This window comes from Stegodyphus dumicola, chromosome 6 (genome assembly GCF_044657685.1).
Source record: "Stegodyphus dumicola isolate Sdum_Otavi_A_Nest chromosome 6, ASM4465768v1".
Lineage (NCBI taxonomy): Eukaryota > Metazoa > Arthropoda > Arachnida > Araneae > Eresidae > Stegodyphus > Stegodyphus dumicola.
In genome coordinates, this window is record NC_140773.1 from 133,353,972 (window position 1) to 134,507,404 (window position 1,153,433).

The following is a 1,153,433-nucleotide window of genomic DNA, read 5'->3' on the forward strand; positions in this document are numbered from 1 at the left end:
TTCAATAAAATCCACTAATTCGATTGATGCTGTAAAAATTACAATTTAATACTTTAGCCAATTATTCTGATTATAGTGATTTAAATTCGATTTTAGGCAACATATGCATTCTTTCAGAAAACGCGATATATTAAGCACCACTGTTACAAGTAAATACTGTACATTCAACCGTTTCATAATATGTAAATGTAGCATAACTTCTTTTCGAGTGCTTGCACTGAGAGTCTCCTTCAAGTAAACTTTAATGGAACTTTATTTCATGAAAATTTAGAAGTATTATAAAAGCCTCAGAATTATTTCCATTGCAAACATTTATGAATTATGCAGAAAAATATATAAGAAAAACATCAATGAGAAACTATTATCGAATATACATTTCATGACAGTAGTAAAACATTTTTTAGTACCGACGGTATTAAAAAGCTCAATATTGTGATAAGCTAAATAAAATAAAACGGCATTAAAAGTTTAATATTGTGATAAGTAAAAGTATACTAATCTATAACACTCATTTGATACTTTTGCCATTAGAACTATAATGTAATTCTAACCGTTAAAGTAACATTGTATTTGTATTAACTAAAATTATAATTGTAATTTCAATTAAATTTATCAGTACTTGTTGTTTACTGCACCTTGAGGGAGACGCATTATTATTATTTTTTTTTTCTATTATACAAAATACCGTCCTCAGAAAAAAATGTCTCTAGACAATATTCTGCTCCAAAATTAATAGATGAGGTGAACAGAAATAATCTTGGAACAGCCTTTGGGCAAGTGCGGCGAGTATGCGAAATGTAAGACTGTAATTAAACTTCGACCATCCTGGAGACTACACTTTCTTAGAATATTGCCATTCGACAAATTATAAGACCTTCCATTTATCTTTAAAGTTTAAGCTATCTGTTATTGACTGAGAAAAGCTAGTAATTCATTGTAGTTAAAACTACAACTAATGCAGTTATAATTGTAATTGTGCCGCCCAGATGGTATAGTGGTTAGGGAAGCCTGACTGCGATACCGAAGGGCCTGGATTCGAATCCCGGAGAAGGCATGGCTTTAACTGTTCGTCCTTTCGTAGGAGGCGATGGTGGCCCACATATTAGATGCCTCCATAATAAAGTGACTGCAACTTCTGGCCTTGTATAGACTAATGGACTGTGTTGCACTGTAACTGTTCACAATCTGCCATTGGGGAAAAAATAATAATAATAATTGTAATACAATGATTGTTCGAATTACAATATAACTTCAAAAGCAATTAGATTTTTCGCTCAGCAGAGTAATAAGTCGTCTTTTGAATACTACTAGTTCAAATCGGATGCCCATTTTGGCAAACAATCTAAGTGTTTAGATAGCTCCGTGGATTTCCTTATGTGTAACATGAATACAAATCATTTTATTTTAGAAAGTTCTCTATGAGTACATCATTCTTCTTAAACGTTTCGTTGCATTCAATTAAGTAAAGATCTTTTTCTGCTTTTATTAACGGGTGATGTGAACATGAGCCAGTTTCCCTTAGAAAGTCCTCCACAGAAGCATCTTTGCAGTCTTTACCGTAATCCAAATAATATGACAATCACAGGTGCATAAGAAAATTGTACTTTTATTTGTTCTTACGTGAAACAATGATGGAAAATAGTTCATGCAAGTACTTTCACTTGTAATAATGCATTTTAACTATTTATGGAAAATGTGTGTTATGTTGAATAAAAGACCAATTCGTAAATTTTTTTTTCCAATGGCAGGTAGTAGCCGTTTATAGACATTGATCACTACTAAGGTCGGTCATGTTATTAAGGAGGGAACTAATACGTGGACCACCATTGCCACCTATGAAGAGGACAAAGAAATTACATTCATGCCCTATCCGGGATTCGAACCCAGGCTCTTCGGTACGGCAACCAGAGTCACGAACCGCTTTACTGTCTGGGCGGTAATTCATAATAAATGGATTTAGTAAAATGTCTAATACACACAGCAATTAAGCATACTGATTGCTGATCAGAATCCTTTTTTACCAGCTAAAGCAATAGGTTGGATAAAATTATGAGGCTTAGTTTAGTCCTTGATGATCTCCTTTCTGAAAAGAGGCCCACCAGCGGCCGAGCGGTAAAGTCGCTGAACACTGGTAGTTCGGTCCGAGGTTCGAATCTCGCGAACGGGCTGGCTGCATGGGTGTTTTCGTGGTTTTCCCCATGTGTAACGTGTATACGAGCCAGTTTCCCTTAGAAAGTCCTCCACGAAGGCATCCCTCCTCATAGGCAGATAGCCCTAATGTGCTTTGCCATAATTAAATAAACCAAACCAAACCTTTCTGAAAAGAAAAGGATAAATGTAATTTTTATGATTTATTTCTTGTGTAATGTAAACAAGACAAGCGTCCCGTAACAAATCCTTTGTAAAAACATCCCTTTGCACTGGCATAAACTCTTTGTTTGCTTTCCCTTAATCTTGTAATTTAAGTTCACATGTATATCGAAGATCATAAACATACATATTTGCTTACTAACGTTATGTGCATTTCGGTCTATATAAAATATTCCCTTTAAATAAACTCCTATTTATGCTGGTACCACAAACTACATTATATGTAAGATGATTCAGAAGACATGACAGAAAATATTAATATTTTTCTCATAGGTGATTATCCCGTTGTATTATTTAAAAACTCATTATTCAAAATGCAGAAACATTTCGAATATAATATTATTGACTGTAATTTTAAAAAATTATCACGATTTCCTTAGCCTATGTCACTGAAATTATAAGGGGCAGTTGTTTTTCTGATTAAATAGTTACAATCATCTGCTGCGCAATTTTAATTAAGAGGTCATTAGAATTGCATTGTAATTTTTATTAGATTATATAATTACAGTTATACTGTTTATTCAATTAGATTTCACAATTAAAATGCAATTATAATTAAAATGCATATGAGTAAATTGTATATGTAATTAAAAATTGTTACATTGTAATTACAAGATAATTGCATAATATTATTCCAATTACTATGTGCTTTCAGTTGCATTCTGCAATTACATTTGCAATTAAGATCATGATTTTCCTGGGCTACGTAACTGCTTTTATCAGAAACAATTGCTATCCTAATTACATTATTATAATTACTTACTGGAGTTACAATGACAGTCTAATTGTAATTAGATTATATGATTGCAGTTGCATTGAATATGAAATTGGATTTCACAAATATAGAGTAATTGTAATTTAAATGAAATTACGTAAATTGTAATTGTAATTAAAAAAACAGCTACTTTTTAACTATAACTACTTAGTAATTGCATAATTTTATTACAATTGCATATTACACTTAAAATTACAATTATGATTATAATTTCACTATGTTAAGTAATTCTAATTATCAGAGACAATTACTTTCCTAATTACGTAGTTATAATTACCAACTGCAATTGCAGTTAAAATTACGTTGTAATTAGCTAATATTACCGTAGTTGTGATTAGATGCAATAAAATTTTTAATTGTAATTAGATTATATAATTATAATGTTTGTGATTATCATTGCATTGTAATTGTAAGACTTAAGAATTAAAATGCAATTGCATACATTATTGTTGCATTTAAAAAGTACTTACTTTCTAATTGTAATTGCGAAGCTAATTACAATTGCAATATAATTGAAATCACATATTTCAAAATATTGTTGCAGTTTCTTGCAATTTTAATTTTAATTCCAATTACATTTTGCCAAACTGCATCTAAAATTTGGAGAATAATTAGGCTGGAAAAGGAAAATTCTCTTTACATTTATATATAAACATTTAAGTTTACTATAGCTAGTATAAGCACAGAACAGCTGGAACAGCTAGAAGTTTTGAACGAGCTATTTATTTCGAACTGTTATTCAAAACCTAACGATAAAACCCATTTGCCCCTAGCGAATAGATAGTTTCCTCTCCTCAATTACCTCCCGCAGAGAAAAATTATCACCTGTCAGTTTACATTAAGAGCAGTGAGGGGAGGGCATTCTGAGACAGGCCGTATATATGCTGCTTTGCCGTTTCGTGCCAAAATTTAGGTTTACGTATATATGCTGCCTTGCCGCCATGAGGACCAAAATATTTGGACGCTTATATGCTGCCTTGCCGCTATGAGAGCCATTATTTTCGAACGCATATATACGGCCTTGCCGCCTGGAGGGTTAAAGCTCATAACTAAAATACAATTAAAGTTAGGAAAACGAAAGTTATGTCAAATTAAAGAGCTAATTTTTCTGCAACTAATGATATTAAATACTAAGAAATCAAATTAATTTTTAACATGAAAAACTGAGTTTATTACAAGAAAAATTCACCTATATCCATTGTCTGAGTGTACAAGTTTGAAAACGCAGTTCGCGTAAACTCGAATAGCGAAATAGATTACACTAGAATTAATAAGCCAAATAAAAGAATATAACCAACTTGTTGTGTAGCTCAAATTTTGAATAATTACAGATTAAAATTTTGATTTTTATGAATCACTTAATTAAATAAAATTCGCTACAGAACATTCCTCCTATGATCGGGGAAATTTTTTTTGGCTAAGCCAAAAATATTTTAGGACCCACAGACAATGGAAAAGGTTTACATAAGGAACTAAATACGAAGAGGAAAAAAACTCATATTAAGTGATGGTACCACATGTTAATCACAAAAAGGTATACATGTACCTATTTACAATTAATCCTACCATGAGTTATGGTTAGCAAATATAAATCCTACCAAAATCAATGGTTAGCAAATCCAAAGTCCTACCATAATAATTGGTTAGCAAATCAAATCCTACCATAAATGTATGGTTAGCAAAAATCAATTAGTGAACCGAGCAAGAGGGTCAAGAAGTGTCCCTGCCACACAACTAAGCATACATCAAAACAAAATAAAAGTGTTGTCAAACAACACGTGACACGCCCTAAAATAAAATGTGTAAAGTAAAATGTAAAAATCACGATACCCCCAAAGGAAAATCAAGTGAAAAGTGTGTAAACAAACAAAATATATGTAAATAAACAAACACCACTGAGTACACGAGTGTTCAAAGCAAAACAATTCAAGGGCTACTGGCGCTTGACACACAAAAAAAATGTAAACAAACTAAGTTCTTGCAATCACCAATTGAAGTGACAATACCGACACAAAAGTACGTTTAAGGAAATGTCTACTGTAAAATCATAATTTTCCCTAAAACACATAATTTCACTTCCCTAAGAACAGACACCTCACCAATACGAGAGGGCATACGAGTAAACACCGCGACTGTACAGCGCAAACTAAACTACTAATAAATCCTTGGCAAAAGAAATTTAAGTGAGTTGCACTAATATGAACAGAAGACAATCACTACGAAGTGTTGGCAAGAAAACTATCTAGTCAAAATTCTAACCGAAACAAATCCCGACTACCATGGCTAAGGGATTTCAAGAGAGAAAAAAAATATTTTTGAACTTAAGGAAGTGGAGAAAAAGCGGGGGTTTAGCCCAGCAAAACCTCCTCAAAAAAAAAAAAAAAAAAAAAAAAAAAAAACAGGCTATTGAGACTAGAAAGTTTCCAACCAAGACAACTTGATCACAACCTCACATGCCAAAACATGTAAAATCCAAATGCAACACTCGACCAAGGATAAGCCAAGAAGACTACACAACTATACTAATTGATTACAAAATTTAGCTACATAGAATACAATTACCAGAAACAAATAATTATTTAACCAAAATTGTATAAAAAACACATTATATATTCCAAAATAATTCAATTCACTTTGTAGACACAAAACCATGTGTATCTCTAGGCCTTAGATGGTAAGGTGAATCGTGTGACGAGTTCTGTACATTATCTGTGAAAATTGAGTCATCCTTTTGAAGTGTGGGAAAAGTAATTCTCTCTGGTACCTTCGTGAGTCTGTCCACGTGTATCGTCTGAATCCGATCAGGATTTGTAATTGAAGAAATTTTATAATTCACTTTAGTCACTTGCTCAATAACCCTGAATGGTCCTTAATTCAATTTCGAGAGTTTTCTAGCCATACCTGGCTGAACTACTGGACCAAAATATAAATACACCAAATCTCCCACTTTTTAGTCCTTATCATGAGAATTCTTTACACGTGAATTTTCTTGCTTATCAGCAGCCTCCGTTAAATTCTGATTGACTAATTTAAAAGCCTTTTGTAATCTCAAAACCAAATCTTTAGAATAGTTGTCTGTGTCATCATGAGTTCTAAAATTGGTTTGCAATAATAAATCAATTGGTAAACACAAATCCCTCCCATATAAAAGCTGGACATTCCTGAAGTGCACTATGACGACCAGTTCTGTGTGTCAATAAGGCAAAAGGAAGATGTCTATCCCAATCCTCCTGAGTTTGAGAAACTAAGTGGCTAAGTGAATTAATTAAAGTGGCATTTAATCTTTCAACTACACCATCAGACTGTGGAAGATAACTCGTAGTAGTATGTTTAGTAACCCCCAATTTCTTATAAACTTCCATTATAACTTGAGAAATAAAATTAGTACCTTTATCTGTAACAACGTGCTGAGGTATACCATGAGTTGAAATAAATTGTTCTAATTTCTCAATTATGGATATGGATGTGGTGTCCTGCTAAGCCTCAGGCCATCGTGAAAAATAGTCAGTTACGACCAAAGTAACTGGAAGGGGACCCACTATATCCATCGCAATTCGCTCAATGGGACGGGTAGCCATAGGCATTCTCATAAGGGGAGCCTTATCAGCAGGTCTATGACCCCTCCTCTGGATACAGGAGTGACAGGACTTAATGTAATTGTGTACCTGTTTATGCATACCCTTCCAGAAAAAAGACTTTTGAACCCTATGAAGTGTTCTGTGATAGCCTGAGTGTGCAGCAGTAGGAGAATCATGATGTTCCTGCAAAATTCTTAATACTAGTGTTTTAGGAACAACTAGCCTACCTTGTTTCTGCCAACGTGATTTGGGTTTCTTGTATTTGCAATATAAAACATCTTCCTTTACAAAAAATATCTGAGAATTAGGTGTAAGAGACTTATTATTCTTAAGATCATTTACAATCTGCTGGCAAGAAGGATCAGAAGCTTGTTCTTTTTTGAATAATTCTAACAATTCAGGAGTAATGGAAGTTTGAATTAACTGTGTAACATTTACTGCTCTAGATAAATAGTCTGCTGTTAAATTTAATCTACCAGGTTTGTGAACAATCTTATAATCAAACTGGGATAAACCCATAATCCAACGTGCAATTCTAGAAGTGGGATCTTTAAGTTTTAAAACATGAGATAATGAAGCTTGATCAGAATATACTGTAAATGGTTTACCAAGAAGATATTGTCTAAAATGTGCAGTGGCCCAAACAACTGCCAAAATTTCCCTCTCTACAGTACTATAACGCGTTTCAGGACCTTTTAATTTTCTACTAGCATAACAGATTGGATGTTGGAAACCGTTAGAATCTTCCTGACACAAGACAGCACCCAGTGCATAATTAGGAGCATCAGTACACAAGGAAAAAGGTTTAAGAAAATTAGGTAAAGCCAAAATGGGTTCATTCAGAAGTTCAGCTTTTAGAATATCAAAGGCCTGCTCAGCTTCATGTGACCAATAAAATGGAACTTTATCTTTAGTTAGCTGAGTTAAAGGAAGTGCCTTTTGAGCAAAATTTGGAATGAACCTTCTGTAAAAGCCAATAAGGCCTAAAAATCGCCTAACTTCCTTCCTATTTTTAGGTGCAATAAAACTCAGAATGGTCTTTAAATTTTTATCGTCAGGCTGTATTGGTAACTTTATATCCCAAATACGTAATTTGTCCTTTCAGAAAATGACATTTAGAAGTTTTAAGTTTTAAATTATGCTGTTTTAGTCTATCAAAAACTAACTTCAATTTTTCCAAATTTCCTCAAAAGTTTTATAAGCAATGACAATATCATCAATGTAAATTCCTATTTTTAATGGTGAAAGATTGGCCAAAACTATAGACATCAACCTTTGAAAGGAACTAGGAGCATTTCGCATGCCAAAAGGTGTTCGTAACCACTCATAGTGCCCAGAAGTCGAGAAACCACTTTAGAATCCCAACGGAAATTCTAAGTCGCCAAGCCGCCGCCAAATAACCCCGCCTAGTGAAGGGAGAAAACTTGGAATTTCAACAACCCTGTAAGCAGTCCCAACGAGGGAACGCTGAAACTCGAAAAAACGACTATTTTACCGGAAAAGGGCACTTCTTCTCCCCAAAGGAGAAATCACAATGAAAACGGAAAAAACTATTAATTAAAGCTCATAACTAAAATGCAATTAAAGATGGGAAAACGAATGTTATGTCAAATTAAAGAGCTAATTCTTCTGCAACTAATGATATTAAATACTAAGAAATCAAATTAATTTTTGACATGGAAAACTGAGTTTATTACATGAAAAGTTCACCTATATCCATTGTCTGAGTGTACAAGTTTGAAGACGCAGTTCGCGTAAACTCGAATAGCCGAAATAGATTGCACTAGAATTAATAAGCCAAATAAAAGAATATAACCAACTTGTTGTGTAGCTCAAATTTTGAATAATTACAAATTAAAATTTAGATTTTTATGAATCACTTAATTAAATTATATTCGCTACATTGTAGCGAATTTAATTTAATTAAGTGATTGTAGCGAATTTAATTTAATTAAGTGATTCATAAAAATCAAAATTTTAATTTGTAATTATTCAAAATTTGAGCTACACAACAAATGAATGCATAAACGTTTAAAGCCTTAGTATAATGGTGATCTGAAAGTTAATTGATTGCTAAAATTAAGGAGAGGCCTGCTATAGAGAGATAATGCCTCCCCGGTAGAGAGGTGCTTTTTATCTTTTACACATTATTTCAAACTTGATAATTTTATTTGCCGTAACCATCTGAGACAAATCATAGCAAATATGGTGTAGATTATATTTAAAATCACATGATGTTTCACTGCCAGAACACGAATTAAAACAAGGAGAATATTTTCAATCATTGGTCTAAGAATTGAAAAATAGATATAAAATAATTGCGGAATTTTTATTTCTCATAAAATAGTACTTAAAATCCAACCAGTGATAAGCCCGGTGATTGCTTGTTAGAAACGGATTAGCAAAGTGCTTGCCTGAAAAGCGAAAAAAAAATTATAATATTAAATTTTGTATTTTTAATGCCAAAATTTGAGTTCCGATTGTACCGAAAAACATTTTCCACGATACTATATTTGACTGGTAAAACTTAAATTTATTTGTATAGCTTCTGTTTGAAAACATATATTCAAATGGTCAGTTTAACCTGCTATGAGTAGAACCATCATATGTTATTCAGAATGGAAATGAACAATTAACACGGTGAAAGATGTACATTTAAATATACAACAAGGTTTTTATATGAAAATTAATTTCTTTAAAATAATTAAATCAGAAATAGGAGCACATTCTACGAAAAATTAATAAAAAATGCTAAGAATGTGATAGATCAGACACCGATAGGCATATGACTTACCAAAAGTCTAATACTTCAGGTTCAATATGAATTATTTGTTAAACAAATGCATTTTTTTACGTTGCGACTACATACATTTATTTAGAAGAATTTTTTGTATGCAAAGCAAACAAAGCAATTTTGTTTATCTTTATATATATAAGCGGCTAAAGTGTGTGTCGCCGATAGTTTATTGTTGCCACTCGGGAAAATGAGCGCGGAAATTAGCGTTTCCGCAGTTTTTAATTAATATCTCAGCCGATTCGAAAGTCGTACGAAGATGAGAACGGTATCGATGGATTCGGGGAATTTTTTTGGGATCCGAGGATACGCGTCTCGAATTTCAATTCGTCGCCGTTCCGTAGATATTCGAGAAAAAAGAATTTGGCACGTAGCGAAATCCCTCTAATATGGAAAACTCAAGAAAGAAAGTGGAAAATGTAGGGTAAACGTAGGAAAAAATTAGTTTTTAATTGATATCTCGGCTAATTAAAGTCCCACGAAGACATGAATGGTCAAAATGGCGTGCCACGTACTTCCGGAATGGAACGGTGTGCTTCGCTAAGCCCGGGAGTCAGCCTTTTCAGAGGAGAGGATGTTACTTCACCCCATATATATATATATATATATATATATATGCGGCTTAAGTGTCTGTTTGTCGCGATAGTTTATTGGTAGCTTGCGTAACTGTACTAGCCAATGGGATGAAGTTGCCTTAGCACAGGATTGCCGTTTAAATTGAGACGTAGACCTGTAAAACTTGCTTTTGCTATGACCATCAATAAGTCTCAGGGCCAAACGCTTAGGCGTGTTGGCATTTTTTACCTGAGCCTGCATTTAGATACGGTAAACTTTCTGTTGCCTGTTGAAGAGTTCGTGAAAGAACGGACGTAAAATTAAAAATAATTGATGGTCCTCTGCAAGGCGAGCTTAAAAGTAATGGAAAGATCTACACAAGAAATGTTGTGTACAAAGAGGTCTTTGACATATGAGCTAACATTTTATTATTTATATTACCTTTATTTATTGAGTTAGCGGTGGTTCTTAAGAAATGTACCGCCAATGGTTTCTTTCATTGCACTTTAAGCAATTAAGCAAGTAGAAGGCAGTAAGCAAAGCGGCGTCCGCGCCGCCTGTCCTGGGTAATTCAGTTTAAATTAGCAGACACCTTTGCACAAACCATTTTAATTACAATTTATAATATCTAGAAAAGCGGTCATTTCGTATGACCACCGGACGTTCTAGTTATATATATATATATATATATATATATATGAATATGAATATATATTCATATTCATATATATATATATATATATATATATATATGAATATGAATATATATTCATATTCATATATAAATGCATGCTAATGCTAAATTTTAATTTCAATAACTGAGCAATTTGTTGCAATTTCTCACACAGTGTTTAGACTTTATAATTGACCGAGCTATTGCGAAGAGCAATGTTGCCCGTTCCAGAATTAAAGACCAAGGGCACTTGACATAAAGAAATCCGGATGTGGAGAAAATCTCAGATGAGTAAAAAATGTGTTTTTCTGTTAACGTTTACTTTTATGCTTCAAAATCTTTATATATATAAGCGGCTAAAGTGTGTGTCGCTGATAGTTTATTGTTGCCACTCGAAAAAATGAGCGCAGAAATTAACGTTTCCGCAGTTTTTAATTAATATCTCAGCCGATTAAAGTCGTACGAAGATGAGAACGGTATCGATGGATTCGGGGAATTTTTTTGGGATCCGAGGATACGCGTCTCGAATTTCAATTCGTCGCCGTTCCGTAGATATTCGAGAAAAAAGAATTTGGCACGTAGCGAAATCCCTCTAATATGGAAAACTCAAGAAAGAAAGTGGAAAATGTAGGGTAAACAGAGGAAAAAATTAGTTTTTAATTGATATCTCGGCTAATTAAAGTCTCACGAAGATATGAATGGTCAAAATGTCATGCCACGTACTTGCGGAATCGAGCGGTGTGCTTCGCTAAGCCTGGGAGCCAGCCTTTTCGGAGGAGAGTATGTTACTTCACCTCTTATATATATATATATATATAGGGGGTGAAGTAACATACTCTCTATATAAAGTCGTTGATTTAAGTCGTAGAAAGATGAGAACGGTATCGATGGATTCGGAGAATTTTTTGGAATCCGAGAATACGCGTCTCGAATTTTAACTCGGCGCCGTTCCGTAGATATTCGAGAAAAAAGAATTTGGCACGTAACCAAATCCCTGTAATAGGGAAAACACAAGAGAAAGAAAATGAAAAATGTAGGTAAAACGTAGGGCAAAATTATTTTTTAATTAATATCTCGGCTAATTATAAAGATTAAAGTCCCACGAAGACGCGAATGATTAAAATGGCGTGCCACGGACGTGCGGAATCCAACGGTGTGCTTCGCTTAGCCCGGAAGCCAGCCGTTTTGGAGGGGATGATGTTACTTCACCCCATATATATATATATGCGGCTTAAATGTCTGTTTGTCACCGAATGGTTATTGGTTGCTTGCATAACTGTACTACCAAATGGGGTGAAATTGCCATGGCACAAGTTTGCCGTTTCAATTCAGACGTAGACAATTTCCTGTAAAACTTGCCTTTGCTATGACCATCAATAAGTCTCAGGGCCAAACGCTTAAGCGTGTTGGCATATTTTTACCTGAGCCTGCATTTGGACACGGTCAACTTTATATTGCCTGTTCAAGAGTTCGTGAAAGAACGGACGTAAAATTAAAAATAATGGATGGTCGTCTGCAAGGAGAGCTTAACCCAGTGGAGCAGTAAGAAAAGGGGCGTTCTCGCCGCCTGTCCTGGGTAATTCAGTTTGAATTATCAGACACCTTTGAACAAATCATTGTAATTACAATTTATAATATCTAGAAGAGCGGTCATTTCGTATGATCGCCTGGCTTTCTAGTTAAGTATAAGTTACTCATAAGAAACCAGGTGTACATATCCATACACCATATAACCGTTGTATACACAAAACGCGAATTTAAAGGTGTGACAAATGTAACTCAGGATTTAAATTTACAAAATGAATCTTTATTTATGCATTAATTGGCAAATTTATGATATATTCGTAAAAGGTAAACACTCATAAAATATTAAAATTGTTCTCCGGCAAAGGTTCTTCATGTCTCACATAGCACTCGCGCAAAAAATTTGCAATTACATTTTCGCATATTTGTGGCTCACTTTCTGGGTTTAACACTTCGGATATATTCTTAAGATCAGAAATAGTTGATATGCGTTTGCTGTGATATAATCATCCAAACGAAAATGCTTAACGTCTCTGAAGATGATTTACTTAGCAAAACCATCATCTACTTGCGGATTCTACAGGAACCAATCGAGTAATGCCCGAAGCTTTCCGTGATCGTTCGGCTTAAGCTGCTGAGTCATTTGAACCTTGTATTTGGATGCGTACGTAGATCTGTCGACATAATCTACTGCATGGTGCTCTTTGAAATGTCTAACTGACGAGACGTGTAGCAAGTCGTTCGTTTGTACAATTTCTGCCCAAACATGATACAATAATATGTTAAATGCTTTCTGTGCAACACTCTACCCATTTGCAATGTGCTTTTCCCACTGCTATGCTTCACTCTGCCGTATATTTCTCCATCAACACCAATTCACAACTAACTGAAATGTGATTAATGCAACAGACAGCATAGAAATCTCAAAGGAAAAAAAATCTGATTACACCAAATGACTTCCTTGCAAATGTAAACAAATTGCAGCTTTGGAAGGCTTACCAAAATTTAAACAACTTTTGAATTACCGATAATTCTACAAATGTTGCACGAAAATTAACTAAAACCGTAAATGCGCTAACTGGAACACAAAAACAGCATAATTCAATCATCTTTAAAGCAAACGATGCACAATTAACCAAAATATAAGAAAGCAAAAACAGAGCTCACGAAACCGAGTAACAGGTATATATATATGTATATATATATATATATATATATATAATTTTGGTGCAGGCGATTGGCAACCAAAAAGAGAGGTGCACAACTACATGTTATAGCAATCCTATATACAAAATTTCAACTTTCTGAAACGACTCATTTTTGAGTTATGCGAAATAAATACGTAAGTTTGTAGAGACGACAGGAAAATATCTAAAAATATCTATCACGGGTAAGAAGATAGGGGGCCCATATGTACACTGCGGAAAAAAAAAATAAGAGGGAGGGACAGTTCTATATCTTTCGTCAACTGGGCCGATTGACAAAATTCAAATTTCCATTCTACTACTCAAATTATGCCAAAATATAAAATTTGGCAAAATTTGGTGCGAAATTTACGGAGAAAAAAAATTTATCTTGGCGAAATGTTCTCAGTTTGGCCAAGAATACTTCACTTGGAGAACTTCTTAATATATGGGAACCAATTTTCCTTTCCCTTCCAATTATGCCGGAGCGGAAAAAAAGGCATCTCGTTCCTACCTTTCTACATTGTGCATGAGCGGGAAAAATGTCACCTAGTTTCTACTTCCGAATAATTTTAGCAAGGTGTTTAAACCACATCTGATATTTTATCACTTTCAACAAATATGCCAATTTTCAAAACACGTCAATATATGAATTCCCGTATATCTTCGGAAATTTTGAATAAAAAATTGTAATTTTTTGCATGTATGCTTAGAAATACGTCTACTTTAAGATGATGGTCAAAATATCATAGCTTATAATTAAATTTTTTGAAACATTTATAAAAATTATATAAAAATACAAATATTAAAAATAAATCATAAAATTGGGTGAATGTTTTTTGGAATGAACCTGAATTTCGAAATGTGAGAGGAAAAATCAAATAAGCTTAATAAAAAAGAGAGATTAATCAATATATACCAAACTCAATTAACATTGGAGAGGTAAAATTTTGAGAGCTAAATTTTTTAAAAACTACTCGTGCGATTTTTACAAAAATTGGTAGTTTGGCGTAATTTGAGCCGTAGAATAGAAATATGGAAAAGAATTGGTATGTTTATTTCAGAAAATGTCCGAATTTGTGTCAAAATAGCTGTATTCGAACAAATCTAATATATAAATATAAGCAAATCTATATATAGAACAAACATAGAACAAATCTGTATATAAATCTCCTACATATCCTAAGTCGCTGTATCGAGAGATGAAAAACCCAAGTTGAATATTGTCAATCGGTCCAGTAGAACCATCCCTTATAGTTACTACGCTCGAGTGCAATAAAGAAAATTAATATGAAATACAACATTTCAACGTTCTTTCGTTATCATATGAAGCGCCATCTGTTGCAGTTTTAAGCACTTTTTTTGGCTTTCAATAACGCACCATGTCATTTCAAGCATATGTGTCAGTTTTTACCACTCTGCCTACATTATTCAATGAATAATTAAATTTTTTAATATTAACGGACTTTTGGGTAATCTTATATATATACATATATATACATTTCCATCGATTGGTTTTTTATATGTTTTTACTTTTCACTTATCACATCGATTGGTTTTTTATATGTTTTTACTTTTCACTTATCACATCGATATGTATTTTACTGTATTTTTTGCCATTACTAGTTTCCAGCGATTAGTATTTTACTGTGTTTAATATATTTTACATTTTATTTCGCGTGTAGCCTAATTTTTCACCCTTCAATGACATTGTTTTTTTAAAAAAATGTGTTGAACTTTTTCTTGGAGCCACAGCTCCTGGTAACTTTTTAGCGAGCTCTCTACAATTTCTCAGTTCCTTAATTTTGCAGCATATTGCGCAAAAAAATTTTTAGACCAAATTGGTCTTTCAGTATTGTGTAATTACTACCTATCTTGTTAATTTTATTTCTTTTTCGCAGCTATAAGCCCAATAAGTTTCAGTAAGTTTTAGATGGTTCTTAGTTTTTTTAAAGTTTTTTAAGCTTTAGCTAATGAGTTACCGGATACTGTTTACAGTTCCACTTTTACGATAGGTTAGTCTTCCTTCCAAAAAACACTGTAAAGCAGACTAGCTTCCTCTTTACTTTCAATTACTGGCTCAGATCAATAACATAGAAATAATTAAATGAAGCAACATGCTTTGAAAAACCTGTAAGGCTAATGCTACTCCTACTCCTTCTACATCTAGAAAACACAATCACTATGAAAGACTTACAATTGTATCTACCAAATAACCTGTAAAGAATGTTCCCCCATGTATATAGGTCAAACAAAAAACCCTCTCAACCTCAGAATCAGAATTAATAACCATAGATCTCATATCAAAAAATTTAAAATAACAACAATAATCACGCAAAAGATAGTCAGCATACTGCAATTCTTGAGCATTATCATTTACATAATTTTGATAACATAGAAATTAATGTGCTTGATATTATACCAAACACCAAACTTAGACTGTTTAAGGAATCAATTTACATACTTCAAAAAAAAAAGTCACTGTATCCTTACGGACTAAATGCCTATTTAAGTAATACCACCAATAGACAGTCAGAAGTCTCTATATATGGACAATTCAGATTTCTTAGCAATATTACTACCAGAGGATCGAGAGGAGGTGATTCCAAAAACAATTTATTTTTCAACACAGGATCTGAAATTAATTATTAAAAATCTTAATTCCTACCTTGAACATAATGAATTCGCTAAAAATGCCATTAAACTTCTTCATACCTTTAAGAATACTAAATTATGGAATCTGATTAAAATGATAGATCAACTTTCTCAATGTTTCAAAATAGTCAAAGATCTGATTATTAACTTTTGCAATTTTAAACTAAAGAATAGTAATTTTTTTCACAAAAAACTTTTTTGTGCTATACAGTTCAAGCACCCTTCTTACAATCAGCTTAAAATACCAAACATATTTAAAAAATATCAACACTTGCTTCCTCACCAACAACTTCAAATTAAGCCCTTTTTTAAATTTGAAAAGACCTTAGGTCAACTTGTTGTCAACCACCACGTTATACAAGAAAATAGCATATGCAATTGTATACTGCCTGGTTACAATAAATATGTCGATCATTTCCACCAACATGTTATTACTGGAGATCTCAATATCATTGAAGGCTTAGAATTGCGAGCCCTTATGCGACTCAGCACCAAATTTCATCCTACTTTCAGTATTAAAAAGCACTTTTGCCTCAAACAATTCAATAATGATCTTGATAAATTTATTATATTAGCTAGTAATAGATCCAATTTACCTACTACAACTTTTCTTGAATAGAAAGCTGCACTAATTAAAGAATTTCAACATTTGCTTTTCAAGTCACACAATTTCAAATCTTTGCACAGTAAAAAGCAACTAGAAAATCTTATTCAAAAACTGCAAGATAGCTTTATCATCACGAAGATTGACAAAGCCAGCAACAATTTTAGTGTTATTTGAAAAAAGTTTTACTTCAACCTTCTGCATAATGAATTAAATAACACCTGCACTTACAAAAAAATTACTACCAGCACTAAGATTCTTCTCAATAAATTTTACGCACTACATAAAATAATTCCGGGGATTAAAATATAATCCCCGGAATAATATACATCCCTGGAAATATAATAACAGGTTTTTCAATCTCTATGCACTACCAAAATTTCATAAGTCTCCGATAAAATTCAGGTTCATAGCTAATAGTACCAGAAGTTATCTTAAAGAAATAGATTATCTTTTTGCACAAAAACTTCGCCTAATACGTGACCTAATTAATAACTATGATTTTAAGGATCTGCACTGCAACTGGATGATTTCAAGTTACGAACTAGTTCTGAAAACTGTAATTTCACTTAAAATAGACCATATCCAATGCTACGAGTTTGAACACCTCTATACTAGTTTACCACTTAAAGAAATATTTACAAGCTCACCTGCTCTTCCAGATTTATTTCCACAAATTTCTACAATAATAAGCAACGAAAAATGGCAACTTTTTCTCTCAAGCGTGCTTTTCAATAATTTTATTCAATTTAACAATAGCATCTTTAAACAAATACAGGGAATTCCAATAAGAGGTAATTTTTCAAGTTCTGTCTGTGAATTATTCCTTTTTACAAACGAATTGACCTTTGTCCGTTCACTCAGTAAAGAAGAACATAAATTTTATAAACACATCTATCGATATATTGATGACGTCATTGCATTTAACAACTACAACAAAATAGAAGTTGCTAATATCTACCCTACATGCTTAAAACTAAATAATGCAAATACAGTGCAACATAATGTAGTCTACCTTGATTTACATATTATTGATTACAATTTTATAAAAGTTTACGACAAAAGAAGAGAATTTAATTTTTAAACACTAAAATTAACCAACTGGAATTCAAATATTTCCAAAAGAGTCATCCTTAACACAATTTATTCACAGCTACTCAGAAAAAAAAGAATGTGCAATACAACAAAACACCTTCAAGAAGAAATACAGTACTATTCGTAACTATTTTGAAAAATTACCTAATTCTTCAAAAAATAATTAAAAATACATTAAAAAAAGCTGGCATTAGCCTTACCAATTTTTAGATTTTTTGAGTTAGATAGTGATATTTTATGCTTAAAGCCCAATGGGACCGTATAAAGTGGATGGCTGATTCTGAGAATCTAATGTAAAAATGTACAGATAATTCTTGTCACTACATTTTCTTTCCTCTAAAATTTTGGCACAATACTTTTAATACTATTGTTTAAATAGTTTTAAATTACTTTGATGGCCAATTTTACTACTTTTATTAACAAATCAGGCCTTTTCTTTTTCCATTGTAGCTTGATCGCCCTCTAGCTTGAAGAATTACGACTTTTATTAACAAATGACTGTTTTTTCCATTTTACTCTTACTTTTGTGGCCATGTTAAGTAATTTTAGCTGAATTAGCCATTTTCACTTTTAGGAAATGTTTTATTCTTTAAACAACTTGACTGACGCCATTTTGAAATCTTTCCACGTCTTTCCGTGTCTTCCGACCCCCTTTGAATACTAGGGACGAGTTTCCGCCAACGGACAGTCTAATCACATTGGTTGTTGCCCAGTGACATTGTTCTCTCCTACTTACGTCTCACGACGAGTGGAAGAGCGTTGAAGGACACAGAGGGGAATTACAACGTCTTTTCAGCTATGTTTCATGATGGAGAAGACTGCATAGTCACAGGTCTGCTTTTTATGTTTCTTTTATAAAAAATATTTTCTTGGTCTTAGCAAGACCCAATGTGTTTGTTTTCATTTAAACTTAATTTTCGATTTCTAAAATTTATCAAGGTTTAATTATGTAAGCTTGCACGTCCAGCCCGTAAATTATTGCATATTTTGTTTAATAGCAGACCGCTATTTATTTTTATCTTAATTATTGCTGTACATCATAATTGCATTTACATCTTTTAACACCTTAATGTGTCATTTTGTGTGGACGCGTCGGGAAATCGAACAGAGAATTGGGACTAAAAAATTTTTAAGACAATTCATCTAATTAAATAAAACTTTTGTAACGCAAAAGTTTCAATTGTCTGTTTCGGCGAAACGCGTAATGGAGTTAGCTTGGTTCGACGTTTAACTAGAAATTTCCGTTGAAAAGCCAGGTTGGACTTCGAATTGAGCTAATTTACCATTTTCCGCTTTATATTTTTATATATTTTTGTTAGTTTTATTTGTTTTAACTTGTTCCAGCGATTGGTTTTTTTATATGTTTTTACTTTTCACTTATCACATCGATAGGTATTTTACTGTATTTTTTGCCATTACTAGTTTCCAACGATTAGTATTTTACTGTGTTTAATATATTTTACATTCTATATCGCGTGTAGCCTAATTTTTCACCGTTCAATGACATTGTTTTTTTTTAAAAAATATGTTGAACTTTTTCTTGGAGTCACAGCTCTTGGTAACTTTTTAGCGAGCTCTCTACAATTGCTCATTTCCTTAATTTTGCAGCATATTGCGCAAAAAAATTTTTAGACCAAATTGGTCTTTCAGTATTGTAATTACTACCTAGCTTGTTAATTAAATATATATACATATATATATATATATATATATATATATACATATATATATATATATATATATATATATATATATACATATATATATATATATATATATACATATATATATATATATATATATACATATATTTTATATATACATATATATATATATATATATATACATATATTTTATATATACATATATATATATATATATATATTGGTGCAGTCGATTGCAACCAAAAGGAGAGGTGCACAATTACATGTTATAGCAGTCCCTTATATAAAATTTCAGCTTTCTGAGCACATTCCTATTTGAGTTATGCGAGATACATACATAGCTACGTACCTACTTACATACGTCACGAAAAAAATCTATTCTGAATTCATTATAAATCCATTTTATAATCTGTTTTGGGAAAAAAAAGTCCTTTATTCTGTCCGTACCTACAGATGTGACGCAAAAGCCTCGTTAAATTGGATTCAAGAGCTGTCAAATTGGATACTTCGGTTTTCCGAAATTTTTTGAGATTACGATACTTCCATTACTTCGTACAAGGAAGTAAAAATGGTCGGGAATTTAAAACTTTTTCATACATTTTAATGTACTTTTACATACAAATTAACAAAAATAATTTCGAATAGTTGTAATCACACTGATATATAATTTTACAGTTTTACACCTTTGTTCAGCAATTATTTTAGTAATTTTTTTTAAATGGGTTTCTCTTTTTATAAATATTCGAAACTGTAAACAGGAAAACAATAAATATTTCGTTTTTTCCATATTTCTTTTCACTATGCTAATTTTGGTAATTTAAACCTTTCTTTGTTTTTGTACACAGTCTTTTAAAGTGATGAAATTTTACGTTATTCAGCTTTCGCATTTTATCACTTCTTTTAGCTGCGTTTTATATAAACACAGGAACAGAACCGAGTACTTTTACTTGTCATTTTTCATCATCTTCTTCTTAGACATTTCCAAGAACTACCGTCATAAATTATGCATCAGGCTTCTTGCCTCATTTCTGTTTTCTTTAACTCCTAGTTTACATTTTGAAATATGTACAAAAGAATATTTATAAAATATTTACAGAATATATAAAAGGTATAGAAATAATAAAGAAGACTCATATTTGCGAGAAAGAATGAATTTATAAACATCAGTGCTATAAATTAACAACAGCACATGTGAAAATACAGATCATATAATTTAAAAAAAAAAGTTTATTGATAGGTAAGACTTACTGCAATCGATCGTAATACTCGTAAAACATCGTATTAATGCAAATCCATTTTTTTAAATTCAAGCTTCAAGTCCCGCAAACGGCCGCATGATTAAGACCGTTGAATCCTTGGAGTTGGAAATCAGTCGAACGGGTTAGTTTCGTAGGTATTTCTCGTTTTTTCCATGTGTAACATGAACACAACCAGTTTCCTTTAGAAAGTTCTCAACGAAAGTATTCCTATCCTAAAGGAGATAGCCCACTTGAACTTTGCTCTATGCTTATAGCTTAAACTAACCAATTAAGTATGACTACTCCACAGATAACTAAACCAAAGGACTTATATTAAATATTATTCTCGCATACAAAAAACTTACAGATGTATATTTTCTCTGATTATATTTGAAAGTGCATTCTACTGGTAATGCATTGAAGGCTTAATTATTTTCGCTTTGTTTTTAATACTGACTATATAGCTTATTTTCCATTTTAAAAAGCAGAAGTTTTCTGATAGCACGTTTTGAATCACTGGTGATGAGAATGCACTTATTCTCAATCAGAAAAGTGTTAATTCTTACTTCACTAATTAAGGTTGTAGAGACATTAGGATTTTTTGGAAGCAAGAAAGATGAAAAATTAGCAACCGCCTTCGCCGGGAATCGAGCCGCGGACCTCTCAATTACGCGCTGAGTGTGCTGGCCACTGCACCACGAAAGCTCGCTAAGAAGGCGGGAGAAATACCTTATATACTCCCTCTTTTAAAGGGCAACTGGGGTTTTTAAGGGACCCAAACGCCAAATCCTGCCTGAGGAGAATCATCATCCAACACCCTTTTAGATTGGGCTTCACTGTAGATACATTAGGATTTTTTGGAAGCAAGACAGATGAAAAATTAGCAACCGCCTTTGCCGGGAATTGAAACGCGGACCTCTCAATTACGCACTGAGTGTGCTGGCCACTGCACCACGAAAGCTCGCTAAGAAGGCGGGAGAAATACCTTATAAGGTACTGGGTAAAGGGCAAAAAGATCTGCTCATTCTATAATATAAAATTCCTTACTGCATTCAACAGATTAAAAGTTTTTACTAATTTATCACTCCTTACTCTTCTAAGCTGAACGAAATTCTATGCTATGATATAAGGTCATGTATCTCTTAACTCTTCGAATATTAATGTTACTTAAATACGTATCTATACATTTCCCGAAATTTTAGATCGTTTTTGAACTACCTGTAAGTAATTAGTCATTTTATCCACAAAATGGCTCTAAATACACTCATTTCTGTACTAATTAGTATTTTAATTTAATCATCCATTGGTTCACTTATGAATTATATCAAAACGAGATTCATAGCTTGACAGTTTTTATTACCAAATATTGAATAGCCAGAATATTAATAAACTTGAAACAAGAAAAGATGAAAAACAGTAAAACTGCGTACACTGTTCTAAGCTCAGACGTTTTAATTTTCTACCCAATTTCAAAATTTTAATATGCAAAAACTGCCGCTATTATCCTCAGCCAGCAGTCTCAAACATTTTCCTAATTAAACACGACTTGCTGCAGGAGCTGAATGCAAATACGAATATGCCCTAGAGTAAACATTGTCTTGTATAGAGAGATGCAGGAACTTAGTGGAAACACACATATATTATTCACAATCCGAGGAAAACTGCAGAGCTGAGATTTCTCTGGACTGGGAGGACGGAGAAAGCCTACACGATTGAAACTTGATTGATTATTGATAAACAATTCTATCTTTCCTATCCCCACTTCCCCTGACGTTATGTCGGCTTCGATTGCCCCTCTCCTAACCTCCTGAAAGGAAGGATGAGGAAGATTTTCTAAGCAGCGGAGAGGGACTTCTCGATAGCAGCTCCCTTTGCGTCTTAATGAAAGATTTCTAATACTGAAACGTGGTTTAGGGGCGGTACATTAAATGCAGGGCTTTAAAAACCTTATTTCGTTCCGCGTCTTCTGCCTATAAAATCCAAAAGTGTATTGACCATCTAACGGTGACGGTTTTGATGAAAGAGCAACGCAATGAAATAGTGGCTTTCTAAAATATATTCCACTAAATTTATTTCTGATTTATTAAATTTTTAAGTTCAACTGTCCGGACTTCACTGTTTAGACCTCAGGAATTTTTGTCTCGTCATTTGGTAAAAATATGAAATTCTTATGATTGTAAAAAATTCTTTACTCAGAATATATTAGACATAGTTGACATAATGACATATATTATACACGATTGTCAACGCAAACTGTAACATCTGCGAACCCTATTGTAAACATCTACTAACTCTACTTTAGAAAGCAAAAATGAGACATTTAGGTAGATACAGTTCATGAATATGTTGAAAGTCATATATTTTGTAATTCCTAGGTTTTATCGTATACGTAACTCAAAGCGTTGTGAAGTTATGGTTCAACAGAGTAGTGTCTCTTTTGCTCTCATTAATTCCGGGGTTTGGGCTTCGAAGAAGTCAGCACAAAATGTGTCTGCTTTTTTATTTGCGTTACTTTTCCTTATAGAGAACTGACATATTTGTTTTTCAGTTTCATCTTTCCTATACAGAGCTTTTTTTTTTTTTTTTTTTTTTTTTTTTATTCCTTATTTGTTTGAAAAAAATCGCTAGTGGACACCACGTAACTTCCTCGCACAACTTATTAAAATATACACATTTCTTCCTGCTATTCGTTTAAACTTATTTCTTCGAATTTCATTTGACATATATTTCTCATTTGATCAATTCAGTCCTTATTTCCTGGCAAGGAAAACATACATAAATCTCAAAAAGATTTTCATTAAAAATTGTAAAATGTAAGAAAACCGAAAACACTAACTGCAGTTAAATTACAGTTATATTTATAGGTTGTACTAGAAACAAGCGATTTGGAATTCAGCCAATGGGGAGAAATGAAAACTTTTCGGGGCCCAAAAATTTAAACTTAACTTCTTTCCCGGTGAGCAAAAAGACAGCGAAGGTGGTACACTAATTGATTTAATTCACCATACTAATAAGAATTTTGCCTCCCAACCGGTATAGTGGTCGGTGCGGCATGGCGGCCAGATTTATGTAATTCCGACCACAGATCGCAAGATAACGTTTTAAAACAATAATGATTCAAAAAGTGTGAATATGTGCATTACAATGATATAAAAGCATTTCTTGCAGTTTCAGACTCTGAAAATACTAAAAATAATATAATTTGATTATAGAGTTTTCGTATAAAAGCCTAAAATCAGTTTTATTTGATGAAACGATTTTCTTGCAGAGTAAGTAATCTATGTTACTTATAAATATGTGTTAAACATAAAAAATTGTGGGGATGATTTCCCACACGTATCTGTTGTTATGTAGGTATATATATGATTCGAAATTTACATATTGAGACTAAATTTGTGAAACTAAAATATACACAATGAGACTATATTTATGAAACTAAAATGGCCCACCAGCGGCCGAGCGGTAAAGACGCTGAACACTGGTAGTTCTGTCCGAGGTTCGAATCCCGCGAAAGGGCTGGCTGCATGGGCGTTTTCGTGGTTTTACCCATGTGTAACGTGTATACGAGGCAGTTTCCCTTAGAAAGTCCTCCACGAAGGCATCCCTCTCTTTAGGCAGATAGCCCTCGTGTGCTTTGCCATAATTAAATAATCCAATTCAATCCTATGAAACTAAAATATACACAATGAGACTAAATTTATGAAACTAAAATATACATAATGAGACTAAATTTATGGAACTAAAATTACTAAAAACAAGGATAGCAACTTGCGCTTACAAACTCCTATGACTTTTTTCCTTTTCAAAAATATTGGGGCAAAATAAATAATAACAATAAATACTAATACATCTAAGGACTGAACAGAGAAAAAAAAGTATCCACCTAACGTAATGCACTTGTTTTCAAGCTACGTTATTACCAAAAGTAAATGTTACTTTGTATTTATAGGTTGGTTGCCGTTTCCTAAAGTAAAGTGTTACTCAAAGGTATTAATTAAAAGCATTTCAGAATAAGAAAAAAGGAGACAAAATACAGTTCCAAGAATTGGTCTCATATGAAGCAATCTAGAAGCTCTATCAACATGTTAAGAGATATACATTATAGAATCATCGGCATTTTATTCATGGTTATTCATAGAAATTCAATTAATAGAACTTTTAATGTTTTAATCAACTGACACTATTAAAAAGTGTGTGAAACTCATATGTGGTCCCACTTGGAAAACGAAATTCGTGCTGCCATGCTACCCTCTCGAAATATGCGGGAATTGCAGGACCATTTGGTGAGCGCTTGGTATCACATACCTTAGACTACCTATGAGCACCTTTATGGAGTCAATGTCACACATGCGCTGGCAGTTTTGAGGAGTAAAGGTGGTCTTGCATATTATTAACAGAGTCTTCATAATGTAATGGCCCTTCGGTGTACATCGTAAAATCATTAGGATTTCATTCGTGAGGATTCATAAAAATTCAAATACTAGAACTTTTAATGTTGCAATCAAATGGTATCATTGAAAATGTGCCTAAAAAGATTTAATGTAAAAATGTAATATCGTATAGATATTACACTAAATAATTTGCCTTAGATATTGGTATTATTTTGAATACATCTTTTATTCTATTAATAAAATTAGTTTTTCCAATCTTAAAGAACCTATTTCTCATTTTAATTCCTGGGTAATTTATAGCATATCTTCTATATATCTAATTTATATATCTAATTTATAGCATATGAGTGGATTATCTTTATATAGCACATAGCATATCTTCATATTAGCCAAATTAAATGAACTTTAAAATTTCGCGTCAAATATTACTAACCTTACTTTTGAAAAGAATAAATAAACAAATATTAGACAGTTAATCATTCTTGGACACTTAAACAAAATTTCGATTCTGGATCTGCGAAAATTTTCCCTAAATTTTTGGAGTCTTTCTTCTTGCTTTCCATAAAATTCGTTGAATTTCCTTCAAGTTTTTCACTTCATTCTTTGAATTTCATTGAAGCTTTTCGCATTCACAAAAAATGTATCATCGGTAGTTCCAGTTTTGTTGTTCCTAACGCTATTCAAAATTTTAATATTTTAATTTTTCAAGTTTATTCATAATTTAATTTACATATGGCACTTTCGCTTTTCTCCACCTTCTGTCCGTCTCTCCCTCTCCTTGTCTTTTTCTTTTTTCAAACATTTTAAATATAAAATGTTTGTTACCCCTCTCATCCTTCCAAGCGGTCCAAACTCAAAAGTCTACATCAATGAACTCCAGGAAAGGCAACTCTGTGAAACAACTGAATGCCTCAAACTTTTTAAGAAACAATTTCTTGCTCAACCACCAGCTCATACCTTGATAACACATTCTTTTGGACGATAAACTGACTTTTCCAGAATACTTGAGAAAAGTTATCAATAGATTCAAGTTTACTATGAGCGACATGAGTCCACTGCTTGGAAGGAAAAGATTTTAATCCTTCGTAAACAAGTACTTCAGCCTTCAATACTCTGCAGATCTGTAATTTGTGGTCATGCGGTCAAAAGAGATTTACATAAAATGCAAGTAGGCTGAATTAAAACATTACGAGAAATTTTAAATGGTCCTTTGGTACAGCAGAAATGGTGTTATCCATACAGATCGTGAATTTAATGCATAAGGAACTTCATCAAAAATAATGCCTTAAGTTGTGTCTGTCTGTAAAATTTCATCAAAACTCCATTATTTCAGTTCCAAGATATTCACTTTCTCCTATTGAAAATATTTCATATCCGGTAAACACAACAATCATTTAATCTTTTCTCCACCTGAAAGAGTATAACTTCTTTTATAATTCGATTTTTTTTCATAGTGTTTGAAATTTGAATTTACATCCCTCCCGGATTTTATCTTTCATCAGTCTCAGTTGCTCATATTATTACATTCATTTTTGCATTTAAATTATTATTTCCAAAATTAAACTTCTAACTTAGTTTCTTCTAGGTTATTAGATATTTTGATACAGACGTGAAAAGGTGCAGGGCGCTTGCCGGGATTCGAACTTCATACCGTTCGCGTTGAATGTGTTTCCAGTTATACCATAAAGGTATGCGGAAGGGAAGGAGAAAGTCTCTTATAATGCTAGGCATCATTCCGTTCGGTTTTGCCTTAGGTCGGAAGCCTGGTCAGTGGCGCATAACCATAACCTTGTAATAATCCCTGTTTTAAAGGGTGAATAGGGATGACCGATCCAGTCGCTAAATCCTTTTGGTGAATTATCGTCTACTAATTTTTTTTTTTAGTTTTCCCGTAACATGTAGAGTCAGTAGCATTTGGATGCAGGAGACGTGAAAAATGCACAATGCCCTCGCCTAGATTTGAAGTTCGGATCTCCCGACTAACGCTTTAAGTTTGCTTCCAGTTGCGTCACTAGGTCATGCGGAAAAGAGGGAGAAAGTATCTTATAATTTTATACGGAGCAAAAGGCGCTTTACCCTTGTGCCTCCAAATATCGTACCGTCAAATGAGGTCAAGTCATCCTTCCAATCCATTTTCACACTCATTTTACGTGCATAATTTTCCTATGTCTGGAAACGACATTAACTCCTTTCTTGCATGCTGACGGGACGACATCGCGACATCGTGAAGTCCATAAACTCCAAACAACCAATTCTAAAACTAAAACAGAAAATTCCTGATGTAATTTTCTGAGTCTGACAGTAGCGCATAAACATTAATGCTGCCAAATCACAAATGCTTCTTATACAACGAAATAAATTTCAGAAGCTAATGAAAAGCAACATCAAGCTTTTTAGTAACATCATCTCGAATAGTAAAAACTGTTATTTATTTACGATTCACTTATAAGGTATTTCTCCCACTTCCCTAGCGTGCCTTCGTGGTGTAACGGTAGCACGCTGGGTCGGTATTCCAGAGGTCCGCGGTTCGATTCCCGGCAAAGGCGTTGTTAATTTTTCATCTTGCCTCTTTCTAAAAAATACCTAATGTCTCTACACACTGTGAATCGTAATGTTACCTGGACTGATCAAGTGACTCAGGGAAAGAACTGGTATACAGTTTTCTACCGACGCTTAGGAAAGTATTCAAACCTGAATCTAATATGTAATAAGAGACACACATTTATACGTATTTCAGCTATGAAGCGAGCAATAATCTACGCAATAATTTTTCTGCATGAGTAGCATCCACGCCATGCAACATCAAAGCAGTGAACACTGTAGAGAATCGGGTATTGAGAATTATTACAAACACTTGCCACGCGTTTAGCACCAGTATCTTGCAAAATGACCTCAAAATCTCGAGTGTAAGAACCCCGCTCAAAACTCACGTCTGTCTCTTTAACCAAAATTTTTTTCAGAAAGCAGTGAATTGCCACTTAGTAAACTACTACTCTATTTTTCAGCACGAAAATAGTGGAAACGATAAATTTCTGAGACCCTTTGCAACTGATAGCTTTGTAACTTTATCATATAACTAGTGATATTTCTGAATAACATGAGAACTTTGCAGTTCTGCGAATTCATCTGTATATATTGTAAATAAGTTTATTTCTTATTCATCTTATGCATTAGTGTAATTTCAATTTTATAATGGAATTTGATGCCAAAACTTTTATTGTTAGATGAGACTAACGCCTATCAGCGGCCGACCGATAAAGTCGCTGAACATTGGTAGTTTCGTCCGAGATTCGAAATCCGCAAACGGGCTGGCTGCAGAGGTTTTCTCGCATGTGTAACGTGTATACGAGACAGAACGTCATCCACGAAGGCAGTTCTCCCATTGGGTAGATAGACCTCATCTGATTTACCGTAATCAAATAAACCAAAGCAAAGCAAATCAGATTAGGTTATCTTATTAGTCAATTCAGACCATGTACCAACAGTTCCTATCCGGACCACGAGATTTTGAACAGCATAACTGTCTTACGTAACACACGTCTTCAACAGACCAAGAAAGAGCCAATGAATAAGATTCTAGCAGGAAACTTTCATAATTTCCGCCAGCCCTATAACATGATGCCTGCAACTCTTCCTTTGCCATTTCTCTGTCTTGGCGAAAACTGGAATAAAAAAGGCTTAGATCTTTTAAGCTCGAACCCAAAATGGTTTGTCACCTGTTTCGCAATCTTTTAAAAACAAACCCCCAAAGCTCAATGGCCCCTTGGGCAACAACTTCACATTGATGCAGCTATTAAAACTTTTACCAGTGTAATTAGGCATGTAGTACATAATGAGGTTACAACTGTAGTCGAATCCAGTATTTCGCAAAATCTCGAGAGATATTAGAGATTTCATGGAAATTAGGAATCGACTCAGAAAGCAATATCACGTCATGTGGAACCGGAGCGAAAATGTAACATAATAGAATCAGCAAAGATGTTAAGCGCCAAAGCACGGAACACAAAAAAGAGACGTGGGTATAAAAATCCATAAGTCTAAGTTTTCAAGACGGGTAGCTATAGAAATACGCTAAAAATCTTAAAAGGATTCCGATTTGTAACAAGCTTCTTCACTTTGAAAATCATACGAGATGCACTTACGAAGAAAAAGGAAAATTTTTTGCGAAGCACTTGGAGATACAATTTTTTCTCAATTCAAAATCTGTTGATCCGGACTTTATCAAGCACATCATCATGTATGTTGATGACAGGCTCATTTCGCCTGTAGATAACAACGTCATCGTGTTAACGGCTCCGGGAGAAATCCAAGAGGATCAGAAAGATTTGTGCAAGGAAAGCACAACTCGAGGAGGAAATTGCAAGCAATATGCATGCTTTAGAACTTGCCAAGGTAACCATAGACTTCTGTCAGGAATCAGGAAGTGATTTGAAACACAGTCCCTGCGTCATCTCAAGCGTTATCTAGATTTACCCGCAGACGAGTAGTTTTGGTTTAGAAAAGAATTAAGTACCATGAAGCAGTTAGGGTGGATTGTTAAATTCTTAGGTACGAGAATACATAGCAAAACATGCACTGCTCTCTCTCCTTATGCTGGACATGACAAAAGCATTTTATCGCGTGTGGCAAAATAGACTAATTTACAAACTTCTGTCTCTGGATTTGAGCAGATAAATAAGTCTAATTCTTACTCAGAAAATCTCGAAAGCGCCTCGTTCCTAAAATAAATAGCCTTGTCGCTATCTAATCAAGCATTTGGAATAATAAGACTCTGACTAAAATTTTGGAGTATTTTCTTTTTTTTTAAGCCTTAAAAGTATATTATTCTTGAAACCTGATTTTGCGTCGAATATAACTGCGTGGCTTCACTTTTCATTCGAGTCTGTTGCCATTTGGCAAAATGTGAGACATTTTTCTTCAGACTGAATCTGTCTGTTGTGGATTAAAAAACTAAGCTATCGGATAGGAATAGATGCAGTTTTTAAGAATATTTGTTTCTTATATTTGAATCGGGTTGTGTTAATAAAAATACATTTAATTCATGATCTACTTAAATAACAATATTCAGGAATTCCATAAAACGATGTTATATTTTGTTATTATTTATTTTACATTTTGTAAACTTTTAATAAATTTCTGTTTAACAAACTCAACGATTTGAAGGCGACTTGTAACAACACTGTACGGAATAAAATAATTTTATATTCCAGCGCGCAATACAGTCAATCGCAATTTCTTAGATATGTTGTTTCTTAAATAATTTATGGGACTTGAAAGGAATTTTATGTGCTGTTGAATTTAATTTTATGTGGTATTAGTCCGAGGACTGTGATATTTAATAAATAAATTTAACTTACAAAATGTTAATAACACAAATACAAAAATAAAGGCTTTATAAGCTGTCGTACTAAGAAAATTGATATTAATATGGTGATATGAGAAAAGACTGAAAAGAATAGAAAAATGTATAACTTAACACTGCAAACTTGCATCAGGAATTCTAAACATATACTGTTCTGCTGCTTTTAAAATTTCTGTGATTTTGCTGTTGTATGTACGAAGAAATCTATTCTTAATAATGCTTTAAAAAAAAAAAAAAGAAAGAAAAAAAAAAAAAAAAAAAAAAAAAAGAAAGCAAGAAAAAAGAAGAAGAAAATGTTAGTAGGAGTGAGTGTAACGCCAAAATGGTAAACTGCGTGTTGCGAGATCAGCTAGAGAACGTAAAACACCTTAACAAATGCTTTTCCACAACCATTAAAATCTGCAATCTTTCACTTTTTTTTTTTCTTTGCTGTCCTAGTATGTAGCATGAATACTGGCCAGTTGAAAGAGTTTTAATTAACTGATGTATTTCGATCAATAATAATTGGTATCTCAGATTCCACTGATCAAAATTCAAAACTCTAAGATTTATATAATAAGACTTGAGATTTACAAATTCTTCCTGTTTGTGGCCTATTAATTATACAATAAAAAAGAATTTATGTTTTCATTTTTATGGTTTATTCAACTAATTATACACATACACTTCATTTTTATAAAAAAAAAAAAAATATTAATTCATAAACGTGAATAAAACTAAAGTACAGTGCCAGTGTTAAATACAGCAGAAGTATTAAAATTAAAGGAAAGAAATAATCACGACACACGTTAATTGAGCTAGCTCAAAGCGAATAATAAATGATAATATATGAATTAAATTTTATTTAAAACATTTTTCTCTTTGATAAGGATTCAGGAAGCACATATATCAGATTTCCAGCGTAAACAACAAAAGAATTTATAACGTAATTCACTAACACCTTTTAAAGTCAACTCATTTATCAGATTTCCAGCGTAAACAACAAAAGAATTTATAACGTAATTCACTAACACCTTTTAAAGTCAACTCATTTTACACATTAAATAAAAAGTGGTAAAGTATTAAATAAATGCATTAATTAGTTTTAAAGTAACTTAATTATAAAATAAATATATTATTCAAAGAAAGCATATTTCATTTTAATTTTAGTCAAGCTGTGTTCAAAATCTGTCGAAAAGTTATCTCTCAATTTGACTTTTACTTGTTAACTTTGTTCACTAGATGGCTGCACTAGTCTGGATAAGTTTGCGGTTCAATTTTATAACTGTTGATCGCGTACTAAATACACATATTTTTGCAAACAAAAAATATGTGACATTAGTCAGTCAATTAAATAAAAAAATTAAAAGAAAAATAAAGTTAATCTTAGTGTATGTTTTACCTGCAATTTTCTTCTTTGTAGGATTTTTATTAAAGACTCAACAACCCTTTTAAAGAAAAATTAAGATTCCTACCTTGCAAAGAACAGTGCAGTGCATAATTAAATTTAAAAAAATGTACATTAGTTAATTTCTTTTAGTTTTAAGACACTTCTTGGAATTTACTTTTCGGACAATAAAATTATTAAATAGTCCGGTGAACTAATTAAAATTATTTTAAATGTATCGGTAAGTAAAATTATTGAATAGATCTTTGTTAAATTAATTAGAATTAAAAGGCACCTTAAATTTCTAGGATTAAAAATCTACAATTTCAAACTATAGCAAAGAACATTTCGAAACAATTAATTATTTTTTAAACTGAATAACAGTTTATTTCTCTTTTATTTTAATAAAATTATTTGAATTTACTTTTTGAACAGTAAAATTATTACACAGATTGATGCATTTAATTAGGTACTTTAAAATGCTACGATTTTTTATCACTAGAACAGGGTCGGAGAATGCGGGCCTGCATAGGCTGCACAGCATGCGTGCTCCCTCCAGAGTTGTAATAGCTGATTCCTTGACAGTAATCAGTGATGATCAATATTTATATATTTATAAAAAGATATCTGGCAAAGAACTAATCTAGAAAAGTACACGGAATTATATGTACACGGAAATCAAAATTCTTGCGCTTAGGTATGCAACTGAAATTCTGAACTTTATATGCAAAGATTCATTGCACTGAATTGGCAAATTTTGGTTTACTAATTCAGAAAAATCACGAAACGTCGCTCAATCCTATCATGCAATAGAATGTTAAAAGAATAACAGCCATGTATGAAATTCACTCTGGTCCAAATACTAATATTTTTACCGGAAGGTTAAGGGTGGTTAAATCTCTAAGAACAAAAATGATTGTACTAAAAGAGTTGCAAAACTCTTAACTGTGCCATCTGCATCATTTATTTTTTTTTTCTTCGTAAAATTAGAAACCACTGTTAAATCAACTAAGCGTCTTCTTTCAACTCATGTAAAAAAAATCTAATGTGGACACAACATGACATCCTTGCAAGCCCTATTAAAATATGCACATTTTTTGCTGCAATTCATTTAAACTTATTTCCTCGTATTTCATTAGAAATATATTTCTCATTTAACCAATTCAGTCCTCACTTCTCGGCAAGTCAAAAATATCTCAAAACATTCCTATTAAAAATTTCAAAATACAGAAAAATATAGAACACCAGATATAGTTAAAAACAGTTAAAAAATACAATTAAAATTAGAGTTTCTACGCAAAATCAAAGAATTCGGCCAGCTAGTAAGAAGGAACAAAAGTGCATAAAACGGAAAGTTTACTTTTGGTCTCATTTGGTCAAAAGACACTGAAGCTAGTGCACGCTTATATCACTATTTACTAAGTGTTTCAGATGTAAACAATGGCGGCTTCCTTATGTTAAATAGTACTTTAACAGCTTTTAAATTGTTGCTAACTCTACAACTATTGCATGCAGATAACTAAAGACAACATAATTCAATCATTTTTAAAGTAAAAATGCATAATTTACCAGCATATAAGAATAAAAACTGAGCTCACTATGTATATAAATACAGGGTGTTCCAACCAATCCGTTACGAACTTCAGGAGAGATAGAGCACACCGAGACAATAGAAAAACACATAGCAACGCAAACACTTTTCTGGCAGGCCTTACATCTCTGGCGCATAGGAGCTGCCTGATGCGCGGTTCCTCCATCACAATTCGGGATCGTAATTTCGAACACCTTGTTTGATGACGATCATCTGTGTTTGTTCTTATTTCTTGGTTTCCGTTGCACTAAGCATAATAAATATTATTGTCTCCCTGTTCGCGTCCTTCCTTTTTTGTGTTTTGTGTCTAGCGCACTAGGAAAGCGTTTCGACTGTGCATTGCTATGTGTATTTCCATCGGCTAAGTGTACTCTGTCTCTCCTGAAAATTTGTAACCCCGATTTGCTAAAACACCTTGTATATATATATATATATATATATATATATATATATATATATATACTTTTATTGCGGCCGATTGCAACCAGAAAGGGAGGTGCATAACCACATGTTATAGCAGTCCCATATATTAAATGTCAATTTTCTTAGGCCAAATTTTTGAGTTATACGTACGTATAGATATCACGGGAAAAATGTCTTCTGAATCCAAGCTGAATCCATGTGTCTGCACATACAGATGTCATGAAGAAACATCATTCAAATGGATTCGATAGCCGTCAAAATGGATGTTTTTGTTGAAATATAATACCCGAAATTTTTCGCGATTATAATAGTTCAATTATTTCGTACAATAACGCAGAAAGGTCTCTAATATCATTGTAAGATTTCATGGCCTCTAATTTCATGACTCATCCTCTATGGCAAACCTTTTTGGAAAGAGTGCCAATATCTGGGAAAAAAAAAAAAAAAAAAAAAAAAAAAAAAAGATGCATGCCACTTTTAACTTTTCTAACATATTAAAAAACTACAAAAAATTTAAAAATTTTGTAAAATGTTATTATGGGATTTTTAAGCATATAGCACAATTTTTTTATGAAAGCCTCTGTGGTGGACATTTAAAAAATAATTTAATAATTAATACAAAAGTATAAACTAGGATTTTATTGTTAATAAAAATTTTTTAAGGTTAAATCAGTTAGGCTATGTATAAAATCAAAATTAATAATTTAAAACATTCAGTTCTAAATAACTGTTAAACAGTTAGTACTTGGTAAATGTTGCTTTTTTCATTAAGTCATCTTTATTAGGATTAGTCATCTTTATTAGTTCTTGAAAATGCCAACAAAATTAGGTGTTTTATGTGCATATCTGTTAATCTTATATATTTTGATTTCATTATGGTAATAATAGAAAACTTTTCTTCACAAACATATGTTGATCCAAACCTACAACTATTTCTGACAGCCAAGTCGTGTAAATTTAGAAAATTGCTGTCGGTACAAATTTCCAAACTTCAGTATAATTTGTATCACTTGCAGTTGAAATAAATTTCTTATATTTGTTTTTCAGTGTAGTATGCTGCTGTAGGTCCCTAATTTGGATTTGAGTTTCAGTTGAATAACAACTTACGTCTTGCAGAGAAACTGAATTGTATTATATTTATTTCATTGTGTGATCTATCGACGGAGCAGATGCAGACGGTATTATTTATTTTTTCAAATATTTTAATTTTTTTATATGTCTTCACGCGCCGCTCTTAAATGTTTATTTCCTTCACAAATTTCACAAAACTAGCGTTTTATTTCGCCCTGCTATTTGAAGTTTAAGAAAATTTTACTCATGCCTTTAACAAGGTGCTGAATAGCTAGCTTTTTCTTATCAAAATTCATAACAAATTATTTTTAAGATCTTTAATTATTTTAACATAAATAAAGTTCTGAGATTCTTTTAAGTTAATGATTTTGGTTTCGAACGGTTTGGTTAATATTATCAATACACTAGACTGTTGTAAAAGAGTTATTTATACACATTATCATGTACTTCATCTTTAAAATTTAGTATAAAACAAATTAATAAAATTTAAAGAAAAAAGTTATCCTGCCCCTCAAAATATCAAATGTAAAGCAGCATACGAAGTTGCCACTAGAAAGTAATCAGATCCGCTTAATAAGTTTCTCAAGGGACCTAACGTCATCCGATTTGAGTTCCAATTTAATTAGAAAATTCGACAAGGACGATTGTTTAAGATGAGGTGCCTGAGTCATGCTCGTCTAGGAAATTAAATAACAGAGTTAGTATCGATCACATTCATTCAAATTAACCAATTATTCAGATTTTGAAGAACTGTTAGATGATTCGGATTCAATAGTGATTGCAGATTTAGACGGCAAAATTATGAATACTTTTAGAAACATTAAAAATGTTGTAAAACTATTCATAATTAGATTAGAAACATTAGATTACCTTGATACTAGAAAGGGACCTGTTTAAAAGAAAAAAAATACAATATTACTCCTATAATAAGAAGTTGCAACTCCCAAACTTCTACAGAAGCACTTACAGGTGCTCGCTCATATTCGGGTGAAGGGCTACATTATTCAAAATTTGACGACTCTAGGTACCCTTTTTTTTTTTTTCATAATGCGAGAACATACAAAGTTTCATGCAAATTCTTTATTATTTAATTTTTTTAAATGCAATACAGGACATTGATATTTGGTGACAACAATTTGAAAAATGATTCAGACTTATATTTCAAAGAGAAATCTCGTATTCAAACTAAGAGCTCTTCTTGATTAACGCCATTTGTGCTAATAAAATTTAAAAAATAATTGAGTTAGTAAAAAAAAAAAATAAATAAATTAAAAAAAAAAAAAAAAAACTTTAACTGTGTTTTTCTAAATTTTTAAATAATCATTTATTATTAAAATATAATTTAATTATTTTAAATGGGCTTTTGCTATTTTATTTCTTCTTTTAAATTCTCATCTCCGATTGCAAGGAAATGATAATAAAAAAAAAGAAAAAAAAAAAAAAACTCATATCGAATTGTTCATTTTTTAAGTCTTCAGGCGGATGCCGCGCATCCTAGCGTCGGCCTTGAATAAAACTATCTGTCAGAAACGCCTCACTGGTTCTATAACAGACGGAAATATTTACAAAGAGTTTTAATTAGTCATTTAATTTTAGTTAATTAGTTATTCGACAGAGCTCCTAAAATCCGACTGGTTGGAGACAAAAGAGTTTATTAGAAAATCCGGATTATAACTGCCCTTTCCTTTTGAGTATGGGAATACCTGAGCTGTGTCTAGACAAATTTTTCTATCTGAGTCAAAGCAAGCACGCGCCAATATATACCATAAAAATTAACTATACTTACACACTTTTTATATTGGATAAAGTTGTCTTAATCATAACATAGTAATTTTATGGTATCGTTTTCGAGCTATTATGGTTTGCTTTTTATTGATTAATTTAATTTCATTTAATTTTTCTAGATTGAAACGAACCGAAGTTCTCAGATTATGGTGAAAGAGCTATGTTCTAAATATTCTTGACAGGGGAAATATTTTGTTGACTTTCAATTATTTTTAAGTTTGCTGAAATGTCCCTTCCCCTTAGCAGTAGTAACTGTTAATGTTAAAAGTATTCTTAACTCAATTTTTAAATTTCAATATTGCATTCATGAATTGTGTTCTTAAAAATATAATCTAATTTTTTATGTACAAAATTCCTCAAGCTGCTTATTTCTGGAGCATTTAATTGTTTGAATATTTAAATTCTAAAAGTTTTTAGCGGAAAGGGGCGTTAGCGCAGAAAGGCTGTTAGACCTGAAACGGCATCTTACGTCGGTTGACTATAAATGTCCGTTTCACTTTTCAAATTGTTGTCACCAAATATTTCCGCCCTGTATTATATTTAAAGAAATTAATAGTGAAGAATCTGCATGAATATATGTATGTTCCTCGCATTGTGAAAAACAGCAGTACCTAGAGCCAATTAGTTCTCCACACGAACATGGAGACGCTGAAGCTCAAAATTGGAAATTGGAATTTGTTTTATTGTTTATTTTGTATTTTGTAAAACTTTAATGAATTTTTGATTAACAAACTCAAGGATTTCAAAGCGAACCACTGCACGGAAAGAAAAAAAAAATTATCTCCAGCGTGCGAGACTGTCTATCAGAAATTCTAATGATACGTTGTTTTTAATTTTTTTTAGTCGGAAGTGACATTAGTCCAAATGCTATCGAAACGCATATGTGTGTAAACGTGTGTAAATGAAAAAGACACACCTTTGGGCGTAATATAAAAACTGAAAGTTTTCAGACTTTTCCCCTCCTAAGCTTTTAATTTTTAAAAAAATTTTTTAGATACCTAAATTTAGTAACCGATCAGTACAACCGCTGTATAGTGGTAGATTCGATATGGATTTAAATATCAACGAACGCATTGGTGGCATAATTTTGTGGTTTTACTCGTTTACTCGTAAATATAAACAAGTTTACCATAAAAGACCCTTCACGAATATTGGTTTGGTTTAGTTTATTTGATTACGGCAAAGCCTAGACGGCTTTCTGCCTAAATAGAAGGATGCTTTCGTGGAGGACCTTCTAAGGGAAACTGGCTCTTATACACATTACACATAAGAAAGCCATGAAAATGCCCATGCAGCCAGCCCTTCGCGGGGTTCGTGTCTCGGACGGTTTTCCGTCCGAGACAGTACCGCTCAGCCGCTGATGTACCGCTCAGCCGCTGAACCAGTGTTCAGCGACTTTACCGCTCAGCCGCTGATGGGCCTCCTTTATGAAGCATTATTGCCCTTATGCAAATGAGCCAATCGTACATTTCCATGAGCTAAATAATCCAATCCAATAATGTGAATGCTTTATCAACTAGAAATCAGATATCTAGATATATCTTGTTTAATTTTTCATATGTCATGAACACATCTATAGTTTCTTTAATTTCAGCTATGAAAAACAATTTTTCAGGAAAATCAGTTATTTCACCATTATTCATTTATTTATTTTCTTTCGGATCTCAAGTTAGTCTGATCATCCTTACAGCTGAATTTTCTCATTTTTCGAGAACATTTTTCCTCCTCATCTGTTAAAAAAATTAGCTTTATATTTCTTTTGTTTTAATTCACTCAGATAATGCATACAAAAGTTATCTGCCTAATGATGGGTATGCATTTGAGGTCACCCTAAAAAGGCAACTGTTTTGTATTTATGTTACATATGGAGAAAGTATCCACCAGCGGCCATGCGGTACAGTCGCCGAACACTGGTACTTCGGTCCAAAGTTCGAATTCCGCGAACGGATTGGCTGCATTAGCGTTTGCGTTGTCTTTCTCATATGAAAAGTGTACGCAAGCCAGTTTCCCTTAGAAAATGCTCCGCGAAGGCATGCCTCCTCTTAGACAGATAACCTTCAATTGCTTTGCCATACTCAAATAAACCAAACTAAACGTATGGGAAAACGATAAAAGTTTCGAAGGCACCAAACCATTTGCCGGTATTTGAATCTAGCTTAATATGTTTAAGCACACAACATTATGCACAATAACCGTTTATCTATAATTTTCAACCAAATGAAACAAGGTGAGGTTTTGACTGCCGTAAGTATACATATCGGACTATGAAATATGTGTACCCAGCAACTGATTGGAATATGCATAGCTAGCTAGTATATGAATAATAACTCATTTATATTCGATATTTTTAAGTTAAATGCAAAATGTTTTTTATTTCCTTCAACTGTTTTCAGCTTCTGCCAAATTTTATGAGTTAAAATGAACTTCCGTGTGCTGCATTTAATGTTACTTCTTATTCCTGTTCCTCGTCTGAGTTTGGCATTTATTATTTATTTATGTTGATTTGTATTCTAAAAAGCAAATATTGCTTATGTACTGATACAGTAATAATATTGTGCATCTGACATAATGACAAATGTTCCTTGTAGCAAATGTGCAGTCCCATATATAACATATCGCTGGCTACATGGCATACGGAGAGCGAGCTGGCTGCATGGGCGTTTTCATAGTTTTCACATATGTAAAGTATATGCGAGTCAGTTTTCTCTAGAAAGTCCTCCACGAAGGCATCCTTCCCCTTACTCAGATAGCCCACGAATGCGGTTCCATAATTTAATAAAACAAACCAAACTCAACCAGAAATAGTGTGCTTTTTTTATAAGATATACTTTTATATGGATATATATTCAAGTATACTTAACAGTACTTCTAATGATATCGCTTATTCATATTTAAGGAAATCATCTGCTGGGAGCGAATAGTATAAACACAGTTGTCATTTGTAATACGTTTTGGGAAACCAAAAAGGCTTTTCTTTCTTTAAGTACTATTGCCTTAAATAATAGAATCGATTTATGCTTGTTCCTATAGACTTTTTTTGAATTTTAATGCAACATTTTTCCCATTTTTAATACATAACTAAAATTCAAAATACATCTTTCTAAATGTATTCACATCTAATTAGAAAAAATAAAATTATAATTAAAATCGATGAATATAAATTAAATGCGAATTCTTGTTCTCATTAGAGGTAACTTCATTTGGGAAGTCTAATTTTAGATTTATACCTATTAACAAATTCAGATTGACTTAGCTGTTGCGTGCATGTACATATCAGCGTATGTCTGCGTATACAGAGGTATGCATCAAAATGTACGGAATTGTATTCAGCTTTACAGAACGTACGTATATGTATTCGGTTACACAGTAATTTTGAACGCTGATAATTCTAGATATTGCAAAAATTCAGAAATAATTTGTGTTTATTTATTTTTTCATTTTTGCAGGTTATTTATTTTTCATTTTTGCAGATATAATTTTATTTATATCCATACAAGACATAGAAGTTGTATCGCATTTTATTTTGCTCAAGGTTATGCAGTATGCATCGGCTTCAAAAATCTATGCACGAAATATTAATCAGTAGTTTTCGAAAATAATAGCTGAGTGGCTGAAAATCACTACGAATGCAGATTGTAGTTTGCAGTTATCATATGTTACAATCATATTGACTGTACAACAAATATATATTTCCGATCATATGCTAATTAGACAGAAACCAACATTCTAAAGAGTTCGAAGAAGTCCATTTAAATGCTGATGCGAAGTGTTTATAACTTTTAGAGTATAGTTTTAATAATATTCTTGTTTCTATGGCTCAAAGATGACGAGTGGCAGAAAAGCACTAGGAAGCCGTCGGGCGAATTGAAGTAGGACTGTCAATCAAAGATGTCACTCTTTTCTTTGGGGTTGAACAAACAGTAATTTCTGGGATGTGGAAACAACTCTAAACAAGTCAAACAGTTGTCCAGAGACCTGTGTTCAGTCGATCAGGTGTTATGACTATTATGAAGATCGGTATATTGCTATACTAGCCTAGTGAAATCAATGAACTACCTTCTCAAAAATGTTATACCTTTGTTGCAATGCTTTTGTTAATGCACAATCTGCCAGTATCGTGTGCCGAAAACTTAATGAAACTTTTATGCCCAAGTATGTCTCACTAACCATTCGCGAGGCAAGATTAGTAGTATCACCAACATCTCATCAGAATGAACGCAAATTGGTACACATTGTATTTTAAGGACGCCCAGATTTACTCTTGAATCAGATGATTAGCGTGTAAGGTTGGGAAAAGTGTACATGAAATAAGGCCCGAAACATCATCGAACATCACACATTGAAAGGTGACAGCACCCCAGCGGGGATTGGAATTTCAATGAGATATCATACCCAGCTGATCATCTTTAAAGACGGCTACGTGACGTCTGGTCGGTGTCCCAATAAAGTGCTGCACCGGCTTCTGAAACTATACTGCAGTGTTTGTGTTGAATTTCTTCTTTTAAATAGAAATGCCTTTTCTTCATCGAGCCGACAGACATCAATCATTAAGGAGTATCTGGAGAATGATGGCGTTTCTCATATGAAGTGACCCTATTTCCCCGATCTAAGTGAAAACTGAGATGCCCTCAGAATCTCCTCCTCTGTTAGAGTTGCGAACTATCTCAGTGGTTCACCTTTGTACTTAATGATTCCATCCTAATGATTCATCTGTTTTCATCTTTGTACATAATACTTGTTTGTTTCATGCATAAGCATATTTATTGCCTTGAAATGCAATTTGGTATTAATCAAAGCTTTATTTTCCCATTTGTGTTGATTTTATTTCTGCTTGGAAGCCAGAATACATAAAATGGAAAAAAAAAAAAAAAAAAAACTGTGTAAAAATAAAATCTCCCATGCAAACTTAAAAAAATTTCCAACCCCAGACATGAGAGAAAGGGTTTAAAATTCACTTTAAATTCAGTAAAATCTGTATCATAAAATATATATATATAATTTATCTAAATTAGTTGCTATTTGATAGTACGTTTTTAATGTAATTCCCGGATACTTGCTGTTTTATGTTATTCCCAAAACCAGCCGAACGTCCACAATTTTTAAGATAATTTTGGTCACTTATTTGTCTCATAACCAAAAATGTTTGCGTGGATACACTATAAGGGTTGGACACGATCTTACACTTGCAAGAAAAGCGGACAGACAGTCGCATATCCATGCATTTTTTTTTTCGAACCCAGGCCCAGCATTTTGGCGTCATGTTGAATACGGTGGCTGTTGGTAGTATTCCTTGCTTTAGTACATGAAATTCAACCCAATGATGGTGAAACCTACTGAATATGTTCTTCGGTGTCGCCGTTTCTAGAGAAGGACCGAAACAATGACGCAGTTAAAGTAGACTATTAGCGGCAGTGCTAATACATAGCAATAATCGTTATGAGGGCAACAAACAATAAGATTTAAATCGCAATGTCTATGAAGAATGGCGCGATAGTGAAAGCTGTCATAAAAACACCCACTTCATAATTTAGAATTCAAAACTACTTCATAACGTCCGAATATGTAGGGTTAAGAAGCACCAGTGCAAGAAAACTTACAATATTTGGACTCCATAATTTAGTAATTAACTAACGTTCATCCCATGCTGTTAAATCTTGGGCAGCCGACGGCAAGCCTACTTATCTTGCTTAAACGAAGCTTGCAATACACTCTATTCGATGTAACGTATTCAAGCATGAATTAGAGTTTTTGTTTCCCTAAAATGATCCGAATTTTCACGTATCTGTGAGATAATAACAGATACTGTAATAAGGGGTTCTCTTTTCATGAGCCTTTGCGGAATTTGAGTGGTCCGATGATATCTCGATAACAACCTGCAACCTGCTGTGCCAACGGAATTAAATCTTGCTGAGATCATCTTCTAGCGTGCCTATCGGTAAAATATTGCCGACAAATGGAAAATGTGCTATCTTACACGTACCAGTCGTGTTGCATCTTACCACTATTATCAGTTTATGAAAATAATGTGATAAAAAAGTGTGTTATTAAGAGCAGTGGATCTCCCTGAAAAAGATCAGAATTAAAGATATGTAGGATTTTAATAAAATGGCAAGAACTAACTATACGTACATAGTTCAATCATGCTGACTCTTATGACTGCTGTCAATTTATGCATACGATATGCTAAAACAAATGCCTACTTTCCTAACACAAGCACTACTTTCTAAATAACGCTTAATGAAATAAGACGGAGTCACAGCAGCGGTGTGCCGTTAGAAGATTAAAAGAACTAAACTGATCACCTAATAGTATTTTGTGCTCTAGTAAGTTACTTAACATTCATTGTAAGGATCCTAAGTTTTACTAACGTTTATTTTATTTTAAAACTGTACTATCACTTCTTATTTTCTACTTCCGGCCAGAATTAAATGCTTTAACTTGTTTATGCAAATTGTCTTGCTAACGCCCAAGTATTTAAGTTGTGGCTTTTCGCCAAGAGGGAGAGAGAAGGAGATTTAGGAAGCAAGCCGCTTGTCACCGCAGTTTTACGAGTTTTCACTCAGTTGCTGGTTGCCTTTAAGGCCAGAGGTTTAGCCCTCTTGATATTTGTAAACGTATTGTAGTTTCAGCAGCTCGGCGTACTACATACGGACCCTTTTAAATAAAGACCAGTCTTAGTGCTAGGCATTTGTATACTAATTCAAACTTATCTTTTAGATGAAGTTTTAGTTAGTAGTTTTATATTCTTACGTTCAGACCACAAGTGGTTGGTCTTTGTATCCCTAAGTTCAGGAGTACTTGCAAAAGTGTAGAAAATAAAGGGTTTCGTATACCCTTCGTGCTTGTGTCGTCTGTTACACACAATTGAACATAGCTTGAGTAAGCTCCCTTCAGTAAGCTTCCTATTCAGGACACATCATGTTTCCAAAGCAAATCAAGAGAAACACAAGTCCTGACATCATAAGCATTAAAAGGAACATCGTTTTATTTCTTTTGAAACAGCGCGCCATTCGACTGTAGTCAGGTTCTCTCGGAAATGGAAGGAGCTTGAGTCTCACCAGTTTTTCTATACAAGGAAACACTAGCTGGCTTTCACCTCTTCCTTTCCACCTTAGAAATGCAGTTAACTACTAGTGGTAGTTAACTGAATTTCTAAAATTGAATTTTAATTTCCCCCTCATTCTTATAAGAAATTATAATGAAATTTTAATGTTCTCCTCATTCTTATAAGTACATTTAATTTAACGTTTAGTGCCGTATTTTATTTCTTCTTCATGAAAGAGTTCTTACAGTATGTGAAATAATGCGAAGTAAAGCATATTGATGCAGTAATTTCAAGTTTAAACGTTGAGGCGCATGCGCAACGATCCTCTTAAGGTAACATTTTATGACAACGCCCTCATCAGCTGTCATTGTCACAAGTCTATGGTCTTGAGCGTTTGCCCACCATTATTATTTTTTAAAGTAATAATCATAGTGCGAAAAGTTAGATTTATTTCACAATTTTTCACTTGTACAATACTCATTGTTAAAAAGTGGCATACTATATAATTTAAAACATAATAAGTTATATGCAAAATAAATATAATTTGAGTTCCTGACATTGTGCATTTCAATGAAAACACCGAAGCATTACGAAAACTAGAATTAGCAGTTCAAAATGAAAAAAAACTAAAATGGCATATCAAGAAACGAAGAATGCATGACTGAAACCGGCCACATGGAGTAGGAAAAAGGCGAGAAGGCAACAAACTGCGTGCTGAATTCCTTGCTGTGCCGGTTCCCGAGGTTGTGATGGAGGTTACCCTTCTACAGTAATCGACGGAGCACAAATTTCTGGTTCTTCGTCCATTTTTCCCTGTCTCTGTAACCAAATCTTGAAATCAATGACTTTCCACCTAAAGGTTCAGATCCATTGATGGTTAATAGTAAGAAATACAGCAAATGGTTGACACGTTCATTGCCAGGGAAGAGAATCGCAACCGGTCTCTAAACGTTTCAATCAACTCTTATACTTGGACACTGAGTTGCTGTACCGCCTGTTATATGAATATCAGTATTTGTACTCAGTTTTTGGAGCATTCTATTATCGCTAGGCCTAACCAAAAATCTCTCTAGAATATTAAAATTTGCAGCGGAATTTATAAAGTTACTTCATAAGATGGGTATTTGTGACCAGTGGTTATTAAAGAGACCCTGTCAAGACTGTGCTAAAGGAGTATTTTTAGCAATGGTTTATGCATTAAGATTCTGAGTTTATAGAGAATGTTTGCTTTAGAAGTCAGTGGTAACTTGGATATAAGAAGCTATTCTGATGAATTATTCTGCACAATATCAACTGAGTATATTAACGTATATCAAATGTACTGTTCACATATTTGCAGAGTTTCTATGTAATATTTGATTGTCACTTTCAGTTCCCTTACTATTCGCTTATGTATAATCTGCCTGTTAACTGAAGGTGACGCTAAGTAATATAAATCAGTGTGTAGAGTTGGAAATTAATTTATGTGTTCATTGAAAACCATGTGAGGTTCACTTAACACAGAGCACCATTTTATACCTGCTTGGCATTTTTTACGGGTTACTGGTACAGAACACTTGAAGATGGGACTAAAAAATACCAAGTTCATTATACCATCAGTCAGCCGCTACATCAGTGTTGCGAGCGTTTTGTTTTTCCCCTGACTGTCTATGGGAGTTTTAGTACTAGCTTATTCTTTTGGAGTTTTTTCAGCCATACCTGGGCATTTTCAACTGAACACAGTCGGAAATATAGATCTTTCATGATTTCTCACTTGAACATGTTGTGATCAATGGTACCTGTTGTAATAATATATGGGTGTGCCAAATATGATACCGCAATAACCCAAAATGTGGAGGATGAACTGTGTGATCTAAAAAAATTATGGAATTAAAGTAACTTACCCCCAAAGGATGACACTTCAAATAATGTGAGTTACGAGAAATTTATTATATCTTGACATCGTGAAATTTTAATTAATACTAGTATAAATCAAGTAAACATAGCCAGACAGAAGACAATTAACGGCAAACTGTAGCAGTAAGAATCAGTCCTACCATTTTGAGTCCTAGCCTTTCTGGCACAAAATGCGTAAAGTTCCAATCTAAAAAATCTCAGTTCATCTTCGCTACACAAAGTTGCATGATAACAAAATTCAATTTTTATAGCGAAGGACTTTGACTTGAAATATTATTTCAACATATTTTTGTGGTAAAAACAAGGCTAATTAGCATCGAGCCGCTACACGTACACTTCTCAAGTCGTAAAACATCATTCATTTACCGCAGAAGTCAGCATCTAGGTCAATTTTAGTTGAATTTTTATCCACACACTATTATTTTTTGACAAAATGCATTCTCTTGAAACTATATGGAGATGGTCGTCAGAAAGGCACGAAAAAGAACAAAATTGCAGATACGCATCATCGGCGGTGAGGACGGACAGAAAACGTGTTACACCTTCGTAATCTAGCCGGAGAAGACACCGAAAACCGGTTGTCGCGGTCAATCTCGCTCTGTCATTGAGCGGTTACAGTGAACAGACTTGATATTGAATAAATGTGGAGGCTTGCCTGCACACCTGTTGAGCCGCATATGCATGGATCTGTGTGATGGAATCAGAAGCGAAACAAATCGGCTGCAAAAGGGCCATGCGCCGTCATGAACTATGTCATTGCTCTGCATTTAGTAGTTAATTCCCCTGAGCACACCGAAAGGAAGTTAAATGTACTCTTGCCTGTTAGCTCTTGTGTCCAGTTAGTTTTCCGCAGGGGCATGCGATCCTGTTCCAGTCTTGATTTAAGAAGTGATAATGAAATTGGCAGAGAGATGTCTGGGGAAAGTTGTCTGTCTGCACTATCTCTTCATTGCGTACTGTGCCAGATGGGCACGTGTCAAGTGAAGCTTGGGACGTGTATTCTCTGGGAAATAGGACGGTAAGTGTTGAATTTCCCTTACTAGTGGCGAGCAGTTCAGTCCGATTACTGCCTGTAGACTTGAGGCACTGTGGGAAATTATAACTTTTTTTAATGTTGTTTCCTGGTAAATTTCACAGCTTCTCCGATGGCTAACAGTTCAGCTTGGAATACTGGATTTATGCTGTTAAGCTTTGCCTGCCATGATTTAAAAGAGAAAATTAAATCTGTAGGCACAGAAGACACTTCTGACACCCCTTTTAGTTGTTAATCCGTCCGCATAGATTCGGATTGGGAAATGGTATATGGGAGAATTCACTATTTGGTTTTCTGTGTGCATCTAAATTGTGCTTATGGTCTTTGCGTCTTGTTCTATTGTAATGGTGATCGGTGGAATCCTGCTATGATATTTTAAGCGCTTATGGTAGCCGCTGGATATGTCTTTGTGTTTAAGCCATGAACTTCTGATAGTTGTAGAGAATTATGAGTTTGTCTCATATATATTATGTGTTGATGCCGGGAGAGTATGTTATTTATTATGACGCCCAGGTAAGAGATATTATTTTCCATTTTGATTTTCTCATTAGATATCCATATTATTGGGTATCTAGGATTTCTGAGTGATTTCCATTTATGTATCGATATTTTAAGCTGAAATTTGTTCGCCCATTTTTTGAACTAATATAAGTGAATTATTTGATTTTTCCTCTACTTCCCTGCCGGCTTGTGCTATAGTGATCTTGTACATTTGGATGCCAGTGTTGGAGGTGTACTGCAGAGGTCTGTTACTTAGGTAATCTCTTAATAAATTCAGAATTCCATCTGAACAGTTTATCGTTGATAAAATTTTCAATGCATCCTTCCAACATATTGAGTCGAAGGCTACTTATGTGTCCAGCGAAGTAACTAGAGGATGTAGATTTTGAATTTTATTCTTTTGTAGTATTTGCTGCAGATTCTGGAATGCATGATCAATGAATTTATTAGCCATGAAGACGAATTGATTTTGGTGACTATAAAGAACAAGCGACCCAAATATTTGGACATGAGTGTAAGTGAATAAAAGTGAAAATAAAATAAAGATGTTTGAAATTTACTTCCAAGGAAAATATTTTAATAAAGAATTAAATAAAAAAAAAGATAAAAACTACACTATTTCAAAAAAGTTTCAATTTCATAAAATTATTGAAAAATGTGTACTTAGCTGTAGGATTGATTAAGAAGATAGTACAAGCGTTTAAAGAACAAGTCTGTTATAGAGGTAATTTCTTTTATAAAAAATATTTACTGATAAATAGAAGACGTCAATATGTTTAAAAATGTAATTTGCTTTAATCACGAAATTTCCTTTGAGTGATATAGGTGAAACAATATGTAAAAGCGCTAGAATATATAAAAGAATTATTTGAATTATATGAAAAATGTAAATATTTTGAGCTTATAAAATTAATTTATAGTTTTTTCATGAATTAAACAAATTAATAAATTCTGTAAAAATTGATGAAATTTGCGAAAAATGTTTAAAATTTCTAAACGAACTGTAACTTTCAGGAGAAAACTGATTTTTGAAAAAAATATTTATAATTTTACGAATTTTATACATAGGTAAACGATTTTCATGTATATGTGAAATTAGTCTACTTTTCCGTGTAATGCAACATAAAAAATCTAGAGAGAAAAGTTATGCTAAAGGAGTAAGAAAACAGGGGCAATTGCATTTAACATTCAGTAAATGAGTATTTAGATAATAAATTCTGTCGCCAAAAGTCACCAAACTTGGCGACATTTTGGTCCCATCTCTGTATCACTGTAATTGATCACTATATTAGATGTAACCGTATTCCAACTTTGATATTTTCTTCCAGTAATTTCGAAAAGCAAAAAGTGGTAGAAATATCTCGGCGGGCCGGTGAAACGTATATAAGGCCGGAGAGAACATCTGCTCTCAGTCTGCTAACATCCATAGATGACTGTTAACTGTTAGCTCGCTCACCTTGAGTTCGGAGTACAATCTCCGGTTTAGATTCGCTCTTTAGAAGCGCTTTGCATTGTTTAGGTTTAACGGTCTTAGTAGCATGAAGTTTCACTATTGATGGTATTCTGTGATACTGTTAAGATTTACAGAAGTATGTATGGGAACATTTCCAGAACTCTGAAATAGTCTTTTGATAAAAGAAACTTTATCAAAGCCTATCCTTGGAACTGTGTGCATTCAATATATAAGGAACCTGTATGCGCGCAACAATAAAAATATTTCTAAATAAAGGAGAATTCCCTGAATCTTTTACAAAATATATAATAGCTTTTCATTTTTTGTTTGCTTTAGAAATGTAAAGAAATGTTTAAAAATCACTCTTTTTTATAAATATTTTAATCTTTTTTTTTTTTTTTTTTTTTTTTGAATCTCATTTAATTTTTATCTTTTATCTCAAGAACTTGAAATTTTTCTGTTTCAAGTGCTTGAGTTCTTATGTTTCTTTCTGTCATTTTAAATAATCTGCCATATCTAAAAATATCTGAGAGCATGCGTATTTTGTTATAAAAGCTTGGTATGTGTTAGAAATTTGTACGTTTTGAGGATAGTAGCCCATTTTGATCTATTAACGCTAACATATTTCTTATATTTCCAGTTCCTCGCAAAATAAAAGGAAAACATACAATTTTTTAACAAAATGTTTTTATTATAACATAATATCCTTAACAGGACTATTTACACACAAGGATGATCCAATTTAAAATTATTTCCTTCTATCATATTTGCATTTGAAATTAATTTCTTTTACGTTTGCGAAACTCTGAATGCAATCGTTAGCAATTCACAGCAGAACAGAGAGGGTTGATGTAATGTTATTATCCAATTTGATCATATATTTAACAAGCTATTTCTAAGCAAGAAAAAATACAATATTCATACACAATATAGAAGAAATTACATGAAATATATTTCATAATTTCTTTTTTAAGTGAAAATTTAAGTAAATATTTGTATTAATCGACAAATGGCTTTCTTTCATAACTGCAGATTTGAATGACTTTGAGAAAGAATTATCATCCTAGGAAGTCAATTTATCATTGGTTGGGAAGTATAACTATATTAATGAGTTGGAGAACTTAGTTATCTTGAAAGCTCAAGAGTTCTCATAACTGACATTATAAACCCGTGATTGTTTCCTTAAGACAAGCACGTGAGGTCCAAGTATAAATTTTTAAATTCCTTAAAAATAAATTTTATTTACCTTTGGTTTTAGCTTAATATTTTTAGCTTTTAGAAAATTTGATTTGCTGAAAACGATTCTAAGCAGTAAGCGAATTCATGAAAGTTGAATTAATTTTTATTTGGCAGATGAATATCTAAACATTTTAACGCATAGCAGAGTAGCTGCGAATCGTTCATACTGAAGAATTTCATGACAAAACTTAATACATAATATTAAGGTCAAAATGTCTATTTGCATGAGTAATGGTAACAATTTAATGGTATTTAAAAATAAATGCCATATATTGTCTAAGTACAGTGTAAAACGGAGCAAACCAGGGTTGATTCTAACATATTTGGGTCATGTACATTTAGATGAATAATATTATGCTCTTTGGGAACAAAACTTAAATTTATAAAAGTTCTAAGGTTACGAGACTCCTGCAAAAGTAATGGTCAGTCGAAACGTTTTCTGTTTTGAGCACGTAAGAAAATTTATGATAATAGTTTTGGATATGCTATGATAATAGTTTTGGATATGCATATGCTTGAATTAATATTTGCATTTTCGATTAAATATACTATTCATTTGAGTACTGATATAATTTTAATGCACGGTTTTCTTTTCAAATTTTTCTTTATTTTCAAAATTTTATTAGCACAGACTTTTAGTATTTATTTTTCAAGAAGCGTTGCAGAATTATAGATCTGGAATTGACAAATTAACTATTGAAATAGATCTATTACGGGATACCTATCTAAAGGATCTAACGTTTGGAATCTCGTACAAAATCCTCAAGATTATTGCATGATCTAGACATTTCCCATTTCAAATTAAAAAAGGGTTGGTTAAGCCATATCATTAATACAGGAATCTGAGTTTGAGTCAGTTCAGTAATTTAGTGTCAAAATTAGAATTTACGGCCAAAGCATTGGTTGAAGACCAACAGATTCCGGCTTCGATCTCTTTACAAAGTTATTTAAATCTAATGAAATACATTTGGGTATTTAAATGTCATTTCTTTGTTATCCTTAAAATAAGACAGTTGGCAATGCGAACCACGTTGGTAATTTTAAGTCTTAATTTGGTGTGTTTCTCTTCTGTCAATAAAAACAGTAAAGCTTTAACTTAAAAATTTCCGAACTGAAGAATAGAAGGAAATCATACATGAGCTGCATTATTACTTTTCTTACTCTGCCTGAACAATTAGCTTTAAAAGACTAATGAATGAAATAGCAATGCAATAATAAAATTATACCCTCTACTTCCTTCAGGCACCAACCTTCATCAAGTCCCACATCTCCTACTGTTATAGAGAATCCAATTTCAGAAAATTAGCTCTGCCAGCTCCGTTGAGAAATGCAATGAGTTACATTAGAACGCGTTTTTATCAGTAGTCTAGCATACCGGTGATACTAATGCATCCAATATCAAACCAATGGAATTAAATAATTTCTATAATTGACAAAATTAACCAAATAAATTATACCAGTTCATATTGTAAATTTGTAATAAAAGAGCGATTCTAAATACAGTTAATTGTTAAAAAATATGATCATGCTGTCTAGTTTGAAATAAAGGAATTACAATTTTTTAAAATTACATTATTCCTTATTATTTATGTTTATTAATGAACAATTGACTTTGCTATATTTGTCCATGTTAAATTTGTGATTTTTATCTACAACACATTTATGAAAAACATGTCTTGCAAACTACAATCCCCTGTAGGTTAACATTATACGATTTTAATGTTTTAAAAGTCTCCTTACTATGACATTTTACTTTAAAAAACGCATTTTTATTAAAATTGTCTTAAAATGAAATATCCCTTTAATTCTGAATATTCACAAGAGAATAATATTAATGAGACTGCAATTTTATCATTCCTTTTTCTGTGTCTCATCTGTCTAAACTATTTTTAAATAAATCGTTGATTTATTATTTTACAGTTGTCATAACTTCATGTGTTGCAGTAAATCATGCATTACTATGTAAATAAAAATATATGTTTGAACTATAATTCTTTTATGTCACATTTTACTCAACGAACTATATTTTCATTTTTACACAATTGGCAGAATATTTCCGTGCGGTCGTACTCTTTGATGTTTTCAAGATATATTATCTTACGGATTCTAATATATGAATGTTCAACACAAATTGTTAAAATCCGAAATTAGTGTGAAGCGTAATTAGTGAAATTTGGAACATCATTACAGCTATCGCACATATCTTTTAACATTCAGAGTTCTCACATATCAGTTTATGAATCATCTACTGGAAATCACACATGCGATGTAGTTTTTCTTTTATTTGGCTACATCTCATAGCCATTCAAAATCAGTTTCCTCTGAAAAGGGTGGTACAACTACACAAAATGTTACATAGGGTTGTTGAGCCATAGATGCATCGGATCAAATAAAGAAAGCGGTAAGACGAATTGTATAACCATGAAATAAATTTATAAGTTGAAATTGGCAAGGATAAGGCGTAATGTTTCTTTTACATTTACCAAGTATCAATTCAAACCTTTTCTTCCAGAATTCCCCTCGAACCTGCGTTTTCTTCTAAAAAATGTTTAAGGAGGTAAGGATTACAATAGTGGCCTCAAACTCCATTTATGTGCGCGCTGAATGCATGAAATGAAAGCACCTAACTTGCCCAATTTTTTGAAAAAAAAAATGCTTTTTAATATAAAGTAAACAATTTTACCTAAGTTTTAAATTTTATTTCTTGACTATTTATCAAAACATACGAAAATAGTAATGACAATGACTCAAAAGAAACAATTCCAATTTATATATATATTCTGCTCTGAAATCTAAAGGTTGGTCTAAGTTCTGCAAGACATTTCTGACAGCTACATTCTGTAAATCAAACTTATTTCAAAGCTAAATATTAAATGTTCGATACTGACATTTATTTAAAATAATTTAATAATAAATTAATTAAATAAATGCTGTAATTGAAAAATCAATCAAACAAATAATCCCAGCTCACACTACAAATACTACTATAATAAAAGAACTATACTATAATAAAAGAACTACTATAATAAAAGAACAATTCTAAATGTAGTTAATTATTAAAAAATACGATCTTTTTGAATGTACTAAATAACGTACTTTTTCAACTAAATAAAGTTAGTAAAAATTACTAAATTACTTCATTACTACATTACTAAATTACTTTTAGCTTCAAATAAAAGTAAACAAATTGCGAAACTTTTCCAGGTGAAACAAAACGTGGAATAACTTGGAATGTTTTCTTTTTAAAGAAAACGTATTTTCTTTCTTTTATTTACTAAGTACTCTCTTCTTTTATTTACTAAGTATTTCTTTATCGCATACAAAATAATACATATATTTATATGCAAATAGTAATAGGCTTCTGCACTTCTTATTACAAGTTTCAGCTACAACTGCTCATACCGTTTGATAAATTTTATAACTTTGTAGGAAAATTACTAGAGAATACCTTCATTAAGAATTTTAGATGTTCATCGGTGAATCTGGTTTTATTCTTAAGGCTTATTATTTTTCAACTGCGGGGGGGGGGGAAGTATTCGCAAAAAATTTTGTTTTTGAAAAAACTATTGGCAATATTGCAAAAATTCGTAACTCAAGGTATTTATCATTAAGCAGACGCGAAAAACATATTAATCAATTTCCATCTTCAAATCTCTGAAAAAAAAATTATTTCACAGTGTAACTTAATTAGCACTGTGTACAGAATTTTAGACGCGATACTCACGTTTAGTTTTAATGGTCATTAAAGTAATGCAAAATTGCACTCAAAATCATTAAAATCTTAAACCTTTTCCTTAAACTCTTATTATAATAATGCTAGTTAACTTACATGCGATGTATTTGTAGGTTGCCAGTTTGAAACCGCTAAACGGATTAAACTGAAAGCTGCCAAAAATGATGTGCAGCTCAAGAAAGAGAAATAAAGTTTTGATTGAATAAGAGGAATTCACATTTCTTTTTTCAGAAAGTTACCGAAGAGTAAGCACATGAAATTGATAACTGCTAACAAGCTCCTACGTTTTTAGGAAATTAGATGATTTCTTTGCAGTAACTTTGGATTAAAGTAAAGCAACTTTTTACTAAAAGGTCGAAACTTATTCTTCATTCTCTTATAAACATTTGCTTGCACATGGATGAACGCACACATATTTTCTATCATATAACTACAAATCATATAATGAATGGCGTGTCTTAATTAGTTTTACTTAAAGCTGTAATTGTAAATTTTAGAAATGCACTATGGTCAAAAGTTAATAAAATGATTTTATTAAGTGTATGAATGTTTTTTCAAAGAATTCGATCTGTATTTTTATTTCTTTAATTTCTCATCTGCATATCTAAGTATTATTAAGATAAAGTAAATTTAAAGTATTATTAAGATAAAGTAAAAGTAAAGTATTATTGAGATAAAGTACTTTTAAACATAAATATTTTTAAAATCGTTTATCAAATATATGTCAATAAGAAATCAGATTACATTGCCAAGTTACTAAAAGTTTTGTTTTCAATTATGTCTTCTTAGATATTAAAGTTATTTTACGTTAAGTCAACACTTAAAAAATAATTAGTTCTATACTCAAGATTTAATAATAATTTTTTTATGGCAGGAATGATAGATCCATTTAAGTACAAATGGAGTTTGATAAATTCATTATAATTTTTAAAAATCGAAAATAAAAATTAGTATTTTCTCCTTAAAATGAGACCCCATTTTGTTCTTTATTTTAAAGCTAATTCTGAAACGGTTACTACAAAAGGGCTTTATTTAATTTTATGAGTATTTTTTGGTCGTATTTATTTGTTTTTTGCCTTATAAAAGGAGAACTTGAATAGATTTTAAACTCAGCTGATAAATGTTTAATAAATAACATTATGTTTTCTGGCGGAATTATTGATTAAAATAAAATGTATGAAATAATATAATAAACAAAATGAAAAAGCAAGATAGAATGACTGCTAATAAATTAATGATTTACTTAGATGTAATCAACGAAATAAGAAATTAAAATTATTAACTCTCGAACACATCCCTTTATTTCTGTTTACTTTCAATAAACTGTGACGGATTTCTGGTTAGACACATAAATATTTTTTTTTAACCCTAGGTAATATTATTTCTAACTGAGTTCATTTATTCAATGTTTGTTGGGGAATAAGGCGAACTTTGTTCTTCTGAAGCGGCAAAAAAATCTGCATCGACGCGTGAAGCAATTTAATGTTTTGCTGATATTCCGCAACAGTCTGTAGTTTCTAGTATTGACCAATTAATTACTTTTGCAACATTTCTAGAATATGCTTTGCTAACAAGTATTTCACGGCAGCATGGGAAGATTCAGCACTGAGCTGCTGCTTATTAAAATGAACTGTTTGAGTTTCCTGAGCCATAGAATGGGAACAAAAGCCTTTTTACGACTTAGTAGGGTGGCTGAGGGTAAAATTGATGAGCGGAAAGTAAATCCTGTGATACATCCCACCTAATGTTAGATACACATGTGATACATCACACGTTTAGCTATATTCATTTCTTAGCAATGGAAAACAATGCATTATAAAGTTATCTCAAGCTACCGCGGGGTTCTTCTCTATCCAAAATGATAATGTTACTTCCAAACTCAAAGATTTTGTTTCATATATTGAGGATTGGTGCAGAAAATGGAGAATAAGTGTTAAAGTCTGAGCGTCTGTTGTAAATGAGGCGCCAGATTTTAAAAACTATATTGAACATCCTTCGCTTATTCAGAAAATTTGTGAACCGTGTAAATGATATAAATTATATAGGGATTATTATTGATCAAAGCTCAGATGGACTTGTCATATTAAGCACATCATAGAACAAAAAATCTCTGGTATCGTCAACCAACTTTCTCTACGCCCAGAAAGTTATTATGGACTGTCTCTCAACAAAACGACACAGGTATATCTATGCATTATAAGGCTAATTCTATGTTACGCATCTGCAGCTTGGGCGTGAGCCTCAAAGGCAGACTTCTACAAACTTCAGGTATTACAGAATAATATTAGAATTGTAAATGCTTATTACCTGATTAGAAACAAACTGATCTATCACTGCTTGAGCATCGACGCTATAGGGGACCATATTATTAAACTTAAAAGATGTTCCTTTAGATCTAGACTTAGCTGTGAGGCTTTACATTTTTCAAAAGTTCTTTGCTACCAAATCATTCCAGAAGATAATTTGATAAAAACATGCGCTAGTCAAATGCTTAGAGATGATTACTTCTTAACCTAGCTTTGACTGCAAAAAATTTACTTGTTTTCTTGCTCAGCGTGACTTTTGTCGCCCTTTGCTTTTCATTAGACAGGCGCACATGCAGAACAGGATGACAATGTTCTCTCCACTTTTACCTCGCTTACTTGATCGCTCTTGCAGTTTCATCTGCTAGCTCGTAAAAGTCATGTGCTCCCAGAAGCTTAACTTTTTTACCTAGCTTATAAAGGTCCTTCTGGGGCCACATAAGCAACTTCATAATCCGTATCCATATCGTATGGTTGTTCGTATAAAAAGCTGCAGGGCAATATGGTGTTTAACACAAACTTTCGTTTTTGCTACTTTTGCTTTGTTACATTATTAATAGTCTTGATTAAGCTTTTGTATAGTGTATTGTGTGGAAAGCGGTGGAAAACATCATAATTTGTGAAGATGATATGTAACATAAGTCATAATTTATATTAAATGGTAAGGTCGCTTCATGATGTTTAAGAAACAGCCTTAAAAATTACAACTTAGCCAGTACCATCCGTGTTTTTATTTGAAAGTTTTAGTTTTGAAAGCTTAACTTTTACACAAGGAAAATAAAAAGTACTTCTTTCAAAAGCTGCAAAATATTTCTATTTGCAAATTATATTACGGCAGTAAAATAATTCAGTAACTGTCATTTTAAGGAAATATAAACTGCTTTCTCATTAACAATACTTCACCTTTTAGCAATTTTGTTACTTTAATAACTATGAGCATGAATATGAAAAATAAATCCTCCATTTTAATCAATGGAACGGTTAGTAATTCAAGATATTTTAAATTAGCAGATTACTCTGATGAGCCTAAACGTCTGTTTTAGGCTTTTATAGCATTACATATTTATATTCCTTACATTTTTTATTTACTTACATTACGGAATATTTTTGCACCCTGTCATAATAAAACAGGGCAAAATTTTAACTTTCTCCAAAAATGGTTATTATTTTATATTTTGAAATAATGTATACATGGAGTACATTAGATGACGGATGAGATTTGCATCACCGCTTTTCCAGATTTGATCCAATGCAGCCTTTATTTAGTACATCTACGAAAATGACATAAGGAACAGATTCGCTTCGAGTTTATGCGACGTCCACCCTTTCGCATGGATTTTGTCTTATCATATGCTTCTTGTAATGGAGGAATCACGATATGTAAAGTACAAAAATGTGATGGAAGTAGATCACCAACAGGCAAAACAGACTGGACAGACACTGGGCTGGAGATCTCGTGGTGTCTCCTGTTAAGCTACTTTCTCCTGTAACGAGAAACAAAATGAAAGATGATAAATAGGAAATCGTTATTTTATTAATTTATTCATATAAACTCTCTATTATATAGATGTAGTCGTTTGGTTGTTAAACATCTATCTGTGTATGTATATCATTATTCATTTTCCAAAAGAACTAACACTATAACTGTCTCATTTTGTTCTGATTCTTATTGATTTAGGATAAAGCTACCAGTGCAAACAAAAATAACTATTTGGCTAAAATGTTAAAATGATAATATTAACAAAATGCTCAGTACCATGAACAAAGTTTGAAAACAAAGAAAAAGGGTTTCGAGTCTTTTCTCTATTAAGTGAAAAAAAGGATCAGAGCTTTTGATTGTCTCGCTGTGTTATGTATGCTATAAGTTCTTAAATCAGGATGCACAATACGTTGCATTTGCATTCTTGCAATTTAAAAAGCGATTAGTATCACTCAAATCTTAAGAAATATCTAGCCGGAATATTTTTCATAATGCTTCACATCAGAAGCAAACTGACAAAAAATACAATGAATATTTCAATAAAAGTGGAATTAATTGATATTGTATCTCTCATAAAGGATTTATACGCAACGGATATTTATAATTTCATATTCAGGTCCCATTTACTATTTCATACTAAAACGATTGGAAGGGAAAATTGGCAGAGGAGTATTCTGATAGGTTAATAAACAGGTAATCTTAAAATTTTCCAAAATTTTACCTGCGAAACAGACTTAAATATCATACACAATAATATATATTTTCCATGTTCTGAATACTAAAATTGCAGTAAATGTTTGAATATAATAATCGGTAATAAAAAATCACATTTAAACTTTTTATTTATAACTAATTCCAGACAAATTTGTTCTAGTAAGATTTCAACGGTGAATTTTTGTCAAAAATTTGTTAAGTGAGCATAATATTTTTTACTCCAAACTTCATAGACCAAAGGAAAGCAATATATTTTATATTAAAAATAGTAAATTTAACGAATATAAAACTTTCTGCGTATAAACACAATTTTAATAGAACTTGCTTATTCTAATAATTTCGTTTCTTTTTGTTAAACTCATTGGAACGGTTTTCAAAACAGAAAATTGTGTTAAAGTTGATATCATTAAAACGTCTAAAATTTCCAAAATTTCTATGTATTTAGTACGTGTGGGTTATTTATATAATATATATTATATATAATTAACACACACACACATGTGTATATATATATATATACAATTAATATAATACAACTAATGTTTTGCCATTCTAATAATTTTATGATATAAAATGTATATCGTATTTGCATTTACGCTTAACAAGCAATTACATATCCTCTAAAAGTATTGTTTTTTGGGGTTTATACGTCTAGAAATTATTTATAAACTAGTTGAATATTTATAAAAGTAGCAAAGAATTAACCTTGTTTGGTGTAAATTTTAATCAAAATTCTATCGATTTTGAGGGCGAATAGGTACAAGTCTTCCTTCGCCAGGAGCAAAGAAATCTGCTACAAAGGGAAAGCCACGGGCTGCATTTGCATCCAAAATGAGTAAAGCGAACGAGAAGCTGGCGATATCTAATGGTAGAAATAGAAACGAATTAAGTTAATAAAACTTTCTAAGCATTAGGAAGGAGATTGGATTACAATTAAACTAAACAAGATAAATCTCTGGGAATATCAAAAGCTTCAAGAAAGTCCAAGTAATCATCGGAAGAAGCTTTACGCTTTTAAAATTCTGTTAACTTAATTTTTCAACTTTCTTTACTATTTCTGCCAACAGATGAAGGTCTTTCGCTTTACTCGTTTTTGGTGTAAAACAGCCTCCTCATTGTAGATTTCTTTGTTCCTGATGAAGCGGGACGTGCACCTGTTTACCTTTAAAATCAGTAGAGTCTTGTTTAAAAACTACACCAAACACAAGTTGTTGCTTTGCTAACTTTATATTTTCTATTAGCGGGCTTATTTTCTGTCTTAATTGAATACTCATTTAAATTAATTAACTTACATCTATTAAAGTAATAAAATGTATAATATATTCAGAAAGTGATTATTACACTGAACATGAAGGATGTAATGTAGAAAATGAAAGCTTTAAAAAGTTAGGGTGTAACTATGCAACATTAAGAGTAACATATAAGAGAGAGAAGTAATGAATTTATGTACGCATAAATTTTCTAAAAGTGCCGGTGACAGTCCAAAATTTATTATTGTTTGAAGTTTTTGAATGTAGCAGTTAAATACATTAATTTTAGTTTTCATCGTTTATCTAACTAATTTTCCTACTTTTTAAGCAAACAAATGGACATTAGATTTCAACAGAAATTAGTTTTTATAAAATTTTTGTTATTTATGTTTTCAAGACTTTGCTCTTGAAAACATAGTAAAGTTTGTATGACATGCTACACAAAATCTGAGTAAGAATATTCATTTCTCAGTTGAAAATATTCCGAAGAGCGTTAAAAATAAGTCGATTTCAAAATCTTATACATAATGCATTAACATCATATAAGTAAAGCTGTATGAAAGACTAATGATTTTCAGCAATATTTACAAATGTGAAGTGATATGGCATATATTCGTATGTACGTTATACATTTAATATTAAATAACAAAAGCAAATAATAATATGTTTAACAGTTTTACAATACTGATAGTATCATTCATTAAACTTAAAACACAGTGCCTGAAATTTCCAATTAAAAAAATCAGGTTTAAAAATATTGGTAGTTTAAATTACTCTTTTAATTTTCGGAATTATTTTTTAATTTTCAAAAATCATTATAAGGGAATGAAAAAAATAAAGTATTTTCTAGACATGGATATTTCCTTACTGAATTTCAGAAAGTAAATAAATCTTTTTAAATAAAGCAAAAATATGATGATTAAAAATTTCAGAGAAACGAAACGGCATGATTTCTTTGGATAAGAATACAATATCAAATAATCTTCGATATTATATTTTATTTTTCGCAGAAATAAAACTAAATTAAAGCGTTCTCTTTTATGGTTATCAAAAGATTGATTTGTAAGGTAAACATTAAGGAGTTATATTTAGATCGGTAAACATTTTTCGTAATTAAATTGGGAAAGAAATAAGAGATAGGTATATTATATCAAAACATGTAAATCGACTCTAAAATGTTAATTTAGTTATCAGCTTAATATAGTTATTAATAAATAATTTTGTATTTTTTCAGAAAAACGTGTTTGTATTTATTATATATGAGACTTCAGTTTTTTTTTTTTTTTTTTTATTTATAATTTTTTATTTGCTTGCTTATAGACAAGTGATGTTTCTTTAATAATATACAATAGAATTATTGAACATTTAGCAATATTATACTGCATAAATCGTGAATAAATGTTTGTACTATGGAAAATTTTAAATAACAACCAAATATGATAATCTACAACTTTCAGCGTTAAATTTCTGAATTCTTATCCGCAAATAACTACACATTTAGAAAAAAAAGTTTCTCAATAGATTCAGTAAAAGAGCATACCTTTGGTTTTTAATATCTGAGAAAACTCTTCTTTGGGTTCAAAATTTGGATTTTCTGCTGAATCTTGAGGAGAATAATCTTTCAAAAAATTAACACAATTAATTACATTTTATAAAACAAATATTTAATTAGGTTAATTCAATGCATAATGTTATATAATTTTAATTATATATTTAATGCCCTGCGCTAATGAATAAATAAATGATACATCAGCGCATCTGGATTTATGGAAAGATTAATTAGCTAAATTTTCTACCTCAGTTAGTTAGAATAGAAATGGCAACACAACTGAGTTTATGCAAATATTTGTTCGAAACGCGTAATGGAGTTAGCTTGGTTCGATGTTCACTCAGAAAATTTCCCTTGAAAAGCCAGAGTGGACCTCGATTTAAGCTAATTTACCACTTTCCGCTTTTTAATTTTTAATATATTTTTTACTTGTTCCATCGATTGGTTTTTTACTCAGTTTTATTTTTTGCCTTTAACTTGTTCCATCGATTAGTATTTTACTGTGTTTTATAATTTACATTTTATTTCGCCTGTAGCCTAATATGTCATTTCATTCAACTTAATTAGTTTTTTAAAACTGTGTTAAAATTACCGAAAATATTTCACATATAGTTTTATATTCGAACTTGTAAAAACTACTGAATAAGCATATGTTGGATTTTTCTTGGAACCACAGCTTTTGGTAACTTTTAGGCGAGCTATCTACAATTTCTCTTCCCATTTCCTTAATTTTGCAGCACATTAATCACAAAAAATTTTGACCAAAATTGGTCTTTTTTGTATTGTTCTTACAACTTTGCTTATAATAATATATATATATATATATATATATATATATATATAAATTTTAATCAAATAAAATGTATTTTACGTAAACATACGTATAGTTTCATATGGCTGTTCCTGAAAGCCGGTTGATAAACTATGTCATTGAGCACAGACGGTGCAAGACATTTTATATCTAATCTAAATATCAGCGCATCTGGATTTATGGAAAGATTAATTAGCTAAATTTTCGACCTCAGTTAGTTAGAATAGAACTGGAAACACAACTGTTTACAGAAATATTAGTTAATTTTAGTCCTTAACTCAATTAGTTTAGAATAGAAATGATCCAGTTTTCTTTATGAAATAGTTTTAAAAACTTTTCCATTCGGAGGGAAATGGATTCATAATGTCTTTTTTAAGGTAATAGAATTGTATTTGGAAAGATAATTTCATTTGAAATACTAACCTAGAAATACGGAAAAAGTTAATATAAATCAGCTAAGAGTTAATTAAATTATTTGTATATATTAGTACAAAGAGTATTTAATTATTACACATTTTTCCTAAATGAAATTATCTATAAAAAAGAAACTACGCATTATGTACGCTGACCTAAATATTTTTTATAAGTGTAATTCAGTTAAACATTATAACATGTTTAAAAGACATAGAGCATTTGCGATCTTATTACGCTTATCTAACATTTGAACTGTTTTTTTAAGTGAACAACATATTAATACTAATATCCGTTACAGTTCAATTGGCCTACTTAATGACACTCTGTTAAACGTATATTAATATAACAGACTATTTTACGTCAAAATAAATTCGGGGTTTACATGTTCTTCATTATTTTTATTAGTCCAAAGGGGCAATTTGCCCTGAAGGACTATTATTTTCGTCTTGGCATTTTGCGTCGGTCCACTATAAATGTCGGATTCACTTTTCAAATTGTTGCCACCAAATATTATCGCCTTGTCTTATATTCAAAAAAAAAAAAAAATTAAACAATGAAGAATCTGCATGAATGAATATATATTTCTCGCACTGTGATAAAACAACGGTACCTAGAGTCATCCAATTTTGAATAACGTACATTTCCACCCGAATACGGGCATCTGGAAGCCACAATTTGGAAATTGTTTTATTGTCTATTTAATATTTTGTAAAACTTTAATGAATTTTTGAGTAGCAAACTCAACAATTTAAAAGTGAACAATAGCAACACTGTACGGAGGGGAAAAAAACCTCTTTATCTCCAGCGCGGAACTGTGTATCGGAAATCCTGAAGATATGCTCATTTTAAAATTATTTTGCGACATTGCTATTGAACTGAATTTTATGGTTTAAGTGCAAAGAACGTGATATTTAATAAATAAAGGTAACACACAAAACGTTAAAAAAACGCCCCTTTGGACGTAATTTAAAATCTGAAACCTTTCACATTTTTTATTATTATTTTTTAAGTTCTTTTTACATTTTTCAGATAATAAGCCCCTTAAAATGGAAGTAATATTAATTAACTGTTCATTTTAAAATGGTAAGCCAAAAAACACCCATAACAATAGCTAAGCAGATAATGTCCAGCAAATAACATTTCGCCGCTAAACCGGGATAGCGGTTAGCAACGCTGACTGCCGTAACGAAGTGCTCGGGTTCGAATCCCAGAAGAGGCATGGATGTTGTACAGTGTTTCTGCTGCATGGGGACACTCTGAATATGCGGCAAGTTGAAATTCCTCTCGAGAGGCTGATGGTAGGGGAAGAGGGGTGAGAGTTCTCCATCAAATTTGGGGGCAGAACTGAAAGTCCTACTCTCACTTGTATGGTGTTCAAGGCTCTTGCAAACGACATGCGCAATTTTGCACTCCTTGCCACGATGAATTTCGTGGGCTTGTTCTGATGTTTCTTTCAAACAAGTGAAATAAGTCACAACAACAAAGAACATTTTAGTCATTTACCTTTCTTAATTAAATATGCTTGATTTTTACATATTTACAATATGTGTCTTTGTTACTAAACTGAATAATTGGCAATACGTTACTGCTATTTTAGTATATTATTCAAGGCGATATCTGGCCCACCACCGGCTGAGCGGTAAAGTCGCTGAACACTAGTAGTTCGGTCCGAGGTTCGAATCCCGCGAACGGGCTGGCTGCGTGGGTGTTTTCGTGGTTTTCCCCATGTGTAACGTGTATGCGAGCCAGTATCCCTTAGAAAGTCGAAGACATCCCTCCCCTTAGGCAGATAGCCCTAGTGTGCTTTGCCATAATTAAGTACACACACACACATACACATCAAGGCGATATCTCTCAAGTTAAATTATGCTTCCATATGTTATTCATGAATTTTAAGATATCAGAATTTAAAATCACACGTACTTGTTCCGTAAATTATTAGATAAGTCTCATCGGATTTTCCTTATGATATTGAACTAAATTAAGCCCGCGTGCCCTAAAAATGTAATAATGATGCACCTTTCACCTGAAGTGTTACATTATTCGCTACTTAGAATTATATAATTATATTAAATACGATAATTCTGCATTAACATTCAACATTAAAATATACATCTACTGTAACTGTACCTGTATGCCATCACTGTAAAATTTCTAAGAACATGAATGTTTACTATATACTTTGCAAAGTGGTAAACAACATTTTGTAAGCAACTGTTATAAAAACAATAAATCGGTGTCTACCTTTTAATCTGCAGATACATATGAAAACATATAGACTGCATATGAAATACATATTAGCATTTAATGAACGGTTTGTTCGTTTCTATGTCTTTCTCCGTTTCCAGACATTTAATTAAGAGAATTAAACAAGCATGTGTGTATGTTTTTAAAATATTGCATTTTTATAAAATCCGCACTATTTTTGATAAAATTTTACAAGGTTATGTATTTACATGTCTAGTAATTTTTATGAGGGTGATAGTGTGTAAAACATTCACCCTTGTAAAGTGGAGCCTGAGAGAATTAAAATATTTGACTTGTTTCATTTACAGTTTTCTGATTCATTATTAGTTCTTACATCGGTTAACTTAACTGTATGAACTTCCTCACAGATTTCCGCATCTCGCACAGTAAACTCTTTCGTGCATAACATTTTAACGGTTGTAAAATACTAAGAAATGCTACCTAAAAAACAAACCTGCGCAGTAGGATCACCCGACAAATAATACTACAACTAATGGGAACAAGAAATAAAAGGACGCATAAAAATAACCCCCCCGAGTGGTCAGGAGGTAAAATTGCTGAATACTGGTAGTTCCGGCCTGTGCTCGATTCCAGTCGGACTGTGTGCGTGGATGGTTTCGTGGTTTTAACATATATAACGTGTATACGAAACATTCTCCCTTAGAAACTGCTGCACAAAGGCATCCTTCTCTTTAGGCGCAAATATAGGACATAATCAACCGAGCTCTACTCAGTTGATTATGGCCTATATTATGACTCAACTGAACTAGAACAATTAAAAATTAAAAACTAACGCAGCATAATAAAAATTCCAAAAACATGTTTCTACGTGGCCCTTCCTACAAAGTTAGAATGGGAAAACGTAATTTTACCTGATCCGTCCGTTAAGTGTTAAAATATTAGGTTACAAGGAATTTTCTCCCTTCTTTCCCCATGCCTCCGTGGGTTTATTGGAAGCAAACTCGACGCGTATTCGAGATGTTCAAGGTTCGAGTTCCGGGGAGGGTATTGCACGTTTTTCACGTCCCCTCCTTGAATAAAAAAACGAATGACTCTACAAAGTTCTGTAAAAAAGAAGTGCAAATTTAATGCAAAAAGGGAAATATTATCTCATGCAATATGCACTGATCGTAAAAGATCACAAATCGTATGACACATAGTAAAATTCGCTTAGGTTTCATGTATCATTTATAAACTGGTTCATCAAAGCAACAATGCACAACTGTATCACATAATAAACCTGTGATATTAAGGGAGAAATTAAATTGCTTTAGACGTGCCGATCACTGAAGCAGCTGTCAAGGATGCCAGCATTCGCCTCGAAATGCATTGTTTGATGACTTTCGAGTTAATTTAACTACATTACGTTTTGTCCAATCCAACTAATACGCAAAGAGAATTAGTAGGAACTTGCTCTAATTACTGATCTAGAACTGGTCTTTAGTCATCTCGTTCTCGAAGCAACTCTGGAGAATAAATTCTGTTTAAATCTAACTAAGAAATTTATTCATTTTTATGTGATAAACTTATGAAGCGTATTGTTTAAAATACCATACAGAATTCGTAGTGGTATCATTATGTGTTGATTAGTAAAATGTGATACTATAAAAGATTATGGCAATTTGCCTACTTATTCTGCACTAATTTAAAGTTATTAACTGTCTATACTGTATAGAGGTTTCCACAAGGATTATTCTTTTTTCTCTGCTCTAAGTTTAATTTAGGAATTCTGATTTTAATTTAGAGTTACTATTGACTATATTAAGGAAAGTCTTTTAACATTAATATTATATTTCATTTCATATACAGAAAGGCAAGGGTATATGTATTAATTCACATAACCCAAGCTAATACTTTAAAATTAGAGAAATTTACTAATTTCATTATTTTTATTTATTTATTTTTTGTTACTTTTAGCATAAATTAAGAAATCTTTTTCAATTACGCAACATTTATTTTCTTGCTTTGAAAGCCGTAATGTTCATTCTTCTGATTTCAGCTCAGGTTAAAAAATATATATGTACATATAATCTAAACTAAAGGAACAAAAAAAAAAAAAAAAAAAAAAAAAAAAATTAAAAAGAATAAAAATATGAACATTTCAGATTTTAACTGTCGCCCAAAAGGGTTTGTTAAGGTTTTTTACGCTCTCGCTGAACTCGCAGTCTACAGGAAGCAGTTACACTCTTTCCACTTAACTATTTTTTTTTCTTTCCAGCTTTATTATAAAGCATGATTTTCTTCTTACGCCATATACAATTCCAAAGAACAACTACAAAAACTTTGAAACAGCGTAGCAGTATACGCTTAAAATTCCCGAAGCAGCGTTAAGTGTTGGCATACATATTTCTGTTTTTCAGTTTTAATATTCAGTTTTATTGAGATGGCTTTACAAAAATTTTGTTTGGGTTTTATTATTGTTTTTTGGGGGGCTTACGTCATTTATTGAATGTCACGTTCTTTACGCTATACCTCATAAAATTCGATTCAACGGCAAAATCACAAAATATTTAAACACAGCACATCTTTAGAATTTCCAATAGACAATCTCCCACGAGGGAGATAAAAATATTTTTTCCAAACAGTGGTGCCACTGCTCTCTTTGAAATCGTGTATTTTGTTTAACAAAATGTCGCTAAAGTTTCGCAAAATATGAAATACACAATACAACAAATTAGAAATTCAAAATTCATGCTCCCATGTGCCCATGTTCTGGTGGAAGACTATGTTATTCGAAATGACATGGCTCTAGGTGTAGAGTCATTAGATATTTTTTTAAAGCAGACAAGGTAAAAAATAACAACCGCCTTCATCGGGAATCGAACCACGGACATCTGGAATACCGGCCCAGCGTGCTACCGTTACACCACGAAGGCAAGCTAGGGAAGTGAGAGAAATACCTTACATACTCCCTTTTTTAAAGGATGACTAGGGATTTAGGGGACCTAGTCGCCAAATCCTGGGTACGGAGAATCATCATCCACAACCCTTTTAGTTCGGGCGCCACTTGTAGAGTCTTTAGGTTAATTGGAAGCAGAAAAGATGAAAAATATGCAACCGCCTTCGCCGGGAATCGAACCACGGACCTCTGGAATACAAGCCCAGCGTGCTACCGTTACATCACAAAGGCACGCTAGGGAAGTGGGAGAAATACCTTGTATAGGTACCGTTGTTTTTTCACAATGAGAGAAGCATGCATACATTCATGCAGATTCGTCATTAGTAATTTCTTTAAAAATAACATTAGTATTTTTCAGGCTACTAAAAGTCATCATATAAACGTCATTTACACACCTTCTTAATCAATTTTTAATGCTGTACGCTGCAAGATTTTATTTTCATAAAACTATGCAATTAAATTTATATTCATTTTTATTCTAAAATTATTTTATCTTTTGATGTTGGGGATATCTTGTGGAAAAACAAATTAAAAGTTATGTATTATCGCTTCTGAAATGCACTAGCATCCCACTAGACGGTATTTGAGAAAGGAAATCCGCGTGAAGTTTAAGCACCATTAATTCTGGGAAATACTCACTCATTTTAAAATCAAAGAACTTGCTTCCAATGTCTCTAAAAAGCTGCTTTGTTAATCATAAAATAAAGGCATTTTGTCGCTCTCAGCTCTACTCCGGACAAAGCGATTTACAGACAGTGTCTGACGGGGACTAGAAAAGGGTACCCAGCAAACCAAGATATCTTTGTTTTAACTACACTGGCCGAAATATTTGATAAGCACGCTTTATTCAAGCACTACACAACTGAAAGATAAATGAACTACAAACAGATTTATCATCTAGGAACAATTTTTCTAGATCTGAAGGATAATTTGTTTTTCCGGTTTGAGTTTTATAAGCGGCGAAGATGGGTTTAATAAACGGCGGGTTTCTATTTATAAGTATGCATTTGTTTTGATTCCTGGAAATTTAAAAGTAATAACTGGGCAATTTTATTGACCAATAAGTTTAATAAGCAGTGGTTACTGCAGTAGCAAACAGTAATCATCAGTTTGCATTACAGTTGCCAGCCGCCTGTACAGATGGCTGCCGATAAAGGAGAGCTCGATACCAGCAGTGCCCGGTGTGCAATGAGCAGTCACTTCATAGTCCATTTCTGGGTTAATAAACTTGATCCCAATCATTGAGTATTTTGGACAGAACTTACAGCCTTGAAAAATGAAGCTTTATTTCATTCTTAATGATGGCAAGTAAAAAGTAATGTAATAGGGGGACCGGAAAGGAATGTCGTTTCTGCGCATGTCGACAACAACATGCTAAGGGCAGAAGTGGAAGCAAATTCATGTCAAACACTCTTAACCAACCTTGGTCGACCATCCAAGAACATTTAAAGCAGAATGGAGAAATAAGCAAAGCAGGTGTTTGAGTCCCCCATAATCTATCCGAAAAGAACAAAGCCAACCTATCCGTCACATGCAACGTATTGCTTCAACGGCGCCATACAGAACCGCTTTTTGATCGTTTGATTAGTGGAGACAAAAAATAAGTCCTATATGATAATCCAAAACTCAAAAGGCAGTTTTAATAGGGGTTACAAAGGGTTTACATCCCGAAAAGGCGCTTCTGGGTGTTTGATGTAGTATTCGCGTAATTTTTTATTTTGAATTGCTGAAACCTGGAAAAATTGTTCATGCAGACCTTTATTGTGAACAATTGGATGGAGTAAACCAATTTTTAATCGAAAAATATCAATTGCCAAGAGAAAAATCGTCATTCTGCAACACAACAATATAAGACCGCACTGTGCAAGACGAACACTGAAAAAAATTAATGAACTGGGGTGGGAGGTATTGCTTACTCACCCACCATACTCGGCCGATATCGCAGCATTGGATTTCCATTTATTCGGATCCCTACAACATTTTCTTAGTGGCAAAAAATTTGAAAATTTGGATGATGTCCAAAATGTCCTCTCAAGATATTTTGCTCAAAAACCAATTGATTTTTATAGATCCGGGATTGCAAATCTGCACATTAGATGGCAATAGGTTGTTGATAACGAGGGTGATTATATTATTGACTAGAAATAAAAACTTGTTAAAAATACATTCGTTTGAATTTAATGTAAGAAAGCAACATTACTTTCCAGTCCCCCTATTATACAGATCCAGTGCCAAACTTGCAGGTTATTCAAAGGTACCACAGTAGACATCACAAAGTTAAGACTTACAGACGCGATTTATGTTGATTCCTTCTAAGTCTGAGGCCCAAGCTTTAATGGGTACCAGTCACATAGTTGTATTACTGCAAACAAAGCAACAGACGTGAACTGCGAGAAGCGCAGCTAAAGAATCTCAAATGAATAGAATCAATGAGCCTCTTGAAGAATATCTAAAACCCACACTCAGAAGTGAAGTAAATAAAGAATGTCATAATCACTTCGAGTTCAACACCACGTAGAAATAGAGGTTCCTCGCAACTTAAATAATAAAGGTAAATAATACTCGCAATAAATAAAGTTAAATACTATTGTACCATATGGCTTATATTTTTTCTAAAATTGTGCACATCATAAAGATTAAGAATTGCATAGGAACTCACGCCCAGAAATATCACTGTAAGCCGCCAGGGGGGTGTTTTACAGGAGAATGCTAGTGGAAAGTGAGGATTGAATCATTCGAGCGGTAGCCACCATACGAATAGCATGGAACGCTATACGAACGGCGAGCTTGCAAACATGTACTTAGTGTATGGAACAGCTGAAGGTAATGTACGAGCCGCTGCACTCATTTATTGAAAACGCTTTACCGACAGACATCAACCACACCACTGTTTGTTTGCACGTCTGCACCAAAATTTGTGCGACTACGGGTCATTAAAGAAGTGGACTCATTTTGAACTGGATTTTCGTAGCCATTTGAACAGCTCATTCCCGCATGGTAGACCAGTTCCCTACCTCCCCTCACACTCACTGGATTTATCGAGCCTAGATTTTTTTTGTGATAAGTCATCAAAAGTGTCGTCTATCATGATCCTGTTGTGTCTGAAATGGATCTACTGGCAAGACTCGTCTGCGCAGCTGCTACAATCAAAGAAACCCACGGTGTGTTTCAATATATTCGGCAATCAATGGGCCGTCGGTGTCAGGAATGTTTGGCGTCTGATAATGCAAACTCCGAGCATCTGTTGTAACATTCAAGTTGTCGAAACACCATTTGTATTCATGTCCAATAAATGTTTAAAATTAATTCATCTCTTGTTTCCTTTTCCATCTTTTACCTCTGCTACCACTTACCCCTGACATTTCTGGCTATAGGTTCCTATGTAATTCTTAATCATTATGAGATGCCCTACCTCCTCTAGAAATTTGTCGCAACATTTACTATGCACCCTGTATATGCCTTATTATTAAACTCTGTATAATAAATATATTCAAACATGTATCAATTGTACTAGTGTAAGTTTAGTAAATCAATCTGTACTTAATTTTACTTTAGTCCATCCATCATATTATTTTAGTATTTAATGCATCGCATTGCGTTTATTCGTCCATGGTAATATTATAATGTATGTACTAGACATCGCTGTGTATTATGCTTCAATAAGATTATTGTTATTTTGTTGTATACTAATATTGTTCATAGAAAAATAGTTCTGTATTTAAGTATGTATTAATATCATCTTGCAGTTTTTAGCAAGTCTTGTATATGCCCTAACCGTGTTTCAATACATAACAACGTACTATTCTCTTTTTATGTATGTTTTAAACCCTGGTTACAGACCATGGTAATCCAGACATTCCAATTTAATTAAAATACTTGTATATAATAGATATGTATATCAAACTTGTATGAACATTAATTTTATGGCATTATGATTTCCCTCCTTATTTTTTTCATAGTATGATCTTCAGCTATTGTACTTTGCTTTGCAAATAAATTAGCATAATTTCCACAAATACCTCCCCTTACCAAAACGTGTTTTAGGAAAATAATTCTTCAACAATTTTCCTTGTATGGCTGAAAATATTCGAGACCATAATGTTTTAAATTTCAGTTACCCGTATGAAGGCAGGAAAAGATTATTTACAAAACTTTAAGAGATATAACACATGCGAGACAACAGAAAATCTTGCCTGATAAGTAGTTTCAAATAAGAGGCCCAATCAACAGGAATTTATAACTTAAGCACATTTTTGTCAATGTCTGACAAATAAGTAAGATTGAATACCACACATGAGCAAATTTTTTAATTATAAAATAGCGTGAGAGTTTTAAAGTGATTATTTGTGAGAATTGTTTTGCATTTCATGTGTAGCTCGGTAAACATGTGAGTGTATTCTTAACAAAAATGCATTCATCTCCAACTCGAATTTATTGTTGAAACTGAAACAAAAAGTGATTAGTTTAGGAACTGAATAGCTACTTACATGAGATACAGACATTTTACACTGTGCATAGATGAGGATCCCGAGAAATAACAACGATACAGTTTCAAATCAGTTATACAAACAAATGAATGAAATAAAAAACAGTGCAGAATCATACTATCCCAGGCTGCTTGCTGCCTGAAGTCAACAAATGGAACAAGCATGTTGTTGTATCAAACAGAATTCTCCTATATAAATATTTTGTGCATATACATCCCCCAACTAAAATCAAATGTCAGAGAAGAGCAGATTGAAAAATAAATATTTAATTAGAGTCTTCTAGAAGGGGAAAAACGAAAATGCTTACGTCACAATCCGTGCCATAAATATTAAATAGATTCACTGATTAAAAGAAGAAACGGAAGCAATTTCTTTGTATTTCTTCTGAAGAAGCCGCTGTTGAAAAAAAGCAAAAGAATGAAACAAGGAGGGAAAAAAACAGGGCAAATTATTGCATTGTTTCAACTTACTACACTCATATCGTCAACGAAATGATTAATTTTAATTTCATACTGTGATTTCTCACGAAAAAATTTAAACGAATAAAAATAAGCAAATTAAGAATAAAGCTTGTGCGACATGACTTTTGGACTGCGCAGCCAAGCTCTTTGAATAATGAAATATTTTAATTCGTGTTTTTATAAATACAATTTTACGAGTAGAAATAACATTCAAAAGTTCTTTTTTTTTTGCTCTAGGCTTTTAGTAAAGCGCTTTAATTAATTTTTCTTCCCTTTTAGAAACACGACATACGAGATGGTTTTATTCTTTCAATTATTAAAATAACTTCTGAAGTATTTCTTGTTACTTTGTTCCAGATAAAATAGTTTAAATGTGAATGCGTTGTTTGCAAAAGAATATTTATTTGTTTTATTTTGTTGCAACGCACAACAAAATGATCTATTGCATTAAAGAGAAGTAATAGCACAGTAGTAATGTAATTAATAGAGATGTTACTTTATTAATTTTTTTAATAATAAAATATAAGTCTCTAAAGTTGGTTAATAATACACGTGCCCATACATACATATATGCATGTATATATATTAGATATATATATACACATGTTTTGCATTATATATATATATATATATATATATACATGTATCATGAAAAATAAAATTAAAAATTCATTCGTTACGTTCATTCAAGTAATACATTACTCGTTCTTTCATTCAAGTAATACCTTAAAAATTCATTCATTCGTACATTAAAAATTCAGTTCGGAAAAAAAATGTATGAAAAAAAAAAAAAAAAAAAAAGAAAGAAACACAAATAATGTGCAAGGAACAAAATACCAGAACTGCAGTGGCAAACTGCAAGAAAAGGTGGCAAAACAAGCCGAGACCACAAAGGAAACAAGGAATTTACACCTTTTGCTTCATATGTATATACAAGGTGATTCTAAATTGCTTTTCCAAATTAGAGGGGTGATAGCATCCATCCAGATGCGCAATCATTACCATAGAACATAGGGTAGAATTACCCTCTGAGAGGTAGTAAAGAGGAAAGTAGAGACGAATGGAGGAAGGACAAGGAGACTATTTATCTCCTAAGACTATCAACAATCAACCGTATGCAAATTTGCATTGAGAAGAAGCAACAATTTACTCTTAATTGGTACCGGAGAAAGCCAAACAGTGCAAACGATGTCCTTGAAAAAGCCATATCATCGCTTTCTAGATGAGTACCTGTCAGTCCCTTACATCATGCCAGATCGTTTGACCGGCGCAACATACCGTATCTTCTTCCCCGCACTATTAATCGGACGTAGCGGGCTTGCGACTTGGCCTCCTAGCTCACTGGTCCTCAACCCACTGGACTTTTTCTTCTGGGGTCAGATGAAATCTTTAGTGTACGAGACGCCTGTGGACTCAGCTGAAGTTTTTATGGCGAGAATCGTTGTTGCCGCGGACAAAATTAACACAACGTCGGAAATCTTCGAGAGGGTGCGCCGTGGAATGCAACCCTATGTTCTATGGTAATTATTGCTCGTCTGGATGTGTACTATCCCCCCCTCTAAATTTGTAAAAGCAATTTAGAATCACCCTGTATATATTTGTGTCCGTAAGTACAAAATATGTTTGATACGCTAACATAGCAATAATAATTGGCAAGCTCTAAATTAACTATTATATGCTCCCTACAGAGACCATTCTAACGTCATATATGACTCTTGCATAACGCTGGATGCAAATGCAACTGTAACCCCAAAACAACCAATAGCAAATTAGCTTTATATATGAATGCGACCGGTATTTATACAGAGCACATTCATCGCGCGTGCCGCCATTACTAGACATTGCATCGCATTAGCTTTCCTTGCTTTCTTCGGATAATCTGTGCCACTCTGTTCGCATTTATCTTCCTTTGTTCATCGCATAGTATTGCGCAGGTAACTTTTATAATGTGTGTAACTCTCGGAAGGGCTGTATATTCTAAATTACATTAACCAGTTATGTGCCGAAATAAAGCGTTTAGTCACAAGTCTTAATTATATGTTCTCAATTGAATCAATTTTTTAGAACATATAAAATGATCAAGTCTTAGATGTACTTCTTGAATATATAAAATTGTAACTAGGTAAAAAATTGAATTATGGTGTAGTATTATATTTAGTTATGTCATCGGTGTTTGAAATGGTAATCAGCAGTTATTTTTAAAATGTGACGTGAATGTGAAAATTCAGAAATAAAAGAGCTTTGACGAATTTAATAAACGTGGTTCAATGTCGGTCTTGAGAACGTTTATTCACTATGAATTAAATAGTTTAAGATATAGATAGACATGTTTCTCTCAATAGGTTAATCATTCAGTCGTAGGACAATTAAACTTTAAATATATATGCATATAGTATACTAGAAGGCCAGGCATTTATACGAAATTACCGCTGTTCTAAGTATTATGAATTGTAATTAAAATGATTTGTGCAAAGGTGCCTGCTAATTTAAACTAAATTACCCAGGGCAGGCGGCGAGGACGCCCCTTTGCTTACTGCCCCACGGGGTTTCCCCCTTCTACTTGCTTAATTACTTAAAGTAGAGTGCAATGAAGGAAACCACCGTCGGTACATTTCTTAAGAGTCCAGCGCTAGCCCAATCAATAAAGGTGATTTAAATAATGAAATGTTAATTCACATGTCAAAGATCTCTTTGTACACAACATTTTTTGTCTAGATCTTTCCATCATTTTTAAGCTCGCCTTGCAGAGGACCATCCAATATTTTTAATTTTACGTCCGTTCTTACACGAACTCTTGAACAGGCAACATAAAGTTGATCGTGTCCAAATGCAGGCTCATGTAAAAAAATGCCAACGCGCTTAAGCGTTTGGCCCTGAGACTTATTGATGGTCATAGCAAAGGCAAGTTTTACGGGAAATTGTCTACGTCTCAATTGAAACGGCAACCCTGTGTCGTGGCAACTTCACCCCATTGGCTAGTACAGTTGCAAGCAACCAATAAACTATCGGCGACAAACATACACTTAAGCCGCATATATATATGGGGTGAAGTAACATTATCTCCACCAAAACGGCTGGCTCCCGGGTTTAGTGAAGCACACCGTTGGATTCCGCAGGTCCGTGGCACGCTATTTTGACCATTCGCGACTTCTTGGGACTTAGCCGAGATATTGATTAAAAACTAATTTTTCCCTTACGTTTTCCCTACATTTTCCATTTTCTTTCTCTTGTGTTTTCCCTATTATAGGGATTTGGCTACGTACCAGATTCTTTTTTCTCGAATATCCACGGAATGGCGCCGAGTTAAAATTCGAGACGCGTATCCTCGGATTCAAAAAAATTCTCCAAATCAATCGATATCATTCTCATCTTCATACGACTTTAATCGGTTGAGATATTAACTAAAAACTGCGGTAACGTTAATTTCTGCTCTAATTTTTCCGAGTGGCAACAATAAACTATCAACGACACACACTTTAGCCGCTTATATATATAGAAGAAGATGTAATGAATAATGATATTATATTGATTAATGTAAATAACTGATATGTATATTAACATAGTGAATGCTTACTTTTATGAAGTTCTAAGCATTACTTCAAATGTCATTCATAATTTCGTTATGGAAAGAAAACTCTAAAAGCATTTACATTTCTAGAAATATATCAAAGTTCCTTTTCTTGAAAACAGCAGGTGTATCGTAATTTTTATTTCTATTTCATTAAAAGCTGAACTTGTAAAATAAAAATTTTCTATAAGTGTATGGTCAAATAAATCAAGAGAAATCCGTATTATGAATGAAATCCATGTCTTACATCGGATTAAAAAGAAATATTCTGAATTTAAATGATTATGCCTATTTTGCACAAAATGTGTTTATTTGCCTTGTAGGGTTTATATTTATTTTAACTAACATTTATTTTAAGTTTAAACTATCTTTCCTGTCAAGCCTTACTTTCCCCTGGAATTGCCAATGCCAGAGTATGTAAATTTTAGTAGAACGCTCAAGGATTCAAATTGTCAGCGGAAGTAATCTGAGTTAAATAGAAGGGAAACGAGTTCGAAAGGGTGCTTTCTTGCTTCACGAGCGTGGAGATGGCTAATTAGAAATTGAAGAACCACGCGTTTCGGCCTGTGTGCTTGCCTCGGCAGATTGTTAATCTTTCAACGTAATATTCAGAAGTTTGCTGAATTATCAGCGGTATCTTAGAACGCGGTGAGGTTAGTTACGTTTAGAGAGCCTCCTAATTAGTCACTTGTTACTATTCTTTTTTTTAGTTTCTTATTTTTATTTTACCGCCGGGTCGGCGTAGTTTGTGAGCATCAAGAGCACGCATTTGTAATTTCTAAAGTTGAATAAAAAGGGATTTAAACCCTTCTCAAGACTTTGTCTACTTTCTAGTTCTTAGCAGTCACCACTATTGTTGCGTGCAGGTTGGAAGAGCGCAACATTACAGCCTTATAAATTTACCTAAAACCATTCTTATAACAGTACGTCGCCTTTAAAGTGAGTAAAAATGTCAAGTGTATTTTCTGATGGTATTGATATACTTTCGAAAGAAGTTCTAAAAACCTGAAATGTGGAAAGATTTTTACAGTTGAGCAGCCAATATGTGATAAGAGTCTTCCGTATGTTATCTCTACATCAGTTATAGGTTAAGGGGTATTTTGAATAGAAGAAGGTAATTCAGAAGACAAACAACAAAAATCAGTGTTATATTTACAACATTTCCACAGGACTAGTTTCGATGCTTTTACCGAACCACCATCCTCAGCTGCAAAACCGCAAATGAACAAGATAGGAAAAAATGATTAGATAAGATAAGAAAGCCTGGACAAGAATAAGCAAGTGGCGCCATCTGTTGGTGAAACCAGAACTAAAACATAATTTCTTTAAAGGCCGAAGAAAAATTTGGATTGGAATTAGGATCGTTAACTAGAACAGAAAGATTTTTATGGATGTGAAATTCCTCTAGAAAATCCAGTTCTCCAATGGAAGATGTTTTTTGAATAATTTTGGCAGCAGAAAAATTGAAAGTGCGATTTTTGGACCAACAATGTTGCGCAACAGAAGTTTCTAACATATGCCTCATGTTCCTTGACGCGAAATTTTAAGGCTCTCTTAGTTTGGCCAATGTAAATTAAACCACACTGGCAAGGAATCCTATAAATACCATAGAAATTCATATCCGCAATGGGGTCCTTAAGTATGGAACTCGGCATTTTATTGATGGGAGAATAAACAACCCGAACGTTAAATTTCTGCAAAATATGTGCAACTTTATAGCTAATTGATGGAAAGAAGGGAATGACAACAGAATTTTTATAATCTCCTAAAACAAGAGTGTGCCTTTTAGTGTGTTGAGATGAGAATTTTTTAACTGCTTGATTAATAATGTCGGGTAAAAAGCCCCTGTCAATAGCTATTGCTTTTAAATAATTCAGTTCTTCATCAAGGGCTAGTTTGGAGGAGCAAACTTGAAGAGCACGGAAAACATAGGAATAAAATGAAGCTAACTTTTGTTTAGTCGGATGACATGATTTAAAGAGTGGTGAAAGGCAAACCGATGAAGGTTTACGGTAAACTGTAGTACTGAAGTTGGATGTGTTACGTGTGACCAGAATGTCGAGGAACGGAAGAAAATTGCAAGTCTCAAGTTCAAAAGTGAACTGAATAGCAGGATCAGTAGAATTCGTTGTTGAAAGAACTTTATTTAAATGAGCTTTATTTACCTTCAAACAGGGTAAAAGTATCGTCTACGTAGCGGAACCATGCCGGGAAGTTTAAAGTTTCAAACAATTTTGATTCATAATAATGCATGTAGATATCAGCCAGGATGGGACTGAGGGGGCTTCCCATGGCTAATCCCTCAGTTTGCATGTAATATTTAGTTTGGAAAACAAAATGTGTTTGTTTCAAACAGAGTTGAGTGAGAGAAATTAGCTCATCAATTTCGATGCAAGAGAAATGAAATTCGCGAAGTCTGGTTTGTAGGACCATATAATCCGATCCCTAAAGATCCTTCACCTTCCGACTTGTCAAAAATAAAAACTGCGATCAAATTTTCGCAAATCATTTCAAGCAACTTAAAACATTCGCTTATCCGATCTGTTGCGAATTGTGCCAGATTATATGCTCTTCCAAAAATTCATAAAAGTGGTATTCTTTTCCCCCCTATTGTATCAAATTTAGGTACTGCCTCGTATCCATTAGCTAAATATTTGGTTTCTAGATTTTCCACTTTCTTAGACAATAACATTTACACCATAAAAAATTCAATAGAGTTTGTAAAAAAGGTTAAAAACATTTCTCCTAGTAATTTACTCATGGTTTCTTTTGATGTAAAATCATTATTCACCAATGTCCCGGTGGAGGGTGCATTAAGATGTCTAGAAACCAGACTTCGCGAATTTCATTTCTCTTGCATCGAAATTGATGAGCTAATTTCTCACACTCAACTCTGTTTGAAACACACACACTAAATATTACAAGCAAACTGGAGGGATTAGCCATAGGAAGCCCCCTCAGTCCCATCCTGGCTGATATCTACATGCATTATTATGAATCAAAATTGTTTGAAACTTTAAACTTCCCGGGATGGTTCCGCTACGTAGACGATACATTTACCCTGTTTGAAGGTAATAAAGATGATTTAAATAAAGTTCTTTCAACAATGAATTCTACTGATCCTGCTATTCAGTTCACTTTTGAACTTGAGAATTGCAATTCTCTTCCGTTTCTCGACATTCTGGTCACACGTAACACATCCAACTTCAGTACTACAGTTTACCGTAAACCTTCATCGGTTTGCTTTCCACCACACTTTAAATCATGTCATCCGACTAAACAAAAGTTAGCTTCATTTTATTCCTATGTTTTCCGTGCTCTTCAAGTTTGCTCCTCCAAACTAGCCCTTGATGAAGAACTAAATTATTTAAAAGCAATAGCTATTGACATGGGTTTTTCACCCAACATTATTAATCAAGCAGTTAAAAAATTCTCATCTCAACATACTAAAAGGCACACTCTTGTTTTAGGAGATTATAAAAATTCTGTTGTCATTCCCTTCTTTCCATCAATTAGCTATAATGTTGCACATATTTTGCAGAAATTTAACTTTCGGGTTGTTTATTCTCCCATCAATAAAATTCCGAGTTCCATACTTAAGGACCCCATTCCGGATATGAGTTCCTGGGGTATTTATAGGATTCCTTGCCAGTGTGGTTTAATTTACATTGGCCAAACTAAGAGAGCCTTAAAATTTCGCGTCAAGGAACATGAGGCATATGTTAGAAAAAAGGAAACACAGAAGTCTTCTGTTGCGCAACATTGTTGGTCCGAAAATCACACTTTCAATTTTTCTGCTGCCAAAATTATTCAAAAAACATCTTTCATTGGAGAACTGGATTTTCTAGAGGCATTTTACATTCATAAAAATCTTTCTGTTCTAGTTAACGATCCTAATTAAAATCCAAATTTGCCTTCGGCCTTTAAAGAAAGAAATTATGTTTTAGTTCTGGTTTCACCAACAGATGGCGCCACTTGCTTATTCTTGTCCAGGCTTTCTTATCTTATCTAATCATTTTTTCCTATCTTGATCATTTGCGGTTTTGCAGCTGAGGATGGTGGTTCGGTAAAACCATCGAAACTAGTCCTGTGGAAATTTTGTAAATATAACGCTGATTTTTGTTGTTTTTCTTCTGAATTAGTATTTATTCGGCGTGTTATTGTGTCTTAAATAGAAGAAGGTAATGTTTATGAAAAATATACTAGTTCTATTTTAAAATGAGAAATAATTCGCTTTTGTCAATTAAGGAAACTTGTAATATTATCAAATAGAATATCAGTGAAAGACATTGGGGTTGCATAGTGAATTAAAGAAGGTACTGTATGGAATTTTAACAAACAAGGTAAGGTTTTATGGTAGTATTAAAATTAAAAGCTTCTCAAAAGACGTATGTTAGAATTAAAAGTAAGATGTTAAAAATTAAAAAAGATGCAACAGAGTAAAACAAAAGAACACTGGTAATTCACATTTGGAAAATACGGGCGTATTCGGAAACTAAGTACCGTTTTGAGAAAAAAAAAAAAAAAAAAAAAAGTAAAAAATTTTTTCGAATTTAATTTTATTTTTAGATGAAAATACATGTCTTAAAAACTATTTTTCAGCATAGTTTCCGCCAATGATCAAACACTTGTCATACCGGATGACCTGTTTTTGTATACCATCGTCAAAGAAACTCCCCGCCAGTTTCGATAACAACGACTCCACAGCATTTTTCGTGTCATCGTCAGATCCAAAGCGCTTGCCACCAAGCTCGCGCTTCATGTGCAGGAACAAGTGATAGTCGGACGGCGCCAAGTCCGTGCTGTACGGCGGGTGATCGAACTGCTCCCAATGAAACTGTCGAATTAACGATTGAGTGACACCAGCAGTATGGGGCCGAGCATTGTCATGGAGCAACACAATTCCTTTACTGAGCATTCCTCTTCGTTTGTTTTGAATGGCCCGCCTTAGTTTTGTTAAAGTCACACAATATCGTGGCGCATTAATGGTTTCACCTCTGGGAAGAAATTCAGTATGCAAAACGCCTCTCCTATGCCAGAGGACTGTGCACATGATTTTTTGTGATGACATTGTCACTTTGAACTTTTGTTTTTTCGGAGAATGAGTGTGTCTCCACTCCATCGATTGTTGTTTCGATTCTGGTGTGAAATGACACACCCAAGTTTCCTCACCTGTCACAGTTTGGTTTAAAATGTTTTCTCCCTCATCACTGTACCGCGTGAGAAATGTCAGGGCACTACCAAGTCGCTTTGTTTTGTGAACAACAGTGAGCATTTTTGGAACCCATCGGGAACACAGTTTGCGATAATTCAAGCGGTCAGACACAATTTCGAACAAAACAGTACGTGAAATTTGTGGAAATGCCTCTGAAAGAGTTGTCATTGTGAAGCGTCTGTTCTCATGAATTGCTTCATCAACTTTCCTTACCAAATCATCGGTGACAACAGAAGGCCAACCACTCCGAGCCTCGGCGTGGACATTTATTCGACCTGCATTAAACATTCGTACCCACTTTCTCACCATTCCATCACTTATCGCGTATTCACCGTAAACTTCTGTCACTTGACAAATAAGAATCTTGATATTTCGTGTTCTCCAGTTCACCGATCTGAAAATACAAATAATTGGATTGTAGAAATTTCTTCAGATTCTAGTGACTGTTTTACTTCGTCAAGAGTCTTCATTGGATTCAACTCGTGTTCCTTCCGTCCCTACATTTCACTTCCCCGTTGCGTTCATTGCCAGGGTCTTGGATGTCAAAATCCTCCCTGCTGTTCCATCTGCGCAAAACAACATTCCCATAGAGAGTGTACCTCAAACGTAAAACTCTGTGTAAATTGTGTGCGAAGTAACCAAGAAACTGGTTCTTCGTTACCAACTGATCACGGTGCTCATGAAAGAACATGCCAGACGTACAGGAGTCAGCTCAACAAATTATTGTACCCGGACAAAGCCACAACCTCACATGTTGCCATCATCCATAACTAATAATTCTTCAGTTGATATTAACATGCAAGAGCGCAATTTAAAGAATAACGCTTCAACTCAAGATTATAACGTGGACAGTGATGTACAAAATAATCTACCCCCAACCTTGCTAAAAAACTCGATTCCATTTTCTTCAATTCGTTTTCTCCAAATCAACTTACAAAGAGCAAAAACGGCTTCTGATCATCTAGCAGAATTCTTAACTCATAACCATAAAGACTTTGTTTTAATCCAAGAACCCTATTGTATCGAAGGGAAAGTAAGTAGCATTCCAACGTCTTGGAATGTCTTTCAATATTCTCCTCAGTCGCCCAATCAACATCCCAGAGCAGCTATCATCAGTTTTAATCATAGCTGGCACCCAATTCTAATTACAGCCAAAAGAGACCTAGTTACAATCAGTCTTAATAGTTCCAACTCTCAACTTCTTATTTCAAGTATTTATGCATCTCCCTCCGAGGATATTTCTCCTTTGCTTCATGATTTAGAATCCATCTTGTTTTCCTTCCGAAGTCCACACATAATTTGTGGAGATTTCAATTCACACAACCAGCTTTGGGGCTACAATTCCACAAGTCCAAGAGGAAGGTCCCTTGAGGAATTCTTCAATTCGCATAATCTTGTCATTCATAACCAAGCCTCGGATTTACCTTCTTTCGAAACAATGTATGGGAGAGGGTGGCCAGATCTCGTAGTTACTTCCCATCACCTAATTAATTCGATTTCAAATCGCAAAATTGAAGAAGACAACTCTCACTCAGATCATAAATATATTACTTTTGAAATCAAAGAGAACTCAGAATCAGTTTTAATGAAACGTTTTAAAATTACTAAAAAGAAAGAAAAGAACTTTATTAAGCAAATTCAATAATCCGCATTTCCAATGACTTCTTCCTTCCAACTAAGTGCAACAAAAGAAGATCTAAATAAAGCTACAGAAGATTTTATAAAAAAATCCAAGAAATATGTGAAAATACCTTTCCAATACGATCTGCAAAACCTTACTTTCATATAAATTGGTGGACTAAAGAGTTACGCGCTCAAAAGCATAAGGCGAGAGCATTGAAACGGAAAATGAAATCGATTACTGACGATGAATTAAGACACCAAGCCTGGCTCAAATTCAAAAAAGAAAATGCAAACTACAAAAAGATGATTCTCGAATCTAAATTAAAAAGCTGGCACAAATATTGTTCAAACAATAAAGAAATTTATGGCACCTTATACAAGATCGCCAGTAGTAAAATATTTAAACCGTCACAAATCCAACTCCCCTCAAATTTGCTTTCAAGTTCTGCTGAAATTCAGGATGCCACTCTCTCAACCCTAAATGAAATTCTTGACTCTGTCTTTCTAAAAGATGATCCAGCTGAAGATTCGCCTACTCAAACCAGAATCCGTAACTGCGATGACATTCCACAAACAGACAACGATATTCCGTTCTCAAAACAAGAAATAAAGCAAATAATTAAAAACCTAACTTTAAAAAATGCACCAGGCCCAGATGGCATCGATAACCACATTATAAAATTAATCCATCAAGCCCATCCTGACATAATCTGTAGTTTTTGAAATCGATGTATAGAACTCTCTACCTTTCCCGATTGCCTGAAAATTGGTAATATAATACTCTTCAATAAGAAGAATAAAAGCTCCGATGAACCTAAATCTTATCGTCCGATAAATCTTCTCCCAGCCCTGGGAAAAGTTTTGGAAAGATGTCTTATTGGTCGTCTAAAATTTCATGTTTACAGCAAAAACTTAATAAGCAATAACCAGTTTGGATTTCGAAGCCTACTCTCAACAAGTCATGCAATTAATGCAGTTCTTGAACAAGTCAGAAACAATAAAATCAACCAACTTCATTCTGCAATAATATGTCTCGACTTAAAATCAGCTTTTGATTCTTTATGGTGGCCAGCAGTTTTACAAGCGCTGCGTTCCTTTAAGTGAAAAGTATGATTCTTTACAACAACACTGAAATTCTGCGTAATCAAGTCCGAGGATGTCCTCAGGGGTCTTGCATGAGTGCAGATCTCTGGAATATCAGCTTCAACAACATCATTGCCTATCCATGGCCAGATCACTCAAAAATTGTAGCTTTTGCAGATGATGTAGCTTTTATTACAAGTGGCCGTACCAGAGACATTTTACAGAATAATTGCAACGAAACACTCCAGTTATTTAACTAACTTTGCAAAATTCAAAAACTACAAATTTCACATAGTAAGTCCCAAGTCTTAGTGATCCATAAACCAGGACAAAATATAACTAAAGATTTAGCTCTAAAAATTGACAATCAAAAGATCAAATCTGTGAACACAATCAAGTACCTCGGTTTAACAATCGACAAGAAATTCTCCTGGATTCCTCCTCATCTACAAAATATTAAACTTCGTACAACATCAATAGCTAACTGCCTACGACGTATGCATGGATATAACTGGGGCTTAAATCCGCATATAACACGTATTCTTCTAAAAACAGTCATCTCAAAAATGGTAAATTACGGAGCCGGAATTTGGGCACAACCAATGACAATAAGAAAGATTAAATGTTTAAATTCAATTCAAAGGCCTTTTACTCTTTGCATTACTCGAGCGTATCGCACAACTTCAAATATAGCACTTGATACTCTAGCTGGTACTCTTCCGTTATCAATCAGTGCAGAAATGGAATGCACCTATACGAAAGTTCTCCAACTTAACCAAGCCGCAGAATTCAACAACCAAACCTTTTGGCCATCCAACTATGAAAAGAAAATTAACCCCAATCTTATCCATCCAGCGCTTCGCTTCAGCAAAATAATATTCACCACGTCTGAAGAAAATTCAAGTTCATCTCCAATTGCTTATACTGATGGATCAAAAATTGAAGGAAAAGTTGGTTCCGCAGTCTTTTTTCAAATTACCCCCTCAAATATCATCAAATGGAAAGGCCATCTCCATAATAATAATAGTGTTTTCCAAGCGGAATTGTTAGCTATAAAAGCAGCGATTGAAATAGCCATTCTCAAAAATCTCAACAAATTTAGCATAAAATCTGACTCCCAAGCAGCTATTCTAGCTATTAAAAATCCCTTACCTTCCTCTCCATTGATATCCGACATAAATTCTCTTCTTGGAAAAATCCCAAACTACAAAATTCAAATCTCATGGATCAAAGGACATAGTGGCCATTTTGGTAATGATCAGGCAGATGAATTAGCCAAAGAAGCAGCTATTAATCAAGATGGTACTGAAATCATCATTCCGTGGCCTCGCTCGAATTTCAAGTACCAACTAAAACAACTTGCTTCAAAATCTTGGCAAGATTTGTGGAACAATGCTCCACAGGGAAGACGCACATATAACTTGATGCCCAATGTAAGCTTAGCATCTCTGAACTCGAATCCTTCCCTAAATTACTTTATAACAGGACATGGACCCTTCGCCACATATTTCTACGCAAGAAATTTGGCAAACTCTGACATCTGCATATGTGGGGAACAGGGAACTCCTGATCACTACGTTTTCTCATGCCCCTTAACTGAGGATATTCACATAAAATTCCCAAGAACTGACCTCCTGGCATTCCAAAGAATTTTAATTAAAGATAAACATCAATATCCAAAGTTTCAGAAAATTATGCAACGACTCTCTTCCTACGGCGTAGATCTCTGTCAAGTGTAAATCCACATACAGTTTAAACTTAGTGAACTTTTACATGCTGTAATTATGGACAAAATGGATCCGCTCGTGAACTGAACTTTATAAACTGCAATAAACCAATATATCTGAAATAACCCATGGACACCTACCTCTTTAGCATTATTATAACAATTCATTTAACATTGTGTTGCCAGTACTAATTATAATTATCTCATTATGTTTATTTGTTTATTAATTATGTTTATCTCCTATTTTTGTTGCACCAAATCAGATGTTCAATTTATCTTGTGAATCTCAAATTGTATTCCTACTATTTTGTAATCTACTTATGCCCTACACCATTATTTTTAATAAATACTGGATGCGGGGCGTACTGTGGAATTGCACGATGTACCATAATAGGCAAACTTTAGACCTTTTGAAAAGCTTCAGTTTATGCAAATTCTTATAAAACTTGCAATTACCCCCCCTTTTTTTTTCCAAAGAGTTAGTATGGGAAGGCATTACCAGTTGACCTATGGTACATCGCTGGTGTCCCCCATACTTTTACCTTTACCTTTACCTGTCACTTGACGATAAATTTCGGCCGGTTTAACATTCCTCGCGTTCAAAAATTTAATCACGGCCCAAATCTCACAGTCAGCGGGAGAACTAATTATCTTAAACATTTTGAATGTGCACAGCAAACTGAAAACACAACATAGAGCAAACAAAATGGCGACAATTGAAAGTCAGTGAACAAGAAAGACTAGTGCGCATGCGCGGGACGCCTACCACAGCGCTGCGACAGCGTTAGAATGAAACGGTACTTAGTTTCCGAATACGCTACGTAGTAATTTGATACGATACTGAAAAAGTTTGTTTCAAAAATTTCTTTATGCATGTGATGTAAAAAATTGTTAGTTTTCCATAAAGGTTTTCTATGAGTGTGGATATAGATGCAATTAGTGCAGGAAAGCGTAAAATTAGTATAGTCAATGTCTCTAAAACATGAAAAAATAATGGTATGAGCAGTGTAAATTCATTTGAAGTACTGAAATATGATGTAGACTAAATATCAGAAGATGAAAGAAATATTTTGGCATTTGTGGATGAAACACTGAATATGGTCATAAAATTAGAAATGAAAATTATGAATACTTTTAAAGGTAATCGGGATTTAAAACTAAACATGATGTTAGAAACATTAAAGACCTTAAAACTATATGAGAAAGAAATACATTTAGATATATATGGTAGGAAATTTCTGAGTAAAACCTGTGGATGATCAATTATGATTGGGGAATGTAACAAGTATTTTAAAAATTATAAGGAAATGTCTGAATATGCAGTAAATGAAAACAATTTATATTGTTAAAAAGTGTGTTAATGACTAAAATGGAATAAAATGGTGGAATTACGAATGATGAGACAGAAATAAAATCAGTTCAATAAATGCGTTAAACTAGAATTATGAAACACAAACTAAGAAGGAAAATCATGAACGTAAGAAAAGTAATTAACAGTCATATACTTAAATAAACAAAAAAAAAAAAAATTTGTACAGTGTAGGGAAGATATTGTTAAAAATGTGAAAGAAATTAGAAATTCTGTAAAAAAATTACGTAAAAGAACTAAGATTACGAAAAATAAACGTTTCTTTTTAAACATAATTTAAAGCAAGATAGTTAAAATGAAAGTGTGTATAGAAAACTAGAAAGGATAAAAAAATAGACAAAAAAAAAAAAATTATAAAAAATTATATTTTAAAATTAAATGCTACAATAAACTGTAGTTGTGTAAATGACGTTAAAATTCAGAATATATTGAACATTATAGCATTAAAAAAGTGCGAAATTGCATTTAAAATAAGTAATTTAACAAATAAACAGTATGTACTGGAAAAATTACGTTTGTGAAATCTAACGTATAAATTAAAATTCAGGGTATGTTAAAAATTATGAAAGGTATGAAAAATAATATATGGAAATTAAATAAAATATTATAAATTGGAAACGTTAAGCATTGAAAATATAATAGTAAACAAATATGTTATTATGAACAGAAAACCTAAGAAATAAGTTAAAGTTTCATGGAAAACTAGAAAGGATAAAAGTATCAGAATAAAAACTGAGTAATAAAAAAATTATGTTGTAGTTTCATTTTCATGACATGATGAACTATCATTAAAGGAAAGCCTTTTTTTTAATATTTTTTCTCTTATATTGTTTTCATTGTCGCAAGTTAAATAGTTTTAACATCAAACTTAAAAATATATTTCTAAAACGTATAATTCAGTTTTTCATCAACAGAGGGCAGCATCGCAATATCATCAAAATTAAGATGCAAAAAATATTCCCCGTTGCCAATTTTAAAAAACTAAATTTAAATGAAAAGTAGGAGTTCTATAACTCAACTAGCAGTCAACACAACTCGTAACAACGACCCCGGTGTGATGTCATCAATGACGTTGCATGTTGCACCTGAAATGTCGTTGGCCACGCCCCTGACCGTCTGATACAGAACACCCATTTTATGCTACTACTGTTTCACTGCTGTTAATACAAGTATTACGGTATTTTAGGTTTCCTTCTAACTGGCACACGGTTATTTTGAGCAGAACTTAGTTAATTGAAAAAAATTGAGAAAGATTCCTTTTTCGTTTAATATGTTATATTTTAGTTTATTAAATGTTTCTTTGTTACTGGGTGTCAAAAGTATTTTACGGAATTGCCTGGCTATAATTTATCTTCTGCACTGTAAAAGATTAATGTTAATTTTATATACTACACAAAATGTTTCAATCCAAGTAGCCGTAAATAAAATATTGCACCTTATTTCTTTAAATAAAATACGAGTAAATAGAATATTTAAATTACTTAAAGTATTTGTCTTTGCAATCTACACAAATGATTAATCAAATAATTCTTCCTACGCAAGGCCGACACAGATGTTTATTGCTTGCACAAACATTTACAATTTTATTTTTTATATGGGTTAATTTGCCTTCTTTTATACTTATTTGAAGAAGAAACATTTTCAGCTTTTCATGGGGTAAGAAGGTTCTTTTTTGAGTCAAAGTAATTTTCTCTTAGCTGTTTGGCCACATCTAAAATAAAATCACGATGTCTAATATTTGCAGTGCTAGTAGTCAAAATATAGATGATCCAGGAATGATTAAACAAGGATACTAACGACTACATGTACCGAGCAGTGTCATGTTGAAGGCTTGACGCAATATTTTCCGGCCATTTCATCCAAACCATCTTTTTTTTAGTATTTAGTTGCACTGTAAAACTAATAACGTTGATTGTTTTCTTCTCATTTCATGTATCTGCAAGATTTTTGTTAAACGAAAACTATATTTTTCCCTGTGATATGACAGTGGATTGTATTATCATGCTTGAAAACCGTAATAGAATATAATTCACCTTTCGTATTTTTGAATGAAAGACATATATTCTTTTTGTACGCTTGATTATCTAACATAGCTAATTTCTTTACTCCTCAGTTTTTGACTAAATTCAAAGAAGAAATTGCCCGCAATAATTTTCGTTCTAGTTTTATAAAAGGGCTCAATCAGCATGCTTACCAAGAGTTTTCTCAACGGATTTCCTTTCCTCGTTTAAAGATTAAGGATATCCATTTACGTTAATTTTGCATCAGCTAAAAGCCAGTATTTTATGCAAAATTCATCGGGTATTTGCGGAATATGCTGAAAAAAGAAGCATCTTGCCTTTTCCTTTTTAATGAGCAATTGTTCATCAACTGGAATATTTTACCTGGTTTGTAACACATTAAATAATTCTCAATAAAACTACTAAATGGATCATTTTGTAATGTCTGACATCTAGTTGACTGCACGTTAAAGCGTACATAATTCTTTATTTCTTTGGCGTTCTGTTCCTCGGCGTTGTTTCGCTGAAGAATTTTATGCCTCAAGATTCGGACCAGAAGCAAAGGTTCTGGCTCATTAAGTCAAGTTCCAATTTCCCGACTTTTCAAATGCTTTGATTTCTGTGCATTGGTGATAATCAATAAAATTCTGTCATGATTGGTATATTTTTTCATTCATAAAGTGTCTCTTGCGCTTCTTGTTTTTTTCATCAATTACTTTTCTCTTAGCAATAGTAGCTAGCCACATGTCGCTCGAAAAACATGTTGAAAAGAAATCTTCCACATAAATTTGCTAAAATAATTTGCTTTTTGTACACAGTATCATAATTTGCTATTCTGTCCACAGTATCATAATTTTCATATCATAATTTGATTGATTATTTTTTATTTTTCAAAACACCTAATTTATCTCGATTTTCTGGCAGACTGTAGCTTGTTTCAAGCTTTTATCGTCTTTTTGACCCACGAATCACTTCCTCGTCCTAGACTAAATTCTCGTGAAAGGCTACGTCCTTGACATCTGAAACTTTCTGTTGTCAAAATTTTAGTTTCGGAATTCAATCAATATGTAAATAAGGAAATATCTTGTTCTTCCGGAAACCAGATGGTGATATGGTTTTGGGCATTTTTTGTCCAAAGGAATATTACATATTACAACTGTCATCTGATGAACTGGATTTACTAATTGTAATTAGAATAATGTAATTTTCATCAGATAAATTATAATAAATTTCTCTGTTCGTTTCTCTATGAGAACTAATTTTCGAAACAGAATTGACATCGGATAGTTCTTGTAAAAATTTTATCATTTCTTCTTCTAATAGATATTTCCATCCAATGGCCGTATGAGAGATGGTTAATAGGGAAAAATTTAAAGATAAGAAAAATTGGTCGGAAACATCGAGCAACTGCAAGTGAGAAGAATGCTGTGGAACACAGAACAAGGCAAAGCACTTAAAGCACATAAAAGCAGTTTGGAACCTTAACACTTTAGGAAACCGAAGCCTTACTTAGGTATCTGTCAGCTTTTGAATAACATCTGGCATGAAATTAAAAAGTAAACTGAAGCAGATGTCGTCTAAGTCGCATTAAGCTTCTATTAAGCAAAAAAGAATAGTTAAAATTACCCTTCGCCGTAACTCTAGGTATATACTGCTATATATGAAACACTAATCATTCAAAACAGGCCAAATAAATTATTTTTTCATTTTGGTATATATTTAGGAAAATCAAAACATTTAAAAAGAAAATTTTAATAATACAAACAATTTAATCTCATTTGAATTCAAAATGACTGCTTTCGTAATTTTAGTGTTAAGCAGAAATTGCACAAATACCGCCTAAAGCAGAAAGATGATGAGGCCTTTTATCATTTCTAAATAAGCTAATGTTAGTTCAATTATAAATTAAAATGGTTTTATTTCTCGCGCAGTGCAGCGCGTGACGAATATTAAAAGAAAGCTAAGCCGTAAAATTGAAAATACAAGAGCGCGTGCATTAAATAAATAAATATCTCTTTTTGATTTCGAGAAAGTACTGGAAAATTCTAGCGCGTGATTTTAAAATCTTATAAAAGGAGGAAAACATCTCAGTTTGTAGTAGTTGCTTAGTTTGTTGTTGTTTAGAAAACTGCTCTTGTTGATTGTAGCGAATTCGCGGATTAGCGTTCTTTAGCTGTTTTGAATTACGTTCTATTGGATATTTGAGTAGTTAAAATATAACTACTGTGAGATATTGTAATACTGCACGATAATTTGAGAAAATTTAAGCATTTTTGTTGTGATAATAATAAATTTTTGTTCATTTTTCATCGGAATTGTGCATTCATTTCATAACGAACCCGTACGCACGCAACAATATTTTAGGAGGTTTATCAGTATATTTATTGGAAAACAGTAAGAAATTATATCTCCTTGAATTATAAGTTTCAAGTGAAAATCTAGATAAGAAAGATCGAAAATTGCAATTACTCAATAAATATGTTTGATAGTACTTATTCCTTTTAACAAATAAGTTCTTTCTGAAAAAACTGAATTCGGGAAAAGAAGAAAATTCACATTTGTGTACTAAATCTTAAACAATTAAATCAAAGCTGCTGGATCTTAAACAAGGAAATAAAAGCTAGTATATAAGCCAACCAATTAACAGAATGAAAATGTATTAGCTTGGTTTCTTTCATACAATTATTTGAGTACAAAATTTATTTTTTATAATACGTCAACTAATTAATTAACTAATTAATAGAACGGAAATAATGCACAAGCTTGTTATCATTCAACGAATTACTAGAATTTAAAATACTTTAGCTTATTCTATTCTCTCTGTTTATTTTAACTGTTTTTTAACTGATGATAGGAAACCTGCATTTTCAAAATCTGTGCGCGTCTCTCTCTCTTTGTTTATTTATGGCATCATCTCCTCCGGAGCGGCGGGGAGTTGAGTTTCGAGAGAGGTTCATCCATATTCCTAAAATTCATGGGAAGCCATTTCGACCATTCTCATATTTGTACGACTTTAATCAGATGATATATTAATTAAAAACTCTAAAAACGCTAATTTTCGCATCTATTTTTCTGAATGGCAATTGCCTCGCACGCTGTAGATGGAAATATGCTTTATATCGAAAAGTGTTGCCACTCCTCGCTTTCGAATCGTAGAGTTTGTTAATAAAAACTTTGTTAAGTTTTACAAAATATGAAATAAAAATAGCATTGCCAAACATTAAATATATTATTATTGTACAAGGTCAGATTCTGACGTTGAAGAAAGCACGCGATTGCATGTAACTTCATTGTATGACGAAAGTTTTTCCTTAATGTCAGCATTATAAACTGCTGCTATTGGCAACTTTTCTGTTTCAGGTTAGAATACTTGACACGGCATGTTATTGCCAGGTTAATTCTTTTATTGATATAGAGAAAATCTTATATTTCATTCAATTTAATTCATGACGTCGTACGTATTAACCTGAGGTGCCAAAAGTTTTTGTTTCCTGGTTTGGCAGAAAAAAAAAACAAAACAAAAAAAAAAAAAAAAAAAAAAAAAAAAATATTACGAACTGGTTCTTGCTTGGAAATAATGAACCGATTTCATTCGCGTTGAGATTGTTAAATGCATTTTCTTTTTCAGGTGCGCATAGAACTTATAAATTTTGCTTTTTTCGCAGCCCACTCATCACTCATCTGGCGAGCTTACTCGCTGGTTTTATTATTTAATTTTCTGTAATGAGTTATAAAAATTTACAACGGTTTACATTTCATTGGTTAATATAGCTTTAAAAGTACAATTTCTTCATGAATTTGTGCTAGATTACACTCGTTATTTGATTCATCTATGAAAATTATACTTTTTTTTTTATATTTATATTTATATTGTGATTAAAAATATTGATGTTACTCATATCCTATTCTTTTTCATCAACTAAATTAAGTAAATACAAAATAAAATTCATCAGATTTTTCAAACATATTACTTTTGTTTCAATGTAATAGATTCTGCAGCCTATACAGGCGTGTTTCACATATCCTCCTGAATTTTCTGAATCTTAATATTTTTTTTTTTTTTTTTAATTTCAAATCTATCGAACATCTTTTATAATAAGAACGAAAAGAGAAAAATATATTGCACTTATAATTTGCATTTAATACAAATTGAATTTAAGACAGCAGTTTTTGTTAATACTCTGATATTTATTAAGAAGCTGCAAATGAAATTTAATTGAAGTATGCAATATGTGTTGAAATTTTAGATTTATTTTCTAGATATAATTCAACAAAATACATTTGAATTACAGCTCAATTTTTTAATATTTGGCTTTAAACATTTTAAATCAATTGAAATGAAGAGTAGGAAGTATTAAGAAGATGAAATTGAACTTTAGTACAAGTACCTGATAGTCCTGAATCTTGAGGTTAATTTTTTCAATGAAATTAAGCACAATACATTTGAGTATCAATTTAAAGATTTGTATTTAAACATTTTAAATCAAACCAAATGTACAGTAAATATAATTTTTAGAGCTCTTACATTTGAATGCGAAATACAGAGCTCTTAGTTCTCCCTAAAAACTAAGAATTTGTGATTCATGATTGATGTTCTAAGTAAACTGAAACTGCAGCAATGGATTTAACGAATGCTCCTATAATAAATAAGATTAATGTTTCAGAAACGTTCATTTAAAATGTTTAATGATTTTTTTAGGTGTAAATACGAATAATGGAAAAAGCTTGAAGTTTCGTGCTTTCTAATTTGGAATTTTTTTAAATATTCTTAGAATCTGATGCTTGGAAAATACCTTTCCTAATTCTCTAGATTCGCAATTTAGTGCTTCAGGTATTTTAACTCAAAATTTTAATTTTAATTTAGGAAGCATTCTTTCAGCAGTAAGATTTAGCATTCTTTAATCTTATTGCTGATTTTTGCCTTACTTGGATTGTAATTCAAGCTTTTAATTCCTGGGTATATGTTGATTGATACCTTTATAAGCTTTTGCACTGATTTAATTTCTTAAAACATTATTTACAACAATGCACGGATACAATTAAAAAAGAGGAGACAAGAAGATGTCAAATTTAAATTACTTATGATTACCTTTATATTGTCTACTTCTATTCATTATTTTACGCTTTAAAGAGCCTAACGTTAATGTCTTGGAATCCTCTAAATTATTGTCATTTTGAGTATTTTATAAGTATAGTTTTAGTATAAAGTCTAAGTATAATAATAATATTTAAGTATAATAATCTAGCTAAATTGAAAGTCCTTGGCAGCTAAAATACTTAGGAACGGTGTAGCAAATTCTAACTGAGTTCAAGTGAAAAAAAAAGTCCATAGAAGTGTTAAATTATTCTATTATTCAACTCATTAATAAGTCACAGATGTCCCCTCTTTGGGCTTAAAGGAAGTCTCCACTTGGACTTTAGATAGACACTTAAGATAGAAAATAACTAACTAATCTAATGCTAACTAAACTAAAAACTAGTCCAAGCTGTATAGAAATAACTAACAGAGTTAGCTAATTCAAGCTCACCGGAGAATACTAAAAGGCACCTAACAATACGCCGAACGTAATAAGATTTGGTTTAAAGCTATGACATAGCCAAAGTCAGAGTACGCTCTACTATGAACTTCTAAGCTCTTCTACTGAAGTGATGAACAGTTCAAATTAAATACTAGTTCTACCTAATTTACATAAAACGCGATCTTGGAAACTCATTCTGGCAGTGAATTTTAGGTGGGAAAACGAGAAATTAAAAGAAAGCGTATTTAAAAATAAAAATAACTATTAGGAAACTAAAATAAGCTTATATATAGCAGTGAAAATCCTTCTTAGCAGGTTTTGATATACAAGTGTAATTATCCAATGAGAAATATTTTATGTTAAAAGCTGCATGGAGTCTGTTACTGTGCTACGAAATGCGAGAATCCTAAAAATGTTTATAGAGATTTGAACAAATAGTTACATATTTACATAATCTGCAAAAGTATTATATATAAAATTATAAACTGTATCAGCATTTCATTCGATAGTACATTTTTAGCAACAGTTCTATGTAAATATGTTGATAACAGTTTAAAACTAATAGGCTAAGGCTTTATGTAAGCACAAATTTGTATCTAATGTATACTATTATGACGGTTACTTAAGCGTCTCACTTTTCGGTCCAATGCAGACTTGAATAATGTGAATTAGTTTTTCTACTGAAGTGATGAACAGTTCAAATTAAATACTAGTTCTACCTAATTTACATAAAACGCGATCTTGGAAACTCATTCTGGCAGTGAATTTTAGGTGGGAAAATGAGAAATTAAAAGAAAGCGTATTCAAAAATAAAAATAACTATTAGGAAACTAAAATAAGCTTATATATAGCAGTGAAAATAGTTACATATTTACATAATCTGCCATTTGTGCAAGCTGCCATTTGTGCAAGTACGCAATGAGTAAACAATAATATATTACCCAATTTTAACAATTTAGGTTTCCTGTAAAGCTTCTATTATGTTTGCGAAAGACAAAATAAATTGAAAAATGTTTTATCTGCTTAATAGTTTTAAACTGAGCATACGAAATTTTTAATACTTTTTATATATATTTTTTGAAGTAATACGTTTCATTGAGATTAGTTAAAACCAAACATTTGCGTTTTTATAACACAAAAATGTAAATAACGTCGTCAAATGCTAGTACAACTGGCATATTTGAACGAAATACTGCTTAGCTTTATATATATGACCGTTAAATAGAAAAGTCCACTGTTTCAGTTCTAACATTTTCGAATAGACATTTTAGTAGCCCCAACAAAAATGGAAACTAAAATTAAACAGGTTTTCATTATTAACCATGTGTTTATATCTTCACAAGGAATCATTAATTCCCAAGCTGCAAAAGTATAAAAAATATCAATCACTTCAGAAAATAATAAACATTTAAATTTTTGAAGGAATAACTAATCATCACATATGTGATTTGAAAATAAAATATCACTTTCTGCATTAATTTAATTCTAAAAGTGTCAATGATAATTATACTTACATTTAAATTGCAATTTATATTTTTCGCATATATATTTATTAAATTAGGAAGAAAAACTACATCGATTAATAACAAGAAAGCTATCTGCTTGGTGCTCTAGATTAATACAAGAACCATAAAACCTACAGAAGCTGATAAAATCGTGTTTTCATTTAGTCGTTCCAAAAAGTTCCATAAATGAAATATCAAAGGCTTAATCGAAAACATAAAGCCAAGGCAGAGTGTGTTATCAATAAATATATTTCATATTCTTATTCTTTGGATACTCGTAATTGCATTCAAGCATTAATTTCAGCAGAATTTCTGATTAAAAGAAGGAAACAATGTCTCTTTAGCAAAATATCAAATCCCAACGTATTTTCGAATTTGTAATAGGCTTTAGAAATGTTCAAAGTAACTGAAAAAAAAAAAATAAATAAATAAAATAAAATAAAAAAAAAAAAACATTATTTTTTTAATCAAATATAAATGTGACATCTGCGTCCGCAGAAAAAACGGCTGTCAGTAAACTATTTACACTTATCTCAATTAAACTAGTACAGTGTTGTAAAGATTGCTACAATCCCCCCCCCCCGAAAAAAAAGGAGAGGGAGAAAACTTTCTTTTCTATGATTTACTTACCTTTCTCTTCATGTTTCTTGTAAGAATTCTGTTGGTGACCGTTCCGCAATTTTTCCGACTTCGAGTGATATATGTCGACGCCTTGCGAATTCACGATTGACGATGGCGGAGGAATTTCTAAAAAGGGGGGAATAAAGAAGACATTATAATAAAAGTAAAAGAACATGATAACATAAAGAGACCTATGTAAAATAAAACTTTCTTTGGGATGAGAGTTTTCTACCGCAGATACCGCTTTCTGCTACCGAGAACATGTAAGGGTTTTGAATATCTTTTAAGTATATGCATTAATCATGAAAGACTGGAGAGAGAGAGTTTGGAAACCGAGCCTAGTGATCGTAAGCGATGGAAAAGCAGAGATCTGCAATCAGAAAAAGAAGAGAAGGGCATTATGTTGTAGTCGGATGGGAGAGTAAGGGAACATAAATAAAAATAAAGAGTTATGTCAAGATGTACAGCCCAGATTCGTGATAAAATCTCATTTTGTAACATTTCGTTTGGTTTCTTTCCTTTCCTTTTATTCTTTCATAGCACTTTTCTTCTAATATGAAAAGTAAAATCAGTTTTGAACTTTTGGCTTTTAAATTTGCAAGTTACTTTTAGTAATGCATAACTTTGCACACTGCTAAAGCTACCTTTATAGGGTGCTCATGTCTTTAATTGAAAACATAAAAGTGAAATGAGGTATTCTTTACTAGGTTATTTGACGATTTGCTATTAGTTCGTATGTACATGTGTTCTGTATTAGCCTGTACGCATATGAGCTTTATATTATTCTCTATGTACATGAGCTCTGTATTAGTCAGTATGTGTATGAGCTCTGTCTTTATAAGCATATGAGTTATGTATTAGTCTGTATGCACATGGGTTCTGTATTATTCTGTATACATGTGAGCTCTATATTATTCTGTATGTACATGAGCTCTGTATTAGTGGGTATGCATATGAGCTCTGATTAGTCTGCATGTATATATGAGATCTATATTATTTTATATATACATTAGCTCTGTATTAGTCTGTATATATACGAGCTCTGTACTAGTCTGTATGTATATGAGCTACGCATTAGTTTATATGTACATGAGCTCATGCTATGAGCAGCTATACTTTAATTCATTCTTAGATATATGTTAATTCGATAGACGATCTCTTTGTATTTTGAGAGCATCCAAATATATTTTCTCTTCCTTTATCTAAAAAAAAAAAAAAAAAAAAAAACGTATTCTACACTATCCTGTTAAGGCAAAATTGCAGTATGGTTGGGCAAAAAACTATAAGATAAAAGCAGGAAAAATTTAGACACTGTAATTAAATCATCAATGAAAGCTGATAGATTTCCATGCGGAAACACTTCAAAGAAAAACAACTCAGAACATTTTTTGCATCATTTTATAGCTAAGAGCACATTTAAAGTAAAGGAAAATACCTTTTTTTGTTGCTTTAAATGTACTCTTAGCAATTTTAGAAATTTAGAAACTTTAAAATGAATTTCAGAAAGTTAGAAACTTTAAATGAAATTTTAGAAACTGTAAAATGTTCTAAAACAATTTTAGGTATATTAATTTCCACATTTTTAATAGGTGATTAGTATACAAACTCTCTCAACCTGACCGGTCTTGAAATGCTGAAGTCTTTTTGACACATTTGCAGCAGAAATCACAAAGAACACAGTATTCTGATAAATCGTTGGAAATTAAATTTCAGACGCACAGAATTTTTCAAATCTGTTCTCCTGCAAAATGTATATGAATGTATGTATATATGAAACTACATGGAAATAAAACTCACTCTTATAATAATTACATATTCAGATTGGAATATTACACTTCAGGTAAGACTGAACAGCAAATTTCTTGCTGCTTCGTAATTTTCAAATTGAATAATTTTGACTCAGTCCTAATTATTGTTAATTGATCAGAAATTTGTTTATTTCCCTTTAAAGGTCACATAATTTCCTATAAATGCCGATAATTACTTAATGATTTAGCTGCATTTTTCTCTTTTATTTACTCTATTTTAATATTTAATTTTAAATATGCTTTCCAAAGGATATAATATGTTCAATAATCTACTAGAAAATAAATTATTATTTTATTACTTTGAAGCTTTATCACAGGTATTAGGTAATTTATTACTAATAATTACTTTATATATATAATTTTACATAAGTTTTATTTAATTTTAGCATTTTAATAGCCTTAGTAATGACCAATAGTAAAACCTAAAAATACGTAGCAAAAGTTATTTTATCTTACGGCAGTAAGATATGATAGATAGATAGATTCACAGAAGAGATAGATTCACTGGAAACATGGAAAGATACAGTTGACCATTTGCTTGAATGGTTTCGCGGAGGATTCTCAAAACAAAATAGTTTGTAATCACACTACACACGATAAAAATAAAGAGCATTTTTATTAATATGTCAGTAATAGATTTCTGGATAAATTACCAGGCTTTTGTAGCCGATGGTTGTCTAAAAATATCTGGAAACTTTTCTATGAAATATCAGATGTAGTTTCTCGGAAGTATTTAATGGATTAATGTATTCTCATAGAAACTTTTAGAAACATTTCTTAAACTTTATGTTTAGCATTCTTGGCTAACATACCCTGCTAGATCTACGTTAAAATTTGGGTATTGACTTATCGCTCAAACTATAAGGTGAATGCACAGAAGAAGGGTGTAAAATCTCTTCTAATGAACTCAATAATTTACAGTTGGCATGGACTTACGTGCTTACACTTACACCAGCCACTTGTGGTGAGGAACGTAATGATAACAACTAAACAAAAAGGAAACCTAGTAGTTCAGGACTACAAAAATTAATTTAAACTAGCAGGATGACTCAGAAACCTACAATGACCTGATACTAACTTCGGTGCCAAGAATGCGAAGCCGAGATTCAAAATTCAACCAGATGGTGGAAATAACAACGTGAGCACTCAACAGCGAAAACACGCTCTGACTAGACTTTTCGTTACTTCAGTATAAACACACACTGCCGTTCACCCTAGCTCATTTATATCCTGGCGAGGAAAAGCGACGGATATCAGAAAGGACTCTAAAGGCTAACAGATTAAAATAACTATTAATAAAAATAATATACCTCACAAAACAAATTCAAATTATTACTATCATTATATTCTATTTTCGGCCAACATTTTTAAGTCAACTTTACGTTCCTTGTATTTGTGTTTATTAAGCAAAAACAACACTTCTAATTTCTGAAAGCTAACACAGATTGAACTTTGTGTTTCAGTTAACTTAGAAAATCATTTTTTATCTCAGATTCAATATTCTGCTTCTAGCACGATTTCAAACTAAATGACACCTCGTAAGTGTTTACAAACGTAACGAGTGTCCTCGACAAATCAATGAATTAGCGAAATTTGTGGTAGCAAACCAAATTTTGAAGCAGAAATAAAAATAATTATTAATGGAACATTGATTAACCCGTACTTGGTTAAAGATCTTTATAATGTCTTTAATAAATTAGATCAAACATTTAATACATTCGATTAAATTAAAAAATATATATAGCCATTAAACTAATATTAATACAATTCAATATATTACATGAAACAAATAAAGCATTTCTCAGGATATTAAACAATTCCAAATCATTCACTCGCAGATTTTGCACAATATGCTAATATTCATCGGTGTTCGCATTTATGTAACTTAGCTTTTCTCGCGCCATTTCCAAAATTCATTTGCATTCTCTGCAGCTTATCATTTTCATTGGCTTATCCAAATCCAGACCAAATGGAAATACATATTAATGTATAGATAATAGCTGGAATTCAGGAATATATAGAAGTAATAATAATTAGAGATGAGTCAAACATCTGCATTACAATTTCAATAATAGATTTCTGTACACGACGTCTATTACCGTAACTAAACACCTGGAGAATATTACTCGTCGAAGAACTGAAATGCAGTGTAGTAAGGTACATAAATTTCATTAAAAGAGTGAAATCAGAGTTGATGATGCAAATGGCCATGAGATATTACGTTTCCAAATGGCGTAGAACACAAGTTATATTTATTTGATGAATAGAAGATAGGGGAAACTATGAGACTTCCTCGAATACTTGTTTCAGAATACTTGTTTCTACACTTTTGATTTTGTTGTTTTCTGCACATGAAGTACTTTTTGTTGTGTATTATAGACTGACTAAATTCACTATTTTGCATTTAATCTTTAAAGAAAGTAGACATTAATCCTGCTTCCAACGTAAGAAATCTATTAGGTGCTTGAAATCCGCATTGCAGCTATTTTTAGGTTTTTTAATTACCATTTTGCTGAAATAAGAAATCAATATTTTAAATTAAAATAATAGTAATCGTGTGTTTTTACAAAAATACTGAGAATTTATTTGAAGCGTAAGCAAACAGATGTGAAATTAAGGTGTGGTGTGGTGGTGTGGTGTATTTAATTATGGCCAAGCACACGAGGGCTATCTGCCTAAGGGGAGGGATGCTTTCGTGGAGGAGTTTCTAAGGGAAACTGGCTCGTATATACGTTACGCATGGGGAAAACCACGAAAACGCCCATCCAGCCAGCCCGTTCGCGGGACTCGAACCTCGGACCGAACTACCAGTGTTCAGCGACTTTACCGCTTGGCCGCTGGTGTGAAATTCAGAACAGATGCTATATACTCGTATTTACAAGTATAATTTTGTATAATTGTGTATGCTTTTGAAAGAAGAAATCAAATATCAGTTAGCTTGTATTAAAAAAGCTACGTTTTTGATGTGAGAATCTAGCGGCATTTTTTTTTTTTTTTGCCATTTAATTTCTGAAAATCTGAACTTAGTTTAAGTTAGTTCTGAGATAGTTAGCTTAGTTCTGAGATAATTCTGCAAAAATGAATACCTAGTACTAATAGTAATGTGTACTGTTTTATTATTTAATCCCATTTAAAAGTATTTATGTGAAAGAATACGTTTAACTTTAAAACATTTGCATTCGACGAATACGTTGACATAATGCATTGGGTTTCAAATGCATAATGCAGTGGGTTGATATAATGCATTGGGTTTTTTTCGGTACTTTTTTGTTATCGGAAGCGGATTTAGAGATGTATACGTGTGTATACACATGTACACATATACACACATTCATACATGTATACACACATGTATACATACATATTTCTGAATTCGATTCTGATAACAGAAAAGTACCCATTTCTAATATGTAAAGAAAATTTCGTTTCGCAATTCAAATAAAAGCTTAGCAATAATATTGAATCACCTAATGCCAAGATATTTTTCCCACTATTTTGAAGTTATTGAAATAACATTTATAACGTTTCTTTAAACGAAATTACCGTTTCTATAACCTTAATATAATTTTAATTAAAATTTTGTAACTTCAAATTATCAGCGATTTACAAATTTCCGTAAAAAAAGATTAATTAATCGATCTGTTACCGCTAGTAAAATGACATCAAAGCTGAAAGTTTTGAAATTAAATATCCCGGTCATTTTTTGTCGTATGGCAACTTCTAATTTTAATTTTTCATAATGTATATAACTTTCCCAAATTTAAGTATGGAAACCATGAGACGTCCGTAAGAGCTAAATGTCGTTATTTGTAAAAAATGATTTTTTTTAAAAAATGTAACATTGAAAAAACATGAATATTTTCGTCATTTAAAACACTTGTATAATTGGAGGTGCAGTACGACTAATGATTGCTAAATTAAAGGACGGTTAAGAACTTTTAGACCAGGTAAAATAATGAGTTCGTATACATATATACTATATGACTGGTTCTGCCGATTACCAAAAACACAACTAGGTGTTATAATAGAAGCCACATGCAAAATTTCAAAGTTCTGTAGCTAGGCTTTTTTTGAGTTATGCGAGATACATTCATACATGCGTGCAGACGTCCCGAAAAATGACTTTTGAATCCATTTTAAAACAATTTTGCAATCCGTTTTAAAAATAGAGTCCTTTATTCCGCCCGTACATACTGGCGTCACACAGAAAAACCGTCCAAATAAATTCCGGGACGGCCAAAATGAATATTTTTGTTGAACCCGAAATTGATCCCCGAAATGTTTTACCATAGCAATACTTCCTGTACTTCATTCAAGGAAGTAAGAGTGGTTTTCTCACATTGATCTAACCTCACGTTAAATAAGGATGCGCACTGTATTATATTCTTCAAGAAAAATTCTGCAGTAAGAACGCATTTTTCAATTCGCAGTCTTTTTTTTTTTTTTGTTGTTGTTTCTTTTTGTAGCATAATAGCTAATTTCTAGCTGTGAAGTAGAATGGTTTTAAGGAATACTTGAAAGATCAACATTTTATAAAATATAAGCATTTGAAATTATATAGTTTATAACGTTGCGCGCCTCCAACTTGCACGCAACCAAGGGGTGACTGTGAAAACAGTATAACACACAGAGTCTTGTAAAGGGTTTAAGTCCCTTTTTATTCAACGTAATAAATTACAATTGCGTGCTCTTGACGCTTACAGACGGTGCCAACTCGGCAGTCAAATAAAAATAATAACCTGAAAAGAAACTAAAGACAAGATTCTAACTACGAGGCTCTCTAAAATAACTAACTCACCGCGTTTTACAATACCGCTGCTAATTCAGCAGACTTGAAGCTCACTGGAACGATTAACACTACTTCCCGCCAAGCACATAGGCCGAAACGCGGGGTTCTTCAATTCTCGCTAACTACCTCCGCGCTCGTGCAGTAAGAATATCACACACCGAACTTGTTTCCTCTCTATTTAAATCATACTACTTCCGCTGATAATTTGAATCCTTGCGCGTTCTACTAAAATTTACATATTCTGGCATTGGCAGTTCCAGGGGAAAGTAAGGCTTGACAGGAAAGATAGTTTAAACTTAAAATAAATGTTAGTTAAAATAAATATAAACCCTACATTTGCCGCTGCCAGAATTTGAAAAACTTGGAAGCAGGTCCTACAAACGACCTGTTGTAAGTTTCTCTAATTCTGAACTAATTGGCGAAAACCTCGTTTAAACAAAAAAAAAAAAAAAAAAAAATATCTTATGTAACCATTTGTATACTAAAATTCTGTTGATCGTTACAAAGCTCTCTTCTTACAGCAACTTTTCCTGGACTTCATCAATCAATCTTGGTCTTTCCTTCCAGCATCTAGAAGGAATAAGTATCAGTATCTTTCTACATACATTATAATTTACACTTTCTTGACACAATAATTTTTTTTTAAACGATTCGTTTTTCTTAGTTATTGCTTACTTCACATTCATTCAATTTTTCAAGCATTAATTTAACTTTACCCTGGCTCTCCACCGTGTGTGGTGTCAAACGGGAATATTCGTGTTTTAGTCTTAAAACACTTCCCCTAACCACCATGATTTGTTAGAATTCAACAACCAAATAGACACACCTTACTCGACATTCTACAACTCAATGAGCTACTTTAATATTCTTAAAAATTCAAATGTAGGTGGAGAACCCTACAAAACACATTCATTCTAACTTCCCCCTCATTCATCTTTAAACATGCAGGCTTTCGCTCTAAAGCATGACTTTATCTACAATTTACTACTTAAATTTTGACTTCATTGCTTTTAAGCATTCACTTTTAGCATCTACAATTTTATGCTTCTAGACTAAATTCTACTTTTACATAACATTCAAGTATTTACATACATTTACAAAAGTTTAATACATATGCTTTTTACAATTTACCATAAAATGAATAAGAGAAAATAAATTTTTACTTTACTCATTCTTCGCCAAGCTGGCGGCACTGAAAGTAAAATTCTTATTAATACAAGAATACGAAGTTATTTTTATCTTCGGCCAAATTTTGGCTTTAACATAACAGAATTAGTCTTTCGACCAACAGAAAATGCTTGTTTTTAGCTTTTACACTTAAAGAAAATAATACTTTTGCCTTAGCTAAATAAAGTAAAACAAAACTAAGTCTCAACCGAGACATATTGACTTCGTCAAAACATAGAACTTCGTACTTATGCATAACATTTCGGAACAAAAGAGAAAAAAAAAAAAATTATAGAAGGTTTTAACTTATCTTTGAGTTTTCGATGCTTGAAACTCCGTCATTCGTTTTTGGCAGAATTGGTCCCAAGTTAGAGGTTTCATGGATGTTAATCTTCTCCTTACTGTCCTCCGAGTGTCCTCCACCTGACTTTTTCTTTTGCGTCCTCTACATGCTGGCCTCTTGGCGGAGTAATCGTCTGGTTGTTTGCATTTCCGTTTCTCCCTGGGACGGCTGGTCTTGACGTCCTCCGGTCTGGAGTCCTTCTTGAATTTCTTCTGTTCCTCGTATTTTTGTGCCTCCTGTTGGCGTTTCAGTTTCCGGAACGGCGGCCTTGCTGGCACCTGACTCTGTGGCCGTGTGCGCGTTCTCCTTGATGTGTAATTTCTCCTGCTATCCTTTGTAGGTGGTGTTTTTCTCTTTACCACGGTTTCTTTACCCGGTGCATCTGTATTTTTGTTTTTCTTAAACGCTGGAGTTTGAAAATTATTTTTTTCTTTTTGATACCGACGTCCGGGTTGTAGAAGTGCTAGGTCTCTCTTCAGTTCTCTGTTTCTTGGGTGGTGGAATAGTTGTTGTAGTCTCTGGACCTTCTATTTCGTTTAGACTTGAGTCCTGCAAGAAACTTTTAAGGATTTCAAAATCATTTGGATTATAGTATTTTTTCACCTGGTCGGGACTTGCTTTACAGATTTCCCCTCTCTCGTTCTTAAGATATAAGACTACTCCTTTGATTTCCTGAATTACATAGGGGCCTTCAAACTTTGGAGCTAGCTTTGCCATAAAATTGTCTGGGGCACTTGATAAAGAAAATTTCCGCTTCAATACTTTATCCCCAACTTTAAAATCTGCTTCACAGCGTTTTCTATCGTAATATAGTTTCTGCCTATTTCTTGCCGTATCCGAGGTTTTAAGTGCCTGATCAATTAGCTTTTGCACATCTTTTTGTTTAAACTCCTGCTCTCTTTGTTGCACAAAGAATAATTTATCTAAAGGCGTAATTAATTTTCGGCCTAAGAATAATTCTGCTGGAGTTTTTCCCGTAGTATCATGATGTGCCGTTCTTAAAGCATAAGCTAATTCATTTATGTAGCCATCCCAGCGCTTGTGATGTGTGCTAACGTAACTGCGAATTATTTTTACAATGTTTTTATTAACTCTTTCTGCTATGTTAGCCTGTGGTCTATACGGAACCATTTTGATATGACGTATGCCAAGTCCATTGCATGTGTTTTCAAATATTTGACTAATGAATTGTTTTCCGTTATCGCTAATGACTTTTATCGGTGCACCGTATTTTAAAATGTATCTGTGTAAGAATGCATCTGCGACTGTTTTTGCTGACGCGCGTTTAAGAGGAACAATTTCTATCCATTTTGAAAAATGATCTACTATTACTAAAAGAAAACGATTTTTATTTAACTCGCTCTGGGGGAAGGGACCAAGGAGATCTATGCCTAAAATTTCATTCGGAAATGTAGCGCGAATGCTATTTAAGTACCCGGCCGGGTTGTAATTAATATCATTTATTAACTGACATTGATTGCAGGACCTGACATACGCCATTACTATTTTGTATAATTGCGGGAAATATACCGCCTCGCGTACCCTTTTTAAAGTCTTTCTGACCCCTAGGTGGCCCGCTGTTTTTTTTTCGTGCAACTCCTTCAAAATGCTTAATCGAAGCGAGGCTGGGATGACTGGCTTATACTCAAGATTTTCGTTTGTTGTTTTCGTATAAAATAATAAATTATCTATTATTTCATAGTTTTTTGCTCTATTTCTTATCGCATCGATATCTGTATGCTCAAAGCTTTCGGGGTCTTTCAAATAAGCATAGATATTTCCAAATTCAGGATCAGCTTTCAGTTCAGTAATAACCGTATCTCTAGAATCTAAAATTTTTGAAGTCAACACAGCGCATTTAAGTTCATTTCCTTCATCGTCCAGTTTTATACGAGAAAGTGCGTCAGCTACATTGTTTTCCTTACGCGGTTTAGATTTTATTGTGATATTATATTCTTGGAGTTTTAAAGCCCATCTTATTAAACTGGGCGTTAGGTTTTTCCCCGAGTAAAGTCTACCAACAGCCGCATGATCTGAAAAGACTGTTACTGGCGATTTGCCGAAATAAACTCGAAATTTGTGTACAGCCATTAATACGGCTAATGTTTCTCTTTCTGTAGCTGTATAATTCCTTTGTGTCTGATTCAACGTTTTACTAAAAAATGCCAGCGGATGGTTATTTTGCATAAGAACCGCACCCACCGCATAGTCTGACGCATCTGCCGCAATTTCCAGGTTCTCGTCCCCCTCAGGGAATTTTAAAAAAGGGGCATTAATAAGCGCTTCTTTTAATCTTTCAAAAGCTGTGTTAGCTTCCGCTGTCCACGTAAACTTAGCCCTTTTTCTTTTGATTACTAAGAGTGGTTCAACAATATTAGCGAAATCTTTTATGAAAGATCGATAGTAAGAACATAATCCAAGGAAAGATGAAAGTTTCTTGGCGGTGTTGGGCGGTGGGAAATTCTTAATAGCTTTTATTTTTGAATCTTGCGTTTCTATACCCTTTTGCGAAATTTTATAACCGAGATATTTATGTTCTTTAGTTGCGAACTTGCATTTTGAGGCGTTAATTGTAAGACCGGCCTCTTTTAATAATTTAAAAACTTGTTCGAGGTCATTAATGTGTTGTTCCAACGTACTACTCGTTATAATTATATCATCTAGATAAATTAAAGTTGATTTTCCTAGGACAGGCTTTAGAACAATGTCCATAGCTCTCTGGAATGTTGATGGGGCCCCACACAACCCAAAGGGCATGCGTAAAAATGCACAAGTGCCCGATTTTGTTATAAACGCGGTTTTGTGTATATCTTCGGGTCTCATAGCTATTTGATAGTAGCCAGACGTTAAGTCCAAAGTAGACATATATCTTGTCGATTTGATCTGTCTAATGATCTCGTCTATAACCGGCAAAGGGTAAACTGGAAATTTGGTAATACTATTTAGTTTTCTGTAATCAATAGCAAACCTCCAAGCCCTTTTATCCGAAGGAGGAAACTCGTTCTTTTTCCTACATAGTACGACTGGACTCGCGTACTCACTATTTATGGGCGTTATTATTTTATTCTTTAACATCTCCTGAATATGTTCTTCGATGATTAGGTCTTTTTGTTTATCATAACGATACGGTTTAGTCCTACAAGGTTTTTCGGCATTTAATTGAATCTTGTGTGTTACTATCTGGCAGTTTCGTGGTTTTTCTGAAAACAAATGAGAAAAATTACTCACCACTTGCTGTATTGCTTTACTTTCATGGTCATTCAGATGGCTAAGGTCCACTTGAGGTGTCTCCACAGGTTCCACCACCCTCTGGTCCATCTCCAACACCACGGAACTATCTTGAAAATTTAATTTGGCCCTCGCGGCCCTTAAAAAGTCCATACCTAAAATAAGAGAGTGTTGTAGATCTTTCACCACAAAAATTAATACTTTGAGACTTTCCTCTTTTACCTGTAAGTTTAATGATACTTTCCCGATGCAGTGACATGTTTTTCCTTGCGCCGCTATAATTTCCGTATTTTTGGTTTTAAACAATCGTATCCTATAAAAATTCTTTTTAAAGAAATTTTCACTCATAAAATTTCCTTCTGCTCCTGTATCGATGAGGGCTTCTACTGGTACATCGCCAACCAGGACTTGTATAATTGGTAGCTGTGAGTTTTTTACGATGACCGTGTTTAAATGTCTATTTGAGGGTTTTTTTAAAACTTCCGGGGTCTGGACCCTCCCTTTCACAGGCCCCTCTACTCGTTTAAAGCTTTCCTTTCAATCTGTGTCTTCTGGGTACGCGGATGTTTATTTTCAAATTTTCTTTTTGGGCCTTGACCTTCGAGTTTCGATGCGTTAGCTTGATAATTCTTTCCCCCATAAGAGCGATTTCCATTTCTGGTTTCCTCCTTCCTTCGGGTACTTTGAGAATATTGTTTCCACTTTCGCTTTTTCCGCTATTCTGCGATTTTGAAACTTCACCGCCAATTCGAAAAGTTCCTGCAATGTGGTTGGGTTTCTAATTTCAAAGTAGTCTTGAACAGCGGGTAACAATCTTGGTAATATTATTTCAATGATCTCCGCATCGGGTTTCTTTCCATACAGCATATCCGTTAGCTTGATTTTTCGTAAAATAAAGTCCGTCAATTGTGCTGTATCCCGTTGATAGAAACTATATAGTTCGGCTTCCAGCCGTGCGCGGTCTTTCACTATGGGGAAGGCCTTTACTAACGATTTTTTGAAATTTTCAAATATATATGCCGGGCTTCCAAATTCCCCTAATAAAAATTTGCCTATGTTTTTCCACCATAGCGCGGCCTGTCCTCTTAGTGCTGATGTGGCGATGGCAACTTTTTGTCTTTCAGGCACAGGGTAGAGCTGAAAGTGGTTTTCTAGACCTTCGAGAAATACCGCCACCGAATTTTGTCCGTCGAAATAGAAGTTTGGCTTGATTGATGCTCTCAAAGTCTGGACCAGGTATCCAAATCCTTCTAACTGAGTTGTCATTTCTTGGTGTTGTCCAGCGGCTTCCATCCAGTTTTCGGCCATTTCAGTTCGATAAGTGTTCGCGTGCCAATATAACGTTGCGCGCCTCCAACTTGCACGCAATCAAGGGGTGACTGTGAAAACAGTATAACACACAGAGTCTTGTAAAGGGTTTAAGTCCCTTTTTATTCAACGTAATAAATTACAATTGCGTGCTCTTGACGCTTACAGACGGTGCCAACTCGGCAGTCAAATAAAAATAATAACCTGAAAAGAAACTAAAGACAAGATTCTAACTACGAGGCTCTCTAAAATAACTAACTCACCGCGTTTTACAATACCGCTGCTAATTCAGCAGACTTGAAGCTCACTGGAACGATTAACACTACTTCCCGCCAAGCACATAGGCCGAAACGCGGGGTTCTTCAATTCTCGCTAACTACCTCCGCGCTTGTGCAGTAAGAATATCACACACCGAACTTGTTTCCTCTCTATTTAAATCATACTACTTCCGCTGATAATTTGAATCCTTGCGCGTTCTACTAAAATTTACATAATCTGGCATTGGCAGTTCCAGGGGAAAGTAAGGCTTGACAGGAAAGATAGTTTAAACTTAAAATAAATGTTAGTTAAAATAAATACAAGTTTAAGAAAATTTGTTTATAGGGGGGCTAAGATTAGATTACATAAGATTCATAAGTTCAAAATTAGTAAATCCCATAAAAAGAAAATGAACACTGCAATAAAATAATCACTAAATTCAGAAGATGTTTTATATGGTACGAGAACAAGTCCTAAAGTTTCATTTCAAATAAAAGACGATGGCAACTAATTGCATGAAAATTATACATTTGGATCTAACCTGCTTTTAGCCCTTTATACAGCAACGTTCGCAATTGAAAACATTAAAAAAAGTATTTATATTGTTTTTTTTTTCATATTTTAAGAAATAACTCATTAAATTCATTGCTAACTGACTGAAACTCATTTCTAAAACTATTTGCTTCAACGAAAAATAAAATATATTTATTTTTTATTTGTTATACACAGATATTTTATGAAGTTCATATTGAATTTTATTTACGCTTGAAAATAAAATCTGCAGCTTCTCTTTGATGGCACATTACGTTTATTGTTTCGTTATATAATGCATAGCAGATACACGATTAAAAAAGATATCATGCAAATCTATGCATTCAGGAGAAGACGTAAGCTGTGCTACAGAAGTATATTGAAGTTCTAAATGTCTTACAAAATGTGATACTTTGAGCTATAATTTTTAATTTAAAAAGCACATTTATATTTTGTAATTCACTCTGGAGAAGTTAATAGCATAAATATTTATTACCAGTTTCCCATCAAAAGTGTGGATCATTTGCCTTGGAGATATTTAACAATATCAGGCGATAAAACCAATAAATCAATTTTCGTTGAAATGTTATTGCTTTAGCACAATGTCTTAACATTACTGCATCGCCAATTAAATATTCTCTTTTGTTCAATTTCTTTCTGGCTATAGCTCCAAGCCATGTTATGCACGCTAGGAGAGAACTCGGATATCAAGAGCCACTTTAATCATCCCTTTCACTTTTCATGGAAGCAGGAGGGGACCGAGAAATCACCACGGGCATCAAATCTTAATTAAAACTTTACCCATAATTAAAGGTTATGGATTTTAAACGGTAACTGTTATACAGTTGTCTGGGTAAACTCTTCAGATAGAGAACATGGAGTTAAAATGGAGACGCCTGGTTTAATGTGGCAGACTTTATTCTGGAGAATGTTTGAACACGGCTATGATCTTTTTTCTTTCTTTCTTTTGTGGATGAAATACTAACTAAAACAACTTGCACCAGATAAGACAGTCTTCCCACAGATGTTAAGTATATAAATTGCTCGAGGTAACTAGGCGTGAACGAGTTGTAGTAAGTTCGCCTTTCGGATATGCTGTTTGGTAAATGCAGCATATTAAGGTTCCAGAGAAAACCGTTGCAGCTGATTAAACTGTCTGAAATGAATTGTCTAAAATAGGAGACATAAATGTAAGTTGACTATGAGGATTAGAGACTTAGGTCAATGTAGGAATTCATTTAATTTATTTATGTCGACACGGTTTTAACGTCAGATTTAGTTGTGCTAAAATTCCAAAAATGTGGTGTCAGTAGCTAGTTCAAGCAAAACAATGTTCAAGCTGCCATGATAGCATCTAGTTTTCAATAAATCGGCTGTTATATTTAACACCTGAGTTATCATCAATATCTAAATCACGGCATACATAAGCACATCATTTTAATATTATACACGTTAGAAACTTAAAAATAAAGTATCATAAAGGAAAATATATTTGACCAAAAATATTAAATAGAGTATTTTAAGAATCTTATGCATATTAGATTTTGTGAGGTTTAGATATGTTGAATGGGATTTTATTTAATTTGATAGACATTTATTTATAAAGTCTGAGAAAATATACGATATATTAAAACTTTAAATAAAACTTGTATCTGAAAGAACTATATCCTATTAAGAAAAGTTGTAAAATATTCGACATTAAACTTTGTTGACTTTAAGGTATTATTACCGCCAAGAAGCTTTTATTCATTTTATACTTTCTTCATGTGCTAGTTTTAATATTCCACATAAAAACCTCAGTTTCATAAATATCCAATATTATGGGCAAGTCATGCAAATGAGGAATTACTGAACCTCGGAAAAAGTTGTGACTTAAAAAAGAAGCTTTTCCTTCTTTCGGAGTGAATATAATCCGTTCGTGATGAACTTAAATAGCTTAATACGAAATTTATGATCCCGTAAAAAATGTTTCATCGTTCATTAAAATTTCTCCGGCATAGGAATTCTCGGATAATGAATTCAGGGACGTCAGGAAGTTGTTAAATAATTGTACAAATATTTTTCTTTCAGTACACAGTTCCATTAATAATTTTAGCCATTTTCCATGTCTTCCATTAAAATAGTTATATTTTGGGGAGTAAAAATAATTATATTTTATAGTGTATTATAGAATATATATATATATATATATATATATATATGAGATTTTATTCAATTGCTGTTAAATTTTACTTCCTTCTAGGAAGTAATGAGAGCGAAAATTTCTGGGTATCATATTTCAACGAAAATATCTATTTGGACCGCTCTCGCGTCTATTTAAATGATGTTTTTGAGTGACATCAATACGTACGGACAGAATAAAGAACTCTTTTTCCCTATATGGATTGTGTAATGGATTTAAAAATTTATTCAGAAGAGATTTGTTTTCGTGATGTCTGTGCGTATATACACGGCTAAAAAAAAAAAAAAAAAAAAAAAAAAAGGACAGTTTTATATCTCTCTTCAAATTGCTTTCTTCATGTCTCAAAAGCGCGACTTAGGATATATATTAGATTTATATATAGCACTATTCTAACATAGGTATTTTGACACAAAATCGGACTTTTTCTGAAATAACATACCAATATTTTTACATATTTCGATTCTACAACTCAAATTACGCCTAAATATGTAATTTTGTAAAATTTAAAGCGAAATTTACGGAGAAATTCACAAATTTATGTTGGCAGTTTTTTCAGTTTGCGCCAAGAATAGTTCACTTGGCGAACTTCTTAATATATGGCAACCTAGTTTCCTTTCCCGTGAGAGGGAAAAAAGTCACCATCGTTCCTTTTTTAAAAATAATATTCTTTATATTATATTTTTAATTATAACTGTTATTATTTTAAATAATTTTTTCTTTTTCGAATTTCATTTTAATTGCTTAAGTTGCATGGTTATTTCGAATAAATGTTTTAAAAATTCCTATTTGCCTATTCGAACTGCGTAAATAAAGGAGCAGCGTTTATTTTATTTTTTTTCAAATAGTTTTCTTTATATATATATATATATTTGTCATAGTTATTATTTTAGGTAATTTTAAAATTTCTATACTTTTCTTTTAGTTGTTTGTGTTGCATTGTCTCTTCAGATAATTGTTTTAAAATTTTCCATTTATTCCTTCGAACTGAGCAATTTTAAATATATTTATTAATATAAATTTTCCAGAATTTTATTTTATTTATTTTAATTGCGTTTCTTTCGGAAGAATACTTTGCAACCCAGACTACGATGCGTTTGAAAACTGCATATATTAAAAGAGAAAATACAGTAAAGCACAGTTAACACGCCTTTCAATGTTCCGTTCAGAAAAGATATATCTAAGTAAGTGTGTGTGTATTTAATTATGGCAAAGCACACGAGGGCTATCTGCCTAAGGGGAGGGATGCCTTTCGTGGAGGACTTTCTAAGGGAAACTGGCTCGTATACACGTTACACATGGGGAAAACCACGAAAACACCCATGCAGCCAGCCCGTTCGCGGGATTCGAACCTCGGACCGAACTACCAGAGTTCAGCGACTTTACCGCTCGGCCGCTGGTGGGCCCTATATCTAAGTAAGAGAGATGTATAACCAACATTTTAACTTAGGATGACTTGCATACACTGCTTTAAACAGATTTATCATTGTGCTCATTGCTTTACACAGTTTTATCCTACATTTGGTTTCTTAAAATGTTATTCATATTTTAGTCAAATATTTTATTTTTGAAATCCCAAGAATCAAATATCATAAGATTAAAATTTTTTTAATTTAAAAAAAAAATACAAATACTAAATTTTACACAAAAATTTATTTTTTCTTCTCTTTTTCTTCAGGCATTCTACTTTATTCTTGCTCTTTTTCTTTAGGCATTCTGCAAGTATATTAAAAAGTATCCAACTTTTCGAAATAATCTTGGTATTTCTGACAATCATTTTAAATAAAGTTATCGCCTTCCATTTCATAATGGCCCACAAACGGGCGAGGGGTAAAGTCGCTGAACACTGGTAGTTCACTCCGGGGTTCGAATCCCAGTAAACGGGCTGGTTGCATGGGCATTTTCGTAGATTTTCTCATGTGTACCGTGTATGCCAGCTGGTTTCCCTTAGAAAGTTCTTCACGAAGTATTTGGTCAGAGCCTTTATCATTCTTTAGAGGCTAAACATTTTGAAGGTATGAGATGAAAGGAAAGACTGGTTTCCTCAAGAGGTTTTGGTTTATTTAATTATGGCAAAGCACACTAGGGCTATCTGCGTAAGGGGAGGGATGCCTTCGTGGAGGACTTTCTAAGGGAAATGGCTCGCATACAAGTTACACATGGGGAAAAACCAGGAAAGCGCCCATGCAGCCAGCCCGTTCGCGGGATTCGAACCTCGGACCGAACTACCAGTGTTCAGCGACTTTACCGCTCGGCCGCTGTTTCATCAGTAGGAAAAAAAAAAAAAAAAAAAAAAAAAAAAAAAAAACATCTTTAGGTGACATCCACACACTGGATAAACTTCTGATTGAAACTACATCACTGGATAAACTTCTGAATTGACGTTTATCAAATTTAACGCCTTTAAATGGTAATTTGCTTGCTTCAAAGTTTCTTCTTATACAATCACTGTATGTTAATCAGAGTAATCAGAGTGTAATAAAAATAGATTATAGAATTTACGCTGATGCAACATTTTGTCTGACTGCACAACATGTAATGGAAGAGAAGGCTTGTAGAGATCTGTTTTTGACATTCCTCTAAAAGTAGGTGTCATACTCCTTTTGTCTCTTCAATGTTAAAAAACTTTCTTTTGAGAGGCAACTTTAGTTTTTGGGAAAGAAAAAAAAATCACAAGAAGACAAATTTGAAGAACATGCAGGACGATTGAATACACATACTTATTTTCGGAACACAAGCGGTTCTCCGACTAGTTATTGAATAATGAAAACATGCATTGTCATGCAATAGAAAACATTTGGAATACGTTTTCTGACTGAAAACGTAAGATTAAAAGTCATCTGCTTAATTCACAGCCATTTACAAGTCAACAGCTCGGGCAATTGCAGAATCGTTTTGATCCTGAGCTTGTAAGACAAACCTTATATCACTGGATTTAAACACTTCTTTAATCTTCCGAGAACATTCCTTCTTTATCTCATATTCCAAGAATATTAAGTTAATACAATTATTGCAAAAGAAATTGAATATTCATTTGCACTACGGCTTGGTAGTTTACTAGCGAGTTACCAAAACTTAAATTCTGCTTTTTGCTTAAATTAGTTGATATTTTATGTTTTAAAACTTCTTAAATTCATTTAATAAACATCGTATCCTCGTTGTTAATTGAATCCAGAATGTTGGGTGTCGTTTATATAATTATTCTTACTTGTCCACAGAGCCTGCTGACTTACCCAGCCATTAAGTAGCTGCAGATCATTTCTACATAACCATTGAACTTCCATTAATTCAGTCTCTAGAGGGTTGTATGTTTATATCATAATTTGACTTTTATAAAAATGATTATTCTAAATTTTATGTTTATATAAAAATATACAGTGCTTTAAAAATATGGATTGTAGTATTAGCCGCTCTTTCAGCCACTTCATAAGCAACAGTTTCTTTAGAAATAAATTATGCAGTTAATGTCATAAAATATTTTCATAAAATTCAAATAAACATCAAACGAAAATTCTCAGTTTTAGACAATTCAATTTAAACCAAGTTAATGTAAAGTAGCAGACGATAAAAACCCGAAGGTAAAAATTTACTCTTACAAAAATTTACTCTTATTAAAAAAAAAAAAAAAAAAAAAAAAAAAAGGAAGAAAGAGAGAAAAAAAATAGTTAAAAATTTGAATATCTGTAATTTAAAAAAATAGCTCTTCATATAGTATTAATAAATATTTATTACGCATCATTGCGGGAAAATATTTTATATAATTAATTCTCCGTAAAATTTTACTTGAAATTTAAGGTTAAAAATAGCTGTGGCAATTCACTGTAACAGAAATCCATAAACCACATTTGGCGTTATTATCGCTCAAAAAAAAAAAAAAAAAAAAAAAAAGATGCCAAATTTCAAAACGTGAAAATATGTAAATTTGTGTATATCTTACAAAATTTTGAATAAAAAAGTCTAATTTTTTGCAGATATGCTTAAAAATACACCTACTTTAAGATGATGGTAAAACTTTTATAGGTTATAATTCAAAATGTTTTTCGAAAAATTTATAAAAATTATTTAAAAATAGAAATTTAAAAAATAAAACACAGAAAATGGGTAAATTTTATTTGGAATGAACCTAAATTTCGAAATGTGAAAGGAAAAATAATAAAAGTTTAATAAAAAAAGAGATATTAATAAATATTTATCAAATTCAATTAACATTGAGGAGCTAAAATTTTGAGAGCTAATATTTTAAAAACTACTCGTACGATTTTTACAAAACTTGGTATCCTGGCATAATTTGAGTCGTAGAATCGAAATATGGAAAAATATTGATATGTTATTTCAGGAAAAGTCCGATTTTGTATCAAAATACCTATGTTAGGTTAGTGCTATATATAAATCTAATATATATCCTAAGTCGCGCTTTCGAGACATGAAAAACGCATTTGAATTTGCGGCCTAGTAGAACGGGAGATATAGCACTGTCGCATTTTTTTTTTTTTTTTTTTTATAGTGTACATACGTATTTATCTCGCATACCTCAAAAACGAGTATCCTCAAGATCGTTGAAATTTTGTATGTGGAAAACTGCTAGAATATGTAACTGCGCAGCTCCTTCTCTTGGTTGCCATCCTTTGGTTGCAGAAGAATGGTATATACCAAAGTACAAACAGCATGAATACGAGCAATTAAATCACTGTCTGTAATCATAAAGTCTCGATTTACCAATTCTTTCAGTTGGTGCCACAGGAAGAAATCCAAAAGTGTCAGATCTGAGGATTGCGGCGAATATAAAACTGGACTCTCAAGTCCAATCCAGTGCTTGGGTATTCTGTATCTAGCCAATGACGTACAGAATACATTTTTATAATGCCAGATTTACCAGTTGGTTCTAGATGCGGGCTTTTAAATACGATTAAAAGGAGTGCTTGATGTCATTCAACGGGGCGGCCATGCATGCCGCGATATGCATGGTGGACATTTTTAACATCTTGCTATGTACATATCCACAAATACCGATGTTTCATGTTTCCAATATATTTTTCTTTCTTGCACCGAATAACACGTCATACTTTTCTTTCCCATTTATAAAAATAAGTGCCTAAATAAGTGTGCTGGTATGCCGCACACTTATTTAGGCACTTTTTTATGTATTCCAAGTAAGCAATCAGTCTGTGCAGAATTTGTGATGTCTTGATGGGATACCCTGTATAAATAATCCCTGTATTTCGAGAAAATATGACACGCTGCTGCTTCTTAAAACATAAAATTCTGCACTATTTTGTTGCACATACTTAAAGAGGCTTAACAAAATTAAATTTAAAAAAATAAGTAAAAAAAGGAAGTTTACACTTATGACGATACTTACTCATAAAAAGCAGAAAATTTTGTGGTTAAAAAATTACGTATTAAGGCATTTAAGTACCTTTCGAGGAAAATCAATGTTTGAATTTATTTATTTTATAGATCTGGATCAATGTGAAAAGCTTCAAGAAAATATAAGTCAATAACTCGGAAATGTCGGATGGTTTTAGTGAATTAAGGTAGCCGACCTCGTTCAAAAGGCCGATTTCGATTGAAAATCTCATTTTTGATTTAATATTTTTAAAACCATAACTATCTTATATATTCTTATATATTACTATATTCTTAGCTATCGAAAACTGCTTTTCTCTTCTTGATATGTTTATTAGAAGTGGAGATATATCGGTTTTTCTGAGATACAAGAAATCGGAAGTAACTGTCTGCCACATCGGAAGTTAAAGTTTAAAGGAAATAAATTAAAAGGAATAGTTTAAAGGAAGTAAATTAAAGGTGCAGTTTCCACTTTTTTCCTGTGTTATTTATAAATTAAATAATTTTAAGCATTTCGATATCTTTGGAGAATCTGGTAAAGTATTTTCTCTTTCACGTTTGGCAATAACGTTTCAAACTTATTGTTTTGGTGACACCTAGGTTTCGGTATTTTGGTTTTGTGTAAAAATTTTCTGCGCTAATTTAACAGCTAAAGATTCATTTTTTGCACTTTTTTTATTCTGTTTAATAATCGAAAATTCGAGAATGCCAAAATATATAGGTAGTCATTCAAAACAGAGAAAATTTTACTGCAACCGATACACTAAATATATGACTGATGATTCTGGTAATCACAATGAACTCAAACACCTGTTTGTGCTAGTGAGGCCTGGGGAACTAGTGTAGAATTGGGTAACCCTTCGATTAGCGACAATTATTATTATTATTATTATTTTAGCGATGAAATCTCATTTTTGGTTACCATGATAGTTTTAACTTTGTTTTAGCTTCTTGATTTTTTTTTTAATGAAAATAGATTGATGTGTACATGGACAGATTTAACGCAGTGCGCAATGCCTAGTTTGTGCAATTCTGGGATTTTTTTTTTTTTTTTTTTTTTTTAAAGTGAAAACAGATCGATGTGTACATGGACACACAGATTTTGCAATTCTTTGACTTCTTATTTTGGTTTTGTGTAGCAGCCACCTTGAAATTGTGCCTTCCCGACACCGATCTTGGCGTCAAAAAAGAATCGCCAAAAAACAAGAGATAGCTAGTAATATCCTTATAGTAAGTAATGTATGTACAATGTATGTAATAGCCTTATAATAGATAGCGCGTACTTATAATATTAATAGTAGTAATAATGAAAGCAATAGTGTAAAAGCAAAATCAGGGTCAAGCAGGTTATTGAAAAACGAAAGGCGTGATTGGTCTGACATAAAAGGTATTGTATTTTTAGATTAATATCTTTTTTTTTATGAAAAGAAAGCTTATCGTATAGGGCATTACTTCAGGAGCATTTCTGGTATTTATAAAATCGCAAGGAAGTAATTAAAAAGTATTTCAATAGTTGAAGAACGTAACCGTATAAGAACGTAACCGTAAATTCTAAAAATGCGTCAAAAATTTACAGTACTTGCGGAAATGTTAGCAAAAGTCTATTTTTTTTTTTTTTTTTTTTTTTTTTTTTTTTTTTTTTTACTGTTTAGAGATCACACTCTGTCTTATGCTAGTAATTTACATGCTAGTAATAATAGATAACAGTTGCTTCTCCTTATTTACGTGGATTTTTATTTTCTACTTAAATTTAGAGATGACTGCAATTATTACCTATATTTACTTGCAGTAAATTTACAGATAGGCTTCTCAAAAATATTAATCTTCCTAAATTATTTCATCTCCACTATACCGTATGTTCTAATGTTAAAATATTATATACACTTAAAACGTATTTCAGACTAAAAGATATACAGCAAATATGAATCTTCTAAGCTTAATGCTTATCTCTGTACAAAATGCTTTATACAATTTTATGATAATGTATACATAACATAGTTAACAGTCAGTTTTTAATAGGACATATCTGAACGTTTATGAATCTATTTCTAAATTGTTTTGCTTGTTTTTTATATGAGATTTATATTTATACACCTATCAGTTATTCATAACGTGTCTTATAATTTAAAATAAAATAATTCAATATTTAAAAGAAGAAACGTATGTACATCATAATTCAGGCAGAAAACCGGAAACATTTTAAAATAACATTTAGTGTTAAAAACAAAGATGTAGTTGAATTAAAAATTAATCTTTTTGAGTAATCATTAAAGCATGAGTAATCATTAACTACTAAAGCATAAACTGTCTCGGTAATTAAAATTTGCTCCTTATTTAAGCTTTCTTTAATTTTCCAACCACTGATTTAGTGGGATTATTTCATGCATTAATGAATATTTATGCTTTAATGATTGCTCAGGGTGTTATTCTTTGAAACAGCTATTGCTCGACTTTAAATATTGTTTAAGGTGTGTCAAAAAGAAGGAAAACATATTTTATTTATTTTCAAAATTTTCATATTTTGCAATGGCAAAACTTTTTCATACACATTATCCTATAGGGGAAAGATAAAATTATTTATTAAACGAAATGTTTTGTATGTGTAACTTCTTAGCAGGTGATATGTACCAATGAGTTACCTTTAATTCTGGGTGTTCATTCAATCTGTTGTTACCTCCAGTTCTATGTGTTCACTTAAATACGTACGTTAGAAGAAAAATGCAGTAGACCAATGCACATTTTTGCAGTAATTTTATTGCGAATGAGGTAATTTAAATTGAATTTTTACATAATAACAAGTTCAAATTATCTTATATAATAAATAAAATATAACTATCAGGTAAACTTGTCACAACGGCAAAAAACGAAATTATGCAAATTTCCAAGAAAAAAGGATTGAACAATCAATGGAAAAGGTTGAAACTTGACTTCGAATACTAAAAGCTAAACAGAAGTGCAATATTTTCTAGAACCTTTCTATTAGACGTATTAGTTTCAATTCCCTTTTTATTACATATTTATTATTTTGAAATGTGTGGAAAGTAGAATGAGTTGACTTTAGCAATGTACGATAGAATTGTAAATTTAAGAAACAATTGCTCTACTTATCGTGAAATAACAAAAATTTTAAGATTAAATTTATCAACTATCCCTTATGCGATGAGTAAATATAAATCAACTGGAAGTATCGAAGTAAAAAGAGGACAGGGCGACCGTAATTTCTACAGAAAAAAAAAAATCTTTTATTTGTAGTGTAGAAATATCTAATGACTTCGCATCTTACTTAGGTGTTTGTGTTACACCTCGAACAGTAAGAAATTTCTACATAAATCCAGATATAAAGCCAGGAGTGTATAAGAAAAACCGTATACCATATGAAAGTATGAAACTAATAAAGAAAAGGCTTCATTTTGTAGGCCCACCAGCGGCCGAGCGGTAAAGTCGTTGAACACTGGTAGTTCGGTCAGAGGTTCTTCCAATCCCGCGAACGGGCTGGCTGCATGGGCATTTTCGTGGTTTTCCCCATGTGTAACGTGTATACGAGCCAGTTTCCCTTAGAAAGTCCTCCACGAAGGCATCCCTCCCCTTAGGCAGATAGCCCTCGAGGCTTTGCCATAATCACACACACACACACACGCTTCATTTTGTAAAACAATATATAAATAAGCCTTTAAAATTTTGAAAAAATGACTATTTGCACTGTTTAAATTTTCCTTGTTTGGATCCGATGATAGCAAAATTGTTTGTAGAAAAAGTAAAATGGCTCTACATCTTAAAAACTGTAAAGCATGGTGTTGGGAGCGTTATGATAAAGGTAGTATGAGCTGGCATGAAACTGGTAATTTGACTAGAAATGAGAAAATTTTAAATGCGAGAATATACGATAATTTGATAATGCGAGATAATTATTTCAAAGCGTACCACAATTGGATATTAAAGAAGACTTTACCTCTCTTCGGGGTAAGCTCTGGTAACCATTGTTCCATGTAATATCGACAAGACAACAACAAAGAAGACTTTTGGATCCAACAAGACAATGACCCTAAACATAAAGCTAGGGGGTTACAAAAATATTATTCTTATGTAAACTTTCCCAAAGACTGAAAACTCCATCCCAATCACCTGATATCAATCAGATTAAGAATTTGTCGTACTTGTTTGGATCAAGAAGCTAAAAAATAATTTTTCAAATAAAAATTAATTCAAAAATATTCTTTTGAAAACATGGGAAAATATATCGTCAGATCTTACCAGAACGTTAGAGAAGACTACAGGGTGTTACAAACAATAGACATTTCCCCCCAAAATATAAAACTTTATTCTTAGTATTCGTTTCATTGAATTTCAAGTTAAAATTGTTCAATTCAAATACTTTTCCACTTGAATATTTGCATATCTTGACACTTGTATGTTTTGGGGGACAACAAACACTCTTTTTTATTTATAAGTGAACCAGTTATTATATAAGAATTTATTAATTAATTGACACCATTTGCAATAAAAATTATTGCATGAAATTGTATTGTTCAAATATTTTTTCCCACCATTGTATGTGTCGAAACTGTTTGCACCGTTACTCATTCTCGAAGAGCAACAGAAACGAAATACATTGCTGTCACAGATCACTACCAAAGCATTTGTAATGAATTAACTAAGAGCACCTATTTGAAGGATCAGCATTAACCAGTAGTCGAGCGGCTAGAGCCATAGAACATTGAAGACAGTGGGGGGATTACAAAATGATTAAGTATCAGGAGTGTGGGTATAACACAAAATTCATCGCCAGAATCTGGCGGTGAAACACAGGCACGTTGAGGTAAGAAAATTGAACGTAACTGAATATGAAAACATAATCTTTCTGCATTCGCTATTAGCGGAGCGGATGCGCACCGCACTTGTATGTTTTAGAAAATAAATATTTTTTTTTTCTAACAAAAGTGCTTAACAATGAATTTAACGAAAAACACAATTATTATTTAGATAACTCTTTGACAAATAGGTGTTTTATTAAGCAGGAAAGTAAAATACCTGCATTGTGCAAAAATAAAGCAAATCTATTCAATTCAATCACAATGACTGTGAAAATTAAATTATCATACAAAACAGGCATATGGTCTTCTCTAAATTTGTGTTCCTTAAGAAATGAGAAAATAACTGAGATATATAACTGCTACACTCTCCAAACATCATAAAATAAAATTCCGTAATATTTTGAGATACACTTGTTTCCTATTTAAATTTAAATGTACAAAATATCTAAGATACACATCTAACAAAAACTACTATTACAACTGGTATATTTTGTTACTTAACAATCAAAATGAAGGATATCTTTCGTTAATATTAAGAAATATATAAAATTTTCCACTTGCCATACAGTCTAATGGTACCCTCTGTTTCTCCTAATGAATTCTTAGCAACACATGTATAGGATCCGAAGTCTTCCGGTTGCAGATTCCTGATGTACAGCTTTAGTTGCACCTTATACAACACTGTGGGTTGAACTTCAATTTTATACTTGATGTTCGTAAGAACCATAATTCCACCTTCTTTCATCCAGTACGTTACAGACCGGGGATGAGATTCTAGATTGCACTGTAGTAGGACGTCTGTTGTTACAGGTGCTCCAACCAATTGATTCGGTATCCATATCATCGGAGTGACTAGAAAAAAACGTACAAATAATTATTTCGTTGTAAAGCATCTATTTTATTTTTTAATAATAGGCCTTTCTTTAAAATGTGTTAGTTTATCTTGATTAGTTCAATTACAGGGTTACGCCTCATCTGTTTATGCTACTTAAGTCTTATAACCCTAACTGTTGCGAAGCGAGTTATCACTATGTCTGAGACAGAATAATAAAATCTTCAGAAGGTTATAAAAATAACCTTCTGATTTATACAGAAATTTGAGCATAAATACATGACTTTGTGCTAAAATAATCACAGCTTGAGGAAATTCAAATTAAAATAAGAGCAGTCAATAAATTTAGACACTGAACGGTAGTCTAAGGTTACAAAATTAAAATGCTAAGTTAGAAGTTGGCTCAATATTTTTCGGTGTGGTTAGATTTTAAATATCGGCGGCAAGACATGCCAAAGCAAAATAATTACAAGTGCTAGGGCTGGCAGGAATTAACCACGTCGCGCAAATGTCTAAAATACTGTGTCTATCAGATCGAAATATTTCAGCCTAACTACATACAGCTACTTCGCATTCTGGTGAAAAATGCAAAAAGGGAGAAGTCATACTAAAGGTCGCAATCATAATAAATGATTGATTAACATAAAATATTCTACGCATTCACTGAATCTTCACAATTTTAACTTTTCGCTAATTTTTAATGCCACCTGAAATTATATTCCTTAATTTTTAGCCCAAAGGGGCGTTAGCCGAGGAGGGCTGTTAGTCTCCAAACTGTATTTTGCTCACAACAAATGTCAGTTTCACTTTTCAAATTGTTGCTACCAAATATTATCGCTCTGTATTATATTTAAAGAAATTAAATAATAAAGAATCTCCATATATGCCTGTAGGTTTCCCGCACTATGAAAAGAAGGTACCTAGACCCATTGGAAGTTGGAATAAGGTAGTTCTCCATCCGGAAACATGGGTGCCTGGATCCCCGAATTTGGAATTTGTTTTATTGTCTACTTCATATTTTGTAGAATTTTAACGAATTTTTGATAAAATATTTCAAAGCAATGGCAACAATGTACGAAATAAAAAATTTTTAATTCCAGCGCGAAGACTGCCTATCGGAAATTCTAAAGATATGCAATTTTTAAACATTTTGCAATTTGTTGTTGAATCGAATTTTATGTAGCGTAAGCGACAAGAACGTGATATTTCATAAATAAAATAAACACACAATCTTTAATAATAAAAGAACAAAAGCGTTTTGTAAAGTCATCTTATGAAGAAAACTGAATATTGATATGATGAAGTAACAAAAGATTGAAAACAAAAAGAAAAATGTATGGCAACGCAAAATGCTGCATCGGGAATTCTAAATGTATACTGTTATGCTGCTTTTAAATTTCTGTAATTTTGCTTTAGAATTACATATGGCATAAGCGCAAAGCAAATTATGCTTAATAAAGCTAAAAATTCTAAAAAAGTTAGTAGGAGTGTAACAGCAGGCTGATAGACTGCGAGTTTAGCTGGAGTGTAAAAATACCTTAACAAAACTTTCGGTGACCCTTAAAAATCTGCAACCTTTCAGATTTCTTTTTATTCCACTTCCCTCTTTTTTTTTTTTTTTCTATTTATCATCAAATTTTTATTGTGTTCTTTATTAGTTCAAAGGGGCACTTTGCCTAAAATACTATTAATTTAATTTTCGCATTTTGCATTGAAAACTATAAGCGGTGAATCACTTTTCAAATTGTTCCCACCAAATACTAGATTCCTGTATTATATTAAATATATTAAGTAATGAAGAATCTGCTTGAATGTAGGTATATTTCTCTCATTGTGATAAAACAACGGTACATACAGCCATCAAAATTTGAATAACGTAATCTTTCATAGAATATGATCATCTGGAAGCTTTAATTTGAATTTGAAATTTGTTTTATTATCGATTTTATATTTTGTAACACTTCAACGAATTCTTGATTTAAAAAACTAAACGATTTCAAAGCGAGCAATGGCAATACTGTACAAAAAAACAATTATCTCCAGCGCTCGAGACTCTGTATCGGAAATTATAAAGATATACTCATTTTAAAGTCATTTTGCGATATTGTTGCTGTACGGAATTTTATGGTTTAATTACGTAGAACATGATATTTAATAAATAAAGGTAACACACAAAATGTTAAAAAACGCTCCTTTGGACGTTATTTAAAATCTGAAAAACTTTCAGATTTTTTAAATTAATTTTTTTATATTATATTGTTTATTATTAATTTTTTTTTCTAAAATCCCTTTAATATTATTATTCCGTCTTTTCCGAAATGTTATTTCGCACGTAGTGATTTTTAGATAATTATGTACTTCAGGTTGCGTCTCAAGTATTCATTGGAATACGAAAAGTAGAAGGGTAGGTTTACGTCGAGGATATACATTAATTATTCGAAAAATTTCCTCATTCGACTTAGAGAAAGAAATGTTTATGCATTTTGGACTGCTGACTAGACATTGTAAATTTGACACATTTGAAGTTCTATGGAAAAAAAAAAAAAAAAAAAAAAAAAAAAAGATTCTCCAATTTACTAAATACATCTGAAACCTACCCGTAAAAATCTGATAATTAAATGAATGATAAGCTGTTAAAATGATATTCCTTTCTATTTAAATGGCACTGCATCGAAGTCAGTGAGAAGAATGATTTAATTATTTTATGGAGAGATTTTTAATTATTTTTTCGCAAGAAATAAATTTATGCGTTTCGAAAACGAATGTTTGAAAGCGAAATGTTTAACTTATTCAAAATAAAGTTTTATATGACATTATAGGTAAAAGGTAGAGAGATTCTACTCTATACATATTTCTAAAGTAAAATATGATTTGTAAGGGAGAAACAATAAATAGCAACAGAATGTTGATGAAGGACTGCAAATGATATTTCTATTATCAGCACACAGAAAATAATTGCTTACTAACACTGCAGAGCCGTTAAGTTCATTACGTAGCAAGAAACTGGAAAATGTGCGATATCCTCGCCGGGATTCGAAATCATCACCTTCCATTCCGGAAGGGCTTCCAATTTCACAACGAGGTTATAGATTTGAACACGAAATGGACAAAGTCCAAACTCATTTGTGGCAATTCTTCAAGCAACGCCGCCGTAGTGGCGATTCTAGGACGTAATTTGGATATTTTGCTGTCGCGCTTCCCCCACAAAAAACTGCTTTACAGCAGCATCAGCCACATCCTCATGCAGCGACGCCAAACCAATCAATTGTAACAAAGAAGCGCCGATTAAAATCTCACCCTGATATCAGCAACCTAACAGCGGCCCACTTGCCAATAGAGAGTGGTCTCAAAATGGGCTCTATCGCCCCTCTGTGCGGGACTGGTTATTGCCTAGATGTGTTTAATGATCAAGATACGTGCCCTATGTTTATGATTATCCCCTACGCGTCATCCAAAATCAGCTACGTTCACAGGTATCCCCTTTCGGCAAAAATCGCTCTTAATATATCTAGTAGAGTAGACGAGGACCAATGATGATGCCACAGAACCAGTAGGGTCTAAAACAACTTGCAGCGCAAAATTATTACATATTTTGCGCAAGATGTATTAGAAAGCTACAACATTTTTAACTAGATTTTCTACCAACTTTACATTATGCAGTTTTAAATTACGCATTTTTTGCTAAATCGTGAAGTATTTTTACATAACTATATTAAAACTAAAAATGTCTCATTTAGATCAGATTCTGTATTTTGCAACGCTGATTAATCATTAATCATAAATTCAAATAATACTTTAATAATTGTTAATTTCAAAAATGCTTAAAAATAATTTTAGTCTATGGTTTTCAATATGGAATTTATGCCTACATTAAAATTTCTGCTGCGTAAATAAAAGAGGCATATCATGCAGTGGTGTAGCTAGGGTAGGGCAAGGAAGAATATTTATCCTCGGGCGCAGCATCCCCGGGGGTCCATACTGATGTTACGAAATTTTAGAATGAAATGTTTTCCATTCTTGGCACACAGAAAGGGACGCAAACTCGTCAGCGAATTGAAAACTCTGGTTACGGCTCTGATATTATGTGTCTCTTGTTACATCTCAGTATATGTACGTATTCCTAGATTGTTCAAAACTTCATTTTAAACTTGTTCCTTTAAGATATACATATATCTAAAAGACGCAATTTTTGCGTACAAATAATTTGTTATCTTTTAAGAAAGCTTCAATATTAAAATAAGCCGCCCAGACGGTATAGTAGTTAGGGGAGCCGACTGCGATACCATAGGGTCCGGGTTCGAATCCCTGAGAAGGCATAGTTGTAACTTTCCGTCCCTTCATAGAGGCAAAGGTGGCCCACCTATTAGGTGCCTGCTTAATAGAGTAATCACCACTTTTGGCCTTAGTAATGGACAAACCAAAATCGGCTGAAGGCCCGCCATTGGTAGAAAAAAAAAAAAAAAAAAAAAAAAAAAAAAAAAAATAAAATACCTATTATAAAAGAAGTAAGGAAACGTCAGAAATTTAATTTTGGAAATAATTGCTACTAATATGGACTTTTAATTAAAAATATGATGCTGGAGCTAAAGAAAAAAATCTCAGTAAAATGGGAATTTTGTTTAAAACATAAACGAACTGAATTCTTTTTTCGTTTATTTGGCACCTTAGGAGATACTTTTAAATTACAGAACTATTAAAGAAAAAAATGCAACGAATTCATCCATTAATTGGTGCGTGTCTTCATGGTATAAATTGAACCCCTTCTGGCTAATAATAATGGATGTACCGGATTTCGAATCCTGGCAACGGCACTGATGTGATTTTTCTTGCTTCTCGCTTCAAAAATCCTAATAAATTTTCCAAGTACTATTATTTATAGCGACGTTACGAGGCCTAGCGTATACACCCCGACACAGTTTTATGGGGGACGGTTATTCTGCTTTCTGTCTGTGCCATTTGAAACCAGGACACGTGATATCTCTTAGCCAATGACTCGATGAGTGTATTTACGACAGAAAATTATTTTATAGAGTCTCTTGATCATATATAACACAGTTGCCAGATTCTTAATCTCGATTTTTTCCCTCATAGCCTGCATTTAGATTTATTTTTAACAATTTAATTATTAAAACTATATTATTAATAATTATATTATTTATTATAAATTTATTTTTAACATTTAGACTTTCAAAATTCCTGTAGTTTGATATTATGTATTAAATGAGTACATGTTAAGAGATATATTATTGTATAAGAGTATAAAAATACTATATATAAATATAAACTGAAATTTTATAGAAACATTAGGTATTTTTTGGAAGCAGGCAAGATGAAAACTTAGCAACGCCTTCGTCGGGAATCGAACAGCGGACCTGTGGAATACCGGCCCAGCGTGCAGATCACTACACCACGAAGGCACGCTAGGAAGGCGGGAGAAATACCTTATAATCTTATGCAGTATTTTGCAAAATGATTTAGTAAAGAAGAGAAATTATTATTTGCATATTCGCTTTGAATATCCTTAGAGACTTTACAATTACTTACGGACAGTGTTATGCTTTTCGAAGAGTGAAACATGAAAAATTAACTTTGGTGCGGTCGCTGGCACCTTACTAGCCAGACGTGCTGCCAGCGGTGCAACGAAGGCTCGCAATAAGACAGGATAATTCCTTGCATTATTCCAGCCAGGCTAATAATAATGTTTTAATGCAAGATTTAAAATTTTTAAAAGATTGATAATATTATACGATCTCAAGATAATAACACTTCTCAAGAAAAGAAAAACCAAGGTAAAAGAAATATTATAGAACTCCTAGATGTTTGAAAATATGAAAGTGTAATGAGAAATAAGTAATTTACAAAACGGAAATATAACAGCTAAAGATCAGAAAAGGAAATGAAAATGGAAAATACGGGATGTAATTTTATATAGCAATCATATAAGGCAATTTAAATAACATTAAATATTTTACAAAACTTAAAAATCGTTAAAAATATACAGAGAAAGGATTGAATATTTCATGCTTTTTTCCCACTAAAAGCTTTATGAATTCTTTCATCCATAACCAGTAATTAACATTCTGCAAATTTGCGGTAGTGTTATAAGAATAAATATAAGTTTCTTTTAAACAAACAGCCAATATAAAATACTTTCTTTTCAAAGTAGACATTTAAATAAATTTCATCTGTACCTATACAGTGAAAAGAAACTCAAATACTGATAAGCACTAAATTTAATTAAATTCTGTTAAACTTTATTATCTTTAGTTAATCAAAGAAACACATAATAGGAAATACTTAAAAATTTCTTGAAATACCTAAACATTTAGATGAATTTAAATGTTAAATGATCACGAGACATATATGGAAAAATAATGAAATTGGCGATATGAGCTATAATATTTTAATATATCATTCAATGGCGTTTAAAAAAACTGACACTACTTTAAAAATTTTAAACTGATATTTTTAATTTACATTCTTGAATTAATTATGCATTCTTTTGCCACAAAGCTCTTGATCAGAATTAGCAGAAACTATTATATTATTCAAAACTTAAAATTAGGATATTGATATGAGAAGCAAAGGTGTTTCTTTTTCGCGTATTCTCAGACCAGTAAGCAGACACAATTGTCTGAAATCCAGACGTACAAAACTAGTCTAGACATTCTGCTAAATGACATTCCTAAGTTCTTCACGATAAAATAAAATTGCAGAATAAATAAGAAAATTTCAAAATTTGAGTTATGAATTTTCTAAAGTAATGAACAGCACTGCGTCAAAAGCACTGATATTATTGCGAGATATTTTCCGCTTGATCCAAACTATGTTTCTTGTCTCGTAAAGTCGCCCTTTTTCAAAATTAAATGTGAAAAATTTTAATTTTTTTAAATGTTAGAAAATATTCCTCGAACAAAATTTAATTGAAATCCTACATTTACTGCACTTTATACGAGACTACTGTAGCTGAGATCATCGCAGCAAATCAGTACTAATACAAGACAATTATGCATCTTATATTTTGGCTATCAACTACAATCAGATCGATAATCCTAAAAGTGAAAGGACTGAACATTGATTACCATTGACCAATCTATTTTAGGATTACAGATACGGCAGTACTTACATATTATTGCCGTTACCTTAGCAAAAATCGCCAAAGTTTCCGAACACGCCAAACTCCGGTAAACACGCGCATAACAATTACTCAGACAAATATGCGCAAAATGACAAGTATTTATTTTCAACCTCGCCGTTTTGGTAAGCATTATGTTTGCTGTATTCCAAGCTCCAATTGCTTTTCTAGAAAACATGCGATTATTTTTTGTCTTTAACTTGGTTTTAAAAATTTGTCGTTGTGGGATTTTTCTATGATATGAAATGACAAAGGTGAAATGTTTGCAAGAACACAGCATCCCCCTCGCCCCAAACCGCTAAAGGAACAATGCTTCAAATCTTTTCTTAAAGCGACAGCTACAAAATTTCCACCAAAAAAAAAGAAAAAAAAAATTGTTTGTTACTAGGTTTTACGGATTATTTTTTGAAACAAATATATAATTATAAAGTAAAATATGTATGTATGTATATAGATTTTTTTACAATAAAAGAAACTTTTCTTTTTCTTACGTAAATTCGCAAAACTGCGCCAAGTTGAGTGCGATAATGCGTAAGCATCATGGAGGTAGGAAAGGAAGGGGAGGCCAACCGGCACTAGAAGTGAAGCACTGCTTTGAAGCTTGGGTCACCAGATGGGGTGTTCTTTGTTTACATTCAGAAGCTCGCTTGACACGGTTCTGATAGTATTTCGACACACGACTGTTCCATACAAATCGAAAAAAGGACACTTTCCCATGAAAGAAACATTCATAGTGTGATGGATAATAGCAATTTGTATAGTTTACTGACATTTACGCAAAAATCGGTTGTAGAAAAAAATGTCACCCGGAAAAAAGGGAAACGGAAAGAATGCCCCCGGAAAATAAGGAACGGAAAAAATGTCCCCCTTCGTTTGCAATGGGAAATATAAGGCATGTTTAGAAAGATCGCCAAGCTGGGTGATAAAAGTTTTATCTCAACAACCGTAACTACGGATGACCGGAAACATGGGCGAGTAGAAGCAAGAAGATGTGTTGGCTGCTTGTTTCTTCCATGGAGCCTACCTCCATGGTTTCTTCGTTAAGGTTAAAAATAGAGGGTTGTTTAAGAGCGGAAAGCTTTCGCGATGGAAGCCAGGGGGGAAGGCGGGTTGTCCAGCGTCGGTCATTGTCAGGTCTTTAGTAATTACTCTCCTGGCACTGCATGTAGTTATAGCCTTAAGCTGCGGTTTAGTGAAACATTTATTGACGCACAACAGAAAACGAATTCATCCTGAGCTCTGGTATAAGAAACAGTTGTAGATGCAATTTCAAGTTACGGTTTGCGATAAGAATAGTACTAAATTTTTTAGCTAATTAATTTTCGCATAATTTTTTTTCTCATTTGATTTTAATTAAAAGTAACGTATCTGCACAGGAAACAATTGTTTAATTTTGCACTTAAGTTTGAAAACAAGAATACCACAGTTATTAAAATTAAGAGGTTTATTTCAAAATTATTAGTCCCTGAGGGACTATTGTTTTCATTTTTCGATTTTGCGTCGAATCACTCTGAATGTCCGTTTCACTTTTCAAACTGTTGCCACCAAATATTGTGATAAAACAACGGTACCTAGATCCATCGAGTTTCGAATGACGTAATCCTCCTGCGAATATGGGCAACAGGAAGCCTAAATTTGGAATTTGTTTTATTATCGATTTTATATTTTGTAACGAATTTTTGATTAACAAACTCAGAAATTTCAAAGCGAGCCATGGCAACGTTGTACAGAAAAAACATTTTTATCTCCTGCGCATGAGGCTGTGAATCGGAAATTCTAAAAATGTGCTCAATTTAAAATTACTTTGCGATACTGCTCTTGAAATGAATTTTATGGTTTGCGAAGAATATGATATTTAATAAATAAAGGTAACACACAAAATGTTAAAAAAAAAGGCCTCTTTTCACGTAATTTAAAATCTGAAACCTTTCGGATTTTTTATTTTACTAAAATATTAAAATGGATCCTATAACCACGCGATATATGGAAACTTTTCTTATTAGAAATAATTACGAATTTTTAATTGCATTAATATAATATTGTGTGTGATTCTGTTGAAGTTATAAAAAGTAAAGGAATTTTAATAACGAATATAGTGTTTTAATAAACAAACCCGAAAATTTTCGCGATTACACTTTCTACAACGGCCCATTAGCGGCTGAGCGGTAAAGTCACTGAACACTGGTAGTTCCGTTCAGGGTTTTAAATTGAATATATGTTCCTTGGAGATGGTATATGGAAACTTTTCTTATTATAAATAATTATGAATTATTAATTGCATTAATATATACATTGATACAATTTTGTGTGTGATTATATTGAAGTTTATAAAAAATATAGGAATTTTAATAACGAATCTACTGTTTGAATAATAAATGCGAAAATTTTCGCGATTACACTTTTTACAACGGCACATTAGCGGCTGAGCGGTAAAGTCATGGAACACTGGTAGTTCTGTCAAACTTTCGATTCCCGGCGAACGGTCTGGCTGTATGGGTGTTTTCGTTATTTTCTGTCTGTGTAACGCGTATGCAGTATCTTCTGCGTGCATACGTGAATAAAGCGGCCGCAAAACCGCTGAACACTGGTAGTTCGGTCCAACTTTCGAATCCCGGCGAGCGGGCTGGCTGCATGAGTGTTTTCCTGATTTTCCACATGTGCATAATGTATGCAGTATCTTCTGGATGCATACCTGAATATAGCGGGCGCAAAACCGCTGAACACTGGTAGTTGGGTCCAACTTTCGAAGCCCCTGCGAGCGGGCTGAATGCATGGGTGTTTTCGTGATTTTCTGCATGTGTATCGTGTATGCAGTGACTTCTGGATGCATATGTGAATAAAGCGGTCGCAGCTCGCGCAAAACCGATGAACACTGGTAGTTCAGTCCAACTTTCGATCCCGGCGAACGGGCTGACTACATGGGTGTTTTCTTCATTTTACGCATGTGTATCGTTTATGCACTATCTTCTGCATGCATACGTGAATAAAGCGGGCACAGTACGCGCAAAACCGCTGAAAAATGGTAGTTCGGTCCAACTTTCGAATCCCGGACGGCTGGCTGGCTGGAGGGGTGTATTCTTGATTTTACGCATGTCTAACGTGTATGCAGTATCTTATGCCTGCATACCAAAATAAAGCGGGATCAGTTCAGGTAAAATCGATGTAAACCGGTAGTTCGGTCCAACTTTCAAATCCCGGTGAACGGCCTGGCTGCATGGATGTTTTGGTGATTTTCCGCATGTGTATAAGTGCATGCAGTATTTTCTGGATTCATAGGTGAATAAAGCGGGCGCAGCCCGCTGAATACTGGTAGTTAGGTCTAACTTTCGTATACCCGCGAATGGGCTGGCTGCATGGGTGGTTTCGTAATTTTAGGCATATGTATCGCATATGCAGTATATTCTGGTCGCATACGTGAATAAAGCGGGCGAAGCCCACCCAAATCCGCTGAACACTGGTAGTTCGGTCCAACTTTCGAATCCCGGTGAGCGGGATGATTGCATGGGTGTTTTCGTGATTTTCCGCATGTGTATCGTGTATGCAGCGTCTTCAGGATGCATGTGTGAATAAAGCGGGCGCAGCGCGCGCAAAACCGCAGAACACTGGTAGTTCGATCCCGGCGATCTACTCTTGGAATAATAAACCAGAAAATATTCGTGATTTTATTTCGTACAATGGCCCATTAGCGGCTGAGTCGCTGAACACTGGTAGTTCGGTCCAACTTTCGAATCCAGGCCCATGGACTGCCTGCATGGGTGTTTTCGTGCTTTTCGACACGTGTATCGTGTATGCAGGATATTGGGGAGGCATACGTTTATAAAGCGGGCGCAGCCAGCGCAAAAGCACCGAACACTGGTAGTTCGGACCAACTTTCGAATCCCGGCGAGCGGGCTGGCAGCATGGGTGTTTTCGTGATTTTACGCAAGTGTATCGTGTATGGAGTATCTTCTGGATGAATATGTGAATATAGCGGGCGCAGCCCGCGCAAAATGCTGAAAACTGGTAGTTCGGTCCAACTTTCGAATAACGGCGAACGGGCTGACTACATGTGTGTTTTCGAGATTTTCTGCATTTCTAACGTTTATGAAGTATCCTGTGGATGCATACGTGAATAAGCCGGCGCTGAACACTGGTAGTTCGGTCCAACTTTCGAATACCGGCGAAATTACAATGGGAACTCATGAACATTGAACAATGAAAAGCGGGCTTGCTCGCTAGTAGAAATTAACACTTGTACCGAGCAATATCTCTTTAAGATGACCACTTCCACCAAAGACGCCCACCAGCGGCCGAGCAGTAAAGTCGCTGCACACTGGTAGTTCGGTCCGAGGTTCGAATCCCGCGAACGGGCTGGCTGCATGGGCGTTTTTGTGGTTTTCCCCATGTGTAACGTGTATACGAGCCAGTTTCCCTTAGAAAGTCCTCCACGAAAGTAATCCTTCCCCTTAGGCAGATAGCCCTAGTGTGCTTTGCCATAATTAAATACACACACACACACTTCCACCAAAGACCAAAATAATTAGAAACGTGGATGATCGTATTAGAGAGGATTTAATGCATTTTACAATGCACCAATGCGTAACCTATTCAGAGCCGGACCATCTAGTAGCCCATAAACGATTATTATGACCATCTCCTTAAGACGATCACTTCCAAAAGTGACAGGCATTTCTATAGGTATAAACAAACACTTGCACTGAATATCATCTTTCTAGGGTGGTAATCTTCACAGAATACCAAAAATCAACTAGAAACGTGGATGGATTAGGATTATTCAATTATGGCAAAGCGCACGAGGGCTATCTAGCTAAAGGGAGGGGTGCCTTCGTGGAGAACTTTCTAAGGGAAACTGGCTCGTATACATATTACACATGGGGAAAACCACGAGAGTGCCCATGCAGCCAGCCCATTCGCGGTATTGGAATCTCGAACCAAACTAGCAGTGTTCAGCGTCTTTACCGCTCGGCCACTGATAGGCTGAAATATGATGGATGGCTGATGGATATCTTAGAAAGGATTTTTACTTATAGTAGTTATATTAATTACAATTACGTGTAAAGCTTATGGAAACTTAAAAGCGGCCGAGCGGTTAAGTTGCTGAATACCCTGGTTGTTAGATCTGGGTTCGATTCCTAAGAAAGCAGCTTTTCGTGGTTTTTCCGCTATATAACGTGGTTACGAGCTAGTTTTCCTTAGGAAGCCCTCCACGAAGGCAACCATTCTCTTAGGCAGATACCTTTCGTGCGCTTTGTTATAGTCAAGTAAACCAAACCAAATTAAAGAAGCTTATTCATTCTACTCTCCAAATTGAGTTCCAAATAAGTCATACGTGGGAGCTTTTCGTATTCATAACGTAAAACGTATCAAAACGGAAAATTAAATAAATTTAATTATTTAACTTGGTTATCTAGAATTCCAGTTTTTAATTTATCTCTTGTTTCCAAAAATCTGAGCATGAATAATTGTGTAATAAAGCATAGACAGATAACTTTGAAATTCAGAGAATAACTTAAATGACCTTTGACCACTAGCAGCCGAGAGGTAAAAATCGTTGAATATTGGTAGTTCGACTGGCGCTCAAACCATGGCGGATGTGCTGCTTAACAGGAAATTTTCGTGTTTTTCTCCATGTGTAACATAAATACGAGTCTGTTTGTATCAGACGTATGAAATAATTTTTGTCAACTACTCGCTATAAACAGTCTTCCATGAAGGCATCCATATTCACTTCGGCAGATAATCTTATGGTACTTTGCCATAACCTAAATAATCTGATTTGATGATCATGTTAATTTTTTCTCATACTGAAGCCTGTGATGCTTTAATTAATGTTTTATTTATCATAAATTGTGTTAACTGCTTTAAATTAACCAAATCAGGATTTTTTTTCTGTTAGATTTCCTTTTTGAAATTTTTGACATCATTTTAGAAGCCTAAATATGTCAGATCGTTTTAGTAAGACGTATTATTTGTAACTGTTTTACATATAAGTACAGAGAATCTCATGACGGCGAACTCTAAAAGTGTTTCCTACAACATAAATAAACAGGGTTTTATACATTTGCCTCTCTAATGCAACCATCTATATAAGTGGCCTAAAAATCGCTTGAAGCCGCCGTTAGTGGTCGCATTAGAAAAGTCTCATTATATTTGCATTTTTTTGGCATTTAATAATTTCAGTTACATGTCTGCCTTATAAATTATAATATTGATTTTTCAAGGTCGTGTAACAACTTTCAATGTAAATTAGAATAGTAATAATCTTTTACATTCCATTCGGATTATTGTATTCGTATGAAAGCCTTGAATCAATTGTTGATCATTATTTTGTACGTATGCTATTGCAAAAATTTAAAAATTCTTAATTATGATATTTTCCAATATTCGGGCTTTAAATGCCCAAGTTATTTAATTTTATGCCAAGATTTAAACTTTGTGCATTTACAATAAGAAGATCTTAATTCTGGAACTTTTTAACATCTGAGGCTGGTTAAAACTGGTTGAAATGTGTTGCAGTCGCAGTTCGTATGCAAAACCATTCTCGCACTGATTTGTTTTATGCTTAATTTATAGCAATTTCCCTAAGTAACCAAATTTTAGATTTATATCATTTTTTTAAAATTGTGAAAATAAACAAAACGTTTTTATGTTAAACTCTAAAATAGTTATTAGAAGAATTATTAGAAGCATTTGATGTAATTAATGATCTACATCGCCCATAGATTCGCAAATTTAGAATTTTCAATATTGTTGCAAGCACTTGAGCAGAAAATTTGTCTTTTCTAGCAAATTTCAAATTTTAAAATTCAAAAAATTAAACTCCATCAATCCAATTTTCAGACTCAATTAAAGGCACTGAAGTTATTTAACATTTAAGAACTCTCGGTGATTTAGAACTTCCCGGAATTTGTACTCAAATGATTTCAAAAATGCTCTTCTACATCTATTAATAATTGTTCTATCCCTTGAATAGCTAGTACCTACTGCATTTTCTCCTCATTTCTTCTTTGGTGGTTATTTGAATCATGGCAAAGCACGGGAACTGTCTGTCTAAAAGAAGGCATGCCTTCGTGGAGGAGTTAACGAAGTATGAGAAAGGGAAACTTGATTGTATTTACCTTACACATGAAGAAATAACTAAATTATCTTGCAACCAGCTTGTTTGCTGGGATTTGAGCCCCTGTCGAACTATCAGTGTTAAGCGACCGCCAGAGTCGTAGCTAGGGTTTTCAGCGCCCAGGGACAACTGAAGATTTCGCGCCCCTTACTACTTGCCAAGGATGGAAAACATTTAATTCTACAATGTTGTAACATCAGTTTGGCGCCCCTTGGATTCTGCGCCCGGGGACAGATGCCCCCCTTGCCCCCTTCTAGCTACGGCCCTGGCGACCGCTGGAGCGCTGATGAGCTGCATTATGTATTCTGCTTAAGAATATAGAACACAAATTACTGTCAATTTTATTATATCATCAGTGTTTGGTAACTTTCCCTATGAAAATAAAATTGTTAGAAATATGAGTGAAAAGACATGTAAATATTTTGAATTTGAATTCAATTTAATCCCCTTCATGTAACATATAATGCTGTAATTTACGTAATAGCATTTAAAATTTTTGAATATATTCACACAAAAGGATACGGCAATGCTGTAACGGCATTCGACAAAATATGTCTCGTTTACATACCAATCTCTGCAGAAGGAAGAAAATTATAGCCAATGCAGAAAATTTCTAAATTCAATTTCGCCAAATAAATTTTACATAAAATGAAAAAACAATTTTCAGTACACATAAATAATTAATTGAATGAATGTAAATTTTTACTGCAGAATACATAAACTTATTTTCAGCTCAATGTAAAACTTTTCCCACGCAAAATTTATATTATAAGAAAAAGTTAAATGTCTGTTATGTCGAATATTTCTTCACTTAGATTGCAGAGACATTCGATATTTTATGGAAGCGGGAGACTTGAAAAATGAGCAACCCCCTCTCCGGGAATCGAACCGCGGATCTCTGGAATACGCGCCCTGCGTGCAGACCACTACACCACGAAAGCACGTCAAGAAGGCTCAAGTCTAAAATTTATGCAAATTTAGTATTAATTCTATATTTTGCATATTAACATTTAAAAAAATACCTGACTAAATTACTCCTGGACGGTTGTGTACGGTTCACCAAATGACATAAGGTGAACAACAAAATGCCACTGATGAAAAGAAGTATGAAATTCTAATCCAGTTCCTCAAAATGACGATTTAATAATAATAAGCAGCATTTATGCGATGGCTCTGTCAAGTAAATTTTGTTGTAGAAAACATTTTCAGAATAACTTGAAATTTGATTGATTTTTCAGAAATCATTGTGTTCTACTTATAATTTCTGAGAAGCGACATTGTATAACATTACTTTTGGTTCATGGGTTCTCACTTAGTTATAAATTTTACCTTATTTACCTTATTTGCCTAATGAAACACTTTCGTATTTGTATTCAAATACAAAAGCGGGCAATGCTACGAAATCTGCTTATTATGATTTATTTCATTCATAATTAATAACTGCCAAGAATACATTATAATTGAAAATATTCCACCATAAATGTCTAAAATTTTAAACCATGAAAATAGATAGGACTAGGATATTTTCAACTAAGTTTCGCATCATGAATCTTGTCTTACGAGTGGACGTTATTAATGATGCAACTTTACAAATATATGTTACCCTTAAAGCGTATAATTCAGTTGTTTTATTGAAAAACTTGATTTTTAATGAAATAACTAGCCAATCGGTTAAAGTATGTAATTGATAAATAATTTCACACTTTAATTAGTTATACTATAACTAACAAATGATAGACCGGTAAAGTGAAAAATAAACAATTTGAGATTAAAATAAGTTCGTTATTTGATAAATTAACTAATGGTAAGCGGAAAATTCTCTCCAAAAATATATTTCATATTACGAATAGAATAATTTATAAATAATAAAGAAAAACAGAACATATAATATTATTGCTATATTAGTTAGCGGCTTTCCCGTGCCATCTTTATTAAAAATTCGTCATTTACTAACGCTTTAACACCATCTTTACTTACGATTAGGCATTTACTAACAATTTGACGAAGGGTCTTTTCTAATTCTTTAACGATTAGGAAATCGTTATTCTATAAAATTACTAGTTAAAGTGTAGAATCCAATAACTTTATGTACTCTATATTATGTACTTTATATTACAACAGTTACTCTATATTTCTTTGAAATGCATACAATTTTACTACTAAACTCAGACCTTTCTCGTTTAAGTTTTGCCTGTTTTTAAAGTAGCATTTTTCTTACAAAATTCATCACACGCTGAGATTTAGAGCCAGTCAGGCTTACCATAAAAAATCCATAAAACTCTGTCTATTACAGAAAGAAATAAAATATAAGGCTTTTGAAATGCAAAGGAATTCACGTAGAAAAAATATAATGCAATGGAATTAGATTTCATTTAAGAAAGAAAGACACAATAAATTATTTAATTATATTAACAATGCAGTGCAGATGCAACAACAGACTACGAAAAAGCAATTAATTTCAGTACAGTAACATTATAATTAACTTAAGCATTGATGGTAACAAAAGTTTAAATTAATTACAGTACAATGTGTAATAACAAAATAAGTTAACGTGTTCAATCAACGAGCACCAATTCTATTTAAGTGTACAAAATAATTCATTTATACTTTTAAAATTATCACTGCAGGAAAAGAACAAGTTTTATACTGTTTTAAGTTAAGCAATACTCGCTCTTAGCGGAATTATACAAATCGACTATTTTAGTAAGTTCTGATTTACTAAGTTTCTAAGCTGATTTACTAAGACTTGGAATGATGCTCAAGGCCTGCGCTAGACATTTTGCCGCACGGTGCCTGCTTTAGAACTTCAAAATTCTGCCGCCCAGCTCTTTCCAAAGTTCTGAAAATTTTGCGTTCTCTCAATTCTTCCGCCCGGTGCGGCGGCGCCGATTGCATATGCTCTGGCACCGGCACTGATGATACTAGGAATGACTAGGAAACGATAATTCATTGCCATTTCCTCATAAACATGATGCTTATTAAAAATTACAGATATTTTAATTAATAACAACCTTAAAAACTGGTTAGTAGCTTTAATTTTGACTCCATACACTTCAACAATTAAAAAAGCCAAAAGATAGGAAGTTTCCTTGTCAGCTCTTTTTGAGTCCTTTTCTAATACTGCTAAAATTCTGCATGATATTTGTTTTAGAACTGCTAAGAAACTGCTAACAAAATTTTAAATACAAAAGTTATGCTGCAATTTTAAGTCTGAAAAGTAATTAATTCAGACTTGAAAGCTCTTGAAACATAGAACTTGAGCTCAAAACAATAATAATAGAATTTTGCATTCATTTTTTTAATTATACGATTGTTGCTTCATTGATAACAATGTTATAAATAGTTCATTTAGAATTACACTACAATTGCTGCCTTAGAATCCATATTTCTTACTAATTATTTAAACATGAAAAATGAGAACTATAATATTTATATGTACTTTTTAATCTCCAAAGTCATAATAAAGTTTTCTCATAAATAGGAAATTGACTGTTTTCAACAATTTTCACCTCTTCGTCAAGAAACATTTCTTTTACGGTCCTAATTAAAAATTACAGAACAGCAGAACATAATCTATCTCACAAAATTTGCTAATACAAATTTCTTTCGCATTAATTTTGAATTTTATTTAACTCAAATTCATTCAATACTTCGAGTTCTGGATAATCAAATTAGCGGTATCATTCTAAAGCTGCAAAATGTAATTAAGAAGCTCAGCTTCGTTTTTAATGATTCATTTTACCACGCCACTGGGGAAAAAAAAAAAAAAAAAAAAAATATGAGTTTTCAGATTTTCAATTATGTCCAAAGGGCGTTTTTTTTAATGTTTTGTGTGTTACCTTTATTTATTAAATATCATTAAATATCTTTATTTATTAAATTTATCTTTATTTATTAAATATCATGTTCTTTGCACTTAAATCATAAAATTCAATTCAATAGCAATGCCGCAGCATATCTTTAGAATTTCCGATACACAGATCCGCGCGCTGGAGACAAAAAGGTTTTTCCCACCCGTAGAGTGTTGCCATTGCTCCCTTTTAAATCGCTGAGTTTGTTACTCAAAAATTCGTTAAAGTTTTGCAAAATATAAAATCGATAATAAATCAAATTCCAAATTTCAAATTTGGTCTTCCACATGCCCATATTCGTAGGAGGATTACGTCATTCAAAATTCGATGGCTATCTATCTACCGTTGTTTTATCACAATGCGAGAAATATACATACATTTATGCAGATTTTTCATTATTTAAAGGAAAATCTGAAAGCTTTCATATTTCATATTGCGCCCAAAAGGATTTTTTTTAACGTTTTGTGTGGTACCTTTACTTATTAAATATAATGTTCTTCGCACTTTACCATAAAATTCAATTCCACAGCAATATCACAAAATATTTTAAAAGCGCAAAATTTAAGAATTTCCGATACACAGTTTCGGGCGCTGGGGATACATTTCTTTTTTCGTACAGTGTTCCCGTTGCACGCTTTTAAATCGATGAGTTTGTTAATTAAAAAATTCGTTAAAATTTTACAGAATTGGGAAGAGCTAATAAAACAAATTCCAAATTTGGAATTTCAAGTGCTCATGTTTGGTTGGAGTACTACGTTATTCAAAATTGGATGGCTCTAGGTACTGTTGTTTTTTGAAAATGCGGAAACATTCATGCATTTATGCAGAATCTTCATTATTTAGTTTTTTTAAATATAATGCATGGCAATAATATTTTGTAGTAACAGTTTGAAAAATGAATCAACGCAGAAAGTGAAACCACGCAAAATCTCGTTTTGAGACTAATAGCCCTTTGGGACTAACGCCCCTTTGGGGTAAAAAAAAATGTTAAATTAGCAAGTTAAAAATCGGAAATAGCAACATTTAACCGATAGAACTCCTTACTACCTCGGTCGAAAAATGCAATTTTGAATAAAATGAAAATTTTGCTTCTTTTATTAAATTATTCTTATAACAGGGCTTGCATGAATGGATTATATTCTACTACAAGAAATTTTTTCATACCAATAAATTGCCACAGTTAGAGACAGAAAGTACAGTAAACCCTTTCTAAGATGACCACAGGTTCATAAGATTTTGGACTTTTGCGAATTAGAGAAATAGCTTTCAGCACAAGTCTCAGAAATACTGATCATCATAGGAAGGCCCACCAGCGGCCGAGCGGTAAAGTCGCTGAACACTGGTAGTTCGGTCCGAGGTTCGAATCCCGCGAACGGGCTGGCTGCATGGGCGTTTTCGTGGTTTTCCCCATGTGTAACGTGTATACGAGCCAGTTTCCCTTAGAAAGTCGTCCACGAAAGGCATCCCTCCCCTTAGGCAGATAGCCCTAGTGTGCTTTGCCATAATTAAATACACACACACACACATCATAGGAAGATAATCACGAGAAGAAAGTTCACTGTTCACATTCTGAAGTGCATTATTCTATAAATGAAAGTACATTAAGCCGATTCGATTGCGTGTATGCCCGTATTTATTTATATACAGGAAAAATTTTAATATAAAATAAATATAGTGCAAAATATATGTTACCGTTAAAGCGTATAATTAAGTTATTTCCTCAAATAAATAAGTATTTGGCGGGGGGGGGAACTAGCCAAGCCGGTTTAGCTAATTATTTTAAAATAACTATATTAATTAGTATAGAATATAATATTCTATAAACTAACCAATGATAAATGCCGCTCAGACGGTGTAGTGGTTAGGGGAGCCAACTTCGATACCTAACGGCTTGGGTTCGAATCCAGGGGAATGCATAGTTCTAATGGTCCGTCTCTTCATAGGAGGCAAATGTGGCCCACCTATTAGGTGACTGCATAATAAAGTGACAACTGCTTCTGGTCAAGTCGAAGTCGGCTGAGGGACCATCATTCATATTTAAAAAAAAAAAAAAAAAAAAAAAAAAAATTAATAACAAACAAAAAAAAATCTCAAAGGTTTCAGCTTTTAAACTACGTCCAAAGAGGGCGTTTTTTTTTTTTACGTTTTGTGTGCTACCTTTATTTATTAAATATCATATTCTTTGCACTTAAACCATAAAATTCATTTAAATAGCAATGTCGCAAAAGAATTTTAAAAAAGCATATCTTTAGAAGAATTTCCGATACACAGTTCCGCGCGCTGGAGATAATTTTTTTTTTTTCGTATAGTGTTGCCATTCCTCGCTTTTAAATCGTTGAGTTTGTTAATCAAAAATTCGTTAAAGTTTTACAAAATATGAAATAGATTATAAAACAAATTTCAAATTTGGGCTTCCAGATGCCCATATTCGCAGGAGGATTACGTCATTCAAAATTCGATGGCTCTATGTACCGTTGTTTTATCACAATGCGAGAATATGAATATATTTATGCAGAGTTTTCATTATTTAATTTCTTCGAATATAATGCAGGACTCTAACATTTGTTGGCAACAGTTTGAAAAGTGATTCGCCGTTTATAGCGATTCAACGCAAAATAGCAAAACGACCTCCAGGATCAAAGTCTCTTTGGACTAAAAAAAAAAAAAAAAAAAAAAAAAAAAAAAAACTAATGATAAACCGTTAAAGTGGAAAAAAAATGACACTATACACCTGTCGTTTTATAAATTAACTGATGATAAACCGTTAATGTTTAGAAAATTATATTTCATATTACGGATAGATTAAATAATAACGGAATGCATAATATAATATTATTGCTAGATTCGTTAAACCGTAATAAAAAATAACAGACTATACTACGCCAATAGTTCTGTTTAAATTTTTACAGCTTATCAAATTATTAAGCTATTTAGTCCTGCAGCTTTCGCGTGCAGTCTTTACTGACAAGTCGTCATATATCAACACTTTAATGTGAACAAGCTGTTAGCTTCCAGTTAGGAATGGATGAAATTGCCAATGCCAATGATTTGCAATTTTCGGAGTGCCTATGGTTCAAAAAGAATGAAATTTAGTTTAAAGACCGGCAATCATTGGTATCAACAGAGGAAAAACATTTGCTTCCCATGAATTCTTTCCTTCCGGGTGACGTGGACCGGTTTCTTAAATGAAGCGGGTGAAGCAAACTCGGGGAAGAACATAGGATTTTCCCGCAGGCAGTTGGAAAAACCTGCTATCGATATGACCTTGCTCGGCTGCAGCCAACTCAACGCTTACTCTTAACAACTCCCTCAAGAGAGCCCGCTATAACCCTGCCGGTTAAATTAGAATTTGGCAGTTTTTCCCAACTCCGTTTGGCGACATTATTTGGCGAGATTTTAGAGTTCCTTTTTTTCCGTTCCTTATTTTCCTAGTGACATTTTTTCCGTTCCTTATTTTCCGGGGACATTCTTTCCGTTTCCTTTTTTTCCGGGTGACATTTTTTCCGCTCACCCAAAAATCACATCTTGGTTATTTTTCGATAACTAACAACAGCGATTTTGATTATGAATTTGTTTTATAAAATTCTAAGCTGTTGAACTACAAAAATATAGATTTTAAGAAAAATGCTATGCTTAAAGAACGAAAAATACCTTACGGTACATTTAAAATTGTATACGTCTTTCATCCTTGATAGAGTGAGTATTCGCTAATTTTATTTTATTTTCCAAACGCCAATATGTTTCAAATAAAACAAATTTTTTTCACATCTATATATTATTGTAACATGTACCTTTTAAAATTTTTTAGAGGAGAGGCTTTACTGCTGCTCATTTTAAACTCATCGTTTTAATTTTATATATCTGAAAAATAATCACTTTGGGCTTACACGTTTTACTTATTTGGGTTAATTAAAAATAGAATTACTATCAAATGCTGCAGTCCTCGTCAAAATTAATAAATATGCACACAGATATGCCAATAAGTTAGCTTTCCCTTGATTTGGAACCACACATTTGTGTAAAATTATGTACAGTTTTACACAAATGTGTGGAACAGAAGAGGGATACATTTGCGAATTTGGCGGAAGTACCATGTGCGGTCAAGATGATGTGACCATCTGAACGTGCTACATCATCAAGACAGCTTATTAAGAATTTGAAAATAGGTTAATCGACGGAGGTGAAAACATTTCTATATCCTGCCAAAGGAGGTCCGATCATGAATGGTCCTCTTATTGATTCCAGATTGTTAAATGTTTCCCACGCAAGTCTTTTTTCCCTCGGAAATTCGAGTTTTATGCTGGCTTCTTAACGTACGCAGGTCTCATTCATAGACAAGGAATTGGATAGTTATTATTTATTATATTATCAAAGAATTATTAAACTGTGTAAAATTGCTAAAAGAGATACTGAGTGCTCTGCCAAAATTTATTTTCTAGAAGATTTGAAAAGTTTGAAACTTGATGGCTAAATGTAAATATAAAATTATGTATGTTAAAATATTTGTAATTAGGCACATAGGTCAGATTAAGTTTTTATTAAATAGAGTAACGAATGCAAGGGCTATCTGCCTAAAGAGAGAGATGCCATCGTGGAGAAATTTTGAAGAAAAACTGACCTTTGAGTGGGTTATAAAAATGCATATGATTGTCGTTCCAATTATATTCATATATATTTTTTATGTAAAACTTTCGGGTGAATGTTAAATTAGTGTAATTTGTTTTACACGAAAAATACAGTGAATGCACAGAAATTAAAGCTTTGCACATGCCGGAAATGAAAAATAGGAAATATGTATGGGTATTTATGCATGTGCTTGCAAAAAGCATGTATCTGCCTTTGACAAAATACATAAATATTCATTAAATTATTCATAAATGTATTTGAAATGAAGAATTTATTCACTTATAAACAACTGTGAAAGTACTGTGAAGAAATCTAATTATTAAAAATATCTAATTTATAACGATTATAAATGTTATTTAAATATATAATAACCTTAATATTGAATTGTAAACATAAATTAAAATCCTGTTGACAAATATGTTATAAAACTACTTAAGCAAGAATTGTTCGTATTGAAAACAATCTGTTAAAAAATATTGTAAAGCAAGTGTTATGAGATGCGCACTTAAGAACGTAATAAAGAGTTTTGGAATACGTATTGTTGAAATGAAGGGTAAAAAAATTCTCATAAGTCTAATTAAAAGAATTATTCCCCTTACATTTCATAATAACTTAGTTACAAGTTTTAAATAATACTTAAAAAAAAACTTATTTTATTCCCTTTCAGAAATGTTCAGAGAAAGTCAAGTACTATTTAAAGTATTTCGCTAATTCCTGATAATTGTCTAATTTAAAATGAACCGAATAGAGCATTAATTATAAATTTACTTACATTTTTCGATTTAAAAGATGCCTCAGAAGCCAAAAAATCATGTCATATTTAAGAAAGTATTTTAGGAAGAAGCTCTATAAATTTAAAGTTTCCACTATTACAACCAATGTATGCGTAACACCGACGGGCCTTGGATTGGCCGACAGGATCAATAACACCTGAATTTGCTTGGATATCCTTAGCAGCGTCGACAGTTATTGCAACTAGATCTATTCCAGATTCCAAGGGCGTTTCATACACAACAGCGTTTAGTTCCCACCACAAAAAATAAAATAAAATAAAATAAATAAAGTCTCCTCAAATCCGTAGAGCGTGGGGTCAATGCAACCGGTCCAATATGCCCAATCTATCTTTCACCAAACGATTTTCGCAGATGTCTCCGAACATATCTTTCATTATGGGAAGGCTTTCCATTATGCTGAAACCATATATTGAGTCTCACATTTTGTTGCACAACTGAGCTTGGTAGACTGAGCTTGATAGAACTGAGCTTGGTAGGACATGTTTCAAAAGGGTGAGATAATTTGCTAACCTCAAAACTGACGGCAATAGGTAAGGCACGAGTAAGCATTTGCTGATGAGACCAATTCAAACATTGAGAACAGCTCTCTACTTAACAGCATCACATAGCAGAGTACGACGATGTTTTGTTCATGCATTGCTGAGATTATAAAAATATTTTTTTAATGTGCCCTATCTGCTGTTAAAGCCTGTGCCAATATTTAGGAGACACGAGTACAACATTTCAAATATCTTCGTTGCTGATTTTTTTTTATTGCTTTACAGACAAACACTGCTATTCGTTGCTCAGTTTTCGAGTTCATTTCATGACAGCAGATGTTTAACAAATCAAAGCGAACGATTAATGGCATGGAAAGTTTTGTCCTTACATGTAAAACATAAGTAAGCAAGTTGAAATAGCCTTGTAAAAGTTATTGTTTGGCAGGTTTGATAGAACTTTTTCCGGAGATTATTAGTAAAGCTTCGCAGCCTCACTGCACACACACGCATATATATCTATATGTTCGATGTGCCATGACATAGAGTAATCAACAAATATTAAAAATATGTTTGAATTATCAAGTCATTTTTGTAATTCTTCAAAAGTTCTCTGCATCTTTTTCTATTGCAGAATAACTGTTGTTGTTGCAGGTAAATTGATATACATTACCTGTAACAAACTAAATTATCATCTCATACATTAATTATTGCACATGATCACAACAAATTTCAAGATTTTATGACTAATTTTCATTGTATTTAACATAATTTGAAATAGGTTTTACTGACATTATTATTACTATTGTTATTCTTATTATTACGATATATCTAAATAATTATTTTTGCATAAAACTAGAGGGCATAATAGCTTTCTCTAAACTCTATCTATTTTATAGGCAAATCCGCATCAGTTACCAAGGGGTGCTATGGCAGCTACTTTTAAAAAGCCCCTGTTCCTTGTTCAAAGGCAATTGGCCTTTTATTTCCGTCCAGAAAAATAAGTTACAAGGTAGGAAAAAATTTTGAGGTAAGAAGAAGGAGAGCCTTGAAAGTTTATATTCTCTTTATTCTTAAAATAATCAGAAAATTCTCATAATTCAAATTTTTATCTTATTACTCAAATAATAAAAAAAATTAAAAATATTAATTCAAAAGTATTTAAATAATAAGGCAAAAATATATTAATCATGTTAATAACCTTCTCTAAATAAAGTCTTAAAGTTCTTTAACTTATTAACCAAATTAGCAAACTTCGAATTTCTAATACCACATAATTTTAAGACTCATTCTTTATAAAACAATGCTATGTATTTGATCCAGTATAAAATGAAACAGCATTACCTGTCCAGCTTTCAAAATAGTATCATTTACTAGCATTTTTCGATAATACGAAATATTTATACCTGCACTGATTAACGTTATTCTTAAAAACACTTAGGTGAAATTACATTATTTATAGCACTATTTGAATTTCGTTTCATTGAAAAATGAATCTGATGCTAAGATAATGGTTTTCAGTTTTCGTTTGATGAACTATGCGGTTATGAAAGCGGAAGTGAAAATAAATTTCTGGCGTGCACATACTTGAAGCATGTAGTTTGAGCTACCTAACAACATTGGAATCGCTGTAATGCTGAAATAATTTAGAATGTTGATACACTATCTTTGAAAACACTCATCAAATCACTTTTAATACAAACACTTACCTGGATAAATTTTCGAAGCAATGCGGATGATAGGAAGTTTTTTTTTTACATTTCTGGGTATTGACTAGATCAACAATGATATTTTATGATAATGTAGTTCGTTGATATTAGAACGATTCTTTTAGATACCAATAATTCTGGTGTCGCGAGCGGATTGAAGTTAGAAGACCACTGAAATATAGATCGCGTAGTAGAAGATGCCGGGAACTTTTGAAGAATTACAAAATCACTTGATAATCCAAACATATATTTATTTTTTGTTGATTACTCTATGGCATGGTAGATCATAATGGGGACAAATTGCATGCCACAATTTTGACTACGTCGCATTACATTTTTAACAATGAATAGAAGCAGCCTAGCATGAGACGTCTTTTCGCTAGAAAGCATAAGCAGCAAAAGAGGATGCGTACCTAGATGAAATACTATTCATAAGCTTGGAAATTCTTTGTTTTAGTTCTGGATAGCGTTTGGATAAAGGTTTATAGGAATGCGGATATTTCACTGAAATCGCAGATGCCTTGAAGGGGTTCAACTTTGACGGAAAGTTGGTAATTTAAAGGTCTATTGCAAATTGGTTCCAATTAAGTTTAATACATAAAACATATGTGTATGTACTGTATATCAGACGTATATTATATTAAAAAAATAGGTTTGATGAAATCAAGTGACCATCCACAAAACGACTTACTGAGCTACTGATCAGCTTTTAAATAATACGAAGACATGAACAATCCTAATAATAACAAATATTGGTAAACATTTTGCATGCCATGGTTGCCTATAGTGTCCTATTAATTTTAATTATATTTTAAACATATAAATATTTTACTGAAAATACCAGTTTGAATATTATTTTACATATTTTTTGGTATTATTTAATGCACAGTGTTTACAGAGATAATTTGAAATTAATACTACACTTACCATCTGGAAAAATAATTTGTATTTTTTATTCACTTTGCATTTCTAAAAACTAAGTTAAACAAAATGCATTGTATATTCTCTAGCATGAAAAATAATTGATACTTGAAACTTAATTCATTTAGTTCCACCTACCTTTCAACCTCAAATCTTTTCTTCACCCACTTTTCACCTTAAAACAAAACGCATTTAATATTCAAATAGAGAAATTCATAAGTTTGAAGAGAATTGTTGTCTTCACGAAAACAACGTTCTCTTTTGGGGAAAAAATATAAGATTGCAGTTAAGTATAGGGATTACGTTTTAACTATCATACAAAGTCATATGGTTATTTTCTGATTTTACAGCTAAGCTTCAGGATACTAATATTTCATTAAAATCAGATATCTACTTGAAACTAATTACTTAAATAATGGCTTCAGAAAGAAGGCAGTTAAAGAATCCATTTCTAGCCTTTCGAATTTCAAATCGATCGAGTTTCTTCACAAATGTCTATCCTAACAGCATTTAAAGAATCTCAAAACTTCTAGGAATTATTCGGAGTTAAAATTGGTCTTTGAATAAGTATGCATAAGTATTCGCTCCGAATAATCGTGTTATACGTAGCTTTTCCCATTAATTTCTTAAGTTAAACATTTATTTTATTTATTTTTTTTTTTTTTCCGTCTGAGAAAGATTTCTAGGCCTTATCTTTCTGAACTATCTTTCGATTCAGATTACCACTTACCCCCTTTCATATTTTTTTTTCCTGCAGTTACTTTTGCGAAACCTAATCCTTACGCTCAGGATTTACTTTTGGAGGAGTCACTCCTAAGGAATTAGGACTAAATGGCTATCTCTCAGGAACCTAAATCTAAAGGGCACTAACAACTGCGCACTTAAAGAGCGCCTGGAAAAGTGCTTTCCAGCAGTTAAGAGAGGGCGAAAAAAAATAATACCTAAGTTTCTTTTCTTTTGCCATTACGGTGCGGGCTACATAAAGTACCGCCATATTATTTTAAGTTGCTAGTAATTAGGTTGCATACATATCCAGATATGTATGCATGCTTTTACATTATTTGAACTATTTTTGAGAATATTTACATGTTATAATTTGTTAGAGATGTACTTGATACGATTTTCTAAGGTCTTGAATAGCCTGTGTTGCAAGTGTTTTAAGAAAGAATAGCGCACAGACAACAGGACATATAAAAGAAGCATGTTGTCCAGAAAAAAATGGGAAATAGAGAATATAAAGAACAAAATAAACAAAATAGGCTATTACTGGGGTTAGGAGTGGTATGTATAATTAAATCTAAAATATCTTAATATTATGTTTAAGTAAAAAACTAACTCAGTTGTGAAATTATTTCAGTGTAAATATTTCTGAGAATTGACTGCTTATTTATGAACCATAAATGTCATTTGAATCGGTAGTTGTAAATAGGGGCTATGTCAGAAATCAACAAGAAAAATTATGAGAGCGATATAACTAGGATCCATGCAATTTAGCCATTTTAGAATGCTTTCTGGTATTCTTATGAAGAATGGAATAAATTTTTTTTGCTCCTGTAAAATTTGACTTTTGTCGCTAGCAACGTTTTACATTTTCCGATTCATTTTAGCAAAACTTATTTCAAGGTTAGCACAAATAAAGATGAAAAAAAGTCACTGACTGCAATTTCACTGAAATTAATCCAACATTCAAAATGTTGTTTGTTGGAATAAACATAGTAGACATTATTGTGCTATGTAAGGCTCAGAATAAATTTTTCACGCACCTGGATAGTAGCCAGATGGAAGCTATGCTCTTAACTAGATTGTTATGCAAAAAAATTTCTGGAGCTTCTAGGAATTTCAATTGTACAATAATTTCAGCTTCCAGAAATCGAAAATCTCGGTTTACTATCACAGCAATGGGAACTTACTTTACTTACTTATCACAGCAATTGGAATTGCTGTGATACTTTAAATTTTATTTCATTTTGCTTCACATACCTGATGTTTTCTTTCACCTTGAAGTTTTACGTGAATTTCTTAAACTTGAATTTTAAAGATATGAAGAATTGTTCTATATATGCAAGGTCGCACTCATGAATATCCGATATTTCGATATAGTATATAAATATATAATACATATTTATATTTTTATAATATATCGAAATAAATAACATTTGTAAAAATGTTAACATGATTTTGTTGATTGGCCTTAAGGAAGCACCTAATGTCTGAAGCACCTGGAAATGAGGGGGCTAAGTTTAGAAATCAATGGCAGACAAATGGATGAAATTAGTTCGAAAACTTCATGTTGTAAGAGACAAGCAATCTGAAAATTTCTTGAATGTGATTCAATGATGATAAAATAACCTACAAAAGAACATCCACCTAAAAGAGCAATATTTTCTGGAATGTTGAGCTCTTCCCTCCGGGAGTCTTTAGGCAGAACGCCTGGGTTTGTCCTGGCGTTCTGCTTAAGACTTGTACTTAGATAGACACAGCTCCTAGTGAATTTAATCAGACTTCACAATGACTAGAATCATCGACAGTTCGGTGGTCCGTTCAAGCGCCGCAAATATGGTAACAGTACTATCAAGTCTGTCTCAGGCTGTGTGGTAGCCACATGGTAGATAATGTAAAGTTGTCCTTGAGGATTCGCCTCCATAAGTCAGGTAAGGGGGACTGACGTTCTCAAGCCTTGTCTTTGTTTTTCGGAGAACAGTGTTACCTGCCCGCCCCTTCTTGAGTACATAAAAACCTGACCTTGTTCTTTGTCACTCAGGGTCGTCACCTTAACGGTACTCAATAGCCCAGGTCAGAGAGTCTCTTCTCTCTAGTGTTCTGGGATGTTGTGTTATTCTACTGTAGCAATAAGAGAGAAGCAGAAATGAACAGTACTAGGAACAAAGGTGTACGATATATCAATGACATTTTTGTTCTGTAGAACAAACTTACTGGTGATTTGAATTTTCTTTCTACAGTGAATTTTAAATCCTGCAGTGGTGATAATATACAATTTACACATAAAGCTGAAACTAATAATTCCCTTCCTCTCTTAAATGTTCTAGTTACGAAATCTGAAAATGAATTCCACGCGGTAACCTTTCGTAAAACGAAGAGATGCTGTGTCATAGTTTCAACGAAACTACTATCAATTGCCTAAAGTTAACTTCCTCGAGTATATATGATATTTGTGAGTTCAGTCGTATCAAAATTCAACCCGTTTCTCCTTAAATGCATAGAAACCTCATTAGTGCTTTCTTCAACTTTTTATTTTATTTACCACTACTATTAATTAGACGTTTTACCCTGTAATTAATGGAAAGAAAAGAATATTTTAGCTAAATATATTATTTTGTCTCCTAATTCAGTCGAAGATTACAACTATCGCACTACTTCTGGAAATTGAATTGCAGTTTTTACCGTGTTTGTTTTCGCATCAATTTTTTTTTTCATTTTATTGAATTTCATAGTAGAATACTGACACAGGATTATTTTACATTTTTCAACGCGCAGCACAAGATATTTGAAAACGTCATTCGTTTACCAAATGGTGAATGCTTCGATCATGTATACTTAACTAAGTTACATGTATACTAATATGTACAAGAATTAATTCGCAATTAGTATAACTATTTTAGACAGATATAAGCACTAATAAAATGCAGCATTATCCTAAAACAGTAAAAGTATAGCAGAAGTTCGCATTATTATCATTCAAATTAATTTCGTTCAACTTGCCAGTGCATACAGCAAAATTCTCCATTCAGTTTCTAGAGTGGTTATAATAGGAATGAATCTAAAGTGAACGAAGAGATGCTGTGTCATAGGCTATCTAAGGAAAAAGAACTTCTAATAATTCATAATTACATATGGCAGAGAGATTACAAAGCTGCAATCAGATTATGTTGTAGAATTATTAGGTTTCTTGTGAAGCAGTAGACGTGAAAAAAGCGCAGTACTGAATATGCACAGAGTATACTTCCAATTACACCCCGAAGGTATGCGTAAACGAAGCAGAAAACGCCTTTTAAGTTTTAGTTTATTGTTTATAAACACCTGCAAGTAAAAATCTAGAATTCTGAAATTTTATTCTTGGCCTTTCATAAAAATAAGCTCTTTTGTATATGATAACAAAAATATTTATATCTATATCACTGAAAATGCAACATTTCTTTTGTTCAGTGCATAAATATTATTTTAATAAACATTTGAATCCAAAAGTATTGTTACAAACACAAAACATGTGATATCTTGGAAATAATTTTTTTTTCTATAATAAATTAATAAACTGTTGGTAATTGGTTTACTGTAAGTTTGAACACTGAAGATGAATACTATTAGGCAGACAACAATAACATACACAAAAAAATATGTGGGAAATATTTTGCGATCTGTAAATGAAACTAGATATTGTCAATACATGACACTACAGAATTTTAAGAATGATCAAGCTAATAAAGAGTTTGGCCCACTATCCAGCTTTATATGCCTTATGACAGGTGCCCGAACGTTAAATAGGGCCCCTGATCTTAGCTTATGACAGAAAATTTCATTTTTCTAAAAGGGAGGATTTTAATGTCTGTTGGGTCTTGGGGTCGTGCAATGATGGTGTTTCTTTGAGCATTCAACAGCAGTTTATCTATTTCTAAATCTGACAACTTAACTGGTCATAACGTATAAGGAACACTTTCTTATTGTCATAAATAAATCGTCTAACAGTTGACTTCTTTACGCCATTAAACGCTTTACCATTCTTAAAAATTTAGTCTACTCAAACAACTTCCTGGAAAAGCCTTAGGTAAGACTCAAGAACGTCATCTGTGTGGTTACAGGTCACAGTGTATATATGCATAGCAGTGTGTGGCCCTTCAGCATCATGTCTCCTTACCCATGAATTCCATATCCACGACAGTTGTCACCGTTTTCTTTGATGAAGGAATGATAACGCGTCGCAAGCTCTCGACAAACGAAAACTGGTCAGGGATCATTTCTGTGTACTGAATCTCAACTCATTACTGAAGAAGACACAGTCCCAGTTCTACTGCGTCTAAAATTCCTGTGCTTGGGTCGACAAAAGAGAGGCGATTCTGCGATTTGTTGAGTGGAACAAATACAGCTGGTCGCCAGGCGTAAATACATTTATCTTTTAGATATCTGTACACTATTTGTCTGAAAACCGTTGTTCCAGACGCATCACCGAGATCCTGAGATAGTTGTCTACACATCACCTCTTTATGTTGTTGCGTATTTAATGTCAAATATCGATCCTCCTCACGCATTATAATTCTTGTTCGGTCATGGCCGGGCTTTCGTGTGTTAATACTCGTAGTTTGGTGCTGGTAACGATAACTTGTATACCACCACTTGAGACTGGTGTAAACAGCGATCGACCTTGCCTGATGTTGGCCAACCTCAAGCTCATCTACGGCTCTCCATTTCAAACCCTCATATAAATGATAATAAGAACTCAGTTTAGCTAAAATGAATAGGTTTTGTGACTTTTCTTGCAAAAAACACAGAATCGGACACAGAACAGACATATGGACGCTATCTTACAAATCTTTGAATTAATGTCTCACAAAAAAGTTTTGAACTTTAATTTTGGACACGAGTGTTATACCTCTCTTAAACAATACAAATGTTCCGTGTGTTCTTATTGTGTTCTTATTTGTTGCTCAGTTATGAGAAAAAATGTTCTTGTAGCATTTTAAAATGTTAGTTATTCGTAGTGTTAGCAGTCCTCCAATCAGTTTGCTGACACTTGCAAGCATTTTGCTACCTTATCAGGTTCAATGTTCCGTCTTACTTTCTTCGAGAACATGCAAGGACCTGACTCGGAACAGAAAGCTTACTAAAGCTATGTTCAATAACTGTGGGAAGTAGACAGGATACACAAGAAGGGTATACAAAACCCTTTATTTTTCTCTATTTACAATAACTTCCGTACTTCGGAATACAAAGACGCACTACTTGTGGTCTAAACGTAAAAATATAAAAATAAAACTAAACTTTGAAATAATAAACGTGGAAGATTGGCCTTATATTAACAGGAAGCCGTATGTAGTACAGAGAACTGTGAACACTACAATACGTTTAAAGTTATCAAGAGGATTAAACCTCTGGCCTGGAAGGCAACCAGCAACTGAGTAAAACTTCTAAGGTAAGCGGCCTGCTTCGACTAACTGCCTCCTCTCTCTCGCTTGGCAAAAAGCCACAACTTAAATACTTGGCGTTCGCCAGACAAACTTTGCATAAATACATTAACGCTTATAATTCTGGCCGGAAGTAGAAAATAAGAAGTGATAGTAAAGATTTAAAATAAAATAAACGTTAGTAAAACTCAAGATCCTTACATACTTCCCGCCAGAGTTAATTAGTTTGAAACTGAGGTCTAAAACGACCTTGTTGAAAACTTTTAGCTCTAGAATCTAACGCGAGGCCAATCTTTTACAAACATTTTTCGCTAGAAACTAGAAATTTAAAAGAAAGACATTTGTTTTTACAATAGCAGCTCCCAGGAGACGCAATTTTTTCATCTGTACTGCATCTAAACAGGAGCTTTTATTCAAATCTGGTTCCTTCCAGAGATCTGGAAGGAAAACTAGTTTAATGAAATGTTACACAATGAAATGGCAAGTAACATGTATAATTATATTTCTCTTAACATTCTTATTTCATTCATGACTATTTTAATTATCTCTCCCCGTGCTCTCTGACATGTGTTGTAAAAGAACACCAAACACGAATGTGTTTATGTCTATGTGTTCAACACTTCCTCCTACAATCAAAGCACTAACGTGTTAAAAATTCAACATACCAAGACCTCGTAACACACCCTAACTTCAACTCTAAACCCTGAGGTACTATTCTGAAAGTGGCTAACTCTGAAGTGTAGCGTCAGAGAGCCTAACTACATTTATTCCACCTTTAACACATATTCACCATGATTTAGTCTTTTTACAGTCACACGAATAAAAAAAAAATTAACATTACTTTCACTTTTACCATATCACGGTATTTCTTAACATTTGAAATAACAGTTCACATTGTATATAAGAACATATTAACATGCCGTTAATTTTACGCATTTGACAACATACATTAGTAGTACATTGTTAACTTCTATTCTTTTCAAAGCAAGTGCCAATTCTTTCTACATTGAAGTACTACATTTCAAAAAGTCTTTCAGACTAAAACTTCTTTCTTGCCAGAAAGTTTTAAATAAAATTTATACAATAACTTTTACCATATTTAAGCCTTTACACATCGCTATTATACATCAACTTTAGTTTTACACGCGAGTAATTGAAAAACATAATACCAAAATCGGTAACAACTCATTTCGCGCCCTTTTGGCGATAAAGGTAGACCTCGTATGAGGTAACACTTCTTGAAATCTGCCACTTGCAGTAAGAATGAAAGATTAACTTAAGTTTGCAAAGTAACATAAAATTTTACTTATCTTTGTGATATTCGGACATTCTTTTCTGAGCCCAGTCCTGGAAAGTAGCGTAGATTGTTGTTTGATTTATCCTCCTTCGTGTGCGGGCTCGCCCTTCAGGGCCTTCCTCTAGTAGCTTTCTTTTTTTTTCCAGTTCCCTCATCCTTGAATGCCTTCTTTTTCGCCTCTGCCTGTGGTCTTGGCCGTTTGATGGCAGCTGGTCTTGGCGGAACCGGGAAACTTCTTTCGTGTTCCTGCTTGGACCTCGTTGCTGGCCGTTCAAATTTTCCTTGTAACTTTTCCTCCGCCGCTGATGGCCCTTCCGCAGTTCGGCGACATTTGCTGCGGAGTGTCCTGTCGGATGAGTAGATCTTCCGTTTTAGAGCCGGGTTATAGTTGCCGTCATTTCTCCTGGTTCTCTTCACATACGTCGTCCTTCTCCCTTCTTCATTCTGGGGGTGTTCGTGAACTCTCTTTTCTGGACGGTGGAACGGCTTCTTTTTCTTGCTACCTTCAATTTTTCCGCAGGGAAATTTTCTTTTCACTTGCTCCTGCCTCTTAATGGCTTGCCCTTGTACTTGTCGTTGTTCCACCTCTGGAGCTTGTGCCTGCCGTGTCTGCCGTGCCGGATCCTGCAAAAGATCTTTGAAAATTTGCATTTTATTACGATCATAGTAGGGTTTGATTTGATCAATGTTTGCGGAGCAGGTTTCACCATTTTTGGCTTTTAACACTACTACAGCGTGAGTTATTTTTTCTATGACATATGGTCCCTCAAATCGTGGAAATAATTTGGCAGTTTTATCTTCTGGTGCTGAAGAAAGTGAATGCTTAATTTTTAATACTTCATCCCCTACTTTATAAGTTACTCCCCGTCGTTTCAAGTCATAATACAGTTTTCGTTTTCTCTGTGCTACTTCCGTATTCTTTTTTGCTTCTTTAATTAGTTTTTCTATATCACCCATTTTAAATTCTGGGGCTCTTTGTTGCACATAAAATAATTTATCTAACGGCGTTATAATCTTTCTGCCTAAAAATAACTCAGCAGGAGTTTTGCCCGTTGTTTTTGTTTTGCGGTCCTAAGGGCGAAAGCAAATTCATTGACATAGTTATCCCAGCTTTTATGAAAATTTTTAACATAACTACGGATAATTTGCACTATATTTCTAATGACCCGTTCCGCTATATTTGATTGCGGCCGATACGGGACCATTTTTAAATGACGTATGCCCAGTTTTTGGCACATGTCTTCAAATACATTACTTACAAATTGAGGACCATTATCCGATATAACTTTTAGGGGCGCCCCGTATTTTAAAATATATTTATTTAAAATAGAATCAGTAACTAATTTCGCGGAGGCTCGTTTTAAGGGAACAATTTCGGTCCACTTACTAAAATGATCAACCATAAGAAGGAGATAGCGACTTTTATTTAACTGACTTTTTGGGAAAGGGCCCAATAAATCGATGCCAATTATTTCATTTGGAAATTCGGATTTAATACTATTTAGAAACCCGGCCGGGCGGAAATTAATATAATTAACTGCTTGACATGTTGGGCAGGACTGGACATACGCCCTTGTTAACTTTTGCAGTTCAGGAAAATAGAATGCCTCGCGTACGCGTTGGATAGTTTTTCGAATACCAGCATGAGAAGCTAAAGGGCTGTCATGGAGCTCCTGCAGGATATTTAATCTAAGACTAGCTGGGATAACAGGTCGAAATTCGTTGTTGGAATTCGTAGTTTTTGTATAAAATAATAGACCATCTATTAGTTCGTAATGGGCCGCCCTATTTCTTATCGCCACAATATCTTGGTGGCTAAAATTTTCAGGATCCTTTAAATACTCATAAATGTTTTTAAATTCAGGATCCTTACCCAGTTCGGTTATTACAGTTTCTCGGGAATGTATCGTACATGCTGTGAGCATTGCCACCTTTACGGTATTACCTTCTTCATCTATTTTAATTCTGGATAGGGCATCTGCTACGATATTTTCCTTTCCGGGGGTATGCTTGATTACCAGATTATATTCTTGTGGCTTGAGTGCCCATCTTATGAACCTTGGGGATAAGTTTTTCCCTGAGTACAATCTAGTTACCGCCGCATGATCAGAGTACACTGTTATTGGCGCCTTTCCAAAATAGACTCGGAACTTTTGCACTGCTAACAGAACTGCAAGTGCCTCTCTCTCGGTCGCGGAATAGTTTCTTTGTGTTTGATTTAAAGTTCGGCTAAAAAATGCCACGTGCTGCTTATTTTGCGAAAGTACCGCTCCTACCGCATAATCCGAAGCATCCGCTGAAATTTCTAAGTTCTCATCCTTTTCAGGAAATTTCAACACAGGGGCTTGCGTTAATGCTTGTTTTAATTTTTCGAAAGCACTATTGGCTTCGGCCGTCCACGAGAATCTTGCCTTTTTCCTTTTTAATTTTAACAATGGTTCAGCAATAGCTGCAAAAGTTTTTATAAAGGACCTATAATATGAACAAAGTCCTAGAAAAGAAGAGAGCTTCTTCGCCGTGTTTGGAGTCGGATACTTTTGTACAGCGATTATTTTTGATTCGTCTGTCTCAATTCTTTCTGAGATATTTTGTAACCTAAATATTTTAATTCAGGGGCTGCAAATTTGCACTTTTCGACATTAACTTTTAGACCGGCCTCATTTAATAAAGAAAACACCTGTCTTAAATCCTGTACATGTTGGTCGAGATTATCACTAGTAATAATGATATCGTCTAAATAGATAAATGTAGACTTTCCAAGAACAGGTCTTAACACAATGTCCATACATCGCTGAAATGTTGCCGGCGCCCCTGAAAGGCCAAACGGCATACGCAAAAATGCATAAGTGCCAGACTTGGTTATAAAAGCAGTCTTAGGCACGTCCTCAGGCCTAACCCCCATTTGAAAATAACCAGTCGTTAAGTCTAAAGTCGTCATATATTTGGTGGATGTTATGTTCCTTAGAATTTCTTCAATAATAGGTAACGGATATACCGGATATTTAGTTATGGAGTTTAATTTACGGTAGTCAATTGCGAATCTCCACCTTTTAGGATGTGTCAAAGGATAGTCATTATTTTTCTTACATAAAACCACCGGGCTAGCATAACTACTTGAGATGGGCGTTATGATCTTTTTACGTAGCATATCGGTGATATGCCATTCTATAATTTTTTCCTTATTGTTATCATACCGGTGTGCTTTGTGGCGAACTGGCATTGAATCTCCGGTGTCAATACTATGGTTAGTAACCTGAGTAAATCCTGGAATATCACTAAATAACGAAGCAAATTCACTTACCAGTTGTCGGATTCTTCGCTGTTCTTCATTAAGCAGGTGGTCAAGAATTAACATCGGCGGTTCAGCCTTTTCTCCACGAACTGGTTTCATTGTCAGCTTAAGGGACGCTTCATTAAAATCCAGCGTTGCTTGTGCCTCTGAAAGAAAATCTATTCCTAAAATAATATGTGCTTGCAGATTCTTTACTATGAAAAACATCACCTTTACTTGTTCGTCCTTGATACGGACATACAGCGGTAATTTACCTATACACTTACATTTTTCTCCTTGCGCCGCTAACACTGTCATATTATCCGAATTATGTATGCGGTATTTCCGAAAATACTTCCTAAAAAAATCTTCTGCCACACAGGAACACTGCGCGCCTGTATCCAGGAGTGCAGTGGCTGGGATGTTATTCACCTACACTTCAATCTTCGGAAGAGTCTGCCGTGCCGGATCCTATTATGGATATGCCGTGCTATTGAACTGTCGACGTTCGCCGGCTGTTTTTGAATGCTGGGGTTTCCTTGCCCACTGATTCGCTTTGCTTCCGTAGCCGTGTGCTTGAGTTTGCTGTAGTCTTGGCGCACCAAATTCGTTTCGCTCTTGATATTGGCGTCTTCTTTCAATGTCCGCCGTTCTTCTACTTTCAAACTGGATTGCTAGCTCGAATAACTTTTCCAGTGTAGTCAGATTTCTTAATTCAATAAAGTCTTGCACTTGGGGTAGTAACCTCGGCAAAATCACTTGAATTATCTCAGGATCCGGACGGTTTCCATACAAGAGTTTGAAGACGTGAATTTTTCTTAAAATAAAGCTTGAGAGATTTTCGATCCTTTGCTGATATATACTAAAAAGTTCCGTTTCTAATTTCGCACGATCCCTTACAACAGGGAAGGCTTTTAGTAGGGCAGTCTTGAAATTTTCGTAAGTATAGGTGGGACTTCCTGCTTGACCCAAGAGACTTCTGCCTATACATTTGAACCAGTTAAGCGCTTGGCCCCTCAAAGCGCTGGGAGCTAAGGTAACTTTTTGAAATTCGTGCACGGGGTAGAGCATGAAGTGGTCATCCAATTTTTCAAAAAAACCGGTTACCGGTGAGTTTCCATTAAATGTTGCTTCTGGTTTCATCGAAGCGCGCATGGTCTGGACTATGTAACCAAATCCTTCCAGGGCGGCAGCTGGCATTTCTGGATTCTGAGCCTCTTCTGCAGGCACCACAGGTTCTTCTTGAAACTCGGCCATGGTTATTCTTCTTCGTTGGGCGCCAGTATCAGGTTCAATGTTCCGTCTTACTTTCTTCGAGAACATGCAAGGACCTGACTCGGAACAGAGAGCTTACTAAAGCTATGTTCAATAACTGTGGGAAGTAGACAGGATACACAAGAAGGGTATACAAAACCCTTTATTTTTCTCTATTTACAATAACTTCCGTACTTCGCAATACAAAGACCCACTACTTGTGGTCTAAACGTAAAAATATAAAAATAAAACTAAACTCTTAACTTTGAAATAATAAACGTGGAAGATTGGCCTTATATTAACAGGAAGCCGTATGTAGTACAGAGAACTGTGAACACTACAATACGTTTAAAGTTATCAAGAGGATTAAACCTCTGGCCTGGAATGCAACCAGCAACTGAGTAAAACTTCTAAGGTAAGCGGCCTGCTTCGACTAACTGCCTCCTCTCTTTCGCTTGGCAAAAAGCCACAACTTAAGTACTTGGCGTTCGCCAGAGAAACTTTGCATAAATACGTTAACGCTTATAATTCTGGCCGGAAGTAGAAAATAAGAAGTGATAGTAAAGATTTAAAATAAAATAAACGTTAGTAAAACTTAAGATCCTTACAACCTGAAGATCAAATTTTGCGGCAAAGTTAAATTTTCAAAATAGATGTTGTATAAATTGATTTTTAATTAACTGGGAATTGTAATTTATCTTTCAATTTCTTTGTCAACATAATCTTAGGTACAGCAAATTCCGTAAAGAAATATAATTAGCATCAAAGATAAAGTGAGTAATTTATTGCTAAACTGACCGGATGTCAGCTGTGTAGCTTCAAAAAATGGTACAAATGTCTTATTATTCTGACTGGATACATTTTGACAACTTTCATACAAAATTCATTATCTAATCTTATATTGTAGTTCTGAACCTATATTTAAATGTGCATAAATAATTATAATGATTCTTTACCCTCCATATGTGACATCGTTAGCTATTTATCTGATGAAACGCAATTCTGTTGAAAAACAAAAATTCAGTGTTTAACACTTAATTACAAAGTGAGAATAAAACACTTTACTTTATCCCATGAAACGTAATATATATTAATAATAACATCACATAAATTATCCATTTTTCAAATCCCAACAGAATTCGCGAACTCGAATAGATCATAAAAAAGAAGGTAAATAGGAATACCTAATTATAAATACACGCAACTAAAATTTACATATCTGTATTCACTGATTATGACACACTGGAAAATAAACGAAATAATAGATAAATTTGCGATAAAGAGGGAAACATATCAGATTGAAGAATTTTCAAAACAATACCAGACGAAAAAAGTAGTAGGTGTTCTAGTATCGTTCTGCTATAGATCTGTAAAAATACGTTTCAAGTTAAACATGTTTATCTACTATGGAAAACGTCTCAGCAATTCAAGGAGATCTCCTTCAATGCGGGCATCAAGTAAGAAATTTCTCTATTTGAGAAAAGATTCAAAAAATACCTCCATTCACGGTTAAAGGTAAACTACACAAGAAATGTATTTAAACAGTCCATTTGCTATGTGTAGGCTTTATCTCTAAATTCAGAATTCTCCTTCTGGACTTACGAAAGCGTTGAAAGAATTCGTTTCTTAGCATCGAAAGCTACAGGAAACAAATTTCAATAAAACTAAGCTAGTCGAAGTCATGATTTCAAGCAACAGAAGTCAACTATTTTAGAGCATGAAATTTCTTTAAAGAAAATCGATATCTTCACAAATCCTTTCAAGCAACTTAAAACATTCGTTTATCCCATCTGTTGCGAATTGTGCCAGATTATATGCTATTTCCAAAATTCATAAAATTGGTATTCCTTTCCGCCCTATTGTATCAAATTTATGTACTGCCTCGTATCCTTTAGCTAAATATTTAGTTTCTAGATTTTCAACTCTATTAGACAATAACATTTACACCATAAAAAATTCAATAGAGTTTGTAAAAAAGGTTAAAAACATTTCTCCTAGAAATTTACTAATGGTTTCTTTCTGTGTAAAATCATTATTCATCAATGTTCCAGTGGAGGGTGCATTAAGATGTCTAGAAACCAGACTACGCGAATTTAATTTCTCTTGCTTCGAAATTGATGAGCTAATTTCTTTCACTCAACTCTGTTTCAAACAAAAGCATTTTGTTTTCCAAAATAAATATTACAGTCCCATCCTGGCTGATATCTACGTGCCCCCTCAGTCCCATCCCGGCTGATATCTACGTGCATTATTATGAATCAAAATTGTTTGAAACTTTAAACTTCCCAGCATGGTTCTGCTACGTAGACGATACTTTTACCCTGTTTGAAGGTAATAAAGATGATTTAAATAAAGTTCTTTCAACAATGAATTCCATTGATCTTGCTATTCAGTTCACTTTTGAACTTGAGACTTGCAATTCTCTTCCCTGTTTCGACATTCTGGTCACACGTAACACATCAAATTTCAGTACTACGGTTTACCATAAACCTTCATCGGTTTGCCTTCCACCACACTTTAAATCATGTCATCCGACTGAACAAAAGTTAGCTTCATGTTATTCCTATGTTTTCCGTGCTCTTCAAGTTAGCTCCTCCAAACTATTCCTTGAAGAAGAACTAAATTATTTAAAAACAATAGCTATTGACAAGAGTTTTCACTCAACATTATTAATCAAGCAGTTAAAAAATTCTCATCTCAACACACCAAAGAGCACAGTCTTCTTTTAAGAGATTATAAAAATTCTATTGTCATTCCCTTCTTTCCATCAATTAGCTATAAAGTTGCATGTATTTTGCAGAAATTTAACTTTCGGGTCGTTTATTCTCCCATCAATAAAATTCCGATTTCCATAATCAAAGACCCCATTCCGGATATGAATTCCTGGGGTATTTATAGGATTCCTTCAGAGTGTGGTTTAATTCACATTGGCCAAACTAAGAGAGCCTTAAAATTTCGGGTCAAGGAACATGAGGCATATGTTAGGAAAAAGGAAACACAGCAGTCTTCTGTTGCCCAACAGTGTTGGTCGGAAAATCCCACTTTCAATTTTATGCTGCCAAAGTTATTAAAAAAAACATGTTCCATTGGCGAAATGGATTTTCTACAGACATTTCACATTCAAAAATCCTTCAGCCTTTAAAGAAATTATGTTTTAGTTCTGGTTTCATCAACAGATGGCTCCAGTAGCTTTTCTCCTATCTAGGCTTTCTTATCTCATCTTATCTAATCATTATATCCAATCTCGCTCATTTTTGCTTTTGCAGTTAATGATGAAGATGATGTTTCGGTAAAAACATCGAAACTATTCCTGTGAAAATTTGAAAATATAACGCTGATTTTTATTGTTTAACTTCTAAATTAATATTTGTTCGGCGTGTTATTGTATCTTATCTATCCAACATTTGTTTGTATTTATTTCAAATTCTTTCAACCAGGTAGTGAAATCTTCACAATTTCTTACATTTTATCTAATTTCGCAATGAAAAGTTTCAAAAGAAATCGACAATGCTTTAATTATTTTGTACAGATAAAATTACGTGGCAGAATATTCTCAACCATCTTGCTTAAATCTTAAATCACGCGAAAGGTTATGTAACATGACAGAAATATTACTGGATGACCATTGGTCCATTTTAGAAACCATTCCTTCGGTGGCTACATAGATGTGCGTTTGTGAAATATGCATACGGGACATACGGGACAGTTTTACTTCACTTATTCCAACCTTCTTGCTTTATTCCGTACAGTATTGCCACTTTCATTTCATTAGCTCTGCTTCCTTTCAATTCATTAAATCTGTAATTTATGTTTTAGAAAATATGAAGTATAAAATTAAAAATTCAAAGGCTCCCAGGTCCACATGTTCAGGTGAAGGTCTACGTTATTCATAATTTGGTTGCCCTAGGTACCGTTGTATTTTACAGTGTCACGAACATCTATACAACCATGCAGATTTTTCTTTATTTAATTTCTTTAAATATAATACAGGGTGCTAATATTCGGTGGCAAAAATTTGAAAATTGATACAAGCATTTATAGCGGACTACGCAAAATTCCGTTTTGAGACTAGTATCCCATTTGGGATAATACTCTTTTGACATTCTGAGTATCCAGGTTATGTATTGAATTCTCTACTTTTCTGGCTTTGCACCTAATGCTTAAATTTGTTTCGGTTATGTTATTTAATCAATATAACTTCATTAATAATACTTTTAAGAGATATTTACTGTCTTCGCTTAACAAGCACTTAATTTTAACAAGAATTTGGTTAGAAAGCATTAGATATTTTTCCATCAAACCAGTATTGCTTCTTTTTGTATGTTAAATTGTAATCGCGGAAAGTTTCAGGCAGCATATTTCAACGAAAATATCCATTTTGACCCCTATCGAATGCAATTTAACGATGTTTTTGCGTTATATCTGTACGTAAGGACAGAATAGAAGACTCGTTTCCTTCAAAAAAAATTTTAAAACTGCTTTAAAATTAATTCTGAAGATAATTTTTCGTGGCGTCTGTACGAACGTATGTACGTACGTGCGTACGTACGTACGTACTTATCTCGCATAACTCAAAAACGAGTAGCCTCAGAACGTTGAAATTTTGTATATAGGACTGCTATAACATGTAGATGTGCACCTCGTATTTTGTTGCAATCGGCCGCACCAAACGTATATAAATATATTTATATATATATCCACTCTGTTACCCGGCTCAGTGATCTCAGTTTCTTTACTCTTATATGTTTGTAAATTGTACATTTTTTGCTTTAAAAATGATTGAATTATGTTGATTTTATCTTCCGGTTAAGGGTTTTATGCCTTTAGTAAATCTGTATGCAATATTTTTAGAATTATCAAGAATTTTAAAGTTGTTTAAGCGCTGCTAAGCCTTTCTTTTTATTGGCGGTCATTGATTTTTTACATTTGGAAAAGCAGACTAGTGGATTTGTTGCCAATCTAGATAAACTTAGCTTCGCAACAACAAAGATAACGCCTTCATTTATTATTGCCAATTAAGACATGCTTAAACCTTTCTGGAATTTTTTCGAGGAAATAAGTGTTTAAAATTTACTTCGTAATTTTTAATATAAATATTTTGAGTTTTTTATGTAATTTTGCCTCTCGCGAAGTGAGAACTGAATTAATTGAATGAGAAATACTCAATCGTCTATGAAAAACTGTTTCTTTTTTGTTTTGTTTGCTTAATTTCTTTTATATATCATTCTAGCTTTATTATAGTATTTGAATAGAACATGTGGCAACGATTAGATAATTCTATTCTTTAAATGATATAAATTTTGTGAATTATGAGTTATAATATGGACGAAATATAATACTGTTAATGAGTCTAGCGCCAGAGTGTCTCTATGGTGAACAAATATTAGAGTGAATTTTAAAGAATGCATTTATTCTATTGTGGCTTATGCGCTGTCGACGAAGTAGATTTAATTCAATCCAATAAGTTTAAATGAAATGCAAGAAAAAATGCGTATAATTTAATATTCCGTACAAGGAAGTCATGTGGTGTACACATCAGATTTTTTATTTTAAGGGGCAGCTTTCACAGATATGAGAACTACAAAAACAAGCTTGCTTTAATATTTATCTAATGACTCAATTGAAAGCAGAAAATAAATAGAAATAATAACAACTCTATTGATACTCCACTGCATATTCTATTAAAATGTTTCACCGATGAAGAAAATAAAATAACTTTGGAGTAATTTAGAAATTCTTTAAAGCATACTTTAATTGAAACTTGTCGAAAATTCATGAATTAGCTGGAAGCAGATTCACTTTAAGCGTAAGAGTTTTCTTTTTCATTAAAATTTAACTTTATTCTAAAGTGCATTTCAGAAAGCCTTTGAGTAAAAGTAAACGCAAATGAATAAAAACTTAATGAATTAATCTTGCGTAATTTTATTTAAAACAATTTCTTATTTAATGTTTTGTTATTAATTATATATCTCCCAATTGAATACGTGCAGAAAGTATTCTACTTATGGAAATGCATCAATAAGGAATTTATCTAGGGAACTCTGTTGAACTTGATAAGCGATCAATATAACTAATAAAAGTTGCTTTGAAATCTTTTCCGTATTAGCGCATGGCTAGGAAGTACAGTAGGCTGCCCATTAATCAAGATAATGTCGGGGATAACGAGTAATACCAATAAATAAAAGTAATTTTAACTCTACAGTAATCAAACCAACATAAGAAAGCGGAATATCCCCATTTTATAATTTTGAAAAATATATTATTAGCCAAAACGTCGTTAGTCTCGAATGTTATATTAGTCTCCAAACGGCATTCCGCGTTGAATCACTATAAACAGTGTATCACGTTTCGAATTGTTGCCACCAATTATTATTGTCCTGCATTATATATTCAGAAATTAAATAATGAAGAATCTGCCTAACTGTATATATGTTACTTGCATTGTGAAAAAATCGAAAGTACCTAAAGCCATAAAATTTTGAATAACGCACGTCTAGACCCGAATATGGGCATCTGGAAGCCCGAATTTGGAATTTGAAATTTGTTTTATTATCCATTATTACTAAGCAATTGGCTCCACTGACGAAGCACAAAGTTTCACCTTTTCCCTCTGTTATCTCAAATGCGCTGATGTAGCTACCCACCGACTGAAATGCTTATAACTGTCTTTTACAACCTTCACTATCTCACTACTTTCACACTGTAAGTAAATTATGGCTATCAATGATGAAAAAATAAACATCACTTGAATGGGGATACGACCTCCAGCCAGGGCACCCTGAGAAAAGAACTGGTTCTTCAAAATACAATATAATACTAAGCCAGTACATATGAGGGCAGAAGTTGGCACTTTCAGAGAGGGTTATCACGAGAATTTTTACTGCGTTATTCGTTGCATACTTTTATCTATTTTTTCTTCCATTGTGGTCTGGCATAAATAAAGTTGCCCCCAAGAATATTTGCAATAATATTTAAATTTAGCGCAACTTCTTTCTTACCTGAGAAAAATATAACTAAACTAGATATAAAGGAAAACTTTATAAATATATCTTAAAATTCAATCATTATAAAAACATAGTATTGGAAATCAAAAGTCCTCTTTGGGTACTGGTTATTTCAATGTAACACTTAAAAATTCTAAAATTCCTCATTTTTAAGTAAAAGAAAAAAAAAAAAAACTATGCAGCAAATTAAATAAAAAAATTATTCAGCAAATAAAGAAAAATGTACAGAACAAGTAACAAAAACCAATAGGTATTTACGTTGTTGATGAATATTATCTAAATTAATGTACCACTAAAATACCTAGTAATGGAGAAAAAGGAAAAACTGCATATTTGGTAAATATTGCTTATTATTAAATATGCTTTTGATTATTAAAATTTGGTTAATATTGAGAACAGAATATTGAAAACATTCGTAAGAAAATTTAAAATTTGACATCAATCAGAGTGTAGTCTTTTAATAATCTTTAAATTGATTATTTTTGCGTTTAGCTGTATTAGTCTTTTCTTAATAATTTCGAATCTAAAACTTTGACTTCACTATTAAAATTTTTTGCAAATAATGTATAGTATGTTTGTGCAACATTATTTATTTAAATAAGTTGATATACAAAAAATAATAACTTTCATATTACTACCGCGGGATCTTTAACCCCAGGTGTATTATACAGATAACAATTGAACACATACACGTTTTAATATGTGATAAATACTTAACAATAATGAGTAACTGTTGTGTCCAAAGGAGCAGCATATTGAGGTAATGAGTCATATCATGTCGCTGGGTTTAAATAAATGTCACTATATTAAATTATATTGATACTAATTTAAATGAGACAGCTGCTTTCTGACAACAAAACAAAACACTTGCTTATAAACTCATAGAACTTAGATTATTAAATCAGAAATTCACAAAAGACAATTTTAGCTTTTCTATTGGCTTAAGCTAATTCTTAGTTTATGAGATGTATTAGCTGCATGTACTAGACGATAGCTCAAAACCTAGCTAAAATGAATGCATTCTGATAAGTTTAAAACGTATTTAAACTTACTATAATAGAAGAAAGCTTAAAATACTTAAGAAATGTATCTTATATGTTAAATAAGATGAACAACATATAAGATGAATTTCCTGTACTCATTTTGGTAAATATTTCTACTATGTTTTAAACTTGATAGTTTGGCATCATTCTGAAATGGAAATAATAATTTGTTTTGAGCAAAACAAGATGCGGGTTCCCGTTTTTAGAAACAAATCATTGAGGTAAAATAATTTGCTCCTAGTAAATGAAGACTATGTCTTTTGTCATATAAAATATTTAAAATAAATATTTGTAACGTTTCTGTTTGACGTTCAAGAAAAACAAAAATGGTTATCTCACCATTTATCGTTAAAAATCTTAAACTAATTGAACATTTGTAAAAAAAGGTTAAAAAACTACGGCTGTTATCTACACGTTTACCATAATACGTAAAATGTGTAATTTACTCAAATATAATATTTAACTTTTATTCTGTGATAGTAAAGTTAAAAGAAATTGGAATTTTGTTCACTTTTTTATTTCCCTCGTAAAATTTGTACATAGTCTTAAGCTTATTTGGTAAATCGTTCTTTCTCTCAATGGATTGTAAACATCGTCCTTTGATAACACCTGATGAAAATTTCCTACCTACAAAATGGACTTTCAACGAAAATATTTCATTCACAACGGAAGTTTAACCCTGTGTCTTCAAAATATGTATTAGCGAAGTGGATTTAAACTTGCTACATGATCCGTTTACCTTAGGCGAGGGGAAAATATTAATGCAATTTTATTCACTTCATGCACTGTAAATTTGCTGTTATTAAAATGATGATTTGCATAGCAGTACACTAAATTCAGAGCCTTTAAGCTATTAAATATATTTCTCAAAATTATATAAACGCCAATGTTGTTTAGGAATTTAATCCTAAAAATATCTCACGTAAGCTGAGTGAGATTACAAAGTCTTCCTTTCAAATTTTATGAATTAAATGATTACATTTCCTGAGTTTAAGAGACTTCGGCAAGATAATGTTTTCAGTAAACATCTCTTCGCTAAAATTAGAGTAGTGAAATTTATAAAATATAACAATTAAATAGATTAAGCTTATTTATGGTATAAATAAACAGAAATTTACAGGAAGAAAGAATCATTATTTCATTTAATTTATAGCGTTTAATTGCAATTTACCTAACAAGTTTGATATGATACCTTTTGCATAAAATTAGCATATGCATGAAATCATTATAAGATTCCAGGGATATATGCAATTGCATTTAATGTAATATTTTCATCAATACGATCCAAATTTAGACTTAGTCAAAGCCATAACATATTTAGTTAGAAAATCTACAGTTTGGAATTAAGCATAATATAGAGTCTATGAAGTTTGTAAGATATATCCAGAAAAACGAAATTCAATTCAGTATGAAGTGATTCTAATACTTGTCTTCTACACGGCTTTGGCGAGATAAAATGCCATTAGCCCATTTTGGCCTTAAGAAAAGTGTGGTTTTCTTCCATATGTTACAAGCATGCATGAAAACAAAACTATACTTCATTCAGTATGTATACAACGTAAAATATATAGACATAGAAGGAATTTAATATAAATGTGCGTTTATTATAGTATTTTATGTAATTTTGCCAAAAATTTAAATTCTTCAGAACTTATTTAATATGTATTATTAATATTAATTAATTAATTTAATAATATCAATTATAGCATTTAATGCAATTATATTATAAGCAATTTATTTAAAACAATAACTTAAGTAAACTTGCCTAAAAATTCTCTAAATTATTCAAAATAACACAAAATTCTATTTTTTCCTTTTTTAATACAATTTTGTTACCATTTTACGAAAAACAACAATATATATGAATTTATATAAAATTTATTTTTGAGGTCTCTTTCTGGTTTCCACAGTTTAGCATTATTAATGCTTCAAACATCAAGTACAGTTTTTTTTCCATTGACTAAAGTTCCTAAATAACACAATAGTCCTAGTGAGTATTTTACAATGAAAAACCGCTATGTTGTTACAATGTGGTGTGGTGTATTTCATTAAGGCAAAGCACACTAGGGCTATCTGCCTAAGGGGAGGGATGCCTTCGTGGAGGACTTTCTAAGGGTAACTGGCTCGTATACACGTTACACATGGGGAAAATCACGAAAACACCCATGCAGCCAGGCCGTTCGCGGGATTCGAACCTGGGACCGAACTACCAGTGTTCAGCGACTTTACCGCTCGGCCGCTGGTGGGCTGTTGTTACAATGCAATTACAAAAACCAATTAGGTCGTTGACTGTTTTTTTCTAACATATGTGCAAATTGGTAACTATTTGTTTTTCTCTAATGGTGAAACGCGCTAATTCCCAGTATTCTCGCAAAAGCCGTTATAAAAAAGAAGTACCGTGATTTTGCTGCCTCGCTGAATAGACATGATGTATTTACCCCCAGATTCGGAGCATATTTTTAGTGCAATCTTTGAAGTAGTTGGTGTATGGATAAAAAAAGGCTAGCTAACCACTTAATCGATTGAAAGCGTAGCGTTTCGAGCTCTGATTAGCTTAGTTGGTTTATTTAATTAGGGTGAAGTACACGAGAGCTATCTGCCTCAGAGAAGGGATGCCTTCAGAGCAAACATTTTAAGGAAACCTGGCTGGTATACAGGATCTGGACTTACATATTATCGCAATCACATTTGTAGAAGACGCCCAATTTTTAGGGAATGTATCCAAATATGGTAACCATGCGCATAATGATTCTTCAGGCAACCAAGTTCATATCAATCCTTCCGTAAAGCAACGTCGCCATTTTCGATCGTATTCTTTTCGAAATATTCCAAAAGTTTTTATATACCAATAGTGATATTTTTTGCCTTAGTTTTAAAATGTGTACTTGCTGAATTTGCCAGCGATGAATGAAACTAAGGTCAAATTTCTTCAGGAACACAGAATTTTGATGCAAAATCTTTAAATAGAACAACGAGAAGATGCAATTGGTAGATAGCTGATGCTGCCGAGGTTTGAACAAAGTCACCTTTCTGCAGTCCTCTGATAATTTTTAAGCAAAACAATTACTCGAGGAGAAGAACAGCTCAAAAGAAAAATTACAGAAATATTTGAAGATGAACGTAAGTGTTTTATTTTCTAAATATATCATGTAATCTTTAATTAAAAATTTAAATTTTTATTTTAAATTTCTCAAATATGCTGACTTTTTATAAGTTGATAATGTTTGCCGATTTGCAGTAATTATGTATACTTTAGGAATCTTTTTGGAAAAACTTGCGAAGATAACTAATTTACATTTGATAAATAACTTTACTTTCTCATCTGCAAAATATCGCTAAATTGCGCCAAGATGGTTGCTTAAGTAAGTTAAGTGCCGAAGGATCTTTCACAGCGCCAGTGGTTCACTGATGGCCAAGTGAACATTGGCACAGCGATCTGGTAAATGGTTTGCTTGCGTAAACGGTTTTATGCTTTCTCTCTGAGTAATGAGAGTCAGTTTTTATTAATGTTTTTCCACGAAGATGTAATTCTTATGACAAATATTCTTCGTGTGCATTGTCTGAATTACATCAGCCAACCGTTTTATCAAGCAATAAGTCTTGTTTGATTGTTTGTTTGTGGGCAGCAGCCTATCAAGTTAGGCTGTCACAGGCACAAACACATGATACCCACTGAAGTAGCATCCCCACCGATTACAGATTACTATTGATGCAATTTTTAACATTTCTTGATAGAATTCTTGTCTTGTCAAAATTTCATAAAATACATTCCACATTAAATGTTCCATTTGTGATAAAATCTTTTCTGATACAGAGGCTGCTCCACATTTTTAGACGACTTTGTTTTGCTGTAAAAAAGATCTTCTGTTTGGAATTTTTTAACTTCAGCTGTATTTTTTAAAATGTAAATTATCGTCTGATACTTGACTGTTTTGGTTTCATGCAAAATGTAGCTTTTAAAGAAGGAATAGATTGAAGGCTATGTTCGTGCCCTTTCCGAAGAAAATTTGTTTTTACCTTCAAGTAGAAAACATGTTCCAAATATTTACGATAGAAAAGACGGGATGTTTCGAATGTGGCAAGCGTAACATCTTTAAAGGAAAATCCAAACAATCAAAGGAACAGTTACAAAATCATTAAAAAAATCAGTTTCAACTGTAAACAAAATGATAAATGCTAATTTGAATCTTAAAAAGGGGTAAAAACATAATATTCATCACTTTTCTCCAATCCATATCGCCGAACGCAGAACACGCTGCAGAATTCTTTATGAGAAACAATTACCCGGACAAAAATGGAAAAAATGCTATTACAATAGACGAATCCTGGCAGCAATAAACGAGATCCTTTTATTTTCATCAAAGAGGAGAAAAGATCTTAAAACATGCTTCAAGGAATCTTAAGAAATTTTTTAAGAGATTTGTCATTGTTGTTTGTTTTTCATATAACGTCAAATTAAAAATAAAGAGAGCGGACGAAAACGTTAAGATCAACTCCAAATGTTATCAGAAACATATCTTATACTCAATTTTCAAATATGAGACACCTTCTCTTTATACACAGTGGGATCATTCAGTAAAACTGCATGAAGACAAAGCAAGCAATGACACTTTAAAATATACTCTACATTTCGTGGACAAAATGTATCAAGGCCGCACCCTCCAATGACTGTGTATAAAGATAGTGAAAAATTAGGCTTAGCAACGGAACATTTAAAACGTAAATATTTTAGGTAAAATATATCTGAAATTACAATGAAAATCGTCCAAATAATACGCTAACAGCCACTGTATCTTTTAAAAGCAATACGTCTTGTGCGTTTTCGTTTTCCCGAATTCAATTAAAAATCAAATAATGTAACTGTGCATTTAAAAACTTAACAGTAAATAACTTAACACTACATTACATTAAAATACGCATTTGGATTCCTTTAATGAAGTGAGCCATATAATCTAATTGCATAGTGAATTCCCATAATTAACCATATAATTGCGTTAACTGATTTTGGCAAAGAGCTCAGAGACTATGCAAGCGAAAGACGCCCTTGTAGACCATGTGCTTTGACCTTGTTTAACTTGGAATGAGTTTTATGAAATTTTGATATCGTAATTTTGACTTTCGTGACGTAAATAATATATTTTCTTCTTGATCAAAAGTATTACATGCATGCAATCAGTCATTATCAATTTTCAGATCAAGCATTTTACAGTATACAGCTTGAAAGCAAAACTGCATTATTTTATCGATCGAAAGAAAATACTACTTGATTAAAATACTACTAAGCAGAACAATTAAATAAATGATATGAATGAATGATTGAAATTAAATTGCATCGATGTATTACCTATTTAATTAGTGAACTATTAAATAAATTACTTAAGAGCTGAACATCTAAGCAGATGGTATAATCAAATATTTAAACAGTACCTAAACTTTAACAGTAAATGAACTATATATTGGTCTGAAAAATTAAGCAGATAATATGAATGATCGAAGAGAACTAAACTGTGTTAGTGTTTTAGACACATGAACGATTAAATAAGCATTTCAAATGAATTATTTCGACGGTGATATGCATAGTTCAGACAATCTCAAACAATCAATTTCCAGATGCCTTTGAATGTAAGGGATATCTTTCACATGGGTAAACGGTTAAATGGTTACATGACTGTAGCGAGATAGATCTCTCGAAGAGGTATAAAATTATAAGCTTATATTAGGATGAAATAACTTATCTACCAATTTTAGCCTGTATGAACGATTCTCACATTTAATTTTAAGATGTGATATGAAAATGTTTTTATACTAATAAAAATAAAATCTCAGAGGCCTTTCAGATTTAGAGAGAAGGGGGGGAAATGTTTATTGGAATAACAAAGTTTCAACGTGCCCAATTGCGCAGAAGATGACGTATTACATGCGGGAGATTGTTGACAACAATGACAAATAAAACTTCGCAAAAGGAATCTGTATAACTTCACATTTTATGGCGCATCTTTGAATTCTGATAAATCTCGGGGATTTGATTTGTACGTCTTAGATTTTAAGTGGCCCTAGAACTAGAAGTCCATCGGCGTAAGGTCGGGTGTGAATCGCGTTGGCAACGAAATTTAAACCTTGCCAGAGATAACTCTGTAGAGTCATTAGAACCTTTGAAGCAAGAGACATGAAAAATGAGAACGCTCTTGTCGGGTCTCGAAACTGGACTTCTCGAATATGGGCCGAGTGTGCTACCGTACACCACAAAGACATGCAGAAAGGAGGGAGGAAGCACCTCCTTATAACCCTATCTTGAAAGGTTGTATACTTGAAAATTTGTAATTCCAATAAATGTATATAAATGTATATTGTAATTTCAATTTGATTATAATCTTGTAATTCCATTGTTTTCTTCCTTTCCTCTGCTGCATTGTCATCGGTGTTTTATAATGTTATTCTTTGCAAATATTTTATGCCGGCGATTTTTATCACACGTGTATTGTTCCAATCTTTTTTATGGTTTTTCAATACGCCGATTAATTTGCGCAGGAAAAAACAGGATGTTGCCATTTGAAAATGCCGAATTATTTACACAAGCTAGCCGCGCAAACTCTGTTGTTTTAGATCATCCCAATCTTGGGCGCATACCTTAAAATAACAATATCTGAATTTCATTTCGATTGGTTAAGCGGGAATGGCATTTTGGGATTCATGTATTGGTGAAGGTTTTATCATCACCCTGTATATCTCTATATATACCAATATAAGGAATTTAAGTATTAATAAATATTTTAAGTATAATTTACTGCTTTAAATAATATGTTAAAGTTTTAAAATTAAGATGTAAAAAGTATAAACCTATCTTTCGCAGAAACATATACTTTGATTTCAATGACAGAATTTTTCACATTATTTTATGACCTTCAAAGTAACGAAGACTGTAAAAGTTTAAGGAAGGTATTTATATTTAAGTCTATATTTATTTCAGAGTTACCTTAGTATTTGGTAAAAGACGGTACTTAGTATTGGTATACGTAAATATTAAGTGATAAATGTCTCAGTTACTTTTCTATTCCACATAATTTTATCCAACATATTTTACACATAAATGTAATTTTCATAACCAATGCAGGACTAGTGTTTTCTATAGTACTAGAGGCGCTTTTCAATATTACTACTAGGGTATATGCTTTCTATGCCTAGTTCTGTTTCATAACATATTTGTTAACTTTTATTTCTAAACAATTTTTAAAACCATTTCTTTGCGAATGTTTCATAAACTTTAAATGTGGCAATACTACACTGAATGACATTTTAGTAATAGTTATCCGTTTATTACAGCTAAAAGAAAACTTAGTAAAAAGCTTTTTTTAATCCAAATTCTATAAGAGTCTTTTACCAAATATATTTTAGAATTAATTGGTAAATTTCGAATACCCGTAGTACCAATATATTATTGACCACTACATCAAGATACTTTATCTGCGTAATATTCTTTGATATATGGTCCATGCCGTATAACTACATTTCGAGACATTCAGTGCGTGAAAAATGACACGAAAAGAAGGCATCCATCTGAAATAGATTATTGTTCATACTGAGACCGATCATTTAAATTTCATAATTTTCTGCAATTTTTCGAAAAGAAAAAATATTATCAGTGCTTATATTATTTCTTTCTATACTATAAAAGTGTCTTTAAGTTTCATGGCATTTCCAAATGCCTTTCCTTTCTAGAAGCTGCCTGTCTTTCCAATACTAAATACAATTTTCGAAAAATTTTCCACTGTCCTTTATAAATATTAGATGCATTTTCACTGAGATGCATAGTGAAATAAATTCGGATACACGTCTTATAGAGCTCACGGAAAGAGTTCGGTCATATTCTATGCTAAAGAAATTCTGAATTTTGCATATTACTAATACGTCGCAATTTATCAGAAGAATCTTTCATCATTTATGCACATTCTCCTTCGTTGTTATGAAAGCTATTTACGATTAATAAATTAGTTTTATGGACTCGTTCAGTGGTGAAGTTGATTGCTACCACTCGTCTAGATATAGATATCTCTGTGCTCAAACATAAAACCTATATCTTTTTAAAAAATTTATATGTTGCGTTTTTTTCCCGAAAAAAAAGTCAAGAAATGGCATATTCAAAAAGCGCTGAAAGATATAAATACACAAAGCTGTGAAATTCACTCCACAACCGCTGTTCTAGTGCTAATAGTTTTTCATCTTCGTTGGGAAATTTTCATTCTCCCTTTACGGATGCGCTGAGCAGAAAAAGATCGAGTGTATAATTCTGAAGTAGAAAGCAAGCAATGGTGAAGACTGTGTGGCCTCACACTATGCGTTATCCACGTGGCCAACAGCCGTGAAGCATTCATGCGTGGTGTAATGATTTTAAGGCATAGAAATCTGCAGTGGAATATAGCTACGTAAAACTAGATTGTACCAGAAACCAAGCGCAGTATCCTGTGTAAGTTACTACGTCACCAAGTACCTGCCTGACTAAATGAACTGTCAAGTAGATTCAACTTGTGTTGTACCAGTCAAGTACATTTACCTATTATTCATCATATGATTTTACTAACTTGCTTTAGTCTGACATGATATGTTCATCTCTTTTGTTAAACTCGAGGAAAGCACCCATTAAATCTTATGTTTTCAACTTACAGCCAGTGTACTCCTTTGGTGGGGAACCACGTTTTACGTGACTGCTTATCACTCTCAAGAACTTTCAAAAATTCAAAAGAAAATTCTTCTTTCAAATTTCATGTTTTGTTAAAACTTGTATTTTTGTGCACTTTAGAGGAAATCTGTGGTTCCCCTACTACTGTAAATTATTTTATCTGTAACTGAAAATTGTCAAGAGGGAAAACAATAAATTTTAGACAAGATTAACGATGGTAAGAAAAGTTGAATCTTAGTAAGCTGATCTTGTCGTGACTAGAAGAGAAACACGCTAATGTGACAATCAAAATCGTAAAAACAACCTTGTATTTAGCGTAAAGATATTGAAACATTCAATCGATTTCGAGGGCAGCTAAAGGTCCCTCCTCATCAGGAGAAAGAAATACCTAGAAAGCAGAAAACTAAAGGGGAAGGAGTCTTAGAAACACGTGGTCCTTATCAGCACTGCACGTGGTTGTAACCGGATTTTTAATCAGAGTTGCACTGGCCGCCTACTTTTACTGAGCCAGGCTATCTGATCAAACATGTAACACAAAGAACAGGAAAAATGGCGAAGTTAAAAATAGGGAGCGAGGGGACATGTTTGATCAGATAGCCTGGCTCAGTAAAAGTAGGCGGCCAGTGCAACTCTGATTAAAAATCCGGTTACAATCACGTGCAGTGCTGATAAGGACCACGTGTTTCTAAGACTCCTTCCCTTTTATTTTTCTGCTTTCTAGGTATTTCTTTCTCCTGATGAGGAGGGACCTTTAGCAGCCCTCGAAATCGATTGAGTGTTTCAATATCCTTACGCTAAATACAAGGTTGTTTTTACGATTTTGATTGATCTTGTCGCATTATGACTTTAAATAAAAGAAGTGATGAAGGAAAAAGGGGTAATGATATTATTGTACAATCAACAATTTCCCATAATGTACGTAAGGTTTTCGAATAGATAAAAATGTCGACTAGAAAAAAGGTTATGAAGTTTGTAAAGTTTATTTTAATTTGCATAATCAGTTATTTAATGGCTGTAAATCTGTACTATCCTTTCTTCCTTTCCGTTTTCCCGATAGAATTTAAATTTAGTTCGCGCATTCAAGTGAGGGTCTGAGATTGATTAGAAGGAGCGTGTTCTGCCTGGCGAAGGCCACATTACTAATTTGTAACTATAAGGTAAGAGATCCTGTCTTTGTCGTTGCTCTATTGTTGCCTATAATGCTTTTCATGCCGTGTAAGTTTAAGAGCCAAATTTCGGAGTTAATTTACTTTGCGTAGTCTTTGGCTATTTGATACTTAGCTTTAGTTTTATATTTAAAATTGTATTTGGTTCTCGCCATAAACGCTCGCATATTCGTAAGCATCAGGTGTGCCTTTTATTCATCTTACTTAGTTTTTAATTAAAAGGGTCTTATGCACACTTCCTAAGTCTCTGTATCACTTGTCAAGACATAGCGATAAGTCGCTCGCAGTCTTAATTAGGTCCAGTCTCAAGTTACTTTTAGTTAAAGGCTAAAATTTTATAAGTTCATCAACTGATGCGAAAACAAAATTAAGCAGAAACAAATTTCTGATAAACCTGCTCTGAAAATGCTAAAAAACGAATCCTGAATGTGTAACTAAATACTTGCGGATGTTAAGTGTAGAACTGAAAAAAAATGCATTGCTCCTTTTTATCGCTCAAAAAATGGTAAGGAAAATATAAGCTAAAATTTTTTATTGACATTCTGAAACATGAAATATTTCATATTCATTCATTTCAGTATGTCATTTTACTCAAAATCAGTAAAATTAATCTATATTAGTTAAAGGTAATTATTATTATTCCGTAATTAATGTCTACAAAGTGTGGTAGGCAATTTGAATAATTCTTTAAAATATTTCTTGTAGTTTTCTCCCATTTTTTTTAAGAATTGATATCATCTACTACCGAAATTAATTACACATAATAATTAACGCTTGAAGGAACATATTTTCGTAACTATTAAAACTTTATATTTGAAATTGAAATTAGAACTAAGACATGCATAGTTATGAAAAATTAAATAATTTTATTAATTATAATTAACTGTAATTCTTGGAAGGAATTATTTAAATACTTCTTTAAATATTTATGTTTATAAAACATTGAAAATTAGACACTATATTTAATTTAGAACAGTACAGTTTTACAAATAATATAGTTTTAACTCAATTCGCGAATCAATAGAACTTAATTTAGTAAAAATATTTATAGAAATCACTTATTATAGCCGGGAAGGGAAACGAAAGGAGGTTTTGTAACTTATTTTTTATCTACATCGCAAATTATCTCAAAATAGGATTTAATTCTGAGGACAGTAATTGCCTCTTTATGAATAATGAAAAGTCGAAACGAAACAATGATTAATAAATACTTTCGAATTCAATCTACAGTATTTAATTAGAAGTTTGACCAAAATCTTGTTCCAATATATTTGAGGCTAAGCTATCATTTACGCAATTTAATGGCATTTACAAACAGCGAAACTTTAACCCAAATTCCCCTGCACTTTAAAAGGGGATTTTAATGGCACCAACTAATTAGGCGAGAAGCAGTTGAACCTCAGTCCGGATATCTAACGACTAAATAATAACGTGCGCGGTAATTAAGCCTATATTTCATGCACCTGACTGCCTGCTACGCTGAAGTTCACTAGTGAAACTCAGTTATGGGGCAGTAACGAATCCAGCCAGCTGCTGTGTAACTAGAATATTGCAAAATTATTCTGCAGCATGTAAAGAGGTTTGTAAAAGTGTAAGAGGGAATTCAGACGTGAGGGTTAATAGAGTGTGCAAACTATTGAACTTTATGACCGGTTCAGAAAGGAAGTATAATCACTGAAGGAAGGGTAAACACTGTTCTTTGTTCTCTATGTACTTGCATCAAAGAGAAAAATAAACACGCTTTCTAAAAAATAACCAAAATTTTACCTCAGTGAGTTGATTACTGCGATAGGAAACATATATATTATTATTATTATTAAGGGGACAGCCCCGATCCTCCCAGCCGGCACAAGCCGGCCGTATGATCAAAAAGTGGGACTGCGAGAAAAAAACAAATATAAGGGGGAAAAAAACTTATGTAAAGTTCAAAATCTGAGTCTCAGTGCCGAATTCCAACTCTATCTTTCTTCGTATTTATAATCTTTATTATTGCCTTTGTAAAATCTTTCAAATTTGAATAGTTCCTTTTAAAATCTTCCTTATATTTATCATATTATATATATATATCATATCCTTTGTAAGAGATATTTTGAAGAGTTCCTGACATCGAAAGTTTTTATATTCTTCGAACAATAAGAATGCTTTTAATTTAAAAAGAACTGAAAGTTTCAGATTTTAACTAGTACCCAAAAGAGTTTGTTAAGGTTTTGCACGCTATCTCAGAGCTCGCAGTCTACCAGTCTGCTGTTACACTCGCCCATACTAAACCATTTTTTTTTTTTTTTTGTCTTTTTAACTTTATTATTAAGCATAATTTTCTTCACACTCAACAGCAAAATTACAAATATAAAGAAATAAATAAAATTAGCATAGCAGGATACATTTAGCATCCCGATGTAACGTTAAGAGTTGGCATAAAAAATTCTCTGTTCTTTACAGTCTTTGTTTTTAGTTTATTATGGCAATGTTCAATTTTCTTGCTAAGATGACATTACAAAGCTTTTTTTTTTTTGTATTAAAGTTTCGTGTGTTTACTTTATTTATTAAATATCACATTCTTGGTGCTTACGCTACATAAAATTCAATTAATTACGCCACATAAAATTCGATTCAACAGCAAAACTCAAATATTTTAAAACAGCATACCTTTAGAATTTCCAAGAGACTGTCTTCTGCCACTGTTCGCTTTGAAATAGTTGAGTTCGTTAATTAAAAGTACGTTAAAGTTTTACAGAATATGAAACAGATAATAAAGCAAATTCGAAATTCAAAACTCGGGGTTCCAGGTGTTCATGTTCCGGTGAAGAATTACGTTATTTAAAATTTAATGGCTCTAAGTATCGTTGGTTTTTCATAATGCTATGAACATATATACATACATCTAGATTCTTCACTGTTTAATTCTTTTAAATATAATAAAAGAAGACAATATTTTGTGGCAACTATTTAAAAAGTGATCTGACGTTTATAGAGAATGACGCAAAATCTTGTTTCGAGACTAATAAACGACTTGGTCTAACGCCATTTTGAGATCATAAATTTTGAAAATTCAGTCTTTTTTATTATGGTTTTTATCTAGCACTTATGTAAACGGGATTGCCGATAAATTTAAATTCTGAAAATAAATTAATTTTATTTGTATTCAGTTTTTTTTTTTTATTATTAACCCAAGATGCACAATTTGAAGGTAGCAAAGAAGAGGAGATATTTTACACACAAATTTAATTTGAACACATTGCCACTGATTTTTAATTAAAAATAATAATATCTTTTTTTTATATCCAAATATTTTCATCACTCGAAATATGTTAGTAAGAGGTACATTTCATACAGTTATCATCTAATCACATGATTTAACATTAGACTGTTAGAGATAAAAATATTTGTGTATTTTTATATTTTAGGATATTATGTAACTTTTTGTTTGAATTAAGTGGTATTTAGTTTATATGGGTACATATAACCCTCTGTCAAACAAGCAACCCCCATTCCAAACGATTTTCGACTTCCATGGATTCAGTCATCTTGGAGAAGTAACGATCAATACTAATGTTTGTTTATATTTTTAGAAATACTGGTTACTTTGAAACTCACTCAACTTAAAAAATTGTACCCATGATATGTTTCATTGCACATGTATATGTTAGCATAAACAAAACTTCCAGTGTTTAATTTTACATTCCATATGCTGCGCTTTTCTAGCTATCTTTATATTTCGGAGGTATTACAACAGTGCAAAATTGTAGACATTTTCTCAAATTTGTTTCCTCTTTTTATTCGGGAGCACGAGGCCTCTACATAGACGTAGAGGTAAAAGTAAGGAGAACGCCAGCCCATTAAAATAAATCTCGAGGTTTATTACTTACTAGCCTTCTTTCCGATTTTAAGCTATGTTCTTTTACGACAACAGCTCTTTATCTTCAGTAGCCCATCATGTGCATTTCAAGCAATGAGATCTTAATAATTGGTACACTGGTTGAAGTTATAGTATTATAGTATAACTCATTATAGTACGATAACAGTAATCGGCTGAACTAATTGGGTTTTATACAGGGTTTCTGAACTTTCCATTCGTTAATGACGCTTCATTAACCAGTACTATTTACTGTTAGGATATACTGAAATATGTGTATATTATACAAAGAATATTAATTATATATATATATATGTTCATAATATTATTTATTTTAATAATAATTATTAATAATTTTACAGATTTACTGCCATGCGCTTTTGAATTGGATGCCTTTACTTGGATGAAGAGGAAAGTTTTCTTACTTTACCCTTAGTTACAATCGTGCAGTTCTTCCTTTAGGTTTAGTATTATTTATATTATTATATATTTTTACTGATTTCTAATTCTTTGAAGAATAGTTTTCATTACTTTTTGAATTGGTTTCTACTTTGAATTGATCTTTGAATTTGAATTTACCTTTGAATTTCTTCGAATTGGTCTTTGAATTTGAATGTTCTCTGAATTGGGCTCAGTATTCCTTAAACAGGTTAACTGCTTTTACTTGACTTATAGGAAATGTTCCTTACATTACCTTTATTTACAAATGTGCAGATACTTGTTTAATTTTATGGATTTATTTACACTGTTATACATTTTTTTTTAATTTCTAATTCCTCGCAATCGTTTTGCTTATTCTTCGAATTGGCGTTTTCTTTGAATTTGAATTTACCTTTGAATATCTCTGACTGGCCATTGAACTTGAATGTTCTTTGATTTGGGGTAAGTACTCTTTAAGTTGGTTAACTGACTGCCATTACTTGAGTGAAGAGGAAATGTGTCTTACTTTAGCCATAGTTACAAGTGTGTAAATTCTTTGTTTAGTTTTATGGTGTTATTTACATTGTTATGCATTTTTACTGATTTCTAATTCCTTCCAGAATCGTTTTCTTAATATGCGTTTACCACTTAACATAAATATTAACGTGACCGTTTCAAAACAAAATCTAAATACACACATTTGTTAATATAAAAAAATACAAATGAATTATTTCTCATACTTTGACGATGATTATAGTTGTGATGAACATACTGATCCATAGATCTTAATGTAAAAACCATCCGGTAATATGTTTCTCAGTTTTTTACTCTCTCAGAGCCACGGCGAAGAAAAATTTATTTTTCAAAAACAAGTCTTTCTTAAGGGTGCATTTCTTTCTTTTTTTTAGCATCACACATGCTATAAGACTTGATCCTGATTTTTATTTTTCATGAAACACTTTTGTGTCTGTATCACTTTTCAAATAATAGGAAGTTGCCACCAAAGTTATCGCCACATAATAATTTTAAAGAAATAACAAGAAAAAGAATGTGAAGAAAGAAGTATATGATAACACTTACCAATCTATCGGAAATTCTAAAGGCATGTTACTTTTAAATACTTACAGATTTTGCTATTTAATTTTATGTGACATAAGTGTGAAGAAAGTGTTGTTTAATAAATAAAGTTGACAGACAAAAGTTTAGTACTGAAAAGACAAAAACGTTGTGCAAGTCATTTTACTAAGAAATTTAAACATTGATATGATAAACTGAGAAAAGACTCTAAGAAAATATATTTGGCAAATATTAACTCTGTATCCGGAATTATAAAAATATACTGTTGTTTTTAAACATTTTATGATTTTACTGAATTTTATGTGCCTAAGGGCGAAGAAAGAGTGTTTAATAATGAAGTTAAAAGACCAAAATAAAAAAGAGTTACAGGCGTGATTCTAAGATCAGATTGGTAAACTGCGAACTCAAACTCTCTAGTGTGACAATCAAATTTGGTTCATTCTAGAATTTTTAGCTCAGAAAAGCTTTTTATTTCTTTTTGTTTTACATTAGCAATAACTTTTTTCTAAATTTTAACTCTGAAGTGGAGGAACTAATAGGATAATTTTTACAGCCCTAAGAAAATTTCTTATCCTTTTACAACCATTGTAGTTACCTGACATGTACTCAGCTTTCTGTCAATTTACATTCTGCCAATTTTTAGACATAGAAAAGCTAGAAACAACAACAAAAACAAAACAAAACAAAACAAACAAACAAACAAAAAAAAAAAAAAAAAAAAAACACTAAATATTGTTTAAGAGCTAAACGAGTATTAAAAACTCTGGCTGAAAAGTAGTGCTGTAGAAGGTAGTTATTTTGAACATAGATATTATTTACCATTTTAACGCTAAATGCTTAGAATTGAAGTACTCAGTTCTCAATTTTGCCCTACAATATTCCTCCCCTTTCCTAAGAGGGTCCGCGCATATTCTTGTACCCTCGTCCAAACTAATCTCTTTAGTCAAAAGCAAAAGAGATCTAACACAAAAAAATTGCAGTTCCCCATTGTAATGTTTATGGAGAAATGATTATATTTTACGGTAAATATCATTGAAACGTACGAGAAGCTGCAAAATAAAATTCAATGGAATTTCCTAATAATCATCACCCGACGCATAAAGCTATCGTACATAAGCTAAAACATCTCTAAGAAACGGCTAGCCTAAAAGATCGCCCTCAATTAGCAAGACCTAAGAGTTATAATACATGAGTAAGCAGAATAGCTCTTAAGTATGCTCCTCCGCATTTCCACTTTAGTATCAGCGAAGCGTTTGGAAAATCGAAGCCCACAGCGCATACATGAAAATGAGGCACATCTGCATCAATCAAGAATTTATGCTTGGAGAAGAAATTCACCGATTTGATTTTTTAATTTTATTTAGGTGAAGTTAAATCATAATTTGTCATCTATAAAAGAAAATGAATGCCATTTTAAGAGAGAAAATGTGACGCACTCACAAAGAAATCTTAGAGAAAAATATATTGTCCCTAATTAGTTAGTTTGCATTACAATGCACTGTGACTGGCTAATTAATGATTTCCTAAAATTATAATTTCCTGAAGGCTTATGTAAGCTATCTGTGTCAGAGCTTTGGGCAAGAGATACATGATAGCTATTAATTTTGAAATAATGCAGTTTATAGAGGGTTATTATAAGCAGTTGCTAATTTTTGAACAGAAAGGGGAAATACAGAAATCAAAATGAAGAATTAAGGTACTATTGCAAATTAAACTTTGATTTACATATTTTTATCGTACATATATGTATGTATAATTTAGTTACAATGTGTTGTTATGTTGCAACTTATCTCACTTGCCTGACAGTAACATCAGAACAAGATCAACGAAATTTATCGTGGAAAGAGCAGCAAGACTGAGTTTGTTGTTGGCTAGAGCCTTGAGCAACATGCAGGTTACAGTATGATTTCGCTCAGTTCCGCCCCCCAATTTTGAAACAAAGCACCCGGGGAAGGGTCCAAGAGCCTTCCACTCTTCTTTCCCTACCTCGCAACCTCTCGAGAGGACTTTCAGCTTGCCGTTAGGCATGGGAGAACACCCAATATTGGAAGTTCTCTCCTGCCGCAGTCACTACACATTTACAAGCATCCATGCCTTCTCCGTGATTCAATCCCTGGCCCTTCGGTGTGGCAATAGGCTCCACTAACCACTATACCGTGTGGGCAGCTTATTACAATGATTTTATAATTAATTTAAGAAATTTAATAATTTTATATTTTGTTATTATTCATGATTTCAATCCTACGCTATCAATTTCATAATATTTTAGCATTTCGCTTAATTTTTCAATATAGTAGTTGCTCCGAGAGCGTTTTTTTGTACATATCAAAGCTTGCTTTATCCAGGAAAGAGATCCCAGCCCCTGTTGCATTTTTCTAAATAATAACTTTTTTCTCATATTTTTCTTAAAATAACTTTGATGTATTCTTTTAAGTTTTTTAATCAATAATTTATTCTTTTTTTAATTGCTTTATACTAAATTTAGAAATTTTCAGAATTATCATTTTCTGTTGTCTGTCTGTTTCATTTTACATAATTTATGATCTTACCAACAGAAAATTTATTTTATTGCATTGCATTATTTTTTATGTATTTATATAATGCAATGCATATACAGGGTGTCCAGCAAAGGAGTTCCTTATTTTAAAATTAAAAATAATCTTGAACACAAAAATCGGTAGAGGAATAAGTCAAGCAGTATATTTATTGTGAAAGCTGTAAGACTGTTGTATAGAAGTTTCCGAATAATAGTTACAAAAGCTGCCAAAAAATGGCGCTGTACGCTGGCACCTGTTGACTTTGAATTTTGAATAGAAGCATGTTAAGCAGTTTCTCAGTATTTTCTGTGTGCTGGAACTCTTCAGATTAGTCTCCGCTGAAAATCTTTTGACAGATTTCCTTGAATTTGGCTGAATAATTCTGTAAACAATTACGACAATGTCAGAAGTAACTATAGTTTGGCCTGCGACCAAAACACCCTACCAGATCATTGGCCACGCTGCGTGTCCATTGGACATTTAGCGAAGAGTTTGTGAATGCTTTTCACATCGGGTCCTTTGGGGACATTCATTCGTTTTTGAAAACTACGCCTTGTTGCCATAGGACTGTGATCTAACTTCTGGTAGTCCCCTACCAGGAACATACGTTGTTCAATGTAATACGTTATTTCAACCTCTTCCTTCCATCCGCTAACCTCCTTTCACTTTTCAAAGGCGAAAGTGATCGCTCTCACTCGAATAATGCATATTGTGAACGAGCTACCGCACCTAAGTGTGAGTTTGCCGCTGAGGCGTAATAGCCCGTTTCTTTTCATGCGTTCTTGACCGTGGATATATCACTAAAGAAGAAAACGGTGGTTAAGGGGTGGTCAGAAGACAGCCGGGAAGATTAGGACTTAGGAGAGATTATTTTACCCTGACGGTAGAGAGAAGCAATCTGAAGTGTTGAATAGTCACGTACAAGCTGCACAGAATGTGACTGGACTAGCAAGAATGCAAGGGTACTGAGGTCGCTGTTACGTCTTTGGGAGAACTATTAATACGCACTACGTATTTTGATTGCAGAGCCATCTACTGGCTGCTTTCGTAACTATTATTTGGGGCTTCTATAGTATAGAAATCTTACAGCTGTCACAATAAACTAACTGCTTGTTGTATACCTCTATCGATCTTTGCTTTTCAGATTTTAATTTTGAAATCAGGGACTCCTTTGCTGGACTCCCTGTATATTTGTGGTATGTGTGTGTGTATACATATATATGAAATAAGCCCATATTGTAGTATGAAAACGCAGGTGTTAGGTAAATTTAGAAAGACATGTTATTACATTCAAAATGATCTAAAATAAGGTGATTAATGCATTGTTGCATATAATTATTTAACTTAAGCATGGATAAATGGTCAGCACTTCAAAAAAGAGAAGGCGGAAAGAAGGGAAAAAAGTGTCTGGACGAAGTTTGAACTAACGTAGTTCTACCCCGACTCTGAAGTCTTTTAAAAAGCTATTGGTAAAGATCTCTGTCTGTTGAGCTTTGTTTTATCCATAACCGACTAAAGACGCGCCCAGATATTTTGTTTTGATATTAACAAAATCATTCCTCTATAGGCATTAATGCAATTGAGTTGTTCCTTTTTAAAATGCCAATACACCAGGAGTACAAATGCTGTTTCTACAACCCACATTCAAAAGTGTTGATATTCAAAATCTATCCGCCAAGAATAAGTTAATTAAATGTGAATTCATACAATAAAATATTGCTTGATATAATTAAGACAGTAAAATATGAAATGTAAAATATACGGTAATAGATTTTAAGAGACATGACTTTCATGAAATTCATAACACATTCATAACTAAATTTTAAGAAAAATAAAAATATATCAAAAATAACGAATAAGGTTAGAATTTGAAATTGCGATTCGAGTTTCATCACTCCAAGTGTTTTTATTTCTTTTATAATTTTTTACTGTTATTTTCTTTTTTTCACATTTTTATTAATTTTTTTAAATACGGCATTTTAAATAATTTTATAATTTAATATTTTCTCTTTCAAATATTTTCAACCAGTTAAAATAAATTATTAACTGAATTTCTTTTAATTTCTGCTCCCTTGCGCAAATGCCCGTTAATTACCTTCTTCTACGCTTTTTCCCCCTAATCTGATGAAGCATTCTGACAATATAAAAATTAATAAATAGTGCAATGCTAGCTTTGTGTGTATCACATGATTCTCAGGATTCAAAATATCTTTTAAAGGGACATTAATTTATTTATGTTATCTAAACTCATAACATTTCATCACCTCTTCCTAACAGTCTCTACGTATTAATTTCCGCTGCAGCTTAGAATGTCTAGATCGTTAAGCAACAAGCCTTTCTATTAACAGTGTCAATAGCGCCCCCTCTCGGTAGAAGTGGATAATCGATTTTTCTGTGCTAATGGTAAAAGGAGAAAAAAAGAAGATAAAACGGGAATAAAATAAAGGTTTTCGTTCTCCGAGTCTGTTAGAGAAAATTTCTTCTTTCTTTTGGAACTAAGACCTTTTCCAGGCGGCTTCCATCCTTTTCGACTTTTCTTTTTACTAAAAAGGGTTGTTATAGAAAGCCGTTAGGTTTAGAAAAATGATTACAATTCATTTTTTCTCATATACACTTAGCCTGCGAATTCATTTATAACAATACATGTTTCCAGATTCAAAGATTTAGCTTATTAAGCGACACGGTTCTTTGTTTACAAACTGCTAGTTTCAAATCACAGTTTCATTATTAATTTTCAAAGACAATAAAGTTGAGAAATAATTAAAGTATGCAAAATTTTTGTAACATTTTAAAAGAATGATTAAGTTTACTGAATTTAAAATTTCCAGTTCTTTTAACGTCAATTACAATGCATCTATTGATACAAAACTTTCTTTATAATTTAAATTGGTACGAGACATAGAAGAGTAAAAGAGGTGTTTTGTTAAGCTAATTATCGAAAGGGAATTATTTTCAAAATTGAATGGGAAAATATGAATTTTATCAAAGTTCGGTGAATAAAAAATATGCAGTCAAAAATAAAATAAGCAGCAGGATAGTGCAATGCATTAGATATTTTACATATATATGCTTTTATAAATATAATATTTTGCAAAGTAAAACAGTCAAAAATAGTGGTGATCATTTAGGATTGGGGGAAAAACGTTTTCGCAACTCGTAATTTGATTCTGAAGTTTTTCTGACTAGTATTTTAGGAGAGTACAATTTGTGTAATTCAGGCGATAGACGATTGTCAATCTAATTTTTTTTTAGATACACATAGGTTATTAAAACTAGACTTAATGAAATTTTAGGTGTGTTCAAAGTAGTCTTTTCTGTAGTACACTTCTGTAGACGAATTTTTCAAACATTAAATACTTCAAGCCATTCATTTATTGGAATCGATAAAAAAATTGCATTTGTAACCTCATCAATCTCATTTGCGGAATGAATACGATGGCCACAAAGTTCGTTTTTAGATTCAAAAATGGCCAAAAGTCACACATAACTAGATCGTGTGCAGAGGGTTTATGTTCTATCACTTTAATTATTTTTTTTTTCAAATAACTCAACTGTCAATCTCGCTGAATACGAAGATGCACTGTCGTATACTAGCAGAAGATGGACTTTCACATCCAAATACTAATTGTAGACGTTGAAGGCATTCCTGATTTAATCCCACTTTAAAATCATTAAAAGTCATAGCGCGATATTATTCTCGCGTCAACTCCATTTTTCCTTCTACCTAAAACTTATTCTACATTAAACTACTTGCAGTTAGCCAATAAAAAATCAGTTAGCCAATAAATGAACTATTTTAGGTTAAAATAGTTCATATTTTAAAATTTAACCTTTATTCTTTTTTCTGCTACTTATCTGCGCGTGTTTCAAAAATTTCAGAACGACCTTTGTAAACATGAAAGCATGCCATCTTAAAACGTCGTACACAACTTAAACAGCGAAATATTTATATTTGTAACTAAAGATGAAGTATCAGTTTAGGAAAACGTTTTAGATGCTAATAGATAAGCTGATAATCACTGATATAGAGTTTTATTAAACATTTTGATTAATATACTTCAAGAGATTAGCATTACCACATAGCCTTTATACACATGAATTAAAAATGGAAATATTTCAAATATAATGAAAATTTATATGATTACTTGGTTATGATCCTAAAGTAAAAACTACATGCAAACGTTATTATCATATATTTCTTCCGGAAGGGTAACAATATAAAACTTTACATATTGTAATTTCTACATAACAGAATACGATAAAAGATGCATCATTTCAAACTTTTCTTGTCACTGAAATAACATGTCTACAATCAAAAGTTATAGAAATCAAGGCAGCATAAAGCCTTTGAAGAGCACGTATCTAGATTTAACTTTGCTTTTCAGATTTGTTTCTGTTTGCTTTATATTTATTAGAGTATTAAATAAAAGGAGTATATCCAGAAGGAGTTGACATTTGATAAAAATGTGAACACACGAGAATGATAGCCGTAATAATATGTAAGAATATAGAAAAAGTAATATACACGTCATATTTGAATAAATTATAAGAATACTGTAGATCTGTGAATACATTCAAATGACCAGTGTAGCAGTAAACAAAAAAAAAAAAAAAAGTTCACATATTTTTTTTTTCTTCTTAATTAAAAATTGCGAAGACAGAAACTGAGTGAAAACGTATGAAATTAAAATAAAAAAATATTAACCGACAATGAAATTTTACATATGTCTCATCAAGGGGCGGGGTCCGACAGCGGGCAAAACGTAAAATCTCTGAACACTGGCAGTTCCAGTATAAGTTCAATACCAGACGAATGGTCTGGCTGCATGGGCGTTTCCGTGGTTTTACCCATGTGTAATATGTATTTGAGCCAGTTTGCTATAGAAAGTCCTCTACGAAAGCTTCCCTACCCTTAATTATAATCAACTAAACCAAAACAAACCATTAAGGGCAGGGTATGTAAAATTCCATTTGCGCCTTTGTAATTTCAACAATGCATTCATAAAAATAATCTACAGAACTTTTATTAAGTTTAAAAATTGCTAATGCAACAAATATAAATAACATAAAAAGACAGAATTAAAAATATAAAAAGAATTACATGCTAGTTAGCTAAAATCTACAGAAATCTAGGCATTAAATTATAACCAAATATAGTATAAAAATTTTGAAAATATTTTGGAAAGGAAAGCATAGGATAAAAATGTTGAAAATATTTTGGAAAGCATATTATAAAAATGTTGAAAATATTTTGGAAGCAAAGTGCTTCCTTTCAGTAAATAGTATAAAACAATATTAAATAAATACTGCTGAAAGTTGTCTCCTATGTAAATGGCTCCATGTATGAGCTTTCAGAGGGGATCAAGTAACAAGCTGTTTTTATGAATGACGATTCAGATGATCAGCTAGAATGTCTTTAGATTTTTTTAATTTGAAGTCTTCTCAGTATACATACATACACGGTGTCTCAAAGAGTCGTTGCCAAAATAAACATGCTGGTCTGTCACACCATGACAAACAAGATTTACATAGGTAATTGTGTCCGGAAATGTGAATTGCTACAGCTAGAGGGCAATGTTCACAGACTTATAGGAGACTGGAATGTGTTTTTAGCATGAAAGAACGTCTGTACATTTTAACAGCATTCTGCGGAAATGCCTCGATAGGACATATCCTGATCGCTGGATTCGCAGATGGCCACTGCAATCTCCCGACCTGATTCATCTAAATTTCTACTTGTGGGGATGCATGAAGTCCATGGTGTACGAAACAACGGGAACATCGGACATGGATCTGGTCACCAGGATCGTAAGTACCGCGGTACCTATCTGTGGCACACCTGCTCATTTTGAACGGGTTCGTGAGTCTATGCGTGGACGATGTGAAGGATGCATTGTGGCGAATGGAAGGAATTTTGAACATCTTTTGTGATTCAGCCATTTTCTTTAATAAAAGTAATATTAACACCTCTTCTCACATCCTTTCTTTTTAACCCACTCTGTGCTTGAAATTAATGCTACCTAGCGGCCGCCATTCGCATTTTCGGACACAAGTTTATGTGTAAATCTTGTTTGACATGGTAGAAAGACCAGCATGCTAAATTTGGCAACGACCTTTTACGACTACCTGCAGAAATCACTCAACATGATGGGGAGTTTTAAAATATCTTATTAATGACATCTATCAAATACTCCAAATAAAAAGCTATTTTGATATCAATACTTCTAAAGTTTGATAGATACATACATACGTACTTACAAACATAACAAAAATATCCCTTTTGAATCCATTTCAAATCCATTTTACAATCTGCTTTAGAAAAGAAAAAAAAAAAAAAATGTCCCTTATTCTATGCGTAGCTACAGAAATCACGGGAAGAAATCTTCCAGATCGATTGGGGAACAGTCAAAATGAATGTTTCCGTTAAAATATGATAACCGAAACTTTTCGCAATAACAATAATTTCTTTGCTTCATACAAGGAAGAAAACCTGCAAGCGTATTACTTGTAAATTACACTGAGTTGTGTCTAAGACAAACAACCGCGATTGTAGTTGCGCTTGACCTTCTGTGAAGGTATTCGTTTTAGAGAGAGGGCCCACAAGCGGCCGAGCGGTAAAGTCGCTGAACACTGGTAATTCGGTCCGAGGTTCGAATCCCGCGAACGGGTTGGCTGCATGGGTGTTTTCGTGGTTTTCCCCATGTGTAACGTGTATACGAGCCAGTTTCCCTTAGAAAGTCCTCCACGAAGGCATCCATCCCCTTAGGCAGATAGCCCTAGTGTGCTTTGCCATAATTAAATACACCAACACCGTCTTAGAGAGATGATGCTCAATACAAATGTTTGCTTATGCTCAGAAATGTTGGTTACTTTCAGAAGTGGTCAATTTAAGAAAATGCTTGTTATAAGAAGGTTCATTATATATCAAGCGCTGAAAGTCTAAATGACATGGTTATAGGATCTATAGAATAATAATTTTAATTTTAGAATAATTCTGAAATAAAATTCTTAATTTTTATCAGTTGTAATTCTTTTGTTATTGTATTCAGAGCTCAGTAGTAATAAATTAAGCAATGGTTTTCTGTACGAAAAATGTTGCTTTTAATTCAAATCAAACGAAAAACACTATGCGATACTTCATTGCGTGAAAAATTAGTAATATTCTTATCACATGTATGGCTCTAAATTGCAAACTATAACTACTAAAAAGGAAATATTTATAAAAAATTGGAGAGTACTTTTTGTTTAATACTACCTCCTTACCAATAAACCCTAATCAGAGGACAATCAATGACCATAGCTTAAGGGTTACTACATGAGATGTAAGGGAGCCTATACTGATTGCCCGGCAATATCCATTTGACATCTCTCTGCTTCTACTATCAGGCAGGGTAGTAGCTCAATAGCTTCTTTGATTTAACGCCACGAAGGATGTAACAATCCAAAGTTATGGTTGTCACACGGAGAGTTTTCTATCCCAGTTTAGAGACATACTTATATGAATATTATTTCCCTTTTTCACAACTGGCATTGTTAGAGCAGTAGCTCGATATCTCTTTGCAGTCAATGCCACGAACGATGTAATAGTCCGAAGTTATAGTTGTCATACGGAAATTTTCTATCCCAATTTAGAAACATTCATAAAGATGTCTTATTTTCCGTTTTCATTTTCCACAGTTGGCATTATTTCCGTTTCCTTTTTTCCCCGATGCGTTTCTCCATACAACTGGCCTGCACGGTTGTTTTCATATGTAGTATAAGTATTAGTAAGCAGATACTTCATTTTGTGAAAAATTAGTAATATTCTTATCAGATGTATGGCTCTAAATTGCAAGCTATAACTACTAAGAAGGAAATATTAATAAAAAAATGGAGAGTACTTTTTGTTTAATACTACCTCTTTACAAATATACCCTAATCAGAGGACAATCAATGACCTAGCCCTTACGCAGTAGTTCCTTTAGGAAGATCTTCCTTGTATTGCAGTTATCACAATCAGCAAAATGAAGAGACATACATTTCAGAATTGAGAATAAAATATCGTATACAGTTATTTACTATACGAATTAGCTAGATTTCATCAGCATGATTACTTTTTAAATCCTTTGTAAACTTTTGAAAAATGATACTTTTATCTTATATAAACTAAACTGAACTCAGTGGCGTAACAGCCCTAATGGGCCAAGTCCTGCAGTGCCCGAAATCTGCTTTCTTGACCGTGGGCATATGCCCTGAACAAGTGGTCAGCTTGTCGCAAGATCCCCAGTGTTTAGTCCCCAAGAAAACTTGGTACTCATTTTATCGACCCAAGTGATGGAAATCAAGGGATGAAAGTCTGAGTCGACCTTGCCCAGCCCGGGAATCGAACCACGGACCTGTGGTGCTGCTACCCGATGCGATAGCCACTGCGCCACTGGGCCTATTTATCTTATATAGCATTACAAATTAAAGATATAAGATTTAAAAATAAAGAAGACGTTATATAAGAAGATATAAGTTATTTATAAGAATTAAATTCAACTATTTTAATTCAACTATGAAATTATTCACGTATATTAAATTCTTGCGAAATTCTAGCCCATTGCCCTTGCACTTTTGAGCTCATTATCCTTGAATTTTGTAGACAATTATGTTTGAATTTTTCAAGCCATCACTTTCCAAGTGACAGATTAGTTATTATTTAAGATGCAACAAAATTGAAGGCAGAATATTTTTTTCAGTCAAATACTAGCCTTTGAACACACGCAATCATTATTTAAAATTCCACTACATTTAGCAGATTTTTTTCATGTGTCTTTAATTTGTGTTAAAAATCAATACTATATTAACCGATTTAGTGTTAAATACCAAATTCCAAATTCATCTTTAAAATTCAGTGTTACTCCGCTTTAATTTTAGTGAAAGTTAAGATGAGTACATGTACACTGACTACCAATAAGTATTTGGACACCTGTGATAGAAAAGAAAAACTAACTTTATTCAAAATCAATATTTGGTAGAGCCTCCATGAGAGGTAATTACATCGTGGACCCTCCGGGGCATACTTTCCACAAGTCTTTGTATGACAGCTAGTGGTATTTTCTTCCACTCGGCTTGGAGAAGACATAGAAGTTCATTCACCGATTTTGCACGGGTAGTGCACCCCTGAATTCGGGGATGCAACTCGTCCTAGAGGTTCTCGATAGGGTTCAGGTCTAGACTCTGGGCAGGCCAGTCCATTCGATGAACTCCATTGGCACCATACCAAGCCTTGGTTAACGTCCAAACATGACAACTGGCATTGTCGTCCTGAAAGTAACAGGGGTCCAACCCGTAAAACCGCCACAACGTAGGAAGCACATTGTCATCCAAAATAGTGCAGTAGGCATCGGAGTTGAGCTTACCATGAATGGGGACCAAGGGTCCCAGCCTATACCAGGAGAAACACCACCAGACCCTAATTCCATCTCCGCCGAACTTGACTGTTGGCACAATGCATTCTGGCAGGAGACGTTCTCCAGATAGACGCTAGACCCAGACCCTGCCATCAGAACGGTAAAGGGTGAACCTTGATTCGTCACTCCAAAGAACCCGTTTCCACTGATCGACGGTCCAATTTAGATGTGCTTTACACCACATTAACTGAGCAGCTCGGTTGGACTTTGTGATCAAACGCTTATGGGCAGCAGCACGACCATGAAAACCATCAGATGTGCTTCCTTACGGATGGTATTCATTGAAACAATAGTCTCGGATGCCTGTTGAAATTGCTCGCGGATGAGGGCCATCGGCTGGTGCGGTTCTTCCGAATTTCTCTGGGCAGCACTCGTCGGTCTCTATCTCCCAATTTCGTTGGTCTGCCGACTGGGGGCGCATTCCGACAATCACCTCTCACCTTCCAATTCTTAATCACGTAGGCCACTGTCGATTTTTGGTACTTCAGATCGCTAGATATGTCCCTTAAGGATCGGCCACATTTGTGATACCCGATAATTATACCTTTCTCGAAATCAGAGAGCTCCGAACTGCGAGGCATCTTGCATGCGACTAAAGCCGATGCTGTTTCCTACACGAGATATACCGGCGGAGTCGGTGACATACCTTAGGACCGCAGATATTGTCATTTGCATAGGTGTCCAAATACTTATTGGTAGTAAGTGTATAGCTTTATTTTTCTGCATGTAGAGCCATTGCTACTAATAATTTAACAAATTAAATTATGTTTATTAGTGTACGGAATCATCACGATATTTGAAATACATTTCTTCCTTCCTTACTCCAAATGCTTATATCTATTAATATATGAAATCAAATACAATTTCAGGTTTATAAGCTTCATGTTTCAGGAGCACTAACTGAAATTTTACAATACAAACAGTTGAGACTTATCTGCCTTACAGCTAACTCCGAGCAATATTCTTTTGCTTAGAGATGGTGGAACTCCATTGGAAGATATGCACAGGTAAGCTCCCATATGAAGTCTGCTCACTTTTGTGATATTCAGGAAGTTTCCTCGTACGGTTGTCACTGCCACAAAAAGAAATTTAAAATTATAATTTCAGTATTAAATAAAAAAATAAACTAGAAACATATAACTATAACATACATTTGAAATAAAAGAAGTTTTAAAAATAGCAATTTCAAATTGAAAACATTTTAAACATTTCAAAAGTGCGGTATTTTATACTGCTACAAATCATATCGATTTCCAAAATATGTTAAGCACCATGTGTCAATTATGGTCATAAATTTCTGGAAAGTTGCAACTTTAAAAGGCTGTTTCATTTGATGCGTAGAAACTAAATTTTGTAAGATACAATACGATATTTAGTGTTAATAAAGGACTTGTGTAAATCCAAAGTAAAACCCTTAAAATCCATCATTTTTTAATTAACAAATACATAATATGTGTTAACTATATCATACATTAAAGTCTAAAACCATCAATTTTCATTTTAGAATTCCGTATTGTACTTCCAAAATGGCAGTTTTAAATCCAGCAATCGAAGCAAAGCTGCCAGAACTGAACTATCTTCGAGATGGTGTCTTCCATCATGATAATGCTCGGTTTCTAAAGACTTATCTCGGTTTCTAGAGGCTTATGGCTGAGATTCTTAGTGTTACCTCCCATATTCACCAGACATAGCCCCTTCGGTGTATCATCTCTACACATCACTTCAAATTTTCTATATGGCCTGAAGTTAATTTTTTGGGAGATTGTCGAACAAACCTTTGTAACTTCTTTATGAATAAAGCTATATGATTATTCACTTCTTTTAAAAAAGTTATTTTTTTATATGCCGGTGAGATGGCAAAAACTCATAGATCAAAATCGTGCTTTTGCGATTCAATGAAAGTTTCTTATGTTTTACACTGCTTCATTTGCAATAATCATCGAAACACCGCAGAACGTGGATAACCTAATAAATTATCCATACATAGTCAAGAAGCATAATAAACAAACAAAAAATGCCATCAACGTCTTTTCTTGTGAATCGCTACAATACATTTTACGTACTTCAGAAAAAAAAATGTTTTAAACTAGTTAACCTTCATGGCAACAGTCGCATAATATATATGCACATAATAAACTTCTTTTATCATATGTGGGCATTTGAAGAATCATATTATTTCCTGTATGCAGCATTCTTGAAAATAAGCATTTAAATCTTGTAATATATCGTCAGAATTTGTCTCATTAAATTGAAATTTGTTACCCATTATTTTGTACTATAATGTTGGAAAAGATAAACAATGTCGACTCTCCTTCAAAAAGTCTAATGAGAATTTTCTTATGAAATCTCATTTAAAAGTAACTAAAATTTTTATTACCAGTACATGATTTTATATTATTGTTAATCTATCTTTTGAGTCGAATAATATACCTGATGTAACTAAATAATCCGTATTAAACCGTATTTAATCAAAGTTTTGATGTTGCGTCTTCCATTAAAGACTCTCGAATGAAACATGCATTAAGTATTAACGAGTAAAGAAGCCTATTTTGAAAACCTAAAGTCATGTGTTTCGTTTTTTTTCCTTTTGCACTTGAACGCAAGGCTGTGCTTCTAAGAAACATGTTTTTATGTTTATTCTTTTTTATTTTTGTATATATTTGCTAACTTTTTCTGAAGTTTATGGCCCACCAGCCGCCGAGCAATAAAATCGCTGCACACTGATAATTCTGAACAGGGTTCTAATCCAGGCAAACGGGCTGGCTGCATGGGTGTTTTCGCGGTTTTCCCCCCTGTGTAACGTTTATATGTGTATAACAATTTCCCTTAGAAAGTCCTCCACGAAGGGATTGCCAGAGAGCCCTAGTGTGCTTTGCCACAATAAATGAAACAAACATTTTATGAAATTTAGAAGAATATCATTACTCTATTTAACTTAAATCTCTTTATATAAAGTAGTCCCAGAATTTATTAAAATTTCTTATGCTAGAATTGCTTAGTATTTTCATAAAAGCAAAAGAGAACATTTTTAATGAAGCAAACACATTACAATAAAAAACCCGTATAAAAGAGTGGTCGTAATTCAATAAATATAGAGACTTAATAAAATCTGATGCGAATTTTAATTTAAGTATTTACTCTATCTCTGTGTTTAAGTAATTTGCTCCGTTTAAAAACCATTCTTCATAATTGGGTTTAGTTTAGCACTTTCTACTATAGGCAGTTTCCGCGCTTATCAGTACGCTTGGCTGTGAAACTCGTTACTCGCTCCTGGGACATCCATATCTGCTGCAAAACACGTAACTATCGGCATTAAGAAAGACATTAAGTAATGAGAGCACAGCACGTTTAATGGCAGTTCAAAAGTGTAGAGCATTCTTTTCTAGCTGCAAACCGTGTCATGCGGTGGAATATCATTTCACTTTAACGAGCTATTGCGGATTTTAGTTTTGAAGCGGCAATTAAGGTGATATTTTATTAACCTTAACAATGATTAAAATTAGCTTAATGAGGGACAGCAATTCAGGAAAGGAGAATGCCGAAATTACCTCATGTGAGCCCAGAAGGAGGGGCAGGAAATATTTCGTACCGAGGATGTCGAATTTTAAAAATATTATTTCGAGAGAAAGACTGTATAATTAATGCATGGTGGGTAGATAAAAAATCGTTGATTTCTAGTATGATAATGGAGGCATAGAAAAATGATAAAATAATCGCATGCATAAATATATTGCATTTATTTAATAGTAGAATTATCTTAAACGTTACAGAGGTTAACATTTGCAAGTTGAAGGAAATTTCTGAACTTTTCTTAAAGTATAAAAGAGGTTTTCTCTTATAAAAGAAGTTATAAGAAATAGGAAAAATAGAATGTTACATAAAAATAATAAAAAAGTAAATAAATAAAAAGGAATACATGTTGTAGAATGATTAGGGTTTTTGCAAGCAAGAAAGTCAAAAACATCCGCAGTGTACTCGCCGAGATTCGAATGCCGGACCACCCGATGACGTGCTATTCATTTATAGCACGAAGGCACGCGTTAAGGAGGGAAAAAATACTTTATAATATAGATGTATGTATGTATGGCTTAGATGACGAATGGTGCGCAATTCACAAATCCTTTGATAGTTAAAACCTCATTTTTATTTTTCACAGGAACAATTATTCAGAAATACACTTCTGGTTAAAAATAATTCAAAACTAGAGGTGCTAACCACGACCCACAATTTCGATATACGTAATATACATTTTAGACAAGGAAGAAGAAGGCAAAGCTAGAGATTTCTTTTATGCAATCAACAGGAAGCGAGAGAAAGCAATGCGTGCTAACTTTGGTCCTGTTTAGATCCAGAAAGTCATTGTGTTAATCCTGAGGAGCGACTGGGCTAAAAGTGATGCAGTGCAAAGAGATTACAAGGAATGAGTGACGTAACATGCGGCAGCGTGACTAGCAAACCGTATTCTTTGGAGCTGAATGCGTTTAAATAAAATTTATGATTGTGAAAATCTGTTGTCATTTGATTCAAGTAAAGTTTAATATTTTAGTTTCATATTTATATTTTACTTTATAAGGTATTTTCTTCCTCCTTCCAGCATGCCTTCGTGATGTTATTGGAAACATACTCGACGCGTGTTCGAAAGGTTCAGACGACGGCACTACATATTTATCATGTGCCTGCTTGGAAATAACCTAATGAATCTACAGTGGCGTCCGACATGTATTCCTTCTTCTTCAAGAAAAAAGGAAACCTAATGACTCAACCACATATTTATTTTATGTATTGTACATATACATATATACATAAATTAACAAATGGCAAAAGATAGAAAGATGCTGAATAGAACTTATTGGATAGAAACACTGAACTGAACAAGGGAAAAAGTATTTTAATTATTTTGCAAGTGAACTTAAAATGTGACTATTACACTTAAAGAACGTCCATACTATATTTTCTCCTAGAAAATGTTTCATGTCGTCTGAAAAGTAGGATTTTAAATATGTTTTCAAAACTGCATTCAGAATTAAGGGTTGGAATTCTCTGTCTGCATTTAAAATTTTCAAAATATGTACATGCTGAAAATATTTTATACGATTCATTTGTTACGCATTTCTTTTGAAATGTTATTTATATAATGCCAGTATTATTCATCACAAAAAGCAATTTACATATTCGGGGAAAAACCAAAAAGGAAAGTTTGATTAATTATTTATTTCTAAGAGGAAATTCAACCAAATCTAAAATCAGTGTTATGTAATGAAGACTCTTAATGTAAAATATACTATCAAAATAAATGCACACACAAGATACAACATGAATGCAAGCGTAAGAATGTAATATTTCATAAATAATTCATATTTTGGGAGAAGTATTAGTCTCAACAGGGTGAACTGAATATGTATAATATGAATATTTCTAAAAGATAAATCTACTGAATTCTTTTATGTAATATCTTGTTTTTTTCTTAAGCTCTAAGAATTAAGAATCAGTATTATATTCAAGAGACGTAGTAAAAATTAACTAAGGGATATTTAGAATTTAGCTGGACATTTATCGAATGATTTTTTTTTTTTTTTTTTTTGGTATTTTTAAATTACACTAAGATTTTTGTCCTCCTTAAAATGATTTTATTGTCTCTAATAGTTCAGTCATAAGAAATATTCATTCAACAATAGTATCACATCACAGGGACTCCTCCAGTCATTTTGAACTCCATATATTTAGATCCTAGAAACAATAGGTTTTTTATTAGAGTGTTGTACAGTAAATTCCCTTTAACACGAACTCGCTTAAGGCGAGCACTCAGTTAACATGAAAACAATTTCAAGACGCCCAATCAGGATAGTGGTTAGCGAAGCTGACAGTTGAACCGAAGGCCCCAGGTTCAAATCTCAGAGAGAGCATGGATATTTGTATATGCATAGTATATGTGCGGCATGAGGGCAGTCTAAATATGAGGCTACCGAAAGTCCTCTTGAGAGGTTGGTAGTAAGGAAAGAGGGATGGGAGACCCACGGACCCGTCTCCCGGGGTGCCTTTCATCAAAATTGGGGGCGGAACTGGGCAGAGTCGTACTATCACCCGTATGGGGCCAACGACAGGCGCAATCTTGCACTCCTTGCCACGATGAATTTCGTGGACTTGTGCTTATATTACTGTCAGACAAATGAGATAACTTACGATCTTATATGAAGTTTTATCGGTTAATGCGAATTGCGGTTAGCACGAATTATGAACTGTTTTTTAGTCCATCGTGTCGTTAGACTTAATCATGAACTTAATCATGAATCCTTAATCATGAACTTTTCAAGAATCAAAAATTTTCATATTTTTTCGTGTTGTTTCTGTGCCAAGTATGCGATCAAAACCTTTTCGTCCAGTTTAACTGAAAACCTTAGAAAATACATAGTATTCTTTAAATAGCCAGCATGTGTAATATCAGTCAGTTGATAGTCGCTATCATTCCGTCAACAATGAGTTTTGAGGTATTTGTTAGTGCAGGTAACGACGTTGTCGTATGTGTTCCAGTGGAAACTTATATACAAGCAGTTGTAGAAATGCAACACGCATTATCAGAAGAAGGTGAGAAGGACAATATCATTCCCCCCAACCGACAGGAAATGTTACACGCCTGGAATGTTGTAGTAGATTTTGGTGCAACATCCAAGTTCAACGGTAGTTTTACCGATGCCATGAATACTGTTAGCCATGATGATGATGATCAATGAGTACATATTTTCAAGTTACAGTACAGTAATTAACATAGTTACATTCACATTACTGTAATGTTTTCTATGATGGCATAGACAATATATTGTGGTATTTCATAAATAGATTCTGTAAGTGGTTAATATGTGGAAAAATTATTTCAGAAATAACAACAATTGAATCTCCAGTTAACATGAATTTTTTAACACGAAATTTTGATTTTTCGGTTTCTGGAGATTCGGGTTAAAGAGGGTTTACTATATATATATATATACAGGGTTATCCAAATTAAACTTCCCCAACTCAGAGGCCTGTGCAGAGTGTTGTATGGGTCATAATGTGATGAAATTTTAAAAACAGACACTTCAGATCATGCGCTCGAGATTTATTGCACAAAAAATTAGTACAAGAAGTTGTCGATAGGTGGCGCCTTTGCAAGGCCTGTGTTCCACTTTTGTAGGACTCGTCTTTTGGATACGTTGCGCAGAAGCGTTATTTCTGCAAATCACGTTGCTGCAATATGCACATTATTAGTATTACAGCGCCACCTATCGACAACTTCTTGTACTAATTTTTTGTGCAATAAATCTCGAGCGCATGATCTGAAGTGTCTGTTTTTAAAATTTCATCACATTATGACCCATACAACACTCTGCACAGGCCTCTGAGTTGGGGAAGTTTAATTTGGATAACCCTGTATATATATATATATATATACCTGCAGACTGAATGAAGGTACAGGGCTTGAGATTAAACCCAGTTCAGCACACGATAAAAACATATAAACACATAAATTATATTTTATTTTCAGGAATTGTCAGATGTTATGATGCATTACGAATTTATATGGCTAACTACAAGACCTCATATCTTCAGTCAATAATTCTTTACCTTTACGTCGAAATTAAATTTACTTAAAAGATTTTTTTTTTTTTTTTTTTTTGCAGTAACATATATTAAAATTATTTTACTTTCTTGATGTTTTCTTCTAATTTAAAAAATAATAACGACAGGCAGGGGAAAGGAAAAAACTGGAATTTTTAAATATATTGCCTACCTTTGCTTTTCCCGATGGAAATTTCCTGGCCGTCCTCTCTGCGCCATGTGACTTCCGGTTCCGGCGACCCTTTGGCAACACACCTCAAACTGACGTCTGTGCCTTCTCGAACATCCGTGTCGGAACTGGTAAGCTCTTCGTCCAAATAGGGAGGAACTAAGGAGAGTAACAAACAGTACAAAATTAAACTTTTCCCCTCCAAGACGAGTAGACTTATATTAGGAGCTAAGGTAAACACAAAGCAGCTTTTTATATTACTCAAGGCATTCACTTTTATAAAATAATCGATTACTTTTATGTCTTATCATGTACAAAAAGAAAATAGTTATTGTTAAAAATAGAACTCGATTCTTTAAATTCAATACACATTTATTGCATTTTTGTACGATTTAAAGTAGCAACTAGAAAATGACATCAATCACTGAACAAGAAGTTATACATATCTTTTACCTTTACTTTTACAGAATATGTAAAGAATGTATTTTAAAACATAATAAAGCACCATATTAGAATGCATTTATCGAGCTATCTAAGAATATTCACTAATATTTCAAGTGTCTAATTCATAAAAAAATGTCTGGTATTGCTCCCAAAGTGTGGGTTAAATACGGTTCAAACTTTAGAATCATATTTAGATAATAAAGTGAGGGGATTAGATAACCTCTCATCTGATGAGCGTTCAAGAATGTTTCGGTTATTTAATATTTTTCAGTAGTGAACTAACTGCAATATTAGCTGTTAGCTTGATATAAATGCTTTGATTAATTAATTACTTTTCAGTGAACATTATCATGAGTTATTAGATACGGATTGCTACAGCTTGACAGTCCACTGATAAAGGATGAGAAGTTATAATTTCATTCTTCTTATTATTGTTAAAAATCTGGAACCTGAAATTTCATGCTATTTAATTTTATAGGTATTAAAAAACTTATCTTTTCAAATTAAACATGTAGACACTTTGGACAAATAGTCTTTTCGTGCTTAATAATTGAAACTTCTTAAAAAACTGCGAAAGAAATTGCATGGTATTCGGTATTAGTTTAACGTGGGATATCTAGAAGAGGGATGTAACAATATTCTGAAGGAGAAATCATAAAAGAGTTTAAACCTAAGATGTGAAAATATAAAAGACTATAAAGAAAAGTATGAAACATTTATGAAATAGTTCTTCATCAACAAATAAGTTGATGTTTCATTAGATCAACATATCGGATATAAGTTTATTAGATATCGTAAGTTTATCTTTATCAGATAAGTTTATTAGATCCCATAAGTTTATAATTATCAGATAAGTTTATTAAATATCATAAGTTTAACCTTTCATAGGTTGAGTGCGTATAAAATGCCATCCGCCACAAGAATTTAATCTCATACAGAGAAGGACACTACTAAAAACTTCACTCTGCGTTTTCTTTGCATGTGATTTTGAAATTTTGGGCAATTCATACACAGGATTAGGCTTCGGCTCCCCCTATTTCACAGTCAAAACAATGGTTTAAGTAGTGTATGTCACTATACACAGGACCAGACTGCAAAGTCCTGGAACCTGAATTTAGTGACGCATTCAAATTAGTTTTCAACTTTGAGACATGTTAAACAAAGCATGAACTTTAAAACCAAATTTCATTTAATAAGTTCAAGCTGGTAAAGAATTTCGAGTTACTAATCATACAGCAACTGTGTGTTTCTCCTTCGAATGCACTAAACGATTCGATAAAACTAGAATCAGTTTGTAGGAAAAATACCTCTACTTTTCCTTATTTTCTATATTAATTTAGATAATAATCAATCAATGAACCATGAAAAGGTACAAAATGAAAAGAAAATTGGAAATTATTTAGTTTTTCAGAACATACTGTAGAGACATTAGTTTAATTGGAAGCAGAAGCGATGAAAAATGAGCAATACCTTCGTCAGGAATCGAACCACGGAACTCTGGAATACGCGTTAAGTGTGCAGAAGACACGCTAATAAGGCGGGAGAAATGCCTAATAAACTCTCCCTTTTAAAAGACGACTGGGGTTTTTTAGGGGACCCAGTATCCAAATCTGGGCGGGGAGAATCATCATCCCCCGCCATTTTAGTTCGGGCGCCAGTGTAGAGACATTAGGTATTTTAGAAGCAGGACATATGAAAAATGAGCAACGCCTTCGCCGGGAATCGAACCACGGACCTCTGGAATACGCGCTCAGCGTGCTGACCACACCACGAAGGTGCGCTTCGCGGTAGAGGTAAGGTACGCGGGAGAAATACCTTATAATACATGCTTAATTACTTTTAATTCGTTTATTCGTTATCTAAGTAAGAATTTAGATGGTGACGATCATCTGTGATGGTGACGATCATTCTGAGAGAGAATCAGAATGAAAGAGAACACCGTATTGTGTCATGCATCACCTCTGATTGTTTTTATGAGACCTGCTGCAAATATGCACAACGATTGTTTCATGTTAATAACGTTCTTTGCAAGCACTTCTCTCAGATGCTGCTGGTAAAGTAGCATTTGCATTTACACTGCAAAAAAAAAAAAAAAAAAAAAATGGGACAGTTCTAAATCTCCCATTTTACTGGGCAGATTGACAAAATTCAGTTTGCGTTTTGTATATCTCGAAAACGCGACTTAGGATATATATTAGATTTACATATAGCATTGTTCTAACATAGATATTTTAACACAAAGCCGGACTTTTTCTAAAATGACATGTCATTTTTTTCCATATTTCAATTCTACGACTCAAATTACGCCAAGTTTTAAATTATACAATGTTTTGTAAGACTCGCACGAATAGTTTTTAGAAAATTAGCTCTCAAAATTCTAGCTCCTCAATGTTAATTGAGTTTGGTATATATTTATAAATATCTCTTTCTTATTAAACTTATTTGATTCTTCCTTTCAAATTTCGGAATTTAGGTTCATTCCAAATAAAATTCGCCCATTTTTTATGATTTATTTTTAAAATTTGTATTTTTAAATAATATTTATAAATTTTTCGTAAAAACGTTTGAATTATAGCTTATACAATTTTTACCATCATCTTAAAGTATATGTGTTTTTAAGCATACCTGCAAAAAATTACACTTTTCTTATTCAAAATTTCCGAAGATATATGTGAATTTATATATTGGCGCGTTTTGAAATTTGGAATTTGGTTTTGAAATATGTATTAGATTTATATATAGCATTTTTCCAATATAGGTATTTTGATACAAAATTGCACTTTTTCTGAAATGAAATGCCAATTGTCTTCCATATTTCGATTCTACGACTCAAATTATGACGAACTGCCAAGTTTTGTAAAAATCGCACTAGTAGGTTTTAAAAAAAAAATTAGCTTTCAAAATTTTAGGCCATCAATGTTAATTGAATTTGATATATATTTATGAATATCTCTTTTTACTTCCTTGTACGAAATAAAAAGGACGTATTGTAATCGCGAAAATTTTCAGGCAGCATATTTCAACGAAATATCCGTTTTGACCGCTTTCGAATGCAATTTAACTATGTTTTTGCTTGATATCTGTACGTAAGGACAGAATAAAAGACTCTTTTCCTTCAAAAAAATTATAAAACTGCTTTAAAATTAATTCTGAAGAGAATGTTTCGTGGCGTCTGTACGAACGTATGTACGTACGTGCGTACGTACGTATCTCGCATAACTCAAAAACGAGTAGCCTCAGAACGTTGAAATTTTGTATATAGGACTGCTATAACATGTAGATGTGCACCTCGTATTTTGGTTGCAATCGGCCGCACCAAACGTATATAAATATATTTGTATATATATTCACTCTTTTACCCGGCTCAGTGATCTCAGTTTCTTTACTCTTATATGTTTGTAAATTGTACATTTTTTGGTATTAAAAATGATTGAATTATGTTGTTTTTATCTTCCGGTTAAGGATTTTATGCCTTTAGTAAATCTGTGTGCAATATTTTTAGAATTATCAGCAATTTTAAAGTTGTTTAATTGCCGCTAAGCCTTTTTTTAATGGCGGCCATTGATGTTTACATTTGAAACAGGAGACTAGTGGATTTGTTGCCAATCTAGAGAAACTTAGCTTCGCAACAACAAAGATAACGCATTCATTTATTATTGCCAATTATGCTTATTCTTTCTGGAATTTTTTCGAGGAAATAAGTGTTTGAGATTTTCTTCGTAATTTTTAATATAGATATTTTGAATTTTTATGTATTTTTGCCTTCTCACGAAGTGAGAACTGAATTAATTAAATGAGAAATACTCAATCGTCTGTGAAAAACTGTTTCTTTTTTGTTTTGTTTTCTTAATTTCTTTTATACATCATTCTAGCTTTATTATAGTATTTGAATAGAACATGTGGCAACGATTAGATAATTCTATTCTTTAAATGATATAAATTTTGTGCATTATGAGTTATAATATGAACGAAATATATAAGTTAACTTTTATATAATTATTGGATTATATAACAGTTAACTTAGTTTCCGTTATATAATTATAAGTTAACTGTTATATAATTATTAATACTGTTAAGTGAATCTAGCACCAGAGTATCGCTATGGTAAACAAATACTAGAGTGAATTTTAAAGAATACATTTATTCTATTGTGGTTTATGCGCTGTCGGCGAAGTAGATTTAATTCCATCCACTAAGTTTAAATGAAATGCAAGAAAAAATGCGTATAATTTAATATTCCAATTTAATATTCCAATACAAGGAAGTCATGTGGTGTACACATTAGATTTTTTACTAAGCTTACTTGATTCCTTCTTCCAGAATGCGAAATTTAGGCTTAATTCAAATATAATTCGCAACTCTTTTATGATTTTTTTTAAAAGCTGTATTTTTAAATATTTACAAATTTTCCGAAATTATATTTGTATTATGACCTATAAAAGTTTTAACATCTTCTTAAAATAGATGTATTTCTAATCACGCCTGCAAAAAATTGGCGTGAGATAAACAGGAATTTACCTGCTGGAGCGTTTTGAAATTTGGTATCTTTTTCTGAGCTATAATAACGCCAAATGTGGATTACGCACTTTGTTAAACTATTAAAAAGTATGAACGATGTTTTTTTCGCTCGTTTACAATAAAAACAAGTTAAAAATGATAATAAAATAATAGTCCCTCTGGGAAAATTCCCCTTTAGACTAAAAAGAAAAAAAAAAATTGAAAGTTTTAGATTTTAAATTACATCCAAATCAGCGTTTTTTAAACATTCTGTGTGTTACATTTATTTATTAAATACCATGTTCTTCGCACTTAAACCATAAAATTCAATTTAAAAGTCATTTTAAAATCGTCATTTTAAACTCATTTTAAAATCGCAAACTGATTTTAAAATGAGCAAATCTTTAGAATTTCTTATATATAGTCTCAGCGCTCGAGATAAAGTTGTTTTTCCTGTACAACGTTGTCATTGCTCGCTTTGAAATTCTTGAGTTTGTTAATCAAAAATTTGTTAAAGTTTTACAAAATATAAAATCGATAATAAAACAAATTCCAAATTTCAAATTTTGGCTTCCATATGCCCATATTCGCAGGAGGATTACGTTACTCAAAATGTGTGGCTCTAGATACCGTTGTTTTATCAGAATGCGAGAAACGTACATACATTTATGCAGATCCTTCATTATTTAATTTATTTAAATATAATACAGGGTGATAATATTTGGTAGCAACAATTTTAAAAGTGAAACATCGCTTGTAGTGAATCAACGTAAAATGCCAGTACGAAATTAATAGTCCTCCTGAGCTTCCTTTAGAGTAAAAAGAAAAGAAAAATAGGTTGTCATATATTAAGCAGTTCGCAAGTGAATTATTTTGGGCACAAATTGAAAAAATACGCGAAGATAAATTTTTGAATTTCGCTGTAAATTTCGCACCAAAGTTTACAAAACTTCATATTTAGGCATAATTTGAGTCTTAGAATCGAAATATGGTAAAAAAATGGCATGTCATTTCAGAAAAAGTCCGATTTTATGTTAAACTGCTTAAGTTGGAACAATTATAAATCTAATATATATCCTAAGTCGCTCTTTCGAAACATAAAAAGCACAGTTTGAATTTTGTCAATAGTGCGGGAGATATAGAACTGTCTTTTTTTCCCTTTTTTCTTTTTCGCAGTGCACATAATGAACTCTTATCACTTCGAAAGAAGAGATTACGGACAGCGTCTGGAACTCTAAAGCCATAGATGCTGGAAAAAATATTGTATCTTCAAGCGTTTTAAAGACCACCTTTTCTTCTATAATCACAGATAAATGACGTTATTAACCACAATTTTCAAAATTAACTGAAAAGTAACGTTTTTCTAGAAACATTACTTGAAAATTGTAATATCGCATATTTTCACACTCGTATTAATTCCCTGTGGAGAGAAATGAGCAGAAATATGAACGCTCGTTTAACTTGAGCCTTTGAATGTGATAAATTATTACGTATAAAAACAATTTAAAAAATAAGAAAAATAAGCATTTGAAATGTTTTTCTGAAATAAGTTCGTAGGCAATTAAACTTCGAAATAAAATTGCATAATAATTTTTCAGCCATTGATTATATTTCTACTTTCCTTGAACACAATTTATTGAAATACATGTAATACAATTAGCTCCATTAAGATATTTGTTTCAAAAACTAAAATCGTAAAGTTTCGAAGCATTAAAACAGCAAAAATAAACAGTGAAAAGTCCTAACAACATAAGATCACTACTTTTCGAAATCAGCTTTCTCTAAATGTGATAAAAATGTGAGAAAAATTACTTAGGGGAAATAAAAAAAAAGGAATTATCGATACAAGCTAGGGGATTAAGGCGAGCTATTTTTGCCCTAACGGTGTTTCTCCCCTCTGATTTGTTATATTTTTCTTTTGATAGCTTTAGCTGTCTTATGAAGCCATTTCCGATAGAGCAAGTTTTTTTCCCCTCTTCCTTCTTTCACGCAGTGTTCAGAATACCCAATAATTGGATTGGCTTTGTGTGCAGTTACTCTTCTATAAACCTTACAGAAATTCTATAGTTTATTTTTTAATCATCTTTCTTTTTTATCGCTCCTTAACGCTCCTGAGTGCTTGGAAGTAAATGAAAGGGTGTTTGATGATGAAAAGGTACAATTTTTATTGGGTATAAGAGAACGATAAGCTAAATTAAATGGCATGGGACTTCATGAAAAATTTCGGCTTTCGGAACTTATACACTCGGTATTTCCTTTCTGGTGTAATACTATATAGCCCTAGCGTGCTTTTCCATAATTAAATACACCATCACACCACCACCAAATTTGTTTTCTAATTTTAAAACACTTAAAGTAGATGTAATATCTTCTGCTTAAGAAAAAAAAATCAATTTTTCAAAATATCTCAGATTCCATCACATTTCTACACAATAATATTTTCCTTCTTGGTATTCTAAGGCTGTCAGCAATTCTGACTAGACTGGAGTTTTATAAAAGCAAAATCTTTAATATTAAAGCGAATTCAATCTGTTCAAAAAATAATTAATACATTTTTCTCAATGAGTATCCTCGATTTCCTGTGCAACCTCTAACTGAAGGCTTAAAACTTAGGTTGAAATAGACTATCATTTATTTCAAATATATAAATGTTCGTGACAATATGAAGAAGATATTTCAGCAACTCCATGAGACGAAAGAGATTGATTTTGAAATAGGAAATTAACCATCATCTCGCTTCACAGCCGTTACACGAGAGCAAATATTTCAACTACCTATCTCTGACATCATACAGCATCCATTGGCGAATTAAATTCCTCTTAAGTACACTCTTTTCAATTCCACTCCTCGTATCTAATTCCTGAACTTAGATAGAAATTTATTTAGAGTAATTGCACTTGAGATGATCTGATTTCTGGTATGCTTAGCGATAGAACCTTTCGATAATCCGTCTTTTTGATGAAAGCAAATATAAATAACTTTAAAATATCGTAAATTCGTTTCGACGAAGTTAAGTTTGTGCTCTCTTGGGAAAGAGTCAAGTTGGTTAAGATCTGTGGCTTATTCAGATTATGAGACATGTTTAATAGTTTTCTGTTACTGATATGTACACTGCTAAAAAAAAAAAAAAAAAAAAAAAAAAAAAATGGGACAGTGCTATATCTCCCGTTCTACTGGGCCGATTCACAAAATTCAAACTGCGTTTTTCATGTCTCGAAAGCGCGACTTAGGATATATATTAGATTTATATATAGCACTATTCTAACATAGGTATTTTGACACAAAATCAGACTTTTTCTGAAATAGCATACCGATTTTTTCCATATTTCGATTCTACGGCTCAAATTATGCCAGAATACCAAGTTTTGTAAAAATCGTACGAGTAGTTTTTAAAATATTAGCTCTCAAAATTTTAGCTCCTCAATGTTAATTGAATTCGGCAAATATTTATTAATATCTCTTTTTTTACTAAACTTTTTTTATTTTTTCTCTCACATTTCGAAATTTAGGTTCATTCCAAATAAAATTTACCCATTTTTTGTGTTTTATTTTTTAAATTTCTATTTTTAAATAATTTTTATAAATTTTTCGAAAAACATTTTGAATTATAACCTATAAAATTTTTACCATCATCATAAAGTAGGTGTATTTTTAAGCATATCTGCAAAAAATTAGACTTTTTTATTCAAAATTTTCTAAGATATACACGAATTTACATATTTTCGCGTTTTGAAATTTGGCATCTTTTTTTTGAGCGATATTAACGCCAAATGTGGTCTATGGATTTTTGTTACACTGAATTGCCACAGCTATTTTTAACCTTAAATTTCAAGTAAAATTTTACGGAGAATTAATTATATGAAATTTTTCCCACTATAAGACGTAATAAGTATTTATTAATACTATATGAAAATCTATTTTTTAAATTATAGATGATATTATTCAAATTTTTAACATTTTTTTTTAAATTTCTCTCTTTCATCCTTTTTTTTTAAAAAAATAAGAGTACGTTTTTCTAAGAGTAAATTTTTACCGTCGGCGTTTTATCGTCTGCTACTTTACTTCGTTTAAATCGAATTGTCTGAAACTGAGAATTTTCGTTTAATCTGTATTTGAATTTAATGAAAATATTTTATGACATTAACTGCATAATTTATTTCTAAACAAACTGTTGCTTTTGAAGTGGCTGAAAGAGCGGCAGATACTATCATCCATATTTTTAAAGCATAGTATATTTTTATAGAAATATAAGATTTTGAATAATCATTTTTATAAAAGTCAAATTATGATATAAACATACAACCCTGTAGAGACAGAATTAATGTAAGTTCAATGGTTATGTAGAAATGATCTGCAGCTACTTAATGGCTGGATAAGTCAGCAGATTCTGTGGACAAGCAAGAATAATTATATAAACGACACCCAACATTCTGTATTTTTGTATTTAATGTCAATTTAATCTGTAAAAATGTATTTTTGTGCGTAGCTTATTTTCATTATATCCTTAAAATTCTAATTTAGAATGTAATTGTCAAGAACTGAATCCTAATCATCAGTAATATAATAAGTAATTATAACGGTTATTAATAAATCCTTCTTATAAAGTAATTGCAAATATTTCAAAAAACTTTCTGTCTGAATGCAAATATTTTTCTATGCAAAACTTTTAATTTATATTAATCAAGATTGCACACGATATTATTTATTTGCACTTCAATTTTTACCGTCAGCTCTAGTAGAAGTTACAAATCAATTATATTTAATTAAGGATTGGATTGGATTATTTAATTATGGCAAAGCACACGAGGGCTATCTGCCTAAAGGGAGGGATGCCTTCGTGGAGGACTTTCTAAGGTAAACTGGCTCGTATACACGTTACACATGGGGAAAACCATGAAAACGCCCATGCAGCCAGCCCGTTCACGGGATTCGAACTTCCGACCGAACTACCAGTGCTCAGCGTCTTTACCGCTCGGCCGCTAGTGGGCTATTTAATTAAGGAATGACTATCTAAATTTAGAAACAGCATACCGTAACAGCAATTCAATTATTGGCGCCGTATCTTTCATGTTACTCCTGATTGGCAAGCTACATGATTTTTAATGAGTATTCGGGTTTTGCTAGTAACTTCATTTGGAAATCGCGCTTAAACTAGGTTAGTTGGTTATTTGAACATAGAAAGAATGTGGGAGCTATTTGGTTAAGATGCTTTCATAGAGAACCTTTGTAAAGAGAACCTAGAAAACTACGAAAACCAACCATGCAAAACCCTGGGTTAGACTTCGCAACAAACAGTTAGTATTTAACAATCTTCAAATGCTAGGCAACTGGTGAGGCTCCAATTAAATCCCCAATTTAATATTTTATTTGTAAATATTTAAAATATTGTTGTATACTTAGACATAAAAAGCAGAACTACCAAGCCGTAGTGCAAATGAATATTCATTTTCTTTTGCAATAATTGTATTCACTTAATATTCTTGGAATATGAGCTAAAGATGGAACGTTCTCGGAAGATTAAAGAAGTGTTTAAATCCAGTGATATAAGGTTTGTCTTAGAAGCTCAGGATCAAAATGATTCTGAAATTGCCCCATTAGTTGACTTGTAAATGGTTGTGAATTAAGCAGATGACTTTTAATCTTACGTTTTCAGTCAGACAACGTATTCCAAATGTTTTGTATTGCATGATAATGCATCTTTTCATTATTCAATAACCAGTCGGAGAACCGCTTGTGTTCCGAAAATAAGTATGTGTACTCAATCGTCCTGCATGTTTTTCAAATTTGTCTTCTTGTGATTTTTTTTTCTTTCCCAAAAACTAAAGTTGCCTCTCAAAGGAAAGTTTTTTGATACTGAAGAGACAAAAGGAGTATGACATCTACTTTTAGAGGCATATCAAAAACAGATCTCTACAAGCCTTCTCTTCCATTACATGTTGTGCAGTCAGACAAAAAGATAATGGCGAAAATTCTATAATCTATTTTTATTACACTCTGATTACTTTACTAACATACAGTGAATATATACTAAATCTTTTACATCAGCTTAAGTAATTCGGAATTTTTGACGGAATTGTTGTCGGAACTAGGACTTAGAAGATAGGTCATATTGAATATTTCGATAATCCAATAAATTGAAGGTCGAAGTTTCAATATTTTATTTTCGGAGGGAGGGGAATTTTTTTCAGTTTTGTTCCATTATCCTAAGTATATTTGCTTCGATTCTTTATTTTTTTTCTATAAAAGCGGAAATCTTACGCATGGTATACATATAACGCATAGCTTCAATTAAAATTTAATAATATACAGGGTGTTTATAATTAAAGTTCCACATTGAAACGGTCATAAAACAAAAACTACTGGATCAAATGTTATCAAACCTGGTAATCGTGTAAAAGAGATCATAGGAATTTATTTTCCGCGAAAAAAGGGAAGTTCCAAACCTCACCACCAGGGGGAAAATGGCGCTGTATGCAATATTTTTAAACGAAATATGGGTCGGAATCTAACTTAACCTTTTGTTACACGGGTTTAATATGTTGCATACCCTTAAGAAATTTTAAAGTAAGAAAATTACCATTTAAAGGCGTTAAATTCGATAAACGTCGAGTGCGACATCCGTGTAAGTGAGAAATTCGTCCGTGAAAACCACGAATTAGCGACTAGAAAATGTGAGATCGCAAATCACTCGCACAAGTGCGTACAATCTGGAAATCGTTTTCTTACAGATCGCTAATTTTTAATTTTTGAAGCCTGAATTCGGCCCTAAAACATGAAGATACTGATTCAAAACGCTTTTAATCGATTTGGGCCAAAAAAATCCCTCATATTATCTATCTAGTTCCATTGCATTCTCCTACTGCATTCGATTGCATAGCAGTCATTCCACACCGTTTGGTGTGGAATGACAGCTAGTTTTATAACTGAACCATTTTTCTCTGAAGAACAGTCGACAGCTGGACTACTGTGATTGCAGCTAATTTAGAGTCATGTTAAAATGTTTCGTGATACATGAACTGCAGTAACGTGGCATTTTAGATACTACGATTTTTATGCACGGCTGGACCCCACCTCACGTGTGTCGCACAGTTACTTAGGCAACATTTCACGAATGAACGTCTTATACGCCAACACTTCCCCTCTTCCCACCAGACCTCAACCTCTGTGACTTTTAGCTATGGGGTTTTCTCAAAAGCACTGTTTATGGTGATAATCTAAACAATTTGGCAGAAATGAAAAATGTTAAACACTGACATGTCCGTAACATTCCTCCCGATATGCTAAGAGCTGCTGTTGAGAATGCAGTAACAGGATTTAACTTGCTTTCGGAAAATGCTAGACGCTACATTGAACATGCTTTGTAACACGTTTCGGAAAATATTAAACACATTTTAAACAGATGTTTTCGTGTCTTATTTCATTTAAGAATCTTGTATACAGCGTCATTTTCCCCCTGGTGATGAGTTTTTTTAACTATTTTTTCCTCGCTGAAAATAAATTCTCATAACCTCCTTTACACGATTCCCAAGTTTGATAACATTTGGTACGGTAGTTTTCCTTTTATGACCATTTCAAATTGGAACTTTAATTATAACCACTATGTAAATTAAACTTTAAAAATTTGACAGTTTGGTTCAAGTCCCAGCTTTAAAAATATATATATAAATATAATCTTTTATATTAATCCTCTTAGAAAGAATGTTTTAAAAAGCTACTTTTTCTCTCGTGTTATAGATTGTATAAAAAACATGATCTTTAATATGATTTAGATTGTTTCAGCCGATATAAGAATCGGGTTACTCGGTGGTATAGAATTAACCCTGCTGGACTTTTTTATTTCTTTGTCATTTAGCAAAAATCTTTTAATTAAAATATTTATCCTTTGGACTTCGCTTTTTTTTATTTACAGTTAAAATGACTAGAAAATGAAAAGCTGTCTTCAGCTGAAACGCAATTCATGTAATTGATATTTTAAAAAATTGACAAGAAAGCAAAATATATGGAAGTCTAGCAATCGAAAAATCTTAATTTTCTTGTGTGTGCACTGAAAATAACTGTAGAAGGAAAGAAGAAAATTAGGGAGAAAAGTAAGCAAAAATTTGCAGAGAAATTTGGCTCTCAGATATACCAAGATGTTTCAAAAAGATGGACGCTTTTGAAGATACTTTCAGGATACTTCAATGAATTTAGGTGTTCAAAGAAAAAACACTTGGACGTGTACACCAGCAAATACCATTAATTGAGCTTGTGGTTAACAGAAAAGACAATATGGTTTAGACTATATGCTTGTATAAATTTAAATTCGTTATAGAACATCATATCGTATCATAAATGGAGAATCCCATGATTTTCTCATTCGAATTATTTGAAGATTCAGGAGTTTATCCAGTGATGTATGTGGATGTCACCTAAAGATGTTTTTTTTTTCCTCCTGATGAAACAGCGGCCGAGCGATAAAGTCACTGAACGCTGGTAGTTCTGTCCGAGGTCCGAATCCCGCGAACGGGCTGGCTGCTTGGGCATTTTCGTGGTTTTTCCCATGTGCAACGTGTATGCCAGCCAGTTCCCCTTAGAAAGTCCTCCACGAAGGCATCCCTCCCCTTAGGCAGATAGCCCTAGTGTGCTTTGTCATAATTAAATAAACCAAAACCTCTTGATGAAACCAGTCTTTCCTTTCATCTCATACCTTCAAAATGTTTAGCCTCTAAAGACTGATAAAAGCTCTGACCAAATATTGATGAAATGGATTGAATTGAATTATTAAGTTACGTCAAAGCAGGGCTATCTGCCTAAAAGGAAGGATGCCTCTGTGAAGAACTTTCTAAGGGAAATCAGCTGGCATACACGGTACACATGAGAAAATCCACGAAACCGCCCATGCAACCAGCCTGTTTACCGGGATTCGAACCCCGGAGTGAACTATCAGTGTTCAGCGACTTTACCGCTCGGCCGTTTGTGGGCCTTTATGAAATGGAAGGCGATAACTTTATTTAAAATGATTGTCAGAAATATCAAGATATTTCGAAAATTGGATATTTTTTAATATACTTGCGGAATGCCTAAAGAAAAAGAGCAAGAATAAAGTAGAATGCCTGAAGAAAAAGAGAAGAAAAAATACATTTTACGGTAAAATTTAGTATTTGTATTTTTTTTTTAATTTAAAACTTTTTAATCTTATGATATTTGATTTTTACGATTTCAAAAATAAAATATTTGACTAAAATATGAATAACATTTAAGAAGCCAAATGTAGGATAAAATTGGGTAAAGCAATGGGCACAATGATAAAACTGTTTAAAGCAGTGTATGCAAGTCATCCTAAGTTAAAATGTCGCAATCCTAAGTTAAATGTCTCTCTTAGTATTTATATATATCTTTTCTGAACGGAACATTGAAAGGCGTGTTAACTGTGCTTTACTGTATTTTCTCTTTTAATATATGCAGTTTTCAAACGCATCGTAGTCTGGGTTACAAAGTATTCCTCCGAAAGAAACGCAATTCAAATAAATAAAATCAAATTCTGGAAAATTTATATTAATAAATATATTTAAAATGCTCAATTCGAAGGAATAAATAGAAAATTTTAAAACAATTATCTGAAGAGACAATGCAACACAAACAATTAAAATAAAAGTTAAGAATTTAAAAATTACCTAAAATAATAACTATGACAAAAAATATATATAAAGAAAACTATTTGAAAAAAAATAAATGCTGCACCTTTATTTACGCAGTTCGAATAGGTAAGTAGAAATTTTTAAAATAGTTATTCGAAAAAAAAAAAAAAAACCATGCAACTTAAACAATTAAAATGAAATTCGAAAAAGAAAAAAATTACTTAAAATAATAAGTTATAATTAAAAATATAATATAAAAAATATTATTTGGAAAAAAGAAACGATGGTGACTTTTTTCCGCTCACAGGAAAGGAAACTAGGTTGCCATATATTAAGAAGTTCGCCAAGTGAACTATTCTTGGCGCAAACTGACAAAAAATTGCCAACATAAATTTGTGAATTTCTCCGTAAATTTCGCTCCAAATTTTACAAAATTTCATATTTAGGCGTAATTTGAGCCGTAGAATCGAAATATGGAAAAAAATTGGTATGATATTTCAGAAAAAGTCCGATTTTGTGTAAAAATACCTATGTTATAATAGTGCTATATATAAAACTAATATATATCCTAAGTCGCGCTTTCGAGACATGAAGAACGCAATTTGAATTTTGTCAATCGGCCCAGTAGATCGGGAGATATAGGACTGTCCTTTTTTTTTTTTTTTTTTTTTTTTTTGAGCAGTGTACATACATACAGTGTTACTGAAAGCAACTATAGACGTTATTTCCTTACCTAGTTATCCTAAAATTATACACAAACATCTGTACTTCTAACTTAAATGTTTCTAAACATAATGTGGATAATTAAATGATCTCAGCACTAGCAAGAGAAGACGTATCGGTTTTGAAACAGTAATACAATTAGCTCCATAAAATATTTGTTTCAAAAACTAAAATCGTAAAGTTTCGAAGCATTAAAACAGCAAAAATAACCAGCGAAAAGTCCTAACAACATAAGTTTGAATTTCCCTATCATTTCCATGGCACGAAAAGCTAAATTAGAAAACGTTTCATTAAATTTTACTAAGTTGGATATAAACATCTTTGCATCTTTACTTGCAAATTTCAGTTACGTATGAACAATTAATATCTTCTTGAAGTCAAATTGAACTTTAAGCGAAGATTTACGGAACACAGTTTTATTAATTGCTATATGCTTAGTGTTTACTCACTTTTGTAAAAAAATATTTATGGGAAACTTTAGAGAATATTTAATTTCGGTCGTAAATATAAACTAGAAAAATGTATAAGTCAGAAAACATTTTTTGGAACAACTTCGCTCGCTTTGCACTTAAAAATACGAAACGTTTTGTCATTTGAAGTTCCTAAAAGCTTGGTAAGAAAATTTTTTTCTTATTGGAAAAGAAACATGCAAATGTAGAGTTCAAAATAAGGTAAAAAACAACTTTAGATTGCCTCGTATTTTGTCCCAAGGTCCGTAATATAGGAACAACACCATACCTTTAGTTAAATAATTGGTTTCTATGTTTTCTTTGTTACCTTCTTATAATAATTATAAAGCAAAAGCTGGCGACTGACTCCCAACGTATAATCACGGTTCTGTCTGATATTAAAGCACGCTTTTTCAATTGAAAAAATTCAAATATCTTGAACTCAGACTTCGATAATTTTCTTTAATACATATTTAGGCTGTGAAAACTGTTTCTCTCACTGAAATTTATCTGAATCAGCTTTATTTCGTTTTCCGAGATAATTACTTTTGCGAAATGGAGGATTAGCTATGGCTAATATACTATACTCAGTATTTGCTGTCTTTTAAATACATTATTCTGAAGTAAGATTAATTGAAACTGTCTCTTTTTTGTTTTGGATTCACTGCCTTGATGATATTTTGCTCTTTCTGACAGCAATCAATGGGATTGAACAAGACTGTATTCGTTGTTCATACCACAAATCAGCCTATCTGCCTTCACAGCTTTTCTGCTTATCGGAAACTGAATGAGACATTGCCTTTCCCTTCCTTCATATTATAATTATACGCAATTAATTTGATTTCTTTATCACTATTTATCCTGAACCTTTTTCTATTTTCTTGCCTTCCCATGACAAGCGTTATCACTGGCCTTATCAGCATACTTTATTGCAAAGCTCTGCGCTTCAGAATAATTTCTTTCAGAGGAACTCAATTTTGTTAACTAGGTTGCCATTGTCTAAATCTTTTCCTCACGGTTATTTATAAAACGTCTGAAAACCTTCTCTTTGCCATCATAAATGTAATTCCTTTATGACAGGGTTTCTTAAGCTGTGGATCACGGGACCTGCAGCATGGGGTGGCAAAAATTTTAGGAGTTTCGAATATTTCTTTAACTTATTATAATAATTTTAAAATTACCAAATATTTTTACACAATATATCTAAAAATATATAAAGATAAGACAATACAGACAAACAAAAACAAAACAAAAGATAACGTTTCGATGTGTTCTTTTTATAATATAAACGTTCATTTTCTTTGCATGTGATACTGTCATTTCGTCTGTCATTGTTCTACATCTTATAATTAGAAATTAAAGTTAATGACCTAAAACTTCAATAGTATATTATAGTACAAGTGAAGAATTTGACAGTTTCATTCAAGCGTGTGTCGTATTTGCGCAATACTTATGGGGGTCCACAAAATTTTTGTAAATATTATGGGGTTCTGGGGGCTGCGAAAAAATCTCAGTGACAAAAAGGGGTAGCGAACGAAAAAAGTTTAAGAAACTCTGCTTTATGAGAAATAACCACAATAGTCTTGGTATCATACTTTTTTATACTTCTTCATTTAAAAAACTGAAAAGATTTTCCTCAAGTTAAAATTCCATGTTATTTTCTCAGTTATTAGTAGAATTCATGATTTGATTCATAAAGATCTCATTTGAATTCTCGGGGACTATATACGTACCTTATCTGTCTGGTTTGACATACATCCAACAAACAGTAAAACACTTCGGTAGCTAATCACATCTAGCCACTTGACAAAAATTTTCATTTCATGTCTGAAAATATTATCCATTATAATTCTGCTGGTGACATGAAATTTTCTTGAAGGAGGTTTTTTTTTTTCTTCACAGAATTACTGACAATACTTTCAGTCCAGTTTTTTGCAATGCTTTCAAAGTTCTAATATTTTATCCTTTTCACTTTCGTTACTTTTATTTTCAATAGACAGCGCTTCGATCATGTTTCTTTGCTTCGTCTATTAATTTCATAGTACATGATTATCATTTATTCATCATCGCAAAATATTTGTGTTCCTATCGATTTTCGTACTTTTGAAAAAAACCTTACGCCTGCCACTGAAAGAATTACATGCTTATGAACTGGAATTACATCCTTATGAAACCCAAATTCAAGAAATTATAACTTATAATCAGAGCTTATAAACACCTTGTTAATATTACTAAGCTAAAATTTCTAATTTCCTTCCATATAAGTTCTGTATAAAATCTTATATACTCCTAAATAATCTGTTGCTTCTATAGAAAATTTTATATAAAATACAAGAACTTCTTTTAACAGAAATTTCATATTTCTAGGATGTCTTCTCAAACAACGATCTGATTATTGATCTATGTAGTTTGATCAGCTATCTGAATTTTTTTATGCTTATGATAAAGGTCGGGTAATCCTACAATATCTTCTAAATTACGACAGTCAAATAATGTGTCGAATTCCGAATTATGATGCATAGAAGATGAAATATTACTTAACCTTTAATTATTTTAAAAATGATTCGTTGCTGTTGTAAGAAACTTATCTCGGATAATGACCGAAAATGGCCTTTCAGTCAGAAAACATTTTTACGACTCAAGGCCTGTCAAATGCAAAATTCTTATGTTTTTAATTTTTATCTGTAATATCAAAGCAACATTAAACATTATATTTTCTGGTATACTATACTTCTTTATTAAAGATTTTTAATTGTTTTTATCTTGAATTTTCTAAGCAGTTGCAAGAGTTGTTTATTAATTCGACCGTATTATAGGTAGATTGATTACTAGCAGAACGGTATAAATAAAATCCCTCTTAAACAGAATAAAATGAAAAAAATATTATATTAAAAATTAAGGTTTAATTTTTAATTTTGCAAAATTTGTCTAAAATTAGCGAACGCTATTTCTTATTAATTACGAAATACCGGTTAACCTTTCAGCACGCGAGCTATGCACAAAGTTTACGACAAATTTGGTTTTTAATGCACACTTTTCGAATAGCGCAGCTAAGACATCTGAATGTCATTTCTATTCCTCCTATCAAACTTTCCCCACATCATGGAATGTGCCAACAGGAAGTCATATGACTTTTTTTATTTTTTACTAGGCTTTTGCGCTACGTGGCAGCTTCGTCGTAAAAGTTACGACACGCGCGTGGTCGCGGGTGAAAATTCGGAAAATATTTTTTTGTTAAATATTTGTAATTTTGTGTTATTAATTGACGTGTATTATTTTAATTTACATAAATTTGGCTCTATAATTTTTATATCGGTTTTCATGGCAAACAATTATGTGCAAACGGCTGATTTTGCTCGCATTTTTCGATAATTATCTGATGAAGAAAAAGAAGACAAGGAAACCTTTGGACGTGAGAATAACAGCAATCTGAATGAGGAAAATATAGAGATAAATAATATCAGCACTGAATCTGAACAATAAATTTCAGACGATGATAGTAATAATGATATAGAAAAAAGGAATGATGATGATATATTCTATGTTAATAAGGACAAATCTTTTAAGTGACAAAAACAGACGTATGCAAACTGCTGAAAGACGAATAAGTTGAATATCATGAAAGTTACCTGGCCTAAAACACCATGCCAAGGATATAAAGGTGTGATGAGCTGCAAGAGATTTGTAGTTCTGACAATTTGTCTTCGATTCGAAGATAAATCAACAGGACAGGCGAGATGAATATTAAAACTAGCTTAGATTTTAAAATATAGTTATTAAATAATAAATTTTCAAATTTCTATAATAAAATACATCATTGCTTTTCCACGTGACTAATACAAAAATTTAAAAATAATTTCCTATCATTTGAATGTGATATCATTTTTATTTTGCAATAATAAGGTTAATAATTAATGTTTTGACAAATTTATTATCAATATTCACTCTTTTCTGTCATTTTTCGTGCCAAAAACGGTAAAATAACAGATATTGTAAAAAAAAAAACGACGCGCGCGTGCTCATGTAATACTGCTCAGCGCCCGTGCTGGAAGGTTAAAAAGAAAACAGGTTACTGCATGAAACGTTTTCTGTAATATAGTGGTTTAATCTTAGTACGAAATCAGGTTAAAACTATTATTAAAATACCTAAGTTAGAATTTACCTAAAAACTTAGTTTTGAAATATATTAACATATTGCGCATGATTTTGTGTATACAGAAAAAGATTTTTATTCATGTATTGTTTACCTTTTACGAACACACATGATGGCTCCCATCGTAATTGGAAAATAAGACACAATCTGACATTTTATAACAAATTCTCAAAAGGACCAATGGATTTTCAGCTCGCGTAGACATTTAATTTCATTCATTTAATTACTTTGCGGATAATATCGGATAATCGTGGCCGGCACTAGCCGTGAGGGGCGTTGGCCACTGTTAAGGGCGGAAGAGATGGTCACTTTATTATAGAGGCATCTAATAGGCGGGCAAGCGTTGTCTGCTGTGAAGGGACAGAAAATTTACAACCATGGCTTCCTCCGGGATGCAAACCCAGGGTCTTTGCCAGGGCAGCCAGAATCACTAACCATCTTCCGTCTGGGCGGCGAACTAGCAATAATATATAAGCATTAAAATTGTAATTCAGGGAAAAAGTAAAATTAGATGAGAAAGCTTAAATGATATTCAGTTTTTCTAACATCTAATTTTGGAATTTGAAACAGTAATAAAAATTTAGATTTATAATAATAAACCACTTCTAAAATCTTAAGATGCTACTTATATTACAGAATTAATTGCTTGCACAGAAGATGAAAAAATATTTGTAATTGGGCAATTGCGCCTACATAATTAACACTGACAGGCATTAACTGTAAAATTAAGTCAAAGAATTATTTCTTGGATGATTGATAAGATGGCCGAAACCACAATGGATTTCTTTGCTAACCATCCATCATCTTTAGCAATAGAAAGATGTCATAACAAAACTGGGGAAACTCCATTCTAATCTGAATTAACTGTCATGGCATCTCGAAACAAAGACGCAGGGAAAAGAAACAATATAATGTGAAGGCTAGTGAAATATTTTTCTTGCATAAACAACACTTCATTCTTTGTTGAATTAGAAATGATTGTTAGAAATGCAACTCTAAGAGTGGAAAAGTAAAGTAATCCGAGAACACTGTCAGAAAGATACTCGTCGCAGAGCAGTTATCAATTAAGGAGCCGAAATACTACCTCAGGAGAAATGCGTGAATTATCGGATTAGGAAATATTGAATAACTAAAACATGTTGCAAGATGTAGGTACAAAAGTGTGAATGTTAACTCAAGAAAATTGCATTGCGGTACGTTATGAAGAAAATATCAGTTTGAAAAACTTGCATTTTAATCTCTAGAAAATTAAGGAAATCTATCGGAATTAAGGAAAGCTATTTATTAAGGAATTACATTACCTAACTTATTTAGCTATCGAATTACCTTACCTTACTTAACTGTTTCCTTACCTAACTTATTGAATTGCGCATGTGAACAAAAAATAAATCAGCTATGGAAGTGAAAATCTAAAATTGATTAGGCAAAAAATGGTATTTTGAAACTTAAAGTCCTCTAAAAGAAATCTTATGCCTTTAAATGAAAATTAATTTGCTAGGTGAATAGTAATTTGAAGTATTTAATATACAGGAAAGAAATCCTCTCTGATAATTCAATTATTCGAAACTTTACAATAGCTTTTTTTTTTTAATTTCTTGTCGATTATAAAACGTTTAATTAGTCAGCCAATTTTATAATGCGCATATATATATGTGTGTGTGTGTGCGTGTGTGATGTACCATCTTTTGTCCGGAATAAATAGAATGGTGAAGAGTCATAAATGTAGTCGTAGCTTAAATTATCAATCGATAAGTTTAAAACAGGATGCATTTATTATTGGTCAGGAGAAATAGCAGTTACAAAATCATATTTCCAGAGTAAATAAAAAAGAATTAATAACTTTTCGTATGAAGTTTACTGCATCGTTATATTTAAGAAAAAGCCCCGATATTCTTTTGCGAGTTCTTTTATAGCCTCTGGAAAGGCGGAGCTTCCAAGAAATGACGTCAGCCTCGTCAGCCAATCCAGTTTACTTTAAATATTTCCAGAACATTCTATAACTGTACGTGTAGAAAAGGCGGGAAAAACAACTTGACTACGGGGCTGTGGATTTAATTCCACGTGCATTCAAATAACAGAACGTCGCCATTAAAAATGAAAAGAACATACAGTTAGAATTTTAAGTGTATGCTTGACTATGGAATTTTATTATTACATATATATATTTAAAAACTAAATTTAAGAAAAAGAGATTGATTGACTAGATTGGTCATTTGGTTTTTAAAATGATTTTTTACTTTTTTTTTTTTTTTTTTTGCATTTATATATATGTATAATAATGAATAATTAGACGCGTAAGGGGAGACGTTTTGCATGAGGTCATAAAAGAATCCTTTATACTGTAATAATAATTTATTAATAGGTTTAAGTTACACACGGACATCATATATAACTTGAAGAATATTAATTAATATAACTTTAAGAATATTATTATATGTAACTTTAAGAAAATTAATATATGTAACTTTCATAATATTACGGAGCAAGAGTCTGATACAACCTGACAGGTTGGCCTAACATTCGGCCTTTACTGAGGTCTTTCTCTGCGAAGTCCCCAGAGGGCATCCTCGTTGCTAGAGTAAATCCAACATAATTTATGTTTACAGCAGAGTTTATATTAAAGGATTTGTTACAAACACCCCCTCTTGCTCCGCGGACTTCCCGACAAGGAGAGAGAACTGGAGAATTTGGGAGCTCTTGTAATGTTGTCTCTAATCTCAGGTTTTGCGGTTACCTGAGCAAGCCGATCTCTCTTTGAAGCATTGTCCGGAACCTCAATTTATTGTTTAGTTCAGGAACGGAAAGTAACTTTTGGTGGTCGACCTCTGTTCCTGAGTGGAACAATGGAAGGAATGCACGTGTCTTTGGAAGGTTTTAGTACGGACGTATGATACTTCCCTGACGGTTCTGATGGTTTATGAGGGCTTGAAATAACATAGGAAGTAGGCGATTTTCTATGCCATTTCCAAAAACGGTACGTCACGCTTTGGTATGAAATCTGAAGTTTTTTTTTTTTTTTTTTTTTTCATTACTAACGTGATGTTGTGTTGACCCACACTTTATCACCTGGTGAATAAAACATTCGTCGTCTTCTTTTGTCGTATTGCTTTTTGCGCTGATTTTTATTCATTTCGATACATTCTCGTATGTTCTTTGTAATAGTTGCGAATCGTTTATGATAATGCTGGTGATAGCCTGTCGCAGAGGGCTATAGCGCAGTCACGGGATGTAGCTTGAGCAAGAGGAAAGAATTATAATCCGTCGCGTAGCACAGTCTTCGGCAAAAAAGATCCGTTGTTCTCCGGTATCCGTTTGTGGCAACAGTCCAAACAAGTCTACAGAAATTATCTCAAAATTTTGAGAATCGACAGGAGATAGCACCATGATAGCTCCAGCTGGCTTTTGGTTGGTAACCTTATAGCAGTTGCATTCAGGACAGCTTTTCAGATAGTCGGATATGTACTTTTTCCTATCAGTCGAATAATAGCTTCTGGCAATTCTTGGGAATGTTCTTTCGTCTCCATAATGCCCACCATCGGGTCATCAACGTGCTTTCGCATGTTTTACTCAACGCTCGGCAGTTGGAATGACTAACTGGATCTCATTCACGCATGTCTTTTGGACTTCTTGAGGGCACGTCCACAACAGATATATTTGAAATCTTGCAAGGCGAAACTTTATGCTCGGAGCTTGGGCGGGACCATTTCAGCAATGACATTTATCTTTTGAAGGGCGTGCTGTATTTTCAGGTTGAAAAACTCAATTTGAAATGCCACTCTAGCAAGTCGTCCGGTTCGAGACTTGACGTTCAAAAGCCATTTTTAAGGTTGATTATCAAATTCTACAGTTACTTCTGATACTTCGATGTAACCACGGAATTTGTTTCAGGATTTAATTGAGGAAAGTAAACTGGTATCAAGTTTTGATTGGCATTTAATCTGCAGCAAACTTGTTCAAAGACGGCAGCGATAAACTGAGTTCCGTTATCACCGATGATTCTTCGTGATACACCATGCCGCATGAATACTTCTTCAATGAGGGTTATAGCGCAGTTGCGTGCTGTAGCGTGATCAAAAGGAAATAATTCAACCCATCGCGTAGCACAGTTTTTGGCAATGAAGATCAATTATTCTCCAGTGCCCGTTTGAGCCAGTAGTCAAAAGACGTCCAGTGAAACTATCTCAAAATGTTGAGAATTGAAACGATTCTTAGCAATCCAGCTGGCTTTTGGTTGGTAGCCTTCTAGTAGTTGTATTCAGGATAGCTTTTCAGATAGTCGTATGCGTACACTTTCATACCAGTTCAATAGTAAAGTCTGGCAATTCTTTGGAATGTTCCTTCTTCTCAGTAATGTGCAGCCATGAGTTCATCATGGTGCTTTCGCATGATACATTCACGCTGGGCAGTTTAAATGATTAATTAGGCTTCTTTTGAATTAGAGTCAGGGACGTATCGATAGAGAACACCTTGAATCATTAAGAATCATCATTCAGTACAGGTGGCACATTCTTCAGTTTTGAGTGGATTCGAAACTTTCTGTAATTAATTTTAGATTTTCGTCTTTAAGTTGAAATTCGCGCATGTCTTTGCGACTTCTTGTAATCATGTCCACTATAGATACATTTTAAATCTCTCAAGGTGAAACTTCATGTTCGGAGCTTAGGCTGGATAGCATGTCAGGGATGGCGTTTGCCTTTCCACAAGTGTATTGTACTCTTAGGTTGAAAGACTGAATTTCAAGTGCTCTAGCAAGTCGTCCGGTTGGAGACTTCAGGTTCAAAAGCCATTTTAGAGGTTGATGATCAGATGCTACACTTACTTCTGATGCCTTCGAGGTAAGCGGCCCACCAGCAGCCGAGCGGTAAAGTCGCTGAACACTGGTAGTTCGGTCCGGGGTTCGAATCCCGCTAACGGGCTGGCTGCATGGGCGTTTTCGTGGTTTTTCCCATGTGTAACGTATATACGACCAAGTTTGCCTTAGAAAGACCTCCACGAAGACATCCCTCCCAGCTGCTTGTATTTTGAAATTTTCAAGCTCGTGCTTGCGTTCTTCTATCTATATTAACAGCAATGTTTATATCAAAGGATTGCTTACACAAAGTAATATATATATATATATATATGTAAGTTTAAAAATATGTAAATCATAATTATACTTTAAACTAGAATATAGCCTCTTAATTCTCCGATCTATCCTGTTGTTACGACTTATCTTATTTGTCTGACAGTAACATCAGAACTAGCCCAAGGAATTCATCGTGGCAAGGAGTACAAAATTGCACCTGTCGTTTGCCAGAGCCTTGAGCACCAAACAAGTGACAGTGAAACTTCGCCGACAATTTTGATGAAGATTATCCCGGAGGGATGGGTCTGAAGGTCTCCCATCCCCTCTTCCCCTAGTACCAACCTTTCGTGGAGACTTTCGGCTCCCCGCATATAACAAAACTAACAATAATGATAATACTACCGCTTGGTTCTAAGAATAAATAAACAATTATCACACAGGGTGATTATAATTAAAGTTGCGATTTCAAAACTTTAAAACTACCGCTTGTAGCTAACTGTAATTATATATATATAGTTAGATTTTATAATTTGTTGAAGAATTTTTTTTTTTTAAATTTGATAGATACAAACATGAATTGTTTTTGTCATTTAAAACAACTCTGTAATTGGAAGTACTTGACTACGACCAACGATTGCGAAAATAAAAACCGGATAAGGGGTAGGTATTTTATATATAAACAAGTAAACAATTTAATCGTAATAAATTGCCTAAATTATTGTTGATTGATCATAAGTTGGTTAGTTCTCCTTGAAAAGTCAACTAATTCCCGGTCAATGACGATAATTACTTGTTTTATTGATTACATTTTGAATTTTAATTTTACCTTTTTAAAAGTTTCCGTTTTCAATTTATTCAAGATTCGTTTTTGATGTTTCCATTTAAAAGATATTTCTTCAAGATTCAATTTCTAAATATGCTTATAAGTTACTTCATTTCAATAGAATTCTAGCTACCTTTTATCAAAGGAAATAATATACTAAATAATCCATTAATAAAATATATATACATATATATATATATATTAATAATTTATTTCCTAAACAGTATTGATTAATTGATTATATTATCTCCTAAGTTTAATTAAAGTAGAATTATTTTAAAAGTGTGCATCCATACTGGTAAGTTATATTTTGAAAGATGTTTTGAAGTAATTTGAAAGCAAAATGTTAATAATGTTTTAACGGGGACTGGAGTTAAATCATCACGAAGAATAATATTACAATTGTAAAAGGAAAAATTAAAACATGTAATTATTGTCATTGTTCGGAAATTAGTTGACTTTTCAAGGGGAACAAACCAACTCCCGTTCAATGAACAATAATTGATAAAAATACGTAAATATGAAAGTGTTTCGTCTTTACTCGAGTTATAAGTTAAAGCCAAACCGGCAATTCTAGTCAGGCCAAATATTTCCGCGAATAGTTGCTACTCAAAGAACTTATTCTCATGAAGCATTTTAGTCAATTCAATTTGGAGTAAAAATCAATTACTGTAGAGAAATCCTGTAAAACTCGAGTAACTGTCCCCGACACTATCATCTTTATGTATTTGAGTACTATATTATTTGTAGAAATTAAACATTGGAAATTGTCATTATGAAATCGAAATCAAAGTAAAGTTGAAATAAACATAGAAGATTATAAAAAAGATAAATAATGCAAACTTTGTAAAAACAAATCAAAGAAAACATAAAAATAATATAAAAATAATATAGAAAATAATATAAATAAGATCAGTGAATGTACATGAAGATATAAAGGCCAGAAAGGTATTAAGTAACTTACATTCTTTCTAGTGGGGGAGTTGGCAAAGTGTTCTCTTCGTGTCTGACTCAGATGTGTAGGGTGTCCGAAAATTCTTAGCGGCAGTAGGGGCTTTGAATAATATCAGTCGGTAAGACTTGGGTGAAGTAATTTATGGTAGTGGGTGGGACTTGGAATTCTTGAGGGATGTATTTTGTGGAGTTCTTATCTGAGAGAGACCGTCTGTTAAGATTTTTTCGAAAATACTAGTGAATGGAAATTAATTAATTTCTGGCTAATTGTCGTGTCGCAATGATTAAGAATTTAAGAAAGGAAAAAGGCATTTTCGCTGTCCAAGAGCTAGTAGACAGTCTAAAGGTAGGAAATAGGCCCATTTTTTTAGTAACAGTATATGTCTGAAGACAATTAGCTTTTTACAATATATACAATTGAGTAATTACACTATATACAAATCTTTCAACTGACAGTCATCCAACTTATACCGCCTTCTCAGGTTTAGGAATAAATTATCATATCCCTATCAGTTAAATGATTTAGAGTGAGTATTTAACGCCTGCTCTTTTAAGGCAATGGTTGATAAATTGAAAGGGAATTAGATTATTTTTGAGAATTTTGATAAGGATCAAAATTTCGCGTTGTAAATCTATTGTATCTGTGCATATAGTTTTAATTCGTTGTATTTGATTAATTATAGTATTGTTAATTACTTTTTTGGATATGTTGGAGTTCCAATTTATTAATTTGTTAGTATTGAAATTGAAGTTTCTTGTTTTGTCAAAAAGTAAAATTTTTTTGTAGTTAATGATTTGAAGATCTAGAAAGTCTATGCTATTTTGTGAATTATTAGTTTTATTAAGTTTAAGACAATACGGATAAATGTCGGAGTTTTCAATTTTACCAAAATTATTAATTGTAATAAGGTCATCAATATATCTGTAGGTGTGTTTGTAGTAATTTAACTCTTGTGGTTGTAGATTTTTTTGGAAGTTAAATTCTTTGACAAATAAAAAGATATTACAGATCGAGGTGCTGGAATGTAAGCCCATTGGCAATCCTCTGACTTGTTTAAAAAGTTGATTTTGAAACTTGATGTAGTTATGAAAAAGTGTGCATTTTAGGTAGGTTTTCCATTTGTCAAGAGTCATGATATTGAGTATATTAGGGAAAAGTTTTGGTAGATCAAGTAGACTGGTATAGATTTCTTCTAGAGGAAGTGAGGTATAAAAGTTTTCAAAATCATAGCAGTTAATGTTTTGGATGTTAATGGTATGAATGGTATTAATGACAGGAGTGTTATTATGAATGATCCAGCAATAGTTATGATTAGTGTTACAATCATTGAAAATAAATTTACAGATTTTATTAAGTTGAATTGAAAAATAATAGTCTATATTTTTCTTGTAATTATTAGTTCCATTAGCTATAAATCTAAATTTTAATGGTGTTTTATGGAATTTGGGAATCGCATAAAGATTAGTAAATCTGTTGTAGTTTGCATTGAAAGTAATATTGAGTTTCTTATGAAAAGTTTTAATCCTGTTTATTATAGATGTTTCTGTAAGGTTGGCTGATTGGTAAGTAGTTGCGTTGAGAAGTTCTTTATGAATAATCTCAGTGTAGAATTGTTTTCATATAATGCTAAAGTTATTAGTTGCTTTATCTATTTTTGTAATAGTAAAAAGCTGTTTTAATTTACTAATATCTGATGTAAGTTGCGACCAGTTCAGTGCACTTTTAAATTTGAGGTGACTGATTTCTGTGGATATGCGTTGAAGAATTTTAGCTTTCCATTTTAAGAAGGTATCTATGGAAAAATTCAGTTGATAGCTTGCTTTAACTATAAATTCGTTGATGTTGTTTTCGAAAGTCTTGTAACAGTAATTTGTAGTCATGTTTCTCACTGGTCTAAATTTTGTACCATAACTCATTAGTGTTTTTAGTTGATGGTTTTGTATGATATTCAGGTTGCCAGTAATTATGTGCTGGTGATGAGAATCTACGTAATTGCTGTAAATTGGTGTCTTACAATGTCATTCTGCAGTTTCATCTATTTCATGGTGGTTAGTAAGCAAGTTGCTTAAGGTCCTTTGATATTTAAATGTAATCATTGGTATAGTGTCAACTGCGGGGAAGTAATCTTTACAATCTCTGATGATTCTTGAGAAATGAATATTGTCAAACTGCGGATGCAGAAAATTGACTTTAAAATAAATTTTGCGTTGAGTGAGACTATTAGAGAGTCTGAAAAGACTAAAATCAAGAATCATGTCTTTAATGATTTGTATATCGTCGTAGCTTTCTTGAATGAATTTTTTTAGTTTGATAAGGAATTTATTCGTACAGGAGTGTAACCAGTTGAGAAGTTTCTTGGGAAAGCAGTCTGAGTCAAAAAAACATTTCAATTGTTTTTTCAATGCAAGGGTATTCAAAGTGGATAAAAATCTCGCATTATTTTTTACTTTGCTTCCTCTTTTTCCTCTCTGCGTTTTGATGCTGTAGAGTTTAAATTGGCTGAAAATAGACTTCTTAGAAGTATCTCTATGACTATGTATATAAGTGTTAAGTCCATATGGATAATATATATATATATATATATATATATATAATATATATATATATAATATATATATATATATATTTAAACAAATTTAAATTCAAACATGTATATACGTACAAAAGCAAAGTTAAAATAATTAAAAATGTGCAAACATAAAAGATTTAATTTTCGAACTAATCTACAATATCATTTAAATTCAGATAGCATAAGCAAATCAAGTGCAAAACCAAACCATGAAAATAAATTCACCAATTTAGCAAATTAAAATTAATCTACATTTTTTTTTAAAAATGCATAAGTGAATGGCTGTTGAGCAGGCTAGTATTAAATTAAACTTTTAAAAAATTAAATTTTTTAAAAATTAATCTTTCAGAAAAATTAATTTCGAAACCAATGCATTTTAGAAACCCTTGTCTAGAGAAACCTCCCCACACGAATATGCATATCAATAAAAAGAAACTAAAAAGGAACTAGACATAATTTATATAAACCAATAAGAAACAAAAAGAACTAATTCATAATTTATAAAAAGCAAATATATACTTAAAAATATAATTTCGTATCTAGAAAATACTTAAATACTACATAAAAAATATTAAAAAATACTTAAAGCAAGTAAATAGTGAATTTTAATTTTAACTTACCTACTATATTAGCTTTGGGGTCTGCAAAAGTATTTCCAAAGTGTTGAAAGTGTGTTCTGCAAATTATATAGATGGCGCTTATGTAAGTAAAGTTGAGTGCCAAGCTGCTATCTTTGTTTTATTAAAAAAATTTTGTAAACTTTAATATTAAAATATTTAAATAATATAAATCTAAAAAAAATTAAATATCCTAAAAGTATGTAATTCAAGTTTTAATCTTAACTGATCAACTATTATGGTAGGGAGTTTAGTAGCTGAGCCAATCAAGAGATGTAAATTTGCTTGGCAAAAATCATAAAAAGAGTACTAATTGAAGTAAAGTAGAGTTAAGTGGTTATTGTGAATTAATGTAAACTTTCTAGTAATGTGAAATGTGTGTTATGTTGCAAAGTTGGGTAAATATTGCAAATAATTAAAAAATAATTAAGTAAAACTTAAAATTAAAAAAAAAATAAAAAGTTTTAAAGTAAAATTTAAAATTTAAAAAAGTCTTAAAATGTCTTAAAAATTCTTAAAAAAATTACCCAAATTTTTTAAGTAAAAATTTTTTGAAATGAATTCCTTAAAAATTTTTTTTTAAAAAATTCCCAGAAATTTCCTAGAAATCTCCCGTCTGCATCAGAGTCCGACGTAGTTATGTCGAACATCTTTGGTGAAAATCATTGCCCATTTTCGTTCTCATTTCTTGATTTCCGCTATACTAAACATAATAAACATGGTTCCTGATTATGTTCATGTTTATTCATTCATGTTTATGTTCTTCTTTTCTTGTGCTTTGTGTTGCCACTACCGCGCCAGGAAAGCCTTTTCGACGTTGCATTGTATGTCGTCTAGGTATACTCTCGATCGTCTAGGTATACTCTGTATCTTCTAAAAGTTTGCATTCAATTTGCTGAAACACCCACGCTCTCTCTCTTATATATATATATATATATTGGTACACACATGTTTGATACTGCCGATTGTAATAAAACGGAGAAATGCGCAACTAGATGTTACAGCATATACAAAAATTTCAACGTTCTATGCCTAATCATTTTTAGTTTTGCGATATGTATAGAGTAATTTTATAAGTATCCGTAAATAAGTACGTACAAACGAAAAAATCAAACGAAAACGTACAAACGAAAACGTCACGAAAAAATCTCTTTTGAATTTAATTTGAATCTATTTTGGAAAAAAAGTCTTTTATTCTGTCTGTATGTAAAACGAAATCATGCAAATGGATTCGGGAATGGTCAAAATGGATATTTTCCAGTGGAACATGATACCCGATATTTTTCGCGATTACAATACTTTCCTTATTTCGGGCAAGGCAGTAAAAATAATCGTGTTCATAAACAAGCCGACCTAGTTCTAGGTGCATAAAATATCGTTTTAAAACTGAATGTCTATTTTGCCTTTGCAGGAACACACTTCTTTTCTTTTTAATTTTGATTCTATCAAAACTTAAGCAGCAATTTTTTCAATGAATTCTTCTAATGGACAGCATTTTATTTTTAAAGTTTTGTAAAAATTTAAAAAATTGTATAAATGTTCTTGTTATATTTCATTAGTTTGAGAATTTATTTCATAATTGCGATGAATGTGACGCGGTTTAGCTTGCATGCTTATATTCTGTTTCTACTTTGGTTTCAACTTCCCATTAAGGTATCACAACAATTATTCCTTAATCATTACACGAAAAATCATTACGAATATAACACTCATTCAGCAAACCCATGCAATGTTGCAGTGAAAAGATTCCTCTTTTGAACTTTAATTATCTGCGCTTTATTGGGCCGTTATTCAAGCTACAGATTCTAATGTTGAAGATTAAGGAAACTTTGAAGTTTGTCATTAGTAGGAATTTTACTTGGGCTTGCAATTATTCTGCTTTCATGATCTTCGAATATCGCGAAATATGAATTTAATACCTGGGGTAACATTTTATTCGTAAGGTACACATTAATGATAAATTTAATTACGTTTGTAAACAGATTGTTGGTTAAAATAAAACTGAAAATTTGAAGGTGCAAATAATATTTTAAGACAGATCAACGTCCTGTCTAAAATCACAGTTTCCATAAACATTCTAATAACATTTTTCAAAAGAAATAATCAAAGCATGAAACTGGTATTTTCGAAGAATGTGCCATGCAGACTGGACGCTTCGTAAGAGGTATCCTTACTCCAAAGTTGTAGCGTTTCAGATTTTACTCTTCCACTGCGAAACAGAAAAAGGACTGAGACTGCACGCTGTTATATCATTTGAAAGTAAATGGAATTCCCTATGAAACATTTTGATTAAATTACAACATTCGGGTTGTTTTTATTGTCGCATTTAAATATAGGATCTGCGAAGCTACTGGCTAGGATCTGTACCCATGCAGTCTCGGCCACGGAAATATAAAATTTATAAACTTGGTGGTTCTGAAGGACCTAGGAAAGGTCACTTATTAACCGGCCTTGGGGTCTGGCACGTCTCTAGTAGCCGGCGTGGGTAGAGCCCCCCCCCCCCGAGTAGCCCTGTCGCTGGGCAGCCCGAGCGACTGGCAGGTAGCAAATCAAACGACCGGTGCTGCCTGGGGAATCCCTGGTCATGTGCCGCTCTCCTGGAGGGGCAATAGCGGCGGTTGAACCTCTGCTACTTGTCCTAAATGGGATGTGGACCTGTAATGTGGTTAAGTCTCACGAGGTAGGGAAGCCAATATTGTTGTTGTTTACTGAAACATCCAGAATTTACGGCTTAAATCAAAAGCAACGAACATAAATAGGTAAAGAATAGTTTCAGTTATAGAAACCAAATTCATTCCTTGACTTAAGTTAGCCCAACGGCTACACAGACAGGATAACGTGCAAGTTAACTCAGTCCTAATACTAGCTTGACAAGCCTAATGCAACGCCGCCGATATACTGCTATCAAGCGAATTAGTTAGCAAATGTGGCCTTCAGCAGGATGAAACACGCTCATTTTACCCTTTAACTCTTAGAAAATCGAAGCCTTCGATAACATCTATGCTTAATATACAGAAACGTCCCATCCATTTCCTCCTCTTCTGATCCATTAACGCAAAAGGAGGTGTAAAATTCCAAATGACATTATTTCGACTCCCTAAGAAAGACGTTTCTATTAGCCTTTTATGACAAGCTGTCTGTAGTAAACGGATGCAATGTATTTGGGGAAATTGCACCTTCTACTGCATACCTTAGGGGAAGGAAAAACAACAGCATCGCAATCTCTGCCGTTTGGGGAGGTTGTGGTCGTTTGAATGAAAGGACGTCTCGGTCGTTTTGGCCTTCGGAGGGTTAGAATCTTCCTTTAAATAGTACCTCTCTTTTTCTAACTCATTTAAGTAATGCGAGCTAAAAATTTACATTCTGGCAAGAAAATAGAAAGCAAGAAAGACAGCAAGGGTAATTAACACAAAATAAATTGTTAGTAAAACTTAAAGAGTATGACGATTGAAAAAAAAAAAAAAAAAAAAAAAAAAAACACGCAGAACAACAATATTTGAAGAAGAAAAAGGAAAAAGAATTAGCGCAGGACTGGTTTCGAAGGATTGAATTGTCGCATGCAATGCTTCTCTCTTGACGACAGTTTGCAATAAGGTTTATCTGAGCTAACGGAGACATCTGGAACAGCCGACGTTGCTCCCCGGTGTTGAAAAAAATTAGTTTTCCTTCAGTTGGAAAATCTGAACTTGACGCATAGCGGACCTAGTCGACGCATAGAAGCGATTCCGTTAGCTCAGGTAAATTCCGGCGTGAACGTCCCTTGATAGGTTTTGGATTTTCTGTCTAAAGTAGAATTTCATGGTTTGCCCCAGGCAGGATACACATCTTGCTTCATTATCATGTGACATCCTCAAGCTTCCTGAACCCGCATTTTGATTTCTCAAGCGTCTGTTTCCGAATGCTTAGAAGACAAGAAATGGAGCTCTAACGAAATTACATAAAGTACATCTAAAAATATGAGTTCCAGAAGAGCTTCGAAGGTATATATAAACAATTAAAGATTTATTCTAATGTCAGAAAATCTTAGTTTGAAGACACTTGTTTAAATGCCATAATTCTAAAAACACATATTAAAAACTTATGCATGGCTATCTATTTCTCTATCTATATATGTATTTATATTTTTATACCTAACTAGCTTAAATATGCACACTATTTGAGACACATCTTCCAGTATTACACAAACGTAATCATTTTCCTAAGCTGTGATATTAAGAAGGAATTCACGCTGTTAACATTTATTTCTTATAACAGGGTTTTAATAACGGGGTTTTCTCTTTCTACATTTTAGTAACTGGATCAAATTACTAGCATGCAACATATAACATTTATTTTTCGCTTGCAGTCATGTCCAAACATGAGGAAACAGGATTACTTATACACATATTCTTCAGCTATTGTTTCAGAATTCAGACAACGTTGATCCGAAACTCGACCGTATTTCATAGTATAGTAAAAGCGGATACAGTAAAATATGAAAGGGCTTCAATGAAGAGATTGAAGCTTTCTTGAAATGAACCGGTATTTTGTTTAGTTATTGTTTTATATTTTAAATCGTTTTTTGTCTCGAAGAAGGGAATAGAAAAAATATTGTTTGGAGCTCTTGTCTTCATGTTATATCCAGATGTTAGAATAAATCCTTTCTCATTTTTTAATATCTTCTAGGGACCTTAGTAATGTCAAGCAGTATTTGAGAAACACTAACGTAAGTCCCTAATACAAACTTAGATTTACAATATCAACTTCAAAACGCAGCTGTTTTATTAAATCTTTGCTCTCGTAGCATTATATTTGCTTCCTATGTCTTACAAGTTCAAAAGCTTTATGTCTTCACATTGCCTACATCAATCCTATTTATTTCTTAATTCCTTATGAATTTAGAAAGGCTTCCTTAATTAAAATATCTTTCAGTGATTTAAAAATTCCCTGTATTTTATATTTCCCATAATTATATGCACATTTTAATAAAATTTGCCACAGAATGAAATTATATGTCAATATATGAAATGATAATTCTGAAAATTAAATATATAATATATATAAAATGTATATTAAATGTCGTAGTGACTTAAATAAATAGTTAGAAACATGTATCAATCAAAGCTTGATTAAACGAACAGTCTTCAATTTTTACAACAGTATTTTCTGCACATAGGTGCATTTAAAAAAATCGTATGTATACATCACATAACTTTCTTACACGGCCTGTTTAATTCATTTTTAATCCTCCACGTCGTTTAAGCGTATATCCTCGAATTATTCTAAATTAATTAATCAATCTCTGAAGGCAATTTGAAAATGACAGACACAGACGCAACATTTGAGTTTAATTAACTTTGTGGTTTTAAGTGCAAGTACACTTGACTCATATTCGGGAGGTCCAGAGTTCGAATCCCGGCGAAGGCATTCCTCATTCTTTGCATCTCCAGAATCAAAGCTCCTGATGCAGCGATTCGTAACCGGTGGTATGCAAAGAAACAAAGTATTTTTAACCATGAAATTCAAAAATTAAACACTCCAACGTCCTGTTCGAGTTTTTTTCCCTCGCATTCGTAAATTTATGCGATCTGAGCTTTGTTCCAGGTCAATAGCCACTCGTAGACATTAGCAACATAATGGCTTTTTATTTTCACAAATATTGTTTTAGCCATAGACATAATAAAATTTGTCATAAATAGTGTTTTAAAAGAGAGTAATAGAAAAGTATGTTGTGTTTAATAGGAAATGAAAATAAGTTCCTATGAAAAGATAATAGTATCTCATTAATTCTTATAAGAGTTGATCGATTTATTAGTATCTCTACTGTGGTGTAGTGGCCGAAACCGCTACACAAACACCGGGTTCTGATGCAGGGTTGAAATGAACTTCAAGCTCAAGGTCTAACAATAACATGAATTTAATGAAATAAAAACATTAACAGTTGCGATTCTTGACAGTATAGGAATTGGATTAGTCCCGTAATTGCAGAATTTTTGTTACAGGAAAAATGCTCTATCGCACTATACATGAGGAACGATCGTTCTTAGCAGGCCAACATGCCCATGCTCTAAACAGGAAAGTTTTTTGTCTCTTCTCGGGAAACCACCTTATATATCTTCCTGTGTTTACTTGCGCTGAACTCCCGAGGGAGAATGATTCTTTCACTCATACATAACAAAGCGTCCTTCTCCTGACCCTACTGAAAAGACTTCTTTTACCTCTTTGTCCACGGGAGTGACCCTCGAGGCATTAACAACCGAGGCTGCAACCGGACTCATTAACAAAGGCACAGGAATTCACCACTGAAACAGATACTACTGCAATCTGAAGTCATTCATCGTAGACAAAGTACCTTTATGCGACCTTATCACACTTACTCTTTATGCCGCCACTATTTCCGGGCTCATATTGCTCTATTTTCAATTCGAATAATATTTTACGTCGATTTGCTGTCTCTAACAGCAGGTATTTTGTCTTCTTATTGCTTTGTATTCCTTACTTGTCTATGCGATTTTAGAATGTCATCGTTTATTTCTGAAGAACTCGTAATATATTGTGCATTTAAATATTTGTGAAAAAATAATAAAACAAACCTAGATTTTCAAAATGGAGTAATGGAAGCACAAAAGTGAGGAATCACATGTGATGGATCCAGGACAAACTACTATCGCTAAGAATATTAGAAAGAAAAAAAAAAATTATAGAAAATATAAAGAAAGTTATTTATCATTTAGTTTTACTTGGAATAGATATGAAATGGACCCTCAACCTCAATGTGTTATTTGCGGTGAACAATTATCGAATCAAAATATGAAACAAATCGGGTCTTAAAAGGCATCTTAAATCTAAGCGTGCTAGTTTAAAGGATAAAGCTGAAGAATAGTTCAAGTGGAAGTTATCAGAGTTCAAAAAGAGTAAATAAGTAATTAAAAATTTTGTTACTTCAAGTGAAAAAGCTTTGGAAGGTAGTTACTTAGTAATTGCCAAGACTGGGTCGGCTCGCGCTGGAGAAGACCTTATATTACCAGCAGCTCAAGATATCGTTGTAACATTATTCAACGGAGAAGCGGCTGATGAACTTTATAATATTCCGTTATCAAATGACACAGAAAATCGACGAATTCATGAATTGGCAGATTCCAAAAAAGTGACGCTTATTCAAAAAGTAAAACACAGTGAATATTTTGCATTTCAGTTGGATGAATGTACCGATACAGCGAACTTTGTTCAATTATTAGTTTAAGAACATTTCGAAGAAGATAAATGAATTGCCGAAGAGTATTATTTTGTGAATCTCTTCATGATAGAGCAACTGGAAATGAAATTTTCAAAGTAACTGACAATTGTAGGTTTCAAAATGTAGTCCTTGGAATAAATGCATTGCCGTATGCAGTGACACAGCTCGAATTTTAACCCTTTCAGTCCCAATTTATTTGTTTATTCCAGATCAGAAATATTTTCTGGAATATCCATCCGTTCTTTATCGGACAACGATTCATTACTGAAACAAAAAATTACGTATTACTTCTAGTAATACCAATAGGACAAATTTATCCCACCACTGATCCCACTGGGACATATATAACCCGTCAACAAATTTTATAAAAAATATTCAATATATGTCATCTTTACATGAACAAAATATATTCTATAAGTAGTAATCGAATGTCAAAAAACTAATCTAATTCAGAAGTCAAACAGCAAAAATCAGCGTTAATTTTCACTCTGAAAATTTTGAAAATTAACGCTGATTTTTGTTGTTTGATTTCTGAATTAGTACTTATTCGGCGTGTTATTGTGTCTTAAACTAATCTAGACACATTTTTACAAATATTTTAGGTAATACCTGAAATTAAACAGGTCTAAAGACGTAGCACATGTTCGCCTTATAATAAACAAATTCACTAAGAATCTAGTATATGAAGATGTGCCCAAAAGTTTTGTAGTGGGGATGTTAGAAAAGATGCCTACTACCAGTGAGACATCACGTAGTAAACTGATGCGTGTCTCTAGGCTTCTTTAAACATCTGATGGGACTTATATAAGCATGGGGACTAAAACGGTTAACAGAAAAAAAAAAAAAAAAAAACTCCCCCCATTTCGGCGTTATCTTTTAAATAAAGAAAGTCCGCACCTGTAACTAAACTTACTGCTTCATTCTTTATTAAGCTTTAGTAGCCAAAACAATCCTTGAAACCCTGAAAATCGTTTTTGAATCATGTTGTAAGAACTGTTAATTTATTTAAAAGCCGAGCTTTAAATTCAAGAATTTTTACGATTTTATGCCAAGAGATGCGCATATGAAAAGCTTTTATTATATTCCGAAGTAAGCTGGATAACCAGAGGCAAAGTTCTAAATCGTCATTTTGAACTTCAATCAGGAATTCAAAATTTGAATTGTAAAAATGTTTATTTAGTGAATTATGGTTGGCGCGTTTAGCATATTTAGCTGATATTTTTGTAATATTAAATAAATTAAGTATAGAATTATAAGGACAAAGTGTTCTTTTATTTACCATTAGAGATAAAATAAATGAAAAAAAAATATAAAAAAATCTCGAGCTAATAAGCAAAGAATTGGATAATGATACTTTATTTTAAGCTTTTTACCAATTTTAGAGTGTTTTCTAATCGAAAATAATTTAAAAATAAAAGAAGAATTAGCATCCGACAATAGAAATCATTCCTTTTCACATACAAATAATTTCAACATGTATTTTCTAGAGGACTATGAAAAAGAAAACTGGATTAGAAATGCATTTCGTTTAAATGTACCTGAAATTTTGTCTCGTGAAGAAAAAGAATAATTGATAGAAATTTCTTGCCGTCGAACTCTAACTGAAGATTTTAAACACAACGCACTTATTAACTTTTGGTTAAACTAGAAAAAATATTTTAAAGGCATTTCAAATAAAGCTATTAAGATTTTATTGCCTTTTTCCACAACCTTTTTGTGTGAATAAGGATTTTCTCCCATATTCTGTTTGAAAGCTAACTACAGAACAAAATTAAAAATGGATCTTTATTTACGTTTAAAACTACACCGCTGGCCACCCAAATTCCAACACCAAAAAAGACAAGAGATATCAGAACAAAATTTATTTAGTAGATAACATGTTGACCAAATATCAAATGATTAAATTGATAGACTTCTGTGAAGTGTAGTTCCTTTCAGAGTCAGTAGCCAAAGTAGACGCCATTGTAGGAGATCACCGCTGCCACATGCCTCGGCATTGATTCAAAGAGACTTTGGATATGTTCTTGGGGTAAAGCAGACCAAGCAGCTTCCACACGTTGCCAAAGTTGATTTGGTGTGGCAGCTTGGGATGTAATCTGGGTCAATCGTTCAGCAACCATGGACCACACGCTTTCTATCGGCGAAAGATCCGGAGAGCGAGTCGGCCAGGGAAAAAATTCAATCTGGTTATTGACGAAGAACCCTCGGACAATGCGTGCCACGTGTGGTCTCGCATTATCCTGTTGAAATATGGCTAAGGCAAACCCTGAAGATAAGAAAGGAGAACTGGCTTTAACACCTCAGAGATGTAGCGCTGCCTGTTTAAAGTACCGGCAAAGCGTATCAGAGGAGTGCGAGAGGGATATCCAATACCGCCCCATACCATAATACCCGGTGCATTACCAGTGTGACGGTGCATAACGCAGCTGTTCAGCATTCTCTCTCCACGGTGTCTCCAGACTCGAATCCGACCATCGTGGTGTTGCAGACAGAAGCGTGATTCCTCAGCAAAGATAATTTCAGTCCATTCTGCCTTCCACATCCTTCTTTCATCGCACCATTGGCGGCGGAGACTCTGTGGTTCTGCGTCAAGGGTTGACGAAGCAATGGACGTCTTGCGAACACACCACTCTGCTGTAAACGACGTCGAATGGTACGCGCAGACTCTGGATGATGCGTTACAGACTAAATGTTCTGTGCTATGGTTCGTGATGTGACTGAACGATCCGTCACTGCCATGCTCACAACGTTCCTGTCATCACGTGAAGTGGTGCATTGAGGTGAATGCGATCGAACACGTCGGTCCGTCGAACCCTCCTGCATCCAAAGGGCACATATCCGCATTACAGTTGTTTGGTTTCATCGAACGCGACTAGCGATTTCTCTGAATGATAATCCACACTCTCGGTAGGCCACTATCCTTCCTCTGTCGAACTCGGATACTTGATCAAACGATGATCGCTGTTTACTACAAGGCATATTGATCATCATTTTTTTTTGGGGGGAAAAAAAAAAAAAAAAAAAAAAACAAGTGCCGAACTTGAAATCGTTGAAAATTCCAAGCTAAATAGCGCTTTGAAGTGGCGCCACAGGCGCGCGTGATGTGCGTCTCCACTGAAATTCTAACCATTTGCATATCTCACCTCCTCTAATGCATGTTGTAAATTTCACGTTATTTGCATGCTTCCTTTAGTGTGTTGCATTTACGGTGGTCAGCAGTGTAAGTGATAAGGCCTCACATAAAGAAAATTATCTCTCCCAAACATGCCCAAGTTTCGCCTTAAATTTTAGAATTAAAGTATTATAACTTAAATTTTCATGATTAAAAAAGGGTAACAAGTTTTTAATCAGTGCTTATTTGGTACAAATAGCCAAAAGGTTGTGCAAATGGGAAAATATATATTTTTTTTAATATTACTATTAAGAAACTGAAAAATAATCCTTCTAAAATGTAATAGCCATACTACAGTTTTTTAGTTTTTGTTTAGGTAGTACGCATTAGCGAAACGGTTAGGAATCGCTGGCCTAGTGAATCTACAAGTGGCATCCGATTTGAAAATTGGTGAACGATAATTCGTCACCACCCGGATTTAGACAGTGGGTCCCCTCATTTCCAATCGCCCTATAAAAGAGGAGTATATAATTTATTCATCTCTCCTTTTGTATGCCTTGTGGTGTAAGCACGTATTCAGGAGATCCGGAGTTCGAATTCCGGCGAGGTCATTGATAATTCTAGTTACTCTACAATTTTCCAGAAAGTGTAACCTGGGATAATTTTAATGCGTCTGCCAGTCAGTGTGACACAAGAATTTTCACTTATCTTCTAAAATGTGTTAAACTATTAAAATAAAATAGATATTCGTCATTTCTTTTAACATTTAAAAACAGCATAGTTTGAACATTCCTGATACAATGTTACGTAATGTTCCATTTTCTCTATTTTTTTCAACCTTATCTTAATTTATATCATTATTCAGATTTCTTAACAAGATAACCCATATAACGTTGTCTTTGTAGCCTTATTTTAACACACTGCTTTCTTCATACTTACACCAAATGACATTTAACAGAAAAATCACGAAATATTTAGAAACAGCATGTCTTTAGAATTTCCGATATTGTGTTAAGAGCTGCCATATACTATTTTTATATTCGCCATATTATTTTATTAAAAATAATGTATGACGGAAACTTTTGGTGACATTATCATTTTATCCGAAAAGCAAAAGGGATAAAAAAAAGTATCTAGGCTAATAGCACCTCTGGTGGGACGTAAATGTATGGGACTTAAATGCGAATGGCAATTAAACTTTTTAGTTGAATATGTGGTATCATAAAATTTATACACGCATAACCTAATTGCTATGAGAAAAGAAGTCACATACTGGACCGGGGAGTATAGAAAAAACAAGTAATCGAGCTTACGTGACAATAATTGCGAAGGCAAAGGCTCATTCACTGATGTCTGAGATGGGAGGCTTTAGATTGATCGTAGAAATTAAAGTGTTAGATACAGGTGAACGTTAAAGCAAGAGATAAAATGCACGATAAGGAAATGTTTCGTAAAGGAAAGGAAGTGTATGAAACCCGAAAAAGCAGGGATCGATTGAGCTTCGAGTTAACTCTGTCGCGTACATCAGCCAGGCAAAATCTCTCCGGCGGTAAGCCAGTTTATTTTCAATTGACTCTGTAACGTACTGGTGTGCTTGCGCAATTCACATTTGAATTCTGAGCGATCATTACATTTCATTTAGCTGATTTCTATAATTGTAAGCATTCGATATTTTAATTAAATTTATGTAAATATTACAACGTATCAAATACTTTTACATTTTTCATAAATACTTTTTGTTACAAGTAATGCATAATTTTACAATAAAAAATCTCGTTTTCGTATCGGTGATGATAAAGCTTCTGTTAAAATTAATAGAAGTAAAGATGATGCAGAAGTGGTGAAAACTGGAAAATCAACTAGAAATTTTAATTACTTGCACGACAAAGTATTCCTAAAATTCAGATTTATTTGCACCTGAAATGCGGACTTCTCTGTGCGTTCTATGCGAAAAGAAACTGTTATGTATTAATCGTTATATATATCTTTTTTAAGCTTAAGTTGTTTTGCTTATTTCAGTTTTGATTTGTAATTGAAGTTCTAATTTTTTTTTTTTTTTTTTTCTGTTTAAAGTTGGTTGTAAGTTTAAATTGTAACATTTGTAAACTTAATTTTTGGTTTTGTATTTAGTTGTTTTGACCCTTAAGGTTGTTTAACTTTAATTTTGATTTTAAAACTTTGCTGTTGCACTTTTGTGTGTTATTTTTTTTCCTTAACTTTGAGTAATTTAATTTGTATCCCTCTTTCTCTTAACGTTAAACGAATACATACTTTCTGACTGGCGGTAGAAGAAAAATAATTTGATTCTATTTGTATTTCTTTTGGATAAATTGTGTTTAGTCTCAATTGGTGGCTGAGGAAACAATTATTACAGTACTGACATTTTTATTATGAATTATAATGTTGTGTAATTAGTAGCTTCATTTTTTTTTTAATTTCCCAAAGTCATTTTGTATTAACTTAGTTCAGAGATTTTTTCACCTTGCCCTCTTTCCTTCAGCGGAAATTCTTATCAGCAGTTGTACTGCACCCCAAAATTCCTTTCTGCTAAGCGTTCCACCATGTGTGGGGGGCGAAGTGCTTGATAGTTTTACCATGTGGTTTTCACGAAAAGAGGACCCTGTTTTGCTGGACCAGGCTAGCAGGGTGATGTTATACAGCATACATATGGTGGGGGAAAATATACGTTGAGACAGAAGATCTGCATTATCGACTGGGACCCTGGAGCAGGCTAGATTCTTCTCCCCTGTTTCCGCCTGCAGTTGTGATGACACATTGGTGTGGGCTTGGAAGTTGAACGATGGATTGGCGAAAAACGGCTCCTTTTGATAGTCGGCAAACCCCATCCCGTGAAGATCCAGAGTGTGGGTTGCCTTTTTTGGGCTTCCTGCTAGTCAACATCTAGGCCAAGTTTTCAAAAAACGCGCCAGCTACTAAAACGGCTGCTCAGTATTTTTTCTTGAGACGGGGACAGTGACGGAGATGACAGAAGAGAGACGGAAAAAAGAAATTTCAGGATAACATAAAAGATGTCAACTTGGGCGAGCAGCTCGGAGGTGAGCCTAATTGTAAACGTAGCAACGTAAATTAACCAGCACCGAAGAGAGGCTGCAACATCTATATTTTCATCCTAAAATTTACGCTGTCTTGATGGCCTGTGGAGGGAAGACCTGTGTCCTGCTGGTTGGAAGCAGTAATAGGAGGGAAGCCTGGCCTCCGAAACAATAGCTTTGTTGAGTCTCGTCAATCTAACTCTTTTTTTTTTCTTTTTTGTTTTCTAATTTCAGATACTATCCCAAGTTTTCCTTGAGAAATAATGTTCGCTAACAAAACTAAAATGTATTATGGATCCCAAATATGTTAAAGAAGGGTATGTCATCCTTTTCTGTTGTTTTCAAATTAGTTCTTTAATTGATACAGCCACCACGTTTAATTGTAATGTTTAGTGAGGTCATGACTCTCGTTTTATGTTTTGTAATCATAATATTTTCCTACCTTAACTAAACGTAAGTTGATTTTATTCTCCTGTTTTGTATTTATTGTAATTATCTTTTACACTGGACCTTAAACATAGAATGGGTTTTGTTTAACACAGCGCAACTTGCTGGAATTTAGAATTGTTTACATATTTTGTATTTATGTTTCACTGTGACTGCTCACTATAGTTAGTATGTTATTGTTACAATATTGATTGATATGTACAGTTAAGTGACTTACACGCACAGTTACCTACCTCATAACTCAGAATGAACTTTTGCTCTAGTTGTTTCACAGATATGGTGCACATTTGTAATTATTAAGTATTGAGTTTATGTTGTTTTATATAACATAATAATGGTGCAGTGCTTTTAGTTGGTCCAGTGTACTTAAAAATTTCTGTGCTAGTAGTGGTGGCAGTAAATTTAATTAAATGCTTAATTAGTTAAGTTTTGATTTTCATAATTGCTTTTGTTTACCGTTTTGATTACTGTTATGCTTTGTGATGAAAATTGTGTTTAATTAAGGTTACACATATTATTTTGCTGTTACACTTTTACATGGTTTATCAGTTTAACTTTCACAATGCCTGTAATTCATAAATTAGTAAGGAAGAATACCAGATCACCTACCAGAATAGCGGTAAATAACAATTGTACTGGGAATCAGACTACACAGCCTACTACTAGTAGAATATCAGTTTTTGGGGCTGATCACCTTGTGTCTATTCCCACTTTTAGTGGAGGTGAAGGTTCTACACAGCTTAATGATTTTATTGACAGAGTTAATTTAGTTGCAGCACATGTTGGCTGGACTGATTCTGATAAGTTGACTGCCATTAAAGTAAAATTGGAGGATGAGACGGCTGCTTTTATTCGCAGTAATCCTCGTCTCAAGAATGAGAGCAACTTGGTGTCTGTAGTGGATGCCTTAAAGGACAGATTCTCGACAGTGCACAATTTGCATGCTCATATTAAAGCATTAATTCAGGCTTTTCAGAAGCCTAGAGAGACAGTTAGGCAGTTTGCTGCTAGAATAGAGGCACTTTCATGTAAAACTGTGCCATTGGATAAAATGGAAGATCCAACTGTGGAGAGTCAGAGACTCGATTTACTTTTGTCAGTTTTTCTGGAAGGTCTCCATTTACATTTGAGGCGATTGTTGGTACCTCAGAACCACAAAACTTATGCAGCAGCTAAAAGACATGCTATAGCTGAAGAAGAGGTTTGGGTTAAGACTCATGCAGATGAGCTTAACAATGTGCACACTGTTGAAGTTAATGCACTTTCCACTCCTCGTGTCACAGTTAAGGCTGCACAGGTTAATAGTTCAAAAGACGAACTAACTGCAGCTATCAAGGCACAGCAAGAGAACATTGTTACTTTGACTAACATGTCAGGAAATTTGCAAACACAAGTACAGTCATTGATGTCTAAGTCTATAGTTAATAGTAGACAAGTAGGTCCTCGTTGTTACAGATGTAATAGGTTAGGTCACATAGCTAGAAATTGTATGGTGAATTTATCTCAGGTTACTAACAACAATGTCAGAGCGAGACAGTTTTCACGTAACATTGCTAGCCAGCAAGGTAATGCTAGAGTGACACCTAACACACAATAGGTTCCAGGTCAGGCTAATACATGCAACATGACTCAGTTAAATCCTCAGGCTCCTGTTTTTAGCCAGAATTTAAACTAGTTAGGGGTAGGGAGAGCAAAACCTTCAGTTCATCCCAGGAAACCCTTTTGAAGGTACCTTCAGTGTATTCAGTTTCTTTAGGTGAAGCACCTCTTCCAATAGTGAATATCTCCATTTTGGGAAATAAACTTAAATTTCTTTTGGATTCAGGAGCTACTGTTAACTTGTTAAATGCTAAATACTGTCAGTATTTTGGAAAGAAACTAAAAGTTCAACCTTGTGAAGTTTATTTAAAAGGGATTTCAAGCAACAAGGTGTTAGTTAACAAGAAGGCCACTTTGCCTGTTAAATTTCAAGATCAGATCTTTGAAACTGAATTTCTCATTTTTGATAGTTTGTCTGATCAGTATGCTGCACTGTTAGGAACTACATTTTTAAGTTTAAACAAACTGTGTATTGATTTTAATACATCTAATTTGCTAGGTCAACACATTTTAGTGCCTTTGCACCTTCACAAGTCTACGTCAAATGCTGATGTTTCTAATAATTGTGCTTCATCTCCTATTAACCCTCCTAATGATATCTTTTGCTACTCTGTGACAAAACATAAACTTGATCAGGCTTCACTCCTTTTTCTCTTTCTCTGAGAATATTCTCAAAGTCTCATCTTCTCTTTTACCCTTTTCTCAGTCTTCTGTTCTTATTGAACCTCTCACTCACCATCAGCACTCTAAATTTTGTGTATCACGTTCAGTAAATAGTAAACATAATAGTAATGAATTTTTCATTAAGGTTGCAAATTTTTCTCCTGACTTCATACACATCAACAAAGGTATGAAATTAGCCACTTTGGCTCCTGTTAATGCCAGTACACCTGATATTCAGCCAGTATTTTCAACGAGTCTTGAGACTGGTGATCCGTTTGAACCCTGGGGAGGTCAGTTTGACTTAAGTCATTTACCTGAACAACAGAAACATGATCTTATGAGTCTCATAGACAAGTATGAGCATATTTTTGCTTCTTCAGTTACTGAACTTACTGGTTGTGATACTATTTTGCATAATATCAATTTAAAGGAAAATATTCCTTTCAGACAGAAACCTTACAGAGTTCCTTATCATTTAAGACAAGAGTTAGATAAACAAATTGCTGAGTTGTTAGAAGCTAAAATTATAGAGGAAAGTGATAGGTCTTATTCTGCACCTGTTATTTTGTTTAGGAAGCAAGATGGTAGTTATCGTTTAATTACAGATTTTAGAAAATTGAATGAAAAGACTGTTGAAGATTCGTTTCCTCTGCCAAACATGTTTGAACTTATTGAGGGTTTAGGGAATGCTACTTATTTTTCTACGTTGGATTTAACCTCAGGGTTCTTCCAAATGAAAATACACCCTGAAGACACCTATAAAAGTGGTTTCACTACACCTTCTGGTCATTATCATTGGACACGTGTTCCTTTTGGTTTGAGAAACGCTCCTAGTTCCTTTCAGAGACTTATGTCAATTGTGTTGGCAAATCTTTCGCCTTTACAGATAGGTATTTATATTGATGACATAGGTATAGCTTCTAATACATTTGAAGAACACTTAAATTAAAAATTGTATTTGATAGACTTGATGCACATAATCTCAAATTGAAACCCTCTAAATGCAATTTTCTGAGAAATGAGATTACTTATTTAGGCTTTAAAGTTTCTGAAGGTAAAGTTAAGTTTGGGCTGATGATAAAAACCTTAAGGTTATTAATAGCTTTCAAGTGCCTAACAATAGGAAGGAAGTGAGAAAATTTTTAGGTCTTGTAGGATTTTATCGTAGATTTATTCAAAATTTTGCACACAAAGCATTACCACTAACTGAATTAACTAAAGATAAAGTAACTTTTAGTTAGACTGATGAAACTCAACAAGCTTTTGATACTTTAAAGACCGAACTTTTAACACAGCCTATTTTGGCTTTACCTGACTTCAAGAAACCTTTTGCTTTGTGTACAGATGCCTCGAATTTTGCTCTGGGAGCCATTTTAGGTCAAGAGGATGAGAATGGATTTTTACACCCTATTTACTTTGCTAGCAGAAAGCTGAAGGGTCCTGAAATTAATTATAGCACAGTTGAGAAAGAGACATTAGCTGTAGTTTGGGCGACTGCCCATTTTAGACAATATCTCTTAGGTAAAAGTTTTACTGTTCATTGTGATCAGGCTTCACTTTCCCATGTGTTAAAACTAAAAGATCCAACATCTAGGATGGCCAGGTGGATAATGGGGTTGTCTCAGTATGACTATAAAATTATTCATAAACCAGGAAAATTGAATTCGATTGCTGATTATTTATCCAGATCTGTCAATGTAACTGAACAAATACAAACTTCTGTTACACCTGATCTTATACACACCATTAAAGAACAACAGGCTCTAGATCCTTATTGTAAACAAATAAAAGAAAAATTACTAAACAATAAAACTCCAAAACCTCTTTCACAAATTTTTTCAATTGAAAATGATATCTTGTATTGTAAATTTAAAAATCCTAAAGCTCGTTGGCAAAAACAAAATAGAATTGTTGTACCACAAACATTAGTTCCTAAAATTTTGCAACAGAATCATGATTCACCTGTAGCTGCTCATTCTGGTTTTCATAGAACAGTTCATAGAATTCAGAAAGCTTTCTTTTGGAAGAACATGCATAAGCAAATTCTAAATTACATAAAGTCTTGTCATTCATGTTTACAGAAGCGTGGTTTTAAACCTTCGTTAATGAGAGTTGCAATAGCTAATAGGCCAATTGAACGTATTGCCATGGATATTGTAGGCCCTTTGCCTTTGACAGTTTCTGGACATAAATATATTTTGGTCATTACTGATTATTTCACTAGATGGCCTGAGGCTTATGCTTTACAAAATTGCTCGTCTGAAACAATAATTGAAAAACTGGAAATGTTTATTGTTTCTCATGGTGTGCCACAGCATATAATTACAGACAGAGGTACAAATTTCATTTCACAAGCTATTACTGATGTTTATAAAAAACTTGGAATTTGTAAACACACCACTACAAGTTATCACCCACAATCAGATGGGGTTGTGGAAAGGTTAAATGGTACACTCATCAATTCTTTAAGTCATTTGGTGTCTGAAACACAGGAAGATTGGGACAGGCATTTACCATTTGCTTTGTTAGCACATAGAACTGGGAAGCATCAGGCTTTGGATGATTGTCCGGCTTTTCTTTTGTATGGACGAGATTTAACGTTACCTGTTGACATTTTGACACAGTCAAAATTTAGGACGTATGATGATACTAAGACGTATTCAAAGGATTTGCTCATAAGACTGCAAAAATCATTTCAAATAGTAAAGACAAATTTAACTACTGCAGCTGAGAAACAAAAAAATACGAGAGAGTCTAAAGCTGATCACAAGAACGTAGAGTTTGATACAGTGTATTTATATACTTCTGTGGTACAGCCAGGAACGGCTAAGAAGTTATGTAAATTTAACAAGGGACCTTATCGAGTAGTAGAGAAGTTATCAAAGGTTAACTTCAGGATAGAGTTGGTTTCTAAACCACATACACGTCAGGTAGTACATGTTGATCGTTTAACCAAGGTGCCAGACAGAATTATATTTCCTACTTTAGAGATCTCTGATCAAGATCGTTGTTCTGCTGGTCAACTTAGTGACACTACTACACAAGTGCCTTACAATTTAAGGTCTAGGGACACTCATGGTTTTGTAAAGAACTAATTGAGCTTTACAATTTTTGTACTTATTGGTAGGGTTAGGAAGTTATTTTCTTCTTCACCACAAGTTTTGTTTGTGTACGATTACTGGATCTAGTGTTTTTGTTATTGTGTGTGCTGCATGATTGGTTAGTTGTTTGGGGTGGTTCCAGCTCACGTTTTGTCAGGGTTGTCAACCTTCTTGTCTCAATATTTTTTTTTTTTTTTTTGAAATCTTGGTGGCTGGACCACTTGGTTTCTCCTTCAAGTTAAGGTTATAATTTTTTTTTTCTTTCTAAGTGGCGACTTAGGACTTTTAGGCTTAGTATTGACTTGTTGGTTGTCGTTTCTTATTTTACGTGTTGCTCAGTTTTGGGTTATTTCACTTTTGCCTTCTTTTGTATCTATTTGGGTAGGTTAGTTGAACAACTTTTGAGCAATTTTGTGTTTTACTTTGTAGTTTATTGTTTTATTTTGCAAGACGATTATATTTCGTTTTGGTAGTGGATTCAGTGTTCTTTGTGGTTTCGTCGGGTTCACCGTATGGGTTTGGTGAGGTTAGTGGTGTACTAAAATATACAAGTTGAATTCTTGTGTTTTTTTTTTTTTTTTTTTTTTTTTTTTTTTTTTTTTTTTTTTTTGCTCGGCTTGCTTGATTATTACTTTGAGTATTTACTATGAGTGGTTTGTTTTGCTGTGAGTGTTGGGTGTTTCTGATTCTCATTAGAATTGGTAGGTTAGTTAATTGTGTTTTCACTTAAGTGTTTTGCTAATGTTTTGTAATTTCTGCCCAGTTTAAGAGCTGGCTTAGGTTTCCATTTAATTCTTAATTTCTGTCACTGTCACCACTACTTAGCTTGTATCTTGCATAATGAGTGTTTGTAAAGTCAGAGACTATTGATTCTTTCGAAAAATTTTGGTACCAAAATTTTTCTTTTCGGAACGGGGGAGGATTTTTTATGTATTAATCGTTATATATATATTTTTTTTAAGCTTAAGTTGTTTTGCTTATTTCAGTTTTGATTTGTAATTGAAGTTCCTTTTTTTTTTTTTTTTTTTTTTTTCTGTTTGAAGTTGGTTGTAAGTTTAAATTGTAACATTTGTAAACTTAATTTTTAGTTTTGTATTTAGCTGTTTTGACCCTTAAGGTTGTTCAACTTTTAACTTTAATTTTGATTTTAAAACTTTGCTGTTGCACTTTTGTGTGTTATTTTTTTTCCTTAACTTTGAGTAATTTAATTTGTATCCCTCTTTCTCTTAACGTTAAACGAATACATACTTTCTTGAGTAATTTAATTTGTATCCCTCTTTCTCTTAACGTTAAACGAATACATACTTTCTGACTGGCGGTAGAAGAAAAATAATTTGATTTTATTTGTATTTCTTTTGGATAAATTGTGTTTAGTCTCAATTGGTGGCTGAGGAAACAATTATTACAGTACTGACATTTTTATTATGAATTATAATGTTGTGTAATTAGTAGCTTCATTTTTTTTTAATTTCCCAAAGTCATTTTGTATTAACTTAGTTCAGAGATTTTTTCACCTTGCCCTCTTTCCTTCAGCGGAAATTCTTATCAGCAGTTGTACTGCACCCCAAAATTCCTTTCTGCTAAGCGTTCCACCATGTGTGGGGGGCGAAGTGCTTGATAGTTTTACCATGTGGTTTTCACGAAAAGAGGACCCTGTTTTGCTGGACCAGGCTAGCAGGGTGATGTTATACAGCATACATATGGTGGGGGAAAATATACGTTGAGACAGAAGATCTGCATTATCGACTGGGACCCTGGAGCAGGCTAGATTCTTCTCCCCTGTTTCCGCCTGCAGTTGTGATGACACATTGGTGTGGGCTTGGAAGTTGAACGATGGATTGGCGAAAAACGGCTCCTTTTGATAGTCGGCAAACCCCATCCCGTGAAGATCCAGAGTGTGGGTTGCCTTTTTTGGGCTTCCTGCTAGTCAACATCTAGGCCAAGTTTTCAAAAAACGCGCCAGCTACTAAAACGGCTGCTCAGTATTTTTTCTTGAGACGGGGACAGTGACGGAGATGACAGAAGAGAGACGGAAAAAAGAAATTTCAGGATAACATAAAAGATGTCAACTTGGGCGAGCAGCTCGGAGGTGAGCCTAATTGTAAACGTAGCAACGTAAATTAACCAGCACCGAAGAGAGGCTGCAACATCTATATTTTCATCCTAAAATTTACGCTGTCTTGATGGCCTGTGGAGGGAAGACCTGTGTCCTGCTGGTTGGAAGCAGTAATAGGAGGGAAGCCTGGCCTCCGAAACAATAGCTTTGTTGAGTCTCGTCAATCTAACTCTTTTTTTTTTTCTTTTTTGTTTTCTAATTTCAGATACTATCCCAAGTTTTCCTTGAGAAATAATGTTCGCTAACAAAACTAAAATGTATGATGGATCCCAAATATGTTAAAGAAGGGTATGTCATCCTTTTCTGTTGTTTTCAAATTAGTTCTTTAATTGATCCAGCCACCACGTTTAATTGTAATGTTTAGTGAGGTCATGACTCTCGTTTTATGTTTTGTAATCATATTATTTTCCTACCTTAAATAAACGTAAGTTGATTTTATTCTCCTGTTTTGTATTTATTGTAATTATCTTTTACACTGGACCTTAAACATAGAATGGGTTTTGTTTAACACTGAGCAACTTGCTGGAATTTAGAATTGTTTACATATTTTTTTTTTATGTTTCTCTATGACTGCTCACAATACTTAGTATGTTATTGTTACAATATTGATTGATATGTACAGTTAAGTGACTTACACGCACAGTTACTTACCTCATAATCCAGAATGAACTTTTGCTCTAGTTGTTTCACAGATATTGTGCACATTTGTAATTATTAAGTATTGAGTTTATGTCGTTTTATACAACAAAACTTTCCTAGAGCGCAATGATGTTCTCTAAATTGAAGAACTATTTTTCATCTGAACATAAAAATCTTTCATCAGTACATAAAGAACACTTGAAAAAAGCTCTCGGAGACGTAAAATAAACACAGAAGATATTTTGACAAAATCTTATATGGACATCACATGTGCTTACTTCTTTGTGGAAGGTGCTGGAAATTAAACTCTACAACAATAAATATGATAAATATTTTACTTTTGCTCCAACGTACAAACTGTAAACTCAAATATTACATCTTTAGAACGCAAAAAATCGCGTGTCGCCACATCTCTGAAACAAAAACACAGAAAACTTCATTCCTTTTAAAAGTAGAAATAATTTATGTTTAGCTTTTTACCAATCACATGAGCGCTCTCTTTTGGCGAGCAGTATGTCACAACCACATGACTTCCTTGTACCACCTACTAAATTATGCACTTTTCTTGCTACACTTCACTTAACAATTTTCCCTCAAGTTATTCTAATTTAATTAACCTATCCCTTACGACAAGTTGAAAATGATATAAAAAGCTGCAAAATTTGAAATAAATATCCCGGTCAATTTTTGTCGTACAGGTGTCAAACTTATTAAAATTTTATTTTGTCATAACAAGTATAAGCCTTCTCAAATATAAGTATGTGAACCGGGAGAACGCATTAAAAGTTAGATTTCGTTTATTGCCCAAAATTAATTTTTTCCTAAATTTAATATTCTCTAAACATGATATTGTTTCATTTAAATCACTTCTGTAACTGGAAGTATATAATTACGACCAGAGACTGTTAACATAAAGGACATTTAATCCAGGTAAAGGACATTTAATCCGGTTAAGGGGTGACACATTCGGCCCGTATTCCAGAGATCCTGTTTCGAGTCCATGCGAAGGCATTCCACATTTTCACGTGTCTTCCATTAAACACCGTAATGACTGTAGAAATGGTGTCCGAACTAAAAGGTAGTTGACAGTAATTCACCAACAGATGGCGCCACTTGCTTATTCTTGTCTAGGCTTTCTTATCTTATCTAATCATTATTTCCTATCTTATTCATTTGCGGTTTTGCAGCTGAGGATGGTGGTTCGGTAAAACCATCGCAACTAGTCCTGCGAAAATTTTGTAAATATAACACTAGTTTTTGTTGTTTGACTTCTGAATTAGTATTTATTCGGCGTGTTATTGTGTCTTAACTACGTCTTACAGTCCAAAAACCTCAGTTTAAACATGTTGAATATTGAAAATGCCGTGGTTCGAAAAACAAATATTTATTACAAAGCAATACCCAGAGATATAAGCAGAGAGTTACATGCAGAGATACACATTTACAGAGGTCTTATATATAACTTTACAACAGGTCATGTTTTAACAAATCATAAACAAGATACAATAAATAGCCTATTAAAAATAACATAAAGAATGGGATTAAGTTTCAGAATAATTCGGACCTGACCGAATGCTAATGCATTGGACGTGACAGAAAGCTGTACTTACTTTTAACCAATAAGAATGCGATTAAAAATATCTCAACAAAACACAATAATTAGCATTGTGGTGAGGAAGCGGAAAAGAGGAGTTATAGTAAAGGCTTGAAATTAAAAATACCTGATTAATTTAAATAACAAACATTATACACTGCTTAGTGCAATTCAGGTATACCATTGGTTTGTTGTCTTGTTTAGCTGACAATGAACCTGAAATTCTTGAACAGAAAATTTAGCTCAACTATTGTTTCTTTTTTTTATTGCTGATATTTTTGAGCATTTAAATTATTATTTTACATGCACTTTTGTTATTTCTTATGTTTACCAAGCATAAGAAATAACAAAATTCATTATGTTATTTCTATTAGCTGCTATTTTTTATTGATTAATTTAAAAAAAATTAATTTCACATAGTTTGGAGTATTTATCGGTTAGTATATGAGTTTTTTCTAACAATTTCGTTTGTAATTTAAAATTTAGTTGCATCTATAACTGCAATTTCCATAAAAAACTGCGTTAACTATGTTTCTTTAAAATTTTTTGCTATAATTTTTAAAGCTTTTATATTTGGTCACCATGTACTTCATTTTCTTGTCGCTATCCCAGGCATATTATTGTTTCATCATGTTCAAGCAATTTCAGTTCTAGTGTGATTTTTGAGGAAAATTTGCATTATCAACTTAATTTCTTCTTTCATATTTTAAACGTTAAAGGTTTGGTGTGATTTGGTTTACATAATTACAGTAAAGCCTCTAGAGCTATTTGCCTGAGGGAATAAATACCTTCGTGGAGAGCTTTCTAAGGGAAATTGGCTCACATATACGTTACACATAGAAAAAAACCACAGAAACACCCATACTGCCAGCTCTTTTGCGAGATTCGAACCTCAGACCGAACTGCCAGTGTTCAGCAGCTTTACCATTGTTGGTCTTAATTGTTGAAGGAAATTCATCCAGTGCAGGAATCAGATATACGGTTTTGATTTTTGATTGTTTTTGCGGCTGTGTCTAGAAGTCGACAAAAATATCAAATACTTTTTTAATAAATTAATTTCCATTCTTTATTCCAGTTACCAAGAGTTCTTTATAATCTGTTAACAATGAACTCATTTTACTTAACAGGTTTTTCTCAATGAGCAGGGATTTGGTTCAAATTTCTTTCGTTTATTGTAGCAGCAACAGACGCGTTTTTAATGATTTTTTTTAATTTAATTTTTTTTTTTAATTTTCCATTTTTGAATGATTTTGAATTAAATAAATATACGAAGCCTCTAAGTAAAATAATAAGATATTTTCTGGGAACACCTTTATATAAATTCAAATCCACTCGAGAAAACGTATTTTAGGCGCGTCGTCTCGAAAGGGTTAAGGGCGAGGGAATATAGTCTCAGGGAAGAAAACGGGATGCTTTTTGAAGCGAATAAATACCGTAAGGATAAATGCAGTGTAAAAGGTGCATTATTATTATGAAGCATCTAAATTTCTTTGAGCAGTTGTCTTGTAAGGTTTCAGTTTAGATTTTCTGCAATTTATCACGCAGTCAGTCAAAGTTCTGAGTACACAAGATCCTTGATTGTCCACCTTTAAACAAATTCCTTCTTTCAGTTGATTCTCTTCTGTAAAGTCTGCTAAAATTTTGCAGAAGTTATAGTCGTGATGCGCTGCAGTTTCAAATGGCGGCGCATCGTAATGAAATCTCAAATCGCTCAACTTCGTGGAAAACGCAGTGATGCTCATTTCATACATGATTAAAAATTTAATGAAAAAGAAAATGATACAGCCAAGTAAATTCTGTAAAATTCTTGTTAGAACTAAAGTTAGGTAAGAATAATAATCTTATAATGGGCAACCACCCTCGCTCTCCGTGTAAAGTGCTGCGTGACCAACTTCATTACTTTATTTAAAGACATATATATAATAAAAATTACTAAAAATATGCGAAAATTCCTAAATAGACGCATATACAGAAGATTATATTCATATTTTGATTGATTTGATGTGAATCCTGGCCATTTCTCTCAAAACGTCCTCCACAAAAATATTCTATTTCTGAGCAGATGCTTTTGAGATAGATTGAGTGCTTTTCTAGAATTAAACAATTTAGCTCTGAATGTTTTAAAATAAATTTCGTTAATTAAAATCATCTTCGAAATAATTAAATGATGTTAAGACATTGTAAAATTTTAAAATGGTAGTGATATATATATAAATTAACATATGTGGATGATTACTAGATAGTTTCAACACTGTGAAACCATATAATCTCAACAGTAAATATATGTTTATATAATATGTTTCATTCAGTTTCTGACAAATATATGTATATATACAATTTTAGAAGCTAAAAGAAAAAAAAATTGCTCCGAAAGTAAACAGTTTGTGATAATTACTGCTATCTAAAAAGCCTTGCATTTGGAATTTCTTACATTTCAAAATTATTGATGGACCCGTGATCCGTGTCTTATGGCATTGCTTTAGTCACATGTTTAGAATAATAAATCAAACATTCAACTTACTAAGGAAATATGCAATTATTTCGATTTGAAGCCCACAACAAAATAAACATAATCCCCAAGATATCATCTGGGGTAAAAAGTTAATTAATTACATAAATAAACATATACGACGAAACACATTTCTGGAGCTTTTATGATTAATGGTTTGGTGTGTGATAAATGGAATTTTTTGCATTTAGCTGATACAGTAGCTTTTCGTCGTTATCTAAGATTTCAATCTTGTTTCACTCTTTGCCTTTAATAAATAGCCTTTTTTCCTCGAGTTTGCCGTCGTATAATCAATTCAAATTTCATTTCGAATATTGTATTCTTTTACAGTCTATGGTGGTCTGCGAACAGTAGCGAATTGTAATTCTAAGGATATTTTACCAGCATATTTAATGCACTGCAATCGTGCCATTTTATCTTTCCTGACAAAAATTAAAGTATGAAAAATATTTGATGGATTTTCTTCTCCCTCTGGAGATTTCTTTCAAAACCGGTCAGATCTTTCCAGGCAATATTTATGCAAAGTAATTCGGGATTCTAAAAAGAAAACGCCGACACACAATGATTCCGCATTTAATCCGTGATTGCTTTATAATGGATTTTGTATTAAAATCTGCTGCTGTGTTCTTTTCTATGCTTAAGCCTACATATTTTAGGCTAAATCGCCCGTAAAATGGTCTAAGACCGAGCAAATAAAATTTGCATGACGCAGCAAAATCGAACAAGGATTATCTGGAGATTTTCAGTAGTCGTATCTTAATGCGAACTTAAAGGATGCGGGGAGAAGAACGTAATTGTTTGCTAAACATATAACTTTTACCAAAAGTGCTTTCTGCTAAAATTTCTATTATTTGACAATACATCTAAGTTGATTTCAGTAACAATAAAATCGCTAGGCAGTACAAATAATATATTTTAATTTAATTGAATAAACATTATTACTTTCGCTTCTTTCTTATGAATTATATCTCATTTATAACTGTACACTGCGCAAAATAAATAAATACATAAATAAAATGGGACAGTTCTATATATCCCTTTCTACTGGGCCGATGGACGAAATTCAACTAGCGTTTTTTATGTCTCGAAAGAGCGACTTAGAATATGCATTAGATTTATATATAGTAGGTATTTTGACACAAAATCGGACTTTTTCTGAAATAACCTACCAATGGTTTTTCCATATATTCATTTTACGACTCAAATTACGCCAAACTACTAAGTTTTGTAAACGTCGCATGAATTATTTATAAAAAATTAGTTCTCAAAATTTTAGCTCCTCAATGTTGAGTTTGGTATATATTTATTAATCTCTCTTTTTTATTAAACTTATTGATTCTTCCTTTCACATTTCGAAATTCAAGTTCATTCCAAATAAAATTCACTCATATTTTATGATTTATTTTCAAAATTCGTATTTTTAAATAATTTTCATACATTTTTCAAAAACATTTTTGAATTATAATCTATAAAATTTTTACTATCATCTTAGAGTAGACGTATTTCTAAGCATACCTGCTAAAAATTACAATTTTTCATTCAAAATTTCCGAAGATATATGTGAATTTATGCATTGACGGGTTTTGAAATTTGGCTTATCGACTGAAAGCGATGAAACATCAAATGTGGTTTAGACACTTTGCTAAAATTATTTGAAAGTAGGAACGATGTGACATTTTCCGCTCATGCACAATGTAAAAAGGCAGGAAGTGCCTTTTTTTAACGCTCCGGCATAATGGAAGGGAAAGGAAAGTTGGTTGCCATATATTAATAAGTTTGCCAAGTAAAGTATTCTTGGAGCAAACTGAACAAATTGCGTCAAGATAAATTTTTGAATTTCTCCGTGAATTTCGCACTAAATATTACAAAATTTAATATATTGGCATAATTTGAGAAGTAGAATCGAAATATGGAAAAAAATTGATATGCTAGTTAAAAAAAAGCCGATTTTGTGTCAAAATATCTATGTTAGAACTATGCTATATATAAATCTGATATATATCCTATGTCACGCTCATGAAAACGCAATATAATTTTTTGTCAATCAGCCCAGTAGAACGGGAGATATAGAATTGTCACTTCCCCCCCCGCAATGTACAATAACCATAAAGACGTATCTGTAGTCAGTTTATTCGCAACTCCTCATCATAACTACAAAATACAGCATAATTAAGTAATCTCTATATTTTTGTTATTTAATTATTGTGATTAGCTGTGTTTTCATTACTTATCTTCGTTAATCATATTTAATTAATTTTACCGTATTTTTGCTTTATTTTTTTCGATTTTTAAGTCAAATAATATGGATATGGTATATCTGAGAGGTTGGACACTACCCTGATTTTGGATATTTTTATTTGTACTGTAAAGCCATTAGTTTGTTTTCGGGGAGGGGTAATGGGAGAAGCAGGAGACACGAAAAATGTGAAATGCCTTTCGCCGTGCTTCGAAGTTTGGACCTTCCGATTACACATCGAACATGCTTACATTTACATGAGGAAGGCACGCGGAAAGGAGAGAGAAAATACTATAGTACTTTGGAATATTATAGTACTTTGGAATTTTGTTTATGTACATATTTATATATATAATAAACTAAGTATTTATGATGCATATAAGTAAGCAAAATGATTAATATATATATCTATATAATATCTATCTGAGTTACAATAATTAACTGAATTTTATCTTAAACTGTTCAACTTACCTCCAACTAGAAGCTAAGGATGTAAGTTTAACACAAAATAACACTTAAATTTTGCTTTTGGTTAATGTTAGGAAATAAGTAACCTGATATAAGTAATAAAATGATATAAGTAATAAAACTCTATAAAAAAGGTCGATGCACGAAGGAGTCGTCTGTTGGAGACAGAAATTGGTGTATAGGAAGATTATATACAGAATAAAAAATGATTAAAATTTCAGGACAATTGAATGAGTTATTTCGGAGTTGCCTAGTTACAAAGTAACGAGCTCAATAAGGTATTGACTCACCTCTAGTCTGGTTGCAAGCTGCCACACTACGTGGCATGAAACGTGACTGATAAAGCTCCCGGATTCATTCCCTGGTAAATGTAGTCGCCTTCCCATCATATCCTACACATGCTGGATGAGAGAGAGATTTGGCGATCTGGCTAGCCAAGGAGTATTTCACAAGCTGTAAGACAGTTCATACCAACACATGCCGTATGTGGCCTGGCATTACCTTGCTGAAAAATAAAGCCAGGATATTGTAAATGGAACGGTAGCAAAACAGGTCTCAGAATGTTGTCGACGTACCGCTGTGCTGTAATTGCGCCTCTAATGATGACCACAGGGGTCCGGCTATCAAGGGAAATGCCAGCCCAGACCATAACTTCTGGTAGAGGGCCTGTGTGGCGTACAATAGTGAAAGCAGGATCGGCATGCTGCTCTGGACGTCTCCAGACAAGTATTCGATGATCGTTACGACACAGTTGGAATCGGAATTTGTCGCTAAAGACTATATATGTCTGCAGTCAGCCTTATTCCAACCTGATCGAGCCAAGCACCACTATAATCTGGCTCTACAGTGTGCAGGCGTGAGTGGCAGGTGGCGTAACGGTCGGCACGAGGGTAGAATTTGCTCTGTCAGCTGTCTATGAATGGCACGTCTGATGGTTGATAGCGATGAATCAGGCGCTGTAGCAGCTGATCTGACAATCAATTCCAATCGTCTTTCCAATCAAATATGTCTTTCCAATCGGTTGTGGCCCTAAGTCGACCGCTACCGTCCATGACGCTGAAATCTGCCATTGTCCACCTGTTCTTGCTAGTATCTTCTTATCGCCTATCGCTTCGATCCGTATGATTAACGATTCTCCGATTTTCCCGACCAACCTCTTTCAATCCAATGACACGACCTCTTTCAAACTATTGACAGTTGCCGCAATGAGCTCGAATCCTGCGGCGAGGCTTTTGTTCAGTCGTTAAAAGCTATATCGCAATGTAACAGAAATGTTTAGTAGCAATAGTTAAGGAACATCTCTTTATATACATCTGTTGGATGCGCAGTTCCGATGCGCTGCAGATCGCACTATTCACAGGACACCAAATTTTAAAGTCCGTTAAAAGCTATATCGCAATGTAACAGAAATGTTTAGTAGCAATAGTTAAGGAACATCTCTTTATATACATCTGTTGGATGCGCAGTTCCGATGCGCTGCAGATCGCACTATTCACAGGACACCAAATTTTAAAGTCCGTTAAAAGCTATATCGCAATGTAACAGAAATGTTTAGTAGCAATAGTTAAGGAACATCTCTTTATATACATCTGTTGGATGCGCAGTTCCGATGCGCTGCAGATCGCACTATTCACAGGACACCAAATTTTAAAGTCCGTTAAAAGCTATATCGCAATGTAACAGAAATGTTTAGTAGCAATAGTTAAGGAACATCTCTTTATATACATCTGTTGGATGCGCAGTTCCGATGCGCTGCAGATCGCACTACTCACAGGACACCAAATTTTAAAGTCCGTTAAAAGCTATATCGCAATGTAACAGAAATGTTTAGTAGCAATAGTTAAGGAACATCTCTTTATATACATCTGTTGGATGCGCAGTTCCGATGCGCTGCAGATCGCACTATTCACAGGACACCAAATTTTAAAGTCCGTTAAAAGCTATATCGCAATGTAACAGAAATGTTTAGTAGCAATAGTTAAGGAACATCTCTTTATATACATCTGTTGGATGCGCAGTTCCGATGCGCTGCAGATCGCACTATTCACAGGACACCAAATTTTAATCATTTGTATATTTGGTCAAAATATTTATGCATACGAAATTTCAAAGCAATCGGATGATTTCTTCTTGGTCAATCGATTTTTTATTTGTTATAGAGTGTAGTTTGTTGAGTCAGTCAAATTAGTTAGCTAAAGTTAAAATATGTTTTGTGCATTTTGTGAATGGGTTCTAATTTACACAGAATTATGGTCAGAGGAAGATAATTAAAAAAGCTAATACGTTATCTTCCAGTTTTAAAGGTATACACGATGATAAACTTCATTTAGCACATTCTGTAAGGAATTAAAGATTTCATCGTATGGGTTGGTGTACAAGGATCAGTACGATAACCCGAAGACTTTGGCTTCGAGTCCGGGCAACCGTATTATCTATTTTCTTACAAAACCTCACTTCAGAAAATCTTTCTTTTCTGAAATTCTGTTGAGTCTAATTGGTCATCCTGGTTTACATACGTGATTATAATTTCTGAAATGCTAGAGATAATGAAACCAGAAACAATTTTCATAGTGAAATCTTTTTCTGACTCAAGAATTTAACCCTCTAAACATATGTCAGGTCATAGCAATACTGTTTATGAAATGAAAGAGCAATACTGTATTTCTGTCTGCGAGATATATCTCCGTTGGCTTGATCTAGGAAAACGATGCAATGATAAATTTACTTAAAAAGACAACGCTTCATGAAGCTCTTTCCTTGCTTATAATGTAATTAAAGAAATAGTCTTATTACAAGGTATGCTTCCTATTTGGCTTAAAAATACAAATATTTTGAAGGTTAACAATCCATGTGAACACCAAAAACCATCATCGGGTTATAACCACTAGTAGTGTTTGACTGATTTTCCACCCATATATATTATCTCTGTACAATACGTATTTCATAGATTTGATCTATCTACGCATTCACAACCGAATCAGACGATACCATTTCTTCATCCGATTTACAGCATATAAATTCTAACATTACAAACAGTATTTAATAGCAAATTTGGGGCAGTTATGATGGTTAAAAAATTAAAATTACAGTATTAGTAAGAGAATGCGATATATAATAAATCTAATTACTTCCATTTCTTTCCGTTAAGCAGGCTTTATTGAACTGTCTTCTGAACCTAATTTAACACATGAATAATGTGAGGAAAGTATATACATAAATTATTTCGGTTAGATAGGTTATTTTTTACGACAAAGAACTCTATGGCAATCTGTTTGGGAAGAAGAGTTCATCGTAAAATATTATAGTGGGAAAGTGGATTGTATTCTCAACAGTAAAACTAAGCAAACTCCCACGCCGACAAGAAAATGAACCTTATTTTCAACAAAAGATATATATTCCGTAATATTGTTTCTTGATTTAGTAACAGTCTCATATTTGAATAAGATATTAATAACTATTTCATACGCTAAACTGAAATAAGATAGCTTTGTCGATATAAGAAATACAAAAAAAAATATTTGTGAAAAGAATTTTTTAATTAAAAAATTACTAAGCGAAAAATCTTAAACTGAATCTTTTTTAAGTAAAGTTGTTTTTAATCATGAAAGTATTAATGCAAAAGAAAATGTGAAGAAGACACCTTGTTCAAAGTTTTTTGAAAAAAGTTGCAACATGAGCTACAATTCCGCTACTTTTTTTTTTTTTTTTTTTTTCCATTAGGAGTTCGATGTAATTATCAAAACGCTTGAAGAACTTAACATAAAGAAAGAACATATTTTCGATTTAATAATTAAAAAAATTGAAATTATCAGGAGCGGTGTTATGCTTCCACGTTGTGTATTATATTTGATTTTTCATAGAAGCTAGAAAAATAATGTTATCTTATTTCTGAAATAATGCTAAAACTATTAATTTTGTTAAAAAATTAAAGTGAAGTTAATGCAGTCTATATAGCAGTTCCCAGACGTATCCTGTATAGATCAGCTTGTACATATCTTCAGTATTAAGTATCATGAATATGGTATTCAGTGTTGCGCATTATATTTTAAGCACTGCGTCATCCTGCATATATTTACCGTATCCTGTATAGATCAGCTTGTACATATCTTCAGTATTAAGTATCATGAATATGGTATTCAGTGTTGCGCATTATATTTTAAGCACTGTATATATTTCCTGTATCCTGTATTTATCATCTTGTATATATCTTAAGTATCTTCTCTACATATAATAAAACAAAGAGTCTGTCTGTGTGTGTGTGTCTTTCGTTCGCGCTGCGCGTAAGCTAATAGACCCACGGCTACGAAATTTGGTACATAGATGCATCTAGACAAGAGCCAGTGCACCTCGAAGCGATTTTTTCGAAATTGAATTCGAATTTTTTTTATTTTATGTTTTGTGACAAAATCGCGTCATTTTCGGAAAGCGAGATTTTACTCTACGCACTCCAATTTCACGTCGTCATGAAACGTAGGCACTTAGCTATTTTACGAACTTAAAATAAATTTCGTGTTTCAAAAAATCGATTAAATACGAATTTATTTAACAAAGTGAGCTTAACACCTTTTCAGCGGGATTTTTTTTTTAAATGTTTATGTTTAAAAATGTACAGTTTATTTTTCTTTGATTTTTGAACACGTAAACTTTCATCCTTGCGACTGCTTTTACAAAAAGAATTTTGAAAAATGACAATATTTTGTATTTTTAAGAAATTTTTTAAATGAAGCTTCCGAGTACACTTTTCACATCTCACATCTTTAAAAATGTGATTTTGGCAATAATTTTCCTTATTGTTGTTGATAGATTTTTGATGAAATCGCATTATTTTGAATAGTTTCATTCTTTTAGAAATATGGGTTTGGCAAACGGTCGCACGGATTTTGCCGATTCTTCGTTTGGCGAGTAATGCGACTTATGGTAAACCCATTGCTGGATAAGTTATTTATGGTAACCGATACTTTTTTGTCATTTTATTTAAAAAATAATGCGTTTTATTATGCATAAATTCAGTGTTTTAAATATTATTTATGGCTTCTAAATATTAAAAATCAATTTAATTTTGCCTTTATTTTAAAAATGATTTTATTATGAATGATTATTTAAATAATTTTAATTCTATGCGGGATGTAATCAGCTCCCTGATTGGTTACTGAATATTTGTGCATTACCGCGCCATTTTAAAATTTTATTATTCATCTCTTCGAATTCCTCAGATTTCAAATGGAATAGATATGTCCGTTTCGAAGATGAATGTTGTTATTGGTAATTACCAAGAATTAGTTGTATCGGAATAAAAAAAATTGACCTTTGAGACCTTATATTGGCCAACCTGACTTTTCTAATCAAAGATTTATTTATAAATTCTTAATAGCGTCAGAGGAAATGTATTTTAAATTTTTGGAGAAAACCTCGCTAATTGCTTCTTCGATGAAGTGCGAGAGATGTGGATCACAGATGAAGATCGTTAGAAGACTTTTTTTTGTTTTGTTTTTGTGGTACTTATCAATATACGACAGGTAAAATACTTTAAAAAAATGTAAGTGCATAATTTTCTTTCACTTTGTAATTGTATACTTCAGCTTTTATTAAAAAAATTAATACAATGTTTTCAAAAATTCCTGAGATATTTATTGCCACATATGTTTTAATGTTAAATAATTAATTCCTATAAAACTTATTTTAAAGTATTTAACTAATATTTTAATTCTTTTAAACGTTGGTATGATGTTTTTAATTCGATATTCAATTTAAAAATATTTTAATCCAATTAAATGTTGGCGCAATGTGTTTATAGCGGTGTTTTATTCTATTATATGAGAGTAATAATTTAACTTTACTTTAGCATTTTATACTCTTAGTAAATGTATTTATTTACATTTGCCAGCCATCTTAAAAAACAAAGTTTTCAACAAAAAATTAATCCATTATTTTTAACGATATTTATTTATTTATTTATTTTTTTTAAGTTTCAAATACTTCACTATATGCGTAAAATACGTAAAAACAGCATTTTTCAAGATGGCTGATGACTGTAAAAACCGCGCCAACAATTGCGCCAAAGTAAATCGCCAAACATCCGTGCAACCGTCTACCAAAGTAGCACCTAATTTTTTTCTCTTGAAAATATAACATAAAATGTCATTAATTATACTTTGCTTTTCAGGATTTTTTGTTTTTTGTATTCTTTTATACTATTTATTGCTCATTTCACTGTTTTTAAGATATTGAAAAGTTTTGAGTGATTTTTTTTTAGGAAACAAAGTTCTTAACCTCCTTTATAGCATTTTAGTTCTTAAGATTTTGCAAAGGAAAGTTGGTTAATTTATTTATTAGGATAATTAATATTTGTATTAAGGGATATTGCTTATTTCATTGCAATTTTGTTATACGTAATAACTTTTTTTTGTGAAGTTTTTCTGCAGAGTAAAATTCTATGCAGTTTTTAAATTTAACGTTTGGCGTTCCCTTCAGCCATTTTTCCGGTACATTTAAAAGCGAGACGAAGGCTGGCAGCGAAGCTGCTAGTTAAGCATAAAGTATCATGATTTAAGTATCAAGTGTCGCGCATAATATTTTAAGCACTGTGTCACTCAGTATATATTTCCTGTATCTTGTATGTACCATAGTGTATATATATTCAGTATTAAATATTATGACTTAGGTATTGAGCGTTGCGCATTATATTTTAAGCACTGTGTCATCCCGTACATATCTCCTGTATCATGTATATATAATCCTGTAAATACCTACCGAATTAAGCATTCAGTATTATGACTTAAGTATTAAGTACAGCGCATTATATTTTAAGTACTGTGTCATCCTGTACATACTTCCGTACAAGGTACCGTGTACTATGTTCTGCATAATAATGTCTTAAGTATTGCATACTGTATCAAGTATAGTATTACGTATTGTGTCATCATATTGTACTAAATTTATAGTTGTACTAATATATTATATCTTAAGTAATGTGTTTTGTAGTAAATACTGTGTAGTGTAATGTGCCATCATAATGTACTAAGTATATAGCTGTACTTATCTTATGTAATAAGCATTGTAGTGAGTAATGTGTATTGCAGTAAGTAATGCACTAAACATCTATGTACTATGCATTAAGTTCCGCGTTATGTACCTAAACCAACTTTAATTATTTATCCCTGCGATATGTGCAACGTCCTGGAGTAATTTTTAGGCGTTCAATCCTTCTTTTATATTATATGTCTTTATGTGTTTATGTTTTTATTTTATGTGTTATGTGTGTGTATATGGGCTGTGTTCAGTATGTGTTTACTTGGTTGCGTTCGTGTAAGTATTTGTTTTCTATTTTCTGTTTTTATGTGTTATTCACTATGTAAGTACACTATGTGTGTACTAGAATGTCACTTCAACCACATATGTAATCCACCAACTTATGGCAAACAATTGCCCTAGTATGGCCTTGTAAACCTTTCTTAAATCTTAAATAAACTCTCGGTGCGGCCTCGTGCGGCTCCAGGAAGTTGTTGCTTCTGGATAGTGGAGGACGCGGGACATATGCCTCTCTTAAACACCAGGCGTCCCCGTCCTCCGTCACCTGTCACCTGCATACCAAAAGATTGAAAATATATTGCTTATTGTGATCAAAATCTTTGTTACTGTTATAAAATTATTATGGAAGGAAATTTTTAAACTGAAATAAAGTCACCAAATAAAAGATAAAATCGCCAAATAAGGCCGAAATATTGCATATAAATTTCCAAATGACAGATAAATGTCTTCAAGTAAGGAATAAGATAGCCAAGTAACTTGATTAAGGATTTAAGACAACCGTTGTCTAATGGAACCGGCTTTCCAAGTTTAAGAAAAATCAACTAGACTAATATAACGAAGAAGAAATTATTTTGCCTAATGGAACCACCAAATCAGCTAAAATCAGCTAGACTAAATAGAATAAGGAAGATTAAATTAATATTTTCTTTATTCACGCTAAAAATTATCTTCACTTGTTTTGAGCATTACAAATTTACAGATATTCTCTTTACGGAATTCTCATTATTTTATTCTGTTTAACCATTTTTATCATCGCGTGTGCATCGGAATCTCAGGGATAAAAGGCATTTGGTAAACCACTTTCAGAATGGACTCAAGAACATGCTACTCATTTCTTGTTATTATTGCAAAAAGTTTCTTGCAAATGAAAGCAACAAACATATGCATAGTTTGAAAGATCGCAGACCTGAGAAAGCAGTGAAAATTTGGTTACAAACATCCCTGAGAAAGATGTGGCAGTTAACCATCCATTGATAGGGCAAAAAGCTGAAAAATTAGCCATAAAAATTGAGAGAGATGATTTTGTAGAAACTGATGGCTAGTTTAGCTGTTAGGGGGAAACACTATTCACAAACGTATTCAATGTGTAGAAAATGATGCTGACATACCTGCCGCAAGAACATGTTTGTTAAATGAAATGTCCTAATATTGTCTACAATGTGCTGCTCTAAACATACATATATAATGAATACTACTGAAAGAGATCTTTACTAGGCGTTAGCAAACGTTTTTTTGCTTCAGATCAAAATCAACCAAAATATGTTGACCAATTTTAGGAAGATGTTTTAAGTCAGTGATACTTCCATTTTGTAACACACATTCTTGATGGATAATGAGATAAATTTTATTGATATTTTATTAATACAATAAATTTTATTTTGACAGATTACAATCTAATCTTTAAAGGTAAAAATTATAATTCAAATTATTTAAAAAACAAATATAGCTGCATTTTTCTCTTATCAATAGCGCTCCTGATGTTCAACTTGTGAAGTCAATATAGTCAAGTCCAGCTTATAGTTAGTCTTCTGAAGACGAGTACAAGCATCTGGATTTTCGATAGTAAAGCTGCTTTTGTTCTTACTTAAAATAAATTTCACGCATAAAAATGATTGCTCGCATTTATAAGTTCAACCACAATGCTGAAAATGCTAAAGTTTGTTGTTTGAAATTCCAACATTTGGAATTATGGATGGGGGTTGCCAGACTTACCAGTTTCTCCTTGAAATTATGTTACAATTTTTATTTAAAAAAATAAAAATGCATGTTCACTACTGCAACTTTGTAGTCAAACAAAAATGTTATTGTTATTATTTATTTTCGTTTCACTACTTATGTATCTTTAAAGTGCTCGTTCCATATTTATTTTTATATATTATCCTTTAATTCTGGTACTCAAGTAGTCACAAAATTATGAAATGAGTCACTCGGTGATCCGCGGGTCATAGGTTGCCGACATCTGCTTTCTCTACACTATCTTGCTTTGACTTAGCATACAAACACTCTTTTGCAAAAAACCCGAAGCACCACGAAGGAAGTGGTTGTTTCTCATGAAATTCAATATGTGTATAGCTCATACACAGATAATAAAATGATTAAAAAATCAAGGTCATAGTACCTGCTCAGGGTTCACAATCACCCATTGAGCGTTCAAATTAGTAGATGGTTGAACTACCCCTGGCGGCAATGCATGCTTGAATTCGTCGAGGAAAGGAGTGGTAGAGGTTCCTAATGTCATCCTGCGACACATTCTGCTAGGCATCCATCAGTTGTCGGTCTAAATCTGCGATATTATATGTTGCCCGAATCTGACGGCCTACAATGTCCCAGACATGCTCGATTGGTGAAAGGTATGGTGATCTTGCTGACCAAGGAAAAGTATCAACCGCACGGAGACAGTCCAGAGATATGCGAGCGGTATGTGGCCTGGCATTATCTCGTTGGAAAATGGCCCAGATGACGTTCCATGAAGGGTAATGCAACCGGCCGCAGGATCGTATCAAGAATCTTTGAGCTATTAAAGATGTAAGGAGGATAACTAAAGATGAGCTGCTGTCATAAGAAATAGCGCCCCGCACCATCACGCCAGGGGTTATGGCTGTATACCTTTGTAAAATAAAGGCTGATTGGGATTGCTGGCCCCGTCCTCTCCAAACACGAACACGGTGGTCATCTGCTTAAAGAGTGAAGCGGGATTCATCGCTTAACACTATACGATGCCAGTCTTATGGCTGCCATGATGATCGGCTGCGACACCACTCCAGACGACTCCGCCGATATCGTAGGGTCAAAGGCAAACGTCTTAAAGGCCTCTGTGAGCGTAATCCCGACTCAGACAAGCGCCGTGAGATTGTGGACGTTACCACGGGAGCTATAGATGTGGCTGTAGTGCGTTAAATTGTCAACAATGATACCGTTGAGGCGGTTCGGACCTGGCGAGAAATCATCCTATTTTGCCTCGCATTTGTGCTCCTTGGTCTTCCAGAGACTTCATTTGGTCGGCAACTTCCTTGTAGCAACCATTGCTGCCAACATCTTTGCACTGCAGTTGCTGTACGCTGCAGGAGGCGGCCTATTGCTCGGTATGACCTACCAGGTTCACGCAACCCTACAATGTGACCACGTGCGAAGTCGTTTAGTTGTCAGTAAGGTCTTTGATATAATACTGGTTTTATACTTTGGGAATTGCGCACAGAAATGCACGCTATGATCGCAATTCCTCTTCATTTGCCTTGAAACTTTAATCATTTGCATGTTCGATCAAGATGTTTTTGCATACCAAATTTCATCACGATCGCAAACGTCCTTCTTGGTGCTTCGATTTTTTTGCAAATGAGTGTATTTGAACTGAACGTTCAGTGGGATGGAAAATACAGAAAAAATGGTTTGACCGTATTATGCTGTGATGATAAGTGTAGTAAAAAAACGGGAACAATAAATAGCTGGGTAAAGAAAAAAATTGCTGATTCTTTAAAAGAGTACAAAGATTACAAGTGAACTATAATTGTAATTAAAAGTTGTAGATGTCGTCAGTAATTCTTAATGAATGGCTTTTGAAATGGGGTAAAATATGAAGAATGATATTTTTCTTACTGACATTTACACAGCGTATATTATAAATGTCTCTCTTAAACATATTGAAACTGTGTATTTACCAGCAAAGACTTCAGCAGCAGTTCGACTATGTGAATAAGGAATTATTAGATCAATGAAAGAATGTCTTCGTTAAATGAGTGTTAAGAGTTTTCTATAATATAAATGATATGTGTGTAAGTGAATCAGCACAGAAAAGTTGTCTTATTGATGCTTTGTATTTTATGAATATATCTCGAAACTCTTCCTCAGAAAATACAATAAAGAAAGCAGTTCAACTTTTTTAACCCATTCTAGATGGCGTTTATTTTTGAAGACCATCCGCAAATTTCGTTTTTTCTTTATATATACCAATTTTAATAAAAAAAAAGCATGTGTGCAGTAGAAATCAATCACTTTGTAACATACGTCGTAGAAATAAAATGATTGAACGCCATCAATGCAATGCAAAACAAAATAAAGTAACATCATTAAATTGGAATAAAATTTTTTCTGAAAATAGTCAGATAGCATTAAATCGTTATTTTAGATTCAGTGATGAAGAAAAGAACATAATCCACATAAAATTTTTTTTAAAAAAATCGGAGTTCAAAAAAGATCATACGGATGACCTCTTTTAAGTAACTGTTAGAGACCCCCTTGCCGACAAAAGGAATTGTTTTTAAATCACCGTCATCTGCCCATCTCTCTATACCTTCACTAACTTCAGTTTCAAGAACTTCGATTTCACTTTCATTATAATCTTCCTAATCTCTTTCCTAAAAAATATCAACAAGTGTATCATCTAAGAGTTCTATTTTAATATTCGTATCACCCTCATATTCCAGGTCATTATCCATAATAACACAATTTCGGTTCTTTTCTGTTTTCTGCAAGCAATAAATCATCACTTTCACTATTACTGCTCATTTTTGACTTTGGCTCATTTTTGACACTGGCTTTGGTTCACTCATTTTAGAGACTAGACTGAAACAAATACTAAATTTTATGTTCACACACTTCTAAGAAACCATTTTATTTTAAACCAGTCTTATCTCGACGTCTTGCATCGGTTCGCTACCATTTCACTTTTCCAATTTGTTCCAACAAATATTATTTCGTTGTTTTATATTTAAAGAAATTAAATAATGAAGAATATGCATGAATGTATGTATGTTTCTCGCATTGTGAAAAACCAGTGGTACCTAGAGACATCAAATTTTGAATAACGTAGTCCTCCACCATAATATGGGTACCTGAAATCTCGATTATGGAAATTGTTTTATTGTCTATTTAATATTTTTTAAAAACTGTAACGAATTTGATTAACAATATGAAAGAGAACAAAGTAGCAATGTACGTGAAATTTTTTTTTATACCAGGCGCCAGGCTATTTATCGGAAATTCTAAAGATATGCTGTTTTAAATATTGTTAGCCCAAACGGATATTATCGTAAATGCTATCGAAACGTGTACGTGTGTGTAAATGAAAAATAATAGTCCCTTTGGGCGTAATATAAAATCTGAAGGCTTGATTTTTTCCCTCCGCAAATGTAGTTGCTCTTAGGAAAAACAACTTTCTATCCTAAGAGCCTGATGAATCTGATAAATACCAATGCAATTTTTGTGGGAATTGTAATAATACTCTCAGTCATCTTCAGAGGAAATGAAACATTTGTTCTTTTTTCAACATGAATTCAAATCAAATGTTTTGTTAATTTTATTATATGCTTTTGATGTTTCAGTTGATTTAAATAATATAAAATTCGTAAATTAAAGCATATATTTTTAAGAAACTGTTTAATAAACTTAGATGAATGCGTGTCATAAGTTGTTAGATATGCACCACAGATATACATGTATATGACGTTCATATCATTAACGGAGAAGGCTCTGTGCACTATATGAAATCCACCTTTCCATCCCTTAGTCATTAAAACGTTCTTTTTTTTTTAGTAAGCCAAGAATGAGATGATGTTATGCAAATTTTCTCTTCACAATAGAAATTTTGTCTCATAATATGCAGTGAAATTTTAATCAGTTGCTTCCAATTAGCTTTTTGTATACATTGTGTTCTTTCTTATGATGTTCTAAACTTCTTAAACATAGAGTTTTTGTAATGGGTATTATGTTTCTGTTTTAAAAGGCCTCAAAGAATAAAAAAATAAAAGTACACTGAACTCTCTCTAAGCCAGTTTGTGGTTCAGAATTATTTGGGTCTTCTATGGAAGTAATACCACAGGAAAGTGTTGCTCAGTTCCAAGATTTCGTCATGTACTCAGGTATAGGGGGTCTTAGATAGATAGTTGCTACGTGTGATACTATTGTAAACACACTGTTTGGGAAGAGAAAGAGCACTTTTTTGGCTAGAATAAAAATACTTAATTTTTTTAATGTATTTTCTTCATTGCAATAAAACAACATAAAAGCAGAAACAAAACGGCTTCGTATTAACTCTTAGACAACCGAACCTTTACTAACCTGTGTATGCTTAAAATACCGATAGGCCCGTCCCCGTCTATTACTCGTTCCACCCGTTCCCCCCTCTACCTCTGTGCTTTAATGGCCGGAGAAGCCATTAAAGCACAGAGGTATGAAGATTTCAAATGACATCCTTTCTACTTCCTAAGAAAGAAGCATCCTTTAGCCTTTCAGGACAAGCTGTCTGCAACTATACGGTGCATTTGGGGCAATTACTCCTGCTACTGTTGTGTAGCAAATTAAAGTAATTAATCTAATTAGAGCTATCAAAATTTAATGTATTAATTATTATTAATTTTATGCTACACAACATGTATTTTTTCAATTAATTATTGGTATTGTTTGGTCAATTTTTTATCTGAACTCGCACGCAAATATTTTTAGCTAGCGTTATTCATTCTTGCTTGCATTCGAGATTGATTACTCACACAATGGATCTTGGTAAATTTTCACGTAATAAACTATAATTTTCATGTCTTAAATTAAGTTAAACCCTTAGAATTTAATATCAATAGAAGCAGAAAATTTAGCACTTTAATTTGAGACTACTTTCATATCTCTACTTTCAACAGAATTTAAGTTATAGCCTTTTAATTAACAAAAACTTCCTAAGTATTTCCCTAGCAAAAAGGGGGAAAGAAGCGTTCCAAAAATTCACTTCTTAACAGAATTTCGGGTTCTTGTCCAACGTGGGAAGCCATTTCCGGCCGGGGGAGTTTAATAGTTGTCATTCGGAGTCTCTGCACCTGCACAGCTGGCCTTGGTTTGGCGCGAACTTGGCGTGATATTAAGTTCTGGTTCGTTGCGGAAAAAGTAGAAATTTTGCATTCCTTACGGCGGGAGTTTTCGGCAACTGTTTTTTCACCTTTTCGGGCGGGAGTTTAGCCAAGGTGGATGTCCCGTCATATCTAAAAGGGGTTGTTTTCGCGGCAGTTGGCCCTTCTTGCCCCTGGCTTTTCGTGTGACTTGCACTTTTGGAAGTGCTTTTAGCTGTCCTCTGTTCCCTGAGGTTCACAATAATGCATGACGAAGATGCAGATTCTCGGAGCCTCGACCCGAGATCTTGCTACGTTGCCTAACTGCAATAATTTCTTCAAAATGACTTTCTAACAGAAAATTCAACATTTTCCTTCATAGCCAGCATCTGTTTGATTTGTTAAAAATGTATCATCGGATTCAGTTTTCGTATCCAGCGAAGTTCTTCAAAAATTCAGCCACCTCATCGACTTTGCCAGCTTCCCAATGAGTAAGGAAAGAAAAAAATTATTTTTTCTCTTGCTGGTTGCTTGGCCTGCCTTCCCGAAAGATCCAGTGTTCCAGAGAACTTTTGGCTCCGTTCGTTGTCTTCTGGGTGATGTCTTGGTGTTAGCGTCTTTGAGAGCCTTAGTCAGCGGGCATTTCTACATCCTCTTATATCTGGGTCCGTCTCTGATGCCAAGTTCCAGTTCGTCACCTGCCTGAGCCGTTGGTTCTACATAAAGGAGAATCCCTGGTAACCAGTTGATATTAATGCCATGTGACTGCATAGTCGTTCCTTAAGTATAAAAATAAGTTAAAATTATCTTTTGTCTTAGTTTAGTTCAACCCTGTTAAGTTAACTAATACATTTTGTTAGGTAATTGAGGGAATAATAGTTAACCATGCTAAGCTTACCAGAAATAACTTGTTAGAAATAAAAGACATTTTTTTTAATAGATAATTAAGTTAATGAAATTTGGTTAAGGGTAATTAATTTTGTAAAGGTTAATTAAATTTGTTAAGGGTAATTAATTTTGTAAAGGTTAATTAAATTTGTTAAGGGTAATTAATTTTTCTTAAAGTTAATTAATTTTTAGTGTATCAGATATTGAGAAAGCCATTCCTTAACTCAGTTGGCAAAAATGAAGGTAACTTAATTTCCATCACTGCCTCGTCTTAGAAATCTTGTTAAAGTAGTGTTTTATTATAATTACTGTTCATGATTTTATTTGTGTAATATAACTTTTCCATCGTTCCCGGTTACGGAATATTAATAGAGTAAGTGCAAATTTTCAATTATGTGTAATATTGATTAAAATTTCTGCATCTTTCTGGTTATTGTAATTTAATGGTCCCTAGAAACCATAATAAGGAAAGTTAATTTTGTGCATGTAAAGGTTGAAATTCTAGAAATTGCACCCGGTATTTTACCTAGCTTGTTTGTTAATCTGCAAATGATCAATTGAATTAAATATTATGTTTACAAAGTATGAATGTGTTCTCAAATAGCCTGTGTAAAAAATGTTGTAGGAAAATATAATTGGTTATAATATTGGTCAAGTTACAGTATATGTTAAGGTTAACTGTTAAATGTTAAATATTTTTTTCCCTCTCCGGAGAAGGTAAATGTTTTTCCTGTTAAAAATAGTTCTGTCTGGTTTTGATATCTACCATTAATATTTGATGCTATATTATTAGGCTCAATAAACTTATATATTTTCTTTGGATTAATTAATAGTATGTTTTATTTGATTTGTTCATGTCACTCACCAGTACATAATTTTATATACATACATTCAAATTTGAATTGTGAGTTATTCAGTCAAATTTACACAAAGCAATGAATTATTAAAATTTGAGTAAGGTTAGTCGGTTAGGAAAATTGTATTTCTTGTGTTTTTGTGTCTTAGCAAATTAACGTAATTAATCTAATTACAGCTATCAAAATTTAATGTATGAACTATTCTAAATTTTATGTTACACAGAACTAATGCATAACTTAGGGGGAGGAAAGAAAACAACATCATAATTTCGGGCGGTAGTGGTTGTTTGAAAGAAAGGTTGCCTCAGGTCTTTTCGCCTTGAAAGGGTTAAAATACGGATTACACAGATGATTTGGAAAACCGAAATTAGTTGGAGTTTCACTTACTCACTTAAATGGTATTCGTTTCTATACAATTGCGTGAAACTTACCGACGACTTCTATGTATCCAACTTGTGTCATCATTGGTACCGTATTTACTTGGCACATATATTCTCCGCGATCTCGCTCTTGTACATTGGAGATATGCAACCACCACGTTCTGTAACTGTTGTGGCTTACCTTGTACCGGGAACTTCTTGTGATGACTCGGTTTTGTAGAGTCAATAATGTAAATCTGTTGGTGTGGATCCAAGCCACCTGAAATTTAAATCGAGAAAATAAGTATTGTATTTATTGAAATTCATGGTCATTGCTCAGTTTTATTTTTAATTTACACTAAAAATATTTCAAAAATTACTGAATTCAGAATTAATAACATAGATTGCTTTCTAAATATCATAAAATATTTCACTATTCATAGATGATAATTAATTCTTATACATTTCAATGCAATTTAGCCCATATTAAAATACAATTATTTCAGTTATTTTACTCTTAGAAACTGCCAGCAATATATACAAATATAAAAATCTCTTCACCTTAGTGAGCTATATGAATAATCATCTTTCCTTCTAATTCCATTTAATCAGTTGTTTCGACATAAATTTTTTTATATTGAAAGGAAAACCTTCAGAACTATAACAAACCTGAACTCACATCAGTTCGATACTTAATATTTTAAATATTTTCTTATTTTTATCAAATATGATTAGTATTAGGGCAAATTTTCACAACGCTGAATTCTACTTGCAATTTCCTAATCCATTAAAGAATCTGATATGGACACATTACGACATCCTTATACTACCTATTAAATTACACACATTTTTTTCTGCACTTCATTGAAACCTATTCCTCAAATTTCAGTAGAGATATATTTCTCATTCAAGTAACTCAGTTCCCACTTTGTGGCATGACAAAAATATATCATATATCAAAACATGATCATTAAAAAGGGTAAAGTGTAGAAAAACCTAAAACACGATATACAGTTAAAAACAATAAAATAAAATGCAATTAAAATTAGCATGCTAAAAGAAGCAATTTGGCCAAAGTGCAGGAGGGCAAAATTTTCACTGCCAAAAAAAAAAAAAAAATAGTTAACTGCTGGTCCCATTGGGCGAAAAGACAGTGAAGCCGGTACATCAACTGAATTCACTATGCTACTACTAAGAGCTTCAGATATAAACAAATAGCTGCCTTATTAGAACTAGTGACACTCAAACTTTTAACTGTTGATAATTCGAAAACTATTGCACAGAGATTAATTAAAGGTCGGAACATAATTCAATCACATTTAAAGCATAAAATGGACAATTTACCAAAATATGAGAATAGAAAATATAAACTGAGCTCACCGAACCGGGTAACACAGTAGCAATGTGTAAACATTTGGTGCTTCCGATAGCAACGAAAAAGAGAGGTTGCAGAACTACATGTTATAGCAATCATATACACAAAATTTTTATAGTTCTATGGTAACTCGTTTTTGATTTATGCGAGATACATATATACATACGTATCGATGTGACGAAAAATATTTTTCGAATCCATTTTTAATCTATTTTAGAATTCGTTTTGGAAAAAGGGGGCCTTTATTGTGTCCGTAAGTTCGGATTGCATGTAAAAATATCGTTCAAATTAATTCGAGAGAGGTCAAAATGGATATTATATTTGAAATATGATACCCGGAATTTTTCGCGATTACAATACTTCCTTTACTTCGTACAAGGAATAAAATGGAGATAAATATCTAAAGTGATTAGCAAACTCTTTATGAAAAGCACATACATAGAGATAGTCAATCGTGACACCAGGCCTTGCTACCTTGCAGTTAAAGTTACCGTGGCAAGAAGAACGGCCTAGCAGAGGCCGTACATTAGGATTGCTGAACACTATTTGTTTCACCATGTTTTGATTCCTGGCGAAAAGAGTGGTTTTACGCGAGTTGTTTCAACATTCTCAATGTGTAACATAAATACAAACCAGTTTCTTGTAAAAATTCCTCTAAGGAATTCCTTCCGTTAGGTAGATTGCCTTTGTACTCTTTACCTTAATCAGTTACCCTAGCATATCATGTATCATAAGTATGAATATAGCATTTAGCCACTGGTGCTGATGTTTTGCATATTTCTGCTCACAGCGTTCTTCATGTTTTTGACTACAGATAACGAAGAGTATGCTTGAAATTTTGTATTTGATTGATGAAACCTGCATATGATACCGTTGTTATGCTTTAACAAACTTTCAAAATGTGTTGAGTAAACGACAATGTGTTGAGTAAACGAAAAGAGTACGAGTAGTTTTGTGGTTTCAATAATGGCAACATGTCAGATGAAAACTGCTGCGTTTCGTCCACTAACTAGCAGAAATGAGCACAACATTGAAAAGTGAGACAGGATCGTTCAAAGTCCATTGATAATATTTCTGAACAACTACCACCCTAGAAACTACCGCAGCAGCTCCCTAGAAATTTCTTAACAAATTGTTACAGAATCGACCATCCAACATGGATCTTTATTTATTTATTTATTTATTTATTTATTTATTTATTTTTTCTGTATTTTTGTTTTTGCTCCAGATCTACCAAATCGTGAGCGGTAAAATCACTGTAAACTAGCAATTTAAACTCCGGCGAAGGTTGGTTTTATGAGAATTTTCGTGATTTTTCTCATGTGTAATATTACGAACCAAGTTCCTTAAAATCGACTTCCACGAAGTCATTCCTTCGCTTAATCCTTGTGTGCTTTGCAACAATTCAAATAATCCATCTTTTCGGCACTATCGGTAAAAAGTGCTGAGGATGTATGGAAAACCAAAGATTTTTCTCTCACTAAGTGCAAGAAAAATTGCAATACATATTTTCAGTATATACCGCAGAACTTGTCAAAATATGTGAAGATGATGTTATTAGATGCGAAAATAGGCTTGATCAAGTTTCTGTACCAGAAAAAAGTTCATTAAGAAAATTCAGCTTCTAATACTGAAGAAGCACAACATATGATACTTCCTACCACAGTCGATGGCAAAGCTGTCATGCGTATCATTAAATAAGTTTCTATTCACAAAAACTTTAAAACCGAACGTAATGGAGTATTTTCAGTTTTTGGACAAAGCTATGAGTGCATTTTCCCTGCAATTTTCGACACTCCAACACTTAAAAACCAACTTTCTCAGGGGGGTTCTCTTCTTAGGAAAGTTGTTCAGATTTGACTTCATGTTTTTGAGGCGAAAGAGTACTCTATAGATTAATAGCCCTTAGAGTATTTTTTTTTTGGAAAGTCATATGCGAAAGGGTGCCGCAAAGGGATAGCAAGATGCGACTTGGATCGCTCTGTTTATTATTTCTGGTATTAAAATGTAGCAAAAGAAATACGTTATTTTATACATATGACTATTATTTTAATTAGGTTTTTGGCCATATATGCTGTAAAATCGTGACTGGCAAGGTTTTGAGCAGTTCTTATAGTAACTAAGGATGTTTGCTTCATTAGAAATCACCATTAAAGCACCATATTATAAATCACCTATAAATATAAATTAGTGCAGTAGTTGATTAAAGTATTTATTATAAAATTCTCAGATCAGAATGGATTGTTGTAATATTGTTATATCTTGCAAATGCAGATCAATAAATGTCATACAATCTTACTTTTTCATTCTAATTGAATTAAGGGCTGTTAATAATACTATCTGTTCGTAAAAATTTTAACTAAAATATACATTATACCAAAATAATTCTGTGATACTTTAAGGTACAAACCGTATTCTGGCATAGCAGTTCGTTGATTTTATATGATTTCTTAAACTGTGCTCATATTCACCATATGTACATGTATGTGTGCGTGTCTGTGCATTTATGTGTGTACGTATGTGCAGGCGTTAGTACATAATATATATTTAAGCCAAACACAAAAATTTAAGTTTCAAATGAATATTGTAGGCCTAGTTTCTCAATATGTGCACAGTAATTCATTTTAGAGCTATTGCTCGATGTTCACAATAAATTAAATTTTTTGAAATTAATTTCATTAATATGAATCATTGAATTGCAGGATTGTGAATGCTTTCAAGTGATTATTACTTAATGTATGAAATATTATCATCCAATTCTTTGATTAAAATGATAATTTCTTAGGTTACGATTTCTGCAAATACCATAAACGTTTAAGAAATATTTTTAAAAATATCGTTTTATTTGCTGTAGCACTTGATATATGTCATTCGCTAGAAGGAAAGCACACAGAGTAAACACATAAGCAGAAACAACTAACCAAAAACATATAAAAAGGAAGCAGGAACATTAAACAGTAACTGTAAAGAAAACATACCGACAACAAACGTCAATTAGTCCGTCCTTACAATAACTATCGTAAATAATTCCTGAGACCAGCTGGGCATCCATAGCATGGTCACTACTGCATAAGATACAGTTTGGAGGGGAAAGTGTTCCGAATCTGTGTAGATAACCAGCAAGGTAGTCATGGCCTGTTTCTAGCCTGAAGGAAGCAACAGCATGCCGTCTTGGGAAATCTGGAATCCCTTGAAAAGTCCCTTTCCGTTTTATCACTAATAAGTTCAGAAAATTTTGTCTGGTAGTTCTTATTTAAAGAATTTTTTCGTATGGGATCTCTTTTTGTGTGGATTGCAGAATACCTGTGCCTTTCAAAGTTTTTTAAAATATAAGTTTCTACAAATACTTAACGTAAGGCTTTTCCGTTATTTCGTCTTTTACAAAAGTAATTTTAATAAACTGATGGATTTGGTGTGTCTGGTATACACATGTATAATGCACATGTACTACAAAGAAGAATTTATGTTTCATTATATTCCTTGATATATGTATTATATTAGAGTGTGTAACGTGTAATCATTAAATGTACGCGACGGTGAAAGACTGTTCCGTGAATTATCAGGAAGTCTTTTCTGGAGAAGGGTGTAGAGAAGCCTTTATTAGCTCAAATAAAGTTTAACAATCAACAGCAGCTCATGCTTACAGAAGCCAGCACTTTTGTCTTAAATTAAAAGATTATGAATAACCTTAAAATTAATAAAGTTTAGCTTAAGTAGCTTCAGAGTTCAACTATTGCGCAAGCTGGCTCTGACTCGAAGTCGGCATAAACAAACCAAATAGCAAGAATAACTCTACGCCGCAGAATTATCGCTAGAGAATCAAAGTCAGTAGCATTGTCCTCAAGCAAGCAAACCCCGTTCTGTTTACATCTTTCAAAACTCCATTTAAGTACTTCTTTCTTTCTTCCTAATTTGGATATCGCAAGTGCTGGAAATTTGCATTCTGGCAGGGGAAATGAAATGAAGTTTTTTACCTTTTCTATAAAACTTCATTTCATTTCAAACTGATTGGTTAGAAAATTAAATGATACTGCACAAGTGCTTAATTTATTGCAAAATAAAGAAAACTGTTGTTTTACATTACTGTCAAAAAGTATAGTTATTACGTTAGCTGACAATTTTATTTCACTGTTATTTCAATCTCAAAGATTAAAACGGCAAAATGCATATATAAAGCGCTAAATGCAAATCCGACATTATATGGCGAACAGTCTCATTAACAAGCTCATTATTAAACTACATCTCTTCATCATCAGCTGTTGACATTAAATAATGATAAGCTGTTCCAAAAGGATCATTACTTGAATCACACTCGGATTCGAACGCCCAAGTGCAGTGTCAAAACGTCGACCTGTATGTAGCCAAGCGAATCTACATTGCTCGATTTCGATTAATTCTATCGCTATCATCCATCCAATCGACAATCTTAACGATCGGAGACTCCTAATCACGACTTCTGTGGTACTTACGAGCCTGGACAAAATGAAGAGAACGTAGTAGCACTTAAGTCGGGAATTATTCATTCAGAATAGATCGGGAAGATCTAAACCAGTTGTTGGTTTTGGAAAATGAGGATTTTGATAAGTGCAAATTTAATATAAGGAAATATGATAGAAGAGAATTTATAAAATATCTTTTGTGGGAGTGTGCACTTAAAAAATACAAAGATTGTGGAGTTTTGAAAAATTGTGTAATATTCAATAATATTTCCTGAAAGACTTCGTGTCGTCAAGACCAAGGTTGGATTTTCTGCCTAAAGGAACATAAAATTCCTCCTTTTCAAAAATTTCTGAAGCGAGGAGGGGGAAAGTAAAAATAAATAACTAAATAAATAAAATAAAATAAGTGAAAGAGAATTTCCGAAATCTCAAAAAGACTTTAGGATATTTTTTTCTGGTCAGTCTCTGCAGTATAAAAGGACCCCGAAGAACTTAGATCAAATAGAGATTTTTTTTATCTATTTATTGATTTGACTTCAGCCGATAGATCTGACTTCGTTTTTTTGCTTTTCGTGGTTTTGAACAACTCTTCCATATCTATTACAAGCTTTTCTTAGACGATATTTTATTTGTAGGGTCTTGTGAAGAAATTGTGGTGTTCTGATACCTCAGAGAGAGGTCACAGATGGTTTATAACAGTCACAAATCCAGAATGATTACACGCTTTTGGTTACAATTATTTTACAAATTTTAGTTCACACTGAATATATAATAAACATTTGAAGAATTTTGAGAAAAGTTTAACTCGCTATGAAATTTAAATATGATATAAAATGCTATGAATAATAAATTCAAATATGCTATGAAATTTAAATATGGTATGAAATTTAAATAAATATTTTCATCATTTCCCAAGATCAAGTTAAAATTAAATATAACAAACTTAAAAAAATGCACATTGATTTCATAAAATTTGTATTATCTAATAAAAGTATGACATGCATTTTCTTTGTAGACACATTCAAATCAAACAAATGATTGCTGTTATTATCATTATTATTGAAACCTTCTTCGCAAAAAATTTATGTCCCAAATTTTTCGCAAAAATGTGTATGAAAACATACATTTGTGTTAAACAAGATTATAAAATTAAAGATTTTCTAGACAAATTTTACATTCGTTTTATTCTTACATTCTTTTTTGCACGGGTGTGGCCGCCATTTTATGATTGCATGGGTCTCGGTAAGTACTTTTTTGCAATTTTCAAGTTATGTTTATGTTTTGTATATTTGGATATTGTGCTTTGCTTGTCTGATTTCATGCATTTTGCTTACAAACGTTTTGTTTTCTATTCATTTCAGTGAAGGAATTTTCTGCTGCTTTGTCTGTGCTTTATTATTGCTTAGTTAATTTAGTTTGATTTTCTGCATTGTTTATCATGCCTTCATCCGTTAATCGTTTCACTAAATTACGCTTGAAACGGAAAAAATTCCTGAATCATCTTGACATTTTACTTAAATGTAAATGTAAAAAAAAAAATTGATCCCCAATTTTATTCAGATCAAATCTAATCAAAAACTTTGAGTCGCGTTTCAAGAATTCTGTTAAATTGCAAGCTTGCCTTACTTCGGTCCGTCATAAGGGATACACGTCAACAATTGTCCACAATTGAACATGAACTCTATAAGCTTCATTCGGAACTCTCTAAATCATATCCAAAATTCACTGCCCTTGAACAAAAGTCTTGGTCTAGAACGGAGAATGCAGTTAACCGTCATAAAATCACCCTTGCTGGAAGACTTAATTCGAAATTAAATAAATTAATAATTAATTAAATAATTAATTAAATAAATAATTAATTAAATTCGAAAAACTTATTTTTATAGTCTTCCAGTTCAAGTAGTTCAAAAAATCTTCCCATTGTAAACATCAAGCCAATAGTTAATATTTCTAATGTTAGTCTTTCAGAAGAACAAGGACAGAATTCTAAAATATAATTTTAACTTCTCACAAACCTGTAAACCCTCAATTCCAAAGATTTTGGCTCCTATCGAAAAAGCTTTCAAGTTCAGTAAAGTTTCAGATTCACAGAAAGAAATCTTTAGGCATCTTATCGCTCATAATGTGAAATTCAATAATAAACCTTTGAAACCAAAACTAACTGCGAGAGAAAGAGCTGCAATGCGCGAAATTCATTCTTACCCGGATATTATCATTTCAAAGGCCGACAAAGGCCAGATAGTCGTCATGGATAAGAAGACTTACATCGATGGTGTCACTAAACTCTTAAACAAAGGACCATATAATCCGATCCCTAAAGATCCTTCACCTTCGGACTTAACAAAAATAAAAACTGCGATCAAATTTTCAATAATAATTTCAAGCAACTTAAAACATTCGCTTATCCCATCTGTTGCGAATTTTGGCAGATTATATGCTCTTCCCAAAATTCATAAAAGTGGTATTCCTTTCCGCCCTATTGTATCAAATTTAGGTACTGCCTCGTATCCATTAGCTAAATATTTAGTTTCTAGATTTTCAACTCTATTAGACAATAACATTTACACCATAAAAAATTCAATAGAGTTTGTAAAAAAAGGTTAAAAACATTTCTCCTAGTAATTTACTCATGGTTTCTTTTGATGTAAAATCACTATTCAACAATGTCCCAGTGGAGGGTGCATTAAGATGTCTAGAAACCAGACTTAATTTCATTTCTCTTGCATCGAAATTGCTGAGCTAATTTCTCTCACTCAACTCTGCTTGAAACAAACACATTTTGTTTTCCAAGATAAATATTACAAGCAAACTGAGGGATCAGCCATGGGAAGCCCCCTCAGTCCCATCCTGGCTGATATCTACATGCATTATTATGAATCAAAATTGTTTGAAACTTTAAACTTCCCGGCATGGTTCCGCTACGTAGACGATACTTTTACCCTGCTTGAAGGTAAATAAAGATCATTTAAATAAAGTTCTTTCAACAACGAATTCTACTGATCCTGCTATTCAGTTCACTTTTGAACTTGAGACTTGCAATTTTCTTCCGTTCCTCGACATTCTGGTCACACGTAACACATCTAACTTCAGTACTACGGTTTACGGTAAACCTTCATCAGTTTGCCTTCCACCACTCTTTAAATCATGTCATCCGACTAAACAAAAGTTAGCTTCATTTTATTCCTATGTTTTCCGTGCTCTTCAAGTTTGCTCCTCCAAACTAGCCCTTGATGAAGAACTAAATTATTTAAAAGCAATAACTATTGACAGGGGCTTTTCACCCTACATTATTAATCAAGCAGTTAAAGAATTCTCATCTCAACACACTAAAAGGCACACTCTTTTATTTTAGGAGATTATAAAAATCCTGTTGTATATCCCTTCTTTCCATCAATTAGCAATAAAGTTGCACATATTTTGCAGAAATTTTAACTTTCGGGTTGTTTATTCTCCCATCAATAAAATTCCGAGTTCCATACTCAAGGACCCCATTCCGGATATGAATTCCTGGGGTATTTATAGGATTCTTTGCCAGTGTGGTTTAATTTACATTGGCCAAACTATGAGAGACTTAAAATTTCGCGTCAAGGAGCATGATGCATATGTTAGAAAAAAGGAAACACAGAAGTCTTCTGTTGCTCAACATTGTTGGTCCGAAAATCACACTTTCAATTTTTCTGCTGCCAAAATTATTCAAAAAACATCTTCCATTGGAGAACTGGATTATCTAAAGGCATTTCACATTCATAAAAATCTTTATGTTCTAGTTAACGATTCTAATTCCAATCCAAATTTGCCTTCGGCCTTTAAAGAAATTATATTTTAGTTCTGGTTTTACCAACAGATGGAGCCACTTGCTTATTCTTGTCCAGGCTTTCTTATGTTATCATTATTTCCTATCTTGTTCATTTGCGGTTTTGCAGCTAAGGATGGTGGTTCGGTAAAACCATCGAAACTAGTCCTGTGAAAATTTTGTAAATATAATTCTTTCTATTGTTGCTAATTAAAATTGCTTTTGCTTAATTAAGTAATTTAATTATATTAATTTTTAACATAAGTGTATATTAAAACGTTGTCAGCTTACGCACCAGCGACACTGTCGACAAGGTTGCTCTGGCAGTGACTGTCAATCTCAATTTAGTTTCAGTCTTGATATGTCCAGTGTGACAAATAGTGTGCTAACATCGGGGAATTGTTGTGGTGAAGCTTTTGGGATTACCTGTGTGTGTTTCGATTATATCATAGGCAGAAACGGGGAATAACAAACAAACCTGAAATTTTACGATAAAATATACCACATAAAGAGACTAGACATTAACTACACGCATACAGCGATGAGGTAATGTGTTGTAATTAAAGCATCGAGTGGCGCAGGCTTTTCAAAGGCGAAGGGATGCTTTTTAAGACAGCGAGTGATTTGATGGACATTATCTTTCAAGCATGTGTTATGATTTTAGAAAATCGTATATGCTGATCGTCGGACGACATTGCAATTTGCGTCACATTGGATTTAACTCCTCAACAAATGAAAAAACTCACTACAATGTCTAATTTTCGCACTCATGTTTCCGAGTGGCAAAAATCTCGCGCGTTGGAAATAAACATGCTTTATTTCGAAAAGTGTTGCTACTACTCGCTTTCAAATCGCAGAGTTTGTTAATAAAAAATTTGCAAGTTTTAAAAAATCTATATATATAAGGAAGAATATGTGTTTGTGTGTGGTTTTTTTTTTTTTTTTTTTTTTTTTTTTTTGGTTCTCGTAATTCATTTCTTATTAATTATAAATTTTTTGCCACATTTAATCGGCTAAAATTGAATATAAGTAAAATAGTGGATGGAACTTGAGCTTTTACGACCATTTGACTAGAAAGACGAAAAAAATTAAAACCTGCATGCCATTGTTGCTGATATAATGAGAGAGAATTAGTGTATTTTTCTATAGAAATTTTTCATGTAGGTTCCATACCGCATCAGATTGAAAAATGTATGACTATGAATCGTATTTTTTGCATCGTTACAGAGGTATCGTTTTCTCTGTTGTTAGATGCATTGCTCTCAATTTAACTTATGCCATCGGGTACTTCCGCTAGTTGTAAATAATTATAAGATATTAATAATCTGCATTTGAAAATTTCCCATATGCTGCTGTTTTTGGGCTTATTTGTACTCGTTCGGTAATGGCTTCATTAATGGCATTTCTATTGATTTTAATTGAATGAAGATATAATGCTTTTACTTGACGAATTCTTTACGAAAAACATCTTTTTCTTTGTAACTTTTGTTTTACAAGTAATTGACTTTAAACTGCGAGTTTCACTCATTTTTCCACAAAATGTGTCACAAGACTAATACCATAATTTGAACATATATTTAATTTAAATTATTTCTTAACCTGAAGCAAAGGTCAAATATCAGCTATAAAAGCAGTGTTAAGGTACGCAAATAGTTCAAAATTCTGCGATGCATTTTTTTTTATTATTATTTCTTCTCAGAAGCGTTGTACATAATATGCACTTCCTATTTTAGAGGAATTTTATATAATGCCGTTATTTTTCTTGGTGTTCTTATTTGTTGTTAACGTATTTTGGATGTCTGATTTCTTTTACCACATTTTTGGGGAAATAAGTGGTAAAAACATCCTCATAAAAAATAACCAAATAACACTTTTTAAAACAAATAGATCCCAATATTATTTTTGTTCAATATGCTGCTGAAATATCAATAAATTAAAATGTATTAATAAATAAAGTTTCACTACCTAACTAGAAGTCTCAGAAGGAACTGGGGCTATAATATAAGAATCTGCTTCAAAATTAAAGTGTTAAATTAAAAACTGAGCTGTTATTTCAACTAACTTGAAATGATGAAATAATTTAGCAAGCTAATTATTTAAATTTGTTTTGAAATGTGTATTGAAGAAATAGAAGAATAGCACTGTAATGTACTATAATATAAACCATACGTAAAGACATATTTGAGAGCTCGTTTCGGATAATTTGGTATACATTTCCTCAAATGTAATATAAATATTTGAGGGCGCTTTTTCGATAATTTGGTGCATTTTCCTCAAAATTAATCTGAATAAATATACCGTATTTGAGAGCTCATTTTGGATAAGTTGGTAACTGTTCCTCAGAATTATTCTGAATAAATAGTATACGTTACAGCTCGTTTCAGATAATTTGGTACACTTTTCCTTAAAATTATTCTGAATAAATATCGAATTTCTTATAGGTGGTTTGCATGAAGTAACGGAACAACTAAGTGACATAAATTAGGTTTTAATATATGAAAATTGCTATTTATATTTTGAATATATGTTTATATATAAAAAATATATATTTTTAAATCATTAAGTTGTTAAGCTAAATGAAGTAATAGTTTCAAGTTAAAATTTTTAATAAATTATGCATTGATTTCGAGCCAACTGAAAATGATTTTTTTTTAATTTAGCAACATAAAGTATAATTTATATATTATATTGTCGACAAAAGTGTTCTATTTTAGAAAAATACTGATTTTAAATTATACGGAAATGACACATTTTTGATTGCGAGTACTTTATTTCAGCAGAAACGATGTTATAATATGCTTTTTGTGGACTGACAGTTTTAATAACTGAAATTAGCTTTAACTATGGCTTTGCCATCAATTAGTGAACATACAATACCTAAATTTAAATGCAAAATTAAAAATTCATATGCATGTAAGCATTGATTAAACTTCAGAGCGTAAGCAGTTGAATATAATTAATAACAGAAAGATAATAAAGAATGTATTATAACAAACATAATTCTTATTCCTTGCAAATCAGGACATTTGAAACTTGATCAAATTAAGTATAAGCAACAAACTGGCATTTGCTCCAAAAATTAAGCAATCTGCTTAGAGAAATATTTGATAAGATGTTTTTGCAAAGATAGCTTCTTGCGTAGAAACATTTTTCAAATATGACGGAAAACTTTAATATAAATTAATGAGACTTCTGCAATAGATAAGTCTAGTTAACGTATTTAATTTTTAAAATTTTTAGGATCACAGGTTAATGCAAATGCGAGAAATCCATTTCAAATGTGAAATGTTGGTACATTAATAACCGGTGTAACTGCAGAATTTTGAATGCAAGCCTGAAAATGTGCCTTATTTGTCGTACAGGTGCCGGATGTCAGTTTGTAGGATAGAGTTCCATGTCTGTTCCACTTGGTCGCTCAATACAGGGACAGTTAATGGAAGTTACGGATGACACTGGAGTTATCCTCCAATGATAACCCACATGTGCTCGAGTGGGAAAATATCTGGTGATCTAGCAGACAAGGGCAAGGTTACAGCCAAAAACATTGCGGAGAAAACAACGCGAAGCGAAAACGTCATGGCACAAAACATCGTGAGAGAAAATTATTTGCAAAGAGAAAACATCGTGTTACAAAGTCGGTCGCGGACACTTAGCCGACAGGACACTTAACCGACACCAGTTAGCCGACAAGACATTTAGCCGACAGGGACTCTTAGCCGACATGGACATTTAGCCGACAGGACATTTAGCCGTCAGGGACATTTAGCCGACAGGACATTTAACCGACACGGACACTTAGCCGACAGGACATTTAGCCGACACAGACACTTAACCGACAGGTCATTTAGCCGACACGGACAGTTAGCCGACAAGACACTTAGCCGACAGAACATTTAGCCGACAGGACATTTTGCTGAAACAAAGAGTTAGCCGTCAAGAAAGTCGACAGGACACAAAGCCGAAAGTAACGTTTAGCTGGCGCATACTCAATAATTATTCAAACTTACTATCAATTATAAATTTCTCGACTACTCCGTAAGTTCAATATTTAAGTCATTTTTTTACTATCAGTGAAATTCATTTTTCGATTCTTAAATATCTCATATATACTTTTATTATTGTGTTAATTTAGCATTGTTTCATATGTATCCATGGACCTTATAAGAAATAGACCAACCCAAATGGGTTTTCTCCCTTGCCTTGGGGTATTGCCGGCTGTCACATTGACCACATCCGGAGGAGTAGGGACGACTTGTAGAAACTTAACAATAGTTGGCTATTGCAGCGTGTATAATTTTTAAGAAAAAGCTGGTGACAGCACTCGTTTCACAAATTAGAATTTTTAGATACTTTTTATATTTGAAACTGAGATTGATTTTTAAAAATTTAACATGTTTATCAAGCGTAATTAATGTTCTAAATAATTATAAAGCTGTTACATGCTTTCAGGTCTGGATATTTTTTAGCTTTTCCTATGCTGTAAGGAAATTTGTATCTCTATCTTTTAAAAAATAATATTTTAAATCTGAACTAATAGAAAAATTCAAACAAACAGTTTTCTCTTACAATTTTTATGCTTTTTATTGGTGTAAATAAGTAAAAAATACTAAAATAGAAAAAATGGATTTTTGAAAGTTTTTGCTTAAAATTCTTATTTGTACTGCTTTTTTAAAAGTATATCTGAATATTATAGCATAATATTCTACAAAGGAGTTTTATTTCAATAATATTTCTAATACATCATAGTGATTAACACTTTTAACACTTTAATAATTTTTATGCTTTTATTCTAATGTTAAAAACTGTATTTAACTGTAATGATTAATTGTGCTAGTATTTTATAGTGATTATTTTTTTAATTTATGTCTAGTTCTGCATAAGTTTTCTTATTTATTGCTAATTTATTTTATTAACATAAAGGGGCGTCAGCTCAGAAAAGCTATTAGTTTCGAAACGCATTTTGCTTTGTTTCACTATAAATGTCCGTTTCCCTTTGCAAACTGTTGCCACCAAATATTATCGGCCTGTATTAAATTTAAAGAAATTAAATAATGAAGAATCTGCATGAATGCATGCATGTTTCTCTCGCACTGTGAAAAAAACAACAGAATTTAGAACCATACAATTTTGAATAACGTAATCCTCCACCGAACATGGGCACCTGTACGGCCTAATTTCGAATTTGTTTTAATCCATTTCATATTTTGTAACTTTAACGAAGTTTTGATTAAGAAACTCAACGAGGTCAAAGCAAGCAATGGCAACCCTGTACAGAAAATAACAATCTCCAGCGCGGAAATTCTAAAGATATGTCATTTTCAAATATTTTGAGATATTGTTCTTGAATTAAATTTTATGTGGTTTACTTGCGAAGATCATGATGTTTAATAAATAAAGATAACACACGAAATGTTACAAAAACGCTCCTTTGGGCGTAATATAAAATTATATTGCTGAGTGCTTCCAGAGTTTAGCTTTTTTTTCCCTCATTACACTCAAAAACGTTTATGCTCCGAATTTTATGAATTACGAAAAGAAATAATGATCTTGTAATGTTAATAATTAATGATCATATAATCAAATAAATGATCGTCTTGTTATGCTATAGTAATTTTAAAAACTACTGCCTGAAAATGCTCATAAAATCAAAGATAATTAGCAGATCTTTTTTAATTTTACGTTATTTGTTTCAAAGCATCATATGCTATCAGTATTATTCAATTTTACTTTATTTGTACACAAAAATATATTCATCAGTTTTGCGTTTAAAATTTTTACCGTTTTACTAAAGTAAAGAAATTTTTACAAGAATTACGCTTGAAAAATTGCGCAAAATGCAGTAAAAAGTGCTTTTATCAGATATGTTAAATCTTGTTTGCAAAAACTGTGACTTTCATAATCTCATCACTTATACAACGTATCACATTTAATCATTAAAAACAGTTATGCGATACAAACGCCAGCGGTTTTCGTGTTAAAGTAAGGAAGATCGTCCCTACTCTTTCTTACGGACATGTGGGCGACGCACGCTCCGCCCACTGGGTTAGTCTATAAGGTTGTCATGTATGTATCGTGCTGTTTGGTGTATATTGGCGAAATTGATAAAGCGCTGAAATTTCTCGTCAGGGAATATGAATGAAATTTCGAAAGGAGAAAGGAACTTTTTTAACTATGTACGGCGGTCACTTAATGACATTTTAAAGTGAGATCTTCAAAAATTATCCATAAAGCTTCTTCATTTAATCAACTGGGTTCTTTTGAACACTTATACTTCATTAATAATTTTTCTTGTTTACTTAATGATATTAATTTTCCAATCTCGCTTTTCCAAATTTTTAATACCTTTACGTTTCATTACTATTTTACACATCACATCATGCTACATTCTTTCCCTTACAAAATCGTTTGGCTCTTCCCACTAATGAAATTTTCTTTCCCTGTCATGAAAAATCTGAATAATGCAATAAAAATTATTAATTAATTATACTTTTTATGGAATTATACTTAAATTATACTTTTTATGGAAACATATGGTGATGAGGGTTAGTTTAGCAAATATATTTTATTTTGTTATTAAAAACAATTAAAAAAAGGGAATTTTTAAGACAAGCAAAGGTATAAATTATTTGCGACCTCTATAATTTCCAGTTCATGCCAGTTTTCTTGAGATAAAAATTCTGTAACATTTTATTGACCACGCCTCTCGCTTAAAATACTTACTTAGGTTAATGTTTATAGCCCTAAACTAGTGCATAATGTTTAATTAAGAAGTAAAACATTCTTTAAGCTTTTGTTTTATTCATTATCGAGAAATTTCAGCGCTTTTTCAATTTGGCCAATGTACACCAAACAGCACGATACATATCAAACAATGCTAAATTTGCACAATAATTAATATGAGATCTTTAAGAATCGAAAAATGAATTTTACTGATAGGTGAAAAAATGACTTGAATATTAAACTGATGGAGTAGTCGAGAAATTTTGTAATTGATAGTTTAAATAATTTTTGGGTACGTGTCAGTTAAACGTCACTGTCGGCTTACTAATCTGTTGACTAAATGTCTTGACAGGTAAGTGTCCCGTAGCTAAATGTCCTTACGGCTATTTATTATTTTCCTTTTTTATAACCTTTTTTAGATTATACTTTTCATGAAAAATTACCAGTAAAACTTTACAAAAAATAGGTTTAAAATTCCTTCAAGTGCTTATAATTTGCATTAATTTTCTATGCTTAAGTTTCCATTTTACATTTTCAGCAAATATTTATTAGATAATAATAAAATATGAAAGTAAAATTATCCTTCTTTCCATCTCGCGCTCTTCATTATGCGAGTAACCTCTCCATTATGCGAGTATTAAAGCCTGAATTATAAATACATGTCTGTGATGTTATCGTCATGCAATGATTTGTAGGTACTTTATATTTTACCATGATTGTACCATTTTTTACTACGATATTTTTAAACTGCGAGTGTTTTAACCGATATATTTTCGACGACCATATTTTGTACCACGAAGTTTTAGAACTTTGCTCTTTGTTTTATATTCTCACACGATGTTTTTGCTACGACGTTTTCGCTTTGCGTTGTCTTCTCCACGATGTTTTCGGTGTACACACGAAGGCAACATGCCCACACTCTGTAGAGCATGTTGGGCTACAACAGCAGTATGAGGACGAGCGTTATCTTGCTAGAAAACATCCCCTTGAATGCTGTTTATGAATGGCAGAAGAAGAGGTTGAATCACCAGAGTGATCTAAAATTTTGCTGGCAGGGTGCGTGGAATTACCATCAGAGTGATCCTGCTATCATATGAAATTACTACCTAGACCATAACTTCAAATTTAAGTCATCTGTGTCTAGGCCGCAGCCAATTTGGTTGCAGGCGCTCACTTAGCTTCCTTCTAAGCAACACATGGCCTCCCTTAGGCAGATAGCCCTTCAATGCTTTGCCAAGACTAAATAAACTAAACCAAATCAAAAGTCGTTACTTCATAAGTAATGGTACAGAAACTGGACACACAAATTTTATTTTTTGATTTCAACGTCTGTTGTCTCAATAAAATTTTATTTATTTTTTTTTTAAGTTCAAATTAATCTCATCGTTAGAGTCCCACTAAATAAATGCACAATACTGTCGATGTGTCGAATTTACACCCCTTGAAACATTCCTGACAAGTAGTTGTGGGAATATTCTTTTACATCAGTTTCGGGATTTCTTTTCTTGTCACTTGCTCGAAGACGGCTTCTTTAGAAATATTTCCTCTATTTAGCAAAGAAAAGAAATCCTGACACAGAGCCAAACAGGTTAGCACTGTAGTTCAGAGAAATGATGCTTTTGATTCCGCGAAAAAAAAGCGTCAACAGAAAAGAGCCGTAGATTGATACATTGGTAGAATGCAGGAACCATGATGAATTTTATACTTTTCTAAACGCATTTATATGCATAATATACGCACAATAAGATTTTAGAAATGTCTAACACATATGCATAATATAAGCATATATGTTAGACATTTCTATAATCTTATTGTTTCGGGTTATTTTATATTTTACACTATGCGAACCAGCGCTGTGAGGCACATTAACCGCCAATTTTTCAATAAAGCCTTTTCATGTTAACGTATATTTACTATAGGAAATAAAAAGTAGCACATTCTTTTCTGATCAAAAAGAGAAACAAAAAGTAGAAGAGTGATATCGCGATTACAGGTAACTTCCTGTACTATACGACGTTACAATACCCCTTTAAAAATGACAAATATGAACATTAACCTTGCATTCTTTTCAAATAGCATAGCAAGGGTTATCTTCTTTCTACTCTAAATAGCTGGAATCAATAAAATGAAGAGGCACGAATAGTTATATTCTGTACGGAAATTTACCAAGCACTTAGGTAAATGAGATATGAAATGGTAAACATTTGTCTTAAATATATGACAGAAAATATTAGTTTTGCTTCAGCAATTACGATGCACCGGTTTTCTTTCGAAGAACAAAGAATTAACTTAAAAACTCATATTATACTATCTTTTGGACTTCAATGTGTGTCTTCAAGCTGTACTCATGCTGCTTTAAGCATTGCTTCAATATATAATTTGGAACAATAATATATTTCAAATTAAACATTATATATATATATATATATATATATAATTAACTGCATATAACTATAATTAACTGAATATCATATTGTAATTAATTCCTGTTGTGGATGGTAATATTTTATGTTTTATAATAATTTTTATGCTTATGTAATAACCATGCATGACTGAAAGTAAAAGTTAACTCTATTTGATGTACTAATTAAAATAGGGTGAAAATTAATAACATGTTACTCAATATATTCACAAATTCATGAACTGTTAGAAAATGTTAAAAAAAATGTGTAATCTGATGATTTACAGAACGACATGATTATTATGACAGTCTATGAGATCCATCAGCTACCAATAAAACCAAATTCCTGATACAAGGAGAGGATAATCATTTTAATTTAAATGATATTTTTTGATTAAAATGCGTGAATTTGTTGGTACTTTTCCGTTTTGCCGGCGCAGGCGATAAAGTGGCCAATAATGGTACAACTGATGCCAAACGGAATATCCTCATTGGTAAACTTTTACTCCTCATTTTCAAAACAAGTTGCAGCCATTTCTTATCAGATTGATTGTTTCTTTCAAAATTGGCATACAATTACATCGAATTTTTACCAGATAGTTCAATTTTATGCCCTAAGGCTATTCGCAGACGGTAATTAAGTCAATAAGGATGCATTCACACCGCTCACCCGATGGCGAAAATATAGAAAATCAAAGTCAAGGGTTAAATTCATCAATTCGAATGAGAATGCACTAACGAAGTAAAGCACTGCGGTTTTGCATAATTTCTGGGTAAGCTATTAGTACGAATTGAAATATTTCTTGCATTTAAACTTGTACTCCAAATTAAGATTTAACTTGAAATTAATGCAGATAATTACTGAGAGAATCAGATTTTTGTAGGGTAGTTTACGTGAGATGCGATCATTTGGGGTCATGTGATACATACCGGAGAATCAGGCTGTTGTACTGTGAAAGAACAGTAAATTATTAAATTAATGTATTTTTACAAATTTATTGTCTTTATTTATTGGCCTTTTTACAAAATTTTAAACGACGTTACAATGTTTATACCTTCAAAATAAAAAAAAAAATTAGAACTAGCATTTGTCAACATTTTTTATGTGTATACTGTGTGCTGTCGCCAATAAAGTCTGCTTGGCGAGATTTGCGCTGGCAAAACGGAAACGTGTCCATTTGTTTTTATTAATTATTAATACACTAGCGAGCGGGCTACTGCCAAAGCAAAATTTATAAGTGCTATTTTCACCTGAAGAGAAAATGCATAAAAACATTTCAATGTGAATGAAATCAGCGCATTCTTTCCAAGCAACAAACAATTCTTAAATTTTTTTTTTTTTTTTTTTTTTTGTTTCCACACCAGGAAACAAAAACTTTTGAAACTTCAGGCTAATACGTATGACGTCATGAATTAAATTTAATGTGCTATAACAATTGTTTCTCAATATCAGTAAAAGAATTAACATGTTGCGTCAGTTATCCTAAATGGAGAAAAAAATTGCCAGCAGCAGCATTTTATTTAAAACGCTGACATAAACGAAACATTTTCGACATACAATGACGTCACATGCAATCGCCTGCTTTCTTCAACTTCAGAATAAGATCTTATGTACTTATAATATATTTAATGATTGGCAATGTTATTTTTTTTTCATATTTTGTTAAACTTACAAATTTTTTATTAACAAACTTTTCGATTTGAAAGCGAGCAGTGGCAATACTTTTTGAAACAAAGCAGATTTTTGTCTGTTACACACTAAGTATATAACGATATTAAATTATGAATATAACAATAACATGTTGTAGTACTTGAGAATTGATATTATGTAAATATGTTCGATATTAAATTTGGTATAAGCCTCCAGTAGATACTTAATCGATAAACAAAACAATCATATTATAACCAAACTGTAATTTCATGTGATAATATAATGCAAAAGCAATGCGGGAGCATATGCTATGGAGTACATGATAGAACATAATATGCAAGCACGAGGTGTGGACTAATAAGATAAACAATTCAAAAGTACAAAAAAAATACAGTTTGCGTTGTGTAGTGAGCAATAATTCTTTCTTAAATTAACTGATCCAGTGTTTAAGCATTAAATAAAATTAAAACAATACAAATATGTAATAAAAACATCTAACTTTTATTTTGGAGACTTAACAAGTATCAAGGTACAATGTGGGTAGGTGGTGGCTGGTTAACTATGGTAACATAATTAGCTGAGGAAACAATAAAACTTGAACATACCTTCGTAATTAATTAACACAACACGAGTGGAGGGCTCTACTCCGTTAATTTGCAATAAACACAATATGAACTTTCAAGCAACTGAAAATGGTAAAAATAAGAAAAAATTAAAATAACCGCAAACTCATCTTTAAATACTGAAAAGGATTATTCATAGAGGATAGCACACAAAACGGTTTACACCGGGAGTGAATATTTTAACAATTAATTTTATATAACATGACCAATTATACACTCAATATGTTTTACAGAAAACAGGCAACCTGCAGTAGATGTTTACCACGGATGGGATACCCCACGAGCTTTCTCACACACAGGAATGAAGGCTCGCCCACCAGAAATCATCTGCAGGAACAATTTCGGTTACGAATGCTCCCGTCATATCAGGAGTGTAGAAGGAAGAGGTCGGTAGCATAACTTCGAATTTCAAAACCGCCGCTGCAACTCGCCAAGCTATTCAGTTGATGTCCTCCTCCAGCTCTGGTAAATTCATAGCTAGTTTTCTGTCCGGCATGATCTTTCTCAGGAATTGTTTTTCGCTTGCAGGCTCTCAAGTATGTGTTGACTCAGGCTCGCGCTACCAGCTCAGTCGAACGACGCAGCAAATCCAGTAGCGTCTCCTTCTGTGGGCCTTTAGGGCCGTTCCCACTAGGGTTTATCTGAGGTAAGAGTCAGTCCCATGTGTCGACTAGCTCCGCTACGCCTGCGGTTCAGATTTTTTCAACTTGCTGCCCCATGGGAGGAAACTGGTTTTAGAGACGGGTCGGCAACGTCAGTTGTGTCCGTTAGCTCAGATAACCGGTGTAAACCCCAGTGGGAACGGCCTTACGTTTCACGCCCGCGCAGTACACATTTTTCTAGAATGGCAACATTCGTCTTTTGACGACGAATGTAGACATCACGCACGCATATCATTTGCTGCAAATTGTGTGTTCTTTTTACCCATATGCAAAAAATAAATGTTTAGAAGTATTCATAGTCCAAAAGATAAATATTCAGTACTGTTTGCATTAAAAATTACAGAATTATTATTCAGATAAACCCAGGAATGCGGAAGCTATTTACTCGGGACTTAAAAGCTTATGCGGAAACAGACGTTCTTTTTCCAACTAGACGTTGTTCTTTCTTGACGTATTATGTTAATACTGTAGCTACTGTGTTGATGTTAATACTGATGAATTAATACTGTAGGTTACTGTAAAGCTTAATAATCAATTTAATTAACCTTATTTCATATTTATTTCCTAATGTATTTTTGTTTCATATTCTATCCTATATTTGCTGTTACAAAATTTCTTTTTAAATTTATTTGAATTCATAGTTTCCCCAAAGGCATCTCTCATCCAAATAATTGTTCAGTGTTTTGCCATAATCAATCAATTTAAACTCATTTTACAATTTTTTTCTAATGCAGTTTTTATATCTATTTATATATCTACCAATGTTTTCTTATACATTATATATTTATATCTTATATTTATGTATTATACTATGTACATCTTTCTATATTATATGTCTATATTTCTTTGTTTTTCATAACAATAACTTACTTATTAGTAATCCAAAAGACATACACATTATTCGTAATGGATCCTCTAATGACTAGGCTTACCATATTTTCTTTGCTTAAACTGGAAGAATTTTCAGAAAATACTCACATAGAAAATAAAACCTGAAAAAGCAACTGCTAAGAAAAAAGGAATATAAAGAAGGATTGAAAAGGCTAAATAAAGAAGTTATTAATAAAAAACAACAATGAGTTAAAATAAATTTTTAGTAAATCAATATATTATTCATTAGTATTTATCATTAGTGTCTGGTGTTCACACTAATGTTTTTATCACTAATGTGAACGTGTGACAGTTTAATTAATTCTTTCATTTGAATCTTCAATTTCAGACCATTTTAATTTACTGTTGTCTATTCAAATAAAAGATTCCACCTCGCCAAAACTGTTTTCCCATAGCTCAGTATAAGGTAGTCATTAATCAGGTCCGTAATAATCACATAAAATATAAGACACAAGTAAACTGGTTAAGTCAGGATTAACTTCGTAGCGTGACAATATATAGCGGAACATCATATCTTTAATCGCCAACCTTATGATACATCGCCATTAGTGTACAACAGATGCCAGCCTATTACGCTAACAAAGCATATTACAGCGCATGCGTGAAGCGTAAGCCCCGCAAAACGGAGACGCTGCTAGCAAACCCTTTTTCTTCCCTGGCCGAGACCTTGACAATTGCCGATGAGAGTAGCAGGAAAAGTCGCCCTTAACGGTAACCCAAAAGAACGAAGAGGAGAGTGAAAGGTCTGTCTCTTCCATGGACGTAGGAAGTTAGAAGTCTTTTCTTACCTCCACTTGTCTCTTCAAGTGAAAAGTCTTTGCTGGCTACCAGAAGTTGGTTGACCCACTGCGAGAGGACAAATACCCCTCAGCTGAAAAATGACGTAAAACACTAGCCTCGCTTCGGAGTCTCGGTCAAGGCTCTCCCATCAAGATAGCTTTGGTCTCGGTTCGACACAGAGAAAAGCCTAACGGTCAAAATTTTCACGCCCCCCGTAAGTAATCCTCAGCAGAACATTTCTCTGCTGGAGATCCCTGAGCAAAGGGGTGCAGAATATGGCAATTTTAGAGATGTTGCATTACTTGGGATACGAATACGGGGCGCGGCAAGCGCAAGATAAGGAAATTCTGAGAAGCGAATTTCCAAGCCGACAATACTTGGTCAGAAAAAAATGCGAACTAGTAAATAGAATTTTCATCACAATTAAACAAATTTAGTACTGTAAACAAAACTAATATTTGAGAATTAAGTTCAATTAAATACACACATAATAAAATTGTTTCTTCAGAAGAAATAAGAATGAGTAATCATTGAGTTTCTTCTACAAATGATTGACCTTACCACCAGTCAGAAAATATGAATTCAAGAAAAATAGAAAGAGCGGGTAAAAGTTAAACACATTAAAAATTAACACACCAAAATGTGCAACAACAAAACTTTTATATTAATAGAGTTAACAGTTAAATAACCTTAAAGGTCAAAACAAACTTAAACAACAAAACCAAGTTAAGACTTTAAGTCCTTTCTTTAACTCAATTAAAAGTTAAACAACTTCACAAAAAAAAAAAAAAAAAAAAAACATTTAAAGCTTTAAAACTTAAATTTAAAGTTTACCAAAAGTTACAGCTTAACGTACAACCAATATTTTAACCAAAACAAAAGCAAATTAATAGCTTCAGTTACTGACCAAACTGAATTAAGAAGCAATTGGAGCTGGAAATTAATAAACAATTATTACATAACATATCTCCAGCGCTAGAGACGGTTGTCACTCGGAAAAATGTGTACGAAAATTAGCATTTTCGGAGTTTTTAATTAAAATATTGGCTGATTAAAGTCGTACGAAGATGAAACATCACTTCCCACGAATTTTTGGAATCCGGGGAGGAGGTATCTCTCTCGAAACTCATCTCCCTTCCCCGTTCCGGAAGACATGATGTCACAAACAAACAAACAGTTAGACGTGCACAGATTTTAAGAGTATAGATTTCTTTCTACGTGGAAAAAATCGTGTATTAAAAATTATAGAAGGAATGAAAGTATGAATCAATAAATTATTTTTAAGCGTGGTAAATTAGTTATGACGCTTTGAGAATTAGTTTTATAGAGCAAAATTAGAATATTTACATTGTATCTAAACGTAAAGCGAGAGGGAGTAGAATTTAGCATAATTTGTCATTTTATTTTCTGAACTGGCATTTATCTTCATTAATGTAATTTTACATTTTTGATAACTAAAGTCATGAGAAACAAAATTGCAATGCTCCGTTATATTTTTAAAAATCTTAATTTTTTCTTTCGAAATATTTAAACCAATCCATTCGATTAACTAAATTCACGTTACAACTTGATCCATATTAAGTTAAAAACGAATTATATCTGAACTGGGTTCAGCGTAATTTAAGACAAAAATTAAAGACCTTCTACTCAAAGAAGCTCTTCAAACCTGCATGTGGCGTTTCGTTAAAGTAATTTGGAATGTGGTTCTTTCTGTATACAGTTTAATTATTTATGTCTTTATTTTCCATTCTGGTAACTAAAGTGCATCAAAGTATTCAGATGGAAGTATTTATTTATACAAAGTTTCGTATCTTCAATTTCAGCTGAAATGGCAAACCTTAATGCATTAAGCGTATAAAAGGTTTTAGACAAAATTTCCTTTTCAGAACGATATAGAGCTGAATGTAATTTCATAAAGAGAAATACATAAATGATATTTTTATTTAAATAGCTTTATTTGAAACTGTAAGTCTCGAATTGTACTCTTCTAGAACTCTTTGGATAAAATATCATCCCAGAAGCTATTGTAAAAATACCACCAATTCCTTTGTTTTACTTTGCCTTTTTAACGTTTAAATATAAATACCGATGGAAAGGTAATGTTACAGAATTCGCAGCGTAGTGCATTTGCGGAATTATTCTGCATTTTCTTTCAATACTGGAATCGAGGGGAAATAAAATGCAAAGAAGGCTATAAAATGAATCCAGCTGAAGCGCATAAAATCATTGAGTGTGTTTTAGGCCTTAATGCTGGGTAATAGAAGGGCATTTTACTACATTACTATGATCTGTATGCTCACAGAGCGGTCCGAAAGAGTCGAGTAAAATTTAGGTTGGAAAATCAATTGAATAAAATGGAAATATTCCAGGTATGTTAACTTTGTTCGCTTTCCCGGATAATGTTTCGAGAAATCTATTTATTTATGGCGTTCATCTGACACGTTAAATGCATGGAGTGTTTCAAAAGCGAGTTTAAATGGGTTCCCTGACCACAAAATGGGATAATTTGCATTGGATAGTAACCAGCATCCAAAGACTTTTGCATGTAATGCATCCAAGCTCTATGTCAGCGCTTGTTATAATTGAAAATATTTATTACGGTAGATTGTGGAAATTGAATGAGAAGACTGTATCTATTTCTTTTATTAGAAGATATTAAATCGTTCATTACCTCAGTTTCATTCGCTATTCGTTCAAAACGAAAGCTGTTAAAGTACAAAAAGTATCTAGTATGAAACATAAAAACAAAACCCAAATTCATACAAAACCTACCATGTTTAAAAAAGGACCCTCTCTCTTGCTGCACTTAGCCACAGAAGATTGCAAACGTATTATAACATAAGATTACGTATAAAATATAAGATTGCAAAAAGTTGAAACAAGTAGAAAAAAAAATTGTCATTCCTTGTAATAATTATTTGCTATATAAAAAACTTTACATACGCAGAAATTCATTCAAACATAAAATATATTCTTTAAATATGGGTGCAGAGAAAACTGGAAAAGATACCAGAAATTCTCTATTGGCTGTACAAATAGAATCCCACTGTACTAACTGTGCAGATCCTCCCCACTTTTGATAGAAAGAACTCCAGGGGGGAGGATCGTCCTAGCATTTCCCCCGCCTTTCCCACTATCACCAAACCACTAGATAGGACTTCCGGCTCGCCGGTAATTTGAGTTCCGCCATGCAGCACAAATAATACACATTTATAAACATCAATGTTTTCTGCTGGATTCGAACCCGGGTCAAACGTTACGGCAGCTAGCGTTATTACCCGTTATACCGAACTGTAATGGTACTCTCTAACTACAAGAAAAATTAATACTTCTTTGTTGTGCTTTCTACAAAAGTCTATATACGGTTTGTATTCTGAATATAATTTAGAAATTTTAATAGCGGATTTGTCTTCCATCAGCTTGCTTGTATGATAGCCTCGCTGGCATGGATTTCAGAAGAGTTTCTGTAATTTTCTACCATTCTGCAGATAGAACATCTTGTAGCTCTGTTATACTATTCATATTTTGAGAAATGTCCTTTTTAGTGTAACTAACTCCACAAACGTTTGATCGATTTTAGGTTTGAGTACCATGGAGATGTTTAGAATTAATTTTTAATATGTATAAAACACAGTCTATTAAAAGAACAGAGGTGTCTTTCGAGTTCTTACCTTGCTGGAAGGTGTAAATTGAATATACGATCAGCCACATTACCGTGAAAACATGCCTCCAGGGTATTCAGATGTTAAAATCTGTGCGCGTCTATTTGTTACATCATCACCTTCAGAGCGGAGAGAATTTGAGTTACGAGAGAGGTATCCCGCATTCCAAAAATTCGTGGGAGGCCATTTCGACCATTCTCATCTTCGTACGACTTTATTCAGCGAAGATATTAATTAAAAACTCTGAAAACGCTAATTTTCACTCTCTTTTTTTTTGGAGCGGCGGTAGAGAAAAATGTACTTTATTTCGAAAAGTGTTGCTACTGCTCGCTTCCAAATCGTAGAGTTTGTTAATGAAAAATTTGTAAGTTTTAAAAATATGAAACAAAAATAGCATTGTCAAATATTAAATATATAGTTATTATATATTCTGTCATATTCTGACGTTGAGAGTACGCGATTGCATGTGACGTCAGTGAAGGTCGAAAATATTTCGCTGATGTCAGCATTTTAAAAAAATAGTTGCTGTTGGCAACTTTTTTGTTTCAGGTTAAGATAACTGACACGGTATTTTATTGCCACGTTAATTCGTTTACTGATATTGAGAAAAAGTTGTTATATTACACTAAATCATGACTTCATACGTATAATTATTAACCTGAAGTGTAAAAGGTTTTTGTTTCCTAGTTTGGCAACAAAAGACGTATTTACGAATTGATTGTTCTTTGGAAACAATGAACTAATTTCAATTATATTGAAGTGTTTTTATGCATTTTCCTTTCAGGTGTACATAGAAATTATGAATTTTACTTTGGCCAGAGACCGCTCATGCGGCGGTGTTGCCCGCTACTATATTCTTATAAGTTGTTGCGTTTATAATGTGAAGTCTCCAACACCACTTATAAAAATCACAACTCCAGCGAGGCAATGTGAAGTCTTCAACATTGGCAGGCGTGCATTCCCAGACCATCATAAGGCCTCCTCCATGTTTCACAGTAAGAGTAAATATCAACTGCACTCCCAAACTGAGGATCTTCTTGATGATAATGCCATATAATCACGTAATTTTCAAAAAATCTACTCTTTTGGCAGTTAAGGCTATTTTCGTTAAAATTCTTGTACGAAACCCCCTCCTGAGACATCGATGAACAGTTTCTGAATTTATTCAATTCGCATTGATTCTTGAAAGTCGGTTGCACATAATTTTGCACTTATTCTAGGGCTCCTTTTGAAAACATTCCTTTTTATAGATTTTTCTATTTTAATTACTTAACTTCGCGATCTTCCATTCCGCCCTTCTGTTTTTGCGAATTATTTTATGCAAATTATTTTACTTCAATTAGTCGAGCGTAAACTTTTGTTGAAGAGCACAAGAATAGAATCTGAAATTTTATTAATTTTATTAGATATTTGAAATATAAAATTAGCTTTCTCCTAATCTTCGTACTTAGGATAGAAAAGTATGAATTATCAAATAAATATTTCTAAAAAGATAGTTGATTTTTATTTTGCATTTTTGTTGTTTATAGATATTTTTTAGCTTAAGTATATTTTTGTTGTTACATTATTTTTAAAGTTTTGTGCATTTTAAAAATGGATACTTTGATATCTAAAATTTCAGAATGAGGAAGTTTAATTACCTTAAAATGACAATGTTTAAACAGTAATTAAAACACAAATATAATTTTAGTATATGCAAGCTGCATAATTACCCTAATTATAATAACTGTGCCTAGATTAAAGATTTTAGTTTATTTAGTATTTTCTCTGTCCTCTCTGCATACCTTCATGCTGTAATTGGTTTGATGCGTATTCTGGAAGCCTGGTGTTCGACTCCTGGCAAGAGCACTGCGGATATCTTCTATTTCCTTCCTTCACAAATTTCTAAATGTCTCTTGGCGTCCGAACTAAAGGGTGGTGGATCATTATTCGTTAACACCAGGACTGGTGATTTCTCTAATCTCCAGTGACAATGTTTAAAGGGGGGAATATATAATGTATTTTCCCTCCTTTCCGCATGTCTTCGTGGTGTAACTGGGAGCACGCTCGACACATATTTGAAACGGCCAGAGTTACGGATTCCAGCAAGGCCATTGTACATATTTCGATGACCCTGCATCGATAAAGCCCTCGAGTGCTTTGTCGTAATCAAATAAACGAAATTACAGAAACTACAGAGGGAAAGGCTGGAATATTATTACTTATAACGTGACAAATCGTATTTCTAACAATAATAATATTTCTATGATACTACTTTAAATATATGCTCAGTATATTATTTTTAAACTTTCATTAGACTTCCATTCAATATTCAAGCATTTTTAAAAAATTCCATACGTAATTTTGAAAGTAGATTTGAAATACTGAAATACTGCATGCAATATACTTTGCCGTTATCAGCTGTCCAAAATCCACATATCGTTTTCTAGTATCTATTTTATTCACATTTCTAGTTTTACTTAACCTCGAAAAGAATTCTAAACTTTATAGTTGTCTCTTATTTGATTTCAATTTGAAAATTTTGCTAAACGTTCCGAAATAGTAAATTTAATCTTCAAGATTAAAGCATAGTTAGAAAAACGAATTCTAGAATTATAAATATTACATTTCTATGAAAAAAGACAAATAAAAATGAAGCCCGAATGTGAAATCCTTACTCGCTGATACATAACTCTTTCCCAGCACAGTCTCCCGAAACGCCCATGCATTTTGACTTTGGCAGATCACCAGAACATCGGTGTCTATTTTCTACTGGCTTCCCCCCATAGCGTTAGTGCATGGCTCATTGGTTTTGGCAGTAGTTAAATTCGATGCCAATCATCCTTTTAAAGCGACTAAAAGCAGCTCTCTTATTTGAATACACCTTCTCTGTCTTTTGTTTAGGGTCAACATTTAGCTATTGATGCTCGCAGCTGCAAGTCCTGTCCTAAGGCGAAAGTGCATACAGTCGGTGAAACTGCGCAAAGATCTCCAAGAGAGAAGTAATCGCTTCACTTAAATAGATTGTTTTTAATGCTGTTGCATTCTGCTTGGCATGGGATAAAGCAAATCCATCCTAACAAAATTTCATATTTACGGCCGTTTTTAGATGTTTGACATAAACAGGTTTTGTGCTCCACAGATGCGAAAGAGTTAAGGCGATTTGATAATTTTAATTTCTTTTCATTTATTAAAATGAGCTCTTCATAATTTTAAGATAAAACACTTAAAATTTCAGTTTTATAAAACTAAGTTATGCATCACAAATCATAAATTCGGATTCAAAATTTTGTGCTCAGTGAGGTACTTCAGTAATCTAAACTATTTATAATGGAATTTTTGACTTTGGAAGCCCCAGTGGGGCAGCACTACAGGTCCGGTGTTGGATCGTCGGCTGGGCAACATTAACTGAGCAAAATCGTACTGTCTCCTATATGGTGCTCAAGGCCTTTACATAGGACAGGTGCAGTCTCGCTCTTCTTGCCACGATAAATTCGTGGGCTTGTGCTGATGTTACTGTCAGACAAGTGAGATAAGATACACAGATGACTTTAGACAATGTTGTAGCATTTCAATTACAGAAGTAAAAAAAAAATTAAAAAAAAAATAAATCAGCAAATTACTCAACTGGAAATAGAAAGGAATTATTTGAAACGAAGAAAGAAATGATGCTTTTACCTCTGCAAATACATTAGATTACTTTCTGAGTTCAAGTATGTTGCAAAATCAGCTAGATCTTTCTTTTTACCATAATAAAATATTACTGCATTCAAATTTCATTATTTCTTGAGACACAGAGAACGATTATGCTAGGAAATACCTGCATTAATTCAAAAATAAGACTCCAATATAGATTTTGTGAATAAATTGCATTACTTTCCATCTGTCTTTATTCTGCATTTATTAACATGACCAATTAGAACATTTGTGAAGCATTCCCGACTAACTGCTCTAAGTGCAGTCCGTTACTGTAGGGCATTTACGGCCTCATCTTTTTTTCGGGAAGCGGGATATTTTGAAGTACAGTTTGAGTTATTGTCCATCCATTCCCATTCGTCATATGCCATCTTTTATATTTCTTTCGCTTTTAACCATTTTTTATTTCGTTGTTTCTTTTTTGTGGCCTGTGGTGTTACGGGCGTGATCGCCAAACGTGTCGATACTAAGAATATCAAGTACAAATTAATTTTGCGTAAATACTTAAACTAAAATTTGGTGTTTAGTACATTGCTTAATCATTACTAAATAGATTAACAGGACTTACCCACTGATGCATGCATGAGCCGATTATTTTCTTTTTCCAATCTCATATTTATTTCAATACACATACTTTCTGGATTAAATAAGACACATTTATCACACATATACATAAATACTCAAATATCATAACTTAGATACACGCAATGCGATAACTCAAATGGAATGTCCGTGGAGTGCCGACGCGTCACTATTCACGCAATCCTGTTCCATCGAATAATTTTGCGGTTGAAACGTGGTCAATTTTATCTTCGTATTATCGCGCTGTCTGGTTACACACTTATAAGCTCTTCTTTTTTCCTTTTACATTCATATGATTTTTACACACGTCACACGTGGTGAGACATTGCTGGTCAAGCACATCTTGAAGTCGAACAGTTACTTATATTCTGCTTGCGAGTTTATTTTATGTTATTCACAAATCAAACATCTACTTTAAGTACTGGATTTCTTCATTCTGCTTCTTTCTCGGCAAAATTAGGCAGGAACAAATGGCGACTGCTGAGTGTGTGTGGCCCGAAGGCCCACACACTCGCTAAGCTCGACGTCAGGCAGCAAGAGGGGAAAAAAGAAAAAGAGAGAGACAAACCAGTCCTTCCAGTATTTATACCTTTCGACGCACGTGCTCGCGCGTGATAACGATACAAGAATCGATGTAGCCACAATGTTCTCACATTCCCTCCGGCCGAAGAAAAAAAAAATTGTCCCATCACTGGACACATGAAATCCCTCTCTGCTGGACACACTTGAACTTTCGTCTGCATTAGATACACATTGCACACCAATCTTTACATCATTTGCAAAGGCACTGCACTTTATCATTTCGTTGGCACTCCATACATTCCTCATTCTATGAACACAGTTGAGCACAGTTCAGTATTTATACCTTTCGACGCACGTGCTCGCGCGTGATAACGATACAAGAATCGATGTAGCCACAATGAACTATGAACACAGTTCGTATGCACTATCACACATATTTCACGTTAATATGTCACATTGCTTGAAAAAAAAACACAGCATTTTAAACATTTTGTGATATATATTTTTTACATTAGTATTATTCTTTTACGTACTCATGCATGTCTACTCTTTCCTAAAATATCACCACAGATGCGATTCCAGGCAATGAAAATTTGGCACTTAAGACACATAATTTACAATTCACATATGATTAAATATCCAATCAATCACTTAAACTAAGAACATTTGCATTATCAATTTTGATGGAACTCCTCTTAACCATTGTTTACCTTATTTCATTCTTTACATTTTAGAATCACATTCACTATTTCATTACATAGCTACTTTTATCATTTGATCATATTCATTTTACATATACATTTCATATACCAATATGTCATGACATTGTTACAAGCTACATTTGTATTAGATCCACTACTAAATTACATACCTTCAATTTGATTCAGCAGTAAGACAAGGAGAATTAAACCACACTTTTTTTTTTTTTTTTTTTTTTTTTTTTTTTTTTTTGAATCTGCTATCTAGTAATCAATGAGACCCTGCATAGTATAATTCAATTCTTCTGGTATATGGACCAGCCAACTCTACCAAAATCGTGCAATTAGCGCTTTATTACACTAAATTGATCCATACCACACATGATCATCATTCATTATCTAGCTTGTACACATACTACATTCTTATCCTAATCACAACTTCTTTACACTTTTTTTTTTTTTTTTTTTTTTGATTTGCTGATCGACAATTTACAATTGTGTTATATTCCTAATCCTCATTTTGTGTTAAATCTACTCTTGAAGGCTTTTGTAAAAACAATTTACTTACGTGAACTTTAGTGGTTTTATTCTCTAATTGTATTATATAATTATCATTTCGTAGCTTTTTAATGATCTCATATGGCCCCTTGTATTTTGGATGTAACACCCTTCGATCAGTAAATTCCTGCATAAAAACTTTATGCCCTGATTTCAATTCTGGAATTTTTCTCCCTTTCAAATATTTTTTTGCACAATTAAAGTATTCATCCTCATTTAATTTTACTTGTTGCTTATCTCTACTCAATTGTTCCTTTATTCTTTTGGAATATTCCTGGAAATCTTCTGCTAATTTAAGAGGATCATTGCTATCTATGGCAGTATTTAATGTTGTACCAAAAAATAGTTCTGCTGGTGAAAATTGAGTTACAGAATGTTTAGCATTATTATAATACAGTTTAAACATCAGTACTTTTTGTGGCCATTCAAATATTTTGTTTGATATTGCTGCAATTGATTCTTTCATTACCCTGTGAACTCTTTCAATCAACCCATTGGACTGTGGATAATAAATTGAACTTTTTCTGTGTTCTATTTTAAGCGATTTTAAAAATTGATTAAATTCTATGGAACAAAAATAGGAACCGTTGTCTGATAACAAAATTTTTGGAATGCCAAATCTGGCAAAATAATCATTTAAAGATTTTATGATGGATTGAGAAGTGCAGTTGTTTAACGGAACTGTTTCCAAATATCTGGAATAATGATCAATGATAGTGAGTACATAAAACTTATTATCTATGGATCTTGGCAGTTTACCAACTATGTCTATAGCTATCATCTCTCCAGGAGCAAGATCTTTCTTAGGAATTAGACGTGGCAGAGTGTTGTGAGGTCTAGACTTATTTTGTAAGCAATCTGAACAATTTTCTACAAAACTTTTCGTATCGCTGTACATACCTTTCCAATAATACTTTGCCTTTACAAACTCATATGTCTTTTGAATACCAAAGTGAGGCGCATGAACTGTCTGTAATACATCTTTAATTAATGCCTTAGGAATTAGAATTTTATTCTGGATATTTCTGTCTTTCTCATATTTACAGGTTTTAATTTTATCATTACTACATCTGTATGACTATCAATAAAATATTGTTCTACACTTTCTTTGTGGTTACCCTGTAATTTTTTTATAATTGATTTTATGTCTGGATCACTTTGCTGTTTACTAATTATGTTTTGAATAGACAAATTATCATTGGTCTTAAATATATTTACATTGTTTACCACTACATCCTCTGAAACTCTTGACAAGTAGTCTGCTGGGTTTTTTAAACCAGGAATATGCTCCATCGTGTATTGAAATTCCTGTAAATATAACAACCAACGTGCTACAATATCTGGCTGTTTGCCAAGACTAATATGGAAAGTCAGAGATTTAGCATCCGTTAATATTATAAATTTTTTCCCATACAGATAGATGTTCGTGAAATTGCTTTACTGATCTGAAGATTGCATAAAGTTCTCTCCTAATTGAAGGATATCTAGCCTCAGCAGGTGATAAAATTTTTGAGTAAAATTGTACTGGGAAAAACTTTTCATCAGTTTTTGCATTAATATGCCACAAATGGCTGATCTAGAAGCATCGGTTACTAAATATAAAGGTTTATCATTTTCTATGTTTTTTATTGTGGGTTTTTCTAAAATTAATTCTTGTATTTTATCTAATGCGTTTTGGCATCTCTCGTTCCACACGAATGGTATATTCTTTCTTGTTAAATTTACTATTGGCTTGACAATTTCTGCATAATTAAAAATTAAGTGTCGAAAATAATTTACCATGCCTATGAATGTTTGAACCTCTTTCACATTTCTTGGCCTAGGAAATTTGGCTACTTTCTGAATATTCTCCTCTGAAGGAGCAAAACCGTTCTTATTAACCGAAAAACCTAAATACGTAATGTCTTGTTTACATAACTGCAATTTGGCTGGGTCTAATGTTAAATTAAATTTTTTTTAACTTGTCAAACACCTTTTGTAAAATAATTACTAGTTCATTTATACTGTTAGCTGCAACAATTATGTCATCTAGAAAATATTGTAAATTTGGACCCTGCAATTCACCTAAACCTTTTGATATTAGAGTATGGAAATAAGCAGATGAATTTTTTGCACCAAAAGGTAACCGAGTTGGTTGAAAATTGCCAAGTTCCGTGCAAAAGGCTAATTTTTCTTTATCTTTCTGATCTAACTTTATTTGAAAAAATGCTGACTTAAGATCCAGCACACAATAATAACTTTTACCTGCTATATTATGCAGAATATCTGAAATCTTAGGTAGACATATTTGATATGATTCAGTTATGCAATTTAACAATCTATAATCTACTGCCATTCTAAATTTTAATTTGCTAGGATCAGTATTAGGTGGTGCTTTCTTTTTGACAAAAATTACTGGAAAACTGTAACTCGATGTCGATGGCTCTATAATACCTGCTTCTAACAATTTGGCTATCTCCTCCTGGGCATATTTTTTAGCAATGCGAGGAATAGTGTATGGTCTAGTTTGAATTGGAAAGTTATGTAATAAATTAAATTGTGGCACGACAGCATCAGTCTCACCCAGAGTGGTGTAAGATTTTGAAAACACAGCTGAATTTTTCATGAGCATTTCAATCATCTTATTTTTTTGTTCTGCTTCTAAATGACTTAAATCAAAATCATCTGGGCTTAATTCCTCCTTTCTTAATTGTTTACTTTCTTTTAAAGTTATATGGTTAATCTGCAAATTTTGTTGCTCTCTAGGTTTTTCAAATTGTTTTTCTTCGACTTTATATACCTTACCAATCTTTTCACCCTTTCTTAGAATAATTGCGGCATTGGAATTGTTTTCAATTATGGTGAATATATATTGCCTGTCACTTATCTCATGAATTGAATCAGTCACACCTATCTTGCCCACTTTTCGCCTGTCTGGTGAGAACATTGTTTGCTTTTCTTTCTGCATATTACTTGGAATGCTTAACTTTACTATCTCTGCTGTATTTGGCGCAATTCTGGTATTCAATACTACTCTTACAATACCCGACTCCTCTGGTCTACTATTCTTGTCTACCTTTTTTGCATTAATATTAGTACAGTTTTTTCTTTTGTCCAAAAGATCAAAATATGTGTTATCAATGATTAACTGACATTTATCTGCATCTATAAGTATCTTATTTTTTTGAATGAAATCATACCCTAAAATCATTTGATAATTTGTGTTCCAATTATGTTGTGTAACAAAAAATTGGTTGGCAAGCCATTTATTTCCTAAACGAAATTTTAAGTTTACAGCAGATACATATGGGATAGTAGCATTATTTAGCGTATGTATTCTTACAGATCTGCTTAAGTAATGAATCTTTGTGTAATTTTTTATTACTTGCAAGGTGTCTGGCTGTATTAAGCTTAAATTTGCACCTGTATCAAGTAATGCTTCTACCACAAAGTCGCCAAATTTGATTTCTATTACTGGTAATTCTGTGATACTATTAGTCTGGCAAGAAGCTACCAATTTTTGTCCATTACTTTCTTTAATTTTGTGTCGGAATCTTTCATGTGTATTTGGCCTATTTGAGTTCCTTACTTTTTTTATTTTGTCTTGTTTCCCCAAATTTTTTTATGGGCACTTGAGTAATACTTTGTGTATCTGGGAGATCTGCAAGTACCCTTCATTAGTTTAATTTATTTGTACGAGTATTGTATCTTCTGTATTGTGGCCTATTTCTATTACTGTTCTGTAGTCTATTACCTTGCGTGAAAGCATACCGACTATTATATCTATTCATTCTATTGATAAAGTTACCCCTATAAAAATTTCTTCTCTGGTTGTTTCTAGCCTGTCTATAATATTGAAAATTATTGTTTGAAGGAAAATAAGGACACTCTGTAGTCCAATGATTCTGTTGGCAAATATGACAAGACTCTCTATTACTACTACTTTGTGTAGCATTATTTTCTAGGCTAGTTACATTGTTTACACTACCATTAGGTAAAATTTCATTGAATTTTTTGACAAATCCTCAATGGCTCTATTATTTTGCATTTTTTGCATAATTAATGTATTTAATTCAGGTGAAAAATCATGTGTCTGTGAGCTATTACCAGAATCCTCCAATGCTTTTTCTATGTTCTTTGCCTGTTTAACAGCAGTAGCAAAATCAATAGGTCCTAGTTTTTTAACCTCCAGTCTTAAATCTGGTCTGAGAGCTTCTAAGAATTTTGAAAGCATTGCTTTTTGAGTGAGCTTATGTACCTCTTCACTCGAACTAGGATAGCACCCAAAATATTTTGTGGCATAAGTATTCACTTTTTCGGCTAAGTCCTCGACTGACTGATCTGGGGCCTGTCTAAATGAGTTAAAGTTATTTTGAATTGTGTCAAATGAATGAGATTTTGCAAATTTTTTACTTAGTAATGCTTTTAAATCATCAAATGACATATCTTTACACGATTCATTATCAATTACAAATTTTAATGCTTTACCCCTCAATTGAATTTTTAACACCGAACTTTTTCTGTTCTCATTCCAGTTCTCTAAATTTGCCATTTGGCATAACTGATCTAAAAAAAACGTTATACTTTCGTCATGCTTCCCTGAAAAAGTAGGCAGAGCAGTAGCCAGACTCATATTCATTACATTATTTTTCTTAGCCATTCTGAATCAATTTACTATACTTTAGTACCACTCTAAATTACTATTATTATTACTTCTAATGTATAGTACATTCATAAATACACTATTGTAATTTATCGAAATTTTTCACATGGATACAAGTTATTACATACTCATTACCACACAATATGATATACATTCAGGAATAATTTCTTAAATACTGACCAATTTTGAATTGATATTACCATTTTCACATATCTATTTTTTATCATTAAATTATTTCACATTAGCAGGAAACAGTCATATGGAATTCTATATATATATTTTTTTTTTACATATGCAATTTTCAACTTTTTCTTAATGATTCATATCAGATAAACACAAAATTCAAAATTTTATCCAATCATTACTAATATTCACCTATTTGATATCAGACATCATCACAAAATTCAAAATATTTAAGCAATTATCAAACTGGAATCACATGTGTAGTTATATTTTTAGGCATAAGCATAAAATGGTTCTCTACCTGAAATGAAACAGTTAAAACTTAATTTCCCTTTTTTTTTTTTTTTTTTTTTTTTTTGTCACGGCACCATAAATGTGCCTTTATTATTATAATCCTGGTCACGGCACCATAAATGTGGTGTTACGGGCGTGATCGCCAAGAGTGTCGATACTAAGAATATCAAGTACAAATTAATTTTGCGTAAATACTTAAACTAAAATTTGGTGTTTAGTACATTGCTTAATCATTACTAAATAGATTAACAGGACTTACCCACTGATGCATGCATGAGCCGATTATTTTCTTTTTCCAATCTCATATTTATTTCAATACACATACTTTCTGGATTAAATAAGACACATTTATCACACATATATATAAATACTCAAATATCATAACTTAGATACACGCAGTGCGATAACTCAAATGGAATGTCCGTGGAGTGCCGACGCGTGACTATTCACGCAATCCTGTTCCATCGAATAATTTTGCGGTTGAAACGTGGTCAATTTTATCTTCGTATTATCGCGCTGTCTGGTTACACACTTATAAGCTCTTCTTTTTTCCTTTTACATTCATATGATTTTTATACACGTCACACGTGGTGACACATTGCTGGTCAAGCACATCTTGAAGTCGAACAGTTACTTATATTCTGCTTGCGCGTTTATTTTATGTTATTCACAAATCAAACATCTACTTTAAGTACTGGATTTCTTCATTCTGCTTCTTTCTCGGCAAAATTAGGCAGGAACAAATGGCGACTGCTGAGTGTGTGTGGCTCGAAGGCCCACACACTCGCTAAGCTCGACGTCAGGCAGCAAGAGGGGAAAAACGAAAAAGAGAGAGACACTTGGATTTGGATCATATCTTTACTGCTGGCTTTAGCTACTAGGAGCTCTTACCAGTATATTATCATTTTACCATAGGCCATAAAGTTAAAAATTTAAGAGGTGTATTTAAAATACACCGCGCCCGAAGGCGAGATCAATAAATGAGAGAACTCATAAAATAAGTTTTGCTAAGTTGCATATCATGGCATAGCATGGGTGAGAGAGACAAACCAGTCCTTCCAGTATTTATACCTTTCGACGCACGTGCTCGCGCGTGATAACGATACAAGAATCGATGTAGCCACAATGTTCTCACATGGCCCTGTTTGTTACACATGCTGTTTGCACATTTAATCGCTAATGCTCTCGACAGACGCTGATCAATAATTAGCTAATTATTAAGTAGTTTTGCTTTTACTTGATAATTTGTAAAACAACTTAATTTGGAAGGCTGCAGATTTTAAATAAATCTGGAACCATTTCAAGGTCGATAGGTATTGATTTCTCTATTTATGTATTGTACAACTAATTTAGTAGATGCTGTTAAAATTTTAGAATGCGGTAATTCTGTCAACCAAGTGTTTAACAATTTTTCTGGCAACCATGCATGTAACAATTATTCGCCTCTAGCCAAGGAGCTTTGCTTCTAGCAAGCAAAATCACTATTTAGTTTTGCATTGCAAATTCAAAGGTTTGTATAGACAATTCCTAATATTTTTTACGTTAAACCAAATTTAAAATACGCGGTCGGGGACATGAAAATGAGATGCGTTATCAATAATGTAAGCTCTGTGCAATATTTTGCTGCAAAATAAGTAAGCGGAATAATTACTTTTAATCGAATCATAAAGTGATCGTCCACCAGCGGCCGAGCGGTAAAGTCGATGAACACTGGTAGTTCGGTTCGAGGTTCGAATCCCGCGAACGGGCTGGCTGCATGGGTGTTTTCGTGGTTTTCTCCATGTGTAACGTGTATATGAGCCAGTTTCCCTTAGAAAGTCCTCCACGAAGGCATCCCTCCCCTTAGGCAGATAGCCCTAGTGTGCTTTGCCATAATTAAATACACCACTACACCATAAAGTGATCACCACAAAACTCTCTTTAGAACAAAAGGAAAGAAAAAGCGCTTGTAATAAATTTCATTAATTAACGTTTGGTATAAATATTAAATTAAGATTTAACGTATGAACAATATGTTACGTATATATATATATATATATATATATATATATATATATATATTTAATATATTTTACTTCAATTGTAACTTATTATTCTTTTGCTTCAACTTAAAATAGAGAAAGCGGGTTAACTATCTTAATACGACATCTTCAGTAACACTGAAGGAAAAAATTGTGTATTGGGAGTGAAGCAAATAGCGAAATTACCCAGTACAGAATAAAAATGTTCTGTGTACTGTTGCTAGGTCGATCTTCATCCCCTCCCAAACATCATGAAAAAGGAGCTATGCCTGTCATTCTCGAAACTATTGGAAATTTATATAAAATCTACACCTTTTATATATCTTTCGTTTTTAGCCATTTTTCACCTTTTCCATTCTTTTACATGCTTTTCTATTAACGCTGCTAACAGATTTAATCATCGAGTAAATTAAGATTAGTTATCGAGTAGATTTATTTCAATAATCGTACCTTTTACTAACCAAGTAGGTCGCCCTTGAGCTCCGTACAGTGTTACCTCTAACAACTATCCTCACATAACAAGAATCAAACATTTCAATATATTATCAAAATCAAATCCCGTATGTTTATCTACTTACATAAAAATGCCAGTGAACGATCTCCAAAATATCAGATCTGTTGCATTTAGGTAATCCAATACTGTGATGAGTATCTCTACAGTTGTGTTATGTTTAACTGTGTCTAATTTTATATTTTTATATTTTTATGTTTAAATGTTTGAATTCCGATGTATAACTGTAGTGTACCTTAGGAGAAAAAGCACAAGTCAATTCCAGTGTTTCAAACTCTAGCTGATCAGTGTATTGTGGCAATACCTGTTCGATGCTGCAATGGAGTCTATGGCGCCCCATGATCCTTTATCCGTTTACTTGTTTATTAATTTGCAAAACGGCTTAGATTAAGATTTAACAAAGTTTGATTCTTTACGTTAATGCTTATTTCTTCCACATAGTAAACTAGAAGAGCATAAACGAAGTAAAGTACAAAGTAATATTTTTTTTTTTTTTTTTTTTTTACTTTCATTGCCAGCTGACAATAGATAGAGCTTTGATGTACACTTGTCCCGCACCTTAGTACACGATATTCACACGGTATGTGGTGTCATCTATCCTGAAAATCGCAATCGCCGTAGTTCCCGTCGGATGATATTGATCTGAGGATCTTTAAATTTCGAAGTGAGTACGCCAAGAACTAAATTAAACGTGCTCCAAAGCCTGCACTAAATATGATTTTGCTGCGGGCAAGTGAGTTGGGTGTAGCTAACTTTCTAATCATATGATCGGCTGGAGATGTTCCCCTTTCAGTTACAGTTATATTCTTCATTTTGAGGATACTTCCATCCCGACTACGATATTTCCATTTCTTTTTATAATACGTATCATTATCAGTGATTAATACCAGTAAGTGTGATGACTTCATGGTTTAATAAGGCACCATTTAGCAAGACGAAACAAACATTTATTAAATATATAATTCAAAGCGTAATATAATAGTTACTCAGAGCAGTACGTCGCTCCTACCGCATAGTACAATCTACTACCTTCCTCTTCCGAGGCTAACATGCAACTCCTAATAAATACATTAACCCTTCTCGAAGAAGAGCTACCTGCGCCAAGCATGCTCTGTAGATCGCCAAACAGTCGCCAGATATCACACCCCCGTCGTAAGATTGTTGTTGATATTATTTACAAATCAATCAGCAATCTGGAAACTAAAATCTAGCAACTGTTTGCGATCAACGCGAAAAAGAAACAAAAACTACATATACTTTTATACATTCTCTCCTAATTTTCAAATCTCAATTACTATAGACATACCTCAATTTACTACATAAACATAGATAACACATTTTTATATATAAACATAGATAAATCATTTTTAACTTCACTTGTTCCGAACCTTATTATTATTGTAACAGTTTATCAATTCTTAATTCAAAGAAACCAAGTTGATATTTTCTTTTATAAACATGTTAAAATATACCCTAGTATTATTCCAATGATGACAGTAAAATTATTAAGTTTCTTATATATATATAAAATTATATTCTTAACATTCCTTTTAATTAATGATGCTGCAGCATGATTTAAATCCTTGGGAGACAAATATCTAAATTTACCACAACCTCGAATATTTGTTATCCAATAATTTCTCTATCTATTTCAAATTACATAAACATCTTATTTGCACAGAATTGTAAAATGATTATGAAAAGCAAAGAAAACTATCTAATTATTAACTATACAAAATGTTCGTGAAGATGAACAGTAAATTAATGTTCAAAGTTCACAAGTGGGAAGTCTGGATAATGCATCCGCGTTTGACAGTTTTTTTCCAGGGCAATGTTCTATTTCGAGATTATATTTCTGCAAAGCTATGGCCCATCGTTGTAATTTGGACGATTGCGGAGCATTTCTCACTATAAAGGCTAGAGGATTATGATCAGTCACAATTTTCACCGATGAACCGAATATCCAAGGTTCAAACTTCTTCAATGCACATACTATAGCATAAGCTTCACGCTCTATGGTCGGCCAGCTCTGTTGAGGTTTCGATAATTTCTTGCTCGCGTAGCAGATGGGAAATTGCTTCTCTCCCCTTTGCTGTGACAAACATGCACCTATTCCGATTTGGGATGCATCAGAATGAATGACAAACGGATCCTGCAGTGTTGGGGTGATCAGCTCCGTTGACATCGCTAATCGTTCCTTCAGTTGTTGAAATGTTGACTCATGAATTTCTTTCCATTCGAGTATTTCCGGTTGTTTATTTTTCGTGAGTTCTGTGAGTGGGTAGGCGATCTCTGCATACCCTGGGATATAATCGCGATAATAATTACATAGTCCTAACAGACTTTTAAGATCTCTTTTCGTTTTCGGCGTTTCCAGCTTCTTGATTGCCTCTATTTTCTCGGGATCTGGTTGATGTTTTCCTGATCCAATGATGTGTCCTAAATATTTAATTTGAGGTTTTGCAAACGAACATTTCTTCGAATTGATAGTAAATCCAAGTGACTCTAGTTTGGTAAAAACTTTATCCAGATGTCGGAGATGAGTGTCGAAATCCGTGGAAAATATAGCTATGTCATCAATATAGACTCTTGAAAATTGTTGAAATTCTTTCAGTGCGTTATTCATTACTCTCTGAAAAGTTGCTGCTGCGTTCCTTAATCCAAAGGGTAGCACTTTAAACTGATATTGACCTCGATGAGTTTTGAACGATGTGTACTCTTTACTTTGTTCCTCCGTGGGAATTGCCCAATATCCTTTCAGCAAATCTAAAGTTGTTATGACGTTGGCTCTTCCTATACTGTACATTAAATCAATGGCATTTTGCATAGGAAAGTCATCTGGCTTCGTCACTGCATTCAAAGCTCGATAATCTAAGCACAATCTGATATCTCCATTTTTTTTGCTTACACAAACTACTGGATGAGCTATTTCTGCATTACTTTCTTCTATTAGTCCCGATTTCAATAATTCTTCTACTTCTTCATCGACCTTGGGTTTCAATGCTTCAGGAATCCTATAAATGTAAGGTTTCTTCCTCTCCATATTGGGTATTAATCTAATTTTATGAGCTTTTATTACTATTTTCGCACTTTATAGAACTTTAGCTATTTTCAGCTTTCCATTGAATAGTGCTCGGTGTTTGTTGATAAGAGCTATCAATTTTCTTCTCTGCTGCGGATTCAAATTTTCTAAATTCAGATTTGCATCTATTTTAAAATCTTCCAGGGGGGTCGAGAGATCTTTTCCTGGTAAAGTTATAATTTCTCCAAATTCTTCTTCATTTTCAAATATCACTCCAACTGCTTGACACTAGCTTGGAATTTTCTAATTTTATTTGCATGAACATGTTTGATCTTTCCATCAGGTAGTTTTACTTTATAGGAATGCGGTGGGCAATGATTCACGATTTCTCCTGGACCAGTCCATCGCGCATAGAGTTTGTTATTTGAATCTGGTATGAGTAAATAAACTTGTTCTCCGATTTTGAAATTTTTTGGTATTGATCTCCGATTAAAGTACTCAGCATATTTTTGTTGTTTATCACTTGCAATTAAATTGGCTTGTTCGGCTGCTTGTTCTAACCTTATTTTTAAAAGTTGTAAGTAATCCACTGCCGATTCACTTAGATTAGGTGGTATAGGTATTTCTCCTGACCATGAAGACTTCAGTACTGCTAAAGGACCTCTTGGTTGTCTTCCATACATCAGCTGAAATGGTGAGACACCCGTGGTGCAGTTTGGTACTTCTCTGTATGCAAAGAGCAGGTATGGGATGTGCTTATCCCAATTCGAAGGATCAGTCCTGATGACATGATGTAACATTTGCTTGAAGGACTTGTTCCATCTTTCTACTAATCCATTTGAAGCACTGTAAGCAGGTGTAGAGAACCTAGGGTGAGAACCTAGTCTTTTCTGGAATTCTTTAGTTAATTTTGAAACGAAGTTACTTCCGTTGTCACTAGCTATTGTATTAGGGATTCCTGTTCTCATGAAAATCTCCAAAAGCGCGTCGCAAGTCGCTTTTGCTGTCAAGCTTCTCAGTGGAATGGCTTCTGGCCATCGGGAATGTTGATCTACCAGACATAACACATATTTATGTTTCCTAGCAGAGGAAGGTTCAATAGGTCCAATAATGTCGATGTTAACTGTTTCGAAAGGTAATCCTGGCCTTCTAACCGGTGTGATGGGAATCTTGTCAGATCGCTTTTCTGGACTTTTCAACTGACAATCTTTGCACGTTTTACAAAAGGTTTCAACATCTTGTGCTAATCCAGGCCAATAAAATGAATATCGTATTCGCTCCTTTGTTTTTCTTATCCCAAGATGTGCACCGAAAATGGAACTATGTGCTAATTCCAACACTTGTGCTCTTCTACTAAGTGGAAGCACTAACTGAAAAACATTCTGTCCTAATATTTTTTCTTGGTGATGTAAAAGATGATCAATAAATAAATAATTTCCTTTTTTTTTATTGCTAGCTTCCATGCTTCTCTCAGCGAGGGACAGTTAACTTGCTCTCCGCGTAGGCGTTCAGCAGACGATAAGTCTGTGTTTACATAAACACTCGCCTTCTTCCCTTCCTCCTCTTCGTTTTTCTCCTCCATAAGCATTAGCGGGGGGGGGGAATCGACGCTGTCGTTTGACTGTGCATTGGCGAATAAAGTTTGTAAGTTTTCGCTTCCGTAATTATTTCTTTCTGCGTTTGGTTCTTCTGCCGCAGGATTAATCAACAGTTCGTATATTTCTGGAGTTATTAGGCAAGGCACATTTAGCTTATCAGTCACTGCAATTAATGTATCCACAAAATTAAATATATTGCTTCCATGATCTTTATGGTAAATAGGTACACGGCAAACTTTTGCTTCAATTGGTTGCCCGAAAGCAGGTGTTAGCAATATTTTACCTCCTTCTCTCTCCTCTAAATTTGGAATGAGCGATGAATGTACGATCGTTATCTGCGTTCCAGAGTCTACGATAGCTTCGATTTTCTCAGAGTTAATAAAAATATCTACTTTTTGCAGTGGTTGAACGATGCGTTCTGCGAATTCAGATCGTAGATGGGATGAGTCTACTTTAGCTACGATGGCTTCTTCTTTTGATGTTCTGTTTGAATTTTTTTGAGTTTTGGAATCATCCTTTCCCTTCTTATTTACTGCAGTTTCGTTCTTTCTTCTTTTGTCTGGACAATCTCTCGCGATGTGTTGATAATTTCCACAAATATAACATTCTTTTCTTCTCGCGTGAAATCTTTCGTGTTTTGGATATTCTTTTCTCATGGGTGGTGGAATATATTTGTCGTGTGCACATGTTGTATCCAGGAATCTCGTCGAATTCCATTTCGAACTTCGTCGAAAGATTTTCCTTTGGCCGTGAAATAAATATCACATTCTGTAGCTAATTCTTGAGGCTTCAGCCATTTATTTCCTTGGCGTATTGCGACGTGTGCAGCTGTTTCTTCATCTAATGCTTGGAATAATTTATCGGAAATAATTAACTCCTTGAGTGTTTCGAAATCCTTTACTTCTCTTGACTTGCAGTAATAGTCCCATGTAGCTGTTAGTCTTGAAGCGAACTGGATATGCGTTTCGCCGGAATAACGTTTAGTTTTTCTGAAGTTTTCTAAACAGGTTTGAGGAGTAGGTTGATATTCCTTCAGAACAAGAGTTTTCACTTTTTCGTAATTTTGCAGATCTTCCTCCTTTATATAAACAAGAACATTTGAAGCTTTTTCTCCAATTAATTTCAATAATATTTCTGATTTGTATTCTTCAGGAACCTTCTTGTGCTTAAATGCTCTTTCGATAGAATCGAAAAATATATTCCATTCTTCTGCTCTCTTCAGTACTGGTATAGTCAGTGTTTCTACTCCTTTGATCAGCTTGTCCAGGGAAATTTCGGTTTCTCGTTCTGTGTTTTGGATTAAAGGTGTTGGACTTCTACTTCCTTCACTTTGAGTTGCTCGAATCTTCGCTAGTTCTATTTCGTGTTCTCTTTCTGTTCTTATTCTTTCTTCTTCCATTTGCATTCTTTCCATTTCTTCTTTTCTTTTTCTATTCTCCACTGTAGTAATCAGAATTTCCTTCACGAAATCAGCATCTTCGATGTATTCCTTGCTATTCTGGAGTTTGTGTTTCAGTTCTACCAGCTTCAAATCTGGGGATGCTTCTTCGCCAATTTCCAATAGAACTGTTACTAAATCCTCTTTCTTTGCGTTTTTGAACATTTTCTTCTATTTTCCTTTAGAATCAAGCGTTTCAAACTCTCGATTAAATAATTCTCACGTTTTTACTCTCTTTTGCAAATGAACACTTCTTTCGTTAGTTAGGCTTAACTTTACGCCTCTTCCGTTTTCAACGCTCTAAGCTTCTAACCTCTCTGGTTATCTCGTAAGAGAGCGTGTTGTGATGACTTCATGGTTTAATAAGGCACCATTTAGCAAGACGAAACAAACATTTATTAAATATATAATTCAAAGCGTAATATAATAGTTACTCAGAGCAGTACGTCGCTCCTACCGCATAGTACAATCTACTACCTTCCTCTTCCGAGGCTAACATGCAACTCCTAATAAATACATTAACCCTTCTCGAAGAAGAGCTACCTGCGCCAAGCATGCTCTGTTGATCGCCAAACAGTCGCCAGATATCACAGTAAGTATTAGTAATCTTTTAATTAATGTCATTTTTTCTAATTTAACCTTGAATAACTATGTATATTGCCTAGGGTGACGTATTATTTTATCTTTTTGTATCAGTAATTTTGTCAAATGTTCGTAGTCACATTCATTGTGGCACTGACTCGTCCATAATTTTTATTGCTCTTCTCAGCATTCATCAAACCACTCGTTTTGCAAGAAACGCATCAAAGTATTTTATGAACTTTTGAATAGGAGGGGAATACAGCATTTTACTTGCCATTCAACCAAACATAGGCCTGGAACTTAGTAGCAATGCTAATTTCGTCAGCGGGGCCACCTGGCCGATAGCCTAATATCCTATCTATTCCAGTGGATTGGCTGCACCGTCGGTGGAAAGAAAGATAGTACCTTTTTTTTTTTTTTTTTTTTTTTTTTTTTTTTTTGTCTATAACGTATATTTAAATGTTAGTGCTCATTCCGAAAGTAAAGCTAATGTCATATAGTTATTTCACAATGCAAACCTGAAAATAAATTTATTTCACAATTTGATTAATGGAGGGGTATTTATGTATTATAGCAATTATGTTAGTATAACTCGCAAAAGTTTCAGAATACACCAGACTCTGTTAATCACGCGCAAAACAATTATTCCGGCCACCATGATCATGTTGAATGTTCTTTTTCCAGCATCGCCATTTTGGTACGGATTCTTTTTGCTGTATTGGAAGTTCCTACGACTTTTACAGAAAATATGATTATCTGTTGTCTTAAACATGATTTTGAAATTCCCGCTTGTAGGATTTTCCTATAATAGAAGGAACAGAAATGAAATTTCTGTGGGAATATAGTATTTCGCCACAAAATCGTTAATGGAAATAATGCTTCGAATCTTTTCTAAAAGCAATCACTACGAAATTTCCAGCACAACAAAAAGAAAAATCTGTTTGTAATTCGGTTTACTGACTGTTTGGTGAGATATATATATAGTTGAAACGTAAAATATGTAAGAATGTATTATTTTTTTAGCAAAAAAAGTAATTTTTTTTCTTTCGTAAAATTCGTCAAACTGTTCCATAGTGTTACATAAATACTGCAGAGAATAGCTGATATGCACTCAATTCTATAAAAATAGGATACATTAAATACATTCATAAAATCTATATTCTTCAATCCGAATTATCTTCGTAAAAGTATTATAAAACCAAAAGAACTGCATTCAGTAAACAATTCAAAATTAAATTACTTACGTATTATCCCATCGACTGGCCAATTAGTGCGATTTAGCGCCAATTATGGATGACTTTGTCCTTTAGAATTCCACAGTAACGGTTGGCGACGTTGCCGAAACATCCACCAACGGTTGAAGGGATAATACGTAAGTACTAAAATTAATTTCGTACATGTAAATTAACAATAGAAAAGAGGTATTTCATTACCCTATAGTTTTCGAGATTGTCAACGATACAGGGTAAGCTCACATTTCTGCCCGCTGTCACTGTGATGTTCGGTATTGGCTCGGCAAATACCGGATTTGCGCTCACTGTGTGTTTCTCTGAGGTAACTGAAAAAGATAAACATATACATTACATTTCCACAAATTTAAACAGTATTCCCAGCATTTACTTAAAATTTACTTGAAAAGAATTTCAGTATTATTAATAACATATTTAATATGCAGATTATTTGGACTTAAAAATATACGAAATTTTCTTTAGAACGCGTGAATAAAAAAATACAATGACTCATAGAATTACCTCACAGATTACTATGATTGAGGACATTAATTTAGATAAAGTACATTTTATTTCCGAAATGGAAATATATGTTCCCATGGTATAGACATATTATCCCGTCGACAGGCAAAGAAGCGCGATTTATCGCCAATCATTCACGACTTTGGCCTTTAGAAATCCGCAGTAAAGATTAGCCATTGGCGACGAAATTTCCGTCAAGGGTCGATGATATAATATGTAAGCACTATTCACATAAATAATTGAACATTTTTTAAAGTATGAATAAATCGAACTTAGCAGTCAGAAAAAAGTTTAAAATTTGCATGGAAAAATTCAGTATTGCGTAATATATTTCAGATACCACATTAGCTTTTTATTTATTTTTTATTTTATACCACATTAGCCACATTATATTTTATTTTTTAAAAGCCAAATAATCTACAGTTTATAATAGTGTTAAGACAAACATTACTACAAAATGTTTTTCTGACCAATGTTGATCTGATTTACCCTCTCTGACAAATTACGTATGCTTGGTATTGTTAGATATGTTTAAGTATTCAAATACCAGTAATTACATCGTGTTGCAAAAGCTGATGGTAGTGTGATAAAACAATGAATGCAACTTTTGTTTTAAAATATTGTTTAATATGGTTAGAATGTTAAAACTTTTCCACCAGTGGCAGAGCGGTAAAATGCGCTGAACACTAGATTTCGATTTCAGCGTAGTGCCACTGTTTTCGTTAGTGTTACCTTTTTCTTTATCTTTAGTTCTTATTTAGGTTGGATATCGTACTTAGTGACTTTTTTTAATTTTTGGTATAACGTAGTTTATGGCTGAATGCAGTACGACATCAACCGGTGAAACACTGTTATTGTTTTATTACATTAGATTATGATATATCATTATTGCATTGTCACATTTTTTTTTTTATCATGATGTACACCATGCCAAAAAATCGGATAATTCTACACCTCCTGTTCTACTATGTTGATTAACGAAATTTAACTTACATTTTTCACGTCCCGAAAGCGTGACTTAAGATATATATATAATAGAATTATATATACTAGTTCTAATTGGTATTCTGACACAAAATTGGACTTTTGCTTGATCCCTCTTTCACAATTCGAATTTACGTTCAACCCAAATAAAATTTGCAGCTATTTTCAGATTTTATTTATAAAATTTGTACACTTTCGTAATTTTTATAACTTTTCTACATACTTAGTGAATTATAACCTATTACATTTTTACTATCGTCTTAAAGTAAATCTATTTCTAGGGGTAAATGCAAATTATTAGTTTATTATTAAAAATTCCCAAAAATATGCTTGAATTTACGTATTGAAGCGTTTAGAAATTATGTATATTTGTTATAAGCGATAATAACGCCGAATATGCTTCAAGTGCTTTGTAAAAACGATTTGAAAGTATGAATGATGTAACTTTTTTCCCCACTCGTGCACAGTGACAAAAGGGAAAGGAAAATAGATTACTATCAATTCAGAATTTCGCCAAGTGAATTATCCTTGGCGCAAACTGAAAAAAGTGTGACAAAATAAATATTTAAATTACTCTGTAAGTTTTTCATCAAATTTTAGAAAATTTTATATTTAGGTATAATTTGAGTCGTAGAATCGAAATATGGGAAAGAAACTCTATATGTTATTCCAGAAAAGCATGATTTTGTGTCAGAATACCTCCGTTAGAACAATGCTACGTAAAAATCAAATATAGTATATCTTAAATCGCACTTTCATGACATGAAAAATGCAAGTTCAATGTAGTCAGCCCAGTAGAACGGAAGATATAGAACTGTCTTTTTTTGTTTCTTTGGCAAGGTGTAAATTTTTTCTCTGGCTATGTCACATTTTATTTTAGATTATGTAACGATTCTCTGATAATGAAATAATTTTTATTTACGAATTGATACGTCCGCTAAGTGAAAAGATGTGTTATGTAATTTATCCATAGTCTTTGCACAAAAGTTTACGCGAGTGATACTAATAAATGCCTTCGGATCGGTCAGCCACTACTTGGTTGTGGTGGCTGCTGGATAGGAATGTTTTCTGCCGCTAAATAGGCATTATTCCATTAGGTTTTAAACTTTATGTCAGAAGCCTGCCCAGCGGTGCCCAGTTCAGTCCTGTAATGCCTAATGGTGGAGCACGTTATAGATAAATAAAAATATATTAAAACGTTCTTCTATGCAGTGTTGTTAAATACAAAAATTGTTTAAAAAGTACTTCTTTCGACTTTTTTTTATGTTTGAATAATTTCTCGCATAAAAAAATTAAAAGTATAAAATTTCTAATATAAAGTGTTTTGCAGTGCATTTATTCTGTATGTGGAATTTAATATTCTTCAAAAATAACGATAGGAAAACTACTAAAAGACGTTTTGCCAACTGATTTAATACCAATAAAAATTAATTACTTTGCATACATCATTTAGAATATTTTCATAAAATTCCGTAATTTCTGCTTTATAGATAAGATGACTTCATTAATAGCACAGAAAACTCATTCATTATTTTCTTCAAAGTATTTGCTATGATTCTTTGGTTAGGGTATCACTAAAATTGAATTAAATGCATTTTAATTTCTTATCATTGTTGTTAAATGACATAGTATTAGATTAACTTATTTCAAACTAAAATTTTAATGCTATTTAATTTTGTAATAGAGTTGTTCAATAGACAATAACGGCGGAGCGTATGTAACAAAATTCTTCAAGAATTCTAAATGCGGCATCTAAATTTCTACATGTGTGTTTCAGCGGTATTCTGATCTAAATCAACACTCAATCTAGTTCAAAAGGGAACTTATTAGAATACAAAAACATATTAATCTAATCTAGAATCTATTTAACATCTCATTCGTAGCATTACAGCTGCATCAAACAAATGTATAGCAAGTTCCTTGTTCACACTGTTGCCACTTAGCGTTCGTTAAATCAGTGTGTTTCTATTGATTTTCGCGTTGTCGTTCAGAGATAGCGAAAAGTGTCTATTCAAACCGGAACGGGAGTCATTTTAATAGATTACACTTAGTAGAAACAGGGGTGTTTAATAGTGTGACATATAGATTTGTGATATATATTATTTTAAGAATATTAATAATTCCATGGACTAGTGAATTTCGATTGTTACCTAATGAATTATCGATATTATATTTAATCAGTAACCGAGGTATCTTTGATTTGGATAAAGCTATGCGATCCAGATTTCCGCCTGCCGTTGATTTTTCGAAGGGCAAAAGGTTGTATGGTGAAACAAGAATTTTAAATCATTCTTGATGGAGCTTTAGGAAGAGATTGCATCAGGATTCCAACAATCTATGATTTAATCTATGGTATTGTAGGGTTTATATTTATTTTAACTAACATTTATTTTAAGTTTAAACTATCTTTCCTGTCAAGCCTTACTTTCCCCTGGAACTGCCAATGCCAGAATATGTAAATTTGAGTAGAACGCGCAAGGATTCAAATTATCAGCGGAAGTAGTATGATTTAAATAGAAGGAAACGAGTTCGGTGAGAGAGTTATTCTTACTTAGCGAGCGCGGAGGTAGAAATCGAGAATTGAAGAACCCCGCGTTGCGGCCTATGTGCTTGGCGGGAAGTAGTTGCAATTGTTCCAGTGAGCTTCAAGTCTGCTGAATTAGCTGCGGTATTTGTAAAACGCGGTGAGTTAGTTATTTTAGAGAGCCTCGTAGTTAGAATATTGTCTTTACTTTCTTTTCAGGTTCTTATTTTTATTTGACTGCCTAGTGGGCACAGTCTGTAAGCGTCAAGAGGACGCCATTGTAATTTATTACGTTGAATAAAAAGGGACTTAAACCCTTTATAAGACTCTGTGGTTTATACAAGCTTTCACAGTCACCTCTTAGTTGCGTGCTAGTTAGAGGCGCGCAACGTTATATTGGCGCCCGAACACTTATCGAACTGAAATGGCCGAAAATTGGATGGAAGCCGCTGGACAACACCAAGAAATGACAACGCAGTTAGAAGGATTTGGATACCTGGTCCAGACTTTGAGAGCATCAATCAAGCCAAACGTCTATTTCGACGGAAAAAATTCGGTGGCGGTATTTCTCGAAGGTATAGAAAACCACTTTCAGCTCTACACTGTGCCTGAAAGACAAAAAGTTGCCATCGCCACATCAGCACTAAGAGGACAGGCCGCGCTATGGTGGAAAAATATAGGCAAATTTCTTCTAGGTGAATTTGGAAGCCCGACGTATACATTTGAAAATTTCAAAAAATCGTTAGTAAAGGCCTTCCCCATAGTGAAAGATCGCGCACGGCTGGAAGCCGAGCTATATAGTTTCTATCAACGGGATACAGCACAATTAACGGACTTTATTTTACGAAAAATCAAGCTAACGGATATGCTGTATGGCAAGAAACCCGATGCGGAGATTATTGAAATAAAATTTCCAAGATTGTTACCCGCTGTTCAAGACTACTTTGAAATTAGAAACCCAACCACATTGCAGGAACTTTTCGAATTGGCGGTGAAATTTCAAAATTGCAGAATAGCGGAAAGAGCGAGAGGGGAAACATATTCTCAAAGTACCAGAAGGAAGGAGGAAACCAGAAATGGAAATCGCTCGTATGGGGGAAAGAACTATCAAGCTAACGCATGGAAACTCGAAGGTCAAGGCCCAAAAAGAAAATTTGAAAATAAGCATCCGCGTACCCAGAAGACACAGATTGAAAGGAAAGCTTTAAACGACTAGAGGGGCCTGTGAAAGGGAGGGTCCAGACCCCGGAAGTTTTAGAAAAACCCTCAAATAGACATCTAAATACAGTCATCGTAAAAAACTCACAGCTACCAATTATACAAGTCCTGGTTGGCGATGTACCAGTAGAAGCCCTCATGGATACAGGGGCAGAAGGAAATTTCATGAGTGAAAAGTTCTTCAAAAAGAATTTTTTTAGGATACGACTCTTTAAAACCAGAAATACGGAAATTATAGCGGCGCAAGGAAAAACATGTCACTGCATCGGGAAAGTATCATTAAACTTACAGATAAAAGAGGAAAATCTCAAAGTATTAATTTTTGTGGTGAAAGACCTCCAACACTCTCTTATTTTAGGTATAGACTTTTTAAGGGCCGCGAGGGCCAAATTAAATTTTCAAGATAGTTCCGTGGTGCTGGAGATGGACCAGAGGGTGGTGGAACCGGTGGAGACACCTGAATTGTACCTTAGCCATTTGAATGACCAGGAAAGTAAAGCAATACAGCAAGTGGTGAGTAATTTTTCTCATTTGTTTTCAGAAAAACCGGGAAACTGTCAGATCGTGACTCACAAGATTCAATTAAATGCCGAAAAACTTTGTAGGACTAAACCGTATCGCTATGATAAACAAAAAGACTTAATCACCGAAGAACATATTCAGGAGATGTTAAAGAATAAAATAATAACGCCCATAAATAGTGAGTACGCGAGTCCAGTCGTACTATGTAGGAAAAAGAACGAGTTTCCTCCTTCGGATAAAAGGGCTTGGAGGTTTGCTATCGATTATAGAAAATTAAATAGCATAACTAAATTTCCAGTTTACCCTTTGCCGGTTATAGACGAGATCATTAGACAGATCAAATCGACGAGATATATGTCTACTTTGGACTTAACGTCTGGCTACTATGAAATAGCTATGAGACCCGAAGATATACATAAAACCGCGTTTATAACAAAATCGGGCACTTATGCATTTTTACGCATGCCTTTTGGGTTGTGTGGGGCCTCCATCAACATTCCAGAGAGCTATGGACATTGTTCTAAAGCCTGTCCTAGGAAAATCAACCTTAATTTATCTAGATGATATAATTATAACGAGTAATACGTTGGAACAACACATTAATGACCTCGAACAAGTTTTTAAATTATTAAAAGAGGCCGGTCTTACAATTAACGCCTCAAAATGCAAGTTCGCAACTAAAGAACTTAAATATCTCGGTTATAAAATTTCGCAAAAGCGTATAGAAACGCAAGATTCAAAAATAAAAGCTATTAAGAATTTCCCACCGCCCAACACCGCCAAGAAACTTTCGTCTTTCCTTGGACTATGTTCTTACTATCGATCTTTCATAAAAGATTTCGCAAATATTGTTGAACCACTCTTAGTAATCAAAAGAAAAAAGAGTAAATTTACGTGGACAGCGGAAGCGAACACAGCTTTTGAAAGATTAAAAGAAGCGCTTATTAATGCCCCTGTTTTAAAATTCCCTGAGGGGGACGAAAACCTGGAAATTGCGGCAGATGCATCAGACTATGCGGTGGGTGCGGTTCTTATGCAAAATAACCATCCGCTGGCATTTTTTAGTAAAACATTGAATCAAACACAAAGGAATTATACAGCTACAGAAAGAGAAACATTAGCCGTATTAATGGCTGTACACAAATTTCGAGTTTATTTCAGCAAATCGCCAGTAACAGTCTTTTCGGATCATGCGGCTGTTGGTAGACTTTACTCGGGAAAAAACCTAACGCCCAGGTTAATAAGATGGGCTTTAAAACTCCAAGAATATAATATCACAATAAAATATAAACCGGGTAAGGAAAACAATGTAGCTGACGCACTTTCTCGTATAAAACTGGACGATGAAGGTAATGAACTTAAATGCGCTGTGTTGACTTCAAAAATTTTAGATTCTAGAGATACGGTTATTACTGAACTGAAAGCTGATCCTGAATTTGGAAATATCTATGCTTATTTGAAAGACCCCGAAAGCTTTGAGCATACAGATATCGATGCGATAAGAAATAGAGCAAAAAACTATGAAATAATAGATAATTTATTATTCTATACGAAAACAACAAACGAAAATCTTGAGTATAAGCCAGTCATCCCAGCCTCGCTTCGATTAAGCATTTTGAAGGAGTTGCACGAAAAAAAAACAGCGGGCCACCTCGGGGTCAGAAAGACTATAAAAAGGGTACGCGAGGCGGTATATTTCCCGCAATTATACAAAATAGTAACGGCGTATGTCAGGTCCTGCAATCAATGTCAGTTAATAAATGATATTAATTACAGCCCGGCCGGGTACTTAAATAGCATTCGCGCTACATTTCCGAATGAAATTTTAGGCATAGATCTCCTTGGTCCCTTCCCCCAGAGCGAGTTAAATAAAAATCGTTTTCTTTTAGTAATAGTAGATCATTTTTCAAAATGGATAGAAATTGTTCCACTTAAACGCGCGTCAGCCAAAACAGTCGCAGATGCATTCTTACACAGATACATTTTAAAATACGGTGCACCGATAAAAGTCATTAGCGATAACGGAAAACAGTTCATTAGTCAAATATTTGAAAACATATGCAATGGACTTGGCATACGCCATATCAAAATGGTTCCGTATAGACCACAGGCTAACATAGCAGAAAGAGTTAATAAAAACATTGTAAAAATAATTCGCAGTTACGTTAGCACACATCACAAGCGCTGGGATGGCTACATAAATGAATTATCTTATGCTTTAAGAACGGCACATCATGATACTACGGGAAAAACTCCAGCAGAATTATTTTTAGGCAGAAAGTTAATTACGCCTTTAGATAAATTATTCTTTGTGCAACAGAGAGCAGGAATTTAGACAAAAGGACGTGCAAAAGCTAATTGATCAGGCGCTTAAAACCTCGGATACGGCAAGAAATAGACAGAAGTTATATTATGATAGAAAACGCCGTGAAGCAGATTTTAAAGTTGGGGATAAAGTATTGAAACGGAAATTTTCTTTATCAAGTGCCCCAGACAATTTTATGGCAAAGCTAGCTCCAAAGTTTGAAGGTCCCTATGCAATTCAGGAAATCAAAGGAGTAGTCTTATATCTTAAAAACGAGAGAGGGGAAATCTGTAAAGCAAGTCCCGACCAGGTGAAAAAATACTATAATCCAAATGATTTTGAAATCCTTAAAAGTTTCTTGCAGGACTCAAGTCTAAACGAAATAAAAGGGCCAGAGACTGCAACAACTATTCCACCACCCAAGAAACGGAGAACTGAAGAGAGACCTAGCACTTCTACAACCCGGACGTCGGTATCAAAAAGGAAAAAGGATTTTCAAACTCCGTCGTTTAAGAAAAACAAAAATACAGATGAACCGGGTAAAGAAACCGTGGTAAAGACGAAAACACCACCTACAAAGGATGGCAGGAGAAATTACACATCAAGGAGAACGCGCACACGGCCACAGAGTCAGGTGCCAGCAAGGCCGCCGTTCCGGAAACTGAAACGACAACAGGAGGCACAAAATTACGACGAACAGAAGAAATTCAAGAAGGACTCCAGACCGGAGGACGTCAACACCAGCCGTCCCAGGCAAAAACGCAAAGGCCAACAACCAGACGATTACTCCGTCAAGAGGCCAGCATGTAGAGGACGCAAAAGAAAGAGCAACGGGGACGACACTCGGAGATCAATAAGGAGAAGATTGACATCCATGACACCTCTAACTTGGGATCAATTTTGTCAAAAACGGATGACGGAATTTCAAGCATCGAAAACTCAAAGATAAGTTAAAACCTTCTATAAATTTTTCTTTCTGTTTTGTTCCGAAATGTTATGCATAAGTACGAAGTTCTATGTTTTGACGAAAGTCAATATGTCTCGGTTGAGACTTAGTTTTGTTTTACTTTATTTAGCTAAGGCAAAAGTATTATTTTCTTTAAGTGTAAAAGCTAAAAACAAGCATTTTCTGTTGGTCGAAAGACTAATTCTGTTATGTTAAAGCCAAAATTTGGCCGGAGATAAAAATAACTTCGTATTCTTGTACTAATAAGAATTTTAGTTTCAGTACCGCCAGCTTGGCGAAGAATGAGTAAAGTAAAAATTTATTTTCTCTTATTCATTTTTATGGTAAATTGTAAAAAGCATATGTATTAAACTTTTGTAAATGTATGTAAATACTTGCATGTTATGTAAAAGTAGAATTTAGTCTAGAAGCATAAAATTGTAGATGCTAAAAGTGAATGCTTAAAAGCAATGAAGTCAAAATTTAAGTATTAAACTGTAAAGTCATGCTTTAGAGCGAAAGCCTGCATGTTTAAAGATGAATGAGGGGGAAGTTAGAATGAATGTGTTTTGTAGGGTTCTCCGCCTACATTTGAATTTTTAAGAATATTAAAGTAGCTCATTGAGTTGTAGAATGTCGAGTAAGGTGTGTCTATTTGGTTGCTGAATTCTAACAAATCATGGTGGTTAGGGGAAGTGTTGTAAGACTAAAACACGAATATTCCCGTTTGACACCACACATGGTGGAGAGCCAGGGTAAAGTTAAATTAATGCTTGAAAAATTGAATGAATGTGAAGTAAGCAATAACTAAGAAAAACGAAACGTTAAAAACAAAAATTTATTGTGTCAAGAAAGTGTAAATTATAATGTATGTAGAAAGATACTGATACTTATTCCTTCCAGATGCTGGAAGGAAAGACCAAGATTGATTGATGAAGTCCAGGAAAAGTTGCTGTAAGAAGAAAGCTTTGTAACGACTAACAGAATTTTAATATATAATTGTTACATAAGATTTTTTTTTGTGTAAACGAGGCTTTCGCCAGTTAGTTCAGAATTAGATAAACTTACAACAGGTCGTTTGTAGGACCTGCTTCCAAGTTTTCCAAATTCTGGCAGCGGCAAATGTAGGGTTTATATTTATTTTAACTAACATTTATTTTAAGTTTAAACTATCTTTCCTGTCAAGCCTTACTTTCCCCTGGAACTGCCAATGCCAGAATATGTAAATTTGAGTAGAACGCGCAAGGAATCAAATTATCAGCGGAAGTAGTATGATTTAAATAGAAGGAAACGAGTTCGGTGAGAGAATTATTCTTACTTAGCGAGCGCGGAGGTAGAAATCGAGAATTGAAAAACCCCGCGTTGCGGCCTATGTGCTTGGCGGGAAGTAGTTGCAATTGTTCCAGTGAGCTTCAAGTCTGCTGAATTAGCTGCGGTATTTGTAAAACGCGGTGAGTTAGTTATTTTAGAGAGCCTCGTAGTTAGAATATTGTCTTTACTTTCTTTTCAGGTTCTTATTTTTATTTGACTGCCTAGTGGGCACAGTCTGTAAGCGTCAAGAGGACGCCATTGTAATTTATTACGTTGAATAAAAAGGGACTTAAACCCTTTATAAGACTCTGTGGTTTATACAAGCTTTCACAGTCACCTCTTGGTTGCGTGCTAGTTAGAGGCGCGCAACGTTATAGTATTTCCAGTCATTGAGAAAAGGTCTCTTTGTAGTGTATAAACATTCAAAACAGAATTTGTCTGTAAGTTTCATTTCATCAAATTGAACAATTATACATCTTAAAAGATGTTCAGTTCTGAAAGAACGATAGGAGAAAGTCATCTAGTGTTCTGCATATATATGTGTCTATAATCTAGTGTTCTGCATATTACCATATACTATTTTCAAGTTTGGTAAAACTTTAACGAATTTTTGATTAACAAACTCAACTACTTGAAAGCGAGCAGTAAACACTTTTCAGAAATAAAACATTTTCATCTCCAGCTCACAAGACTGTTACCATTTGGAAAAATATGTGATATGTTTAAGCTTTAAGTTTTAATTAACAAACTCGGCTATATGAAAGGAATGTGTTGTCGCGGCCGAAAATAATATACATTTATCTTTCACGCGCTAGTGTGTAGCCATTCGCTAGCCTAGGATTCTTTGATATTAAATCTGAAATATTATTGTATAATAAACCGAGCGATTTAAAACCAACAAACACACTTCTTAAGAATATTTTTCTGCTCCTTAATTTAATTGATTGAAATAAAATGCATTACAATTATGAGATGTTTAATTTAAAATAGTCAATATTTTTAAGACATTACACTGGCTGAACTCATCAAAATTATTGTATACTTTTGCCTTTTTATCATAACTATTTCAGGCGGCTTTTTTAAAAATAATAATGCAAAATACGAAAGGATATACGGCAACCTCTACCACTCTTTCGGGAATTCTAAAAATATGCTCTTTTTAAATATTTTCTTTTTAGTCCAAAGGGATTTGAATCCCGAAGGACTATTAGTTTCGTTTTGGCATTTTGCGTCGGACGGATAAATGTCGTTTCACTTTTCAAACTGTTGCCATAAAATGTTAGAGTCCTGCATTATATTTGAAGAAATTAAATAATGAAAATCTGCGTAAATGTATGTATATTTCTCACATTGTCATAAAATAACGGTACATAGAGTCATCGAATTTTGAATAACGTAATCCTCCAACGAATATGAGCATGTGGAAGACCAAATTTGAAATTTGAAATTTGTTTTATGATCGATTTCCTATTTTTTAAAACTTTGACGAATTTTTGATTAACAAACTCAAGGATTTCAAAGCGAGCAATGGCAACGTTGTGCAGAAAAAACATTTTTATCTCCAGCGCGTGAGTCTCTGTATCGGAAATTCTAAAGATATGCTCGTTTTAAAACTATTTTGCGATATTGCTGTTGCACTGGATCTTATGGTTTAAGTGCGAGGAACATGATATTTAATAAAGAAAGGTAACACACAAAATGTTAAAAAACGCCCCTTTGGACGTAATTTAAAATCTGAAACATTTCAGATTTTTTTTTAAATTTTTTGATTTTGTGGTTGAATTGGATTTTATATGGCATAAGAGTGAAGAACGTGATATTTAATAAATAAAGTTAGTACATAAAAAATTAACAATAGAAAGGGAGAAAAGTTAGCCATCTTACTCAGAAAACTGAATACTGATATGATGAAGAGAAAAGCGAAAAATATATGAAAATATATGTCATATGTCAAAATCTAACACTGCATCGGGAATTCTAAACATACGCTGCTAAGCAACTTTTGCAGATTTTGAGATTTTGTTGTTGGAGTGCATGTGGCGTAAATACGAAGAAGAAAACATTTCTTAATAATAAATGTAAAAGCACCTCACAGAGGAAAAACATAATTTCAATCTGATAATAGTAAAAAATCTGAAAGCTTTCAGATTTTATATTACTCCTAAAGGTGCGTTTTTTTTAACGTTTTGTGTATGACCTTTATTTATTAAATACCATGTTCTTCGTATTTAAACCAAATAACATTCAATTCAATAGCAATATCACAAAATATTTAAAAACAGTACATCTTCAGAATTTCCTATAGCAGTCTCCCGCAGTTTTGATGAAATTGATATTTTCCGTACCGTGTTGCCTTTGCTCGCTTTGAAATCGTTGAGTTTCTTAATCAAAAATTCGATAAAATTTCACAGAATATGAAAGATATAATAAAACAAATTTAAAATTCGGCCTTCCAGGTGCCCACGTTCGGGTGGAGGATTAATTTATTCAAAATTTGATGGCTCTAAGTACCTTAATTTTTTACAATGCGCACGCCGATAATATTTGGGTGTAATAATTTGAGAAGTGATTAAGACTTTTATTGTGATTCAACGGAAAGTGCCGTTTTGAGCTAATAGCCCTTCTGGGCTAACGCCTGTTTGGGCTGAAAAAAAGGGAGGGCTGAGTGCATGAGCAAGGCTGGTAGACAGAGAGCTCAGCGAGAACGTAAAATACCTTAACAAATCGTTTTGGATGACCGTTAAAATCTGAAATCTTACATATTTTTACTTACTTTTTGTAGTTATGACAGTATTCTATTTCTTTAGACAACAATTACCAAATTACTCGAAACCGGTTGCGTTATTACGTAATTTTCCCATTTAATGTTATTTTCATGTGATTTAAAGTTATTTGGTTAAGAGCGAGTTCCCGACACACTTAAACAAAACCAGTGTTTATAAAGATCACGCTGGACAAACGCGCGTAAAAATAAAATAAGAAATAAAATAAGAAATTGAGTAAACAATTTAAAAAATGGGTAAAACAATAAGAAATTTTCTAAAATTGGAAAGAATAAAACCGCCCTCCCCTTAAAAAAAAAAAAAAAAAAAAAAAAATAGCGATATAACTCTTTTTCCCAACAGAGTTGAACACCTGCACATAACTGATAAGTTAGGTGAATTTAACGTAAATGGTATTAGTCGAAATAAATAAACAAAAATTCCACTCGCTCTTTAATCCCTATACTTTTATTATTTCTTGTGAAAAGAGTAATAGCTGTTTATAAGATGTTTGAAGCTGTATTTTCATTAAAATCAGGACATAAATCTCGTGCTCTCAGCTTTCAGAAACATGGTTGAAGTTCAAGTTCTTGATGGTGATGGGAAACCGAAAGATCGTGGAGAAACAGATTCTTGTAAAATGCTCTTTTTTGGCAGCTGTTTTAAACTTAAAATGGCCCCGAGTTTAGCACTGAAGGTTGAAAATTTATAATTTTTAATGAATTAAAAGAGTGTAATGTCTCAGGTATTTCTGTAGTCGCTGCACATTTTTTAAGGCCATGAAGGCCTATAAGAATTTTTTTTTTTTTTTCAATACTGAGCTCTAGCTGTTTATAGGTTTTCGCCAAACTGTTGCCCTCCAAAAAAAGAAACTGTTGCCTTCCAAGAAGCATATATTCAAACTTAACTCACTCTCTACCGTAAAGCAGGAAATGACGGATTGAGGCGTCGAACGCAATGATTTTACTGCAATCGATGGCTGGAGAATGCTCGGCCCCGCTTTATTTCTCCACATCTTGTTTTTATTTTTCCAGTGGCTAGCCGTCCAATGACCAATTTCGACGTAAAGTCCATCGTTTTCCAGAAGGTAGTTGTAACCAACTGGGTAGAAAGTGAACGAATCAAAGAAAGGAAAGAAAACTTCGGTCAAAAAAAGGGGATAATTTATTTTCCTTCGCAAACTAAAATGGCGATGGTGGAGCAGAGCTCTTTTTTATCCCCCGTCCCCGAAATGGATTCCACCCCTTCTTTCTTCGCAGTTTTATCGAGTAGGTTTTGTTTTCGGTAATTTTATGGTCTTAGGTCCTAAATGCTTGGATTGGAACCCATTTTTTTTCCTTCTAATGCAGAAACATTTATAGGAAAAAAGGGGTTATAAATTTTGATCCATTTTGCTTTTCTTACAGATCTTAATTTTTACAGCCCGTTTTCTAATTTATTTATGCGTTTTAGTGTCTTGATAAAAGTTGTTTTAAACATTAAATTGTGGTGTCACATTCATTTATTGAGGAATACTTCGCAATACTTTATTTCTTTCCTTAGTATTCATTAGATTGCTACATAAACGCTAAGTAGAACTAAGAGGCCCACCAGTGGCCAAGCGGTAAAATCGCTGAACGCTGGTAGTTCCGACATGGGTGCGACTCCAGACGAACGGATTGGCTGCGTGAGCATTTTCTTGGTTATCCCCATGTGTAACGTTTATACGAGCCAGTTTCAGTTTGGTGCACATGATGTCTCTGCATGATTAATAAGATTTCTCTGAGTTTTTTACTACTACTAATTGGTAAACTAATATATTTTTCATTAATGTCTTTTAACTGTTTAAAATTCTGTATTTTACTGTAGGATGAGAATACAGTACGCGCGGGTTTATTAATTTTCCCGCTAGTTAAAATATTTAGGTTTCACTGTATACGTATTTCTTAAGAAAAGTGTTAGCATTTTCACAAACTACATATATTTGTTTCCTTATATGGAGAACTCCTCATTAACCAAACTTCGGCTCTACTCTTATATTTGCCCTAAGATCACCAAATGTGACGAAATATGTTCTGCGCTGGTTTTTGGCGCGATTACGGTAGTTTTGGGGGCGATGTTGTTTGTATGGCAACCCATTTGACGTTGAAACTTAACCCTTTTGCTGTAGTGGTTTAATTGCTCATTGGTTCGTGTCGTGCGTGTTTTGAAATGGCCTATGTTGCAATGATAGACGTGGTGGCAAGATTTCAGTTGTGTATTTTAAATTGTGTGGAAAGTAAATTTAGTATTAAAAGGTACGATGTTGAAGTTGTTAACGAGTCTTTTGTATACGGATGTGTGTATGAGGATCGAAGTGTATTTTTGGAATTTTTGTGGGACTTTTAAAGCGAAGTCGAAAATGTGGAGCTGCTATGAGAACTCGGACGAAGAAGGGCTTTCTGATAGTTCTTGTGTGGATTTGCAGTTAAATGCTTGCTGGTAAAGTATGTGGCTGTCAGCGGAGTTTAAGATTTGGATCGTGGATTTCGTGTAGTGAGTTAACTTTTGAGAAAGTTTTTATCGTTACTTTCGAAATTTTGAATCGCAGAAAGAGATGTCATATAGCAAAATCGTAGCACTTTTGTTCACAGACGTTGTGTGATTGGCGAAATTTTATTAACGAATGTATTACGGTAAGTGCATTTTATTTTGTAGAATGTTATGTCCATTGTTTTTTTTTTACTATGCATTTCTGTTTTTATTGTTGTTTTTGAATTGTTTGTAATTTTAGTTTATTTTGTTGATTTGTGCGCAATGCCTAGATTGTGCAATTCGTAGATTTTTTTTTTTTTTTTTTTTTTAAGTTTAAACAGGATGCTGTGTATATGGTATTTTTTGAAATTTATTGTTGTTATGTTAATTTATTAAAGCGAGGTGTGCGTAGTTCGTTGCCTAGATTGTGCAATTCGTAGATTTTGTTTTAAATTTAAAACATATCCCTGTGTACATGAATTCTTGTCAAATATTTTTGGTTAGAAACTTTACGTTTTTGCTATCTAAATGTTTTTTTTTTTTTTTTTTTTTTTTTCGGATTTTTAGCTTAAATTCTGTGTTTAAAATATGGTTTTTGCATGTGCGAAAACCGTGTTTTTGGAGACATTTTAGGCCTAAAGTTCGAAATGTAGACAAAAAATTTAGATAATAATATGGCACCGTGGAGTTTCTCGCCAAAAATGTTTGGCGAGAAATTCGTCGCCGCATTTGGCGATCTGAGAGCGCATATAAGAGTAGTTCCCAAACTTCATAGGACCAGGAAACCCATTAAGCCCATTAGGTTCATTAGTCCTTAAAAGCATAAAAATTAGTAGTCATTTGACAAAAGTAATCAAATCACTTTGAAACCTCAACTTGAAGTAAGCTGCAATAGACTGACGATGGCTCTCTGGGTTATATCCTGGAGAGACTTTACTGCGTAGTTAAAAAGATGACACTCTAAAGAAAGACTTGTAGACAGACGTGTCGGAATTGAATATCACTTTTATTGGTGGATACGAACTAATTATCTAAAACATATTCTTCATCACATAGGATCATGGGCGCAATACGCACCCCACAATTTTATATGGAGAATATCACATCTTAGATAATGACATAGTTAGTAGCATGACAAAGCAAACGGAATCATGTAGCATCTTGACTGGAGGAGAAATGAAGCTAAAAGTGCGTAATTACCAAATATGGAGGCTCACCAAGAGGGTTTGGTTTAGGTTAGAAAGGTTTCAGTTCTCGAAATTGTGAGTTCAGGTTCCTAATTAGTTACGTAATAAGCGTTACGCAAGCCATGCAAGATGAATTGATCTAGAAATGTCGCAGCCCAAAAAGGTTACAATTTTTGGTTGATCTTTACATTATGGTAACTTGGCGATTTTTGGCGAAAATTTGGCAACCAACTCTCCTACAGCAACCCTCTATTTTTTTCCCCGCCGCCATTTTGTCTTCACGAAGAAAAGACATGTTTCTTTTCTTTTTATCTACTGAACACTTCTTCCAACAATCTACTAGCCGAATTACACTTATGCTAGAAATTTTATCAAACAAAATTGCTTAATCATGACAAATATTCACTGCAAAATAGGGAAAAAGTGCACAATTCCATACTCCTTACGCATTTTTCAAAATAACACATACACATAAACCATGTACACGCCGACTTATTTTTACTTAAAAAATCATCCCAGAATTGCACAAAAATGGCATTGCGCACACTCTTCACTATATCCATGTACACTGCTTTTTTCTCATAAATTAGAAAAATTTCACGAAAATACATGACAGTTTTCTCAATCTTTAAACCCGGTAAAAAGAACATATATGAAATTACCTGATCGCGAAAAAGTATTTACCCTTTCCAAATATGAACATTTCCACATATAAAATAAATAAAATATCCAAAAACTTTTACCTCTAAATCATCTATTACGTTATACACGTCACCAACGAATTCATACCGAAAGCATTACAAATACTTAGTATCAAATATTTAAATTATTTCCATGCACGTTTACTTCAACTTAAACGTATATCAAATTCCTACAAACATAAAATTCACAAAATAACTATCATTTAATTAAAATATCACTAAACCATGTACACGTCGACTTATTTTTACTTAAAAAAACATCCCAGAATTGCACAAAAATGGCATTGCGCACACTCTTCACTATATCCATGTACACTGCTTTTTTTTTCATAAATTAGAAAAATTTCACGAAAATACATGAAAATTTTCTCAATCTTTAAACCCGGTAAAAAGAACATATATGAAATTACCTGATCGCGAAAAAGTATTTACCCTTTCCAAATATGAACATTTCCACATATAAAATAAATAAAATATCCAAAAACTTTTACCTCTAAATCATCTATTATATTATAAACGTCACCAACGAATTCATACCGCAACCATTACAAATACTTAGTGTCAGATATTTAAATTATTTCCATGCACGTTTACTTCAACTAAAACGTATACCAAATTCCTACAAACATAAAATTCACAAAATAACTATCATTTCATTAAAATATAATTAAATTCAAAAACACTACTTAAAATATAAATGAGCACATACATTAAATTAATAAAAATTACCTTACAATCCTAATTACTTTAAACTAAATCATTGCTAATAACAATTTTCCCAATAATACCAAATTTCTTTCCACCTTACATTTAGAACAATGCATAAAAATAATATCCTCAAATAATTAAAAATACTAACTTACCTAATCTTCTTCAGAATCTTGATTATGTGTCCGATAAACTTTTCTTCTTTCTGTTTCAGGATCTTTAAAATCATACTTATATTTCACAGCAAGGTACCAGGTAAAATAAATAACTTAATAAAACATCTTTATTTCTATCTCGCACAACCTTAAACAAACATTTATTACTACCCTTTTCAATACCACTAAATACCCATTTCGAATTCACTTTAGTTACGGCCATGGGATCCAAAAATCAACCAACACTGTTTCACACAACACAGAATAAAGCCAAATACAAAATTTCCAGATTTTTCCCGATTTCCCCCCTTTTCCGATTAAAGAACCGTAATTCGTCCATTAATATCACATGACATATCCCATGATCTCTCATTTCCCTCACACAAAATAATGCGTAATCATAACTGAGTACTGCTCACATTATTACCAAAGTCCCAGGTAGTAACCTTTATCGCCTCCAAAATGTCGCCAAACTACCAGTTACCATATTGTAAAGATCAACCCAATTTATAGAATACAGGGGGAATTCCGGGGTTAATTTTGATTTATATACTTTTTAGCTTGCATATACATATATTATTTTCATATAAATATTTATAAAGAATTTTTTACTTGTTTTAAATCTAAATCGGTGGTTTGTCATTGATTTTTCTGGTTTTTAATGAACTTGTTGTAATCCAGAACTCATAGATAACAGCTACTAATGAAACATAAGATCGGAAGAAACAACATTCAAAACTATATGATCAGTTTTGTTCGAAAATTTCATTTCGAATTCAAAAATATCAAGTTCCGAAAATACTGTACATTCTAATATTTCTCACATTCGGCACTCAGTTTGCTGTTAATTAAGCATTTAATTTTTTTCACAGATTTGCGTAATAAAATATTATAACGTACCATTACTTCTATCTTTATAAAAACAATGAAATTACGACAAGTTACTTTCCGTGAATATATTTAAATTTAGGGTTTGGTTTGGTTTGGTTTATGTGATTATGGCAAAGCCTCGAGAGTTATCTACCTACTTTAGTAAATGTATATGACATTAATAAGATGTGTATTAAATATAATGTGTATTAAATGTGTAGAAATAAAGTGAAGAAATGTGTATTAAATATACTTGCTTGAGTACATGCACTAACTTTTTTCAAAAAATTTCTCTGTTTACATAATTTCTTAAGAAATATTAACTATGTACATAAACCTAACATTTTAGTTCACTTAGTTCATGATATTTCATAAGAATATTTGTGGAAAGTTTCATAAAATCACTATATTAATATTTTAAGTTAATGTTGTTTTCGTAACATATTGATCAATATTTTTGTTGGAACATATCTAACAATCCTGAAATTTAACATATTTTTAACCCAAAATACAAGAAAAATAAAAAACTTTGGTAATATGTTTATCACCTGTTTCTATGATTTTAAGTAATATTCTGCTAAATAACACCAATAATATATTTATTTTTATTATTTTCCAGAATTTGCATGTCGAAAGTAGTCAAATACCTTAAGCGCAGTTCTTAATTATTATAAATTAATAATTTATAATAATTAAGAACGTAAATTTATAATAATTAAGAACGTAATTATTATCCAGATTACTGTTTGTTTTGATTAACCTAATGAATCATATGAATGTTGTATTAGTTAATCAAACTAGCTGCTTTCTTGGCATTGTTTTTTAATTATGCAAATCTTTCTTAGATTCGAGTAGGTATACTGGTCAGCAGAAGTAGATTCACCACGTCAATGGTTCAGCAGCGATGTTCATTTATATGCATTTGTACTGTACTTTCCTTTCTCCTGATGAAGTATTCGCAACGTTTTGGGCAAAAATCTGATAAATTAATAATGTAAAATTATATTATAAAATCCTCCTGAGACATATTTTAAATGAAATTTTGTGAACGAATTTCGAGGGCACCTGACGTAGGCATCTCATCTTCATAACAAAACATATTGCAAAGGCAGATTTTTTTAAAATAAAATTTATGTCCCTGATGTCAAGTCTCCCTTGCTTCTTAAAACTTGTATATTTCGTATTAAATAATTTAAGTATTTACATTTAATTTCTATATTTTACCTATAAAAGAATATCTTTAGGCACAAAATATGACTATATAGCTTGAAGTACGTTTAAATAATTAAAGAAAAAATAAAGAAATCGTTACTGCTTTTCACATATATAATACACGCATGCCCTAACAGCCCCATTAGTAACCGGGTAGTTAAGAACGCAGAATACTAGTAGTTCGACCATGGTTTTAACCCAGGCAAACAGATTTGGTTGATTTTCGTGGTTTATCTATGTTTAACGTGAATACGAGGAATTTCCTTAGACAGCCTTCCCCGAAGGCATATCTTCCTTAGGCAGATGGCGGGAAAGCTTCGAGGGCTATTTGCCTAAGGGAAGGGATGCCTTTGTGAAGGACTTTCTGAGGGAAACTGGTTCATATGCACATTAGACATGTGGAAAACCACGAAAACGCCCATGCAGCCAGCTAACTTGCAGAATTCAAACCTAAGACCTAGCTACCAGTGTTCAACGACTTTACTACTAGGCCGCTGCTGCAAAAACCAAATATACTTCAAGCTAACCATCAATGAAGATAAATTGAACTAAAACAGTATTGTGTCTAAATTTTCTTTAAAAATATCGGTTCAGAAAATACATTCGCTTGGTCGAAAAATATACAAGAAAAAGTGTTTAAAATAACCCCGTTTGTTGCATGAATACTAAGGGTGGTAATAATGATAAAGTTTAAAATTATGCACGATTAACTCTAGCTGTGTTAATGCAATACATAGTTGCATCTTGTTTTTAAGTTGAATAAATTAAAAGGTGCAAAATGCAGAAATATGATAGGTGAAAGCAACTAATATGAAACCCACAACAAGACAGGCAAATGTTTCTCTCCGATGTTGGAGTCGATTTCCTATATTGAAACAAAAGAAATTTAAGGTAAACTCATCCAGCGTATGAAATTTAAATCTAAACTTCAAAAGCATCGTCAACGTCTTCGTTATTGCGATGTAGAGGAGCTTTCCACTGTCTGAATTATTATCTGCTCCAAGAAAGTCTTTACATATTAAAAAATGTTTCTGTACATTAAGCCATACGATAAAAATAAACATGCGGTCTAATACTCGCTTTTCATACTTTGAAAAAGAGAAATAATTTTAATTGTCCTACTTCACAAATTGCTTCAAAATCCATCTTGCCTTCGAGATTTAGAAGGACCTGTGTTTCGAATCCACCACACTGCCGCTGTTTCTAAGCCAATTAGAAGGAGCGCCAATTATCCCTTTGTTGTGAAACTACGTAGAGCTCAGAGAAGCGTAGGAGATTTCAAGGCTGTCGCCGCATTTAAAAGAATTTTACGTCCGATTTAATTTGGCCTCGTCTTGGTGAGCTTTAAAGAGATTCTCGAAGCTTTATTTGTTGTAATATTGATCGCTGGCAAAGAGGTAGAGAAATAATGCCTGAAACTTGGCTGCCATTATTAAGCAACTCAAATGGAAACTTTTTTCTTTTTTTTTCTTTTTTGCGAAGGGATTCATGTCGATCTTTTTGGAGCTTTTACCTGGTCTTTAGTTGAGTAAGGGTTTCTTTATCGATTTCTAGAACATCGATTTGTAAATTTAGAATTATACGTCTTTAACAAGACGGTACTGATCCATAATCCAATGTTCGAATCCGCTTGACGATCTCTTGATCTTTCTTCTATCCTTTGCAACCCTATGAAATACCCAAAAAGTATTCAGATCAGTAATTTAATTTCAAAAACCACGTAAAAGAAATCTAGAAATATTTGACAACTAATTTCAAAACTTTTACCACATACTGAAAATTATCATTCCCTCTAGTAAAAAATATTTGCCACCCATCCGGAATAGCGATTAGTGACTCTGACTGACATACCGAAAACCCGTGTTCGAATTCCGGAGGAAATATGGATGTTTGTAAATGTATAGTGTCTGTGCAACGTGGGGGGCACTCTAAATATGCGGCGAGACGGAAGTCCTTTCAAGAGGTTGGCAGCAAGGGAAAAGGGCCCTCGGACCCATTCTCCCGGGTGCACTGACTCAAATCTAGGATCGGAACTGAGCAAAATCGTACTCTCAAGTGCTCAAGGCTCTTGTCAACGAGAGGCGCAGTCTTGCATTCCATGCCACGAGGAATTTTCTGGGTTTGTTCTGATGTTACTCTCAGACGAGTGAGATAAGTCACAACACTTAAAATATTTTCTTTTCGTAAGGTACTTTTCGGTATATTTGTACCTTTTTAATGAAAGTCAGGAGAATAACTGTCTTCGGCGGTCGTTGGTAGTTCACTGAATTTTAAATGAAGTTTTTTAAATGCCATCAATAGTTTCTGCTGAAGCTTCCGCATACAAAAGTCATGTTATTTTTATAATTATGTGTCATAATATGAGTAAGTACCATGTAACATACTTGTAGGTTATAATGCTTATAACACACAAGTATGTTGTTGTTTACTTATGCTCACTTGTCTGACACCCATAAGTATACTTATACTATTAAAGTATTAACGCGGTATTAAAAACTATAACATGACATGATGAACTTGTTGTGAAATACGTCTTTGACTGACGCGATTTTGCAACGCTTTTTTAGCTGACTGCTCTTAATAAAAGGGTGCATGCGAAATTATTTCTTGAAAATGAGTGCAAAGCTTTCAATTGCTAGAAAATCAGGGTTTAAAGAACTATGTGAATCTACTATAAAAATTTAGAAAAATAGTATGAGGACTAAAATCACTCAGCATAAATTCAAAAAATATTTTTGGACTATTCCTCCAACTCATTCTATTCAAGTGATTCAGTATTCTCGTGATAGCACTGAAATGTCTAGATGTGGCAACACTGCATAGCCAGTAAGTTATTTTCGCCTATATATTCCTTCTGTGTGACATGGAAATGTTCAGCCATCAATTTCCGAAAAGATTAGCAGATAGAATTGATGAAATATCTAGACAGCTTAAAATAAATAGATAAGGGGCATACCTCTCAGCGTTAAGAAAGTGTTAAATTCCGTACAGAAGGTTGCCTTCCACATTCATTATACATGAAAATTTCTGCTAGCTTTTAATGTATCTGATTTCAGTTTGGATGTATATTGGAAGAAAAGGAATCAAGGTACAAAATGAAAGAGTCACTTTTTTTTAATTAAAATCAAGAAAATATCACTTATTCATGACATTTTGAAGAACTTTGAAATTTCAAGGCTAAACCCGTAACGCTCAGAGGGTAAAAATGGATGATTTTAACGAAAATCAAGTATGCTGAGATTCCATTTCAGTTTCGATTATAAGCATCTGCAGAGAGGAAATTCAAGTGTCTCTTAGGCTCTTCAACTAACACGAGCCTCTCAGGCTGATTTTTATGCAGCCGTTCAGAAAAAAAAGAGTCAAAAATTGACACAAAAATTGTCAAATAATATTAACTTACAAGTCGATGTAAGTATTTCTGAATTATTCTTGAGATTCAAGCTTTGATACTCCTCCCGACGAAAAAGCTGCAAAATATCATTTACGATTGGAATGGCGACGGTAGTCATTTTGACCATTATGTAAAAACATTTACTGTATTGCTTAAAAAATGTGAAAGTATATCTTGTACTTTTAAATGATATTTTGAGCATACAAATTAAATATCTAATAACAAAACATTCTAATTTAAGTAATTTTTACACTTTTAAGTAACTAACTACTTTTGAATGTTGTCCAGATTTATGCGCCTATACTTTTCTAGAAACAAATTTAAAATAATATATGAATAATTATTAATGAAGTATAATCAGTTATTCCGGTCATTGTATGAAAGTTTTTAAATTAGATTTTGAAAATGTAGGAAAAAAATCTGATGTGTACACATGACTTCCTTGCACGGAATATTAAATTATAAGCATTTTTTCTTTCATTCTATTTACACGTATTGGATTGAATTAAATCTACTTCGTCGATAGCGCATAAACCACAATAGAATAAATGCACTCTTTAAAATTCACTGTATTTTTTTACATAGCGACACTCTGGCGCTAGCTTCACTTAACAGCGTTACATTTCGTTCATATTATAAATCAGAATGCATATAAATTTATATCATTTGAAGAATTATTTAATCGTTGCCACATGTTCTGTTCAAATAATATAATAAATCTAAAACGATGTATAAAAGAAATTAAGCAAACAAAACAAAAAGAAACAGTTTTTTTACAGAGGATTTAGTATTTCTGATTCAATTAATTCAGTTCTCACTTCCAAACAAGGCAAAAATACATAAAACTCAAAATATCTATATTAAAAATTACGAAGTAAATTTTAAACACTTATTTCCTCGAATAAATTGCAGAATGGAATAAACATGATTTAATTCGCAATAATAAAAGAAAGCGTTATCTTTGTTGTTGCGAAGCTTAGTTTCTCTAGATTGGCAACAAATCCTCTATTTTGCCAAGTTTGAAATGTAAACAAACATGTCCGCTATCATAAAATTCATTAGGCTTAGCTACACTTAAACAACTTTTTAATTGTTGATAAATCCACAAATATTGCTTGAAGATTTACTAAAGGTATAAAAACCTTAACCGGAAGATAAGAACAACATAATTCAATCATTTTTAAAGCAAACAATGCACAACTTACACACTTATAAAAGTAAAGAAACTGAGATCACTGAGTCGGTTAACAGAGTGGATATATATATAGTTATATACGATTGGTGCGGCCGATTGCAACCAAAATACGAGATGCATATCCGCATGTTATAGCAGTTCTACATACAAAGTTTCAACGTTATGAGGCTACTCGTTTTTGAGTTATGCGAGATACGTACGTAAGTACGTACAGGCGCCACTAAAAATTCTCTTCAGAATTCATTTTAAATCAGTTTTATGTTTTTTTTTTGGGGGGGGGAATCTTTTATTCTGTCCTTACGTACAGATGTCACGCAGAAACATCGCTAAATTGCATTCGATGGCGGTTTAAAATGGATATTTTCGTTGAAATATGATGCCTGAAAATTTTCGCGATTACAATACTTCATTTTTGAACAAGGAAGTAAAAAGTAACATTATTTTCAAAATAGTCACAATATAGTTCAAACAAAAAACACTATTCTTATCAAAATTCTTACTACATATACACACATATATTCAGCTTAACAATTGCTGTTGTTTTAATGTTAAACTACAATCAATCTTTCCACTTTCTTTATCAGGTTCAATGTTTCTTCTAACCTTCTTCGGAAACATACAATGACCTGACTAGAACAGAGAGCTTACTAAAGCTATGTTCACTAATTGTAGTAAGTAGACAGGATACAGACGAAGGGTATACAAAACCCTTTATTTTTTTCTTTATATACAATGACTTCCGTACTTCGGAATACAATGACCCTCCACTCGGTGTCTAACTTAAAAGATATCAAAATAAAACTAAACTCTAATTTAACTTTAGAATAAGATTGGCCTTATAATAACAGAAAGCGTATGTAGCACAGAGACTGTGAACACTACAATACGTTTAATTTATCAAGAGGATTAAAACCTCTGGCCTGGAAGGCAAAGTAGCAACTGCGTAACTTCTAAGGTAAGCGGCCTGCTTCGAACTCACGGCTTCCTCTCTTCTGCTTGGCAAAAAGGCCACACTTAAATACTTGGCGTTCGCCAGACAACTTTGCATAAACTCCTTCACGCTTATAATTCTGGCCGGAAGTAGAAAATAAGAAGTGATAGTAAAGATTTAAAATAAAATAAACGTTAGTAAAACTTAAGATCCTTACATACTTCCCGCCAGAGTTAATTAGTTTGAAACTGAGGTCTAAAACGACCTTGTTGAAAACTTTTAGCTCTAGAAACTAACGCGAGGCCAACCTTTTACAATCATAACTTAGCTAGAAACTAGAAAATTTTAAAAGAAAGAAATTTGTTACAATAGCAGCTCCCGGAATATACAACAATCTTTTTTCTTTTTCATCTGTACTGCATCAAAACAGGAGCTTTATTCAATTCTGGTTCCTTCCAGAGATCTGGAAGGAAAACTAGTTTAATGAAATGTTACAGAATGACATTGCATATAACATATAGAATATACTTTTCTTAACATTCTTATTTCATTCATGACTATTTTAATTATCTCTCCCCGTGCTCTCTGACATGTGTTGTAAAAACACCAAACACGAATGTGTTTGTGTCTATGTGTTCAACACTTCCTCCTACAATCAAAACACTAACGTGTTAAAATTTAACATACGAGACCTCTTAACACACCCTAATTTCAACTCTAGACCCTGAGGTACTATTCTGAAAGTGGCTAACTCTAAAGTGTAGCGTCAGAGAGCCTAACTACATCATTCAACCTTTAACACATATTCACCATGATTTAATCTTTACAGTCACACGAAAACAAATTTTTTAACATTACTTTCACTTTTACCATATCACGGTATTTCTAAACATTCAAAATAACAGTTCACATGTATACAAGAACATATCAAGATGCCGTTAATTTTACACATTTGAAAACATACATTAGTAGTACATTGTTAACTTCTATTCTTTTCAAAGCAAGTGCCAATTCTTTCTACATTGAAATAATACTACATTTCAAAAAGTCTTTCAGACTAAAACTTCTTTCTTGTTAGAATGTTTTAAATAAAATTTATACAATAACTTTTTACAATATTTAAGTCTTTATACAACGCTATTATACATCAACTTTAGTTTTACGCGCGAGTAATTGAAAAACATAATAAGAAAATCGGTCACAACTCATTTCTCGCCCTTTTGGCGATAAAGGTAGACCTCGCATGAGGTAAAACTTCTTGAAATCTGCCACTTGCAGTAAGAATGAAAGATTAACTTAAGTTTGTAAAGTAACATAAAATTTTACTTATCTTTGTAATATTCAGACATCCTTTTCTGGGCCCAGTCTTTAAAGGTGCTGCAGACCGTAGCTTGGTTGATCCTCCTTCTTGTACGGGCTCGCCCTTCAGTGCTTTCCTCTGGAAGCTTCCGTTTTTCACCACTACGGCCACCCTTGAACATCTTCCTTCTGTCCTCTGCTTGTGGTCTTGGCCGTTTGAAGGCAGCTGGTCTTGGTGGAACCGGGAAACTTCTGTCGTGATCCTGCTTGGACCTCGTTGTTGGCCGTTCAAATTTTTCTTGTACTTTTTCCTCCGCCGCTGATGGCCCTTCCGCAGTTCGGCGACTTTTGCTGCGGAGAGTTCTGTCGGATGAGTCAATCTTCCGTTTCACAGCCGGGTTATAGTTGCCGTCCTTTCTCCCGGTCTTTTCCACATACGTCGTCCTTCTTCCTTCTTCATTCTGGGGGTGTTCGTGAACTCTGTTTTTTGGACGGTGGAACGGCTTCTTTTTCTTTGTAGCTTCAATTTTTCCGCGGGGCAATTTTCTTTTCACTTGCTTCTGTCTCTCATTGGCTTGCCCTTGTACTTGTCGTTTTCCCACCTCTGGAACTTGTACCTGCGGTGTCTGCCGTACCGGATCCTGCAAAAGATCTGAAAAGATTTGCATTTTATTACGATCGAAGTAGGGCTTGATTTGATCCATATTTGCGGAACAGGTTTCACCATTTCTTGCCTTTAACACTACAACAGCGTGAGTTATTTTTTCTATAACATATGGTCCTTCAAAGCGTGGAAAAAATTTGGCAGTTTTATCTTCTGGTGCTGAAGAAAGTGAATGCTTAATTTTTAGTACTTCATCCCCTACTTTATAAGTTACTCCCCGTCGTTTCAAGTCATAATACAATTTTTGTTTTCTTTGTGCTACTTCCGTATTCTTTTTTGCTTCTTTTATTAGTTTTTCTATATCACCCATTTTAAATTCTGGGGCTCTTTGTTGCACATAAAATAGTTTATCTAACGGTGTTATAACCTTTCTGCCTAGAAATAACTCAGCAGGAGTTTTGCCCGTTGTATCATGTTTTGCGGTCCTAAGGGCGAAAGCAAATTCATTGACATAGTTATCCCAGCTTTTATGAAAATTTTTAACATAACTACGGATAATTTTCACTATATTTCTGTTGACCCGTTCCGCTATATTTGATTGCGGCCGATACGGGACCATTTTTAAATGACGTATGCCCAGTTTTTGGCACATGTCTTCAAATATATTACTTACAAATTGAGGACCATTATCCGATATAACTTTTAGGGGCGCCCCGTATTTTAAAATATATTTATTTAAAATAGAATCGGTAACTAATTTCGCAGAGGCTCGTTTTAAGGGAACAATTTCGGTCCATTTACTAAAATGATCAACTATAACAAGGAGATAGCGACTTTTGTTTAACTGACTTTTTGGGAAAGGGCCCAATCAATCGATGCCGATTATTTCATTTGGAAATTCGGATTTAATACTATTTAGAAACCCGGCCGGGCGGAAATTAATATAATTAACGGCTTGACATGTTGGGCAGGACTGGACATACGCCCTTGTTAACTTTTGCAGTTCAGGAAAGTAGACTGCCTCGCGTACGCGTTGAGTAGTTTTTCGAATACCAGCATGAGAAGCTAAAGGGCTGTCATGGAGCTCTTGCAGGATATTTAATCTAAGACTAGCTGGGATAACAGGTCGAAATTCGTTGTTGGAATTCGTAGTTTTTGTATAAAATAATAGACCATCTATTAGTTCGTAATGGGCCGCCCTATTTCTTATCGCCACAATATCTTGGTGGCTAAAATTTTCAGGATCCTTCAAATACTCATAAATACTTCCAAACTCAGGATCCTTACCCAGTTCGGTTATTACAGTTTCTCGGGAATTTATTGTACACGCTGTCAGCATTGCAACATTTACGGTATTATCCTGTTCGTCTAATTTAATTCGTGACAGGGCATCTGCTACGATATTTTCCTTTCCGGGGGTATGCTTGATTACCAGATTATATTCTTGCAGCTTGAGTGCCCATCTTATTAACCTTGGGGATAAATTTTTTCCAGAGTACAATCTAGTTACCGCCGCATGATCAGAATATACTGTTATCGGCGCCTTTCCAAAATAGACTCGGAACTTTTGCACTCCTAACAGAACTGCAAGTGCCTCTCTCTCGGTCGCGGAATAGTTTCTTTGTGTTTGATTTAAAGTTCGGCTAAAAAATGCTACTGGCTGCTGATTTTGCGAAAGTACCGCTCCTACCGCATAATCCGAAGCATCCGCTGAAATTTCTAAATTTTCATTCTTTTCAGGAAATTTCAACACAGGGGCTTGCGTTAATGCTTGTTTTAATTTTTCGAAAGCACTATTGGCTTCGGCCGTCCACGAGAATCTTGCCTTTTTCCTTTTTAATTTTAACAATGGCTCAGCGATAGCCGCAAAATCTTTTATAAAGGACCTATAATATGAACAAAGTCCTAGAAAAGAAGAGAGCTTCTTTGCCGTGTTTGGAGTCGGATACTTTTGTACAGCGATTATTTTTGATTCATCTGTCTCGATCCCTTTTTGCGATATTTTGTAACCTAAATATTTTAATTCAGGGGCTGCAAATTTGCATTTTTCGACATTAACTTTTAGACCGGCCTCATTTAATAAAGAAAACACCTGTCTTAAATCCTGTACATGTTGGTCTAGATTATCACTAGTAATAATGATATCGTCTAAATAGATAAATGTGGACTTTCCGAGAACAGGTCTTAACACAATGTCCATGCATCGCTGAAATGTTGCTGGGGCGCCTGAAAGGCCAAACGGCATTCGCAAAAATGCATAAGTGCCAGACTTGGTTATAAAAGCAGTCTTAGGCACGTCCTCAGGCCTGATCCCTATTTGAAAATAACCATTCGTTAAGTCTAAAGTTGTCATAAATTTGGTTGATTTTATGTTCCTTAAAATTTCTTCTATAATCGGTAACGGATATACCGGATATTTCGTTATGGAATTTAATTTACGGTAATCAATAGCGAATCTCCACCTTTTTGGATGCTCCAAAGGATAATCATTATTTTTCTTACATAAAACCACCGGACTAGCATAACTACTTGAGATAGGCGTTACGATCTTTTTACGTAGCATATCGGTAATATGCCATTCTATAATTTTTTCCTTATTCTTATCATACCGGTATGGTTTTTGACGAACCGGCAATGCATCTCCGGTGTCAATACTATGGTTAGTAACCTGGGTAAATCCTGGAATATCACTAAATAAGGAAGCAAATTCACTTACCACTTGTCGGATTCTATCTTGCTCGTCATTAGGCAGGTGGTCAAGATTTAACCTCGGCGGTTCAACCTTTTCTACACGCACTGGTTTCATCGTCAGCTTAAGAGACGCTTCATTAAAATCCAGTGTAGCTTGTGCGTCTGAAAGAAAGTCTATTCCTAGTATTAAGTGTGCTTGCAAATTCTTTACTATAAAAAACATCACCTTTACTTGTTCGTCCTTGATACGGATGTACAAAGGTACTTTACCTACGCACTTACATTGTTCTCCTTGCGCCGCTAATACTGTTGTATTATCCGCATTATATATGCGGTATTTGCGAAAATACTTTCTAAAAAAGACTTCTGCCACACAGGAACACTGCGCGCCGGTATCCAGGAGTGCGGTGGCCGGGATATTATTTACCAAGACTTCAATCTTCGGAAGAGTTAAATTTTTCACCATTACTGTATTTAACTTGTAGGAAGAGGGGTTTTCGTGGCCTTCGGATTTCCGCACCCTCTCGTCAGCAGAAATCCGTTTTAGTTTAAATTATTTTTCCTTTCGGTGCTTTCCTTCTTTCTCCACTGGCCTTGAGACTTTTTTCCTGGGTTGCTGTTGAACTGTCGACGTTCGCCGGCTGTTTTTGAATGCTCGGGTTTCCTTGCCCACTGATTCGCTTTTTCTCCGTAGCCATGTGCTTGAGTTTGCTGTAGTCTTGGCGTACCAAATTGGTTTCGCTGTTGATATTGGCGTCTTCTTTCGACGTCCGCTGTTCTTTTACTTTCAAACTGGATTGCTAGCTCAAATAATTTTTCCAGTGTAGTCAGATTTCTCAATTCAATAAAGTCTTGCACTTGGGGTAGTAACCTCGGCAAAATCACTTGAATTATTTCAGGATCCGGACGGTTTCCATACAAGAGCTTGAAAACGTGAATTTTTCTTAAAATAAAACTCGAGAGGTTTTCCATTCTTTGTTGATATATACTGAAAGGTTCTGTTTCTAATTTCGCACGATCCCTTACAACAGGGAAGGCTTTTAGTAGGGCAGTCTTGAAATTTTCGTAGGTATAGGTGGGACTTCCTGCTTGACCCAAGAGACTTCTGCCGATACATTTGAACCAGTTAAGCGCTTGGCCCCTCAAAGCGCTGGTAGCTAAGGTAACTTTTTGAAACTCGTGCACGGGGTAGAGCATGAAGTGGTCATCCAATTTTTCCAAAAAACTGGTTACCTGTGAGTTTCCATTAAACGTTGCTTCTGGTTTCATCGAAGCGGGCATGGTCTGGACAATATACCCAAATCCTTCCAGGGCGGCAGCTGGCATTTCTGGATTCTGAGCCGTTTCTGCAGGCAGCACAGGTTCTTCTTGAAACTCGGCCATGGTTATTCTTCGTCGGGCGCCACTATCAGGTTCAATGTTTCTTCTAACCTTCTTCGGAAACATACAATGACCTGACTAGAACAGAGAGCTTACTAAAGCTATGTTCACTAATTGTAGTAAGTAGACAGGATACAGACGAAGGGTATACAAAACCCTTTATTTTTTTCTTTATATACAATGACTTCCGTACTTCGGAATACAATGACCCTCCACTCGGGGTCTAACTTAAAAGATATCAAAATAAAACTAAACTCTAATTTAACTTTAGAATAAGATTGGCCTTATAATAACAGAAAGCGTATGTAGCACAGAGACTGTGAACACTACAATACGTTTAATTTATCAAGAGGATTAAAACCTCTGGCCTGGAAGGCAAAGTAGCAACTGCGTAACTTCTAAGGTAAGCGGCCTGCTTCGAACTCACGGCTTCCTCTCTTCTGCTTGGCTAAAAGGCCACACTTAAATACTTGGCGTTCGCCAGACAACTTTGCATAAACTCCTTCACGCTTATAATTCTGGCCGGAAGTAGAAAATAAGAAGTGATAGTAAAGATTTAAAATAAAATAAACGTTAGTAAAACTTAAGATCCTTACAGCTTTTTGATTTTCCTGCAATAAAGTATGCCCCACTATTTTGTCTTCTATCTGTTGAACTCAATATTTCTTTATTTTTGCAGCACAAATACCTTTCTCTTTTACGGGATGCATAAAATCTTTCAATGATCTGAGTTATGATATCAGTGTGCTACTTGCACTAAATTTAAATACATAAAAAAATGAAATTTACTACTATTTTATATACTTAACGCAACCATTTTAGTAGAAATCACTAAATTTTCAGAATGTGCCAAACTCTTGTAATTATGCGCATAACCATTCCTTCGGCAATCTGCTCACAGCAGTCCTTCAGTCAAGCAACGCTGCTATTTTCGTATGCGCTTTTTGTTTTTTGTTGCAGTCCAAATACGAACTGTTTTTAAAAACAAATCGTGATATTTTTTGCCTTAAATTTAGTTTTAAAATATGAGGTGGTGGAATTTGCCAGCAATGGAAGAAAGTGCGGTAAAATTTCTGCAGGAATACAGAATTTTGTTGAAAATTTTCTAAAGGGGCCAAGCAGGAAATGCGTTTCCCTCCACAGACGCTGTTGCCAGGGGTTGTACGAAGCCGAGTCTCTGCTATTCTCTCAATTTTTGTTTATGCGAAAACGGATCGCTGTGCACTTCGGAAGAAGAATTGAAGAAGAACGCGTTTTATTTTTAATACCTTATACCTTATTTAATCATTCAAATTTGCATTTTAAATTGTTAAAATAGGTTTCCTTTTTATATATTGATAATGTTTATCAGCTTACGATAAATATCGATAACTTGGGAATCTTTTTTTGATAAAGCGCGAAAACCATTAACTTGCATCCGATAAGTAACTTTTACCTTTTCATCCGTAAAAAGTCGCAAAATTGCAGCAAGATATTTGCGTTAATATTGTAAGTATCACAACTTATGACAATCATCCGTTGTGAATTGTGTAAATACGATTTTAATTTTAATGTAAGAACTTGGTACTCCAATCATTGGTGTTCTTCTATAGGCAATATGAAATAAGATGCTGGATGAAATATGAAACAAGTGACAGTGAATATGAAACAAGACTGTGAGACTTATGGAAATCCCATATTTAAATCCTTATGTGGTATACCTGATGAACGCGCCAGCGTTCTGTTCTGCGCCTGCAAAATAAAATAATTTTAAACGTAAAACATCTTAAATGCAAAATATTTGATGGTGAGGTTTGGGCCATATTTATAGTATTAATTGTCCAGCTATTTTATTTGCACGGTATCAAAGGTCCGTTTTTGAAAATATGAAAAAAAAAAAGAGCATGTTGTATGAAAGAAAACATGATATATTTATGCTGCCATTAAAAATGATGCTGTGACATTTTTAATTTTATAAAAACATTTCTTGCTGCCTATAACAATGCTATACTCGTTATTTTATCTTTGATTACTTATGGCTAATTATTCGCCGAATGCTGAAACCAAATAATTTGTACCGATCTATGTATTATACAGCGTTGAAAAGATATTTCATTAATTAAAATATGTTACATAATATCAAAAATATTTCCACCTGGGTAAATTTTAAACTAAATATTATAAATAAATTTTATGTTATATCAAATATATATATATATATATATATATATATATATATATATATATATATTATAAAAAATATAAATTTTTATATGTACATATATATTAAAAAATTATATTCAAGATGTGAGTTTACTACAACGTTTTTATTTTTAAGAAGTGAGTTTAGTTTATAATTTATTCCCCAATTTATTTAGCATAGAGTTGCTAAAAGACAAATTATGTTTCCTATTTATATTGCGTTAAAAAGCAATGCAATGAAAACTGATAGCTTGCCTAACTGCGTGAAAGATAATTAAATGTCACTTAGTAGCAACATTTGTTACGTAGTGCAGTTGAAAAATACATGTTAGCTTTACAGAATGTAACCAATTATCAGAAATTTTCTGGACACTTCTGTATGCTGCCCTATGTGCTCCTAACTTAACATACGTGTATACGAGTCAGTTTCCCTTAAAACGTCCTCCACGAAGGCATCCCACCCTTAAGGCAGATAGCCACCATAGATCTTACACTTCCAACTCTAGTGCTTTGCCGTAATCTAATAAACCAAACCAAACCTAACTTAACATACTTACTCGAAACAGTTCTAGTGATCACTTTGAAGAAAGTTATAATTTTGAACTTAGATTTTATGGAGTAATTAATAATAAAATAACTTTAAAATATTATCGAGAATAAAATTGTTATTTAAGAAATTAAAGCTAATTCTACAAAAAATTATATGATAATTCCCTTTTAACTAATATTTTCTATTTAGATAGGAATGCAAGATATAAAAGTGCTCTCAGGTTCTCAGATCTGCTAACACAAAATACCAATTTAAAAAACCATAAAACTGTCTTCTAAAAAATTTAAAAATACAAGTACTAATGCAGGTACTTGTTAAATTCTCCGATATTCAGTACAACAAAAGTATATAAAATTCATATTTATCCCAATGGAAATAATTATTAGTAATATTTATCATTAATAATACAAAATGTTTAACGTTTACAAACAAATTCTACATAACAAAACAATGCAAATTTTCATTTTTAAGAAGATATATTATTTCTTAAATATTGTGCTTCGACTCCGCTTTGAAATTTAAAATATTGAATCAAAGCTGTGTATAGCAATATGCCTATTCGCATGCCGAAACTACTGGCGTTTCTTATGTAAATTCTATATTTTGATTGCCAAAGTGCTTTTATGCTCATTTTTACAATTCGAAAGAATTTGTCTCGTGTCAGATTTAAATCAGTAAGGAAGTTTCACATTTAAGAAGCAAAGCGGAAATTTTAAAACCGCTTATTACTGAGTCTATTATATTTTTTCAACTTATGTATGTGTAATGCCGAATTCTCACTATAATTCTGTTCCTTACAGCTGACGATATCTTTTCAGTCCTCTGAATTATCAAGTCTGCTATAAATAATTAAATAATTTGTTTTCTCCCTCTGCACTTCTTTAAAAACAAGTAAGTACATTAACTGTTACCTAAATATTGCCTAATTAATTATAATTTAAAAAAGCACATAATCGGAACCCGCCATTCGTTAAATTATTGTTTACATTAATTCAAAGTGAACTACGTAATATTACTTTCATAAATATTTCACTTTTCAAAGAATATCTTCAACGTCCTTTTGGCAATGTTATTGAATATATCAGGGAACTAAATTACTTATCTATTGCATGACTATACAGGAATATTGATTTAAAATTATCCTTTCGTTCCTCTGATAAAATCGATTAGGAGTTACCCCAAACTCACCATTCTGTGCGTCCTTTTTCTCTTATCTATTGTAAGCACAGAGCACAAATTGGGCCAGACTCCACCACAGCCTAAATCTGAAGGCTCTGGCATTTCATTTACATAACTAAACTATAGTTTCAGCGGAAAGTGTTTCTGAATTTGAAAATTTGATTTTCATAATAATCAAACATTTAAAAATGGTTTCACCTTCTAGTTGTATATGACTGCCTTTCCCTACTTGTAGATGCATGAGTGTATTTCTCTAAGAAACAAAACATTTGGCGAGGGTTTGAAACTTTTAAGAAACGTAAAGCTTCTTTTCACATACCAGAGGTTTATTTTTCAGGAAGTGCAAGGAATTTTTGAGAGCGAATGAAATAGTCGTTACGGAAAGTACTAAAAATGAAATCTTACACTTCCAACGTTATGGTCTGTTACTTTAAAATACGGAATTCAAGGTTATCTTCTGCACCCACCAATCGATTTTACTTGTAACCATGAGAGCTACAGCTCCTCAAAAAAACACTGAGTGAGTTGCCTAATTTTTCCCCACTTCATTTCCATTTAGCGTGTTTCACTTCATCGAAGACTTGTGAATGAAGGTTGACTTGAACTGCAGTCTCATATGAGGTTGAGGAAATAAATGATGTTCGGTGATGACGGCATGTCTTAGACCGCAAATGGAGGAGGGGGACGGAAACAACCTTGAAGTACCTATTTTGAAGTAAAAGACTGCAGTGATTTCCCACAGAAAGAGCACTCGCTGATTTATTTTGGAACGATGTAACCATATACAAAACGGGGCGAAAATTATCTCTTCTCAGCTTAGTGATTCGAATCACATTCAGGAGGCCTTCGGATTCAGGAAAATTTTTCTCCTGTCACATTCCGCTTAACAAATCGGCGGGAAATCATGGTCACGAAGTGTTGGACACTTCACTCGTTGTTTTCAAACCTGTACGTCCCTGTTAAAATTTCCTTTCATACTCTCGTACTGTCATTGGTATTCTCTTTACTTTCACAAGAATCATTCAGAAAAAAAAAAAAAAAAAAAAAAAAAGATCTTAAGTTCTATCTACTCTTGAAGGAGTACATTATACTTTATTCAAAGCTCAAATTCAGCCGGAGCCCTGTTAAGCCAATTCTTAATTTTTGAGAGAAATTTTAATTCCAGCCAGAGCTCCAAAATTAAGATGAGATCCCATATTGTAGTCTTTTATTTAACTATTTATTCCTGTTAATAATTTATTAATTTTTTATTTATCTCTTTACATTTTATTAAATTTTAATTTATTAATTATTTTTCCAGTTATTTTATTCATTTATTATTTTTTTCTCCTGATGGTTTTTCTTAGGGCACCGGTACATCTAATTTTAGAAATTAAGCCCTGAGTAAGCCTACAGATTAACTACAGAACTGGTGTTCACTTCCACGCCTATCGAATTAATTCCCACCTTTTCGTTGCCCTGCGTTGGCAACACGCTTTTGAGATTTCTCATTCGTAGAATACGGTCGCTAAAAGCGTAGCTGGCCTGTAACGGTTGTAATTCTTAGTATATATCTTATCTGTACTGTTGAATTATTACTAAATGTTTACGTATAATATTTTATTATTATATGTATTCAGTTTGGTTTAAATGGACCGAGAATGATTGAATTTATTAAGGATATTTAAAGTCGAAACTATGTCATCCATTTCGGCGCCATTCTAATACGAGGAACGTAAACAACTGGTATTTAACAATTCATTACATTTGTATTTATCTCTTTATATATTATTAAATTTTAATTTAATTATTTTACTAGTTATTTTGTTTATTTACTTATTTTTATCTTGATGTTTTTCTTTAGGGCTCCTATACATCTAATTTTAAAATTTAAGTCCTAAGTTTAAAGAAGTGGTATTTATATACTAACTGCTAGTTTTAAGTGTAAACGATTTGTTAATTTGTAATTTTGTAATCAGAGCGAAACTCTTTATTAACTTTAATGGAAAGGTACGCAACACATTTCTCTTGCCAGGAAAACTAGTGCCTTTGGTATTATAAACCTGAAAGTTTCTTGGTTAGTTTAAAAAATAGTTTTTTTATTTTTCGAAAATGTTGCTGAAGACTAGAGAAATGAAATCAGTTTTTAAAATGCCATGATACCATGTATGCTTGTTCTTAGAATATTCTAAATGCCTCACTTTGAAATTATATTATGAAATTCACTCTTCCCAGGTGCAGTTTGTTTGCTTAAACCAGACATTTCGTAGACACGAGATTTACGAGGGACAGACATATATTGATTATTGATTTTTTCTGTCATACTCCCCATGTGTATAACCATACTGTATTGAAATGTGTCAGACGAAAAAAAATGTGCTTGAATCCAGGCCAAAAATAAGTCCATGAGGGGGTTATTAAGAAGAGGAAGAAAAATGTATCACCACGTGGTTGAAGAAACAGTTAACGAAAAAAAAAAAAAAAAGGAAAACTGGCAATAAGAGGTGGGCAAGGAATCTAGTTGGCGACATTTGACAGCTGATACTCGTAAATCGGGACAATGGAGTTGCCTGTGTTCGCCGCTGTTGAATCTTTGTTGGGGGTGCCGAGAGGTGGGCGTAATTTTTACCAGGAAGGGGGAGGGAGGGCAGATATCAACGCGCCTAAGCCAAACAGCAGCCATATGGCTCATGACGGATGGCTTCCCGTTCTAGAAAGCATCGATTTTTCCTCCCGAAATTTTATTTTTGGTATTTTTATCCCCCTTCTCACGTTTAATGACTTAAAGCAAAGAATGTTTCTCCATCACGCACAGACTGGATGGAGTTGCTATTAATGGAGAAACAGCACCGCGTAAAATTGATAATGGCGCGGAAGTAAAGAGTGACGCAGTTTTGTTTTGGGAAGAATTTGAAGGAGTGGGGAACCATTAGGGGGCGGCTTATCAACTCCAACTGGAAAGATGAGCCTCGATTAGAAGATGGGTAAAAAAGGTGCTTCAAAGTTCACGTCACGATGAAAGCGTGTTGCACACTTTGCCCCAGTTAAAAAAAAAAAAAAAAATGCAAAACTGGAATCTGTTTTTTTTTTTTTATTTCACATTATTTTTGGAAACTATGCACGATGCTTCCTAAAAGGAATTTAATAATGAATCGAGAAATGATTATACATTTAGCGCAAAATAGAAATTAAAAAAATGTTTTTTTTTTTCAATAACTGCATAAAGTGATACATATTTTTAGCACATTGAAATGAGAAATTTTTACTAAAATACAGAAGCTATTATTTGGTGTTCTCTGGAAGTGAATTCTCTTAAAGTTTTTGGTAGTAAAATATTAATCGATTTCATTTACAGTCACAATTAGTATAAGGAAAAAATAAAGGAGGTTTCTATAACTTCAAATCAAATTACAATGCCACCAAAAGTCCTTAGTATATCGTCACATGATGTTAGTATAGAGAAGTAACTTGTTAGCTTCAAGCCGCAGCATATGAAACAACTGAAGATATTTTAGTTCTATCAGTATTCTTATTGCCATTGCGTACAATTATCAAATAGTCGCCAAAACCATTCCCAGCTTGGCGATATCTCGCCAAATGAGCGAGATAGTCATTTACTCAATGTTAAATAGACTTGTTCTTGTATTTTTATTTTCCGGCAAAGCTTCGCTTCTTCAGATTTTCATGTTATATTCTACAGAAGGTACTACAAGTATACATATAATTACTCTGCAGTTATCTACGTATGTAAAAAAAAGTCGTTACAGTTTTTTTTTTTTTTTTTTTCATTTAAGAAATCAGGTGATTGATATGAAAATATTGAATTCTCTTCTTCTTCTCAAATGGTCTAGTAGCAGTACAGTCTTCAATATAGTGACGATTTAGTACCATTAATTGACAGGTACAGGTACTACATTTATAGCGCAGGAGCCGAAAGCATTGAAGCACAGAATACGAAATGAAGAGACTGTAGAATGGAATATACAATCAATGAAATATCAAATGCATGAAAAATCAATTAGAAAAGTATGAATGCGCGAAACACATTGCAAATGACAGTTCCCGTTTAAATACAAAGCTTTTTGATATCATTTGTCATTTTCAGCTCCGCGGTAGAATAGGAAATTAAATGTTCAATATAAACTTTCTACCGAGGCATCTGTCTAGTTCAAATAATTCTTACATGATCTACCATAATTAATAACTTGCCATAATTTTTCACTTAAGCGTTTTATTCTACAATGTAAACAGTCTAGTTACTTGTGCACTTTACTTTGATTTTATAATAGAGAAAATCTTATAATACAAAAATGTAGACCAACAGTAAATAATTAATGGATTTATGCTTAGGTTTTATAATACAGAGATTTATTAAAACATTTAGCACATGAAATTCTAGGAACAAAAATTTAAAATATTCATATTTTACTCTTACGAAATAAAGCATATCATACTGCATGTGTGAATATAATCTAGCTTTAAAAGATTTCGTAAGAAATACAAATGACTTTAATTGAATACTGTAAGTTAATACAAGATCAACAGATTAAAACCTTTTGTCAGTCGTTATATACTCGCCCTTCTTTTTGATACGCAATAAGAATATATTATCAGAATTATTAGAGTAGATAGATATTTCTAAGCTTAACCAAAGCAAAATATAAAATAAATGTGGTTCCTTCAGATCTGTTTCATTTTTAATCATCTAATGCATGCATTTAATTGTTTCTGTTAAGAACAATTTGGATTACCTATATATTTAAAGCTACCTCAAAAAGAATTTGCCGTCTGTACTTTGAAAGACAGTTTTTAAGCGTAATTAGTTATCAGATAGAAAAGCATTATTAAATCGTCACTGATATCTCATGAAATGATTACATCCTGAATTTGGGTTTTAAGTGACGATGATAAATTAGTCATATTATTTATTCTTCTAATTATGCAATGCTATAAGAGTATGTTTCCATTTGGTTAAATATGACCGCCGTTTTAATGCTTAAATTATTGCCTTAGCTGTTTAAAACTAATTTTAATGAAAATCATAAAATTTAATTTTTATTTACGCGAAATGTTTGTAAAAACTAAGGCGAAACAAATTCGAATCTTTAAATTGATTTTTATGTAGATCTTAACTTTTATACATTTATTAAACAGATTAATAGCAAATAGAACTTATGTTTAATAGTTCGAACAGGAAAACTAATTTCAAGTCTTGATAATGAGGGAAAAAGATTGTTTTAATAAAAATTGTTAAAGCATCTACTGGTTGCAGTTACTTTATATTAAATGCTCTACAATATAAAAAGTCACAGTCGTTGTAATATAACCAACCATCACACAATATTAAAAAACACATACGCCAATAAAGCTACTAAGTAAGCATTTTCTTTATTGATAAAAGTTCTATTGCGCAATCGTCAATAGCTGAAAATTTTTAATTAAAATCAATCTTGTTTGCTCAAAATTCAAATTATTCTAATTTATTATTTAGTATTCATGCATTATTAAGTTTTAAATAGAGTTTTCCTCTCTTCTGGAAATTAATTTACCTTTAGCTTTATAGCGTATTCTAATTTCACGGATACGTTTGGCGATATTTGGCGACAAAATTGGCAGTATGCCATAGTTTGAGCGAGAACATTCTAGAACGCATTCTAGCGGTTCTCTCAAGAATATGCCCGAAGGTAGGTTAAGGCTATGTAAACCCTGCCTGTTCTGGGAGAAAGTAGTGTCTTGAGTTTAGAGATTAGCTTGAGAGTGACCGACCGAGCCGGGAGATGTACTTTAGTGCTTTTCCATGAAGCTGTCTTCACCGTTATAGCCTGAAGACACTGTTGCTAATTGTTTCAGCGTGTTTGTCATAGTTTCCAGATGAGTGTAAGATTGTCTTTGGAATTGTCTTGTGTAATAGTGCTTACTCGCGAATAAATTGTGTTTTGACTCTTCATCAAGTGTTATCATTAATTATTCCAAATCCATGAACCCGTAGAACGCAACATGTAATTTAAATTTATCTATCTTCTTTTGACAGTTGCACTTAAACATTCATTCTCTCATTTACCTTTTAATTAGAGTGAAAATGCTTAGTGCAATTACTGGATTAAATTATGCATAGGATTATAAGTGTAAAATTTGTTATATATTTTAGAAATTTTCTCATATTCCTGTGTCGTTTTGATAATAACTTATATCCATATATATATATATATATATATGACAGAGACGGAGAGAGAACAAGAAAAGAGATAACATTAACATGAGCCTTTCCAGACGTTATACAAAGATGATTTCGCCGAAAACAAACTTAGATCTGGGCCTATTTTAATCTGCATGCAGTTTCTAGCAAAAAGGAAAGTTTAAGGAGATAAATGCTGAGCTAGAATTTTATTTTAAAAACACGCTTTTCCTTAAAACTTTTATTTTTTGCCTCTTCCCTCTTTTTATCATACAGATGTATGTTTGAGTTAGAGTTAGAGTGTTAGAGTGTTTATTTGGAAACAAAATCAATGCAGCATTTTCGTGCTTATTCAGAAGCTCATTTTCTACTTTCACATCTTAAACATATTGAATGAATACTTTCCTAAATACTTATAGAATTAATATGCGTAAAGACTTGTTTTTCATTACAAATCTCTATCAGAGCGAAGGAAAATTTATATTGTTTCATAGGTAAGTCCACACTGCATGACGTTTCCGAAAGAGATCTACAAATTTGATTCATAAATTCTAATCAGACAAGTGAAGGAAGCTTACGACTAATTTCTATCATACGTCAGTGCCGTCATTATAAAGATTTATTTGGCTGCGAGTTATGCACCCACGGGAGTGGAAATTCAGCAAAATGAATTGAATTCAGATGCTCTGGCAGACTCTGTTCCGAATGCATTCACGTGGCGTTGATATGTTCAATAAATGATGCACCATTGTTTAAATATTTCTGATTTCCTGGAAATAGTATATTGTGGTAACGATTTTATCTCCAGGAAAAGAGGCAGCTTGTTTGAGATTTCGGTTTAGTAATGACGAAAATTGCACTCCGAATGTGAGACGCAATAAATCGCTTAAATATACTTAGTGTACGGATGATAGACAGCTCTAGTGGTTTTTTGGTTGTACGTACTTTAGAAAAGGCTGTAAAGGTAACTGTTACAACATGCAATTTTTGTTATTTGTGCTAGGCGCAAAAAGTTTCCTGTTTCATCAGTTGAATTTCTATTTCCTTTTGAAATATACAAAAGTCATATCTTCAAAGCATCCCCAGTTGACTCACGGTTCATCGCTGGTGTTCCTTATACGTTTATGTGTACCGGTAGATATGTGTTGAAAAAAAAAATCTTATCTAAACTATTTCTATCATTACATGAAATTTGCGTTAAAAATACTTCCGTCAGATTTTTAAATGATTATACTTATTGACAAAAGGTCTAATTAAAATATCAGGAACTACAAATATTTTTGTTTTTGTTTTTCAAGAGTTCCCAATAACTGCCTATTTATGTTCTTAGAGAAAACAGAACTGAATAACAGAATTTCCTCACTACTTTCATAGTTCTGGACTCCGGAACTTGTAAATCTAAGTGGTACAATTTAAATGACAAGAAGATTGTATAATTCACATTAATGACAACATTAAAATTGAAATTTAAAATTAAGTGATATTGGGGCTCGATATCTGATACACAAAGCTAAAAAAAAGTGTTTTTAGCCAAAGGGGAGTTAGCCCAGAAGAGCTAAAGGTCTCGAAATGGCATTTTACGTTAAATCACTTAAATGCAATGTATCCCTTTTCAAATTGTTGCCAACTAATATTATCGCCCTGTATTATATTTAAAGAAACTAGATAATGAAGAATCTGCATGAATGTATGGATGTTTCTCGCGTTCTGAAAAAACAACCATGTCTAGAGTCATCAAATAACGAACTCTACCCTAACATGGGCACCCGGGATCCCAAATTTGGAATTTGCTTTATTGTCTGTTTCCTATTTTGTAAAAGTGTAACGAATTTTTGATTAAAAACCTAACAATTTCAAAACTAGAAGTAGCAACACTGTATACTGTTTTACTGTATGTTGTTTTTAAATATTTTAAATCCAAGGTAGCGTTAGTCCACATGCTGTCGAAATGTGTATATGTCTGTAAATGAAAAACAAATAAAACGCCCGTTTTGGAAGTCATGTAAAATCTTAAAGCTTTCAGATTTCCTTTCCATTGTAATATTTTAAATATTTATTTTAATTTTACATTTTTTAAAATGTTTTTAATTTGCAGTTGAATGCACAGCATAAATGCATGAACTGAGTGAAATCAGGATAATATATATATATATATATATATATATATATACAGAGAGAGAGAGAGGATATAACCAGAATATTAATAAATTTTTGACACCTAAGAATACATGCATATAATTCGAGCAAACTGTTTATTCATGGACACTGCATTATTTATTTTAAAAACCAAAAATTGGTTTTCGAGCGCTAAGCATTTTATTTCGACTATTAAGTTACATCTTTGTTTAATTTACACATGATTAAATACACCATCCTTTAAAAAAAGGGAAGCGGTAAATAAAACTTAAATTTTTCCAATTTTTTTCCCTATTTAGCTGAAACTAATGCACTTTCTGAGTCTGTTTATTAATAACCAATAATTGTTAAGTTTTTTTTAAATTGAAATTCAATTTTCGAACATTTTAGTTGCCATTTATCCGTATACTAAATGAAACAAACAGAAATTTATAATGAGAGAGCATACAGATATGCTTACTTTTATACATATATAAACCCCATGGGTCACCGTAGAGAACTTTGCGAAGCTACTGACTAGGATCTGTACCTAAGCAGTCTCTGCCACGGGGATATACAAATTATAAACTTAGTGTTTCTAAAGGCCGGGCAAAGATCAGTTATTGGTCGGCGCGGTGGTTTGGCAAGCCTAGAGCTCAAGGCTCTAGTAGCCCGGAGTGGCATCCCGGGTACTGCCTGGGAGTGTCTGGGTACTGCCTGGGAGTGTCTGGTGGGAGTGTCTGGGTCTTGGGCCACCTTGGACGATGGGCAGCGCCTGTGACTGGCAGGTAGCAAATCATAACGATCAGTGTCGCGAAAGCGATGCATCTCTCTCTCCATGGTGCGCGGCCCCTGTGTCTGGTTCGGCGGGGCCTAAGAAATTTTAGTGTTGATTTTTCGACAGAAAGAGGAATGCCCAGAAGATGAAAAACATACAAATATGTAGAGCAGATTTAGAAGGTGCAGCCACACCAGTAAGCAAAATTTTCAGATTTCAGGAAAGCATCGGGCGGTAGAAATCCTAGCATCGACCCCGCGGAAACAAAAAGTGGATAATAGAATTCCAGAATAAAAGCAACTGAATGATTTCGAAGATTTTCGCATCAAACTTGCATTTACGATATTAGTCGACATTTGTACAATACATTTTCCGCTGTTTCGTATAGTTAAGTCATCCGTATAATTTAGTGTTATCGGTGCTCTGCTACTTGCTAATTATTACCAGTGCAGTTAATATTTTTGATAGGCTAAATTAATACAATATGTTTAATTTAATGTATAAATACTTGGGGTTTATATACTGGGAATAATAAATCAGTATTATTAATCCAGACAATTTATAGATTGGGAATACTTAATTAATGTTACAATGCAACAGCTTTTATTTCCAGCACTGATGATGCGAAAATAGAATGTTATTAAGAATAAGAAATAAGAAAAGTAAATATAAAAATCTGAAAGATTTCAGATTTTAATGGTTGCCTAAAAGGGTTTGTTAAGTTTATTACGCTCTTGCTCAGCTCGCAGTCCACAGGTCTGTTGTTGCACTTACTCTTGCTAACCTTTTTTTTTTTTTTTTTTTTTTTTTTTTTGGTTGTCTTTTTTAGCTTTATTAGCGAAGAAACATCGTTTTCTTCGTACTTACGCCATATATGTTCAACAGCAAAATTACAAAACTTTTAAAAGAAGCATAACAGCGTATATTTTGAATTTCCGATGCAGTTGGTTTACGTTTTTTTTTTTTTTTTTTTTTTTTTTTTGGTTGTCTTTTTTAGCTTTATTAGCGAAGAAACATCGTTTTCTTCGTACTTACGCCATATATGTTCAACAGCAAAATTACAAAACTTTTAAAAGAAGCATAACAGCGTATATTTTGAATTTCCGATGCAGTTGGTTTACGTTTTTTTTTTTTTTTTTTTTTTTTTTTTTTTTTCAGTGTTTTTCTCAGTTCATCGTACCAATGTTCAGTTTTTTAGTCAGATGGTTTACAAAGCTTTTTTTTTTTTTTCCTCTGCACTATTAATGTTTTTTATGTTGACTTTCTTTATTAAATTTCACATTCTTTCACATAAAATTTATTTCAACGGAAAACTCATAAAATATTTAAAAACAGCATATCGTTAAAATTCCTAATAGAGAGTCTTGCGCACTAGAGATAAAATTGTTTCATTCCCTACAGTGCTGCCATTGCTAACTTTCGAATCATTTTGTTTTTAATTTAAAATTAATTAAAGTTTTACAAAATATGAAATGGATAATAAAAAATATACCGTCAATACTGAATATTTGTATCTAGATCGATCGTGAATTAAATGCATTTTTATCCAATTATTATATAAAAAGTCCGATTCTACAGTAAGAAACGAATATTCTTAAGAACCGTGTGCATTGCTTTCAAATCTCTTAGTTTATTAATACACAACAGACAGATTCAGTCTCAAAGATAAATATTAGCTTTCATTTTATCAAATGTCAATAGATTCGAATGAAGAGTGAAGCGACGCATTTGGGGTTAATAAGAACAACATACAATATAAGGAAAGTATTTTAAGTGAAAAATGCATCTAAAATGCCTTGTTACTTGACTTGCAATGCTCTGGAATCGACATTAATTCATTTTTATTTAAGAAATATTACCTGTTTGTAAGAATTACAGGAATATTTCGCTTTATTGGGCATTGTTTTATTGTGCTCCGTGGATAAGAGTTCCCTCTCCCTACAAATCTAAAATTTGTAGTAGTCTTAAGTAGACATAAAATTATATTTTGTAAATTTTCGAAATATTCAAAATTTTTACGCTAAATTATCCTTAGAGTGATCTTAGAATCAGCAACTATTAAAGCGTTTGTTAATTAATTAATTTTAAGTAACTATACTAAAATATGTACCATAAAATTTTAGATCTCAAAAATCCAATTCTTTATAAAAAATACTAGGGACTTTTAAAATTTTCATTATAAATCCGTGGCGTGAAATTAACTCTCAAAATTAAGGCTAATATGCTTCTTAAGCAACTGTTTAACTGCAAACAAAAATCAAGTCAAACTAAAGGTGAAATAAAATTATAAATAAAAAAAATTCTGGTAGTTTACAATTATAATTACTATTTAAATTACCATGGTGACTCATGTAATAAAACTACAGAGGATGGCTACAAAGTAGTGGCAACGCATTGATAAATCTGAAGACTTATTATCATAGATAAAAGCGTTTAAAGCCTTCTGAATATAATCGCATAGGCGTTTATATATGAGGCCTGGTTGCGCAGTGGCCAGCGCGTCGCTCAGCAACACCACAGGACCGGAGTTCAATCCCCGGACTAGGCAAGTTTGAGTCAGCCTTTCATCCCTGTAGTGGGTCGATAAAAGGAATACCAAGTTCGCTTGGGGACTAAACACCGTGGGACCTGCGACAAGCTGATCACTTGCCCAGACTAAGATACACAAGCACCTCGGAGCCCACGGTCTAGAAAGCAGCTATCAGAGCACTGCCAGCCATGCCTCTCGATGGGCTGTTCGTGCAGCCGAGTTTAGTTTAGTTTAGGCGATTTTATTTGGGGAGTGAAAGTGCTTGTGCCTATTGCAAAAAAGGTCTTTTGAGAACTATCGGGATGTTGACACTACTTTTTATCCAGTCTTTGTAATGGAAAGATGAGGATACTTCTTATGACAGTAAAGTGCAAAATTTTAACAACAACAAAAAAAAAAAAATAAAAAATAAAAAAAAATAAAATAAAATAAAATAAAACTGAAATGTTTCAGATTTTAAATTACGTCCAAAGGGGCGTTTTTTAACATTTTGTGTGTTACCTTTCTTTATTAAATATCATGTTCCTCGCACTTAAACCATAAGATCCAGTGCAACAGCAATATCGCAAAATAGTTTTAAAACGAGCATATCTTTAGAATTTCCGATACAGAGACTCACGCGCTGGAGATAGAAATGTTTTTTCTGCACAACATTGCCATTGCTCGCTTTGAAATCCTTGAGTTTGTTAATCAAAAATTCGTCAAAGTTTAAAAAAATAGGAAATCGATCATAAAACAAATTTCAAATTTGGTCTTCCACATGCTCATATTCGTTGGAGGATTACGTTATTCAAAATTCGATGACTCTATGTACCGTTGTTTTATCACAATACGAGAAATATACATACATTTATGCAGATTTTTCATTATTTAATTTCTTCAAATATAATGCAGGACTCTAACATTTTGTGGCAACAGTTTGAGAAGTGAACCGACATTTATGAGTCCGACGCAAAATGCCAAAACGAAACTAATAGTCCTTCGGGATTCAAATCCCTTTGGACTAAAAAAAAAAAAAAAGAAGAAGAAGCTAATGCTCCAGCCACATGTAGCGAATTCTCCAGGAGGTGGAGGTCATAGTGAGCGTAAAACTTCTGCTTTTAATCTTTTCCACTCGAAAGGTGACTCTCGGTCACCACTTGACTGGATACGGTAATTCGAGAGAACATTCTGTATCAACTCTCGGTTTTACGCGATAGTTCGAGGAGTTATTATATTTATTTAGGTTTGGTTTATGTAATATTGCTTTATACGTATATTCAACAATTCATGCATATAAAACAACTGCCAGTCTTTAATCTTAAATACATTTAAAAAAAAATTCTATACACGCGCTTTTGAAGTTAGTTTGAACTCTAAAGTCCTGGCAATAGAAACATTATTTTCAAGGTTACAGAGTCCATTTAGCATTAACTATGTTGAAGGAATTAGTTCAAGTGCAGATGAATTCGATGTTTTGGTGACGAAGAGCGAAATCACGTCTATGCATAGACTCCTTGACGATAGAGAGGAGGAAAGTAGTGATGAAGATAGCGAAGTAAAAGGTGTAACGTAGGCGAGACATCAGGGTAATCGATACTGAGAAGTGAAAGTGACTGTGATTCCGCAGAAGTTACGGGAAATCCAGAATGGATAGCCCGCACAGAATCCGAAAAAGTACTGCAAAGAATTCTGTTTGTATCCTGTGAAAGAGCTGCAGCACCGCAATTATATGTAAACATAAAACAACCATTAGATGTCTTGAAATTGTTTGTGAAATCATTTTAACCCAGCTGTAAGAAATTCACCAACTATACGAAAAATCATCTCGAGTTGCTGATTTGTCCGAGCGAAAAAGGGCTCGAATGCAAAGCTTTAAACTATGCCTTATGCCTTTAAATTTTCATAATCTTGCCTTAAAATTGCCATATTACGTATTTAATATATTATACTATTAACTGTCGCGATATTTTTCACTTGATCGCTGATATTATAACGCAAATAGGGCTGTAAAGGCTTGGCATATTTTTTTACATGAAAGAAAATACGGTCCATCTTAACATTGTTTTACATCAATTGTTAGGAATGTTTAATCTTAAAAATAAGACTACATCGATCACAATATAAACTGAAACTAAATTTCTTGCACCATTAAAATGAACCAAGCGTAGACGCAGAGAAAAACACACCGAAAAATACTGCTAATTCGCGAATAATAAGAAAGAAATACAAGCTTATTGCTTATTAGTCTAACGTATAGAAAAAGCGTAACGTTTCTATGCAATTCTATACAATACTATGCAAATCAAAAATTTCACGTTACATCCTTTACTGCAATGGTCTCGGAACGAATCACGATAACTTGATTTATACCGACTATGAGAAATTAATTTATGGATGCCTTTGAAATTTAATAAAGGATACCAACTATCCCCAGAAAGGTTTTATTATTTAACTATGCTGTGCCATATAATTTTGCCGTTTCTAGGAAATATGCAAATGCTTGGAAAGAAAGAAAAGGAAAAGCGCACTGAAGAACAGTTCAGCATTATAGTTGGTTGTTTCATTAGAATATGTTTATTCTTGGCACTCTGCCAATAACCACAGGCTTCTGTTCGCATTTTTTAAATTGAAGTAGACATTGATAACTTTAAGTATGATACAACAAGCTAAATGTAATTTTACTTTCAATTAAGACAAGAATGTTTAAGCGACTTTTGGAAGGTCACGTGAAATATATTTGTTCATTTAAATAATTGCTAGATTATGATATTCTTCAGTATATGCAACTGACTTTTCTTATTTTCCTGCTGCAAATGTAAACTATCTGTAAATATACTTTAAACATTATCTCATCTTTCAAAATGTATTTATAAAATTAAGTTTACTCTGAGAATTAGCGAGGGTGAAAACTTACCAGAAGGGGTGAAACTGTACAAGTGTGAAGCTCAGATATTGAATCATTGATGGAAGTAGACAGTCGAATACTTATTAATTAATGTTGTTAATCAGGCAGTACTCTTATACCTTCTAAGAAAATGGCATGCATTAATTACGAGGAAAGTATGAAATCCGGCATTCTATAGAATACCTAAACATTCAATAGTGTCAAAAAACTCGCCTGCCAATGTATGAAATGATTAAACATTCCACACATTGTCTAGGCATTCCATAACATGCCAAATGGCAAACCGCAAAGTATGAAATATATTAATATTAATTAACACTGGCTTAACATTAATCTCTTAAATTTCTGGATTTATTCTCCTCCGACTACTTTCAGTTCAATATACTGAATTCCCAATTTACAGAGACCCAGTCTAACTCTTTCTTGGCATACGAATAACTGAAAGAGAGTCTGGTGAAGCTTTTTTTTTTTGAAACCCTCTCCTCAAATATTGGAAACGGGTTATAAGCAATACACTAAAGCTGGCAAATTATAATTTATATAATAAAAACTTAAATAAATGAAACCGACATATTAAAAATTTTATTACTTCAGGTCTAAAACATTTTGAACTGCAGGATACATTGATTAGAACCATGTACAAAAAGGAAAAGGTAAAACTTTGAGACATTTTTCATGCATTTCCACTTTTAATAATTCAGCAGCCATACATAAAAATAATGCAAAACACATTTAAGATGCTTTTATTAAATGCTCAAAATGATATAAAAGTTTGTCTCGCAAAATAAGTGATAAAACTTATCTTCTGTGTGAAGATTTTTAATATTTAAGAAACGAACATGTTGCCCTAAGAAACTATCGTGCAATTAAATTGTTTAAACTTTCTAAGAAAGGAGAACGACATACCTTTTTTTCTTCAGAATTTAAGGAGAATAAATTGCAGCTTGCAGTGTGGTTAAACCCAAAAAAATCATACGAAGTATTTTTCTTTAAAATGAACTCTGTGATCTGGAAGGTAAATATATTGATTCTCTTTTAAGTTATTTCTTTTAACGTTTAAGAGCTTAAAGAGATTGGAAGCGAATGTTTTACTGTTAAATGCTAAACTATTGAAGACATAATTTTAAAAAATGGAAAATGAGAATATATTTAATTTGGAACTGCTTATGAACATACTCAAATTTATCATCAACAGAAAACAAAAAATCAGGTCTGATATTTTAAAGAGATAAATGAAGATACCTTGTATCATATCTATTCCACGACTGCATTAAAATGCATTTTCTGTCTTGTTCTAAATGTTTTAGTATTCTTTCTTAGCACCAGAGGTAGAATTAATTTCGAATTTAACATTTAGCTTAGATCACTTTTGTGTCGAAATCATTTTTCAAATTGTTGCCACCAAATAATATCGCAATGTTGTATTTCAGAAAAATTAAATAATGGAGAATCTTTATGCAATATATACATACGTTCATACATGTATTCATATACGTATGTTGTACACGTTTAGAGAGCCGTTTCGTGAGAATTTGCGCTGACGCCTCTTTGAGCTAAAACTATTTAAGTACAGTATATCTTCAGGATTTCCGATAGATAGACAGTCTCGCGCGCTGAAGATAAAAATGTTTTAATCCGTACAATGTTGCCAGTGCTAGCTTTCAAATCGTTGAGTTTGCTAAAAATTCGTTAAAGGTTTTATTTTTGTAAACATTTTTATATTTAAAAAGAAAAAAATTTCATATTTACAAAATATGAAACTTAAAACTCAAAAGTGAAATTTCAGGTTTCCAATCGCGCATTTTCGGGTGGAGGACTATGTTACTATTAGACGGCTCTAGCTACTGTAGTCTTTTGATAATGCGAGAAACATGCGCACATTCCTGAAGCTTCTTCATTATTTAATTTCTTTAAATATAGCAGAAGGCGATTTAATTGCAACAATTCGAAAAGTGATTCAACGCTTTTAGTGATTCAAAAGGCCATTTCGAGACTAATAGCCATTTTGGGCTAAAGAAAGGAAAGGGCTGAATTAAGGCGAAATCGTTTTTAACTCCAGAGGAATGTTACAGATTTTAACAGGCGCGAATTCTAAAACAATTCTAAATTCAGCGAGAAGCTCATAAATAAAATAGTCGCATTACTATGAATTGGAATTACAGCTCCGTAATATTAATTCCGTACTACTAAGTGCAGCCATCTGTTTATGTAATTCATTAATACATAAAGTAAGGAGACGTGTAACTTTCTAAAAAAAAATCATACGTGCGCTTCGAAAACCTATTTCTTGGCAACTTTCAGAATATCACCAAGTCCTTTAGGTATAGCTGAATATTCCCAAGGCCTAGGAAGAGGTTTTTTGCCAATGTAATATAACTGGTTCTATCTTTAGCTTTCCTTACATTCTAAGCTTTAGCATTCCTTACATGCTGGTTCTATCTTTAGCTCCTTATTTATTATAATCATTGACTGACGTTACAGTTCTATCGTCGGTCAATGATTATAATAAAGTAAATGGAATTACATTTTAAATAAATCTATACGTACAATAACTATCCACAAGTTAAAATTAAACAAGAAGGCAATAAATAAATTTTTCCTGCAAAGTAAAATAATGAAACAGTAGGTAAATAAAACTGCATATATCACTACACAAATAAATAAAGACCTCAGTGTAAATAATTAAACATAAAAATTTGCATTATCGTTAGTAAATAGTTAAGCTTACTTTAATTATCGTCAAATACTAAGATAACACACGCAGGAATGTAAATTAAACCTTTTGATTGAATTTTCAAACATCTTAACCGAAATATGATCTGGCTAATTGTTTGCCCAATTCAAATGTTTTCCCGAACTATAATTATATTATGAATCCAGTTTTGCATCCAACACGTTTAAAATTCATTAATGCTCAGAGTATATTTGTTCATATATAATAAATATACTATGTTTCCTGCATATAATATTCTTAGAGATTTTGAATAGAGTCTGCATTGTTTTCACACTTATATGAATAATATTACTATAATCCTACTTTAAAAATTTAAATATATTTCTGTAATATAATTATTAAATAAATAGCTTCAAATTAATAACCGCAAACTGCAAGTATTAACAAGCGCAACTTTCCTTATTCTTATTTTGCTATATGCGTCAACCACTTCGGGGAAATAAGTTATTTAACCACCAGTAAGAATAAAACTTCCACCAAGAATGCCTCAAGTGCCTGCCATTCAACTCAATGCACTACGTTCGCCCTTACTTTTGTTTGTCTTCTGCCCTTCGTGTGTATTTGAAATTTAGTAATAGCATATGCGCGTGTCAACGATCCAGTCTTTAAATGGGTCGAGAACACCATCATTACAATCATCGTTTCAACCCCCCTTTCCTCTCACAGTTATAATTCGTGACGCTGCTTTCCGAGTGATTAATGCATGTTAGAAAACTGTAGCCCCAGAGCTCAAATCCGTAACCGTGTCCGGCTTTACATATATGTTATGTCTGTACATACACACATACAAGCCCTCTATCTCAAGGCAATTACAGCATTCATGAGGCTCTGGACTCCGGTGAATAATTAAAGTGAGCGTCAGGCATTATGTCCGGTCATCTTTCAGCGTCACTTGTGCCTGAGCCTTCTAGATTTCGGCTGCTTCAAAATGTGTCATCAAGAAAGTGGGCTGGCTGCAAATCACGGCAGCTGGAGGAAACCGCCTTAAGACATGACTATTAATATTGGTTGTATCGCGATCGAAACAATTTGTGCTTCGAGAGAGACTTGTTTCTGCAATTTCGCATTTTTCGCTTCGTAAGATACTGACATTAGAATCACTAATTGGCTTCAGTGCGACTTTGGAGGATGAATGCTTTCATTTGTATCAGAATCAAATATTTTGAAGAAGGCGATTCAGATCCACGGATATTCATTTCTCAATTAAAACAAAACTGGACTTATGATCCTGCGATATTGGAAATTCCATTTTAGATACTTAATATTGAAGCATGTGTTCGTAAATTTCATTACAGATACTGGAAATATCTGCTTTGACACATACAAAATGAGTCACATACAAAATGAGTTTACCTATTTAATCAGAACTGCTTTTGCAAATGTCAGTCATAATGCTTATTATTATACAGCGATAAATACATTGAAAATTCAATTTCGCAGCTGTTTTCAGTACGACGTTTGAAAACAGTAAGTGAAGAAAAGATAGTATACAGTAAATACTTTTAAAAGTGATACAATTAGAATGGAAAGTAAAAAGTCAGAAAACTAAAAATTAATATATATATTTCTAGAAATAGATTTAAAGGCAAAATGTTGTCACCTAAACTTTCTTGTACACCCGTTTCATTTAAAAACGCTATTTTGCTTCAAAATTAATTTTCTGAATAAATATACAGGGTGTCTATAATAAGGAACCCTTTTTCAAAGTTGCCTACAAGCAAAATCATTCATCACAGAATTGTAAAATTTTGTGGCGGACTTAATGAAGGAATGGGAATTTCTTTCAGCGGAAAGAAAAAATTAGTTACAAATAGCGTCACCAGAAGGCATTATATTAATAAATTATACATTTAGCCATTATACATTTATAAATTTATTTAAATTATAATAGTTTTACAATTTTACAAATTTTATTACAAAAAACATATTTTACATGATGGTCACATACCATCTGAAATCGCAAGATGGCATGTTCCACAGTTTACTGAAGTCTCTGCTCAGAAATTTTCAGCACATGGCGTGAAATGCTGGCTTTGAGATTAGCTAACTTTCTTAGACTATCACGACTTACCATGTTTCAAATGTCCCCAAGGCCAGAAATTGCATGGGTTAAGGTATGAATCAGGGCGGCGACACTTTAAAAAAGCCCCGGCTAATGACACATCTGTAAAATTGTATTTCAGAACATTCGTGCAATGTGAGGAAAAGAGCATGCAAGATACTTACTGAACAATTTCGTTCTCTAACAGTGATGCATATCGCTGCGCGGTGATGAGCATGTCATTGGACCTGTGAAACTTAACTCTTCGAAGAAACACGCTCCGAGAATAAATGACGTAGAAAATCCACATCATACCGTCACTTTTGGTGATTGCGATGGAACCTCTAAGACAAGGTGTGGATTTTCTGATTCCCAAATTTGGCAGTTGTGAGTATTCACTGCACGGTTGAAATAAAATACACTTCGCCGTCACTTTTGGTGATTGCGATGGAACCTCTAAGACAAGGTGTGGATTTTCTGATTCCCAAATTCGGCAGTTGTGAGTATTCACTGCACGGTTGAAATATTCCAGGGCCATTCTGAATCTACTTCAAAGCGAGCGATAAACTGACATGAGAACCGAAGTTGAGCATCAAAATGATGCGGAAGCAGCTGCTGTATAAGTTTGTAAGGTTAATATCGGAGGATATTCCGCAAGATCTTATGGATAGTTAGATGCAGTTTATCTAGCGTCTCTGTTATACGCCAGACATTTGGTGTTAGCCTGAAAGTTTGAAGCTGTGTCCATTAGAACCTGAAGTCGCAACCTCCTGCTGCACTGCTTCTTCAGAAACAGGTTTCCTTCCTCGTCCAGGGCGAACAGAAAACGATCCTATTTCTTCAAATTTCTTTTTTATTTTTCCAAGGGTTTTAAGATTCATTGGACCTTTTAAAATCCCCTTCAAAGACCAAAATTTCCGTAGAGCAACTACTGAGGAATTACTGCTTTGGTAAAATAATTTTAATAACAAATCGCAATCTCTTAAACTTATCATCATTCTGAACAACAACAAATTAAAAACGAGCGTTTCTAGGTTTTATAACAGCTGCTGCATGACGTAGACAAAGATTTGCATTTTTACTGCATTTCACAAAGTAAAGTGCCTTCTAGTGACGGTGTTTGAAACTAATTTTGTTGTCCTTGAAAGAAATTCTCATCTCGTTAAGTCCGCCACAAAATTTTACAACAATCTGATCATTAGCTTCGCTTGTAGCAGCTTTGAAATAGGGTTCTTTAATTATGGACCCCCTGTATATGAATGGAAGCAAACTTTTCCGTATTAATTTGATTATCTATACAGAGGAAAAATTTGCTACCATTAAATTAGACATGCAATTTAAACAATATAGGTTAATCTAAGTTGATTAACTTAGATTCAACAACCGATATTTGTTTAAATTCCATGCAACCTGCGACTGTAATTTTCCTGCCACTGTAACATTCCTTCGAGTGTAATTTCAAAATCAGATCGGTGTGGATTTCATTCGGCCTAATTTTACTCATCATTATGTATTTTAGAATCAGAGAGATAAAATTTAGTCAATTTTCAATAATCTTACTTGCAAATCGAAAATTAAAATGCCTACTAAACAATACTGCATTCCTCTAGAATGGTAAAATTCCTTTTTCATTTTTAAGTTATTTATCTATCATTCTCACTAAAACTTTGTCTACATTACCAGAATGATCTTTAATAGACATCTTTTTTTTTATCTAGAAAGATATGAATGCATTTCTGACAGACAAGTTGGTTTCAGGAAATGCCACAGTACTATACGGCAAACTTACCCAATTAATGAAAATGAGCTATGTAACTATATTTATTCACTTTAAAACTGCCTTTGATAGGAAATAGAAAAAAAAAAGTATTATTAGGAAAATCAAAAATAAGGGAATATGTGGAATATATGTAGTTTTATTAAATTCATTGTCGATCTGCGATTTTTTTTATGCGTGTGTTCAGTATTCCGGTTCGCTTTATCAGTAGCGTCTTTTAGATGAACTCGAAAGGGATTGCCTCGGGGCTTAGTAAGATCATATTCAAAAGTATGACCAAGAATGCAATTCACAGAATTATGAATACAATTATTATGGATATAATGCTTTTGTGTTCACAGATGATCTGGTATTATAGTCCATTAACAGGAATCTAAAAAATTGCAGAACCCATTTTATGAGGTAATTAATAATATTTTCTTGTGGTCTAGAAAAAATCAGTCGATTAAAAAAAATAAAAAGAGCAGTTATGAAGTTTTAACATCAAGTACAAAACCTAAAGAAATTACACTTATATAAAGCATCAACTAACCAAAAATGTATTCGGAACCATTTTGGCTTCCAGACTAAATAAGTACCGCTATTCTCATAGAATTGTGGAGTCTGGTACCTTCACAATCAGAGTCGAAATGGGGTGTTTACACTATCTACATCGGATCTGATATTTAATATGGAGCTGAGCTTTAGAATACCGCATCTGAAATCACTCAGAAAAAGTGTTCTAATCTGGGACTACGTTGATGGCTCTGGGTACCATTGTTTCCTCCCAGTGCGAGAAACGTGCATGCATTCGTACAGATTCTTCATTATTTAATTTCTTCAAATATAAAAAAGTGCGATAATATTTGGTGAAAAGAATTTAAGAACTCGTGCAATTCATCAAAGTGTTTCGGCGCAAAATCGGCATTTTCCCATTTCCAGACTAAGGATTCATTCGAAACCAGCTACACTTTATGGCTAAAAAGATTGCAATTTTTTTCCCTTCAAAAACATTCACTAATGTCGAAAGAAATGAGATTATTTTAGTATAATTGTTAATAAAATATGTGAACCTGTTGCAAGCATTTTGGGTAAATAGATGTAAAACGCAAAATTTAGTATTAAATTAGACAGGATACGAATTACAGTATTTCGATATTAAAAACACATTTTCACTAGTTTAAAAATTCATTCACCCATTTCACTCTATCACCTAAGAATTATGAGTAATTCATCTAAATAAATTAACGAAATATTTTTTAAACTTTTGCCAAGAATACAAAGAAATAATATAGAATTTCTTTCACATGCTAATTAGACACACTATCCATATATTAATTTATTGAATTTTGCTGAAGCTCATTTGACTGCAATTTAGAACCCTTTTTTTCCAGCACATTTCTAATGAACATTTAATAGCTTTCCTACACTATTCTTAATTCTAAGAATAATCTTTCCAAGCACTAGCAACAAATCGCCATTATAGAAACCTTTTAGCCTCTTTTCTGCCTTATTTTCATGTCTTCAATATCTTAATTTAATATTCTCTTCATGAAATCTCTTTTTATTTCCATTAACATTTAAAAGATTTTCTGAAAATACATCGAAATAAAGTATATTAAGTGAATAATTTAGTTCATATTACAAAGTAGATTTCAAAGCCCTTTTGCACAGGTGCATTAGGATTTTGTAGAAAGATCTCTGGATTTATTATATACATTTTATTAAGCTTTCGAGCCCACTCGTTTTCCTTCGTCAATGTTGTTTTTATTTTATTTATATGTTTTGTATTCAGAATGTATTTTAGGATATTTATCATGGAAAAATAACTTATTTTTAGTACATTATGTTTACAGATGCGTTTGTAACAGTATATTTATTTCAGAATTGCTGTATATTTAAATGCATATATAAAACGTGTAATGCATGTTTTAAATGTATATTTAAAAGGCGAAAAATGTGTAATGTTATAAAAATATTTAATGTTTTTAATTTAATGTTTTAATTAATGAATTAAACACATTTTATTTAAACCAATCAGATTAAAAACTAAAACAAAGAATTTTTTTATGAACGGCATCTACCGTTTTTTACATAGTTTAATCGTTTTTAAATAGTTGTTAATTAATAGCAGAACTGAATTTGTAACTGCTTTGCTTTGAACATTTATATTTCTAACAAACTTATAAATTAATTATAATAAAAATATTTAAAAAAATAAAAAGATAATAAATTACAAATAGCCATAAAAATGATAGGAGAAACCTGAACTTTAATTTGTAATTTTATAAAAGATGTTTCAAAAAGGTTCTGAATTATGTATTGAATTGTTAGTCGTAGACTGAATTATTTCATTTTAAGAAAAACCAAATAAAATTGACTTTATTGCAACTGCAATAATTTTAGTCACTTGAAACATTTTAGCAAAAATATAGAAAATATACAATTTTATATGTGTGTTCTAAAACCAGAGTCTAATTGCTAAATAAATATTTATCCTACTATATATTTTTTTAGAATAAAATATAAGTTCTTGATATACCCCTCGGTCTTGAAAATAATTATCTTAGAATTACATTATAGTATAAACTACTACTAAAGAAAGTGATGCTAGAAATATAGACTTAAATATTACATATCATTTGATTAGATATAAAATTTTGAATTTTAGCATTTCTTCAAATATGAATCTGAGACTTCTACATAGCGGTTGTTCATTCGATGTCAAATTATTATTTTAAGAAATCTGCATTGAAAATTTAAATTTGCATAGCTATATTATTAACAACAGCATATGGTTCGCAGTGTTTAATTTCTAATTGACGTTATCACCAACAGTTTAAATCGTATAAGAATAAGAGACCTCTTATTCTTATACGATATATATATATATATATATATATAATTGTGTGAGTTTCGTTGTGGGAATCTTTTTACCACTTACTCTTAAATAATAATAAAGTAAGCTTACTTTAATCTTTTGACCTGCAAACCAAGTACGAAATTACAAATGAAGTACATTTTTAAAATAAAGGAAAATAGGTAAAAAAAAAAAAAAAAATCTGGAAAGGTTTTAATTTTAATGATAACCCAAAAAGCCTCTTCTGAAGTTTAATAGTGATTATCAGTAGAGATTATAAATATGTTAGCAATTAATTAGTTCCTTTATTAAAAACGCATTCCGTCAACATTAATTGTTAAATACTTGCTGTATTCAGAAACATTACCGTCAACATTACTGCTCAAAAAACATTACAGTTCAAATTATTATCGTTCTGAAAAAAACAACTGTTGTTGCCAATCGGGAAAATACATTTTAAATAAAATTAATACGTTCCGTTTACATTCGAAGTCATGGCAGTGTCAAGCTGAATCAGAAGCAGACGATGATGATGGTGATGACATTAGTGTTACTGGGGATAACGATAACAACACGCCGCATATTACTAAAACTAGGACACGGAAAAAGAATAGAAAACGACGGTGAATCTATATGACAGCTAAAGACTTTCGAACTATAAACATTAATATTACAGATTTAATTTTTTTAAATATAAGTTCTTATTGTTCCGAGGTCGTAACTAAGTCAGGATGCCCGAGTGTAAACGCAACGTATTAATTTTATTTAAAATGTATTTTCCCGATTGGCAACAACAGTTTTTTTCAGAACGATAATAATTTGAACTGTAATGTTTTTTGAGCAGTAATGTTGACGGTAATGTTTCTAAATAAAGCAAGTATTTAACAATTAATGTTGACGGAATGTGTTTTTAATAAAGGAACTAATTAATTGCTAACAAATAGATATGGCCCACGTGGGATAACGAAAGGTTCGATAGTATAGATGAATGGGAATTTAGACAAACATGAGAACATAGGTTATATATCTTCTGTATATTTAAAAAATAAAAAGTATGTAATATAATTCTCTAAAAATATTTAGTATTGTTTAATTAGCTATATCCTAAATTAAATTAATTTCTATTTAAGTCAATCAGATTAAAATCTAAACAATAATAATAAAAATATTCTTAAGAACTGCATCTATCCCTTTTAAAGAGTTTAGTTTGCTAATAAAATAACAGACAGTTTAACAATGAAAGAATAATATCTTACGTTTTTTTTCCGAAAAAATGGCACTTGTTTTTAATTAATTCACCGTCCTTCTCTAGGCAACCAGCAGTCGACCGGTAAAGTCGCTGAACACTGGCTGTTCGGTGTGGGGGTTCGAATCTTAGCAAGCGGGATAGCTGAATGGGCGTTTTCGACGTTTTCCTCTTGTGTAACGTGTATACGATCTAGTTTCCATTAGAAAATATTCCAAGAAGGCATCCCTTTTCTTAGGCAGATATCCTTCGAATGCTTTGCGTAATCAATAAATCTACCTTGTTTCACTAATGCTAGTTTTGCTGTTTAATTTGGAATAACAAAATTATGATATTATACATTACAACTCTTTCTCAATATGTTCTTCATTTAGAAATTAGCTCTAAAACACTAATTCGTATTTTCATTAATTATATTTTTCTGAGCATTTGTGAATAATTTGCATAATTCTTCATTCTTCTTACGTTGTTGAAGAAACAGTGCATGCTAATTTTTAATAGACTTGTATCAAATACAGAACCGTTTATTAAATTAACGTATGATTTTTCAAGCTTTTAGCAGAAACGTTGAGAATTTGAAATTGCAGGCTCCTTTCTATAGATATGAAACAGTTGAAAACTCCGAGGTAGCAGCTCTTTTGTAATCAAGAAGTAGTTCCTAGTTCCGCTGATATGCCGGAATTATCATGCAAACTTGCATGACGTGATCCGGCTCTCTGAAATAGTGTCGTTCGACGCCTGGCTATAGCATTTCTTGACTGACTGCTGCAGCGGTTGAAGGAGCGCTGAGGGTGAGGTAAGGAGCGTGACCATTGCCACGTGGGCGTTGAAGTTTTAACTCATTGGTCTGGAGGAGTCTTGATTTGAAAGAAATAAGTACTACGAAGTAAGTAAGTACTTGATTTTGTTTTAGCATTGTAGCTGATTGCACTCCCCCCGGAATGTTTTAGCCTCTTGTCTAACCCCTCCTGACTGCAGGCTGGCTCTGGCTGCTACATGCTTGACTCTGGTTGCTTTCCAGTACAAAGACAGCGTCTATAGGAGTTGACTAATGTCCTTAAAGTGTTGGTTTTGCTAACCTTGGAGTTGACCTTATGCAAGGCGACACAAATTTACGTCTGAAAACGCATAATCTGGCTATTCAATTTTACTATACAGGCGGTCCTTGACATTCGCTCACTCTACTTACTCACAATTCGCTATTTCGCACTTTAAAAATTAAAATTTAAAAAGAATTTATGCCGATATTGCAAAAATAGTAATTTAAAGCTAAGCCAATGTTAGATTATCAAGCAGAAAATCCGAAAACGTTGAAAGAGAAGAATAAAGGAAATCTTCCGGTCATTTGGAAACCAATAAAAGGCCTGGGTTACTGCAATAATATTTGAAGATTGGTTTGTTTTTCATTTCGTGCCGCAATTAAGCATTATTGTAAAGATAAAAGCTAAATATTTGGCTGATGCGGATATCAATGTTCCTAATATAGATAAGATAGCTTTCGTCTCATAGTTTCCCAAGATAAAAATGTGGGGCGAAAAGAAATTTGAGTTTCTTAACTTTTAGGAAGAGCATTTAACCAAGCAGATACCAACAGGTGGAGAGGGCAGTTTTTGTAGAAGTAGTCGCGTTAGAAAGATCATGTTCTTTATCTGTGTTTGTATCTCGGAAATGTTGACATATGCTTGTATATATATATATAGATAGATATAGATAGATATATAGATATACATGTATCTTGGTTAATAAAACTGTAGGTTATTTGAAACAAGGCCCACGTCTTCAGGGAGTAAAATTCTTCCTTCATTATATTCAAACTATATGTATACAGTGTATCCTCTCTTAGCGAATCCTTCTCTAGGAAGACCACTTCTAAAATGGACTCTGGATATGTGGCTGGTCGACTTACAGAGGTCTCATTGTGCGTAGGTATATATAATTATGTATGTAAGTATCGATTATTTTGTAGAAAAAACTATTAATATAATTAATAATATTTCGAAAAAATATTATTAAAAAATAAACAGAGGGAAATGACCGTGTATCGAGAATCCTATCTAAGAGGGCTATCTATGTTTCCGGTCACTCCGATTTCTTTAAAGAGGTCGTGTTTAATGCTGATGTTTATTTATATTCTTAGAAATACTGTCAAATGTTGTCATCTCAAGGAAGTGGTCGTAATGAAAGTGTTCACTATGTAGTTTTTAACTATAAAGGATCTTATTGGTTACAAAGCAAGAGAAATAAATCTTAAAGCCATCAAATACACAATAAATAAATAAAAAATAATGAAAATTTTAATTAGTAGACAGCGTGAATACCACTGAATTTTGGCTTAATAATACAAGTGTAATATCTTAGACTATCATAAAAATCAGGACTGCGAAGTTAAATGCATGAAAAACCTTTATTTTTAGACTAAAGGAAATAACTATTTACAACCAAATTGACCGCGTCACTTGTCACAAGCAAACATGTATAACAATATAATACATCAGAATCCTCTTGCTTGAGGGAAGAATATGAAAACAAAGATTTCTAAATCCAATTAGCTAATAGTTTTAAATGCCCCTGACCCTAGAAATTGAAATTTTCAAAAATTTATTTCGTTTCAGTCAATTTTATCTTTCAGTCTTTGTCTCAAGTAATATTTATATACTTCTAAATTTAGCTTGTTATATAGGTTACTTTCGAAATTTTACAGAGTACGCATTCTACGATAGATAGTCAATTCACAATATTTCAACTGCTTTCAAGAATTGAACACTCTGCTAACACATTCACTTATGATTAAGAACTTTACACGATACAATAACAATGTCTAAAATTTCATCAAAACAAGTAAATCTGTCGATTTCTCAGATATGATTTCATTGATAATTTTCCGGATAACTTTATGTTACTAATTGTATCGCATATTTTTTGCAGTTCCTTGCCTAGGTTCGATCTTGTAGTGAAACGCATGGATACGTACAGATCACCTTAGTAACTTCTGATTCGAACCAGAATGAGGAATTAGCCATTCGAGAAGGATTACAAAAGGCCGGCCATGAAGGTAAAACCTCAGTTTTATACAGCACATATAATAGCCGCACAATCGCATTCAATCGTGCTGTATTTTTTTTTTTTTTTACCGCGGAACTGAATTTCTCCCTAACATAGTACATAGGGTGCTATTCATCATTGTTAAGTTGTGATAGGACAACCCCTAAAGCCACATCCGATACCTCGCATTGTGATACAACTTCTTTCTCAAAAATCAGACGCATAAAGCATTGTTTGACTCTTTAACCTCTGTTTTAAATTTGTGAATTCTTTCTCACAGTTTTAATTCCAAGAAATCCCTCCCTTCCAAACCTATCCTTGCAAGGCCTTTGTTAGAGAATCGGTTATGTTGTTGTAATCTTTCCCATAACGGCTACAGTAGCCGGTTAGACTTAGGAACGCGCGAATTTGGGTCTTTGTCGAAGATATCGGGAAGTTCTGCCTGCAGCTCATACTAACATCAGATAGGATCTAATTCGACCACTGCCCGATGTACTGCATGCTGTCTTGAGTGAACTTAACACTTAAAGGGCTTAAGTTTCAGTTGAGTCCGACGAAATCTCTCAAAAATCTCAGGCACCTGCTTGAAGTATTTCTCCCACTTTGATGAAAAAAATTCCCTATATAGTCCAGAAAGGGGATAACATGGTTTCTACAGCCATTCAATAATTCGGCAATAAATTTATTAAAAACAAAGTTACATTTTTGAATCCAAAAGGCATCCAAAGAGATCGACAGCTTCTGAGGATTGTTCCAAAGCAGTATTGCAAAGATATTTTAGCCCTTTTATTCAATGGAATTTTTCGGTATCCTTCCGAAAGATCTAGCACCGTTTATACTTGGTGGATGCTACCTTCTATACTGGTTTCTCAATACTTGGCAAAGGGAACATTGCGTTTCCCATAATCATACAGGCTCTTCCCATAATCTATACAGGCATATACATATCCTCAACTTCCCATAATCTATACAGGCTCTGTGATCTCTTCCAGGGACCTCTATTAAGATCATAGGTAAGTATATTCTAGTTCTTCTACCTCAATCACTATAAAGCTGATCACATTCTCTATTTCCTTGTTTGGAATCCGTTTTGTCCTTGAGAGTACTATGTAAGTAACTTCAGCGATATTGAGAATACACCTGCATGGCTTCTAAATAATGCTTTTGACTGATTTATTTTAGCCTTTGACAAACCAGTCTCGAACCCAATATCCTCCACAATTTCCTCAATATTCGAAAACTTCCAGGTCATTACACAATAACGCAAGATCCCAGTCCGGATCCTTTTCCCTCCTTATGATCCTTCCACATTAAAATATTTACTTTCTCGGGCCTTTGATGGTAGGGTTTCAACATATTAATATGATAAACTTGAGATCATTCTTGTGTCTGTTCTACTTTCACGACATATTAGTGTCTGATAACTTGGTATCCGGACTCTTTCAATATACCTTCTCAATAGCTATTGAGTCGCATCGGAATTAAAATCAACACCCTATCACCTTCTTTAAAATCGTGCTCGCCAGCATTATGGTTATAACAGACCTTACGTTTCTGCTGCGCTTCGCATTTTCTCTACCGCTTATCTAAATCTTAAGACATTCTCAAGCGGCTTATGATACCGAATATATCTATTGTTACAATAGTCTCCTCCTCAGAGGAGAGTCTAAAATTCATACGGAAGAACTTCCGACATCCACAAATGTTTATCCGTCTCTAACTCCGTGGGGGTGACCTGATGGAATCGTTTGTTACTCTTTTCAACTCCAGCACGCACACAGGGAAGTGGGGCACCCGAAAATATGAATACAAACCGCACATGTCTTTTCATTGTCCTACGAAATTTCTCTGCCAGGTTTTACTAGGGATATGACACGTCAGTCAACTCAGAAGTGAGATGGCAAGTGAATGACTTCTCAAAGTCACACTGAACATCTTTCAGAAAATCTATGCGGTTAAATATTTAAAATAGCGTGTCCGTTACCGCTGCTATTCCTATATCCCTGCCAGGTAAGGCTTCTGGATGTTTCGCGGCCAAACAGATTGCAGTTATTCTCTATCCTCCCCTTCTGATTAACTGGTAAGGGACCATATTATTTATATCTATATTAAATTTTGAGAACATCCGACTGACAGTGTTCTAACGAAAACGTTTCCTTTTAAATTATTAACGGAGACATTTCCTTAGGTTTTCCCGTTCTCTGAAATTCAACATAGGATCCTATAAAGTTGTTTCTATAACATTTCGGCTAATAAAGACGAGTTAACCTACTCTTGGTTTTCATCAAACCAAGATGGCTCACCTCATCATGATACAGTTCTACAGTTTTCTTCCTATAAATGTTTGGCAGTATTAAGAATTCAGGAAATTGGCCATTATGATCCTTCTGCTTCATATATAGAGTCCCCTTATCAACAGTTTACTCTCGCTTAATAGATTCATCTCTTTTTTCTACCTTTCACTAAATAGAATAAAACGTTTCAAATGAGCACTGAGGAGTTGGGATGTATACTCAATCTTGTGATGTATACTCAATCAGTACTCTCTCTGAACCTGTCATTTCAGTTGTGACCGTCTCAAGACCCTAGTTCTTCAATTTCTTCCTCACCCATATTACGTTTAAAAGCCGATTTATCCTCTGTGTTTAAAATATGAATTGTGTTCAAAATGTTCTTATAAAAGATCTTTCAGTATTTCTAATATGTTAGATGCTATAAAAATATCTCAGGGCTAAACGGAAGACTTAGGCGTGCGATGGGAACTTTTGATCGAGAGAAAGCTGATATGCAGAAATTCTGCTCTGTTAGGAATTTTCCTCCTATAATTGCTCATATTTCATATAATGCACAAATAAAGTATATTCTGTCTGCTATATTTGAGGATGCGGAAAGATCAGTGAAGAAAGCAGCACACACAGAAGCAATTCTTTCAAATTATTCATTGAATGTAACTGTACGGGTGACTGTACACCGAAGACTTCAGGACATTAATCTCTGTCTGTTTCGCAACGGGATCAGAAAGCAGCAAAGTAATCCATAAGGACGTTCTGTCTTTCTACTCTAAAGGCTGTAAATCGTTTCATAACAATGACTTAAGAAATGATAAGCATATTCTCACCTTCTATAGAAAAGAGATATATAAAACATACTTCTTACATTCTTGATGATAAACTAAACATTTCGCAGGCATATGTGACTCTAAACCATATGGTTCTGTAAACGTAGAAAAAAACATATTGCCTTTGTTAATATTTAGAAACGATTCGGAAGTAGGCTGTGTAAGTTAAAACTAGAAAGAAAGTAAAATTACGTAACGTTAAACCTCTTTGTGAGAAAGGGAGACATCAGATTTGTTGACAAATAAAATGGCTTCCTAATACGTATTGCTGTAAGAGAACATAATGATTATATTATTATGAGAAAAGCGATTTGGGCAATTTATTGTCATAATATACCTACTGATGGAAAACGTAAACATATAGTGCAAGTATAATAAATAAAATAAATAAAGTTAATTATAAATCCTGTGTCAGTTACTGTAACGGAGAAAAACAAATGAAATACATGTTTTAGATTTGTCACAACTTTCATTATTGAGACATTGTCTTGATGGGAAAACACAAAATAATAATGAATGTTTTTATTTCTTGATATGAAACATTTTCCAAAAATATATGATGCTGTTCTCAGTATAGTTCCAATTGCTCTGCAAGAGGCTGTAACTGCATGAGGGGTTACAACTGGATGAGTAACTACTGCTTAGAACTGCTTGGAAGTAATTTTTCCATTGAAGGGTTTTACAAACTGATAATTAGAAAATAGCTGATGTAAAAAGAAATGTTTATTAGAAACTGAAGAATAGCCTAAATTTAAAAGGCAGCGAAGAAACACAAAACTCGATAAAAAAGTGTACGTTTATTGTGCTGGTTGGTGGCTTTTAATTTGGAAATAAATTTTATCAGTTTAAAATAAAAGTTCAAGTATGCCGTAAAAATTTACTTTTGAGACATGTTGAATAATATAATACATATGATATGCTTAAATACATGGAATTATGCATCTAAAATTGTTATCTACAAATAAATTATTTGTACAAATATGTTTTAGACATATTTTGAATATATACATGTAGCTTTCTGTCGGGACATTGTATTATAATAAATTCAGTGTATTTTATTCTAATAATGCTTATGCAAATAATTAAGATTTATATGTTTCTAATGTATGATTTGGAAAATAAATGTACCATGGAGTTAGTTATTAGAAAATTGTAATTCAAAAACATTTGCATTAAAACTGTATTTACTTAAAATACAGTTTATCACATTTGTACGTATAGTTTATAAAGTATGTTTAATTTATTTTTTGGAATCTATCTTAAATAATTTATATATATGATATACTTGAATATATTGCAGAGAACTTTAGTTGAAACAGTCTATATGTTAGTTCTTATTTGCAAGAAAAATCTTTGTTGTATCATTGGTTGTGTATAAGTTTCGAATAATTTACAATCCATATTTTATAGTTTATTGATTGCAGCTTATTTTGTATTAGGTGTGCTTATACCAGCTATGTGAAATTATATAATATTATAGTATCATTAAGGCGCGCATGATACTTTAAAAATGGTTAGCGGTTATACTTAAGACATAATAAGGATTACCTACTAACTAAAAATCTTACGAATATTTTAATACTGAACAAATTTTTATTCATGGAAGTATAAGACAATTTTTAATGAAATACATTTTATAAACTCGTTTTAAAATTGAATGAGAACTTAACCATAAAATTCTTAGGTTTCTTTCGTTCAAAATTATTTTCAGATATTATATTTTACATTAAATGTGGAATTAAAATATTTAACAGAAGGTTTTAAATTGTGAGCGCAAAGCTGAAACCTGGAGTAAACACATAAAAACTTATCTCACAAAGTAGACTAAATTATAATAAAAAAAAAAAAAAAAAAAAAAAAAAAATCTGAAATGTTTCAGATTTTAAATTACGTCCAAAGGGGCGTTTTTTAACATTTTGTGTGTTACCTTTCTTTATTAAATATCATGTTCCTTGCACTTAAACCATAAGATCCAGTGCAACAGCAATATCGCAAAATAGTTTTAAAACGAGCATATCTTTAGAATTTCCGATACAGAGACTCACGCGCTGGAGATAAAAATGTTTTTTCTGCACAACGTTGCCATTGCTCGCTTTGAAATCCTTGAGTTTGTTAATCAAAAATTCGTCAAAGTTTTAAAAAATAGGAAATCGATCATAAAACAAATTTCAAATTTCAAATTTGGTCTTCCACATGCGTTGGAGGATTACGTTATTCAAAATTCGATGACTCTATGTACCGTTGTTTTATCACAATACGAGAAATATACATACATTTATGCAGATTTTTCACTATTTAATTTCTTCAAATATAATGCAGGACTCTAACATTTTGTGGCAACAGTTTGAAAAGTGAACCGACATTTATGAGTCCGACGCAAAATGCCAAAACGAAACTAATAGTCCTTCGGGATTCAAATCCCTTTGGACTAAAAATATCTGTGGCAACACAATTTTTCTGGTTATTTATTCTCAAAGCAGCTGTATTACGTAGTCAGACTGAAAAAAATGGAAGCGATTGCTTTTAAAATAATAAAATATATTATAATTATTAATTAAGTAATTAAAAATAATAAAATAATAAAATATAAATACATTTTCTCTAGTCTTGCAACAGTAACGTATTCGAAGCTCTTCAGCATTTTAAGTTGTACGAGCCCTGAAGTAGATATAATTTCTATTAAAATATGAAACTCGTTTAATATGACTATTTGATATTACCGGGTGATCATTTCACATCCTAACATTAAAGCGAATCATGACGTCTCCTTTCCAAATTTAATTCTATTAAACGTGTTTAATATTTCTTGTGGGAAAATAACTATAAAAATAACAATATAATAAACAATAATTTCAAAATTTAGATAATAAATTATTTTTTCTGTCTCTTTAGTTCCTGTTTTAGCTCCAAAAATCTTTCTATGCTTGATATTTGCTATTTGTTCCTGAAAGTATAAATCCCAATAAGTATAAAATATAAACATACAGTCTGTGCCTCGCATTGGATCAAGCTTAAACTGTGCAATTTTAAGTCATTAAACGGAAGCTGTTCTCCATCATGTAAAACCCTCTGAGTCCACCTTTGGTCTTAAATTGTGAGACCTATCTTCCCATTCGTCATCGCCTGCTTTGTATTCTGCCAGATAGAGAGATTTAGCTTGCGCCCTGCAATTAATATTGAGAGCCACACTAACCCATCTCGGGACTCTTGGATTAAGGCAATAAATCCTGTGTTCGCCGCTGCAAGATCCAGTATTTGGCATAGAATTTCTAGACTGTTCCAAGCAAATACATTTCACTTACGTTAAATACTGAATTTTAAAACAAGACTAGATAATATATTGTTATTAGAATTTTACTTACGAACATTTCCGACCCATTTTTTTCACATATATTTTGGGATTTTCCTTGCTTTTAATTACAGATATCGAATGCTTTCATGTTAGCTTTGATCTAAAGGCTCAAAGGAAAATAATTTTATGTTGTTCTTCAGTTTAAAAATTCTGAATCATCTTAAAAGGGGTAAACCATAAGTTACAACTTCTAAAATGAATTAGTCGATGCATTGTATGCAATATGTTTTAGTTTCTCTTTCTAACTGTGCAACAAATGATCACTGGTTGAGTACATTCATCTATCGACTCTGCCCTCCTTGGCGTTGGAGGTTGTTGGTTAGCAGATTTTGTACCGAGCAGGCATTATTCCATTCTGTTTTCGCCTTATGTCGGAAGCCTTCTCGGTGGCGTTACGGGGTGCTCTCCTTCAAAATTGAAGGCGGAAGGGAGCGAAGTCGTATTGTCACCAGTATGAGGCAAAAGGCTCTGGCAAACAACAGACGTAATCTTGACTCCTTGCCATTATGAATTTCGTGAGCTTGATCTGATTCTGACAAGCGAGATTAGTAACAACAACAAAAATCTCTCGCAGAATTCGAATTTTTGGGAGACGGATAAAATTGTTGAATAGCTTTTGTTTGTTGAATAAATTTGCAATTTCCTTTGTAGAAATATAAGGACTTTTGTAGCGAGAAACATAAGAAATGAACACTGCCCTCGACGGGATCAGAACCACGCATCTGCCAGTTGCTAGATAGAAGTACTGCTACTATTAAGATGACAGCATGCACGGGATAGTTGCAATAATTTATGTCCTCTTTCACTTAAAAGCAACTGGAGGGAGGCCCACAACTCTGCCCATCAAATCAAAATGGCGACAAATAATCAACCACTACATTTTAGTTCGGATACTACTGTAAGAAACATTTAGAATTTTTGACTCGAGTAATAGTTTCCCCAGGATTCGAACTATGAATCTACAAAATGGTAGTACTGAGTGCAAAGCCGCGAGTGTATGTGAAAGGGAATTCAATAAATATATTTAATTTCACCTTGACATATTTAACCAAGATATTATCAACAGCTTTTGTAATACTAAAGAAATACCCACCTTTAATAGTATGCAATAGTTATTCCTCATTTCAAAGCTATTCATTTTACTTAATTTCCGACAGTCGCATTCGGGGTCAAAGATTCAAAAAAGAATTCGCAAGTTCTTCCATGTAAAATCTCATGAATGATATAAAATTCTTTTCCTCCAGATGGTATAATGGTTAGTGGAGGCTACTACAAAATCGGAGGACCCGGGTTCGAATCCTGGAGAAAGCATGGCTGTTACTGTCCGTCACTTTCATTGTAGGTAACTGTAGTCCACCTATTAATGCTTTCATTAAGGCCACTTTTGTCCTTAGTAGTGGTCAAGCGTAAGTCGGCTAAGTGTCCATCAAGGCACTTAGCCGACTATATATATATATATATATATATATATATGAGTGTTTCAGAAAATCGGTTACTAACTTTCAGAAGAGATGAGGATACACAGACGATGGAAAATTCGGATAACTATGCATGATCGAAAACGCTTTCCTGCGCGGTAGTGACAACACAAAACACAAGAAACGAAGAACATAATCAGGTCAAGGAAGCATGTTTATTATGCTTATTTTACAACAGAAATAAAGAAATAAGAACAAAAATAAGCAACAATATTCACCAAAGGAGATGTTCGAAATTACAACGCCTTACCCTGATGCAGGCCTCACATCTGCACATGGAAGAACTTATGTTTTGGAAAATACCGGGCATATCTCGAACTTCCACAGCAGATGCCATGATACGTCCAACTCGTTTCGCAGCACATTTAAGGGGAGTTTCTTACACCAGTGACTTTAATTACTCCCAGAGGAAATAGTCAATACCAGTAAGGTGTGGTGATTTTGCTGGCCAATGCAATGGACCACCCCTGCTGATCCCATGTGGAGGATATGTTTCGAAAGTCCTTTCGAAGACTTCCTTTTAAGATGATCGTCTGTTTTTGTTCCTGTTTCTTGGTTTTTCTCTGTACTAAGGATAATAAACCATACATTCTCATCATCTTCATGTCCTTCTTTCTTGTGTCGTCACTACCGCGCCAGGAAACCGTTTTCAACCATGCATAGCTCCGTGTTTTTCCATCGCCTAGGTACACTCTACTCTCCTGAAAGTTTGTAACTGACCTGCTGAAATGCACTCATATATATATATATATATATATATATATATATATATATAATTTATTTTCTAGTAGATTATTTAATATATTATCTCCTTTGACAAAATTGGTTAGAATTCTATCGGATTCTAACTACTTTTGTCAAATGAGATGGTTTACAATTAGTCTATTAGAAAATAAATTATAATTTTATCGCTTTGCAGCTTTAGCGCAAGTATTAGGCAATTTATTACGATTAATTAAATTGTTTATATATATATAACACTTCATCGCGTGAAAGGGGACCTCTTTCAGCACAGATCACCCAGCTACTTCAAGCTCCTGCCCAGTAAATGGAACCCATTTTGAGAGCCTGAGAAAGACCACTGCTAAGAACTAAGCCAAGATGACACTAAATAAACATATAGCAGGTCTTCGATTTTTACAGTGTAACTTGCAGAAGTGCTATGCAGCAAGCATAAACATGCTGCAAATAATGACACATACTGCTGCCAATGTCGGAATCTTCCAAGATCCCTACGTTTACAACGGAGCGATTCCCAGTGTTCCAACACACAGCAAAAACTTTCTTTCAAAGAATCAGCTAGCTGCGATTATTTACAGTGGCCCTCTCTCCCCTCTCCTAATGAAAATCGCAGAGCATACAGTCTCCATCAGACTAGACACTAGTAATTGCAGCATTGATATTATTGATGTGTATCTACCCCCGAGCGAAGATATTACCTCTCTATTAGAAGAACTTAATTCTAACCTTCTAATTGCGGCATCACACTGTATCATAGCAGGAGACTTTAACGCAACCAGTCAACTATGGGGTGCTGACTCGGAGAACCGAAGCGGAATTGCGGTACTAGAATTCTTGGATAGTAAGCATTTCATTGACATCAACGCTCAGGACTCACCGCCTACCTTTAAAACATCGAGACCTCGAGGGTGGCCACATCTGACAATATCAACTCCCAATACAACTCCATACATACAAGATTGGACAGTGAGTGACCTGCCGTCACTCAGTGATCACGAAATTATTACTTACAGGCTGGATACTCCTATAGACTACATAATAAAGAAAAAAATTCAAAACGGCATTTGGAGGATATTCCGTTTTACGGGAACACATTCGAGCGAATGTAGAAAAATTTATCAAAGATTTCACTAACTGCCAGGACATAAACTCCTTAGATAATATCTACGACTTACTAGTCACAAAAATAGTGCAAGCCCCCCACAAAGCATATCGTTTGAAGTCTGTAAAGGCAAAACACTCCATATCCTGGTGGTCACCAGAGCTTAACACAGAGAGGAGCACAGTTCGGGCCCTTCGCAGAAATGCACAATCCACGGTAGATCCATATCTACGGCAACTCAAAATGATAACATACAATAAAGCCGGAGCTTTACATAAAAGAAAAAATTAAGAGGCGAAGTTAATCTCATGGAGAACTTACTGTAGTAATGTCACTAAAGACTTTGGACCTACTCAAAAGATAACATATAATAAGGTGTTTCGTCCTACGACGCTTTCGCCTATGGTGAATAGCACTGCCTCATCTAACATCGAAGTAATCAGTGAGATCATAAATGCAGTTTTTCCTGATGATGATGAAGAGGATTTCTTAGAGGAGCAAGAGGAAGCGAGAAAAATCTACAGTATGAAATTTCGCCAAGTTACCAGAAGAGACGATCCCCCTCCTACGCAAATGGAAGTGGATAACATCATACGTACTCTGGCATCCAAAAAATCTCCAGGTCCGGATGGAATTGATAATATCATCATTAGAGAGATACACCGGGAATGCCCAAAACTATTCCTGGAGGTCATTTCAGCTTGCTGGAAACATCAGTACTTTCCTAAAAATATGAAGTTGGCAGAAGTGGCGTTATTCCTAAATCAGGCAAAACTTCATCTTACAGGCCGCCAGTCTGTCTACTGCCATCGCTCGGTAAGGTATTGGAAAGAGTAATTCTTTATAGACTGGACTTCTTCCTGCAAAGGAACAACGCCCTGCATCCCAACCAATACGGATTCCGAATGGGCAACACAGCTGAGCATGCTATAAAAGACTTAATGGCCACTATCAGCAGAACAAGGGTAACAATTTGAACTCACTGGCAATAGCCATTGACATCAAGGGAGCCTTTGACTCTCTTTGGTGGCCAGACGTAATAAATTTGCTGCCATTATTACCATCCTTCGCTCGTACCTTCAAGATCCAAGTGTACAAGTAATATCAGACAGCGGCATTTATGTCAAAAATGTCTTAAGAGGGTGCCCACAGTGGTCATGCCTTGGACCAACACTGTGGAATATAGTTGCAAACTCGGCATTTCGTCAGTTCGAGAGCGTAGAATACGCTCGAATCATAGCCTTGCGGACGATTTTATGCTAGTTGTGGCAGGAAGGAGTAACCTCGAAATGAGATCTCAATACTGTCTTGATCTGTACTCCCAATGGGCCAGAGCACATAAGCTTCAGATTTTGGCAGAGCAAACTAAAGCTTTACTCATAGGACGCAGCAGGCAGATAAGACGCAACCCAAGTATTAAACTCCATGGGATACCGGTAAAATGTTTCCCCCAATTGAAATATCTTGGGCTATTACTCGACAACAGACTTTCTTGGATGCCACATGTCAGAAATCTTAAGACTCAAATTAGCATCCTAAGCAATGAGACGCATGACTTCACATAAATGGGGTATCTCATTTAAGCTTCTAAAAATTTGGCATAGAACCATTACAGAAAGAGTAATAACTTATGGAGCAGCAATCTGGGGTGGCGAACTTACCTCTCATATGAAAAGAACCCTGTTCTCTATTCAGAGACAGCAGCTATTTCAAGTATGTAGGGCCTACCGTACCACGTCAACACTAGCCCTACAACAACTGGTAGGAATTCCTCCCCTAGATTTCATAGTAGAAAAGGGAAGCAGCTATCGTAAGGGTTACCAGGCTGGGTCAAACTTCAACACTCTGGAGCCATAGTTATAACCACTCGGACTACGAGGAGCAAAACAACTGCACTAACTTTCATCCAGCAGCTTTAAATCTCTCCGACGGTATCAGCATAAACGACCAACCAATTCAGAGGAAGAGTAATAAACTTTTCACAGATGGCTTCAAAACTGAGAACGGCACGGGCAGCGCCTTCTGTAGACTGGAAAATGGAGTTGTAACATTCGAGTGGAAAAGGAAACTAGGCTTGAACAACTCGGTATACCAAGCAGAGCTTCTAGCTATCAGTGCTGCAATTAGATATGCGAACACATGTCAAGAGGATAAATTCTTCAAACTCAGTGATTCGGCATCAAGTCCGGCGGCTATCGCAAATCAAAACAGCCGGAGTCCTTTGGTATACCGAATTCAGAAACAGCTTCTGACAATGCCTATTTCGCAAAGACCCACTTTAAAATGAATTCCCGCTCACACAGGAATTCAAGGCAATGAAGCCGCTGATCTACTGGCCAAGCAGGCAGCCAACTGCACGGATATATTAGAAAGGCCAACTAAACTTCCTTGGTCATATTAATATTAAGCGAACAACTTTGACAAGACTGCTACAAAATTGGCAAAAGTAGATGGACAGAGGTAGAGGTAGGACGAAGGACATTTCGCTTACTGCCAAAAGTTAACATGGAATTAAAGACTCACTGTGCTAGCCTAACACAGTTCTTGACAGGTCAACAACACAGTATACCTTAATAACACAGTATACCTGAACAGATTCAGACTTAGACATATACCTTTTTGCGAATGCGGAGAGCAAGGCGACACGGACCATTATTACTTCCATTGTGTACATACAAGAACCTGGCACTGAAGAAACCAGCGGACTTTGCCTGGGCAATGTGGACGTCTAACACACTCAAAAACAGAATAGCCCTTGATAAAACAGAGAAAATCTCAAGACACTGCCTAAGCAGAAACAACCGTGAATAATATTATGTTTCAAATGTTCAGAACTTAAAGCAGATAACCAGAAGAACGCTTAGTGCCTACAGTTATCAATATGTAAAAATTGTTATTAGTATGTAATATTCAACCTTGTTAATTTGGAGTCTTCCCCGCCGTGATGGTATATAATTCCGTTTGGTTCATGTCTGTAGTCGGAAGCCATCATAGTGGTGCACTCACTCACTCACTTCATCGCGTGCTGACAAAATGTTACATATATTTGCAAAATACCATTGATCTCCAGTAAATTCAAAACAGTATACTAAATGCACAGAAAATGTTTTATATGAAGATAAAAAAGTATTTACAACCATAAAATGTATTAGGTTTTTCCTTAATCATATGCTCAATAAGTCCACGATTAGACATCTTTTAGAACGTTAATAAGGTATTTCTCCCGCCTCCTTAGCATGTCTTCTTGGTGTAGTGATCTGTATGCTGGGCGCGTATTCCAGAGATCCGTGGTTCGATTCCAGGTGAAGGCATTGCTCATTTTTCATCTCTCCTGCTTCCAGTTAACCTAATGTCTTACAAGTTAATTGCATAAAATACATTATAAGATGATCCTGAAATTCAAATTTGGCTTGAAATAAACAGATAATTAATATTTATGTGAAAATAAATGGTTTTATTTCTTACAATTACGATGTTTACAAATAAAAAATATTAACATTTTTGCTTAAAGTGACTTCTATAAGAATCATATTATATTGTTATAATTATATATTGTTACAATACAATTACACAAGCCTGAAATACAAAAGAAAAAAAAAATGTGCTATGAACTCATAAAATAATTCTTTGTAAAATTAAAGATTTAGCGCTTTAAAAGCTGGTCGTTTTTTGAGGAGTAAATTTCTCAAATTAAGACAGATCCGAGGAGGTAAAATCTAACAAAAACTCCAGGGAGCTGTTATGCAAAAAACAATGCCTCCGAAATCGTTAATGCTCGTAATAAGGTAGGAAAAGTACACAAGAAAGAAAATCGCAACCTCGAAATTAGTCCTTCAATCGACCTTAAACTTTGCTGTAATGGCTAGACAATGAACATTTTTTTAAAGAATTGCGTACGCAGGATAAAATATTATCTCATTAAAACGCGAAGCTGCTAGCTTTGTTTTAGAATAGTTAGCTAACAAACAGATAGCTATCCTGAAAAATGCTAAGCAATTTAAGAAAAATAATTGTACGTTCCCCCCATAAGTCATTGATAAATCCAAGCACAATTCTGTAAGCAATATTTAAATTATATTCGAAAGACTTATTATTATTGTAGACATTTACTTCCCTTTGAAACTTATTATTTATATCTTACAAATCAAATATTCTTCAGCTAAAATGAGAAAGGAAATATTTAAAAATAGTGAGGACACCGATAAACAAAAATTTATTATGAACTAAACGAATTGTAGTAAAAGAGATCATTAAATTTTATTCAGTCATTTCACAATTTTCGTATTTATTCTCATACATGAACAAATTTGACAGAATTTCTGCGGCTTCTTTTATTCAATGCAAGATAGTGAAAAATGCTTTAATATAATTTAAAATACCGCGATAATTTGCCGGTAATTTTCCTAGTCTAATAAGATGAAGATCAAAAAAGTAATTGTTTGTAAAATAGTGCATTGGTTTGTTTGGAAACATTTTGAAGTGGCAGGTTTAGTTCAAAATTAATATTTTAAATATAAATAATATATTTGAAATATAATAATATTTAAAAACAATATAAATAATAAAAGTAATATTTTTCCTCCTTTTATATGTATATCATTATTTCGTTCATCCGAAGTAAATGAAATGAACCATTTTGGAGAATTCATGGAAACTATCATCCAATAGTCAGAAATATTTTCTTCAGAACCTTTTTAGCTAAAGGAAAAAAAATTAGTCTGTGTACAAATCTCGTTTGCTCACTAAGATACTTTACTTGCCGCATTATTCGAAAGTCCTCTTTATCCTTATTATCCGAAAGTCTTTGAGAGAATCCATTTATATATATATATATATATATATGCAAAATACAGCAAAATACGATAACTGCTTTAAAAATACTTAGCGACATCAAAATTAATATTCTAGATTTGGTGATCTCCCCCTAAAGTCATCTGATCTCGCATTCGAGATCTTTCTATGTTATATAACGATGCTGGAAATTGGCAACTAAAACTAATATTAACCAATCTTAGCTTATCGATAGAATCGCACCTACTTTGGTATAAATGCCTCTCGCGAGATAGTTTAGTTATTATTTTGCTAGCTTCTACATTGCTAATATCTTCCCGCTTCCCTTTTTTAAAATGCCTACTTCATTCTTTTTAAAAAACCAATGTGTATAAGAAATTATTGTAATTATATGATTAAAGAGTATGTTGTCTACAAGGAATCATTCTAGTGTGCCTGGAAATATGGAAATAAAAATTATAATTGGCTGAACATAGTTTGGTATCAACTTCTTCCTCTCGTCTGTGCTTCGAAATCATTATATATGTATGTGATAGAGCAGATATTCTTTGTAATAAAACAAACTTTTAGAAGTACTAATACTGTAGAAAAATGATTGCACAGGTAGGTAGAAATATTAATGCCGTAGATAGGTAGAATGTTGATTGCGTAATGAACAGCAAGAATTGTGATTGCATACAATGCTGAAGCGTTGATCCATAATGAATAGAAAACTGACAGCCGAGACAAATCGAATCTTCATTTTTATTTTAGTAGACATGTTGCGGCCACAAATAACTTAGAACACTGCTTGTGCCTACTCTAAAATGTTTATATTTTTGACAGATTTGCATACGAAGAGAGTAACAGGTAGCAGTCCACCTAGGCCGAAGTACAGAAAGCAAATGCGTTGCGTTTAGGATAAAATCTTAATTCAGCCTGAGCCAGTTTTGATTCCCAATGCATTTTGATTGGATAATTAATATTACAGTAAAATTGTTATTTTAGTTCCATTTACATGTTCAGTGCTGTGTAAGAGTGATATGACATGGATTAGTCTCGAAAGGTCGCAATGTAAAAAGACATTAGTATTTTTAGAATAAAGAGGGGAAATTAATTTACACATTAACAGGCTATTGTTAATTTGAATTTCCATTTATCTTTTACATATTTTTACCTTACATATATATAAATTCTCTCTTGGAAAATATATATTTACCAGATCCCCGTTTTTAAGTTCACATGATTTCGTCAGATAAATGTATTTATTTCTAAAAATGGAAGATGTGAGAAAATGATTTAAAGAAAATGATTTAAAAAAAATGTTTTAGGTACCTTACGATTCTTCCGAATTTTGAGCAAGCAAATTTTGGTTCAATGAGGTTTAAACAGTTTCGATATAACTAAGAATCTCACTCAAGTACATGGCCACATACCTAACTGCCAAATTACTTCTTACATTTCATGCTGTTAACGATTTTATGTTTGCATACAATCATTGTCGAAAATTCTATTCATATCCAATCTACATTCGTTATATTTACACAAATTTTCACAGCGCTTCTTCTGTGAATGTTAAGAGCTTAGCTTAAATTAAATGAACGTTATTTTTAGAAAAATCCTCCTGCATTAAAGAAACATTATATTTTATTTACTTATTTTAGCATTTCATCTGGTGATAGTTCGGTCTGAGGTTCGAATCCCGCAAACGAGAAGGCTGCAGCAGTGTTTTCATGGGTTTCCACATGTGTTATGCATGGAGGTAGAAAAGGGAGGAGGGGCCATTCCGCGCTAGAAGTGAAGCACTGCTTTGAAGCTTGGGTCACCAGACGGGGTGTTCTTTGTTTACATTCAGAAACTCGCTTGACAAGATTCTGATAGTATTTCGACACACGACAGTTCCATAGAAATCGAAAAAGGGACACTCTCGCATGAAAGAAACATTCATAGTAACATTCATTAAATAGAATAACGCATGCAAGGGCTATCTGCCTAAAGAGAGAGATGCCATCGTGGAGGAATTTTGAAGAAAAACTTACCTTTGAGTGGGTATTAAAAATAATACTTATAATTTTCATTCAAATTATATTCATATATATTTTTTATGTAAAACTTTCGGATGTATGCTAAATTAGTGTAAATTACTTTACACGAAAAATATAGTGAATGCACAGAAATTAAAGATTTGCACATGCCGGAAATGATAAATAGGAAATATGTATGGGTATTTATGCATGTGCTTGCAAAAAGCATGTATCTGCCTTTGACAAAATACTTAAATATTCATTAAATTATTTATAAATGTATTTGAAATGAAGAATTTATTCACTTATAAACAACTGTGAAAGTACTGTGAAGAAATCTAATGATTAAATGTATCTAATTTATAATGATTATAAATGTTATCTAAATATATAATAACCTTAATATTGAATTGTAAACATAAATTGAAATCCTGTTGACAAATACGTTATAAAACTATATAAGCAAGAATTGTACGTATTGGAAAGCAATCTGTTAAAAGGTATTGTACTTAAGATGCGCACTTAAGAACGTAATAAAGAGTTTTGGAATATGTATTGTTGAAATGAAGGGTAAAAAAAAAAATCTGATAAATATAATTAAAAGAATTATTCCCTTTACATTTTATAATAACTCAATTACAAGTTTTAAATAATACTTAAAAAAAAAAAGAAAAAAAACTTATTTTATTCCCTTTCAGAAATGTTCAGAGAAAGTCAAATACTATTTAATACCTATTTAATTATTAGGAATTAGCGAAATACTTATTTAAAGTATTTCGCTAATTCCTAATAACACTCTAATTTAAAATGAACCGAATAGAGCATTAATTATAAATTGACTTACATTTTTCGATTTAAAAGAAGCCAAAAAATCATGTCATATTTAAGAAAGTATTTTAAGAAGAAGCTCTATAAATAGAAAAGAAATAATGCATAATTTTAATATTAATAATACAATAAACTTTGATCTTAATTTTTGTACCTTAACCGAATAAAATCGAATTACCTTAATTTTTTTTTCTAATGTAATTAACGAAAACTTGTGAAAATATTTCATTCAAATTAAACCATTCTGAGAAAACTGTCCTGTGAAAAGTATAGCATTTAATTCCGTTCAGAATGAAATGTTGTTTAAAAATATGTTGTTTTCACATACTTAGGACTTTGAAGTGTTGTAGAAAAAAAAATATATACATTTATATGTATATTTGCGACGTAATTACAAAATATTTACACCTGAACGCGTCAAATCCCATAGAAGTCAATGGTAAATGACCCAATGTTTTGGTCACCACGTAGGGATCGCCGGTGCTTCAGAGCAGGGTACGGAAAAACTTGTTTAGGGCGACTCCATCTTACTTCCTACCTCCATGGTGTTATGTGTATACGAGCCAATTACCGTTAGAACGTTCACCACAAAGGCACCCCTCTAGGCAGAGAGCCCTCGAGCCTTTGCGGTAATCACATAAACCCGTACCTACTGAATGCAAGCATATGTTGATAAGCCCTCAGGGCGTCAGCAGTTATGTCACTGTTGAGGACTTGAGCAATGATATACCATTGCTGTGCGTCATTGATTCGAGCTAAATTATGTTATGCTATGTAGTAGTGAGGGGGCCACCTAATATTTACCCTAAGTAAGCAGATATTAGCCCCACACACTAACTATAAAACTGACAAAATTCTGCCATCATTCCTCGAGTTGTGATGGAAATTGTGGCTCCAGTGAACACTATATGTATTGCAACCGGCGGCGGCATCAACGGTACTCCTACCTTTCAGCGTTAAATTAGCTCAAGTAAAAGGGATTAAATTACATGATATACATTGCGAAGTACATAGTTGTGCAAGTGCATATTTGAAGATGTTATCTATTGTAGTGGGTACAGGCAACATGTTTCAGGACATTATATATTACAATAGGAACAGGCGTGGCAAATCACAAAAATTACAGGTGTTTTTTAAAAAAGGCTATCAAGAAGAAATTGACGTTCATACTTATTGTGTTCATACATGACTTAAACGTCTTAAAAGGCATCTACAAAGCATCTGCAAAAGGCGTCAAACAACAGGATGCTTAGAATACAGTTTTGTTTTAAAAAATAGGTAACTAATAATACTTCCTGAATGACAGGAATTATTCCATTACAGTGAGCAATATTTTTCATTCAACGTTGTAGTTTGTGATATATATATATATATATAGATAGATAGATCATTCAAAATAAATTATAAACATAATACGTCAAAAATTCATCATATTCAATTCGGAATCTGCACATGCAAAAATAAAACAGGAAACAAAAATAAATAAATAAATAAATAAAAGGAAAATAAGACCCAGAAGAGCTGTGGCAAACAGCAAGAAAAAGGGGGAAAATATGCCAGAAACAAAAATGAAGTAAGAAATATGCATCTTTTACGGCATCGTTATCAGTTTAGAACAAAGTGTAAAAAATCAGCCTGCGTTTGACCCCACAAAGACACAAAGATGAAAACTTAAAATAATCTTAGATAAACAATCAAAGTTATGTAAGTAATCTGCATTTTCATCAGTCCAACTTCTACAGTCCAAAGTAAGCAGTGCAAACAAATGCAAAATATATTATCAAGAACATAAAGAAATTAAAATAATTATTTAGAGTCGATCGAGTCTGAAAACATAAATCTGAAAATACAAGCAATCAAACATATGCAAAAAGTATACGTAAATTCTAAAAACCCACAGGGCGAGTGGAACACCTTCTAAAAATTACATCAAAATCATAAACAAGCAAAAAAGTAAAAAAAAAAATCTAAAAATAATTAAATAATAGCAATTTTAAATATTAGCAGATTGTGTCCAAGAAATGCGTAAAATAAAATCCATCAAATGAAAAATAATAAACGAAAATTTTATCCAAGAAACATAAAAATAAAATTATCTCATGTGAACAACCACATGCATTTCTTGAACGACCTACTAAGTCATACACTTTTTTTTTTCTGCATTTCATTTAAACTTATTTCCTCGAGATTCATTAGAGATATATTCTTTTTCAATCAATTTAATTCTCACTTCGCAACAAGACAAAAATACATAAAATACATAAATATTTAGAACATCATTAAAAATTGTACAACACAGAAAAACATAAAACACCAAATACAGTTAAAAATTTAATTTTTAACATTAGAGTTTCTACGCAAATACAATCGATTCGGCCAGCGGGCAAGAGGACAGATTCTTCGGTGCCCAAAACTGAAAGTTTACTTTTGGTCTCAATCGCAAAAAGATACTGAAGTTAGTGCGGGAATTGACTAATTCTCTGTTCTACTCTTGTAAACAAATGGCGGCTTCGTTAGGCTTAGCAGTATTTGAAAAGCTTTTAAATTCTTGATAATTCTGTATCTACTGCATGCAAATTAACTAAACACATAAAAATCTTAACCGGAACATCAGAACATAAGAAGAATATAATTCAATCACTTTTAAAACAAGAAATGTATAATTTATCAACACAGAAGAATTAAAAACCTGAGTTCACAGAGCCTAGTAACGGAGTGGATAAATACACATATATGTATCCTTTTGGTGCGACTGACTGCAACCAAAAAGGGAGTTATATGGATACATGTTATTAGTAGTCTCACAAACAAAATTTCAACGCTCTGAGGCTACTTGTTTTGGAGTTATGCGAAATGCACGTGTATGTACAGACGCCACAGAAAGAATCTCTTCTAAATATATTTTAAATCCATTTTACAGTCCGTTTTTGGGAAACTAGTCCTTTGTTCTGTCAGTATAGTGCAAAATCATTGTTCAAATGGATTCGAGAGCGGTCAAAATGGATATTATCACGGAAATAATAAATGCTTAGAATACTTATTTTAATTCGTAGAAGGAAGTCAAAATAAAGTGAGGAATACGTTCTTAAGATCTGTTACATTAGAGTAACAAATGTTTTGAAATGAAAAAAAAAAAAAAAAAAAATATTAAGCAACAAAAGTTTAGAAAATATATTCGACATCTTTAGTAGAAGTAAGGAATTTAGAATTTAAAACTATGATTTAGGTGATTATAAAGTTTTTGAGTATAATTAGAAAACTTCCAAACTAGTATTAAATACTGTGCAGCAATAAATAAATAAAATAAAATCTGAAAGCTTTACGTTTTGTGCGTTACCTTTATTTACTAAATATCATGTTCTTCACACTTAAAACATAAAATTCGTTTCAACAGCCATACCACAAAATAATTTTAAATTGAGCATATCTTTAGAATTTTAGATAAAGTCCCGTGCGCTGGAGATTAAAATGTTTATTTTTTTTTTTCGTACGGTGTTGCATTGCTCTGAAATCGTTGAGTTTGTTAGTCAAATATTCGTTAAATTGTTACTGAATACGAAATCAATAATAATAATCGATAATTCCAAATTAGGGCTTCCAGATGCCCATCTTTGGTGGAGGATTACATGATGCCAAATTTGATGGCTCTAGGTACAATTTTTTTTTCACAATGCGAGATTCAGGCAGATTCTTCATTATTTAATTTCTTTAAATAATATAATATCTGGCGGCAAAGTGAACGCAGAACGTGAATCAATGCAAGATTTCAAAACGAAATTAATAACCCTTCTTGGGTAACGCCCTTTGGGCTAAAAATTGTGAAAGAAAAATCATCGAATTACTTGGAATATAAGACCAAACGGCAATATAAACCAATTTATATACCGTATAAATATGTGTGTGTGTGCGATATAGTATATGAGATAATCACGCATATAATATAATATTAAGCATATATATAAACCATACATATAACTAAGAAATAACCTAAATCATATATATGTACAGATGTGATACAACATTGTAATGTGATACAACATTTATGTGATACAACATTGTAATTACTGTAGTTATTGTATATACCGTAAAAATCGTTTGTTCTGGCATTTTTTTATGCTTTTACTAACAAAATTGGCACTTTTCTTTTATGCGTTTATAAAGCCGGCGATTAGTCAGAAATCAATTTCTTTTCTTTGTTAGTATAAAATAATTTTACCAGAAGACTTTAAAGCTGCGTTCAGACAACGGTATGTACGGTGGTTTAAGCTGAGCTGCGTTGCCAGGCAACCAGTCTGTGCTACATCACAAAATCTGGTTTACGGCTCTTGGCATAAAGTTCGAAGTTTTTAACTTTATGCCGACTTGGGATAAGCGTCAGCCAATCATAGCGAACGCGCGAAATTTTCCCGCTGTGTTTTCTCATTGTGAAAGGGAAAATACAGAGGGAAAATTTCGAGCGTTCGCTATGATTGTTCGAAACCTGTAGACGCATCTAATGCATGCCCAAATTTAGCTTCTCTTATTGGTTTCACAGCTAGAAAACTAACTGCACTGTTTTATGGCTTTTAATTGATATTATGTAAATGTTCTTTATTTCATACATTAAAGTTTCTTTAGAAAAAATGAAAATATATTTTTGTGCATTTGCTGTTCATTGTTTAATTGTTTTAACAAATTTCGCATTGTTTTTATATGATCAAAGATGAAGGTGTCGGGAAGCAATTTTTTTAAAGTAAGGAAATACAGTTCACTCTTATAATAATTATATATTCCAATTTATTACTGAGTGGCTTTTCACGTTTTGATTATTACTTCAGGAAAAGACGAAACATTTTCACTTCTATTAATTACTCTTAATTGATTGAAATTAGATTATTCATATTGGAATTCAACTAATTTCAGGTCAATGGTGATAATTACTGAATTTGTTGGTTGCACTTTCTCTTTTAATTATTTCATTTTAATAATTAAGTTTTAAATATGTTAATAAGTGAATTCATTTCAATGGAAATCTAACTTAACTACTTTATTTTCAAAGGAGATAATGTACTCAATATTGTACTAGAAAATAAATTACTAATAATTACCTATGTTTAACTATATCTCAGATAATTATGCACATAATATTGTGGTAATATGTTTAATTTTAAAATTTTAATATTGTGTTAATTGTTGGTTGTTTGTTCGTTTTCTCATTGTTTCATTAAAAAAAAAAAACTGTCTATTTTAATATTTCCCAAAATTGTAATAAGTGGTTCTAATGAGATTTGTGCTTAAATATTAAAATTAATCTAAACTGTTAGATAGAGTATATTTCTTAATTTATTTGACAGTAGAAAATGGTGATTTATTTAAATTTCTGGAAATAAGCATTTTTAAAGCTCGTCTTTATATTTCGATGTGAATGAGACGTTTGCTTTATTAAAATTTAAGTTACCTTCTTTGTTTTGCAGAGGTAAAATATTAATTTCAAAACTTCCCTGCAGACTTAAATATTGTGGTGTAAATCTCAAGGAATGAATGTTAATTAAAAAGGAATATAAATGAAATGAAATAGAAAATTTCATAACACCAGCTTAAGTAACGCCATAACATGCAAGTATTTTATGTCACTAGATGGATTATTTTATTTAAGCAGCACTTTCAATACCACTTTTACTTTAAACTCCGTTGCTATATATGTACTGCTTTCTGTACATTTTTGTAAACAAAGGTGTTTGAGGGTTGTTAAACAATATGTTATTCTTAAAACTATCATTCACACATAAAGCATGCTTTCGTATTTTATTTTGAGAAGTTCTTTTTTTTTTGAATTGCTTTCTCAGTCTGATTCATGGGCATTAAATTCAAACAAAAAGAATATCTTTTTCTCATTTGGATTTGGAGTTTATGCTCATTGTAAGCATATGCTAAGAGTCATTCAAATCTTAAACAAGCAAAAATATATCTTTCTCTCGAACTCAGAATTGTCGCACAGCGCAAATGAATACTTAAAACTTTTTGGAGCCTCATTGATATTCGAAACGTCGTCTGACAAACATAACTGGCAAACGTAAATCAAAATCTATGAGAGGGGACCTTTTCACCCTACTCTACTACAATCAAAATGTGCTCTTTTAACTCAACCAAAAAAGTAACATTTTGACAAAACGACTTTTCCGAGCAGTTTCATTCATTCGAAACCCTGCTACATACCCATAAGCAGACAGAAGTGCACAAACACACACATCCTGGTATTCATGAGGCAAGCGTAAAAGTTAAAGCAGTGCGTCTAAGCTATCGGAGCAAAACACATGTTTACTGAAAAGGCAAGTGCGGCCAAAGTTGAATCCATGAATAATGCATGTAATGAGATGCGAGGCTGTCACGGAATATCGCGCTTGGATTACTTCACAATAATGCGAGTGCTACATTGTAAATGCTCTTGGACGGGCTGTGCGATATTCTGCAAAGTTGAGGAGGTGACCGTCTTCGCTGAAGAGACGAGAGTTGTGATCCCATCTTAGAAGTTGACAATGCGTGTTTGAAATGAGGGTAGTGCGACTTTTACACTTGAGAAGAATAATTGTGTAATGTTGGAGGAGAATAAATATGAATATTAAAACAGAGGAGTTATAACTAGAGTAATTCCGATAGAATGAAACTATTTAAATAATGTTTCTGCAAAAGCGCCATTATCCAAAATCACATATATAATTGTAATACGAGTTTCTACATTATCGGAATCATATATCTGGCAATAATATGCATTTCTACAAGTTTTGTGGTATCATTACATAATGCATAAATACAGCAGATCATTTTAAATTTGCCAACAGTTTGTTAGATATGAGTTTTCTTAATCATTTTGTATTCAATCCCTTAAGATTTAAACATTTATCTTACACTTTGGGTTAATCAAGATTCATTAAATTTCAACTACATTTTAAATGCGACAAGAAACAGAAAACAAAACCTAGATTCTCAATAAATCGGGTTCAAATAACCCAGATACAACGGTGTCAGAATTCAATTTTGAGGTTTAATGAACTGCTATTTTCATTAAGATCTGTTAAATCTTTGCCTTGAAGGTTTCATTGCCATAGAAAATGCAATAGACAAAATAACATTTTTACGTAATAAATAATAGTGAGATAATATAGATGGCAACATGTTGGTTCTAAGCTATACTAATGTATGATAGATTTTAATTAGTGAATTGAATATTACATTGCATGTTGTCCAGTCTCGCCTCGGTTTCGGTCATGATAATATGCTCAAAGTATGAAAATGTCAAGGATTTGGAAATTAGTGTAAATACTGATTTCCTGAATGCTGCTGAAGTGAATTGTCTAAGACCTAATATTGGCAATAATTCTGACATCTCCTTATGGAATAAGTATCTGCGCCTGGCAATTAAGCCAACTATATGAGGGTCTGTTGTTCTTTGAGTTAGGCGTGAGGTAGGTGATGTAATAATTTCGCTCATCAACATTATATTTCTGCACATCCAAGTAGAAAGTACATGTAATTTCCAACAGTCAAAATTAATTAGGAACAACAAGTTGCATTTACACACAGCCGGCTGGAAAAAAAATCAGTGACTGCATGGTTACTGATCCATTATGATGGAAACAATCAGTGAGTCTGGACACAATCAGTGAGCCCATTATGCTATTTTTAATAATGTCCATTCCTGATCTGATGGCTGTTCTCAGGGGTGCTTGAGCTTTTCGGTACTCTTTTTAAGGAATTTGTGTCAGCTGAACATCATCCTTTTTTGCATTATCTGAAGGGAAACTATGTGCAGTCGACAGTTATTATCAATATCTCCAACTTCGTGTTAAAGCAAATTCTCAAGCTCTGTTTAGAGTTGTAATGGAATCGAAATTGAAAGATTCGAAGGGCAAATGACGACGCAAAAGGAAGCAATTTTGAAAGTTAGAGAAGATATTTGTAAGACTAACACACCCGAAATGGAATTTAAAGTTCTGTTGTACAGTGCATCTAAAAGAATTAGAGGACATACCTTGATAAAAAGTCATTTTAATAAAGATGTAAATGAGATATTTTAGATCGTTTTGATTTTGCCATTAATATACCACCATCTCAAAATCTCAAGTCATTTCATCATAGAATACGGAAGAAAATTAAAGATCCCGTACTGGACTCAGATGACAAAGACCTAGGAAATTCATCTTTAGTACTGGAAAGGGAAAAAAAGTTTGGAAAAAAAAAAAAAAAAAAAAAGCAAATTATTCCATGAGCGTAACATTCAATAAAACCTCTAAGCAGTCTTTTCAGTCATATAAATATTTAAAATAAAAGGTTTAGTTGGAATTCGAACCACATTAGAAGAGGTTTTAAGCATTTAGTGTGAAATGACATGCTTTCTCAGCACAACAGTCAGAGAATCTAGTCACTTTTTTACACTAGCATTTCAAAGACGTGGCCTAGATACTAGTATAGTAAATCGGGAATATGAAAAATTCGGATTAACTGTCAGACTATGTGCAACATTTAGCGCATCTTCCTAAGCATTTCGACTCACCAACAGCTGAGTGGCAAAATCTCTTAAACACTAATAGTTCGGTTCCAATCCCGGAAAACGGGCTGACTGCAGGAGAGGCCTTTGCGGTTTTTACAACATGTAAGAGGGAATTCTAAATTTAAAAAGCTTCTCAGAAAGTCATTCTTTCCGTTATCCTTTCCCCATTCCAGAGAAAATAATGACCTCAACAAATCCTCGTTAGAATAGAATATAGCACAGATGAAGATAAATTAAGAGAAATCGTTGGTATTTTGTTTAATAAATTGTTATACACGGTGTTTATAAAGTCCCGGACCCATTTTGATGTTTTAACTCATAAAATAATAAAGATAGATTAAAAGTAATGACATAAATGTTTAGATAGACACCAAAAGTTTCATGACCCTTGTAAATGAACTTCCACGTGTGCCCCCTTCGTCGTGCGGAGAATATCAAGTCCATATTCAATTTCACGCCAGGTACCGGCAAGCATGTCGGTATCCACAGAGGATATTGCGGTTGTAGTTGTGGCATTTTGGTCATCAATGTTCGACACTCTCCTCCTGTAAACGTTATTAAACATTTACACATCTGTTTAATGTCTGTATTTGCATTATGGGTTTCGTTTCTATAAAACACCATAAAATCTATGCTTTCTCTTGTGGTGTATGCATTCTCGTTATATCCGGTCAAATAAAACATCACATACAAAAGTACTAGAACAAACATATCATAAGTAAACACTAGCGGGCTGAAGCCCAAGTAAACATAACATTACAATAGTTGCCAAAAACAAAAGAGAGAAAAATGCAATTAATAACCTGACGATATTTAGAAACGTACATATATTTAGACGGGAAAATGAAATTATCTGAAATTAACCACACGTGCAGCCGGTATTTACAAAAGTAAAGATATTCAAACCTGAAAAGAAAATATATAAGTTACTCCATCAATAAATGCCATAAGTTTGTTTATATCTTCATTATTTTATGATTTATTAAACATCAAAAGGGGTCCGTGACTTTATAAACACCCTGTATAACGAAAATATTCTCGTGAAATTGTAATACAAAAAGCAATATTTGTAGCAAAAATATGATGCAGAAAGGGGTAATCACAAACTCAAGAAGCTTATGCAAAGACGTCATTTAAAGTTCAAGGTACTCATTAAAACATTCAAGGAAGTTTTAGAATACAACGACTACAAAAACCGATTGAGCAGATTTAAAATTTTCTGGAAAGGAGTGTCAAAATGAGCCCATTCAGTTAGACAAGAAGATCAAAATTATCGTATTCAACTAAGAAACAACGGATGATATAAAAAGGTGAAGAAAGTGAATTCCTGAAATTTGATTTTAAATTGCATTCATATTTATGGGTATAGCTAACATTTAAACATTTTTCTGAAAATTAAAATACAAAATCATTTTGATACTATTAGGTATTATCATTAGTATTATTATCAGAAATGTTTTGTACTGAAGCACATGACTTGATTATAAAAATATTCCATAACCTTTAATACACTTTACCAGTGTTCATATCACCTTAAAACTTCTGTATCAAGCCTTTTATTTGGCTGTAAAGAAAATTCTTTGCATTTAAAAATACGTGAAGGCATTTCCAAGATTTTAAAATCAGCGTGAAATTTTCTTCGGACATAAAGAATCCTTCATACGTTTTACTTCCTAGTACGAGGAAAAGAAAGTATTGTAATAGCCAAAAATTTCGGGTTTCATATTTCAACGAAAACAACTTTTTTCATGACGTCTGCACGTGCGTTACGTATGAATGTATCTGGCATAACTCAAAAACGGGTAGCCTCAAAACATTGAAAATTCGTATATAGGACTCTGTAACATGTTAGTTATGCATCTCCCTTTTTGATTCCACTCAGCCGTACCCAAAGTGTATAAGTATATAGCCCTCTTAAACCTGGCTCAGTGAGCTCAGTTTTTCATTCTTATATGTTGGTAAATTGTGCATTTTTTGCTACCCTCTCAGCGTTAAAGCCGGAAAATTCCGTACAGAAGGTTGCCTTCCACATTCATTATACATGAAAATTTCTGCTAGCTTTTAATGTATCTGATTTCAGTTTGGATGTATATTGGAAGAAAAGGAATCAAGGTACAAAATAAAAGAGTCATTTTTCAATTAAAATCAAGAAAATATTACTTATTCATGACATTTTGAGGAACTTTGAAATTTCAAGGCTAAACCCGTAACGCTCAGAGGGTTAAAAGTGATTGAATTCCCTTGTTAGTATGTTCTGATTAAGGTGTTTATGCCTTTAGTTAATCTGCATTCAGTAGTTGTAGAATTATCAAGAGTTAAAAAGTTATTTACGTGCTATTAAACTTAACGAAGCCCCCATTTGTTTACATTTATTAATTTTATTAGAATAGTGAATTAAGTCAGTTTCTGCACCAGTTTTTGTAACCTTTTTGCCGAGTGAGACAAAAAGTAAATTTTCAGTTTTTTTTGCACTGAAAAAGTGGTCTTCCTGCTCTTTAGTATAATTACTTGTTTTTGCGTGGAAACTCTAATTTAAATGGAATGCATTAAAATATATATTGTAACAGACCTATTTAAGTGTAATTGAACTATTTTATTCACGCCATGAACTCATGAACTGTAACCGAACTATTTTATTTAAACGCCATCTCGTGGCGATATGAAAAAACGTCAGTCGAACTCCAGCCGCCATGATGTTAGTTTACTATGTCTCTGTTATTCAACTGTTTGATGTTCCATTTGGTATATATTTCATTTTTATGTATATTTCTTTTGTTTGTAACCGTTCTTGTGTGCTCTGTTAATAAATCCTTTTAAAGCTAGCCGGCATTAGTGTCTATTGAGGAACGGCTACATCACATTGGCGCCCAACTAAATTTGAATCCAAAATGGCGCAACAAAATGTTTAGAATTTCTGTTTGGCTTTAACAAGCTCTTACTCCCGAATTTAACTTTTAGTTGCTGGAGATCGGCTCAGTTTCTTTTCAGGTGTGGACTACTGGTCAAAAATTCTGGAAACCAATTCTGGAATTAAAATTGTCATACCGTGCTGCTAGCACATCGAATCATCAACTGGACAATTTCAACGGAAAAGATAAGTTTCGTTTACATTATCGTTTAATCTGAGTTTAAAGTTCTTTTAAACTGATTATTTATTATAAGCTGCTTCTTAAAGCAAATGTAAATTCTTTACTGAAATCTCATTTATTGATACTACATAAGAGTATTAAACGAAAGCAAACGGCTTTCTGTTAACCAAACGTTATTTCTTGAACTGTAATTTGTTATTTTAAAATGTTTATGCGCATATTAAATTAATTTGTAGATAATATTGTTTCACTGAATACATGTTTTAATGTTAAAGTTTGAATATATTTATGGACGTTGTTCATTAGAATTTATTAGAATTTCGCTTCTCATTTACAGCAGCAGATGTTTTCCCCCCGCGAAAATGTTTAGACTAGCGATGATTTATGATGTGTTTACGTCAAATCTTTTATTATTTTTATTTCCTTTGAGTGCTGTTGTTCCTTATTAAATGTTTTATTCTACATAAAATAAAATATTGTACTTGTTGATTTATCTTTCGACGAACATTTTGAGAAAATGATTATAATATACTACTTCAGGTAAATATAATTGTTTTCAATTTAAAATATAATATAATTGTTTTCAATTGTCTTAAAAAATATTTCTTGAAGCGAAAGAAAATAATTATGAATAAAATCGAATGACTATTTAAATAAAGTAAAAGAGTTACTAAGTGTGTGTTGCTTAATCAGCTTAATATTTTGTTAAGATTAAGATTTCGAAGAATTCAGCTTAAATATAAAAGCTTATGGTAAGACATTTATGTATGTTTTGTTTGTTTTGCTAAGTAGTAAACAATTTTTGAGCAATCTATTATATGTTATTTTCTTGATACAAGTTGAATTTATGAGGGCATTTTATGATATTTTTACGACTCCGAAATAATAAACTTTATGAGTATTATTGTTTACATTTATAAATACTGTTTAATAGTGGTATATAATGTACGAGTAACATTGTTTACATTCATACATGCTGTTTAATAGAGGTATATACATTTTACTTAAAGGTATAATTATTAATTCTAAAATACTGTATTGTGAATAAAATCGAAATAACAACAAATTCAACTTCATCTTTTCCCTCCCCCCTGACCTCTCATATAATTATGGCTTACATTGCCAAAGCACGAAAAGAGGATTTAAAAAGCCTCGCTGCAGAACTAGGTTTCACTGTAAACGACACTATGCGAGTAATAGATCTTAAAGATCTTATTGTCAATTCTGACACTTATGATGAGGCTTTTACCAGGAATCTTCTGGAAACTTTAATCGAAACTAGACAACAAAAACAACGTGAAAGCAACGATCTGGAGACACGTCAAAGAAACGAACAAGAACTTTTATTAGAGTTGGAACGTTTAAAATTAAACCTGGCAGCTGCTAGCTCAAACCCTAACTATGCCGCCTTTGCTTCAAATGCAGCTATTGGAACAAATATTCAACACCTAATCCCTAAATTTACAGGAACTTCTGACATTGCAACCTACCTGCAAATTTTTGAAAGACAATGTGAGAAATTTAATATAAAACAAATAGATTACATCACTCATCTCCTACCTCTTCTGCCTATAGACATTTCGCAAATTATTTTAAGAGAACCAAAAGACAAATTAGAAGATTATTCTTACATCAAGAAGATTCTGCTACAAAGATTCAAATTAAATGCTGAATCATTTCGAATTAAACTTACTACACACCAAAAACACCCTGGGTCTTTATGGAAAGATTTTACTTACGAATTAAACAATTATCTCGAAGAGTGGCTCCATAGTCTCGATGTTACAGACTTTGAATCACTCAAAGACTTGGTCCTGACAGATCAGCTTAAAAGAAGAGTCAGTAGTGACGTTAAGGAGCATTTTATTGATACTTGGGGAAAAATAAAGAGTTCATCTGAATTAGTACAGAAATTGGATGATTATGAAGCTGTACGTGTTAAAAATACGAACTATAAAACTCAACTTCCTGGCAGGCGGGACTATTCTTACAAACCGACTAATCCATCCAAACACAAAGTAGAAAATCGAACAAGTGACATACAGGGAACTCATAAAACCTTTTCAAATCGTGTTCAGCAACAAACAGAGGAAAAGCGACCTCCTTTAACATGCTATGGGTGCGGAAAAACTGATTCTATCAAGTCTAAATGTCCAGACTGTAACCCCCCAAAGACTTCAAATTCATCAAATTTTGGCACTATCCAAATCCGATCCTGTTTATCTTCCACTCGGACTGCTGTATTTCCAATTAGTATTGGTGGTGTTTCCGGTACAGCTTTCGCCGACACTGGTGCTAGTCACTCAATTGCAAGTGAATCCCTCTATCATATTCTGCAGAAACAAGATGCAGTATTTGAAAAGACAACACTACAGGTGTCTTTCGCTGATGGTTTGGTATCTGAAAAAGAGGTACTTCGCACCGAACAAATCATTCTTCTCGAAGGCAGAGAGTTCAAAACTCCGCTCCTTGTGTTGCCTGATGCCAAAAATAACTCGACTCTGTTAGGAACTGACTTTCTTCAAAAAGCTAAAATTGTTTTAAATCTTGCTGAAAATAAGTGGAACTTTTCTGATGAACCTCGAAGAAAATATAGCTTCGTGAAACCTCATCAATCCCAAGTACTGGAAGAAACCCCAGTTGTTGTAAACAACTGCCGACTACGAGAAAATGAAGGACAGCAATTAACTACAGCCCAACGGCTTGCAACTGATGCATTGCTTAACAAATATCACACTGTCTTCAAAGTAGGGGGAGAAGCCACTAATCAAAAGCCATCTGGCTTACTTCAAACTCCAGTCTATGCTCAACGTTTTGAGACCTTGTCAATTGATCTTTTCGGTCCCCTTCCTGAAACACCGTCTGGTGAAAAATGGATTTTTATTGTGCAGGACTGTGCTACGAAGTGGACAGAACTATTTGCTTTAAAGGAAGCCACGGCCAGAGAATGTGCCACTATTCTTTTGGAGGAAGTCGCCCTTCGATTTGGGTTACCCAGGAAAATAATAAGTGATAATGGTACCCAGTTTACTAGTGCTGTTATGCAACAACTATGCTATATCTTGAACATTGATCAAAGTCTTACTCCTGTCTATCACCCACAATCTAACCCAGTTGAAAGGAAGAATAGAGATCTGAAACCACGTTTAGCAATACTTGTTGGTAACGACCATCAGTCATGGAAGGATAAACTGCCATTAATAAGGTTTGCTTTGAATACAGCCAAATGTGATTCAACTGGACATTCTGCTGCTTTTCTTCAATTTGCACGAGAGTTACGAACCATAGATGATGTAAAGCATGATATAAAAGCCGTAATTGAAAACGATAATTTTGTTCCCGAAATTACTCCATATTTGAAACGTTTTGCAAGAAATGTACAACAGGTACGAGAAAGAGTCGAAATGCATCAAGATAAGCAGAAACGATATGCTGACAAAAAACGAAGAGAAACACCGAAATTCGTTCCTGGAGATAAAGTTTGGGTCACCCTCCACCCAATCAGCAAAGGTCCACTGAAGAAAACTGCTAAATTCATGCCGAAGAGAGATGGTCCTTATGTGATAGTGACTACAAGATCTCCAACCACTTATGATATTGCCGATCCTCATGAACCAGACAAAATTCTCGGCAAGTATCATGTTTCAGCCTTGAAACCATATCAAGATCGAAATAAGCAAAACTCAGCTCATGTAATTCCAGTGGTTCCCTTAAGGAAAAGAGGACGCCCGAAACGTGTAATACCACCCGAATCTGCACCTGTTGCACAAGGTGCTGGTGACGCAAAATCTACTGCTCGTCAAACTGGAGCCCATTCATCTGATTCTCCGCCCGCTGCACAAAGTAGACAAAGGTCAGTTCCTGACTTCTTGCCGAGACGTCTACGAAGTCAGAGGGGGAGGATGTAACAGACCTATTTAAGTGTAATTGAACTATTTTATTCACACCATGAACTCATGAACTGTAACCGAACTATTTTATTCACACCATGAACTCATGAACTGTAACCGAACTATTTTATTTAAACGCCATCTCGTGGCGATATGAAAAAACGTCAGTCGAACTCCAGCCGCCATGATGTTAGTTTACTATGTCTCTGTTATTCAACTGTTTGATGTTCCATTTGGTATACGTTTCATTTTTATGTATATTTCTTTTGTTTGTAACCGTTCCTGTGTGCTCTGTTAATAAATCCTTTTAAAGCTAGCCGGCATTAGTGTCTATTGAGGAACGGCTACATCACAATATATAATTTAAAAGGCTGTACAAGGAAGTCATATGTTGGCCACATCAGGTTTTTAATTATGATAAAATTTAGATGATTTTTGTACATACAGTATACAGTTGCTTCAGAAGAGGGGAGGCATTTTGTTTAATATAAAAATTTGTAAGAAATGCTTGAATACGTCCTGTGACCCTGCACAAAATTAGCTTTAATTATTATAAATTTTCGAATTTCTTTTCCATAAATATTACTTATTTTGTATCTCATTTTATATTTTCTGAGGAAATACTAGAAATGTTTTGTAAAATATTCAAATGTATATCGTATTTACAATTTTCAATGTTATTAAAATCTCTATGTCACTGAGAAAAGCATACTCAGTATTTCATTCATAGTGCAGTAAATATATAACACATGATTGAAACATTTGGAAACATTTAAAATTACATTTCTCCAATAAATTCATATAAATACAGTATTGCAAATCAAATATTGAAATGTGTGTGGAAGGTATAATTTAAGCTCGCCAGAAGTGATTTGGCATGACAATGACACGAAGTGCAAATTCACCATCACAATGCAAGCTGAATAAAAGAAATTTGTAAGGTGCAATTTTCTACTAAATTCCACATCACACAGAGAATCATATAGAGCTTACATTGCCAACAAATATTTGCCCCCCGTATTCAAACATAATCCGATCCTGTATCCGTATTCTATTATCTACAGCGCCACGGCAAATCATTTTTCACAGTTCCCATCGCAAATATTTCAGAAGTAAATATTCTATTGAAGCCGAAGTCTCTGCTTCAAGACTTTTTCGAATATTTCTTTTACATAATCGAATTTCGAATATGTAAGACGAAAGTCACTTCAAAGTCAATTTTTCCCCTTCTCCTTCTTTAGCTTTCATGGAAAATAGGAGCCTCGGCCGACGCAAGGAATAAGGAAAGAAACAGAAAAATACTACGAAACATGAAACTGCCTCCGCCATTTTTTAAGAATAGTTGAAGATTTTAAGAGCAATAAGCACGCTGTCTGAATAAAGAAATGTGTCAATGCACTCATTTTAGAGAGATGATAGCGACGCGATGTTAACCCTTCATGAGCAGATTCTGTCGCCAAGGCTGCCTCCTTTTATCTTTGCAACATCGTATGAAATTTTATCTCTTTTGCTAAATCTAAACTTGTGAATACATTATATAATTCCAAAGGTAACTTCTTGTAAATGGTAACCATATTTTGGAAAATCGTAAAAGATTTTTGTTCATCGCTTGCATGTTCTCTTCTTGCAATCTATAGGAAAGTAAAATGCAAATATTAAGTCTGTTCGGACATCTTTTATACAAATTTCACTGTAGATAGAGAAATACTACTTTAAATATAATTTTTGTTTTTTTAATGTTCTGTTTAATAACCATTATTCTTCACTATCCTTCTACACCGTAATTTCTAAGACACTAAAGCTAATTTTGGTATCGAAAGGGGTATTTTATCTCATTCCTCTTGAACAGCTTTGCGAAGTCCAAGGAGGGTTGTAGGTCGAAGTTTCGAGAACACGCTTTTTAAAATTATAAAAACGTAAAAATCCGTTCAGCATACATCTAGAGATTTAGTAGGGATATGAGTGAAGCGCATGGCCTTGATACACATTTCTTATTTCATTACTTCTAGAAAATTATTAATGGATTTTGATGTGTTTTGCTTTGTCTTGACGCATTTCTACTGACTGATTGCAGTGTGGGTAACGAGAAGATATTTTGAAAATTGGTTATAAAATAGATTCCTGATAATATGTGAAACTGACCTGAACAATGTTGTTTTGCCTTCTCTTTAGTTTTTATTTGTTGTTATATCAAAAATCAGCAACAATCATAGATCCTTTGAAAAACTTTCCTTAGCTTCTTTGAACCATGTTCTAAGAATTTTTTCTTCTCTTTCAGGATAATAAATGGACTTTTTATTTCAGTCATTTAAATATACCCAAGATTCATTTATTGTGACATCATATTTCCATTTTTGTCCAAATAATCGTTTCTCACGGAGAATTCTGCAATGCGTTCTGCTTTCAGTGATATGTCGTGGAGAAAGATGATGCGCATTACGTTTTTTAGCCCTTTTAAGATTCATATCAGCATTAATCACTTTGTTTTCCGTTGACACTGAACATTTTAATGGTTATGCAAGTGTTCTTTGAGTTCGCAGAATGTCGTTTAACATTAAAGTTCTTACCTTTGCAACATTCGAAATATTCCATTTTTTCGTTGCATATATAATTTGAAAAATTTTTCTTCTTGAAGACAGACTTTGATGTTTTTCTCCTTTCTTATTGATAATATTATGCATCTTTGCTTTAGAAACCAAAACATCATGGCTTTTACAGAATTTTTAAAAAACTAATTACGAATAATTTTCTTCGAAAAGGCTACAAATATAGTCTTTCTCCCATTGCTTCTTTAAAAACGCAATTTTGCATGAAAGCTATATGATCATTGTCCTTGTATTAAAAGGGCCCACAAGCGGTCGAGCGGTAAAGTCACTGAGCACTGGTAGTTCGATCAGGGGTTTGAGTCCCGGGGATAGGGCAGGCTGCACGATCCTTTTCATGGTTTTTCACATGTGTAACGTTTATACGAGCGAGTTTCCCTTAGTAGGTTCTCCTCGAAGGCGTACCTCCTCATAGGCAGATAGCCTTTGTGTGTTTTGCAATAATCAAATAAACCAGACCAAACCTTAACAATTAAATCTAATGGTTCAAACGAAACCACTGGTAACATTCATATCTCGGAAAGGAAGGTCTCAGGGTAATTCGCTTCTAGGTAGTATTACACATTACACGTGTAAGTGTAATAGGTCCATTTCTCATGGGATGGATTCTGATTGAACAAAAGCAGTCAAATAGTTCGCAGCAGAAAATTTAAGAAGTTTTCGTATTTCAATCAGAAACGAAGGAAAAAGAAAAAATGTGTCAGTAACAAAATTGCAGAGCAGCATTTAATTACGATGGAATTTCAAACAACACGCAAAATTAATCCTTGCATATCATCAGGTTGTACGCTATGTAGCCAGTTTGAAATACTGTCCAATGCCTCCGAGTGGTCCATCAGTTTGTGATAAGAAGCGCAGATGAAAGTGAACGCGTATGCGAAATTTTATACGCAATGACATCATAACATCAAGTTCTGAGATAACGCGGAACACTATATACAAGTATAAACCTACACCTCAAAACCTTTCATGGCATTTTACTCAATAATTTAGTGATACTTCATGGTGAACGTAACAGTTATACGGAAATATTTCTAGGCAATATTCGTTTTCATCTGGTATACATCAATGATTTTCTTAGCATCAAAATCATTTCAGTAACGCATTACGCTGCTTCAAAGACATTCATAAGGTAACACTGCGTTCTCGATCTTGCAGCCTAGAGATTTTGATATTCTAATGAATTTGTGTGGTTAGTATTATTTTGCATTAAGCGGTTATTTATAATTTCAGCCTTTACTACCACTTCTTTCTGTTTTCTCACCAGAATGCAAATTAGAGAGTATTTAAGCCAGGGTTTTGGATTGTAAGATACAGCGTGATACCTCTCGAGGAGATGGTACTTAATTTGGACAGCTCTGATACGATCGTAATTAGTCGGCTTTTTTGAGTTAGAGGTGTCGTCATTTAAATCGTACGCCGGGGAGAAGTTCTGAGCCAACTTGGATTTAAAATCAGTTGAGTAGTCTTTGAGTACGTGTCTTAGTTAAATTTTGAATTCGACTGTTACTTTAAAGTCACATCGCCAGAAGCGATATCTGATTATATGTGGACACGATACTTGCATTTTATGTTCAAACTAGCAGCTTCGCTGCCAGCCTTCGTCTGGCTTTTAAATGTACCGGGAAAATGGCTGAAGGGAACACCAAACGTTAAATTTAAAAACTACGTAGAATTTTACCCTGCAGAACAACTTCATAAAAAAAGTTATTACGTATAATAAAATTACAATAAAATAAGCAATATCCCTTAATACAAATATTAATTATCCTAATAAATGAATTAACCAACTTCCCTTTGCAAAATCTTAAGAACTCAAATGGTATAAAGGAGATTAAGAAATTTGTTTCCCAAAAAAATCACTCAAAACTTTTCAATGTCTTAAAAACAGTGAAATGATGAAATGAGCAATAAATAACATAAAAGAATACAAAAAACAAAAAATTCTGAAAAGCAAAGTATCATTAATGATATTTTATGTTATATTTTCAAGAGAAACAAAATTACAATGAAATAAGTTATATCCCTTAATACAAATATTAATTATCCCTATAAAAAATTAACCAACTTTACTTTCCGTTGAAGAAAAAAAAAATCATGTAAAACCTTTCAATATCTTACAAACAGCGAAATAAGCAAAAAATAACATGGAAGAAACTCAAAAAACAAAAAAATTCCGCGCGCAAATTTACTCTGTAGAACAACTTTATCAAAAAAAAAAATCAATAAAAATGTATTATATATATATATATAAATGACAATGAAATATGCCAATCTCTTAAATACAGTTGCATAAGAAATACGATGAAAAATTGTTGCCAAACCCATATTTCTAAAAGAATAAAACTATTCAAAATGACATTATATATATATATATATATAAATGACAATGAAATATGCCAATCTCTTAAAAATAGTGACATAAGAAATACGATGAAAAATTGTTGCCAAACACATATTTCTAAAAGAATAAAACTATTCAAAATGACATTCTATATATATATAAATGACAATGAAATACGCCAATCTCTTAAAAACAGTGACATAAGAAATACGATGAAAAATTGTTGCCAAACCCATATTTCTAAAAGAATGAAACAATAAAAATGATGCGATTTCATCAAAAATATATCAACAACAACAAGACAAGAAAATTGTTGCCAAAATCACATTTTTAAGATGTAAGATGTGAGAAGTGTACTCGGAAGCTTCATTTAAAACATTTTTTAAAAATACAAAATATTATTACTTTTCCAAAATTCTTTTTGTAAAAGCAGTCGCAAGGATGAAAGTTTAACGTATCCGAGAATCAAAGAAAAATAAACTGTATATCTTTAAAAATAAACCTTTTTAGAAAAAATCCCGTTGAAAATGTGTTAAGCTCCCTTTGTTAAATAAATTCGTATTTAATCGATTAATTTAAACACGAAATTTATTTTAAGTTCGTAAAATAGCTAAGTGCCTACGTTTCATGACGATGTGAAAATGAAGTGTGTAGAGTAAAATCTCGCTTTCCTATAAGCCGTTATATCTCAAAATGACGCGATTTCGTCACAAAACATACATATATATAAAATGAATTCGAATTTCGAAAAAATCGCTTCAAAGTTCACTGGCTTTTGTCTAGATGCAGCTATGTACCAAATTTTGTAGCCGTGGGTCTATTAGCTTACGCGCAGCGCGAATGAAAGACACACACACAGACAGACTCTTTGTTTTATTATATGTAGAGATTGTGATTTAATACAATTGTACTCTACAGGAGTTGGACAAAATATGAAAACACCTCTTAAAATGCATGTTTGGACATAAATGCCAAAATGGACATTTTCGATGAAATTATGATACCAAAACGTTTTGTGATTACAATACTTCCTTTACTTCCTATAAGGAAGTAAAAAGCATACCAGTAGAGGAGAAAACATTTATAACATAGAAATAAAACTTACACTGGAAACAAAAAAAAATATTAGATACATAGTTTACTTTAGTCAATGATCATATTCATACACACATATATCTATATAGAGGATATAAAAATAAATTGATTTTATTCCATGTTTTCGAAATTTTGCGCTAAAGCTCATTTTTTAAAAATTCCGAATGATTAAAATTGCTGCAACGTGGGTATAGCAATCTGTAAGATTATAATTATAATTATGTTGAGCACCATTATACAATTTAGTTCTCAGAAAAATTAATGTTTCCAAAACAATGGTTTTAGAGATGTCTGTCGTTTTTGGATATTTTTTGTTTACCTCTGAATAATTAAAAATGCTCCACTATCTATGGTCCCAGCAAGTTTTTGTCATCTGTGGGTAAAGCAATCTGCAATTATTATAAGTGATGCTAAGCACCATTATGTAAGGTTGTTAACAGAAATATTTCCAAAAGCGGCAATCTTAGAGAAGCGGTCGCTTTAGGTTATGTTACTGCGTACTGAGTGCTTCTTGAGATTTAAAATCAATGCTCCAAAGCGTTTAAGAGATATTTCAAGTTATATTTTAAGAAGTGTATCGATCACAATTTACCTTTACAAGTTCAAGTAGCCGTAAAATATATGTAGTCATTCATGAATGTTTGTACTTTTATTCCAAGATGTCATTTTTGTTAAAAATCTGCTAGTGATACAACGTTATGCTTCATGAAAGTCACTTGAAGTTCAAGATCTTTAAACATAAAAAGTAATAAACGAAAAAGAAAAGCATCGAATTTTATCATATATGCACGAATACAAAACTAAAATAAATATATGCGAAACTATCAAGCATTCGAAAGAAATTCAGCATAGTTTAATATCGATCAACGACTGTTTACTCCTTCTTCTGTAAGTCAGCCTGCAGCGAAGGAACTGAAGGTACACATTCTTACGGATACATAAAGTTTATTGATGATAACACTGTCCTCTTTTAGATGGAGGACAAAAATAGAACATCAAGCGATTTACTTGCAATGATTACCTTTGAATAGGCTCTAAAATTTGATTTTTTTAGCATATTTTTCTTTTGGTCCACGAAACGAGCGCAAATAGTAGAAAGGGATATGTATCTATGTTCTTCTTTGAAAATCTGAGTTCTAGTTCTAGACATTTATTTGTATGTGAAGTATAAAAGCATACGGATTTCATTGTTTTGAATTAAATTGCGCTAAAAGAAGTAGGTATCATTTTCCTTTCAAGGGACCACACTTCTTGTACGTACACTGCTTAAATCGTACGAAAATTAAATGTTTTTGAAGAATCTTTTGGTTCGTATTCATTTATTTTAACAATAATGATGCACGATAAAATTGATTTAGTTTAAAAATACATACATTTAATGCTTTATTAGCATACGAACTGTGCAATGTTTACGTACATACGATATATAATTATCATCACAATTCAACTTCCTTTGATGTCGGTTAAAACTGTAAAAACTCTGTACATCTCAACAGAAAGAAAATGAGAACTTTTTCGAAGCGTTGTCATAGTCTCCTGCAGTGAATTATTAACTTACTATATAATCAATATAACACATATTGCAAGCAAAATGCGCTCAATACATTAAAAAAAAATTCCACAATCATTATATTGCCTATAACTTAAATGTAGAAAACAAATTGTCTTAAAATATCATTTAAGTCGCACTCGTTTTGGAAAATAGGTTAAATGTCTCGCATTAGGTTTATTTTGGAACATGAAGCATGGACACTCAACACTGTATTCGCCGGAGTTCGAAATTCCGATTACTGATTCCTAGCCAGATGTACTTCGAATTGTACCACAAACACGCGGCAAAAAGCAGAAAATTCCTTACATTTTCCTCCACTTAAAGAATGGAGAATTAAAGGCCCTAGTCTCCAAACTTAGGATGTGACGAATTTTTATCCACCGCATTTCAGTTTGGGCGTCACTTTGCCGGTGCTCGTTAAATGGTCCTTTGCAATCACATCATTAATGCATGCGGTGAGAAGGAGGGGAATTTCTTAAAAATATGTTTAATTAAATATGAATATTAAGGGTATATAGACTTTGGCAACAAGTACAGACAACATGCGAATAATTAACGAATGCGGGGCAAATACGACGACGTTTGGGTAAACTTTCGATCAATTATTAGGGCGTTAAATGAACAAAAAAGTCCTTAGTAAGGCTTTGTTACGCTATCGTTATGCTTCAGGTTGTAGCGCATACTGTTATCAAATATGATTTTTTTTTTTTTTTTTTTTTTTTTTTTTCAGAATTATCTTTGGACTATGTTTAAATTTGAGTCATTGGGAGAACTGGCAAATATTCTCGAAATTTAGGCGGATGAAGTTTCCTCGTGAATGATAAAATACAAATCCAAATATACGATTTAGTAGAATACGCATAGTATCTTGTATTATTCGTTATCTGTTTATGGCAAAAGAACAGTTCATCTTGAGTGCCACTGCCAATGGCTAAGAAGTCGCTCAATGGTCGATCAGAGATTATTCCTGGATGTACTAGTTAGGTCACGATGTATACATTAACAAAGAATTGCTTCGTCTGCTGAGAGGATATTAACAAAGGAATAGGGTATCCATTTCTATACTTTAATCACAGAGTCACTGTTAAAGGTTTCGGTGCCGGCTTGCGAATTAAAAAATGGCGCATTTGGGAGATTCTTGATCCCTCCTTTTTTTTTTTTTTTTTTTTTTTTTTTTGCATATTACAAAAGGCTATAGGGCTCAAATGATAAAATTATACTTGTTGCTTATTTTTTATTCATCATCATTATTATTATTATTATTATTATTATTATTATTTTTTTGATTTGATCAAATGATAATTTTTGATTAATTGGATTTTGAGATTTCTTTCAACTATCTGTTTGACACATATGCTGTTTTACTACGATTAATGGCAAGATTCTAATTATAAGCTATGTATACGAGCCAGTTTCCCTTAGAAAGTCCTCCACGAAGGCATCCCTCCTCTTAGGCAGATAGCCCTCGAAGTTTTGCCATAATCACACACACACACACACATATCTAATTATAAGCTAATTTTTACTTCCTTGAACAAAATAAAAGAACTCTGAAATTTTGTATATGAGACTATTATAACATGTAGTTGTGTAGCTCCCTGTTTTACACACAAACATACATATATATTCTCTCACTGTGTTACCCGGCTCAGGGAGCTTAGATCATTTTTCTTATATGTTGGTAAACTGGGCATTTTTTTACTTTAAAAGTGATTGAATTATGTTGTTCTTATGCTCTAGTTAAGGTTTTTATGTTTTTAGTTACTTTGCATGCAGTATTGTATAGATATATCATAAGTAGCGCTAAGACTAACCACGTCGCTATTTCTTTATATTTTGAAACTCTTAGAATAGTGAATTAAATTAATTGGTGCACCGACTTCAGTGTGACCAAAATTTAACCGTTAGACAAATTACCTGTTTTAGCGTAGGAACTTTAATTATAAAAAACATTTAATTGTTTTTAACTGTATTTGGTGTTTTATGTTTTTTTTCTGTATTTTACAATTCAGATTTAGTTTTTATGTATTTTTGCCTTGTTAAGAATTGAGAACTGAACTGATTGAAAAAAAAAATGTATGTCTAATGAAATTCGCGTAAATAAGTTTAAATGAAGCGCAGCAAAAAATGTGCATATTTTATCATGCCGTACAAGGAAATCATGTGGTGTCCACATGAAGATATTTATTATTAATCTTTGTTCTGACAATCATTATCCGATTCCACCATTAACAAAAATTTGAAGCAAAAAAATAAATAAATAAATAAATAAATAAATAAATTTAAAGCACTTTAGATAAAATCCGTATATTGCGAAATATTAAATAATTAAGTTAATTAATAATATTTTGAAAGCTTTTACTTTATCTATTGCCTTTAATCACATACTTCGTCAAAGATTTCAATATCTTTTCTGTTTGATGTCATCCTATCATTTCTGTTTGATTCAAATTATTGTGAGCCATTCTATTCTAAAATGAAATATGCAAGAGATCAACATATTTGTTCTCACCCTTCCCACTCTCAAATTATATATATTAGCACGCAACAAATACAAGTTTGTGTTATCAAAAACAATAAAAAGCTAATTCCCTATGTCAAATCACGATGATATTTAAATAAACATTTGGATATAGGCAAGGTTTATATTTTTTAAGTTTTATATTGTTAAACTGTAAAATATTTCGTATACAATACTGTAGGACGCGCAATCTAACAAATGCACGTGTGGGTTTCGAATATGAAGGCTTGTCTCCCTGTGTCATTTTGACACCGAAGCGCATTTTATTACTTTGTGTTATTTTTAATTTTCCCTATTATCATAGTTTCAGGAGAATTATAATCATGTAACTGTGAAAGACCGAAATCTGGAGAAATCCGACGTTCTGCAGTGAATGACAAAATTCACAAGTCCCTTTTGGTGTGTGTCCCAAATATTTGCTAAATATCCTTATTTCTCACTTACACCGGTAAATGTCGACCTTCGCCATGCGCTGATGGTGAATGTCGAATAAAAATACTTTCGTTACGTTTTTAAATCATATTTTGTTATTAATACATATTATGATATGTGTCAAAATAGGAAAAAGCTTAAGTAACAGCACATGCAAGTAAACTGTTGTACGTAACAACGAACAGTACATTCTGAATGAGAAAAGAAAGTAAATGTGATTGATGTCATATAGTCTAATTTATTGCAACAACTATAGAGACATTAGATATTTTTGAAGCAGATGACATGAAAAATGAGCAATGTCCTCGCCGAGACTCGTACCTGGACCTCTTGAATATGCGCCGATTTTACTGGCCATTACACCACGAAGGAGGGATAAATACCTTATATACATCCCCTTTTAAAGGGCGACTGGGGATTAGGGGACCCAATCGCCAGATCTTGGTAGTGGAGAATCATCATCCACCACATTTTTTAAATCGGGCCCCGCTGTAGAAACATTAGGATTGAGAAATGTGAAAACTGAGCAATGCCTTCGCCGGGTCTCGAACCTGGATCTCTCGAATGCGCGCCAAGTGTGCTAACCATTACACCACGAAGGGATGCAGAAAGGAACCGGTGATGGTCCGAATATATACGAATCTAACAAAGTATTCGGACTTTCAATGACGTGTTTGGAGAATCTCGACATTCTCCAAATCGGTCTTTCACGGAATATATTCAAAGAACACATGACCCAAACATTTGCGCGAACATGTAGTCCAGCTTCTTGTTGATGGAACAATGTGAAATGTGTCTTTCAATTAAAAAATAAAGCAAAAATCCTAACTCCAGTTTCTCCTAGATTATTTGCCGTATTATTTTGAATACAATGTAAAATCGCTTTACAAAACTAAATTATAAAAAAAAAAAAAAAATACGATCCTTGATAAGATTTTGAATATTTTCGAGTGAATAAATACAGTCAAAAAATAAATTCATATGTTAATTTCTAAAACTATTCCATTAATTTGTAATTTCACAGCGCATTTAATACGAATTAATAAGAAAGGAATAAAAACTGTTCGCTCCACGTATGTTTCAATCATTCATAAGAAATGCTCCAACAAAAGAAATTATAAGCTTTTGTTCGACAGAGTTTACGACTGTAAGTTTCTGTATTTAAAACAACACGAGTTATGCGCAAACCTAGAAAAATCACCAGTTTTAGATTTAATTTTAATTAACTATAAAAATGAAACACGCAGATTTCGCAACAGATTTTTAAGATATACATAGCAAAAGACTAAGAGCTGGTACCAATAATTTATTTGTATTTGTAGAAAATTGGAAGTTTTTATTTAGTAGAAAATTGGAAAGACTGATAGTTACGTCTAAGCTATAATTAAAATTAGGAAAGAACAGAAAATAAGTTGTTACATTAAAAGTAATCAGTTGTGATAAAAATATCTCAGTATGTTTACTTATGAATATACATCGTAATAGATTGAAATATATTTAAAAACAGTCCGTTCTTGAATTCTTTGAGCTTTCCGCGAAGCAGCCCTACTTTCGCGAAACGGTCAGAATTGGTGTGTATGTGTATTTAATTATGGCAAAGCACACTAGGGCTATCTGCCTAAGGGGAGGGATGCCTTTCGTGGAGGACTTTTTAAGGGAAACTGGCTCGTATACACGTTACACATGGGGAAAACCACGAAAACACCCATGCAGTCAGCCCGTTCGCGGGATTCGAACCTCGGACCGAACTACCAGTGTTCAGCGACTTTACCGCTCGGCCGCTGGTGGGCCCAGGTCAGAATTGGAAAATTGCTAAATTAGCGTATTCTACCAACCAAAGCGAGGTTTGAAAACACCTATAGTAACAGTTGCGAAATTACTGAAGCTTGGAAGTAGTGTCGCATCTCTCATAAAGTTCCGACCTTGCCCCATCGGATTATCATTTATTCTGAAGTTTACAGACTTTCTTAAATGGTAAAAATTTCGGGAATAACGATAGCCTCAGATCGCACTTGGCCGAGTTTTCGCTGCTTAGGAACAGACGGTCTATGGATGCGGAATCAAGAAGTTACCGGAAAGGAGGCAAAAGTTCATCGAACAGACTGGAAGGTATTCTCTGATTAAAGAACATTTTTTGTATAAAAAAGAAAATAGTTTTATTTCACGCTAAAAAAGCGAAATTATTTAAAATGCCAGTCCAATAATATACAATATACTGAATTGCGTAACATGTTCTGGCATCTTTCAATGATTAAGTTTGTTTTTTATTTACATAAAAAGTAAACACGGAATTTACTTTTGCAAATTAAAATAAGCTTTTCTGTAGAACACGAGCAGTTTTATTTAATTTAAGTATATTTATAGGAGAGGATTATTCTTTCTATGAAAGGCAATTACAAATTATGCGAAAACTGCTCAGTAATATGAAGACATTTTGCTTGCCCTTTACATCTGGCAACGAAATTCCATTATGCTGTAAACTGAAATGGATGTTCTCTCTATACGGAATTGGTCATTACTCTTGATTAATTAAATCATTAATTCCCTCTTTCTGAACATGTTTATGCAATCAGACGAAAGGGTTAAGTGTTTCTGGATCATTTAACCGATTGGTGGTTATGGAAGGGTTACTTGAAAATTTAACGAGGAACAGATGTTAAAAATAGCACAACGTATTACAACTTCGCCTTCCGCACTTCAGAACAGGCACGAAAGCATCGCGAACGAGAAAGTCTTGTCAACTCGGATTACCTGCCTTAGTGCAAACGTGGATCTTCAAATTTGGAATATGCACCTTATCAGAACAGGGAAGTAACTGAAACGTAATATCGTAATTAATAATGTCTCACATCAATCTTTAGATGCGGACTTAAAACGTGGAACGAAATTATTCATTCTGCATTTGTCATACTCGGTTGACAGCTTGAACCTTTGCGCCAGCGGAAAATTTCAGCCGTAATGATTAAGGGAAATTAATTGGTGAAATGTATTTGAACAGCAGACGGTCATGTTTTGAGAGTATAGCTTTTCTGTTATGAAAGTCGTTTGTCAGAAATGTAGAAATTCAAATATCGATACAATCCTTTACTTTGTATATAACATGGCTTTAACCTCCAGTCCGCACGCTCCTTATTAGACCCTTCGCGTTCTACAGGAATAAATAGTTACAATAAGTGGTCGCCATAGGAAGAAAAATGATTATTGCACTTTTATAAGCTGCGTGAAATTAGATTATAAAAAAATGGGTATATAGAATACAAAATCAAATTTTTAAGTTTTTCTTCTGTTATTGTATTCCACGCTGTTTTTAAATGGTGCAATATTGTACAAACATTAATTCAGTAAATTATATTTTTGTAAAATGAAGAAATGATTTCATTTAAAACTAGTCCTTCATGATTACCGCTTGAAACGTAATGCAATTTATTGATCGAGAGGCTGAAGAGTAGATATAATGTTTAATGACAAATCATTATTTCTCTTTTACAGATTCCGTCAATTACGGTTGATGATTGAGAATTGACGATTGATGGCGACTGACGTCAGTTAAAATTACAATCGATTCTTCAATTACGATTACTACTCCGTTGAGTTAAATTTCCCTTTGTATGCCCAGATTAATGTAAACATGTCTTAAAACCCGCGCATCATATATACGTTTTGCATTATTAAGGTATATAAAACAAAAGGTGGTAACGCCTCTGAAATCCTAGGATTTCTGGATATCCAAATATATAAAACTGGATATTCTCAGTATTCTACACCTAGTAATGATTTAACTTTTGGGAGCTGCCTATATTATACCACAGAAAAGGTTATAGACAGCTAAAAACATGCATTCCTTCTCCGAGATTCCAATGGAAGCGAAGAATATAGCAGCTGATCATGGTTATCGAGGCTTCTTAGGTGGCCGCAGCCCACGAAACACGGGTTCCTGGACCGGAGCCGTATCCCAGGCTAACAAGATATGTGATTAAAGTATGATGAAAACATAACGTATAAATAATATAATAACGTATAATAAACAGAATAGTCCATATAGCAAGTCCTTGTAGGATGAAAAAAACTATAGCAAAAAGTTCGAAATAAAGGCTATACGAAATGAAGCATGTCCTTCGATGTCGTAGCTTATATAAAAAGCACCGATGGAGACGTGGGAGAGATGAGATGGGTCAAATGGTACATATGACTGAAAGGTTAACGATTGGCAGGCGGAACCTTAGCTTCTGGCTGAAAGTAAGGAAAGCACCAGAGCACAGAAAACTACAGGTTTGCTCCAAATAATAACAGAAACAAGAATAACAAGTTATAATAGCTTATAACAGCATACAAGTAAAATGAATAAAAGTACAACAAATGAATACAGTAATCAGTTTAAATGTCTAAGAACGCCTCCAGACCATTCTCTGTTTACAGCATGATAATGATCATAATTTAAGCATTAGAATTGAGGGGTTGTTAACCCTGGAAATTCTGTTAAAAATTTTTTAGATATTTTTCGAATAAATGCAATAATAATTTTTACGCCAAGCTCTTCGTGTATAGTTGCATTCGGAGTAGTGTAATATTTTGACTAATTTGCTGTCAGTCACATACAGTAAAACCAGTATTTTCTTCTTTGACTCTTCTGTTCCGCCTTCAGTTTCGACTTTATAAATCAAAGATCGATCAAACGACAATGTCTCGTCAACATTTACCATGTCTTCAAGCGCATAATTGTCAATTACGTACTTCACTTTGTCTTCTCAATGATGTTCTGTTTTTTTTTTTTTTTTTTTTTTTTTTTTTGTTCCCTGTCAGCTGTGTGTGTAACACAAGTCAGGAAGGCTTCGCTTCGGTTACACTAAATTCAGTCATTTTATTGGAACTAATGATTCTAGTTAACTCTTGTATGGGGTGTGAAAATGACAAAGCATGAATGATGAAATATCTCCGGCATATTTCCCCGATCGTTGTAATGGTAGGGTCCCTAGTGGAAGGGTAACCAGTCTTTAATGCTATGAATTGTTTATTTCTTAATTAATCAGTTAACTCATAACATTTGCTTTTTATAATTTCTATTTTGTTATCAATATCTTTTTAAACCATGCCTGGAGAGTACATGGCAAGTTCGAGTATAAGTTTTCTTCATACCCATATGAATACTACTTTCAGCTGTCAGAAAGATCATAGCATTATTCGAAAGAAATACAGGCAGACGTGCTGTACTTCTTTTGGTGTATTAAATATAATCGTGAGCCGCATTAGAACTCTGAACTATTGCTCATCTCCATTTTGTAACGTATAGTTCTGTTTCATCATATGATGTCATTATGATGCGGCATTATGGCTTGAAGTTCTACAGTGATAAGACATTAATAGCTGAAATTGTAGGAAAATCGATATGATAGCAAAATATCTTAAACAATTTTATTTATTATTAAATTACTGAGCGATAAATCTCCCCTCCTTAATTTACTTATTTGCTTTTTTCATTTCCTCTTTCGAAGTAAAGAAAATATTGTAATCGCGAAAAGTTTCGGGTGTCATTTTTCAAAGCAAATATCTATTTTCACCATTCTCGAATTCATTTGGACGATATTTTGGTTTGATGTCTGTACCTATGGACAAAATAAAGAACTCTTTTTCCAAGATGGCTCGTAAAATGAATTTAAAATAGATTTCAAATGGATTTACTGTGGTACGTACAGGCGTCACAAAAACCGTACGTACCTACGTACATATATATATATATGAAATGTTATTTCTCATACATTATTTCTTTTGTGCAGCCGGGGCAACAGGAATGAGACAAATTTTGGAATATAAAGTGCTAGGTTTATTTTAGCATCCATCTCACAAGCGTTCCTCTCGTACCTTGAGCAGAAGCCCTATTTATACCTATGTGTGCGTCACGAAGCTCCTCCAATCAGCGATATTAATTGAAATCACGAGGTGACGCTATCTTCTCATCAGGAGTGTTCTAAAGGACTTTATGTAATATGACAGATTTATGAGTTTGGCGATTTGGCGGGCGCCAACAGGTTAATATATTTTATACTAAAGAAAGGATTTCGCCAAAATTTAGGAACAGGGATGCAATTTAGGTAGAGAATCGCTAACACATTATTAAGCAATATTAATAGAATTTAATTTAATCATTTGATTTAAAAATATCATTACATATATACCTCGCATAACTCAAAAATGATTGGCCGTAGGTCATGCAAATTTTGCATATGGGACTACTGGAACATCTAGTTATGCATCTCCCTTTTTATTGCCAAAAGGAGTTCCGAAAGTATATAATATATACCTACCTATTCCTTACTCAGAGACGGCTTTTATTTCCGCAATCGTGGACCGTAGTCATTATACTTCCAATAACAGAAGAGTTTTAAATGACGAAAATATTCATGTTATGGCAATGTCAAATTAAAAAAAAATAATTTTCGACAAGTAACGAAATTTAACTTTTGATGCGGTCTTCCTGTTCCTATACTTATATCTGAGAAAGTTTCATAATCGTTATGAAAAAATAAAATGGGAAGTTTGACTCCCTTAAGAAAAAATTTGACCAAGATATTTAATTTGAAAATTTGTAGTTTTTGATGTCATTTTCAGTTTGCCTTGCCGAATCGGTTAACTAAATTAGAATAATTCGAGGAAATAAATTTAAATGTGATTCAGCTGAAAATGTACATATATAATTTAATAGGCGGTGGAAGGAAGGTCTGTTGTTCACATGAGATATACTGTTTTCTTTTAGCTTATATTTTTCTAATTTCCCTTCAAAGTAATCCAGATTAGTCTTGATTTTCGTTTTGAATTTTTAACATTTCAAATGCGGCAAATGAAAGAAATCACACCTGACTGTGGAAATTTGTATACTTTAATTTTATATAAATCAGAATCAAATTAAATATAGTTTTCATTATTGTTTGATGCTTACAAATCTTGTAGCTAGCAGAGCGTTGAATAATTTTATTAAAAAATTAGCAAAACACAAGCGTTAATAAATATAAAAAAATCACATCTTGGATATTTTGATTATAAAACATCGGCATTTTTTTATAACATAAGTCTGTCGCCTTTTTTCTAAATATACGAAAATCTCCGATCTCCTTTAAGAAATAACAAATTTTCTTTCGGAACTACAAGAGAAAATATCCGTTTCAAAAATACTTGTATTTATTAAATATTTTATAGCTCTTCAATCGCCAGTCATTATAAGAATTTTTACGTTTGTTTTGGTTTCAGAAAGTAGTTTGCATTAAGTAGAGAGAACAATTCTATTAAAATGAAATACAAGGTGGCGAGTGAAGCCATATTCAGATGTTTAGTAACTAAACGTTAATCCGAGCATTGCAGAAAAATGCACAATATTTAAAGAATTTGAAATGTGCAATGTGTGACAGATGCACCACTACTACGTACTCAACACTATGTACCATGAAATGAACTCATAAACTGTATGCTGTACTATGAACTGCACTATGAATCAGAACTTATAAACTGTGAATCGTGTAACAAAAAAACCAAACAAACAACAAACCACATACCATAAACACTCCCCTCCCGCCAACAAAGCTCCAAACCGAAACACAAAAGAAATATGTATATACATCTGTAAATAACTTATTATCCATTGCAATTATTGTATCTATCCATCCAACTGCAAAGTACCCGTGTAAAGTATATCTGAGACAATATTGTCTACAGTGCAAATTATGCACCATTAATATATAACTGTGTATCATGAATGCTGCAATGTAAACCAATTCCCAAGCATGGTGTTAGCGTTGCCCGATCAGGGTACACTTCTATAGATGGTTAGTACAGTGGGGCGATACCAGTTGTGCCCATGGCGATGTTTTGGAGCCTCCTGTACTTCTTTCTGTCTGTCTGCTGTTTACTTTAGAAAAGTAATTCTTCCGTCTTGCAAGGCCGTAAAATATCTGATAATTGAGAAAGTGTATTTCATCGTTAAGTTATATGATATAAGAAGAAAATGATATAATAAGAAATAAGAAGAAAGACCACGTTTATAATCTTCGAATAGTATTCCGAGGCGTTGAGTTATTCTCGCCATTAAGTTTGTTACGTCTTATGCAGAGCCAGCTTGCGCGTTATTCCAATTCTGAAGACATTATACTGCCTTACCTCCTTAGTTTAGTTAATCCATTATCTTTGAGTTACACCATAACTGTTGGCTTCTGTAAGAACGAATTGGTGCTGTCTACTAAATAAAAAGGTCCTCTGCACACTTTCGAAATCTATATGGTATTATAAGTCATGGTGAAGATTCACATATAGTCTTTCAGAGTTTGGATCTGCTCAACCTTATTAATAAGCTTATTAATAAAGGTAGAGATTATCGTGAAAGAAGTTAAATTCAGTGCGTTTATAAACACAAGTAATTATAAAATTTTTATAATGTGTTTGTATGTTAAAAATAAAATGATGTTACAAAATTTAATGAGATAAAACAGGCCAAATTGACGGACTTAGATCATATTAATTTACGTAAATTCCCAACTCAGCTAAGCAAATTTGAATATATATCCCATTAATTTAAAACTGGAGCTGAAGATGTCGTTATAAAGCTCTATGATTTAAACGGGAGCCGCCTTGGGCCAATTTTTTTTTAATACCTGCAACGCTGCAATGTCTGCGCCTTCGATTCCTGAGCTGCATGTAAGATCCGTCCTTGCACCGGCCTATCAGCGGTACTGAAGCATCCTGGGGCTGATGATTGCGGAAGGGGGAATTGGCATCAACCTTCATCCTAAAGCAAATTTCTTTATGTGTAGCCGACCGGAGGGGAACTCAGATCTGGCGAGATCGTCTTTTGGCTGTTGCATATCAGGTAATTATTTCGTGAAATTTATTGAGGCAGGCGCTAGGATAGAATTTAAATTTTGATTATACATATTTCGATTGTATTTGTTACCTAAAAGGGAAGAGATTTAAACAGAAAAAGAATATCAGAAAAGGAATTAAGGCGGGAGAAAAAGAAAAAATGAATTAACACCTCATCGTTGGCTGAAACCATCAGAACATGCAGGTAACAAATGTCTGCGACATTTTAGTTATCGGTCTGTCTCAGTGTTGAAGGTCAAGCTTTGTCATCTTATTGTGACTGATCTAGAAGGCTTGGAATATGAGAGTACATTTGATGCTTAAAGCTTATAACGTCTCCTATTCTTGGGTAACATAAACTGTACGAAAGGCTTTAACTTTGAAGAGAATTACCATTATATCTTGCAAAGTAACACACAGACAGGGAAAACTGTGTAAAGGATAATTATATTTGACAATAAAAGTTAATTGAAGGCACCACTCGTTACAGAAGTCAGGATTTATGGTTTAAATCATATGACTTTTGTCTTAAAAAAGGTATGTCAGCCTAACGGGTACACAAATAGAGCAACGCGTAACTTGACATTGACCTAGAGTCGGCGTGACAAGCCTAATGACAAGAATAACGCAACAGTGTAGAATATTTCTTTGAAGAGAATCACATTCATAACGTGGCCTTCAGCAGGAAGAACATGCTCTGATTCTACCCTCTAAAACCTTCTTTTAAATACTAATTGCTTTCTTCCTCATTTGAGTATTACGCGAGCTAGAAATTTACAGTCTGGGAGAAAAAGGGGAAATGAAGAGGACAGGAAAGCAGTTTAATATACAGTAATTAGTTAATAAACTAAACGAGACATTACACGTTCTTCGATTTCATTTCAATAAACTGATAATTTTCTTCAATTACAATTTAAGTACATACATTATAAGTACAAACTAAGTAAGTATAAGTACAAATTATAAGTACAAATTAAGTACAAACATTTCTCGGCAATGTAAACGCGCTGTTCATTCGTGTAACGCTCATTTTTAATTATCATGAACTGTCATCTGTGACGCCGTCGTTTTTTTTTTTCTTGGGCAACAATCTAATCACACAAATTACACAAAATTCGTCTTGCGTAAATTCTAGGACACCCTTTATGTACTTCTGTCCGTCTACCAACGCTAGATTATAACTCATTTGGAAGGTAATGACTGCGTTCTTTCTTATTCTTTTAATAAGCACTTTACTGAAATCCACTTTCAATGAATTAATGCTATGCCTAAATTTCTAAGCACAATATTAACAAGAAATACATAAATTAAGTGTATTAGCGGGCAGCATTAAATTGCTTCGATGGTCGCCAGTTTGAGACAATTGCTATAAAGGAATGCAGATGTTCCGTTCAATTATTCTGGATGAAAGGAAGCAGTAAAAAACTTCAAAAAATACTTTTAGGCCACTTCTGCTATTTCCAAATAAGGTAATACTACAGAGCAACGATCCTCTTTCTAGATCATCCATCATTTCTTGTTCCTGTTGATTGAATCATGACAGCAGATCAATATGATGCTTATATGCAGTAAATCAAACAAAACTTGCCTCTTAAATATTCAACACTACAAAATAGAGATTGTATTTCGCTTCACTCAGACAACTCAACATCTCATGTCGCAGTAAGAAATGTTCTACGTAAGAAAATGTACTTCAATCTTTCATTTCATGATTTTTTGAAAAAAGATTGCCTTACATTTGGTCCTTATATTGTTTAACTGTGCAGGGGTACACTAAAGTTGCTTGCTAAGGGAACGAAGACCTTAATGAAGGGTTTTCTAAAGTAAATAGATTCATGTTCACGTTATACACGTAAAGTTAACACGCAGCCATCTGAAACTGCGCATGTAGCCATCCCCTTCACCAGGATTTGAACCGGAAACGAGTGGAACTACCACAGTACAGAACCCTTATCTATTCTGCTACGAGTGAGTTCTTTTGTTGGAAATAGGGTTCGCTAATGACTTAATTATCTGTCAAAGTCAGAAGATTTCAACAGCTCCTGAAATCAATTGGATATGAAAAACATTACGCAAACAAAATGTTAAACATTTTAATAGTAATATGTTGATGCTATTAGTGATTGCTTTTACTAACCTTCTTATTCTGTAAAAGTAAAATTACTTTTTACTCGTACGGGTAGATTCGACTTAGCTATGGTTTTACGTATTTTGGGATATCTATTAATTTCAGATTTAAGATTAGTTAATTTTGTGCAAATATAATGCTAATTAACAAAGAATTTATTTTCTGTAACATTCTGATCATTTACTCGTTTCTGGGTTCATCTTGCAGTGCTTGACAGGCTAAGCTCCTGTAAATTTCAAAATATGGCGGAGAAAAAATATCTGAAAGGTTTCAGATTTTAACGGTCGCCCGAAAAGGTTTGCATAGATTTTTTCGCTCTCGATGAGCTGGCAGCCTGCCAGGCTGCTCTTGCACTCACTCCTGCCAATCCTTTATATACATGTATACACACACACAAAATTATAAACATATGTTACCATTCATTACTGTTTTTTTATTTTCACATTTAGAACGTACTGTATAATTAAGTAAGTTTTTAACTTCTATTATTTTCCTTTCTCATTTTGAATGTATTGTGTGTTTTAGGTTCTCATGTTCTTAAGTTCTTATTTCAAGTCTCAATTGCGTTTATTCGCGACTGAATTACGGAGAAGAAAATATAATATTGTTATATGTTCAGCATTCACCATTAGTACATGGTGAATGTCGACATTGACCGGTGTAAGTCAGAAATAAGAGTATTTGGAAAATATTTCGGACATACACCAAGAGACTATGTGAATGTTGACATTCACCGGTGAAAGTCGACATTCTCCAGATTTCAATGTTTCACAGTAACATATGTTTATAATGGATTTTCAGCTTTATTCTAAAGTACCGTTTTCATTACGCCACATGCAGGTTCACAACAAAAGTCACAAGATTTTTGAAAGCTGCTTTGCAACATATTACAGATTAAAAATTAAATGTTTAATTTTAATATTTTTTTCAGCATTCAGTTTGGATATAATGGATAAAATTTGTTTGCCTATTTTTATTAATGACTTTTCATGTGTTAACTTTCTTTATTAAATATCACGTTACGCCGCATAAAATTCAATTCAACAGCAAAATCACAAAATATTTAAAAAAAGCATATCACTAAAATTCCCGATAGCTTGGTAGAGTTGTAAGGATCCTAAGTTTTACTAACGTTTATTTTATTTTAAATCTTTACTATCACTTCTTATTTTCCACTTCCGGCCAGAATTAAAAGCTTTAACGTATTTATGCAAATTTGTCTTGCTAACGCCAAGTACTTAAGTTGTGGCTTTTTGCCAAGCAAGAGAGAGGAAGGTGTTATTAGAAGCAGGCCGCTTGCCATAGTAGTTTTATTCGGTTGCTGGTTGCCTTCAAGGCCAGAGGTTTAATCCTCTTGATAATTTTAAACGTATCGTAGTTTTAGCAGCTCTCTGTACTACATACGGATTTTGTTAAATAACGGCCAAAGTTAGGCACTTGTATATTAATCCAAAGTTAGTTAGAGTTTTAGTTAGTAGTTTTATATTCTTACGTTCAGACTACAAGTGGTTGGTCTCTGTATTCCGAAGTTCCGGAAATCTCTGTAAAGATAGAAAAATAAAGGGTTTCGTATACCCTTCCTTTGTGTATTGTCTAGTTCACAATTTATTGAACATAGCTTGAGTAAGCTCCCTGTTCCGACTCAGGACAGTTCATGTTTCCAAAGCAAGTAAAGAGGAACACAAGTCCTGATAGCATTATACACTGTTTTCCATTGCAAATATCAGACTAATTTGACGTTTTCTAAATATTTTGCCCTCTGCCTTTATTTCATTGTGACTGTTACCGATTCAAAACATCATGTCGATCTGTATTGGATATATAGAATTACTCTCTGATTATGAGATCCAGTAGGTATGGGTATTTATGCTAAATGCAACGACAATAAGTTCATCACCAGATGTTACCTCTGTATGTAAAGAAATAATGTAGCAAATATAAATAATTTAATGAGTATAAAATGAAATATATGGCTACATTTTATGGAGAATTCTAAAAATATGCTGAATTAAAAAAAATATGTGATTGTTTAGTTTTTGATTTGTGAAACCGAAAACCTGTGTCACTAGTGATATACGATACTTTCATTACGATATTTTCAGATCAAAGAATGAGAACGCATTTGCATATGAGCATGTATAGTTATCATTCTCCATTGTATAGGAGAAAAGAATAATAAAAAGGATTGTCTATAATTAATATTGAGCCATAAATTTAATGAATAAATTAAATTTTATTTACAAGTGAGCAACACGAAGTGCTACTTATATAAAGCCCGTTGCCAATTCCCGCGGAGTTTTAAAATAACTCTTACCAGTAATTATCTTCTTTAATTAATAATTTCTTAGTAAGCGCCAAATTTAATCGACAGAAAATACTTAAAACTCTGACAAGGATTTTTTGCAGTGCCCTTAATATTCTTAATTAGGTACACTAGGACATTTTTGCAACTTAAGTGTTATTATCAATTTCTTAGAAGTCGCGAAGTTCTGACAACCATGCGCGTAACTGTTCTTTGATAGCTATATCCATTGTAAGTTGCAATCCGAAAATTCACCGCATCAGCTTTCTTCTGTAAAAAACCTCCAGACTTGGCCAAGGTGGTTGAGGTAATATGTAAATACTCTATTTTTTATTATTTATTGCTTTTTCGTATTTTTTACTTACTCTCTCAATAGGTATTCCGGTATACTTCAATGCCATCAACGTAAGCTGTATTGACATCAAACTACAACCATAATTATTAACTGCTTCTTGTTATTAAATCGTAAACTTCTCTTTCAAAGTATATAATGTCTAAAAAAAACTCAGTGGCGCAACAGCCCTAGTGAGCCACGGCTTGCAGAGCCCCGAAATCTGCTTTCTCGACCTTTGGCCTCGGAGTGCATCAGCATATGCCCTGCGCAAGTGGTGAGCTTGTCGCAGGAGCCCCGGTGTCCTCAAGCGAAATTGGTACTCATTTTATCGACCCACTTAAGAGAATTAAGACTTAAGATACCACTTAGGAGGCTGAATCAACCTTGCCCAACCCGGGCCTCGAACCTCAGACCTGTCGGGCAAATGCGCGACGCGCTAGCCACTTCGCCATCGAGCGATCATATAATGTCTTGGTATTTATTGCCAAAGGAAAAATGCATATGTTATTATCACAAGTTTTGAACATATTTTGCAAATGGGCAATAACTATTTAAATACCAAAACACGCTAATTAAAGTTTTTTTATATCACTTATTTATTGTGTGTAAGTGTTAGTTGCGAAATTTCAAAAATCTTCATTGCAATGTCTGAAATTTGTTATGCCTTCTGAAATATGGATTGCCCCATTTAGATAAAATCCTAAATATTTTCTGTGAGTAGAAACATTTTTAAGCATTTCTGTTGAACAGGGATATTCATATTTATCAGAATACCTAACATATTATAAACATTCATTAATATTTTTAACAAGGTATCATGCTGGCAATTTAAAAATTGGTTGATTTCATCCACAAGGCAGAGTTATTAACTAATTTTTAAATTTTTTTATTTTTATCCTTTTTATTCTCTTCTGTTTAACACGCAACAAATCAATATTTTGAATTAAAATTTACGATTTATTTAAAAGGAAAAGCATTTAACATATAGAATGTTGCTGATTTTAAGAATTCCTGGCGTGAATTGTATATACTACAAAATAGAACATTTTAGCTTTGAGAATACTCTGTTTATAGAAAATATCAATATTTTAAAATGCTGACATAAAAAAAAAAGAATAGCATCGTTAGGAAAATAAGTCAAACAATAATCGCCTGAAAAATTTCAAGCATGTATTTTTCGCTGCCGATTTAAAAATAATTTTGAAAGAAACAAAATTTGCTTGTAATCATTATTCCTTCAAGCACACTTTTTACGAATTCTAATTAGTGTCAATGGTTAATGGGCAGGAAAATTATTGTACCCTAGCGTAAAATTACTGATAACAGGCGATTCAAAAATAAAAGCTTCAAAGTAACTGATGCATTCTCTCACATTTACCGAGCGGATATTTTTTGCAGTAGGATGCTACAGCAATATTTGACACACTGAAGAAAATTCTGACGATTTTCTTAAAATTGCTTGTATTTTCTACTGTTCAGCTGAAGAAACACAAAATAGACGCTATAAAATGTACAGACGTTTTGTGAAATTACTTTTTTTAATCAAAACAAGTTTGCACTGAAGAAAGCGAAAAGAGATGAGCTAAATAAAATTTTGATGGGATGTTTTCTTTCGTTATGTAAGTTCATACGCATTTCATTTTGGATAGAATAATTATGAAGTTTACATTCGTTTCAATATATGATTTACATAAATCAGTTATTTACAGTACATTATAAAATTAATGCGATTATCCGGATAGCTATAATCATGAAATATCTGTTGATGTTCATAAGTTTCTTGAAATTTGTGTTGTAATAAAATTGATATCATTTTTATATTTATAGAAATGAAAGCGATTTCAAAAATAATTCTACTTTAAAAGCGGGTTTGGAGTATGTAAAATTATTTTTATATTATTTATAATGAAATTAGTGATAAAATATAGTAATTTAATGAACAATTATATGCGAAGAAGGTGTGATTTATTGGTTTATATCAGGGTTTCTTAAACTTATTTCAGTAGCCACCTCTTTTTATCACTGATATTTCTTTTGCGACCCCCAGGACCCCATAATATTTACAAAAATTTTGTGGGACCCCATAAATATTGCACAAATCCGACACATGCGTGAGTGAAACTGTCAAATTTTTCACTTGTTACTGTAATATACTATTGCAGTTTTATGCCATTAACTTTAATTTCTAATTTCAAAACATAGAACAATGTGAAAATTTTAAATAAGTAACAGACGAAATGACAGCGTCACGTGCAAAGCAAGAAAAATAAACGTTTATATTATAAAAAGAAGGCGTCGAAACGTTTTAGTTTTTTTCTTTGTCTGTATTGCTTTATCTTTATTTATTTTCATATACATTGTGTAAAAATATTTGGTAATTGTAAAATTATTATAATAAGTTAAAGAAACATCCAAACCGCTAAAATTTTTGGCGACCCTAGAGTTTAAGAAACCCTAGTTTATATGATTATGGAAAAGCTCCAAAGGCTTAATGGGAAAAGATGCCTTCGGGGAGGACGTTCTAGGGTATACTCGTTACACATGGGGAAAGCCACGAAAACGCTCATGCAACCAGCTCGTTCGCGGGATTCCAATCTGCAGACCGAAATACCAGTGTTGAGCGAATTTACCGCGATATCTCTGAAGGGCTCTGACTGCATTGTCAGTATAATTAAAAGAAAATTCGGAAAGTGATAATTAATTTCTTTGAGAAAAGCGAATTTAATTCTTGGAATAGCTAAATTCTTTTTCTAGTGGCACGGAATTGCACGGTAAACTGAATAATTTGTTATGCTTGGTTTTCTATACGTTAAGAGAACTGAAAAGGAACTCTTTACTTGATTGATTTAAATAATACAATGTAGAATAAATTTTAGAGCTGTTCATTCTAAAACGAATTATCATTGCAATAAAAATTGACGTAGATGCTTATGACGAAACCTAAGCTGAAGAATCATGCATTTATATTGCTTTAAAAAAGAAGGAAATGATAAATTTAATAAAATAAAATTGTCATAAATATTCAGAAGTAAAACAAAGAGAGGTAAAATAAAATTGAAATTAAAAGAAAAGAAAAATCAATTACTGTCTCTGAAATGGGAACCATATTAAATTTCTAGTGCAATATTATGATTGAATTATGCTGTATTGTTCATCATACAAGCAGAAATTATAAATTTTCTATCATAATTGTTTCACAATGTGTAATGAAAGAAGGACGGGAAAGAAATTTTCATCTTGCTTTGCTGTAGACAGATTTTAATTAAATAAGCTGATTTATAAAAAAAAAATACCAGGCAAATAAAACAATATTTATATAGCCTTCTATTTCTTTTACAAAAACTTTCAAATTTATAAAAATAAGAGTTTGAGTTTCACTAGCATTAAGTGAACTTACCAAAATTAAAAATATTTCTTCATGCATATTCTCTAATCTAACTATCAAAATTCACTTTTATTTAAACGTTGGTAAATAGAGCTTAATAGCATAAACTGCAATTAAATCTCCCTAAGGAGACCATCAGTATTTCCAGACAACTTTCCCTTCTACGAGAATGGTAAGCTTAAAGGGTGATTTTTTTAATAGCAATCTTTAACTATATGCTAAGAAATATTGATCATTTCGGAGGTCCCCTTTAAAACGAATACGGTAACAGTAAGATATTTCACTCACATTGCTACATCTAGAGGTTATATGTGCACGCTGAAGAAAAACGTTAATGGGAACAACTATAAAAATGTTGTTGTTGTTACCGTGGAATCGCTGTAAACGGCTGTATTACTTTTCAAATTGTTGCCACCAAATATTATCCACCTGCGTTGTATTTAAAGAAACTAAATAATGAAGACTTTGCATGAATGTATGTATGTTTTTTGCACTGTGAAGAAAGAGCGATACCTAGAGTCATGAAAATTTAAACAAAGTAGTCCTCCATCCAAATGTAGACACCTGAAGTCCGAATGTTAAATTGTTTTAACGTCTGCTTCATATTTTGTAAAATTTTAACAAATTTATGATTAAAAAAATCAACAGTTTCGAAGCGAGCAGTGGCAACACTGCAATGAATAAAATATTTTTATCTCCAACGCGCAAGCCTCTCTATCTGAAATTCTAAAGTAATGCTGTTTTAAAATATTTTTAGCCCAATGTGACGTTAGCCCAAATGCTTTTGAAAGGGGTATGTGTCTGTGAAGGAAAAACACCCGTTTGAACGTAATATAAAATCTGAAAGCTTTCAGATATTTTTTGCTTATCCGTTCGGATATAGCGAAACACTGGTCATGGCAAATTAAACTTACGGTCCTTAATATACGTAAATAATCCTTAATATACGTTCAAGTAGGTTTTAGTCTATCTGCGTTACATGTAAGCTAACTCATTGCAAGGAAATATTATTTGTCAATGAATATCTATCAATAATTGATATATTAGGCATATATCGATGTAATATATGCCTAATATATCAATTATTTGTTAACCTTTGCATCATGGTTTTCAGTTTGTGTGTTTTAACTCATACGATACTTGACGAAAACTTTTAACTATATTAATATCTGCACAGTGCTAAACATTTCATGATGATCTCCGAATTCTAGCTACTCCTTAAGGAAGCTTTGGTTTCTAAAATGCTGTGTTATGAACAGAGAGTAGAAAAATTATTAAACTTTCAGATATGATTAAGTGAATTTATGTAATCAAATTGATATATTAGGCATATATTACATCGATTTTGGTAACCTATTGTATTTTCCATTTAAAAAATCAATTAAATTACACATGGTGCAGTAGCTAAATTTAAAACGAGTATAATGCGTCTAATCGATTATATTGGGAAATATAAGGTAGATCACACTTAAAAATTTAAAAATTACGATTTCTCTGTCCAATTTCTTTAATCTATAAAATATATGTTTTTGGAAATTTTACTGATGTGGAAATTAGATTTCGCAGAGCTTTATTGCTTAAGATATCCGACCGTTTAATCGTCAATTTTGATGAATTTTTTTAAAACATTTTTATTACTTTATTTTAAAGCTTATACATTAAGCTTCCAAAAACTATTTTTATTTTGTCTCTGTTCATAACAGAATTACAGCTGTTCTTGTTCTACTGTGTGAACCGGAATTTTCTGTGTAAGAACCTGAAAGCTGATGTCTAAAGGCATGCAGATTTTTCTAAATAACTTTAAAATGATAACTTTTCATTTTAATACCTTTCGTAATGTTCAAAAGATTATTTTGTGACTTTATATTTGTTTTTAAGAGCTCAGGAACAAGATTTGGTTTTCAATTTAATTTTTATACTTGCTAACATTTGCTTTGTATTCTGTTTGTGTTTGCATTATATTAAAATTTAGGTTTATGTACATATCTAAAATTTTTTCATACACTTTTATACACGAATTTAAGAAATTTCTCGAAAAATAGCTCGTGCATGTACTAAAACAGGCATATTTTATAGGCATTTTATTTGATCACTTAGGTTTTAGTCCATTTCATCTCTTATAGCTTAAAAATTTAGGTGACAATAATTAAAATAAAATGTTGATAAATACTTTTGCTGGAACATACGTAGTAATCCCAAAATTTAACATGCTGTTAGCTCAAAATGTAAGAAAAAAGCAAAAATAATTCTTTGATAATATGTTTGCCATCTGTTTCTACTATTTTAGGTAGTATTCTGCTAAATAAGACTAATAGCATATTTATTTGTGTTATTTTTCAAACCCTGGGTGCCGAACGAAATCGGATATTTTATAGCTTATTCTCATAGACAGCAAGCTAATTCCTGTATCACTAGGCCAAGATAAATCTCTACAAAGCCATGTGTGAATAAACCTGTTAATTCGCACTACCGACAAAGGATTAATTCGAACGTTCTCTACAATGCTGAATCCGATCAATACCATCATTGATAGAAAGGTTAGGGCTGGGGGTAATCAGAGAATCAAACCTCTAGCTGTGAATCACAGAATTACTAACAAAAGGTAATGGGATGGATATTGATAACAGGTAGATATTTACAGTGTACTATTATTATTGACCAATGGGGTACAGAACGCCTTTCGTCCTTTTTGTCTAGAAAAGGAAATGTTTTCATGCAATGATAATTAAAGACACCTGAAAAAACTCGCCAAATAAAATAAATCTGAGTGTGAATAATTATTAACAAACGATGAGAGTATGTTATTTCAATCAAGGTGATTTTCTGCTTTGCAAACATCAGGCTCATGCAGAATTTAAAATGGATTAATCGATCGAGAAGACTTTATTTTATATAAATGTAAAAAAAAGTAAGAAAGTTTAAAATATAAAGTGAAATAAGCTGTTGCCCAAATGCATTTACAGTTCATTTCAATTGTAAATTCAATAAAGATGCTTTATAATTTTTAACAATTATTTTCTAATACAACAATAATAAATTTAAAGTACTTGCAGAAGCTCCAAAATCAGCTTATTTTATCACAATTTTCCATTTCATATGTCCAGCAGTTTTGTATCGTTAAATAACATTAAATTAGATAAAGATCTGAATTACAGTAAAAGGTGCAAATGTGTAGATTAATAAATATGATGTCTAATACATGAATGAAGAAATACATGTATTTTGAGTATATTACATTTAATCTTTTATTGAACATTGAAGCGCTTACTAAAATAACAATTCGGGAAAGAACTCGGGGGAGGGGAAATCCCCCGAGTCAAGAAATATTTCAAGTACACGTCAAGTCAAATACACGTCAAGAAATATTTCAGACAAATAAACTCAGTAATGAGTCTGAAGAGCTACGAAAAAAAGGTAAATTAATAAAAGTGATTTGAGAGATTTTGTTTTTAAAATTCAAATAGATAACAGCACTTGTTTTTCAATAAAAATTGCTATTTTGTACAATACATTGAACTCTTAGCAATCTGCCTAAGACGACCACGTTTAAATGTGATAAAAAGTATCGAGAATACAGATAAACAATGTTTTCAACTGTCCCTTTCTAAGATGCTCATTGCTACAGAAGTTCAAAATCAGCTAGGAACATCAGTGGTCATCTTCGAGACGATTCAGTGCGTATCCATGTTGCGCTATTTTATTAATCGAAGCCATATTTTATACCAAAAGACAAAAATTTCAAGTAAGAACGCATTTTAGATCAAGTTACTTTATAATGGTGGCCAATACAAAGAATGAGTACTGTATCCAAGCTCATCAGTTTGCATGTAACGTATATGTTCAAACTAACATCTTTTTATTAAAACTCATCTTAGGCAGCATCCGTACAAGTAAAAAGATGTCACTCTTATAATTCAGCGTCTTAAAAGAAACACGAAGTGGAACTTGGTAAAGAACAATTTCCTTTGAGAGGGTCTGATAAACGAAACCGAGTATAAAAGTGTCCAATGCTTCATCTTTTGCCTGAATTCCTCCAGCTTAAAAATAAAATGAAGCTTCCATCATCTGCGATTCTTCTTACATCGCCGTTTTCGGACAAAAGGAAAATATACATAAGCAGATGACATTCGGAACATTTGATGGAGATGAATGGCATCATTGAAACCTTCCAGCCCATTTTTTAGTTCAGAACGAAGTACCTAGCATGTATGAAAGCAGCTCTCGGCTTTCAAAACGACGCATATTATGCAATTCTGAGAGCACGGGGGATATTTCGCTGCTTAATACTGTGTGTAACATTTTATAAAAAGGAGAAATTTAAGGAAAACTTTCTTTTCCCCAGCACTTTGCTGTGTAGCCCTGCACTCCAAGCCGCTGAATCTTTTCTTCTAGAGGGAACCCCATCTTCTTACAAAGAAAATATATCAGAATATTCTTTTTTTATACAAAGCTGTTTGAGTTACGGTATGAGTTGATACGCTCGCATAAATGCTTGGTACCTTTCTTATCACTTAAAACTTTTTTTTATCAGGAATTACAAAGCGCCTGTTATCCAATGGACTTTTTATTCGCTGCTAAAAATGTTGTTTTACATGTTATCAAAGAGAAGCAATAGAATTATTAATTTATATTGCTATAATTATTGATCTGAGTCACTAAACCCAGGAGTTACGATGGTTATAAAGCTAGTCCACAAATATGAAATCAGAGGCGACTGCTTGTTTCTGTACTTCTAATATCAGGTATTAAACAATACCGTACAAGAGAACATACTATCCAACTAAAGATGTATGCAATTCCGCTTCTTATTTATTCATCAGAATATGACAGAACATGCAAAGGACATCTACCTAAAATCTTTCAAGAAGAGACAGCGTAGTTTACATAGCACATTATAAAACCATAAAAATGCCGGTCCGATCAATCGGTGAGTGTATGTTTCTGGTATTTTGCATTTATTTAACAAAGAAAGGACACAACCTTCGGCATAAAAGTATGCATTGTTTCAACTTTAACGCTTGCGTAAAAGCTTTTAACAGATGTTTTTCACAAGTTATTTGACAATCATTTCTCCTTTGCCAGTATGTAAACTCGCGTAATTTAAGCCATTTTAAGGGTGTTCAAAAAGCCTTTTTCTAAGGCGCGTTGTATACTTAGAAATTCCCTTTCATTTGAATAATTTTAAATTTATAAGAAGACATAAATATCATGAGGATGTACGGATATATTTATTTTAATCTAACCAGTTATTATATATTAAGTAGCTTTACTGTCATTCTTCTTTTCCATTTTCCTACCAGCCTGCTAATCTTTTGTTCCTTCGTATTCAAATGAGGTAGAAAGAGATAGTATTTAATGGAAGGTTTTTGACTGATTAATGAGAGCATATGCTGGCTGCTGAAGGCCACGTTACTAGTTGAAATTTTTCGACAGCAGTTTGTTTTCAGCGTTGCGTTATTCTTTCCAATAGGGCTCGTCACGTTAGTATAGGTTTGAGCCAACTTGCGCATTAATCAGTTCTGCGTATCCTTTGGTTATTATGACTTGTTTTCATTTGAACTCACTACCTTTGATTTACGCCATATATGCTGGCTTTTTTTTAAGCACAAGAAGTACCTTCTCTTAAAGTATTTAGTTCTTAATAAAAGGAGCTTTTACACCCTTCCTAAAGTTCTAACTCATGTTAGACATAGCGATAGGTCTCTTACACGTCTATTCAAGGATTTGCATTTGCCACCAATTATACCTAGTGACAGACACAGGACGTACACGTATTAAAATGGAAATAAAGCATTGTAGCATTGTAATATAAGTCATTTTGTTGCAACAATCTTGAAGAAATTATGCGTTTGCTTGAAGAAATTGTTATTTAAATGTTTGAGATACTGGAATCCAGTTGAAACAGTAGTTAAATCTGCGACTTAAATCTATGTTCCTCTAATGAGGTAATTTACTACCTTGACTAAAAAAATCAGTACAAGGTTCCGGGCTTAAAATTTCATAGCTGAAATATCGAAGTTATTCTTCTGTTAGCTACTCGAAACCTTTCCGATTATTATTAAGTTATTCTTCTGTTAGCTACTCGAAGCCTTTCCGATTATTATTAAAATCTGCTGATTTCAATCATTTTGTGCAAATATTACTTTTAGAAGTTATTTCTTTATTTAATTTCTGTTCTTAAAGAATAGATCCAAAAATGTAAAATTATGGAATAGGCAAACATATTGCAACTAGTTTGTTTATATTGGCTTATTTAAAATGTTTAGTTAACCAGAAATAAAATAAGTATTAAATTTGTCACATCTGCAACTTCATCACTTCGTCTCTACAATTGTTTCTAAATTAAAACAAAAGGGGGATTTAAAATTACCAAAGCATCAGCCTTGTGTTTAGCTTAGATTTAGCCGAGCACTCAATTGATTTCAAGGATAAACAGGCGCAGGTTCTTCTTCATCAGGAGCAAAGAATTCTACATGACTGGGAAAGCGGCGAGCGCAACGGTTGTATTTATACCCTACGGCTAAAGCAAACGTAAAGGTAGCCTCATCTGTTGGCAAAAATAATAACGATCGAAAAAATAACTTAATAGAATTTTTAAAAGCGTTATGAAGAATTGGATTGGACTGAAATTCATTATCTAAGCAAGGCGAATTTTTGTGAATATGAAAAGGTGCAAGAAGTCCAAATCACCAATTGAAGAAGCTTTTTGAATTACTTTTTAAGACCGAAAATCAAAATTATGAATAAAATAAACTATGATTAGCTATCGAATTTCTAAATTATTATATATACGTAATAATTTATAAGCAGAGAAGGCACAGATAGTTTCAGTAACTGCTGAGATTGTAGACGGCAACAGCGGCAGAATGCGCCATTGCGGGTAGTTTCAAATCAGATGCAGCCATTGTGACGATCCAACACACTTTATTTTGGACAAAACGTCTCTTGAGATGCATATTCGGATTCACACATCATTATGGATGTAGTCTGGGGCCATTCTTTATCATATTTTGTAAGTTTTTTACATCTTAAGACAAAAACAAAGGATGAAAGAGTGAAGCGAGCGGCTATGTATTTAGCGTGAAGTAAGTAAGCAGCAGAAATAAGTCTGATGCATTCAGAAAGTCCAGGAGAGCGTCAAATAGTTACTCTTAGCAATGTTAATTTCAGTTTCAATGTCTATGACTGGCTAAAGCATTTATTACAAATACCTTCATCAACAGCATTATAAACGATCACATGATGTGGATTAATTTGCAAATTGCCCAGTTTAATGAGGTTTATTATAAGCTGTTATTATTTTTTGGACAGAAAAGGAAAATAGCCAAATTAAAATCAGTGTTAAGTGTCTATTACAAATTACAGTAAGAGTACTGATTAATTTTTTTTTTTTTTTTTTTTTTTTACCTTACAACAGATGCTTGAAGTTTGCACCACCAGATGCCATGAATCTAGGGAGAAGGAACAATTTTGAATCTATGGAGATTATATCGTAGGGAGTCATGTCCGGTGGCAAGGCGTAATTCAGCAACCGCTCTACTGCTTGGGCCATTACACAAATTCGAGATAGCATTTTTCCAAGACTTATGAGAAACACGACGATAGACATCTTCCTGAGCACATACTTTGAAAGATCTTTAATAAGATCCCTAACAGTATGGAAAGGCATAGGACGAGAAATTATCTGCATGAGTAATGCACCCTTTTTTGTCAGGAAGTCTGCTTGCTCGTTACCTGGAACCCCACAGTAGGCAGGAACCCAATATAGGACTATAGTTTACTCAAGTGATGCCAGATTTTTTAGATAATGTCGGCAATCCAATATATTCTGTTATATGGGATTTTTATCTGAAACGATAGTCAACAGAGCAGATCGGGAATCTCTAAGTATAACAGCTCTTGTGAACTTTTCCAAGTGTCATGGCAGCTGTACAGAGCTGTGCGAATCACAGAAATTTGACCGTCAAACGCAGAACCTGGCCCGCTGGGATGTAGAAAGAAAAACTTTTGGAGAAAACTCCGGTACCTACATCAGGGTCATCAGACAGGAGGGATCCATCAGTATAAATGCGAAGCCACTCTAGTTCAGGGTAAAATAATTTTAATACTTCCAAAACGAGGTCTCTCAAAATAGAGGGATTCGTATTACTTTTGGTTACATTTTGACCCAAGTCGAGATTAATCCAGAAAGATTTCAAATTTATTGGATTTTGTAGTGGAACGAGTATTTCTGGTTCATTCAATACACCAAGTGAATTTTTTAACCGAAAACTCCCTTTAAAAAGCCCATCTGGGTCTTTCGATTTCTATTCAGATCTTGATTGACTTCATTCCAGAGTGAAAGACATCCAGGAACTCTAATGATCTTTTCCCAGAGAAGTAAAAACTTCTATTGAATTACAGTTCTTAAGGGTTTATCAGCAGTTAACATAAGTATGGCGTGATACAAGGTGGTTTATACGGCTTCAGAAACAATACGTAAACACTTATTTTGGATTTTTTTCCTAGAGTATATAGTATATTTTACTCGGTCACAACAAGTGGTTCAGTGATTTCGCTTTTAAAGCTAGATATAGAGACAAATATATGGATAGGAGATAGTTTAGAGATTCAAACATTTATTATATTTCAAAATTACTGCGTAATAATATGTACATTTCGCATCTTCCTTTTCATTAATAAAATATTTTGAATACATATATTATAACGTCTTTTAAGCTTGGCTATCGTAAACTGGGCTCGACGTTAGAAGACTGCTTAGTGAATATTTTTTAAGCTTTAAAGTACTCAATATAAATTAAATATTTTTAAAATTTAGCATAACTTAAATATTTAATTATATTATAAATTAAATATTTTTTTTAATTTTAGTTCAGTATAAATTTAGTATTTTTAAAAATGAATTTTGAACATTTTTTAAATGTATTTTACATTTTGTGTGCTTGGCTATCGTAAACTGAGCTCGACTTTAGAAGACTGTTTAATTAATAATAACCAAGTCTTGCAGTAGTTCAGAGTCAAGAGAAGGGTGTGAAGCACCATTTATTAACTCACAGTTCACTGATGACATCAACTCGTGCTTATAAAAGCTAACATTTTCGGCTTAACTCAAAAGGTAATGAATAATTTGAATTTAAATAAAGTTAAGTTAGCTTAACAACTTCACAGAAACCTAATAGCAAGAATAGCCCAATTCCACAGCAATCTAATTGCTAGAAAATCAAAGGCAGAACACGCTCTGATTTCACCTTCTAAAGACCCTTAAATGCTAACCTTTTTCTACCACATTTGAATACATGGGCCCTAAACGATGTCCATTCTGGTAAGAAAGTCTGAGTTGAAAATAAGAGAGATAGGAAAGTTACTTAAACATCAAGTAACTGTTATAAATCCCAACAATATCATGCATGGATGCGCATATGCTGCATTACGTATTTTAAAAAATCAGTTTTCAAAATGTGTTTTATTTTTACAAATGTTAGATGATGTTGTTATTAAACCTCAAATGTTTTAAGCATAATATTTGCGTTAATGTTGCAGTATGCACAGTTTCACAGTGAAATGGGAAGAAACGTAAAGTATTTATGATGAGTTTTATAATGAATAAAAGTATTTATTATACTCATTAATGCCTTTTATACTGCTTTAGCGTAATACATATGTTTTAATTAATTTTAAATCATTATATATTAATACCGTAAAGTAGTATATTAAGAGTCAAGTTAAAACATCATAGAAACGTGTTTTAAAGTATCCCTTTCAAGTAATACTTATACTTCAGCTTTCAGTACGAAGTTAATGTAAATAAGAATTCAAATCAAATTAAACCTTCCTTTGTATGTGTTAAGCACCTCTACAGACATAAATTTGCATGTTTTAAAATTTCTTTATTCAGTTTTCTCGCTGAAATGTCTGATAGAAAATAAAAAACAATATCGTATTATTCTTAGTAAAAAGGAACTTTTATAACTTTAGAAAATTCTTTAATTAAAACAGCAGTAAAAAGTGTATATCATTGCTTTTCTTATGCAAATAAATATACGTTTCTTGAAATAATTTCTAAGTCAAACAAAAGAGAGTGTATCGAAACAATACATTTCCTAGTGAAAATATTAGACTTTTACAGGAAATATCTTAAATGCAACGTTGAAAGTAAATTAAACGAATTTGCTGCCATTTTTAAAGCCTGGAGCAAATTTAGAATGCTTTCCACTTAACTAAGACAAGAATGTGCTTAAGAAATTGCAGGCTTCGTTTTTCTCCCCCCTTAGAAATTTTATAGAAAGCAATCACACAAAACATTCCTACAGCATACCTTTAAAGAAAATGTTTGACGCTGCCGTCAAATGACAATTTTTACAAATATGGTCTTTGCCCCAGGTTAGAATTATTCACAAATAAACCGCATTCTTAATGCGTAAACGAAAAGCGACTTAATTTGGCTCTTGAGAGGTGCTTAACGTTTTTGCTTCTCGTGCATTGTTGATGATAAATAATTGGAAAGTACTTCCAGTATTGATTGCCATTTTGTATGCAGAATTTTTTATCATGTTGTCTTCTGGTAACGAAGTATATTCGATTAACTTCATTTCTAGTTTATTTTAGAATATATCTGATAATTTAAAGGATATAATTAAACAAGAGAATCTCATTTAAGAACCTTTTATTTTTCTAGCACTCTTACTTTAAAAGGATTTTTTTAATTAGTAAAAGCACTCTAAAGGTACTATACGGTTAGCAGCAAATCTATAGAACTATTCAACCGTAAAAGTCTGGCTGAGAAACAATTTGTCTCGAGGAAATAATTTTTAGATAATTTATTTCCAAGCAAAGAATAAGAAATTTAGAATGGATTTTGAACAGTGTGCGCAGCAGTAAAGAGCAATATAAGAATGTTTTCAAGAATAAGGATGAAATGAGCACTGCTGCTTTTTTGTTGTAGAGTGATCGAATATGTTTCAAAACATAACCAGACTACTGTGTTGATTTTTTTATGAGTTTAAATGGTCTATCTCGGCCCATCACGTAAGATGTGATTGCACACTGAACTGATTTCAGACTTAATAATTGATTTAATTAAGAGTTTTTTGCTCAGATCACGTGCTAATTCAGTCACATTACCACAGCTGTTTAAACTGTTTTAATGGAAAATATTTTAAAGCACCACACGTTATCTGACCTTAATGTCACCACTTCAATTGACTCTCAGGCTACCACTGTAATTTCAACTTTTGTTACTGTATGGAATAAAGGATCCAGTAAAGTAGTCTCTTTATTAGGTTTTCTTATTTTCATTATTTACACAACGTACTGCAAAATGTGCCTCTCTACTACCTTCCTGTGTTAATGAATAGAGTAAACTGTAAGGCTTTCGAAGATATAAAATTTTCCTTAACATTAGACTAGTAAGTAGAACATCTAAGCGTAATTTTATCTAGGCATTATCCAGCGTATTGGGTACTCGTACACCTTAAAACTCTTAAGATCTTCGAATATGTTACTGTTACAAGAATTGGGATAACTTATTTAATTTAAAAGCAATTATTTTCACCTTTTTACAGCTGACTACGTAATATACATGTTTTCTGAACTAGTAACCAGAAAGTTTGTGTTGCAACAAATATATTTATAACTAATCTGCTTTGTGACAAAATATTTTATGCTTTCAAGTCATGTTTCCACCTTGCGCGCACAGTTTAAAAGATTTTGTTGCATAATTTAATTCCATTTTTAATATATAGCTTTTATAACATTTGGAAACTACTATGAACCAAAAATCCTAAAGAATTTCATGTTAAATTTTTACTTTGTTTGGTGATGAGTTTATAAAATATATTTTATTAAAAAATTCTGTAATGTTTTCGTGAACAAAATTTTAATATTAAAATATTCAGCAGACTTTTGGTTCAGTTAGAAGATATCGCCCATATAAAGAATTGCCTCAAATTTCAAATCTGTGACGTTAGCCATTTTTAAAATATCATGCGCGCAAGGTGGAAACAGGGCATGAACGCATAAAAAATTTTTGTCACAAAGCAGACTAAATTATAAAAATATTTACTGTAACACAAACTTTCTGGTTATTAGTTCCCAAAGCAGCTATAGTATGTATTCAGCGGTAAAACGTTGGAAGTAATTGCTTTAAAATAAAAAAATATTCCAATTCTTGCAACAGTCACATATTAGAAGATCTTAAGGATTTTAAAGTGTATGAGTCTCCTTAATATTGTCATTAAAGAGGTAGAAATATCTTTTAAAAATATCATTTGATAATATGATATTGAACTTAGAAAAAATCCTTACTAGGATAACAATTTTCTTCAGCACCTAATCAACGTATTTCAAATCAAATACTCATTTACCTTCAAATGAATTCTACGCTGTCTTTTACAAATTCAGTAACCCACTGGGCACTGCAATCATTAAAATATGAAATTATATCTTAACCATTTCAATATCGGAATTTTAATGAGCCTCTGTTTTCTTATTTTGTCATTATAAAGCACATCCATTTCCGGATTATAATGCATAAAAGAAACTGCAGTTGTTTTAAATTATTACAGTGAACTTGAAGATTAAATAAAATGTTACATAATAAGAAATAATTTTCAAATCCAAAAGGTTTTTATCATACATAGTATATGCTGATGAATGCAACTGCTCAATGAAACGGTTTGTCTCTGAAATATCAATAACATATCATAGTTGCCATGATCCCTGATATATGAAATTTCTTGAAGAAAACTCATACTTTGTAGAGCACTGAAAGTATTGTTCTCAAGATGTACTACTACTAGGCCATCTAATAAAATGGTACAGGGTGACTCATCAAAACTGCCCGAGCTCTTCAGAGTCAGATTCGTCGTCTGAAATACATACAAAATCCCCCCAGAACTGTACCTGCTGGACTCATACTTTTCGGGATAATGCAAAAGAAAGGTATAACATCGTATCTGGTGCAAGGGAAATATTGGAAACATGATTATCCGTATTTGCTTATATTTAAATTGAAAGACGCTCCAAATGTCCACCGCGTATATCGAGGCTTGCATGCGCGCACCGTGTTATAGCTCACTGCACACGTTGCAGCAGCTTAATGTCCACCAACATGCAAGCGGCATGAAGACAAGATACTAAGATATTTTCTGTATTAACTAGGGTCGATTGATCAATTCCTTCAAATGGCTCCATCAGAAAATATCCAAAGGTGTCACATCTGGCAATAGAATCGGCCTTAAAACCGGCCCCCCATGCCCAATCTAGAAGCCTGGTCATTCCATATCATCTCCAGAAGCGCAGAAATGCGCTGGACCTCCAATCCTGGAGCCATAGGTGATTGATATGAAGCCATACATTTCTTTCGCATGATTCTGGAAAACTAAGGGTACTACAGGCGCAGTATTTTTTGGCATTTTTATCTACTCTAGATGAGGAAGCTGATTGTTCAGAATCTGGCTGTCTTGATGGGACACTCTTACCAACCAGCGACGTACCGTCGATGGGCTAACTGGACTAGGCTAAAATTCAAAAGCACTAAAAAGAAAAACCATTTCAGCGGGTTTTTTTTTTTTTTTTTTGAAACAGCGCGCTAGTCGACTGCAGTCGAGTTTTCGCGCAAACAGGAGTTCAGTTACACGCGAGGAAGGGCTAGCTCGGCTTTACATTACTCCTACTACTGCCGTATATATGCTGTTAACTACTAGTGATATACATAAGAAATTTCAATTTTTGCATGATTCTCATAAACATAATTAATTTAACTTTTAGTGCTATATTTTAGTCTGTCTTCATGAAAGCGTTTTTATGGTTCATGAAAGAGTTCGAAGTTAAATATATTGGCGCAGTAAATTCAAGATTTGGAGAGGGAAGCTAGCAAAAAGCTAGTCCTCATGCAAGAAATCGTTAGGAGCAATATTTGAAAATATTTTATAGCGATGTGCTCATCAGTGTCACAACCCTCTGAAATCCATCGGTTATCTGCTGCATCTGTCACTTATATTTTGGGATAATATATTTTCAAAAGATAAAAAATTACGACAAAAGGTAGATCTAGTCCACACGTTCTCATATGTAGAAACATGAAGTATAATCCCCGTCATTCGAGGTAAAATAATAAATAATTGCAAAAGTATTAATGATATGCAAGTTAAAATCTAATTTGTTTTGTACTCCTTTTAATATAAAATATTTTAAGTAATTATTAATTTTTTACCATATCCAACAAATTAAAAGTTTATTTATTTATTATGGTTTGATCACTTTCTCTGTTTATCATATTTTTATATATTTACAAGAGCCCGTATTAACCATTATCAACCGTTATATTCATTAGTTTTCAAATTATATCAATAGTCTTCGTATTCAAACTGCAATAAACCTTATCGTGACAACTGACCTTTAAGATGATCACTTCTGAAAGTGAGTAATTATTTCTGAGGACATAAACACTAGTATTGAATTTCTCCTCTGTAAGTCTATCAGAGAACATAAATGGTGGTACTGAATTTCACCTGTCTAAGACCACCAGTATCCGGCGAGTCTAAGAGAGGATTATAATTTTTCAACATCACTAGTCCCTTATAGTAAAAACCACAGCGTGCCACTGATACCAACATAAACAATTTCTTTTTAATTTTTTACATTTTCAAGCTTAGATACTGCAATCCAGTGTACTAATTTACTGCAAATAAGACTGAAAGCTTGTCCTACATATTTATGGATGCGTAAACGAAAGCCCACTTTGACTCTTGAGAGACATTTAACTTTTTCCTTCTGTCTTCCAGTATTGATTGCCATTTTGCATGCAGAATTTTTTCATCATGTTATCTTCTGGTAACGAAGCATATTCGAATAATTCCATTTTTAATTCATTTAAAAATTTATCTGCTAATTTAAAAAAAAAAGTAATTAAATGACAGAAACTAATTTAAAAACTTTTACTTTCTATGGCTCTAATGGATTTTTTTAATTAGTAAAAGTGTTCTAAAGATACTATAAATTTTGCAGCAGATCTATAGAATAACTCAACTGCACAGGTCTGGCTGAGAAACAATAGGTGTTAAGGAAATAATTATTAGATAATTAATTTCCATGGAAATTATAAGAAATATAAACTGGATTTTGAACAGTTTGTGCTGGTGTAAAAAACAGTATAGAATGTCTTCAAGAATGAGGAAAAATTGCACACAGTTTGCCTTTTGTTGTAGAGTGATCGAATATGCTTCGAAGCTGCGTAACAAGTTGGTTTTATAAACTGAATTTAAATTGTCTATCTCTGTTCATCATATAAGATTTTAATGAAGACTGGTATGTTCTGTTGCATATTCTGTATCGTTATAATAATTTTTGTAACATGGGTGAATCGCAGCTTTTTAGTTTCTAGGATTTTCAGCTTTTTCCTGTTTGCATGAAACATATCACGTAAGGCATTTATACCTTCCTTTGAAATTTTTTATGTTTTTTTAAAAACTACACATATAATAGTATATATACTAAATCTTTCTGTGATAAAAAAAAACACATATTCATTACGTGTATTCAAAAGAACTCATTTATAGCCAATAACTGTGTGCTCAACTTCCAAGTATTTTAAGTTCTTGAGAAAAAAAATTGCTTTTAAAATATAGCAAAGTGCATGAAACACGGCCTTCTATTTTCCGCAGTTTTTTAAACTTCACAACAGACAAAGTATTCATTAAAATTGTTTAGCTTACTTAACTCAGTCTTGTAACTTTTAGTCTCTTCATTCATTTACAAATTGCTCAGATATACACTATCAAAGCTTTATATTTGCTATTAACATTATGAAACTTTTGAATGAAAAGTGTTTTCAAGAAATTTTATTTCACATTCTTCAATCACAATTCGTTAAAATTGTAGATGTGCAATCCGAAATATTTATACAAGAAAAGTTTTATATAGAAAATCTGATGTGGGCATCACAGGACTTATAGTGTATAATAGTCACAGGACTTTAAGTGTATTATATATAAAACTTATAGTGTATTACATTATACACACTTTCTGTTGAACATCATTCAAACTTATTTCCTCGAATTATTTATTCTAACTTAACCGATCCCTCAAGGCAAGTTGAAAATGACATCAAAATTTGCAAATTCTGAAATTAAATATATCGGTCAATTTTTTGTCGTACGGGACTCGATCTTTTTCTATTTTTATTTTTTCATAACGCGCACAAAACTTATATAATAAATACCCAAATATATTAAAGGGGAACGCATCAAAAGTTAGATTTTGTTATTTTTCGAAATTAAATTTTTTATTTTACTTTTACATAGCCAAAATATGAATATTTCTGTCATTTATTTTTTTTTTCTGTATTTTAATTCGCTTTTTGTATTTTTATTCACTTTCTATATTTTTATTCACTTTCTATATTTTTATTCATTTCTGTATTTGGAAGTATATGACCATGACCAATGAATGCCAAAATAAAAGGCTGGGTAACGACTTTTAAATCGGGTAAAGAGTTAGGTAGATATATACATTTGCCTCATCCGATTGCAATAAAAAGTCAGGTGCACAACTAGATGTCATACTAGTCACATACACAACATTTCAACATTCTACGGATAATCGTTTTTGAGTTATGCTAGATATGTACGCAGGTACGTGCAGAAGTCATGAAAAAATCCGTTTTGAATCCATATTAAACCCATTTTACAATTCGTTTTGAAAAAAAAAAAAAAAAGAGTCCTTTACTCTGTTTGTACGTAGAGACGTTAAGCATAAAAAATCATCCAAATGGATTTGGGAAAGGTCAAAATGGATATTTCCTTTGAAATACGATGCCCAAAAATTTCCGCCATTACAATACTGCTTTTACGTCGTATACAAGGAAGTAAAAAGCAAAGATAAGGAATTTTAGAATGTAACTAAAAATGTAAGTAATATCCCTCTCTCTTAGTACATGGCCAGCGGCCGAGCGGTAATGTCGCTGAACACTGGTAGTTTGGTCTGAGGTTCGAATCCCGCGAACAGGCTGATTGCATGAGCATTTTCGTGGTTTTCCCCAGATGTAATGTGTTTACGAGCCATTTTCCCTTAGAAAACCTCCACGAAGTCCTCCCTTCCCTTAGGCACATAACCTTCGAATGCTTTGCCATAATAAAATAAACCAAACGAACTAACTCTCTTAGTACATAAACAGTACAGCAAATGGTGATTTAGAAGATTAGTTACTTCCAAAATGCAAAACTAAATGCTATCAAAACAGCACTTTTTTTTTGCAAAGATTAAATACGTGTATCTGATTTTTATACCATAATATTTTATGAATATATTCTTGATCGAAAATCTATTCTCGTTTTCTAAATTAGATTCCATATTTGCTTCACGTAATTAGCAGCTTCAAGGTTTAAATTGTGAAGTGAATGTTAAGAAAGAAAGGATGATCTTTAGGAAAACAAGCTTTGTTCTCCGTTGCAATTTAAATATCACCTGTTGGAATGACTTATTGCAATAATAAAATTTTGATTATAGTTAAAATTTTAATCGTGCAAATCTAACCATACAGCATCCATTTGACATTACTAAATATCTCAAACTGTAGATACAAATACTTAATGTAGAGATTTACTGCGGGCAGATATAAGTAAAAACCAGAAGGTGCATATATAGTTTGAGTTTTAGCAAATCGATTTTGTGAAGTAGCAAAATATATGTTATTGCATCAGGGCAGAAGTCTTATTATTTAGCTTTAAATATTTTTTAATTAATCGATTATTTTCATTCTCAGGGATTCAGTAATTTAAAGATTAATGTTTATTTTTTCTTGAAAGGTAATAAAAATGTCTATAGTTTTCGATAATTAAAAATATTTATATTAAGACTTTCTTAATAATTATGAGAATTAGCTTAAGAATTATTACAATGATTACAAACTTCCATTCAAGTTTTAAATGGAAATTTGAAACATAAGTAGTAGTTGACTTGTATTAAATTATTAAACAATTTAATTTACTTACTAATTTATTAAATATTGTTATTAGTCTTTGATTGCTCATGTAAAGCAACAGCAACTTGCATGGACAGCGTGGAAGCATTCATTACGTTTATTGCTTCAGCTTATTCTTGTAAAAGTTAATTTTGAAGCTTCTTATTACTAGAAACATAATTGCTTTCTTTTTACTATTAAAGATCATCAAAAAAGACCATCTCGAATAATATCAACCAAATAGCGTATGATCGTATGTCTAATTAATATCTGACTAGAGTATTTAAACATTGGTTTCTTTATTATATGATTTAACAAGCTATTTTATCCAGATCTTTTAGTTTGCTGGAGCAGTAGATTAGCTTCGAAACTGTGTGCAAAAATTTTATTTTTATAAAAAAGCATTCGTATTGAATAATTTAAGCTTTCAAAACTAAATATCTTTCAAATTCTGTACAATTATTTGTTTAAAATGCTTAATACGAATATGAAAATTAAAGCTGTTTATTAGTTTAAATTTTAGAGCTCCTTCGGGATGCATCAAATTCAAAATTATGCGATGGACTGACAAAAGTTTCTCTAAATTACAAACAGAAGATCTATCTCAGTTCCTTTTAAAAATAACGTAAATACTACATACATGTGTTTTATTTTTTTTTTCTTGTTCTCTAATATTGTGCGAAGCTTGTTTTTTGCCGTTTGTCAAAATGTTAATTAGATGAAGAATTATAAGCTATAACCGACAACCATTTAACGAACCGCGGTAAGTAAGTTAAATTAAGAGATTTAATAAATTCATTTAAATGTTATTCTTAAGAACTAAAATTGATAATATTTAATTAAATTTTTAACTGTTGGTAACATGCAACTACAGAGGCATTTTGACGCAGTAGAGCAATTTGCGTAAAGAAATGCATTTAGTTTTAAAGATTAGTTAGAATTTATTAGTAGTTAATAATCAATGGCACAAGAACACGTTCAAGGAATTTTTTTTTTTTTTTAAATCTAACTTTTCTAATAAGCATGCCTGACAAAAAATAAAAGATTTATCTAAATTAATAATTTTAACGATATTTAAATTTACCATTCATTCGCCAAATCAAGTTTAAAATTAGGGAATATTTTCTAATAAAGACGAAAAAGAAAAAGGATAAAAGATAAATTTTTTAATAAAAAATGCATAAAAATGATTGAAGACGTATTATATACTAAAAATAAACAATCTGTTGAGCAAAAATTACAAAAAAATCCAATTTTCTAATAAAAAATCGTATTTAAAAAGGGTGAGGACAAATTGTGTAATAAAAAACAATAATCAATCGAACAAGGAATTTTTTCAAAAACAAATCTGAAAGCTTTCAGATTTTACATTATGACCAGAGCGGCGTTTTTTTCCATTTTCTCTGTTGCAAAATGAAAGTGACATCTAAAACGGTTATTTGGGGTATTCTTAAATGATAGTGAAATTGATGTCTAAACTAATTGAATCTGAATAGTCTTCGTGACACGAGAGATTGAAAAACAAAACATAGGATATAACTTTGCAAATACTTTTGTTAGAAAGTTCTCTACGTAAGCATCCATCTAGCACATAGCCCTTGAGTGATTTGCCATAATCAAATAAACTAAACCAAACCATTCAAACTCTTTATAACTTATCAAACATCCTATTTCCGTGTTGATATTATTTAGTCTTGCTTCTAAAAGCCGAATACAGTTGGTTATATTTTTATTATTAAAATTCATTTTAATTGGCTCATTCGAAACACTTGTAAGGTTTATGTTAATTTTTTTTTTTTATGTTAACAGTTATGTTTTATGTTAACAGTTTATGTTAACAGTTATTTTTTTTAGTTAAAAGTTACTTTCCTATTTTTCTGAATTTCAGCTTACAACTTTTGGCCAGAACGTATTTGCAGAATCGAGTTTGAATGCAAATCAGGAGAAGTATTTAACTATGAAGTTCCACTGACTTCGGTAGAGGTAAAGGTAGAAGTATGGGGGACACCAGCGATGTACCATAGGTCAACTGGTAATGCCTTCCCATACTAACTCTTAGCCAGATATTCTGACCAACGCGCGTTCGCCTTTTTGGCTATACTACTATCAACTCTACTATAAAGCTACACTGGTATGCAAAAATTAAGGACGAGACGGTTTTTTCAATATAACTTTGTACAAAAGCTTTCCAAATCAACAAAATCAACACATTTAATACCGTAAGATCCCCAATACGTAAGGACATGAGTAATGTAAGCAACACTTACTAAAAGAGAAATCAGAGGGATAAAAAGAAGCTTTATTGAAAAAGTAGGATGGAGCGCGATGCGACTGAAGGCCCAAACATCCCTGTGATGGGTGCCCAGCAAGAAACATCCGGTCTTTAATAGGGGATATGATCTCCCCTGACTGCTAGGCAGGTTTCACAGCGTCTCCCCATGCTCAGTCAATGAGTTGTTGAGGCATTGCTGCCCATTCGTCTTGCAGCGCCGATCGAAGCTCCGGAATCGTTACTGGTGGTAAGGTACGAGCCGCCGAGCGTCTGCCTAGAAAATCGCATACATGCTCGATGGGATTGAGATCCGGAGATCGTGCCGGCCAATCCATACGTTCAATATCCTCACTCTCTAACAGCTGTTCGGCAGCTACTGTGCGATGACATGGTGCATTGTCGTCCATGAAAAGGAAATGCAGACCCATAGTGCCTCTAAAAAGACGCACATATGGTAGAAGAATCTCGTTACAATAACGGGTCCCGTTGACTGAACCTGCGTCGAAGATGTGATGGTCTGTACGACTACCAAGCATGATGCCTCCCCAAACGAGAACACCGCCACCTCCATACCTGTTCCTTTCAATGACGTTCGAGGGATGATTGCGGCTTCTCCGCTCTCTCCAGATGAGTATGCGATGAGAATCTCAGAGTGAATATGCTTTCATCTGTAAAGAGTACTCGTCCCCATTCATTGTCTCTCCAATTCCAGTGTTCCCGGCACCACAGAGAACGCCTTCGTTGATGAGCAGGCGTTAGAGGTACACACCGTACAGCGCGTCGTGCAAACAGACCACCACCGTGCAGTCTTCTGGCCACGGTAAAACGCGATATCGGTCGTCAGTCGCCTGTGTCGTGTGTCTAGCGATTTCTCCCGCTGTCTGCCGCCTGTTTCTTCTGGCCTGTAAGGCAATATGCCGGTCATCTGTGGGTGTGGTTCCTCGGGGACGACCACTACTAAACCCCCGGATAGCTGTTCCTGTAGTTTGAAATTGTCTCCAAAGTCGTGAAACGATGCTGTGAGCAATTCCGAACTCTGCAGCCACACTTGTCACACTGCGGCCTTCCTCCAACTTCCCAATGATTCGACCTCGGGTAAAAGCATCCAGATGTCGTCTAACAGATCGATTATTCGCCATTTCTCGCTGAGGCAGCAACTCGGTGTGATTTTAACTGCTATACGGCGTGCAATCTCTTTGTCAGAAATACTGATCTTACACCGACAACATGCTTTATACTACTCAGACACTCCCCCATTACGTCTACCTGCATATCTGCGCATATGCTACCGTACATCTTCTTACTTAATCTCCTGATTGGTCATTCTGTCCGCTCTGCCTCTTCATTCAGCTGATATGCTAATTTTTCGACTTCGTCCTTAATTTTTGCACACCAGTGTATTTCTACAATCGGCCGTACTTTAGGCCCTTGATAGCTTCGCCGTTAATTAGCGTTAAGGGGCCAACTCTTTTAGAATCTTGATAATTTCGGTTATATTATTTAGTTAGATTAGTCTAGTTCTTAGTTTCCTGAGCTCAAGCACGAGTGGAGGCTTTATTGTAACTCCGAGAATGGAGTCATCTGTTAAACCTTAGTTGGAATAATAAAGGGTAGTTAAAGCCCTTCACACGTTTTGCTCTCTGTCTCACGAACTCAAGCTATTATTCGCTTCTCAGTTGTTAAGGTTCCTCAACTTTAGATTAAAACACTTAGGAATCTTACACACATAATGTTGTTCACTATAAACCAATAAGAAACCATAGCTAAATTATCAAGTATCATATTGTTGACCACTTATGCTATTTTCTCTTTTAACGTCCCATGTAATCTCATTAGATGCTTAATACTTCATCTGATGAGGATTTGACACAACTTGTTTCTGAGTATTTATTTATCACTGTTTCACAATGGATTTAATCTTTCAATTGTAATTTATTCTTATTTATTTAAAAAAATTATTCCAAGCTTCTTTTTTTTTTTATTTCAGCATTTTTTGTGAAAAAAACAAGTGGAACCCTTATACTCACTTCTTTCATGGCAACTTTACACTCGTTATTATCATTTGTGCAAAACATATTCAAATCTTTATTTCATTCAAATTCCGTTTCAGCTTTAAAACCCGAAATTACTTAAAAATGATTTATTTTTCGTTAAAGAACATAAATATATGTTACAAGCATGCATAAACATTAACAGTTTGACTCTCTTTCGTGACCTCGAGACTTTATTCAACACCTTGGTTGTGCTTTCTATTCAATTGGATTATTGGATTATTTTGAAATATCTGGTATGTGGTTTTTCCCCCCCCCCCCCACCAGTTCCGGAAGAATTTTAAAAATGTATATCTGCATTCAAAATTGGAGTAATCAGCAGTAAAGACTTTAATCTCATTTCTTGAAACATGAGACACGTACTTCGATGTAGTTTTTGAACTATAATGCCTTCTATAGAAACAAGTAGCATTAATAGACGGTTTTGGAAGGTGACTTTAGTGCTTGTTACGCTTGCTAGAAGTCCACCTTGTTTTCTTGATTTACTAGAGATTAGATTTCTGGAGATTTGAGCGCTTCTAGTCACATTAGCCCTGTTACGCCGACATTTATGAGTCAGAGCCATCCTGCGAGTTAAATCATCCATTGAGTCGTTAGGCTAAACTTACTACATTTAGTTTTAAGTTTATCGTTACTTCTTGAGTTATGCGCAAAGTGTTGGCTTCTTAAGCACGAGTCGGTGCCGTCTCTGGTTATATTAAGTTAATAAGGGATTCTTTACACTCTTCTCTGGGCTTTATCGTTATTAAGACTTGAAGATAATTTCTCACTCAGTCTTCTAGTGTCTCAGTACTTTATGCTTACTAAGAAAACGAGACGCTATAAACTTGTTAATTAAACTCAATTATGGAAGAATTATGGAAACTCAATTTCTAATGGAAGAATCTATTTCACATTTTCAAGCCTTTGATAAAAAAAACTATCTGAAAGGAGAAAACAATCATATAAACTTTTGATAAAAAATTTTAATTTTGCTTCTTCATGCCTGAGATCAAAATTTTCAAATTTGTTTTTATTCATAACTCTTTATACATCGATAATAATAACAATTCGTACTATCCAGCTCGTAAATCCTTTCTTTTTATTTATAAATAATATATGGTTTATAAGGTATTTCTCCCACTTCCCTAGCGTGCCTTCGTAGTGTAGTTGTTCTACACCTTGTACCGGTATTCCAGAGTTACGTGGTTCGATTCCCGGGGAAGGCGTTTGTTATTTTTCAACTTTTCTTCTTTCAAAAATGTACATAATGTCTCTACAGTGGCGCCCGAACTAAAAGGGTGTTCGATGAGGTTTCTCCACATCCAGGATTTGGCGATTGTGTCCCCTGAAAACCCCAGTCGTCCTTTAAAAAGGGGAGTATATAAGGTATTTCTCCCACTTTCCTAGCGTGCCTTCGTGGTGTAGTGGTTCTGCACGCTGGGCCGGTATTCCAGAGGTCCGTGGTTCGATTCCCGGCGAAGGCGCTTGCTATTTTTCATCTTTTCTGCTTCCAAATATGTACCTAAAATCTCTACAGGTTTATATATTTTTAAAACTTTACTCTTCATAAAGAGTTTTTCTCTTGCACCATTATTTTGTCTCGTCTTGTCTTTGTCTTGGAATTTTATTTTGTCTAGCGCTCCATTGCAACCTCGGTTAAAATATATCCTTGGATATTTTTGCCTTTTTATAATACGCAAGAAGATTTATTTACATAGAAGAAAACTTCAATAATAAATTGCAATTTTTTTCTAAATATCATCCTTCAGGTTCAGGTATTAAATTGCATTCCATTTATTTCTTGTTCAGGTTTAAAAACTCTTTTGATATGTCCTTTTGCAATATAACAATAAATTGTAGATATTGTCATTTGCGTTCACAATGTCACCTATATTTTATCTTTCATGTTCTCGACTTCCATAAATTTGGTTTGTTTTGGTTTATGTGATTATGGCAAAACACTAAGAGCTATCTACCTAAGGAGGCTATCTGTCATCGTGGAGGACGTTCTGAGGAAACGTGGCTCGTATGTACGCTACACTTGGGATAAACCATGAAAACGCCCCTGCAGCTAGCTCGTTCGCGAGATTTGAATCTCGGACCTAGCTGCCTGTATTCAGCGACTTCACCGCTCGGCCGCTGGTGGGCCCTTCATAAGTTCATAAGTTTGATCTTCAAATCCTAATATTTTATACAGTTTATTTACGAACATATCTATTGTATATCTGCTCAGTACTTTGATAGTATATCGTTTTTGAACTCTTAGAATTCAAAACTGAATGGTTTGTTCATATTTCTCTGCATTTTCTTATAAGTTAAGAAGTCACAATGTGTTAAAAAATGTGCCGTTAAAAACGGAATTTCATTTCAAGATTATAAAGATTGTTTGTTTAATAAAAATGAGCATTCTAGTGCCACGATTTTAATTGGTCGCATAAAACGTATCTTACGTTCGGTTAGAGTGAAAAAAATGCACTTTTATCAACATGATAAACGCTATATTCTAAAAGATGAAGTTCTCATGAAAGCATCAGGTCATTATAAAAACTGGGCTTGATAAACGTATTTTAATGAATAATGGAAGAACTTAAGGCTGCAAAATCAGGCTGAAGTCTCTTAAACTGAAAATTAAACCGCATATAATCAAAATATGGAGATTTAGTACTAACAATCTTAGACAGTGAGAAAAAAAAGTAATTTAAAAAAAAAGTGTCACTCTTATCACTCTGAAGAAGCCAATGAAAGAATAATTAATGTTGATTATAGAATTTTTAATTTCAACGAAATATGTGTAGTAAATATTATGGCTAAGAATTGGAAAATCAGTTTCTTAAAAATGGGAACTTTCAAATGGATATAACTTGGACGGAATTTTCGAAAACAGATGAATTATGTAAAAGATTGATTCGAAATTTCGAAAAGACTGTGATTTTGGTAATTATTTCAAAATATCATATATTATAAATAACTGTCTTACAATATAAAGAGGAAGTCGATTGGCGTAATATTTGTGTATATCAAAGCCTAGCAGAAAATTTTATGATCGGGAATGAACACTTAACTCATTTAGATGTATGTAGTATATAGATATCAGACGTTATGTGAAAAGTTTATGATTTAAAGTGCTGTTAACCTGGATTGCGAAAAGAAAATTCTGAATTTCAAATTTATATTTATATACATGTTTTAAACTTTAAACATTCATCCAGTTTTGTATATTTTTAATAGAAAACTGATTTTTTATAGTTTGTCCTCGTTCGATTGCTTATTGATTTTTTACTTCCTTGTACGAAGTAAAAAGGAAGTATTGTAATCGCGAAGAGTTTCAGGCAGCATATTTCAACGAAAATATCCATTTTGAACGCTATCGAATGCAATTTAACGATGTTTTTGCGTCATATCTGTACGTAAGGAGAGAATAAAATACACTTTTCCTTCAAAAAAATTATAAAACTGCTTTAAAATTAATTCTAAAGAGAATTTTTCGTGGCGTACGTACGTACGTACGTTCGTGCGTACGTACGTATCTCGCATAACTCAAAAACGAGTAGCCTCAGAACGGTGAAATTTTGTATATAGGACTGCTATAGCATGTAGATGTGCACCTCGTATTTTGGTTGCAATCAGCCGCATCAAACGTATATAAATACTATATTTATATATATATCCACTCTGTTACTCGGCACAGTGATCTCAGTTTCTTTTTTCTTATATGTTTGTAAATTGTACATTTTTTGCTTTAAAAATGATTGAATTATGTTGTTTTTATCTTTCGGTTAAGGCTTTTATGCCTTTCGAAATTCTGGAAGCAATATGTGTACAATTATCAACAATTTAAAAGCTGTTTAAATGCGGTTAAGTTTTAAATAACATGGCGACATATTTGTTTACATTTGAAACAGCAGAATTGTAGATTTGTTGCCAATCTAGAGAGACTAAGCTTCGCAACAACAAAAATAACGCCTTCATTTATTATTGCGAATTAAATCATGCTTAATCCTTTCTGGAATTTTTTCGAGGAAATAAGTGTTTAAGATTTACTTCGTAATTTTTAATACAGATATTTTGAGTTTTTATGTATTTTTGCCTTGTCGCGAAGTGATTAATTGAATGAGAAATACTAAATCGTCTGTGAAAAACTATTGCGTTTCTGTTTTGTTTGCTTAATTTCTTTCATACATCGTTCTAGCTTTATTATAGTATTTGAATAGAACATGCGGCAACGATAAGCTAATTCTTCAAATGATATAAATTTTGTGCATTCAGAGTGTCGTTATAGTAAACAAATATAGTGAATTTTAAAGAGTGCATTTATTCTATTGTGGTTTATGCGCTGTCGACGAAGTAGATTTAATTCAATCCAATCAATTTAAATGAAATTTTAAAAAAATGCGTATAATTTAATATTCCGTACAAGGAAGTCATTTGGTGTACACATCAGATTTTTTTTTATTAAGGAATTATCCTCATTGTACATTTCTTCATTGGAAAAGTTCTTTTTTAAATTGTAGTCTTTTGATTGTTCATTTTTTTAAAATGTGGAATTTTTCCTCATGATGTTCGTAAATAAAATTATTTTTTATTTTTTGTCCTCTTTTATTGGTTATTTTTTAATATAGAATTCGCCCTCATTATTTGTATATGCTTTTTATTAAATAGCTTGATTTTTAATTATTTGTCCTCGTGAAACTCATTATAACGGAATTGGTCTTTGTTATTTTATATGAATGTTTTATTAGAAAATGACATTTTTTAACATTTATCTTCATTGTGTTTATTGAAAAAAATTCCATGATTTGAAAGTTGTTTCGGTAAATGACTGGAAAATCTAAATAATAGGAAAAGTTATTAATTTAGATATATTTTCAAAATTTTATTATATATCATGTGTGTTTATTAAAATATACATTTTAAAAATTTCCTTGAATGTACCCCAGTGCAATTAAATATAATCTTCTTTTATGTATCAGGATTTTTGTCTGACATGGGGAAAAAAAAAAAAAATGTCTTAGGAAAATACCCAATCAGTTGGAATGAAGGGATGAAAAATTGACAATTTGTTCGGCTTTCCGAATACCAAGTCATAAATTTCAGAATGTATTTATTATTAAATATTTAACTATTGTTATCAAACGTAAGTGTACTGTATGAACACACACAATGAGCAATCAGCTCAAAAATGCCTGTACCGTTGGATTCATTTATTTCTAAAATTGAAAAGATGCAAGTTATACATGTAGAGGTAATTTTTACGCCTTTATCGATTGATTTAATTACTACATTAGACCGGATGTAATGCGACACAGAAATTTTTCATACAGATATTTAGAAAAAAAAAAAGTATCCAAATTCAATGCGATCCATTAATTTTTCTTAAAAAAATTCAGATAAACTAAAATTAAGTCAGGTAAGCTTTTAAAAATAGGTAATAACACAGATTATATTCATGGCAATAAAGCTAAGCAACGTAAAAAATTACGTAATGTTAGGGAAATAACAAGGAATAAATTAAAAAAGGAAGTGTTCGTTCAGAGTCTGACTTGTTTTCAGTTTTTGCTTCTCTTTGATATCGCGAAGGTATCGTTCATGGAAGTAGGAAGTAAGATGGAGTCGCCGTAAACAAGTTTCTCCGTACCCTGCTCTGAAGCACCGGCGATTCCTACGTGGTGACCAAAACATTGGGTCATTTACCATTGAGTTCTATGGGATTTGACGCGTTCGGGTGTAAATATTTTGTAATTACGTCGCAAATATGCATATAAATGTATATATTTTCTTTTTCTACAACACTTCAGAGTCTTAAGTATGTGAAAACAACATATTTTTAAACAACATTTCATTCTGAACGGAATTAAACGCTATACTTTTCACAGGACAGTTTTCTCAGAATGGTTTAATTTGAATGAAATATTGTCACAAGTTTTCGTTAATTACATTAGAAAAAAAATTAAGGTAATTCGATTTTATTCGGTTAAGGTACAAAAATTAAGATCAAAGTTTATTGTATTATTAATATTAAAATTATGCATTATTTCTTTTCTATTTATAGAGCTTCTTCTTAAAATACTTTCTTAAATATGACATGATTTTTTGGCTTCTTTTAAATCGAAAAATGTAAGTCAATTTATAATTAATGCTCTATTCGGTTCATTTTAAATTAGAGTGTTATTAGGAATTAGCGAAATACTTTAAATAAGTATTTCGCTAATTCCTAATAATTAAATAGGTATTAAATAGTATTTGACTTTCTCTGAACATTTCTGAAAGGGAATAAAATAAGTTTTTTTTCTTTTTTTTTTAAGTATTATTTAAAACTTGTAATTGAGTTATTATAAAATGTAAAGGGAATAATTCTTTTAATTATATTTATCAGATTTTTTTTTTACCCTTCATTTCAACAATACATATTCCAAAACTCTTTATTACGTTCTTAAGTGCGCATCTTAAGTACAATACCTTTTAACAGATTGCTTTCCAATACGTACAATTCTTGCTTATATAGTTTTATAACGTATTTGTCAACAGGATTTCAATTTATGTTTGCAATTCAATATTAAGGTTATTATATATTTAGATAACATTTATAATCATTATAAATTAGATACATTTAATCATTAGATTTCTTCACAGTACTTTCACAGTTGTTTATAAGTGAATAAATTCTTCATTTCAAATACATTTATAAATAATTTAATGAATATTTAAGTATTTTGTCAAAGGTAGATACATGCATTTTGCAAGCACATGCATAAATACCCATACATATTTCCTATTTATCATTTCCGGCATGTGCAAATCTTTAATTTCTGTGCATTCACTATATTTTTCGTGTAAAGTAATTTACACTAATTTAGCATACACCCGAAAGTTTTACATAAAAAATATATATGAATATAATTTGAATGAAAATTATAAGTATTATTTTTAATACCCACTCAAAGGTCAGTTTTTCTTCAAAATTCCTCCACGATGGCATCTCTCTCTTTAGGCAGATAGCCCTTGCATGCGTTACTCTATTTAATAAAAATTTAATCTGATCTATGTGCCTAATTACAAATATTTTAACATACATAATTTTATATTTACATTTAGCCATTAAGTTTCAAACTTTTCAAATCTTCTAGAAAATAAATTTTGGCAGATCTCTTTTAGCAATTTTCTTAAAATCTATATTTTTGTAGTGCAACAGCTTAGAATTTTATAAAACAAATTCATAATCAAAATCGCTGTTGTTAGTTATCGAAAAATAACCAAGATGTGATTTTTGCGTAAATGTCAGTAAACTATACAAATTGCTATTATCCATCACACTATGAATGTTTCTTTCATGCGAGAGTGTCTCTTTTTCGATTTCTATGGAACTGTCGTGTGTCGAAATACTATCAGAATCTTGTCAAGCGAGCTTCTGAATGTAAACAAAGAACACCCCGTCTGGTGACCCAAGCTTCAAAGCAGTGCTTCACTTCTAGCGCGGAATGGCCTCTCCTCCCCTTCCTACCTCCATGGTATCGTTAGTATACCCTTTCCCGCTTTCAGTCTTCCGCAAAATGTAAGGTCGTCCCAAAAATGAGTAGAGATGTAACCGTCACGTTATTCCAAGTCTGCGGAGGTCGGTCGGAGGCATGTGTGAACTAATAGGAAGAGTTGTTACATTTCATTACGTAGGCGTCAAATTTAGCGCTTATCAGTTTTTTTAACGGGAAGTTATTAGTCAGAAAATATCGTGTTATATTCAGGCTAATAAGATAAAATAACTATTATTATTAGTCCAAAGGGATTTGAATCCCGAAGGACTATTAGTTTCGTTTTGGCATTTTGCGTCGGACGGATAAATGTCGGTTCACTTTTCAAACTGTTGCCATAAAATGTTAGAGTCCTGCATTATATTTGAAGAAATTAAATAATGAAAATCTGCGTAAATGTATGTATATTTCTCACATTGTCATAAAATAACGGTACATAGAGTCATCGAATTTTGAATAACGTAATCCTCCAACGAGTATGAGCATGTGGAAGACCAAATTTGAAATTTGAAATTTGTTTTATGATCGATTTCCTATTTTTTAAAACTTTGACGAATTTTTGATTAACAAACTCAAGGATTTCAAAGCGAGCAATGGCAACGTTGTGCAGAAAAAACATTTTTATCTCCAGCGCGTGAGTCTCTGTATCGGAAATTCTAAAGATATGCTCGTTTTAAAACTATTTTGCGATATTGCTGTTGCACTGGATCTTATGGTTTAAGTGCGAGGAACATGATATTTAATAAAGAAAGGTAACACACAAAATGTTAAAAAACGCCCCTTTGGACGTAATTTAAAATCTGAAACATTTGAGATTTTTTTTATTATTATTTATACCTTCAGTAATTTAGACATAAAATATGACAGAGTATTATTAACTTCACAAACTGAAGCGGATGTGTAAAAATATCGCCCTAATAACCTATGGCTTCCCAGGTTTCATTCCCAGTTTCGTACTTTCATAAGAAACGGCTCTATCAGCAGGGCAAAATGATTAAGCAGAGGAACACCCAGTCATATTTTTTTGCATACCACCAGCAACATACTTTTTGCGGTCAATCAATAAACTCTATTTCGTTACATCATGTTTCTAAATGACACTTTTATAAGCACCTCTTATTAAGATGCTTATACAAATGGTGCTTACACGCCTTTAGAATCAATGGTGTACGAGTCATAATTATAGTCATAAATATTTTAAAAGTTCAGAGTTAGAATAATTGATTTTATTAGAAATAAAACATATTTGTCAGATTTTAGACATAATCCATTAATTCGCTGATATATATTAACTTACGTGAGTAATGTTATGCCTTATTGTACAATTTAGGTTATGTGGGGAAATAAATATTAAAAATATTTCAAAGTGAAAGATGCCACAACATTTACGCCACATCATTTTGAAATAAATTTTATATTATTATCAATTTAGCTTTGTAAATAATGGTTTCAGTTGTATGATAATCATAGGTGCAAGAAACAGACATTTGTGCTAACGTATCACTGCTAAATTTCAATGAATACCAAACCTGATATTTCGCTAACCCTACGTTTGGACTCCGTTTACTGTTGTGCCTATTCCACCAACCTCCAGAAATGGGAAAGAGTCCAACTCAGTGCTTCTCGCGTTATAACTGGCTTGCGCAACAGTTGCCCGAATAAAATTGCGTTGTATGAAACAAACCTTCAACCCCTCAGTCTAAGAAGAAATACCGGCCTCGTAAAATATTATAATAAACTTCTCAGTTACGCATCTTTTTTTTCTGCAGCAATTTCTGCAAAGAATTTCTGCAGCACTGGAGTAATAACCAAAGACTTGAGAAAAATAGTCCACTTTATCAAATTGAGTATGCTGGTATAATTGACCCTAATGTTGAGCAGCATTCCTTGAAACAATGTTTATATCCGTCTGAGGGACTCCCTGGAGTCGGGTTCCATGCGGAACTTTCGTCTCGAGTTTCCAAAAAAAAATGATATTCCGGCCCTGTTACGACAATCTGCCTTGGAGACTATACATGCAATTCCCACTGAAACTACCCTCATCTATACTGATGGAAGTAAAATCGAGGACTCTCGCTCCGGTAGTGGTGTTGTCATTAAATGCACAAATGGAAATATTGTTAAAATAAAGAAAAGAAATTCTGATTTCAGTTGGGTTTTTAAGAGTGAGCTTATAGTCATCGAAGAGGGACTAAATGCTGTTTTGTACTTAAGGCAGAAATGGATTTTGTCTTAAGATCTGTAAAGTACAAAACAGCATTTAGTCCCTCTTCGAAAGAAATGGATTTTGTCTGACAGTCGTAGCGCTATCGAATATCTTTCAAACTGGCAAAGAGTTGGTGATTGGGCCAGAAACGCAATTTAAGAATTGCAGTTCCGGCCCTTAGGCAGGTCTCGTCACTCTGTGAAGTGCATCTTCAGTGGATTCCTTCCCATGTTGATATATGAGGGAATGAAATGGCAGACATTCTGGCGAGGGAGGCTTCTGAAGAACCTTTGCCAATTATCAAGTCACTGACATATCTTGAACTGCATTCCATTAGAAGACATGCTGACAGGCAAATTTGGCTCATTCCCACGAGTCATCCATGGTATCAAGCTAATTATTGCGAAAGATGTGTTCAGACAACACTTTCCCGTTTCTTCAGTGGGCACTTGAGGGGACTTACTTTTGAGAGTGGTATCAAGATGCGCCCAATGTGTTCTAAGTGTCACAATGCACCCGCATCACCGGCACATATACTTGAATGCCTGAAATTGCCTCTTGTGAACCTTTACGGGTCTCCTAATCTTGTTTTCTATTTTCTAAAGGTGAACGAACTCGTGCACCTCGTCTAGTATATTCCCAGGCATGGAGATTACTAACAGCAACAACAACAACGTTTGGACTGAAATTCTTCAGATAATATTATCTGAGAGTTTTCGAACCATTTGACTTTTCTCAACTGTATTTTACACAGATTACTAGTTAACAAATATTCATATCAGAGTATGAGCGGCCTTCGCTAACTATGGTACCAACCAAGCGGCATTTTTATGCACTTTATGCACTTACGTCTTCCTAATGACTGCAAATGGAATCAATTTCATTCTTTAAAAATAAAAAGAAAGGTAAAAAGAACTGATTTGCAATGCATATTAGTGATTCAGCAACGACACGATATGAAATTGATCATTAATATGACAACATGACGTGCAGTATAAAAGAATTTCAGAACAGGACAGAAACACGTAAAAGTGAACCATAAAATTAGCAATTTAAAATTCTATTAAATTAACTTTTCAATTTTCGTTACTATTTATGTCGAGAGATGGCGCTTTCCTTTTCGCTTTCCTTTTAGGTATAATTACAGTTGTGGCTTTCCCTTCGTTTCAGATTTCCTTGTTGCCGGTGAAGAAAGACCTATAACTATTTGCCCTCTCGCATTTGAGTTCTTGACTAAACATACGCCAAATACAAAATTATTGTTTTGATAATTTACATTTCGCTTTGCTGTGTTTCTCTTCTCTTTTGAAATAGGTAATGATTGGTTTGTAGAAGACTGCGTAAATCCATATTTCAAATACTCAGTACTGTACTGCCACCATTTCTTCTGAGATTCAGATATTCTGAAATTCAAAATTCGGCACGGTTTAAGTGAGTTAAATTTTCAACAGATTTATAAAAAGGTATGAAACTGATGGCTATAATGACTTCTATCACTTTTATTCACGGATATGGACTATTGGCGAAACACACAAAAATAATAAGACATTCCTAGAAATATCCTTGCCTTTGTGAGTTCTTGACAAAATCTACGCCAAACACAAGGTTGCTGCTTTGTTAAGAAAACAGTTTCTTTTTTCTAGCAATTACATTTACGAATTAATTATCTTAATTTATTCAATCCCTGCTAATGCTTTATTTTATGACAAGGAGAATAGTTATTATTTAATATTCAGCACTAAGGACCAAAACGGTTATGCGAATTCAAGAGATGACAATGTAAGTTATGCGTGAAACCTTTTGCTACTAGTAGACTATTTACTTTCACCTGGAGAGAGAGAGAAAAGAATATGTAAACTATTCCAAATATTTGTTTCTAAGGAGCTTTTGAACTTAATCCTCAGCTGTAAAACCGAGTTGAAATACATTAGCCAAATTGCATTTCTTAATAAGGATGATAAAGTTTTCTAGTCGCAATAATGTATAACTGCAACATATTTAAAGAAAAGCAAACGAAGGGAAACAAACAATCTTTAACCATTGCAAGTAAGGGAAAAAAGGAGGAAACAAAGTCTTTTCTTTTGTTTACGCTCGGAAACATACCAGGGGCAAAACATTTTCGATGACTTTTCTTGTTATATTTATTTCATTGATGCTGGGTATTCATAGTTATAACCGTAATCTTTAGATCTTTTGAAATCATTCTAATCCGCAAGAGAGCCTACATAAAGCTTTTATATTTAAAAGATAAAATCTGCTTATGAAACGAAAATACCTTTCGTGTTATTCATTTCAATGCCCTAGGCGAGGGGATGCGGTTTTTCGAAAATAATATAGAAGTTACGTTATGTTTGCGATGGAAAATTTTCCGGGAATAAATCATTCAGGCAATGGAAACATATGACTTTTGGGAGAAATGCGCTCTTTCATGACGCTAATACATTTAGCCTTCTGAAACGCTAGGGAATGCTCAACGAAAATCTTTCATTTAAATGTTATTCATTATCAGTAAGTCGACAGAAAAATTTTAAAATTGTTGACATTAAGTCAAATAGCGAGAATTTAAATCCTCTAAGACAAAGATAATTTTTTCGAAATAATCAAAAATCTCCAATTTAATCCCATAAAATCAATAGTAAATTTCCTGTAAGCTTGCAGTTTGTGAACAACATTTATGCAGAATAAGAAGCATTAAGCATCTTATTTAGATAAAGCTTCACTGCGAACAATTGTTAAGGTAGACAATTTTTATAAGTTGGGAGAAAATTAAACTAATTAATTAAAACGTAAAATCATTAAAAGACTAAGCTTGTAATTTAAATGTCATGTATTATATTTCATTTATATAAATTTCATTCTGATGGAAGTGTAGCGTGTGTTTTGAAAAATCACAAAAGGTGGTTATAAGCAGATGAGTGAATTTGAGTGTGGAAGAGACAACACGATGTTAAGGATACACTCAATCAACTAAGTGTTACTTAAGGTGGTAGATGCACTTTAATGGTTAAGGAGTATTTATGCAATTTTTGCAATGCAATTTTGTTTTGCTTCGTTTGGTTTTTGCGAATATGCTCTTTTCCTACTCTGAAAAGTCTAATTGTTTTTACAAATTAATTTAATGAATTTCTACTCGCAATTAAATATTCCTTTATTGGGACTTGGAAGCAGAATAAAGACCTTACTGAGGATGCAAGAGACATTTGATGAAACCCATTAAATGTCTTCTGGAACATTCGGTAAACCAAACTTGCGTTTGCCCCAGAATGTGACTGGCCTATGTACCCTCTCAATAGTTCTAACGCCTTGTTGTTTCAATGCCATCATATAGATACAGTTATCCCATCGCATTGAACGCGACTGTTGTTAGTTATTGGTGTCTAACGTTTCGTCACTACAGTTTTAAAAATATTTCTAACACCATATTAGAAACGTCGGCTACAGAATAAAACATTCTAGGTCACTTAGAGCTCAAAACTAAAGGATGCAGACAAAACTTCCGTTGCTCTCATTCTTTGTCAGCATGCATAGTTACGAAATGGGTAATATACTGATGCGTTCTACGGGTTCGTGGATTTGGAGTAATTGCTGATAACACTTAACTCAAAACCGAATTTATTCGCCAATAGGCGCTATTACACAGGGCAGTTCCAAAGATACGTTTACACTCGTCGAAAAACTACGTCAAACACGCTGAAACACTAGCAACACAGTCTTCAGGCTATAACGGTGAATTCAGCTTCATGACAAAGCACTTAAATACAGCTCTTGACTCGATCGATCACTCTCAAGCTAATCTCTGAACTCAAGACACTACTTTCTCCGCGTACATGCATGGTATATATAGCTTTAAACTACCTTCGAAAATACTCTCGAGAAAACAACTAAGAATGTGTTCTAGAATGTTCTCGGTCGGTCTATGGCATATCGCCATTTTTGTAATTAAATATCGCCAAGTGGGCGATTTTTGGCACATCTGACAACCCTACATTTCTCTTCCACTTTCTGGCAATCTTAAATCTGCTTTGCGGGGAAGCTATCTCATCGCATTTTTGCAACAATACTTACACAATAGTTAAAATACAACATTGCAATCGTACTACAATGTAATTTCTAGAGGAGAGGAAGTGTACTTTCCTCAGGGAAAACAAAATATTTTGATCAAGTGAGCAGTCATTCGCGCACTGCTTGGTGAACCTTTTCCTCGCAACGAAATTTCTTTCCTCCCTTTGCCTCTTTGACTGGTTTCACACGTGGTAGTCACTTAGAGTGAGGCCTGGTATTTATAGCCAATGTGTAAGAGTATCAAAGTGAAGGTCAGTAGCGGTTGCAATTGTTGCACAAATCGTAAGAGGTCAAGCTTTGTCGTGTTTCAAAATGACGCCTATAGTCATATTTCCACGTAGGTTTGATCTAATTGCAAGCCGAAGATTACTTATGACCCACTGGTGATGTTGTTTCCCCTAGGAGTGTAATATTCTAAATTAACGCCTCGTTCATCAAAAAGAGAGTCAGCGTAACTTTTCCTGCAGATGGCTGCGCATGGTATTTCTTAGGTTTGTATGATGAGGAATGGCCATTCCTTCCTTCTTGTCTTAATTTCGAGTTGGTGGTAGTGGACCCAGATTTCGTTTCTTGTAATGATTCTTGCAAGGAAGCCATCACCTTCTGTTTCAAAAGCGCCGGAAAAGTTCTTCGTAGGCGTTCTCTTTGTAGGAAACATTTTTTTTTCCCTTATTACGTGCTCCGCCCTTAAGCACTACACGGAAAGGGAGGGGTAGGGGTGCCCCGTGGAGGTCTTTCTAAGGGAAAATGGCTCGTATCCACGTTACACATGAGGAAAACCATGAAAACGCCCATGCAGCCAGCCCGTCGCTGGGACCCGAACCCCGGACCGAACTACCAGTGTTCAGTGGCTTTTACCGCTCCGCCGCTGGTGGGCGCAGGAAAAGGTTCGTCGCGCTTTCAGATGTGGAGTAAAATTCCATTGCACACACTTAGCAAATGTTTTGTGAAGCTTAAGTATGCTTTATTAATCCCTCATCCTCACTCATGCTTCTTTGACTACAAGTAAAATGGAAACTCACCTGAATGTTTCTTTGAGTTAATGTAGTATATTGAAATGAAAAAAATGATTAAACCTATTCCAGAGCCAGTGATAAACTGGTTTAATATTTCGTGTCAGATGTAAAACATGTGACTAGAGAACATCGATGCATAATAAATCATTTGAAGAATTGCGTTTATGAACAAATCTTTAAAAACCAAAATAGTTATGTAGAGATTTTTTTATCTGTTAACTTGTGATCATCGTAAATTCCGAAGATGTAGGTTTTAAGTTCACTAAGCAGCTGAACTGGAAATTAAAATATGTGACCAGTGTACTTACCAATTACCATTACAGATTTTGGTTAAACTAATTAAGAATTAAACGAACTGAAACGGGAATTAAACATAACTCTCTTTGGGCTTTCCTATTGAATGATGTAGCAAATGAATTAAAATTCTCTAAAAAGAGATTAATACTTAACGAAAAATTATTTTGCAAGGTTATTTGAATTTCTAATACGAATGATTAGCTGTGTTGAAAATTAATTATTACTACACATTTAATCACTAAATTTACTATAATTAAATTTTTCTTGGATTATGAAGGAATTTTTTCCTACTGTTCTGTGTTAATAAGGCAAAAATGTAATACAGAAAAAAATTGCTTTTTTCAAACATTAAAAGCAATTAATAACGAGTAAAACACCCTGCAGAATATAATCGCAATAAAAATGCAACTAAAATATTCGTTAAAAATAATATATTATGTAAAAATGACCTAGACAATAAAAGTCTAATTAACAATCAGGGAGCGAGTAAAACAAGAATTCATTAAGAAATACAAAGCCCACGCTGGATAATCATAAAAGAGGGAGAAGAAAAAGGAGCAATTAATTTAAACGTACTGTTATTCAAATTGTTTTTACTTTATCACTCAAAAGACAAACAGTTCCATTCAGCCATTTGATGCTTCGCCTATTCAAATAAATTTTAGTGCTCAGTCAGTCCAATCATTAACATAACAAATTGCACTGCAGGTCCTTTTGTTTTCGTTATAGCGTAAAGGAAAAAAAAAGAAAAAAAAACGTGCATTTAGTGGCTAGTACGTATGTTGGAGATAATGTTAAAGGGAGAAAAACAATCTTTAAAGAACTGAGAAATAAAAATAGTAAAAAATTTCTGAATGTCTGGTAATTAGTTGGGTTTTCAAATTATATTCTTCTTTCTTGAAAAGGTAATTGTAATTAACGATTTTCTTATGCACAATATGATTGCAATGAACATTTTACAGAAAAAAAAAAAAAAAAAAAAATCTTTCTCTGGACCTAATGTTCTTAATGTGATTTTTTTTTTTCTATTCTTATTCCTACTTAAAAACAAATAGCATGTAATAAAAGATAGAGAAAGGATCAGATAGCAATTTTTTCGGAATTGATTGATTGCAAGCGTTTAAGTTTTATTATCGATAAAAGGAAAAACAGCAGAGTAAAAAGGGCAGTAAAAACAGCGTTTTTTAAGCTTCTGTATCTTATTTTAACGTTTTAATCACATTTTGGAGGGTGTTCTTCGGAAATTTACAAATATTATAATAATTTAATAATCATAAATAGTAAACAGGAAGAAAATCAATTAGCAGTTTAATAATTTTAGAGTCATTAATTATCGCACCTCGTTGAGTTAAAATACTATTTTACCTATAAATCGGTAAATAATTGGTAATGCTATACAAACAAATTTTGCGGGTGTAAAACATAAATAAGGATATTTGTCATGTCTTCAAAAGTAATTAAGACATATTTAAAATTTTTGGCTAATTGTCTTGTTGGTTAATAATCAACAGAACAGCAAGAAAAACCTCGTTTATTTTCATCTCGCTGCTCTTCCGTAGGAACGGATTGTGCTGGCTTACAAATTTTATGAGAAAAAAAAAAACTCTTTTCCATAAAGCAATGGAATATTGCATATATCTTCCCATATGGCTTCCAAAGTATGAATGTCAACGTTTTTACAGAATCCAGAAGAAAACACTCATGTCCATAAATTAAAATAATTCAGATTCTCACTGAAATCGAACTACAAAGTAAGAATTTTAACTATAGAATTATCGCACACATCTTCAAGAACAATATGCAAATTACAGGAAGCCATCAGATGACGCCGATAACATGTCACAATGACGATAGTGTAACAGAAGTGTATATAAGAAATGGCAGCAAAGAAATAAAATTGTTCACAAGCGTTCTGTAAGCCCCTCAGTCCCACAACCGAATAGTTATGACACACAAGGATGCATGGATGATTTTTTACTTGGTAGAATTATCGTCCGTCTGGTGTGTGGGCGTACTCAAATAGAAGTATCTGATGAACTTGGAATATCTCAAAGTGTGATCTCCCTCTCTAGGCTTTGGATACGATTCGAAAATGATGGAAATCAGTAGACGTTACAATACAGGACGGCCCCGAGGCACAACGCTGAAGGACGACCGGTATTTGGCAGTAACTGCCAAAAGAAGCAGATTGAGCACAACATCAGACCTGTCTCATCAACTATCTTCAGGCACAGTTACGACAGTTTCAAGGCAACCCGTGTATAGACGTTTGGAACAGATTGATCTAAATGTTTGCAAGCCTATAATACGTGTTCCGCTTACGGCAACTCACTGTCGTCCGCGTTTAGACTGGAGTAGAGAAAATGCAGTGTGGACATCGTCAAAATGGTCTTGTGTAATGTTTTCCGAAGAGTACGGATTTAGCTCCCAGTCTGATTCACGTCGGACATTCATATGGAGAAATCCAGGTGCACGCTATCACCTAGACAACCTAATTGATAGACATCGTTACGGTGGTGCAGGATTGATCGTTTGTGGTGGAATTATACTGTGCTCCAGAACAGATCTTCATGTTTATATCGGAACCATGACAGACCACATTTATCGGGACATTTTTCTGGAACAACATGTAGGTTTGCTTAAGGCATAATTGTGGGCGCATAATTTGTATTTATGGATGACAACGCCTGTACTCAGTGTGCAAACATTGGAATCGCCTTCAATCTGAAGTTATTACCCTTATTGAATGGCCAGCATTCTCGTCCGACAGCATGTGTCAGATATGTTTTGCCGACAAATTGCTGCCCCTCAGGCACCTCCTAAATGTGTACCGAAACTTCGGAGAACATTGCGTGCTGAGTGGAGTAATCTTCCCCAAGATCAGTTAGATGTTTTGGTACTGAGCATGCCTAGGCGTTGTACGGAGTGTATTTCATCGCTTGGGAGACATTCAGTGTATTAACCATCATCTCCTTTAAGTAATGGTAATTTTTTGTAAGGGAGATATTTTATAGAAAACACTTAAAATTACAGCAATAAAATTAAAATCTCTAGAATAGTATGAAATTAAGATATAAAAATTTTCATAATTAAAATCTTCACAGCAAAAATCTTTAGCGATTAATGAGAAGGACATAAAATCGCTGGCCATCCAATACAGCAGAAAAACATCGCCACTATGTTGTAAGTGGTTATACGGTGAAGGTTCGGACGAGCGATCATGTGCTGCTTATTCGTAAGGTCTGTTTTACATATAGTGCATTGGCTATTAGTCAATATGCCTATTCTACTGAGATGTTCGGCTAAGCAGTGGTGCTCTGTACGCAATCTTGAATTCTCCACAGCCTCTCTACGTGGCCTTCGACTGATTTCATTCCAATCATTCCTGATATTCTTACAGAGTTTGCCCTTTATTTTAAATAATATTGTAAGCTGACATAAGATTCTCTCGAATACTTCTTTTAAAGTAATCCTAAGAAATGGAACTCTGTTCAATATAACTCCATACACCTCTTTACCAAGAGATCAGACTTTCTCTTACCGTCAATACCTACGTGGGATGGTATCCACTGAAATTCTACAGTTTTTGCGCTCCTATTTTGTTCCCTGATAACTCGTTTTATTTTTGAAGCAAGAACGCTCAAAGTAGTGATGAAGAGTTATTGCCCCTATAGCCTTAGAATCAACAAGAATAACGGCCTTTATATAAAACTCAATTCTGTATTTCAGATGAGAGTTTCATTCACAATTTTTTTAATGTGCTTCATTAAGTTGACAGTGCTACTGACTATAAATACGGATGTTATATTTCCTTTAGTCTTAGAGCTTTCCTGCTGCAAATACAAAAATTTGGGATAGATATTTAGCATCTCATTATTCATAAACATATAGTGTGTGTATATATATAAACGGATAACGTCACAAACATTTAACTTATGTGTTTGAAACACCCTTGAATAAAATTACAGAGTTGAAATGTTTCAAATGTTTGTTGATAGATGTCAAAACAAAAACTTTCTAAATTCTACTCCAAGACATCTTTCTCATTAAGGGTTGAAAATTATACAATATGAAAAATACTTTCGATAAATTTAGTCATTAATATCTTCACTACTTTTTTTTCATTTGTGGTGTTGTACGCCACCATTAGGTGGTGTTGTAATGTGACAATCTATCTAACTAGATACCTAAAAGTAATCAATCCATTTACACGTGCCCAATATTTGCTGGCCTGAATTCTAAGTGGTTAGTACATTGCTTATTAAACCCTAGTATTAAAAATAATCAAATATTTCACTTACCTAATAACCCACATGCATGAGACATGCGGAGACAAATTTCTTTTTCTTAATCTCAAATTTATTTATCAAAAACATTCTCTGGATTAAATATATAACACTGATCACATAGCACATAAAATATCAGAATACAATAACTTAGAACGCAAAATGTGAGAACCTAAAACTGGAACAGTCGACCGGAGTCGTAAATTGAAGATTAGAAAACAAATCACAATCTGTTCGCATCATTCATCTATGCAGTGGAAATCTTTTTATATTAATTACGTACAGTGCCCACATCATTCCACCCACGTGCAAGATCTTTTTTCTTTTTTTACATTCTGTTTAGCACACGGAAATCACCACATGGAGACACACCACTGACAATGCACTTTCTTGATGAGAACGCGCATTAATAAGTTACTTGAAGATGTTTTAGAATTTGAGCATGGTATCAAGATAGATTAACCTAAACATTTTCATCAAAATTTTGCAATCTTTTAGCTACTGCTTCTTTTCCATGCAAAAGAACGACGATACTCCATGAGCGATATATGCAGGAACGACGACACTCCATGAGCGAGATACACAGGGGCAAAACCCCGCACATCGTGCAACTTCGACGTCAGCCAAGCGAGAGAAGGTAGGGGGAAAACCAGTTTGACAGGTGTTTATATATATGCACGTGCAGTTCTGAGAGTACGATTAATATTACGATGATGAAGAAATGCGGGGTGTGAGAAATTACCTTTCTCACATCATTCAAGGATGCAAATTTATAACCGATTCCTATGGTATTTAGAAATCACTTGGCACATTTAGATTTTATCAAAATATGATATACATTTAAATCCACAAGAGGAAAATCTGAAACTTTTTTACAAAATTGAGCATGACATATTTATTAACTTTTTTATCAAATGTTACATATTATTTAAACTATTTGAAAAATAAGAACAACTATAAAAAGCATACAGGAAAATGATTTCTCGTAAAGAAAAATTTTCCTTCCATATGAGAACTGAAAACTTCGTTTTAAAAGAAGCATTATTAGACAATCAAAACTTACAATAAGATGATTATTAATGTCATCATGTTTTGGCTAGTTTGGCTTGTTTAGTTTTCGTATTTTTATAATACTTATTCACTCAATACAAGCATAACATTTGTACTTTCGTAAAATAACTTTAAAAATTACGATATAAATAAATGTTCCAGGTAAAACAAGCAATGTATCAATCAATGTAATGTATCGTAATCTTAATATACAATGCTTTGGTACCGCATGCTTAGTAGTAAATACGAACCTGTAAGTGAGTACTTTAATCTGCTATTAGTTTACTTTCATAAACGATTATCTGATTTATCCTGATTAATACCACGGTTAGTTTTGCGTTTTTATATGTGTTCGATAAATATGCGTTAATTTTCTGAGTGTGTTTCTGCTTAATGATTGTTCGTTTCTTTAACAATATCTAAGCCACGATACGGTGCCCCAAAATTCACGCAAGAAGTAATTTTGATAGAAAACACATGTTTATAAGCGAAAAGTGAAAATGTTTCATTGATTCATAAAGTATACAATATACAGGGTGATTCAGAATTAATCATTAATATTTGGTGGGGAGGTAGGGAATAGAAAAAGAAGGAGATTTCACATAGGAATGCATGGGCGCATATGCCATGTAGTAGGGCAAAATGATCCCAGATCAATCATGGAAAGAACAAATAAAAAGGAAGTAGTAAGGTAAAAACATTTATTATCTTACATGTAACATTTCTTTGCATCGGTTTTACAGACTTACAAGAGGTGCTCGAACTGCTGACCATATGCTAGAATGCATGACTCACAACGGCGTTGCATGGACAACGGGACCTTCTGGAATATGACTGGCATTTACATGCATATCTGCAAGTTCACTCCACGTATAGCTGTTCATATTACTTCTGCAAAGTCACCTAGTCAAATGACGACTGGCTGCACAAGTCAAACAGCTGTGCTTATGTATGGAAGTTGTGCACACACAGAAGTTGTACATCACCATGCATTCGTCTGCGCCCATACTTTCTTATGTGAAATCTCCTTCTTTTCCTATTCCCTACCTCCCCATTAAATATTGATGATGAATTCTGAATTATCCTGTATGTAGGAAATAGCGTTTCGGATAGATAGCCTCCATGGCTGTGCTGGCACATCATTTGTTAAAATTTTTTTATTAGCAGTTTGCATAAATTTGGCTGAATTTCGTTGATATAGTGCTCAGTTTCTTCCTTCGACTGGGGTGATCGTGGGTTGTTGGTATAAAAATCAGACTTCAAAATATCCCAAAGAAAAAATCCAACATAATTAAATCCCACGATCTGGACTGCCAAATCTGATCACCCGAAAGTGAAATTAAACGACTAGGAATTGACTCATGCAGTAATTAAATTGTTTATCTGGCTGTGGGACATGTAGAACCGTTTTGTTGAAACCACATGTCGTATATCTACATCATGCAGTTTAGGCAGAGAGGGTTCTATTATCATGTCGCGATAGTAGGTACCATTAACTGTTAATGCTTGACCAGCCGCATTTTCGGACAAGAATGGTCCAACAATGTAACAATGCCTCCAGCACACAATCCGAGCCAAAAAATGACATGTTGTGGATACGTTTGTTTCTGTACAATCAATTGTGAGTTTTTACAATTTTGTAGATTTACTAAGATATAAAGATGAAATAGAGAGCTTCTCGAAATGTCCAGTTCTTGTCTACGACGAGGAAATGACGTCTTTGGACTCATAGCAACACTGCCATGACCTGGTTTGAGTTTTGTGTTAAATGGCTTGTTGAAGGACGGCAAGAGGTTTAAGATCACGAATTGATCCAGTCTTCTCAGACTTTTAATTAATCTCTTTACCGTTCATACCTTATACAACATACACATGATTCTGCTGTGCACTTTAGAAATAAGGAGCTAATTGCGCAGATGATATAGTAAGCAACTTTTTTTTTCGCTGTGGGTGTATCATGGACTGCTAAAGTTTAAAATTCCTTCTGATCCAAGAGGTATACTTTTATGACAAGTAAATACCATAAAATTAAATTGTATCATTGCATATGTACGTTTTGTAAATGAAAACAACAATTATTACTATTCTTTTTTTATGATAGATTACCTAAAAATATCATTAACAATAAAATTTCGAATTTCTTCCTCACGGGCTATCATAAATCATGCAATTTATGCTTTGATAATTTTTCAGTGCATATTGCTACTTTGCATAGTACTGACTAAAACATATCTGACGATATAGAAATTAGCCTTCATTATACATTTTTCAGCTCCTTTAGTAAATTTAGATTTTAAAAAGCATTTGAAGCAGTGACAAATTATGTTGAAATAGCTAATCACTACTGAGACGCGTACAAAGAAATAATTATGACCTGAAGTAAATTTACAAACATCAGGATCCATTTCAGAGCATTTTGAAATACTTGAAATTATTTTATATTATGTATGATTCTTTTGTTTTCAGGAATCATTTGCAACACAAAATAATTTCAACATGGACAGATATTGTTGGAACTAGAAGGATGTTTATAAAGAAATCCGAATGAGTTCTCGTTAACTTAGCGTACTACAGGTATGAAGATTTTAGGCCTTTCTCGCTAAGAGATTCTCTTGAATGAAAAACAAAGAAATGAAAAATGAATTCTATGGCAGGCATCACAGGACAGAAGGAAATTTGATACGTTGATATACTATGGTGCGTTTGTCATTAGTCAATGAGACAGATGAGGAAGAAGATTTGTTAATTCCTATTCGGAAATTATAGCTGGTTATGCTAGATTTTACTGAGATCAGAAATACAAACTCACTGGAATAATGATAAAATTTATCTCTAACATAACCAGTAGTACCAGTAAGCCTTTGCAAAGCAAATAAAGTCCACTTAAATGACAAAGACATTTAGTCAAAGAATAAACTTTGATCATAGAAACTTTCAGTATTGAAACTAAAACAAAAGTTTTCAAAGTAATATTGGCGGTAAAAATCCAGCATAGAAAAGAAAAAGTCAGCGGCAGTGTGGATTGAATGAGAGTAGAAAGGAGCCACCAAGGGTAGTTAATGGGTCTTAAGGACCGTTCTTCGAAATCTACCATTTTTATGAGAACGGTAACCTTAATCTAAGAGAGAAATTTTTCTTTTAAAAATATCCTTACATTTTCCAGGATTTTGTTAGCCAGGCTTACATAAAATTGCAAAATCATGGTACGATCCAATCGTTATGAATTTTGCAATTTTTATCAAATCACACAATGTTGTTTATTTGCCTTGCGTAACATTTTGGAGAAATTTAAGTCTATGTATTTGTTTGATTTGCCCAAACAGTTCTGATTTCGTGCGTACGGATGTAAAATTATCTTGCAATCCGGGAATAATTTGTAATTGCGGCAATCTTTATATACAAAAAGAAATGGTAAGAAAAATTGTATTTTATTTTTTACAGGAAGTATATATTAATACATGAAATTATTTATTTAAATGTTTTTAGTACAATGTAAGGATATCCATGCATTCAAAAAATGTGGATCGGATGAAATGTAGAAATGTCGCATATGTTTTTGTAATATTTGAAATATTCCGATTTTAAATTATCTACAAATATCGAAAGCATATATCATATTACTTTTGAAAGGAAAATCCATGCAAATTTAATCGTCCTTTTTCTAGCGTTTTCCAACTTTAAAAAAGATCTTCAAGAAAATACTTGCATAAGATATATACCATAATAGTGGCATAGCTTTAAAAGTATAACTTATTTAACAATATGTTTTCTCTTTAATCTTAATCGTTAGATGAATGTAATGAAAAATTTTTATGTTACATTTTATTATTTTTTAAGTAATTTGTTAATGCTTTTATAAATTGTTGCTCTTTTCTATTTCTGTTTTTTGTAAATATTTCGAAATTTATACACTGGCATAGTAATAAAGGAAAATAACAAATTTGTTTTAACTTATTCGCGTAGGAATCTGCAATAATTATTTTAAAAATACAACCCAATACTTTTCCATAAGGGAATAGAGATGGTGCTCCATCAGTTAATAAGGTAGCTAATACATGACCCTCTTTTTAATTTAGTAATTTTAACATTCGTCTAATATCTTGTTATTTTAATATATTAGATTAAATCCTTTAAAAGGTTTATATGTTACAAAAGTAATGCGTTTCACAGTAAATTATAGTGGAGATACGCGTCAATTTGTTTTAATATAGTCCGGTGCCACGTTTTAAAATGTTTGTTCACAAAGTATTCTAAAGTTTTATTTGTAAATGTAATGTTTGTAAATAACAAGATTAATGTATAGTGAAGTTTAGTCTGAAAATCTTTGGCAGATTATAATGCCTATTTTGAATGGCATTCTATTTTGGTTTAGTCTTAACACTATCATCATATACTGTATGTGGTTTTCACTAAGATGGCTGTTAAGCGGCCAATAACTAAAATGAAATATTACTTTACAATTAATAATACTCAGTTTAAAAAGTAAATTATCCCGTGAAAAATCAATTTAAGTTAGTATGTTTTTAAATTCGATGAACAGAGGATGTTCGCACAATTTTCAGACTATTTTGCTTTACTATAAAGACAATTCGTCTGCTTAGAAATTAGTTTAATTGCAGCTATATTTTTGAAAGTATTAATTACCATCTGCTACTTGAAAGTTTTGTTCACATGCAAAATGTCGATTTTAAAGAAGTAATGTATGAATTGCTATTCTGTGTTCTTTCACAGAATAGCAATTCATACATTTCCGAATAAAATTATTCGTTACTAGTTATTAGGGAACATTCGTAAAAGCCAATGGCTTTTCGATATCTAAAGTTACGATAGGTAATATTGTCAGCAAGAAAGGGGAAAAAAGTTAAGGGTCTGGCTTCAAGTGGAACGATTGTTCCAATTTACATATCCAAGGAAAAAACGAAATGTCTCGAATTTTGAAAAGGTAAGATCTTTAACGTTAAACGAAAGTCCGCAAAATTAAAGGACATTAACACAATTATTAAAATTATCGATGGCAACTATAAACAAAGTGATTAATGCTAATTTGAATCTTAAAAAGGTCAGAAACATAACGTGCGTCGTCTTTCTCTACGACATATCGTCGAACGTAGAATGAGCTGCAAAATTTTATGTGAGAAACATTTATCCTCCAAAAAATGGAAAAATGCTGTCTCAATAGATGAATTTTGGACACGATGTATGAGTGTGTTTAAATGACTGTACTAAAACGCGATCCATTATTATCATCTAGGAGGAGAAAAAAAATCTTAAAACATGGTTCAAGGAATGTAAAAAAAGTATTTCTAAGAGAAATATGCTTCTTGTTGGTTTTTCATATAACGGAAAATTTAAAATAAAGAGAGTGGAAAAAAATGTTCACATCAACACATATTATGAATAAATATATTTTATATACAGTTTTTAGATATGAAATACTTTCGCTTTACACACAGTGTGATCAATCAGTAGAACTGCATCAAGACAAAGCAAGCAGCGACAAGTCAAAATCTACTGTCTTGAAAGAAATGGGAAAAGAAACGGGAATTAAGGCCATGCTTTTCACTCATATTTCTACTAAACTCCCGATCTATCAGCAGTGTATTTTTGCGTTAACGTCGACCTGCAACCTCCTTATGCATAGAAAGAGCCAGATGTTGTTTATTAGATTAAAATAAGTCACCTCAATTGGGTTGGTTATTCAATTCATATGTATGGCAGTAACATACTGAAAGAAATATTTTCGGGCTGTCCGAGCCTTGGATGATGATGAGGACTATTCCGATTACGTCATGTGCACTTAAGGAAAAATTGCCATCAAAACATTTTCAAATAAAAATGAAACAAAAGGAAATAGTCACAGAAGGCAGGCAACGCATACCAATCATAATAAAAACACATCTATAATTGGAAGAACTACCGAAAAGCCCAAATTAAAGACACAGGATTACAAAAGATAGTTACAAATTCCAAAATTATAAAGTTATCTGACTTTGATAATAATCCTGAAATCATTAGACAAAAATTTCATTATAATTCATGTAAATAAATTGAAATTTGCTGAGGGACTAAATGATTTCTTTGTCTTTAAAAGTAATCAAGAAATTGATCTTCTATCTGTTAAGCCGAAGAGTAATTTGAAATAAGCAAGAAATTATAAGAATGAAACTGAACACATCTGTCGGCAGATGAATGAAGATAAAGGGGGAAAAAAACTGCAGAAAGTCGTATTCTGAAACATATATGTGTGCTTTTCCATTTCAAAATTATTTAATCTTTTATTGATCTATGACATTATCTCAAAATGATTTAAAGAAACTTTTTATATTTCTGTACCCTTGGGAGAGATGCTATCTTGACGTCTGAAACGTATGCAGACATCAAATATTTTCTGCTCTAATTACTCTACTGAAAGAAAATTTTGTTTTAAAAAATAAATTGGAACATTTCTCTGCTTTCTATTCAGGGGACCTGACGAAATTAAGCTGCTCGTTTTACGTGAATGCTCATCAAGCCATCCTGAAATTCCTTTGGAATTCATGTCCTACTTTAAAAGTGGTTTTTATTGAACGTGATTAAGTAGGAGGGACTTCCAAAACGTCTTTGCTACAGCGACAATGGCATGATAGCTCTTTTAGAAGCGAGAATTTAAGTGAAAAAAATAAAGTAAAATAATGAATACTTTTAAAAGGCCTTTGTCTTCATCATAATGTAGTTTTCGGAGTTCTGAAATAGTTGGACAGAAAAAAAAATAGGATCCGCCCATTTAAAGACATTTTCAACTAGGTCTCTAAATTTCCAGGCTCTTACACAAAGCTGTGTTAGATGGTTCACTGTTACACAGAATTACAAACAAAAAAGGCATTGAATTGAGGAACTAATAATGAGTTTTGTAATGGAGGTGAAGTTGTTATAGTTTGGGTCGAGGGGTGATTTAGCTGCGCAAGGATTTATGAAGATCAACCAGTTAATCAATACCTGAATTTTTTCTTAATGTTTAATCTTTAAATATTTTAACTGACAAACTTCTACAGGTTATTTCTTTTGAATATTTATTCAACTAATTTTTAAATATTTTGAATTGCACGTCATTCGAAATAAGTGAATTTTCCTTCAAAGTATTGAATTTATATATATATATATAGCATTTTTTCTAATCTAGGAAACCAGAAAACTCAGTAATGTTAACCGTATTCAATCCATAGATGTTTCGCTTGATAGTTGGATGAGCTACCACTTAGTGGAAAAGGACACATCCAGAGAAATGCAATTATTACATCATCGCCCCCTTAAAGGGAGACGCAAGACCCAGTCGACCGAAATCATTTGTGATCTTGCTAGAATTCAAAACATGAATCTGGATCTTCCAGTTGCAAGACAGACGTGTTACCCCTTACAAAGGGCGAAAAATTCACGGATTTTGATGTTTGATAATTCTTTATCAGTTCATGATAGTTTCTTTACATATAGTTTTTTTTCTTTACCTTGTTTAAATTAAAGAAATCTTTTCCAGTTTTTAGAATATTTTATGAAATATATTGCAATTTAATCCTCAGAATTAGTGTTAATGGAAGAAATGTTGTATTAAATGTGTCGTGTATTTTAAATCAAATCGTTTCTTTTCTAAAATCAATTATAATACTTACTTTTCTTCGTAGAAGGAAGTAAAAAGCACATTCGGTCACAGATGAAGGCAAAATGTTTACATCAACAGATTACTTCGCATCTTTGCGGTTTAAAATTTTTTCATTTAACCAAAAATGATTGAATCTCTTGCTAACTTTAAATAATTAAGTTAATAAGTGTTAACGGACTCCTCAAACCATGAAAGGGCTGATTTCAAATACCATATATTCAAATTTTATGTATTCAGAACCATATGTTGTTTTCAAAATCTAGTGTTATCGGAAGCAATGCATTTTCAAATAGGTAAATATTTGCTCAACTAAATTACGTTTTCTGTTAAAAAAGCTTAAAATTATAAAAATTGGAATTTCATTTATAATATGCATCTGAATGCTAATTCAATTAACGATATGTTTTATCTGCATTAATCAGTGACACAAATTCATATGCTATTAAGTTTAGAGGTAAGTAAAATATTATTCTCCTAGGTAAAATATCGCTTTTGAATTATATTTTTAAGATTTAAATTTTTCATGTGGACAGAATAAATATTCCTTAAAATACATAAAAAAGGAACTTCAGTATTCCCTCAAACGTAAATGTTTTATACTTGAATTGAATAGAATGCTTTACACTTGAATAGTTTAGTTGGGCGGTACAAATACAAAAAATGCAGTTTTTATGAAATTCTTTATGCAGTGAATTTTTTACCCCTTTTTGGTTTCAATATATTAAAATATTTCATTAATATTATTAAACTAAAATTTTTCACACTAAATTCTCCTTATTATGGAATAATTATTTTAATATTTATTTATTTAAGAAAAATTTTATTTAAATATATTGTTGCGATCATTTATTTATCTTATATTTTTACAGATTACTTCGATTAGTCTAGCTCGTATATTTAATCGGAGAAAACAATATTATATAAATTTAATTTTTAAGTCAGAGAAATACTCTAAAGATCAGTTTGTTCCTTAAAATGAAAATACGCCAGGATTTTTCTCAAAAACATTTTACATTACTGAATTTATAGCAGGCAAGGCCAAAGTAAGTAGACTGAGAACAAACAAGCCCAAGACTGACATATCTGTAAATTTCTACTTTACAGTAGGCACCTGCAGGCCTCCCATTTGAAGAATGCAACTTGTGTCGTCATCACCACACAACATTTAGTTTCCCCATGTTATTTAAGACAGTAGTTCAGATCGCCTTCCATGAAGCAAAACTCACTAAATGCAAATGAAGTGAAGATAAGTATTAAATGAACCTACCTTTTTTACGCAGATGTTGTTTTGATATCTACACGTCAACTAGGACAGTGGAAAATAACCTTGAAGTTCCAGGTTTAAAGTAACGGAATATAATACATGGAAGAAAATATTTAGGTATTATAGTATGTTGTTGAATACATTACGTCGAAATTATTGGAGGAAAGATGTATATATTGTTGCCAGTAGTGCCAGTGTTTGCCAATAATTTCACCATTCAGGATATATTTCTTAAGCCTAGAACATTTAAAGTACTATTATTATATTAGAATAAGGTTATTAAAATTTGTGCAAATGCCTGTCACTTTTCATGCAAACTACAAACTTCTTTCGTAATTTAATTAAAAAGCTGGAAGTGTTTAATTTCAGGTCTAAAGAATTGTCACCCTTTAACTTACGCATCAAAGAGTTAGCCGACTTGAACTCAAAGCAAAATTTATCGGGCATAAAACACGCAAATTTAAAACTCTATTATTAAGAACATAAGGTTGATTTTTGAAAGTGACAAGCTATATTAAATTATTGTTTTTTTCACTATCATTAATTATCTGGTAATAAGCGTTGATAAAGACATATATAGTGCAAATCAGCAAAATGCTTTTCAAAACCTCATTTAATTTTTGTTCCAGAAAATGCATAAAATGCACTGTATATTTATAAGGGCACATCTTTGAGAACAAAGTAAATATTTACGTTAATTTCGACTCGTTTGTAAATTTTTAATTGATTTCTGCCATTTATAAACTTTTGCGAATAATAAAACATTAGAAAATATTCAGCTGTTACGTTTTATTCTAGTGTGCACCTTTATTCTGTATCTCAGCAATATTTTCCAAGAATATTGATTACTAAAATTACACATACAGAAACACATACACATATGTATATAAATTAGCTCTTACAGTAATAGTTACTGTTAATTTTATGATATTTGAGAATTCATTAATTATGGTATATGTATTTAAATAAATTATCATTGATTTCCATAACATTCCTGAAGAATATAGATCAGAGAGTTAGTAAACCCTAGATTATTGTAACATGCCTAATATTTACCTCGGTTACTTCCCCTCCAGTATGTATTAGTTTATAAGAACACATCTTGGAGAGCATTTAAATACCCACAAAATTAAAGGTTTTGAGTTGAAAGAATAATTATTAAGTTTCATAATTCTTACACTCCTGTCGGTAATAGTGTATACGTAATCAGTAAATGAGGATTATTTCAGATATCTAGTACAATAATGACAACATTTCGAAAGCAAATTAATAATGCTGAAAAAAATATTTAACGTTATTTGAATCCAAAGCTTTGCCTATTGCATGTATTATCACAAACCTAAGAAATTTATCTCCTTTTTTACCTTCTACGGAGTAAAGGCAGCATTCTAATCCCGAAAATTTTCAGATATCATATTTCAATGAAAATATCCAATTCAACCACCTTCGATTCTATTTAAACGAAGTTTTGGTATGACATCTGTAGATACGGGCACAATAAAGCACTCCTTTTTTTCGAAAATGGATATTATAAAATGGATTAAAAAATATATGTAGCCACTGTATTACACGGCTTGGTGAGCTCAAGTTTTTTATTCCTATATGCTAAAAAATTGTATATTTTTTGCTTTAAACGTGATTGAACTCTGTTGCTTTTATGTTCCAGTTAAGGTTTTTGTGCCTTTAATTAATCTGGATGCAATAGTTGTAGAGCTATGAACAATTTAAAAGTTTAAATAACCAACAAGGACGCATTTTCTTTATATTTGAAACTCTTCGTATAATAGTGAGTTAAGTTAGTTGAAGCATCAAATTCGGTGTCTTTTTTCCCTGTTTGACCAAAAGTTAAGTTTCAATTTTGTGCACCGAAAATTTTGTCTTTCTGTACGCTGGTCGAATTTCTTTTTTTGGCGTAGAAACTCTAATTGTAAAATTTTTAAACTGTTTTTAGCTGCATTTGGTGTTTTAGTTTTTCTGTATTTTACAATTTTTAATAAAGATTTGTATTTTTGTATTTTTTTAATATGTATTTTTGCCTTAGAAGTGTGAAAAGAATTAATTGAATTAGGAATATGTCTCTAATGAAATTCGAGGTAATAAGTTATTATGAAGTGAAGCAAAACATATTTACAATTTAATAGCCATACAGGGAAGTCACGGGTATTTATTTCAGATATTTGTGTTTATATTGAAAACTCTTTTAACTTCATCGCACTATAAGAACTATAATTCTCAATATCTTCAGATCACTTTTTAAGAATGTTTCGAGTAATGTGTGATTCATTTCTAGAAGTCATCTTTACTATCAACTTGAACTCGAACGTGCGGATAAACTGATTTCCGTTAATTCCATCATTTAACAGCTAATAGATTTCCACTGAGGAATGCAGGCATATGCATTAATTATCTTTCCAAAGATCGCCAATTTCACAGGAAGTATCCAACTGTAATTAACGTGACGTGCACACCTCGCTTACTGTAATGTAATCACATTGGTCAAATGCTCTGTTGCAATCTTGCCGCAGTTTAAATTACCTAATTGTATGTTTAGCAGCATATTTACAAGAAAAAAGTGCATTCTACCATTTCCTTATGCATTTAAAGGTATTCAAGCAGTTTTTCTATATATATGCAACAATGAATCTAACAAAGAGAGGGGGAAATCGTCGTAAATATTTGTTCAAAGCTGTGATTGTTTTCATTTACTATGTATATTTAGCAATACTTACCTCCATTTAATGAATATATATAATTTTCTGACAGCTCGAAAGTCTCGCAAAATTTCGAAAGGCTTTAATTTTTAATATAGTCTCCTTATATTTAAGCAATTTTTGAATATTTTTAAAAAATCATTATGGGATTTCAAAAAAATATCTACAGGTTTCTTCACTCTGTAATAAATTGCAATACTCTAATTTATTTAGGTGCAATTTCATTCGTTGAAGATTTTAATTTAATAAACTAAAAAATATTTTCATATTAACAATTTTGAATACAACATTTTTAATTTAAAAGGTAAATGCAAAAACTTTTAGATCTATTTTAATATGTTTAAATAAAATTTTAGAATAAAATGTGCAATTATCTTCTTTAAATTATGATTTTTTATTTTTAAACTGTAAGAATGTTTTTATAAGGATTAAACTCTTTCATTCACTGAACGAAAGCTATTGTTTCCGAGTTTAATTTCATTTGTAAATATATTTAGTTTACCACGTCTAGCCATACTTTCGCTTTTTTATCTTAATAAGTTAATATAATGTTTCCATTCGTGTATCAAGAATTTAATTGCTCTTTATGGAATTGAAGGATTTGCGATTAATAAGCTCTGATTTCACAAAACCTAACAAAAGAGAGGCAACAACAGTTCTGTGCCTACTTTATTTATGAGACTGCTAATATTAATTTAGTACAAAACAAACTGGAATACATTATCTAATGTTAAGTCCCATTTAGAACGTCAACAAATTAATTTTTAAATATAAATGTCAAATACTAATTTTCTACAGATCCTCAAGAACATTTCTGTGCTCGTGTATTCAGAATTTTCAAGTGCATCATTAATAAGAATTTTAATAGCAAATGTTATCCAGGTGAAGTTCAGAAGACACTGCAAATAACGTTTTTATTAAAGTCGGATTCAATAATGGAATATGTTGATTTACGTGATAAATGAAAAGCTCAATCCAAATGCATTTAAATATAATCATCTCGCACAAGCAGGACCAATATTAGAGGTACATGTCAACAATATCAGTTAGGTATTTAGAAATGACAACATGTTCTTCAAATTACGTCGCTGTCTGAAAAATCAAGATTCGCATGCACTAATTACCGCCAATTTTAGCCGAAGAATTGCTTATTAATGCCATCACAACTGATTAGGATTAGCGAATTTCCTAAGTGCATATTGGTATCATAACCACGGGAGTGGCTTCCAAAATGGACCAGTGTGCTTTGACTGGTAATTCAACCATGTGGTGTTTAACGCATGCTATAAGGAGAAATAAGAAACAATTCCGAAGTTCTACGGAATATTCTCATATTCATATTCTTTCTTAATTCAATTAAAGAAATACTGAAACCTTCCTCTAAGTCACTGCGATTCTGATTATTTCGTAAATAAAATTAAACAGCAAATTATTTCGTCGATTAATAAACAGAGATAAAATTCTCACGAAACATTACAATCTGTCATTTGATTCTCAGAGACAACTATTACAAACCCATTGGTCCAGTGTACCTTCTAGTTAGAAAATTCACTTACGATTAGAATATTTTGTTATTTTTTCAGTTGCAACTTTGAATGATATTTGACAGAAAGTAAATGTTTTCCAAGTATGTGAATTGGACCTGTTAGTTAATTATTAGGCTGAACAGAAATTCTCAAACAAATTTTGAAAAATGAGGAAATATTTTATTTAGGTAATAATTCCTTTAATTATTCTTTAAAATTAAATAATTTATTTAGGATTTGTGTTAAAGAAGAGGAAATACTGTTCTGTTTTTTTTTTTTTTTTTTTGTAAAGAAAAGATTTAAAAAGCTACTATATATGAGAATAGTATTTTCTTTAATGAAAAGATATTAATATACATTTCTGTGAAAGGAGGTTCTTCGATAATACTAAAATTGTTGATATATATTTAAGTAGATAAATATAATATATAAAAGAGGCAAAATTTTCGAAATTCTCAAATTACAAAAGATTATTTAAAAACGGTATTTAAGTTATTTAAAATAAAAATTCTGGACCCTCTAAAAATAATACTTTATACACGTTGCAAACAATTTCATAAACATGAGAATAAAGAGCACCAATACAAATAAATTATGAGAAAGTTCTCAATAAAATCATGCACAACAACACCAATAAATAATAGTAAAAATGCTTACTATAACATATGGCTAGAAAATAAGAGATGGAATAGCAAATATATATAATGTTTAGTTTTTCTTTATTCTTATTTTCTAGTTATGTGTACGTAAATGGTTTCCGAAGGGATGTAAATTTACAAATGTTCTTATATATATGTAAAATATAAAAAATACGATGGCTTTGCTCTATGCGAACAAGCAACTTCTAATTCACTTTCTACAATTTCAGGATCTTCCCCCTAGACTAGTACTTTCGAGAACATTCGAGCATATTATAAAACGGCTTCTATAGATGAAGAATTCGCTCGGTTTTGCGTCAGAGACCGCTTTCTCCCTCTGCTGCTGTTACGACCTATGCTGCTGCTCTTCTCGTCTGCCTCTCTTTGTTCGAATATTATGACGCAGTGAATTTAATCTTATTTAGTAAAAAATAATGATCTGCCGTTTAAATTGAATAAAGATATGGAGCTACAAATTTAAATCATTCTGTGTCGTCATTGGATGCCGCCTTACACACAGGCACAACAATGTCCGGAATTCTGATGTGACCAGATTGCCAAGTTTCACTCATATGCCCCACTGCCAAAATATTACATATATATATGTAATATTTCATTATATCTATATCTATCTATCTATCTATCTATCTATCTATATATATATATATATATCACAAAGATAGCAGCTTGACACTCAATTTTACCTACATAAGCGTAATATTTCTACCTACATACATATGTAATATTTCATTATATCTATATCTATCTATATATATATATATATATATATATATATATATATATATATATATATATATCACAAAGATAGCAGCTTGACACTCAATTTTACCTACATAAGCGCCATCTATATAATTTGAAGAACACTCTTTAAAAACACTTTTGCAGACGCCAACACTGATATAGTAGGTAAGTTAGAATTAAAACTTACTATTTACTTGCTTTAAGTATTTTTTAAAATTTTTTATGTAGCATTTAAGTATTTTCTAAATATGAAATTATATTTTTAAGTATTTATTTGTTTTTTAAAAATTGTGAATTAGTTCTTTTTGTTTCTTATTGGTTTATATGGATTATGTCTAGTTCTTTTTTAGTTTCTTTTTATTGATATGCGTATTCGTGTCGGGGAGGTTTCTGTAGACAAGGGTTTCTAAAATACATTGGTTTCTCGATTATTTTTTTAAAAAAATTAATTTTTTGAAAAATTAAATTTAAAAAAAAAGTTTAATTTAATACTTGACTTTACTTGCTTGTTTCTCAAAAGACTCCATTAGTATTTTTCTTTTAAAACTTTAATTCTTAAATGCTAATTTCTAAGGGTACCACTTTATTGGTATTTCTTTTTACTTTTGGTTTTGACTTCACCCTTGCCTGCATGAATGACGAAACACGAATTGAATGATTAGAGAGTTAGGTTTGGAGGCAACTTCCCCTTGATAAGTCTGTGTCCTGCCTACTCAACAGTCATTCACTTATGCATTAAAAAAAAAAGTTTTGTTTAATTTTAATTTGCTAAATTAGTGAATTTATTTTCATGGATTGGTTTTGCACTTGATTTGCTTATGCTTCTGAATTTAAATGATATTGTAGATTAGTTCGAGAATTAATTCTTTTATATGTTTGCACATTTAAAAAAAATATATATATATTTTAGCTTTTTTTTCTTTATTTTGGCTTTAAATTTGCTTTATTACTTTTATACGTGTTTGTTAAAATTTAAATTAAATTTGTTTAAATTTATATTGTTATATATATGTATATACACAGCAATATTTGGTAAGCGTTAAACACTTCAGTGAAATTAAAATTGCTGTAGCGCACGAGTAAAAGAGAAAAAAGGATAAAAACTCAAACATGTCATTATTTTGTCAAATGTATAAGAAGAAGATGATAAGAATCTATGACTTTAAATATTTAAAAAATACTACACCCGCACACACACACACACATATATATATGTATGTGTATATATATATATATATATATATATATCTAGTGAAAGAGGTCGATAGATATAGATAGATAAAAAGATAGATACTTAGATTGATGGATAAATCGTTAACAGATGTATATGAATATATACATATATAAACACAATACGTATATTCACACAACATATATATACCTGACTACACAGCTATAGCAACCACTGCCAGTAGCAATGCATTACTGAGAAAAATTGCATATTTTGTATTGTTCGCCCAATGCGAATAATAACCTCCAAGTTCTGAATTATGATTGGTCTTTAAAAATAATCATCTCTTTAGATCAGAAGAGGATCATAGAGTAACTGATTCTTATTGCGCGATATTTCATTGCATTTATCGTCAAGTAGTTTTTTGCAAATGGAAATGAAACTCTTGCTGACTATTGAATCTACTTGATAAATTTTCAAAGAAAATTATTTCATAATTTATAAAGGCAAGTTTTAAGTCTTAAGGCAGTAAAAATCTGAAAGCATTTCAAAAAGTTAAAAATTCTGATGTGACAGAATATGATGTTACTATGTTGATAGTAGTTTGATTTCGTTATGAAAGAAATCAGGTTAATTATTTTTCTTATTTAGGAAAATGTTAATTTTTATTTAAATCCTTGAATTATTAATTTAGTGTTTTATTATTTATGATTAATTCAATATTCTGTTATGTAAATTCTTTAATTTTGGGGAAAAACAGGTGCTTTATTGAATTTTATTATTTTTCCTTTATTTGAAATTAATCAGGATTTCTGTGTCTTTGTGAAAGGATTCGAGAAAAGAACGAATTTTCGTTTAGTCATTCTCTCTCAGGGTGACGTATTTCCGTAGAAAGTTCTAGAAGGAATTGCTTTGTTTCGGGTGACCTTTAGGACAGGAAGTACGTGGCGAAAGTTTAGAGATTTTCATTTCATCTACAGTGGAGGTCGTTTTATTGGCGATCTAAGTGTCCGGTCGTTTGGCCGCTAGAAGTGGTGCATGTGCAGTATGCGTTTTCTGGTCTTTCAGGGGGAAAAATGGAAATTTGATTCAGAAGGAGAGGGGGGCCGAAAACTGAAGCGATTATGCTAGCCGTGATTTTTGAAAGAAGTGGAGGAGGTTTTCGATGATTGAGCCCTTTTTGCTCGGGTTTAATAAGTGATGGTCGTTTTTGAGGGCGAGCTACGAAGGCTAAGGAAAAAGGGGAAGCTGCAATTATGCTTCCGACTTTGTTACCCGTTAAGTTCAAGTAGAACAGAGTTCTAGATGTTTACAGTGATAGTTCTAATACAGGCTGGATGAATGCTTATAGAAATATTCGGCTGAGAAGCGGGATTTAAAAAAAAAGATTGTTCTGCATTTTCGTTCCAGCTTCATCCTGCTGCTTTTGTTGAGAGCTGGTATGGCCGTACATTATGCCTCGTGGCCTGCTGCACGTTCCATATATCGGACTGCTGCCCACTCAAAAAATGTGTGAATACTACTGTATGAGATGTCTACTATCCCTTTCTGCAGCCATTTGATGAAGATCTAGCCTTCCTCTGAAATGCTAAAAATCGCCGTGTTGTGAAAAAATCCTGTCAGTGGCCTGATGTCTTCTGCATCCAGGAGCCCAGCTGCGTTGCAGTATTTTGAGAACTTTTGGTTCCATTCACGCTTTTTCGACGGCAGTCATCAGACACCTCGGTTGGAGTCCTGGTTCTCCTACTATCTACAGATTAAGTAATTTTCATTATTCATCTTGCAACTAAGAATGGGACTATTCGTAAAGCATGAAAGTGATTCAAACAGGAACTTTATCTTGGTAGAAAATTAGTCTTGCTCCTCTATCCTTTACAGAAATTTAAACTAAAGCTGAAAGTTCTCATAATTAATAATGAAAGATTTTTATGAAATAATCATTTGTCCAGATGTTAAAATTTCAGGCTTAAACAAAAGAGGAAGATGTGCATCACTCATTCTTAAAGTATCTTAATAGCTTCCGTTGAATATTAAATAATTTATGTCATATTTGTAATTTGGTACCAAAATTTTAAATTAATTAAAATATGAAAATATAATAGGTAATTGGTAAGAACTAATTATGTGAAATTAATTATAATCTGAAGAGACTTAATAAACTTACTATTAATTTGAAATCTATATTATGTTTTCTTTGTGTGTTGCATTTATCTTTTATCCGATTCTTTTTCTGAGCGCGATCCCGGAAAAATCATACTCACAACGCTATGATTCCCATTCGATTACAATCACAATTATACCTAACTTCCTAGTACTTATATTTTTATGGGTTTGCTAGTTCAGTTAATTTAAGTTTGATTAGTAATGTTAACTTTGTTACGGATTCACCAATATTACATTGGTGCCGTTTGTTAATTTCGGTTTCATTTGTCAGTTCTGTGTCGGTATTTCATTTAGATACCTACCAGAAACGGAACAATGACTTCCTTATGCGGCCTATTAAATTATACAGACTTCTGTTCCACTTCATTCAAATTTGATTTCTAGAATTATTCTAAATTGAATAACCGATCCCTTAAGGGAAGTTGAAAATGGCATCAAAAACACTGTAAATTTTGAAATTAAATATCATCGTCAATTTTGTTGTACGGAAGTCAAACATGTTCATTTTAAATTTATCATAAGAAATTCTCATATACAATTATAAGAAACGAGATACCGCGTTAAAAGTTAGATTTTGTTACTTAATAAAAATTAATTTTTTAAAATTTGACATTGCCAAAACATGAAAAATTTCGCCGTTTAAAACACTTCTGTAACTTGAAGTATATGACAACGATCAACGATTGCGAAAATAAATAAGACCGGATAAGAGCTTTTAAAGGACTTTTAAACTATGTAATATAAACACGTTTGGTACCTCCGATTGCAACAAAAAATGGAGGTGCACAACTACATTTTATAGCAGTCCTATATACAAAATTTCGACGTTCAATGGCTAATAGTGTGTGTTATTTGAGATACGTACATACATACGTATGTACAGAATTTACTAAAATATCCATTTTGAATACATTTTAAATCCATTTTATCGTTTGCTTTGGAAATAAGAATAATGTGCGAACGTACAGTCATTATGCATAAAAGTTCGTCAAAATGGATTCTGGAATAGTCAAAATGGGTATTTCCGTTGAAATGTGACATCAAAAATGACACAATGCTTCCTTTGCTTCGTACAAGGAGGTAAAAAGCATAACGGGAACATGAAATAATACTCCGATAGTTAAAAATCTAAGGAAAGAAAACATCTAGAAACTCAATAAATAAGCAAAAAAAATATGAATGAAAAAGGAATGCACATGAAAGACTAAACAGCGGTAATATATTTTCATTTAAATATATGTTATAATCTTTCATGAATTTAATTTCAAAACTTTTTACATGCCACGTGTATGAATTTATTTAATCTAATATATCACAGCAAAGCTTCTAATACATAAACATTGCAAGAATATGCAAATGTGTCATTTTTTGTACTTCTAGCAGAAACGCAACTTTCCAATGAACAAGCTTTCAGTTCAATAAGATTGTATCTATCAAAACTCAGAGCTTGTTTTTTCTCTTCTTTATTTTTTTTTCAATGAAATATCAGAATCTAAACAAAGTTAGAATGCCGAGCATTTGTACAGACGTAACCGCTTCATGTTAGAAACATCCAACAGAAATTATATTATCGGAGGAGTCAATAAAAAATTATACTTCCTGCTCTTGCAAGTTAAGTTTTGAAAAATTACCGACAAGATTCTATCCAAATCTGCACTGCTACATCTGACATCGTAATCACAGCCTGGAGCATCCGATTCTTATTTATGCATAAGTGTATGTATATATAACGCTGCGTGATTTGCATAACCTTGTGAAACTCCTTCTCCCCTGCCTCTGACATAATTTTATTTCGGTCATGTTCCCTAATACCAGTCCAGAAGTAAATATTTATACGACACAGTTTAGGTTCGACTTTATTTGGACATAAGATTTGTCGTAGTTTTTTTCTTTTTAGATTTTTTTTCAATATCTTTTGCCGTAGGTAATACAGAAACTAAAACATGAAAAAAGAAATATTTCATGTTGATTTAAGAAACGTGCTTTTTTATAGTCCAAGCAAAAAAAAATATATATATGTCAGAAATATCTTTTTAAGAAACTAAGTTTTCCAGAGGTACTTTTCTCCCCGGGCCAATTGCTTTCTATCTATCTCGCTATAAAATTTTCTGAAATTGCACTTCATTAAAAGGAGTCCGGAATTTAAAAGTTCGATTTTTATGATACGGAAACTAATCCGTTGAGATTTTGGCGACGGCTGGTTTTTGAAGAAGACGACTTTAAGTTAATACTTCTTGAACTTGTTTAGAAAACCGAGATAAATACTTTGCGTTGGATGGAATTACTTGCGGTTCTTTGCAAATTGGTGGCAAAATGAAAAATTCCAGTCTAGTGGTTACACTTGATTACAATGTCGTAACAGAAACGTTAGATAATTATTTTGGCAACTTCTTCTTCCAGCTACTCTAAAAGAAAATTTGCGGAACGTACCATAATGTCATAACTATTTATAGATATTAATTTATGAAACATATCACATCGGAGTGAGCTACAGAAATTTAGGATCCATTTCGAACTGACATCCAAAGTTTTACGTAATTTTTAAAATGAATTTTAAATCTAAGATTGGTAACTACTAAATTTCTATTTATAACTGGGAAGTACAAGACCCATAAATAAATCACACAAAAAAGGCGATGTATACATTAAATTAATATCAGGTCATTTTCAAATCCTAGATCAAGAAGTATTCTTTGAATGTCAAACTGTCACTTAGAATTTATCAGAGCTTGTCTGTAGGATCCGATGGCTCAGGAGTAATGTCACGCCTAAAGGCTATAACTTGGATTCGATTTCCAGTCAAAGAATATATATAGTAACAGCTGTAGAGACATTAGGTTATTTTTGGAAGACGGAGAGATGAAAAGGAACCGCCTTCACCGGGAATTGAACCACGGACCTCTGGAATACCAACCCAGCGCGCAGAACCAATACACCACGAAGGCATGCTAGAAAAGCTGGAGAAATACCTTATATACTCCCCTTTTTACTGGTGACTGGGTTTTCAGGGGACCCAATCGCCAAATACTGAGTGTGGAGAATCCCCATGCAACACCCTTTTAGTTCGCGCCCCATTTGTAGAGTCATTAGGTTAATTGGAAGCAAGAGAGATTGAAAAATGAACAATCGCCTTCGCCGGGAATCGAGCCACAGACCTCTGGAATACCGGCCCTGTGTGCAGAACCACTACACCACGAAGGCGCGCTAGGAAAGCGGGAGAAATAACTTATACAGCCTGCTCCATTAAGATTTCTTGAAGCTTGACTTGGATGCATAAGAGCCAAATTAGATTTTTGTTTTACTTCATATAACTACAAGAACAAATAATAGCGCTCCAAGATTTTATTTTCCAAAATGATTGCTTATTTTTCCTTGATTGCAAAATATATAGAGTTATGGAGAAATAAAAGTATAATTTTGGAAATTCAAATGACTATAAATAAACACTTCTAAACGCTTCCGATTAAACTGAGGGAAAATTCGATAAGATATTTCAATATTGTTTTGTTTCGTATTTACTAATAGCTACGAAATAATTTTCACTGCATATTTGTGTGAAATATGTAACGATATATACTCGCCGATGTTCAATGTTAGTAGACTATATCTCCCAATAATTCTTTTGTAAATTAACGTAGAGCGATCACTTTCGTCTTCCAGTAGAAGAATGACATTGTTTTAATGGTGAGCGAACAAACAAAATCGTAAAAGCTCAAAAATGTATAATTAATTAGAATGAAAAATGGCCAAAATCCTTATAATATCAAGTGTGGAACATTAAAATGCAGTTAATGTAAAGGTTTATCTGCATGGATACAAAAATAATATATTCAGAATAAAAAAAAGGAAAGATGTAAAAAATGAATGTTCACAAGAATCTCAACGATAAATTATATATTGAAAATTTATAAATAAGTTCATATACAGTGACAGTGTGAATCAATTATTTAAACAGGAATAAAAAAAAAGCAAATAGATGAATATCTCCTTTGATAGCTTAATTGTAAAATATAATGGCAGTTGCTTATAGAACGCTTATTTCAGTTCATTTTTTTGTCCTTCCGAAATTGAAGAATATATTTACAAGCAGAAAAGACAGCTTTCTTAATATATACCTCCAACTAAGAAAGCATATATACCTCCAACTATGAAAACGCTTTAACTCTCATAAATCTTCTTGATTCGGCATTCTTAAGTTTTAAAAAAAGTCATTTGGGTAAAAATTGCGAAATCTATCTTTTTATATGTTTTTACGGTTAATTTAGGGAACTGTTATGCTTATTATAAAAAAATGAATACGAAATATGCAATTTCTGTAAGACGAAATTTATATATTTAATTTTTAAACGATAGATCAAATTGAAGAATCGCACACGAACTCAAAAGCGAAATATTTATATTCGTACATTGTAAAAATTAAATATCAATTTAAAAAAATATTTTCTCATATAAACAGATTAAATAACAAGGATATCTATGCAGATTGTTGTAATAAATATTGATGAATATAAATTTTTTCATAAAGAAAATCTTAGTAACTCATTTTTTACAAAAATTCTGTTCTAAACAGCAGAGATAGGCTTCAATATTGGCCACTACCAACACTTAACATTATTTGCATAATTTAAAAATATTACTTGGGTAATGAACTTTTACATGGTTGTAAAATTATAATTCTAGAATTTAAAAAATATTCAAAGTGTCCTCGAGGGAATATGAATAATGTATTTTCAGCTTTATAAAACTTATTAATTTCTTGCTTGAAAATGGTTTCGTCGTACCGAACACAATTATAAATTAGAAAATATATATAACACAATTATAAATATTTATAACACAATTATAAATTAGAAAAATATTACACTCTAGTAAATCAGAAAAGATTCTTTTTGAATAGCGTTAAAAGGGCAAAAGCAACTTCGAATTATTCTAGTTTATTTATTAGTCAACGCCTTACGCCAAAATGAACATGACGTCAGAATTCCCAAATTGTGAAATTTAATATCTCGATAGGTTTGTATTGCATGTTACTGAAACTTTTTATGTTTAATTTTACATAACAAGCATAAAATTTCTCTAAATATTTATTTAGAGACAGATCGGGAAACCGAATAAGAAGTTTGATTTCGTTTTACAAAATTAATTTGTTTTTAAATTTTAAAAGGCCAAACATACTTACATCACAACTGCAATATTTTGAGGAAACATAGCAGCTACTTAATCTATTCGATGCGAAACTGAACTCCTCTATAAGATGAATGTTGGTAATGGTTTCTTATTACAGGGTCTAACCATTTCATTACTGCCCAGACTAAACCTTTTCCTATAAAAATCTGTACCTGTGTCTGGTTTATTGGCAATACATACTGCCGATCATATTACGCAAGACTACTTTTGTTGACTCTTCTTTGAACAATTAGAAGCACTGTGAATTGGATATATGAAGAAGGACCTCTTGTTGTGAGAAAAAGAAAAGAATCATCCCCTTCACTATGTTCATTCCGTATGACCTGATTTCGGAATTTCTAATACGGTACTATCCTACTATCAATATGCGCGTGTTAAATAATATGAATTAGAATCCTTCTATATCCAGAAGAAATTTTTTGTGATTCTTGTTGTGAGAAGAAGAAAAGATTCTCACACTTAAATATCTTCACTCCGTTTTACCTGATTTCGGACATTTCGAATACGGTACTATCCTTCCAACAATATGCGCTTGTTAAATAATATGATTTAGAATGCTTCTATATCCAAAAGACATTTTTTGTGATTCAAAGGAAATAACGTTTTTGAAGGTTAATCTTACTTAAGTGTAATACATCGATGAAAAGCTTAATAGAGTTATATAATAAAGCTAGAGTTGTATATGGAATTTGCAAAGTTACCATCTCATAATAGGTGATTGAGACTTTTCATTTGCTTTTTGCTTTTTAATTTGCAGAAATAAAACATAAAAAGAAATTGAAGCACAAATATTTAAACTCTAAACAGTAATATAACGCATACCAAATTTTTATAATACATATTTTTTTCTAGAAGGCCCGGTGGCGCAGTGGCTAGAGCATCGCGCAGCTGCACCACAGGTCGGGTTTCGATTCCCGGGCTGGGCAAGGTCGACTCAGCCTTTCATCCCTTGATTTCCATCATTTGGGTTTATAAAATGAGTACCAAGTTCGCTTGGGGACTAAACACTGGGGGTCCAGCGACCAAGCTGACCACTTGTTCAGGCCATATGCTTACGCACCCCGGGGCCCACGGTCAAGAAAGCAGATTCCGTAGCTGCAAGCCTTGGCCCATTAGGGATATTACGCTACTGAGTTTACAGTTTCATTGTTTTCTAGTGATAATGTGTGCTTGGTTTCGAGAGTTAAATTCCAATCAGAGAAGTGTTTTTTATGCTCTAAAACTTGTTAGCTTTTTAAGTCATATAAGATTTTCGAACAAAATAATCTCTATTAACATTAAAATTTCAATTCTTAAATTAATTTAAATTTCATTTCCATATTTTAACTTTGTTTTATTTAATTTCAAGAGAAGTGAATTTATATTATTACATGAGACTATTTGTCAGTGCTTTCTGGACTAGCGCGCTTATTTCCGTGAGGAAAAAAAAACGCGACGGCAAAATGGAGTACGATAATTCTGGTCACCTTCTGGTTCACATTTGAGGTTACACGTCAAAATGATGGATAAACTAGTTCCATAATTAGTATAAAACCGGTTGTATATGAAATTATTTTGGTGATGACAATTGTAAGAGTAGTTAGAAAGTAGATTAAATAAACTTTATGATTCCACGGAAATATCTTTCAATAACTTCGAATCCAGTGTCAACATGTAAAGTCATTACGATTTTTGATGCTGGAGATGTGAAAATGTGCTGTACCCTCGCCGGGACTCGAGCCCTGGACCTCTCGAATACGTTTCGGGTATGCTTCCAATTACACTACGAAGCCATGCGGAAAAGAGGGAGAAAATACCTTCTATACTCCCCTTTTGGTGAATAGGGATAAGGAGACCCAATAGCCAAATCCTGGTGAAGACGAATTATCGTCCACTACCTCTTAGTTCAGGCGCCACTATTCAGTCCTTACATTTTTGCACGCTGAAAACGTGAAAAATGTGCAGTGCTCTCGCCGGGACATAAAATCTGGACGTCTTGAATACACGTCGAGTATGCTTCCAATTACACCACGAAAGGCTAGCAGAAAGAGGGAGATAATGACTCATATACGCAACGCGATTCGCCCGAATAAGGGATATATTACGAGTGATTATTCATAAATTTCATACGCGTGAAGCCTAACTGTAAAGCGTTATGCTCAAGAATAAGGAACGATCTACAATCGTTGAGTTACAGTCAATGTGTCAAGACGTTTCAGAAAAGGTTCCGGTTTGTAAGAGTAGAGACGAACGAGAAGTATTAGACTATTGTTGTTGTGACTAATATCGCTTGTCTGATGTGAGATCAAGCCCACGAAATTCATCGCGTCAAGGAGGCAAGATTGCGTCTGTCTTAGCCAAGAGCCTTGGCCACCATACAGGTGACAGGACAATTGTGCTGTATTTCGCTCCCAGTTTTGAAGAAAAGGATCGAGGTTCCCCCACTCCCTCTCAAGATGATTTTCGGTGCATCGCATATTTTGAGTGCTCCCATGCCGCGCAGACACTATACATTTACAAGCATTCGACCAGGATTCGACCAGTCCTTCGGCACAGCAGCCAGAGTCACTAACAACTACCCCTCTTGAACGGTAAATTAGACTATTATGAGTGTTAGCAATATCCTTATAGGGTTAGAGAAAAGTGCTAGTTTTACTTTATTGTGACGAAAGACCCTTCTTCAGTCATCATGAGTACTTTAAGAAGAGGCACTAAATTGTTAGAAAGAATAGTTATAGTAGCGAAGACTGCTCTGGAGCTTGTACCCTATAAGCTCTGGTATGTCTCTTAACAATAAAACTGCGGTAGCTTTTTTTCACTCCGCTAAAAGCAAATATAAATCCGTCAAACTGACGATTATTCGTAGTTCTAGTTTTAAGATTGTAAATAGTTTTTAAACTGATATATTTTTTGAAGAAATTGCGTAGTGTTCCTAAATATAGGTACACAAAATTGTCTGTAAACCTAATGTTAAGCGATGGTGAGTTGGTTAGCCTGTAGAAAGAGTCTCTTTCCAAATGGTATATTATTTATTTTAGGAAGAAAGCGGAGTTAATTCGACTGTTTTAGAAGGGTGATCAATAGTTGGCTATACTATCTTCAAAGTATACTAAATTAAGGGGACTCGGTACCCCAAAATCAATGAAATTACCGATTTTTCAATTTTTTTTTTCTGGAAAAGTACCTTAATACCCTCACTAGAATGAAGAGAATTTTGAAATGATCTGACGATAATAGATGCTATAAAAAGATTTTTAAAAATTTTGACACTATTTTAAATGCCTCACCCTCTCAATGTTTATTTCTTTTACTTCTTAATTTTTTCAGTAACTTACTAAAATCAGTGTAAATGAAAAGGTGTGTAATTAAATATGACTCCAACTATCAAAAAACTATGTTTATGTGTACATACTGATTTATTTAAATACAAATTAAAATTGAAAAAAAAATTCACCTTTAAACTGGCAAGTTTATATATTTATACTGAGCTCAGCAAGTCATTTTATGAGTATCATCAGTCAACTTTGCTATGCTTATTCAAAAATTTAAATTATCTGTGATTAGACACGAACAGAAAGAAGTGGTGTAATGAAAGTGATCACGTTTCTGACTATAGAATTATTGAAATAGTGCTGGAACAAACATTAAACTGTTTAGTTAATTGAAATACACATAAATTAATTTTAAATGCTATTTATATACGATAACAAATGGCTAATAAGAGAAGGAATAACATAAGCTACTGAATGGTTTTAAATAAAATGTTTTATGTCTGTTAAAATTTCAAATTTTGCTTTTTAAAAAAATGAATAAAAAGACACATTAATATTATCAATAATGATTATAAGCGTTTTAGAAAATACATTATAATTAATTCATGCATTAGAATTGTTTTGAGCGTGTTTTAAAAAACAAAAATAAATAAAGAAAAATTCTACTTGCTTTTTATGATTTTTTTGCAATATTTCTAGCCAGATAAGGTTTTAAACAAAAACTTGTAATGTATGTTCATATAAATCAATTTTCAGTTGTCATATAATCAATGGAGTATTTTATATTACATGTATTGAAATTTAGTTATAAATTTTTTAAGAAATTTGAAATGATTTAATGACCATTTAGACAGTTTACATTCTTTAAACTGCATTTTCTCAGTTTGCAATTTTCCAATATATCCTTTTACTTAAAGTCCTAAGACTTGTTCTGATATGGACCAAATTTTTTAATAATTTTACTGCTTTTTTAAATTATATACTAAATAGAATCAAGTATGGGTTTTGAAAAATAGTGAAAAGAAAAATTATTGGATGTGGAAATGTCATTGAAATCATATTTTTTTAAAGTTCTTATATAAAAATGCGCTTTTTATTAATTTTCGCAGAAACTAATTAATTAATTGCAAAATGGATCAGTAAAGTTATAAGGTATTTCTCCCCCTTCCCTAGCGTGCCTTCGTGGTGTAACGGTAGCACGCTGGGCCGGTATTCCAGAGATCCGTGATTCGATTCCCGGCGAAGGCGGTTGCGTATTTTTCATCTTTCCTGCTTCTAATTAACCTAATGACTCTACAAATGGCGCCCGAACAAAAAGGGTTCTGGATGATGATTCTCTTCGCCCACGATTTGGTTACTAGGTCCCCTAAAACCATAGTCGCCCTTTAAAAAGGGGAGTATATATGGTATGTCTCCCACTTCCCTAGCGTGCCTACGTGGTGTAACGGTAGCACGCTGAGCCGGTATTCCAGAGGTCCACGGTTCGATTGCCGGCGAAGGCGGTTGCATATTTTTCATCTTTCCAATTAACCTAATGACTCTACAAAGTTATTAAGAACACTATTATAAATACAATTGTTGAAGAAGAGAGAATTTTTAATTGTTGAATTTTTTAGAAGAAATTAAAATGAAAAGCAAAAAAAAAAAAATTCAGCTTAAAACCATTTTGTCTCATAACACCACTTAATATTATTCATAAAAAGTAGATGAAAATTCTTAAATTAAAAAAAAAAAAATCCTTCAAAAGGTATCGAGTCCCCTTAATATTTTTAAGCGGAAAGAATTTTCAAGTACTTTATTTATATTTTTTCACTGTCAACCAACAGTCTTGAGTTTTATTTGCATCTAACCAACCAGAATATATAGCTTAGTCCGTATCTTGCACTTGTATCAGTAACTTAGATCAAATAAATGCACTACTCTAGTTCTAGCTAATAAAACGTATACGTGACACGTAACAGTTGGTTACGTTCTCGAAGACATTTCTCTTCTTCACAAAAGAAACCTTTTATTTTTATAGTACGTCGCTTCGCATGGTATAGAATTTCAAATACTGACAATTTAAACTAAAAGCTCTTTGATCTTATCTATCTCCAGTGACATTTGAGCAACTGCAATTGGAATCTATTTCAAATTTAGATTTAACGTAAGAAATATGAATTTGTATGTTTATCTTGAACTCTTGGAATTAAAATAAGCTTACAAAGCCATGGTTTAAAAAGAACCTTGCAATTTATCTTGAAGAGCGGAACATAACAATCTAACAGTCCAAGCCAAAGAAATCGAAATATATTTTAACGAATCATGCGAAATTTGATGCCGACAAAGTCGATACATTTTTAAATAACTAAAAATTTTTAGTTTCCTGTTCTTGTGATTTACCTAATTTGTCTAACAGTGACATCAGAATAAGCTCACGAAATTCATCTTAACAAGGAGACCAAGACTGCGCCTGTCGTTGGCAAGAGCCTTGAGCACTGTACAGGTGACAATACGACTTTGCTCAGTTCTGCCCCGAATTTGAATGGAAGAACACTGGTCGGGGGAGGGGTACGAGTGTTTTCCACCCTTCTTTCTCTACCACAACCTCTCGAAAGAACTTTCAACTCGCCGCATAATTAGAATGTTCCTTTGCCGCAAAGTCACTATAAATTTACAAACATCCATGCCTTCTCCAGGATTCAAATCCAAGCCTTTCGGTATGGCAGTCAGCCTCGCTTATCATTATCACGGTTGGGTGGTCTTATGTTTTTTAGTTTGTTTAATATTTTTAGCATTTCGATACCAGATATATTAAAATATTTTGTATATGACTCAAGAGAGAAAGATCAACTAGTTTGGTCTGCACAGTAAAAAGATAAATGAAACAATTTCATTTTAGCATAGAATTTCTATTGCAAAGAGCTGAAAAATGTGGTGTCACAGTTTTATTATGATTTACGTCATAGATTAAGAAGCACTATCGGCAATAATAAAGTATGGAACAAAGTATGTGTAACCAAACCGAAGTTAAAATTAAAGGTTTGATTAATTTTAGTAGCATAAACTAGTATCAAAGTCCTAAAAAAGGTTAGTGTATACGAAGCAGTTTCACTTAGAAAGTCCTCCATGAGCACATACCTCCCCTTAGGCACATAGACCTGGAGGCTGTAACGTAATCACATAAACCAAGCAAGGCCTAATATGTTAACCTAAATATGTTAAGCGAATTACGTCTTTGTCTGGACAAAACTACAAAGTTTTAAGAAGGTTTTAAAACAAACCTTTTTATTAAATCAGAACTGAAACATAAATACACGATTTGTGCTTACAATTCAGCTAACCACCTGTGGCGATGTAATGTAAAGAAATAATAAATTCAAATTTAAAATCTAAAACACAGTCTAATAGCCAAAGGCTACGCAAACGATTTAACGCGAATTTGCCTCAGAACTTCTTAACGGCGTAACAATTTTAATATCGGCAAATATAATGCAAAACCGAATAATTACAATTTTAGCTGAGCTGCCTAAGCTAGCAACGTGGCGTCGAGAAGCAGAACAGACTCTGAATTAAACATTCGAAACCTTCCTTTAAATGACCTATCGGCTGCCAAGCGGTATAAAAGATGTACTCTGGTAGTTTCGATCTGGGTCCAATTCCAGACGAACGAGCTGGCTGCATGAGCGTTTTCGTGGTTTTGCCCAAGAAACAGTTTCCTTACAAAACTGTCCACGATGGCATCCTTCTTTTAGTCAGATATCCCTAGTGTTTTGCCTTAATAATCTAAACCAGACCAAATCAAATCAAGTGCCCTGCGTAAGTATATAAGAGCCAATTTTCCTTAGAAGGTTGTCCACGGAGCCATCTCTCTCAACAGTAATAACCCTAAATGCTGCAGCTTCCGAACTCTTGCCTTGTTTAAACCTTTCCTGCAATGAAGTTCATTAACAAGAATTCAGTCGCCACCGTTGCCAGGATTCTATTCTTCAAAATAAATATCAAATCTACCAGGCTAGTAGTATCTTCTAAACTTCACTGCCCCGCATTTAGTTATGATACTTCATTGTCTTTGCGTAGATTTGCCCAGCGTGAGACTTATTTCTATTATTTATCCCTAAAAGCGTACTTTGCAAAGGAAATAGGTCTCTTTTACATTAAAACTAGTCATTGAGATTAAGGCATTAATAAATAATTACGGTATTTAATAAAATTCATTTTGTTCAGCCACTTATCCTGGATTAACGCTATTTATTTAGCATTATTATTATTACTTGTTGATAATATAGCCAAAAATAAATAACTTATTGCATAGATCTTAAGTTAAAATTAGGATTGCAGTTCGTAAAAATGTATTTTTACTACTTCGAGACACACATTATAAATACTAACAATTCATAACACAAATAAATGGTTATTACGTGTTTCTTTCTTTTTTCTGCATCTAAATTACGTTTTGAGCGACATAACAATTTATGAAGCAGGTTTGCGAATAACTCAGAAGCACCTACACAACAAACGATAAAAACATTTCATGATTTTTTTTTTATTATTATTTATGCGCTCGGATAAATGTAGCTTAAATTCAATAAAAAATAGAATTTCTTAGCTCTCTAACTACAGCACAGTTTAGGGCCTCCCTGAATAAAATATGAACTAAATCAGAGTTTCTCAAAATTTTTGAGAACAGGGCGCATTTACAGTTTTGTTATTTTTTCACAGCATCCTAGTTGCAATATTTCTACTCAAATCTTAATGAGGCACTAAAAAGAAAACAGCATTTTAGTGAAAATGTATAATATTTTTTTTTAATTGACAAAAAACTCATACAAATGAAATACAAAGAAAGCATCGGTGGCAAGTTAAAAATTCAATGTGACGGGTGAGCTTGTTGGTCCCCACTCGATTTGTAAAATCGCGGAAGAAGGCTTGATACAGCTCCTCTCACTTCTTCTCCACATTGATTTTCGAACGATATTTGATCTTTATTACAGCGATAGCTGAAATTCCAGATCGCATGTAGACGATATCACAAAGAAAATGATTTTCAGAGCTTTTGAACTTAAAGTTGGATACTTAGCTTTGATAGAAATTCAGAACTGTATTACACCTGAGAATAATTGTTTTCAGGCTGTTGTCGCAAGAGAGTTCAATTAAACTCTCTTCATCTTGCGAAGCAAAACCTGAGAGAGCTTGAAAATGAGAAGGATCTTGGATCGATATAAATTTGACTACATTATTTTCTGTAAAGTAATTTGCGAGTCAGTCAGTGAGCTCCGACAGGTGTTCCGTGAAAAGCGACAGCTATTCATGTGGAACAACGATTTTATTAGGAGCTATGCTGCGTTGGTACAATGTAGAAAAACAATTCTTAGCAACTTAATTCAGCTTTATCCACAACTTGCACCGCTTTCCTAAAATTTCCTGAAATCTGTTCTACACGTTTCAAGATATGCATTTCATTGCCATGTAGCGAAAGATTCAAGACATTTAGTTTGCCAAATATGTCTCACAGATATGCTAGTTTTAGCAAAATGTCTGTTTCGGCAAAATACTTAACGCTCGTACGACCTTCCTGAATTCCTTGATACAGCTCAAACGCACGAGGCAAGACGTTGGCAAGCAAAAGCAATCATATAGTGGCACGGCCGTGTATTCAGCTTCTACGTCCTCGCATAGTTTTTTGATAAATCTTGCTTCCAGTGATTTAGTTTTTATGTAGATTAATTTGTCTGCGACACATTGGAACACCAAATTCAACTGAGGACTCAAAGATTTTAATGCAAGTGCTTCCGTGTGAATAATGCAGTGGTTCCACACAGCATGGTACACTTTGCTGGAATTAAGTGTCTGCAGTTCTTCACTGCGATCGAACATTCATCGAGAACTGTCAACAGGTACACACAGATGCATATTTTCCAATATAAAAAATTTTCCGTTATAAACTTATTAAGCATTTCGAACAAGACTTGGTACGTTTCGCTTTCGATGATATTCTTGCAGAACAGAAGATCTTCAGCAATAATATTACTATTCAGGAAGCGTACATAATATATAAGATTTGAATCTTTACTGTAGCTTATCAGTAGCCTCATTTAGTTGCAGATCAGATTCATTTCCTTTCATTATTTTTATCGACTCATCATTGAGATCCTGAGCTAAACATTGAATTCTTCAATTTATAGTTTTATTGGATACAGGTACCTTATAAATGAGCTTCCTGCATACTTTTTTATCATAATATTAACAGTGCTGACAAAGATGATGCAATAAGCTCTTAATGTGTGGTTTTCTGCACTTTGCCACTCTGTAAATTACCTCGAAAGACGCTAGTTGTGCATTACTCGGAACTCCACTCATTTAGTGAACACACTTCTTAGCTTTTGTAGTCTTGCAACTTCTTACTAAAAAAATAGTGCGATTTCTCAATCAAGTTAATGTAAATTGTCTCGAGATACCGAATACAACGATTTTTAAACAGACAACACACTACGGATATTCATCGTTGTTTACTTCTACTAAACTAAAACCAAAATCTAAGCAGGTCTCTTTGCATTCATGATATTTCCGCTTCTTTTTCCCTATGCTTGTTGTCAATGTTTTGTTCCTAAAACCCGAACTGTTGTTATAATCGGTTCATTTGTTTGATAAAAATCTTTTTACTTTGCAAAACATCAGTAGGGACTCGTAGATTTATTGCAATATTTCGTCTAGATCACGATTTATATTCACGGTCGCGAACTCAAAAAAGAAACGGCAACAGATGCCGATGTTGAGAAGCTAAAATTAGCCGGCCTTTGACAGGAAGTAACAAGTGCCAAAAATGAACGATAATAACTGAGTGAAAATCTGACGCAATAACATATAATTATTACGAATTTACACTCATATCCATAAATTAAGGATAATTGAGTCACGCGGAAAACGAACTCTAAAATAAATATATCACCTGTAAAATCACAACACACATCTTCAAGAATCATATGCAAATTTCAGGAAGTAACCAGATGACACCGATGGTACGTCACAATGACGAGAGTGTAAGAGAGTGATATATAAGGAATACAGGCAAAGAACTAAAATTGTTCGCAAGCGCTTTATAAGCATTTCAGTGCAATAACCGAATAGTTATGACACAAAGGACACATTTGGATGATTTTTTAAGTGCTAGAATTATCGGCCGTCTCGAATGTGGGAGTACCCAACTGGAAGTATCAGACGAACTTGAAATTGCCCTGAGTGTCATCTCCAGGCTTTGGCAACGATTACAAGATGATGGTAATGTGAGTAGACGTTACAGCACAGGTAGCCCCAGAGTTACAACGCCGAATGAGGACCGGTATTTGACAGTTACTGCCAAAAGAAACAAGCGGAGCACAGCCTCAGACCTGTCTCGTCAGCTCTCTTCAGCAATTTCAAGGCAGACCGTGTACAGACGCTTAGAGCAGATTGGTCTATATGCTCGTAGACCTGTCAGAGGCGTTCCACTTACTGCAACTGACTGTAGCCTGCGGTTAGCCTGGAGTAGAGAGCATGCATTGTGGACACCGCAGCAGTGGGCTTGTGTGATGTTTTCCGACGAATCCAGGTTTAGCTTGCAGTCTGATTCTCCCCGGACTTTCATATGGAGAGCTCCAGGTACCCGTTACCATCAAGAAAACATCATTGAACGACACCGTTACGGTGGTGCAGGAGTGCTCGTTTGGGGTGGAATTATTCTGGGTTCCAGAACTGACCTGCATGTTCAAATTGGAACCATGACAAGCCAAATCTATCGGGACGTCATTCTGAAACAACATGTACGTTTGTTTCGTTGCACCATGGGCGCACAATTTGTGTTTATGGATGACAACGCCCGTCATCACCGTGCAAACATCGTAAGCGAATGCCTTCAATCGGAGGATATCACCCGTATGAACTGGCCAGCATTCTCACCGGAATTGAATGCAGCAGAGCACGTGTGGGACATGCTTGGCCGACGAGTTGCAGCCCGTCAACCTCCTCCTACATGTCTACGGGAACTTCGGAGAGCATTGCTTTTTGAGTGGTGTAATATCCCCCAAGATTAAATCGATAATTTGATACTCAGCATGCCTAGGTGTTGTACAGACTGTTTTGCATCGTCTGGGAGACATACAATGTATTAACAATCATGTAATTTTGGTTTTTTGTAAATAGGTGTTTTTTGTAATTTGCTCCAGGGAGAAAAAATCGCTAATTTGTTTTAATAATATCAAACATATAGCATCTTTTTTTGCTCTTTACCCTTTGTTTAATAAATAAGCTTTACAAATAAGTCAAATTTGTTTTGCTTCTAACTCTTCCTTTGACTAATTTTACATTATCCTTAATTTATGGACATGAGTGTAAATAACTATGATAAAACAAAATGGCGCTTGGAAAAGGAAATTGAGGGCAAAAATTATTACAAATTAAAAAGAGAAATAAGGGTATTAAAATATAATTGTAGTGAAGTTAGCTGAACAACTGAAATATAAATATTGAGAAAAGTCTTAAAGAAATATTAACTTAAAAAAAGAATAAAAATTAATGATAATACTATTAATGAAAAATATGGCCTAGAGATCAACGCAAGTCGTTACTTCAGGATCCCTCTGGAGACGTATCGCACACTTTAGGATTATCTGATATAAATTTAAGATAATGCTCTTAATAAGAATTTATTTGCATATTTAGACTTATTATAGTTTTATTAGTAAGCTATCTAATTATGGAAATTCTCCCAGATTAAATAGGTCAGATGTAGTATTTAGCTGCTCAAAATCTAAACAAAATGAAGAAACTGAAGTATTACGCTTCATGGTATATAGCGCGTTTTATTTGTTCTTATTATTTGTTACAAACCGGTGGTCCGAATAAACACCCCACCATTACACCATCGAATGTACAATAATGAGTGTTATTCAGACCTTAGTAAAAATTATATAAAAATAATTGGTTTAAATTACTGATTTTTAGAAAGAAGTGGTCCTCAAATGGCACAATTCCTGAGATTCAAATGTCCAGTAGACGATCTGCTCGTTTTACCGTCGAACCTCTTTCACTCCTATCATATGCTACCTCTAAGTTTCCAGTTTGTTTCTTTGGAGTCTGATTCTACACTGAGGCATTTGAAAATTCAAGGAATTAAGTATAATGAAAATTCCTTGCCGCCCAACCGGGATTATGGTTAGCGATGTTGACTGACTTACCGAAGGGCTCGGGTTCGAATGCTGAAGAAGGCATGTATTTTTGTAAATATACAGTGTCTGTGTCGCATGAGGGCACTCTAAATATACGGCGAGTTGAAAATCCTCTCCAGGAGTGGGTGGTAAAGGAAGAGAAGGTGGGAGACCCTCGGGCGCATCCGCCCCGGGGTGCTCACCATTAAAATTGGGGACAGAAATGTGCAAAATCGTACTTGACACCTGTATCGTGCTCAAGGCTCTTGCCAACGGCAGGTGCAATGTTGCACTTCTTGCTGCGAATGAAGTTCATGGGCTTGTTCTCGTGTTACTGTCATACAAGTGAGATTAGTCACAACAGCAACAGAACAAATTTTCTTAAACATTTATCCCTGCTATGTAATGGTTCCTTTTGCGGTAACCTGCGAAGCGCACTTTCAACGCATTTACATAGCCTATTATGTCACGCATTAGTCCCAAATGTTCGTATCTTTAGTCTATTATTGGTCTTACTCAAGATTCTTATAAGATTTAGATTAGTAGGTAGCATTGGAACCGGATTGTAGTTTCAGATATCTTTGATATTTTTTAATAAAGAGTACAGTTTTGAGAAGAAATGTAACTGTGGTTATAGTAGACAAAGATCCTACGTAAATATGATATTTTATTCATTACATGCGATACCTTTCATAAGATATCAGCATACTTCTTAGGATTTATAAAAGTATAAAAGAATTAGATACTTTCACTTCCACATATAGATACACACTACAATATTAAGAAGTTTAAGTTCGAAATCTTCAGAAATATAGTTATTCAATACAAAAACCTCTTATGCCGCCGATATATTGAAAAATCTGATTTACAAGCAAGAGAGCCAAATATTTCACTTCGAAGCAATAAATGCCAACTTTCGATCAAGATAATGAAAAAGTAGCTTTTAGCTTGAATTCATGATCTAATAGACTTCGTGGCGTTTCATTTATTATTATTTTTTATTATTTAGTACTGAACGAATATATTTATGTATGTCTTGGGATTACGAAGCTGGCATTGGACGGGAGTCTTGAGAATGCCTCTTCATTTCTGACGAAAAAAGCAACTCAATTTTATTTTTACATTTAGGAGGATATTTCTTTTACAAATTGTGGTTTCTTTTTATATAGTAACTGTATTTCTTACGGGAGTCATTATTACTAAGAAGGATTTGTGATAACCAAAATATGTCACACAAAGTGATTAGAAACTTTTGTAATTTGTTTAATATGCTAGCCGCCTGTACGGTTAGCAGCCTAAAACAGCTATTATAAGAAAGGAAGATTATATAATTATTTTAATGAGTCTAATTAATGTTATTTCAGAGGTCCAGCTACTAAATAATAATAATTGAGGTAATGAACTACGTTTATTGCTTCTAAATTATTTAGTTTGTTTATAAATCTTAGTTTGATAGTAAATAACAGAAAAATTAAATGTAAAAGGAAAATAAATAGCTTAAATTTTGCCGTATTACAACATACTGGAAAGCGGAAGATAGAAATATTTTATTTTGGGCAGTGGCAACATATTTCCTTTAAACTGCTGAGTTTCTGATTAGATTTGTAACATAAATATTTTACGCTTTGCAGAATGTTACATATAGCTTTTAAATCGTCGAGTTTGTTAAACAGAACGTCGATACATTAGCATAAAATTAAAAATGAACAAAACACAAACTGGAAATTCAAAATTTGGGCTTCAAGGTACACACGTTCGAGTGAAGTGTCTAAAATTGCGTAGCTTTAAGATGCACCGTTTTGGCGCAAAAGGACGAATGCACATATATTCGTACATTCAAACAGATTCTTAATTATTTATTAACAAAGACAACTAACTTTCACGATTTAATTAATAGGGGAATTTCTTGCCTGCGGTTAATAAAAAGAAAATTGCATCTTTAGGATCACACGTGAGTTCAGAAACATACGAGAAGAAAACTACAGAAGCAAAAAGATTCAGAGCATGAATTTCACTGCTTAACAAAATATAACTACATAGTTCATATTAATTGCATCAGAGAGATCATTATGGCAGCTGAAAGCTTAAAAACTGCTTAATATTAGCAATCTCATCAGAGTCATATTGGTATCATTTGGTTTTTAGTTTACAGAAAAGCACTCGAGAGCTATCTGTCTAAGGAGAAGGATGTCTTCGTATAGGAGTTTTTAAGGAAACCCTGTATTGTATTCACATCACACTTTTGGAAATTCACGAAAACTCCCATGCAGCTAGCCCTTTCGCAGGGATTCAAACCCTGAATAGGAATACCAGCATTCAGCGGCTTTACCACTCGGCCGCTGTTAGGCCATCAAGGTCAGAATTTCCGTATGGGGATGGTTTCGCTACTTATTCCATTTAATCTTTTTTCTTGTTTATTATGTAAATATGAAAACACTTCCATATCTCCTTCGAACGGAATTCTCTCATGATGGATGGTTTTTGCTACAGTTGTAATATTGCAGCCGGATAGCGCAAAGATAAATGTTAAGCTAGGCTAGATTAATATTTTAAAGCAAAGCAACTCGAGGGCTATCTGCCTGTGCGACGGGATGCCTTTGTAGAGGACTTTTGACGGAAACTGGCTCATATCCACTTACATATGGGGAAAACTACGAAAAACCAATCACGCAGCCAATCCGTTCACTGGGATTTGCCAGGTCGAACTACCAATGTTCTGACGTTACCACTCGATCGCTGGTGGGCAAAAAGAGAATGGAAACGTACTGTACTCAAAGCAAACAGACTCCACGCTACAGAAAGAATTTCAGAACTCTGGAACTGTAATTAGGCTAGGACAAGGGGTTACAGCCGAAAACATCGCGGAGAAAACAACGCAAGGCGAAAACGTCGTGCTACAAAACATCGTGGGAGAAAACATCGCAAAGAGAAAATATCGTGGTACAAAACATCGCCGTCGAAAATAAAGCGGTTCAAAAACTTCGCAGTTTAAAAACATCGTCGTCGAAAATATCGTGGTAATAAATAAAGTATCTACAAATCATCGCATGACGATAACATCGCAGACATGCTTTTCAGGCTTTAATAACTGTAAATGGATATTCCTATAATGATTTGTGAGCGCAAGTTGGAAAGAAGGACAATTTTTACTTTATTTTTTATTAACTAATAAATTTTTCCTGAGAATATAAGAAGGAAACTTAAGCATAGAAAATTAATGCAACTTATAGCACTTAATAGAATTTAAATCCGACGTAGTTAACTAACAAAGGGCATTAATAAACCATTTTTATAAAGATTTTACTGGTTATTTTTCACGAAAAGTATAATCTATAAGTTGCATTTAATTTTCTATGCTTAAGTTTCCTTCTGACTTTTTTCAGCAAAAATTTATTAGTTAATAAAAATATGTGAAAGTAAAAATTACCCATCTTTACATCTTGCGCTCACAAATCATTATGGGAATATCCATTTGCAATTATTAAAACCTGAAAAAAGCACGTCTGCGATGTTATCGTCATGCGATGCTTTGTAGATACTTTATTTTTTACTTACGATATTTTAGACGACGATGTTTTTAAACTGCGAAGTTTTTGAACCGCTTTATTTTCGACGACGATGTTTTGTACCACGATGTTTTAGAACTGCGATGTTTTCTCTTTGCGATGTTTTCTCCACGATGTTTTGTAGCACAACGTTTTCTCTTAGCGTTGTTTTCTCCGCGAAGTTTTCGTCCGCGATGTTTTTGCCGCGTGGACACCAGCGTAAGGTCGTAAACAAATAAGAACTGCTTCTCGAGATCGATATATGACAATAGCTGTCATTTGTAACAGGAAATCTACTGCTCAGCAATTAAATGCAGCTTGTAGCTGCCACTGGAGCTGTTGTATACAGAAATCTGTAACACAGAAGGTTGAATCTAAGGGCCTTTATTCCAGGCAGCCAAGCATGTGAGTTTCACTTTCTTCACAATAAAAATCAATTTAATTGGTAGAAATACCAACGGTGCTGAAGTGAACACCAATAGTCAAGCTCTCTTTATTAATCAGTAGTTGTTTATTTTAATATTTGATTCTAAGCGTGTTTATATCTGAAGGGAGTCAGTAAACGAAATCGTCCTTCGAACAGTATGAAGCATAAACATTTCGGTAATGCAGATGTGATGGTAAGGGGAGAAATAATGATCTATGAACCTAGTACCCCATACATTTTCAACAAAGGAATAGAGACCGGACAGGAATATCGAGATGAGATCTTAAAACCTTATGTGAGCCTTTTCATAGGTCTCACTTTCATAGGTCTGACACTCTGACTTTCTATTTGCGGGCGATAGTGTTCGTCCACATCGAACAAACTTCGTTGATGAATTTTTTGAAAGAGGAGACAATGAGCGAACAGTGTAGCCAACAAAATTTCCTGATCTTGGAAACAACAGAAAACTTATGGGAGTACCCTGGGAAAACAGTTGCACGGGAACATCTCCTTAAAGTTAAATGCTCTATAGATAGCATTGTTGGAGTAATAGAACTTAATTACCCAAACCTCGGTTACCATCGTTATTTCCAGCATGAAAACCCGAGCAATAAACTGATTCTCCTTTTGCTTTTCAATATAAATTACGTTTGTGCATATGTCGCAAAATATTTAAATAATCTAAAAGGAATTATAAAAGTTTTGAGATATGTTTGATCCAAGGTGATGAAATATTTGGTACTAAAACAACAATTCTCATTCACTTTCCAATTAAACATATGTATTCAAAAAATGTTATTGTATTATATATTATCTATTATTTAATTATAATTTAAAACGGTATAATGAATTTGTTAGTGACGTGTATATGCTTAAAGTTATGATGTTAGATCAAATGATGTATTAATCCTAAATGTTGAGGAATTACTATCTTAATAACTTTGTATTCGCTGCTGCTTATGTTTAAGCTCACGTTTTAATTAAATCGGATTTATTGCTGAAGTAAAATTGAGCCACCAGAAACAGAGTTTAGTTCTAAATTTAAAATTTTTATATTATTTCATGAATAAATACGCTAATAACTTATTATTTAATTATAAATTAAGAAAGGTAATTATGAACTTTTACGTATGTATATATGCTTGAAAGAACTTGAAGTTGTAATGTTATATAAAAAGATGTGTCAATCCTAAACGTTTGTGAGTTAGTATCTTAAGAACTTTGTATTCCTTACTGTTTATGATTGGGCTCAGAATTTAGCTAAATTGAAATGATAGCTAAAGCATCTTCACTGCCATGAGAAACAGAGATTAGGTATAAATTTGAAATCATTATATAACTCTATGAGTAAGTACGCTTATTATCTATTATTTAATTATCATTTAAAATGATAATTCTGAACTTTTAGCTACATATATATCTGAAATATATTTCAGATATATATATATATATCTGAAAGAACTTGAAGTTGTAATGTTACATAAAAAGGCATATAAATCATAAACGTTTGTGATTTACTATCTTAATAACTCTGTATTCCTTGCTTTTTATGTTTGTGTTCAGATCTAAATCATATTCCGATCCACGAGGAACAGCGATTAGGTCTAAATCTGAAATATTTATAGATTCAACAGCGATTAATTTATACCTCTGTTCTGCATAAATTTGTCTGGACGTTTTCTTTCGTATAGTATATTATGTTGCGTTCTCTCTAATCATTCTTATATCATTCTAGTGATTTTTATACCACCTGTTTTAATTTTATTTGTTGAGGTGCCTGAAACTCCGTGTATGTCATAGCTTAAATCTGTTGAATAGGAACATTAATAAAAAATACAAGAATGTAAGGCTTGCTAATTTAACGTAATGTTTGGTGTAGGTGAATTTCATTGAGTTTTATAATTTTTTAATTTAAGGCAATACCATAACCAAATTTAATATTTTTCATCGTTGGAATTAGATGTTTGATTACACGAGGAGAATTTATTCGTTAAATATTTTAGACGGAGAACTAAAGTAATTGATGAGGGTGGAATAATAGGAACAGAGTTATCATTCAATAATTCATTATCTTAAACAGAACCTTCACCACTATTCATTGCTGCTCCCTTTGGTAATGGAATTTTAATGCCGTTAGTTTTAATTTGATCATTATTCTTCATAATGTTAGAAATTCTTCTGGAAATTATTTGATTACGCTCAAATTCATATCTGGTATATTCAATAAAGTATAGATTATCCATCCCTATATTATGCTTTATTGAATCTTACAGTAAAAATTAATATGACAATTTTAATATAATAGGAAATTTGTTGTTATTTTACACTTATATGAAGCTTAAATTAGTATATTTAATGTGAACTGTATATATAGACTGTATTTATTGTGTAACATTATCATTATAGATTTTATCATTTTTGTTTTCACCTATACTGCTACAATCCTCTCACATTAACATAGCGCAAGAGGATATTTTTTATCATTAAAAACCTTCAGTTTCTGAATGGCAGAAACTGCTTAATTATTTGTTTGATTATGCGAAATATATAGATACACATATTTGTTATTCTAAATTCTGAATCATGGATTTTATTAGACACGAACTTTGAAAACAAATTTGTGGAGTAGAATATGTTACCAACGGTCTCATCATAGTTTTAATTCATACAACAGACTGCAATATTTCTACATAAATATTTTTAAAGCATTCGTTTTAAAAATTCATTGCGTATTTTTAAAGCTATCAGTTGAATGAAATTCAGACTTTTATACTGATTTCAGATAAAAAGAAAAGGAGAATGTAGTTTAAAAGAGTAGCTTTTTCTTTTTAAAATCAATTTAACTCACTTATCAAAATAAGAATTTCATTCTTTTAGCCTTTAGAAAGTCGGTTTCTTCCAGGTTTTTTAAGAATATTTTGCTCCTAATTTTCTTCAGAATAATTTCTTTCACTGTAGAGACATTAGGTTATTTCGAAGCAGGAGACATGAAAAATGAGCAATGCCCTCGCCGGGACTCGAACCTTTGAACTCTCGAATACGCGCCGAGTGTGCTGGTCATTATATCACGAAGGTATACTACGAAGGCGAAAGTAGTACCGTATACCACTCACTAGCAGTAAAAATATAATGTGGATGCTTTTTGATAATTTACACTCTTGGTTTTAACATTCGCTAGAATTGCCGTGTTTTTAGTGTATTTTCGAATGTGCATTTGAGTATGAGTACAAGAACAAACTCACTCATACGCATATCAAATATGTGTTTGAGTGTCTGATGCAGTGTGAAAGAGGCCTATTTGACATAAAAACAAAGCTGTTTGAGTTCTTCCCAAATAATGGATTTTTGAAGGAATTTGCAAGGAAAATATGTTAATTTTAATTGTTACTATGTGAGACAAAAGGGATGCGAATTTTACATCAGAAATAGGAAAATGCATTAAAGAAAGAAGAAAGCAAGTTTTTATTCATTTCAGAAAAATCGCCTGCGAGTCGGCGACTTTTCTTGGGGATGGAGATTTTCAGAAAGCAAAATAATGTTTCGTTCGAGACTTGACCTGAACAGAATCTATTTAATTACATATTACTTTAAAATATGCATTGATATATTTCAAGTTAGGTCATTTGAATATTAAAAAAACCACAAGGTTATCTGAATAAGAGTCGAAATGCCTTCGTGGATGACTTTCTAAGAGAAAATAACTCGTATTCACGTTACAAATGGGGATGTATGGGTTTATTTTAATTATCTAATAGTTATTTTTATTTTAAAACATGCATTTCCTTTACGTTCTTTTCTTCCCACCTACGATTTCCTTCCAGGCTGAGTTTTAAGGGTTTCATTTTACTTAAATGATGTACAAACCGAGTATTTAATTTGAAGTCTTGCTCACTTCACAAGAAGATCTTCGAAGAGCCTTGTGCAGCATAAGGAGAGCATGCTCTGGCTTTTGGCCACGTTGCTACTAAACGTCTAATTCCACTACGATTCGGCCGTATTGTTTCGTGCCTCCTAGTATTCCCTGGTGGCCTTTAACAACAGCCAACTCTGTTAGTTATTTCTGCGCAGCTTCAGTTGGTTTTAGTTTAGGTAGTATTAGATTAGCTTCTTGTTTTCTATCGTGAGTTTAAGGCCAAGTGGAGTCTTACTGTAAGCCGGAAAAGGGACCATCTGTGAATCATTTTGAGTTGGAATAAAGGGTAAATGTAATCCTTCTTTGGACATATTGTTTACGTCCGATCACTTTACGATAATTCGCTACACAGTTCTTAAGTATTCTAGCTTTCAAGGACTACAAATTATCCTAAAATATTATAGGGGAAGAATACAAAAGTGAACCATACAGCCAGCTCGTTCGCCTGGTTGAACCCAAATCAGGTCGAACTACTAGTATTCAGCGGCTTTAAACTCTCGGCCACTGATGTATCTGATGCATTTAATTTGAAATCTATACGAAGAGTTAAGATTTTAGTACTCACTTAAAAAGTGCTTGAATAAAAGCATTTCTCCTAGCTGTGTTCAGTATTCACTACAATTATTTTATTTCATTATGTGTACCATGTCGGGAGTAAAAGAAGTCAAAATGCAGCATTAACTTTCTTAAACGTTATTTGGTTTAAAGGATCATTTTGCTATCACGCGCTTTTAGTACGTCATTTATCATGAGATTTTTATGCTTTCACCGGGGCTTTCTTTTCTGGCGATAAAAAATACGAAAAGAGAAGAGTGATAGTCATTTTTCTCCCTGAAATGCCCTAAAAATCGAAACTGAGTGAAAGGACGATGATGTTTTGACATCAAGATGACAAATTTCATCTTAGATTATCTTGATGTTTAGTTCAGTACAGTGAATCCTTCAAAAGCAGAACGGTTTTGCGGTTGTGAGTAATCTTCAGTATGTCATATGTAATTTATATTGCCTAAGCCAGAAGTTTCAAAAGTTTAACTCACGAAATAATACTTTGTGGATTGCGAACAGTAATGAAGTTTTATTTGGTTTGTTAAGCTATAGATTTAACTTGACCTAGCAATGTGCAATTAGTGCAATAACCCTAGCATACGTGAAGCAAATTATCGTTATGTCTGAAAATAATAACGAAGCTCTGAGAAGGTTAAAATGACCTTTTCTTTTAAACTGAGTTTTAAACTTAAAGACCTAAAGGCACACTTTTGTGATACAACATAATCACATTTCGTAGTGATACCAGTGGCTAAGCGGTAAAATCGTTGAACACTAGTAGTTCCAACCTGGATCCGATTCCAGGACACCGGGCTGGCTGCATGGGCATTTTCAAGGTTTTCCTCATGTGTAACTTGCATACGAGCCAGTTTCCCTCAGAAAATCTTCTACGAAGGCATTCCTCTCGTTAGGCAGATAGCCCTAGTGCGCTGTGCCATAATTAACTAAACCGTAACGTGATGAAGCAAATAAATCGAACAGTCCAGTTTAAATCAAACCTTGATCAGTAGCCAAAGACTACACAACTAAATACTACTACAATCTGACTCACTAATTTGTACTCGAGCATCAGAATTAAAGTATCGGCAGGAAGAAGCCGGAAAATCGAATTATTACACCTAATCAGAGCTGACAGGAACTTATCCACATGAGCCCATGAAATGCCAGAAGCACTCTCTGTCACAAATTCAAAAACATCGGTTTACATACTCGCTAGTAATTTGTATTTTTGTGGGGAATACGTAAAAGAGAAGTTATAGTAAAGTCTGAAATTATAAATAAGTGGTTAATTAGCATAATATTCCCTATAAAGGTGTAAAATTTGTATGTTACGCGCATCATGTTTGCAACTGAGTGAAATGCAGTAATGTGCACAAGATTTGATCTTAAGTTTTTTTTTTTTTTTTTTTTTTTTAATTAAACCTAATTTGAGGAAATGATAGTGAAGTCAATAACAGTGTAAATGTATGTACAGAGATAAATTAAAAATTTTTCTGGAGGCATTTAATTCATTTTCTTCCTATCATATATATTTTAGATATTATTCTTTGAAGCTGTTATTAAAGATTTTATATTTTACCAATTAACTAAAGAAATTTGATTCATATTTAATTTCTTATTGCAATACAATTTCATCTAATTATCTGTAGAGTAAAAATCTGCACTAAGAAAGGAAATTGTAAAAACAAAACCCTGCTTAAAAATCTACTTAATATTAAAAAACAAAATACTTGCAATCATTTAGCCGTTTTACTCGGTAGAATTTACTACAGGGGATGATTTGCTTCAGAAAAACTTTGTTCTTTATAAAATGCATATATTACTTGTATAAAAATCTCTTTGCTATTTTAGTTTTCGTTTTTACATTTTCATATTTCTATATTTCCTGAATTTTCTTTTTTAGCTCAAAGGGGCTTTAGCCCATTACGGCTATTAGTCTCAAAACGGCATTTTGCATTGAATCACAAAAAACTTTGCATCACTTTTCAAACTTTTCCTGCCAAATATTACAACCCGGTATTATACTTAAAGAAATTAAATAATGAAGAATATTCACGAATGTATATACGTTTCTCGTACTGTGAAAAATCAACGTTACCTAGAGACATCAAATTTTGAATAACGTACTCCTTCACCCGAATATGGGCACCACGAAGCCTGAATTTGTTTATTGTCTATTTTATATTTTAGAAACCTTTAATGAATTTTTGATTACCAAAATCAACGATTTCAAAGAAACAATGACAGCACTGTACGAAATAAAATATTTTTATCTCCAGCGCGGAATCTCCAGAAATTCTAAAAATATGCTGTTTTTAAATATTTTATCCCGAATGTATATTAGCTCAAATGCTCTCGAAACGTGTATGCGTGTGTAAAAGAAAAAAATAATGACGTTTTGGACGTAATATAAAATCTAGAAGCTTTCAGTTTTTTGTTTTTGCTTTGTTTAAGTTAACACATATGACTTTCTAAAACCCGAGGAAGCGTGATAATGCATCTTAAAAGTTATAACTAAGACACCTCCGATAAAGGCTTTTAACTGGCTATGTAAAATTTCTCTTGTAATTCTCCAGTAAGAGATGTTATTTGTTCCATTTCCATGATTCGAAATATTGCATTCGAACACACGTCAGTAACGTAATTCATTAAGATATTCAAGCGTCAGCTTGGCGACTTATTCAGTCTGAAAATAACTCATGCTTATTCTGAACTCCTCATCACCTTACCACATGAATATCGAAATTAAATCATTTTCGATTGAAATTTGCAAAGGCTCTAAAATGACAGACTGATAGTTGAAAGATCAAAAGACCGATTAAGACACATTTTCGTGCATTCAGTTTAACAGAAAAGGAGCGAGTGGAAATGCCATCTTCTGGGGCAGGCTGAAATTCACATTAACAATACATCAATCGTATTCATTCTAAAGCGGGAAAATATAAACATGGAAGCTGATATAATAGTACGTTCATATAGAGAATCTGCGGTTAACTTTAACACAATAAAACTTTGCAGTTGAATTTTAAAATATTTATTCTTTGTTTCACTGCGATATATCTCATTGCGATATTTCAGAAGCAGCCCACTGAGTGCTTTTTGTAAAGCAAACGTAATTTGCTTAGCAATTTTGGTATAAATTTCATTTTTAAGCAAAGTATTTACTTTGTAAACGGTGAGCAGCTAAAAGCCTACTGTACGAAAACTCACACGAGAAAAGTCCATAAAAATAACCTCCCTCTGATAACTGCCCACATGACAAAATCTTACACAAATGAAAGCAGACATAGATATAAGCCCACACTGATAACAACCCACTCTGATAAAAGGCCACATGAATAAAAGTTCACATGGATTTTATAAATATAAAATATATTTATGATTGGTATTATATAAAAAAGACAATATTTTAATATAATAATATTTTAACATATATACATATAATTTATAATACATATAATTTTTGATGTCTCAAAATTATCTCTTTAAATATTGTATCACAGTTTCTTGTATTATTTTCCATTAGCTGACATCCATGACGACCGCTCTTCCAGAAGATCCCCTTGTAAATCTGAGATATTTTTTCCATCGTCTGAGCATTTAAGAAAATGCTCTAAAAATATATGAATCTTTGTAGCCTTTCCATATTAGTTTAAGTCTGATTCTAGGTTTTTCTCCTTAAAATTTATTTTTTTCTAGGATACAGCTGGAAACGTCTGTCTTCAAGTGTGCATGAGCGTTTGCCCATGTGTAACATAAATTCGAATTAGTTTCCTTTAAAAAGTCATCCATGAAGGCATCCCTCTTTTTAAGTAGATAAGCTTCATGTGACTGTCGTAATTTTAATTATTCAATATGATCCTGATATGTATATGCTTAAAAGTCCAAAGGTAAAACATGTTCACAGCGGCATCTCAGAAAATAATTTTGGAAATTATCAATTTAAAACCATTCGAAACTTAAAAGATTTGTATACTTTAAAAACCCGGAGGCACAGAGATGATAGCTGCAGACATACGTGAAATTTGTTAGAAGCACATTCAACTATGACTATCTATTAATGAATTATAATGCACTACTTTATTGAAAAATACTTCCTTCAGAGCTTTCAAAAATAGATATCCAGAGAATGAATGAATCTGTTATTCCCTAGATTTAAAGTGAATTGAATGTGTTTAGGAAAGTTAACTGACGAGTTTGCCGATTCCTGGGACCTCCATGACTTAACAAGTAAGAAAAAATAGTAATGAAACTTCTTTCTTTAAAAATGATTCAAAACTCATGTAAAAAGAATCAATGGTCGTTGTCAAAATTATTTTTCCGTTAGAGGAAATCACATTTCTTACTAAATTTCTTATCTTATGCTTTACATGAACAAGTAACCAAGAAAGTGCATACGTTTCTAATGCCTCTCTTCTTATTATTTAATATATTTCTTAATTTGTTCTCTTTATAATATTGTCTTTCGCTGTTTTTATAGAGGACGTGTATAAGAATTTTACGCCCATCCACCTTTGTGCCAATTTGCAAGGGTGTGCAAAAAAGGCAATTAAAAGAAGTCTCATTTCACTATAAAACCGAAATTTTCACAAAGGTTTTCAGATTAAATTCCTGAAGAAGGGTAGAGTCAGTTTTTCACGCTTTCTACTCCGAATCCTTATAAACTAGATTCTAGAGCGAGTGATTTTATGATAATGTATGAAAATATTAAGAGTCGGGTATAAGAAATCACTGTCAATGACAACGATTATTCAAAGCGTTCAAAGCCTCTAAGGTGAATAAGAATGCTGCAATAGAAAGCTTATTTTGAAAGATACGAAACAGAACAGTCAATTTCAGTCCTACTGGATAAAAATGGTAGAATAGATAATTTGCAGTTTGTCTAAAGAAAAGAACTATCAAGTTCAGTTTAGTGCTAATGAGAAAAACCTTGAATACTCTATGCATAAGCGTTATTATCGCATAATACTTATGCATGAACTTCTAATATTAACTGTAATCCAGATAAAATATAATCACTAGTATTAAACATACGATTGTGCTAAGAAATTTGGGAATGATAAATAAAAGTGCATCGTATATTAAGATATTTTTTATACTTTCGTCCAGCATCGTATCAGTATAAAATGATATTGTTTTGTATAAAATCTTAAATTTAATATAGTAGTACTAAATACAAAGTGAGTAAAATAAATATGAATATATTTTAATAACATACAGAATAATTCTGAATTAAACACAGAACATTATAGACAGACCAATTATTTATATCACAGGTATGAATATTAGGGTTCATATCGAGCTGTTGCTGAGATAAATGTTAATACCTGCCCTGAGTTAGCTGCTGCTAAAGTGAAGCGTTTCAATTCTCCAATTATGGAGCATGTTGCTTTGAAGCGTACTTGAACTTTGATGGCATTGTTTGCTACTGACAAGTAAATGTATGTTAAGTGGCAGTGCAGTCAGCTGCAAGTTTCAAGCACTGTTCGGACAGAATTCAGAATGACTCACATGTTACTTCAAGCGAAGTCTCTAAGCGGTCTATATGCAGAATCGTATGAGGCAGATTTATTATTATTAAATAATGAAGCGCAGAACGTGAAAGGCTGAATAAAACGATGATATTTGTAGAAATAACCAGCAAATTTTGCAATGTATTTCGCTACCTTGCATTATGACTTTTGATGCTAATGATTTTTGTTCTGAAAATATTCATTTAGATGTGACCATTATATGACCATTTAAGGATGAGAAGGTTTTAAAGAAAAGAAATGCATTGGAATTTTCAGGTCATTGGTTTTCTTTCAGCAATTATTCTTCAGATCTCGGACAAAAATATCTTAATTCAGCATAAAATAGTAGGTATTCCCGTACATCATATGAATATCTTCTACAGCATTGCAGTAATCCATGTAGTTTAGAGTACTTCATTTAAAAATGAAGTACTGGCATACATACTGAATTTAAGGAAATTAGAAACAGAGATTCGTAAAGCTATTTCCCCAATGTCGAGTAAATTCCTTTGAAAGTACAAGATGATTTAAATATTTGTATTAAACCCGATTCTCTCTTTTTATTGCAGTATGTTATGAACCAAAAGTACTCTAAAACAGACTGCAGTAAAGTATGCCTAAAAGTGCTTGTACGTAGGTTAGCTTTTATATCCCTTCGTCAAGATATATCAAAGAAGTATTTAATAAATATAAAAAAAAAATATTCACTAAATTTATAGGCGTTCCATCTTTCATGTTTTTACACCTTAAAACGATAGTTTGGAAAATGTTTGAAGATTAAAATAGCTGTTATATTTTTGACAATAAATGTCTTAAACATTTTTGAATAAATTTTAAAACGAATTTCTGAAAGCAAATCTTACAAAACATTTATTTCCAAAGGTTCTTTGAATTTAATATGCCAAAAATGTAAACATATATTATGAAGAATAATACTGAAATAAATTCGTATTTTTTTAATGTCTTAAAGCATCAGTTTAGTCAAACATTTATGACTTCATAAGATTTTTTTAAGATAATTATGTCTTAAGACACATTTTTATTTGTTGGTATGGTTTGGTTTATTTGATTATAGTAAAGCACTCGAGGGCTATGTCGAGGGCTATTTCATGGATTAGTTTCTAAGAGAAACTGGCTCGTATAGATAGGGAAAATAGCGAAAACAATCATGCAGTTAGTCCTTCGTCGAAATTAGAAATCCAGACTGAATTACCAGTAATCAGGGACTTTACCACTGGTGCACGTGTTTATTATTTAGCATATATCTAAAATTGTCGCCCAGACGGTATAGTGGTTAGGAGAGCCTACTACGGTACTGGAAGGCCCGGGATCTCGGAGAAGACCTGGACTTTTATAAATGTATATCGTCGGTGCGGCATGGCGGCAATCTAAATATGCAGTGAGCCAGAAGTCCTCTCGTGTAGATTGATGGAAGGGGAGAGGGATGGGAGACTCCCGGATCCCACCCCCCAGCGTGCTCTTCCTCAAAACTGGGGTCCAATAGAAGTCCAACCTCTGTTTGGGGTAGGCTCTGGCAACCATTGTTTTATGTAATGTGGATAAGACAACAACATATATCTAAAGCTGATTTAAAATATTTAGAAGTTATTGTTTGTGGTACTAGTTAATAATCTTCCTATTTATATATATATACTACATTCATTAGAATTGATGATAAAACACAAAATCTGACTTATATCTTATATACGAGCATACATACACTTGTTGTATATATATATATATATATATATACTATATAACACTGCGTGTGCGATACATGTATATATATATATACCATATAACACTGCGTGTGCGATACATGTATATATATATATATAGAGAGAGAGAGAGATAGATATAATTTAATAAAGAATATATACATGAAAAATTATCTCCTAGGATAATATTCATAATAGACAAAATAAAAGTAGTTTTGGGAAGCTTAATACATACGCTTTAAAAAAGTAATAATTTTTTTTAGGGGGGACTGACGATTAGAACCTTGGTATCTTGGACTTGTTTGCGCAGTTCACACTAATTCTTGTTGCTTTAGTAGCTTCAATAACTATCGTTTGCTATATTTTTTGCTATTTATCCCCAGCTGAAGGTAAAACGGTTTTTAATCTGTGTAGGCGGCTGTTTTTGACTTTATTTTAGAATTCCGATTTTTTGGTAACGAGTTTCTTTCCCTTTATTGTAATATGCAATTTTATGGCCAAAATTTAAACTTAATTTAAATATTATTTAATCCCTTATTTTTAATCGACGTAGTAGCACATCTTGGTTAAATGTTTTCATTATTTCACTTATATAAATATATATGATTGCTTGTGAATATCTAAATACATCAGAAATTTTACAATTATAAGGATTATAACGCATCAGTTAATTATAAAAAACATCCATTTATAATAATAACGGATTCGTTTACATGATGGGATGTTACAGACATATTCTGAACCAAAACTATAATGACTTTTTGATCCTGCCTCGCTGAAAATAGCAGCTACTTATTTAGGTTTGGCAAAAAATAGACGCGCAAATCTGATTCTCACTGCCTTCATCAGCGGATGATAAATAAGTTGTTTTGCAGCTGACTCACTCGCCAGAAGAGGAAAAACATACTTCCTCTTTGGTTGCGTTAATGTCTAGCCGGTTTGCTTTGACCATCCATCAGAGCCAGAGAATCAATATAGAGGAACGAAGACAGCACAAATTACCATCAAACATCCCCAGCAAACAGAATATAGTTCATATTAAATCAGAAATTGAGTGAGATAGGAAAATATGATGCCGAAAGACCAATAAAGCTGTGTGCAGATAGAATGCCAGGTGGTAGAAAGGCCAAGAAGTATAAAGTTACTTCGAAAGAAAATGAGGGCAAGAAAGATGAGAAAATGTTGATAGCTTTATTCTTCACATTTAACGATAATTCATTTGTACCCTAGCGTATTAAATATTAGTTTACATTAGATAGGACATATTTTTGAATTCCTTTACTTAATAGTCAATCCATAGCTTAAACCAGGGTTTCTTAAACTGTGGGTCGCCAAAAATTTTAGCAGTTTTAATGTTTTTTAACTTATTATAATAATTTTATAATTACTAAATATTTTTACGCAATATATCTGAGATAAAGATAAGACAATACAGACAAAGAAAAACACGAAAACGTTTCGACTCATTCTTTTTATAATATAAACGTTCATTTTCCTTGCTTTGCACGTGACGCTGTCATTTCGTCTGTTACTTACTTAAAGTTTTCACATTGTGCTATGTCTTAAAATTCGAAATTAAAGTTAATGAACTAAAACTGCAATAGTATATTACAGTACAAGTGGAAACGTTGACAGTTACACTCACGCGTGTTTCGGATTTTCGCAATACTTATGGGATCCCACAAATGTTTTGTAAATATTATGGAGTCCTGGGGCTCGCGAAAAATCTCAGTGACAAAAAAGGGTCGCGACTGAAAAAAGTTTAAGAAACCCTGGATTAAACATTAAGGCAATTTCTTCGTTTTCAAGTATGATTTTATTTGAGAATTATTTTGTACCCGATATTCCACAATCTATTCATACTTTTCTACTTATTGGTTCGGCAAATATATGTATCAGGAAAATTTTGCTAATGTTTATAGTGTTTTTATTCTTTAATCATCGTTTTAAGCTCACACTGATTTATAACAACAAAATTAGAAGAGGTCGGTATTTTCATTTCAAGTGTATGAATACAGAAAATTGTTAATATCAAAATTTGAAACACAGTATGACAATACACAAATGAAGCGATTATTAGCTAAATCGATATATGGAATTGAGAGGTTATTGGATTTAACTGGCAATTATTAAATATTTGTGTTCGTAATACTGTCAATGGTCACTAGATGTTTTTAATGAAATGATATTAACTAACATTGAAAGCGTTGCAAAATCCAGTAAATACTTAACGTTATTTTTTGTTACTTATATGTATATATACTTTTAGAAATCAAATACTACAACTAATAATAATAATTAGAATGTTAATAATGCGTTAATCTCAAACTACTTTTACATGTAGTCTAAGATGGTTGGAAGGTTGTTTGGCTAAAGTTAGTAAACTTTAAAAATGTAACTTACATTACGTTGAAAAGAAGTTAAGTACTAAATAACTGAAATAACTGAAAATAAATAATTATCTTCGCACTTACGCCATATACTATCAACAGCATAATTACAAACATTTTAAAAGCAGCATAGCAGTACACGTTTAGAATTCCCGATGCTGCGATAAGCGTTGCTATACATTTTTCTATTCTTTTATGGGCCCACCAGCGGCCGAGCGGTAAAGTCGCTGAACACTGGTAGCTAGGTCCGAGATTCGAATCCCGCGAACGGGCTGGCTGCATGGGTGTTTTCCTGGTTTTCCCCATGTGTAACGTGTTTCCCTTAGGCATAGACAGATAGCCCTTGAAGCTTTGCCGTAATTGAATAACCTAACCTATTCTCTTATGTCTTTTCTCAGTTCATCATATCGATGTTCAGTTTTCTTACTAAGATGAATTTTTTTAAATTATTATTCACGTTTCTTGTGTGCACTTTGCTTATTAAATATCACGTTCTTGGTGCTTATCTATATAAAATTTGATTCAGCAAAAAAAAAAAAAAAAAAATCACAGAATGTTTAGAAACATCATACTATTAGAATTTTCGATAGGCCGAGTTCTTCGCGTTGGAGATTTAAAAAAAAAAAAAAAAAAAAAAAAAAAAAAAAAAAAAAACGCTTTATTTCGTGCTGTGTAGTCACTGCTTCCTTTCAAACCGTTGAGTTTGTTAATCAAAAAATCATTTAAACTTTACAAAACATGAAATGTCAAATTCGAAATTTAAAATTTGGACTTCCAGGTACACATGCTCGGGTGGAGGAGTACGTTAATCAACATTTGAATATTTTGAATACCGCTGTTTTTTCACAATGCCAGGAAAATAGACACATATATGCAGCTTCTTCATTATTTAATTTCTTAAAAAATATGCAGAGATAATATTTGGTGGCAACAGATACAATTGAAATGAAAAGTGATTCGCCGTTTGTAGTGGATAATCCCAAATCCCGTTTTGAGACAAATAATCCATTTCAGGTAAACGCACTTTTGGGCTAAAAAATATATAACGTCATTATGTGAAAACACTGAATATTTTCATTTAGATACATCATAAATTAAATGTATTATTATTACTTAAATCTATCTTATTCAAAAGTAAGAAACGTATGTTCTTAAAAACTTCACCAGCTGCTTTCAGATAGATTAGTTTTTTAATCGACACCAGGAAATATGACATTATTTTTCAATGGTAAATATCTTACACTTTGCCGAATGGCAACAGACAGGAATGAAAAGTGAAACGACGTAAAATCCCTTTTCGAGACTAATGGCCCTTTTGGTCTAAAAATCGCATTAACAGCTTATACTACTTGATAACTGCAAAATATCCGAGTTTTGAAATTAAATCATTTATTACTTCTCCCCCGCAGACCGTTATATTACGAAATTTATTACCAGTTATAATAACTACGGATTTTCCACACCATACTTAGGAAAAAGAGAGGTATTTAATGCACTGTGACAGAAGTGCTTCTTACAAATATATATCCAAACGTAAAACACTATGCAAGGTATGACAGACCATCCATCTCATTAATATGAGTGCCAACATTTATTTTCGTTTTAGATAACGAGTTAAAGATTAAAACTCCGATAACCTTGGTTAATTAAAAATACATATAAATGTCTTCTATTAACTGAATTGTTTAATACGAATAGAAATTAAAAATAATATTAATTAATTGAATAAAATAAAAGTATACTGGTAGTAACATATGCCAAAAAAGTACTTTCGAAGGCAGGAAGGCAGCTTAACATTCTAATTTACTAAAGTGGTCCTCACTAGGAAATGGCGTGGAAAAACGCTATCCTATATTAAATTCCAAACACCGTAGCATGTCTAAGTACAATAAATGAATCAACAGTTTTGTTTCTTTAAAGTAAAAAAAAAAAAAAATTAAGAATGATGCGTAAGAAATTTTAAGATGATTTTAAAAGCTCCGAAATTTTAAAAAATATATATATTTTACACGTTCTTACTTCTCAATGAAACAAAAATTATGTTGTTGATTTTTCTCAAGTTTTTTAAACATTCCACTGATAGCATTACACCGAAATGCATTTTTAAGAACTCTTTATTCTTTAATTACCCAAAGCTTTTGCTGCACTTTACTTAAACACATTAAACGAATTATTCTAACTTAACTAACCAATCCGTCAAGGAAGCTGAAAATCGCATCAAAAACTGAAAATTTTGAAGTTAAATTTTTGTCGTAAGGGAGTCGCACTTCTTACAATTCCATGTTTTTGTAATGCATTTATTTCCAAACATAAATATAGAAATCGGCAGATTAGATAGATTTCGTTATTTGTACAAAATTATTATTTTTTAAATTTGTTTTATCGCCCAAACATAAATATTTTTCTCATTTAAAACACTTCGTGGTGTAGTGGTTCTGCACGCTGGGCCGGTATTCCAGAGGTCCGTGGTTCGATTTCCGGCGAAGACGTTGCAAAGTTTTCATTTCTGTTGCTTCCAAAAAATATCTAATGTCTTTACAGTACATATTAAGGTAAAGGGTGGGTAAGGGCTTGAGTATGTACATGTATAGTAAGGAAAGGGTGGGTATAGTAAGGAAGGATACACTATACATTCATGTATAGTAAGGGAGGATACACTATATATTCATGTATAGTAAGGGAGGATACACTTATGTTGGGTGCTGCCGATTGCAGTAAAAAAAAGGGAGTGCACAATTAGATGTTATAGCATTGAATCTATTCTCGTTCCGTTTTGGGAAAAAAGAGTCCTTTATTCTGTCCGTACGCGGTAGATGTCACGCAAAAGAATCCTCCAAATGGTTTCGAGAAAGGTCAAGATGGAGATTTCCATTGAAATAATGATATCCAAAATTTTTAGTGATTACACTATTCTACCTTCTTCTAGAAGTAATAAACTGTAGTATATTTTTGGAATTCACGTTTTTGCTCTTAAATGCAAAAACCCCAAACAAAGATTCATTAATATTCAAATTAAATGGGAAATTGTAATGTAAAGCTTATAAGAGACAACCAGAAATAAAAAAAAAAATTCTATAGAAAGCAAATAAATATCAGGAAAACCTGAAATGGCGTCTAAATTATGTTACTTATTTAAAACTGAAAGAAATAATCCTATTCTGATAAAAGCCACCAGGCCTTAGAGCAGTAATAACCAACTTATTTGGTAAAATGTTTCTCCCAAACACTAAAACAAGTTGTTGCAGACTATGCTGAAATTCTCTATCTTAAAAAGATCCACATATGCAGCAGTGATAATGTGTTTTAATTAGGTTCATTAGGAGAATTTGAAATGACACACTATCTCACGCTCTTTCATATCAATTTACTTAATCAAGCTTTATTATCGGAGCTACAACCAGAAAAATGCTTGCTGGAAAAATAAATATTTTAGTTTGAGACTTATACAGGGAATTAACGAGCTCGTCGTCTAAGTCCTTACTTTCAGAATCACTTTAATTTAAGAATTATTACAGTTTAGTGCCGGTTACTGCAGTTTCTAAAGGAATTTACTACTATTTATTTAATTTATTGTTACAAAATTAACCGAATTCTCACTAAAGGTGGGATTAGTTCAAAATTTTGTACCATGATATGCATATAAAAATATTTTCTAAAAATATGTTTCATTTTTTATTTCATTTCAAAATGTCTGGAATTCCGCATATTTTTAATTTTAATATACAAAAAGGATGTGGGGATTTATTTAATTTACTGAACAGTTAATTTTGTTTTGAAGAAACGTTTCCTGTCGCTCTTGCTTTCAACCCACGCTTTCTTGCGACAATGAAAATGAGTTAGGGTACGTGCTTTCAAATGAGATAGAAAGTTAGTATTTAAGAAAAGGTTTTGGAGGGTGACTTCAGAGCGTGATATGCCTGCCTGAAGGCCACGTTACAATCATTGATTAACTAGCAATTAGATTTTTATAACGTTGGGCGCCTCTTTTCATTAGGCTCGTTACACCAACTTTTACGAGTCAGAGACTACCTGCAAGGTAATTAACCCACGAAAAACCGTTAAGATAACTTAATTTTATTTAAATTTAAGTTGCTCATTACTTTTGAATTAAGCCAAAATTGTTGACTTAACTTGAGCATGAGTTGGTGCCATTTGTGTATCATAATTGGTTTGTGTGGTTTATTTGTGTATCATAATTGGTGTATCATTTGTGTATCATAATTGGTAATAATAAAGGGTTCTTTACACTTTTCGTTGGACTTTTTCGTACTTGAGACCTAGGGATAGCTCGCAAATATGTAGTTAGTTTATGCTACCTAAGCATACGAGACGTTATAAGAAAAATACTCGTATATAACTTACAATTTTTGCCATTTATGGCAGCTAATTTTTCATCTAAATGGCAATCATTTTAATTATTAATACACATGTTTCATTTTATTGTTTTCTGGCTGTCTTATTCCATCGAAATATATTTCGCTCAAATAGTGTTCAATTTTATCTTAATTTTAAATGAGAATTAATTTTGTTGTGTTGACAGAGATCTGACGCAATAAGAATAAGGAAATAATAATAAGATTTCGCATCGTTTCTTCAAATACAAAACTTATATAAAATTCATACTTTCAAGACTTTCAAATGTTAGAAGTTTTACTAGTTTGGAAAAGAAAATCAATATTGCTGAGGATATGATATCTGAGATGGAAAAATTGTAATGCTAAAATGTACAAAATTGCTTTATTCCCTACAGTGTTGCCACTGCTCCCTTTGGAATTGTTGATTTTTTTATTAAAAAATTCGTTAACTTTTTATAAAATAGACAATAAACTAATTTAAAAATCGGGCTTCCGGCCCCATGTTTAGGTGGAGGTCTACGTTATTCAAAATTTGATGACTCTAGGTACCGTTGTTTTTTTACAATGCGAGAAACATACATACATTCGTACAGATTCTTCATTTTTAAATTTCTTTAAATTATAAGGTACTTTCTTTCTCCTTTCGGCATGACTTCATGGTGTAACGGTTAGCACACTCGGTGCGTATTTGAGGGGTCCAGTTTCGAGTCCCGGCGAGGGCATTGTAAATTTTTTATGTCTCATACTTCAAAAAACCTAATGAATCTTTAGTGACGCCCAGACTAAAAGGTGATTGATGATGATTCGTCACCACCATGATTTGGCGGTTGGGTCCCCTAACCCTCAGTAGCGCTTTAAAAGGAGGAGTATATAAGGTATTTCCTGCCTGCCTTCGTAGTGTAACGATTAGCACATTCGGCGCATATTCGAGAGGTTCAGCTTCGACACATATATTTAACACATCTCTTTTCCTATTACATGGTGCTCGTTGTTGCATCTCGCTTTATTATTCACCTTTTTTTAATCTGTATAATTGGCACCTCTCAAGCAAATAGCGCAGAATACTTATGTTCTTTGAAGAAGCCGGTATATTTTCCTCGTTCCTTAATATACGTAAATTTTATTTTCGTAAATCCAAAGAAAACACAGACTTGAATTCAAGCTAATTAAAATATTCTTTAGTCACTTAATTCGTCTAATATACCATTTACAATCAATTATTACTGTTACTATTACTGTGATTGTTTTAAGGGGGTACACTGAACACGATTCTAAAATTATTAATGCCTAGTTATAATCGCATTAAAATTATTTTATGATCCAAAAATCGAATTTTAAAAGTCATTTATAAACAGAATTAATAGAAAAAATTTCAAGTGGAATAGTTTTAAAATTTATACCTGTCGTGGAATTAAAGCATTTTGTGTTAAATCTCATTTCGAGTTTTCTTTTATTAGCTACACGAGATATTTTTGGAATAGAAATTCGTATATAACAGTTGGGTTTCTACATTATTCGGAAATTGCAGGTATAAATACTTGTTATTATAAAGTGTTTAATAAGAAAATAAAAACAATTGATTTTAAGTTGTACATTTAATGAATACAGAAACAATGTTGCAAGTAATTATTTGATTTTTAACTTTTGTGAAAATTAGACACATCTGATAATCAGAGATATCTCAGTCTATATCTGACAACTAAGTTTCATTAACGAATTTATGCAACACATTTCAGAAATACAAGAAAACAACACATGAAAAACAGATAATTCGTACATTTGTTTTCACTTGTGAAGATTAGTGGTATTTTACTTCCCCGTACAAAGTAAAGGAAGTATTGTAATCGCAAAAAAAAATTGGTATCATATTTCAACGGAAATATCCATTTTTACCTTTCCTGAATCAATTTGGACGCCTTTTCTGCTTGAACTCTGTATGTATGGACAAAATAAAAGGCTCTTTTTTTTTCTCAAGAACGGTTTGCAACATGAGTTTAAAATGGATTCAAAAGGAATTTTTTTCGTGTCTTCTGTACATATGTTTCTATGTCGTTCTACTGGGCCGATTGACGAAATACAACTTGCGTTTTTCATGTCTCGAAAGCGCGACTTAGGATATGTATTAGATTTATATATAGCATTATTATAATATAAGTATTTTAACACAAAATCGGACGTTTTCTGAAATGGCATGCCATTTGTTTTCCATATATCGATTCTATCCAAACTGTAAAAATCGCACGAGCAGTTTTTAAAAAAATTAACTCTCAAAATTTTAGATCATCTATTTAATTGATTTTTATATATATTTATTAATCTCTCTTTTTTATTGAACTTATTTCATTCTTCTTTTCACATTTCGAAATTTAGATTCATTCCAAGTAAAATTCGCCCATTTTTTATAAATTTTTCTAAAAATATTTGGAATTATAATCTATAAAATTTTTATCCTCATAAGCATATCTGCAAAAAATTAGAGTTTTCTATTCAAAACATCCTCAGATATCCATGAATTTACATATTGGCGCGTTTTGAAATTTGGCATATTTGTTATAAACGATAATAACGCCAAATCTTGTTTACGCACTTTGTTAAAAATTATCTGAAAATCTGAACGATGACTTTTTGTCCGCTCCTATTCAATGAAAAAAGGGGAAGTAAAATAGTTTGCTATAAATTAAAAGTTCATAACGTGAATTATTCTTGGCGCAACCTGAAAAAAAATTGCGGCAAGATAAATTTTTAAATTGCTCCATAAATTTCTCACTAAAAATTACAAAATTTAGTATTTAGGCATAATTTGTGTCGTAGAATCGAAATAGGGAAAACACTTGGCATGTTATTTCCAAAAAAGTCCGATTTTATGTTAAAATATCTATATTACATCAATGCTATATATAAATCTAATATATATCCTAATTTGCGCTTTTGAGACATGAAACACGCAATTTGAATTTCGTCAATCGACAGAGTAGAACGGGAGATATAAGATTGACCCGTTTTTTTACCCCATTAAAAAGTCATTACCCCACTTTTATTTTATCTTACATTGTGCTTAGCCATATACTTCCAAACTCAGAAGTTTTTTTAAATAAGATTAATATAAGTGAATTTGGAAAAATTGATTTTAAACTAATACTTTCAGTTTTTCTTGTGAAAATCACTTAATTTCAAATAATTTCTCATTTTCGTTTTGATATTTTCGAAACCAGATTCAATAACCGTATTTTCATATATTTATTGTAAACTGCTAAGTTAAATTTTGCTTGTGAAAATGATTTAGTTCTTACGAACCTCTCATTTTCGTCATGATATTGATCTATTTTCGAACCAAAAATTCATATAAATGTATTTCTATGAATTCATTTCAAACTGCTATTTTGGATTTTGCTTGTAAAAATAATTTAATTTCGACTAATCTATTTTCATTATGACACTGATCTGTTTTCGAAGGTAGATTGATATAAACGTATTAGCAAAAATTTATTTTAAACTACTACGTAAAGTTTTGCTTGTGAAAAATGAGTTAATTTCGTCTAACCGCTCATTTTCATCATGATCTTTACGTACTTTCGAAGCGAGATACAAGCAATCGAATTTCGATAAATTAAATTTTAAGGCTTTAATATGAATTTTAAATCAAAACTTATCAAACTGGTTCTTTTCTGCAGCTATAGAATTTAAATCGCTACAACAACCTACTATATATCTGTAACTGTGAGGCTCGTCAAACTATGGGGCTACGTATACCTGTATATCTATTTACTTAGCAAAAGTTCCTGTTTCGGCTGCAAAGCTTACATTCAACAAATGTTACACACTCCTATAAGCTTGCCAATCTTGAATTCTCAGAGGTTTTGGAAAGAAATATACCTTTTATAAAAATGCTTAGTGATAAAACATTTAAATGCTAAAACGCTTTAAGCAAATGAAAATATACAAAATGAAACGATATTGGTAATGCAGTGCATTTTGGGGGGGAATTTTAGAATTTAAAATATTATTTTTCTGAACATTAGATAATCGTTTTACCAAAATGAAAATGTAAGATAAGAAGTAAATAGATATCTGCAGAATCTTCCTTTATATGGAGTTTATATATGAAGTAGCAATGCATTTGTTACTTTTTTCTTTACGGATTTTTATACAGCTATAACAATTTATACTCGAAAATACATACAGGGTGTTTCATAGATCACGGAACAAACTTGGAGGGGTGATGGAGCGTACTAAAATATGCATTTTTTTATAGGAATGTAGGGTCTAAAGTGACGGGTTAAGGCAGGAACGCAAAAAAACGACATGAGAGGAAAATGTGTTTATGTACAAAATTAACGCAAAATTAACGGACATTTTGAAAAACGACAGGCATTTCGCGCACGCTTGCAGCCGCAAAGGATAGTCGTGCAAAGAGATCCTCCAGTGAGTCAACGGGAGTTTCGTAAATGATGCTCTTCAGATGGCCCCGAAAAAAAAATCCAAGCTGGATAAATCTGGCGAACGGGGGTGGCCATTGAACGGGTCCACCACGGCCAATCCATCGGCCTGGAAATGCCCCAGTCAAGTAATTGCGAACCCGCACGTGGTTATGGGCTTGTGCACCATCATGCTGCAACCACATGCGATCACGAACAACAGCCGGAACATCCTGCATCAATTCCAGTAGCACGTCTTGCAGAAAAATATGATAACATAAGCCATTTGTACGTGCACGTAAGAGGTATGGGCCTATGAGGTAGTCGTTAAAAATACCCGCCCACACATTCACGGAGAAACGGGTTTGGAATGCATGTGGACGTGTGCCGTGTGGATTATGAGTTGCCCACACGTGCATGTTGTGGCTATTGAAGATGCCGTCCTGCGAGAAAGTTGCCTCGTCCATGAATAGCACATCAGATGGGAAATCCGCCTGTGCCGCACACAATGACAGAAATGAACTCGAAGAGGGTAATCTGTATCTTGCAAGGCGTGGACTCTCTGCAAATAATATGGGTGCAAACTATTTTCATTCAATACTATCCAAACGGTGGAATGACTCAGCTGCAGACGACTTGCAATAGCTCTTGTCTGAGGTGATTCATGCACAATGTTCAAGATGAATTCTTCAATGCGAGATTGTCGTATACTTCTTCTTCCACTCGTAGCGTCAGAAGTGGCTTCAAGTGACCCGTTTTCACACAGAGGCTGATGCAACTTCTCGAACATTGTGTGCTTCGGCATACCTGTTCGGAAACCGTTCCTGGTACAACCGTAACGCTGCTCTGCCGTTCCCATTAGCAGCACCATACATGAGATCAGCTTTTTCCCTGTGCGTAAACTCACCCATCACGCTCGACATCAGAGTTGTGAATGATCCTCTGATGCATCCGGATCGTGGTTTGCCCGGCTCACTACGCCCTCTACCGCTGCATTGCCAACCAATCAAAGATTTAGTTTCTATATGATGAATTACATGTTATCTAATAGATGAATTACACGTTACCTTGGCAGCAAACAACAGAAATTGACCTTGGATTACATTATAAAAATTAGGTTAAAATAATGCAGTTATGAGTTTATCAGACTCCTGTGGATTACGTGAGGCTTTGGTTTCCAGTTTTTAATATATTATCGACTGAATGGTTTTCTGCGTTTTGAGAGTTATTAGATTTACATAACAGAGAAAAATTTTGAAATGACCCAGTTAGGAAAATTTATTATAAGCATGTTACTAACTTTTGGACCGAAATGAAAAATCACCAAATTACTAAATAGGATAACTGTTCTCATTTCTGTCATAAAGGTTAATTATAAATCGAAATCTCGATTTCCTGTTACGTATTTGTTTAAAAAGTTACATACATATAATTGATGTTTCACCTTTTGTACGTTTAGTACTTTCGTATACATCATTTAGATCTTCTCACAGCTTTCGGAACTGTCCAGTGAACATAATAAAAACAATATAATAATTTTAACAACAACAATAATAATAACACTAGTAGTACGTTTAGAAAGTAATGTGAGTGAATTTTGTGAGTAAAACTGGTTCCTAACTTACTAATGTTGCAATAAGGAAAGCCAAATTTAAATTATGCATTAAAATTTCAAATTAAACAAAACATCATGTCTGCTAAGATGACAATAAGATATGAACACTTTGCAGTTACAAACAGGTACAATGAATGTAAGTTAATTCTTTTAAAAGAAATAATTCTTAATTATATCCGTATCCTGAAGACATTGACTTTCATTTTCACGAAGAAGCTATGTTCCATCAAGAATCGTTTCGGTATTAGAACTCAATTTTGAGCACATTGTGAATTTAAAACTCAATCAAAATTTAAAAAAAAAATTGCCTTTCATATTGCCCAGAAAGCTATTTTAACTCGCCGTTTAGATAAAAATGAGTTGCAAAATTTTTCATTACTTACGAAAAGGAATAATTTATGCCTAATTTATAGACAGAAGCATCAAAAGCAAATTTTTATTACACTAAGGAACTGTAGGGATAAGGAGAAGGATACTTTAAGGATAAGATAAATTTAAGGTATTATCACTATAACATATTATTGCCATCTAAATAGTTAAATGTAGAGAAATATTCTCAACGTGAGAATATGGTGTGAAAATTACCAAAACACAATATTATTTCGCAAGTGAAAGAACATTAATTGAAATAGTGTTTATGGTTCTTAATCATAAAGTTTTCTATCCTCCTTTGTGATTAATACTCTCAAAATTAAAACAATACATGTAGGTTTTTCTTCTCTTTTATTTTCTTTCTTTTTTCTCTCATAGAGAGAGCATTTTACCAAATAGCTTACATGAAGAAATGTAAAGAATTTTAAAAACATTGTAAAACACTTTTAACGAAATTAAATTTTTAAAAAATGTGAATGAATGACTAAATTGAAAAAATTATTTTTTCCCTAATTATTTTTGTATTTTGAAATCTCTTTTGTTTTAGAAAAAAATAAGAACAGAATTAAGAGCATCTGTATTGTAATTAGCACCAACACTGCATAATATAATAAATTGTTCTTTTGTAAATTTGACATCCTTATGTGCTCTACGCTTTAAGCTCTTCAAAATTAGAATTTACAAAGTATTACAATAGCTGATATTGAAAAAAAGCGCTAATGTTATTATTAAACCTTCTCTAGCGTGATCGGTTAAATACGGCCTCGCAAAAAGCTCTGTTTCGTCAAACAATGTTTTTAGATTGTAATTTGCATAAAAAGGAAAAAGCAATTAACGACAAAATAAATTGCTCCCAGCTTTCAATTAATTTAAATAATACAACATACCTTGCGTTTTTTATATATAATATGTTCTTTGTTAAGCAATGGATAGAGAACATGGTGGAGCTGATTTATGCTAGGTTAAATGCTCTCAAAATATCGTTTGATTTTCACACAAATTTACACATTTTGACATATTTTTCAACTAAACGATGCGAAATTTATAGGTACTTTTGAGAAGAAATAACATAATAATTCTCTAAAATGTAATAATGTTACACAAGCCAATAACTTTGTATTTGACGTAGATTTTAATTAAGACTCTATCAGTTTTTAAGGCGAACAGTTACAGGTCCCTGCTCATGGTTGCTTTGGGTTAAAATATGGCCAGGCCTTCTGCCTTCATCGCAAATTTACTTTCTTCTGATGAAGAGGGACTGTATTTATTTGTCCCTGAAATCAACAAAGTATTAACTAAAATCTGCGCCACACATAAGGTCGTTGCAATGCCTAGTATTATGTTTTATTTTAGCGCGTCTCTTCTGTCTTTTAATAATATGTTGATGGTCGTTGGGATTAACTGCGATTATTTTGTATTAACCACAAACAGCACCCGGGAATCGAACCACGGACCTCTGGAATACCAACCCAGCATGCAGAACCAATAACACGACGAAGGATGGCGAAATACCTTATATACTCCCCCTTTTAAACGGAGACTAGGTTTTTTAGGGGAGAAATCACCATCCACCACCCTTTTAGTTCGGCCGCCACTGTAGAGATATTAGGTATATTTTGGAAGCAGGCAAGATGAAAGGCAATCGCCTTCGCCGAGAATCGAACCACTGACCTCTGGATACCGGCCCAGCGTGCAGAACCACTACACCACGAAGGCACGAGAAATACCTTATAGACTCCCCCTTTTAAAGAGCGACTGGGGTTTTTAGCGGACCCAATCGCCAAATCCTGGGTGTGGAGAGACATCATCTACAACCCTTTTAGTTCGGGCGCGACTCTACAGACATCAGGTTTCTTTTGGGGTCCGGAGAGCCCCGGAATCGAACCACGGACCTCTGGAATAGCGGCCCAGCGTGCAGAACCACTACACCACGAAGGCCCGATAAATACCTTATAAGAATTATTTAAAAGTGGAGACTTATTTTAATATGCTGTTCGATTTATAAGTATCATTGGTATATTTAGTACTTTAATAAATACACTATCGTAACATTCATTGAAAAATTTAGTTTATGAATAGAATTTGCTTACCTGAAAGTATTAATACATATGCTCTGTATATAAAGTAATTAGATTGAAGTCCCCGAGACAGATTTGTCCTTTTACGTGAAAATAAACAATGGCAACAAAAATCGAGGAAACACAGTCAGTCGCTGGTCATCTTTAATGTATCTTTTAATTTGTACTGCTTTAGCGATAGGTTATAATAATTGTAATAATTTAACGTAATAGAACAAACCAGAATAATTTTAATAATGTATTCTCACAATTCTCAGTTTTAATATCATCGGCCCTGAAATACTTATCTTAACGACATGCGGTTTCATTACGATTTATAAATTCCGTTCTTACAATTATTCATATTACATTGTTGTATTGGGATAGAAACACCAGGAAAAGTATCATAATGTGGATGACGATAAGGCTGCTTATCTTGGAAAGGATTATAAATTACGCAAAGGGAACAATCTAATGGAAGATATTATACTATTTCAATACGAGTCACTAAGTTGTAAAATTTTTTCACGTTGTTAAAGTTAATTAAAATCTCTAAGTATTCTGATTGTATAATCATTTCATTTAAAATACGCAATACTGGAACTACAATTTTGTAGCCTTAATCAATTGAGTGGTTCTTATTCTGATATTATAAATGAATAGCCTTAGCAGAGTTCTTCTAAGATTTTTGTAATATCGCATTTCGATACTTTACTAACATATTACGTTACGTTACACTACTATGTGACATATTAACCCTTTTCCATCACACATATTGCTACTGAGCGAATTATGAAAGAACATCCTTTGATATTGCATATAATAAGTTCTCAGAATGCAGCAATTCAGCAAAACAAGACATTTTTAGTTTAATTTTCAAAATCTCTCAGTCTGTATTTGCTTAGTAAACTGAACTAAAAATTTACAAACTGATCAAATCACGTAATGGTTTAATCATTAGAAGCAATCAAAATAAGCAGTCGACTCGTTCCTTGATAATTTTAATATTTTTTTTGTATTCTCCATTTTGTATCTAATGGATATAAAATAAACAACAATTTATACAGATCAGTTTGTAAGTTTCTACAGTTAATTTTTTCATGCATATGTTTGCAACGTTACTTAATAAAATATTTTTTTCATCCTATACGTTAGGTAATTCTTACAGAATCATTTATTATTTACTTCACGTTTGACGCAATGCACATAAATACTATTGCGTGATAACGTATATCTCTACCCAAACAAACTTTAAAGTAAAAAAGTAAATAATAAAATATATTTTACAAAAGAATGAATGTAATTTACTGATAGAGGTGGTAAAACGGATTAATGAACTAACATCTGCATTTATTATCTAAGCTTCAGCAAAATTCCCACCAATAAATTTTAGAATTCCGCTAAATGAACTCTTAAAATAGAAAACGCATATTTTTCCTAACTTCATTCAAACAACGTGCCAGTTTCTTTTAAAAATAAAATGACTTAGTTATATGTGAATGTAAATGAAGAAGTTGTGTACGTACGAAATGTCCAACTATTGCATTTGAATTAATATTAATCTAGAAGTGTCCGTCGACTGTAAGTAACTTTCGAATGAGTTTGAGGTTGCTTGACTTTTGCATGTGGAGGCTGCTCAAACATGGATAATATTATAGCATGTACTAATGATGTCCTATTATTACTAATGATTAATTTTTCACAAATCATAATGAAAATTAAAAATGGCTTTCTTGTTCAGAAAATTCGATTATTCTTGCAGCCGAGATCTCTAAATGTTTACAAGAAGCTTCATAACGTAAATAAAAATTAAATCGCAGAATCCTTAATAAGCGATTATTTTACAATTTAAATCTTTTATTTGCTTAATGATACTAATAGAAAATTCTACATTAATATTATTTTTTGCAATTATTAAATAGGTCATTTTAAGTCCTCAATTTAAATTTTGATGCCAATGCTTCGACATTTTCGAAATTTTGGAGAAAGTTAAATTTTTTACTTTGTTTTTCTTATAAAATTTTATCTTCAATTGAAATTAATTCCTCAGTTACGAAGATCTAAAAGGAAACGCTTCTATGCCTGCTTTTGCACCAAATTATGGTAAAATATTTGTTAACGAATTGCAGCTAAGCTGTGAGAAGTAAGCTAAAATTCAGAGTAATTTCAAAATTCAAAGTAAACAGAAATTGTGCATATGACAATATATGTTTTTGAGATTTTTGTTTTAAATGTAAACAAAAATGGGACAAATATACGCTTATTGCCATAGCATGTGCGCGTCCAGACTGAGTTCTCAGAATCGAACATGATTATATATGTCAGTGTAATGTTGATATAAGTAAGTGATTACAAACTCAAAGCAAAATTGTGATTTACTACAAGAAAAACTGCAAATACATTGAGATTATATCACCCTACTGAACCAGCTCTAAAATTATGCCGTATAATGCCCTACACATCTCAGTCCCCGACTGTTTTCTGTCCTCTCATTCGACCAAATTCTTGGGCTATCCAGCTTGCTGCCAAGTTGTGTTCAAGTGATCACAAACATGCTCGATCGGTGATAAATTTGGTGGCAAGGCAGAAAAGGATGGTAATGTGGCGAAGGCACTCCAGTGACACCCTTACTGCATATGACTGATTTTTTCCTGTTGAACAATGCCTCCTCAGACCCCTACTATGAGTTGCAGCAAATGAAACTGAGGGCTGTCACTAAGGTACAGCTGTGCTGTCATGATACCCTAAATTACATTAGAGGTGAAAGACCGTTATATGCGACGGCATCCCATATTATCAAACCACTTGTGAGAGCGATGTGCCGCGCTCTGGCAGGATTCAGGCATTCACCACATGACCTCAAACCACGTACACCGTCGTCATTATTGCTCAAACTAAATCCGACTAATCACTGTAGATAATCTGCTTCCGTTCGGTTAGTCCCGTCGAGGGTGACAACACTCCAAGCGGAGATGGCGGCGCTTGGTGTTACTGGTAGAACACGCAATGGGTTTTCTGATACCAAATATCATTCGCCAGACGCCTCACGGTTGTGCAGACATACACCCGGGTGCGTATTAAAAGTGCTGTGTCTGAATGGCCAACAATGATGCAACTGTGGCTGTGTTCCCGACGGCTGACATGCCGTTCCTTTCGGCGAATGGTCTACTGAGGCGTTCTGTGTCTGGCTGCCATGTTTACAACTTCTTTCTTTTCCAATGGTCCAAACAACACCTCACAGAGTAGCCCTAGTTGGCTGACTACTCGCTGAGCTGCCCACCCTGCAACCATATCCTCAAGACTCTTTTCTTCTTCTCGATTTCTAGAAACTGGTCATTTTGACTTCGATGACGACATAACGACATCCTTACTGAGAAAGTACACTTCTGCAAGAGATTTAGGAGAGGCAAAATGCCTAATTGCACCTTTTTTGCTATAGGAAGAACAAAATTCATTGCTTTCTCGTGGCATTACGCAATGCGCAATTATTGTTATTTCTAATCATCTGTAAATCTGTCTGGAACGTACCTTCATGCCAAGTTTTGTTCCGCTCCAATTATGACTTCTTGGTGGGGTGAGGAAATTTCTGTGACTATGAGTATATATATATATATATAGTGAGAGAGAGTGAGTCTGAATTACTTTGGATTTGTGTGATTTTCTGATAACTGCCCTTTTATTAAGCACATTACTGTTGCCATCGACAGCCGTTCGTGACATATATTTAAAACACGAAGTAGGCATCAATCAGTGCTGCCATGAGACTTTCAACTAAAACTGATCAAACATAATTTCACCCAACACTATTTAGAAGAAACTGCATAAGCTTTCAGATGCTGGAATCTCATTAATAAGTTATATTATATATTAATGTTTTATATAAGTTTTCTCCAGAGCACTACAAGCCTACGAATTACTTGAATAGTTCTTGACTATTCAGAATGAATTAACTTGAATATTGAATTAAGAATATTAACTTGAGTAATTGTCTTATGTTTTGCGATCGCGACAATTTTTCTCATGTGAGACACGGTAGTAAAAGTTATGAAAATATTTTTGTAAGGCTAAGCAAATAAACACTAGCTGTTTTTCATTCTGCCTAAACTCTTTCATAGGGGAAAAATCCCGCAAAAGCTTGTCCACAAACTGACTTTGGAAAAACTGTCAGAAACTGTCCTGCAGAACCATAGCATCACTTTTCAATGTTTCGGTAAACTTTTTTGCTGTCAAAAGCTTTATGTTTTGTTAGTAAAATTTCATTGAACACAAAATCTTGAAAATTGTAGTTTTGTGGAAGATAATTTGAAACTAATATTCCTAAAGTTACGTTTTTCTAATTTTAAAAGCATCTTTTACAAAACCCTCGTTTAAAAATTAATATGCATAGAATTATTTAATAATATTGATATACATTGCCTCTGCTTTAAATGAATAGTAACTTGGTGATTCTTAAGATGATAGAATATTTTTTTTTACTAATTAGGAATAGTTATGAAATTAGCACTTACATCGCCTTGGCCTATATATTGAAACTATTCTTTTTTTACTGATTGTTTTCTATGAAAATCACATGAAAAATTTGAGTTTAGCATATACCCGCCTAAAATAATCAAAACTGCAGAAACAGCTTCAGAATATGCATAATATAATATGAATACTTTACATGTTATACTTTTTATGCTTTTAAAACACCGTATAAACAACAGCAACTTGAAAAACCGCATTCGTAAAGAATGAACAGTTGGATATATAGCATATTGTTAAGAACTCTGTACATATACCGGTAATTTTAGTAAAATTTTATATTTATATATGTGAAAATGTTATATTTTTTCTTTATAATGTAACATGAAAATGTAGAAGGAGGATCCTTTGCCGTAAAAATAAGAATACAGAGGCAACTCTTTTAACATTGTGTAAACGGCTATCTCGTTAAATTGGCGAGATAATGCCAAGCTGGCAACTGTTCTGGCGACTAATTTTTGTCGCCAATCGTGGCGAAAAATCACTAAATTTCGAATTGGCAACTTTTTGGACCGATCTCTGCATCACCGTATTGGAATTGATTTCATAGTACCTTTGTCCAGCCCTCATATACCTTCCAGTAATTACGAGAAGCAGAAAGTGCTAGAAATCTCGGCGGTGAACTATATATATATAAGGGGGAGGGTCCGGAGTGAACATCTGCTCTCAGTTGTTGATGTTGTGAGTTGTTATTTCAGAGCGACTTCGGAATATTGGAAGTTCGCTCAGTAGATGCGTTTTGTTTGCGTTGTCTTTAACGTTCTTTGCAGTTTGAGGTGTAACTACTGATTGTAGTGTATGATACTGTGAATACCTGTATAAATATTTCTGTGGAATGTTCCAGAATTTTGAGGTGATTTTTTTGATAAAATAATTTTTATTAACCTATCATCGGACCTATTTACATTAATTCTAAATATAACGAAACCGTACTCACGAATCAATATTTAAAGCCCATACTATAATATTACAATCGTTTCGAGAGAAAGCGTGGAAAGTGGGGGCGAAAAGAGTGCTTGAGGCTTTCCTCAAATAATAGTAAACCCTAATAGAATATCCATTAGAATAATCAGAACAAAATTATTGTATGGTCTATCTGAGCTTTCGAAATAATGTTTACACTTCATTTATATTAATTGATTTAAGATAATAAGGCATCTGATAGGAATATGATAGCATATTTAAATTTGAAACGCATTTTGTGATTACAGCTTGAAACTGCAATCATTTCTAGAAGATTCTTAGTGAAGCCTTAATTATATAGACCAGGTCTCAGCCTAGTCTATATAATTATATCTATTAAGCCTGGTCTATTAAGCCTGGTCTATATTATTGACATGCAGTTCAGCATGCGATTCATTTGATAACTTGAAATGACCGATTTGTGTTCCGAATATAAAGTACAACGCATAACAATAAATTATAAAACATAGATATGAAACAAGCACTTGAAGAATATGTAAAGATATAAACTGAAGATAAATAATAGCAATAAAGGTTTTGCTTGATTACAAAGTTGCAGTAACGAACATGTATTTTTATTAAAAAACATTTTATTAAAAAAAATAGAGTTTGTAACATAAATTCAAGGAGAAAGAGATAAGTTTGGCATAATTTCTTGACAGACATTTGGCAACATCAATGTCGTTATCTCACTTCTCTTAATTCACTCTCAGTTGCAGCACGTGTTCAATAGTGCAAAAAAAAAAAAAAAAAAAAATTCAGTAGCGACAAAAATTGCCTTTGGCATTTTGTCTACATTCGGTTCAACTTATAAATGCTAGCAAATATTTTCGCACATGAACGTTATTATAAGTGAGGACAAGAGCAGTTGAGTACCGAAAATTCAGATGTTTGCATTTGTCTTAAGACGACTAACTATAAGCTAAACTTGACTAAGTTGACATCACAGGTTCAGCATCAAGGGAGCCATTGATGTCGAACAGAAAAATTTAAGTTCCTTCAGGTATGTTTGTTTTTATAATGATTTGAGTTATAAATTTAATATTTATGTTTAAGCGTAATGTAACTATTTTTTGAATAAAGATTATGTTAGTATTCGCCAAAAAAGTCTGTTTTATAATGAAAATATCGCTGACTCAAAAAGCCTTTCCAATACACACAGTTTGGATACACACATTATGGTTGATTTTGACTTCTAGCCAAAAAACGGTTGCTAGCGCTTGATATGGACACTAAATTGTTGAAGTTTTAATAAATAATATAAAAAATATCCATTATTATTTAAATTCGCTCTTAGCGTTTTATGATTTTTAAAATTTTTCAGATTAAATTATCTGAATATGTACGAAAGACACCTAAGCATGTACCTGATCTGCAGGAAAAAATGGAAAAGCAATAACGTTCTTTTCATATAGCTCGCGGTTTTTGCTCATTGTACGCGTCTTAAAGACAAAGTAATATTTCAGTCAAATAGCGGAAAATAGCTAACCCATTTTACTTTACAAAAGAAGAAGAATTTCATTATTTAAATTGAGTTCTATAAACGAAAAATCAGCAATACGTGCTTAAATTTAAGACCTAGATAAATAAAAAGTAAATTCTTAGTTTGATTTTAGTTTAAACAGAATCTAGTTGTGTGCTTAAGCTAATAAATTTAGCCTTATTTTTTTTAATTTTGATGAAAATAGTTGTTTTATATTACACTTTGTGGATATAAAAAATCTCGTTTTAAATTTGCATTCGTAAAATTTGCATTGCAAAAGAAGGAAATAGTAAAATCCGTAGTAAGAAACTATTTGGCTTGCAGAAATATAAATATATATACATATATATATAAATTTTTCTAATATCAGAAAAAGGTATGGTCCAGTTTGGTCAAGATTTGAATTTGGTTGTGAGTTCTATTGTACCGTAAAAGAAAATAATTTTGCTTGCGTACTGGTTTGTAATGGATTAAATGCACGCAGAACCTATGATTACTTGATAAAATTTATTTTTTCAAAAGAAATACTTTACAGTTCTGGAATTTTACACAAAAGATCCCATACAGCTCGTTTCAGTATGACAGAGCACAATGAGTAGTTACCACATTAAACACTAAGAACGTTAAACGGAACTCAATGCAAAATATTTTTTCCTTAGCAATTATGCAATTACTAAGTGTATTAAAGGCAAATATTTCCAATACATCTCATTTTGTGTAGAATATCATCTACCTAAATTTCAACATATTTTTCCGATTTTATGGAAATGGTGTATACTGTTTTACACTCAGAAACTGAATTTTGAAAAGTAGAATATTTTTCATGCAGGCAGTTATCATTTATTTTTATTGGAAAGAAAGCCCTAATTGTTTTTAACAGGTTTTATTAGTCAGGCTGGATATCTATGGAATATTCTGAATTCCTACAAGTGAAATCTCATGCATACATTATTTGTTATAAATACATTTATTTCAAATATATTTTTTGAAAAATCGTTTAATTATATTTTGCTTTGATGGAGTGAGTGTAATGCTGAAAAGAGAATTGAAAGTTGCATTCAGAATTCTTTAGAAGTTTCCTAAAACTGTAATTTGACACCGCATCTCTCATCATTTGGAACTAGGATTATTATATTCAATTTTGAAATTTCATGACATACTCGTATATCATTTTGAAACATTTCCAGGTAAATAATGAACTAAAATCTTAGAATGGATGCTCTCTCCGATCTTTTATATAGTCCCCCCCCCCGATGTCGAGAAATAATTTTATTGGAATGCATGCAGTAACTGTCTTCCAGTAATTTGGAGAAATAGAGGGGGACTTTAAATGTTACTGGAATAACATGTAAAGTTACATATAAAGCCCGGAAACGTTTTACAGTTACATATAGAGAGCAACTGCAGTTATACAGAACTGTACCAAAATGTCGCCAAATAGTCGCCAGGTTGGCGATGATTTTGCGATGTCTCGCCAATTTAGCAAGATAGTCATTTACCTCAAAGTTAAATAGATTTGCACCTTTAATTGTATTTTTCCGGCAGAATTTCCCTTGAGACATTTCATGCCACATTATACAAAATTTGCAATAATTTTACATATAATTTGAATAAAATTATTTACACATGTGCAAAATTCATAACAATAGGTTATAGACATCAATTGTGTTTATAGATATCAACGTCTTGACTACAAACACTGGTTTAAAAATTGCATCTACGTGCTCTCTACTTAAAAGAGAACTGTAATTCACTTTACTGGTTAACCAAGTTTTTATCCTCAACTTTCCTTCCAATTCAATTGCTTTTAAATACATCCTTGTGTAATCTTTTTCATGTTTTTTGGTAAAAAATTCACAATTCACGAAAAGTCCACCCGTAGCTCATATACATCCTGCAGTATTCATTATTTCAGTTGGAAATAATTTAAATCAACTGCTGTGCTCTTCTTTGGGAATATTTGCCTTCTTCTAATACCTTTATTCTGTGGGACCACTTCCGACGGATTATTTATGACATGTGTATATGAATGCGTGTCTCGTTAACCCCCAAACCTCTGCTGTGATTGGTAGGGAGATTACTTCGTCTATTCCATAAATCAACAGGAAAGATAGTGAATAGGGTAAGCGTTCAGAAGTGAAATTTGGGTGAATGCAGTTTACAATAACCTCTACATTTAATAAATAATTTGGACACAGATAAGTAGAATGACAAAAGATCAAAGTAAGTGAATAATTAGTAGCATGCCAAACGTTTCCAAGCCATTAAATACTCTAGTATGCTCGCCGGGATATAAATCCTCTTGTATTTTCGAAAACTGCATTCATCGTTTGAAGATGGCTTTTTAGAAGGTCTGTATTTGGATACCTGGCGCTTTACTGTAAAATGCGTTTGATGTGGTTATTTTTCAGGTTCTCTTTATATTTCACAACTAGTATAGTTAAATAAAATTTACAGCTCTATATCTCTAGATATGGCTAGGGGAGAAACAATAACACGCTGCAAAGGTCTGCGATTATTTTCAAGAATGTTAAGTTGGTTTTCAAAAGTTTAACGAACGTCTTTTTTTTCCTTTGCAAATGCCGAATAATTCTCTGAATTCTGGATTTTTCTTATTATTTTAAAATTTCTATAAGTATGTTATTATTCTTAAAATTAAATTAATTTTATGCTATTATAATTTCTGTTAGAATTTCCGCAAAAGTAATCTATTACTTAATCTCCAAAAAATCTAATTATCTTATGTTCCAAAACATCTAATTATCTTATCTACCAAAACATCTAATTATCTTATGTTCCAGTGTATAATGTGCACCTGTAATTCCAAACAACACTTTAAAAAAAATAGGTATATTCTTCGTATAACGCACATCCTTTTCTTTACGAAGAATTCTGAAAGATACATGTGCGATGCTCTTATCTTTTGAAGTCATTCATTCGGGGATATTTCCCCGAATTTCGAACAATTTTATATTGAATAGACAAAGCTATAAGGTCAACAACAGGTGTTTGGGGGGAATGGTTGAGGGATAAATAATTCTGCAAAGAGGGTGCATTGCATTCAATATAGGTGTGCACAAGAATGTTATTCTACTGTTTCGAGAAAAGAGGGACATTATTTGAGGTAATAATGCCCTTCCGACCCGAATGAATTCGCGGAATTAGCAGTCAGATGTTTTCTCTTTCTGTAATCACTTGAAGCCGTAATTTTGAAGTGCACATCGAAGGCAATGAATGAACAAGCATTTGAAAAGGGGCGAAATGCCATTCTAGAAATAGTGTCTGAGAAGATATCACAAACATGGAATGAAATAATAATTCAAAAGTCAATAAAAAATTCAAAAGTCATAATTCAAAAGTCAATAAAAATGTAGTATATCTGCGAATCTAGATGGAACGGAAGTTGAGTATTTATTTATGGATTAGAATAATAGTGGTGTTTAAGATGAAAAAGAATTCGATGATATGCCTGAAGATATAACGAAAGACGAATATGATGAAATTTTAATGTTGTCAGATAAGGAAATTTTGTAAGGTCTTAAGGAATGTCATTTTTTTTAAACTAACGGCATTTAGGTACATGTAAAAATATATCTTCTGTATGCTCATCTTTTCATTATTTTGAAATCTATCATTTTTACCTGTAAATTTTGATCTTATATTTTGTGTTAAAAATGTACGTTATATGCCAGAGTACACGGTCCCATAAATTTTCTTTAATTTCTGAAATATGAGAAAAGTAAGTATCTGAAGTTGCATGAAGTCGGTTTTCCAATGGGTACCAAAGCTGAAAAATAACTTCGATGCCGAACAAATCTCATTTTAAATACTTAATGTTGTTTCCTTCACAAAAACGCAAACCTGTGCCCGGGTGGCCATAATTAAACTGACAGTGCTCACAGTGTTCTGTAGCGCGATCTATTTGCAAGAATGACGCCACATTTTGTAGGAAGATTAAACAAGACGGGGAACGAAAGATTCCGCGAAAAAAAAATGATCTTACCCCATGCGACTTCAGGCTATGGGGTTACCTTAAGTCCAAGGTCTATCAAGGAGTGGTCCAGGACCTGGCTACGTTGAAGGATAACATATCACGGACTGTACGGGAGATTCCTGCAGACATGTTACTTTCTGCTGTTGTGCATACTGTGCACAGAATGCAATATGTAGTCCACAACAACGTCAGCCACATTGAACCTTATTTGAATGCAAAATAAAAGGTAATTTCCGTATTGATTTGCATTTCTTAACACTCTATTTTCTATTACACAGTGCCAAATATTCCCCTAGCGGTGACTTTTGGAACTTTTTTTTTTTTTTTTTTCGGAATCCTTTGTCCCCCGTCTTGTTTAATCTTCCTAGAAAATGTGGCGTCATTCTCGCAAATAGATCGCGCTACAGAACACTGTGAGCACTGTCAGTTTAATTATGGCACCCGTTATGTACAAATAATCTGTGTAACAATGTATGTATAATAAATAAGCTGTGTATGAGTTTCTGAGTATTCTGTGTATGCCTGTTAACATATAAAATACTCCTATTAAATGTTAATTTTGATCCAAAAGTACAGTACTGTATGCGCTGTTCAAATTAATTTGTTTACACACGCAAATGTTAACTAAAATGTGTAACTTAAAAGTTATTTTATTCTGAACTAGCTATTTATATCATTTCATTTCTCTTGGTATTCTCTTCTACGTTTAAATTCTAGACTTCGCTATGCTTTGTAAAATTGTTAAACGTAAGTTTTAGGCCCTGAAAATGCTCGGAATATTTCTAATCGTGCTGGACTGTCTGACGATAAAATGACTGTTTTGTGTTGATGCATACATCAACTCAAAAAAGTTTGTAAATGTTGTAGTAAAAAGTTTGTAAATGAATACAAGCACTTCTTATAAAGCTTTATTTAAGAAATAATTATGAAGACTACAAATTCAAACACATGGAATACAAAATGTAGTATTTTATAAAGAACAGCGATCACTCTTTTGATATTTTTAAACCCTTTTCTTAAATGCTCTTATTGCTATAGATCGTTTTAAATATGCCTAAATTTCCACTAGAAGCAGTATTAATAGCTTCTTTCAAATGCATGAAGTACAAAATGAATTACAAATATGACACTTTTATTTATATATATTTTGCTGAACCATTTTTAAAATTAAGCACATTTTAAAGCATGCGTGCAAATACTACAAAGGACATGACATTAGCAATGAATTTTAGGTATTTAACAGAAGATATAGATAAGAGCAGAAGACAGTAAATGTTTAGAATAGTTTGCTACTCACACATTTTGTTCCGCTGAAATGCAAAAAAGTACATTTCGACTACTTTTGCATTTTATTTTTTGGCAATTTTGTACTATTAATGCTTAATACGATAGAGGCATCGCCGTTTTAATAAATTTAACAGTTAAGAGTTCCTGGATCATTGCCAAAAAAGAGTGAAAATGAAACGATTTCAACCCCTATTCTTTTTAACTGTTCACCTGCCAATGCCTACGATTTAAAACATCGCAGTTGTTAGTGAAAAATAGTGCTTAATGGTTTTGCTTATTTTGTTGTCTCTCTCTCGAGCTCTTAGTGTGTAATTTTAAGTTATCTGGAAAGACCACTTAAAGTAGTCCAAAATAATGCTCCCATTTTGTACGTCGAGAACTTCAAAGCGATAAATTTGATTTGTTACTCTCACTTGTTTTTGAAACGTTCGCTATGGAGCAGTTTCAAATCCCGAGAGGTATATACATATAAAAGAAAATTTAATAACATATCTCACAAATCAAAAAAGACTGCCAAAGTCGATATTCTCTGCAGCATTCATATTAATCTGCCGAACCTGAAGCAGGAAGATAAAAAATAACTATCAAAAATATAATGATCTTGTTATTTACGTGATGTTAATGCGGGTATTCAATCTCGTGGGACCGAATATGTACTTCTGCGTTATTAAAAATATATTTTATCTGTAATAAAATGGCAAAAAATAAAATCTGGCATTTTTACTTCCTTGTACGTAGGTATATTTCGGGTATCTTTTTCAACGAAAATATCCTTTTTGACCATTTTGACCATGACAGATCCATCTGAACGAAATTTTTGAGTTTCATCTGTACGTATGGACAGAATAAAGAAAGCTTTTTCAAAACGGATTGTAAAATGAATTGAAATGGATTCAGAAGAGAATTTTTATGAATTTGTACGGTACGTACGCGCGTACATATACATGTATCTCGCATAACTCGAAAACGAGTAGCCTCAGAGAGTTGAACTTTTGTATATGAGACTGCTATGGCATGTAGTTGTGCACTTCCCTTTTTGATTGCAAAGGACTGCTCCAAACATATATATATATATATATATATATATATATATATATACCCACTGTGTTACCCGGTACGCTGAGCTCAGTTTCTTTATTCTTATGTATTGATAAATTGTGCATTTTTTGCTCTAAAAGGGATTGACTTATGGTGTTCTTATGCCTTTAGTTAATATGCATGCAATAGTTGTAGAATTATCAATAATTTAAAAGTATTTTAATTTGAATTGATCCTGAGGAAGCCGCTATTTGTTTACGCCTGAAACTCTTAAGAAAACTGAATAGTAGAATACTGAAGTCAGTCAGTTTGTGCACCAAATTCAGAGCCGTTTTTGCACACCGAAAAAAATCTGCTTTCCTGTGCGATGGCCTCATTCCTTGTTTTTGCGTAGAAACTCTAATTTTAATTGTAAAAATTATTTTTAACTGTTTTTAACAGTTTCAGTTGCATTTGGTGTTTTATATTTTTCTTTATTTTACAATATTTAATGAAGATGTTTTGAGTTTTATTTTTGCTCTGCCGCGAAGTGAGAACTGAATTAATTGAATGAGAAATAAATCTCTAATGAAATTCGAGGAAATAAGTTTAAATGAAATGCAGCAAAAAATGTGTATAATTTAATACGTCGTGCAAGGAAGCCATGTGGTGTCCACAACAGATTTTTTTTTTTTTTCCTGTCTTAAAGTATAATGCATTTTACAGTTTTACAGCTATTATTTCATAATAACTTAATGAATACGTTTACACAACAATAAGTTAGGTATTACTTTCTACATAATATATACTTTGATAGCTATTTGTTTGAATTCTCTTACGGAAGTATTTTGTAACGCTTTCAAATAAATATTAATTATGAAAATGAAATTAATATCTCTGCGATCCATAACATCTAAATCGCTAGGCTATCGACTTGAGCACAATCTTAAATTTAATTTTACACATTGCATTAAGATCTTAGAAGCTTTCATTGTCATAATTTATTAAAATATTAAATAAAGAATGAAGTACCTTTATTAACATTTTATTAATCAGCAGCAACTACTTTGAACTGCGTCGAAAATAATCATATCTCACTTAAATAATAATTGGAAAATTACCATATTTTATATTGAACCATAAAGACTAAAATGCATTATTACATTTTACATCGTTTAAACATCATAATAATTATCCAAATAATTCCCTCAAAGTTTCTGTATTCATTGAGACCTAAGACGATTGCTGAAGTTTCCAAATAAAATTGATTTTTTTGGAGTTTATTGTCTTAGAGAACATAACTATTCGGGATGTGTAGTGTCATTATTTAATCGTATTGATATTTTGATGAGAAGTTAAATAATTAATTTAAAAAGAGAATTAAGTGTCTATTACAAATTAATATTCTTTATCTAATAATTTTCGTAACCATAAAAATTATTCTGTATTAGAAAGTGAGTAAAGTTAGTAAATAACTAATTATTTTGAACTAGTTAAAGATATTTTTTTTAACTTGTGGGAATTTATTTAGTTTTATTAAAAGTTAATTTTTTGTCAAAGCAACTTTCCTTTCAGCCACGCTTTGTTGCCAGTATGCTAATAAGACAGCATGCGCGTTTTTAAATTCAGGTAGAAAGAAGTACTATTTAAGGGAAGTTCTTGGAAGGTGATTTAAGAGCATATTATGCCTGCTTAAAGGCCACGTTCTATTTTGTATTATAAGCGATTTGATTCTGTGGCGTTGAGTGGTTCTAGCCATTAAGCTTGTTTCTGCCGACTTCTACGAGTCAGAGCCTTCCTACGCGTTAAATTATCCTGTGAGCCGTTAGGTTAGATTTACATTATATCTTAAATTCAACGTTACCTGCTTTGAGTTAAGCCAAAAATGTTGGCGTTGGGTAAGCCCAAGTGGGACATTCGTTCAACTAGTCGATTCAACTAGTTGATTGAATAAAGGGGTTCTTTACACCCTTCTTCTGACTTTCTGTTATCATTAAGGATAATTCCTCATAAATTCTTTTAGAGCTCGTTAGTTTATGCTACAAAAAAGAGCGAGACTCTAATCTTATGAAAATCTGCATTTTAATTATGCATAGTTTAAAACTTAAAATAGATTCGTTAGGGAATAAGCATTTAAGACATTAAGCATGAACAAGTAAGAAGTACTAAACACAATACGTTTCGTTTGTCTGGACTATCTGAAGTAAAAAAAAAAAAAAAAAAAAAAAAAAAAAAAATTCCAAAAAAAAAAAAATCAAAATTAAATAAATATAATCTCGAAACCCTTTACAAAAACATTACTGCTCGTCTGAAAGAATCACGAATTCACCCCTATTCGAATTCGCTGCTCAAGAAAAGCTTTAAATATTACAAAATGTACATTACTGGAAAAAAGTTAAAATCTCTAGATTCAAAAATTACGTCTTTATACAATAAAAATAAAATACAACAGCTACATTTTGCCAAAAGTTCAAATTCGAATTTTCAAAGGTAACAATGCTTTCCATATTAATGAAAAGTACATTTAAACTAAATTAATGTGAAGAAACGCAGTAATGTGAAGAAATTTCATGTGAAGAAACGCAGTGTCTTAATTAAACGCAGTAAAGTTTCTTTATTCTAGCACACATACATAAAAGTACTCCTACACACACATATATATAAGGTTTAAAATTTCAAAATAACGTAAAAGGCCTTTTTACATCTGTTTGAGTAATATTTCTTTGAGTAAAAGAAAATACTGGTTCTTAAGTTGAGGAGAACTTATGAGAATAATCTTTGTTATTTCTGCAACTGGGAGTACCAACGTCTTCTTTCCTCAGGTGCAATGAGTAGTAGTAGTAATAAAGGAAATTGGTGTGAAAAACGTGATGTCTTTCGGATGTTTGGTGTACTGGACTCTTCGTGATCGCAGTTAGGTCCCACAGCGAGAAAATATGATGTGCGGGAGATAACGACAGCCATTCTTATAAAAGACAGATTCGTGAACGTAATAAAACTGATGCTTCGTACGAAAACCTAAAGATTTCTTCGCAAGAAAATTCTAAAGCCGTGTCTCATTTTTCATTTTAGACCAGATGTGCTACACTTATGAAATGGGGTTATCGAAAAATACTTTTTAGTTGAAAAAAATATGCTTGCTGTAAATAAAGGATGTTAAATCCTTTTCTAAACTACCAGCAATTCGAAAATAATTCTTATCGATGTGTCATAAACTTTTAAAATAAATTAAACATGAAATTTAAAAGTTTGCCTGTACCTACAATTGCAGATGGTTTCCGTCTTCTGTGGAACTGATCATCTCAAAGAAGAAGAATACGAACCAGCTTAAAACATTTACTTACTAATGTTAGTTTAAAGAACCGTTATTCCCAGAGGTGTTTATTTAGAAACGTCACCGTGTGAAAAGGTTAAATTGTAATACTTAGGCGAGAATTTTAAATACTATAGTGAATGAATACTACATTTTTAAGTACTACAGTGCATGAATCAAACATAAAAAGCTAAGTTAACAAACTTCAATATGTAAACCTCAGGCTGAACTACCAGTATTCAGCGACTTTATCGCTCGGCCGATAGTGGACAAAGAAGGTAAGGAGAAAGCATTGCAGTTCTAAAACGATTGTGGCATAAAACATCGTCGTCGAAAATATTGCAATTTTAAAAATATCGTCATGAAAAATTCGGTAAGAAATAAAGCACCTACAAATAATCCCATGACGATAACATCTCAAGCATGTCTTTTTGAAGATTTAAATCTGTAAATATATATTTGCATAATGCTTTCTGATGAGAAGAAAGAATGGCCACTTTATTTCAGATTTTTAAAATTTATTAATACATTTTTTCCCTAAAACTCCAGAAAACCTTAGCATTCAAAAACTGAAAACGAATAGAAATTTAATGCTACTGCGCATAACAGTTAACAGAAATTCAAGCTTATGTATAGTTAGCTATTAAAGCTCACTATTTAATTCACCTATTCTAAAAGTTGTATTAATAGTTTTTCATGAAAAATATAGTCTAAAAACTATTAGAAAAGGGAAAATGAGAAACTACATGAGGTTTAAGTGGCAGTGAGACTAACGAAGCCGCCATTTGTTTAAATTTAAAATCTTTAGTATTATAGTGAATGAAGTCAGTTCCTGCACCAACCTGAGTGTCTTTTTGCCAATAGGGACCAAAAGTAAACTTTCAGTTTTGGGCACCGAAGAAACTGTCGTTTTGCCTTCTGGCGGAATTGCTTGTTCTTGCGTAGAAACTCTAATTTTAATTGTAAAAATTGGTTACTAACTTTTTTAACTGTATATGGTGTTTTATGTTTTCTGTATTTTACGGTTTTTAATGAAGATGTTTTGAGTTTTTGTGTATTTTTGCTTTGCCGCGAATTGAGAACTGAATCAATTGAATGAGAAACATATCTGTAATGGAATTCGAGGAAATAAGTTTAAATGAAATGCAGCAAAAATCTGTATAATTTAATAGGCCGTACAAAGCATTCACGTGTGTCCATTTCATATTTTTTTCACAATTGAGAAAACAAATAAGTAGCTGAGTTGGGAAAGTGAGAATAAGATGTGTCATTTTTCTAACTAAATCAACATCGTTAATTTTCTGCGAGAAAATAATAATTTTGGGAAAATGTTAATCAAGATTAAAAGTAATATATTCATTCTCAGTAGGTTTTTGTTAATCAAAACATTAATGGCGTGTTAAGTAAAAAGTTTAAATATTTTAACCTTACTTTATTGATTTCGTGTTTTCTTTATTTTAATAAAGTTGGTAGTTTATTAGTTACTTTAGATAAGAAGGAAAACTTTTCAAAAGTTTGAGAAATTAATTTAGATGTAAATCGGAAGCGGTTATAAAAAGAGTAAAAAATGGTAAATTCTTCTGAGAAAAAGAGTTAATTCTAAGCTCTATGTTTTTATTGATATTATATTTCGTTATCAAACTTGAAAATGCAGCTACAAATCATTGAATAAAAGGAAGGAAAAGAAATAGTTTGGCGGTTTCAATTATTGCTAATTCGAATAACTGCTATATTCTTTTTTTCTTTTTGCTTCCAGTTAAGATATCGCACGTAACATGTTAATTTAGCAAGAAGCTAACTTATTATGCAGATTTATCGCTATTTAGTTGGCAGTTTGGGAAAAAAAGAAGATATTGAATGAAGGAGAATTTTAGCTACTTGTACCTGAACAAATGAAGTTATAAGGTATTTCTCCCGCCTTATTAGCATGTCTTAGTGTAGTGGTCAGCACGCTCGGTGCGTATTCGAGAGGTCCGTGGTTCCCGGCGAGGGCATTGCTCATTTTTCGTGCCTCCTGCTTCGAAATAACCTAATGTCTCTAAAAAGTTTATGATATGATTAAGGAAAAATCGGGAACAGTGTCCGAGGCCCACGCAGTCGTGAAATGAACAATAGTTTTGAGGGAACCGCGAAATGGTTAGTGGAGAACATGGTCAAATACAGGGGCACTCAAAGAGGAGGGACTACCCCTACGTGGAATTTGATAGTTTCAAGAGGATGTAACCAGTATTCATTATCTCAAAAGTATTTAGTTTTAGTTTATGAACTTAAAAAATCACACTTAATCTAGTTTTAATATTTATCAAAATTTTCTATACTTTTTCTCGTTTCGTTTATAAAGCATATTAAAAATTAATCTAAATTTTAATAAATGTACGTGTATTTTTCGACTTTTGGAATGGGAGTGGGAGACTCATCATCTAGCAAAAGTAAAAAGGGTGCAAGGGCCAAAAACTGTTCAGAAACCCTTGGTCTAATAAATCTCTTTTACTTACGTTCCATAACAAATTTAGCAATTAATTTATGGCATTTCAACTAGCAGTAAAATATTAACAAGGGAATTTAAGAATTTGATTAGTTTTAAAAATCGTAAACTAAAAAAAAGCCATGGTTATGTAATACGTCTAAAGATGCCTAGTTGAAGTACACTGCTGGTAATACAACTAATGGCTGAGCTCTAGATATTAACTCTGATGATTTGGCGAAATAACATGCCTCCGTTTTTTTTTTATTTTAGACACAAGATAAAATTTAACAAATAAAAGCTAACATACGACTTTGTTTCCCACGCCTTTTAGTATTACACCTAAATGAAACGCAAAAAAAAACATTTTTTTTGTTGACTTCTCATCGACATCAACTTGCCGCTAATGGAAAATATAGTGGCTGGTTTATAATTTCGTGTGCCATATGCCATTCAGTTTCCATATGCAAAACATTAACACTATTGGGTCGAATAGAAACACACAACTAATTTTCTGCTTTTACCTACATGACTAACATCAGTCGTTTACATTAGTTTCTGACTGGCTGCTCTGTGGAGAAGAAGCATCAGAACGACCAGAATTCTACTCAGAATGCTGTATGAAATTGTTTCTAATTTAAATTACGTAGCTTTTCGTACAATTTGCAGAAACTCATTTGAGAGAGTTAGAGATAGAACAAGGCACAAAGGGAAAAATTGACAGATATCTAATTCTTATTAAAACATAAGTCATAAACTTAACAAGGTTATCCTTAAGCAATTTTCTAAATCTATCACAATATCCCAATCATTACTGTAGTCCCTAAATATAATGAAACATTTGATAGCATACACTATCCCCTAACGAACATCTCTGAAAGTAACCAATATTTTTGAGATCATGAATGTATTCGATAATGCAAAATCACCTCTCCGATAAGACTGCCATTACAGAAAATCAAAACAATTTGGGAATTTCAACGGTCATCTTACGGATTAATTGCTTTCTTCTTTAATCGCATCCGGCAAAGCATGTGAAGGCTATTTATCCACATAGAGATACTCTTTTGTAAAGGGTATCTGCCCATGGATAAATAATCTTCCGTTGAAAAATCCTCTACAAAAGGATTTTCTAACTGGGATTTATCTTTGTTTTAGGTCTCCTCTGAAGGAAGTTTCGCGACAAATAAAATGAGTTCGAACTGTATGTTTGTTTTTGAAGGTATAAAGTAGTTATTAAGAAAATATTTTTTCATTATTAACTATTTTGGTAAATACACTATGGATTATACATTACGGTATATGAGTTCAGTATGCGGTATATTATTACAAAATGTGAGATGATAAGTAAAAGTTACGTTACTACGTTTGTGCATTCTTTTTCGTATTTATTTTTCCGATGACATGATCTAGCCGTTTTATAGGCATTAGACACTCTTAAGGCCGGAATCTGTGATCTCTTTATTATGAAGGTAACTAACAGGTGGGCTACAGTAGTCTTGAATGAAAGGACGGACAAATTGCATCCATGCCTTCTGAGGAATTCGAACCCAGGTTCTTCGAGACGGCAGTCAGAATTACTAACCACGTTCCCGGTCTGGGCGGCTTTTTCTTATTATTATTTGCATACATCCACGTACCTTCTTACACATTCATTTTCTTATTATTAAAGAAATGTAAGAATTCTTATTATTAAAGAAATGTAAGAATTTAATAATGTGTAAAAGAATGTTAAAAACCTACTAAATACGTATCATTAAAACAGCAATAAAGGATATTTTAACATTTTCACAGAAACCGTGTTATTTACGATGGACATTTTGCCAGTATTATCTGTATTTTATTTTTAATTTAAAACATATTATCTCAGTAAATATTCTGAAGTTGTTAACAGCATCTGAAGTAATAAATTTTCACATATATTAATAAAATGATTACAGCATGTATCATTAAGCGTTTAAGAAATCACTTTGTTTCAAACACATATATAATTTTTTATCATTGCGCAAAGCAGTATTTGAATGTTGCCCATTTAAAGCAAACCAAGCTATGTGTTTTTTCTAGTAGAAAAATAAAGGAGCTCGTAAAAACTAATTATATTAAAATTTAAAAGAACAAGCTGAAATTAAATTTACTTCAGTTGATTTAAGAAATGAATTGTTAGACGCTGATAATCAATCCAAAAACTATTGATTCTAAAGCAAGGTTTCACAGCGGGGTCGCTTTGAACTCCTTTGGGAGTTCGCTGAAATTTTCAATGGGGTCTATGATGATCAAAGGTTCGCTTGTAGGATCACTAGCGTAATAAACCCCAACAATGGATCGGAATGATCAAGGTGTCATTAATTATAAAAATATATTAATAAAACTAATAATTATTTTTATTAATATAAGCCTTTATAATACAAATAAGTCAAATCTGATTTAAAACACATGGGTTTATTTTATTATAGCTAATTTTTGGAATTTAAAAGTCATCCAAAGAAACATTCCGCCACCCAACCAGGATAATGTTTAGCAACACTGACTGCAGTAGGGCATGGGATCTAATCTCAGAGAAGGCATGGATGTATAGTGTCTGGGTGGCAGGGGGAGTTCTCTTAAGTATGCGGCGACCTAAATGTCCCCTCGAGAGGTTTTGGTATCGTAAGATGGGTGGGAGAACCTCGGATCCGTCATCCCTGGAGTACTCTCCATCAAATTTGGGGCTGGAACTGAGCAAAGTGTCTCTTGCATGGTGCTCAAGGCTCTTACTAACGACAGGCGCAATCTTGCACTCCTTGCCACGATGAATATTATGAGCTTGTTCTAATGTTATTGTCAGACAAGTGAGATACGTCACAAACACACACAGAAATATCCCCAAATTAACTAAAACAGAACTAAAATTATTGACTTTTCCTTTATTTACCCAGTAGAAACAACCGTTAGTCTATATGGTGTTTTCCCTCTCTTTCCAGCATGCCTTCATGGTGTAACGGAAGCACACTCGGTGAGTATTAGAGAGGTCTAGGTTCGAGTCCCGGCAAGGGCATTGCTCATTTTCCGCATATACCTGCTTCAAAATAACCTAATGAGTCTACAGAGGCACCCGAACAAAAAGGTGGTGGACGATAATTCGTCGCCACCAGCATTTGTCGATTGAGTCCCCTAATCCCCAGTTATTCTTTAAAAGGGAGAGTATATAAGATATTTTCTCCCTCCTCCCAACATTATTTCCTGATGTAACGGTAGCACTCTCGAAACGTATTCGAGAGGTCCGAGTCTCGTTGAGAGCACTGATTATTTTTCATGTATTCCTGCTTCAAAATAACCTAAAGACTGTACAAGTCAAATCAATAATTATTATGAAAAATCAGAAGCAGTTTTTTATTTTTGATCAAGCTGAATTAATACTTCAGCTAAGATATTTTTAAAGCCATATATTGGGTCATAAAAAAAGGTCTCCGCGCCTTTTTGGTACATTTTTGAAAAAAAAAAAACTTTTCTTTATTGAAAATTAATTTTAATCAAGTACATATTGACGATTATTATCTATGATCTTTTGCCATTTTTCGGGTAGCTTCATTATTCCATCGGTGTAGAACTTATGTGGTTTATCGTCGAAAAGCTTGGGCGAGTGATTTTTAGCGGCTCTTCGGTCGGCCATTTTTTTAACCGTCAGTTTTGCAGAGACCGAAGAAAATGGTAGTCAGACTGTGCAAGGTTCGGGATATACGGTAGATGCATCAAAACTTCCCAACCAAGTTCCGTCAATTTGTTCCATGTCATCAAAAATGTGTGTGGCCGCGCATTGTCATGATGGAACACATTTCCCTTTCCATTGGCGAATTCAGGTTTCTCTTTCTGTATTGCTTCGTTGAAACGGTCGAGTTATTCACAGTACAGGGCCGAATTGGTGGTTTCGCCAGGTTGCACCAGGTTTCTATTAATATGGCACCAAACATTGAAGTTCTTTTTGTAATCCGCTATTTTCAAATGATTCCAAACTATGATGTGGTTGATGTTTAGTGCCTCTGATATTTCCTGACAGCTTACATGCCGGTCTTGCTCCACCAGCTGTAAAATTTCATCGACTAGCCGACCAGAGTGAGGTGCATCTTTGATATCGAAGTTTCCGGAACGGAATCGAGCAAACCACTCCTGGGTCCTTCGTTCACTCACAGCATTCTAACCATACTCTTCACGAATTTTTCGGCATGTTTTTGCAGCCTTTTTATTATTTTTTTTTATAATAAAAAAGCATCACATAACGTGTTTCTTCAGATATTTGACTCATTTTCAAATCAATATAATTTTTTACACAAGCAACGAATTAGAAAACTGTTTTCACAAACAATGGAAGCTGGGTGTCACCTTTTAAGCACATGTTCGTTTGAAACAATCGGGTATGATTTGCCGGATATATAGGCATCAAACCATCTAGTGGCAAAAAGACTCGGAGACTTTTTGCATGACCCAATATTAAAAGTTGCATTAATGCATCAAGCGCAGCCATCCCATGAATTAAAACCAAACGTTTGTTGTTGCTGTTGTTGCCATGAATTAAAATAAAATGTTTGTACAAATAGATTTTGAAATTTAGTATCTGATAAATTATTCATATTTGTTAAATTAAAAATAAGTACAAAATAATAAAGCATACTTCTAATATCTCATTATTTTCAAAACTTTAACTCATTTATTTTTTCAAACTTCGCCAGATATTCTTAGTGCAACTGTTATTAAGTTATGTATGCGCAATTATTTGCATTATGATTATGTTGTCTGCTATATATCATACAGAAAATCATAAGCGGGTTCTATGAAGAATATCATTCTTTTAAAAGGAATCGATGCAAGAAAAGGTTTAGGAATCTTTGTTCAGAGTAATGCAACTATTTTAGTAGCATAAATGCTCATAATTTCAATAACGCTGCAAAGGAAAACTGAAGAAGATTTATAAGAAATTATTGCAATCGCTCATGTAGGTTACCTAAGTGATTAGTATATTTATTTTCAGTTTGGAACAGACATGGTTCGAATCCAATTAAGTTACAAGTTGATGTTTTAAGTTTCTTATTTCTGAAAATCTAAAATTCTCTTCAGTAGTGATTGAGCATAAGTAAGAAGATGTGTAATTTTTCATCAAATAGATTTCAAAGATTGGGTCTGCTATCTCTCCTCAATCGTCACTTAACTGGGAAAGAATCTAAGAATCATCAGCTTCCTCTCTCCACACACTCCCGTGTAAGTAGTTAATTCATCCAACTAGAAACGTGTGTTTAACCTTTTATAGGTACCACCTTTTCATCATCTTTTCCATCGAGAAGCCTAATATTTTAGAGAGACTTTAACTAAAATTAGAAAAATATACATGTATATTTTTAACTAGATTGTAATAGAGTGATCTGATTTTTTGGTCTAGATAAAATACACAGTGTTTTTTCATGAAGACTTCTACAGACGATTCAATGTTTAATTGGTTCAGAAGTAAAGCCTTGTAAAAGGAAAACGATAATTCGGGGAATGCTTGGTTTGGTTTAGTTCATTAACGCAAAGCACACGACAGCTCTCTGCCTAAGGGGATGTATGACTTCGTGGAGGATTTTCTAAGGAAAACTGGCTCGTATACACATTACACATGGTGAAAATCAAAAACCTCGGCCAGAACTCCTAGTGATTTTATCGCTTGGCCACTGGTGAACACAATTCGGGGAGGAGAAATTGGCAATACGTTTAACTGCGAATGAAAACATCAGGAATTAAAGCAATAGAATTTTCAAAATTATAATACATTCTTTATCAAACATGTGTTTTCCGTAAAATATATGTAATTACGCAGTCGGACGATTTAAGAATAAGCTGAATAAAAAGTGATAATTAGAATGTCATTTCATAAGTAATGTCATAAGTAAACGAATATATCATGGAATCTACATGTAGAAGTCATAATTTATTTAACAATCTAAATGTAGCATATTTAAACATTTCCAGTTTATAAGAAACAACAAATGTCGCATGCGATTTTTAAAAACGTAAGTTATTTCGCTGGAATAGTATACTGAAACAAAACAGGAATGATTAGCAGAACTTGAAAATATTCCACTCCAAAAGATTCGTGATTCATCGAACTCGAGTCATATTCCAAACAAATGTGGCACACCAAACAAAACGCTTCTCTGCCAAATAGGACGCATACCAAGTTGAACGTATTTAAAAGCTGATTTATACTGAGGTAGCACTACATACCTTCTATATATTTGAAAAATGAAAAATGTATTGCATAATTCTTAGAAGCATTTAAAATATATAATATAATTCTACAAAAATAGATAATGCTATATCAATAGATATATCAAATAAAAATGCATTTTTTTATTAAAATCAGTCAGATGAAAAGTAGAAAAAATAATAATATTCTTATCTATTGGTTTTAATTAGCTTAGTTTGTTAACAAAAATTAATCGAAACAGACAGATTTTATTTAAAATTTACGCGTTTAAAGTGGAATGCAGTTAAAGTGAATCAATCCAGTATCGTGTTACGAGACTAATACCCCTTTTAGGCTCTTAAAAATTAGCAAAAAAAAATTGATTAAATAAAATTATAGATTTAATTACATGTTAATTACCTTTTATTACACCCAGCATGGTCTCTGGTCCGTTAAGTAATAAATTTAATACATCCTTTTTCAGGGACTGCATTAACTCAAGAACTGGTTGTTCTGATAAATGTATTTTAAACAAAATCAATTATTCTTTTAATTTAATTCCCATTTACCTAAAGTAATTATTTCACTTGATGCAAAATTCACTTAACCCTTTTCCTAAAGCACAACACAACTTGCTATGATTTTGTAATTATCATAAAGAAATATGTATGTTGAATTACAAATTGACAAATTCTTTCTACATAGTCTTATTTTTAAGCCATAAAATACACTCGAAATTTTTAAAAATAAAACAACCAAATTGCAAATGCAATACATAAGCCTAAATAACTTTGTCTTTTTTTATGTTACAGAAACTTATTTGTCGTACATTTTTATTAGCGTTCATTCAATCAGTTTGGTCAAAACACAAGATCAATTCAATCCTGCCTTCCTCAATTCAATCCTGTCGCTATAAATATTTTAGGAATAAACAACTATTCCTAACATAAGGGTTCCAACCCGCATAAGATATCGTAAGCATATTTGTTTAGTACCATCTATCTTTCGAGAAACCTTCTCTTCGACATTAAAACGCTTCTTTCGCTCCGAACTGAAAAAAAAAAGCTAAATATTTCAGTATTATGGCAGTTCAGACTTAACTTGACAATCTGACAATCTACCGAAGAAATTTTGAAGAATCCAAGTTGGCAGCTTCGAATACGTTTAATAGTTAAAAACATATATAACAATTTTTTCTCGACTTTTTTAACGCCATTGCGTTTTTATTTTTAGAGTGATGTTTATTTTTCAGAGTAGCGGAAGTAATGATGACAAAACATAAACTGGTGATTCTCGTACCCTCCAAAAAAGGTATTACTGACAGCTCTGAAATTAATATGGACTCATTTTTTTCTTTCATCACATAATACATAATTCGGTAATTAATATTAAGCTTCTTAGAGATGTTATAAAATAGTGATTAATTATATTTAGAAACATGTGCTGAGCTTTTATCATCTGTTGCATAAAATGAGTGATTATTAAAAATCAGCATTTTGTTTTTATGAAATACCTTATTAACTGTATCGCATACATTGATTGCTTAGTATAATTTCGATTATTTTGCGTTAAATGGGACCAAGCAATTTTTTGTTGTTCATGTTGCAGTTTTTGTGACTAATCTAGCTTGTCTGATGTCAGAACAAGCCCATGAAATTCATCATGGTGAGAAAGTAAGATCTCGCCTGCCGTTGGCAGCAGTTTTGGTCTCTAAACAGGGGATAGTACGACTTTGCTCAATTTCGCCCTCCATATTTTAAGAACAGCACACCAGGGAGACGGGTCCGAGTTCTTCCAGCCTCCTTTCCTTATCACAGTCTCTCGAGAGGACTTTCAGCTCCCTGCATATTTTAAGTGCCTCCTCATGCCACTCAGGCACTATATGTTCACAAACATGAATGACTTCCCCTGAATTGGAACCCAAGACCTTCGGTACGGTAATCAAATCCTTGTTGGGGGCCTTTTTGTTGTTGTTGTTATTACTTTTCCAATTTTGCATCTTATCAAAACAGAAATTTGCCATTTCACATGAAATATTTGTTATAAGCTTCATACGCCAGCCAATCCAATGCTACAGAAGCAAGGTATTACGAATTAATGCCATACTGGTGTTTTCTTTCTCTCTGCTGTTTGTGACTGCTGTATCGAACATCTCATTTTGAACGTAAGAATTTTGAGTTTTATATGGTTAATTGCTGGTAATTGGTAACTGCAAGGGGCACAGGCTCCAGCCCACTGGCCCAGCCACTGTGAAACTTAAGGGGGCTCATACACCTTAAACCCCTTATGATCTTCGAATATGTGACTGTTGCAAGAATTGGGATATTTTTTCTTTTAAAGCAATTACTTCGAACTTTTTACAGCTGACTGCATAATACAGCTGATTTAGAAACTAATAACCAGAAAGTTTGTGTTGCCTCAAGTACTTTTTTTTAATTTAATACGCTTTTTGTCAAATTTTTTCGTCATGTTTCCACTTTGCGTGCATAATGTTTTAAAAATGGCTAATAGTACATTATTTGAAATTTGATGGAATACTATTTTCTAACTGAACCAAAAATCTTATGAATATTTTTATATTAAAAACTTTTATACACGAAATCATTACAGATTCTTTTAATAAAATACATTTTATAAATCCAAATGAATCAAAAATTTAATACGAAATTCTTATAATTTTTGGTTCACAGTAGTCTTCAAATGTTATAAAAGCTATATATTAAATATGGAATTAAATTATGCAACAGAATGTTTTAAACTGTGCGCGCAAGGTGGAAACATGACGAAAAATTTTGTCACAAAGCGGATTAAATTATAAAAATATTTGTGGCAACACAAACTTTCCGATTACTATTTCAGAAAGAATTTTGCAAGAGGACTTAGACAACATTCTAGTTGAAATTGTACAAATAACAAAAGAGAAACTTCACGATAACGAAATAATATATAGACTGCTTAAAATAAAGAGAAATTACAAAAGAAAGAAATTCATTAGAGAAAATTCTCCAATCAAAATTTATGTAATAAATTATGTTAATAATATGAATGTAATTATTGTATAAACTTTATTTGTAATTTAGCCAGATTATATTGTAATGAAAAAATTTTAGAATTATTAATAAATACTAAACGAGGGCGGACGGGGCAGAACCGATTAACCGTAATGGTAGAGGGATGGTGCCCACGTCTCCGTTACTACTACTATTCTAATTTCAGAAAGCAGCTATATTATGTAGTCAGCTGTAAAAGAGAATTAATCGCTTTTAAAATCAATAAGTTATCCTAATTCTTTCAATAGTTACACATTAGAAGATCTTATGGATTTTAAGGTGTATGAGTCCCCTTAAAAGAAAAATAAAACTTGAAATAATGAATGATGAGTACAAACTCATCAGATTGAACATTCTCAAAGAAACGAATGAAAATAATAACTCGGACCAAAATTCCAAATGCAGTCTTTCTGTTAAACCCCCTATTAATTCTCTTCGATACTGTCTTTAATTTTGTATATTTTTAACATCAATTTCCAGATCGAACTGAATGATTTCGCAAAATACTCTTAATTGCTTAAACTCCTATTATTAATTCAGTACTATTTGTCATTACTGTTTCGAACAGCTCATTTTAAATATACGAATTTTATGTTCCATATCCTGAATAACTGGTATTAATTCTAAAACTGTTTGGTATTATTGCTTCGAACAGCTCATTTTGAATGTAAGAATTTCAAGTTCTATATCCTGGATTCCTGGTATTAATTCTAAAACTCTATTTTTTATCGCTGCTGAGAACAGCTCACTTTGAATGCAAAGATTTTAAGCTGTATCCTGAATTCTTAATATTAATTCTAGAACTAGTAAACTACCTTCCTCGTGTTGATTCTAGAACCTACATTTTAGCTTAAAATTGTTTCAAGTCTTAAATTGGAATTTAAATGCAAAATTCAGATTGTGTTTAAAGAAACTCGCTATTTTTACAAAATGAGTCAATAAATACATTTTTATTAATACATCGTTCCTTGACATGAACTGAGAAGCGCAAGTCTAACTTCATAATATGTCTTTACTTTCGCCTTATACTGGGATGAAATGCATCTTGTCTAAATGCACAGGCGTTGGAATGTATTCATTTCTGTATGCCTGGGTCTCATCCACGGGTTTCACATGCTATGTAAATGAGCTGAAATCGTAAACATTCGGATGGACAAAGTAAATGTAATTTACTGAATTATTAAGACTGCATTAACCTAAGCTGTTTTCTTTCAGAGAAAGAAAGCCTGAAACTGCGCTTTGATTCTAAGGCTTTTAGACAAAATCGCTTTAATTCCATGATATGATACAGTGCAAAATATTTCTAAAGAATCAAAATCTGTTCAAAGTATGCATACTTTACTTGTGTATTCTTTACTACTGTGAAAGAAACTACTTTACCGTGAAAGAATAGATTTCTTTCACATGTAGCAGGATCAGATGTAGCCCATATTCTTGTCAAATATTTAATATTGGGGGAGGTTGATGCATCATATAATGAAATTATATGTCATATCTAATGTCTTGTATAACTAAAATCCATCTTCAGGGCGTTTAGACCCTCAAGATCCTGCGGATTATCATTTGGAGTTTTCAGCTGAATAGAAGTAAGTCTCATATCCAAGCCGCAGCACAGAAATGTTGTCTGTGTTATTAAACTAGAAAGCAAAGCTGTTTATTCATTCGTTCATGGCTATACAAGCAGAAAACAGATTGCGTTTGCTAGATGAAACCTGAATTATTCCATTAATGAGTAAAAGGCTCCATGTTGAAATGTAGCTAAAAGTGTATCTTAGTATGTGAACTTTTGCTTTATTTCGCCTTGAGACTTTCGAGCAATAAAGAAAGAAATAAATAAAATAAAAATTGCTTTGCTTTAAATCATTTCTTGTACATTTCGAAAAATAAAATTTCTGTTACCGCTTTTCAGGCTTACACTAAGTAATTCAGTTATAGAGTCATTAGGTTATTTTAAAGCTGGAGATGTGAAAACTGGGCAGTGTCATTGCCGGAAATCGAAACAAGACCTCTCAAATACGCGCCAAGTGTATTCGAGAGTGTTCTTAGTGTTACCTTTACACTAAGAAGACATGTTCGAAGAAGGGGGAAATATTTTGTATAGTATTTCAGGTAGGTAGTTCGATATGAGTTTGAATTTCTCAAAATGGGCTGGCTGTATGCGGTTTTCTTATTTTCACTGTGCATATCGTAAACAGAGGAAAATTTTCTTTGAAACTCCTTCACAACGGCCTTCCTTCCCTTAAGAAGACAGCCCTGGAATCCTTAGGCTTAAAGCAAACAAAATACGAATATCTTAAATACATGATAATAAGCAAGTGTTCCGTTTTAAGCTCCATTTTTTAATCAACGTCAACAGGATCTTTGATGGACAATTTTCTTACCAATCACCGTCCAGAACGATACAACCTTAAATTACATAATGCATTTAATATAGTAATATGTTGAAAAATTTGAAATCTTTAACAAATAATCTCATATTTAAATCAAGATATTCAAAAAACAATGTGTCAACTTTAAAAATGTTACTTCTTTGTATTTTAAATAATATAGAATTACCTTTATTGTGAAACTTCTTAAGAGAGAGTATTAACTATAAAACTTGTATCGTGTTGCTAAGAACAATAATAATTTTTTTTTAATAAACCACTGAAAAGCGAACAAACATAAACGGATTATCTTCCTACAAGAAGGTATGTCTTCAAAGAAGTCAGGAAATGAGGCGAGACATGATTGATTACGGGTCTATGGGCACATACAAAAAAGGACTTCATTATTTTTTTATCCACAGTTTGGGAATTTAAAGCGCAATAATTGTTTTAATAGCTATACTTGGGCACTTCATTCATCTGCATGGTATTTCTCAGAACAGAGCGTTTGCTTTTATATTTAGAATGTAGAACGACAATTATGTTCGACTGTTTCGTAGTTAAAGATTTGTTTTAATCGGTTTCATAGTATCACAAATTTCTAAGGAATATGGTATTATTTTAACACACGCATCGAAATGCAAATTTTGGAAATGAAAGGGCTTCAAATCATTAAGCGCTAAATATTTGGGAGTATGAAATGTTAAATGTCGTTTCAGCTAAAACGGTACTCTGATTGGTTTCGTTTAGTTGATTATGGCAAAGCGCATTATCGATACCTAGCTTAATATTCTAAAGGAAACTGTCTCGTATACACTTTGTATATGGGGAAAATGACAAAAATGTCTATGTAGCAAGCCCATTCGCTTAGAATCGAATCAGGCCGTAAATACTACTGTTTAGAGATTTTATGACTTGGCCGCTGGTAGGCATCACCAGTACTCTGAAAAGGGTCAGTCTCGTACTCTGGAGATAATTCTTTTTCCCCTGTGCAGTGTTGCCATTACTCGCTTTGAACTCGTTGAGTTTGTTAATCAAAAATTCGTTCAAGTTTTACAAAATATAAAATAGACAATAAAACAAATCCCAAATTCGGGCTTCCAGGTGGCTCTATTCGGGTGGAGGATTTCGTTATTCAAACTTTAATGGCTCTAGGTACCGTTGTTTTCCCCAAGGCAAGAAATATGAATACATTCATGCAGATTCTTCATTATTTAATTATTTTAAATAAAATATAATACAAAGCAATAATATTTGAAATAGTTTGAACAGTGAAACGGACATTTATAGCCGACACAAAGTGCCGTTTCGAGACTAACAGGCCTCCCGGGTTAACGTGCCTTTGGCTAATAACAAATAACATTGACGATAGTGTAGAGATATTAGGTTGTTTTTTTAAGCAGGCAAGATGAAGAATATGCAACGCCTTCGCCGGGAATCGTACCACGGACCTCTCAATTACGTGCTGTGCGTGCAGATCACAGCACCACGAAGGCTGCCAAGAAGGTGGGAGAAATACCTTGTAATACATTCAAACTAAGAAATGCTTTTCAAATCAACGTTGTTTTCTTACATACAGTTAATGATACATTTTAACATATAAAGAAACGATAGATTTGATCTTTATCTATGTGATAATTTTTTAATTTTATGCTAATTACATTTTAAAATTAAATAAATAAAAAAATAATTTAAAGAATGATGCAAGCAGTGTAAATTTAGAGTGTTAGATACATTAATATTACGAAGCAAACTAAAATAGTTTAATAACCAAGAAATATTATTTTGTAATTTGAAACTCAGAATTAAAAAAATTCTAAAAATTATTCGAACAGAACTGGATACATTATAAAGGGGTGGTAATACTTAATAATATTGTGAAGGTAAACGATGATGCATTGATAAACAATTAGTTACTTAATTTCATAATAACTACCAATTAGATTTTATTTCTAAATTTGATCTAAAAGCACTGTTAACTAAAATTAATTGTAAAAAGATTTTAAAAAAATTATCAGTTATGAGAAATAAATAATATTCTCCAAAATTTTTTTAAAAATCAAAATTCAACATGTAATTTTCAAAAAAAAAAACCTATTAGTCTCGAAATACAATTTTGCGTTTATTCACTTTAAATATCATCTACTGTAAATGCGTTGTTTCACTTTTCATTCAAGTTTGCTACTATTCAGCAAACTGTAAGATCGTTCAGGTTCGATGACAGTTAAAATCTGAGTCCTTCAGACAATTTTTTTTTGGGGGGGGGAGTTAACTAATTCTTTTTTAATTTATATATAAATGACGTAGTTCTTAAAATAAAAATTTAATTTTATGTTACTCATTTCATTAAAAAATATCGAACTATACATTTTTGAATTTTATTCTAAAATTTCGCCGCCCAATGATGGCGTAGCCCGATTTCGAATCCTGGAGAAGGCATTGATGTTTATAAATGTAATGCCTGTGGGGCAAGAGTATACTCTAAATATGCGGCGAGCCGAATGTTCTCTCGAGAAGTAGATGGTAACAGAAGAGGTGTGGGGAAACCCTCCGCTTCAACCCCCCCCGGAGTGCTTTCTTCTAAAAAATGGGATGGAACTGCGCTAAAGTTTGGCTGTTATTTATATGGTGCTGAATGTTTTTCACAACGACATTTCCTGGAACACATAACAACGACTTCACAACGACATAAAATCCTGGTTCTTCACAACGGCATAAAGTCTGGCTGTTATTTATGTGGGGCTAAATGTTCTTCACAACAACAGGCAGATATGACTCTTTGCCAAGATGAATATGATGGGCTTGTCCTGAAATCATTTTCCAATTAATTGATATTTATATAACTATATCTTATAAAATTTTGCATTTTTGATTTAATTTGTGTTAATAAAAAAATATGGTTATGTCTGTATCTACTTAATCAGTGTTGTGTTCCTAAACGTTGATTAAATCCAAGCACTTTCTATGATATCTAAAAAGAATATTTTTATTTCAATATATTTTGGAACGACTAAGCTTCATTTAAAACATAATCCATTGTTTATTCCCTGATCGTTATCTTTAATAACCCATAATTAACTAATATCCGTCGACTTTCACTTACTAACTGATGTGAGAAGAGTGGTTAAAATAATTATTAGGAGAGCTTTAGCTATGTACTAAAAGGATGTTTCGAACAAAATCATTGTCAATTTATCTTCTCAATAAATCCAATTAATCTTTTCTAATGTAGATTAATTAAAATGCTTCCTAGAAACAGGATATAATCTAATGTGAAATGAAAGCTCTCACTGAAATTTTCTTGCTCAAACTTTCGTGTTTAAGCACTTGTGTTTCTTTATGGAATAGTTTAACTGTAAAGTAACAGTTAAGAATGATTTATTTTCGAAACCTTATCTGAAGTAGATCAAGTTATATGTTTTCTTCCCATATAGTTATCAAACTCTTTCTCGCTTTTGCACCTCTTAACCTTAGTTCTCGGATTGCCATTTTATTCCCTTTTCGTGACTAATGGTATGCAACTCTGTGTTTGCTTTTTAAACTTTCGGAGGCAGAAAGACATTAAGTTCTTCTCTCCAATTCTTTTAGGGTTTCGTATTGATATCTTGGAAGAATTTCTAATACAAGAGAAATAAATTAAGAAGCTAAGTTTAAAACAACAGTTGTTTGCAATATGTATACTGTCTTAATAATATAGAGTCGCGCAGGCATTTATTATGTACTTTTTTCATTTAGAAGTTAAATACAGTAATCGGAGAAATATTCATAACTGTAAGGTTAAAATCTAATCATTAGTCTTGCCTTACATTTCACTCTATATGAACATATCCATGCATTGCATTTTTTATTTTTAAACATGTAAACACTCACAACTCAGAAAATTTCATGTCGCCTTATTTTTCACACTGTTATTAATTATTAGCTCAAAAGTGTTAATCCCGAATGGAGTATTAGGCTCGAAATGGCATTTTGCGATGAATCGCTATAAATGGCATATCACATTTCAAATTGTTGCCGCTAAATATTATTGCCCTGTATTATATTTAAAGACATTCAACAGTGAGGAATCTGCATGAGTGTATAAATGTTTGTTGCATTGTGAGAAAACAACGGTACCTAAAGCCATCAAATTTTGAATAACGTAGTCCTCCACCTGAACATGGGCACTTGGAAGTTGAATTTTTAATTTCGATTTTGTTTTATTATCTATGTTATATTTTGTAAAATTAGCGAAATTTTGGTTAACAGTCTCAACGATTTCAAAGTTGGCAGTGACAACAGTGCAAGGAATAAAGCATTTTTATCTCCAGCGCTCTAGAATGTCGATCGGAAATTCTAAATAAATGCTGTTTTTTAAATTTTTTGCTGTTTTACTGTTGAATTGAGTTTTATGTTGTCTAAGAACGTGATATTTAATAAATAGAATGAACACACAAATCTTTAATAATAAGAATACAAAAAAGTTTATTAAAACCAACTTGGTAAGGGAGTTAACATTGATATAACGAGCTGAGAAAACACACACACACACACACACACACACAAAAAAAAAAAAAAAAAAAAAAAAAAAACAGAAAACTATATGCCAAAACTTAACGCTTCATCGGAAATTCTAACCGTATACTGCCATGCTGTTTTTGAAATTTTTGTAATTTTGCGCTCGAATGGTAGTTGGCGTAAATGCGAAAAACATAATGCATAATAATAAAGTTAAAAAGACAACAAAAATGGTTTAGTGGGAGCAAATGTAACAGCAGATTGGTAGACAGAGCTCAAAGAGAGCGAAAAAAACCTTTCAAAATTATTAATTATTTTGGTGACCGTTAAAATCTAAAACCACTTAGAATTCCTTTTTTTTTTTTTTTTTTTTTTTTTTTTTTTTTTTAATTACATTGAAAATACGTTTAAGAGACATGGCATAGTATTTCAGTTAATAATTTCTCTAGACGTTCCTAAAACTCAAAAGTCATATTATTTTTCATATGAAGTTCAGAGAATAAAAATGCTGTACAAGCTAATGCCAAAAACGTAACGTATCAGACAAGCTAAAAGGCCGACTGATAAGTATGGAAATGACGATCTCAAGAAAGATAATGAACACGTACATATGGGGGTATGTAAAGTAACAATCTGAACTCGTAGTCCAGAGCGAAATTATATAAATGCTTTGGCTGCTCGAGTAGCACCTGCATACGCAAACTGACAAATCAATTCATTAAGTATGGAAAATCGTATTGTAGAGCGATGATTCATCACGAAAACATTCTTATCATTCTTTTCTGAGTTCCAGTTCCTCCTTCTCTTTCCGTTGTGAAACCTCAGTCTAAGTTGATATTCTATCTTCTATAAATCTCTCACTTCTTCTAAATATATTGTTTTTAAGGTAGTAATTGTTGCAAATTCTAATACTCCATCGAGCGAATTTCCATAGTTAGGGAATAATATCAGAATTTTGATGAAAAGAACTATATATAGTTTACAATAAAATCTAATGTATTGATTTCAGTTTGAGAATTATAATCCAGTCGAGTCTCCGAGACTATACTCTTTTATTTGAAAAGAAATAGCCTTGCACAAAAATGGGGCAGTTCTATTTATCCCCGTTTTACTCGGCTGATTGATGAAATTTAAATTATATATATTAGTTTTATAGCTTGCGTTGTTCTAACATAGGTATTCTCACATAAAATTGGTTTTTTTTTTCCTGAAATGACAAACTACATTTTTTCATATTTTGATTTTACAACTCAAATTGTGCCAAAATGTCAAGTTTCGTAAAAATCGCATGAGTAGTTTTTAAATAATTATCTGTTAAAATTTTAGTTCCTGAGTGTGAATTTGGTATACATTTTTTGTTAAATTTACTTGTTTCCTTCTTTCGTAGCCCGAAATTTAGGCTCAATCAAAATAAAATTCGCAGATATTATCTCATTTAGTTGTTTAATTTGTTATTTTTAGTCATTTTTATATATTTTTCAAAAACACTTTTTATTATAACCTATAACATTTTTACCATCACCTTAAAACAGACGAATTTCTGGGCATACCTGCAAAATACTAGAGTTTGTTTATTCAAAATTTCTGACGGTATGCGGGAATTTATATATTGGCGGGTTTTGAAATTTATCATATATCTTACATACGATGATAATAACGCCAAATACACACATTAAAAAAATTATCTGAAAGAATGACTGAAGCAACTTTCTTTTTCCTCCCATGCGCAAAGAAAATTTAATGAGGACGCCACATGACTTCCTTCAATGGCCTACTAAATCATTAATAATTTTTGCTGCATTGCATTTAAACTTATTTCCTGGAACTTCATTAGAGATATATTTCTCATCCAATAAATTCAGTTCTCACTTCCTGGCAAAACAAAAATACATAGAAACTCAAACATCTTCATTAAAAATTGTAAAATACAGAAAAATGTAAAACACCAAATACAGTTACAGCACATTTTTCGGTGCACAAAACTCAAAGTTTACTTTTGATCCCACTCGGCAAAAAGACACTAAAGGTCCAGAAACAGACTTAATTCACTATTCTACTGAGTTTCAAATGTAAACAAATGGCGGTTCATTAGGCTGAACTTTCCACTTAAATTTTTAAATTGTTAATAATTCTACAACTATTGCATGCAGATTGACTAAAAGCATAAAACCTTAACGGGAACATAAAAACCACATAATGCAATCACTTTTGAAGCAAGAAATGCAAACTTGCCAACATATAAGAATAAAAAAACTAAGCTCACCGAACCAGGTAACAGAGTGGGTATATATATATAGATACGATGGGTGCAGCCGATTGCAAAAAGAAAGGGAGATGCACAACTACATGCTATAGCAGTTCCATGTACAAAGTTGCAATGTTCTACGGTTACTCGTTCTTCAGTTGTGTGCGAGATAGATATATACGCAAGTACGTATATACAGATGTCAAGAAAAATCTTTTCAGAATCCGCTTGAAATCCAATTTACAGCCCTTTTTGGCAAAAACAGTCTATTATTCTGTCCATACGTACAGATGTCACTCACAAATATCGTTCAAATGGTTTTGAGAGCGGTTAAAGTGGAATTTTTCATTGAAATATGGTACCCGAATTATTTTGCAAATGCAATACTTTTTTTTACTTCGTACAAGAATGGAAAAAAGGGAAAGGAAAATAAGTTGCTATTAATTAAAAAATTTTCCAAGTGTTTAATTTTGGTGCAAATTGAAAAGTGTGCAGCTAAATAAATTTTTAAATTTCTCACTAAGTTTCTCACCAAATTTTACAAAATTTAATATTTCGGAATAACTCGAGTCGTAGAATCGGAAAATGAAAAAACAAATCTGTATGGCATTTCAGAAAAAGTCAAATTTTTATGTCAAAATACCTGGAACAATGCTATATGTTTGAACACTACTATGCATAAATCTAATGTATGAAAAAGGGAACTTTAAATTTCGTCGGTCGGCCCAGTAGAACGGAAGATATAGAATCTCCCCCTTTTTTTGTGCAAGGTGGCATATTTCGCACGTTAAAGACTAATTACGCAAGTAGTTTCCTTAGGTATCCTTAGGAATGCATAGGATATAAACTCAAGTGTCAGTTTGTCATTTAGTTTCTGTTTATGATGAAATTCTGTGCTTTGACTGGCAGTATATCTAAGCCAAAATCTAATCAAAAATTTACGTGACTTTACCCGCTAGTTTGATGCTTGATTGCCCTTGGTTGCAAGCATAATTTTTCATTGTTTTAACGAAAAGTATGAATATACCTTATTTCAAAAAACTTATTTGAAAGGATTTAAAATAAACTAGCTTTTTGCTATTAAATTACTATACCCAAGTGATAATCTCTTGGTATATTTAAGTTTTGAAAGAAATTTGAAAACTAGATACTTTGTCTTGAGATGGATAGCTAGTGGTTATTTCCATCAACGAAAAGATATAGGCCGTTTCTATTAGAAAGGTTTTCTCGAAATCTTCTCTTCTAAAATATTTAACACATAGCAATAAATCCATTAATTATGAATAATGATTTTATTAATATTATACTAAACAAAATTTGCAGGAATAAACACTTTATACTTGTATCTGATCAATGTTTCGAATAGTAATTCAATACCGTACATTCCGGCATATAAAGCGCACTCGTTTCTATACAAAGAAACCTGAAATATATGTGTACGATATTCTTATTCTTCCTAAGACACTTTCCAGGCTTTCGAATGGTGCACTGAATTGTAAGCGGTAACGGTAAAATATATATAGGAGGGTAATCTTGAGGGAGTAAATAACTGTGCAAAGGAGGTGTGTGCATTCAATGCACAAGACTGTTATTCTAGGATGTTGAGAAAAAGGGGGGCATAATTTGGGGTTAAAATGTATTTACACCCAGAATGAGTTTGCGGAATAGGCAGTCAGATGTTTTCTTTTTATGTAGTCATCTGAAGCCTCGGAACATCGAAGGCACTTTAAAGCACATGAATCACAACAAGCAGATAGTGTATCGTTGAAAGATACTAATCGTTAATGATCATAGCGTAATAATGCAATTTTCTGCTTATCTTTGCTCTTGTGAGACCACAGTAACTGGTGGTATAGTTCAAGGAGCTAAAGTTTTTTCAAAGCTTAATTCTCTTAATTCTCTTGTTCAGTTACTTCAACAAATATCTGTAAGTTATCATCTTGGCAAAAAAAAAAAAGACTTACATAGTATAATCTGAACTAACATTACTTAACAGCCATTTATATGTTTACAAATAAAGAAGTGAATGGAAAATCTAATCCATTGAATACGGATTAAAAAAAATACCCCGTTTTCTAACCAAGTGAACAAAATATGGCATAAATAAGGTAAATTGTGCATTTGGTATTTTTTGTCAAACGAATTTCAAGCCAAAGCTGGGATACATATGTACCCAGCTTATGCATCCCAGCTTTGGCTTAACTATAAGCACTCCTATGATTCTGGAAAACGTTGTTAATATGAAATAGAATTAATCGTATGGTACAGGGTAAAGCACTTTTTGCCTAACCCAACATTACACATTGGGCAACTCATATTTGTCTTTTTCTCTATGTCCATTTGTGTTCAACGAGCACAGCGGCGTCTTGATTTTCGAACTATTGGAAGATGATCTTCAGCATTCAGAAGATTTTCCTTTCTCTCCTCCTGAATAAATTTTTATCTTCAATTAATTTTGATTCTCTCCTTCTCCTTTTTAAACTTTTAGTGAGGCACGTGTGTGCCGTTAGTAATCAAAAGGTTAAAACATCTGCATAGTATTTTGCTACTAACCATTCATTATCTTTTAGTCTGCCTTGCATAAGAATCAAAATCAAATTTCTTTAGATAAAACGTTTGGCTTTGATCCTTATCAACTAGCTATAAAAAAGTTCACTTAATACTTTGGAAACGGCACTCAATACTGCTTCACTTCCTTTACAAACGCGCTGAAATGGCGCGAGCAGATTCCAACGGTAAGACAGCTCCTCATATAATAAAGCATGAGCTGCAGTTAGCATCCACAAATACTTTATTGTGGTAACCATCTGTTCCTACCGAATATCTGTGACGAGATTCAAAGAAAAGCTGTGACAGCGTTTAAAATTATCTAATCGGTAAACTCAAAATAAATGCAGCAACAGAATGCCGTCGTACATGTATAGATGTTGAGGTTTATTAGACTAGTTGTTGCTTAGGCATATAGAAGATTTTCTGTGTATACGTTATGTCAGTCTAACCCTTTTCTCTATAATAAGCAAAGATTAACCTGTACCTGTTTTCAAGACACTGACCCTTACAACAATAATAAAATAGTATCGCTAGCCAATATTTCACGAAAATAAAAAATGTCAAAATTTGAATGTGCTTAACGAATATATTTTCTAGGTATATTTAACAAAAACCCGTGTGTCGAACAAGCCAGGATCGCGTTTTCTACAGAAGATACATTTATCTGTAGAAGGTGATAGGACAGATAAACTAAATAGAAACCAAAAGCATCTTCTTCCTAAAATGTATTTCGTATATAAAGTATTTGGAGTAACAAATAAGGGAAATATTTTTTAAACGCAATATTTTTGTTCGACAGCTAAAAGAATCAAAATACAGTAAATTCATCTGAAGGAAAGCTCATGTTTAACGTGTCTTGCACTTCTTGCAGGAGAGGTTAAATTCATTACTAATAAGATTACAAGATTCTCAAGAGTCGTCAGAGACAATCAATGTTATTTAATTTACAGTATCGAATAGCTCCTACGTTAACAAACAACACGTGACAATTCATGATTGTGATTAGCTTGCCAAAGAACACTTCCTTCCTCTCTCGTTAAAATGAAGTTAAGCCAATAATCAAATTCACTCATGAAGGAAAACGTGTTACAATTTAATATTTGCTCCGCAACAGATGGATCAAATTATTGCGCAAACCATTTCATTTATTTAGATTCTTTCACTAACTGCAAGTAATCTTCGCTTTCACTTGTATTTCACATGTCTATTATCCAATCTAAAGCATTATTATTTCTACTTATCCCACGTAAGTAAAAGTAATCTCAAACGTAATCTTAAAAAAGCATTTGAACACCAAAAATATTTATATTTTCTCGGTTAAAAAAAGGTAATTTTTTGACGAAAAGCGTTTATAACGAAATTCACAATTTAGGTTTCTGAAAAAGGATCCAAATAAATGTATGGAAACAAAGCATATGTTTATTTTCGAAAAAATGTGAAAAGGGAACTACGGAGACTTTTCGCACATTTGTTAGACGATTTTCATTGTAATTACAGAAATGTTTTTCTTAAGCATTTTGGTTTTTAAATGTTCTATTTGGTAACTCTTGTTCTTTACTAGCTTTTATGCATCGTAATTTCTAAGAGAATAAATCTTATATTATCGGAAGAGTTATTTTATCCCATTGCTCTCGAACAGCTTTCCGAAGTCTAAGAAGGTTGTAGGTGGACGTTTGGACAACCCTCTTTGTAAAAGTTTGATAGGGCAAAAATACTTTAGTGATGCATCAGGAGATTCAGTAGGTATGTGAGGCTTTGATATCCGTTTCTTGTTTCATTTTTTCTAGGAAAATAACAGTAGACTTTGACGTGTGGCTGCTTTCAGAAGATCAACAGAAAGTATTTCATATTTGAAAACTAGGTATAAAATATATTTTGATAATGTGGAATTTTGATAAATATGTGGACATTTTTCTCCACTCTCTTTCCTTTTAATTTACCATTATATGAAAAACAAGTAACAATCATAAATCCCTTAGAAAAACATTCTTTAGATTCCTTGAACCTTAGTTTAAAATTTTTTTCTCCTCTTTGATGATAGTAAACGGATCTATTTTTATTGCCGTCATTTAATTACACTCATTCGTGTTTCGTGACAACATTTTTCAATATTTGTCCGGATAAATGTTTCTCATAAAGAATTCCACAGCGCGTTCTGCGTTTGGTGATATGTCGTGGAGAAAAACGTCGCATTTTAAATTTTTTTTTTTTTTTTTTGCCTTTTTAAGATTTAAATCAGCATTAATCACTTTGTTCTCATTTGATACTCATCAAATTCTGATGATTTTGCAAATGTCCTTCGACTTGGCTGACTTTCTTTTAACGATAAAGATCCCACTTTTGCAATATTCAAAACATTACGTTTTTTCCTTAGATACGGATTTAAAACAATTTTTTAACTTGAAGAGTTTTTTTTCCATTTGTTGTTGACAACATTACCTATCATAGCTTTATATATCGAAACCCATGGCTTTCACAATGTTTTTTAATAATTAGTTATGAATACTTTTCTTTGGAAAGAACAGAAACATAGCCGTCCATACACTTCTTTTCCAAAAGCGATATTTTTCATGAAATGAAAACAAAACTGTCAAGTAGCAGACGATACTTTCAGAAATATAGTTGCAGTTAAAAACATTAATGCAGAATATATTTATAGCAAAGCAAAACATCTAAAAATGTACGAACAACCTCTGTATTACTGTATTGTACTGTATTGTGTTTCAACGGATTAAATCAGTTCTCGCTCTTCATACAATTTTTAAGTTCCTGTTTAAAAAGCATAGATACTATTTTTTTATGTTGCTTAGTTTTTTAAATAACTTTTCTTGCAATGTGTGCAAAATCAACTGGAATTTATGAAAGTTTTATACATTCATGAACTTTATTGTTTTTAGAAAACCTGAACATTTAGCAAATTATCTAAAAAGCGGTTATAAGTACAAGAGGCAGGAAAAAATCGGACAGGAACCACTTGCATTAGTATACACTAGTTTTGCCTACAGTGCCAACTGTCTGATTATTTTAATAATGCTTTATGAGAAAAGATTCCTTGAAAGACGTTCACAATGAACTAAGATTTTTTCAATCGTACTGCAATCATAAATTTTACAAGGTAAGTCTAAACAAATCGTTCTCTTACAAATGACTATAGAAAACAATTTACTCGGCACTTATATATCTGCAGTACATTAAATAAAACTTCAGCTATCCTAATTTCTTGACATACATTACGCACACCCTACGTCAAATCCTTTTACTATGAGAGTGACATTGAATCTATAGTTCATTTCAGTCCGTGCAAGTTGAAGCATATCCATTGTGATTCAAACAACGACATGGATAATGCAGATTTTGAGTTCATCTGTATAAAATTGCAATGATGGATAAAACAAAATACCTTATGAAACATTCCTCCCCCTCAAAAAAAGGGGGGACACATTGCAAAGAATGAAGTTCAGCGAATTTGGTGGCTACAAACAGGATGTATATATATAGCTTGAAAAAGAGATCTCGGATAGAGAAACTGGGATATGTAACACGAACTTTGGAATGTTAAAGATTAGATGGATAAAAAGCATATACGCGTTATTTACTATGCTTTCTAAAACCATTTGTAACAAGATGATTCTTTATAGTTATTGTTTCTTGTTTCTTAAAATTTTTGTCGTTTTAGTAAATTGTCTGAAAGTTACAAAAACGTTACAAAAAAAAAAAAAAAAAAAAAAAGAGAGAGAGATGAGAAACTGTACTAGTATTTACTGTTTTCGCATACAATATTAATTGGATTATAGATAAATGGATAGTTTCGCTCTATTTCTCCGAAAAGGACTAATTTAATAATATCTTACCTGCGGTATGTCCTTTAGAAAAATTATAAAATTACAAAAGACTTAACTTCAGGAAACAAATGTTAATTATTTTACACCATCTAAAGTATGCGTACATAAAATGTTACATAATTTTTATCGATTTCATTCATAACAGCATGCTAAACATACAAATTTAATTACAGACCATAAAATCTGAAATTCGGATAATTAATACAAGTTGTCTTTTTTCCCAAATACTTAAATTTGTCTAACGTATAAAAACATCAAAATTTCATGAATACATTAACACAATCATGATAAATAACATTGTATAAATCTCAGTTACGTGAAGCTATTATATAAATTGTGATTTACTTTGCAAGTGACAGTTTCTCCCGCAAACTACTCTTATGCTGTCACCAAACTATTAAATTATTATGTGTGAAGAGCACGAAGAAACTCATTCGTTTCATCCGTATTTCAAATTCTAATAAAGAACATCTGCGCAATTTATCTCCATATTTATGACATTATATTTCCTGTAATAAGACTTTTTTATCAAAGGCATATGATGAGCCAGTTAATATATGCAAGTGTGATTAGAGTTTGACTTTTCCGAATGTACTAACTTTAAGAATCCAATGTTTTATTTCCACATGTTTAACAAAGTTGGAGTCTCCTGTTATCATAAATTTCTCATTAATAATCTTACTATCAATTTGTCATTCATAACCCAATCTCATTTAAATAAATGTTGATTTCTTGCATTTTGTTCAGCCTTGGTAGTATTTATGCGCCTGAAGAAAAACGGTAGCTTTCATTTACAAATTCGTTAATTTTACCTTCAGTTTTACTGGGATATTTTCCCTTTGACTGAGTTTTTTTTTTTTAATTTTTTTAAAATTTTTTTTTATTTAAAAATTTCAGTGTTAATACTTTTCAAGTTTAGCTCACTTTCGCGATTGCAGGTTTTTTATTATTTTGTTTGAGCTATATTGACAGCATTGGCTTGTTTTCTTTTATTTTACTTTCGCTCTATTTTACGTATTTATTTAAAAATAACAGCTTTTCCAAAATTTACTTTCGTGAATGTTTAAAGTTAAATTTTAGAGGTCTAAATATTTAATCATTTTAATAATTAATTTACTAATTAGTAATATATAAAATCAGGTTTCTCAGTTTTATGGAAAATATTTTTATCAGTTATAAATGAAATAGAATTTCCTGTTTTATTTTTCATGCAAGAATTTGATTTTTATTGCAGAAATAATTGTAAGAATATAGAAACGACATCTTGTGCAAATCTATGAATGGACTTTAAACTATTTCGATACTTCGTAATTTATAGCACATAAAAAAAAGGAAATATAGAAAAGCATACTCATATTTTGGCTCATTTTGTGTACTTTACCTAATGGTGCTTTATACTGTTCTACATAGCATGGTAAAAAATAAAATTCTGAAGGAGACATGAAAACAAGTAATTGCATTTCCGCTTAATTTATCGATTCACCTTAATGTTAGATAATTACATATAACTGGAGAATTTGCGATTTCTTATATAAAGATTTAATATTATGTGAATAACATTTGTTTTTTAGGGAACAGAGGTAAAAGCAAATAAAATGTTTAAACATTTTAAGATACACCTAGCCTTGCTACCTCGGTTTCGGAACAGTTGGCTTTTGTATTGCTAGCAAAGATAAAGAGACCAGCTGTAACATTATTATCGTATAACTCTCTAAAGATTTCTATCAGTTCAAAGACAACCGTAGAGCGGAGAATGAAAAGTCAGCATCGCGTATTTATGCGAAAGCCTTAAAATTAAGTACAGATGAGGACAAAGGAAACATAATAAATCCTACTTTTGTATAAATACCGTTGAAACAAAATATTCAATAGCGGCAAGGCCAGCATCAAGCCACATTTCAAAGCAGTACTACACAAATAGCATAGACATGAAGGTGGTAAGTTAGTAGAAGGATAGTATGAAATAAGGATGCTTTTCATAAAGTTTAATGCAGATAAGGGGATTTGCAGACAGCTGTCAGCGTCAGTATTTCGGAGCAGAAAGACTAGACTGATTTTTTTCGTATTTTCGGACAGAAAATCTCGCTTATGAAAATTTTACTTATTAATTAATTAATAGTATGGATTATTGATCACATCAGTTAATTTAAAATATATATGTTCCAGTATAATATTAGATAATACAACGATAAAATGTGTTCATAACATCAATGCAATGACATCAACTATAATATCAAAACGTTCTATAGTTTCTATGCTTAACTTAGTCCCAAAATAATAAAATATTATCAAAAACCTAAACGAAGAAAGAGACTACGGACAGTAAGTTAAAAGGAATGAGATTCTGTTATGAATAACAAGCTTTTTTTCTAATTGAACAATTTTTGATTCGCGCCATGGACAAAATCCTTCCTACTCCGAAGTCAGAAATTTTATTGTAAAATAAAATTACAAATTTATACTTAATATTCTTGATGAATGTGAAAACTTCACATTGCGTTTTTCGTTCCCTTTCATGTTTTTATCTAGCATTATTGATATACATTTTTGTATAACTTGCATAGGAGACTACATTCATGTATCAAAATCTGAAAATAATTCATTAAGCATTTCGGACACTGTGCATTTTACTATGCACTATAAAATTTAAGATATAAATAAAGAAAATTTATTGAATAGAATTAATTATAAACTGCGGCTTGCTTGAAATTCTGCAATTTAAAATGAAGACGAGGGTGTAATGCTATTTATTATAAAATAATTGTAAAAAATAGATCCAAATAAATCATTTATTCATGTCAATAATTAACAATAATTAGTTTTCTCCATACTTTATCCCACAAGAGGAAAGTGTTATTCTTTCTTAATAAATCTGCACTTCTGAAAATAATGATATTCTTTTAACGTACTGAGCATTTAATCATTTTGAAGTTATACGAAACTAGATTTCTATTTCCTGAAGAAATAATTACTTAAATATCTAAAAAGTATCTTGCGTGTATTTGATTTAAACAGAGCATAATGGAAATTTCAGTTTTATAATCCAAATAAATTTTAAAGATGATAAATGAAAGCATGGAAATATTTTTGGAATTGAATACTACGAATAAGCAAATATAATTTGAAATAATTTGATTATTTCAGGAAAATGTTTTGTTTCTTTTATGAAGTAACAAACGTTGAAGGCGAATTTTAATACGAATCTTTTGATTATTATATAATATATATAGCTTAATTTATATATATTACTTAGCTGCATCAAATTAGTGATTTCGTCAAATTATAAATGTTCATATTTATCGTAAGTTCTCTAATACTATTAATTTGTAGCTCAAGTAAATGGATTCAATTCAAATAAGTTTCAGTCTAAATAATTAAAAATGTAAATTACGTACAAATTATAAATAACTTTTTCATCTCAAATAATTTCTTTGATAATAAACCTGAACGGAAAACGCAATTTAGAAAATTATAGTAAGGTAAAAATTAAGGTATTAAACTGCATCGAGAAATAAATTGCATTTTTTAGTATTATTTTTATCTTTGTTTTATTTATTTATTTATTTATTAGTAATTTGGGAATATGTAAATTTCCATAAACTATCTTATCAACAAACATAAAAAAAGGTGCGTCTAAACTTAATATTTTTTTTCACTTAGCTTTACTTAGCTTCACATTGTTTACTAATAACTGAATAGTTTTAAATATTAATATGGCTCTTTACAGACTCATAAAAGTAGGAAGTATTCAACACAAAGTTATAAAATCTGCTGTAAATAGTTAATTACATTGTGATTTATTAGACTTACAAGTAACTTCTTAGAAACCGGTTTTTTATTATAAAATCGAATCAACAGTGAAAAGAGTATTTTAGAGATCGCGTGATGCACTTTTATAACCACAAGTAACTGTATTACGTCCAAGACAAATATTTTTTATGCTCTTTACAATATAGTTTTATGTTCTGAGGGCAGTTATTTTTTGACACAGAGCCTTAATTTAATATATTAAAACAAATTTACAGAGCAAATTTAACAAACCATAAGTTAACGCAATCCTAATTAAATAAGTGATTGAACTTACCACAGTGCACAGCTCCAAAAGATATAATCAAAAGCAACTTCCTCACTCCATACTGATGAAGACCGGTATCAAAAATCATTTTCGATTCAAAGTATCGATGCTGATTAAATGTTCCTCTTTGATACTGCTTTACCTTTCATCCTTGCACTTAATCGGCTCGTTTATTTCCACAGTTTTAACACTTTTACAACGGGGTTCCTGCCCTTATTGGTTTGATCATAGTTAATAGTTTATACCAATTTATTTCACCAAAGGCCCGTACTGAACACCAAAGATATGTTAAGAAAAAGTATTTAAAGATTAATTCATCTTTTTATGCTCTATGTATCTCTGGTCCCATAATAGCATCTCTAATTAGTCTAAAGTTTCCTAAAGTGCTTAAATATGATTAATTCAGAATGTCACTTTAGATATAATTTTGTTTTATTTTGCAACACTACTTTTATTTCGACAGTCTAGAGTAGAATGGAATATTAAGATTAATCGGGTAAGTTGTTGACCCCTATTATGCACGAGGAATGAGGGGGGCCACGTCTTACCGAGTCCCAGTTGGCACAGTGAAAGGGTGAAGGAAGTGATATCCTTATGATGAACAAAACCTCCACTTGGGGAGACCTGGAACACGACCGAGTGGTTCGATGGCGTCTAACGGGTGAAAGGGGATCCAGCAAATGCACGTGCTTATATGTTCGCCGCCGGGATGTGAGGACCTGCGCACTGGGCTTAGTTCTCGGCTCTTACCGTGTGTGCGCCACTGTTAAGGGTGAGAGAAAAAGAGAGTTTTCCTTGTTGCGAGATTTTTTGCTCTTGCACTTTTTTCATTTATTTTTATTATTATTTTTTTATTTCATGTTCCCCCTTCCCTTCCCTTTTCTCTGTGAGTAAGTAGTGCGGACGTATGGATGTTATTCTTCCCCTTTTTCTATTTAGATATTATCGAGAATTCCCGTCAGGGACTCTCCGACGTGCCGGTATTGATACGTGGGGAGAAAATAAGTTCACTGATGAAAAATTCCGGGAAACTTCGTACGTAAATTCTATAGCATTTGGTTTTGATGTGGTGCTTGACATTATTTAAATTAGTTGCTGGCGTAAATTTCCCTTATTCATTATGACGTTTCACTGCTTCAGGTTTTTAAGTAATTTGACTGTTGGAAACTTTTAGAAAATGCATTAAAATTATAGGAGAAATAATTAATGAACTGTATTAACGAATCATGTCTCTGACTTAAAAATGTTGTGAATAGAAGTGACCAGAACACCTTAATGATGAAGCGGAATACATAAATCATTAAATTTTATATATTTGTAATTTAAACTTCCCAAAGTGAAAATAGTAGAAATGTTAATACAGTTTTTTAATGTATTTTGATTGCAAAAAATTTCAACGAAACACTGTATTACTTGGGAATTTAACGAAAAGCTTAATAATTTGTTTTATGTACAGTAAACGTATATCAAAATGAATAAACGTTTATCCTTTAAATTTCTGCAGTCCCTAAATAGAATTAATTATCAAATGACCTATTCTAGCTGAAATACGGAAAGGTCAAGAGTGCCAGCAGAAAATCGGAGAATGTCTGGTCTTTAAAAAGGTATGCTTTTAACGTATGATCAAGAAGTTGAGAATATCTATGCTTTATCGTCAGAAAGCGAAAGGTACGTTTAAAAAATAGCAGTACGTTTCACACGTATAACTTATAAATGCCGAATCGATTTTCTTCCTGTATCTAAAAATCATGCAAGTAACAAATGAATACAAAAAAAAAAAAAAAAAAAAAAAAAAAAAAAAAAAAAAATCATTATCTGTGTGTTAAACGGAATTAAGAAACTTTCATATGTATAAATTAAAGAAAATATTATTTTATCAAGAATTGTATGATACAATGCAGTATGAAAATTTCCGATTACAGTCTAACACCTCTTTAGACATTAGATAATTTATAGCTTCAGACTGAATTTTTCACGCTGAAGACTTGCTTGCTTCATGAACGCAAGAGTAATTCACCAAACCAAGGGTCTACAATTCCAAATTACAGTCCAGGGTAAAATTTCTGGCAGTAATTATGTTCCTCATACATACTAGTAACGGACTTTAAAACTCTTACTGACAGTATAAAATAAGGCAAAAAAGAAACGTAGACTGACGTGGATTTTGAATAATTTTTAAACGATTTCGAGGATGATTCAACATATATCCCTTTAAGTTTCTTCCCTCTCCCAATGGCGGGGACTAGCCATTATAGGCTTTGGCCACTACTAAGGTCAGAAGCTTTGGTCATTTTATTATGCAGGTACATATCAGACAGCCTGCATTGCCTTCTATGAAGGGACAAACAATTTAAATACATGCCTTCTCCGGGATCCGGGCCCTTAGATAGGGTAATTAGAGACACTAACCAATTTTCCATCTGGATGACAAATGATTTTCTTGAGGCACACAAGTTCCTCAAAACTGGCCCTAGCAACAATCATATTTATACTGAACTCAAAAAGTAAAGTAAAGTAAAAATACTATATTTAAAACCATATTTATAACCACATTTATAACCATATTTATACCATATTTATTCGTAGTGTCACCTTCCAAGGAAAACAGTAATAATATGTGTAAATGTTAAGATATTCAACAAGTTACACCGATATGAGTTCAGCTCTGCTCGAACTCTTCACAAATCAACACTTTAGTCTTTTTTAACTCAACAATGAAATTCGTTATTCAGTTTTTATCTCATTTCTTAATTGAGCGTTTGAGAGATTCTGACGCATATGTTGCCAGTTTGCTTGACATATATCAACCAAACTGAAACAGTATTAAAATTTTGCATCAAAGGAACCGAATCCCATAAAGAAAAAAATAATAAATCATCAATAACAAATTGTTTTTAGTCACTCAACATAAATGTAGATTTGGATTCTGTGACTATAAAAATTTTTCTACGACCATTGGTTTCTTGTATGTTAACCCAAAGACTGGTTCTTTTCCGTATAAAATATTATGAGCTTTTCAACTGATTTCTTCTGGGTAATACGTCATTAATAACAACAGTGCTCATTATCTGCGACGAAATAGCCACAGGGGACATTAGGCGGTCTCGCACTAATATAGATCTTTATGAAAATCTCGCTTTCAAATAACTTGGAAACATTCTTTGCACTATTGTATTGTACCTATAATGGAAATTAAACAAAAATATTGTGGGATAAAATTATTTTTATTTAAAAAAAATTATTTCCTAAAAATTACAAATATTACTGTTGCATATAACTATTTATATTGAATTCAAATTTGCATTTAGATAATAAAAGTGCAAGTTTTCAAAACACTCACCCTATCGTAAACAGAAAACTTCCAGTTTCCAATGAAGTCTTTGGCATTGCGTACCAGGCATCATACTACCAAAGAAGTTTGCAATCCTGGTAACTCTGGGGCTAGGCCAGATCGGAGGCTTTCTTCTGACAAATACGACACGATTTGGTGCATCGGTGGTTTCCGGATATTGATTAGTCTTTCACAGGCTGTACAATAGAAATAATGGCTTAAAATTCTTTACAGGGACATGATAAAATTATAATGTACGTCCGAGAGACACACGTGTATCAGTTGGGACATTTCTTTTCATTTGCAAACCACCTATAAGTCTTAACACATAATTCGAAAGATAAATAACTTTTGAACGTACAAAATTATTTCTCTGAAAATTAATTCTAAAATTAATCATCAATTAATTTAGAAAAAAATTTTCCCTCTGTATTCTATTTTTACAAATATACACATTACATTTTTAACACATAAACAAAAAATTTCGAAACAAAATTTGCATAAATACATGAATGTAGTATCCGTAAGTGCGACACAACTACCAGAGGGCCTCACCGATGCGCCAGCAGCGAAGTGAAAGAGGAGTATGACAGAGACTCTTCTGCTATCCCACGCGAAGGTGGTGAGATGTCTGTCTACACGTGAAGGTGTAGAATAAGGAACTGTAGTTTTCCACGCGAAGGTGGTAAATTGAACTGTTTAATACATCAGCAAGTGCGAGTAGGCACTAATCGGTTATGTGGTAAGACTGGTAAAACTATACAGAATCCTGTTTGTATCAAACGGCACTTGTAGTTAATCTAATTTGTATCTTTTCTGATTATCTTTATTAAATGTTCTGTGGTGTGGAAAACAACGTTGGAATTGTTATTTAGCATCTTCAACTCCCCCACTACAGAAAATCTGGGGGCCTGTCCGGGATATTCGAATATTTGGATACTTCATACTTGGATACTTCAGAGAAGGTACTGTGAAAACTTTGCTTTATTTCTTTCTTGAAGATAGTGATACTTTCGTTTCGTTTTTAAAATTAATTTCCTAAATAATTTAAAGAAACGTTATTTAATAGTAATTTCGGAACAAATTGGACAGACTGTTCCAGAAAATGCTAAAAAAGCTGAAATTAAAAAAACTATCGAAAATTCTGATGTTTTCAAAACGCACATTGAATTTGTTCATGGCGTCGTCAAGTCGATCGCAGAGGATCGGACGCCTAAAACAAGTAATGAACACTATCTGTTAGAGATCGAACGTCTTAAATTAGCTCAAATTGAGAAGCAGATTGAATTAGAAAGTTTAAAATCACAATCATTATCGAGTGATAGAGGAAACGCGCAGACTAGTGTTGAAGATATTATTAAAAGCGTCAAAACACTAACTATAGCTGTACCTCAGAAACCGGAAGCTATGCATTTGTTTTTTCAGTCACTTGAGAAAGCTTTTACTACTAAAAGTGTACCAGTGGAGTTAAAATCAGAAGTGTTGATTAATATATTAGGTGATAAATGTAATAATGTTCTAACGTATGTTTCTGAACAAGAAATCGCGGATTATGATAAATTAAAAACTCTAATCTTGAAAGAATTTCAGCCAACACCGCGTGAGTGTTTGAACAATTTTAAAAATGCGCAGAGACATTCATCTGAATCACATGTTCAGTTCGCGTCTCGACTCAGTGCAACTTTCAATTATTATTGCAAGTTAAGAGAGGTAGATGACTTTAAGAAATTGTGTGATCTTATTGTATCTGATAAGTTGTATGAAACTCTTGATTCTAAAACAAAGGAACATATTAGTGTTCGGGAGAGTCAAAGTTGGTACCAACCTAATCAATTGGGAAGAGAATGTGATTTATTTTATACATCCAGGGGTAAATCTTTAGTTTGATACCAGTAACACACGAATCGAAACTCCAGAAAATAAAAAGCTTAATTTTTCCAAACACGATCTTAGAAAAGAACCAGAACGTATTTGCTATGTTTGTGGGAGTAAAGGATAATTATTTCACTTTGCGAGAAATTGTCCCAAACGGTTAGGAAAGGAGGAAAGTTTGTCTCCACAAAAGGTATCTGGGTTAGAGATTGAATCGGATAATGCAGCTAGAAATAAGTTAGAATTTATGGAACTATTGATTGATGGTAAGAAAGTAAAATGTTTAATAGATTCTGGAAGTGAATTGATAGTTGTAAAGAAATCCCTTTTTCCGAATAAATTATCAAGTGGATGTATAGAAATCAAAAGTTCGTTTGGTCACGTGGTTAAAGCGGAAACGGCTAAGTTTATTTTTTCGTTATGCGAAAGCAAAAAACAAAAAGAGATTGAAGCAGCGATGGTTGATGGATTGATAACAGACTGTATTTCCCCCCCCCTTCCTGTTTAAAAATGATCTGTTGTGACCAGGTGATGATTACGCAATATGAAAATGATTTCGTCTCTTCGGAAAGGAATTTTTTGTCTTTTATATCTGCAGCCATTGAGGCAGACAGCGCAACAGATTTATGGCATATTAAAGATGAAGGATTACGCAATACTGTTTCCACTCTTATTAATGAGTATAAACCGTTAGAAAAGCCGCGCAGTACAGACTTAAAAATGAAAGTAATATTAAAAGATGATATTCCAGTTTCTCAGCGTTCGAGGAGAATTCCTTTTGCTGATCAAAAAATTGTTGATAATCAAATAGATGAATGGTTAAAGGATGGGATTATAAAGCCGTCGTGTTCAGAATATGCTTCGCCAATTGTTTTGTATAGAAAAAAATCGGGGAAGACACGGATTTGTGTTGACTTCAGGCAGTTAAATAAAAAAATAGTTAAGGATTCTTTTCCCATGGCACAAGTAGAAGAGGTTTTAGATCGTTTGGGTGAAGCAAAGGTTTTTTCGACGTTAGACTTAAAGAATGGTTTTTTCATGTTCCAGTTGAGAAAACTGCACTAAATATTTGGCATTTATTACTCATGCAGGCTTGTACGAATTTCTAAAAGCACCTTTTGGTTTGTGCACGTCCCCTAGTGTGTTTCAAAGATTTATTTATAATGTGTTTAGAGATTTAATTCGGGATGACACTGTTGTTACTTACATGGACGATTTTATTATTCCCGCACGAAATGAGAAAGAAGGTTTATCAGGTCCAATGTTCTGCCTTACTTTCTTTGGGAACATGCAAGGACCTGACTCGGAACAGGGAGCTTACTAAAGCTATGTTCAATAAATGTGGGAAATAGACAGGATACACAGGAAGGGTATACAAAACCCTTTATTTTTCACTCTTTACAATAATTTCCGTACTTCGGAATACAGAGACCAACTACTTGTGGTCTGAACCTAAGAATATAAAAATATAACTAAACTCTAACTTAAATTTGGAATAATAAACGTGGAAGATTGGTCTTATATTAACAGGAAGCCGTATGTAGTACAGAGAACTGTTAACACTACAATACGTTTAAAATTATCACGAGGATTAAACCTCTGGCCTGGAAGGCAACTAGCAACTGAGTAAAACTTCTAAAGTAAGCGGCCTGCTTCGACTAACTCCTTCCTCTCTCTCGCTTGGCAAAAAGCCACAACTTAAGTACTTGGCGTTCGCCAGACAAATTTTGCATAAATAAGTTAACGCTTTTAATTCTGGCCGGAAGTAAAAACTAAGAAGTGATAGTAAAGATTTAAAATAAAATAAACGTTAGTAAAACTTAAGATCCTTACATACTTCCCGCCAGAGTTAATTAGTTTGAAACTGAGGTCTAAAACGACCTTGTTGAAACCTTTTAGCTCTAGAATCTAACGCGAGGCCAATCTTTTACAAACATTTCTCACTAGAAACTAGAAATTTTAAAAAAATTTGTTTTTACAATAGTAGCTCCATGGACACCCAATTTTTCATGTGCACTGCATCTAAACAGGAGCTTTTATTCAAATCTGGTTCCTTCCAGAGATCTGGAAGGAAAACTAGTTTAAAATGAAATGTTACACAATGAAATGGCAAGTAACATGCATATTTATATTTCTCTTAACATTCTTATTTCATTCATGACTATTTTAATTATCTCTCCCCATGCTCTCTGACATGTGTTGTAAAAGAACACCAAACACGAATGTGTTTATGTATACGTGTTCAACACTGCCTCCTACAATCAAAACACTAACGTGTTAAAATTCAACATGACAAGACCTCGTAACACACCCTATCTTCAACTCTAAACCCTGAGGTACTATTCTGAAAGTGGCTAACTCTGAAGTGTAGCGTCAGAGAGCCTAACTACATTCATTCAACCTTTAACACATATTCACCATAATTTAGTCTTTTTTCAGTCACACGAATAAGTTTTAAAATTTTTGGCATTACTTTCACTTTTACCATATCACAGTATTTCTTAACATTTAAAATAACAGTTCATATTGTATATAAGAAAATATTAACATGCCGTTAATTTTACGCATTTTAAAACATACATTGTTAACTTCTATTCTTTTCAAAGCAAGTGCCAATTCTTCTACATTGAAATACTACATTTCAAAAAGTCTTTCAGACTAAAACTTCTTTCTTGCCAGAAATTTTAAATAAAATTTATACAATAACTTTTACCATATTTAAGTCTTTCCACATCGCTATTATACATCAACTTTACGCCAGTAATTGAATTTACACGCCAGTAATTGAAAAACATAATACCAAAATCGGTAACAACTCATTTCTCGCCCTTTTGGCGACAAAGGTAGACCTCGCATGAGGTAAAACTTCTTGAAATCTGCCACTTGCAGTAAGAATGAAAGATTAACTTAAGTTTGCAAAGTAACATAAAATTTTACTTATCTTTGTGATATTCGGACATTCTTTTCTGAGCCCAGTCCTGGAAAGTAGCGTAGACTGTTGTTTGATTTATCCTCCTTCGTGTGCGGGCTCGCCCTTCAGAGCCTTCCTCTAGAAGCTTTCTTTTTCCTCCACTTCGGTGACCCTTGAATACCTTCTTTTCGCCTCTGCCTGTGGCCTTGGCCGTTTGATGGCAGCTGGTCTTGGCGGAACCGGGACACTTCTTTCGCGTTCCTGCTTGGACCTCGTTGCTGGCCGTTCAAATTTTCCTTGTAACTTTTCCTCCGCCGCTGGTGGCCCTTCCGCAGTTCGGCGACATTTGCTGCGGAGAGTCCTGTCCGATGAGTTGATCTTCCGTTTGGGAGCCGGGTTATAGTTGCCGTTATTTCTCCTGGCTCTCTTTGCATACGTCGTCCTTCTCCCTTCTTCATTCTGGGGGTGTTCGTGAGCTCTCTTTTCTGGACGGTGGAACGGCTTCTTTTTCTTGTTACCTTCAATTTTCCAACGGGGAAACTTTCTTTTCAATTGCTCCTGCCTCCTAATGGCTTGTCCTTGTGCTTGACGTTGTTCCCCCTCTGGAGCTTGTGCCTGCCGTGTCTGCCGTGCCGGATCCTGCAAAAGATCTTTGAAAATTTTCATTTTATTACGATCATAGTAGGTTTTTATTTGATCAATGTTTGCGGAGCCCGTTTCACCATTTCTTGCTTTTTAACACCACTACAGCGTGAGTTATTTTTTCTATGACATATGGTCCTTTAAATCGTGGAAAAAATTTGGCAGTTTTATCTTCTGGTGCTGAAGAAAGTGAATGCTTAATTTTGAACACTTCATCCCCTACTTTATAAGTTACTCCCCGTCGTTTCAAATCATAATAAAGCTTCTGTTTTCTCTGTGCTACTTCAGTATTCTTTTTTGCTTCTTTAATTAATTTTTCTATATCACCCATTTTAAATTCTGGGGCTCTTTGTTACACATAAAATAATTTATCTAACGGCGTTATAATCTTTCTGCCTAGAAATAACTCAGCAGGAGGTTTTCCCGTTGTATCGTGTTTTGCGGTCCTAAGGGCGAAAGCAAATTCATTGACATAGTTATCCCAGCTTTTATGAAAATTTTTAACATAACTACGGATAATTTTCACTATTTTTCTATTGACCCGTTCCGCTATATTTGATTGCGGCCGATACGGGGCTATTTTTAAATGACGTATGCCCAGTTTTTGGCACATGTCTTCAAATACATTACTTACAAATTGAGGACCATTATCCGATATAACTTTTAGGGGCGCCCCGTATTTTAAAATATATTTATTTAAAATAGAATCAGTAACTAATTTCGCAGAGGCTCGTTTTAAGGGAACAATTTCGTTCCACTTACTAAAATGATCAACCATAACAAGGAGATAACGACTTTTATTTAACTGACTTTTTGGGAAAGGGTCCAATAAATCGATGCCAATTATTTCATTTGGAAATTCGGATTTAATACTATTTAGAAACCCGGCCGGGCGGAAATTAATATAATTAACTGCTTGACATGTTGGGCAGGACTGGATATACGCCCTTGTTAACTTTTGCAGTTCAGGAAAATAGACTGCCTCGCGTACGCATTGTATAGTTTTTCGAATTCCAGCATGAGAAGCTAAAGGGCTGTCATGCAACTCCTGCAGGATATTTAATCTAAGACTAGCTGGGATAACAGGTCGAAATTCGTTGTTGGAATTTGTAGTTTTTGTATAAAATAATAGACCATCTATTAGTTCGTAATGGGCCGCCCTATTTCTTATCGCCACAATATCTTGGTGGCTAAAATTTTCAGGATCCTTTAAATACTCATAAATGCTTCCAAACTCAGGATCCTTACCCAGTTCGGTTATTACAGTTTCTCGGGAATTTATTGTACATGCTGTGAGCATTGCCACCTTTACAGTATTACCTTCTTCATCTATTTTAATTCTGGATAGGGCATCAGCTACGATATTTTCCTTTCCGGGGGTATGCTTGATTACCAGATTATATTCTTGTAGCTTGAGTGCCCATCTTATTAACCTTGGGGATACGTTTTTCCATGAGTACAATATAGTTACCGCCCCATGATCAGAGTACACTGTTATTTGCGCCTTTCCAAAATAGATTCGAAACTTTTGCACTGCTAACAGAACTGCAAGTGCCTCTCTCTCGGTCGCGTAATAGTTTCTTTGTGTTTGATTTAGAGTTCGGCTAAAAAATGCCACGGGCTGCTGATTTTGCGAAAGTACCGCTCCTACCGCATAATCCGAAGCATCCGCTGAAATTTCTAAATTTTCATCCTTTTCAGGAAATTTCAACACAGGGGTTGCGTTAATGCTTGCTTTAATTTTTCGAACGCACTATTGGCTTCGGCCGTCCACGAGAATCTTGCCTTTTTCCTTTTTAATTTTAACAGTGGTTCAGCAATAGCTGCAAAATCTTTTATAAAGGACCTATAATATGAACAAAGTCCTAGAAAAGAAGAGAGCTTCTACGCGTTGTTTGGAGTCGGATACTTTTGTACAGCGATTATTTTTGATTCGTCTGTCTCGATTCCTTTCTGAGATATTTTGTAACCTAAATATTTTAATTCAGGGGCTGCAAATTTGCACTTTTCGACATTAACTTTTAGACCGGCCTCATTTAATAAAGCAAACACCTGTCTTAAATCCTGTACATGTTGGTCGAGATTATCAGTAGTAATAATGATATCGTCTAAATAGATAAATGTGGACTTTCCAAGAACGGGCCTTAACACAATGTCCATACATCGCTGAAATGTTGCCGGTGTCCCTGAAAGGCCAAACGGCATACGCAGAAATGCATAAGTGCCAGACTTGGTTATAAAAGCAGTCTTAGGTACGTCCTCAGGCCTAACCCCTATTTGAAAATAACCAGTCGTTAAGTCTAAAGTCGTCATATATTTGGTTGATGTTATGTTCCTTAGAATTTCTTCAATAATAGGTAACGGATATACCGGATATTTAGTTATGCAGTTTAATAAAAGCAGTCTTAGGTACGTCCTCAGGCCTAACCCCTATTTGAAATTAACCAGTCGTTAAGTCTAAAGTTGTCATATATTTGGTTGATGTTATGTTCCTTAGAATTTCTTCAATAATAGGTTACGGATATACCGGATATTTAGTTATGCAGTTTAATTTACGGTAGTCAATCGCGAATCTCCACCTTTTTGGATGTGTAAATGGATAGTCATTATTTTTCTTACATAAAACCACCGGGCTAGCATAACTACTTGAGATGGGCGTTATGAGCTCTTTACGTAGCATATCGGTGATATGCCATTCTATAATTTTTTCCTTATTCTTATCATACCGGTATGCTTTGTGGCGAACTGGCATTGAATCTCCGGTGTCAATACTATGGTTAGTAACATGAGTAAATCCTGGAATATCACTAAATAACGAAGCAAATTCACTTACCACTTGTCGGATTCTTCGTTGCTCTTCATTAGGCAGGTGGTCAAGGTTTAACACCGGCAGTTAAGCCTTTTCTTCTCGAACTGGTTTCATTGTCAGCTTAAGGGACGCTTCATTAAAATCCAGCGTTGCTTGTGCCTCTGAAAGAAAATCTATTCCTAAGATAATATGTGCTTGCAGATTCTTTACTATGAAAAACATAACCTTTACTTGTTCGTCCTTGATACGGATGTATAGTGGTAATTTACCTATGCACTTACATCTTTCTCCTTGCTCCGTTAACACTGTCGTATTATCCGAATTATATATGCGGTATTTCCGAAAATACTTCCTAAAAAATCTTCTGCCACACAGGAACACTGCGCGCCTGTATCCAGGAGTGCGGTGGCTGGGATATTATTCACCAACACTTCAATCTTCGGAAGAGTCAAATTTTTCACGATTACTGTATTTAACTTGTAGGAAGAGGGGTTTTCTTGGTCTTCGGATTTCCGCACCCTCCCGTCAGCAGAAATCCGTTTTAGTTTAAATCCTTTTTTGTTTCCATGCTTTCCTTCTTTTTCCACTGGCCTTGAGACTTTTTTCCTGGGTTGCTATTGAACTGTCGACGTTCGCCGGATGTTTTTGAATGCTCGGGTTTCCTTGCCCACTGATTCGCTTTGCTTCCGTAGCCGTGCGCTTGACTTTGCTGTGGTCTTGGTTCACCAAATTGGTTTCGTTGTTGATATTCACGTCTTCTTTCAATGTCCGCCGTTCTTCTACTTTCAAACTGGATTGCTAGCTCAAATAACTTTTCCAGTGTAGTCGGATTTCTTAATTCAATAAAGTCTTGCACTTGGGGAAGTAACCTCGGCAAAATCACTTGAATTATCTCAGGATCCGGACGGTTTCCATAAAGAGTTTGAAGACGTGAATTTTTCTTAAAATAAAGCTTGAGAGATTTTCGATTCTTTGCTGATATATGCTGAAAAGTTCCGTTTCTAATTTCGCACGATCCCTTACGACATTGAAGGCTTTTACTAGGGCAGTCTTGAAATTCTCTTAAGTATAGGTGGGACTTCCTGCTTGACCCAAGAGACTTCTGCCTATACATTTGAACCAGTTAAGCGCTTGGCCCCTCAAAGCGCTGGTAGCTAATGTAACTTTTTGAAACTCGTGCACGGGGTAGAGCATGAAGTGGTCATCCAATTTTTCCAAAAAACTGGTTACCGGTGTGTTTCCATTAAATGTTGCTTCTGGTTTCATCGAAGCGCGCATGGTCTGGACGATGTAAACAAATCCTTCCAGGGCGGCAGCTGGCATTTCTGGATTCTGAGCAGCTTCTGCAGGCAGCACAGGTTCTTCTTGAAACTCGGCCATGGTTATTCTTTTTCGTTGGACGCCACTATCAGGTTCAATGTTCTGCCTTACTTTCTTTGGGAACATGCAAGGACCTGACTCGGAACAGGGAGCTTACTAAAGCTATGTTCAATAAATGTGGGAAGTAGACAGGATACACAGGAAGGGTATACAAAACCCTTTATTTTTCACTCTTTACAATAATTTCCGTACTTCGGAATACAGAGACCAACTACTTGTGGTCTGAACCTAAGAATATAAAAATATAACTAAACTCTAACTTAAATTTGGAATAATAAACGTGGAAGATTGGCCTTATATTAACAGGAAGCCGTATGTAGTACAGAGAACTGTTAACACTACAATACGTTTAAAATTATCACGAGGATTAAACGTCTGGCCTGGAAGGCAACTAGCAACTGAGTAAAACTTCTAAGGTAAGCGGCCTGCTTCGACTAACTCCTTCCTCTCTCTCGCTTGGCAAAAAGCCACAACTTAAGTACTTGGCGTTCGCCAGACAAATTTTGCATAAATAAGTTAACGCTTTTAATTCTGGCCGGAAGTAGAACATAAGAAGTGATAGTAAAGATTTAAAATAAAATAAACGTTAGTAAAACTTAAGATCCTTACAGGTTTAGAAAAGTTGAAACGCGTTTTAGAAGTAGCCAAAGAATATGGTTTGGAGATTAATTTTAAGAAATGCCAATTTTTGAAAAGAAAAATAGAATTTCTCGGGTATGTTATTGAGGATGGTACAATTCGCCCCTCTACTGAAAAAACCAGGGCTGTTCAAAATTTCCCGGAACCCAAAAACCTTAAGCAGATTCAAAGTTTCTTGGGCCTTCCTGGGTATTTTAGGAAATTTATTGCCAATTATTCAAAAATAGCGAAACCATTAAATGATCTTCGTCGTAACGGAGGAGAATTCAAATTTGGGCCTGAGCAAAAAGATGTATTTAATAAATTTAAAGAACTTTTATCCACAAGTCCGGTTCTTCATATTTTTAAACAAGGAGCACCATTAGGATTGCATACAGACGCAAGCAGTCATGGTTTCGGCGCTGTATTGCTACAAAAGTCAGATGATGGACAGTTACACCCCATTTACTTCATGAGTAAAAAAACTAGTCTCCAACAAGAGAAGCTATCTAGTTATGAGCTTGAAGATTTAGCTATAGTAGAAGCTCTAAAGAAATTCAGGAATTACCTTTTAGGATCTAAGGTCAGAATAGTTACGGATTGCGATGCTTTCCAGAAGACCATGTTTAAGAAAGATCTAACCCCTAAAGTGGCGAGATGGGCGTTACTTCTAGAAGAATTTGAGTATGAAATTGTTCACAGATCTGGGCAACAAATGAAGCATGTGGATTCATTAAGTAGGAACGCTGTTATGATGGTTACTTGTTCTCAGGGAGAAATTACAGCCAAAATTGCAGCTGCGCAAAGAAGTGATGAGCGTCTCCAGTTGCTAAAATCCTTAGTCGAGCAAGGACTAAAGAAAGATTTTCTAGTGAAAAATGGAGTATTATACAAGTTCGACAGTGGTCAGGAGCTACTTGTGGTACCCGAAGCATTAGAGTTAGAAATAATACGTAGTATCCACAACAAGGGACATTTCGCAGTGTCTAAAACAGAAGATCTGCTATAAAACGACTTTTATATTCCTAACCTTAGAAAACGAATTGAGCAAGTGATTTCAAATTGTGTAGAATGTATTTTGTGCGACAGAAAACGAGGTAAGAGCGAAGGATTGCTGAATCCCATACCAAAAGATAGTATCCCTTTGAGCACTTTTCATATCGATTTTATAGGACCATTTTACCCTGGACAAATAAGAACTACAATCACATCTTAACCGTGGTTGATGCATTCACAAAGTTCGTATGGCTCTATCCAGTAACGTCTACATCAGCTCAAGAGGCATTGCAGAAGCTGAAACTGCAACAATCAACTTTCGCTAGTCCTTTGAAAATTATAAGTGATAAAGGTACGGCGTTTACCTCTAAAGACTTTGAAGATTACTGTAGTCAAGAGAAGATCCAGTACATATTTACAACTACAGGCGTTCCTAGAGGAAATGGACAAGTAGAAATGATTCATCTCACTCTGATTCCAGTCCTGTCTAAATTAGCCATAGATGATCCAACCAAGTGGTACAAATATGTTGGAGATGTGCTAAGGATCTTAAACAGCACTAAGAGTAGAAGCACAAAGAGTTCTCCATTTGAGCTTCTCACTGGTGTTAAAATGAGAAATCGAGAGGACTTAAAGATTATGGAAATTCTTGAAGAAGAAGAAAGAAATATTATGATTAAAGATCGAGAAGATATGAGGGAGGAAGCAAGGAAAAACATTCTAAAAATCCAGGAAGAGAATAGAAAAACATACAACAAGAAGAGAAAAGAGGCACGAGTATACAATGTGAACGACTTAGTTGCCATACAAAGAACGCAGTATGGAGGTGGACTAAAGTTAAGGCCAAAGTTCTTCGGTCCATATCGTGTAACAGCGAGGAAAGGTAAAGATCGTTACCAGGTGGAAAAAGTGGGACGCCATGAAGGTCCTGGATGTACCACTACAGCAGCTGATCTCATGAAGCCGTGGACTTCTACTATATAGGACTATGTGTGGACCTTCCGCACTTCTTTCTTTTTTTTTCTTTTTCTTTTTTTCCTTTTCTTTTTTTTTTTAAATTTATTTTCAGGTGCTGTCTTGATGTTCCAGTGTTGCTGATCCGTGTTTTCGTGGACGAAAAAGTGTCAGGAAGGCCGAGTTGTAGTATCCGTAAGTGCGACACAACCACCAGAGGGCCTCACCGATGCGCCAGCAGCGAAGTGAAAGAGGAGTATGACAGAGACTCTTCTGCTATCCCACGCGAAGGTGGTGAGATGTCTGCCTACACGTGAAGGTGTAGAATAAGGAACTGTAGTTTTCCACGCGAAGGTGGTAAATTGAACTGTTTAATACATCAGCAAGTGCGAGTAGGCACTAATCGGTTATGTGGTAAGACTGGTAAAACTATACAGAATCCTGTTTGTATCAAACGGCACTTGTAGTTAATCTAATTTGTACCTTTTCTGATTATCTTTATTAAATGTTCTGTGGTGTGGAAAACAACGTTGGAATTGTTATTTAGCATCTTCAACTCCCCCACTACATGAATGAAATATGAAGTCAGTAAACTAAACTTATTTTTCTATCAGTTCATTCTGAAAACTTTCCAATGACATTTTTAGAAAAATGTAGAATAATTTTCAATTGATTAATTTATCAAAATAAATTTTGTTTTGCAATGAACAGGTTACGGAACCTCAAGGTTGCAGTACATTAAATTAACAAACTAGAAAAGTTTGGTGTGGACACCGCAGAGCTTCCTTTGTACGGCCTATTAACCACATTTTTGCTGCTCTTCATTTGAACTTATATCCTCTAATTATTCTAATTTAATAAACCGATCCCTTAATGCACGTTAAAAATGACATCAAATCTATCTGTAGTAAGACAGTCAAGATTTATGGTATCATATTTTTTTCATTAAGAGTGTAAAACTTTTTCAGATATAAGTATCGAAACCGGGAGATCGAATTGAAAGTTAGATTTTGTTATTTGCGCAAAATTTATTTTATTTTAAATTGACAAAGCATGAATTTTTCGTAATTGAAAAGACTTATGTATTTTTGCTGCACTTCATATAAACTTGCTTCCTCGAGTTTGTCTAATTTAATTAACTCCTCAAGGCAAGTTGAAAATGACCCCAAAAAATGCAAATTTCAAAATTAAACATCCCAGTTAATTTTTGTCGTACGGGAGTCAAAACTCTTTTAATTTTATTTTTTCATAACGAATATAAAAATTACCTAAATTAAAATATAGGAAGCCGGAGACCGCGTTAAAAGTTAGATTTCGTTATTTGTCCAAAATTATTATTTTTCTTAAGCGTCTTCAGGTTCTGCTAAGAAAAGCTAATTCATCCATATAGCGAGAAGTAAACATTTGGTTTTCTGCTCTGAAGGTAAACTGGATATAGTTAAATCGATATTTCTTGAGAATATACTTTATCTAAATCTATAGTTGTTTCCTTGTGCAAAAAATCAAAATGTTTTAATTTGTACTCATGGGGAAAAATTGGATAGAGAAAATTTTTAAGGTCGATCATAAGGATTTCGAATAATATTACTTATAAGATATTTCTCCCGCCTTTTTAGCATGCCTTCCCACGAAGGCATGCTAAAAAGGCTAATCATTGCAAAACAAAATTTATTAACAAAATTTGTAATGGCTAGCACAATCGGCGAATTATTTGAGAGGTCCGAGGCTTGAATCCCGGCGAAGGCATTCCTGATTTCTTATGTCTCCTCATTTTAAAGATACCTAATGTCACTACATTTCGAAATGGTTAATCATTTAAAGAAGCCGCAACCATTATATGGATAAATCCTGATTATGAATGTCTATTCTAAACGGAGATGTGTTATTGAAAATCATGACTTGTATGATATGTATTTTATTGTGTAAATGTATTTACATGTAGTTAAATTGAGAATCTACAAGGAACCAGGTAATATTTGTAATAAAGTAACGCTAATAAGATTTTTAGTGTTATTATTCTATTAGGAGATATCTGACGTTACTAATGAGTCTTTTTTTTTAGATTCGGTTTTAGATTCGGACAAAAACGGTTGTCATTTTCCGGTTTTGCAGCTGAGGATGGTGGTTCGGTAAAACCATCGAAACTAGTCCTGTGAAAAATTTGAAAATATAACGCTGATTTTTGTTGTTTGACTTCTGAATTAGTATCTTTACTGATGTTTAATAATCTCATATGTACAGATTCATAACAGTGCAATGGATTGCACATAAAGAAGAAATATGAACTGAAAACCCTTAAATTACGATAAGCAGGAATTAACTAATGGCCTCTACTTTCGGTTACGTGCTGTAACGCATCAAATGAAAAATATCTGAATGTTGTTATATCGTAATTTATATACTTAAAAATAGTAAATAGCTCACTGAAACAAATCGTTTTCAGAATACAAGATGCTGTGTAACGAGAAAAAAGGCGGCGTTAAAATAAGCTTCTACATATAATTTTATTTCGACAGGAAAAATATTGCGTTTTATCCTCTTCCCGCCCTAGTAATCACCTACAGAATCGTAATAAATAGAAGCCTTATTTTACTGAACATTTAAAGTTCTACTTTCCTTTTCCTACATCTTTGAGGAAAAACAGAGTGTGAGACTGGAGTATCACATAGTATTTAATAAGCGGTATCAAATGTCTTATTTTGAAACATTCTTGATGACTCGCTTGGTATTACCCTTGAATTTTGGAAAGTGATTTACACATTTTGTTGAATAAAAGAATACATTTCTATTCCTTAGATCATTTTGAATATGTGAGTTTGTTTTGCGCCTTATTTTCTTGACAATTTTTGAGTAATATACCGGGTGGCCATAATTAAACTGACAGTGCTCGCAGTGTTCTGTAGCGCGATCTATTTGCGAGAATGCGCCACATTTTGTAGGAAGATTAAACAAGACGGGGGACGGAGGATTCCGCGAAAAAACAAATTAGTTCCAAAAGTCACCGCTAGGGGAATATTTGGCGTTGTGGAATAGAAAATAGAGTGTTAACAAATGCAAATCAATACGAAAATTACCTTTTATTTTGCATTCAAATGAGGTTCAATGTGGCTGCCGTTGTTGTGGACCACATATTGCATTCTGTGCACAGTATGCACAACAGCAGAAAGTAACATGTCTGCAGGAAACTGCCGTACAGTCCGTGATATGTTATTCTTCTACCTAACCAGGTCCTGGCCACACCTTGATAGACCTCGGTCTTAAGGTAACCCCACAGCCAGAAGTCGCAATGGGCCCGAGGCGACCGAGGTGGCCATGCAGTTGGAAAGTAGCGGCTAATGACTCTTTCTGTTGTGAATTTCTGTCGTAGCATCTGTTGAACCCGTACAGCAACGTGTGGAGGGGCTCCATCTTCCATGAAAATGATTTCCCCCAGGCATAGTCTTTGCTGAAGTGCCGGAATGACAAAGCTGTTCAACATGTGGCGATATTTCTCTCCGGGAACAGAACAGGTTTCCGGTCCTGTCGAGGTAATGTTCTCATAGAAGAATGGACCTACGATAAGTTTCGCTGTGAACCCACACCAAACAGTTACCTTTGGTGAATGTAAGGGAATTGCTGTGACTGCATGTGGTGGTTTGTCATCCCAAATTCGGCAGTTCTGGGTATTCACAGTTCCATTCAGGTAAAAGTGGGCCTCGTCTCCCCATAAGTTTTTCCACGGCCAAGCATCATCCACCTCCATTCTGGCAAGAAAGGTGAGAGCAAAAGTCAATCGCTTATCATGGTCGGGGTACAGTAACTCCTGTACATGGCTGATCTTGTAGGATAGAAGATAATCTTTCGTAAGATTTTTCATACCGTACTGCAAGGCATATCCATATTTCGAGCTACTCCACGAGCGCTAGAGGTGGCAGCAACATTGTCTGGTCCTCTGTCAACAATCGCTTGGCAACTGCTTCGATTGTATCCTGTGGTACAGGTTTTCGTCCTCTGCCTGACTGAACCTTCAGAAAACCTGTTTTCTCAAGCATCGCAACCATTGCTTTTAGCATTCTGTCAGTTAATTTCCATTAACTGACAGAGGGCCGTTACCTTTACATTTTTTTGCGCTTTCTAAAAGCACAAAGAGCGGCTGACGCGTTGCGCTGGTTGAGGTAAAAGAATTTGACCAGTAACGCACGCTCGACTAAAGAAGGAGACATTGCACATAAACTTTCAATCCGATTGATTCGAAAAGTAACACATTGCCTTTTAAAACCCAAGCAGCTGGCATTGTGTGAATGGATGTAACGTGAAATTTGAATAAATAACTTCTGCTTCTGCTCAACATACGTGATATTGCTGATCACGAGACTTTATCGGTGTTTATGTAGATTTTACGCTTTTTTAAAAATGTTGCCATATTGCACTTGAAATAAATCAGAAAATGTGCATAATAAAAGGTAATTTTATTCCGTATTAATTTGCATTTGTTAACACTCTATTTTCCATTACACAGCGCCAAATATTCCCCTAGCAGTGACTTTTGGAACTAATTTGTTTTTTTTTTCTTTGCCGAATCCTTTGTCCTGCGTCTTGTTTAATCTTCCTACAAAATGTGGCGCCATTCTCGCAAATAGATCGCGCTACAGAACACTGTGAGCACCGTCAGTTTAATTATGGCCACCCTGTATACATACATACATACATATATATATATATATATATATATATATGAATACATATATATATATATATATATAAATGAATCTTATATATATATATAAGATTCATTTTTTACAAAACCATTTGCAGCTGTATAATGCAGATGGTAAAAATGTTTTAAATATATTTATGTAAGACTTTACTTTTCCTCCTTTGAGACAAGTCATTTTCTAATTTTTGAGGATTTAATTCTTTTTTAATAAAATTTAATTACTCTCTGTGTGATCAGATCATCTTTTGTTCACAACTAATCAAATATTTATTTTCTTCTTTATTTCGATGAAACAGTTTACACATAGGTTTTTAAAATTTAGAATAAATAGCTGCTGTTCATTATTACTACCTGAATTTATAAACGGAAGGTATGGTTTTGCCGCTTATTCATCCCTTGCCTCGCAAACTAAGCAACATCCAAGCTTTGAATTCCTAGATTACACATTAGTTTAAAGTTGAATGAATAGAGGGAAAGGTAATTTTGCTCACACAATAGTTGATAACTCATAAATTAAGTAGTCCAATATTTTTCAGATAAATAAAACATCACCAAAAGTAAAAGTGAAATAAATATGAAACAATTATCTGTTCTTCAGGAGACAATAAGAAACGATTTCTTCATGAGAAAAACGAAGTATATCTAATTATTCCAAATCGACAGAGTTTAATTCAAAATCTATGCCAAACTAAGGCTGACGGCCCATTAGTGGCCGAGCGGTTACAGACGCTGAACACTGGTAGTTCGTTTCGGGGTTCGAGTCCCGGCGAACGGGCTGGCTGCATGGGCGTTTTCATGGTTTTCGCCATGTGTAACCTGGATACAAACCAGTTTTCTTAAAAAGACCTCAACGGGACATCCCTCCCTTTCCGTGTAGTGCTTAAGGCGGAGCACATAATAAGGAAAAAAAAATAAATAAAAAATAATAATAATAATAATAAGGGTGACGTTTTGTCTGATTTTAAATTGGCATGTTTCACTTTTAGTTTGATAAGAATAATTATTTTATGAAATTGATGAAGATATTTATAACTTATATACTTCATTACGTCTATCTTTGGACTAGGTTTAATGCATACAGTATAACTATCCAGAATAGAGATGTAGTTTATGTATTTTTATTACGTATTTTTATTATTATTAATTATTATTGTTTTATTACCGTTTATTTTTATTATTATTTATGTACGTATTTTTTATTTTATTGCATTATTATTTATTATTGTTTCATTTTTGTTTTATTATTATCTATTTTTGTTGCCATTTATGTATGCATGTTTTATTATTGTCTTATTATTGTTATTATGAATATAATTTATTATTGTTTTGTTTTTCTTATCATCTGTATTTTATTATAATTTTATGTATGTATTTTTCATTATTATGGTACTGTATTTCATTTTATATCAGCTTTTACATATATGTTTATATGATGATTTTACTTACTTACTCGCAAATTTCGGGCATTTTCTAGGTAGTAGTATCTTTTAAACATGATTTGTGGCTAATTAATTATGTTTTTATGTATTTTTTTTCCATGTATTATTGTCTGACCTTCTATTCTGAGACAATTGATATTAGATATGGGAAAATGGCTTAAGCAGACCTGGAGAAATAGTTGAAAGCAGCCTGGATACCCTTAAAAGTAAATTATATCACCCAGTTGACAAAACAATTAGCGATTTCTGGCCAATTAGCCATATTCTGAAAGTTAATAAAAATTGCTTTCAAAATTCTAGAAACAACTTTTCCCAACATTTCCGGTAAGGGCTCTTCTTGAAATTATAATTGGGGTGCCCTGATGAATCAGCAGTCATCTTTGATTAAAACTAAATCTTCTCCAGACTGCTAGTGATTTTAGTCTTTATATTGTCAAGAATTTTTTTTGGCAATTATTTTTGTGTTAAGGAGATTTCCCTTATTTGCCTTCTCTTTAATTTATTTTAAGCTATTACTTTATCTATCTGCAAATGCGGCCATTAATACAAACTTAAATATATAATAAAACCAATTTATATAGGTATAACTTTTAATACAAGAACCTGAAAGCTAACATTACCTTTGGATATCTTCCAAAGCGTTTTATAGTTTTAAGAGACTACTGCATAACTAGAAAAAAACTGCCAGTTTCTGTACCCGGAAACTGTAACAGTCAAATACTGCAGAACAGAAATTTTATGCTCTCGATCACAGAGAGATCCACTTAAAACTGTTAGAAGAAAAATATTTTATCCCTTTAAATTTTGAAAGTATCGGTAGATAATTTGGAACACATTTTCATCATAGTTGCCATGGCGCAAGTTAGCCTAGTTAGCGATTTGCGCTTTCAGTCCCATAGATAATGATGTCCTAATTCTCCTCTTTGGAATACAAATACATTATAAGTCTTTAATGGCGATGCAGGAACCGCAAACAAATGTTCGTCGCAGTAGAAGTAAAGTAACTCAAGACAAAAGACGTAAATAAGTCAGGAACTGAGAGTCTGTTTGGGAAGGTGAGAATAGAGGTAATGAAGTGACACTGAATGCATCTTATCCAAAAGTTTCTTCCAAAATTTGAGAGAATTCAGGACCACTTCTTATGGATGCCTTCTTATGAAATATATGAGTTTGCAAAAGGGTTATCTATTATGTTAATTCCAATCAATAATCTATTTCTTGCCCTATGAAAACCTTTCAAGGGAACAAACTTGGTGATAAGCAGTGAAGTAAAGAGAAATTTTTTGTATTATTTAACAAATATCACTTTCACTTGAAAAGATGCATGTCCGCTTAGAAGAAAATAAAAATTAATTGTAGTAAATGTAGAATGTTTCGAATTATAGCACAGTTGCATATAATAAAGTGAATTAAACGTTTTTGAATTAAAAATATAATATGTGTGCTTATGTTTGGTTATATGCATATAAAACTACCAGTTTTGATTAGTGAATATTTTGAGGAATTTTCTCGTATAAGAGTGGTTTCGTTTGGAGTGGCAATTGAGTTTCGGAAAGCATTTTTCACTTCGACCTTTTTTTACACAGAACAGTAAAATAGAGGTAATTTTTTTTGAAAAATCATCGTTTTTTACTTTAACAGAAAGGGAATTTATTCTGCGAATAAGAGATATACTTCACAACATAAAAAGCGATGAACCGAGGAGGAGTTATTAGAATAGAAAGAAAATCCGTTAATGTGATGCACATGTTTTGAAAGCAAAACGCTAACAGTATCATAGGAATTCAATGTTTTATTCAGGAAATACAGCTACAAGAGTAAACAAAATTAGGAATGTGTTTATGGCTCATAGACCAAAGCTCAAGCTGTGGCCGTGACGTAAGATTTTAGCTGCCTAGGACATTGACTTAGAGTTGGCGGATACCCTCCTTCGAGATTGCTTACCATAAACATTACAACTGGCAAGTTAGATCGGCGCGTTCCGGGTCGGTCGGAGATGCCTGCCTATTTCAGTGCAAACGTGGGGACAGATCTTGGAATCCCGCTGGCCAGAGATGTATTGAAGAAGTACGAACATAAGTGTTAGAAACGCATGATATATCATGCCGAATGTTATTCTGTTGAAATGCAAGTTTAGTGTCCGTGAAATGAAAGTGAACGCTACGAAGCATAGCATCTTCTTTGAGATGTACGAGCGTGCTGTAAAGGTCTCACAGACGTCAAACAAAGGCTCCTACTATCAAAGGCAATGGCACCCCATACCGTAGCTCCTAGTTATCGGGCTGTATGGCGGATGAAATTCGGGTGATTACAGATATCCTGGACGTTTTCAGACATATTTTATTGTTCATTGGGACTCAGTTTGAAGGGGAATTATAGCTGAAAGCAGTTCTACTCCAGTCCGTGATATCTCAGGTAGAATGCCCCGCCGCCACTACAAACGTTCCTGAAGGTGTGCAAAATGAGAGACAGACGGGGCAATGGGGTCTGTGACCTCAGCCTGCGTTTGGTAAGTCGCCTATCAATATTTATTGCAGTCAACAGTGTCCCAATTACACGTCGGAGCGTTGATAAGGACGCATCAGGACATATGAACGCCAATAAACTTTAAATCCGTCCTTTTGATCTGTCTTCGCACTTCGTCGTCTGCAACATTCTTGATGATCTGTAACCCCATGGTTCACTCATTTTTTCCAACATCTTAGTATATAGCATCGATCGAACCGCAATTTTCAGCGATCATGCAATTTGACCACTCTGCTTCCTTTTAACAAACTGAAAGTCTTGTTTCAAATAATGATATCTGCTCATACTTTTTGCGAACCTGTCTGTGAGGCATTGGGAAAGCCCACATGTGTCGAAGGAACCACACTGATATGGAAGCGAAGTTAAGCCTAAGCACTAGAATGTCCTGTGTTTTATGCTCCATCTGGATCCCCGAAAGGGAGGGCGATTAATCTGTATTTTTTTGTTCTTTGGAAACACTGAGCGTATGATATTGAGTTTGAAGCGTTATGTCTCCTTTAGGTGCTGCATGTTTTCGTATGATGCTGAGAGAGTAAGTAATCTGCTAAAAGCCTATTTACAGAGTCTCACTAGATAGTTGTATTGTACATTGTCGTCGTTTGAGGGCTTCCACGAAAGACGGTCTGAACTTATGCAGCCAGTCTAGTAGCAGAAAGGCCTACAGGTATTGATAACAAAACGTTATCAGCAAACATTCCAAAAACAGTAAAGTTCCTGAAGAAGAATGCTAAATAATGCTGGATGCAGGTTTCGTTTAGATGTAGTGTTAGATACACAGGAGTATAAGAGTACCTAATTAACTATGGAGGGCAAACGGCCAAAGATAGCGTGCTCAGAAAAGTAAGGAAATCTATGATATTTAGATTAGAAATCAGTTTTTAGAACTTTATAAGGTATTTCTGCTACTTTCTTAGCGTGCCTTCATAACATAGTGGTCAGCACACTGAGCCGTTATTTCAGAGGTCCGCGGTTCGATTCCCGGCGAAGGCGACTGCTCATTTTTCATCTTGCCTGCTTCCGAAAACTCGTAATGTCCCTACAATAGCGCCCAAACTAAAAGGGTGTTGGATGATGATCCTCCACACCCAGGATTTGGCGACTGGGTCCCATAGAACCCCAGTCGCCCTTTAAAAGAGAAAGTATACAAGATATTTCTACCACCTTCTTTGCGTGCCTTCGTGGTGTAGTCGTCAGCACACTGAGCCGTTATTTCAGAGGTCCGCGGTTCGATTCCCGGCGAAGGCGACTGCTCATTTTTCATCTTGCCTGCTTCCGAAAACTCGTAATGTCCCTACAATAGCGCCCAAACTAAAAGGGTGTTGGATGATGATCCTCCACACCCAGGATTTGGCGACTGGGTCCCATAGAACCCCAGTCGCCCTTTAAAAGAGAAAGTATACAAGATATTTCTACCACCTTCTTTGCGTGCCTTCGTGGTGTAGTCGTCAGCACACTGAGCCGGTATCTCAGAAGTCCGTGGTTCGATTCCCGGCGAAGGCGATTGCTCATATTTCATCTTGCCTCCTTGAAAAAAATCCTAATATCTCTACAAATTCTAAAAGTACAATTAAAGGGACAGGTGGAAACCATACAGAATATAAAATATCGTATTCAGGCATTAGCTAAAGAAAGCAAGACTTATGCGAATGTAGCAAGATCATGCTAAAAATTCAGGCAGAGGTCGCAATCTTGGAGGCACACAATCAAGAGGAAGAAAGTCAGCTCAAGGGCAAGATCTGTTTACGTATCCCAAGAGAGAAAACACATCAGAGAAAATCAAAGCAACGATAGTGAAGACTCTAAATCCAGTAAATTTAGAGATCGGTGTAAAACATCAAATGAAAAAATAAATTAACGTTTGTGGTCTTCTAATAGAAGTACCATGATGGTTCACTTCCGATCATCAAGAAGCTACCAAAGAGAATGGAAAGCCAAAGGAACTGATGGTGCTGAAGTATCCACAGAAAATAAACTCACTTACAGTATATAACATCAACAAGGACATAGATCTTAAAATATCTTATAAAGAGGCAAACCAGGAAGTCGTCCGATAAGACAACACCATACATTCAACTACTTTTAAATCTGTCATGGTAAACAGTGTAACAGCTTTAAATAGTATTAAAATCTTGTAGTTTAAATAATTTAAATAGATGAACATTAAGGTATTTGTGAATGGCAATATTTGAAACCAGACTCGAGTGCCACGTGCGACTCTCGCACGAAGAATGTAATTTATTTTTAAATGATAGAATATGTTTTCTCTTCTTGTTTGTATGTTGCCATTTTTTTGAGTGTTAAATAAAAGTTATTGCTGTGTTCCATCATTGGAGTTGCTTCATTTCGCCAAAGAAGTATCACAGTCTTAATTATTTTGGAGGCACCGACCGAGATCGAATAATCGTGCGTATTTTTATTTTATTAGTTCATCATTGAACATAATATTAGTGATACCAGATTATTACCTCCTGTTAATATTGAATTGCTTTATTTTATTAGTTCATCATTGAACGCAATATTAGTGATATCAGATTATTACTTCCTGTTAATTTTGAATTGCTTTATGTTATTAGTTCATCACTGAACGCAATATTAGCGCTACCAGATTATAACTTCCTGTTGATATTGAATTGTCTTATTTTATTAGTTCATCACTGAACATAATATTAGTGATACCAGGTTATTACTTCCTGTTAATATTGAATTGCTTTATTTTACTAGTTCATCACTGAACGTAATATTAGTGATATCAGGTTATTACTTCCTGTTAACACTGAACTGCCTTATTTTATTAGTTTATAACTTGAACGTAAACGTAGTGATACCATTTTAATGCCGTTTCTACTAGAGCTCAAAGGAAAAGAAAAATAGCTGAAGAGCAGATCCTGGAACCGATGAAGGAAGAAAATAAAGCACACAGAGATGTATTTGAAGAAGAAGTTAAATCACCGGAATTAAACGTGGAAGATTTTCACGAAAATTTGAAAAAGATAAAGAAATTAATATTGAGAATCATTTTGCAATGCAACGTTATCATCATCTTTCGGCTTTTGATTTAATATCAAAGCCGCTTCCAATATACTGTTGCGTGCGTACGGGTTCGTTATGAAATGAATGCACAAGTCCGATGAAAAATGAACAAAAATTTATTATTATCACAACAAAAATGCTTAAATTTTCTCAAATTATCATGCAGTATTACAATATCTCACAGTAGTTATCTTTTAACTACTCAAATGTACAATAGAACTTAATTCAAAACAGCTAAAGAACGCTAATCCGCGAATTCGCTATAATCAACAACAGCAGTTTTCTAAACAACAACAAACTAAGCAACTCCTACAAACTGAGATGTTTTCCTCCTTTTATAAGATTTTAAAATCACGCGCTAGAATTTTCCAGTACTTTCTGGAAATCAAAAAGAGATATTTATTTATTTAATGCACGCGCTTTTGTATTTTCAATTTTCCGACTTAGCTTTCTTTTAATATTTGTCACGCGCTGCACTGCGCGAGAAATAAAACCATTTAATTTATAATTGAACTAACATTAGCTTTTTAAATGCCAAATTCGTAACACTGCCCCCTTCCCAAGGACTGCACGTCCCGGGCAGTACAATCCCTGGACAGGAAGCTAAACTTACAACTGTGGCATAAATGCATTAATAAGCATTACATTACAATAATAAACATGAACAATAAATGCAATAAATAAAACAAATCAAATGCTATCAAATACAAATCAAGTACTAAATGCAAATCAAATTCTAAATACAAATCAAATCAAATACACAATTAAAAACAAAATGGACCATGGTCTTATACTTTTTACAATTATTTACATTACGTACTATGGCCATAGCAATGAGCTAACCTGTCGTAATGAACGACTTTAGGTTTAGAGTTCGAAGACTTACGAATCCGAACCACGACGTCATTCAGCCTGTTTAGGACTGTGTACGGCCCATCCCAAGGTGACTGTAATTTAGAACTTCGCTTCTCTTCGTTGAATCGGGTTCCACAACCACACCTTGTCTCCTTGTTTGAATTTATGCCCAGTAGCTCTCGTGTCGTATGTGGTCTTCACCTTCTCCGTCGCCAAGTTCACTCGCTTTCGTGCGGAACGGTGCATCACTTCGAAACGGGCCTGGACGTCTTGGATGTGTTCCTCAGGCGATGAAGGAGCATCCGTGCGGCGATCAAACAGGCGGTTAGAAGGGAGACGAAGGTCTCGACCGAAGAACTTCTGGGATGGAGAATGCTGGTAGTCTTACGTTTCTTTTCGACCCCAGCATGATTTCGGCGGCTTCCCGAGCTGGATCTTTCGGACAAGGCGTCGGCATTTACAGGTGTGGATCTCTTCTGAGGATGGATAGTTATGTCACCAGATGCTGAAAGCAGTTTGTTGTTTTTGAAGTCTAAGGAAAAATTGTCTTTCCTTAAAAAGTCCAATCCGAGTATGCATGAATCTGTAATATCCGCCACATATGCCGTGTGATGGTAGGCGGCACTTCCAAACGTGATGTTCACGTTTAACTTCCCAGCTATGTCAATCTTGTCACCAGACGCAGTCTGAAGGGTAACACAGGATGGCGTCCAAATAAGTTTATCTTTAAACTGTTCAACTAAATCATACCTAATGATGGTAACATTAGCTCCTGTGTCAATGATCATATTGCAAGGAACTCCATCGATATTCCTATTGATGGACAGTCCGTTATTGTTGCCACTCACTATAGAGATCTTAAGCGCTTTAAAACAGGGTTTTTCATTATCTGGCAACCTCCGTTCCTTGATATGGTCATTAATTTGTTTACTGCGTCTTTGCTGGGAAATGGTCTTATTTTCCGTACCTCGAGGTGTTCTGCAGTTTCTTCGTATGTGGCCTTCAACTCAGCAGTTTCCAGCACTTTAGAATTAGTTTCTTTTCACTTCTGTTCCGTCTCAAGCCACTGACTTGTCTGGTAAAATCATCTGCTTTATATTCCGTACCCTGGGGTGTTCTGCAATTCCGTCTTAGGTGACCTTCACTACCACATCTCCAACACCTTATAGCCACTTTCTTCTCGCTCCTACTCCGTATCAAAGCGTCGACTTGTCTTGCTAAATCATCTAAACGAGCCATCAGTTGATCCATTGGCTAATGGACTCGCACAGCTCTAACTGGGTAGGGATCTCTACTAGTTGCTTGCTGGGCTGCCTCGAACTTCATAGCGTACAACAGAGCGCTTTTTATGTCCTTTACATCTGCCATTCGAAGAGTTTTCTGTATTTCAGGATCCCGGATGCCGTCGATGAAATATTGCAGCGACAGAATTTCTCTTGTTTCTGTCGGGCACTTCGAAAAGGCGAGGTGGGACAGCTTTTCAACATCCGTGGCGAGTTCCTGGAGTGATTCGGTGGGCTTCTGTTGACGGGATTTTAACTGAAGCCTGCTGTAGTCTTTTAAACACTTCTCGGCAAAGCGCAGCTCCAAAGCGCCGGATAGAGCTTCGAAGTCAAGTCTTTGGTTTTCTGTAAGTGTCTGCAGGATATCCGCTGCGTCTGCTCTCAGAGAAGCGGCGAGATGACAGGCCTTAGCTTGGGAATCCCATCCATTCGCATCCGAAACGATAGAAAATTGTGTTTTATACACTTGCCAGGATGTCTTCCCATCATATGTGGATAACTTGAGAGATGGACGAGCAGGCATCGGTAAGAATTTAAAACCCTCAGAATTGCTTCCTTCTGTCGCTATGCTCTTCTTTAAAGTGTCAACTTCTTTTGCAACAGCAGCAGAAACCCTTTCCTCAATTTGTTGTTGGACGGCAGAAACTTTTTTTTCAATTTGTTGCTCTACCGCAGAAACTCTTTCTTGAATTTCTCCAACTTTGTCTTCAACTGTATCCGTTCTTCCTTCCATAGCTTGGAACTTGTTTTCTATTATGCAAGTAATTTCTCTCTTCAATTCCTCTTGACCTACTTTCATTTCCTCCTTAATAGATTCCTGGCCCAATTTCATTTCTCCTTTAACGGATTCCTGGCCCAACTTCATTTCTTCTTTAACGGATCTAATTTCTTCTTTAAATGTAGCAAAGGCTGCCATGAATTGTTTTAACTGTTCTTCCATCGCTCTTGTGATTGGCATTCAATATCCCACTTCTGACACCAAAAATTGTTGCGTGCGTACGGGTTCGTTATGAAATGAATGCACAAGTCCGATGAAAAATGAACAAAAATTTATTATTATCACAACAAAAATGCTTAAATTTTCTCAAATTATCATGCAGTATTACAATATCTCACAGTAGTTATCTTTTAACTACTCAAATGTACAATAGAACGTAATTCAAAACAGCTAAAGAACGCTAATCCGCGAATTCGCTATAATCAACAACAGCAGTTTTCTAAACAACAACAAACTAAGCAACTCCTACAAACTGAGATGTTTTCCTCCTTTTATAAGATTTTAAAATCACGGGCTAGAATTTTCCAGTACTTTCTGGAAATCAAAAAGAGATATTTATTTATTTAATGCACGCGCTCTTGTATTTTCAATTTTCCGACTTAGCTTTCTTTTAATATTTGTCACGCGCTGCACTGCGCGAGAAATAAAACCATTTAATTTATAATTGAACTAACATTAGCTTTTTAAATGCCAAATTCGTAACAATACGAAGAAAACAATTGTCGAAAACAAAAGAAAATTGAATATTATCCGAAAGGCACAAATGAACTGAGGAAAGGCTTTGTTGTGAATTATAGCCGAGGAACTGATCCAATATGCACCGCCTGCGATCTAGGCATGCACTGCATGCGATCTAGGCACCGCCAAAAAAAAAAAAAAAAAAAAAAAAAAAAAAAAGGAGACTAATTTGAACATTGTCCATTTTCTTCCTATTTAAATGTGGTGTAAATTATTTGTTTAAACTGAAAAATTTTGGCCTGAAGTTTGGAAACTTATCAGAGAAGTTACCTTTCCTCTTTAAGCAAATGAGCAAACCGAGCTTATTAAACTGTCGAATTTTACAGAACTTTTTTTTCCTTCGGCAAAAGTCTCTCCGTTGGGGGAGAGGTTGTAACAGCTTTAAATAGTATTAAAATCTTGTAGTTTAAATAATTTAAATAGATGAACATTAAGGTATTTGTGAATGGCAATATTTGAAACCAGACTCGAGTGCCACGTGCGACTCTCGCACGAAGAATGTAATTTATTTTTAAATGATAGAATATGTTTTCTCTTCTTGTTTGTATGTCGCCATTTTTTTGAGTGTTAAATAAAAGTTATTGCTGTGTTCCATCATTGGAGTTGTTTCATATCGCCAAAGAAGCATCACAACAGCCAGATTAACTTACAATGGACCAAGAATAATGTTAAAAAGCGTTTTAAAATTTCGCAATGCTTGATGTGTTTTGGATTCAACCACGGTGCTAAAAATTGTACAGAAACGAAGGTTGCGCGAGGTGCGGTTATGTTATGCTATATTATGTAGAAGTGAGGGGGCCACCCAATATTTACACTAAGTAAGCAGGTATTAGTCCCACACATTAACTAGAAAACTAACAACATTCTGGTATCATTCCTTTAGTCGTGATGGAAATTGTGACTCCAGTGAGCACTATAATTATTGCCACCGGCGGCGGCATCAACGGTACTCCTACCTTTCAGCGTTAAATTAGCTCAAGTAAAAGTGATTAAATTACATGATATACATTGCGAAATACATAGTTGTGCAGGTGCGTATTTTAAGATGTTATCTATTGTAGTGGGTACAGGCAACATGTTTCAGGACATTATATATTGCATTAGAAACAGGTGTGATGTTCCCACGTTACAAATCATTTTTGTAAACATGATCTGTTTACTATCAGAATTAATTAGGAACTATAAAATTGTTTACAAAGCTTACATTTAAGTGCTTTTGTAAAGTTGTGCTGAAACTTTAACAACTCAATTTTGACGATTCATTATGTGCTGTAACGTATGTTTGTGTTAATTGATTTTCAGAAATTACATTATTGTCTAGCAGTACATTGTTATTTACATGTAAAAATTGATAATGACATTATAGATTGAGGTGGCTAGAAGCAACTTATTTCTAGTATATAGATCATGCCTACAATCATGACTTGTTTCCATAATTTTCGTTTTACAAACAGCTGTCAAAAATAGAAAAGAATATAAAATAATAAAAAAGACATAAATAAATAAGTCTGAAAACAAAAGAAAAATATAGCTCCATCTGCATACTAATGCTTACTACGTACTTTTAGATATATCTGCATACATATGCTGATTCATTGCCAACTTATTTCTGTCAGTTATTTCTGTCTGTTATTTCTGCCAGTTCAATATATGCAATTACGTGTGTTTTTACAATAATTAGTTTACATGAATTACATACTATGATACATTACATTGTTGATACTTTACCAACTCAATGCTGGTTATTTATTATATGTGTTCACTTATCAGGTAATGTGACCTTATGTTACATAGAAATATAGGGGTCATCTATTATTTACCCGAAGTAAACAGATAGGAGCCCCTTACCCTACTTGTGAGTGACCTATTTTGTGCTTCATATGGTTTGCGATGCTTATTTCTTTCCTATAAAGGTAAGCCCTCGTACATTATATCTGCATTTAATTGCTTTATTTTGCTATTGCTAGAGCATTTCTTTGAAGCGAGGTGCGGTTACAAAAGTTACGAAGCAAATAATTGACAAGATCAAAGTAAATAGTTTGTTAAATGCCTAAAAAGTTAAAATACGACACGGAGCATAGTACAGATCATGTTTTTCGAAGTAAAGAATGTCCAGTTATTAAAGGTGAATTGAGCCAACTCAAAACCAGGATTAATTATGATCAGTAAAGCCATAAATTAAATAAACATTCAGCACTCAAAGATTGTAATAGTGTACTTTAAGGCAACGTTTGTATGAAAAAACTCAATAAGTTAAGCATGTATGCAAGAATCGTTACACAGTGATATACAACTCGTAGGGACATATCATGAAAGAGAAACAAAGATGTCAGTTATAATAACAGACAACTCACTATGCCCGGGGTGTGGTGACGAAAGTCGCTAAGCAAAACATTTGCAAAAGCAAAATAAAGAGTGCGTTACTAAGCACGAAAACTCGTTCCAAAATAGGCTTAGTATATTGCCCTTCTTCTTTAGCCTTAGAACCAATTTCCCTTTAGCCCAACCATAAACTGTGGGGGCGTCAAAGCGAAAAGTGGAATTTTGAGCCCAGTCCCAACACATACAAGGAAAACCAAAGTCTACGAATTCTTGACAGAGACGGGCATAACATTAGTTAACGACAATAGATTAACGCCCAGCTTTGTAGTTTCCAGAGTACTTAACCTTATTTAGAAAAGTTTCTGATCTAATTTTACAAAATTGGCGGGTTCACTGACATAACGACTTTAAGTATCAAAATAACATCCATTTAAAAATAAGCAGATTTTATTGCTTAAGACCAAGAAGGCTAAAAATGAACTTAGACGTAAAAGACTGTCAAACAATAAGTCAAACAAATAATATCTGAAAGCTATAAAGGGCCAAGCTGTATTGTAAATAATGGTGACATAGACAACCACATGGAAAAAGCAGCAGCATTTACAACAAATGACGTATGAAAAATCACGTAGAAGGACCTACAACATTAAAAGGAACAAAAGCTCTCAAGCAGGGCAGTAGATCTACAGAATGTCACGTAAATGTCCAAGCATTAAGAAATAGATACCAGAAGAAAACGGGGAAGAACGAAAAGGATACCGGGTCAAATACAGAAAAAAGGCATCGAAATACAAATGACAGATCTACAAAGCGAAGAGAAATTCATGGGACGAATATTAGGAAAAGCTTATCTTGGTTTCATTCTTAACAAGAAACTTACCTGGTTGTCTCACTTGACGAAATAAGAGGTAAGACAAATAGTGTCATAAACAATCTAAATGAAATGGTGAATACAAATAGAACTAGAGAGGGAAGCTAATCAAGGAATTATACTTACGAGCCATAGGTGCAATGCGGTACAATATTGAGTATATATATGCAATGGTACAATATGGCTGCTCTGTCTGGATAACAGACACTGCAAATTATGTCAGAAACTAAATCACATCCAACAAAAGGTTCTTTGAGTGTTACCTCAGCTTTCACAACATCGACGGCAACACTGTAGATCCGGGCAGAGACAATATTGCTCAATCTGGAAAGAAATGCCACAGCAAAATCACTACCACAGTTAAATACCAAACATTAGGTGGACAAAGAATGTACCTGAAGGGAAGAATACTGAGAGCGTCTTCGACGGGCCTCTTCGACGACAGAGGGAAAAGTAAAAGCGCTTTCTGGAGTATTCCACGGCAGTCAAGAGATATACACAGAGAAAACTTCAGATTTTGTAAATATGCCACAGTTTTCCAGACAGAGTCCTAAGCGGTTCGGAAATCGACCATGTGGGCAGCAGAAATACAGCGCTCCAAAGTATGGTTTCACGCTGACTAATGAGTGTGCTACACTCACTTTGAATAACAGAGAAGCCAGAGCGGATTACACAGAAGCTCTAAAGCAGGCAGTAACAAGTTTCAGTATTCTTCAAACAATCAAACTCAGCTGGGTATTTGAGACGTTGTTACGTCATTTCATGATAATGCTATTAATATTGCTGAGAAAATGAATTTAATTAGTAAAACGTTAACTTGCAATCTAAAATTTTATTAAAATTTTAGATTGCAAGTTAACGTTTTAATAAAATTTTAATAATTATTCTATTAACATAAGTATTAAAATTTAAATCCGGAAACTATTTCAGTTTTTAATTTCAAAATTTTTGTAATATTTTAATATAAAATGACATAAAAGCAAAATAAATAGAAATGTGTACTACTCTGAATCTATCTCAACTATATTTGAACGAAATTAAATTAAACGTACTGCTATCTAAACGATATATATAATTAAAGAAAGCAGAACAAACTAAAAAAGACTTTTGTGGTTTATATATATATATATATATACATATACATATACATATATAAATGTATGTATATATAAACGCAAATACATATATGAAAGTTTTCTAAGAGAAATTTGATTATAAACAATTTACGTTTATAGCTATGGAGTTGATGGTATACAAAAGATGAAACACGTTAGAAATTTTGCAGGATTTATAAAGGATGTTTCATCTTATGCGCCACCAATTGGCAGTAACGTATTCTTATAATTCTCATTTTTATTTCTAACGGACAAGTTGTTATTCAGAAATGAAGACCATAACAACACAAATTCGAGGATTTACAAACACAGCATATTAAAAATGTTAGAAAGCGTAAAAAAAAAATAACCGCTGAAAGCAAAATTTAAAACATAAACAAATAGTAATATATTTTAACCAATAAACTAAATTAAATAACAAACGTAATAACAGATACACGTTACTAAACTATAAAAAATAATTTCTAATACTTTGTTAGGAAAGCAAAATTATATTTGTACTTGTATTTAAGGGAATAAATATAAACATTTAAAGAGTAATAATGCGTGGGAGAATTTATCGCTCTCCGAATAAAAATATAGCAAGGTATAGGAATAAAAATTGCGCTTAGAACTGTATCAAATTTGCATTGTTTAAACAGTATATGAAAAGTAGGGTAGGTAATCTAATAAATAATTCGTTCTTCACTGAGAATGACATATTTATGATTGTACCAATGTAAAGAACGCTCTTGGAATGCAAAACTGATTGAAAAATAGGATTCACTGCCATCGAGAAAACTTAACGATTGACTCTGATATTAGAAAAATAACATGAAACTAGAACCTCTCTGAGCATGCAAGATCTGTCAGGCACGAAACTTCGCCTAAGGAAGATTTAAATTCAAACATACGATCATAACGTTTAAGAAGTTCAGAATAATTAGTTTGTAATATTTTCTACGCATATTTTATATTTATTCTGAAGTTGATACGAGCATAAATATAAGTACGTATTTTGTGAAGTACAGCAGGTTATGGGAAACGAAGGTAATTCGTGCATTTTACTGTACTTGAAGGATCGGCTTGCAGCATAACCGACATTTCAAATAGTTTGATGTCCATTTTCAGTGCTAAAGTATCTTGACTTCGCTGTAATTAGTTGTCTTTCATGAGATTAATGTTACAAGACATTGCTTGCGAACACATTTTTCTCAGGCATAGTTTACATGTTAGGATTTATTTTATTACTGTCAGGTAAGAGAAAGTGTGCCAAAAATATAGTTTTTTAGAGAGTTTATATCAAAAATATAGTTTTTATAATAATTTTACTTTGCTTACAAATCATTATAGAAATGTAGAATAGATATTATAGAATTGTATTATAGAATTTGCAAAAACATCCATAATCTGTTATTTAAGCATCCATATTGGTGCAGTAAATATAATTCCTATTGATAGGTAGGGACTTAATATCCTATTACCACTGTTTAGAAGAAATTCTTAAATTTAAATGTCTTTCTAAACTTTTGTTGCATCATGTTCGCATAATAAATATTCCGTTCTCTTGAGAAGTGACTTACGCATGCGCAGTCTCCAGAGGATTACTAATTACCCTATACCATCTCTTTTAATACGATACGCTTATCTGGTATGTGTTCCATTAAGCTTTTCACAAAGATAATGCTGACTTTCCAAATTATGCTTGATTATGACAGTTACCACGTTTTTACATATACTTCAAGTACACTAGGCAAGGAATCCTAAGGTTTTTAAAAATATATTTAACTTTGTTTTGTAAAATCTTTTTGAGTTGTATTATTCAAAGAACACACGCCGCTATGTTACATTCAAAGCGATATATTTATTTTAAGAAATTCTTTATGAACTCTTTGAGAAGAAACAAGTATGGCCGTAGACAAATATTGAGGTGGTAAATACTACTGCCTCATATCACTGAATCGCAATTCATTTGTCGCGTTCCTGTAACAAAATTTGAAATTTGTTTATCAGTGTGCGTGTCTAGGAAGGATTTCGAATATCTTTTCCTGAATACTTCACAAATTCACAAGTGCCTAACAATAAAGTATTTTGCCTTTCTTTTCGAAAATCACACTGAGAGCGAAATAATCTGGTATTCACTTTTCTGTCATTTCAAGAGATTTTAATTCCATTAGTTGTTCTAAATAAATAAGGAAATTTCAAAGACGTAAAAAGCATAACGGTTGGTTGTAATCTCTGCTTCAACGATAACGCCGAGAGAATTGAATATCATAACTATGATTGTGCTTCCGCTAGTTCAGGTTCGATCAGCTATGATCATTAATCTTAAATTCATCGATATACAGATGCATATGATAGTTTTCGCTCTTCTGCAACCGTTTAGTATTTGTCAATATATGACCTCACTTACGTTAGCGGAATAATTTTGAACGATGTTAAATAAACATTCTTGTATTTCATTGCCGAATATCAAACTGATGCATTCGGTACTCAAATCTCCCAACAGCACATATATTAACTAAATGGCTGAAGTCAGTAACTGATAAAAACATTCTAATGCGATTATTAAACTCCAATAATCTGATCGAATACACAGTGTCTACAAAAGTCTTTATTCGGCCTGTTTTTACAACATTGATCGCAGACATACTTCCAGTCACAAATTATTTGAAATAACTCAAATATTCCTGTTTTGGCATATTTAAATTTAAAGAAATTTTCAAAAAATTAGCAAATGTTATATTTTAAAATACAACGTCTGGGATAGATTTCTCGGAAAAAGTGATTCGAGATTTGGAATTTTTCCGGATATTAGATTATCAGTTTAAGTGTAGTAAGATGACATTTAGAAACTATAAGATTAAAATTATAAATAGTGGCTCATGAAGTAAAATGAAACATTTTATGACCCTAAGGGAATCAACATTTATGAAAAGTGCTTAGAATTTATTTGCTTGCTTTATTAAACATGCCTTCAAGTTCCTTAGCTATTTCATTTCTTCTGCTTATACCTTCTTGTTAATTCTATATACAGATACAATTTCTTATTTTATTGCAAATTTCCATTATCCGAACACTGTAATTCGCAAGTCGAGAATTTTAACTAAATCGGCAATCATTTTTTTTATCCTCAACAACCTCTCTGTCACTCTCTTCACTATCGGTAGCGGTATTTTCGGGAGTTAGAACCATATTATGGACCTTGCCATCCGTTACTTGATTGATGATTGGGATCTTCTGAAACCAATAAAAAAACTTTTGTTATGTCATCTTCATTTAGTAGCATATCTCCACATTTCTTCAGCAATTCCAATAATTAGAAAATTTTACTTTTTGTTTGCGGTATCTCAAAACTATCAGAATCGCGGCTATCATAACAAAGCTTAACTAACGTTCACTATACACTATGGGCAATGTATGGTGAGACTGGCGATTAAAGACATATTGTGCCCGCTAAACTTTGTTTACTTCTATCACAGGCTGAAGAAGTTGAGCCTAAACTATATTATTTCATTTATATAGCATACCTGTGTTTATTTCCTGAACATTCTAAAGGCCTATCTGAGACCCTAATGAATAACTTCCCACTAATGCCGGCGCTAGGTATTTTGCGGCCTAATGCACTTCATTTGTGTCCTTAATTCTGCTGCCGAGTGTTTCACTAAATTCTAAAAATTCTGCCTCTCCTAAATTTGCATCCCAGTGCCTTCCATAAATTCTGAATATTTTGCTATTCCTTTTATTTCTCGGTGCTTCTCTAACTTCTAAAAAAATTGTCTGCCTCAAATTCTGCCGCCCGCTATGGCTGCACTAGCTCAGTCGCCGGACCTAGTCTTATCTAAATAATAAATCAATTATTCTCAACTCAAACAGCCTTAAATGCCACATTTTTATCTGTGAGTGTCATTTACTAAGTCTAGATTTTGCGTATGGAAAGAAATATAGTGTTACACTTCTCCTCCTTAGCAGACCTAACATTTTGCTGAGCAGTTAGCTGAAGTCTGTAATCATTGACAAGCGTGATTTCAGCATAACAGGTTACCGTCCGTGCTCTTTGGGTATTCAGTTAAGTCACTTTGTGAATTATTTCTCAAATTGCCGTGTGTTGACAGTCATGCGTTGATCAAATCAAAAGTAATAAATAATTATAGCCAGGTTCATATTAGAGATATAAAATTTTATGCGATATTTCGATGTAAGGTTAGAGGTGTACAATCAGCGAAGTTTCTATGAGGAATGTTTCACTTTGAGATGCATGCTAAGCAAAAAGGGGCAGCTATGGGTTCATAGTATTGATCATACAGATTTATGCCAATAAGTGATTATTTATTCAATTTAGAAGTGTTTTATGTAATGCAGAAGCTAAATGAAGAATCGTGACCCTCGATACGTTTTGTTATGAAAAAATATCTAATTAGCGTATACGAAGCATACAAAAAATTTCTGAGAAGAACGATTCCTGGTGGTTCGGATGTGTGGATCCGGACCGGATTCCAGATATCCGAATTTTTTTTTATATTGAATAACCGGATTTCTGAATTTGCACTGTATACGCTCCTCCGGCATGCTGCATGAATTATGGCAGTAAATTATAGATAAGAGTCAATTTCGGGCTAGAGGACAAATCTTTCCAAGGTCCTCTGATGTAGTATATTCTATGGAAGATTACGTTATTCAAATTTTGATGGCTCTAGGTACCGTCGTTTTATCACGATGCGAGAAACATACGTACATTCATGCAGATTCTTCATTATTTAATTTCTTTAAATATACGACAGGGCGATAAAATATCGCGGCAATGGTTTGAAAAGTGTTACAGTCTTTTAAAGTTTTCGACGCAAAATGCCAAAATGAAATTAATAGTCGTTCAGGTCAAATTGCCACTTTGCACTAATTATCCGATTATAACTCTCGGATCAAGAATGCCACAAAGATGTAACTCTTGATACATAATCCTGTGATTCTACATACATGGTATGCTACTCGGATAAAAATTATCTACGGATCCTAGATATTGGTAGATATAATTAAATAAAAAATTATCCCTGTATCAAATTATGATTTTCGAATCAAATATGATCCACGGACGTGATTCTCGATTCTAGAATCACCATTCTCAATCTGCCTGGTGTTTGCTGCATAAATAAGCCACGTATCATAAAATGAGCCACGGATCTCGGGAACTCCGGATCAAATATTATTCGCAGATGTGATTCTAGGAAAAAGATGAGTTCCGTATTCTATGAAATCTGGACGAAAAATTTACACCGAATGAAAATTCGCGGATTGTGATTCTCGAATCAAATAATTATCCACAATTCTAATTCTCGATCCAGGAATGCTCTGATTATGAATGCGTACCGGACTTCTCGTATGAAGAATAATTGACGAATGTAAAAATAATCTACGGAGCTTGTGATTGCCAGATCTACTGATCATATTACCTAGGTTCATTTGATCCTAATATTTTCTCATAAATTTTCTTTTCTATTTGGCACTATTTTTCTGTCTAGATTTTGAATCTGGAGAATCAATTGAATTACTGATATCAGTGATCTTAAATAATGTATTTGATTGTATTATAAAATTTTACGCGGAATTTAAAGCACAGACAAACACATTAATAAAATATTTAATTCCTTATAAACTTTTCTCATCATAAAAGAAGGATACTGTTTATTAACTCATATAATAAAATGAATCACATCAACTTTATAAACTGGAGAGCACTCACTAATCTTTTGGAATAAACATAGTAATAGCATAAAGTGATAATAAAACATGGTCTTAAATTTTCTAAAATATTTTTTTTTTGAATTATTGATATCAAAGATCTCAGATAATATATTTAATTGTACAATAAAATTTCCTATGGAATTAAAAGTAGTGAAAGCATAGATAAATGCATCAATATAATATTTTTTCTTATAAACTTTTCTCATCAATAAAATAATGCTACTGTTTATTAACTCATAAAGTAAAAGGAATTACCACAACTTCATAAACTAGAGAGCACTCACTAATCTTTTGGAATAAAAATACTGATAATAAAACATTTTTTTTAAATTTTTGCTATGATTTTTCTAAATATTTTTTGATGACATGACACTATATACAAATTGATAATTTTTATGCACTTTCCATGCTTAATTATCCAACTGTGAAAAATTATGATGGTTATTATTTAATATTGATATTTTGTATATAACCGTCATAATTAGTATATTAACCATCATAATTAGTATATTTTATGAACTAATGATAATTATCATAATATTTTTAATTTATTGCGTTGAGCTAAGACGTGAAAACTGTACTTTGTATTATATAAATAGATACATAAAACCTGCATCTATTTAATGAAATATGTCACTTAAAGCATTTCCTAATTTTGCCTTGTAAACAGTTTGGGACATTGCTTTTAAGCTTTTAATATTATTTTATTACAGTTGACAGTTGAAATTATGTCTCATATAATATATATGCTGCAAAAAAAAATTTCGCAGCAAAATATGTTTCAGTGGAACCATTTTAAAAATAACGTCGCTCAAAATTCGCAGTACCGCAGAAAGATCCACTGTAAAATATCATAGCTAAGATATGTAAACAAATGAAAGCGCGCGCCATTTTCTACTCGCTTATTGACTGTCGCTAGTGGATGTTTCCAGTAAGAGTGAACGAGCTAGGTTAGATAGATCCGTGTTCTATGCACCGGTTAGCTCCACTAGAGTGCTTGAGTATAAGTGAACCGCGAATGATCTACTAGTTTTTGGCGGCTTGACATTTCAGCCGCTGGTGGGTCCGGGGACCATAGAATCCGCGGCTTATTTTGATCTGAGAATTACGGAATCCGTGAATCTTCAGAATAAGCGATAAGTGACGGGGGACGTGGGCATTGCCCTTTACCAATTGGGTTAATCAGTACAGCAATACGTCCACTTTTATCTTACATTTCATATTACATTATATATTAGGATACATGATTTACACATTACATTTTATACTGCATATCAAATTAAAACCTTACACTAACATTACATTAACTACACATTAATTTATTACATTAAAATTCTTTTCTTATAAACCCTATACTGATAGATTATAAAATGGTTATTTTGCACATTAGACACAGAATACGCATTATATTATGCACGTGGAAATTAATGATACATTAGAACATTACACGCAATAAGGGGTTATAAGCATGATGCGGCTTAAATTATTCTCAGGAAATTCAGTTATACACAGGTATTACATTATACAGGATAAATTATACACATGATAAGCTTTATACACTGGATGCATATTGAATTGTCATCAGCACCATGGCAATTGTACCCGTTACTCGATACACTGTCTACATCTTTATACATAATACTATTATACAGTTTGCATTCACATTGTTTCAGTTGGGCTTTGTATTGTGTGTCATGTTGTTTATTAATCAGTACATACTACATTACATATTACATTATATATTATGATACATATGACACTATTACGATACAGGGCTTATGCATTAGATTATGTACTACATATTAAATTAACAAGATAGTGCATACTTCGTTTATCAGTACATGCTACACTTCATATTACTCTTATTACATTATATATTGCGATACATGGTTTACACATTACATTATATTCTACAGATCAGATTGACAAGACGAAATAACGTCTTACATTGACATTACATAACCTTCGTAACTGCTTATTATATTAATTTTCTTTTCTAATATGCCGTATACTGGTAACAGATACATTATCATCATATTGTAATAATGTTGTTTTGCACTGGGCGCGCATTAAACACAGGATGCGCATTAAATTATACACAGAGAAATTAGTGATACATAGGAAAAACATTATGCACAGAAGGGGGTATATACATGATGCGTGTAAGTTATAGGCAGGAGAATTTGTTACGCACAAGTGAAACATTATGCAGGATAAATTATACTAAATAACTTATACGAATGTGCATATTACATTACTCCTTATACTTAAACCGGTAAGCTTTACAGTACTATTGTGCACCGCAGTTCTTTACACTTATAATGCATTGCTTTATCATTACATTAACATATTTGCCGTGTTCAAAAAACATATAATGGATTACATTGGCATTCCTAATATACATAGATTACTTTTGCATTTACAATTAGCATATTAGTGCGGGATTTTACATATGTGCTTTTCGCACCTTAGAATATGTCGCGCTATATGCATGTGATTGTATTACTACGCGTAGTACATGAACTGTCCTGCATTGCGTAATTTGCCAATATTGACACATTGCTGTTCTGTTGAAGGCAGTTTTACGCGCTGCAAAGTGCATAATTATTTGCGCGATTACTGACCTCAGTGCGTAATATTCATTACTGACTCAGTTCATTTGCAGTTTTTGCAGTTTCAGTTTATGAGCTGCTCGTAGCACATCATGCTGATAGCTATATACATATGGAGTTTGTATGATATGGTTTTTAATTCGGCGTTACTCGCGCTAATCGTACGTACGCAAGTGCTCGCGCCGGGCCTGCGAGGGTCGTTTATGGATTTATATTTTATGCAGGTCATTAAACACCCCATTAAGCATAATTTAAGACAATATTTAGAGCTCTAATTTTATTCAATATATGTATAGAATGTTTTAAAAACACTTACCAAGTTTTATGTACAATTGGTACATGTTAAAACAGAATGATCTCCACAGACATTTCTTTCACATTTTGTATATATTGTTACGTTTTTCTTTTCTTACTTCTGACACTAGTTGTTACGTTATTTCCTTCCTTCACGTTCGTACGGGGTTCGTGTAGATTTGGAGTGAATAGCGACGTCACTTTATGAAGTATCGAAACACACTTTATTTGCCAGTATTATCAGGAAAGCTCCAAAACACGGTTTACAGTTGTCGAAGATCTACTATAAATACGCTGACACGATCAGCGACACAGCCTTCAGGTTATCAGGCTATCACGGTAGAGACAGCTTCCTGCAAAGCAGCCGACTCTGCTTTCCAGAGTACACCTCCCGACTCTGCTCGGTCGTTCTCGGAACTCCACGTACTCTCGAGACTCTCCACGCTACAACTCACGATGCACTCGACGACACACGAGCACGGCTCCTGACTCATCGGTTCAGTCTTTCCCGGAGCTCAACACGCTCTCTCGACGATGCACTAACCGCGATACACTAACAGACTCCTTCGGTGGACTCGACGACCCACTCGGCACTCGCAGACCGGCAACTCGATCAAGTCCAAGACTCAAGAGGAGAAGTTACGTCTTTTGCCACTCCAACATTTCCAGGCAACTTTGAAATAATATTTCGCGATAAAGTTCGAACATTTTGTTTTCTTCCAAATTGTCTTTCCATCTTTTCAAATAAAACAATGACAAACTGAATTAGAATTAATAGCGTCCGCTTCATCAGACTCCATTTCTTCTTCAGACGACGTATTACGCTCACTAAACCTTTCATCGCAATCAGACAACAAATCATCACCTTCGATAGATTCGTCATCAGTCGTACGTAATCGTACGACAGACGTAATCGTTCCATTTCTTCATGATATGTTAATCTGCGAGCCGTGTTGTGCTACGAACTCAGTGCACTTCAAACTCGAAATTAGAAACACGTTTACTCGCGCCGGGTCTAAGCGACCCGAAAAATGGCTTATTGTCCGATCAAAATAAAACAAAATTCCGGAAACGCCTTCTTTGTGTCAAAGGTCACCTTACATTCAGCTAGACCAGGTGTGGTCCATTTCAGTATTAAGGGGTAGGGTTTACATAGCTTTAACAAACTGATCGGGCCTCGGAAGTCCGGCGCGAGTGACGCCGAGTTAATTTACATGATACATGGCACATGGTAAATGGCGTTGCATACTCCTCCTTGCATTTGCATATCATATCTTAGCAAGTTTGCTTTAAATTAGACATAAGTCGGTACCCAAGTTCATGAGTTTATCAACTATCTTGTTTATTTTTTGAGCAGTACCTTTGTCTGTAACTATAAATCTGCAGAAAGCCTGCATGTTTGTAGTTGGAATTGGCAGTTGCAGATCTGCTGTAAGCGCTTATTGGGCAACATAATGATCTGGGGTACCCATCTCACCACAGATACATTGTGCGTTTTGTGCAATACCGTGTTTTTCATAGTACACGGCGAAAGGACCGTGTCCAGTAATGTATCGGATCATTTGCGCATGCACTATGAGACGGTCTGAGTCTATCGTAGCAACGTGATAGTGAGCACAGCGACCTGTCTCACCAGTATGCCATTCCTCCTGCCAAATATTAACAGATTATATACAATAGTACAAATGACTATTTAGTCAAAAAAATCCTTGATCATATTTTACAGTTATCTTTATTCATTTTTATATTATTATTATTATTAAAATCACCTTTCTTACAAACGTTCAATAAACTCTACAAATATAGGTTAATTGATTTTCCGTTATGGAGCGTTGTGGAATGGTTCAAAGACGATCTTCAGGTCAAATCCCTGTAGCGCGTCATTCAGGCAGGGAAATCCTGTCATAGTAATTATGTATTGCTCCAATTTTAATTCCTATTTTTAAGATAAATTGAATTTTTTACTACGAACGCGCTTTTTAAGAGTTATTGCGATACAAATTTTTAATTCTCCCTAAAATTGTTTGTAAAAATATATAGATATTGCCTCCGATACTAATCAAGAGAGAATTTAATTCGAAATTCAAAATTTTACACAGAAATAGCACTATAATTGTACTGAATATTTGTAAAGGATTATGGTTTAATCAAGTAAAGTTGCATAATCGCTGACAAAAACAATTTTCGTTTTGAACAGAGCTAGTTTTCCCTGGAAACTAAACTATTATATCTGAAAGAACCTATAAAAATTTAATTTAAAATGTTTAGGTTTTTTAAACATAACAAAACTATTAAAACAATTAAAAATACCATGTTCTATATAACCTACAAGCCTCAAAGATGTTCCAAATATAACAAACTCTTACTCCTATCTATTTGTTGCACTTTAATAAGCAAAATTTGTCCTAACATCTCATTTGATACAGTATTACTTCCAGCCCCTGTGTCCTCAAATCCAGTTCTAGGTTCAATAGGTGTAAGTGAACATAATAAGCATCATGTAGCATTTTGCTAGACATTGCTGGTCCCCTTGATACCGCATACAACAGCATTCCAGAACACTATGAGAATAGATTGTCTTGTCCACTCAGTAAGATTCGGATTAAAAGAGCTCGAAACGGGCCATCTACTAAAGAAATCTCACGGGACTCGTGTTACCGAGACTTTGCTGACATAGAACTCGTTCTCTTACCACTGGTCCATAGCTAACATCCCTCGCTTTTAATGTTATCCCATTTGTCAAGAACAAATCTTTTGGGAGCCGACCCTTTCCCCGGTTGCTTCTAACCGAGGCAATGGCATTTCTTTTGATGGAGCCTGAAAACACAGTATATGTAACGTTCCCGTGTTAGAATTTGGGATTCGGCCCTTAGAGAAGGATTTGCAGCTGGTGTAGATTAGGTAAGATAACAATCATGCAGCCTGTTCGTTTCAAGGAAATCTGAATTAAATGAAAGGGCGATGCTAAACAAACTGATCTACGTGATTGTTTCGACTACAATCAAAAGAAATACCTAAAAGAAAAATTCAGCGTTATTACTAATTTCGTTATGCTCTGATGCTTATAGCATCTTTAAAAAGTGAGAAAAATCTAGAAAGCTCTAAAATGAACGAAAGTGCCACGTCTTAATGAATTTATTGAATGTTTTGAGATCTGCGGAAGAATTTCCGTAATAACCTTTCAAGATTTCAGAAATTTTTAAAATGCTTTTATAGAAGATGCGTAAATTATGTATTACAACTAGTAAGAAATTAATGCAAAAATAGTAATATAATGAATCGTCTCATATTCTAAACGACGATAGGAATTCTTGAATCTAAAATTTTAATTCAAATTGTCATTAAATAATTGCATGGAAGTAATCTCAATCGTCAGAGTTTATATTAAACTCTCAATGGAAATAGAAAATAGACACAAATTTTAAACACCTTAAGAAAAGAAGGAAAATTAAAATACTGTATTACAATGGAAAATATACACAAAAATGCCACCATTATTTAACCAAGTTCGGCTGTTATATAATTTATTTATTCATATTAAATGTTTTAAAATGATTAGAGCCAGTATAAGAACAATGCCAAATATACCACACGTTCCTACGTATAACGTGTACTTTTAATACAAAGGAATAAGATCGAAATTTACGGATGCGCGTTATAAGGATGTTTGTTATAAGCCGGATAAAAAAATTAATAGATTTAAAAATAAGGAAGACATGAGCAACAAAAATGCTATTTCTACATTTAACCTAAATGCTGTTATAGGTGATTCTGGCGATTTTCTAGCAAACAGTTCGCTACGACCAGTTTTCTAGGCCTGGCTTTTCCAAAACCTCTATCTAGGATAGGCCATTTCGTTACTCCTTTCCATAAAGCACATTTATTCTTTGCTATATTAATTATTGTGCAATCAATTTTTCTTGTACTTACGTATGTAGCTTTCACCAATACCAAACATCCTTGCTGCACCATGATATCCCAAACTGAATGACTTTGCATTTGAAACCAACACTGTGTTTGTTTCATTTGGCAAGAACAATATACACTACTAAAAGGAACTCTAGATAAACTGTATTTCAGCTAAGAAAATGCGACCTTCTTGCCTTCGATATTCACTTCAAAATCAGGGCTTCATATGGCTACAGAAAGAGAAAACATCTGACTCATAATTTCGCGAATTTCATTCGACACGGAAGTACATTCGCATCCCAAATTATTTATCCTTTTTCCAAAAACCCTAGAATAATATTCTTGTACACATCTGCATTGAATGCGACCCATTGTTTTTGCAGAATTATTTACTCCCTCAAGCATTCCCTCTCACATATTATTCGCCTTATCGCTTGCCAGTTCAGTATAATATTGTTCATTCGACATATCTTCGATGGAACGGCTTCAAAAGGTACATCGCACATGTATCTTTCGGGTTCCTCCGTAACGAAAAGGGTGCGCGTTATACGACGAATATACCTAAAAATTAAACTATATAGCTTGAAATTACAGGTGCGCGTTATACACTGGTCCGCGTTGACTGACATTAAGAATTTGCAAAAATATTTAGAAATTAAAAATAATTGCTGTCTTATAAATCAGTTAAAACCGCGCTTTGTTTACTTGAAAGGAAGTATATGGCAGAAAATACTTAATAATAATATATATTGCATAATCATAATCGAAGAAAAAAAGAAATTACGCCTATGCAAGAAATGTCAAACATGAAATGCAACTAAACATCCTCCTGAACACTTCTGTAAAGTGTTTTAGGAAACAAAAAACATGCTAACTCGATAAGCTGAAAATGAGATACTGTATTAATTGATCACTTAAAATAAACTTGCATCCCTGCAATACACAACAGGAACTTATCCAAACATAGTATATATACATAACTATCGTACTTTAAAACATCCACTTCAACCACTATTAATAGAAACCTTTTTATTAAATACGATATGCAAAGTCAACTCCTTTCGTGAATATGTATCATTTTTGAAATTTTATTTTTTGATAGATTTATCAGCATATGCTACGCAGCTTTTAAAAATTTGCATAAGAACGTATTTATATGGTATATTTTTTATAAAGAACTTAAAATAAATCTTCCATGTTGGAAACAGAGGAACAATCCATCTCTCGCGTTTTGCTCTAAATTTTAGGAAATATATATATTGGTAGGAAAAATAAGTGCATTGTTTGATTCATATATTTGATATTAATGAGGAAAGAAATAATGATAATAGATTTCCTTACTTGTATATGAAGTATTCTGAAATTATGAAAGTGTTTCTGATTCATTTGTAAGCGAAATATTGGAAATATACTGCCCTAAATTATAACATTTCGGCCTTCCAGGAAAGCTCCTGTTTAATACATCTAGGTATGATTTAAAATAAGTTAATAAGACATTTGCAATTAATGCACCATTAGACAAAATTATAATCAAAACCGGTTAATAAAATGTGAATTGTGCTTCTAAAAGCAGGAAATACAAGCAATCGACAGACTTACACCATACGATTAAAAACAAAATCTTGATATATATAACTACTGCTTACAAAATTTTAAGTTTTAGAAAACTGAAGATATCCTTCGAGTATACAGCAGTTTTCGCAGAATAACTATTATAATGCTATTAATATTTCATTGTTAAAGATATCATCTATTGTGACATATAATACATTTTCAGACTTCGAATTTCTTTTGTATGATGTTCACTGTAAAAAGCATTATTTTACAATACCGCTCTTAAAGCGTATTGAAAGAGAAACCTTGGCTATGAATCCAAAATACATTGTCTAGCTTTCTGTCTAGACTGTATATATATATATATATACACCTACATAAATGATATCCAGTGTTTCGACACCTTACACACCAGAGCATTGTCAAAAACCGAAAGCAGCCGAAATACTAAACCAGTTATTTTCCTAGCTTCCGGATACATTTTGATGGCATAAATATAAGAAATAAACTATGCGTAATAGTCATGTGAAAGCTAACAACTAATAATAATAATGATAGATTCGTTTTCGTGTTCCCACTTTTAGAAAGTTACAACACGGCTCAAATCCTAGTACTGAGCCACATTACTAAGCGGGAGACGAAATCCAAGCAAAAGCCACCTTGGGGATAAAGAATTCACACTTGCTGACGACCCGCCCCCCGCACTACCTGGCCCGCCAAACCTTTTATTATGGACCCACCGCTGATTTGGTGAGACAGGGTCATCAGCCACGGTTGTCAGAGACCACTGTGAGGGAGGAGTATAAAATTTGTAGTTTGATTGGCTGTTTTAGGCTTCCGCCAGTACTACGGGAGAAACCTAAATCAACACTAGTCTTATATATAGAGTCTTACACCTATTCACCTCAAAGCAGAAATTGGACTAATGAAGTCGAGGATTTAATTATCATATAGAAATACCCACACAGAACTGCCAGACGCGGGCTTTTATCTTCCAGTGTCAAGACAGCGAGAGTACAGATCCTTGGAGAGCATAGTCTGTAATGAAGTGAAAGTATAGTTTATTAAAAGCTGCTTCCAATCTGGAAAATGAAAGGTCTCTTAGTTTAACTATTTTGATTTTGTTGTGGAGATGGGACAAATTCTATGACAAAAGCTACGTCTGGTAGATAAGATACCATCTCCAAGATTATTTACATAAGATTATTGAGTGTGCCCAATAAGCAAAATAATTTCAATTAGAAATAAGTGTTTAAAGCGTTGTGTAAATGCAATAGACCAGTTGTTAAAAAATACTAGAATTATGCCCCATACGACTTGATATTCGATAAGATTAAAACAATTTTACTTAGTTGTACGGTGTTATTTTACTTTACTTATGAACACACACTAAGCGTACTTTTACACATTTCGCTAATTTTATTTATTAGTAACTACTATATTAATTTCTTTAATTTCTTGAATATATATACATATATATGTTTACCATAGTTACACCAAAATTACCGTTAGCATTCTGACTACTCTTTACCGCATGACATCACAGAGCTGAGCTCGTGCAAAACTACAGAATCTTATTTCATCTTCATAAAGAATTATGACACAAAAAAATAGGTTGCCAAATTATATCGAAGGATATGCTTCTTAAAGCACATATGTTATTTTCTTCAAACAGGAAGAAGTTGCTAGACATTACATCTGAAGCAATTTACACACAGGACATGGCGAACGATAGACAATGCCGATCAACACATCTTTAGGAAGACCTTTATGTTTTCACGAAAGAAAGCTGTTTTCATGGAATTGCAGTTAATATCTGTCAGTTCTGTAAGATTATGATTAAACACTTTATAGCACTGTGATCTCCCGCATGATCTTTTTGTAGAAAAATTGGAATTTGAAAACGACGCCATACGCACTCACAACGTGCAAAGAAGAAAAAAGTGGCGGCGAGGACGAGACGTACGTCCTGTCCCTTCGCGGGCAATAAAGCAATTCGATAGACTGATCGCGGATTTAAATACGACACCCCCTGGTAAGATTGTGTCACGGTAAAGTGAACTATAATTGGACAAATGAGTTTAGAAATTTAAATTATAATTCTTCACAAAAATAATAACCTCTCCTCCTACCTTAAGTTCTGGAGAATGAACACAACCGAAGTCACAATAGGTAAAGTTATATGACTAGTTTACAAAGTGCTTTCACATCTTGTTCCTGGCTAGTTCGTAACATGGGACGTGCTGCATGGTCGTTTCTAGAGTTTGAACTCTCAGACAGATTTGAAGATTCAATGGAGTCTCTATCAATAATGAGATCCTTTTCACGAAGACGAGTTAGTGAACTGTTTGTTTCATCTTAAAGTCATTTCTCACTAAGTTGAATCCTCTTCTCATATTCTATTGTCCCTTCTAAGGAGATCAACTTGATGTATTATAAGAATGACTAGGGGTTTGGGCTTGGAATAAAATTTCTGTTGTCTCAGGTACTCTTAAAAATCTTTTTATGAGTTATATGGGTTAACGAAATGATTTTATAAATGAATTGAATCAAAAATATCTAATTTTTGTATATATCAAGTAGGTGTTTTTGACAGATAATGATTAGGTTAAAAATTGTAAGCCTTCAACTTCTTCTGACAGGTATGTCAAGTGATGGCTACAGATTATGTGTTCTGCTTTTCATAAGATGGTAGACAGCTCATCATAATGCAGTTGGGCTCGTTCCTGAGATCTTCTTAAAATGTGTTTGGTCATTCCGGTTAACCATTCGATAATAGATGGGATATAAACCCTCTGAATCTACGTAACTGAAGCTTGTTTCTTTTGCATTCTGTGCAAAAGAAGACATTGATGCTTCCCACATGATGAGTGCCGCTGTCAGAATAAATATACAAGGGTATTCCTGTTTTCGATACGACTCTCCGAAAGGCGGACAAAAATGTTTTGCAGTTCAGTGAATTTCTTAAGTATAATAATCCTCTTAAATCAAACCCCATCATTTCAAAAGCAACTTTATGTTATGTCAAGTTTCTATACGATTTTTAATTAAAGATGTGGGTATAAACTCAGCATTTTAGGCTTCAGAGTTTTTTCAATTCTTAAACAGCTTAAAACCTGATGGATTTTTTTTCACAACTTTATATACAGAAGTTTTCTCTTAGTTAAGGTATAAGAGTACGCTCACATCAGCATGGTTTAATATTCTGTGATGTTCTAAGATAAGCAAGAACAGTAATTTGCTAGGCAATATAACTGGACGTTTGAAATTATTTATCTTTTCATTTTATAAGACCTCTAGCAAAGCAGATTAAACCACTGTTATCACAGAGGTAGAGATTTAAGACAGGATTAATTATTGAGTAAAAGACATTTTACTGATATATCTTGTTTCAAAAACGCATCGAATGGAACTTCCACTACATACATGGAATATCTGATGTATTAAGATTTCCATAAACGTGGTTTCAGTCATCAGAGTAAAACAGTTAAAGTATTTCCTGTATTCAATTATCGACAAATGCTGCCCAATGGGCATCTCATTCTATTCAAATTAAGATATTGCAAAATTAGTCCAGAGTAGGTTTCAAAATCAGACCTATTGAGATCTTTCTTAGTATTAGCACCTAAACGAACAGCAATTAAACACGTTAGGAAATCAAGCCTGAGAAGTTTACTGCAGTTTTTCTATTTTTAGGTATAAGGAATTATCGGATAAAAATACAGGATGCATAAACATTCTTGCTTGCATCAAGAATAACTGTAAACTACACAGTTTCACAAGTACATTCTCTTAGCCAATTCTTCTGGGAATAGAAATGTCTTTCAAAAATATTATTTTATTTTGCTATTTTAAAAATTTCTTTATTAAAACTACAGGTTTAAAAATTTCTTCCTGATAACTTCAGGAAATTTTTTATGTTAAGCTGTCTTCTGTTACCAATATTCTTGTAGTAGAAATTTTGATAACAATGTAAATGGGAATATAATTTCTAAAGTATGATAAATTTATTGCGTTATATTAAAAGCTTCCTTTTCGTAGCTGAAGGATCTACAATTTAACGCTATGTATTACTGGAAAACAATGTATGGAATGACAGACCCTTAGTCGTGAAACTGATACTATATTTTTTACGTTTATATTCTCGAGTCCATTATTATACTCATTTGGAACTCGGCGGTCTCTAATATGGAATATTTGCTTCACAGCATCTTAAATTCAATTTACTTGAAAGTAATAATCATCTAGTTTAGGGATCTCAACCAGAAAGGGAATTCCCTTTAAACATCGAAAAGCAATAAATTCATTCACTTTTGATTTACTCGTGGTCTTTGGAAATGAGCATGGTGTCGTTTTTGATTTGATGACGAAAGTTGTATATCAAAGTAAATTCATTTGAAAGTATTTATTGACATGGCTACATACAAAATCATTCCAAAGGCTATGCAATTTATAGCATTAACAAAATACGGCGTTCACCAGCCACATTATCTAAAAACCAAGCTCAGCCGCTAAAACTCTACAAAGTTATCGTAGGCCACTCTAAACTTCAACTGCCTATTTCGTTTGATTGCTGTTTTCTGGCAATACAAGGAAGTGTTTGGCTGGCTGTGGCAAGATACATGACCAGTATCATTCTATTGTTTGCAAATTTGGTTCATTTCCCAAAACGTTTTAAGAATACAAGCTTTATCGACATCACATTTTGTTTGAGAGTCCAGTAAGATATTAATCATATGAGATGGCTAAGTAATAAATCAAAATTTTAAAATGTGCTTAATAAAATATTTCTCAGAGATTAAACAGCACAGGGAAGTCAGTAATAGAAATGCATTGACGCATATCAATGTTAAAAACTGAGAAAACAAATAAGACTGACACCAATAAATAGTGTTCCAAATTAAGCTAAATGAATTAGTGAAGAAGATTTATTTTCAAGCATTGGATAAAAAACACTTTTGTATGATTTTGTAAAGGATTTAAAATATTTTACATCATCCTTTCTTATGCAGAATCCAATTTTTTTTTAATCTGAAAAATATTTTGATAATAAAAATAGTGCCAGTTTTAGTATTACAAAGACTGTAGGTTCTTCTATGAGACTAACATTACAGTTTCTTTCAGTAGAAACAAAAATTAATGCATCGAATAGACTACAATACTCAACTAATGAATGGTAAAATAAAGAATCTTTGACAATATAATAAAATTAATAAATAAACATTAATATAACTTTTATTACTGTCGAAAGAACAAATTATTTTCTGCTCGCTTTTAGAATTTTAGAAAGGAATTTACCAATTCTTTTCGCAAAACAATAATGAGAAAATTTACTACTGTTTGCATTTAGTATAGTTATTTAGGAAAAGTAACTATAATCTGCTTATGTGTGATGAATATCCAAATATCACTAAATGTTTATTATGGTACAAAAATTATCGTTTTTAAATTTTTTACGAATATGAGTGAGTCTGTTTTTCATTTCACAACGCAATTGGTATTTTGCATGCACTATACATAAATTCTCTAAAGTTATTACAGAAACTGGAATGTCATGGTCTTTTGAAAATAACAGTTACAGGTGACCTCTTAGTAACAGATCAGGGACAACGGCTTTAAAGGCTTGCTTTACTTGAGTGTTACAAGACGTATTTACTTAAATACAGCTCATTTTCCATATGTAAAATCTAAAGAATATATCTGTAAAGGTTACATATAATTTGCTTGTAATGCTGCTACAAGTAATTATGCAACTAGAATATATTTGTCTTATGTGAAATGACAAAAAATAAATCTATAAGTAATTTACTTATATTATTGTAAATATTTAAATCCTTTTAAAACGCATTTTTAGTTTCCTGTACTGCCGTATATTGTTTTACTAGTTATTTGTGTACTTGGTTCTTTTATTATAACAATTTTAGAGGTTATGTGTTTAATACGCTTGTTATCACCTTATCAGGTTCAATGTTCCGTCTTACTTTCTTTGGGAACATGCAAGGACCTGACTCGGAACAGAGAGCTTACTAAAGCTATGTTCAATAACTGTGGGAAGTAGACAGGATACACAAGAAGGGTATACAAAACCCTTTATTTTTCTCTATTTACAATAATTTCCGTACTTCGGAATACAAAGACCCACTACTTGTGGTCTAAACGTAACAATATAAAAATATAACTAAACTCTAACTTAACTTTGAAATAATAAACGTGGAAGATTGGCCTTATATTAACAGGAAGCCGTATGTAGTACAGAGAACTGTTAACACTACAATAGGTTTAAAATTATCAAGAGGATTAAAACCTCTGGCCTGGAAGCCAACCAGCAACTGAGTAAAATTTCTAAGGTAAGCGGCCTGCTTCGACTAACTGCTTCCTCTCTCTCGCTTGGCAAAAAGCCACAACTTAAGTACTTGGCGTTCGCCAGACAAATTTTGCATAAATACGTTAACGCTTTTAATTCTGGCCGGAAGTAGAAAATAAGAAGTGATAGTAAGGATTTAAAATAAAATAAACGTTAGTAAAACTTAAGATCCTTACATACTTCCCGCCAGAGTTAATTAGTTTGAAACTGAGGCCTAAAACGACCTTGTTGAAAACTTTTAGCTCTAGAATCTAACGCGAGGCCAATCTTTTACAAAAATTTCTGACTGGAAACTAGAAATTTAAAAAAAAGAAATTTGTTTTTACAATAGCAGCTCCAAGGACACGCAATTTTTCATCTGTACTGCATCTAAACAGGAGCTTTTATTCAAATCTGGTTCCTTCCAGAGATCTGGAAGGAAAACTAGTTTAATGAAATGTTACACAATGAAATGGCAAGTAACATGCATATTTATATTTCTCTTAACATTCTTATTTCATTCATGACTATTTTAATTATCTCTCCCCGTGCTCTCTGACATGTGTTGTAAAAGAACACCAAACACGAATGTGTTTATGTATACGTGTTCAACACTTCCTCCTGCAATCAAAACACTAACGTGTTAAAATTCAACATACCAAAACCTCGTAACACACCCTACTTCAACTCTAAACCCTGAGGTACTATTCTGAAAGTGGCTAACTCTGAAGTGTAGCGTCAGAGAGCCTAACTACATTCATTCAACCTTTAACACATATTCACCATGATTTGGTCTTTTTACAGTCACACGAATAAAAAAAAAATTAACATTACTTTCACTTTTACCATATCACGGTATTTCTTAACATTTAAAATAACAGTTCACATTGTATATAAGAACATATTAACATGTCGTTAATTTTACACATTTGAAAACATACATTAGTAGTACATTGCTAACTTCTATTCTTTTCAAAGCAAGTGCCAATTCTTCTACATTGAAATACTACATTTTAAAAAGTCTTTCAGACTAAAACTTCTTTCTTGCCAGAATGTTTTAAATAAAATTTATACAATAACTTTTACAATATTTAAGTCTTTACATATTCCTATTATACATCAACTTTAGTTTTACGCGCGAGTAATTGAAAAACATAATACCAAAATCGGTAACAACTCATTTCTCGCCCTTTTGGCGATAAAGGTAGACCTCGCATAAGGTAAAACTTCTTGAAATCTGCCACTTGCAGTAAGAATGAAAGATTAACTTAAGTTTGCAAAGTAACATAAAATTTTACTTATCTTTGTGATATTCGGACATTCTTTTCTGAGCCCAGTCCTGGAAGGTAGCGCAGATTGTCGTTTGATTTATCCTCCTTCTTGTGCGGGCTCGTCCTTCAGTGCCTTCCTCTAGAAGCTTTCTTTTTTCTCCAGTTCGGTCACCCTTGAATACCTTCTTTTTAGCCTTTGCCTGTGGTGTTGGCCGTTTGATGGCAGCTGGTCTTGGCGGAACCGGGAAAATTCTTTCGCGTTCCTGCTTGGACCTCGTTGCTGGCCGTTCAAATTTTCCTCGTAACATTTCCTCCGCCGCTGGTGGCCCTTCCGCAGTTCGGCGACATTTGCTGCGGAGAGTCCTGTCGGATGAGTAGATCTTCCGTTTTAGAGCCGGGTTATAGTTGCCGTCATTTCTCCTGGCTCTCTTTGCATACGTCGTCCTTCTCCCTTCTTCATTCTGGGGGTGTTCGTGAGCTCTCTTTTCTGGACGGTGGAAGGGCTTCTTTTTCTTGTTACCTTCACTTTTCCCGCGGGGAAACTTTCTTTTCACTTGCTCCTGCCTCTTAATGGCTTGCCCTTGTACTTGTCGTTGTTCCACCTCTGGAGCTTGTGCCTGCCGTGTCTGCTGTGCCGGATCCTGCAAAAGATCTGTAAATATTTGCATTTTATTACGATCATAGTAGGGTTTGACTTGATCAATGTTTGCGGAGCAGGTTTCACCATTTCTGGCTTTTAACACTACTACAGCGTGAGTTATTTTTTCTGTGACATATGGTCCTTCAAATCGTGGAAAAAATTTGGCAGTTTTATCTTCTGGTGCTGAAGAAAGTGAATGCTTAATTTTTAATACTTCATCCACTACTTTATAAGTTACTCCCCGTCGTTTCAAGTCATAATATAGCTTTTGCTTTCTCTGTGCTACTTCAGTATTCTTTTTTGCTTCTTTAATTAGTTTTTCTATATCACCCATTTTAAATTCTGGGGCTCTTTGTTGCACATAAAATAATTTATCTAACGGCGTTATAATCTTTCTGCCTAAAAATAACTCAGCAAGAGTTTTTCCCGTTGTATTATGTTTTGCGGTCCTAAGGGCGAAAGCAAATTCATTGACATAGTTATCCCAGCTTTTATGAAAATTTTTAACATAACTACGGATAATTTTCACTATATTTCTATTGACCCGTTCCGCTGTATTTGATTGCGGCCGATACGGGACCATTTTTAAATGATGTATGCCCAGTTTTTGGTACATGTCTTCAAATACATTACTTACAAATTGAGGACCATTATCCGATATAACTTTTAGGGGCGCCCCGTATTTTAAAATATATTTATTTAAAATAGAATCAGTAACTAATTTCGCAGAGGCTCGTTTTAAGGGAACAATTTCGGTCCAATTACTAAAATGATCAACCATAACAAGGAGATAGCGACTTTTATTTAACTGACTTTTTGGGAAAGGGCCCAATAAATCGATGCCAATTATTTCATTTGGAAATTCGGATTTAATACTATTTAGAAACCCGGCCGGGCGGAAATTAATATAATTAACTGCTTGACATGTTGGGCAGGACTGGACATACGCCCTTGTTAACTTTTGCAGTTCAGGAAAATAGACTGCCTCGCGTACGCGTTGGATAGTTTTTCGTATACCAGTATGAGAAGCTAAAGGGCTGTCATGGAGCTCCTGCAGGATATTTAATCTAAGACTAGCTGGGGTAACAGGTCGAAATTCGTTGTTGGAATTCGTAGTTTTTGTATAAAATAATAGACCATCTATTAGTTCGTAATGGGCCGCCCTATTTCTTATCGCCACAATATCTTGGTGGCTAAAATTTTCAGGATCCTTTAAATACTCATAAATGCTTCCAAACTCAGGATCCTTACCCAGTTCGGTTATTACAGTTTCTCGGGAATTTATTGTACATGCTGTGAGCATTGCCACCTTTACAGTATTACCTTCTTCATCTATTTTAATTCTGGATAGGGCATCTGCTACGATATTTTCCTTTCCGGGGGTATGCTTGATTACCATATTATATTCTTGTAGCTTGAGTGCCCATCTTATTAACCTTGGGGATAAGTTTTTCCCTGAGTACAATCTAGTTACCGCCGCATGATCAGAGTACACTGTTATTGGCGCCTTTCCAAAATAGACTCGGAACTTTTGCACTGCTAAAAGAACTGCAAGTGCCTGTCTCTCGGTCGCGGAATAGTTTCTTTGTGTTTGATTTAAAGTTCGGCTAAAAAATGCCACGGGCTGCTGATTTTGCGAAAGTGCCGCTCCTACCGCATAATCCGAAGCATCCGTTGAAATTCTCATCCTTTTCAGGAAATTTCAACACAGGGGTTGCGTTAATGCTTGTTTTAATTTTCGAAAGCACTATTGGCTTCGGCCGTCCACGAGAATCTTGCCTTTTTCCTTTTTAATTTTAACAATGGTTCAGCAATAGCTGCAAAATCTTTTATAAAGGACCTATAATATGAACAAAGTCCTAGAAAAGAAGAGAGCTTCTTCGCCGTGTTTGGAGTCGGATACTTTTGTACAGCGATTATTTTTGATTCGTCTGTCTCGATTCCTTTCTGAGATATTTTGTAACCTAAATATTTTAATTCAGGGGCTGCAAATTTGCACTTTTCGACATTAACTTTTAGACCGGCCTCATTTAATAAAGAAAACACCTGCCTTAAATCCTGTATATGTTGGTCGAGATTATCACTAGTAATAATGATATCGTCTAAATAGATAAATGTGGACTTTCCAAGAACAGGCCTTAACACAATGTCCATACATCGCTGAAATGTTGCTGGTGCCCCTGAAAGGCCAAACGGCATACGCAAAGATGCATAAGTGCCAGACTTGGTTATAAAAGCAGTCTCAGGCCCGTCCTCAGGCCTAATCCCTATTTGAAAATAACCAGTCGTTAAGTCTAAAGTTGTCATATATTTGGTGGATGTTATGTTTCTTAGAATTTCTTCAATAATAGGTAACGGATATACCGGATATTTAGTTATGGAGTTTAATTTACGGTAGTCAATTGCGAATCTCCACCTTTTTGGATGTGTCAAAGGATAGTCATTATTTTTCTTACATAAAACCACCGGGCTAGCATAACTACTTGAGATGGGCGTTATGAGCTTTTTACGTAGCATATCGGTGATATGCCATTCTATAATTTTTTCCTTATTCTTATCATACCGGTATGCTTTGTGGCGAACTGGCATTGAATCTACGGTGTCAATACTATGGTTAATAACCTGAGTAAATCCTGGAATATTACTAAATAACGAAGCAAATTCACTTACCACTTGTCGGATTCTTCGTTGCTCTTCATTAGGCAGGTGGTCAAGGTTTAACATCGGCGGTTCGGCCTTTTCTTCACGAACTGGTTTCATTGTCAGCTTAAGGGACGCTTCATTAAAATCTAGCGTTGCTTGTGCCTCTGAAAGAAAATCTATTCCTAAGATAATATGTGCTTGCAGATTCTTTACTGTGAAAAACATAACCTTTACTTGTTCGTCCTTGATACGGACATACAGCGGTAATTTACCTATACACTTACATCTTTCTCCTTGCGCCGCAAACACTGTCGTATTTTCAGAATTATATATGCGGTATTTCCGAAAATACTTCCTAAAAAAATCTTCTGCCACACAGGAACACTGCGCGCCTGTATCCAGGAGTGCGGTGGCTGGGATATTATTCACCAACACTTCAATCTTCGGAAGAGTCAAATTTTTCACCATTACTGTATTTAACTTGAAGGAAGAAGGGTTTTCGTGGCCTTCAGATTTCCGCACCCTCCCGTCAGCAGAAATCCGTTTTAGTTTAAATTATTTTTCATTTCCGTGCTTTCCTTCTTTTTCCACTGGCCTTGGGACTTTTTCCTGGATTGCTATTGAACTGTCGACGTTCGCCGGCTGTTTTTGAATGCTCGGGTTTCCTTGCCCACTGATTCGGTTTGCTTCCGTAGCCGTGTGCTTGAGTTTGCTGTAGTCTTGGCGCACCAAATTGGTTTCGCTGTTGATATTGGCGTCTTCTTTCAATGTCCTCGGTTCTTCTACTTTCAAACTGGATTGCTAGCTCAAATAACTTTTCCAGTGTAGTCGGATTTCTTAATTCAATAAAGTCTTGCACTTGGGGAAGTAACCTCGGCAAAATCACTTGAATTATTTCAGGATCCGGACGGTTTCTATACAAGAGTTTGAAGACGTGAATTTTTCTTAAAATAAAGCTTGAGAGATTTTCGATTCTTTGCTGATATATGCTGAAAAGTTCCGTTTCTAATTTCGCACGATCCCTTACGACATTGAAGGCTTTTACTAGCGCAGTCTTGAAATTCTCTTAAGTATAGGTGGGACTTCCTGCTCGACCCAAAAAACTTCTGCCTATACATTTGAACCAGTTAAGCGCTTGGCCCCTCAAAGCGCTGGTAGCTAAGGTAACTTTTTGAAATTCGTGCACGGAATAGAGCATGAAGTGGTCATCCAATTTTTCCAAAAAACTGGTTACCGGTGAGTTTCCATTAAATGTTGCTTCTGGTTTCATCGAAGCGCGCATGGTCTGGACGATGTAACCAAATCCTTCCAAGGCGGCAGCTGGCATTTTTGGATTCTGAGCCGCTTCTGCAGGCAGCACAGGTTCTTCTTGAAACTCGGCCATGGTTATTGTTCTTCGTTGGACGCCACTATCAGGTTTAATGTTCCGTCTTACTTTCTTTGGGAACATGCAAGGACCTGACTCGGAACAGAGAGCTTACTAAAGCTATGTTCAATAACTGTGGGAAGTAGACAGGATACACAAGAAGGGTATACAAAACCCTTTATTTTTCTCTATTTACAATAATTTCCGTACTTCGGAATACAAAGACCCACTACTTGTGGTCTAAACGTAACAATATAAAAATATAACTAAACTCTAACTTAACTTTGAAATAATAAACGGGGAAGATTGGCCTTATATTAACAGGAAGCCGTATGTAGTACAGAGAACTGTTAACACTACAATAGGTTTAAAATTATCAAGAGGATTAAAACCTCTGGCCTGGAAGGCAACCAGCAACTGAGTAAAACTTCTAAGGTAAGCGGCCTGCTTCGACTAACTGCTTCCTCTCTCTCGCTTGGCAAAAAGCCACAACTTAAGTACTTGGCGTTCGCCAGACAAATTTTGCATAAATACGTTAACGCTTTTAATTCTGGCCGGAAGTAGATAATAAGAAGTGATAGTAAAGAATTAAAATAAAATAAACGTTAGTAAAACTTAAGATCCTTACAACATTATTTATTGCATTTAAATGTTTATATTTTACATAAAACAATAGATTTTTCAACTGTGAGAGCAAAAACGTTTGAATTGTAAAAATAGCTCAAGTAGAAAACTAGATAAGTCAAATTCGTTCCGGAAGGTTAGTTTTGGATTAATGCAATGCATTCATTTATTCAAATCTATGCAAAACTTAATATCGTGTTCTATTACGAACTGCAGATGTTTTCAAATTTTCTTTTCAGTAAAGCAATTAAACATAGTTATGCTTTTAATAACTGTGCTCTTGAGTGATTTAGCTTTGCTTTTGATGATTTGTATGCAGTTTAACAAAACCATTGGCACTCCATTATCTTAAAGATGATCAATGTAGAAGGATATTACATTCTTATATAATATAAAATGTTAAACATATTTTGTAGACATTTTCCTCTAGCAGTTGATAAATGGGAATTCGTTAAAACCTTCGATAAGGCATGGGTTTACTTAAGTCACTGTAATAAAAAAGATATATTTCCCGTCTGTCAGCTGAAGAAAATGACCATATAAAACTGTTTCTTCACTTAATAAAAACATTCTTAATGAGATTCATAATAGTTGCAGGATTTTGTAGAAAAGACAAAATGAAACTCAAAAGAATCTCATTTCAGGCTAAAATTAATTCATTGTAGCATCAGCAGAACATTTTAGAAATAATTTGCGAAGCATAAATTCCAGTCTTATATGTAAAGGGTATCAAAAGTGTTGAGCTTCATATAAGCAAAAGCCCTAGTCTCACATGTCCTAAGTTAACTGTCGCTTATTAACCAAAGGAGTGGTCTGAAACAGGAATCTTTTTCCTGAATACATGCAAAGTTACCTCACGCTTCGCCTCTGAACTTTTGTGCTTTCGGTTTTGTAAAATGAGCCTTAGGAAGGCAGTATTGAAGAACGCAAAATGGACTTTGAGAAACTTGAGGGTTGGAATAAATTCTGGCCTGATGGTATTAGGCATAAATTTACTTTCGTGGAAAATTCCTGCTAAAGCTATAGCCCAGCATCAAGGTTGTCAGACAGCAGCAAATCAACACACTGCAAGTAATTATCACTTTTATAAATAAAGATTAATTATCAAAATCGTTTCCACAAAATGTGCATGACCTACTGTATTACACAACACTGTAGATTTCATAATCCTGTTTTTTTTTTTTATTGTTTTTGTTTTTTGTTTGTTTGTTTTGGTATTTTTAATGCTCTAAGCAATGTAAGTGGTTTCGTTCTACAGCTTTTAGACCTCTAATATGTGGAATTCTAAGAGTAATAGTATTTAGACTCACAAAATAAAAAAGGGAAAATGGGCATAAAATGATAAATATAGATGTATGCTGGAACAATTTTTCATTTATTTAAATTAATAGGAAATATATTTTAAAGCGTACGGGTATAGAATGACAATTATCTTTTTATGGATCGATCTATTTAAAAGAATCAAAATTCTGACGAAAAACTGTTGTCAGGTAAATAACAAATTACAATTAAACATACGAAATACTTGATTTCCATATTATACGCCAGAAACAATATTTCAGTTATTTATTGATGCTATGCTGTTTCCTGCTTATATGAAACAGCGCATCCTTCCATGGCTGCTATTCAGCACATCTAATTAATTAATGTAAAATGGCAACATTTAATTAAATTATCCTGCGTGGTTCTTCCTCTTGAGAGTATGTAACATCATATACTACGCATTTCACCTGCATGATCTGATTAATATATAACCATTTAGCTGATGGAGAATTATGTGACATTTACTACATTTACTATCAAATATAACAATGAAAACATTATTTAAACGTATTTCAAACCTTATAGCGATAATATTTATAATTTAATACCTTGGCAATTTTATTAGAATTTTGTTGGAACTTTTATGTCAAAGATATGCGGAATTTAACGAACTGCTTAAAATTATGCTATCTGTGTAATTCTTCCTGAGTGGTATGACCACCTTATTCAACTGACATGCTGAATGTGGATCATGAGATTTTTTTTGTTTCTTGGCATATATAGAGTTTGTTCGCACATTTTTAGACGATTATGCTTTGTTATAAAAATTAACTGCCTGGATTTTTTTAAATAGCAACTATATTTTTGTAAGCATAAATTATCGTCTGATACATGCCAGTTTTGTTTCCATGCAAAATGGCGCTTTTAATGAAGTAACAGATGGAAAGCTATGTTTATACTCTTTCCCCAAAAAATAATCGCATATAGTATAGTGAAGTTTTCTCGTCATTTTGATCGAACAATCAATATTATTAGTCAACCTTACAGAATAATTTAACAACATTTAAGCTCGCGCATCTTCAAGTAGGGATATTTTATGCGTGAGGTTTCTTTATATTTCGTATTGGGTATTATGCAGTTAGAGTAGAAATGCAAAGACATTATATTCTTAGAATCCTTTCCTTACAGGAAACTTTTCGAAAAAAAGCTTTTTTTTTCAATTCAAGGAACTCTCAAGACAAAAATTTCAGTTTAAACACATTAAAATTGTTTACAAGACAAAAATGTTTAAACATACCTATAACAAATAGAATTAGATACCAGACCAAATGTGCACAAGTGCTTTTCAAGCAAACATTTTAAATAAACATAAAAAATATAATATTGTGATATTAGAAAAAAATTTAACAATGAAGTTTTAAGCTTCCTAAAATATATATTTTTATTCGCGATGTATGTTTATACAACGGCATAAACTGTCAACATTTTGATGGTGCTTCTCCTCTCTGTGTGCCACTTCATAGTTAAAAGGTTTAATGATCAAAACCCATAGTGATAATCTAAGATTAGTTTTGGTGATTTTATCCAACCACAACAAAGGATTATGACTAGTCTGAATGATGAATATATGAGGTCCATCTAGGTAAAATTTTAATTTTTGTACTGTAAAGACAATTGCAGCACACTCCCTTTCGATTGTACTGTACTTCTATTCAGTAGCGGAAAGCATTTGCTAAGAAATATTTTTGCATGTTCTTCATTTTAAGCATTTATCTGTGATAATACAATACCAATAGGAATATTACATGTATTCGAGATTTATAGAGTTATAGAAGTTTGGAATATTCCTATTGGAATATTCCAAACTTCTGTACATGTATGAAATGTATAGAGAAAACATGTAAGAAATGTTTCTGAGAAATGTATAGTTCAGCATTCTATACATGCTGAACTATACATTTCTCAGAAACGTTCGAACTGTATAAGACAGAGTTTTCTGTTAATCATTTCTTGAGTTCATCAAAAGCGTTTTGACACTCATCAATCCAATTTGTGGTTGATTTGCAACATTTTCCTTCAAACAAATCTGTCAATGGTGCAGAAATCACAGAAACTTTACAAGTAAACCTTCGATAATATCCCACCGCTGCCACCAGATATATATTTTTTATATGTCTGCAAAGAAGTCTTAAAGAGTTCTCCCCATTTGAATTGAACAATCAACTTTATTAAACAAAATTGCAGAATAAATGACAAACATTTTAAGCGCGTGCATCTTGAAGCACAAATATTTTATTCAAGGGGTTTATTTGCATTTCTTACTGGTATTATGGTGGTAGCATAGATGCAAAGGCGTTAAAATAGTAATGACAAAACGCTGCGAAAGCCATTGCATTCCGATATCTAATGCTACGATAGTCAATATTGCCAAAAGGAAAGGGAAAATTTGGCTTCAAGTGGAACATTTGTTCCAAAGCGAAAAAGCATAAATGTGCACCGTTTTTCTCCACGGCATATCGCCGAACGCAGAATGCGCTACAGAATTAAGAGAAATATTAGCAAAAGTATTAAATTGTTACATAATACATTAATCTTGGGTGTATTTAAATGACTGCAATCAAAGAAAATCCATTTATTACTTTCAAGAGGAGGAATAAAATCTTATAGCATGGTGCGAAGAATCTAAAGAAAGTTTTTCAAAGGGATTTATGATTGTATCTGGTTTTCATATTGCGACAAGTTAAAAATAGAGAGAATGGAGAAATCTATTAAGATCAATTGCACACATTATCAGAAACATATTGCGTACTCAATTTTCAAATATGAAATAGTTTTTGTTTATATACAGTGAGATCAATCAGCAAAATTGCATCAAAGCAAAGCAAGAAGCCACTCGTCAAATTCCACCGTTAATTTCCTGAAAAAAACATGGAACAAGAATCGGCTATAAGGCCATATCCTTCACTCATATCCCTACCAAATCTCCTGATGTACGACCTACGGATTTTTGCGCTTTTGGGCTTTTAACAAGCTGATTTCCCAAACGTCGACCTACAGTCCTCCTTCAACTTTGGAAATCACTTCAAGAGGAATGGGATAAAATACCTCTTCCGATACCATATAAAGCTTTATTATATTGATCAATTAATATTCTTTTAAATCACGGCGTAGAAAGATAGTGAAGAACGAGGGTTATCAATAGAAAATTTAAAACCCAAAAATGTTAGGTGAACTATTTCTGTAAATGCAATGAAAATCGTTTAAGAAATATGAAAACAGCTTCCGTATTAGTTTATAATTTAAAATACTTTCTTTTCTTACTTTCTTCAATAATATAAATACTATCTTAATGATTGGAAGTATATGGAAACGGAGACTAAACTAAATAATTATACGAGTTTAGCTATGAAATGAGGTTTCAGTACAAGTATTCATGTGTAGATCCAAAAACCCATATCACTCAGAGGGTTAACAAAATGACAGTTTAGTTTTTAAAAATTAATTTTAAAGCGTGCGTTTTTTTTCAACACAAAATGTTGTATGCAGTCTATCTAGGCCTAAAGGAGTATACAGGTAAAATTTTGTATAAATTGCACTAACCGTTTTAATTCTGTGGGTGTTCCATGAGGTGGAACACTGCGTCGCCAGATATCTTGAAAGTGCGATTAAGCTAGCATTGCAGTGAAGCACAGAAATGAGTAGGAGCGTTTTTATAGTAATGAAAAAACACTGTATTATGGATGTATACATGGTTTTCTGGATATACCCAACATTCTTTAATAAATATGGATAAATGAAATAAATATTTGTATATACACAAGTCCTATATACGAAGATATTTACAAATTTTTCAATTTCTTAGCTTTGTGAAATTGTTCAAAGCATGTCACACCTTTTTTATAGAAGCACAAACCAACTTTTCAGGTTTTGAACACAAAACGTGTTTTGTTTCTTGTTCTGTGCAACAATATGTTTAGAATTCCAAATAAAAACTTGAGGCTGCGTAGAGGGGCCTGGGTGAGATGGATCATCAACCTTCTCATCAAATAAATAAGTTTATCACATATCATCATCGGATTACACAAGTGGTTCAGGAGCATATATCTCAGTATCGCTGCTATCTTCATGCTCTGATTCAGAATAAGAGGGTAATTCATGAATCACTTTTAGCTGTTCGGAAAGAGTTAGACCTCTCCGCGTCATATATGGAAAATTAATAATAAAAAATAAATGCAATTAATACTAACAATAAAGTAAAATAAGCTATAAGATATACATACACAAAAAATAGCTAAGAAATTATTGAAAATAAACAAGATTAATACTAAAAAGCAACAGCAAAACATTTGTGCAGCTCTAAGTAAAAATGACTCAAGCTACTGATAAAAATCCCGCCTGAAAATTACTCACAAAAATTTCAAGATGCCCATATTAAGGCTTTCATAGCACAAACCACACCTCAGCCCTCAAGACTGTCTGTTTGAATTCATTTCCCCAAAACAACGGAAATAGAAAACATATACAACAAATGTTTTCTCCTAAGACAGATGTTGTGATGCGTAATAGCATGAGATCGCTAAAAGCGCAGTGTTCCCGCTAATGGAACACCCCGTTATATTTAATGATTCTGCGCATGCTTTTTGTATAAAAAATGTAAAAAAAAATATATGTATATAACAAATTATATAGAATACAGCCATCAAAATTATACACAAATTGTTTTTCAAACAAATGTTTTTGTATCACCAAAAAATATAGAAAATTATTAGAAAATAAGTGGATTTTAATAATACATCATAAATGAAAATTCTGGGTCTCCTTGGGATATGATGCCATCGACTATTTAAAAATTGAAGTTAGAAATGCATTATATATTAAGGCATTTTTACCCATTTATCGTTGGATTTAACAGTTTCAGAAGCGATTAAAGTTGGGTGTTCCATGTAGTGGAACACTGAGCAAGAAAGGTTTAACACATAAAAACTGATGTTAAAATATTTTAAGATGAGAAATCAGACATTTCTGCTTAAAATTGCTTACGAATCTCGCGGAATCACTTTCTATTGCATTGGAAAAGAATAACATGAACTAACAAAGGTAAAAAAAATTGTAAAAAGGTTATTTTACTATTTAACTAAACCTTGTAACTTCGTTATGTTTGTTGGTATAATTAATGGTATGTAAAGAGCACTTTCAGGTATTTCATTTTGATCACTACCATATTTTACATATTTTACATGCGAATCATTGATTTAAAATTATTTAAAAATGCGAGGGGTTATGCATTATTACTGCTAAATGCGATCTGCATCTATTATGTTCATTGTTTATCTCTATTTTTAACAAAAGCAGTTGTAAAGACTAATAACTCAGGATGGGAATAAAACTTCAGTCAATTTCCAGTTTCGTTTGTGCTTGTAAATTTTCAATTACATATATATATATATATATATGTGCTGTTGCCACCAAATATTACAGCTCTGTATTATACTTAAAGAAATTAAATAATAAAGAATCTGCATAAATGTGTATTTCTCGCATTGTGATAAAACGACGGTACCTAGAGCTATCAAATTTTGAATAACGTCCGAATATGGACAACTGGAAGTTTGGACTTTGGGATTTGTTTTATTATCTTATTATGTTTTTTATTATGTATTTTATTATCTTATTTGTTTTATTACCTTATTATGGAATTTGTTATGTTAACAAACTCAACAATTTCAAAGCAATCAATTGCAACACTGTTCGAAAAAAAAAAAAAAAGATAAAGAAAAAAAAGAAAAGAAAAGAAAAGAAAATTATCTCTAGCACGCAAACTGTGTATCGGAAATTCTAAAGACATGCTGACTTTAAAATTATTTTGCGATATTGCTGTTGAATTAAATTGCATCGTTTAAGTGCGAAGAATATGATACTTAATAAGTAAAGGTAACTCACAAAACGTTAACATATGAAAGCTTTCAGTTTTTTTTTTTTTTTTTTTTTCAATGACAATATTTATTGGAGTTTAGATGAAAACTGTTGCCACGCGTATCATACTCGCCTGATCTTGTGCGATACTTTCACTTGTTTTGTTCGGGGTGCACCTTTAAATTTAGATGGATGTTTAAATGGCAAGGAAAAAATATATCATAACTTTTCAGACATCCCAGTAATAGTTTTAAACAGCAGGCTCTTAATTTTCACAAAGTTATGATTCGATTCTTTTGCACATGATGAACACTAACGGCTACTGCATTTTCACATTCCACTAAGCTCCGGCTCACCAGCGGCTGAGTGGTTAAGTCACTCAACACTGGTAGTTGCGGCTTAAATTCGATTTCAGGCGAACGTCCTTTCTGTATGGGCGTCTTCGTCGTTTTCCCCATGTGTTAGCCAGTTACTCATAGAACTTACAAGCCAGTTTCCCATAGAAAGTCCACGAAGGCATCCCTCCTTTTAGGCAGATAGCCCTAGTATGCTTTACTTTAAACAAGTAAACCAAACAAAACCACCAAACTCCTCCTTCCGTGGCTAGTATCTTCTTTGGGTACCTACCACGTCAGCTTTCCACATCCGTAACATAACCTAGCTTTCCCAACGTTCACTGCCTCTCCTTTTCAGTACTGCGAAGATGAAAGAGAATGCATATATTTTACACTCTTCCTTGTAACTCTAAATAGGCAGAATAAAACAATAATTAATCCAAAGACCGAATAGATTCATATATTTTCTATGTTTGACTCTTTCTAGAGTCTTTATTAAAATATCCAAGCAGCATTTATGCAGTAGATGCATATTTAATGTTGATTCCTTCATTATCAGTAACCCTCTAATATAGTGAGAACGGGTATTTGTGTCCTTAGTTCAAGGACGTTGAACTTTTTTTTATGTATATAAATGCTGTGCACTTTGATTTTTATTTCACAGTAAAGTAGATTCTACTTTCTGAACAGCGACTGAAGGTGTGACTTCTTTTTTTCCGGAAGCTTAGTTTAACATTACATATTCTGCCTCATCGCTTGAAAGCGCTGTATATTTCCGTTGTTTTTAAGAAACCAGGTGACCTATAAGATAAAACTATAGCCAGTAAAAATGTTTTGTAGACAACATTTATTACTCATTTTGAGTCCGAATAACATTTAAAACTCTTCTTTGTTTTCGGATAATTTAGTTTCACATTGTAAGGGGATCTTTGATTCCATGAATCCAGTTGAAATCTCACATTTGAGCATCGATCATTTCATCTCCATAAATCTCAGATTTCAGCATGGGTCGTTTCATCGTAATCAAATACGAACATTGTAATCGAACATGATTGTTTCATAGTAATCGAAATCCGAAAAGAGGGAAGAAAATCAAATGTGACGATATGTTTTGTGACTATAGTGACAGATTCCCATGAATAATATGCTTTTGCTTCCTATCAATATTCCGTAAGAATACATTCTTAACTTTTGAAGTGAAATTCAGCCCTCGTATTCCGAACTTATTAGTTTTATCGAATTTGTCGACTTGAACATAGGGGTTCACGACTGTTAGCTACATCTAATTTCAAAAACGCCAAGAAAAACTAATTTCTCTTCTCTTGCTTTTCGTTAAAACACAGGGATACTCGTACTTCGTATACGTATATCGCTGAAAGTACCTGGTCCATAAATATGTTGTGTTGCAAGATTCGCACATTGAGAACATAGGGTTACGCGAAAAACATATAAGTTTTAATTTGTGACCACCTTTAGAGATAAACGTCGCTGCTGAATAACCCTTTCATAAATTTTTATCAATTACAAGATGGTAACGAAATGAAGTTTGCAGGGAGCAGCAACAGCACGGAGGCCGAGCTGCTCACAGATATGCTGAGAAAATGTTCGACTGTCAACCTTGCCTTGAGAAGACGAAAGGGGCTCTAGGGAAAAGCGAACTTATACGCATGGTAAGCAGGAAGTTAACGCACTCCTCCATCTCGAAAGAACTTCACGACAGAGTACGCGTGAAAACAGACAAAAACGAGTCCTGACCAGCAGCAGTAGCCATATTTTCACCGCCGGTCAGAATTCTTTCTCTGCTTGCAGACATGGAACGAGGGCTACGTACCGTCCGTAAAATCCAGAATACAAGAGGAAACGAATGCACTTCTCAACTGAAAAACTCAGCGAAACGCACGGACGGATCCGTCATGTCTGCTTTGGAGTCGGAACTGTAGACAAACCATCGACCCCTCAACAGCCATGGCTATGTGAAAAGACTTTAATGCCCAGTAGATCCACTGACGACCAGAAATGAAACTGTTCCTGCAACGTTCCGTCACGAAAGCTCCGAATCGAAATAGTACTCTGCGCTGATCAGATCAACTGCCATGCATCTCTGTTTGAGCGAGGATCGAGATACGACGCAACACGCAGCACGTGTCTCGTTCTTCTCGTTAATAACCTGAGACAAAAATTAATTAAAGAGACAGCAGTAACGAACAAAAGGAAACAAAACTAAACATTGCTTGTGCACATTTGTAATCAATCTTCTTTTGATTTAATATTGAAGTAAATAGTAATAAAATATGTCTGATTTTGTCTGATTAAATACAGCTCTAAGTTTCAACCCTCTGTCTGCATTAATCGATGAAGAAAGTTCCATCATGTGTTTCATTGACATTCTAATAATATTTCTCAATTTCTGTGACACAATTTAGAATGGTGCTTATTTACTGAATAATTATGTGATCATTTCTTAGCTCTAACAATAGGGAGGTCTAAAGGAATTACGTACGCCTTTAAAAATGTTTTTACTAGAATTGCTATTGAAGTGAAAGAATATTTAGGAACCAAAGCACGTGATGTAGTAAAATTAAAATCCTTATAATGCATTTAGAAAAAAAATAGGCGGAGCTTGATGTGGTAGTGAAAGAAGTTATAAAGTTGCTATCTGATAACTATTCTCAAGAACATCGAAAACATCGCTGATGAAAACGTCGTGGAGAAAACAATACAAGACGAAAACGTCGTCTTACGAAACATTGTGGGAGAAAAGAAAGCAAGAAGAAAGCATTGCAGCTCTAAAACATATTGTCATGAAAAATAAAGTTGTTCAGAAACTTCGTAGTTTTTAAAAAAATAATCAGTGTTGAAAATATCGTGATAAAAAATACAGCGCCCGCAAACCATCGCATGATGATAACATCGCAGACATACCTTTTTGAGGATTTAAAAATTGTAATCGCATATTCTCATACTCATTTGTGAGCGTAAGAATGATAGAGGAATATTTAAAATCTGTAAGTGCATTGTCTCATATTCATTTGTCAGCGCAAGAATGATTGAGGAATATTTTTACTTTAATATTTTAATTAACTAGAAAATTTTCGCTAATATATTGAAAAGGACATTTATGCATTCAAAAACGGAAGATGAGTAGAAAATTAATGCTGTCTACAACAGTTAACATAATTTTATAATCTGATAATTAATTCAATAATTTGAATAGAGGTAAACAAAAGCAGTTAATAAGCTAATATTTTTCAGTCTATATTTTTCATGAAAAATTACCGATAAAACGTAAATAAAATAAATTCGTTCATTATCTTTATTTGTAAACTATATTAAAGTTCTATTAACGCTATACCTGGCATTAGTTTTCTACTCAATTTCAAGTGTTTCAAAGCTTAAATTTCCTTTTTATTTTTTCAGCAAAAAAATTATTAGTTAATTTAAAAATCTGAATTATAAAAGTAAAAATATTGCTCAATCCTTCTTGTAATCACACATCATTATGCGAATGTGTGAATTTTTAATGCCCGAAAACGCATGTCTTCGATGTTGTCGTTATGCGAGGATTTGTAAGTGCTTTATTTTTTATCACGGTATTTTCAAGCTGCCAAGTTGTTTTCTCCGTTATGTTTCCGTCCGCAATGTATTTGCCATGATATTTTCGGTGGACACCGTTCTCAAGATAATTTTAATGGGGAGTGATAGGAAGGCACTGTATGCAGTGAAAAGAATACTTTTAATGCCAGCGTTTTCAAAATGGATGTTTAACTTACCTGAAATCGTTTCTAAAATTTCAATGATCCTATCAAAGAAGGACTAGGTTTCTGAGGATAGTATCAAAAAACTCATGGTGATTCTATATTCCACCTGAAGATAAAACGCATTATCTTAAGCTCTGCTTGAAGTATAACCATGCGAGAGATATTTTAGATTGTTTCTTTTCTTCATTTGAGAACTATCATCAATTAATTGAATTTTTTAATCTCGATTCGGAAACACTGATGTCCTTATAAAAGTACGCGTGAGAGAATTGTTGAACTTATTTTTGTTGAACTGCTGATTTTATTTATTAATTGACCCGAGTCAGAACGACATTGCTGTAGGACCAATTTGAAGCTCGTCTCCAAGCACATTTGAAACATTAGACGTGACTTCCGATAAGTATGCATCAGTGTTATATATACTTCTACGCTTAATCTTGTTTGCCTGAGGATATTGTTAGAGCACGGCAAAGAAGCGTACTTTTAAGTGAATCTAATAGAACATCCAATAAAACTTCCTAAAAGTTTTTTTTTTTTTTTTTTTTTTTTTTTTCTCAATGGTGGGCTTCAGCCGTTTATAGTCATTGGTCAATGCTACTGCCAGAGTCGATGGTTACTTTATTATGGTAGAACTTAATGTGTGAGCTACCGTTGCCTCTTCTGAAGGGATGGAAAAAGTGCATCTATGCCTTCTCCAGGATTCGAACTCTGGCCCATCGGTATAGTAGTCAATGTCACTAACCACTTTCCCCTCTAGGCAGTGACTTTTTAAAAGAAGTAATGCTAAAACAAAAAATAATATCTATTGCAAAACAAGTGTTCGTTTCTGAAATCCTTCCTCGCGACCACCTAATAAAAAACGCATAATATTCTCACTGTCCTTTGAGTTTTCGACGCCACAGAGACAGCCGAGAAAACATGCTGTCTGTTTTTTCTGCAGGAAAGTAGATGACCCACAAGAATCTATTAGAACTATATTAAAATGCCTTTTGATAGTAGAAGGATAATATTGTAAAAGAGATCTTGTTTTGTAACCTGTGTAATTGGACATAGGAGTCCTGATGGCAAATGCAAGTTTGTTTGCAGTAAATGCTCAGCAGACATTTCAAAGTTAAGAACAATAACGAAAATCTTAAGGAACATAACCAACAAAAGTAAACTTTTCCGAAGTGAACGAGAATGTGGTTAATAATGCAACATTAAGTAATCGAACTTGTACGTGAGAAATTCTCTTAGAAACGTTATGTATCAGATTAAGGGGTACAAATGGAAGGAAAAATTCATCCACTCAATTGATTTATGTTCATAGCGATCTTATTCGAACGTATAATAAGGAAAATGCAATGTATGAAAATGAGGGAGGAAATTACTATTAATTTTATAAATTATTTCTGGAAAAGAATATTCGATGAAACATTTTCGATGCAGGGAATATTTAAGCTATCCAAATGGCGATATTCACTGCGATTTTTAAGTTCACGATTATCAAAAACGTTTTTTCTGATATCACTATTTCAAAACTAGAAGCACATGTTAAAAATCTTTCTGACAATGATTATGTCATAACTCATCACTTAATCCTTGAAAAGTATAAATAATTAGAAATCTATATGTTAAGGCTGGCGTAGTGGGTAAGCTCTGTAATGAAAAACAGATACATTTGTCGCGCGGAGTGGTTTCTGTCCGAGCTCAACTAAGTTGGACGTGAATAGAAAAACATTCTAACCAACTTGTTGGTCATAAATCTAATATGGTAATATTGTTAACGATGCCACTATACCAGGACTGTGGAGATTTCATGCGACCAGCACAATAAATTCTACCACAAGGCAGACAACATAGAAGATATTTACATTATTTTAGGACAATACAAGAAGTAAAGAAGAGCATTAGAAACAATAAAGGACATTTTAGGACAATAGAGACAATAAAGCATACTCTATGGAAATAGAGACAATAGAGGAAAGAGGCTAAAATGGGAAAAGCATTAAAACGTCGCGTTTGGTTGGACAAAAAGTCATTCCTCACTTCCCTCTAATAAAGATTTGGAGCGTTTCTACCACTCCAAAATATATTTCACAAAATGTAGTTTCCTCATATGACTCAGTTTTTAACGGCAGATGTAATTTAGAGGTGGTAGAAGAAGTTAAGGAAACGTAGTTGTTAACCATTTGCATCACTTTCCGCATAGATCGGGCAGGAAAAAATTTAACTCAATGCCAGTTAGACCGGTATTTGATGTTGCTGCGGATAAAACATCATTGCTTTCTCCAAATCAGTTTGTGAGGTGCGTTGGAAATTTGATGGAGCTATTTTTTTCTCGTTCGATGAAATTTTTAGAAGGCGAATTTTATGCCACAGCACTCACTGAGAAAGCTTTTCTACGAATCAAAGTAAGGCTTTAATGCATACATTAGTTTCATTTTTTTTGAACCATGTGGAAGTAAAGAAACTGAAATTATTTCTTTGCAATAGAGCAGTATTTATGCTGAAGAGTAATTCTTTCCTCTCGGCGGCTATTTCAGAATTCCATCTACAAAATTACGTAGAAGATCTTCATCGCTACAAAGAGATGACAGCTAAACTCTTTCACAGCTTCTTTCTAAATAAGTTTGTTGACAGTTTTTATAATTAATGCGAGATGATTCAGTTCATCGAAAAATCTCGTGGAAGAATGTATAAAGGATAGTTTAATCTTCAAAGATTTTATGCACCAGAGGTAACTTAAAACAAGAAAAATGTCCTTTATAATGCCTATTATGGAACTGCCAAAAGATAATCTTATCTTTGAATCTGAATTGCCTGGACAATTTTAAAAGGGATGGAGTAACCAAGAGAAACATTCTAGCTACAAATCATTGGACCTATAAGCCAATTTTCTTATATATTAAAATTCTGTTTCCGAACAATGGAAACAGACATATCTTGGAATATTAAAGCCGACGAGAATCCAAATTTTTATTTTTAATTTAGTAAAGAGACTTTTCTCTTAAATGAAATCTGTGTGTTGCTATAGGTGCACTCCAAACAGAAAAAGAAAAAATTGTATCATTTGGAATTTGTGTGATACCAGTAGTTACAGGTGTGCGATCACAGTGTTCTTGAGAACTGATATTTTTTTCTGAGCTGAAGTCTAGAGTAGCTTCCGTGAAATCTGTTGCGATTCCTTGTCTGAAAATGGAAGTTTTCGAAGTGGTTCCAAAAGGAAGGTATGCGGACTGTATTTTTGCGAAACAGAGTAACGAAAATTAGAAAATTGACAGATCGAAACACGTAGAGACGTTATATCTGGAAAACATAATCCAGCTGGGCAACTATCGACAGTTTGCACCGCCAAGAAACTTCTCAGTTAGATGGCGAAGGACTGGCTGAAAAAATAAGGAATTGTTGAAATCAGAATGAGGAAAGAGTATATGGCATTATGAATTTCATGCCAGCGTGCAACTGGCATGTAGCGATATACCCGGGCATAAAGAAGTAACTGCAATCATGGTCTGTTTATTACTTCTTTATTGATGATGAAGACTAAGGTTACCATTAGACTAAGGCTACAACGTTCCTCCCGGGTGTAAACGCAGGTAAAACCCGTGACGGTACTGGCTAGATCTGCACGTTGGTAGTCTTGAACAGGGGGTATAAAATCAATTTCAGAAGACTAGAACTATCGTTTTGTCAATGGTAGGTTCCGGTTTTACAGGGAACACACTGTCATGTCACCCCCTTGGTTTGAGAACGCTACACGGTTAGATTTCGAAGGTTGTCCTTGGGGCTTTTTCTCCAATTGGTAAACTCTTCAGGGCGGCCTACGATTTACTATATTTTCTTTGTTGGTGGATGCTTTCTGTCCACCTATGCATTGTATGCAATTTCACAGACTGTGTGTATCATTTAAGTCCCCTGGGTTTACCTGCGTGTTTACACCTCCTTGTTGTTTCGCCTCCAACCCATAGAGCGTTTAACCGTCATGACAAATCTAAGCTAGGGCTTGGAACTCCTTTTCCCTAGTGCACTGTACTATATTGTTTGTTTTAATATGTCACTTATTCTAGTCTGTTCAAAAGCAACTGCTCGCTTTTTGTCTTCGTTTTTCCATCTGTGTTTTTTCAATTTGTAAAGGACGTCAACATTGGAAAGAGCTTAACCTAGTCTGTTTACGTATCTTGCTAAAGGTGTTTTTGGAACATGCAGTTAAGTTTGCTCAATGCTGGATGTAAGAAAGATATTAAGAAAATTCTTGAGCAATTACACTTGTTGTTTTTTATATTTTTATAACAGCAAGCTTTATGTAAGAAAGATAACCGGTGACATCTCAAAAACATCGAAAAGCGGAGAAACAATTTGCAGATTCCAGTATGATACACAGTTAGAAACATTGTAATTATGTTTCAGCTATATTTCTCTTTGTAGATTATAAGGTATTTCTCCCGCCTTCTTAGTGTACCTTCGTAGTGTAGTGGTATACACGCGTATTCTAGAGGTCCGTGGTTTGATTTCCGGCAAAGGAATTGCTCATTTTTTAACTTTTCTTGCTTTCAAAAAATACCCAATGTCTTTACAGTGGTGCCCGAACTATAAGGGTGGTGCATGATGATTTTCTCCACCCATGATTTGGCGATTGAGTCCCATAAAACCCCAGTCGCTCTTTAAAAGGGGGAGTATATAAGGTATTTCTCACGAATTCTTAGCGTGCCTTCGTGGTATAGTGGTCTGCATGCTGGTCACGTATTCCAGAGGTCCGAAGTCCATTGCTCATTTTTCATCTTTCCTGCTTCCAAAAATGCCTAGTGTCTCTACAAGATAGAAACTTTAATTTCAGATTCTGATATTATTATTGGCTGAAGCATTATGTGACAGCATGCCTAACCTTAAAATTCACACACAAAATTTTACTCCCGAGAAATAAATAAAATCTCCTGATAAGTGCATGAAATGTTATCAACATTCAACCTCTTCTGTATAGGATGAATTTATTAATATATAATAAGGTGATTCGAAAATAAAATCCTTCCACTGAAAAAATTAAGAAACCTGGATTCACATATAAAATTCCAAACTGAACTTTTCTCTTCGACATATGCATTCGTTAAGTTAACATGAAATGTGCTACCTTCCTTTTCTATCCTATCGATAATAATTTGAATACACGAAATGCAAGTTCATAATAATTACATTGGGCGCTTTTGCATCTTATTGAATATTGTTTGTTTTAATAATTTTATAAATAATTATGCTTGAATGAAGATGATTACTAGATATCCGTAGTCATCCTTTTCATTTTCTACATTACCTCATTAAATTTATTTTATTACACAGACACCTAAGCTAGTTGTAGAGTCATTAGTTTAATTGGAAGCAGAAAAGATGAAAAATATGCAACCGCCTTCGCCGGGAATCGAACCACGGACCTCTGAAATACGGGCTCAGTGTGCAGAACCACTACACCAGGAAGGCACGCTAGGGAAGTGGGAGAAATACCTTATATACTCCACTTTTTAAAGAGCGACTAGGGTTTTCTTAGGGAATCTAGTCGCCAAATCCTGGGTGCGGAGAATCATCATCCACAACCCTTTTATTTCGTGCGCCACTTGTAGAGTCATTAGGTTAATTGGAAGCAGAAAAGATGAAAAATATGTAACTGCCTTCTCCGGGAATCGAACCATGGAGATCTGAAATACCGGCTGAGTGTGCAAAACCACTACACCCCGAAGGCACGCTAGGGAAGTGGGAGAAATACCTTATACAGTTACAAGTACCTTAATACAAGCTTAAGTTTATGTTTCCGCAGTGAACAGTTGTGATGCTTATTTCGTAAATTTGTTCTGACTTCATATAAGAAAGTAAATATAGTAAATATAGTAAATATTTTATTTGATTGCCAGATGAAAAAGGTTTAAATTACAATGATTTGTCAAGGGAATTTTTAATTACCTAAACGACTTTCTTCAACAGAGAAACCACCACATTCTTTAGATTCCTTTGCTATCGGCAACTATGTAAATATAAAGAAGTTCAACTTGAAATATTAAAACAAAATCTGATGTGAAAACCATATGACTTCCTTGTCCGCCTTTTAAATTATACACACGATTTGCTGTATTTCATTTTCTTGAATCTCATTAGAAATATATTTCTAATTGAGTTAATTCAGTTCTCTTCGCAGCAAAACATCTTTGTTAAAAGTTGTAAAATGCAAAAGACATAAAACACCAAACACAGTTAAAAAAACAATTTTTGCAATTAAAATTAGAGTTTCTACTCAAAAACAATCAATTCAGCCAGCGGATAAGAAGACCGATTTTTCGGTGCACAAAAGTGAAAATTTACTTTTGGTCCCACTTGGCAACATGACACTGAATCTAGTGCAAAAAACTGACTTAATTTACTAATCTACGAATAGTTTCAAATATAAACAAATAGCGGCTCTGTTATACTCAGTAGCAATTAAACAATTAATTCTACAACTATTGCATACAGATTACCTAAAGGCGTAAAAACTTTAGCTGGAGAATAAGAGCACCCTAATTCAATCACTTTTAAAGCAAAAAAGCACAATTTAGCAGTATATATGTATAATATATATACTTCTGGTGCGATCGATTGCAACCCAAAACCGTGTCGGGTCGTTCTGTGGTTTCCACATAAACTAAATTAGATACTACAGTGAACCTAGTGAATTCTTGCACAGGCGTGAATAAATACCAGCACAGAAGAAGGATGAAAGTAACTATATATTAAATTCAGTTAATTAGTTAACAGAAAGGCACTATCTTCTTGCGTTGCAATGGCACCGTCAACTTGCGGTGAAACTAAAAACATAGAATATAATTCAAGTGAAAATCTAAAATAGGTAATGCTGGATAGCACCTAAGTTACGCCTAGCAGGTTGACTCACAAAAACCTAACAGGCGTGATGATAATCCGAATTAGCTAAGGGGCTTACCAGCATAACGGCGAAACAACAATGAAACGTGCGCTGGCTAACGAAAAACGCTCTGAATAAACTCAGAGATTCACCCGTTTAAATACTGACTTCACTTAACTTTAAATTTACATCCTGGCGAGAAAATGTGAGGGGAAGTTAAGAAGTTCAGCACAGGTATCAAACTTAAAATAAATTTGTTATGCAAAATAAGGGAAACTTTGCAACCGAAGATGAACAACTATATGTCATAACGGTCCAATATACAAAATTTAAACGTTTTGAATTTACTCGTTTTTTAATTATGCGATATACATACATACCTAAGTATGTACGTACGTACAGAAGTCACAAAAAATCTTTTTTAATGAATTGTAAATCCATTTTGCAACCTGTTTTAAGAAAAGAAGTCCTTTAGTCTGTCCGTACGTACAGATGTCACGCGAAAACATCATTCAAATGGATTCGAGAGTGTTCGAAACGGATATTTTCTTTGAAATATGATATCCGAAAATTTTTGCGATTACAATACTTCTTTTACTTCGTGCAAGGAATTAAAAAGATCTTCTGATATATATATCATCTGAAAATAAATGTAGCAAAGTTGCAACAAAAGTCTCTCACGGATTCTCCTGCATTATTTACAAAGTAATAATTTATGCATGATATGTAAATGTGAAATCTTTAATGGCATATGCAGGAGCAAAAAATAGTTCAAGTATTCGAGAGACAGCGTGACAGCTGCCTCATCAAAAGCCTAATAAAGCAGTGATTGGAGGTAACGTAAATCGGATTTAATTAAAATAAAACGCTTCGGATCAAAGTCAGTGTTAAATTCAAACCTATGTAAAACATGTTAGTTGGCACTTGCTTCGCTCTTATTTTCTAAATAATTAACCAAATAAATAAGGAATGGAGCAAAAAAAATATAGTCTGTGGTTCGTTTAAGAGTAAAAGAAGTTTAAGTTAAAAACCATCAATATCTTTATTGAATTCCCTTCAAATTTTTAGAAAATTAATTTATTTTGCATTAATTTTAATCTCTTTATGAGCTGCTCTTTTATAACCAACCTAATAATTATCAACGAAATACCGAAATAAAAATTAATTGGTAAATTTCATTTAAAATTTCTCATCACTTATTAAGCAAAGGACTTACATCACTTGTATTCTAAAGGAATTAAATCAGGTTAAAAAGAAATGTACAAGAGAAAAAAAGTAGCGAAACAAGAAACCAAAATAAAATTAAATTGCCTTCGCTAGTTGAAAGAAGCAAAGAAAAAGCAAGGGTTTCTTTAAGAACCAAAATGAAAAAAGTGTCCCGAATGTTTAAGGCGAGAAGAAGTCATTAAAATACGGTTCCTTAATGAGTAAGATAGGGAGAATATCTAGAGAACCGTTGCTACTATAGACAAACTTAATTTCTCAGCCAGCTGTGAGTAATTAATAACACATTTCAGAAGATCAATAGAACCATTAAAGTTGCTGAGTTATTGATTGAGGCAGAACTGTTAGTCAGTCACCGCCAGTATATCGTACCATTTGGGGGAAGCGAAGAGTAAGTCATTTTGAAACATTTCTCTTGAAAAGTTCGTTATATATCGATTGTCAGAAGATGAATTCGATCTATCATTATTACATTAACAATTTGGAGTGTTCTCGGAACAACATGCTACGCATCATCAGTTGCAGTGTTATATACATAAACTGCATCATAAGCAATTAAACTTTTGTGGAGATTTGGGATAGAATTATTCCATCGTTAGAGTAATTAAAATATTTTTCTCTATCTCATCATAGTTTCATATCTTATTAACCATATATCTAATATCATATAATTAAAATTTTACCAATTTTGCTTTATTTATCATAGCTCAAAGTATTGTGATTGATTAAAATTTTAAAAAATGCAAATTCTTGTTCTTATATTATGCTAACGAAGATAAACGTGCATGCGTTCGTACTTCTCAGTTACGGGATGACAAAATAATAAGATTTTTTTAAATGGTCGGGGGCTTTAATTAATAGCCATTATTCTTGCGTCACTACAACGGCTGGAAGTGGTGGCCATTTCGTTATGGAAACACCTAATAGATGATTATTGTGACCCCCTATGAAGAGGCGGACATTTGCAACCTTTTTGATTTTTCCCGGGATTTGAACCAGGGCCCATCGCTACGGAAGTCAGTGTTACTAACCACTACACTAGTTGGAAGACCAAAATTACAAGATACTCGTCATTATACATAAAAAGTGTGTTAACGATTTTTGCATGTTATGCTCTATTCCTGTAACAAAGCAGACTGCTAGACTGAACCCAAGAATGCGGTTTCGGTCTATTAAACACGTATAAATCATGGATACTTAGGTTCTACGTTCCTTCTTCTTTTATTCATACAGGCCCACCAGCAGCCTAGCGGTAAAATAGCTGAACCTGGTAGTTTTGAACTGGATTCGATTCCGAGCAAGAGAACTGACTACATAGGCATTTTAGTGGATTTCCTTGTATGTAACATGTATACGAGCCAGTTATCCTCAGAAGGTCCCACACGAAGACTTCTCTCTCCTTAGGCAGATAGACATATTATGCTTTGCCAAGCCATCCAACTGGGATAGTGGTTACTGACTCTGACTACCGTACCGAAGGGCCCGGGTTCGAGTCTCGGAGAAGTCATGTATATTTGTAAATGTATAGCGTCTGTGCGGCATGGGGACTATAAATATGCGGCGAGCCGATAGTCCCCTCGAAAGGTTAGGAGTAGGGTGAGAGGAGTGGCAGGCACTCGAGCTCTTGCCCCCCGAGCTGCTGTCTCTCAAAATTGGTAGAGGAATTCAGCTATAGTCGGTCGCCTATGTAGTAATCAAGGCTTTTGACAATGGCAAGCGCAATCTTGCCTCCTTACCACGATTTTTCGTGGGTTTGATCTGATTTCAGATAAGCGATATTAGTCACAACAACAAAAATAGTCTAAAATTTTCTTCTCGATCGTCTTGATGACAGCCGCATTTCACTCTATGCCACGATAGATGTTATGGGCTTGTGCTGACCATACCCAGACAAGCGAGATTAATAACAACCACAACATGCTTAACCAATATCAACTAAACCAAGCCGACCTTTCGTTTATAGGTGCAATATCAGTCGCTCCTTTTCAATGACCCCTAGATAGGGTTCTTTCTGATGAGAAAGCGACCGGTGGATTAGACCCTAATTGCCTTCATATGCTGAACCAACAAGTAAGTGTTCAGCAGTTGGATAACACATATATCCTGGTGTTACGATTTATGGTATTAAACAGCGTTCTCGGGCTAAAATAAGAAATAAAGTAAATAAAAACTGCAGCTATATAGAAACATATCCCATTAGCCTTTTACATTTTTTTCTAATGCAAGAAAAACTCTTACAATCCCAAAACATTTGACTATAATAGATATTACATTTGATATTGCTTAAATTTCGTGATAAAAATAACAAAGTAAATTTTCGAGAAATATTAATTTCCATTCAATTAGATCACCTGTAGTTGAACATACTGATTGAAATTTGTTTCCAAGACTGAATTCCATGTAAACTCACTCTGTCATAAACTGAATCATGATGCATATATAACCTATATACCCCTGGGAATTTTCCCATGCTAAATGGCTTACATGTAGCTGATTTCATCCTGAATTTTGGTATAAAAATAACTGAAAAAAGAAACTTAAAGTTTTCAGATCTTATATTAATGCGTTTTTGTAAAATATATAATTTATCATTATGAATAATGTAAAATGCGTTTTTGCACTTTACAGATGTGTACACGTTTCGGGAGAATTTAGGCTAACACCACTTTGGGCTAAAAATATTTAAAAAAAGCATACATTTAGAATTTTCGATAGACAGTGTGACGCGCTGGAGACAACAAATTTTTATTCCCTACAGTGTTGTCACTGCTAGCTTTGCAAATGTTAAGTTTTTAGTAAAAATTTATTTAAAGTTTACAAAATATGAAATAGAGAATAAAAACAAATTCCAAATTCGGGTTTCCAGGTGCCCATGTTGGGGTGGAGGACTATGCTATTTAAAATTTAATGACTCTAAGTACCCTGCAGATTCTTCATTATTTAGTTTCTTTAAATACAATACGGGGCGATAATATTTGGTGGCAGCAATTTGAAAAGCGATACAATGCATCTAAGTGGCAGACACAACGCAAAATGCCGTATCCGGATTAATAGGCCTACATTGGGCTAACGCTCCTTTGGGCTAATAATTCTTTTCTGTTGGTCCGTTTACCTGTTTAGGAATAGAAATTGACTAATAAGTTTATTAATAAACTATTATTGTCTGACTAGAAGCAGAATTTTACAAACAATCGAAACACTTTCTATTTTAAATTATCTCTTTTAAAAGGAAGCTCGTAATTAAAACAACTTAAACTATTATGACACTTTGAATTGCACAAGAGTCCTCTGCTTTTACAACTGCATTTATCTGTGGAACTCTTCCTTTTGCAATGACAGCGTGTACATATACTCCTCTCTTTTCAACCTACACCAGAGCATATCTGTGATTGTCGACATACACCGGTGAGGGTCCGAATGTATAAGAATGTAATGCAATATTAGATCTTTCACCGACGTATTTGGTGAATGTTGACATTCTCCGGTGAGAGTCGACATTCTCCAATATCGGTCTTTCACGGTAACAACGACACAAAACACAAGAAAGCAAGAACACGAACAGGGTGAGAAAAAGTGTTTATTATGTTTAATACAGCAGAAAACAAGAATTCAGAAGAAAAAAGCAGAAACCAAGAAATAAGGGGGAAAAAAGACAACAATCGTCATCAAAGAAGGTGTTCAAAATTGTACCTCGGATACATGATTATATGATATATACATGCAGCTCCCACATCTCCGGCCGTAGGAGATCTGTTGTTCTGGAAAATACCGAGCGTGTCCCGGATCTTCGGGATTCGTACCCGGGCACTTCGGCAAGCCAGTCAGCGACGAGAATGACATATTATTACTTCTTCAATTCTTCTCTATTCATAAACATATCATGCAACACAAAACTATAGCATGAAATACATACGTATAGCATGTGTAATATGTTTCTTTGGAAATAATCTCTGAATGATTGTTATGCAATTCTAATATTTATGAATTTATGTCTTTGAATCACAATATTATCTATCAGTTTATAATTAACTTTTAGTAAATAATAGGTGGAATTTTTACACGCTTAGAAAAGATGAAATAAATGGCTTAAAACATGCAAATGTTGTTTTACATATTTTTTTAAGCCTGCAATGTAATGTCGGTTGTCAATTGCTAGCGGTCAGTTGCCTCCTTCTTGTAGCTAGAATATCACTAAATATAAAGAAGAACTTTCGAAATGACATTAATGCTCAGTAGGCTTATGTATCATGAATTTTACCTACAAAAGTCAAAAAAGAAAATGTTTTTTTAATTTTAAAATTTAAAAATTTTTAGGCGTTATTTTTTCTCCTGATGTAAATATTTTCAAATATCAACGCTTATATTATATATGCTTAGGGTAATTAGTTGTTTCTAATGCGGAATATCGCATTCCCTAACATATATTCTACAACAAGATCTAAAACCTGTTTATTAATTTAACAAGTTGAAGATTGTTTCGACAATGTTAAAAGAAATCAAGAGCTTAAAATTAATCTAGTAAAATCTATTTTGTATTTTTGTGTATATATACATATGTTCGATAATTTTGTACAGGTAATGAATTAAAAATTGAAATAACAATATTTTAGGATGTGTTGAAGAGAATACACCAGTTAGGTTTCAATCATGACTCAGATGGTTATAGGTTATGTTGTTGGCATACAGATAGGATACGTAACAGACGTATAAAATTTCGAGACTAAAAGTAGCTGTATATTCACTACATAATTTTTTTCTTGATGAATAATTTCTTAGAACTTGGTTTACACATCTCTATAAGGGCGAAAAGCAATTAAAAAATTTCGGAAAAATCAGACGATACAGCGCAATAATGAGACACGAGCTAGCAAGGCAAAAGGCAGTAGAAAAGGTACTGTGCATTTCATCAAAGGGGTATCTATAGGCGTTAAAAGTCTTTGCTAAACTTTGAAAGGTAATTGGACAAGAGGTAACTGCATTATAGATGATATAACGCAGTTTAACGGAGACGTATCCAAATTAAAATTCGGAATTAATAGGGTAAATCTTAGCTAGTAATTTTCTTTCATATTTATACATCGTATATATTTATATATATGTATATGTTCGTATTGTTTTTATAATTATTCTGGAATTAACAAAATATTCATTCGTTTCGTTTTGTGGTTGGTGTTGCCACATAATGTTATATGGTTGGTGTTGCCTTCTAGTTAGTTTTGGCATCATCATTTGTTAGGCACTAAGTAGCACTCCATTAACATAGAAGAAGCATAATGTATTTTATGCTTTTTATCCGTAAGCAATTACAAAAGTCAGTTGCAATATTAATAAGATTTTCTGTGCTTAAATAACGTAACTTTTATGGTCGAAAATTAAATTGTAATTAATGTTTAAAGCAAATTTCTATAAAAACAGTTCTGAAACTCATTTTAAAATTTGTAACGTCCAGTAGCCATTATATATAACAAATATCTTATAATGTAGACTTGAGTACAGCAGCTTGTTTTCCTAATTAATAATTTTGATTTTGGCTTACATTTCTTTCATTACACTAAGTGAAATTTTCTGAAGCCTACTCTTAAATACTACCTATTTTTGGAACTGTAATCAAAAGAGCTCAGAAATATTTGAAACGTCTAAAATTAATTAACATTTTTCTGGTGGCAATGCGGAACTTGTTCTAATATTTCGACAAGGGTAAACGCTTAATTTTAATGTCTGGTTTAATAACATTTAAAAGTTATTCATGATTAATACGCATATATTAATAAAAAATCCCAACATAATTCATTATAATAAAAAAAAATCTGGAAGGTTTCAGATTTTAGCGGTCGGCCAAAAAAGGTTTCCTAAAGTTCTTTAAGCTCTTCCTGAGCGCGCAGTCTAGCATTTTTCTGTTACACTTACTCCTGCTACTTTTTTAAGGCCAAAGAGCGTTAGCCCATAAGGGCTATCAATTTCGTTTTGGCATTTTCCGTTGACAACGTTAAAATTCGGTTCACTTTCCAAACTTTTGCCACCAAATATTAAAGCTCTGTATTATATTTAAAGAAATTAAATAATCAAGAATCTGCATAAATGTATGTTTGTTTCTCGTATTGTGATAAAAGGATGGTATCTAGAGACATCAAATTTTGAATAACTGACGTTTCCTTCCAAAAATTTGGTCATCTCGAAGCCTTAATTTGGAATTTGTTTTATTATCTATTTCATATTTTGTAACACTTTAAAGAATTTTTAATTAACAAACTCAACGATTTCAAAGCGAGCAGTGGCAACCCTGTACGGGAAAAAAAAAAAAAAAAAAACATTTTTATCTCCAGCGCGCGAGACTGTGTATCGGAAATTCTAAAGATGTGCCCATTTTAAAATTATTTTGCGATATTGCTGTTGAAATGAATTTTATAGTTTAAATGCCAAGAGCATAATATTTAATACATAAATTTAACCCTCAAATCGTTACAAAACGTTCTTTTGGACGTGATGTAAAATCGAGTGCTTTCAGATTTTTTTTTTTTTTTTTTTTTTTTAGTCCAAAGGGACTTTGTCCCTGAAGGACTAATGCTTTCGTTTTGCGGTTTTGCGTGGGTTGATTATAAAGGTCCGTTTCACTTTTCAAACTGTTGCCACCAAACTTTAGAGCACTGCATTATATGTGAAGAAATTAAATAATGAAAAATCTGCATAAATGTATGTATATTTCTCACATTGTGACAAAACATACATAGAGCCATCGAATATTGAATGACGTAATCTTCCTAAGAATATGGGCATTTGGAAGACCAAATGTTAAATTTGGAAATTGTTTTATTATCGATTTCCTTATTTTGTAAAAGTTTAACGAATTTTTGATTAGCAAACTCAAGGATTTCAAGGCGAACAATGGCAACGTTGTACAGAAAAAACATTTTTCTTTCCAGCGCGTGATTCTCTATATCCCGAAATTCTAAAGATATGCATGCTAATTTTAAAACTATATTTCGATATTGCTGTTGAACTGAATTTTATGTTTTAAGTGAGAAGAAAGTGATATTAAATAAATAAATGTAGCTCATAAAATGTTAAATAAAACGCCTCTTTTGACTTAATTTAAAATCTGAAACATTTCAGATTTTTTTTTTCTTTTCATCTTTATTATTAAGCATTATTTTCTTCGCTCTTACGCCATGAATAGTTTAGCATACCTGTAGACGTTTAGAATTCCCGATTCAGCATAAAATGCTGGCATATCGTTTTGTGTTTTTTTTTTTTTTTTTTTTTTTTTTTCAGACTTTTCTCAGCTAATCGGGCCAACTGTTCAGCTTTCATACTAAAATGGCTTTACAAATCGTTTATTAACTTTTTATTATTAATGTTTTGTGTGTTCCTTTTATTTATTAAATATCACGTTCTTGGCGCTTACGTCACATAAAACGCGATCCGACACCAAATTCACAAAATATTTTAAAAACAATATATCTCCCGAATTTCCGACAGAGAGTCTCGCTTGCTGGAGATAAAAGTGTTTTATTCTGTACAGTTTTGCCACTGCTCTCTTTGAAATTAGTGAGTTTCTTAATCAAAAATTCGATAAAATTTTACAAAATACATAATAAAAGAAATTCAAATTCAAAATTCGGGTTTCCAAGGTGCCCATGTTCAGGAGGGGGGGGGGAGAACAACATTATTCAAAGTTTGATAATACCCAGGTATCGTAAATCTGCAAGGGGTGATCAAATGAAAAGGAACGAAACGACGTAAAAACGTAACAGTTAAATATTTGCACATTTTGCCATGGGAGAACATAGCGACACATCTTGGGATGCGATTGGAAACTCTGACTAGGATCAGAGCATGCGAAGGCGCCCGCATGCGCAGGAGAGAGCAGAGCTCTTATCAAAAGCGGCGTCCAAATGATGCGGCAGTTCATATGAGGACAGGATGGCGTTCGCATTGCAAAATTCGACGACTGAGGAACAGCGAGATGTTATCCGATTTCTGATAGCGAAGGTGAGAAACCGGCAGCTATTCATCGCCGGATGGTGACAGTTTACGAGGAGAATGTGTCTCCGACAAATCTGTCAGAAAATGGAACGTCCATTTTTGTGCAGGCCGTAAGAGTATGGGTGATGATCAGAGGCAAACACTGTCATCATGAGCATCTCGACAACGTGGACGACCTAGTGAGAATTGATCGGCGTGTCACATTGCGAATGTGACAAATGTGACATTGCGAATGGTGAAAGTGGATGTCAGGTATGGAACCGTGTGGACAATTGTTCACGATAGGTTGCGATATCGGAAAGTGTGTGCCACTTGGGTTCTGAAGCAGCTCACCGACCAGCAAAAAGAACTGCGTATGGGGACTGCAACATTTGTTTCGGTAATCAGGAAGACCCCGCTTTCATGGAGCGGATCGTCACAGGTGATGAGACCTGGTGCCATCACTACGAGCCAGAGACAAAGCGGGACAGCATGCAGTGGAAGCATGGGTCGTCACCTCCCTCTAAAATGTTCAAAGCCGTGCCGTCAGGAAGTAAGGTGTTGCTCACCGTCCTTTTCGGCGTTCAAGGTCCGCTACTTGTGAAATTACTGGAGCACAGAAAAACCATTAACTCCGATGTGTACTGTGAGACACTTCGACGCATACGCAGGTCCATCAAGAACAAAAGACCGGGGCTAATCACTGAGGGTGTGGTTCTGCTCCATGATAACGCGCGTCCACACGTCTCCAGAATGGAGAACACACATGGAACTGGCTAAGTTCAAGGGGGAGACTTTGGACCATCCGCCCTAAAGTTCGGACATGTCGCCCTGTGATTTCCATGTGTTTGGTCCACTGAAGAAAAACCTGAAAGGGAAGCGCTTCAACTCGGATGACATACTAAAGGACGCTGTGAAGCACTGGGTCTCTTCACAGCCACAAGAATTCTGGGAACAAGGAATCCTGTGGTTTGTTCATCAGTGGGATCGTTGTGGTCAGGCCTATGGTGTATATTTTGTATAAAGTCTAGAGTTGTACCCACTGTGTCGTTTCGTACCTTTTCATTTGATCACCCCTTGTAGGTTATCCTTGTTTTTTCACAAGGCGGGAAATGTGCATACATTCATGCAGATTGCTTAATACTTAATTTCTTTTAAATTTAAAACAGACCGATAATATTTGGTGACAATAATTTTAAAGTAACCCCTGTATAATGATTTAATGCAAAATGCACTTTTATGACAAAAATCCCATTCTGCACTAATGACGTCCCTTTTTGGCTAAAAATGCAATCTGAATGTAAAGTTTACTTTATCAGAAGTCACTGATTTCCTAACGTTTTCAGTTACGTTTGGCAATATGTGACGCTAGTTTATTTATTCTTCATCAGATCATCTCAGAAATTTGTCAAATTAATACGGAGCTCATTGAAATTACTAATCGAGTCTGCCTCATCATTTGAAAATCTTGTTTTAATTAAAAGGAAACAGTCAACATAAAGTATTTTCTGTCTGAACTCGTTTATGAAATCTTACACCTCTCAATAAGACACAAATGCTATCTAAAATGAAATTAACAGTAATATTCTTCTAGCAGTTAAAAATTTTGACTTTTGGAAATTTATGCACTTCAAAATTGTATAAGTGTTTGAAAGCCGCAACGCTGAATTCAAGTGATACTACGAATATTTCTTAACTGTTAATGATGTTCTCGATTGCTTTTAAAACAGCAAATCTTAACGACTGGGCAGATGTTTCATATACTGCCATTTAACTAGCAGAGTTAGAAAATTTCTGCAGCCAGGAATTAAAATTTGGATATCAAAAACTGACATTTTCGATTACAGAGAAATAGAATAATAGATACTATAATGTATTACGTATCAAGGATTTATTTTTTTTTCTATATTTGTGCTTCTAATTTATTCTATGCATAGTGACATTGCAGCATTTTAATGATACACTTAATGAACAGTAGATTATGTAACGGTCATATGAGGAGATAATGGTTGTTTTCTATGCATTAAATTATAACACAATCATGCGTGTTGAGTGTATCAATGAAAGGTAAGCAGTAGAATCAGTACTTAAAAGGACATCTGACATTTAAATTCTTAAAGATAACTACAGTTGATTTTTGAAACTAGAAATGTTTTATTTAAACTCTTTAATTTTTCTTAAATACTATTTATTATGTTCGATAGGTATTCGTGTTTGAATTTTAAAGCAAATCAGGAATCACCATGATTATGTTTTACTGAATTTATAAATTAGCTACGTAAAAAAAGCAAAATAATAAAAATATTTATAACAGCTTATATTTTATATAAAACGCAATTCATTTCGATTAGCATATGTTCCTCATAATGAGTATATAACACTTGCAGTGTGGGTGGAGTGGCGAACCAAATTATATGAAAGTTTTGCTCATTAAAGGTACCACAGCCCTATAACAGTTGCCATCGGAATTGTCAGAGTTTGTAAAAAATAGATACCAATCTAAATGTTTTATGATTGATTTTGTATAGTATATTACATCAACATACCTTTCTTGCACAGACGTTATACAGACTTGAAATTTAAAATAATTATCTGATATTTAAAATTATGTATATTTTAAAGTATAATAATTAAATAAATAATATACACTGGTGTGCAAAAATTAAGGACGAAATCGAAAAATTAGCATATCAGCTGAACGAAGAGGCAGAGCGGACAGAAAGACCAATCAGGAGATTAAGTAAGGTGATGTACGGTAGCACATGCGCAGATATGCAGGTAGACGTAATGGGGGAGTGTCTGAGTAGTATAAAGCATGTTGTCGGTGTAAGATCAGTATTTCTGGCAAAGATATTGCACGCCGTATAGCAGTTAAAATCACACCGAGTTGCTGCCTCAGCGAGAAATGGCGAAAAATCAATCTGTTAGACGACATCTGGATGCTTTTACCCGAGGTCGAATCATTGGGAAGTTGGAGGAAGGCCACAGAGTGACAAGTGTGGCTGCAGAGTTCGGAATTGCTCACAGTATTGTTTCATGACTTTGGAGACAAGTTCAAACTACAGGAACAGCTATCCGGGGGTTTAGTAAAGGTCGTCCACGAGGAACCACACCCGCAGATGACCGGTATATTGCCTTACAGGCCAGAAGAAACAGGCGGCAGACAGCGGGAGAAATCGCTAGACACACGACACTGGCGACTGGACGACCGATATCGCGTTTTACCGTGGCCAGAAGACTGCACGGTGGTGGTCTGTTTGCACGACGCCCTGTACGGTGTGCACCACTAACGCCTGCCCATAGGAGAAGGCGTTTTCTGCGGTGCCAGGAACACCGGAATCGGAGAGACAATGAATGGGGACGAGTACTCTTTAAAGATGAGAGCAGGTTCAGTCTGAGTAGCGATTCTCATAGCATACTCATCTGGAGAGAGCGGGGAAGCCGCAATCTTCCCTCGAACATCATTGAAAGGGACCAGGTATGGAGGTGGCGGTGTTCTCGTTTGGGGAGGCATCATGCTTGGTAGTCGTACAGACCTTCACATCTTCGACGCAGGTTCAGTCAACGGGACCTGTTATTGTAACGAGATTCTTCTTCCATATGTGCGTCTTTTTAGAGGCGCTATGGGTCCGCAGTTCCTTTTCATGGACGACAATGCACCATGTCATCGCACAGTAGCTGCCGAACAGCTGTTAGAGAGTGAGGATATTGAACGTATGGATAGGCCGGCACGATATCCGGATCTCAATCCCATCGAGCATGTATGGGATTTTCTAGGCAGACGCTTGGCAGGTCGTACCTTACCACCAGGAACGATTCCGGAGCTTCGATTGGCACTGCAAGACGAATGGGCAGCAATGCCTCAACAACTCATTGACACCCTCATTCTCAGCATGGGCAGACGCTGTGAAACCTGCCTAGCATTCAGGGGAGGTCATATCCCCTATTAAAGACCGGATGTTTCTTGCTGGACACCCATCACAGGGATGTTTCGGCCTTCAGTCCCATTGCGCTCCATGCTACTTTTTCAATAAAGCTTCTTTTTATCCCTGTGATTTTTCTTTTAGTAAGTGTTGCTTACATTACTCATGTCCTTACGTATTGGAGATCTTACGGTATTAAATGTGTTGATTTGGAAAGCTTTTATACAAAGTTATATTGAAAAAAACCGTCTCGTCCATAATTTTTGCACACCAGTGTAGTTTTTAATAAAGACCTTTTATGAAGACTGTTTAGCAAATGGCAATATCCGATGTGGACACCACATGACTTCATTGAACGGCCTACTAAATAATAAGGTATTTTCTCCCACCTCCCAGCATGCCTTCGTGGTGTAACGATTAGCACACTCGGGGCGTATTCGAGATGTCCAGGTTCAAGTCCCGGCGAAAGCATTGCTCATTTTTCATGACTCCTGCTTCAAAAAATACTAATAATTCCACAGTGGCGCTGAACTAAAAGGCAACTGATACTTCACAGACAGGATTTGGAGACTAGGTCCCCTGATCCCCAGCCGCTCTTTGAAAGTGGGAATATATGAGGTATGCTTTCTTCCTACATTTTGCAGGCCTTCGTGGTGTAACAGTTCGCACACTCGGCGTGTATTCGAGAGGTCCAGATTCAAGTCCCGGCAAGGGAATTGCTAATTTTTCATGACTTCTTAAAAACATCCTAAAGACTACAAAATTATACACAATTTATGCTGCATTTCATTTAAACTTACTTCCTTGAATTTCATTACAAATATACTTTTCATTCAATCAGTTTAATTTTCACTTCGCGCAGAGCAAAAATGCATAAAAATATCAAAACATCTTCATTAATAATTGCAAAATACAGAATATCCTAAAATACTAAATATTGTTAAAAATAGTTTAAAAACTTATTTTGCAATTAAAAAAAAATTCGATGCACAGAACTGAAAGTTAAATTTCAGCCTCATCCTGCAAAAAGACACTGAAACTGGTGCACCAACTGACTTAATTCACTACTCTACTATGAAATTCAAATGTAAACCAACAGCGACTCGTTAGGCCAAGCGCCACTTTTTAATCATTGATAATTCTACAACTATTACAATCAAATTAACTAAAGGCATAAAAACCTTAACTGAAACATAAGAAAACATAATCCAATCACTTTTTAAAGCAAAAATTGCACAATTTACCAACAAATAAGAATAAAAAGCAATGACTTCACTTAGCTGGGTAACATAGTGAGAATATATATATATATATATATATATATATATATATATATAAGTTTGGTACTGCCAATTTCAAGGTAAAGGGAGCTGCAGAACTAGATGTTGTATATGCAAAATTTCAACGCTACACGTCTACTCATTTTTGAGTTATGCGAGATATAGACATGCATACGTACGTAAGTGTGTACAGACGACACGAAATAATCCCTTCTGTACACATTTTAAATAAGTTTTGTAAAAAAATTATCTTTTATTCCGTCCGTTCGTACAGATGTCACTCAAATATACCGTTGAAATGGATTCGAGAGTGGTCAAAATGGATATTTTGGCTTATAGTATGATATGTGAAATAATTCGCTATTACAGTACTTTCTTCACTACGTACAAGGAAGCAAAAACTCCGAGAACCCCGAACTTAAAATAGCCGCTATAATTAACTTGTTATTAAAGAAAGATATTTAATTTTCTGTGAATAATTTAGACGGCTGCTATAAAACTTTATTAAAGTGGCATTGTTTCAAAGCTACTATAGTCACTCACCCTGAACGTTTAATATAAAATACGTAGTTTATATTTCTCTCTCTTCATTCCTTAATAAGTGATTTAACCTTAATTAAAGAAGAAAACTGACTTTTTCTTGTAACATTAAATGAAGATCAATTTCCTTTGTCAACTGAAAGTAAGTACTTTTAATTCTGTCTGTGACTGATATTAAAATCTGCTAGCTAATTAATATTTATTTGTCTTAGTATTCAAATTCCAGCAATTGGAAAGTAAATTACGTGTGCTGCTGCAGATAGAGCTCGCTAAAATTCTACTGCTTCAGCAGTTAACTGCGAACTAAGTTTTTAGAAGTCAACACAATCCATCAAACATGGAAGTCAATTAAGTTTCGTGAACGTCGAAGATTTTGATTTATGTGATCATACGTAAAAAAAACATTACATACAGAGTGGCAGACTGTATCTTGATTGATTTGAGCCAGAGCTGTTACGTGTTGCTATCTGATGCAGGTTTAGTCGTATCTCTCGGATTGTAAGCGATACATTTATTTTATGAAAAGGAATTACTTTCGTATTACGTTCGATCAATGATGCGTGAATAGACGTACAGATAGAGTCACTGAATTTGTGGCATTTATGATCACCAATAGTAAGATTTGCTTTCTCCCACTTTTACTGAATTATATATGATTTAAGAGATGATTGGCGCACTTCTAAGGAATTGAAGTATTACCTAATTAGAAATTTTCGAAAATATAATAAATTTTCAGTTTAAATATTGCGATTTATTCATCCTATCAGGAAACCTTGTAGTCGTTAAATAAATCAGTGTCCGCGTAATGAAATTTATTTTAAATTTCATCTCTCGTGATGTCCCTCTCTTTGAAATTAACTATAAATCCCTTGCATTAAATAAATGGCGGTCAAATGAATCAAGGCTATATAAATGCTCCATATAGTAACTTAGTCTTGCACTCTCATCATCATGATGACTATGTTGCATTTTAAGCTCATAGAACGTTTCTGCCTAATACAGTACTCTTGTTTTCTGTAAAGAATTTATATATTTACTTGAAATAATTTATTCTTATTTTAATAGCTTAGTTAAATATCGGCATTAGAATCATGCAAAGTATATGCATAGTTTAGCATACAACTTGAGAAGAAGAAATTAAATAACAGAACTTCCATAGAGCTATCCTTGAACATTGTTCATTTAATGGTTTTGCCTATGTGCTGCAACACTGGATGTTTGATTTATTTAGTTATGGCAAAGCACACTAAGGTTTTCTGCCTAAGGGAAAATCCACCTTCCTGGAGGATGTACTAAGGCAAACTGGCTCGTATACATGTTACACATCGAGAAGACCACGAAAAGGCTTATGCAGGCAGCCCGTTCGCCTGGTACCAAACCCAGGTCGGAACTATCAACACTGGACATGGTCCATCATAAGTTGGATTAGGAAATAGTTTCACCGCGTCATGTCCGACAAAACATGCTCGGAACATTAAAATATCAGAAATACAAAGATATATTTCTGTCGATTATTCCTTACATCTGTAGCTTTTAAGTTAAAGTAAAGAAATACACAACAGCAGATGAAATAAAATAATGAAATAAGTAAAGAAATACACAGCAGCGTGTTCTATTTCAGTGCTGGAACAAAGGTCTATGATGGGGGCTGGCAGCGGCTTTCGGTTTGGAAAAATTCTTTTGGAAATCTCATTTTTGTATCACACTTCAATTCGTCAGTAGTAGTTTTGAGAAAGTCTCTAAACGCTTACGCTTGTGAGGATATCATCCCCTAGCCTGCTAATAGATACTTGATAGGTGAACGACCCAATGCTAAGCTCTGTGAGGAAAATTGGGATATAGGGATCTGGGAGCGCAGATAGCCTAACCCAAAGGTATTCTTCCAATTTTCGATACAACAACAATAGTGAGAAGCAGCAGCTAGTGTTCAGCCGTTTCTGAGCTGATAGCCCCTTCCTCTTCCGCCAATAAGTCTCTTTAAGTAGGCAAGATCAGCTGTTCAAGACGGGAACTTTTTTCCTACATTCGTATAACATTCATGAAATAATTTTTTTCAATAAAATCTTTTAATATAATAGAAAAATTAAAGGTATGATCCTTTAGTTCTTTTATTACGCTAGTTTTTTGCTTTTTTGAAATATCCAAATTAACACTAGTCCAGTTGTTAACAGTGTCTTATCCAACATACCTCTTGTTTAGAATGATGTCAGGTTGTTTCTTGCTATCGCACTCTGACTTAAAACCAAGACACACGTTAGGTAGTTTCTGTATCTAATGTTCTGTCAGCCAGATTTTTAACGGTAAACATTCTCAACTGAGCCGTCAGAAGCGAGATGCAGTGCAGTGGAATGAATGTGTTCAATCCCTAATTATGTGTGTTATCTTAATACACAATCAGTGATTCGGATTACTTCCATTGATTAGTAGTAGAAATGCAGGGAAAGCCATAGCTTAGAATCATAATGCAATGAAAGCTAACTCTATCGCATTTGCAATATAATCTGCTAAAGGAATTACGTCCAACTGATTGAGTGAATTTGGCGATAAATGATAGCAGTAAGTGTACCCGATAAACGACGGAAAATCCGTGTGGATATGTTCAAATTTGCTGTTGTGTATTTTTTTACTTTGGGCAGAGTCCTTGCATGTTTGGCCCACTAGCGACTGAGAAATAAAGCTTCTAACACTGGTAATTCTACTCGGACTCTATTCCAGGCTAAGAGGATGGCTGCACGGGCGGTTTCATGGATTTTGCACATGTAAAAAGTAGATACGTGCCAGATTCTCTTAGAAATCTCTCCTCGAAGATGTTCTTCCACTTAAAAAGACAGCCTTCGCAGGCTTTGCCGCAATCAAATAAGCGAAACCAAATACTGTATATCAATGATTTTTTGTCATTTGAAAAGGAATGCTTGTGTCTCGTACATGTGTGGTTCGAACATCTACTGTCAGAATCATTCGTCCGAATAGCTACCGTCAAACTCAATTGTAGAAAAGTTACGATCTCGTAGCGATCTCTAGTGAGAGACGTTTACAAGCAGCCTCAAACAAGTTTTGAATTTTAGATCTCTGAATGTGTATAACTGTTTGCTTAAATAATTGAAACTAAATTATGTCATCTTCAATTTTCGGATGTCACTAGACTTTCGGAGCTCTTCGGGACTCAGGCAATACTAACTCTGGAACAGCATTGTAGGTTTTGCGTTTCACAATGAGTTAAACTATCAGTGTATAATTTTTGTTATTAGTGGTTTTCAATTACTTATAATAAATGCTTTATTGTTTACATTAATATGGATAATTCCTAATATAGAATACCAAGTAAAGGTAAGACTTTGGCATGCGCTATTTTTCTTAGAATAATATTCTGTTTCTTGTCTTTGAGAAAAGAACTAATTTAAAAAGCCCTGTATTTTGATTACGACAACGGAAGGTTGATAACTAACTAAATTTGTACCCACTCTTGCAACCGAAGTAATTATAGGAGCTTTAAACTTTCGCTGTTAAGCGTAAGGCGTGAGGTGTAAGCTGTAAGGCGTGAGGTGCGGTTAGACTGAAGATGTTGTGTTTTGTAGCTTTTAAACACTGTCTGGAAACTTCTGGTAGCTATACTACACAGTTCAGGGAAAGCGGATTTTCAACAAACAGCGCAGGAATATAAATGTTTAACGACATCTAATAACGACCAGACTGTCACGGTACCTACTTGGATCAGCTGGTACGTGATCTGCGGAATCTACTTCTTAGAGTTCCTATTCGTAAATATCCCACCTTATGTTGGATCCCAGCGGACGTGAGAATTAATGAAAATGGAAGTAGTAGAAGCTTTAACTAAAGCGGCAGTCATGGCAGGAGAGACTGGAGAGTACCCATTTCTGCTGATTTGTTTCATTAAAAAGAACGAATGATCGTTATTAATGCAACAGCGACAAAGCAGATAGAATTTGGCAGCAACAGACAGACGAACATTCAAGCAGATACCAAAGGTCTCCGCTGGAATGGTGAGATCCGTTTTCCCTATAACTTGGTTTGTCACAGACCATAGAATTTTTAAGACATTCTTCATAGACTCAACATATATAACTGTTAGATAAATATGAAATGTAATAATAAAAATAATCCATCTAAACCCAAATTCCTCAAGCATACTCCAAGAGAGCTATGCTATTTAAAATTAGAATAATAAAAAATAAGCTTGAAGAAGATATAAACAAAACGCTTCTAAAAGTAACTGAATTATTAAGCAACATTGAATCTATGAACGATAATTACATTGCAAAACTGTTCATAAGCCACTTATTAAGATTACGAAAATCTCGTAGCAGCTTTAGAAGATCTTCTGCCGCAGAAATTAATGCTAGAACTGGTAAAAACGAAACTAATCGATGAATTGTTAAGAAAAAAGAAGGCATGAATATACATGCAGAAACAGTAGATTAAATAATAAATTTCAACTCAAAATGCAAGAATTTGAATTATAAATAGGACACATGAACGTGGAACAATTACAAGAAAATAGAAACTACATAAAAAGAATACATATTGTTAAAAGTTGCAACCAAAAGAACAAACTTAAAAGTAATCAAAGCTTAAAATACTATAAACCTAAAAATGAAGTTAACATACTCGGCAAGAAAAAGGAAACAAAATTTGCAGTGTATAGCGATATATATCCAGAAGAAAAGAAACAAGGTTACAGGAGGAAAATGTCCTTTACTCAAGATTTAAGTTGATTTAGGAGGCATATGCCATATGATCAGCACTATAAAAATTTCTACGGAACCAAACTGGATATCTGGAAGTACTGAATTGGATGATTCCTATTTACATAATACATTGGAAAACCAGCAGCTAGCCTATTCATCCAAAGTCGATCCCTAATCGAACAACCAGTATTCACGATTTTACTGTTCGGCCATTGGTGTTGCAAAATGATACTTACACTGAGTTAATGATGAAGGAAAACAAATAGGCATAAAACATGCCAACTTTCTGAACATTCCATGTATCAAAGGAAGATTAAAAACCATTATCCAAAAAATCTCGAACAAGAGAATTTATTGCACAATTTGAATAAAACTCTTCCAGGGCAAAGAAGAAAGCTAAGACTTTACTGAAATGAGAACCTGAAAGAAAACTTATGTAAAATTACTGAATCAAAAGAAGAAATGGCTGAAATGGAACTGTAGAGTTACTAAAAGAAATGAAAATACAGATGTGGGAAACAAAGAATTAAGACCATGAGACTATCAGGATATCATAAAGCTAGCTAATAACGACTTACACATGGAATGAAGATAAAAGGAAGAAGCATGCGAAAAAAAGAAGAAAGAATGTTGCATTAGAAATAAAACTACCGAATTACCCTACCTATATCGAAGGGAAAATGGAGCAAAAGTAGTTTTGGAATTGATACATTTGGGAGAATGATGAATAGAGCATCATCAGGCGAAAATAAATATTTCGTAATTCTAACTGATGTTTATTCGAGATGCAGATATCTGTTTACTAAATTGAAAATGTGTTACTATAATAAATTAAAAGTTTTTTGTAACCCTCTTAAAGAACAATTTTCTAAATACGCCGCAAATTTTAAAAGCAAATTAAGAAGAAGAGCATATAAAGGCTTTAAAAAATATTTAAAAGCAAAAGCAAACCGGCACTAAAACAGACTGGCATATACAGCACAAAATGAATTCGAGCCTTTTAATATATGTTGTGGCTATTATTTTATAAATATTTCCACGATAAATACATTTTATAAGATCCGCTCTATTACTACATACATTTCTTCATTCTACTTTAATCTTATTTATATAATTTTTCTACACTTGCGTTTCTCAAACTGCGGTTCTCGAAGCCTGCGCTTGCCGTTCTCCTAGATTTTCAAAACTCAACCAGAAATAAAATTCAAATTAAGTGCGCATCGCACCCTACAGCTGAAAATTTCTGAGTTGAAAATTATACATTAGAATCGTCTATCACACCTTCTCTCAAGAGTAATATTTAACGAAATTTATTACTGTTTAATCTGTTTATGGACTTTCCAATTTAGCCTAAGCTATAAAAGAGCGATTTAAAGCACAGTGACTATGGTATTTCGTTCTAGCTTAAATTCAAACATAGAAGAGTCATACAAGAATTTTAATCAGTTAACTGTGGTTTAAATATATAAACATACTAGCAGTAACATAACTTATAACCAGCTAGTGCAGGGCATCCTAATTGATACGAGCCGAAAAATCCTGTACACGAAATAATCGTGATAGGTATGAAATGTCATAAGGCATGCAGACAACATTGAATAAAACTCAACTTAAATTTTAATAAGCTGCTGCTTGAACTCTTAACACAAAGTTGCATTACAAATAGCAGTATACTTAACTGTTACTACCTACTATTTGACTTGCATCAATTTCAGAATAAAATTCAGAATTCACATTGACTCTACCAAGGGTCACAATTATTTATCGAATATTAAAGAGTTAAATTTCGAATGCAGGTAATCGTTTTGGGCAGGTATTTCTGTATAATTTTCTACATCGCCCAGGATTAAATAGCAACATTCAACAATAGCTAAATGCTCGCTGCTTGTCATCTAGCTCACTCGGCCATAACTAGGCTTGGGCTGACGTTCTTCAGATCGCAGACAAACGTTTATGGTTCCGATTAACCAACTTATACACCTACTCGTGTCTCAAAAAATTATATATAACCATCTGGAGAGAAAAAAGTGCGTGACTAAGTAGAAAGTGATACTAAGGATGCAAATTCAAAAAACAATTTAGTTAAATAAACTAAAATGTCACATTTTATGCTAAAATTAGCTTTCGAAGTGAACAAGAATAATATGCACTCAGAACAGTTTAATTTCTAAAGGTGACCACAACTTGAAAAAAATCTGAAGAACGCTGCCCTATACTAATTAAAGCAGTTAACAGAGCCATATTTATTTCATAATACGTTATAATGCAAGAAGGAATAAAATTGTTAAAATGTCAAGTATTTTTGAAATAAAAATCATATAGAAATCAAAATCCCGAGCATAACCCTGTGGCAACGATATCAGATGTATGGCTGGACATAGTGTCTTGGAACGCATTTTGGCAGGCTGCAAGATAATGCGGCTTGATATCTATGACATAGTTTATCTGTGGTACGAAATGGCGGATGTTGTTATGCTGCAATCCTTGACCAGATGTTCGCGGTTGAAAAGGCATGTGTTGAACGCGCTGAACAAGGTAGGGGGCGAAAACTTTGAATACTGAGATAACGCATTTCAGAATGGGACATAAGCATACTTGCATGATCCTTTTGCAAAATGGGTCGGTGGAGGGCACGAAGACATCTTTCAGTTGAGGATATCAAAACTCCGTAATATAAGGATGAGAACTGGAATACCGATTACGTTGCTTGCTGTGTCCTTTTTATATTATGGCATAAAAAGCATGCCTATCAGCCGCAGGCGCGAGATGAGGACTTTTGGCACGAGGAAAACGGCAAGACATGGAGTAAACCTTGAACCTCACATATATTAAAAGCAGCTCTGACAGAATTTTAACGTAGGACAATCAGACGACCATAACTTGCCCGACTAGTCCTGCTTTTCTATCAATTTTAAAGATTGGGTCTTAGATTAATAAAAGTCCAGATTTTTAAACGCGCAGTTATAAAGATTGAAGATGCTGTTGATTCACAGAGAAAAGAGAAGGTAGATCACACAAAGTCTTCGTGATTCTTTCAAAAGTGAAGATGTATTTTAGGGAAAGGGTAGGTGATTAAAGTATCTAACACACCAGTTCATGATCTACATCTTACAAACAGACTTTCTGCAGAATACTCGCAATCAAATTTCAATAATTTGTTGATGGCATTCGTTTGCATCATTATATGTTTTCTTGCCAACTTTTATTTGTTATGAAGAATAAAAGCTCATATAATATATAAGCCACAGTTTTCTTAACATTTAGATTAGATTTTCATAAAATGCCCTAGATTATCTTTGTTAAAACTTTCTAAGCATTAGAAACGTAAAATTCCATATAGAAGGATGGTTTTTCCAATTTATTATGCATGGAAGTTTTGCCAGATTCTCACGCGTAACATTTTGGATTGGATGTAAATTGGAGAAAAATGAGTCAAGGTACAGAGGGTCATTTTCAAATTATAATCAAGAAAATACTATTTATAAATTTATTCCCACCTTGAAATCAGTCTTTTTTTATTTGATTGTTAGCAAATACCAAATAATAATTTACAATATTTTTGAATGATGCAATAAAAGTCAATAAAATGCAAGATCTATTTCACAGTTGTCACTTAGGTTTAGAAAAATGAATACTCGCTTACAAAATCATTCTTCAAACACTGAAATAAAATAAGCAAAAGAGCTAAAATCAATCTTTTCTGTTATATGTATAAAGATAATTTTTTTATAAACAGGATATTTTTATGTTTGTACACTTTACCTTGAGTTCATCATATTGTAGCTTAATATTGATACAAGTAGATGAAAAGTAATCTTTTTATATTTCTTTATTTTATATTTCTTTCACTATCTCGTTGGGTATCTTTAAACTCTTTCTATCATAATTCTATTTTTTAAAAATTTTAGCATATCTATGACATCTTTTAGGCAACCTAGGGTTTTGCAGATTTAGTTTTGGAATGATTTTCTTATGATGCAGAAAGCTATAGGTAAATGTATTTCCTGTATTGGATACATCAATTTATTTTTGTTTTCTAGCATCGCAAGCAGTGAATTAATAACAACTTAGTGAAAGTTAAGTTAAGCCTCTATCTCGTTTAGATGACACCAGACGGGGCAATTAAGCTCTCAACATCTGCATTACACATCAAAGCTTTAATGTGAGATTTAGAAGGATAGCCGGAAGACAAGCTTTCAGTTAAAGCAAGGAAAAATTGCAAACGTTGAAAATACGCTAAAGGAGGATAAAGACGGAAGTCTAAGTGCACATTAAACAGCATAATTACAATTAAGTATAAAATTTAAGAGCAAAGGAGATTTAAGTTATCTCTATTAGGTGATTATCTTTGTCATTTACTTATCATAAAGTAGTTTTCGAGTCATTAAGAAAATTCGTTCAGAGGAATAGATATCATACTAGTTATTACTCTAGATCATTTTCTGCAAAGAATCATTGCACTGATTTTTCTTAACTGATCTTCTTGCAATTAGCACCCAGAAAGATATCATAATAGAAACGCAATTAATTCCTTGCTGTGTAATGAAGTGCTCTTCACTTGAATTCCATGCCATTACTCATTAATAACTGATACTCAATTAAGATTTTACATTTTTGTTTAAGTATTGCATCCTTTAAAGAATTTGTTTACTGAAGAAGACACAAGTATAAATGATGCTCACACTTGAAATTATTTAACGTCTTTAAAAGTAATAAAAATATCCTACGGCCAGTATTTGTGGGGTGAATTAGAAATTGTCAAATAAAGCGAGTATTTCAATGGGTGTTTTGTCTTCTCTTAGGAAAGTATTTATTAGTAACTGTTTTACCTATCAAATAACGCATTTCTTATAATATACAGAGGCTCTTCGCACATTTTCGAGACGATTTTCATTGTATTTACGGAAATATTTCCCCCACAATTTTTGTGTTTTAAGTACTGTATTTGATAATTTTTATTATTCACTATCTTTCTGCACCGTAATTTTAAAGGCAATAAAGCTTTTTGTAGTAGCGAAAGACGTATTTTATCTCATCCCTCTTGAACAGCTTTTGACAGTCCAAAGAGTGTTGTAGATAGGCGTTTGCACAATCCACTTTTTAAAAGCTCAAAAGAGCAAAAATCCAGGTGATAATTATCACGTAATTTAATAGTAATGTGAAGGAAGAGTATGACATTGACACCTGATTCTTATTTTTTTTTCCAGGAAATTAACAGTGGATTTTAACTTATGGCTTATAAGGTTTTTCTCCCGCCTTCCTAGCGTGTCTTCGTGGTGTAGTGGTTCTGCACGCTGGACCGGTGTTCCAAAGATCTGCGGTTCGATTCCCGGCGAAAGCGTTGTTAATTTTTCATCTTTCCTGCTTCCAAGAAATACCTAATGTCTCTACAGCCTTACTAGGATGAGGGAACTGTGGGTAAACATAAGGTATTTAATATTTGAAAACTTGGTACAAAATATATTCCTGATAACATATAGAATTGATCTTAGCATTTCTGTTCACTCTCTTTATTTTTAATTTGCCGTTATATGAAAAATCGACGACAATCATAAATTCCTTTGAAAAGCTTTCTTCAGATTCATTGAACGATTTTTCTTGTTTTTTTTTTTTTTTTTTTTAATTCTCTTTTATGATAGCATTTGGATATCTTTTTATTGTAGTCATTTAAATACATCGAAGATTCATCTGTAGGGATAAATATTTTCCGCTTTTTTCCGGATAAATGTTTCTCATAAGAACTTCTGCAATGCGTTCTCCGTTCGATGATATATCGTGGAGAAAGAAGATACATTGTTTTAGCACCATTTTTTGAGATTCAAATAGGCATTAATTACTTTGTTTCCAGTTGACATTGAGAATGTTTGCGGTTTTGCAACTCTACTTTGATTTCGCGGATTTTTTTTTTAACGTTAACTATCTTACCTTTGCAATATTCGAAACAATTCGTTTTTTTTTCCCCCTTAGATATCCGTTTGGAGCAGTTTTTCTTCTCGAAACCAAACTTTGAAGTTTTTCCCTTTTCTGTTGACAGTATTGCCTACCGTAGCTTTAGATATCGAAAACCCATGGCTTTCACAGCAATTTTAATAACTGGATACAAGTAAATTTCGGAAAGAGTACAAACATAGTCTTCCATTTATTGCTCCTTTAAAAGCGCTGTTTGGCATGAACACAAAGCTATCAACTAACTATAATATATACTATCAAAAATATAGGTCCAGCTAAAAAATATTTTCAAGCAGTTGAATGTTTTCAATAGCAAAGCAAAGTTATGTAAAAATGTGCGAACCGCCTCATAATTAATCATTATTTTCATACATTATTATGGAGACAAAATTCTTATTTCTTAAGGGTTTTTTTTTCTTTCCCTTAAGTGTTAGTATACAAATGCAAGTTATTTAGCATGGAACTATTAGTTGTTAAACTGAATGACTTAGTTTTATACTGATATTGCGTAAACTTTACCGAAAAGTTTGGAATTTTTTTTAATAATTTCCATTAACATTTGATGAAGTTTTCCTCCATTATCTCAACGAAATTTGCGCTTAAATTGAGAAGAGTTTTGAATTTAACATTATAAGTCAATTAAATGAATTACGGGTAAAAGGTTTGGTTTCAAGGATCATATGAAGAGTCAGATTTTGTAATTATTAATTTAAAAACCATTAGGATTACAATTGTTTTCATAAAACTCCTGTAGCTTATTTTTACATGGTATATTAACTGGATCAATATTTACTGATATAATGAATATTTTCATCAAGAAAGTCAAACGATTTACTTTTGTTACTTGTTTCAAAATGTAACCAAATTACATCTAAATCATATATCAAATACATATTACAATACATTTGAAATATTTATTACTATAAATAAATTGTAAGATAAAAAGTTAATCAATTTAATATTTGTGACCCTGTAGGGAATGGGTTTCTTCTGTGAAGCTTTAAATCATTTGGCATTTTGCTTTGTGAGCTGATACACCTAAAGCAGAGACTCCATTTAAAATTTCTTAGAAAGTCCTCCACGAAGGCCTCTAGGCAGATAGCCCTAGTGTGCTTTGTCATAATTAAATAAACCAAACCAAACCATTTAAAATTTCCCAACAACTAGATTACATTTTTCCTACTTTTGGATGACCGCAAATACACCAATGCATGTGAATTAAAAATATCAGTTTAATCTGCTTTTTTCTCTTTTTAAATTAGCATCATCACAGTTAGGAAAAAAGACTTAAAATTTCAGTTATACTTAATATTTCTTTTTCAAAATAAATAAATTCCAAAGTATTTCAGGTTTTGCTAGTTTTTAGTAAAATAATTAAAAAAGTAATAATTAAAAAATTTTCTTTTTAAACATATATCTATATATGTAAGATATAACAAAATACGATAGCTGCTTTTAAAAAAAAATATTGGAGACCTCAAAATTATAAATTTGGTGCCCTAAATCCATATGTTCTCTCGGATTCGAGATTTTTCTGTGTTACGGAACATTATAATGCTGATACCTTATAAGGTATTTCTCCCGCATTCTTAGCGTGCCTTCGTGATGTGGTGGTCGGCAGGCTGGGCGCGTATTTCAGAGGACCGTGGTTCGTTTCCCGGTGATGTCGTTTCTCATTTTTCATCAATCCTGCTTTAGAAATAAACAAATGTCTCTATAGTGGCACCCGAACTGATAGGGTGGTTGATGATGATTCTCCACACCCAGGATTTGGCGACTGGGTCCTCTAAAACCCCAGTGGCCCTTTGAAAGGGGGAGTACATAAAGCATTTCTCCCAACTTCTTAGCGTGCCTTCGTGGTTTGGTGGTCTGCACGCTGGGCGCGTATTCCAGAGGTCCGTGGTTCGATTCCCGGCGAAGGCGTAGCTCATTTTCATTCTCTCTTGCTTCCCAAAATATCCTAATGTCCCTAGGATCTAATTCTAATGAAATTAATTGTAAACCAAAACTTTCTCTAAATGGAACTGAAACTATCAACTTCCTTCTTTCTTACCTTTGAACTGTTGCGTTCTGTTTCGCATAAGCTCTCCTGCTGGCAAGACGCTTCTTATCCGTGCTATTGCACTTATTTGCCTAAGAAGATAACGTCCTACTTTAAAATTGTATTCAACCAAAATTAAGAAATCTCTTGTCTGCAAAAGAATGATTTGATATAAGTAAAAAATAAAGAATGTTATTCCTCTAGCTGACTTTTGCTAAATGCGTCGTCATGCTTTTCATTTCAGCCTTACCTTCAGCCACTACGCTCTTCTCAGCCATCTACGCAATATCGCAATATTTTCAATGTTCCAGTACCTTCATCTACGCATTTTAAAATCATGACATATATATGTATGTAATGAAAAAGACGTAGCAACGCTGATGGCGTAGAACGTAGATTCATACCGAAGAGGAAGAATTCTGATTGCTTATAATGCTAAAATGTTGAATCCCTAATGAACAGTAAACTTGGCTGTAGAGTCAGATTAAATCCTCATTTTTATTTCAATTAACTTTTGCAGTTATATTTAACTTGATACTCTAATCTTTTTCTGTTCAAGAACATCTACATTTCCGAAACTGTTGCGATAGTAAGCAGAGAAAACTATCGTCTAGGCTGCAAAAGAGGTCTAGGCTGTAAAAGAGGTAGAAGGTAAATTGCGGAATTATCCAATATGGAGAATCACTAAGAGATGGTATTGGTTTAGGTTGTTAGCTGAGAGAAACGTTTCAGAGGAGAGAGAAGCGCAGTCTGCAGCACTGCATGAAAGAAATGTTGCGTAGTAAATTTCTCATTCCGAATATACTTTGTAAAGCTGGAGTTTGCTCAAAATATTGTGTAATAATAATAAGAAGACAAAATGCTTACCAGCAAGAGTCGGAATTCGATAGAGGTAGGATCGCTGCCTATCGAGAGCATGGGTTATCGTTCCGTGATATCGCCGTCACACTGGTCAACATCCAACCACTGCCATGCGAATGTGGAAACAATGGCTTGCTGAGGGTCATATTGAACTGCATGCAAGATCTCAACGCCCTCACGCCCGAAAGGAGAAACATATTGTGAGGTGAGCCCTGCGAAACCGAACAACAACCTCACGGGTCATTAGTCACGAAATGGGCATATTTGCAGCACGCCTAGTATCAGCTCTTAGTGTGAGTCGACGTTTGCAGCCGCGTGGACTATCATCACGGCGACCATTACTTCGGCTTCCTTAACAATGCAGCACAGAGAGAAACGGCGATTCTGGTGCGCCGAATGACAAAGCTGGATACAGGAGTGGCACAACGTCGTCTTTTGAGACCATACCATAAAGGACCATAAAGGAAAGCAAATACAAAAAAGATATTTGTTGGGAAGCCTGAAATTAGGGGGTCTTACAGTTTTACTTAAAAATGTGCCAAACAGCATTAGTAATGATGAACTGTTAAAAATTATTGAAGAACAAAATCCTGAAATTAACGTGAGTGAAGAGACTTGGAAAGACGTTAAAGTTCGCTTTACTTTAAAAAAGTTTCAACGTGAGAGAAGCGTGGTTATTGAGGTGCATCCTTCTGTGCGCAAGCGTATTTTAAATTTTGGGCGTATCAAAGTGATGTGGAATATATGTAAAGCTGAAGATTTTGTTGTTTTAAATAGATGTTTTAAATGTTTAGGCTACCACAGAAGTCTTGATTGCAGAAATCCCTTGGCTTGTTATTGCTGCTCTGGTGAGCATAAGAGTTCAGAATGTGATAAAAAAAGAAGTGCAAGTGTGTATTAATTGCATAAGATTTAATAAAAAGACGAAAAATGCAACTAAGAAAGTTGATGTAAATCATAAGCCATTTTCTGGAACTTGCCCTAGCCATACATTTATGATGAGTCTTGCAGCTTCAAAAATTTATTATGGGTAAGTCCGACAATTTGCCTGTTTCTTTTGTACAAATAAATTTGCACAAATCAAAACTTGCTACTCAGCAACTTATTTTATATATGGAGGCAAATGACACTGATGTCACATTGATTCAGGAGCCGCACTTTTATAAAGGTGTTCTTCCTGGCTTTCCAATAAAATATAAAGTTTACTATGATTCCGAAGCAGAAGTTGTCAAGCCTGCTGTTATTGTTCGCAACCAGAATCTTTCTCCTTTTTTGGACTTAAATTATACAGTTTATAATACTGTTGTTTTAGATATAAAAATCAATGGATCTGATTTGACTATTTGTTCCGCTTATTTCGAGCCCCAAACTAATATTGACATAGAACTATTAAAAATTTCACAAATTTTAACGATGAAGAAACCATGCAATTTTTTATGTGGTATGGATTCGAATAGCAAATCAGCGATTTGGCATAGTCCTATTACTGATGTTAGAGGAACGAAACTTAGTGATTTTATTAGTGCGAATCATTTGTTTCTACTTAATGAAAATCGCGGACCCACTTTCTGTTCCACGCAAGGCTCGAGTTATATTGACCTTACGCTTTGTAGCTTAGGACTGCTGCCATACGTTCAAGGTTGGGATATCTCTGAGGAAGATTCTCTTTCTGACCATAAAATGATTATCTTTGAACTTGTTTTATGCCTTCCGATTACATCTTCTAATTTGTGTACATTTAATTTAAAAAGAGCGAACTGGTTTTTATTTACTGAACTTTGTAAGAGAGAATTGTGTAACTTGAATATCCTTCTTAACAGTTGCTCTGATTGTATTGCATGAGAAAATGTTGTAAAGAGACTTTCTACCGTTGTTTTTAATTGTGCTTTACTTTCAATTCCGATGAAGAAAAGTAAGAAGAATGGGGTCCCTTGGTGGTCTAAGAAAATTGTTTGTTATAGAAAGCATGTAAATGCTGCTAGGCGTAGATTCCAGAGAGAAAGAAACTGTCTTCTTAAAAATGTTTATAAAATTAAATATTTCGAATTGCGGCATAAGTACAAGGCTAAATTAGCTAATGCTAAGCTTGAGTCGTGGAGAAATTTTCTCTCAACTATTACTGTTCACAATGTCTGGAAATCTATATATAAGTATGGGGTTAAGACCAATTTTGCGAAAAGGATTGAGATTTCGCGAATTAAACTCCCGGATGGCAGTGTTACTTCGAGATTGAGTGATACAATTGTTGCTATAATGACAAAGAATTTCCCAAGAGATAATGCGCGTGATGATAGAAATTCTCATAGAATAATGCGCACTGAGTCTGATGGACCTTATATTTCTTTTATGGACTGCCCGTTCTCTACTTCAGAAGTTAACAGTGTTATTAAAAATCTCAAGAAGAACAAATCACCTGGGCTTGACTCTCTTTCTAATGAAATGGTACAGCACTTTCATGCGGTGGATAGCACATTTTTATACAGACTTTTCAACCTTTGTTTACAATTAGCAGTTTTTCTAGCACTATGGAAGAGAGCTCGGGTTGTTTTGATTCCTAAAACGTTAGATACAAGAACCCCCTATCTTGATAATATTAGATGCATTTGTCTTTTGCCTACTTTGGGAAAATGTCTTGAAACTCTCTTCATTAACAGAATAAATTGGTATTTGAGACAAAAATGCTTTTATAATGATTCTCAGTTCGGATTTACTCCTCGGAAGCCCGCTGAAGACGCAATTATTCGCCTTTGTAATATCTTGCAATTTGCAAAGAAAATGAAGTATACTACACTCCTTATTTTCCTGGATTTCAAAGGAGCTTTTGATAATGCTTGGTGGCCATCTATCTTAAAAATTTTAAAAGATGCTGGTATACCACATAATATCTATAACCTTCTTAAAAGCTTCTTGAACGAGAGGACTGCTGAGCTTCAGCTTGGGAACGAAGCTAATGTTTATTCTCTAGAAAAAGGCTGTCCTCAAGGCTCTGTATACTGACCTACTCTTTGGAACATAATCATAAATGATCTTTTAAGTCATCTCGACGGTTGTTTAAAAATTTCGTTTGCAGACGACTTACTATTAATTTTCCAAGGAAGGATTTTGAATAACATTCTTTTGAGAGCACAAGGAGTTCTAGATTTTGTCTCCAGTTGGGCGATTTCTCATAAACTCACTTTCAATCCTTCAAAAAGTAAAGCTATGCTTGTTCCCAGTACGTTTGATGAACAAAATATTGCTTCTTTGATGCTGGATAATTCTCCGTTGGAATTTGTAGAAAATGTTAAATATCTTGGAGTCATTCTTGACCAAAAATTAACATGGAAAAAGCAAATTGAATTCCTTTCTGCTAAATGTGAAAAAATTATTAATGGCTTTCACCGAATTGCCAAAAATACTTTTGGAGTAAGCTACGATGTTAAGAAACTCATGTATAAGCAGTGTATTGTACCTTTCATTTCATACGGCTGTCGTGCTTGGGGACATGTTTTTGCCAAGAAGGTTAACAAAAGAAATTTAAGAAAGATTCAACGGAAGAATTCTTCTTCGTATTATTAGTGGTTATAGAACCTTAAGCTATGAGGCTACTTTTGTTCTTGCAGGAGTTCCGCCTATTGATTTTGAAATTGCATATAAGAATAATATTTTTGAGTCATTGGCAACTCATGCTTCGGAAAACTGTATTAATGGAATTGTCCCCTTCACTGATCTTCCTCATCCCGCTTCTTTAGAACCCATAAATTTCTGCGATTATAAAGATACTGCTGAAATAAGATTTCATATGGTTTTCTTTACAGATGGCAGCAAGATGAACAACAAGGTTGGCCTTGCATTTGTTCTTTTTGAAGGCCATTCCGAGATTTGTTTTCTTAGACATCGTATACGGAATGAATGTACAGTTTCTCAAGCAGAACTTCTGTGCATTTATCTTGCCGTCAAATGGATCCAGGATCATGGGACAACATTCTCAAAGTACCTTATTTGTTCTGATTCTCTTTCTTCTCTTCAACTTTTGAACAGTATTACCAGCTGCGATAAATTAGTTATCGAAACCCTAGTAACTGTTAGTTCACATAGAATTAGAGGTATTGATATCTGCTTTGCTTATGTGCGTGCTCATCATGGTTTCTACGGAAATGAAAGAGCTGATTTCTTAGCTAAAGATGCCTTAAATTTATCCATTGATATCAACATTAGCATTCCAAAGAGTTATTGGAAGTCCTTTCATTACAAAAAGGTTTTAGCTATGTGGAATGGGGAATACATTTCCTCTTGTAATGCTGCAGTCACCAAAAAGTTCCTTCCTTCTATTTACCATAGACTGAATTCCGAGTCTTTCCTCTCGTTAAATTTTAAAGTGTCTCAGTTTTTATCTGGTCACGGTAAATTTGCAAGTTATCTGTTTCGTTTTAATCTACGATCAAACAATTTATGTGAATGTTCAAAAAGAGTTTCTCAGGATGTGGAACATTTGATTTTCTCGTGCCCTACATTTGATGGCCCTAGATTATGCTTACAGAACGATTTGAAAATGTTCGGAGTGACTTGGCCAGTGAACTTATCTGTTTTCGTGAAGTCCAGACTGCTGTTCTCTGCTTTTGTTCGCTTTATTTATGCATGTAATTTTTAATGTTTATTTATACATGTAACCTTTAATGTTCTAGTTAACTTACTTCTGTAAGCCCCGTGTTGTACATATGTGATGCACGGGGAGTCTGTATGTTCTCAAAGGAAAAAAAAAAAAAAAAAAACGTTAACTGACTGGTGCTGAACAAACACTACTCAAAAATAAAGATTCTCTTAAAAATGAACTGTGATTTTTTTTTATACACTGCATTCTTATTTTTTTATCCTTACCATTTTATCGGCGGTAATTTGAACTCAGATGGGAACATTTCTGACATCTTACGTCCAGTGGTTGTGCCCTATCTTCGAGGCCCCCAAACGCCATGTTCCAACAAGATAATGCAAAACCACATCTTTCACATAGTGTTTTGACCTTTCTCGATACTCAGGTTATTTTGTTGCTGCCCTGGCAAGATCTCCAGATCTGTCACCCATTGATAACATCTGGTCATGGGTTGTTGAGGGACTTGCCCGCCGCCCCTCTCCAGATAATACGGTTATGGAGTATGGCATAGGCTTGAAGCAGCATGGAATGAGTTGCCCGTTTCTGTCCAGATGACCCCATGCCTAACCAGGTAAGGTCGTTTTACATGTCAATGGTGGCAGCTGTTTCTACTAATTTCCACCTCTGTGAACCCCAAGAAATTACAAATTTAGCCATTTTATCTTCATGCATTACTGTTTACACAGAATAAATATGTTATGTCGCGAATTTTTAGGTTTATTAATATTATCATTTTAAGTTATCATTAATCAAGTATTTTTACTTGTATTCATTTATATTTGAAATGGTAAAAAGAGTATTCATAAAATGTTAAAAGCTTTAGCTGGTTATTCTTCCAAATGTCAGTTTTGTAACAAAAACAGAAAACCTTTCTTTTGAGCATTTCATTGAACGGAAGTGTCATATGGTTTATGGCTTTATACTAACAGAAGAAGTGAAGGCAGTTAGTGTGATTTTCGAATTTCTTCACTGGAGACTTACCTAAATTGGGCAGTAAAGGAAATCGTAAATCAACTTTCTCGTTTGCACTCGTACTTTTGCTTTGTTGAAAGGGTTATATCAGTTTTCTGCAGACAGTAAGTGTTCTGTAAAGTTTAGGGAATTTGATTCTTATTAGTTTCCATTCTTAGCTGAGAGGGGGCGAGTTGTGTTCCGGAGTACAGATGGCCAGGACCTTTTTGTCAAATTATCTTGTTTTCGATTCGTTGTAGAGGTTAGGATTGCTGGAGTGCTCCCCACCCACCTGATCACGAAGTGATCTTATGATCTTAACGGGGCACCCATAAAACCGAAAATAACTAACCAAGCAAAATATATGTTAGTATAAGAAAACAAAAATAAGGAAAGGTACATATATAAGGACAACACAAACACAGAATACTACTAAATAAACAACACAATGGAACTGACAGGGCACCACACATAAAAAATAAGAATTAAAACCCTTTAAATCCCAAGTGTAATTAAAAATTTAAATTAAAACTCCTAAAAATTACTGCATCATCAATAATGCCCACCAAAGTAAATCCCTCAAACCAAAATGCCAACAACTTGCCTATTATTATTAACAAAGCGCATTACAATTCTTGAAAAATGCTTAAAATGTTTAAAATTCAAATTCTTAAAATCAAATGATACATTATTAAAACTTTTTCTAATAGTATCTATTAGCGGACAGTCCACCACGAAGCGTCTGGTATTTCCTGGAACACCACAATTCAAACATAATTAATTGTCTTGTATATTAAACGTATTCAAGTAATATGGGAACCTCCCATGTCCCGTAATCAATTGATTCATATCTATATCATTGTAAATAAACATTTTATTTGAAATATTAATATCTATGAGTAGTTTTTTATTCCTATCAGAGTTTTCCGACAGTTCTTTCCACTCATTATTAAAATATTCTTTCATGAGAGTTAAAGCTACTCGTTTGGTGCCAGATATTTCCATAAATAGTATGTTCTCTTTAGTAACAGCTTCCTTGGCCAGAATGTTGGCTCTCTCATCTCGTTGCAGAGATGTTGTTTCCGTTTAACTGATAAAGTGAAAGTCTAGGGTTGGTGAAATTTAATTTTATGTGATTTTTGTATGCATATGAACTTTTAGCGGGGGACGAAGAGACCGAGTTTACTTCGAAGTGTGCACGAGGTTTGAAGAATCAGATCTGAAGTGAAAGATATAAAGTTAAGCTGAAAAAAAAAAGATCGAGGCGGGTTTTCCCTCCTGCGCGCGGCGTGAACCAGCGGGCTGCGGATATGGTTTTCTCTTGGCGTTTAGCTGATGAGAATTTGCTACTAAAATTTGGCTATATTAAATACTACTTTTTGACTACTAAAAGACACTTTTTATTGATAGGAGATTAAAAGTGTAATGCGAAGTTTAAAGAGTACTTTGCCGAAGACTTTTGAGACGCATTTGAGTTCCGCAGATGTAAAGCAGTGAAAGAGAGATTGTGGGACGTTTGCCTAACGGCGGGTTTGCCATATCGCGACTATGTTTTTATGCTTTGTCCTGCTAGAGGTAGACAATTTGAGCAATCTCTTAGGTATCCAAAATGAACATTCCTGAAGTTGTTATTTCAGGAATTTTAGAGGCTCGGTGTCTCTCCTTCTAGTTGAAGTTACCAGTGTTTCCAGCCTCTATACTGCCAGCATTCCGGTCGTGCAGTCTTCGTCGACTTTTCTACCAGCATTTACTCCAGAATTCATGATTGTAGGGACTATTTCATTAGTGTTTTTTCATGAGAGCTCATCCTTCAATTCGAAAGAACTGTCTCCCTCCTATAATACTCATTTTATGACGTAAGACCAATAGAATTATGTGGTGGTTCTAGGAAAGAGACTTCCTCTGTAAGTAGAAATTTGGGACAGTTGTTAAGGATTGTATGTTCCGAAAAATCTGTGAGTGATTACTTAAATCTTTTTACCTCTCTATCTTCTCTAATTCCATACAAGTAATAATCATTTATATTATATATGTAATACCTCTCTATCTTCTCTAATTCCATACAAGTAATAATTATTTATATTATATATGTAAACTGAGAGGAGATTAGAGAATATTTTTTGAGTAAATTACCAGTTATTTTAAGTCTGCTAATGAAGAAGTGTTTGTTTCGCCAACTTAATTTGTGAATTAGAAAATGTTAACTTTAATAATTGAGAGTATGTAATTTTGTGTGACATATATGTTATTTTTCCCCGGAAGAATAATGTTGTAGGATACTGATCAATTTATCAATTTTATATTACGTTTGAATTAATCAAGAAATTTAATAAATGTGTTTGTTTAAAATTTTAATTGCATTTTGTTAATTTTTGTGTTCTTACTTTGGTCTGCCCAGTCACTCCAATTGCCTGAGCCAGAAGGCTTTTAAGTAACATTGAAGCTTTTAGTAATTTGAGTTATTGTTATTGTGTTTCTTTTTTTTTTACACGGGAGAATCACAACGCTCCCGAAAAACAATTATTTACCACGTATACTGATAATGATTTGATTGTATTTTAGGTTTAATAATAATTGATACTTAGGTGCAAGGATTGAAATTAAACTGATGATGATTGATTTTTATAGGCACTGTTTGATTTTATGAATATTTCTTCTCTGGTGTTTGTGAGGTTTTTGATTTAATGAAAATGAGCATGTTGCTCTCAACTTAATTACTGAAATGATTTGAATATGTAGTTTAGACGAATTTAAGAAAAGTTTGTGTTTGAAAGTTATTATTCTGTTTTATCCGAGCACCAGTGAAGATTTATTATTTCTTATTTCTTTTCAGATTAAGCTTTATTTAGAGTGTGAGAAATTAAATTGATTGACTTAATTGATTTTTAAAATATGTTTATTTAAGTTTATTTGAGTTAGATAACCTAACAGTTCCTCCTCATTTACCCAGCTTAGAATAAAAAAAGTTTACAGTTGATTTTTAAGAGAATCTTTATTTTTGAGTAGTGTTTGTCACCTGTCAGTTCAAGTTTAAAAATAAAAAAAAAAAAATAAAACCCCTAATTTCCAGCTTCGCAACAAATATCTTTTTTGTATTTGCTTTCTTTTATGGGTTACAATTTTAATGGCCTGCAGTGTACTTTGAAATAAGTTTTCATGTTTAAAGAGATTTATTTTAAGCACACTGCTGTTTTTGAGATAAAAAAAGGAAAATACAAATTTTAAAGCTTATTACCACGCAAACGTGCTGCCTGGGTCCAATGTAACGGCGTTATTAAACAAACCTTTATCATAGCACGCTATTTCACACAAATCGTTCATGTCCACTGTAGTCGTGTCTGAAGTCGACCTTTTTATGTTTCCAAAGTTTTTTCGCTGGGGCTTTAATTCGGAACTAGCGCGCCTATTCGTATTACTGTTACATAGTTGATTTGTGAAAGTATAGAAAGCATCAACCAAGTCGCGTAACTTACATTAAAGTGAAGAAATGTTGCAAAACTTATTAGATGTATCAACTGGCGAAGAATGTATTAAAGAAAATAATGGTTAAAGTAATGATGAACTATTAGTTCACATGACTCTAATTCAGACACTGATATACACTACTGGCCATTAAAATTGCAACATCATGAAAGAGAGTAAATACAAAAAAGATATTTATTACAATATATGATAAAATATGGCATGAAGATAAAATGTTTAAATTTGTAAGCATCTTGGACGTTCACATGGGTGCGAAACTAGTAGAAATAGCTGCCATCCCTGACATCTAAAATGTCCTTACCTGGTTAGCAAGGGTCTAACTGGACAGAAAAGAGAAACTGATTTCATGCTGCTTCAAGTCTATGCCACACTTCATGAACTATATTAGCTGAAAAAGAGCGGCAGGCCAGTCTCTCAGCAACCCATAACCAAACGTTTTCAATGGGTGACAGATCTGAAGGCCGTGCAGGCCAGGGCAGCAATCGGATATCCTGTTTATCGAGGAAGTTCAAAGCACGACGAACAACATGTGGTCTTGCATTATGTTGTTGCAACATGGCGTTTGGGGGCTCGAAGATAGGGCAAAACCATTGGACGTAAAATGTCAGAAATGTACCCATCTGCGTTCAAGTTACCGTCGATCCGAACTAGGAGATGTGCGTGTCGTGTACCCAATGGTTGCCCAAAACATCACACCAGGTGCAGGGCCCCTATGCCGATATCAAATGCAAGAACGTGACATGCGGTTTCCTCGGAGACTCCATGCACGTATACGGCTATCAGAATCCTTTACGCAGAACCCGCACTGGTCTCAAAAGACGACGCTGACGCTGTGCCACTCCTGTATCCAGCTTTGTCATTCAGCGCACCAGAATCGCCGTTTCTCTCTGCGCTGCACTCTCTGCACAAGTTTTGGAAAGGTTCTGTTTTATATGGCAAGCAATTTTCATACTTGTACCTACATTATTTCTTTAGAAAAGAGAGACGGATTTAAAATAGATGAAAAAACTCAAACAAAACATTTAACATGTTCTTAAGCATAAGAAGATTTGAAACATATATCTAATCCACTTTTATTGTAAATGATTTTGTGTGACCTTTTCGATAATTAAAAAACACGTTTCGTAATTTGGAGTATGCTGCCTTAGCTTCTATTACATGAATTTATCTTTCTTGTATTTAATTTGATATACTGCACTTTATAATACCATTTGGTATAATTCCGTTCCCATGCTCTCGATAGGCAACAATCCTGCCTGTATCAGATTTCGGTACAGGCATATTATTCGAAGCATAACATGATATTCTGATCAAACTCCAGCTTTACAAAGTACTTTCGGAATGAGAAATTCACTACACAACTTTTCTTTTATGCAGTGTCTCATATTGCGCTTCTCTCTCTCGTGTCGTCTAAATGTGCTGAAATATTAATCATTTGCATATCCCAACTTCTTCCTTTCATGTGATTTTGACTTCCGTCAGATCATTTCTTATTGGTGTTGCAATTTTAATGGCCAGCAATGTAGATTCTGAAAACGAGAGTGAGAATGGCATAAACTGATTTATTGGGAAAAACTTATATCATAAAAGGAAAAAATTAAAATACGAGGCGTACATCTACATATTATAGCAGTCTTATATGCAAAATTTCAACTTTCTGAGGCAACTCGTTTTTGAGTTATGCGAGATACGTACATGCGTCCGTACAGACGCCACGAAAAATTCTCTTCAAAATTCATTTTAAAGCAGTTTTATAATTTTTTGAGAGGAAAAGAGTCTTATTCTGTCCTTACGTACAGATATCACGCAAAAACATCGTATCGTTAAATTGCATTCAATCGCGGTCAAAATGGATATTTCCGTTGAAATATGCTGGCTGAAACTCTTCGCAATTACAATACTTCCTTTCTTCGTACAAGGAAGTAAAAATGAGAGAAAAAATGTTGCAGTTTTGTCCAGCGAAACAGCACAGGAAAACGAGAACTCACTGCGTCTAATGTGAAAAATATTTGTATTTGGAACACACGACAACACTTTGTTGAATGTACTTCGAAGATTTTTTGTTGCATTTTTGTTTGTATCTATACTGCTAATAAAGAATCAATACAAAATAAAGGTAGCTAATATATAATATGATTTTCTATTTCTTTAAAAAATTTATTTTATGAAAGAATTTTCAGAAATTAAAAATTTTAATGTGGGTATTTTTTAAGTTTGATCACAAAATTTATTTTTGGTTTAGATGCAAAATGTTTTCTGAAGATTTGCGGTTTTTTCTTCAAAAACAGGAAGCAGGGTCTTTAGGACTCAGTGCGCGTGCTCGTGTAACACTTATAGCGGGCATGCTCTCAGGTTAAATAGCTATTATAAATTGAAATTAGAACTTTACTTTGCCTATTACTTATCTTACACATACACACACACACATATATATATACACATGTATGTTAGTAACACTTCGTGAAACTGAGGTATATGCCGGATGTGCAAGGATTATATATGTAACGCGAAAATTGCAAAGAATACTTAGATATTCAGTACTATCGAATTTCTCATTTGGAAGCTAGAATTCAAATTTAAAAAATCCACTCTAATGCATTATTTTCCAGTGCTGTTTATTTCACCTTCCTCTTTTAGAAATAACCGATACTGTTTCTCTTCAGAAACAAAAATGCTGTTTTGTCCGTGTACAGTGTGCGAAAAGAGTCATTTGCAATTTAGTTTTCCCTGAGGTATAGAAGAAAAACGAGAGACTTCCATCAACATTGGTTTGCAACAATTTTGTTCGCAAAACTACGCTATTCCCTCCGGCTGCTAATTGGCTTAGGGATTAAGAGTTATACTTTTTTTCGGTAACCTGAAGCGCGACGCATTTTACGTCAACTGTTTCTTTCTAATTTCTCTCTCTCTCTCTCTCAGTATGTGTTTTCGAAGTAAAATGTTAACTTGCTAATAGGGTAAAAAAACATCCATTATAGTAAAAGCTAAAATGTTGTTTAAAGTAATGAAAACGAAACGAAATATGTTCAGTTGCTTAAAGGTAGTGTTTAAATAATATGTGCAGAGACTTAGGAGTATATCTTAAATATTAATAGTAAACACATTCCATACTTTCTTTAATAGCTCCACCGATGTCCGAGCGATACTGGTAGTTCGCCCTGATTCCTAACTCACACTCAGAATGAGCCTAACCCAGCAAGTATATATGCCGACAAGTATACTGCATGCTTACTTTTCGTGGATTTTCCCACGTGTAATGAAAATGTGAAAACATATTTCCTTCGAACATCTTCTCCAAAGGCAACTTTCCCTTCTGGCAGGTAACCCTTGAGTGCTTTGCCACATTCAGCTTTATGTACTTCCTATTAATTACAAAATACTTCATAATGTTGTTCAGAATTTAAAATAATGCTTATTTCCTTAGGACCAGCAGATTAATTTGACTTTTGAGAGACACCCGCACTTCTTCAAAAACTACAATAAAGCTTTTAAATTGACAGCATATCCAAATAAAGGCTAAAATTTTCAGTTTCTAATGCTTTCTAAATCTTTGAAGTCAGAGAGGTATACAAGTTTTGGAAAGGTTCTGTTTTATATGGCAAACAATTTTCATACTTGTACCTGCATTATTTCTTTAGAAAAGAGAGACGGATTTAAAATGGATGAAAAAAATCTCAAACGAAATATTTAACATCCCTTAAGCATAAGAAGATTTGAAACATATATCTAATCCACTTTTACTGTAAACGAAATATTTAACATGCCTTAAGCATAAGAAGATTTGAAACATATATCTAATCCACTTTTACTGTAAATGATTTTGTGTGACCTTTTCCATAATTAAAAAATAAAATACGTTTCGTAATATAGGGTACAATGCCTTAGCTTCTATTACATGAAATTATCTTTCTTGTATTTAATTTGATATACGGCACTTTTTAATCCCATTTCGTATTATAACTCCAAAAACGTCTGTCTGAGACATTAATCTTTTAAAATCCTATGAAAGCTTAATTTCTGTAGAAGTAGATAATGAATGAAAAATAATAAGTCTAGCAAGCAATTCTCATTTCTATAGAAACAAGAGTAAGCATTTCCACTTATGAACGTTTTTCTTCTTTATACCTTTAAGTAAGTTTTAATAAGACTTTCTTCATATATTTTAAAAGCAAACGGTTAATAATATATCGCAACAAGATTTGAAAACACTCTTCAGTATAATTTGTGTTCCAGATGGGTTATTTCAACCAAAATCTCTTGTTTACTTGGACTGTAATTTATTTATAAATGTAATCTAAGGCTTTAAAGGCTACATTTTCCTATATAAAATAGAAAAAAAATCTGAGTGCAAAATAATTCCAGAATAGAAGCATTTATTCAGACATTAGCCACACAGGTCGTTCTTTATGCATAAAAGACTAAAATATCTTTTTTAGTATTAAACGTGGGCACTTCATAATTTCCAAAAGTCTTCCGATATCTAAACATGAACCATATGTGTTGTGACTTATCTCACTTGTCTGACTGTAATATGGGAACAAGCTCGCAAATGGAGTAAGATTGCGCCTGTCGCTGACGAGAGCATTAAGCACAGTCCAGGTAACAGTAGGACTTTTGCTCAGTTCCGCTCCCAATTGCACCCCAGGGGACGCGTCCGAGGGATTCCCGCCCCTACTTCTCTACCAGCAACCTCTCGAGAGGATTTTCAGTTTTCCACATATTAGAGTGCCCCATACCGCACAGATACTATACATTTACAAACAACCATGCTTTCTCCGGCATTCGAACCCGGGACCTTCAGAACGATAGTCAGCGTCGCTAACGACTATCCCGGTTAGGCGGCACAATCATTATCATAAGATTAAGATTTTTAAATCTCTCTATATGTGTTTTTGATCCATCCTTAGGAATTGTCCACCAATGTGTAAGCAATCATGTGAGTAACATTGTTACCGTGAAAAACCGAAATTGGTGAATTTCTGTATTCTTCGATGAATGGCAGCGCATTCCAGATACGTCGGCGAAAGTCCAAATACGTATTTGGTTATTTACTTATACGTTCGAACTGTCACCGGTGTATGTCGAAAAGCACAAATATACTCTCGTGAAGGTCTAAACGAGAAGCCGAGAAGACAGAAAGAGAGGCGTTGTAAAGACAAGGGATTCTTGTGCAATTCAAAGTGTTATAACAGTTTAAGCTACTGCAGTAAATAAGACTGTATAACGTCATTCACGTAATTAAGTTTGTCAGTGGTGTTATTTTCATTCCTCATATAAAATGTACTATTTATTTTAAGTCTTACACTTTACTTACATTTGCTGTTACTTAAGCTCTGCCCTATTTTGACATATACCGTAATAAATTTTAATAATAAAGTGTGAATTAGAAACGTAACAAAATTACTTTCATTCAACATTCACCATTAGTGCATGGTGAATGTAGACATTTTCCTATGTAAATGAGAAAGATATTTAGCAAGTATTTCGGATATACACTAAGTGACTATGAATTTTGACATTTACCATAGAATATTGAGATTCTCTAGATTTCGGTCTTTCACAGGAACAATACTAATACTATAGCATATTTCTCCCCCTTTTTTTACCGAAAAACAAAAAAAAAAAAAAAAAAAAAAGTCAAACAGTTTTAGAAAACATGTTCAAAATGTTTCGAAAAGTCCTGTAAAAAATCATGTTACAGTTATGTCACTTGAAAATTAAATAATATAAGCCACAGTAATATGAGCCCCACTTTGTCTATAATTTTTTCTCATATAAATTTTGTTCTGTGCAGTGCAAACCTGCCTATTTGATTTCCAGAATGTCACTTGGGGCTAAATAACCTGAATGAAGTCCACATTCGTTCAGGTACAGAACTGTAATTTAAAAAATAGAAAAAAAATCAGTAACAATAAAGAAACCTACAATTCTATTACTCGTATCACTTATATTTTTTCAATGTTATGCTTTGTGCAAAAAATAATCAATAGTGATTTACTTCTTCACGTTCTGCGCAAGATATTTTTAGTCGAAAACATTGAGGTATATTTTAAGCGTACTATATTAACACTTTTGCTCCATTCTGTCCACTTTAATTTTTCTGCTTGATGAATGTCTATTTTATTTTTTACGAATGACACATTCTATACACGAGGCAAATTTCTTAAGAATAAAAGAAACATCACTTAATTAAAGGTGATAAACTTCAGTAATTTTAATATACATTTGCCCTGTTTTATAATTGCATCTGACTTCTTTTTAAATTCTTTAATAATGTATACGTGCAGAAAGGAATTTATCAGCTTTTACTGTAATGTGAATTGGAAGTTGGCCTGCACATCAAACTTGATGAGAATATAACACGTGAATTATGCCTGCATCAATTATTACTTTCCTTGTACGAAGGAAAGGAACAGCTGTTATCCCGAAAAATTTCCAATATCATATTTCAACGAAATATCCATTTTGACCGCTCTTGAATCCATTTGAAAAAGATTCCTGTGTGATGCCTGAACGCAAAAATAGAATAAAAGACTTTTTTTTTTTTTTTTTTTTTCCGAAACCGATTGTAAAGTGAATTTAATTGATTCAGAAGAGATCTTTTTCGTGACGTCTGTGATGTATGTATCGCATATCACTCAAAAACGATTAGTTGTAGAACGTTGAAATTTTGTGTATGGAACTGCTATAATATCTAATTGTGCACCTTACTTTTTTGCTGCAATGGGCCGCATCACGGTAACATATGTATATATATATATATATTTCCAAACTGTTACCCGGCTCGGTGAGCTCAGACTTTTACTCTTTTACATTGGCAAATTGTACATTTTATGCTTTAAACGTACTTAAATTAAGTTTTACTTATGTTCCGGTTAAGGATTTTATAACTTTAGTTATTCTGTATGCAACAATTTTAGAGTTAAAGCTGAAAAGTATAAGTGTCGCTAGGCCTAATGTGACGGCTATTTGTTTACATTTGAAGTTATTAGTACTATAATGAATTAAGTCAGCTGGTGCACAAACTTCAATGTCCTTTTATCCAGTGAGAGCAGAACTAAACTTTTAATGTTTGTGCAACGAAAGTTTTGCCTTTCTGTCCGTTGGCCGCATTGCTTGGTTTTACTTAGAAACTCTAATTTTAATTGCAGAAATTGTTTTCATTTAACTGTTTAATTGTACTTAGGCTGTGCTTTAGGTTTTTCTGTCTTTTACAGTTTTAGTGAAGATGTTTTTGACATTTTATGTATTTTTGCTTTGCCGCAAAGTAAGTACTCAATTGATTGGATGAGAAATATATTTCTGCTGGAATTCGAGGAAATAAAATGAAGTTCAACAAAAAATTTGTATAATTTAACGAGCCGTACAAGTAAGTCATGTAGTTGTTCACTCAGATATTTTTTATTTAGATTAACATTCAATTGCAGTCGATTTTTCACTCTGAGGAAATGCTAAATATTAATTATAGTTATTTTATGCTGCGACTTCATGTATTTAATGAATGTCCATAATTTATAGTAAATTTAGTAAATGCTGTACTAGATTGTTTTGAAATATTTTGAGTTTTAACATTTTAAGGTGGCAGAAACTGTTTCAGTGTAGATGAACATTAGCGAAATTAGTAAGGTATTTGCAAAATGTCTTGAAAGTTCTTAGAAAATAAACAGTAGTTTTCAAGTTTATTGTACTGTTTTTATTTTATAAAATATTACTTAATTAATATTAAAAATATTATTAAAAAATTAATTTTTCGAAGTTTCATCGGCTGTATTTCTATACTATGTTAAGCACTATCCATCTGCTGAACATCAATAAGTAAGCAAATGAAATTTCGTATTTTAATACTTTAAGCGCAAAGGGCTATTAATTTCGTTTTGGCATTTTGCGTTGGTTCACTATAAATGTTGATTGTTGCCACCAAATATTAGAGCCCTGTGTTACATTTAAAGATATTAAAGAAGAATCTGCATACATGTATGTATGTTTCTCGTATTGTGATACAATAACGGTAGCTAGAGCTGTCAAATTTTGAAATATCTCCAGCACGAATGACTGTATCGGAATTTCTAAAGATATGCTCATGCGATATTGCTGTTGAACTTAGTTTTATGTTTTAAGGGCGAAGAACATGATATTTAATAAATAAACGTAGCACACAAAGCGTTAAAAAACGCCTCTCTTTATTTTATTTGTTTATTTCCTGGCATATGAAGAAGTCATGTTTACACCAGACATGCTGTCATCTAGAAAGCAACAAAGCTATTTACCTTTTCTTTATTATTAGTGTGCTTCATGAAATATCACTTTAGAAATTAATTTGTATTTTCTTTGCTCTGAAATATTATAATCGGCTTACTCTTTGTTGAAATAGGTTGAGAGTTTAGGCTCTCGTTTTTTAAAATAATACATTTTAATTAAATTTATTATTTAATTTCCTTTAAATTACATAAATCTTTGTTTCATTTGAAGTACTTTTATAATTATTAGCAGTTTTAATTTAAAGCCAAAGTTTGTGATAAAGCTTAGAATATACTTTACTTTAATTCTTAAAAATAACAGTCGTAAACTTTTAGGTTTATATTAATCTTCTACAAGATAAACTGATATCTAACAGCAAAATGTCTTCTTTCACACATCAGGTCTCGAAATGGTTTGTGAGCTAATTTCCAGTATTAGGCTTAGAGTCATAATAAACTATATATAACTATTCCTATAATTCAAATATATAATTTTATTAATTTAAATATATAATTATATTTTATGTTGTTGTTTTGACTAATTTTGCTTGTCTGAAATGAAAGCAAGCACACGGATTTCATCGTGGCAAGGATGAAAGATTGCGCCTGTCGTTGCCAAAAGCTTTTAGTACCATACAGAAGTCAGTACGAATTTGATCATTTTCGCCCCCAGTTTTGAAGGATTGTCCAACCACCATCAACCTCACGACAGGACTTTCAACTTGACACATGTTTTGTGTGCCCTAACCCAGCACAGATATTATACATTTACGAACTTCCATGCTTCTCCAGAATGCGAATGCCGTCGGTTACGCAGTCAGAGTCACTAACCACTATCCAGATTAGAATACAGACACAATTTTATATTAACCTGAACACTTTCTTAAGATGTATCTAAAACACAGTTTGAAAATTTGCTAAACACCGAAACGAAGTAAATAGTTAACACCTGTTCACAGTTACAACTGAACTAGAAGTGACACACAACGCGTATACAACTGACGCGATACATTTCTGCATTTTCATTGCGCTAGACCACTTTGCCTAGATATGGCTATCCAATTTATCAATTCCTGAAGCCATTCTCATGAAGGGCCGTAGAACCGGATGCCAGATAAGGGATTTCGATTTGAGCCGATCCGAATTTATGTTTCAATTAATTATGTAGTCTATCTCTTAGACCCAATCCGTCGCCTCTGACGGAAGATTTATGTCGTCGATAGATTTAGCACAGGCAGGAAGACATTGACTACAAGTGCTAAGAAAATCGTGGGAATGCGACTGTAAAGTGGCATTGCTTTAAAGGGGGATACACTGCAAACAAATGGTGGGTTCTCATCACGTGATAGTCCATGGGGTGATTTTAACTTTCATTAGGGAAGAGTTATTGTCCAGACTAAATGGAAAAGAGTCGTAGAATAGTTTTCGGCTGCTTTTGGTTGGTTCTTGACATTTTAAATCGTATCGAAATTGTAAATTATGATATTTAAAATACGAAATTGCTAAAGAAATCAAATCATAGTTAATCACTGATAAAATGATACTTTAAACGAATAATTCAAAAATAACAATAATGATAAAATTGTTCGAAGCATGACGTAAGAAAGAAAATAAAATAATTCAAATTACGGAACATTATATTTTATAGTCTAAATTGCTTTACCTTTCTTTATCGCTTACTGTTTTAATAATTGCACTGTAATCAGAGTCCGGGAACATCACAGCGGAGTGCATATATTGTTTTACTTAATGCGATTCTTAGAAATTCTTAGATCTTAGAAATTGGCATAACTGATGTTGCGTGTTTTGTCCTCATAAGCAATAAGATCAATTTCTTAATTATGTTTGAAATTATACCATTCTCTTGTGAATGCCCTATACAATTAAAGAGCTTGAAATTATCTATGGGTATACGTCCATGATAGATATTCGCGTTACAAATTTTTAAACATAGAAAAATTAACTTTGGAATATTCTGTTTTCCTAAACGAGATGCCGTTAATTTATACTATTAAAATTTGTACGCGTCTGTCTGTTTGCTTGTTTATTTGTGACATGATCTCCTCCATAACGGTGGCGAGTTCACTTTCGAGAGAGGTACCTCGGATTCCAAAAATTCGCCAAAAGCCATTTCTATGGTTCTCATTATCGTACGACTTTAATCAGCCGAGATATTAATTAGGCACTCTGAAAACGCTAATTTTCGCACTCATTTTTTCCAAGTGGCACCAATTTCGCGCGCTGGAGATACGAATTTTCTTTATTTGTAAATGTATTGCCGCTGCTCGCTTTCAAATTATACAATTTGTTAAAGTACAGTTTTTTAAAGTTTTATAAAATACGTATCATACAGTTTATTAAGGTTTGTGAATTTTGTATAGCAAAAAATATAAAAATCATACAGTTTAGTAAAGTTTTATAAAATATGAAATAAAAATAGCATTGCCAAACATGAAATACACTCCTTTGCAAAAAAAAAAAAAAAAAAAACAAAAAAAGGACTAAGAAGGACTTTTGCGATCGTGAAGAAATTTAGTATGCAAACACATCTTGATCGAACATCCAAATTTCAAGGCAAATGAACAGGAATTTCAATCATAGCGCGCATTTCTAGTGCTCAATTCACAGAGTATAAAACCAGTAACAGAGGCGGAAAATTTTTATTTTTGGTTCCTGCCATTGTAATTCCGTAAAGAAGCAACTAAAAATGCCATTACGACGATATCGAAGACCTTACAGACAACTAAACGACTTCGAACGTGGTCGCATTGTAGGGTTGCGTGAAGCTTGGTGCAATAGGCGAGCAATAGGCCGCCACCTGCAGCGTACAGACGCTGCTGTTCAAAGATGTTGCCAGCAGAGGTTGCTACAAGGATACTGCCGACGAAATGAAGTCTCTGGGAGGCTAACTTGCACAAATGCGAGGCAAGATAGGATGATTGTTCGCCAGGCCCGAACTGCCCCAACGGTATCATTGTCGACTCTTCATCGCACTACAGCAACGTCTACACCTCCCGTGGTACCATCCACCATCTCACGGCGCTTGTCTGAGTCGGGTTACGCTCACAGAGGCCTTTAAGGCGTTTGCCTTTCACCCCAAAATATCGGTGGAGTCGTCTGGAGTGGTGTCTCAGCCGGTAATCATGGCTGCATCAGACTGGCATCGTATAGTATTTAGCTATGAATCCCGCTTCCCTCTCGAAGCAGGTGACCACCGTGTTCGTGTATGGAGAGGACAGAGCCAGTGGTCCCAATCAGCCTTTGTTTTACAAAGGCATACAGCAATAACCCCTGGTGTGCTGGCGCCGGGCGCTAGTTCTTATGACAGAAAGTCATCTTTCGTCATCCTCCGGACATCATTAATTGCTCAACGATATGTTGATACCATCCTGCGACCGGTTGTATTAGCCTTCATGGCACGTCATCTGCGGCCATTTTCTAACAAGATAATGCCAGGTCACATAATGATCGCATAACTCTGGACTGTCTCCGTGCAGTTGATGCTCTTCCTTGGCCAGTAAGGTCATCAGACCTTTCACCAATCGAACATGTGTGGGACATGGTAGGCCGCCAGATTCGGACACCTTTAAATATAGCAGATCTGGAGCGACAACTGATGAATTCCTGGCATAATGTTTCGCAGGATGACATTAGGAAACTCTACGACCCCTTGCCTCGAAGATTTCAAGCATGCATTGCCGCCAGGGTCGGTTCGACCAACTACTAATTTGAACACTCAATGGGTGATTGCGAGACGTGAACAGGTACTATAACTTTGATTTTTTATTTATTTTATTATCTGTGTATGAGCTATATAAATATTCAATTTCATCAAAAACAACCATTTCCTTCACAGTGCTTCCATGTTTTTGCAAAAGAGTGTATATTATTATTATATAATATTATAAGTGTATATTATTATTATTAATATAGGTCGTATTCTAACCTTGAAGAGAGCAAGTGATGTCGAAAAATGTATGTCGAAAAGTTTTCGTTAATATCAGCATTTTAAATAAGTAGCTGCTGTTGGCAACATTTTTCTTCCTCAGCTTAAGACAATTGGCACTATATGTTATTGTCATGTTTATCGACATTTAAAAATATTATTTTATTACATTAAATTTAAGTCACGACGTCATACGTATAAAACTATACGTATTAAAATAAAGGAGCACGCGCACTTAACATTTTAATAATATATATCTTGTAAGTATACTCTTTCACTATCCAGAAACGTCGAGAAAATACGAGAAGATTATCGTGCGTGATTTAAAAAGCTTACTAAAGCTGGAGGAAAAAATATCACTTCAGTTGTTGTTTGGATAACTTTTGTTGTTTACGGTAGCGAATTCGCGGTGAAATCGGATTAGCTTTCTCTGTTTTGAATTAAGTTCTGCTGAAGTTTTTAGTAGTTTGAAAGATAACTACTGTGAGATATTGCATTATTGTACGGATATCTCTAAGGAAATTTAGCATTTTGTTTTTATTTGTTGTGATAAGAATAAATTTTACACACTTTTCTTCGGGCTTGTGCATTCAATTTATTACGAACCCGTACGCACGCAACAATGTTAACAATTTCGAGGCTATGGAAGGCTGAATTGGCGGTGTTGAAAATAAAGTTGGGCACATGGAGTAAACAGTTTCTTCTGTAAAAGAGCAAATAGAAGAGAGAGTTTTCCCCCGTGGAAACAACAAATAGGTTACAGAGTTTCTTCTGTCAAAGGAGAAATCGAAAGAAGAGTTTGTGCCGCTCAACAACAAATAGAACAACATATTGATGACAGTGCTTCCTCGGTAGCCAAGGAAGTTGATGCCGTAAAGAAATTCGTAGCAACGGCAGGAAGCAATTTTGATGGTTTCAAATTTTTAAACATGCCTTCATGTCCCTCACTGAAGATGCCTACGTATAATAGAAAGACCTCTTTGTAAGTATATAAAACACAGTTTTCTATAGTGGCGGATGGATGCGAATGGATGAGAACTTCTTTCTTGGACGCTTTTACCCTGTGTGAAGACGGGATTGCAACTTCGGACACCAATAGCTAAACATTGACAGTGAACAAACGAAACATAAGGTGCATTAAAATAACAGAACTACTTTTAGTCGCTTCAAAAGAATGATTGACATGTCATTTAACAACACCTGAAAGCAATGAGCAATGCAGTAACGTGATGGGGTTTCGGGCGACCTGCCGTCGTCCGAATGCTCGGGCGTTTTAGGCGGCCTCTTTCCGAAAAAAATATAAGAAAATGCAATTTTTCTTTTGACTTCAGAAACAAAAAATTGCTTGCAGCATCAGAGGACATAACTGCCATCATCAGAAGGGATCCTCACCTGGAAACGCTGATGTCTTGACTGAAAGACCCTGCTCAGAGAGCTGCCGAAATCTCACTAGGGTCGAAGAGAAACGCAACACTACCGGCTGTTCTCCATCTGAGATGCTCTTCGATCGTGACCTTTGTCTGCCTTGTGATATTCTGTTTGTTCGCCCTCCGGATGCAACTTTATTGCCTCAAGAATACATCCAAGATCTTCAGGCCCGGTTTGAAGAAATGCAAGAGCGAGCCAACTTGGCGACGGAAAAAGTGATACCCCGATACGACACGAGAGCTGCTGGACATCAATTCAAAGAAGGTGTATTTAATTATAGCAAAGCACACTAGGGCTATCTGCCTAAGGGGAGGGATACCTTCGTGGAGGACTTTCTAAGGGAAAACTGGCTCGTATACACGTTAGACATGGGGAAAACCACGAAAACACCCATTCAGCCAGCCATTTCGCGAGATTCGAACCTCGGACCGAACTACCAGTGTTCAGCGTTCAAAGAAGGAGACAAGGTGTGGTAGTGAACCCGATTCGACGGAATGGACTTAGTCCTAAATTACAGTCATCTTGGGATGTTCCTTACATAATCCTAAACAGACTGAATGACGTCGTGGTTCGGATCCGTAAGTCATCGAACTCTAAATATAAAGTCATTTATTACCACAGGTTAGCTCCTTACTATGGGCATAGTACATAGTATATATAATTGTAAATAGTATAAGACCATGGTCCATTTTGTTTCTAAATTTGGTATTTGATTTGACTTGTATTTATTATTTGATTTGACTTGTATTTGGTATTTTGATTTGTATTTAGTATTTGATTTGACTTGTATTTAGTATCTGATTTGTGTTTAGTATTTGATTTGGTTCATATTACTTAAGGAAGTTATTATGCATGTTGTTATTTTAATGTAATGTTTATTATTGCAGTTTTGTCTTAGTTGTAAGTTTGGCTTCCTGTCCAGAATTTGTACTACACGAGACGTACAGTCCTTGGGAAGGGGGCAGTGTTACGGATTTTGTATTTAATTTACTATGTTTAGTAGAATTATGACTTTTTTTGATATTCCCATGCAATGGTGCACGAGACGTATTTGAGGAGAAAGCTGCGCAGGAAAATTAAAATACAGGAGCACGAGCATTTACCATTTCAATAATAGATATCTCGTAATTCTAGTCTTTCGCTATCCAGAAAAGTCGAAAAATACGAGAAAATTCTCGTGCGTGATTTTAAAAGCTTATAAATGCTGGAGGAAAACATCTCAGTTCAGTTGTTGTTTGGATAACTGTTGTTTTTTTACTGTAGCGAATTCGAGGTGAAATTGAATTAGCTTTCTCCGTATTAAGTTCTGCTGAACGTTTTGTAGTTAAAAAGATAACTACTGTGAGATATTGCGATATTGTATGAATATCTCTAAGGAAATTTAAGCATTTTGCTTTATTTGTTGTGATAAGAATAAATTTTATTTACTTTTCATCGGACTTGTGAATTCAATTTATTGTGAACCCGTATGCACGTAACAATACTAAAAGTAAATGGTATCCTCAGATTATCTGACTTTATAGAATGTATTTGAACCTACACATTACACTTTTAATAAAAGAAATTCCATCCATTCCATTAAATGAATCTATCAAAAATGTTTTTATGCAGCTTTTATATATTTGAAAAACTTTACTGAATAAGATTTTTCTCTTGAAAGATAATGAAGATCATTTTGACTTTCTATTTGCAATATCTTAAAGCTTGCATTAGCATGGAAACAAGTCAGGTAAAATAAAAAATCAAATGCTTAGTTGTACATCACCATATTTCGTTTTAATGGTTATTCTTTCTCTTTGTTCTCCTCGAGACTCCGAAATGGGATCTTCATCTTCAAAATATATTCTTGAGACATTCTAAGAGCTCTTTTATAAGGATCTTTATGCTGAGGGCATTGAATTTCAGAGTGATACACATATGTCTGTAATATAAGCTTTACAACGGTTTCGATATGTGAGTGATGGCTTCCGTAAATTTGTCACATAAAATTTCTATTCTGTTGTTTTTATGAAAAGTAGTGTTTATATCTGATCTATATAACTTGATTTTCTATCATATGGAGGGTATAAGAATTTCAGAAAATTATTAACATTTATTTCCTTGTATGATGTTCAACATAGCAAGAATATTCTGTTTCTTAATGCTATACAAATTTCATAATGATCAAATGTGCAAAATGTCATTTCATTCAAAATTTTTAATGCATTTAAACTTTCTGTTTGTTTAGTTCTTCATTTTTCCTCGACAGTACATTTTGGTAATGTATGTAAGGATTGTATTGGACGATTACCATTTCGGAACGAAACACCTGATTTTCGATAATTTGTTACTCTCATAAATCGCTCTCACATGACACGATTTAAAAGATTTCGTAAAATATATACACATAAATTTTAAAGTATTATTGATTTGGAACTTTATCAAACATTAGAAGTATTTCTGGCTTAACTGAAGCCTCTTGACTTATTAAAGTGTGTGTCTTAGCTGAACATTTACTCTTATCCATAACTTATAATTTAATTAAAAAAATTAAGTTTGCATAAACTTCATGTGAACATGCATACATAGGTAAAATACACCAGAAACATTCCAATTACACGTACTATAAGTATACAAAATTAAATCGTTACGTCTTCAGCAGACATTAGAAATTTGACAATCATTAACTTTTTACCATTAATAACATTATCAGTTACATAATCGGAAAGAAATCTTTGCCATAACTCACATGAAAATGAACAACGAGTTAAGTAATTAACGCTTGCCGTTCCAACGGTAATTTATCAACTAAGGAACTATCTTTATTTTAATGCAAAGGGTGGTAACAATAAGTACACGATTTATCTGTAAGTAAAAGCTGTAGTTCTGGTAAACTGGCTTCATAGCAGATCAAATAACGAAAACATTTCATGATTTTACCAGTAACCGGTATTTTACCTGTATTTCAGTAAATAGTGTACATCAGTATGATGCATAAATGCTCTCTTCATTCCGCATATAGATATTCCTAACACTTCAAATTCAATTCAAAACGCTAAATGCGATGCATAATTAAAATCATTTAGGAAATAAGCAATAAAATGTCACAGAATAAATTTCACAACAATGCGTTTCATTAAACAATAGATGGACATCTATTGAATGTTATCGATATATGAACATTAAAATCCATGAAAGGCAAACAAATTTTGGAATCATCGATTATGCCATATTCGTTGATATTTACCTGCTAAAAAGAAAGTAATTCTCACTTGAAATATAAAGAAATAATTTGCAGTTTTTTGTCAAATTACATACTAAAACTACGGGTCCTGAAAAGAGAAAAAATAAATTTGATTCATGAAAATTATGAATTACTTACTGCGCATAGAATATAGCTGACGGCCATATACCTCATTTATGCATAAATATGCATGCTCCCGATTCTAAAATCTCTAACGAAAATGGCGGGGATTTTAAAATGTTTTTGAGGAAGTTTAGGTAAAAATACTCATTTTAATTTAACTGTAAATCTGACTTTTCTTGAAACAGTAGTCTCAAGATTGGACAAAGTATTCCATAAATGTGGAAAACACACTCATCGACGCCACTGCAAGTTGTGACGTCATCTGGAGCAGCGCAAAGCAGCAGAGGCAGATCAAGTCGAAACAACGCCGAGATATCTTCCATACGTAGAAGGGAAAGGAGGAGTTACTTCAGGCGAGCAGACGGCTAGAGGATCCTCCAAGAAAACTCTAGAAGGGCTGGATCTTCGACTAATGTTTGAGTAACTATCATTATCCAGTTGTGGTGTAGAGATCCACCAACATTTGTTTGTCCTCGAGAGCGCTGATAAAAGCAACAACTGTGAACTTCAGTATAACTGGAACTTTTCGTCGGCTTATCCAGTGTGGGTTACATTTTTCTTATGCAAATTCCATCCATCATCAGATATATGTCATTTTCATTTTTTATCATCCATTTATTCCATCTTAGAAATGCATAATAAAATTAGTTAGTTATGTTTAACACGTGTCCAGCTTAATAGTGCTCTCCCTGTATTACATGACCCAACATAAATGATAAAAAAATATGACAGTACACTAAAATATGTAGATGAAGAATCTGATAAAGAATGTTTGCTGTTAGTACTGACTATGATGGAACATCTCTGAATGATAAACGTTTGAGCTAAAAATATGTCATGAATTTAAAATTTAATATAAATTTCACAAATAATGAACTAAAGCATTTTTACAGTAGATAGAACTACCATTATAATAGTAAGTAAGTGATCATGATATTATTTTAACATTTTGTATGGTTTAGTTTTCTAAACGGCTTATCAGACATTAGTTGTCGACAACTCATAAATGTTTGCGAAAGAAAGAAAAAATTCCTCCGCCTTTCTTGATAAAGCAGTACTCTAAATTACGTTGGACTTTAAAACAAAAATATTAAAATTATTTGGATTACAGTACAGTACTCGAAACCCTCTGCTAAGGGAAAGAGTGCCTTTGAGGAGAACCTTTTGTGAAGCTTATCTCGTATTTACATTGCGCATGAAGAAAATCTCCAATCTCACCACCCAGAATGTCCCTTTATTAAAGATTTAAAACTAGATCAAATTGCTAGTATTCTGCAGTTCTGTGAACCAAACGTGTTGCTAATTCTCAGCCATTAATGAACCAAAAGGAATGAAAGTGTCAATTAAAAAAATTAAACGTACGTGTTAAAATAATTTCCTCCCAATAAAATTATTGCATTAACCTTGTTGATTGCAACAAGAGCACATAATGTAAAGAAATATGAATAAACGGAAAGACAGAGAGAAACAAAGAAAAACTGAGTATTTACGCATAACTATTGTAAAGTATTTCTCCCGCTTTCCTAACGTGTCTTCGTGGTGTAGTGGTTCTGCACGCTGAGCCGGTATTCCAGAGGTCCGTGGTTCGATTCCCGGCGAACGCGATTGCTAATTTTTCACCTTGCCTGCTTCCAAAAAAATACCTAATGTCTTCACAGTGGTGCCCGAACTATAAGGGCGTTAGATGAGGTCCTCCACACCCAGGATTTTGCGATTGGGTTCCCTAAAATCCCCAGTCGCCCTCTAAAAGGGGTAATATATAAGGTATTTCTCCCTCCTTCCTAGCGCACCTTCGTGTTATGGCTCTATTCCCGGCGAAGGCAGTTGTATATATTTCATCTATTCGTCTTTTCCAATTAGCTTAATGTTTCTACACTATATTCAGGCTTATTATATATTTAATTCCTTTGTTGGACATAGATTTTTATCTTAATACCAGCATAATTGCTAATCGTATAATTTTACATCCAAATTTGAATTTAAAATGTGTCCAATACTCTTCATTGCTCAACAGTTATAATAAATAATGAACTTTCTGAGCATACTAAAAGATAAAATTTACACATTTAATATTTTCAGTTACTTAGCATACGATAAATTTAAATTTCGTTAATAAGATTTTAGTAACGAGAATGCCTAACTAATTTTGGCAGTGTTTTTTATTATTTTTTATTCTAAAATAAAACATACAAAAAAATTATGAAACTCTACAAAACTTAGTCATTTTAAAATTTTGTCACTATTTACAACCCTGAAAAGCTTATAAAGCTTGTCACGAACGAAAGCAAGCGTTAACGATGTTTACATAAGAAGCCAGAACCTTTGGCATTTATCCAAGGTATCTGAAGGAATACGCTCAAATTTCAAACTCACGTTCAAGGGGCCGTTACAAAAGATGAGAAAAAAATGAAGAAAGTGGAAAAATTCAAGGTTTTGTTTTTAGTTCCTTTGAGTTCCTGTTTCATTTCGCTGAGGAAGACAAAGCAGAAGCTCTAAATCTATCGGCATGAATTCCTCATTTGTTCGCGAACAAAGCTTAGATGGAAGAAAGATCGATTTTGATTTGTTCCTGTACCGGAGACTTAATTTGTTTTCTCTAAATCCCTTGTATTTGGATTAGAATTTCAACCCTCCCCTTCCTTAAGAACCTCTTTTTGAAAACTTCTATTTTAGTGACAGGTTCAGTGAAGTTAATCTTGGGCATTCTATTTTTCTTTCTTCTTGTCCGCTCTTCACATTTTCTCAAGCAAGATACTTCCGCCCCGCTTAAAATCTATTAACAGTAAACTCTCTTTTTTTTTTTCCTTTGTTCAAGTTTATGTTCAGAAAATCAGCTTATATTTGTATTTTGCCTTTGGACAAAGAAACATTGAGCTGTAAGTAAAAATATGTGTAAGGTAAATAATGAAATTAATCTCACAGTATAATTAATCTTATCTGTACGTGAATGTATATCAATGAAGCAAAATCTTATATTACGCAAATAAGAATTTTGTTTAATTCATATATACAATTACATAATTAAGTCAGGTTTCATATTTAAAAGGGTAAAATCTTTAATTGTATCGTAAAACACACTTTACGGCAAAACGTACAAAAGTCTTAAAAGAATCTTGAATTATATGAGGATTAGAGTTTTAGCCTCTACCCCGACAGCAAATTATCCCGTAATTTTTTCATCCCTCAAACTATTTTTATCCTGCAATTTACTAGAGCCTTTTAGGTAGCATAAATATGCTTTGACGTTATGAATATTTGATAGTGTATTTTCCATAAAAGTGGACTCGAGGGAAAATCAATTTTGAAAGAAGAATTTACTACATGTAATATAGTCTTTTCTATATTAGATGAACATGCCCCAAGATAGCACCAGAGCTTTTACAGCACTAGGCGTGATCGGAATCTGTTTTAAATGCTTAGCAGTGTAGCTACAGATATTATACAAATCTTCTTGATAAGAACAAACGATTTCAAAAATATATCTAAATTCGCTTCTAAAGGTTACGTACGCAATACAAATTAGCTATTTGCGAAAGCTTAGTTGAATTTGGTTGAAACTGGCTGCGGATGCAAATTACAGCCTGTGTTACAGCAATCACGATTGATTGTATGGGCCTATGCTAACTAGGCAGTCGCTGAAGAATCCAGCTTCTGAAGAGTTTGAGTAGGTTCATTTTAATATTGATGCGAAATGTTTACAACTTTTGTAGTACATTCTTATTTCTATGGCTCAAAGAAGATGAATGGCAGGTAGTCAGCACTGAGATGATGCCGGGCGTTTTGAAACAGAAGAGTCCCTCAAAGATGTCGCTTCCTTGTTTAACTTTGATCATTGTATAATTTCACAAACGTGGAAAAATATCCGGGAAAAGGAAATAGTTGTCCAGAAACCTGTACTTGGTCGACCAAGGATTAATTATGACTTTTGAAGATCAGTATATTGCTATAGTAACTAGCAAAATTGACGATAGAAAGCAACATCACTTACTTTCTCTTACATTCGTGATTGCAGCGTTAAGTGGTAAGACAACATTTGCCACTACTGTGTGTTGAAGGTTTACATAAATTAATTGTATGCTTGCGTATTAAGTGTTTGTATTGCACTAACTTCCCAGTCCAGAAGTGCAACATTAAAGTTGCATCTCAGTATCTCCATGGGACTTCATCAGTATCAGAATTGGAATTAGACTGACACAACATTCTACTTATGGATGAATCACGATTTGTCTTTGAATCAGATGGAAAAAGTATAAGTATCTGGAGAGAATGAGACACATGGAATCAAACAGAAGTCGAACATCAAGTATTAAGAGATGGCAACATCATAGCTTTGACTGGAATATCGTACGCAGGAAAAGATCTTTAACGCAGTTCTGTGACGGAAGCGCGGTATCGTGATGTTTTCTACACTCCATGGTAAGACTCTACGCTGCAACAATTGGTCCTGATTTTCTCCTAATGAATGATAATGCCCGCCCCCAAACATCGACATCGTTAACGAATACCTGGAGAGTATGGGTACTTCTCGTATGAAGAAGCCGCTGTATTTCCTCGACCTTAATCCAAATGAAAATATTTAGGATGATCTCGGGAGGGCTGTCACTTCATTTTTACCTCCTCCAACAAATCATAAACATCTGGAAATAGCCCTAATGGAGGCACTGCCATAGCTAGCATCTGCGATGGTTGATCACCTCATTGAAAACATGGAACATTACTGTAAACGTTATATGAGGGTCTGGCGGGGTCACATACGTTATTAATGTAAGTTCTATTTATTTATTTTTAGCTTTAAGCATGTTTATGCCAATGAACTAAATCGGACGTATTTTTTATACGAAAATTAAATATTCTTCTCCTGTTTGTACATAATGATTATTTTCTTTCATGCATGAGCGCATTTATTACCTTGATGTACAATGAAAGCTGGTGCTAGTCATAGTTTTACGTTTCAGTTTTTTCGGTGTTATGATATCGTGCTTAAGTTTTTAAAACCTTGTCATTTATGATTAAAGTGCAAGATCTTATTACAATCAAAGCAGCATTTTTTAAATAAGAACTTTGGACATCATACTAGTTAAAGCTTCGTTTGTTAAAATCACTTATTTAACAGAAGTTATGTCATTCGAAACTCACAAAATTCTAAAATAGGACTCAATTTATTAACTAATTAATTATTAATAATCTTATTTGAAAATAAAACTATGAGAAAATTAATATAAGCCTTTTTAAAAATTTTTAATTCTCATAAATATCTTGAATCTTATAATATGAAATAAAATAAGAGTTGATTTTTCATTCAGCAATTTACTTTTATTGCCGTAAATAAATTTAATTGATATGGTGTGATTCTAAATAACTTATCTGGATATAAAGTAGTATTATCCAGGTTTAATGCCACGCAGACAGTATTGAAACTGATATAAAACGCACTAGTTAGGAGACTCTACTGCAGTACTGAAGTGCCTGGTTTCGAATCCCGGAGAAGGCATGAATGTTTGTAAATGTATGGTGTCTTTACAGCATGGGGGCACTCCAAATATAGGACCAGCCTCTCGCGTGGTTTGGTGGTAAGGGGAGAGGGATGGGAGACCCCGGATGACACCCTGAGGTACTCTTCCTCAAAATTCAAAATCCTAGAAGTTCAACCTCCTTGAGGCTCTGGCAACTATTCTTCCGTAAATTACATGGACAAGACAACATCAATCCATGATTATAATGCTACCTTAAAGATCGTTTTAAAGATACTGTATAAGGAATTTCTCCCGCCTTCCTAACGTACCTTAGTGGTGTAGTGGTTCTGCACGCTGGGCCGGTATTCCAGAGGTCCATGATTCGATTCTCGGGGAAGGCGATTGATATATTTTCATCTTGCCTGCTTACAAAAAATACCTAATGTCTCCACAACTGTATATAATTCAATGTTATTTATAAGAATTTCAGATATTGTTTTAAGCTTTATACGATCTAAGTCACCTTTCTTAAATTTTAAAAAAATAAGTTATATTAATATAATTTGCTGACAAATTTCCAGCAGTGTTTTGTCTATTTAATTTTCATGGTTATATCCCATAGAGACTCAATCGAGATACACTTCTGCTTCAATAGTCCGAACTGAAAAGTATAAATTCAGGTTGCCAATAATTTCGATTGTGTAACAATAGCCGATAAATATCTGAATTTCGTTGACGTCTTTGAAATCGGTACCTGATATTCGTTTATTCGAAAAATTAAGACTCACGAAACAAATCCCATTTTTAAGACAAAATAACAGGCCGAATAAGTACTAATTCAGAAATTAAACAACAAAAATCATCGTTAATTTTCAAAATTTTCACAGGACTAGTTTCGATGGTTTTACCGAATCACCATCCTCAGCTGCAAAATCGCAAATGAACAGGATAGGAAATAATGATTAAATAAGAGAAGAAAGCCGGAACAATAATAAAGAATAAACAAGTGGCGCCATCTGTTGGTGAAACCAGAACTAAAACATAATTTCTTTAAAGGCCAAAGGCAAAGATGGATTGAAATTAGGATTGTTAACAAGAACAGAAAGACTTTTTTGAATGTGAAATGCCTCTAGAAAATCCAGTTCTCCAATGGAAGATGTTTTTTGAATAATTTTGGCAGCAGAAAAATTGAAAGTGTGATTTTCGGACCAACAATGTTTAGCAACAGAAGACTTCATTGTTTCCTTTTTTGTAACATATGCCTCATGTTCCTTGACGCGGAATTTTAAGGCTCTCTTAGTTTGGCCAATGTAACTACTGTAATGTCTTAGTTAAACAACACTGGCAAGGAATCCTATAAATACCCCAAGAATTCATATCCGGAATGGGGTCATTGAGTATGGAACTCGGAATATTATTGATGGGAGAATAAACAACCCGAAAGTTAAATTTCTGCAACATATATGCAACTTTATAGCTAATTGATGGAAAGAAGGGAATGACCACAGAATTTTTATAATCTCCTAAAACAAGAGTGTGCCTTTTAGTGTGTTGAGATGAGAATTTTTTAACTGCTTGATTAATAATGTTGGGTGAAAAGCCCCTGTCAATAGCTATTGCTTTTAAATAATTTAGTTCTTCAACAAGGGCTAGTTTGGAGGAGCAAACTTGAAGAGCACGGAAAACATAGGAATAAAATGAAGCTAACTTTTGTTTAGTCGGATGACATGATTTAAAGTGTGGTAGAAGGCAAACCGATGAAGATTTACGGTAAACCGTAGTACTGAAGTTGGATGTGTTACGTGTGACCATTTCTCTTGCATCGAAATTGATGAGCTAATTTCTCTCACTCAACTCTGTTTGAAACAAACACATTTTGTTTTCCAAAATAAACATTACAAGCAAACTGAGGGATTAGCCATGGGAAGCCCCCTCACTCCCATCCTGACGGATATCTACATGCATTATTATGAATCAAAATTGTTTAAAACTTTAAACTTCCCAGCATGTTTCCGCTACGTAGACGATACTTTTACCCTGTTTGAAGGTAATAAAGATGATTTATATAAAGTACTTTCAACAAGTTTTTCAAGTTTGCTCCTCCAAACTAGCCCTTGATGAAGAACTGAATTATTTAAAAGCAATAGCTATTGACAGGGGCTTTTCACCCAACATTATTAATCAAGTAGTTAAAAAATTCTCATCTAAACACACTAAAAGGCACACTCTTGTTTTAGGAGATCATAAAAATTCTGTTGTCATTCCCTTCTTTTCATCAATTAGCTAAAACGTTGCACATATTTTGCAGAAATTTAACTTCCGGGTTGTTTATTCACCCATCAATAAAATTCCGAGTTCCATACTTAAGGACCCCATTCCGGATATGAATTCTTCGGGTATTTATATGATTCCTTGCCAGTATGGTTTAATTTACATTGGCCAAACTAAGAGAGCCTTAAAATTCCGCGTCAAGGAACATGAGGCATATGTTACAAAAAAGGAAACAATGAAGTCTTCTGTTGCTAAACATTGTTGGTCCGAAAATCACACTTTCAATTTTTCTGCTGCCAAAATTATTCAAAAAACATCTTCCATTGGAGAACTGGATTTTCTAGGGCCATTTCACATTCAAAAAAATCTATCTGTTGTTGTTAACGATCCTAATTCCAATCCATCTTTGCCTTTGGCCTTTAAAGAAATTATGTTTTAGTTCTGGTTTCACCAACAGATGGCGCCACTTGCTTATTCTTGTCTAGATTTTCTTATCTTATCTAATCATTATCTCCTATATTGTTCATTTGCGGTTTCGCAGCTGAGGACGGTGGTTCGGTAAAACCATCGAAACTAGTCCTGTAAAAATTTTGAATATTAACGCTGATTTTTGTTGTTTGACTTCTGAATTAAATCCCATTTTTTTTTTCCATTATGATGTTTTCGTTCGTGCCAAGTCTGTTCCATGTTATTTTAACCCATTAGCCGCTGGTGTTGCATTGACGCAATGGTCAACTTAAATGCGTATATAAATATAACTACCTAAAATATTTTATACCAGCAGATGATTTTGCGTAGGGAATATTATGAAGATTATTTCAGTAAAAAATATTTGCCTTCAACAATCATTTTGTTTATAAAAATTAATCTCATACCTTCAGCAAAATTTTCGAGCGGTTATTTTTGCTGAAAATATTTAATGAAAGAATCGCCGTCCTTATGAGTGATCTATTTTTAGTCAAGGTCACTGTTTATCAGAACATTAAATCAGTCAGATGTTTATATTTGTGTTGGGAAGAAAGGGAAAACAGGTGTTGCGTTGACGCAACGTCAGCAGGAAACGGGTAGTCAATCTCCTTTTTCACTCATTCCTTTCGATGTTATGGTTCATGTTCTGGTTGTTTAAAAATGCCTATAACGCGGTATCTTACATTAGAAGAGGCCCTTCAAAGATTTTTTGATGAAGAAACAGATGATGTTAATGTTAATAATGACCAGAATGAAACTGATATTGTTGTTGTTCCCCGAGAAATTGCAGAATCTACTGACGAAGAAGAAAGGAATGGCAATGTTTTAAATAATGATAATGATATTTTACCAAATGATACTGCTGTGGAAGTTGAAATTCACGTAAAAAGTAAGTTTCAGCCTTCTAAAAGCAGTTATAGTCATACTAAAAAGTTTAAAAAGCAGAAGACTGAAGTCTTGAAGTGGATAAAAAAGGAAATGCTAGTTATGTCTCAGGAGGAACATGAAGAAAGAGATAGAAGATAAATTATAAAAGACAAAACACAAGGTAAAACTAGTACACATATTTTCGATTTTCCTTTTGGTTTAGACATTTACTCTCATCTCGTTGAACAGACAAATATATACCCTCAGGAAAAAAAATGCCCAGAATTTATTGCATCTAAAGCCTATATGAGAAAATTTATTGGAATATTATTGCTTACAGGATATCATTCTTTACCTCAAAAAAAAATGTATTGGTCTTTTGATAAGGATATTTCTGTTCCTTTTGTATGAGATTTGATATCACGTTTGCAGTACAGGAATATGAAGCAGAATTTGCATTTGACAATAGTCAAATTGACAATACTGATAAATTATATGAGGTGAGACTGTATCTAAACTTACTAAATATCACTACTTTTTACTACTGGAAATATAAAGTCTGTTTTAGATTTCAGACGCGAGAATGCATCATTTCTTTTGTAAACTCCTATTGAGAGTGTAGAATTAGCCAGAAATATATCAGCAACAGGAAGACCTGGTAAATTCAGTATTCAAAACCATTGCATGGAGATGGTAGACATTTTATCGTAAAGTCCGTTGATAACAAAAGACTTTGTTGTAAAGAGTACCATAGCCAGACTGTTTATAGATGCAAAGTATGTAATGTAGCTTTACATCATGATTGTAATCAAGCTTTTCATGTTTGAATCTTTCAAATGAAATAATCTGCATTTGTAAAAAAATACAATGTCTATTTTAATATTAAATTAATTACAAGTAATGTGATTTGTAGATTTATAAACGTTATACAGCTAAAAAGTAATCCTGCGCTCCACTCAAAAGAAACGTCACACGAGTACAATCCTACTCACTAAACATCCATAGTCTTATTCCGCAGACGTTGCGCGAACGCAACACTCGCTTTTTCCACAGGTAAGAGCTTTTTTTTTTTATTTTCAATGTAAATTTATGTTATAAATTCTTAATTTAATATTTGTTATTATTTTCATGAGAAAAGAAACATTCATTGTAGTTTTGGCGGTTAATGGGTTAAGCAGCAATAATGATAATATTCTTCAGTAAGTCGCAATGAATCTTTCCCTTTCCTGCTCCCTTCCTCAGCAGTCGTTATTTAATTCGTCGAAATCAATAACTCAGTCAGTTTAGAGCGACAGTTTCTAGTCCGCTGATCTAAGTGACAAAACCCCTAAAATCACATACCTAGTCGAATGCAGTACTGTATCTATAACAATTTAAAAAATTGCTTCAAACGATTCTTGAAACAAAATTGAGCAAAAGTTTTAAATTTCTATTTACATATCAAGAAAAGACAAAATTTAATGTTCAATAAGTGAAGACGGCGTAATAATGTATCTAGAAATGTGGTTGCTGCTTTGTTCCTTAGGTCCAAAATAGTTAGAGCTTTTGAGGAGCGGAAATGGTGCAAACTCTTCGTTACCCAAGTATCTGACCGATCGTGTTTGAGATGAAACCCGATGATGGAAAAGCAGCGGCGCAACAACAGAAGTAATGTTTCAGAAGCGATAGAAATGTCAAGATATCCACAAATATTCGCCGTAAAGTCCAAGTGAGAATGGAGACGACACGTTCTCACATTAAACATATTTTAAAGAAAATGTTCTGCTATGGTTGTGATGTCTGGGGTCAAGGTTTGCTTAGGGAAAATTTACAATCAACATTAAGGCATTTGACAGTTTTTTTCACCTGATTAGTCGATAGCTGCTGTGCTAATTGTACACTATAGCCTTCAGAATATGTGATAAAAAAATAGAGCTAAGTTGAAGTGGCTTTGTTACTGACTCTTCTGGGATAACTACCGAGCCGGGCACCTATATCTTGTGCCCTCATACAAGACTTTTCCTTCAACTCCTCACCTTTAATTGCTTTCACTGCGAGTAACTGTGTTCTTCACTTTCCATCTTCAAAGTTTAAATAAGACGATTTCCTCGAACATTACTGAAGTTTTTTATAAATTAAAAATATTCTTACTGATTGCATTGTTAACATAACTCTCTGTACATAAGGTATTTTGGCCTATTATACGCATATAAATGTAAAGAACTGCAGCTCGAGTTCTGACAAAGAACTAGCACCTGTGAAAATATTGCTTGTGGTTTTACAAGGAGATTATCACACCATTTTCCCGTCTGTTTCGAGAGACGTGTGTAGTTCAGAACATAGCCTTGGGACGTCGTAAGCACAAGTTATAATAATCCCTGGTTTTATATTAAAACTTAATCTTTTAAAACTGTATATGTAAATACTGTATTGCAAAAGTAAACTTTATGTTTAAACTATCCTTATTTTCAGCACATTCAAATAATTTATATACAACTTCCAAATATCTTAAACCCTAATTACATGCAAAATTAAGTACAACTATACGATATAGTACAAGATAATTAGTAAAATTGGTAATTTTAACTGAGTTGTTTTCCTGGAGCTTAAGTATTTAAATCTATTAAAAAATATCAGAAGTGCAAGTTTAATTAAATTTAAAAATCTTTTCTGAGCTTTCGCTAATAACTGTAAAGCCATTGTAAAGTCATTTTCATAGTTTTTTTTTCTTTTAGCAGCAGACTTGAAATATGAAGAATGCCTTCGGAGTCTAACCTGGACCGCTCAAATAAGCGTCGAGTGTGCTACCGATACACCAAGAAGGCATACTGGGAGGAGGGAGAAAATACCTTAAAGGTCTTTCGATTTTGGGTAAAAAAAGACTGATACTATTAAATAAAATGAAACGTAAAGTATGATTACAAATAGCTGTGGACATATTTTTGTACACGAGTCTTAATTAATATAATCATGCTCAGATGTTATTGCTTAACTAGAAAGCCCGGCGGTCATACGAAATGACCGCTGTTCTACATATTATAAATTGTAATAAAAATGATTTGTTCAAAGGTATCTGCTAATTCAAACTGAATTACCCAAGGCAAGCGGCGAAGACGCCCCTTTACTTACTGCCTCACGGGGTTTTCACCCCTCTACTTGTTTAATAGCTTAAAGTAGAGTGCAATGAAGGAAACCGCTGGCGGTACATTTCTTAAGAGCCACCGCTAGCTCAATAAATTAAGGTGATTTAAATAATAAAATGTTAATTAACATATCAAAGATCTCTTTGTACACAACATTTCTTGTGTAGATCTTTCTATCATTTTTAAGCTCGTCTTGCAGAGGACCATCAATTAGTTTTAATTTTACGTCCGTTCTTTCAAGAACTTTGAACAGGCAACATAAAGTTGACCGTGTCCAAATGCAGGCTCAGATAAAAAATGCCAGCACGCTTAAGCGTTTGGCACTGAGACTTATTGATGGTCATAGCAAAGGCAAGTTTTACAGGAAATTTTCTACGTCACAATTGAAACGGCAACCCTGTGCCGTGGCAACTTCACCCCAATGGCTAGTACAGTTAAGCAAGCAACCAATAAACTATCGGTGACAAACAGACACTTAAGCCGCGTATATATATGGGGAAAAGTAACATCATCTCCGAAACGGCTGGCTCCCGGGCTTAGCGAAGCACACCGTTGGATTCCGCAGGTCCGTGGTACGCCATTTTGACCATTTACGTCTTCTTGCGACTTTAATTAGCCGAGATATTATTTGAAAACTCATTTTGCCCTACGTTTTCCCTATATTTTCCACTTTCTTGCTTGGGTTTTCCTTATTAGAGGGATTTGGATACGTGCCAAATTCTTTTTTCTCGAACATCTACGGAACGACGCCGAGTTGAAATTCGAGACGTGTATTCTCGGATTCAAAAAATTCTCCGAATCCATCAATACCGTTCTCATCTTCGCACGACTTTAATGAGCCGAGATATTAAGTAAAAACTGCGGTAAGGTTAATTTCCGCGCTCATTTTTACGAGTGGCAACAATAAACTATCGGCGATACACAATTAAGCCGCTTATATGTTTAAAGATTACAAGATAAACTTTTATGCTACATTATTTCAATTTTTAATATTTTTTTTTTTATTTAAGGGAACTAAAACATTTTTAGACAGTATTTATGGATATATTCTTGAATTACTTATATATTCTAAATCACTCGAATATTACCAATCTAAGTACTAGGAAGTGACTCTTAATTGTAATGGAATCAGAAGTAGCATAGTTTGAGATAACTTTTACAGTTATTTATTAGCTTGCACTATTTTTAAAGTTTGGAAATCTTGTTCATTACTATCTTTTATTTTTATTTATAAATCGTCCCCACTAGATTTATTTTAACTAGGGTCTGACTTCCGCAACGACAAAAGGGCCGGTGTCACGGGACTTGACTTTCAAAACGAACTTTAGCATTTTCTTCTCTACAATAAGTTTTAAAAAGTTGCAATTAGAAATAGTCAGCAGAAGAAACGATTTAATCAAGAATGAAACTGAATATTTATTTCTATATTTAATCCAAACTCCTAATTGCTTTAATTTGACCATATCTCTGCAATTTAATTAAAATTTGTTATCAAACTAAGAAGAATTGTTTACGTTCTTCATTTTTTTTCAGTTATTTTAAGAAGAATCAGCATTCAGGTTTAAAATGTATTCGTATTTTCTACAGAATATAGCAAACTGAAAGGGTGTAAACAAAGTAAATAAACCAGAAGAGAAACACTCCAAAGTGAAACTTAAAATTAGTAAAGAAACAACTTTATATTTGGCGTAGTTGCATTTGGCGGATTTTGTCTAAATCTATGCCAAATACAAGGTTAACATATAAACATTATATTACAAGGTTATTTCGCAAAATGCGTTATATGTATTTTAACGCCATTTACTATGTAAAAGACAATAGGAGAGGAGAAACCTGCTGTAAGAAGTTTGCTTAGGTCTTTGTTTTTGTAAACTGGATAATGCTTGAAGTCTCGAAACGAGATTTGGTGGTTTTTCACTTTAAATGTCTGAATCACTTTTTAAACTGGTGCCTCGAAATATTATCGCCCTGTATTACTTTTAAAGAAAATAAACAATGAAGAATCTGATATATACGTTTCTCTCATTGTGGAAAACGATTCCTAGTGCCATAAATTCTTTAGTAACGTAGTTCTCAGCACGAGCATGTGCACATGGAAGCTCGAATTACAAACGTCGAATTTTATATTCATTTTTTTGTAAAACTTTAATAAAATTTTAACAAACTAAACGATATGAAAGCGAGCAGTTGTAACAGTTTGCGGACTAACACATCGTTTTCTCCAGTACACGAGACTGTCTGACCGAAATTCTAAATATACGCTGTTTTTGTATATTTGTAATTTTGTTATTCGGCTAAATTTTATGTGTCATAAGTGCGAAGAACGTGATATATAATAAATAGATTTAACGCACAAAATATTAAAAATAAAAATAAACGATAAAGTTGAATCGAATTTTATGTGGAGTAATTAATCGAAATTTATATGGCTTAAGCACCAAGGGCGTGATATTTAATAAATAAAGTAAACACGCGAAATGTTAAGACAATAAAAGCTTTGCAATGCCATCTTAGTAAGAAAACTGAACAATGATATGATAAACTGAGGTAAGACTTAAAAAATAAAAAAAATTTATGCCAACATTTCATCTGGAATTTTAAACATATGCTGCTTTTAAATTTTTTGTAATTTTGCTATTGAACTGTATATGGCGTAAGTGGAAGAAAATGATGCTCAATAATAAAGCTAAAAAAGACAAAAATAAATGGTTAGCAGACATAAATGCAACAGCAGACTGCTAGACTGACAGCTCTGCGAGACGTAGAAAAATCTTAAGAAATAATTTTAAGCGACCGTTAAAATCTTCATTTGTAATCAAATTTTTGCGATTTCATTGTTCGGTAACACGACAAAAATAAATCAATAGATGAATAGATCCATTAGCAATGGCCATTTAAAAGAATAAAGTAACTGAATAAGAATTTATTCTCCAGCCGAGAAAAATTAATTTTTATAATGCATGGAAATCTTTTATTACTTGATCTATTATTTTCATAATTTTACTTAAAAGCACAGTTTAATATAACACGCTATATTAAAGTAACGGAACTAGTTCGCAATTACTTCTTAATTATTTTTTAATCTCTTTATTTTAAAGCTTGTTTATTAGACAAATGAAATGAGAGATAAATGGCATTATTTTTAAATTTGGATTAATTCTAAAATGCACTCTAAGAAGAATTATTATACTTTAGAAGAAGTTTTAGGCTTGTTTGCCTCCTTATTAAAACAGCTTTTCAAATTCACACACTACAAATAAAAGAAATTATTTAAAATATCTCATGCATTGTAAGCTGACTATTAAAGTAAATTAATCTTTTCTTCACAATCAATAGAATACCGAGTTAATCCGTTGTTCATTATAATTATAATTAAAGTTCGCTCTCATAATTTCAGTAATAAGAAACTTATAAGAAAGTGTAACGATATACAAGAGGTTTGATTACTTTTGTCATAAATAGAACTCTTGGGTTATTAATATAAATTCGTTAAATAAAAAGAAACGCATTCTACAGTGAGACTACACAGTTCTGATTAACTAATCCGGAAATCAGTAGCTCATTCTAGACATCAAGACAGAAGAGAAACACTTAAAAGTAACACAAAAAAATAGACAAAGCCGCAAACTTGAGTTTAAGGTAGATTAAGTCAAGACCTGAATAAATCTACCCAAAATGCAAGTTTGTTACTTTGCCTAGTTTTATAAATCCAACATATACAAGGTGCCCAACTCAAAAGGGCCGCGGAAAAAGTGTGATAAAGATTTTATAACAAGAAGAAACGAAACAAAAGTTTTACATGACATACCTTTGTGTTTGAGAAATGTAAGTACATTACAAAACGTTTTGTAAGCGAAATCCCTTTACCTGTATAGACACAGCCATATCACGAAAAAATTAGGTTTTATTTCCTCTTTTTATATGATTTTATCACATTTTTTCCAGGTCTCCATTTTGAGTGGGATACACTGTATAGTCGTAAAACTGTAACAATATTTTATCAGAAAATAGAGATCGTTCCATTAAGAATATATTATTCTGAATACAATTTTTAGAACACTTGAAAAATAGCTATTTTTGAATGTGACATTATCAAAAAAATACTCTATGTAGTATTTTTTCTTTCTAGTTTGTAATTAGAAAATATGCTAAAGTTATTTTTGACTCGGGGGGGGGGGGAAGGACTGCAATTGCCTTTACATACTTTGTTCTCTAACATTTAATATTGTATAACTAGTATCGTACACTTATATCTTGCAATAAAAGCTTCAAAGTTTTAAAACGCATAAGTAAGATCAATATGTTTAATTTCATACTTTCTAGTCTATATGCTAATTTATACATGTTGCTGTGCTTATTTCGATGGTTCGAAATGAATAATATAACATTTGTCAGGCTATGACATCTGAAAAACCGAAATGAGATAAATAGATAATTCGATCAAGATAGCCTTGCTGATTCTTCGCTGTTAGGTCCACATTGTATTATAACATGTCGTCAGACACTTGACAAGAATGCGATGCGTTGCTATACCACACTGCCGGCCACCCAAATTGCAACACCAAGAAAGAGAAGAGATATCACAACATTTATTTAGTAGATAACATGTTGACCGAGTATCAAATGATTAAATTTATAGACTTCTGTGAAGTGTGGTTCCTTCCAGAATCAGCAGCCAGAGTAGCCGCCATTGTTGGAGATCACCGCTGCCACACGCCTCCGCATTGATTCAAAGAGACTTTGGATGTGTTCTTGAGGTACAGCAGACCAAGAAGCTTCCACACGTTGCCAAAGTTGATCTGGTGTGGCAGCTTGAGATATAATCTGGGTCAATCGTGCAGCAAGCATGCACCTCATGTTTTCTATCTGTGAACGATCCGGAGAGCGAGCCGGCCAGGGAAGCAATTCAATCTGGCAATTGACGAACAACCCTTATACAATCCGTGCCACGTGTGGAATATGGTTGTGGGAAAGCCCTGAAGGTAAGGAAAGACAACTGGCTCCAACACCTCGGAGATGTAGAGCTGGCTGTATAAAGTACCAGCAATGCGTAACAGAGGAGTGCGAGAGTGATATCCAATGCCGCCTCACACCATAATATCCGGTACAGAGCCAGTGTGGCGGTTCATAACGCAGCTGTTCAGCATCCTCTCTCCACGGTATCTTCAGACTCGAATCCGAACATCGTGGTGTTGCAGACAGATGCAGATATTTTAGTGTTGCAGACAGAAGCGTGACTCGTCAGTAAAGGCAATTTCATTCCATTCTGCCGTCCACATCCTTCTTCCATCGCACCATTGGCGGCGGAGTCGTCTGTGGTTCTGCGCCAAGGGTAGACGAAGCAATGGATGTCTTGCGAACAGACCACTCTGCTGTAAACGGCGTCGAATGGTACTGAATGTGCTGGGCTATGGTTCGTGATGTGACTGAGCGATCCGTCACTGCCACGCGCACACGCACTGAGGTGGATGCGATCGAACACGTCGGTCCGCCGTATGCGATCGAAGACGTCGGTCCGCCGTACCCTCCTGTAAACACTGAGCCATATGTTTGAGAGATCGGACGTGTGTCGTTTCGCTCCTGTTTTTTCGAGATTTTCTATTGGAAATTTTGCCGCCGAAAGTGTACCGTTGGTTTTAAAGTGTGTATGAATATCTGCTGCATACGTGGATACTTTGTTTATGTATGTGTGACCATTTTTTACGGAGATATAAGTGTTTTAGTGCAATAACAAAGGATTATAGGCTGCTGCAATTTCAGCGGACTTCTGTTCACTTACCTCGCCGCCTTCCCTACGGAAGGTTCCCGCCGGCCAACCACGTGGCACCGAAGTAGGCTTAACTTTTTGCTTGAAATTTTCTGTCCAGAGATTAGACAATTGTTTCAAAAATTCATAACTCTTCAAAATTTAGTGATTTTCATACTGGGTTTTGTTCAAAATGTGTTAAATTTTAAGTTCTTTCTTTTTGTATTACTCAATATAATCTTGTATTGATCTTTAACGTGATAGGATATAATAGCTATGTTTTTATGCACTTATGCTAAATTTCACCCTGTATTTAAATAGGCTTAACTGTATTTTCATATGTGTTTGCTCCAAAGGGTTTGTCCTTTTGGCAGTTGTTTTTCGCGAAATTTTTAACACTGTCGAGAAGTTGAACTTTTTGTCGAGATCCAGTTCTCGTCATTAGACTATTGTCGAATCTCACTCGACAAGTATTCGGTTTTCGTTTTTTGACATTTGTATTGATTAAAATAGTGTTTTAACTATATTTCTTGATCTCTCAACTGTCTTATAATATTCCTTAAGCATTGTTTCACTTTATTTTATGGGTTTTTTATGCAATTTAATTAATTTTACTGGACTTAGTTGTTTCATATTATGAAGATTGAAATCTATAATCTCTGCCTATATTTAGTGTCTTGCTGTTATAACTGCTGATAATATACCTCGATATGTATTTTAGTCAGTTAAAATTTTAGTCATTCTGCTGTCTAAACATTACTTTGTGTATATTGATTAGTTATACAGGAATTTTGCTTGTATTATTCTCTGTTATCACGTGTCACATAGATATTTTAATCTGATCGTTCTTAGTGACTTTTGGACATTGCACTTTTAGTCATTGTTTTATTACTGCTCTTTACTACTTTATAATGTCCCGTTCTTCAAGCCGGCAACTCTCTACCTCCAGCCAACGCCAAATACTAATGACCATCTCACGGAGGCTACGTTATCAGAGATCCTAAGGACAGTCTTCACCAAGGACAACCCGACAGAAGACACAGCCTTTCATACCATCGTCCGAAACCAGCCTCTTGAAATAAATACCATGGATGACCCTGATATTACAACTGCAGAAATACTCCAGGTCCTACGCCAGCTTCCGCAGAGTAAAGCACCTGGACCAGATGGCATCGACAACCGGATAATAAAATTAATAGTGCGAACAAATGTCAACATCTTTCAACTGCTATTTAATCAGCTTCTTTGTACCGGGACATTTCCCAGGTGTTTCAAAATCGGTCATGTAGTCTTGTTCCTGAAGAAGAACAAAATCCTACGAGACCAGAGTCATTCAGATCGATCTGCTTACTCTCTACCCTGGGTAAGGTTTTCGAAAAGATACTCATGACAAGGCTAAGATACCATCTGCACAGAACCCGGTTCCTGAGTCCAATTCAATTTGGCTTTAGCCCAGGTAAATCAACACTACATGCTCTGATGGAAGTCAAAAACCAAATACTGGCTAACAGATCCTCTGGCTACCACACAGCGTTCATTTCAATAGATCTCAAGAGCGCTTTTGATACGCTGTGGTGGCCAGCAATATTACAAGCTCTACGAACCGCTAACTGCCCAAGCAATATTTACAACACTATCGTAAACTATTTATCGGACCGCCGGCTGATCCTTCCACATAACAGCGGAATTATAGAACAAGATCAGACACAGGGATGCCCGCAAGGCTCATGCGCCGGACCGTTCCTATGGAACATAACCTTCAACGGAGTCCTCAACAACCCATGGCCTGACCATACAAGGATTATCGCTTACGCAGACGATACAGCCCTAATCGTCAAAGGAAGAACCAGGGAAAAGCTCCAGGCCAATGCAATCGAATCCTGCTCCCTTTTTCAGGAAAGATGCACAGCCCTAAAACTTCAAATAGCAGAGGCCAAATCTCAAATTTTGCTCGTCCCAAAAAAAGGCGAATCGCTGGCAAGACAGCCAAGGATAACTTTAAACGGACATCGCCTCCGCATCACTCCAGTGCTGAAATATCTAGGAATTATCTTCGACACCAAATTAAACTGGATCCCCCATGTGCTGGAGCTGAAAAAGAAAACTGCAAGATTAGCCCAACAACTAAGATATATGCAGGGCTATAAATGGGGTCTCAATCCCTATATCCAGAAAACGCTTTACACAACAGTAGCCGAGAAAGTTATAACTTATGGAGCGGCTGTTTGGTCAGCGCCTATGCAGGGCCGCAAAGTCAAGCATCTACTTAGCATACAAAGGCCTTTTCTCCTGAATGTCACCAAGGCCTTCCGAACATCCCCTACAAATGCGTTATGCGTACTAGCGGGATTGCTACCGCTCCATCTGAGCGTAGAAAAGGAAGCAGCCTATCAGGAGATCACTGAACTTAGCAATCTAACCACCTTCAGAGACGAGCTATACTCACCAGCCGAATTTGAACAATAGATGATACGCCTTGCCGATCACCCCTCAACGCAGGGACAGGGAGTAAAGATTAGCATCAAGCAAAACACCAATGTAAAGGAAGATGATCTAGTCTATTATACCGACGGGTCAAAACTAGATGAAAATACAGGTTGCGCCTATGTTTCCCTCAGACAGCAAAGCACAATAGCACAATGGAAAGGTCACCTGGACACAAACAACAGAGTGAAGTAATGGCCATCAAACAAGCTCTACTTACGATAATCCAACAGCGGCAAAGAGACAGCTTCATTATAACAGACAGCCTCTCCTCCCTGTATGCAATTGTGAACCCTGTGCACAGCTCCCCACTGATTGCAGAGATTCAGACACATCTGCGCAACCACAGCCATCTTAACACCAGGATAGAATGGACAAGGCCCACGTCGGCAACAGAGGGAACGAGCAAGCAGATCAACTTGCAAAGGAGGCTGCAAGAAACATCAATGCGGAACATATCACCATCCCTTGGCCAGTTTCATATTTAAAGAAAAGTCTGAAACACAAGGCAAAATCCGTTTGGCAGGAGGAATGGGATACTGGTGAGACAGGACGCCGTGCTCACTATCACGTCCCTACGGTAGACTCAGACCGTCTCATAGTGCATGCACAAATGGTCCGATACATTACCGGACACGGTCCTTTTCCCGTATATTATGAAAAACACGGGATCGCACAAAATGCACATTGTATATGTGGTGAGATGGGCACCCCAGATCATTATGTTACCCAATGCCCGCTTACAGCAGATCTGCACCTGCCAATTCCAACTACAAACACGCAGGCTTTCTGCAGATTTATGGTTAAAGACAAACGTACTGTCGGAAAAATCAACAAGATAGTTGATAAACTCATGAACGTGGGCACACACTTATGTCTAATCTAAAGCAAACGTGCTAAGAAATGATATGCAAATGCAAGGTGGAGTGTGCAACGCCATTTACCATGTGCCATGTATCGTGTAAATTAAAAACCATGTCATACAAACTCCATGTATATACAACTATCGGCATGATGTGCTACGAGCAGCTCACAAACTAAAACTGTAAATATTGCAAATGAACTGAGTCAGTAATGAACATTACGCACTGAGGTCAGTTATCGTGCATATAACTATGCACTTTGCAGCGCGTATAACTGCCTTCAACAGAACAGCAACGTGTCAATACTGGCAAATTACGCAATGCAGGACAGTTGATGTACTACGCGTACTAATACCATCACATCCATATACCGCGACCTATTCTAAGGGGCGAAATGTAAGTAATGGAGAAATGCACAGATGCAAAATTCTGCAGTAATATGCTAACTGTAAATGCAAAGTAATCTATGTATATTAAGGAATGCTAATGTAATCCATTATATGTTTTTGTACATGGTAAATATATTAATGTAATGATTAAGCAATGTATTATAAGTGTAAAGAAATTCGGTACAGAATAACGTTGTAAAGCTTACCGGTTTAATTATAAGGAGTAATGTAATATGCACTTTCGTATAAGTTAGTCAGTATAATTTATCCTGCATAATGTTTCACCAGTGCATAACAAATTTCCCTGCGTGTAACTTAACACGCATCATGTATATACCCCCTTCTGTGCATAATGTTTTTCCTACGTATCACTAATTTCCCTGTGTATAATTTAATGCGCATCCTGTGTTGAATGCGCAGCCAGTGCAAAACAACTTTATTACAATCTGATGATAATGTATCTGTTACCAGTATACGGTATATTAGGAAAGAAAATTAATATAATAAGTATTGGGAAGTTAATGTAATGTTAAGGTAAGGCGTTATTTTGTCTTGTCAATCTGATGTGTAGAATATAATGTAATGTGTAAACCATGTATCGCAATATAAAATATATAGTGTAGTATGTACTGATAAACTATCATGTTAATTTGATATGTAGTACATTATCTAATACGTAAGCCAAGTATCGTAATATGTAATGTAATCGTAATAGTGTCATATGTATCATAATATATAATGTAATATGTAATGCAATCGTATTAGTGTCATATGTATCATAATAAATAATGTAATATGTAATGTAGTCGTAATAGTGTTATATGTATCATAATATATAATGTAATATGTAATGTAATCGTAATAGTGTCATATGTATCATAATATGCAATGTAATATGTAATGTAGTATGTACTGATTAATGAGCAACATGACACAGAATGCAAAGCCCAACTGAAGAAATGTGAATGCAAACTTTATAATAGTATTATGCATAACGATGTAGGCAGTGTATCGAAAAGCCTATCATGTGAATAAGTTATCCTGTATAATGCAATACCTGTGTATAACTAATTTCCTGTGAACAATCTAACCCGTATAGTGCTTATAACTTCCTATTGCGTATAATGTTCCTATGTATCATTAATTTCCCCGTATATAATGTAATGTGTACCCAGTGTATAATGATAATATAATGCGTATCCTGTGTCTAATGCGAATCCTGTGCAAAATAACCCTTTTATAATGTACCAATATAGGGTTTATTAGAAAAGAATTTTAATGTAATAAGTTGATGTGAAGTTAATGTAATGTTAGGATAAGGTATTAATTTGATATGTAGTATATAATGCAATGTGTAAATCATGTATCGTAATATATAATGTAATATGAAATGTAAGATAAAGGTGGACTTGGTGCTGTACTGATTAACCCAAATGGTAAAGGGACAGTGCCCACGTCCTCCGTCGCTTATCGCTTATAATGTCCCGTAAATCTGTTTTAACAACTGCCAGAGAAACACCACAGGGGGCTACTAGCGCACCCGATTTGTTAGACTCTGGCTTACCTTATGCGGATAAAATTACACTACTCTGTGCTGATATACGCAAAGTAGCTACCACCAACAGAGGTGGCAGAATCCTCTTATCTTCGGACCTTCCAGAGCATCTGTTACAATCTCTGACAACTTTGCAAACTTTGGCCTTACAGGGGCCTGAGGGCTTACCTATTCCAGAATTGGTGGACGCTGAAATCAATACATCTACCATACTTTGCTGTGAAGCGGTTCGAGAACATACTTTCCAGTCACCTGTTCTCCCATCTACAGCTGATCAGGCCTTGGCTCCTGCTCCATCTTTTGCGGATATTGTTCGACGACCTAAAAAGCCTAGCCTTATTATTCGTCCTAAAGCTGACACTACTAGTGATACTCTTAAAGAACAGCTTAATACCAAAGTTTCGCTCTCACAACTTAAAGTTGGAATAGATCGTATTACTATAATAAATAACGGAGGTTTGGAGGTCTTCTGTCATACCCCTGATGATGTTGCGACACTCGAACAAGAACTGAAGCGCTCTGATGTACCAGCAGATGTCAGTAGACCAATCAGACGAAAACCAAGAATTGCTATCCATGACTTGCCAGAATCAAGCACACCGGAAACAGTACTTTCAGAACTCAGCAGATCCACGGGATTGCCAGAAACAGCATTCACGATGCGATTCCGTCTCAGGGAGCGACGGAAGGGATACATTAAATGGATTGTTGAATGTGACTCCCCAGGTTTTGCTGCGGTCATGCTTCGGCGAAAAATTTTCGTCGGCTGGCAAGCACACAGGGCCACTGAATTTATTGGAATTAAAAGATGTTACTCCTGTCAGCAATATGGCCATGTGCAAACAGAATGCAAGAGTAAGCGAAAATACTGCTCCTACTGTGCAGGAGATCACGGCCTCAAAGATTGCACAGCTCAAACACCTGAATGTATCAACTGTGGCGAAGCCAATAATCGTTACGGTACCAGATATGACTTCTCCCATCCCGCCTACCACCCCGATTGTCCAGAGTATCAACGTCGCGTCCAGATCATCAGGGCAAACACAGACTACAAACTTCAATCCTTATAGTCTAGCATCAGGTAACTTAGTATCTGATTCTTCATTGGATCATATACAAAAAGATCTTAATACCACTCTTCTGCAACGAACTTTACCGACGGAATGTCTACAAATAAACCTTCAACTTGCTCGAGCTGCGACGGCACAGACTGTAGAATATGCTACTTCTGAGCATATTGACTTCATCTTAATCCAGGAGCCGTATTGTCTAAATGGTAAGGCGGTTGGCTTTCCACTGCACTGGACACTATATCAAAAGGAAGATCCTTTACTTCCACCCCGTGCAATTATTGTCAATTGTAATCCTTCCTGGTCTCCTTTACTTGTCACTGCGCAGCGAAATATTGTTGCTGTTCTTCTGGAAGTTTATCATCTGACAGTCCTCCTGGTTTCCATTTATTCCTCATCGTCTTCAGAAATCGAACCTGTGCTCTCTGCGATGCAAGATTTACTGACCTCAATTCAAATTCCAAATTTGCTCTTTCCTGGTGATTTTAATGCTCATAATGTTTCGTGGGGATATGCTACTACGGACGTAAAGGGTAGACTTCTGGAAGATTTTATATCCAGTTTTAATCTCGTGAAACATAATTCACATGATGCTCCTCCGACTTTTGATCGTCAACATTCACATGGTTGGCCAGATTTGACTTTGTCTACTTTGCCTATGGCCTCTCTTCTTCAAGATTGGCGAGTAATTGAAGGTCTAAGTCTATCAGACCATAACTATATACGTTTTTGACTCGCGGGAACTACAGACACCTCCATCATACGGCGTTATAATTTACCTGGCCGAAAGGTCAGACAGTTTACTGCAGCCATTCAAGCCAATTTGGCCTCTTATCATTCCCGTCTTCAATCTCTGCATTCTCGTGAAGATCTACAAAATTTTACTAGTGATCTTATGGCTACCATTCAAACAGTATGTGATAGTGTTTTGCCTATTCGTACCACTAAGAAGTTATGTACATTAAATTGGTGGAATGCTCAGCTTCGTACTCAACAACAAAAATGTAGAGCTCTTCGACGTCGGCTAAAGCAAGAGCGTCGAAATAATATCAGCTCCAATACTCTGCTTCTTTACCGACAGGAAAGAGCATGTTACAAACAAATGATTATACGTGCCAAATTAACTAGCTGGCGCAAATTTTGTTCTGAGACAACATCTGTTTATGGTATTCATCATAAGATTGCGACCGACAAGCTGTTTAAGCCAGCAACTTTCCATCTTTTACCTACAGTTAGTCCTAATAGTCACCTGACTGAATCAACTATATCAGAAGTCCTTGACACGGTTTTTTCTACAGATGATAATTCAACTGATTCCTCCTTTCATCAGACTATTCGAAATCAAACTTCTAGTCTTCAAACACCAGACGATGTTATTTTTACTACTCAAGAAATTCGGCAAGTCTTACGCCAACTCCCTAATAAGCGCGCACCGGGTCCAGATGGTGTTGACTATCGTATTGTCAAACTGATTATTAGCACCAATCTCAGTCTCTTCCAAAGCCTGTTTAATAAGCTATTCAATAGTGAAACTTTTCCTCAATGTTTTAAAATTGGACAGGTGATCTTATTTTTAAAGAAACACCGTGATCCAGCCCGAGCCGATTCTTATCGCCCTATTTGTTTGTTGTCAGCTTTTGGCAAAACTTTTGAAGAACTTCTTATGGGACGATTGAGATTTCATTTGCACTCAACAAATTATCTGTGTCCTTTTCAATACGGTTTTCGCACCAAAAGTTCAACACTGCATGTTTTAAAGGAAGTTCAAGATACCATCCTGCGCAATAAGTTCTCCGGCCACCACACAGCGTTTATCTCAGTGGATTTAAAGAGCGCCTTCGATACGCTGTGGTGGCCGACAGTTCTATATGCATTAAGAGATGCCAATTGCCCCCGCAATTTATAAAATACTCTTGCACATTATCTGTCCGATCGACATTTGATCATTTCCTATAATGGAGGCCTGGTACATAGATGCCAGACTCGAGGGTGCCCGCAGGGTTCATGTGCGAGCCCCTTTCTCTGGAATGTGACATACAATCTTATCCTTAAGCAGCCATGGCCTGAACATACTACTGTGGTTACTTATGCTGATGATACCGCGTTCATTGTGCGAGGTAGGACTCGTGATCAACTTCAAGCAAACTCACAGGAGACCTGTTCTTTGTTTCAGACTAGATGTGAAGATTTTAAATTGCAAATCTCTGAAGAGAAATCGCAAATTCTGATCATTCCTAAGAAGGATGGTTCTATGACTCGTCAGCCGAGAATAACCATAAATGGCAAGCGTCTTCGTATTAAACGTGAACTTAAATACCTTGGAATTATTTTCGACGACAAACTCAATTGGATTCCCCATGTCTTAGATCTCAAGAAGCGTACTGATGTGATTGCTCAAAGCCTTAAACTTATGAAGGGAATCCATTGGGGCTTAAATCCACATCTTCTTAAAGTTTTATATGCAACAGTAACTGAAAAGATTGTTTCATATGGTGCTGCAATTTGGGCAGCACCAATACAAGGACGCAAAGTCCGACGTTAAACAATGCAGAGGGCATCTAAAAAGTAAAGCTAACACGGACATATTCAGAACCACGCAGATTTAACAACTAACAACAGAGAAACAGATGCTCTCTCCGGTATTATACAGTTTTCACCCGCTGCCAAGTTATTTCAAGTACCCTATGCTTCTCAAAATTACTGGAAAGCATACCGTCACAGTTTCACACAGCATCAATTACAGTTATTCAATTAAAATGTCCTTTACAATTATACAATAACCGGATCAAAATGTTGCCAAATGTTCGCCAAGTTTACTTTTGGCGATTTATCACCGAATTTGGAGACACAAATTAGTCTCCAAAACCGTTGCCAGCTTGGCGCTATGTCGCCGAATTACCGAGAAAGGCTTTTACTCAATGTTAAATAAATTTCCCCCTGTATTTTTATTTTCCCTTTATCTCTCTAGTTTTACATGTTACATTATACAGGAAACTGCAATTTCACATACATTTTCGCTAAAATTATCTACTTAGGTGCAAGTAACAATAAAAACAACACGTCAGAAAAGAATCTTCTTCAAAAAGCTTAGTCAAAAATATATATAGTTTTATTTATTTATTTATTTATTTATTTTTTACTTAGATTACATATAAGACTAATATCGTGGAACTTGTAAATTAGTAGCAAATATGTAAAAATCATAATTTTATGTTAAACTCTCAGTTTAGTTGCAGACGACCGGGTGGTGGTGGATATCCTCACGAACATCAAATTATTAACGAGATATAAGCAAAATATGGAATAAAGTCATCTAGAATTCGTTTATTAGTAGCCATATGTTTATGCCGTACATTTATGACTAAGAATTATAAAATAATCTGAAAATAATATTTAATAAAGCACACGTTTAAAAATAAGAAAATCCAAGTAAATAACAATAACCATTATAATATGTCATGCATTAGATAAACAGTCATTAAAAAGTTGTATTCTAGAGAATAAATAGACGAAACCGTAATGAAAAAAGAAAAGGATACATTAGGCCATGGTTCTATAAGCTGTTTCTTACTGAACATCATCATGATTTTTGAACTAATTAGCGTAGCTGTGGTTTCTTTCTTCTTTATTTGCGTAATAATCAAAAAAATTAAGAAGAATTCATGCTTTATAATGACAGAGCTTCTGAAAAGAGAGAAAAAAGTGCCATAAGTCTCTTCGTTAAAGAGATTAATATTAAGTGTTTGGCTAATGATCTTCATTTAATACCGAAAAAACTGTTAGTTATTTCTAGTCTTGCTTAAACAATATCCTTGCTTAAAGGAAAAAAGGAATAATTTTTCATTAATATGAACTTTTTGGACTATTCAGTACGTATTAAATACATCTCCCATTTTCACACTGAAAACGTAAGCTTTTTTTAAACAACATTTTCCTGGAATGTATAATGTTTTGCTCTCATTGTGTTACTTTTAAAGCTACATTAATGTTTGCATGCTTTTATAGGAAAATGTAGAAGTAATCCAATGCTAATGCAGCATTAATAAATACGTTTTAAAATAGAAAATGTTACTTGTCGCTTTTGACAGTATAATAAAAGCAGAAAGAAAAAGAGAACATTAATAACTACTTTTAATTACTTTACAGATTTATGAAATTTTTTTCTTCAGAACTATCCTTTGTTTTGAAATCTCCATAATGCAAATACTCTTTGCTGCAGGTAATTTAGCGCATATACAAATTATAAACAATATAGATGACAGTGCAATTTCTCTCATTCCCGCCCCCAATTTTGAAAGAGAGCACCCCGGAGGGACGGGTTTGCAGGTCTCTCACCTCAATTTACCCTACCAACAACCTCTCGATATAACTTTCAGCTCGCGGAGTATTTGGAGTGCCCCCATACTTCGCAGACACTATTCTTGTACAAACGTCTATTCTTTCTCCGGGATTCCAGCCCAAACTTTTCGGTATCACAGTAGGCTTCCCTAACCACTACACTGTCTGGGCGTCACAAATTATAATAGCTTTCTTTAGTGGAAGCGCTTTGGCTTGAGTTTAACAAAAATATATGGGCTTATTTATATCATAAATTGCTAAAAATTAATTAAATACTATCTTTTAAAAAATGCAAATTTAGTTGGTTTACTTGATTATGGCGAAACACTCGAGCGCTATCTGCCTAAGGGAAGGGATGCTTTCGTGAGAACCTTTCTAAAGGAACTGTTACGTATACAAGTTAAACATAGAGAAAACCCTGAAAACGCCCGTTCACCGGGATTCGAACCCCGAACCAAACTACCACTGTTCACCGATTTTACCTCTCGGCTGCTGGTGGGCGCTAATAATACGAATTAATTAATAGCAAAATAAGTCAGTATTTAATATAGTAGTCTAGTGATAGGTCTAACAAATATTAGCAACAATTAAAACAAATGTTATTATTAACAAATTATCTAACAAATATTATTATTCATTTTAAATTTATTTTAATGCAACGAGAAATTAAATGCTTAAAATAACGAAAACAATTACTTCTTAATTAGTTCAATCGATCCTTATGAATTTGCGTTCAAAATTTATAGAATACGTCCTTTCTAATTTAAATTTTTTCACGTCTGTTGGTTACACGTCCGTTCTGAAATTAGTAGTTATCATTCGTATTTAGATACATCTTTGGGTGCTACTTTGGTAGACTGCTTTTGCGAAAAGAATTTTGGAAAAATGACAATATTTTGTATTTTTAAGAAATTTTTTAAATGAAGCTTCTGAGTACACTTTTCACATCTCACATTTTTAAAGATGTGATTTTGGCAATAATTTTCCTTATTGTTGTTGATAGATTTTTGATGAAATCGCATTATTTTGAATAGTTTCATTCTTTTAGAAATATGGGTTTGGCAACAATTTTTCATCGTATTTCTTATGTCACTGTTTTTAAGAGACTGGCATATTTCATTTTATTATTATTTTTTTAATGTCATTTTTTTTTTTTTTTTTTTTTTTTTTTGATAGACGGTTGCACGGATTTTGCCAATTTTTCTTTTGGCGAGTAATACAATTTATGGTAAACCCATTGCTGCATAAGTTATTTATGGTAACCGATACTTTGTTGTCATTTTATTAAAAAAATAATGCATAACTTCCGTGTTTTAAATATTATTTATGGCTTCTAAATATTAAAAATCAATTTATTTTTACATTTTTATTTGAAATAAAAATTTTGTTGTTTATAATATTTTATATAATTTTATGTTGTTGATGATGTAATCAATGACGTCACCTTACTTAAAAAGTAATTGGTTTTATTAATATCTATAAATTTAATCTAATGTTTTAAACATTATTTATGGCTGTTAAATATTAAAATACAATTTAATTTTGCATTTGTTTTAAAAAGGATTTTATTATGAATGATTATTTAAATAATTTAATTCTATGTGTGATGTAATCAGCTCCCTGATTGGTTACTGAATATTTGTGCATTACCGCGCCATTTAAAAATTTTATTATTCATCTCTTTGAATTCGTCAGATTTCAAATGGAATGGGTATATCTGTTTCGAAGATGAATGTTGTTATTGGTAATTACCAAGAATTATTGGTATCGGAATAAAAAAATTGCCCTTTGAGACCTTATTTTGGCCAACCTGTCTTTCCTAATCAAAGATTTATTTATAAATTGTTAATAGCATCAGATTAAATTTATTTAAAATTTTTGAAGGAAACCTGGCTAATTGCTTCTTCGATGAAGTGCGAGATATGTGGATAACAGATGAAGATGGTTAAAAGAGCCGATTCAATTATGATTTCGATTTTTTTGTGGTACTTATCAATAAGCAAGAGATTAAATTACTCAAAAAAATGTAAGTACATATTTTACTTTTATTTTATAATGTATACTTCAATTTTTGTTAAAAAAATTAATACACTATTTTCAAAAATTGCTGAGATAATTATTGTCACATATGTTTTAATGTTAATTATATTTTATATAACGTATTTTAAAGTATTTGAATTTAATAATATTCTAATTCTTTTAAATGTTGTTAGGATGGTTTTTAATTCGATATTCAATTTCAGTACTATTTTAATATAATTAAACGTTGGCACAATGTTTTTATAGCGGTGCTTTTATTCTCTTTTTTGCTATATGAAAGTAATAATAGCCTTACTTTAGTATTTTATACTCATAGGAAATGTATTTATTTACACTTGCCTGCCATCTTAAAAAACGACATTTCAACTAAAAATTAATCCATTACTTTTAACGATATTTATTTTTTTAAAGTTTCGAATACTTTACTATGCGTAAAAACAGCATTTTTCAAGATGGCTGACGATTGTAAAAATCGCGCCAACAATTGCGCCAACGTAAATCGCCAAACATCCGTGCAACCGTCTACCAAAGTAGCACCCATCTTTGAATTATCTGACATATTTGAGAAATCAAAGAGTGGTAGTAAATTACTTTCTTTCAAAATAAAAAAAGTATAATGCGGAGTTTAACTGAATTAATACTGTTAAAAAAAGGAATTTATCTGAATTTATGGTAATAATTACTCTTTCAAAAAGCCACGAAATAACATTAACGAAATTGTAGAGGTTTTTTTTCGACAGAATAGTATACATTAAATGAGAAAATTAAGTGTTCGAAAAACAACTAAAATATCCGAAGCACAATCCCATCTATTAATATAAATTAATATAATTCAAAAAATTTTAAAAAATGATTTAATTTTAATGAAATAGTAAAACGAAGAACATAAACAAATCGAAAGCAACTACTACTTGCAAGACTAAAATCCCAGGATCATAATAAAGATAGTTCGAAAGTATAATTAATGAGTTCAAAAGTATAATTAAGTGTTAAAATTGAGCTTCTAAGTTAAAGAATTATCTTCAATAAGCTCTCTGATAAATTTAAACTCTTTTGCACCAAATACAGTGGTACAGTCTTCAAGCGTTAATCTTACCTCTAACAAAGAGCGTTACATCCTTCCAACGAAATGACACAACAGGCACAATGATCTAACCAGTAGTTTTACCACAAAAAGGCGTACCCGATTCTCGCTGAATTCGTCCACAATTCGCCAGTTTCGGTGGTTGATATATCGCTTTATATATGTATACATAGTAAATCTCTATTTTGTTGACAGTGATAAACAGAATCTGATACAATGTAAGAAAACCTTTATAAAAATCAGTTAGTTAAAAGATTGCTCTTCTGGAATTAATGTATTTCAAATTTGGAATAACTTTCGAAGCCAAAATCTTTACAAAAGTTTTTTCTTCTACTGAAAGAAACCACTGTATTAAAATCTGCGCGAGTCTGTCTTTTTGTTTGTTTGATTGTCTGTTTGTGACATTATCGCCTCCTGATCAAAAATACTCTGAAAACGCTAATTTTCGCACTCATATTTCCAAGTGGCTGGAGATCCTTCATTTCGAAAGGTGTTGTTACTGCTCGCTTTCTAATTAAACGGTTTGTTAATAAAACTGTTCTAAGTTTTACAAAATATGAAATAAAAATAGCATTGCTAAACATATTATTATTTTATAAGGTCATATTCTGATGTTGAAGAAAGCACGTGATTGCATGTGACGTCATTGTATGCCGTAAACGTTTCATTGATGTCAGCATTTTAAATAAATAGCCTGCTGTTGGCAATTTTTTTGTTTCAGGTTTTAAAATTTGACATGGTACGTTATTGCCATATCAATTCCTGACTGATTTTGAGAAAACGTTGTTATGTTACACTAAATTAAAACCATTACATCATACGTGTCCGCATGAATCTGAAGGTTTTGTTTCCTGGTTTGGCAACAAACAGTTATTTACGATTTGATTGTTGCTTATAAAGAATGAAATGACTTTATTCATATTGAAATAATTTTACACATTTTCTTTTCAGGTGCACATAGAGCTTATTAATTTTGCTTTAGCCGCAGCCCGCTCATCTGGCGGGCTTGCGAGCAAGTTTACAATAAATAGCTACTGCTGGCTTTTGTTATATTAAATTTAATTTAAGTGTCCAAAGTTTGTGTTTCCTGTTTGGCAACAAAAATGTTACTTACGAATTGGATGTTGCTTGAAAAGAATAAAAGAAATTTCGTTCATATTGAAATTTCCAAACAATATTTGGAATTTCCAAACAACAATTGAATTTATAATGTTTTTTTTTTTTTTCTTTTTTTTTACATTTTTTTTTTCAAGTGTACACAGAACTAGTAAATTTTGCTTTGGCTGCAGCCCGTCAGTGTGGTAAACTATATAATAAACAAAGAAACATTCCTCTAATTTCAAGGATCTAAAATTATATACGAGCTTTCGATTTACTGAATAATCTTCTTACTTTTTACTTCAGTAGCTAATTATCAGCTTCACGTTCTTAAATAACATAAACAAAATAAATACATAAAAAGACCACATACATGTTCCTTTTACTCCTACTCAACGAATTTTAATTCTTTTCACTATACCATTTTTACTTTTGTTTATCGCCAGTCAATTTTATGCAGATGTTTCTGACCTGAAAATTCAAGCAAAAATTCTTTTTAATTGTAATGTTATTATTATCTCTCTCACTAATTGCAGAATGTATACGAAAAACCTTTGAAGTTTGTTTCTTAGACCTTCTTTCTCTGTGTGTCGTGTTTGAGCATATCATTTTAATCAGTTTTTATAATTTGGTAATTTTGCAAAAATAGTTTAAAGTTATACGAAACTTTAAAAGATTATTTATTTTTAGCTATCAGGTAAATGTTTATTTAAACTGTCATTTTTTTTTATTTTTGAAAAACACCCACTCAGTTTATTTTGAAGTAATAAATGCGGGACCTGGTTATTAGTTAAAACAAGAAGACATTGGAGTATGTATTATTACTCGTTAACTTCGTGATCATTTAACACATATTTGATAGTAAGGCGTTTTCGTAACCGTCTATAAAATACTATTCTCAAAGACAACACGATCTTCATTTACGGTCCTCTAGGGAATCTCATGTAAGTATAATTTAGATGCACATGTTAAAAGACACAAGAACTTTACATTTAAGAATTAAAGAGAAGACATTGTCCATCAAGCATGAGGGAAAAAATGGATCGCATGTTTTCATTGTCAGAAAAAAATCCTTCGTTCACTTTTCAAAGGCTATTATTTGATATTCTAGCGTGTTTACATGTAAATCTGAAATTTAACTATTAAAAATTTAGAACCACTGATTTATACTGGGTATTAATCAAGCCTTCTAGAATCTTCCATCATAAAATCTGCTTCGTGAATGCCACATTCTCTGCTACCACACTCAGGCTAAAAAATAAGCAACAAATGCTAAAAGAAAGGGTACGAATGTAAGAAGTGGAATTAAAACATAACATTTACAGATGAGGTAGAGATTGCATCGCCGAAAACATCGCAACCAAAATTACGAAGTTGGACTGTACGCCTGTAGACCTATGACTTGTGTTCCTTTGTCCTCATCACACGTCACGGCACAGCTGAATTGGGTCTGTGAACATCGAAGTTGGATACCAGAATAGTGAAGCTACGGATGAGTTTCGATTTACTACTTAGAACGATTTCCAGAGAGCAATGATGTGGTGGGACCCAGGGACACGCTACTGGCGCCAGAAATCGTCGAAAGAGACCGTTACAGAGGTGGCAGATTTACTTGCATGGCCTGGGATAGCAAAAAACGGCCGCATCGACCTCTACGTGATTATGTGTGGTTCCTTCACAGAAGTTCGATATAGACACTAAATCCTACACACATTTTTGTGTCCATTTATCTCTGCAATGGGTATCGATGCGATATTTATGGCCGATAGCCCTCTCCGCATACCCCTCGTGTGGTGCAGAGTTTTCTCTAGAACAAAAGCATTAGACATTTGTCATGATTTTCTACATAACCAGACGTGAAAATCATACAGCATGTGTGGACATGTTGTGAAGAAAGATTACAGGTTGAAGTGTGCCGTCAGGCACCCTAGGCGAGCTCCAACATGCATTATTACAGAATGGGCGCTACTGCCACAAAACGCGATTAAAGACACTGGTGCCAGCTTGCCTCGCCTTTGTTAAGCGTGCATTTCAACTATAGGGTATCATACCAATTTATTAGCGCGATGTTTCCACAGCACATACTTCTGATCCATTTGGTTTTTCGCGTTCTAACAGTCCTAATGCATGTGCTTTTGTATGTTTTTGCTTTATTGTTTGCTATATCGACTAAGCCATGCCAACCTTTTGACGTGTATTTCGTAGTTTTGCGGGGGGAATGCATTAGATGGGGTCTAAAGAAGTCCTTTATAGTGTAACAATAATTTATTACAATGGTTCAGTTACCCAAGAGCATAAAATATAATTTTAAGAATTACCCAAAGCATTTGTCTGATACAACCTAAGAGGTTCATCACGTGACCGTTACTGAAGTCTTTCTCTGGCTACTCACCAGATGGCTTCATCGTTGCTAGAGTGAGTCCACTATAATTTATTTTATCAGGAGGGGTTACAGTTTTTGTTTTATTCCGTGTTTTGCTTTTGTTGCTTATTTGTTGTGCAGGAGTGCACTTTTTGGAAGCAAGAAAATAAACTTGTTAGGTGTTCCAATTCTTACTTTCGAACTAAGCCCTTCAGTTCTCGTGCGAAGTACTATAAATTCTCCTGAAACTATGAGCGGTTTAGAAGTCCTAAACACGTTTTAGCTATTCATAAACATTTCATTATTCATTTATGAGTAGTACTTTACTTTGCTTTCCTAATTATTAGTCACTGATAAGCTCCCAATTTTCTGAAAAATCGAATAACAAATAACACCCAAAAAATAAATAAGTAATAAAAATAATGGAAACAATAACTAAAGTAGGCAGTTCATGCCATAAAGTTAACTTAGCTCATAATATCCTAAAAATAACTACAAATAGTAATTACAAATCGCATCAGACATAATGTGCATGCCATCAACAATGGCACGCAGCCATTGTTGCCAGTGTTGCTGATATCAGCACTGTTGCAACTCCGAAAAATGAGGACGAAAATTAGCGTTTTAAGAGTTTTTCATTAATATCTCTGATTTCAGCAATTTCATTAATATCTCCTTTTTTCTGAAAAAAAAAAAAAAAAAGTGGATGTCGGGCTTTTCCAGGATCCAGAAGAAATTGTAGAAAGTTTGGTAATAGCTATAGTAGTGACTGAGTTATTTGCAAATAAACACACAACCTTTCTCACTATGCTTTGTAAACTGACCGTTTTCTCTTGAAAATGTGAGATAAAATATTATTAAATAGCGGAAGTAACCGATGCCAGTTAAAGTAGATTGAGAGCAATGTATCTAACAACAGAGAGAACGATACCGCTGTAATCCTTCTCTAATAACGATGCAAAAATTACGATTCACAGTCATACATTTTTCAGTCTGATGCACTATGGAACCCACATAAAAAATTTCATACAAAAATAAACTAATTCTCTGTCAATATATCAGCAACAATCGTAGGCAGTTTTTATTGGTTTTCGTCTTTCTAATCAAATGGTCGTGAAAGCTCAAGTTCCTTCTAATATTTCACCTATATTCAATTTTAGTCAGTTAAATATGGCAAAAAATTGATCATAATTGATCAGAAAGCAATAACGCGAATAAACAAACACACATTCTTTTTTATACAGAGAGATTTCGTAAAATTTGAACATTTTGGATTAACAGACCCGATTTGAAAGCGAGCAGTAGTAACACTTTTCGAAATAAAGCATTTTTATCTCCAACGCGCGAGGCTGTTGCCATTCAGAAAAATGAGTGCGAAAATTAGTATTTTCAGAGTTTGAATTAATATTTCGTCGAACAAAGATGGTAAAGTCGAACAAAGATGGTAACAGTCGAAAGGGCTTCCCACGAGTTTTTGGAATCTGGAATAATGTATTTAATGTTTGGCAATGCTGTTTTTTTTCATCCAGAAACGTCGTTCGAATGGAATGGAGAGCCGTCAAAATGGGTATTTTCGTTGAAATGTAACACCTGAAATTTTTCGCGATTACAATACTTTCTTTACTTTGGACATGGAAGTATTATTTTCTTTATTTTGGACATGGAAGTAAATTAAGTTTTTTAAATGCAGAAAATCAATAAATACATATTCTTTTAAACGATATTCATTAAAAATATGTTATAAATTTATATAATGTTAAAATCATAATATAAATTAGGTATGATAATTTATTTAACACATGGTTTGGTCTTTCGCTCATTAAATACTTCTATTAATGTTTTAAGCGTTATATCCTACCCAGAGAAATTTCTAGTGAAACAATATTAAAAAATAGTCTTAGTTGAAAAATATTGCTATAATACTTTGAATTGAAAATACTAATTTAATTAATATTATGAAATTTAATAAAGATGTAATTACATTAATTTTAATGAACTGAAATTTGATTTCCATAAATTATTGTCATATTAATGATATTCATCCAAAAATGAATCTTTTTACATCATTGCCATATAGACTGAGAAAGAACGTAATTTGTAGACTTTGAGAACCTTAAGCTTTCTAATTATGAAGCAGATAATACACTGCTAAAAATCGTTTTGTGTTTGGGATAGATTATCTAACTATGGAAAAGCGCAATATGGCTATTTTCTTGTGGGAAAAGACATCTTCGTAGAGAAATTCTTTTGGATAGTGAATAGTACAACTTCAGCAACTGTTAGATACCACGGCAAAATATCTGCTATTAACATATCCAGGGCAACAGAATTGCAAATGTACTATATGGTCACCTGTTGACTTGCATTCTGTAGGAATCCCAAAAGCGAGTCTGTCTCAAAGTATTTTACATCAAACTCTCTTCTGCAGACGAAAATTACCTTAATTTTTACATCAAGGACATACACACTGCCAACAAAACATAAACAAACAAGCAGTGACACGAGAACGGCTGTCTAGTGTTTAAAGTTTAAACACGCAAGACGGCGTGAAGTTTTAACTTCATCTAGACCTTTGCGTTCTATTGATTACATCAGCAAGATGTAGAGTTGCAGGTTTACATTTCAAGCAGCGAATAATCGATTTAGAAAACGAAGTGGAAGAGAGAGGAAGACGATCCTGCAACTCCCTTTGAAACTGCCCGTGGGCGGGGAGGTGTATATGCTCACAAAGACGAAGAAGAAAAAGAAGAAAAAAAGACTATGCTGGGAGAGTAAGAAAGAATTCACCTCGTTTTCTCTGGGGAAATTCGATTGCATTTTGAAAGCTAGACCATCGAAGGAACTGCAAGATGCGAAAGAGAACCTTTATTTCACTCGGAAAAAAATTGAAAATAAATTATTTAATTCGTTTCGTTTGTGTTCTAGTAAAGGAGTCTTCGGTTTGCTCATTGCGGTTCTATAAGATATTCCCCATTCTGTTTTATTTCTTTAAATTTACTTTTGACTTCAATTTCGTTTTTATTATCTAGCCGGAATAGATGATACATAAGCAACTGCCTTAAAAAAGATTTAGAGAGAGAATGAATTTTTTCTACATTACAGATTTTAAGATTACAATATTGTGCAAGAAATTCTTTCTAGTTGGCAGTGTTAGAATATCAGATAATTTCTAAAATTTGCTTTACGGATACTGCTTATTTCTGGACGAAATAAAAGAAAATATTTTAAATAATTTGCATGAATAATGTAACTATTTTTAACTGAAGCATTTGTTTGGAAAGAAGGAAAATATTGTTTTGCGAAGAATCATGCACTTTTCCTCTAAAAAACTGAAATTGAAAAGCAATACGCTCGTTATATACAAAATGCAATATGTTCGTTCTGTTGCTTGGGAAATGATAACTTTAAACCTGTACATTTTTGTCGTCACAGCCTTTTTATACTTCATCATGTTGCAAAGAGGGACCCACCAGAGGCCAAGCAATAAAACCGTTGAACACTGGTAGTTCTGATCTGGGTTCGAATCCAGGCTAATGACCGGTCTGCATGGATGTTTTTGTGGTTTTCCGCTTTTGTATATAAGCTATTTTCCGTTAAGAAATTCTCCAAAAAACCCTATTATGCTTTGAAATAATAAACTAAATCAAACCTAAACCATACTGAAAAGAAAATTTTTTATTCCCGTGCAAATATTCCATCGCTGCTATTGAAACTGGAACTGAAAGATCAACTAACTGTTCTAACCATTCAGTAAGATTTCTTCAGAAATTATTCAAGTTTTCCATAAAAAACAACTAGCTTTTCAATTTTGCTGCATGGGATGTGACTGTAAGTTAGCTTTACCTACTACCACATTCAATATACCATTATAAATCATAATTTCAGTAGCAACGGCAGTAGTACTGAAATGCAGCCTGTCAATATTAATTGGTGTTCGTATTACACACACTCAGTACTTGAACAAAAAAATACCTTTATTTTCTTTTTGTTTAAATGGCGGGTAAAAGCCATTTTTTGGTTTTCTCCAATGCTAAGGCCGACAGTGGTGGTCATTTTATTATGGAGGCACCTAATAGGCGGCCATCGTTATCTCCTATGAGGGAACAGACAGTATACATTCACGCCATATTCGGGATTCGAACCTGAGCCCTTCGGTATCGCAGTCGGCTTCTCTAACCACTATACTGTCTTGACGGCTGATAAAGCATCTAAAAATATCTAACAGCCAAACCTAAACAGACAACATGCAGTCGTTTTGCCAATCTGCTCTTTTTACCTATGCGGTCTTTAATCCTTTTTATAAAATTGTAAAGGACTCCCTGAAAATTTCGTAAGTTACATTCTTTCACATTCAAACTCCATCAGTTATATCTTATACCTGTTATGTGGATTTAAACCTATGAAACCCATTTCATGTAACATTTTTTTGCAATGCTTAATAAAGCGAAAATATGTGCTTTTGTGTGATTCGTGTCTTTAATTCCACATGCAATATTAATTTAGTCAGCAATAAGATATTTGATAGGTATATGATCGTTATTTTCGCAATGATTTACACCTTTAATTATGCCACAGCAGCCTGTTACAATCAAACATATAACTATTTGTCACATTTCTACCGTGACCATCATTCATCCTTCAGTGACAGGCGAACAATGTTTTGTCATTTTACCTTTCCTCCCTGCTTGGCTAATAACTCGTAGCAACTCGATATTGGCTCATCCGGGTGATGTCTCTAACAATTTTCTCAATTTTGCTAAATGAATACCAAACATCCTCTGCAGCGATGAGCAATATTTATACATACTTTGTATACAAAAAATAAAATATGAGATAGAATAAGCTAAAGTAAAAATTTATGTTTAAAGCCGTAAGGAATTTAATGAATATAACAAAAATTAAAGTTAAAATATATATAAAAAAGCACAGTTGAATTACTATAGACTATAAGCAGTGGAGATAGTTACTTAACATGGCATTTTAGTTCGTCAGTGCATGCCTTCAGCTTTATCTTATGAATATTCCTATTCACACCTAGAAGCATTTCAATCATTCTGATAAGCTTCTTTAAAGCATGACAGAATTCTCTTTTATTAACACTAAATCATCTACTGTTAAATTCTCTAAAATACACAAATTGGTCTTTTGCAACTGCAAGACATGCGTAAAGATCAACGTTTCCAAAAATTTTAAAAAAGGTCTTAAATTAACTTTATAGAGTCATTAGATCATTTTAAAACAAGAGACGTGATAAATATGCAATGTCTTCGTTAGGACTCGAGCCTGGATCTCTGGAATACTCATCGAATGGGCTACCAAAACAACACGAAGTCATGCAGGAAACATGGAGAAATTGCCTTATATACTTCCCCTTTTTAAAGGGCGATGGAGATTAAGGGACCCAAAAGCCAAATCCTAGGGGTGACGAGTTATCGTCCACCAGCATTTAGTTCGAGCGCCACGACAGAGTCATCCCGTTATTTGAAAACAGGAGTAAAATGTGCAAAACCTTCGCCGTGACTATAACATGGACCTCTCGAATATGCGCCGAGTATGCTACCGTTACACTACGAAGGAATGATGAAAGAGAAATGAAGGAGAGAGAAAATACTTTATAACTTTCATCACTCGGTAAGAGAAAACTGATTAGTTGTAGAATTATAATTCAATTTTGAATCACAAACTATTGCCTGGTGAATTAGTCAGGGTTAATAACAGAGAGCAATAATACACACTGAAATTAAATGTTACTCTTATTGAGTTATTGAACTGACGAATTCTTTATAAGTTAAAATGTGTGTGCCATTATTTATTTTTAAATTCACTTTCATTTGCTTTAGACTGGCCTTCCAAAGATCACCAAAGTGTGAGCTGAAAGCGGGTTAAAATTCCAAGCAATTCTTCATTTCGCAAGATAATTCCGGAAAGATTTCATTCAGTTCCCACAAAATTTGTGCCTCTGTTGAACCTACTTCTGGAGACCTCCCACTGAGACAACAACTCTTCTCAGCTATGTTAGGAATGCTAAGTCAAATTACTCACAAATTCTGAAAAACCTTAAAACTAAAGCTATAAATATCCAAACATAATATTTGTTTGGTTTCCCTTCGTATCTGAAATGGAACCGAAAATGAATATCAAAGCCAACCACTATAGTTCACAATGGGATCGTAATGACACTTTGTGGAGCGTAATTAGAGTCATTTATTGTTTTTATTCTTGGGGTAAATTCCGAAACCTGTGGGCCGGTACACTTGACACATCTGCGGGGTCATGTCTGCACGCAGTTGGAATAGGATGGAACAGCTGATAGCTTTTGCTGATAAAAACCGCAGCCACAGTGTCAATTTTTACTACAAGGTATTGTCAAAATCTAATACCGTACTCGCTTTATTACTTTTAGAAAAAGTAACCAGGAGTGAGTGAGTGCACCGCTATGATGGCTTCCGACCACGGACATGAAATTACAGAACTTTTGTGTTTCCCATTTCTTCTTCGGATCCATCGCTCAGTCTTCGGGGGTTCATTTTCAGCGGAAATTATTTATTGCTGGGTACCCTCTATTTCGGTGTATGTGTGGAGTTCTCCGATATTTTCTGAGGCTTCGTTCTTCAGGCAAGGTAAAGAGTGACACTTGATGGCCTTAAGAAGTTTTGGCTCTGTGAGTGAGCGTTTCAAACAGATGCTTCAAGAGACGTTTCACAGGCACTTTATTTCCTTTAAAATCAGGTATATGAGGTCTTCGATAACTTGTGAAGTTGTTCCACAAGCTGACACAATCTTATTCAAATGAACCTCTTTCATTTGACTGACACAATTAACAAAATTGATCTATTTCTCCATCATTACGGATTATTCTGCAATCTGAATACTTTTCGGAAATAAACTTTGAGATAGTGTAGAAACGTTTTCACAGGTAAAAGGGTATTTTCAGATCCTTTCCCAAATGAAATTAAAAAAACAAATTTAAATATCTGAAAGATTTTAGATTTTAAAAATCGCCCAAAAGAGTTTAAGTTTTTAGAGCTCTCGCTGATCTCGCACTCTACAAATCTGCTGTTACGCTCACTCCTACTAAACCAGTTGTTATAATCTTCTTAGCCTTATTATTAAGCATCATTTCACTTACGCCATACGCAATTTATTTATAAATTCCTCAGTTAGGAAGTTTGCAATTCAAGATATTTGTTGCTATCGAGTGCTATCCAGCAATTCAAAAGGAAAGTAATATGTTTTTGCATCTAATGGTTCTGTGAGACTAAAGGTGCATCCAAGAGATAATAAGAGGTTTTGTAAACAATAACAACATTTATTTACAAGAAAATATATGAAAATTGCAATCAATTAGAGATATATTATTAGTAATCTCTGCCTTCCTTGTCCTACACCTTTAGTATCCTGCCTGCCACTGACTATTAGGACGAACGCAGCGCCCTCTTGTCAGAATGACACTGGAAATATGTAATACTCCCCACCTGAACTCACTTGAGTTCACTTACCATTGAATTTTAACTAAATTTACATTCAGGAACCATTTAAAATTACAAGAATAAAAATATAAATAGCATATTATATCAAATACAAAGCTTCAAAATTATTCAGTCCTTGACATACAAAAACAAATTACACTTTTAACTTCCAAAGAAAAAAATGTTCAAATTTCAAGCCTTAAAATATAAGCACAATTAAACTATCATTAATACACAGATAGAACATTAACAGGTTGCAACTCAATTAAACTAACACAATTAAGGAAGGATTAATTTCCAAATTATACAGAAGTTGTATACACAAGTTTATTTGTCCTTTAGGAGTCTGAATAAGAAGAGAACGAACTTTTCCATCTCTTCCTGGATATAGCTCTAAAATTTTTCCCATCATCCACATATTTCTGGGATAACGCTCATCATTAATCAAAACAATATCATTTACTTTAAATGAAACTATATTACCTGGTTGTGGAGAAATATAAGCTGATCTTAGATTAAGTAAATATTCCTTTCTCCACCTGTTCCAGAAGTGATTCAAAAGTGTTTGCTGATATTTATATTTCTTTACCAAAAAATTCCTATTAACATTAAAATTTTCATTTTTATGCTTTATTACAGGTAAAGACACCAACCTTTTTACAATAAGAAAATGAGATGGGGTGAGTGGAGAGGGTTTTGAGGGTTCGTTGTACAGATACGTGATAGGCCTGGAATTAACCAGTGCTTCAATTTCCGAAAAAACAGTTTCCAATTCCTTCAAGAGAGAGAGGATCGTCCAACAATTTTCTTTAAGCAGGTTTTAACCGTTCGTATCTGTCTCTCCCAGAAACCTCCCCTCCCTGGACTTTTTTCAACTATAAAATTCCAAACTATACCTTTAGATGCAAACAAATTTTTAACTTGATCATTATCTATCTGATTCCACCATTTTTACAATTCACAGTTTGTTTTTTTAAAAGCTTTGGCGTTATCAGAATATATAGTGGAACATAACCCTCGACGAGAAACAAATCGTCGGAATACTAACAAAAAGGAATCAGCACTTATGTTAAGAACTACTTCTAAGTAAATAGCTCTTGTCACTGCACAGCTGAATATAAGTAAATAACACTTTGAATTAAAATCACGAACAAAAAATGGTCCGGCAAAATCCACACCGCATACATCAAATGGTGGATGCTCTTGAATTCTATCAGGCGGTAAAGGGGCAACCACCTGCATTCCAGATTTCACTTTGAATCGTCTACAAATTAGACAGTTATTTAGCACTTTTTTCCCAAATTGACGACCTTTTACAATCCAGAATTGTTCTCGTAAATCTGTTAAAGTTGCATCAACACCTAAATGGCACATTTTAGTATGAGAATCAAAGATAAGTAGTTCAACAAATTTATCATTAGATGGAAGAAGCCAAGGATGTTTGGCTCGCATATCGTTACATGAAAACTGTAAACGTCTCTTTAAACAAAGTAAGTTATTATCATCAAGTTAAGGATTCAAATTAAATATGCGTGAACTCTTATCAATAGTTCCTTTAGAAAGAAGTTGGGTAACTTCTGTACTATAATGTTTGAATTGAGTAGCTTTGATCCAAAAACGCAAAGCTTGCTCGAGTTCTGGAGCAAATATAGGTCTATTTAATTTTGTAGAATTAGGTTTAGATTTGTACACAAACCTTTTACTCCAAGCAGTAACACGCAGTAATCTACTTAATTCGCTGAAGTCATTAACGTCCACTAACGACGACATAGGTAAGTTTCCATTAGCTGAACTGGTTACCATGGAATTAACCAGTGCGGTCCGTCGCTCTTTCACTATAATGCGTTCATCACAGATGTCATTAAAATGATGTAGCGATTCTTGAAGTGGCCACGAGTAAAGCGGTTTAGTCAACCAGACAGAGCCTGACCGCCACAGAGAACTTGTAAGAATCCTCCTAGCCGATTCTCCTCTAGTAGTAAGGTCTGCGGGATTGCCGGAGCCACTGCAATGGTTCCAACACTCTGGTAGAGTCAGCGACTACACTTGAGCTACTCTGTTGGCGACAAATAGTTTCCATTGTTTAGAAGATCCTTTCAACCAATGAAGGACGATTTGAGAGTCGTTCCAGAAGGAAATTTGTTTCGCGAAATTAGGAAATAGACCTTGTAAATAATTTCCTAAACGTGCAGCGAGGAGTGCTGCCATTAACTCTAATCTTGCAGGAGTCAAAGCTTTTAAAGGAGCAACTTTACTTTTTGACATTATAAAGCTCACTTTGATTTAGCCATTGCAATTCACGTACCTTAGGAACGCAACAGCCCCATATGCCTTGTGACTGGCGTCACAAAACATATGAAGGGAAACTTCACTTATTTCTACACTTTCAAAAAACCTTCTTTCAATAGATACTGATTCAAGTTCACAAAGTTCAGAACACCAGGTCCTCCATTTATTTTGTAGGTCACTTGGCAAATCTTCATCCCATTGTAGACCACGTTCTCACATCTTTTGCAGAATTTTCACAGTGATTACAAAGGGACTAATCAGTCTACATGGATCAAATATCTTTGAAATAACTTTCAAAACGTGACGCTTGGGGATTCTAGCATTAATGGAATCCCTAACATCTCTTAAATCTAATTTAATTTTATCCTCAATCGGATCCCAATTTAATCCCAAGAAATCTGTTCCTTGCCCGAAGTCAGTATTTTCCTCATATCCGTTTTCATTCCAAAGTTTATACAATTCCGGACAATTAGTTTTTAATTTCCTCAAATGAAATCCCGCTGCTTTTAATATCTCTATTGCCGTAGAAGTCAAATGATAAGCATCTTGAACGGTATTTGCTCCATAGCAGAGATCATCAACATAAAGAAAAGAATTTAACATTTTTTTTAATTTATTTAAAGAAAAAGAAATCCTCGTGCACCACAAAGTATCACACGAGACTTACAAATCATAAGTAAAAAAGGCAGAATAGTAAGTAATATCATCAGTTTTCAACAATACAATGAAATCATAACAAGGAAAAAAAAACACAAGTAAATACAAAAGTATAAAAATGTATAAAGAAATCATTAACAGTGTTTAAAATAAAAGTCAACAAAATCATTGAAAGCTCGGTAGGCCGAAGTCGAGGATACAAAATCATAACATTTCGGCGGACAATGAATTCCAATGAATTTCAATCTACATTTCAAAAGATTTCTTGCTTTATCAAGCAGTGGGCAATCAAAAAGCAGGTGGAAAACACTTTGCTGATAATTCATTCAAGATAAACATTAAACTTACCATGTCCAGACAAAAATTGCGTAACTTTAAAATTGAGCATCAAGTCCTTACTTTTCAGTCTTTCAAAAATAGTTGGGAAGAATGTTTTTGTAACAGATCCCTTATCAGAAGAGATATAATCACAGTTCCACCGCTCAATCATTTTAGCTTTGAATGTTTTTTTTTAAATAAGACTTTGGAATATTTACATCAACGTTAATATCATTTTTAGTTGCATTCTTAGCAAGCCAATCAGCTCTCTCGTTTCCATAATTACCCGAATGACCACGGACAAATGTAAAAAACACTGAAATACCCCTCTTCTCCAGATCTCCGAGAGACTGCTGTATATTGACAATAATATCATTACATAAAGAGGTATTTTTAAGAGATTCCAGGGAAGAGAGTGAATCCGTACAGATTAAGTAGCTGAAACCACTTCCATTCTGGCTAATTATCCACTTGATTGCAAAATTAATACACAGAAGCTCAGAAATATATACAGTACATTCATTTCTAATGCGATTGATGACACTCAATTTCAATATCATCTTTAAAAACAACATAAACAAAACCAACTTTATCATCAATCCTACTACCATCCGTATACAGCACAAATGAGAATGAATTTACATCAGTGTCGGTACTATCCAGAATCTGTACTGGTTGTCTTACAGAAGGATGTGGTAGAACAGACAAGGGCAATAAACGATCAAAGTGAGAATTGGAGTAATTTGCAAGACTATTCTTGTAATCTATAAAGGTCAAAATAAACAAATCCAGTGGTGGAAATCCGGCAAGAGAGAAAACAGCATTGTAACTAGTAATAGTTCGGTAACCGCTTATAACTAGCAGCAAAATTCGTCTTTGAACTCGAAGCAGGCGTTTAGAGTTAATTTTCTTTTTTAGAGACAATCCCCAAGCTCTACATCCATATGAAATAAGGGGTACAATGCCTTGTTTATAAATAATTGCGCTAACATTCGATTTAACACCAAAACTAATACAAGCAATTCGATTCAGCCCACGCTGAAGTCTCTCACATTTATTAGAAATGTAGGAAATATGCTTTTTCCAGTTAAATTTGCTGTCCAACAAAACACCTAGATATTTAATTTCATTCACACTCTCAAGGGGATTGTCATTTAAAAGCAATTGATATCCTTCATAAGTAGTATTTTTTCTATCAATAAACATGGTCTTGGATTTTGCATGGTTAAACTTTAACTTAAAATCTATTGACCAATGATAAATGAAATCTATAACATCTTGGGCGAGACGAAAAGCGTTTTGTATTTCTTTTCCTTGAATACAAATCAAAAAATCATCTGCAAAGGCAATGACTTCACAACTGAAGAGATCAGAAAGTTTCTGTAAGAGATCATTCATAATAATAATCCAAAGCTTGGGACCGGAAACAGAACCTTGTGGACATCCTCTTTGAGGTCGACGAACACTTGAAGTGCCACCCAAAGAAAGCTCGACCGTCCTGTCTTTCAGCAAATCAGAAACAACATTAAACACATTTTGAGGTATCTTCATTTCTTTTAGTAAATTAAGAATAGCAGGCCACCATGCATTATCAAAAGCTCCTTCAATATCAAGAAAAATTAAAATAGTGTACAAACCTTTCATCTTACCCCTCTGTACAATGTTGCGAAGACGCAGAAGTGCACCCTCAGCACATTTTTGAGCAATGAAACCATATTGGTCAGCACTAAGAATATTTTCTTTATGTAGATGCCAAGTAATTATGTTAGTAATTAGTTTTTCAAAACATTTACCTAAAGAAGAAAGATGACAGATACATCTAAGATTATTCAAATGTGGAACAGTAAAACTTTGATTCTTGGGTATCACAATAACGAGGGCGTTCTTCCAAGTTCGTGGATAAGCACCAAGATTCAAACATATATTAAATAATCTATGAAAAACTGCAGGAAAAAGCTGATGGAAGTATCTTATGGTTTCATTGGGAATAGAGTCCGGGCCAGGAGACCTGCCAAGCCCTAAATTACGAACTACATCATCAACCTCGGCCTGCGAAAAAGGAGGATCAATCTGAGACGCATAATTACTGCGAGCAGATGAGCGCCACTGAGTATGAAAGTCATTATCAAGTCTCACACAATCAGGAGGAAAAGCTTTATCAAGAATAGCATCGATAGTTTCCTCCAAGGAAGACGTAAAGTTACCGCTTGAAAGCCGAAGGCCCGAGATCTCAATCTTCCTCATAAAATTTTCTTTAATACCATACGTGTAAATTTTTTTTCCACACATTCTCATTATTGATATCGGAAAGAAACTTCCTCCAAGACTCTAATTTGGCCTCAATAAGCATTTCATTATATGTTTTCCTTAAATCAAGGTATTTCCGCTTATACAAGTCCCTTATATCATTGCTAGTAGTCCTCTAGAACCTCCGTCTAGCCGTGTTGACTCTCTTTCGCATAATGGAAATTTCCAATGACCACCAAGGTACTTTTCGCCTACCAGTCCTTCTAGTAGGCATAGATTTAATACATGCCCGAAAAATAACTGAAGTCATAAAATCTACAATCACATTAAGTGAGTCAGTGCTTGAGCAAGAATCCAAACCAGTAATGATCAAAGAAATATACTGTGAACAATATTTTTCAAAATATCCCCAATTTGCTTTTTTTGTATTAAACAAAATTCTACTGACAGCAATTAAAGAAGCATCAGAAACAGATAAGTCGAATTCAATCATTGCATGATCTGACAATGATTCACAGTCCGAGAGACACCAGCGGGTAACATTTGCTAGCAAATCAGCTCCCATAATTGTGACATCTATATAGCTTGATCCCTGTTCCGAACAAAAGGTAGGGCCACAGTCCTCATTGATCACGTATAAGTTATAGGAGCTGACAAAATCTCCAAGCTTGTTTCCTCGAGCATCGCTGTAGGGACTAAACCACAGTTCAGACTTATTATTGGAATCCATACCCGAAATAAGCTTTGCAAGATCCTTAGCCTGGAAGACCCGACTTATTTTATGCAAATCAAATTCAATACATCGGGAGGGCTCAAAGTAGTATGAAAATAGAAAATATTTAGTATCCTTAAAATTAATATCAAGAGTCATCATATTATAATCCAAGAATCTCAAATCCAAAAAAGTAGGTAGAAATCCGGCTCGAACAACAATAGCAGCCTTTATGACCTCTGAGTTAAAATCATAGTATAACCTAAAGGAACTCGGAAAGCCAGGCATAAGACCATGATAAGAGTAAGGTTCTTGAATAAAAGCAACAGAAACATTGTTTACCTCCATATTCAAACAAGTTGCTGAGTAGCAACCTTACATCTATGTAAATTAATTTGAACAAATTTTAAAATAAAATTATGACTATTATCCATAATTTATTCTTGCTATATTTTGACTTCTTATAAATTCATGACAAGAGCAACTTTCAGAAAAAGGCAAATGGCTTACATTTAATTTTTTTTCTCATCTTTTATTTTTTGATTGCGTCTAATGCAACTGATACAGACTTTCAAATTCTTATGTGGGCAATTTTTACTTTCATGTTCACGTGCACAGAAATAACAAGCGCGTAGATTTTTACAATGTTCAACACGGTGATTATATCCTAAACAATTAAAACACCGATTAATCACGACAAAATCATCCACAGTACAGATGCTCCAAGAAATTTTTCGTCTACATTCCTGTAAAATACCTCTACGCATGTCTGGATGCACCTCAACAACTAAATGTCTTGTATTTTGAAATTTCCGTAACGTAAATCGAATTCGAGATTCACTCCATTTATTTTCAGAGGCGATAACATCTGGATTTTGATTTTTTAAAACATCGAGAACATCCTCATCCCTTATCTCATTAGGGACATTTTTTGTTAAGATCGTAGGATTCCTTCGTTTGGAAGGAAAGGTAGTTAATTCCGGTGATTTTACTTGAATTTCAGTTTGTATCCTTTTTAATTCATTTTCAGAGGGGCATTCTATCAATACCTTCCTTACTAAAAATGCCCCATAGAAACCAGTAAAACTTTTTATGGGTACCCATAAGATTTTATGGGTTTTTATTGACTTTTACTGGTTTCTGTTAGTCTCTTTGGGTTTTTTTACTGGTTTCAAAATGATCCATAGAAACCAGTAAAACTTTCTACTGGTACCTATAGAATTTTTGATGGTCTCTATTGACTTTTACTGGTTTCTATTGATCTCTGTGGGGTTTTCTTACTGGTATCAATTGACACCCATACAACCAACATTCAATGGCAGAACTTTGTACTGGTTTGCATAGGTTTATATTGACTTCTGCTGGTTTTCTTACTGGTATCAATATAATAATAAATCTTATGTTGGTTTATATGGGTTTGTGCTATTTTTTTATCTGACGTTAATATACTTCTTGTAAACAATAAAATTAACAGAATGAAAGTATGATCTCTTTAAGACCACCAGAGTAACCTGTAAACCTGTCGTTTTAGAGAGGGTTTTTACTAAATATGCTATTTTTTTATTTAATTTTTTTTTTCGGAAACAATAACAGTAATCGTATACACCACACACAAAGAGGTCTCTCCAAGGCGACCAGCCGCAAATAAAAATTCATCTTTGCAAGTGGTCGCCTTAGAGAGGTGATGCTCAATACCAATAGATACTCACGTTCTCAGAGATACGTTTATCTTTTAGAGGTGGTCGTCTTAGGGAGAGTGCATCTACGGAATGAATCTCTCTAAGGCGACCAGACACACTTGCAGAATTTTCTTTGTGAATGGTCGCCTTACAGAGGGAATATTCAATACCAAAGTATACTTATGTTTTCAGAAATACTGGTCTCTTTCAGAGGCGGTCGTCTTAGGGAGGTGGTTTTTGCTACGAGTTGGTTCTCTGAATACAGACACATAAGCACTTACATTTCTGATATTACAAATAAACACCGGTATCAACCAACATCTCTTTAACGCGAACAAGTTCATTCACAATCGCAAAACTTTTCTCCCTGTTAACGCTGACGAGAAGAAAAAAATTCCCCTCCCTCCCCCACTCTCAGAAGTTTCCCAAACAAGCAATATGGCGCCGCTCTAGTTGTTGTTGTGTGATGGTGGTGTTATTTTCTTCGTGGTTGTAGTAATGCAATATATTATTTACTAGGATTTACTGTATTACAAATTTTACTATGTTTTACTGTTTAGAAATTAGTAATAAATAATAAAATACCAGCACTGACCATGAATATACCACTAAAGCCATGCACGTGTAATCGTGTCTAATGTTTGAGAGAACGTTGCTGATAACTGACTAGTTGTGAAATGGAGTTTCTGAGCGTGAAATAGATTTTCCATCTTTACTTTTATCCTGAAAAACAATGTGCTTAAAGAATGAAAAGTGATAATTTCAGGCTTGATAATTTGTTTCAGGGTGCAGATGCAGAAATGTAGTTTTTGCATTCTACTGAAACTGTATTTTGGAATTTTTTTTTTTATTACAGTTTAGAAATACTTTTTTAAAGCTTGTTCATGTAGATGCTTTATCATTTGAATATTATGTACTAATAAATTTGAGCATACCTTACTTAAAAATTATCTTGCATGATTCAATTTTGAATTTTTCGACTAATGTGATGTGGCCGAGCAAAAAGAATGTTTTTTTATGTTTTAAAAAATGTACTAATTATATTTCGCGAGCAAAAAAAGGTAAGTTTTATTAATGAAATAAACATTGAAGTATTTAATGTGTTTATTACTTATTGAATGGGGTAGACAAGACATACAAGCTTAAGGAATCTTTTTTCCACTACTAAAATTATGTGAAAATTTAGATGATCATAGTAGCTTACATTGTTTTTTCTTTTTGGTCTATTTTTCTTTACAAGTATGAGACTAGAACCACATTTTTCACCGAAATAATATTTTGTGCTAGTTTGTTAAAACACATATAATCATTTTTATGCATACTTTAATTTTCATTACTATTAGTTTGGTGAAGAAAATTTCAAATGTGTTTTTCATGAATTGCTTTTGAAATAGAAATAGATTTGTGAATAAGATTTATGTAATATTAAATGTACTAGTCTTGGGAGTATAAAAAGGGAATTATTTATTTGAAAAAAATTACATTAAGTTGAAACCTCATATAGTGGTTATTTTCTTAAATGACCACCTCTGATAATGGCACATTTGTCAGGACAATAATTAAATAACAGGACTTAAAAATCATTCATAGTTTTGTCAGGGTACAGGAAACTCGCATTATCTCGAATTGTGGAGTTGATTGTTTTAGGAACGTTTTGCTGTATAATCAATTGACTTCGGTGTAGTAATTTTTACGTGGGTATGAATTTTGCAGAAGTAATTGAAAGTTTTTACGAGACATTTAAAACCAAAGCTTTTCGGATCATGAGTCTTATAAGGGCACTGTTATAGCATTGCTTTCAAATATATAGTAATATTTAAACATTATTTTCGGAATCACTTCCACAGGGAATCCGGTTGTTCTCTGCGGATGAAAACTCATATAAATAAATCTTCTGTACAGCCTTATACAAATGCAGTTAAAATTACTGTTATTACAATTAAGCGAATATAGCCACATTTGTTTACAAAAAGTTATTATTGCTAAATACTGCACTATATGAATTTCATTTAACATTGTAATTTCAGAAAATGCTCAGCATGAGGTATTTTTATATTATATAATCTACTGTCAAAAACAATAGCTACCTTTTCAGTACTTTAAATTTTACTATTGAGAATTTTTATGGTTCAAAATAATATTTCTATACATTATTTCAAGTATTCGTTCTACAACAGAAATCTAAATAACTTGCACCTAAAACACTGACTCAAATTTATTCCAATAATGCATCGCTTTAATTAAATTTATGTTCCCTTGAGATGATATATGAAAAACCTTGTGTAATAATAAATTATTAATATATATAGGTAAATAGTATTTTTATATATTTTTTCGGATAAAGTGCAGAATCGCCCACTTATTTATTTGGCACTTTGTACAAAAGTAAAAGGAATTGGATTTTTGTCAATTTTCTTTTGACATTTAAAGTGAAAATAGGTTGATGTGTACATGAATAAAGTCAAAGGAGTGCACAATGGCATTTTTGTGCAATTCTGAGATGTTTTTTTAAGTGAAAATAGGTCGATGTGTACATGGATACCGAGTATGTGCAATTCTTAAAAACACAGCAGTGGGCGATTCTACACTTTCCCCATTTTTCTATAGGAATTTAGTTTCATTAAATTAGTTATTTAGTATAATTATGTGTATATGAGTATATTCATACTTATTCACATAGATGGAATTTTTACAGTACGAAAGTTTATCTTTTTTACATCAAGAACTACATATACTATAAATACCCATTATGTTATAGATTTTATTTATATAAAATCTGTGGAAGAATATATAGCACTAAAAGTGAGATACGGAATAAAACATTATACGCTATGAGATATTTTCTTAATTCCCGAACTGTGCGTTGAGAATTGGTATTTGTTGAAACTTGTAAATTTTTTAAAATTCATTTTGTTACAATATAATTTATTGTATTTTAAGTACTATTAAGTTTATTATATGTTATCTTCATGTTTCATTTATCTTTTGAGAGATACAGGTAACATTCAAAGTATTGTAATAAGGGGTCGACACAGTGTTTGTATATTATTATTTCTTCACTACATTATATTCTTGGATTCATCCTTTCTTCCACGCAAAACATCTATGTGTATGCATGTCATAATAAGCTGCAGGGTGTTACTATCATTGGTAAGCGAGCTTTAAGGGGATAGCAAGTATGCTAAATTTGAACTGTATGTTAAGTTTATAATTTGCAAGTCCCGTATTCTTTTTGCTTGCTTGTTAATAATGTTTCTCTTCCTGAAAATTTGGGTTTCTTCTAGTTTTGTTTTTCAATTTGGTTTAGTGCATTGTAGGTAACTTAAAATTTAAGCAGATGCTAGAAAGTACCATCCTTTGGCAATACATTTCTCATTAGGTATCAAATTGTTAAACAAGCTGATGTGATTAAATACAATTGTTTAATTTCCCAATTAAAGAACTGAAATACAAATATATGCAGTGAGGTACAGTACTATATGTATATATTTATAATGAAATCAATAATATATATACAGTCAAAGTAATGATTCGCAACCATCAAATGAAATATTATATATATATGCAATAGATTCTGTAGTCGAATACAAGCAGCTGAATCCGTAATGAACAGCAAGAATTTTGATGGCTTAGAGATGTTGAAACTCCAATCCACAATGAATAAGAAATTTGGCAGTCGAGGTAGATTTAATTCAACTTTTCTTTCATCAAATATGTTGCAGCCACAAACAAGTTGGCACATTATTTATGCCTATTCCAAAAATTAATATTTTTGATAAATGTGTAGTAAGAAACAAGGAGCAGACAGACTGCAATCCAGCTAATACAAAGCGTAAAAAGCAAATGCGTTACATTAAGGGTGAAATCTTAATTCAGACCGAGTTAATTTTGGTTCTCGATACATTTTCCTCGTCTTTGATAGTTAATACTGCTGTAAAATTACTATTGGCTGTTTGAGTTTTAGTTTCTTTTACAACATCAAATTATGTAAGAGTCATATGACATGAATTAATCTCCAAATGATGCAGTGCAGAAAGATTACTCTTTTTAGAATAGAGAAGGAAAATTAATTTTACGCTGCTAATTTAATCTTTTGCATATTCCTTATTTTTCTTACATATATATATGTACATATATCATTCGATGGTTGTGAATCATGACTTTGGTTATTATCTTTCTATTCATTTTATTTTCAGAATTATATAAAGGTAGTTTAAAATTTTGTAAAGAGAATTTATACAAATATTTTGTAATATGTTTATAGATATTGACGTGCATTAAGAAGGATGGGCTCGTAGGCTTCTAGATATTTTAAAATTTTTATTTATTCGCATTGAGTTTTATTTAAAATTACTTTACATGCTTTCTCCGCAATTTAGTTCTGTACATTTCATCAGTGCTAATTATGTACTTCTGCTGGTTTATGTTTTTATGGAAATTTGATTTACAGTTCTATTTTTGTGTATTGTTTTTTATAGGGATTCTGTATATGGATACCCTCTTCTATGTATCGATACTCCACTATGGTATAATGCTATTGGTTCTGTTTAGGAGTTTTGTGCAGCGATTTTTCCAAGAGGTAGCTTTATTGGTCTGTGGATTTTTGTGTAGTGGTTTTTACAGGATTTGGCGTATGGGTGCCTGTATAGGTGTACATGCTTTTGTTTACTGATTTTTACAAGGCATAGACCTACGGAATATCCAATTTTTTAATGGAAATTTGGCCAATGGATGGATATGCATGTAAAGTTTTGATTTTTGGCTATGGGATTTTACTGGGATTTTGTTTATAGTGCCTACAGTTCTACAGAGATTTGGCCTACTCGTAACCGTACAGTCGTACGGGTTTCTGTTTACAGGTTTTTTACGGGTATTTCGCCTACAGGTACCTATACAGCCGTGCAGGTTTCTTTCTATGGGTTTTTACGGGTATTCGGCCTATGGGTACCCGTACAAACGTACAGGTTTCTTTGATGGGTTTTTACGGGTATTTGGCCTACGGGTACCCGTACAACCGTACGGGTTTCTTTCTATGGGTTTTTACGGGGATTTGGCCTACGGGTACCCGTACAACCGTACGGGTTTCTTTCTATGGGTTTTTACGGGGATTTGGCCTACGGGTACCCACAGAGCTGTACGGGTACCCGTAGGCCAATTCCCCGTAAAAAAAATTTATGGGTTTCTACGGGGCATTTTTAGCAGGGTTGCCATTTCCAATATTTTTTAGATTGAGAATACCCACTTTTTTCTCTACAGGATTAATTTGTACTTTAAGAATCTTCTTAATATCCTCTGACGAACGATTTTCCGAAGAAATGACAAGACCACAACTAGAAGAATTTTGTTTTGCATTCTCCACAGGAGATGGCAGCCCAGCACTAGCATAAGTTGGTTTTACGAAAATGTCTTTAAGACTTTTCCTACAAGCTTCACGGTAACCCAACGACTTAATACGTTCAAAATTCTTAGTAATCAAACACTTTAACTCACACATTGCATGCCTTGCCTCTTCACGAATATTCTGGTTCATATTACACTTTGACTCAATAGCCGTTTCAAGTTTATCATAGCAACATTTAAGCGCACTATAAAACACATCATCGTCTTCTTCGTCCATCTTGGCATTCTTTTACTTCGTAGCACTACTCAAAGAAGTAAACAAATCGTTAAGCTAGGCTTAACTATACCGAAATTTTGCAAGAGCCATAATATTAACAATACTTCTTTTAACCTGAAACAAATTGCACAAATATAAAGCAGAGCACTTACACAAATAAAATTATACACAATAAATAGTTTACACACATTAATTATGACAAAATAAAGCTGAAAATCAGAGCTTAAGAAAACACACACAGCAATGGCGCGAGCATGCGCAGAATGAAAGCGCATGCGCAGAAAGAATTTAACATGTCATAGCATTTTGAATGATGTTCCTTAAATTTCTTAATGTGAAATTTCAAAACGCAAGCCAAGGAAAATGGCGAAGTAGTTAAACCAAATGGGAAACGATTTAAATGGAGAGTTTCGGTTGAATCACCTACCTCTTCGGAAAACCACAAAAATTCAAGGTATTTTCTATCTTCCTCCACAATCTCTATCATAAGAAAAACTTTTTCTAAATCTCCACAAAATGCAACTTGATATTCTCGAAATTTAAGAATTATGTCCAAAAATTTCCATAAAGATTTACTCCCGATTCTAAAGACTCACTAAGAGATTTATTATTTTCATTAGCCTTACTGCTACAGTCATAAACAATTCTAACTCGAGTTGTTTCCTTGTCATCTCTAATTACCGCTCTGTGGGGCATATAATATCCTGAATTTTTATCTTCATTAACACATTTTCCCACAATCTGACATTCTAACTGATCCGATATAATTTGTTTATACTGGTCATAAATTTCTTGATTTTTATTTAGTTTGTGCTTTTAACGAATCAAAACGCTTTTTCGCAAAATCATAATTAGAATTCAACCCAACTGCAGGTCCCAAGTTTTCCTTCCACATCAATCTACAAACGTACCTTTCCCCATTAAATTCCAGAGAATTTTCAAATTTTTCAATCAATTGATTGTCCCATTCAGAAAAATTTGTTTGTCTGACTGAAATTCTTCTATTTCCCAAAATTTTTTCAAAATGCAAGAAGAGTCCATGACTAAACATACATTTTCATAATTATTAGTCAATTTATTACTTCCTTCCACTCCTGCTAGTAACCAACCGAAACAAGAATTTATCGCAGTAATGTTTTCATTTAACTTTACTCTCTCGTCATAAACAGCATCCCAAAATGAATCGCATCCGATAAGTATTTCCGTCTGACAGTCGCCAGAAAAGGAATCAGCCAGAGGTAAGTCTCTTTCCTTAAACGCATTGCGAATAGATACATCAGGAATTTTCAAGGACAAATTAGATATATATTACGTTATGACAGCTTCTAACTCGTACGATTTCGAACTTTGATTCCTATTGCGCAACGTCAATGAAACTATACCGTATTCCTTCTCACGTGCCATTTTGTCTCCGAAAGCAAAAATAGCTATTCTTTCGTAGCGTATTGGCTTTAATTTTAATTCTTTAACTATTCGAGATGAAATAAAACTTCGATGACTACCATTGTCTAAAATAACATTAGTTAAGACTGAATTTTTATCCGAACAGGCTAAAACTGTACATGTTTGTAAAAAGGGCTTATTTTTGGTACATATATTACTATGAGACACAGAAATATTCTCGGCGTTTTTATTAGATTTAGATTGTGAGTCATTCAAAACAGTTTCGCTTTCCACTTGCTTCTCACAACCTCTCATCGTAACATTAACGGGTTTATTTTTTCTACACACTGACTCATGATGAAAATTGCTTAAACAATTTCTACACGATATTTTTGCCCTACATACGCGAGACATGTGATATTTTTTAAAACAACACCAGCATCTAGCTTCAGTCCTTATTTATTTTTTGTTCTACATCCAATTTTTTACAACTTACGGAATCGTGATGACCGTCACAGAATAAACAAACATTTTTTATTTGTGTATTGAACGCTGAAGCGGTTGATATATTTTTAGGCTTTGAATAGTTTTTTTTTGATAAGTTTGACTACTTTGATAATTTTGGGAAAAGGATCGTTTCGTTTCGTAACTTTTTAGGGGGCTCATCACAGTTTCGGCAATTTCCCTAGATTCGACTTCATTCCTCAAAAACGTAATAATTTCCGAAACCTCACAATTCACTTCCCTATTTCGTTTTCGGTGAAAATCTAACACCAAATCTTGTGGTAGAAACTTCAATAATATTGGATTCAATATATGCCCATATGAACCCTCCGTTACATTTAAAACGCAAATTTCTTATATTAACTTCTATTTCATCGTATAATTTACGCAAATCCTTAACATTAGACCAACATCTCACGGGTTCTAAGCTTAATAATTTAGTCATATAAGAATTTATAATAGAATCAGTTCTACCATATCTTTGTTTGAAAAGCTCAAGACATGAGTCATAGTTTTTCTCATTTAATTCAAAACCCGCAACAACGTTATATGCAGGACCAGAAAGAAGAGATTTTAAATATTGGAATTTTTCAACTTTGGTGAGTGAATTGTTTGAACCGATTGCGCTATCAAAACAGTTTAAGAATTCCATAAATTTGCCAGAATCACCAGAGAATCGCGAAATTTCTAACTTTGGTAATTTTAAAGCCGTAACGGTGTTTTCCGAAACACGAGATGTTTTAAGACCTGAAGAAGTTCGCTGAACATTTTCTGCTGGTAATTCTTTAATTTTGCTCTTTAGTTTAATCTTAGCTAACAATATTTTGTCATCGCATTCTTCCGAAACCTTTAATTCACTAATAATTAAAAATTTTTCCGGATCGTCTATGAGTGCTTCCACCTCTAAATCACGGCTTTTCAAGATCTGCTGTTTCGTTTCTAATAGTTCCAGTAGTTCTGATAATGAACTTACGTCTTCGACAGCTTCATCGAGCTTCTGCACTCTTTTAACTAATTTAGTAACACTAGCGCGAACGTTACTTCTTTTCTCAATTATTTTCGAAAGCTTATCCATATTAACTCAGAATTTGTGAGTTCAAAAGATCTTACCTCCACAGTCCAGTATGCAATGTTACGTATCCAAAAGCGTACGTAAATTATCCAAACTTCTCAGAAATATAATCCAGTAATGATGATTAATTACTTCCGATAATTCCACATTCGCGGACAAGATGCACCAATTCTGCATCTAATGGTTCTGTGAGACTAAAGGTGCATCCAAGAGATAATAAGAGGTTTTGTAAACAATAACAACATTTATTTACAAGAAAATATATGAAAATTTCAATCAATTAGAGATAAATTATTAGGCATCTCTGCCTTCCATGTCCTACACCTTTAGTATCCTGCCTGCCACTGAATATTAGGACGAAAGCAGCGCCCTCTGGTCAGAATGACTCTGGAAATATGTAATATATGTTTACCCTTTGTATAAGAGATACGTGTTTCACATTCTGCCGACGTCCTTCGATATTTTTTCTAAAAGCAAAAATAGTCTAAGAATGAATTCGACATAATATTAAAATCACGATAGGGCACTCTTCAAGAGGTTTCCTTATCTATTCATTTGTGAAAGCAATCTTAAGTATATTTTCGAATAGCGCTATTGTTGTGTAGCGAATTTAATTTAATTAGGTGATTCATAAAAATAAAATTTTTAATTTGTAATTATTCAAAATTTGAGCTACACAACAAGTGGTTATATTCTTTTATTTGGCTTATTAATTCTAGTGTAATCTATTTCGGCTATTCGAGTTTACGCGAACTGCGTCTTCAATCTTGTACGATCACACAATGGATTTAGGGGAACTTTTCATGTAATAAACTCAGTTTTTCATGTTAAAAATTAATTTGATTTCTTAGTATTTAATATCATAAGTTGTGGAAAAATTAGCTCTTTAATTCGACATAACTTTCGTTTTTCTAACTTTAATTGCATTTCAGTTATGAGCTTTAATTAGTAGATTTTTTTCCGTTTGCATTGTGATTTCTGTTGTGGGGGAAGAAATGCCCTTTTCCGGTAGAATTGTCGCTTTTTTCGAGTTTTCAGCTTTCTTTCGTTGGGACTGCTTACAGGGTTGTTGAAATTCCAAGTCTCCCCTTCCACGAGGCGGGGTTATTTTGGCGGCGGCTTGGTGACTTAGAATTTCCGTTGGGGTTTCAAAGTGGTGGATTTGGCGAGTTCGCTAACATGAGGGAATGCTGTAGTTGCAACTGTTTTAACTTTTGGCGAAGAGTGAGTGGTGCCTACTTGGCAGTCCGGCGTCCTCCCTTTTAACGGGTTGTTTTGGGGGACGAGGACACTTTTTGACACTTCGTTTGCCCATTGAATTGCTTTCTGATGCTGTACGCGACGGCAGTTGATTCTGCCGAGGAAATGAAAATTCTTCCCGATAGAAATACGGGCCTCGTGCCCCTGCGCTTTGAGCTCGGGCCCTAGTTTACGGGCATCAATGTCTTCACCTAATTATTCGTTTCATCATTTTTTTGTGTGTGTGTGTTTGTGTATTTACATTTAAGTTCTCAAGAAATATAATGCAGAAAAATGTCTAGTAAAGTGATGCCTCCACCTAGTTTTCTACCATAGAATGCTGCGTCTGGAAGTTCTTTAAGCTACCATAGAAATGCTTCATTAGCCTCTTGCTTACTCTGAAATAGAATGTTTAATTTGGTTGGTCAACACCCGTTGCGCCTACGACCATAGGGAACGAATTCGCCTTTTCCACCGAGAGATTTCCTGAGTTATGTTCTGAAATTTTCCTCCTTGCTGACTACTCGTATCTCCAAATCCTGGACTGTATTTCAACTATCTTACAATATCGGAACCTCCTTTGTTCATCCTGTATCTAGTAGAAACATCTCGGCTCCCGTGATAACTCCATATACTCGACGAACACTTTTCCTTCAACATGCTGCCAGCATTCCTCCTGAGCTTCAATGGACATTTTTTTTTTTCATATGGTTTGATTTTTCCTGCTACTCAGCACCTGCTTGCCTGTGGACCAGATAAGTTTCTTTTTTTATGTTTTCTTTCCTGGTTAGTTAAATGTTATAGATTTCTGCAGAAAAAAAAAAAAAAAAAAAAAAAAAAGATTGAATTAATTTAATTTGTTGAACCTTAATTTTTTGTAAGTGATAATTTTATCCTAACTCTATAGAAATCATATTTTTCTTTGGTGTATCGATTAAATAAAGGCATTAAATTTAATAAAGAATTGTAACCTTCTTAAAATTATTGTAACTTAACTTAATAGTTAAGAGAAAGAAGTTCTTCAGGAAATTATTTAATTGAATTTTTGGTTTGTATTACTCATTGGTGAGGATGATTCATAATAGTGCCTGTATTAGGGCATTCTTGCTCTTCTCAGGACGAACCTGTTTGTAGAAGTGTAAGGTGTCACTACATGTCTTTATCCGGTAAAACCATATTTAATTAATCAAAAGAAAAAAATAGATGATAAAAATTATTATGTGCAATAATAGTATTTAATAGATGGTATTGAGTGCAATATTATTTTTTGTATTGATCAATTCGGTTTGAAGTGGAAAGTGTAACTTGTTAAATTTATTTATTTTTTTTTAATTATTTTTCTCCACGGGGAGGGTACTGTTCCTAAATTTATAGTTTATTTTTTTTGGTATGTTTTACCTTATTTTGCAATATTAAATTTAATAGTAATTACAAGGATGTTAAAATATAATTACTCAGAAATGTTGGATGTGTAGAAACAATAGTACAACTTTTGTTGAATATGTTTTGATTTTTTTTAATGGATATATATATAATTTGCTTTAATAGTTAAAGAAATAAGTTTTTCTAGATCATTCAATGGTTAAATTTATTTTGTGTGTTCATGATTTTTACCAGTCTTTTACTCAAATTGATTTAAGGGTTAATCCAGAATAAACACAACACAAATTGTCAATTTTATTGGTACTAGTATCTTATTGTTGAATTGAGTTTTTTTAGTGTTATGGTCAATTAGTAGGGTACTTTTTGGTAAATTTGGGTATTTCAAAAAACGCCATAGCAATATCTGATGGTTTTACAGAGGAAAATAAAATGCGTGAAATCTTAGTTAGATTTATTACTCCAATTTTTCTGTCATTTTCTTTTATTATTTAATAACATTGCTTTAACCTTTTCACAAATAGTAGCATGAGAAATTTGGGGAGGAGTTTGGTTAAATTGTGCAGAACAAGAACGGAGAAGAGTTCGTGATCAGACCTGGAAAAGTTTCAATCTCTTGCTTCTTATTTTCTTCTTGTTATGTTTCATAACGTGAAAAAATTTCTCGCAGTTATACATATGTTCAAAGCGAAATAATAACAACGGTTAATAACGGTTCAAAACTGCTAATAAGACAATTGACTTCTTTCAGATCTTCTGACGACATCTGCAAAAACTATTTAATTTTCAGTCAAAAAAGAGCATTTTTCCCCATAACAGCAGCGTCAGAATATACATATTACAACTCATTTATTTCTTATCAGTTAACGATATGGAGTAACCTTATTGTAAATCTTTCATCAAGTTACAGAGTACCGTAATTATCAAATTGGCATTACTTGTTTATTTTTCAGAAAGGTGTAATGGCCCTTGCTGCAACATAATTCTATTTGCTTTCCTCTCATGAGATCATACAACAATTCTAATTAGCAATGATTCAATACCGAATCTTGTATATCTGAAAGAAATCCTTGCAAGGTTTAGTAGGTGGAATCCAGATTTTCTTACCCAGGTAGGAATAAAATTAAAATATCATCGTTAGGCTTCATGTTGTAAACAACACGCACACTGAAACACTGCAATGCTTTCCAAAATATGTGCTATTATTTTACAATACAAATATTCAGAGGATACTGTCTATCATTTATTGTCACTCACACTGTTATCTCTCACCGTAGCGGATTTTTGTGATTTTTGTGATATGACAGAATTAACACGATTAAGAATAAACGAATATGAAAGAAATACTTGTTATATGAGTTTTAATTGGATATTTACGAACTGAGACACCGTGTAAAGTCTCCTTTTGGACATTTAAGATAACGGAACAATCCTATTCTGTGAGTAGAAATATATTAAAATCCCAAAATTATGATACTTGGTTTCATTTAGAAAATATTGTTTATGATCACGTTATAATGTTTCCAATTTCCACATTAGATAGACTCTATATTAAATTGCAGCATATACTACAAACACTGCTCCTTTGATAGCTGAAATTTTCGCCTATGTTGCAATGAACTTGAATTCTGGTAATATCTCAAAATGTGCTTCAATGTGGCCTTTTATATTAGATTCTTGGTGCAGTTTTCTATAAATATTAGGGTGTTTTTTTTTTCCATGTCTAAAGGAAAATACGCATTGGAATGATTTATATTATGATCACTTTTAATTACTGGATATTGATAAAATATTATTTGTACATAACACTGAAGTGATAGTCATAACCGTTAAGGTACAAGTTGGACTAATTATATCTATGCATAACATTTCTAAAAGAAATGATAAGAATTATTTTCTGAAAAAAATCCCATTTTGAAGCATGTATCTCTGTTTTACTGAGTTCTTCAACAGTGCAGCTATAGATAATCCTATTCAAATATATAATTTAAAAAAAAATTCTAATATTTTATAAATGAGTTCAATTTAAAAATGCATAATTCTGTACTACTGTGTTTAAATTTAAAGTTATAAAGACCATTTTGGCATAGCCTCATGCAAGATAAGTTTTCATTACCTAAAGCAAGAATGTATGCCGATTTTGGACTGCTAAATTATTATTAGTTATTCCTATTCGGGAAAGGCTCATTACTGAAACTGAAGAAAGAAAAGTACATTAAGGCGTGCAATAAAATTGTTCCGAATCATCTAATCTAATCAGATGTAAATTAAATTGGTTAGTTTGGTATATATTTTGAACGCAATCAACTTGACATATTCCTCAACACAATCTTTTATTTTCTATTTTATTACAAGCTCCGCCATTAGGTACTACGCGGAAAGGAAGACATGCTCTATGGAGAACTTTCTAAGGGAAACTGGCTCATGGGAATAACCCCGAAAATGCACATGCAACCGCCCCGTTCGACGGAACTCGATACCTACACTAAACTATTAATGCTTATTAGCTTTTACCGCTCGGCCGCTATGAACCATTTTATTTTATAATTGCCACTAGATACTTTATTCTGGAATTTTCCTTCAGGAAAATTCAGTCAAACGTTTATGACATCCAGAAATTGTGGGCTCTATTTTACACTGTAATTTCTTTCACTGCTACAACCATTGCAAAGGCAGCTTGACGTTTGATGCATTGGATGCGATAAAATTGCATATTCACACAACGATACGCGCCATGACCTGCTCCTCTTAAATATTGCAATTATGAATTCAGGCATGTTATTTATATACAACCCATGTAAACTTAGGGCTGTTGTAAGGAATATCTTGCATTGTAACACTTGCTCATCTTTCATCCTCTTTCATTCTCCAGGCATGTACAGACACAATGCCGAATTGATTCATTACATAGGTACACATATTCCAGTGGGTGTGAAAACTTTTGCTAGACAGTTCTAAGAAGGGAATATGCAGTGGCGTACCTCGCTATCGAGTGACACATACCTCGAAAAACTATTGTTAGGTCCCAGGATACCATATCTTAACACAGTGAGAAAGCTCTAGTAATGACTCGAGAGAAGTGAATTAGAGTCCAATGGAATTTAGACGATATATTTGAGGCCATATATGCTTTGATTTTTCGAAGAATCCTTGAACATTATTTCAGCTATTCTGTATTTCATCAGAAATTATCCAAGATTGCATATACCACGTACAAACACTCTTATAACCTTTTCCTATCCTAGATTTCGTTTCTTACCAAGGTATCTGTGAGTAGTCGAAACGTGATTTGTTGCCTTCCTGCAGTGCCAGACATTTAAAAAGTGATGTTCAACGCGTATAGGTCTATCTGTTAGAAGAATGTCAGGCGTGGTAATACTAAATATCACATTGTCTTGCCGCTTGTATCGCAGCAGGTGGTGGGGCAAAATCCTTAAGGAAAGGACTGGAATTTGATCCACAGTTTTTACTAATTGGCATGTTGCTGTGTTTCGGAGATCAAGTTTACATTTCATATCGAAGGGCCCAAGAAATGTCCTACTATATACTGATCCTGTCAAAATTTAACACTCTGCTGGATGTTATGAATGTGAGAGACAGTAGCCTGCATATCCCAGATACGTATCCATGGCATTTATGGGAAATTTTGAGATAAGATATTCACAAGGAAGCCTGCAAATGTGGAACAAATCAAAGCTCTTATAGTACAATTGTGTCCTAAAATGTCGCTACAAGATGTGTACTGGAGGATTGTGACAAATGAACAGGTCCTTTGCAAAAATCTTTGAAACTAAACGAGGGGAGTACATTTAACATATTCTTCACCGAATTTACTTACCAAATTCAAACAGTTAACTATGTAATCATTTTGGAATAACACTTCGATGAAAAATAAATATGTAACAAATAAAACAAACAGTATGGCACTTCCTGAGTCATACTGTATGTACTATTTTTCCTATTAAATCACGCTTGTGTCTAATGCCTCCTTTTCTGTACGTTAGTTGTAATGATAGGGAATGTAGTATTCATGAATTAAGCTATTTGTTAAAGTTGTTATTTTGATTTCAGAGAATAGGGTTAAATCATGATGAAGAGAATAAAAATGTGGAGCCACTTCACTATTGCTTTACATTATTAAAGGTGCAGGTTTTAATAATAATATTAACTATTTATTAATTATTTTATGGGTTTGAATTATGATAAATAGATATAGTTGGTTCTTTATATTCTCTAATCTAGCAGTGGATATTTTGGTACCAGTACTAAGTTGTCTAAAATTTACAGACACAATATTTGCCAACCAGAACCCATTATATATTATCATCTAATGGGCATTTGCATTTGATAGAACAGAAAAAAGGTTTTGATAACACAACTTAAGAGTAATAAATAAGAAATAATAAGGATAATGTATTTGGTTTTATGCAATGAGGTACATTTTATAATCTAAAATATCTTTATCCGTAATTAAAATACACTTTATTCTGCAAATACATTTTTCTAGGATATCGAAAAAAATATTTTCTATGCAAAGGATATTAAAATGTTTTTCATCACAATTCAGCTATAAAGCTTTATTTCACATTCTAGAGAACTAATTATGTTCAAAATATATTTTCCTTGACATGCTTGAGAACTGTAAAAAATTCTATACTCAAGTCGACATATCAAAGCACCTTTAAAAAATTAACTTCATATAAATTTAAATTAACTTCATATAAAAGAAAACGCTAAATCTCTGAATATAAATTTTAAAGCTTTCAGACATTTGCTATAAATACAAAATTCATGTCTTTGCAATATGTAAAACAGTCATTTTTAATTTGTATTTCTCACAATGCTTCTCATCTTAGAGGATAAAAACGTAAGAAAAATTTGTAAAGAGAAAAAGGATGAAGTGCGAAACAAGTAAAATCATTTCTGAATTTGTTTCTAAGGATCTGCCATTAAAATAAATTTCTATTTCCAAAATACCCAACAAGGATAATCTCCCGCACCTGGTCCATCTCCAATGCCAAGAAATATTTCCATCGGAGACTTTCAATCTGCAAAACATTTGGCTTTATTCAAAACACAATAGTTATATTAATATTAATATTGAGAAGAATGTCTACACGAGTTTTATTTTCTGGGAAATATTTTCCTGCGCAATTATATATGAAAGCACATAACAGACAGCTATTTTGATTAGAGAAAGCTGTTCACAGAACAGTAATATTCTTTCTCTTTTATACCATTGTTAATTAAGGAATTAATATGCCACAGATTTATTGATTGAATATACGTCAAGAGATAATTAAGCATGATGCTAATGCACAAAGTATGCAGTTGCATATTTAAAGTATGCAGTTGCATATATTTCAGAAGAATTTTATAATAAAGTTTCATTTTAAATTTCAAGTCACATTCAATAACCACTGTTATTTAGGTGTTTGGATCAAAGATCAAATTTGTTGTTCTTGACGAGCACAATTTGTTTCGTTAAATTCTAGAAATTCACCGACTTTTAGCTTTCAGATTAATGTCTGATGAAAATAGAATCTAATATAGTTTTATAACCTAAACTTGGTTGCTGTGTACTTAAGGTGTGTTTACTTGTAGTTTTAAAATTGTGTTTGAAGTATGTACATGCCACGCTTCCAAAGTTGCGTTTTAATAATTCATTTCAAATAATAGTAATAAAAAGGATAACTATTAGCTAATTTATTTGTCATTCAAGCTTCAAACTACAATTACCAAAACAGCATTATAAAGTAAAATTCTTGCAGAAGCATTCATTACATTTTTAATGAAGATGGGTTTAATTTACGATACGTTAGTACAGCTTACTTTATTTAAACTTGAATGAAAGGTGTCTAAAAATATTGTATATTATATTTGTAACTAAATTAATCATGCTCGTAGTAAATACTGCAAAAATCTACTCTAAATCTCAGAGGGTCTTCACATTAAATTTTCATAACATCAAGTTGATTAATAACAGTTTATTATTTGCTCATTTGCCATGTAACGTCTGTGATTGAAGTAACCATAATTATCCTTACATCAGAAAGGCTAATTACCGAGGTTACCTAACAAATTTCGAAGAAATATCTCACCTTGTTGTTGCTCAACTGATACCCCAATACCTAATTTTAAATTTAGACTCTGGAAGTGTGTCAGCCAAATTCGAAACAGATGGAAAAGAAAACTGCCATACATCGGCCATGTGCATCTTACACGAACAATTTCGAGCTACATTCGACTTCCCCATTACTCAAAAATTATTACACCTACAAACTTGTAATTTAGCATGTATACTAGAACTGCCTTGAACACCTATAATCCCGAAATTTGTTAATTTACCTCTTGTTAAGGAATACTTAAGGTCTCAAAAATGTCATTTTTTCTGACTGACTCACACGTCAAAAACCTAAACCACTTATAAATGACTTAGATACTTGAAATTTATCTTCAAGGTAGATCACTAGTTATATACAAAGAAAGAAATCTAAAACTTCAAAAAACTACGTTATTATCAAATCCTCTGACTTCGTTAGAAAGCCAGAGATTCTGACTAGCGCGCGTTTGCCTTTTGTGTACACTCGCTTTAAGCTATTACTATGCTCCGTCGTATTTCATACCCTTGATAGCTTCGCCGTTTAGTTAACATTTAGGGGCCAACTCCTTTAGAATTTTGATAGCTTCGGCTTTATTGTTTTAGCTAAGCTTTAGTTAAGTTTGATTTCTTTGCACTCTTGAGTTCAAGCCCAAGTGGAGGCTTTCTGTACGACTGTACTGTTAGGAAAGAGCCGACTGTAAATTCTTATTTTGAGCAATAAAGTTTAATTAACACTTCTTGAGTTAACGTTTCTGTTTCCTGAGCTAAAGCGCTTTTTCGCTTACCAATTCTCGAAGTTGCACACACTACACGTGAAAAGGTTGGAACCTTAAAATAAGATTTAGCATTTGTTTATTAATTAAAAACAGCTATTTAAACATATTGTTTAAGTCCCTTCAAAAATATAAAACTTCAAGAAAAAAAAAAAAAAAAAAAAAAAAAAAACTACATTATTGAGTTTAAACCAAATCAAATTAAAATCCCTAAACCAAAATGAACGGTTAAATGAAATAATGTTCCAACGATGCCTAATTAAAGGGATCAGCGATATCAGCGATAAATAACGTAATATTTCAGAGATGCCTGACAATACGGTGTGTTTGTTTTCCACTAAAAATATGTATAACCAGCTCAATAATGCAATGTTATTTAGTATGGACCAGACAGAAATCAGATTAAATGCCATAGATGAAATAGATTGCCCACGGTAGTCAAAATATGAGGGCGTACGATTCCACGTAAGAACATAGTCGTTAGCAAGGTCTGGTAATTGTATCGATTGGAGAAAGAGAGAAAATACTTTACGGCGTCAGCAACCATAGCAGGGCAAAGAAAATTAAAATTAAATTCAGGCATAACGTAACATACGTGTTAGAACGCGTGAAGACTAAGTTTCAGATAATAAATAATGCATACCTAAAACAATTCCGTATTTGCTTGACATATGCAATTACAATCCACAAGACAGCACCCTGTTCGATACAGGTTCTTCAATATTCACCAAAAGGCAGGCGTATGTGTCACTCTCTTGAATTAAAACCATTAACGAGATTTTTCTCATTAATTTAGATCCAAGCCATATTAAAACTCAAGAAAGTTATATAGTAGAGTATAACCATCTGAGAACGTTATACCTCCTCGACTTGGCAACTTTATCTGTAAGTAGAAAACGTGTCAAATAAATACTAGACACTGAATGGGCTTGCTTCTTATTACACAAAATTATATACTGAATCAACGTGCAGGGTGAATATGTTTCTTCACAAGATTCTACTTTCACACCTACAATATCTGTGTTGGATCTGTTGCCCCTAAAATATTTTAACAACATACCAATCACAGCAACTGATTATCATTATTCAAGTTATAATTACCAGAGAAAGGCTAAATCGATAGGAGCACGATTCCATGCAAGCATGTGGGCTTACAATTAAAATGAGCATGCTATTTATAAACAACCCCATTTACTATTAAAAATGTGCATACTCTTTCTGGTTTGAGGGAGTATAGTATCAAAAACCAAGCAGAATATGCTGGAATTTAATTCAAATCTATCCGTTAATAAAATTTAAGAATAACAGCCACCGCGTTATTTCAAATTTAACATTGAGCTTACTTTTCGAAAGATGAAAACTGTTTAATAATAAGGTTCATTCAAAGCAACTTAGTGGACAGAACATTAATTCAATTTGTTAAATATTATGGAATAAGAAAAACCATCCTTTTACGGAACGAAAAAGGGAATTAGTTTTATTCTTTACTCTTTTTGTCAAAAATAACTTCCAGTAAAAATTGGAGAAAGTAATGCAGGTTTCGTAACAGTAACAGTAATTATTAGGGAAGAGGAAAATTTCGCTGAACAAAACATATGGGAAAAGAAGAGAATGAAAGCAATATTCTGACTGACATTCGAAAATTAGTAAAATATTTAGATTCATAAGAAAATTTGATATTGTGCAGATTAAATATCGCTGTTCTGAATAGACAAATATTTCTATTCAGAACAGCGATATTTCTATGCATGCTTTCCTTAGGCGAAATTTTCTATTATAAAATCATAAAGCTAATGAGTAAAATTACCTCCAAATAAAATTCTCAAATTGTTATTGATATAGGCATTTTTATATTGCAAGAAAGGGACTGAACTTTTAGGCAACTGGAGGAAAAAGCATAATGAAATAAAATTAGGAAAATATAATTCTTATTTTAGAAATTGTTCTTTTTACATAAGTGGATTAAAAGTTTTGGCATAAAATTTTATTCCTGTATATATGTTTGGTAGAGTTTTTTTTTCTCTGAAATTGATATAAAAATTTGTATTACTTCTTTTTCAATATCGTTCTTTTACTTTTCCACTTATCAGATAATTCCACTTATCTGATGAAGACAATCTCCAGAACAACCATGTGCTTATTTGGCGAAAGATGAGAAATATGTCATTCTCTAGTAACCAGTTTCTGATAAAATATTTTATCGTATTTATGATACTCTCTAATGATGTAAAAACAATTCTTTTAACCACTTCCATAAATGCTTCGTTTACGAGCCCTAAAATCCTTTGTAGTAGATTCAGAAAGGAAAGTTATATTTCTTCCAAGTGATTGCTGTTGGCATGGAAACAGAATGAGAGGAAAACCCATAAACGTTGAGATTCCGCAGTTACCTGGCAACTATTGGGGATACGACTTCTCTTTCATTCACCACCAATCGGTTATTGATTTCCAGTTATTGGCAAATATAGGACAAGATGGATTCGTACATTAATTTGAAAATAATGCACAACAACAATTTGAAGTATTATTTTTTATATAACTGATTATAAATAAAACAGCAAAATAGTCTTGTTCTCCTGAAAAGCATTATAGCTTATTGATATTCATATGAAATATGCAGAAACCATGTGGTCGTAATTAAACTACTGATGTTTCTTATTCACTGCCTGATTTTTTTTTCGTTTTCTAATATTATTGTCATTTGAGGCTTAAATATCGATTAGTTTGAAATTATGTAATACACCAGAACTAATTTTGAAAGTATTAATTAAGTTACTGATGATTAAATTATTTTTATTAAACATACCTTATTTAATTCTGAAGTTAATTTGTTTTGATTAATCTTTCTGTGTTGTATTATTAAAAACTTTTGTTTTAATAGCAAAATTTTTTGAATTTGAGCAATGTTTTTTGTTGAATTTTTTGTTGAAAATGAATAATGCTTTCTAACTTGATATCCTATTCCTAATGCTAGAGACGTTGCCCGCCAATGATCGAGCTAGAAAGTAGCTGAACACGGGTAGTTCGACTTTTCGCAGGTTTCCACCTATGTAACAGGGATAAGAGCCAATTTCATAATATCAATAAGATTCCTACAAATCATAAGCAGAAAAAATGGCTGATGTTTATTTTTTCGGTTCTTCAACAAATTGATTCATACAGTTAGGGATTTTTGTGTGATGCTTGAAGTTCTACTCTGTATTTTATTTACGTAATTAAACGTTTATATGTATGTATCCATATACACCTTTAGTCCTTTCTCTCCCTATATATACACACAGACCTATATACTATGTAACGCCTATATATGCTGTCTACGTACTGCGCCATCAATACTAATAGTGTTATAACACTTATCAGTATTGATGGCGTAGTACGTAGACAGCATAGAAATAGGAAGCTAAATTCGTAATGAACAGCACGAATTTTCATTGTACAATGTTGATTCAAAATCAATAAGAAGCTGGTCATACGAGACAGATTAAATCTCCATTTTTATTTCAGTAAACATGCTGAGGCCACAAACAACTTGACAACTTTAACATTTTTTATTGCTTTGCAGTAAGAAGAAAGCAGAAGGCAACAGTTCAGCTAGATTCAAGTGTACAAATACAAAGTAGGTGCGTTGTGTTCAGGATGAAATCTTAATTCAGTCTGAGTTAGTTTTCGTTCTAAATGCAATTTGATTGGATAATTAATCAATCTGCAAAATTATTATTGGCTGTTTGAGCTTTAGTTCTGTTTATATCATTAGCGTTATGTAAGAGTCATATGACATAGATTAGTCTCGAAATGACGCAGTGTAGAAAAATATTACTATTTTTAGAACAGAGAGGGGAAATATCAAATTAAGCATCAAGGAGCCATTGCTAATTTAAATTATAATTTATGTTTTACATATTTTTTTGTTATGTATATATTTTACAAAAATAAATTTTCACAGTAAAACATTATTCTATCTAAGAAAATCAAAGTATTGTTTTAATTAGAAATTATTAATCAAGTAAACAAATAACAATTATGACTAAGCAAGTTAGTTAAACGAATTTTCCTTATATTTATCATAAATTCATGAAGATTTCAATAAAATAAATTTAAATTATTGTGTTCTCTTTATAAATCGCTGTAATGACCGGTTACAAATTCTCATGTGAGTCTCCACTTATTAAAGATTACCTGTTGCTAAGTCTCATGGCAGTCCTCAAAGAAAAGTTAAAATGTGTGCAAAATATTCAGTTCCATTGCGAATGAAAACGCTTCAGTGTGGATTTTATTTCATGCCTTCGGAATCATAGCTAAATTCATTCTTTTCAAAGCTATACATCCTATTATACTAAATGGGTATATGACCAGATTTCTCAGAGTTTCAGTTTTTTGGATGTATGTGTGTGTTTGGATACGTGCATTTGGATTCGTAGCTGGCTTAATGCGCACAGAACACATGAAGGCATAAGGAAACTTATTTTACGGAGACAATTAACTGTTCTGGACGTTTCATACAAAAGTACTTGTACATTTCCTTTAATATTCAGTCCCATTTTCTTGTAACCACTTCACCCTACTAAGAACGTTGAAGAGAAATCAATACAAAGCGACTTAAAAGCTAAAGCTCGGATGGTGATCTCTCAATACTCTGAACTTTCTAGCTAAATCTAAAAGACTGTTGCACTCTCCGGACCTATATATAGTTTTACCTTCCTCAGAGAAATTTTCGGAAGCTTGAATTTTCCGAAACTGGTGGAAGGCACATACAGTTGCAGCTATATAGGGCCGGATACAATTACAGTCTCATAGGGCTGGATATAGTTGCAGCTACATAAGGATCGGCTCAAAATGTTTGGCTATATCTCGCAAAATTTGGCCAAATTAAAAGTCGCCAAAACGAGTTCCAGCTTGATTTGAAATTTATCTTTATTTATTAAATGGATTTAATCCTGCACCCCCCATTCTTCCGGCGATGGTTCACATTTAGAGGCTTTTCAAACGACACTATACAAAAGCTACTACATATTTTCACTAAAATTATTTGCATATACAGTAAATTCATAACTGTATTCGTAATATGTTGTAAAGTGTTCTTGTTGCGTATTTTGGGGCGATTTTTTAATTATGTTAATGATGAAAATTGTTCACATGCCATTGTATATTTTCTTGTAATAATATATTTTAATGGATCTTAAACGAAAAATCTATTTTTATTCATACAGTTTTATTTGGAAACAAATGTTATGATTTATAACATTATAAATTTTAACTTTATATCATGACGAATAGTATAAATATTTTATCTACATAATTTTAGAAATGATAATGTAACTTCTGTTACATCAAAGATATAGCCCATAATTTCGAAATGTGATAACTTTGCTGTATTTGATATTGACATAATTTTCTAACTCTTTGCATTATATATGTTTATACACTGACTACCAATAAGTATTTGGACACCTGTGATAGAAAAGAAAAACTAACTTTATTCAAAATCAATAGTTGGTAGAGCTTCCACGAAAGGTAATTACAGCGTGGACCCTCCGGGGCATACTTTCCACAAGTCTTTGAATGACAGATAGTGGTATTTTCTTACACTTGGCTTGTAGAAGGCATAGAAGTTCCTTCACCGATTTTGCACGGGTAGTGCACCCCTGAATTCGGCGATGCAACTTGTCCCACAGGTTCTCGATAGGGTTCAGGTCTGGAATCTGGGCAGGCCAGTCCATTCGATGAACTCCATTGGCACCATACCAAACCTTGGTTAACGTCGAAACATGGCGATTGGCATTGTCGTCCTGAAAGTAACAGGAGTGCAACCCGTAAAACTGCCACAACTTAGGAAGCACATTGTCATCCAAAATAGTGCAGTAGGCATCGGAGTTGAGCTTACCATGAATGGGGACCAAGGGTCCCACCCCATACCAGGAGAAACACCCCCAGACCATAATTCCACTTCCGCCGAACATGACTGTTAGCACAATACATTCTGGCAGGAGACGTTCTCCAGGTAGACGCCAAACCTAAACCCTGCCATCCGAATGGTAGGGTGAACCTTGATTCGTCACTCCAAAGAACCCGTTTCCATTGATCTACGGTTCAATTTGGATGTGCTTTGCACCACATTAACCGAGCGGCGCAGTTGGACTTTGTGATCAAAGGCTTATGGGCAGCAGCACGGCCATGAAAACCAAGCAGATGTGCTTCCTTTCGGATGGTATTCATTGAAACAATACTCCCGGATGCATGTTGAAACTCCTCGCGGATGAGGGCCATCGGTTGGGTGCGGTTCTTCCGAATTTCTCTGGACAGCACTCGTAGGTCTCTATTTCCCAGTTTCGTTGGTCTGCCGACTCGGGGCACATTCCGACAGTCACCGCTCACCTTCCACTTCTTAATCACATAGGTCACTGTCGATTTTGGGTACTTCAGATCGCTAGATATGTCTCTTAAGGATTGGGCACATTTGTGATACACGATAATTACACCTTTCTCGAAATCAGAAAGCTCCAAACTTCGAGGCATCTTGCATGCGACTAAAGCCGATGCTGTTTCCTACACGATATACACTGGTGTGGAAAAACTAAGGACGAGACGGCTTTTTCAATATAACTTTGTACAAAAGCTTTCCAAATCAACACATTTAATACCGTAAGATCCCCAATACATAAGGACATGAGTAATGTAAACAACACTTACTAAAAGAGAAATCAGAGGGATAAAAAGAAGCTTTACTGAAAACGTAGCATGGAGCGCAATGCGACTGAAGGCAGAAAAATCCCTGTGATGGGTGTCCAGCAAGAAACATCCGGTCTTTAATAGGGGATATGATCTCCCCTGACTGCTAGGCAGGGTTTCACAGCGTCTGCCCATGCTGAGAATGAGGGTGTCAATGATTTGTTGAGGCACTGCTGCCCATTCGTCTTGCAGCGCCAATCGAAGCTCCGGAATCGTTACTGGTGGTAAGGTAAGAGCTGCCAAGCGTCTGCCTAGAAAATCCCATACATGCTCGATGGGATTGAGATCCGGATATCGTGCCGGCCAATCCATACGTTCAATATCCTCACTCTCTAAGAGCTGTTCGGCAGCTACTAAGCAATGACATGGTGCATTGTCGTCCATGAAAAGGAACTGCGGTCCCATAGCGCCTCTAGATAGACGCACATATAGAAGAAGAATCTCGTTACAATAACAGGTCTCGTTGACTGAACCTGCGTCGAAGGTGTGAAGGTACGACTACCAAGCATGATGCCTTCCCAAACGAGAACACCGCCACATCCATACCTCTCCCTTTCAATGATGTTCGAGGGATGATTGCGGCTTCTCCGCTCTCTCCAGATGAGTATGCGATGAGAATCGCTACTCAGACTGAATCTGCTCTCATCTGTAAAGAGTACTCGTCTCCATTCATTGTCTCTCCAATTCCGGTGTTCCCGGCACCACAGAGAACGCCTTCTCCGATGGGCAGGCGTTACAGGCACACACCGTACAGGGCATCGTGCAAACAGACCACCACCGTGCAGTCTTCTGGCCACCGTAAAACGCAATATCGGTCGTCCAGTCGCCTGTGTCGAATGTCTAGCGATTTCTCCCGCTGTCTGCCGCCTGTTTCTTCTGGCCTGTAAGGCAATATACCCGTCATCTGCGGGTGTGGTTCCTCGTGGACGACCACTACTAAACACCCGGATAGCTGTTCCTGTAGTTTGAAATTGTCTCCAAAATCGTGAAACGATGCTGAGAGCAATTCCGAACTCTGCAGCCACACTTGTCACACTGCTGTCTTCCTCCAACTTCCCAATGATTCGACCTCGGGTAAAAGCATCCAGATGTCGTCTAACAGATTAATTATTCGCCATTTCTTGCTGAGGCAGCAACTCGGTGTGATTTTAACTGCTATACGGCGTGCAATCTCTTTGCCAGAAATACTGATCTTACACCGACAACATGCTTTATACTACTCAGATACTCCCCCATTACGTCTACCTGCATATCTGCGCATGTGCTACCGTACATCACCTTACTTAATCTCCTGATTGGTCTTTCTGTCCACTCTGCCTCTTCGTTCAGCTGATATGCTAATTTTTCGACTTCGTCCTTAAATTTTGCACACCAGTGTATACCGGTGGATTCTGTGACGTACCTTAGGACCGGAGATATCGTCATTTGCATAGGTGTCCAAATACTTATTGGTAGTCAGTGCATATATACATATATAATATATATATATATACATATATATATATATATATATATACATATATAAACAAATTTAAATTCTAAAAAAAGGAAAAGAGCTAAATAATTTAAAATTTAAAAATTTAAAATGTGCAAACATGTAAAAGATTTAATTCTCGAACTAATTTTGGTTGGGTGCGGTTCTTCCGAATTTCTCTGGACAGCACTCGTAGGTCTCTATCTCCCAGTTTCGTTGGTCTGCCAACTCGGGGCACATTCCGACAGTCACCGCTCACCTTCCACTTCTTAATCACATAGGTCACTGTCGATTTTGGGTACTTCAGATCGCTAGATATGTCTCTTAAGGATTGGGCCACATTTGTGATACCCGATAATTACACCTTTCTCGAAATCAGAATGCTCGAATTCTCGATTTCTCGAAATCAGAAAAAAAAAAAAAAAAAAAAAAAAAAAAAATTGGGAAATTTTACTTTAAAACTTTAATATTAAACCATTTCAGTTCTTTTTAATTACTTTAATTTTTTTGCAATTTTCACACAAAATATCTTTCACTTAATTTTTTTTAACAATTTTCACAATTTTTCAACAGAACGCACATTTCAAATTACAAACAGTTTACATTTTTTTCACATACCACTTCACTTTAATTTCCTTCAAGCAAACTTACATCTCTTGATTGGCTCAGTTACTTAACTCCCTAAATAATTGATATTACTACCTTTAGGATTTTAAATTAATTTAATTTAATTTTTAATATTAATGTTTACAAAAAAATTTTTTTACTATAACAAAGATAGCAGCTTGACACTCAACATTACCTACATAAGCGCCATCTATATAATTTGAAGAACACACTTACTTCTCTTTCACAACACTTTTGCAGACCCCAACACACATATAGTAGGTAAGTTAGAATTAAAACTTGTAAGGATCTTAAGTTTTACTAACGTTTATTTTATTTTAAATCTTTACTATCACTTCTTATTTTCTACTTCCGGCCAGAATTATAAGCGTTAAGGTTTTTATGCAAAGTTTGTCTGGCGAACGCCAAGTATTTAAGTTGTGGCTTTTTGCCAAGCGAGAGAGAGGAAGCAGTGAGTCGAAGCAGGCCGCTTACCTTAGAAGTTACGCAGTTGCTTGTTGCCTTCCAGGCCAGAGGTTTTAATCCTCTTGATAAATTTAAACGTATTGTAGTGTTCACAGTTCTCTGTACTACATACGCTTCCTGTTATTATAAGGCCAATCTTCCACGTTTATTATTCTAAAGTTAAATTAGAGTTTAGTTTTATTTTTATACTTTTACGTTTTGACCCCAAGTAGCGGGTCGGTGTATTCCGAAGTACGGAAGTCATTGTAAATAGAGAAAAATAAAGGGTCTTGTATACCCTTCTTGTGTATCCTGTCTACTTCCCACAGTTATTGAACATAGCTTTAGTGAGCTCTCTGTTCCGAGTCAGGTCCTTACATGTTCCCGAAGAAGGTAAGAAGGAACATTGACCCTGATAAACTTACTATTTACTTGCTTTAATTATTTTCTTTAAAAAATTTTTATGTTGTATCTAAGTATTTTCTAAATATGAAAATATATTTTTTAAATATATATTTGTTTTTTAAAAATTGTGAATTAGTTCTTTTTGTTTCTTATTGGTTTATATGGATTATGTATAGTTCTTTTATAGTTTCTTTTTATTGATATGCATATTCGTGTAGGGGAAGTTTCTGTAGACAAGGATTTCTAAAATACATTGGTTTCTAAATTGTTTTATTATTTTATAATTTTTTTAATTAATTTTTTAAGAAAAAAGTTTAATTCTTTACTTTACTTGCTTGTTACTCAAAAGACTTCATTAGTATTTTCCTTTTTGACCTTTAATTCTTAAATCTTAATACTTAAATGTTAATTTCTAAGGGTAGCACTTTATTGAAATTACTTTTGGTTTTGACTTTTACGCTTGCCTGCATGAATGACGAAACACGAATTGAATGATTGGAGAGTTAGGTTTGGAGGCAACTTTCCCTTGATAAGTCTGTCTCCTGCCTACTCTACGGTCATTCACATATGCATTAAAAAAAAAAAATGTTTAATTTAATTTTAATTTATTAAATTAGTAGATTTATTTTCATGAATAGATTTTGCACTTGATTTGCTTATGCTTCTGAATTTAAATGATAATGTAGATTAGTTCGAGAATTAAATCTTTTATATGTTTGCACATTTTAAATTTTTAAATTTAAAATTTAAAATTATTTTGGCTTTTTTCTTTTTTTAGAATTTAAATTTGCTTTTTTACTTTTATACGTATTTGTTTAAAATTTAAATTTGCTTAAATTTAAATTTCATTCCTTGCAGCAATGGCGCAAAGAATATTTAATTAAATATGTATTTAAATTTAATTTTTTTAATTAAATTCAATTTATTCTTATGAAACAATAATATATATATATATATATATATATATAATAAATAATAATATAATAATATAATATATATATAATATATATATATATATATATTATATTATTATAAAGGTAAGTTTATTACGTATTTCATTTCTGTTTGACGGCAATGGCTCACGACGTATCAGCTGCCGCATGTTACCTTGTCAACGAAAGGATGACGGGAGACAGTCGTAGATCCATTGTTTGATAGATTCTCATAGACTGAAAATATGAAAATCTAAGGCAAAATCTGACAAAAATGTGCTGTGTTTCAAATAAATAAATCATATTTGTTTCTTTGCTAACATTTTCCGTTCCCAGATTTATTTGTACTTTTAGTTTTGTTACTATCATGAATTAGCTGTTTTGGTGCGCAATTTTGTTTCTTGTTTCAGTTCAGTACCATTCATGTGTGATTTATTATGTAATATATTTCTTTACTTAATATGTTCACTATTTTAGTTATCCAAAATACGACAAATCTATATTTTGAGAATTAACTTACAATATATTACATTATGTTCCATATCATTATTGGAATTAGTGTCAGATGTTGCATGTTGTTTGGGCATGGTTTTAAGAAACTGGGTAATATAGTTAAAGAAGTCAGTTCTGGCCCTGGATAAATAGAATGAACTTCAAGTGTTTGATAAAAATTCATTTAAAAGATGATTTATTTATAAAAGTTCAGTTGACTTCTAAACTACCATGTCTAGAACGTTTTCGCCGTCAGCGCAAAGTATTCCAATTCCCTAAATCACCTTTTGTTTCAGAACTATTATTAAATTGCCCACCAGCGGCCGAGCGGTAAAATCTCTGAACACTGGTATTTCGGTCCGAGGTTCGAATCCCGCGAACGGGCTGGCTGCATGGGCGTTGTCGTGGTTTTCCCCAGATTTAACGTGTATACGAGCCAGTTTCCCTTAGAAAGTCCTCCACGAAGGCATCCCTCCTCTTAGGCAGATAGCCCTCGAGGCTTTGCCATAATCACACACACACACACCTATTATTAAATTTGATCCTAAATCTAATTTCTTCTTAGATTTGTCTTCTTGGACCTTATATCCTTTAATGAGCAGCATCGAGAAAATCAAAAAGAAGTTGGAGGTTCATTACATTGGCAACACTCTTCAAAAGATCTGCACTCGCTGTATATATATTGCTTAAACATGGAAATGCTCTGTTCTAACAGAAATTTATATTATATCTACTTGATCAAATTTTAACAAATTCTTTAGTCAATTTTTACGTTAAGTAATGATTTTTATAAAATGATTGAACGTGAACTCCAAAAGCTGTCTAAGAGGAATGGCATAAGCATTTATTACAAAAAAATCTTAGGTAAAATCGTCTTGTAAATACAATGAAAATTTTCTAAAAATGTGCCAATAGCCTCTAGTTTAAATTGGTAATATCACACTGTTAGAAATAGAAATTTGCATTTCTCCTGTTCACGATTGCGCTGATCAGAAAAGGCGAACTATATAGTTGTGCGGATGGTTCCTCCCGACGAAGACAGAGAAAGAGATGAACAGACGGAGAAAGTCTGTCTTCCAGATTCTGACGGGGCTGAAGTCTGACCTCCGTGCTACGCCTGTCTGATGATGTTTGCCACCGTGGCCAGCAGCTGTGACTCTCTGAAGCTTGGTGCAGAAACGTGATGCAAGGAGACCTACCAAGGAACATCATATTGGAGAAAAGAATATACATAAGCATTATGGATTATCGTTCTACATTTCCAAATAACTGCCTATATGAAAATGACTGTTAAGCAGGATCAAGTCACATTGTACCAATCTAGTACATTTGTCTGTTACCTATCCTATAAGTTCATTAATGTGTCATAGTTTGACAAGCATGTTCATCTATGTTGTTAAATCTTAAGGATAGAAAGTCACTTATTAAATCTTATGTTTAATTTTTCAACTTGGTGCAGTTTATACTTCTAAATCAGAGAACCTTGGTTATACACCCAGCACTACGCATAACTCTCAAGGTTCTTCAAAGACACAAAATCTTCAAATACAATACACATACAGTTGAAAGAATTAAATTTCTCTATAGCAAAAAGGTATAACTGCTTTATTTTCTATGTATGCAAGTTTGATGGCATTTATTCTAGTGTTTAAAAAGTACGAAGTAAGACCATCCTTATAAAGAAAAATGGAAATAAAATGAAGTTACACTAAAAGCTACCATTTCAAAGTATTGATTGAAAATTGCTGTGCAAATGCGTTTGGTATTTTTCCAATTTTGCCAGAAGCAGTTAAGATAGCACAGCGTGAGCTATCAAAAGATGCAGGAGACGTCTGTGTCAACAAGGAAAATTTCAATCGATTTCCTAGCTGAGTATTTAAATCACTTTTATAGTGGTTTCTGTCTAAGGTCTGTAACCTTTATGACTGATGCTTTTATTTCAAAGATTCTGCCTAATATATGTAACTTCCACGTTTAGCAGGTGTTTTAGTTATTATTATTTCTAATGGTTTGCTTACATTTTAGTAGCAAAAACTAATTTGATTATTGATATTTAACATGTTAATTTACGTATTTTGTTGTTTAAGTCGCCTTAAGTTAAGAGACAGTGAGCTCAATTCACTTTAAATCAAGCCACAATAGAGAAAAGGTAGAAGTTTAGGACAGATCTTGCACTTTGAAGTTCAAAGGCTAATAAATTTTATACATATAATGCTACACTATTATCATAATGCTAAACTACTAAATTATGTATTAGAATATCTAGATATCTTATACGATTGTTTCAAGTGATGTACATATTAATTAAATTATATTGGTTTGATAACGTAAATTTTTACTTCTTGAAATGATACTTTTCTACTTGATAATAAAATTAAAGATACTTTTCTATTCCAAACTCTTATATTTCAAAGTTACGTAGTGCATAATCATACCATTACACAGTGGTTCTAAAAATGATCCTGAGAAATAATATAATCGAATTCTTCCGTAGCATCCAAAAGGGGAACCAAATGTTTCCATATATTGCGACTGCATAAAATCCCGCTATATTTTTTAAGCACATAGTACAGAATAATTATTCCGTAAAAACATTTTCTTCTCTTTTAAATTGAATATTTCTATGATAACATATAAAATTTTATACTAAAGGAATTAATCAATGAAACTGATTTTTTATAAAAAAGAAGATAAATATTTCCATTGTCCTTCAAAATAATTTTGATTTGCAGAAAGTCATCAAAAGTTGAATTTGGTTATTTGCGACATATAACAAACTTCACCACATAAGAGAATAAAGCCCTAGACTAACTTTCTTGTTTAGTAAATTTGTCCCATAGCGTTTAAAACGTTTTACTGCTTTGAAATTGTAGTATAATAAAGTATATATTAGGCACAGATTTATAATTCAACATCTAAACTTTTGTCTTTAAATTAATATTTTTTGCACTTACATAACCTAAGCAACGTTTTCTTCAAAACGCTGTAGTATATGGTTTTGAAGCAAGTAATTTCGGTTATAATTGAAAAAAAATGTCGTATTTTACTCCTCTAGATTATTTTCGTAAAAGATCATGTGGAGGATATTGATTTATAGTGAAAGTATTCAGCGTTTTCTATAGGAAAGTGTTATCCAAAAAAATCCAGTTATTAAAAGGATCCAGTTACGTAGTATGTCGCTCAGACGGTATAGTGGTTAGGCTACTACTAGGTTATCGAAGGGCCGGGGTTCGAATCCCGGGTAAGGCTCGGATGTTTGTAAATGTATAGTGTCAGTGCGGCATGGCGGCACTTTAAATATGCGGTTAGTCGAAAGTCCTCTCGTGTGGACTGGTGGGACAGGAGAGAAGGGGAAGACACCGGATCCCTCCCCGGGGTGCTAAAATGGAAGTTCAACCTCTCTTCGGAGTAGGTTCTGGCAACCGTTATTCCATGTAATATAAACAAGACAATAACAACAATTACGTAGTATGAACTCAAAACTCTTCAGAAGCTACTAGATGCTCAAGCGAATTATCAACTCCCTCTGAAACATTATAGCAAAGTCTTAAGTAGGTTTAAATAACCTTTTTCATTTAAACTTGAATTTAAATAGAAGGCACAACTCGTGCTTGCAATGAAACTCTACGAATTGCTTGTATTTAAAGTAACGTAAGTTGAAATTTGAAATTCGAAATATCATAGCTCGAGACTACACAAATTGGCCTGCTTAAGTCTAACTGTGTACTTTAAATGGCAGGTATTAAAGTTGGCTAGTAAAAACATAAAACAACACTAGCTTAATTTTACGAAGAGAATAAAAGAAAATTAGTGCAGTTTAAGTCCTACTTGCAGCTGAAATAGAACTTTGTTTAAAATCATAAGCCCATTATGACTTTATAAGGTATTCCTCCCACCTTCTTAGCGAGTCTTCATGGTGTAGTATTCTGCACGCTCAGCGAGTAATTGAGAGGTCCGAGGTTCGATTCCCGGCGAAGGCGTTTGCTCATTTTTCATATCTCCGGCTTTTCAAATTAACCTAATGTCTCTACATGCGACATGCGACGGGGGACGTGGGCACCACCCCTTTACCGTCGGTTAATTGGTGTAGCGCCACGTCCACCAATATCTAGAGTTGAACCTTGAGTCTTTCAAAAGAGCAATTACATGGCCATACAAGGGCTGTTAATATTTAGTATTACATTCTTGTTTGCTGGTTAACATATTCTATGGATAACGTGATTTACAGAGTTACATACTGACTTTGTCTCTCATTTCCGGCATACAATGCATATGCATTACCTGAATTATATTAATCTTACATTGCGTTGGATTACTTTTGTGTACAGTTACAGTTTTTAGCTGTACATTTCAATAAATATACCTACATTACTTGTAGATTGCATATAAATACAGTTTGCATGTACAGTTACATATGCCAATATTACATGTGCCTTGCGTTACATTATTTTTATATACATACATAATCAGGCACGCCTGCTTCACATATTACTTAATTTTACCTACACTGCTTAACCTTAGGTTACATATACTTGCAGTTGCATATAGATACATGCAGATACATTCTGATTAATTTTTTAGATACAAATGTTTACAAACATAATAGTCTTACAGGTTACTTACATTACATGTTATTTGGGTACTTATTGCATAATTTTCCAGTACATGAAATAGACATTCCAATACATACATTGCTTTGCGTTAGACATCCTATATCCCTTATTCATAATACAAAACATATATGTTACCCATGCATTTTTATTAGACATTTCTGCATTTATATTGCATTACTTTAAATTGCATAACTTATTTATACTTAGCTTACTGATACACAAAAATATTTACATATATTACACTCCCTTACATTACTTTGCTTACAGATATATGCACTTTCATACATTCGTTATGCCTACATTATATATCGGTTCATTATATATGGTCTTACGGTATAATTTGCCGAAATTTATTTACACAGTACATGCACATTGTTAAATGCAACTGACTTTCCAGGTATGAATACAGGCAGTCTTTATACTGTGAGTTTCTAGTCTACATTATAATTTCTTACAATTCACTTGAATGACAGTTTTCCTACATTGCAATACATGTCCTTTTTAATATGCTTAAGTTGTTTTTACATGCTGGGTTGTTCTATGGCTGACACAAGTCTGTATCTAAGTCGGACAGTCTGTCCATCAACTGTACCAGCTTTTTAATAAAGTGCCGCTGTTTTATCATATATTTACAGAAAGGCTGGCGATTTGTTTCAGGGAGATTGATATGCAGTCCTTCTGTTAATGGGCATGACGTTAGATAGTGCTCTGGTGAGTCGCCGCATGCACATTGACTTGTGTGACTTATGCCACGCTTGAAGAAATATTCCGGGTAGGGCCCATGCCCGGAAATGAACCTTACCAACTGCGCGTTCGCTACATTTCGGCTAGTGTCCACATAGCCGATGAAGTAGTGGGTCCTTCTCCCTGTGGTGCTTTGGTCCCATTCGTTCTGCCACATGCCAGTAGCCCTTAGGCGTAGTGTCTTCTTTAAATACGAATGCGGCCATGGGATGATAATTGGTGCATCAGGCGGGTCAGTTGTTGCCTCTTTGGCGAGTTGGTCGGCAAGTTCATTGCCATAGTGGCCAACATGAGCCTTTATCCACTCTAATTTTGTGCGGTACTGGGGGTTACTTCTAAGATCTCTCTGGATTCCCTGTATAATCTCCGATGGATGATCTGCATTCCAAATGGCATATAACGATGATAAGCTGTCCGTTTTAATGGTGACATGGCTATGCTGGTGCGAGTGCAGTTAGCGAATCGCTTGTGCAATTGCCACTGCTTCGCTTTGAAAGACACTGTTATGTTGTCTTAACTGTCCCTTTCGTTTCTCGATTGCGTTGTCTTGTTTCGTGGCGACATAGGCGCATCCCACTCTTTCGTCCAATCTAGACCCGTCTGTATAGATGGTCATTTCCCTTGAGTGATGAGTTGCAGTGGGATTAATTGAGATAAGTATCCCTTTGCCTTTCTCTGCCGGGTAGACGTCAAGAGGGCAGAAGTTTGTTTCGTACTCATCCGGGTAGTATGTTTCATCGTCAAAAGTAACTGCCTTCTTAAGTTGCAAAATGTGTTGGCGTGCTGCCTCCTCCTCAACCCGGATGTGCAGGGGAAGGAGACCAGCAAGTACGTTAATGGCATCGGTAGAGGTGGTGCGGTAGGCCCGTGTGATTCCCAATGCGAATGGTCGTTGTATGCTGTTAAGATGTCTGACCTTCCTTCCTTGCATTGGGTAGGCCCATACTGCGGCAGCATACGTCACTATCTTCTCGATGACTGTCGTGTACAATACCTTTTGAATATGGGGTTTAAGCCCCCATTTGTGACCATAAAAGAGTTTCATTTGTTTGGCTATGGCTCCCGTCCGGAGTTTGAGATCCTGCACGTGAGGGATCCAGGTCATCTTATGATCAAAAGTGACCCCTAAATATCTTAGCTGGTCCACTATCTGCAGGCGTTAGTTGTTAATCTTTATGGTGGAGCGTCTTACTAAGGATCCTCCTTTTTTCGGAATTAAAAGGACTTTTGACTTATGTTCTGCAATTGTGAGCTTAAGTTTGGTACACTGGTCATGAAAGATCGCGCAAACTTCATTGCAATTTTTCTGTAATTTTTCTCGCGTGGTACCCTTTACGATAAGCGCCGCGTCATCCGCGTATGCAATGATTTTAGTGTGCGCCGGCCACGTCGCTGTCAGTACTTCGTTGAACGTTAAGTTCCATAAATGCGGCCCGGCGCACGATCCTTGCGGACATCCTCTAGTTTGCACCTTTTCGATAATGCCTGCATTATGCACCGCTAATAGCTTCCGATCCTGCAGGTAGTTGCTTATTATACTATATAATAAGCTTGATAGCCGGCCACCACAGCGTATCGAAAGCATTTTTTAGGTCCATGCTGACCATAGCCGTGTGGTGGCCGCTGTGTCTATTTTCCAGAATTGCCTCCTTTATATTATGGAGGGCATGCACCGTCGATGAACCAGTCCTGAAGCCATATTGGCTGCTGCTGAGATAAACGTTGAGATGCAAGTGGTGGCGCAGTCTGTTGATGATTAGCTTCTCCAACACCTTCCCCATCGCCGACAAAAGGTAGATGGGTCTGAATGATGAGGCTTCTGAAGGATCTCTGTTCTACAGTAGCGTCCGAAAAAAAAGGGTGTTGGATGATAATTCTCCTCACCCAGGATTTGACGATTGGGTCCCCTAGAAAATCCCAGTCGGCCTTTAAAGGGGAAGCATATACGGTATTTCTCGCACCTTCTTAGCGAGCCTTCGTGGTGTAGTGGTCTGCACGCTCAGCGAGTAATTAAGAGGTCAGCGGTTCGATTCCCGGGGAAGGCGTTTGCTCATTTTTCATCTCTCCGGATTTTCCAATTAATCTAATGTCTCTACAACTTCATTGATGATTACGAACCAAATTCATCGCTTTAACTGTTTTCTATTACCAGTGTTAGAATTAAAATTTTTATTGGTAGAATTGAAATGCACTGCTTTTTCTTTGCCTTTAATATTTTCAGATATTTTAATTTCATTTTAGTATAACAGGCATAATCAAGAATGTACTTTAATAAGACGAGTTTTATCGCAATGACAGTATAGTTTTCAAGAGTAAAAATACATTAGCACAGTATTTTTAACATGAAAATTTTCTTTCTATTCGAAGAGAAAGTTGCGATAAGATTTTTACGTCAAAGGCCATAAGGAGTTTACATCGAATGGAAAAAAAAGTTTTTTAAACACTATAAAACTAAAAGAAATCCTGAACCTTACTGTAAAATTCAAAACTGTTACTTATTTTTAAACATTTATATCTATTTAAGCTTAACATATTCATAACATAACATGCTGCAAGCATAATATACTCAGAGAAGAATAAAATTATCCTTTCGAAGAGGATTTCGAAATTTCGAAATTTACGTTCACCAATTATCGACAAGGGAATGTGCTTCAATTTTACATTTCTAAAGAAACTCTAAATCAAGACTATCTGCTTTTAAGAGGAGTAATTTCTCGAAGCTTTCCGGAGATCCTTACTTTGGATTTCAATGAGCTAAAGTAAGTTCCTCTCTCTTGGTGCAGCCTCTATGTTTTGAGACGCGGAATATTCTTTCGCTCCTTTATGTACGTCGGACATTTTCGCTAATTAAAATCACTGTGGGTCTTGGAAACTATGAGTGAAGCGTTCGTCATCTATGGCGTCTTCAGGGTAGACATCTTTTTAAAGTTACTTCCGGATGTTCATATTAAAGCATTTCAAAAGGATACTATTTGAAATTCAAGTAAAAATCATTTTTTGTGTATTACAGCACCGTACAGAAGTAGAGAAAAACATGTTGCAATATATTCTGATAAAATTATACAAGGATGACAGTCCGACTAAATAAGGGCTCTTTGAAGGAAGTTCAACATCCATATTATGTATGAGAACTTTATACCTTTCTTTCAGAAATGTATTAAGAAAATTACTTATTAAATTTTAGTCATTTATTAAATTATAGATATTATTTTACAAGTTAATCTTATAATTTAATTTACTTTACAATATATTACGTGTAATAATTCATAGTTTTAATTTTACAGGTTTATGAAACATGGAATCCATGCGTTTGATATTTTAAGGTAGGATTACTTTCCTGCATAATCGTGTGTTGTTTCCCATCACACCATTAATTAAGACGCTATTTGAGGTGTGCGCGAATGCATCTTTGAAACTACAAATGTTACAATCAATCTGAATGCATCATTAGACAGAGAAAGAGCACATAAGTAAATAAGTAAATAAACACACAAAAAAAAAAATCGAAAATAAAAGAAAAAATTGAACAATGCCTATATGCATATCAAACTCGTCAAAAACATTTTGGTGAATTCAAAGCTGGGTGCGCATGCACAGGACCGCGTCTAAGTGGCAAGGTCTTTCGAATTGACAGTCAAAGAGTGCGTTCGGGTGGTATTTGCAGTAGTTTATTTTATTTTACCAAGCTAGTGGTATTCCGATTTTTAAAAATCTAACGTATGTAGCAGATTGTGAGAATACAGAATAGCAGAATTGTGAGAATATACAACAGAATTTACTGTTAAGCAGAGTAAGACAGTACAGGCGATATTCGTGTGATTGGCGTAATTGTTAAAAGATTTATTCTAGCATCCGTATATATTCCTACAATTGTTAAGTAGGAGATTTGAAGATGTTCTTGTTTAGTGCATTGATGAAATATTCTGAGACTAATTTATCGATCGACGAATATTTTGCTGTAGATACAGATCTTCCAATTATGAAGATGAGGGATTGCAATGTAGACGTCAAACGAAATGTAAAGGCATTTAATTTTATGAAACATCATTTTAATCGCAATATGGTGCCGTGTAACCATCCAAATACACTTAGCAGTTCATTCGTAGATTTAATATTTATCAGAAATATAACTGCAGGCATTTTAAAGTATGTATCTTATTTCTCATCTCATTGACCAATTTTATATAGGTCATTTTGAATAAAGAACTGTAATAAATAAAAAATAAAATAAAATATATGTGTGTGTAATAACTTCGTTTTATTTATTCTCTAACATCCTCACACTTCCGTTAGTTATCCTACGCATTAAACACCAGCGGCTCTTTAAACTAAAAAGAGAGCCTACCGCTAGTATTTTTCCCTTTTAAAATATAATTCATTGCAACGGTATTCACAACACTTCACATAATAAATGTACTTGATTTTACTAATGCTTCTAGTAAACAGAAACAGAAAGTAAAGATTTTGAGAATAATAATTATGCTTTTAGTTTCGCAACATACGTAAATAGGCGTAGATTTATTCTGAATTCTCGCGTCGTGTTTTTATTTTCCATTTTAAATAATATTTTGCATCATACGGTATTTCTCCCGTCTTCTTAGCAAGCCTTCGTGGTGTAGTGGTCAGCACACTCGGCGCGTAATTGAGAGGTCCGCGGTTCGATTCCCGGCAAAAGGTGTTGCTAACGTTTACTCTTTCCTGCTGCCCAAAAATACCTAATGTATCTATAGCATTATTTATTTTTGGATCGCATTCTGTCGATTTACTTTTAAGTTTAAAACTGTATCCTAAAAATTTTCTCAGATTACTATTGCCATTTCTGTGTCACTCTACAGTCAGAAATCATGCGCTTGCTCACGCTGACATATATGTGGATAAATATACAAAATCTTAAACACTAGGTACAACGAAGAAAGATATAATAATCTGGTTTGTTATATGAGTCAAACGGAAATTCTTCCAAAACACTCAATAACTGGCCCGCCCTGCTACTAGGATTTAATTTCAAGATGTACCTGTTGCGTTTTTGCATCTGTAAACCCTCAATTCCTACGTACTGCCAACCATTTTTAAAGCACTCAAGAACGCATCTGGACCTTTTAATTTTGTTCAATCTGTATTTGCTTTTAAAGATACAAAGTGTGAAGCATACTATCGATTTTGCGTAAGTGAGCTTGATTAAAAGTGTAAAGGGAAAGAAGATATCATTAATATTTACAAAGTATGTCTAAGCAACATCTTGTAATAAAGACAGGATCTCACTTAAACTCCAGAATCATTAAATTTCATTTTATGGCATAGTTTGAAATTATACCTTACAGTTCTGGGCAAACTCTGCTTCTCACTTAAAAATGTTCCAAAGTTTCGCACTCTGATGATTACTTGAAGATATACTACATAGTATTTATCAGTATTATTTTATAAATATTTGAGTAGACAGAAACATGCAAGAAATAAAATTTAAAAAAAATCTTGAATGCAGGAAATTCCGAATATTCCGCATATCGAAATAATTAAGCTATGTCTTGAAGTATAGTTTAAGGTTTATGTTATTTTTTATACTGAAACCATCACGATTTACAAACTAATGTGATAATTATTTAAATAATCTAATGAATAATATAATCTAATGAATCGATAATCTAATGAAAGAAATCGGTAGATTTCTCGGTAGATTTCTTTCATTACAGACCGGATGCTTGATTATGTATGCGTGAATAATAAATGGAACAATTACTTCATTGCAATATCAATCCACATATGAATTTATATCTATATCTCTATACACGTATATACATATACATATATATATATATATATATAAATTCGTGCGTTTTATTAATTTATTGAAAACAATAACGTTTTCGAATCTTTTGTGTGGTGTATTTGTAGGTTTATATCTTTATGAAAATTTTGTTTTTATGACATTTTGCGTTTAGTGTAGTTTGATTATGGATGAATTCTATTGGTTTTAAACTAGTACAGTCCCGGCGCATGGCGAAGACGGGTTTTTGTCAATATGATATTTTTAGAAAATTAATTTGCAATTTAAATGTAATAGTAGCAGGAAGCATGAAATTGACATGCATTAGTCATCGATGTTTAGTGTTTTAAATACTAACCCCTTGTAAAGTTCTATTTGAGACATTAAACTGAAAGTGATGAATAGTTTTTAATTTGTTTCTCCCATAAATGTAATTATCCTAAATTTAATTCCAACTTTAAAGTATTTTCTCCCAAGTTTACATTTCAATATCAATTATGATAGTCTAAATTATTACACTAAACAATTTTTTCTTAGGGTAAGATATATTTTAGTAAAATATATCTTATTATATTATTTCTTTATATATACACTGCTGTCCTTTTAAATTGCAAAACCAGGAAAGAATGATCTAACGAATGTCAAAATCACATGAAAGGAAGAAGAAGTTGGGATATGCAAAAATAAAAAATTAGACGACGCAAAAGGGAGAAATGACATCTGAAGCACTATATAAAAGAAACGTTGTGTAGTAGATTTCTCCTTCAGAAGGTGCTTTGAAAGGTCGGAAATTGCTCGAAATATCGTGTAATGTCTCGAATAAGAAGAGGAAATGCTTCCCAGCAAGATTCGAAATTCGATAGAGGCAGGATCATTGCCTGTCGAAAGTGCAGATTATCGTTCCGTGTTATCACGGGCCGCGCTGATCGGCATCCAACCACTGTCATGTGAATATGGAATCAATGGATTTTTGAGGGTCATACTGAAAGGGCATCCAGGATCTCAACGCTCTCCCATGACTAACGCCAGAGATGACAAACATATTGTGAGGTCAGCCCTGCAAAACCGTACTACCACAGCACGGATCATTAGCCAGGAAATGGTATGTTTGCAGTACGCACAGTATCAGTTTTTTTAAGGTGCGTTGACGATTGCAGCAGCGTGAACTATGAGCACGGCCACCATTACTTCGGCTTCCCTTGACAATGCAGAGTAAAAAGAGACAGCTACTTTGGTGTGCCGAATGACAAAGCTGGATACGTGCATAGCAAAATGTCGTTTTTTCAGACGAGTCCCGGTTCTGTGTGCAGTATTCTGATAGCCAGTATACGTGTCTGGAGGCTTCGAGGAGTACGCCCGTCGCCTGCTTGCATTCGATATTGGCATAGGGGCACTGCACCTGGCCCGATGGTTTGGGCAGCCACTGGGTACGAAACACGCATATCTTTAGTTCGAATCGTAGGTAATTTGAACGCAGATGGGTACATTCCTACAATCTTATGTCCAGTTCTTTTGCCCTATCTTCGAAGCTCCCAGACACTATGTTCCAAGAAAATAATGCAAGACAACATGTTGCACTTCATGTTCTGACCTTCCTCGCAGCACAGGGTATTCGATTGCTGTGCTGCGTTGCACGGTCTCCAGATCTGTTCCCCATTGAAAACATCTGGTCATGGGTTGCTGAGAGACTGGCCCGCCACCCCTCTCCAGCTAATACATTTCTGGAAGTGTAGCATAGACCTGAAGCAACTTGGAATGAGTTCCCTATTTCTGTCATCCAAGCCCAGTTTAACTCCCTGCGTAATGGGGTAAGGAGTGTTTTAGCTGCCAAAAATGGCAGCTGTTTCTACTAATTTCGCTACCCTGTAAACCTTCAAAATGCTTGCAATTTTAATTATTTTTTTCGTTATGCCATACAATTTATGTGCAATAACTATCTTTTTCGTATTTGCTTTTCTTTATGGTGTTGCGATTTTAATGGCCAGCAGTATATATATATATATATATATAGTATATATGCGTGTGTGTGTGTGTCTGTGTGTTAAAATCTAAAGAATATGTGAAAGACAAATTGTAATTTAAATTATCAGCATAAATTAATTTTCCGCTCTATTCTAAAAACAGTAATATGACTTTGTACTGTACCGAAACGAATCCAAGTCATATAACTCTTACATAATTCTGATTATGCTAATGGAACTAAAATTTAAACAGCTGATAGAAATTTTACGGAAGTTTAAGTTATGGATGCATTGAGAACCAAAACTAACTCCGTCTGAATTAAGATTTCATCCTAAACATAACGCCCTTGCTTTCTGCGCTTCGGCCTAATGGCATTGCTGCCTCCTGCTCTCTTCTTTTTACAAATCTATCAAAAAATGCAAACATTTTGGAAACAGGTACAGATAATGTGCCAAATTGTTTGTGGTCACAACTTTTTTACTGAGATAAAATGAAGATTTAATCTGCCTCAGCTGCCAGTTTCATGTTCATTGTAGGTTGGCATTTGAGTACCCTACGCCATCAAATTTTTGCTGTTGATTACGGATTTAGCATTCTACGTTCTACACCGTCACTACTGCAAAGTACATTTTTATTACACACGCACACACACACACATATATATAAAGATAGATATATAGATATATAACATAAAAGATATAAAACTCAAAATATACTAACTTTAATTTGACAATACTTCTTTTAATTTTTCATTTTAATTTCTGTATCTCCTCTTTCGTCCTAAATTGTTTATAAATTTTTTCCTGGATTTCGTCTTCCCCTTTTATGTTGTTATGTAATTGTCCTGAATTGTTCCAGTGGCAGATCCAAGATTTAAACGAAGAAATCAAATTTATAAATACCCACTACTATCAATGCCCAGCGATTTTCTTCCCTGCTCCGCCTTGCTGTTACCCGCATAGAGTTTGCGTTCCGCTTCGTCGTTTTTATAAGAAGACGCAAGTTGTGCAAAATTTAAAAGTGTATCTTGCACCCATAAAATATCCTGTGTAAATCTGTTAATGCTTATCAATGCTTGCACAAAAATAAAATTATGTATTTAAAACAGTGGCCACGTCTGGAAGGTTTTTCGTCTTCATTCTCTTATCTGCTGCTTCCATGATACCTGCTGTGACATGAGGATTAAAAATACAGCTGCAAGTATCCACGCAGTTGTTTTTTAATCTTCATGTCATCTTCAGAATTATATATATGCAAGAGGAAGTTAAATTTGAAAGACACCATTTGAATAGGAATTAATAAACATGTTATATACATTTGGTTCTTCTCCTTTTAAATAATTACATCATGCTTTTTGTAAAGAAAATGAATATAAAGGAGAATTAAGAAAGGCTATTTATAGCGTTTTGATATTACAATAGTTATGAAAACCAGTGTCTGAAATGGTATATTACTGATGAATAATCTCAGTAAGAAAATTCTAAATCCCTCCTAAAGTGTATCGTGGAAACAGTTTCATGATCTTTTGGAGAACTTAACGTAATTTGGAACATATTTGGGTTAGCTATCTGGCAATCGAAGGCAAATCGATAGAATTTACTGCTTTAAAAGCTAAATAACAGAAAAAAGTTGATTCTCTTCCAATATCATGCTAAGCCTAACTGTACTGCTGCCATTTACTGAAATTATTTGTTCAATCACGTTCTATAGATTTCACGCGGAACTTAAGAACCAGCTGACGTCATTAATAACTGCTGCATGATTTTTGTTGAAACTCAAGACCCATAGCAAAAGTTTGAAAAGGGAATTGATCCAGCTATATTTCTTGATTCCAACTCAAACAGAGATTAATTTTGTTCTGATTAATGTTTCTAAGTCATCTAAAGTGAGAATGCAAGAGAGAATAAATATACATTACCTTCACAGAAGTCATTACGCTGCCTTAATTTTCGCAACCATTGGTTATAGGTTTGTACTCCTAATTACAAAAAATGTTTCAGATGGCGCAAATGTGCATATTTTGGCCTTTTAAATTTAAAAGTTACATTTTACAGAAATTACGAAATCTAATTTTTTATGCATTCCTCTTACCCCTATACTTAAGAAAACTGTATATTCATTATATAAAAAAACGCATAAAATAGATCTCTCGTTCGACACAAATTGGCTGTATGAGATATTCAGAAACTGAAAAGAGAAATGTTTGCATTTGCACGCAACTAAAAAAAAATATCATTTAAGAAAAGGTGTCTGATGCTAACAAAGTTAATGAAGAGCATTTCTGTGCTGAGTTGGAATCTCGTAAAGCAGTGATCAAAAGATTTTTTTATTAAAAGAGATTCTTTTCACATAATCTTAGAATTCGTGTGTTAGAAAACAATGACAGGCTTGAGTATCATCATACCTCCAACTTGTAACATTATTTGGCTACACAAAATGAAAAATATTTCAAGTTTGAAGTTTTTTTTGTATGTACATAGATAGATGATTTTAGTGCAATTATGTGTGAAATTGTTGTATTTTCCTGTATAATGTAACATGGATACCTAGGTAGACGATGCTCTGCCAAGAAAGTAAGAATACAGAGTCAGTCTATTTTATACTGAATAAATGGCTATTTCACTAATTTGGCGAGATATCGCGAAACTGGCAGCGGGTTTGGTGACATATTGGTCACGTCAATGTATAACTATAATGGATAATGTAATTGAATAACTGTAATTGTTGCTCTGGGTAACTGTAACCGTAATGTAAATTAATGTAATATACGAGTGTGCTGCAACATTTCTGGCCGATAGGAATCGGCCTATGGTTAAAGCAGTACACCCAACACAGACTAAAACAAAAATACAGTTAAAAATATCACATCAAAATTCCCAATATTGTTCTACTTCCATGTAACCGTATTCGGTTCTCATATGCCTTCCAGTAATTTCGAGAAGCAGAAAGTACTAGTACTAAAAACTATATAAGAACGGAGAAGAGCATCAGTTCCTCAATAGCTGCCAGTTCTTAGTTTAGCGTTAGTTCCGTATACTGAGATACATCCAGGTTAGCTTCGCTCTTTAGATGCGCTTTGCACTGCATTGTGCTTAACGTTCTTAGTAGTTTGAAGTGTACCTACTGATTGTACTCTGTGGTATTATGAAATGTTTTACGACTATATTTTTGGAAAATTCCATAACTGTGAAGTGTTACTTTTCACAAAATAAATTTCATTAAGCTCTCATCAATTCTGTGTGCATTCATTTTTTTTACGAACGCCACTAAAAAATAGTAAACCGTCATGAGAATATTAATAACCTATTTTTACTTTGAAACCTTATAAATTGTTTGCGTGAAAATTCTGTCGGCGCAACAACTGCATGAATATTAGAAGCGTTACACACTAGAGATTTCCAAGGGAGGGGAAAAAAAAAAGACATATCTTTGAATGGTATTTAAAGGCAAATATTCAGTCTCACATTATTCTTGTTTATTTATTAATAGTTACTTATTATTGTTTATTTATTTATTTATTATTGTTTATTTATTGTTACTCAACACCTCAAGACAAGTCGGAAATAATATAAAATATCCCAAAACTTAAAATTAAATATCTCGATTAATTTTTATCATATATGAACTAAATATTTCGTATTTTATTTTTATAATGAGTAAACAAAATTCCTAAATGTAACCATAGGGTCCAGGAGAATGCAGAAAAGGTTTTCATAATTAGTAAAAAACTAACATTTTTAAAATTTATAAATCATATTATATATTATAAAATATATAATATAAAATAAATATTTATGTAATTTAAAACATTTTTATAACTAGAAGCGTTTGTCTGCGACAAGTGTTTGCAAAAATAAAAGTCTTCAATGACTTCAGTGGATATGATTTATATAGTTTTAAAAAAATCATTATCCACTAGAAATTGATTATATGAGTTTAGTAACATGTCTTTAAACAAAAAGATCCATGCCTCTTGAAAATGTGTCTCTTGAAAAAGCATGAAATTCTTTAAATTACAAACTGATTCTTAATTTTTGCATACAATATGTCTAATAATTAATTAATCCATGTTAAGATACAACTTTCAAATGAGTTAGACTCATACACGCTGCATAAAATGTACTGAATTATATATATTGCAAAGAAATTTAAAATTTAATGCTTATCCTATACCAGTGCTTATCTGTTAAGAAGTGAGCAAACGAATCTCCCTTGAATCAGGTATAAGTTGAAAAGAAATAAGAGTGAAGCCATTGAAACAGATATGAATTGAAAAGAAATAAGAATGAAGCCCTTGAACCAGATCTGAATTGCAAAAATGTAAGAATAATATCTTACTTTTTCAAGAATAAAGAACCGAAAATAATTTCACTAATTTTGGGCAGCTCTATGAAATATGGTGCTTCAACCATGTTTTAAATATAAGTGAAGCCAAGAGTTTGGAGAAGCATACTATGTTTGATAACCAAAATTTACAAAATTTATTTTTAATTTACTTAACTTATAAGGTATTTCTCCCACCTTCTTGGGGAGCCTTCGTGGTGTGGTTGTCTGCACACTGGGACGGTATTCCAGAGGTCCGTGGTTCGATTCCCAGTGAAGACGTTGCTAATTTTTCATCTCTCCGGCCTCCAAAAAAATCCTAATGACTCTACAGTGGCGCCCGAACTAAAAGGGTGGTGGATGATGATTTCTCCTCACCCAGGATTTGGCGATTGGGTCCCCTAAATACACCAGTCGCCCTTTAAAAGAGAGAGTATATAAGATATTTCTCCCGCTTTCCTAGCGTCCCTTCGTAGTGTAGTGGTCTGTACGCTGGGCCGGGTTCCAGAGGTCTGTGGTTCGATTCCCGGCGAAGGCGGTTGCTCATTTTTCATCTTTCCGGCTTTTTCAATTAACCCAATGTATCTACAAACTGATTTAAGTTTTAGACTCTGAATTCGATTTCATTCCTCCATTTTTACAGCTCTTGCACTGCGAAGAAAATGCATAGACAGAAAGGGGTTAAGAGGATTTATAACAGATCAGTTACAATATTTTGTAGTTGCGACCTCTGGCAACCCGATTGGCGCGAACTAGTTTGCCCTCACTCACTGACCTGTTAATAAACTTCGGAGAATTTATTTTTCTAGGAAATAAGAAAGAAATAACAACTCACTAATTGCAACGGATATTAAGAATAAAAAATAGAAGAGTATACGTTCCTTTAGGGTTTATTTTTTCTCCATTTAGGTTAACTTCTGCTTGTTATTATCTTAAACATAAAACCTAATATATAAAATCTCAGTAAAATCAGTCATCTTGCTCTTCTGAGTATTTCTGAGTAACCACCCATTTTCTGAGAGTGTTAGAATTAATCAAAAATATGTGTTTTATGAGTATTTGAAGCTTATTGTTTGAAACCTTTTAGTCCCCTCCTTTTATGCTTCTCTTGATAGTTCATCCGGTTTCTGTCAATTGCTAACGTGGCTTCAATATACAGCAATTTCAAAGCTATGATTATTTTCGGCTATATTCAGCTAATTGAAGCCTTACTTTAACATATGTGATTTCTTTAACTGAGTGTTGGCAAAGGCCGGATTCCCTAATTGAGATGTTACAAAAAAGCGAATGATATTTTGGGTTGTGCTGCAGATTATTTACGAGCAGCTTCAGATCCTGATCTCTGGAAGACGCAAAAAGAATCTACTCCACCGAGAATTCCTGCAAAGATTTCAATTTGTATCAAATGGATAGGCAGCAAGCAAATTATCTAAAATCAAAATATCTATTGACATGAAAATGCCACTACTTTGAAGTCTTCAATGACCTATACGTTCTTTTACCTCATAAACATAAAGTTTTCTCCTAAAAATTGGTTTTACAACAACTTCACATTTTATCAGATATCTACATCAAATTGTTCGTTATTAATCTGTACACATTAAAAATATCTCTATAGCTGCAGAAAAGAAAATTTTTCAAATGATTAGAGCCTCGAGATAACATTTACCAAATACGTATTTGAAACACTTGATTCGTGGGTTACTCTAGATGAACTTGTAGAGGCGTTAGGTTGTTTCGAAGCAGAAGAGATGAAAAATGAGCAATAGCCTCGCCGGCACTCGAACCACGACCTCTCGAATACGCATCGAACTTGCTGACCACTACACCACGAAGGTAAGCTAAGAATACGGGAGAAATACCTTATAAATTAAACAAGTAATAAAGAAATTAAATAATGGAAATAGGAACAACCATGTGCAGAATATATCATTACAGTATTATGATTACATTTTTCTTTCGATAGGCAATAACCAGCAGAGTTGAATCATCTAAGTACTGGAAAAATTGAAATTACAAAAACTTCTTCTTATCTTAAAAGTAAAATGAAGTGTTATTCATTTTTGTTACACATTTTAAAAATTTACCGATACCACATTTTAAATAAGTTAAATAATAAGCTTAGTGACACAATTGACACTAATGCTATAACTGACTGATATTGCAATCGGATGAAAACTGTTATGCTTATGTAACTCAGTATGGCAGATGTCCTACTTACTGTTACACAGCCTATTCACAAACTACCTCAGTCAAAACATGCTTCGAAAATACAGGCTGTATTTGTATCAAAATACAAATACAGCCTGTATTTTGCAGCCTATATTTGTAATTCGAAGACTCACTAAAGCGAGTCTTCGAATTACTTTTATTATAAGAACTTGTTAAGGACACACATTCTTCTTCAATCCCTGTTAATCACAAGTATTATCCCAATGTATCACTGGTGTTGAGGTTCTAGTCAAAGGTGACATATTGGTACGCGTGTGAGACAAAACGGATTACTTCATAGGCATCTACCTCTTCTGCATCTTTGTAAATTTGAAAAATATGTTGAAAAACTGCACTTTTAATTTATTTCAATAAAGCAAAAGTTTGTTATGGGCTGCATAGTTTGTTTAGCAGTTTTCAAAATGTTTCATGAAATTTCAAATAACATTACATCAAAGTACAGATCCTTTTAATAATTTTAATCACTTTGTAGCAAACATGATGTCGAAAACGAATAACAAAATGACATTTATGCTGTCAATTTTTCATAAAACGTAATTACATATTTTAATATACTAAAATATAATTATAATTTTTCAAGTTTCTGTTCGATATATATTATACTAGTTAACTATTCCCTTAAAGATATAGTTTTTGTTTAGTTTTTTTTGTTTATTTGTGTGTTTTTAGCGTTTGAAAAATCTGATAATTTTTTTCGTCTGGAACTCCACAGAAGTTTCACTGTGAAACGGAATAAAATTTCTATTCCCCAAAATTTTTCAATCGTATTTCTTTGAAGAACTCAGAGAAATAAAACCAACCTATGTACCTTAACATTCACTTCAGTGGGTAGGAAGATTGTTAAAATTTTCTGCTACGAACGTTCGGAATTTCCGGCATCTCTTTCTTTGGTTTTTATAGTTGAAAACGGGGATAAAATGATTTTCTAAGCTTACACAAAGAACGGAATCCACCCTAACTTTAAAGCAAAAAATTGAAGGAATAACGTCATATGCTTACCTGAATATGAAAACAACTTTGTTTCATCGATAACCATCTTAATTAATTTTGAAACATAAATAAACCTTTCCGTAGTCCGAAATTTAATTAGTATCAGATTCGAAAGTAACCACGCAAATATTTCTCTTCTAATGAAGGCGCAAACGACTTCGAACAAAATGATTTTACTGGAATAATATTTTACTACAGGGAGCATGAAAACTATGCTTCTGCAAAAGCACTGCAAAGAACCAAGATAAACAAGGTTAAAGTTAAAAGAAATGAATACGTATTTTGTTTTCATCGAACTTCAGATATAATTGATTCGCAGCAGCAATGCTAGTGCTTTCCAAATCCAAAAAACCCGAAATTTTCAGCGGTTAGTGCAACTAATCTTCTTTTTTTAACTAAAAATGTCTTTCCACTTTGTAAGTACATATTCACAAAATTTATTTTATATCAAAACGTCACGAACGAAATAAAATTAAAATATTGACAATGTCACAATTTTACTGATTAAGTTATTTGTTTACTTCTGTTGTCCTTATTCTTCCTGTTGGCTACCCAAAATGCAACACCACGGAGAACAAAAAATAGAAAAACCGTAAATGTTCGATAAATGGAGAAAAGTATAAGAATAAATTGATTAAAATTATACACCTGTTAAACTTCGACAAAAAGGTACTTGACATGGTTCGTACTCAAACGAAGAAACTTTGGATGTGTTCTTGGACTATGTCAGTTCATGCTGTTAATTCGATTGCGAAAGTTCATCTAGTGTAGCTACGAGAGATATATGCTACGCTAATCATGTATCGATCACCAATCAGACGCGTCCAATGGGCGATGTATTAGGAGAACAGTTGGGCTGTTCAGTACGACATGGTGAGCAATGGATAAATTTTGAGCATTGTGTGACAAAGGCATTTGCATATTATTTTGTCAAAATGTCATTACAGGCAAGCACTGAAAGTAAGGTGGGCAACAGGATCCCAATTATCAGAAATGTAATGATATCTGTTGAGTTTGCCGAAGTTGTTGCGAAAGAATTATCAAATGGTATTTAAAAACATAAACTATAGGTGACTGAACAAATTGGTGACACCTAACACGAGCCTCATGATAGATATCATCGATGTGCCGCCTCTCTCGAATACACTCATTGACGAGCAGTACAGAAAACTGAGATTGGTCACTTTACCAAACGATTACATTTAAATGTAGGGTTTCTCACTTTGTAAATGCTATGTTACTGTTGACGTGAAGAATCCTAAGAGCTAGTTAGCGAGTAATCGCTTGAGTTCGTGTACAGGAAACAACACATATGAAGGGTTAATTATCCCTTTATTATTTCAACTAAGATTTAACGAAGTCCGTCTTGGAGAAATACAATATCAAAATATTTACAAAAGGAAAACACATACATCTATAGCTTGGAATCCCTAAATCATTATTATAAATATATCGAAATGCAAGGAAACAATTTTTAGAAAGTATATTTGAACCTTTAAATGAAAAACAAAAGCAGAAATTACTCCACCATTCAAATTATCACGCTCATAAAACTTTCCTGAAGATCAGACATACGAGATTAAAAAAAAAAAAAAAAAAAAAAAAAAAAACCGCTCTTCTGAAATCTCAAGAAACAACACACTAGAATATGATCTGATGATCTGGCAAGTCAAGACATACATGATATAGGCAGAAACGCGAAGTAAAACATCACAACAAACAGCACAAGAAAGATTCCCCGTTCTGCAAATGAGTACCAGAAAAATATGAAGATAATATTTCCTGTTTCTCTATTACCCATGTATTGGTCTGATTGAGGTACACCTGTTTTTTTGCGATTGGAAAAAGAACTGATTAAGGAGTTTCTCACAAAAAGGATGAGCTAGAAAGGAAAATAGGACGAATTGTTATATCATAACCAAATAATCCTGAGCATTGGAAACTATACTGACATCACGTATAACTATTTTATCGCTATCTGTAAAATTCTATAATAGTTAATTTAGTAACTGTTAAATAAAATTTCGAATTTTAAATATACCTGTATGAGTATTAATTGTTACACTGGATAAAATTCCGTCATTTAATTAACAGAAATGAAATTTTTTTGTGTTAGTGGCTGCAATAAACACATGCCCATGCAGAAGAAAAAAAAATGCAATAATAAATCACCACTAGTTTATTCAAACACTACCCATTCTTTAGACGGTATTTTATTAAAGTAGAAAAAAAAACATTATTGTTTAGGGTTTTACGATGTAGAAAGTTAGTGAAGAATAAGAGTTATCAAATGCAATATTTGAAATACTAAAATTTTATGTAAAATATTTCTGTAAATACAACGAAAGTCGGCTAAAACATGTGCGAACAGTTTCTATATTCTGATTAAGAAGAAGAACGAAAAGAGGATTGATTGATATTTTTGCGATAACATTTATATCAATAAATTAAGCTGTGAAACAAGTGCAAACAGAGCTAAAATAAATCACTAAAAAATGAGAATCATTCAATCGTATCTAAAAAAATGGAGGTAAAATCGAATACAGGTACAGCCCATCAAAAGACATTCATAAGCTAACACCTGTCAAAGGAGACGTGAGACAAAGGATAATTGTTTAAGCAATGTTTGGAAACATAAACTTGGAATGGAAACATAAACTAATCAAATAATTCAAAGCTTGAAGTAAAATTTCAAATGAGGAATCAATGGAAATAAATTTCATTCGCACCTATTAAAAGTACGACGATGAGTAAATAATTGTCATCACAAAGTTTCTCTTCTCCAAAGTAAAGAAAACAATGTTAATAATCGAAAATACGTTTTTCAAAATGCACTTGAACAAAGACGATACAAATAAACAGAAAAATTGCAAAATGAAACAATGAAAAATAATACTATAGAAATGAAGCAAATAAATGCACATTATAAATTTCGATAATATTAACGACGCTAAGCAGTACAGCAGAAATATTTCAATGCTCCATTTAGTGTGAAGTTTAATGTTCCAAGTATAAAGACCAACATTATACACTCTCTAAAACTTTCCCTTATTTAATTATTTAATGTTAATCGCCATTAAAATTCCATTTTAGTAATATTTTGGTTGTCTTTCAACAGAATTATATTATTTTTTTTTGTCTAGAATAGCTACTAGAAGAAATGTTTAGCTGTTACGTATCTTAATTTTTATAATGAGAAATTTGGTCATAGTTTTGATGGTTTTCGTATAGGTGCTTTATTTCCTTGGACAACAAGTTGGTCAATCTTCATTTTTACTTTCAGATTCGCAGTATTGTTTTGAAACTTAAATGCAGACATCTTACCATATCCTTGGTTGCGTAGGAGCTCGTTATGAATTGAATGTCCATAGAACCTATAATAGCTTTGTAAAATTTATTTTTACCAAGTGAAACACTTTACAGTTTTGGAACTTTCAGAAAAAATTCACGTACAGCTCTTCTCAATATTAACAGCACAATCAGTGTTACGCTTCAATTACTACTACGGAGATTAAACCCAACGCAATGCACAGCACATCTAAAAAGCTAAGCTAACACCGAAATAACACAATACTCCCAAGTAGATACTAAACTGAAAAACTGAGAAACTGATACTCTCTCCAGTCTTAAATAATTTTCCCTCGGTCGCCGAGAAATCTCTAGTACCTTTCACTTTTTTATATTACTGGAAAGCATATTAGGGCCGGATACGGTTACAGTTACATAAAAGGATCAATTACAGTTATTCAGTTACAATACTAATTGCAGTTACAAGGCGACGGGACCAAAATATCGCCATGTTTGGCAAATTTTGACGATTTCTCAGTCGCCTTAACCATAGCCAGCTTGGCGATATCTCACCAATTTACCAAGATAGCCCTCAGTGTTAAAATAGTAGATTTAAAACCGAAATTTTATTTTTTACGGCAGGGCTTTGTCGCCTGCAAGCATTTTAAGTTACCTTAAACAAAACATATGGTAGTTTCATATATAATTTCACTAAAATTACTTACATATATGCACAATTTGTAACAATATTATATGCATAAATGTGCAATTATTTTAATGCAAAAGTGTGTCGCATATCGAAAAAGAAGAAGCGCTTCTTGTTTAGAGCAAGATGGAAAGCTTAGAATTATCTTCTAAATTAAAATGTTTCACAACACAAACTATTCAAGCTACATTAAAGTAGCCAATTGGTTTGTGCGACAAAAATACCTCTAATCTTCTTTTAACAGTATAAGTAATATATATTCAAATAAAATTTATAAATATTTCGGAATATAAAAGGCTATTTTTTATGTGCTACAACAAAGAATCTAGAAACAACATTGATTCCCTACTACGTGAATCGAACCTTACTTGGTATACCTCCATATGCAGGTCTCTCTTTCGTGAAAGGAAAATATAATGTGTAAATAATGTAAATATATTTTTGCAGAAATTCCTATAGTTTTCTTCCAATATGTTTTTTTCAAAGGCTAGATTTGATTACATTTTTCGTTTTCTTTTCCTCATTTTCCGAATGAAATACAGTTTTGCACTATTATTTTTTTTTTAATTTATCCTTCTTCTAAAACCTTTCATAATTTTTCATCATATTATAATCTGTTACTGAAGCAAGATACGAATTTAAGACCTAGAACTACAATAAAAAAGAAACGCAAAATTTATTTAGCTAATTTTTATACTAACAGCTCATTTATCACCTCTCGTTTATTACATTAATAAAGTTTCCCACCCTACAGCAAATAGCAGTCAGATAATAAATACAGAATATAAAGTAACAGAAGAAAAATGTGAAGGTAGTCGGTGTTTCTCTAAATGTAATAAAAAAAAGGGAAAAAAATTTTGCATATAGTACCTCTATGCAACTGTTTACGATGTCATCACGACAGAATAATTAACCGAAGATTAATGATACTGCGAAAAAATCTCTTTGTAAATGCGAGGGAAAAAAGTACTTCCTCCATTGCTCACAAAGGAAACAAGATTATGTATGCTCTACTAACTACACTCATTACGATACAATTAAATCCTTAATATTTCTGTGTGGAACTTTTCACATAATTTATTTATTCTTTTATGCTGAAATATACCTTTGTATCTCGAGGGGCACTATAATTTTTATTTAGATATAAAGATTTATACATAATTTCTCTTTTTTACGAAGTGATATTAAATGTCTCTAGCAAGCAGCAGCTTTACCAGCTTATTAAATAATACACGTTAAAGAGTTTTTTCGCATGTTATTACCGATATTCTGTAATGGAAAATTACACAGATTATGCAAAATTCCGTGATGCATTTTAAAAATGCATGACGAATAAAGTACGTTGCAAATATCAAATGTTATTATCATCAACTGGAAACAAATTCATTAAGTTTTTAAACATATTTTAAAAATGAATTTTGGGCTATGAATTGTCTGATACGGCAGAGAGATATCTATATCTGTCCGCCGTATCAGAAAATTTATAACTAAGATATTTTGTCCCGCCTGCATGCCAGTATATTTCATTCAACCGAAATCTTAATATTACTCTAATGTTGTAAATATCCTGATGATTTGCCGTAGGTAAGGCTTAAGATGGCACCACTGAGAAATTTTCTCACAAGAGCACGTTGCATGCTATTAAATCCAAAGACCGCCTTAACACAGCATCAGCACATCATTTTCTCATCTTATATACGTTATTTAATTTTGTGATAAATTTCGATTTACATCCTCTCACAAAAGATCTCTGTCTTTCGTCAAGTTTCGCATGAGGTACTTTCGTAGTTAGCTGGATAATAATCTCCGTAATAGTAAACCATACAACTGCCCGGCTGAAAAAGATATCCATCACTGCCCTCATTCAATCTAAGCACCATCCAAAAATCCGGTTTAATCAAAGAAATCCTCTTTGGTAAGCATTAATGTCTACCAAAAGGAGGAAAATTGAAAATTTATGAAATGTTAAAAAAGATAGAATTTGCGACCATATAATTACAATAAAATTGTTTTGGTTATATTATTTTTTCTTGAAATATTGTCAAAATATTTCACGAAATCATTTTGTATTTATTTGCAACGAGCAATCGTACTAAATTCTTATAAATGCTGATATCTCCGTTTATGATACCACATTAGAAGAACAGAACAAAGATACAACAGAACAAACAACAGAAGAATTAGGTAATTCTTCTCTTTGGTGCTTTTATAGTATTATTTAAGGAGTTATATGAAACTGGTATTGTTCAATTTAATTCAATTTAATAATTTCATTGTTTAAAATCATGTAGGATTATATTCTACAAATTTCTCTTAATTTTCAACTCTTGACACTCTATGCCATTCAGAATTGCCTCAGCTAATGCAATCATGAAAGAAATATTCTTAGTAATAAGGTAAGTAAAGTAATAACGCAGTATCTAGGAATTTAGTAATTTTCTCTACAACCTTGATCTTTTAGTATAGTTCACAGGCACGCTGCCTGAGAACTGGAAAGGCATCATATTAATTCAATGATGAATATTATTGAGAAGTTAATGATGTATATGGAGAGGAACATATGACATGGAGATAAGTATATATATATATTCAATAACATGATTCATGGTGTGAAATGATAGCTACAGGAATGTATTGACAGTAATTTAATAATGTATTATGACCCAGCAATAAACCAATCAAATGGTTAACATAGCTTAACAATTTCTAGCTTATTATGCCTTACTCAGTTTTTCTTTCTTTCTTTTTTTTTTTTTTTTTTTTTTTTGATGTAATTCTCCTTTTCTTGCACTCTGTTAGACATGGAACAGGAGTGAAATAAATCGTAGCTTCTTCAGTTATAAACAAACCTAGGCTGTTATGGTAACATTCCGGAAAGAAACATCGGCGGCATTTCATGCAGGATAGACATGGGTTTTATATATTTTAAAATCCATATGTGTCTTGTGCGTTGGTCACATGGATTTTACCTGTTTTAAAAACAATTTGTCATATGACTGATATATTTTTCTCAGCAGCACAGCTATATCACCGCTATCAGCCATTATTATTAGAAAAATTAGCATTATATAAAGTATTGACCGTTGTCGTTTAAGTTTTATTTATTTTTACTAATGATAATGTTAATTTGTGAGCCTTTCATGCTTTTTTTTTTCCATGGCGTTTTCTTGCCAGGATGTAAATGAGTTAGGACGAACGAGGGTATTTATACTGGTGGAGCGAAAATTTTAAACAGAACGTGATTTCGCTATTGTGAGCGCGCATTGCTATTTCCTTCCATCTCGTAACCTTAATATCGGCTACGCATGCTTGCCGCCGAGCGTTTTGGCCAATGTAAGTTTCTGATTCAACCTGTAGCTTAACCTCAACTTTGTAGTGTCTCACTACTCTTTACCTTTAAAATTATGTAGTATTGCATTCTCTTTTAAATTTTACTGCAAGTGGTCGATGTTTTAAGCACGTAAGTCCGTCCCGTCTGTTAATTACGGTTTGAGTTCAATAAAATGATCTTTTACACCCTTCCCCTGGTAGTATTCATCTTAAGGCATGTGGTGAGAATTCGCAAAGAACAACACTTAGGTAGATCTAGTTACAATTTAAGACCACTAAACTAGATCTTTCTGTTTTTAATTATTCTTATCCAGGTTGATAAGTATTTGTCCCTTGTAATAAAATGTATATAAAATTGCATCTGTATAAAATTTTCTCTTTATAGGCATAATTAATTATAGGTCCCTTGAACGGCTAAGCCATATGAACTTTGGTAGTTCGACCGAAATTAAACTACAGGTGAATGATTCACCTGCATAATGGTTTCCATCTTGTGAGCCAGTTACCCTTAAACCACCCTCTAAGAAGGTATCATTTTCCTTAGTCAGATAGCACTCCTGTGTTTGCTTTTAATCTGTTAACTTAGCATATGCAAAGTTAATTGGCAGTCCGATATTTCTCGAAGAAAAGGTAATTTTATTCGTAGCAGAAATACAAATCACTTCTACCTCCATGTCTACACAACTAATTCTACTTTAAAAATATTATTTCACAGGCAAATTAATAAAAATATCAAGAAGCAGTTATTCAAGAAATAAAAAAGATAGAAAGGAATTCGTTTCGGCATTTACTGAAGTAATCACCAATCAGATTTGTTAGTTATTATATACAAGTTACGATTTTTCAGAGTTAATTAGAAACGTCTGGAAAGGTTTAGCTCTTAAATCTTGCATAATTCTTACTTCTTGAACCTTTTATTGTACACTTATAACTGAAACCGAAGAGTAAATTAGTGCAATTTGCATTCCGTAATTATACTAATGACCCACGCTTCTTATCAAAATTAATCCACAGTTAAACAAGGAACGTTCAAACAAACGCCACAGGAAAATAAATAAATAAAAGTAACTGGCCAGTAACATAGATTAATAATTATTTTTTACATTTTAGTTCTAATTGTTGTTCGTGAAATATACCTTCTTAAACATGATATTTATACTCTGATTTCTGAGATATGTGCTGTGGATAACAAATACGCGAAAATAAAACTTAGTAAATTTTTTAAAGCAGAAAATCAAAATATATTAGCAGTTATGAAAAATTTAAACCGTTCTTTATTTTTAATCACATTAAAACATATGTAAATTATTTTAATCTTGAAAATCTTAAATTAATTAAATAATTATGTTAACAGATTATTAATCTGATAAATGTATTTATTTAAATTTCCTAACATATTTACAGGGATATTACCTGTTACAGATTAAGAGAAATTTGGTGACTTTAAATTAATCCATTTTACATTGTTTTATCACATCCAATAATTTCAAAAGCATTGAAATATGCATATTGTTACGAATTTTAATTTAGACTGATATTTTTAGTAGAATTAAAATTTAAATTGTTGGATTTTTCCTTGCAATGCAGCACGAGACAAAGATTAAGAGAAAGCTATGCCGAAAAGTAAAAATAGAGGTGCAAGTGCATTTAACATTGAATAAAGTTTATATCGGTAATTTATATTTAATTTGAAAAAAATGTAATTCTCTCCTATATTAACTGTAACCGTAATTACATCTTCGTATTGCTTTTCAGAAGCCTTTATAAGCAGAAATTACTTGAAAAGGAAACTAGTACTAGAGAGGAAACACCTCAGTTCAGTTTTTTAGTTAGCTGTTGTTATTGTTGCGAGTTCAGCGAGAGATCAGATTAGCCTTTTTCTTTGCACTGCGTACTATTTTAACTTTAGTAGTTTAACGTATAATGACTGATTATATTGCGTGATATTTTGAATACTTCTACGAATATCTCTGAGGAAAATTCCAGGATTGTGTTATATTTCTTTTGATAAGAATAAATTTTATTAACATTTTATCAGACTTGTGCATTCAATATATTACGAACCCGTAGGCACCCAACAATATATATATATATATATATGCATATACAATTATGTATACATACATATATGTACATAAATATACACAAATATATATACATATATATATATATATATATATATATATATATATATATATATATACATATATATACACAAATATATATATATATGTGTAAATTTAAACAAATACGTATAAAAGTAAAAAAGTAGAAAAGCAAATTTAAATTCTAAAAAAAGGAAAAAAGCCAAAATAATTAAAAATAATTTAAAAATATGCAAACACGTAAAAGATTAATTCTCGAACTAATCTACAATATCATTTAAATTCAGAAGCATAAGCAAATCAAGTGTAAAATCTATCCATGAAAATAAATCTATTAATTTAATAAATTAAAATGAAATTAAACAATTTTTTTAAAAAATGCATATGTGAATGATCGTAGAGTAGGCAGGAGACAGACTTATCAAGGGGAAGTTGCCTCCAAACCTAACTCTCCAATCATACAATTCGTGTTTCGTCATTCATGTAGGCAAGGGTAAAAGTCAAAACCAAAAGTAATTCCAATAAAGTGGTACCCTTAGAAATTAACATTTAAGTATTAACATTTAAGAATTAAAGTTCAAAAAGGAAAATACTAATTAACTCTTTTGAGAAACAAGCAAATAAAGTCAAGAATTAAACTTTTTCTTAAAAAATTTAATTTTTTAAAAATTAATATTTTATAAAATAATAAAAAAATCTAGAAACCAATGTATTTTAGAAATCCTTGTCTACAGAAACTTCCCCTACACAAATATGCATATCAATAAAAAGAAACTGTAAAAGAACTATACATAATCCATATAAACCAATAAGAAATAAAAAACAAAAAGAAACAAAAAGAACTAATTCACAGTTTTTAAAATAAATATATATTTAAAAATATAATTTCATATTTAGAAAATACTTAGATACGACATAAGAAATTAAAAAAAAATACTTAAAGCAAGTAAATAGTAAGTTTTAATTCTAACTTACCTACTATATTAGTGTTGGGGTCTGCAAAAGTGTTGTGAAAGAGAAGTAAGTGTGTTCTTCAAATTATATAGATGGCGCTTTTGTAGGTAAAGTTGAGTGTCAAGTTGTTATCTTTGTTATAGTAAAAAAAATTGTAAATATTAATATTAATTAAATTAAATTAAATTAAATTTAAAATCCTAAAGGTAGTAATATTAATTATTTAGGGAGTTAAGTAACAGCCAATCAAGAGATGTATGTTTGCTTGAAGGAAATTAAAGTGAAGTGGTATGGGAAAAAAATTAAAGTGAAGTGGTATGTGAAAAAAATGTAAACTGTATGTAATTTGAAATGTGTGTTCTGTTGAAAAATTGTGAAAATTGTTAAAAAATTAAGTGAAAGATATTTTGTGTGAAAATTGCAAAAAATTAAAGTAATTAAGAAAAACTGAAATGTTTTAATATTAAAGTTTTAAAGTAAAATTTCCCAAAATATTTTTGAAATGAAGGCCTTAAAAAACCTCTAAAAATTCCCAGAAATTTCTCAAAAATTCCTTTAGGAAGTTAAATAAAACTTAAATTTGATGAAAGAAAATATTAAAAGTTTAATGAACTTGATTTAATTGGTATATCAAAACTTAACGAAATACTGGCTAAAGTATGAAAAATTAGAAGAAGAAGATTAAAATCTTCACTCAATTCGGGCTATAATTGAGACTTTTGAAAAGAGTTGGCCCTTTATTAGTAAAAGGAAATAATCCAGTATTGATTAAATATACATATTTACAAAATATTTACTATAAAAATTTACAATAATTTCTCTACTCTTTTATATCCTTCATTACCCTCCAGTTAAGGTTTAAGGTAATGTTATCACATCCAAAAGAGCCAAAAAATTATAAAGTAAAGTTAAGGCCTGCCTTTTTAATATATAAATTAATAAATTTTGGTGGTACTTGGTTATCAACTTGTACATTAATTAGTTATTATGATTTCTTTCTTTAAATGGTCATTTTCAGTACATATATTTTTTATTCTGATAATTTGGCTATGAAACGTGTTTTCTATTACTTTTCTAGAGATATTAGAGTTCCAATTAATTAGTTTAATAGTAGGAAAATGGAAATTCCTTCTTTTATCAAATAATTTAATTTTGCTGTGTTTAATAATTTGCAGGTCTAGGAATTCAATAGTATCTTGATTCGTATTCGTTTTATTAAGTGTTAAACTATTTGGGTAAATTTTGAATTTCTCAAAAGTAGAATTATTATTGAAAGTTATAGTATCATCTATGTATCTAAAAGTATGAGCAAATAGCTTTAATTCATTTTTATTTAAACTGAGTTGGAATTTATATTCAAATGTAAAAAGAAATAGCTTACAAAATTGTGTAGAACTGTTTGCTCCCATAAGAATTCCTCTAACTTGCTGAAAGATCTTATTATTGTATTTAATGTAGTTATTAAATAATGCACAATTCACATAAGTATTCCATCTTTCAATACAAAGGATGTCAAGTATGTCAGGAAAAAGTTGTGGGAGTTGCATTAAACTAGTAAAAATTTCTTCTAATGGTAGAGAAGTATAAAGGTTTTCAAAGTCATAGCAGTCAATGTTCTTGATTGTTAAACTTTTAAAACTGCTGAGAACTGGAGCATTATTATAAATAATTCAACTATAATTGTGTTGTTTGTTAACGACATGTTGGATTAAATTACAGATTTTTTTAAGTATAATTGCAAATATGTAATCTATATTCTTTTTATAATTATTTGTACCATTAGCAATAAATCTAAATTTGAGTGGTGATTTATGAAATTTTGGGAGACCATATAGATTTGCTAATCTATTGTAGTTAGATGGTTGTGAAATTTGCAGTTTCTTATGAAATACTTTTAGCTTTTTTGCAATACCATTTTCTTGTAGATTGGAGAGTTTGTAAGTAATGGCATTATTGAGTTCAGTATTAATTAATGAGACATTAAAAAATTTCATATTATGCTAAAGTTACTATTGGCTTTGTCAATTTTGGTAATTATGAACTTTTGTTTTAAATCCTGTAAAAGAGGTAAGAGAATATTCCACTGTAAATGGCTATTAAATTCAACTCTTCGAATTTTTTGCTTGAATTCTTCTAATACTGCATGTTTCCATGCCACAAAGGTAGAATTTGGAATATTTAATTTGAAACTAGTTTTAACTATAAATTCGTCTATATTTTTTACGAAACTTTTAAAACTATGATGTTTGTTAATTTTTAGTACTGGTCTAAATTTGGTACCTTTTTCCATTAAAATTCTTAAATGTTGGTTTTGGACTATTGCAAAATTAACTGTTAGAATATGTTGATGAAATTTATCTATGAAATCTTTGTATTGAAGCTCTTTACAGTATCAATGGGCTGTAGTAGCTCATTCATGGTGATTAATTAGCAATTTACTAAGAGGTTTTTGATACTTGAAAGCTGGTGAGATCTGTACTTTGGTAGCTGGAAAAAGTTGTTGAATTTTCTAAAAATTTTGCTAAACTGAATATGATCATAGTTAGTATGAAGGAAATTGATTTTGCAGTAATATTTATTGTATTTGTTATTTGTAGAGAACTTATAATTGCAAAAGTCAATAATAAGGTCTTTGATAATATTGTGCCCTGTAAAATGCTGTTTTACAAATTTTATTAGTAATTTTAAGAAATTGTGCTTACAAGTATGCAACCAAGTAATTATATTTTTAGTGAAATTATCAGTAAGAAAGTAATTATTTATATTATCGTTTAACGTTTTTGTATCTATTGTTGAAAGAAGTTTATTTTTATGTTTATTACCTGCTCTGGTTCCTCGTAATGTTTTTTTACTGAATAATTTAAAATGGCTGTAAGTTGGAATTTCAGAATTTAATTTAATGTGTTGGTTGAATGTATTGAGTTCATAAGGGTTTTGAATTTAAGCATGTAGAGTGACTCTTGAAATAATCTAACTTTGTATTCAGGTACAATGTCCAAAATTTGAATATTAATTTTTTTGAAATCATGTATTTGAAAATGTTCTAATTCAGCTGTATTAAGTGTGCTAAAATTAGTAGTTGCAAATTTTTTAATGTGTGCTCTGTGGTTGTTAATTCTAATATTAAGACTATTTTTGGTTTGTCCAACATATTTAAGATTTCATGTGTTACAAGTGATGAGATAAATGCAATTATAAGTTTTTCAAAATGGGAGTTGTTTAGTGGCTGTGATATTAAAAGGCATATTGCTAACTTTACAAGTAAGTCATTTGCTAGAATGACATTTATGGAAATTTATGTGATTGATACGAGCCGTTATAAAAGTAAAGAGGGAGCTAACCTACAATACAGTGAATTTTTAAAGTAAAAATTCTTAACTCAATTTTTGGACAGAAAAATTTTAAAAAACTGGGAATTTAAATGTTATTGCTAATTAATTCACTAAATTAATAAAAATGAACTATTGTATAAAACTATTTAAGTTAATTAAACTAAATTATTTAGAGAGCGAGTTTAAAATAAAAACAAAACTATTAGAAAAAGAAAAAGAAAGTTGTTTTTAATACAAGAGAAACAAACATATATATATATGTTTATGTGAGTATCGTTTGCTTCATTTTATTGTTGCAAACAGCGTAAATTCCTTTTGCTTTTCTTTCTTTAGTTTTGAACTTTATGTGTGGCAACAAGATAATTGATTGATAGAATTGTGTTTGTGACAGCCATGTAGAATGGCTCGCTTATTTTGTATCAATTATTTCGCATCGCTGACAAGTGTAATAAAATAAAAGTGTAGGAATACAGTCCATTTGTTGATTGATTATTGTTTGTGAAACATATTAAGTTTAATAGAATACATATTGTTGGTCAAAAGTCTAGCCGGAGAGCTAGTGAAGATACTGACTGTTCTAAGTGTATTCTAACAACACAAATATGTATATGGTTTGTGAAAATTATCCACTTTGTGAGGTAAGTGGATTTTGAACAAAAATTCGTTTAATTTGTTGTTAAATTTTAAGAACAATGTTGTAATACAACATAGAATTCGATTTCATTTTAATAATAGTGTTAAGTGATTTAAGAACAATTTCTGTTTTTGAATTGATCAATTATGAGTGAACTTATAACTTTTAAAACAAAAAGAGCGGTCTTACGCAGGAGTGTTACTAATTATGTAAAGAAAATTGAAACTATTTTAACTGCAGATGAAATTAATTTAATAGAACTAGAGGAATGTGTCGAATTATTGAAACAAAAAGAAACTGAGTTAAGGAAGCTTGATTCTGAAATCGAAAGTTTAATTACAGATACTAAAGAATTAGAAAACGAAATAGATAATGTTCAGGAGTACACAGATAAAATTTATTTGTGGAAATTTAAAGGTGAAAAAATATTAAAAAATCAAAATAATAAAAATAATTCTAATAGTGTAATTTCAGAACAGGTTCTTGACAATATTAAATTACCCAAGTTAACATTACCGACTTTTGGTGGTAATATTACAGAATGGATAGCTTTTAAAGATCTTTTCAGTGCTTGTGTAAGAAATAATACAAATTTATCTAATGCTCAAAAATTGCAGTATTTGAAGGCTTCGTTGAAAGGTGAAGCATATCGCATTATTCAAACCATTCAAATTTCGGATTGTAATTTTGAAATAGCATGGAATCTGTTAGACGAAAGATATTCAAATAAGAGAGAACAAATTTTTGCATATATTAAACGTTTTTTAAGTTTACCAACTATTCAAAATGAATCAGCATTTGCTATTTTAAATTTAGTCGACAATATTAATGAAATAATTCGTTCTTTAGAAGTATTGAATCAAACCATTGATAATTTTGGTGACACTTTAATGACTTATTTAATTTTGCAAAAATTAGACCCTGCTACAAAATTATGGTGGGAACGTCAGTTAAAATCTAATGAAATTCCAAAACTTACGACTTTAATTGAATTCCTAAAAAACTATGCAAGAACACTTCAAAATAGCAAATCAACAAGTAATAAGGTACCTAAATCTGTGTTTCAAAATAAGAATAATGTTCTGGTTGCTACTTTGGGTTGTGGTTATTGTAAAGAAGATCATAGTTTAGCCAAATGTTCGAAATTTCTAAATTTATCGGTTCAGCAAAGGATAGATTTTGTAAAATCTAATCGTTACTGTTTTAATTGTTTATCTAATATGCACTTGCTCAAAAAATGCAAGAGTTTAAATACATGTCAACATTGCTTTAAGAAGCATCACAGTATTTTGCACATTGCAAATAATTCAAAGAATAAAACTCAGTTAAACAGTATAATTCCGCCTACGCAATCTATCCCTAAAAGAGATGAACTAACGAGTCCTAAGGACGTTTCAGCCACAGTTTGTGCCTCTCATTATGATTCGAATGCAAAAGGTAATCAAACCAGTCACATTTTATTGTGTACTGCTTTAATAAAAGTTCAAAATTCTAAGCAACAATTTGTGAAGTGTAGATGTTTATGTGACACTGGATCTCAGAGATCATTTATTTCAAGGGATTGTGTGAAGAAATTAGGATTACGAGTGAAAGATAATTCCATTTCTGTATCATGTTTAGGAGAATTTAATACTATAACTAATGGGGAAGTCGATTTAGTATTCACTTCTCATTTTAAAAGTGATATTCGTGTATCAACATCAGCGTTTGTACTGGACAAGGTGACAGATAACATTCCCTATGTATCTTTGCCATCAATCATCTTCGATAACTTCAGTGATTTACAATTAGCTGATCCATTATTTTACAAGTCACAACCAGTTGACATTTTATTTGGAGTAAATGTATTTCTGCATTTAATGACGGGAGAAATTGTCAAACGTGGTTCTGATCTACCATTTGCTCTAAATTCGAGGTTGGGATGGATAATTTCGGGTACTACAAATTTTGAATCTACAAATTTTGAGCCAGTATATGTAAATCATTTGAATACAAACACAGATGAGTTAGTAAATTCTTTCTGGGAGTTAGAAAAGTTTCCAAATGTACAACCTTTAACAAATGAAGAAAAACTTTGTGAAGAACATTTTAAAAACTCGCATTTTAGAGACACATCAGGTCGTTATTCAGTTGCATTACCATTCAAACATAATAGAGATATTCTAGGTGACTCCCGTGAAGTGGCGTACAGAAGATTTCAATACTTGGAGAAGAGGCTGTTATCTATGAAAGAAATTTACAACCAGTATATTCAGTTTATGAAAGAGTACTTTTCATTAGAACACGTAGAATTAGTGCCAGACACAGATTATGAATTAGAGAATAAACACTATTATATCCCACATCACGTCGTGTTGAAGGACTCTAGCTTAACAACAAAATTGAGAGTTGTTTTCGATGCAAGCGCTAAAACAACCACAGGTGTTTCTTTAAATGATACACTAATGATAGGCCCAAAAATACAAGATGACTTAATTTGTATTTTACTAAGATTTAGACTTCATAACATTGCAATAACCGCTGATATTAAAATGATGTACAGACAGATAAAGGGTCATGAAAAAGATAGAGATTTTCAGAGAATATTATGAAGAGATAGCCCATATAAGCAAATACAAGTTTGTCGTTTGAAAACAGTTACATATGGAACTGCAGCTGCTCCATATCTTGCAACCAAAGTGCTAAGTCAGTTAGTGATTGATGAAGGATTGAACTTTCCAAAGGCAAAGAATATAGTTTTAAGAGATTTTTATGTTGATGATATGTTAACTGGTGTAAAAGATAGTTCGGAAGGTATTGCATTGATAGACGAATTGCAACATCTGCTAAAAAGTGGTGGCTTTGAGCTTCACAAATGGTCGACAAGTGAACCGTCATTGTTAAAAACCTCAGGCTTAACAAACACAGATAGTGACAATATTCATCGTGTAATAGAAGACAAACCATTGAAAGTTCTGGGATTGGAATGGCATCCGGACAATGATGAATTCAAATGTAATGTCGGTGTAATAGAGTATCAAAGTGTTCCGACTAAAAGAATTATTTTGTCATTCGTAGCAAAACTATTCGATCCATTGGGGTGGATAGCTCCGTTTGTAATTCTCGCTAAAATGATCCTTCAGCAATTGTGGAAATTACAGTTATCATGGGATGATCCTGTAACAGAAGAGATTGATCGAAATTGGAGAAATCTATGTAGAGAAGTTAAACTTTTGAATTCTATAAATATACCTAGGAAAATTCTGCTACCTGATTATTTTCGATGTGAACTTCACGGATTTTGTGATGCGTCTGAAAGAGGTTATGCAGCAGTTATTTATATCAAAACTTGCAATAACTCTGACATTAATGTTAAACTCGTAACAGCTAAAACTCGTGTAGCACCATTAAAATCTATTACGATTCCAAGACTGGAATTATGTACAGCAGTGTTATTGGCACGCTTAATTGAGTCTGTAAAAGCTGCATTAGTTATAAATTTTTATTTAGTGCAAGCTTGGAGTGATTCACAAATCGTGTTGTCATGGCTAAGGTCAGATCCTAAAAAATGGCAAGTATTCGTATCCAATAGAGTTTCTGAAATACAATCCATCTTACCACCTGAGAACTGGAGTCATGTTGATGGAAAGGAAAATCCAGCTGATTGTGCTTCACGTGGATTATTTCCTGCAGAACTATTATCTCATCAATTGTGGTGGAATGGTCCTTCTTGGTTAAAGTGCAGTGAGATTGCCTTATCTAAAAATATTCTTATAGATGAAGAGGCATTACCAGATGCACGTAAAACAGTCTCATTTGTAGTTTCTGAACCTGTACAGGAACTTGCTATTATATCAAATATATCTTCATTTCCAAAGTTACAACGCATATTTGCTTGGATATTAAGATTCATATCGAATTCTAAAGTAGCATATCTAGAAAGAAATACGTCTTTTTTATCTAGTAATGAAATTCGAGCTGCAACTTTCTGTATTGTCCGAATAATACAGCGATTTCACTTTTTTAAAGAAATTCAATGTTTGGAGTTGGGAAAGGACTTACCTACAAACAGCAACCTCCTTAGCTTGTGTCCAATTTTAGATGACAACAAAGTGTTACGTGTAGGAGGAAGACTGAAAAATGCGCAACTATCAGAAAATGGAAAACATCCAATCTTATTACCTTCAAAACACAATCTGACAGAAATCATAATTAGACACTTTCATGTCAAATATCTGCATGCAGCACCGGAACTTCTTCTATCTTTAATTAGACAGCAATTTTGGATCATAGCTGCTAGATCTGCTATCCGAAAAGTAGTAAAATCTTGTATCACGTGTTGCAAACTTAGAGCTAAAACTGCAAGTCAAATAATGGCTGATCTACCGGAATCTAGAGTAACACAATCACGACCATTTCATCGAACTGGAATAGATTTTTCTGGACCGTTCATGATTAAACATCGTGCAGGACGTGGACAAAAATCATTTAAATATTACGTATGCTTATTTGTGTGTTTTGTAATCAAGGCAGTACATCTTGAAGTGGTAGAAGATTTGTCAACAAAGGCATTTTTAAGTGCATTGAAACGATTTATTGCAAGAAGAGGGAAACCATTTGAGATTTATAGCTACTGCGGTACTAACTTTAAAGGTGCAGACAAAGAAATCAGAAAATGTTTTTTGCAATGTAAGCAAAATCAAGAAATTCACAAATTTTTGTCTTTAGAGGAAATAAAATGGATATTCAACCCGCCATCATCTCCCCATTTTGGTGGACTATGGGAATCGGCAGTAAAGTCAATGAAATTACATCTAAAAAGGACTGTTGGTGATACTGTGCTGACCTATCCGGAATTTCAGACCTTGATAGCGCAGGTTGAGGCTTGTCTCAACTCTAGGCCATTGTGTCCAACATCGGCTGATCCAAGTGATTTAACTGCATTAACACCTGGTCATTTCCTAATAGGAACGTCTTTAACTGCCATACCTGAACCAGACCTAAATTATAGTTCCTTCAATCACATTGACAGATGGCATGTGAGACAGTTTATTTTTCAGCACTTCTGGAAAAGATGGAGTCGAGAATACCTGTCTCAGCTTCAACAAAGACCTAAATGGCAAAAAAGTCAAAACAATTTAGAAGTCAATGACTTAGTCCTCATCAAAGAAGACAACCTTCCGCCTCTTAAATGGAGGTTAGGGAGAATAATTGCTGTTCGTCCGGGCTCAGATCAAAGAGTCAGAGTTGCTAGTATTAAAACTGGTCATGGTGTCATAAAACGACCAGTCGTGAAATTGTGTCCTCTTCCTATTCAGACTAAAAAACTATGAACTGCTTCGCATATAATATTTTGTATTATTTTTCTTATGTTTATCTTTATTACAGACTAAGAAGTTTCAAAATGCTCCAACTGTTGAAATCCCCTGGGATTTCAACGAGGGCCAGGATGTTTATGTGAGTATCGTTTGCTTCATTTTATTGTTGCAAACAGCGTAAATTCCTTTTGCTTTTCTTTCTTTAGTTTTGAACTTTATGTGTGGCAACAAGATAATTGATTGATAGAATTGTGTTTGTGACAGCCATGTAGAATGGCTCGCTTATTTTGTATCAATTATTTCGCATCGCTGACAAGTGTAATAAAATAAAAGTGTAGGAATACAGTCCATTTGTTGATTGATTATTGTTTGTGAAACATATTAAGTTTAATAGAATACAATATATGTACATATATATACACAAATATATATATATATATATATATATATATATATATATATATTGAATGTATATATATATGCATACCTAACTATATTTGTGAATGTATGTACGCACACATATATATGTTACTAAATAAGTACGTAATATATAAGAAAATGTGGGAAAGTAATTAAAAATCAAATTATTTTGGAACAAAGATCTAAATTAATTGGCATAAGTTACAGTACATGTATTCTGTATTATGTAATATGGAATTGATTCTGTAATATATAGTATATATATGAAACACTCTCACTATATTTAGTTGTTACTGACGATAGATTAGTTTATCCCCTTAATGCTCTTAATAAGGAACTAAAATTTAAAAGATTAATTAAATTTTTTAAAATTCTTTTGTTTTAAATTGATTAATGACTTTATTTTTATTTAGTGTTATTCGTAAATTATGATTTGGCTCTAGCAGAAATATAATTTGATGCTTAGTTGAAAGAAAGATGAAACACTCTCACTATATTTAGTTGTTAATTGATGGTAGATTGGTTTATGATATGTTACGATAGATTTTAGACAGCTGCTGAATATTGCTGGTTGTCGGCCGCAATAAAAACACTATTACTGATTGATACAGTTACAATTAACTTTATTTGCTGCAGATTAAGGATTGCTGAGATATCTGATTAATCACTCAATCAAGCAGGACATATTATGATATTGCTTAACTGCACGAAATGATTTTTGTTTATATCAAATTTGTGTAGTAGTTGGATTCCTGTAATATTGTGTAACATATAACACGTCCTTCAACTAAGTTCAATCTCATTATTTTTCTCTTCTGCAATTATTTTAGTGGAGACAGAATACAGTTTTTAAAGAAAGAAAATTGCAAATGCGAATACATTTGGCAGTTAGCATTTGTCAAATCATTTCGATCTTTTATTATCTACAGAGTTCAACTTTGTTTTGCAAAATGTTGCTTAATATTTATGTTTGTAGAGTTGTCGATATAGGAACGGGAGAAATGTGCAATGGCGTCCCCAAGACTCGAACTCCAGACTTCTCGAAGACTCGTCGAATATGCTTCTAGTTACCCAACCAAGGCATGAGAAAAGAAGGAGGAAAATACGTTAATACATTATATACTCCCCCTTTTAAAGGGCGACTGGGGCTGAGGTGATCCAAACGTCAATCCTGGTGGTGACAAACTATCGGCCACTACGGTTTAATTCGGGTGCCACTTAAAGAGTGATTAGGTCATGTCAATGCAGGGGCGCGAAAAATATGAAATATCCTAGCCGGGCTTCGAACTACGGACGTCCCGAATATACATTATATACTCCCCCTTTTAAAGGGCGACTGGGGCTGAGGTGATCCAAACGTCAATCCTGGTGGTGACAAACTATCGGCCACTACGGTTTAATTCGGGTGCCACTTAAAGAGTGATTAGGTCATGTCGATGCAGGGGCGCGAAAAATATGAAATATCCTAGCCGGGCTTCGAACTACGGACGTCCCGAATATGCATTTAGCATGCTTCCAGTTACATCACGAATACATACAAAAGAAGAAAGAAAATACCATATATACTCATCTAAAGATACAACAAATGTATCAATTTCATTAAAAAAGACAGAGAAATATTCAGTGAGATTTATTTTATTTTTCTAATAGTTATTTTAATTTCAGAACAAACTTTTTCTTTCCTCTCTTATTTTCCACCTGCATCTCCCTAACAGAATGAGTTTTTAGGATTACGTTTTATGTGAATGATGTAGAAACATGTATTTAAGCTTCAGTCTCGTTCGCTTCACTAGAACAGCTTGGAAGCGCGTGTTTGCCTTCCGGCCACGTTATTACTGTTAATCTAATCCTGCTATTATTCGGCCGGATTATTACTTGCCTACTAGTATTCGCCGGTTATCTTCAATAAGAGCCAACTCTGTTAATTATTTCTGTGCAGATTCGACTGATTTTATTTTAGTTACTATTAGATTAGCTTTTTATTTTCCATTTTAAATTAGAGCCCAAATAGAGGCTTATATAAGTCCTAGAAGGGGCAATCTGTCAATTATTTTGAGTTGGAATAGAGGTTAAATTTAACCCTTCTTTAGACTGTTTCCTGAACAGAACTCTGCTATAAGTCGCTACATAGTTCTTTGATAGTCTAGCTCTCAAAGACCATTAATTTAGCTAGGATATTACAACTCTACTAAAAAAGGTAATATATATCGCAAAGAGAAATATGGCATGTGTAAATAGAAAGGTATATTTCAAGTGCGAATTTCTCATAAATTGTTTTTAGACGATTATTTCCTCTGCTTGAATTCAAGAATATCATTTTGTAGTATTCGATGAATTTATTGGCCTCACCAGGATATGCCTTGATTAATGTTCAAGCTACAAATATCGTTTCCGAGTAAATTGAACTCACAGCTATTTCGCTCAAGGCAGAGGGACTTTCTTTTATTCATATCATCCTAATTCCTTGATGGTCATTAATACAGTGTGGAAAGCATCAAGCAACATTGTCGTTTATCAGATAAAGCTGCATGAGAGGAATGAATACATCACACTGCTGAAGCCTTGCTTAAATATTTATACCACTCAACTATGATTTGATATTCCGCTCTCAGACTAAACTGTTGAATAGAGTATGAATGTATAGACGTGAACCTCTTGGAAATCTCAATGTTTGATTTCAATAAAATTTAGCATAAAAGATATATTTTTTTCATGTTCGTATATAGTTCTCTTTTTCAATGTCTGCCTACTGAGCGAGATTTTTATTCCGAGTCATATGCTGAAAAATGGAGGATGAAGGAATCGATGCTTGCACACAATGCAGCACATTTATCTTACGAAGCGGGTAAGCTATTGCCATGCATTATTCAACTTCAAAAATGTATTACTGCACTGTGAGGAATTTATGCTGAGTAGCTTATAAATAACAACAATAAAATAGTCGCAGAGGAGCCAGTTGCACACAAAAAATAAGTATGTTTAAAATCTATTTAAAACGTATCCTGCATTCTTCCCAGATATATGTTGTAAATTTTGATGTATAGCTTGAGAACACTTTAAGCTCATCATCTTCAAATTTGAATTGTATACTAATATCCAGAATTATGTTATTTGTCCGATGGGGGTACCTAGACTATATGCATATGAAATTGTTTATGTATTGCATTTAGTTCACTGAAATAAGTTTATCTGTCAGAGCTTGATCAACACATTTCAGTACAGCTGACATTATGTTCATGCATTTTTGTTCAGTTCATAGGATCGACTATTTATAATTATTGGGAAAATTTATTTCCGTTTGTCACTCAGCTAGCAAATTTTATATTGAGTATTGTAACGTTTGAACAAATCACTGTGCATTTAATTAACAATTATCGATTTATTATAAGTAATATTTTAGCCATTGTATGTTTTTAAATGAACATATTCATAGATACATTTTCAGGAATATTTATCATTCAAAAATTATGTTTAGTTCTTATAAACAACGTTTCATTTGATGTAAGATACGGGGGAACTTCATACAAAGAGCATGATTTATTATAATTTCGAACTTGAAATTCTAAACAGTTGGTAAGCAAGACAATATTTTCCTTAGAATTCAGCGTAAAATATGATAATGCGTTCTATTCCGGAAACTTTACACCAACAAATTAATAATAATTTATAAATTTATTGATGTAATGTTTTCGGGTGATTTGTTGATGTAATGTTTTAATTGATTATTTATAATACAGCATTTTCTACAAGAAAGTTGTTTAAAAACATACGGACGCTTCAAAATTTGGCGAAAATGAGACACAGCATTATCAGATAAAGCTGCATGAGAGGATAAAGCTTCATGTTAAATAAATACGTAGTGCGCATACCTATTACCAAAATTAGGGCGATTGGTTTCAGTGTACAATGAAACAGTTTTCCATGTTTTCAGCATTTCAATTATTTCACTGAAAGGCTGTTACTTTGCTCCTCTTCTCAATTAATCTCTTCACCTTCTAACAAAATCTCTTCCACTTCTTGCTGTGGTAAAATATGCAGCTCCGTAAGCTCTTTGGTTGTCAGCCCCTGGCTATGGTGCTACACTAGCTCATTGATTTTGCTGAATCTCTATCACCATAATCTTAGACAGAGACAGAATCTTGTCAGTTAAGGCTGTACAGACACTTGTTTAGCGACAGTGAGGTCTTAGCTAAACAAAAGCTGAACAGAGACTGACAGCCGAGATGCAGGCAGGAAGCTGCAAATGCCGTCACGATGCCTCCTCGTCACTCGCTCTTCTTAACATCGCTTGTTAAGAGGGTGCTTTTCTACAGTTTGGTTCGTTTGTTCTGTGAGGCATTCGCTATGAGAGATGCTCTTTAACGAAGTTTAACTGTGTGAGAAAATTACAAGCACAAATAGATAGAATATTACACAGTATGTCTGCAAAATATCAGGATAATTGTTTTATAACTAAAACTTATGAAACGAAATCTTATCACATTTATTACAAAGACATCTTAAATTGTGTTTCTTAAATTATTTTCTAATACGAATAAAAATTTCTATGCAACTTGGGTCCAGTGAACATCTCCTGTGATGGATTCGAAAGCTCAGCAGGGAATAGCGAAAAGGTTTTATTGTATGGTGGGGAAAAACAAAAGAGACATCTGAAGTACATTTAAATCTAAGTGGATCAAATGATAAGCAACCCAACATTTTGGGCACTGTTGATATCATGATGGATGCAAAAGCGTTGCTTATTAGCACAGGAGTGGTTGCTTTTTGCATTCTCGAGTGGATAAGTATATTAAAATGATTTAACAAATCTTTATCTACTATTAGCTAAGGGACAGCTAATATTAGCTAATCTTAATCTACTATTAGCTGAGAAACAGGAAAATCGTCATTTGGTACTTAGCTAATAGTAGTGAGCTTATGATCAGTATAAACATATTACTCATAAATCTGTCGTGGATGATTTTGAAAAAAAAAAGAAACCCTTTTTCTCACTCATTGACTGTAAAACAAAAAGAAAGTAGAGAGCATGTTAGTGATAATTTTTTGTTGGAAAAGCATAATTATAGAAGAATGTTTTCCTGTGGGATACACGACAAACTCCATATTTTATTGAAGCGTAATGAATAGGCCATAAAGCGTATTCAGTGTATTAACCTTCCAAAAGATTAATAATTACCTACTGCTGCATAATACGCCAGCTCATATTTCCGTTCTCGAAGAGCAATGTTTTGCAAGCAAAAGTGTTACAAGTCTCATTTATCCATATTATGTTCCAGATTTGTTCCCTGTAGATCACCCTCTCTCTTTCCCAAAGTTTCAATATTGAAATTTAAAATTTGGTCATCAGCCATTACAACGCTTTTTTCCCTAAAGTTGCCGCTGTCCCTGATGGACTACAACGGATTTGTTAACAATAATTTTTTAGCTTTCCCTTTTAGGTTTTCTTGCAATTCAAGCATAAGGAAGTCTTTTTTCAAAGCGCTCGTCCGTTCTTTTAAGTAGACTCCTTGCAACTCCCTTTTACATTAGGGCAACAGAAAGCACTGTCCTTTTTCACAGAACGCGAAAGCATTCTTCATATACAGCCTCTTTATTTTGCCACTGGTGTCTGCAAATTAACTTCGTTTTACCTGTTACTCGTCCATCCTATTATGGACTTGCACAACAATCAAGATTAACCCGAAAGCAAGTATCTAACATGCTTAAATAAAATAATACACTATGGTTAATTTATTTCAGAGAGATAATTTATTAGGAATGCCTTCGAGGAGGACTTTCTGAGTATACCTGGCTCATATCCACGTTACACATGGGAAACTCACGAAACGCTTTCCCTTTCGCTTTGAATCGAGCCAAGCGCGAATTATCTCTGTTCAGCGACCGCTTTTAAGCATTTTGGTAGATTTATCGAAGAGGATTCTTCACATAATAATTTTCAGCATGTGGCAAACGATTTCTTCTTCATTAAGAAACTTCTGAAACTTGGGCTGGTTTTCAAAGCAGTGATATCAATTTTCTCCCAAAAAGTGCGTGCCGTTAATTATTTTACACTTGCTTAAATAGTCTGTTCTGTAGTCTCGGACTACACACAGAATAAACCTACATTTGAATACGTTAACTGCATTTGAATTTAACTATATGCTACGTTAAATGCACGCAAGCAGCGGAGATTAATCTATAACACAATTAAATCTATCTGTTCTTTTAAGAGTTAAATAGAAATGATATTTTACTCCTTGGTCTGCTTGAGGCCTAACCAATAAGTCGGTTACCAGTCTAATAGGCTCTAAACGCATAGCATAAAAACAAGATATACTGTACAGCTATATACATAGCACACCTTTTTAAATCCAACGTTATTATTTATCTGTCAGATGCCATACATTGTATAATGTAATTGCAACATATAGACATTACATTTGTTTTATTTGAAGCGAACTACGTTCACTTAGCTATATATGAATTGTTTGTTATTATAATTAGATTAGATTGAAATTATAATTAGATTTAGAGATTGGCAGCTTATGACTTCTGAAATTTAAACCTTAGACCGTTTACTTATGTTATTACGTTGACAGCCATGGCTACTAAATTCGTCTTTCTCAGTTCGACGTACTTTTAAATTTCTTGCAGTTAACTATTCCGTGTTCTTTCAGTCTGCAATTTAAGTGTTGGAATTATAACGTTAGTCTTATACTTATTGATTTTCAGATCTGAAGGGTTAAAATAAGGTATAATTTATTATCTGAACATTAGTGACTTAAGTATGGAATTCTTACTATCAGAGAAAACAATGTTTCAGTTTTATTTCCCATCTCTTCAAAGCTAACTTAAAATAATTCAAAAGGAAATTCAACAGCGTTCTATGTCTTCAAACTATTTAAAATGTGCAAATAATTGCATTCCGAGTGCAATCAACTGCTGAATATCTTCTTTGTCTGGGTTCTGAAACTTAGAGTAATGCTACTCCCATTTATAACCTAAGGTCATGGTACTTTAATTTCCTAAGCCATACGTACTCTTCAGAATATTTTTGGTGAAGAGCTAATAACTTGCTCTGTTATCTGATTCAAAAGAAAAAGAAATGAAACGAAAAGTACAAAAAGAAGAAGAAAGGATAAAATGATGCAGCAGATAAAGAGTAAGACAGATAATAAGGGAGAAGTTCTTTTAATACCTTCTGGCAGAAGTATCGATTGTGAAGGTGGAAAATAGCGAGAATCGCTTTTGGAAAATGGGATATATCGATATTAACTGCTACTTTCGTATAATAGTGCCTCATGCAATCTAACGCGGAAAGAAATTGTAAGAAATGCTTTCACTGACGTTACTTCAGCTGGAAAGATTTAGTTAACTAAGGTGGAATAATGAGCTCTAAAACCGAAATCTACATATTTCTGCAAATGGTTGGAAAAGAATTCCTTTCCTGGTCCCTTTAATTAAATGAATATGAATAATTCTCGTAAAATATGGGTAAATTAAACATTTCACATTAAATTACACCGTGTAGTAATATTTTTTCTCCTCCAGTTTCCTTATAAACGTTAAAAAAATCATGTAAGATTCAGTCAAATACATCTAAAATGCATCAAGTACGCTTAGTAGCACTTTTAAACACTGCACATTTAAACGATTTCTGCATTTTCCACAGAAACGTTAAGTGTGTGAAGGGGGTGTTATACAGCACAGATTATTTTACATAAAAATTGCTACTAAAAATTATTTAATTTAAGGAGAAGTTCTAAATCTTTCTTTATTCTTAATATGATATTAAAAAAATCTAATGTGAACACCACAGGATATCCTCGTACGGCCTATTAAATTATACACATTTTTGGTTGCATTTCATTAAACTTATTTCCTCGAATTTTACTAGAGATATAGTTCTCATTCAATTTGCTCAGTTCTCGCTTTGTGGCAATCCAAAAATTCAAAAAATTGAAACATTTTCATTAAAAATTTTAAAATGCAGAAAAACATTAAAACACCAAATGTAGTTTGAATTTATACAATTAAAATTAGAGTTTCTACGCAAAAACCAGCAATTCGACCAGCGGACAGAAAGACAAAATTTTTGGTGCACAAAACTAACAGATAACTTTTGATCTCACTGTGCAGAAAGATGCTGAAGTCGGTGCACCAATGGACTTAGTTCATGATTCTACTAAAATTTTCAAATGCGAACAAATGGCAGCCTTGTTATGCTTAGTAGCACTTCAAGGAATTTGAAATTTTTGATAATTCTATAACTATTGCATACAGGCTAAATAAAGGCATTAAAATCTTAATCGGAACTTAAGAACAACTGTTGAGTTATGCGAGATACATCCGCAAAATAGGCACATATGTGAAGACGTCACGGAAAATCAAACCTCATGTGAATCCATTTCAAATCCACTGTACAATCCATTTTGGATTAAACATACCTTTATTCTGCCTGTACATACAAATATGACAAAAATACATCATTCTAGGGGAATCAAGAGCGGTAAAAATTAGATATGATACCTGAAATGTTTGGCGTTTACAGTACTTCCTTTACTTCTTACAAGTATAAGGATCTTAAGTTTTACGAACTTTTATTTTATTTTAAAACTTTACTGTGCTCTCTTATTTTCCACTTCCAGCCAGAATAAACGCGTTACTATGTTTATGCAAATTGTAACGCTTAATTATTCAAGTTGTGGCTTTTCGCCGAGAACAGAGTTAGAAGAAGAGAAACTGAATCTTTCTTGCCACTTTACTTCACGCGTGCTTTCAGTCAGTTGCTGTGCGCCTTTAAGGCCAAAGGTTTAATCCTCTTGATAAATAAGACGTATTTTAGTGTTCCGCAGTTTGCGTTTTACATGCGTAATAATCTGAAAGTAACCTTAGTGTTAGTCATCATATTCGAAGTTAGCTTTTATTTAAACTTAGTTAGCTAGCAGTTCTTATTTTCTCACGTTCAGACCACAAGTGGTTGGTCTTGGTATCAGGAAGTGCGGGAGCACCTGTAAAGTGTGGAACATAAACAGTAATAAACCCTTCTCATCTTTGTTATTCCTTCTAAAATCTACAGAACATAGTCTACAGTAGAATTACTCTTCTTTTCAGGATATCTACATGTTCGCTAAACACATTAGAAGGAATAGTAGTCCTGATATAAGGAAGTATAAAGCCCCTCCAAAATATGTTATTTGTATTACTATGTATTTATTTTATGGCATAGAGTTAGTTTAGTCAATATTTTATGAAAAGCCGTAGGCTTACGAATTAACGTATTAATACTCAGTATCAAAATCAGGCAAAAAATTCAGACCAATTTTAATATCTAAATTAATGCATAATATTCGATACTTTATAAGTTCTTGTTGATTATTGTTTTTAATATATATAAATTTTCTAAATACAAAAGAAAAATAAAACAATTATGATCCAAGTCTTGGCATAAAAGACGGTCCAGTTTAAAAAAATGTTTTCTCTTCAAAATAAGAAATTCATAGAGACAGACAGCAGATCAGCTTAATAATATAATTTCATTGTTACTATGTTTTCCTAAAAGCATTTCCAGTGACATTCTTTTACACGATACTCCAACACATATATATCTGTTATTTCAATAAAGATATCACACTGTAAATAAAGGCAGCTGTAAAGGTATTCTTTTTAATACGGAGATTTTAACTCTTATTTCTCAAAGAACCTAGTAAAAGTTGGTTCTGAAAACTTATGTTTGTTTATTGAAATTAATAATTTTTTTTAAAAAAAATATTTACATCTACTTACACACACTAATAGAAATTTAAAACAGAAAAATAAGGATGTTTTAAAATGAATCCTATATTTTCGACAAAAACTTTCATTCTTCTATTCTAATACACTAATGCAAATGTAACACTAAAAATACAGATTTTTTTCTTCTTACCATTTTGCTACACATTCATTAACAACTAGGTTTAGTTGCCGTATTTTAAAATTTATTTGATAAAAGAAAACCTTTTCTGTGGACTGCGAAATAAGTAAATCCGCACACACCTTTTTTGGTTTTATATTTTTAGATATATTTGATATTTTGATGGAAAAAACGCATCTGCTAATTATGTATAAGCCAAGGTCTATTTTATGCTCAGTAAGCACTATTCGTTTATACGGAAATAGATAGGCATAATTTAAACATGGAATGGAAGCACTTCATTTAAATATGGCATGCAAAACAAAATCATTAAAATAATTTTGAAGAATTTGTAGTTCATAGGTACATTATTAATTTGTAGTTCATAGGTTCCATATCGATGTCTTAAGTATCTTAAGTATGCGATTGAAAATATAAAATCTTGAGTTCGCAAATGAATGGAAGAAAAATCTTGTCTTTGAAATATGAAATATCTTGAATCTTGGATTAGAAGAAGAACGAGAAATAGGAAGTCGAGTTGTGAGTGTTTAGTTTAATTTTGAACAATTTGTACTTAGTCTTGGAAAAACTCAAAATTTTGCCGAGGAGGATCATGAAGTATGATAATGAAGATACTTGTTATAGGAGTTTTGGTGTATTTTTATTTTGAAATGAGAGTCTTGATGGATAGTGGGTGTGAAATTACTTTATGTTTCTCTTAAATGATCACAGTTTTATATTAAATATTTGATTAAGTTATGAAGTTTATTATGAAGAAAATTACTTTTATGAGCTTGTTTCAATCAGATTTATGCGTGGAAAGCTGTGATGGGGCGAAAGTGGAGATCTTTGGTTTATTTAGCAGTCGAACATATAATGATCTATTGTTCCTACTGAGCCACAGATGCAGTTGTCAGCATGCTGAAAGCCGAAACGATGAAGATATGAAATAAAAGGTTCGTGTGAGGTAAGGCGGAAATAAGTTATTGCATTATTTGAAGTTATTAAATTCCTTGATGGTTTTGGTAAGAATAAATATGTTCGTCTGCCTGTATTGTCTCTTGACCAATTTGTATTCCATTATGTTATTAAATCTTTTTCCAGTCTTGATTTTAATAATGAAATAGGTATTGGAAGTGGAAAAACATTGGAAAAGTCGTATTGTTTGCTTCCTCTCTTGCTAATGTATCTGCTATTTAGCTTCCATATACTCCTTTGTGAGATCTTGTCCAGGGGAGTTTTGGTTTGTATTCTTTAACAAAATTAGCAAGGAGTCTTATGTCTTGGACTAGAAGTGATTTATTTTTACCTGTTATTATTTGTATGCTTGAGGCACTATCAGATATTACGATGCTGGCTATTGAAAGTTGCTTTGCATATATTAAGACTGAATTAGTTTTAATCATTTTTGATTTCCAGGTATATATAAGTTTATTGTTTTAAAATATACAGTAGGCGCTACCAACCCCTATTTCTTTTTTTGATCCATCTGTATAAATCTTGATTTCAAAATTATTTATGCTTGAATTTTATATTATATTTTCTGAATAAAATTGAATTCGATGAAGTTTTATATTTTCCTCATAATGTTCTGGGAGGTAGGTACTGGAATTGTAGGTACCTTTCTCTCTTAGACATGCGAATTTTATTTTAGTTTCTTCTTTTTGTTGGGTTAAAATTTATGTTTTAGTTACTGTAAGCAGAAAAAGACGTTGAATGTTGAGGTTAAATGTCCTATTGGAGCTATGTTGATTGAGTTCTTTGCCCCGAGTAGATGCGCCATGAAGAAGAATATTTTCTATACCATATGTTTTGATATTGAAGATACAGCCCAAGTTTTTGCATCTGTTATTTTGATTGCGTTTCACAGTATAAGAAGTTTGTTTCTGATAACGATACAGATATGCAGACTAAATTCGTTGTTTTTCTAAGATTAATTTTAAATTTTTAACTTTTTATTTCTATCTTTGCTGTTTCAAAATCAGGCAATTTCATTTATTTACTTCTTTTGTTGCACCAACCGATGATGATGATTTTACATTTCATTTTTCGTTTTGACGCATTTTGCCTCTCTATATCTTGCGGTTTGCCACTGTGCTTCTAGTGGTTTGGGTTTTTCATATGATTAATTTCTAACTGAACACGTGATGAATTTAAAAAAAAAATTATTTTACTCCGCGTTATTACCACCATTTGTTGCTGCTATCGGCGAATAATTGGATAATATTTTAAAGTGTATTTTAATTTATATTTTTTCATATATATGTTACCGATTCTATACAATGCCTAATGAGAAACCGGCAAAGTATGAAATACATTTCAGTATCTTTCTCAAAGTATGAAATACATAATAAAAAGCGTCTAAACAATGGAAAAGGTGAAAATAATCTGAATATGCAAGAAAAAGAGGCAGTTTACAAACACATGGATGAGATTATAATCCATAATGGATTAAACCAGCATGAAGAAGACATGCTTACCGAAGAGATTTATGTTTTTTATACCTGCTGTGTGTGTTTAAAGAAAACGAGTGATGCACTTGCATGCAAAAAGTGCCGTAAAAATTCATATCTATGGCTATGCTAGTAAAGATTATGAAATGTATATTTTGTGCACCCTTTGTTTCAAAACTGAAAATGCTATTGAAAGTAAGATAAATTCTAAAATCAGTCTGGAAATACAAGCCAAAAAATTAAAACAAAATCGGAAAAAATTTCTCACTGCTTCTTTAAGAACAACTGCGCGAGTTCCTATTCCTGACGTCGACAACGGGCGAGGTAATTCGCGTAATATATTAGCAGTTGTAAATGAGAGTGACAGAGAATAGTTTCCACCGCTTTGGAACTTCTGAAGGAATTTTAAAACAAGTATATGCGAGATCACAATTCACTTTATGCCCTAAGAATTGAAGATATTCCTGACCACAAAATTCCTCTCTGGTTAGTTGCAATTGCTCAGTCCTGTGGAAGCGGCCAAGGATTCGTCAGATGTATGTGTAAAACAAAGTGTCAAAATATGAAATGTCTTTGAGTGAAAATGTAATAAAATGTAGCTTTTAATGTCATTCAAGCCTGTCATGTTGCAACAAGTAAATTAATTTAAATTTCTTATTTTTTATATGAGAATTTTGTTTTCTTAATAAGAAAGGCATGAATTTTGTTTCGTACAACTTTAATTTTTCTTTACATATTTTGAATAATTTTTAATGGCACTCTTATTATTTTTTCAGAATAACATATGTGTTTTTGAGGAATGCACGTAATTTATATAATAACATTATTAGGACATATTTTCATACTTAACTAGCATTTGTTATTCTATAGAATGCCTAGAAATTATATACAATGCCTAGGGAAAGTATGTGATAATTCTTATATTTCATACTTTGCCTAAAAGCGTTCGGCATTCTACAGAATGTCGGCGTTTAATACTTTGCCGGTATCATATATAAAAATAGTGAGGTCAAAAGTGGATGAATTTTAATTAAATGAATACTGTTAAAATGCTGAAAATTCTGTGAAATATATGTAGTGGGGGAGTTGAAGATGCTAAATAACAATTCCAACGTTGTTTTCCACACCACAGAACATTTAATAAAGATAATCAGAAAAGGTACAAATTAGATTAAATACAAGTGCCGTTTGATACAAACAGGATTCTGTATAGTTTTACCAGTCTTATCACATAACGGATTAGTGCTTACTCGCACTTGCTGATGTATTATACAGTCAATTTACCACCTTCGCGTGGAAAACTACAGTTCCTTATTCTACACCTTCACGTGCAGACAGACATCTTACCACCTTCGCGTGGGATAGCAGAAGAGTCTCTGTCATACTCCTCTTTCACCTCGCTGTTGGCGCATCGGTGAGGCCCTCTGGTGGTTGTGTCGCACTTACGGATACTACATATATTAGTTACATGAGAAAGAGATAAGATGTAAGGAATATATATCAGTAAAGAGTGGACGCTATCTAACAGGAAGGTGCAAATTAAAACCAGTTTGAAGCAACAATGTAGAAAGCAAACCTGAAATGAAATTCAGATAAAAGCAAAACAATAATTAAAATTGAAAAAAAAATTGATAGTTCTTTAATTTTTCCAAGGAGGACCTGAAAGAATTATTTGAGCCACATTGAAAGAATTATCAACATAATTCATTCACGTGGTTCAGCTCAGACACGTTCGGCATTTGGCTAGTGATAAGCCATTAAATACGCATGACAGCGAGTAAAACAGAAGTAACTAAAATAAAAATTGAACAAAGATAAGTGGAGGTTCGTATGTGATATTTTTATTTTAGAAAACACAGACACTTAGAAGTGTCCCTAAAAATGGAGATATTCAAGTCTGTTATCTCATAAAATAGAAAAGATGAAGAAAGAGCTATGAGTTCGAATGTTGTTGAGCATTACAGTAACGAAATTGGTATATTTTGCGTTAGTGAATGGTGGAAATAGAAATCAGTAGACATGCTTTGAAAAATTTATTTAATACAATATTCGCAGAATTTTAAGAGATCACAAAGGAAGAAATCCACAGGAGCTAAGTCAGATAACAAAGAATGACAGTCTATATGATACCAAAACTAACTACCTGTTTCTTAGAAATTTCGGAAGTTCTTGACAAAGCTACTACTACTTACGGCTAATTAAATTGTTAAATATTGGATATGTTACGTCCTAATAATGCATGCTACTTTTTTGACGCTTACCAGAGGGTGAATCTTGACCCTTTAGTCAAAAAATCTGATGTGTACACCACATGGTTTCCTTGTACGGAATATTAAATTATACGCATTTTTTCTTGCACTTCATTTAAACTTATTGGATTGAACTAAATCTACGTCATCGAATAGCCAATAAACCACAATAGAATAAATGCCCTCTTTAAAATTCACTATATTTGTTTACTATGGTGACACTAAGGCGCTACGTTCCCTTAACTGCGTTACATTTCATCCATTTTATAAATCAGAATACACAAAATTTATATCATCTGAAGATTTATCTAATCGTTGCCACATGTTCTGTTTAAATATTATAATAAATCTAAAACGAAGTATAAAAGAAATTAAACAAAGAAACAAACAGTTTTGCACAGACGATTCAGTATTTCTCATTCAATTAATTCAGTCCTCACTTCGCTACAAGGCTAAAATACATAAAAACTCAAAATATCTGTATTACAAATTATGAAGTAAGTATTAAACACTTATTTCGTCGAATAAATTCCAGAATGGATTAAGCATGATTTAATTCGCAATAATAAAAGAAGGCGTTAACTATGTTGTTGCGAAGCTAAGTTTCTCCAGATTGGCAAGAAATCACTATTCTGCCAAGTTTCAAATGTAAACAAACATGTCCGCCATGGCAAAAATAACTAGGTTTAGGGCAATTAAACAACTTTTAGATTGGTGATAATTCTACAAATAGTGCATGCAGATTTATTTACTAAAGGCATAAGAACCTTAACCACAAGATAAAAACAATGTAATTGAATAATTTTTAAAGCAAAAAATGCACAATTTACAAACATATAAGAATAAAGTAACTGAGATCACTGAGAAGAGTAACGGAGTGGATATACATATATTTATATACTTTCGGTGCGTCCGATTGCAACCAAAATACGAGGTGCACGCCTTCATGTTATACAGTCCTATATACAAAATTTCAACGTACTGAGGTTACTCATTTTCGAGTTATGCGAGATACGTACGTCTCGTATACGCTACGGAAAATTCTTTTCAGAATTCATTATAAAACAGTTTTACAATTTTTTGGGGCGTAAGGGAAGATTCCTTTATTTTGACCTTATGTACAGATGTCATGCAAAAACATCGTTAAATTGCATTCGATAGCGGTGAAAATGGATATTTTCGTTGAAATATGATGCCTAAAACTTTTCACGATTACAATACTTCCTTTTTACTTCGAACAAGGAAGTAAAAACATCACATAAGGAATCTGAATTTGATCAAGATCGTTTCCTGCAAAAAGACAGCAGGAGTCGATGTATATTCGCAGTCATAAATAAGAACAATATTAAAAAGTGTCATTCTGCTATACCATTTCTCATACCGTATAATTTGACAATCGAGGTGCTACTATGCTACTTCCGTGATACTATTATTTGATTAGATAAAAAAATATTTTAGAATAACAGCTAACTGAACACCCATAACAAATAACTTTGCAAGCAAGTAAATGCTCTAAGGAATTTAAATTATTCTGTAACAATCCTAAATATACTTCCCCAGTTAATATTTATTCGTGGATTAAACCTTTAAACGATCCGTCCTTTTGGATAGATCGTTTAAGGGTGTAATCCACGAATAACCTTTTGGATGAACATTTGTCGCCCAGTTGCTTGTGGTTCGTGCAAAGATTGTGTATGTTATCGCTCAGAAATGCATATTATTGTTTTGATATTTCAATGGATGAGAACCTTAATACTTTATTTAAATACTTCACAAGAAATTTATACTTTCACCAATACTATTCACTGCAAAAAGCTTGCAGAAATCGATGCATGTTCATATTCACTGGTATTGGACAGAACTCAAAGGCATCACGATTTTGTACGGTTTGTCACGTAAGATTTTACTGTCCACGTTTCTATTACTATTATTTTTTTAGACATGAAATACTTTGGAACGTAATCTAACTGAATATACATATTTGCGTTCCTAGATGAACCCTGCTAATGATCTGTTACAGTGCAGCCAATCCACCTGAGTCGTAGAATAAATTCCGTTAATTCCCTACGTTGTCTAATGTGAATTGTAAAGAATAATAAAGCTTATTGCCACGTAATGCAATTTTATTTCCAGATTTATTTTAAAATTTATTTTAAACCAGTTAAATCTTTGCATGTTTTTCGTTCAAAGAGAAAGTCCTTATCATTTGACGGTAATCATCATAGGAATATATGATAAATAATTATGATCGAAATCTCCGATGCCTTAGTTTCATTTAATTTCACATTTACAATATTTCTGTGTGCAATTCAAAGAAATAGGGTTTCGAAATATTTATGTTTTTAAAATTTTATTTGCATCATCTATTTCTCCAAAATGTCGTTTCGCATTAATGATTTAATTGTTTCAATTACATTTTATCTGCACTTCCATAGTTCTCATTATACCTCTTCTTTTAAACCAATAATTTTACAACTAGGAAGATTGTTGTCAGACCCTTCATAAAGAATATTTCCAGAACTGAACTGACACCGCTCAAATCTATTAGTGACAATTTACATAATAAAAAATGGCTCATGAATGAATCAACCCATTTCTTCAACTAAACGGATTTCAATCAGATAAATCAGGCACTCTATGGGTGAGGATTACCTCGATGTAGCAAATCTATACTTCCTGATTTGTGTCACAGATATCCTATTATTCTCTACAAGAAGGAGGAGAACCAACATGATCTACCGATAATAGAAAAGTAAATCTGAGCTGGCCATATCGAATTGTTCGCAAATATTCGCTGACCTCCTGTCAATAGTTCTTTCATTTCTAGCGTAGTTTCTACGTCAAAATAAACAAAACATAATTTCTTCACCGTTATATATTGTAAGGCAATCAATAACCTTCATTTCTGAGTATAACGTTATCGCTGAAAATTTTTTAAGTTACATTTTAACGAAACCTTTAAAAAAAATTTTCACAGAAATTTCCCAAAGCTGCCAATTTAGCAATATTTTATCAACGTATTCAGCTATGCGAACAAATATATTTCAATGATTTCTATTTGTTTCAAGGTAACGCATTTCGGTTCACATTAAGGTAGTTTTATTAGCTATATTTATATTCATAGCAAGCTTTAAAATGCAGCAAGATAAATGTTTCATCAGATACGTTTAAATGAGCCATCGATAATCATGTTTAAATGTTATGGGTGTTTTTGAATTTACCTTTAAATCTTCCAAAGTTACCAAAAAGTAACCTACATGTTGACCATAACATATAAAATAAAACTCAATTCAGCAATAAGATACTAGTAACAATAAGGTTGAAAATTTTGCGTTGTGTTTATTCCGGATTAACCCTTAAAATCCATTTGAGCAAAGACTGGTAAAAATCATGAACACACAAAATAAATTTAACCATTGAATGATCTAGAAATAACTTATTTATTTAATTCTTATGCATTTAGTATATCCATTTCTTAAAAATTCAAAACAAATTCAAATAGTTCAGCACTACTGATATTTTCAACATATACTCTTACTGAGTAATATTACTCTGTAAGGATCCTAAGTTTTACTAACGTTTATTTTATTTTAAATCTTTACTATCACTTCTTATTTTCTACTTCCGGCCATAATTAAAAGCTTTAACTTATTTATGCAAATTTGTCTTGCTAACGCCAAGCACTTAAGTTGTGGCTTTTTGCCAAGCAAGATAGATGAAGGAGTTATTAGAAGCAGGCCGTTGGCCATAGTAGTTTTACTCGTTTGCTGGTTGCCTTCAAGGATAGAGGTTTAATCATCTTGATAATTTTAAACGTATCGTAGTTTAACAGCTCTCTGTACTACATACGGATTTTTGTTAAATAACGGCCAATCTTGAAGTTAGGCACTTGTATATTAATCCAAAGTTAGTTTTAGTTAGAGTTTTTAGGTAGTATTTTTATATTCATACTTTCAGACCACAGGTGGTTGGTCTCTGTATTCCGAAGTTCCGGAAATCGCTGTAAAGACAGAAAAATAAAGGGTTTCGTATACCCTTCCTGTGTTTATTGCCTACTTCACAATTTATTAAACATAGCTTTAGTAAACTCCCTGTTCCGAGTCAGGACAATTCATGTTTCCAAAGCAAGTAAAGAGGAACACAAGTCTTGATATTGGCACCCGACGAAGAAGCATAACCATGGCCGAGTTTCAAGAAGAACCTGTGGTGCCTTCAGAAGCGGCTCAGAATCCAGAAATGCCAGCTGCCGCCCTGGAAGGATTTGGGTACATCGCGCAGACCATGCGCGCATCGATGAAACCAGAAGCAACATTTAATGGAAACTCACCGGTAACCAGTTTTTGGGGAAGATTGGATGACCACTTCATGCTGTATTCAGTCCATGAGTTCCAGAAAGTCACCTTAGCTACCAGCGCTTTGAGGGGCCAAGCGCTTAATTGGTTCAAATGTATAGGCTGAAATCGCTTGGGTCAAGCGGGAAGCCCAACCTATACTTACGACAATTTCAAGACTGCCTTAGTAAAAGCCATCCCTTCCCTGTCGTAAGAAATCATTCAAGATTAGAAGCGGAATTATTCAGCATATACCAGAAACGAATTGAAAATCTCTCAAGCTTTATTTTAAGAAAAATTCACGTCTTTAAACTCTTGTATGGAAGCCGTCCGGATCCTGAGATAATCCAAGTGATTTTGCCGAGGGTACTTCCCCAAGTACAAGAATTGAATCAAGGAGTCCGACTACACTGGAAAAGTTATTTGAGCTAGCAATCCAGTTTGAAAGTAGAAGAACGGCGGACATTGAAAGAAGACGCCAGTATGAGGAACGAAGCCAATTTGGTGCGCCAAGACCACAGCATAGGCAAGAACACGGCTACGGAAGCAAACCGAATCAGTGGGCAAGTAAACCCGAGTATCCAAAAAACACCGGCGAATGTCGACAGTTCAATAGTAAGCCAGAAAAAAAGTCTGAAGGCCAGCGAAAAAGAAGGAAGGCATGGAAAGGAAGAAAGAAAATTTAAACTAAAACGGATTTCTCCTGACGGGAGGGTGCGGAAATCCGAAGGCCAAGAAAACCCCTCTTCCTTCAAGTTAAATACAGTTATTGTGAAAAATTCGACTCTTCCATAGATTGAAGTTTTGGTGAACAACATCGCAGCCACCGCACTCCTGGATACAGGCGCGCAGTGTTCCTGTGTGGCAGAAGATTTTTTTAGGAAGTATTTTCGTAGATACCGAATATATAATTCGGATAATACGACAGTGTTAGCTGCGCAGGGAGAAAGATGCAAGTGCATAGGTAAATTACCATTATATATTCGTATCAAGGACGAGAAAGTAAAGATCATGTTTTTTATCGTAAAAAATTTACAAGCACATGTCATTTTAGGGATAGATTTTCTTTCAGAGGCAGAAGCAACGCTGGATTTTAACGAAGCGTCCCTTAAGCTGACGATGAAACCAGTTCGAGAAGAAAAAAGAGAACCACCAACGTTAGATCTCATCCACCTGCCAACGGGAGAGCAACAAAAAATTCGCCAAGTGGTAAGTGAATTTGCTTCGTTATTTAGTGATATCCCCGGATTTACTCAAGTTACTAACCATAGTATCGACACCGGAGATTCACTGCCAGTTCGCCCCAAACCATATTGGTATGATAAGAATAAAGAAAAAAATTATAGAATGGCACATTCGAGATATGTTAGGGAAAAAGATCATAACGCCCATCTCAAGTAGTTATGCTATCCCGGTTGTGTTATGTAAGGAAAATAATGACTATCCGGTAACACATCCGAAAAGGTGGCGTTTTGCAATTGACTATCGTAAATTAAACTCCATGACTAAATATCCGGTATATCCGCTACTTATTACTGAAGAAATTCTAAGGAACATAACTTCTACCAAATATATGACTACTTTAGACTTAACGACTGGTTATTTTCAAATAGGGGTTAAACCGGAAATGTGCCTAAGGCTGCTTTTATAACCAAGTCTGGCACTTATGCATTCTTCGTGTGCCGTTTGGCCTTTCAGGGGCACCGGCAACATTTCAGCGATGTATGGACATTGTGCTAAGGCCTGTTCTTGGAAAGACCACATTTATCTATTCAGACGATATCATTATTACTAGTGATAATCTGGACCAACATGTACAGGATTTAAGACAGGTGTTTTCATTATTAAATGAGGCCGGTCTAAACGTTAATGTCGAAAAGTGCAAATTTGCAGCCCCTGAACTAAAATACCTAGGTTACAAAATATCTCAGAAAGGAATCAAGACAGACGAATCAAAAATAATCGCTGTGCAAAAGTATCCGCCGCCAAATACGGCGAAGAAGCTCTCTTCTTTTCTAGGACTTTGTTCATATTATAGGTCCTTTATAAATGATTTTGCAGCTATTGCTGAACCATTGTTAAAATTAAAAAGGAAAAAGGCAAGATTTTCGTGGACGGCCGAAGCCAATAGTGCTTTCGAAAAATTAAAGCAAGCATTAACGCAAGCCCCTGTTTTGAAATTTCCTGAAAATGATGAGAATTTAGAAATTTCAGCGGATGCTTCGGATTATGCGGTAGGAGCGGTACTTTCGCAAAATCAGCAGCCCGTGGCATTTTTTAGCCGAACTCTAAATCAAACACAAAGAAATTATTCCGCGACTGAGAGAGAGGCAATGCAGTTCAAGAGGCAAAGCAGCAGTGCAAAAGTTCCGAGTCTATTTTGGAAGGGCGCCAATAACAGTGTATTCTGATCATGCGGCGGTAACTAGATTGTACTCAGGGAAAAACTTATCCCCAATGTTAATAAGATGGGCGCTCAAGTTACAAGAATATAATCTGGTAATTAAACCCACTCCCGGAAAGGAAAATATCGTAGCAGATGCCCTATCCAGAATAAAAATAGATGAAGGTAATACTGTAAAGGTGGCAAAGCTCACAGCATGTACGATACATTCCCGAGAAACTGTAATAACCGAACTGGGTAAGGATCCTGAATTTAAAAACATTTATGAGTATTTAAAGGATCCTGAAAATTTTAGCCACCAAGATATTGTGGCGATAAGAAATAGGGCGGCCCATTACGAACTAATAGATGATCTATTATTTTATACAAAAACTACGAATTCCAACAACGAATTTCGACCTGTTATCCCAGCTAGTCTTAGATTAAATATACTGCAGGAGTTACACGACTCCCCTTTAGATTCTCATGCTTGTATTCGAAAAACCATCCAACGCGTACGCGAAGCAGTTTATTTTCCTGAGCTACAAAAGTTAACGAGGGCGTATGTCAAGTCCTGCCCAACATGTCAAGCAGTTAATTATATTAATTTCCGCCCGGCCGTGTTTCTAAATAGCATTAAATCCAAATTTCCAAATGAAATAATTGGCATCGATTTATTGGGCCCTTTCCCAAAAAGTCAGTATATAATAAAAGTCGGTATTTCCTTGTTATGGTTGATCATTTTAGTAAGTGGACCGAAATTGTTTTCTTAAAACGAGCCTCCGCGAAATTAGTTACTAATTCTATTTTAAATAAATATATTTTAAAATACGGGGCGCCCCTAAAAGTTATATCGGATAATTGTCCTCAATTTGTAAGTAATATATTTGAAGACATGTGCCATAAACTGGGCATACGTCATTTAAAAATGGTCCCGTATCGGCCGCAATCAAATATAGCGGAACGGGTCAATAGAAATATAGTGAAAATTATCCGTAGTCATGTTAAAAATTTTCATAAAAGCTGGGATAACTATGTCAATCAATTAGCTCTCGCAATTAGGACCCCAAAACATGATACGACGGGCAAAACTCCTGCTGAGTTATTTTTAGGCGGAAAGATTATACCGCCGTTAGATAAATTATTTTATGTTCAACAAAGAGCCCCAGAATTTAAAATGGGCGATATAGAAAAATTAATTAAAGAAGCAAAAAAGAACACTGAAGTAGCACAGAGAAAACAGAAGCTCTATTACGATATGAAACGACGGGGAGTAACTTATAAAGTAGGGGATGAAGTGTTAAAAATTAAGCATTCATTTTCTTCAGCACCAGAAGATAAAACAGCCAAATTTTATCCACGATTTGAAAGACCATATGTCATAGAAAAAATAACTCAGGCTGTAGTTGTGTTAAAAGCCAGGAATGTTGAAACCTGCACCGCAAACGTTGAGCAGATAAAACCATTTTATAATCGTAATAAAATGTCAATATTTCAAGATCTTTTTCAGGATCCGGCACGGCAGGCACAAGCTCCAGAGGTGGAACAACGACAATCACAAGGGAAAGCCATGAGTTGACAGGAGCAATTGAAAAGAAAGTTCCCCCGTTGGAAAAACTGAAGATAACAAGAAAAAGAAGCCGTTCCACCGCCCAGAAAAGAGAGGGCACAACCACCCCCAGAATGAAGAAGGAGAAGTACGACTAATGTAAAGAGAGCCAGGAGAAATGACGGCAACTATAACCCGGCTCCAAAACGGAAGATCTACCCATGGGATAGGAGTCTACGCAGCAAATGTAGACGAATTGATGAAGGAAGACCAGCCGCAGATGCAATGAAGCAAGAAAAATTTGAACAGCCAGCAACGAGATCCAGGCAAGAAAGACAGACAATTGTCCTGGTTCCGCCAAGACCAGCTGTTATCAAACGGCCGAGACCACAGGCAGAGGCTAAAAAGAAGGTCTTCAAGGGTGACCGAACTGGAAGGAAAATAAAGCTCATGGAGGAAGGAGCCGAAGGGCGAACCCGCACAAGCCGGAAGATTAATCAGACTGTATACGCCACTTTCCAAGCCTGGGCAGAAAAAAGGATGTCTGAATATCACAAAGATAAGTAAAACTGTATGTTACTTTGAAATCTTAAGTTAATTTTTCATTTTTACTGCAAGTGGCAGAATTCAAGAAGTTTTACCTCGTGTGAGGCCTATCTTTATCGCCAAAAAGGCGAGAAATGAGTTGTTACCTAATTTGGTATTATGTTTTTCAATTACTCGCGAGTAAAACTAAAATTAATGTATAATAGGAATGTGTAAATATTTGAATATTGTAAAAGCATTGATAATCTTTGAGAAAGGTACCTTAAGAAAATTGTAAAAATTATTCTATAAAATTTTATATAAAAGATTCTGGAAAGAAAGAAGTTTTAGTCTGAAAGACTTTTGAAATGTAGTATTTCAATGTAGAAGAATTGGCACTTGCTTGGAAAAGAATAGAAGTTAACAATGTACTACTAATGTATGTTTTAAAATGCGTAAAATTACTGGCATGTCAATATGTCTTTATATACAATGTGAACTGTTATCTTAATAGTTAAGAAATACTGTGATAAGTTAAAAGTGAAAATATTAGAATAATGCCAAAAATTTTAACTTATTCGTGTGACTGTAAAAAGAGCAAATTATTGTGAATATGCGTTAAAGGTTGAATGAATGTAGTTAGGATTTCTGACGCTACAATTCAGAGTTAGCCACTTTTCAGAATAGTACCTCAGAGTTTGGAGATGAATATAAGGTGTGTTCTGAAGTCTTGTTATGTTGAATTTTAACACGTTAGTGTTTTGATTACAGGTGGCACTGTTGAACACTTGTACATAGACACGCTCGTGTTTGGTGTTTTCCTTTACAACACATGTCAGAGAGCAGGGGAGATAATTAAATAACGTCATGAATGAAATAAGAATGTTAAAAGAGAAATATAAGTATTCATGTTACTTGCCATTTAATTGTGTAACTTTTCATTAAACTAGTTTTCCTTCCAGATCTCTGGAAGGAACCAGATTTCAACTAAGAAACTCCTGTTTATAGATGCAGTACAGATGAAAAATCTTGTCCATGGAGTTGATAATGTAAAAACGACTTTTTTTTAATTTCTAGTTCCTAGTGAGAAATGTTTGTAAAAGATTGGCGTCGCGTTAGATTCTAGAGCTAAAAGTTTTCAACAAGGTCGTTTTAGACCTCAGTTTCAAACTAATTAACTCTGGCGGGAAGTCTGTAAGGTTCCTAAGTTTTACTAACGTTTATTTTATTTTAAATCTTTACTATCACTTCTTATTTTCTACTTCCGGCCAGAATTAAAAGCTTTAACTTATTTATGCAAATTTGTCTGGCTAACGCCAAGTACTTAAGTTGTGGCTTTTTGCCAAGCAAGAGAAAGGAAGGAGTTATTAGAAGCAGGCCGCTGGCCATAGTAGTTTTACTCGTTTGCTGGTTGCCTTCAAGGTCAGAGGTTTAATCCTCTTGATAATTTTAAACGTATCGTAGTTTTAGCAGCTCTCTGTACTACATACGGATTTTTGTTAAATAACGTCCAATCTTGAAGTTAGGCACTTTTATATTAATCCAAAGTTAGTTTTAGTTAGAGTTTTTAGGTAGTATTTTTATATTCTTACGTTCAGACCACAAGTGGTTGGTCTCTGTATTCCGAAGTTCCGGAAATCGCTGTAAAGGTAGAAAAATAAAGGGTTTCGTATACCCTTCCTGTGTGTATTGTCTACTTCACAATTTATTGAACATAGCTTTAGTAAGCTCCCTGTTCCGAGTCAGGACAGTTCATGTTTCCAAGGCAAGTAAAGAGGAACACAAGTCCTGATAACTCTAGCCTTAGAATCTCTATTAAAATTTACCTTTACAATCTAATAAGCATATCAGAAATAAACTATGAATAAATGAACAATACCGTCCCCGGGGAGCAAAAAAAAATATAAATAAATAAATAAAAAAATTTAACAAGTTACACTTTCCAAAAAAAAAAAAAAAAAAAAAAAAAAAAAAAAAAAGAAACACTTCACACAGAATAATCAATACAAAAAAATATATTCATACTATTGCACTCAATCACATAGATATATTAAGATACTGCAATTGCACATAATAATTTTCTATTTACTCTTTTTTTTCTTAAATGTATAGTTTAACCGGATAAATGTTAATTATTTACGCTATTACGATCCTACCAACAACGTTAATCCCTGAGAGTAGCAGAGAGGCTGAAAGAAAGATATTACAAATCAATCCTCACCAAGCAGGAAATCCAAAGTTGAATTACATAATTTCATGAAGAACTTATTTTTCTTTTACAGTTAAACTAAGTTACAATAATTTAAATAAGGTTATAATTCCTTAGTCAATCTAATACTTTACTTAATCGACACACAAAAATGATTTCTGTAGAGTTAGGTTAACTTTGTCAACTACAAAAAAAAAAAAAAAAAAAAAAAAAAAAAAAAAAAAAATTAATGCTCAACAAATCATATTAACTCAATCATTTAACTGCAGAATTCTATATCATTTATCTAACCGGGAAAGAAAACATAAAAAAAAGAAAAAAAAAACTTATCTGGACCACAGGCAAGCAGGTGCTGAGTAGCAGGCAAAATCAAACCATATGAAAAAAAATTGTCCCTTGAATCTCAGGAGTACAGCCGGCAGCAAGTTGCAGGAAAGGTGTTCGTCGATTATAGGGAGGTTATCACGGGAGCCGAGGAGGTTTTCTTTTTGATACAGGATGAACAAGGAGGTTCCCATATTGCAGGATGGTTGAAATGCAGTCCAGGACTTGGAGACGACAGTAGTCAGCAAAGAGGAAAATTTCAGCTCAGGAATCTGTCGGTGGAAAAGGCGAATCCGACCTCTAAGTTCATAGAAGCAGCGGGTGTTGACCAACCAAATTAAAATAAGCTATTTTCGGAGTAAGCAAGAAGCTAATGAAGCATTTCTATGGTAGAGAACTAGGTAGAGGCATATTTCTAGAAGACAATTTTCTGCATTATATTTCTTGAGAACTTAAATGTAAATACACAAACGCATACACCAAAAAAAAACTGATGCAACGAAGAATTAGGTGGCGACATTGATACCCGTAAACCAGGGCCCGCGCTCAAGGCGCAGAGGCAAGAGGCCCGTAGCTCTATCAGGAAGGGATATCATTTCCTCGGCAGAAGCAGCTGCCGTCGCGTACAGCATCAGAAAGCAATTCCAAAAAAGCAGAAGACGTGTCAAAAAGTCTGCTCGTCCCCCAAAACAACCCGTTAAAAGGAAGGACGCTGGAATGCCAAGTTGGCACAACCCACTCTTCGCCAAAAGTTAAAATAGTTGCAACAACAGCATTCCCTCATGTTAGCAAACTCGCCAAATCCACCACTTTGAAACCTCAACGGAAATTCTATGTCGCCAAACCCTCGCCAAAATAACCACGCCTTGTGGAAGGGGAAATCTGGTATTTCAACAACCCTGCAAGCAGTCCCAACGAAAGAATGCTGAAACTCGCAAAAAGTGACTTTTCAACCGGAAAAGGGCATTTCATCCCCCATTACCGAAATCAGAATGCACAACGAAAAAAATCTACTAATTAAAGCTCATAACTGAAATGCAATTAAAGTTAGAAAAACGAAAGTTATGTCAAATTAAAGAGCTAATTTTTCTGCAACTAATGATATTAAATACTAAGAAATCAAATTAATTTTTGACATGAAAAATTGAGTTTATTACGTGAAAAAGTTCACCTAAATCCATTGTTTGCGTGTACAAGATTGAAGACGCAGTTCGCGTAAACTCGGAAAGCCAAAATATATTACACTAGAATTAATAAGACAAAAAAGAATATAACCAAACTTGTGTAGCTCAAATTTTGAATAATTACAAATTAAATTTTGATTTTTATGAATCACTTAATTAAATTAAATTCGCTACACAACATAAATATGGCAAGCTTAATGTTTCATCAAGCATGTTTAAATGTTCTATCAAGTATATTTAATGTCTCATCAAGCATGTTTAATGTTTTATCAAGTCTGTTTAAATGTTCCTCAAGCATTTTTAAGGTTTCATCAAGCATGTTTAAATGTTTCATGAAATGTGTTTAATGTCTCAGCATGTTTAAATGTTTTATTAAGCATCATTAAATGTTTCATCAAGCATGTTTTGTTTCAGCAAGCATGTTTAAATGTTTCAAAAAATATGTTTAATTTCTCGACAAGCATGTTTGCTATGTTCACCTCTTTGTGGAATGGGCTGGAAATCAAATCACTACACAATAAATATCATAAATATTTTACTTTTACTCCAACGTACAAACTGAAAACACAACGCACTTAGTATTTCTTTAGAACACAATTATAATAAAAATAAACTCGCGTTGCCACATCTCTGATACAAAATCACAGAAAACTTCATTCATTTAAAAGTAGAAATAACTTATTTCTAGCTTTATACGAATAGCAGGAGCGCGCTCTTTCGGCGAGCAGCAGATGGCGTAACACATTGGGCCCCCATGACCCCGTTATCAGCTCAACTAGAAATATAAACTAAAATATAATGCAACACATAAAAATTAAACAAACTGTAAATATAATTAGAAAACGTGAAATAAATAAATCAATCAGTCTTTTCTAGGAAGCCTGCCCAGTTTATGTATTGGTTTTTTCATTTAACCCGACACAGTTTTTACTGACCTTACTCTTTGGTCAATTCCCTTGTAAGTGCAAATTACTTTTGCCATCTTCCAATAAGTGGCGGCAATTTTTCATCCTTGATTAGCACCAAGTCATTCACTCGTAAATCGGCACTGGGAAGTTTTCACTTGTTGCGCACTTGCAAATGAGTCAAGTACTCTTTGACCAAGATTTCCTAAACGATTGGGAAATATGTGAGACTAATTTCCAGCGTTCACGAATGGGAATTTTCTCATTTGTAAGATTAGGCTCAGGAACACTTTTTAACTCGGAACCGATAATAAAATGACTCGTTGTAATGACAGAAAAATCATTTGAGTCTTCAGAAGCAGGCACTAAAGGACGGGAGTTAAGTATGGCTTCAATCTCCACTACACACGTTGAAAAGTCTTCTTGTGAGAGGATCTGCGATCCTATAACACTCTGATGTGAAACTTCACGGATTTGTTGGCAGTCTCCCATAGACCTCCAAAATGAGGGGCTGATGGAACATTCATTGTCCATTTAACGCCTTTGTTGGTCAAGTAAGTACCAAGTGCACACCTTTAAGTAATTTTTTGCACCGATAATGTTCGTTCCACAATCACTGATTATTTCAGCTGTCTTTCCTCGCCGTCCTCCTGCACGTAGTATGCCACTGTTGTCTAAGAACGGATTTAGAGAAATTAAAGAACTTTTCTTTTACACTCGCTTTCTCTAAAGTAGCTATTTAATTTTTATTCTCCGTGCTTTGGATTAGTTTCATTATAATATCTTGCGCTTCTTTTAGTTCACTCGTTTCTAAGAAGGAAGTTAAAAATCCTATTTCTCCTCACATTTTCTTATAAACCTTAAACACCAAGCGACAACTCTCTGCAACTTGATCCAAACCGAAAGTTTGTTCCAAAGCTGTTCAAATAATTCCAACTGAACTACAAAACATTTGACAGAATTTTTTCTTTGCTCTCTTTGTATTTCCTCACTGTCTACGTTTGGTAATCCTCTAACCCATTGTTTAGGCCAACTCCCAAAAACCTTTCCAAAGCCAAATTGTACCTGACCACCATTTTTCATTAAGTACCAAATTCTCAGCTGAGATTCCTCTAGTAAGCAAATCTGCGGGATTATCCTCAGACGGACAATAATACTAATCACTTGGACTCTATCGTTCCTGAATTTAAACAAGTCGGCTGGCAACGAATTGTTTCCAACTTTTCGCACTTCCCTTCACCCAATGCAAAGCAATACAAGAATTACTCCAAAACACTATTCTTCCAAATGTATCCTTGAAACACTTTTAAGGTAATTTCCCACTTTAACGCCTGTTACCATGGCCATTAGCCCCAACCGCGGCAGCGTTAGTTTCTTTGACAATGACACTCTACTCTTCGACATTATAAAGGATACTATGTAATTCCCATTATTCTCACAATAACTAAAACAACAACAGTTCCATAAACACTTGGTAAAGCATCGCAAAACACATTTACTTCCGATTGCTCACTCTCACAATCCAAAAAACAATATCTCGGAATAGTAAAGTCTATTAATTTTTCAGTTTCATTACACCACGCTATCCACTTTTGTTGCAAATCCTCCGGCAACTCTTCGTCCCAATCACAAGCTCTCTTCCGAATTTCCTGTAACCATAACTTTATGCGTATCACAAATGGCGCAATCAAACCAATAAGATCAAATATTTTTGCCAGCTGTCTGTAAAACACATCATTTAGTGCGTTGAAACGTTTTCCACGAAACCACCAAACCTTGTACCTCCAACGATAACTCATCTCTATCAAAATTCCAATTAAACCCTAGGACTTTCAGCTGTTGAACTCCCAATATCTCACTGTCACTAAATTCATTTTCCATCCACAGTTTTTCTAATTCTTTACTGTTCGACCTCAGTTTCCTCAAATTAAATACACCACTCTTTAATATTGATACAGCATCCGATGACACCTCAAATGATTCTCTCACACTGTCTACATCATAATATAAATCGTCTACGTAAAGTGATGAATTTAACATTTAAAATGATTTTTTTCTTTTTTACAAGTTTGACTTTGGTTTTCCTCATTGCACCATTACGTCGTAATGGAAGACAAGGTTAAGATTGCAAAAAATAGTAGAGGTAGAGCGAAAGCTGCTCTTACCAGAATTTCAAATTTCATTAATGATGATAAGCAGTTATTCGAAAAATACGATTTAATGAATAAACTTCAAAAAATTAAAAGCATTTATTCTGATTTTGACAAGGCAGACGCAGAACTTCCGCCGGAAAGTTCTGAAATGGAAGAATTTGAGAAAAAATATTATGAAACCAAAGCCAAACTGCAACAAGAACTTGAGAAATTAAATGTTACTGTTAATATGCAAGTGACTAATGTTAATGAACGTCAAATTCCAGTTTCTAGTACTACAAATACTGCTAATAATTTTAAATTACCGAGAATAAATATGCAATCCTTCAACGGTAATTACAGAAACTGGATGTCTTTCAAGGACTTATATGTATCATTAGTGCATAACAATGAAAATTTAAGCAACATTCAAAAATTTCAATATCTAAAGGGTTTATTAACTGATGAACCGGCTTCTATTATTAAATATATTCCCATTTCAGAAAATAGTTATATGGAAGCCTGGGGAAAATTATTATCTAGGTATGATAAGAAAAAACAAATTGTCACATCACTAATAAAAACTTTCATGGAACAATCTTGTGTAATTAATGCAAACTCAATTAATTTGCGAAAAATTGTCGATACTTCTGATGAAATCATCAGAGGTTTAAAATCTATTGATCCAAAAGCTAATGAAAGGGATGTCTGGCTAATTTATATTTTATTACAGAAGGTTGACAACGAAACATGTAAGCAATGGTCTGAGTTTCAGCAAAAGTGGAATTTCCTACTTTTGAAATGTTTATTCAATTTATAAATGATAGATGTTCCTCTTTAGAAATTTTCCACGAAAAAGAAAGGGAAAAAACTCAACCTAGTGTTAAAAGATTTTCTGTGAACAAAAATATCAAATGTATTATGTGTAAGTCAGATCATTTTCTTTTCAAATGCCCCAAATTTAAATCACTAACTGTCAAAGAAAGAAATCAATTTGTTGGGAAAAATAATCTTTGTTTAAATTGTTTGTCTAGTCAGCACAAAAAATCTGAATGTATGTCTCCACATCGTTGTCATTATTGCCAGTTATTGCATCATAGTACTCTGTGTGAAAATCAGTTAAAAAGTTATTCCACATCTGCGTCTCTTTCTGAGACCAGTTTTCAGTCAGAACAGCAAAAAAAGAATCCAACCGCGAATAAAATACCAAACATTGCGTCTACGAATGAAAACAAAAACAGAACTGTAATTCAAAATAATAGCGTTCAAACAACTTTTGGCTTATTGCCAACTGCGTATGTAAATGTAATTGATTCGATGGGTCAAAAACGTAATATTAGAATGCTTTGTGATAGTGGTTCCGAATCAACATTATTATCTGAATCTTGTATTAATTTATTGGGATTTAAGAGGAAAAATGCGCGTTTTCCTGTCAAGGGTTTAGCTGAGTCAGAAGTCGCAGTTACAAAAGGTTGCGTTAAAATCGAGTTGATGTCAATCCATGATGCATCAGTGAGAATGCCAATTAAGGCATTTGTATTAGATAAACTAACTGCTGCGCTTCCAAGCCAAAACATAAATGAGAAAGACTTTTCGCATTTGAAAAATGTAAACTTAGCTGATCCATATTTTCACATTCCGGATAAGATAGATATTATTCTAGGATCTGACTACTTGTTTTCTATTTTACTTCCTGGACAAATAACTTGTTCTCAAAGTGATTTAATTGCTCAAAACTCAATTTTTGGTTTCCTCATATCCGGAAAACTACCAGAATCTCAAACGAAATCAAATTCACTTTCAAACATGCATATTTATGAAATAAATATTGACAGCGAATTGAAAAGGTTTTGGGAGTTAGAAGAAGTACCAAATTCAACTGACACTGTATTATCACCTGAAGAACAATTTGTTGAAACACATTTTCGGGAAAATTACTCAATTAATTCAGATGGTCGTTTTGTGGTGAAGCTGCCATTTTTAAAATCTAAATCTGAATTAGGTAATTCAAAACCATCTGCACTTTCTCGATTATATGCTATGGAATGTAAATTTAAGGAAAACTCGTAATTTGAAAACCAATACAAGGATTTTATGCGTGAATATGAAAATTTAGGTCATATGGAATTGGTCACACAAAACTGTTTAAATAGATTTCAGAATGAGCAATATTTCCTTCCCCATCATGCAATGATCAAGCCGTCTAGTACAACTACCAAATTAAGAGTCGTTTTCGACGCTTCATGTAAAACTTCCAACGGTAAATCATTGAATTCTATCTTGGGTGTTGGTCCTAAATTTCAACGAGACATTTCCGAAATTTTACTTAATTTTCGATTTCCGGAAATAGTCTTTTCAACAGACATAGAGAAAATGTACCGTCAAGTTTTAGTGTCCGATGAGGATCGGAACTACCAACAAATTCTTTGGAGGTTTAATCCTTACGAAGAAATACGCACATACAAGTTAAACACCGTAAAATATGGTTTAGCTCCAGCTTCTTTCCTAGCCACTAGGTGCATTAAGCAAATTGCACTAGATTATTCACAAATTAGTGCTGTGTCTCATACTTTACTACACGATGTATACATGGATGATTTACTATCGGGTTCAAGTACCGATAGTGATGCAATATCACTTTGTAAGTAAATTACCAATATTTTACAAACACACGGTTTCCACCTACGAAAGTGGAATTCTAATTCAAATGCATTTCTTGCAGAATTTCAAGAACATTGTTCAACGGACGCTAATTTAGAAATAATTCCTAATGATAAGGAAAGCACGAAAGTCTTAGGATTATTTTGGAATTCTTCAACAGACACATTCATGTTCAAACCCGCACTTGCACTTACCTCACCGCTGAAAAAAGACACATTTTGTCCCAATCGGCACGCATTTTCGATCCAAGAGGATTAATTTCACCATGTACTGTTGTAATAAAAATTTTTTATCAGAAGCTCTGGCTTACAAAAGGGGACTGGGATTCTCCTATTCCACAAAATCTTGCTGAAGATTTGTTTAAATTTCAGAAATCTTTCAATGCAGTTGAACATTTTACCATTCCTAGAGGTGTCACGCTTATTTCCTCTGACACATTTGAATTGCACGGCTTTTGCGACGCGTCAACACTTGCTTACGCTGCTGCGATATATTGCAAACAAATACACGGAAATGAAATAAAGGTTTCTCTCTTAGTTTCTAAAACTAAAGTCGCACCTCTCAAACAAGTATCTGTTCCTAAGTTGGAACTATGCAGTGCTCATTTGCTTTCAAAGTTATATCGTGCAGTCATGAACACTCTCAAAAAATATAAGTTTGATGTTTACGCTTGGACTGAATCCAAAGTCGTACTTTCCTGGCTCTCGGCACATCCCCGTAAATGGAAGACTTTTGTTGCAAACCGGACGTCTCAAATAATCGAAGTACTTCCAACAAAATACTGGAGGCATGTCCCTTCCAAAGAGAACCCAGCAGATATCGCTTCGCGTGGTATTGATCCTAAATGTCTTCCTAATTGCAACTTGTGGTGGAACGGCCCAAGTTGGCTTCTTTTGGATTCGTCTCACTGACCGAAAGAGGAATCCGCTTCCAAAGAAATTAAGGACCTAATTAAAGCTGAACAACGATCTGATCCTATATTTTCATTTCATAGTGCTACATCAAATGAATTATATAGTGATTTATTTGAAAAATATTCATCATTTTCTAAGATTATACGCATTTTAGCATATTGTTTAAGATTCATCAATAAGTGCAAAACCAATAACAAATGTCAAACACTTATAACTGATTCCTTTTCTCCACTCACTTACACGGAAACTAAAATTGCAGAAATAATCATAATTCGATGGGTTCAGAAAGATTATTTTAATGAAGACCTAAAATGCATTAAAAATCAAAGATCGTTGCCTAAGAAAAGTCAGCTACACTCCCTCCATCCGTTTATAGATGAAAACAGTCTTTTACGGGTGGGAGGGCGTTTACAAAATTCAGAATTGTCTTTTAATCAAAAGCACCCAGTGATTCTACCTGCTAAACACAAGATAAGTGAGCTCATCGTAAAAGAAAAGCATGTGACTTATTTACATGCTGGTGCTTCATTACTGTCCCACATTATCAAACAATCATATTGGATAATAGGTGGAAAAAGGCTCATTAATAAATGTGTTCACAAATGCATCAAATGCTTCAAATTTAAAGCATCCACCGCATCTCAGCTTATGGGTAATCTACCTAAGCATCGTGTAACACTCGAGAGGCCTTTCTTCAACTGCGGAGTGGACTATGCCGGTCCTATTTCAGTCAAATTCAACAAGGGTCGTGGAGCAAAATCAACCAAGGGTTACATTGCTCTATTTATTTGTCTCGCTACTAAGGCACTACACATCGAGGCAGTGAGCGATTTAACCGCTGATGCATTTTAGCTGCTTTGCGTCGCTTCAGTGCTAGACGAGGAGCTCCAAGTCACATTTACAGCGACAATGCAACAAACTTCGTTGGGGCTAATCGAAAGCTCAGCGAAATACAACGATTGTGGGCCTCACTTCCTAAGAACGAAGCCGTTGCTCATCATTTAACTCAAGCATCAATAGAATGGCACTTTATACCTCCAGCATCTCCTCATTTCGGTGGAATTTGGGAGGCCGCAATTAAATCAACCAAATATCTCTGTAAAAGAGTAATAGGTGAAACGCTACTTACTTTCGAAGAATTGACAACTCTATTGGCTCAGATAGAAGCCATTTTAAATTCTAGTCCGTTATGTAGTGTAAACAATACTGACATTGATTGCATTAATATTCTCACTCCTTCACATTTTCTTACAGGAGACGTGATCCTATCCCCTCCTGAACTACCTCTTACTAGTCTTGCTAATATACGGAATAGGTGGGATCTCCTTCAAAAGATGCGCAAAGACTTCTGCAAATCATGGACCAAAGCATATCTATCTTCTCTTCAAACCAGAAAGAAATGGAAGGACACTCAGCCGAATATGAAAACGGGAGACATCGTTCTGTTACTAGATGATGGTCATATTCCAGGTTCTTGGCTACTAGGACAAGTGGTCGAACTTCATCATGGTATTGACGGACTAGTTCGTGTGGCCACGGTTAAAACAAAAAACTCTGTTTTCAAAAGAAACATTCATAAATTAGCACCTTTGCCCATATATCAGGACTAATGCCTGATAGGGTGGGAGTATGTTCCGGTGGACCGGAACAGAACAACTCAACCTGACTCTTTCGCTTTTGGAACTATGCCAAAGAACATTCTTAATTCAGTTGAATAGTCAGACTCAGACGAACGCATACGCAAGGCAGCTGGAATGCTGTCTATTCTTCACTATTTTTGTTCTGTTCTCGTATTTTAAGTTTTATATGTCATTTTCTTGTTTATACTTGTATTGTGCAATTGTTTAATAATAGTTTTGTGTTTAAAACGAAGATGTGTATCGAGTTCATTAACTTTACATCGCAACATCACCATTAAACGCTATTTTGTTTTTACGAAATTTTAGAATCGCATCAAGAATATTTGGATCTAAATTTGGGACAATGTACAGACAATCGGCGTATTATTGTGTCTTAATTATTTATTCGGTGTGTTATTGTGTCTTAATTATTTTCCAAACAATCGTTTAAAGAAAAATTACCTTTAGATTTTGAACTGCAGTTAAAGACTATACGAACTTTGGTTGTTTCTTTATCTTCCCTAACAACTGCTCTATGAGGCATGAAATACTCATACTCATCTCTCTCACATTCCCCAATATCTCCATTTTGTTTTTGGTCATTTATTATTCCCTTATTATCATTAGCCACCCAATCACTTTTAGAAAAGTCCTGTCTTAAATTATCAAAACGCTTTTTAGCTAAAAAAATAACTATTTCCTCATTCATCATAACTAATCTTCCATAATAAATCAGTTCCATATTTCTCATTCACGAGTTTAAATTTTTCCCAAATTCATTTATCAACGCTTTATCAACTACATTTAACTCTTCTTTTTCGTTCATTCCTGAAGCATTAAGCTTCCACAATACCTGAACATCTGAAGCGGCTACACAAAAATTCGCTGGAATTGCAGTCTTAACATTTGGCTTCTAAACATCTTGATTTCCTTGTAAAGCAAATCCGAAAATCGTTGGCAAGCAAGTAATTTCCTGGTTTATTTTTTCGAAGGAAGAAGCCAAAACACTTCGCCCTAATTAATATCTCAATGTTTATATCACTGTCACAGCAGGCGGCTGGGACTTCTTCATTTGGAACAGAAACAGATGCCGCTGTAATAGTATCGGCCACTAGCACTTCAATTTGGATACACTGGTTAGGGTTGTATCTGCTAGATAATTTTATTCTACTGTACTTCATATAATTTCTCAATAGGCTTTGCTGAATCAAAGGAAAAACCTGACAGCCTTTCCTTTCTAATTGATTTTAATTTTAAGCAATTGGCAAGGGACTTCGTACACCAGCTTCTTTCGGAGTCATTATCGCATAATATGCGTGCCAATTTATTGAATTTTGTTTTGTCATTAGAGCTAACGTATACACTGCAAGTGAGTAACAGCACAGATGATTCTTGTTTCACTTTGAAGAATTTTGAGTTTGTTCGGCGCCACCGTTCTCTAGTTTAGCTGCATTTTGTTTATAAATATGAATCATCGTATGATGAATTTCCCCACGGAAACAATTTCTACATTTTTTTGCGTAATACTCAGAGGAAAAGCATTTGAAGCAAAGATTATTTTGTTTAATTATTTCAACTTGCCCATTTACTGAAAGAGTTGCCCATTTATCGAGTGGTTTGGATTAGTTATACACAAATTACATGTTCAATCTTTCTTTCCAGATACATATACATTAGGAATATAGCAAAAATAGCAGGAGCGTGCTCTTTCGGCGATAGCGTAACAATGTTTAATGTTTCACCAAACATGTTTAAATGTTTCATCAAACATGTTTATGGTTTCATCACGCATGTTTAAACGCAGTAACCTTAATGTTTCATCAAGTATGTTTAATGTCGCATCAAGACAGTTTAATATTCACCAAACATGGTTAAATGTTTCATCAATGATTTTTAATGTTTTATTAAACATGTTGCAATGTTTCATCAAGCATGTTTATATGCAGAAATTTTTATTTTGCGTAAACTGTTTTATAACACACTGCAATGTAGTATATACCTAAACGTTTATGCATTTTAATAGAAACATGTTTTAAAATTGAAATTGGAATCAAAACTCTAACACATTCCTTTGCATATCTGTTAGAATTTGGATTACAATTTATAACCGAAGATCTCTGTTACGAGGAACAAATTAAATTATTTAATCAACAAAAAAGACAGTCTAAGTTTTAAACAATATTTGATGGAATCTTAGAGTCCTGAAAAGTTTGCCTCAACTTTTCAACAAAACTGAGTAACTAGATAGTAAGTGTGGTTATTCTGCAAAACGATACAAATGTATTTGTAATTTGAACTGTATTACTTAGTAGAAAAGGAGAATTAATTTTCAAAATGATCAAAGGTGCACACATTTAATTACTCAAAATTGCTTTATCCTGTAACAGCACCTGTCAAACACATCTTTGCTTTTCAAGGATTTATTTTAACTCCTATTTTTTAAAAAAATAATATTTTAACTGATGTATTCTAAACATTTAGTTTTACATTTTACTATTAGACAAAAAATATCCACTCAGTTACCTTCACGGACGTCAGAGATAATTGGTTTACTTCTAATAGCAACAGCTCCTATAATACTGCTATTATTAGGTTCTTACTAGTCCTATTGTAACAAAAATGATTCATTGTTAAGATTCCATGGCAACGAGAATACATTTACTCAAGGCTTTGTTTGGTTTTTTGAGACACTAAAAAAAGTTTGAGCGATTTTATTGTCTTTGTTACTTTTTGACTTCTTGTATATGTACCTATATTGAATTACCGTTTATATATTTTGGTAAAATTTTCAAAATGAACATATATTCCAAGAAAAATTTCAAATACATTAAGAATTGAAGTGCATGCATTATTCATAATAGCTTTTTTTTTTTTTTTTTTTTAATTTTCAGGCTTGTCTTAAAGTGCTAATCATATAGAGAATAAGCGTAGAGTTCGAAATTTAATTTACAATAAAAGATTCTGTTTATAAATTACTTTGGGTTTTAATTTATAGCATCTTGTTTAGACATCGATGTTTTTAATATTAAAAAGGTTATCTTTGCTATAATAACAATTGCTTTTGCGTAAGGCTTTATTGGAAAGATAAATCTAAACATAGCTCAAGTATCATACAAGAACAATGATAAATAATAAAAAATAACAAAAATTTATAAAGTAAGAATCAGAATAATGGACATGGGACCAAAAGTAAAAAGTTGAAAATTTAAACAACTCAGAAAGGAACATAAGAGATGTAGTCTTTACAAGGAGTTCATGAATATAGTGTACTTATCTCACAATGTTTCTGAGACTCTTTATCTATAGTACTGTGCATTCTTGATGCCAGAATTACAAATTTGGCATATACTAGATGGAAGGATGCCAATTTTATTAAAATGATGTGCCATGCAATCGTGACCAAGTAATCGTGCCATGCAATCGTATGTGTGCCATAATCATAATGTGCCATGCAATCGTGACCAAGTAATCGTGCCATGCAATCGTGTGTGTGCCATAATCATAATGTGCCATGCAATCGTGACAATACAAGAATCGTGACAATACAATCATAAATCGTGACAATACAATCATAAATGTGCCATGCAATCGTGACAATACAAGAACAATGATAAATAATAAAAAATAACAAAAATTTATAAAGTAAGAATCAGAATAATGGACATGGGACCAAAAGTAAAAAGTTGAAAATTTAAACAACTCAGAAAGGAACATAAGAGATGTAGTCTTTCCAAGGAGTTCATGAATATAGTGTACTTATCTCACAATGTTTCTGAGACTCTTTAACTATAGTACTGTGCATTCGTGATGCCAGAATTACAAATTTGGCATATACTAGATGGAAGGATGCCAATTTTATTAAGATGATGTGCCATGCAATCGTGACCCGTTTGCAGTCTGAAGTTTTCTACAGCCTCTTTACGGGGTTTTTGACAAAACTTTTCCATGTGTCTTGAATGTTAGCCCAGGAATTTCATGGTCAGATTTAAGAGTCTTCATTAATTTCTCAAAAATATGCTTTTTAAGTGACTCTGGAGTAAATGGTTTGCTGTCTTGTGGCGCATATGTTCCTCTCTTGGATACTGCCTTTTTTTACCGTCGATACCTACATGTGAAGGGATCCATTGAAAACGATTGTGTTGTTGTGTTTATAAAGAAAGTTCTTCTCTTATTTTCTGAGATATTCTGAGTATCTGTGTAATAACTACATTCTAGATGCCTACCTTGGAATCGACTAGAATAACTGCTTTAGAGAAAGAATCGATCTTTATCTTGAGGTTTCCAGAGCCAGGGAGTTTGCAAGTATCTTTGCATCAAAATTCGACATGAAATGTTCCAGAGGAGAACATTGGTAAAAAGTTTACTGTATACACCAGCCTCAGTTTTGTCTTGTATTTTAGAGCCATCTGTGTATACTATAGTTCATTCAGGTTCAAGGTATTGTTCATATAACATACATAATGTGTTTGATTTTAATACTGCATCAGGAATGCTTTTCTTTCCAAAGTCATATATATCTAGCTGGTAGATATATATGACTATAATAATAATTACGATGTGAGAAAATGACCTCTAACATTTTTTTAAAAATTTTTATACGTTTCTTAAAATTCCTTTCCAAAGAAAACGTATGTTTCAATTGCATGTTACTAAACATCTACAAACTGCCAGAACTAAAATGTTTATGTAGCTTGATTCCTATATTAATCTTATTAAAACCTACATTAAAACACCGATTTGAGACGTTTCTGTTACTATCGTAACATTCACAGACATATTACATATTATTTTACGGTGCATAAGGTATTCTTAGTAATTATATTATTTTACTGTGAACAATGAATTCGTAATGTTCGTATTTAAGTATAATATTTAATATTGTTTAAACTTTTCGTTCAATTACGGCAAGCTTTTTAAGTTTGGCTGAAGACGTGTTACAGTTAAAAGGGGCGCGAGTGTATTTCCGTTTCTCATGAGTCGACTTCTTGTGAGGGTCAGGGGTCGGACTGCCCAGCTGCAATTTCCTCTTTTCGCGGTGTTGAGCACATGTGTGGAGGCGAGAAAGCATTTCCGCCTTTCTGAAGTGGAGAACTGGGTGACTTCTTTGTTACTTAAGGATGTCGCAAGTTTAACTGAATTACGATTGAAAACATTCTTCTGTTGCGCGGGAAAGAAAGGGGTCTGTCATCTTGTAGAAAGTTCTGAAATTCTTCGAATTTTCTTCGTGGCTTATTGCCTTGTTCTAGTTGAATAGAGAGGCTATAAATTTTGTTTAATATTGTTTAAATTTTAATTTTAGTTTTGTTTGAGCCAATGGCGAATTAAAGGCGTTTCTTTGTGAGATTGAACCGAGCTTTCAAAAGCCGTTGTATGGTGGGAGGAAGGAGAATTGTTCGTAAGATTTGGTCCAGTTTTGATCGACGTTTGAGAGGAGCATAGCCCGGCAACCCCTTTGCCGTCGACCGCGGTTACTGTTAATATTGTTGATCTCCGAGGCTTAGGCCGCGGGGAGCGGTTCGAGATCGTTGGAAGTCCTTTCGGTTAAATTTCAGCGTAATTCGCTGAAGATCCGGGACTAGCCCTAGCCTCTTAATCATGTCTCTGACTTTTCCCATGTGTGGAAGAGTTGAGTCTTGAGTCTGAATTGCTCGCTCTGAAGGTTCCAGTTTGCTTTGGAAAAAATGGAAAAGGGAAGTTGCCATCTCCTGTTGTCCATCTCCTTCTGCTATCTTCAGAGGAACTTCAAAATAAAAGGGAAGGTTGTGTTTTTATCAACTATTACGTATCGATTGGACATTGTTTCTGACTTCACAACGTTCAGACTTGTTTCTGGCAGAGTTGAAAAAGCTAACAGGGAGTGTCTAGAATCGTCAGCCGACTTTTCTTTCTTTCTATTTTTTTTTTTTGTCAACTAAAACGTATTGATCGAACTCTGTTTCTGACTGCAAGAGTTTTCGAATTTGCACAAACTTCATTAATACTCCATTCATCGATGTCTTGTTTAAGGACAACGATGACATAGCAAAGCGTGACTGTCTCGAACAATTGCCAGACTGATTGTGGTTTTGTCAACTAATTAAGTATCAACTGAATAATGTTTCTACGTGAGAGTCTTCAGATTTTGGGGTTTTAGAGCAATGATCCAACCGTGAGTTAAAATTTTGTTATGTTCATTTTTGCCTTTTCTTTTAATAAGTAATTCTTAGGATTTTGAAGTGTTAAATTCTATAGCTTTATCTGACATTTTTATGTAGATTAATATTCGAATATTTTGCTTTTACTCAATTAATTAATTGTTGATAAAGCTTTGTGAGTAATAAATAGTTGAGGAAGTATTAGTTTCTTTTTAATGTTTAATTGTCATGAGTTAAATTCTTGAGTACATGTTTAAAAGATTAATAACTATGAGGTGTTTCACTATGATTTTATAAGACGTGAATAACCATGAGATTAAAATAATGAGTAAATTTTGAGATTATGTTTTGTAGGGGTAGTCTAGCCAGCTATCTTAAATTTTAATGTGCGGGAATATTCAATAAAGGTGTTTATTATTTTTATTATTGTTTGTTTCTTTTAGTTTTTAATTGTGGTCTACTCTAGGTTACCCATACGTTCCTTACGGAAACATAGTTTTACTCCCATTCGAACCTGGGTAGTAGAAAATCAGTTTTAAGACTTGTGACTATACGATCGGCCTAATTAATTTATTTTGATTTTGTGAGTAGACTTCTTTGGTGCGAGATTTAATTTTTTCTGGTGTTTTGAAGAGTCCTGCGTTGTAGTATTTTAAATGTAAAGAGTTTATGGCTAGATTGTAATGAAATTTATGTGTTGTCAGTTTAGAGATCTGAATTAGTTTTATTTTAGTGAGAGATAGCGTGTTAATGATCTTGTTGTGGAAATGCCTTTTGGCATTTTTTTTTGACAAATAATCGTTGAGCCTAACAAGACACCGGGGAGGATTTTTCTTTGATTTTAAAGAGTTAAGGATTAATCTTGCGCTTTCTTTGATATAGTAATGAGATTCCTGATTATGAGAGTAAGTATTTTAGTTACTTAGTTTTAGTTTGAGTATTTTATTTATTTATTTATTTATTTTTTTTGTCGCGGCACCAGAGAAGAAGTTAGTTAATAAGAATTGAATTAAGTTTATTTAGTCAGCTTAAAAGTTAAATGAAAAAAAAGTAATTTTAATGAGTTATTTTTTTTTCTACGTAACAAAATACGTTTATTTAACTTTTAATAGTGCAAATTATCGCCATTTTTTAATCTCTTAAATCTAGTATTATTACAAAATAACGTATTTCTTCGATAAAAGCATTTTATAAATTCAGAAACTGCATGTTTAAAGAATAGAAATGAATAAATAAAATATTGAGATTATTCAATATGCAAAACGATTCAACATTATAGCACATGGTTATCAGAAATGGGAAGAAGAACCTAATACGAAGATAGTGGTTTTCATTCTTTCTGTTTTGCTTGTAGATTTGGAAAAATGCGACGAAAGACGAGAAATTCCATCCTTCCCACAAACAACAATAAAAGAATAACTTCAGAAACAGTTGAATCTCCTGTACAAGGAAACGTGTTTTCCTGCAAATTTGCATAACTTCATTTGAAGAAAAGAAAGAGCCCAATCAAGTTTCTTGTAGAAAAGAAAACCTGAGAACAAAGAAATTAATGAAGTATGGCGTGGTTGAAGGCTTTTCAGATAGCTGATGAAAGGCAACGAAACTTTATTACCTGGAATGTGGTGATTGTTCATGTGTAAAAGAATATTAAATATTTCGAAAAAATGCTGCTGATGTCAAGTGATTTACAAAAATACATTCAGCTCTTTCCGAGAATCACAAAAAAATTGTGTGAAAGCAAAAATGTGAAATATCTTCAGTGGAATTTGATTTCTTATCTTGAATTTCATTGACTTGACATTTGGAAGCGAAATACCCTTACGTGAGAAATTCCACCACCTTTATTCTCTCCCCTCTTTCTCTCTTTAAAAAGAACATTTTGATTTTTGATTACTGTAGCTTCTCAAAAGGAATTTTATTAAGCAAATGATTTAACATCCTAATTCGAAAATTAGCATTTAATAAGGAATGAAGTTTGGTAACGGCATCTTCATTAATTATATATAGCGCGTTATCTTACTGGAATATCTTACACCCTTAAATTTAAATGTAAACGTTGACTATAAACTAATCCTAAAAATTCCAGACAATTCAATAATGGTAATATACTTTCTTTCCAACCGATAATGGGACAACCATCCACTGGGTATAGTTAGCTTTTGGACAAAAGTCCCATTAAGAACTATTTAATAACTTCATGCTTGTGCCATACCCGGTAGATCTGTCCTTGTGATGCAAACAAAATACGTGCATCGTAAAGAATGAAATTTAGTGTATTTCCTCGCTTACTTTTTCCTAACTTTATCTTCCGAAAATCGAGAAAGGAAAGTTATACGAGTAATTTAATTTCCGAAGAAAGTAGAAATAAAAATGTAACATATGAATAGTAGTCATGGATAAACTACTGGTAACCATCACAACATTATTTCTTTAAGAAAACCTAGATTCCAATAAGAATGTATAATAACATTAACATGTGGTGGACCACACAAAGATAAGAAATTCAACGGTGCGATATCCCATAGGTAGCAGTTTTCGAGCTGTTACGATGTGTGAAACGACAGGCTCTGACATTGCAGAAGAAATAATTCTTTCAATTACGGTCCGCTTTACATTACAAGAGCTTAACGGCCAGTGTCAAAAGCTTTAACGATTTGCACTGTTTTCTGTCACCTATCATCTTTATTTCGCAGAGGCCGACTGAACAATGGTCCAGTTGTGCCTGTAATAGCGTCCAAATTCTACCAAATCATAGGACGTAAAATACACCCAAAAATATTAAAATTGAATAATTCTGCCTATAAATTGCTTATCGCCAGCGCGTAACAGTCAGGAGATAATCTAGGAGGATAATTTAGGAGACAATCTAATCGGAAGTTTCTTCGTTGATAATCTAATGAATGCAGAAATGATACAAACTCCCCTGGAATAATGACAGGATCACTGTTTTTTCGGTTCATTTTTCTCCATGTTCGCCTTCGATAATATGCTCGAGGAAACTGTCCAAGACTAATATTGAATTCTTGGATAAAAAAGCTACTCTTTCGTTAAGCCGGATGATATATAACCTTTCTCATGTACCCTAACTGTGATACCAGGAGGAAACTTTCGTTTTGACATGATCTTCAGTTTAAAAGCTGCAAACGATGGCAATTTTTTACCGTCAGCAGTCATTGCTAACTCTATGCAGCGCGCCTTCTCAGCTCGTGTAATTTCTACTAATTACTGCCTTTTGATTAACATGTGGCGTTAGTATTATTTTGCATAACCTGTTATTTTATTATTTGCATCTTTACTGCCAGTTCTCCATTCAGTTTCCCTGCCAGAACGCAAATTTAGTTCGAGCGTATTTAAGTAAAGGTTTTTCAGTAGTGAGACAGAGCGAGTTCTGGCTCTACAGGCCACGTTATTAAATTTCGCTACTCCGATAAAACTGAAATGTTCCTTCTTGCGTCATTGCTGATTCTCACTCCTGTTATTAAATTAAGATTTAATTATGTCTTACGCCAGTGAGAATTTCCAGCCAACTTCCAACGTATCCAATCCAATATGTATTCTTAGATAGCTAGGCTCAGTTTTAAATTTAATTTTACTGATACTTTAAGTTTCATCGCCACAAGTGGTGATTCTTTTGTTAAGCCCGAGTCGTGCGTTTATGTTAAAATTCTGATTTAATATAAAGGTTGTTTTAAACCATTTAAAGATTTTGTAGTTCATTTGAGATAAAACGATAATTTGTTGGTAATTTGTGTGTTAGACGTTTGATGCTAGTTTATAATACCAAAGAAAACCTATTTCTATAAACTGTAATGAAATTAGATAGGTAAAGAAATACAAGAATTTGATTTTGAGTTTCCTATGTGTTCAAAACAGTAATGCCAATTTTTCTCTGCTAGATCTCAAATTTCTGAAATTCTATCACCTTTCCGTCATAAGCCTTATAAGGTGCTAGAAGCGGGAGCAGCCCGACCCACCTAATCGAACAGGTTGGTCTCATACTCAACTTGTAGTTCATTTCAGGTGAAACAATACGGTATCTACTCCCTCCTTTCTACATGCATTCATGGTATAAACGGGAAGACGCAGTAGCACACTCTTCGATCGAGAGGTCTAGGATCAAGTTTCGGCGAGGGCATTGCTCATTTTTCTCAACTCCTGCTTTAAAATAACCTAATGCTCTATAACCTCTGGCAGTCGAAACGCTCAGCGTGGACCCTGCAGGTGTCTCTTTTCGAAATCCAATGTAGACAGTGATCTTCTTGTTTTGAAGTTGTGCAAAATGGTATCAAGATCGGACTAAAACTGCAAATTTGCAGAAATGAGACGCATATATACATTCTTTTTTGCATATATAGATGATTTTAATGGATCCAGCTAGTATTTATTCTGTGTTTATTGCTTTTAAATCACTTACTTTGTTAATTAATAACAGAAAAAGTTTGAAATAAAAATTAGATATTTGACGCTTTGCTGAATGACGACGCACTGCTGCATGGAAGATAAAAAATATGTTAATTCGGGAAATGGCAAAAATATTCTCTTAAATCGTTGAGTTTGTTTATTAAACTCGAAAGATACATAAAAATATTGCGTTTTCGCGCAAGTGGAGGAGTAGCGAAACACTCCTTTTATATCACTAGTTTTCCGATTAAACTTGCAATATAAATATCTCACGTTTATAAGAGTGGCAACAGAAAGCTTTTAAATTGCTGAGTTTTGAATGAAACTTTTGTTGAATTAGCATAAAGCATATGCAAATAAAGAAAGCTGACACCGTGGGGTGGTTTATGATATATCTTATGTAGACAATGACTTTCCTCTTTTTTTTTTTTTTTTAATCAAGCTAGGAATAAAATTGCAAATTTTGAAATATATAGATATTCATACGGAAAATATTATTAGTTTTTTATACTTTTATTATTAATTGTAAAGGCTGTTTCCCAGAATATTCCTGCCGTCCAGATAAACGCCCAGGGCCCATCACTTCATTTCTGTGAACCATGCCGAAAATTACGTACAAACGTCTGCTAAATCTACATTATGCATTCTATTCTTTCGTGGCGTGTGTACGAATTACGTACAGATACCACGAACAATTCTCTCCAGAATTAATTTTAAAGCAGTTTTATAATTTTGTTTTGAGGAAAAGAGTCTTATATTCTGCCTTACGTACAGATGTCAGGGAACAACATCGTTAAATTGCTTTCGATAGCAGTCAAAATGGATATTTTCTTTGAAATATGTTGCCTGAAACTTTTCGCGATTACAATACTTCCTTTTTACTTCGTACAGTAATAAAAAGTCCAGTTCAAAAGGAGCGTTAATCCCGAATTGGATCTTAGTCTTGAAATGGCGTTTTGCGCTGAGTCACGATAAAAGGTGTATCCCTTTTAAAATTGTTGCCACCAAATATTATCGTCCTACATTATGCTTAAAGAAATTAAATAATGAAGAATCTGTATGAATATATGCATATTTCTCGCCCTTTGTAAAAAGGCCATCAAATTTTGAATAACGTAGTCCTCCACCCGAACTTGGGCACATGGAAGCCCAAATTTTTAATTTCGAATATATTTCATTATCTATTTTATATTTTGGAAAATTTTAACGAATTTTTTAATTGAGAAACTCAACGATTTCAGAGCGAACAGTAGCTACGCTATACGAAATAAAGCATTTTTATTTCAAGTACGCGAGGTTGTCTATCGAAAATTCTAAAGCTATGCTGTTTTAAAATATGTTGTGGCTCTTGAATCGAATTTTATGAGACGTTAAGACTCAAGAACGTGATATTTAATAGATAAAGTAAATACATAGAACGTTAATAATAAAAAGACACTAAAACGTTTGTAAAGCCATCTTCGTAAGAAAACTGAGCATCGATGTCATGAACTGAGAAACAACTGAAAGAAGAAAAATATACACGAACAACTTAATTAACGCTGTATCGGGAGTTCTAAACTTATACTGCTGCGCTGCTTTTATTTTTATTTTTTTTATTATGCTGTTGAATTTTATATGGCATATGTGCGAAAAAAATAATGCTTAATAATAAAGCTAAAAAGACAAAAAACAATGGATTAGCTGGAGTGAGTGTGACAGCAGACTAGTAGATTGCGAGCTTAGCGAGAGCTTAAAAAATTTAAGCCCTTTTTGGCGACCGTTAAAATCCGAAACATTTCAGACTTTTTCTTTAATTTGTGTTTTTCAAAATATATGTATGATTTTTTGATAAATATTTTAATTCCCAGAAAAGCCTTTACCTGTATCACTATCACTTAAATTTCCATATTTGGACTTGAGCAGATTCACTATTCATTTCATTTGATCTTCGAATAACTTTTGTATAAATGTTTTATTCTGGGCTACAGTTTCTTTATCTTGGCTGCAATGTTGATTTTCTTACAGACAACTTATATCTCCAAAAGGCATTCAAAACATCTGATCAGATAACAATACTGATAAACGTATCCTAGATTTGAAGAATCGTCCCATTTTGTTACTTGTATAGTATATTTTACATTAATTAACCCATCCTCTTATGACTGGAAACTGTACTATCACTTCCATATTCTGTTAGCTCCACCAGCAGTAAATAAGTTAGGAGTATTTCAGGTAGCTCCGTGGAAGTTTTAAATTAAGAGATTTAGCAGCTCGCAACAGTACATTTCTCTTACTGAGCTCAGGTTAAGTAGACTAACTGGAGTATAGTCTCCTTCGCCGAATCTATTTAAAATTTAAATTAAATCTTCTGTTATCTGATTACTACCAAAGACGGAATTTTAATTTGATAAGCACTAGCCGTTCATTTTCCCCATTTAAAGCTTTTAATAAAAAGGTTGTTTGGAAACTTCTTAGTGTTCTATTGTTATTTCACAGACAGAGCAGTACTCTTTTGTCTGTCTTAGTTGAGTTTAAGATTTTTTGTTATATACACGAAGCAGCTGTATACTATGCTACCTATCGAGTTTAATTCTTTCTCAAACATTTTCTGATTCTTTGATGAAATGCAGTTTTTTAATATTAGAATATTTCAGATTCTTAGATTCTGCTTACCTGTTACAGCGACGTATCTATTAGTATCACAGCTATCAATCTAAGAAGCAGAATAGTTGCTATGAAGGCACTGGAATCCCCTTTACGTTTTTTAAACTGTCTTTTAAATATAGAATGTCCGGAATTTCAGCAAATCTCTACATTATAATCAAATACATATCTGCATTATTTTCACTTTCCAACATGGTGAATATATACTCTTGAATATGAATCAAATATTCCGTTTTTGTATCTAAAAGATCAAACTCTCCATTCCTCTCCATTCAAAAGCTGTAAAGCCTTCACCTGAGAAGACAGAACTTGGGCAGCGAAATTAATACTGGAATAATACTAATAGATAAAAAGTACAAAATTCGCATTCACTAAATGTTGTATTTCGTCCATAGTTCTACGCTCATCAATATATATTTATTTCATCATGTTTTAATGGAAAAGCAAAAATTTCAGAATTCCTATCATAGCATCAGTCTTGAAAAGAGGTCTCTCTCTCTCTTTTACTCACTTACACTTCTGACAAATAACCGGAAAGTAATCAGAAAATCCATTCAAGTTAGTTGACTGAATAACCATTGCTTCTTGCAAGTTTTCTCCTAATATATACTTATTGTGTGTGCTAGTGGTCCAAGAACTCGGTGCTACATCTGAATCGCAGACTCTTTGTTTAAAATACAGACAGTGGTAAAGATGCAGGTAAAAGAACAGTAAGGTAAAATAATAGGCGAAACGTAGATGACTTTAAAGTGTTAGTAATTTTTTAATTAAAACTTGCAGAAAGTCGGGAAAATATTTTGAAAACTGTTAACAAAATTCAATGAATATGTATAAGTTTGTTTCACCTGATTTTGATGCGTTTGGGAATCTGAAATAGCTGTATAAACTAACATTAAATATACAAAAAATCAGACAGGTCTAGAAATATTTTCGTCTGTATACAATAGTGTTTAATATGCAGGATTTACTGTAAAGATGTTTCACGTTAACAACTTGCCCTTATTTTGTCTAAGCCGCATTTCTACATTGTATTTTGTCTTGCTTTACCTGTATATTTCCAAAAGCTTTTATTGCACAGTAAATAAAATATTGAAGTCACAATATTGCGCTGGGCATTGTGATGGACATACACCAACGTGTCTGATCTTGAAATTGGACAATCATTACCTTCTTTATTTCATAACAGACAGTATAAATTTTATTTCATGATCAATTGAGGAACTTAAACCATTTGTGTAGTATACTTTGAAAGAAAAGATGGATGATTGAATTTTGTGGTAAATCTGAGAAGAGTAGTAATGAAGCAATTGAAATTTTATGGGTTGAAACTGATTGTGAAAATGTAGATGGGCAGCAAAAATAGAGTGATTACTTGAAAGGTAGAAACCCAAGAGTAATTCATAAACCACATCTTGATATACAATAAACTGCGTTATGGCACCAACATTGCCAATTCATGTGAAATCAATGAAGGATGAATATTATTCTAACTTACAGAAAAGCCATTTGCGTTTCATAAGTGACAAATATGAAGCTCCCTTAAGCTGTAGTGGCGCATTTTACTGCCCGCATCATTCTTTGGGTAACATGTCCTGCTTAATAGCATTAGCAGCCCTTTTCATCGGAAGAACGAATTCGATTGGGAATTTCTAAATATATATTAGCGATTCGGGTATATTGTCGATACATCCCAAACTTCGCACCAGGTAATTTCGGAGCATTCTTAAAAATTAACGATGCAAAACGTGGTTCTCATCAAACAAAAAAGGAAAAAAAATGCCTCTCTGCAGTATCTAAAGAGATACTAGAAAGCAATGTATATCAAGTTTTTAAATAACTCATAAGACGCTGTAAAGATTATGATGTGAAATACTTTAAGAAAAAATATTTTACAGCACATACAGTCATCTAATTATTAATAAAAGAAACAGTCTGCTCCGGAAATCGAACCACGGACCTCTGGATACGCGCCCAGCGTGCAGAGCACCACACCACGAAGGCATACCAAGAAGGCGGGAGAAATACCTTATAACTTTACATAAGGTATATATTATTGCTTCAATCGTTTGAGTTATTCGTGACAGTCTGGTGACTGTATAAATATAGTTATATTATACAAGATTTCTTGTATTATATAACTATATTTATACAGTTATATAATACAAGATTTCTTGCAAGATTTTTGTCCAATCATTGCAATTTTGTGCGTTTTACAAAGGGAAGGTGAATCGTCAACCGTACTCTAGCAGGTAGAAGCATCCAGTAGTGTCAATTTTTTAAAATGCTAATCATTCAACAGTTACACAAACAGTAAAATTATAGATAATTTTAAGGCATAATACTAGATACATTTAAATTAAATTATAAATTTTACAAAATGGATTTAAAAAGCCATTAAATATATCTGAAATTATAAATAATCCAACCCAGAAAAAGAACTTAGCAGCAAATACTGCTAGCAATAAAATTTAACGAATTTGGCATCTGCTAAATGAAAGGAAATAGTTCGATATATTTTAAATAATCTACCAACCGTTATAGAATGACGAAATTAACAGCAATCTAATGTTTAAGTAAACGATAGTCTGCTGCAAGATATGTGCAACTATTTATACGTATAAGGGAAGATAAAGTCTTGAAATAACAGTGGAATGGAGAGATGAAGTTAATTAGAATTAATCTATTAAAACGCGAACAAAAACTATATAAACCAATAACATTTCATTCTTTTACTAACAACAAACAAAACAGCAACTTTTGTTGTCATTATCAAGTAAATATTTCATTTTTGGTAAAAAGATTGAAAGCGATTTTTTCTCAGCATATTTATATTAACCAAACATATACATAAAAGCTGTACCCAAAATGTAGTACTTTCTATTGCTAGGCAGTAGGGCCCAAGCGATATAAGCTAGCACACACACACACACACACAAAAATAATAACATATAAAATAGATAATTAAAAATAAGAAAAAAGTCTGAAATCGTTCAGATTTTACATTACGCACAAAGGGGCTTTTCTTATTATTTACACATACATACACGTTTTGAGAGCATTTAGGCTAACGCCCCTTTGAGCTAAAAATATTTAGAAATATTTCGAAATTATTTAGAAAGAGCGTATCGTTAGAATTTCCGATAGACAGTCTCGCTACCTGGAGATAAAATATATTTTTATTACATAGCATTTGCTGCCACTGCTTGCTTTGAAGTCAGTTTTTAATCAGAAATTCGTTAAAGTTTCAGAAATATGAAATAAATACTAACGATTCCGGCTTTCCAATAACAATGGTCGGGCGGAGGATTGAGTTATTCAAAATTTGTTGGCTCTAGGTACCGTAGTTTTCCACAATACGAGTAACATATTTACATTAATGCATATTCTTTATTATTTAATTTCTTTCAATATAATAAAAGGCGTTAACATTTGGTGGAAACCATTTGAAAAATGACACAGCTGTTTATGGTATTTAGATGCAAAATACCGTTTCGAAACTAATAGCGCCTTTGCTCTTAAAATATATCTTCGAAAACAGTAGAATACATATACTATTTATATAACTGATGATTTTTCCAGATGTGAATGAAATATCGGCTTATTCCCTCTAGAAAGTTCTTCATTTGAGAACACTGTTCTTATAAGGTAAACAAGTTTAGGTTTTCCTATAATCGCTTAACTGTTTGCCAATTTTCTTTCTCCACCGTTAAATATAAATCTTTGTAATGTCCTGTTGAGGGATCATATCTGCTTTTCATTCGATTAAATTTGCGTGAAACCATCGCAAGCTGACTGAGATGATTTAAGATTCATTTTCTCGTTAATAGGTGCATGTGAAAATATCGAGAAGGAATGTAATATACTTCAGCTCCCAAATTAATTTCATCACATATGACATGAAGATATTTTATAAATTTTATTTCGTGATTAAAGATGGAAATTTAGTAAAACTATGTTGCGATGACTAGACCGAAGTCGCTAAGCTTGAAGAATTTAATACCTCAAAGTAGTGACATTTTTAGCACCATAATTCATTTTACTTATTTCGATTTCCGATTAATTTCTCCAAAAAAATGACTAAACGCAACGCTATTAAATGAATATTGGAAATGTTTCACTCATAATTTATCAGATAATATTCTTAGTAGTATTAGATCCTTAACATCCTTCAGCATCAATAAGTGAATTTTAGCTTTTAAAGTTTCTGTGATTACACTAAAACAATAAAATTATATGCTCGAGAGATTTAAGTGATTTCATGGAATTTAATAATCTTATCAGTAAATATAAACAATGCAGTATTACCTAATATGTTTGAACACTGCAGCATTAAAGTACACTTAGGGATATTCGGTATTATCACTGAAACGTAAGATGCAATATATAAAGCAAAGATCAGGCAGGTAAAAATAAAATGTACGAGTAAATTACTAAACAATGGTAATATCATTTATTGTTTGAAAAAAGTGATGTCATTGAAACAAAACGATGAAATATCCTTCATTTCATCAACGACTAACGTGCATACGGATTTTGTAAGAAATTCTTTGTAAGGAATCTTCACGAATTATTTTTGCGAAAGATTAAAGTGTAGAGCAATCTTCCATTTGAATCCGCAAGTTATACACTAATGCTCTTATTGGACTGTTAAATAAAAGGTAATAGAAGTTAGAAACTGTCAAAATTAAAGTCAAAGGCATGCTACTTTAGCCCAAGCAAATTATTAAGACTGCAACATCCTAGCGCTAAACAAGAGATTTTGTGAGCTAGAAACTGAGAAATATGTAAAGACTATTCGCTGAGTTCTTGCAATGTAGGTAATGTTCCGGAAAAGGGTTAAATCACCGTTTATTCCAACTAAATATTAATTAACAGATGACATTCCTCCGGTGCACAAGAAGCCCCTACTTGCGCTTTAATACAAAACAGAATATATTACCAGGTTCTATGTTCCGTCTTACTTTCTTTGGGAACATGCAAGGACCTGACTCGGAACAGGGAGCTTACTAAAGCTATGTTCAATAAATGTGGGAAGTAGACAGGATACACAGGAAGGGTATACAAAACCCTTTATTTTTCACTCTTTACAATAATTTCCGTACTTCGGAATACAGGGACCAACTACTTGTGGTCTGAACGTAAGAATATAAAAATATAACTAAACTCTAAAGCAGCCTGCTTCGACTAACTCCTTCCTCACTCTCGCTTGGCAAAAAGCCACAACTTAAGTACTTGGCGTTCGCCAGACAATTTTGCATAAATAAGTTAACGCTTTTAATTCTGGCCGGAAGTAGAAAATAAGAAGTGATAGTAAAGATTTAAAATAAAATAAACGTTAGTAAAACTTAAGATCCTTACAATATAAATCAAAACTAAAGCTAAAAAAAAATTAATCAGCCAAATCTGCACAGATTCCGTTTGCGGAGTTGGCCCTCAACAGCGTGGCCGAAAGACAGAACACGCTTTCCTACTGAAGTGACCCAGACTTCAGCTAAGTACTCGTTTCTACCTCCACTGCATTAATCATAATCCTGAAAACTCGTTCTAGCAGAGAAACGTAGGTGAGAAATTAGAATATATGGAAGAGGCTTGTTGGCATTAAAAATGACTATTAAGAAAGATAAAGTAAAATTCTACATCATTTAAATTATTAGAGATATCTTAGTGAAAAAATAATGCGCATTTGGCATTGTTTTAAAAGCGCGTTGTTTATATTCATGCTAAAAAGAATGTTCATAGAATGGGTTGAAAAAATCGCGTACAATTTGTGTATGGCGTTATCATACTTACTGTACATTACACGATATTTTAAACGATAATATGAATCATTTTACAGCCATTAATTTGACTATTTGGAGTCCTTAAACACAGGCAGATTTTACGCGTCTCTGAGAATTAATAGTGGTGATTTTATGAAATTTCTGTTAAGTATATATTAAATTAAATGAATTTCAGATGCTATTATTTCATTCAGGCTTTCAAAAAATTCTGTACATAGACATTATATCCATATGAAGGCCACGTGTAGCTAAAGCTGTAAAAATTGAGACTCCGAATACTTGCATTAACTTATCCGAGATAAACCTAAGGTCAGTGACCTGTGAAGTCTCATGAGTTATATATATTGCATATATATATATATACATACATATGGTCATACATATACAACAAATTAACTATATATTTATGCTTATATATTTTATGTTCATTAAAAGTAACTATTTCAATTGAAAATACAATAACTTTTACAGTAATATTTAATTATAACCTTGTATATTCTACAAAGTGAAACATATATAATGTCTAACAATTTTGAAATGGAAAACATAAAAAATATGCTTTTTGAAAAATTGCAAATAATATTAGGTAGTATAAATAAAACATCTGCTCAAAATTTTATGGCATAAACTTTTGAAGCATATTTACAATTTTTCTTGCTTTTAAAGAAGCAAAATCATCAATAATTTTTTCAAAAATCTATCTGATTACTGAACTCATGTTCTAGAGAAAGAATGGCCATGCTTGAAAGTTTTATTTTGGCCTAGTGAAGATGTCATATAGTTCTTTATTATTTTAAGATTGCTAAAGCTTCTTTCGCCATTAGTTACAGTAACTGGCAACGTTAAAAAGTCTAAAAACATTTTAAATGCTGCTTCCAAATTCGAATAGGACAGAACTAGATTACAATCGTGAATTATTTTTAAATGTTCTAAGCTTGTAGTTGCTTTTGTGTCCGGAATTATTGAAATAGCATGGTTTTAAAACTAGATATTTTTTGACTGAATTTCTTCAGCGTTCATATCATTCGGATATGAATGCTCATAGCTTAGCACTATGATATGTTCATATCATAGTGCTAAGCTATGAGCTGTTACCTTTAAATAACTTAAATCTAATGATATTAATCGTTCACCAGTTAGAAACTGAAAATCGGAAGAGATTTCATTTAACTTTTCTTATCGTCATTTCAGTTGTTAAATTAAAATTTCGAACAATTCTTTAATTTCTACAAAAATATATTTTTCTGAAAAACTACAATTTAAATCAATTGATTCCTCACAATTGGATTTATTAACTTTTCGTTTTATTTTCTCTTCAAATTCTGTTTCATCTTTAAAGCTGAAGTTTTACGTTTTTCGAAAATGCATTGAGAAATATTTTCTCTCATTTCCTGTAATGAAAGACATACTTCCTCTATTAAGCGTGCGACTTTCTACAAAGTTATAGTTTTTGACTACAAGGCTTTATTTTCTTTTTCGATTTCTTGCAGTATTAAATTCCACGCAGATAACAAACAAATAGATAGATTGAAGATACAAAAATATTATAAATACTCTGTACAGTGCTAAAAATATTAACATATTTGAATTTGTTGCAGCGGTATTTTTGCATACTAAATTTAAACTATGAGCCGAACAAGAAATATATGTAGCTTGATCATTTGTTCGACAAGTAATGGCTTGCCCGCCTTTATACAATCCAGCCATGATGGTCCTGTTATCATAACCTTGTCCTCGAACATTTTGAATGCCGAGGCCATCCTTTCCTAACTTTTAAATAATTTTATTTGTTATACCACTATCAGTTTTCTCTTTTGTTTCTATAAAATCTATAAAGCTTTCGTCAATAAATATAAATTTGTCTTTATGTACACGCATCTAATAATCTGACACAGTTGCTGATGATGCGAAACATCTGGTGTACAATCAAATATCAAAGAGAAATATTTCGCTTTTTTGATCCTAGAAGGAATTTCAAATCAAACATTATTATCTAAGAGTAATATAAATTCAACTTGTACTTGATTAGACAGATAAGAAACGGATCCCTTTCTGTGATTAGCTATATGATAGGCAATATTTCTATTATAATGACTTATTAATTAAATTTAGGAACATTCTTGCACTTGAACTGCCAATAATTTCATGCTTTCCTCTAAGAGGTAAGTTGTGTTTTGCACAAAACAAAATTATGTCTAATATAACGCGTAAGATATGTCGCAACTTTCTTTTTCTGATTCTACTGCTTTATTCAGAGAATCATATATGAAACCACCTGCTGTATTTTTAAAGCATTTCCATTGAAGATAAGCGTCACGCTGAAACAGTATTTTCGTGATCGGAAATTCGATTTTTCTAATCCTTAAAACCACGTTTTGGATTGGAAATAATAGAATCTGTCTTACGTTTAGTAAAAAGAATGCGTGGAAAACAGAATGACGACAGATCTTAAAAAATCATTCTCTAGAAAATCTTCTGCCATCCTCTAAAGTAGATTCTCTGAAATCAGCATCTTGTCCTTGATCTGGTCCATATTCTATTAAGAAAAATTTTCATTTTATAAAACTGTTGGCCATGGTGGAGGAACATTGAGGGAATCAGTTTAATGGCTACTTTATCCTCTCCGTTTTCAGAAATTTAAATTAGTTGTTTGCTTTTATTTGAATCAAAGTTAATATATTCTCCAGCTTCAACCATATTTTCTTCTGAGCTATTTGTTATTATTTATTTTTTGGTGAATTGCTTATAACATTTTAATTTCCGCATTTCGCCAACCAGTCTCGTAAAGCGCAGTTTTGATAAGCGTAAATTCTAAAATTTTTTCTTCTTTTGTATTCAGCATCACTGGGTTTTTTTTTCGATGCCATCTGTGAAAAATTCGATTTTTGAAAGATTTTGAGTAAGAAATTTTTTCAATTTTACTTTTTGTCATAAGAAAGTTAATAAAAATTTATTGTAGAATGAAATTTACATAATGTTAAAAGTGAAAAAATATAAAACAAAAAGTGTTTATCAAATATTTAAAAAATATTATCACGCCGTAAACTTCTTAAAATTCTTTCGACGTAGCATTTGATATCTCTGAAAGACTATGAATAAGATTCTGTTTTGAAATGCATTTATAAACGCTTTATTTAGCTAATTATAGAGCTCCATTTTTCTTTCTCGCAGATTTTTGGAACTTTTTCCGTTATAAGAGAAGATGCGCCAAACAATTTTCTCCAGAAATTTATATTTGGCAACTTGATATTTTCAGTGAGAAAAACATATCATAATCAGTTCATAATCAGTTTCATAATCAACCGCAGTAGAATTTGTCTATAGTGTTTAATGGTCTCAGTAAACGGAGATTAACGGATTTCTAGACAATTATTCACAATTAATCACAATTATTCACAATTAATCACAATTATTCACAATTAATCACAATTATTCGCAATTAATCACAATTATTCACAATTATTCAAATTATTCACAATACTTACTTTGAAAACAATAGTATAGTTATACGAGATAAGAATTTATCTGTGCTTACTTAGGCTCTGTAGAAAATTGCGAAGTTCGAGCTGTTATGAAGCGAAAAATATCACACACTTTATTACGAGCTATGGTTTCGTTATATAAAATATGCCTGGTTACTTAGGGTAAATATTAGGTGGATCCCTCACTTCTACATATCATAACATAACAGAACATATATAAAATATGCAATGTTATTTTACCACAGTTATGTTATTAATGTATCAAAATCCATTAAAATCCTTAATTTAAATTGATAATCCTCTGCACCATTGCAATATTAATGAAACATGAGTGTGGTTATTATACTGACACCATTTCTTATTTCTAAAATTATACGAACTTGTTTCCGCCATTGGTTCAAATTCTCTTATGTGTAATCAATTGTATAGTTTTTTCATTTTTTTAAACTTTAACGGAGTTCCACAAATAATCCTCTTCGGTATGGGAAGTAAACATGCGACTTTTATTTGAAGCACTAAGAGATATTTTTGATCGCGGAAATGCTTCGTAACAATTCCTAAGTAATAATTTCTACACTTCTGGTCTTTCGATTAATGTTCGCGGTCAGAAGTGGCAGAGGGGTAACTTAGGCAATTTGTTCAAACAGTTTATTGCAGTGATCGGGCTGATTGCATTTAGTCTTCCGAACCTTGAATATCAAACAGTTATAACAGAACATCCTCCACCAAAGCATCGCTTCTAAAGCATATAGTGTCGCGAGCACCATTATAATAGATTAATCAATGAAATCAATCTTTAATATTCACAGTATCTTTTATCAGTTAAACTATCCATCCCTGACGAAAAGTTTGAGCTTGAGCAGAAATTTATATGCCATCTCCTTTAAATATGGCAATAGTTTGGCTAAACCTTTTTTTCCTAACAATCTCGTGATATCGCAACAATAAAAGCATAATTTTAAAATTAAAGATTTAATAATACTTCATATTTTATCTTTACTTTTATTGCGCCTCATCATTTAACTCAAGCAACTTCTGTGTCTTGAATTTCGCGACTATGGCAAATTTTTATGGTTAATTTTTATTCTCAACAACGGGTATTTCTTAATTTTTTTAGAAAGAAACATATCTTTAAGATATATTTTTATATCGATCCCGTTAGAGCCAATGGAACAAAACTAAAATTTTTAAAAGATATTTGTTACATCAAAATCAATTAATTACGTTAGAATTAGCCAGAACAGTTTGTCTTAAATCTTCCACAAAGTACTCAGAATTTTAAACCTCCTTTTTAGGTTCTCTAAAACTGAAAAATTTATTTTATTGTTTCAATATAAACAATAGAATTATTAAAAAACATTCATCTTACCTTATATCTTTACATCCCAGTTGACAAAGAATGAACCAATTTGTTTAATCCTTCAGCATCTGCTTCAGTAATAACTTTAAATGGAACAAGCCATTCTGTTCCCGAGCAACGTGTGTGAATGCAGGCCCAAAACTTCGATTCATGCGCCTCGTTTATTGTAAAATGTTATAAAAAAAAAGTGCAATACAGTACATTTCATTTTCAATAACCTTTGTTTATTTTTCGGATGCTATCCCAGAAGGCATTCATGAAATTGCAAAACTCAGCAGATATGTCGCCATCTATGTTCAATTAGTGGACTTTGGCAAGTTTGTTGTGAGTAAGTAAAGAACTCAAGTCAAAGTAATGAGAGTGAAAGTAATGAGTCAAAGTAATGAGTCAAAGTAATGAGAGACAGCATAGGTCAACTAATGTCAGCAGTATAATATTTTCTATGAAAGTTTAGTACATAGAGATATTAGGTATTTTTTGCAAGCAGGCAAGATCAAAAATGAGCAAACTCTTTCGCCGGGAATCAAACCACGGACCTGTGGAATACCGGCCCAGCGTGTAGCACCACTACACTACGAAAGCACCCTAGGAAGGCGGGAGAAAAACCTTATATGTCTATACAATTCGTTACACAATGTGTAACTAGTTCCTTAAAGCTACTTTTGAATAACAAATTTTAATGTTAGAAAATATTATATACACTACTGTGAAAGCTCATGTCTTTTGATAATAAATGAACGCTATTAGTTGTTTTTTTCTTTTTATAGCTGCATTGTTTATAACACACAAACATTCATTGATGTATTCCGGATTAAAAATAAATTTCTGAATTTTTTAACGAATAGCTCATTTGGCGGCAATTCTACTTGCACCACAAACGTTGACCAGATAAAACCATTTTATAATCGTAATAAAATGCCAATATTTCAAGATCTTTTGCAGGATCCCGCACGGCAGGCACAAGCTCCAAATGTGGAACAACGAAAATCACAAGGGCAAGCCATTAGTAGACAGGAGCAATTGAAAAGAAAGTTCCCCCGTTGGAAAACTGAAGGTAACAAGAAAAAGAAACGTTCCACCGACCAGAAAAGAGAGGGCACATCCACCCCCAGAATGAAGAAGGGAGAAGTACGACTAATGCAAAGAGAGCCAGGAGAAATGACAGCAACTATAACACGGCTCCAAAACGGAAGATCTACACATCGGATAGGAGTCTACGCAACAAATGTAGACGAATTGATGAAGGAAGACCAGCTGCAGATGCAAAGAAGCAAGAAAAATTAGAACAGCCAGCAACGAGATCCAAGCAACAAAGAGAGAGAGTTGTCCCGGTTCCGCCAAGACCAGCTGCGATCAAACGGCCGAGAACACAAGCAGATGCTAAAAAGAAGGTCTTCAAGGGTGACCGAACTGGAAGAAAAAGAAAGCTCATGGAGGAAGGAACCGAAGGGTGAACCCGCACAAGAAGGAAGATAAACCAGACGGTAGTCTTCGCCACTTTCCAGGACTGGGCAGAAAAAAGGATGTCTGAATATCACAAAGATAAGTAAAACATTATGTTACTTTGAAACCTTAAGTTAATTTTTCATTCTTACTGCAAGTGGCAGAATTCAAGAAGTTTTACCTCATGCGAGGCCACCTTTATCGCCAAAAAGGCGAGAAATGAGTTGTTACCTATTTTGGTATTGTTCTTCAATTACTCGCGAGTAAAACTAAAATTAATGTATAATAGGAATGTGTAAATACTTGAATATTGTAAAAGCATTGATAATCTTTGAGAAAGGTACCTTAAGAAAATTGTAAAAATTATTGTATAAAATTTTATTTAAAAGATTCTGGCAAGAAAGAAGTTTTAGACTGAAAGACTTTTGAAATGTAGTATTTCAATGTAGAAGAATTGGCACTTGCTTGGAAAAGAATAGAAGTTAACAATGTACTACTAATGTATGTTTTAAAATGCGTAAAATTAACGGCATGCTAATATGTCCTTATATACAATGTGAACTGTTATGTTAAAAGTTAAGAAACACTGTGATATGTTAAAAGTGAAAATATTAGAGTAATGCCAAAAATTTTAACTTATTGGTGTGACTGTAAAAAGAGCAAATTATTGTGAATATGTGTTAAAGGTTGAATGAATGTAGTTAGGCTCTCTGACGCTACACTTCAGAGTTAGCCACTTTTCAGAATAGTACCTCAGGGTTTAGAGATGAATATAAGGTGTGTTCTGAGGTCTTGTTATGTTGAATTTTAACACGTTAGTGTTTTGATTGCAGGCGGTAGTGTTGAACACTTGTACATAGACACGCTCGTGTTTGGTGTTTTTTTTTACAACACATGTCAGAGAGCAGGGGAGATAATTAAATAACGTCATAAATGAAATAAGAATTTTAAAAGAGAAATATAAATATTCATGTTACTTGCCATTTGATTGTGTAGCATTTCATCAAACTAGTTTTCCTTCCAGATCTCTGGAAGGAACCAGATTTCAACTAAGAAACTCCTGTTTATAGATGCAGTACAGATGAAAATTACTTGTCCATGGAGTTGATAATGTAAAAATCGACTTTTTAATTTCTAGTTTCTAGAGAGAAATGTTTGTAAAAGATTGGCCTCACGTTAGATCCTAGAGCTAAAAGTTTTCAACAAGGTCGTTTTAGACCTCAGTTTCAAACTAATTAACTCTGGCGGGAAGTATGTAAGGATCCTAAGTTTTACTAACGTTCATTTTATTTTAAATATTTACTATCACTTCTTATTTTCTACTTCCGGCCAGAATTAAAAGCTTTAACTTATTTATACAAATTTGTCTTGCTAACGCCAAGTACTTAAGTTGCGGCTTTTTGCCAAGCAAGAGAGAGGAATGAGTTATTAGAAGCAGGCCGCTTGCCATAGTAGTTTTACTCGTTTACTGGTTGCCTTCAAGGCCAGAGGTTTAGTCCTCTTGATAATTTCAAACGTATCGTAGTTTTAGCAGCTCTCTGTACTACATACGGATTTTGTTAAATAACGGCCAATCTTAAAGTTAGGCACTTGTATATTAATCCAAAGTTTGTTTTAGTTAGAGTTTTAGTTAGTATTTTTATATTCTTACGTTCAGACCACAAGTGGTTGGTCTCTGTATTCCGAAGTTCCGGAAATCTCTGTAAAGATAGAAAAAATAATGGGTTTCGTATACCCTTCCTATGTGTATTGTCTACTTCCCAATTCATTGAACATAGCTTGAGTAAGCTCCCTGTTCCGAGTCAGGACAGTTCATGTTTTCAAAGCAAGTAAAGAGGAACACAATTCCTGATAGCTTATAGTTCCCTACGTTTAGAAATAACAAATGGGTCGGGGACTTTTGATGCTGATTTAACAAGTTTATAAATGCAAAATCACATTCCGTAAGCTATAAAACAGTTCATATGGTTTTATAGCTTCCGGCTTCTCTTTACACACCCACTTATTCGATGTTTAACAATCGCCAAACCAACCCATATCCATGGCACAGGGATAGTAAAAAACGTTCTCTGTATACAAAGGGGAAAAAGATGGTTACTGAAGTTTTGAAATGGATGTTTTCAAGAAAATTGCACTTTATGTTACATATATTGAAGTGTTCAAAACTTATCTAAATGTGCTATAATAAAAGAATGAGTCGTATCTCGTAAATGAACATCTCGTAAATGAAGCATGAGACAAGTTTTGGATTCTACTGTAGGTCAAACTGCGGGAATGTCTAGTGTATGTTTCATGCATCATTTGTAAGATACTCTTTTCAAAGTGTTCGAAATAGATTTCCAAAACCAGTGGGTTCTTTTATAAGGTAATTTTATTCTCAGTGTTTCGAAATTTGAATTTTTGAAGAACTAATTTTTTAGCCTTATGTTATATACATAAAAATGCATTTATTATTTTCCTTATCATAAATTTTGAAGATCGTATTTTAAATGAATACAAAATTTCAAAAAATGCATGAATATATACGTAAATCCGTACGTGATGCAAGGATGAGCAACATGATGTATTTATATTAATAAAACAACTGCTCTAGTCGAATCGTTAAAAATTTCTTGTTCCAGAAGAAGGAATTTTACGGGAAGAGGGTTCACGTAAATTTTATTTGCTTTTTCACCGAGTAAGATAAGTCTTAGTACATTCAAGTGGATTAATACTTATTTATCTCAAAATTAGACAAATGAGTATTGCCTCAATTCTGTTATAGTAAGATAAATAAATGGTAAGTTGATAACCTAGCGATAATTTCAAAAAAAAATTTTTTTAGGAATCCAATAGCTCACTGAAATCTCCAATGTTAGCAAAAACCACCCAACATAACTACACAAAAACACACAACGAATTACAAAGAAACGAGAAAGCATGTCATACACTAAGTTACTTGAAATCTTTTTAACATTATGGGACGCAACAATTTATACAAGGAAATGTTCCCTTTCGGAAAAGAGTTGCAGGTATTTTTAACACCAAAAAGAACCTATAGCGCATTCTCCTCATGAACTTTAATATCAGACTATTTCCAAGAACCTTCAGAGTGTACATTTTGTTGCTTGTTTCCTGGTGATTAATTTCGAGAGAAGAGAGAGAATGTATTTTTTACAATTAGCTTTCCTTACAGTATATTATGAACTTTTCTTGCACTTTCTCAGGCGCTTCGTATAATTTCGTAAGACTAAAGTGGCTGTACTGCAGATATTCTGCATACAATATATGTTCATACAATAGAACTTCGTGCATCTGAACTAAAGTGGAAGAATTTTCAGATAATATTTCGTCTTCTGAATAATCATAATTATTTTCAGATCAAAATTTATTTATATAAAAATATAAATAAGTACGTATAATATTATTAATTAAAAATTAGTATGACATTATACTTGTATATGTATATTGTCTAGGAGAGAAACAAATCGGTGTGAAATTTTAAATTAGGCAAAAACAGGCTTGAAAAATTGTGCTTTTTCGCCAATATAATTTTGCTTTTCTTCTTAATTCTGGAAACATAATATTATTAAAAATTTTTAGTGATCTTTTCTTGAGTATTTTACATCAGCAGTTAACAGCAGCCATGTCAGAAGTTAACTGAATGAATACTACCTGCGCACATTTGTGACGTCATTCAACCAAATGTAAGACAGACGAAATACAGTTAATTGCCTTTATTAATAAATTTTTGTATTTACCAAAAAATAATTCTTTAATCTGCAGAGAATCAGAAGAAGGGTGTATAGATCCCTTTATTGACTCAAATAATTTTTAAGAGTTGGCACCAATTTGTACTCACAAAAGCCAACACTTTAGGCTTAAATCAAAAAGTAATCAATAACCTAAAAAATTTAACGGCTTAATAATTTAACTATCGTGCAAGCTGGTTCTGACTCGAAATCCGCGTAAACAAGCCTAATGGCAAGAATAATTTATTGCAGCAAAATTCTAATAGCTAGAAAATTAAAGTTAGCAACGTGGTCTTCAAGCAGGCAGATCACTCTCTGATCTACTCCTCTAAAAACCGTCTTTTAAATACTTCATTCTTCTACTCAATTTGAACATTGCGCGTGCTCGAAATTTGCATTCTGATAAAGAAGTGAAATGAGGTTTCAGAGTAAATGTACTTTAACTTAAAATAGCGGGTTATATAATTACACTTAGAATATGATATTCTGCAAGGTTTACAAATTATAAGCTTTTCGTAAGCTTGGTAAATTTGATATATAATTTAAATAAAATTAACAAAAAGGAAAAGTACGTTTCTAATACACTCTGCTTCCGTACAGGTACAGGTAAATGCATCCAACTAAACATATTCGGTATCTTCGGGCGTTGCTAACGAACAGGCTTTCACCCTAGATGTAATTCCGAAGAACAACATCTTGAGGTAGAGTCCGTGGCTACCTACCCCTCTTATTCTCCCTTTATTCAGCCTCTTGAAAGTATTTCGGCTCGTCGTGTATTTTGAGCGAAATTTTAATTTACTGACTCGAAACTTTTGCCTTTTAACTTGTAAGGCTTGCCGCCCAGACGGTTTAGGAGAGCCTAAACCAGTGTTATCGAAGGGCCCGTGTTCGAATCCCGGAAAAGACATTGTTGTTTGTAAAAGTATAATGTCTTTGCGTCACGGCGAAACTCTAAATACATGACGAGCCGAAAACACTCAGAAAAGGTTGATGTTAGGGGAAGAGGGATTGTAGACCTTTGACACTTCGCCCCCCCGCGGGCAGCCCTCCATCAAAATTGGGACGGAACTTCACGAAGTTTTACTGTCAACTGCAGAGTGTTCGAGGCTCTTGCCAACGATAGGCGCGATTTTGCTCTCCTTGCGCGATGAATTTCGTGGGCTTGTTCCGATGTTACTGTCAGACAAATTAGATAAGTCACAACAACAACAGCTTGTAAGGTTTTACTCCTTCCTTACCTCGTAATTTCGTGGTTTAACTAGAAAGCACTACCGGCTACCAATGGGAACGTTGAAGAAGGCTAGACCGTTGCTTATTTACCGCGAATTCTGCTTCGATACACCTAATACCTGTACAAATTAACAAAATCACAATGATTGGTTTACTCAATATTTTAGTAATATTGTTGTGTGCGTACGGGTTCGTAATAAAATGGAGCACAAGTTTGATGAAAAGTAATAAAAATTTATTCTTATTACAACAAATAAAACAAAAAGCTGAAATTTCCTTAGGGATATTCGTGCAATGTCGCAATATCTCACAGTAGTTATATTTTAAGCTAATAAAACGTTTTACAGAACACAAATCTAAACAGAGAAAGTTAATCCAATCTCCCCGCGAATTCGCTACTATCAACAAGAAATAAAATAAACAACTGAATTGAGATGTTTTTCTCTAGCTTTTATATGCTTTTTAAACAGCACGAGAATATTCTGGTATTTTCTCGATTTTTCCGGACAGCAAAAGAATACAATTACGAGATATCTATTTATTAAAATATTAAATGCGCGTGCTCCTGTACTTAAAGTTTTCCGACGTAGTTTTCTCTTCAAATAAGTCTCGATCTGCATTGCACGGGAATATAAAACAATTAATTTTTAATTACAAATTCTACTAAATATAGCTAAATAAATACAAAACCCATAACAATATTGTATTTTTACTCTTCAGCCTCTAACTTCGAAGTGAGGTTTTTCTTCATTAAGAATCTTTTACAGCCACCATTGAGATATCGTTTCAGAAATTTCTTCACATCACTTGTAATTAAGTAAGAGCATCTCAGCTCAGTAGGTATATGGTTCGAAAATGAAGCTACAGTTTTTACTTCCTTAAATGTTTACTTTAGATATGTGTTTCCATGATTAAAAATGTTTTATTGAAAGATTAAAATTTTACGAAAACTGTTTCAGAACTGAGGAAATTGAAGTTGTGCTACTATAAAATCTAACCTATCAGTACGAAATCCATAAAACCAGCAAAACTAAAGTTTTCAGTGCTTTACAAGTTAAATATAACAATTCCATACTATTGCGTACAAATGCGAAATTTCTCTTATTCGCAATCCGTATCTTTTTACAATGCATGTTGGGAAACGAAATTCACTTGCATCAAACAAATTTAATCAGGATTCACTGAAACTTCCTTTTTTGTGAACAATAGTTTGTGTATTTGATAAAGTAGTGCTCTATAAATTTTTATTTGCCCCGTTGAAATTATTGCTTATTCACAATCTTAAAATTACACTCATTACACTCAAAAAATTTAAAAGATTGCTTAATATACACTCATGTCCATAAATAAAGGATAATTTGGAGTCACGCGGAAATCGAACTCTAAAATAAATATATCACCTGTAAAATCACTACACACATCTTCAAGAACCGTATGGAAATTTCAGGAAGTAACCACGTGACACCGATGGTACGTCACAAAGACGAGAGTGTAAGAGAGTGATATATAAGGAATACAGGCAACGAAGTAAAATTGTTCGCAGGCGCCTTATAAGCATTTCAGTGCAATAACCGAACAGTTATGACACAAAGGACGCATTTGGATGATTTTTTACGCGGTAGAATTATCGGCCGTCTGGAATGTGGGCGTCTCCAACTGGAAGTATCAGACGAACTTGGAATTGCCCAGAGTGTCATCTCCAGGCTTTGGCAACGATTCCAAGATGATGGTAATATGAGTAGACGTTACAGCACTAGTCGCCCCAGAGTAACGACAAATGAGGACCGGTATTTGGCAGTTACTGCCAAAAGAAACAGGCGGAGCACAGCCTCAGACCTGTCTCGTCAGCTCTCTTCAGCCACTGATACGACGATTTCAAGGCAGACCGTGTACAGACGCTTACAGCAGATTGGTCTATATGCTCGTAGACCTGTCAGATGCGTTCCATTTACTGCAACTCACTGTCGCCTGCGGTTAGCCTGCGGCTAGCCTAGAGTAGAGAGCATGCATTGTGGACAGCGCAACAGTAGGCTTGTGTGATGTTTTCCGACGAGTCCAGGTTTAGCTTGCAGTCTGATTCTCGCTGGACGTTTATATGGAGAGCTCCAGGTACCCGTTACCACCAAGAAAACATCATTGAACGACACCGTTACGGTGGTGCAGGAGTGCTCGTTTGGGGTGGAATTATTCTGGGTTCCAGAACTGACCTGCATGTTCAAATTGGAACCATGACAAGCCAAATCTATCGGGACGTCATTTTGGAACAACATGTACGTTTGTTTCGGGGCGCCATGGGCGCACAATTTGTGTTTATGGATGACAACGCCCGTCCTCACCGTGCAAACATCGTAAGCGAATGCCTTCAATCGGAGGATATCACCCGTATCGACTGGCCAGCATTCTCACCGGACTTGAATCCAGTAGCGCATGTGTGGGACATGCTTGGCCAACGAGTTGCAGCCCGTCAACCGCCTCCTACATGTCTACCGGAACGTCGGAGAGCATTGCTTTTTCAGTGGTGTAATATCCCCCAAGATCAGATTGATAATTTGATACTCAGCATGCCTAGGCGTGTACGGTCTGTATTGCATCGTCTGGGAGACATACAATGAATTAAGGGGGCACAGTACCTTTGCGTTAACTGAAATAAGGTTAAACATGACTAAACGCTACCTTCTGATACACAAATAATATCATAATCATTTCTATTTTTTGCATATAGGTGTTAAACACACACCTTTTTTAACATTGTGTTCAAAAATAAAAACTTTCACTTCAATAATAATTTTCAAATTGTTAAATTAAAATACTCATGATTAACAGATAAATAAAAATCAATAAGTACGGCGCGCATCATAAAATTTAAAAAAAAAGGTATGCAGAAAACAATTTTTGGTCAAAATCCTTTTAGAATATATTTAACTTTAATTTTAGACCCACCAGCGGCCGAGCGGTAAAGTCGCTGAACACTGGTAGTTCGGTCCGAGGTTCGAATCCCGCGAACGGGCTGGCTGCATGGGTGTTTTTGTGGTTTTCCCCATGTGTAACGTGTATACGAGCCAGTTTACCTGAGAAAGTCCTCCACGAAGGCATCCCTCCCCTTAGGCAGATAGCCCTAGTGTGCTTTCCCATAATTAAATACACACACACACTAACTTTAATTTAAAACCAGAATATACTAAAAAAACTACTTAAATTTATAAAATGGTAAAACAGTTTTAAAAAAAAATTATAAATTATCAAAATATTTCGATACTTTTTAATGAAAAATTTAAAATTTTTTATCAAAATATGATATTTTTTGGTTTTAACATGTAGATAATATAAAGATACACATATGATTCAATTTCATGTATTTATCATATATAGTTTGAAAGCAATTGTGCGCGCAATCTTAAAATTTAACATTTTGAGAAAACTCAATTCACAGTTTTAATATTAATTTTTCCTTATTTATATTTTAGTAACATTAATGAAAATGCTCCAGGTGCATAAACAACTCCTTCTTTTAGCTTATTCATTTCATCTTGTTTCTTTTTCTCCCTTCGCTTAGCTATACGAGCCTCTAAACTGTTAATCAGCGCTCGTTGCCTAGCAAATTTTTAAGCGAAGTTCATCTGCCTTTTTAGCAAATGTTTTGCTTTCAGCACCAGATGTCAATTGTAATTCACTCATCAAAGATAAAATTGCACATTTTCCATCATTGAAGCTTGCTACAGCTAAATTTACTGCAATTTCCACAATGTTTTTTGCAGAATTTGTTGTTTTGAGGCAAAATGTTCAAATCAATGAATTTAACGATTCATTCGCATTTTGCGTTCGCCCGCTAATAGACCTTTTTAACAAGTCTGGGTGAGATAAATCTTTAAAAATAGGCTTTATGGCATCCATAACAGCCACAGGTACAGATGTTTTATGTTTAAAATTTTTCAGTGCACCAGTAAAAAAGCTTTTTTGTATCGAATCCAAGAATCTGCTCCATCTGGACAAAAGTCGTGAATTGCTTCGTTATCATTCGAGCGTTTATGATACCATAAAGCCCATATTGCTTTCTCCATATCACGATAGTTGTTACAGTGTTTTCGTATGGCATTACCATAATACGTAGTAAGTTGGTCGATCAAGACATCGGTAAGACGACCTTTACCACAAAGAGGTTTTCCGTCACTTAGCTTTTTTACACGAAATTCACTTTTTTAATTTTCTTAAACGTGTACCCATTCTTTTTTGAACATGACCAACACATTACATTTTAGAAATCGGGTCACTATATGTGTTATTATTCGAAAGTGCTAAATAAGTTTTACAGTCACTATCACCAATATAGTTCACATAACGAACACCATATTTTTCTTCTAATCGAGAAAATATTTCAACCATCCCGTTCACTTCCATCTTGGCAGATGATCCCGAATGATTTTTTGCACACACTTTCGCGTGAAGACGTTGCCATTCTAAATAGATTTCTGTTGAACGAAAATCTTTCGCAGTTTTACAACCTTTACAGTATGCACTAGAAGTATATCTGTCTATAACTTTGCCTGTCTCACTGCCAATTATAGACGTCACACCGAAACGTGACGAATGACCCCTAGTTTTCCAGGTGCCATCGCCACTAACTGTCAAATCCATGGAACTAGTCAACTGGACTACTTCATCAGCTGCATTTTTCATACTTTTTCTGCAACAGTATATGTGGCTGCATGTATACAATCTTGTCATAAGATTTTGTCATAAGATTAGACTTACAATCTTGTCATAAGATTTTTGTGCGACAGGCGATGGTAAGTCCATAAGTCCACAAAAGGTTTTATACTCGGTTAGTCCTTTGCCAATGCACCTCATGGCCAGAATAAATCGTCTATTTAAGTCAGAAGCATTCTGTTTTTTTTTTTTTTTTCTTCCAACCATCTTAGAGTTTTTGAAAGAGGAAATTATTCCACAAGAACTGCATGTAACATTGATTTTTATCGTCAGCCCATAATTTATTTCTGAATTTATATGTATTTAATTATGGCATATCGAACAACATAAACATTGTTCTAATGCTGAAAATAATAGTTTTTTATTGATAATAGCATAACCATCAAAATTATCATTCATGTTATCCACAAGTTCAGCTGATGCAGATGAATCGTTACCGATCTTTCTTGCTGATGCAGAAATGTTTAGGTCTATGTCAACACACTCACGCTTTGTATGCTGATTTTCATAATACTGATGTCTCTTCCGTCTTTTTGGTCTTTGACCAGATGCCCTTTTAGCATTAACAGCATTCATTTTGCTTTTAGAAAAGCAGTTTTGTTTTCTGAAAACGGCAATTCAAACTTTCAAAATTGAAAGAAAACGATAATGCGTAATTCTAACACGAGGTAAACAAACAGCTAACGGAAACGAAGATATAAAGATGAGTAGTTGCCTTCCTGCTTCTCAAAAGAGGAGGAAAATAAAAAATTGTGAGGCAGCAATCATAAAGAAAACATTCGAAAGGAAAGAAATATCGCAGCTGCAGAAATGGAACGTAAACAGTCACGTGGGCGTGTCCGCTCCTTTAAATGGCAATGGCTGCCCTTTTATCACATTGTCTCTTGCATAAGGGTTTGCGTAAATGGTCATAACTAGAGAAATAATAGGAATTTTTCAGTGCGGTTTTCTGCATAGTGCTCAGAAATGTTAATAGAATCAGAATAAATTAAAAAAACAAAAACTGTTTTTTTGAATGCTTAAAGGTGCTGTGCCCCCTTAACAACCATACCAACCGTGTAATATTTTTTTTTTTTTTTTTTGTAATTAGGTTTTTTTTTTGTAATTTGCTCCAGGGAGAAAAAATCGCTAATTTTTTTAATAATATCAAACATATAGCATCTATTTTTGCTCTTTACGTTTTGTTTAATAAATAAGCTTTACAAATAAGTCAAATTTGTTTTGCTTCTAACTCTTCCTTTGCCTGATTTTGTATTATCCTTAATTTATGGACATGAGTGTAAAAAAGCAACAACCTTGCGTTTGGCATTCATAATTTAGGTTTCAATATAGCGTGTTTTTCTAATATGTTGATTTGTTCATAATGTTATAAAATTTTCAGATAAAAGCATACAAAAGCTTATATTCAGTTTTCTAAAGAAAAAATGTAAATTTTAATTTTGAATTTCCCTCTAACTAACTCATATGTACACTATTCCTATTCTCAAATAATATTCCCACTCACAATGTTGAAAACTCTTTATCAAAAGGTCTTTAATTTATTTTGAAAATCTTTGAAATAGGAACTGCACATATACCATCAATATTTTTGGTAGCAAAACGCAGTGATTTTTAAATACGCTGCTTGCTTCGATAAAATCTTGGTCTTGTTGTGACTTATCTCACTTGTCTGACAGCAACAACATAACAACATTAGAAGCCCCGAAATCCATTGTGGCAAGGAGTGCAATATTGCGCCGGTCATTGGCAAGAGCCTTAAGCACCATAGAAGGGACATTTGTTCAGTTCCTCCCCCAATTTTGATGGAGAGCACCCCGGGGGTTACAGGTCCGAGGGTAGCCCACCTATCGTCCCCTACCATCAATCTCTTGAGAGGAATTTCAGCTCTCCTCATATTTAGAGTGCGCCCACGCTGCACAGACATTATACATTTACAGGTATCCATAACTTCTCCGATATTCGGCCGGGGGCCTTTCATTGCGGCAGTCAGCGTCGTTAACATCTATCCCGGATATTCGATTTAAAATCTTTATAGCTGTTTTCTTTGAACAACTTGTATGTATGATAATATGTCACAGAGGTAATAATAAAATGCGCGTGAAATAAGCGAAACACATCAAATTGTTCCAATAAATAATCAATATGAACGAAGAAATAGGAAAATAGAATATTATAATTACTTCTTAGCCTTACCTTTTTTTTTTTTTTTTTCTTATTGCAATGATTTTAGAAATTTTACATTGTTCATTCATCTTCTGGAACTCCTTATAGAAGCTTTAACAAGCTTAAATATTCATTTTACTATTAGTTTGAGTGCATAATTTTTATAATTAAAAATTGTTTTGAAACATTTTCGGGCAGTGAAATGAAAAAAACGAACTTTTAATTTTCTCACGAACTGTTTATTATTCTGCGTTGAAAAATTTTTAAATTATAAAGACGCATGACTGGCAAAAGGTAAAGAATATTTCGTAGTAAATCGAAGAATTTCGCAAGGATTTCGAGTAGTTAAAAAGTAAACTTCTACGAAAGAGTATTCTCGCTATTCTTAGAAAAGATGAAATCTTATTTTCTTTTACTAAAAGATCATTAAGAGTAAAAATGAGCATTGTCCATAGACAAAGAATGTTTCAAAGAATGTTCTATCCCTCCAGCGTTTTTAGAATTAATACAGTACTTGCCTACTCCAGCTTGCAAAATAATATTTTTTACTTTTATTGGAAGTTTTTGAGGATTTGTATACTGCATATATAGAGCAAATAAATATAGAAAGAAAGTAATATGAAATGTTAAAAATTAATTTTATAATTTTAATACAATAAAATGAAAAGAAAATGGCGATGGGATTTGTTTCTATATTTGTATTCAATTTTTATTTAGGTTGTTTTGGAATTTTTTTTATATGTATATCTTTTACTAATTTATTTATTTAGTGCATTTTATAAGGCGATTTTTTTAAAGCGTTTGTGTATTGAATATTTTATTTTGCCTCGAATTTGTTGCCAACTATTTCGTTTTCATGCGCCTATTTATACATTATTTTACATAGCTCGATCTCAATCGAGCTATGTAATCGATTCTAATACAACTGGTTTTCCGTTTTCTCAATCGTTCTCCGTTAGAGTTTCAATAGTAATTCTAATACAACTGGACTTATGAGCATCTCTCTAAAGAGAATGAACGACCATTTTTCCCATCAAGTAGCCAAACATTATCTCGAAGGCCTATTAGCAATTTAACAAGTTTCGCCAAGTTGATGGTATGCTATAAATTTCTGGTAAACGCAATTAAAAAAGTAATTTTTCTGTCAAGACCACAGATTTACAATCACAACTAGTAAATGCCAAACTTCGGTTGCTAGGCGAGTAGCCATTGCTACGTCAAGGAAAATTGGTATCAGGATTTTGTTAAACCATGATCATATATAAACCGAGCAGCCCAGCGAAGCAAACACGAACTGACACACGGCGCGCAATTTCTTTATGTTAGTAGCACATTTACATATTTACAACTTTACTTTCCCTGACTGGCTACTGACTGCTACTACCCCTATATTCCATAGGTGAGAACGAAGCTAATAATCTTTTCGCATTATGGTTAAAAACCACTATACCGCCGTCTGAAGGCGCCTTATAGGCTAGATATACCGCCTCTCCCTCTTGAGGAATGATATGAATAGAAAACTGAGAGTGGTGGTTTGCCAGATGGATGAGAACAGCTAATCTGTTTTAAAATTGTTGTGCATTAAACACCGTTATTACTGCTTTAGAATGTTCTGTTAGCGATTATTTATGATAAGCTGTATTCCTCGGAGTTTACGAATTTCCTCTCGTTGCTGTTTGCTTGTTGAATTATTAGTCCAAAGGGGCTTTGTCCCTGAGGGACTATTATTTTCGCTTTCCGACGAATCACTCGGAATGTCCGTTTCACTTTTCAAACTGTTGTCACAAAATAGTATCGCTCTGTATTTTGAAGAAATTATGTAATGAAGATTCTGAATAAATGTATGTATGTTTCTCGCATTGTGATAAAACAACGGTACCTAGAGCCAACAAATTTTGAATGACGTATACCTACTGCGAATATGGGCATCTGGAAGCCCAAATTTGAAATTTGGAATTCGTTTTATCATCGGTTTCATATTTTGTAAAACTTAAACATTTTTGATTAACAAATTCGAGGATTTCAAAGCGAGCAATGGCAACGTTTTACAGAAAAAACAAACATTTTTATCTTCAGCGCGTGAGACTGTGTATCGGAAATTCTAAAGGTATGATCAATTTAAAATTATTTTTCGATATTGCTCTTGAACCTAATTTTACGGTTTAAGTGCGAAGAACATGATATTTAAAATAAATAAAGGTGACACACAAAATGTTTAAAAAAATCCTTTTGGAAGTAATTTAAAATCTGAAACTTTTCAGATCTTATTTTACTTATTTATTTATTTTTTGTATAACATTTTTCCTTATCTCAAAATTTGTTATGCATCTCAAGTTGGTTTAAAATATCAATTTTTCCTGTTTTTCTAGCACCTGTATTTAAGGAGATTGCTACAAATACTGCAATATAGGTAATTGCCTTGATTGCAGTATTACTTCCAAGTGAATGCAAAACAATTACGAGAAAATTTTAAAACGATGCCTTTCCGTTTCGCTTTATTCAAGGAAAGGTAAATTAAATTCATCAAAATCTCTTAATGATGTAGTTTAAGTAAGGCGCATGATTTTTTAAATTTGCTGTATATAAGCATTCTTGCTTATATGTAATTTGGTATATATGCTTATATATAATTTGCTATATATAAGCACTACTATTATGTTATGCTAACTACAAATTATAAATTAAAAATCCAAGTCTGTAACGCTAAAATTATTTTTATTGCTTTAAACTGAACCAACTTAGGAATCTCTTACGGGAAGTAGATTTCAGCCTAATTAAATACGTTTCTCCGAATTGAAAAGAAGGGTAGAAAGAAAATAATTTATAGAATTTATACTTAGAGACAAGAGAAAAGCAAAAATATACAGTGAAAAGTAATGTGTATCAAATATTTTGTATTTAACTTCTTTTATGCTAACAACCATTGTATGCTATTGTATGTTTCTGAACTTTAACTAATAACAGAAGGGGATCTGAGAAACAATATAAGACCCATTTATGAGAAATAATATCAGGGCGGCCAGTAAGTAAAGCAATATTTAAGCTTGCTAAAATTCAAATGCATGAAAATACTCTAAGTGGATTCTACCTTCGATATTTTAGCAGATTAATGCAAACGTACCAGCATGCCCTCTCTTTCCGAACTTCACATACTCCACGTTTCAATAACCGTATTCACAGAGAAGCTACGTTTCATTAGAGATTTTCGTAGTTATTCTCCACGTCTTCTGCATTTTTCCCGCATGATAATGTAGCTTTATGAGATTCACCTGTATGGAAATGCCGAAGAAGCCATTCAAAAGTTTTTACCCAGATCCAGCAAATGTCTGATGTAAAGGTAATTTAAAAAAGGGACTGAAACGAAAATTTTAATCTTGAAAGCGACTCTAGAAATGAGGGACTGGGGGACTCTACAAATAATGAAAATGGGAAGACGCAGAAAAAGAAATCCAAGCTGCTGAAAGAATCAAGTTTTTACATCACTAATCAAGAAACGGCGATTTAGTTTTTCACAACAAAAAGCAGCAAATTACTTGCAATGAAATGGGAAGTTTTCTTGTTTTGATGTTGAGTTTTTCTCGATATTACAACCGAAAACCTTTAAAACCGACATTACACTTACACGGCTTTATTTATAAGAAACAAATCACCTTTCTGAGGACATAACTGGACATAACTAGAAAAAAAATTACGTTAATGCTGTTAATAAAAAGAACTGTTCTTAAAACCGTAAGAAAAGCAAAGGGTCTCAAAGAAGCCAGGAGTGTATCTAAAGATGATGTTGTTTGAATGTTGCGCAACATGAAAAATGGAGTTTTACACTGGACTGTTAAATTATAATCAAACCGTTGATGCAGATATAGAAATTGATGCGACTTTTAACCATTAGGCGGCATATTTGAATTAACATTCATGACGTGATACTAAATCACAACTTGCAAAAATGCTTTGATAATAGCTTAATAATAAGAGTGTCTAATTCATCCGCATTAAGTCAATCGTTTTATTGTCCATTAACATCTTTTTAGGTCACTACATCAGATTTTTACAGTTAAAACTCCCACACCTTAGAAAGTTTAAAATGCAATAAGTATCGTTTGGAGTAAATCTTAAAATGTTCTTTAGGAAAGGAATAGAGAAGATGCTTAAAAGATCAGTATAAATCACAAAATCCTACAAACACTTTATTAGTAATTAAGTATATGGAAATTAATTCCATTTACTTGAAGTTGCAGATCTCAACCTTGTATCATGTTTTTATAATTTTTATTAAATAGTTAAATTTATTTCTGCATGTAATGCTTATAAACCTTAGATTTCATATAGTTTATATGCAAGAATTCTTACGCTAAATATTTATTTTCTTATATCTCAGTTTGCCATCCTTCTGGAATACGTAATATAATTCACAAAGTATCAAAAATGATTTTTTGGAAATGTAGAGCCTAATTTTCAAGACTTGTATGTATATCCTCTTTCTTAAGTCATTAAACGTATAGGCTTTCGAGATTATCCTATAGACCAGAAATCCTCAGTTTTTCTCGTTCTATAAAATTTAAAATATGAATAAACAATAAAGTTAATGCAAATTAATATGGTAATTTCAAATTAGAAAATTTGAAATAAATTCAGAAAATATGAAAATGGGAAAATTAAGAGGATTTGATGCATTTTAATCTCATACGTTGTTCATTCTCTTTCGCCCACCAGCGGCCGAGCGGTAAAGTCATTGAACACTGGTAGTTCGGTTTGAGGTTCGAATCCCGCGAACGGGCTGTCTGCATGGGTGTTTTCGTGGTTTTCCCTATGTGTAACGTGTATACGAGCCAGTTTCCCTTAGAAAGTCCTCCACGAAGACATCCCTCCCCTTAGGCAGATAGCCCTAGTGTGCTTTGCCATAATTAAATACACCACACCACACCACCCTCTTTAGTTTCTGACTAGCCGATGTTTTAAACTACGCGTCGATAAAATATGTGAGCTTAAAAATAATCAAATGCATGTGCAGTGAATGTGTAGTATTACATTACAATACGTTTAAATTTAACTTTGCAGTGCTCATTTAACCGTCCACAAGTACTGGAAGTTTTAGTACTTTTCCGTTTTGCCGGCGCAGGCGATAAAGTTGGCAATAGTGGTACAACTGGATGCCAAACGGAATATTCTCTCTGGTAACATTTTACGTCTCATTTTCAAAACAAATTGCTTTACTTCGCTAGCCATTTCGTATCAGATTGATTGTTTCTTTCAATACTGTAATAGATTAATAAATTTCAATAAAATTACATAGAATTTTTACCAGATAGCTCAATTTTATGCCACAAGGCCATTCGCGGTGAATTAAGTCAATTAGGATGCAATCACACCGCTCACCCGAGGCGAAAATATAGAAAAGGCAAAGTCGAGGGTTAAATTCATCTATTCTAATGAGAATGTACTAGCGAAGTAAAGCACTGCGGTTTTACATAATTTCTGAGTAAGCTATTCGTACGAATTGAAATAATTCTTGCATTTTAAACTTGTATTCCAAATTAAGATTTAACTTGAAATTAATGTAGATCATTACTGAGAGAATTATATTTTTGTAGCGTAGTTTACGTGAGATGGGGTCACGGGATATGGACCGGCGAATCACGATTTTGAACCATGAAAGCATAGTAAATTTTTAAATTAATGTATTTTTATAAATTTATTGTATTTATTTACTGGCTTTTTACAAAATTTTAAAGAATATTAAAATATTTATGCCTTCAAAATAAAAAAAATTCTTAGAACTAACATTTGTTAACTTTTTTTATGTGTATATTGTATTTTTTCGCCAATAGTTTGCTTGGCGAGATTTGCGCAGGCGAACCTGAAAAGTACCGACGTTGTACGTTCATCAGTACCATATGTTGTGCCTGTTCTGTTATATTAAGATTTAATGAAAATGTTTTTTTTTTAACTTTTTTCAGTATTTTGTGATTTTTTTAAGACGTAGCGATAACTCAATATTACTCTAGTAGGGCCTTTAGGATTTTAACTGTAGATTCCAGTTGTAACAGAAACCCTACATTTGGCGCCCAACTAGATCGCAAACCATGTCGCAAGGTAACGCCACTATAGTCTAGCTACTTTATCTCGAGATTTCAAGTTCCTACGTTACCAGCAAGTCCGATGAAATGCTTCGCTTTATTATGGAGAAAATGAGCATATCAATCAAAACATCCAGCGTTTTCGACAGTTGAAATTCGGTGATAACATCTATGGACAATTTTAAAATCATTTTTGGTATACCCTATTGAAGAGTTGGGAAAAGTGCCCATAGCAATCCCTGCATTTTGAGGTCAGAACCTGAACTGGAACAAATGCATCGGGAACTATTTACTAGGTGCGCCAAGGAGGGAGAATTTGAATTGTTTAGAGCTGCCACTTTGAAAACATTCCCTGCGGCTATATATAGGACGAAGTTAAAATCGGAACTTTATGGTAAATATTTGACAAAGGCGGAGATGTTAATAGACTTTAAGAAATGGATAGGAGATAATATTTGTTGTATGGGAAAACGCCGCATGTGGATGTCGCTCAAAATTGCCGAAAATTCAAAATATTTTGCAGATAAGAAACCCTGGTACGCAAGAAAATGTTTCTCAAATAGTGGTAAAATTTGAAAGTCCGTGAGCGTCAGTAAATACGCCTACGTGAGGCTCCATAAAAAGTTAGCGAAAACTTTTGGCACCATGTAGCAGTTGGAGGATAAAAGTTAAACGTTTAAACTGGGTGAAGGTGCTATGGGTAAGAGATATCAGTCACCCCATGGAAAAGAATAAACCTCTTACATCCAATTAAATACGTTATCAATTAAAATTTTGTCTCTGGCAATTACTCAAATTGTGTTAAATGACAGTTATTCGGATGTTTTATTGGATACGAAAGCGTAAAGCAGGTTTTTGGCAAATTTCATGCCAGGAAAAAATTTTAGGAGAATTATCTTTTAGATGTGGTGGGAACTAAGGTGATAGCAGCAAGGGAAAACATTGTGAATGCTTAAGCAGTATAACGTTACATGTGAAAATTAAAACTAAGCACCAGAAGGTGTTTCTTTCTTTCCGTTTTTACTTCCTTGTACGAAGTAAAAAGAAAGTATTGTAATCGCGAAAAGTTTCAGGCAGCATATTTCAACGAAAATATCCATTTTGACTGCTATCGAATGCAATTAAACGATGTTTTTGCGTCATATCTGTACGTAAGGACAGAATAAAATATTCCTTTCCTTCAAAAAATTATAAAACTGCTTTAAAATTAATTCTGAAGAGAATTTTTCGTGGCGTCTGTACGAACGTATGTATGTACGTACGTACGTTCGTGCGTGCGTACGTATCTTGCATAACTCAAAAACGAGTAGCCTCAGAACGTTGAAATTTTGTATATAGGACTGCTATAACATGTCGATGTGCACCTCGTATTTTGGTTGCAATCGGCAGCACCAAACGTATATAAATATATTTATATATATATCCACTCTATTACCCGGCCCAGTGATCTCACTTTCTTCACTCTTATATGTTTGTAAATTGTACATTTTTTGCTATAAAAATCATTGAATTATGTTGTTTTTATCTTCCTGTTAAGGATTTTATGCCTTTAGTAAATCTGTGTGCAATATTTTTAGAATTATCAGCAATTTTAAAGTTGTTTAATTGCCGCTAAGCCTGTTCTTAATGGCGGCCATTGATGTTTACATTTGAAACAGGAGACTAGTGGATTTGTTGCCAATCTAGAGAAACTTAGCTTCGCAACAACAAAGATAAAGCATTCATTTATTATTGCCAATTAAATCATGCTTAATTCTTTCTGGAATTTTTTCGAGGAAATAAGCGTTTGAGATTTACTTCGTAATTTTTAATATAGATATTTTGAGTTTTTATGTATTTTTGCCTTCTCGCGAAGTGAGAACTGAATTAATTAAATGAGAAATACTCAATCGTCTGTGAAAAACTGTTTCTGTTTTGTTTTGTTTGCTTAATTTCTTTTATACATTGTTCTAGCTTTATTGTAGTATTTGAATAGAACATGTGGCGACGATTAGATAATTCTTTAAATGGTATACATTTTGTGCATTCTGAGTTATAATATGAATGAAATATAATACTGTTAAGTAAACCTATGGCCAGAGTTTCGCTATGGTAAACAAAGTGAATTTTAAAGAATGCATTTATTCTATTGTGGTTTATGCGCTGTCGGCGAAGTAGGTTTAATTCAATCTAATAAGTTTAAATAAAATGCAAGAAAAAATGCGTATAATTTAATATTCCGCACAAGGAAGTCATGTGGTGTACACATCAGATTTTTTAGTAAATAACTTACAGGCAAATGTAGTATTGGGATTGGATTTTTTAAATCTGCTTTCAAGATAATTAATTTTCAGTAAGATACGATACAGCCAGATATGAACGATTCGAATAATAAAAAAAAAAGCCACCGACTTTGGACCTGAAAGAAATGAATTCGGATGAGAAAACGAAGTTGGAGCGGTTGGTATGAAATTTTTCATACTTACTTCATGATATTCCAGGCTTGACACTCGATAGAAATAGGAAATAACCCTGCTTATAGAGCAAACTTTTGCCGCTACGACAAAGTTAAAAAGGGAATCGTGAAAAAGAATATTGCAGATATTCTGGAAAATAAAATTATTATCCTCATAATTAGTCCCTAAGCTAACCGTGTAGTATTATGCAAGAAAGTAATTTATCTGCCACCAACCGATTTGAAAGCATGGAGTTTTGCTACTGACTACAGAAAACTAAACAGTTTAACGAAATATCGGTAAAGCTTTGATCAGAATTTGAGGAAATAATATAAAAAATTTAGCTTACAAAATACATGGAAGTTTCAGGCTAACGTATGCATAATTTTAGACCTAACGTATGGATAATTTTAAGAATGTGTGAAACGGGAGGATGCACACTAAACTACATTTTTTTAAAAATCAGGAGTTTATGTCTACGTTATAATGTCTTTTGGCTTATGCAGAGCTTCCTTTACATTTCAAAGAGCTGTAGACTCATTAGAATTTTTTTTAAACCAGGAGACGTGAGAAATGGGCACTGTCCTCGCCAGGTCTCGAACCCTGGACCTCTCAAATATGCATCGAGTATGCTTCCAATTACACCACGAAGACTTGTGAAAAGGAGGTGAGAAAATACCATATATATTCTCCCTTTTGAAGGGAGACTGGTGATTATGGAGCCCTGTCGCCAAATTCCGGTGGTGGCGAATTATCGCCCACCACTTGTTTCAGTTCAGAGACCACATTTAGAGTCATTAGGTTTTCTTTGAAGCAAGAAGAGTAAAAAGTGTGCAGTATTCTAGCCGGGACTTGAACCCTGCACCTCTTCAATACACTTCGAGTATGCTTCCGATTACACCACGAATTCATGCGGAAAGAAGTACCGTATAGAACCACGGACATAATTATAGAGTTGTCTTTGGTAAATCAACGTTCATATATTTATATTAGATGATTGTCCCAAGCGACACAATTCATGAACACATTTAGAATTTGCAGGATGTTCTTCCCCATCAAAACGAAGCAAGATTACGGGTGAATCCAATAAGACGTAAATTCGCCGCTAGAGAACTTCAATACCTGGATTATAAAATATCTGAATAGGGAATAGAAATGAAAAATTCCCAAAGAACGCCTATAAAATTATCCACCGCCTAATACGGCGAAAATTGCTGGCATCATTTTTGGGCGTATGCTCCTATTATACAACTTTTATTCAAACTAAGATCTTTCAAAATGGCCTTTAAATTAAAAAATCGCCGCAGATGCGATAGCAGCCGTGCTTATGCAAGACGGATATTCAAGCAAAACGCAAAGTCGAACATAAAGAAATTATACCGCTGCTGAAGAGAAACATCAGGAATCCTACTGGCCGTGGAAAAATTTTGAATTATTTTGGCAAAGGAGTAGTTATCGCATGTACGAATTATGTAGCCATTGTAGGCCTGTATTCGGGGAAGAATTTGTCACCTAGGCAAATATAGTGGGCTCTTAAATTACACAAATAACAATTTAAATAATAAGAAACAGTTATTCTGCAAGTCGACTTTGAATTTAAACATATCTACTATTATTTGAAAGATCCTAAGCCCGATCTTTCATGATATAAAAAATTACGAACACGGTGACAAATTATGAAATCATTGACAACTTTCTGTTTTATGCTAAATCAACAAATGATAATAACGTGTTAAGAATTATCCCAGCAAGCTTAATTTTCATCAGAACATCTTAGAATAGAAAAACAGTGCAGAATGCAAATGAAGCTGTTTATTTTCCATGGATACAAAGACTTGTAATAGGACTTAATATGTTAAGTCCTATAACACTTACCTGTTAGTTAATGATATTAATTGTAGCCCGGTAGGGTAAGTAAACAGCATAAATTCTGACGAAATTGTAGGAATTGATCCATTAGGACCTTACCCACGTAGTGAAAAAATAAAAATAGAGAATTTCTCGTGATCGTTGATCATTTTTTGAAGTGAGTATAAATCATTCCCTTCATAAAAGCGTTCGCGAAAACTGTTGCACAAAAATTTTAAATAAATTTCTATTAAAGTACGCACTTCTGATAAAAATCATTTCAGGCAATGATAAACAATTTATGAGACATGTGTTTGAGGAATTGCGTGCGGCTCGTGACATAAAACATTTTGGTGCCTTAACGACCGCAGTCAAATAGCACAGAACGGGTGACTATATATGTAGATAGAGAGCGAGAACGAGAAAATTATTATTATATTATTAAACTAACAGCTATGCGGCCAGCCTTCGCATGGCATTTAAATGTACCGAAAAAATGCCTGAAGGGTCTACCAAATGTTAAATTTAAAAATTGCGCAGAATTTTACTCTGCAGAACAACTTCATAAAAAAAAAAGTTTAAAAAAATATCGATAACATATAACAAAATTACAATGAAATAAGCAATATCCCTTAATACAAATATAAATTATCCTAATAAATAAATTAACCAACTGCCAGTTGCCTTATATCAACAAACGTCCAATATGCAAGAGAAACATTAAATTAAAAAACTGCACAGAATTATCGCCCTCATTTTTCCAAGTGGCAACAGTGCTGATTTTCAACAGTCAGCAGTGCCTTATACAATTGAATGAAGAACTGTTGCCAAAAGCACATTTCTAAAAAAATGATACTATTCAAAATGATGCGATAAAACCTAAAAGATAAAATAAAAAATAATCTGATTCGAATTTTGAAAATATCGCTTCGAGGTTCACTGGCTCTTGTCTAGATGCACCTATACACCAAATTTCGTATACTAGCTTACGCGCAGCGCGAACGAAAGACTCACAGACACTTTCTTTTATTATATGCAGAGATGTGAAAGAAATTACCACCAACGCTAGAATAGCTGCGTCAATAAATTAGCCTACCCACTAAAATCAGCCAAACATGAAGGCACGGATAGATAAAATATAAATTATTCCTTAATAAGAATCTGTTTACCCCTCGACAAACATTTTCTTATATAAAAAAGAGGTTTGAAGAATTCAAGTTGATAGACATTCAAAAATTAGAGAAATGGGGATGACGTAAATCCGTTACTTGCATATGCCGCCATAAAAAGAAATCAAGACATGATAGGTCAGGTGATCAAGCAGGCCAAACCACCGGACCACCACTTCCCATCCACTGTTGGCTTCTAAGTAGACAAGAATCTTGCGACTGAAATTGGCAAGGGCTCCACTGTGTTGAACCGCATTATCTGTCGCATCAATGCATAAATCTATTCGTCATCTAAAGTTGTGGCATGACTTGCTGCAGAAAGTTCAAGTAGTTACAATAGGTTAGATCAAACGCCAGCAGGTAAGGTCCGATGAGGTGATCCCCCACAATGCTTGCACAAAAGTTAACCGAAAACTGACCTCAATGCCGTGTTGAAGAGGGTTCTCTACGCCCAGAGATGGGTGTTATGTGCGTAAAATATCCATTCCCTTGGGAAGGTGTTTAAGGTGTATTTAATTATGACAAAGCACACGAGGGCTACCTGCCTAAAGGAAGGGATGCCTTTCGTGCAGAACATTCGAAGGGAAACTGGCTCTTATACACGTTACACATGGGGAAAACCACGAAAACGCCCATGCAGCCCGTTTGCGGGATTCGAACCTCAGACCGAACTACCAGTGTTCAGCGTCTTTACCGCTCGGCCGCAGGTGGGCCCCTTGGGAAGGATGCTTCATCGATGAAAGACACATTAGCATTGAAAATGAGACCTTTAGCGCACTTTTCATGATACCTTTGTGCAAAAGCAATGCGAGGTGAATAATTGCGCGGTTCAAGTGCACGGATACGCTGCACGCGATACGGATGCACATACCGCAATAAAAGTTAAGGTTTTGTGTATTTGAGGTAAGGTTTTTCGAATTTTTAGATCAGAGCTTTTAGATTAGAGAAAAACGTTCCAGCTTTAGCATCCCATTAGGCGATGTTTTAAAACGAGCGCCAGTAAAATATTTTGCTCGATTTGAATTGTTCTGTTTTATGTATAGTCTTAGATTACAGTTCTAAGTTTCAATTTAACTTTGTTGTGTGACTTTATATGTTCAAAAATAAGGGAATTTGATCTGTAGCACAAATTTTACCTGTTCTGTTACATTAAGGCTAAATAAGGTTATTCCAATATTATTCACTAGTTCTTTTTTTTAGACATAGCTATATTTCGCTAGTAGTCTAGTAGAGTCTGTTCGACTTTAGGTAGATGTGTCCGACTGTAGGGTCTGTCGATCTGTAACCGGAGTTGAACGCAAGCTCCCAGTTACAGTTCTTTACGAGTGATTCTTAGCAATGTTACCGTAATCCTAATTTAGCTGATATTCATAGTTTTCGTTGAGATGTTTCTAGACATAAAAGAGGAATAACAAGGGCATGTAGTTGCTAAAATGTCATGGACATTCCTTTGATACATTATGTAGATTGAAAACCATTTTTCTTTTCAATTTAATTTCGTTTAAGAGTTAACAATCTCATCATTCTTCATCTGCCTAGAAAATTCACATGATTAATCCTTATAAAAAAACGTACGCTAAGACTCTCGCCTCCAAAATGTGCAGCCCGGGACGAACTGTCCCCTTTATGTACGCCACTGTTCTGTAAATCTAATCGGTGCTGTGGTCAGCGGAGAATGCTCTGAAGCTAAAGGATACATAATTTAAATATTAAGTCACCAAATATCATGGATGTCTGTGACTCATGGATATCTATGTATTCGTGCAATCTAAGTGTCTTTAAAAATCCGTGAGACTAGTAATTTATGAGAGTGGTTAATGAAATGGAAGGAGTCTTCATCCTTCCTTCTCGTTCCTGTCAAAATTAGGGGTGAGGTTCCTTGTGCTCGTGGTATTTCCGGGCTAGAATGTTCAAAAGAAGCACATATGAAAAAGATTAAAAACAATTCATTACTTATACAAAAACAATTATTTCTTATACAAAAACAATTATTTCTTATACAAAAACAATTATTTCTTTTACAAAAACAATTATTTCTTATGTTGCATATTTTCTTAATTTCAAGTCAACAAATTCTAAAAATTAAAAATGAATACATATATTGTTCATACATTCGTTTTTAGACAATTTTCTTGAATAAAAGCATAAACACGTTTTTACTGGTTTCATAAATATTCTGCGATCTTTAAGAGGTTAAACTGCCCTTAAATTGTCCCTTAAATTCCCCTTACACAGATAGAAATTATTTTCCGGAGTCAAGACTGTATCGTAGTTCTGCGACCAACAACAAAAAAGATTCATTCTATATTTCTTCGTGTGAAAACTGTATATCTGTGTAAACCTTCCCTTCATATATGAATATCTGAGTATATGGAGTATTTTAGTATTTAAACGTGCTATTTTAGAAGCTTTTGAAAGAAAAAAAAACAGATTAATATTGATAACTCCATCTTGATTCGTTTTCCTCTTGACTAAATAGCACGTTGCTTAGTTTTCACATATGGTGATATAACTAGGATGTAATTCACATGCACTGAAATGTCTTCCAGAAAGGATAGCAGATATTTTAATATTAGGTAAATAATACAATTCATTTTGCTCACTGCCACATTAGTACTTGAAAGTTTAATTATTTAGTTAGATTTTTACGTATTGTAATTTATTACATGGAATGTTTAACCTGAGAGACAAATAGTTCTTAAAATTCAGAAAGATGCATGTTTTAACTAAACTGTTATTTGAAAGAAACTATAATTAATAGTTTCACATACATTTTTACGCTTCACAAGTGTACGTTAAATTTTTATATCTATACATTTTTCTCTTTTCTTTTCTTATGCACTCCACTGTTGGTTTTTATTGATTCTTCGTTCTTGTCATCAGGATGAATATTCTTTTCCTTAAAACTTAGGTTCGCATTTCGTCTGCGTATCATAGTTCTCAGAGCATCAATTTTCTATGTCAGATGATATTGAGAATTTTCATTTTAGTTGCAATTCTAGTAAGTTGCTTTCCTGAAATCTGAGTGTCTCATCATCATGTCTCATTTCTTTGTCATCCTCGTACTAAGGAATGGAAAATCTCTTCTTTCTCCTAATTTTGAATAAGCCATATTATTGTCTCACTTTTATATAGGTTCAGAACTCTTAAAATGGGATTTTTATGTGACTTTCTTATCTTTGAAGCAAAGCAAAATTATCCAGCAGATAATTGTAGTTTTTTGTGTTTCTTACATTTCAACCGTTGACAGCGTAAGTTTTATTTGGGGGAAGATTAATCTTATAATTAAATTTTTTGAAAGTGTATTTTAATCATTACTACTCTCTGAAATTTTTCTAATCATTGATAAGTTCCCTCATAATAATATGATATATCAGTCAGCTTTGCTCTAGAAATAGAAAATAATAAATCAGAATATTATAATACCTATGTAAATTGCAAATTAATTTCTCTTACTTCCGATGTTTTAACAAACAAGTAAAATAACCTAAAATATTAAGCTACACAACTAATTTGTTTAAACACAAAGGTGAGATAAATCAAATTCTGTAATCATATATCGCATCTTTTTACAAAATAAGAAAATGACCTGGGGAAAAAATACGAAGTAAAAGGTATCAGAAATGCCACTAAGGAAGGATAAAATATTGCAGAGAAAATTCAAAGTTCTAGGTAAATATGATATATGTTATTAATTACCTCTGAAATTTTTAACAGCATTAAAAACCTGTTGTTCATCGCTTTATGGCAGTACTCTTAATACAAAATATTTTGCATAGTTTTATAATTCATCCCCGTTGTAATCTCCATAATCCATAACTACTCTTTTCAGTAACAACTGCAAGAAACACATGATGATGATGTCGTGTCTATGACAAAGTGCAATTATACGGCTTCGAAGCTGTCAAACACAGCTTTTGCAACCTCGGCAGCTCTATCAGTATAAAGTAGGTCCACTCGGTCTTCAATGCCGATGTTAAACAGGCTGGCCTGGATTGCTGAGCAGCTGAAGATGTGATGGCGAGACAGTGGGATATCATCTGGACAATGAGGACAAATGTTAGTGTAACTACGCTGTCCGTCTGCAGAAATCCTCATCCCTTTTAAGTGATTTATTCTAAGTCTGATTATGATAGTCGATATGTCTCTGTCACAGTTAAATTCCGGGATGGAGTTTCCCTTAAGGTGACCGATTAGTCTTTGGCTGGCAACTGCATTGGCATCAATGAGGGTTAGGCAGTTGGATGGCTGAGGAGAATCACGGGATGCCTTTGCAAGCTCATCGGCCTTCTCATTACCAAAAATATTTACATGTGCCAGTATCCATTGTAAGATGCAGGATATTTGGACAGCAATGATTTTGTTTGTGAGCTCAATGATCTGATGACTGAGTTGACATCTGCCCTTCTGGATCGCTTGCAATGCTGATCTGCAGTCAGAGAAGATGATGATTTCCTTGGAACTCTGGTCTTCTTTAGAGAGATAAATCTCCAGAGCACTTTTGATGGCGACGAGCTCGAATATATAGTTGGAGACGATTTTCCCAACAGGAATACTGTGGCATTTCTGCTCTCCGTCTGGTCCTATGAAAAAGACTCCCGCTCCTCCTCTGTTCAGATTGGAGTCGGAAGAGCCGTCTGTGTAGGCGATCGTCAGATCTTGAGTTAAGGTAGTGCGTTCCTCAATTTTATGGTCACCCTTTTCTTTGATTATTGCGATGGGATCTTTCTTGGCACAAGGCTGTAAGAGATTTAAATAAATTTTTGTTTGGGGGAGAGGGCACAGAATGTTGTAAGGCTTTTTGGAAATTTGAGTCTCATATTTGAGGTTGATGTCATTTCTGATATCTTGGTCATGTTGGAGGGTTGAGGATCTCTTAAGCGTGCCATTGTCACTCAATGCTCTGAAGGTTCTACTTGAGATATGATGTTCAGCAATGATTTGTATTTTGTTGGTAAATTTAATTGTTATTAATTTTCTTCTGCTCTCCAAGGGGGCGAGGCCGCATTCCTTTTCAATTTTGATTTTATTCGCTAAAGTATTCCTCAGGCTTTTTGCACAGACCCTAAATAGTGCGCTTAAATTTAGAAGGCTTTGATTTTCTTTAATTTCATTTTCCATAGCGTTTCTAGTTAGAAAACTTTAATTGCAATAATTACATAGTATAAAGCAAAGGACCTCTAAAATGTGCATTTCATCAAGATTTTATACCTTTGTATTATTTACGTGATGGCTCAGGTTTTCTGAAATAAAACAATATTATTGCAGCATCGTGCTTTGGTGCATCATTAAATCAATCCAACATTGGACACTTTAAATACAATATAAATGTATTATATCTAGAAATGTTAAAATGGTATGCATACATCTCTTAAAATTGCTCATAAATTTTAAGTTAAATGTTTCTTTTCCCTAATCGAAAACAAATTTCCTTTCCGGTGGAAAAATATCGGAGCAAAATACTTCAAAAATCCAATCACACTTTAAAATTTCCTTCATGCAATATTAGTTGAAGCAGCGCTACTCTACTCCTCGTTCGCTTTTCCACTTTGAGTATTTTTTTAGAATATTAATTTAGGGATACTAGACTAAAAGATGGTTTTAATCTTACGAAACAAAGACTTGATTAATTGTTCTCTTTAAGACTACATTCAAAATCAAATCCATGTAAATCAAGCAGGCATTTTATTTCAATGTATTATGTATTTAAATTATTTTATTCCAGTGCTAAATAACGGAGTTTTCCTATAAAAGATGAGAAATTACACAAGCAACCTATTTCTTTCCGTGCAGCTTTAGTTATGGAGAAGAGAAATAGACTCTCGTGCCGTACGGGCAACTGTGCGGAAGAATACACAATTTTTTCCAGCTTTGCGAAAATCCTTAACTGCAGTAGTCAATTCCCATGACAGGCACCTATCACCCCTCCCAACACCCCTAGGGTTAGATGCGTGAACTCTTTCCGTTTTCTTTCAAAGAAATTGCCGGATTACGCACGGCCCATAATGCATCAAATGCCAGTGAAAGGATACAAAAAATAAGATAAGGAGAGTTACGGGCATTAGTAGAAAAAAGGAAAAGAAAAAGAAGCAAAAAAAAAAAAAAAAGAGCAGGATTCGACAGAGAAAATATAAGAGGAGGAAGAGGAATGCGATTTAAGGGACTGAGAGAAAATAAAATGTGATAAAAAAGTACGCGTGTCGTATATTTTGAATACAAGTATATATATGTGTGTTCAAATATTTTTGAGAAACCTTTATATTGAAGTTGTTTTTTCAAAGTGAATTTTTCAAAGGTACATTTTATTTGGCTTCTAACGTTTCGAAGTATCTCTCCTAAACAAAACGTATGTGTCACCATGGATAATATGTGCATGCCTTAGTATTATACATTATTAATTACCTCCGTCTAAGCTTAAAATTATTTGCCACCGATACTGGACTTCTGAATCATTTTTAATATTATTTAAATATAACTAGTTCAGAAATAATTAGACGTAAAAGAAAAAAAACACACATAAGATTCCTTTATATAATTTTACTTCACTAGTAACAAGGATAAAATGCATTTGGAATAGCATTTAAATGTGTTAAAAGTGTTTTTGGTTAAAATGTACTCTTTTACTAAGCCTAGCTTTTAATCTCCATTATACTTGTATATACAGTAGTACCTCCTGTAAACGTATTATCCGTTGGGTGTCCTCCCTTACTGGGGGTTAATCCTGTGTATGAAAAACTTCCCAATATTCTCTCCATTTTTTTTTGGGGGGGGGGTTAAGAAAAATTATGAAATCAAAATTTTTGTTAAATAATTAAAGCCATTAGGAAAAAAATTGTTTGAAATTAATTCTTTAAAAGAATAAACATTTTAAGATTTATAAGTCCAGAATTGTTTATGTAAATTTAACATTGTATTATCCATAAAATTAGCAAAGCACATCGATTTCGAGTGCAAACAGGTGCAGGTCCCTCTTCAGCAAGGGTAAAGAAATCTGAAACGAAGAGAAAGCCATGGTTGTGCTTATACCCAACAGAAGTAGAGCGAACGATAAGGTAGTGCCATCTTTCAGGCAGAAAGAATAATGAAACTTGAAAAGTGATAAAATTTTAAAAGTGTCAGGAAGGACTAGATTAGAATTAGAGTCATTGACTAAATAAATCTTTGTGAATGTGAAAACTCCACTTCACCAATCGAAGAAGTTTATATAATTTTTGCAAACCTAAAGTCAAATTTTCAACTTATTAGCTATCGAAGACTTGTTAGTTTCGCCTAGATTCGTTTTCCTTTATTCGAAACTCTCTTTTAGTTTGCCCGATGTATTTTAAACCACACTGACAAACTAAACTACAAATTCCCAAAGAATTCATGAAAACTGAACTTAATGGAGAATACGGGCAAAACTGATAGAAAGATTATATAGAAGAACTAAAAGATTTGAGAGCGCGAAATTCATAACAGTACAAAGAAGCAATTTTTTGCTTAGCCGGACGACATGACTTAAGGCGGTAAACAAACAGAAAATAATTTAGAATAACCAGTAGTGCTGAAATAAGATTCCTTTCGAATTATAAGAATATTAAGTTAGGGAAGTGTACTGTCAGATTCAGTTTCAAAACTACTGGCTGGATCACTCGAATTTCTGATAGATAAAATCTAGAATAAATCTTCTTTATTACCATCAAAAATCGCGAAAGTGTCGTCCACATAGCAAATGTAGAGACGAAAAGATAGTTTCTCAAACAATTTGACCTCTTTAATAACTTAAAAATTTAGAAGTTAATAAAAAGTTATTAATATTTCTAACGTAATTAAAATCTGAATTGTTTTGCAAGTTCATTATATACTGAATATCAGGTAACGAGATTTTCAATTCAAATGCCACTACCCATACAGGTACGTACGCAAGATTACCTCAGAAAGAAGAACTTTTGTCTGAAAATTAGCAAAATTCTTGAAACTTTCAAATAACATCTCCATATATTTAATTACCGTTCCAGTAAACATAAGCCAAATGTCCTTAAAATAAAGAATTTATAATTTACAATTCTTAAATTTACGTGCGTATACTCTTTCCACTCTTTTCAATCTGGGAAATATATTAAGACAATTATATCTTATAAGACTCTGCCTCGTCCGCGCGGATTTAGGTGAAAGCCTGTGAATAATTCTGCCAGTTGTGTATCTTTACGCGGTTAAATATTAAACTTCACCTAAAACGACCCTGATGTGCTCTGAAGATCTTAGAATTATAGACACTTTTAAACTCGTTTCAAGCTTAAACTCGTGCAAACGTGACGTCATTCCAATAGCGCGTGATGCTACTGGGAATAGGCTGTTTGTTGAAAATCTGAAATTTTGCTTTTAGATCCCATGTGACACACTAAGGTTTAATATTTAAACCAAGCAAACTATATTTATGAAATACGCATTTAAATACTCCGTTGCTTGAATAGATTTCAATGTTTGCTCTTTCTCCTCATCGAATAGGAGACATTTTTTAATATCTTCTTTTGATAGAAGAAATGAACGAATATATTAATTAAAATGCTTTACGGTTTGAGGATATGATTTTGAAAGTTATAATTGTTTATTAATTGCTAAAAATATTTAGTGTCCTATCTGGGCACACAAGGTTAAATTTATAATTAAATAGTATGTTTAACTTCTTGAATGTGATTTTATTTTTAATGCAACTTAGTAATGGAAAATATATGTTTGCTCGACATTATAATAAATTATGCATGTTATTTTTTAAACATCCATGCTTCATTTCTACAGTAAATACTGTTTCTTCTGCTTATTTTATTCATTAGAAACTTATACATATTAAAGAGAGGAAACAGAGAATATAAAGAGATTGTTTTAGCATATACCAGCGTTTGAAATAAATACGCTCTGATTTGTTTGACGCTGAACCACAATTATTTGATATAATGCTACTACAAATATTTTTATCTTCTATTCAATATTACGTAAACTCTCTGCATTCATAGCTCAGAAGAGCAAGCTTCCCTTATCCTTTATCTTTGTCGAATAACTATTTATTAACTATTTAATTTATTTATTAACCATTATTAACTATTTATTTATTATTTAAGTTATCTTTGTCGAATAACTATTTATTTTCAATTACTTATAATAAAAAAAACTTCGCTTAAAACCAATTATTCATCCAAAAAAATGAAGTAACCTGCTGTAATTGAAGTCATGTTAAATGAATACAATAAACTGTAGAAATAATTTTAATTCCTATATCAGCCTAGAAGGCAATTTTTTTCTCCTTTCCGAATGCCTTTGTGGCGTAAAATGAAACACGTCCGGCTTTAAAGGTCCAGAGTTCGAATCTCGTCGTCAGCACAGTTGATTCCTTCTATTTTCTGGCTTCTAACTGATTCTACAGTTCAAAACGCTAATTGATGCTCAAAATTTAATTGATGAATTCAAAGTTTTAATTGACTCTACAGTTCAAAACTCTAATTCACTCTGCAGTTGCACCCGAACTAAAATGGGGAAGATATTAATCATCATTGCCAAGATTTGGATATCGCCGTCCTTTAAGTGGAAGAGCTTATAAGGCATTTTCTCTCTCCTTATTGTGTGTGTTCATGGTGTAAATTGAAAGCACATGCGGCTAGATATCGAGAAGTCCGTAGATCGAATCCAGGCCAGAACTATGGGGATTTTTTCGATTTCTGGGCTTCAAAAAATTTTAATTATCTCTACAAAATGTGAAATTTTTTTAAAACTATAATAAAAGTTAAAATCATATAACTTAATAAAATCCAACAGCTTAAATATTTATTTGTAGCTTAACTATTTGACTGAGATTTTACGGTCTTCTTGAGCGTTTAAGGAGTAGGAACCATCTGTCAATTAGGCGGGTAGGTGCATCATGTACAAGTTCTAATATATGTTTTCTAATAAAGCAGCCATCCAACACACAATCTTACTGTGTCCATTGTATTAACTGATTCGGTTTTCAATCTAACAACTATTTTAGGCGTTCACTGCAAGAGTCGGCTTATTTTCCACCTTCAATGCTTTTTACTGTTTCGCAGGGCAAGAGAGCCTTTCTGCATTGTATTTCAGCGCATGTTGGCATCAAAGAGGATCAGTGAGCAGACCAAGTCGCTAAATTTGCGACTTCTTCGCTCAGTGTTTCATTGCATTATCTTGCTCTTCTAATATTCTATATTAAAACGTCCACTCGCCATTACATTTCTTTCCAAAAGATGAGAAAGATAGACTTCTTCAGTCAGGATCAGAAGGACTATTATTCTTATGCCAAAACTCAGTGAAGCTGATTTGATAAGAACTTATTGAATGAGAAAAGGTCTACGAAATGTACACACAGCAATTCCATTCATCGCTATCAAAACTAATTTTCAATTAGTTTTGATAGAGACTAACTATCTTAGATTTTAGTTTGATGAAGAATATTTTAAATTACTGATCAGAATGAAAGTTACTCTAATCGCTCAGAATATTATCGCTAAAGCTATCCAGGAAAAATAACAATTTAAGGCCACAAATAGGATGTTCTTTGTTTCGATTCAGTTACATTCAAAAATAATTAAAATCTTTTCATCAAAAGAGCTTTTTCAAATGTAGAATCTTGATAAGACGGTGACAACAAAAGTGAAAGAACTTAAGTATGTTAAGTGAATTCATCATCACCTGGATTTTATAGAATGGGTCTGTACCTATCTTTCCTCAATCGCCCATTAAGTGGTAATGAATGTATTACATTTAGTATTCTTTTAACTATATAATTATCGTATTTCATCGTGAATACATTTGTTATGTAAATGCTTAGAACTTTCATCTAGCTATTGGAAGATCTGTTTGGATTCTGTCAAGGCATAATTGATTTTTGAAGTTCACTTGGGAAAGTTCTACAATCTCTACAACTTCAGGAGTAGACAATAACTGCCAGATTATAATCAGTTACAGAACATTAAGCAAATTGAAAAACCGTTTAATATTTTTGCAGCTCTACTGGGTAATATATAAAAGGGAAAGGATTGAAAGCAGCTTAATGGATGGGGTATGGATAATGGATGGGAGGCATAACAGGACAAAAGCAAAAATTGGTATCTAACAGAGCTTTTTGCTGAAAAAGAGACATTCCTAAAACTGTTTTAATTTTAAATTTATTTAAGAAATAAATTGAATAAATGATCTTAATTTTCTGTAAATTTTAAAATTCTCTAATTCCAAAAATTTACTTTCATATACCAGTAACTCGCACAACTCAGTCTGAAATAGCTGTTTCATAGATAGAATTGCGTTTTATACATAATATTTTCTAGTATATCGTGATCAGCATCTTTACCGTGTATTAGATGTCTACACTGTCCTATTTCCGACAGAATAATCTGATTTTTACAGCATTACATCATCCATTATTCCTTTTGAATATTAGCAAAAATCTTCCTCTGTTTTTCTGACGAGCAAAGTAATCCAAATAATTTCTTCCCGTTATTACGGTACCAGATATGTTCTTTAAAAATATTCATTTTTTCACCGTTTGCGTTAATTTTATGACAAGATATAACTGATTACATATGTAGGAACTCAGTTATTGCAAACGATATCCTATATATATAACTAATTAAAGTAAAAAGAATATATAAAGCGTTTTTGTTTACAGTTTCAATTGTCTGTTTCGGCGAAACGCGATATGGAGTTAGCTTGATTCGAAAGCCATTTAAAATAATTTCCCCTGAAGAGCCATAATGAAATTTGAATTAGACTAACCTACCATTTACCGTTTCTTAGCTTTTATATATTTGCTTTAATCATTTGTCACACTTTAATTCTTATGTCTTTAAATATGCCTTACATTGATTAGCATATTACTTACATTTAGTATTTAATTTTATTTGAAAATCTTCAAGTGTTTGTATTGTCTTTATTACACATTTCATTGCACCTTATTTTACCTATGCTAATATTTTCACAGACCACAGTATTTAAGAAACTTTTAGCGTACGAACTAGGAAATTTCTTTTAACTATATATATATATATACATATATACATATATATATATATATATATATATATATATATATATACATATTTTAAAATATTTACCAGTTAATACTTTTTCAGCGCATGTATATTGTATGTACAAAATAATCTAAACTTTTTTAATGTAATGGCAGATGAAAGAAAGCAGCATTACCTTTCATGATCAGATATCTTGCTTATTTTCTATGACCTTCCACCACCAATCGAGGAACTGGCGATTTTTTTCCTTGTTCGATATAATGACGTTGCAAAAAATATATGCCTTTCATTAAATGTCCGCACCTATGTATCAGATATTGTGTTATACATCAGTAGGAATAAACAAGGATTGAAATGTCTGCTTTCAGGACTATTTGACGGATGGCGCAAAACTTTCAGATAAGATTTAGGTCCAGGAAACGTTCACAAAACGTCCTGCTAATGATATATAAGCACCTTTCCAAAATCCGGTTTAGTATTTATCTTGGAGTAGTTTCACAAAACGGCCTAACTTACCCAGTAAATGGGCATTTGCGACCAATTATGCTCAGTTGCAAACGTTGTTGCCTGTAACCCCCAATTCACATTAACAGTTGGATCCTTTTCAAACAGTTAATACTTTTGCATTTGAGATGATCGTGATACAACAGTTTCTTTATCATGCGAGACAATGTTTACAGGAATTCTTAATTTTTATTTTCAAGAGATTCAATCAAATTTACGTCACTTTCGGTCTTATTCGTTTACTTCAGTTCACGTACCATCCATCTTCCTTATTTTTAAGTCTTTTTCATTGCGTCTAAATAAATGGAACCGGTTAAGCTGAAACTGAAAACAAAACTGAAAAAATAAATTCTGTATTCTTGGAACGCAGTCGAAATCAAGACTTCATACGTACCTTTCAATTCATAGTTTTTCAGAGAACAGGGCAGATTCAGTGCTTTTAATGCAGTTTTTCTTGATGAGACTCGTAATGAATACATTGATGAAAACAGGCCTTGTAGTTTTCCATTTGGCTAACAAGATCCACGGTTTGATGCCCGGTCACTACACAGTTGAATTTTTTTATCCGAAACGTTCTACATTCTCTATAATCTAATCTTTGCTTAATGCTAGGAATTCAGTGAAACCCAGAAAGCAGTCACCAATGATAGGTAACATATTTTACTTCATTAACAAAATATTGTCATCATCACATGATAGGTAACATTTTATTGTTGCACGTTGACTGCCGCGGGGGTCTCCGGCGGCAGTCACTCGACTTGGCTACAGCGCTGTGGGCCACCGATGACCGGCGAAGCGACCAATAGTGAAATGCATAATTAGAGTAAATATCGATACTGGTAAATTTTTCAATAAAACCATTGCTACTATAATGGTTTGAAGAATAAATCGCAAACATTTAAATATTAAATCGCGAAAATGGTCAGCTGCTCGAGGGTTACCAGTGACCCCCCCACACACAAAAATGGCGCCATGGGCAAACCATAAAAATTGCGCATGACAGTCAACGTGTTTATTACGTAATATAAATTATTAAAAATTAATTTTGGTAATAAATTAGTACCTAATAAATATTTCCCACAAAGGCGGGCTGGAGCCGTTTATAGGCATTGGCCACTACTACGGTCGCAATGGATTTTCACTTTTTATGGAGGCATCCAGTAGATTGTCACACTGTTGCTTCCTATGAAGGGACGGACAAATTACATCCATGCCTTCGGCGGGAATCGAACGCTGGCCCTTCGGTACAGCAGTCAGAGTCACTAACCCTTTTCCCTTCTGGGCGGCCCTAAAAAAATAAAAGCACGTGTAACAAGAAAAGGAGCAAGTACTTTAGTGAACCAAACAAAATGAAACTTCTTACTTCTTCTATAATATTTCTTTGTGTGAAACAGAAGGAAAAATTTCCACCGGATACATTTTTGCCTAATATTATAAACTATGATGTCCTTAATCTTTGTGAAATAAATACTCAAATGTTAAAAAAAAAAAAAAAAAAAAAAAAAAAAAAATAGCGCAAGATCGAACCCACGTTTTTATTTTCCTGCGGTCTGCATAATAGGTAGAAAAGAAACTATCAATAAAGACCGCATTTTCCCCAAATTAATTATTGTTGGATGAGATTATTATAAATTAATTATTGTTGGAGTTGGATGAGAAATCAGGAAAAGCGTAGCTCTGCTCGAGATCAAACAGCATCCCACTGTTTGCACATTCAGATACTCAAACATGACCTTCTTGGCCCAGTTTGTTCTTTTCTTCCTTACTAAAGTGATGAAAGCAATATTTTGCTACGGGAAATAGATTTTCTACCTTTTCCTTTCGCCAGAGACATCGATTTCTTAAGAATATTGGTAAGGCAGGGTCATTGTAAATCTGGTTCACATTCTATCTGAAGAATATACGGAAATTCTGATAAAATATGAAATAATGGGAATGAGTTCAAATTTGCATTTGCCAACGATCTCGTATGTGAAAGACAAACATAATCAACATTGTTTTAAGAAATGACCGGTTACCTGCATACTCGACTCAAGACAGATATTCAAATAAGTCAGATATGCCGAAAACTAGACAAATGAAGTTGTCTAATTATGCCAAGAGATAAAAGGTTAAGTGATGTACAGATATAAGTGTAAATTATTAAAATGATGCGTGCGATATTGTAACTCTTTAATTTATCAAATTATATATAGTTATATTATAAACATCAATACAGCGTCCCAGAGGGTATAGTGGTTAGGAAGGTTTACTGCTGTACCGAAGGGCCAGGGTTTGAATCCCGGAGAATACATGGATGTTTGTAAATATGTATAGTGTCTGTGCGGCATGGGGACACTCTAAATATGGGGCACCTTAAAGTCTTCTCAAGGGGTGGCTGGTGAGAAAAGAGGGGTGGGAGATCCTCAGACTTGTCCCTCCGAGGTGCTGTCGATCACAATTGAGGGCATAATTGATTGAAGGCGTTCTGTCACCTGTATTGTTTATCAGGCTCTTGCAACTACCGGCGCAGTCTTCCACTCCTGGCCACGATGAATTTTGCGAGCTTGTTCTGACGTTACTTTCAGACAACTCAGATAAGTCACAACAAAAACAACATCATCAATACATATGTGGATAAATCATTGGTGTTAAAGGAATCACTCTGAAACTTGAATTAGCTTATTAAAATAAAAATTCAGTATGAAGACAATGATTTAGTAGTTTACCTAGTAAAACCCTTTCAACGTTTTGGACATTTTGATAACTTGACACATCCGTTAAGTCAATGATTTTCAATGAGTTTAATATTCATGTTATAATGCTATAAGGTTTTAAATGGGCTGCACTTCACTGATTATCCTCTCTAGCTTTATTACTTTAACTAAAATTTTTCGATAGAGACATAGTCATAGCTTTTTCTCCTGAAAGTCATAATTTTATCAAAAAACTTACAATAGTTCCACACCTTGTAATATGTATGAGAAGACAATTATGTATTTTTACAAAGTCTCATATTTGAGATAGAGATTATGGTTTTACACGATTCATACAATGCTTTTCTCTCATAACTCCTACAACAATACTTGACCTTCCTAGATTATCAGTATTCATCATACTCCATACAGTTACTGACATGATCATGACATGACATCATGCCCCTATACAGTTATCGGATGATTTACCATCTGTTGAACGTTTTCTATCTTGAAAACATCTTCTGTTCACGTATAAAAATATTCTGATCTTTCTTAACCCTTTCGTCCTGAACGGTACACCTGTGTAACATTGTTGTTTAAAAATACCTGCAGGACATATTTAACATTAAAACTAAACGAAAATACCACTGTAGAGACATTAGCTTAATTCGAAGCAGGAGACATGAAAAATGAGCAATTACCTTGCCAGGATTCGAACCACGGAACCCTCGAATACGCGTCAAGCATGCTGAACACTACACTGCAAAGGCATGCTAAGAAGGCGAGAGAAATACCTAATATTTATATTTTTATATGGTATATATATATATATATCAACCGGTATTATTACCGATACATTTATGTGTACCGTTATTTACTACCAGTACGTATGTGTAGTTTATTGGTACTAACATACTCGACTTAAGGCAGTTATATATATATATATACTTATAAGAGGTTTAAAAAAGAAATCGAATATCATATATGTATGAATTACTTAGAGTTTTGAAATTATTTATACTATAATAATAGATAAATAATTTAGAAACATTATTTATATTTCTGTTTATCTGGTATATATATATATCTATCAACCGGTGTATTATTACCGATGCATTTTATGTGTACCGTTATTTACTACCACTACATAAGTGTAGTTTATTGGTACATATTTATTACCGGTACATATGTGTACCATAATTTAGGCAAATTATTGTTACAAACAATAAATTATGCGGCTTTGGGTACACGCGTGGCCAACCGCAATCATTCATGGCATGCAACTGCATGCATGACCAACCGTAATCCCCTATGAAAACAATGAAAAAATAACAAAACTATAATGAGTAAAGTTACTAGAATGAGTTACCAAGAAAAAACTGAAAACATATTAACAGGATAACATTTTAAGTGAAGCAAAAAATAAAAGCAGTAGAGCTAAATAACAGAAACTGAGATATAGTCAAGTATCAAATTTTATACTGCATACCATTCTCTAAAATCATGTGCTTTAATATTTTCATCTTAATACAATTCTTATGCAGCAGTTTTTTCTAGGTCTGAAAAATTGAATGCATTATTAAGTATTGTTTTCCTGCTCCACAGATAATACCAAAACCATAGAAATTAATTCATTTTTGATATCTTGAAGCTGCAAATATATTTGCAGAAACAGTAAGGGTTATGAGATGAGAAACTAGAAGAAACGAGACATGCCTTCATCTAGATTTGAACCACGAAATCTTCCAGTCCTCGTTGGATGTGATACTACTTATATCGCAAGGCCAAATAGCGGGGAGTGCGATAGTTCCTTTCATTCTTCTCCTTCAAGGGCGTCACGAAAGCCATTCGACAAGGTGCAGTGGATGATGAATTATTCTATATCACATTTTAAGTTGAGCGTCACTGTAGAGTTATCTTTTTAAAAAAGCGAGGAGGGGAAATATCAGCTATGCTCTCGCTAGGATACGAAACACGGAGTTATTCCAGTTATACGCTGAGCGTGCTTTTAAACACTACAGCAGGCACAAAGGGAGGAATAGGATGATTATTTTATTTTTTTCAGACTTTGATGTGAATTTGATCTCTAAAATTTCATGAAAGACTTTGTAAAGTTTTACTAGTGTTGAATCTGTTAGCGATACTGCGATACTGATGTATTGTTCTGGGTATCTATTACCGTGGCAATACTTCTTAGACATTCAAAGTAGAAAACCTAAGCAGTGTAAAAACCTGAGTATTTTTCCTCTGAGGGGAATAATCTGTTAGCAATTTTCAATGACTACTTTATATTTGATTTTATCTGCGAGAGAATGAAAAACTTCAAATTTAGCCGTTAACGATGTTTTCTTCTTTTTATACTTTTGTAGGATTTGATGCTAATTAACCAAATATTATAACTTAAAACTTAACTGCAACTCCTTCTTTCTATGATCCTCACCGAAACGGAAATTAGATGCATGAGTATTTAAACAAAGCGACCTAAAGGGTTTCAATGTTTTATATTTAGAGCCTCTGATAGCCTCGCTTGTAGCTGCCGCCACCTTTGCCACGTTAAAAGCGTGCCGTTAGTTATTTGAACCAGATTAAGTAGACAATTTTGTATATAGTCTAAAACTTCGTTGTCTGAGTTTAAATTTTCGTTTATGTTGTTTTAAATATGTAAAAACTGCAGAGTTTCATTTGTAACATACATAGTGTATTCTGTTAATTTCAAGAATTTAATAAAAATATTATTTTAAACTTTGTAAAATTCTGTCATTCGAATTCAGATTAGGTAGGTCAAAGGATATTGACTTCAAAATCTATACAAGTAAATCCCCACACATTGAAAAATATATAAGAAACATTAAGGGTAAAATATTATTAATATATTCAACTAAATTTAAAATTTACCAAAGTATTTACTTATAAAAATAAAAATACTTGAAACAGAGAATTTAATTTAGTTAGGACACAATTTTAATGCAATTAACTTGTATGAATCATGTAAAAGGTATGAAGTCATTGAATTAATAGTGAGTTTGGTAATCCATTAAATAAAACATATAGTGTTATGGATTTTGTATTCTGTTAGCTATTTTTAGTAGAATTGTAATTAAAATTGTTTTATTTCCCAGTGCAATGCAGCACTTGACGAATTTTTAGAGAAAGCTACGCCGGAAAAGTAAAAAAATACAAGAGCACGTGCATTTAACATTTAATAAATACATATCTCGTAACTGTTTTTGCTTTCCAGAAACATCGAGAAAATACCAGGAATTTCTTGTGACTGACTAAAGAGCTTATAAAATCCGGAGAAAAATATCTCAGTTCAGTTGTTTTAGCGAGCTTCTGTTGTTTACTTAGCTGCAGTAAATTTTAAGATCTGATTAGCTTTCTCTGCGTTTAAAATTTTGTTCTATTTAACGTTTTAGTAGATTAAAATGTAACTATTGTGGGATATTGTGATAGTATATGAATATCTGTGAGAAAAAAATTGCAGCATTTTTTTTATTTCTTGTGATGAGAATAAATTTTATTAACTTTTCATCAAACTTGTGCATTAAATTTATTACGCGATCGTACGCACGCAACAATAGGAAAGAGAATCTCTAGCTACCTTAGAGAATAATGATGTTGTCTTCTTTCACACGTTGTAAATTGGCATGGATCTAATAATTTGCAACATCTGTACATATTGCTATACTAATATAAGTTACATGACAGCTTAACTTCGTGCACTTTTGAGATACGGGGAGTCTGTAGGTTCTCAAAGGAAAAAAAAAGTACATGATTAGAATTAATTTGAAATTGCACAACTTAGAATTTTTAAAAAGTGAAGAAATTAAATTTCGAACTAACCGAAATATTTAATGAACGGAGTACTTAATTTTAGAACAATCTAAAAATTTAGATTTAATACATTCAAAGGTTTGGATTGAGTAGGCCCAAAGCCATTTTATATCCAAAATAAAAGTGTAGCTGTTTTCCGTTTTTGATTTTGGGTTTATCTGATTCTTCTTAAAATGGAAAGACTAACGTTTCACATAGAAATCACAACAGCCCAAATTCGAAGTATGTCATTCCTTTATACTGTAATTTATCTTTTTATATTCGTTAAATAATAATGCTTAATTGCTCATTTAAATAAAAATTACCTGATTTAGCAATACAATTTCCAATATTTTACGTCATAATATTTTATATGAATGTAAATATTTCTGCTGAACTCATTTTTCAAAGATATCATTTATCCTTTCAGAAATAAAAAAAATGTAGCCTTAGTTTAAAACTTGGAACAATAGAAGCGTTTGAGTCATTTCAGCAAAGAGCGATATGTTTTAATAGCACATTGATAATAGAGACCGAGATAGAGAACAATCTCACATTTCATCAAAACGGAAGAATTTAAACAAATGAATTTTATTTGTAAAAAAAAAAACAAAATCTATTTAAGTAATTCATTGAATTTCCAGTGTTTACTCCTTTTTCACTCCAGAAGAGGAAACCAGAATGCTATGATAGAAATCAGATGAGAAATTAGATGAAATATCAAGTTAAAAATTCGGTACGATAGCTTATTTCATGAATTAAAAGAAAGCAAGAACATCGTTAAAGCCTTAGCATTTGGATGAAATACTATTTGAAATGCTCATAAAGTAAAAAAATGCCACAAAGTCAACCTTTCAAAAATAACAATAAAATAATATCTCAGTAATACAACTGACTATGTAATCTTCATTACGATACCTCAATTTTGAATGCCTACTAATTCAATAATAACACGCAATTAAATCTCTGTTTTCGCTAAACAGAAGAATTAGTATTGTACATCTTCTGTGTACTGATGTTCTCTATAGTACTACTTTGAAACATACATAACTGCATTGAGTATTTAAAACTCAGATGTGGTGTTGACGATTTTATTGTCAAACGAATTATGAAGTGGAAATGTATATCTTTTACTTTGTCAAACTCTACTTTGAATGGTATTGAACCTTCTGTATTCATTCCTTGTAAAACTCTGTAGAAGACTTTCTTAGTTTAAGAAAAATATTTGATTTTGTTTTAGTTTGAGAGTTTACATCACATGAGATGAAAATCGCAATCGGTTAATACAGATAATGCTTGTTTTTTTATCGTCCTTTCTTTTGAAATCTGGAGAGATATAATTTACGGTAATGATGGTGTTAGTTCTTCCCCTTTAAATCTCTGCCATCATCTCTTTTTTCCTCAAGAAAATAAATAAATAAAACGAGAAATCCAACCCTCTTCTAAACTAGACCGCGCAGAGTCCTTGACAAATACACAGGAAACAGATGTCTTTTTCTGGCATGTCGTCGTTAATTTAACAGCCGGATGAATTTCGGAGCGACGGCGAAATCCATTTCGGGTCCGGCTTTGGATCCTGCTGGATTCGGCAGTGGTCCATCTATCACAGACCTGGAAGCCGAGAAAACTGCTAACGACATCTTAGTCAAGTTCTTCTATTCCTCAGCTCTGCAGCATTGGAATATTTCCTGTAAGCAATAATGACCTTCAAGTTTGTCATCAAATGCTTAGTTAGTAGTGCTGAAAAAATCATTTCTTAAGGTTTTTCTAGATAAAGAAAATTTGTGTTTTCTCTCCTCTATCGTCTTTTCTGTTCTTATCTTCTTCTTTCTTTGATCTATATTTAAGCAGCTTCAAAATATTTAATTATAATATAAAGCTCAGTTCTGGTTCCATATACATGCTCAACGTTACCCACTAATGAGGAAGTAGATGGTTATATACATAGCTTTTTTCCTTGAATTTTAGTTTTAGTTTTTTGTCTGTGTATACTTTATTTTACATCAACATGATTCTGATTTCTTTTCTTTGTATTCCATATTATTTCGACTTTTCATGTGTGCTTAAGAAATCCGACTACATTCGACATTCAGATTGTGGAAACTAGTACAAATAAATCTCATACTTCTATTATTTACTATAATGATGCTTAAAATACCAGAAATAATTTATTATTCTGGTATTCTGGTATTATTAAAATTTATTTTGCGCTCTTCCGTTGAAAGCGTAAAGTGTACTTTAAACATTTTGGGTTAAAAATGTGTTAAAAATTCAAGATTACTAGAAAATTTTTCTTGTTATTAACAAAATTGCTTGTAAAAATTTTAAATATGTACATCAACCTAAACTTGTATTCCATTTAATTCACACTATTTCAAAGAATATGTATAGAAAATTTCGTAAAATTACTATAGTAATATTTTAAGTTAAAATATTCTTCGTGCCAGATAAAGCGAAAAGAATCAAGTATTTCAAAAAAATTGTTTAATGTAACGTAAATACAAGCATACTGAAACGAAAATGTTGCCAAACATGAAAATTAACTTGAAAAACAAGTCTTGTTCCCGAACATTTGATAACAAATAGAAAGATTGAAATCATCTTTTAAACATCTCAAAAATTGTTCAACATGAAACATTCTCAGTTTGATGTTATTTAGAATACTATTATCCTTTAAACATTAACTAAATTCGGTGCTCTTAAATAGAAACTTCCAGTTTCACGGCGTAGAACAAGAACTGCCGAAATTCTGCTTCTATTAACAAGGAAGAGAAATAAGAAGTAGCTTTGGGAAATTAAATGTATGAGCTTTAAAAAAAAGTAATAAAATATTTTTTTAAAACAAATTCACCAAACCTAGCGATTAGAATGTAGTCCAGTATGTTAAACAATATAGTTTTATTTATTATGATTCTATCTTAAACAATATAGTTTTATTTATTGTGATTCTATCTTAAACAATATAGTTTTATTTATTGTGATTCTGACTTTTCTGCCCTTTGTTAAATATTAGAAACGCAACCACTTAGGAATGCATTGATAAGTTTATTGTTCTAATTCTGTGAAGAGAAAGCTGTATGCTGGGGAAGAGAAAGGTTTGTACTTTATATTCCTTAAAATAGGCGTTCAATATTTTGTATAATTCTTCAATTTTTCTACTCCTTTATTTTTTCCATTTAAAAAATTTTTACATTTTAATTTTCATTTACAAAATTTTTGCATTTTGCTTTGCATTTATAAAATTTTTATTTCCTTTTTTCAATTCCTTTGTAGATTTACTATTGTTAATTTTTATAATAAATTGAGCCAATGCTTTAAAGATTCGTTGTTTTGATAATCTTTGGAGATATTGCTGATATTGTCTTCGATTTATATCGTAAGGACTACTTGAGTGTAATTGGTATAATATGTACGTCTCTCACACGAGACAAGTTACCAATGAAACATTTCGATTCAATGCCGTAAGATGGGCTTCATTACATGTTTCTGATTTTCTGTAGAAATCTGTACTTTTCTGTCCAGATAGTAAATGTAGTATACTTTGGAGCAGAATACAAGTTCACAAAGTAAAGTGTTACTTACGTTGGTCTTGCATCTTGTTAATTTGTGCTACAGGCTTGTATATAGTGAAAGGTAAAGAGATATATGAATGAGTAATAGAAAAGATATGTAGAAATAAAATTAATCAACTGTTAATTTCGAAAACAAGTACATTGTGCATGATAAATGTTGTAACTTCTAACAAAGTCAATGATGCTAATGAAAATTAAGTTGATTAAAACTAAATAGAGTGATAATTTTAAAAATCGAAATCAAAATACTAGAACAAAAGAAAAGTGAAATACTAGGCAACAAATAATGTCATCCCATAAAATGCTATTGGAAAATTATTTTTTTTAAAAGGGAAATAAAATGATACGCATAACAATATTAAACTATTCTTTTAAATATATTTTATAAAATCCTTTTTGAATCCATTGTAAATCCATTTTACAGCCCGTTTTAGAAAAACGAGTCCTTGTCAGTAATTACAGATGTCACGCAAAATCATAGTTCAAATGGATTCGAGAGTGGTCCAAAGAAATATTTTCTTTGAAATATGATACCCAGAATGTTTGGCTGCTAAAGAACATCCTTCACTTCGTACAAGAACGTAAAAGGGAATTTTAAGAAAAACCTGTTACTCAATTTTATTAGACAGATATTAGGCATCGTGTAAACCGATGGTTTGTGGTAATCAATCAATTTAAAGTCGTGAATAAGAAGAATACTAAATCGATGAGCAGTTTACGCCACGCTTTTTATTACTTGAACTTTTCTGTTAAAGTAATTTTATAAATAAGAAAACTTATCAAGGGAATTCAGTGTTCTTGCAAATTCATAAGTTTCCCTCACAGCTGTTGAGATTTTTAATGTTGTGAAAAGACGAAAAGATGTGAATGCAGTTAAAGGTAAAATTTTTTACTTTTAAGTAATTCTCAGAATTGTGCCAAAAATATAGAACATGCCATTTTTGCTTAAATTACGAACAGCACTGATGCTTTTATTCTAATGAAAATGTCTATTTGAATGTTTCATTCATTACTTTTCTAAAATATAGTAGTTAAATTGTTATGTTTATTCGTTTTACAATCCAAAAATAATTTTACGCTTTAAATGATTAGAGAATAGAAGACAAACCAAAATACTGTACAGAAAACGGCAATAAATGCAACAGTTTTGTCACATTTGATTTAACCGTGGCAGTCGAAAGATGTTTGCTGTTGCTTTATAAATACACTTTTGCATTCTTCTGAATATCATAGCCAAATCTTCATTTTAATCATAGAATTAAAATTTCGAAAAGTCTCGACGATAATGATGCAGTATTTGTGATTATTTAATTAAACAAAAAGAAAAAACAAATTGTATCTTTTTTTAAATTAACTTGTATGTATATATAAAAAAATGATGATTATAGTCCTCACACATGCTTTAAGCAAATTTAATTCTACTTGAAGTAAATTTCCTCAAGCCTATCATATCTCGTAATTCTAAATTTGGTATTAATTGCTATGTTAACTTTTTAAAATATAGTTTCTGGTTTAATACTGAAGGAGATCACTAATAAGCACAAATTAGGGTCTAAGAATACGTTTTTACTACTTCTATAATGTTATTTATCTGTTTGTGTGTTTGTGTATGACGATATCTTCATCCATGATAACTGGTATATCAAATTTTTGCAAATTTCTATTTTCGGTAACGTTTTCTGCATCCATATAAAGAATTAATTGAATTTTTTATATCACTGGACAACTGGAAGTGGTATTTTACTTGAAACCCATGTCAGTTCGTATGGACAACCGAAAATTCTGTTTTACCTGAAGCCTGTAGCAATTTTGAAAGAAAAAAAACTAAACTGAAATGAAGTTCACAATTTTCAGTTTTTTATTGAAGACTTATATATCAGTGTGCACAACATATTAGATTTTAGCTAAAATTAATAAAATGGAAGTAATACTTTACTTGAAGCTCTGAATAGATTTTTGTGAAAATATATAATGTGGCATAATCCAAAACTTTTTAATTCGGTATTTAAAGCTCTTACATTATTGATAATAATATATATTAGACTTTGATTATACATGATAAGCCAGAAGTGGTACTTTACTTAAAATTCTTAAAAGATTTCGATAATATTATTATGACAACAGGTTAGCAGGCAGGTTTCTCAAATTTTCCCGTCCGGTGATTAATTTCACTACATTCAGACTTCGCCCGAATGACTGCATTCACATTCAAAACATATAATCTTGGTTTAAAGCCTGGTTTCAAGTTTTAAAAATGCAAGTCTGAAGTGGTCTTTAAATGCACTAATCATTCTTTTGATAAAGCAAAACAGCTAATGAGACAAAACTTAAAATTTAAGACTTAAACTTGAAGGGGAAAAAAAAATTCTGAAAAGGTTTAGATATTAATGTGTTTCAGAAAGACTTATATTTAGACATGATCTCTCATTTGTCAGGTGATCAGTTTTCTGTTGGACTCACTCCTATTAACAACTCATTTTTATTAAACTTATCCTTAAAAATGATAATTATACGTGTTCATGCGCGCATCCGTTCTCATGCTTTGATTTTAAAATGTCGCAGGTTCTGGTCTTATTGAGTGCATCAGCACAATTTTTGGTCATATAATGTTTCGGATTTACAGATCGATAATTTTACAATCACAACGTTATAAAAGCAGCGTGTCTTTAGAATTTTCGATAGAATATTATTGTTGGATATGTGATACTTGCGCCTGTGCACGCGCATAACGGATTGAACTGATTACGTAAGTTTTACCGCGCGCTCAACGATTTATGATGTAATTAGTGTTCTATTTTTAGTTTAATTGTTTCTGAATGCCTAATGAAATGGATGCGTAGCTTTTGATCGCTTGTAATAACCTCTCTTTTACAACTTGTGTACAGATTAAAGTTTTTAAAAGCTGAACCTGTGTGTATTTTTTGGATATACCTGAATGAAGAACCCGATGATTCAGACACGTTGATTAATATTGTCTATTGAATTGACGCAATATTAATTCGGCATCCTGTGCCGAGACGAAAGCGAATTAATCGAAGATTGATATTAATCAATTTATGTATTTTGAATTTGAAAGGCACTATTTGAATTCTTTAAGATTTTATGTGTTATATGTTTGATTCAGTAAGCAGAGTTGTGTAACTCTTCGGATATTAAAAAGAAAACTTGTGTATTTTGTAACAAAGCACATATGAACAACCAGTGTAGATATGCTGATAATTTGCCGTATGAAGAGAAAAAGCAAATGTTGTTAAAGAAGGGCGCATGTTTCAGATGTTTAGCAATAAGAAAGCATATTTCTCGATTTTGTAAAATGAAAGTACCACCGTGTGAGATTTGCGGTAAGGGTCATTTTAAATTAAAGTGTATTGAAAAATGTAATCTCGAAAATTCGAACCGATCGCTCCAGGTTGAGGAGAAACAAATCAAAAGTAAGGACTCCGCTCTATCTAACAAAACTGCTATTCGTAAAGTTCTCTTGCAAAACTTCTTGTTCGTCTTAGGAATAAGAATAAAACGAAATACATAAAGGTACTAATTGACTCAGGTAGCAGTAAATCTTACTTGTCAAATTTTGCAGCAATGGAAATGGGATATGAATGTATTGGTGAAGAAATTTTAACACATAGTTTGTTCAGCGGTATAAAAACTGCGGAAACACGTAAGAGATATTCGATTCGCCTTAGTGACTTTTCGGATAGTTATCGATGTAATTTCGAGGTGTTAAATCGAGAAAAAATGTGTTCCGAAGTCCCAAAAATAACGCGTGGTAAATTTATGATTGAAATTAAGAAATATAAAATTTTCCTGTCTGATTTGAATGATAAGGTAGACCTGTTGAATCAACTCTCTCCTGACGAGATTCATGGACTCGTAGGGGCTGATCTTAGGTAAACTGTATACCGGAAACAGTTAGACTCAGGTCTAGTCTTGATGGAAACGCGGCTTGGATGGACACTAATGGTTAAGACTGATACGATCGAAACTTCAGATAGCACGAACAGCGTTATGTCGCTACATGTAAACGATGCGAAAATTTCAGACTTATGGCGACTTGATACACTTGGAATTTTGGACCCTGGAGAGAAGGGAAGTCGACAAGAGCTTGAGATGGCAGCTGAAGAACATTTTGACATAAGTGTAATATTAGATGTCCATGGAAAGTACGTTGTAAGTCTCCCGTGGATACATGGCCATCCTCCTTTGCCCACTTGCAAAAATGTTGCAGAACGAAGGCTAAGGGCTGCATTGAATCACTGAAGAAAAATGGAAACTTAGAAGCATACGAAGAAGTGTTCAGAAAGTGGCCTCAAGAAGGCGTTATTGAAGTAGTTAAGAATTCCTGTAAAGAAGAAAGTGAACACGTCTTAGCTCACAGGGCTGTAGTAAAAGAAAATTCCACTACAAGAGTCAGACCGGTTTTTGATGGATCGGCCAGAGAAAAGAACTCACCTTCTATCAAAGACTGCCTGGAAAAGGGTCATAACACCGTCGAGCTCATTCCCGCCATTATGAATCGATTTAAATTAAAGAGAATAGGCGTTGTTGCGGCCATTCGTAGAGCCTTCCTACAAATTGGACTGAGTGAGAGTGATCGACCATATCTAAATTTTTTATGGTGGGAGGGTGGTGATTCCGCCATTTTAAAGTTTTCCAGCATAGATGGGTTGTGTTCGGACTTTCATGTTTCCCGTATCTTTTGTGAGCAAGCATTCGATTTCATTTACAGAAGGCTCCTCACCGTTTTGAAAAAACAGACACCAAGCTGTTAGAATCCTTTTACGTGGATAACTGTGTTACCAGTGTGGAAAATCCCGAAGAACTTGAGAAATTTATTGAGGAATCAAAACTGGTTCTTAGCACTGCCAAATTCGAACTTCGGGGGTGGGAGCACAGTTATAATAATCAAGACTCTGAATACCGTTTACCTAAAAATGAAAAGAATATTCCAGTTCTAGGGTTTCAGTGGAACTTAAAGAAGGCCATTTTGACGGTAGATTTACGAGAAAATGTTGAAGACGATACGGCTGTGACAAAGAGAAAAATCCTGTCAACCGTACATAAAATCTTTGATCCCCTTGGCTTCACCTGTCCTGTTACTTTGAGACCAAAAGTCCTCCTGCAAGAGTGCTGGAAATTGAAAGTATCATGGGATACTGAACTTCCTACCACCATTACAAAGAAGTTTGAGAAGTGGAGACAGAAGCTTTCTAAGCTAAAAGAAATAGGAATTCTTCGATATCTTACTCCCAATTGTGAAGCACCAAGAAGTCTAACGTTGTCTGTATTCTTTGACAATGGTTCTAATTTTTCAGGTGCTGAGAATTTGCTGAAGAAAATTGATTGGGACATCATTTCCCAATACGGCGGATCTCAAAAAATCATTTGGAAATTTAATCCCCCCTTGTGCCCCATGGTGGGGTGGGTGGTGGGAACGTCTGATAAGTATAATCAAAGGAATTATACGAAAGGTTCTAAGTAGAAGCTCACTTAATTTAGAAGAAATGAACACCGTTATTTGTGACATTGAAGGTGTGATTAATCAGAGACCTTTAACCTATATTTCGGAAAACGTTGATGATTTAACTCCACTTACCGCTTCCATGTTTTTGCATGATCTTAAAGAAACAGGAATCTCAGATCTTGATGTTCTGGATTCGCCGCCATTAAATAAAAGACATGTTTACCATCGTACAGCGACCCAGCGGTTAAGTCGCTGAACACTGGTAGTTCGGTCCGAGGTTCGAATCCCGCGAACGGGCTGGCTGCATGGGTGTTTTCGTGGTTTTCCCCATGTGTAACGTGTATACGAGCCAGTTTCCCTTAGAAAGCCCTCCCCGAAAGGCATCCCTCCCCTTAGGCAGATAGCCCTAGTGTGCTTTGCCGTAATTAAATATACCAACACCAACACCACCATGTTTACCGTCAAAGTGTGAAACAAGATTTAAGAAAACGGTTTCGTACTGAATATTTCGGGAATTTACGCCAATCATCGAAATCTTATAAAAATCAGAAACCCATCCAAATTGGTGATATTGTTCTGGTTTCTAGTGATAACGTTAAGGAAATTGAATGACCTCTGGCTAGGCTGGTCGAACTCTATCCTTCTAAAGGTGGACAAGTTCGCCTAGTAAAAATAAAAATTAAAAACGGAGAATTTCTCCGCCGTCCAGTGCTTAGGTTAATACCTCTTAAAGTGACTGACAAAAGTGACCTCGTTATACCTGTAACAGAACAGGATTCTATTCTCAGTGAACCTAAGACTGATGAAAATCGTCTTTCAGAACCGCTTCTGACAACCCAATACTAGTTCAAAAAATAACTCCTTCAAAGCAACCAACTGTTAATGACTTTTTCCTAGAGACTGTTCCTGGAAAAATGTCCAGATATCGACGATTAATTAAACCTAGAATTAGGGTTTGAGATTCCCTAGTTCGAATCTCAAAGGTGGGAGGATGTTGGATTTTGATACTTCCACCTGTGCGCACGCATAATGGATTGAACTGATTACGTAAGTTTTAACCGCGCGCTCAACGATTTAATGATGTATTCAGTGTTTTATTTTTAGTTTAGTTTGTTTCTGAATGCCTTAGGAAATGGATGCGTAGTTTTTGATCGCTTGTAATAACCTCTCTTTTATAACTTGTGTGCAGATTAAAGTTTTAAAAAGCTGAACCTGTGCGTATTTTTTGGATGTACTTGAATGAAGAACCCGGTGATTCAGGTAAGTGTGTTATATTGAAAAAAAAAACTATGTTTGTAATTTTAAATACTTTATTCCATTATAACTTAAACTTAACTGACTCACTGTGGTGCCAGATAAATTAACAAAAAAAAAATCAAAATCAGATAATTCACATTCAAAAACTATTTCATAATATTCATATATCATTTCGACATTCTTATAAATATTCGTATATCATATCTATCAATCAATCGTATAGTGGTATAGTACAATTTAACTTCTTAGGTTTGCGTTGTGAGTAACCTATGTAAAGGGAAAATCAATAACTCCAAATTCAAGTAAACTCCATGTTTCTTAAAAGCCCCATCCCCCGGCTCAAACAAATGGAGGGACATGATAGACCACAGAAACTACACTAAATTAAACAAATGAAACATAAAATACATATCAAACACATTTATTAATTTCTAGAATATTCAAACATATGATAACTAGGTAGACTGATCAGTCCCCTACAAATTAACCTTAAGATGTAAATTAACATATATATCATTTTAAATCTTATACTCATGTTAGGTGTACTAAATTTTTTTTAACATTACATAACTCACAATTTAGGCGGTTGTACCGTATATTAATATAGTATCATTACTCGGTTACAATTTAAATACAAAAGACAGAAAAAAAAAATTCACTCACAGGGTGAAGTTCATACATTCAACTCCTATGCCATCATCGACTGATTAATATGGAGTGCTGATAGTTCAACAGATCGTCCTACTCATTGCGTTGACCATTCGAAGAGATCGAGAATGCCATCATCGACGGATTAATACGGAGTTTTAGATAGTTCAACAGATCGTCCTACTCATTTCGTTCACCATTCGAAGATATCGAGAATGCCATCATCGACGGATTAATACGGAGTTTTAGATAGTTCAACAGATCGTCCTACTCATTTCGTTCACCATTCGAAGAGATCGAGAATGCCATCATCGACGGATTAATACGGAGTTTTAGATAGTTCAACAGATCGTCCAGCGTCCAAAGTTTACTCGAGCACCACATTATTCCTGCTGTCCTTTATTCACAAAATCATCGTTAATGGAGGCAGACAGTTCTTGCGAATTTTAAAGATGACTTGGTTGCAACACCATTGAAGCTGTCCTTACAATAAATAAATTCCAGAGCATGGAATGATGAAAAAAAAATCGACGCAGCTGGCACAGGCAGAATAAACAGCAACGCACACCTTAGAAGGGTCCTACACGAGTCTCTTTCATTCTGGAAGCCCCGAAACTCACCATAAGCGTAGAGCACCTTTGGAACAAAATCTAATTAGAAAGTCAAAGCCGGTAAAAACAGGAATACCGCATCAGGATGTCAGGATCACCAAGAGAATCTGCCGAACAATTCTTGGGATAAGAGAAATCGAAATTCTTCTGCTGAGCTCTATGCCTTATGCCAACGCAAATTCACGCCAGCTAAAAGCCGAGAGAAAAATCATACCCTCTGCCGGCTGTTCACGCGGCTCGCGAGAAGCAAGACCCGAAGGGTCAAGCCCCCACTTTTTCTCCTCTTACTCTTCTTGAAAATCAGAATCAGAATGAACTCTAGCCTGGTGCAAGCACCCAGGAAAACTCGGTTTCTCCGCCTCTGTGAGTTCATAGGCTTTCAAAAAAATCATAAAATTATATCTTACCAATCCCGGAATTTTATGTTATCTAAATTGAGAAAATGACACACCCATGACGAATCAAACACCAGAAAATCTGACAATGCAATCCGAAAAATATCTGCACTCACATAACGTGAGAAAAAAATAGACCCCCCAACTAACAAGTGAAACTAAGCTTTTACGAAAATCCAATTACCAGCCACCCCCACTGTCTTGAAGTAATAAAACTGCAAACTTACAAAGCGACAGGAAAGCAACTTCCGTTTCACACGCATGAGCTAAAAGGGCGACATTGTTAGTGAAACGGCCATAAACCAGATGTGTGTCCTCGCAATCGTCTCTCGCCTTTGTTACAATTCCTATTCAAGAACAACAAGTTAAACAACACCTTAAAAGCCTAAGAATACTTCTTTTTCCAGATTAAAATACACATGAATACAAATAAAAATATTAGAATAATAATGACTTAAAACACATATTAATAATTGAAATTCTCGACATAACAAGTGCTATTTTGCTTACCTATTGTTGGAATGCTTTATGCATTGATTAATATTGTCCATTGAATTGACGCAATAATTGTATGTTGGGATATCTTCTTTTTCAGTCTCTTCTCAGTTCAGGATCTCAATTCTAGTTCTCTTAATAATATTATAAGGTAATTTCTCCCTCCTTTCCGCATGCCTTTGTAGTGTAATAGGAAGCATACTCGACGCGTATTCGAGAGGTGCAGGGCTTGAGTCCCGGCTAGGGTAATACGTCTTGTATCTTGCTTTTAAAAACCTTATTACTCTAAAATGTTGCCCGAAATGAAAATAGGTAATGGACATCACCACCAGGATTTGGTGACTGGGTCCACTAATACCGAGTCGCCCTTTCAAAGGGGGATGTATATAAGGTATTTTCTTTCTCCTTTCCGCATGCTTCGAGGGGCAATCGGAAGCATACTCCACGCATATTTGAGAGGTCGAATTTTTCAGTCCCAGCGAGGGCAATTGCACATTTTTCACGTCTCCTCCTTCCAAAAATGTCTAATATCTCAATAAACCCCCCCAAAAAAAAAAAAAAAAAAAAAATTCTGAAAGGTTTCGGATTTTAAATTACGTCCAAAGGGGTGTTTTTTTTAACGTTTTGTTTAGAGTAATAAGGTTTTTTTAACCTTTATTTATTAATATCATGTTCACCATAAACCATTTGCACTTAAACCATAAAATTCAGTTCAATAGCAATGTCGCACAATAATTTTAAGATGGGCCTATCTTTAGAATTTCCAATACACAGTTCCGCGCGCTGGAGATAAAAAGGTCTTTTTCCCCCTTAGATTGTAACCATTGCTTTTAAATCGTTGAGTTTGTTACTCAAAAATTCATTAAAGTTTTAGAAAATATGAAATCTATAATAAAAAAATTCCAAATTTAAAATTTGGGCTTCCACATGCCCATATTCGCAGTAGGATTACGTCATTCAAAATTCGATGGCTCTATGTACCGTTGTTTTATCACAATGCGAGAAATATAGATACACTTATGCTTATTTTTCATTACTTAATTTCTTCAAATATAATGCAGGATTCTAACATTTGTTGGCAACACTTTGAAAAGTGAAACGGACGGATAGTGATTCATCGCAAAATCGCAAAACGAAAACAACAGTCCTTCAGGGACAAAACCCTTTAGACTAACAAGATAATTAACATTTTTTACATTGATATCTGTTTGTCCCTGTGCAGCATTGGTGTGATGAAATTTTCGTTTACGATAACTCTTGTATTAAATTTCCGGTTTCCGTATTAAAATTTCCTACATTCAGATATATATCGTTAATAAAATTTCGGCACATATTACAATCAGTAGTGGTATTTTACTCGAAGTCGTTACGAGTTTTTAATGAAAAACTACAGTAAAAGTATAATCCAACACTTTTAAATTTTAGTGCTTAGGAATCTTAAATCAGTGGGAAGAAGATGTTAGATTTTGGCTGAAACTGATAAACCATTAGTAATACCTTACTTAAAGCCTCGAACAAACGTTCGTAAAATATGTATTATGATACAATACACATCTCCTCAAATTTGGTATCTAAAATACTGACTGAGAATAACGTAGTACATATATAAGCATTGAATGTGATCTTTGAATTATGCTAAAGGCAACGAGATTAAGTACATTACGAAGACGCGCTTTTGTTATGAAACAACTAAATGCATTAGCCTCAATCCTTAATTTTGTGTTCTTTTCACTTTTGTGCGGAATCATTTTTCAAATAAAGTAAACTGCAACAAACGTTTATCACTATGCATTATTAAAAAAAAATAATATAGCAAATATTATTAATAGAGCGAATATAAAACAAAATGTATGGCAACAATTAACACTTTATAGGGAGTTCTAAAGATTTGCTGAGTATAAAGATTTGTGATTTTATTTTTGAGTATTAAGTTGCCATTTGGAATTCTAGAAAATGTCGAATGTTTAGCGGTTAGGAAATTTTTAAAGATTTGCTTGGTCGAAAAATATGTAATTTTAGTTGTTTCTTATGTTAACAGATAATATGATATTGACCTTTATATGTAAAAATAAATAAATGTTGTAAAAATAAATAAATGGTTTCAAAGGGTAAAACGAAAAGTAAGAAGTGACAACGTCTCGAAATAGACTATCAATATTCCATATAAGGTTAAGTTCAGTATAAATTCTTGATTTTCTATTTTATATTTTGCTTCTTTATTCTAGCTCGTTAAAAGCGTTTACAATATCGTTTATATCGTTTATTTAATCCTCTTTACATTATAAGGTATTTCTCCCGCCTTCTTCGCATACCTTCGTGGTGTGGTGATCTGCATGCAGGGCTCGTATTACAAATGTCCGCGCTTCGATTCCCGTCGAAGGCGTTGCTAATTTTTCATCTCTCGGGCTTTCAAAAAATTACCTAATATCTCTACAGTGGCGCTCGAATTAAAAAGTGTGTTGGATGATGATTCTACCTACCCAGGATTTGGCGATTGGGTCCCCTTAAACTCCATTCGCCTTTTAAAAGGAGGAGTACATACGGTATATTTCTCCCGCCTTCTTCGCATACCTTCGTGGTGTGGTGGTCTGCAAGCTGGGCGCGTATTCCAGAGGTCCGTGGTTCGATTCCCGGGGAAGGCTTTCCTAATTTTTTATCTTGCCTGCTTTAATAAAATCCTAATATCTCTGCAACGTTACTTTATGTTTTGTTTGTCAACGTTTCAGACTTCTCAGTTTATATTCCGATTTAAACATGAATTCTGATAGTAATGCAAATCCCCCCCCGAAAAAAAACAAATATATTCTTTTGGTAAAGGCATGCTAACAGATCTCTATAGAACTCTATCGCCAGTGTCATCTTTGCAAAAATATAAGATTCTTCGACATAAATTCTTTCAAGCGTAGTGCGGGATAGGATTTGTAAAATTTGGAGGCTTCAGTGATACTTGCAGTAGGCCTTCTTTACTATTATAATAACAAATATAACATTATCTTAGTTTGTGAACGTAAATTTCATTTTTATAAAACTTATAACACAAAGATTAGTAATAAGACGCCCACTTCATCTTCCATAACAATCTGCAAGGGCAAAACATTGACTACATGAATGATCTCTCAGTTGTAACATTTAAAATCCGTCTGGGATTAAATCAAAACTGTGTTCTGAAATGTTAGAACATCACATTCAGGATACCGAAAATAAAAACACATACTAAAATTGACACATGGAAAATTTTGCTTTCTCCATAATCGGCTCATTTGGGTTTTATTCACACTGACATTATTTTACAACATTCTGTAGTGATAATTCAATATATACTTGACTCCAATAAACCATGAAAGTGATACTTTGGCGATACTGGTAACACTAAAGAAGGCAATTTCAAAGCAATGTAATGCATTACGAAACGGAGGAGCAAAAGCATGGAACTTTTTAAATCCTTATAATGCGCAGAGCGCATGCGCCTGCTGTATTAAGTTAGCGATGCTATCTACAAAAGTATTTCGTTACACCTTCCAAAGACGTCTAATGATCCATCAAATAAGCGATAATTTAGCAAGGGTTGTGATGGTATATCTGCTCAGTTATCAATTTCGTTTCGATCATAACGGCTACATATACGCTTTATACAACTATTTAAAGAAATCGGTTCATATAAACTTTGTGTGGGAAAATTAAAGCATTTAAAGATAATATTTCGTTCAGTCATACATTAAGGATCATGAAATAGTGGTTTCAGAAACAGTACACCGGAATTGTTTTCATAATTTTCTATGCTACTTTCACTTGACGTCCTAAGAACGTATATCTTGTATCCTACCCAACGATGCTTATTGCAAAAGACATAAATTCTTTGTGTTTGCACAGCTGAAATCGGCAACAAACGTATTTGCATAGTGGGTTTGGTGTGATTGATTTGATTGTATCAAAGCACTCGAGGGCTATCTGCCTAGGGAGAGGAATGCCTTAATGGGGGACTTTCCAAGGGAAACTGGCTTGTAATCACGAAAGGCAAAACCACGAAAACGACCAGACAGCTAGCACATTGACCGGGATTCCGAACCGAACTACCAGTGTCAACTCCGAACCGAACTACCAGTGTTCAGCGATTTACCCACTTGGCGAACGGTGGGCTATTAGCATAGCGGAAGATTTTTCCTGAAATGTTAATGAATATTATTGAACAAAATGCATTTTTACGTTACAAAAACTATAGAGATTATGTATTGGTTAAAATCCTTCCAACGCCTTTTAAGTAATTTATGCGGATTTAGACTGTTCTTTTGAAATTTTCTTCTAATTTTGTGTAATATATTATTAATACATTTAATGTTAAATTAATAAATATTGTAATACATTATTTTTGAAAAATAAAGTTGCTATTATTTTTTCCTCTCATTCTTCTTGGATTCATTCCTTTTCAGAAATAAATAGAATTATAAGTGTCAATGTGTTAAATTGAAGATAAATACTAAACATATGGTGTATATTTCAACTAACTGCTAAAGCCGTGAGACTTCTAATAAACTTCCATGAAGAAAGCCTTTAATGCAGCTTGGATTTCTAATAGTAGAGCATATACATTTAAACTTCATTTTTAGAGGGTTTTATCAAACATTTTTACATCCTTGTGCAAACTAAAGGAAGTATTGCAATAAAAAAAATTTCGGGTACGATATCGCTTTCGGACTGTAAAGTACATATATAAATCGCAAAATCAAAAAAATCGAAACAAAAAAGAATAAAATTCCATATTAAAAGTTTTTAACATCAAACTAATTTCTGCGGATTACATTATAAACTGGTAAAACGCAAATTAAAGAAAATTAAAAAATGGAATCAAATAAAGTTCACTTCAAGGAGTAAAATCATATAAAATAAATGAAATTTGTACATAACGTAACCAAAACTAAAAGCAATAATCTCTTTTCTTTAACGCTCCAAACAGAACTTTGTCAAGGGAAAAGTGTTTTGAAGCCTTAAACCAAGTTGATTAATGAGTGCCGAAAATATGTTTCGTTTATCTGAATCCGTTCAGACTCCAAACCGATTTTTATTAATCCAACTTTCAAATAAAACGAAATTTATTTAAAAATTCTAAAAATATTCAGGTCTTTTACCTACAAGCCTTCACACTCATATAGTACAAGCAGCTATATGCAATTGCAAAAGAAACTAAAAAATCTGATACAGCCTAAAAAGGTAAATACTAACTAAATTTCAGACAAAATTAAGAGTAAATTCTGATTACAGAATTAATGAATCAATTTAACTTCAAATTTGAATTATAAATTGCTCAGTCAATGTATTTATATCATAATAATATATATATATATATATATATATTATATACTCAATTGCTTAACTGACTTAATGTCTTTTTATTTTCGCAATCGTTGGTAGTAGTGATATACTTCCAATTGCAGAAGTGTTCTAAATGACGAAAATATCCATATTTTGGGAATGACAAATTAAAAAAAAAAAATTACTATCGAAAAATAACAAACTCAAAGTTTAAATGCAGTTCCTGGTTCCTATATTTATATTTTATAAAGATTTATACTCGTTAGGGGGAAAAATAGAATAAATTCGACTCCGGTGTAATAAGAAATGATGGTATTTAACTTATAATTTTGCAATTTTTAATGTCATTTTCAACTTGTTTCGAGGGATCGGTTATTCAAATTTGAAAAATTCAAGGAAATATGTTTAAATGAAGAGCAGCAGAAATTGTGTTTAATTTAATACACCATGCAAAGAAGTCATGCGGCGTCCATATAATTTTCTTTTATTAATCTGAGCAATAAATAGAATTATTTGTGAATTCGCTTCAGGTTGCTAACAGTTAGCTTCTTTGTTAAACTTAACCTGGTTACCCTTTGCATTCTACTTTGATGTTAAAATAGTCACACCCATTATTTAAATGTGTGTGTCTTGTAGTGTGTGTGTGTGAGAATTGCCTCACTTGTTTGACAGTAACATCAGAACACTCTCACGAAATTCATCATGGCAAGAACAAGATTACGCCTGTCATTGGTACGAACCCTTGAGCTCCATTCAGGTGACAGTAGGGAATTTTTCAGTTCCACTCCCAATTTGAGGAAGAGCAGCCCTGGGAAAAGATCCGAAGGTCTCCCACACCTCTTCCCCTACCAACCTCTCGAGAGGACTTTCCGACTCTCCGCATATTTAGAATGCCCCCATGCCTCACAGACACTTTTCATTTACAAACATAACTTGCCTATCCCGGACTCGAATCTGGACCCATCAGTACGGCAATCAACCTTGCTAACCACTATACCTGTTGGGCGGCTATAATTTAAATGTTGCACTCCATAACAGATATTCGGTGTTTCCCACTCAAAAGTGTCTTTTATTTGCCTGAACAAATAAAGAGTAGCTTAACCGTTGTTTAAACGAGTGAAGTGTTTCCTTTCAAAATACACAGGAGATCCACAGTACACAAGTTTCAGAGACACTCTTTGTTTTCCCACTTCAATATTTTTTCGCACGTGACTTCGATCGCAACTTTCTTGCCTTGAAACGCTGCGTCGGTACACCAGAACTGTGATTAATGAACTACTCCGTATCTCAAGTAGCCGATAAATTTCATTAAGACCCACAATGAGATTAGTAAGTGGGAGGGAAAGTTTTTCCATGTTAAAGAAACTCTTTTTTTCTTTTCCACCTATGACGATAATGGCGTTAGGTACCTGTTGTTTGTATTTGCCTTGTTTCGGTTGCCTAAAAGAAAAAAAAAGTGTTATTCCTTGTTAATAGATGAGAATGGAATGGATATGGATGCAAAAACCGATTATTTGGAAAACAATATTCAAACAACAAAAATTTCCAAGAATAACCTTTTGTTAAAGCCCAAATCCAATAATGGGAAAAAGATTCGTATCTTAAAAAAAGTTATATCCGACTTCGGCAATCTAATTTCTTTTATAAAAGCTTTCACATCTTAATCTAATAGTATGAAAATGTGGCAGGTTTCTAAAACCATATCGAATTTTCATTGTTTTATATTGCTTTATCCTGGTTATAGAAAGAAGACTCTTGAAAGAGGATATTAAAATGAGTTTTCGATCTTTGCGAACGGTCTCTAACATTGGTTTAAGATAATTATTTATCAAGCCTTTAGTTTAATCAGAGCAGACTAATAGCCTTTATGTGAAAAGAAAACGTTCTTACTTTTTCAATAAAAAAACCGTAGAGCATTATAACTCATTTTTTTACTTCCTTATATTATTATAAGGAAGTAAAAAAGTAGGAGAGTATTGTAATCGCAAAAAATTTTGGGTGTAATATTTCAATGAAAATATCCATTTTGAATGCTCGCGAAACCAATTGAACCATGTTTTTCATTACATGTGTAGGAAAAATAGAATAGAGGACTCGTTTTCTAAAAACTGATTGTAAAATCGATTTAAATATATTCATAAAAAATTTTTTCGCGACGTCTGTTCGTAAGTGTGTATGTCTGAATGGATCTCGCATAACTCAAAAACAAATAAACAAATAGCCTTATACCGCTGAAATTTTGTATATGGGACTATTATTTCGTTTGCTTGCACATCTCCTTTTGGTGGCAATCGGCCGCACCAAACTTTATAAAAATATACTATATACATTATTTATATATACTCACTTTGTTACCCAGCTCCGTGACTTCAGTTTTTATTCTTACATCTTGGTTATAGTGCTCAAAAGTGATTGAAATACGTTTCTTCTATGTTCGGGTTAAGGTTTTATGCCTCCCATTAATCTACATGCATTAGTTGTAGAATTATCAACAATTTAAATGTTTAAGTGTTGCTAAGCCTAACGAGACCGCCATTTGTTTACATTTGAGACTCTTAATGGAATAGTGAATTAACTCAGTTTGGGCGCCAACTTCAGTGTCTTTTTGCCGAGTGTGACCAAAAATAAACTTTCAACTTTATGCACTGAAATATCTGTCTTCTTACCCGTTTGCCGCATTCTTTGTTTTTACGTAGAAGAAAATCTAATTTTAATTGTAATAAATAAATAAATAAATAAATAAATATGCTTAACTGGATTCGATTTTAAATTTTTTCTGAATATATTTTGCGTAATTTTTGGCTTGCCGTAATGTGAGAAATGAATAATCTGAATGAGGAATATATCTCTACACAAATTCGAGGAAATAAAAAAAGGTTAAAATGAAAAGAAGCAAATGTGGTGTCCACATTATGTATTGTATATGAGGGAAATATTACCATTTTACTTGATATTTGTTTAACAAAATGCTGGAGTTTAAATGCAAGTTTACAGTTTCTTTCCTATAAAGGTCCTAATCATTTTTTTATCTCGAAGAAAGTCGTACCCAAAGACAGTACAAGTAAAAATTACAATATTGAAGTCATTGCATAATAATATAAGAAAAGAAAAAGAAATGCTTATCTCCTTAGTTCAAAGCTTCAAACAGAACTTATCAAGGGTTTGAAGCAGTTAAATATTAAATGAATACGGATAAAATTTATTAATAAACAAACGCAATAAATAACGTTCAAAGGTTTTGTTTAAAAAAATCAGCACAGCTAGATAGATATAAGTTACATTTATTGAAACATTAGAAATCCTCTGTTATTTAATATTTGTCTGAAGTAGTTCAGAAAGAAAGATTCCGAAACTGAAAAATACTCTTTCAACGGAACTTCAACACTGGAAATTTGTGGGCACTCGGTGTTGGGCACGAGTATAAAAATATCGACATGCCACAGGGTGGAAGAAAACGACGAGAGCAAAACTCTGCGAAATAAAATAGACGAAGACATATCCGGTGGAGCTGCATTAAAGTCCAGCAACACCCTGCGCTTGGATAACCGGATATTCAGAGAGTCCCCAAAAGTATATCGGATGTCCGACTGCATGTAGTGGTAAGGGAATAACATTCCGACAAGCATATGATATTCGAGACGGACACCAGTTTTCTTTTTATGCAGTTATATTTTTTTTCTCTCAGATTTCCACTCAATAGGGTTTTGGAATTTGGAAAAGCTATGAATTTATTATGTTGCTTTGAAAAATACTTATGTTATTTTTTATTACATCTTTTATTATGATAGACTGGGAATACCTCTTTGACTTTTTATCTCCAGACAATTTATCATTTTAAAGTGGTATCAGACATAGAGATAAAATTTTTAAGACAATATTTACGGTATGATTTTTTTAAATTCATGAATATCGACCCTTAATATAAATTATCTCAGTGATTTCTGATTGGATTGGATTGGATTATTCAATTATGACAAAGCACATGAGGGCTATCTGCCTAAAGGCAAGGATGCCTTCGTGGATGACTTTCTAAGGGAAATTGGCCCGTATACACGTTAAACATGGGGAAAACCCCGAAAACGCCCATGCAGCCAGCCCGTTCGCGGGATTCGAACCTCTGACCGAAATACCAGTGTTCAGCGCCTTTACCGCTCGGCCACTGGGGGGCCCTAAAGTGATTTCTGATATTTATTTTCTTTTGCTTTTAACGACCTGTCATTTCATCGGCTTAAATTTGCATAAGGCGTATAAATAAAATAATTAAAGGGAAGTATTTAACGAAAAACCGTGTTTCAAATTCTTGAAAACTTTAATGCTTCATTGCAATTAATTTAGTTAATAAAGTAATTAACCTGTGTTCACATTTTTTATCGTTTTTAGTTCTCCTTAGTTTATCGTCTAAAATTGGAAACCTGCATTCAAGTAAAGGAATTAGCTTAAAGGCATTAGTTATAGAATTTGTTAGTTAAAAATTCGGGAAATCTGAATTATAAGGATTTTTTTTAATAACTGTGAAGTTAGACGCGCACAAATTTAAGCGACACTGTCATCATTATCCTTTGTTTTCTATATCATTGTTGTATAGTTTGTTTATGATGAAGTTATTTTAAAGCAATACATTCATTACAACAATCCAAAATAAAAATAAATTTATACATAAATCCCTTTTGACTGCTAAGGGAATAAAAATTAAAATAATCTTGAACGTAAAACAATTATCATTTATAATAACAATAATAAAATCAGGTTTTTGTATTAATTGCTGTAAAAATTAGCATTTATTTAAGAGATTTCTTAATTCTTTGAATGTCTTGATTAAGAATTCATCCTAACATTTTTCAAGTGATTGAAATGACTTCAGTAAAAAAGAGTTTTCTACAACGTGTTTTCGGGAAAAATTTGATGGATAACATTAAAATGCATCTGTTAATTTGTCCCGTTTTTACTTATGATGGATGTGCGAGAATTGCAATAACATTATAGTAAAATGTTGTAATTCTCGCAATGATTTTGTAAACCCCTTGGTGTTGAATGCAATGTGAAATGAAACGACTGGTCGTTTTTTATAATTTTCAGCAGTTGTGTTTTTTATATGTCACAATTTTGGAAGTGATTAACAATATAAGAATTTTATAAATTTATTTTATTTATAAATATTTTATAGATTTATTTTATTTATAAATTTATTATTATTTATATTTATAAATCGAATGATGCAAATATGTACCGTTCAAAAGAGATTCCTTCAACCAGAGCTCTTCTGCAAAATATTTTTTTCTACAATAATGAAGACCGTGTGCGAATTATTCGTGCAGCATCTTTCATAACTGTCTTCTTAGTAGTAGTTTGAGAAAATATGAAGTATGTAATTTTGGGGAAGAAATTCATACCTTTTATAATGTGCATAGTTATAATAGCATCTTTCATAACTGTCTTCTTAGTAGTAGTTTGAGAAAATATGAAGTATGTGATTTTGGGGAAGAAATTCATACCTTTTATAATGTGCATAGTATTGGAAAAAAAATTAAATATATAACCCTAATTCATGACTGAAAAAATAATCTTTTACACCTATCACAAAATAATGAATGCATTTCACATATCAAGAAAAGATATTTAAAAAAATATATTAAATTGTGTGGTTTCAATTGCATGCGCAAAAGATTTTTAAAATGCAACCTTTTAAAGCTTTCATATTATGCTTGGACATTTTTGGTTAATAAGTAAGTCACGCGACTGCCAAAAGCAGCTGTACGTACACACATAATTTACGCACACACATTGTATGCACACACTTCTTTTCCAAAAATATATTGTAAGATACATTTATTCGTAACGTACGTACGTATGCATATGTGGATGTATCTCTGAAATTTTGCATATGGGACTGTTTTAATACTAGTTGTGCACTTCCCTTTTTATTGCAATTAGCAGCACCAAGCGTTAGTATCCAACTTAAATCCAACTTAAATCCAACTAAAACCAACCCTTATCCAACTTGAAATTTAGTCGACCTTATTTTTGTAATCGTTGGTCGTAGGCATAATACTTCCAATTACAAAAGTGTTTTAAATGGCGTAAATATTCATGTTTTGGCAATGTAGAATTTAAAAAAAGAATTAATGAAATCACGAAATCTTATTTTTAATCCGATGTCCTGATTCCTATAGTTTCATTTGGGAAAGTTATATACTAGTTATGAAAAAAATAGAATTATAAGAAGTTTGAATCCCCCATGTCAAATCGACTGGCATATTTAATTTCAGATTTGGAATTTTTTATTATAATTTTCACCTAGATTCCTGGGATCAATTTATTAGGTTAGAATAATTCAAAGAAATAAGTTTAAATGACATGCAGTAAAAAAAGCATATATTTTAATAGGCTAGGAAATCATGTAATGACCACATAATCTTTTATACATTTTAATCTAAATGCTGCGAAAAAGCAAAAAAGAGAAAAAAAATATCGCTTTTCAATAATTACTCATTCTATTCATTGCAACAACGGAGAGCGTCATCGTTTTACAAACTCTTCCGTTGCATCCTCTGGCGTAAATTTGTATTTAATTAATTAAAATGTTTATTTAGCTCAAAATTACTTAAAATCATGCCATTACCAACAATAGAGCTGAAATCCTTTGTTTTAAAAAGCATATCATTTCTTGTGCTAGGTATTTAAAATAGAGAAATAATTCTCAGAATTCCCTGAACGCTAAGCAAAGATATGTCAGAAAATTCAACTCTAAATTTAAAAAGAGGATCAGTTTCCAATTTTGAAAACAAAATTGAATTATTATTGTATGAATATATGTGAAATTCTTCTAAGGAAATCGGCTCAGCGGAAATTCAGTGAAATGTTTTTTAAGAGATTTGATGTAAAAAACGACCAATCAAACCCAGTAAATCCATACTATGGCTTTCTTTTGTAAAACTTACATTTATTCTATGAAACTGATGCCACATTTTGTTTGTAATGCACATCGCATCACTCTTAGTACCAGATCCGAGTACATATCAATAAAAGCAGCATAATCTTCTCCCTCCGAAAAAAACATGTGTTTACTGTGCTTATAGCTAGCTTGGTACTAGACAAGCTAGCTTTGCTCTTTACATCTAAATACATCAATACCTAAAAGGGGGCTGTATATCTTAGAAACCGAGATTTTGGTGAAAAACTAATTTTCGTTTTCTTACATGCGATGAAAGTCGTATTTCTTATGTTTCCAAAACTGTTTGAATTTTGTTCCTACGTTGATTTAAACCAACGTTATGATACTTTATTTCACACCTTATCCTCGAAACGCATACCAGAAGTGCACAAGACGTAAATATTTAAAAGGCCTAAGTGAAGTATGTCAGACTTGTTTACTTTTATTTTCGGGGCTTACAACGTTATCTAATTGCATTTTAAAGACCAAGGCAACAAAATAAAGTTCTAGCATATTTTTAAGCTGCGTGTTGACTTCACTAACGCATTTTCGCTCGTGTTTTGATTCTGTGTTTACATTGCTGATAAGCGCTTTATTTATTTATTACAGAGTAATATTCATTAATTTTTATAGGTATAGATAGATATTGATGTAGATTAGATATAGATGTGGTAAATTAGGTATAGATATTGGTTACTACACTGCAAACGAGTATGAAAGGTTTGATCTTAACCGTACCGACAATGCAAAACGACATTCTCTGATTTGGCTTTAAAAAGCAGAGAAAAATTTTAAAAACTGCTAGAAAGCGAAAAAATTAAAATTCTGAGAAACAAGAGGGTATTTGTTATAAATCAGAAACATTTTAAGTTTACAAACTGATCAAAAGTAGGTAATCGAGTGTTTTAATTCTTTAAATGCGTTTAGCTCGTTTTTCATTTTTTTTTTTTTTTTTTTTTGTTTTACTGCTAATATGAAACACAATATCTCTAAAAATGATGATTGAAATCTTATGCAAATTGGTGTACGTGTTTAGAACACATCATGTAAGGAGATAGACTATTTACTAATTGGTAAATGCATTTTTTATGAAGTTATCATGTGTTAAACATAAATTTTAATGAGAAAATATGCTTTTTCTTTGTTATATTACACATGCTAGCTTACATTTTTTTAAAATAACTTCCTAGCTTTAAAATAATAGTCTAATTCCTTGAGAATATCATTATGATGGGTTTGCATTTTACAAAATATGAAAATATATTATACTTTTTTAACAGTTTCTAATTTATTGTAAATATTGCTATTTTTTTGCTTGTTTTCTTACTTTACTCCAAAAATACAAAACTAATGGTCATTAAATAACTCAGCTTCTTCATTTTTTCATCATTAATTAATTTAAAGCCAAAACTTAAATGTACAAACTAAAAAATTTTAAAAAAGTGTTCGAAGATATACAGCCCCGTTTTTTAATAATCTTCACAAATACCTTAAGGTAGGCAGCTCTTTCAATGAAGACATAACAGAGTCAATATCTGGTTGAAATCATTTTGGTGTTAAAAAATTTTTTTTCGAAAATTTTTCCAATACTTATTTCAAATCTATATACCCTTTTAGTGACAAAATGTATGAAATGTTATTACTTGCGTCCAAAAGAAGGTCTGTTTAATACTATAACAATATGAAATGTCCATTGCATATACTACAAAGTAGCTCTCCGCAACTAACAAACTCTTTATTCTTTTGAGATATTATCGTTGAAATTATCAGCAAAAGAGATGACTACATGTAATATTTAATATTTTCGTTTTAACATTTGAAACCTTAGCAATTTTGCATATAAATACTTTAAAAAAGGTATCCCTTCGTAAAGAAAAAAATTGAAATTATTATACAACGAAACTTGTAGTTTAGCAGTAAAAAATAAAGATGGTGATCCTTTGAATGATATTCCGGATTTATATTGTTCCATATGACATTCTAAATGGTTTTTACAATATAATAATAAACAAATAAATAAATAGATCACAAAATTTAGCAAAATTAGCAACATATTTCTAAAAACGGCGCTTTGATGAAGCTGGACTAAAACCTAGTGAAAATGCTGTCAACATTAAACTTACGTACTTATTATGTTAGGAAATTTTGTATTCCGTTTCTTTATTAATTATTAATTATTTTCTTCATAATTCATAAATATAGCAATAATTAATCCGAGGTACTGCTTTCAAATTCAGCTAGTTCAAGGACTACACATAATAGCCATACATGAAGCTTTCACTAATAATAGCAATTACTAATACTCTATAACACAAAGTATAAAAATATACAACTATCTGGAAATTGTTCAATTATCTTAGTGCTTCTATAACACAAAGAATAAAAATATATAACTATCTGAAAATTGTTTAATTAGCTTAGTGCATTTTATTTAGACCAATCAGATCTTAATATGTTTATTCTGTCAGTATAGTGTTAGCTGAGCACAAACATATTGTATGTTAATCTTAAGCTGAATTAATAGTTATGCTCAAATTTATGCAATTGGAATAAATATCCTGCTGATTAAAAATGATAAATCTATATCATGATCTAATATTTAATCACAATCCATAAACACTTTCTGTAAATGTTTACTTCCCTTCGAACAATACTACGAAACATCTTTAGAAAAAATTCAGTTTATTGCGCGTATACAACCATAAGCCGAATGCTTGGTATGTGAACTACATACAGATCCATGTATTGTATCGATGCATTCATTCGTTCTCAATTTGCAAGGAGTTTCTTAACCCGAACAGTGTTTCGACATCTAATCTCAAAACTATGCAATTTGTGCAAAGAATATTGATTGCGCACTGAATCATTTATTTTACTTCCCTTTCATTACTGGCGTAATGAAAAGGGAGACAAGTCCAAATGAACCATTGTTTGATATTCATTAATATATGTCTTAACGGAATTGAAAAATAAACACGTCTGAGCTGGAATTTCGGGCGTATGAATGCACATCTGCAATGATTACGGAATTAGACGAGTCTCAAGTTTTCATCACAACTCTTTACTTTCTTTCGCTTTGCAATCATGTCAGTATTTTTGATTTTGTATATTTTTATTACATTTTTTTCTAGATCAAACTAACTGATTGATTAAGAGTGTGTGTTTCTCAGCATTTGTGATTGGCCTTAGACGTCATTTCAGAGCTCTGTCTGAAATTTAAAGAAAATCCCAAAAGCTGCATTTATTCTTGTAAATTTCTGTAAATATTTGAGGATATTTGATTATGTGTGTTATTAGAATTTCTCTTACGCTTTTTATTACATTTTCTTTAATGATTTTAGAGTGTATTTTTGTTTAATAAAATGTGTAGCTAAGTATTTTATATGTAACTGTGTATTTCGAGTACAAAAGTTGTAGATCTCGCAATTCTCCGTCCATAAACATTTTAATTACAAAACTAGTTTTACTAGAAGCCAAGATGTAAGCAAAAATTCTCTGTGTAAAATAATTGTTTTTTGCCAGGTTGGTGAAGTTTTATGATTTCTTGCCAACTTCGCGACTTTCTGAAATTCTTAGAAAGTGTAGGTATGCATATAATGATGGACTGTCGCAAATAGCGCAATAAACATTATGAACTGGAAACCCTTCAAAGGAGTATAATTGTGTAACTCGCTTATTCTTTACTGTTACTTTTCTCCCTCCTACAGTAAAAGACAGTGATATGACACTCGCTACTTTTATTAATTTGTTGTGAAATTTCGTGCCTAAAAAATGTTTTACACCAAAAGATTATGAGACTTTAAGAAAAATCATAGCTAATTGAATAATAATAAAGGAACAATAACTGTAAAAGCTAAACTGTAGTTTCATATGAAAACCAAAAATAATTTTTTTCGACAATACAAAAATGTTGCATTCAAGTCAAATGCAATTTGCAAAACTGAATTCCAGCAATTACTCAACATGAAAATTCAAAATGCAAATGCTACTAATAAAGGAGGATCTTTACGATGTAATCGAAGATGTTCCTCCAAGCCCTATTACAGAACAATGGAGTAAACGGGATCGGCAAAGTCGCGCGATGATAAATTTATTTATTAAAGACAGCCAAATAATTCACATTAATCATGAAACTACTGATAAAGCCACCTGGGAAAAACTCAGGCGGATACATGAAAGATCTAATCTTTCAAGTAAACTAGTAGTTCTTTTGCGAAAGCTTTACAAGTTGAAACTTTAAAAAGACGGAAATATGCAAACACATGCAAACCTTGGTATAAACATCGAGAGATTTAAAGATGAAAATTTTGCTATAAACCAAAAGAATAAGATCGAAGAAATAGTTAAAAAAATTGGACTTCAAAACGAAAAGCCAACCTATACACCAATAGAAACAAACTACTGCAAACTAGAAACTGAAGATGATCTTCTAGAGTATAATACAGAGTATAGACAAGCAGTAGGGACATTATTATATATAGCAACAATCAACAGACCAGATATAGTATGCGCTGTCAATCTACTGAGTGGAAGAAATTAAAAACCTCGGAACATGCAGATTGGAATGCTGTCAAGAAAGTTATTCGATACTTACATACAACTAAAGACATTAAGTTGGTCTTTAATAAAATTTAAGAACCTATACTAAGTGCATATTCAGATGCAGATTGGGCAAATGACAAAACAACAAGAAAATCCATTAGCGGATACGTATTCAACCTAGGAAATAACCGCATTTCATGGAGCACCAAAAAGAAACATTGCATTGCACTATCTTCAACTGAAGCAGAATATATTGCAGCAACTAATACAGTACAAGAAGCACAGTGGCTAATTAATTTGCTTAAAGATCTAGGTTTAAAACAAAATCTACCGATTACGCTCTATGAAGATAACAAATCGTGCATCAAACTGTCACAAATGGAGAAAAATAGTTCCAGAACAAAACATATAGACGTCAAATATCACTACTTGCGTGAACTTCAACAAAACGGGATCCTGATTCTAGATTACTGCAGAAGCTCTAACATGATTGCGGATCTACTCACCAAACCACTAGGCAAGCCTGTGTTCGAAAAACTTCGAGAATCGCTGCAAATGGCGATGCTGCCTATTAAGTAGGGGTGTTGGTATGCATATAGTATAGTGATGGACTGTCGCCAATAGCGCGATAAACATTATGAATTGGAAACCCTGCAAAGGAGTTAATTGTGTAATCCGCTTACACAGGGTACCTGATTTCCAAACTCAGCCAAATTAAAAGTCTTCCTAAAATACGCAGCGTATTTCCTTTGGTATGTCATCCAACAAAAACCATAACTCCATCCTACAACGCAATGTTAAAAAATAAAATGAACTTTCGAACGAGATATTCTCAAACACATAACAGTAGTGCAGTACCCCAGGGAGAACTCAGGCTTAGAGAAGCGAATACAAAATCTTCCCTAAGGAATATATTCTTAAAAAGGAACTCGCATTTACTTGTTTTTGTTGTAACCTCACTAACTAATTTTGAATTTTAACAAACAACCGCATGCAAACATTAGTATAAATTTGCACTGCTCTTGTTTAACGTCGAAATTATTAATCTAATTTTAATGAGGTTTCCTAAAGGAACATAAATTATTCAATAACCAAATTTGAATTTCAATAAATAACCTTATGCGAACATTAGGTTTGCAGTGTTGTTTCATTTAATGTAAAACTTTATTCACATACGGAGAAAACAAAATTCGAATCATAATTAAGTTTACATATCCAAAAGCAAATGTTATATATTCCTGTTATATTTAAATTGCTCCAACCCTTTCAAGCGATACACAAGGAGACATAATGCCCCCGGCCAAACCAGGAGGACACAATTTCACACAGTCAGGGATTAAGAAAGGCAAGTCAAGGCGGCGGGGAAGCAACCACCAACAAAGAGCAAAATGTCAGTGTCAAAGGCTATTCCGCAGTGTTGACAAACAGGAGGGTAGATTTTTTTTGCCCGTGAAAAATCTCCTTGGGACCAGATGTCCGCAGCTCATATTCTGAAAACATGGTTACTACTACCTTTGTTGCTAGGCTCCCTTTCGTATATTTGTCAGAGACACAACATCCTCCCAACTTGATTTTCTCAAAATCAGTCAATACACAAAATTTTCTAACAGATAACAACCAGGTAAAAAACACACTTGTACATTAGTTAGGACAGCATGGAAGAAAAAATTAAGCTAAATTTTTCTTCCATGCTTTTCCCATAGTCTTTCTAGTCACAGTATAATCACATGAGATTTCCACCACCCAACCGGTATAGTGGTTAGCGTCGCTAATTGCCGTGCCGAAGGGGCCGGATCTCGGATAAGGCACGGTGTATTTAATTATGGCAAAGGACACTAGGGCTATCTGCCTAAGGGGAGGGATGCCTTCGTGGAGGTCTTTCTAAGGGAAACTGGCTCGTATACACGTTACACATGGGGAAAACCACGAAAACACCCATGCAGCCAGCCCGTTCGCGGGATTCGAACCTCAGACCGAACTACCAGTGTTCAGCGACTTTACCGCTCGGCCGCTGGAGGGCCTCGGATAAGGCACGGATGTTTGTAAATGTATAGTGTCCGTGCGGAATGACGGTACTCTAAATATGCCGCGAGCCTAAAGTCCTCTCGAGAGGTTGATGGTAAGGAACTCTAGGACCCCTTCCCACGGGTGCTGTCTATCAAAATTGGAGGCGAAAATGAGCTAACTCGTACTGCCACCTGCAAGGCGCTCAAGTATGTTGCCAACGACAGGCGTAGAATTTGCGCTCCTTACCACGAGGAATTTCGGAGGTTTGGCCTGATTATAGGTCAGACGAGTGAGCATTAGCTACAACAATAGGAGATTTCCTTTATAAAATCCTCCCTAAGGAGTATGTAAATTTACTTCCTTCTATTGGAGCAAGCATGAGTATTACTGTTATTTCATTTAAAACTTATTAACATAATTTTACTGAGTTCGTCCTCTTATTGATACACATAGAAACTAAAATTATGATTCCTAGTACTCTCCACATAATGAGGCTTCCTTTACAAAATCTTCCCTAAGGAATATATTCTTAAAAAGGAACTCACATTTACTTGTTTTTGTTGTAACCTCATTAACTAATTTTGAATTTTAACAAACAACCGCATGCAAACATATGTATAAATTTGCACTGCTCTTGTTTAACGTCGAAGTTATTAATCTAATTTTAATGAGGTTTCTTAAAGGAACATAAAGTATTCAATAACCAAATTTGAATTTCAATAAATAACCTTATGCGAACATTAGGTTTACAGTGTTGTTTCATTTAATGTAAAACTTTATTCACATACGGAGAAAACAAAATTCGAATCATAATTAAGTTTACATATCCAAAAGCAAAAGTTATATATTCCTATCGAATACAAAGATATGCTTCTACTTTTATATAGAATTATATTTTTCTTTTATTATATGTATTTTTGAATTTTCAAAACACTAAAGAGATCACTGATAAATCTGCTGTTAAGAAATTTTAATGCTGTGTTTTGTTACCCACAAACCAATTTTATTTACATTATTAGCAGATATATTTCGAAACATATATTTTAAGTTCCTATTTTGCAGATGATTTGTTTCTCCTAGCTAAATGCAAATTAAGAAATTCAATCATTTCAACGGTCTACGAAAACTCAATCTAGTGCACGTGTCCTGAGCCAAGACTCATAAAACCCTTTCCTCATTAAATACAATGCCCCATCTTTGGAAGCTTGTTTCTTCTCAATATCTTGTGAAGTCGTCCCGAAATTGTTTCCTAAGTCCCCGAAGAGGAATTATATCCACCTCCAGACACTCTAGTCTTTTCCGGTCAAATGATCTCCAAACCATTTAGCTTTGTGACTTTAATCACCTCAGCTAACGTTACGTTATTGAATTCCTTGTATTGCCAAGACAACGTTATTCAGCCTTTCCTAATTTCAATCAGACCAAGCATGTCGACGCGCCCTCCTGGCTCGCAAGCCCAGCACCAGGTGAGGGTTATTAACTAAGAAACCGCAGTAGAGCTGATCCTGACAAGCCATCCTGATTGTTCCTCCTTGCAGCAAATGGGAAAGATTCTAATCAAAGGTCCGTGTTTCTTAGAAATCTAGCTATGATCGTTCCTCGTATTGTTTTATGACATAGAAATAACCGTGGAGTATGTATGATATTAATTTTTAATCAGGGAGAATAGATTTCGAAATTGAAACCAACGTTACGCATTAGGTTAGGGAAAGTTAAAATTGCATGCTGCTCCGAATTACAGCTCTCGAGTTTTAAATGCGACGAATCTAAATTACGGATTTTTCTGAAACGAAGATATTGAAACGCACGGTCAATATCTTGCATGATGTTCCCTGTCATTTAAACTCCGTAAAAAGTTTTCTGTCTCTCAATGACAGCTCAAAATATTACACACACACGATACAATTTCCATAAAAGAAATATGATTACGATCTTTTTTTCTTCTTATGACATTAAGATTAACTGCAACTAGTAAGATATTGAAGATTAAGAATGATTATTTTTAGTTGATTTTGCAGAAATGCTAATGCTGATTTACTTACAATGAATATGTAACATTCGAAATAATTTGCCAAGCTTTCTGCCTCTCAAATATTTAAAACAACACTCACCATCAGCAGTTTATTACTTTATAAATCCGTAACGCCTCAATGTAATAATTTGGCAATGCATAGTCATATATAAAGCCTAACTTTCTTTACTTCCTAAGAAGCAAAGGATACATTGCGTAAAATTTTGGGTAAACATATTTCAACCAAATTTTGAGCGTTCCTGAATCCATTTGAACAGTTATTTTGAGTTGCGCACAGAACAAAGGGTTCTATTTTTCCAAAATGGAATCAAAAGTGATGTTCAAACATTTTCGTGACGTCCTCACGTACCTATGTACATATGTAGCTCGATTAACTCATAAACGGTTAGACTCAGGACAACGAAATTTTGTATATTGGTGTCTGCTAAAACATCTAATTGTGCACCTATCTTTTTTTTATTGCAATCGGCAGTATCACACACACACACACACACACACACATATATATATATATATCCATACCCTTATCCGGCTGAAAGGATAAAGAGGATTTTAAATGCATTTAAAATAGTTGTTTTCGTAACTCTGTACGTACTTACCTACGTATTATCTCGCATAACTTAAAAACGATTAGCCGTGGAAAGTGGAAATTTTATTTCTGGCACTGCTATAACGCCTATATATTCATCTATCATTATTGTAAGTGGAAGTGATATATATATAAATATAAAAATTAATGTAAGAAAAGCTTATGAACTAAACAAAAAGGACCTGTGAGGTCAAGAATTTTGCGCATTGAGCTGAAAAATTTGAAATAAAATTAAAAAGTAATTCTTCAAGCTATAGCCTACAAGTAAAGTGATACTTCGTTCCTCTGCAAAAAAGTATAAACACATAGTAAAGATCCAATTGTAATACAAAATGTAAAAACGTAGGATATTGGAAAAGCTAAGAAAGAAAAATCTAAATATGAATGCTTAACTTGATTGGAAAAGTTAATATGTATGTAAAATAAAGTGTACGCTATCTCATTGCATATTAGATAAAATATAACAAAAATATCATATTAAAAATAATAAGAACTACAAGCAGCGGTAAATGGAATAATTAGCCTAATTCGAACATCATCATGGACTTCTCAAGGAAAATGCGGTACGTTTTTCATTTAATCTTTTCGTAGTTATTAATTTTGGTCATAAACTGGCCCAATATTAATCGTTTCTTCTCTTTCTAAGACATTCTTACTATTACTCCTTTTTTTAAAAAGTTATAACTTTTGACACTAGAAGTTTCACCAATAAAGTCCGTGAATATTTTGACTAATAGCAATTTCACTATTTATTTTATTGCTGTAAATTTGCTTTACCAAGCGTCTTATTTACTTTTACTACATTAATTAAATATTTCTCTTATACTAGTTAACAGCGGACGCGTCGGGAAATGGAACAGGGAAATTGAGACCTTGTTTAAAATTAATATTGAACTTCTTAATAATAAAAAAATTGTTAGCTATCAGTCTCAATGCCTGTTCGACGAAACGCGTTCTGGAATTTATCAGAGTTCGAATATCAATATGCATTTCCCTTGAAAAGTCCATGATGATGTTCGAATTAGGCTAATTATTCCATTTACCGCTGCTTGTAGTTCTTATTATTTTAATACGATATTTTTGTTATATTTTATCTAATATCTTATGAGATAGCATACACTTTATTTTACATACATATTAACTTTTAAATTCCAATCAAGTTAAGCATTCATCTTTAGATTTTTCTTTCTTAAATTTCCCTTTATTCTATGTTTTTACATTTTGTATTACAATCGGATCTTTACTATGTGTTTATACTTTTTTGCAAAGGAACGAAGTATCAATTTACTCATATGCTATAGCTTGAAGAATTATTTTTTTAATTTTAAATATAAAAATTATATATGCATACATATACCCACAAACTTAACAGCCTAAAAGCCCTTACTGGACCTTTATTTTTGCAATCGTATGTCGTATTCGTATACTTTCAATTACGGAACTGTTCTAAATGACGAAAATTTTCATGTTTTGGCATATGTCATATTTAAAAGAAAATATTTTTCGTAAGTAACGAAATTTAGCCTTTTAATGCGGTAAATCCTGCTCCTGATACTGATACATGGACATTTAATTTCAAAATTTTTAATTTTTTAAGTCATTTTCAATTTGCCTTAAAGGATAGCCTGTTCAAGTTAAACTATTCGAGGAAATAATGTTAAATGAAGTACAGCAAAAAAAAAAAAAAAAATGGATACCTTTTAATAGGCCATACAAGGATGGCATGTGGTGGCGACATCAAATTTTTAAATTTATTTGCAGGCATTTTTACACTTATATTATGGCCTCGAAGTTTCAGATGTCTTACTGGAGGATACTTTATTAATCCTCAGGAATAGACACTAATAAGAGAGAGAAATATATTATTCTTATGCCAAACTTACAGAAGTTACCAAACTAATGTAGTAAGTGAGCATAAATAATATTGTCGCGTAGATGATGGGATCCTACAAATGAACAGGCAAGTACAAGTCTAAACTCGAGACTTTTTATTAACCAGAACTGAATGAAGAACTACTTACATACAGCTGGTGAACATGCTGAAACATTCCAGACTTGGAATGTTCTAGAAGAATAAGAAGGAAATTTACATAAATAAGATAACATTAACAACAAGGATATTTACATAAAAACCAATTATCAGGCATCTTGCCGTTGATGGGTTTCGAACCCGGTACTTTCAGGTTTCGAGTCCTGCGTCTTCTCCGCTAAGCTATGAGGAGCTCGGTTGAAAAGAGCGATTTTTCGCTACATTTCCCCCTTCTTAGGAAGAAGCAGCGTCCCGCTGCGATCTGCTCTGGCTTCTTGTAACAGGTCTCCTGGAAATATTGGGCTTTCTTTCATCGTCTAGTTGTACTTTAGGATCAAGATAGGGCTTCAACCTCAACACATGAACGATATCTTTTGAATTCCGTCGTTTCTTATTTTGTTCCATACTTTCTACTTCGTATGTCACGTCAGAGAGCTGTCGTGTTATTCGATACGGTCCAAAGTAACGTCTTAGGAGCTTTTCAGATAACCCAACCTTTCGTACTGGAGTGAAGACCCAGACAAAGTCTCCGATGTTGTAGCTGACAGGTCGATGTCTTCCGTCGTATCGGCGCTTGTCTGTGGTTTGAGCTTTAAGAATATGGAGTTTTGCAAGCTGTCTAGCTTCTTCAGCTCTAGTGATCAGATGTTGCGCATAACTATCTTCGGGATCTTCGATACTGTATGGGAAAATTACGTCGAGAGGAGTCTGGATATCTCTGCCATAAATGAGAAAGAATGGCTGAATCCCGTTGTGTCTTATTTGGCTGAATTATAGGCATAGGTTACAAATGGTAGAATAGTATCCCAATTTTTCTGTTCAACGTCTACGTACATGGACAACATGTCTGCCAATGTTTTATTGAATCTTTCAGTTAAGCCATTGGTCTGAGGGTGGTAAGCAGTCGTCAGCAGATGAGACGTCTTGCATAGATGAATTACTTCTTTAACAACATTGGATAGGAAGTTGCGTCCTCGGTCACTTATCATTTCTTTAGGGGCACCATGCTTCAGTACAATTTCTTCAACTATAAACTTGGCAATTTCGGTGCCCTCAGCTGTCGGTATTGCCTTTGTGACTGCAAATCTGGTAAGGTAATCTGTTCAAACTATAATCCACCGGTTCTCATTTCGAGTAACAGGAAAGCGTCCAAGTAGATCTATTCCAGTTTTGGTAAACGGTGTGTCAGGAGGTTTTATCGGATGAAGCTGTCCTGGTGGACGTTGCGGCGGTGGTTTCCGTCTTTGGCATTCTCGGCAGTGGGATACATACCGCCGTGTGCTTCCATATAGCCCTGGCCAATGGAACTTCCTCCTTATTCGGTCGTACGTTTTGGCAAATCCGAGATGGCCAGCGGTTGGAGCATCATGAAGACTTCTTAGAACCTCGCTACTAAGTTGTTTTGGTACCACCAACAGCCACTGCTGTCCCACAGGATCATAGCTTCTTTTCTACAGTATACCATTTTTTATTTGATAATTTAGATATGCGTCACCTCTCTTGAGAGTTGTAATGATGGATTTTAATCGTTTGTCCTTCTGCTGCTCTTTTCCGTAATCTACGATTGCTGCAAATAAAGGGATGTCTTCATTGTTCTCAATCATTGGCTCTATAAGAGGCTTCCTCGATAGTGAATCTGCATCGGAGTGTTTCCGACCGCTCTTGTAGACGATATTTATGTCGTACTCCTGCAACCTGAGAGCCCACCGTGCAAGTCTTCCGGATGGATCCTTAACATTGGCCAGCCAACATAAAGAGTGGTGATCTGTGACTACCGTGAAGGGTTTTCCGTAGAGGTATGGCCTGAATTTACTAATTGCCCAGATGACGGCAAGACATTCTTTTTCGGTGGTGGAATAGTTCCTTTCAGCTGCAGTAAGGGACCTAGATGCATAGGCTATTGGTCTTTCTTTGACATCCTGTATCTGAACCAGTACTGCACCGATACCATAGCCGCTAGCATCAGAATGTATCCTGGTTTCTGCGTCTGGAATAAAATGTCCCAAAACAGTGCCACTGGCCAGCAGCCTTTTGAGCGTTGCGAAAGATTCAATCTGTAACGCGTTCCAAGAAAATTTTGCATCTTTTTTCAACAAGTCATGTAGGGGCTTTGCGATATCTGCGAAATTTTGGATAACTCGTCGGTAGTAGGAGCACAAGCCCAGAAAACGTCGGACATCGGCGATATTTTTCGGAATAGGGAACTTTGCTACAGCCTCTACATTTTGTGGATCGGGATATATCGCATGTTGATCGACTAAGTGTCCCAGTATAGTCAGTTTCTTTTTGCCGAATGAACATTTCTTGGAATTTAGCATCAGTCCTGCTCTTTGGATACATTTCAGTATTTCCCTCAAACGCTTTTGATGTTCTTCGAAATTAGGTGCGTACGCGATTATGTCGTCGAGGTAGCAAAGACAAATATTCCATTTGAGACCTCTTAGTACCGTGTCCATCATCCGTTCAAATGCGGCTGGAGCATTGCATAATCCGAACGGCATGACTTTAAATTCATAGAGACCATCTGGAGTCACAAAAGCTGTCTTTTCTCTGTCTTTATCATCAACATCTATTTGCCAGTAGCCTGACTTCAGATCCATCATAGAGAAATGTTTTGCACCAGCCAGGCAGTCCAAAGCATTATCGATGCGAGGTAACGGATACACGTCCTTTTTAGTTACCTTGTTCAATTTTCTGTAATCGACACAAAAACGCCATTAACAATTTTTTTCTTCACAAGCACAACTGGAGATTACCATGGACTACCTGATGGTTGTATCACATCTTCTTTTGGCATTCGTTGCACTTCGTCTGCAATCACACGCCTCTCAGTGGCTGACACACGGTATGGCCTTTGTTTGATTGGTGCACTATCACTTGTATCAATCTTGAGCTTCACCGAATTGCATCGGAATTTTTTCGCAATACTGTTAAAGTCAAAAATGTCACTAAATCCATCTAGTAGACTCAATAGCTCGTCTTCCTCAGCATTGGTCAAATCAGTATCAAAATTCTCTGTTAAGTTTTCTTGAGATAACCTTTTCCTGGACCTATGTCCCTTGGAACCTGCTAGAGCCTGATCACTTTGGGAGCAAATAGCGTCGTTTTTTATGGTCGTTAAATAGCCGACATTCATCCCTTTCGGTATCAGTTGGGTTCGTCGAGAACAATTAGTTACCCATAATTTACCACAACCATCCGCTATAGTGACAATTGAGGCTGGTATCGATAGTTCTTTTTCGCACATAAGAACTCTATTTCCAACAATCATAGCTACATCTGCTTCCCGTAGCTCTGAATTCAAGGCACATTTTCGCTTTGCGGTGTTTGCTTCAATTACATAATCGGTTGCGGCAAACAAGGAGAGCTGTGACTTATTTAAATATTCAATGTCTGGAAGGATTTCTGCAAGTGTAAGTTCTTGATTTCCACAATCGATAATGGCATCGGTGGCACGGAAAAAGTTCCATCCAAGTATCATTTGATGACTACATTCAGGAAACACAAGGAATTCAAACGGCTTCTTAGTCCCATTCAAATCATCTTTCAATACACAGCGTCCCGAGGCAGCTACAGTTTTACCACAGGCAGTTTTCAATACAGGCCCATTCTCAGCAAACATAGGAGCATTTAGCTGTCGACGTAACTCTTCGGATATGACAGAATAATCAGCACCCGAGTCAACAAGTGATTTCACATACTGTCCGTTCACGGTGATAAGATATTATTCTTTTCCAACTTGGCTGTGGTGTACGTCGGAGGATTTTCTTCAACTGCGGCCTCACCTCCTGTACAGGTCGCTTGAGCTAGTTTTCCTCATTGGTTCGGCGTGGGGGACGGCTGGAACGGCGTACTGGTGACTGCGATTGCCGGCGGTTGAAAGAGCGTCGCGGATAAGGTGAACTGCTCCTTATTCGGGAAGAACTAGGTTGTGCATATTCGTCGTCGAAGCTGTATGTAGATTCAGTATCCCTGTCCCGTCGAGGGTTGGACGTCTTTTTGCGGCTCTTGCATTTTCAAATATCTGGCGTTTTTCCCTACAGTACCTCAGAACATGTCCTGGGCGTCCGCAATGAAAACAGAGAGGTACATTATCGTCAGTCCTCCACAGATCTGTCCTACGTTGTGGAGCTGTTCTCTGGCTGGCTTCACGTCTTGGTTGCGACCTAACTGGAAGTGAACATTGGGTAGTGTTTTTGCTTCTCCCTGCTCCTGTGAGTGGCGCCAGCGCCTCTATAACCTCTTCCCTGACCACAGATGTTATGTCATTTGGTGCTACGGGTTCTATTTCCGTGTAGCCCTGAACTTGCGTAAGGACTTTCTGAAGCTCTTCCCTGACGATGGTGCGCACTATAGACCTTAGTTCACTGGCGTCCGCATCGGCCGACACCGCGGAGACATTAGGCAGCCTCTGGAATCGTGATCCGGCGATACGTCTTCGTCGAAGGCTTTCTATGTGACGGCAGCGTTTCACGAAGGCATCGACGCAGTCATAGTCCTGGGACGGCAGGACCTGGTACAAATCTTCAGCAATACCTTTCATGAGATGGGCCACTTTTTCGTCTTCAGACATAGATGGGTTTGCTTTCCGACACAGAGCGAGAACATTTTGAATGTATGCTTCAGACGTCTCATCGATTTGCTGAGCAGGTGTGAGTAGTACTCGTTCAGCTTGGCGCTTTATATCAGCTGCTCGGGAAAAGATGTTCTTAAGAGCAGTTCTGAAAACAGTCCAACTGGTAAATGTATCTTCATTATTGTCGAACCACTGTCGAGCGGTTCCGCCAAGGTAAAAAATTACGTTCGCCAGACACATTTTATCATTCCAGTGGTTATAGTTGGCGATTCGATCAAAGTCCTTGAGCCATCTATTAGTATCTTCTTGACTATCCCCGCTGAATATACACGGGCTTCTGGGTAGTTGGTACGTCAGGATCGGTATTGGTGCGATATTACTTGAAGCGGAACTGGCTGCTGGAGAATTCTGCTCAGTTTCCTTCTCATCAACCATCTTTCTCGATCTTTAAGCGAATCCTGTAAGAGCCCAAACTAAGGAGGAAGTCCTCGAATCCGCAGGCTTCGGCGTAACTCTGCGTAGTAACTGAGAAATACCCGGCGCCTCCACCAAACTGTCGTGTAGATGAGGGGATCTTACAAATGAACAGGCAAGTACAAGCAAGTCTAAACTCAAGACTTTTTATTAACTAGAACTGCATGAAGAGCTACTTATATACAGCTGGTGAACATGCTCAAACATTCCAGACTTGGAATGTTCTAGAAGAATAAGAAGGAAATTTACATAAATAAGATAACATTAACAACAAGCATATTTACATAAAAACCAATTATCAGGCATCTTGCCGTTGATGGGTTTCGAACCCGGTACTTTCGGGTTTCGAGTCCTGCGTCTTCTCCGCTAAGCTATGAAGAGCTCGGTTGAAAAGAGCGATTTTCGCTACAATATTTTTGGTAAAAAAGTGGCATCGATATAAATTAAAAATTCTTTAAAATATCCGTCGAATTTGCCGTATCTAAATATCCTATTTAACGACTATAATCATTGCATTTTTTTACAGAATTTTATTTTTGTTAATTAATGTTAACATGTATATTTTAAATTACTTAAATTAATATTATGCATTATAAAGTAACATACATTATTATTATTATTATTAAAGATAATATTTTAACGTAAAATATTTAAATAATGTTTTGCATTCATATTAATATTAATTTATTTACGTCAGTTAGGAATAAAATTATACATTTTTAAAATTATAGTACAAACATGATTTATAGGATATATTTATAATAAGGTTTAAGAGCGGAAAAAAATTGATACGGCAAAATTAAAGATTACTTGCATTGCGTTTATTTTAATAGCATATCATTTACACTGTTGAAGATTAAAGTACAAATATTTCAAATTTTGCATAAGAAAAGAAACAATTTATCATCATTACCTTATGAAATGTTATTTGTATGTTTCCCAAATGTTGCTACACTTAAATAACAGAAAATTATTTAAACGTACGTCGGCTTCAAAATTTTTAAATCTGAATTTTCGAAACAGCAAATTTCCATTCAGAGTACCTTAAAAAGTGTACAAAGCATTAGAAAACGTTAACAACTTAAATGTTATTAAAATTTAAGAATCCAATTTTAATTTAATGACTTATGAATTAATTTTTATTCATAAAATTTAAATTTCTATTTCCGAAATTAGTAATCAAACGCATAATAAACTAATTCAAATAAACTCCTAATCCTGAAATGGAGTTTTCACATTGTGTTTTATGAAGACTCGTACTTACAGAATTATAAGATTAAACTATCATACTTTTATGTATTAATGAGTATAACTGTTCGGACCTTATAAATATATCCATAATGCTTATTAAATTCTTCTAAATTTGTATTGTTTCACGTTAGAAATAATTTTGCAAATAAAAATTAATATTATTTTTATTTCTCTCCATTATTCTGTCTCAATTCGCAGTTTTTGAAACAAAGTTCGTATGATATTTTTTAGCAAAATAAGTGCTTGTAATCTCGAAATTTACATTTTATCAATATCCCTTTGTGTCCGAATGACTTATTAGATTGTTTCCAATAAGCAGGATCTCCTAGTATTAATTTTAAAGAAAATAAATAATGAAGAAATGTATGTATGTATTTTCGTCCCATTATGGAAACACGACAGCACCTACAGCCATTACATTTTAACGCACATGGTCGTTCACTCAAATAATATACGCCTGAAGACTAAATTTTGAAGTTTAGTTCTTTTTAGCCCAAAAAAGCGTTAACCCAGAAGGGATATTAGTCTAGAAACGCATTTTGCGTTGAATCACTTTTCAAAATGTTGCCACCAAATATCGTCGCCCTGTGTTAGATTAAAGGAATTAAAAATATGAATCTTCATGAATGTATGTATGTTTTTTGCATTGTGAGAAAACGACGGTACCTAGAGCCATCAAATCTACTACTACCTTTGTTTGTATTTAAACTAATTACTAATTTCTATAATATTAATTAACGTTTTTGCAACCAAAACGTTATGAGTATCACCATCGATTTTTAATGCAATTAGAAACCGAAATTTACGACAGTTTCTAAGATAACATAGATATTCAAATGCGTTAAAATGATTCAAAGTAACAAGGATAAATTATTTGATCATTAATTTGTCTATTCTTAATATGAACCTTGTAATCTTATATACAAATAATAACAATAATAATAACTCAATTTAAAAATTATAAAAAAATCTAAAATGGTTCAGCTTTTAACTGTCATCCAAAAGGGTTTATTAAGGGTTTTCACATATTTGCTGAACTCGCATTTTTTAACAGTCTGTTGTTACACTCCCCATAACTTTTTTTTTTTTTTTTAGTTTTTTGTTCAATGTATCATTTCAATGTTCAGTTTCATTACTAAAATGATTTTAAAAACCTTTATTTGCGTTTTTATCAATAACATTTTGAATTTTAAATTTCTATAATAAATATCACCTTCTTGGCGCCTATGCCACATAAAATTCAATTCAATGGCAGAATCATAAAATATTTCAAACCTGAATGCCTTTAGAATTTCTCGCATAGACAGTCTCGCGCGCTGAAGATAATGTTTGATTTCGTACAGTGTTACCATTGCTCGCTTTGAAATTGCTAAGTTCGTTAATCAAGAATTCATTAAAGTTTTCCAAAATTTGGAACTGATAACAAAATAAGTCACTATAAACGGCGTATCACTTCTCAAATGGTTCGCACCAAATGTTAGAGCTTGGTATAATATTTAAAGAAATTAAATACTGAAGAATTTGCATAAATGTATGTATGTTTCTCGCACTGTGATAAAACAACGTTAAATAGAGTCATCGAATTCTGAATAACGTAATCCTCCCCTCGAATATAGGCATCTGAAAGCCCTAATTTGGAATTTGTTTTATTGTTTATTTTATAGTAGTGTAAAAATTTAACGAATTAGCTCCAGCGTGGGAGGCTGTCTATCGGAAATTCTAAAGATATGTTCTTTTTATATTATTTCGCGATATTGCAGTTGAATTGAGGTTTAAAGTGCGAATAACATGATATTTAATAAACAAAAGTAACACACAAATCATAAAGAAAAAGCTCCTTTGGGCGTAATATAAAATCTCAAAACATTCAGATTTTGTTCTTCATTTTTTAGAGATTTATTTTAATTTCTTTTGATTCACAGCTTTTCCTTTCGCCTTTTGCTTTTTTGCACACGTATAGCCAAAAATGGAGCAGGGTGAAGCACTCTTTTACATATGCCTTTTTTCCCTAAAATATGTAAATGTACTTAGGATTCACACACTAAAAGAAAGGAAGAAATTAAAGTATTAAACATAAAAAAACATAAAGAAATATTCACTTGTCAGGCTATCAGAATGCTCGACAAAACATTTTGGATAATGTGTGCTTCGTTTTCCATTTGTTTCCCTAGGTAAGTTTCAAACCGAAATATTCAGAAGACCTACGCAGTTGCGTTTCGCAGTGTGAATGGAACACTGGAAATACTTATTAGTTGACTTTATTAAGTTAATTCAGTTGATGAGAGGTTTTCACTGATCGTGTGTAAAACCAAAAAGTGTAAATAGATATTTGTAGGAGACTTAGTACAAAGAAACAGAAGAAATCTAGAAAATTGTATCAAAAGTTGGACTACCTGAATATAGATAGAATCCTTTAGCCTAACTTGTATTTTTCGAGACGTGTGTCGTCACAAATAGCTATGTAAATATCTTTAAAGATCATTTATATCGAATTTTAACGATATTTTTTTTCCTACCATCCTGCCTCATTTCAGTAAGATAATGTCTCACTGAATCATTCCGGGATGCTATCCTATTAATAACACGAATGTTAAGGGACTCCTCCAGTGGCTTCATTTGTTGCCGATCTCTCCCTCACTAAAATTTATGTGAAGGCTAAGTTGTAAATCGTAATTATATAAAGAAAGAGAAAAAGTGTAAGTAATTTGATTCTGATTCAAACCTAAATCGAGAGCAATGTTCACTTAAAATGTATTCAAGAAATCTGATGTGGTCCCCACATGATTTGCTTGTGAGGCCTACACACTTTTGCTGCCCATCATTTAAACTTATTTCCTCGAATTATTCTAACTTAGGTAACCGATCTGTCAAGGTAAGTGGAAAATGACAACACAATTTGCAAATTTTGAAATTAAATACCCGCGTCAGTTTTTCTCAAATATCCTGATCAATTTTTCTCGTGAATCTTCTTATGATTTTATTTTTCAATAACGAGTAAAAAAATATTCCCAGATATAAATAAGAACTCGAAGACCACATTAAAAGTTAGATTACGTTATTTCTCAAATAATATTTTTTTTTAAATTTGACATTACAAAACTTCTAAATTTTCGTCATTAAAAACAATTTTATTATTGAAGGATACAATTACGGTCAGCGATTCCGAAATTGAAAGGCTGCTAAGGACTTTTAAGCCAAATAAGGGTTCGGTGTATATATACCGAACTGTACAAAAGTACAGTTCGGCTGTACAAAAGTGCATGTTTATATACATATATATATATATAAACATGCACTTTTGTAAAGCCGATTGATAAAAAACAGGATCCTGCGCAACTAAATATTATAATAGTTCCATATGAAGGATTTCAAAGTTCTGCGGCTGATTGTTTTTTAGTTATGTGAGACAAGTATATACGTGTGTATACACGAGTATTTACACACAGGTATGTACGGTATGTACAGAGGTCACGAAAAAAATCCCTTTTAAATCCATCTTACAATTTGTTTTGGAAAAAAAAGAGTTCTTTGTTTTTTCTGTACGCACAGATCTCATGCGAAAGAGACAGTTAACATGGATTCTTGAACGGTAAAAATGGTTATTTCCACTAAAATATGATACCGGAACATTTTCGCGAGTACAATACTTTCTTTACTTCATACAAGAAATGGAAATGCTTTTTCATTAGAACGTCATTCACCGAAAAACATTTTTCGTTCTTAAAAGTTATTTGTTAAAAAATAAAATTCTTCCGTATGGGTAGGTTAAAAATGTGTTTAATTATTAGTAGTTTTTAGTATATAAACGATATAGTATATAAACCTTACAGTATATAAACAATAATTCCTGAATCTTATTCTAATTAATTTATAAGAAATATTTCTTCAGTAAGTAATTATTAATCCAAAGCAAACAGAATGTGAATGAAAATGTTCCTATTTTTAAGTAATTCTCAGTAAATTTAATTTTCGCTGACATTTAGATATCAGAAAATAATCCTGCTAATAAATAAATACTTGGCGGTCTGTAAAACCATCCGGACAATTAAACTCAAATTTTTAGCATTATCGGGAAGAAAGCCCGTTCTAAATTCGCGACAGTTCTACGTACTGATACTTAAACATTTCATTTCGTAAAGAATTTTTTAAAAGATATAAACCTTTTAAATCCAGTTTCTTTACAGATCAATACTTTTCGAAATGTTCGATCCTCCTTTCATCTTATGAAGTATCGTTTGCATAATTTTAACTTTCTTGACCTTAATCAAACGACATGAATGAAAGCTACTGTTTTAAGAGGCGTTCTCGAATAGTATTAGAATAAAACAAGTAAAAGAAAAAAATTTTAAAAAGTCCGCTATTAAAGTTAACATCTGACAGCGAGAGGTTAGAGATCTTAGCACAATGCAACGATCGTTCATTCCCCGCTACATTCCGCCCTATCGCACACATTCACCCGTACTAATAGTCATTTTATGCACCCTTCTCACCTGAAAAGAAAATTTTTACTCTCTTTTCGTCAGGTGGTTAAAATGTCTTCCAATCAATATGCTAAAACTGCCAGCAGCATGTGGAACCATAATTTCTCACATAAGATCATTAAAGAGGAATCATTTTTATGGTTCCAATGTCATTATTGAAAATTCGCAAATGTTTGTTAGGTTGATACACTTTTTTACCTATTACTTTAAATATTTTTAAGTGCACTTGTCGTTAAAACCAGACTTCCTTAGCGTATTTTTGTTCCTTCCTACATCTGCGAGGTATATGGATTATACTGACAGCATTAGATTTATAGTTCATTGCATACATTTATACGGAAATAATGATTGTTAAGCCCCCTACGGCTTACGTTATTATGCTAGGAAAACAAGTATTAGAGGGCAGTAATTGATGATCAGTCTAATAAAAAAATTCGTAAAATATTAGCATATATTGATTTAACGCAACTTCTGAAAAAGAGCCTGATTTATCTGCAAACTGTGATACAAGTTTGTGTTAGTTTGTGTTTCAGATTTTATCAGACTTTAAAATAACGTCTATTATTATTTAAATATTATGTGTTATTATTTAAAATAATGTGCATTTGTATTATTATTAACCACATACCTTTTTTAAGGACTGTAATATGTTATATTTTTATTGTGCTTATATCGATGCAATTTATAGATTCCAATTTTAATACTATGAAAGAAGTATATTGTAGCGTGCAGAAGGATTAGTAATGGATTTAATGCTCACAAATCGATGATAGCTACTAATATAACGTTAAACACAATGCAATGCAAAGCGCATCCAAAGAGCGAAGTAAGAGAGATGTATTAAGAGCTCCGATGAGCAATATTTTTTCAGCAGTAGCACTAAAGGAATATGAGTATTTAGTTATCTAATACAATATCTAATACAATATGAGTATTTAGTTTTCTGGAATAAATGTGAATTTTTTTTTTTTTACATGAATAGTTATAAAAGCTTTAATTAAATTTAACCTTTGATCAAAACTATTAAAACTGAACTTAATGATTAATTAACTTGTGTAACAGATAAGCTTTTGAAATAATGACCAAATAATCAATTTATGTTAGGAAGATAAATCGCGAAACATATTTGTTTTAAAAATTTATTAAATAATTAATCAAAGAAAGGAAAATTTTCCATAATGAATTTACTATGCTAGCATAAAAGCTTATTTAACGTAAATTAGATTTTCATACTTTTATATATGAAAACAATTTAATTCTAATAATATTTAACATTGTTAATGCAAGAACATTTTGGAAGTGCTTCTTAACAATTTTCTAAAAATTCGCATTCAGCTATAATAAATTTATTAAGCACTTAGCTTTTATTATTATGCAATTATTAAACTATTTATAATTTCTTCAAAATATTAATAATCATTTAATATTAATCAACTCATCTTTTAATAATTTAACTTACATTATGAAAGCACTTTTAATTAACTTTAAGTTGAAGTCGTTCAATTCGTTCTGTGTGCCAAAAATGAAGTTCCTTTTATTTTTCCTTGAAATTGCTTTTTTTGAGAACGTATTAAACTAGCGTTTCACAAATTGTGTGTCGGAGGACCACAAATTGTCTCCGAAGCTTGTCCTTGTAACCCTCTTATATTTCAAAAAATATAAAAAATAAAATCCAAATTAACTGCTGTAGCTAAAAATCTTACAGTGTGGAAATTATACAAATCAATCGTCTATCACTAGAGTTTTCAACGGCCTTTTATGGAAATGACGGTAATTTAATCAGCTTTTCCTCCCTTGACTTTTTTCTACATTAAAAAGAAAAACGCCAAATGCTTATTATTTCAAAATTAAATTTATTTTGAATCTGTGTAACATTTGTCGCTAAAATTAAAGACTTGGTGCAAGGGTATGACAAATTTCATCTGGCTGTTCCCATTCTGCTTTCTCGCTGGCTGCGGTTTCTGCTCGGTTCTCCTAGCGTAGCAAGTTAGTGGAAAGGCTGTCATATTTTTCGTTAGTTTCGGAATAATCTTTAATCTCAATATGATAAGAATGTTTTGCATTTTACTTTTATCAACATATGAAAAATTGGATAATGCAAAAATTCAAAAAATTATCGATAATTTTAAAATATCTCTTTCTTCTGTAATTACTTTTTTATGATAGCCAAATGATGAAAATTTTTCATTTGGCAAATCGTTAGTTCTAAATCTTATAAATAACTAATTTCTAACACACCAGGAATTTTCTGAAGCTATTAAAAATTCGAAGTGAAAGAAAAAGCTGGATTTGAATATGGGTGAACTTTTTGATGAATAACATTAATTTAAACAATTTTGACTCTAGACGTTAATGTAGACAAATATGTTACAATATCTAAAACATGAAGGAGCAAATCGCACATGATTTTAAATACCGCTGATTATAAATATATGAATATTGCATTAGCATATTGTGAAAGAATTTTTATTGTCGTGTCAACTAAATGAAAATATCTGATGTGCACACCACATAAATTACTTGTACAGAATATTAATCTATACGCATTGTTCCCTGCATTTCATTTAAACTTATTTGCTCGAATTTTATTAAAGATATAATCCTTATTCAATTAATTCAGTTCTCACTTCTCGGCAAGGCAAAATTACATAAATACTCAAAATATCTTCATTACAAATTGTAAGATATGGGAAAACATAAAACACCAAATACAGTTAAAACGGTTTTTACAATTAAAATTACTGCTTTTACGCAAAAACAAGCAATGTGTCCAGCAGCCAAGAACGCACATTTTTCGGTGCACAAAAATAAAAGTATCGTTTTGGTCCCACTTGGCAAAAAGACACTGAAGCTGTAGAAAGACTTAATTCACTATTCCGCCAAGTTTCACATGTAAACAAATATGGCTGCTATGGTAAAAAAAATTGGCTTAGCAGCATTTAAACAACTTTTAAATTGTTGATAATGCTACAACTACTGCATGCAGATTAATTAAAGGCACAAAAACGTTAACCGGAAGATAAGAACAACATAATTCAAACATTTTTAAAGCAACAACCTATAAGAAGAATAAAAAAAAACTGATCTCACTGATCCGAATAAGAGATTGGGTAAATATGTATATATATATACATGACAAAATTTCAACGTTCTCAGGCTAATCATTTTTGAGTTATGCGAGATACATAAATACATTCGTACGTACGTAAAGATGCCACAAAAAATTTCTTCCGAATCCATTTTAAATTAGTTTTACTATTCGTTTGGCGAAACAGAGTCTTTTATTCTGTCCTTACGTAGAGATGTCACGCAAAAACATTGTTAAATTGCATTCGATAGCGGTCGAAATGGAAATTTTCGTTGAAATATAATACCCAGAATTGTTCATTATTACACTACATCTTTTACTTCGTACAAATAAGAAATTACGCTTTGTCGTATTTAAACTTTTAAATTGTTAATAATTCTACAACTATTGCATGCAGATTAGCTAAAGGCATAAAAACTTTAACCGGAAGATGAGAACATCATAATTCATTTATCTTTAAAGCAAAAAAATGCACAATTTACCAACATGTACGAATAAAAAACTGAACTCACTGAGCCCAGTAACAGAGTGGAGTATATATATATTTATAAACCAAATTCGTAATAATTTATACAAATCTTTCCGTATACCTATCTCCAAGGAACACAAATTGAATTTAAAATCATGAAAGAAAAAAATTAGAATGCAAAGACCATAAAGTAGAAATTACTTTTTAAAATGCTCTTTACATACTTTATACTTTCAAAATATTTTGAAAGTATAAATATACTGGTAGTAACCTCGGCTAAAAAGGGATTTTTAATAGAATAAGGTGAAACATGAATTTGGGTAAAATAGTCCACGGAACATTCTTATTTTCAAAAGAGGTCCTTACTTGAAAAACCGTTGAAAAACCGCTATGTTAAAGCATATAAGTATTTTCTGTGCATTTTCAAATCTTACTAAATATTTTAACTTGCGTATATTTTAACTTTTTAACAATTTACTTTTACAATTTTTAACACTGGTGAACAAAGTTTGAAATGGTAGTAAATAAAACTTTACCGCTCGGCCGCTGGTGGGCAAGGAAGATGGCAGAGGAGGTAAATTTCATCGCTCTCCCAGCAGGAATTTTAATAGAGTTTATCGCAGATTTATCAATGAATAAATACAATTACCCTTTCACATTATAGGAACATTTAGCAAGTACTTACTCCTGCTTGATTTCATAATTTGTTAAACTTTTTTTTTTTTTTTTAGTTTTATTTTCTTAGTTTAGTACTCAAGGGCTATCCGCCTAAGGGAAGGGATGTCTTCGTGGAGGACTTTTAAGAATTACACATTGCTCAAAACGCTAAAACGCCCATGCAGCCACACCGTTCGCTGAGATTTGAACCCCCGACCGAACTCCAGAGTTCAGCGTCACACCCGCTGGGCCGCTATTGGGCGCTAAACTTTATTTAACATCAGAAGATTTCAATAACTGAAAATAAGTAACTGTGGATTGTTTGTAAATACTTAAATATAACTATAAAATAGTTACAATTTAACATTTTTATGCAATATTAATGAGATTAATTACAAGGCATTGTGATTCAACGAGTATAATTTTGATTTCTATTTGTCATGTTGAATTTCAAAATAATCTTATTTCCTTTTCTAAGGTTTTCCTTAGTTTGTGTAACAAAGTATTTCAAGTTTCGTATCTTTCCAGAACCTCTCATTTTCGCTCTCGCATTTCCTCGCCAGGATGCAAATTTAAAGTTAGTCAATTGAGTTTTTAATCGGACGAATCTTGTATTTTATTCAGATCGTGATTTCTCTAGTCAAGGCACGTTACTAATTTGACCTTGCTGTTACGCGAAGTTTCTGATACACCATTTTGGCCATTTAATATGTACATTGCCGAGTAGGTTGTTGAGTCAGCCTAGCTAGCTTTAAATTAAATTTTTAGTTCAGCACTACTCTTTGTCTTTGGAATTGTTGTGTAACTATTCTTAGTTCCACCGCAAGTCGTCGGCATTTTTGTAAGCACGAAGTGCGTGCACTTTGTGTGAAGAGTTTGACAAATAATAAAGAGTTATTTTACCCTTCTTCTGTGCTAGTGTTTTTTTACGCCTGTGTGAGAAGCTGAAATATTGTCTCGTAAGATCATTTAAACTTTATGATAGCTAAAAGAGTGAGATCTCCCTTTTTGATTAATTGTACATAATAATAAGTAAACGCAATTTAGATAAAATAATAAGAAGTTTTAATATACGTATTGGTGTAAAGTCCGACGTAACGTTTAATAATGAAATAATAAAGTATTATGAAAATTTATTCACGCAATATGCAAGATATCTTATAGGATTAAAAAACATTTATTTTATTTAATTATTTGTTTGCTTTTTAATCTGATGCGGACACCACATGACCTCCTTGTACGGCCTTTTAAATTATACGCATTTTTTTGCTGCACTTTATTTAAACTTATTTCCTCCAAATATTTCCAACTTGATTAATCAATCCTTCGAGGCAAGTTTAGACCAAAAATTACAAATTTTGAAATTAAATTATCTCGGTCACTTTTGTCGTACGGGAGTCAGAATTCCTATATTTTTACTTTTTTCTCAAAGAGTACAAACTTTCCCAAATATAAGTTTAGGAAACATAAAACCGTACTAAAGGTCAGATTTCATTATTTCTCCAAAATTATTATTATTATTATTATTATTATTATTATTATTATTATTATTATTATTATTATTATTATTATTATTATTATTATTATTATTATTATTTATTTTGCATGGGTAGAACATGAGTATTTTCGTCATTTAAAGCACATCTGTAACTGGAATTGTATGACTACTACCAATGACTGCGAAAATAAAGGCTGGGTAAATGGGGTGAGTGGTGCAGATATTTGGTACTGCCGATTGACCTTAAAAATGGAAGGTACCCATCTATATGTTATAGTAGTCCATATAAAATATTATCGCTCTACGTTTTTTTGAGTTATGCGAGATGCATATGTACGTACAGACGTTACGAAAAAAACCTATATTAATCAGTTTTGTAAAGAAACCTTTACTCTGTCTGTATGGACCTCAAGCAAGAAAATTGTCGAGAGGGATATGGGAACAGTCAAAATCGATATTTCCATTGAAATATGCTACACGAAAATTTTCACAATTGCAGTACTTCCTTTATTTCGAGCAAGGAAGTAAAAAGCGTTAAAGATGACTTGCGTAAACTCAGCTGGTTGCGTGGACATAATTACTGAACCAAGTAAATTAACCTTAAGCTTTTTGTAAACGGCTTTCATCATTCTAGTCCAGGTTGTGTACTAAGGCATAAAAGTTTTATACTGAAGAATATGTTAGCGTTATGCTACAGGTAAAAAGCGTAAATAAACAATTTTAGCACCCCTCGAGGCGTGCTTTTATGGTGTAAGTGGTTAAAAAGACCTAGGCTTTCTGCTCGGAAAAACCTAATAATCTCTGCAGTGACACTCGAAATAAAATGCGGTGGCCAAAAATTTTTAGTCATCTATATTTGGTTGACTGATATCATGCTTGTCTCCAATCACTCCTTAGATCAGACGCAATTGTATCTTTCCTTGTGTTCTTTCCTATTACAAGTGGTTAGCACGTTTACCCCACAACTTAAAATATAACATTGGAAAAGGAGGCACAAAACCCAGAACCGATTGCCTTGCATTATTCTCTTTTCTAAAGAGAAAACCCATTTTACTTTTCTTATTCTGACCAAATAAGCAATAAAATTAAAGAAAAATAGTAGAATAAATGAAAGAAATAGAGATGTTAGGAGAAATATGCAAAACTTAACGCCAGCTATAATATCGATGTGTTTAAATACCGAAAAATTTTGCTAGGATATCTTCATTCGGCAAATATTTCATAGGTTCTTTTCGGCATAACTTCCAGAATTTCTTATCCTGCTCATTGTATGGAATATTAGTAGCATAAAATGGAAGATATAATGGATGTTACGTAACCGTAAGTGGCCTCGTTTAATGATAAATAAAAGCAACTTAAGTAAATAAAATCATCACATAAATCTCGTAATCAACCCTCGCAAATGTGGTATTTTCTGCCTATGAATTTCCTCGTCTCCTTCCACCAATCCAAATCCATTAAAACATTAGCTTACCCCCGAACGAAAGTAAAGGATTGGCACACGGAAACAATGCAGAGCTCTTGCACCCACAAGCCTTGTTTTACAAGCCAATAAAACATGTTTACCGTCCAAATGGCGGTGTAATGCGGTTATTATTATGGCTTCGGAGTACGGGCCGGGTGCAAATGACTCCCTTCCAATGCATGGGGATCACACTGCGCAAATGAGCTATGGCGGATCGTGATTATGTGCTCGGAACGTGGGGTTACACTTTGATGGCCAAATATTACAATTGCGGATGGGGCATTATTTCCTTTAACTGGAAAATTATTCCCGGTACGATTAGGATTACTAGTTAGTGGTCCAAAGTGCCACGTGAAGTGGTCAGGCTGCGGTTTGGTGGTTTATTGCATTTCTACCTAGCGGTAAAGGCAGAGTATTTATTAGAGAGATGCAGTAAGACGGATAAGACACCTAAATTAACTCCCTGGGGAATGTGTATGAGTAAGCTACGTGTATTCACCGAAGCCTTCAGTGGCAGAAGCATTTACAGAGCAGTTTCTTCGCTAATTTATACAAACTGTATGCGCATGCGAAACATAATTACTAACTGCTCATTGTGTTCTTCTTAGAGTTCTAGAAAGTATTTTATGCTTTTCTTAATGTGTTTCATGGAAATTAAGTTTGACTCTTAAGCTCGTTAAGGAAATTTTTTAATATGCACAGCTAAATTCAAATATACAAAGATAATTATATTTTATCGCGAAACAATTTGTGGAAAATGACGAGCTGACCGAAGTTCATCTCCGTTATGTATGAGCAGAAAGGTGAATCATCAGTATGGTAGGTAAGAATGACAGTAATAAATATGTGTGCAGGCCAAGCTGCAATATAAAAATCCTGAAAGTAATGCAATAATGTGTTTAATGATACATCTTGCAGACAAGAAAGGGGGACAGTTCGATATCTCCCGTTCTACTGGACCAAGAGACGAAATTTAACTTGCGTTTTTCATAACTCGAAAGCGCGACTTAAAGTATATGTTATATTTGTATATAGCATTCTTTTAACGTAGTTATTTGGACACAAAATCGGACTCTTCCTGAAATGACGTTTAATAGCCATTAGCCTTGCGCTACCAAAAAGGCCACAATTGGTGGCCATTTCATTACCATCCGGGACTCGAAGCAAGGCCCATCGATAGGGCAGTCAGGGTCACTAACTTCTCCCGAGCAGCGAAATATTAAAGCCTTTATGGAAGGCACTAGCCATTTTTAGGCTTTCGGCACTGTTAAAGCCAACAGTGGTGGTCATTTTATTATGAATAATTACTATGGCCATTTTATCATGAAGAATATAGACTTAATATGCGGCCATTATTACGTCTAATGAGGGGACAGACATTTTACATTCATCCCTTCTGCAGGATTCGAAACCAGGCTCGATATAGTGGTAGGCTCCCCTACCACTATATCGACCGGCCAGATGATGGAATTTGCTTTGAAATTATCAGTACGGTATAAAAGCAGCACTTTCTAAACTTTATATTTACACTAACTGACTCTTATTGAAAAAGGTATGAATTAGCTTCTCGAGGTAGAAATGTAAACATCACAGTTAAGGAGCCGGAGTGAACAAATGCAGCCTAGAGTCTTAAGTACAATTAAATGGTGAAAGGTTTTTGGAAATGCATAACAAACCGTTGAGTGGAAATGTAATTCTTTGGAACTAATATTTCGAAGTTAAAGAATTAAAGTTCTAAAAATTCTTTAAGCGCGTTTTATATTTAAGATTAATATCTAATAGGAAATGTGAAGAAAATTTAGATAGTAAAAGTATAGTGTCATGGATATCAGAAACTAGAATTTGTAATTTATTGAACGCTAAATTCATAAAAAAAAATTAAAAAAGCTATATTTAAACAACTAAAATCGTTCTTGATTCCACGATGAGATTCCGACTTTCAAGCGAAATTGGAATCCCTCTATATATAATCGCCAGCAACTCATTAGGATCTGATTTAATCTTTTTCGCATTTCTGAGCAAATTTCTTATTCCAAATTGTCAATTTGCTAATGATCATTATAAAATATCTGAATATAAATCTTAATTAATTTCAAAAATGCGAAAAATGTTCTCAGCAAGATAAAAGGCAATTTCAAATATAAAAATAGTATCCATTGAGAACAGTTCCTATACTTAAAATTAAATGAAATAAAAGTTAAGAAATAAATGAAATTAAAAACAAAGTAACTAAGGAAACATAAACATAAATGTTTTATTAAAATTGCATATTTTTATATTAATTGGCCAAAATTAATTTAAAATTTTGCTTGCAGTTTTACTCTTTCCAAAAGTAACTTTTTCAAAATGGCGCGCATACAGCAACATGCTTAAAATACCGCTAAGGGTTACCATGAATAAAATACGGTAGAGTCCATTTTACTGTTATGTTACAAGCTGATGCTCTACTTGTTGAAAACTGAGGCAGGATTGGGGGGGTGGGGTCATTGGCGCGCATTCTCTTACTATGTAACATGATTAAGCAAAATAAAATGACGTACCGTTCGTAGTAATAACTGTCTGGTATGATAAAGCAAAATTCATTAAGAAGTTCAGAGTAAGAACTAATAATTTTATAATTAACTGTGGCTGAAAATCAGTGCAAAAAGAAATAAGTTTACGTCTAAAAAATGAAAGAGGCCAGAAACTATGCAGTTAAATTACAAAAAACTTTACAGTTTACGTACAAAATATACAAATATTTTATATTAACAAAATATGCTTTCTTCTCCTCCTTTTCGGTTTCAGATGAACTTGTAAGCATAACTTTCTGACCCCTACTTGTTTAATGAAGAATTTCAGCTTCAACAATTGACCAAACAAATGTAAAACGTTTTGACAAAATTAAACTTTCTGATAAAAGAAGATTTTTTAATTTGAATACAATTAAACGTATTAACTGGAAATCCAATATATCTTGCAAAATAATAGGAAACACAATGCTGAATAAAATTAACAGAATTTAAAAAATAATCTTTGCAGAAATTGACGACTTAGAACATAAAATTATTTGACTTACACAAGTACTTAATGAAAATAACATACCAAAAGATCTTATTAATTATTTTCTTAAAATGGCTGACGTTGAATATCAGATTTAATTTTTAAACTAACAAATTATGACAACCTTATCTGAAACTGAGGAGAATGATTTGTAAGGATTAAAGATCTGTATATTTTGTAATTAAACTGTAAAATGTTTATAATTTAACTGGATATTTTCTGGCCTCTTTCCTTTTCGGATACAAACATATATACTTTTGCATTGACCTTCAGCCAGAGTTAATTATAAAATTATTAGTTTTTATTCTGAATTTCTTAATTAACTTTGTTGAATCATATCAGATAGTTTTTACTATGAACTTTGTCATTTTATTTTACTGAATCATGCCACATAACACATTACATTATATCAATCTCATAACGGATTGCTCAATAACGGATTGCTCAGAAAATCCAGTGTGTTCACAATTATAAAATTTTTCAATTGAAACAAATATAAAATAAAATGAAATAATCGACATTTTAACTAATCTTTTAACTAATATCAGTATTAATTCATGATATCCCTCTATATACTGAAAAAAATGATTTCGCAAAAATGATAACTATAATTTAGAAGATCTGAAGGAAAGAAATAAGCTGGTACGTATTTTATTATTCGAATTTAATTATTAAAAGGTAAGATTATTTTATACGTTCAAATATAAAATAGTTTGGCATTTTTCACTAAAGCGTTGAGTATACATGAGCTAATATATATGCTTTTATATAATCGTTACTTTTTCCCTATAACAACTACTTCAGGCCGGTCATGCAAGTGACTAGTAAGCTAAAATAAAGAAACACGGTATTTTCAACAATGAGTTATTGAAGCTGAAAGCATGAGCCAGTCAAACAAGCCGAAGATATTTGCATAACCTTGTTCACTGTGAGCTTTTAATAAATTGAGATAATATACATGCTGTTTCCTAGTGGTGACAAAGTCATAATGTCAGAAAACATAAAGAAAAGTTTTCAATAATGAAGAACAGACATCTTGCAGCACGCGTTTGCAGACGATTCATCAAGAAATTAATATTTTGCCAGTTGATTAAATATTAGAATTAAGGACGCCATCATCAGAATTAAGGCTTAGCAGTATTCATGAAACATGAAACAATCTCACTGGAAGGAAACATAAGAAATGTATGCTTCAATTAATCTTCTCCCCAACCTCTCTCAGGAAAGAGTGCAATTCGAAGTACTGACATTCCAAAGGGGTCCAACCTCTAGCACAACAACAACAAAAAAAAGACCCTTGCATTCAGTATGTACCCCTTACACAGGGAAAACTAATGAACCCCAAAATTGATGGGGGTGGGGAAATTAGGCGTTAGACCCAGAGTAGGTTGAGGGAAATATTCGTGGAAGCATTGAGGAGGAAAGATGGTTGCTATGTGATATGATGAAGGGCAGGAAGAGGAGTGATATTAAAAATAGTCTCCTGGTTTATTTCACCCACGCCCGCATGATCAATAGATGAGGGGGGGTTTCGAGAAATTCAGGTGCGTTTCCAGTAACAATGAATGGCTGCTCATGCAATGTCCATTAATGGAACTCAGTCGAAAATTCAACGACAAGTTTAATTGTCTATGAAATTCAAAGAATGTTAGATCCTTATCTCATAGAAATAAAATCCACTATTTATAGAATCATTGATTCTGATGGAAAATTTCCGATACATGTACAATATTTTCACATGAATATATAATGCCATTATCGAAAACTATTAAGTATTATGCTATATAATCTTAAATTAATTATTAAATATGATTCTATAAATGTTATGGGATTTCGAAGCTGTATTAATTTTAGAGATGTAAACGATATTACGAATTGATGCTATTGAAAGCAACATTTATAGTAAAAATTGGCCTAAAGTTTAAGATGACACAAACGTCAACAAGCACTTCAAGAGGCTGCACATATGTGAATTTACAATCTCATAGCAAATTGTAAATTTGTCGGAGATGATTTTAATCAAGTATTGTTTTCCTTGATTATATTCATTAGAGCCTTTTATACTTCTGAATGAATGAATTTGTTTTTAAAGCAATACTGTTAAATACCAGCTTTATTTAGATCCGCAAAGAAGCAATATTATTCCCAAGCTAAAATAAAGGCAAGCGCTGTATTTTGTGATAGTCATGCAGAAAAAAATTCATCTTGATGCCCTATTTCTGAAACCTTTATGAAGAAAATGGAATTATATTCCATTTCTTTCAGTACGAATTTCAATTCAAATCTTGCTAAAACTCAGTAATTTTTCATCATGGGCTCGTTCACAGCTGTGAATAAAAGAAGATTTAACGTCATTTTTTCCAATGTTTAAAAAGTTCTATGTCGTAGCATTTGTGAATTACTCGTACATAAATGAGTTCCATAGAGATATTAACATTTAGTTATCTATCAGACAGCATTCAATAATGATGACCCTTTACAGCGTTGCAGTGCAGATGACGTGTGATCTGGTGAGCATAACTGGTGATGAAAAAAACGTAATGAAATAGGAACTCGCATAATTCTACGAATGTTTATGTTAATTGTGATTAATTTTATAATAACAATTTTTTATTGAAATTTGAATTGCCCTGTAATATAATGAAATAGGAACTCACATATTTCTACGAATGTTTATCTTAATTGTGATTAATTTTATAATGACAAATTTTTATTGAAATTTGAATCGCCGTGTAAGAATTGGCTGAATATAAGACGACATCAGTTGCATTTTGAGACGGTTCCTATACATAAGCTTCTTATTTTCAAAGTATTCTTATAGGAACTTAATTATTTGAATATTATATTTTCATATAAAATTTTGAAAACAAATTTAATTTTAACCAAAACTTAAGGAGAAACTCATATACTTTATAATGCAACTATTTTAAATATTGTAAGATATTAACTCATTAATTCTATATATCAGTGGGATGTCATATGCAATTGTGATCAGCATATTCAGTTAGCAAATTGAAAACTTCACGCAGGTTCTTCCCCCCCCTAAAAAACACGGCTAAGCTTTCTTGAATACCACTTCATGATTTCACACAGTTAAAAATGATGAAACCTTTGGCGGATATATCTATATCGCACAAGCATATATATCAAAAAACAAAACGCAGGAATCTCTTACTTCTACCCAGAATGAACTATATCCGAAGTTCTTTGAAAAACAAAAATGGAAGATTATTTCTCACTATATCTGTCGGGAAGGTGTCGGACAAACGTACTTGTTGGGCAGCTGAGTTGTTGAGCAAGCGAATTGTCGGACAACAGAATGTCAATTGCTTACATATATCAGTTTGTTTGTTATTCTACCTTGATGAAACAATCTAAAAGTTATTTATGAAGTATGAATAACAATTTTAGATAATAAAAAGCACTTTCATCAAATTGCGATGCCCAACACCTTTATCAGGGCCTGCGAAAAACATGTAGCGATTTTGCGGTGTCATCATGAAACGGCACTGCAGGATAAGTGAAAATGTTTCGTGACGAGATATCATTGAGAAGGGTATAGATATCATTCATAATCGATAGTCAGAATGCCATTCTGGGTACGGAGAGCATCCAGAAAGGCAGAGACACAATTACGGACCGATGACAGCTTGGAGCAGGTCAGAATTATAAAACAAATTTCTAAAGACGCCAAACTGAAAACCACACAATTTAACTCTTTGTGACGCGTTTGCCTACACATAACGCAGCACCATGGACGCCCTCTGGCGGAAAAAAGAAAAGGATTCAGTTGAACGATCAAGGACCAAGGAAATGGCTTACGGAGCACCTTTACTGAAAAATGCAATAACCTCCACAACTTCGTAAAGAGAATATGAATAATTCAGAGGTAAGTTTAGAGATGAACGAGTGTTGCGTTTATATTAGTCGAAATGATAGACCGTCCTCGTATCGAATCGCAGTACTTGTACTGATGAATTCGCAAATATTAATTGTATGTACAGGGTGTTTCATAGATCATAGGACAAACTTAGAGGAATGGTGGAGCGTACTAAAACATGCATTTTTTTAAAAGAATGTAAGGTCTAAAGTGATGGGTTTAAGGCAGGAACGCAGGAACGCAAAAAAACGACACGAGAGAAAAATGTGTTTATGTACAAAATCAACGCAGAGTGCGTCTTTGTAGCAATACAGTATTCACAATAAATGTTTAAAATTGCGACCACCAACAATAATGCATGTTTGGTAACGTCGCAGTAGGGACTGAGGAACATTTTCAAAAACGACAGGCATTTTGCGCACCCTTGCAGTCTCAATGGATAGTCGTGCAACGAGGTCCTCCAGTGAGTCAACGGGAGTCTCGTAAATGATGCTCTTCAAATGCCCCCATAAAAAAATTCAAGCTGGATAAATCTGGCGAACGGGGTAGCCATCGAACGGGTCCACCACGGCCAATCCATCGGCCGGAAATTTCCAAGTACACTCATGTCCATAAATTAAGGAAAATCGGAGTCACGCGAAAATCGAACTCTAAAATAAATATATCACCTGTAAAATCACTAGACACATCTTCAAGAATCATATGCAAATTTCAGGAAGTAACCAGATGACACCGATGGTACGTCACAACGACGAGAGTGATATATAAGGAATACAGGCAAAGAAGTAAAATTGTTCGCAGGCGCTTTATAAGCATTTCAGTACAATAACCGAATAGTTAGAAACACAAAAGACGCATTTGGATGATTTTTTACGTGGTAGAATTATCGGCCGTCTGGAATGTGGGCGTCCCCAACTGGAAGAATCAGACGAACTTGGAATTGCCCAGAGTGTCATCTCCAGGCTTTGGCAATGATTCCAAGATGATGGTAATGTGAGTAGACGTTACAGCACAGGTCGCCCCAGAGTTACAACGCCGAATGAGGACCGATATTTGGCAGTTACTGCCAAAAGAAACAGGCGGAGCACAGCCTCAGACCTGTCTCGTCAGCTCTCTTCAGCCACTGGTACGACAATTTCAAGGCAAGCCGTGTACAGACGCTTAGGGCAGATTGGTCTATATGCTCGTAGACCTGTCAGATGCTTTCCACCTACTGCAACTCACTGTCACCTGCGGTTAGCCTGGAGTAGAGAGCATGCATTGTGGACACCACAACAGGGGGCTTGTGTGATGTTTTCCGACGCGTCCAGGTCTAGTTTGCAGTCTGATTCTCGCCGGACTTTCATATGGAGAACTCCAGGTACCCGTTACCACCAAGAAAACTTCATTGAATGACACCGTTACAGTGATGCAGGAGTGCTCGTTTGGGGTGGAATTATTCTGGGTACCAGAACTGACCTGCATAATCACGTTGGGACCATGACAAGCCAAATCTATCGTGACGTCATTCTGGAACAACATGTACGTTTGTTTCGTGGCGCCATGGGCGCACAATTTGTGTTTATGAATGACAACGCCCGTTCTCACCGTGCAAACATCGTAAGCGAATGCCTTCAGTCGGAGGATATCACCCGTATGGACTGGCCAGCATTCTCACCGGACTTGAATCCAGTACAGCATGTGTGGAACATGCTTGGCCGACGAGTTGGAGCCCGCCAACCTCCTCCTACATGACTACCGGAACTTTGGAGAGCATTGCTGTTTGAGTGGTGTAATATCCCCCAAGATCAGATCGATTATTTGATACTCAGCATGCCTAGGCATTGTACGGAGTGTATTGCATCGTCTGGGAGACATACAATGTATTAAGAATCATACCAACCATGTAATATTGGTTTTTTGTAATTTTTTTTTTGTAATTTTTTTTTTGTAATTTGCTCCAGGGAGAAAAAATCGCTATTTTTTTTAATAATATCAAACATATAGCATCTTTTTTGCTCTTTGCCTTTTGTTTAATAAATAAGCTTTACAAATAAGTCAAACTTGGTTTGCTTCTAACTCTTCCTTTGCCTGATTTTGCATTATCCTTAATTTATGGACATGCGTGTTATTGCAGACCCGCACGTGGTTATGGGGTGGTGCACCATCATGGTGGAACCACGTGCGATCACGAACGACAGTCGGAACATCCTGCAGAAATTCCGGTAGCACCTCTTGCAGAAAAATATGATAACATAAGCCATTTGTATGTGCAGGTATGAGGTATGGGCCTATGAGGTAGTCGTTAATAATATTCGCTCACACATTCACGAAGAAGCGGTTTGGAATGCATGTGAACGTGGGGGTTATGAGTTGCCCACACGTGCATGTTGTGGCTACTGAAGATGCCGTCCTGTAAGAAAGTTGCTTCTTCCGTGAATAGCACATCCAATGGGAAATCCGCCTGCGCCGCACACTGCTGCTGCGAGAACCAATGACAGAAATGAAGTCGAAGAGGGTAATCTGTCTCTAGCAAGGCTTGGACTCTGCAAATGGTATGGGTGCAAACCATTTTCATGCAATACTCTCCAAACGGTGGAATGACTCAGCTGCACGGTGGTCATCCTGACTCAGCTGCACGGTGGTCTCCAAACGGTGGAACGACGTGCAATAGCTTGTACTTGTCTGAGGTGATTCATGCACAATGTTCTAGAAGGATTCTTCAATGCCAGGTTATCGTGCACTTCTTCTTCCACTCCTAGTGTCAGAGGTGGCTTCAAATGACCTGTTTTCACACAGAGATCGATGCAACCTCTCGAACATTGTGTGCTTCGGCATACTCCTGTTCGGAAACCGTTCCTGGTACAACCGTAGCGCTGCTCTGTCTTTCCATTAGCAGCACCATACATGAGATTAGCTTTTTCCCTGTGCGTAAACTCACCCATCGCGCTCGACATCAGAGTTGCGAGTGATCCTCTGATGCATCGGATCGTGGTTTGTCCGGCTCACTACTGCCCTCTACCGCTGCATTGCCAGCCAATCACAGCTGCAGTTCCTATTACTCTTAGTGTTGCCTTTTTTTAACATTTATTGTGAATACTGTATTGCTGCAAGGAAGCCCTTTGCGTCGATTTTGTACATAAACACATTTTCTTCTCGTGTCGTTTTTTAGCGTTCCTGCCTTAACGCTTCACTTTAGACCCTACATTCCTATCCAAAAATTCCATGTTTTAGTACGCTCCACCACCCCTCCAAGTTTGTCCCGTGATCTATAAAACACCCTGTATATATATATATACATATACATATATATATATATATATATATGGTATTGAATTAACTGAAATTTATTGAAATCGAAAAAAAAAATTCTTATACTTGCGTAATAGCTGCAGAGTAAGATATAATAATAATTTCGTTACTAAAGATATACTGATTATATTATCTCCCAATATAAATTTTTAAAAAGATTTCTAAAAAATACATTGACTTAACGGAAATTCTACATTCAAAATGAATTATTTATATCACTCTACTTAATTTGGCTATAATATCTCAAGTTTTCTAAAATACAATAACTTAACGAAACTACAATTTTGTCCTTTACTAAATTTGCCAGTTTGGCATCATCATTATTACTTGAGTAAAAGACGAACCATCTCCGTATTTAGTAATTATTAATTATTGTTCATTGAACGGAGGATGGTTTGTTCCCCTTAAAAATCAAATAATTTTCGATCAATGAAGATAATTACGCGGGTTATAAATTTTTTTTTTCAAAGTTTGAATTTCTTTTTTTCATGATTTAAATTCAAGTACTTTTAAAATATTTTCTCCGAAATTATTTACCACGATTTAAATTCAAGTTTTTCGGTTCAAGTTAAAAAAAAAAATTCGGAATTAAATTTCTTACTTCTGTGTTACTTCATTTTGATACATTCTACTAAATTTATATTAAGAGATAATAATATAATCAATATTTCTTTAGTAAATAAATTATTATATGTATATATTATATGTTACTAATAATATTTTTACAAAAATATCTTAAAGTTGGCTTCAAAAGGAAGAGCGACAGTTTCCAGGGCAGCCGAGGTAAGTGAATTTTCACTAATATTATTAAAGAAATAAATTTTAAACACGTTACAAGTTAATAAAATTTAACATTGCGCCCTAATAGGATCTGTCAATAATTGCTGTTTTCCTTTAAATTAGCTATTTAAACTGTCGAAATTGATATTAGTGATAACGAAAATATATATTAAAATTAATTACTTTTATTTATTTGATTTTTAATATTTTTAAGCTAAAAGGTATACTTTATATTTAACATCAAGGCATTACTTTGCAGATTTCATTTAACAGATCGATATAAAACAGGGTGTATCCTGAAATATAGTGGAAGACCCATCAGCGGCCGAGCGGTAAAGTCGCTGAACACTGGTAGTTGGTCCGAGGTTCGAATCCCGCGAACGGGCTAGCTGCATGGGTGTTTTCATGGTTTTCCCCATGTGTAACGTGTATACAGGCCAGTTTCCATTAGAAAGTCCTCCACGAAGGCATCCCTTGACTTAGGCAGATAGCCCTCGAGGCTTTACCGTAATTAAATAACCTAACCTGAAATATAGTGGGAGAATTCAAGGTTTATTGATGTTCTGAATGAAAGTACAAAAGGAAATTCGATGTTTGAAAAGATACGTATATCTAAGTCAAATTATTCTTCGTCGCCTGTTCAGGTTCAAATTATCTGCCATTTTAACCATAACTCTTAACTTATATAAACATTAATCAGACAGTCTCATATTTTTCTAGAAATATTAATAGTTTCTTTTTATGTAAACCACGAATCATTGTGACAGGAAATAAGGACTAAACATTAAATTTCTCACCTCTAATGATCCTGCTATTTTTGTTTATACCTTTGGGAATATGAGAAGCCTGAAAATGAAACCGAGACAAGCAAAAATTAATATAATAGTTTTGATAATAGTAAAATTATTAATATAATCTCTACTTCTCATTAGAACAGATTCATTCCTATTTCATTGCATTTGACTATTTTTTGAATTTGTTTCGAAATCTTTAATAGCATCACTGCATTTCCTGAAAACGAAAATTAGAAGCATGAAATAATCACTGACTGCAAGTATTACTGCAAAATTCTAAATGAAGTGTAAAGATCAGAACGCGTTTTATTTCAGAGTAAAACACGAGAAAATTGTGCAATGTCTTAATCGGGACTCAACCTCCGGATTGCAGATGATATCACCAGGGCAGACTACAAGGAGGGGAAAAATACCTTACAAAATAACCTCCTAACTGATATGGGAGTAAGTGGGGCTTACTTCTATGCTGAAGGGCTTTTGTTTGAATTAGAGGTAAATATGAAAATTCATAACTACAGTATTTTTGTGTAATGATCAAATTTCAAATCGCTAGTTCCTAACACATTCAGGAAAGCTAGTGTGAGCGAGAAGTTTCAAAAAGAAATCTATGGGTTCCATTGAGGTTTTTTTATTAATGGCGGGCACTAGGTATTTTTAGACTTTCGTCACTACTAAGGCCAGAAGTAGTGCACATTTTATTATGGAAGCACCTAACAGGAGGCCACTGTTACCATCTATGAGCGGGCAGACAATTTACAGCCTTGTCTTCTCCGGGATTCGTACCTGGACTCGTCGGTAGCGCAGTCGGCTCTCCTAACCACTATACCATCTGGACGGCTTGAGGTCAAATGTATCCTCTAATGCGTTTAAAGTCCTTATAGAATATAAAACGACGTGAAATGATTAATTTATCTTAATTCTGTTCGCCAAAGAATTTCTACATTTCGATTTGAAATAAAGATGCTCTGTGAAAAATAGAAACTTCATATGTTGCTAGATTTGTTCGTTTTCTTTCAAAAACACAAGGAGTGAGAGGGGAAACGGAATTGAGGCAGGACGTCTTTTTGGTGTGCTCCCGAAAAAGCGAGTTTTTTCTCAGCAATTTTAATCCTACGAATACAATTCTTACATTAAATAGTGCTCGAAGTATCCCTGTACATTTGGATACCTCATATGTGTGTGTGCGATTTGAATTAGTTGAGTTACTAGTGTTTTTGCGCCATCAACAAGGGAAAACAGGCAGCAGCAATTTTACGGTGAGCGTGCCAACCTACTAAGTCGACACTGCGACGGAAGGGTGCCGCGGAGCCACCACGTGGTTATCGTAGTAGGCATAAGAATCTAGTGATTTCCAGCAGTGCCACAAAGTGCTTAAAAGTTTAAAAAATCAATATCTTGGAATATAATCATCGCAGGAATCCCATCTAAAGAAGATTAAGGTAGGGTTCTTATAATCTACCTCCTAAAAACTTCAATAGCCTCTAACTGTGTAATCTCAAATTTTGATAATATGACATAGAATTCTTCGTTCAATTCAGCGGTAAATCTACCAGCTTTAAAATGTGTAATTCTTAATACATTCATATCTTGTTTAATAATTACAGTAGAATCCTCATCTAAATAAGTTTTACCTTGTTTTATGCTCCATCTGATTATGTGTTTATTTTAATTCTTTTTCATTATTCTGTGTTTTGTTTATTTAGTATACATGTAACGCTAATGCTATTTGTTATACTGTATGATACTTTCAAAGTGCTAAAATTGCCTAAATACCTAAACCAATATCTCTGCTTAAAATAATCCTAGAATTTTCTTCTGCACAGATTTTAAATCAGTATTGTATTTTTATGTGTATATATATAGAGTCATATATTTCTTTTATGTGCATCTGTAATAGTTGTATGTCTTAATTCACTGCCGGCACAATCTAGATAAATTCTAAGTCCCCAGCAGGACGGCCATATTGCCAACCCTGCCAAAATCTCAGCAGTAGCTGCGCAGGGTCCGTCCATGTAGTTCGGATATAACTTCTGCCTTGTATTTAATTGCTATTAACATTGACCTCTCATTGAAATTTTTGCTTTTATATACTGTGTCTGCTATCATGTATTGTATAGTGTGCAACAGCATTTACAAAAATCTCTAAGTCCGGAGTCGGACAAATTCTGCGTTGCACTTAATTGCTATTAACATTGATCTCACATTGAAATTTTTGCTTTTATATACTGTGTCTGCTATCATGTATTGTATAGTGTGCAACAGCATTTACAAAAATTTCTGGAGTCGGACAAAGTAAATAGACAACTTTTGTTATTATTATCACCAGAGGTTCCTAAGCCTAAATCTCAACTTTTTAACCTAAGCCCCCTTCTTTAATTATAGTACTAGACACACCAAACTCTAATAAAAGATCCCCCTAGTCTTCCCCTTTCAATAATAAATAACTTTCATTGAATCTCTCCTATTAGTTACCCCTCAAAAAATACTTTTTCATTAGCTTTAATTTCGTTTAATTTCACTTAATTTCTCCTATTTCACAGCCCCTAACACCCAGATACTAACCAAACCTAAAATGTCTTAATCCTCTCTTCCTCCTCTTTCTGAAAACCTATCACTCAATAGTTTCAAAATTACAAGCCCTCCCCTCATTTTTAATATTTTTTTTTATTTTATTTTATTTTATTATTATTATTATTTTTTTTTTACCTTTTTATTTTCCGTTTTTTACTTTTTATTTCTCCTATATCTTCCCTCCTAATACACTTAGTCTTGTAATTCTTTCAGTCTCTCTCTCTCAGCTTGGCCTCAGGTTTTCAACAATATTACACTTTAGAACCTCCCTTCAAATTTATTTTCTCCCTATTTTTAATCACTCCTTATTAGCATTTTATTTCTCTTCCAACTTCCCAACTAATAGTAGTAACTCTACCGTACCACTTCTATTTACCAACATAAACTCCCTCCTTCATTCTACCACCATACCCTCATATCTATACTAATTAATATTTTTTCAATGAGTTTAATTAACCTCTTGTCTCTCATTTTCACTTCTAATTTCCACTAATCAGCACTCGTAACAGTCTCAAAACTACACAACAGAACCCAGCTTTTCTCTTATACCCCTGCGCCCTCCTGACTTACCCTAAAACACATTAACTAATTATTCCGTAGATTCTCCCCCACTTTCCAATCTTAACGTAGGACTTGCGCATCAGTACTCACCACCCTCATTTCCGAGCCTCTGGCGTATCTCCTGGGAATGTCAAGATATATACTGCTGCTTTTCTGTATTGAATTGATTAATACTGTTAATATTCTGCATTGAATTACCCATTTACCTATTATCATACTTGTGAAATTACATTCCTGCATACATTCAAAGTGCATTTTCTTATTTACTAACTTTGCTATCCTCACCACTTGATGTCGCATCTTCACTGTCCGATTCACTTACTTTAATGTCCTGTGATATCACAAATTAAGCATATGACTGGTGGTGCCACACTGTGATATTAAGTGCTTACATCACGCATTCTCCCACCTTGCATACCTTAGTGTCCAACATAACAAGGGCCTTTTTAATCAGTGCATTTCAAGAATCAACGTATCCGCTCTGACATGTCGCGTCCCTCGTTTCAACCGACCGACACAGAGAATACCCAGTCGCAAGGCATTTTAGATCCTGAAGCTTTATTGGCATCGGACCTATCTCACGAAGAACGTGTAGCCGTCCTAGCAGGAAACATTCGGCAGATCTCTGCAACGTTTCGAAGAAATAAATTCCTATTAACCCAAGATTTAAGGGAGCAATTGGAAAAGTCCTTAGACGTCCTACAAGAATTAGCACTTGCAGGACCAGCATACGCACCAAAGCCAGTAACTGAAGACACATGCACTAATACTTCTACCTTTGTGTGCTGTCAAGCAGTTCACGCCTCCACACACCCTGTGCAACAGCTCAATAGCGAACCAGCTCTGACTTCGCAGTCCAATACCTCCATTCCGACGTTCGCTGAGGTATTGCGTAAATCCAGAATACCTAGCATCATAATCAAGCCCATCACTAAGAAACCCACTGGAGAGCTAAGGAAAGAACTACAAGCAAAAGTTCCCCTTACAAAGATCCCAGTCACAGTGGAAAAAATACAACCTACGCCACAAGGAGGATTAGAGGTATTCTGCCAGACAGCAGAGGAACTTGACCAACTGCAACAGCATATACAAAAAGCCAACATAGATGTCGACGTCAAGAGACGCCAACGACGACGACCGAGGATTGCCATACACAACGTTCCTGAGAGCACCAAGCCGGAGGAGATCATCTCCGAGCTTGGTACGACAACGGGAACATCGTCTAAGCTCTACAAGGCGCTATACCGACTTAAAGAAAGGCGACCAAAGACAGTCAAGTGGATTATCGAATGCGCAGCAGAAGGATTTGCCGCCGCAACCAAAGCCCGACGCATCTTCACTGCATGGCAATCCCATGGCATATCTGAATTCATTGGCATCAGGCGATGCTATCGCTGCCAGCAGTTCGGGCACAGTCAAGACGCATGCAGGTCAAAGAAGATGTTTTGCGGCTTCTGCTCCGGCCCGCATCCAACCAGATGTTGCACAGCTGAGCAGCCCTCATGTATTAACTGTGGGGACTCAAACTGTAGATGGGGCACAAGATACAACTTCTTTCACCCGACTTATGCTACCGAATGCCCAATGTCTACCAGCGGGCAGTCGATACAATTCGCAGCAATACGGATTATTAATGACAGACCAGCTTGCACGACCTCGTTATGTGAAAACAGTAAGCAGATGAAAGATTCATCAACGACAAAGGATGCACTTAACATAATGCAGTCGGAACGACAATCAGAAACCAGGTGCCTGCAGATCAACCTACAGCATGCACGTGCAGCAACATCGCAGACAGCTCTCTACGCTGCAGAGGAACGAATAGACCTAATCTTAGGTCAAGAACCATACTGCAGGAATGGTAAAGTAGTCGGCTTCCCCTTACAATGAAGCATTTATCAAAAAGAAGATATCGATCAACCACCAAGAGCATTTATAGCAAACTGCAACCCCAAATGGTCACCATTAATGATAGCAGCCGAAAGGGACTTTGTAGCAATACTATTAGAGGTACTAAATCTAACAGTGGTTCTGGTTTCAATCTACTCTCCACCAACAGAAGAAGCAGACCCCACATTAGAACGCATACAACGATTGATGAGATCGCACCGAATAGCTAACATACTATTTGCTGGAGATTTTAACGCACACAGCACCACCTGGGGCTATGCAATCACAGCTCCTAAAGGCCGCATACTCGAGGACTTTGTTCACAGCAGTAACCTCGTAATTCACAATCGTTCGGATGCACCGCCTACATTCAATAGACTACACTCGCGCGGCTGGCCAGACCTTACCATCACCACCCAACAGATGGCACCCATACTGCAAGACTGGACAGTCGTCGAAAACCTTAGTATCTCCGACCATAATTATATACGGTTTAATCTAGCAAATAGCACAGCCACCTCTATTCTTAAACGGTACAATCTCCCTGGACGGAAAGTTCGAGCATTCACAGCCATCATTAGAGCCCGTCTGGCACCTTTTGCAACCGCAATAAGACAGGCCAACAGCAAAGAGGCCCTCCAGAACCTCACCCAAGACATCTTAACCGCAATCAAGAAGGCATGTGATGAAAATCTTCCCCTGCGCACGGCCAAAAGAATCACAACGCTGAATTGGTGGAATGGCACGCTTCGAAGTCAACAACAACGGTGTCGTGCTCAACGGCGACGCCTAAAGCAAGAGCGCAGACATAACCTAGAAACCTCCACCCTGCTCATTTACCAACGGGAGCGAGCACTCTATAAGCGAATGATTCTGGAAGCTAAGATAAGCAGCTGGAGAAAATTCTGCACAGAAACTACGACCACCTTTGGTATCCACCACAAAATCGCAGCTGGCAAACTCTTCAAGCCGGCAACTCTCTACCGCCAGCCAACGCCAAATACTAATGACCATCTCACGGAGGCTACGTTATCAGAGATCCTAAGGACAGTCTTCACCAAGGACAACCCGACAGAAGACACAGCCTTTCATACCATCGTCCGAAACCAGCCTCTTGAAATAAATACCATGGATGACCCTGATATTACAACTGCAGAAATACTCCAGGTCCTGCGCCAGCTTCCGCAGCGTAAAGCACCTGGACCAGATGGCATCGACAACCGGATAATAAAATTAATAGTGCGAACAAATGTCAACATCTTCCAAGTGCTATTTAATCAGCTTCTTCGTACCGGGACATTTCCCAGGTGTTTCAAAATCGGTCATGTAGTCTTGTTCCTGAAGAAGAACAAAGATCCTACGAGACCAGAGTCATTCAGACCGATCTGCTTACTCTCTACCCTGGGTAAGGTTTTCGAAAAGATACTCATGACAAGGCTAAGACACCATCTGCACAGAACCCGGTTCCTGAGTCCAATTCAATTTGGCTTTAACCCAGGTAAATCAACACTACATGCTCTGATGGAAGTCAAAAACCAAATACTGGCTAACAGATCCTCTGGCTACCACACAGCGTTCATTTCAATAGATCTCAAGAGCGCTTTTGATACGCTGTGGTGGCCAGCAATATTACAAGCTCTACGAACCGCTAACTGCCCAAGCAATATTTACAACACTATCGTAAACTATTTATCGGACCGCCGGCTGATCCTTCCACATAACAGCGGAATTATAGAACAAGATCAGACACAGGGATGCCCGCAAGGCTCATGCGCCGGACCGTTCCTATGGAACATAACCTTCAACGGAGTCCTCAACAACCCATGGCCTGACCATACAAGGATTATCGCTTACGCAGACGATACAGCCCTAATCGTCAAAGGAAGAACCAGGGAAAAGCTCCAGGCCAATGCAATCGAATCCTGCTCCCTTTTTCAGGAAAGATGCACAGCCCTAAAACTTCAAATAGCAGAGGCCAAATCTCAAATTTTGCTCGTCCCAAAAAAAGGCGAATCGCTGGCAAGACAGCCAAGGATAACTTTAAACGGACATCGCCTCCGCATCACTCCAGTGCTGAAATATCTAGGAATTATCTTCGACACCAAATTAAACTGGATCCCCCATGTGCTGGAGCTGAAAAAGAAAACTGCAAGATTAGCCCAACAACTAAGATATATGCAGGGCTATAAATGGGGTCTCAATCCCTATATCCAGAAAACGCTTTACACAACAGTAGCCGAGAAAGTTATAACTTATGGAGCGGCTGTTTGGTCAGCGCCTATGCAGAGCCGCAAAGTCAAGCATCTACTTAGCATACAAAGGCCTTTTCTCCTGAATGTCACCAAGGCCTTCCGAACATCCCCTACAAATGCGTTATGCGTACTAGCGGGATTGCTACCGCTCCATCTCAGCATAGAAAAGGAAGCAGCCTATCAGGAGATCACTCAACTTGGCAATCTAACCACCTTCAGAGACGAGCTATACTCACCAGCCGAATTTGAACAATAGATGATACGCCTTGCCGATCACCCCTCAACGCAGGGACAGGGAGTAAAGATTAGCATCAAGCAAAACACCAATGTAAAGGAAGATGATCTAGTCTATTATACCGACGGGTCAAAACTAGATGAAAATACAGGTTGCGCCTATGTTTCCCTCAGACAGCAAAGCACAATAGCACAATGGAAAGGTCACCTGGACACAAACAACAGAGTGAAGTAATGGCCATCAAACAAGCTCTACTTACGATAATCCAACAGCGGCAAAGAGACAGCTTCATTATAACAGACAGCCTCTCCTCTCTGTATGCAATTGTGAACCCTGTGCACAGCTCCCCACTGATTGCAGAGATTCAGACACATCTGCGCGACCACAGCCATCTTAACACCAGGATAGAATGGACCAAGGCCCACGTTGGCAACAGGGGGAAAGAGCAAGCAGATCAACTTGCAAAGGAGGCTGCAAGAAACATCAATGCGGAACATATCACCATCCCTTGGCCAGTTTCATATTTAAAGAAAAGTCTGAAACACAAGGCAAAATCCGTTTGGCAGGAGGAATGGGATACTGGTGAGACAGGACGCCGTGCTCACTATCACGTCCCTACGGTAGACTCAGACCGTCTCATAGTGCATGCACAAATGGTCCGATACATTACCGGACACGGTCCTTTTCCCGTGTACTATGAAAAACACGGGATCGCACAAAATGCACATTGTATATGTGGTGAGATGGGCACCCCAGATCATTATGTTACCCAATGCCCGCTTACAGCAGATCTGCACCTGCCAATTCCAACTACAAACACGCAGGCTTTCTGCAGATTTATGGTTAAAGACAAACGTACTGTCCGAAAAATCAACGAGATAGTTGATAAACTCATGAACGTGGGCACAGACTTATGTCTAATCTAAAGCAAACGTGCTAAGCTATGATATGCAAATGCAAGGTGGAGTGTGCAACGCCATTTACCATGTGCCATGTATCGTGTAAATTAAAAACCATGTCATACAAACTCCATGTATATATAACTATCGGCATGATGTGCTACGAGCAGCTCACAAACTAAAACTGTAAATAATGCAAATGAACTGAGTCAGTAATGAACATTACGCACTGAGGTCAGTTATCGTGCATATAACTATGCACTTTGCAGCGCGTATAACTGCCTTCAACAGAACAGCAACGTGTCAATACTGGCAAATTACGCAATGCAGGACAGTTCATGTACTACGCGTACTAATACCATCACATCCATATACCGCGACCTATTCTAAGGTGCGAAATGTAAGTAATGGAGAAATGCACAGATGCAAAATTCTGCAGTAATATGCTAACTGTAAATGCAAAGTAATCTATGTATATTAAGGAATGCTAATGTAATCCATTATATGTTTTTGTACATGGTAAATATATTAATGTAATGATTAAGCAATGTATTATAAGTGTAAAGAACTTCGGTACAGAATAACATTGTAAAGCTTACCGGCTTAATTATAAGGAGTAATGTAATATGCACTTTCGTATAAGTTAGTCAGTATAATTTATCCTGCATAATGTTTCACCAGTGCATAACAAATTTCCCTGCGTGTAACTTAACACGCATCATGTATATACACCCTTCTGTGCATAATGTTTTTCCTACGTATCACTAATTTCCCTGTGTATAATTTAATGCGCATCTTGTGTTGAATGCGCAGCCAGTGCAAAACAACATTATTACAATCTGATGATAATGTATCTGTTACCAGTATACGGTATATTAGGAAAGAAAATTAATATTATAAGTATTTGGAAGTTAATGTAATGTTAAGGTAAGGCGTTATTTTGTCTTGTCAATCTGATGTGTAGAATATAATGTAATGTGTAAACCATGTATCGCAATATAAAATATGTAGTGTAGTATGTACTGATAAACTATCCTGTTAATTTGATATGTAGTACATTATCTAATACGTAAGCCAAGTATCGTAATATGTAATGTAATCGTAATAGTGTCATATGTATCATAATATATAATGTAATATGTAATACAATCGTATTAGTGTCATATGTATCATAATAAATAATGTAATATGTAATGTAATCGTAATAGTGTCATATGTATCATAATATATAATGTAATATGTAATGTAATCGTAATAGTGTCATATGTATCATAATATATAATGTAATATGTTATGTAATCGTAATATTGTCATATGTATCATAATATATAATGTAATATGTAATGTAGTCGTAATAGTGTTATATGTATCATAATATATAATGTAATACGTAATGTAATCGTAATAGTGCCATATGTATCATATTATGCAATGTAATATGTAATGTAGTATGTACTGATTAATGAGCAACATGACACAGAATGCAAAGCCCAACTGAAGAAATGTGAATGCAAACTTTATAATAGTATTATGCATAACGATGTAGGCAGTGTATCGAGAAGCCTATCATGTGAATAAGTTATCCTGTATAATGCAATACCTGTGTATAACTAATTTCATGTGAATAATCTAACCCGTATCGTGCTTATAACCCCCTATTGCGTATAATGTTCCTATGTATCATTAATTTCCCCGTATATAATGTAATGTGTACCCAGTGTATAATGATAATATAATGCGTATCCTGTGTCTAATGCGAATCCTGTGCAAAATAACCCTTTTATAATGTACCAATATAGGGTTTATTAGAAAAGAATTTTAATGTAATAAGTTGATGTGAAGTTAATGTAATGTTAGGATAAGGTATTAATTTGATATGTAGTATATAATGCAATGTGTAAATCATGTATCGTAATATATAATGTAATATGAAATGTAAGATAAAGGTGGACGTGGTGCTGTATTGATTAACCCAAATGGTAAAGGGACAGTGCCCACGTCCTCCGTCGCTTATCGCTTCAAAAACACAATCTGAAAACATTCCCAGACTTATACTTCTCTTCCGTCTTCTCATCGTATCCATCTACACAGAGCTGTCGTGGCCTATTTTCATAAAACTTCCAATCTCCCCATTTCCCTCCAGATTTCCTGAAAGGAAATTTCTTTTGAGGCTAAACTTTACATATTTTTACATTTTCAGGGCATGAACGAACTTTTACATTATTTGTTTCTTACTTCTCATTTTTACTGCATTTGTTGTTTCTGGTGTGACGTATTTCTCCGTGACAGATGCATCCCTGCATAGCTTTTCTCAGCCCTCTGTACTCGTGTTGACTGCTCACGACTATTTCCATGTAAAACTTTAATTACTAATTAACCACATTTTCCATTGTTGAGAAATTCTTCGCCTGAAATTAGATGATACCTTCATGGATATTATTTTAGACTACTACCTAAAACGAGTTTGCTTAAAATAGGTTAAGTTCTAGTATAAATAGTTTCATTAAATAAACTGCATTTAATAACGGATTAATTAAGTAAAATATTTTGCATATATAGATTTTAAATAGTTAAGGTATAACTAACATATGTTACTGCAGGCTAATAGTCCCGTAGCTCTACAAATTAATGATAAAAGTGTAATGATATAATTATTTTAACTCTGCATAACAAGACTTGAGTGCACAAGCGAGAGCTTTATTTTAAGCCTTTCTAACCAGCTGTTAAATAAAGAAACTTCATTTAATTTTCAATGAGGTTTGGTTTGATTTATTTGATTATAGCAAAGCACTCGAGGGCTATCGGCGTAAAGAGAAGGATGCTTTCTAGGAGAAACTAGCTCGTACATATATGCACGTTATACATTGAGAAAACCACAAAAACGCCCATGCAGCCGGCCCGTTGACAAGATTCGAACTTCGGATGGAATTAATAGATTTTAGCGACTTTACCGCTCTGCCGCTGGTGAATCATTTTTAGTGAGAAAGCTTCAGTTGGGATAATTTACTCACTAAAATTTACATCAATGAGGCAAATCCAAAATATCAAAGTTGCAATATATCGATAACGATAATTTCACAACTAAGAAGTCAATAAGTTGATAGGCTTGTGTTTGTTTTCCATCTTTATGATCAAGTTCACATATTCTTTGAGCCTACCAGTGGCCATTGACTATTAATACTTAATTTGATTTAGGTTTGATCCCAGACGAATGGGCTGATACACGGTGGTTTTTTCCCATGTATAACGTGAATACGAGCCAATTGCCCTCCGAAAGTCATCTACGAAGGCATCCTTCCTATTAGGCAGGTAGTCCTTATGACTTTGCTGTATTCAAATAGCCACACCTAACCGCATATTGTTCTGTAGAGAAGAACAGAATGACCGTAACGTTTTATTGCCAGCGTAGATTTTATAGAGTTCCTCACTGTGTAATTCTAAGTTACTGTTGGAAGTGAAGAATCCTAAGAACTGATAAGCGAATAATCGCTTGAGCTCATGTGACAGGAAACAAGATAGAAGGGTAAAATAACCCTTTATTATTCCACCTAAAGTTTAACAGAACTCCGTCTTGGAGTGTATTATAAAGCCGACACTTCGGCTTGAAATTAAGAGACTAAGAATAATACTAACCTAATCTTAACTAAAGGAGATATAGCCGAAGCTATCAAGATTCTAACAGAATTGGCCCCTTATCGTTAAGAGACTGTGAAGCTCTCAAGAGCCTAAAGTACGGCCGAGCGTAATAATAGTTTACGAGAGAGTAGTCTAAAAAGGCGGATGCGTGCAGCCAGAATACCTGGTATCTCTCTCCCTAAGACCGAAGAACTTCGCAGTTAAATACCGCTCTTCCTCATTATGTATTCAGACGGGATTCTAAAACTACGTTCTGGCCGGAAGTAGTAATTTTAAGTTAAGAATCGAGAGGAAAGGAACTTTAACTCAAAATTTAACTGTTAATAAAATTAACAGTATCCTATCTATATATCAGCTTAATCCTAAAAGCAACATTTAGTTAAAATCTGAACAGAAATATTAAAATAACAACAGAACCAATAGGGAACATATTTAAATTTTCTTACTTTATTTTGTATTAGAATGTTGCTATGCAAGTGTTTTTCAATTCACGTTTAGTGCTATATTCTAGAGAATATCTTCAATAAAGTGACGAGCCCAAATATTTTATAGCTTACTTTCTATCAACAAAACATTTAATTTCATATGTAGGAAGATATGTGGCTGTATGCTATCTGAAAATGAAACGTTCTCTATTGTACTTCATGAGCGTATAGCTTTCCATTTAAAATTCTTAATGTCTTAATTTTATAGATTTTTACTTGCTTCAACTCAAACAATTCATTTTTTTAACAAAATTCTTAACTTCGATTTTCCAATTTAATATATCACGATTCGAATATTTTTCTTCAACTTTCTATTATTGGTTCAAGAGGAAATTATCAACCAATGAAGAAAAGAAATAGAACAGGAGGGGGGAAAAGAAAACTTAAACTTGGGTTCTGATTGGCCCCATGAGCCCCAGCTGTTTCACGACGTCAACGATTTCAGATACGCAATCCCTACTTTAAAATGCAAGAATTTAATTAATTTTCAGCCTTCAAGCAAAATGGAAGAGGCAGAAGAGGGAAAGTTCACAGGGAAAAAATAAAACTCGAGTTGTACCATAAAAATTCACTCAAGGAATACATTTTTACTTAAGACTAAAGTTCAACAATAATTTTCAACTCTTTCCCAAGGAAATTCTGAATTCACCAGGGATCGGGAGAAATTTTAATCAGGGTACCGTATGAATTATAAATTTGTTAATTACAATCGTGGTCGTATGTGGGTCTCTTTGCTTTATGCCCTGATTTTTTTTTTTTTTTTTTTTTTGCATGATTTGTATTAAGGATGATATTTTTTCTCCTTTGGGAGGACCGCAATTTCATTTTATAGCCCAGGGATTCATGAAAGATTTCACATAGAAGCTGCAATTAAATTTTAATGTTTTGATTTGCAACCGCTCTAGAATAATTGCATTGAATCATTGGTCTCTCGAGGGCAACTTAGGCAATTTTTAAACAAATACCTTTTTATGATCCTAATTCGTAAACGAGGCGTGACGAGAATGAGAAATAAAAAAGAGAAAATTAAATGCGAAATCTTGTTCAAGTGAATGACTTAATTTTTTCGGCATAATTCTTAAATTTTTAATTGTTTTTAATTTTTAAAAATACATATAGCAATGAAAATAAGCATACGATACTAACATGATTGTTAATTGTTCACATACATTTACACAACGGGCATCACGATTAAAAATATTGATTAAACTATGTGTTAAAAGTCTACAAAAAATAATACAATTCTCAAACTACATGCGAACTAAAATCTATTGCATACTGATTATCTCATTTTTAAGGAATTTTTAAATTCTGCTCTGTATGTTCTCTGGGTGTAAGTGGTTAGATCATCCAGTTAGCAGGAATTCGTGGTTCGAGTCCTGGAGAAAGCACAGTTGCTTTTTCACATTTTCTATTTCGAAAGCCTACTGAGTTCCTGCACATCTAGCAAACGTTTTTTAATTTAGACGCAGCAATTAATATATTTTCTTCATTTAGACGCAGCAATTAAGATATTTTGTTCATTAAAACGAACGCAAATATTTGTAAAATGTCTTTCTGTTTCCCATTTCGTCAAATTTTTGTTTATTGAATTCATACCGTTGCGACTTCCTCCCAGTCACACACACATATATCTTAATTCACATGCATAAATGAATTGTTTTATAATTAATTTTTGATTTTTCCACCGTCTATATTATCTAGCAATGCGTTTCTTAAACAAATCATTAAATTAAGATTAGTAAAATAGATTTTTCTAATTAATTTTAATCAGAGTACCTTAGTTCCGCATATAAGACTAAGGATAGGAAATTCAATCCACCTGACAAAACCTACATCTGAAAGCGATTGCCAGTTTATGTAATTAATATGTATACACTGGTGAAATAAATTAAGAGAATTTTCATATTTGGCCTACAATCTCCAGAACTACTAGACAGATTTTAATAAAATTTGGTGTGAACATAGGTTGATATAATACAAACAAAATACACATTCAACAGTTATAATAGACACACATGTTCGTGTGTAACACTCATGGGAGTATAAAGGTTTGAAACAGCGGTTGCAGAAGACACAAAAGAAATTGATTAATAGGAGGTATGGTCCCCTGTTACAGCCATACAGGCCTCGCAGCGTGATGTCATACTAGAAGTAAGGCAGTTTATCAGTGTCTATGGCAATTGGTTCCATTCATTCAGCAATGCTGCTTTCAGTTCCTGAATGGATCTCGGAGAGGGCTTGCGAGTTGCAATTGCCCTCTCCAGAACGTTCCAGACATGCTTTATAGGGTTGAGTTCTAGAGACCTGGCTGGCCAATCCATCCGACGAATATCCTCACTCTCGAGAAATTCGTCGACAAAAAGAGCTGTATGTGGCGTCGCATTATCGTCCTATAAGATGAAATCAGGGCCCACTGCGCCCTGGAAAAGAGAATCATAGGGCTCCAAGACCTCACGCCTGTATCTCACACCAGTCACAGAGCTTCTGCATACGATACTAACATGATACTAACATGATGATGAAGACGTGCAGAGATGTGCGGCCATCCAACATGATGCTTGCCCAAATCATTACACCGCAACGCATAATTGTTGATTTCGCTGACATGGTAGGGTAGGTAGCGGGTCCCTGGCTCTCTCCATATGAAAGTACGGCGAGAATCGGTGTTTAGACTAAAACGGGACTCGTCGGTGAACAGAACGGTTGGCCATTATTCTCTACTCCAATCACTAAGCTGCCTGCACCATGCAAATAGGACTCTCCTGTCCGTAGGCGTGAGCGGGACGCAAACAGCCCTCTCTCATTCAGTCTTTTGGAAACAGTCGCCTTTGTTACACGGGTTCCTGCGGCTGCATACAGGTCCGAAGAGAGCTGAGACGCTGTAGCCCCTGTGTTACGCCTCGCTAAAATGGACAATAGCTATCTTCTCTGGCCGTCATGGCTCTTGGAAGACCTTGCCCAGGCTTTCTCTCGATGGATCCTGTATCCTGGAACTGTTTCCATAGGTTGCAGACGACGCTGAGCGTTAAATTAATATTTCAGCATATCTGAACTTGCGATTGGCTTGCCTCTAGCCTCCCAACAATTCGCCACCTCGTTTCATCATCTAAACGTTGGTGGTTACTCATTTTTACTGTCCGATGTGAATTTAACCGATTGCTGTAAAATAACACCAAGAAATTCGCCGAGGTGTGCTGGCGAATGCAATTCGTCTTACCTTCCACGCGCTTATAAAGCCTGTTTTTCTGTTGGCTTCGCCTACACACACGTGTACGCTTACGTATTTTCCGTACAAGATTTGCATTTTTATCTAGAAGCAGTAGTTTCCCCCTTCAGTTCTGTTCTTTTCATGCAATTCGATAAAATATGCAAATTCTCTTAATTTATTTCACCAGTGTATTTTGAATTTTTACTTTCTAAAACCCTGATCAATGGAATACAAGTTTGATTTCAATATGCGTTTAGATATTTTATTAAAAGTATTGAAGTCTCTATCTGTATAATTACAGATGGAAGACAAAATAATACGAACACCTGTGAAATAATGGAAAATCTTTATTAAGAGGGAGTTGGACCACCCTTTGACTGAAGTACAGATTGAATGCGACGTAACATAGATGGACAAAGTCATGGACAATATTTAAAGGAATAATTAAGCCATTCCTCCTGCAGAGAGGTCTCCAATTCCCAAAGTCCGCATGGAGGAGGAAATCGGGAACGAAGTTTGGACTCCAAATATGCCACAAATGTTCAATATTATTCAAGTCCGCAGACTGAGGGGGGCCAAGCGAGATGTTCAATTGCATCGTCATGCTCTTCAAACCATTCTTGAATACACCTAGCAGTGTAGATAGGGGCGTTGTCATCTTGAAAAAGCGGTCGCTCCGCAGTGAATACAGTCTGGGCAAAAGGATGGACATGATCCCTTAGAATGCTTAGCTAGTGATTGGATGTGATCCTCCCATAAAGAATAATAAGTGGCCCAAGACTGCGCCAAGATATCGCACCCCATACCGTAATAGCGCCAGCTCCATGCTTCATAGTCGGCATGAGGCAGTCAGGATAAAACGCTTCTTTGAGCTCTCTCCAGACATAAACGCGTCCGGTCGTCTGAAATAGGGTGAATGACGATTCATCTGACCATATTACCTGCTGCCACTGCTGTGGAGGCGAGCCTTTGTGATCTCTGCACGAATGGCGTCGCTTGAAAGCATTAGTTGCTTTCAACAAGGGTTTACGAATTGTCACTGTGCCATAAATGTTCGCACATTGAACTTCCCTTTTGACAGTTTTTGTTGAAACGGGGTCCTGGAGATGACTGTTCATTTCGGATGTTATCTCAGATAACGATTGCTTGTGCTTTTGGGCTACTATGCGATTCAAGACCCGTCTATCCCTATCAGCCAGCTTTGACTTTCGGCCACTGTTGTGCTTTGAAGACGTCGTCTTACCCTCTTTCGTGTACGCTGTCATACCTCCTGTACCCTAATCCTTCCACACCCCACAAGGTTTGCTGTTTCCGTAGTCGATGCTCCACTTGAACATGCTCCAACTATCATTCTTCTTTGGAACTCTGACAGGTTTGACATTTCAGCTTCTCACAGGCAATTCGATCGAAGCATGCAACGCAGGTGACTGCTGTTGAGAGACTGATACCTTCCTTGATGACGCTCACTAGGTGGCAGATTTCTGTTGCAGGTGACGCGGCTGCACGGCAGATGTAAAATACATCATACTTTCTCACAGGTGTTCGCATTATTTTGTCCTCCATCTGCATATCCGTCATTGCAAGATATTCATTGTTGCTTGCGTACGGATTCTTAATGGATTGAATGCACACAGAATCGATGATAATAAGGTAAATAAATAAGTTACCCTAAATTACGAATTTCGCCAAATGAATTATTGCACTATTAGTGTCGCAAACTGAAAAACTGCGCCAAGATAAATTTTTGAATTTCCCGGTAAATTTCTCACGCAATTTTAGAAAATTTTAATATAATATTTTCTACGACTGAAATTATTCCTAAATAATTTATGAAAAATAAATTTCAGTAGTAGAACTGTAATATGGAATGTTTCGTTATTTTGCTTGGGGACATGAGGTACGCAAGTTAAATTTCGTTCATTGGCCCAGTAGAACGGGAACTATAGAGCTGTCTTTTATTTTATTCTATTTTATTTTATTTTTTCAAGGTGTACAAATCTAGGATTATAATTTAAGCAAATGAAACCTGCAGCTAATCTTTTGTGCACTATGTACAATTCTGAAACATCCGCATTAATAATACAGATATCACGTATAGGAGAACCTATACCTTTTATCATATTTTTATAATCATTTCTACTTATTTATTTTATCTTATTTCATATTATTTTGTACCTTTTTTATTTATTTATTTATTTATTTATTTTTTGAGTTTGAAATATACAATTCAAATTTACAATTAGAAAGAGAAGCTGAGTCTTTCTCAGAATCATAAATATTTATATATACATTTTATGCAAGCAAAATAATAAAGGAAAACGAAAAGAAGACAAAAGTTCTTAGATATTAGGAGAAATCAGCTTTTTTTACAGCTTGAGCAGGCATTCAATGTACTTTCATCTTTCGAGTCTTGAATGTTTTACATAATAACCATGTGAAAAAAAACTGAAAATTTTATCTGTGCGAGAAAAAACATAAAAGGGAGTAAAAGAGAAAAGTAAAAAATATTTTTGCAATTTGAGATTAAGTTCTTTCGGAAAACATTCTTTTCTTCATTATATTAAGATCATTACTGAAACTTTGCAGCTCCTCGCATTCTTAGATATGACATTTAGAGTCTCAAATTCGAAAAATTTATAACTTTGGCAACGTCTACTAAAACACCCAAACTCGTCTAAACTTGATGCGATTAAAGCGTTCGATACAGATACATGCCGAACAGCTGCTGCTTAAGATGGCACTGTTAATTAATTCCAATATTTGACTTCTTCCTAAGTGCAAGAGCAATGTGTATTATCCGTGCCTAGAGATAATGAAAAGCGGTGCTCCAAAACCGAATTTTGTCACGAATCAAAGTTTGCCGAAGCCTCCGCTATTGGTCATAAAATTAATTATGCACAGCCTGGCTCTTTGACTGCCCTTAGGAAAGGTGAGAAGCTACAACTTCTAAATTTAAAGATAACTTTCATGCTTTTTTTATACATTGTTGCCAAATGCGTAAACTCTTTTAAATCATATTAAGTTTCTTTAAAAGCTCTGACAGTAGATGCAGATATGCAAATAAGCATTATTTTATCTATTTGTTTTTTTGGCATCATACATGACATTTTTTGAGCTTTACTTTTTAAATCTCAAAAGGTATTTCATGAACTTATACCTCTGTTCTCTCTTTTTTTGTTATTAAATCTTTTGATGTTGCTAAAAAATTAATCATTACAATTTTCTAAGAAACATTATGTATAAAACGTTTTACCTTTAAACTTTCATCTTTCCTAATTTTGCTCTATTTATTATTTCATTAAAAGAGGCGATGCTTCATTATCGCATGAAAACACTCATATTTAGACAGAGCATTTCCATGTAAATAACAACTATTACAGTATTTATATGTAAGTAATTATTCTACGTAACTAAAAGCAAAGACTTCTTACGACTAACTGTTAGAGAAAGAACTGTATGTACAGTAATCATTATCCACTACATGCCACCCTATTGGCTCGGTGGTAGCGACAGCGGATACCATAACCTTTTCCAAATCCCGGGAAAGGCATGGATATTTGTCAGGGCACGGTGTTTGAGTTAAATAACACGCCAAATAACGACTACTGGAAGAGTTAAAGCAACGAGAATCAACGTAATATTCATACATTTAAGTATGACTATTATCTAAGGTTTTGTAATGCTCCAACATAGAATTTACAGCTAAATGTATGGAACCAAGAGAACTAGTAAACGAATAATCGCTGACTTGAGAAAAATAGAAACGTAAACTCACGAAGAGTTATTACTCTTTATTGCTCAAAATAAAGTTAGCAGTTGTACAGACGTACAGAAAAGCCTCTACTTGAGTTCGAACTCAAGAATACTAAGAAATAAAACTTAACTAATGCTTAACTAAAACGATATAGCCGAAGCTATCAAAATTCTACAGGAGTTTTTCCCTTGATGGTAACTAAATGGCGAAGCTATCAAGGGCCTGAAATAACGGCCGAGCGTAGAAATAGCTTAGAGAGAGTGTAGCCAAAAGGCGAAAGCGCGCTGGTCAGAATCCCTGGCTCTTTAACGAAGTCAATGGAACTTCAACTTTAAATACTTGCTCTTCCTTCATTTGCATTTAATAGCGATCCTGAAAACATATTCTGGCAGGAAATTTGTAAGCTGAAATTAGAAGCTACAGGAAAATGGCTTTAACTAAAAATTAACAGTTAAAACTTAGGATAAACCTTACAGTTTAAATATAAAACCTTCGAAACTAGTCCTGTGAATTTATGCTATGCTGATTCTTGTTGCTTCAACTCCTCCAATAAGTAGACAGCGTCTTTGTCGCGTCACTCAGAATACTGTTCAGCCTTTTGAGTCGATTTTAGGTTGATGGAGAAGAAAAGAGGGGTAGGATATCTTCCGATCTATCCCCCTTACCGGAGAGTTTTGCTTCAAAATTGGGAATTAATTAGCTTTTCCTATCTCGAGCGTCAGTCTCTATGGGTAGCCTTTTGTTTTGCAATATGAGCAATGTTCTTGTTGATGAACCGGTTAAATGACCGATCATTTAGGCCTTTCCCGACGAATGCTTTAAGAGAGTTTTCGGCAGTTGAGGGAAAAAACTCTTAACTAAATATGTCATAAATTAACTAATATGTTACTAAAACGTGATTCTCTAACTCTAAAGGGATAATTTTCTCTTACACAAAAGAGTAACTAGTTTACTCATTCTAGGATAAAACATTAAGCAACTAACCCTCTGAAATTTCGTAAATATGCGAAAGTTTGGTTTGATTTATTTAGTTATGGCAATGCATTCGAAGGCTACTTACCTGAGGGGCTGGATGCTTTCGTGGAGGTCTTTGATTCTGAACACCTTACACATAGGAAATTAACTAAAATGCCCGTGCAGCCAGGATTCGAGCCTCGGACCGAACTACCAGTATTCAGCGACTTAGTTTATGACTATTCATATACTTACAGACCCACCAGCGGCCGTTCGTGGCCCTGTAAACATGTGAGGACAGATTGTAATATCGCCTGCATTTTTTGTTATCAAACTGCGTAATTAATATTTTCTTAATCTTCTATTTTTTATACAATTGTTAATGGTAAATATTTATAATTATTTTTACTAATTTACGGTTTAAACGTATTTTTTAAGGGGGTGTATGCAGAATAATAAAAAAAATCTAAAGAATTTAATTTGGTTTTTAAAGGTAAACATTGAAACAAATCTGGAAATTCGAGATTTCCCTGTGAATATTTTAAGACTGCAGGTTTGCTAATTACACTCAAAATGTAATTTTATATTTTCTAAAAATATAATTTAAATCAGTTTTTATTATTTGTTTATTTTTCAATCATCTGAAATTCACTTTCGTAAAGTGCTGAAGATCCACCAGCAGCCGAACGGTAAAGTCTCTGAACACTGATAGCTCGGTCCCGAATTCAAGTCACGTGGAAAGGGCTTGCTGCATGTTAGTTTTCATTTTTTTCCCCAATGTGTAACGTGCTTTGCCGTAATTAAATAAATTAAACCAAATCGTAAAGCGCTGAGTAACACTTTGAAACAGATTAAAGAATGCAGATGCTTATCGCGAATGATAGTGCAATTAAAAACTGAAATTTGAAATAAAAAAAAAATCATTACATAAGATATGTAGATCAACTCAGTCCTGTACAGTGAATGGATTATAAACAACTGTTATTCTTTTTAAATCAACTTTCTTAGAATTTCTCAGAAGTCATTCATCTCGGCTATTTGTTTTTGAAGTCTTAAACGGTAACATCGAAACAGTTTATTGATATTCATGTCAAACTTTAGATTGCTGTTTGAAAAGTACAGATTTGTATGCAAAGTTAAATATTTTCAAATATCCCTTTCCTATTCCATACTTAAGAGAAGAGACTTATAGATGCACATATTGATTTAATTTACATTTTGCTTGATTTAAAATGCATTTTATATACTTGTGCATTTGTCAGTTCAGAAAGCGTTTTTCTTTTACGTTTCTCATTGCACCAATACCTAGACGAAGGTGTCCAAGCATCCCAACATATGTAAAATGCATTTTCGCTTCCTTGTGCATGAGTTAACTTTAGCACTTTTTTTTTTTTTTTTTGGTACAGCTATGATTTGTTTGTCAATTTCAAGGCAGCTTTCGTATTGTTGTTGTTTGTTTGTTTACAGTGTTAATACATTAGCAATTTTGCTGTTTTTGACGGTTGATTCACTAACCTCATCACTCTTGACGTTGAGAGAACGAAATTCTCCTCTTTGGCTTTGGAACACTGTGCATTATTGCGCGGTCAAGCTCATTTTTTTTGTAATTAACCCCAGGCATGCAAAAATAAATCTTATAAAACCTGCTTTTTATCTAAATATTTGGATTCTAGCATATGTTATTTAAATATTATTTCTCATATCGTAAACAAAAAATCCTAATATTTAAAACTGAAGTAAGTTTCAGAATAAATTAAAGAGCAATATTAATAATAATGATTATATTCCCATATTGAAACATTCTGTTCAATAATGAAGTAAAAATTAATGAATTTAATTACCAATGCTTTTTATATCCCATTGTCATACTTACCTGAAAAACGCTTAAATCGCTTGCATTGTGTGAAATGTTTCTAAATTGTGAACATGCGCTGTTAGCATCTGACATAATTTGGGAACATTTAAAGTTTGAAATAAAATGTTCCTCTTCAGTGCATCAAACGCGTTACAGTTGGCCATCAGCGATATTTCACTTGTGTATCACATCTGATACGGTGGGCACACGGTGGAAAACTAAGCCGTATCATGTATGATACCGTCTGGATCGAAGAGATTGATGCAATTGGGACAGATTCAGTACCTTATGTTCTTGATATAAAAGCAGCTAACACGGCGTGCCTTGTTCTAGAACTGATTTTGCATTTTTTAAAGACTGCGATATGTACGGAAAAAGTGAGCAATTTGGATAGCGTTAGAGAAAGTCAGCGAATGGTTTTGGTTTCCTATTAGTGGAAAATAGTGCTGAACCACGTAGGGCTCTGCTGGTCGAGAATTACCTGCAAAGATAGGATATTAGACGCATGTACCGGCCAGCCAAATCGCTTGAACTTAAACCTATACAGCATATCTGGAACACTCTGCGAAGAGAAATTTCACTTACTATTTCCCTTCGAGAATCTTCAGGGAGACGAAAATCGCCTTGCTGCAGCAGAGGAGTTAGCTGCCACAGGAGTTCCTCATCTGCCTCTTGTCCAGTCGCGCTACGTGACCTGGCTGTGAGATGTGACCATATCCCATATTAGAGTCATTTTGAGCTCCAATTGCAATATGGATATTGTACATCCCACGCACTATGAGCTTTACTGAGAATCATGCATACATAAAATGATGTTTGTGGGGTGTATTTCTGTGTTTTAAATGTATTTTAACCTTCCAGCACGAGCGCTTGGCAATTTTACATGAGCACACGCGCATCGTATTTTTTACGACATCCGTTATTTTACCGTTTTTAGCACGAAAAACGAGAGAATATTGATATTGAATATTGATATAAAATATTAATATAAAATTGAATTGAATTGAATATTGATATAAAATATTAATCCTACTATTGAAAAATACAAATGATATAACATTCAAATATAAGTAAATTATTTTTAAGTTCTTATGTTAGTGAAATGGAAATGCAATGATGTATTTCATTATAGAAAATTTTAAATTTATTATTTAATAATTATATTTTAAAATCGAAGCTAATTTTAATATTCATCAAAGTCAAGGATAACTTAATAACAATGGAAATCACCTTGGTAGGAAAAAAAGTAAGTTTAGCATTACTTACTTTTGCAAGGTAATTTACTTCTTACTGGTTACAAAAACGCACTTTAAACTAACTTTAATGTTTTTATTTATTTCTATAAAATAGAAATAAAAGAAAATAAGGAATGGAAATTGCTATTGTTCTCCCATCCAAAGGTTTTCTTGTCATCATTTTCTTCATCAGATAATTCTTGAAGAATTCGAACAAAATCAGCTGGTTGCACATATTTTTTTGCCATGAAAACCGATATAAAATTTACAGAGCCAAAGGTATTCAAATTAAAATAATACACGACAATTAATAACATAAAATTGCAAAATATTTAAGAAAAAAATATTTTCCGAATTTTAAAACACGACAACGCGCGTGTCGGAACTTATGAAAAATCTGCCACGTAGCATAAAAGCCCAGTTAAAAAAAAGTCAAATGACTTCCTGTTGGCACATTCCGTGATGTGGGGAAGGGAAGAAAAGAGGAACAGAAATGACCTTCAGATGTCTCAGTTTCGATACGTGAAAAATGTGCATTAAAAACTGAATTTGTCGTAAATTTTGCGCATACGCGCGTGCTGGAAGGTTAAGGGGATTTATACACCTTAAAACCCATAAGATCTTCGAATATGTTACTGTTATAAGAGTTAGGATAACTTATTTATTTTAAAAGCAATTACTTCCAATTTTTTACAGCTGACTACGTAATATAGCTGCTTTCTGAAATAGTAATCAGAAAGTTTGTGTTGCCACAAATATTTTTGTAATTTAATACGTTTTGTCACAACATTTTTTGTCATGTTTCCACCTTGCGCGCACAGTTTAAAACATTCTGCTGCATAATTTAATTCCATATTTAATATATAAATTTTATCATATTTGGAAACTACTGTGAATCTAAAATTCTAATAATTTCGTGTTATTTTTTTATTTTATTTGGAATTGAGTTTATAAAATGTATTTTATTAAAAAAATCTGTAATGTTTTCGTGCATATTTTTTTTAAATATTAAAATATTCATCAGATTTTTGGTTCAGTTAGAATATAGTGCCCATATAAAGAATTCCATCAAATTTCAGGTATGTAGCCATTTTTAAAATATCATGCGCGCAAGGTGGAAAGATGATGAAAAATTTTGTCACAAAGCGGATTAAATTATAAAACTATTTGTGGCAACACAAACTTTCTGGTTATTAGTTCCCAAAGCAGCTATATTATGTAGTCAGCTGTGAAAGGTTGGAAGTAATTACTTTTAAAATAAATAAAATATCCGAATTCTTGCAACAGTCATATATTCGAAGATCATGAGGAGTTTATGGTGTATGAGCCACCTTAAAGAAAATATGCCTCATTTCTTTAAAATCTGTTCTTTAACTTTTCAGAAATTCAAAATAAGGTGCAAATTCTCCTAATTTGGCACACGAGGGCACATATATGTAATATTTTGACAGTCGGGCACATGAATGAAGCTTGGCGTGAAATGATGACAAAGAAGATGTTAGCTCTTTTGAGTCCACATCTTTATTCATTTCAAATGACAAATCATTATTCTTTTAGATTCTCCAAGATTACATACTGTAACTGTATTTGTACCACCGCCTGTGAACTAAATCACATTCGGGGACTGGCACAAAGTACTAGTTAGAGTCACACAAAAGATGGCAAAAAACACTCCTGCTGGGCCCGGGATCCTACACCCACAAGACACCAACACATTTCAGGCTCCCTCTTTCCCAGCGTTAAACACGGGCCAGTCGGACTCAGTGGAGCGGTGCTTTAATACACCAGGGTACATAGGCCGAAGGCCCTACCCCTTGTAGATCATTTTGGCAGCTTCGAATGATGATGGAGTAACCAAGAAATAACCTATAACAAATGTGAGAAAAGAAAAAACACAAATCATAATAAGTTAGTAAAAGATGGTACATAAATTTTGAAAAGCTGTGGTGACAGATGACATGGTTGATGAAAAAAGCCGTAGAGCTGGTGCGAACAGTCCTGTGCGCAGTCGAAAGCATGATTTCCCGAAGTGCTAACTGCTGATTCGTCAGAGCCAGTCACGTGGGAGGTCACCCTCCCAGAAACTGACCCCGAACGATGTTGCTTAAGAATCCCGGAACAGAGACTTAGAAACTTAGTAGAATAGACGAGAATGAAGGTAAATACTTAAAGTCACTGCATATTTTTGCAAATGTAGATCCTCAGTAGTCCTCGTCGGCAATCTTCATGAGGTATACAGCTGCTTTAAAGCCACATGAAATTTTCTCAGCAGTAGTTTTGGCTTTCTTAATGCTTTCTAGGAAGTGTATGATTTTTTCAACGAAATATTGCAACTTCTCTTCTCGGGGCCCGGAGGGATCTTTTCCAGTTTCTGCAGGGTCTTGGTTCAGCCTCTTCTTTAATATTCCGCTGTAAAGAGTTCTCCTCGATGATGGTATATTGCCATCTGGTTTTGCAGTCTGGAGTGGAAACTCGTCAGTTTTAAGAGTAGCTTCTGTCGTTTTTCGAGGGGCTGGCCTATCGAATTTTTCTTATATACTTCGCATCCGCGATAACTGGCGACGTGGTTTTTCCCGCAGAACAAACATGTGGGAGTACCGTCCTGATTCATGAGGCAGGATTTACTGCGGTGGTTTACTCCCCACTTACAGCATCTCGTTTCATTAGTACATACGTGCTGGGAGTGCCCCCACTCCTGACAACACTGCAGCGGCCGTTCCTTCGGGCTGTATTTTTCAATCCTTATGTTCATGCTGAACATACAGTTCATCTGATGTATAGCATGCCCTGCTTCGTTTCTTTTCAGTTCAATGAGCCATATCGGCAGCCTTTCCGAGTTAAACTTTTTGCTTCGGCAGAATTGCTTGACCTTAAGTACTGGGAACTTTCTTCTAGCACGATCGTTGTATATTATCTCTTCAGTAATTTTGGTCGGTGGATTTTTCAAGATAACTTTCAACGGTTTCGCATTATCAGTCAGATACGTATGGAACGGGATTTCATTGGTTTTTCAGGAATTTCAATGAATTTTTATAGTCCTCCATGTTCTTGGTATTCACATAAATTAACTTCACTTTCATAGTCGCTTCAACATCTTCTGTGCATATTTCTCTTAAATCTCGTTCGACTACAAGCCAGTCCACCAGTTCCTGCTTGAAGAGAATAGGGGGCGGCCTTTCTTCTGTGCATTCATTTTCTGGTACCTTCGAAGTTTCGTTCAGTGCATCAAATCTATTGTCAGTAGATATTTCCATCTGGTCAGTCTGAGAGGGTTGCTTCGCCGCTTTCCTGGGTGATATCCATAGATTTTCCTTCAATTTTTCATTTTCAATCTAGGAGACGTTTTCCGCAGGGCTAGTCGCTGCTACTGCAGGAGTGCTATATTTATTATCTATTCCTTGCAATCTCCGCAAAAATTCAAGTTGATCCCGCAAAATTCTCAGCATAATAGCTTGTCCTTTGTTTGGAGCTTCATCAATTAGTTCCTGGGTGATATCAGCCGAAGTGACAATATATTTCTTCTTTTTCTTCCTCACCCTCCTGGGTGACTTGATAAAATCTTCACGCCGGAGTGGGAATTGCACAGATTTAGAAGAAACCATCGATCGGTCGGATTCCATATCATCATCAGAGGAGTCGCCTTGTGTCCTAAAGGAGGACATTTTGATGTACCCAAAGGTACCTGCAAAATCTCAGAGGAAAATCGCAGTAAAAAACCTAAGCGAAAAACTTAACCGTCCGCCTACGGGACTGGGACAGTTCACAGTACGAGAAGTCAGGAGAGCTCAGAAGTGCGTCCTACACGCTCGGCTCCCTCCCCCCAAAACACGGGCCAGTGCCAATGCCAAAGATTTAAAAAATTTCGGAGTGCCTATGGTTCAAAACCATCTACCTCCACAACAGAATTACTAAAAGCGAGCAGAAATAGGAAAAATTTGGCATAAGTGATTTACTTGATGCACACTAGAGGGAGCCACTGGCTCGAGAAAGTTTAGGCATAGAGATAAGATAATAAAAACTTAAGTATCATAATTTTTTTTATAAGTTTTTAGGTTTTATAATTTTTTTTGTATTTTATATTTTATACTTTTTTTGGTTTTTATAATTTTTATATACACAGTACAAACACTAAAGCAAAAAGTGGATAGGAAAGAGTTTACGATTAATAGGCTCATTGGCATGTGGCTTGTGTTAGAGAGTGCAAATAATTACTGAGATCGCGATGAAAATATTCTTAGGCAGATTTAAAATCTGCGGGAGATGTGATTCTTAAGTGAACAGATTGATAACTTTGCTTGAAGATCTTGATAGTAGTAGCAGAGGATGTAATAAGCAATTATATGGCAGCTCGCTGAAGAGACGTCCTTCCTTCATGGCGCGGGGGCTGGAACTGAAGTTGAGAGGGCGTGTCTTGCCCTTTTAGATGGCGGATAGATGCCAAACTCTCGGCCAATCACGGCTCTCGGTCTCTTCTGTGAGCTGCGAATAGCAGGATCGTATGCTGGGATCCGCTGAAGTGCTCGGTTATCAATCTGTTCAATTTTGAGGAATAAATTTTGACTAAGCTTTTTAATATGGTAGTCTACAGGTTTAATATTTAGGTCCGAATGAATCACATCTGTACGGACGTACCAGGCTGCATTCAGGGCCATACGTAGGGTCTTACTTTGAAAAGATTGAAGTTTTTTGACATGAGTTTTTGCAGCAGTACCCCAGATTGTACATGCATACATGAAGACAGGTCTTATAATTGATGTATAGAGAAGAATTTTGTTTTTTATTGACAGTTGGCTCTTTCGAGCTAAAAATGGGTAAAGTTGGGCTCTAGCACCTTTCGCTTTGTTGAGAACACTTTCAATGTGAAGGCGCCAGGTTAATTTTGAATCAAGTACAACTCCTAGGTACTTGTAAGAGTTTGACCAGGGAACATAATCGTCGAAGAACTTTAAATTAATGGAAGGGTACGGGAGGGGGCTACGTTTGAATATCATAGCAGCACATTTAGCAACATTAATTTTGATTTTCCAAGTGATGAGCCAGTGCTCAAGGCTAGACAGATAACTCTGAATGATTTGGACCAAGTTTTCAAGGCGTTTGTGTTGAGCTAGGATGGCCGTATCATCTGCATAAAGTGCAAGAGTGATACTAGGTGATTTTGGTATGTCATTTATAAAAATGTTGAACAAAATTGGGCCTAAAAGTGACCCTTGGGGGACGCCGCTGAGTATAGGACGGGGTGCCGAAATGAAAGAATTAACTCGTACAGAAAAAGATCTATTAGTGAGGTACGAATTAATGATATGAATTAAATGGGCCGAAACGTCAAGTCGTATGAGCTTGATAATAATTCCTATATGCCAAGTCCTATCAAATGCTTTGGCTATGTCAAGAAATAAAGCGCCAGTAAGCATTTTGTTACGAAACCCTTCGTGAATGAACTCCACTGTCCTCAGCAGCTGGTGCGTGGTGCAGTGTTTTGCTCGAAATCCAAATTGTTCATCAATCAGAACATTGTGATTTCGGAGAAAATCATTCAGGCGTTTAAGTAACACAAACTCGTATATCTTAGATAACGAGGATAGGAGGCTGATAGGTCTATAATTTTGAGGATTAGAGAGGCTTTGGCCTGGTTTTGGAATAGGCACAATAAGTGCTTGTTTCCAGCTTTGAGGAAAATAGCAATGCTGAATCATAAAATTTATAAGCATTACTAAGAAAAATAGATAGTTGGTGGGTAAATTTTTAATCATACGATTAGAGATAGAGTCCATACCAGGGGCTTTTTTGGGTTTGAGCTTGGTAATGTATTCGCTTACCTCGCTCATGGATGTATAGTGAATTTCTCTCTCGAAAGGCGAGGAGAGGAAACGTTCAACATCTTGTGGGAAAGAACTTGCGCTGTTCGCAAAAATTCCTTCATTATGTGGTGTAAATTGAGTTTGAAGAGAATCCGCAATTAATTCGGATTTCTCAGCGTCTGTGTGAGCCACCGCTGCATCCGTAGCTAAGGACGGAATGTTAGATTTGTGTTTGCGTAGGCGGGCTGATGCGCGCCAAAGACTGTTATCATTGGTCGTTAAGGACTGAATGTAATTCGTGTATTGTGATTGGAAGAACTGGTCACATGATGCCTTGATCTCATTTTGGAGAGTACGGAGTTGAATTTTTAAGCCAGGATTTCTATTTCTTTGCCAAAGTCTCCGTACTTTATTCTTTTCTTTAATTTTGAGTTTAATTTCTTGAGGTATTTTACGAAAATTGGGTCTAAGGGTGGGTTTTGATACTTCCTTATAAGTATCAGTCAGGGTGTTCGTTAATTGATCTACTGCCTTGTCTATATCATGGCTGGATTTAATTTCGAGGGAGGGTATGCTTTTAGAATTTAACTTAAAGCGAAAATTGTCCCAATTTGTAGAGACGAGTGCCGGAAAATTTTGAGTAAAAATAGTACAGCTAAGGTCGATGGTTACGGGGTTGTGATCTGATGATAAACAATTTTCAACAGTCACTTGATATCCAAAAGGGATGTTTCTAAAGAGTGCCAAGTCAATAAAAGAGGGGGCACCCCGTGAACCATATCTAGTGGGGGAATCCGGCGCAATGATTTTAATTTGGGCGCACTGAGCCCATTTTAGGAGGCCACGACCAGCAGGGTTTGATCTATGACAACGCCAATGCTGGTGGTGACAATTTAAATCACCAGCTATGATAAGATTATTTGAAAAATTGAGCAGTTTATTAAAATCGACCACAGGAAAATTTCCACCTGGTGGAAGATAGGCAGAGATCATGACTAGGGATGGCGAATTTTGAATAAAAATTTCAATAATTGTTGCTTCAAGTTTGCTCATATTTGGAGTGTCAATTCTGCGATGCGGGATTGAGTTTTTTATGTAAATACAAGTGCTACCATGATAAACATCACGTGTATTCGAAGCTTTTCTGTCATTTTTATAAAGTGCATAATTTACAAGCTTGGGAGCTCTCCCTGGCTGGAGTTTGGTCTCTTGGACAAAAATGATATCAAAATCCTTCTCTTCTACATAGTCTCTAAACTCATGAAATTTGGAAAGTTTCTGTTATATACTAGGCGGAGCATCGCCATTCAAAACCGGGTGAAAAAGCGGCACAGGAATGAGCTTCAGGAGTTTGGGCATGAAATGGAATTGAATCCAGACTTTGGCGTACTATCGCCATGGCTGGCGATTTTTTCCTCTCTATACTCTCATTTCGAAATGCGAACTTGGAAAGATGTCATTTCGCAGAAGCTACCGTTGAATTTGTAGAAGAGGTTAGATCGATAAGCACCAGCCAAAATTAATAATATCCTAAAATTGGACACTTTATTTTAAAATTTAACTTTATTTTAAATTTTAATTTTTTAAATTAAAATAATTTTCATGTTGTAGAATAATATTTTGTAATATGTCCAGCGGCGTCTACAAAATTGAATATAAAATAAAAAAAACTGGAGAGAACGAACTAAATAATAAACTAATAACTAAATAATAAACTAAATAATAAATAATAAACTAATAACAAACTAAAAAATAAATAAGTAAAATAAATAAATAAAAAAGAAGGTTTTTTAGTACTTAGGACAGAATAAAAAATAAAAAAATAGATAACATAAGGAGAATGAGTGAAAACAGAAAATAGTACAAAAAGGAAATTTAATACGAAAAGGAAATTTAATGTTAATACGGTGTATTACAGAGAACTACAGAGTAGGAAACTCAAAGTGAGAAAGATATTAAATTAAATGAACTAAAAATGAATGTCAATATAGCTGATATAAGTTAAAAGGAAGAGAGAGAGTGGTAAATAATTAAATTATGAAACAAAAAGGTGGTAAATTAAGATTTTCTTTTACTAGCAAATATATACTATACATATATTATGCACGTTGCACAATGTTGTCGCACTTATTTTAAATAATTTTAGAAGTTAAAATTTAAATAAGAAATTTTTTTAAATTTTAAATTTTTTTAAAAATAAACTTAAAAATATTAAAGTTTTGAAATTTAACTGCTATATAATTACTATTTTCTTAATACTTAACAAATTCTTAATATTTGAATAAATGCCAGAAACATGATATAAAAAAGAAAATACGTGATTGAAAGTAAACAAATTTGTTATATTTGGATGCAAGAAAAGGGGATAAAAAAAGTCATTCATGTCCCCCCAGAAAAACATAATTTTATGCAGTTCTTATACAGTGTTACATCAACATTACCAAGTATTAAATACATACATTACTACTTCCCACATGTCCGCATGGGCAAACTCATACAAAGAATATATAAACAAACGCATTCAAAGCAGCCTGTTGGCGTATAAAAAATGTCGCCAAAGCAGAATACTAGGCTAATTAAAAATATTGTATTACTAAAATTTTAACATTTTTTTCAGAACACAGTTATTAGAAACATACATATATATTAAGATACTTTTATTACTTAGTATGCATATATTATATAAAATTAGAAAATCTATTTTTTATAAGAAAACGGCAAGTAGAGTGGATAAAGAAACCTCTATATTTTATAAAATTAGGTTTTAAAACATTAGAAAAAGCTCAGTTGTGGTGGTGTGTGGTGGGGTGGGGTGGGCTTGAGAACTTGGAGCGATGACTGGCCGTTCATTATGGCTACCTGCCAGCACTACGCGGGATGCCCCTCTCCTTAGGCTTTACATTGAATACCAAAGTTAGCATTGACCGGACGCTCAATGACCCAGGTGCTATTTAGCTACCAATACCTTGGTGGAGGGGACTGACAACTCCCGGCCCATGAAGAATGAGTATAAGACCCATCCCATGGACCATCGGGAACCGACCGGTTTCAATGAAGACGGTTCCATAGTAATAATTAATAAGACAATAACACCTTGAATTAAAATTTTTGGCATGTCCTCTCCAGCAAATCAGCTTGCTGGTGGTTGGGGGGTACTTAAGTACATAATATCAATAAAACCTCGGTTGCCAAATAAAAGGTAACTGGATTTTTGCATTGTACGTTTTATCAAAGTGTTTTGTAAAAATACAAAATCCTACAAAATTAAAAATAAAATCTAAGATAAATAACTTGTGTGATCAAATTAAAAGTCTTTTTCAGATTTCTGGGAACTGGAAATGAATATTACCCTACAACAAGAAGAAAGAAAAGAAAATTTTGCTACAGAATTATCTAGGAATGAAAAATATAAGAAAAATTTGTTTTTCTAAAATTATGTCAAAAATATGTGTTTGTGTGTGGTAGCACTTCTGTGTTAAACTATGGTCAGACGATCGTGGCTAGTATGGAAAGTATGCAAAAACAAAGCCAGTTTGTTAACCAAGCCAGTTTGTAGTTGATTATTAACAATAACAATTTTTACGGAAGATTTTCAAGCTAAGGACTGTGATATATTGATTATTATTATATTTCAAGCAAAGATTTTACAGAACTATGGACTCTTCCAGTATTTCCTGAAAAAATTAGGAGAGTTTTTTCAATATTTTCACAATTAGGTGAACTTGAAGACTTTTAAATTTCAATAGAACTTTCAATTTGAAATTGTTGTTAAAAAGGATATCTGCAAGATTTTATATTTAGAAAAATTATTTATATCAAATTCTATAATTTTTCTTCCACTATTGTATTTTCCTTTGTTTCGCTACTGCTTTAATGCTTTTTTCTAAAAAGGCTTTTCTGTCGCCAAGCCATTTTCTCTTTGAAGGGAGGGGAGGAATATGTAAGAAAAAAAATATGTGAATCAAAATTATAATTTAAACTAACAGCAGCTCTTTAATGCTCCCTCTCTGTTCTAAAACTCGTAATAAAGTCCCTGGATTGCGTCATTTCTAAATCATTCTATTTTGCATATCCTACGCACGCAACGCACGCTCATGACGTAATAACTGGAAACTGAAACTTGTTGACTCAAACCAAAACTTTTTTCTTCATGTGCTTCCATCTTGCATAAATACGCACTCAGATTCGTTCTCTACCCTGCTAAGTAGTAACTTCGTTGCCTTTCTTGCTGTTGCAATAATATCAAAAATGTAAATGTTCTGTAAAAGGCACCACTACAGGGCCAATCGATTGTGGCCACAAGAGTCAACTGGAAAATAAAAATGGAATTAAAATTGCCTCGACTGCCAGTTTTTAGATATTACGAAATCAACATATTAGCATAATAAGCAATCAGAATTCTTCAATATGAATCTACAAACGCATCGACACTCCTCCGTCTTTTCCTTTGCTGCAGTTATATCATATATTTATAGTTATGTAAGTTAAGATTTTATAAATAAACTTATTCTTGTTTCATTTTGCATATAAAATTGAAAACCTATTTTCTAAATACTGATTATGAGTTTACGCTGTTTGTGTAAATCAATGAACGTAAGTTTTTTTTTTTTTTTTTTTTAATTATAATCTTGCAGTTTAAAATTTTGTAGTTTACAATGAATAATTACTGTTATGAATAATTTAGAGTAATGATTAATTGAGTCATAAATAATTTAAAATTATTATAACAAAATTAATATTATTTATTAAATATTGACAAATTTGGCCGCATGATATAAAATATTCTACTTGTGGATAATTCTGTTGATTCGATATTTCTACGATATTTAAAATTTAAAAATATAAACATAAGTTCTGTTCTAGAAAAAATGTTTTTTTTTGTTATGCGCATTACATGTTAATGTTATAAAACAGTATTAGAAGTATTATTATTTGACGTGGATCAAGAAATTTTTGTATAACCACCTCAAATTTTCACGTTTATATGTCTCTGCATATATCTAGACTATGAAAGTAATTTCGTGAAAGCAGTTCATTAGCTGCATATGTAATTTGAAAAGAATGCACCGTATTCATAAAATTTTGAAAAAAAAAAAATTCAACACAACTCCGTCTTCCCAAGCTTGGAGTTATTCGCGGCATTGTTTGCAAGAAATATTTTGTCTTAGAAGAAATAAAAAATGAGTCTTAATTAAGAATCTAAAGCCAAAAATAATGCAAGAAAAAATTTTGTTTCTTCTAGCTTTAAATAATTTTTTACCCAATTTTACCCTTTAAGCGACTTGAATAATAATTGTTTCCCATACAAACTACAAAAATGCTAAAAATGTCTGAAATTTGGATTTTGGTACATTGACGTTTCAAAGCATGCATATACTTTAAAATCAATATGAATTTTGCACCTTGTATTTGATCTTTATCAGGAAAATTAATGGACAGAAAGGTAGATAAATATTTCATGCTGAGTTACTCATGTAAATATTTATTTTTAAAACTTCAGGTAAGTTTTTCTGCAACGCAGTTTACACGTCTTGTAAGGACCTAACTGCGTAGAAATTTATATCAGTGTCCTTCAGACCCTACTAGAGTGACAAGCAAATTATCGTTCAGTCTTAAATTAGTATGACAATGGTCTGAGAATGCTAAAATAAACTTTTTATTAAATTTTTAAATAAAGCGTATAACACCTGTTGTTTATACGAATAACCTCCGAATAACATAAGCTGAAATTGAAAATCAAGTAACGTAGTTCAAATCTACACAAAATGGCTACGTAAGTTGGCTCAAATATATTAAATGGCGCATTAGCATCGGCTAGCAAAATGGTTAAAACCGGAATAATTTCTGCTAGAGCTGATGACAGGACGTTAACGTGCAAGCAAGGCTGCTAAATATTCTAAAACATTCAAAACCCTTGATATAAATACTCATACTTTGTACTCTGGTGAAGGCTATAGGCCAGAAATTATAGTAAATGTTGGAAACATAACAATTGTTTAATTAACATAAAATACATTGTAGTTCTCAATTGCGTATATTTATAAACGGCTCACTAAATCATATAATTGAAATTACAGTAGCAGTGGTATCGAATTGGCAACCCGCGGGTCGCATACGTATCCCGAAACAATTTATGTGTCCCATCAAATACATTTTAATACATTTTAAAATGATTTTCGTAAAAATACTTCGTAATTTTGGGGATTTTTTTGGATGTGGGATAGAAACCATATTAATTTTAATCTTTATCTATATGTTATATTAATAATTATTAGTTTTCACGGCATAGGGTACAGATTTCACATTACACTTAAGTCACAGAAATTCCACTTAGCTTGTTTTCCAAAAAGTTAACACTACGCAAGCGTCCGTGGTATCAGGATGATCAGAAGCAACATTTCGTCCATTAAAATATAGGGTCCGGAACAATCTACCTCTTTCAACGTTTGGTAGCGTTAAACGGTTCAAACGTTGAGAGGGTAAGGAAGGCTACTGACAGGAGTCTTAGGCGTTCAGTAAATAAACTCGCTACAGTGATCATTAAACCGATAGCAGGGCAGAGTGGAGAAGGAAGGATGCTATTGTAGTTAAAATGTAACGTTGGGCAAAGATGCATCACGCTATCAGGTTCAGTGTTCCGCCTTACTTGCTTTGAGAACATGCAAAGACCTGACTCGGAACAGGGAGCTTACTAAAGCTATGTTCAATAAATGTGGGAAGTAGACAAGATACACAGGAAGGGTATACGAAACCCTTTATTTTTCACTCTTTACAATAAATTCCGGACTTCGGAATACAGAGACCAACCACTTGTGGTCTGAACGTAAGAATCTAAAAATATTAACTAAACTTTGGAATAATAAACAAGGGCCTACTTGGAAGATTGGCCGTATATTAACAGGAAGCCGTATGTAGTACAGACAACTGTTAACACTACAATACGTTTAAAATTATTAAGAGGATTAAACCTCTGGCCTGGAAGGCAACCAGCAACCGAGTAAAACTGCTAAGGCAAGCGGCCTGCTTCTACTAACTCCTTCCTCTCTTGCTAGGCAAAAAGCCACAACTTAAGTACTTGGCGTTCGCCAACAAATTTGCATCAATAAGTTAAAACTTTTAATTCTGGCCGAAGTAGAAAATAAGAAGTGATAGTAAAGATTTAAAATAAAATAAACATTAGTAAAACTTAAGATCCTTACATACTTCCCGCCAGAGTTAATTAGTTTGACACTGAGGTCTAGAATGACCTTGTTGAAAACTTTTAGCTCTAGAATCTAACGCGAGGCCAATCTTTTACAAACATTCCTCACTAGAAAATAGAAATTTAAAAAAAAAATTGTTTTTTACCATGGACAATTACTTTTCATCTGTACTGCATCTAAGCAGGAGCTTTTAGTTGAAATCTGGTTCCTTCCAGAGATCTAGAAGGAAACCCAGTTTAATGAAATGTTACACAATTAAATGGCAAGTAACATGAATATTGATATTTCTCCTAACATTCTTATTTCATTCATAACTTTTATTTAATTATCTCTCCCCGTGCTCTCTGACATGTGTTGTAAAAGAAAACACCGAACACGAATGTGTTTATGTACCAGTGTTCAACACTACCGTCTACAATCAAAACACTAACGTGTTAAAATTCAGCATAACAAGACCTCGTAACACACCTTATCTTCATCTCTAAACCCTGAGGTACTATTTTGAAAGTGGCTAACTCTGAAGTGTAGCGTCAGAGAGCATAACTACCTTCATTCAACCTTTAACACATATTCACAATAATTTGGCCTTTCTACAGTCACACAAATAAGTTTAAAATTTTTGGCATTACTTTCACTTTTACCATATCACAGTATTTCTTAACGCTTAAAATAACAGTTCACATTGTATATAAGAACATATTAACATGCCGTTAATTTTACGCATTTGAAAACATACATTAGTAGTACATTGTTAACTTCTATTCTTTTTCAATCAAGTGCCAATTATTCTACATTGAAATACTACATTTCAAAAGTCTTTCAGACTAAAACGTCTTTCTTGCCAGAATGTTTTAAATAAAATTTATACAATAACTTTTACAATATTCAAGTATTTACACATTCCTATTATACCTCAACTTTAGTTTTACTCGCGAGTAATTGAAAAACATAATACCAAAATAGGTAACAACTCATATCTCGCCCTTTTGGCGATAAAGGTAGACCTCGCATGAGGTAAAACTTCTTGAAATCTGCCACTTGCAGTAAGAATGAAAGATTAACTTAAGTTTGCAAAGTAACATAAAATTTTACTTATCTTTGTGATATTCGGACATTCTTTTCTGAGCCCAGTCTTGGAAGGTAGCACAGATTCTCGTTTGATTTATCATCCTTCTTGTGCCGGCTCGCCCTTCAGTACCTTCCTCTAGGAGCTTTCTTTTCCCTCCAGTTCGGTCACCCTTGAATATCTTCTTTTTCGCCTCTGCCTGTGGCCTTGGCCGTTTGATGGCCGCTGGTCTTGGCGGAACCGAGACACTTCTCTCTCGTTCCTGCTTGGATCTCGTTGCTGGCCGTTCAAATTTTCCTTGTATCTTTTCCTCCGCCGCTGGTGGTCCTTCCGCAATTCGGCGACATTTGCTGCGTAGAGTCCTGTCCGATGAGTCGATCTTCCGTTTGGGAGCCGGGTTATAGTTGCCGTTATTTCCCCTGGCTCTCTTTGCATTCGTCGTACTTCTCCCTTCTTCATTCTGGAGTTGGGCGTGCGCTCTCTTTTCTGGACGGTGGAACGGCTTCTTTTTCTTGTTACCTTCAATTTTCCAACGGGGAAACTTTCTTTTTAATTGCTCCTGCCTCCTAATGGTTTGCCCTTGTGCTTGTCGTTGTTCCACCTCTGGAGCTTGTGCCTGCCGTGCCGGATCCTGCAAAAGATCTTTAAATATTTGCATTTTATTACGGTCATAGTATGGTTTTATTTAGTCAATGTTTGCGGAGCATGTTTCACCATTCCTGGTTTTTAACACCACTACAGCGTGATTTATTTTTTCTATGACATATGGTCCTACAAATCGTGGAAAAATTTGGCGGTTTTATCTTCTAGTGCTGAAGAAAGTGAATGCTTAATTTTTAATACTTCATCTCCTACTTTATAAGTTACTCCCCGTCGTTTCATATCATAATAGGGCTTCTGTTTTCTTTGTGCTACTTCAGTGTTCTTTTTTGCTTCTTTAATTAATTTTTCTATATCACCCATTTTAAATTCTGGGGCTCTTTGTTGAACATAAAATAATTTATCTAACGGCGTTATAATCTTTCTGCCTAAAAATAACTCAGCAGGAGTTTTGCCCATTGTATCATGTTTTGCGGTCCTAAGGGCGAAAGCAAATTCATTGACATAGTTATCCCAGCTTTTATGAAAATTTTTAACATAACTACGGATAATTTGCACTATATTTCTATTGACCCGTTCCGCTATATTTGATTGCGGCCGATACGGGACCATTTTTAAATGACGTATGCCCAGTTTTTTGCACATGTCTTCAAATATATTACTTACAAATTGAGGACCATTATCCGATATAACTTTTAGGGGCGCCCCGTATTTTAAAATATATTTATTTAAAATAGAATCAGTAACTAATTTCGCGGAGGCTCGTTTTAAGGGAACAATTTCGGTCCACTTACAAAAAAAAATAATCAACCATAACAAGGAGATACCGACTTTTATTTAACTGACTTTTTGGGAAAGGGCCCAATAAATCGATGCCAATTATTTCATTTGGAAATTCGGATTTAATTTTATTTAGAAACCTGGCCGGGCGGAAATTAATATAATTAACTGCTTGACATGTTGGGCAGGACTGGACATACGCCCTTGTTAACTTTTGCAGTTCAGGAAAATAGACTGCCTCGCGTACGCGTTGGATAGTTTTTCGAATACCAGCATGAGAAGCTAATGGGCTGTCGTGTAACTCCTGCAGGATATTTAATCTAAGACTAGCTGGGATAACAGGTCGAAATTCGTTGTTGGAATTTGTAGTTTTTGTATAAAATAATAGACCATCTATCAGTTCGTAATGGGCCGCCTTATTTCTTATCGCCACAATATCTTGGTGGCTAAAATTTTCAGGATCCTTTAAATACTCATAAATGTTTCCAAACTCAGGATCCTTACCCAGTTCGGTTATTACAGTTTCTCGGGAATTTATTGTACATGCTGTGAGCATTGCCACCTTTACAGTATTACCTTCTTCATCTATTTTTATTCTGGATAGGGCATCTGCTACGATATTTTCCTTTCCGGGGGTATGCTTGATTACCAGATTATATTCTTGTAGCTTGAGTGCCCATCTTATTAACCTTGGGGATAAGTTTTTCCCTGAGTACAATCTAGTTACCGCCGCATGATCTGAATACACTGTTAGTGGCGCTCTTCCAAAACAGACTCGAAACTTTTGCACTGCTAACAGAACTGCAAGTGCCTCTCTCTCGGTGGCGGAACAATTTCTTTGTGTTTGATTTAAAGTTCTACTAAAAAATGCCACGGGCTGCTGATTTTGCGAAAGTACCGCTCCTACCGCATAATCCGAAGCATCCGCTGAAATTTCTAAATTCTCATCCTTTTCAGAAAATTTCAACACAGGGGCTTGCGTTAATGCTTGCTTTAATTTTTCGAAAGCACTATTGGCTTCGGCCGTCCACGAGAATCTTGCATTTTTCGTTTTTAATTTTAACAATGGTTCAGCAATAGCTGCAAAATCTTTTATAAAGGACCTATAATATGAACAAAGTCCTAGAAAAGAAGAGAGCTTCTTCGCCATATTTGGCGGCGGATACTTTTGCACAGCGATTATTTTTGATTCGTCTGTCTCGATTCCTTTCTGAGATATTTTGTAACCTAAATATTTTAATTCAGGGGCTCCAAATTTGCACTTTTCGACATTAACTTTTAGACCGGCCTCATTTAATAATGAAAACACCTGTCTTAAATCCTGTACATGTTGGTCGAGATTATCACTAGTAATAATGATACCATCTAAATAGATAAATGTGGACTTTCCAAGAACAGGCCTTAGCACAACGTCCATACATCGCTGAAATGTTGCCGGTGCCCCTGAAAGGCCAAACGGCATACGCAGGAATGCATATTTGCCAGACTTGGCTATAAAAGCAGTCTTAGGCACGTCCTCCGGTCTAACCCCTATTTGAAAGTAACCGGTCGTTAAGTCTAAAGTCGTCATATATTTGGTAGACTTTATGTTCCTTAGAATTTCTTCAATAATAGGTAACGGATATACCGGATATTTAGTTATGGAGTTTAATTTACGATAGTCAATCGCGAAACGCCACCTTTTTGGATGTGTTAATGGATAGTCATTGTTTTTCTTACATAAAACCACCGGGCTAGCATAACTACTTGAGATGGGCGTTATGATCTTTTTACGTAACATATCGCTAATGTGCCATTCTATAATTTTTTCTTTATTCTTATCATACCGGTATGCTTTGTGGCGAACTGGCATTGAATCTCCGGTGTCAATACTATGGTTAGTAACTTGAGTAAATCCTGGAATATCACTAAATAACGAAGCAAATTCACTTACCACTTGTGGGATTCTTTGTTGCTCTTCCTTAGGCAGGTGGTCAAGGTTTAACATTGGCGGTTCCGTTTTCTCTTCTCGAACTGGTTTCATCGTCAGCTTAAGGGACGCTTCATTAAAATCCAGCGTTGCTTCTGCCTCTGAAAGGAAATCTATTTCTTAGATAATATGTGCTTGCAGATTCTTTACTATAAAAAACATAACCTTTACTTGTTCGTCCTTGATACGAACGTATAGCGGTAATTTACCTATGCACTTGCATCTTTCTCCTTGCGCAGCTAACACTGTCGTATTATCCGAATTATATATGCGGTATTTCCGAAAATACTTCCTAAAAAATCTTCTGCCACACAGGAACACTGCGCGCCTGTATCCAGGAGTGCAGTGGCTGGGATGTTATTCACCTACACTTCAATCTTCGGAAGAGTCAAATTTTTCACCATCACTGTATTTAACTTGAAGGAAGAGGGGTTTTCTTGGCCTTCGGATTTCCGCACACTCCCGTCAGCAGAAATCCGTTTTAATTTAAATCTTTTTTTCTTTCCATGCTTTCCTTCTCTTTCCACTGGCCTTGAGACTTTTTTCCTGGACTGCTATTGAACTGTCGACGTTCGCCGGCTGTTTTTGGATGCTCGGGTTTCCTTGCCCACTGATTCGCTTTGCTTCCGTAGCCGTGTGCTTGACTTTGCTGTGTTCTTGGCTCACCAAATTGGTTTCGTTGTTGATATTGGCGTCTTCTTTCAATGTCCGCCGTTCTTCTACTTTCAAACTGGATCAAATAACTTTTCCAGTGTAGTCGGATTCATTAATTCAATAAAGTCTTGTACTTGGGGAAGTAACATCGGCAGAATCACTTGAATTATCTCAGGATCCGGACGGTTTCCATACAAGAGTTTGAAGACGTGAATTTTTCTTAAAATAAAGCTTGAGAGATTTTCAATTGGTTTCTGGTATATGCTGAAAAGTTCCGCTTCTAATTTCGCACGATCCCTTACGACAGGGAAGGCTTTTACTAAAGCAGTCTTGAAATTTTCGTAAGTATAGGTGGGACTTCCCGCTTGACCCAAGAGACTTCTGCCTATGCATTTGAACCAATTAAGCGCTGGTAGCTAAGGTGACTTATTGGAACTCATGCACGGGATACATCATGAAGTGGTCATCTAGTTTTTTCCAAAAAACTGGTAACCGGTGAGTTTCCATTAAATGTTGCTTCTGGTTTCATCGCTGCGTGCATGGTCTGGACGATGTAACCAAATCTTTCCAGGGCGGCAGCTGGCATTTCTGGATTCTGAGCCGCTTCTGCAGGCAGCACAGGTTCTTCTTGAAACTCGGCCATGGTTATGCTTCTTCGTTGGGCGCCACTATCAGGTTCAGTGTTCCGCCTTACTTGCTTTGGGAACATGCAAAGACCTGACTCGGAACAGGGAGCTTACTAAAGCTATGTTCAATAAATTTGGGAAGTAGACAAGATACACAGGAAGGGTATACGAAACCCTTTATTTTTCACTCTTTACAATAAATTCCGGACTTCGGAATACAGAGACCAACCACTTGTGGTCTGAACGTAAGAATATAAAAATATTAACTAAACTCTAACTTAACTTTGGAATAATAAACAAGGGCCTACGTGGAAGATTGGCCGTATATTAACAGGAAGCCGTATGTAGTACAGACAACTGTTAACACTACAATACGTTTAAAATTATTAAGAGGATTAAACCTCTGGCCTGGAAGGCAACCAGCAACCGAGTAAAACTGCTAAGGCAAGCGGCCTGCTTCTACTAACTCCTTCCTCTCTTGCTTGGCAAAAAGCCACAACTTAAGTACTTGGTGTTCGCCAACAAATTTGCATCAATAAGTTAAAGCTTTTAATTCTGGCCGGAAGTAGAAAATAAGAAGTGATAGTCAAGATTTAAAATAAAATAAAAGTTAGTAAAACTTAAGATCCTTACAACGCTTTTGTAACTGAAGCGTATTTCAAAAGTAGTAGCTATTTATTGGAAGTTTCAACAACACTTCAGCATTGGGAGACATTGGGAGACTAGAGTGGTACATAATTCGGTGTTGGGTTTATCCAGTTTCGCGCTAGAGCAAGTGCCAGGAATAAGAGGCCGCCGGGAAAGCTAAGGGCAATGCGGACACCAGAAAACGTTGAGAGGGTTGGGAAGGCTGTTTACAAGAGTCCTAGGCGTTCATTAAACAAACATGTAGCAGTTTACGCTTGTGAGTCAGAAGTGTGCTCCGCATTCATCAAAGCGATTTAAATTACCATCCTTACGAAATGCAGCTGACCCATAAGTTATCCGAGCGCGAATATGCCTGCCGGAAACCGTTCAATACAGACTTCGTTGAGCTTTTGCATGAAAATGAAGATATTCTTCCCAACCTGATTGGATGAAGCACACTTTGAACTGCCAGGCCATGCCAGCAAATAAAACAACCGATACTGAAATAATGTGAATCCACGGTATTTCGTCTCCCAGGATTACTTGACCCTACGTTTTAGGATCATCAAGGAAATGTAGTCACAATCAATTCGAAATGTTACAGAGCCCTACTGATGACTTTCCTGATTCCCGAATTACAGAGACAGACCATTAATTTGTCCTCAGTTTATTTCCAGCAAGATGGAACAACTGCGCCTACAGCTTGAGATACAATGGCAACGTTACATACGTGTTCGACGACAAAATTATCTCAAGTTTGGGGAACATAGCATGGCCAGCCAAATCACTCGATCTGATCAATGCATCACAAACAAAGATGGTTATCTCACAGATGTGATTTTCAAAAATAAACAAAGCATAAAATATAAAATGACATTATGTTATTTATCAATTGTATCTTGTTCTTTACATTCCCTACGTAGTGTTACTATATTAATTGTTAAAATTCCTGTTCTCAGAACTCTTATATCGTAATCCACCTAAAGCAAATAATAACAAAAGAAGCACTATTTGTTATGCTTATGGCTATAACTATTTCATTCGACGTCAAATTTCTGATAGAATATTGGCGCCAACGTAACAGAGTCGTTTGAAAAATAAGCCTTTTAATAACAATTGCACCGAAATAAAATATTTGCCACTGGAGTTGAGATATCCTTGCGGGGATTTTACAGTAATTTTCAAACAGAATATTTATAATCTTTGTTATATTTCTTTATATTTGTTCTGACAAGGCTTCTTTTCAAACAGACTCCATGTCAGATCCATTTTTATTGCACAGAAATGATTAAGAAATTCATTTTATGCAAATAATACTATTTGGATGTTTTAATAAGCATTCACATGTCTAATCATGACAAGCGTTGCAGTTTATATATCTCAAAGCTCTCTATTTTTTGCAAATAATACCAGTTCCTCCTTTATTTATTACATCCATATTCACACTCGTTTATTGTGGACTTCGAAATGAATTGAATAGGGTTTTAGGCTCTTTTATGGAAAAATGAATTCTTCCTGTAAAATTAGGCAAAAAAGAAATATTAGAACTAAGGAGATTTTTAAAATACTCCACCATTTTGAAAGCGATATGCAATAGGTAATTCCTCTTCAGGAACAAAAATCTTTTGCGAAGGGAGAGAAGCAAATAGACAGATGTATTGGAAAATGAATGTGCAGAAGAGAGGAGAAAATGAAGATAGTGTGATTTATGGCTGGTACGGGGAAGTAATTAATCTTGAAAAAGCTAATATTAGAAATTTCAAAGCGCTGGAAGCCAGTAGGCGGAAATTAATATCATTAACTAAAAAAGAATAATATTTGTAAATACGAAAATCTGATGATTTTTGTTGATTTAATTATTGTGGACTATTAAGTTCTCGAGCCGCTGAACGGGTATTTATATCGTAAAATAAAGAATAATTATTTAATAAAAATAAAAATATTAAGGTAAGTATGAAGGTTTCAAGGAAATTGAATTTTAAAATGAAGAAACCTTGCTGATAATTTTAGTTCATTTAATCATTGAGAAGTTGTTAAATTCTTTTTTCAAATATTTGATACGACCTCCCTGGTGCGAAACTTTATCGCTTGTTTAGTACAATCGATATATGGCATACAACGTGGTGGTAATATTAGTAGCAGTAGCAGTAATAATAATAATAATAATAATAAATCTGAAGGATTTTTCAGAATTTAAATTACGCCCAAAGGGGAATTTTTTTCAATTTACACACACATACACGTTTCGACAGCATTTGGGCTAGCGCCCTCTTTGGGCTAAAAATATTTAAAAACAGCATATATTTAGAATTTCCGATAGACTGTCTCGCGCGCAGAATATAAAAATTGTTACCATTGCTACCATTGCATTGTTACCATTGCTCGCTTTGAAATCCTTGAGTTTGTTAATGAAAAATTTGTTAAAGTTTTACAGATATAAAATGAACACTAGAACAATTCCTGCTTCCAGGTGCCAACATTCGGCGTTATGCAAAACTGGATTGCTCTAGGTACCGTTGTTTTCTACAATGCGAGAAACATACATACATTCATGAAGATTCTTCATTATTTAATTTCTTTAAACATACAAGGCGGTAATATTTGGTGGCAACAATATGAAAAATGAAATGGAAATTTAAAGTGAACCGACGCAAAATGCCATTTCGAAACTAATGGCCCTTCTGGGCTATCGAACTTTTAGGCTGATAATTATATGTATAGAAGAGATAATTTATTTTAGTAGAATCCAATCAATTTTATGACTGATAGAAAGGTCTTCTAATAAACTGCAGAATTTACAAATTAATTTTAGTCTCGTATGAAATAATTTAATAAAGCGTTCTCTTTGTTAATAAATACAAGTTGTTCTATACCTTTACCTAACAAATCAGAGTGTACGTTTCTATGCAAATGCAGTTTCAAGTTTAGTCATGAATGCTCTTTTACTCAATGTTTTAAAATAGCCTAATGCCCAGAATATACGAATAGTTTTCAGTATGTAAATATATTGTAACTTACCCTTTGTAATATATAATAATTTCGTGTCTGTGCTGCATGCGGAGAAGCAAATACTTCTGGACAATATTTAGCCATTTAAATTTGTTCGAAAATTCTTAAATTTCTATTGGTAAAGGAAAATAACGCAATAAAATTAAGGTTTACAAATTAATATTTATATAATGTAGAGTTGTTAATATTTTGCTTTGAAAGTAAACAGAAAAATTAAGTAACTATATCATAAAATAGGAATTGAATAAAACTTATGATATATTAGGCATATCATTAAATGTGAAAAGACCCTTTCAGCTGTTTGCTTTGTTTTTGAGTGCTCTGTTTTTGAATTTTCAGCGACAGCAGAAATTATCTGCTTTACAACCAAAAGACTCTTGACAACCCAAATCCTCAAAATATATACTCAATTTCGCTTCCTCTTCCAAAGATAAAGCACCGCTTCTTTCGGAAGAAAATTGCGCAGTCTTAATTAACCAGTTAAATTATCAATCTTTCTTTTCGGTTCATGCATATTTCATATCAAAAACTGAAATGGTTATGCAAATTAAAGTACATAAAAACGGTAATTATAATGAGGTAATGTAAGCCTTTATTAATTAATTTATATTTCATGAGCTGCTGCTTTTGTTCATAAATCTAATGCCGCGAAAAATAATTTCTGAAAGTCAAATATGAGATAATGAAGTTTTTAAAGGAAGTATTTCCGCGAGATGATGTATTCGCTTTCAGAATTTTGGAGTATTTTTACAAAACTTCGCTAAGAAATAAATCCCGCAGATTAATCTAACAGCTGCAGTTTACAAACACAAATTATTGTGGATTAAACGTTACTCGTTTATTTAAGGCCTAGTAATATTATTTAAAAATTTAGAGAATAAAATATTTTTGACATTTAATCTTCACATTTATCTCGTTTTTTTTAAAAAAAATATTTAAATCTCCATTGTTATGAAATATTTAGATTATTTTTGCATAACCTATATAACATTTGAATGTTCAAATTATTATGCTTTTACGTCAATTGGAAATTTATTAAAATCAGTCCATATATATCTGGATTGTGACTTAGTAGCAAAATAAATGTTTTGTCAACTCAAAATCTGAATTCAGTGGAGAGCTAGAATTTCTAATTTTATAGAAATTTATAAAAAGCAAAATTTAAAAGTTGTGTATACATCTGAAAAGAAAATATAGTATACAAACATTTCAGTATGAATGAAATCAGTCCATTCTTTCCAAGCAACAAAGAATTTCATAAGTAATTTTTTTGTTGCCAAACCAAGAAACACGTTAGGTTAATTCGTATACGTATGACGTCATGATTTCAGTTTAATGTATTCAAAGTTTTATCAATATCGATGAAAGAACGTGGCAATATCATACCGTGCCAGTTAGCCAAACCTCAAACAAAAAAGTTTCCAACAGCAGCTATTTATTCAAAATGCTGACATTAACGAAAAACTTTCGACATACAATGACGTCACATGCAATCGCGTGCTTTCTTCAACGTCAGAATATGACCTTATATTATAATAATAATATAATATTTAATGTTTTGCAATGCTATTTTTTTATATTTTGTATAACTTAAAAATTTTTATTAACAAATTTTACGATTTGAAAGCGACCAGTGGGAATCCTTTTCGAAATAAAGCAGTTTTTATTTACAACACGCGACACTGTTGCAGTCATAAAAACGAGTGCAAAAAATTAAGAGTTTTTAAATGTTACCTCAGCTGACTAAAGTCATATGAAGATGATAACGGTGAAATTGGCTTTCCAAGAATTTTCGGAATCCGGGGATACCTCTTTTGAAACTCTACTCCCTGCCGTTCCGGAGGAGGTCACAAACAAACAAAAAAAAAAAAAAAAAAAAAAAAAAACAGGCAGACGCTCCCAGATTTTAATTGTATAGAAATTAACAAAATATAATGTTTATATGTTTATTTTACCACTTTTAATTTTACAAACATCAATACACGTATTGATCTTGCGTAAACATAAGCGTAGTAATCATTTCAATGAATTCAAATAATTTTATTTAGGAAATGATATAATTGGTTAGCTGCTAAAAGCTATAAGACTTTTATTCGTTGAAGAGATGTGCTCGTGGAGAAACTTCTAGGGTAAAGGGTCTCATATATTTTTATTATTAATTTTTTAAGATAGCTTTTTAAACTTATATTGCTTGCTTTAATAATGCATTAAAATTGGCATATTGATGTGTATTTTGATGTCAAAAGAAAAGATCTTTATGAATGGAATGTTTTAAAATATTTAAAATCTCTTTGTAACTGCTAGAGTAACATAATTCATATCAACATAAGTTTTCGTTCGTGCTCTGTTAGTTTGAATTTGTTCTTCCAAGACAATCCCTTTCAATGATGTTTATGACATTCTGACAGTTAATATTATTAAAAAAGTAGGACATCATGTTACTTATTTCTAGATTTATACCTTATAAGTGCATTCTTAAATATCTAAAATATATGCTTTGTTTATAATAGATTCTTTAATTTATGAAAGAATCTGTTGAAATATATAATGAAGATAATTATTTTTTTACCAGTTAAAATTTTGTAAATAGGCCTCAGTTATTTAACTGATTATTTATAACACGAATAAAATATTTATTTCAAATATGTTATTGCAGCAAATGAAGGAACTGCAGAAAAAATTAATTTCAATTTCATTTTTCATAACGTATCCAGTAGTACATACGGGTATATAAATTTCAGATTATTCAGTGCCATTTAAATACTCCTGGGGCTTGTGTTAATGGTGAAACAATTAAACCACGTTAGTCTAGAAGAAGAAATGGTTTTCTAAATATTAAATTTTAATGTAAGTGCTTCAACGGCTTTTATTTTATGCTTCAAGTTTAAATGTTTCCTCGAAATTCTGAGTAAAGAAAAAAGAAATAGAAATATTTGTCATCTTATGGACAATCAACTACTGAGTTTGTCGATCAGTTATACACAATCTACCATGTACATTTATTAGATTACAAATATGAGAATCTGACAGAATCCAGCAGCCTCTTTTTACTTCCTTGTACGAAGTAAAAGAAGTATTGTAATCACGAAAAATTCCATGTACCATATTTCAACGAAAATTTCCATTTTGACCGCTATCGAATGCAATTTAACAATGTTTTTGAGTGACATCTGTACGTATGGACAGAATAAAGGAATTTTTTCCTCAAAAAATATTATAAAACTGATCTAAAATGGATTCAGAAGATTTTTTTTCCGTGGCGTATGTCGCGTAACTCAAAAACGAGTATACATAAACTTTGAAAAATGAAACGAGTATCCGGTTAAGGTTTGAATGCCTTTAGTTAACCTGCATGCAATATTTGTAGAATTATCAACAATTTAAAAGTTGCGTAAGTGCGGCTAAGGATAATTTTTTTTTACCATAGTAGCCATATTTGTTTACATTTGAAACTTAGCAGAATAGTGGGTTTGTTGCCAATCTAAAGAAACTAAGCTTCACTACAACAACTGTTTCTTTTTTATTTGTCTAATTTCTTTTATATATCGTTTTAGATTTACTATAGTATTTGAATAGAACATGTGGCAACGATTAGATAATTCTTCAGATGATATAATTTGTGTGCCTTCTCAGTTATAAAATGCTGTTAAGTAACATGTAACGCTGTTAAGTAAACCTAGCTCCAGAAATTTGCTAAGGTAAATAAATATAGTGAATTTTAAAGAGTTACATTTATTCTATTGTGGTTTCTGCGCTATCGACGAAGTAGATTTAATACAATTCATTATGTTTAAATGAACTGTGGGGAAAATGCGTATAATTTAATATTCGGTGCAAGAAAGTCACATGGTGTAGACATCAGATATTTTCTCTTGTCTTCGGTACGCCATGCATTTCTTTCAGATTAAATTTTATTGAATTGCAGAAAGCCCTTCATCACGTATTTTTTTACTGCAATAGTTGATGCATATTGCATCTTAGTCATACATGAAAATTTCTTACAAACACTGCATGTGTTAATCATATATTATATATAAAAATCTCATGTTTAAAGGGAGAAAGCAAACTATACCGATACATGGTAGTGTTATTTTATGTTTTACGGCAGGGTTTCTTAAACTGTGAGTCGCGACCCCCAAGGCAGTCGCGGGACCTGCAGCAGGGGGTCGCCAAAACTTTTAGCAGTTTTGATATTTCTTTAACTTATTATAATAATTTAACAATTACCAAATATTTTTACACAATGTATCTGAAAATAGATAAAGATAAGACAATACAGTCAAAGAAAAAAACGGAAACGTTTCTGCGCATTATTTTTATAATATAAACGTTAATTTTCGTTGCTTTGCACGTGACCCTGTCATTCCATCTGTTACTTGTTTAAAATTTTCGCATTGTTCTATGTCTTAAAATTAGAAATTAAAGTTAATGACCTTAAACTGCAATAGTCTATTACAGTACAAGTGAAAAAATTGACAGTTTCACTCACGCGTGTGTCGGATTTGCGCAGTACTTATGGGGTCCCAAAACATTTTTGTAAATATTAGAGTCCTAGGGGTTGTGAAAATATCTCAGTGATAAAAGTGGGTCGCGACTGGGAAAAGTTTAAGAAATCCTGCTCTACGGTAAAATTTATATAATCAAGTGCTAATAACAATAGATTATATGAGAATTGCATTGCTGTATTCCTGATCATTACACATTTTCATGCCCTGATGATAACTGAGGATAATCACATAAAATCTCAATATTATTAATCCAAAACTAGAAACATTTGGAATACCAGGAGATTAGTTTAATCTCCTGGTATTCCTAATTAAATATAAACATCAGCATCCGCTGTTTCACAAAAAATTATGCAGTGACTCTCTTCCTACTGCTTAGACCTTTGTTAAGTTCCTTATGCTGCATAAATTTATTGAACTATTACACCCTGTGAATATATTCAAAAGGATTTCATTTGTCAGCTTAATAAACTGTAATAATCTTTTATAACTGTAATAACTCCGCGGGCACCTTTTCAGTATTATTATTACGGCTAATTATTACATTTTGTTTCTAGTATTTATTATTTAATAATTGTTACTTATTATGTTTATCTGTTACTTTTGTTACACTAAAACAGATGCCCGATTTAATTTGTGAATTTCAAACTGTATTGAAACTGTATTGTAATCTCCTAATTCATTATTTTTACTAAATACTTGATGCGAAGTGTACAGTGTGATTGCACGATGTACCATAAGAGGTAAAGTGTAGATGCTTTGCAAAGTTTCACCTGCACATTTCCTCAAACTTTCTTTGCAAAGTCTTAAACAAATTGCAACTTTTTAAGGGTTATTTAGTATGGGAAGGCATTGCTTGTTGATCCATGGTACATCGCTTGTGTCCCCCCATACTTTTATTTACACCTGTACCTGCTACATTCGTATTAAATAATTGATATTTGTGGCCTACTTTGTGGCAAAACAAAAAAGCATTAAAAAGGAGAATTGAATTGTAATATTAAGTCAAATGCGTATGACACTTAGCACCAAATTTTATTTAAGTATTTAGTATTTAACAAGGTTGAAGCGAACTGCAAAATCTGGGAATATTTATTTAACCAATAAACCACTGATATATCAAAATTTTAGTAAAAGAAAACTCTACGTGCAGCAAACGATGTATCTTTTTTTTTTTTTTTTTTTTTTTTTTTTTTTTTTTTCATTTTTGGTTTCTGTATGTTTCGTCGCATTCCTTTCTTCAGGTTTGCCACTGGACTAGTGTTTTTTTTTTCTTATGTTGTTGCTTTCGAATTGAATAGGAGATGGATTTGAAAAACGTATTTATTTTTCATTATTACCATCATTTGTTACTGCTAATTACCATACAAATGGACTAGGTTTTGAACTGTATTTACTTTGTTTTTATTCTTTTTTTTCTCTCCGTCTACATATCTGTATCGATCTCTCTCTCTCTCTCTATATATATATATATAAGCTAACTTAGTTATGAAGGAAGCGCCCTCTCACACAGATATTTCACCGAATAAATTATACATATATCTTATTATAATTAAATAGTTTCTAATGTAATCTAATATATATGTGTGTGGTGTGTGTGTGTGTATTAGATTAAAAGTCTGTTGTGTGAGAGGGTTTCCCTTATAATTAAGTCAGTTTGCACATATATAGAGAGATAGACAGATGATAGATAGACAAACAGATATATATATATATATATATATATATATATATACTACATACACACAACAGCATTATTATAAGTCTCTGTAAGCATTCACCATTGAGGTTATGGAATAATTTTATTGGTATAGGAAGTCATATTTATTTTTATTATTCTTTTTCCAATCAATTCTAATTATTTTTTAATTGATTTAACTGACTAAATTTAATATTAAACTAATTATTTTTGTTTCCAATTTTACGCATACTGCCTTTCTAAAGGCATACTGCCCTTATTTTAATTTAATTATTATTTCTTGATTATTTAATAATTTTGCAGCATACTTACTTCAATATTTTATGTTATTAATTGCGAAATTTCTAAATTTCTCTTTATATATATATATATATATATATACCAGTTATTTCCGCTACTTCCTCTTTCCGTAGCGTATCGATTATGGGGCAGGGTGGTTGACAGAAAGTTTATAAAGTCTGAAATTGTTGGCACTGATTTATTTTTTAATGAAAAAAACGTAATACCTAGGTATGTCCGTATTTATCAGATCTAATCTTACTTATTTACTTAATAACCCTTAAGGGATCTATTTGAACAGGGTCAACTTCCTGTTCTAGAAGAAACAATAAGCAACACGCTAATACAGCAGAAAAACGTAATGAGTTCTTCCACCCTCTCGGAATAATAAACCCATGCCCCTGAGAGCGGAAGAGCTCCAAATATATTTCCGCTTAATCACAACACGCATCCTAAAGCTATTTACGCGATAATATTGTATGACTGGATCCTTTTTCCTTTAAATTTCTCCCCTTTTCCCTTTCACGCAGCAAATATATCGAGCTCTAGAAATGGAACCTATTTCATTAAATTATCCATTGAGAATTTCCGTCCTCAACTGAAAAGCCCTTCGGAATGCTTAAATAGCGGATGCCAGTTAATGACTCTTAACTCAGCAAAAGGAATGAAATGAAAAGGAGTTGGGGGAGGAGAACAGTTGCTCGAAGAGATGAATTCCTCTCTTTCTCGCTTCCTATCGAAGACATTAAAGTTGCATAATTGTAGTGCTTACATACTTGTTTTTCATTCCAACTTTTGCTTTCTCTGCTCAGTGATTTAATGTAAAAGTAGTTCATCTGTCTATATCGCTTTTGAGAAAAATGCAAATAGGAGGACACCTTTTGCAGGAAGTTAGGATTTCAGGAGAGGAAGATAAATACGAAGATAAATTTGGTTAATGCATACTGGTATGAATTTACTCATTGGATTATCGTATTAAACTAACAAGGATTAAAAAATACATCGAGAATTTAAAAATAATTTCAATATTAATAATAACTGTTATGACACTAATTATACTATGCACTCAATTGTGTTGCAACTATTTATATTTAACTTTTTCTCATTATCCTTTGATCGTATCAAGAAAATCAATTTTTTTTAATGTAAAGCTGATAGGCCGTTAAATTAGCACATGTGCGTTTCATCCTTTTTGTTTTAAAAAAATGCATATTTTTCAATTCATTTTATATCCAGTTATATTCGAAAAGCCATAGAAGTACCTTACTCTATATTTTTCGAAATGTTATAAACATAATTATATTATACACTTATTTATGTAGCAATTGTTAAATTTAAGTTTTCTCATTATCGTTAGATCATTTATAGCAAGCCAGTTTTGTTTATAGAATTCTGTTACTATGTCTTTTTCGAACTATTATAATATTATATCTGTAATTATAATATACGCTTATTCATGTTGCAACTATTATATTGGATTTTAACGAAGTTTACCCGCCATAGCTTATATCGGAAACAGTTCGCATTGGCTTATTTAATCATAATTTTGTCAAACGAATTTCGGCATTTGAAAGGACAGAGACTTGCTTTAGAAAACTGTGCTCTGAAATTTAAAATATACATATATAAATATGTAATAATAAAATTCCATAGTCAAGAATACACTTAAATTTCTAACTGTATGTTCTTTTCATTTTTAATGGCGACGTTCTCTTATTTGAAAGAACGTGGAATTAAATCTACAGCCCCGTAGTCAAGTTGTTTTTCCCGCCTTTTATACACGTACAGTTATAGAATGTTCTGGAAATATTTAAAGCGGACTGGATTGGCTGACGTCATTTCTTGGAAGCTCCGCCTTTCCAGAGGCTATAAAAGGACTCGCAAATGAATATCGGGGGCTTTTTCTTAAATGTCACGATGCAGTAAACTTCATACAAAAAGTTATTAGTAATCCTTTTTATTTACTCCGGATATCTGATTTTGTAACTGCTATTTCTCCTGAATAATAATAAAAGGATCCTGTTTTTTGAACTTATTGTCTGATAATTTAAGCTACGACAAAAGCTGGTACATCACATATATATACAGTGAAACCTCGTTACAACAATATTTTAGGGACCAAATAAATATATTATTGTAGAGAGGCATATTGTTATATCGAGGGCCCACATATTTTGAGCATTTAATAAGAGATTTTTTTTATTAGTATTATTAGTTTAAGGTGCATAACATACTACTTTTAATTCTATATTTAGAAAAAATTAATTTGTAAAATACTAATAATAGTGGTTTAAATACTAAAAAAATAAATAAATAAGATAAATTCAGAAAATAAGCACAGAAATATTCACGTACCTGAAAACACTTTTTATTGAAAATAATCCAATATTTTTGTTTGTTTATTGATTTTTTTAACTGTTAAGTTCACCAATACTGTATGCATTGAGTCTAGTGCACGAAAATGTTCTTCATTTGTCGACGGAAGGCTTGAAAAATATGTCTGTAGAGAATTCACAGATTGAAGAGCTACCTGGGAGGACAATAAGGACTGCGATGGACCTGTATTATCATCATCATCAATATCATCATCATCTTCATCATTGTTTCCTATCTCATTAGTAATTTCAGAGAGAATATCTTCATCAGTAACTCCTGCGAAAACCATAAGATCATCATCTGCTGTTAAATAGTCTTCTATACTAATTCCAAACATTTTACCGCTTGTTTCCTCAAGTTGGGATACGGATTTTTTTATGTGCAAAACACATTCTTGATCATCTGAGAGATCATTGTCTATGGAATTTTCATCATTATCAGATTTCTTATCTTCCATAACACAAAGACCGGCCTTTTTCCAGCAATTCCGAATGGTTTTTTCTGTTACTTCCCACCAACTTCCAGCAATATTGTCACACGCTTTCTTGACATTTACAGCTTTGAAAGGGTCTTCTACTTTATTTTCAAAGTTTACAAGTATGGAGTCCACCAACCGTTTTCTGTAATATCCTTTGAAGCACTTAATTATGCCCATATTAAGAGGCTGTAAAATTGAAGTGCAATTGGCAGGGAAAAAAGCAATTTCGATATTTTGTAGCTTTGAAAATGACGTGTGAGCACCGCAGTTATCTATCAACAAAACGATTTTTTTCTTTCTCTCCTTCATTTCATTGTCTAACTTCTGTAACCATTCGGAAAAAAATTTAGACGTCATCCAAGCCTTCTTATTTGCTTTATACTCCACGGGAAGACTTTTCACGTTCTTAAAGCACCTTGGCTTCAATGATTTACTAATGACGAGAGCTTGTATTCTATGCGTTCCTGTGCTATTTGTACATAGAAGAACAGTCAGTCTCTGCTTTGATTTCTTCCCTCCATAACACTTTTCACCCTTGAATGCCAATATTCGATTAAGTAGGAGTTGGAAAAACAGCCGAGCTTCATCTGCATTATAAATGTCTTCTGGAGCATACTTTTCTAAGATTTCTTTCATCTTGTTTTGCCGCCATTCATTTGCGTCGTTTATCGGGGCTGACGTTTTCTCTCCGTGAACTTCTTGGAAAGTTATTCCATGACGATCTCGAAAACGCATTAACCAACCATTGCTAGCTTTGAAAGTTTCGTTCCCTAGCATTGCTGCAAATTTCCGTGCTTTTGCACATAATAAAGGTCCATTTATTGGGACATTTGTTGCTCTCATCTCTTGAAACCATTTTAAAACAGCTGCATCAATGTTTTCATTTGTCGCAACTTTCAGTCGTTTTCGCTCTGGGTTAATTTCATTTGAAGTTACAGCATCTTCGATTTGCTTTCTCTTCTTTAGGAACGTTGCAACTGTAGATTGCGATAATCCATGTTTCTTAGCCGCATTAATCTGCTTCATTCCCTCATCAATATCATTGATAACGTTCAGTTTATCTCGAAAAGATAGTTGCTTTCGCCCTGCCATCTTTGGGAACAATATCGCGTGAAAGAAAGAAAAGTTTAAACCAAATGTTTCGCGTAGAACTCAAAATCGTTAAAGACTATAAAACAACCTTTGAACTCACTTTTCAGTACGTCACTTAACAACACCCCGCCTCCATCTCCCCCTATTCCTCTAACAAAGGGCACTTGTTCTGTGACAAGGTGACCAGACAGGTCTAGATGTCCTTAAACCTTATCAGAATTCCAAAGCTTACTGGGAAATGAGACTAGGCATACATTTACACTTCACCCCCCTCACCCACTCCAATTCCCAAAAGGGTGGTCTTCATCTGTTTTGAAATCTGAACAATAGCTATTTATTCAGGCATAAGTTGAATATCCACAATGAGTCTTAATAGACGGAAAAAATAACAAAATAAAACGAAAAAAAAAAAAAGGCATTTGAAAATCAAAATATTATTATAAAGGGAGAAAATAATACTGAAATTTAGATTGAAAAAATCGTTTTACGGAGGTTTATTGTTCTAGAGAATATAGCAATATTGAGGGGAGATTAACATTAGTTTATATGCAAAATCACCGGGACCACAAAACATTATTGTAGTAGAGGGAGTTATTGTTGTAGCGGGTATCGTTGTAGCGAGAGTTTACTGTATATATATATCGTTAAGTACAAGCTGATTGAAATAGAACTGTAACGCTAACAGATTAGAACCATCCTTTACTTCCATTTAGTTTTGCTGCAAAAAGGTCAGCTACAATATGTCACCAAATTATATGTACACAGGGGGAAAAAAGGGGGGTCAGTCCTGTATCTCTTCTACCGGGCCGATTGACGAAATTCAACTTGCGTTTTGCATGTCTCGAAAGCGCGACTTAGAACATGTATTAGATTTATATATAGCATTGTTCTAATATAGGCATTTTTAAGCAAAATTGGACTTTTTATGAAATTACGTGCCAATTTTTTCCCATATTTCGATTCTACGATACAAATTATGCACAAGTATTAAATTGTGTAAAATTTAAAAAATTTATTTTGGCGTACTTTTTAAGTTTGCGCCAAGAATAATTTACTTGGCGTACTTCTTAATTTATAGCAATCTATTTTCCTTTATTTATTTTTTTTTAATTGTAAACGAGCGGAAAAAAAGTCATCATTGATTAGCGATAATAATTTTAACAAAGTGCGTAAACCACGTTTGGCGTTATTATCGCTTATAACAAATATGGCAAATTTTAAATCCACGTATATCCTAGGAAATTTTGAATAAAAATTTCTAATTTTTTGCACGTATAATTAGAAATACATCTACTTTAAGATGATGGCAACAATATTATAAGTCAAAATGCTTTTCGAAAACTTTATAAAAATTATTTAAAAATACAAATTTAAAAAATAAATCAGAAAAATGGGTGAATTCTATTTGGAATGGGCCTAAATATCGAACTGTGAAAGAAGGAATCAAGTAAGTGTAATAAAAAAAGTTATATTAATAAATATATATCAAATTCACTTAACATTGAGGTGCTAAAATTTTGAGAGCTAATATTTTAAAACCTAATCGTAGGATTTTCACAAAACATGCCAGTTTGACATAATTTAGAGTCATAGAATCGAAATATGAAAAAAATTGGCATGCTATTTCAGAAAAAGTCCGATTTTCTGTCAGAATACCTATATTAGAATAGTGCTATGGGTAAATCTAATACATACTCCAAGTCGAGCTTTCGAGACATGCAAAACGCAAGTTGTATTTTGTCAATCAGCCCAGTAGAACGGGAGATATAGAACTGCCCCCTTTTTTGGGCAGTGTATAGTTTTAGGTAGTAATGTTGTATCGTATGACATTTAAATGTTTAATACCAAAACTTCAAAAGCAAGGACTATGACATTAGAGAACCAGAGCGCTCTATTCGGCCTATTGATGTTGATGAGGCCTTCCTGCGAGAACGTGCTGAAGAATATCAGCATGCAACCACTCGAAAGCTTTCTAAGGAGTTATATGTTAGTGCCATGTCCATTAGTCGCGCTATGCATCGCATAAACTCGAGTTACAAGTTCAATCGCTGGTTGCCGCATGAGCTGACTCAAGCAGATAAAGACAGACGTATTCGGGTTTGCACTAATCTGCTCGAATGAGGACAAAGTTTTGGACTGGATCTTCACTTGTGATGAAAAATGGATTTGCTTCAACAACACATGCCGAAAAGAGAGTTGGTCTGCGCCCGGGGGCCCCATTGGCAGCGTCGCAAAGCGCAAGTTGACTAACAAAAAGATCACACCTTGTATCTGATCGGATTGTCGTGTTATTATCTACAGACAGTATCTGGAGAAAAGGTAAAAACCCTCGATAGTAAGGTATACAGCGAGATGCTAGTTCGTGTTAAATCTTCTATCAAAAAACAACCACGAAATGTGCTCCAGCTCAAAATGGTAATGTTCCGTCAAGATAATGTGAGACCGCATGTGTCTGCATTCACTGGTTGGACTCTGTACGGACTCGAATGCGATTTTTGCCATTCCCACCATACACTGGTGTAGAATGTTCTCGAAGGCAGGCCAAAAGCTATATAAACCTCTATGCGGATTAGCGGTCTAGTGTTGAGTGGGTCGTCGAGTGCATGGCGAGTTTGTGCATCGACAGTGTGCATCGTTGAGGCTTTCGAGTGCATCGTGAGTTGTAACGTAGAGAGTCTCGAGAGCACGTAGAGTTCCAAGAAGGACCGAACCGACTCGTGAGCTTTACTCTCGTGCTGTGCCATGTAGCTGTCTTCATTAGTATAGCCCGATGGCCTGAAGGCTGTGTTGCTGAATGTTTTAGGGTGTTTGTCGTAATTTCTTGACGACTGCAATCGCGTTTTTCGAGCTGTCCTGAATAATACCTGCTAATAAATTGCATTTTCTTTCTTCGTCAAGTGTTGTCGTTAATCACTCCAAATCCACGAACCCGTTAGAAACGCAGCAATAGATTTGCGTGGCGATACCAGCACTAAAGTTACTCTTTTCATGTTTTTTATTTTTTATTTTTATTTTTTTTTTTGCCGAACTCTATTAAGAACGTTTTTTTGGCAGAAAACTTTCGTTACAACCAGATATTTAACTTTTCTTATTATTGTTAGGTCGTATCTAGAAAGCTTTGTTTTTTTATGTAAACCTGTTATGTCCATTAATTTATTGCCTGTACGTTTTGTTTTAAAATAACGCTTAGTTTAATTTCATTACCCATCCAGTAATATCTGAAAAACATAGAGTTCTTATTCAATTCTGAAGTTATCTCACAATTATACATAATAATTATAATTACACGTGATTTAATTTTATGGAATACAAATAAAAATAATAGAAAGACTGTAAGCGATGAAATATTATTATTATTTTTATTTCAATTTATTTTTATCTGTCGAAGATAAATAATGTGTTAGGATATGAATATATGCATGTCAAGGTAAGTATGTTTAAGAATATAAAGTGGATTTTTGTAACTTAATAACAAAGTATACAAGTGCTACTATTTCATAAGTTATTTACTATTTCTTGAGAGTGTGTCATTTTAAGTTTTTCATTGACAAGCGAAGGGATTCATTCGCTTATAATACATTAATACAGCTGAGAAACAATTTTAATGAATACATATCGTATCAGAAAAATATTGTTACGAACTGTATATATATGCAAATAATTTTAATGAAATTATTCGTAAATTGTAGTATCTCTTGTATAATGTAACCTGAAAGGTCTCAAGAGTGTGAAGCATCGTCGAAAAAACAGGTATGCTTTGATAAATTCATTTAACACTGGGGTAAATGGCAATCGCACCAAACCTGCGAGATACAGCCAAGTTGGCGATGATTTTTCGCGACTAATTTTTGGGCGAGAAATATCCGAAAGTGAACTTGGCCACCATTCGGACACATTTTGGTCCTGTACCTATGTAACTGTAACTGACCTAATCCCTATATAAATGTAACTGTATTATGTTTTCCAGAAATTTCCAGAAATCGAAGGTACTGGAAATTTCTTGTTAGTTGAAGGAAAACTGTATAAGACGGGAGAGAGCATCAGTTGAGTTAGTTCAGATTTAAGTTCAGAGTTTAGCTCAAAGTATTCAGAGTACAGGGAGATTAAATTTTGTCGTAAGGAAGTCATACTTCTTATATTTTTATCTTTCAAAACGAGTATGAAACTTACCACATATAAGCACAGCAACCGGGAGACCGCATTAAAAAAACAGATTTATTTATTTGTCGGAAATACTTTTTTTAAATTTGGCATTGTCAGAATATTAATATTTCTGTCATTTAAAATACGTCTGTAATTGGCAGCATATGACCAACAATTTCAAAAATAAAGGCCGGGTGAGGACTTTTAAGCTGGATAAGGTGTGTGTATGTATATAAGTATATACACCAATATGGTACTGCCGTTTGCAATAAGAAAGGGAAGCTTGTACATCTTATAGCAGTCCCATATACAAATTTCAACGTTCTGCGGCTAATCCCTTCTGAGTTATGAAAAGTTTTACAGTATGATTGAAATCAAATAAACGCAACGTGTCCGTATATTGGTATTATTCCACAAACTGTATAGTGTATTTTCATACAGATATGATACACGGGTATATACATGAGTGCATACATTGTAGGTACAAAAATCTAATTTTGAATCCACTTTACAATCCGTTTTGGAAATAGAGTCCTTAATTCGGACAAAGCGTGCAGATGCCACGCAAAAATATAGTCAAAATTGATTCGGGAACGGTCAAAATGGATATTTCAGTTGTGACATTTTTCACGATTCCAATTACTCGAAATTTTTCGCGATTCCTTTCCTTGTAATAAAATCTGAAGTTGAAATGAAACATACTGGACTGAAACAAGAACGATAGAAAGGAATGACTGTTGTAGTATAAGGTATTTCTCCCCTTCTTAGCATGCCTTCGTGGTGTGGTAGTTTGCACGCTGGGCGAGTATTCCAGAGGTCCGTGCTTCGATTCCCGACGAAGGCGTTGCGTGTTTTTCATCTTTCCTGCTTCCAAAAAAACCCACTAATGTTTCTGCAGTGGCGCTCGAAAAGGATTTGACGATTGAGTCCCCTAAAATCCCCAGTCACCATTTAAAAGGAAGAGTATATAAGATATTTCTCCCGCCTTCTTGGCATGCCTTCGTGGTGTGGTGGTCTGCAAGCCGGGCGCCTATTCCAGAGGTCCGTGGTTCGATTCCCGAAATTAGGAAATATAGCAATGGGAGTATTTCTAATCTAATGTTCAGCTCATTTAGATTAAAAGAACACGCCGAACAAATATTAATTTAGAAGTCAAACAACAAAAATCAGCGCTATATTTACAAATTTTCACAGGAATGGTTTCGATGGTTTCACATTCAAAAAAATCTTTCCTTTCTAGTTAACGACCGTAATTCCTTCGAAATTCATTCTAACCCGGACTTATAATTTCAAAATCCGACAAAGGTAGCCAGATAATTGTCACGGACAAGAACACTTACATCGGTGGTGTCACTAAACTCTTAAAGGAAGGACCATATAATCCTATCTCTAAAGACCTTCACCTTCGGACCTCTCAAAAATAAAAACTGTGATCAAATCGTCACAAATTTTTTCGACCAACTTAGAACAGTCGCTTAGCCCATCTGTTACGAATTGTGCCAGATATATGCTCTTCCCTAAATTCATTAAAGTGGTATTAATTTTCACCTTATTTTATTCTAATTAAGGCACTGCCTCGTACCCGTTAGCTAAATATTTAGTTTCTAGATTTACAACTCTATTAGATAATAACATCTACGCCATAAAAATTTCTATAGAGTTTGTAAAAAAAGTTAACAGCATTTCTCCTAGAAATTCATACATTTCTTTTGTCGTGCAATTGTTATATTGAGAGTTTCGTGAGAGGATCGAATAAACACAAAAAAAAATATATACTTATCTTAAGGGGACATCTTGAAGTGGAGGACTCGTATCTTATCAAGCGTTGATGTCGGCCGGGCTCATCTTGACACTGGTTCTAAAAATGTAGACTCCACTTCACCACTGTAGAACAGAAACAGGAGCACTGCTGCCCAGGACGGCTATCCGCTTGGTCCTGAAAGTCCTATGTCAACACGCAGGTAACTCGTTCAAATTTCGCCTCTTTACCAGCACGCTGCAAGGAAGAGGGTTTTCAGCCTCAGGTCAGAAACGTTGTTTCTAGGCAATTACGGCTCGCCTGTTCTTACTCATCCCAAGAGCAAGCTTCACGAGTAACGTCCCAAGTAAGTTCCACCCGCCAGTCAGTAAGAGAGAGAATCCAACTCGAATTTCCTTCAAGCCAGTTTTCAAGAGCAACGTCCACTAGTCCAGCCGGCCCGAAAATCAGCGAGTCCAAGAGTGAGTGAGTCAAGAGTAAGTGTGTATCCAACTCGAATTTCCTTCGTCTCCTTCACAAAACGGGCTCCCACTATGGCTTCACTTATCGCCCCCTTAATTATGGCAAAATCTTCGTTTTCAACTCCAGAATGCGGAAATAAGGGTGATCGCGCATGCGCGCCCTTCTTCACTTAGCCAACAACCGGACCCTCAATCGCCAAAAACCTGAATGACTTACATTGAAAGACAAGTAGCAACCTTTGACCTTTCTGTCACGTACTTTCCTCTCTTAAGGTCAACTAACAATGAAAATTCTTTCTCGAACATTCTAAAGGACACAGCGCGCGAAATCATGACTTGGCAAAAATTGCCTCCCTTTCCCTGCTTCTTTCACAATGAATAAAAGTTTGTACAAGATTTGCAAATAGAGGAAAATAAATAATACTCTTTTAAACTAAATAATATTCCCAGAAGCATCTGTTTTTCCCCAAAATTAAAGCCTTAAAATAAATAATTCATAATCAAATAAAAATTAAGATTTCCATAAATCATAAAATCATTCACCTAATTTTTATAACGCTATCAGATAATTTCTCTACATAACACAATCATTATTCATCAATGTTCCAGTGAAGGGTTCATTAAGATGTCTAGATACCAGACTTCGTGGATTTCATTTCTCCTGCATCGAAATTGATGAGCTAATTTCCTTTGCTCTGTTTTGAAACTAACGCATTTTATTTTCCAAAATAACTACTTCAAGAAAACTGAAGGGTTAGTCATGGGAAGTCTTCTTAGTCCCATCATGGCTGATCTACATGCACTATTATGAATCAAAATTACTTGAAACTTTTAAACTTCCCGGTATGGTTCCGCTACGTAGACGATACTTTTACCCTGTTTGAAGGTAATAAAGATGATTTAAATAAAGTCCTCTCAGCAATGAATTCTACTGATCCTGCTATTCAGTTCACTTTTGAACTTGAGACTTGCAATTCTCTTCCGTTTCTCGACATTCTGGTCACAAGTAACACATCCAACTTCAGTACTACGGTTTACCGTAAACCTTCATCGGTTTGCCTTCCACCTCACTTTAAATCATGTCATCCGACTAAATAAAAGTTAGCTTCATTTTAATTTTACGTTTTCCGTGCTCTTCAAGTTTGCTCCTCCAAACTATCCCTTGATGAAAAACTAAATTATTTAAAAGCAATAGCTATTGACAGGGTCTACTAACCCAACATTATTAATCAAGCAATTAAAAAATTCTCACCTCAACACACCAAAAGGCACACTCTTGTTTTAGGAGATTATAAGAATTCTGTTGTCATTCCTTTCTTTCCATCAATTAGCTATAAATTGCACTATTTTACACAAATTTAACTTTCGGGTCATGTATTCTCCTGACAATAAAATTTCGAGTTCCATACTTAAGGACCCCATTCCGGATTTGAATTCCTGGGGTATTCAGAGAATTCTTTGCCAGTGTGTTTTAATTTACACTGGTCAAACTAAGAGAACCTTAAAATTTCGAATTAACGAACATGAAGCATATGTTAGGAAAAGGGAAACACAGAAGTAAACTGTTGCCCAGCATTGTTGTCCGAAAATCACACTTTCCATTTTTCTGAAGCCAAAACATATTCAAAAAACATCTTCCATTGGTCAATTAGATTTTCTAGAGGAGTTTCACATTCAAAAAATATTCCTGTTCCAGTTAACGACCCAAATTCCAATCCCTCTTTACCTTCAAACTTTAAAGAAATTATGTTTTGATTTTAGTCTTTGATCAATAGCTTAATTCCTATCCAGCCATTCTTATCTTATCACTATATCTTTTCTCGTTCAATCAGCTTCCACTTTGGCTATATTTTGTTAGCTGAGGATGATGTTCGTTAAAATCATACAAACTAGTCCTGTTAAAATTTGCAAGTATAACACTGATTTCTATTCTCTGATTCCTAAATTAATAAAGTTTAGCTATTTATAAGTTTTAATCATTAATTTTATTTAGTTAGTTATTTAACTCTCCATCTTTCATCCTATCGCATCTCTATAATTTTCTGAAGATAAAATTTAGTTTAATTAATTTCCTCTAATGATATATTTAAACCATGTAAATCAGCAGGTACACCTTGCACAAAGAAAGGGACAGTTCTGTATCTCCCATCCTGCTGAATCGATTCACGATAGATTTATATATAGCATTGTTCTAGGTATTCTGATAAAAAATCGCAATATTTCTGAAATGGCATATTAGTTTTTTTATATTTTGATTCTACGACTCAAATTAAGTCAGAGTGTCAAGCTCTCTTAAACTAGCAAGAGTAGTTTTTAATAAAATGGGCTCTTAAAATTTTAGATCCTCAATGGTGATTGAATTTGGTATATGTTTATTAATATCTCTTTTTTATACTTACTTGATTCCTTCTTTTTCAGTTCGAAATTTATCTTTAATCCAAACAAAATCCGCAGATATTTTCTGATTTACTTCTTTTAGAAGTTCTTATAACTTTTCGGAAAAATTCTTGAATTACAATTTATAAAATTTATACCATGACCTTAAAGTAGGTAAATTTCTAGGCACACTTGCAAAAAATTAGACTTTTTTATTCAAACTTTTCCAAGATATACATGAATTTGTGTATGCGTTTTGAAATTTGGCGTATTAGATCCAACCGATAATAACCCCAAATGCGGTTTAAGTACTTTGTTGCAATTATCTGACAGAATAAATGATGCACCTTCTTTTTCCTTCTCGTGCAGACAAGAGAAAGGAAAATAGGTTACCTTAAATTAAGAGTTTCGCCAAGTAGCGGAAACTGAAAAACATTGCGCCAAGATAAATTTTTAAATTAAGTTCTCTCTTTAAATCTTTCACCAATTATTACACAATTTAATATTTATGCATAATTTGAGGTGTATGATACAAATATTGAAAAATATCGGTATCTTATTTCAGAAAAATCCGATGAAAATACCTACGTTAGAACACTAGTATATGTAAATGTAATATATAGCCTAAGTCGCGCTTGCAAGACATGAAAAACGCAAATGAAATTTCGTCATCGGCCGAGTAGAATGGGAGATATAAAAGTGTCCCTCCTTTTTTTTTTTTCTTTTGTTTACAGCGTACTACATTCACTTGTATTTATTCATATTGCAAATGAAATGAAAGTGGTGATACATCGCATTGATATAGGATGCCGTTTTATTTGTAATTTCATAAAACAAGATGATAAAAAAGCCTCCAAAAAAGGAAAAAAATCTTTGAAACGAAAATCCGATTGGTGAAACAAGTAATTCATGACATTTAGTGTGAACTTCTTGTCTCTTGTTATAACAATGCGTCTCATTTCAGTTCAAGTCATCGAACGTGCCTATTACCGGAAAGCCCCAGCTGAGGCTGGTAAAGTGTTCCTATTCCAGACACTTTCACTTGTCTCTACGCATTCTACAGTGAGATAAATGAAACGTTACGGCTTGTTCAATCGATATCCAATTTCAGAAAAACTCCGCGACTTCTTTTATTTATTTTTTTTTTTTTCGCTCTCCACCCCATGCATTGAAATGACGAGCTTTCGGCGCTGCATAAAACTAGCCACCGACAATGTTCCAATCCTTTCTGATTCTTCTTCAGATTTTTCTAACCTACCTTTTCATGCCTAAAGAATAAGGTTATCAATATATATGTAAAAGAAAGTCTTTTGTCCTCGTACCTCTCTTTTATCCAGCTGAAATCCATTTGTAAAAATCACATTTTCAGAAACTTTACTTCACGTCAAACAAAATGTCACAAGAGAAAGAAATGAAAGAAAATATATTCTTCGTGTTTTCGTAAAAGAAGGGGAAGTGCGTTATGTGGAAAAAAAAAAAACTTCGAGATGATGTGATAATGTTCTAGTTTTTAGTTAGGTTTTCTTTTTTCATTTCCTTTTTGTGATGGCCCATCAAAATATTACTTTGCTTCATATACATATTGTAATTTTGTCTAGTTTCATCGATATATGTTTGAAATTTTCTTTTCCATTTTCTAAACTAGCTTATAATTAGTTTTCAATTTGTGGAAAATAAACTTCTACACAGCAAATATTGCTAAATAACATTCTCACAAAATGAAAAGGGAGAAATGAAATGCTTGTTAGTCCTTGTCCAAGAACTGAAACACGTTGTTAATTTAAATTGTAACAAATTTATTATCTTGGCTTTACATGTAAAAAAATCAAAACTTGAGTTTTAGTTCTGTATTTAGATGCTTTCTGTATTTGATATTTCGCCTGCATATCTTTGCTTGCAGAAATGTTGTATATAACAAAGCATGAAAATATTTCGATAGATAAGAACGATAGAATAAACGATAAAACAGAATAAAAAAGATAAAATAACGATAATTTAAACTTTTTAGGAATACAATCAGCTTATAAAGCTACGAAAAAAATCTTGTCTTCACTTGTCAGTTATTTTAATTTTCCTTTCTTTAAACCCTGAAAGAAGAGCATTCAGAATCAAAAAGCAAAATAGCTATTGCCGCCAAATCGGGATAATGGTTATTGACTCTGACTGCCGTACCGAAGGGCCCGAGTTCGAATCCCGTAGAAGGCACGGCTGTTTGTAAATGTATAGCGTCTGTGCGGCATGGGATAAGAATGACAAATTTTTCATGCTTTCTAAACAGATTAGCAGAACATTTATAAACTCGGCTCCTGATTTGGAAATAACACATATTTCATAAAAGTAAAGAAAAGCAGTAAGTTCTAACCGGATATCTTTAGAAAACTATATAACATTTCTACAGCCTTCATATTCGGAATATTAAGGCAATGCTCGTTGCAGCTAACAGCATTGTCGATCAATCATTTAAATTCTTCTGAAGACTGATATGCGAAAAAACAAACCACCATGTGACAACTGTACAATTTAGAATGGACTATGTTGCTGCCATTACGATTAGGATAAGTAGAGATTATAATTCTAATTGCGGTACATCAGTTTGAAGTTACACCATACTATAGAATATTTTGAATAATGATACAGTTTTGTTTTTGTTTCCATAAGACAATTCCTTTTTTATAGTTTTATTATGCAGCCCTGCAATATTTAAATATAGCAACTGATCTCTGATAAAGTACTTATCAGTTTAATTGTATTTTCAGCTGTGCATCAGATATATTATTAAGCAACTACCCGGGTTTACTTTTAACTATATAAATCAGTGATTTACAATTATACATTCATGCATGCATCTGAAAACTAGAATACTCTATTCTTATAAAAATAGAATTTTAATTTGTCGCTAAGCAGTGCCTAGCATAGACATGATAATAAAAGGAATTTTCTCCCTCCTTTCAGCATGCCTTCGTGGTCTAACGGTAGCTCACATGGCGCGTATTCAAGAGGTCCAGGTTCGAGTCTCGGGGAAGGTATTGCACATTTTTTATGTCTTCTGCTTCAAAAAATAATAATAATCTCGTGACTTCAAAATGACACTGCACATTTATCACATCTTTTACTTCAAAAAATAACCTAAACGATTCTACAACCTTGATATGATAATAATACCTTCTTATTTGATTTTTCCAAATGAAAATTAATGAGACACATAAAACTTCTCATATCCGAATGCATTCAAAATGAATTTTAAGCTCACCCGTGGCCGAGCGGTAAAGTCGCTGAACACTGGTAGTTCGATCCGAGGTTCGAATCCCGCGAACGGGCTGGCTGCATGGGCGTTTTCGTGGTTTTTCCCATGTGTAACGTGTATACGAGCCAGTTTCCCTTAGAAAGTCCTCCAGGAAGGCATCCCTCCCCTTAGGCAGATAACCCTCGAAGCTTTGCCATAATCACAGACACACACAAAATGCCTTTGAAAATAATCTATTCTTATACACATTTCATGTTAATTGCAACACACACGCTTATATACCATTTTGTATTTTTATAAGAGTACTCACATGTTGGAATTGGGCAAGAAGTATATCGTAACGTTTCGATCAAATAGTGCTCTGTTCTGTATAATTAATCGTATATATTAATCGTGATTCATGAAATTTGATATTTTTATGTGTTTTAAGTTATGCTTTTAATTAATGCAATGCAGGGTAGAAACTTGAGGATACCAGAGGAAAATTAAATTTAGTTTTGTATTTGAAATTCTTTTGTAAAAATATCTTATCAGAAGACTGCTTTTGTCCCCTCAGGATATTTGGATTCTACATATTAAAAAAAAACAAACAATGGTTTTGAAAAAATATCGTATCAGAAGAATGCTATTGTCTCCGCAGGATATTCTGATTACACATACTAAAAAATTAAACAAATAGCCCAGAAATGTACTCTCCAATAAGCTTATATACTTCAATTATTATTTTTAAGATATTAAATGTCTAAAGTTTCAATAACATTACTTTTAAAAAAGCATAATACTGAAAAGATTTTATATGATACTTTCAAAATATCGTTTTTAATCATGAAATAAGACTACGAAATTTTTAAGAATGGCCTTTGATTGAATATTATGTTTCAATCTAATTTTCTGGTTTCGAAATACGTTTTATAGGGAATTTTTCATTAAGTTTGGAAAGCTATCAAGAATTTGAAAATCATATATAAATAATAATGATAAAAACAATGTTATTGAATTACTTCCAAAATTAGTAAATACAAGAGAAAGCGCTTCAAGTCTAATAACAATGGAATGATTAGAAATTTAGAAATTATATAGTCTCTCCTCAAGATGTGTCAAACATTTCCTGGTATCAGTCATAGAAACCAAATTTCAAAATTCTCTAAAATTTTCTTTCAATAATTAAGTTGGTTGTTAATTAAAAACAAGAACTGTCTGCTAAAAAATAAGCATATTTTTACTCACTAAAATACTGAAGTCAGTTAAGAGATTCTATGTAATTTCGCTTAACCATTAGATGTGGATGGCTGAGTTTAAAAGATATGATACTTAGACTTCAGTTCTTATCTCGCAAAATGTTTCTTTTTTCACAATACATGTAATTATTGTTTCTTAAACGCGCAGATAATTTAGCACTATGTAATTCATCAAACTCATGTACTCATTTAAGTTATCTGTAATTCTTCCGTTAATGTAAAGCTGATATATTTCATAATGCTTTAGTTCTGACAAAGTCTTACAGGGCAAACTATAAGTTTATATTTGTTAATTTGGTTTATTATTATACATCGCTGTCTTGCCGCTCACATTGCTCAATTATGAACAGAAGTTCACAGTTTTACAGACTCAACTTAAAACTGAGCGGCTTTAACAAATTATATAATTAGAAATAGCGTTAAGAACAAGAACATGACAGTCTCTTCGTTAGGATCTGCTGCAATACATACACTGACTACCAATAAGTATTTGGACACCTATGCAAATGACGATATCTGCGGTCCTAAGGTACGCCACGGACTCCGCCGGTATATATCGTGTAGGAAACAGCATCAGCTTTAGTCTCATGAGAGATACCTCGCAGTTCGAAGCTCTCTGATTTCGAGAAAGGTATAATTATCGGGTGTCACAAATGTGGCCGATCCCTAAGGGACATATCTAGCGATCTGAAGTACCCAAAATCGGCAGTTCCCTATGTGATTAAGAAGTGTAAGGTGAGCGGTGATTGTCGGAATGTGCCCCGAGTCGGAAGACCAACGAAACTGAGAGATAGAGGCATATCCGGAAGTGTTGTTTCAATGAATACCATCCTTAAGAAAGCACATCTGCTTGATTTTCATGGTTGTGCTGCTGCTCATAAGCCTTTGATCACAAAGTCCAACCACGCTGCTCGGTTAATGTGGTGCAAAACACATCGAAATTGGACTGTAGATCAGTGGAAACGGGTTCTTTGGAGTGACGAATCAAGGTTCACCCTTTACCGTTCGGATGCCAGGGTCTGGGTCTGGCGTCTACCTGGAGAACGTCTCATGCCAGAATGCATTGTGCCAACAGTCAAGTTCGGCGGAGGTGGAATTATGGTCTGGGGATGTTTCTCCTGGTATGGGCTGGGACCCTTCGTCTCCATTCATAGTAAGCTCAACTCCGATGCCTACTGCACTATTTTGGATGACAATGTGCTTCCTACGTTGGGGCAGTTTTACTACGTTAGGGCAGTTCAGGACGACAATGCCAGTTGTCATGTTTCGGCGTTAACCAAGGCTTGGTATGGTGCCAATGGAGTTCATCGAATGGACTGGCCTGCCCAGAGTCCAGACCTGAACCCTATCGAGAACCTCTGGGACGAGTTGCATCGCCGAATTCAGGGGTGCAATACCCATGCAAAATCGGTGAAGGAACATCTATGTCTTTTCCAAGCCGAGTGGAAGAAAATACCACTAGCTGTCATACAAAGACTTGTGGAAAGTGTGCTCCGGAGGGTCCACGCTGTAATTACCTCTCGTGGAGGCTCTACCAACTATTGATTTTTAATAAAGTTAGTTTTTCTTTTCTATCACAGGTGTCCAAATACTTATTGGTAGTCAGTGTATCTTGGATCTTCGCTTTCAACGGCTACTAAGAATGCTTGCCGATAAATTAACAAAAATGTTGAGACTTTGTCAAGCACTACAGGTAGCATGCTATTTTCTTTTCTTTCTCTGTAAAAAACGACGTTAACAAGGGGCAAAATAAATCGGAAATTCTTTGGCCAATGCATCCTTTCCTGAATTCCTTGACTCAGCACGAACATAATTTCGGCATTTTTATGTTTGACGAAATATATAACTGGACATAGAGTACTTCCTCTAAAATCCTATCCTTTGGTATTAAACTTTCAAGATTATGTGCTTTTGTTCATGCTTTTAGTACTATTACCTTGGAAAGGATTTATACTAAAAACTGCTCTTAACGAAGCAGAATAATGCACTGTGCAGAGGTTTTTAGCACATTATTCGACGATTTTCATTGTAGTTACAGAAATATTTTACCTTAATTTTCCAGTTTTGAATGTTTCATTTGATAATCCTTAATCTTCACTATCTTTCTATACCGTAATTTTCAAGACAATAAAAACTCTTTTAGTATCAAGGATTTATTTTATCTCATTCCTCCTCTTGAACAGGTTTCCAGAGTCAAAGGAGGGTTGTAGGTCGACGTATGAACATTTCGCTTTTTAAAATTCCACAAGCGCATAAATCCGGGGATGATACATCTGGAGATCTAGTAGGGATATGAGTAAAGTGTATGGCCTTGATACCTGTTTCTTGTTCCCTTTTTTCAGGAAATTAGCAGTAGATTTTGGCGTGCGACTGCTTTTTCTTGATGCAGTTCTACTGATTGATGGCATTGTAGTTAAAGAGGAGGTAATTTACATTTGAAATTTGGGTAGAAAATATATTCCTGATAATACGTGGAGTTGGTCTTAACATTTTTCTTCGCCCTCTATTTTTAATTTGCTGTTATATGAAAAACTAAAAATAATCATAAACCCCTTTTAAAAATTTTTTTACATTTTTTGAAATATTCTAACATTTTGGTTCCTCCTTTCATGATAATATATGGATCTCTTTTTATTGTGATCATTTAAATGTACCCAAAATTCATGTATTGTGACAGCATTTTTCCATTTTTGTCTGAATAATTGTTTCTCAAAGAGAATTCTGCAGCATGTTCTGCTTTCGGTGATATGTCGTGGAGAAAGATTCACATTAGGTTTTTCCGCCTTTTTAAGATTCAAATCTGCATTAATCATTTTATTTGCAGTTGATACTGAGCGCCGCCTGAGATAAACACTGACCTGACTTTGTTGTAAATGTCTTACGCCGCTTCGGTATTAGCAGGGCTTATGCCGCTCCCAATCAAAGCGCAGCAAGAAGCCTCAATTGCAAAGGTGACGCAACTCCAACAGCCATGCACATATGGGGATACATGCTATCTGCCAGAAGTCTACGAAACACGCAGGTCCAAACTAAGCACACATCCGTCGGAATATGGACTGGGCATAAGGACTTTCCACTCACCAGCGTTAACCCCGCGCTTAGACGGACCAGGGGCCGTGCTTTATACAGACGGGTCAAAAATTGATAACGCTGTAGGCAGTGCCTATATAGCCTATATAAATGGAAACATAGCAAAGGAATGGAAGGGCCGTCTGGGAGCACAGAACTCAGTGTTCCAAGCGGAAGTAGTTGCCCTCACAAAGGCAGTGAAATGGGCAATTGACACACGGCAGAGTCGAGCTACGATATTTACTGACAGCCTGTCGAGCATTTATGCTATCAATAACCCTCTCCAGCGCTCCGCACTAATCTCGCACCTGCAAGAAGTCCTCCGTCTACAAGAAAAGTGAATGAGAATCCAAATTTCCTGGGTGAAATCGCACGCCGGAATCCAGGGAAATGAAGCAGCAGACGCTCTTGCCAAGAAGGCTGCCCAAAATGAGGAAACGGAGCAGAATCAATTGCCCCTGCCCCGGTCATGCCTAAAGAGGCAAATAGAGGAGTCCGCCATTGGAAACTGGCAGAATGAATGGGACCAAATCCCGCAAGGCCGCAGAGCATATGAGTTCCTGCCCAAGGTAGAGGTGGACCGGCTCATCTCATCGCCCTACCTCACGCGATATATAACAGGCCACGGCCCCTTTCCGACGTACTTTGCAGAAAGGGGTCTAGCAACAACTGATATGTGTGTTTGTGGCAACGTGGGCTCACCAGACCATTATGTCACGGAGTGCCCCTTAACAGCAGAATGGCACATAAAATTCCCAACTACCAATGTTCTGCCTTTCAAACGCCTTCTCATAAAACATCGAGGCACGCGGCAAAAGCTTAAATGCATAATGGCCAGACTAGAAAAAATGGGCATAGACCTCTGCAGGCCGGAATAGGGCACCTGCAATAAACATAAAAGCATCTTACAACTGTGAAGACTCAAGATGGTTGCAAGGCCAGGGTAATACCCGAGTAGTCATAGAAAGCCGTCCGGGTGCCCTGTCCTGCTGTCACCTGTCACCTGTAAATGTCTTACAGTGTTAACAGTCATCTTGGCAGAAGGGAAAATTTCCTCCGTGTAAAAATATAAATATTACATGGGCATACAAGGCCTGTGTATAAGCATAGATATGTTGATTACAAACATTGTCTTGTACAAGTTACATATGATAGTTACATAAAATCATGACAGTTATGCATATATTTAAACATAATCTGAATTCATATTTACAATACTGATGCGTGCGTACGGGTTCGTTATGAAATGAATGCACAAGTCCGATGAAAAATGAACAAAAATTTGTTATTATCACAACAAAAGTGCTTAAATTTTCTCAAATTATCATGCAGTATTACAATATCTCACATTAGTTATATTTTAACTACTCAAATGTCCAATAGAACGTAATTCAAAACAGCTAAAGAATGCTAATCCGCGAATTCGCTACAATCAACAAGAGCAGTTTTCTAAACAACAACAAACTAAGCAACTACTACGAACAGAGATGTTTTCCTCCTTTTATAAGATTTTAAAAATCACGCGCTAGAATTTTCCAGTACTTTCTCGAAATCAAAAAGAGATATTTACTTATTTAATGCACACGATCTGGTATTTTCAATTTTCCGGCTTAGCTTTCTTTTAGTATTCGTCACGCGCTGCACTGCGCGAGAAATAAAACCATTTAATTATTAATTGAACTAACATTAGCATTTTAAATACCAAATTCGTAACACTGCCCCCTTCCCAAGGACTGCACGTCCCGGGCAGTACAATCCCTGGACAGGAAGCTAAACTTACAACTGTGGCATAAATGCATAATAAGCATTACATTACAATAATAAACAACATGAACAATAAATGCAATAAGTAAAACAAATCAAATGTTATCAAATAGAAATCAAATACTAAATGCAAATCAAATACTAAATACAAATCAAATCAAATACACATTTAAAAACAAAATGGACCATGGTCTTATACTATTTGCAATTATTTACATTATGTACTATGGCCATAGTAATGAGCTAACCTGTCGTAATGAACGACTTTAGGTTTAGAGTTCGAAGACACGAATCCGAACCACGACGTCATTCAGCCTGTTTAGGACTGTGTACGGGCCATTCCAAGGTGACTGTAATTTCGGACAAAGTCCTTTCCGTCGAGTCGGATTCCACAACCACACCTTGTCTCCTTCGTGGAATGGATGTTCAGTAGCTCTTGTGTTGTATCGGGTCTTCATCCTCTCCGTCGCCAAGTTGACTCGCTCTCGTGCAAAGTTGTGTATCACTTCAAACCGGGCCTGGATATCTTGAATATATTCCTCAGACGAAGAAGGAGCATCCGGAGGGCGGCCAAACAGTAGATCACAAGGCAGACGAAGATCACGACCGAAGAGAATCTGTGATGGAGAATAGCCGGTAGTCTCGTGGACAGCACTGCGGTACGCCAGTAAAAAGAGTGGTAATTTCTTGTCCCAGTCCTGTTGGTTTCTGGAAACCACTAATGAGAGGTTATTAAGGATGGTTCGATCGAACCTCTCTACCATGCCGTCCGATTGGGGATGCAATGGCGTCGTTTGAGTTTTGTCAATGCCGAGTAGTTTGCATAGTTCTTTGATTACTGCCGATGCAAAATTCCTTCCCTGATCGGAATGTAACTGAAGAGGCACTCCGAACCTGGAAATCCAGTGCTGTATCATTACCTCAGGTACTGTGACAGCCTCTTGATCAGGAACAGGGAACGCTTCAGGCCACTTGGTGGAGTAATCAATGACAACGAGTATGTATTTGTTGCCATCAGCAGTTCGTGGCAGAGGTCCCAAGATGTCAAAGGCGATACGTTCAAAAGGCGCCCCTACGTTGTAACGTTGCAGCTTGCCTCGGCTGCGTCTCTTCCGTCCTTTCCGACCTGCACAGGCATCGCAGGATCGGCACCACTTTTGCACGTCATCCTTTGCATTATTCCAGTAAAAGCGCTCACGAACTCTCTGTAAGGTCTTCATTATTCCAAAGTGACCTCCCGTAGGGCAGTTATGTAGTTCTTTAAGAACATCAGGATAGCGGGATCTTAGCTGCCATCGGAACGTCTTCCCATCATCCGATTCGAATTTCCGGTATAAGACGCCGTTTCGAATGTGAAGTGAATCCCAGAGTGCCGAATACTGTTTGGTTGTAGGACTACAGATAGAAATGTCCTACCAGGTAGGTTTTCTGGTTGATGACTCCATTAATTCAATTATGAGTTTAATGTCACGATCTTTCAGCTGATCTTTCCTGATTTCATCATCACTCCACGGTTCTCGATCAGCAGATGTTGATGTTGTAATTTGTCTTGCGACCGGAGTCAGCAGCTCGTATTTCGCTTCCACCCTGGAACAATATCGGCAGCTTTCTTGGCAAGGTCTTCTAGACAAGGCGTCGGCGTTTCCGTGTGATGATCCCTTACGATGACGGATAGTGATGTCATATTCTTGGAGTCTCTGTATCCACCTAGCTATTTGACCCTCAGGATTCTTGAAATTTAAAAGCCAGGTCATTGATACATGATCGGTGCGGAGCAGGAATTTTCTGCCGTATAGATAGTGATGGAACTGTTCTACAGCTTTAACTATGGCGAGCAACTCTTTCCTGGTGACACAATAATTCCTCTCCGGTTTAGACAGGCACTTGCTCCAGTACGCCACTACACGTTCTTGGGCGTCTATTTCTTGGGACAAAACAGCACCGACACTTTCTTTGCTCGCGTCGGTGTCGAGAATAAATGGTCGGTCGAGCTGAGGGTACGTCAGGATTGGAGCAGATGTTAAAGCCTCCTTTAAGTTGTTAAATGCATCCTCGCATTCTTTTGTCCACAAGAACTTTTGGTTGCTCTCTGTCAGCTTGTGAAGGGGTCTTGCGATGGAAGAAAAGTCCTTCACGAATCTTCTATAGTAGGTGCAAAGCCCTAGGAAGCTTCACAGCTGATGGACATTTTCGGGACGTTTTCAGGATTTAACCGCTGATACATTTTCAGGATCCGTGCGCACACCTTCTGCAGACATGACATGTCCCAGCTAAGTCACTTCCTTTCGGAACAATTTGCATTTAGCGGGACTCAACTTCAGATTGGCTTCTTTCAGTTTCTGAAGCACCTTCCTAAGATTTTCTAAATGTTCTTCAAAACTCTTTCCGACGATGATGATGTCGTCCAGGTATATCAGGCAGGCTTCGTAGGGAAGGCCTTTCAAAACAGTCTCCATAAGACGTTCGAATGTTGCCGGCGCATTGCACAGTCCAAACGGCATCACCTTGAATTGCCAAAGCCCTTGTCCCGTAGTAAATGCCGTCTTTTCTCGGTCTTCAGGCTGTATTTCTACCTGCCAATACCCACTCTTTAAATCAAGTGTTGAGAACCACTTGCTTCCAGAAAGAGTGTCTAGAATGTCGTCAATTCTAGGAAGAGGGTAACTGTCTTTCTTCGTAACCTCATTCAACCGGCGATAGTCGACGCAAAATCTTGTTGAGCCGTCTTTCTTTCTGACTAGGACGGTGGGAGATGCCTATGGACTTACTGAAGGCTCGATGACATCGCCTTCTTCCATATCTTTTAACAGTGTTCGCACCTCTTCCTGTTTAGCAAACGGTAGACGTCTTGGATGTTGCTTGATCGGGGGATGATCGCCGGTATCTATTCTATGTTGTGTCAAACTAGTTCGACCCACGTCAAAAGACGAGCGGGAGAAAACAACTTGAAGATCTTTAATGACGCGATCGGCAGCATTCCTCTCTTTATCGTTTAATTGCGCATTCTGCAATAACTCCGATGTAATGCTCTCTGAGGACACGGGTTCTTGGATGTTACTCTTTCTTTGAACGCTGGTTACTGGAGTACATGCTGCAACCACTTCACCTTTCTTAATAATTCTCCCCTTCTCAGTTACATTGGCGACTCTCACCGGGATAACCGTTCTGGATAGGTCGACGAGTGTTGAGGCTACTAGTACTCCTTTTGGGCTATTACAGTTATTTGGATATTCTATGCTGTAGCGGTATGCTGTAGCGGTTTGTATGTAAATTTCTGTTTTCGGCTATGGATCCAGGAAGTAAAATTTCTGTTCTTCCCGGTATTGTGATATTGTCTTGTGCTAGGATTTTATGAACAGATTTAACTTCTTCATCATTAACTCCAAATAACGCTATGTCCTCAGATGTAGAATGCAATTCGTTATTTTTAAAGTCCAAGGAAAAATTGTATTTCCTTAGAAAGTCTAATCCTAGTATGCAAGAATCAGTGATCTCTGCTACATATGCCGTGTGATGGTAAGCGGTACTTCCAAACGTGATGTTAACATTTACTTTTCCATCGATGTCGATCTTCTCACCGGACACAGTCTGTAGGGTAACGCAGGGCGGCGTCCAGATAAGTTTGCTTCCCAGTTGTTCAGCCAAATCTTTTCGGATGATGGTAACTTTGGCTCCTGTATCTATCGTCATATTGCAGGGAACTCTATTAATATGTCCTATTATGAAAAGTCCATTAATGCCGCCTCTCACTGCAGAAATCTGAAGCGCTTTAAACTGGGGCTTTCATTGTCTGGCAACATCCGCCCCGCGAGATGGCCACTAATTAGTTTTCCTGCTGTTTGTTAGGAGCGGTTTTAACATCCGTACCCTGGGGTGTTCTGCAGTTTCGTCGTATGTGTCCTTCAGCACCGCAGTTCCAGCACTTTACGGTCGGTTTCTTGTCACTAGTACTCCGTCTCAAGGCGTTCAGTTGTCTAGTTAAATCGTCTAGACGAGCAGTGACTTGATCCCCTGGCTCCTGGACCTGAGCAGCTCTGACTGGATGGCGGTCTCGACGGGTGGCTTGCTGGGCTGCCTCGAATTTCATGGCGTACACTAAAGCGCTTTTCAGATCTTTAACATCCGCCATTCGCAGTGCTTTCTGTATTTCAGGGTCCCGGATGCCATCGATGAAATATTGCAGGGACAGGATTTCCCACTTTTTTCTGTCGGACACTCCGAAAAGGCCTGATGTGACAGCCTTTCAACATCCGTGGCGAGCTCCTGAAGTGTTTCGGTGAGCTTCTGTTGACGGGATTTTAATTGGAGCCTGCTGTAGTCTTTTAAACTTTTCTCCCCGAAGCGCAGCTCCAAGGCGCCGGACAGAGCTTCGAAATCTAACCTTTTGTTTTCGGGAAGAGTCTGAAGGATATCCGCTGCGTCGGCTCTTAAAGAAGCGGCGAGATGACAGGCCTTAGCTTGGGAATCCCATCCATTCGCATCCGCAACGATAGAAAATTGTGTTTTATACACCTGCCAGGAGGTCTTCCCATCATATGTAGATAACTTCAGAGAGGGACGAGCAGGCATGGGTAGAAATTTAAAGCCATCACTATTGTTCCCTGCCGTCGCTACGAATTTCTTTAAAATATCCACTTCTTTGGCTACTGCAGAAACCCTATCATCAATTTGTTGTTCGATTTGATGTTGGACGGCACAAACTCTTCCTTCAATTCGTTCCTCCACAGCAGAAACTCTCCCTTCTTTTTGTTCTTTAACGGAGGAGACTCTTTCTTCAATTTCTCCAACCTTACTTTCGACAGAGTCTATTCTACCTTCTATAGCCTCGAATTTGTTTTCTATTACGCAGGTAATTTCTCTTTTCATTTCCTCTTGACCTGCTTTCATCTCGTCTTTAATAGATTTCATCTCGTCTTTAACGGATTCCTGTCCCGCTTCAATCTTTTCCTGATTAGATCTCATTTCCTCTTTCATTTCTTCTTGACCTGTTTTCATTTCCTCTTTAAATGCAGCAAAGGCTGATATCAGCTGTCTTAACTGCTCTTCCATCGCTCTTGTGATTGGCATTCAAATCCCACTCCTGACACCAAAAATTGTTGCGTGCGTACGGGTTCGTTATGAAATGAATGCACAAGTCCGATGAAAAAGGAACAAAAATTTATTATTATCACAACAAAAATGCTTAAATTTTCTCAAATTATCATGCAGTATTACAATATCTCACAGTAGTTATCTTTTAACTACTCAAATGTCCAATAGAACTTAATTCAAAACAGCTTAAGAACGCTAATCCGCGAATTCGCTATAATCGACAAGAGCAGTTTTCTAAACAACAACAAACTAAGCAACTACTACAAACTGAGATGTTTTCCTCCTTTTATAAGATTTTAAAATCACTCGCTAGAATTTTCCAGTACTTTCTCGAAATCAAAAAGAGATATTTATTTATTTAATGCACGCGCTCTTGTATTTTCAATTTTCCGGCTTAGCTTTCTTTTAATATTCGTCACGCGCTGCACTGCGCGAGAAATAAAACCATTTAATTTATAATTGAACTAACATTAGCTTTTTAAATACCAAATTCGTAACAATACTTTTACTGAGGTAATCAAAGTAAACTTGTAATTCACTTGCACATTGACTGGATTTTCAATATCATTTAATCTGCTTAACAATATTATTTTTATCAAGTGCATACAAACTGGATAGTAATATGCTTACGTTACACTAGTTTTGCTCTTACAGTCCTGTTACTATTCTACGGGGTGAGCTATTTTTCTAGTGTTGATTTTCAGTTGCTTTAGTATTTTGAATTGCTGTTAAAATTACACTCCGAAGATACAATTTTCAAGGGAGGGGAAGAATTTCTTAGTACCTTGCTGAGCATAGCCTGATTACCACCTCTATTTTAGTTTTCGTCTGCTTGTTGCCGCAGGTATTCTCCGCCCATTGCGGCCATTATTCACTGCTTGGCATCTTTAAATGCAGTTTATCGGTTTGTGGGCAGTAGAAGAGGAAGTGATCTGCATCATCTACCGCACTGCAGTTGACACTCAGCATTTGAATGATTATGAGTCCACAAAGTCCTTTGTTTGGTGAATATTATTTTAACATTAATTTCTTTCCTTTGTAACATTCAAAACATTCCGTTTCTTCTTCGGATATGTATTTTAAACAATTTTTTCCGTAAAGCCAAATTTTGATGTTTTCCGTTTTTTTTAGTGAAAATATTATCTATCATTGTTTTAGATACTGAAAGCCGTGGTTTAACAGCATTTTTTAATAACTAGATATGAATAATGTTTTTCAGAAAGAGCACAATCACATCCTTCCGTCCACTGCTTCTTTAAAATAGGCAAATTTGCATGAAAACAAAATTGTTAAATAGTAGACGAATAAGTTACAGTTTCAAAAATATAGTTGCAGCATGATTTAATTCGCAATAATAAATGAAGGCGTTATTTTTGTTGTTGCGAAGCTTAGTCTCTCTAGATTGGCAACAAATCCACTAGTCTTCTGTTTCAAATGTAAACAATCAATGACCGCCATAAAAAAAGGCTTAGCGTTAAACAACTTAAACAACTTTAAAATTGTTGATAATTCTAAAAATATTGCATATAGATTTACTAAAGGCATAAAAACCTTAACCGGAAGTTAAGAACAATATAATTCAATCATTTTTAAAGCAAAAACTGTACAATTTACAAACATATATAAGTAAAGAAAATGAGATCACTATGCCAAGTAACAGAATGGATATATATATAAATATATTTATGTAAGTTTGGTGCGGCTGATTGCAACCAAAATATGAGATGCACATCTGCATGTTATAGCAGTCCTATATACAAAATTTCAACGTTCTGAGACTACTGGTTTTTGAGTTATTCGAGATACGTACGTACGTACATACATTCGTACAGACGCCACGAAAATTTCTCTTCAGAATTCATTTTAGAGCAGTTTTATAATTTTTTTGGAGGAAAAGAGTCTTTTATTCTGTCCTTACGTACGCTATAACGTCTGTTATGTTACGCAAAAACATCGTTAAATTGCATTCGATAGCGGTCAAAATAGATATTTTCATTGAAATATGCTGGCCGAATCTTCTCGCGATTACAATGCCTCCTTTTTGCTTTGTACAAGGAAGTAAAAACACAATTTTATGCCAACTCTTAACACATCATCTGGAATTCCAAATATATCCGCTATGCTGCTTTTAAATTTGTTGCCATTTTGCTGTTAGCTGTTATAGTATATGGCGCAAATGGGTAACAATAAATAATAACTCTTATTTATTAAAAATATTACTAATTTTAAATTATGTTTAAGAGTTTCAAAGCTTAATTATTCTCATCTATTCGATTCAGGAACGAAATAAAGGTTCTGCTGAACAAGTTTATTTTCCCTGGCTGTTTTTTGAATGGTTTATTAAATCCTTAATACACATCTATTATCTGAGGGTTTCTATTATGTGGAATAAGTGTATTAAAACCTTTATGAACAAAATTGAATTAAGATACAATTTATCAAAGTTTAATTATTTTTAAAGAACAGCCTTTAAAATGTTATTTATTACTAATATATTATATCAGACATTTTTATTTAACAAATTATTGCATTTGAGCTCTCCTTGCAACTTTGCTAATGCGATAAATTAAATAAGTTTTGATGGGAATTAAAAGCAGTCGAACAACACTTCCGACCGACATTTTCATTTCCACTTAATAATCTAAATAGCAATGCCCACAAACTTCCACGTCAGTTTTCCAATGTTCATTTTGCATTCTCTCATCCTAGCTTCCAACTGATTGCCTCAGGCACTCATAAGGGAACTATTATTCTCAACATTACTGCTTTAGCAACGATACCATGTTAAATATTATTCAAATTGATACTCACTCTCTAGAGATTACCACAATAACTTATTTCCCACAGCACTTCTGGCTTGAGCAGATAATCTCTTATTTTAGTATTTGTCTTCCTTTCTTGAGGTACTTGTTTTAATCAAGTAAATTAGCAACTGGCTAATTGACATGCAGCTGCGTTAATTTTAAAATAGTGGAGAGACTAAATTATCTTCCTCCTAGTAAAAGAATATTTTGGGGATTTTCTTATGCTTGATTTAATAAGTATAACTTTCCAAATTAATCCACAACTTTTGCATATCATTATCAAAGATTTTGTTGAAACTACGTTAATTCATATTCTCTTATTCTTTAATATTTATCCTTAAAAGTAAAGAATTTTCGATTAGAACTAATCGTAAATTTTGCATTGTTTCAGGAATAAAAACATCAACAAAATAAAGACAAAATCTTTTAACACATAAATGAAAGCCATTTTTTTCTTTATATAAATATTAATAGCTGGTACTGCAAGAGTATATCAGATAATGTTTAGATACTGCGTAAAGATAAATATTTTCTCTACAGAAAGATATACATAAGTAACAAATAAAAAATTTTAATATGGTAATTAATTTTAGAAGTGTATTTTTATCTTTTCCTGAGTACCTTCTTTTTTATTAAAACTCTTTAAAATGCACGTACATATAATCCACATAATTTCTGCAAATAACTCACATAGTTATTTCAACAAAATGTTGCTAAAACGAAATCATGCATGGGTTGTAAAATCCGGATTTCACTTGAGATTAGAACTCAGTACCTCCTTCAGACTTATATTCAGTCAACGTGTTAAAACTACTGAGCACTGATAAAGAGAACCCTGGCAAATCAGCTGGTTGCATGAGAAATTCTCGTTATTTTCTCCATGTGTAACATGAATACGAGATAATTTCTCTTAGATGGTCTCCCATGACGGTATCTTATTTCAAACAACTACCGGCCGCCCGACCGACTGAGATCGCATGCTCTGTTTCTGCTCTCCCCCTAAAGTACACAAAAGCCTAAGGTAGAATTTTCCTAATTGAAATGCATGTGTTATCTCCTTAGACGTGGCCTCGGCCTTCAACCAACTCTGGTGGCCAGCCCTCAGGAATCAACTCAAACATCTTCAATGTCCTAAGAAGTTTCGAATCATAGGCAGTTATCTTAACAATCGTAATGTCACTTATCAGCGAGACGGGGTCAGTGTCACTCACGGGGTCAGTGTTACTATAGAGGCACTCCCCAAGGGTCCAATATTGGCCCAATATTCTGGAATCTCATTGCGAATACTGCATTAGATCTAGATTTCGAAGGAAATGCATAAATCCCGCCCTACGCCGACGATTTTATCCTAATCATTCAAGGAGGTAATCGCCCTGAAATAGAAAACAACGCGAAAAAGGCATTAGATCTTATCACTGACTGGAGCCTCAAACTCAAATTCAGCATCGATAAGACAAAAATGATCACCTTCCCAAATGGTAATAAACTTGTAAATAGCCCACCCCGTATTAAATGGCAGGGCTGTGCACTAAAAAATGAAGTTACTTTAAAATACCTAAGATTCTTACTTGATAGAAAACTCACCTGGGTACCGCACTTAACGATGATACGACATAAAACCTGCAATCTTATTAATAGCTCAAATCTCATTGTCACAGATAAATGGAATCTAAAAGGGAAACTTTTGAAAGAACTATATCTACGGAGCATTGAAAGGATGATCCTTTTCAGCTACGGTTAGGGTTCGTCAGAAGCTACTCCAAATTCAACGCATAACCCTTCCCAAGATCACTAAGTGTTTCACTACCACATCCACAGCAGCTCTTCAAATCCTTGCAGGGGTTCTCCCCTTAGATCTCAAAGCAGGAATTGAGTGTGATACTTATAGGTTAGTTCATTTTAAGGACACCTTCCAGCTCGATGACTCCTCCTTCATAGACCAGAGCTTCTTAGAACCACATTCCCACTATACTCCCGTCCACCCATCTCTCACGAAAGATATAAAATGGCTTAAACATCTACCAAAACGACAGGACTTAGAAATCTTTTCTGATGACTCTAAAGTTTCAGATCAAGTAGGTGCAGCCTATGTCGCTTTCTACAACAATACAGAAATTCACTCAGCACGGTTCAGACTTAGTGACCACGCCTCGGTTTTCCAGGCTGAGTCCTTCGCTTTAAAGAAGGCAGCTCTCTGGGCAGGCAACACCATTTTTCCATCCATCAGCTTCTACACGAACAGCATAAGCGTCCTACAGGCACTGAACAAGAACGGCACACAAGCCTTCCACATCTCTTCATTGAAAGAAGTGCTTATTACCCTGTCTTCTTCCAGGCAAGCGTCTCTGTACTGGGTACGTAGTCATCAAGGTACCCAAGGTAACGAAAGGGCCAACACTTTAGCTAAAGAAGCCACAAGTCACCCCTTCATCGACTCAGAGATACCATTTTCCATAGTCGCTTCCAAGCACAAGATCTTCTGCGCCTTCATGTCCATCTGGCAAGCTCGCTGGGACGACTCAGAACACTGGTCGACACACCTACTCCATCTTTCCCGTGGTTTCCACCAAAAGGCTGAAAACAGATTTCTATCTACAACAAGCTTTCACAAATAATGGAAGATTTCCCGCGTACCTCAGCAGGTTCTGCCATCAAAACGTAAAATGCGCCTGCGGTGCTTCAGCTTCTTCAGCAGACGTTTCACATTACATCCACGACTGTCCACTCACTTCTCCCATCAGAGCCTTCCTTCCTCAGCTTTAGGGATCACATAGCTTCAAATATCTTCTTCAGGATTACTACGGACAGCGGGGCGTCAGAACTATCATAGAGTATGTCTATTCTAAGAGAAACATAATCATAGCAGATAACCAGGTCTAAGCACCTGACGGCATGTAAAGGCAGCAAACCTCAACTCATGTATATATGTAAATATCTGTAAGCTAACTAACCCTTTTTGCTAATTTGATACTAACATTCCCAAAAAATTGTAAGTTGAGCACCCAACAAAAGTAATAACTATTGTTAAATCTGTTTATCTATAATAAGGTTGAAAAGATAAACAACCAAAATAGGTTGCTGTAGCAACGATCAGAATAACATGACTGACCTGTAGTGCCCATTGAGGGGTAAAGCAGGCGGAATAATAATAAATAAAAAATATCTCCTGCTTCCAAAAATCCTAATGTCTGTATAGCGGCGCCCGAACTAAAAGGGTGGTGGATTCTCCTCCCCCAGATTTTGGCGTTTGGGTCCCCTAAAACCCCAGTCGCCCTTTTAAAGGGTGAGTATATAAGGTATTTCTCCCGCCTTCTTAGCATGCCTTCGTGGTGTGGTGATCTGCGCGCTCAGCGTGTAATTGAGAGGTACGTGGTTCGATTCCCGGCGAAGGCGTTGCTAATTTTTCATCTTCTCTGGTTCCACAAAAACGTAATATCTCTACAAAATATGGTTGTAACTTTAAATTTGATAAATAAATATAAATGTTTTTCTCTCGATTTGTAAGTATGCTATTATTCATATAGTACTCCTAAGTGTAACCATGTAATTAACATCATTTCAAAGCCTTTCTGATAAAGAAATATAGAAAATGACATATCAAAAATATTTGTAAACTATAAAAAAATAGGACGGCTATGCCCTATGCGAACAAGCAATCTCTAATTAACTTTTCTCAATTTCAGTAAATTACTCCTAGACCAGCACTTTCGAGAAAATTCGAGCCCATTACGTAACCGCTTCTATAAATAGAGAACTCGCGCCATTTTGCGTGAGATGCCGCTTCTGCCTCTACTGCTGTTAGGATCTATTGAATAATTTTTGAGTTTTCTTACTCATTTTTGCTAAATAATGTTTTTACGTACTATAATAAAACAGTAAATATTCTAGAACGAAATATGTAACAGGAAGAAACTATAAAAGCTATAAGAAAAATGCAAACGGGTTTGAAATACTTTTTATCATATTAAAAAGGTTTCCTGTGTACTCATCTAGTACCGTCGTCTTTAAAATGCTAACAAGAGCTTTACAACATTTGTTTATGTATGGATACCACCTGCGAAAGTATGGATACCACCAGCGAAAAATACTTGCAGTCAGATTCAGTAAATTCATAAAGTTATGCAGATCAGCTGAAATGCTGATTTTCTTGTCAACAATGTTACAGAGAGGTAGTTTTTACCGTTGCCCTAAAATATACTTTTTTTTAATGATTAAATAATTAGGAAGTTACTGCATATATTTAATAATAACTTTCTGTAACCTTTTGGTCATATTTAACAATGACACAAATGCGTCTTGCATTTTCTGACATACATTCTGTAAAAACCTTTTCTGTATTGAATATTAGAAGAAGATATTCAAATATAGTTGCTTGTAAATTCCAGTTAATAAATAAATTTATAACAAATTTCTAAATAAAATAAATTTATGGCATAAATCTTTTAGGGTAATATATACATATATATATATATATATATATATATATTATACTTTTTCATATTAATTATGTATATATATATCAAGACGAATTGAGTAATTGGAGAGTTAGGTTTGGAGGCAACTTCACCTTGATAAGTCTGTCACCTGCCTGTTTAACAATTATTCACTTATGCAATTTAATTTAGTCTTAAAAATTCCTTAAAAGTTTTTTAATTAATTTTTTGAATACTATATATTTTTATTTTATGACATATTTTTATATTTCTGACATAAATCTTTTAGGGTAATTAAAATAAAATAAATATTAATTCAAAAATAAAATATAAGAAATACAGAAGACTTAAAAGGGGAGTCATCACCTTTACTCATTCAAAAAATCGAATTTTATTTTTTTGCATTTTTAGGAGATTTAGACATTTCTGAGTCTGTTAAAACAAACCACGTTATCCTAGGAACTAAGAACATATAGTGAATTTGAGTTTCAGAAAGCAGCGCCTCCTTTTGCTCTGTATCACGTGAAGAATATCAGTAAAACAAAAAGACGGAGGTAAAAGACAGGTGGCCGCCATCAGTCGACGAAAAAGGTGATTTTCTGATCGAAGGTCCAAATCAGTGAACTGAAGAATCTAGTATGAGTAAAAAATGTTAAGGATGAAGAATGCAGATGGATATTTGTGCCTTTATCTGGGAAATGGAGAACATCTATGTGAGTTGATGCAGTTGTTAGGATGAGTGAGAACTGAATAGAAGAAATTTCTGGCAAATTTTTGAATATAATCTTGAATTGTATGTACTTTAGGATCATTTACTTTAGGATATACGAATTTGGAATGAACCATGGCGCGTTGATAATCTGACTGTTTATTTTTAAAAACTTGAATGTGTTGAAGGTGAGTTTTGGCAGCGTGGCCCCAGACAGGACTAGCGTAGAGTAATGCTGGTCGATGTATAGATTTATATAAGAGGAGTTTATTAGAAGCAGACAAATGACTTCTTCTGCCAATAAGTGGGCGCATAGTTGCAAGCGTGATATTAATTTTTTTCACAGTATCCCTGAGATGATTCAGAAGTTAATTTTTTATCAAGAATGACTCCAAGATATTTAACTTCGTCAACCCAGTCACTTTCTTCATCAAACAGAAGAGGTGTAGGTGGAGTGAAATTTGTTTGGCCTTTGCGAAAAATTATTGCTTTTGATTTTTCGGTATTAACTGGAATCCTCCAAAGATTGAGCCAACTTTCTAGATGATTCAGGTAATGTTGAAGAAGGAGCTGGACAACAGTAACAGTGGAAGCTTGAGTCATAATTGCAGTATTATCAGCGAAAAGAGCAATGGGAATTTGTGGGTCCTTAGGAATACCGTAAATGTAAATGTTATATAAATATGGAGAACGTACAGATCATGGTTTCCACGAGATGTTTCTCGTGGAAAAAACAAAACTGCCAATTTTCACTGCAAAGATTCGGTCTTGGAGATAGGAAGCAATAAGTCAAATACAATGATCCGGGAAGTTTAACTTGATAAGTTTGTATATAAGTCGCAGGTGGCAAACCCTATCAAAAGCTTTCGGAATATCAATGAAAATGGCTCCGGTAGGGAACTTACAATTGAAACCGTCAGTAATATAGTTGATGACACGAAGCAGCTGGTGATTAGTACTGTGAAGATGACGGAAGCCAAACTGTTCTTCTGGAATGTAGGAGCTCTGTGGAATAATTTGATTAAGATGATATAGAATAACATTTTCAGCTATCTTAGAAAGTTGACTGAGAAGGCTTATTACGCGGTAGTTCTGAGGAAACGTTGAATTTTGATGTGGATTTGGGAAGACGACGATGATGGCATGCTTCAATGCATATTAGGAAAGTAAGAGAATTTGATGATAGAGTTGATTATCTTAGTAAGACATGTGATGGCATTAATAGTAAGATGTTTCAACGCTTTGGTAGAAATACCATCAACATCTGAGGCCTTTTTGGGTTTTAAGGAGCTAATATAATCGGCAACCAGCTTAGGCGTCACAAGGAATGTAAAGTTCAAAGTACCTGGGATTTTTAAGAAGTTATTAACAGTATCATTAACTTTATGGGTATGATTGTTATCGTAGGGGGGAGTATTGGGATTAAACGTTTCTTCTAGTATATCTGCAAAGGTGTTAGTTTTATCTTCGTCAATAAAACCGCGTTATGATAGTCGAATTAGAGCCCTCAAAATTATGAAATAAAAAAAGTGATTCTGAAGTCTACATTGCCAGATCGGCCATTTAAATTATCACCTGACGTTTGTTTACATTTGTACCCTCACCTGCTTATGAGTGTTCACTCTTAAATGGTTTTAATTTTTACTGTTAACGCCGTGTTTATTATTTTAAAATGTTCTTCTATGAACAGGATTCGTACATCTCAACTTTTAAAACGTGTGTCCGAGTGTTTTGTTTACTATTCACGTGCTGAAATAGTGCTTGTTCTTTGACTTGCTTATTACGCTTATCATTCATATTTTACTTGTCTAAAATTGATACAGTTTTTGACATTATAATTTATAAATATGGATGATAAACAAAACAAGCGAAAGTCTGGATGTAGACCTAAAAAATATAGGTTTCGTGGAAACCAGTTTACTAAGACGTTCTATTCTCGAAAACGTGAATAAATACATAAAATATGCTTCTTTTATAGTAGCTAAGAAAAGCGTGTCTTCTGCTATAAAAATTAAATATAATAAATATAATTCGAATTTGACTGCCAGTAAAAAATTCCCTGATTATGCAGAATGATACAGGTTTTACAGGTTATTTACTTATTGATAAAAGTATTGTTTTCAAAATGATAGAAGGCTATGTTGTATGCAAAATTTGTGGTGGAAAGGTTATCATATCATCAAATATTATAGGTGGACTATATGTAAAAATTAAATTTCTTGTCATTTATATGGTGAACTGTCATCTACACGAAACTCAACAAAAATACGGAAACAAAAAAAAAAAAAAATTGGGAGAAATAAATTCCAGATTTGTTTATTCTATGCGTGCTCTTGGTGAAGGTCTTTGAGTCAAGGGGCAAAAACATTTTGTGGAATAATGGATTTGTCTCCACCTATTACACTGAAACCTTAGTGAATAAATACATAAAATATGCTTCTTTTATAGTAGCTAAGAAAAGCGTGTCTTCTGCTATAAAAATTAAATATAATAAATATAATTCGAATTTGACTGCCAGTGGAGATGGTACCTAGAAGACCCGTGGCCATACTTCTTTAGTTGGAGTGTGTACAGTGTGTCCGCCGATAACATCACAGACAAAAACGTGGCGGTGAAAACAACGCATGGCCAAAACGTCGTGTTACAAAACATCGTGGGAGAAAACATCGCAAAGATAAAATATCGTAGTTCTAAAACATCGTGGTAGAAAACATCGTCGTGGAAAATAAAGCGGTTCAAAAATTTCGCAGTTTAAAAACATCGTCTATCAGGTTCAATGTTCCGTCTTACTTTCTTTGGGAACATGCAAGGACCTGACTCGGAACAGAGAGCTTACTAAAGCTATGTTCACTAACTGTGGGAAGTAGACAGGATACACAAGAAGGGTATACAAAACCCTTTATTTTTCTCTCTTTACAATAATTTCCGTACTTCGGAATACAAGGACCCACTACTTGTGGTCTAAACGTAAGAATATAAAAATATAACTAAACTCTAATTTAACTTTAAAATAATAAACGTGGAAGATTGGCCTTATATTAACAGGAAGCCGTATGTAGTACAGAGAACTGTTAACACTACAATACGTTTAAAATTATCAAGAGGATTAAACCTCTGGCCTGGAAGGCAACCAGCAACTGAGTAAAACTTCTAAGGTAAGCGGCCTGCTTCGACTAACTGCTTCCTCTCTCTCGCTTGGCAAAAAGCCACAACTTAAGTACTTGGCGTTCGCCAGACAAATTTTGCATAAATACGTTAACGCTTTTAATTCCGGCCGGAAGTAGAAAATAAGAAGTGATAGTAAAGATTTAAAATAAAATAAACGTTAGTAAAACTTAAGATCCTTACATACTTCCCGCCAGAGTTAATTAGTTTGAAATTGAGGTCTAAAACGACCTTGTTGAAAACTTTTAGCTCTAGAATCTAACGCGAGGCCAATCTTTTACAAACATTTCTGACTAGAAACTAGAAATTTAAAAAAAGAAATTTGTTTTTAAAAAAGCAGCTCCAAGGACACGAAATATTTTCATCTGTACTGCATCTAAACAGGAGCTTTTATTCAAATCTGGTTCCTTCTTGAGATCTGGAAGGAAAACTAGTTTAATGAAATGTTACACAATGAAATGGCAAGTAACATGCATATTTATATTTCTCTTAACATTCTTATTTCATTCATGACTATTTTAATTATCTCTCCCCGTGCTCTCTGACATGTGTTGTAAAAGAACACCAAACACGAATGTGTTTATGTATACGTGTTCAACACTTCCTCCTACAATCAAAACACTAACGTGTTAAAATTCAACATACCAAGACCTCGTAACACACCCTACTTCAACTCTAAACCCTGAGGTACTATTCTGAAAGTGGCTAACTCTAAAGTGTAGCGTCAGAGAGCCTAACTACATTCATTCAACCTTTAACACAAATTCATCATAATTTAGTCTTTTTACAGTCACACGAATAAAAAAAAAAATTTTAACATTACTTTTACTTTTACCATATCACGGTATTTCTTAACATTTAAAATAACAGTTCACATTGTATATAAGAACATATTAACATGCCGTTAATTTTATGCATTTGAAAACATACATTAGTAGTACATTGTTAACTTCTATTCTTTTCTAAGCAAGTGCCAATTGTTCTACATTGAAATAATACATTTTAAAAAGTCTTTCAGACTAAAACTTCTTTCTTGCCAGAATGTTTTAAATAAAATTTATACAATATCTTTTACAATATTTAAGTATTTACACATTGCTATTATACATCAACTTTAGTTTTACGCGCGAGTAAATGAAAAACATAATACCAAAATCGGTAACAACAACTTTCTCGCCCTTTTGGCGATAAAGGTAGACCTCGCATGAGGTAAAACTTCTTGAAATCTGCCACTTGCAGTAAGAATGAAAGATTAACTTAAGTTTGCAAAGTAACATAAAATTTTACTTATCTTTGTGATATTCGGACATTCTTTTCTGAGCCCAGTCGGAAGGTAGCACAGATTCTCGTTTGATTTATCCTCCTTCTTGTGCGGGCTCGCCCTTCAGTGCCTTCCTCTAGAAGCTTTCTTTTTTCTCCAGTTCGGTCACCCTTGAATACCTTCTTTTTCGCCTCTGCCTGTGGTCTTGGCCGTTTGATGGCAGCTGGTCTTGGCGGAACCGGGAAACTTCTTTCGCGTTCCTGCTTGGACCTCGTTGCTGGCCGTTCAAATTTTCCTTGTAACTTTTCCTCCGCCACTGCTGGCCCTTCCCCAGTTCGGCGCCATTTGCTGCGGAGAGTCCTGTCGGATGAGTAGATTTTCCGTTTTAGAGCCGGGTTATAGTTGCCGTCATTTCTCCTGGCTCTCTTTGCATACGTCGTCCTTCTCCCTTCTTCATTCTGGGGGTGTTCGTGAGCTCTCTTTTCTGGACTCAACCATAACAAGGAGCTAGCGACTTTTATTTAACTGACTTTTTGGGAAAGGGCCCAATAAATCGATGCCAATTATTTCATTTGGAAATTCGGATTTAATACTATTTAGAAACCCGGCCGGGCGGAAATTAATATAATTAACTGCTTGACATGTTGGGCAGGACTGGACATACGCCCTTGTTAACTTTTGCTGTTCAGGAAAATAGACTGCCTCGCGTACGCGTTGGATAGTTTTTCGAATACCAGCATGAGAAGCTAAAGGGCTGTCATGGAGCTCCTGCAGGATATTTAATCTAAGACTAGCTGGGATAACAGGTCGAAATTCGTTGTTGGAATTCGTAGCTTTTGTATAGAATAATAGACCATCTATTAGTTCGTAATGGGCCGCCCTATTTCTTATCGCCACAATATCTTGGTGGCTAAAATTTTCAGGATCCTTTAAATACTCATAAATGCTTCCAAACTCAGGATCCTTACCCAGTTCGGTTATTACAGTTTCTCGGGAATTTATTGTACATGCTGTGAGCATTGCCACCTTTACAGTATTACCTTCTTCATCTATTTTAATTCTGGATAGGGCATCTGCTACGATATTTTCCTTTCCGGGGGTATGCTTGATAACCAGATTATATTCTTGTAGCTTGAGTGCCCATCTTATTAACCTTGGGGATAAGTTTTTCCCTGAGTACAATCTAGTTACCGCCGCATGATCAGAGTACACTGTTATTGGCGCCTTTCCAAAATAGACTCGGAACTTTTGCACTGCTAACAGAACTGCAAGTGCCTCTCTCTCGGTCGCGGAATAGTTTCTTTGTGTTTGATTTAAAGTTCGGCTAAAAAATGCCACGGGCTGCTGATTTTGCGAAAGTACCGCTCTTACCGCATAATCCGAAGCATCTGCTGAAATTTCTAAATTCTCATCCTTTTCAGGAAATTTCAACACAGGGGCTTGCGTTAATGCTTGGTTTAATTTTTCGAAAGCACTATTGGCTTCGGCCGTCAACGAGAATCTTGAATTTTTCCTTTTTAATTTTAACAATGGTTCTGCAATGGCTGCAAAATCTTTTATAAAGGACCTATAATATGAACAAAGTCCTAGAAAAGAAGAGAGCTTCTTCGCCGTATTTGGAGTCGGATACTTTTGTACAGCGATTATTTTTGAGTCGTCTGTCTCGATTCCTTTCTGAGATATTTTGTAACCTAAATATTTTAATTCAGGGGCTGCAAATTTGCACTTTTCGACATTAACTTTTAGACCGGCCTCATTTAATAAAGAAAACACCTGTCTTAAATCCTGTACATGTTGGTCGAGATTATCACTAGTAATAATGATATCGTCTAAATAGATAAATGTGGACTTTCCAAGAACAGGCCTTAACACAATGTCCATACATCGTTGTTGAAATGTTGCCGGTGCCCCTGAAAGGCCAAACGGCATACGCAGAAATGCATAAGTGCCAGACTTGGTTATAAAAGCAGTCTTAGGCACGTCCTCAGGCCTAACCCCTATTTGAAAATAACCAGTCGTTAAGTCTAAAGTCGTTATATATTTGGTGGATGTTATGTTCCGTAGAATTTCTTCAATAATATGTAACGGATATACCGGATATTTAGTTATGGAGTTTAATTTACGGTAGTCAATCGCGAATCGCCACCTTTTTGGATGTGTCAATGGATAGTCATTATTTTTCTTACATAAAACCACCGGGCTAGCGTAACTAGTAGAGATGGGCGTTATGATCTTTTTACGTAGCATATCGGTGATATGCCATTCTATAATTTTTTCCTTATTCTTATCATACCGGTATGCTTTGTGGCGAACTGGCATTGAATCTCCGGTGTCAATACTATGGTTAGTAACCTGAGTAAATCCTGGAATATCACTAAATAACGAAGCAAATTCACTTACCACTTGTCGGATTTTTCGTGGGTCTTCATTAGGCAGGTGGTCAAGGTTTAACATCGGCGGTTTAGCCTTTTCTTCACGAACTGGTTTCATTGTCAGCTTAAGGGACGCTTCATTAAAATCTAGCGTTGCTTGTGCCTCTGAAAGAAAATGTATTCCTAAAATAATATGTGCTTGCAGATTCTTTACTATGAAAAACATAACCTTTACTTGTTCGTCTTTGATACGGACATACAGCGGTAATTTACCTATACACTTACATCTTTCTCCTTGCGCAGCTAACACTGTCGTATTATCCGAATTATATACAGAAAATTGAACACCATTTTTAGGTGTTTAATTTTCTTCTTTTGTTATAACCTATTAAGTGCTTTTTTTTTTTTTTTTTTTTTTTACCGTGCCTGTATATTAATTCAAATGTACTTCAAATGCCAGATGTTAAACAGTTGCCCCTGTATGGCCATGTATCCACACTTATAACTATTAAATAAACTCCAGGGGAGGACGCGGGACATATGCCTGTTAACCTCTGTTAAACTTCAGGCGTCCCCGTCCTCCGTCACCTGTCACCTGTCTTTGTGATGTTTTCTCCCATGATGTTTTGTTGCACGACGTTTTCGCTTTGCGTTGTTTTTCCGCGACGATTTCGTCCGCGATATTTTCGGCTGTAACCTGTGTACAGAGACAAGTGCTGTACACGCGTGTGGAAATGTGATTGATGCTGAAGATCTTTTTACTTCTTTGTACGAAGTAAAAAGGAAGTATTGTAATCGCGAAAAGCTTCATGCAGCATATTTCAACGAAAATATGCTCTTTGACCGCTTTCGAATGCAATTTAACGATGTTTTTGCGTGATATCTGTACGTAAGGACAGAATAAAAGACTCTTTTCATCCAAAAAAACTAAAAAACTGCTTTAAAATGAATTCTGAAGGGAATTTTTCGTGGCGTCTGTACGAACGTATGTACGTACGTACGTATCTCGCATAACTCAAAAACGAGTAGCTTCAGAACGTTGAAATTTTTTATACAAGACTACTATAACATGTAGATGTGCACCTCGTATTTTGGTTTGAATCGGCCTCGACAAACGTATCTAAATATCTTTATAAATATATCCACTCTGTTACCCGGCTCAGTGATCTCAGTTTCCTTACTCTTATATGTTTGTAAATTGTACATTTTTTGCTATAAAAATCATTGAATTATGTTGTTTTTATCTTCCGGTTAAGGGTTTCATGCGTTTAGTAAATCTGTATGCAATATTTTTAGAATTATCAACAATTTTAAAATTGCTTATGTGCCGCTGAGCCTAATTTGATGGCGGCCATTGCTCTTGTTTACATTTGAAACAGCTGAGTAGCAGATTTGTTGCCAATCTAGAGAAACTTAGCTTCACAACAACAAAGATAACGCCTTCATTTATTATTTAAATCATGCTTAACCCTTTCTGTAATTTTTTCGAGAAAATAAGCGTTTAAGATGTACTTCGTAATTTTTAATACAGATATTTTGAGTTTTTATGTATCGTATTTGAGTTCGCCTTGTCGCGAAGTGAAAACTGAATTAATTGAATGAGAAATACTCAATCGTCTGTGAAAAAATGTTTTTTTTATTTGTTTGCTTAATTTTTTATACATAGTTCTAGCTTTATTATAGTATTTTAATAGAACATGTGGCACAAATTAGATAACTCTTTAAATGATATAAATTTTGTGCATTCTGAGTTATAATATGAACGAAGCATAATACTGTTAAGTAAACCTAGCGCCAGAGTTTCGCTATGGTAAACAAAGTGAATTTTAAAGAATGCATTTATTCTATTGTGGATTACGCGCTGTCGGAGAAGTAGGTTGAATTAAATCTAATAAGTTTAAATGAAATGCAAGAAAAATGCGTATAATTTAATATTCCGTACAAGGAAGTCATGTGGTGTGCACATTAGATTTTTTCATTTTGCAAAGGTTGCAATTATTCAAAAGGTGCGAGATTTCGAGAACAGTATGGAAGGTGGCAGGCAGAACATTCCAGTAAATGTCAAAAAAACACAGCGATTCTGCAGGAATGATGGATGTTATTGGAATGCAGCGAATTTTTCATTGTTCCAATGTTATACATAATGTGCAGTGTTCACAGTATATTGGTGATGATGGATACGGAAACGTTGAATGCTATTCAACAATCAGAACCTTATGGCATAGAATTAGCAACTGGTAAAATTGAATGTGTCGGATACATTCAGAAAAGAATAGGTATTAGATTACAAAAACTAAAGCAAGAAATGAAGGGGAGGAAACCAAGTGATGGTAAGACTCTCAGTGGGAAAGGTCGCCTTACGGAGGAAATACAATAAACCAAACGGTAATTTATTATGGAAATGCTATTAGCAAACGTTGCAATTCGGTAAAAAATATGTAAAAGGTAGTGTGGGCAATATTTTACCACAAACGTTCAACAGACGTGGAACCTATTCATAATTTTTGCCCAACAGGAGAGGATTCATGGTGTAAATATCAAAGAGCGAGTGCCGTTAGAAACCCAAAATGCTATAAACATAAAAATTCAATTCTGCCACCTGTAATACATGCAATCAAAGATATATTTAAAGGCGTTAGCATGCCATCATTGCTAAAAAAAGTGCTTAGGAGGACAGAGACAGAATCCTAATGAATCGCTAAATGCTTTAATTTGAAAATTGTATCCTAAAAATTATGGGTGTGCTTATAATGTGTCAACACAGTGGTGAATGAGGCAGTAATTATATAGAACTATGGTCAAGCTGGGATATTACATACTATGAATGCGCTTGGATACAGAATTGATGATAATGTAGTCAAGTTTGCAGCAAGCACTGATCAGCGTCGTATTCAATCAGCCGAAATAAAGGCTGAGATGTCTACAACAGATGCTTGCAGAGCAAGGAAAAGAGCCAAACTGTCTGCAATAATATCTGTTGCAGAACAGGGAGGAATGGTATATGCAGCTGGACAATTTTGAACTGTTTTAATGTTCAAAGAAAATATACTGAAAATTCTGAAACTTTAAAACCGTTTTTCTCAACATGGGGATTTCCATACTTGCGCGCACTCTTTAAAAAATCTATTATAGATAAGCATTTAAAAATTTCAGGGTAAGTACATTATGGTATTACTCAAAAACTGCACCTACCGTTTTACTTGAAAAATTAATTTTTATGTATTTACAATATATAATTTGACTTAAATTTGTTTATATATTATTTCTGTTTTTTAAGATTTCATTGTGATTGCGTTAATTTTCTTTGATATTTTAAAATGTAATTAGGTGAAGAATTAAACATAATGATTTTTCATCACAAAAGTGTGAAAATGTTTTACTGTAGTTAAATTTGTATTACTGCATGCTTGCGCGCAGCGCTTCGGTACAGATTTGAAATTTTCAGAAACTATTACATTTTGTTTCTTCTTTATAAAACAAATTTATACATACTATTAGTAAAATAAATGAAGGAATATAACCATCTATGTATTCAGATGTATCTTTGAAAATTTCATACATCTACGATTAAAACAATCTAACTTATTAAAACTCGAACATCAGCCAAAATTCTCACTTTTTGCGTTGCTTAAAGGTTATGACTCCCCTTAAGACTTTTAGATCAATATAACGCATTTGGCAGTTTCTGGTAGATCGTAAGATTATGTCATATACTCTTTGTATACATAATCACACTATATATTTTATATGAATATATATAAATATGGAAATAAATTACATGTATACGTTGAAACCTAAAGATTCCGTATTAGCCTTTTAAAATTTATTTTTTCACATTATATATATATATATATATATATATATATATATTTCACATTATACATATGAGCTTTAAATTATATTGTATGTATGTAATTTACATATGAGCTTTAAATTATATTGTAAATTAGTTCGCTGCAATAATTAATTTTATTTTTAAATTTTGCAATTAAAATTTCTTAATTAAATTTTAAATTTATATTAGCTTTATACGAATAGAGAATGTTTGTTAAATTCAAATTTCATTCCTTGCAGCAATGGTGCAAGATAATTGTTTAAATTTAATTTAACATTACTATATATCTATGTATATATATGTGTTGAATGATCTAATATTCACTTTATATATATCTTCAGTTTAGTTTCAGTAGTTTCTTTTAATTTTATATGTGCTCCTTTTAGTTACATCTTTCATAGATAAAGAATTGAATAGGGCCTTCATAAATTAGAAGTTATAATTTTTCATTTTCATTATGACTTTTAATTATATATATATAGAGATAGATAGATAGATAGATAATATATATATATATATATAATAGATAATATATAAGTTACATATATATATAAGTTAAAAGAAAATTCTTAGTTCTTACGCTAAAAAGTAGATTAGACACTGTGGTTCCGGTGACAATTTTCACATAAGTAAATTAAGTGCAATGAAAAGTGCAAACATTAAATAAACAATATAAACACTAGAATATTTACAAAAAAAATTCAAAACTAATTGTAAGTAATATGCTGATAAAGTTAAGGCATACTTTTAACAATAGAATAAATGTGTGACATAAGACTTAAACAAAAATACAAAAACAAATATTATTATTTACGGCTAACAAATATTATTATTTATACATTTACAGCTTTTTTGTATTACAAAAAAAAAAAAAAAAAAATACAAAAATGCCGTAAATGGTAGATTAGCCCAATTCGAATCTCATTACCGACTCTTCAGAAAAAATTTTATAATGATTTTCGAATCCAGCCAATTCCGTATTGCGTTTCGTCGAAACAGAAAATTGAAACTAAATACGTAACACTTTTTGAATATTAATTGCAAAACTATTCATAAATTTTAGCCTCAATTTCCTGTTCCATATCCCGATGCGTATTCCATATATATATGTATAATTATAAAGGTTAAATTAGAAGAACAACAACCTTCTGTTTGGTATAGATTTAAGTCAAGACCATAACCGATTTCGAGGACAAACAGGTACAAGTCCCTCTTCATCAGGAGCAAAGAAATCTGCAAGACTGGGAAGTCTAGTCTTTCCAGGAAAGTGGACTTTACTGGAAATTTGCATTGAATCGAACCCAGAGCAAGTTACAAGCGTTCTGTAATTTAACCCTCGCCCGATGGTGGGCCCGACCTTTCAGGATAGGATTTCAAAGATTGAAATGAAGACACAATTCCAAGGCTGAAGCTTTTCGAACCTGGAAACGTTTTAACTTTTTTAAGACTGGTCGGATTCGAATGTCCCATTCCTGATAGTTTATAAATATTTTGTTCTCATTTTGGAGACAAATGCATAATTATTAAAGTAAAATATGCATAGATGGAGCTAATCAGTACTGAATATTTCATGTCATTAACGTTTGGCATTAAACGTCTCTTTGGGCAAAAACCATCATCTTATTTATATTCATTCTTTTAAATATTGGGTTTATTCATTTGGTATCAGTTGAGAACACAGCATTTAATAATATCATTTCATTTTCTAAAAGATACATCTCGAACCCTTATAAAGCTAAAAAAAATTATTTCGTAGGTGAAGATAACTTCCGAAATAATATTTCATTGTTTATTCTGGTCTCATACGAGAATGAAGCAAACTCTTGTTAGAGACTTCCATTGACATGTGCCCCAGAACATAGTGATAAATCTTTAAGAACTGATTTCAAATCTAAGACATCTGTGACGGCTGCATTAGTTAACATTAATTTGTGATGAGGTGGCATTAGGCCACGGAGTTCATGCAACACTGTTAGGAGTTAATGCGGTGTTAAATGAAGAACCCGTGCCCTGATTGTGCCAAATTCAGACGGGTTTACATTCCATCAGTGCAGTTCTCGAGCCGTGAAAATGATATGAGTTCAGCATTACGTTACCTGCAGACATTGGTTAACTGCTTGTAGTCTGGCAGACATTTGTGTCTATTATCATGCACAAGTGATATCTATATACCTAGCACATATTCAAGGATAACGGTCTGTTAGAATTTAAGTTGTAGTAAATCTGGATGCAATGAATGAAACAGAGAATGACTGATAATAGAAAATCTTGAAAATTATTCTGAGTTCATTATACAGTCGTTTGAAATAATAACAAAATGATAGAAAAACAGTTTTATTATTAGGAAATTTATAATTCACGTATATACGAAAACCTTGGGAAGCTTTTTGAATTAGGGATGAATTTTATATAAAATATATACTAGACATAATATAAGATGACATTACTTATTTCGCAATTGCATTAGGTTATTTTGAAGCAGGAGACGTGAAAAAGTGCGCAGTGCCCACGAAGGCATACTCACCACGAAGGCATACTCGAAGAATGGAGAAAATGCATTATATACTCCCCCTTTCAAGGGCGACTGTGGATTAGGGAACCCAGTCGCCAAAACTTGGCGGTGACGATCACCATCTGCAACCTTTTAGTTCGGAGGCCATTTGTAGAGAGTCTTTAGGGTTTTTTTTTTTTTTTTTTTTTTGGTTGTTGTTGTTGTTGTTGAAGCAAAGGGACGTGAAAAATAAGCAGTGTTATTGCTGGAACTCGAGCCTGGGCCTCTCGAATACAGGCTGAGTATGCTTCCAGTTATACCAAGAAGCATGCGGAAAGGAGTGAAAAAATTAGCTTTTAATACCACCTAATTTTATTTAATCCTAGTAGCCTATTAAATTATGTAGAATTTACCATATTTTTGTATCAAAAGAGATTTCGATCTAATTATAATTATTTATAAAGGTATACATGCGTTACCGTCTGTGGTTGTATTAAAATGTATTCAACAGAATATCCTTATTAATATCTTAGCTCAGTAAAAGTTTTTGGTAAAATTTAATCTCCTTCCAATTTTACATCCAATTAATGTCCATGTCTTCAAGTAGAGGATTAAGTGACTGAAAAAATATAAAAAGCTCTGTTTTGTGTATTTTATTTTCAATTCAATGGAATTTTTTTAAAGTAAATCTTAATAATAATGTCTTTTTGTTGCTTAGTTTTGCTTACGATACACAAAATGAGAGACAGAGAATTAGACGAAAAGAGAAAGGTAGTTAATAAAAGGAGAAGGAGCTGTTCAATTACCTTCAAGCTATTTCGTACACTTCCATGAGTTTGGATCCAAATAGTGTATTCCAACGAAGTTTACATTTGAGTGATACAGCAAGTGAATTCAATAATGCGTGTAAGATATTCCGATTCCTTTATATCTGTTAACTTGAGGCTAATCGCAATTCAGCAAAGAGAAACTGATCTATGACTATACTATGTACTTTAATATGCAAAATAAATATAAATAAATGTAAATGAAAGAAAAAAAATATCTGAAAGGTTTCAGATTTTAACGGCCACCTAAAAGAGTTTGTCAAGGTTTCTTACGTTCTCGATGACCTCGCACTCAGCAACTCTGCTGTTACACTCACTTCTGCTACTCGATTCCTTTTTGTCTTTTTAACTTTATTATTAAGCATCATTTCCTTCGCGCTTAAGCAGTATACAATTGAACAGCAAAATAAGAAAAAAAAAATAAAGCAGCATAGCAGTATACGTTTATAATTCCCAATGCAGCCTTAAATATTGGCGTACATTTTTAAAGTCTTCTCTCAGTTCATCTTATCAAAGTTCATTTTTCTTTAGTTCTTAGTTGTTGGTTGTGCATTAGCACTGAAGGCGTAATTAGTACTTTTCCTCAAGCACAGAATTAAAGAATCATAAGTCAAAAGATTAACTACGAAATCTTTATTTAATAAAATAGGATAATTTCGCTTAACTTAAGCATAACAAAAAGTAATAATGTTCAAGGACATTAAAATTGAAGTATTGAAAAGAATAACTTACAGAGAATCATCAGCAGTCCTAAATATCAGGCTTACCTATTTAATGCAATAAGAAAAATAAACAGGAACATACTTTGCCATCGTACCTGAAAGAGAAGAAAGTACTACTGGAAAGTACTTTGGCCAGGTACAAGTAGCTAGGGTGAAAATCAAATATACTGCATTGCACACGAGCTTTACTTTCTCTCGCCAATATATACCTTGGCGCACGTTCGTTTCGTATGCCTTTCGAGTTTCATTATGCAAAATACCTAAATTTATGCTAACATTGCCCCTGTTTTGCTAATGAAACTCATACCAATTGTAATTCATTCCTGCAAAACTGAAATTTAGCTTTAGGAATTGGTTTAGTCATAATATCAGCAACCATTTCCTCTGTTGAAAGATAAGCAAGTTTAGTTCTACTATTCCTTTGTTATTTAAGTCGCGTATATGATGAACTTTTGTATCAATATGTTTTGTGCGTGAACTGAATTTTTCAGATTCTACAAGTCTTATAGTCTTATAGTAGTCTTATAGTAGATTATCTTCAAATACCTTTATCGCTAGAGTTTGGGGTAGATTGAAATCTTCCGTTAATTTTAATAGCCATAATAGTTCTTGCGTAGCTTGCGATAGTGCAACATATTCAGCTTCTGCTGAGAATAAAGAAACACAAGTTTGTTTTCTTGAAAACCATGAAATACAGTTCCTTCCTAATAAAATAACACTTCCTAATGTAGATTTTCTATCTTCAATATCTTGTCCCCAATCAGCATCTCAATAAACTGTAATATTAGGTTCTTCACTCGACGAAATTTGTAAGGATAGGTTCTTTGTCGTGTTTAAGTATCTAATGATTCTTTTAACAGCATTCCAGTCGTTTTGACGTGGATTATTACACCTTCTGCTGAGTATGTGAGTTGAAGCTGTGATATCTGGTCTTGTGATAGACGATATATACAAAAGACTCCCAATAGCTTGGCGAAATTTATCATTTGAAGTTAGGAGATTTTCTTCCTTGTTTAGGTTATAATAGTTCGTTTCCATTGGTGGCTTAGCGTGTTTCGCTTCTTCAAGTTGAAATTGCTTGACAAGTTGATTTATTTTATTTTTCTGTGATAAGAGATAACTTCCATCTTCCTTGCGATTTATTTCCATGCCTAAGAAATATTTAGCTTCATTAAGATGCGTTATTTGGTAACGTTTCTTTAAATCATTAATTGTTTGAAGAATTAGTCCTTCTTCTGTAGAACTTATTAGGATGTCATCAACATACACTATTAAATTAATTCTTTTATCACGAACCACTTTTGTGAAAAGACACGGATCTGCTTTGCTTTGACTGAACCCCAGATTCTTCAGTGTATTTTCAATTTCTGCATTCCAGCACCTAGCTGCTTGTTTGAGACCATAAATCGACATCTGTAATTTACAAACTTTATGTCTTTCTTCCGGAACCACGAATCCTTCTGGTTGTTCCATATATATTTCTTCATTTAAGTTTCCATACAAAAAAGCTGTTTTAACATCTAGTTGATGTACCTTGGCATTATTATACGCTGCCCATGCTAAGAAAACTCTTATCGTAGTGTGTTTCACTACCGGTGAAAAAGTTTCATCATAATCACTGCTGTAGTTTTGAGTAAATCCTTTGTATTTTATATTTTTACCAGTTTCATCATATTTTGTCTTAAACACCCATTTGCTGCCTACTGCATGTTTTCCTGGTGGTAATTCTGTAAGTTTATAGGTTTCATTTTCTTTTAGAGAATGTAATTCTTCTTGCATAGCCTTGATCCAAGCTTCTTGTTCACGTTTTGGTAAGTTTAGAATTTCTTCAAAGCTTTCTGGATCTTTAATTTTAAGTAAGATTGATTCTTCGTCTTCTGCTTTATAAGAGAATCTTTCCGGTGGGACCCCTTTGGTTGATCTGCTATAAACCCTTCTTTTTACATTTTCTTCACATTTAATTAACTCTTCGGAACTTTTTGAATCTTCTGTAAAATCATCGCCAAGAGATGTTTCTTCATTATTTTCTTCATCTTCTTGCGAGTTATTGAAGTGAATTAATTCTAAATCTTCAGCATTACTTTCTGCAAGTTTGTCAGGTAAAGACGCGTTTTCTGAAAATTTAACAGTTCTACTTACTATAATTTTCTTCCACCTACATAAATCCTGTATCCCTTACTTCGAAAATCGTATCCTACGAATATTCCTTCTTCGGCTCTGTTGTCGAATTTACGCCGTTTTTGTTTGTTCACATAATAAAATGCTGTACAGCCAAATACTCGTAAGTGACTTAAGTTTGGTTTTCTACCATTCCACAATTCATATGGTGTTCTATCTGTGGCTTTAGTTGGTAACCTATTTTGAAGATATGCAGCAGTAGCTGCTGCTTCAGCCCAGAATCCTTTCGGTAATTTAGAGTTTATTAGCATAGCTTTTGTCATTTCTATTAAAGAGCGATTTTTTCTTTCTGCGACGCCGTTCTGTGCCGGACAATAAAGAACCGAAGTTTGGTGAAAAATGCCGAGTTTCTTTAAATAATTTTCAGTACTTTCGTTACAGTATTCTGTACCGTTTTCGGATCTGAGAACCTTTATTTTCATTCTAAATTTATTTGTTGTCGATGCAACATATTGTTTAAGTTTGTCGAATACTTCATCTTTTGAAGTAATAAAATAAATTTGAGTATAACGCGAATAGTCATCAATGAAAGTTACGAAATATCTTTTCCCTCCTAAGCTGTTGACTTCAATTGGCCCACACACATCTGTGTGCACTAAATCCAGTGGATTTTTATATCTAAAACTAGTTTTGGGATAAGGTGTTTCAGTTAGTTTTGCTTTTACACAAGTAGAACATTCCACACTATGGGTGCATTTGCCAAGTTTAATGCCGTCTGCCAAATCATTTTTCTCAAGTGTTTTTATGGCATCTATATTTCTGTGGCCTAATCTTTTATGCCATTTTAGTATACAGTTCGTATTTGAACATGAAACATTATTAGCTAAGTATGCTTTTCATCAATTGGTTTTACGATCAATTTATATAAACCTTGCTGAGCGTTGCCGTCGGCTACGAGTATATTGTTACGCTTTATGTAACACTTATTACTATCAAATGTAACAATGCAAACTTTATTGGTAACAGATTGAACAGAAAGTAAATTACTATCTAAACCTGGTACATACAATACATTTTCCAATTTTATTTGTATAACCTGACCCTTTAAGTTTCGAACTTTAAAATAGCCTTCACCAATACCATAAGAATTTAATTTAGCACCATTGGCTACAGTTACTATTTGTTTATTAGAGTCATTTAACTGAGGGAAAAAATTCTTATCACTCGTCATATGAGTTGAGGCTCCCGAGTCGATAACCCATTTTTGCGTTTGCGTGTTTTCATGTTTATTTTCCGCTTTTAGAACATGATTAAACTGAATCTGTGTATTTTCAGTTTCAATACTTTTAAAATACTTATTTTCTTTAAGTTTTGTTATGTTTTCTACACTTTGCGTATTTGTTATTTGGCATGCATTACTTTTGAGAATAATTTCTTACTTTATTGTTATTTACATTTGTTTTCGGGGAAGTTCTAGCGTTGCGTTTTAAATGAAAACAGTCATTTATCGTATGGTTATTTCTCTCACAATAAGTACAAAATTGTGTAACATACTTTGGTTTATTTTTGCTTTTACTTTTTAAAGCAACTGAATCGTACTTTTGAACTTTCTTAGTTTCCACACGTCTACAATACTCATCTATTAGTTTGTTTTTAACATATTCTAGCGACAATTCAGCTTCCGATTTACTTTCTATTGCAGTTATTAAGGAGTTGTATGAATTTGGTAAAGAACATAGTAGTATTGCTATTAAGTTATTTTCTGTAATTTCTATACTACGCAACTTTTTCAGCCAACTCTAGTACTCCTTTGATATGTTCCTGCATTTTAGAACTTTCATTATATCTAATGGAATATAGTTTTCTAAGAAGAAATAACTTATTTGTTAAATTTACACGTTCATGGACACATTTTAACTTTTGCCAAATTTCTTTTGCTGATTTACTATGTAAAACATGGATAATTTGCGAATCCGAAATGTTTAGACATATTAAAGCTTTAGCTTTACGATCATTCTTTAACCAAATATCAGTATCAGTTTCCGGTTTCTCTTCGAATACAACATCATCTAAACCTTCTTTTATTAGAAGTTGTTTTATTTTAAATTTCCACACTGAATAATTTTCATCTGTTAATTTTTCTATAAAAATTTTTTCTTTTAGAATAGACATTATTACTTGTTACAATTATTCTTAATTATTCTTAATTCTTTCTCTTATTATTAATTATTAATTTGTAACTAGTTTTTTTTTTTTTTTTTTTTTTCAACAAAGAGTTTTAACACTTTATGCCCCTGGAATCTTACAACATTACAAAATTTCAATTTCTCAGTCTCATAATCTTTTGTTGGTTGTGCATTAGCACTGAAGGCGTAATGAGTACGTTTCCTCAAGCACAGAATTAAAGAATCATAAGTCAAAAGATTAACTACGAAATCTTTATTTAATAAAATAGGATAATTTCGCTTAACTTAAGCATAACAAAAAGTAATAATGTTCAAGGACATTAAAATTGAAGTATTGAAAAGAATAACTTACAGAGAATCATCATCAGTCCTAAATATCAGACTTACCTATTTTAGGCAATAAGAAAAATAAACAGGAACATACTTTGCCATCGTACCTGAAAGAGAAGAAAGTACTACTGGATTAGACCTTTGGCCAGGAACAACTAGCTAGGGTGAGAATCAAACATACTGCATTGCACACGAGCTTTACTTTCTCTCGCCAATATATACCTTGGCGCACGTTCGTTTCGTATGCTTTTCGAGTTTCATTATGCAAAATACTTAAATTTATGCTAACATTAGTTAGCAAAGTTCAGTCTAAAATGGCTTTACAAAAGGTTTTTCATCTTTTTATTATAAGAGTTTTGTGTGTTTGCTTTATTTATTAAATATCACGTTCTTGGCCACATAAAACTGATTCAACGGGAAAGTCACAAAGTAGTTAAAATTAGCACGACTTTAGAATTTCTGATAGACAGTCTTACGGGTTGGTGGTAAAAACATTTTTTTTCCTTACAGTGTTACTCCTGCTAGCTTTCAAATTGTTAAGTTGGTAATAAAAAAATCGCTAAAGTTTTACAAAATATAAAGTATATGTATTCTATTAAATTAATATGTTTCACAAACTATAATCAATCAACAAATGGACTGTATTCCTACACTTTTTTTAAATTACACTTGTCAGCGATACAAAATAATTGATACAAAATAAGCGAGCCATTCTACATGGCTGTCACAAACACAATTCTATCAATCAATTATCTTGTTGCCACACATAAAGTTCAAAACTAAAGAAAGAAAAGCAAAAGGAATTTACGCTTTTTGCAACAATAAAATGAAGCAAACGATACTCACATAAACATCCTGGCCCTCGTTGAAATCCCAGGGGATTTCAACAGTTGGAGCATTTTGAAACTTCTTAGTCTGTAATAAAGATAAACATAAGAAAAATAATACAAAATATTATATGCGAAGCAGTTCATAGTTTTTTAGTTTGAATAGGAAGAGGACACAATTTCACGACTGGTCGTTTTATGACACCATGACCAGTTTTAATACTAGCAACTCTGACTCTTTGATCTGAGCCCGGATGAACAGCAATTATTCTCCCTAACCTCCATTTAAGAGGCGGAAGGTTGTCTTCTTTGATGAGGACTAAGTCATTGACTTCTAAATTGTTTTGACTTTTTTGCCATTTAGGTCTTTGTTGAAGCTGAGACAGGTATTCTCGACTCCATCTTTTCCAGAAGTGCTGAAAAATAAACTGTCTCACATGCCATCTGTCAATGTGATTGAAGGAACTATAATTTAGGTCTGGTTCAGGTATGGCAGTTAAAGACGTTCCTATTAGGAAATGACCAGGTGTTAATGCAGTTAAATCATTTGGATTAGCCGATGTTGGACACAATGGCCTAGAGTTGAGACAAGCCTCAACCTGCGTTATCAAGGTCTGAAATTCCGGATAGGTCAGCACAGTATCACCAACAGTCCTTTTTAGATGTAATTTCATTGACTTTACTGCCGATTCCCATAGTCCACCAAAATGGGGAGATGATGGCGGGTTGAATATCCATTTTATTTCCTCTAAAGACAAAAATTTGTGAATTTCTTGATTTTGCTTACATTGCAAACAACATTTTCTGATTTCTTTGTCTGCACCTTTAAAGTTAGTACCGCAGTCACTATAAATCTCAAATGGTTTCCCTCTTCTTGCAATAAATCGTTTCAATGAACTTAAAAATGCCTTTGTTGACAAATCTTCTACCACTTCAAGATGTACTGCCTTGATTACAAAACACACAAATAAGCATACGTAATATTTAAATGATTTTTGTCCACGTCCTGCACGATGTTTAATCATGAACGGTCCAGAAAAATCTATTCCAATTCGATGAAATGGTCGTGATTGTGTTACTCTAGATTCCGGTAGATCAGCCATTATTTGACTTGCAGTTTTAGCTCTAAGTTTACAACACGTAATACAAGATTTTACTACTTTTCGGATAGCAGATCTAGCAGCTATGATCCAAAATTGCTGTCTAATTAAAGATAGAAGAAGTTCCGGTGCTGCATGCAGATATTTGACATGAAAGTGTCTAATTATGATTTCTGTCAGATTGTGTTTTGAAGGTAATAAGATTGGATGTTTTTCATTTTCTGATAGTTGCGCATTTTTCAGTCTTCCTCCTACACATAACACTTTGTTGTCATCTAAAATTGGACACAAGCTAAGGAGGTTGCTGTTTGTAGGTAAGTCCTTTCCCAACTCTAAACATTGAATTTCTTTAAAAAAGTGAAATCGCTGTATTATTCGGACAATACAGAAAGTTGCAGCTCGAATTTCATTACTAGATAAAAAAGACGTATTTCTTTCTAGATATGCTACTTTAGAATTCGATATGAATCTTAATATCCAAGCAAATATGCGTTGTAACTTTGGAAATGAAGATATATTTGATATAATAGCAAGTTCCTGTACAGGTTCAGAAACTACAAATGAGACTGTTTTACGTGCATCTGGTAATGCCTCTTCATCTATAAGAATATTTTTAGATAAGGCAATCTCACTGCACTTTAACCAAGAAGGACCATTCCACCACAATTGATGAGATAATAGTTCTGCAGGAAATAATCCACGTGAAGCACAATCACCTGGATTTTCCTTTCCATCAACATGACTCCAGTTCTCAGGTGGTAAGATGGATTGTATTTCAGAAACTCTATTGGATACGAATACTTGCCATTTTTTAGGATCTGACCTTAGCCATGACAACACGATTTGTGAATCACTCCAAGCTTGCACTAAATAAAAATTTATAACTAATGCAGCTTTTACAGACTGAATGAAGCGTGCCAATAACACTGCTGCACATAATTCCAGTCTTGGAATCGTAATAGATTTTAATGGTGCTACACGAGTTTTAGCTGTTACGAGTTTAACATTAATGTCAGAGTTATTGCAAGTTTTGATATAAATAACTGCTGCATAACCTCTTTCAGACGCATCACAAAATCCGTGAAGTTCACATCGAAAATAATCAGGTAGCAGAATTTTCCTAGGTATATTTATAGAACTCAAAAGTTTAACTTCTCTACATAGATTTCTCCAATTTCGATCAATCTCTTCTGTTACAGGATCATCCCATGATAACTGTAATTTCCACAATTGCTGAAGGATCATTTTAGCGAGAATTACAAACGGAGCTATCCACCCCAATGGATCAAATAGCTTTGCTACGAATGACAAAATAATTCTTTTAGTCGGAACACTTTGATACTCTATTACACCGACATTACATTTGAATTCATCATTGTCCGGATGCCATTCCAATCCCAGAACTTTCAATGGTTTGTCTTCTATTACACGATGAATATTGTCACTATCTGTGTTTGTTAAGCCTGAGGTTTTTAACAATGACGGTTCACTTGTCGACTATTTGTGAAGCTCAAAGCCACCACTTTTTAGCAGATGTTGCAATTCGTCTATCAATGCAATACCTTCCGAACTATCTTTTACACCAGTTAACATATCATCAACATAAAAATCTCTTAAAACTATATTCTTTGCCTTTGGAAAGTTCAATCCTTCATCAATCGCTAACTGACTCAAAACTTTGGTTGCAAGATATGGAGCAGCTGCAGTTCCATATGTAACTGTTTTCAAACGACAAACTTGTATTTGCTTATATGGGCTATCTCTCCATAATATTCTCTGAAAATCTCTATTTTTTTCATGAACATTTATCTGTCTGTACATCATTTTAATATCAGCGGTTATTGCAATGTTATGAAGTCTAAATCTTAGTAAAATACAAATTAAGTCATCTTATATTTTTGGGCCTATCATTAGTGTATCATTTAAAGAAACACCTGTGGTTGTTTTAGCGCTCGCATCGAAAACAACTCTCAATTTTGTTGTTAAGCTAGAGTCCTTCAACACAAAGTGATGTGGGATATAATAGTGTTTATTCTCTAATTCATAATCTGTGTCTGGCACTAATTCTACGTGTTCAAGTGAAAAGTACTCTTTCATAAACTGAATATACTGGTTGTAAATTTCTTTCATAGATAACAGCCTCTTCTCCAAGTATTGAAATCTTCTGTACACCACTTCACGGGAGTCACCTAGAATATCTCTATTATGTTTGAATGGTAATGCAACTGAATAACGACCTGATGTGTCTCTAAAATGCGAGTTTTTAAAATGTTCTTCACAAAGTTTTTCTTCATTTGTTAAAGGTTGTACATTTGGAAACTTTTCTAACTCCCAGAAAGAATTTACTAACTCATCTGTGTTTGTATTCAAATGATTTACATATACTGGCTCAAAATTTGTAGATTCAAAATTTGTAGTACCCGAAATTATCCATCCCAACCTCGAATTTAGAGCAAATGGTAGATCAGGACCACGTTTGACAATTTCTCCCGTCATTAAATGCAGAAATACATTTACTCCAAATAAAATGTCAACTGGTTGTGACTTGTAAAATAATGGATCAGCTAATTGTAAATCACTGAAGTTATCGAAGATGATTGATGGCAAAGATACATAGGGAATGTTATCTGTCACCTTGTCCAGTACAAACGCTGATGTTGATACACGAATATCACTTTTAAAATGAGAAGTGAATACTAAATCGACTTCCCCATTACTTATAGTATTAAATTCTCCTAAACATGATACATTAATGGAATTATCTTTCACTCGTAATCCTAATTTCTTCACACAATCCCTTGAAATAAATGATCTCTGAGATCCAGTGTCACATAAACATCTACACTTCACAAATTGTTGCTTAGAATTTTGAACTTTTATTAAAGCAGTACACAATAAAATGTGACTGGTTTGATTACCTTTTGCATTCGAATCATAATGAGAGGCACAAACTGTGGCTGAAACGTCCTTAGGACTCGTTAGTTCATCTCTTTTAGGGATAGATTGCGTAGGCGGAATTATACTGTTTAACTGAGTTTTATTCTTTGAATTATTTGCAATGTGCAAAATACTGTGATGCTTCTTAAAGCAATGTTGACATGTATTTAAACTCTTGCATTTTTTGAGCAAGTGCATATTAGATAAACAATTAAAACAGTAACGATTAGATTTTACAAAATCTATCCTTTGCTGAACCGATAAATTTAGAAATTTCGAACATTTGGCTAAACTATGATATTCTTTACAATAACCACAACCCAAAGTAGCAACCAGAACATTATTCTTATTTTGAAACACAGATTTAGGTACCTTATTACTTGTTGATTTGCTATTTTGAAGTGTTCTTGCATAGTTTTTTAGGAATTCAATTAAAGTCGTAAGTTTTGGAATTTCATTAGATTTTAACTGACGTTCCCACCATAATTTTGTAGCAGGGTCTAATTTTTGCAAAATTAAATAAGTCATTAAAGTGTCACCAAAATTATCAATGATTTGATTCAATACTTCTAAAGAACGAATTATTTCATTAATATTGTCGACTAAATTTAAAATAGCAAATGCTGATTCATTTTGAATAGTTGGTAAACTTAAAAAACATTTAATATATGCAAAAATTTGTTCTCTCTTATTTGAATATCTTTCGTCTAACAGATTCCATGCTATTTCAAAATTACAATCCGAAATTTGAATGGTTTGAATAATGCGATATGCTTCACCTTTCAACGAAGCCTTCAAATACTGCAATTTTTAAGCATTAGATAAATTTGTATTATTTCTTACACAAGCACTGAAAAGATCTTTAAAAGCTATCCATTCTGTAATATTACCACCAAAAGTCGGTAATGTTAACTTGGGTAATTTAATATTGTCAAGAACCTGTTCTGAAATTACACTATTAGAATTATTTTTATTATTTTGATTTTTTAATATTTTTTTCACCTTTAAATTTCCACAAATAAATTTTATCTGTGTACTCCTGAACATTACCTATTTCGTTTTCTAATTCTTTAGTATCTGTAATTAATCTTTCGATTTCAGAATCAAGCTTCCTTAACTCAGTTTCTTTTTGTTTCAATAATTCGACACATTCCTCTAGTTCTATTAAATTAATTTTATCTGCAGTTAAAATAGTTTCAATTTTCTTTACATAATTAGTAACACTCCTGCGTAAGACCGCTCTTTTTGTTTTAAAAGTTATAAGTTCACTCATAATTGATCAATTCAAAAACAGAAATTGTTCTTAAATCACTTAACACTATTATTAAAATGAAATCGAATTCTATGTTGTATTACAACATTGTTCTTAAAATTTAACAACAAATTAAACGAATTTTTGTTCAAAATCCCCTTACCTCACAAAGTGGATAATTTTCACAAACCATATGCAAATTTGCGTCGTTAGAATACACTTAGAACAGTCACTATCTTCACTAGCTCTCCGGCTAGACTTTTGACCAACTATATGTATTCTATTAAATTAATATGTTTCACAAACTATAATCAATCAACAAATGGACTGTATTCCTACACTTTTTTTAAATTACACTTGTCAGCGATGCAAAATAATTGATACAAAATAAGCGAGCCATTCTACATGGCTGTCACAAACACAATTCTATCAATCAATTATCTTGTTGCCACACATAAAGTTCAAAACTAAAGAAAGAAAAGCAAAAGGAATTTACGCTTTTTGCAACAATAAAATGAAGCAAACGATACTCACATAAACAAGTAGATAATAAAATAAATTCGAAATTCGATTCGTGCTTCCAGGTGCCTATGTTCGGGTGGAGGACTACATTATTCAAAACTTACGGTTCTAGGTATCACTGTTTTCTCACAATGCGAGAAACATCTTTGTAGATTCTTCTTTGTTTGATTTCTTTAAATATAACATAGCTCGATAAAATTTGGTAATGATAAAAGATTGAAAAGTGATACAACGTGTTTAAGTGTTTCGACGCAAAATGCCGTTTCGAGATTAACATCACTTTTGGGTTAATAAAAGCGAAACGGCTATTCTAGACCAGGATTCCTTATATAGAGAGCTAATAATATTTTTAATAATTTAAGGAACAGTGCAAATATTAAAATTAAGCAAAATAGCAACAGAGGTTTCCTTTAGTATTGGAATAAACCTCTATTGATTTCGATGTAAAAAGTTTCAAAATTGTAATACATTTAGTATCAGCCATGTTTAATAAGCTTTGTTTGTTAATTTAAATATTCTTTAATTTGTTATTGCCTTACTATGTTTTTAAATAATAAAATATGTTAAAAAACTTTAAAAAATGCACACACGGTCAAAATTACTGCATGTCTACCTTTGCGTTATAATGAACACGTATTGCTACAGGTGTTAATCATTGTAAACTATTGAATATATATTTGGCAACTTCAGTGAATATATAGTGCATTTCATCAACATAGCTATTAAGCCTAAAGGGGAGGATTAGTCGATTTATAGTTGTTTTGTGCTACACAAGATTATTTTATTATTATTATTTTTTATTTTTTATTTTTTTATTTTATTTTATTTATTTATTTACTTATTTTACTTCTGCCAATATTTAAAAACAGCATATCCTTAAAATTTCCAACAGACAGTCTCGTACGCTGGGGATAATTTCGCAACAGTCTATTGCCACTGCTCGCTTTAAAATCGTTATTTTATATCGAGGTTTTAATAAAAAATTCGTTAAAATTTTAAGAAATATTAAATAACAAAACATATTTGAGGTTAAAAAAACAAATATGAAATTCAAGATTCAGGATTCCAGGTGCCCATACTCGAGCGGAGGACTATGTTATTCAGAATTTGATGACTCTAGGTATCGTTGTTTTTTTACAGTGCGAGAAACATACATGCAATTATGAAGAATCTTCCTTATTTAATTTAATTAAACATAATACATGGTGATAAGATTTGGTGGAAACAATTTGAAAAATCCCGTTTCGAGACTATTAGCCCTTCTGGACTAACGCCTCTATTGACTAAAAATGATAGATAAATTAATTAATGTAATCCAATATCATAGCAAGAACATTCTCAAAATAAATGAACGTAATAAAACCCTCCAATACTAAGAGAAAATTTGAACAATATTACATCGACATTATTAGTAACAATATATGTAGAAATAATGAAAAACGTATTCCTCGCAAATAATCTTTCTGAAGGCTTATCACAAGAAGTTGTTAGAATTAACAATGATCCTCTAAAACTTCCAACGAAATTTCTTTTACAATGAAAGAAATTACAGAAATTAATCAATGACTCTCCAAACACAAACTCCAGGCCCTGATGGCATTAGAAATATTCTTATTGAAATTATTCATAATTAAACAAGAGAATCTGGTTCGATTTGTATAACAAATCACTGCAGTTGAACAATTTTCCTAACAGCTTCAAAAGAGCACAATTCATTTTATTCCGTAAATACATTCAAGATCCAGGAGAACCTGAAACCCTATCGATCGTTAAACTTGCTTCTGGCAATAGGAAAAGTCCTGGAAAGAGCGATTTCGGTTCGCCTGTGTTACCACATAACCATCAGTAACACCATCAATGCAAATCAATTTAGATTTATGCCTAACTAATCAAGCACGAATGCAATAAACTTGTATTAAGCTAAATTCTATTAATAAAGCAAAAGAACTTCGCTCAGTATAATATGCTGCGATTTAAGAAATTATTTCGACTCGTTCCGATAGCCTGCAGTAATATAAGCCCTCAGAGCATCAAAATTCTCAAGGAATATATTTCTACTCCTAAAAGACTTCCTATTAAACAGAAAAAAGCATTCTTTATAAAACCAAATCACTGAATATCATCTGAGAGAGGTTGCCCGCAAGGCTCATTGTTAAGAGCATATTTATGGAACTTAACATCCAATTCTCTAACATCTTTTAATTGGCCTCAACACTCTAAAGGAATTACCTTCGCAGAAGATGCAGCTTTCTTCATAGCAGAAAAGTCAGATACCATTTAAAAAGAAATACAGATGAAACACGCAGCCTATCCAAGTTACAAGACTGAAAAAAACAATAAGCCAAGAAAATTCTAGAGCAATTATCTTCCCAAAACCATCACAAACAATCTCAAAACTATTAAAATTTACAATGGAGAGTCAAACAATCAAAACTGAGTTACTCGGATTAGTAATCAATAAAACGCTTAGTTGAATTGAGCATTCTAACTACGTATATTAGATCAAGAACTTCAAAAACTATCAACAATATACGAGGAATTCAGGGCATCAACTGTGGCCATAATTCAGAAAAACACGGTACTGTATGAAGAAGGAATACGGCCACGTCCAAAAGAAAGAAAAGCAACTATAGGCAATTTAGCGTCCCATTTCTCCTTTGAATAACAAGATGCTACAGAACTACAACCAATTAAGCAATCTGTGCACTAGAGGGAATATCTTCTTTTCACATATGCACAGATGTGCGAAAGGTTCAGTATGTCTTAATACTAAAAAGAATTATAACATAAAAGAAGAATACATACAAAACACAAAATATGAATTCCCATATAAAAAGCTTTATTAACCCATTAACCGCCAAAACTACAAGGAATGTTTCTTTTCTTGTGAAAATAATAACAAATATTAAATTAAGCATTTATAACGTAAATTTATATTGAAAATAAAAAAAAAATGCTCTTACCTGTGGAAAAAGCGAGTGTTGCGGTCGCGCAACGTCAGCGGAATAAAACTACGGATGTTTAGTGAGTAGGATTGTATTCGTGTGATTTTTTTTTTTTTTTTTTTGTGAATGGAGCGCATGATTACTTTTTAGCTGTATACAGATTATTTCAATTGAATGATTCAAGCATGAAAAGCTCGATTACAATCATAATGTAAAGCTGCATTACATACTTTACATCTATAAACAGTCTGGCTATGGTACTCTTTACAACAAAGTCTTTTGTTATCAAAGGACTTTACGATAAAATGTCTACCATCTCCATGCAATGGCTTTTGAATGCTGAATTTACTAGGTATTTCTGTTGCAAATCTAGTATTTCTGGCTAATTCTACACTCTCAATAGGAGTTTTCAAAAGGAATAATGCATTCTCGCGTCTGAAATCTAAAAGAAACTTTATATTTCCAGTAGTAAAAAGTGGTGATATTTAGTAAGTTTAGATACGGTCTCACCTCATATAATTTATCAGTATTGCCAATTTGACTATTGTCAAATGCAAGTTCTGCTTCATATTCCTGTACTGCAGACGTGATATCGATTCTCGTACAACAGGAACAGAAATGTCCTTATCAAAAGACCAATACATTTTTTCTTGAGGTAAAGAAGGATATCCTGTAAGCAATAATATTCCAATATAGCTTCGCTTATTCTGGGCTTTTTTTTTTTTTTTTTCTGAGCGTATATATTTGTCTGTTCAACGAGAAGACAGTAAATGTCTTAACCAAAAAGAAAATCGAAAATCTTTGCACTAGTTTTACCTTGTATTTTGTCTTTTATAATTTTTCTTCTATCTCTTTCTTCATGTTCTTCCTGAGATATAACTAACAGTTCCTTTTCTATCCACTTCAAGATTTCAGTCTTCTGCTTTTTAAACTTTTTAGTATGACTATAACTGCTTTTAGAAGGCTGAAACTTACTTCTTACGTGAATTTCAACTTCTCCAGCAGTATCATGTGGTAAAATATCATTATCATTATTTAAAACATTGTCATTCCTTTCTTCTTCGCCACTAGTTTCTGCAATTTCTGGGGGAACAACAACAATATCAGTTTCATTCTGGTCATTATTAACATTATCATCATCTGTTTCTTCATCAAAAAATCTTTGAAGGGCTTCTCCTAATGTAAGATACCTCGTTCTAGGCATTTTTAAACAACCAGAACATGAACCAGAACATCGAAAGGAATGAGTGAAAAAGGAGATCGACTACCCGTTTCCTGCTGACGTTGCGTCAGCGCAACACCTGTTTTCCGTTCCTTCCCACCACAAGTATAAACATCTTACTGATGTAATGTTCTGATAAACGGTGACCTTGACTAAAAATAGATCACTCATAAAGACGGCGATTCTTTTGTTAAATATTTTCAGCAAAAACTCGATCGAAAATTTTGCTTAAAATATGAGATTAATTATTATAAACAAAATGATTGTTGAAGGCAAATATTTTTTTACAGAAATAATCTTCATAATATTCCCTACACAAAATCATCTGCTGGTATAAAATATCTTAGGTTGTTATATTTATATACGCATTTCTTTTGACCGTTGAGTCACCGCACACCAGCGACTAATGGGTTAAAGACGTCCAGTAATATATACAGAAAAATATTATATAAAAAGGCCAAAGAATCACATGCATGTACTTATGCAGAATGTTTTAAAATGGAAATAGCAGTAGAATATGCTTATGATATTCTTAAAGCTCCTCAAAATAAATTCTAAAAGATCACTTACAAATTGATAATTGCATATATCAAACTGAACTCTTTGCAATGAAGATATTCTACAAGGGTTATCGTGAAAAATTTTCTGAAAATAATCTCAAAAATATTTAAATACTATTTGAATCTATCATTCAGAAAATAATCTCAAAAATATTATTATATACATAGACTTTCATAGTATATACTATAACAGTTTGTGATACCAGCATTGAAAAATTCAAAGTTTAAATAACCATTAATACAAAAATTTTATTAGTACAGCATCTCACCCAGATATTCACCCCAAATTATATTGGGTAAAAGAATATGTAGGAATATCAAGAATTGAAGATGCAGCAAAATCGGCAATAACTCGGGATAAATCAAAAATATAAGATCTACCTTGGGTGAAATTTCATCTCAATTGGTAACTTAGATAGCTGCTAAACTGCTATTGGAAGAAGAATGAAAAAACGGAAAAACTGGAAGACGTCTTTCTTATTTCTTCTCTGACGTTAATACAGAAAGAAATTATGATAATGTTTAATGAAGTGGCATCTAACAGGTCATGGCCCTTTCGCCACCAGGAAAAAAAATATTGCATCTTCAGATACATGCGCTTCTAGGGAAAGAGATGGTCCAAATCCCTTTCTCATCAGTTGCTTGCTGACAAGCGTACCTCATTTAACTCTTTCCCGCACGCTACCTTTTTATCTGGAGTTGTGATAAAAAAAGGTAGGCAGTCTAATTAAGCCTCGAGGAGTACACAAGTAAAATTTGGTGAAGATAGGACTTATCGTTTAATTCTGTGGGTGTGCCCAATTTGGGCACACTGGTTGAATAGAGCTTCGAAAAGAAGGCTGAAACGAGCATTGTTGTCAATGAACTGACCGATAAGATGCGGAGAAACAAAGAATACAGACTCTCAGTTGTCCTAGATTATCGGTGAGCCCGGTCTGGGCACACCTAGGATTCGCCTTTTGATTTTAGGCAAGATTTTAAGGTAAAATTTAAAACTAATATATAATAAGGATATTGGCGTACAGTCAAAAAAATAACATAGACATTTCTTTCAAACAATTTCTTTTATACCCTAAAAACAATCTGGAAGATTTCTTTGAGAAATGAGGGTCTTAAAAAACTAAACATGGCTAAAATATATGGACTGGTTTGTGTTGAGGAGCTGCCCTCTGCTATAAATAAAGAAGGTTCAGAGTAACCTATAGTAATCTATAAATCCTTTTTCATTCAATTTTTCTGTGCGCACAGAAGAAAAATTTCAGGTGTGTCAGGACCGGACACACTGTGCCGCAAAGGATTAAAACTCCTCAAAATAAAGTAATTCTAAAATTTTGCTTAAAACGTGCTTACCACTAAATTCCCAGAAACCAAGTCAGAGATCATATAAAAGTCCCAGAAACCAATATCTACAAATATATATGAACTATGGATTGGAAATCGAACAATTAAGGAAAATAGATGCGATTACCAACTACTTCAATGCAGAAGAGGGAAAATATATGTTGTAAACTAAACAAAGAGAATATCATATATTCAGAAAAAACGTCAGCAAACTACCATTCTTTATAATTAAACAATGTGCGATATAATAAGAAATTAATATCTTGAACAAATAAAATTTATGTAAATAAATTTAGGTAAAGGAACTTTGCATTGCATTAACGAAATCTGCATAAATGAAACTTTAATAAAAGCATTTCTATACATTGGATAAACATTGGATCAAATATTGGAAATAAACTTTGCATAAAAGAAAAAACTGTAAAATAAAGAACTTTACATAGCACAACAAAACTTTGCATTTAGAAATTTTATATAAAAATACTTTTGCATTAATAATATTTGTATAAATGAACTTAAGTGCGAAATGCACCAACTGTTTTGGATTCTAGTAAGTACAAAAGGCACCACCAGTTCTAAATTTATATATTTGCGAACAGAACACACTGTTCTAAATCGTTGTAAGTCTGAAAGACACCAACTGTTCTTTACCTCTGTAAGTATGAAAGGCAACGACATTTGCAAGTTCTGCACGGCAAGTACGAGTTTTGCAAGTACGAGAAGCACCAATTGCAAAGCATATTTCAAGGTACTCAAGAAGCAGGACTATTTGAGGTCCTGCGATGAGTTGAGTCTAAATACACAGTGCAGTTCGACTATACCTACATTTCGTATGGATAAATATTGGGTGTCTGTTCATTATACTTCAAACTGAGCTGACCTCTTATTAGCTAGAGCCGCCCAGCCGTT

The 1,153,433-nt window shown here is 33.5% G+C and overlaps 1 protein-coding gene across 1 annotated transcript; it reads right to left on the reverse strand.

Annotated features, from left to right (window-relative positions):
* Nucleotides 1–55,215: 55,215 nt before the first annotated feature.
* Nucleotides 55,216–610,027, reverse strand: LOC118187358 (neurotrimin-like). Its single transcript, XM_085818899.1, has 9 exons — nt 609,365–610,027; nt 328,240–328,364; nt 279,556–279,763; nt 204,601–204,756; nt 197,779–197,907; nt 122,772–123,062; nt 96,452–96,568; nt 60,886–60,963; nt 55,216–57,385 (listed from the first exon to the last, which is right to left on the reverse strand). Exons 1-9 carry the CDS (start codon nt 609,441–609,443, stop codon nt 57,273–57,275), a joined length of 1,296 nt encoding a protein of 431 aa, XP_085675025.1. The 5' UTR covers nt 609,444–610,027; the 3' UTR covers nt 55,216–57,272.
* Nucleotides 610,028–1,153,433: the final 543,406 nt, after the last annotated feature.

Bases quoted from the DNA above. Each gene is read 5' to 3' on its own strand.
- LOC118187358 (XM_085818899.1), bottom strand. From the start codon at position 609,443: ATGATTTTTGATACCGGTCTTCATCAGTATGGAGTGAGGAAGTTGCTT. The intron at 204,757-279,555 runs GTAAGTTTCACG...TACTCTCCTTAG, and splicing joins TGGATACATAGAAGTCGTCG to TTCCTCCCTATTTGGACGAA. The intron at 57,386-60,885 runs GTATGCTCTTTT...TTCTCGTTACAG, and splicing joins TCAGATATTAAAAACCAAAG to GAGAAAGTAGCTTAACAGGA.